Below are 1027578 nucleotides of genomic sequence, written 5' to 3' on the forward strand. Positions count from 1 at the left end.
CGACCAAATATACCTCTGTGCTCCTGGTAACCACCATTCGTTCTATTGCATTTCCCTGAGAAAATGAACCATCTAGTCCATAATGAGAATGCCTATCAGTAAAATGACACTTCCGGTGGAACGACGTTGATCCTTAGGGTCCAATATAAACATAAACTTCCTTTGATTTGCAGCAATTTTTGAGATATTTTTGGTTCACATACCCACAGTTTATTCCCCCCCCCCCCAGACTCAGAGGACTTAAAAAAAAAGGAGGTATACTTCCGGTAAAAACCTCGCAATCAAAAATTTGCCATAATCGCCATATTTAAAAAAATTTGGCAAATAGTTAAATGTAAGCGCCGGCGCGGTAACTATTGTGTGAATCGCCTAGCACGTTGTGCCTGCCGGTTATACAGTATCAGTCGTGCAGCTGTGTAGTGCGGGACGTATACCAGCCGGGGCACTCAGACTTCATATCGGTCATAGTTTCATTTTTAAAATACGATCGTAAAATTTATTAGAAAACTTAAAAATAAATTTTAATAAATTAATTTATTATTTTTTTAAATTTTAATAAAATAAATTAAATGATAAATAAATAAATATTAAATATTATAAATTATGTAATGTTTCATAAAAATATAAAGGCAGAATTTTGCCATTTTATTCGTTGTCAACACCATGTGTAACAATAGAAGAGCATTTATAATTTCCGCTTTCGTCCTGTTAGGATGTTCCGCTAATAAAGGTAAGTTGAATTACATTAAGATTATCTTAGCGATATTATTGTCATGCATTTCTATTCTCAGCCTGCAGTAACCCGTTAGGAGGCTTAATTACGGACCATCCTTACGGACGCCCGGCATTGTTTGGAATATTCTCGTAGTAAGTTACGCGAGTAGTTAAAGATGAACATTTTTCTCGGACCCATCATAGGAAAAAAAAGGTTTCCACCTAACATATCCTGAATGAGCGCACACCCAGACAAGAAATACTTGGTTTTGATTCACAGTTCTCATCAGAATGCGCTCATATCTTCACAATAGCCTAAAATTGATCTCATGAGATATGATAGTCTTTACAGCCTCCAGTTTGAAGAGTGATGCCCGCATACGGTTATTGCTACCCATGTTTAGCTAACTCCAGAGACTTCTATCATCTCAAATGGGTCCTCTTTCTCTTAATTTTATTTCTGCTAAGTGCAAAAAAAGATCTATATTGCTCTAAAAAAAAATTTGGGTTTCGGATGCTTCTATTAAGTACAACCCAGTTTCCCCAATGCCATTGTACAATAAAGCTTAAGGAAGGGAAATATGAAGGCAAACTTGTCTAATCATAGTTTCTTAACAGACATATCTTATTGTCCACAAATACTGGTGGTGCAGGTATCATCAGCGAGGCGATGATTACAGACTCTTTAACGATGGATAGATGACAGTGGGTTTACATCCATAACATCGGCAAATTCTCCAGCTCATCTTGATCCAAACTTTCCGAACTTCTCACCTAAATGTTTTCTGGATGTGCTGTCGGTTTTGATGATTGTACACGGTCGAAGCATTTCACAATTTTTTTATCTTCTAGAATCGGTTCCATCAATCTATCCTTTGTGATGGCGATTGGTGGACAAGGAAGCATTATAGGCGTTCCCAGCTAATGGTATGTGGCATCTTGATATTTATTTTTGGTATGTTAAGTGCAAGTTTTTAATATCAAAAAATCTGGACATGCATTTTTTTTTGCCTTTCCAAGTTTAAGATTTCATCGTGATAAAGAAATAAAATGTAGATAAGTTTCCCTGATGTCAGCATCATGAAGAGAGGGAGAGATCGGATAAGAAATCCAATTGTAGAGATGTCAACCAGTTCATCTGGGAATACTTATCTCAAGCGACCATCTGACTTTGTTTAAGTTTGTTCAAAGTTCATTATGACTTCGTAAAAAAAACATTTTAATTAACTAGACAAATTTTAATTTTTTACATTTTTCTTTTATTTCCGTTATTACTGTTAGGGCTGGTAGTTTTGCCATCGTTGATAAAGACGTTTTACAGGAAATTCATGTTTTGAAGCCATTTAAATCCGAAAAAGTGGTTTTTGTGACCACCTTAGCGTTTAAGGTTCCTTTCTTCTTGTACTTCTTCCTTTATCTTCTGCGAAAGCTCTCCTGTCGTTCCACAGAATTCCTCTTCTCTTGCACACCTCCTTTACCGCTTCTCTTCCAGGCATTGCGGTCTACCTCTTTCTCTCTGCCCCTCCACTTGTGCTTCATATGCCACGGACCAGCGCATCCATCCTGTGATCCATCCTGCCCAAACCAGCGTAGCCTATTTTTATCTATTACTTCTTTTGCTGGACGAACTTTCCAGCTGGTTCTTATTAAGCCGTTAAGAAGCCTGTCTCTTCGGGTCTTTCCCTCTATCTTCCTCTGCTATCTCATCTCAGCTGCCTGTTTCTTACTTTTGTATTTCTTAGTCAATGTCCAAGACAGCGATGTGTACGTGAGTATGGACAGAAATATTGACCGACAGCTTCGTACTCTTTAGTCACTTCTCTGTTCCTGAGGAAGCCCTTCCTGATCGCGCTAAACATGCCACCTGCGACTTCCATTCTTTCCATCATCTTCTTATCCACACAATTCTCCTCGCTTAGAATCTGGTGTGAAGCAGATATGCTTTCTGTAAGCCCACTGAAACAACACCTACCTACTCATGTTCTAATTTACTAAACTAGACACCATCTGTCTGTTTAGCGTTACAATCTTTTCGTTCTGAGGACAGCCAATCTAGTGTAGCTAAATATTATTGGGCTGTAGGCGTTTATGCCTTCTGCATCTACATAATATTTAGGCGCCATGGTAGACGAGCGGTTATAGGCTAGACCCGCAATGCTAAGATGTATTGTTGGTTTAGTGGGTTCTACTCCCTGGTCTCTAGGACTTGGATTTTATTTAATGGTTAATAAAAGAAATTTATAGTAAAGTATGTTAGGCGGTTATAGGCTAGACCCGCAATGCTAAGATGTATTGTTGGTTTAGTGGGTTCGATTCCCCTGGTCTAGGCCTTGGATTTTATTTAATGGTTAATAAAAGAAATTTACAGTAAAGTATGTTTGCTCGTCGCCTCCGTCCACGACACCTAATTTGGTAGTTGGACGTTAAGCCTCGCCAGAAAAAATAGGCGATTACTTTACTTTACTTTTTACCCTGCGATAATATTTATAATTTTGAAGATTATTTGTTTTTTAAAAAATCTTTTTCAGACAGAAGTTTAAGGCGCTCTTATTACAATTTGTCTCGCGCCCTTTCTGTTTGCAAAAAAACGCTGGCTTAGGTCGTCAGCTTATTGATGATATTAATTTTTATCTTAATTTCCGTTTTCTTTTAAGCCCTGAAATAAGGTAAGCTCGGAAAAAACTAGCAGCTAATTTCTTTCCTTAGAAGCCTCTAAGCAACAAAGACTGGTGATGGGACAGTGTTATAGCAGCGAGTAAACACTATCCATCCGGAGGAGAGTAACATATTTATTGAGAAAATTCAAGGTAGACTGGAAAAGAGAAAGAAATCAATGTTCCCATGACGTCGCCAAGAGTCCCCTTTATTGAGGTTATTGATACACCATTCAGTGGCCAATAAATCAACCAAATTTTTAAAGCTAATTGGTAATTAAGGATAATGTCAATGATATTTTTTGTTTCATTAATTTTAAATTTGCAATAAAATTTAGTTAAAATGAATAATTAATTATTTGTTAATGGAAGTTAGTTAATTAATAATATATTTTCATTTTATTTTACCGCCTTAGTGGCCCTTTGATCTATTCCACAAATGACCAGCTGTGCGAGTGTTACTGGCTCTGATTTAATTAATATTATTTAGCGAAAACTCTGAGGTAGAAACTAATTAGAAATTGCACTTAAATAATAAATGATTTGGTCATGAAATTTAAAAATAAAATAAAAAAAATCACGAATGAACAATTAACATCGCTTTCTGTCATGCTTGATGGCGTAATAAAATTTACTTAAAACAGTAAAATTAATACTAAAAAGTAGTTGACTTCATTATTAAATAATAATAATAATAATAGTAGTAATAATAATAATAATAATAATAATAGCAATAATAGTTTTATTCAACAAAAACAATAAATATCACAAAAAAAAACTTAAAAAATTGAAAACATTTCTTGCTATGGATTAAATCTGTCGGAAGAGTTGCAAAAAAAAATATGTAAATATAGTATTTATTAATTGTCTATATTTTCGGGCGTGCTTTACGTACAACTACCAAATTAGGTGTCGTGGACGGAGGCGACTAGAAACTGTAAATTTCTTTTATTAACCATTAAATAAAAAATCCTAGGCATAGACCGGTGGAATCGAACCCACTATACCAACAATACATTTTAGCTGTGCGGGTCTAGCCTACAACCGCCTAACAGACTTCACTGTAAATTTCTCATATTAACCATTAAATAAAATCCAAAGCCTAGACCAGGGGAATCGAACCCACTATACCAACAATACATTTTAGCTGTGCGGGTCTAGCCTACAACCGCCTAACATACTTTACTGTAAATTTCTTTTATTAACCATTAAATAAAATCCAAGGCCTAAGACCAGGAATCGAACCCACTATACCAACAATACATCTTAGCTTTGCGGGTCTATTCTATAACCGCCTAACATACTTTACTGTAAATTTCTTTTATTAACCATTAAATAAAATCCAAGGCCTAGAGTCCGGGAATCGAATCCACTAAACCAGCAATACATCTTAGCTTTGCGGGTCTAGTCTTTTAACCGCCTAACATACTTTACTGTAAATTTCTCATATTAACCATTAAATAAAAAATCCTAGGCATAGACCGGTGGAATCGAACCCACTATACCAACAATACATTTTAACTGTGCGGGTCTAGCCTACAACCGCCTAACAGACTTCACTGTAAATTTCTCATATTAACCATTAAATAAAATCCAAAGCCTAGACCAGGGGAATCGAACCCACTATACCAACAATACATTTTAGCTGTGCGGGTCTAGCCTACAACCGCCTAACATACTTTACTGTAAATTTCTTTTATTAACCATTAAATAAAATCCAAGGCCTAAGACCAGGAATCGAACCCACTATACCAACAATACATCTTAGCTTTGCGGGTCTATTCTATAACCGCCTAACATACTTTACTGTAAATTTCTTTTATTAACCATTAAATAAAATCCAAGGCCTAGGCTGGGAGAATCGAACCCACTAAACCAACAATACATCTTAGCATTGCGGGTCTAGTCTCTTAACCGCTCGGCTACCGTGGCGCATTCTCTTTACTAAATGTAGACCTTTTCTCAACGGATAAAAACAATTTCAAAAATTATTAGATGAATTTTCATCTGGATAAATATTTTTCTGAAAGAAATAAAACTGGTGAATGTGTAGAAGTGAAGTAATCACTAGGTTGGTCCAAGTGTGTTTACTTTCCATCAATAGTTAAAGGGGCTGTAAGAAGTGGGCACTGTCCAGGAACGGCCAGGAAAGTAGTGGCTAGCTGTTAAATCGGTCAAGAGGTTGTTGAGAAGGAAGCCGCCCGCCAACTAACCAACCGGGTGTTAGGGTGGCTGTCATTCCTTTCACTAGCCACTTTCAAAAACTATACATGTGTGCTGCTAGAGCGGTTTAGGGAAGTGTAAGAATAGCTGTGGGTTACAAAGAATGATTGCGGGAGATTGGGTACAGACACTCGGCCTGGTTATGCGGGCGTGAGCTTTGCGTGCGGGTGTGTGTGTGTAAGTGGATGATATCTGGAGAAACATTCATTTACTCTGTGGTACAGTCCGTCTCCAAGGCCGGATCGAAGTTGGATCTAAACGAGAGAATTGCTGTCTCACCTAATTGGAAAGCATTTTGTTGGCTTGGGAGAGCGAGGAGGGGTCATGCTATGTTATGATTGTTGCCATAGTAATTTTCTCTTACCGTAAAAGAAAGGTTTATAATCAGAGCGGTTTCTCGTGAGAAAGTTTTGCACACTTTACAGCTTCCGTGATCTTTTTTTTTCTCTTTTCTACTTTCTCTTATTCTAGTAAGTAAGAGAAAGAATTGTGATCGTGCAAGTTTTCAATTTTGAGCTTCTACCGGAAGTGAACATATTGAGCTTCTACCGGAAGTGAACATATTGAGCTTCTACCGGAAATGAACATATTGAGCTTCTACCGGAAATGAACATATTGAGCTTCTACCGGAAGTGAACATATTGAGCTTCTACCGGAAGTGAACACACTGAGCTTCTACCGGAAGTGAACACATTGAGCTTCTACCGGAAGTGAACATATTGAGCTTCTACCGGAAGTGAACATATTGAGCTTCTACCGAAAGTGAACACATTGAGTTTCCTTAAGTACGAAATTGGTCTGTTTGTTTGTAATATATGTTAAAAAAAATCACTGGGTGCCACCAAAAAAGTTTTAGTCGAAATCGATCAACCGGATGTTCCGCTTTATTGAATCGTTTTTTTCGTATATCTCACGGATGTGAAATGTGGAACCAATTCACTGCGACGGAAGCGTTACTTAGCTTTTAATTAAATAATGTTCCAGCTTCTTGGCCAATAATTGATACGAATGGAAACTGGAATTCATTAATATTGATTAGTTGATGCTGCTTGCTAACTGTATTTATATTTAACTTGATTGTTTACCAATTGGTGAGTCTCACGTCCTGGTAATCACATTAAGACTCTCCATAATGGGGAGAGAAGAGTACTCTATAACCGTAAGTGACATTATAACCTTAGTTTTTTTCAATTAAATAAATATATTTAAAAAAAAAATGTTTCTATGAAAAACTATTATCAGCATAAAACTAACAAGAATTTTTATATAAGATTAAAATCATCAAATTCAAAAGAACAAATCGACTGGAGGGGGGAGAAAAAAAGTTTCCGGCGCCGTTGAAAAAAAAAGTAAAGTAATTGCCTATTTTTTCAGGCGTGCTTTACGTCCAACTACCCAATTAGGTGTCGTGGACGGAGGCGACTAGCTAACTATACTTTACTGTAAATTTCTTTTATTAACCATTAAATAAAATCCAAGGCCTAAAGACAGGGGAATTGAACCCACTAAACCATAAATACATCTTAGCATTGCGGGTCTAGCCTATAACTTCCTAACATACTTTACTATTATATAAATTTCTTTTGATTAACTATTAAATAAAATCCAAGGCCTAGAGACCGGGGAATTGAACCCACTAAACCAACAATACATTGCGGGTCTAGTCTCTTAACCGCTCGGCTACCGTGGTGCCGATGACCTCCTAATATTGGCGCGCATTAAATGAATAAATAAATAAAAAAGGGGGGTGAAATAAAATATTCAATTAAAACGATCTTAACTTCAATTTAAAGCAAACAGGTTTTTTTTGTTAATTAATGGAAATAAAAGTTTAAAGTAAACAATTAATTTGAAAGATATATTATCAAGTTTTGTGCACAGAAAGAGACAGAAAAAATACATTCAACTTTTTTTTTGGGAGGGGGCTCTACATTATCCTTGCAGGATACAGTGTGGGGGCTACAGCACTTCTTTGAAGTAGTGGTCTGAAGTGAAATCAAGGTCTCTATGGTAGCTTCTTTGTGGTGACTGCGTTTGTAAAAGCGTTTTTTTTTTAAACTGGAAATGGTTTATCGCACAAGTTTATATCACGCTTTCAAAATCAAACTTTGATAAACTTTTCTCTTTTTTTAACAGTTAAAGGGAAATAGCAAATCTTGCTTTACAATTAAAGTCCTCTGTAAAAGAAATGCTTGATAAAAAAAAAAAGAAGAAGAAAATTATTATAAAATAATTAATAATCAACAAATTGTTTAAAAGAACAATAAATAAAGGGCGAACAAAAGAAAAACAAGTTAATATTGAGCCACTATAATATATATCTGAAAGTTTAGCTCCTAATTTATAATAGAAATTCTAGTAAAGTATTAGAGAATAGTTTTCTATTCTAGTTGGCGAATTTATCATCATTATCATCACGGGAATAAATGATGAGAATACAGTTCTTGGTCTCCTCTTAAGTTGGTCTCCTTACAATTACTATTCATCCGAGTACAATATTTATATAGTTCTCTGTATTTCATTTTATTTATTTCCGTATCCTTTATATTATTTAGAAAAATATTTTTAAAACCTAAAACTAGGTTAAATTATTTATAAATAGTAAGTTATGTGTTTAACTTTAAAATTCTTTTTTTTTTTAAACGTTTTATTCGTCGTATTTTTATTGAATCCCTGATCGGTTTTAGATTTTCATCCATCATTAGAGGTAGCTTACTCACTTCTTTTTTTGGAACTCAGAGCATCTTAAAACATGTACGAGGTGTGGCTATTAAATAACGAGACTGATGCTGCTACGATCTTAGCGAGCGATAGCTGTGCAACGTAAAGCCTTCTCTTTTGATTGCAGCGTCTCACGTGTTTGTAGAGAAATCTTGTCTGACCGGAAACGTCGTTTGTGTAAGAGGTGTTGGTTTCGTTTTGCCGAAAACATCGATAGAGCAAAGAATTGTTGTGAAATTTCACATAAAAAAACTTGGTAAAACCATTACTGAATCTTAATCCTTTATTAAAAGAAGTTTATGGTGATGAATGTTAATCACGTGTGCGAGTTTTTGAGTGGTTCAGGCGTTTCCAAGATGGGCGAGAAGACGTCGAAGATGATGACCGCCCGGGTCGCCCTTCCACGTCCAAAACGGAAATGAAAATATCGATTATAATTAATCAACATTACTACCGCGTGAGGTGCTTGCTCAACTCTGGTGAAAGAGTAAGGAAAAAAACGGACCCGATTTGTGGAAGAACAAGTCATGGGTTCTCTCCAACCATGACAACACTGCAAAAGCCTGTCAAGACGACGTTTTTAGTAGCCAAGTACAACATCTCAGTTTTTTAGGCCATCCGCCTTATTCGCCTGACCTGGCCGCCCCGTGTGACTTTAGATCTGTTCCTCAAAGTCAAATAAGCAATTTAAAAGGAACACGATTTCAGTCCGTTGATGGCTGTGAAAGAAAAAACGGCACGCGTCATGCAGGAGCTCACAGAAAAAGACTTCCAGCACTGTTTCTGAACAATGGTAAATTCGCATGGAGCCTTGTTGGGATAGGGGAGTGGTGTATATTGAAGGTGATAATAACTAAATATGTATAAATTTAAAATAAAATGTTTTACAGCAATAGTCTCCGTTATTTAATAGCCTCACCTCGCATTTCCGGTGGGAACTCAATGTAGACCCATCATTCTACTTCCTGCTAAGTTGGAAAGAGGAAGCAGATATACTTGAAGGAGTGTAAATAACGTCAAAAGAAGAGAAAATAGAACAAACAGGGTTAATATTAGTGATGAATGTAAGAGCATAATAAGTAAATATGTAATGTGGAACCATATATCGTATTGATGATATACAGAACTTGCGAGGCAGACCCGGAGGTGGTTGCAGACATATGTTAAACATTGGTAGCAGAGCACGTGTAGTATTGGATGTTCCGGGGCTGAGACTACACACACACACACACTCGCACATAGAGCCCCGGCCAGCATAATGTTCTAGGTTATGTCACAGTATGTTTGGTTAGTTGCCGCGTAGTGTACCCAGGCACTTTAACAATGTCTTCGCAAATATAGGGGGGAGCACTGCAGTGAGGACACAATACATGGTGGGGGGAATACCACTTCACTAACCGGAGCTCCTCTCCCACAGACAATCCTCTTCTTCAGTGGATCCTCCACAAAGCTCATCCCCTTTCGGTGGTTAAACCATTTCAACCCAAATATAATCCATTCAGAGAGGTAAATATCCGGGAATTGTACAACTTGGATTTATCTACTCTACTAAATCTTTCTCGTTAATCCTAGAATTTAATTAAAATCCTTAATTTATTTTGTATTTTAAACGGTGCGACAGTCCAACCTGGCCCAATCTTGTCCATCTTCGGACTCTTGATGCGCCACCTTCTTACACCAGTTTGGCGTAGGGTCTTCCCCTATATCGTCCAACCACCTAAGTCGAGGGCACTCTCGTATCCTCCTCAATCCTGCTCGGCTTTCCACACACAAAAAAACGGGAGCCTACTCGTAGGTATTACCACTCCTTAAACCAGTTAACTGTTTCGACCTTGTTGAAAAATGTGCCCCCCTACGTGCGGGTCTAGCCTATAATCGCTCAGCTATCGTGGCAATTAGCTAACTATACTTTACTATAAATTTCTCATATAAACCATTGGGAATATAGACTAGTACCGCAATACATCTTAGCTGTGCGGGTCTAGCCTATAACCGCTCGGCTATCGTGGCGATTAGCTAACTATACTTTACTGTAAATTTCTGATATAAACCATTGGGAATATAGACTAGTACCGCAATACATCTTAGCTGTGCGGGTCTAACTTATAACCGCTCGGCTATCGTGGCGATTAGCTAACTATACTTTACTATAAATTTCTCATATAAACCATTGGGAATATAGACTAGTACCGCAATACATCTTAGCTGTGCGGGTCTAGTCTATAACCGCTCGGCTATCGTGGCGATTAGCTAACTATACTTTACTGTAAATTTCTCATATAAACCATTGGGAATATAGACTAGTACCGCAATACATCTTAGCTGTGCGGGTCTAACTTATAACCGCTCGGCTATCGTGGCGATTAGCTAACTATACTTTACTGTAAATTTCTCATATAAACCATTGGGAATATAGACTAGTACCGCAATACATCTTAGCAGTGCGGGTCTAGCCTATAACCGCTCGGCTATCGTGGCGATTAGCTAACTATACTTTACTGTAAATTTCTCATATAAACCATTGGGAATATAGACTAGTACCGCAATACATCTTAGCTGTGCGGGTCTAGCCTATCTGTGCGTTTTTTATGTTTTTGATATGAAATTTGGGTTGCAATGAAATGACTTTTTTATTTTTTTTTTCGTTATTTATTTCATGTTCATTTATTCATTTATTTATATTAACATAAATAGGGACCAAAATACATCAAAAATAAATTGACGAATATATTTTAGTTTTAACCAAAATTGCAAAATTAACCGCCGATGGTCACTACTAATAAACGCATGACGAATATACTCGTCATAACACATAATTTTACACTTTTTTTTCATGACGAATATCTTCGTCATAAACAGTTAACTGGTTAACATCCAACCATCACATTCTTCCTTGTCTTTTATGTGAGTAACAACTATATACGGGTCACCATTAGCTCATTTTGTCGCGTACTTACTATCACTATTATTTCTTTAAAGTTTCTTGAACGATTCTTGGAGGGGAACAAAAATGATATAAGACGTACAAATATGCAACTATGACAACAAAGAAAACATTAGGCGTAGTTTTAAAGAAAGACAAGAACCGGAAAATGGATTCAATAGAAGTGGTACATTTTGTTAATCTTTTTTTTAAAGGACCAAATCCTTATTACAGTGGTTAGCTAAACTTTCTGTACATTTATAGTTTATAAATTACGATGGACAGACCGACAGCATACACCAAATCCATTTGTGAAAACCATTATTTTGGACTCAGGGAGGGCTAAAACCGGATATTTCCGTTCGAAAACTCAAAATTGAAAATTAGCACGTGATCAGAAGTCGTACTTCCGGTGTGAGATATCCTTACGAAGCGTAGAAGAAGAGGAAAAAGAAATTGTAAAAATATTTTAGTAAACAAAATAAAATTGCCAAAAGTAACGTAGATAAAAGTAGGATGTGAAATTGCTTTGTCATGTTTAATACGTATTATTTATCTGCACAGACCTATCTCTACAGCTTCATCATGCCATTTATTTTTTTATATTTTCTTACTTCATATTTTTGTTTTGCGGAAAAATAAAATAGGATAAACAAGTGTGTATTAAGCTGGACAAAACAAAACAGAAAAAGAAAATACCCCCCCCACACACAGGAGATGGGCAGATAGCGAGATTTAAGAGCTGGTCTTGACAGGACAATATATATGCAGGATGGAATATGGGTTTGGACCATTTTCCAATACACCCCTGTCCCCGCGAAAATCTTTGTGCCAAAATTCACAAAATTCTCCCATAGCTGTTCTATATTCTAAATGACAAATTAACTTAAAACTAGTTACACACATATGTATATATATATAGAAAACCGCTTGGGAAATCTTTAAAGAAAAAAAAAGAAAAACTAATTCTCTTTAAATATTTTATTAGGCGGGGGGGGGGGGAAAACATTGAGCACCAACATAAACTGGCTACATCTACTATTCAGCAATTTTCACGAATCCGTGGATTAGTTTTAGCATCTCTGAAAACTGCAAGTGGAAAAAGGAAAACTTGTACAACATCGAAATGAAACAAAAAACCGCTTATTTGCCAGGAAGCGTTTCTCGCAGCGACATCCCGTGTAGAGCGGATGAGTAGCAAAGACGTGGGCGGATTAATTGTTAAAAAACAGGTACTACTAATAAGTATAAGCTAAGATGAATAAATTGGTTTCGTGACCGTAAATTGTTAAACTTAGGATGGATGATTTGCGAGGGAATCGGTCAAATAAAACAACTCGTCTTTTTGCCAACGTTTCGACAAATATATTGTCTTCTTCAGGGCCTGATTATTACAAAATATAAAACAATTTAGTGAATCAGTAACTGTAAACAGAAGTTGATGGGTTAAGAATGCGTGAGAATGGATAGTGTTTTTTCTAGAAGTAAAGGAAATGGTTCTACGAAGGGTTTGTAGGAGTCAAGAGTTCGGTTCTTTGGAGAAGAAAGATTTATACTCGTTTCTTCAAATAACGAGACTGATGCTGCTACAGAAGAACTATGCATACGCCAAATCCTAACGACCGACAGCTGTGCAGCGTAAAGCCTTCTCTTTCGATTGCAGCGTCTCACGTGTTTTTTGCAGAGAAATCTGGTCTGACCGGAACCGTCGTTTGTTTACTAGAGGTGTTAGTTTCGTTTTGCCGAAAACATCGATACTACACATGTAGTAGAGTAACGAATTGTCGTGAAATTTCACATCAAAACTTGGTAAAACCGCTACTGAAACTTAATCTTTTATTAGAAGTCTATGGCGATGAATATTAATCATTTGCGCGAGTTTTTTTGAGTGGTTCAAGAAGGCCGAGAAGAAGTCGGAGATGATGACCACCTGGGTCGCCCTTCCACGTCCAAAACGGATGAAAATATCGATTATAATTAATCAACATTACGTACTTTGGTGAGGAGAATTTTACCAAACAGGACAGTCTAATCAGACTAGAATAGAGGAAGTAATCTAAAAGACCTTTTAAGATCGCTGTGCACTTGACTTCCTGGTCAACTTCCATGCAATCACTTCCTGCAAATTGTATAGTTTGTCGAGGAATTCTGAGCCGATGAATTTTGTAATTCGTTTGCCATTGTTTTGTTTGAAATTCATTAAATTCTAAATGATGTACAAAACGGGAAAGGTTTGCAGCATCTATTTGTGCAAACAGTGTTCGTAGACACAATTTGGTATTTCCTTCTATTCAACACTAAAGGACGCGTCCTACACAATAAATTTCAGGATGTTCACCTTGTCCTAAACTGGAAATAGGTAGAGGTACTAACCGCAGCATTGGCTAGTCTCGTCATGTACAAATGATGTAGGGCACTCAAGTGTAATGCCCAAAATGGGGCTATGTCTATCTATGGGGATAGACTGGAGGAGAAGGGGAAAACGTTCTTTTCTATACAACCACCAGCTGAGCGAGGAGGAGGAGGCATTTCTGGCAACAATGTAAGTACACTCCCAGCTCTTCTTATTAGGATGATCGACCACTTTACCGCCAGCATCCCAGTTTTGTTGAAAAGACCACCGAGTTTAATCTGATTCCAGATGAATAGATTCTTAAGGGCTGTTTAAGATTTGTTTTTTCCCTCCAAAAATTTATCGCCATTTTTATTTTCGTTACTAAATTATTTTAATTGCAATTATTATTAACGAAAAACCGGAAGTCTCTCTTTTAATGCAGTAATTACAGAGTTATCGGAGAAAATTTTTCTTGTAACTATGAATTTATACTGTCCTAAGAAAGTGTTTCCTAATTTAGTGTTTACAAATCATACGTAAAGTTAAGAAAAGTTATCATCCATTCATTACCGAGATATTTTTACTCCGAAAATGCATTTAATTTTCTACTTAACCCTCCCCTTCCAGTTCCTTTTCCGTTTTTCCAATGAAGACACTTCCTCCCCTAAAGTGCAACTCTCAAAGTGAAGCCACCTACCTATTGGTAACTTCTGATTTAACTCAAAACGCTTTCCATCTTCCACAATAGTGGAAAACATAACATATGAGAATTCCTTCAAAAATTTGTCTAGAATGGCGAAAGATATTTTTAGTATCTGTGCAACTTCAGTGCCATCTAAAAGATTATTTTCGCAAGCTGCGTTGATAATGACCAATAGAAGATCTTCTTTAACTTCTGACTCAGTAAAAGCTCTTTTATGTATCAATGCTTGGGTAAAGAGTAACTTAAAAAACGTAAATTTGTGGCAATATATTTTAGATGCGTAGATAGTCTCCTTTTACAAATTTAAAATTCTAAAATATAATTCAAATAATACCAAAGTTGATTATTAATAGTGAAATTTATGAAATTGAATGAATGAATGATATGAATAGTGAAATTTAGTGAATTTATGTAAAAATTATGTAATTCGAAGTAATTCGATGTAGTAATATTGAACATATATAATAAAATCGTATCTTTTAATAATTAATTCAATACCCGTAATGATTATTTATTAATAAAGAACACAATTTTATAGTTTTGTAGCTAAAAATTAATATTTGAAAAACCGAGACGATACCGAGATTTCTCGAATAAACCTCGACGTGATATATACGAGTATAATGTCTTGATCTCGGTTGCTCAAGTCTCGGTACCGAGATCGAGACCGAGATTTGTCTTGATTCTCGTGCATCATTAGTAGAGTCTGTTCATCCAGTTAGTTTTATAGATTTCAACAATTGGATGAAATATTGGTGAAAGAATCATCAATCATTAAAACGTTACAATTACCTCTGCAAAGATGCTTCTGAAATCGCATCAATCCTGTGAATAACCAAAATAAAAACTACCAATACCACAAAGTTGGATTTGGCTGTCAACCTGAACGAAACGCTTAGCGTTTTTTTCTGTTTCGTCTATATTCCGGTTCGTATTTCCGGTCAGCTCTTCATTTCCAAGAAGAAGACGCATTTTTCTTTCTCTAAGCGTTAAAAAGTTGTCAACTGACGGACGACCACCTCAGAAACTCCGGACAGTTAATCCAGTTATCATTAAAACAAAGAAAGCAAAACCGTTAATTACAATTAAAAATATCTGTGACCTTTCTTTTAAAAAAAAGAAGAAGCTCGTTTATCTTCATTTTTATAAGAAAATTATTAGACCGTCTTAGTTGTCTGCTATGCGCAGGATGTTCAAACTAAGCATTAGCATAATTAAGACCCTCTCCACTGAGGAGCATTTTGCCTCCCCCACCCTAAATGTAACTGCCAGGAGTAAAGAAGCTTCTTTTATTTATTTTTTATTTATGAAAGACCTTCAATTTTACACTAAAATATTTCATTGAAATTAGAAGCTAGAAGTTTAAAGTTAAGTGTGCCATTTAACGCATTCAAATCATGCTTTCAGAGATGAAATGATAATACTTCCGCTTGGAAATAAGTTGCCTTTAATTTGGTCATAATCACGTATTCAATTAAAGAAAATCTCTACCGGAAGGAAATAACCTGAGGCGCAACCAGAATCCGTAATAAAAGAATATCTTTGTGTTTTGTTACCGCAGATTTGTTGACAGTCTTCTCAACAATATAAGATGATAACGGAATTTAAATGAATAAATAAACCAAATACCAGCAAGATTACAGGAAACAGTGGCAAAAACCAAACATCAAAAGAAGGCAAAGGAAATCTCCCCCTCCACATAATCCTTTCAAGGTATAACTTGGGCTAAAAAGGAAGTATCTAAGTACGCGCTTTCTCTTTTAAAGACACGTATTATCTTACACAGGAAGTGACTTTATACTATAAAGGAAATAAAACTGCAAAGAGGATTTAAAAAAAAACCAAGATTGTCATATTTTTAAATAATAATGCTTTTTTATCTAAGTTAACACTTTAACCTCAGTGTAGTCTCTGCAGTCCAAAATCCTTCGTACAATAGTAAACGGCTCTTTATTATGTATCCAATCATTAGCAGAACCATTGTGGTACTGGGTTCGATTCCCGGTCTAAGGCCTTGGATTTTATTTAATGGTTAATAAAAGAAATTTACAGTAAAGTATGTTTGCTAGTCGCCTACGTTCACGACACCTAATTTGGTAGTTGGACGTTAAGCCCCGCCAGAGAAAATAGGCGATTACTTTACTTTTTACTCATTAGCAGAATTGACGAAGGATGCAGAGAGATTATTGAAATTTTTCCTAAAAAAGAAAGCAAAGAAGTCTTTAGAATAGAAAGAGAGGACATACGGCATCGATTAAGAGAGTTGCAAGTAGTAAGTCAAGAATTACCGTTACCCTTAACGTAGAAAAAAGTAGGACAGAGAGAAATACAAATCCCTTAATATGAATTTAAGGAGACCACAATCCTTCATACAATAGTAAACGGTTCTTTATTATGTATCCAATCAATGGAAGAAGGAAGCAGAAAGATTATTGTAATTTATCCTAAAAAATAAAGGAGTTGATAGAAAAATCTTCAGAATAGAAAGAAGAGAGGACATTCAGCATCGATTAAGAGCAATGCTGGAAGTAGTAAGTCAAGACTTAACTTTGCCCTTAGAAGGTCGGAGAGATACAAATCCCTTAACAAGAATTTAAGGATTAAAAGGATTCTCTAAGATAGAATTACTGATAAACTGGTCTGCAAGGAAAGTGTCAAGTTATCTTCTTTACCATTCTTCACTTTTTGAAAAGAGAGAGGAAATGAGTTTTATTTCGTACATCTTAAACTCAAAGAATATATTTAATATTGTTTTTCAGTAGCATACAATAATATTGTGACAAAGTAAAGTAAAGTAAAGTAATTGCCTATTTTTTCAGGCGGGGCTTAACGTCCAACTACCAGTTAGGTGACGTGGACGGAGGCGACTAGCAAACAATACTTTACTGTAAATTTCTTTTATTAACCATTAGATAAAATCCAAGACCTAGAGACAGAAGAATTGAACCCACTAAACCAACAATACATCTTAGCTTTGCGGGTCTAGCCTATAACCGCCTAACATACTTTACTATAAATTTCTCATATTAACCATTAAATAAAATCCAAGACATATGTTAGGACACCTGGAATAGAACCCACTAAACCAACAATACATCTTAGCATTGCGGGTCTAGCCTATAACCGCTCGGCAATATATGTCATTTAATGGATAGGTTGATGAACAAGAATGGCTGAAAAGAATGGCCTGAAACATTACCTAGTTCTGAATTCTAATTTGATGCCCATTTTGGCACCAAACGTAAAGAACTTGGGGGCGTTTAGTCCTGTTCGCTAGAAAGTGCACAAGCCAAAAGAGATTAAGAGGCCGTATTCCAAAAAAAACTAACAACCCTTTCGTGACCAGGTCTTCAAAGCTGGGACTTTGCCAAGAAGCTTTTGCAGTATGCCATGGACTTGTTCAAAGAAATGATGGGCTTGTATAGTACTATATCAAGAGCTCCAAAAGCCTTGGTTGGTGTGATGTCACCTTCGGATCAGACAGAGGACGTCTTCTATCTCTCGATTCCTTTTAAATTGGGAAAGCTTTTCTGTAAACTTGACGATAATCGTCTAGGATAGCGGTTCCCAACCTGGGGAACGCGAAAGATTGTTTAGGGATACGCAAAAAAAAGTTATTATGGCGGAAGATATAAAAATTATACAGATATATTATTAATGAGAAAAAATTATATAATAAATGATTCCTACAACTTAATTACAAAATTATTATAATAAAACTGAATATCATATAAATTGACAAGAATTAAGTACTCATTCGATACTGCAGTATTTTTTCGATACCAATATAATATCGAATGATTCGATACCGATATTCAGATTGTTTTGCTGTTAATTTTAAGTTACAATACGTAAAATCAAGCGTACGATTATTTATTTATTATATTTATATATTATATATATATATATGTTAGGGGTACACACTGAGGAAACAATCAGGTAAAGGGGTACACTAATGAAAAAAGATTGGGAACCGCTGGACTAGGACATGAACAGACCAACGATAAAGTCTGACCAAATGTAACACATTGATATTTTAAGGTTTTTTTACAAAATCTGATTTCTGAGAGACGTTTATTAAAACGTTGGGAATATCGTTAAGACTGTTTGTATAAAGTGCAGATAAAGAAAAAACGAGAGAAATGTTGAACTTCTTTGTATTCCGGAAGTAGGTCATTTTGAATAATCAGTGGACTTAAAATAAAAAACTCGATTCATTAATAAGCATTTCCGGTTAGCCGATTTTCTTGAAATTCATTAAACCGGAAATATTTACTTCGCAGTGCAACTATTTGCACATTTCCGCTACAGCTAAGAGGAAGTATTTAGTATAACAGTCAAGCTAAATGCAGAAGGAAAAAGGGAGCTCTCAGGACACTTTTCTGGAAAACCCTCAAAACTTGTACTTCACTTTAAAAAAAAAAAAATCAATTTAGAAAATTAGCGTGATTGCAACACATCTTCAATTAGAAGTAAGAGAAAAGAAATCTAGCCGCTTAATGGGTTTATTAATTATGCAAGAATTAATTAAAGTAGGTAATTAGAGAGAGTATTCTGGTGTTGACTCTAGGGATAATCAATAATCCTGAGTCTTTGGAAAGCTCTGTACCATTCCAGGAGGGTAGTTATTCGAGTCTAGCTCTGAGAAGCGTTACTCAGAGAAACAGCTCTGAGCTAAATTAATAAAGATTTCTCTTAGATTCAATCTACAATAACCAAAATTGCATTAAATAAGCATCTATTATTAAGTTCAATAAGACTGCTGTTCGACTTAAAAACAAAACCCCTTCTTCTCTAAGGACAGTATGGTTGAACTTAGCAATCTGCCCTTGAAAGATAGTTGTAGGTATAATTCTTTTACGTTGACAAGGAAAATGTTCTATAAAATCTCTGCAGACACAGGGGGAAGTATCTTAGTGGAAAAAAGTTCAAAGTAAAATCGTAAGAGTGATTTTCTAGAAAAAAAGAAACTTAAAATACCCCCTCCACACAAAAAAAAAACTCGATTCATTAATAAGCATTTCTGGGCACCACGGTAGCCGAGCGGTTGTAGGCTAGACCCGCAAAGCTAAGATGTATTGCTGGTTTAGTGGATTCGATTCCCGGTCTCTAGGCCTTGGATTTTATTTAATGGTTAATATGGGAAATTTACAGTAAAGTATGTTAGGCGGTTAAAAGACTAGACCCGCAAAGCTAAGATGTATTGCTGGTTTAGTGGATTCGATTCCCGGACTCTAGGCCTTGGATTTTATTTAATGGTTAATATGAGAAATTTACAGTAAAGTATGTTAGGCGGTTATAGGCTAGACCCGCAAAGCTAAGATGTATTGCTGGTTTAGTGGATTCGATTCCCGGACTCTAGGCCTTGCATTTTATTTAATGGTTAATATGAGAAATTTACAGTAAAGTATGTTAGGCGGTTATAGGCTAGACCCGCAAAGCTAAGATGTATTGCTGGTTTAGTGGATTCGATTCCCGGACTCTAGGCCTTGGATTTTATTTAATGGTTAATATGAGAAATTTACAGTAAAGTATGTTAGGCGGTTAAAAGACTAGACCCGCAAAGCTAAGATGTATTGCTGGTTTAGTGGATTCGATTCCCGGACTCTAGGCCTTGGATTTTATTTAATGGTTAATATGAGAAATTTACAGTAAAGTATGTTAGGCGGTTAAAAGACTAGACCCGCAAAGCTAAGATGTATTGCTGGTTTAGTGGATTCGATTCCCGGTCTCTAGGCCTTGGATTTTATTTAATGGTTAATATGAGAAATTTACAGTAAAGTATGTTTGGCGGTAAGAGACTAGACCTGCAATGCTAAGATGTATTGTTGGTCTAGTCTCTAGTGGGTTCGATTCCCGGTCTTTAGACCTTGGATTTTATTTAAAGGTTAATAAAAGAAATTTACAGTAAAGTACAGTTTGCTAGTCGCCTCCGTACACGACACCTAAATGGTAGTTGGACATTAAGCCCCGTCTGAGAAAATAGGCGATTACTTTACTTTTACAGACTTTAATAATAAGCATTTCCTGTTAGCCATTTTTCTTGAAATTCTTTAAACCGGAAATATTTACTTCGTAGAGCAACTATTTGCACATTTCTGCTACAGCTAAGAAGAATTATTTGTGAGCACGTCAACTTTATGGAAGTGTTTTTACAGGAAATTGAGTAACTCTAAACCTGAAGGAGTGGTTTTTTTTTTTTTAATAGAACGGAAGTAACAATCTCTAAATTTCTGAAACAAAATTCTACGTACTTAAAAGCGTGTATATCCGGGTAAAAACTCAAAGCGGGGCTTAATTTCCAACTTAGGTGTCAAGGGCTAGAACATTGGTAATTCCGCCAGTAACTAGCAGTAAAGGAAGAAGTCTCTGCCTAGTACTTGCTCATAATCATTAATAAGAAAATAGTTTTTGGTCTCACCATATTTGGTGCTCATGGAACAGCACTAAACCGCAAACTTTAGTTACCCAAAAGGTTAACGATAAAATAAGCAAGCTGGTACAGACTTTTGCATTAAAAGTTCGCTAAGTTGTTGAAGTTTGATAAAGTCCGTTTATAAATTTATTAATATTGCCCAACTTGTTTCGAAGGCTATTTCACTTTAAAGTTGGCCACAGCTTTAAAACGTTACAGTGTGTTTTTAAATTTTCACCATCGTTTTTATCCTTTATACTTTAAAATCAGATTTTTAGAGATAAAGGATTTATTTATTTTATTTATTTTGTAAGCATATTACTGTTCCTTGCTCTGGTCTTAATAAAACATCCCTAAAATAGGAAGGATTTTTATAATTGGTTTTGATGCGCTTTAAATAAATAAATAAATAATAATAAAAATATTTTACAAAAATTGTATCTACGATACATATTGAGGAAAATTTTACAAACGTTCCTCCTTCTGACAGTGAATTTTCCAACTAGCACAGGTTTATTAGTGCCTTGTTTTCTTTACCAACATCAGGTTTTCACAGTTTACTTTCGTTTTCCACATCAAAGATCCAAAATTTCCATCTCATGTATCAAGGGCTTGCATACATAAAAAGATTGAATAGGCGGCTCAAAAGCTGTACATTTTAGTTAGGTAACAATTTACATTTAATTGATTTTAAAAAATTCAAATAATTTCAATCTAATATTTCTTTAAGATTTATTTTTTTATTCTTTTTAATTGGCTGGCATTGCAAGGTGAAAAATGTGGAAGGTAAATTACAAGTAAGGCGCCACGATAGCCGAGCGGTTAAGAGACTATACCCGCAATGCTAAGATGTATTGTTGGTTTAGTAGGTTCGATTCCCCGGTCTTAGGCCTTGGATTTTATTTAATGGTTAATAAGAGAAATTTATAGTAAAGTATGTTAGGCGTTAAGAGACTAGACCCGCAATGCTAAGTTGTATTGTTGGTTTAGTGGGTTCGATTCCCCTGGTCTTAGGCCTTGGATTTTATTTAATGGTTAATCAAATAAATTTACAGTGAAGTATGTTTGCAAGTCGCCTCCGTCTGCGACACCTAATTTGGATGTAAAGCCCGCCTGAAAATATAGGCAATTACTTTACTTGCTTTACTTTACTTAACAGTAAATAGAGGTAAAATTATATTTCAATATAATAATGACAAGAGGTCTTTGACCCTGTAGCCAGTCTTTATAGTTTATCTTTCTTTGTAAAAAGTTGTAGTTTCAGTTTGTACATATATAAAATAAAGACAATAATAATAATAATGACAAGTGCATTTTAAACGTTTTAATTTATTTAAATTAAGAACGGATATAATTATTTTGAATGCAGAACGGTTTTCAATTTTAAGATAACCTCTAGATCTAACGCCTCCCTCCCAAAAATAAGTGAAATTATTTTTTTTTTTCTGAAAAAAGTGCTTTAAAAGAAGCCGTTTTTTTGATTTTGAAAATTATTTAGAGTTTCGTGAAAATTTTAAAGAAAACTGAAAATGATGGTGGAACTGTAACATTGATGCTGAAAAAGTACACTTTTTGAGTGGAGAAATATTTCTTAATACATGCCCTGTTGGTTTGAGGAAATTGTACAAGAAATTTAAGTAAAATCGTTGGGAACCTGTTTTTCACCTTGGAACAAGGAAAAAATCGCCTCAGTAATGTGACAATTTTCCAGCAAAACTCAAAAGTGAAAGCGATAATGCGGGGAATTCAAGGGTTACAAACAAATATAAAACTATGCGCTACAAAAAATGTATTTTCTTAATCAAGTAAAATGGAAAAATGAATTTCCCAATAGAAAAATTTAACTTTAAAAAACTTTCATCAAAAAAACGCTTCTACTGTTCTGTGGGGGGAAAACTTCAATTTTCCGGAAGATTACTACCTACATATCTGCCCCCCCTCCCAAAAAGAAATGTTTTGATAACAGAATTTAGGGCAAGAGCTATCTCCCATTCCTGATAGTTGTGGAAATCTTGAAGCTTTTGCCCCTTATTTTGGCTTTATCTATCCTCTTTCCTTTATTAATTATTGAATTCTCTGCGACGTTCATTTCTACTTTGCAGAGCGAGAGACGCCTATAAATGTGTGTGAGACAGAGAGGGTTAATTGAATTGGGAACGCACATTTGTAATTCTCAGTAATTCTCCATTCTCTGCTCTTCGCGAAATAAGCTCAAGAGAAGCGAGTACGTATTGTAATGGGTATCAGGGTATTAATAATTAATTTAAGTAATATTTCATTACTTAAATCTGATTGTTTTTTCTTTTTTTTTTAAATGCTTTTAAAATGAATGTGATTTTTAAAAGATGGAAATTTCTGTAGACTGGACAGAATAATGGAACCGTTTTAGTCATGGTAGAATTCTCTGACCCTTTCCCTTGATTGGTGAAACAATAGTTCCATTGTTCTTTAGGATATTCAAGTATATACAGGAGCAAGGTTTACGTAAAGAAGGCAGTCCAGTCCCAGGTTATGGTAAACGGGAACAATGCTGCACGAAATGAGACCAAGTTTAAGGATGGTAGGAAAAAAAAAAAAAAAAATGGTTGCTCGAAGACCTACAAAACTTGCGAAAGTTATGCTGTTCGAAACGGACTTCCTTAGAGTAGTAATCCAGCTTAGATAGTTAAATGCTGTAGTGAAATGTTAGTCATCATACTGTGACCAAGTACTCAAACTTCTTAAGCTTCAAATTTATGTACCTGTATTTATTAAAAATAATAACAATAAATAAGACGCGTTCTACATGATCTTTTAGGACAGCGTTTCCCAACCTGTGGTAATCAATAATGGCGGACATAAAAAATTAAATCATAAAAATATCATAGAAACGTTTTTTCCTATAATTCACAAAAATTATTTTAATTAATAATATTATACAGTAAAGTTGTTAATATGTACAGTAAATAAGGTTAGTCTGTCTCAAGATATACGAGAAAACATAATAACACATTTATCAAGGATTAAAATTGTCTTTCATGGAGTATTTTCCAAAACCCCCGAAAACACAAATGATAATTACGATTCTAAACCCTTTCTATAAAGAAAATTTAGGAAAAGCTACATCATTATCAAATAAAATATAAAGAAAATTTAATAGAATTATCATGTGACAGAACTTAAATGATAACTATGTAAAGATCTCCTTTAAAAGAGACTGGATTGTAATGAGTAAGCTCTATCCAAACAACATTAAATTTAATTGGTACTTACAGGTAGTTGAATGCTTAAAAGAAATTAATTTAGATGATTTGGGCACAAATATAATAATCCTAAAGGAAGAACTTTGTAAATAAATTTATAATTTTGGAGAGAAAAATATGTACGCAATTTTTAATTGTTTAAAAAAAGTTTTAAAACTAAGATCTTACACTTTACAAAGTTTATAAAGTGAACATGAACTTGAACTCCTTTGTAACAGATAAATTGTATCTCTGTACAAATAAAGATAATAATAATAAAATAACACACTCGGAATAACAAATTTCACGAAATACAATCATTTTTACGAAGTGGTACAATTTAGCATGATGTACTACCAAGTGGTAGGGTGAGCTAAAAAAGCTGCGTAGTACTACAGCAGACTACGCGTTGAAAAGAAAAAACTATAAAATTATTCTATTCTATTCTACTACCAAGTGGTAGGGTGAGCTAAAAAAGCTGCGTAGTACTACAGCAGACTACGCGTTGAAAAGAAAAAACTATAAAATTATTCTATTCTATTCTACTACCAAGTGGTAGGGTGAGCTAAAAAAGCTGCGTAGTACTACAGCAGACTACGCGTTGAAAAGAAAAAACTATAAAATTATTCTATTCTATTCTACTACCAAGTGGTAGGGTGAGCTAAAAAAGCTGCGTAGTACTACAGCAGACTACGCGTTGAAAAGAAAAAACTATAAAATTATTCTATTCTATTCTACTACCAAGTGGTAGGGTGAGCTAAAAAAGCTGCGTAGTACTACAGCAGACTACGCGTTGAAAAGAAAAAACTATAAAATTTTTCTTTCATAAAACCGATTATAATTTATGCTGGATATTATGGTTTATATTCTGTATTATATAATTTTTTTTATTTATTTAGTATTATAATTATTTCACATCTCTTCAATGAACGGGAACTCGGAGATCTCGCGTGATTTCTTTGGAGAAGTCCTCTAGTGATCAACAAAATAATGATTGGGAAATCAATCATTTTAATATTGTAAGGGGAGAAAATTTCGCCCTAATATTTTCCTACATGGGGAGATGGAGGAGAAGAGTTCACCATGATTATACATTCTTGTTATAAACAAAGCACTTTATTAATTGGACGTGGTAATACGTGTACACATACGATGGTATATATGGCGCACAATTGTTGACGCCATATTTGCTTGTTCGTTACAATATGTTCTTAATCATTGTCTGAATTCATGCCAAAATATCATTAATTTTCTTGATTATAATCAATTGTAAAATTAATGCCAATATTAATTTGTTCTCTATTAGTTAAATTAGCTTTACACGTAAAAATCAATGTCCTGTTGGTAATTATAAATAATGAAAATGGAATTTTGTATAATTAGTTAAGAGTTATATAGCGCATACTAACAAAGCAAATAGAAATATATTTCATTAAAGCTCTATTTCATGTTCATACGCTGGATAAATATTTTAGAATTTAATCGATTCTGATACGATCTTCTCTTTAACGTAAATTATCGAGTATAATCATAACTTCCTGTTCCTAAATTTTAGTCGAGAATGACATATTAATTCCTTATTTATTATTTATTATTCGTCTGATCAGGTTCGGAACTTTCAGTACGCGAATCGACCTAGTTTCTTTGATTATCGAAAAAAATCTTCTACACAGATTTATTAATAGCTGTTCAAAGACATTGGACCCGGAGGATATAGTTGTTCATTTTAAAGGAGGGGAAGATTGAGATTGGTTGGGTGATGAGAAGTGGATAGGCTCCTGAGAAAAACTTTCGATTTGGAAAGCCTGTAGAGTCGGGGATACGAGGACGTTCCTCGGCTTTGTGTGGTCGATGTTAGCGGGAGATCAAGGCCATCAAGGCGTAGATTGTGACAAACTTATTGAGGTGGTCCAAGTCATAATCTAAGTTATTCATAGTATAAAATAAAACAACGTGACAATGTGAGGTTAACATAGATTTTCATTATAAGTTGATTACTTAAGAAAAAAAAAAATCCACCAAAAAAAGTAATTATTGACTAGAGTTTTCCATCATTTCCACGGTAGAAAATAATAGCAGAGAAAATTCCCTTTTCCTTTCCTGCTAAACCGCGCCATCAATAATAATTACATCAGCTGCATGACCTGGATGCCTAAATTCTGCTCTCCCCCATTGCTGGCGTTAATTACGAAGGCCTTCAAGGCGGGGTTTTACGTCCAACAACCAAATTAGGTGTCGTGGACGAAGGTGACTATCAAACACAATTTTTCTATAAATTTTTTATATTAACCATTAAATAAAATGCAAGGCCTAGAGACCGGGAATTGAACTCACTAACCAGCAATACAACTAAGCATTGCGGGTCTAGTCCCTTAACCGCTCGGCTACCGTGGCGTCTACTGTCAGAAACTTTTTACGACTTATCACATTTTCAATTTTGGAATCATTCATGCTGATTAGATTATTAAAGAATAATTTTGCAGATTTTCTTCTAGAGAAACTGCCTACCTTCAGAATAGTCTTAGTCTAATCAACTAAGCATTGTATGCTACGAACTGAGAGACACTCGGAAATGGGTTATCTGACAAAAGGGACCCCTTTCGAAAGTTTTCTTCGATTACGTCACAAACAATAAACGTGAGAGCTTCGATGAACTTTAGAACTTTCGACATTTTCTTTTTTCCTTTTTGTATTGATGAAAACTTTTCATTGGGTAATAAATAATTTTTAAAAATCTCTAAACTTAGAAGGAATTCATTTATTTCTCTTGCCAGGCGTATAGATTTTGGAATTGTTTTCAACTTAAATTTGATTTAGTCGTTTTGACATTGTTAGGAAACGGAAATCAATCAACTTAGAACTCCTGTTCTCCCTCTCTCTCTATCCTCAACCCGAGAAACAAACCTGAGTCACAAATCTACTTTTTATTACTTTCCTGTAACTAGATATAAAGAAAAAAAGTTAGTTATTTAGTACGAGTGTGGGAAGTGGAAGTTTAATCCACCGAGTCCCAGGAAGTGCCCAACTTCTGAGATGCCGATGGCTACTACCACCAAGATCTTCACCAACGATAGCCGGAGGACCTAGCCCAGATCCTTTTCCGCTGCGCTCCTCTCAATCAACAAGCCATAAAGGGGTGATTTACAAAACAAACCATATAATTAACAACACAGCAGACAAAACTACGGCGTCAATTTAAGCAAAGCTTATTAAAGACCTTTGTCATTGACGGCAGGTTAAAGGCATAACAGCGTAATCCATTTTCAGGGCTAGGCCGATTGAATCTCATTTCCTGCCAACTGTGGTACACTAAGTAAAGGCATAAATTGCCGGAAATGTAATCTTACAGAGTAGCCTACCGCAACCCCTCACAGCTCTAAAATATTTTTTTTTTTGGAGCAAAAATAATAAAAGGCAAAGCTATAAATCTCTGTGTGTATACCAGGATTACAGAAAAGCCTAGGAGTCATTTTTTCTAGAAATTAAACAATCTGTAAAGTGGGTTTTTCCAGGCTAGGAGCTTTCTTTCAGCTCACTGTACTGTGTTGAGAGTCTGTGACAAGAGAACACTGTCCAGAGAGACCGCCGGTAGTGCACCAAACAAAGCTCTCGGGTGCCAATGATGCTCAGATGCTCTTTAAATGAAAAATAACAGTAAAGCGGTTAAGTAAACCTGCTTTTCGTAACAAATTTAAGCCCCGTCATCAGAAAACACAAGAGAGAGAATCGTACAGAACAGGAGAATAGCACTTTATATGGAATCTACTCGTATCCTTTTTCAAGAAGGATTCTTAATCGAATTGTTCGGGAAAAAAATATTACAATATACAATCGATTTTAGGCTTCTACTCAAATAAAGAGGAAATCAGATATATTTTCGAGAATAACTTATAAATGTGAAAAATGTTCCAGTAAAATGGCGTCTCGGGTGGAACAAAATTACACAATGGGCTCCTTTTAAGCTGAATATTTCTGGGATTACTTAAAATTCTGTGATATTTAATTTTTTGATTACGGCGGATCGATTGCACTCACTCTGCGGCGAGTTTATTATTTTTCATTACTTCCGGTGAAATCTCGAAAAACTTCACGATAAAATACTTCCTCTTATATTAATGAAGAATAAACAAAAACTCATTAAAATATATGACCAAAATTAGCCCTCACTGATTGAATATAAAAAGTAGATAATTGATTGCTGAATCAATTAAGGAAGTAAAGATTACGATTGTGGGTATCAGGTACAGCATTAAATGAACGTCCTGGTATAAAACAAAAAGAAGATGAAGAATCCCTTGGGCACCTAACCCTCTAGAAGATTGAATGTGACCGTCTACCAACAGAATTAAGTACAGAAGTGGTTCGCGGAGGAGATCAACTGAGAGCAATGCTTGATGAAGACGCAAAGCGGATTTCCTGACCCATCAGCGAGACAAATTAAATAAATTTTGAAAATCAATCAATAATTCATATTACAAAAAAAAAAGAAAAAGGGTAATATTCTTGATTCAATAAAATAGACAACTTGCTGATAGTAGTGAGAGATGGTTAAGTCGAAATCTCCACATCAAACTGATTAGTTTGTCGCTGAGGATGGATGTAAGTCCGATACCCCAGTCAGGAATGCCATGAACAAATAAAATCAAAGGATGTTAACCAGCGCTGCGCACCTAATCATAAAATTTTAACATCAATAAGAAGACAGCAATAAGCCTTCTGCTTCCAGGGACATTCTGAGGAAAAATTGTAAACTGGAAAAACCCGCAAGACCAGTAAAAACATGACCAAATTTTACTGTTAAGTCATTAAAATGGTTTATGAAAATAGAGATATTAAAAAATTATTTTCCTTGAACTCAGAAGATTTTAAAATTTTCCATTTTCATCAGTAAAGTTGCAAAATATCTGTGAATGGAAAAACCCTTATAACATAAAAATACTGAAAGAAAATGGTATTTCTGGGAAATTTAGTAACGTTAAATTCAATAAGCAAATATAAAAGTGGAAATCCTACGTGATTCGAATGCTTAACGTATTCATAAGCATGCTTAACGATAAAAAATATGGTTATCGAATTTTAATGTAACTCTCGCATGTTATATTTTTTTAAGAGGTATTAGATTACGATAGCATTGAGTATTTGTATAGTACCATAAAATCGGAGTTATTATTTTTTATTTGAAACAAAATTACAGCCGCCATGTTCAGCGTAAGTAATAAAGAGAAATTATTCCTGCCCTCTTAATTCGAAAAAAAAATCCCATGTGGGAAAACCTTCATACAGGTTTCCGGTTACCAAATTCTCAAAGTTAACAATAAGTGACAAATTTTTCTGCCAAATTTTCATTTTACAACTAACCTAATTCGTAATAAACCTTAAGTTAGACGTAAAAAAAAGAAAAGAAGTAAACTTGTTTACTTAGATGACACTTTTGTGGGTATGTTCCTTCTGAAACTTAAATAAATTGTTCCAGGATCAAAATTTTAAAAGCTTCTAGTTAAGCACTTAACATATCAAATTTAAAGAGATTACTGAGGCGCCACGATAGCCGAGCGGTTATTGGCTAGACCCGCACAGCTAAGATGTATTGCGGTACTAGTCTATATTCCCAATGGTTTATATGAGAAGTTTTATAGTAAAGTATAGTTAGCTAATCGCCACGATAGCGGAGCGGTTGTAGGCTAGACCCGCACAGCTAAGATGTATTGCGGTACTAGTCTATATTCCCAATGGTTTATATGAGAAATTTACAGTAAAGTATAGTTAGCTAATCGCCACGATAGCCGAGCAGTTATAGGCTAGACCCGCACAGCTAAGATGTATTGCGGTACTAGTCTATATTCCCAATGGTTTAAATGAGAAATTTACAGTAAAGTATAGTTAGCTAATCGCCACGATAGCGGAGCGGTTGTAGGCTAGACCCGCACAGCTAAGATGTATTGCGGTACTAGTCTATATTCCCAATGGTTTATATAAGAAATTCACAGTAAAGTATAGTTAGCTAATCGTCTCCGTCCACGACACCTAATTGGTGGTTGGACGTAAAGCCCGCTAGAAAAAATAGGCAATTAATTTACTTTGCTTTACTAAAGAGATTACTCGATTTGGTTTTGGAAAAAGTTGTTGATAAATGAGGAGAAAAAAACTATGGGTCCGTCTGGTGTGATGCCAGATGATTACTTTAGGCTTTAGACGGATGGTTCCACAATGAGTGGAAGTTCTATACTGAGACAGAGAAAGTTTTGTCCGTGCCTTTTGGTCCAGAGGCGACTGCCTACCAAGTTGAGGACTATGGATGTTCTTTGTTTTACTTCAAATTTGCGTTTAAAGAACTTAGCAACTAAACTAATTTTTATCTGCTCTTAAATTCTTTTGTCTTCACTTTCAAATATTCTCTGGAATGTTCCAGAAGGCGCTGGAGGTAGTTACTTTTAGTGAAAGAGAATTCTTCTAAACTGGGGGGGTCCAAGGTCATGGGAATGTTTCGAGAAATAAGAAAGTGAAAGTAAAGTAATGTAATTGCCTATTTTTTAAGGCGGGATCTACGTCCAACTACCCAAATTAAGTGTTGTGGACGGGGGCGACTAGCAAACACTTTACTATAAATTTCTTTTATTAACCATTAAATAAAATCCAAGACCTAAGACCGGGGAATCGAACCCACTAAACCAACAATACATATTAGCATTGCGGGTCTAGTCTCTTAACCGCTCGGCTACCGTGGCGCCTAAGAAGAAAGTGAATATTTTTGCTCTTTATTGGCTCCCGAACCTGATGATGGCGTATCTTTGGCCACACATATCTATCCAGCTTCCGCAAATGGACAGCTTTACAACGAGAATTCTTAAGAATGAAAACTCGGTGGATTTTTTTAGCACACTAAAATACTATTTTTTGAAAGTTCAGACAGAGGGTTGTCTTAAGAAATTTTTTTTTTTTTGCCATGGAAATCTCTGAAAAGCTATTTTAGTGAAAAAAGGTTTTACTTTTCTTATGTTAAATAAAATTGTGAAAATTTTGGAATTTGCAAAGAATACGATGAAAATTTGTTTCAGACTAATGGGAATCTTTGTAAATTACAAAGTATCAGATGGAAAGTCACACGTGTGAGTGTGTGTGTGTGTAAGTTTTCTCGCTGTATTTCCTTTTTATCTCACTAGGATAAAGTAAAAACTCCAACATTACTACCGTTCTATATTCTTGTAACAAATTACCAGTTTAGTTTAAACGAGTGTCTTTCTCATGGATAATGTAGTACGAGACTTGTGCTAAACGTGTACAGACTGCTTTGTCAGACGCCCTTGCTTTACACGCCTCCCATCCATCTCTTTAGGACCCTAGTTTAGGCCTTGAGGATGTCAGAGTGTGGGTGCAGAGAGGGGAAAACCCACCTTTTCCTTGCTTTTTCCAAGAATGTCGGATTTTCCACGAATTTCTTTTCTTGTTTTCCTTTTAACTTTTCCTTCATGTAGCTTCATGTACTTTTTCCTCTTTCAGAAATACATTGGATGTTATTTTTAGTCAGTGGAGTTTTTTTTCCTTGCTATGATCAATCTAAAAAGAGATAATATCGTGCTAATCTTTATGTTCTCAAATTAATCTCTTTGTCAGTTTCATTTGGGTAAAGAACAATCACCTTAGGACTACCGCTCCTAAGATTCATAGGCTAGCTTGAGAGCCTTAAGGGGGCAGCCCCCCCATCAGGCTAGGTTACTGTGGGCCAATCCCCTGCATAACTGAAATACCCTCGATTCTGAAAACTAATAATGAAAAGCTGGATGGATATAAAAGGATACGACCACGGAACTTGGACTGGACGCTAGCCACATGGAATGTGAGGACAATGCTGCAACCAGGAAAGATGGTAGAGGTAGCAGATGAAATTTTAAAATATAAAATTGACGTTGTAGCTCTACAGGAGATTAGATGGAGTGGGCATGGTAGAGTTGACAAGAAAGCCTACTCTTTATTTTATAGTGGAGCCAAAAAAGCTGGACAAAGCGGGACCGGATTCATGATAACTAAAGAGATGCGCCGTAACTTATTACTATTTGAGCCAATAAGTGACCGATTATGTAAGATGCGTTTGAAAGGCAGATTTAGAAATTTGACAATAATATCAGCCTACGCCCCCACGGAGAATAGTGACGAAGATGAAAAAAGTAGCTTTTATCTGCAATTAGAAAGAAGTCTACAAGCTGCTTCTAGGTATGATACAAAAATTATTTTGGGTGATTTAAATGCACAGGTCGGTAAAGAGACCTTTACGCGTACAGTCGCCGGGACTCACTCTCTTCATGACCTGACTAATGAGAACGGCATGCATTTGTGCCAGTTCGCCGAAGCAAATGATGTGATAATTAAGAGCACCTTCTTTCCCCACAAGAAGATCCATACTGCAACGTGGAAAGCACCGAACGGATCACTGACCCAAATTGATCATGTGCTTATATCTCGGCGCCATTCCTCCTCAATTATTGATGTTCGCTCAGCCAGAGGACCTAACTGTGACTCTGATCACATTTTGGTTAAAATCAAGCTCAGACAGCGTTTGGCAAAGGTAGCACAAGGCCAATCCCACTTGAGGAAGCGATGGAACTTACAAAAATTTAAGGACACAGAAAAGTTGGAGGAATTTAGGGTTATTTGTGACAATAAAGTGAGAAATGAATTGAGACAGGGAGAGGATGAGAACAGATTTGAAAACGAAGATGGGGATCAGCGTATTCAAAGGAACTGGAATATAATTAAGAAAGCAATACATAAAGCTGCAGATGAAGTGATAGGAGAGGAAGTAAGAAGAAAGAATGCTGATTGGTTTGATGATGAGTGCAGAGAAGCTCTAAAGAAGCGAAATGAATATAGGTTATCCATGATGCAGCGCAATACCAGACAATCCACCTCCGACTACAACAGATATCGTGCGAGAGCGAAGAAGATTATCCGCTCCAAGAAAAGGGCCTTATTGAGAAAGGAAGTAGAACAAATTGAGGAAATGAGAGCTAACAATGAAACTAGGAAATTTTATGGAGCCATTAAGTTCATCAATCGAGGTTTTCAACCGAGAGTGGATACATGCAAGGATAAGCTTGGTAGGATCATAGAGGAGAAGTCCAAGGTAGTTGATAGATGGGCTGAATACTTTGGCGAGATGCTTGGATGTAAGAGGGGTGTTGTGGAGGGCGTAAACGAAAACGAAAATGAAAATGAAAACGATAATGTGGCAGAGGTGAATACTGTTTTGAGTGATGAGAATGATCTGGAGCCCCCAGACATGGAAGATTTTCTGGATGCTGTTGAAAGGTTGAAAAGTAACAAAGCACCGGGTGAGGACTGTCTAGTTGCTGAGTTCTTCAAGAACGGTGGTGAAATATTGTTAAACCAACTGTACTTGCTAGTGCTGGATATCTGGAAAGATGAGATAATGCCGAGGGAGTGGGCAACAAGTCTTATATGCCCAATGTATAAAAAAGGAGACAAGCTTGAGTGCGGGAATTACCGAGGTATCTCACTACTGGGTATTGCGTACAAAATCTTCTCCAACATCCTTCTAAAGATAACTAATATTTTTGCTGAACGTGTCTTAAAAGACTAGCAATGCGGATTCCGGGGAGGTAGGGGAACGTCGGATCAAATATTCGTTGTAAGACAATTGCTCGAGAAGTGTTGGGAGTACAAAATCGGGTTACACATTCTCTTTGTGGACTATCGCCAGGCATTCGATAGTGTCAATAGAAATAAGATGATTGAAGCTCTACGCGAATTTGACTTTCCCTGCAAACTAGTTAGGTTCATTAAAATGACGTTAGACAATAGTAGTGCTAAAGTGCTTATCGGCGGTGGCCTGAGTCGGGAGTTCCCAGTAACGACAGGAGTGAGACAGGGCGACGCGCTCTCAGCCACGCTATTTAACCTCGTCCTCCATAAAGTCATGCTGAAGTTAAACCCTACTGGCAACATACTACGCTCATCCAGACAAATCTGTGCTTATGCGGACGATGTATGTTTGATCGCGCGAAATAGTGGGACGCTCAAGGAAATGCTGTTGGAGCTTGACACGGAAAGCAAAAGGATGGGCCTGCGAATAAACGAACAAAAAACAAAGTATTTGTGCACTTTAGGTGATAACACCGCTAGTTTCGCGGCACATGGGTACATTTTTGAGCGCGTTAAAAGCTTCACTTACCTAGGGTCTGAAATAAATGAGGAAAATAAAATTTCAATGGAAGTAAGCAAAAGAATCATGACGGCCAACCGCGCATTTTTTGCCAACCGAAAATTTTTTAAAACGCCCGACTTATCCCGGACTACTAAGGCTAGGATATATAAGACTTTAATAAGGCCGGTGCTAACCTATAGGGCAGAGACGTGGACCCTTACTGCTGCAATGGAAAACAGCCTCAGGATATTTGAACGGAAAATGCTAAGAAGAATATACGGACCTGTGTTAGACAGTGAGTCAGGCAACTGGAGAATCCGTAAAAATAGTGAGCTGTGCGAGCTATACCAGGATGTCAGTGTCGTTCAATTTATCAAAATCCGACGTATTGAGTGGCTGGGCCATGTGGAGAGGATGCAGGACGATAGAATGCCCAAGCAAATGTTGTACGGGGACGTATATGGCACGAGAAGAAAAGGGCGCCCACGAAGAAGATGGCTTCAAGATGTTGAGGATGACCTAAGAACACTTTCCGTCCGCAGGTGGAAAGAAAAGGCCAAGGATAGAGATGTATGGAAAGGCATTATTAAGGAAGCCAAGGCCCACCCTGGGCTGTAGCGCTACATACAAAAAGAACAATCTAGATGCTCACTAGCCGCGGGTTGCCGACGCCTGACCGAGATAATCAATTCATCTGTAACATACAACAAAGTTTTAACAGATTTTCACCCAATCAAACGCAGCTACATTAACTCAAATTTTATTTTCATCCGAATAAAACAAAATTAAATTCATTAGACACTCTTTGTTAATTATAAAGTTTGTATATTTTTTCATATAAATTAGATGAAAAAGCAAAAAGGTATTCCAGAAATGGCTTAATGTAATTTTCAAGTAACAAGAGACCGAGCCGGTACATATTTGGTAATACGTGCCTGGCAACTCTAACAAAGTTAGTCGCTAGCTAGAGATGGTGTACTAGGAGGGGAAATGCTGTGTATCTGATCCCTCTCTACCAGATAGTTCCGGTACACGATCTAACCTCCTTCACCTGGGTACCCTGGTCCGCCTATACCATTCGTATCTCCAGGAATTGGTCTTCTTCGTAAGAATTCCTCTTTGCTGCAATATTATTGCCCTACATCTAGGTGGGAGGTCCTTCAAAATTTGCTATTGTCAAAAAAGGGCAAAAGTCCTCGTTTCCGTTTCAGGGTACTACAGTACCACATTCATGCTAATAACATCCAGTAATATTAAATTTTTTTTCACACTTTTCGTGTCTTCAAGTTATTCTGCATTACCTAGATTTTTCAATATGACATCATATCTTTTATTATCGAATCAAAATACAACAATCTGTCAGCTGGTAAAACTTATCATTTTTTGGCAATCTTTCGAGTCCATTCGAGAAAAATCTACCAGCTCAATGTAATTTATGGTGAAGACCAAATTGAAAAATCAATTTTTTAAAAATGTTTTATTGGAATTTACAATTGCAACGATTGTTGCAACAAGCAAATGTGGTACCTGATAAAAAAGACTACGTGAAAATCATAAGGGGAGAAGGCACCCAGTGGTGTCACTCCAGTAACGTGCTTTGCTCTCACGATAAGAGAAGTTCACGAGGCCATCTTCTCTTCAATCTTCTTAGAGGATTACCTGGTAATGTGGAGGAAGATAGGTGTTCTATGAGAGGGTTTAGGATGAGCTGCTGTAGAGGAGTGATGAATTTGAGAAAACGAGTTTTAGCAAGATCTGTAATGAAAAAGGGATTTTGAAGGATCATTATGGATAGTGAGGTTAGATACAATAGAACGGAGCGTTAAGAAGTCTTTTTTGGACTGTAAAGTCTGGAGGCGTAGAAAGAGTTGGAACGTTTTTAGTCGATCTCCCATACTTCGGATGCTGTATGACCAAATAGGTCGCAGTAACAGCTAGATATAAGAGGTCTTTTGTTATGTAGGTTAAGTTTCGTTTGTCAAGAGTAGTCTGGCGAGAAGTTTTGTAGCTTTGGGCTAGTTTCTTGTCTTTTCCAGTCTAGTATGGGGGGATTCCATGTAAACCGTTTGCTTCTAGGTACAGTCCAAGATAGCGCGTACTTGAATCCGTAGGGACGCCAAAACTATCCAGGATAAAGGGCTAGTTTGATTGCCCTTCAGCGAATCATTGAGAAACTCAACTGTAAGGAATTAAAGCAAAGAAAGAATAGTTAGGCCCTAACAAGGAAATTGAAAAGAAGCCAAAATTCCATCAGGCCAATCTGCGTCATGATTATTTCTTTGAAAGAGAGAGAGAGAGAGACAGAGACAGCAAGAAATAGGAGAGAGAAACCTAGAGAAGGGCACAAAAGGGCCTCCGGCGTAAAGGGAAAAAAGAAACCTCTGGTTACCCATTAATTAGAAGCATCAGCTGTTCCTGTGTCGTGTCCCTTCAGAAGGGCCTAAATCCTCTGTGCATTGTGTATGCCTCTCTTGCTCACTTGGTGATTTAATTTCTCTTTTAATCTGTCTTCTATTCTGTTTTAAATACCCTGTACTACTTCTGGTCCTGTTGGGCTATCATTCCCTACTGCAACAAAACCCTTTTTCTTAGTCTACTTACTTAAACTTGTTGTCACAATTCTATTAGATACCTCCTCTACCTTTGGAAAAAAAGAAGAGTCCACAATAGAAGTGGTAACTTCACACAGTGGAGGACGACGACGATGAGGAAGGTAAAAAAGAGACGGCAAAGTAGATCTTTTGTTGGACGCTGTTTCCATTAGGGTGCTTCCGTCGTATTTCTATTGTTTCTTGCCTCTTCATACTCCAAATGAATAACGATATTTAGTGAATGGGGACTTTTTATTTACCAATTTATTTCTGTCAAATTATTTAATTGTAAGTGACATTTTCTTCTTCTTTTTTTACTGCCCTTTTGCTCCGGGTTAAGAAAAATGAATCATCTGTAGAGGTTTTCCTTTTTGAGAGTACTTCTTCTACTTTAAAAAAATCCTTAACCTTTTTAGCGTGGCCATCAATACGTCTTTCTCTATGGATGTACCGTGCTTTGACTGTTACATGATTCACGATGGCTGGCTTGTATCAAGAACGGTGGCATTTTCTGGGAGATCATTATGACATATCTCGGTTATCAGGACGTGAAAGAGGTTTATATCCTTGAGAGGGAAAGGGTGTTCAAGTCAACAAGGAATGGTTATCCCAAACTGCCCCTAGCCCTTTTTCTCCTGGGGGGTTTCCCTAGTTGGCTAAGGGGTGTTCACCCTTCCTAGAATCTTTCCAACATCCTATTATTGGAATATCTGCAGAGAGAGTTGTGCGTCAGAAAACAGGAAATAATTAATCCCCGACTAATGGCTCCAATAATCGCTTTCTTAAACTTCTCTGGGAAAGCTTGGTACCAATAATTTGGTGAGAGCCGTCTTTAGAAAAACTGATAGCAGTTCAGGGTGGCATATGTCTACCTTGTAATTCTTTTACTTCCATTTTGGGGGAATATGCTTCATAATGGTTAGGAAGAGGGTGCCACGGTAGCCGAGCGGTTATAGGCTAGACCCGCAATGCTAAGATGTATTATTGGTTTAGTGGGTTCGATTCCCGGTCTAGGTCTTGGATTTTATTTAATGGTTAATATGAGAAATTTACAGTAAAGTATGTAAGGCGGTAAGATACTAGACCCGCAATGCTAAGATATATTGTTTGTTTAGTGGGTTCGATTCCCGTTCTAGGTCTTGGATTTTATTTAATGGTTAATATGAGGAATTTACAGTAAAGTATGTTAGGCGGTAAGATACTAGACCCGCAATGCTAAGATATACTCGTATTGTTGGTTTAGTGGGTTCGATTCCCGGTCTAGATCTTGGATTTTATTTAATGCTTAATATGCGAAATTTACAGTAAAGTATGTTAGGCGGCAAGATACTAGACCCGCGATGCTAAGATATATTGTTGGTTTAGTGGGTTCGATTTCCGTTCTAGGTCTTGGATTTTATTTAATGGTTAATATGAGGAATTTACAGTAAAGTATGTTAGGCGGTAAGATACTAGACCCGCAATGCTAAGATGTAGTGTTGGTTTAGTGGGTTCGATTCCCGGTCTTTAGGCCTTGGATTTTATTTAATGATTAATAAAAGACATTTACAGTAAAGTATGTTTGCTAGTCGCCTCCTTCCACGACATATAATTGGTAGATGGACGTAAAGCCCGCCTGAAATAAAAATAGGCAATTAATTTACTTTCTGTTTAGGAAGAGCAGTTAATGGTGATGGGCGAGTAAGGACTGGTTAACCCTCTCTCTTATTTGAACTTCACCAGAAACCTGGTGATGCTGTAGGGTGGGGTATAGATCACACAAAAAAAAAAGGTTTCAGTACTTCGTTTTAGTATTAATGACGCTTCAAATGCTATAAAGAATTTGTTTTCAATAAACACAAGGGGAAAAAAATGTAAGGAAAACTTCCCAAAATAAATGAGGATCTCCAGAATTTTTTTAAAAAAAACTGGGACCTGTTTAATAATAAGCAGGTTTATGAATGGTTATTGTTCAAGGGCGAGCGACAAGCATAAAGGAGTCGCTCATGCATAAAAGAAACGTTCCAAGATGACTTCCAGCTCATTTCTCAATTTCCATTTAAATAATTTCATATTCAGTATTGTTACAGAATGTCTGTTATCTTTTAGAATTATCTTAGCAAGGTTGAACAGAAGTTAAATTGAATAGAGTTTGAATTGAAATGTCACTTTTAGCGAGAGGTTTCCCCCCTACAATATTATGCGATACTGGCCTTGTCAGGACGTTCGAGTCGATTCAACGGGAAAAGTTATGGGTGATAAGAATATTTTCCGAAAAAAAAGAAAACTGGCTTTCATTCACCGCAACAGAGGAAATAAAATTTTCTTGACTTTCTCCTCAGAAATTCAATATTAAAGCAATTGTTAACTTTATGTTCACTGCAATGATCTCACAGTTCACCCTGAATCTAATCCAAATCAATATTCCCTGAGAAAGATTTATTTTAAACTCCAGAGATACGCCCATTTTATATACTCACTTTATAACATTACAGGAAACTCGAAGAAAAAAAAAACGGACGTTCTAATCACAGCCGTCGCACTTCCGGTTTTCATATTCATGAAATATTATGCAGATATTAAGAAGAAGAACAAGAAGAAAGTAAATTTATTATCCTGGGGGACTATTGTGCCCCTTAGAATAAGTACATGTACACTTGGAGACCCTATTGGTTTGGCCTGTATTTTAGATATATATAAATAGAAATATGTATTTACAAAAATACAAATTAATGAAATAAATTAAAACAATTAAAATTTCGGAGGAATTAGGAAGGATTTGTCAAAGGATGAAGTGCGGTGTGAGGGAATATAGAGAACGGAGGAACGAGATCTAGTATTACGAGGAATGGATCGAGGATTTGGAACTTAAGGAGTTGGAAAATATAAGATGGTCTCTTTGAGATTGGATAACTTGGAAAAAGGAATGAAGCTAAAAAATACGCCAGTATTAGGAAGGATTTCACGATAGCCGAGCGGTTAAGATACTAGACCCGCAAAGCTTAGATGTATTGTTGGTTAGTGGTTTCGATTCCCGGTCTTGGCCTTGGATTTTATTTAATGTTTAATATGAGAAATTTACAGTAAAGTATGTTAGACGGTAAGAGACTAGACCCGCAATGCTAAGATGTATTGTTGGTTAGTGGTTTCGATTCCCTGTCTAGAGGCCTTGGATTTTATTTAATGGTTAATATGAGAAATTAACAGTAAAGTATGTTATACGGTAAGAGACTAGACCCGCAATGCTAAGATGTATTGTTGGTTAGTGGATTTGATTCCCCGGTCTTAGGCCTTGGATTTTATTTAATGGTTAATAAAAGGAATTTTACAGTAAAGTATGTTTGCTAGTCGCCTCCGTCCGCTACACCTAATTGGTAGTTGGACGTTAAGCCCGCCTAAAAAAATAGGCAATTACTTTACTTTTTTTAAAAAATAAAATCAATTATTTTAGAATAACGCAATTATTAGAGAGAAAATGATAAACTATTTAGTACACGTTTAGCGATATTTTACAATTACGTTAATAGAATAATGCCATTGCATTTGAGATATATAGAGATGTGCTGTTGAATTAAGCACAATTGTGATCTACATCTCGTACGTCACTGGAGTCTGTTATCTTTGTTTCATTATTCCCTTCAATATTGAATTAAACAGTTTAATAAGCATAAAGTTAATTTGTTTCTCTATTCATATTTATATATGACTGCGTGATATGTAATGGTAATGCGAAATGACAGTAAATCAGTGGTATACGTATTTATGTAATCTCGATGCAAAAGGTATAACAGACCTAAACCATTATAATAACAAAACAAAGTAGCCCTATTTTTGGAATAACTTAATAGGAGGCTTTGACAATAACCACTAATCACTTCGTTCAAAGATTAGTTCTGGAACAAGCAACAGGCTGTATGTTGTTGAAATGTTGAATACAAAGATAATTAATGTTTATTACAGATGTCGGCCTTGAAAAAAAAGAAGTTTAATTGGTAACAAAACGTTAAGACATTTCTTTGTCTTCATCAGTGGCTCTAAGACGATACAGAGTTCCGACACTGCACTCACTCCACGAGACTGCATCCATTATCCCTGGTACACTCTTACATCCAAAAATCGTCTGCTCAAACTCCTTTCCATCCCTAGACTGTCATTCTAATCCTATCTGCCGCGACATAGCCACCTACAGACACCTTCTATTTCCTACAGACACAAAAGAATCTCAAACTCCTTTCCATCCCTAGACTGTCATCCTAATCCACTCTGCCGCGACATAGCCTCCTGCTATCTCCCTACAGGCACAAAAGAATTAAACATATACTCCTCTAACTTTCTACACTAGATGCAGGTTTTTCCAGCCTTTTTCCCTGCATTCTGTATCCTACACCTTAACCTATCTTGTTATTCTCACTTGTTATGAAGGTTTTGTACATTGATACTTCGTATATTTATTTTTGTGTACATATTTAGAGTAATAAAGGTTTATTCTATTCTATTCCGACACTACTCTCTTTACACAAACTAGATGATTGTACGTTGTTGCCGTTGCCTTCTTGATCGGGTTTTGGGAATGTGGTATGTATGATATTGAGTCTCTTTTATAATTAATTCAGGCACGAATACCTTTCTAAGTGACTAAATTTACTCTTCACAAACACCTCAACATCCCATTCTTACGACCAACTTGCCTAGACAAAATATCATTAGTTCCATACAGTTCTCTCTAATTGCTCTAATCCTCTCGTACTGTCTCTCGTCTCTACTGACAATCCAAAGGCCTCGGGACTTCCTGGAGGTCTGAAGCTCATCAACATCATCGATATCCTGCAAAAGAGTGCTACCATAGTTTCTCCCTTCCTTATAATATAAGGTAAATATATATAAGTATATTATACTTATTGTATATATTTTCGATGTACTTATTGTATATTATTTATGTAAAGATTGTAAATTACTAAATAAATTCTTAAAAAAAGTTGAATATTTTTGATTTGTTATTTCTTCTGACCATAATTCCTAAAATTGCCGATGTTAATTGTATAGTTACGCGTTACTGGATAAAGCGCTAAGACCGTTTGTTTTAGGTTACCAGATATCATCTATTCATGTCCCACAAATTTCACAGGATTCTTTTTTTACTTAACTCAGATTTCCAGCTACAAGTTTACTCCAGTAATGTCCAATTTGAGGCCCTGAAAAGAGGTTTGGTATAACCTGGAGCGGTAGCGTTTTTAGCTAGTTTAATTGAACCACATAAACTGTTAAGACTTTGATAGCGAATCTCTAAAACTAGTCAATAAATTACAATTATGTATGAAGACAATTATTGGCAGCCCATTAAAATATTTGCTAAGGAAAATGAATTCAAAGGAAATATAATTTATTTTTATTATTATAGGTTAATTAATTATCTCCAGTACAATGAAATTGCCTTCATTATATTATGGAGCAAAATTCAACAGTAAATATTATGCCTGGAATAACTGCAATAATAGTTTCCATATCATTTCAAAGACAGATTCAATAATGGTCTCATGGTGTGTAACACATTGATTTTTCCGGCTTCATGATTTTTCCGGCTATATAGGCTTGAATGCTTTCCTTGATCTCTTAGATAAATATTATTTTCCTGTTATTCACAGGTCAAACTAATGGAAATAGAATCTGTTTTTTCGAAAAGCAACCCCTCCTATATAATTTTAATTGCTGTTACAATAAACCTAATTGCTTTTTCTTTTTTTTTTTACTTTTTTAAACTTGGCATTCTTACTGTGAGTTGTATAAATAACGTTTAAGAAGAAATAGAAATCGTGGTGTTTTTTTTACAAAACTTAAGATTCTTCAAAATATGTCGAAGTATTCAGGCGCCACGGTAGCCGAGCGGTTAAGATACTAGATCCGCAAAGCTTTAGATGTATTGTTGGTTAGTGGGTTCGATTCCCGGTCTTGGCCTTGGATTTTATTTAATGGTTAAATGAGAAATAGTAATAGTTTGCTAGTCGCCACCGTCCACGACTCCTAGTAAATGGTAGCTGGACGTTAAGCCCTGCCTGAAAAAATAGGCAATTACTTTACTTTTACTTTATTTAGTACAAATTTTTTATTGCAATTTAAATTTTAGCCATGTTTTTTCCAAGCTCAGATTTGACAAGAAAAACGTTTTAATGAAAGTAAATTGTACTCAAGAGTGAATTTATTATAAAAGCACTTCTTGAGCTTTTTTTGATGGGAGAGGGTCCACGAGGAGCGATCATCTATCCAGCCCACAGATCAAAATTATTAATTCCTGAGATACTACTTTAATACTCTAGCTGTGCCCAAGACCGCTGATTTTCTGAGTTTCCTCCAGATTTCATATCCTTGGAGTGCTCATTCTTAATGATCTTCTCTCTCACAGAAAGTGGACCGTTTGCCGACTTCTAACAGCATCCACTTGAGATTTTCATTCCAACATCTACTAGAGACGTATCTTTCAATTTTATTCCCAGATTTTGGTACATCCCACATCTTCTTGGCTAGCTACTCTTTCATGGTTATTCCAAATAAGAATGTTGGGATGTTCTCCTGTAGGACAGCTGTTTATCAACACATTGATTCGTCCTGATTCTGTGCTTTACCAGCATGATCTGTAGAGATTACTTATAAGTACCTACATTAAAATATGTATGTCACGTTAAATGTTCCAAATTTTTGCGCACAAATTTATTTTTCGTTTATAATTAAACTAAATGTAGATGTGCTTTTTGGGGGTCTCGACGTTTGTACATCGAATGGGAGAGGAATTAGCCCCCATTTATGTAAGGCCCCCTCCAAAATTATTATTACTAATAACTGTGTAAATCTTGCCCCGATTTTGATAAAATTGGGCAGGATGAAAGGGTTAGGGCTCCCCTACATAACATTAAAGCAACGTTTACCCCTTGATAAGGAAATGTATGGTAATCGTTTCCAATTATCGACGCGTAAACCGATTTTTCATGAATGAAGTGTCATTTGAATCGAAATTTGGTATACGTTCATAAGGCCATCTTATATTTTCCCAACTCTTCAAATTAAAATCCTCGATCCATTCACGTAATGCTAGATCTCGTTCCTCTGATCTCTAAATTCCCGTCTCTCCGTACTTCATCCTTTGTCAAATCCTTCCTAATACGCGCTACCACTCTCTGGAACTCCTTACCATCATCTGTCCGCCATGCTCCTACCCTTTCCATCTTCTGTTCAATTATCTCCTTTCTACTCAGCTTCCCCCGAAATAATAATTGAATGTATTTATTTCTTTTAATTTTTGTAAATACTTGCCTATTTTTTGGGTGCATAAATATCTAAAAAATACAGGCCAAACCAATAGGGCCCCCAAAGTGTACATGTATTTTTATTCTAAGGGGAACAATAGCCCCAGGACAATAAATTTATTTTCTTTATTTCTTTCTTTCTTTACTACTTCGATTGATCGCATCGATAAGATCGAGTAAAGCTATCGATTACTATAATTGATAGTAAATAATACCGTTTAATTTAATTCTAATATTTAATCTTTATTTTACAGCTTCATAGAAAGAACAGTCTAGCTGTACAAGTAACAATTGACGAACCTTCGTACACCTCTTTAAAGTTCGACTTTAATTTGAATCTTGTTTTGAAGAGAGACCAGAGTCATTTTTTAATTTTTTTTTCATTCCAATAAAGGTATTAGGTTGCATTGGTATTGTAATTTCCATAAAATCTCTTTTAACCTAAAACATGGGAAATGGAAAACTCTCTCTGCTGGAGAGAGAGAGAGAGAGAGAGAGAGAGAGAGAGAACACATTTTTGTGATTAAATCACCATTAAAAACAGTACGGAAAAAGCGCTAGTTTAGATTTTCCTGTTATTTCAAAACTTTTTCTAATTTTACACGAAAAATAGCAATTCCCAGTAAACTTGAATTACTAATTAGACATGTTAAAACCTGTTTCAAATTCTTTCAAATTTTTTTAAAACATTTCCCCCTAGCCCCGAGAACCTCATAATGGTTTTCTGGGAAAAGTACAATTTTATAGGTTAATTCCTGGCATAAAGAAAAATTTGTCGATTCTAATAACTGTTAACATAACGGCTTGTCATGTCTCTTTCTTTTTCTCTTTCTCTCGGAAGCGCTCTCTTTTCTCAGGGAAAAAGGTTTTTCTTTTTCCTGAATTTAATTATTTATTTTTTCTCCTGTTATTTTTGTGGAGTTCCTGTTCGTAAAATGGTTTTGCAATATTGATCAATTTAATAACTTGAAAAAGGATAAACCAAAACCAGATAATATTCGGGGAGGCCCCTGTTAGTTTATTTTGATTAAATACTTCCCCCTCACAAAAAAACGGGTTCCCCCACAAAGGTGAGAGAAAGTTAAATCATTGGAAAAACACGGGAAAACATTTAAGCTTAAAGTTTAATTGCTATTTTGTACATCTGTTTGTGATGGGTTTTTTCGTTGGGGGGTGGGACCAGGTCACAATTTCCAGGAAGGGAAAGAGAATCAAGTGCCTTCTAAATTAGAATCCCAAAGTCACTTTACAATTTGTAAGCTTACCCTCATTCATGTCTATAGTCTATAATTTGGGACAGATTTTTTTGGGCGATTACTAAATGGTTCTTTATATCTGTATAGACCCCTTTAAAGGGGGGGATTTTTCTCCATTTTCCCAAGACTGACTTCAGCAGCTGATTGTGGAGCTTTTATAACCCTAAGTTTCCAGTGAAAAGCGGCTTTCCTGTTGATCCTTTAATAAAAGGGGGGGAATCCTGTAGGATGAGTTCTAGAGTGTTTTTTTTTATTTTGTTTTATGATTATGGCGACACTCTTAGTTACCCAAAACCCGATACCATATTTTCCGCTCAAAACCGGAACATAATTACGAGAGTTTGTTCAAAACAGGAAAAAATAACGCCATCTACACCTACATTTTATAATTGAAAAAGAACATGTAGCGCGGACTATGGCTGCCAAAAAAAAAGTGAACTTTTTTTTTAGTAACTCTTTATCCGTCCAGAGAGCAGCTGGCGGGTTTAGTTTATTTATCCACCATCAGAGGTAGAATAACCAGTTTGGAGTAGAAATTTCGATTTACCGTTTCCGTCCCGCACGGGCACATGTTGATTAATAATAATTAGCTAATATTAAAACTTAATTAATAAATTTAACTTAACTAGAACCAAAACTAATCTGGGAAAGGCTACCCCCATTACGATGAAATTAAGACACAGCACTAGCTAACTTACAAACAAGTTTCGTTCTCTAATTAACCTTGACGTACGCCTCTCAGACCTGGTGTTACGTACTGTAGACTCTGTGACCATTATTGTCTTACTGTCCCCCTTAACTTAACATTAGATTATAGATTGTATTAGAAGGGCGGTTCCACCAGAAAGGGGGAAGGAAGGAACGCAGGCAATCCCCAGAATGCTCATTGTTCCACGCCCACCGCTCGTCCCATGAGAGATACCGGGGCTTTAAAACAACAAATCCGGCTAAAGTTTGCCAGATGCCAATACAATAAACTAATAAAGTAGCGACAGGACATTAGAGACTCAATCTCCCAGTGCACTGAAATAAACCTAGAAAATTGTGATAAAGATTACCAGATGCCACAGTCACCGTGAAGGGAAACATTTAACCTCCCGAAGACGAAAAAAATCTAGTTTTAGAATAAACGGGGGCACACCTCCTACAAAGTGCCGCACAGTCTCATCGGACTCACCACAGCCAGCACAATCTGGCGACTGGGTAAGGCCGCATTTGGCAAGATGGTACGCTAAATTCGCATGTTCAACACAACACCTGAACCATCTGGCGGATTCGGGACCAGCTAAAGCCAACCACAGCCGTTTTTGACAGGCCAAGAATTTCCTTAGCTCGGGATCTCCACCGTTTCCTTCAAAATCCATTGCTCCACCTCTGTTCTACCACAGTCGATAGGATACAGGAATGATAACAGGGCTGAGAAGTCATTTTTTATCAAAGCAGCTCCTTCCTTTGCTGTTATTATCAGCAAGTTCCGTTACCCGGAACTTAACATTAACTTTGAATTTATTTCCCGAAAACTTCATTGTTAAGCACAATTTAGAGGGGGGCGAGTGAATCCCCGATTCACTCAATAAATAGTGAGATTGGTAATTTCCCAGCTTCCAGTTTCTATTCTAGGTGAAAAAGGTAACAAGAAATAAAACGAAAAATGGTGATTGTTCGTTCAGTTCCGTTTTCAAATCTAAAATGAAACCCCTTCACAGTTCCTTCCGTTCTCACCTCACTTTGTTTTCAGTCCGGATGTTACCATTTGTTCCCAAAGAGATAGAGAGAGAGAGAGGAGAGACGGCGATGTTGCAAGTGAGACATTAATCTTTCCAAGTTGGAATTCCGGAGAGGAAGGGTTGCCTGGTAACTTGTAAAGGCAGGGAAGCTGTAAAAACCTGTCTAGCTGTCTAGCATCGCTTGACCAACTTAAATTATTTAAAACTTGGCACTATTTTGGAAATTTTGGTTGTTTTTCTTTTTTTTCTTCCGCTTTTTAAACTTTCACGTGGATTGTATTATATATATTTATCTATTTTATTTATTTGATTATTTATGGTTTATCCTGACAACTGTAAGAGGATAACTGTAATCGTGACTACTTATATATGCTTACACAGGAACTTTAATAACATCGCCAAAGCTCTCATGAAATTTATTTTTATTTTGACCAAGATAAACTATTACGAGAGAAATTAACAAAAAGGAAATAAAACCAAAGATGGCTTTCTTTTTATTTACAGTTTGACTGCATGCGGCAAAATCAGCTGGTTGATAAGCTAGCTAGTAGTGGAGTGGGTAGGATAGATTATTGGTGGAAATTTCGTTTTTCCAAAATATATATCTTAAAAAAGGTGGTGAATAACAATGTTTAACAGTTAGGAATAGATATTCTGCTGGCGGATGTGTGTAACACGTACGGAAATGAAGCGCACAGAGAGAGGTAGGAGGAGTTCTGGGTATTCCAGCGCGCCAAGCCGAGTGGAGAACATAAGCCAGGGAATACTATACTGTAAAAGGAACTAAGTTGAGCACGATTCTCATCTCTGGCGGTAACAGTGTCTGCATGTCTGTCTGTCTGTCTGTATGTGGTGGTGGGCGATAGGAGAGGCGGAATAGAGACGTGCTCTGGATGGAGCGCATGTTCAGCGGAAGAACAACAACTAGATCATGCTGGTGGAGATGAACTCCAGATGAGATGAAGAATAGAACCTCTGCTTTCTCTATACCCCCTGCACGGACATCGACAGCAACTCCGAACTGGTCCTAATTCTTAAGATTTCTTACCACTATTCCCACTATTTCTTCCTCCTTCTCACAATCTATTTGCTAGTTTTCCCAAGAGAGATGTTTTCTTTAACAGCTTTTCCCTTTTTATTATTATTTGTCTGCAAAGAGGATTAAGCGCTACTCTTTCCTTTCGTCTTTATTTTCTCTTTCTCTAGCTGGCCCATTTCTATTTCCTGTATCAATTAGTTCCGGATTGAAGTTCTCTAGTTGTTAATTATTTTCCTTGGATTATCCCATAAAAGGGACTCTTGGGAGTGGAGATGATTGTGTGCGTGCTGCCAGTTTTGTAAAACAGGTAATTCATTGAGCACAGAAAAGATTTCCATTTTCAGAGATACGGCAATAAGCAGAGATCGCCAGGACTTACATTCCTTTTCTTTTTCTTCCCAGATTTTATAACTCTTGATGGAGGAGGAAGAGAGATCCTGAGCCTGAGGACAATTAGAAGAAATTGAGGGTTTGTTGGTCTTAGAAAGTAGTTATTTTCAACTGGCTTCCTAGAGAGAAAACTGGATTTGAATTGGCATCTAGTAAAGTAAAGTAATTGCCTAATTTTTCAGGAGGACTTTACGTCCAACTACCTGTAATTAGGTGTCGTGGTTGGAGGCGACTAACAAACATACTTTGCTGTAAATTTCTTTTTATTAACCAATAAATAAAATACAAGGCATAAAGACCGGGAATCGAACCCACTAAACCAACAATACATCTTTGCATTGCGGGTCTAGTCTATAACTGCCAAACACACTTTACTGTAAATTCCTCATATTAACCATTAAATAAAATCCAAGGCCTAAGACCGGGAATCGAACCCACAAAACCAACAATACATCTTAGCTTTGCGGGTCTAGCCTCTTACCGCCTAACCTACTTTACTATAAATTTCTCATATTAACCATTAAATAAAATCCAAGGCCTAAGATCGGGGGAATCGAACCTACTAAACCAACAATACATCTTAGCATTGCGGGTCTAGTCTATAACTGCCAAACACACTTTACTGTAAATTCCTCATATTAACCATTAAATAAAATCCAAGGCCTAAGACCGGGAATCGAACCCACAAAACCAACAATACATCTTAGCTTTGCGGGTCTAGCCTCTTACCGCCTAACCTACTTTACTATAAATTTCTCATATTAACCATTAAATAAAATCCAAGGCCTATGATCGGGGGAATCGAACCTACTAAACCAACAATACATCTTAGCATTGCGGGTCTATTCTCTTAAACGCTCGGCTACCGAGGTACCTGAATTAGCATGTATCTGTTTTTTTTTAATTTGAGAGAGCTTTCTTCAGGTTTTGCTTGAGACGGCGTTGGTGTAGAACGGTTTCTTTGGCAGATCCCTGACTGCCAGCATAGGACGCTTTCCCAGAAGCTGGATGAATGGTTTAACCACCAGGGGAGGAAGGCTTTATAAAGCTGTCATCTCGAACATTGGAATAGTTACTTTAAAACAACTGCAACGATTTTTCTAAAACTTGATTCTTCTACGGACACTTACATGCTTTGTTTCCTAAGCATTTTAACATCTTCCTCTCAAACTCATCTAGAGAGAAACAGTGTTCAAACTAGCAAGAGAAAATGAAAACATAAATATATAAAAAACATAGGTAAAAGAAATTGCAAAGAAGATAGGCATAAAAAGCAGGAAATGGGAACATTTAGGACATAGCATGGAGTAAAAGTGTTCCCATATCATATATTTATTCTAAAAAGAACAGATAAAACATGAAACAATTTCTTTAAGAATAAAAAGATTATATTCACCAGAATATGGTTGCTAAGGCAGCATGCTCATTCTAGCGTAAAAAAAAATCGTAAACATGTCACCATTTTTCCACCAAATGGTGTAAAAAAAAAATCCATTTCAGGAAAATGTTTCAAGCAGTTTTTTTTCGCGAAAATGTATCCCTAAGTATCTTTCTAGAATGTGTTTTAAGTTACTGGGGGAAATTTTCTTTTTTTTTCTTTAGTAGGTAAAAGAAGAGGTTTTTGAGGTTCCCTGAGGTTTTGGAGGACCCCTAAGGTTTTGTTCTGAGGTACCCCCTAATTCCAAAAATATAAAGAAATCTATCTATCAATTCGTATAATATATTAAGAAGGCATTAGCGCGTTGCTAAAAATTACAAGTGTTAAGAACCAGATAGATGCCAATTGAGGCGCCACGATAGCCGAGCGGTTAAGAGACTAGACCCGCAATGCTAAGATGTATTGTTGGTTTAGTGGGTTCGATTCCCGATGTCTAAGCCTTGGATTTTATTTAATGGTTAATATGAGAAATTTAAAGTAAAGTATGTTAGGCGGTTGTAGGCTAGACCCGCAAAGCTAAGATGTATTGTTGGTTTAGTGGTTCGATGCCCCCGAACCGGAAACTGCACTCAATAGATTTTCATTTCTTTTTGAAAAAAAAAAGATTTTCACGATATTAACCGCAACAATTTTTCCATAACGTCTTATACTGATTACCCACACATTCTTTAGGAAAATTCTTGTTTTAAAAAATTATCATGAAGTTCATAATGGCTGAGACCATATTTCAATGGTACCATACATAAGTGTTTTTTGTAGTTACCAGGTTCTTGGTAGCACGTGGCGCCCTCAGGGTCTACCTTCCTGGGAAGTATTGGAACTAGAGCAGTCCAGTGTCCATCTACGGCGGTCTGAAAATTGATTTTCAAAAAATCCAATAGACTACAAAGAGTATGTCTGAAAATTTATTAAAAATAATTCCACTTTTTTGTTTTTATAAAATAATTCCTTAATTATATAAATTAAAGTACGGCTTCCCTCTCTTTAAGGTTGGGCTTACTAAGAGGGCCGTCGTCCCAATACAGACCCCATTGCTACTTCTCTGCCAGCCCAAACTGTAATTTCGCTTCATTCATGCTAGAATATACTCCATAAAGTTCAAAGTTCAATTTTGCATTATAATTGGTTCAATATTATTAGGTCACGTTTCAGCTATTGTCCACGCAACAATATATCGCAATGTAAATTCAGCTATTATATCTTTAATTTGAAAGATAAGAATGTGCGGGTCCTTGTGGGGGAAAAAAATCAATAGCTAGATATTGTAAGTTACATTTCCCAAGAGGGGAATTCATAAAAGGACTCTTTTGAGTGAGAGAGAGAGAGAGAGAGGAAGACTTCTCACTAAGTGCCATTCCTGTGAAATGTACGGCCATAACATCTATAAAATATTAAAACGAGTTAAAAGTTAAACTGATGTTCAAAAATTTTTGAAAAGAATCAGCCGATCACATTATGGAATAAGTTTACAGTAAGCTATCGATTATTTCGAGAATCGATTTACTTTTTTTTTAAACTTTGTTTACACACTACTTTCATGTAGGAATATTACATTTAAAGCAATCGTTTTTTCTAAGCAACGTTATTTATTTAGAATGGGTTAAATAAGGTTTTTTAAACTTTTATTTTAGATATTTTAAGGTTTTACTACCTCTTAAGTATTTGATTATTAAATTTCTAAACCAAACTTCCGAGAAGATAAAAAAAATCAATACACCGGAAAATCAATTTTAAAGAAAGAAATGGACGGGGCGTGACTACACTAGAGGTGGGCGTGATCATACTAAAGGTGGGCGTGACCCGCCCACAGTCTGCATCCCTACTGCACTGTGATTGGCTACTACTTTAAACTCAATAATTTCAATGAAATAATTAATTTAAAATTTTTTCCTAACATTTCTCCCATAGGTATTCGATAAACTTTCGATTTAAGCAATAAAAAACATCACCCTTTAAAAATATGATAAATAATATTTCTTTTGGAATAATTCATCATATTTTACACAATTATCGTTTATAGAGACAAAAAAGTTGAGAATTTGTATTGTTTAATCGGGAAATAGATAAAAGAGAAATGAGCACATTGTAGACTTGTAAGCCGCCATTAAGTAGGCTGTAAGCTTACTTTATACTCCATCTGGTGGAGAACTCTAGCCGTGATTTCTGTAAACAAAAATGCAGTTTCTACATTCGCATTTAACCATGTTGACGACTCACCTATACTTATATAGGACTAATAAAGTAAAGTAATTGCCTATTTTTTTCAGGCAGGCTTTACGTCTATCTACCTAATTAGGTGTCGTGGACGGATGCGACTAGCAAACATACTTTACTGTAAAAATTTCTTTTATTAACCTTTAAATAAAATTCAAGGCCTAAGACCTGGGGGAATCGAACCTACTAAACCAACAATACATCTTAGCTTTGCGGGTCTAGTCTCTTAACTGCTCGGCTACCGTGGCGCCAAATTATATAGGACTATCTTACACTCATATTTAACCATATTGACTAGTACCATCCTATACTCAAATTTAACTTAATTTTTACCGCATTACATGAAACCTTTTTATGTATTAGTCCATTATTTTGTCAATCTACGTATCTACTACACATCTCCATGTTAGTGAAGTAAGTAATGTGAGCTACTTCTTCTTCTCCTTTGCTATTCCACTCTGGAGGAACCTCGTTTTGTAGGACGTTCCTGGATTAGAAAGGTCTCATGTAAGACTATATTACTCAGTTAATTTGTGAGTAGTCGTTCTAGTGTTATGTTATACATTACAGTAATTCTCACTGTATGTTATATTCATCTAACCTTGGCTTGACTTGCCACTTATAAAAATTAGGCGGTTTTTATTTCATCGTGCCTACCAGTTTTGGTTCTGACCTCGGAAATAGTATAATGCCTATCTCGTGGCCCCTCCCAAAACTATTCTTTGATTTCCGGCCTAATATCCAAACCCAATTAATCTAAACAGCAATTCAATGGTATTCAACGAATATCCGTTGTAACGTGGGCGAAACCCAAAAGTAATTGGTAATCAGTCTAGAGTTCAGTAAGTGCAGTATAGGAGAAGGGAGAGGGGCTGTAACGTCACAAAATCCTTTGTGACTTAAAAGATCAATGATTACTCCCTGTGTGTGTCAGTGTGACAGTCAATAATGACTCTCACAGTGTCAGTCATTTGTAAATTTACGGTTGGTAAATTTGAATGCTTGTTTGGGTTTTGTATGTGAGTGTGGTTATGTAAAGCCGTGTAATATCTGGGGTATGTATAGCCTAAAACAGTACTCTCTCATCCATTAATGTGTATACCTTGGATGAAAGGCAGAGGGGCCAATTATGTCTACCATTATCTTTTTTTTTCTCTCTCTGGCGCTTCGACTGCCTGGATCATTAGCGCCTTAACGATTTACACCTGACAAAACAGGTCGAAAAGCTTTCCACTAAATTACACTCATCCATAAAAAACATTCACATAGATGTATCCATTTCTAGTAAGTTCATTGACACTAATCAAAACTTGTATCCTCCTAGTTACAAATAATTTTTTTGTATCTACATACATTATATAAATACACACATTATGTACTACTCTATATTGGATGGAATACTCTATATTCTTCACTAACCGTTACTCTTAAATTTAAAAAAGAAATCCTTCAAATTGCAGGGCAACCCATATTCTATCTTGATACTCCTGCAAATTTGCATACACCGTATTCACAGATCCTCAGCCATAATTCGTATACCCTGATACGATTGTAGATTGTATTAGAAGGGCGGTTCCACCAGAAAGGGGAAGGAACGCAGGCAATACAAAATGCCCATTGTTCCCCGCCCACCCCTCATCTCATGAGAGATACCGAGGCTTTAAAACAAATCCGGCTAAAAGTTGCCAGATGCTAATATAATAAACTAATAAAGTAGCCACAGGACACTAGGGAGGATGATGACTCAATCGCCCAGTGCACTGAATAAACCTAGAAAGTTCTGGTAAAGATTACCAGATGCTACAATTTCCGGTAGGGAGACATTTGACCTTCCCGAAGACGAGAAGAATAAACGGGGGCACACCTTTAGAAAGTGCCGCACAGTCTTATTGGACTCACCACAGCCAGCGCCTATTGGCGAGACTGGATAAGGCCGCATTTGAAAAGATGATACCTTAAATTCGCATGTCCAACACAACACCTGAACCGACTGGCGGATCGGGGACCTGCTAGAACCAACTATAGCCGTTTTTGACAGGCCAAGAATTTCTTTAGCCTGACGGCAGTTTCAGCTCGGGATCTCCACCGTTTCCGATGTTCCTTCAAAATCCACTGCTCCATCTCTGTTTTACAACGTCGATAGGATACACAGGGATAATGGACTGTGGAGTCATTGTTAACATCGCAGCTCTCCTTCCTTTGCTGTTTCATCAGCAAGTTCGTTACCCGGAATCCCAGAGTGACCAGGGGACCAAGGAAGCCTGCTTCGGTTGTAGTGAAGTTGCTTTTCTTGCAGCATTGTCAGCCATTTCGTTTCCCGAATGATCCTAATGTGACTTAGCACCTAGAGAAACACACTTGTTTTTTTACGCACAATAACCTGATAAACCTGTCTATCTAGACAGAAAAAAGAAAATGACGCTGCCTACATATTACGTTCAGGAGAGGGGGCAAGTTTGATGTGGTTATGGAGGCAGACTTGTAAATGGGGGAAGTCCAGTTCGAGTCTAGCGTATAACTACTTTTTATTTAATTGGTAAAATGTTAATTGTAAAGTATGAACTTTTGTCCCCCACTCCCGGACCAATTGCCACGTGAATAAAATAGATGATTACGTGATTTTGATCAATTAGGCACTGCATACCTTGCCTATGTAGGAGTCAAAAATTTACTAGATACCATAAACTACTGGAATAGTTTTATTTTGAAGTTAGAGTAGGAAAAACCACTAAATGATCATGCCAACGGAAGTCCTTTTATAATTATTTGAACAAGAGCTCTGATTGCTCAACGACACGGCCGACCACATACTGTAAACTTTCTTTTCTATATAAACATTTGTAAAACAAACTAATGTATAAACTCAGAAACTAAGTTGAAAGTAAATTAGAGTGGCTGGCAGTGAGTTGGACGAAGTGGGGGAGTGGAGGAAATGGTTTGGGGTGGGTAGACGCGGGAGAGGACAGATGTAAACAAAGTGGTTTTGGCGCGCCCTTTATCCTAGAAATATTACAATACATTATGAAAATAGAACTTCTCGTACATGATCTAGGAGGCAAGGAACAATAACTTGCTCCTTCCGTCTGCCAGCGGAAATTCACTTCTTACCCGCCAACACGCTCACCCAGACAACCAAGACCAACTCCCACCCCTTACCAAGTAGTTTTCCGGTATTTTTCACCGACCAAAGTTCAAACCACTCTCACCTAAACATAAACAGCCTTCTAGATATATATATATATTATATAAACTTTATAGTTTATTTCTGACAAAGAAGTATGAGAGATTTACGAAGATTATACTGTCAGTAAATCGTAAACTCTTCCTTCGTATACTTATCTAGAAATGTTAACCAAGAAGTAGACTGAGCCAAATATCATCTTTTTATGCAGCACATGATGATAACTAAGGCCTCAAATTTTTTCATTAACATCATCACATAAACAACACTCTTCTACAACCCTAACTAGGCCGTGGTGTGTGGAGGAGGAAGTTGTCACAGTTGAGACTTCCTTTTATTTTCGAAGGCATCCAACCAGGTTCTTCCTGGGGCTAAGTCATCCTACATGTCTCGAAATGGGCTCTAAACTGATGAAAACCATGGCATGCCATATTTTGTGCATGGACATGCTGTCTGGCATGACATCCTGATCACATTATAGAACCAACACAAAAGAACATGAAGAGTAGATAAATATTTATGAATATACATTTAAAATGTACATAATTTGAAGATGTTGTCCATTATGTACTCGTATAATGGATTAAGAACTGACGGAACATTGTTTTAAGCAAGACAAACAATCTTAGTGGCCTCTTTTTTTTAAAAAAAAAAAAATTAATGAATAATAATGTGTCCGTAACCGCATAGCAGCCCCTCATAATAACTACTCATTTTTACGAACAAGAGGTTAAGAAGAGTGTACCAGACTGATGACGTTAACTTGAAACCAATGTACCTTCCGGGTCTTTTCTTGGGACCAAAAACTGGGTTTGAACTATTATCTGCTACATTTCCTGTCAAGGAAGTTCTTACGTATTTCTCCTCAACTTAAAACGAAGAAATTACAGGAATTTAGAATCATCATAATCCAGACTTGCCAGAGGCGATGCCGTAACTTCAGAATTACTCCCAGAATTCCTTCTCTCTAATCAAAAAACCAATACACCCACAAGAAATAAACTCTTCCTCATGTAAACGGAAGTGTTCCTGTGCGGGGGGGGGGGGAGTTAGAATGAACCTGTAGGTAACTAGATCAGTGAACAAGTCATTCTACTTAAATAACATTCCAAACAATAACAATAACAGTTCCAAGACATTCAAGAGTTTTTCTCTTGTACTTGGAAAGAAATGGACCAGTCAATTACTTCATTTAAACTTCCTTGAAATGCAAAACTAGTTTTGGGGTTGAGAGGGGAGGGTGAGAAACGGAAAGGTGGCGTCCAAAACGGTATTACAATTATGATTTTATTGTTACAATATACTGTCGGTTTGTTACACTTCCTGTTCCGGCCAATTTCTTTCCTGCAGTTCAATATTAATTCGAATTATTGTGATAATTTAAAATAATAATAAAAATAGTAATAATAATAAATAATAATAATTATTAATTTTTTTTTTTTCAAAGAGGGGAGAAATACAACTTACGCACATTGTGCGGCCTATCGGCTAAAACACCCCCCATACTTCCAGGCCTAGGCTGGACTCACTGTGATTTCAGCATTACTACAGGCTAGGCCTCAGTCCTAACCCAATTCAGGGGACCCTGCTCAAATGGTGTTCCATGTCCCTTTTTTTTTTAGAGACGAGTATTTCTCTTGCAAAACTAGCCACTAGCAACCAAAATAATAATAATAATAATAGTAATAATCACTCAATCACTTTATTTGCACAAAAGAGTACATCTTTATGGCAAGGAAATGAGGTCACTATACTTACAAGAAATGGAACAGAAATAAATATGAAAAAATTAAACTTAAATAAACTTTCTACTGCGAAAAATTCAAACTCTGAAATAGAAATAAACATTTATCTTTTAATTAGGCCGAATAGTTTAAATGTAATTTTCTTTCTTTTAAACATTATCAATTTTTAACAGAATTTCGAAACATTCATTTGGGGCATTAAATTTTTAGCTACACATTTTTCCCTCCTTAATAACTTGTACGACACAAGAAGTAACATTGAAATGGTAGTTTAAAAGGAATCCTAACCTAACCTAATCTAACCTAACCTAACCTAACCAAACCTTACCTAACCTTACCTAACCTAACCTAACCTAACCTAACCTAACCTAACCAAACCTAACCTAAACTAACCTAACCTTACCTTACCTTACCTAACCTAACCTAACCTAACCTAACCTAACCTTAACTAAACTAACCTAACCTTACCTAACCTAACCAAACCTTACCTAACCTTACCTAACCTAACCTCACCTAACCTAACCTCACCTAACCTAACCTAACCTAACCTTACCTAACCTAAACTAACCTTACCTTACCTTACCTAACCTAAACTAAACTAAACTAACCTAACCTTACCTAACCTTACCTAACCTTACCTAACCTTACCTAACCTAAACTAACCTAACCTTACCTTACCTAACCTAAACTAACCTAACCTTACCTTACCTAACCTTACCTAACCTAACCTTACCTTGCCTAACCTTACCTAACCTTACCTAAAGAAGTATTGAAAAAATAAATAATAATCTACTAGACTCTTAAGAGATTTAGCATAATAACCCTTCTTTTGGCAGCACAGACTGAAGACTCCCTACCCAGTTAGTTCAATCAGAATCTCTTTCTCTTTTACCATGATGATCGTCTTATTCGAAAAACAATACTTGTATTAATATATCTAATAGCCCATTCAGCTAGAAACCATTATTATTTCAATCACAAAGCAATTCTAGAAAACCACAAAACAATTCCGCCCCTTCCCTCATCCAATAAAACGATTGAAAATTTGCAAAAGCAAGATTTATTAGACGACCTATCAAAATATTGAATATCCAAAATATAAACTAGTTGAAATGTCATAAAATTACTGTTTCAATTGTGGTTTGATAGAAATTGGGTATACAATATCTCATTTCAGACAACAAACCATTCAACAAGTTGTTGCCCCAATATTGAGCTCACTCTATTACCAAGCAAGATTTTGATTATATTTGTTATTTGTCCTAAATAAATTGCACTTTCGATTGCAGGTTCACTTAGTTCCATTTTGGTGTCACTCAATCACACAGCATCTGGTGTTGACATTATTACAAAAATACTTGATTTTGTTGTTCACCTCATGCAATTGTTAATATTATGAAAATCTTTTGTAAACACACACAAAACAGATTCCTCTTTTACTAATAAGCTCAAGGTTTTGGTAAATAATTTTTCTTGAAAATTTTCTTCTAATTATCTCCATTAGTTTTTCCTTGTTTTTCACGAGTAGAGAGAGAGAGAGAGAGATTACTTTTTCGTGATGTAATAATAATTTTTGCCATATTTCAATGCCAATTCAGAAATAATTTCACAAAATCAGCCGCATGTTAAATTCTTACAAGACCATTCTAATATTCCGCAGTCAATAGTAAATAAAGTATTTCTAGATGATATTTCTGAACTATTTCCCTCCACATACACACTGTTTACCGACGGCTCCAAATTAAATAATGAAGTGGGATGTGCCTATTTTGATCCCAATAGCAATAAAAGAAAAATGTTTAAACTGCCTGCCTATTCTACCGTTTATACAGCCGAACTGATCGCCATTCATCAGGCTATGGCAGGGGTCGGCAACCCGCGGCTCGCGAGTCGCATGCGGCTCTTTTATCCAAATTTTGTGGCTCTTCAGCCTGCCCAAAATATATTGTATATTTCAATTTTATTGAAACAAATGAAAATTTCATTTATTGAAGTAAAGATATTTTTCCAAAAAGAATTTTAAATTGAGATTTGGTTTGAAATTGAATAGAATTATATTAAAATACAGTACGTAATATATAGGACTGCCGCCATTTTCATTCAAATACAAGTTTAGTTATTATTTATTTGTTTATTTACTTTGCAATATGTGAAAATAAATATATAAAATTGTCAAAGTTGGGTGTTTTTGAACGTTACAGCTTTTTCATGCAGTTTTTGACGATCAACGCTTTTACCACTGTCCTAACGGACAGTTTTAAAACATCTAAATGTTATTGAATATCATAAAATAATATTTTGTGAATACAAATGATCTACAGACTTTTTTACTCTATCATCCTTACGGCTCTTGGTAAAATTTATTAAAATTATTTAAGAAGAAATGGCTCTCTACTTGAAATAGGTTGCCGACCCCTGGCGGCTATGGTATACTCTTATACTTTGGATGCCACAGATATCACCATATTTAGTGATAGTAGAAGCGCCTTAGATGCCCTGTATCATTGGAAGTTGGCATCAGCCAATGATTTAATAATTAACATTGCCGAAGCTCTTTTAAATCTGAAAAATCAAGGAAAGAATATTAAGTTTGGTTGGTGCAAAGCTCACTGTGGTATTAGTAATAATGAAACAGTAGATTTACTTGCTAAGGAGGCCAGTAGTTCTGGTGAATACTTAGCGATCCCTCTTCCGCCATCAGATTTAAATGGGCTGGGTTAAAAGAAAAATCATGGAAAAATGGCAGTGTAAATTTGAAAATTCGGATAAGGGCTTATTTTATAAAACAATGGTACCACAGGTTAACCATAAAGTATGGTTTAAAGATGGTTATTTTGGTAAAAGAATTGTTACCATAATAAATAGAATGCGAGCAAACCATAGTATTTGTAGGTCATATTTGTTTAGAATAGGTAAATTGGCCTCTCCTCTGTGTAGGAGATGTAATGAAACGGAGGATTTTGAACACGTTGTTATGGTTTGCCCTAATTATAATAAAGAAAGGGAAAACTTTCTTAATGAGATCACAAGATATTGCACTGTTCCCCTCTATTTTAAGGAGATAATATTCTCAAATAATGTCTATGTGTATTCTTCTTTGGTAGAATTTATTAAACAATACAATGTTTAAAAACCTACCTGCCAGTTATTGCTAAACACACATACAGTTAGTGGTTGATTGGTTAATAGTGTAAGCACTGATACCATTAAAAAAAAAAATAATAAAATAATAATAATTACGTACATGTGTATTTATTGGAATTAAAAATTTATGTAAATATTTCATTTTAAAACTTAAGAAAGAAATTATGACTTTATGCTATTTTAAAGAAGTAGTTGTAAGTCTTTTTTTTAGTAAGAAGACGCAGACCAATGCAATAAGTAGTCAGCAGTGCTCGTGGTAAAAAATACTTTTCTTTTTCTTATCCCAAGGTGACGTCAGAGGGAAAAATGATAAAAAACTTCCAAAAAAAACTCCTATTTAACGAACAGGAATTTCAAAACAGTGTTTTCCGGAAATCAGAGATTTAAGACTGATTCTCGTTGAATTTTCTTTTAAATTTTTCCTTAAAAAAGACAAATTTTCCTTCAACAATACAAAAAAAAAAAAAAAAAGAACTGGCATTTTAAAGGGTTTAACAAGAAATTTTCTTTCAACAATCTAAGACAAAGAATATATTTATAATAAAGTAAATAAAGCTTTGCTTGTTCATCAAAACAATAAATAAATAAATACAAAGTGTAAGAAGAAAGTGGTGAATCTGCAGAACATGTCCAATCCAGACAGATACACAATACAGGAAGCCCAAGTCGGAGAGAGAGCCAATGATGAAATAGAATGAGAGAGTAGAACTACAGAAAATACTGAAGATGAATGGAAATCTCACTTGCTGATCTGTCACTTTCCGGTCTGTTGAGTGTTCACTTTTTTTTTGGGGGGGGGGCAAATAAAATAAACAATTCAATTTCTTAGTGAAAATCTTTATATTCCCTTACAAGAGTGAGGAAAATGTTTGCAATCGTGGTAAATTTTCACCGTGTAAAATTTAATCATTTTAAGGTTTACTTGAGCCTGGAAAATTAATTTTTAGAAAATGATTGTTTTTTTGTGAGGAAAATATCTCCAAAAATTATAAATGTCAACAATGTACATCACCGGGAAATTAGAGATATAAGATATTTTCTTTCCCTGGACTAGACTCGACTACACTGTTGAGGAATGAAATATTTTAGAGACTCAAAAACACGAGACTTCCAAATGGAAGTTCATTTTTAGCATCTCTTTCTCTAAATTGATTATTTCTTTTTAATTTAAAAAAAACTACACTGTTGAAGTACCTTAACTTACATAATAGGGGCTTAGAAATAGATTCTGAATCTCCTTTTTTTTACACACACTTAGACTTCATTTTAAATATATTAGGAAAATAGCAACAACGGAAAATCGTAGATATCCCAAAATACTGTCGTATGTATTGATTAAAAGAAACTTGTCTTCAGTTAAAAATTTGAAAATACTTTACCAGAAATATGATCCCAATTTTAATTTAGCTAATTTTGATTTAGAATGCATAATTAATCTGTATTGTAGATTTCGTAAAATTTGTGTGTTAAATTTCAATATAACCTTAAGCAGAATTTAGTTATTAATACTAGAAACTCCTCTTCTGGAAGACTCTACAAGGAGCTGAGCTATGATCTAGGAGAAAATAGGTTTATGAACAATGAGTACTCTCCTAGATCAGATCTCCTGGACTATAAAAGCGAGAGGCGAACTTATTGTACCTTAATTATAGATTTCTTTAGAGATGATGAAGGTTCCCTCTATTCTTTGTGCGATATGTCCTTCTTGCCAGAGAATACTTATCATTTTCTTGCTGAGTGTCCGGCATTTAAAGAGTTGCGCATTCGCTTTTTTGAAAAGGAGAGTCTCATAAAAGAGCAGCTAATAACATATCTAAATGGTTATCTTAAATTAAAACCAATTATAATTTTTTGTAAATATGCTTGGAATTTCCGTCATAATTATCTGAATCAATTACATTGTAATAAATAATGGTATAATACAATACGAGGAATGAAATTCGTTAGAGACTCAAAAACTCGAGACTTCCACATGGAAGTTCATTTTTAGCATCTCTTTCCCTAAATTGATTATTTCTTTTTAAATTTAAAACTACACTGTTGAGGAATGAAATACGTTAGAGACTCAAAAACTCGAGACTTCCACATGGAAGTTCATTTTTAGCATCTCTTTCCCTAAATTGATTATTTCTTTTTAAATTTAAAACTACACTGTTGAGGAATGAAATACTTTAGAGACTCAAAACTCGAGACTTCCACATGGAAGTTCATTTTTAGCATCTTTTTCCCTAAATTGATTATTTCTTTTTAAATTTAAAACTACACTGTTGAGGAATGAAATACTTTAGAGACTCAAAACTCGAGACTTCCACATGGAAGTTCATTTTTAGCATCTCTTTCCCTAAATTGATTATTATTATTTTTTAAAAATTTAAAACCACACTGTTGAGAAATGAAATATTAGTATTCGTGTCTGTTCGTAAGTTTGATAGTGTAAACAAGTTTAAAAACAATTTTTAATGCGATTGTACAAAAAAACAAAAAAACATCTAATATATGTACAATCTCGTTCAAAAAAATCGCGAATCAAGTTCACTAAATCACTTGTCGAATAAATAATACGTATGCTATGGAACACGAGTGAGGCTCGTTATTCTAGACAGGTATGTAATATCTTTTTAGTACGAGCACATATCCGGTATGTGGAAGGCGCCTAGGCTCATATTTTTTACAACAAACTTTTTCTTATCAATATCCAATTACAGAGGTAAAAAAATATATTGGTATTGGCAGATAGAAAAAATTAGGCTGTAAAGCTTGGATGAAATTGTATATCCTTAACTGCGATTAGGGTGCAGGATGGCGTTCCTCACATATTTGCGATATTGAATTTTCACCTGTAAAGGAATTTCCTGGATAGAAAAAAAGGGGAAAAAAACAAATCTGATGTGACATCCAGGATGAATCTCTGTGATTCTCAATGTACTCAGCATCCGTAGAGAGGGAGATATATGGTAAGATGTGATCTAGGATTATATCTCTGATAGGGGCTACCTGGAGGTAGCGGGTATCCCGAGCAATGAACCCAATGATACAAATCTTTATCGCTACAGACAAGCAAAGCACTTCCTGGGGCCTTTCTTTCGCATCTTTTCAGCTCTCTTTCCATTTCTTCTTATCGACCAAGAGATCAGCTCTAGTTCCTGCTCTTTACGCTTGACTCAAGATGGCCTGACTTTGCCCATGGAAAGCATAATTCTTTCGAGTCTTTGCTTTAAAAAAAAATTATGGTGGGCATCATCTGGCCAATCATTCAGGCGTATGAAATAGAAATACCTTTAGATTGGATTAGATTAGACTAGGGCGACCTCAAGGCCTTCGCCACTGCGACCCCTTTGGATCTATTGTAGCTCCCCTCACTCTAAAGCTCTCCTTTTAATCAGACTCTTAATGCTGGAGAGCGACTCTTGGGTAATTCTGCAGTCAGCCTCGGCGAATAGCCTTTAATAAACTCCTTCGCCTGTCTCTGCCCAGTGGTGGCAAGCCACCACTCCTGAGACCTACTCTGCACCCATTAGTTAATGGTCGCAGTGTTAACACACTTCGAAACCCCAAAACAGGGCTCCAGGCCAACTAAGTGTCCCGCAGAGCCTTCCCGGGCCAATAAATCTGCCGCTTCGTTTCCCTTATGTCCTGAATGCCAGAACAAATCAGAAAGACCTTATTTTGGTCACTAATTTCCTTCAGGGCACCCAGAGAGTCCCAAACCAGCCTTGAGTTGACCTGGTAGGAACTAATAGCTCGTAGAGCAGCCTGGCTATCCGAGAAAATTACGACCTTAGAATTAATAATTCCTCGCCCATTAATCTCGGTAGCACAGAACCTAATTGCAGCTAGCTCAGCCTGAAAAACTTTAGCTAGTTTTCCTAGGCTAACTGAAAAGCTACATTTCGGCATCACCCCGAAAATACCTTTGCCATATTAGCAACTAGGTGAGCTAGTAAATGACCTGGCCACCCACTAAATGGGGCAACCCACCTTTTTTGGGGGGTGCTTTCTACAGGCTCAACCCATCACCCTTAATCACCCTTTTTTTGGGCTTCTGTGCTGCCGGAATTCTCTCATCAGTTCATAAGCATTCCAGGCGCTAATTAGATCAATCCGAGGCTTTTCTAAAGGCACTGGTACCACGACCAGATGGCGCTCAGAGAACACTTCTTCATTAAAGTGAGGCTATCTTCTTCCAGTACTTGTCTTTCTTAAGCGCGTCACCCCAGATTTCGAACCCACACACCAGTATTGCTCCACATAAGCAAGTGCTATTAGACTCCTAACCTACTTCATCATTATAGCGATTTGCCCCAGAATGTGCTCCCAGATCGAAAATTTAGTATCAATGTATAAGGGCCTAAGGTTATCTAACCAAGTTTCGAATCCATGGATTAGTATTACTACTACTAATAATCTGATTATTGTAATCATTAATAATTACAAGAACAAATCAGTTATAATGGAACATTATTATATACATTATAGAAGCAGATTAAAGTTAAGAACAATACGCAGAGGGTGAATTAGAATTAGTTTGAGGGTATGGGGGCAGTGTATCCCCAAACCTGGAATCTCTATTATCAGTAGCTCATTCCCCTTAACTGGAGTCTTCTCCTATTCCACCCCCTACCGACCCACTTTTTAGTGTAGAAATCCAGCAGTAATATTGCAGAGCGTGGTCCGTAACCAGGTGTTACAATTTGTGGCCCCCCACCATGGCAATCATGTACACGCTTCAACAATTAGTTCAGATCCAATTTAAAAGTAATTTACTATTCTCAAAATTAGAATTTAAATGTGAACTTCATCAATGAAAGTGTTGACCGCGTTCAAAACCATATTACAATTATGATCTTATTGTTACAATATACTGTCAGTTTGTTACACTTCCAGTTCCGGGCCAATTTCTTTCCGGCAGTTCAATATAAATTTGAATTATTATGGTCATTTAAAATAATAATAATAATAAATAATAATAATAATAATAATAATAATAATAAAATAAAGTAAAGTAATCGCCTATTTTTTCAAAAACAACGTCTAACTACCAATTAGGTGTCGTGGACGGAGGTGACTAGCAAACATACTTTACTGTAAATTTCATTTATTACCAATTAAATAAAATCCAAGGCCTAGAGCCCGGGAATCGAACCCAGTACCACAATGCATATTAGCTTTGCAGGTCTCGATAATAATAATAATAATAATAATGTTAATAATAATAGGAGATTCTTACAGCTCACTGTCCGGTGATGGACAGTGTTGTCTGTAACGAGAGAACACTGTCCGGAGGCCGGCAGTGCACTGGAAAAAGCTCCGGGCGCTAATAACCTCAGCTGTTAATGCGCCAAAAAAAAAAAATAAGGGAAGGGATTAGCTATGCGGTTAGCGTATTGAATTCCCAATCTAATTACAGCGTATTGGATTACAGCTTCTTCTTCTTCTTACAGCTCACTGTCCTATAATTCCGGCTCAGCTGAGCGGAAATAACAACTTAGTGAATTAATTTAGTGGCTTTTAACAATTTTTTCGTACAAATTGTTTACAAAAAAAAGAAGAAATCCTTATGTAAATTACTATATTATTAAGATGAATGCGAAGATCTTAAGAAGCTGACATTGGACCACTGCCAGTACTCAGCTTTCCATGAATCAATGTGGAAAACAAGTGCAAATAAATTCCTTTTTTTAACATAGTACGTCGTATAAGATTTAATATCAAACACAAGATGGCCACAGCCACTGCAATAATCTTGCACTTTGGAGGGAAGCCTAACCATTTTCTTTAAAAAACTTTAAATCAAATTTTCCTGAGGAAAAATGTTTCATATAAAAGTGTGAAATTTTTATACACCCAGAAAAATATTGGAAAATGAAAAATTGACTAAGTAAAACGGCATTTCCGGTTGGTCGATTTTGACAACAGTCAAAAGGAAGGAGAGAGACAGATATTTCTGGTTGGTCGATTTTGACAACAGACAAAAGGAAGGAGAGAAATGGATATTTCCGGTTGGTCGATTTTGACAACAGACAAAATAGAGAGACGGATATTTCTGGTTGGTCGATTTTGATAATAGACAAACGGAAGGAGAGAGACAGATATTTCTGGTTGGTCGATTTTGATAATAGACAAACGGAAGGAGAGAGACGGATATTTCCGGTTGGTCGATTTTGACAACAGACAGAAGGAAGTAGAGAAATGGATATTTCCGGTTGGTCGATTTTGACAGCAGACAAAAGGAAGGAGAGGAACGGATATTTCTGGTTGGGCGATTTTGACAACAGACAAACGGAAGAAGAGGAACGGATATTTCTGGTTGGTCGATTTTGACAACAGTCAAAAGGAAGGAGAGAGACAGATATTTCTGGTTGGTCGATTTTGATAATAGACAAACGGAAGGAGAGAAACGGATATTTCTGGTCGGTCGATTTTGACAACAGAAAAAAAGGAAGAAGAGAAATGGATGTTTCCGGTTGGTCGATTTTGACATCAGACAAACGGAAGGAGAGAAATGGATATATCTGGTTGTTCGATTTTGACAACGGAAAAAAAGGAAGGAGAGAAATGGATATTTCCGGTTGGTCGATTTTGACAACAGACAAAATAGAGAGACGGATATTTCTGGTTGGTCGATTTTGATAATAGACAAACGGAAGGAGAGAGACGGATATTTCCGGTTGGTCGATTTTGACAACAGACAGAAGGAAGTAGAGAAATGGATATTTCCGGTTGGTCGATTTTGACAGCAGACAAAAGGAAGGAGAGGAACGGATATTTCTGGTTGGGCGATTTTGACAACAGACAAACGGAAGAAGAGGAACGGATATTTCTGGTTGGTCGATTTTGACAACAGTCAAAAGGAAGGAGAGAGACAGATATTTCTGGTTGGTCGATTTTGACAACAGAAAAAATAGAGAGACGGATATTTCTGGTTGGTCGATTTTGATAATAGACAAACGGAAGGAGAGAGACAGATATTTCTGGTTGGTCGATTTTGATAATAGACAAACGGAAGGAGAGAGACGGATATTTCCGGTTGGTCGATTTTGACAACAGACAGAAGGAAGTAGAGAAATGGATATTTCCGGTTGGTCGATTTTGACAGCAGACAAAAGGAAGGAGAGGAACGGATATTTCTGGTTGGGCGATTTTGACAACAGACAAACGGAAGAAGAGGAACGGATATTTCTGGTTGGTCGATTTTGACAACAGTCAAAAGGAAGGAGAGAGACAGATATTTCTAGTTGGTCGATTTTGATAATAGACAAACGGAAGGAGAGAAACGGATATATCTGGTTGGTCGATTTTGACAACAGACAAAATAGAGAGAAGGATATTTCTGATTGGTCGATTTTGATAATAGACAAACGGAAGGAGAGAAATGGATGTTTCCGGTTGGTCGATTTTGACAACAGACAAAATAGAGAGACGGATATTTCTGGTTGGTCGATTTTGATAATAGACAAACGGAAGGAGAGAGACAGATATTTCTGGTTGGTCGATTTTGACAACAGAAAAAAAGGAAGGAGAGAAATGGATGTTTCCGGTTGGTCGATTTTGATAATAGACAAACGGAAGGAGAGAAATGGATATATCTGGTTGGTCGATTTTGACAACAGACATAAGGAAGGAGAGAAATGGATATTTCCGGTTGGTCGATTTTGACAACAGACAAAATAGAGAGACGGATATTTCTGGTTGGTCGATTTTGATAATAGACAAACGGAAGGAGAGAGACAGATATTTCTGGTTGGTCGATTTTGACAACAGACAGAAGGAAGTAGAGAAATGGATATTTCCGGTTGGTCGATTTTGACAGCAGACAAAAGGAAGGAGAGGGACGGATATTTCTGGTTGGGCGATTTTGACAACAGACAAACGGAAGAAGAGGAACCAATATTTCTGGTTGGTCGATTTTGACAACAGTCAAAAGGAAGGAGAGAGACAGATATTTCTGGTTGGTCGATTTTGATAATAGACAAACGGAAGGAGAGAAACGGATATTTCTGGTTGGTCGATTTTGACAACAGAAAAAAAGGAAGGAGAGAAATGGATGTTTCCGGTTGGTCGATTTTGATAATAGACAAACGGAAGGAGAGAAATGGATATATCTGGTTGGTCGATTTTGACAACAGACAAAAGGAAGGAGAGAAATGGATATTTCCGGTTGGTCGATTTTGACAACAGACAAAATAGAGAGACGGATATTTCTGGTTGGTCGATTTTGATAATAGACAAACGGAAGGAGAGAGGCAGATATTTCTGGTTGGTCGATTTTGATAATAGACAAACGGAAGGAGAGTGGCAGATATTTCTGGTTGGTCGATTTTGACATCAGACAATCGGAAGGAGAGAAATGGATATTTCCGGTTGGTCGATTTTGACAACAGACAAACGGAAGGAGAGGAACGGATATTTCCGGTTGGTCGATTTTGACAACAGACACAAGGAAGGATAGGAACGGATATTTCCGGTTGGTCGATTTTGATATTAGACAAACGGAAGTAGAGTGACGGATATTTCCGGTGAAATGACGACATTTTAGAAAAAACTGCACGATTACAATACCCCTTTTCTTTTATTGTGGTAGAGTAAAAGAAAATTAATGAAAAAATACTTTTGTAAAATCTCTCAACTTTTCAGAATTAAGTAAGAAGAAAAGCGTAGTATGTCAAAGAGAAATGGAAAAACCTATGGTAAACTACTGGCTAGCCAATGGGGTAACTGTATGTAATTGCATTCGGCAGAGTAATTCCGAATCAAATACTGAGGAGGTCACACTACAATGCAATCAAAAAGTTAACAAAGAAAAACATACATTGGACCCATGTGTGCTTTCCCTGTGACAGGGCCAAAACCATTTATTCTGTTAGAGTTCTGTACAGAGAATAACAATTCCATTATTTTCCATATAAAAGGAAAATATTGTAGTAATGGTAAAAAAAAATCTGTTAAGAATATTGTTGGTACAGTTCACACTAATCTGGATCACATAAACATGATATGACGTATTCGTGGATGACGTCATGTTGTCAGCGAGGTCTTTAACTATGTTATATATTGTATATTATATATAAAGTATACCACGAGTTTTGTAGCTTTGGGATAAAAACAGTTAAATTTACAAACTAATCTAGAAAAGGCAGCGATTTAAATGTAATTTTTTTTTTCAATTTTAACATCGCATATTTTGAGGTCTCAAACAATCGAATCGATGCCGCCATTGAACTCAATAATAAACTTTTAAACAAAAATCAATCAACCGAAAATCGAGTTTACTGAATCGATTTTCTGCTTTCGATAGAGAGAGAGAGAGAATGAGAAAGTTCTCTGAGGCTGATGTACGATTTCTCTGCTAAAATGTAGCTGAGAGAATCATAAATTGTTCTGACATGGTACTTCCGTTTCCTTTATATGTGTAGAAGTTGCCAATTTGACTAAATAACGAGAGGAATATGAAAAGAAAAAGTTCGCAAATATTAAATGACTAAATAATTAAATTATTTTCTTAACAGTCCGCAAAGTAAATTTTTTTTAAAAAAAAAAAAAGCTTGTGCCACCTAGAGGTTAACTTTTTATTTCCGCTGATAAGTTACTTTCCGGTTTACTGACGCTCATGTATTTTTTCTTTTTTCACTGTTGGCACATCATTAGCGCGATCTTACTACGCTGATGTAGCTCAGTTTAATGCTGGCATTATATACTGTATCACATGGGCTCCTCTCTTTGTGAAATATTCCCACCGTCTTTATTATTTATAACAGTTTCCTTTATTCCCTTCTATTCCAGAGTGGAACAGGTTTTCTTGTTTAAACCAACCCTTTTATTTTTTAGAATTGACTAGAATGTAACTTTGCTTGGTTTTAAGTAACCAATTATTCCCCATTATAAAAAAACTGTTATCAGGCGCCACGGTAGCCGAGCGGTTAAGAGACTAGACCCGCAAAGCTTAGATGTATTGTTGGTTTAGTGGGTTCGATTCTCCCTGTCTAGGTCTTGGATTTTATTTAATGGTTAATATGAGAAATTTACAGTAAAGTATGTTAGGCGGTTATAGGCTAGACCCGCAAAGCTAAGATGTATTGTTGGTTAGTGGGTTCGATTCCTGGTATTAGTCTTGGATTTTATTTAATGGTTAATATGAGAAATTTATAGAAAAAGTATATTTGCTAGTCGCCTCCGTCCACACCTAATTGGTAGATGGACGTAAAGCCCGCCTGTCAAAACAGGCATTACTTTACTTACTTTACTTTTTTACTTTAATAAATGTTATCCTGAGTTAATCATTTTCAATTTTCATAATAAACTTTTATCGTAACTTAAAATTTGTACTTAAAGAAAGCGGCATAATATTATATGTTCATTTTGATTTAATGATTCTGTTGAAGGTTCCTGTGATGTCACAGCTCCCCCAGAATTCCCAAGTTAAATTAGCATTCCTTCAAAGGGGAAGTCCAAATGAAACCCTTTGAACACGTAGAATTTCCGTATTCTTAGAAATCTTCCTTGATCATTTCACACATCAAACACCTCTGCCTGGATCCAGTAAACATGTTTTGAGTGTAATAGATGTTAGTACAAGTATTGTTAGGCTGGGATACCAGCAGTGACGCCCAGATCTTTGTAGAAGTAACCACATCCCGCTTTGGGGTTAGCTTAAAGACAATTTAGGCTGCATATGAGAATCAATAGTTAGTCATGAACGATGGAATTCATTTTATTGAACTGAAAAGAGCAATAACTTATGTAATTGATTGTACGTCAAAAGACAAGGATTCTCAAAAAGTAAAATGTTTTTTAGACAACAATTCTGAAGGCTGCGGTAGTGAATTGAAGGATGTTCTAGGTTAGTTTCTAATTCCAGGAAGAAAGATGAGCCGGCAGTCTTGGGTAACTACTCCCGTGAACAATGCATCACATCTCCCTCCAACCACGGTCATCATCCCTAGTTTCCAAAAAAAAAAAACAAAAAAACGGCAATCCGAATTCAGGATCTCCAGATGGAACAGATTGATTGATCCTACATGCTCATACATAGGTTACAAGCACAAACTGAAGACTCAAGACAAGACCACATAACTCTTTCATATCCAGCAACTGCAAGTACCACTACCGTTAGAGATCAGATATCACGCCTCCCGCGATCTAACTCTAATTCCAATAATGTCGGTCGGTGTTACTCGAAAAGTTGAACGATAGATTCAGCATCCCATTAGGTGGAGTCAAAGCAACCCCTTCCTTTTCAAATTGCCAGGAAATCCTTCATCTCCCTTCAAATCGGTTCACCTTTTATCTTTTTTTTTAGGGACCCAAGCATTAAAAGAGCCCTTACATTCTAGAAAAGCAAATAAAATGCAATTAGTTTGTGAAAATTGCCGAACTATGGGGAAGGGGCAAAGGACAAAGTTTTTTGATTTAAACTTTGTTGAATTTGTAAATTTCTCAATTTATATTACACATCCATCATTATGTTTTCAACATGTATAATTTAGTATGTAAATAAATTTAAATATCGGTTATAATTTTAACCATTAAAATACCGTTTTGTTAATATTACATTTTGAAGTCAGAAGTGATGAGCGTTTCAAAAAGTTTGTTAAAATAATTCTGTACATTTCTGTCTGTACTTTTCTATTTATTTCAAATAAATAAATTTATATATTTGGTTATTTTTAATAAAGTTCATAATCTATTGAGGAAAATAATATTATACAGTTCAGAAATAAGAAATAATTTTATTAAAATTTAACCAATAAAGCGAGGAATTTAGTTTTTAACATGTGGCTGTGTTATGGACACGGCCATATGTTGTACGTGAATACGTTTACGTAACGGGTTATATGATGAATTCTTGGAAACAAATCGACGATCGAACACAATCTATGCCTATACAGTCCGTTGTTGATGTAGAAGCGATTTCATCATCCACTTCCATAATTTCAACCGCCCCAGCTGCAGATGTACTGGACACCGTCGTTGATCCGCTCGGCCGCATTCATTCTTTTACGTTCCCGGCACAGCTTGACTCGGTCATATGGTGTTTTATAAATTACCATTCGATTGTTCCTGAGAAGCCCTTTCCAACAGTATACGATCTCTGTATTTGGTTTTGGCTTTTCGAAGCGTAAAGGCCGACATTATATATTTTTGATAATATTTTTTCATTCCAGCACCTTTATTTTATTTACTGTCACTATTTTATACAAATGTTTTATATACAATCGATAGATTGTGACGACAGCTGACGATTAAAACTTAAACGAACATCGTAACTTCTCCAAGTCAAAAGTTATACTCATTACAAATCTCGATATGCAGCAAAATGATCTCAAAATGGCGGCGCTTCCCCCTCTACCGCGCGCAATGTGTCACAGTCCTCGCTTATTGTAATGAATTCTTTGATCCTTTAGCTATCCAATGGTCTAATTTAATTTTGGATGTAGACGGTAGATTCGAAACTATAATGCCAAACTGTATCCTCCGATTTTTGTTATCATTAGATTTTTTTGGATTGCCACCATATGATAGCAAATTTAAAGACGTATTCACGGCAAAAACCCAGCACAGTGTGCGGAATTAAAATCAGACAATAACGTGTATACACGTCGAACGCAGTGGGCAAAACCAACCAAAAGTTTACAATGGTCGTAATAGTCACTGTGCAAGCGACTTTTTCTGCAATCTCTGGGGGGGGCTTGATCAATTCTGTGCTCATTCCAAAATCTTGTACCGCTTCACGTATGAATTGCCCCTAGTTAACTAGGGACGCGCAAGAGCTTTGCACAAGGAAGAAAAGAGCTTTTTGAATTCTGTGCAAAATGAAATCATGCTCTGAGACTGTAAGGGTAGTGAAACCCCACCACTCATCCACTCTAGCGTAGGGGTAGTGAAACCCCACCACTCACCCACTCTAGCCAGAGAGAAAGAGACAGCCCCCTCGGCACACAGAGAAGGGAGGCTCGGCGAATGTATATAAAAACGAGAGGAAAGTCAAAAAGGAGATTCTGATATTCTGTTCAAAGTCTTACACTTGAGCTGTACACATCGTTTAGCCACGTCAGTCAGTCTGTTCTGTTCTTGTAGTGTAAAGTATACAGTCCTTGGCAGTCAGTCATATAAATATACAAAGTCTTATACCGATACTAAAAGTGTTATTTATCCATCAACATCTACAACCAACATCTCTCTCTCTCCTCAACCATTACATTTGTTTATTAATTATCTAGTTCTATAATTGTCATATTTATCACAAATCTTTTTAAAAATGTCTGTGTGCCGAGGGGGCTGTCTCTTTCTCTCTGGCTAGAGTGGGTGAGTGGTGGGGTTGCACTACCCCTACGCTAGAGTGGATGAGTGGTGGGGTTTCACTACCCTTACAGAGACTGAGGTCTGAATCTCTATCTAAGGTAAAAAAAACGGGCATTGCACAAGGGTTGAGAGCTTCTATTTGTGTGCCTAATTCCCCAATCTCTAATTCGGGAGACCAAACATGTACCAACCACTTATCATTTGGCTGGCTCCCTCCACACCCCTCCGTATAAAATACTTAGCAGTTCTATTGGTAAGATAAAGGAAACATCCTACCAAATAATATTCTTATTGTATTTTTATTAAAATTTCGAGTTTTTATAGTTAAAGGCAATTTTATATTTTTTCACCACGAGTATACGAGGTGTGTTCAAAAAGTAACGGGAATTTTCGTTTTTTGAAAAAAATATTTATTTATTCATCTACATTAATATTGTCGCCTTCAAAGTAGTCCCCTTCGCATACAATACACTTGTGCCAGCGCTTTTTCCAATCCTCGAAACACTTCTGAAACTCGATCTTTGTGATAGCTTTCAGCTCTTTCAGCGATTCGCTTTTAATGTCATCTATGCTTGTAAAACGACGGCCTTTTAATGTTCTCTTTATGTTTGGAAATAGAAAAAGTCACATGGAGCCATGTCTGGCGAATATGGAGGCTGGGGCATCGTTAAAGTTTTGTTTTTGGCCAAAAATTCACGAACAAGCAATGAAGTGTGAGCAGGTGCATTATCGTGGTGCAAAATCCATGAATTGTTTTGCCACAAATCCGGGCGTTTTTTTCGGATTGCTTCACGCAAACGGCGTTGAACTTGTAGGTAGTACTCCTTATTGATTGTTTGACCTTGTGGCAAGAATTCATGATGCACTATGCCATTAAAATCGAAGAACACAGTGAGCATAACCTTCACATTCGACCGCACTTGTCGAGCCTTTTTCGGTCTTGGCGATCCAGAATGCCTCCACTGGGACGATTGAGCCTTAGTTTCGACATCATATCCGTAAACCCATGTTTCGTCACCTGTTATAACACGTTTCAGTAGATCCGCATCGTTGTCGACTTCATTGAGTGACTCTTGAGCAACTTCCATTCTCCGCTGTTTTTGTTCGAAATTCAACAATTTTGGAACAAATTTTGTTGCCACACGTTTCATACCCAAAACATCCGAAAAAATTTCATGGCATGAGCCAATTGATATGGCAACATCATCAGCGACTTCTCTGATTGTGATTCGGCGATCGTTCATAACCATTTCTTTCACTTTTTTCACGTTTTCATCGGTTGTTGATGTGCTTGGACGTCCAGGTCGTTCGTCATCTTCAACGTTTTCGCGGCCAACTTGGAAACGCTTATACCACTCGTAAATCCTTGTTTTACTCATAGCAGACTCACCATATGCCTTTATTAACATTTCACACACTTTATTACACTTTATTTCATTTTTTACGCAAAATTTAATACAAATTCTTTGATCCATTTTTTTTAACAAACAAAAATCGCCAAGCTCGAAAAACACGTCTAACCTTAACGGCTGCCACTTAAGAAGTAAACAATGAATATTACTGAAAATTTTATCGTACTTCAGGGGCATGTGTACCAACATAATAAAAAAAAAATTTTACAATCAGACTCTCCAAACCCGCGAAATTTAAAAATTCCCGTTACTTTTTGAACACACCTCGTACACGTAGAACGCACCGTAATAGAGATTTGGTTTGACGTTTGTAACTGGTTAAATGTAGACGTTACAAATGTGTTGCAATCAATGTCCCGAGGGATTAATTAGTTAATCAATAGATACATTTTGTATTTATCCCCAATAAGAGGAAGTTATGGGATCCATACTAATAAGGGAATATATCCTTATTACTTAATCTGGTCTTACGCCTTCTCATATGGGACGTTAGGTCAGAAAACATCTTCACAGGATATTCCACTGTAGATGGTTCTTCTACATCCCCTTGAGATGATTAATAAATGCCCCACATATACTCCTTGTAAGAATGAACTGTTATAGCAATGTGGCAATACTTCCGGTAACACTGGAGAAAACACTGTCCACCGCACGGCAGTGTACTGGAAAAATCTCCGGGATCTAATAAAGTCAGATGTTGAAGCGCTTTAAATTATGGGGAAAAAAAATAAAGCTTCATACTATTACGAGCAACTTACAACTCATGTTTAAAAACAAAATGTTCGTAAAACCGTGGAAAAAGTTAATTGGTGGGGAAATTCCCCTCATTTCTAACTAACCCCCACCACCACAAAAATTCGAAATTGATACAGAAATGCTAATTAAAGTGAGTTTTCTTAATTACTTTAGATAAACCATAAATCAATGTACATTTTGCGTTGTCGCTGATAATGAACTTGTAAGTGGAAAAAAAGATGCAATTTATAGAATGTAGAGGAGTGGGGACGAATGACATGAACAGTCCATTACATGGTGGGAAACTGTGCATGAGTGCCACAGATCATGGTCTACCCTAAATCATTTTAAAAACAATGTTGTATAGATCATGACTATAACATAGCTTCATTTCTCATAGTGGCCATCAAATAATGTAATACTAATACCAATATATAATCTTACAACAAAAACATAACGCCTAAAAACTTAAGTATAAGGGTTGATTAAACGCCAAATGGTACATAATTCATTAATAATAAATTAATTGTAAAAATCCAAATAATTAATACTTCTTAGATAACATTCGAGTAATTTTACTGTATTAATATTACATTAATATGCTAAGTATTCTCTACAATTCGGTGTAAAATTCATTAAAATCTGTACAGTAGAAAGGGACAAAAAGGTTTGAAATTTCAACTAGTTGCAAAACCACCAAATTTTAACCTTCTATATCTCGTTAACTATTGCTACTAAAACAATGCGATTTATGTCGGTTATAGAGCTCTGTATTCTCTACAATTTGGTATAAAACTCACTAAAATCTGTACCGTAGGAAGGGACAAAAAAAGGTTTGAAATTTCAACTAGTTGTAAAACCACCAAAATTTACCCTTCTATATCTCGTTAACTATTGCTACTAAAACAATGCTATTTATGTCAGTTATAGAGCTATGGATTCTCTACAATTTGGTATAAAACTCATTAAAATCTAAACAGTAATTTTTAAACATGTATTTCCGGTGGAAACTCAATAGAACCATTTTGTCCGGATGCTGGTATTTCCGTTCACAAAGAGAAAGAGAAAAGAATTAATTACATCATACCTCAATGTCAAATACAATAGCAGAGTTTTATTTTTTAGACTAAAATGGAATTTTTTCTCATGTTTTCCTGAGAAATGTCCGACTATAATCCGTACAGATCCCACCGTAATCCGGTAATTAAAATTTCTGGTCTCTAATTTTGTGATCAACTGGGATAAAAAACTAATAATTTATTCGTACGTTGGTTGAGAATTAAAAATGATTTATTAATACAAAATCTCTGTTTCATTCTCTTGTTTAATTGTGTAGGACAATCATAAATTGAAATTTGAGATAGCTACAGTCAGTATACGATATTTTTAGGGTATTAATTAAATGCACCAACAGTGGTTGCAATGTTTTTATCAATTAAAAGACTTAATTTAACAATAAGTGGTTTTACGGGATAACAGCTTGAAGGAATAGTATCCAGGCATTTCCACTAATAGAAGTTTGTGTCGAGCCCTTTGTGGAAGATCGCGGAAGCTATCTTATTCTTTTGCTAGGTCTTCTCGGGTTTTCTGCGTATTACATCCGGTGGTCTCCGACTGCCAGAGATTTTTATATCGTTAACCTTTAGACAGGGCTATAAGAGGAAGTTTCTGCTGCACAGGGACTAAAGTCCAACCCATTATAGGACACCCTGTGGAGGTATTTTCTGCATTATATTGATGGTATACCTCCATCTGGAAAATGGAAAACCACATGGTCCCTAAGCTTTGGCCCTGCGGAAAAGGACTGCTAGGAGTTATGATTCGTGTTGATCAGCAGAGTCTAGTCAAAGTTGTATGAAGCATGCTCGCCCTAGGTAACTATCCCTCATGCTCAAGAACTCCATGGGTCATCAGACGATTAGCCCTTTAGACGATAACCGGTTTTTACCGGAACTGAACGTCCTGAGATCCTCTGGTGTCAGGATGTAAGTGAAAAAAATCAAAGCTCAAAACATTCTATTTGGATTAGATAGGACGGTAACTTAAAAAACAAAATACTTAAATCGGAAGTATTAACTGCAATTGAAGCGAGAAGCTAACAATCATAATCTCACCCTTGTGCCAATACATCACTTCCTTCTAATAACTTCTCCTCCTAGATGATCTAAGATGTCTCCCACGAATGAAAAGAACCTTGGCCGCGTTCCAGAGAGAATAATCTAGTTAACTAAATTGCCCCTGGCGATTTTCTAGTACACACATACATCCAGACAAATTTTTTTTTAAATAAAAACGTAACACTTCTTCTTCAGAACATACAGGAAGTTCAAAAAAACTTGGTATTTCCGGTGAAAATCTTAACGAGGAAGAAGGCAACAGTTGTAAGAAATGAAACAAAATTATTGTAGATTTGCATTGTGATATACGAATATCCGGTTCAGTGGTACATTTCCTTTAAGACAGATAGACCATACCAGCATTGTTTATATAAAACAAAATATATTCTAAATAAGCATTGACTTTGTGTATTCAATTTTAACGTTTCCGTATTCTCTCTCTATATATATATATATTAAATTTACATAAGAGTTCTACCAAACCTTCCTTAAACATCCTAAACAATCCTATATTTAGCCTGACGAGATCCAATATTGTTCCAAAAATGATACCTCACAATATTGAATGAATGATTCAATATCTTGAAGTCTCATATAAACGTGGTGATTTGTTCACGGTACTCAAACGAAATTTTTCAGAGTAAATAAGCAGGGGGAAAAAATATATAAAATACATTTTTCTTTGGAGAACAAAAAATTGAAAAAAAATCAAATAAATACATGAATATACGAGTATATTTGGAAATTGAACAGAATTTGATGAACCAAAAGTTTTCTGCTCTTCGCTGAATAAAATATATAACAGGGACTTTCTTTAACAGGCAAACATACTTTACTGTAAATTTCTTTTATTAACCATTAAATAAAATCCAAGGCCTAAGACTGGGAATTGAACCCACAAACCAACAACACATCTTAGCATTGCGGGTCTAGTCTCTTAACCGCCTAACATACTTTACTGTAAATTTCTCATATTAACCATTAAATAAAATCCAAGGCCTAAGACAGGGGAATTGAACCCACTAAACCAACAATACATCTTAGCATTGCGGGTCTAGTCTCTTTACCGCCTAACATACTTTACTGCAAATTTCTTTTATTAACCATTAAATAAAATCTAAGGCCTAAGACCGGGAATTGACCCCACTAAACCAACAATACATCTTAGCATTGCGGGTCTAGTCTCTTAACCGACTAGCATACTTTACTATAAATATCTCATATAAAACATTGGGAATATTGACTAGTACCGCAATACACCTTAGCTTTGCGGGTCTAGTATCTTAACCGCTCGGCTGTCGTGACGCCCTTCTCATTGTGTATAGATTTCTATTGTGCTAGGCGAAGTTTTTTACTTCGTTCTGAGCTTTCGAAAGTCTGATGCTTCACGCACAAGCTAAAGGACTAGACGGGTTTGCCGTGTAATGTCCATAAACCACTGGGATGGCATCAAACTTTTGGCCTGCTTAAGATCTACAGCTGGTGGTTCGAAGCAGGAGACATTCCTCTTTCTCAACCACAGGAGCTAAGCTAATGCACTTTTGTGTTTTTATTCCTGGGTGATGAGTTAAGTCCCTACTTTAGGGAGTGTTCAAAAATATTATAATAATATGATGCAAAATTGTCAGATAGGTCAATTGTAACCCGGGTTGATCATCGAAAAAAAAAACTGCACCAAAAAAAGCGCACTGTTGGAAAATGCTCAACTTTGACAAGATTAGATTATCGGGGTGGGACCTACGCCCCACGGCTGCGCAGCCAAAAGAGGCTTATTGTGCCATCCCCTTTGGATCTAGTAGACGAAACCTTCCCTACTAGGGAGGTTGAGGACTTTCTCTACTAGTTCTACTTTTTGCGCTACCATTTCCTTTGGTCACAAAGATCCAAAGGTTTCATAGCACAATCACTCGCTTGCAACGCAGCAATCAAGAACAGCCAGTGAAAGAAGAGGCCATTTACTCCACATAAGCCCTTACCTTGTACAGATGACTATGCCCTATGAGTACTGTGTAAATGTATTGGGGATGAAACAGTATACGTATATGTTGCTCATGTTCATGTTGTTAGACTGGGGATATCCGCAGGGACGCCAAGTACCCTGAAGAAGTGGCTAATACACTTTTCCCTACAGGGGAAACTTTGACTTAATTACAATATAAAGGTAGTCCTCGGGTTACGACGGTCTCGAGTTACAACGTTTCGTGGTTACGATTCCCATTTACAGTACAGTACTGTACAGTATGTACTATGAAAAGGCCGCGAACTATTGTACGTGTTTTGGTGTGCAGTACTGTACAGTTGTATGAAATTTTTATTACAGTACACTACTGATTTTTATTACTGTTTCATTTCATTATTAAACGTCCTGTACAGTATTTTTTATGTGTTTTTTGATAATTATGTAGGGTACTGTGTTGGGATAGGCTAAGTGCTTACAGTACTGTACATTGTATATGGTACAGTTTACGTACGATATGTTCTGACTTACGTCGACGCCGCGTAGGAACGGATCGACGTCGTAAGTCGAGGACTATCTGTATTGTAATAAATAATTTGTTTTTCAAAAAAAGAATATAAAAAGCTAGGCTTCCGAAGAAAGTTAGTACTATAAAAGTAAGTTACAGCAGAATAAAGCTGTGCTTTCACAAATGTGATCATATTTTAGTATTATGGAGGAATTATGCTGCTAGATGAGTGAGAGATGCTGGGTACATGTGAACTCTTTACTCTTTGTGCTGACAAAAGCTCCAGCATTTATCATCAAGAAATTACATTAGATTTTTATATGAATAAAATACTCCTATTAACCAATGGTATTTTAAATTAAACTTGTTTTTAAATATGCTTTTTTTAATTATTATATCATTTTCCAGCGAAGTACAACATAGAGCTTACGGGATCCCTTTGGAGAAGTCTCCAATAATTATGTTACTTGTAATATTGTAAAGGATAACTCCCCATTATACGACTTATAGTTAATATTATACCATGCCATAATATTAACTAAATCAATACCATTACAGATATTTCAGATAGTGAGCCACACCTGAAATTTTGAGAATTTCAGCAAGAGGAAATGAGTGTTGTCTGATTCTCATCCTGTATATATATAGTATATATAAACTAGGACAGGTTCTTGAACCTGATCAAATTTCTACATCATCCCAAGATACTGCAGAGCTGATGAAAATGGGTTGGAAAATCCATCATGGAGGTGGTCGTTGTTGACTTAACGGAAGGGAAACTGAGGCACACACGACATACATGCATCAATCTTCTTTTTTAGGAGCAAAGGAAGAGTGAGAGAGAGAGAGAGAAGCCATAACCGCGTCCTCTGCCGATTGACATTGGCTGTAAGGGTTTCCATGCATATTAAATGTGCGGGCTGCTATTGGCCCGCACATTTCTTTGTTCATACCCCTATCCTGCTGTCCTACAGTGCTAGTAGAGAATAACATTGTCACTTCATTTATAGCCAAACATTTGGCCGGATGTGAAGTCAATATACCACGACCGGAAATAGGTAATAAACTTCATTTTCGCCAAACATGGAGAAATAAGAGGATTGGGTTAAAATTAGGTTTTCAACGGATATATGTGTACTTGGTTCACTTAATTCAAGAAAAAAGAGAATCTACCTTGACAACTCACATGACTTCCAGCCGATATGGTTCCAATTTTTAAATTTTTATTAAATATTAGTTACTTCCTTTATTTTCCCGAACCCATCAACTGCAGCCTTTAAAGTTGCTATAAGCACCAAGCTGGGTTTTTCCCTTATTTAGAACTCAGATAATCTTTCAGATAATTATAGAAAACAAAGTAATTTTATGGGAAAAATCAGGGATTCCAGAACCCTCCCTTAAATCAATTTTTCAAGAAAATAATTCCAATTAAAAACAAAGTAAAGTAATTGCCTATTTTTTCAGGCGGTCTTTACATCCAACTACCAAATTAGGTGCCGTGGACGGAGGCGACTAGCTAACATACTTTACTGTGAATTTCTCATATAAACCATTGGGAATATAGACTAGTACCGCAATACATCTTAGCTTTGCGGGTCTAGTCTATAACCGCCTAACATACTTTATTGTATATTTCTTTTATTAACCATTAAATAAAATCCAAGGCCTGAGACCGGGAATCGAACCTACTAACCAACAATACATATTAGCTGTGCGGGACTAGTCTCTTAACCGCTCGGCTACCGTGGCGCTTCAATTAAAAACAATATAGGTCTCTTATCTGTTTAAACGGTGATCATTTAAGATAAGAATAAATCAACTACTGGACTAGTTGATTTGAAGTTTTCACTTCGGCTTTTCGGAAAATTGTTAATGTAATTTTCCTTTATACTTGAACACACATACAGGATAATTATAAATTAATAGATTAAATAGTTTTTCTAAGAAAATTCGTTTTAGTCAGGAAGAAAAGTTAGAAGGTCAGTAAGAAAATGTGTTCGAGTTTTTCCGCCTCTGTGTTGTCGCCCAGCCTCCAAAATATTATGATTCAGTTTCCATTCACATTTTCCTTTGATCTAGAAACAGAGTTAATCAAGAGCATGATGTTTCAATGGATTCAAAAGAACTAAGTTAACAGATATAAAGAGCTGAATTACTCCCCATTGTTTATCTTGGAATCATTTTTCTTACAGTTGTGCTAAATAAAGCTTTCATTGGTTAATTTCATTTTGGTGCCCAATAAGTTTCTCTTTCAACAGTAAGAGAAATACCAAAATTTTGATTTAAAAATTGAAAATTTTTAGTAAACAGAAATAAACAATTAATAGCAGCAGAAATAAAGCCAAATTTAATATTCGCTGAATTTTTAAATATTATGAAGAAAAATTGAGCGTACAAACATTTGGCAACTGACTATCATAAGATCTGTGCACCAGGGTGGGATGGAACTGCTTAGAATTGGTGACCAATACAGTGTCTTGTTTGCTAGCTGTCTGCCCTAGAGGGATTAAGGGCAATAAGGGAGTTGTCTCTTTGGTGCCATTCACAAGACGTGGCCGTTTTGTGAATGGCAAAGGGCGGAATATTTTCAAAAGAGCAGCAATACAATTAGTCGCAAAATATCAACATAATCTAATTTGCTCGTATTCATTAGAATTGGTTCCGATACAGAAGGCTACTCCTTTTGAAGGGCCAATTAACACATCTACTCTTTTAATTTGCGCAGATGACATTCTCTTTCTGTCATGACATCCGAAGTAATAGGAAATATAGGAACATCATCTGGCAAGAGGAAGACTCTGGTTCCCCCCCCCCAAAAAAGGGAAACTGGAATAAAAGAGGCCCTCCAAACGTTTTACCCCACCCCACTATAAGAATTAAAAAATTCTGGAATACAACCAAGAAGAGAAACCACAAACTATAAACCCTTAAAATATCTTGGATTAAAAACTTGACCTAAGACAAAACCTGGACTCCCCAAACACATAACATTGGAATTAAGGAAGGCCAACCAAAATCTTAAGAAGAGCTCTATCTTCTCATTAGTTGACGGAACTCTTAGAAATGTTTATTCCAGTCCCTTTATTCTGTAACTTCTGTAAATTTATTATACAGTCGAATCTCTCAATAACGAACACTGGCGGGGGAAAGCAAAGTGGCCGCTGTCTAATAAATATGTATTATTGCAGCCATACATTTTTTTTTTTTTAATATAAATCCCAAGTTTCAAGAGATATTAATTGCGGAAGTTGATGTAAGAGGAAGTCGTGCGGGTGTTCAAGGCAAAGTTTTTAGCATTACATTTAAATTATTTATGAAATTTACTGGTTCATAATCAATGGTAGAGATGATTTATTTGGATAAAATTAAGTTTTTTTTTAAGAGAATTATAAATATCTCAAGTGATAGTGGGGGATAGTCAGATGCTGTGGTCCTCTATCTCTCTCTCTCTGAGCTCCCCCTCCTCCTTTCTCCAGCCAAAGCGGTATCCGGCTCACCACAGTGGTATAATGAAGACGATAAAAAGGCCACAGCGAATGTACTAGCACCACTAGTGAGTGGTTAACTACTAGCAAGATGTTTTGCATAATTTAAGATTTGTAACCACTGGATTGCCTGGAACTGGAGATTGGATTCGTTGTTTAAGGGGGGGGGCTTTTTTTCTCTTTTTCTTTTTTTTTTGACGTGAATACGTCTTTAAATTTGAATCATATGGTGGCAATCCAAAAAACCTAATGATAACAAAATCGGGGGATACAGTTTGGCATTATAGTTTCGAATCTATCGTCTACATCCAAAATTAAATTAGACCACTGTATAGCCAAAGGATCAAAGAATTCATTACTGTGACGCATCGCGCGCGGTGGAGGGGGAAGCGCCGCCATTTTGAGATAATTTTGCTGCGTATCGAGATTTGCAATTAGTATAACTTTTTGACTTGGAGAAACTACGATGTTCGTTTTAAGTTTTAATCGTCAGCTGTCGTCTCAATCTATCGATTGTACATAAAACATTAGTGTAAAATAGTGGCAGTGAATATAATAAGGTGTTAGAATAAAAAAATATTATCAAAAAATATATAATGTCGGCCTATACGCGTCGAAAAGCCAAAACCAAATACAGAGATCATATACGGTTGGAAAGGGCTTCTTAAGAACAATCGAATGGTAAAAGTCGCAAAGCCGGTGGAGTCGCCATATATCGCAACATCAATAGCTTCACTGATTGTAATAGAGTTAACATTGACATTTCGGAAATTTATTTGGAAATGAAAGACGCAAAAGCTGGTGATGTCTGTCTAGTAAACGAAAAAGGCCAATGGCATCTTCAAATTCGTACTCGGGTGTGTTTGTATATCCATCCGGGCACAGCGTTAGCAGAAATTAAACTCTTTATGTTACAATCGTTGTTAAAATATTCCAAAATCATCTCTAAAATTATACCCGATTACGAGCCTGATCTTACTACGAGGTACTTGGAGACTTTAATGTTGATGTCTCACAAAACCGCTCATTGCCCAACTTCATGCTCAGCGAGTTCAATTTGTCGTATTGAATCTTCTCCAACAACGTTAGGTAATTGATTTAACGTTTACCAGAAATCTCGATGTATCTTGTATGCCATTTGTGTCGTACTTTTCGTATCGCAGACCTATAATTAATAAAGTAATTATAAACACAGTAATTATTTCATCCTAAATACATAAATAAAAATATTTTATATAAAAAATATAACCCGTTACGTAAACTTATTCACGTACAACACACGGCCGTGTCCATGACACAGCCACAGTAGAGCTTTTTTTTTGCATTTTGTTTAAAGGAAAATGACTTAACGAGATGAATTGCCTCTAAACAGATGTGTGAAATAATGCTGGCTTTTTTGCGCTTACTTTTTCTTTAAAAAAAAGGGGGATATTCATACAGACCCATATATTTCTGTACTATTGATGTCTCTGGACGCTGCAACCAGTTTTCAAAAGGAAATACTTGTTCCGAGCCATAAAGTTAAGAATATACCAGACTACCTTGCGTCCAATCGTTACCTACGGTTCGGGAAGCATGGGTATTACCCAAAGCGAACAAACAAAGGTTGTGCAGGTGGGAACGAAAAGTATTAAGAAGGATTTTCGGACCTGTAAGGATGCAGGAAGGCTATAGAATCAGGACGAATGGAGAAGTCGTTGAACTGAGTTCGGTGAGCCTGATATAGTAGCCACTATAAAGTCTGGTAGACTAACGATGGCTGAGACATTTGCACCGAATGGAGGAGACGAGAGAAGTCCTCCAGGAAAGCACTGTATGGACACCCTGGTGGAAAAAGGCCGAGGGGTAGACCTCGACTAGGATGGTTGACCGACGTGCAGGAAGATTTGGAAGCCCTTGATCAGCAGAGATGGGAGAACGTCGGCAAAAGATAGAGAGAGGTGGAGAGCTGCAGTGGCTGAGGCTCGGGACCGTTGTAGCTCTTGAGTAAGTAAGTAACCACTGGATTGTCTGGAACTGGAGATTGGATTCGTTGTTTAGGGAGGTTTTCTTTTTCTTTTCTTTTTGTATTTTGTTTAAAAGGAAAATGACTTAACGAGATGAATTGCCTCTAAACAGATGTGTGAAAATAATGCTGGCTTTTTTGCGCTTGCTTTTTCTGTAAAAAAAAAAAAGAAGGGGGATATTCATATAGACCCATATATTTCTGTACTCCCTTCCAGTTTTTTTTACATTCACCTCCTACCAGTTCTATCATCCTGATGGATACCAGGAAGAAATGAGAACGAGTACAAAAAAAAAGCTCTAAAGAAATTAATGACGCAAGATTAATTGAGTAGAAGCTTAACTCTTCTACTGGATGTTGCATCTGCAATTGGAAAAGGATAAAGGGCTGAAAGCTTTACATAAATTAAGAAAGCTTGTGACCCGCTGCTGCACTGATCAACTAATTTAGCCAGCCCCCACATTTCCAGATCCGCTTCCTTCTAGGCCTGCCACATCCAGTTCTACATGGACTTAGCGACAACTATTCACAGCATTTAAAACCCACACTATAATTTACAAAGAAAAAAAACAAAATAGATACCCGCAGAACATAATTTACAAAAACACCCACTACGTAGAGCATTTCTTGTCCCCGGCATTTCACCACAGGCACAACGATTCTAAACTAAATTTACAACCAACCCTTTTCAATGAACCCCCCCTAACCATGGTGGGGGAGATTTTCATTAAAGCTTTCCCGAGTTATTTGAAAATTCCCTCTTTGTAACACTAGTCCCCATTTTTTAATTATCCCTTAACTTAAATAATAAATTAGTGTGATTTATTATTTGTCAACAATTCTTTAGCTCTGGCGTGAACAATTCACACGACAACTGTTAAAGCTCTAGTTCACAAATCACCTATTATACGCTAAACATTTGAATCACAATTAATTCTTAACAATATTAAGTAAGTTTGTAAAACTGCACTTTTATACTGAATATATTTAACCTTACACGGAACCTAGACCAGAAAATTATCCTACAAAGTAAAAAGGCAGGAAGAATGCACATGCGCTTGGAGGAATAGAAGCCACATCGTTCCAGGAAAATCAGGAGTTTTACCAAAGAAAACACCAAACTTCTGAAATATAAAATATAATAAGAATAATAATAATACGCTAATAACCGCGAAGTCGATGGGCCAAAAAAAAAATAATAATAATAATAATAAGAATAATACCACAGTAATAAGAATAATGATAATAAGATTAAGAATAATAAGAAGGAGAATAATAAAAATAATAATAAGAAGAATATGAATAATAATAAGAAGAAGAAGGGAAGGGATTAGCTGTGCGGTTAGCGTACTGGACTCCTACGCGGAGGTCCCCGGTTCGAATCCAGCTGCTGACCCTTAGATTTTCTCTTCCTAGGAGCTTCTTACAGCTCACTGTCCGGTGACACTGTCCGGAGGTCAGCAGTGCACGGAAAAAAGCTCCGGGCGCCAATAAACCTAAGATGTTGACGCGCCTTAAATCATTAAAAAAATAAATAAATAAAAAAAATAATAATATATATATTTTTTTTAATGGAGGGGAAAAAATGCATAATGCATCGTCGTGGGGAAATGCCCACGGTATGTGGGACCCTCACCCACTAAAAAACCCACCTCCCCTAGAGGCATTGAAATCCACCCTGGAACCACTTACGCATTACTTCAGGGTGGTGCCTCACAATAGCTCATACGAGCTCCCACCTCTCTGGAACGACCGGAGCAGAAGGAAATCCAGCTCCTGCTTCTTTCTTATCAAGACTGCCTTCACAAAGGTCGCCACCCGGTCCCAGCAGTCTGTGTGAGAGAGCATAATCCCCACTACGGTCTCGGGCGTAATTCTTCCGATCTCCTATTCCAATCTCTCCCTCTCCGGCACCCATCTATCACACATAAAGAATGTGTGATGGGCGTCATCGAGGTCAGAGTCTCCGAAGATGCATGACGGGTCTCCAACTTTCCCCATCACGACTCCCGCCAAGGCAGCCTACCGGCTAAAACACCTACCCCGGCACCAAGCCTACATCAGCACTACATCAGGCTAGGCCCCTATTCTATCCCCAATCAAGGGGTCCTTCCGCCAAACTCGACCAGCTCCCTTTGTTTGGCAATCAGCACCTCCCTAATGAAGTGTGCCACACATGCCTACCGCCGCGTACTAGTGAGCATAGTCGGTATTATCCCCGCAGGGGTAATATGCCCGACATTTTGCTCCATGTCTCTCCTGAGACAGCCCCACCTCTCACACACAAAAAAGGTGTGGTGGGCATCGTCCAGCGCTCCTGGACAATAGCCGCAGTCACCACTGGTCCTCTTACCCATCTTCCTCAAAAACTCACAGAAATACCCGTGCCCACTGAGGAATTGGGTAACGAAATAATCTACTTCGCCAAAGGATCTCCCTATCCATGCACCAACATCTGAGATAAGGCTGGCCGTCCATCTACCTCTTGATTCCTCTTCCCAAGAAGATTGCCACTCCAGCACCGTGTATGCACGCTCCTCCCTGGAGACCGCTACTTTATCAACTTCATGCCTTCTTGCGTACACTCTCCTTCTTTCATCGGCCAGAAGTGCAATTGGGATGACTCCCGCTAAAGCAAAAGCTCTAGCTGCTCTAGGTGGATGCAGCGGGAAGAGAGCCTACACTATGTTGTCCATAGTCCTTGCATTCATAACGACTTGTTTGTTAAAACCTGTTATCTTCTGCATGACAATTTTGTATCCCAGGCCCCATGGATCCCGGTCTACGTCATCATTAAGAGCTTCCCAACAGCGCGTCTTGCTCTGAAAAATTGCCTTATGTAGTTTCCGCTTAGGTAAGGCTCTAGATAAGGGCTTCACAGCCTTAAATTTGCGTGAGCCAGGAAATAACGTTGTGCGGTTAGAAAGGGATATGAAGAATGAATGGGGCCAAAAGCAGCTACATGTGCAGGTATTATGCCCTTCGTACTGCAGAAGGAACTGATAGCTTAGCCTCGTGCCAATGGCTCACAAAAGGCCATCTATTCCCTGAGACGGAAGGGTTCGTAATGGCGATGCAGGACCAGGTGATAGCTACGAAGGCGTACCGAAGATGGGTTCTAGGGGAAAGTCTAGTCCACGATAAATGCAGAATGTGCAACTCCACTTCGGAAAGCATACAGTACATAGTTTCAGGATGTTCAGTACTTGCGCCGAAGGAGTACCTTTTCAGGCACAATAATATGGCTAAAATTATCCTTAAAGCACTTTGCTCAAAGCTTGGGCTGCTGAAGACAGAAGTGCCATATTATAAATATAACCCGCCGACGCTGCTGCAGATTGCACACATAAAAGTATATTGGGACACTCAGATAGTAACGGATAGGAGTGTTGCTAACAAGCCGGACATACTAGTTGTGGATAGGAAGGATAGAGTGGCACATATCGTCGATATCGCCATACCCAATGATGATAACATGCAGAAAAGCAGGGGCGAAAAGATCCGGAAGTACCAGGACCTTAGTTTCCAACTAAGAGAAATGTACAACCTGGACAAAACGACGATTGCGCCTATAATACTTTCCACGAGTGGCCTCGTATCCAGAACAACGGTGACTGCTGTCAATGAGTTGGGCCTATCCACTGGTCTGGTTGTAGAGGCGCAGAAGGCAGTCCTCCTAGATACAGTCCGTATCGTCCGAAAGTTCCTGAGTGCTGCCCATTAAGCAGATCAATACAGCCAATCGCCGCGTGCAGCCCGTTATTATTTGGATTTAGTTTTTAACTCCGAGAGATAGATTATGTAATTTAGATAAGGGGTTGTGGCAAAGTCCACCCCCCCCCTAAGTGATTTCCCTAATAAGGAGTCAGAAATGAAATAATAATAATAATAATAATAATAATTTATTTACAAATTTAAAGAAAAATAATAAAAAAAATATCTGAAAACGAATATTTCCGTTGATATCTCAAGATATCTAGCTACGGATAGGAAGGATAGAGTGGCACATATCGTCGATATCGCCATACCCCATGATGATAACATGCAGAAAAGCAGGGGCGAAAAGATCCGGAAGTACCAGGACCTTAGTTTCCAACTAAGAGAAATGTACAACCTGGACAAAACGACGATTGCGCCTATAATACTTTCCACGAGTGGCCTCGTGCCCAGAACAACGGTGACTGCTGTTATATTATACCGATCAAGGTTTCAATGGCATTTTATTCCTATACAGAAAGCCGAGCGTTTAGAGGCGAAGCCTGCAAAGTAATGGTGTGGTACTGGGTTCTATTTCCGGTCTTGGCCTTGTATTTTATTCAATTGGATTTTAATTTAAAACAAAACAAAAAAGATTAAATGTATGTTTGTCAGTCGCCTCCGCCCACAACATCTAATCTGGAAGTTGTACGTATTATTTATTACTAACTCCACGAAGGTCACCTACTGCCAACGTAATAGTCATCATGATTGTAAAACTGGTAAGAAGTTTATTCCCTAAACCAGCCATCGTGTCGTTGTTTTTGTATTATTCCTTCGCTCTCGTGAGTGTTGATTGACAGGAAGTGATTGCCTCCCTCTAGCGCGCTCTCTCTCTTTCCGCCTAATACCACCTAACTTTCTCTTCACTCTCTTTCCGCCTAATACCACCTAACATTCTCTTGACTCTCTTTCGGCCGTTAAATTTTACCGAGAAACGGAAATGAGAATTATAATTACCAAAAATCCATCAAGTACAGATATTACTTTTTATAAAAAAAAAAATAGACTTAAAAATAGCCCAGTTCAATGAAAGCAATTTCCAAATTTAACCACTTCCAGAAAAGCAGTCACTTCAAAAAAAAGTATCAAATTTTCCGCCCAGCCGAGCGGATGATCAATTAGGCAAATTGTTTTTAATAATAATAAAACAACAGAAAGATGAGCTTTAAGCACAAAGCCCCGGCCCACTTTGCTTGCTATTGAATGGCTTTAGATTCAGCGTCTATATCAGTTACTTTCCGGCAGCAGGCTGAATCATGGAGATAATTTGGAAAATATAAGCTTTTCCCATAAAAGCTTGCTAATCTCAAGAGCATTGTTGTACTTATTATTCTCCATTCTAAAAAGAGCAAAAACAACAAATTTTGTTCGCCGAAAAGTTAAAGCTATATTTACACACTCGAAAGTTGTGGCTGAGGTACCTGGAAAGCTGGAATAAGCTCTCTGCGAACCTTGAATTTTAATTAATGGTTAATCAAAAGAAATTTACAGTAAATTATGTTAGGCATTAAGAGGCTAGACCCGCAATGCTAAGATGTATTGTTGGTTTAGTGGGTTCAATTCCCGGTCTTGGCGTTGGATTTTATTTAATAGTTAACCAAAAGAAATTTATAGTAAAGTATGTTTGCTAGTCGCCTCCGTCCACGATACCTAATTTGGTAGTTGGACGTTAAGCCCCGCCTGAAAAAAATAGGCGATTACTTTACTTTGCTTTTTTTTTTACATGGATTCAAGGATTATTGGATTAAATTAGGGTGGGTTCCTGGGCTCCAGACTCTTTAACAGTGGGGCTCATTGTGCCAACCTCTTATTGGAGAGGCCGCTGTAATATCTGTATTGGATCCAGATCAAAAACCAGGATAATGTGCAACGGAGTTTATTCTGTCAGAATTCGTTTCTACAAATAATAAATATTGGTACTTATGTGAATAATAAATGCTAATAAAAATTAACAATTAATATGGTATTTACCACATTTTATCCCCTCCGAATCCAAAACCCAAAACCAGATACCAAATTAAACACAATTCTGAATACAGATAATGTTCTTAAAACACAAATCACATGATAGTCCCCCGTTACAGCCGGTTAAAGATATGTTGTGCACTAACAATATCTTCTGGGCACTAAATAGCTAATGTCTCATATTGTTTGCTACACAATCGTACAGGTTGTAAAAGAAAAAAAGGGCCGTTTCCTCATGTTTGGTGACCGGCTGTCTGTACATTGGAATAAGGAATAAATCATCCCATTTACTATACGTCACCCTAAAGCGATGTTTCCGGAAGTACTGTAAACGGTATAGTGTAGTGTTGAATGTGAATGATAAACAAATAAACAAGAGTGTCATAAACAAATAAACAAATAAACGAATGTGGTGTAAATGCACATATAATTAAGAGAGGACCAAAGGTCATCTAGGAGAGTACCTGGCGAGTGGGAGTGGGAGTCAGTTGGAGGGCAGCCAGAGCCGTGCGAAGACGACAAGCGACAGAGGTGAGCGACTCTTGATTGTTTCAGTCCTGTGTCACTAACCCACTCGCCAGGGATAATATTTCCGGTAATAGTAAATTTTTGAGTTAATAGTTGAATTAATATAATTTTGCGTTAATAGTTGAGTTCATATAATTTTGAGTTAACAGAATTTTGAGTTGGTATTGTATTTAAGTTTTGAGTATTTCAATACAGTTATTGTCAAGGTATTTGTTTCTATACATTATAGGTTATCTAATTATTCTAACTGTTAATGAACCTAAAAGGGGAGGAGTGCATGGTCTATTTAGACGATGTGATCGTCTACAGCAGTGACCTTGACGGACACGGAGAAAGACTGGCCCACATCCTACAAAGAGTTGAGGAGGCGGGTCTAAAGGTGAATCTGTCCAAATGTAGGTTTGCGCAGGGCGAAGTCCGATATTTGGGGCACATTGTGTCAGCCGAAGGAGTGAAACCCGACCCAGGCAAGATTTCGGCGGTACAGTCCTTCCCTACACCATCCTCGGCGAAAGAGGTTAAAAGTTTCCTCGGACTTGCTGGCTATTACCGGCGCTTTATCCCGAAATTCTCCGAAATGTCAAAACCCCTAACGTCTTTGTTAGGGAAAGATAAAACGTTCCATTGGAGTGACCGGGAGCAGAAGGCTTTTGACGACCTGCGCGGGGCTTTGTGCTCCTCCGATGTATTGATCTACCCGGATTTCCGTGACCCGTTCTTGCTGTCTACCGATGCTTCGGGAGTAGCGTTAGGGGCCGTACTCTCTCAGATTCGCGAGGGTCACGAGAGGCCGGTAGCCTATGCAAGCAGGCAGCTGAGCCGGGCGGAACAGAACTACTCGACCACAGAAAGGGAGCTGCTGGCTGTGGTCTGGGCTACAGCCCAATTTAGATGTTTCCTCATAGGCCGTAGATTTACCCTGGTGACGGACCATGCTGCCTTGAAATGGATGTTGCATCTCAAAGACCCTTCGGCTAAATTAACGCGGTGGGCCTTGCGTCTCTCCGAATTTGATTATGCGGTGGTGCACCGCCCGGGGGTCAAGCACCAGAATGCCGATGGGTTGAGTCGCGCCGTGGCGCAGGTCCAAGACCAGGCGAATGAGGCCCATAAGACAACACGTGGGCCGACCGAGAAAGACCGGTGGAGACGCGAACAAGAAAGAGACCTGTGGTGCAGTCACCATCGGAACCGTTTCCCAGATAAGGTGGCTCTAGAAGCGGGGTTGTGGTATTGGACCAATGGAGAAGGAGACCGTAAGGCGTGGAAAGTTATGGTACCTACTAAGATGCGGTCGTACGTCATTCGTACCCATCATGACACTCCCTGGTCGGGGCATCCGGGAGTAGAGCGTACCACGACGAGAATACGTGAACAGTTTTACTGGCCAGAATTGAGCCGCGACGTGGAGAGATTTGTGAAAAGTTGTCACGCGTGCAATACCAGAAAGACCCCAAAGAGTCTGGCAAGTCCCCTTGGGAAAGTGGAAGTAGCTAAATTTCCACTAGACATGGTTTCTTTGGATCTCGTCGAGTTTCCAACGAGCCATAGAGGTAACCGTTACCTGCTGACAATGATCGACAATTTTACTCGTTACGCAGAAGCAGTACCCATGCGAAGCCAGACGGCGGAAGAAACCGCACGGGCAGTGGTAAGAGAAATTATTTTAAGGCATGGGGCCCCCAGATACCTCCTCACCGACAGAGGCACGAACTTTGTGTCCCAGCTGTTCAAGACAATGTGTCGGGTGCTACGAATCAAGAAATTGCAAACGACGGCCTACCACCCACAAAGTAATGGCCTCGTAGAGCGGATGCATCGCACCTTAGTGGACTCTTTAGCTCACTATGTGAGCCGGGATGGGCGCAATTGGGATGAGTGGATTCCCTTCGCCCTTATGGCTTATCGTACTACAGTACACTCCTCTACCGGGTTCTCACCACATTACTTGTTCTATGGCAGAGAACTTGAACTACCGTTTGATTGTCCCTACATTCTGGAGGAGGAGAGTCCTGGGGCGGAGGAATATGCTAGGACGTTAAGGGAAAAACTTTCGAAAGCACACGCGTACGCGAAGGAAACCGAACTACGAGCACGGGAGCGTTGGACTCGAGAGCACGACCGCGGGAAGCAACGGCGGGAATACGAAGTAGGACAGAAAGTATACTTGCTAGAGCCAGCGGTCCCACTACACCATGCAAAAAAATTTCATCGACCGTGGACTGGTCCACATGTTATTCACGAGAAAATTTCTCCTACTACCTATGAACTAACCCTCGCCTCGGGAGGCCGGTATGTAGTACATATTGATCGGCTCAAACCAGCACTAGAACGGGAAGACGAACCTGTCTTAACACCTGTACCACAACGTACGACATGGAATCCACCTGCCGGAGTAGGGGGAGGGTGGTACTCTGAAGCGGAATCGGATCAAAGCAATGCGGAGGATAGTCATGGGCAGCCGGGAACACAGGAGGAGAGCGCCAGAAACGTAACCATCGCGGAGTTTACAGAGGGGGGGTCTCCTGGTGTAAGAGGAGAGACGAGTAAAGAAACCGGGAGCCCCGACGGTACGACTGCACCCACGGATCCGACTTGGTATCCGGAAACGGATGACTCCAGAGAAGGGGACCAGCGACAGTCTCCGTATGAGTTGAGAACGCGTCACGAGGAAGCTGAGAGCAGAGCTCCACCAGTTCTAGATGCGCCACCGGGAGTAAACGTGCGGCCTCGACGCCGACGTAGGCCAAATAGTAGGGATGTGAATATGACCGAACGTGGATGTGATATTGATGACTGAGAATCATGTAACAGTATCCGGACCTATAGATCATACTATCTTCCCCAAACCGCACAACCTGTCCTTTTGGAAAGGGAAATTAAGACATCGGAATAAGAATACCTTGAACAAAAAGCGGAATAGCCCGCGTGAAAACTGTGGGCCATAGTAAAGAGTACGGGTGGGGGGGGGGACCCTGTTCGGTGGGAAAGGTGAATGCGGGACTGGACACCTTACAACGGCGTCGCTCAAGGCTAGACACATAAGCGTCCAATTGTGGCAGCAGGCATGCCAGGGCACCCCTCCAGTATCATAGATGGACAATCAAGTCAAGTCCACCATCACCATAAAAGGCCGGAAGAACCATCCATGGCCAACAAAAGAGAGGAACACGAAGGAAGCACACAGCTGGCTACCACCGAGATCCTGGATAACGAAGGAGCGAGTCTTCACCCTCGAAGGACTATCTAGTCGAAAGTGGAGTGAGAAGAAGAGATATACTCCACTTTTCAAAAGGGGGGAATGGTTGTAAACGGTATAGTGTAGTGTTGAATGTGAATGATAAACAAATAAACAAGAGTGTCATAAACAAATAAACAAATAAACGAATGTGGTGTAAATGCACATATAATTAAGAGAGGACCAAAGGTCATCTAGGAGAGTACCTGGCGAGTGGGAGTGGGAGTCAGTTGGAGGGCAGCCAGAGCCGTGCGAAGACGACAAGCGACAGAGGTGAGCGACTCTTGATTGTTTCAGTCCTGTGTCACTAACCCACTCGCCAGGGATAATATTTCCGGTAATAGTAAATTTTTGAGTTAATAGTTGAATTAATATAATTTTGCGTTAATAGTTGAGTTCATATAATTTTGAGTTAACAGAATTTTGAGTTGGTATTGTATTTAAGTTTTGAGTATTTCAATACAGTTATTGTCAAGGTATTTGTTTCTATACATTATAGGTTATCTAATTATTCTAATTTAATGAATGTAATTATTCTAAGTTATTTTTCTAACTATTCTAACCTAATAAATATTAAATTGTACTACTACTAACTGCCCAAGTATATGGGTTCCCTTCCCCGTATGTATGAAGACGTGTGCGTATGATTGGGGTGTGTAGGTGTATGGGTGTGGAAGCTTTAGAGCCCAGCAGGTAAGTGGTGGGGCTTTACAGTACTTTCCATGAAAATCGTACCCTATAAAAATTCATGAGGCCTAGGGACTTTGTCAGCATGAATACTTAGCCTCCCTTGAGAGGACCTGCATCCAGGTTGTTTTTGAGAAGATGAGGCTATTGGGGTTGGACTTGAATGTTGAATTAAGGGCATTTCTGGTAGAAAAGAGAGAGTTTCTCTTTAGATGATTTTTTTTCTTTGTACATTGCACTTTCTTGCAACCTGCTTATTAATAATAATATTCAAAACGGAAACTAAATTTCCAAATTTGAAATTTGCCCGGAAGTGCCACTTAATTAATCGATTTTCTTTAAAACCACTCACACGATTTTCATTATTTTTCCGGGTAAATTTGATTAACAGTATTTTCCTAGTAAGGTTACATTTCCTGTATAACGTACGGTTTTACAAACCGTAGTTTTGGTAAAAATTAAATCTGAAGTTTAGAGAAAAACTTTGTGAGTTAGAGTCTTGATTATAGCGGAAAGGAAACGACGTGATTTTATTTATTAATGTTTTCTTTTTTGGGTAATGTAGTTTATGTATGGCCAGCCCAGGAGTCAAATCGGACCATGTACATACAAATGTTTAGGACGTTTAGCTGTCGGATGAGGAAGGAGGGACAAAGGTCTATAACAGGGAGCCCCAGCACAGGATCATCCCCCCCTCCAATGTTCAGCCACAGAACCATGTTTACATTAGGACGTACGCTTTGTCAACTGTTTATTTACCCGCTTTGTGGGGAAACCCTCTCTTTTAGGGGTGAAAACGTGCCGAGGAAATCCAAGCCTTTTCCTGACCCATTCCTTTCTTCCTGTTTGCTCCATCCTCCGCTCATCACTATGTTCATCACTGTTACCTACCGCTCCTGAAGGGTTCAGACTTACCACACACATAACTCATACACCACCTGCACTCTCCTGTTTTTCTCCCTGAAATCTTTACTCTTTCCGCCCTACTTTACTCTCATTCCTCTTCTCTTCAGGAGACTCCCTGTTTTCTCTTAGTCAGCATCACCACACACACACACTCTTAGGGTTTTATCTTTAAAAAGAACTTCTTATGTAAACTCACTTAAAGTTACGTGTGAAATTCTGCCTACACTTTTACTCCAAGTAAACTACAGATTTATTATTTTTTTCTCTGTAAAAAATATAAGATTTTCACTTTAAAAACCAAATTCTAAAGATTTTCCCCAAACTTTCCTATTTTACTAAATATTGGCTTTAACTGTATAGAATCATTATTTAAAAAGAAAAATCCAAAAATGAACTTTTCTGCAAAATCGTGCGAGTGTTAATTAATTAACATTTCAATCGGAAGTATACCTTTAAAGAAGAATTTTAACTTTTCTTTTTTGCCATTTTCACGACAAAAACTTTTATTTTGAGTCCAAGCATAGCTAAAAATTCGATTGGAAAAATATTCTTCGTGAATAATAAAGGGGCACTCACTCTGCAATAGCTGAGGTTTTGGCATACCTGCAAAGTGCCAATTCACTGGAATGTATGGAAGTCTCACTTATAGAATATTAACGAGAAATAGAATTTCTAGTCACAAGTTCAATAGCTACGAATTTCCCGAAGTTTTTTTTTTACATTTTACCACAATTTCAAAGGTTTTTTTTGTAAGTAAGTGGGAAAATTCCTTTTAGCACAGTTCTCGGAGATTTAGAGGGTTAAACTTCCCCTTTTTTAAATGTAAATTCATTAGATGGTACAGTTTTACATCCACGCAATATTAGAAAGAATTAAAATCTGGTTAGAATTCAAAGAGAGAAGAAATTCTCTAACCTAAAAAGGGTATCGCTAAAACGGTCTGTTCAGATAATTAGCTAAACAAGTTTAATTTGAATTCTATTTAAAAGTTCTATCTTTATTATAAAGAATCTGTATTAAAGCAAACTAACGGGTAGTAAAAATTAGGCGCCGCGATAGCCGAGCGATTATAGGCTAGACCCGCACAGCTAAGATGTATTGCGGTACTAGTCTATATTCCCAATGGTTTATATGAGAAATTCACAGTAAAGTATAATTAGCTAATCGCCTCGACAGCCGAGCGATTGTAGGCTAGACCCGCACAGCTAAGATGTATTGCGGTACTAGTCTATATTCCCAATGGTTTATATGAGAAGTTTACAGTAAAGTATAGTTAGCTAATCGCCACGATAGCCGAGCGGTTATAGGCTAGACCCGCACAGTTAAGATGTATTGCGGTACTAGTCTATATTCCCAATGGTTTATATGACAAGTTTACAGTAAAGGATAGTTAGCTAATCGTCTCGACAGCCGAGCGATTATAGGCTATACCCGCACAGCTAAGATATATTGCGGTACTAGTCTATATTCCCAATGGTTTATATGAGAAATTCGCAGTAAAGTAAAGTTAGCTAATCGCCGCGATAGCCGAGCGGTCATAGGCTAGACCCGCACAGCTAAGATGTATTGCGGTACTAGTCTATATTCCCAATGGTTTATATGAGAAATTCACAGTAAAGTATAATTAGCTAATCGCCTCGACAGCCGAGCGATTATAGGCTAGACCCGCACAGCTAAGATGTATTGCGGTACTAGTCTATATTCCCAATGGTTTATATGAGAAGTTTACAGTAAAGTATAGTTAGCTAATCGTCTCGACAGCCGAGCGATTATAGGCTAGACCCGCACAGCTAAGATGTATTGCGTTACTAGTCTATATTCCCAATGGTTTATAAGAGAAATTTACAGTAAAGTATAGTTAGCTAATCGCCACGATAGCCGAGCGGTTATAGGCTAGACCCGCACAGCTAAGATGTATTGCGTTACTAGTCTATATTCCCAATGGTTTATATGAGAAGTTTACAGTAAAGTATAGTTAGCTAATCGCCTCGACAGCCGAGCGATTATAGGCTAGACCCGCACAGCTAAGATGTATTGCGTTACTAGTCTATATTCCCAATGGTTAATAAGAGAAATTTACAGTAAAGAATGGTTAGCTAATCGCCTCCGTCCACGACATCTAATTTGGTAGTTTTTATATTAAAAAATTTTAAGTTCCCGTAAGTTTTAGTTTATTTATTATTATTATTATTTTTCTTTTTGGCTGCGGAAAAAATTGTGAAAAATAGTAAATGCTACTAGATTAACGACATAAACATTGGGCTCGTGAAGTTTAAAGAAGCGATGGAGCCATTTTGTTTAAAAAAATACTGGAGAATCGGCTCAGTAGAGATGCCTCAATCTTGCCTTTCCTGTTTTTCTTTTTTCCAGAGATTAAAAATTTAAAAAACATCTCCTCTGGAACACTCAGTCCAGTCTTTAATTTTTAAAGATAATTTTAAATTAAATTACATCATTAAGGTGCTGAAGTAAATAGCTTAACTTAATCAAGTTACCGTCGGCTTTTAGGATAGAAAGAGTTAAAATCTCGACAAGCATTAATGGCGGGAGGGGTCGCTAATTTCTTGCGCTCTAAACATTATTACTTCAACTAAAATATCTTATAAATATTAGAATTTATCTCTAAAAAATATTTTAAAGAAATAAGACGACACAGACTTAAATTTCCAATTAATCCCAAAACGAATAACTTGTACATTTAATTTTCTGTTCTATTTCCAGGTAAGACGATTTTAAAATAAAACTGAAAATGATGTTTCTAAGGAAGGTATCAAGTTGATCTCTAGGCAGCTGGTGGACCACCCACGCGAGAACAAGAAGTAGCGGGTAAGGAACCGGATTGTAATATTGGTAAGTATAATTAGTCTCAAAACCTTTTTTAGCTTTTCTATTCTGGGAAAAAGAAAATGATTATCTTAAGTGATTTCTCAGTTTTCTTTAAGGAAAATAACAGAGTTCAGCGTAAGTGCTTGGATCCATTCTTTAATGTAGATAACTGTAAAGGCAGGCAGCTGCGTTCTGCTCGTTCTGCAGACTAGGAATTTACTGCGTGGAACTGTCTAAATCGGAAGGCGTAGGATGCGAGAAGGGCAGCAGAAGAGCTGAAGATAATCCAAGGAAGATTATTTTGGCCATATATCCATGATGAAGTGGGTGGATCGGGACAGATTGGCAGAATGGTTGGAGATCATGTTGAGCTCTTTGCCTTTTTGGATGGCTATTCAAGACCAGGTAACTGGGACAAAGATCCTGCAGTATACTTTGAGAACGCCCGATAAGTATCGTGAAGTCTCTCGATATCCAGACAGCCCACTCACAAATTGGTATGAAGTGTTGACTAGAACAATAATTACAGTAGAATAACCATTAAGGCTGTTGCCGTTGTAAGTTCTCCCTGCTGTTTATACTTACCGCGCAGATTGGTGGAAGACGAAAGAATGAACAGCCCATTATCACACGTCCTTACTTCTCAAGAGCTGAGAAAGTTAGGACGAACCGGAAGCTGGCGTAGAGGCTGAAATCGTCCTCGAGCAGATGAAATTAGTACCGATTATTATTATTATTATTATTTTAAATTGAATCTATTGTACAAAATACATTATTATTATTTTAAATTGAATCTATTGTACAAAATACATTATTATTATTTTAAATTGAATCTATTGTACAAAATACATTATTATTATTTTAAATTGAATCTATTGTACAAAATACATTATTATTATTTTAAATTGAATCTATTGTACAAAATACATTATTATTATTTTAAATTGAATCTATTGTACAAAATACATTATTATTATTTTAAATTGAATCTATTGTACAAAATACATTATTATTATTTTAAATTGAATCTATTGTACAAAATACATTATTATTATTTTAAATTGAATCTATTGTACAAAATACATTATTATTATTTTAAATTGAATCTATTGTACAAAATACATTATTATTATTTTAAATTGAATCTATTGTACAAAATACATTATTATTATTTTAAATTGAATCTATTGTACAAAATACATTATTATTATTTTAAATTGAATCTATTGTACAAAATACATTATTATTATTTTAAATTGAATCTATTGTACAAAATACATTATTATTATTTTAAATCGAATCTATTGTACAAAATACATTATTATTATTTTAAATTGAATCTATTGTACAAAATACATTATTATTATTTTAAATTGAATCTATTGTACAAAATACATTATTATTATTTTAAATTGAATCTATTGTACAAAATACATTATTATTATTTTAAATTGAATCTATTGTACAAAATACATTATTATTATTTTAAATTGAATCTATTGTACAAAATACATTATTATTATTTTAAATTGAATCTATTGTACAAAATACATTATTATTATTTTTTTCTTTTGTTTTTTGGGGGGGCATTGGCTTTCGCCATACAGCATCGTCTATGTATACGGCCAGCATCGTCTATGTATACGGCCAGCATCGTCTATGTATACGGCCAGCATCGTCTATGTATACAGCCAGCATCGTCTATGTATACAGCGTGCATCGTCTATGTATACAGCCAGCATCGACTAGGTGCTTATCATCACTAGAATACCACTCACTCTCCATTCTTACTTATAAATAATATACATTCGCTTCACACATTCATCCCTCTACTATATACAACTATTTACATACAAACTTACAACTAATGGATGGATCAGTACTCTATATTCCTGCCATCATTATAGCTTAACCGAAATTAAAATCACTGTAATCCTTCTCTAATCATTTTCTTCCATTCATTCTAATCGGCTATAACTTTTAAATACATTCATATTTCTTTGCTAGCTCTGCTACAGACTTAAGCCCATAGATGTTGGAGAATATTATCTCTCCGTAGCGAAATGGTGCATCTAAATACTTGTATAAGTCGTCAAACATTTGTTTCCATTCTACATTATTATTACTTATATATATAATTCGCAAGTACTGAGATTAATATTTTTATTTCATTCAATAAACAATAATCTTGTATTAGTGACTAACTTTAGAATAAGGTTTTTTGTTTATTACTTTAATTAATTCTAAGACGAACAATATATTATAATTTGGGCAATCCGTTGCCAATAGTGTAACTATTTGTACAATAGTTTTCAAAAGACTATAGAAACACAAAAGGAGGTATTATGTGCTTGGATACACAAAGATGGTAAATAGGCGCCTTACTCTTACAGGAGATAACAGCTGATAAATAATGGAGACAACATCGAAAGTGTAATTATCTAACGCCTTATCAATTCGATATATCCTTAATTTAGATCAAACATACAATCGATGTAATTCCCAGCAGCAGGGGGTGAAAGCGCTTTTTAAAGCTAACATGAGGAAGAACATTACTGTATACACTCCAACTTAATGTATCAACAAATTATATTCTTATACCTTCTATTAAAGAGTTATTTAAATGAAAGAACAGAATATGTCGAGGGTTAATTTTTACCAAGGTGATGTGGATATTGCTCTCTCTCTCTCGCACATAGAGAGAGAGGGCAGCCAATCAGAGAGAAAGGGAGAGAAAATTTGTTTGAAGCTTGGAAAATTTCCAGTGAAAAATCCAAAATGGAAAACTACGTGATCGTAAAGCAAAGAAAAGGAAAAAAGAAAATCTTATAATAATTATTGTGTATTAGAATTTGCTTTTTCAAACGACCAATCTCATTGTTGCCAATATGAAATTTAAATATCAAATAACTTCCAATTTAAATAAAATAAATTGTATTTTATTTATTTATAACTTTTTAAAAAAAGAAAAGTTGAATATCATAAACAGATTCCTTCAAAAATATGCTGGGAAATTCAAAAATAAATAAAGGAAAAATAACAATACGAGTAAAAGTTCGCTCTGTCTCTTCCTCATCATCGCCGCTATTTCATTTTATTTATAACAATAATAAAATAACCTGGATATTGTTGGGCTTACTTTAATTTATTTATTTTATATAAAGTAAAGCAACAAAAGAAAATATTTCTGTACACAATAAATTAATCAATAATCTTTGCAAAGTATAGAATTTATTTTGATCACGCAAACTGTCTAATGAAAACAAGTAAAATAGGATCATCTGAGATGATACACATCCGGTCTGGGGATGACCAATGAGAGCAACCATTTACTGCGCAATCCCTCCCCCTCTCATTTACTGCAATATATACATAGTTAAATGTATATATACACAAATTGTTTCCTATAAATCTTATATCGTACTTAACAAACAAGATTTCTTTCTTAATCAATAAGATAGTTTCCTTCAAACTAGTAATGTTTACTGAACAATTAATTGCCTTCAATTTTGCAAAGGTATTATTATAATAAAATAGTGTTTAAGGAAGACTTTTTCTGGAACCCATCTAGAGGATTTAATTAGAAGTCCTGGATGTGTCTGTTTCACTATACCCCGTTTTTTTTGTGTTATCCCGTTCAGGCTGGGGAACAGTTTCATCAGTCACATCAGTGACAGGAAAAAGAAAATATCAAGAAAATGAAGGAAAATGTAGATTCTATTAAAATAACTGTCCTAGAACTACTGGCTCGGCACAACAGAGTTCGGCTGGAATGGGTGCCGAGTCATGTGAGGATTGAAGCTGATCATCTGGCCAGGAATGCGTCTAACACTCCTTTCATCGGCCCGGAGCCTGTCCTGAGGATCACCAGGGGTGCAGTTCGTACGGCGCTCAGAGATTGGATCTGGAGGGAGCACGAAAAGTGCTGGGTGATGTGTCCTGGGGTTAAACACAGCAAGACTATTGCTGGCCTTGGCTGTGTAAACAAAGAGCCAAAGAGAGCCTATGCTTGGATTGAAATCAGCTTATTCTGATTGCAAGGCCTATTCACAGGGGCACGGTAGGTTCAGGAAGCATCTCGGAACCGTTGTGTAGATTATGTCAGGAAGAAGAGGGAACGGCCTCTCACCTGTTGTTCGATTGCGTTACAATCGATCGTTTGCGTTATGAAACCTTTGGAACTTTGAGGCTGAAGGAGATAGTAGCGCAAAAAGAACTAGTAGGGAAAGTCCTCAACCTCTTTTTTAGTAGGAGAGTGATTACGTCAAGAAACATTTTGACTCTTTGAGACCAAAGGAGATAGTAGCGCAAAAAGAACTAGTAGGGAAAGTCCTCAACCTCTTTCTTAGTAGGAGAGTGATTACGTCATGAAACCTTTTGGCTCTTTGAGACCAAAGGAGATAGTAGCGCAAAAAGAACTAGTAGGGAAAGTCCTCAACCTCTTTAGGAGGGGAGGGTTCGCCTACTAGAACTAAGAAGGGGGCTGGCCCAGTAAGTCTCTTGTGGCTGTGGTGCCGTGGGGCGTAGGTACCGTCCCTAATTCTAATTCTAAATAACTATGGAGGAGCGGATGTTGGGGCGGCCCCCGAGGTAAATTTCTTGTGGCCCACGATCTACTGAAATAAAATGAAAATTGAAAATAGAAGTTTTTATGAAGGAAATAACGCTTAGGGAAGAGATCGAGGCAATATCGGTACACACAATTCCCAGTTTCCGTTTAACTACTGAAGACGAAGTATACACGTGGCCTAGAGCCTTTCCTTAGGGCCTGTAGGCTTGTATAAACTTAGTGGACTTAGTTCCAGCGACGTTTGGAAGCCATATGTCCTGCCATTCTCAGTGGAATTCCAGAATGATGGGGTTTTAAAAGATGAAGTAGGAATTCCCAAAATAGTAAAAATCGCCTATTTTTTCAGGCGGTGCTTCACGTCCAACTATCAAATTAGGTGCCGTGGACGGAGGCGATTAGCAAAACATACTTTACTGTAGATTTCTTTTATTAACCATTAAACTAAAATCCAAGGCCTAGACCAGGGGAATCGAACTCACTAACCAACAATACATCTTAGCGTAGCATTTTATCTCGGGCTTTACGTCCAACTACCAACTTAGGTGTCGTGGTCGGAGGCGACTAGCAAACATACTTCACTGTAAATTTCTTTTTTAATCATTAAATAAAATGCAAGGCCTAAAGAGGAAAGACGCGTCTAATTTGGACAACCTCATTACTTCCTTTAAATAAACCTTGAAGAGACCCAGTACCCAGAGACTAGAAGAAAGTAGTGGTGATGACCACAACAACTGGGTGCCTTTAGCGCCGCCAATCAAATCCAGCAAGATAAATAACATGAAGCTGATTTGCGAAAACGCTGAAAAGCATTCAGACTAGCTGCTCATTCAGCGAGAAAAAAATAAAAATAGAAAAAAAAAGAAAAAGTAAAACAGTTCTACAGTGAACAAATTAAACATATAATTTGGGATACCAACTATTCAAGCTTGAGATAAGCAAACAATCAGGAAAATTGATCCCTGGTTAAATACCAATAATTTTCCCATAACTATGAGTGCAATGTTGGAAGTTTGAATACATTACTGATTTCAATAGAAATTATTACCAAGTTTAGAGTACTGAAATTAGTTTCTACAAACACACGAACTTGTAGTAAATACAATGAATTGTGAAATTCACATTTACAAACATACTTTACACAATTTCGTAAACTAAAACGCATTCCTATATTTCCTTATTGTGCTTAAGATTTTATCACGTTTACACTAATTACTATTTCCGATTATATGGCGGAAGTGATAGGTTTTGTAAAGGAAGTGGCACAATCTATCTAGAGATGATGTAAAATGGAATATTATTGTTCCTTTAAAGTGTATAGATTCCTCCCAAGGTGCATTAACCAGTTAAGAGAGGAATTTAGTTTAAAAAACAAAAGACCCCACAGTGTACGGAATTAAAATCAAGACAATGACGTGTATACACGTGTCGAACGCAGGGCAAAAACAACCAAAAGTTTACAATGGTCGTAATAGTCACTGTGCAAGCGACTTTTCCTGCAATCTCTCTGGGAGGGCTTGAGATTACCACGAGCATTCTGTGCTCATTCCAAAAATCTTACACCGCTTCACCGCTATGCATTGCTCTAGTTAACTAGGGAGGAGCAAGAGCTTTGCACAAGGAAGAAAAGTGCTTTATGAATTCTGTGAAAAATGAAATCATGCTCTGAGACTGAGGTCTGAATCTCTATCTAGGGCAGTGGTTCCCAACCAGTGGTCCGCCATACACAACATTTTTAAAATAATAATAAATTATATTTATTTGACATGCGTCCGCGTGAGTGGGACGCCGAGCGAACGTAAAGCGCTTAAAGACAAGTGCAGAAATCGACTAAAAGCAAATGATGATGTGCGTGTCGCTTTGAGCAATCGCATCAATCCCAGGATTACCTATCTTGTTAAGAAAATGCAATCTCAAAAAGCACATTAATATAATTAATTAATAGGTAAGTAATAGGATTAATAACTTAACTGAAAACATAATCTCAAAATCTCAATATTAAATGTTTAATATTTAAAATCTAAAAGTACTTTATTGTGATATTGAACTTGTGGTCCCTGCTAACAACAAAAATATTAAAATGGTTCCTGGTTATAAAAAGGTTGGGAACCACTGATCTAAGGTAAAAAAAAAACGGGCATTGCATAAGGGGTTGAGAGCTTCTACGAGGGGGTACCCAAAAATAACCGGAATTGCGTTGCCGCGCAAGGAGCTTATGTAGTACGCATTTCTGCCGCTAGACGTGTATAGCGCAATTCCTTGCCAGTTCAGACCTGCCTGTGTTGTCTGCCTGGCTTGTTCTGTTCATCTGCAGTGATTGTTTTTACCAGCGCTGTTTTGTTCTTTTTTCGTTTTTTATGATGGCAAGTTTAAGTGAACAACGTGCAGCTCTGAAATTTTGTTTTCTACTCGGCAAAAATGCTGCTGAAAGTGCTTTAATGTTGAAAACAGCTTACAAAGATGACGCTATGGGAAAAACTCAAGTATACGAGTGGTTTACTCGGTTTAAAAATGGCGACATGTCGATTGATGACAAACCTCGTTCTGGACGTCCATCAACTGCCCGAATCGACGAAAATGTTGAAAAAATTCGAGAGCTGGTGTTCACAGACCGTCGACAGACAATTGATCAACTGTCAGAGAGTAGTGGGTTATCTTGGAGCTCGGTTCAGCGAATTTTAACGGAAGATTTGGGGATGAAAAGGGTTGCTGCCAAGTTTGTTCCTCGAGTTCCGACTGACAATCAAAAAGAACATCGAGTTGAAACATGTCGTGCTTTGAAACAACAGCTTGAAACTGATCCAGACTTTCTGTCAAAGGTCATTACTGGTGATGAGTCATGGTGCTATGGTTATGACCCAGAAACAAAGCAACAGTCGAGCCAATGGAAGACGTCATCTTCACCCCGACCAAAAAAATGTCGTCAAGTCAAGTCAAACATCAAAACAATGCTGATTTGCTTTTTTGATGCCAAAGGCGTAGTCCATTCAGAGTTTGTCCCCCCAGGTCAGACCGTCAATCAAACCTTGTATTTGGAAGTTTTGAAAAGATTGCGCAATAGTGTTCGCCAAAAAAGACCCGATTTGTGGCAAACAGGAGACTGGTTCTTCCACCACGACAATGCACCTGCACTCACAGCCATCTCTGTTACACAGTTTTTGGCTAAAAATGGCATGGTTCCGCTGCCCCACGCACCTTACTCGCCTGACCTGGCTCCGTGCGACTTTTTCTTATTTCCACGCATGAAAAAGGGCATGAAAGGTCACCGATTTGACAACATTGAAGAGGTCAAGAAAAAAACGAAGAAGGAGCTGTCAGCCATTTCTAAAGATGACTACAAAAAATGTTTCGAACAGTGGAAGCACCGGTGGGGCAAATGTATTAGTTGTAATGGAGAGTATTTTGAAGGGGATAAGGTTGTTCTGTAAAAAATTTGTAAATAAATAGCTTTTAAAAAATAATTCCGGTTTTTTTTGGGTAGCCCCTCGTATTTGTGTGAGGTAATTCCCAATCTCTAATGTGGAGACCAAACATGTACCAACCACTTATCATTTGGCTGACTCCCACTGCAGTTCTATTGGTAAGATAAAGGAAACATCCCCCCCAAATAATATTCTTATTGTATTTTTATTAAAATTTTCTAGTTTTCATAGTTAATGGCAATTTTATATTTTTTCACATCGAGTATACACGTCGAACGCACCGTAATAGAGATTTGGTTTGACGTGTATACACGGTCAATCGCGCTTAACTGGTTTAACGGAGTATTAGAGATGTTACTGCAAATGTTGTTTGTGTTGTAAAGAAGGGATACCATGATCCCTCTGAAGAAGTAGATGGCCAAGATTGTGAAAAAATCTTCCTTTTGACTTTGTTGACCGTTCATCGGCAGAATCTTCGTAGATTAAAAAAGAAAAAACAAAGAAAAAAAGTATTTAGATGCTTAACACCTAATTTGAATTATTTAATTAATGAAAAACCTGTGGTAAATAAGCGAGCCGAGCTGAGGTGCAAAAATCCCAACAAAGTAGCATTAATTTTATAACAACTTTTAATGAATGCAGAACAAAGAAAAAACCAAAGGGCCGGAAGGGGAGTAGTCGTTAGCCCTAAGGGCGCAGCAGGAATCATTTGAAGGAACTTTAATATTTGATGAGTAAAACTTCATCATTATTTTTAAATATAAACATTCATTCACACACAAAAATAAATATAAATAAATACTGATCTAGTTAAATGGACTAGAAATGAAGAAAATTTCAATTCTATTGAAATTTGCGCGAAGGAAAACTTTGCGAAAGTCATTTCCTGCCCTTCACCGTGACTGTCGAGGGGGGTTTTTCCAGACTGACCCTTTTTCCTTCCACCCCTCCTAGCGCTTTACCTTCCACCTTACTGCTCTTTTCTACTTTACTGTTTTGGAAAATACATTTTTCATCCTGCCAAACCAATATATTTATTATGTGAAATAATTTATCGTTTAAATTATATGTTAATTTAAAAAGCCGGAAATTGAAATGAAATTGGAAAGAATAAGAAAATAAATGATAGAAATAAATATTTAAATCATTTGGAAATATTTATTTTGTATCATTTCCCCTTTACTCTTACTTATAGTGGAGAGAAGGTATTGCAATCGTTTATATTTCCGATTTAATGTTTACACCGGAAGTACTCGTATTGGAGGTTCTCCTGAGACAGATGTGTATTTATGGTCTGTCTGTTCTTATCCACCTGAGAAAATTTGAAAAAACGAAAAATCGCGGAAATTTGAAATTTTGTTTAGGAACCACCAGAGAAAATGGCCACAGTCTGGTTTGGTCCATAAAATTGGTACCAGAAATACTGAAGCGTTTTTTAAGGTTTTTATTTTAAGATTTTCGATAAAAAAAAAAACGGCTCCAACGATTTCCTTTAAAGTTGTTTACAAGTTTTATCGATTTATAAGTTTTGTTTTTTTCTATGAATAGATTAAAGTAAAGTAATTGCCTATTTTTTCAGGCGGGCTTAACGTCCAACTACCAAAATAGGTATCGTGGACGGAGACGACTAGCAGTCATACTTTACTGTAAATTTCTAGTATTAACCATTAAATAAAATCCAAGGCCTAAGACCGGGAATCGAACCCACTAACCAACAATACATCTTAGCTTTGCGGGTCTAGTATCTAAACCGCTCGGCTACCGTGGTGCCTGAATAATCTATAATAAAAATACCTTTTTTTTGAGTTGCCTTGCCAATTATATAATTTTATCAAGAATCTCATGTGAACTACATTTCCTAATTCAAAGGAAAGCGGATGTTCGAAAGTGCCACTTTAATGAAAAGATTTTCCCGTAATTTATTATTTCCTTGAAAAAAAAACTGCTTTTACTATTACATTTAAACTTCGCACAGTGATTACAAACATCTAAAAGTCAAATTTGAAATATTTTCCAGGATAAAATCGACTAAGGATACTTCTGGAAGAGAGGGAAGGTCCTATCTCTTGTGTGCTGGTAAGGGGATTCGATGTATCTGTGTACCATTAACATGGTTTCCAAAATAAAAATAGGAATAAGAGGATGTAGATGAAAGTAATAAAGTAGGAGAGGCTTTAAACTTAGCTGAACTGAAATTACGAGCTTCCGCTTTTCTAGCGTTCAAATGTTCAGGAAGTGCGCATTGTATAAAGAAGGGAAAAGCTTGATTTGCATGTACACTTCCTGAGGAAGTACAGGCTTAACTCCGTTGCTACAATAATAGCGGGCCAACAATGTCCAGTCGGCCTAAGCGAGAGGGGGAAGACCCGCTAACGGTCACCAGTTTGTAGCGTTCAGTGACATTTCTTTGATGGCTTTAAAAGGTTTTAACTTGAAGAAGGGAACTGTTCTATCTCCCCCTCCAAATCTGGGAAAATCTATTTAATCCAATATCTGTTTGGGTGATTGAGGCCTACAAGTGGCACCCCCCACTAAATATCAAATTTAAACCACACGAAATTTCCTTCCGTCTTTTACTCACGCTGAACACGCCCACCATCCACCACCACCTCTCCATATTCAGTTAATCTCAAAAGGAGCATTTCCAAGTAAAATCCCTGAAAAGAAAATCTTCACAATTGGAAAACTTCCTGTTTCGAAGAAAAAAGAAGAAAATTATTCCAAATTCTAGGTGATCCAATTTTCTTTTGCCAGCTGAATTTTTTTAAAGAAAATTTGAGTCTTCCTCTTAAGAGTAATAACCAGAAGAGAAAAACCCAAAAAATAGATGCTGACGTCATGAGTCTGGACCTTTGTCCGGAAAGGAAATCTTTCCATGTGAATGGAACAGAATAAATGGTACCCATTTCCTTTGGGTCAGCAATATCAACTTGATTATTTCCGTTAAGTCCACTGAACCCATCCACAAACAAACTTGATCAACAACCAACCAGCCAGCACTAACGTAGACCCATACATATAAATAAAAATCATTTTAACATATATCTCTTTTCATTCATTTATTACTGATCCTATTTATCGTAAATATTACCAAATCTCTGTTTTGCCACAACATATATAATTCCTTTTCAAATCTCGTACGCAGTGATGCATGCAACAGTACATAAAAAATAGCAGTACATATGAATAAATAAAAAAAAGAAGAATCTCTTCCTCATTAAGAGATTAAAGCCGGAACATGTTACATCTAAAGCTATATAAACTGCATAATAAGCACACTTTCAACTCAATGCATCAAATCATACGTGCACATATACCTACGCAAAAAATACCAACACATAAGTTCAAGCGCTTCTCCTTCCTAAAAGTAATAAATATAATATACATCCCCTTCACTTACTAAGTTGGGACGCATTCCCTTTAGAAAAATATTCTGTCAGTATACAGTGAAGATTAGGGTGTTTCAAAAATGTTGACATTTAAATTTTATTTAAAAAACCAAACTTCCAAAATAAACATGTTTACAGCATTATATTTACGGTTCCGTACTTCTAATGTAATGCAGAATCAAAATAGTTAACGAAATATCTTCCAGAAGTAAAAGAAAGTAAAATCCAGATCATTGAATGAAAGTGATGGAGCACCATTTTATGTACTGGATAACTGTGCTTTTATTGGTGAGGGAGTGGCTTACGGTGTCCCTACGTCATCAGCTACAGCCCGCCTATTTAACACAGCCCGTTCGCCAATGAGATTAGCCAACTGTTTTTACCAATTATTTCTAGGAAAAACACTATTTAAATTTTTTTTACTAATTTTTCCCCCATAGGTATTTGATAAATTATCGAATAATGCAATAAAAATTGATATCGTCAAAAGTTCCAAAACAAACATGTTTTCAACATTATATTTACGGTTTCATACTTCTAATGTAATGCAGGAACAAAATAGTTAACGAAATATCTTCCAGAAGTAAAAGAAAGTAAAATCCAGATCATTGAATGAAAGTGATGGAGCACCATTTTATGTACTGGATAACTGTGCTTTTATTGGTGAGGGAGTGGCTTACGGTGTCCCTACGTCATCAGCTACAGCCCGCCTATTTAACACAGCCCGTTCGCCAATGAGATTAGCCAACTGTTTTTACCAATTATTTCTAGGAAAAACACTATTTAGATTTTTTTTACTAATTTTTCCCTCATAGGTATTTGATAAATTATCGAATAAAGCAATAAAAATTGATATCGTCAAAATTTCCAAAATAAACATGTTTTCAACATTATATTTACGGTTTCATACTTCTATTGTAATGTAGAAACAAAAAAGTTAACGAAATATCTTCCAGAAGTAAAAGAAAGTAAAATCTAGATCATTGAATGAAAGTGATGGAGCACCATTTTATGTACTGGATAACTGTGCTTTTATTGGTGAGGGAGTGGCTTACGGTGACCCTACGTCATCAGCTACAGCCCGCCTATTTAACACAGCCCGTTCGCCAATGAGATTAGCCAACTGTTTTTGTCAATTATTTCTAGGAAAAACACTATTTAGATTAATTTTACTAATTTTTCTCCCATAGGTATTTGATAAATTATCGAATAATGCAATAAAAATTGATATCGTCAAAAGTTCCAAAATAAACATGTTTCCAACATTATATTTACGGTTTCATACTTCTAATGTAATGAAGAAACAAAATAGTTAACGAAATATCTTCCAGAAGTAAAAGAAAGTAAAATCCAGATCATTGAATGAAAGTGATGGAGCACCATTTTATGTACTGGATAACTGTGCTTTTATTGGTGAGGGAGTGGCTTACGGTGTCCCTACGTCATCAGCTACAGCCCGCCTATTTAACACAGCCCGTTCGTCAATGAGATTAGCTAACTGTTTTTACCAATTATTTCTAGGAAAAACACTATTTAGATTTTTTTTACTTATTTTTCCCCCATAGGTATTTGATAAATTATCTAATAAAGCAATAAAAATTGATATCGTCAAAATTTCCAAAATAAACATGTTTTCAACATTATATTTACGGTTTCATACTTCTAATGCACTGCAGAATCAAAATAGTTAACGAAATATCTTCCAGAAGTAAAAGAAAGTAAAATCTAGATCATTGAATGAAAGTGATGGAGCACCATTTTATGTACTGGATAACTGTGCTTTTATTGGTGAGGGAGTGGCTTACGGTGTCCCTACGTCTTCAGCTACAGCACGCCTATTTAACACAGCCCGTTCGCCAATGAGATTAGCCAACTGTTTTTACCAATTATTTCTAGGAAAAACACTATTTAGATTTTTTTTACTAATTTTTCCCCATAGGTATTTGATAAATTATCTAATAAAGCAATAAAAATTGATATCGTCAAAATTTCCAAAATAAACATGTTTTCAACATTATATTTACGGTTTCATACTTCTAATGTAATGTAGAAACAAAATAGTTAACGAAATATCTTCCAGAAGTAAAAGAAAGTAAAATCTAGATCATTGAATGAAAGTGATGGAGCACCATTTTATGTACTGGATAACTGTGCTTTTATTGGTGAGGGAGTGGCTTACGGTGTCCCTACGTCATCAGCTACAGCCCGCCTATTTAACACAGCCCGTTCGCCAATGAGATTAGCCAACTGTTTTTACCAATTATTTCTAGGAAAAACACTATTTAGATTTTTTTTACTAATTTTTCCCCCATAGGTATTTGATAAATTATCTAATAAAGCAATAAAAATTGATATCGTCAAAATTTCCAAAATAAACATGTTTTCAACATTATATTTACGGTTTCATACTTCTAATGCACTGCAGAATCAAAATAGTTAACAAAATATCTTCCAGAAGTAAAAGAAAGTAAAATCTAGATCATTGAATGAAAGTGATGGAGCACCATTTTATGTACTGGATAACTGTGCTTTTATTGGTGAGGGAGTGGCTTACGGTGACCCTACGTCATCAGCTACAGCCCGCCTATTTAACACAGCCCGTTCGCCAATGAGATTAGCCAACTGTTTTTACCAATTATTTCTAGGAAAAACACTATTTAGATTTTTTTTACCAATTTTCCCCCATAGGTATTTGATAAATTATCGAATAAAGCAATAAAAATTGATATCGTCAAAATTTCCAAAATAAACATGTTTTCAACATTATATTTACGGTTTCATACTTCTAATGTAATGTAGAAACAAAATAGTTAACGAAATATCTTCCAGAAGTAAAAGAAAGTAAAATCTAGATCATTGAATGAAAGTGATGGAGCACCATTTTATGTACTGGATAACTGTGCTTTTATTGGTGAGGGAGTGGCTTACAGTGTCCCTACGTCATCAGCTACAGCCCGCCTATTTAACACAGCCCGTTCGCCAATGAGATTAGCCAACTGTTTTTACCAATTATTTCTAGGAAAAACACTATTTAGATTTTTTTTACTAATTTTTCCCCCATAGGTATTTGATAAATTATCGAATAAAGCAATAAAAATTGATATCGTCAAAATTTCCAAAATAAACATGTTTTCAACATTATATTTACGGTTTCATACTTCTAATGTAATGTAGAAACAAAATAGTTAACGAAATATCTTCCAGAAGTAAAAGAAAGTAAAATCTAGATCATTGAATGAAAGTGATGGAGCACCATTTTATGTACTGGATAACTGTGCTTTTATTGGTGAGGGAGTGGCTTACGGTGTCCCTACGTCATCAGCTACAGCCCGCCTATTTAACACAGCCCGTTCGCCAATGAGATTAGCCAACTGTTTTTGTGAATTATTTCTAGGAAAAACACTATTTAGATTTTTTTTACTAATTTTTCCCTCATAGGTATTTGATAAGTTATCGAATAAAGCAATAAAAATTGATATCGTCAAAATTTCCAAAATAAACATGTTTTCAACATTATATTTACGGTTTCATACTTCTATTGTAATGTAGAAACAAAAAAGTTAACGAAATATCTTCCAGAAGTAAAAGAAAGTAAAATCTAGATCATTGAATGAAAGTGATGGAGCACCATTTTATGTACTGGATAACTGTGCTTTTATTGGTGAGGGAGTGGCTTACGGTGACCCTACGTCATCAGCTACAGCCCGCCTATTTAACACAGCCCGTTCGCCAATGAGATTAGCCAACTGTTTTTACCAATTATTTCTAGGAAAAACACTATTTAGATTTTTTTTACCAATTTTCCCCCATAGGTATTTGATAAATTATCTAATAAAGCAATAAAAATTGATATCGTCAAAATTTCCAAAATAAACATGTTTTCAACATTATATTTACGGTTTCATACTTCTAATGTAATGTAGAAACAAAATAGTTAACGAAATATCTTCCAGAAGTAAAAGAAAGTAAAATCTAGATCATTGAATGAAAGTGATGGAGCACCATTTTATGTACTGGATAACTGTGCTTTTATTGGTGAGGGAGTGGCTTACGGTGTCCCTACGTCATCAGCTACAGCACGCCTATTTAGCACAGCCCGTTCGCCAATGAGATTAGCCAACTGTTTTTACCAATTATTTCTAGGAAAAACACTATTTAGATTTTTTTTACTAATTTTTCCCAAATAGGTATTTGATAAATTATCGAATAAAGCAATAAAAATTGATATCGTCAAAATTTCCAAAATAAACATGTTTTCAACATTATATTTACGGTTTCATACTTCTAATGTAATGTAGAAACAAAATAGTTAACGAAATATCTTCCAGAAGTAAAAGAAAGTAAAATCTAGATTATTGAATGAAAGTGATGTAGCACCATTTTATGTACTGGATAGCTGTGCTTTTATTGGTGAGGGCGTGGCTTACGGAGAAAGAGCGTTAATTAGCTTGTTGGTGAAACCGTCCATGAAATCTGATCCTTCTCAAATCTCCTGAAAAGCATAGAAAAAATTACTTGAAACCATAAAATATACGCATTAAAATGTAACTTCCGTTCATTCAATTTCCTTCGAATTTGGAATTTAACTTAAATATTTATTTCCTATTTTTGTACTTGATTCCAGGGAACATGTCACGAACAACCTTCATCCGCCAATCATCTTGTTTAAACATAAGTTCCTCTTTTGTGGAAGGACTTCATTTGTATACTGAACGGAAAGAAAAGTTTAAAATGATTTTCTAAAATTTCCATTTTAAGGGAATTCACTCAATGAAGTCTGAATTCCATATAAACCATTCACTCCTTTAGATAATGAATTTACGATAAACATAAAGGGAAAACTTCCTGTCTGGACTGTTATATATATTTAAGAGAACTGTTGGAACATAATTCAGAATTTCCGTTAGCAAGTTATTATGAATTCCTTTTTAGTAGATATTTGCGAACAGACAATTGACGGAAGGAAGTATGGGTAAATGAATAAATAAATACGAAGAAATAAAGTAAGGAACAAAAGAGCGAATTAATTTCCTGTTTTATTCCCACTACTTGATTAAGTAAATTGCGCGCCCCCCCAAAAAAAACTTGTATGAATACTCTCATGACTTCCACTTTCTATTCAATGGTTACCAACATTATACATTCTTTAAAAATCGATTTTAGAAAATAGGTACTTCCGTTAGACAGATATTGACCAAAAATGTTTATTGTAGCGATCTTTTCTGGGTCTTAAATATGTGGATTGAACTTTTTCTGTTTCATCTTTCGATGTAACCTTTTTCTTTTTCTTCTTCCTGACTTCCAGAGATTGGGCTGCATGACAGGAAATGGGATTGAACCGTACTTAAAGGATTGGCGTAGAAAATTTGACTTAATTCTTGGTCCTACTGGAAGAATGAGAAATTAAAAGGGTAAAAGAATAAATATTTTGACTGAAGAGCATTCTTTCCCAATCTTCTCTAACGTCCATTTTATTTTACGACTGTACTTCGTTGTTCTAAACAAATATTTAATTAATTCATATTTTCTGTTTAAAAAAAATACAGTAATTACTTTAGCCAGATCGAGGTATTAAAAAGTTTTTTTCCATTTTTCGTTTAAACAATAAATTTTATATATTTTAAAATGTTAGTTCCATAAAGCTGGGTTATCTTGGTTCTCTTCACTAGAGCTTTATCTGGCCGTGGGAATTGATTGCGGCAGTTTTATCGCTTGAACTTTCTATGCTTTGAGCTTTTATGTATTTGTATTTTTAGAGGAGAGCCCAGTGCCCTCCACTAATACAACTATACATTACTTTTAGTTGAGAATCTTAGGCGCTTCTTTTAATTTTCCGTTTTGTGCATAACTGAAAAGCGAACATTAATATTTATCCACTTCCGCTCATAAGAAATAAAGAACAGAGTATTTAGAGATCGTGTCCAATAATTTGTATGTTGAGTTTACGTCTGGAAATAGTGGTTTTCAGGCACGATGAGAAAAATCTGTCAGTACGCGTTGGGAACAAAATATCTCAATGGCTGAAATTCACAAAAAGGCGGAAAAATTTAAATATACTCGTAGATTGAACGCTAATCAAGGGATCCTGCTGGACAATTAAAATTAAGTGAAACTAAACACTACTTTATAGAATAATTGTCCTAACAGATTATTCTGAAGAATGCTCCCCAAAAGGGGTGCTCCCCAATGAGGATGCTCATCAAAGAGATTGCTCCCCAAAGAGGATGCTCCCAAAAGAGGGTGCTCCTCAAAAAGGATGCTCCTCAAAGAGGATGCTTCTCAAAGAGGATGCTCCACAAAGAAGATGCTCATCAAAGAGGATGCTTCCAAAAGAGGATGCTCCACAAAGAGCATGCTCCTCAAAAAGGATGCCTCTCAAAAAGGATGCTCCTCAAAGAGGATGCTCATCAAAGAGGATTCTTGGTAGGTTAAAAAATAATGCCTACTTTTTTCAGACAGGCTTTACGTCACCAAATTAGATGTAGTGGACAGAGATGACTAGCAAACTATAATGAAAATTTCTCATATAAACTATTAAAGGCTCTACACAATGGTATCGAACCAAATACTACTTAGTTCATCTTAGCTTTACTGGACTCGCCTTTAACCGTTCGGCTATCGAATCGTGGCCGCGAACTCTTCATAGGCTTTACTACTCCCATCAAAATATTTTGTAATCTTCCGGGCTGTACAGGAAGCCGTAGGTGCAACGTTTCCCAGATGTTCTAGCTAATGGCTTTCCCGGATTAAAACAAAAAAGTAAATGCTTTCCTGGGAAGTTCCAGATAGTGAGGGAAGCCTACAGCCATGCCGTTATCTTTGAAATTCAACTGAAAGCCTTTTCTTGGTATTCCGAAAATTGGTTCAAAAAAATTCGAAGTTCAAAAGAAAATCGTAGGAGAAAGTCCTGTAATTTTCACACCAGATATTTACTCAAGTTTAGTTTATTTACTGTAATTTTCTCACTGTAATTTTGCTAGGGTAATTACATCAAGCAGACGTTGTGAGCTAAAGCATTATTTTTTGTTTTTCTTTTGTTTTGTTTGCGCATTCAAGGGACTGGAAAATGTAATTTCCTTTCAAAACTAATTTAGGAAAATTGAATCATGATCACGAAGAGAAAATAGTAGAAGAAAAACTGGAATGAAGTTCACTAAGATCGATAGATAGATAGATAGATAGGATAAGGTTCACTTAACAAAAAAAAAAAAAAAAAAAAGAAGAAGTACTTTTTTTGGTGTGTAAGGGAGTCTGTGTGTGTACCCAGGTAGATTAGGAATCTTTGAAGAGCCAGAGAGTTAGTTTATTCAAAAGCTGGGACAGATAGAGTTATCTGGGTCAAGTCTACTACCTCTACCCACTAGAGTAACATGCATAACCCAACTACTGTCGAGTTCACTTTTTATGTTTAGTTCGGCGGATTAAACACAGACCCATTGGAACCCATGTTTATATATGAACATAACCTTTGGGGTGTTCATTTAATTTTTAGAACAATAATTTTGTACCAGTTTTGTTCATAGAACATGAAATATTGTTCTATTTATTAATTCGCTGAATAGTTTAGCTTTATTGCTGTGTGTTTCCGCAACAGAGGACCAAAGAAACTATAATTTTCAACACTATGAACTATTGGATTAACTAGTATTAAAATATGGATTTATTTTAGCTGTCTGATGTGGCTTGTACAGGTGATCAATTTCTATGTAAATATTCCATTTGAGAAATTAATGCTACAATAATACTACAAGTACCTATTACCATATTGATTACAAGCATTACATAAATAACGAATATCATAACGAGTAAATAACAAATGTGGTGTAGGTTAGTTTATTAATGTTAAATAAATTTAAAGGGTTTACCTGAACTGACCCAACTTAAAGTAAAAAAGATAGTCGAATAATGTGGTTAACTTTGACAAAACTGTTCTTTTACATCGGTTTAGTGAAATTAAATTTATGTGAAAATTTTGAGAAAGCGTGATGATACTCAGAAGTTCCACTTCCTACTTCCCAATTCCTGCTCCCCACTTCCTAGTTCCTGCTTCCCACTTCCTGCTTCTTACTTCCGATTTCCTGCTCCCCACTTCCTACTTCCCACTTTTCACTTCCCATTTCCTACTTTCCGCTTCCAACTTCCTGCTCCCCACTTCCTACTTCCCACTTTTCACTTCCCATTTCCTACTTTCCGCTTCCAACTTCCTGCTTCCCATTTCCTACTTCCCACTTCCAGCTCCCGACTTCCCACTTCCTACTTTCTGCTTTCTGCCTTCCACTTCCTGCTTTCCACTTCCTGCTCCCCACTTCCTGCTTCCCACTTCCTACTCCCCACTTCCTACTTCCCACTTCCTACTTTCTGCTTTCCACTTCCTACTTTCTGCTCCCCACTTCCTACTTACTACTTCCCACTTCCTACTTCCCACTCCCCACTTCCTGCTTTTCACTTCCTGCTCCCCATTTCCTACTTCCCACTTTTTACTTCCCATTTCCCACTTTCTGCTTCCCACTTACTTCCTGCTTCTCACTTCCTACTTCCCACTTTCTGCTCCCGACTTCCCACTTCCTACTTTCTGCTTTCCACTTTCTACTTTCTGCTTCCTGCCTTCCACTTCCTACTTCCTACTTCCTACTTCCCAATTTTCATTTTCCACTTCCTACTTTCTGCTCCCCACTTCCTGCTTCCCACTTCCTACTTTCTGCTTCCCACTTCCTCAGAAACCAACTGAAATCATAATTCCCTTACCATAATGAAACCAAAATTGATACCTTAACATACGAAATGTTCATGATCAAATAAAACCCTACGACGGCTCCCCATAAAATAACAGGAAACATGAAAAAAAAAGTTGTACAAACACACTTCCGCTTTCATTAACATTCCAGGTAAAACTCTAGCCTCTGCTTACACATTTTAATCCCTTCAAGTATCATACTAGGTGATGAAGTTTAGCAATAAGTATAATGAAACGGTACTTCCGATAAAAGTTCAACTTTCCACGAGCTTACCATCTACTTTGTACGAAAAAAGAAAAAAAGTCTACAAATCACAAAAGTTTATTCAGTGCTGCGGTACTTCCGCTCAATTAATTTCCTACAAATTTGTGTTAATACTCGTATTAACAAGCCTCGTAAGAGCGTTCATTTAAACTTAAATAGCACTATATAGAGAAGCTTAATCCACTTCCTCTTCCTGCCTTAATAGGTGAAAAATGTTCTAATAACAGTTCTATAGCTCTACAATAGAGATCTATTTACAAAGTTCACAAAAACTAAACAAAAAATTGGGGTAGAATTTCAGAAAAAAAAAAAATGAAAAAATCAATGATGTAAACGGCACATCCGGTTGACGCATTTTCACGAAAAAATATCAAAGAAAACTACTCCTTTTTTCCAAGGAGCACTACTTGGGATTGATGGACACCATCCTGAGTTACTAAAATCTAGCGCCTCTTGCATTAACTCACAGAAAGTGCTATAGTGGATAACTTCTCAAGTGAAAACAAATCCATCATCCACAGAGTACAGCTGCTTGGTACCATCCATCCTTATTCAGAAGATGTAATAACCCATTCACTACCTAAAGTAAGGGAACAAGCTCACCACTACCTGAGAAAAAATATTTTTCTACCGAAAGCTAAAATTTAGTAAACACTTCTAGTTATCAAAAGTCAGGAGGCCGGCAGTGCACTGAAAAAAGCTCCAGGGAGCCAATAACCTAAGATGTTGACGCGCCTTAAATCATTAAATAATAATAATACGAAATAATAAACCAAAAATTATAATTATGAAGGAAAAAATACAAATGACCTTCAAAAAATGAAATGAAAAATCTATTTAAAAAAAAAACGAAACACATTCTTTTCAACGTCAATATTAAATATAAAATATTCTAAATAGTTTTTTTAAAAAACTTCGTACCCAAAAAAATATTTCCGTTCAAAAGTACAAACAAACAAAAAAAATCACAAACCAACACAATGACGACACTTCCTCTAACTTACTAGAGTAAGGGTGGGGAAGAGAGAGAGACAGAGAGAGAATAAATAATAAATTAAAACGAAATGATCCACACTTGTAGTTATTTATGCCTTGTAAATTTATTCTGTAATTTGTAATCATAATTTTGTAAGAGGAGAGAATTTATAGCTTGACTAATATATCACCCAATAGGATAGATTTAGGTATACCAGTGGCTAGCTAGTAGTATGGTTGTAATAGATACCTAATGAAGCATATCTGTGCATATATATCAGTCTACACTGCAATATGTGCTATCTCGGGGGCCATGATTTATGCAGCACTCATCTGTCTCGCATATGGTTTTTAAAAATTCGTTAAACATTATTTTTTATTTTTCAATTACTAAGGAGAAGTGGATCGCCACCGGAATTACTTGATTTGAGGACTACTAGAGTCTAAAACAAGTTGTTTTAAAAAAAAAAATTAGTTCGTGGTAATACCGGTAGTGACGCATCACTCAATTGATCCTTTTATAAGATTTTCCTTTTAAACTTTGTACGCCCCATTACACGTCTAGAGGTACAAAGTTTATTAGGGAAATTATTTGCCGGAAAATGGAATCATCTTTCCTGTAAAATGGCATTTAATGTGTAGTGGTAGTGTCATTTAAATGTAATCATTTTAAATGAGCTCAATAAAAGGGAATTTAATATTTATGAGAAATGGGCGCCACGGTAGCCGAGCGGTTATAGGCTAGACCCGCAAAGCTAAGATGTATTGCGGTACTAGTCTATATTCCTAATGGTTAATATGAGAAATTTACAGTAAAGTGTAGTTAGCTAATCGCCACGATAGCCGAGCGGTTATAGTCTAGACCCGCAAAGCTAAGATGTATTGCGGTACTAGTCTATATTCCTAATGGTTAATATGAGAAATTTACAGTAAAGTATAGTTAGCTAATCGCCACGGTAGCCGAGCGGTGATAGGCTAGACCCGCACAGCTAAGATATGTTGCGGTACTAGTCTATATTCCCAATGGTTTATATGAGAAATTCACAGTAAAGTACGAGTATAGTTAGCTAATCGCCACGATAGCCGAGCGGTTGTAGGCTAGACCTGCACAGCTAAGATGTATTGCTGTACTAGTCTATATTCCCAATGATTCATATGAGAAATTAACAGTAAAGTATGTTTGCTAATCGCCTCCGTCCACGGCACCTAATGTGGTAGTTGGACGTAAAGCCCCGCCTGAAATAATAGGCAATTACTACTATTTTTTGAGAAATTACATATTGTGCCGACTACTTTTTAGCGAGAAATAGATTAAAGAAGATTTTACTACGTAAGCACAAGGAAATAGGACATCCTGTAAACGGCAGTGTGCATATTTACTTTATTATGATCGTTACATAAACTGTGAACTGGGAATGGACTAGTGTTCCTGGAATGAACCACTATCCTATATTTCATCTTTATTACGCGAACTACTACTTTGAGTTGAAACAGTTAGGCTATACTCCCTGGATGTAGGCTTAGAACATTATAGCCTACAGTTACATCATAACTGTCAGTATCGTGTCTCCCATTTTAACTGCTATTATTACCCTAGAATATTTTCTTTGCACTGAGATCCATATCTAGTTTTCCCATCTGAGAATATTGTTGTATTTATAACTTTTGTGTTCTACTTCCTCTTAAACTCTCCATCAGGAAATATTGCGATCGTATTATACGTATTCCGGTTTCTGGAGTTCTTCTACAGATTTTTTAGCAAATTGTTCAAATGAAAATATCAGTATTCACAATTGCTTGCATTTCTACTTCAACATTTTCAGTTTCGCATATTTTCGTAAGAATTACGAGTTAACGTGTTAGAATCCCCGAGAATGGTCTAGTCAAATGAGCGCGGCTTAAAGCACGTTCAGTGCCAAGTCAGACTTGTCGTTCAGGCCATTTGATGTTTTGACTTAAGGTTGATGATATATTATCACACAATCTTTCATTTATATCATCAATCGATAAGTAGTTCTCTCTTGTTTAGGAGTAGCTATCACATCGTGTACCACATTGTGGTACGTTGTAAATAACAACTGCGACAAACTCTAGAAGACGAAGCCACGAAATTAATAAAAGAAAGAGGGCAAAGCGAGGACAGCAAGACAATGTTGCATTTCTTGCTGCAAACAAAATGTTAAGAAAAAGTTTGGTACTGAAGTAGCAAGAGGGAAAAACTATCAGGAGTAATGACGTTGCAGCAGCGATTGCCCCGAAATAGCCGTCTTTATTACCTTCCTTGCTTTAACAAAATCCATTATTAAATGTAATGATTAATTATTGAAGGATAAGAAGAGTCCTGAAACAAACACTCCCGTGATTCTAACACCCTTCGTTGACAATCATTGAATTTTAAAATGGTTACTGGTTTAACCAAAGCAAGGTTTTTGAAATTGAATTTTTAAACCAAAAATATCTGTTTTAAGCTATACTTATTCTAAATAAAAGAATTTGTATCAGTTTTTAGTGAACGTAAAATATTTGTATTCAAGGATTCAATGAACGGAGGAATGAGGAATCGGTACAGAACAATTCAATAAACTTTTGTATTGTGTTCTGTACTCCATTTTGTATAATGCCTCATTTATTTGGTAGAAATATATTTTACAGAATTACATAAATATATGTTTTCAACGCATTAAATAAAATATGACTGCCATGTACACGTGGCACGGAGCGTGTTAAGAGTTAACAACAGATGTCTGGTGATAGAAAATACCGCTTAGCAGAACTTAATTTATCTTGAACTTGATATGAATATCTCTTCTGAAAATATCAGCAATAGATAAAGTACAGGCACAAAGTACACGCCCATATATTTGGTGATGGTTGCACTCAGGAGTCTGGGTATCCAGTCCCACCGACACTCTTTGTTAGGGCCAAGGGCAAATGCAGGTAACAAACCTTCTAGTGATCAATTTTCTTATCGCTTTAGCAGGGAGTTCTTTATGATTTATTTTCTAGGTGATGTCAGTTAATATGTTGCTAAAAATTACGCCGATATATGGATCAAGTAGTTTTATCTCGTCTGCAACATTTATTGTGCGTTCCACTAAGCGACCACAACGATCAAAACATACCTTCAGGCGTTCCACTTGGCGACCGCAGGCGTCGTGGTCGTGGCGAAAACGTCACTAATGACGTCAATATTTTCGCTCACGCGAAGCCCACAACGCCCCATCTATAAAGCTGGGTCGAAGTGGGCGTTCAGAAATATGGCGCAATTTTTAAAACAAAATATGGCGGTCGTGAGCGTGGTCGCTTAGTGGAACGCACCCTTAGTGGCATTTAAATATAAGAATTATAAGAAAACGCCGCGTGGTCGTATTTCGCTATTTCCCATTTAATTTGTGCCCTTCAAAGAAAAACAAAAAAAATCTTGAAGAGAATCTGGCATTGTGTGTCCACTAAGAAGTGATAAATAAAAAAAAAAGAACATTTCATCTAGAGTTTAATAATATCTTTCAGGGCAAAGGGTCCTTCCCACCCGTTAGAACAATGGCTGTGAGAAATTATATAAGAGGATAGGAAAAGGGACTGCTGCAGGATATAACTGAAGACAGAGAAAGGGCTGGCCGCCATTTTGGCAGCATAGTCAGCGTAGCAATATTTCATTTCGCTGCCAAGCTGGGGATGCGCTTGCCTTCGCTTTACGGTATTACTGGCTGTGGCTGCGGGTGGTTGAGATGAGGAAGGGGTTTACTAGTCACTGGTATTAACCACTCCTGTATACTCGTATACATTATACCAGACTACACACATACATGCACTAATCAAACAGTGTGTTTGTAATCTGATCCCTGGTGTCTCTATATGTATGTACTTCGTCGAGGGCTGCTGCCACTGAAATAAACTCTCTCAACACAGGAGCAAAAAGGGTGAACGTATGTTTTTGGAGAGGTTCGCCAGTTCGCAGCTGGCAATTCCCTTCGGGGAGCGACATAAACACCACCAGGGTTTTCCTATCCTGTGTGGGGGGGAAAAAAAGAAAAGGGAAAATACAAACATCTCTCTTTTCGTCAGTTGTTTATTAAAACAAACAAGACAGGAAGTGATGTAAACATCACAGGACAAACTATCATTTCCAAAGCTACTAACTTGAAATGTTCTTTCCCGAACTACCGATTTTTCACGAAAATCACGAATTTTGAGAGTATTATTTTCCCAGTACGAATACCTTAATAGAATTTTCCTGTTTCAAATAAACGTCATACACCAAGCGTCCTTCCTTTTGCAGATAAGAGGTCTGTAAATTAAGTAATGAGACTGATTTTTTTAAAAATTTTTTATTCAAAAAGAATTACAATTCTATATTGTCACCTTCAAAATAACTTCCTTCTGAAGCCACACAGCGCTGGAGACGTTTCTTCCACTCCTCATAGCTCGAACTCCGATACTGGAATAGCCTTCAGCTGATCTCGGTTACAGCCGTTTGAATGTTTTCGACTGTCCCAAATGAGTTTCCTTGTGGTGATTTTTGCAACTTCGGGAAGAGAAAAAAGTCACAAGGACTAAAGTCAGGCGAATAAGGAGGCTGTGAGGAGCCACAGGAATGTTTTTACTGGCCAAAAACATACGTCAAAATCTCCAAAACCATGAGTTAGGTCACATAACGCCACAGTAAAATCCATGTTTTTTCTTTTGGACTGGAATTTGGTGTTTTCCCAGTGAAAACCACGAAATCAAAAACGTGCAGAATTACACGACAGTTTTTCCACACTTAGTAGCGTGAAAGATAGAGTGAAAAATAAATTAAATAAAGAAAAGACCATTAAAAGAAAAATAAATAATACATTTGTGTTAACTTCAGCACATTCACACTGGATGATAAGGTCGTTCTATAGCTGAAATTGACAGGTCACATTGTGTATAGAAAAGCCTTCATAAGATTTTCCGTGAAAATATTGGAGGTTGGTTTTTCCATTCTTCTCCGATTTTGAGGTAAGGAAACATATTGAATTTTAAAATGGTTACTGGTTTAACCAAAGCAAGTTTTTTGAAATTGAATTTTTAAACCAAAAATATCTGTTTTAAGCTATACTTAGTCTAAATAAAAGAATTTGTATCTGCATTTAGTGAACGTAAAATATTTGTATTCAAGGATTCAATGAGCGGAGGAATGAGGAATCGGTACAGAACAATCATAAAAACAACTAACTGTTTTCTGTAACTCAACCAAAGGACGGAGTTGTTTTTTCTTCCCCCCCCCCTTAACCGATAATTGAATCCTAAAGTCTAAATAAAAGGTTTTAAGCGAAAGTATAAATTGAATGAATAAGTAGTAAAGTAATTGCCTATTTTTTCAGGCGGGCTTTACGCTCAACTACCAATTAGGTGTCGTGCACGGAGGCGACTAGCAAACATACTTTACTGTAAAATTGTTTAATTAACCATTAAATAAAATCCAAGGCCTAAGACCGGGAATCGAACCCACTAAACCAACAATACATCTTAGAGTTGCGGGTCTAGTCTCTTACCGCCTAACATACTTCACTATAAATTCCTCATATTAAACCATTAAATAAAATCCAAGACGTAGTAGAGAGAAAATGGCGGTTCTGGAGCACCTAAATTATGCCGGATCCAAACACCTCCAAATCTGACCGGGTAATCATCGAGTTCAACGAAGCAAACAACAGATTATTCATATGACATTTTGTGCTCTTACACCCTCTGTTTTACTGAGTAGTATGCTATAGTTCTCTTGAGTACAGATTCATTAGTTGAGAAGATATTGAGAGTTGAAATTTTTTTGGGTCATGGTTTTGCTGTAAAATAGAGCCCTTATAACTCCCACAGTAAACAACAGATTATTCGTATGAAATTTTGTGCTCTTACACACTCTGTTTTACTGAGTAGTATGCTATAGTTTTCTTGAGTGCAGATCCATTAGTTGAGAAGATATTGAGACTTGAATTTTTTTTGGGTCATGGTTTTGCTGTGAAATAGGGCCCTTACAACTCACACAGTAAACAACCGATTATTCGTATGAAATTTTGTGCTCCTACACACTCTGTTTTACTGAGTAGTATGCTATAGTTTTCTTGAGTACAGATCCATTAGTTGAGAAGATATTGAGAGTAGAAATTTTTTTGGGTCATGGTTTTGCTGTGAAATGAGGCCCTTATAACTCCCACAGTAAACAACCGATTATTCGTATGAAATTTTGTGCTCTTACACACTCTGTTTTACTGAGTAGTATGCTATAGTTTTCTTCAGTACAGATCCATTAGTTGAGAAGATATTGAGAGTTGAAATTTTTTTGGGTCATGGTTTTGCTGTAAAATAGAGCCCTTATAACTCCCACAGTAAACAACCGATTATTCGTATGAAATTTTGTGCACTTACACATTCTGTTTTACTGAGTAGTATGCTATAGTTTTCATCAGTACAGATCCATTAGTTGAGAAGATATTGAGAGTTGAAATTTTTTTGGGTCATGGTTTTGCTGTGAAATGGGGCCCTTATAACTCCCACAGTAAACAACCGATTAGTCGTATGAAATTTTGTGCACATACACATTCTGTTTTACTGAGTAGTATGCTATAGTTTTCATCAGTACAGATCCATTAGTTGAGATGATATTGACAGTTGAAATTTTTTTGGGTCATGGTTTTGCTGTGAAATGAGGCCCTTATAACTCCCACAGTAAACAACCGATTATTCGTATGAAATTTTGTGCTCTTACACACTCTGTTTTACTGAGTAGTATGCTATAGTTTTCTTCAGTACAGATCCATTAGTTGAGAAGATATTGAGAGTTGAAATTTTTTTGGGTCATGGTTTTGCTGTGAAATGAGGCCCTTATAATTTCCATTGTAAACAGCCGATTATTCGTATGAAATTTTGTGCTCTTACAAACTCTGTTTTACTGAGTAGTATGCTATAGTTTTCTTCAGTACAGATCCATTAGTTGAGAAGATATTGAGAGTTGAAATTTTTTTGGGTCATGGTTTTGCTGTGAAATGAGGCCCTTATAACTCCCACAGTAAACAACCGATTATTCGTATGAAATTTTGTGCTCTTACACAATCTGTTTTACTGAGTAGTATGCTATAGTTTTCTTCAGTACAGATCCAGTAGTTGAGAAGATATTGAGAGTTGAAATTTTTTTGGGTCATGGTTTTGCTGTGAAATGAGGCCCATATAACCCCAACAGTAAACAACCGATTATTCGTATGAAATTTTGTGCTCTTACACCCTCTGTTTTACTGAGTAGTATGCTATAGTTTTCTTCAGTAGAGATCCATTAGTTGAGAAGATATTGAGAGTTGAAATTTTTTTGGGTCATGGTTTTGCTGTGAAAATGGGCCCTTATAATTCCCACTGTAAACAACAGATTATTCGTAAGGAATTTTGTGCTCTTAAACCCTCTGTTTTACTGAGTAGTATGTAATAGTTTTCTTCAGTACAGATCCATTAGTTGAGAAGATATTGAGAGTTGAAATTTTTTTGGGTCATGGTTTTGCTGTGAAATGAGGCCCTTATAACTCCCACAGTAAACAACCGATTATTCGTATGAAATTTTGTGCTCTTACACACTCTGTTTTAGTGAGTAGTATGCTATAGTTTCCTTGGGTACAGATCGATTAGTTGAGAAGATATTGAGAGTTGAAATTTTTTTGGGTCATGGTTTTGCTGTGAAATGAGGCCCTTATAATTTCCACTGTAAACAGCCGATTATTCGCATGAAATTTTGTGCTCTTACACACTCTGTTTTACTGAGTAGTATGCTATAGTTTTCTTCAGTACAGATCCATTAGTTGAGAAGATATTAAGAGTTGAAATTTTTTTGGGTCATGGTTTTGCTGTGAAATGAGGCCCTTATAACTCCCACAGTAAACAACCGATTATTCGTATGAAATTTTGTGCTCTCACACAATCTGTTTTACTGAGTAGTATGCTATAGTTTTCTTCAGTACAGATCCATTAGTTGAGAAGATATTGAGAGTTGAAATTTTTTTGGGTCATGGTTTTGCTGTGAAATGACGCCCATATAACTCCCACAGTAAACAACCGATTATTCGTATGAAATTTTGTGCTCTTACACCCCCTGTTTTACTGAGTAGTATGTAATAGTTTTCTTCAGTACAGATCCATTAGTTGAGAAGATATTGAGAGTTGAAATTTTTTTGGGTCATGGTTTTGCTGTGAAATGAGGCCCTTATAACTCCCACAGTAAACAACCGATTATTCGTATGAAATTTTGTGCTCTTACACATTCTGTTTTACTCAGCAGTATACTATAGTTTTCTTCAGTACAGATCCATTAGTTGAGAAGATATTGAGAGTTGAAATTTTTTTGGGTCATGGTTTTGATGTGAAATAGGGCCCTTATAACTCCCACAGTAAACAACAGATTATTCGTATGAAATTTTGTGCTCTTACACACTCTGTTTTATTGAGTAGTATGCTATAGTTTTCTTCAGTACAGATCCATTAGTTGAGATGATATTGACAGTTGTAATTTTTTTGGGTCATGGTTTTGCTGTGAAATGAGGCCCTTATAACTCCCACTGTAAACAACCGATTATTCGTATGAAATTTTGTGCTCATACACACTCTGTTTTACTGAGTAGTATGCTATAGTTTTCTTCAGTACAGATCCATTAGTTGAGAAGATATTGAGAGTTGAAATTTTTTTGGGTCATGGTTTTGCTGTGAAATGAGGCCCTTATAACTCACACAGTAAACAACCGATTATTCGTATGAAATTTTATGCTCTTACACACTCTGTTTTACTGAGTAGTATGCTATAGTTTTCTTCAGTACAGATCCATTAGTTGAGAAGATATTGAGAGTTGAAATTTTTTTGGGTCATGGTTTTGCTGTAAAATAGAGCCCTTATAACTCCCACAGTAAACAACAGATTATTCGTATGAAATTTTGTGCTCTTACACACTCTGTTTTACTGAGTAGTATACTATAGTTTTCTTCAGTTCAGATCCATTAGTTGAGAAGATATTGAGAGTTGAAATTTTTTTGGGTCATGGTTTTGCTGTAAAATAGAGCCCTTATAACTCCCACAGTAAACAACAGATTATTCGTATGAAATTTTGTGCTCTTACACACTGTGTTTTACTGAGTAGTATACTATAGTTTTCTTGCGTACAGATCGATATGTTTAGAAGATATTGAGAGTTGAAATTTTTTTGGGTCATGGTTTTGCTGTGAAATGAGGCCCTTATAACTCCCACAGTAAACAACCGATTATTCGTATGAAATTTTGTGCTCCTACACACTCTGTTTTACTGAGAATTATGCTATAGTTTTCTTCCGTACAGATCCATTAGTTGAGAAGATATTGAGAGTTGAAATTTTTTTGGGTCATGGTTTTGCTGTAAAATAGAGCCCTTATAACTCCCACAGTAAACAACAGATTATTCTTATGAAGTTTTGTGCACTTACACACTTTGTTTTACTGAGTAGTATGCTATAGTTTTCTTCAGTACAGATCCATTAGTTGAGAAGATATTGAGAGTTGAAATTTTTTTGGGTCATGGTTTTGCTGTGAAATGAGGCCCTTATATCTCCCACAGTAAACAACCGATTATTCGTATGAAATTTTGTGCTCTTACACACTCTGTTTTACTGAGTAGTATGCTATAGTTTTCTTCAGTACAGATCCATTAGTTGAGAAGATATTGAGAGTTGAAATTTTTTTGGGTCATGGTTTTGCTGTGAAATGAGGCCCTTATAACTCCCACAGTAAACAACCGATTATTCGTATGAAATTTTGTGCTCTTACACACTCTGTTTTACTGAGTAGTATGCTATAGTTTCCTTGGGTACAGATCGATATGTTTAGAAGATATTGAGAGTTGAAATTTTTTTGGGTCATGGTTTTGCTGTGAAATGAGGCCCTTATATCTCCCACAGTAAACAACCGATTATTCGTATGAAATTTTGTGCTCTTACACACTCTGTTTTACTGAGTAGTATGCTATAGTTTTCTTCAGTACAGATCCATTAGTTGAGAAGATATTGAGAGTTGAAATTTTTTTGGGTCATGGTTTTGCTGTGAAATGAGGCCCTTATAACTCCCACAGTAAACAACCGATTATTCGTATGAAATTTTGTGCTCTTACACACTCTGTTTTACTGAGTAGTATGCTATAGTTTCCTTGGGCACAGATCGATATGTTTAGAAGATATTGAGAGTTGAAATTTTTTCGGGTCATGGTTTTGCTGTGAAATGGGGCCCTTATAACTCCCACAGTAAACAACCGATTATTCGTATGAAATTTTGTGCTCTTACACACTCTGTTTTACTGAGTAGTATACTATAGTTTTCTTCAGTACAGATCCATTAGTTGAGAAGATATTGACAGTTGAAATTTTTTTGGGTCATGGTTTTGCTGTGAAATGAGGCCCTTATAACTCCCACAGTAAACAACCGATTATTCGTATGAAATTTTGTGCTCTTACACACTCTGTTTTACTGAGTAGTATGCTATAGTTTTCTTCAGTACAGATCCATTAGTTGAGAAGATATTGAGAGTTGAAATTTTTTTGGGTCATGGTTTTGCTGTAAAATAGAGCCCTTATAACAACTACAGTAAACAACCGATTATTCGTATGAAATTTTGTGCTCTTACACACTCTGTTTTACTGAGTAGTATGCTATAGTTTTCTTCAGTACAGATCCATTAGTTGAGAAGATATTGAGAGTTGAAATTTTTTTGGGTCATGGTTTTGCTGTGAAATTGGGCCCTTATAATTCCCACTGTAAACAACAGATTATTCGTATGAAATTTTGTGCTCATACACACTCTGTTTTACTCAGCAGTTTATCTTCAGTACAAATCCATTAGTTGAGAAGATATTGAGAGTTGAAATTTTTTTGGGTCATTGTTTTGCTGTGAAATGGGGCCTTTATAACTCCCACAGTAAACAACAGATTATTCGTATGAAATTTTGTCCTCTTACACATTCTGTTTTACTGAGTAGTATACTATAGTTTCCTTGGGTACAGATCGATATGTTTAGAAGATATTGAGAGTTGAAATTTTTTTGGGTCATGGTTTTGCTGTGAAATTGGGCCCTTATAATTCCCACTGTAAACAACAGATTATTCGTATGAAATTTTGTGCTCATACACACTCGTTTTTACTGAGTAGTATGCTATACTTTTTTTCAGTACAGAACTATTAGTTGAGAAGATATTGAGAGTTGAATTTTTTTTGGGTCATGGTTTTGCTGTAAAATAGAGCTCTTATAACTCCCACAGTAAACAAAGATTATTCGTAAGAAATTTTGTGCTCTTACACACTCTGTTTTACTGAGTAGTATGCTATAGTTTTCTTCAGTACAGATCCATTAGTTGAGATGATATTGACAGTTGAAATTTTTTTGGGTCATGGTTTTGCTGTGAAATGAGGCCCTTATAACTCCCACAGTAAACAACCGATTATTCGTATGAAATTTTGTGCTCTTACACACTCTGTTTTACTGAGTAGTATGCTATAGTTTTCTTCAGTACAGATCCATTAGTTGAGAAGATATTGAGAGTTGAAATTTTTTTGGGTCATGGTTTTGCTGTAAAATCGAGCCCTTATAACAACTACAGTAAACAACCGATTATTCGTATGATATTTTGTGCTCTTACACACTCTGTTTTACTGAGTAGTATGCTATAGTTTTCTTCAGTACAGATCCATTAGTTGAGTAGATATTGAGAGTTGAATTTTTTTTGGGTCATGGTTTTGCTGTGAAATTGGGCCCTTATAATTCCCACTGTAAACAACAGATTATTCGTATGAAATTTTGTGCTCTTACACACTCTGTTTTACTCAGCAGTTTATCTTCAGTACAAATCCATTAGTTGAAAAGATATTGAGAGTTGAAATTTTTTTGGGTCATTGTTTTGCTGTGAAATGGGGCCTTTATAACTCCCACAGTAAACAACAGATTATTCGTATGAAATTTTGTCCTCTTACACACTCTGTTTTACTGAGTAGTATACTATAGTTTCCTTGGGTACAGATCGATATGTTTAGAAGATATTGAGAGTTGAACTTTTTTCGGGTCATGGTTTTGCTGTGAAATTGGGCCCTTATAATTCCCACTGTAAAGAACAGATTATTCGTATGAAATTTTGTGCTCTTACACACTCTGTTTTACTGAGTAGTATGCTATAGTTTCCTTGGGTACAGATCGATATGTTTTGAAGATATTGAGAGTTGAAATTTTTTTGGGTCATGGTTTTGCTGTGAAATGAGGCCCTTATAACTCCCACAGTAAACAACCGATTATTCGTATGAAATTTTGTGCTCTTACACAATTTGTTTTACTGAGTAGTATGCTATAGTTTTCTTCAGTACAGATCCATTAGTTGAGAAGATATTGAGAGTTGAAATTTTTTTGGGTCATGGATTTGCTGTGAAATGAGGCCCTTATAACTCACACAGTAAACAACCGATTATTCGTATGAAATTTTGTGCTCTTACACACTCTGTTTTACTGAGTAGTATGCTATAGTTTTCTTCAGTACAGATCCATTAGTTGAGATGATATTGAGAGTTGAAATTTTTTTGGGTCATGGTTTTGCTGTAAAATAGAGCCCTTATAACTCCCACAGTAAACAACCGATTATTCGTATGAAATTTTGTGCTTTTACACACTCTGTTTTACTGAGTAGTATACTATAGTTTTCTTCAGTTCAGATCCATTAGTTGAGAAGATATTGAGAGTTGAAATTTTTTTGGGTCATGGTTTTGCTGTAAAATCGAGCCCTTATAACAACTACAGTAAACAACCGATTATTCGTATGATATTTTGTGCTCTTACACACTCTGTTTTACTGAGTAGTATGCTATAGTTTTCTTCAGTACAGATCCATTAGTTGAGTAGATATTGAGAGTTGAATTTTTTTTGGGTCATGGTTTTGCTGTGAAATTGGGCCCTTATAATTCCCACTGTAAACAACAGATTATTCGTATGAAATTTTGTGCTCATACACACTCTGTTTTACTCAGCAGTTTATCTTCAGTACAAATCCATTAGTTGAGAAGATATTGAGAGTTGAAATTTTTTTGGGTCATTGTTTTGCTGTGAAATGGGGCCTTTATAACTCCCACAGTAAACAACAGATTATTCGTATGAAATTTTGTCCTCTTACACACTCTGTTTTACTGAGTAGTATACTATAGTTTCCTTGGGTACAGATCGATATGTTTAGAAGATATTGAGAGTTGAAATTTTTTTGGGTCATGGTTTTGCTGTGAAATTGGGCCCTTATAATCCCCACTGTAAACAACAGATTATTCGTATGAAATTTTGTGCTCATACACACTCGTTTTTACTGAGTAGTATGCTATAGTTTTCTTCAGTACCGAACTATTAGTTGAGAAGATATTGAGAGTTGAATTTTTTTTGGGTCATGGTTTTGCTGTAAAATAGAGCTCTTATAACTCCCACAGTAAACAAAGATTATTCGTAAGAAATTTTGTGCTCTTACACACTCTGTTTTACTGAGTAGTATGCTATAGTTTTCTTCAGTACAGATCCATTAGTTGAGATGATATTGACAGTTGAAATTTTTTTGGGTCATGGTTTTGCTGTGAAATGAGGCCCTTATAACTCCCACAGTAAACAACCGATTATTCGTATGAAATTTTGTGCTCTTACACACTCTGTTTTACTGAGTAGTATGCTATAGTTTTCTTCAGTACAGATCCATTAGTTGAGAAGATATTGAGAGTTGAAATTTTTTTGGGTCATGGTTTTGCTGTAAAATCGAGCCCTTATAACAACTACAGTAAACAACCGATTATTCGTATGATATTTTGTGCTCTTACACACTCTGTTTTACTGAGTAGTATGCTATAGTTTTCTTCAGTACAGATCCATTAGTTGAGTAGATATTGAGAGTTGAATTTTTTTTGGGTCATGGTTTTGCTGTGAAATTGGGCCCTTATAATTCCCACTGTAAACAACAGATTATTCGTATGAAATTTTGTGCTCTTACACACTCTGTTTTACTCAGCAGTTTATCTTCAGTACAAATCCATTAGTTGAGAAGATATTGAGAGTTGAAATTTTTTTGGGTCATTGTTTTGCTGTGAAATGGGGCCTTTATAACTCCCACTGTAAACAACAGATTATTCGTATGAAATTTTGTCCTCTTACACACTCTGTTTTACTGAGTAGTATACTATAGTTTCCTTGGGTACAGATCGATATGTTTAGAAGATATTGAGAGTTGAACTTTTTTCGGGTCATGGTTTTGCTGTGAAATTGGGCCCTTATAATTCCCACTGTAAAGAACAGATTATTCGTATGAAATTTTGTGCTCTTACACACTCTGTTTTACTGAGTAGTATGCTATAGTTTCCTTGGGTACAGATCGATATGTTTTGAAGATATTGAGAGTTGAAATTTTTTTGGGTCATGGTTTTGCTGTGAAATGAGGCCCTTATAACTCCCACAGTAAACAACCGATTATTCGTATGAAATTTTGTGCTCTTACACAATTTGTTTTACTGAGTAGTATGCTATAGTTTTCTTCAGTACAGATCCATTAGTTGAGAAGATATTGAGAGTTGAAATTTTTTTGGGTCATGGATTTGCTGTGAAATGAGGCCCTTATAACTCACACAGTAAACAACCGATTATTCGTATGAAATTTTGTGCTCTTACACACTCTGTTTTACTGAGTAGTATGCTATAGTTTTCTTCAGTACAGATCCATTAGTTGAGATGATATTGAGAGTTGAAATTTTTTTGGGTCATGGTTTTGCTGTAAAATAGAGCCCTTATAACTCCCACAGTAAACAACAGATTATTCGTATGAAATTTTGTGCTTTTACACACTCTGTTTTACTGAGTAGTATACTATAGTTTTCTTCAGTTCAGAACCATTAGTTGAGAAGATATTGAGAGTTGAAATTTTTTTGGGTCATGGTTTTGCTGTAAAATAGAGCCCTTATTACTCCCACAGTAAACAACAGATTATTCGTATGAAATTTTGTGCTCTTACACACTGTGTTTTACTGAGTAGTATACTATAGTTTTCTTGCGTACAGATCGATATGTTTAGAAGATATTGAGAGTTGAAATTTTTTTGGGTCATGGTTTTGCTGTGAAATTGGGCCCTTATAATTCCCACGGTAAACAACAGATTATTTGTATGAAATTTTGTGCTCTTACACACTCTGTTTTACTGAGTAGTATACTATAGTTTCCTTCGGTACAGATCGATATGTTTAGAAGATATTGAAAGTTGAAATTTTTTTGGGTCATGGTTTTGCTGTGAAATGAGGCCCTTATAACTCCCACAGTAAACAACCGATTATTCGTATGAAATTTTGTGCTCTTACACAATCTGTTTTACTGAGTAGTATGCTATAGTTTTCTTCAGTACAGATCCATTAGTTGAGAAGATATTGAGAGTTGAAATTTTTTTGGGTCATGGTTTTGCTTTGAAATTAGGCCCTTATAACTCCCACAGTAAACAACCGATTATTCGTATGAAATTTTGTGCTCTTACACAATCTGTATTACTGAGTAGTATGCCATAGTTTTCTTCAGTACAGATCCATTAGTTGAGAAGATATTGAGAGTTGAAATTTTTTTGGGTCATGGTTTTGCTGTGAAATGAGGCCCTTATAACTCCCACAGTAAACAACCGATTATTCGAATGAAAATTTGTGCTCTTACACACTCTGTTTTACTGAGTAGTATGCTATAGTTTTCTTCCGTACAGATCCATTAGTTGAGAAGATATTGAGAGTTGAAATTTTTTTGGGTCATGGTTTTGCTGTAAAATAGAGCCCTTATAACTCCCACAGTAAACAACAGATTATTCGTATGAAGTTTTGTGCACTTACACACTCTGTTTTACTGAGTAGTATGCTATAGTTTTCTTCAGTACAGATCCATTAGTTGAGAAGATATTGAGAGTTGAAATTTTTTTGGGTCATGGTTTTGCTGTGAAATGGGGCCCTTATAATTCCCACTGTAAACAACCGATTATTCGTATGAAATTTTGTGCTCTTACACACTCTGTTTTACTGAGTAGTATGCTATAGTTTTCTTCAGTACAGATCCATTAGTTGAGAAGATATTGAGAGTTGAAATTTTTTTGGGTCATGGTTTTGCTGTAAAATAGAGCCCTTATAACTCCCACAGTAAACAACAGATTATTCGTATGAAGTTTTGTGCACTTACACACTCTGTTTTACTGAGTAGTATGCTATAGTTTTCTTCAGTACAGATCCATTAGTTGAGAAGATATTGAGAGTTGAAATTTTTTTGGGTCATGGTTTTGCTGTGAAATGAGGCCCTTATAACTCCCACAGTAAACAACCGATTATTCGTATGAAATTTTGTGCTCTTATACACTCTGTTTTACTGAGTAGTATGCTATAGTTTTCTTCAGTACAGATCCATTAGTTGAGAAGATATTGAGAGTTGAAATTTTTTTGGGTCATGGTTTTGCTGTAAAATAGAGCCCTTATAACTCCCACAGTAAACAACAGATTATTCGTATGAAGTTTTGTGCACTTACACACTCTGTTTTACTGAGTAGTATGCTATAGTTTTCTTCAGTACAGATCCATTAGTTGAGAAGATATTGAGAGTTGAAATTTTTTTGGGTCATGGTTTTGCTGTGAAATGAGGCCCTTATAACTCCCACAGTAAACAACCGATTATTCGTATGAAATTTTGTGCTCTTACACACTCTGTTTTACTGAGTAGTATGCTATAGTTTTCTTCAGTACAGATCCATTAGTTGAGAAGATATTGAGAGTTGAAATTTTTTTGGGTCATGGTTTTGCTGTAAAATAGAGCCCTTATAACTCCCACAGTAAACAACAGATTATTCGTATGAAATTTTGTGCTCTTACACACTCTGTTTTACTGAGTAGTATACTATAGTTTTTTTGAGTACAGATCGATATGTTTAGAAGATATTGAGAGTTGAAATTTTTTTGGGTCATGGTTTTGCTGTGAAATTGGGCCCTTATAATTCCCACTGTAAATAGCCGATTATTCGTATGAAATTTCGTGCTCTTACACACTCTGTTTTACTGAGTAGTATGCTATAGTTTTCTTCAGTACAGATCCATTAGTTGAGAAGATATTGAGAGTTGAAATTTTTTTGGGTCATGGTTTTGCTGTAAAATAGAGCCCTTATAACTCCCACAGTAAACAGCCGATTATTGGTATGAAGTTTTGTGCTCTTACACACTCTGTTTTACTGAGTAGTATGCTATAGTTTTCTTCAGTACAGATCCATTAGTTGAGAAGATATTGAGAGTTGAAATTTTTTTGGGTCATGGTTTTGCTGTGAAATGAGGCCCTTATAACTCCCACAGTAAACAACCGATTATTCGTATGATATTTTGTGCTCTTACACAATCTGTTTTACTGAGTAGTATGCTATAGTTTTCTTCAGTACAGATCCATTAGTTGAGAAGATATTGAGAGTTGAAATTTTTTTGGGTCATGGTTTTGCTGTGAAATGAGGCCCTTATAACTCCCGCAGTAAACAACCGATTATTCGTATGAAATTTTGTGCTCTTACATACTCTGTTTTACTGAGTAGTATGCTATAGTTTTCTTCAGTACAGATCCATTAGTTGAGAAGATATTGAGAGTTGAAATTTTTTTGGGTCATGGTTTTGCTGTAAAATAGAACCCTTATAACTCCCACAGTAAACAACAGATTATTCGTATGAAATTTTGTGCTCTTACACACTCTGTTTTACTGAGTAGTATATTATAGTTTTCTTGCGTACAGATCGATATGTTTAGAAGATATTGAGAGTTGAAATTTTTTTGGGTCATGGTTTTGCTGTGAAATTGGGCCCTTATAATTCCCACTGTAAACAGCCGCTTATTCGTATGAAATTTCGTGCTCTTACACACTCTGTTTTACTGAGTAGTATGCTATAGTTTTCTTCAGTACAGATCCATTAGTTGAGAAGATATTGAGAGTTGAAATTTTTTTGGGTCATGGTTTTGCTGTAAAATAGAGCCCTTATAACTCCCACAGTAAACAACAGATTATTCGTATGAAGTTTTGTGCTCTTACACACTCTGTTTTACTGAGTAGTATGCTATAGTTTTCTTCAGTACAGATCCATTAGTTGAGAAGATATTGAGAGTTGAAATTTTTTTGGGTCATGGTTTTGCTGTGAAATGAGGCCCTTATAACTCCCACAGTAAACAACCGATTATTCGTATGATATTTTGTGCTCTTACACAATCTGTTTTACTGAGTAGTATGCTATAGTTTTCTTCAGTACAGATCCATTAGTTGAGAAGATATTGAGAGTTGAAATTTTTTTGGGTCATGGTTTTGCTGTGAAATGAGGCCCTTATAACTCCCGCAGTAAACAACCGATTATTCGTATGAAATTTTGTGCTCTTACATACTCTGTTTTACTGAGTAGTATGCTATAGTTTTCTTCAGTACAGATCCATTAGTTGAGAAGATATTGAGAGTTGAAATTTTTTTGGGTCATGGTTTTGCTGTAAAATAGAACCCTTATAACTCCCACAGTAAACAACAGATTATTCGTATGAAATTTTGTGCTCTTACACACTCTGTTTTACTGAGTAGTATACTATAGTTTTCTTGCGTACAGATCGATATGTTTAGAAGATATTGAGAGTTGAAATTTTTTTGGGTCATGGTTTTGCTGTGAAATTGGGCCCTTATAATTCCCACTGTAAACAGCCGCTTATTCGTATGAAATTTCGTGCTCTTACACACTCTGTTTTACTGAGTAGTATGCTATAGTTTTCTTCAGTACAGATCCATTAGTTGAGAAGATATTGAGAGTTGAAATTTTTTTGGGTCATGGTTTTGCTGTAAAATAGAGCCCTTATAACTCCCACAGTAAACAACAGATTATTCGTATGAAATTTTGTGCTCTTACACACTCTGTTTTACTGAGTAGTATACTATAGTTTTCTTCAGTACAGATCCATTAGTTGAGAAGATATTGAGAGTTGAAATTTTTTTGGGTCTTGGTTTTGCTGTGAAATGAGGCCCTTATAACTCCCACAGTAAACAACCGATTATTCGTATGAAATTTTGTGCTCTTACACAATCTGTTTTACTGAGTAGTATGCTATAGTTTTCTTCAGTACAGATCCATTAGTTGAGAAGATATTGAGAGTTGAAATTTTTTTGGGTCATGGTTTTGCTGTGAAATGGGGCCCTTATAACTCCCAGAGTAAACAAGCGATTATTCGTATGAAATTTTGTGCTCTTACACACTCTGTTTTATTGAGTAGTATACTATAGTTTTCTTGAGTACAGATCCATTAGTTGAGAAGTTATTGAGAGTTGAAATTTTTTTGGGTCATCGTTTTGCTGTAAAATGGAGCCCTTATAACTCCCACAGTAATTAACAGATTATTCGTATGAAATTTTGTGCTCTTACACACTCTGTTTTACTGAGCAGTATGCTATAGTTTTCTTGAGTACAGATCCATTAGTTGAGAAGACATTGAGAGTTGAAATTTTTTTGTTCATGGTTTTGCTGTGAAATGGGGCCCGTATGCTACTCAGAGTGTGTAAGAGCACAAAATTTCATACGAATTATCTTTTGTTTACTGTGGGAATTATTTTAAATCTTTTAAATCTTTAGATCTTTTAAAACGATTTTTTTTTTTTTTTTGTGATTTTGCGGATTTCAGCCTCTTCAAATTCGATGATAGAAAGGGTAGAATGGTGCTGATTGGTATGGCTTACAGCTTCGTTGCACTCGATGATTACCTGGTCAGATTTGGAGGTTTTTGGATCTGGCACAATTTAGGTGCGCCAGAACCGCCATTTTCCCTCTACTCAAGACCTGGACCGGGGGAATCGAACCCACCAAACCGACAATACATCTTATCATTGCGGGTCTAGTCTTTTGAACCGCTCGGCTACCGTGGCGCCTAATTGAATGAATATATTTTTCACTTTTTTTGTTGAACAGCTTTTCCATTTTCCTTATTACTGAACCTTGCCTACTACAGCTTTCATTTTGTAACATTTCCCAAGGAAAATTATTTTTGTTAAGAGCCTTTTTTTTTTTTATCTTTTTTTTTGAAGAAGTGGGAAGGTTGGCAGGCTTTTCCTCTGCATGAACAGGAAGGGAAAATGTGGAAGAAAGATGATTCCCAATTTCAGCCCTGTTTTATTTATTTTTTACCAAACTTTTGACCTGGAGGGGAGCCTAAGGCCATGTGCAAGTCTTATGGAACAATATTTTTCTCAGAAGCGAATTACAATCTACATTTAGTTGATTTTTTTTAATATCAAACCTGACGTTGAAAACTTGGCTAAAAAATAAAAAATAAATTATGATATTGAAAATGGGCTTAATCTTTTTTACTTATAATTCCATTGTATTAAGGGAAATCTTGTGAATATTCCGTAACAGATTTTTTTGTTTGAAAAATAATATCTCCATCCTTTTTGGGACTTAGCAGTTTAAGTTTCCGCTTTAACAGAGAAAGTACTAATTGACTTTCTGATCCTCTTAACTTCCTCCCCCTTCCTACTTCCGTTCAATACTTCCTTGAGGACACCCCTTTTCTACCAGTTCCGGCACTGATGACGCTGTAAAGGTATTTATTAAAAACACAAACAAACCCTTTAAAGAGATCGCTCTCTCTCTCGCACTACTTGCATCTCCATCTCACTCAGGGATTAGTACGATAACTAATTTCTAGTCTCTTTCAACAAATTACTAATCTCTTTGTATTTCCATTGTGTTGATTCTATTAGTGAAAGGAACCTCTTTGGTGTAATTTGATCATAACATCTAAATGGTTCGGTCTTAACCATTCAATTGATTTAGTTATAATTGACTTTTAAAGTTATATAACAGACTTTTAGAAGTTTATGGTTATTTAGGCTGTATAGGCTTTCAATCTTTACACTTAAAGGTATTTTTTTCTTACAAATAGATTATTTTTAAGATATTATGCGGATTGATTCAGTGTAAAAAAAAAAGTAAAAAGCAATGTAAAGTAATCGCCTATTTTTTCAGGCGGGGCTTAACGTTCAACTACCCAATTAGGTGTCGTGGACGGTGGCGATTAGCAAACATACTTTACTGTAAATTTCTTTTATTAACAATTAAATAAAATCCAAGGCCTAGACCAGGGGATCGAACCTGCTAAACCAACAATACATCTTAGCATTGCGGGTCTAGTCTATAAACGCCCAATAAACATACTTTACTATAAATTCCTCATATTAACCATTAAATAAAATCCAAGGCCTATAGACCGGGGGAATCGAACCCACTAAACCAACAATACATCTTAGCATTGCGGGTCTAGCCTATAAACGCCTAACATACTTTACTATAAATTTCTCATATTAACCATTAAATAAAATCCAAGGCCTAAGACCGGGGGAATCGAACCCACTAAACCAACAATACATCTTAGCATTGCGGGTCTAGCCTATAAACGCCTAACATACTTTACTATAAATTTCTCATATTAACCATTAAATAAAATCCAAGGCCTAAGACCAGGGGAATCGAACCCACTAAACCAACAATACATCTTAGCATTGCGGGTCTAGCCTATAAACGCCTAACATACTTTACTATAAATTTCTCATATTAACCATTAAATAAAATCCAAGGCCTAAGACCGGGGGAATCGAACCCACTAAACCAACAATACATCTTAGCATTGCGGGTCTAGCCTCCTAACCGCTCGGCTACGGTGGTGCTATCCGTATTAAATTACTTTATAAAGAATTTATTTACTAAAAAAAAACAAAAAATACACTGAGTATATTAGATAAATTCTTGGTAAAAGGAAATAACGTATTACACAGGAAGGTAAAAAATAAATACAAATAATGAATAATTCCACGACCATCTGTATTTATTTATACTCAGGCCATGTTTCATAAGAATCTTTAGGAAAAAGTAGACTAAGCCAGACCAAAGAAGTATTTGCCAGGAAAAATATGTTTTATGGCCCGTAAAACAATATTAATAAATTACCTAAATAAAATACGAACGATTTATTTGTTTTATGTTTTGTTTGTTTTTTCGTAGAAATGGCAAAACAAAATAGAGGTTTCGAGCTGAGACTCATCGATTAGGAGACCCCCTAAATCGATCCCAGGGTGTAGTTCTTTTTTCTATATTTGTCGAAAAACTGTTATTAGTCAAGTCTATGCTTCCCCTATGCCTTGTCCATGAGATCTGATTTGGTAGCTGAAGATTAAGCTCTGCCTGAATGATAGGCGATCACTTTACTTTTTATGCGATGGTTACCGCGATGGAAACCGGGCGAGTCGGCAGAGAAAGAAAGAAAGAGAGAGAGAGAGAGAAGGAGAGAGGGAAAACTGAAACAGAGGATACTGAGCTAGAGTGTGCCTGTATGGGTTCGTTGAACACAAATATTTACACGCCCAAACCAGCTAAGAAGGGCTCACGGAGCTGTTTTGTGTTGCTAGGATGAGGTATCCGCAGAGACACCGTCAAGCTCTCTGAAGAATTGGCACTAATATGGTTAATTAAAAACACCTTTCTGTGTTGAAAATTTGAAACAAGGTTAGCCTACACAGCAGCGAGATCTAGTAAACATCCCTAGTTTGAAATAATTATTTCTTATTTTTGGTTTACAAGAAACCAAGAGAATTGCAAGCGAAGAAGCAGTCAGCTGAAGGTTACGCCCCAGATGTTCACCCTCTTTTGTTCCCTCAACACCCTTCCTATTGTGCACCATTTAGGCCCCAGCACCCTTGCACTTAGCTATAAATTGGGCGAATACTGCTTCTTCTAAGGAGCATGAAATAGAGTTTTACACGGAATGTTCTTGGCAAACGGAAAGGGAGAATCTATCTGCAAGCCCTTCCTGTCTCCTGTCAGCCGCAAAACATCCACAACATATCATCCTTTCATTCCCACATCCACTTCCCAAACTACCAGCATTACCATTCCCTAAACCCTCTTATACACTTCACACCTTTAGGTCTGCAGTAATCCCCAGCTCTACAATTCTAACACTAATTCCAGACCATGAAATGACCATGTAATTTGTTTTCCACTTCAGCCCTTTTACGCCAGAACCTTCAGCAGTAGTGGGATTTTTATTATTATTAATTTACAATTTAATTTCGAATCATTATTATTATTTTTAAATCTGGGGGTTGAACAAACACGATTTTCCTTTACCACTGCTTATGTAATTACATTTTCTTAAAATATATTTAAAAAAGTAATTTATTTCTAAAAGTAATTGCCTATTTTTTCAGGTGGGCTTTACGTCCAACTACCAAATTAGGAGTCGTGGACGGAGGCGATTAGCTAACTATACTTTACTGTAAATTTCTCATATAAACCATTGGGAATATAGACTAGTACCGCAATACATCTTAGCTTTGAGGGTCTAGTCTATATCCTCTCGGCTATCGCGGCGATTAGCTAACTATACTTTACTGTAAATTTCTCATATAAACCATTGGGAATATAGACTAGTACCGCAATACATCTTAGCAGTGCGGGTCTAGCCTAAAACCGCCCGGCTATCGTGGCGATTAGCTAACTATACTTTACTGTAAATTTCTTATATAAACCATTGGGAATATAGACTAGTACCGCAATACATCTTAGCCGTGCGGGTCTAGCCTATAACCGCTCGGCTATCGTGGCGATTAGCTAACTATACTTTACTGTAAATTTCATTGGGAATATTTGTTAGACTAGTACCGCAATACATCTTAGCTGTGCAGGTCTAGCCTATAACCGCTCGGCTATCGTGGCGACTAGCTAACTATACTTTACTGTAAATTTCTCATATAAACCATTGGGAATATAGACTAATACCGCAATACATCTTAGCCGTACAGGTCTAGCCTATAACCGCTAGGCTATCGTGGCGATTAGCTAACTATACTTTACTGTAAATTTCATTGGGAATATATGTTAGACTAGTACCGCAATACATCTTAGCTTTACAGGTCTAGCTTATAACCGCTCGGCTATCGTGGCGATTAGCTAACTATACTTTACTGTAAATTTCATTGGGAATATTTGTTAGACTAGTACCGCAATACATCTTAGCTGTGCAGGTCTAGCCTATAACCGCTCGGCTATCGTGGCGACTAGCTAACTATACTTTACTGTAAATTTCTCATATAAACCATTGGGAATATAGACTAATACCGCAATACATCTTAGCCGTGCAGGTCTAGCCTATAACCGCTAGGCTATCGTGGCGATTAGCTAACTATACTTTACTGTAAATTTCATTGGGAATATATGTTAGACTAGTACCGCAATACATCTTAGCTTTACAGGTCTAGCCTATAACCGCTTGGCTATCGTGGCGATTAGCTAACTATACTTTACTGTAAATTTCATTGGGAATATTTGTTAGACTAGTACCGCAATACATCTTAGCTGTGCAGGTCTAGCCTATAACCGCTCGGCTATCGTGGCGACTAGCTAACTATACTTTACTGTAAATTTCTCATATAAACCATTGGGAATATAGACTAATACCGCAATACATCTTAGCCGTGCAGGTCTAGCCTATAACCGCTAGGCTATCGTGGCGATTAGCTAACTATACTTTACTGTAAATTTCATTGGGAATATATGTTAGACTAGTACCGCAATACATCTTAGCTTTACAGGTCTAGCCTATAACCGCTCAGCTACCGTGGCGCCTGTAATTTATTTCTATATTAGCTTGTTTCCTTTAAAGATTCTATTTCCGAAAAAATCGCTAAAACCTGAAAATCTCTTTCGGGCCATCCGATTTTCCACATGTATTTGGAATTTTGGTTACATATCTGGTAACATTATCGTACATTATGTTAAAAATAACACTTGATGAAAGCCCCTCAAACACTCCGGAAGTGGAATTTTCCTAGAGATAACTGCGTAAAAAGAAACCATTTTCAAGGCTAAATAAACGGACTCTTATGGATATCAAGGAAATTTCAAGAAAATGGAAAATTCTTTAAAGTACAGAGACATTTCCAGTTGGCTGATTGAATTTTTTGCGTGCATACCACTTTTCTGTAGGTGAGCAATGTAAGAATATGGTAAATGGGTAGCCCTTGGCGATGATTGGAGGCTAACTGCTTGAAGAGGAAAGTTCCTTAAAACTTGTATTTCCGGTGGAAATCCAATAACCAGAAAAAAAAAAATCATTGCTTCCCTTGAGGGTAGGAAAATTCTATAAAAATGAATACACGACTGGTACAGTTAATATTTTCCAACTCTTATTGATAAAGCATTCTCGAAAAGTTCCAATAAATCTGCGGTTAATTTTCTATTGAATTCCGCCAGAGTAAAGAAAAGCTCTCAGCTGTGTTAATAATTGAAATACCATTGGGTTCTGGTTTTATTAAAATTTAAATAGATGGCAGTACTACAGTAATCTATAGCCACTAGAATATGTCTATTTACGTCCAATTTTCTCATTTTTACTTCGTTTTACGAATAATTTATTTTTGAATCTGTGCTAAAATATATGAAAATATTTTTTTTGTATTCAGAGTGAGGAAAGATGAAACCTGAACCCCAGGGACTCTAAGCAAAGAAGCTTTCTGTAACATTCCCATTAATGTCTTTCAAGATCTTTACACCATTCATTTGATCATTCATCATTTGATCTACTCCGGGCGCAAGGTGCTCAGGATCTAATACGGAAACTACCGATCGTGACGCAATCAAACAGGATATACGTAGCCGTTTTCTATCCTCTCCCTGAAATAGTCTGCACTGAGGCTAATCGGGGGACAAAATACTCGCCTATTTTATGAAGTCCATTGTTGGGGTCATTATCACTTCTGTGCACTCAATGCTGGAGTCACCTATCACAAACTAGCGACTTCATAAGTGACCGTTTCTTTGCCACCAATCACAGTCTGTTGTCCCACTCTGTGATGTTATTTGCTGCGCTTATAACGCCCACTAGAGCGTTAATTGGCAAATTCTGATTGCTACAGTTACCAGTAAGATCGCTAGGAGTTATCTTCACAGGATCAACAAAAAGGTCCTCTCTCCTCTTTGCGTAGATTGCAATGAGGAGGAGGAGGATTTCAAGACAATATAATAATGGATATGCCCACGTCATGTAGTAGAAAGGAAACGAATGTTTGACGACATATACAGGTATTTAGATGCTCCATTTCGCTACGAAGACATAATATTCTCCACCAACATCTATGTGCTTAAATCTATAGCAGAGTTAGCAATGAAATATGAATGTATTTAAAAGTTATAGCCAATTAGAATGAATGGAAGAAAATGATTAGAGAAGGATTACGTGATTTTAATTTCGGTTAAGCTATAAGGATGGCAGGAATATAGAGTACTGATCCATCCATTAGTTGTAAGTTTGTATGTAAATAGTTGTATATTGTAAGGGGGCGGCCGCTCTTGACGCGCTCATGTTGAGGAAACGGGAAGTGGTCACTCAATTACAACTCCAGAGAATTACAGAATTTATTTAAATAAAAAAAAACACTACAAATTATCTACAATTAACCTAACTGAATTGTACCCCATGCTTCATCCCTTTCTTATTACATAAACTAGCCCAATTATAAAACATCAATACAATTATATATCTAACATCGCCTCTAACCTATTCCAATAAGTACCTCGATACGTCAATAAGATAAAATTTCCTTCATACACATACCGTAATCAATTCAGTCCTCGCAACCACTGAGTCCACCACTCTGGGGCTCAACAATTACCGCAAATACAGTTCTACTGGGCTACAACTTACCAGCCATCAGCCAGCCGACGAACCCCTTCAACAGCATGGGTCTTCCTTCCGCCGAAACCACTGAGCTCCCCTACAAGACCACTGGCTCCTCCGCAAAGCGGCTGGCTCCTCCGCTGGACAACTGGCCACTCCGCAAAAAGTGAGCCTGGCCAGCCAGTAACCCAGTTTTATATAAGATACGGTGTCGACTCAGCGGTTACCACACCTTTAGTCCGCTGACCCACGCCTTTAATCCGCTGATTCACACCTTTAATTCGCTGACCCACTTAGTAATTTAATTATTAATTTTCCTCCTTGAGAAAAGTTTATTCAACTTTTCCCCAATTCACACATCTCAAGATAACTTAATTCTACTTACAGATTTACATAATGCTATTACTAAAATAAGGTAATGAAGCCGACATACAAAACTAACCCTGAAAATAAAATGACTAAATGAATGCTCTTTCTGATGAAAGCTGGACCCTTACATATATAGTAGAATGATGAATGTGTGAAGCGAATGTATTTGTAGGTAAGAATGGAGAGTGAGTGATATTCTAGTGATAAGCACCTAGACGATGCTGGCTGTATGCACAGAAGATGCCAAAAAAAAAAGGTAAAAAAAAACTACTTTTCTACCGAAAGCTCCGCCTTAAGGACATTGGGAACAGCTGCCAGATCTTCACTACTGGAACCGAACTCTAATAAATAAATCTGATGTGGCTACTCACACGACTTCTTGTTTCTATACTATCCACATGATAACTCCTTTTCCTCAACAAACTCGGAATGTTTTAGCCATATTTCAGTCTTACCAACATTATACAGTTTGTAAACTTATATTGCCCTAAAATGTCATCGTACAGAAAAGCCAGCCTTAACCCCTCCCTGAGTTCTGCCCTAAAACAATGGTAGAAGAAAAAGTTATAAATCGTATTAGTACCATTGAGTGGACCCAATCCATTGAGTAAAATATACTTCCGGCCCAGGATTTTCCTTCAAACTCGATTCTGAGATAGGCACCGCATTTTCCGGAAAAAGTGGCCCTTTAAAAGGAATCTATACACCCTTTTCCTTTCTTCAAGAGCACCCTTAATCGATTTTTTTTTTTATGGGCTCAATTGTTGGTAGTTAAAAGAAAAATTTGAGTAAATTTAGAAATCTTTCGAAAATTTCGGCCATATTTTTATAATTCTGTTCTAAAACTATTTTAACTTAGTAATTTGAAGCTAAATTTAGAGAATTTAATATTTAGAAACGTAACAACTGTAATGTTGTTGAATTAGAGTGGTTTGAGCAGCACTAAAGACTTCCCAGTTGGTATCGGCAAGTTCCCGAGGGCCACCTGTGTTCCAGGATATATTACCTCCATTATTATATATCACGCTGGTCACTCGCCCGGTCTTTCTCTTATTGTAACTAGTGCAATTAAAGTTGATCAATTTCCAAGCCAACTTGGAAAATCTTTTACTCTTGCAGGAACCATTTTTGTTTTTTTTTGTTGTTGCAAACAGTGCAAAATTTTTCCAAATATGTTTTTCACAGGAAGTAATGTTTTTATCGCATGGGGTTTTTCTTTCTGTGTGAGTGCGTGTGCGAAAGAAAACTCCCAAAAGAAAGCTCGCAGTAAAGCTTAAAGTTGATATTACTTACGGACGCTTTCACCTCACATGTTAAGCTCTCGACCAAGTTAGACCTGTTAGACAGGAAGTAGCAGATGAAAAATTTAGTAAAAAGTAAACAATGTTGAGAAGAGTGGGCACCCTGCAAAGAAGGGCAAAAGCTAGGTATACTTTGGAAGAACTGCTGACCAGAACTGTCACACTTGTTAATATGCAAGGAACATCCGCTCTGCAAGATCCTATCCAAAGAACAAAATGCTGGACATTGTACAGTTCTCACACGTACATATTTACGCAGAAATAACACCAAGAAACAACACAAGAGATACAGCTATTCGAAAAATGAAGGAAATACAAAACAACCAAACTTTGTCACCTTCTATCTCCTTCAAAAATACTGCAAGAAAGCTGGAGTTGTGCTGGAATTGTAGAGGTAAACGAGTACTGTAATTGATTATATTTTCGCCGAGATAACACCAATAACATAGGAGATACAGCAATTCGAAATATGAAGGAAATACCAAGAAAGAAAGATTGGAAAACGGGACGGGACCTATGCCCCATGTCATCGCAGCCACCAGAGGCTTATTGTGCCTTCTCTTTTTGGATCTAGTGGACAAAACCTCCCCTACTAAGAAGGTTTTGAGGACTTTCCCTACTAGTTCTTTTTGCGCTACAATCTCCTTTGGTTTTCAACGTTCCAAAGGTTTCATAGCGCAACCGCTCGATTGCAACGCAATCCAACAACAGGTGAGAGGCCGTCTCCTCCTCTTCCTGACAACAACGGTTCCGAGCTAATAAACCCCACCTTGTGCAGATGTTTGCTGAACCTAGCATGCCCTGTGAATAGGCGTGTGATCAGAGTAATCTGATTCCTACCCAAACACAGGGTCTCTTTGGCTCTTTGCTTACATAGCCAAGGCATTATAAGGAAATATCAAACTTTGTCACCTTATAATTCCTTCAAAAGTACTGTTAGAAAGTTGTAGTTGTGCAGAGATAAACAAGTACTGTAATTGGTTATATTTTCACCGAGATAACACCAATAACAAAGGAGAAATACAGCAATTCGAAATATAAAGGAAATGCAAAACCACCTAACTTTGTCACCTTATAATTCCTTCAAAAGGACTGTTAGAAAGTTGGAGTTGTGCGCAATTGTAGAGGAAAATGATTATATAAATATACACGGGAAACGAGATGCTTTATGCATAGTAAGGACGTTGTTTACTTAATAGAACATCTTGACTTAGATCTCAAAATGCCCTAAACGCAGCCTCCGGCCAGAAAAAAAAATAATCCATGCCAAGCTATCGAACAAATAGATCGAACAATTCGCAACAGAGCCATACTGAGCCGATTATTGAACTTAAATTTTGTAATTTTGGAATGAAATGATTACCTCTGGTGATGGTGGAACACCGCCGGTTTTACACGCTACACTTTTTGGGCAGGAAGTTCAGTTGCCTGTAGGATCGTATGAGTTGGAAGTCTGGAGAAGAGAGAATCTCTTTCTTCCTGTGAAAATGCTAACGGAAGAAAGCAAACTCAGTGGTCGCCTATCACCTGCCAGACGTCTACAGATGATTATTGACAACAAGTGCTTTAAGTGTGAATTCTAATTAGAGCAGAGAATGTGCAAGAAATGAAATCACCTAAATAATTGTCAGAGAAAGTTGTGAAATGATTTGAAACCAGAAAAAAAAAAAATTATTTGGGTTTCCAACAGGAAGTAGGCGGCGCTGTACCAGAGATTCTTGAAAAAAGAGGAAATCAAGTAAATGGAAAAGATGTAAACCTGACAGGTTCAAAGTGCTGACGTTATTACCTCCCACCCCTTACCCTACACAAAATGGGAAGGTAACAGTAACTTTTCATAGGTTATCTCGTTTAGGTTACATATGGCGTGAAAATATGTCACAGTATAAATCACATTTGAATTTCTATCCACAGAGAAAATTCACACCCACAGACGGTGAAATGACATTGATCGTGTTAAGAGCAGAACATATGTTCTCTCTTCTTACGTAATCCCCTGCTCTTTTCGCCAAGGAAAACTGAATGGAATAGAGCCTCAATTTTCCAACCTAGCCAGGATACGTTGTAACATGTTTCGGCTAACAATTCCCTCATTAATCTGGGTCAAATATCTGATAAAACTATGTAAAATGTGTTGAATTTTAATTCTTTGCATTATTTGAATGCATTGTATTGCAATAATATGCGATATATAGATAGAGAGATATTATATAGCTCCAAATTTTTCAAGGATAAAAACAAAATTGTAAAAATGAAAAAGAGATAAGTAATCGATCTGAAAACAAACTGACAAACAAAAATACAATTATATCTAGACAAAATTTATATTTGATTTATTTGTTTTGCTTTTGGAATGTGCTTTTATCAATATTCTTTTTTTGTTGGTCGTTTAACTCATGTTTTCATGTATTCATAGTATTGAGTTTGCCAAGTTGTGATTGGCTGTTTTATTTTTAATTTGTCATTTTTATTGGTCGTATATTTTGTAAGCCAAGTAAGTAAAGAGAAATGAAATTGCCTATTTTTTCAGGCCGGCTTTAAGCCCAACTACCAATTAGGTGTCGTGGACGGAGGCGACTAACAAGCATACTTCACTGTAAATTTCTTTTAATAACCATTAAATAAAAAATTCAAGGCCTAGAGACCGGGAATCGAACCTACTAAACCAGCAATACAACTAAGCTTTGCGGGTCTAGTATCTTAACCGTTCGGCTACCGTGGCGCCTGTGTAAGCCAAATCTCCGTGCGTATTTATTATGAACTCTTATCAAAATCCCCACGGCATCCTAAACTGTTATCTCCAAAGAAATTTGAAGCTTTTATTCTCTTAAAATAAATTTAAAAAAAAAATAAAAAAAAAAAACTGCATATATTTAGACAAAATATATTGAGATAAATTTCTTAAATAACACAAGTACTTACATAAATATTTAGTAAATTATTTTGCGGGTTAGAAGCAAAGTAATGCGGGCCGCCTGGAAGGTATGACAGTTATTGTGTTGAATGCTGTGGTCGGTAAACTATAGTTACTTATAGTTTGTTTTTGTGTTGGTAGAGGAAGAACTAGTGTATATATGTGGTATATAAAGTATAAGTTGTCTGGGTGTGAAGTTGCCAGAATACTTGGGTTAAGTAAAATACAGTCAGCGGTGGTGTATAGGATGGTCGTGTGCGGGAGAGATATAGGCGGGCAGATACTGGCGGGAACTGGAAGTAAAGTTGGTAGTTTAGATCGGTCACATGGGCCCACTTACCAACACGACTTAAACTATCCCATTTACACATAAATATATTCTACACATACATACATATGCATATATATCACATAGACTCCTCCACAGACACATTAATATACCCGCAGAACTGTAAAGACAAAGCTAAAAGGGCATACAGTGTGTATAATTGTCTTTGTGCTAAAACTTTCCAAGTTACAATAATTTCTTCGCAAACTGGTTATATATGTTCATACGTACATCCTCTTCCTGTCCAGAAAAGGAAGTATTAGGTTCGGGCTGATTTTCCAATTTTGGAATTTTCACCGGAAGTGATCGTTTTGTGGGCCTCCCAAAGAGAGAAAAATCTGTTACAGACATTCATGCAAATAAAATTCTTAAGGATCTAACTCTGGTTGGGGGAGAACCCTAGGCTAGAAGTAGGCAAAAAGTATGGACTTCTAGCCCATACTAGACATAGGCCGGGCGTCCATTAGCGAAATGTTGATCTTTTTATTGGCCATTGTGGATTGAAGTAAAGTAAAGTAATCGCCTATTTTTTCAGGCGGGGTTTTACGTCCAACTACCAAATTAGGTGTCGTGAACGGAGGCGTCCAGCAAACATTCTTTACTGTAAATTTCTTTTATTAACCATTAAATAGAATCCAAGGCCTAAGACCGGGGAATCGAACCCACTAACCAACAATACATCTTAGCTTTGCGGGTCTAATCTATAACCGCCTAACTATACTTTACAGTAAATTTCTTTTATTAACCATTAAATAAAATCCAAGGCCTAGACACCGGGAATTGAACCCACTAACCAACAATACATCTTAGCATTGCGGGTCTAGTCTCTTAACCGCTCGGCTACCGTGGCGCCTCCATTGTGGATTGTATTAACGCCTTATTACAATCCGAAATAGGCTATTCAGCATTCCTATTAGGGGTACTTTTCTCTCCCTAGTAGCTTCTTACATCTCATGTTCCGGGAGGCAACAGTGCACTGGAACAAGGTACAGAAGCCAATGACCTCTAGTTGTTGGCTCGTCTAAAAATTAAAAATGAAAGTAATTTATATTTTACGCATTTTTTTATTTTTAAATAAATAAATTTAACCGAACAAGTTTTTTTGGTTAATAAAACAAAGAAAACAAATGATTACAGGAAATATGGAAGAACATTAATACCGGAAATCATTTTTGAGAAATCTGATCATTAATCAGCAGCACCAGAGGACGCAAGCGGTGAACCCATTTTTCCTTTTCTAAATGACGAGGATTGGATTTATGACCACGATTTGGGTCTCATGACAATTCCACGGCCATTCCCTGTACTCCGGGTGTTCCTCCAGGGAGGGCTCTTGCTCTCTCTCCTCCCTATCCTTGCTCCTATTTATTTTTTAATCACCAAAAGATATATCACTTTTTTTTTCTTTTTCTTTATTTGTTGCAACCTTTTTTATAATCAACAATTTTAACCGAGATCCATCTAATGCTTTCCCTTATCGTGTTAACAGCATTTCTAAATTGAGATCTACTAGGAAATACATGTTTTGAAGTGTGATCATTCGGCATTTATTTCTTGCAATAATTATTACAGCCTCTGGTGATTGATGAATCTCTGGAACCCCCGGTTAAAGATACAATAAACATGCGCACTACTAACAGATAAAGTCAACGATATTGCCCAGCACTGCTGACCTAACCAGATTTTCAGCACAAACTGTTGCTTGGTTTCTCAATTTAGGACAATTTCAGGAGGGATTCTCTTTAGCGCACTTCTTGAGGGGTAGAAGGAAAGGGTGTAGGCTTACTTCCTGAATTGGTACACTGATATTAGCGCATTTTCAGTATCATGGAGAATTAAATACAATGCTGAAATTCTGCGTCTAAAGAATACCGGAAGTGAACGATTTCTTTTTAACGTTCGTAAACCCTCAATACGAAGATCATGCAAATTACTTTCTCTGAAGGGACTTTTCGAAACTTCAGCTTTATCGAAACCAAACAACATTTAGCCGGACTTCAATATTTAAAAGAAACCCTTTTGCAAAGATCAAATCAGATTTTTAATTAAATAACACACACTTGACCGACCTTCAAAATCGCTTCCCTCCGCATAATTTTTTTTTTTTTGCCCCGTGATTAATAAAAATTAACCCATTAATATCACTTAAAATTATTTCATTATAATCTAAAGTTTATTAATACCACATTAAACTTTAGAACTTAAAGCTAGACTGTTTCCACCGCTTCTTGTTAATCCAAGAATGGACTTCCTGCTGTAGTTAAATACTTCCCCCACTTGTTGATTTCCTGTCTGCGCTATCATTAGTTCTATCTCTCTCTCTGGCTTGGCAATTAAAGCTAAATCTGATTTTTGCCACTTGTTATTAGCTAATTTATATTTATCCTGTACTGCATAACTTATGTTAGTGTAAATTGATTCTTAAATATTGGATTCGTTGAGACCTGTAAAGCTAAGAAGTATTGTTGGTTTAGTGGGTTCGATTCCCCGGTGTCTAGGCCTTGGATTTTATTTAATGGTTAATATGAGATATTTACAGTAAAGTATGTTTGGCGGTAAGAGACTAGACCCGCAATGCTAAGATGTATTGTTGGTTTAGTAGGTTCGATTCCCCGGTGTCTAGGCCTTGGATTTTATTTAATGGTTAATATGAGATATTTACAGTAAAGTATGTTAGGCGGTTATAGGCTAGACCCGCAAAGCTAAGATGTATTGTTGGTTTAGTAGGTTCGATTCCCCGGTGTCTAGGCCTTGGATTTTATTTAATGGTTAATATGAGATATTTACAGTAAAGTATGTTAGGCGGTTATAGGCTAGACCCGCAAAGCTAAGATGTATTGTTGGTTTAGTGGATTCGTTCCCCTGGTCTAGGCCTTGGATTTTATTTAATGGTTAATATGAGAAATTTACAGTAAAGTAGGTTTGCTAGTCACCTCCGTCCACGTCACCTAATTTGGTAGTTGGACGTAAAGCCCGCCTGAAAAAATAGGCAATTACTTTACTTACTTTACATTTAGTCGATTTGTTTTGCTTTGTATGCTCTGTATTGAAGAGTTCAGAAATATTATAGAGCAGAGGTCGCCAAAGTGGTATATACGTATAGACCTCAAGGGTTCTATTTAACAAAAGTAGGGGGTCGATCTGAGCCAGGAGGTCAAAGGAAAAACAATTTCGAACCCAATATAGAGAACCTTGCAAAGAAACACCAGGCACACACCCATCTCATTAATTAAGAAGCAATACTGTAGTTACTTTACTTATTATTTAATAAATATTAAGGTATTTAAATTTCAACATTCAAGATATTTTTCATAAAACTATTTGTTACACAATGTAAAATTACTTTAATAAATGTTTAAAATCATAAAATAAATGTACAAACACAGCACCTAATAGATAGTTTTATTTTTAATTAACTGAAAATTACTTTTATGGGGGGCTCGATGGAGATTTCGAAAAATTATATAGGGGGGTCCTTGATCAAAAAACGTTTGGCGACCCCAGTTCTAGAGTATGAAATGCAGTTCTGGTCAGTTAGTTTCTTTAATACCTCTGGAATTTTGATTTCCTCAATACTTAATGGAGGATAAGTCTACAAATTACATTCAAATCGGGGCTATTACCAAAGTGCAACCTCCTTCCTCTGGCCAAGAAGTGCCCTAAATCGAATTTTCTTTAAAGTTAAAAGAAAATTAAAAGCATTGTTTGAATCGCCCAACAATATGTATCTAAATAACTAGCAACTTCATTATCTTGTAATTATCTTCTTTAGAATTGCGAACTTTGCCGGAAGTCATGAGAGGCTTCATAGCAGAGACGATACAGCGTAGAGAATAAATAAATTCCTAATTGTAGCCACTCTCGAGCGAGCAAACTGGAAAATGAGAGATAGAGATAGAGAGAGGGTGCATCAATAAATTCCAGAAATTCCCAAGCCTGGAGTTATTTGCTTAAGTAGAAAGTTGGTGGAAAGCATCACTTATCGTTTCTCGGCAACTTTTCCTCTCTAGGCGGAAGTGCCTTCAGGATAGGAAATACAACATTGATAGCTGTCCCAACTTGTAAACTAGTTCACTGTGATCATTCACATTAAAATTCATTCTCTCGCCAATCTTTAATAGTATAAGACTTTAATGAAAAAGAAAATCACAATGAAAATTCCTCGGGAAAATTTGGAGAAAAATTAATGCGATTGGAATACTTTTCCTAAAAGTGGTTAAAAAAAAGAAGATAATATTTTAATCACGAAAATGAACTAAAATAAATCTAAAAATGAAGAAAAAAAGCTATGAAACAAATTTGATGAAGTTCGGAAAAGCGGTTAATGAAAGAACATCCAAAATATTGAAATTAACAAATAGAACGCTTTGTAAACTCTCGGCCAGGCGAACAAGAATTAACGTTTTAAGAACAGACGTTTGTTTATCAATAATTTTACGAGTACTTGCAGTACCTCATCCCACTCTCACTCTACTGGAAAGCCTTTGAAGAATTTTCCAGTAAAAGTTCTAACAAAGGAAAGCTTCAGACCTACATGTAAGAAGAATATTTTTAGTAACCCAAAAGAAAATCTTTGTTGATGTTTTAAAGAAAATATAAAAACTTTAAAAAAAAATGTTTCAAGGAAGTGTCACTTCCGGTTGACTGATTTTATACGTAACAGCCGACTTTACTTCCTACCTAAGCCCCAAAATCGATCATTACGATCTTTCGATATTTATTTACTTGTTTAGTCGATAGCGTCATCTACCATTCCCATTTTCCTTTGGTTATCATTAAAATTTTCGGGGATGTGAGGGATTGGCCTTAGTGTAGGGCTTCCACCTCTAAAGCATTCTAGGAGAGAGAGGATTGCTTCCTAGGGAAGGTAGCCCTTTGTACCCTTTTTGTGTATTGTGTAAAGTAAAGTAAAGGAGGACATTCCTTGGGGGGCGTTATTTATTTACCAACTAACAAAAAAAAAAAAAAAAAAAAAAAATAGCAACCCAATTGGGTAAAAATATTGCATTTTTATACACACAAAATCTCTTAAAAACGTAAAGCGAAAGATTGCAGATTGAAAAATCTTACGAATCGATATTTCTACAAAAGTTTAGAATTGTAAAAAGCAAAAGTAAAGTAAAGTAATCGCCTATTTTTTTCAGGCGGGGCTTAACGTCCAACTACCCAAATTAGGTGTCGAGGGCGGAGGCGACTAGCAAATAATACTTTACTGTAAATTTCTTTTATTAAACATTAAATAAAATCCAAAGCCTAGACACTGGGAATCGAATCCACTAAACCAACAATACATCTTAGTTTTGCGGGTCTAGTCTATAACCGCCTAACACACTTTACTGTAAAATTTCTTTTATTAACCATTAAATAAAATCCAAGGCCTAGGCACCGGGGAATCGAACCTACTAAACCAACAATACATCTTAGCTTTGCGGGTCTAGCCTATAACCGCCTAACACACTTTACTGTAAAATTTTTTTTATTAACCATTAAATAAAATCCAAGGCCTAGACCAGGGGAATCGAACCCACTAAACCAACAATACATCTTAGCATTGCGGGTCTAGTCTATAACCGCCTAACACACTTTACTGTAAAATTTCTTTTATTAACCATTAAATAAAATCCAAGGCCTAAACCAGGGGAATCGAACCACTAACCAACAATACATCTTAGCATTGCGGGTCTAGTCTATAACCGCCTAACACACTTTACTGTAAAATTTCTTTTATTAACCATTAAATAAAATCCAAGGCCTAAACCAGGGGAATCGAACCACTAACCAACAATACATCTTAGCTTTGCGGGTCGTCTCTTAACCGTTCAGCTACCGTGGCGCCTGTTTAGAATTTATATTTACCTCATAAAGTCATTTACGTAATAACAGTAAGTGGTTACCAATAATAGAAGCTAGAAACGATTAATCGATGATCAGTTCAATGACTTAAAAAAGAGTAAATAATAAAATAGGGTTCTGCCTGAGTTGAAAAACCATATATTTTTGTCCTTTTTTTTTATTTTATCTGGAACCCGCCGCCATTTTGCACAATTTATGGGTCCTCGCTTCCTGTAAATAACTGGAATTTACGTAAATCGATCTAGCAAAGTTTTATTTTTTATAGCAAATCGATCTAGCAAGACTTTTTCCCCTTGCAGCACCATTTCAACAAATTAAACCATTTTCTCACTGTGAATTTCTATGTTAAAAAAAAGTTAATTTGAGTGAAAGACATTCGATTTTCCTGGAAAAAAAATTTTTTTGTTTTTCATTTAGTAAAAATAAGATGTAATTTGATTATTTTGTTAAAAAAAAAGAAAAAGAAAACTGTGAATGATTGGAAAAAAGTTTTAATTTGATTGGAAAAGCTTTAATTTGGTTGAGGAAAGTTTCCATCTGGCAGGAAATGGCTCCTACACATGGTTGTGGTTTCCACAGCTTCCAAAGAAAGAAATCATATTAGAGGGAAAGTCGGTCTACTCTCTCACTCTCTCTCTCTCTCTCTCTCTTTCTCTCTCTCTCTCTCTCTCTCTCTCTCTCTCTCTGTGTGTGTGTGTGTGTGTGTGTGTGTGACTGTGTAAAGAGAGCGGAAATGTGCTGCAAGCAGCAGGTTCAGGCTTCTAATAAAGAGAATCCAACAAGATTACTTGACCGGACGTGTTCGTCTCTCACAGCTCTCTCTTTTTTTGGGGGGGGGGAGCTCTTTCTGGGAACAGGAACAGTCCAGGGAAAGAAGGAGAGGGACAATCTTAGTTCTCTTTTCTTCATAATATTAAGGATGAATTAGTTAAATTATAAAATACAAAGAAAAATCAGTTGAACAGAAGCGCCATTTTATTTTTTCGTAAAAAATTAAAGCAACAGGAAGACGTACGAGGAATCGATTTGATTTGATTTTTATCGAACTATACATTGATTTGTGACGTTATTATGGATGGATCATCAAAGAAATTGCAATGGGACTTCCCCCATGGAATGAATGTATTCAAAATACTCGTCTTTTTGAGGTAATTCAAAGAATTCACCAAAAAAAAAAAGGTGAATTAGCCATGATTATTCCCAGTGCCCTTGTAAGTTTACAATCGTCCACCCAGACGAAAAACGTGCACACGTAAAATTTCCCCCCCTATTTTTCCCTCTCAAAAGCGGTTACTTTTTTTTTTAGCAATGGATGGCAAACTGCCCAATTCCTGGAATAGAACATTGTAAAGTGGTGGAGAGGAATAACCAGGAGCCAAGGTAAAGGTGTAAAGAAACATGCAAGGACTTTGCCAATGCTGACTGTAGCAAAGTATCTGATAAGATTGTCGCAAATCTACGTGGTTTGTTTGTTTTTTAAACTTATTTTCGTCATTTACACGATTAAATTGATTACCTTTTTCGCGATTATAACAATAATTTATTGTTTTAATAAAACAATAATATTTTTAATTTGAAAACAATATTAATACGTTTATAATAAAACCGCGGTAAAATTTGCCATTGTGTGCACTATTACTAAAGTGAACCGCTAGAGTGTGTAAATAAAAAATACTTTTTGACGTGAATACGTCTTTAAATTTGTTATCATATGGAGGCAATCCAAAAAATCTAATGATAACAAAATCGGGGGATACAGTTTGGCATTATAGTTTCCAATCTATCGTCTACATCCAAAATTAAATTAGACCACTGGATAGCTAAAGGATCAAAGAATTCATTACGATAAGCGAGGACTGTGACGCATCGCGTGCGGTGGAGTGGGAAGCGCCGCCATTTTGAGATCATTTTGCTGCGTATCGAGATTGGCAAATGGTATAACTTTTGACTCGGAGAAGCTACGATGTTCGTTTAAGTTTTAATCGTCAGCTGTCGTCACAATCTATCGATTGTATATAAAACATTATTGTAAAATAGTGACAGTGAATATAATAAGATGTTAGAGTAAAAAAATATTATCAAAAATATATAATGTCGGCCTATTAGCGTCGAAAAGCCAAAACCAATTACAGAGATCGTATACGGTTGGAAAGGGCTTCTCAAGAACAATCGAATGGTAATAATAAAACACCATATGACCGAGTCATTCGTATCACAGACCTATAATTAATAAAGTTATATTGTAACACAGTAATTATTAGGTTCCTTGATTTCATCCTAAATACATGAATAAAAATATTTTATCTAAAAAATATAACCCGTCACGTAAACGTATTCACGTACAACACACGGCCGTGTCCATGACACAGCCACGGCAGACCTTTTTTCTTCTTTTTTTTTACCGCAATCGATACTTTGGCTTGATTATCAAAAGAAGGTCATGAATGTATCGAAGATAATATTGCAGTTCCGGTTAAATAAAAAAGGAATGGACGAAATTGGCCATCATGAAGCTGATTAGAAACGATAAGAAAGTAGAGCACATTTTGGGACGTAAACGCCAGCATCGTAGCTGCATTGGTAACACAGGTCTACAAAATGAAACTTTTTGAGAGCTGTTTTACTTCTGAAAAGTGATTATATACAATTGAGTACAGCCATTTTCAAAAATAACCCCCCTTTTCCCTTACCACATCAGGTTTTTTTACAAATCGAGAATGAAAAATTCAGTGTTAATTGCAAAAAATGCACATTTCTTTTCAAATGTTGATACAGTTTTGATTAAAATGCTGGTTGTATTACTTGGAAATGCACAATGTTGATTCACTAGAATGTTATTTAATCAATAATAAAGTTTTCGTTTGCCTTCCAGTGATCTTCTCTTATGACCTGCTGCAGAGTCTTCTCTTTGAAGCGTCCAGCAGTAATCCGCTATCATTGATATACTCCATCGTCCTTGGTACCGTCGTACCATCTCCCGGATGTCCTGATGGAAGCGTTCGCCTTGTTCCTCGCTCACCGTCCCCCAGATTTTCAGGAAATACATCCAAATGCGTAAAATAGAAAGTGCACCTTAAGACTAATGTTGCATCCGAGAATTCTGAATTTCTCTAGCATTGTGGCTACTAATTTTGCGTAGTTAGGATCTTTGGTGTTTCCTAAAAACTTCTTGGTTACATCTACAAAGGCTTGCCAGGCTCCTCAGGTCAACTTCGTTACAATATTAAAAATAAAAGATAGTGTGAATTGTACAATAACGCTACTAAGACTAAAAAATTAAGACTATGACTAAAAAAAAAATGGCATGTGATACAAGTAAACGGGTATCATACTTGGTATCAGGACATGCATATTACTTCAAAATGACTCAAAAACTCAAAACAGCAAAATCACTGTAGACCTGTGTAATAAATGAACAATCAGATCACACAATCAGACTTCCTCAGACTTATAAAAAAAAGTAAATAAATAATAACAATATTAATAATAATAACAATAATAATGCATTCAACATCACAAGATATCAACAAAAAAAACCTTATACTCGTCGTGACGAAACACGTATTTCCTTTCAAAAAAAAATAAATATCAACAATTAAACACGATCTCAGCACATCCGGTAAGAGAGGGGACAAAAACTAAATTTATAATTTGATTTTACTTGGTGCAATGCAGATTTCCGGTTTTGTTTTTTGATTATTTTACTTCCGCCGGGAACATTATAATTAAAATTTTGCTCCCCTATGGCGCGCCCTACTGAAGAAATAATCTTCATACTTCAAGGATGTTTTTGTTGTCCTTACAATTCTACTAAACTGATTAATTAATTATTTCCTTCCGCTTGGAATTCCACCATTTTAATTAAAATTACAGCCGGATGGAATTCTCAAAACTTATTTTTATATTATTTTAGTACTAAGATAATCCAATTTTTTTGTCTTAGCCAATTAAATAATCTTTTAATTATAAATGAGAATACGAACTAAGAATAGAATTACAATTTTATATTTTATTTATTTATTTATTTTACGACCCGTGAAGTTGCGGAAGTGAAATTAGAAATTAGAGCTTCTTACATTTTCGAGCTGTTAAATACATTCTTAAGAGATAAGATATACTTTATATTTATATTACATTTTAAATTAAATATTTCTTATCGAACCAGTTAAGCGGTGGAATTTAGTTTTAACCCCTCCCCACCACAGTGTGCGGAATTAAAATCAGACAATGACGTGTATACAAGTGTCGAACGCAGGGCAAAAACAACCAAAAGTTTACTATAGTCGTAATAGTCACTGCAGGGGACTTTTGCTGCAATCTCTGGAGGGGCTTACAGATAACACAGGTCTACAGTGATTTTGCTGTTTTGAGTATTTGAGTCATTTTGAAGTAATATGCACGTCCTGATACCAAGTATGATACCCGTTTACTTGTATCACGTACCTTTTTTTTTTTTTAGTCATAGTCTTAATTTTTTAGTCTTAGTAGCGTTATTGCATACTTCACACTATCTTTTATTTTTAATATTGTAACGAAGTTGACCTGAGAAGCCTGGCAAGCCTTTATAGATGTAACCAAGAAGTTTTTAGGAAACACCAAAGATCCTTACTACGCAAAATTAGTAGCCACAATGCTAGAGAAATTCAGAATTCTCGGATGCAACATTAGTCTTAAGGTGCACTTTCTATTTTACGCATTTGGATGTATTTCCTGAAAATCTGGGGGGCGGTGAGCGAGGAACAAGGCGAACGCTTCCATCAGGACATCCGGGAGATGGTACGACGGTACCAAGGACGATGGAGTATATCAATGATAGCGGATTACTGCTGGACGCTTCAAAGAGAAGACTCTGCAGCAGGTCATAAGAGAAGATCACTGGAAGGCAAACGAAAACGTTATTATTGATTAAATAACATTCTAGTGAATCAACATTGTGCATTTCCAAGTAATACAACCAGCATTTTAATCAAAACTGTATCAACATTTGAAAAGAAATGTGCATTTAATTACCAGAGCATTCTGTGCTCATTCAAAAATCTTGCACCGCTTCACTGCTATGCATTGCCTCTAGTTAACTAGGGACACACAAGAGCTTTGCACAAGGAAGAAAAGAGCTTTTTGAATTCTGTGCAAAATGAAATCATGCTCTGAGACTGAGGTCTGAACCTCTATCTAAGGTAAAAACGGGCATTGCACAAGGGGTTGAGAGCTTCTATTTGTGTGCGTAATTCCTCAATCTCTAATGCGGAAACCAAACATGTACCAACCACTTATCATTTGGCTGACTCCCTCCAGCCCCCTCCGTATAAAGTACTTGGCAGTTCTATTGGGTAAGATAAAGGAAACATCCCATCAAATAATATTCTTATTGTATTTTATTAAAATTTCGAGTTTTTTTTTATAGTTAATGGCAATTTCATTGCCGCGCTTAACTGGTTAATAAAATTTGTTTGTGCCGTTTTCCAAAATATTCTAAAAACTAAAAAAGAAAACTGCAAGAACGTCTTTTAGAGCAAGCAGGAAGTGCAACACCAAAGTCCATAAAGCGGAAAATCACAAATGTGCTTAAAAACCTGTTTTACCTCTTTTAGTTACAAAATAAATAACCATTATTTACAATATATTTGTACACATAAATTTTTAGTCCCCCATTAAAATAAATATTAAAAATTTATTACTAAGATTTTTAGTAGAGAATATAAATCTTTGAATACACTCACATGACCAACGAACCGTTAGAACAATAATAAAGGAAGTAAACAGTTAAAAATAAAGTACTGCCAATAGCGTAGACAAGTAATTGATTCCGTTAGCCTTTCGCAAAGCAATAATAATGAATTATAAAGGGGCTAAAGTTCCGCCCTCTTCCCTTTTCACAAACTACTTCCTTTAGAAAAAAAAAAAGAAGAAAGAATATCCGCTTTTTACGATCTTATAGATTTAACGAACTATCTAGAATTTCCAAGACCTTTAAATCTCTCTAGATAAGTGCTTAGATCTGGGAAGTATTTTCTAGTCAATTTACAAAATCTTCTTTCACTGTAACCTTCGTTGTAACTGGGTTCTTGTATAAATATTCATCGCACCATGAAATCTATGTGACATTGCTTTGCTCTAGAAATGGTTGGGGGTGGAGAGGGAAATCAAAATCTTTCCCCTTTCAAGGGAAACCTAGTTTGTCGCAAATTGAGTAGAGCGCATTGTCCCATAATTTTAACTGTCCCTTAGCCCTTAGTTAGGACAGGAAATATTACGAGTCAAAATGGCGAAATTGGGTTAATAAATGGAAAAATATGTTCTGCACACTTCAGAATAATGACCCCCCCCCCAAAAAAAAACTGTATTTTGGGTCAAATTTATTTAACTATTTATTTTATTTTTTGAAAAATGTGACCCTAATTACAGCCCCGTTGGTCCAGAATTTTTTGTATGTAAACAAAATCAGAAAAATTTCAATTTAGGGCGACTCCTTCTAAGGGGAAAGGGTTTACCGTAGGTGGGTTTAGATTAGCTAGTTGGGCTTCCTGCGAGTATTCCAGTCTATATCCAGTGCCATTGGACGCTTGTCGAAGGATAGATAGCTCTGTGTAGTATTATCGTTGTACTGGGTTCTTTGTTTATGCGTCGGGAACAGTTGTTTAGCGTTATACCAGGGAGCACCAACGAGGAGGCAACTGTCATCACCCCCCCTTCGCATTTGTGTACTGGGAAGCCCGACGTCGGATGGCAGAACTGCCGTGACTTACGGGTGGTGTAGATAAAAAAAAAAAAAAAAAAATATATAGCTCTGTGTCGAGTCCGGAGACTTGTGTCACCAGGAGAGTCCCTCAGATTTTAATCTTCCCTGATTAACGCGGGCACTATGAACTTTCCCGACCTTGAAGTTATAAAAAATTTTGGAGGATATCCCCTTCCTTTATAGTGGGAGATAGATAGATACAACTACGAGGGTCGTTTGAAAAGTCCGTGCAAAAATAAAAACTACTTAATTTTTTGGGGTAAACCTTTTTTATTTTTCAACATAGTTTCCTTTTAGGCTTATACACTTCGTCCAACGCTGCTCTAGTTTGTTGATCCCTTCCGAATAATAGGATTTGTCCAAGTCTGAAAAATAGCCATTCGTTTCTGCAATCACCTCCTCGTTTGAATAAAATCTTTTTCCCGCCAGCCATTTCTTCATATTGGGGAACAAATAGTAGTCCGAGGGAGCCAAGTCTGGAGAATAGGGGGGGATGTGAAACGAGTTGGAACCCTATTTCCATTAATTTTGCGACCACAACTGCTGAGGTGTGAGCTGGTGCGTTGTCGTGATGGAAAAGGACTTTTTTGTGGGCCAATCGTGGGCGTTTTTCTTGCAGCTCGGTTTTCAAACGGTCCAATAACGATGAATAATATGCACCTGTAATAGTTTTACCCTTTTCCAGATAGTCGATGAGGATTATTCCTTGCGAATCCCAAAAGACAGTCGCCATAATCTTTCCGGCCGAAGGAACGGTCTAAGCCTTTTTTGGCGCAGATTCCCCCTTGGTAACCCATTGCATCTTTGGTCTCAGGAGTGTAGTGATGTATCCATGTTTCATCCACAGTGACGAAACGACGCTTAAAGTCCTGCGGATTCTTCTGGAACAGCTGCAAACCGTCCTTGCAACACTTCACACGATTTCGTTTTTGGTCAAGCGTGAGCAATCGCGGCACCCATCTTGCAGATAGCTTTGTCATGTCCAAATGTTGATGCAAAATATTATGTACCCGTTCATTCGAGATGCCCACAGACACTAGCAATCTCACGCACCTTCACTCTTCTGTCATCCATCACCATATCATGGATTTTATCAATGATTTCTGGAGTAGTAACCTCAACAGGGCGTCCAGAACGTTCAGCGTCACTTGTGCCCATATGGCCACTCCGAAAATTTTGAAACCACTTATAAACTGTTCTAATCGAAGGTGCAGAGTCACCATAATGTTTATCAAGCTTCTCTTTAGTCTCCTGAGGCGTTTTGCCTTTCATAAAGTAGTGTTTAATCAACACACGAAATTCTTTTTCGTCCATTTTTTGAAAATCACACAACTTCCTCGATTCAAACGAATGCCAAACACAAAGAAATAGACCGAGCTGGCTGAAACTTGGTGTGTGTTCTTCCAAGAGATGCTACTAACTAAACATAACCTCGATACGCGCCAGTAGTGCTATCTCTCTGACTTTGCACGGACTTTTCAAACGACCCTCGTATATCGGCCTTCAAGGCCTACGCCACTGCGACCCCTTTGTATCCTATTGGGGCTTCCCCCATTCTAAAGTTCGCCCTCCATACCCCGTCCTTTTAATCAGACTCTTAATGCTGGAGAGCGACTCTTGGGTAAAGCTCTCCAGGCCTTGGTTGTTCCTCCCCGAGAAGTAACATCCTTAGCCGCACGTTTCCTCCTCCTCCTCCTGACAGAGGCTATCATCACAGAGCGATGCATGTGTTCTCTGAGCCTGCAGTGGCCGGTTAATAGGACTACAATGATCCTTATAGCCCCATGCGGCCTTGACGGATTCCTCCAGCAGTCAGCCTCGGCGAATAGCCCCTAATGAACACCTTCGCCTGTCTCTGCCCAGTGGTAACCAGTGGGAGTTAATAATAATTGCGTTTATTTAAAAAATAATAAATATTTACAAATTCATATTACAAACTCATCTACATGAACATGTGTCCGTCTGCTGAGTTGTTTTAGCAAAAAAAATACTCTGATTAAACTTTTTTTTTTTTTTTTTTTTATTATCCTTTTAATGAAATTTACACCTGTACCTACAGGTACAATAGGTAAATGCGATGAAAGTGTGTCAATAGCGTGGCATACGTGAATGACGGTCATCCATTGATGGCCGCCGTTAGTCACCCAGTTGGTCACGGGGCCAACGGCGCCTCAGCCGTCTTCGAGGATTGGAGGGTAGCGTAGTTGTAGACAGGTTTGCAGCTAAAGGGTTGGGATGCAGTGAGAGTTTTTGGTGAAAATTTTTGTATCGAATTTTGGCAAGTTCGGAGATAAGTGGAATTTGGAGATCTGTATGTATAGTGTGGTTGCTTACATAGAATGGAGCGTCTAGTATGCGGCGGAGAATTTTGGATTGCAGTGTTTGTAGTCTATTGAGGTTGGATTTTTTAGCTGTACCGTAAAGTTCGAGTCCGTAAGTCCATATTGGTGTGAGAAGGGCTGTATAGAGTCGTCGTTTGTTCTGTAGTGAGAGTTTTGAGCGTTTGTCGAGTAGCCTGGCTAGAAGTTTGTATCGTTTGTTTAGTTCGGTACGTTTAAGTCTCGTATGGGGGTTCCAGGTAAGTCTCTTGTCTAGGTACATTCCAAGGTACCGCACATGGTCGGCTGGTGGGATAGGTGTGTGATTAAACTTAAAAACAAAAACAAAAAATTTAACCTTTTACATAAATATTTTTAAAAAATTTATACACAAAATAAATGATAGCCTATGTACGTACATATATACAATAGAGAACAACAAAACAAACAAAAGTATATAACTTCTATCAATTATCAAAACATAACCCTCATTAGTATTATGTAAAATAATAAAATGCCTTCTAGTTATTTAAAACATAACAAATTAACTAAAAATTAAATTCGTCAAAATTAATGTTTTTCTATAATTTAAAGCATTTACGACAAAAATAAACAAATTCTGCCAATTCTGGCCATTCAAATATGACAAGAAACAATTAAAATCTATCCTCTCTGTATTTAATGCTGCCTTTCTAAACCCTCGCAAAATAGGACATTCGGCAATGAGAAATGATAGACGTCTTCCATAACATCAAGATTGCATAATGAGCAATTGTATACACACGTTCGGATCTAGTTACAGAGCGGTTCAATCCCAATAGTTCCCCCCCTCTAACTTTCATCAAAATGGACATCAGTGGGAGTTTTTATAGTGGAAGATGCCTTAGGCTCCAGAGAGTGGTTATCCAAATCTGAGAGCCTGACCTCTACAGGCTTTCCTGAAGACTGAGTAACTAATCAGATATTAGAACACTTTTAATTGGGAGAAGCCATCTTTAGTATATCTGATTAAAGAACGTAGTTGCACCAGATGTTATCCTTGGCTGCCGGTCTCTTCTTTTTTCTAGGGTATCCCTAGAACGCCTGTGTAGTTTCCAGCAGTTTTTAAGAGGATCACTTCCTTCAAATAGAAACCGTCCTACTTCTTTTTAAATTTGGCAGAGTCTTCTTTAGGATGTATTTAGGGAAGACAAAGGAGTGGTGGAGTGTAGTGGAGGTATTGGAACAGTATTATCCTAAATAAGTTCGCTTCCATTGCTCTTTGTACAACTTTCCTAAAGAATCAGGCAAAGAGGATGCTATAAATAAAGTTGTCTAACCTGACATTATGTGGTGGAGGGGATAAAGATCTGATTGGTCAGAACGCAATAAAAATAAATAAATAAAAGTAGTGGGGGGGAGAGTTCACGCTTCCCTCTGCAGCTCAACTTTAGTGTAAGTAATCAAAGCTTTAAAAGTTTGTTTTAAGTAAAGCTTTAAAAATGTAACAGTCAGTTAATTATCGGCTACAGTTAATTATCGGCTACAGTTAATTATTATTAAATTAAAAATACAAAGAAACTTAATTAAAATTAAAACCCTGAAGATGCCAGGAATAATTAATTATAAAAATGTAATGTGACAAGAAAAAAATATTAAGCTGCTTTTTCCCTAAAGCTATTTAATTAATTTCCACAAAAATAACAGCGTTGATTATTCTCTAAAAAGTACTAATTAATTAAATACAACTCCCTGGATGTTGGTGTTAAAAGCTCCCGACAGATCTAACGACAAAGTCGCGATCTACTCAACTCGATAATGTCTTATTAATAATGTCGCGAGATATCGATATGCCCTCGGGTAACTTTTATACACGATAGTGTACGTCAGGCTGCTGGAGAATGATTGGCTGGAGCTGGAATAGTTTTTGCTGTGTACAATCCAAGAGTCAATCACCAAGGATCAGCCTACGCTACGCTGGCGGTTTCAGTCACCAAGGATCAGCCTACGCTACGCTTCCGGTTTCAATCACCAAGAATCAGCCTACGCTAAGCTTGCGGTTTCAATCACCAAGAATCAGCCGACGCTACGCTTCCGGTTTAAATCACCAAGGACCAGCCTACGCTACGCTTCCGGTTTCAATCATTTAGGATCAGCCTACGCTACGCTTCCGGTTTCAATCACCAAGGATCAGCCTACGCTACGCTTCCGGTTTCAATCACCACGGATCAGCCTATACGCTACGCTTCCGGTTTCAATCACCATGGATCAGCCTATACGCTACGCTTCCGGTTTCAATCACCAAGGATCAGCCTATACGCTACGCTTCCGGTTTCAATCACCAAGAATCAGCCTACGCTACGCTTCCGGTTTCAATCACCAAGGTTCAGCCTACGCTACGCTTCTGGTTTGTTTTTTGCACTCCTAGATTAGATTTTAGATTTTGAAATGGCGGGACGGGACTCACGTGCCCCACGGCACCGCAGCCACAAGAAGCTTATTGTGCCAACACCCTTTTGGATCTAGAAGCTGAAACCTCCCCCCTTCTAAAGAGGTTGAGGACTTTTCCAACTAGTTCTTTTTGCGCTACGATCTCCTTAGGTCTCAACATTCCGAATGTTTCATAGAGCAACCGCTCGATTGCAACGCAGTCGAGGCTGTCTCCTCCTCCTGCTGGCACAGTCTGCACAACGGTTCCGAGCTAATAAGCCCCACCTTGTGCAGGTACATTCTGAACCTGCCGTGACCTGTGAATAGGTCTGTAATCAGACTAATCTGATTTAAACTCCTATGTTTAAAAATTTCTTTAAAAACTGGTAGAGCACATCCTCTCAAAATGAGCTTTAAGTTTTCTGAGTAGATTTGAGAACAAGAAGACTAACTGAAAATAACTGTCTACGTCACTTCCGTTTTTTTTTTTTAACCATAATTTCGCTACATAAATAACAGTAAATTGTGCAAAACGTGAAAAAAAAAGATGCTATAAAAAATTTGTTGTGAACAGGAGATACGAGTAAGTCTCGAAACATTATGACGGTTTTATTACTTAAGCAGCTTCATCTTGAATTATTGTCTATTTTCACACGAACTTTTTAAAAAGTGCCAGTGCCAAAAATCAATTAAATTAAGATCGATTGATCCAAATGTATGGATCAATTGAACCAAAAAAAAGATCTGTGCAATATCGATTGCATAGGTAGCCCTTGGACTCCAATATCTTGGTAGATTGCCCCTTACCAAACAGACGTTAGTGACCTAGCCAAATGGAGACAGCACAATATGCTTTAGTTTACTGCAGCGCCTGTCGGACAGGATGCTGTGGGCCAATTTTTTTATTCTAATCTAATCTACGTCAAAAAGTTTTCCACCCACCATCGTAAAGGTCCGAGAACTAAAAGAAAATTTTGGGACAGTTTTCTTACATTCAAACTGTAGTCTGTTCGAACGCTTAATGTTCCATTTCAAAGTTTTAAAAATTAACACAGCTTTCTTTACAGCTTGAAAGTAAAGTACCACGCAGTGTGAGAGCGAAGATCGTTAAGTCCGTCTTTCTTTTTTTGGTATAAATGATTACAGCGTTGACACTGAATAAATAATAAAGGATATTACCCCACTAGAAAATTATAACCAGTAATGAAAAGTTTCTACGAGTTAGGTTAGGCAGCATCATCAAGTATTTCTTACAGCTGCAGTGTTTTCTACTTTAATTAACCCCAAAAAAGCAGAGAGAGGCAGAGAGTTTTGTATCGTTAAAGGCGTGCGAACCAACAAACAGTGTCGCCCGTTCTAGAAGGAAATGGTGGGGAAAAGTTAAAAACTAAACATTGTCGACTTCCTCTTCTTGTTGTAGCTCTAAAACTTCTTCAGCAACGACACACTTCCCTACCCCAGTCATCAACTATTTCACAACTTTCTTTATTCTAATTATGGTACTACTGTTCTTCTTTTATCTTTTCCTTCCTTTTGTAATATGAACTTCTTTTACTGAAACAGTTTCTTAAAAATGCTTCCTTGTTAAAAAAAGAAAGTTAAAAAAAAAAGACATCAAAAGAACTCCTAATGTTATGGTTGATTTCATTCGTGATAGCGCGCATATTTTTTTTTGTTGTTGCTGAAAACGTTTTGGATTTCTATCCATCATCAGAGCGTTCATTCATCAGATTGATCACTGATCCGACAGGAGGAGACCATAAATAAGGCTGGAAACAGTGGAGCGGCAAGCAAAACGGCAATGATAGCTGCTTCAAATCAAAGAGACCGACGAGCAGCGAGCAAAGAGTCGCATGCACATAGTGACGAGTTTAGTCGCGTTTCTCCTTTCGACGAGACTAGATGGAGGAACTATTTCTATATGAAAATTCTTCCTTGAAATTTTGGTATTTACAGCAGCTTAGAAGCAGGATCTGCAGTGTATAAACATATTTTGACATGAACTTGGTGAATTCCATCACTTATACCAACAACTTCGAGAGCATCCTGGCAAGTTTCATTCGTATTTTAGAATATCTAAATCAACATTTGATTACATACTAGCCCAGTGTAACCCCATTAATCATAGCAGTTACTTTAAGGTAACAAAATAGATGCAGATAAAAAGAAATTAGTCAATTAAAAAAAACAAAACAATGATTTTATTAAATCAGTACTCCATGATTTGTCTTAATGTTGTTCATCTGAAAAACTGGAGTAGTAGGACGCTACAGAAGAAGGATTGGAGAATTCGTTCTGATCAGAAGTAGTAGGACGTGAAAATGTAATTTAATTTTGCCTAGTTTTTAGATGAAAGTTAGCATTAAGGGATTGAGAACCAAATTAAATGTAGCAAAAATTACCTGAATTCTCCATTAACTACTAATTGTTCAATAATTTTAACTATTAATTATTAATTGTTAAAAACTATTGTAGCTTCGCAAATATTATGGTCCCACAGAGGTTTCTTTAAACAAACTAACCCAAAAGGCTACTGAAGATTCCTTTGTCTGGATACGACCCCAAATTATTATTCCTTTGGTTAGAAACAAGCAGACACAGGCTTCTCTCGTTAAGGGCAGTCACCCACCCTAGCCGAGGTTCCCGGAGGAGCCATACCCTGCCCTTCCGACTGTTGAGCACAACGCTGGAGAACATCTGCGCACTCCTCTTTTCCCTCCAGACGTTTTTAGGAAGCCACTCCTTACCAGCTGTCAACGGCCTTAAGCCTAGCAAGCTTCTTCTGCTGAGCACCACATAGGGCAGTAAAATAAAATATAAATCTCAATTAAATATCATGATTTCAATACGTAGATCGCGACAAATTTTTCAGAGAAAAAGTCGATCCTATATTTAAAGAAGAAAAACACTCTGGTATAGAGAATTTTGAGAACTTCCGCTTAGGTTTTTTTTTTTTTGTTTTTTTATACGTGTGACACACACACTGAGGTATACTTCACTATGTGTGTGTGTTTTACTAGGAAAAGTGAAAAATTTCTGTGAAAAAATAGGGAAAACGTGACTATAACTAAAAGGTTTTGTATGTTTTAGAATCCTTAAAGTTGATGTTGTTACCTTTCTTTATACGAGATGGCAGTGGTCGCGATTGGTACTGAAAACAGTAAACCACGTTCATTTTGTTGTGGCGAGAAAAAAACAAATATTTTAAATTAATATTTAGAAAAAGGTGTGGTTTTCTAATCATTTAATAATCTTGGTATAACACTAAAAAAGCTTTGGAAAAGGACAATTTGGGCGAGCAAGATAATAAAACAATTGAAATAAAATAAAGGAAAGGGTTTGGGACGCCACCAACACTCAGAATACATTAAATGAACAATACAGAGTAATTATATTCTAGATTGAGTATATTTTGACTAATAAACATACAAAAATTACATACATGTACATAAACAAAAACAATGGTCATGTTTAATACAGCACGGCACGCGCAAAACCAAACTATCACTCCATTGGCACTGTAATGGCTGAAAAAGACAGAACCAGAGTCTGACGTGTTCATAGTTACTTGAGAGGAGCCCCCGGGGCAACTAGCTCAAAACTCCCAGGCACAAGCCTGGATCCCCCACTCCTTCCTCTTCTCCAGTTCTGCCAACTGTAGGGCGCTACCAGAGCCAACCGTAAAATTATATGCGAGGGGCCGCACATTTTTTTCGTGGATCGAACAAACACTTTTTAAATAGTTGACAGCTTGGCAGGAGGATGTTTTTTTTTTGTCAGTGTGTTTGTTCTAGTATACTATTGGTCGTTCATAATGTTTTGATGTACGTTGCTATTCTTTCTAAGTTGTCTGTACGTCTTCTTTTTTTCTTCAATGTACGTAACAGTGCCAATATCTTGTTGATAATGTCCGGGATTATGGACTTTGTATCTGGCTTTGAATTTTCGTACGCTTTTCAATGGAAGGAAGCCAGTGAAAATGAGAATGCACAAATTTTACTATGATCTCAGTATCTTAACCACCAAATAAGATAGTAAAACGTTTTTCCCCACTTTTCCAATATACAACTAACAAAGTTTATTTCATTTTAGAATGCCAATAGTGGTGCTATTTAGTGAACAATATTAAAACAGACCCATAGTGTATTCTAGTAAAACAACGTGAATTTGAAAACTAACAATAACTGTCAATTCTAGATATCTCTTTTCAAAAAGTTCTTTGGCAAAAATTATCTGACCATATCTAACTAACTTCTCCAGGCGGAAAAATACTTCAAACCGAGAAAGGTCTCTTATTTCTGTTAATAAAACAGAAAACAAGTCAACATCTGTGAAATGGAGTGTAAACAGGGCCCCTTCAAACACTCTAAATATATTTTCTTCAAGAATTTAAGTTATTTAATCAACTTACCATCTGGGAAGAGATTAAGAACATTTGTACAACAGACTTAGTCCAGAATGGTGGACTATCGCCCATCTATGGTGATTGTAAATCGCGAGAACAAGCTGGGATGTCAATTATTAACTTAAGCTCTGTTCCAGTGCAATCACTGAGAGCGCCTAGATTCAGCGTTGAATATCGTTAGCTTTTGGTAGTCTATCGCTAACACACTTCCTTTCAGCTTTCAGATTGAGCTTCCTCTTTGGAGGTGCCCTTAGAAGCTTAGAAATCAAAAAGCTTCCCTAATATTTTCTCGACGACTCACCTGCACAAGGTAGGACTTATCAGCTCGGTACTGTTATGCAGATTATTTCAGGAAGAAGAGGAAACGGCCTCTCACTTGCGTTGCAATCTAGCGGCTGCACTACAGATATCTTTGGAACTTTGGAGGCCAAAGAAGATTGTAGCGCAGCAGGAACTGTAGGGAAAGTCTTCAACCTTCTTAGAAGGGGAGGTTTCATCTATTAGACTCAAAAAGGGGAAGGCACAATAAGCCACTTGTGGCTACGGTGCCATGGGGGCGCGTGGGTCCCGTCACGCTTCTAATCTTAATCTTAATCTTCTCGACGTTTCCTAGTTGAAAATCCTAGGATTTTGGGAGGACATTTGATTTTATTTTCCAGCAAGCGCACGTAATTCTGTGCAGTACAGAAGGATTATACCCTACCTTTTGTGTTAGGGAGAGGTCATCACAACTTGCCGGTTTGTTCTTTCCCACTGGAACTTGGAGAAAGAACGAACAGGGATAGCTAGATCCCAATAAAGCGGCTTCCCTAATTGATCTCTGTTCTTTTTTTGCTAGAGAATCGAAGCCAGAGTTAGAATGGAGTGTCCACTCCTCAGAACACTCCCGATCTTTTATTTTGGGATTCTCTCGTTAACTGAGACAACTCTGCCCTTCAACTGAACTGTATAATGGTCCTAGAAAGAAAAAATCTAAAGGGCCAGCAGCTGGGTTCTACTAGGTTGGATTGTACCCAACTATTCATGCTATTTTTCTCATACTTCACCCCATTATTCGGTCTCAAAACCGAATATTTCTGGTGAATGCAAGATTTCGATGATTTTATACGATCTTGCCTCCAGCAAGAAAGATGAACTTGAATGCTGCTTCTCCTTTCTTTGCCACACTCTTTCAATTTGAATTAAAACTTACCAAACAACCCTACTTAATCAAGATAGAAAGTTTTTGACACGCCCACTTAGAGTTGGAGGCATAAAGTTTTATGGACGGGTTTTTGGGAGCGTCTAGTCGTTTTGGCCACCAGTGGTGTGAGTTATCGTCAAGAGACGTCAGTCTCCTGGTTGTCCTGAAGAGTGAGTGAGTAAGAGAGAGAGAGAGAGAGAGAGAGATTCTAGGAAGCGAATATCCAGGATACGGTTGAAATTAGTTAGAGAGATGCTCTGGGTTGAGCCAAGCTGCACGGGAAGACAGCACGCTTACCAACTGACACCGATAGCTTTCCAATTACTACCGCTAACTGTAACAAATTGCCAACGCCTAAACCCTCTACGCCCCCTTCCCAGGCCTCCACCACCCACCTCATCATCCCTACATTTAATGATAAATTGCTTACTACATTGTTTTATCACATTATCCATTTCCATTGCTTAGCAACGTTATCAACTTTTTTTTTCTATTTCCTGTGTTTATTTACTTCCTCTTTGGGATACTTAAAAAAAAAAGAATCAAGCACCGTTCCAATTTTACGTCTTCACCGGAAATAAATAAGTACCTAGATGGCTGACTGCAGAATTAATCCGTCAAGGCCGCGTGGGGCTATAAGGATAATTGTAGGCCTATTAACTGGCCATTGTAGGCTCAGGAAACACATGCATCGCATGGGCCTGGCAGATGATAGCCTCTGTAGGTTCTGTCAGGAAGAGGAGGAAACGGCACAGTTCGTGTTGTGTCTGGACTAAGGATGTTTACTTCTCGGGGAGGAAAAACCAAGGCCTTTGTGAACTTTACCCAGGAGAGCGCTCTCCAGAATTAAGAGTCTGATTAAACGGGCGGCTCTGCAGGGCGAGCCAAAATAGATCCAACGGGGTCGCAGTGGCGTACGCCTTGAGGCCGCCCTAGTCTAAACTAAATCTAAGTGCCTAGATAGGAATTTCCGTTTTGACTTACAATTATTTTGGACCAGAATAAGCTTGTTATTTCCATGATCCGGCTAACCACCATGATTCTACCAGGATTCATGTTCATTTCATTTTAATAAACAAGTGAAATATTTGAATCCAATCTAAACTAAAATTTAATTACATTAAACTAAAGCCCGTTCACAATTATGTTAACAATAAATTGTTCACAAAAAGAAAAATTATAAAAAGTGTGGAAACACATTATTGAAATAAGCAAGACGGTTAACGGAAGGAACGGAAGTGTTAACTGTCAGTTATACCAACTTAAGCCCTTGCTCGTTAAATGAAAAGCTAATTTAATTCTTATAATGGAAAACTTAAATTAATGTACACATTTTTTCTTATTTTTTTTTTGAGAGGTATTTTCTTTTATAAGATGAGTTTTTCTTTTAAATTAAAATTTCCCTTCTCTAATGTAACGCACTGTTTTTAGATGGAAAATTGGTTTTTCCCCAGTTGTAAGTAAACCACATTTTCCATTAGGCTGGTAGAGGCGGTAAGTTGGAACAAATCGAGACCAGTAAAACAATCGCTACTTCATTTTTTACAAAGTTTTCTATACCGCTTAACTTCATTAAAAACTTCATCTTTAGATTATTTTATTTTTATTTTTTGGATGATACCACACAGATAAGAAAATCTGGTGACCCTCACAACGTGCCCTTAACGTAGTTTACGTAAAAGGAAACGTTAAAACTATTCGTGCCAAAAATATCGCTACAAACCCACTTTCCCAAAACATTTGACATACTCACAAACTTTGTGACAATTCGTACTTTTTTTTTGTGTACTTTCCTAAAAATCTGCGAATGAATCTTAGGGATAGGGAGGTTCGCATCTTTTCGAACAGCCAGGCCGCGCTGAAGGCCATTGTCTCCTTCAGAACTACCTCTTCACTGGTCTGGGAATGCAGAAAGCCCCTAGAACTACTAGAGTTCGGTTAGAATGGGTGCCGGGTCATTTGGGGATTAAGGGGAATGAAGTAGCTGATCTACTGGCCAGGAATGGAGCTAGCACTCCTTTCATTGTCCTGGAATCTGTCCTGGGGATCACTAAGGGTGCGGCTTTCAGAGATTGGAACTGGAAAGAGAGCATGAAAAGAACTGGGTGACGCTTCCTGGGGTTAAACACAGTAAGAGTATGATGCTTTGGCTGTGTAAGCAAAGAATCAAAGTGACTCTGGGCTTGTGTAGAAATCAGATCACTCTGATTACGGGCCTATACACAGGGCACGGTAGGTTCAGAAAGCACCTGCACAAATTGGGGCTTATTAGCTCGGAACCGTTGTGTGCAGATTGTGCCAGGAAGAGGAAGAAACGGCCTCTCACCTGTTGTTCGATTGCGTTGCAATCGAGAGACTGCGCTACGACATCTTTGGGACTTTGAGACCAAAGGAGATTATAGCGCAGTAGGAACTGGTAGGGAAAGCCCTCAACCTTCTTAGAAGGGGAGATTTCACCTACTAGATTTAGTGGGAAGGCACAATAAGCCTCTTGTGGCTGCGGTGCCGTGGGGTATAGGTCCCGTCCCGCCCGTTTAAATCTTTAATCTCTTCCTAAAAATACAAACTCCAAAATTTTCATGATTTCAAAAAACATCGATCTTACAAAAAAAAGGCAGAAGATCGAGTAAAAACCTGAATAGAGGCAAATTCTTTGGGGGGGGGGGGTCCATAGTTATGAATGAGTTTGCACCGAGAATGCAGTCATAAACTAGAATTTTCAGTGTTGACCAAATAGTTTTGTCTCGTGTGTTCTTTTTGTCTTTGGTATGAAAACGTCACGAGCTATCAGTGTTGTTACCACTGTGCGACATTAACGCGCTACCACAAATATCCCTGAAGAAGTTGGCCAGCCTATTTTCCCCCTGAGGGGGGGGGTTACAACCACAGAGAAACTGAAAAAACTTTTTATCATAACACAAACACAAAGAGGACAAAATGTAGGGGATAACAGTGGTGGAAAACAAGTTTTTCTCCAACCTACCACCCCCCACTTTTCTCTACCTCACTAGTTTTTTACAGTTCTCTGCATGTCGGCGGGGGGGGGGAACTAACAAAACGTCACCGACCGATCTACGTCACCATATCATCAAACCCCATTGTGCTTTACTTATGTTACTGATGCCATCGTGGGAATCTATGAATGTTGTAGACTTCTTTTCTCTTTTATTTTGCCACTCTTCAGAGTTTTTTTATATTTCTGCAAATCAAAATGTGATTAGGCTTTTCAGTTCAGCGAAGGGAGACTTTCTTTAAAGGAGGTGCCACTTCACTACGGATCAAAATAAATCTATGGTAGTCAGTCCCCAATGCAGCAGCACTCGCAGAAGATGAAACTATTCTCCTTGGTTCAACTAGGAGGAACGAGAAACTGGTACTCAGTGATCATTCCTCCACCATAAGGTAACAAAACCAGGTTCTCAAGGGTAGTCGCCAGTGAAGGGGATAACCGCTACTTGATGCCTTATGCTCCTTCTTTAAACCTCCTCCTCCCGCCAGAGTACTGAGGACATCTCTGCCAAAATTTAAGGGTCCAATGGGAATTTCTTGGAAGAGAGGAAACGATAGTAATTGATTCGCACAACTTCAAGGTAAAGTTTTCCTCCAACAGCTGCTCTAGATTCTGATCGTGACACTCTAAATTAGAGGTTGCCAAAGTGGTCTATATAGGACCCCCTTGGGGGTCTATTTAACAAAAGTAGGGGTCGATCTGAGCCAGGGGGTCGAAGGAAAAACAATTTCGAACTCAATATAGCGGAACCTTGCAAAGAAACACCAGGCACACCCATCTTATTAATTAAGAAGCAATACTGTAGTTACTTTATTATATTGTAATAAATATTAAGGTACTTAAATTTCAACATTAAGATATTTTTCATAAAACTATTTGTTATCTGTTTGCCGATGACACTTCCTTTTTCATATCCTCCTTCAGAATTGACACTATAGCCAATCATTTGTCAATAGCTCTTGCTAAAAGTTTCAAGTACTTTAAAAAGTGGAGAATCAAACCTAACCACACTAAAACAGAGCTGATTCTATTCTCTCGAAGAAGACCCTCAATCAACCGTACTGTAACAGTAAATGGAGTCTCTCTACCATGGCAAAAAGAAGTTAAATACTTAGGATTAACTTTAGACTCAAAACTAACGTACACAAAGCATGTGAATAATGTATGTAATAAGGCGCTAGGCGTTATGTGCAGTCTGTTCTCCTTGCTTAATAGACACTCCATCATTGGACTTCCAAAATAAAAAATTACTATACTATCTCTATATTCGACCTATACTCCTCTATGCAGCCCCTGTCTGGTCTCAAACTTGCATAACCAATCATAATAAAATACAGAGAGTGCAAAATAAATGCCTGAGATTGATTGGTTCATTTCCCAGATGGACGCCCATAGACTATATGCACGCAGTAATTGACGTTCCTAGCATCTCCACTACTGTTTACTGTCTCTTAGAAAAATTCGTCTCCACTTGTTACAATAGTCCGTACCCACACATAGTAGCCATTGTTAATTACAATATAAACTCTCTCAGTTATAAAAAATATAAATATAAACGCTTAAAGCATATTTTGTAACAACTACCTGTACATCAAGCTAAGATTTTTTTTTTTAATTTTTCCTTAATATGTAAGTATGTTTCCTTTAATCTCAACTAAATATAATTTGATGGGTGTTTATAGGCGATGGAGATTTCGGAAAATTATATTGGGGTGGGTCCATGATCAAAAAAAGTTTGGCGACCCCTGCACTAAATTAAAACAGGAGAAAGAAATCCCTCCAACAGCTACAACTACCCACAGGCTCTTTTCCTGTAAGGAATCCCCAGGATCAGCAACGTGACCTACAATTAGAGATAACTATACCGTAATGTTAACAACGTTCCAGAGAGAGAGAGGATACATTACTCTCCTACACGTGATAACGATAAGGATGTTCCGCCATAGAACTGTTATTGTTTCTGTCTAACAAGTTCGCAGGAATTTGATATTAAATATTTCGCTTACAGGATGCGTCAATAAGATTCTCCGGAAGTGTGATTTTACTGAAACGATGTTTTAATATATTTCAAGGTTTCCCCCCCCCCCTCGTAGAAGGTTTTAAAAATTTTCTTTAAACAGTGCTCTACACCTTTTATTTTGAAAAATGTTTCCTTGATGGACACTGAAGAAAAACGGGATAAATGGACTCTTCTCGCTAACGAGCCATCTCAGTGTAATGTACGGTCACCTATCACTACGGTGACCATTCGTACTGTTTTTGGCAGGACAGTACTGTTTTTTAAGACGCTGTCCTTCTTTTTTTTTTTTAAGCATAAATGTCCTGTTTTTTATTCATTTGTACTGTTTTTCAATGAAATTAATGAAAATATGAATATTTTTTCGAAGATTTATGTATGATTTTGTTAAGATCTGACCTTGATATTGTGAAAATTAGATATATTTGTATATTATTGCCGTTGGTATAGTTTTAAAGAATGTGACATTAAAACAAATTTTGTAGTAAATTTAAAAGACTGAATATTTTTTCTATTTACAAGAGTTACTATTTACATTTTGTTACTAATTAATAAGTGTATAGTTCAAGTAGTCGCTCAGTTTCAGCTGAATATGGGCCATATTACTATATATAGCCATTGTTTTGTAATAACCGATCTCGAGTTAATAAACGTATTAATATTTTTTATAGGTTTTTTTTTGCTCCTTGTCCTGTTTTTTGATACAAAAATAATGGTCACCGTACCTATCACTAGCTAAACTAGTAACAAGAAGCTTTAAATATGTAGCCCGAATTCTGTACTTAAAGTTAATTCCTCATCCGGAAAAAAAACATTTTCCTGAATTATACATGAATTATCTGGAAAATGTCACTTAAAATTTTCTAGAATAGAATAAATAATTTATTTTAATAAATATGTACATAAAATAAATATAGAAGTATAAATGTATTTTATAATACATTTCAACCTTCTTAACTAAGTGAAGTAAGAGAAAAGTTAGGTGAAGAGGATTGGAATGCAGGGAAAAATGGAGAGGAAAAACCTGCAGCTAGTACTTAAAATTTTTTTGAAAACTTGTTACAAAAAGAGCTGAAACTGGAATAAATTTTTTATGATGTTTTTTTTGATTAAGAATGAATTAGCGAAGACTTCCAAGTAATTTGTCTCTACTGTTTTATGAAGTGTTAAAAGTTCTGTCAAAATTAAATGTGTTAAAAAAATATTCTGAGCTTAAAGAAAATTCTTTTGAATCCTGAATGTTTGAAAAAAAAGTATTATAAATAAATATTTATATTATAAAACTTTTATTTTTCGTATTGACGTGACCGGAAAATATGGAATTTTCAGTCGTACATATGTGGACAATAGCGTGTTGAAAATTGGGAAATTTGTTTTTCCATCCCAATTCAGAATTTCCTGTAACTAAATATAAATTTGATTAAAGTTTTATTTATAAAATTTAATTGATATTTAATGGCTGTAGCGGGAGAATGGAAAATCCCGTACGGCCAATTAGTTTTTCCAAGAATTCACAATATGGATGAAAACTCCACACAAATACGTACACTGTGGCCAATCTGAACCAAAAAGGTAATCAAACTAGACACAGGATATTAAATCCTAATATGGAAATCGGAAATAGAATGAGAGGGAAGCTGTTTTTTTGAAGGTCCGATTGAGCGGAAGTTAATGTGCTTTTGATTAAGTTCTATACTTCCACTTACTTCTGTAAGAGAATTTTTTTTCGAACACCCACACGACCTTAACTCTGTTTACGTAATTAATTTTTTAATACTAGAAAATAAGTTAATTTACAATATTAAAAAGGCAACATTTTCGAAAGAATGCAGTAAAAAAGTCATAGTTATGGAAAACCGAACTAGGCCTACGTCATACTTTACAATTAATAGGAAACTATCAATTAGGAATCATGGACGGAAGTGGAATCACAACTTTATTAACTATTAACATAGAATAGAATAGTAGATGGGACGAGAACTACGCCCCACGTCACCGCAGCCACAAGAGACTTAGGGTGCTTTCCACTAAGCGCTCCCAACTTTTCAAAATATACCTTCAGCCGTTCCACATGACGACCGCGGTCTTAGTGGTCGTGGCGTCACTAATGACGTCATTATTTTCGCTCACGCGAAGCTCCCTTTAGGTAGGTGCTGGGTCGAAGTGGGCGTTCAGAAATTTGGCGCCGTATTTTTAAAAGGAAAGATGGCGACCGAAAAAAATTATATCATGGTAAATGAAAGTATTATCTCATGTAAATAATTGAAAGTGTTTCACGAAAGTCTAAAAAAAAAAATAATAAAATGAAAAATTACTTCTCCCTTTACAGACTAAATCACTGAATAACGACCAATTATACTTTGATAGTTGAATAATACGTGGCCTAAGTTTTCGCTTTTCACTATTGCGATTTTGTAAAATTGCATTCCACTCTTCATCGTAACTAGATGAAGAACTTTCTAAAGCATTATTACGTTGCATTAATAAATATCCTACTGTTGCCATAAAAGACATATTAATTTTTGTTTAAACGTAAATTTTATAAATACTCCACTAAAATGTAGTATAATATAAAAAAATTGACGGTGTTATATTCGGCAGAAGTTTGGGCACCTTTATATTGTCATAAATTGGAAGTAGTGCCATTGAGATTTTATAAGTCTTTATATCACTGGCCAAGAAACACACCTAACCATTTTGTAAGATTGGAAAGTGGTCACAATAATATTGAAATAAAAATTGTTAAGCGTATGGTTACATGGCTGTGCAGAGTAATGGAAATGGACTCGTCCAGATTACCTAAAATTTGTATTCAAAGGTTGAAAGCTCTAGATAAATGGTCGGGCAATAAAATACACTATAATTGGTACACACAATTAAAAGAGAAATTGTCCAAGGTTGGAATGATACATATCATAAATTATGAAAATCCAGATATAATACGCAAAGAATTACCTAACTTAGTGGAAAAATATGTAAACCACCATGTTAGTAAAGATGTAGAATCTGTTCTTAATTCTAACTATAACAAAATGTATAGATGCTTAAGTGCCCTAGGCTTTAAAGAAAGTTATTTGCAAATTCATTGTAGTTTAAGTAAACGCAGAATATTAAGCCAATTAAGGATATCAAATGAGAACCGATTTAAATTTTTTTTTAAAGGAAATTTGTATACACTTGAAACAGGGGAAAATTGTACAATTTGTAATCTTCAGAAACCTGAAAATTTAATTCATTTCTTGTTAAATTGTCCAATATATAGTAGCTGCCGTAAAAAATACTTAACTAAATATATTGATAGATCGTTAGATGAGCTGGGTAATTTGGAAAAAATTTTATGTATTTCTGATTTGGAGCACTTGAATAATGTGTATTATTATACAGTCTCAGCACTGAAAGTAAGAGCTTTTATTTTGAATGAATAGTGTTTGTAGTTTGGCCTTCGACCACACTATATTGTCTTGTGCATTGATCTGTTAAATAGTTCCACCAGAAGTTGGTGATTTTGTTTATTAAATTTATTTCTGTTCCTTTTAATTCAATACAAGTTTGTAATGTTACTATTTTCTTATTTATATAAATATTATTGTATTCACTATCAACTCCTTGTTAGGAGATATTGTAATCTCAAAAAACAATAAAATCTATGTCTATATGTCTATATAAAAAAATTGAATTATATATATATTTTTAATATAGTAAGTCAACTTTACCATAACTTTATTATAAACTTTATTATAACTGCATATAAACGGGGTTAAAATTAAAAAATAACCTCTTCAAGCTTCTGACTTATTTTCGAGGTCGCCATTTGTAATGTTTACATGAACGGTTAAAAAAACCCCATGGTCCATTCCACTTGAGTTTTTGATTGTAACACTCGCAAGCAAGTGGAACGGGCAAAACCGCGGTCGTTGTGACCGTTTAGTGGAACGCACCCTTATTGTGCCTTCCCCCTTCTTAGTTCTAGTAAGCGAACCCTCCCCACCTAAAGAGGTTGAGGACTTTCCCTACTAGTTCTTTTTGCGCTACTATCTCCTTCGGCCTCAACGTTCCAAAGGTTTCATTAGCGCAACCGCTCGATTACAGCCCAATCGAACAACAGGTGAAAGGCCATTTCCTCCTCTTCCTGACCATGATCTGCCGACACCGGTTCCGCGAGCTAATAAGCCTCCACCTTGCACAGGATGCTTCCTGAACCTACCTATGCCCCATGAATAGGCCTGTAATCAGAGTAATCTAATTTCTACCCAAGTACAGGGTCTCTTTGGTTCTTTACTACTAACATAGTTTTCTAATAAATAAAAAATTAGGTACACGCAGGATTCATCGAAATTGGGGATCACCCACTTACAAATCCAAGCTTCATAACCATTACACCAACACCCGTCCAGGGGGGGGGAATGAATAATTTAAGTTAAATATAACAAAATAGGCTGAAAATCGACTGAACGGAAGTGTCACCTTTATCTTATAAATATGGTATCAGTAAATATAGTTCGGTACTTCCGGTTAAACAGATTTTGTGCTAAAACTTATTGTCCGGTCCAATGAGAAGACAGATCTATAACTTCCAGCGATTTTTTTTTAAATTTTTAATACTTGGTTTCCGTACACACACACACACACAAACGTACATACCCATTTATAAAGGTCATTTCCGGTAAAAACTAACGAAAATTTGCCACTAAAGCGAAGCCTAAATAATAAACCGATTACTCAATAATAAAATAAATGAAGATATTTTTACATTATTATTGTGTATACAAAGTTTTTGACATTTTTCAGACTTTACTCTTAATAATAATAATCTAACATAATTAACGTAATTTAATTATCTGATTGTAAAGGAAATAACTGAGAGTTAATACAACTAATAGTTGGAACAGACAAACAAACGGTTTCATAGAATTAATAGAAAGCCTCTTATTTACTTCTGCTAAACGTTCTAGAATATCCTATACTAAGAATTTCTCAAAGGATTATTATTGGTTCAATTTAATAATGAAGAAGTTAAAGCCCTCAGATAATGGGAATTAATTATAAGGAATAATTTCATTTCTTAAGAATATAGAATAATTTTAATATATAGAATTTCTAGATTAAGCATTACTTTTAAGTAAACAAAAGTTCAATATAAGAGCGTATTATCTTTATAATTATAGCGTTCGTTTATTTGAATTATTTTATAAATAAAATCTAGGTAAAAAAGTTCCTGTAAAAATAAACAGGGTGACCAAAGTTATATGCTCCACCCACTTTTTTTTTAAACGGCGGGAAATTTCGAAAAAATAAAAAACACGTATTTAATCATTTCTAGTCTAGTTTATTTTCAGTTATTGACCCATTTTTTTAAACCCCTGTATCTCGAGATACAGCATCCAACTTTTGTTTTTCAAATGGAACGTTATATTTTTTGTTGCATATTTTTGTAGTATTTGAGCTCCTAAATACAACAAAAAAAATTTTTTTTGAAATCGGTTAGGTTTTTCAAAAGTTATGGTAATTTAAAATATGAAAAACAAATTTCAGTTTACTGTCAAAATTACGTTATTTTTTTTAAAAGCATCTGTTCAAACTGGGCACAACCAACGGATAGGCAAGCCAAAACTCTGGACTCCCACGCTTTGCTTGTAGCAGCACTTATGGTGGCGAAGTCAAGATCTAGGCAGGCTAGAGTTATTCGACTGAAGCCCAGGGATTAAGGTTACTGTACACTTTATTTTTTAGATATCCCCACAAAAAAAATAGTCCATTGGGGTTAAGTTCAGAGATTGAGGTGGCCATTGGATGGAACAATGAGTCCCTAAGCTCTTTTCATGGAAATTTCTGTCCAGGTAACTTCTAACAACTCTCGCATTATGTGCCGGGCAACCATCTTGTTGAAAATACATATCTAGCCGACGTTTTAGATAAACATCTTCAAGCAGAACTGGCAAAATGTCTCTTAAAAAAAAGTTGGATACCTTGCACCAGTTAAGTTCTCTCTGTAGAAGTATGGGCCGATTAGTTGATTTCATAAAACTCCACACCAAACGTTTGTAGAAAAAACAACCTGAACGTCGAATAACTCTAGCCTGCCTAGATCTTGACTTCGCCACCATAAGTGCTGTTACAAGCAAAGCGTGGAAGTCCAGAGTTTTGGCTTGCCTGTCCGTTGGTTGTGCCCAGTTTGAAAAGATTCTTTAAAAAAAAAAATAACGTAATTTTGACAATAAACTGAAATTTGTTTTTCATATTTTAAATTACCATAACTTTTGAAAAATCTAACCGGTTTCAAAAAAATTTTTTTTTGTTTTTTTAGGAGCTCAAATACTATAAAAATATGCAGAAAAAAATATAACATTTCATTTGAAAAAACAAAGTTGGATGCTGTATCTCGAGATACAGAGGTTCAAAAAAATGGCTCAATCACGGAAAATAAACTAGACTAAAAATGATTAAATACGTGTTTTTTATTTTTTCGAAATTTCCCGCCGTTAAAAAAAAAAGTGGGTGGAGCATATAACTCTGGTCACCCTGTATATACGAGGGTCGTTTGAAAAGTCCGTGCAATAATAAAAACTACTTAATTTTGGGGGGTAAACCTTTTTTATTTTTCAACATAGTCTCCTTTTAGGCTTATACACTTCGTCCAACGCTGCTCTAGTTTGTTGATCCCTTCCGAATAATAGGATTTGTCCAAGTCTGAAAAATAGCCATTCGTTTCTGCAATCACCTCCTCGTTTGAATAAAATCTTTTTCCCGCCAGCCATTTCTTCATATTGGGGAAGAAATAGTAGTCCGAGGGAGCCAAGTCTGGAGAATAGGGGGGATGTGAAACGAGTTGGAACCCTATTTCCATTAATTTTGCGACCACAACTGCTGAGGTGTGAGCTGGTGCGTTGTCGTGATGGAAAAGAACTTTTATGTGGGCCAATCGTGGGCGTTTTTCTTGCAGCTCGGTTTTCAAACGGTCCAATAACGATGAATAATATGCACCTGTAATAGTTTTACCCTTTTCCAGATAGTCGATGAGGATTATTCCTTGCCAATCCCAAAAGACAATCGCCATAATCTTTCCGGCCGAAGGAACGGTCTTCGCCTTTTTTGGCGCAGATTCCCCCTTGGTAACCCATTGTTTAGATTGTTCTTTGGTCTCAGGAGTGTAGTGACGTATCCATGTTTCATCCACAGTGACGAAACGACGCTTAAAGTCCTGCGGATTCTTCTGGAACAGCTGCAAACCGTCCTTGCAACACTTCACACGATTTCGTTTTTGGTCAAGCGTGAGCAATCGCGGCACCCATCTTGCGGATAGCTTTGTCATGTCCAAATGTTGATGCAAAATATTATGTACCCATTCATTCGAGATGCCCGCAGCACTAGCAATCTCACGCACCTTCACTCTTCTGTCATCCATCACCATATCATGGATTTTATCAATGATTTCTGGAGTAGTAACCTCAACAGGGCGTCCAGAACGTTTAGCGTCACTTGTGCCCATATGGCCACTCCGAAAATTTTGAAACCACTTATAAACTGTTCTAATCGAAGGTGCAGAGTCACCATAATGTTTATCAAGCTTCTTTTTAGTCTCCTGAGGCGTTTTGCCTTTCATAAAGTAGTGTTTAATCAACACACGAAATTCTTTTTCGTCCATTTTTTGAAAATCACTCGACTTCCTCGATTCAAACGAATGCCAAACACAAAGAAATAGACCGATCTGGCTGAAACTTGGTGTGTGTTCTTCCAAGAGATGCTACTAACTAAACATAACCTCGATACGCGCCAGTGGTGCTATCTCTCTGACTTTGCACGGACTTTTCAAACGACCCTCGTACCTCAAATTACCGGAAAATCGAACAATTAAGTATCATAAGTCAGCTGATTTTTTATCGTATTTAGAAATTCATTTCCTGACCAAATATGCGGCAAGGCCAGTACAATATACTAAAATGGACTTTAGTGGTAAAAAGCCTAACCACATCCCGTAGTGCCCTTAATTGAATTTTAACACTGAAAGTGTTTTATGGAGGGGCGGTGATTTGGTAGAAAAAAAGGTGACGTAACGACATCGCACGTCACTATTATTGTGGTGGGGAAACCATAATGTATTTGTTAATTGGAAAAATTTTTATATTGGACCCCTCCATTGACCAAAAAAAACTGCATAAAAAACCGTCTCACGGGGGGGGGTCTTATTGGGAGTGAATGAAATCTATAAAAGTCGTATTATTACTTTATTGTTTCATAATTCATTAAAAACATAAAGAAAAATCATAAAACATTTTCATTGATGGACATTTCCATGCAAATTGGTTTTTTTGGGGGGGGGGATCTTTCAAATAAAAGTTACAGATCTAAATATAAGTTACCGGAAATGACACTTGTAAAAACCGGAAAAATTGTGCAGGAAAAATGGAACTTCCTGTAGATCAATCAAAAACCATCTTCTGTTAGCACATAAAGGAAACATAAAATTTGAATTGGTTTCAGAAAAACCTCAAAACGGCAATAGCTCATAACAGGAAAATCTACACGATTACAATAACTTCCCTTGGTGAGAAGGTTGTGGAAAATACGCAAACAATGGTATAAAGCAAAAGGAAAGTCCTTTTTCTTTTCCCTTTTTGCAAATATATATTCCCGATGGATGTAACAGAATTCCTTTACCTCGTTAGATGCCGGGGCTTTGTGTGTGCAAGGTTCTAACTCAATACAGGCGAACTGTATTGAAAGTTGGTAGTAACGAGTAACTTCCTTTGAACAGGGTTCACGTATCAGATATGGCCCTATCAACTTTACGATTTTGTACTTTATTTTAAATATATATGTTTCAACTACAATTTCCTATAAAAAGAACAAAGGAAAGATCACATTTCTAGAGAATATATTCTTTACTAAAAATTGTTTACATGATTTTGTTATAATCGATACATCGATAGTAGTGCTGCACGAGAAACGAGACAAATCTCGGTCTCGGTTTTTCAAATATTAATTTTTAGCTACAAAATTATGAAATTGTGTTCTTATTTAATAAATAATCATTACAGGTATTGAATTAATTATTAAAAGTTACGATTTTATTATATATGTTCAATATTACTACATCTATTTGACTTCGAATTACATAAGTAAAGTAAGCAAAGTAAAGTAATCGACTATTTTTTCAGGCGGGGCTTTACGTCCAACTACCAATTAGGTGTCGCGGACGGAGGCGACTAGCAAACATACTTTACTGTAAATTTCTCATATTAACCATTAAATAAAATCCAAGGCCTAAGACCGGGAATCGAACCCAGTACCACAATACACATTAGCTTCGCAGGTTTCGCACCGCTCGGCTACCGTGGCGGCCCCCTTCGAATTACCTAATTTTTACATAAATTCACTAAATTTCACTATTCATATCATTCATTCATTCAATTTCATAAATTTCACTATTAATAATCTAATACTTTGAACTTAGATATTATTTGAATTATATTTTAGAATTTTAGAATTAATGAATTTGAAAAAAAAAGACTATCTACGCACCTAAAAAATATTGCCACAAATTTTCGTTTTTAAGATACACTTTGCCCAAGCATTAATACATAAAAGAGCTTTTACTGAGTCAGAAGTTAGAGAAGATCTTCTATTGGTCATTATCATCGCAAGCACTGAAGTTGCACAGATACTAAAAATATCTTTCGCCATTCTAGACAAATTTTTTGAAGGAATTCTCAAGTGTTTTCCTCCATTCTAAAATGTCAACGTCTACTGGTGCTTGGTCTAATTTGGTATAATTAATTATTTCTGTCTTCCATGCTTCGGTGATATTTGCCGATTTTTGAGCAAATGGTGCAAAAATATTGATGCAGTCGTCGTCGTCGTCAAAAGGTGAATCACCAGATTCTTTATCTTCACCAACAGCCATAACTAATGGAGCGGGAAGTTTGTTGGGAGGTGTATTTTTTATTTCACGAATCGACTTGTTATAGGAGGCAGATATGTTATTTGGGTCTTGCATTTGGCGCGTTTTTAACATCTTTTTGAAATTATATAAAGATATATAACAGTGATAGTAATATATGATGCATTGAAGTGTAAGTAGTTGTCTTCTTTTACACACATTTTCATTAGCAATATATAAATTAAAATAATTATTAGAAAATAATAACATTTTTTGAAAAGATTATTAATAGCAAACCGCTTTTAATACTTAAACAAAAATTCAAAAAAACCAAGACCGAGATATCTCGACGAGACCGAGACCGAGATCGAGACTGCATAAAGTCTCGCCTCGTCTCGGTCTCGTGCAGCACTAATCGATAGGAAGGTATTTTAATCGTGAATTAATTCATTAAACCAAAAGGAAGTAAGATTATTGCCAATTTCAATAATAATTTTTGATTTATTTCAAGTGAAGTGAAGTGAAAACAAAAAAATGAATATGGGAGCCCCCCAAATGAAATAAAATTATAAATATTGAAGTGATTTTGTGTAGCTGTAGTCATGTAACCCGCCATATTGGAATTTTAAACAAAAAAAAAATGTGGCGGTTGTCATGGTAACAGATACACAACATTACTTTAACAATAGGCGACGCTACTGGTGCCAGGCACCTATTGTGTGCGTTTTTACCAAAACAATAATATATAAAAATTATTTACCTTCTACTTAAGTCATAAATTTATAATTTGTTTTACATTGTTAATATTAAAGTTACTGGTGACAGGTTACAAACAAGTGAACCATTTTTTTATTTTGTTTTTTTATAATTGACTTGTCACAAACAAGAACATCTTAAAACTTAACTCTGTTCAAAAAAGCAAATCTCGATACGCAGCAAAATTATCTCAAAATGGCGGCGCTTCCCCCTCCACCGCGTGCGATGCGTCACAGTCCTCGCTTATCGTAATGAATTCTTTGATCCTTTAGCTATCCAGTGGTCTAATTTAATTTTGGATGTAGACGATAGATTCGAAACTATAATGCCAAACTGTATCCCCCGATTTTGTTGTCATTAGGTTTTTTGGATTGCCTCCACATGATAGCAAATTTGAAGACGTATTCACGTCAAAAACAACAGGAAATCGTCTTAATAAAGTGGACACAACTTTGGATTGGCAATTTGGCCTAAAAAACGTATTTAATGGATCCAAAAAGTGGCACCTAAATCTGTTCAAAAAAACTTATTGTGATTTTTTTGCTTTTTCATTTATGATGAACTCACAATTCACAGTTAGACAGACATGCTGACCAAACTGTAAAAACTACTTTTTTTTTAAGTAAAACTTTTTTTAAGTAAAAACTACTTTTTAAAAACGACAGAAGCGGAAATACTTGTTCTTTTCGTTGTATAGTAAAAGAAATTAATCTACTTCATTTGTATGTAGGAGTATGGATAGCAAGTATTTATTGATGACATTACCAACATAGCGTACGCTTTGATGACGTCTGTTTGTTAGAATTAAACAGCGGTCAATGTATTGTAACAAACGTTGTTGGAATATTCTAATAAATTTGTGGTATACAAGACTGTAAGCTAGCCCCCGTACATACATAAACAAAATTAATATATATTTGCCCACTAAAACTAGCAACGAGATTGGTTTAGGACTTTGAATAGTTTGCAAAACGTACAAAACCCCCATTTTCGCCATGACCTACTCACTCTCTCGTAAAGTACACGTAAATGTGGGGGGCCACACAGTTCCCAGATGTATGAGAACTGACTGACTGACTCATAAATGCATAGATATTAGGGCCGCTGCACAACTACCAACCAACAACTTTGTAACCAGCCAAATAGCTCATTGCATTCATGTGATCAATTTATATAGCCATAAATGTACCTAGCCACATATAGTCTCATGGATACACAAACACACACTTACACACAAATAATCTGCCAAACACTACTCACCCTGTCCTGTTCTTGCATGTTCAAACATGCATACAAATTTCCCAACATTGTATTCCGTCTGCTACAAAATTCGGCCAGCTATCTTTTGATCGTAATTATAAACATTTCTAGTACCAAAGGCAGCGTTAAAAGTTCTCTGTTTTGCACATAGATAGCATTGCTTTCAAAAGATTTTTTCTTTTGTAACGTTAGCTTTATCTCGCAAATAGTCTTGTTTAAAGCGCTTTTTATAATGGCCTCCGTAGATTTATCACTGAATATTGTAAAGTTTTTGTCCTTTTACTAAAAACTTCACAACTACAACTAGTGCCTGCCACTAGTTAATTTAATAATATGTGGGTTTGATAAATAATAAAACTCGCTAAAGTTGTAAGTAATAACCTGATTGGCGCTAATGGCCATAGACGTCGATGCGCCAGAAAAAAAAAAAAAAAAAAAAAAAAATAACCTGATTTATTAACACATTAACATTACTCACATTAACATTTACTGACAACTAACGCTATTCATTACAGTTACCATTTACAACAGTCCCAACAGTTTACTGTTACTTACTCACTACGTAACGCCACAAAACTGTTCCACGACTGACCACTGGTCCGCACTGCACCGAATTGCACTAGCCTCAGCTGCACTAAAACAGTTCTACTCACTAACTGAAGCACTCCGCTTTCACTGACTCTCTCAAAACTGTCACTTCCAAAGTGTCTCTCCAAACTAACTTTCCAAGACTAACTCAAAAACTGACTTCTCCAGCTGTGTCTGCCTCCTTTTAACTGCGACTGCCCCATTCCGTCTGTCTCACGCCCACCGGCCGGTCACTGGCTGAGGAAAACACATACTGCCACCACCCCAACTGGGGCCGCCCTCTTCCAACTCTCTGTCTCACTCCAACTCCGTCTGTCTCACTTCAACCTGCCGCTCATTAGCTGGAAAACACATACTGCCACCACCTCAGCTGGGGCCGTCCTCCTCCAACTCTCTGTCTCACTTCAACTCCGTCTGTCTCACTACCACCTGTCAATCACTGGCTGGGGAAAACACATACTGCCACCACCCCAACTGCGGCCTCTCTCTTAGCTGGCTTTTACACAGGGGTGGACCGTTACAGTCTACGGTCACTAAACTCCTACAACAATCTAGCCCTTTCCTTTCCAGTTCAGGTAGAGACCGGCCCTGTTACCGACTTTGGTCGCTTAACCCCTAGAACCATCTAGGCCTTTCTTCTTTGCCCAGGTCAACTTCGTTACAATATGTTAGTGTACTTCCAAAATTTGAAGGGAATTCATTAAGCGGAAGTGCCATTTATTTGGTTAAATGTTTTGGTTTTTAACGATTTTTTTATTTTTTTTTATTCGCACGAATTGTAAGTTTAAAGAATACTGCATTACTTAAATTACGATTAGAAAAAATGGTATGAGGTTTCAATTTTAAATTTATTTATTTTAGGACCCATTTTAGTCAATTCCCCTCCAATTAGATCATATTTGAACAAGGAACGATATCACATGCACTGAAAAATCCACTGAAGGAACAATGTTTTTAAAAACGAGTTCTGGCAACAAGTGGGCGTACATGGCTGAAGGAAAATTCTTGTACAAAAAAAGAAAAGAAAAGAAAAGAAAAAAGAAGCGGAAGAAGGAAACAAAGACGAGCCTTATTTGTCAAAGATTCTTCTTATAATTCCTTAAAAAAGGGAAAAGCCAAACAAGTTGAAAGTAAGTTTAGTTATTCACAAAAGACTTTAATGCTGCTGCTCTCTTGAAGAGAGTGGAGGGAGAGAAAAATCTTTTAGGAGTCTGCGAGAAAAATGTCTAAACCCGTGATTCTCTTGCTTCTCTTTTACTTCCTTTTTACAAGAGACTTCTTCTCATTACTTTTTCTCCTCAAAGTTCTGCTTAATCTCATAGCTTCGAAGAACATATTAAAATTCTTACCATCAACATACAGTTTTAATAAAAAAATTATTTTTTATTATACTGAAATGTAACTTACTAAAAGTCTCCTACCAAATAACCTCTCTCTTCAAAACTAACCCGGAAACAATATTAAGGGTGGAAAAAAACGAACTTTTCCATTGAGAAAGCGGGGTTCTTCCGGTCAAGACAGTTACTCCAAACTTGATGAATCACAAAAAAATTAAATTGTAAGAGCAGTTATGCGAGAAAATCACAAAATTATGAAAAATTAATTTAGTAAAGGCACACTTCCGGCCGCCATCCAATTTATTTTAATGATTTAAGGCGCGTCAACATCGAAGATTATTGGCGCCAGGAGCTTTTTTTTTCAGTGCACTGCCGGCCTCCGTACAGTGTACTCTCGTTACAGACAACACAGTGAGCTGTAAGAAGCTCCTAGGAAGAGAACATCTAAGTGTCAGCAGCTGGATTAGAAACCCGGGGACCTCCGCGTCAACCAATCAACTCATAAATAACCAAAATTTTCCAATTCAAAGAAAACAGGCTGACCGGAAATGCAATTTTTTTAGCGAATGAATAAATATTTATTACAATAAATAAATACAAAAGTATAAATGTATTATACATTTTAACCTTCTTAACTAGGAAAGAAGAACTTAGCATACTGGACTCCCACGCGGAGGTCCCGGGTTCGAATCCAGCAGCTGACCCTTAGATTTTCTCTTCCTAGGAGCTTCTTACAGCTCACTGTCCGGTGATGGACAGTGTTGTCTGTAACGAGAGAACACTGTCCGGAGGCCGGCAGTGCACTGGAAAAAGCTCCGGGCGCTAATAACTAGGAAAGAAAGAGAAAAGTTAGGTGAGGAGGATTGGAATGCAGGGAAAAAAAGGAGAGGAAAAACCTGCAGCTAGTGTAAGAGAGTTAGAGTAGGATATGTTTTAGTCTTCTGTGTCTGTATGTTGTAGAAGGATCTGTAGGAGGCTATGTCGTGGCATAGTGGATTGGGATGGCAGTCTAGGATGGAAAGGAGTTTCAGCACACGATTTCGGATACAGGAGGATACCGGGGTTAATGGACGCAGTCTCCGTGGAGTGAGTCAATTCTAGTGCGTCGTGGAGAGTCTGCTGCGAGTCTGAGGAATTTGTTCTGTGTAGTTTCTTGATGTTACTACTACAAGTGTCAGGCTTCAGGCGGAGCAGGCTTAGAGCAACATCGGCCTAGTGGCTACTTTGTAGAGAAGGAGTTTGTTGGTCCACAGTCATTTTGGAGTCACTTGGAGAAAAGAGGAAATAATAGTGGTGTCAGTCCAGTTTGCCTGCGTTTACTTTGTCTCCTGTACGTGGTGTAGTGAAAGTCAGGCGCCACGGTAGCCGTATGGTTAGAGGCGAGACCTACGAAGCTAATATGTATTGTGGAACTGGGTTCGATTCCCGGTCTCAGGCCTTGCATTTTATTTAATGGTTAATAAAAGAAATTTACAGTAAAGTATGTTTGCTAGTCGCTTCCGTCCACGGACGCCTGGTAGTTGGGACGTAAAACTCCGCCTGAAAAAATAAGCGATTACTTTACTTTACTAGTGAAAGTCAGTTTGATGTCCAAAGTTAGGCCTAAGTACTTAACGTGGGTAGACCACGGAATGAGAGTGTTCTTATGTCTGATTTGACGGTTAAAGGAGGGTCTGCGTTTGGTGAAGAGTATAGCGTTAGCCATATCGTGGTTAATTTTAATTTTCCATCTGCTGCAGAATTTTGTTAGACTGTCTATTGCTGCATGAGTAAATCTGTTGGTGATGGTGTCCATTCTCCAAGATGACCGTGTAAAAGGTCACGTCATCAGCGTACAAGACAAGGTTTACAAGAGGAGGTTTGGGGAGAGGATTTATGTAAGTGATGAACTGGATAGGACCTAGGATAGAACCTTGGGGAACGCCTGCTGCGGCGATTGGATATGGGTATGAGGAGGCAGAATTTAGGTGGATGACAAGACTTTCTGTTGGAGAGGTAAGAGTGAAGATAGTTTAATGAGTTATACAGGGAAAGTGGTATTCGATTAGGCGGAAGAGATGACCAGTATGCCAAACGGTGTCGAAAGGCTTTTTCTAAGTCGAGTAGTACCATGCCAGTGTGTTTTTTGTAGTGGAAGTTACGTGTGACTGTTACGTCTATTGTTCGTGTGAGTTGGAGTTCGGTGGAGAGTCCTGGTCTAAAGCCAAAAGGTCAGAGAAAGTCTCTTGTGATAGGACTTTACAAACCCTAGATACTTGACATCCAACTTGGACTCAGATTTCTCATTAATTAAAGCACAATAATAATTAGAAATCGATCAGTTTGCCCGCAATATAATTTAGCCTTGTGCTAATTATAATACATTAATTAAATTAATACTAAAATAAATGTGAATTTATAATCCCTTTCACTCCCCGCCACTTCTATATAATTCGTTTTACCTACATTTCTCTGAATTATATTTTCCAACCTGATTTGCATATAAATTGAGCTAGCCTTTGAATTTCTGGGGATAAAAAAAAATCAAACCCCAGCCTCAATCCTGATGCTTCCCTTTTTTTTTCTTTTTTTTTTTTTTAAATTTTATAAAATTACATCAAAAACAAATTAAATATTGAAAATGTGGTTACTGATGGAGGAGCTTAGGGATAACAGCTTTGATTTTTTCCTTTTTTAGTCTGAATGTAGTACGCATGTTTTTTTTGTAGCCCTGACCGGTTCCGGCATTTTCATCCATTATCAGAGAGGTAGATTAATCGATATAAGAGATTTTGACTTTATCGATGTTTCCATCTCGCGCTCAAATGTAGAGACGCACTACTGGTTACTGTTTGCACTGCATTGCGATACGTAGATTTTGTACGTATTTTAGCAAAACACATTTAACCCTTTTTTAAAAAAAAAAATACGTAATACCTAGGACAGAGAACCTTAACTGATTATCAAATGGTCCTTTAAGGAAAGCCTAACCAAATTGTCACTCCTAGAAATGCCCTTTGTCTAATGTTTCAGTTAAAAAAAGAAAAAGTTAAGTTCAGTACTGAGGCACTTCCGGTTAATCAAAAGCTCATGCCGTCCTTCCTCAGTGGGACCAAAAGCAAAATATCCAAGTTGCACTCTTTCCGACTTTATGTTTTTCTACGAAAACTCACTCGTGAAAATCCAAAATCTCCATGTTTCCAATACGTTCCGGAAGTAAAAGAATGTACTGAGTATTAAGTATTGATCTAGAAAGGATTTCCGGTCTGTAAGAGTTTATTCCTTCAAAGAATTCACTTTCATTTATCTTCTTCTAGAGAATGAGCATAATCTGACGCTACATTTGTTACTTTTGGAATATTGTTTTCCATTTTAGGCATCAAAAAATCGTGACAAAAAAAAGTTAATAAATTTCCCAGGATTAGCCTTAAGCCTTTTCTTGGACCTGAAAAAAGAAAAAAAGAAAGTCAAATCACCTTTTTTACGAGTAAAAATTTAAATCTGCCCCCCCCCCAAATTCTTTGAGCGATGCAATTATTACACTTCTTTTATTCTGTTTTACGTCTATCATCTCTCTGTAAAACCATCGGCCATTAATATTGCGGCCACCTGTCAAAGGTAAATCATGCGAAGCTAATGGCCAGTGTCATTCAGTATGGAAGCGATTTAGAGTGACCTATTTTTTACCACTGGAAAATATTGTCAATCCATTTTCAGCTGACAGAAAACAAACAAAACAAAACAAAAAAATGCGGGGGAAATTCGCGCAAATTTCTCTTATATTCCCATTCAGGTTATTAGGAAAGTTTCGATAATTTTCATATCGATACTTTTAAATCGGTTTATCGAATGAAAAATTGTCTCTAAATACCGTGCACTGATGAGTTATACAACAAATCTGGTTGCACTTCAAGAATGCGTCATTATTTTTTGCTTTTACTTAAACTTCACCACAACAACATGTCGAAATAGAAATCTGAGACGTTTTTGATGATTTGAAACCCCCATCAACTATCTCCGCGCACAAGTGGTACCTCGGTTTTCCGAACGACTTGACTTTCGAACAAATCCGGTATTCGACCAAGGAAATTCCGTGAAAATATTGTCCTGAAATCCCGAACAAACATTTGGAACTCGAACACCCGAGATGGCCTCGTTCGGCCTGGCGCGCCTCGCCCGCAGCATCAGTACGACGAGTCAATCTGCGATCGGAGGAAAATTTCACGCTTAGTGTTTACCTTTTACATTACACTTATTTTAATCCTTAGACCTTGGGGACCAAAGAAAGCCAGTAGTGATGGTAAAGATACAGGTAAGAGAAAAGCTGCGAGAAGAACTATTGAACACAAGAAAGAAATAATTACTAAATATGAAATAGGCACATGTGTCTCGGATCTATCTGTCGAGTATGGCTGTATTAAATATAAAAAATTAGGCCATTAAAACGGCATATTTCTGGGGCTTAGAAACGAAATAAACTAGTTTATAGTGCTGCACGAGACCGAGACGAGGCGAGACATTATGCAGATCTCGCCTCGGTCTCGTATGACAAGTGTCTCGTCTCGATCTCGATCTCGGTCTCGGTCGCTCAAATCTCGGTCTTGGTCTCGGTCTCGTCGAGATATCTCGGTTTTTTGAATTATTGTTTAAGTATTAAAAATGAAAAAAAAAAAAAATGAACCCAATATCTGAGGCAATCAAAATGTATAAAAAAATGGTTTGTTATTAATAATCTTTTCAAAAATTGTTATTATTTTCTAATAATTATTTTAATTTATATATTGGTAATGAAAATGTGTGTAAAAGAAGACAACTACTTACACTTCAATGCATCATGTACGAGTATTACTAATACTGTTATTAATTAAAACTGTCCGGTAGGACAGTTGTATAAGGGTTGATCATCAAAAACTGCACGAAAAAGCGTAACCCAACTTTGACAATTTTTTTCTCTTTTTCTATAAAAAATAAAATTCCCAAATTTTCTTTATAATGTAGGGCAAATCCTCCTTTATAACTGTAATTTTTTTGCAACCACCCAGATCTAATAGATTTCGAGAAAAAAGTTGCCGAAAATGAGCAAAAACGGCATTTTCAAAAATTGTTGTTCTTCTTGTTGTTGTTGTTGTTGTTACCTTTTTTGTAAACTGCGTAGCGCCTAAACGCACGAACCGATTTTCATAAATGGGATGTCATTCAATTCGGAATTTTATGTAGATGTGCCTTTTGGGGGTCTCGACGCTGTACCTCGAATGGGAGAGGAGTTAGCCCCCTTAATGTAAGGCCCCCTCCAAAATTATTATTACTAATTACTCTGTAAATCTTGGCCCGATTTTGAAAACATTTGGTAGGATGATAGAGTTAGGGCTCTCCTACGTAACATTAAAGCGACGATCAGCTCTTACTCTTGTTAAGGGAAAGTATAGCAATCGTTTCAAATTATCGACACGTGAACCGATTTTCATGAATGAAGTGTCATTCGAATCGAAATTTTGTACAGATTTGCACTTTAAAAGCCTCGAGGCTGTGCCTCATAAGGAGGGGAGTTTGCCCCACCCAAGTAAGGCCCTTTCTAAAACTATTATTACCAATATTTCTATAACGCTTATTCCGATTTTGATAAAATTCAGCCCGAATAAGTGGTTAAAGCTCCTCTACGTGGCTGTGAAGTGCTATCACGCTCTTGCACCTACTAAGAGGAAGTACTGCAATCGTTTAAATTATCAATGAGTGAACCGATTTAAATCAATGAATAGTCGTTCGATTAAAAAATCTTTGCCTCTTTGCTCTGGAAGTACTGCAATCGCAGTTTATTATTCTTACTCCTCTTAAAAGGAAGTACTGAAATCGCAGTTTAATATTGCTATTTACGTACAAATACCTTCCTATGTTATTCAAAACGCTTTTTCAAAAAAATTGTTATTGATATATCTTTATGTTTTCTTTATTTCTAATGGGATAAAGTGTTTTGGTTCTGGACCGCACTTCCGGAACGAATTGTGGTCTAGAACCGAGGTACTACTGTATTAATATTATAAGAGTGCTTAGGATAATGATGTTAATTTTCGATTCATGATGTCAGAAGGGAAGTTAGATACGCGATAATTAGCACATGAGTAAGGGTGAGCGCATTCAACAAATTATCGAAAAAGCAATCACCGGAAACTGAATCGACGAATTGAGGAACAAAAAAGGAAATAATGGTGTACCAAACTGTTACTAATGAATTGAAATTTTCAATTTCTTGTGGGGCCTTCGGTTTATCACTTAACTTTTTTTTTTACCTTTGACCTTTATTCTTTGTGAGAAAAAGCTTTATTCGCTTCTTTTTCTTGGTGGGAGGGGGAATCAAATCCGTCACTCTCGTCATTTTTGGCTCCTTCCGGTAATTAATTCCTTCTTACTTCCTGCTAATTAATTTTATTTTGTTATTTTCCAAAGAACTGAAGAATAAAAGAAACAAAAACAAAAAACAAAAACAAAAATAACACGAGTATAAATAAATAAAAGAATATCCCTGTTAGTTAGAATAATAAAGTTGCGTATAAAAAAACATTCACCGGAAGTTGTTGCATGGCGCTGAAAAAATAAAAAATAAAAAGTTCAACCACCGCACTTGATGAAAAAAAAGAAAAAACGGAAAGATTTTTAGCTTGGAAAAATAGGAAATACGAAGGAAACATTTGTGGCAGAAGGAGTTTCCTGTTTGGATATCAAAGTGGTGTATAACCGGAAGGCTTATCTCTCTCTCTCTCTCTCTCTCACTCTCTCTTTGAGCATGGTGGTATCTTAGAGTGAAATTCTACATCTTACCCGTAATTTATCTTGTCACCTGAACGGAGAAACCAACTGCTCGGGAACACAATAGGCATATCTTTCTTACATGGTTTCCATTTTTTCATTTTCTCTTCTTGGTGGCTCACATTTGTCTTATTATTTTCTCTTTAAATGCAGAAGATATTGCGAACTTATCGAACTTTTACTGGAAATATCTGGTCTTCTTCTAAGATATTATCTAAACTTCGAGTATACGAGGTGTGGCTATTAAATAACGGAGACTATTGCTGTAAAACATTTTATTTTAAATTTATACATATTTAGTTATTATCACCTTCAATATACACCACTCCCCTATCCCTACAACGCTCCTCGCGAATTTACCATTGTTCGGAAACAGTGCTGGAAGTCTTTTTCTGTGAGCTCCTGCATGGCGCGTGCCGCTTTTTCTTACACAGCCATCAACAGACTGAAATCGTGTTCCTTTTAATGCAGATTTGACTTTTGGGGAACAGATCTAAAGTCACATGGGGCCAGGTCAGGTCAGTTGTACTAAAATGGGATATTGTACTTGGCTAGAAACGTCATCTTGACAGACAATGAAGTGTGAGCCGGCGCGTTGTCTTGATGGAGAGAACCCATGACTTGTTCTTCCACAAATCGGGTCGTTTTTTTTTTTGCTTACTCTTTCACCAGAGTTGAGCAAGCACCTCACGGTAGTAATGTTGATTAATTATAATCGATATTTTCATCCGTTTTGGACGTGGGAGGGCGACCCAGGCGGTCATCATCTCCGACGTCTTCTCGGCCATCTTGGAAACGCTTGAACCACTCAAAAAATTCGCGCACGTGATTAACATTCATCGCCATAAACTTCTTTTAATAAAAGATAAGTTTCAGTAGCGGTTTTATCAAGTTTTGATGTGAAATTTCACGACAATTCGTTGCTCTACTACATGTGTAGTATCATGTTTTCGGCAAAACGAAACTAACACCTCTTACAAAAACGACAGATTTGTTCCGGTCAGACAGATTTCTCTACAAACACGTGAGACGCTGCTGCAATCGAAAGAGAAGGCTTTACGCTGCACAGCTGTCGGTCGTTAGGATTTGGCGCATGCATAGTTCTTCTGTAGCAGTATCAGCCTCGTTATTTAATAGCCACACCTCGTATATCATTAACATGTTGTACAATACATTTTATTTCAATGATTTTTTCAAACCAAATTCTTGTTAGAGCTGAGAAGGGATCCAATAGGTAGTATAACGTGCTATTTCCGGCTTCTTTAAGGTAAACGTCATGTTCCGTAACGTTCTAAGAACAACTAAAGAAACACCGTTTACACCAAAAGACCTTTTTTTTTATGATTTAAGGCGCGTCAACATCTGAGGTTATTGGTGCCCGAAGCTTTTTTCAATGTACAGCCGGCTTCCGGGCAGTATTCTCTCGTTACAGACAACACTGTCCATCACCGGACAGTGAGCTGTAAGAAACTCCTAGGAAGAGAAAAATCTAAGGGCCAGCACAGCTGAATTCGAACCCGGGACCTCCGCGTGAGAATACAACAACCGCATAGCTAGTTCCCTATTTTTGCTATTATTCTAGGCTCTGGTTCGAAGGAGATAAACATTTAGTTTAGTTTAGAGAAATAAATTTGAGGTATTCTCATTGGCTAGATTCTCACAAAGTACTGAGGCAGCACAATAATAATTCCTCATCCAGAGCTGGCAGCAAACGGAAGTTATTGCTTTGTAACTCCTCCAAAATTAGTTTATTTATATTATCTCCAATAATCAGCTGGAAGCAATTAGTTAGGATAAGTTGCGGGAAACTAGCGTCTCGCTGGCAACATCAAAAGCATTATTTTCCTTTGTCATGGAATGCGAATGATAGGTGAGGTGGGGTGGTGGTGGTGGATGCTGCTCCCTAATTGGTGTAACCATTGTATTGGAGCTGAAGTCAGGGTTTTACTTGCAGCAGTTAAAGTTAGCTGTTTGAATCAGCTAAAACGGACACTAAACTGATACACAGAGAATTTGATAAGTTCTATTTGTATTCCAGACTGTTGTTAGAGAAAGATAACTCACAAGGACTAACTCTTACAATCTACGTAATTAAACTTTCTCTTGAAACTTACAACTTTTAATGAAAAGTAGATTTTACTTCAGTATAAGACGTGTTAACTTTGAGATACTATTTTTGAAAAACATAAAAATTTACGTGCGGCTGTGTCATGGACCCGGCCGTGTGTTGTACGTGAATACGTTTACGTAACGGGTTATATTTTTTATATAAAATATTTTGCCCAATGTGTCTTCATAATCGACGATCGCACACAATCTATGCCTATACAGTACGTTGTCGATGTAGAAGTGATTTCATCATCCACTTGCATAATTTCAAACCGCCAATATAGTGATACAATATAGTGTTAATGTATACAGGAAATAGTGTTGAAGCTCTTGAATAGAGGAAAAAAACCTCCGTAAACTGAAAAATCAAATCAGTAAAGTGGACAATTTCCTGCTAGCTAATATCGACTAATAAACTTATACTGTAATCGATTTTAGAGTTGTCAAATAACTAATTACTGATTTTTGGGGTGCCATCTTTAGACTTGAAGGTATACCCAGTAGAAAAATTGGATAGACCAGGTGATGCCGGAAGAACTGGAATATCTGATTGGAGAACGAAGAGGCAGGACAGTGAAGGTGGAAGCCAGAGGGCTTGGTTCGAGCTATGGCGCCGGATATGTATGGATGTTGTGCCATCATTAGAAGTACTAGAGAGGATGCTGTGGGTAGGGAGTGCTTATCTCTAATTGAAGAGCTTGGTGCAAAAAAGGAGTTATCTACAGTTTTTTAAAATTTTTAGTAGGGACAAAAAACTAAATATGCTTTAAGATGTATTCCTTATGTTGTGTCTGCTGTAAGGATTAGTTAATATATTGTGATGGGGTCATTTGGGGCTCAATTTGAACTTTCTAGGGCATTTTTTAAGCTTGCTATAAGCAAAAGTTGTTTTGCAGCTAACTCTTTTTTTGCACCAAAATCATAATATTCAGTAAAACTTGAGTACATATTAAGTACTTTAGTCAACAGATTTCTTGTTTTTGAGCTTTTAAGTGGCATTTGTGTCTTGTCGAAGCGAATGTTATATATATTATTATGCCTGTCAAAAAGAAAAATAATAATATCTACCTAATATAAACATTAAATAAACCTAATAAAAACATTTTTGTTCGATTGATTGCGTCATCTTTTCTGTTTGGAGCAAAAAAAGGTATCTGCAGTAGAAAACTCATTTTTGCTCCAATTCTAGACCTAGGTTAGAGAATAAGTAATAATAAAGGAGTCTGCATAAAGACTCGTTTTGCACCAAAAGATGTAGAATTGAACATATAATAGGGGGCGTCACTAAACACATTTTCTGAAAAAAATTGTAGATAACTCCTTTTTGCACTAAGCTCTTCAATAGCAGAAGCCCACTGCTCCTTCCCAGTAGAACACCTGAATGAGTTGTTGTAATTACCTAAGGCTACAGTAAGATGAGAGTGATCTCAATTAGCATTATTGAGGGTGTGGCCCAATAAGAGGACTCTTTTTTTTGGAACATCATGCTGAATATGCCTGAATAAAGGAAAAGCAAGTCATGACAGCAGATGAAGAGGAACACTAATGATCCATAAATAGTATATGGCTTAGTAATCGATTAATAAACTTAGCAATCGACTCTGCTTACGTTTGACCAGCGAGGGTTAGCAGTGGATATTTTTTCCCCCAAGGGGAGGCGCAGAATAGTTGTTGTTTTCTTTCTTTGGCTACAATGTGAGAATGGTGCAGTGGTTAGTGGCGTGTTCTCCCAGCCAGTCAGTCGGCTTTTCCCAAGCAACCATTTGTCATGTCCGTCACCAGTGGGTACCGCAATCTCCTCTATCCATCCACCAGCACTACAAGAAAGAGATCCGACCGCCGCTCAGAAGTTTAGCGTTCAGTCTTGCTCACCCTCTTCATCGCTGTACTCCAGGACATTTATCATATTTATAAGCTAGTTCTGTACATGTGTTTACTACTGTACAATCTAGCTAGTACGTTCAGCTGACTCTATTATCGTAGTGTCAGCAACAGCAGAGATAAATTCGTAGTGTTTATAAATTGGAAAAGAAGGACGAGCAAGGTTTAGAAAAAGAAAAAAAAGTAATCCCTCATTAACCGCCTATAAAATTTAAAAACGCGGTACTAGTTCCGGTGTCCATGCCGACTTAATCTGATGAGGCACGAAAAACTAGAAACATCTCTACAGGATGTCCGCTCTAGGTGGGTACTGTATCCAGTTTAGACTTTGAAAGGAAGAGAAGAAATGGCTCTTATTTCAGGGATTGCGATGTGAGACCTCCGGAGGTAATGCAGAAGTAGAGGAGCAAAACAAAAACCATGCTGGGAACCTTAGACCTTGTAAGAGAGAGAGAGATAGAGAGGAAAAAAGGGTCATTTCTTCTTAAAATAAGCCTCTTCTCTTCAGAGAGTAAGGTTGATCAAGCCAGGGACACTTGACTGGTGTCAAGATGAAATGGAAATGAACTTTCAATATGCCACTAAAAAGGTACACACGAGATGAGTGACATGTTGAAATCAGAAGAGATCAAGACGACTATTGGATGAAGAAATGGAGTCTTTGTCAACAAGAACTTTCAAGGGGAAGATACCCTAAAACCCTAATGTGCAGCTACTCGTACGTCTTGAGAAGAAGAGGTTCAGACCCATTTTCCAATAATAATGAGAGAAAGTAATGAGATAGAGACAGAATTTAAGGCCGAGAGATAAAGTAAGATTCTGATAAAAAAGAAATTGAAATATTAAATAAAAAATAAATATTAAATCTTAATGTGTACTCTACGTTAACATCGTCTACATTATTTACCAAATAGAGCTTTGGTAAATAATGGATTCGACCTAATCTTATTCCCTTTAAGTTTACATAATGGATAAAGTAAATAACAGAAAGTATTTTTGCTTTCATTTCCTAAAAATAACAGGAAACAGATGAAATTAATTTTTTAAAGATACACAAAACGGATATCTCTTCGAGGACATCCTGTTAATATGATTCTTAAAAGCTTTCTTTACAGTTAGAAGTTTTTATTTTAAATATTTATTATTTGGTTGGCTTCGATCAATTTTCAGCAAAATGTCCCAAAAAAAAAAAAAGAAAGTAGAATGTGTGTTAAGCAAGATGGTACTTCAAGCGGAAGGATTTCGTTCGACCGGAAGTATCAAAACAGGCACAAGTTGAATCCCAATGGAAATGAAAAAATTTCAGCTTCTTCTGATACACTCACAATTTTCTAAATACCATATTTCCTGTGAGATCAGATTTTGCCCCCCCCCCGCACAGATCGAAAAATGTGGCACACCCACATGACTTCCTCAAAGTTTCGAACTCATCAAAGGTCGTGTATATTTGACCCTAAAATTAATTCACACCAACTTTATAGTAATTAAAACTAGATATAAAATTGAAATGTAAATTAACAGAGAAGCTTTTGCCCCAAGCAATAAGTTCATTAATAAGCCAAGCATGTAAAATTAATTACATCAACCTTATAAGGTAAATAACCATTCGCCCTCAAAATATTACATTAAATTGTATTAAAATTGACCCCGGTAGGACAGTTGTATAAATGGTTGATCGTCAAAAAAAGAGAGTGAAAAAGCGTATCGTTCCTCTGTGAAAAACCTTGGTATCACTTTCGATCAAAACCTATCCTGGAAAAACCATGTTTCCCAAATCTCTCGTTGTTCCATCCATATCCTGAAGCAGTTTAATAGTTCCCTGACACCATTTTTTCCCCAATTAAGACCCGGCAACTCCTAGTTTCCTCTCTTATTTTCCCGCCCATTTCCACTATGGTTGCTCAGTGTATTGGCCCGGTCTTTCTGGTGATCTCGAGGCTAAGCTCAAGAAGCGCCTCATGAACTGCTTTATAAGATTTATTTCCAGCATTTCCAGAGACTTCCGCATTTCGCCTCTGCTACGATGAGTTGAAGTGGCTTTTTCCTCTCTATCGCCACCAATATCTTTTAGCTTCTTTCCTTTTTCAAGTCATCCAGTCTCAAAGGCCTTCCTATATTTTTCAACTCTTGAAGTTTAAATCCTCCAACCATTCCCGTAATACTAGATCTCGCTCATCTGATCTCTATATTCCCTCACACCGTACCTCATCCTTTGACAAGTCCTTCCTAATACGCGCTACCTCTCTCTGGAACTCCTTGCCATCATCTGCCCGCCATGCTCCTACTCTATCTATCTTTAAATCCCTTCTGTCCAATTATCTCCTTTCTATCCAGCTTCCTCAGAGATTCTAATTGTTTTAATTTATTTCCTTAATTTCTATTGTTATTTTGATTTTCACTTTTTGTAAATACTTACGTATATTTTCTGTTTAATCACAGGCCAAACTATTAAAGCCTCTATTTGTACCTGTGTTTATTCTTAGGGGACAATTGTCCCAGAATAATAAATTTCTTTTCTATTCTATTCTATCGTTGAAAAACACTCAACTTTGACAATTTTTTATTTTCTCTTCATAAATAGATATTGGAAAAAAACAACACATAATTTCCCAAATTTGAGCGGAATCGCTTAAACGGAAGTAAGATTTTACTGGAAAAACACAGGTACAATTGGTACTCATGTTTTTTAAGTATTTATACTTTTTAAGTATTTAAATCAACCTTGTCTGGGAATTTCTTCTGTGATAATGCTATTATCATTGTAAAGGTCTTCTTCCATCTTCACGAGATCTATTGTTTGTTCTCCTAGTTTCTGAGACAGGAACAAAGAGAGGACTGTCCACTAACACAGTAGAATCTTCTAATGAAAACCAACCATCCACTAAGACAACAGTCAGACACAAAACAATGTTCTCAAATAATATTTCCTTTGCAAGCTCAATTTAAGAAGGAAATGCTTAGCCTAAGTTTTCCAGTTGAAACTAATCCTATTAGTGACAAAGTAAAATATAATAGACTTTCTTCCTTCCGCCTCTTCCACTTCCTCTTCTTGTTGCTTTTCTATTTCCTTGTATTTTTCACGTTCTTGCATATGTTTTGAATGAAAAGAATCTGATAGGAGATACACGCAAGACTTGACTCATATTTTCCAAAATGAAAAGTTTTTTAGTTGGTCTTTAGAGCAATATACATTTTCTCACACTCGTAGATTTTCATTTAATGAGCTTTCACCGGATGTACGCATTTTTTAAATGCCAAATTTTATTTTATGGCTAATTTGATACGAAGAAAATCTTCTCTCACGTGACGTTTCAGTAGAAATTACAAAGTTCATTTAAGTTGGATTTAAGTGAAATTGAAGCTCTACTTCAAAGGGATGATAACATTATATTGCTCAATTCTAACTTCTTCATCAAAATAATGAACATGAAGTATGATGCTGTACGGCTTTTATCTGAATTTCTAGACGATCCCCAGAATATAAATTTGATAAGATTGGTTACTCTTTTCTAACACTAGAGAACTGTGACCTCATACATCTTTCAACCAATCATTTGTAATTACAGTGACTGTGTAACATGAAAGCTAATATATTTTGTTTTCAAGTAACAGTAACTTGGGTTTAAAATATATTTGTAAATTATGTAAACAGCGGTGAGAAAGTGATGCAAATATTTACGCTAGATTTTGGTTATTTATTTGTGAATTCTGTGGGAGAAATGGAAGCTTAAATTTCTTCCTTCTTAATAGTCTTAATAATTTTACCATGTAATCACCAGAGTTTAAACTTTATCAATAAATTTCTTAGCTTAAAGTCAGCAAGTTTAGTTGTAGAAAGGAAGTGAAATTTGTAGTAGTGTTAAGCGCCACGATAGCCGAGCGGTTGAGATACTAGACCTGCAAAGCTAAGATGTATTGTTGGTTTAGTGGGTTCGATTCCCGGTCTCTAGGCGTTGGATTTTATTTAATGGTTAATATGAGAAATTTACAGTAAAGTATGTTAGGCGGTTAAGAGACTAGACCCGCAAAGCTAAGATGTATTGTTGGTTTAGTGGGTTCGGTTCCCGGTCTCTAGACCTTGGATTTTATTTAATGGTTAATAAAAAGAAATTTACAGTAAAGTATAGTTATAGCTAGTCGCCTCCGTCCACGACACCTAATTTGGTAGTTTCACGTAAAGCCCGCTTGAAAAAATAGGCCATTTCTTTACTTTGTTGTAGTATTTGGTTTTTCTTGTTAACTACTGTTTGTGAAAGTGTGATTAAAAATGGCTGTCAAAGTTTTCCTAGATTCACTTGAGTTTTCTTCTAGTCCTCAAAGATTGGTTTGGCTAAACTATAAGTGGAATTATGTCTTAAGAGAGAATCAAGGAAATATTTTACTTTCCAATAGTACAATCATCACAAGGTATTCAATCTTTTTTATGGTAGGTCGATTGTTTTGTGGTTTCACTGATCAAGTCTTGCATAATTTCATGATTTCCGTCAAAAGGTTTGGCAGAACTGTAAATCAACGATTCAATATACGCTTTTTGTTTTATTCGTTGCAAACACAGCTGTTAATAAAAATTGTAAAAACTATGCTAGAGTTCAAAAGTGGCTTTTGCAATGCTAATTGTGTTGAAGAGTTCAGAAATGGCTTTTGCCTATGCTAAAGAGTTTTAGCAGATATTCTGAAAATGTTAATTTAAATACAATATTTTAAATTCTAAAACCGCACAAAGTCATGAACAGCATTGCAGATACAAGTTACTGCATTTATTTTAATTTGTTCGCTTACTGTTTTTTCGTTGCCTCATTTTCAGGCTGATCTCCGCCATCTGGAAGAGGGATTATATCGTACTTATGGGATTTTCTAGTTTTTTTTCCCATTATCCTCGCAAAAAAGGACTTAAATGAATTTCTTTCAACAATTTGGTACTGATTAACTAAATTCAATTTAATTACAAAACATAGGGAAGGGATTAGCTATGAGGTTAGCATACTGGACTCCCACGCGGAGGTCCCGGGTTCGAATCCAGCAGCTGACCCTTAGATTTTCTCTTCCTAGGAGCTTCTTACAGCTCACTGTCCGGTGATGGACAGTGTTGTCTGTAACGAGAGAACACTGTCCGGAGGCCGGCAGTGCACTGGAAAAAGCTCCGGGCGCTAATGACCTCAGCTGTTGATGCGCCAAAAAAAAAAAAAAAAAAAAAAAAAAAAAAAAAAAAAAAAAAAATTACAAAACATTTTACAGGGAAAAAGGAGATTTTGGGATAAGATAAATGAATTTGTAATTGTATTACACAACCCTCTACACTACTCTGAACATATGCTATTACATATTAGCTTCAAGTACACATCCTACATCAGCTTCATACAAGTTACAGACACACTTACATAAAAATAGAATCTTGGGCAAAGAAGTGGCGGATTTAAAATGAACCCACAGAAATGCCAGCATGCCACTTTTACTCTACGGCGGGGCTTCTGTCCACCTGTCCTCTTCAACACAGCAATCCTCTTCCTTGTACAGATCTGGTGCGCTACCTTGGGCCACTACCTAGACAAGCGACCCACGTGGAACCCACATACTAGACCTTAAATGACAAGCAATGATGAAACGTGCAAAAACTGCTTTACACACTTCTTGGACGACGCTCCAAATTACCCATTGAACTCAAACGCTTAATATACAGGTATTATCCTCAAACCTATGTGGACTTACGGGACTAGAGCTGTGGGGTTCAGCCAAAACTACAAACCTACGGACTGTACAGATTATTTACTTTTATTTACTCAGGCATCTCCCGAAGGTTGCCTGCACAGGATCTTATCTCTCCAAACCTCTCTATCCTGGCAATCACTGTCCCGTAGTCCCCAGCCGGCCATTACCTCCTGGATGCACTGCTGCCAGTCCCGCCTCGATCGGCCTCTGGTTCTGCCACCTTAAACATCTTCCACCACCTTAAACAGGCTATCCATCGTCTCCCATTCTCTGTAAGTGACCATACCCATGTTAAACCTCTTTGGTACGTATATCCGGACTATTACGTCGTTGTCCACTTCCATGAGTCTTCTTATTGTTTCTGACTTCCACCCGTTGTGCTCTTGAGCATCGAGCACGACCTTTTCCAGAAGTCCATTCCTAGACAGCTCTAAGCTTATGTATTTGTTTTTTCGTGAGAGTCCAGGTCTTGCTCCCACAGACTGTACAGATATTTCAATCAAAACTTCTGCCGACAGATAGCTGACGCTCCTTTCTACGGTGACTAACCTCACTCTTCACAGCGACCTCAACATTCCCTTCATAGACCAACTCGCCAAGACGAAATATCTCCCAGTTCCATACTGCTCTCTCCACTTGCTCCAATCCTCTAGTACAGTCTCTCGCCTCCTATGACATTTCTAACAATACTCTTCGCCGACTGAATCGCCAGTGGCCCTGCGACTTCCTCGCAGTCTGAAGACCATATCCTGCCTATCACGCATCCATTTATCCTTATTTATTTGTGCCTAGCCCCTCTAATTTCTCTTTCTGTACTAGTGAGAGATGGTTTTGTAATAGTTCAATTTTAAAATTTCCCGGGGAATATCTTCTCTAAGATCTCCACTCTGCGGAAAAGTGCTTTCTTTTTTTTAAAAAATATTAAATCATAGATGGGCTGGGTACACCAATAATATGGTTACCATAGCAACAGGATCTAATCAGACATTGCTGTTATTATTACTGTGCAATAAATTTAGTGTTACCCCACTCGCAATCACTAGTATTACGAGCCAGGTAATTGGTCCGTTCATCAATTAAAGAGTAACAGGAGAGATGCAGGTCGTATCGATGCTGAAAATTGAGTATATTGAAAATTTGCTGCTACATTCATGGTTTCTACTCATTAATTAATGAAAAATGAATTGTATCATTACTGGAAAAACTGTCTATTTCCCAATCACTCTCCGATATTATTGCTTTTATTGCAGAAATTAATTGCAAAAATAACATAACTAACTATTTGAATTTGGTGTCTGGAGGAATCCGTGGATTTTAAATCGTATATTTAAAATAAGTGTCTTATTTTTCCGAGAAGGGAAGTGAACTTATTGTCTTAAACAACTGAAGGCCCTCTCTTCGTTCAGAACTACCTTTTCCCTGGTCTAGGCCCTAGAACAACTGGCCCGACTTGAATGGGTGCCGGGCCTTGTGGGGATTAAGGGGAATGAAATTGCTGATCAGCGGGCCATGAATGGAGCTCCTTTCATTGGCCTGGAACCAATCCTGGGGATCACCCAAGGGTGCAGTTCGAGAGGCTCTGGATCTGGCGAGAGAACATGGGTTATGCTTCCTGGGGTCAAAAACGGCAAAGACTCTGGGCTACAGAAATCAGATTACAGACCTATTCTCAGGGGCATGGCAGGTTCAGGAAGCCACCTGTATAAGATAGGGCTTATCAGTTCGGAACCGTTGTGCAGACTATGTCAAAAGGAGAAGGATGAAACGGCCACTCACTTGTTATTCGATTGTGTTGCAATCGAGCGGCTGTGCTACAGATATCTTTGGAACTTTGAGGCCAAAGAAGATTGTAGCGCAGAAGGAACTGGTAGGGGAAAGTCCTCAGCCTTTTTAGTAGGGGAGGTTTCATCTACTAGACTCAAAAATGGGAAGGCACAATAAGCCTCTTTTGGCTGCGGTGTCTTTGGGCATGGGTCCCGTCCCGCCTTTTCAAAATCCAAATCCATTGTCTTAAAAATCACTTGAATCCGGAAGAAATGGTTTTCACTAATTTTCCGGCGGTTATCATGTGCAATGCATGTAGCAGTTCATTAGCGTAGTTATTACTCAAAACAACTGAATATCCGGTTAAGTTGAAATTGGCTATTTCGTCTCGAAATTATACAGGTAAAAAATCGATTGTGTGGAAGTGCCAATTTATCAAAGCGATTTTTCTTTCCCCCACTCCACTAATTTTCTCAAAAATGCCACTAATAATTTAATTTAAACTTTGTATACTCTTTGCACATGTAATGGTTGAGGAGAGAGATGTTGGTTGTAGACGTTGATGGATAAATAACACTTTTAGTATCGGTATAAGATATTATATATTTATATGACTGACTGCCAAGGACTGTATACTTTAACTACAAGAACAGAACAGACTGACTGACGTGGCTAAAACGATGTGTACAACTAAAGTGCAAGACTTTGAACAGAATCACAGAATCCCCTTTTTTGACTTTCCTCTCGTTCTTATATACATTCGCCGAGCCTCCCTTCTCTGTGTGCCGAGGGGGCTGTCTCTTTCTCTCTGGCTAGAGTGGGTGAGTGGTGGGGTTTCACTACCCCTACGCTAGAGTGGATGAGTGGTGGGGTTTCACTAGCCTTACACACATATAGAAATCTATTACCTCTATTCATACACCTTTTCCAAGAAAATGTTTCTAAAGATAGACTTTTCCTAAACTTTTCTACTTGACGTCATAAACATGTAAACATCATCGTCATTATTATTCAAGACGGTTACGACCTAAGAAGCCATTATAGTCTTACTCCAACTTAAATAAGATCAAAATAAATTTTGTCCTGCAATCAATAAATAGTTGATTATTTTAATTAGATATAGCGAAGAAAGTGCTAATTTTTAACCACTACTTAATACCCGCTGAATTAATTATTTATCTCCTTACAGACAAAACTGACCAACACCAGACAATGTTTTCTGTAAGAAGCTACCGTGGGGTGGTGGTGGGGGGGGGGAATCTAAAGGATGTCAGCAGAATTTGAATCCAATATTTTCTGGGCGGAAGCAAATCATGAACAAATGTTTTTCCCCCCTTTTTAATTAATGTACGATAATTTGAGCATCCCTGTTTTGTAACTGGTTTAAAACCTTCTTTTATTCTGATTACTAGGATTTTTGGCGTTTATTTGTGCTACAATCAGCGCGTTGGCGCTACTTACAATGATAACAGAAACGAGTGGAGAAGTTACTCCAGCGGTAACACTCCCAAAACATTAGACTGTTAGTCCACTCTCTTCACTTGAGAGGAGATCACGAGGCCACACTGCCTTTTTAAGACGTCTTGTCCCCGGGTTATCAGGAAGAGTTCTAGAAGATAGATTTTGAGCTAGAGGGTTTATATGAGATTGCAGGTTGAAGTGGAGTTTTCTGTATCATGTTTTCAGCGACTTGAGCGATAAAAGGAATGTTTAGGTCAGTGTGTATAGTCCAGGTTAGGAGGCATAAATTGGAGCGTTTACTTATAGTTCGAAATATTTTTGACTGAAGGAGATTGAATTCTTTGGAGATTTGTGCGTTTGGTTGAATTCCACATCTCTATTCCTTAAGCCCAGATGGGGTTTAAAATAGAAGTATAAATTAGTCTTTAGTTGTCCAGAGAGAGTTCTGATCTATCGTTTAAGTAGTCGATAGCGTCTGTTTAGTTCTGTTCTTTCTAGCCTAGTGTGGGGTTAAATATCTAGGATTAAATAATTGAGTATTTGAAGTATTGAACTGGTCCAGAAACATCTGTATGTCTCCTATTGGTCATTTTGTTTTTATTAGTATTTATGAACTGGCTACAACCAACAAATAAACACACAGCAATAAGCTTCAAATTAATGGCTACCATTAATGGTGCCCAATCGTAACTTGAAAATTTGAAAGCTATTGGCCGGAAGGAAGTAGCGCACTTTTTACAGAGAAGATTTTTATTTAATTTGTTACAAACTTTTACACATTTATATGTGGATAATGTTTCCGGTATGATTCAATTAAGGGCACTTCCTGTAAAAGAGCGGTGGAAAGCTTTAAGTGTCATGTCAGTGTTGCATGACTCTGCAACAAACTCTAAGTGGCTAACTACCATCTTCACGATCGCAATGGAGTAAAAAGAAAGAAAAAGAGAAGTAGATTGTAAATTGCATCTTAAAACTGCATTGCAGTGCCAGCGAAAGTGTCTGAGAAAGACAAAAAGTGTATGGATAAAGATGGAGACATTAACCTAGCTTAGAGGTAATACATGTTAAGAATGCAGAAGCTTTATGGAGTAGAGGAGTACAGAGAGGAAAAATAAAGAAAATATAAGAAAAAAAAGAAAAACCCATCCCATTAAGTTATCTACGTCACCACGGAAAAACGTTGTACGGTGAAGGAAAGCTGTGAAGGGGTTTAAAGGTACGGTGAAGGGGGTAGCAAAGGGATGAGGACATCTATGTGAAGAGTAGGAAGGGAACGTACTAAAAACCACCGGGAAATGGTCCTAGGCATGCGCTGAATTATTCAACCCGTGCGGCTTAAAGAAGGGAATTTGAATTCCTTCAAAAGCGATCCTGAATTGGAATTATTTTTTAGAAAATAAAATCAATTTTTTTCTGGAGTGTTAAATAAATTTCAGTGTTTCCCCAAGGCTTCATCAGCTGTACGTAAAAAGTTTGAGATGTTTAATTAATGGAACAGCTTTGGGTGTAAACATTAGGGCGCAGCCAGGCGCCCAGCTAGCCGAGCGGTTATAGGCTAGACCCGCAAAGCTAAGATGTATTGCGGTACTAGTCTGTATTCCCAATGGTTTGTATGAGAAATTCGCTGTAAAGTATAGTTAGCTAATCGCCACGATAGCCGAGCGGTTATAGGCTAGACCCGCACAGCTAAGATGTATTGCGGTACTAGTCTATATTCCCAATGGTTTATATGAGAAATTCACAGTAAAGTATAGCTAGCTAATCGCCACGATAGTCGAGCGGTTATAGGCTAGACCCGCACAGCTAAGATGTATTGCGGTACTAGTCTATATTCCCAATGGTTTATATGAGAAATTCACAGTAAAGTATAGTTAGCTAATAGCCACGATAGCCGAGCGGTAATAGGCTAGACCCGCACAGCTCAGATGTATTGCGGTGCTAGTCTATATTTCCAATGGTTTATATGAGAAATTCACAGTAAAGTATAGTTAGCTAATCGCCACGATAGCCGAGCGGTTATAGGCTAGACCCGCACAGCTAAGATGTATTGCGGTACTAGTCTATATTCCCAATGGGTTATATGAGAAATTCACAGTAAAGTATAGCTAGCTAATCGCCACGATAGTCGAGCGGTAATAGGCTAGACCCGCACAGCTCAGATGTATTGCGGTACTAGTCTATATTCCCAATGGTTTATATGAAAAATTTACAGTTAAGTATAGTTAGCTAAACAGTTAAGTATAGTCGAGCGGTTATAGGCTAGACCCGCACAGCTAAGATGTATTGCGGTACTAGTCTATATTCCCAATGGTTTATATGAGAAATTTACAGTCAAGTATAGTTAGCTAATCCCACGGTAGCCGAGCGGTTATAGGCTAGACCCGCACAGCTAAGATGTATTGCGGTACTAGTCTATATTCCCTATGGTTTATATGAGAAATTTGTTGTAAAGTATAGTTGGCTAATCGCCTCCGTCCACGACACCTAATTGGCAGTTGGGACGTAAAGCCCGCCTGAAAAAATTGGCAATTACTTTACTTTACATTAGGGCAGGGGTCGGCAACCCGCGGCTCGCGAGCCGCATGCGGCTCTTTTATCCAAATTGTGTGGCTCTTCAGCCTGTCCAAAATATATTGTATATTTTAATTTTTAATGAAACAAATGAAAAGTTCATTTATTAAAGTAAAGATATTTTTTCAAAAATGAATTTAAATGTGATGAAGTTTGAAATTGAATTAAAATAAAGTACGTAATTATATAATATTTTCATCCAAACACAGGTTTAGTTATTATTTATTTGTTTATTTACTTTGCAATATGTGAAAATAAATATATAAAACAATTAAATGTTATTGATTATCATAGTTACAATAATAAATTGCGAATACAAATTATCTGCAGAGGTTTTTACACTCTATCATCTCTGCGGCTCTTGGTAAGATTTATTAAAATTATTTAAGGAGAAATGGCGCTCTACTTAAAATAGGTTGCCGACCCCTGCATTAGGGCAGCCCGTCCTGGATAATATCTCTTTCAAAGCGCGCATGTTTTCACTTATTTCTGAATGGTTTCATAATTTCATCCATCTTCAGAGGAGAAATCATGACTAAGCTACTTCTGAATGTGAAAAGAGGGCTGTGAGAAAGCACTTACTCGTCTTTATGTCTCTCTTTGTATGTGTATTTAGCAAGCATAGTTTAAATAGCTGAATTGGTTTTCTCTGGGAAATTGCAACAAAACTAGTGAAGAAAATGCAGTTAATTCAATTCCGGAAAAGCCGGTTTTTTTTTTCTCGGAACTTCAGCACTCATATAATCCATAGTTGGGTATATGAAAGTGTTAGAAGCGTAAAGTACTTCAAAATGACATACTGAAAGTCTGCATAATCTCTCCATCTAATCCCAGATAAGCCTTAATTCTACGACTACCAAACGGATATCCTCAATATTCCATGCTTTCTTCTCAAGTAGTTTCCACTTTGTTCGCAAGAGATTTGTGCGATGTTTACGCATTTATATCTCCTTGTGATCGGAGATTTATAAGCAATACTTCACATTTCTTTTCGGCGTAAGTATTTTTTTTTTTAATCAAATTTAAAGATATTATTAAGTAAATACATGAAACTCAAACCTGGGTGCAGTATCGTACAGATAATGTATTTCTGGAAATTGTTGGCCATGGCTGGATTAAATAATTTGCTCCAGAAGAACCAAACTCATAGCAACTAATTATGAATGAATAAAACGGGTTTATCCAGTCGGAGTTTTTGTTTTATGGCAATCTAATTAATGGCTAGATTGCATTAAGAATAAATGCACCAAATCTCACAAAGAATAATTTTTTTGAGCATAAATAATGACGAAACTTTTTGAATGAAGTAAATGGATTAGCTGCTTTGTACAATAATACTACAATCATGTTTTACGCTGTAATAAATAAATGTTTTGTGCATTTGCTCACCATAGTTGGCTAAACGCTTCCGTGAAACTAAGATACATTTTATCTAAATGTGGGCTACCGAGAGGATGCTGCGTCTGGTGGATGTGGGTAACTTTAATATTAATATTTTTCTTTGTAATACCTCTTAGCTTACCCATGATAACTAGACAGAAGAGGGAAATTTAAAATTAATAATTCAATTGGCCAAATATCGTAGGTAGTCGAGGAGACTGCAAAACATAAAGGGAAGTACTCTAATAGCTTGGCGGTCGAAGGGTAAGTCGAAGAATCCAGAAAGTTTAGTTGCGTTAGACCGGGCCATACACTTCAGAATTCAGCCAATCAGAAGTGCCACTTTCGCTGAATACGCTCCAATTATTTTCTATTTCCCTTTGATATACTTAACGTACTGGGTATAACTTGGGGATGCCTCCTAGGGATGCTTTGTTGTGTGTGTGGGGGGGAGGATACGCGAACTTGCAACTTCCCGCCAACTACAGGGATTTCTGGATAGTCTGGCTGTTTGGTAGGTGCTGAATTATTCTTCTTGATTTTTGGTGTTGAAATGTTCTAGGAGAGACTCGGAGAACTAGTTTGTATTGAACATGATGTTCTACTTGCCTTCTTGTTGGGCCATAGGAGGCGATTTCGGGTTTTTTTAGGGCTGGCCAACTTGGGAGAGTTATTTGCCCTTCATCGGTCTCCCCGAAACTGTTGGGCTATAGTTGGTAGCAAATGTACGTCGTGATTTACAGACAGCCTCAAAAGCCATTCATCCTTTGTAGGCTGTAGTCGAAAGAAGGATGTTGTTATTTTAGGGCCTTACCAGGACTATAAGTCTATCATTGACGCCTGGGATTGATTCACTCTCCGTGTATTGGTGGCTTAAGAAGATACCTCTACCAAATGTGGCTCCATATCCTGTAATCTCTGAAGAATTTTTGAGAAGAAGGGAGGATACACCCATCATCCATCAGGATCCGCAGGATGTTAGGTCGCTTTCTCCTTCAAAGTTATTATATGATTCGTTTCGACTTCTGTGGATCTTAAGTTGCTCACATCCAGGACTTAAAAATTTTCATTTAAACTGCAAATAATGTTTTCTACGACAGAGTCAAGCCCAACTCCATAGTACCGTTCTAGTATATTTTACGGTTCTAGTTTTATCACCTGTATTGTGTTGTAAACATTTTTAGCTAAAATTTCGACTTGAAAGAATTTTAATAAATCGGTAAAAGTGAAAGAGTACCATTACTCTCTCTCTGTTCCTCTATAAAGAGAGTCCTACAAACCATTTATATCCGGTGCAAACTTAATTAAACATACTTCCTATTTCTATGGAAATAGTTCTTTAAAAAAATACCCAGCAGCAACTATGAAAACAGAGGAAATACAGACAGTTGTACTTACAAAAATAAAGCTTGTATTGGCCGGATATTAGAACATATTGACGGAAACAATAAAATAAGTTAGTTGGACGTATTGGGCAATCAAATAAAAAATTTAGATGAAGCACCATCTGGTTTGAAATTTGATTTTCCTGAATAATGGGTGAAATTATTCACAGTTGGCATACATGTTGAATATTCAATTGAATACATATATGCACACATGAATACCCTTTAGGGGATGTTTAAAAAATAAACCTTTAAATACCTTGATCTATTATTTTAACCTTTTATTCTCGCCCTTCCTCCTTTTATTCTCGCCCTTCCTCCTTTTATTCTCGCCCTTCCTCCTTTTATTCTCGCCCTTCCTCCTTTTATTCTCGCCCTTTCCTCCTCTACTATTTTATTCCTTTTTATTACTAACCCTATTTTCATTTTCTCCTAATTCTGGAATCAAAGATTTCATCGATGTAGAAATGTTATCAACTGTAATGACAATAAGCAGGCTGAGAGCGAACCACACGGTGTGCGGATCGTATCTTCACAGGATCAACAAAAGCTCCTCTCTCCTCTTTGCGTAGATTGCAATGTGGAGGAGGAGAATTTCAAACATATAATAATGATATGTCCACGTTATGTGGTAGAAAGGAAACGAATGTTTGACGATATATACAGGGTATTTAGATGCACCATTTTGCTACGAAGACGTAATATTCTCCACCAACATCTATGTGCTTAAATCTATAGCGGAGCTAGCAAAGAAATATGAATGTATTTAAAAGTTATAGCTGAATTAGAATGAATGGAAGAAAATGATTAGAGAAGGATTACGTGATTTTAATTTCGGTTAAGTTATAAGGTGACAGGAATGTAGAGTACTGATCCATCCATTAGCTGTAAGTTTGTATGTGAATAGTTGTATACAGTAGAGGGATGCATGTGTGAAGCGAATGTATTTATAAGTAAGAATGGAGAGTGATATTCTAGTGATAAGCACCTAGACGATGCTGGCTGTATACCGGAAGCCAATGCCAAAAAGGAAATCAAAACAAAAAAAACTGTAATGACGCACTTCCTGTCTTTCTGTTTCTTTTTCAAATTTTTGATTTTCTATTGACCTTTAAAGATGGTGTGACGACATGCATATTTACATAGAAATTACAGTTTGAAATTAACCAGGAAATAAATAAATTGTTCTTATTATCACAAAATTAAATTGTCATTACTTAATTAAATTAAACAATTTATGCGACATTTTGTGGGAATTCAATTTAAAAAAAAAACTATGCAGCAAAAGCGAGCCAATCCAATCGTGTTAGGTTTAGCCAATAAAAGTGAAGCAAAAACATTATCCAATCAGCGCTGATTACTCATTAGGATGTTTTATGGGTTTAGATAAGCCAATGTAAATCCCATTTTTATCAACAACATTCTATCCAGTTGATTAACTACCGGAATTATTTATTTTTTTGGCGATTTTAATTAATCTCTATTTTTGTTTTCAAAAAAATCGTTATTAATGCTGGTTGTAAATTATTGATTACTGTGCACTGTCTTAAAATCAATTAAGTTTACAGCGATTGTGTTCCGAGTTTTAAGCGGAAGATTTCGTGTAGTCGATTCTTTGATTATTTATTCAAGGCGTTCAATAGGTGAAATCACACTTGGCTAGATAGTAATTAGTTTCTAATACTAATGTTCTATTTCCTTTTACAAAATTAGATTAAACTAGACAAGAGAAAGTATTGTAGTCTGTTATATTTTTGATTTGAAGAACACCGGAAATCCTCTCTCTCAGTCTGTCACTGAATTCCTGTGTTCTTTTTTTTTCTGAATGTAAAGAGATATTTTTCCCTGGTTGGCTGAATGTGAAGTAAGAAGGAAGTATTTCCTTGGCTATTTCCTGTTCCTGCTTTTCAGGGAATCAACACCCCGCATTATTTACTTGATTTTCTTCAATAGTAAGGCCAAATTAGATCTTAGAAACACCTGAGCAGTCAACACTCAATTCTATATTTCTCCATTCAGTACAGTTACTTGCAAAAATTCAATCCTCTTTATTCTGGTACATTTTACTATCGCCTTTAAACAGTAAAAACAACTGTAATAATATTTAAAAGTAAATTAAAGTAATACGTATTTTATTAAGTGGGCTTTACCGTACAACTAACGATCAGGTATCAATGGACGAAGACGGTTCAGCACAAACATACTTTACTACCAAGTTCTATAATTAACCATTAAATAAAATTTAAAGATCCTAGAACGGGGAATCGAACCCACTAACCAACAATACACCTAAGCTTTACGGGCGCCGTCTCTAACCACTCGGCTACCATGGCGCATAGAAAATGAATTACTTAAATTCAATCTTAACTCGAAACAGGCAAACAGCAGCATGTTTTAAATTGATATTTGGGTTTAGGTGTCCTAAAGCTTTTGGACAAAATCAACCAATAACCGGACATGATACTGTATTGAATCGATTTTACAGCTTTTTTTTTTTTTTTGTGAAGATTAACTTGGTATGCTTATTATCGATAAATAGTTCAAAAAACTTTTATTTTGAACAATTTTTCCAAAGAAATTCAATTAATGGTTCTTCTAAGCAAGTATTTAACTAAAATTCAAAATTTGGAAACAGTATTTTGATTGGGGAAGCGCTTTTTTTTACTTTTTAGTAAAAATCGTTAGTTTTAAGAAAACTTAATTGCGTAATAAAACTGCTGAAAAAGATAGTGATTTGTGTTATCAAATTTTCTTTACTTTGTCAATGAAAAGAAAATATTGAGATGCTGTAGAATTTCTGTTTTCTAATTTCACGGAAAATTCCAAGTTTTTAGGGGAGGTTCTTAACGGTCGTGGAGGTGGTGGTGGTGGGGGGGGAAACTAAAGTTTGCTGAACGGCAATTTAAAGGAATCTTTAATTTCACTCCTGCCTGCAGCTTTACTGCGCTTTTTCTAAAGTTTGAAGGAAAAACTTTTCAAATAAAGAAATAGTGAAATACCTCTCACCCCTCTTTCTCTTTCTCTCTCATTAATAGCTTTTCCATTGAAAATTTTTAAATAAAAATTTGTAATAAGAGTAACACTAAATAAAGTTTAAAGAAAAAACGTTGGAGCTAGTTTCAAGTTCAATTAAAAATAATAGTATTAATGACAATTTGGTGGAGAACGGATTAGCTGAGTGGTTAGCGAATACTGGATTCCAACGCAAAGGTCACAGGATCGAATCCAGCTGCTTTGCCCTTAGATTTTTCTTTGCCAGGAACTACATACAGCTCACTGTCCTGTGATGGACAGGGTTGTCTGTAACGAGAGAACACTGTCCGGAGACCGGTAGTGTACTGAAAAAAAATTCCAGGCGCCAAATGACCTTAGTTTAAATTAAATTATTAAATTGAATTTGGGGGAAAAAATAAATAATTGCAATAATCAACTATTGCGTAAAGTAAATTTCCGGATTGTTGATTTTGTTAAAAAGTATTGTGCGAAGGAAGTGAAAATTAAAGTTTTTTAAAATTTTGTTTGATTTTATTATTGCAACTTAACGTTTACTCGCAGTTATTTGATTTATTTATTTATTTATTTTTTTTTATGAAATCGTTCTAGAATATTCTGAAAGAATAATAAAAAAGTTATATCTTTTTATATACATGTATAAAATATCAGATGGTAAATAACGCGATATTATTCCCTCCCAAAAGGAATAGCCCAATATATATAGAGATAGTTCAAAGTCAATTTAACTGGAGGTTAACATGTGATTCCCAGTGCAGTTACCATTCTGTTAAAATTGAGAAAATGATCATAAAAATAACTTAGCTGGAAAAAGAAAAAAAGATAAAAGTTTAGTTTGCGGGTAAATAAGAGGGAGTAACAGAGACATCACGCGAGCAAGAGATAAAACAGGAAATAGTTGCGGGTGGCATCGTGAAGGTAAACTTCTTAAAAGATTATCTCCCACTTCCTTCCTCTTCCTATATCCTTCAAATTATTTAATTTTTTTGCTAAATTCCAGTTTCTCCATTTTGAGTTTTCACCGGAAGTACACGTTTTTCTCAGAGGGGGGTAGTTCCGGTCTGGAAAAGTGTTTTTTGGTTTTGTTTAAATGGAATGATTAGCTTTGTGTGTGGTCACGCTACCTGTCAATATGCTTTTAATCGAAATCGATCTACCGGAAGTCCCCTTTCTATTGATAGAATTTTATGTTCCCCCCCCCAAAGCTGCTTTATTGATTTTTTTTTTAAACTTAACATACAATAAGTACACTTCTTGATCTACAACTTTTACGCAAACTTCCTCTAAAATGCCATTTCCGTTTAATGCGAGGTATTGCCTCGAGCCGACTTCCTCTGAGCCGACTCTGTATACCTCCCTTAAAATGTTCTTCATTTATCATCTCTTCTTCATTAGATCGGCGTGTTCATGTTTTACCCGTAATATATATACATATTTAGCACAAGAATAAAGCACGTTGTATCATTGTTGCAAATTCTCTGACGCATCTGCGACAGAGGAATCCACAAATCATTTCAAATCACATTTGAAGACTCGTAATTCTTTGAAGAGTGGATTCAGTACAATTATTGATCCATTCTAAGACCAAAGATTCGTTCAAACATTATTGATTGACTTGTTTTACAAAAGCTAAGTATCGATATTTCCATAAAATCATACATTTATTTGTTTTGCAATAGCTAAGTATCGATATTTCCCTTAGAATCATACATTCCTGTCTTAGAATCACTTAACAATGACGTATTTGCGACAGAGGTGATCCAACATCAGTTGAAGACTCGTAATTCTTTTAAGAGTGGATTCAGTACAATTATTGATCCATTCTAAGACCGAAGATTCGTTCAAACATTATTGATTGACTTGTTTTACAAAAGCTAAGTATCGATATTTCCATAAAATCATACATTTATTTGTTTTGCAATAGCTAAGTATCGATATTTCCCTTAGAATCATACATTCCTGTCTTAGAATCACTTAACAATGACGTATTTGCGACAGAGGTGATCCAACATCAGTTGAAGACTCGTAATTCTTTTAAGAGTGGATTCAGTACAATTATTGATCCATTCTAAGACCGAAGATTCGTTCAAACATTATTGATTGACTTGTTTTACAAAAGCTAAGTATCGATATTTCCATAAAATCATACATTTATTTGTTTTGCAATAGCTAAGTATCGATATTTCCCTTAGAATCATACATTCCTGTCTTAGAATCACTTAACAATGACGTATTTGCGACAGAGGTGATCCAACATCAGTTGAAGACTCGTAATTCTATTAAGAGTGGATTCAGTACAATTATTGATCCATTCTAAGATGGAAGATTCGTTCAAAAATTATTGATTGATTTGTTTTGCAATAGCTAAGTAACGATATTTCCATAAGAATCATACATTCCTGTCTTAGAATCACTTAACAATGACGCATTTGGGACAGAGGTGGTCCAACATCTTTTGAAGACTCGCAATGCCTTGAAGAGAGGATTCAGTAGAATTATTGATCCATTCTAAGATGGAAGATTCTGTTCAAAAATTATTGATTGATTTGTTTTGCAAGAACTAAGTAACGATATTTCCATAAGAATCATTCCTATCTTAGAATCACTTAACAATGACGCATTTGGGTCAGAGGTGGTCCCAACATCACTTGAAGAAGACTCGTGATTCCTTGAGAGAGGATTCATACAATTATTGATCCATTCTAAAACTGAACATTCGTTCAGAAATTGATTCATTTGTTTTGCAATAAATAAATATCGATATTTCCATAAGAATCTAATACATTCTAATCTTGGAATCGCTTAATTAATAAGCTATAGAGGCTTAATGTGCATTACATTGTATTGTTGCTTCAAGCAGACTAACTTAAACAATCTTCAGCGAATTTTAAATGAATATTCGAATCGAATTTAACAATTTTAATTTCAAGCAATATTTGAACAATAAACTTTATTTCAAAATTTTGGTATGATTTACTTAAAATTTTACGAAATGTTTAGTAGAAATCCTAAATTTAAAAATAGGAAAATTAGATATGTTTACATAATTATTTCTGTTTAATTGCTGCAAGAGGCAAAATATTTTCATACTGTTTTCCTTTATTGTTGATTGCAGCATAGTGCTGCCCTATGATTTGCATATTTTTTTTTAGGTAAAGGGCACAAGCGAGTATTGATGTAATGATGAACGCCAACAATATTATCTTTCAACCTATTTTACATATCGTACTAAGGGTACTTTAAAAGGGTACTCAGGATGAAAATTAAAATCGTTTCTCTGATCTCAAAATGATTTTCCAATGGAATATATAGTACCATATGGAGTGGGGGCCCGGCCCTTTATGAATATGCATGCGCTTTGCAGAATTGTTTGCTCAGAAAATACATCAATATAGTATCCCCATACCTGGTTTAAAATAAAATTGATATAGAATAGAATAGAAAAGAAATTTATTATTCTGGGACAATTGTCCCCTAAGAATAAATACAGGTACAAATAGAGGCCTTGATAGTTTGGCCTGTGATTAAACAGAAAATATACGTAAGTATTTACAAAAAGTGAAAATAAAAGTAACAATAGAAATTAAGGAAATAAATTAAAACAATTAGAATTACGGAGGAAGCTGGATAGAAAGGAGATAACTGAATAGACGGGATTTAAAGATAGAAAGGGTAGGAGCATGGCGGACAGATGATGGCAAGGAGTTCCAGAGAGAGGTAGCACGTATTAGGAAGGATTTGTCAAAGGATGAGGTACGGTGAGAGGGAATATAGAGATCAGATGACGAGATCTAGTACTATGGGAATGGATCAAGGAATTGATCTTGAAGAATTGGTGGCCTACAAAATAAGATGGCCTACAAAAAGTGAAAACGTTGAGAATACTTGAAGGAAGTCATGCGAGTTGTAACAACAGATTTTATTTTCTTATTTAGAAGACCCAATACCAATTGAAAACTTGCAATAAGTTTTTCCAACTTTGATACTGAACATGGAAATTAAAAAAAAAGAAAAGAAAAATACTGGAAAAGTTCAAGTTTTAAAGTGAAAAGTGTAACCAAGACGGCACAGGAACTTCGATACTAACAATCAAGTCCTGGGCTTCGTTGGACGGGCTTGATGTATTCCGCTTTTCTTGCGGTTTTCCGACCAATAGCACGTTAACTTCCATCTGTTTACTTTATCAAGTTTATTCTTTTTTTTCCTTTTCTGGTTAAAGTTTCCAAAGTTATAGTTAAAAGTTTTCTTTACATTAAAATTCTTGAATTTAAATTTCCATTATTATCAGGTAATGGAAAATATCGCTTAATTTATGTAGGTCTCAATTTAAATGTAGTAATTTAACCGTTAATAAAATATATATTTCTTAGATGATTTATTGATATAATGTTTGCTTTCTTTATTCCTTGAAAGAGGAAGTAAAATTTTTGAAATTGATATTTTACCGGAAGTCTGTTCAAGTACGTTGAAAAACCACTAATAGTGCGCGAGTTATTGCATATTTTTCTACTAATTTGGCGTCAAGTATAGGGATTGGGCAAAGTATTTAAGGTCTGGGTTGGAGATATAAAATGGGGGCGTTTACTGTAATGTCTTACGAGACGGGATTGGAGGTTTTTTTTTTGTATTCGGTTGAGGTTAGTTCGTTTGGTTGGTCCCCATATAATTCGAGATCCAAGTAGGAGCGAGTAAGGCGCCACGGTAGCCGAGCGGTTAAGATACTAAACCCGCAAAGCTAAGATGTATTGTTGGTTTAGTGGGTTCGATTCCACTGTTCTAAGACTTGGATTTTATTTAATGGTTAATAAAAGAAATTTACAGTAAAGTGTGTTAGGCGTTAAGAGACTAGACCCGCAAAGCTAAGATGTATTGTTGGTTTAGTGGGTTCGATTCCACTGTTCTAAGACTTGGATTTTATTTAATGGTTAATATGAGGAATTTATAGTAAAGTATGTTAGGCGGTTATATGCTAAACCCGCAAAGCTAAGATGTATTGCTGGTTTAGTGTGTTCAATTGCTGGTGTCTAGTCCTTGGATTTTATTTAATGGTTAATATGAGAAATTTATAGTAAAGTATGTTAGCCTGATAAGATACTAGACCCGCAATGCTGAGATGTATTGTTGGTTTAGGTGGGTTCGATTCCTCGATGTCTAGGCATTGGATTTTATACGAGAATGTTTAGTGCGAGAAATTTACAGTAAAGTATGTTTGCGAGTAGCCACTGTCCACGACACCTAATTGGTAGTTGGACGTTAAGCCCCGCATGAAAAAATAAACGATTACTTTACTGAGTTTTGAATAATCATCTTTTATTCATTAAGAGTCAATTTTTAAGCAGCCTTTTCAACAATTTTCTATCTTGTTTTTGGCAGTCTATCCGCTTTAGTCGAAGTATGAAACGGTTCTATATAAAAATTGTCCAGATATTTTACTTTGATCCGCACTAAGCATGGAAATGTTGTTCTGGTTATAAAAAGTAGGGAAGAGTTTTCCAATTTAAGGTGAACATTATTTTTTTGGATTTTCGTTTCCCGAAGTACTAAGATCCTACATTGGCGAAACCAGGAAGTTCATGGATTTGGAGGGATGTCCAGGTCCGTGTTGAGAGATAGATGAAGGATATTGTAAAAAAAAGAAAATTCTAGAAGCCACCTTCGTGAGTTTTCCAACAAAACATGCAGTTTTAGCAACACATTTAAGAATCTATAAATAAAACAAGTTAAAGATAATTGGCTGATTTGAAGTGCATTTTTTAATAACGATTTGTTCGATGATGGTGCCTTTAAAAGGATGACGCCAAGAGGTACTCGTACGGTTGCCCAGCTGGTAATTCATTTTTCCGCATTATTTTTTGCTTCAATTTCCTCTTCAAAATAATAAAACAGATTCTTCAGATTTCAAGTTTTGAATTTTTTACAATATTTCTGCCAAAAGATTTTGAAACTCCCTTTAATAAAAGGGATTATCCTACAGGAAATTCGAAATTACGAGGTCACGTGTGCTGTTGTTAATTCTCATTGAACTAGCTTCCCTACTTTACTTACCACTTAGATGAGCAAAGTTGGTTCTCCAGGTGCTGGAAATCGATTTCTAGACTTAGAGAGAGAGAGTTTTGGGGCTAGTTTTAGCCAATGGAAAATCTCCTGGAAGTTAACCGAACCTACTCTATCTGCTAAGCTAACTCTTAGTTAAAACAAACTTCACAAATTGCAATGACAAAACTACTCACTATATTTGGACTTTGTGGATTTTACTCGTGACAAAAGTGTCTTGCTTTTATGTTTTAAAACAATATATTAATATTATTTGAACCATATATTGCGCGTTCCGGCTTGCAGGATAAAAAAAATAAAAAAAGCCACGAGGTGTGGCTATTAAATAATGAGACTATTGCCGTAAAACATTTTATTCTAAATTTATACATATTTAGTTATTATCACCTTCAATATACACCCCTCCCCTATCCCTACAACGGCTCCATGTGAATTTACCATTGTTCCAAACAGTGCTGCAAGTCTTTCTTTATGAGCTCCTGCATGATGTGTGCCGCTTTTCCTTTTACAGCTTCAACGGACTGAAATCATGTTCCTTTTAAGGCAGATTTGACTTTGGGGAACAGGCAAAAGTCACATGGGGCGGCCAGGTCAGGCGAATAAGGCGGATGGCCTAAAACTGGGATGTTCTACTTGGCTAGAAACGTCTTGACAGACAATACGTTGACTTGATGGAGAACACCGTGACTTGTTCTTCCACAAATCGGGTCGTTTTTATCTTCCTTACTCTTTCACCAGAGTCGAGCAAGCACCTCACCGGTAGTAATGTTGATTAATTATAATCGATATTTTCATCCGTTTTAGACGTGGGAGGGGCGAACCGGGCGGTCATCATCACCGACGACTTCTCAGCCATCTTGGAAACGCTTGAACCAGTCAAAACCTCGCGCACGTGATGAACATTCATCGCCATAAACTTCTTTTAATAAAAGATAAGTTTCAGTAGCGGTTTTATCAAGTTTTGATGTGAAATTTCACGACAATTCGTTGCTCTACTACATGTGTAGTATCATTTTTCGGCGAAACGAAACTAATACCTCTTACCAAAACGACGGTTCCGGTCAGGCAGATTTCTCTACAAAACACGTGAGACGCTGCTGCAATCGAAAGAGAAGGCTGCACAGCTGTGTCGGTCGTTAGGATTTGGCGCTTGCATAGTTCTTCTGTAGCAGCATCAGTCTCGTTATTTAATAGCCACACCTCATACATAAGAATCTCCTGCAGCATTCCCCAGGTTATCCAGCTATTTCAAAATAAATGTTGCTCAGTTTGTACTAGGTCCAGCAGGGCTCACGGAGCTGGCGTCTTAAGCCATCTCTGAGTAGGCCGCCTGCGGAGTCTCTTACCCTTCCCAACCACCTCGCCCTTATATACACCAAGCAATTTATTATGAACAACGCAGGCCCCTTCCCTGCCTGAAGAATTATGTAGATAGATGTTTGTGCTTGGCATTAATCTTAGCTTGTTTGCGGAAGTTTATTTACAATGTTTTAAGAATGTTTTTGACACGACAAATTTTCTAGGTTGATTTCTAAGCAATCACTTTGAATATTGAATAAATAGTGGTAATAATATAGTCCTTATTTATATTTTTGTTACATTTGTTTTTCAATATTGATAGTTTATTATGTATATACTTAAGACATATTCATGGTCAATGACCGTCTGATGGGTTGTTGTATTTTGTTTTAGTAACTAGAAAAAATATAATTGTTATTCAATGATTTAGTATGTAAAGGGATAAGTAATTTTTCATTTTATTATTATTTTTTTAGACTTTCGAGAAACACTTTCTATTATTTACATGAGATATTACTTTCATTTACTACATGATATAATTTTTTTCGGTCGCCATCTTTTCTTTTAAAAATTGAACCAGCTCACGTCATTAGTGACGTTTTCGCCAAGACCACTACGACCGCAGTCGTCAAGTGGAACGCCTGAAGGTATATTTTGATCGTTGTGAGCGCTTAGTGGGACGCACCCCTAATGTTCTCTTATTTAAAAATTAAAAATTCTAAATTCTGACAAAATGGGACAGGAAGCTACAAAATGGAAAACGCCTTCAACCTCATTTACTTTGCATAACGAGCAAAATGCAATCAGCTGATTAAACATATATTTATTCAAATACAGCAGCTCTCCCACCGTATTCTTACTAATATTTAAATAATATCCCTATATTATCACACTCCCTACTTATACAGATTATATAAAACTAAGTTTTTAAAATAAACTATCGGAAATAGTTTATCAACCAGACCACGTGCAACAACTTTGCCTACATAAACTCCTAGAGGAAATCCATTTCCTTCTTATAAGTAGTTATATATACAGGCTATTTGTTTGTTTTATGCTCGTGTTGAGTTGGAAATGTTAGGTTCTTTTTTTATCCCTTATCCCCACTATGAGAAGAAAACTCTGACGTCAATAAATACAACATAAATCCCTTCTACTTCTTGTTATGAAATGTTGGAGAAAAAAAATATATATAGCAGTGGAAAGGATACAAAAAAAATAGCAGTGTTATCTACTGGTGATACAATATTTATCTATTTAATAATGTATTCTTAAAGTGGAGTCTTTATATTAGCGAACATTTTATGATGTATAAATTTATAAAGACATAAAGGAATACAAAGACGTCTTGGACTGGGCAGAAGCAGTGTTTGGAATGAGGAGGAACAGCAATTATGAGGATGACTTCCTTCGCGAACCTATCAGCTGATTAAAGAATCTCCAATGAGCAGTGGAGGGAGGGAACCACTAAGGATTTGGAGAATCAGATTCTATCACTTAATGAGGAAGTGTTTGCAGTTCAGTATAATTTTTTACGAAAGAATCATGACCCGGAAATATTAGGATTTTAACTTCCCTTCAACATTTATTCTGTATGACGTACCGGACATGATCTTTACTTTACAAACTGTGACGTTGTCCAGTTCATTGATTTTTTCCTGGGATTCATCTATTTAACTTACGTTGAGGAAATCTAGTACTAAATCTTTGCCATTTTCTAGATTCCAAAATGTTTCCATGTACAAGGATTTGTCAAGATAAGATGAGCAAAAAAAAGAAGAGAGTAAAAAAAAATCCCTAAGAGACGGGAAAAAGAAGATAAGGCAAACGTAAACAAAAACCAAATTAACTTTTTAATGGCGGAAGTAAGGATGGTAAAACCAGGAATGGTAGTTTTACATAAATGTTATATTAATAAAAATAATTTCTCCAGGTTTTCTCTCGTTCCAGTAAGCTCCAGTACATTAAAAAAAAGAAGTACAATTTCAGATTAGAGGGAACAGCACGTGACTCTGCCGTCCATGCTCCATTCTACAGCGTAACGTCCCCGGGAATACTATCTACTACTTCTACCGAGAGAATTAGTCACAGCCACTTTTAATTATAATTATCTTCTTCATTCATTTTCACTCAAATATAACTTTAGGGATCTCATTTTACTTTCCTTTTCACCGCTAGTTGCAAAACCACCAAAATTTAACCTTCTATATCTCGTTAACTATTGCTACTAAAACAATGTGATATATGTCGGATATAGAGCTGTGTATTCCTTACAATTTGGTATAAAACTCATTAAAATCTGTACATTAGAAAGAGAGAAAAAAGGGTTTGAAATTTCAACTAGTTACAAAACCACCAAAATTTAACCTTCTATTTCTCGTTAACTATTGCTACTGAAACCATGCGATTTATGTCAATTATAGAGCTGTGTATTCCCTTCAATTTGGTATAAAAGTCATTATAATCTGTACATTAGAAAGAGAGAAAAAAGGGTTTGAAATTTCAACTAGTTACAAAACCACCAAAATTTAACCTTCTATTTCTCGTTAACTATTGCTACTGAAACCATGCGATTTATGTCAATTATAGAGCTGTGTATTCCCTTCAATTTGGTATAAAAGTCATTATAATCTGTACATTAGAAAGAGAGAAAAAAGGGTTTGAAATTTCAACTAGTTACAAAACCACCAAAATTTAACCTTCTATTTCTCGTTAACTATTGCTACTGAAACCATGCGATTTATGTCAATTATAGAGCTGTGTATTCCCTTCAATTTGGTATAAAAGTCATTATAATCTGTACATTAGAAAGAGAGAAAAAAGGGTTTGAAATTTCAACTAGTTACAAAACCACCAAAATTTAACCTTCTATATCTCGTTAACTATTGCTACTGAAACCATGCGATTTATGTCAATTATAGAGCTGTGTATTCCTTACTATTTGGTATAAAACTCATTAAAATCTGTACTGTAGAACGGGTGAAAAAGAGGTTAGAAATTTCAATTAGTTGTAAAACCATCAAAGATTAACCTTCTATATCTCGTTAACTATTCCTACTATAACAATGCGATTTATGTCGGTTATAGAGCTGTGTATTCTTTACAATTTGGTATAAAACTCACTAAAATCTGTACAGTAGAAAAAGACAAAAAAGGGTTTGAAATTTCAACTAGTTGTAAAACCATCAAAGATTAACCTTCTATATCTCGTTAACTATTCCTACTATAACAATGCGATTTATGTCGGTTATAGAGCTGTGTATTCCTTACAATTTAGTATAAAACTTATTAAAATGTGTACCGTAGAACGGGAGAAAAAAAGGTTTGAAATTTCAACTAGTTGTAAAACAACCAAATTTTAACCTTCTATATCTCGTTAACTATTCCTACTAAAACAATGCGATTTATGTCAGTTATAGAGCTGTGTATTACTTACCATTTGGTAAGTAAACAATGCGATTTATGTCGGTTATAGAGCTGTGTATTACTTACTATTTGGTATAAAACTCATTAAAATCTGTACTGTAGAACGGGTGAAAAAGAGGTTAGAAATTTCAATTAGTTGTAAAACCATCAAAGATTAACCTTCTATATCTCGTTAACTATTCCTACTATAACAATGCGATTTATGTCGGTTATAGAGCTGTGTATTCCTTACAATTTAGTATAAAACTTATTAAAATGTGTACCGTAGAACGGGAGAAAAAAAGGTTTGAAATTTCAACTAGTTGTAAAACAACCAAATTTTAACCTTCTATATCTCGTTAACTATTCCTACTAAAACAATGCGATTTATGTCGGTTATAGAGCTGTGTATTACTTACCATTTGGTAAGTAAACAATGCGATTTATGTCGGTTATAGAGCTGTGTATTACTTACTATTTGGTATAAAACTCATTAAAATCTGTACTGTAGAACGGGAGAAAAAAAGGTTAGAAATTTCAACTAGTTGTAAAACCATCAAAGATTAACCTTCTATATCTCGTTAACTTTTGCTACTAAAACAATGCTATTTATGTCGGTTATAGAGCTGTGTATTACTTACTATTTGGTATAAAACTCATTAAAATCTGTACTGTAGAACGGGAGAAAAAAAGGTTTGAAATTTCAACTAGTTGCAAAACAACCAAATTTTAACCTTCTATATCTCAACAATGCGATTTATGTCGGTTATAGAGCTGTGTATTCCTTACAATTTAGTATAAAACTCATTAAAATCTGTACAGTAGAAAAGGAGAAAAAGAGGTTTGGAATTTCAACTAGTTGTAAAACCACCAAAATTTAACCTTCTATATCTCGTTAAGTATTGCTATTAAAACAATGCGATTTATGTTGGTTATAGAGCTGTGTATTCCTTACTATTTGGTATAAAACTCTTTAAAATCTGTACTGTAGAACGGGTGAAAAAGAGGTTAGAAATTTCAATTAGTTGTAAAACCATCAAAGATTAACCTTCTATATCTCGTTAACTATTCCTACTATAACAATGCGATTTATGTCGGTTATAGAGCTGTGTATTCTTTACAATTTGGTATAAAACTCACTAAAATCTGTACAGTAGAAAAAGACAAAAAAGGGTTTGAAATTTCAACTAGTTGTAAAACCATCAAAGATTAACCTTCTATATCTCGTTAACTATTCCTACTATAACAATGCGATTTATGTCGGTTATAGAGCTGTGTATTCCTTACAATTTAGTATAAAACTTATTAAAATGTGTACCGTAGAACGGGAGAAAAAAAGGTTTGAAATTTCAACTAGTTGTAAAACAACCAAATTTTAACCTTCTATATCTCGTTAACTATTGCTACTAAAACAATGCGATTTATGTCAGTTATAGAGCTGTGTATTACTTACCATTTGGTAAGTAAACAATGCGATTTATGTCGGTTATAGAGCTGTGTATTACTTACTATTTGGTATAAAACTCATTAAAATCTGTACTGTAGAACGGGTGAAAAAGAGGTTAGAAATTTCAATTAGTTGTAAAACCATCAAAGATTAACCTTCTATATCTCGTTAACTATTCCTACTATAACAATGCGATTTATGTCGGTTATAGAGCTGTGTATTCCTTACAATTTAGTATAAAACTTATTAAAATGTGTACCGTAGAACGGGAGAAAAAAAGGTTTGAAATTTCAACTAGTTGTAAAACAACCAAATTTTAACCTTCTATATCTCGTTAACTATTCCTACTAAAACAATGCGATTTATGTCGGTTATAGAGCTGTGTATTACTTACCATTTGGTAAGTAAACAATGCGATTTATGTCGGTTATAGAGCTGTGTATTACTTACTATTTGGTATAAAACTCATTAAAATCTGTACTGTAGAACGGGAGAAAAAAAGGTTAGAAATTTCAACTAGTTGTAAAACCATCAAAGATTAACCTTCTATATCTCGTTAACTTTTGCTACTAAAACAATGCTATTTATGTCGGTTATAGAGCTGTGTATTACTTACTATTTGGTATAAAACTCATTAAAATCTGTACTGTAGAACGGGAGAAAAAAAGGTTTGAAATTTCAACTAGTTGCAAAACAACCAAATTTTAACCTTCTATATCTCAACAATGCGATTTATGTCGGTTATAGAGCTGTGTATTCCTTACTATTTGGTATAAAACTCATTAAAATCTGTACTATAGAACGGGTGAAAAAGAGGTTAGAAATTTCAATTAGTTGTAAAACCATCAAAGATTAACCTTCTATATCTCGTTAACTATTCCTACTATAAGAATGCGATTTATGTCGGATATAGAGCTTTGTATTCTCTACAATTTGGTATAAAACTCATTAAAATCTGTACAGTAGAAAGAGGGAAAAAAAGGTTTGAAATTTCAACTAGTTGCAAAACAACCAAATTTTAGCCTTCTATATCTCGTTAACTATTGCTACTAAAACAATGCGATATATGTCGGATATAGAGCTGTGTATTCCTTACAATTTGGTATAAAAACTTATTAAAATCTGTACAGTAGAAACGGAGAAAAAGAGGTTTGAAATTTCAACTAGTTGTAAAACCACTATAATTTAACCTTTTATATCTCGTTAACTATTGCTACTAAAACAATGCGATATACGAGTATGTCGGATATAGAGCTGTGTATTCCTTACAATTTGGTATAAAATTCATTAAAATCTGTACATTAGAAAGGGAGATAAAAAGGTTTGAAACTTCAACTAGTTTCAAAACAACCAAAATTTAACCTTCTATATCTCGTTAACTATTGCTACTAAAACAATGCGATTTATGTCGGTTTTAGAGCTGTGTATTCTCTACAATTTGGTATAATACTCATTAAAATCTGTACAGTAGAAAGGGGGAAAAAATGGTTTGAAATTTCAACTAGTTGCAAAAGCACCAAAATTTAACCTTCTATTTCTCGTTAACTATTGCAACTGAAACCATGCGATTTATGTCAATTATAGAGCTGTGTATTTCCTTCAATTTGGTATAAAAGTCATTATAATCTGTACATTAGAAAGAGAGAAAAAAGGGTTTGAAATTTCAACTAGTTACAAAACCACCAAAATTTAACCTTCTATATCTCGTTAACTATTGCTACTGAAACCATGCGATTTATGTCAATTATAGAGCTGTGTATTCCCTTCAATTTGGTATAAAAGTCATTATAATCTGTACAATAGAAAGGGAGAAAAAATGGTTTGAAAATTCAACTAGTTGTAAAACCACCAAAATTTAACCTTCTATATCTGGTTAACTATTGCTACTAAAACAATGCGATTCATGTCGGTTATAGAGCTGTGTATTCCTTACAATTTAGTATAAAACTCATTAAAATCTGTACAGTAGAAAAGGAGAAAAAGAGGTTTGGAATTTCAACTAGTTGTAAAACCACCAAAATTTAACCTTCTATATCTCGTTAAGTATTGCTATTAAAACAATGCGATTTATGTTGGTTATAGAGCTGTGTATTCCTTACTATTTGGTATAAAACTCATTAAAATCTGTACTGTAGAACGAGTGAAAAAGAGGTTAGAAATTTCAATTAGTTGTAAAACCATCAAAGATTAACCTTCTATATCTCGTTAACTATTCCTACTATAACAATGCGATTTATGTCGGTTATAGAGCTGTGTATTCTTTACAATTTGGTATAAAACTCACTAAAATCTGTACAGTAGAAAAAGACAAAAAAGGGTTTGAAATTTCAACTAGTTGTAAAACCATCAAAGATTAACCTTCTATATCTCGTTAACTATTCCTACTATAACAATGCGATTTATGTCGGTTATAGAGCTGTGTATTTCTTACAATTTAGTATAAAACTTATTAAAATGTGTACCGTAGAACGGGAGAAAAAAAGGTTTGAAATTTCAACTAGTTGTAAAACAACCAAATTTTAACCTTCTATATCTCGTTAACTATTCCTACTAAAACAATGCGATTTATGTCAGTTATAGAGCTGTGTATTACTTACCATTTGGTAAGTAAACAATGCGATTTATGTCGGTTATAGAGCTGTGTATTACTTACTATTTGGTATAAAACTCATTAAAATCTGTACTGTAGAACGGGTGAAAAAGAGGTTAGAAATTTCAATTAGTTGTAAAACCATCAAAGATTAACCTTCTATATCTCGTTAACTATTCCTACTATAACAATGCGATTTATGTCGGTTATAGAGCTGTGTATTCCTTACAATTTAGTATAAAACTTATTAAAATGTGTACCGTAGAACGGGAGAAAAAAAGGTTTGAAATTTCAACTAGTTGTAAAACAACCAAATTTTAACCTTCTATATCTCGTTAACTATTCCTACTAAAACAATGCGATTTATGTCGGTTATAGAGCTGTGTATTACTTACCATTTGGTAAGTAAACAATGCGATTTATGTCGGTTATAGAGCTGTGTATTACTTACTATTTGGTATAAAACTCATTAAAATCTGTACTGTAGAACGGGAGAAAAAAAGGTTAGAAATTTCAACTAGTTGTAAAACCATCAAAGATTAACCTTCTATATCTCGTTAACTTTTGCTACTAAAACAATGCTATTTATGTCGGTTATAGAGCTGTGTATTACTTACTATTTGGTATAAAACTCATTAAAATCTGTACTGTAGAACGGGAGAAAAAAAGGTTTGAAATTTCAACTAGTTGCAAAACAACCAAATTTTAACCTTCTATATCTCAACAATGCGATTTATGTCGGTTATAGAGCTGTGTATTCCTTACTATTTGGTATAAAACTCATTAAAATCTGTACTATAGAACGGGTGAAAAAGAGGTTAGAAATTTCAATTAGTTGTAAAACCATCAAAGATTAACCTTCTATATCTCGTTAACTATTCCTACTATAAGAATGCGATTTATGTCGGATATAGAGCTTTGTATTCTCTACAATTTGGTATAAAACTCATTAAAATCTGTACAGTAGAAAGAGGGAAAAAAAGGTTTGAAATTTCAACTAGTTGCAAAACAACCAAATTTTAGCCTTCTATATCTCGTTAACTATTGCTACTAAAACAATGCGATATATGTCGGATATAGAGCTGTGTATTCCTTACAATTTGGTATAAAAACTTATTAAAATCTGTACAGTAGAAACGAAGAAAAAGAGGTTTGAAATTTCAACTAGTTGTAAAACCACTATAATTTAACCTTTTATATCTCGTTAACTATTGCTACTAAAACAATGCGATATACGAGTATGTCGGATATAGAGCTGTGTATTCCTTACAATTTGGTATAAAATTCATTAAAATCTGTACATTAGAAAGGGAGATAAAAAGGTTTGAAACTTCAACTAGTTTCAAAACAACCAAAATTTAACCTTCTATATCTCGTTAACTATTGCTACTAAAACAATGCGATTTATGTCGGTTTTAGAGCTGTGTATTCCTTACAATTTAGTATAAAACTCATTAAAATCTGTACAGTAGAAAAGGAGAAAAAGAGGTTTGGAATTTCAACTAGTTGTAAAACCACCAAAATTTAACCTTCTATATCTCGTTAAGTATTGCTATTAAAACAATGCGATTTATGTTGGTTATAGAGCTGTGTATTCCTTACTATTTGGTATAAAACTCATTAAAATCTGTACTGTAGAACGGGTGAAAAAGAGGTTAGAAATTTCAATTAGTTGTAAAACCATCAAAGATTAACCTTCTATATCTCGTTAACTATTCCTACTATAACAATGCGATTTATGTCGGTTATAGAGCTGTGTATTCTTTACAATTTGGTATAAAACTCACTAAAATCTGTACAGTAGAAAAAGACAAAAAAGGGTTTGAAATTTCAACTAGTTGTAAAACCATCAAAGATTAACCTTCTATATCTCGTTAACTATTCCTACTATAACAATGCGATTTATGTCGGTTATAGAGCTGTGTATTCCTTACAATTTAGTATAAAACTTATTAAAATGTGTACCGTAGAACGGGAGAAAAAAAGGTTTGAAATTTCAACTAGTTGTAAAACAACCAAATTTTAACCTTCTATATCTCGTTAACTATTCCTACTAAAACAATGCGATTTATGTCAGTTATAGAGCTGTGTATTACTTACCATTTGGTAAGTAAACAATGCGATTTATGTCGGTTATAGAGCTGTGTATTACTTACTATTTGGTATAAAACTCATTAAAATCTGTACTGTAGAACGGGTGAAAAAGAGGTTAGAAATTTCAATTAGTTGTAAAACCATCAAAGATTAACCTTCTATATCTCGTTAACTATTCCTACTATAACAATGCGATTTATGTCGGTTATAGAGCTGTGTATTCCTTACAATTTAGTATAAAACTTATTAAAATGTGTACCGTAGAACGGGAGAAAAAAAGGTTTGAAATTTCAACTAGTTGTAAAACAACCAAATTTTAACCTTCTATATCTCGTTAACTATTCCTACTAAAACAATGCGATTTATGTCGGTTATAGAGCTGTGTATTACTTACCATTTGGTAAGTAAACAATGCGATTTATGTCGGTTATAGAGCTGTGTATTACTTACTATTTGGTATAAAACTCATTAAAATCTGTACTGTAGAACGGGAGAAAAAAAGGTTAGAAATTTCAACTAGTTGTAAAACCATCAAAGATTAACCTTCTATATCTCGTTAACTTTTGCTACTAAAACAATGCTATTTATGTCGGTTATAGAGCTGTGTATTACTTACTATTTGGTATAAAACTCATTAAAATCTGTACTGTAGAACGGGAGAAAAAAAGGTTTGAAATTTCAACTAGTTGCAAAACAACCAAATTTTAACCTTCTATATCTCAACAATGCGATTTATGTCGGTTATAGAGCTGTGTATTCCTTACTATTTGGTATAAAACTCATTAAAATCTGTACTATAGAACGGGTGAAAAAGAGGTTAGAAATTTCAATTAGTTGTAAAACCATCAAAGATTAACCTTCTATATCTCGTTAACTATTCCTACTATAAGAATGCGATTTATGTCGGATATAGAGCTTTGTATTCTCTACAATTTGGTATAAAACTCATTAAAATCTGTACAGTAGAAAGAGGGAAAAAAAGGTTTGAAATTTCAACTAGTTGCAAAACAACCAAATTTTAGCCTTCTATATCTCGTTAACTATTGCTATTAAAACAATGCGATATATGTCGGATATAGAGCTGTGTATTCCTTACAATTTGGTATAAAAACTTATTAAAATCTGTACAGTAGAAACGGAGAAAAAGAGGTTTGAAATTTCAACTAGTTGTAAAACCACTATAATTTAACCTTTTATATCTCGTTAACTATTGCTACTAAAACAATGCGATATACGAGTATGTCGGATATAGAGCTGTGTATTCCTTACAATTTGGTATAAAATTCATTAAAATCTGTACATTAGAAAGGGAGATAAAAAGGTTTGAAACTTCAACTAGTTTCAAAACAACCAAAATTTAACCTTCTATATCTCGTTAACTATTGCTACTAAAACAATGCGATTTATGTCGGTTTTAGAGCTGTGTATTCTCTACAATTTGGTATAATACTCATTAAAATCTGTACAGTAGAAAGGGGGAAAAAATGGTTTGAAATTTCAACTAGTTGCAAAAGCACCAAATTTTAACCTTCTATATCTCGTTAACTATTGCTACTAAAATAATGCGATTTATGTCTGTTATAGAGCTGTGTATTCCTTACAATTTGGTATAAAAATTAATAAAATCTGTACAGTAGAAAGGGAGAAAAAGAGGTTAGAAATTTCAACTAGTTGTAAAACCATCAAAGATTAACCTACTATATCTCGTTAACTATTGCTACTAAAACAATGCGATTTATGTCGGATATAGAGCTGTGTATTCTCTACAATTTGGTATAAATCTCATATTTCCGGTGAAATCTCACAGACGAAAATCTGCCCGATTACGATACTTTCTCTTATAGCCGTAAAAAAGAATATGTCTTTAAAAAATGGAAAATATTTCTGCCTTAACTTTAATTATAACTAAATTATTTCCGTTTGGTTTGTGCAGGAAAGGAGCCACACTTTACTGGTGCTATAGCCAACGTTACAGTTGCCTTGGGTCGGGAAGCTGTGCTCACCTGTTCTGTGGCTGATCTGGACACTTTCAAGGTATGTTGGAAAAAAGAATTATAAACTTGCTGTTTTTTTCAACAGAATGCGTTCTTTTATTGGCCAGTTTCCAAATTGTTATCCATTTTTCTCGTTTCAATGTTTGTTAGCGTATTTTATTTCCGTTTATTTTAAATAAAAAATCGTTGTCACTTTCTATTGGTTGACCTTGTGAACTGGAGAGAGAGGTTTGGGTTAATAAATTCATTAATGAAAGAAATTTTGATGAATTGATACGTTAAGAAAATAAGAGGTTAACCGGAAGTTAGCATGGTTTAGAATCGATTTCTCCAAATTTTGACTAAATTGAGACCATTTTGTCCCAAAATAATCTTCTTAAAACTTTTAAAAGACCCAACTAGATAGAACCTGATTCTATAATGTTCATTTTAAGCCCCTTTCTTTAAGCAACTTTTCCGATTCCCTTATAAAGTGCCTTATTATTTGAGAGCCACTAAATTATCTAAATATTTAATGAACTCTAGGATTTCCTGTAGAAAGAAGAAATTGCCGTGTAGAAAAGGAAGCAACATTTTCCTTTAAAAAAAACTCTTGTAATACTAAAATGGTATTTTCGAGAGAGGTGTAACCTTTCACTGCGGAAGTTGAGCCTTTAATAGAATTTCAAATTAATCTTTGACCTTCTACGTGCTAGCAATGAAGTGGCACTAAGCGTAACGAGTTCCAGAAGTTTGTTAAAATATCGATGTAGAAAATTAGACAAGATCGCGATATTTCCTGGAACAGTAGAAAGGGTTAGTTAATATTCAGGGAAAAATTCCATTCAGATCACGATGCTAATTCATTAGAATAAATGGAACGGATTAGCTGTGTGGTTAGCATATTGGATTTCCATGCGGAGATCCCCGGTTCGAATCCAGGCCGAAATTGCAGTGAAAAAAAATAAATAAATAAAGCTCCGGGCACTGATAACCTCAAATGTTGATGCGCCTTAAATTGAAATTTATAATAATAATAATTACTAGGTATTTAGGTAGTCGGGAAACCCCATTGGCGACCCTTCACGAAGGAAATCATGTAAATTCATGAATAACTAATAATTGTTCTTATCAGAGAGTTCATTGTTAATAGATAAGACGGTGAATTAAATGCTTCGAGCAGTCACATATTACGCGGCTATTTTGGCAAGTGATGGTCCTCGAAACCAATTTAGTTATGGGTATCATAAAATTTTGTTGCATCAGATAGTGTACCTTAATAAATATGAATTTTGAATTAGTTATGAATACTAATCCAGAGTTTAGAACACGTCTAAATGGTAAGTTTTGGGTGGAATGAAGGCAGGTTAATGGGAATGTCTGGAAGGAGGAGTATTCCAAGTGCTGTAAAGCAGCGAGAAACTCCAGGATATTGGGACTCGTCCAGTGTACAAGAGAAGGGAATATGCAGAAACGTCGTGAGGAGTTCGCTAGCTCCTGTACCCGAGTGTATCTAATTCCAAATTAGCAAGTAGAAACTAATCGTCAAGACGGAGGCATCCTAATGAAAAGCTGTAGAAGTTGCGCAAGGGCAGCATTTGGCGCTTCTTGAATCCCTTCTTCGCTCACAGCATGTGCTGGATGCTGCACGTGACGTCAACTGTGGTTTCCGTGCAGTGGTGTACCAACCGCATGACTCCTCTCCAAGAACTAACTACCGCGCCTCTCCAGTAACCCTAACTGATCACTTACCTTGCACACTCCCCTCCACTTATCAACTTCACTAATTAAACAACCCAACTAATATAGTTAACAATCTCTACACACACACTCACACCCTAGAGTCTGCCTTCTCATTCCTCTCGCTAGATTTGCTACAACTATTTAGTTCATCAACCTCATCAAAACTCAGACATGACTTTAATAAGCATAACTACAACTTTGTCAAGAACTTTATAACGTATTCCACCATGTTGTTTCGTTCGGCCAAGTTCAGCTAGATGGTTGATTGGGTTGGCTTATTATAATTACAACATCAGCATTGATGGCACGTACTCAATTCTGTTGTCAGATTTACATTTTATTTAAATAAGAGTTATACAGCCAATGAAAATTTACCATGGAGAGAACCTTTCGCTTCTAAAAAAGGAGCGACTGAGAGGGCGGAAGTGAGAGAGAGAGAAATTGGACAGTCTAGTTAGAGAAACCTTCCTCTCTTTATGAGGTGTCCAAGGTCGTTACGGTACATGATCTCCTTTGGTCTCAAACTGCGAACGGGGTGAGCGCATTTGGTCCTCTTTTTGACCCAGTCTTCGCCTGTCCTCATTCCTCACTATAACTGACTGAAGTTTGTTACTTAGAAATCGGAAGGAAGTGAAAATTCTTTTTTAATTGGCATTTCCGGTAGAAAAATTTTGATAGCCATGAATAATAAAAATGTACAGTATAAAAAAAGTATAGTTAGCTAATCGCCACGATAGCCGAGCGGTTATAGGCTAGACCCGCACAGCTAAGATGTATTGCGGTGCTAGTCTATATTCCTAATGGTTTATATGAGAAATTTACAGTAAAGTATAGTTAGCTAATCGCCACGATAGCCGAGCGGTTATAGGCTAGACCTGCACAGCTAAGATGTATTGCTGTACTAGTCTATATTCCCAATGGTTTATATGAGAAATTTACAGTAAAGTATAGTTAGCTAATCGTCACGGTAGCCGAGCGGTTATAGGCTAGACCAGCAAAGCTAAGATGTATTGCGGTACTAGTCTATATTCCCAATGAGAAATTCACAGTAAAGTATAGTTAGCTAGTCGCCACGATAGCCGAGCGGTTATAGGCTGGACCCGCAAAGCTAAGATGTATTGCGGTGCTAGTCTATATTCCCAATGGTTTATATGAGAAATTTACAGTAAAGTATAGTTAGCTAATCGTCTCCGTCCACTACACCTAATTTGATAGTTCGGCCCGCCTTAAAGTTAACGCATTCCCGCTAATAAAAATAAGAAACTCTCTCTGCAAGGCCCCAGTAATCCTTATTCACCCTTTATTAGGTATTCTTCAGATAGTCAAGTGAAGATCCCACTTGTCTAAGACAGGAGAAGTGAGAAGTAAATAAACCTTTTGCTACCCAATCAAGACCCCCTATAGAGTTTTTACCTCAAAAGCTTTGCAAAGATGGTTGAAATTAAGAAAGTTCAAATTGAATTCCTCTTCTTGAGTAAGGAGGAATATATAATGTATTCCTGGGATACTCAGCGGTGATGGGAGGGGGGGTAAGTAAAACTGACTGTAATGATAATGTATTCCTAACGGATTGAAACTGTATCCAAGGAAGGAGTTAGTTTGGACTCGTTTGAATTTCACAGGAGTTTTCTTGCTTTTTGCGACTTGGTTCCTTAGTGGTCCCTTACTTTTTGGGTGGGACGGGGGGTAGGTAAAACTGTTTACTTTCTCTTGCAGTTGGATTCCCGATACCTTGGAAGTTCCAAGTTTTCGACTCAGAAACTTCAACCCACATTTTCGAAATTTTGGTGCAATTAACAATATTAGTTGTAGAGAGTATTGTTCATTGTTTTTTGGTGACCAAATTTAGCTAATAAGTTTTGGTTTTATTAGTTTGATAAACTTTCGACCTAGTTCTTCTAGCTTGGCCAAAAAAAAATAATAAAAACTTATAACTAAAATTGGCCATAATATTTCCTCTATTTAATATTATTTATTAATCTTTAAAATGTTATAATGTGCAATTAAAGTCTATCAGCATGCAGAGAGCAGCTGATGTCAAAAATGAGGCTGTTATCAGGAGTACATCTGCTTCACTTTAAGCCTAATGAGACATCATTTATTCTTTATCCTTTATAATCGCGGACGCTATAAAGATGCAGCTGTTACCAACAGGCTGGCCAAAATTAAGTTTTTTTAATTTTTGTATAATTACAAAATTTAATTTAATTACCCCATTTTTGGGTTCCATTTTTATTACCATCTCTAATTATGGTAATCAAAAAATGTTATCTGGATATCTCTAAACTGGAAAATCACGGAAAGTGTAAATTTGCTGTTTTGAATCGATAATTATAATATATCAAATCAATATATTGTTAAAATAATCGATTATGAACTATCAACAATAAGCTTTGGAATTTTCTCGGTAAATGGTTTTTCTTTAAACTGCTTGTTCATTACTGTAAATTTGTTAGCAGTTTTGTAAGTTTAAATTTTCTAACATTTTCCCAGATAAATGTTTCTTAAAGCGATTCTGGAAAAGAAGTAGGTTAAGTTTTCCTTTTCAGTTGGGTGTAATTAACGGCCTCATCAACAGCAAAACATGCAACATGTTGTAAAATGTAATTGCATGCATTGTTGTAACATTCATTGAACTTATAGTGGAGGGGCGCGAAACTTTTTATGGCCGGTTTTATGGAGCCCCAAACAATCTAGTTTTTATTTTGATTGAATATTTTTTATTATTACAGTTTTTTTTTAAATAAAAGCTACTATTAGAAATATTAAATTAAATAATAAATTACGAGAGAATACAAAATAAATGTTTAATATCCTCTTTCAAGCATTAATAATAATAACAAAAGAATTGAATATAAATTTTTAATGGGTTTGAATATTGACGTGAATACGTCTTTAAATTTGAATCATATGGTGGCAATCCAAAAAATCTAATGATAACAAAATCGGGGGATACAGTTTGGCATTATAGTTTCGAATCTATCGTCTACATCCAAAATTAAATTAGACCACTGGATAGCTAAAGGATCAAAGAATTCATTACCATAAGCGAGGATTGTGACGCATCGCGCGCGGTGGAGGGGGAAGCGCCGCCATTTTCAGATCATTTTGCTGCGTATCGAGATTTGCAATTAGTATAACTTTTGACTCGGAGAAGCTACGATGTTCGTTTAAGTTTTGATCGTCAGCTGTCGTCACAATCTATCGATTGTATATAAAACATTAGTGTAAAATAGTGACAGTGAATAAAATAAAGGTGTTACAATAAAAAAATATTATCAAAAATATATAATGTCGGCCTTTACGCGTCGAAAAGCCAAAACCAAATACAGAGATCGTATACGGTTGGAAAGGGCTTCTCAAAAATAATCGAATGGTAAAAGTCGCAAAGCCGGTGGAGTCGCCATATATCGCAACATCAATAGCTTCACTGATTGTAATGGAGTTAACATTGACATTTCGGAAATTAATTTGGAAATGAAAGACGCAAAAGCTGGTGATGTCTGTTTAGTAAACGAAAAAAGGCCAATGGCATCTTCAAAATTCGTACTCGGGTGTGTGTGTATATCCATCCGGGTACAGCGTTAGCAGAAATTAAACTCTTTATGTTACGATTGTTGTTAAAATATTCCAAAAACATCTCTAAAATTATACCCGATTACGAGCCTGATCTTACTACGAGGTAGTTGGAGACTTTAATGTTGATGTCTCACAAAACCGCTCATTGCCCGACTTCATGCCCAGCGAGTTCAATTTGTCTTATATTGAAACTTCTCCAACAACGTTAGGTAATGCCTATATTGATTTAACGTTTACCAGAAATCTCGATGTATCTTGTATGCCATTTGTGTCGTACTTTTCGTATAACAGACCTATAATTAATAAAGTTATATTGTAACACAGTAATTATTTGTTTCCTTGATTTCATCCTAAATACATAAATAAAAATATTTTATATAAAAAATATAACCCGTTACGTAAACTTATTCACGTACAACACACGGCCGTGTCCATGGCACAGCCACAGTAGAGCTTTTTTTTTAATTGCTTTTAGTACCAATGTTCGTTCATTACTTTCAATGTAATGCATGTTTAAACTAGTGATTCCACTATAACGTTATTTCTGAATTTATTTTTTTGTATCGAATTCTGAATTCTGAAATTTTATCATTTCTGAAAACAGTTGTGATTCACATGTAAATGTGGAAGATAACAGTCAAAATAGCCGACGGTAATTTCATTATAAAGATTTTGAAGTTTTTTTTTTTAGAATCGTTTGAATCTTTTTTTCTTAGAATCTTATCTTTTTTAGAATCGTTCGAATCTTTTTTGGAATCGTTAGAATTATTTTTAGAATCGTTCGAATCTTTTAAATCTGTTTTTGAATCGTTCGAATCTTTTTTTTAGAATCGTTCGAATCTTTTTTGGAATCGTTAGAATTATTTTTAGAATCGTTAGAATCTTTTAAATCTGTTTTTGAATCGTTCGAATCTTTTTTTTAGAATCGTTCGAATCTTTTTTGGAATCGTTAGAATTATTTTTAGAATCGTTAGAATCTTTTAAATCTGTTTTTGAATCGTTCGAATCTTTTTTTTAGAATCGTTCGAATCTTTTTTGGAATCGTTAGAATCTTAGAATCTTTTTTGGAATCGTTAGAATGGTTAGAATCTGTTTTAGATTCGTTCGCCATGCATATTATCAATTTATTTCTTTCTCAAATGTTCCATTTTCATAAATAACCTCTTAATTCTTATAAATTTTTGCCTCCGATTTAAACTTAACTGAAAATCAATTATTTGCGTGCAAGTTTCGGACTTATCATTAGAGATAGATTAATCCATTTGTTGTTGTCTAGATTTCGACTTCAATTATTATTGATTTACTGGCAAGAGTTTTGTAACATCAAACTAAATAGTTAATCTACCTCCAATAAAAGGATGAAAATCGGAGACCTGTCACAGATTCAAATAAACATGAGTGCTACAGACGGATAAAATCTTAAGAGATGTACGAGTAAATATTTCAGGTGGCTTAAATTCACGTTGATGTCACCATGATTAGGTAGTTTGTTAGCAGGGCTTTTTGTGGTGATTTGCTGTGAAAGCAAATTGGTAAAGGTCTTGTTTATTTTAGTTTAGTACCTACTCTTGATTGTTAGTGCGATTGTTGTTGTTGTTGTTGTTGTGGAGTATTTGTGGTCGTTTGGGACGATGTTATTGCTGCTGATGACGTAGAATCACTTGACATCTGCCATTATTGTCATGTACCTTGTGTTGCTGCTAAACTAGGCATAGTTATCGTAACGAGAAAGACAGAGGACCGGCTGACAGAAATCCTATTGCTTGATATGAAAACTAATTGCTATTTAAGTTTAGCATTATTTGTCTTCACTTCTAGATGTTTTCGTAAGAGTGTGGTTATGTAAACAGTAAATCCAGCTTGGACAAACATTGACATTTCCTTACCCTAAATCTTAAGATTCAAGGTCCATAAAAACTATAATTGTTGCCAATTGATTTCTGTGTAAGTAGTGTATGCGTAAGAGAGCTTCCACCAACTTTGGAGAGTTTTGATCCTCCTTTCTGCTGCTTAATTTGGGATGCCATCTATGGCGTATCTGGCAAAATCGTTGCGGGGTTTTTTATGGGACACCATGAGTGATTAAATTTGACAACCAGTTCCTCTTTATTCCTAGAATCTCCCTTGAGAACCTGGATCATCTTGATCTGGGGAAGCTGTGCTCCAAAAAAAAAAAAAATCAATAGAAAGTCGTGTGAGTCACCACACCAGTTATTTAAAAAATATTTTTTTTAGGGAATATTGATTTATTGGGGTTCTGTGGGGGGGTCTCTGAATTCATGTTTTCTTCGCCTGCCCTTTTATTATAGACTCTCGTATAATATTGAATTTTACTGTCTTTTTTTGGTGAACACTTTAAAATTAAATTATTTTTTAAACTCAATTTTCAGTATAAAGTACGAGTTAGTTTTCACATCAAATGTGTTACTTTTATTCTTTTATTAAAAAAGTAAATTATTGTGGGTAAATTTTCTCTTCAGAAATTGTAAACAATCCGATCTAGACTAGGTAATTTAGAGAAGGTTACATTCCATGTTATCCTTTCATTGAAAGGGTTCTGTTTGCGTTATTTGACGCAAGGTAGTGTACATTAGGATTGGGCTTTGTATAGTGTGTTGTACGAGTATATTCATTTAATTTATTTATGTTGGTCACACTGCTTTGTATCATGAGGTACCCATTCCTATCAGCTGGTTTGTTTACTAGTAATGTGCGGTCATATTTTGTACGAAGTGCTATTACATCACAGTTGCAACAGGATTCTTACATGGAACGTTAATTTTTAAGTGTTATTTTTGTTTTAAAATAATTATCTTTCAAATTTGTTTCTAATGCCTAACATTTAGTGTTACTGCTTGGAATGTGGATTTATTTTGGAATTAGTGACTATGGATTGGGTTACACAATTAGGCTAGAATTCATCAATCACCAAGGTAGTACCTTTATTTTTTTTTTACCTTTTGGATGACTATTATTATAGATTTCTTCTACTTAAATTCATAATTATTGACATATTAGTTTTATAAAACTATTCCTTTACCATTTTTAGTTTCTCTTTCTCCACCTTTTGTAAGAAAAGTAATTTTATAATCGGGCAGTTTTTCAATTTTAAGTTTTTATCGCAAATATCTGAGACCCTCTCGAGTCCGAAAAAGTGTTTTTATAAAGAGTGATCTATTGATATGTACCCACTGTAACTAAAAAATAAAAAATTGAATTGATATTTCTGTTAAGGTTACTAACAGTGTAACTTATTGTCCCAGTATTCTTCATCGATTTTGGGTTAGACTGATTCATTAATCGAAAAAGGAAGAAAGAATATTGCTAATATCAGTCTTCTAATCAAACTTTCGACCTAATTAAGGATTGACACTTTAAGATGATGTCCATGTTACGGATAATTTTATCGTTCGTACTGTTTTTGTGTCCCCGACTGTGCTATTTTCATTTAAAGAGGTGTTTTTAAGATGAGCAATATTTGTGGGAAAACAAAAATTAAGTCAAATTTAATTTGGATTTTAACATGTTCATAGATATGTTAAGCAGGTAAATTATGTTGGTGTGAAAAGTGATGTTATTAAGAGTTAACTCCCTTTACCTTTGTGTTATCCCAAGATAACCGTACACCTCCCAACCATATATATAAGTAATATGTAAATGGTTGTGTCATACCACATATATAATACATAAGCCTCTTAGAGCGTCACTAAAAGTTTTGAACACTAAAGATATTATCATAAAGTTAAACATGATACTTAATTAGTTTTAGAACTCTTTTAGCTAACTTGTAACTCTCACATATAATCTACAAATTTATAACATTGACTGCCATCTTGATATTTAGCTTGTACAGTTGGTTTATATCTTTATTTTATTAATATAAATTTTGAATAAAAATATTATTTATATATGAAATTCCAAGTTTTATGCCTTAAAATATTAAACAGAATTGTGGAATTCTATTTCTTGAATCGATATGCATTCAATTTCGATTTATTACTTTCTTTCCTTCCTTGTAAAGGAGTGGTTTTGTGATCGTATACAATTTTTGGTTTTCTTGTTGCTAATTTATTGGTGCATTTTGCATCGTACTTTTACCATCTTTGGCTACCATTAGTGCCTTTAACATTTATCTTAATCTTAACATCCTTTACTTGCACCTAAGAATTTACTACATTTATTCTGTACCGTTGGATGTACTCTCTTTATAAACCCATTGTTTTATAACCCATTATTATCTTCTATATTCATTGCCTCCTCCCATCAAATAGCAGTGAAGGTCTTTTATTGATTAAGTACAAAATATGAACCACAAATCGTGTGATTAGATCTTGACCTACTCTCAAGCCTCGGTAACAACTTGTGATACTCATAGCCCTATTCTTTCCTGGAACCATGGTATTTTGGATAATTCAGGCATAGGGGGTCTTATATACATGTATGCACTCTTTATTGCGGTTATTGTGTAATCTCCTTGCCCATTTACTGCTTGCTTTATAATCTTGAGATCTTATATCCGGATAACAGGTCATTGTAGTACTCCTCTACCATTTCACCCCATTGCTGTGGCTTTTTTTTTTTTGGCGCTAGCATGATATTCAAGTTCTCACTGGTAATGTGTGCGGTCCAATGATTTCAATTCTCAGAAAGTCACTTTCGCTATTGTGCCTGCCTCCAAGGGATACAACTTTCCAGGAAGTGATGAAATCCCTTCATAATACTGCCTCTTTACTGGTTTTTCTCCTTCCGTTTTGTCGGAAAAATAGGTCCAATGATTTTCGTTTAACCGTTTTTTATTGATTTTTGCACTCGATTGATTAAGAGCACTTCTTTGAAGGAGATTGGAATAGAATTCCTTCCGCAGCGATAATGCATTAAATAGTACGACTTTTCGGTTTTAGATGAAAATGTTGGCAGCAATGCTTTTTGCCAACATAAAACCATAAATGCAATTCAAAGGTTGCCCTACTTGCGGTCTGTATATCAATCAGTCTGTTTTCAACTGCGTTTCGAGCCTGTTGCATTGTGTGTCGTTATTATCAAATAGAAACTGCCTTATGTTTAACTTTCTGCAGTTCGAAATTTCCTATTTTTGGAATAGTTGGCTTATTTATTTTGTTTGCGTAAAAACTAGGATATAATATCTTACTTAATTGCATTCTTTTCACTATTACTTTAGTCTTATCTTTTCGTTTTCTCTGTTTGTTGTTACAACCAAATACATCAGAAAGTTATGAGTTTAGAGCTGTAAAGGAATCCCCGGAAGAGTACATATATATGGTTTCCAAAATTAAATTCAAATTTGAACTTTATGCAAGAATAAAAAAACAATTTTTATTCTTTTAAATAATTTGGTGACATTAAACACAAATGAATAATGTTTACAGTAAAATAATACACATGTAAAGAAAGTTTGTTAAAGTAAACATAAATCTACAGTTTGTTATAAGTTTTGTTTAAACTGTACTACCTTTGTTATGTCATAACTAAAAGCAAACGTACTTCGTACTTACAAACAAAACTTTATTAACTCAAGTGTGATAACCTATTTTAAAATAGTGTTTATTTTATAAATTTATCAAATACTTTAAATTTACATTTTGTTAAAAAATTAATGGAGTTCCTAAACTTTGCTCTCAATTTAACCCATAAGCAGACCGAGATTAAAAGGGCGAAGAATTATTAATTCTAAGGTCGTAATTTTCTCGGATAGTCAGGCTGCTCTACGAGCTATTTAGTTCCTACCAGGTCAACTCAAGGCTGGTAAAGAGACTGTCTGGGTGCCCTGATGGAAATTAGTGACCAGAATAAGGTCTTTCTGGTTTGGGTACCTGGTCATTCAGGACACAAGGGAAACGAAGCGGCAGATTTATTGGCCTGGGAAGGCTCTGCGGGACACTTCGTTGGCCTGGAGCCCTGTTTTGGGGTTCCGAAGTGTGTTAAGACTGCGACCATTAACTTATGGGTGCAGAGTAGGGTCTCAGGAGTGGTGGCTCGCCACCATTGGACAGTGACAGGCGAAGGAGTTCATTACGGGGCTATTCGCCAAGGCTGACTGCAGAATTAATCCGTCAAGGCCCGCGTTGGGCTCTCAAGGCTTATTAACTGGGCCACTGCACGCTCAGAAAACACGTGCATCGCATGGGCGCCTGGCTAGATGATAGCCTTTATAAGGTTCTGCCAGGAAGAAGAGGAAACGGGTACTACACTCTGTGTTCTGTCAGTGCGAGGGGCTTGTCCTAGCTAAGGATGTTTACTTCTCGGGAAGGAAAAAAACCAAGGCCTGGTGAGCTTTAACCAGGAGTCACTCTCCTACTAAGATTGATTAAACGGACGAGTCTGGAGGGTGAGCTCTAAAGTCGGGAAGCCACAATAGATCCAAAGGGGTCACAGTGGCCCCTAATTTAATCCATTAACCCATAAGCAGAGTTTAATTCTTTCCGTTTTTTAGTTATGCCAACGTCGCAGTTTTGCTAACATAAAAAAAAAACATCGCACAAAATGGGGGCCCCTCTGCATTTCGAAATTTTAACAATATTAAATTTGCTTAATTATGATCAAATTTTTGTTTGAAATTTAAAATCGACTATATTCATGATCACGATAATTTGCTGGGGAAGATATAAATTAGTAAAATTAACATTTATAGATTCAGTAACAGCATTTATCTTCAAAGTAAAGAAAATTTGCTAAGAAGTTAAATAAATCTTTAAGCTAAATTTAATTTAACCCAAAGTTTACTTTAGCTTCGTTTTAATGGCTAATATTGGCAATCCTTCCTTCCCAATTGTAACTTCCGCCTTCTCCCCTTTTTTTTAATTAAGACTTTTTAGACCATTCTTAATCTAAAAAAAAGAAAACTCTGCCTTTCTTAAGGAAAATTTGAATGGAATTCTGATATCACTGACAATAATAAATTCTAATTAGCATTTTCTCTAAATTAATGGAATTTCCTGGAAAATGTTTTAACTTCCTGTTACTAAAAGTGTAATTCGTACTGATTTTCCATTTTCTGCTTTCACTTGGCAAATTTTCATTTTTAGGTGTCTTCTAAGTTTGAAAAAAAAATAAGTAATTTTTATATTTTAGATTTGTGTTTTCACTATAACACGAAAACGAAAAACAAAAATTGGGTGATATCACTTCCGGAAAAGGTGTGAGCTTTCTTTTAAAGTGCCGTTTTGGGGTTATTTCCGGTCCTATTCACCTAATATTTATGCTTGCAAGATTGTCAAGAAAATTGAACTTCCGGAAGTGAGCTTTTTAATAAGTACTTCCTGATTTACCCCTCCCCCTCCAAAAAAAAGAGCTCATAACGATTTTCCTTTAGCTTGTGTTACGTATAAGTACCTAAAACGTTTTGAATTTGAAACAGTTTTCCTGGGAATTTCCTTTGAAGACGTTTATTGGTGAAAATGAAGCAGAGGTCGCCAAACTTGTTTTAGATCATGGACCCCCCCTATATAATTTTTCGAAATCTCCATCAACCCCCCTCCATAAAAGTAATTTTCAGTTAATTAAAATAAAACTATCTATTAGGTACTGTTGTGTTTGTACAATTTATTTTATGATTTTAAACATTTATTAAAGTAATTTTACATTGTGTAACAAATAGTTTTATGAGCTGACCCTTAGATTTTCTCTTCCTAGGAGCTTCTTACAGCTCACTGTCCGGTGATGGGCAGTGAGCTGTAACGAGAGAACACTGTCCGGAGGCCGGCAGTGCACTGGAAAAAGCTCCGGGCGCTAATGACCTCAGCTGTTGATGCGCCCCCCCCAAAAAAAATAGTTTAATGAAAAATATCTTAATGTTGAAATTTAAATACCTTAATATTTATTAAATAATAAGTAAAGTAACTACAGTATTGCTCCTTAATTAATGAGATGGGTGTGTGCCTGGTGTTTCATTTGCAAATTTTCAAACCGGAAGTAACATTGAGTTTTTTTTTTAATTATGTGCCTTTATCTAATTAAACACAGCTCTATAATTTTTATTGCGATTTTTTTTTTTAATAGAAAAAAATTATTTTTCCTGTCTGATAGGGGGGCGATGGTAAGCAAACTTCTGAAAGAGGATTTCAGCGTGTTGTTAGGATTCAAAAACTGGTTTCGTGTTGGCAGGAATGGAATGGGTTTCAAAGAATTATGAGTTTCAATCTGAAAAAAAAAAAAATGGCATAAAAACGTCTTGAGAGTGTTCATAAATTTGTTTCATTTATTATTGAACTCTATGTTCCTTTTAGAGCTCAATTTTATGTCTCATGAAAATTTAATTTTCCTATATTGAGTTAAGAAAATGTTTTTTTTGCAAGAATTTATTTTTCTATTTTTGTCCCCTGTCTATAAATGGAGTTAATATTTCATTTTTTATTTATTAAAAATATGGCAATTTTATTTCACATATTATTTGTGAAAATTTTTTATTTTTATGTAAGAAAAGGAACTTACAGACAGACAGACAGAGAAATAAAGAAAGATAGACAGGTGGAAGAGACTGAAAGAGAGAACTAAAAGTAATAAACTTGATTTATATTACTTCAGCTATAAATCATAAAGGGAAAAACTCTAGTTAGGATGCTCCATAACTTTATTGCTCCTGCAGAACCATATTATCAAACTTTTCCAACATGTTTTCCACACTTTTTTACCCCTACTCTGTTTCTATTGGTGGAGGGAAGGTGAGGGAAATTATTATTATTATATTAACTTTTCATCGTGGTGCGAAAGACAATCCGTTCCCAATGTCGATTGGATGTCAGGCAAGTTTGAAAGTGTAAACGTGATGTTTAAATTTGATTTTCTAGTCCAGCGTTTCCCAACCTGTGGTACGCGAAAAATAATCAATAATGGCGGACATAAAAATTTTTAAAAAAATATAAAGCATAAAAATATCAGTAAAGTTTTTTCTTCTAATACATAAAAATTATTTTAATTAATAATATTATACAGTAAAGTTGTTAATATGAACAGTAATAAGGTTGGTCTGTCTCAAGATATACGAGAAAACATAATAACACATTTATCAAGGATTAAAATTGTCTTTCATGGAGTATTTTCCCAAAACCCGAGAACACAAATGGTAATCGGATTTCAAACCCCCTTCTATAAATAAAATTTAGGAAAAGCTACTTCATTATCAAATAAAATATAAAGAAAATTTAATAGAATTGTTTTCAGTACAGGCGAGACCTGCAAAGCCGAGCGGTTAAGATACTAGACCCGCAAAGCTAAGATGTATTGTTGGTTTAGTGGGTTCGATTCCCCGGTCTGTACACCTTGGATTTTATTTAATGGTTAATATGAGAAATTTATAGTAAAGTATGTTAGGCGTTTAAGAGACTAGACCCGCAAAGCTAAGATGTATTGTTGGTTAGTGGGTTCGATTCCCGGTCTTGGCCTTGGATTTTATTTAATGGTTAATGTGAGAAATTTATAGTAAAGTATGTTAGGCGTTTAAGAGACTAGACCCGCAAAGCCTTGGATTTTATTTAATGGTTAATGTGAGCAGTTTATAGTAAAGTATGTTAGGCGTTTAAGAGACTAGACCCGCAAAGCTAAGATGTATTGTTGGTTAGTGGGTTCGATTCCCGGTCTTGGCCTTGGATTTTATTTAATGGTTAATATGAGAAATTTATAGTAAAGTATGTTAGGCGTTTAAGAGACTAGACCCGCAAAGCTAAGATGTATTGTTGGTTAGTGGGTTCGATTCCCGGTCTTGGCCTTGGATTTTATTTAATGGTTAATGTGAGAAATTTATAGTAAAGTATGTTAGGCGTTTAAGAGACTAGACCCGCAAAGCCTTGGATTTTATTTAATGGTTAATGTGAGAAATTTATAGTAAAGTATGTTAGGCGTTTAAAAGACTAGACCCGCAAAGCTAAGATGTATTGTTGGTTAGTGGGTTCGATTCCCGGTCTTGACCTTGGATTTTATTTACTGGTTAAATGAGAAATAGTAAAGTATGTTTGCTAGTCGCCTCTGTCCACGACACCTAGTAAATGGTAGTTGGACGTTAAGCCCCGCCTGAAAAAATAGGCGATTACTTTACTTTACTTTTTTACTTTTTATTTTTAGAACAATAATCTTGAAGAGAAAAAAAATTTACGCAATTTTTTAATATTTAAAAAAAGTTTTAAAACTAAGATCTTACACTTCACAAAGTTTATAAAGTGAAGATGAACTTGAACTTCTTTATAACAGATACATTGTAACTCTATACAAATAAAGACAGTAATAATAAAATAAGACACTCGGAATAACAAATTTCACGAAATACAATTATTTCCTACGAAGTACACTACTGTAGCATGATGTACAACCAAGTGGTACGCGAGCCAAAAAAAAAGGTTGGGAAACGCTGTCCTAGTAGATTAGGTTTATCGGCCCCCAAAGATAATGTGGTGTATAATTGAGAATTTGGTGAGGCCTACCACAATGCTGGTGGTAATATCTTTCATTTTATCAGCACTATACTTGCTCCACTAGTTGGAGGCGGTAGCTGGAGACGGTAGCGATAAGTTTAGTCGAAATCTTTAAAGCAAATTGATCTTGATCTACTTCTAACGATGGATGAAAACCTGAAACCGGTTCTGGGGGTACGATACACACATGCGCACTATGACCGGATACCGGATACAATGGCCACTTGTAATTTCAAGTATTTTGTCAAGTCTGTACAGGTTCATTATCATCATATCCGCTACTAACTGGGGTTTTCATGGAATTTGTAAAGGATGAACACAATTCAGTACAAGCAGTGGGGGGATCTATTTCAAGCAGTGGGGGGGGATCTATTTCAAGCAGTGGGGATGGCTGTTAAATCGAGGAGTTCCTCGAGGAGCTATGTTCGAATCTTGGATGATTATTAGATTAGATTAGATTGTAATAGGGCGGCCCTTAACTGCGACCCCTTTGGATCTATAGTGGCTCCCCAACTTTAGAGCTCGTCCTCCAGACCTGGCCCGTTTAATTCCAGACTCTTAATTCTGGAGAGCGACTCTTGAAGGGTAAAGCTCACACAGGCCTTGGTTTTTCCTTCCCGGAGAAGTAACACCCTGCCCCTCACACTGACACAACACGTACAGTGCCGTTTCCTCCTCCTCTTCCTGACAGAACCTACAAAGGCTATCCATCTGCCAGGCCCAGGCAATGCATGGTCTATTTTCTTTGCCAATGATTCGAAACCTAAAAAAAAAATAAACTTGTTAGAAAACAATCAGATGTTTGATGACCAAAAAAGAAGTAGTTGAACCTAAACTTTAAAGAAATGCCTCACCAATCACCATTCGCTAGGAAGTAAAAATCCCGTATCTTTGGTCTCCTACAGCCTTAAGAGATTCTTTACAAAATAGAGTTGGAAGTAGTGAGAGATCTTTTTGGAGTGCTCATTTGGCCGGAGACTTCAATTCAATGAAGTGTGAAGAAGAAGGCAGTCACAGCTATTATAAAACTATGGAGGATTTAGAGTTCCGCCATTTTTTAGGGAAATCAAGGATTCCAAAGATGGCTGCAATCCATATACAGCTTATCTTGTCAGCTCTGGCAACTGGAATATATCCTACATTATTTGGCATCTGGATACAGCAGTTAGGAAAAGCTGCTCTGTCTCTCTCCATAAGATAATATTGGGCTCGCTTACCTTAAATTATTTAAGCTCTACTTGTTTTTTAAGATATAACTTACAACGACGAAAGAACCTAAATGTATACTATATTAGCACAGGCATATTTATGGAACCGTAATATTTAGATAAGGATGTAAAAACTTGAAACACATTCCCCTCCTTGGACTGTACGAGTAGATAATGAAATTGTCCTCCAGAGACTTTAAAATATCATCTTCTCCTGTTATTTTTATGGAAATTCCCCGAGAGGAAATATATTTAACTCTATATTATATTTATGTACAGAAACATGGCATTTCTTTCATTAAATAATAGAATGAAAATTAAACTTTTCACCTAATTATAATTTACATAATTTAGTAACAATTAAAAAGTTGAAAAACTTTTAACAAAATTGTTTTAATTGAAGTTACTAAGCTGTAATTAGGTTTCTTTGTTTTTGTTTTTTTTGGCTTTCAATTACCTTTTTTTCTTTTAATTAAGGAGTTTTCGGGTGCGCAATGCCGGAAAAAGGATAAAAAAGGAGAGATAAAATCTGGTGCTTCACTCGCTTGGATTTCCTCTTTCAATAATTCTGGATATGCTAACTTTTCATTTTTTTTTAAATCTTGGAATTCCTGTTAACTTTATCCAGATTTTAAAAAAACTGGATACTTTCAAAATCAAAGGCCGTCTCAAAATCATTGTTTTTTTTGGTCCATTAAATTTTACAGTACTGTAACATAGAGAGGCTGAAGAAGGCCTATTGCGTGGCTGAAGCGATCAGCGTTTACTGGATGGTACTTGGTTGGAGACTTGTTTATTAAACGAACTAAGTCACCTTTAGCAGCATGCCTGTTTCACCATCATTGTGAATTAAACGCTGATTTGGGTGTTAAGCCTTCCTGCTACCAATCAACTTCCAAGCAAGGCTTACCAGCTGGGGTATTCCCTTGATACATCAATACTTACTGGTTCATCCATGACTTGATAATCTTTGGGGATTCGTTCACCGATATTCGATCGAAACTGAAATGCTTGGAATCGTACTGCAAAGAAAATTGTTTAAATGTTAATACCAATAAAACCAAAATTATTAGGTTTTCAAAAAGTTTTAAGAAAAAAGTCAGAAATTTATACTTTAACAATGTTTTGATAGAACAAGTTTCTAATTACAATTACTTGGGGGTTTTATTTTCTAATTCTGGGGTTTTTCTAAAAGCGTCTGAAAATGCGGTATCTAAAACAAATGCGGCTATTGGAACTGTGTTAAATACTTGCGCTGCATCGAAATTAATCTGTTGGGATTCCAGGGTTAAACTGAATGAAGCCATTGCGATGAGCGTATTATTGTATGGTGCCCATATATGGGCGCTCAGGTACAGCAACACGTTGGATGCATGTAGTCTAAATTTTTACAAGCGTTTGCTTGGATTACCGCGTTGTACGCCCAACTTTGCCGTGCGTTTGGAATTTGGTGTGGTACACATTAGTTATCTTCTTCTCAAGTTTGCTGGTAACTGGATTTATAAATTAAAAGCTATGTCGCCCGACAGATACCCGTTGCTGTGTTTTCTAAAGCTGTTGGAATTAAGTCGTAATGCAGTAAATAACAAGTATAATTGGGTTTCACAATTAAATTTCTTGTTTCCTTCTTTAAATCTATCAGATATTTTATTCAATGACAATATTTCCAGTTTGAAGAAGCAGTTGAAACAGTTTTTAGTTAGCTATAAAAAGTCGCTTAAAGAATCTGACCTTTGCAAATTGCACAGCTCCAATTTCAGTTTAATCTATTCTGCGTTAGTTTTTAATGATCAGGAGCCACAGAATTATTTGAATTTTCCTATTTCTTTTAAATTTATACGATTGCTCTCTCAGTTGCGTTTGTCCTCTAAATATGTATTGAAGATTAGTATTGGTAAAATTACATATACATTAAATCCAAATGAAAAGTGCACTTTGTGTAACACCGCCCAATTTGAAGATTTGTCCCATATTTTGTTAAATTGCCCAATATATTTACAATTTCGTTTAAAATATTTAGGTTTTTTACAAGATGTTGATCAATTTAATTTTCCAATATTATTTCCTAATATCAGCGCTGAAAATATAAAAAATTATACTGTTATGTGGAAAATGTGTTAAAACTGAGGGCATTTATTCTAAATGAATAATACAGTGTTTAACTAATAATATGAATTATTGATTTATATGAATATTTAATAACTCATTTATCGCAAGAGATTTTGATTTCTATTAATTATTACTTAAATTATAACACTGGTATTGTTTTCTTTTGTTTGCTATGTAAGATGTACAAGTTTTTCTTTTTGTTTTTTGTAGCAACTCCTTTGTATAGGGCTATGCCCATGTAACAAATAAATAAATAATAATAATAATAATAATACTGGTTCATCCAGATTTATTAATTATTTTACAACCAAATTACAACCACTTGGAACATTGTAATTTTATAACGCAGAAGCTAACCAGGATTGAATGCTGGGTTCCCGAAAAATTACTTACTTTTACGTAAATCAACAGCCTGTCACACATGCACAACACGTGGGACAAAAACGTGTTTAAGACCCTGAGCAGCTGGCACCTATAAAGACACAGTACATACATGCTGCACAAATTGTGTAAAGTGCATTATTTTGATAAATTAAGGAATAAGATTGATCCTTTAAGTGAAAGATTATTGATCTCTTAAATATGTGACAGGGATGTCCAATTTTTTTTTTGTAATTAATCGCAACTCTCCCAAAATTACCAAATAATTATTAAACCTTCTTGTTTGCAACAGAAGTTAAACTATTTTTTAGCCCTTTTTGTGTATGCTTGAGAACATATAAAGCTCTTAAAATCTGATTATTTCTTAGAAAATCACTCAGAAAACTACTTTATACAATTTTAAATTTCAAATAAAAATTTTGATACAAAATTAAGCCAATTTAATATCGTTAAAATTCCGAATTGCAGAGGAGCCCCCCTTTGTGCGATGTTTTTTTTTTTATGTTAGCAGAACTGCGACGTTGGCATAACTTAAATACGGAAAAAATTAAATTCTGCTTATGGGTTAATTGAGAGCAAAGTTTAGGAACTCAATCGGAGGGGGGGGGGCTGTTTTATCAAAATGTAAATTTAAAGAATTTGATAAATTTATAAAATAAACACTTATTAAGAAAAATACTAGCTTTATTGTCTTGGCAATATTTTCAGTAGATAGGGGATGAAAAAATACATAAAAATGACCTATCGCGTGCTCTTCTTTCTCTTTGATAACAAGTTAAAAAATTGAAATATGATTAATAAATATCCAGATTTTGAAATAGCCTAGCACCTATAATTTTTGAAGATATCGAACTGCGGTTTCCGGTTTCTTTCATAACTTTTTATACTCTTTAAAAACTGTGTATGTGAAAATCAACTGCGAACCCTCACTTTTTTAGACGCGCATCTGTATGCGTATGCGGGCAGGAATCTAAAATCAAGTCACATATTCTGAAACTAGAGGTGACTGGCAACAAATTTTTCCTCTACCATTTTTTGCTCAGATCAACCGTTTAAGCATGAAATGCATTTGAACCGTCTTAAAATGAACACCCTGTATTATGCTCGTAAACTTGAATTTTGCCAATACCATAAACTTTCATTATAGAACTAATTTAAAGCTTTACAAGAAATAAGCGTTAAACACTCTTCAAGCTTTGTGTACCTTGTAAATCTTTAAATAAAACATAAGAGAGGCACTTAGTTTGTAATCCGTACCTTCTTAATTAATCCCTGATTGGATTAAACTGGTAAATGGCTGCCCTGGTTATTAACTATTTCTGTCAACAGGCTGCCTCTCTCCGCCGCAGATGCTGTCGCTTAATGATCATCACGTACTTATTATATATATAGTAGATCAATAGAAGTTACCATCATCAAAGCAGCCCTAATATTATTATTTAGAATATATTAATATTTATATTGCTTTTTCTTACTTTTACAAAGAGGAAATAATTGTCTTGAGTTTTGCACCAAAAATATCTCATTTTGAGAGGTGCCTTGAGCTTAATAAATTGGGGGGGCTTTGTGTTCTGTTTGTCTGTCTGAACGTGGAGCATCACTCTTTATTGTTCGATTTTTTTTCCTCAAAAAGGGTACGATGTTCTCTTGACCTACTAATTTGCATATAAGTCGCGTTTTCGCGACTTTTTTTCTCCGTGTAAGGCCACTTTTAGGCTTTTAAGTTTCCTCGGCATCACCCTACATCTTTGTCGCATTCTGCTACTTCCGTAGACTCTTTAATTTTATTTTTATTTTTTTTTAAAGTAAAGTAATCGCCTATTTTTTTTAGGCAAGGCTTTACGTCCAACTACCAAGTAGTTATTATGGATGGGGGCGGAAGCTCATACTTTACTATAAATAATTTTTTTCTAAAAAGTAAAAAGTAGCCATACGCGCGGGATTCGATCTGGGGATCTTCCACTTACAAGGCCACGCTCTTGACCACTTTAGATCAACACCCGCCCCACTCTTCAATTTCATTTTCTTCGTTTGCATCATCTTCTTCTTCTTCTTTTGTACTCTTTCTGCCATCTTCTTTGCACAGTCCTTCCGCCTAGTGATCCTCCATTATTCCACCCGTATTATCTAATTTCAGTTGTCACTTCATTATTGTTATTCTTACAATTACTGCTCATTATTTTTGGTGACTGATTCATCGTTTCAATAGGATGAAAAAATAACTGGCAGTTTCTCAGTCATGGTATATAATAACTTTATTATGCCGAGCTTTCGACCAGGTCATCTTCAAGGCTAATTTACAATGTAATATTTTATACCATTACATCAGTACTTTGCAACATTAGCCCTGAAGATGACCTAGTCCTGCAGGTCGAAAGCTCGGCATCACAAAAATATATGATGGCTGAAACTGGCAGTTATTTTTTTCATCCTATTGTTATTCTTACAGTTAGCCTTTCAGTTTCTTCGTTTTCATCCCTCTAAACTTTTGTTTCATCCCTATCGATTGTCTTTGCTTAACAGTATGATCTGATTATAAGAAAGACAATCTTTTTTATTATGTAGTAAAGAAGTGAATATGTATTAAAGGCAACTGTCTTTTTCTGTACAAATTCCATGTTTCAAGAAATATAAATTTTAAGTAAACTTCAATGAGTCAGACTCATGTGAGTGTTCGACTTTTTTTAGTTTACCCAATAGCGACTAATCAAATTAATAATTTAATTAGTAAACATCATCTGATTGGTTCAATATAGTTTTTGCTGCATTTTGAAGAGGAGTGTTACTTAGCAGAACAGTTATCTTGGAACTTTAATAGTATTTGATTACAAAGTTTTTGCTGCTAATGGTACCGCCATCTTGTGTTGTATGGTCGACATCAGTTTTAGTCAAATTATAATTATTATACAGCAAATGTTCTTTGTTGTTAAAGCCGTAAGCATTTCGGCTTAGTTAAGTAATATCCATTATCTGTTACTAATCTAATTAAGTAAAATAGGCTAATTTATACTTAGCTGTATAATTACTTGCTTTGTGCTGTTGTTGAACCAAGTTAGGGCTCTATACATTAGTTGTGTTATATAATAAAATACAGTTCATGACTGTTATTTTCTATGGGGCCGGGTATTGGTCTAGTGGTGAAAAGAATGGCTTTGTGTGTGGGAGGTCGCCGGTTCGAATCCCGTGTATGACTATTTTTTATTTGTTAGAAAAAATTGTTTATTGTAAATTATGAGCTTCCGCCCTCGTCCAAGACGCATAATTGGTAGTTGGACGTAAAACACCGCCTGAAAAAATGGGCGATTACTTTACCGCACACTAATTACTGAAACAGTTTCTTACTCCAAGCTACGTGAAACCGGATATTTGCTGAAGATCGATTATCTTCTCCGCTTCCTTACTTCTTCATACTTAGTTAAGAGGAAGCAAAAAAAAAAACCCGGGTTAGTGAGAGAAAGAAGGACTTTGAGTAAACTGCAGTGGCGAATTGTACGAGTAGAAGAAGTTAGCGGGCGATCTTACCGGAGCTGTTATAACACTTCTTAAACAACTTTAGTTTAAACTAAGTTCAGTCTTCCTTCTTCTTCTTTTTTTTTACTTTACTTCTCCTGTCTTGGTCTCATTGCTAGTTTCCGGTCTCGTTAATGTGCCGACAGAACTCGCCCTCATTTGGAAGTTGTACTTTTTCTTTTTTTGGGAGTTCCTAGATTTTCTTATACATACTAAGCAGCTGAAGTGGGAATAGTTCAGAACTTCATTAGTGAGAAAAGTTGCTATAATGAAACTTGAAATTTGGAGTTTTTATTTGAAAAAAAGAAAGAAAGAGAATATTAAATTATTAATATTCACTATAATAATAGATGAAACGTTTCGAAACCTAACAGCTCTCCCACAACGTCACTAACAATCAATTAACCAGAATCCAGGAGAGAAGTTTCGATCTCAAGGGACAGGCTTCACACAAGGTTATGTTCAAACCAAGTCCTTTGGCGCTGCCCAGGAAATTGCTAAGAAAAAATGTCATTGCACATTTCCGGTGGGCAGATCTTATATTTCAACTTGAAATTTTGGTTAAATTTTATCCATAAAAATCTTATACAGAATTATTACAAAAACCGTACAATAGACTGAAACCGGATATTAAGTGGGGGTAAGCTTAATTTCCTCCACCCCCCCTAAGAAGAGAACACACGCGGCTCGAATTTTCTTGTGAAATTCATCACCACAAAAGTGCCAGAATCTGTGTTTCGCGAAGTTTCAAGAGAGATTCATTGGAAACCATTTTACGGGAAATAAAAAAAATCGATGAAAATTTAAAAAAAAAATTGAAATTTTGTGGACATAATTTTAATTCTCTTTAATAATCGAAGTGATGAGGAGCGTACAGAAACACTGAAATAGGGCAGCATTGAGGGAAGCCTACCCCCCTCAACTTTTACCTTAAAGTTGATTTTGTCTAGGAATTTATAAAAGTATAATTGTCGTTATAGATCAATCACCGGACGGAAGTGAGCTGTAACAAGCTCGTAGGAAGGGAGAAATCTACGGACCAGCACAGGTGGGTTCGAACCCGGGATCTCCGCGTGGGAATCATACGCTATCCCCTTCCTTTTTTCCCCCTTTACAAAAAAAACAAAACAAAAATGCGTAATTATAAAATAAATAAAAAATACACTTTCCCATAATTTTCCAGCCTCATATCTCCATTTACTCGAAATACAGGTGGATAAGAAAGTGTTGCAGTTCTAGCGTTCCCCCAGGGGAGGTAGGCTATTAGAGATATTAGGAGGACAAGGTACGGCCCTGTTTCCTGCTTTTAATGACTCCAGCTCGCAGGAAGGAAGTTCTTTCTGTAATTGGAACGCGGTTTTATTATTCACATATGCAGATGTAATTGTCTGCTTCCTTTAAAAATTCCGTTTTCTTTATTCTTTTTGTTTTTTTTTTTTTTTACTTTTCCAGCATAATAAGGGATGATGTACCAAATTTTAAAAAAAATTGGGGTCTTCGTAAATTTATGAAAGAAATTTCAGAACATATCTTTAGGGAATTAATTTCTCAGAAACGTGTTTTTTGTTTTTTCTTTGGACCCCGCCTGCTTTTAGTATCCATTCTTAAGTATGTACAATGGACAGAATAATTTTTGATTTTGATTTAAAATGAAGTTAAGGATTTATCCTATCCAGTCTTCCTCTTGACTTCCTTTCTTTCGAGGACCAAGACTTCGCCCTCCTGTTGGTCATATGACATTTTCTGGTTTTAACCTTTTCTTTTTTTTAAAAAAAAACTCATTGCACCACATAAAGAAAATTTCCTGGAAAAACTGACCTTAGAAAAGATTTAATTTTTCAATGTTTTCCTCAGTAATAAAAGAAAGTTAACTAAAAATCAACATCCCAAATACTAATTCTAAAAGGCGGCCACGGTAGCCGAACGGTTAAGATACTAGACCTGCAATGCTGAGATGTATTGTTGGGTAGTAGGTTCAATTCCCGGTCTCTAGGCATTGGATTTTATTTAATGGTTTATATGAGAAATTTACAGTAAAGTATAGTTAGCTAATCGCCACGACATCCGAGAGGTTATAGGCTAGACCCGCACAGCTAAGATGTATTGCGGTGCTAGTCTATATTCCCAATGGTTTATATGAGAAATTTACAGTAAAGTATAGTTAGCTAATCGCCACGATAGCCGAGCGGTTATAGGCTAGACCCGCACAGCTAAGATGTATTGCGGTGCTAGTCTATATTCCCAATGGTTTATATGAGAAATTTACAGTAAAGTATAGTTAGCTAATCGCCACGATAGACGAGCGGTTATAGGCTAGACCTGCACAGCTAAGATGTAATATGGTACTAGTCTATATTCCCAATGGTTTATATGAGAAATTAACAATAAAATATTGTTAGCTAATCGCCTCCGTCCGCGACACCTAATTTGGTATAGTTAGACGTAAAGCCCGCCTACAAAAAGTAGGCATTTACTAACTACTAATTCTAAATTCTAACTATGTATAGCCAAATTTTAAAATATGAATCGTTGCGCCCATATTTTAGACGTCACATTTAATCTAATGCTTTATCTGCACCACAATTCTAGCAATTAATCGCGAGCGTTAAGTATGCATACAACTCCCCCCCTCCAGTTATAGCAAGCGAACTTAATGACGTCATATTTCATTGAGATAATTCTCGTTTAGCAGCTTTTAATTAACATTCCTCAAATTATTCCCCTTTTTATTAAAACTTCGGTGACGTGGGATACTTGAAATTGCTATATAAATTTGCCCCCCAGCATCCCTTTTAAGAAGAGCTGGGTAGAGAAACTTTTCTCAGAAATATTATTTTACTTTCGCCATGAACTTGTAGAATAATATGTCCTATATTTCTAAAGAAAATTTGGGGAATTTTAACTTTTACAGGGGAAAGAAGGGGGGAATGAGGTAAACTCTTGGTTGTTTCTTAAACATTTCCCTTTTTCTTGCAACTTTTGGCCATCAGCTGTTATTACATAATAACTAAATAATAAATATTAAATAATATTTATTAAAATTTCAAATTTTAATTATTTGAAAACAAATATCTGACGCGACTTTCTGCCTCAATAACTTAAGCGTGTCCTTCAGCTTTTCAAATTGTCATGAAAAGCGGGTAAGAGTGTTCATCTGAATAGACATATTCATACTCTAAAGAGTCTCCGGGAAGAGCGGAGAGCAATTAGGGATCCTCTCTCTCTCTCTCTCTCTCTCTCTAACGGCAAAGAGTTAAGAGATGAATATAACATACTCTCAGAATAAAGCACCTAGTCCAACCCTGCTACGATACGGGCACTACAGATAGATCTATTTGCAAACGGAGTGTACACTCCGTTAACAAATTAAAAAGTGCCCTTTTTAAATAAAAAAAAAGAGCTTTTTTCAGAGCACTGCCTGCCTCCGGACAGTGTTCTCTCGTTACAGACAATACTGTCCATCCCCGGACAGTGAGCTGTATAAGAAGCTGTCTAGAAAGAGAAAATCTAAGGGCCAGCATCTGCATTTGAAACCCAAAACCTTATAAATAAACTTCCCTGATCTGTGTTAGTTTAAAATATTTCCCAACATTTCCTCAAATATTTCAGTGAGATCAGAAGTACCTAAATGTTTAAAGTGCAATTTGTAACCTATGACTTCCTTATTTTAAGACAGTCTACTTTAAAAATTGACTACTAGTCCATCTAAAAGAGTTTTACAATGAATTAAACAACTTGATAACTCTAACTCTGTTGAGTGCTCGTGAACACGTTTTCTAGCAAAACGAACGTAATTTCTCATACGAAGATAAAATGGAATCCTGGGAAAATGATATACCGTTTGAAAGCCCACATTAGACAAGGAAACTTTTACTAAAAAGTGGCCAGCACCTAGGGTCTGCTAATGTTCACATAAAGGACTAATGAGTTTTCTTCAAAATTTTTCGATTACTTTTATTTTCCCATTATCCAGGAGGAAGATTGAGGCTGTTTGGAGAATAACTTATGCTTCGAAATGGTGTCAATTTTTAGGAAATTTCTGTCTTTATAACCGTGTCATCAGAATTGAACTTCGGACTTCTGCGTAATAACATTTTTATTGGAAAAAAGTAATGTTTTTTTGGGGAAAAAAATTAAGTGACGTCACTCAAGAACGGTGGAAAATATGAAGTTGGCCAATACGTCATTGAACTCCACTTTAGATGTACTACACATAGTAGGTCCTATGGACATTACTTACTGGTTCACCCTGTATCGTATTTTCTAGTTATTTTGTTTCAAATTAGACCGGAAGTGTTAGTTCAGCGTATGATTTCTATTAAGCCTTTCAGAGAGGTATGAGGGATCCTATAGCCCCGGATATGAGGTAATTCTCCCTTCCCAGATGTTCTCTCCTCCCTTTGACCAACTTTTCTTTACACCCAAAGATGAGGAGGAGGATATAAGCTCAATGCTGGCTGTAGTATGAGTGATTCCTCACACCTTGCTGAAGGTGAATAAAATTAACACAGTGCATGACGTGATATATTTTGAATATAAATGTGAAACACTTGCCGCCCCGTCACCATTATTACGTCAACTCGTGTCAACATAAAATAACAGAATGGACATCATGAAATAAACTTCACCCCGCTTTCAGCGCTTCTCCAGCTCCATAAATTTACTATTCAGCGTGCTGGGCGCTCCTACACTAAGCGTATTATTTGTTGAATACAATATTGTAAGAGAAATATATTGTGTACGTTGAATGGCGGCGGTGCTCTTGTCACAAAGAACAATATATTGTGAAGTGCTTAATATTGTTTTTTTGGGATTTTCTCTTTCTCTTTCACTACTAACTAAGAGAGGAGGCAGTAAATTCGATTCATTTGGGTTCTGTAAGGAGGGGCGAGTTAGATTCATTTAGCAAAAGGATAAGAATTAAATATGACTCAAAAGCGTTTCAGAGTCTGAAGAAAATTAGTTAGGGAAAGCGAGAGATTTCTTGGTTTTGACTCCATTTCAAATTCTGATTATTATTATTATTTTTTTTTTAATTAAGGCGCATCAACATCTCAGGTTATTGGTGCCCTGAGCTTTTTCCAGTTCTCTGCCAGCCTCCGGGCAGTGTTCTCTCGATGTCCATCACCAGATAATGAGCTGTAAGAAGCTTCTAGGAAAAGAGAAATCTAAGCGCCAGCAGCAGGATTCGAACCCGGGACCTCCCTCCTGTATTACGCCAACCACTCAGCTAATCCATTCCCCTCGCTAGTGATATTCTTACAGAAAGTGACTCTATTGGTTCTTACTTTACAGGACCTATCCCTGAAACTTGCAGGATATCTGAAACAGAAAGATGTTGAACCTTCGTTAGTGATAAAGTACTGTTCCTTTTTATCAAATTCCATTGGCGTCCACCCACGCCCCTGCTCTACTCCGCGCATGACCTCCCCTCTTAGTTCTCGCTGAGACTATTCGCTCACCCGAGTCCACAAATCTTACGCACAAAAAGATGTACAGCCTTATACCTACAATACTGTTGAGGATTAGAATGGTGTAGGCACCATTCTTAGTTGTTTATCCCTATTTATGAACCCCATTCCATGGCCAATTGCAAATCATATTTTGGAAAAAATGCAACATTGTAGCAGCCTTACAATGTGTTGAGGATTAATTCTGCATCAGGGATAAAGCAGTATCATTGTTTGGTGACCACATCTTTTGCGTTAAATGAATAACGCCTCTTGTTAAGATATCAACATTAAGGTTTAGTAGAATCATAATTTTTGAAATAACAAACCTTTTAAGATATGTTTATTTAAGTACAGATTTGCAATATTATATAAGAACCACATGCCTTTGAAAAAAAAGTATCTACTAATACTTATAATACTAGGAAAAGAGAGGCACCACGGTAGCCGAGCGGTTATGAGACTAGATCCGCAATGCTAATATGTATTGCTGGTTAGTAGGTTCAATTCCCGGTCTCTAGGCCTTGTATTTTATTTAATGGTTAATAAAAGAAGTTTATAGTAAAGTATGTTAGGCGGTTATAGGCTAGACCCGCAAAGCTCAGATGTATTGTTGGTTTAGTGGGTTATTCCCGGTCTATAGGCCTTGGATTTTATTTAATGGTTAATAAAAGGAAATTTACAGTAAAGTATGTTTGCTAGTCGCCTCCGTCCATGACACCTAATTTGGGTAGTTGGACGTTAAACCTGCCTGAAAAAATAGGCAATTACTTTACTTTTTACTAGGATAAGAGCCCTTCTACCATTATTGTTATTAATTATATTTACCTTGTGCAGGTTGGTTGGATGCGAGCAGAAGATCAGACAGTGTTGACCCTACATCGTAGAGTGGTCACGCACAATTCCCGGATCAGCGTCAGCACAGACGGTGATTCCACCTGGAGGCTGCATATCCGACAGGTTAAGGAGTCCGATAGAGGTTGCTATATGTGTCAAATCAATACTAGTACGATGAGCAAGCGAGTTGGTTGTATTGATGTTCATGGTATGTTTAAAATTTTGATTAATTCTTATTAAAATTAATTGCAGTAACATAAACTCATCGAACAATCGGGTAAGTGGTCGTTAATTTTTTCATCCTGTTGTTAGGTCAAATGTTAAATTTCTAGTTTACGTTCAACATCCGTTTTGAAATCCTTCCTGATTTTTCGGTTTCGTTTTAGAAAAAACGCCTCTTTTAATGAGTCTGAACAAAATGTAAACTAAAAATTGAAAGTTTACGAGTTAGGCCCAAGGATTTATGGATGTCATAACCATCTCTCGATACAGACAACACTGTCCATCACCGGACAGTGAGCTGTAAGAAGCTCCTAGGAAGAGAAAATCTAAGGGTCAGCAGCTAGATTCGAAACCGGGACCTCCGCTTGGGAATCCAATACACTAACCACATACCTAATCCCTTTCCTGTATCCATATATTGTTTAGGTTACAATTTATGTGCATGTTTTTGCGAATAATATGTTATATTATATTATATTTTAGTAATTTTATGTTAGTAAACCAATTAAATATATTATATAATTTCATGGTACCACATGATGTTTTGATGAACGGGCTTTAATCGTAATAAATGTACATATGTTATATAATATAGGCAGTGAATATGTAGGCAATTTACAATACAGTACGACCCCTTACTTTACATTGTATATTATATATATACGCGTATATTTGTGTATATATACTTGGATTTATACTAAAATACCCAATCTGGAAGACTCGTAGGTATATTCTATATAAATCATGTTATGCCTTTGTAGTCAAATAATAATGCATGCACACATCTAACCAATATATTGTATAATACATATTATACGTACACACACACATATATGTACACCACACGGCCAATATGTATGCAAGATTGGTGATCTGCAATAATACCTAGAATACTCCGAACACATCATTGCACAGCTGATTGCCCTCTTCCTAGTTCCAACCCCCCCACCCTCACCCGCCGTTCGGACAATAATTGCTCCTAATTATGCTGTCCGCGTATGGTCTCACCAGGGCACGCCCACTTCCTTAACCACAGCTTCACAGTCGATTGCATTCAATCTTGGACGTATTATTGTTAATTTTCTACGTGTATTGAGGACTAGTTTATGTATGAATACTTAATTGGTATTATTATTAATATTATTATGGGCATAATAGATTATTTATCTTAAACTTACTGCGTGAAATTAAGTACTTATTAAATATTAATACGTCACTTAAATTCTAACTTAAAAGAAAATCGCCCTACCGGAAGTTCCTTTTTACCGTGTAGATTTTTGCTGTAAAGTCCAACTTCCGTTTAGTTTATAGAATTAAATGCTTACTAAATATTAATACGTCACTTAAATTCTAACTTAAAAGGAAATCGCCCTACCGGAAGTTCCTTTTTACCGCGTAGATTTTTACTGTAAAGTCCAACTTCCGTTTAGTTTATAAGAATTAAATATTTATTAAATATTAATACGTCACTTAAATTCTAACTTAAAAGGAAATCGCCCTACCGGAAGTTCCTTTTTACCGTGTTGATTTTTACTGTAAAGTCCAACTTCCGTTTAGTTTATAGAGTTAAATTAAATCTTTTTCGTACAAAATTGCCATTTTTATGAAAATCCAATTATACAAACTGCGGTTAAAGGAAGTTGTGTGAGTTGTTCAGGTGTTTTTTGCCGATAATGTGAAAAATTTTCCTTTTGTATGATGTATTGATTAGAGTTGATAGTGTTGAAAATGTAGTTAGCGTACTGGGATGATAAGAACCATCGTTCCTTTTTGTGATGTACATAACTCGAGTAATCCGCTCGAATATATATATATTTGACTATAATTAGCAAACTTCGCCTCCAGCTTTCTTTATCTTTATATTTAGAAATTATTATTCATGAGGCCGTGATTTTGTTAGACCCCCTGTCGACAGAACAGACAGGCACCTGTCAGAATAAGTAATTAGAGGATAAATTAAATATTTTAATGTTACGAGAACTTTTTATTAATAATTATTATTCTGTAATCTTGTCGAAAGTTATTTTAAAGGGATAATCATTTCCGTTGTTCGTGTTGTTAGTATTTTTTTTTTTTTAAGTTTTATTTAATTTAAAAATTAAGCAAGCAGTGCGGCTTGGAAATGCTTAAAGTTCCAGGACTTAATTATTTCTTACAAAAGGAGGTTTTGCATTACGATCGTGACAAAGTTTGGAATTGGGTTCCTATCCTGAGTTTCCTTTTAAACTCTTGTTTCCTTTCTCTTATTCGTACATCTTATTTGATTTTTTTCACTCTTACCGCTGCCGAGTCCACTTGTGGGTCCCCAGTTGGGGGTCTCAATAGAGATCTCAGTACAGAATCCGCTTTACTACCTTAGTTTGTGATGCTTAATTACTAATACTTCTAATTGGTAGGATTCCAAAATCCAGTGACCAATAAAAGACGTTTATTTCTAAAAAAATAATTATACAAGTTCAATGTTGATTGACCAAGTTGATTGAGAAATCAATGAAATCTCATGGGTGATGGAAAATTTGCCCTTTTACAATTCTTCTCGTTAATTCTTTACGCAATAGTCGCTTTTCTTTCCTCAGTTTTTCCATAATACTTCGATTTTCTTTGGCCCGACGTGAAAGGTACGGTATTACATCTAGTACTGGCCCATAGGGGACATATTTATAGGACGTGTAACCAGCATTGCCAAGCGGAAACGTTATATAATCGCTCATGCCTAACAATTGTGCAAAAAAGATTACCTTATCCTCTGCGTGGACATCATTTATCTCCATCTGTTCAATAACATATCTAATCGTATCCTCGTTGTGGGAAGCCACCATTAGCAAAAGTTTATGTAGTTGTCCTGCATCTTTATTGCATCTAATTCTATCGAACATATTGTCCACGATATTATAGTACATCTCGTTTGTTGCCTCATATGATGGATTTGTAGGATCTGGATAGCCTAATTGTGCGGCCCGCTTACGTTCTTGTTCTATATAAGCGCCGCGTACTAATTTCGCACCGAAACAGAAATTCTGTCGTTCAGCTTCATCCATATGTGATTCAATTTCCTCGAAGCATTCCTTTAAATACGATTGATATGTATTGAAAATGATAGCTTTCTTTTTATTATATCTGTACATCATTTCCATGGCGATTCTGGAGATCGCCGGTTGAAAGTAGGATTGTTCAGCGTCGATCGTTACGTAGACATTGTTTTGCTCAGCTGCCTCGATTACGCGATTCGTTCTAGCGATCATATTTCTGAACATTTCTTCCTCATTTTTATTAATTTGTGTAATCAATGGCACCATTCTTCCTTCCTTTAAACTGGGTATTCTAAACGTCTCGCTCAGCTCCTTGTTCTCGTTCACAATACCATACCATGGGAATATGTTTATAATGCCATCACTGTCAGCTTCCACGTTTTCAACAAACTCATCCACATTTTTTATACCAATTTCAATGAGTTTCTTTTTTAATAAATCTTTTGTTAACTTTTGATGTATAACTGTGCCAGCTGAGCCAGTAATCTTCGAAGCAAAGACCCTAGCTCTTACAATGATCTCGGACAATTGAAAGAGTATCTGCGGTCTGCCTAAAGCCGTCAGTTTCATGGCCACTATACCTTGCGTGTCTTTGTTAGCCATTATTTCAATACTCTCAATAAACGCTTTAGCATTTTCATCGCAAATCGCTTCACTTTCATAGAAAAACGTTCTAGCACTGTGCACATTCTCTCGTCTATCGGCAAACTCTTCATCCGGTTTATATTGTACCAATTGACCACCGTATTCTTCTTTACCAAAATCTTTTTTCTCTTCAGCCGAAGACTTGTTACCATTCATCTGTTTCTTCACAGCCTCCAAACTATCCATATCCTCTTCAATAGAATAATCTAATATTGAATGTACATTGTAATTATTTAATAGACACAATTTGGTTTCTGCTTCTTCTCTATTTTCACCAGCCACAAAATGACCAAAAAAGGTCATCTTCATGAATGCAGAAAATAGTTTTTCACCTAGAAATTTCCTACCATATTTGGTCAGTGACTCAGAATGGGTTACGATAAAGCCACAAGAGCACATCATGAACACCAGATAGGCTTTAACCAGCTCTGAAGTGGTCTTATATTTAAATGCAGCTTCAAAGTCTTCAAATCTCAGATCAAGTGTGTCCTTCTTCTCCTCTTCGTCGTGACTAACCATACGATTCCTCTTAGACGTTTCACTCACCGTCAACCTGATGAGTAAACTCTTTTTTACTGTAAATTACATGTAATAATTTTTTGGTCTCTAACCATAAATTAATTTATACTATATTAAATAATGTGTTCATGTCAAATTTTCTATTTCCACTCTCACCGGAAATATCCGTATATTTCCGTCACCTGAATACCAAAAATGGATTTTAGAAAGTAGTTTCCGTTTTTGTGTGTGTTTGTGTTAACGGAAATCTCTAAAACTGATAATCAGAGAAAAGCGAAACTTTATATTTTGATTGGGTCTCACTAGAGGGTCCTAACCTGTAGCTTGATCGATCGAAATCCATCCACCGGAAGTGCCAATTTACAAAAAAAAATCAGCTTTTATTGATTCTCTCAAAAGATTTTCTTTTAATTCCGTATACTTATTAACCAGTTAAGCGGTGGAATTTTAGTTTTAAAAAAACCTCCCCCCGCACAGTGTGCGGAATTAAAATCACGACAATGACGTGTATACACGTGTCGAACGCAGGGCAAAACAACCACAAGTTTACAATAATCGTAATAGTCACTGTGCAAGCGACTTTTTCTGCAATCTCTCTGGGGGGCTTACAGATTACCAGAGCATTCTGTGCTCATTCAAAAATCTTGCACCGCCATTGCTCTAGTTAACTAGGGACGCGCAAGAGCTTTGCACAAGGAAGAAAAGAGCTTTTTGAATTCTGTGCAAAATGAAATCATGCTCTGAGACTGAGAGGTCTGAACCTCTATCTAAGGTAAAAAAAACGGGCATTGCACAAGGGGTTGAGAGCTTCTATTTGTGTGAGGTAATTCCCCAATCTCTAATGCGGAGACCAAACATGTACCAACCACTTATCATTTGGCTGACTTCCACCACCCCAATACTTGGCAGTTCTATTGGTAAGATAAAGGAAACATCACACCAAATAATATTCTTTCTTTTTTTTAAATCTTTTATTGAAATTTGCGACTGCAACGGCTTTTGCAACAAGCAAATGCGATGTAATATAGTGTCTTGAATGAAGATTGGAGAAGGCACCCAGTGGCGACACTCCATTAACGTGAACAGAACCACTATACTGTTCTTATGAGGAGAGTAGATCGCGGTGCCATCTTCTCTTCCAATCTCCTTGGAGGATTACCTTGGTAATGTGGAAGAAGATATAGTGTTCAATTAAAGGATTAGGATGAGCTGCTGTAAATAATATTGTTATTGTATTTTTATTAAAATTTCGAGTTTTTTGTAGTTAATGGCAATTTTATATTTTTTCACAACGAGTATACACGTCGAATGCATCGTAATAGAGATTTGGTTTGACGTGTAAAAAAAGTAAAGTAATCGCCTATTTTTTCAGGCGGTGCTTAACGTCCAACTACCAATTAGGTGTCGTGTACGGAGGCGACTAGCAAACATACTTTACTGTAAATTTCTTTTATTAACCTCATTAAATAAAAAATTCAAGGCTTAGAGACCGGAGAATCGAACCCACTAAACCAACAATACATCTTAGCTTTGCGGGTCTAGTATCTTATCGTGTGCTATACACGTCAAACTGGTTAATTATACATAGTTCAACGAATCATTTATTTAAATTGTTGTTTCCAGGATAATTTGATTAAGGGAACTTGGAAGTTAGTTAGGTTTTCCTCCCGAATTTTCCATTTCAGAAAAATGTGTAAACTAAAATCAACTATTAAATACTAATTAGGAAGGAAAAGTGGAAAGTAAAACATTACATTTGCGGGCAATTATTTGCTAACCGGAAATAACGATTTGGTCCAAAAATGAGAACTTTATTAATTTAAATCTTCTTTTTTTTTCTATTACAAATTGGTGCTTCGGGAAAATTTCACGAGAAAGATTGCGTTAGCATTTCCTCCAAATTTTCGTGTTTTATTTCAATGTATTGATGTTCCCGTAACTTTGTTTCATGTCCATTGTTTGAGAAAATTATTGCTAAATCCATATTAACTATTCGGGGATAAATAGTTAAGCTTGTTGGGAATTAACTAACAATTTCACATGGAATTCTATATTTGTCGCGTCTCTCCTTTAGTAACAGACAGACAAACGGGAGAGACCACTTTGTACGTTGACCAATTGTAACTATTCCAGTGGAATTTGTGGAGCAGACTGTTTAATTACCAAGTGGTAAACCTATTTAGTTGGTCTGATGCTGCAGTTCTCGCTCCCTTTTTAATGAGTAGAGAATTATAGGGATTAACCAGCGTTCACTCTAATATACGTACCGTTAGCCTACATCAAAACGGCTTTTACTGTTTTGGCTTTACTTAATTTTTTTGATTTATTTTTGTTTATAAAACTTATGAAAAATTATACAATGATGTGCTCAATTTAGTTAGGACAAGGGTAGGCAGCCTTTAGGATTCGAACAAGCCCTTGGGTATAAAAAGAAATCCACAAAAAAATAATCCCGAAGAGGGCACCTTTGAACAGTTTTAATTTCTCGCCAAATATTTAAAACATTTATGATTGGTAATTTTCTCCATATTTTCGTGGAAAACCTGTTGTATAATTGACAGAATTTCCGCTTCGTTTTCCATTGTTTTGTAAAGTCCAGAATTGAGGAATGTTTTAATTTTGTAAGGTGGAAGTACCTAAAATTTTTGTTGCAGCTTTTGGAAGTGTATTGTGAAGATTTGTAGTGGGGACAAGGTGTGAAGTATTGTTAGTCCCCATATTAACATTTTGGAATTCGTATTTTTGAAATCTAGTATTTACAAAAAGTCTAAATGCTTGCACAAAAAGTGTTGGATATTATATTTTCTTTTATGGAAGGAGAGGGGGCCCCATTTCTACATCACCAGTTAAAATGTGCCGCCCTAACGACCTGCAAGTTTGTGACTTTTTTTTTTGTTTAATCGCAGAGAAGGGGAAAGTGGGTCCGAAGCTACTACATTAAGAAGCGCATCAAACCCGAATATTTTGTTCAAACTTCCTAAACCCATCACACTTCGGGTACAACATCCCCGAACTGAGTCATTCTTGATTTTTGGAACTAGATTTCAGTGGTTTAAAAGAGAAAGTAATGTAGTAGTGAGAGAAATAACTGATAGAAGTTAGATTCAGAGTAAAGTAATATCATTTCTTTCTATTTTATATTGTGTTCAAAGCTACCCCACCTGTGGGGCAGGATATTAACATTTGACACAAAATTTTGTAAATTAACATAATATAGATATGTATGTAAAGTACCACAACTGTTTATTGATACAGATCTGTTAAGAAGACTTGAAAGTTGTAGAAAACAAAAAAAAAAGGTTCAATAATACAGATTCTGGTGCGCACTCTGTGAACAGAAAATGTAAATTCTGTTCAAAAATGTGCCCCCCTCTCCCTTACTATTTCACCCAAAGCAGAGCGTGCCACTCAACCCCAGTTACGACTCATCGATTTTGCACTCACTTCCGTGTTTAGCGCACGTTTAAAAAAAAAAAGCTGGCTGGCCTGTTAGCTAGGAGTAAAGATCTTCCAACACGATTTGTGGGAACGTCCCAGTGCTATCACACGTCACAGGGTAAGGACAGAGTTGTGATTATTGCCTTGCGGTGGGGTGGGTGGGTGTTAGTTTAGTGGTTACGAAGTTCTTGGATATTTTGTGGGTGGCAGATCGCGCCGGTTCGAATCCCACGTGTAGCGACTTTTTTATTTAAAATACGAGGGTCGTTTGAAAAGTCCGTGCAAAGTCAGAGAGATAGCACTACTGGCGCGTATCGAGGTTATGTTTAGTTAGTAGCATCTCTTGGAAGAACACACACCAAGTTTCAGCCAGATCGGTCTATTTCTTTGTGTTTGGCATTCGTTTTAATCGAGGAAGTCGAGTGATTTTCAAAAAATGGACGAAAAAGAATTTCGTGTGTTGATTAAACACTACTTTATGAAAGGCAAAACGCCTGAGAAGACTAAAGAGAAGCTTGATAAACATTATGGTGACTCTGCACCTTCGATTAGAACAGTTTATAAGTGGTTTCAAAATTTTCGGAGTGGCCATATGGGCACAAGTGACGCTGAACGTTCTGGACGCCCTGTTGAGGTTACTACTCCAGAAATCATTGATAAAATCCATGATATGGTGATGGATGACAGAAGAGTGAAGGTGCGTGAGATTGCTAGTGCTGTGGGCATCTCGAATGAACGGGTACATAATGTTTTGCATCAACATTTGGGCCATGACAAAGCTATCCGCAAGATGGGTGTGTCGCGATTGCTCACGCTTGACCAAAAACGAAATCGTGTGAAGTGTTGCAAGGACGGTTTGCAGCTGTTCCAGAAGAATCTGCAGGACTTTAAGCGTCGTTTCGACACTGTGGATGAAACATGCATACATCACTACACTCCTGAGACCAAAGAACAATCTAAACAATGGGTTACCAAAGGGGGAATCTGCGCCAAAAAAGGCGAAGACCGTTCCTTCGGCCGGAAAGATTATGGCGACTGTCTTTTGGGATTCGCAAGGAATAATCCTCATCGACTATCTGGAAAAGGGTAAAACTATTACAGGTGCATATTATTCATCGTTATTGGACCGTTTGAAAACCGAGCTGCAAGAAAAACGCCCACGATTGGCCCACAAAAAAGTCCTTTTCCATCACGACAACGCACCAGCTCACACCTCAGCAGTTGTGGTCGCAAAATTAATGGAAATAGGGTTCCAACTCGTTTCACATCCCCCCTATTCTCCAGACTTGGCTCCCTCGGACTACTATTTGTTCCCCAATATGAAGAAATGGCTGGCGGGAAAAAGATTTTATTCAAACGAGGAGGTGATTGCAGAAACGAATGGCTATTTTTCAGACTTGGACAAATCCTATTATTCGGAAGGGATCAACAAACTAGAGCAGCGTTGGACGAAGTGTATAAGCCTAAAAGGAGACTATGTTGAAAAATAAAAAAGGTTTTCCCCCAAAAATTAAGTAGTTTTTATTTTTGCACGGACTTTTCAAACGACCCTCGTATGTGCTCCTCCCTTTTTTTAATGTTATTCCCAAAGGAACAATATTGTGGTCTGAACATCTAGATTAATTAAACTGAACAGTATATTCCGGGGACAGAGAGAATCGTCTCCAAAGGGAGCCACGGGACACGCCCCCGAATAATGAGAAGGTTTCCCAGACATGCGAGAGTGCGGGGATCATGCGAAGTTCCTGATCCCGAGCCAGATTCACCGAGCAGTCCCAAGATAAAAGGAAATAATTGTACAATTTATCTACTTACGCTTTCAGTAACTTGGGTTTGATCGCATTATACTTAGTTTTATACCCGTAATTGGGATTTAAATACCATCTTAAGTTTGTACTTCTCAGCTTTGGCAACAAACTTCTAAACATTGTCGTATCCCTAAGTTTTTAAAGTGAATCCATTCTTTATCCCCCCCCTTTGTTTTATGATAAATAAAAGCATTAATGTATCAATTTTAATAAAGTTTAAACTTTGGCAAAAAAACATATGAAATTTTAGGTTAAAAAAATCGTAAATTTTTATTGTAAAAAAGTCGTATTGCTATAGTGAAATTAATTTTCATCTCTTCTCATTATAAAAGGAAAGTAAAGCGATCATGTCGAATTTCCGTTTTCACCGGAAGTGCCCGTTTTTTAGATTCCCCAGAGTCCGTCTTTTAAATTTGCTATCATATGGAGGCAATCCAAAAAAACCTAATGATAACAAAATCGGGGAGATACAGTTTGGCATTATAGTTTTGAATCTGACGTCTACATCCACTATTAGACCACAGGATAGCTAAAGGATCAAAGAATTCATTACGATAAGCGAGGACTGTGACGCATCGCGCGCGGTGGGGGGGGGGGAAGCGCCGCCATTTTCAGATCATTTTGCTGCGTATCGAGATTTGCGATTAGTATAACTTTTGACTCGGAGAAGCTACGATGTTCGTTTAAGTTTTAATCGTCAGCTGTCGTCACAATCTATCGATTGTATATAAAACATTAGTGTAAAATAGTGACAGTGAATATAATAAGGTGTTAGAATAAAAAAAAATATCAAAAATATATAATGTCGGCCTATACGCGTCGAAAAGCCAAAACCAAATACAGAGATCGTATACGGTTGGAAAGGGCTTCTCAAGAACAATCGAATGGTAATAATAAAAACACCTTATGACCGAGTCAAGCTGTGCCGTCGGGAACGTAAAAGAATGAATGCGGCCGAGCGGATCAACGGCGGTGTCCAGTACATCTGCAGCTGGGGCGGTTGAAATTATGCAAGTGGATGATGAAATCGCTTCTACATCGACAACGGACTGTGTAGGCATAGATTGTGTTCGATTGTCGATTTGTTTCCTTGATTTCATCCTAAATACATAAATAAAAATATTTTATATATAAAATATAACCCGTTACGTAAACGTATTCACGTACAACACACGGCCGGGTCCATGACACAGCCACTGTTTTTTTGTAGAGAAAATAGTGTGTATGTCCGGGGACTACAGTTTTAAATTATAAAAATTGTAGCAAAACTGAAAACTTTATATTTTTATATTGGAGTCTACCGGAATTTCCACTTTTCCAGAATAGATTTTCGTCTTTTATAAGAAAAATTTCTGTGAAAGGCTTCCCTCCAAAAAAAAAAGAATGCCATTTGAATAAAATGAACGGTTTTTCTGTCCTACATGCATTTCACAAAGGGCGGTTTAAAATGACTTGATTTCAATTTCAGAGTTTTCAGGAAATTTCGAAATCTATAGGAAGTACCTCAATTTACTCAATTGATTTCTCTCTCTCTCAAAATTTTGTATTTAAATTAACAGTTTTTGCCCAGAAAAATTTAATAAAATGTTCCTAGAAGTTTTTTTTTTTTTTTGTCTAGCTGAACTTGTGATTTTAGTAAGTGGAAAGACAGGTTGAGACATGTTTCTACATGCTTGGATTGGTTGCAGATAGGTAGATACATTACTCCTTGATTGTGTAAGAGTACGTTTACAATGGAACTGTGAGTATAGATGATAGCAGAGATGATAACTGAAAGAGTAAAATATAATCGCTGATTAGTGTGCTCAACGGAGATTTAATACATGCAACATGTCCGAGTAGTGAAGAAGAGTTTTTATGTTCAGCAACCACGAAATGGTATATTTAAAAATAAAAGATGTAGAAAATATTATCATGTACATACCATAAATAAAAAAACGAAGTACTTTGGGCGAATTTCACTATTTATATAAGGAACATTCGACTATAGAAAAAATAAGGTCAAAGTTAAGAAAACGGAAAAATTGTCATGGAAATCCTATAACCATAGAAGAAAAACTAGTGATCACTCTTAGGTAAGTAATGGTTTTAATGAGAAAAAACAAATAAATACTCATGAAAATAAATGTAAGCACGATTTAAAAAACAAAATATTGTTTAAAAGTAAATAATAAAATAATAACAAAAAATAATGAGTAAGGACAGCACTAAATAATTTTTCTACGTCCATTTTGAAGCTCCGATACTGGAGTTCAGCTAGCAGAAAAATGAAAAATTCAATTCTATCATCTATGCTCGTTTATAGCAGCGAGTATGAGTCACTAGTCGAAGCTTCGTTGTGCACGCTCACATAAGAATGTACTAGGTTATTCTAAAAGCGCTGATGCAGCTACTCCTATCATCTCTGCTATCATCTATGATGCTCACAGCTCCGTTGGGTACAGTAAGGGTACGTTCACAACGGAGCTGTGAGCATGGATGATAGCGGAGATGATAGCAGTGATGCATCAGCGCTTTTAGAATAACCTAGTACATTCTTATGTGAGCGTGCACAACGAAGCTTCGACTAGTGACTCATACGCGCTGCTATAAACGAGCATAGATGATAGAATTGAATTTTTCATTTTTCTGCTAGCTGAACTCCAGTATCGGAGCTTCAAAATGGACGTCGAAAAATTATTTAGTGCTGTCTTTACTCATTATTTTTGGTTATTATTTTATTATTTACTTTTAAACAATATTTTGTTTTTTAAATCGTGCTTACATTTATTTTCATGTGTATTTATTTGTTGTTTTTTTCCAATAAAATCATTACTTACCTAAGAGTAATCACTAGTTTTTCTTCTATGGTTATAGGATTTCCATGACAATTTTTCCAAAGTTTTCTTAATTTTGACCTTATTTTTTCTAAAATATAGTCGAATGTGGGTGGACCCATCCTCACATATTCAAAAAAACGATCCGGATAATTTCTAAGTTCCATATATAAATAGTGAAATTCGCCCAAAGTACTTCGTTTTTTATTTATGGTATGTACATGATATTTTCTAAAGCGTTTTTTCTTTAAAATATACCATTTCGTGGTTGCTGAACATAAAAACTCTTCTTCACTTCTCGGGCATGTTGCATGTATCACAGCTCTGTTGTGCACACTAATCAGCGATTATATTTTACTCTATCAGTTATCATCTCTGCTATCATCTATACTCACAGCTCCGTTGTAAACGTACCCTTACACAGCAAAACCAGGGATCTCTCTCTCTCTCTCTCTCTCTACACAAAAGTGTTTTCTACTGTTCGTGTTTCGATTTTGGAAAGTAAATGAGAAAGATATGAGAAAGAATTTATTTTATTTTTATTTTTTTGTAAAAGGGGCGCGACGAACAGATGGGACTTGCATGATGGAGCATGCAAAAGATACTTCATTCTTTCATTCAAACATTACACAATGTTTACGCAAAATTAAGCCGGAAATTGAAAAGCCGAAAAATTAGAAATAATTTTTTTTTATTTACTTTTTTGCTAATTTACTAACAAACTCATGAAAATATAATTTCCTAATTATCCTCAAATTCATAATTTTTCCATTTCTTGTTATGGTTATGATTTAGCAAAACGTTGCCCTTAATATAAATTTAAAAAAAAGTAATTTCAACTTTTTTTTCTGCCCTTTGTTTTAACAGTTATTTTAGGAAAACCTGGCTAAAGAAAAGGCCACTAATTAATTTCCTCGCTTTTCATCTTTATTGTTAATTTTTCATTTTATTTAATTTCCTCCTTTTTTTCCCCCTTATTTATTCTCGCGTAACTAATTTCCGGTACGCCTAAAAAGTTTCACTTTTGACGTAACGTTATAGTTTTAAAATTAAGGAAACAAACTTGCCTCTGTATATATATATATATATACGTATGTACTTATGTGCATGTAAAGTAATTTAATATTAAGTAGCCAAAGTTATGATGAAGTTTAGTAACTAAGCGAGCTTTTTTTTGCCCTCCACCCCACCGCACCTCTTTGCTTGAAGTTTCCATCCCACGCATTCGTAGTTTGGTAACTTTTTATTAAATAAACAGGAAGGAACATTTGTTTATTAAAAATTTATCAAAGAGAGGAAAACAAACATTAGCGTAAACCCTGGCACTTTTTTCTGCAAATACGGAAGTAGATTTTTCGAGCACAACAAATTCATTGCCTCCTCCTCCTCCAGATTAATGAAAATCAGTTACTTGGTCCATAAGCTTGGAGGAGGCTCTCCTAGAATAGATCAGATTCTGTGAAAGAAGTTTAATCATCGCGACCCTGAGTGATTTTTGTGGTGGCACCCATGAATTTGTTACACCCCACTACTGTGTGAGCACTTCCTGTCCAGTCTTGGTCTGTTCGGCTAGAACGCAGAATTGGAAAGTCTGGTGAGAGGTGGCTGGCTCCTGGACCAGGAGAGTATCACGTGGTGGAGAGAGTTTTCTTCCTCGGAAGAGCAGATACCTTGAGCCAAACTTGTTTGCTTCTGATACTGACACCATCCGAGCAGTGGATGTTTCATCTTCTTCTGGACAGAACTTTTCCAGGCTGTCCTCCTCCCTTCATTACAATGGCCACTCTGCCTCTCCAGCAACTTTTCCTCAATTATACCTCAAAATACTTTACAAAAACCAAAATTAGGTCCTGTAAAACTGCTACAAACCACGATCCTTCCCAGATCTAGCCTTATTATTCCCCACTGTATCCGCCTAGGTACCCCATTTGAGAATGACCTTGTTCTGGCTACCAATTATTATCAATAGAATTTGTGAGGTGTCACCTTTGGGCACCTAAATTTGTGTGTGGTGAGGATTTATGTGTTTGTGTTTTTAAAAAAAAAATATCCCAAAAAGCGCAAGAAGAGACTAAACATTATATTTCAATTAGGTCCCTCTAGAGCAGTGATGGCGAACCTATGACCCGCACAAGCTTTTTCACTGACCCACAAATAGCTAGGCAACCATTTGTTTGTTTACGCGGGTTGATTTAGATTTTCTAATTGTGTGGATAATTTATATTCTATCTGTATTTTTTTCAATCACTCATTTGACACAAAACCAATGCTATCTAATAACCTTTAGTTTGATCAATACAGTTCTGAAAACGCAAACGACGACAAATACTTTTGTAGTATTTGAAATAAAGCAAAAGTGTTTACAAAATATGTCAAATAAAATGTTTAATTTTACTCATATTTTGTTGGTTAAAAAAAAAATCGACAACCCAAAGCAAATAACCATATTTAGATTTTTCTTCAGATAAAACACACTTTTGTAAGGTTTTGTTCAGCTTATGTTTTGTAAAAAAGAGACTTCCATAGCCACTTGTTTCGTCCCGTTTTACCCAGTTAAGCCAACTGAATTTTAAAGATGTTTAGTTTTGAAAATATTCAGTTTAAAATTTTTTTAAACTGAACTCTTGCGCAAATGGACATTAGTGACCCAAGAGCTAGTACTAAAAAAAAAAACGAACCAAATTTGACCCACGTCTCAAAAAGGTTCGCCATCCCTGCTCTAGGTTATCACCCGGAAGTCACTTAGCAATCATAATTCCTGTACCGGAAACACCTCTTTGACTGAATCGAACCTCTTTTTTTTAAAGATTTTCTCTTAACTCTGAGCTGCACATTTTATTTATTATTATTTAAAGCTATCTTTGAAGGAAAATTCTATAAAAAGAAAGATCTAGGGGAGTGTGGGTGGATAGAGCGCTCTCTCTCTCTCTCTCTGTCTGTCTGTCTGTCTCTCTCTCCCTAAAGAGTCCAAGTCGTTGGAACTTCCTGTTTTCACCATGAGTGAGCGAGTAAAATATCCATAACATCGTAAACTGTTTTAAAGTAGTAAGAGTTAGGACGATTGGATCTGTCAGCCAACTGTCACAGGACGTGTATTCCAGCAGACACCCTGAATCCACATTCGCTCGCCTCCAGTCATGTATTTAGGGCTCATCCTGGCGTTAAGATTGATCTATTCACTAGCCCACAGCACACTGACATAGTTATGGTAGGATCTCCGGGTTAACTAGATTTTATACATACATTTAAATAGCGTTCTAGGCGGCGAAGTTTTTTTTTAAAAATAAAACGTGAATCAGCTGAAAAGTAACTCCTCTCGTCGCCTTGTGGGCGGGGCGCACTGTGTTGAAATAAAATTTTGATTTTTTTCAGCACTGATAACGTAATATTTATAACTTGTTAACGGCTGAATTTTTTTTTTTTTTTTGCAGGTTTAGACATGCACACTTTTCAAAGCGTTGTCCTAATATATCTTTGCCTAATTATGTGCTATTAGGTGGACTAGCTTACAACCAATTTTTTGCTGCTTTTTAAAAATGCGTCATTGTTTTCGTATTTATTTATTTATATCCAAAAGCATTGTGACGTATCGAGAGGAATCAATTTAAAATGATTTGCTGTTTGGGGTAGCAATAGTTGTTTTTTTACCTCGAAGGTTGGACAAGTCGATTGGTATTGGATATTGATCGATTAACCGAACAAAAGAGCTGACCCTTCTCAAACTGTTCAGGAAATCGTGGAGCTCTGCATTGTGAGTGGTTTAAAACCTTATAAATGGTATGAAGAGAAGAGGTGCCTGTAAAAGGGATTAAATACATACCTAAACTATCTTTTTAATACAAATACCAAGTTTCAATATAATTTAATTATTAATCTACAAACTGTGGTACGAATTAATCATGTAAAAGTTCACGCCAGATCTAAGCTGAACTGATTGTAAATTATTTTCATCGGTTTGATAAATTATTACGAGCAAATACGTAAGTATAATGACTGATCGTATAGTAAAATCAGGATAAAACTTTTTTTACTATGATGGGCTTTGGAAAAAATTTAATATGGGGTATCCATCAGGATAAAAGATTTTTCCCAACTCTCTATCTGCGTCATATCCTGTTTAGAATTTAGTGAGCCCGCTATCTGTGTCGTCCCTCTTTTGAATATATTCATAAATTTAACCAACCCCTCCTCTACTCAGTCTTAGTCGTGATGGATCATCTTTAAACCACTTACAATGTATTCAGTATGTTCAATGTATTGATTGATTGATTATTTATGTATTTATTTATTAATTTCTGTTTCCAAAAATATGGTTACCACAAAAGTTGGAATTTCTGAAGGTTTTTTGTTTTTCATCATTTTTCCAAGATTTCCAAACCAATCCATGAATTTTCCATCAATCTAAGTTAGGTAAGGCTTTGTTCTTTACAACAGAATAGATCGGCAGCCAAAAATTTCACTTCCGGTACGAAAATATGCAACTTTCTAAAAAAATTATAAAGATTTAATTTGATTTTTATGAGGGGTGGAAAAAATGCTAAGATTTCATTTTAATTTTGGGTAAGCGTTAATTTGCCCCTGGCTTTTAATTAGTTATGTGCTACGCACAACACTGGTGTTATTCCATTACTGTATACACAAAACGCCGTGCTCTTAGCTGTACTGTGTGCTATAGGTAGAAACAAATGTGCCTTGGTCTTCAATTTTATACGAGTATATTATATAAGGCGCCACCAGTAGCCGAGCGGGTTAGAGGCGAGACCTGTAAAGCTAATGTGTATTGTTGGTTTAGTGGGTTCGATTCCCCGGTCTTAGGCCTTGGATTTTATTTAATGGTTAATAAAAGGAAATTTACAGTAAAGCATGTTTGCTGGTCGCCTCCGTCCATCTAATTGGTAGTTGGACGTAAAGCCCGCCTGAAAAAATAGACAATTACTTTACTTGCTTTACTTTTATATATCATATTATATTGAAGCAAAACAAGCTAGGAAATAAATCGTTTGGAAATACCCAAATATTGTAAAATATTTGGGTACATTTATTTATTAATAATTAATTTCATTATTGTTTGTAATTTATTGTAATGGCCTAAGCTTTAATAATATTTTACTCAATAAAGCTCTTTTGCTATCCAGATCGAGTAATAGGATTCACAAAAAGCTCACAAAATGTAACTTCCTTTCGGTGAACGCACACAAATCAAAAAAAATCAGCAGAATTCGCCGCACTTGCGCTAACTTTGTGGCTAGGGGAAAAAGTTAAAGAAAATCCATTTTCTCAAGTAAGCAAGAAAGAAAAACAGTTGTCCAACTAATTTTCACCAGGAACATTACTTAAAATTTTACTAGCTCCCGTTAAATACTTTTTAGATGAAGTTATAAAACCAAATTACTTCTAATTCTACGCTACCAAGTAATCTTACTTGATGTATATACTTAGATTTATTCTTGTTTTACTTCAATTTTCATGATTGTTTCCATTTTATTATTTTCTCTCGATTACTCTCGGAATGAAAAGTGGTTTTTCCTTTTTCTGTTATATTTTCCTCATTCATATAAACATTCGAAACTATTTTTCTTACATTTTTACAATTAAAGTTCTAGAACCACCGGTACCTTGGTCTAATTGTGTTAGTTACAATTTCTCTAACTTAGAAAATTAACTGATTACAACTTAGAGCTTAATTTTCTCACTTTCTCTTTTAATCTTAAGGAAAAACTGATGAGGAAACTCACTCGATTCCTGCTTTCCATTTAGTAAAGATGTGTTCCAATCAGCGAATTACAGCTATACATTCAGTTCTCCTAAAGGGTGCCTAAGAATTGTACTTTATAAGTAACCCTGCCAATTCACTATTTCCCCAGAAGACTCCCTATTCTACGTAATTTCCTTGGTCGAATGTTATTAATCATTAGGCATATCGATGCGCGTACAAATTTATGGAAAATTGGAAGGTGGGCAAAAAAAAAAAAATCTGCTAAAAATAAAGAATTAAAATAGTAAACTTCCGGTTATGCACTTCCCATCGAACTGTAAATTACGCACTTACTTCCGTTCATTTTGTCCTTGAAGATATGCTCTTACCAACAACTCGATTGTGTCACTCAGAACGCCGTCTTAGTTTACAGCCTTTACAGTCTTACGAGTTATCACCAGCGCCAACAAACATGGGCGTGATTAAAAATACAGTTTTACTTATTTCTCTTGAATTATTTACAATTTTCTCTCTTTCAGTCCCGCCGGACATTGTTGATCCAGGCACTAGTTCAGATTTTGCCGTCGATGAAGGCAGTAACACAACGTTACATTGCCGTGCCAGAGGACATCCGAAGCCGAAAATACAATGGAGGCGAGAGGATAATAATTTTTTGTCTAATACTGGAGGTAATTAACTTTTATATCTAATAATATGAATTGAAAAGATTGGTTTAATCATGTATATAAACATGTCTAAACATGCAAAAGCATGAAACTATTAGCTAATTAAAAAAAAAAAGAAGCCAAATGATTCGCTCCAGTCAGTTTCCTAAATATTATTCATCGTTATTGGACCGTTTGAAAACCGAGCTGCAAGAAAAACGCCCACGATTGGCCCACAAAAAAGTCCTTTTCCATCACGACAATGCACCAGCTCACACCTCAGCAGTTGTGGTCGCAAAATTAATGGAAATAGGGCTCCAACTCGTTTTACATCCCCCCTATTCTCCAGACTTGGCTCCCTCGGACTACTATTTGTTCTCCAATATGAAGAAATGGCTGGCGGGAAAAAGATTTTATTCAAACGATGAGGTGATTGCAGAAACGAATGGCTATTTTTCAGACTTGGACAAATCCTATTATTCGGAAGGGATCAACAAACTAGAGCAGCGCTGGATGAAGTGTATAAGCCTAAAAGGAGACTATGTTGAAAAATAAAAAAGGTTTACCCCAAAAAATTAAGTAGTTTTTATTTTTGCTCGGACTTTTCAAACGACCCTCGTATATGGTTACTTTTTCTCGGTAATAAAAGTTCTGCGGTTATTCTTATCATGAGAATTTTTAGTGCAAATAATTTTATTGGCAAATTTTAAGTGGAATAAGTATTTACAGTCGACTCTCGATAATTCGAATTTTTCGATAATTCAAACTCTACAGCTGCTAACTTCGGTAAATCGAAAAAATTCAGTGTATTTCGATGCGCTCGATAACTCGAACTTCTTTTCTTAACGACAGGGTGAGAGAAGGCTCTATAATTCGAACGAGGCCGCATGCCCCTCTTTATAATTCGAATTTTCCCTAGTAATGTTTAATTTTCATTTTCCGTTTACTCATTTCCTGCGAAATGTTTCCCTCCTTTCAGCCCAGTTTAACTTTCCAATTCTCTTTCTTAGTTTGTCACGATGGGAAGTACGTCTCCCTTACTGTGTCCCACAAAGAAAACAGTATCGCGGCCGTGAAAAGTGGTTCGAAAAAAGAAGATATCGCCAAAACTTTCAATATTCCACCATCAACGCTTTCTACAATTCTAAGTCACTGACTAAGTCAAGCCACATTGTAACAAAAAACTGTTCTTCATTTTTTAAATTAGGTACATATGTATATTATTATTTATTGAAATGTTAATACATATGTATTTTTTTTGTTCTTTTTTGTCGTTTTCATTATTTTTACTTTTTTACTTGAGGCTGTATATGTCTAAAACTTAGGTAAGCTCATACGTATTTTCAATATACGTATGTATACATATATACATAATAAAAACTCTTAATAATTCGAATTTTTTTTCCCTTCTTGATAATTCGAAGTCTCGATAATTCGAATTTTTCTTGTAGTCCCTTAGATTTCGATTTATCGAGAGTCGACTGTATTTCAGTGGGAAGCAGTGGCTTAACAGAGACATTATAACAATAAAGAAATCAATATTTTCTTACAACTTCTGAAGATTGTAACTCACAAAAAATGTTCTTCAAAGTCCGATAATTGAATCAGATTTAATTCAGTCGAATTAAACTGAAATCTATAACCTTACATTGGAAGCGCCAGCCCTCTACAACTCCCCCTGAGTAGAGATGCACAAAACGTTCTATCAAAAATCAAGGAAGATTCTCGACTTCTTCTTGATGTAACAGTCTCCCCCCAAACGGGGTAGCAACCACCTTACAACCTTCCCCTTAGCTCTCTGGAGATGCTTTTCACCTATCTTGCCCACTATAGATAGGCATAAAGGTTCCATTATGGGCGCTCTTCTTGACTACATCTAACAAGGTCACAACAAAAGCAGCAAAAACCGGCTCCTAAATGATCGTGTCGTTTGCTTTGACTCAACGGAAGGAGGGGTTAGTAAAAGAGAACTTTCTTGGCAATTGGCTGGCCTAAATTAACAAACAAACCTCTTAAAAGCCATAATTCTTCAAGCACTATAAAGTGGAAAGATACTCCTCGGATCCAAATCCAGAAAACTCCGCTACTTGATCCTAATAAATTGTCTCCTCTATGAACTCTTCCTCCTCCACCAACTCACCAAACTTTGAAAGCCAATCATCTCAAGACCAGAAAAAAAAAACTTCGCCACTGTTCCTTCATCGAGAGACACCCCCATTTATGGGTCACATCCAAGTAGAACTAAAACTCAAAACGCACCAAACTTTGAAAGCCAATCATCTCAAGACTAGAATAAAAACTTCGCCACTGTTCCTTCATCGAGAGACACCCCCATTTATGGGTCACATCCAAGTAGAACTAAAACTCAAAACGCACCAAACTTTGAAAGCCAATCATCTCAAGACTAGAATAAAAACTTCGCCACTGTTCCTTCATCGAGAGACACCCCCATTTATGGGTCACATCCAAGTAGAACTAAAACTCAAAACGCACCAAACTTTGAAAGCCAATCATCTCAAGACTAGAATAAAAACTTCGCCACTGTTCCTTCATCGAGAGACACCCCCATTTATGGGTCACATCCAAGTAGAACTAAAACTCAAAACGCACCAAACTTTGAAAGCCAATCATCTCAAGACTAGAATAAAAACTTCGCCACTGTTCCTTCATCGAGAGACACCCCCATTTATGGGTCACATCCAAGTAGAACTAAAACTCAAAACGCACCAAACTTTGAAAGCCAATCATCTCAAGACTAGAATAAAAACTTCGCCACTGTTCCTTCATCGAGAGACACCCCCATTTATGGGTCACATCCAAGTAGAACTAAAACTTAAAACGTACCATTTCTTCTCCATTTTTTACGAATCATTATATCCCAAAATTACATGTTACCTAATCTCTGAGCCCTTTAAAAATAAATAAATAAAAAATGTAACAAGTATATATATTTATACTTTATTTTTATTCAAGAACTTATATAGAGGAAACACAATTGTTTACTTATCGATCAATAAAAAGAGCAGCACTTATCGTTTGTGAAAGCAATATAGTCTATTCTCTCTTTTTGGGTGTGTATGTGTGTGTGTGTAAGTGGGGCGAAGGCTAAGTTTTGTTGGGCAGGGGGTAGACTTGGCTGATTCGATTGTAACCCTAGCAAGGGCAGGAGAAGGGGTTAGGGAGCCCCTAGCGGCTTACACATTCCCTAAGGGCCTTCTTCTGCTTCAATCTGCAGCACCCATTCCGCTGCAGAGATGGGATGGTTAGAATGATATCCTTTCTCGTTCTATGTCTCCCGAACGACCGACCAACCTTTCAATTTTGAGAGCGGATCTTCCTCGCTCATACTCACCAATTTAATATAGTAAATAAAGCGGACAGTTCCTTTCATTTTTATATATTTTGAAACACACTCAATTCAATAGAAAGCATAACTTTCATCCTCCTATTTCCGATAGTACTCTTTCCTTTAACTTGTCTTTCATCTAGGTAATGTTTACCATGCATGGCTAGTTTATTTCTTCTTGTCTAACTTTGTCAACTGGAATGTTTTATCTCCGGATCTTCCACAAGATACCCATTGGAGAAATCATCTTCTATAAACATCTCATTTTGGCTAAACCATTTTTGTGCCCATTAATTGCTAGCCCGTCAGTTTCAGCATCATCCATCCGTCTAAGACTAAGGGCTTAGGGAAGGACAAGCTCCAATTACCATCAGGCATGGAGGAGCTTATCAAGAGTTATACGAGGAACTGGAGGCCGACCCTAATCTAGGCCTGCCTTCGGATTTCATGACTCCCAAATATAACTTTGACAAGCCTTTTTAAAGTCTGTATTGGAGACCGGGAGGCTTGGAGACGTGGACCCCCCCTAGTGATGGGAGATTCAATGTGGTATACTGATGGCTCCAAAAAACGGAGGAGGGTGTGGGAGCGGGAGTGTACGGGGTGAAGCCGAAATGTAGGTTTTCGGTTAGCCTAGGGCAGGGGTCAGCAACCTATTTTAAGTAGAGAGCCATTTCTCCTTAAATAATTTTAATAGATCTTACCAAGAACCGCAAGGATGATAGTGTCAACAACTCTGTAGATCATTTGTATTCACAAATTATTATTTTATGATATTCAATAACATTTAAATGTTTTATATATTTATTTTCACATATTGCAAAGTAAATAAACAAATAAATAATAACTTAACGAAGGAAAAGGCAGCAATCTTACAATATAAATCGAGTACTTTATTTTGATATTGTTAATTCTATTCAATTTCGAACCTATCACATTTGAAATTATTTTTGAAAAATACCTTTAATAAATGGAATTTACCTTCGTTACAATAAATTTAAAATATACAATATATTTTGGGCAGGCTGAAGAGCCACACAATCTGGATAAAAGAGCCGCATGCGGCTCGCGAGCCGCGGGTTGCCCACCCCTGGCCTAAGAAAACTAGCTACAGTTTTTCAGGCTGAGCTAGCTGCAATTAGGTTCTGCGCTACCGAGATTAAGGGGCGAGAAATTATTAATTCTAAGGTCGTAATTTTCTCGGATAGTCAGGCTGCTATACGAGCTATTTAGTTCCTACCAGGTCAAACTCAAGACTGGTTTGGGACTGTCTGGGTGCCCTGAAGGAAATTAGTGACCAGAATAACGTCTTTCTGGTGTGGGTACCTGGTCAACTCAGGACATAAGGGGGAACGAAGTGGCAGATTTATTGGCCCGGGAAGGCTCTGCGGGACACTTCTTTGGCCCGGGCCCTGATTTGGGGTTTCGAAATGTGTTAAGTCTGCGACCATTAACTTATGGGTGCAGAGTAGGGTCTCAGGAGTGGTGGCTAAGCCTCCACTGGGCCGAGACAGGCGAAGGAGTTCATTGGAGGCTAATCGCCGAGGCTGACTGCAGAATTAATCCGTCAAGGCCGTGTGGGGCTATAAGGATGATTGTAGCCCTATTAATAACTGGCCACTGCAGGCTCAGAAAACACATGCATCGCACGGGCCTGGCAGATGATAGCCTTTGTAGGTTCTGTCAGGAAGAAGAGGAAACGGCACTGCACGTGTTGTGTCAGTATGAGGGACTTGTCTGGGCTGAGGATGTTACTTCTCGGGGAGGAAAAACCAAGCCCTGTGAGCTGTACCCAGCATTAAGAGTCTGATTAAAATGGACAGGTCTGGAGGGTGAGCTTTAGAGTGAGGGGAGCCACAATAGATCCAAGGGAGGTCGCAGTGGCGTAGGTCTTGAGGCCGCCCTAGTTCAATCTATCTATCTACGAGTATCTATCCGTCAAAGATAGACGGGTATGTGTAGTCTTCTTCTTTTCCATCTTAGCTTTTAGCGTACACAGTCTTCTAGAAAGATCAACCTAGGTCTTCTACGATTCAACATCATAAAAGAGCTTTTTCTTTTTATTAGTTTCTCCTACTCTTACTATAGAGAAAGATAGTATTGAAAAGGGTTGGAAAAAAAAAATACCTACCGTATTACCCGGCGCGAAAAATCAATTTCCCAAATTTAAGCACGATCGTTTTTTTGAAAGGAAATAAATAATAACTATAAATTCCCCTGACAATTACAAAACAAAAAGAAAAATTGTCCCAGCGGGAAAGTTTGGCAAGCTGTCCAAGTTTTTCCACAGCAAAACTAAAACACACTCTCACTCAATCGTAAAGAAAATTTAAGTGGAAACTTTTCAATAGAATATAAGTTGGCCGATCAAGTTTTAGTAAAGTACCATCGACAAACATGTTTGTTTTCTGAATATGATAAAATAATAAAGTGGATTAAATAAAGAATACAAAAAAATTTACTCGGATTTTATCAAATAAAATATGTAATAAAAAAATATTATTTTAACAGTTTTTCAAAGTTTAAACTTATTTTTTTTCTTTTGTTAAAGCATTTACGGGCATTAAACCCATATGGGCAGTAAACAAGCTTATAAAAGTCTAAAAATAAAACAGCGCTCGGGAAAATTTATAATTAATTATTTTTTTAAAGAATAATTATATCAAACATGAATTTTTTCAGCTTTAATTTGGCCAACAACGTTTTCCCAAATAACAATATAATAAAAAGCTAAAAAAAAATAAGGTAATTTTGACAATAAACTGAAATTTGTTTTTCATATTTTAAATTACCATAACTTTTGAAAAACCTAACCGATTTCAAAAAAATTTCTTTTGTTTTATTTAGGAGCTCAAATACTATAAAAATATGCAAAAAAAAATATAACGTTCAATTTGAAAAAACAAAGTTGGATGCTGTATCTCGAGATACAAGGGTTTAAAAAAATGGGTCAATCACTGAAAATAAACTAGACTAAAAATGATTAAATACGTGTTTTTTATTTTTTCGAAATTTCCCGCCGTTAAAAAAAAAAGTGGGTGGAGCATATAACTCTGGTCACCCTGTATATACAAAAAATCTTTAAAACAAAGGATGGATAGCTCGTATCCTGAAAATGGATATTTTTTGGGGGGGAGACTTGGGTTTGAAATGATGGATTTATTATTATTATTTTTTAAATGATTTAAGGCACGTCAACATCTCAAGTTATTGGCGCCCGGAGCACTTTTTTCAGTGCACTGTCGGCCTCCGGACAACATTCTCTCTTTACAGACAACACTGTCCATCACCGGGACAGTGAGCTGTAAGAAGCACCTAGGAAGAGAAAATCTAAGGATCAGAAGCTGGATTCGAACCCAAGACCTCCGCATGGGAATCAAATACGCTAACCGCATAGCTTAAGCCCTTCCCTTGGATTTATTATTATTATTATATTTTTGTGAAAAAGTTCTTCGACAACATTTTGACAATAGGTTACATTATTTTATACTCAAGTAAAAGTAAACTTAAAACAAGTCAAAAGATAATTATGTTTTTAAAATGGCAGGCAACTTGCTAAAAACTATAAAAATGTGGACTAGTTCTTTTTATAGTTTGGAAAAAATACAAACTGTAACTTAATACAAAAGATATTTAAGGCTTTTCCATTGATTCTCGATTATAATTTCAAAAATTATTTTTCAAAGGGGAAAAAACAGGACTTAAATTTGTTTGGAAAGATATTTTTAGAAAAATATCATGAATTTTTCTCATGGCCTTCTAAGTTACAAAGTTAAAATTATTTAATACAGTAAGTTTTACAGTATTCTTGGTATGCGGCTCAAGTTTTGGAACGGGGGGTTTATATTGACGTAATTTTTCCTTATTTTTTAATTTATTTATTTTTAAACTGTATTAAGATAGCTTCTTTTTTTTTCATCTCTCATCTGCTTATAATTTTACAGAGACTGATATTGGACCATTTTTATGAGAGGCATCACAAATTATCTGATTATTATTATTATTTTATTAGGTAATGCGCAAGACGATAAACTGCCTAAAATAATTGGAACTTATGGTTATTAACGTTTAGGCTCCTCTTGGTTTGAGGCCAATACAGGAATCAAGTCCACATTTATGGAGACCCGAATGGACAATACTATACCATCCAAAGTGTTAAGGCTAAATTTCAGTTATGGTTTGAGGCCAATACTGGAATCAAGTCCATTTTTATGGAGACCCGAATGGACGACAATACTACCATCCAAAATGTTTAGACTACATTTTAGTTAACAACTTCCTCCAGAGGATTGTTGAATACGACGACTCCAGACCCAATCTATAGGCACCTAGATCTAGATGCAACACGTCATTCCCTGCCCGGAGAAAAAACCTTTCCTCCAGAAGATCATGTGGCCACGGGTGACTTTTCAAGTGATTACAACATCTTGTGAACTTATCGCCATTTCTTTTTTAAGAAAAAAAGAAATTTCTTCCGCAATCACATAATTGTGGCACGCAATCTAGATGTTCGAAATTAAGGCCCTTGGTCTGGTGAAGAAGATACCAATAACTTTAGGGCAGAAAAATAGGTTGTCCTAGCTAATCGTATTCTGTAAAGTAGCTCACCCATCTATATTGTTATGAAAATTTTATTTTATATTTCTATATGTATCATAAATTATTTATCGAGAAATTTTGAAGCCATTATAATGTTTCTTATTTAGATCATATTAACGATTTACCTGTAGTAGTTTTACCCTTTTCCAGATAGTCGATGAGGATTATTCCTTGCGAATCCCAAAAGACAGTCGCCATAATCTTTCCGACCGAAGGAACGGTCTTCGCCTTTTTTGGCGCAGATTCCCCCTTGGTAACCCATTGTTTAGATTGTTCTTTGGTCTCAGGAGTGTAGTGATGTATCCATGTTTCATCCACAGTGACGAAACGACGTTTAAAGTCCTGCGGATTCTTCTGGAACAGCTGCAAACCGTCCTTGCAACACTTCACAGGATTTCGTTTTTGGTCAAGCGTGAGCAATCGCGGCACCTATCTTGCGGATAGCTTTGTCATGTCCAAATGTTGATGCAAAATATTATGTACCCGTTCATTCGAGATGCCCACAGCACTAGCAATCTCACGCACCTTCACTCTTCTATCATCCATCACCATAACATGGATTTTATCAATGATTTCTGGAGTAGTAACCTCAACAGGGCGTCCAGAACGTTCAGCGTCACTTGTGCCCATATGGCCACTCCGAAAATTTTGAAACCACTTATAAACTGTTCTAATCGAAGGTGCAGAGTCACCATAATGTTTATCAAGCTTCTCTTTAGTCTCTTGAGGCGTTTTGCCTTTCATAAAGTAGTGTTTAATCAACACACGAAATTCTTTTTCGTCCATTTTTTGAAAATCACTTGGTGTGTGTTCTTCCAAGAGATGCTACTAACTAAACATAACCTCGATACGCGCCAGTGGTGCTATCTCTTTGACTTTGCACGGACTTTTCAAACGACCCTCGTATGTATACAAATAAGAAAAGATTAATATTTACAAAGAAAAAAAGAAATATTTTTCAACAAACCTATAAAAACTAAAGTAATTCCAGAAAAATGTAAAGAACAAAAATAAATATTCAGTATGGAAGGTTGTGTTATTTTTAAAAGGAAAATGAAAAATAGTATACAAGATGGCATAAGGTTATTTCTTTGAATGTATTCCTTGATATATTTTGTTCAAAAAGTTAGTTCTGCTACTTTTGTTTGTACATTGTTTCAACAAAAGATGTGTAGTAAGACACACGAATAGTTTTACCTTAAATTAGACCATTGAAAGAAACTTAGCTGAACTTAATTTTTTTAAAAAAACTAAACAAGTTGTTCCAAAAAAATGACGTTTTTGTTAATTAAAACTGTATAACGGTATATCAAAAATTAGTAAATGAGTAGTTTTGGTGCATGAAGCTAGGTAGTAGCACTGTACACTTGAAACAGAATCAAATAACCTTTTCACTGGTTCACTAAATAAATTGTGCGTTATGATAAACAAACGTCGTGCAGTTTCTATAACAATTGTATTTTTTGTTATGTACGAGGTGTGTTCAAAAAGTAACGGGAATTTTCGTTTTTTGAAAAAAATATTTATTTATTCATCTACATTAATATTGTCGCCTTCAAAGTAGTCCCCTTCGCATACAATACACTTGTGCCAGCGCTTTTTCCAATCCTCGAAACACTTCTGAAACTCGATCTTTGTGATAGCTTTCAGCTCTTTCAGCGATTCGCTTTTAATGTCATCTATGTTTGTAAAACGACGGCCTTTTAATGTTCTCTTTATGTTTGGAAATAGAAAAAAGTCACATGGAGCCATGTCTGGCGAATATGGAGGCTGGGGCATCGTTAAAGTTTTGTTTTTGGCCAAAAATTCACGAACAAGCAATGAAGTGTGAGCAGGTGCATTATCGTGGTGCAAAATCCATGAATTGTTTTGCCACAAATCCGGGCGTTTTTTTCGGATTGCTTCACGCAAACGGCGTTGAACTTGTAGGTAGTACTCCTTATTGATTGTTTGACCTTGTGGCAAGAATTCATGATGCACTATGCCATTAAAATCGAAGAACACAGTGAGCATAACCTTCACATTCGACCGCACTTGTCGAGCCTTTTTCGGTCTTGGCGATCCAGAATGCCTCCACTGGGACGATTGAGCCTTATTTTCGACATCATATCCGTAAACCCATGTTTCGTCACCTGTTATAACACGTTTCAGTAGATCCGCATCGTTGTCGACTTCATTGAGTGACTCTTGAGCAACTTCCATTCTCCGCTGTTTTTGTTCGAAATTCAACAATTTTGGAACAAATTTTGCTGCCACACGTTTCATACCCAAAACATCCGAAAAAATTTCATGGCATGAGCCAATTGATATGGCAACATCATCAGCGACTTCTCTGATGGTGATTCGGCGATCGTTCATAACCATTTCTTTCACTTTTTTCACGTTTTCATCGGTTGTTGATGTGCTTGGACGTCCAGGTCGTTCGTCATCTTCAACGTTTTCGCGGCCATCTTGGAAACGCTTATACCACTCGTAAATCCTTGTTTTACTCATAGCAGACTCACCATATGCCTTTATTAACATTTCACATACTTTATTTCATTTTTTACGCAAAATTTAATACAAATTCTTTGATCCATTTTTTTTAACAAACAAAAATCGCCAAGCTCGAAAAACACGACTAACCTTAACGGCTGCCACTTAAGAAGTAAACAATGAATATTACTGAAAATTTTATCGTACTTCAGGGGCATGTGTACCAACATAATAAAAAAAAAAAATTTACAATCAGACTCTCCAAACCCGCGAAATTTAAAAATTCCCGTTACTTTTTGAACACACCTCGTATATAAAGTAAACTAAAATGTTATTTTATTTTGTGTACATATTTCTGTGTAAACAATCGTTTGATTGTAAGTTATTATTATTTTAAAGCAAATGTTTGAAACACTGTTTTTAGAGTAAATATTGTAATTTTCCGATATTTTATAATGATATGGGGTAAGTCTAACCTCAAAATTATTGGTTTAAATTTACATTTTTTTTTTTAAGGTTTACAGATTTTTTAACTTTCTCTCTTACTGTATTAAATTTGAGAAAATTTTTCAAAAGATTCAGATTTTTGTAATCTACTTTTTAGTGCAACGGATAATCCGTTTTTACAAATCCCTGAATCTAGTTTCTTAAAAAGAATGTTTTGTATAAAAGAGCAAAGTTTTACATAGGATTATAATAAAATTAGTGTTACCACGGAAATAGAATCAAATATAAGTGATTTTCTAAATTATTTGAAAGGAAAATTTCAAAACCTTTTTTCAGGAAACTAACTAAAGCTTTTATGCTAGAATACCCAGAGATGTAGGAAGGAACTTATTACTTTCAAAATATGTAACAAAAATGCCAAAAAAATTAGAATTACATACGTAACCAAAATTGAAGTAAAATTTGCTGATCGGAAGTCGCTAAATAGTTTTTTTTTTTTTGTAGCTTTTAACGATATTTTCCGAAAGTGTTATCTTTGATGTGAGTAGTATTATATTTTAGTAGTCAAATTATTTTTTAGTCAAAATTGTAACTTTTAAAAAAAAATTATTTAAAAATCATGTGTGTGTTCACACTACAAATTTTTGGTCTATTGAACACCTACATCTAGAATTAGAAATAGCAACATTTAGACCAATTGCTAAAAATTACTTTTTCTGACTTTAGGCTTACCTCAAAAGAAGTATTTCCAGTGTTATTTTAAAGAAAATGAATTAACAGCAGAATATGAAAGGCTTTTTCACTGTTATAAAGCACCTAATTTAATTTACTCAGTATGCAATAATTCCTGGCTTTATATGAGGGGGTGGAAAAAATTAAACAAGAAGCAAAACAAATGATCACAAAGAGACTAACTGTTAGAGAATAATCAGATTTCCTGTTATGTAATTACGTGGAAGGGAAGTTCAAGCAGTGGCGTTCTCTCAGATATTTATAATAAAATTTGTTGCTGAGTTAACAAAATCTAATTATAAGCAGTGTAAGTAAAGTTACATCCAGTGAATATTTCTACCAATTTTAGAATAATTCATTTTACTTGGAAATTGAAAATGTTATAAAAACGTAAGTAAAGAGAAGAAAGTATTTGTGGTTTTAATGAAAATTTCCACGAAAGCAAATACTTTAGGGAAAAGCTAGGTAAGTGCATTCCAAGCAAATGAATGAATAATTTATGATATTTTGTGATAGCTGGATTGACAATTCTCTCGCTCCAGCGCCATTTTAATAATTTCAGCCTTTAATTCTATTACCGTTGTTCCTGTGGGAAGCAACGTTAATATTGTATTTTATTCTTACTCCCTCTTGATCTACTGGGAGTCCCCTCATGTAGGGGTTATTCTATGCTTCTCATACTTTCCCTGTTTTATAGTACTTGTCCTCAGGATCAAACAAATTTTGTTATTGTGCTAATAGTGAGGCTGGTAATCGTTAGTATTATCACTGGAAAAAAAGAAGTCAATTCAATTGTAGTGGCCGTTAATAAAAAAGTAAAATTTAAAAAAATCCAGCACTGGGAATAAGAACTAATAGCATTATATTTAGGTGTGAAAATATCCCGTGCAAACAGTCACACGATTTTCTTTTACTGTTTGTAAGGAAAAGTCAGGTGAAGCACGAGAATTTATTTTAGTGAAATGACCCTTCAGAGTAACCGATTTTCAGCAATTTTGGCATTTCAATTATATTTTTAATTCTATTTAATTTACTACACTTAAGTGAACCTTCAAAGAAAGCTAATCTCTACCTTCCCTTCCAGAACTGCCTGAGGGAGGATCTTTCCATGGAAGTATGTAAATGAAATTCTCCAAAGACTCAAAAAAAAAAAAAACAGTTCCAATTAGAGATATGTAATTTCATTGTAATCGTCAGATTTTATGAACTGTATAATATGAATAAGAATGATATACATTAGTTTTTAATTTATCTTTTAAAGGAAATTTAAATGCTAGAATTTTTGGAATTGTACAACAGAAAATCGATCTTTTTATTTTATGATTTATAATTATTTATTTCTGTATTTTAAATATTTGTTTATACAATTGTTGCCATTAGCAACGACAAAGGGGAAGCTTATAACAGTTGTGGTAGGTTTTTTTTTGCCTTAGCAGTCAGCTGCATCTACCATAAACTTTTTAACCTAACCTGATTGCTTGCATAACCAGTCAACTTTTTCTGCTCAAAATGATGATCTACAGACCCCCAAAACGTTCTCTCTGATTGTGTGTTAGCAAAGGAATTTAACCTCATAAAAAAAATATATATATCGTAAAAAGGCTGTAATAATATATAACCCAGGTAATAAAATTTATCTCTTTTTTCCAGATGAAGTACACTATGGAGACATACTACCTCTATACAATATTGACCGAGGGCAAGCTGGGGCGTATCTTTGTATAGCGACCAACGATGTCCCACCGGCTGTTAGTAAACGAATTTCGCTCAGCGTTAACTGTGAGTACATAAATCAGTTTTTTATTTTACCTAGTAGGTTTTGACCTTCTTTTTTAGGCTGATATACGCGAACGATCTTGCTAAGATCTTTCAGATTGTCTTAGATTGCCGAATGTTTTTTGCTAATTATTATATTGTACAGATATTCCTTAGTCAATTATGAAACCTAGCGATAGCAAGAATATGAAATGGCGATTTCTTGCTATTTTTTTGTTTAGCATCAAATAAATTTTGGGTATATTTTTAAGGGCGAATAAGTTAAGATTTATTTTTCAACCGTATTGTTCACCAATCGTGCAGAAATCCTTGCAAGACTTATATAAAAACTTTTATACTGCCTTACTATTCGTCTGTTTGTTTACGAGTCCACTTTAGAGAGAAGATAACTCGCCAGGAATCTGCGCTTCTTTGGCAGCTAACCGTGAACCTGAATGTTTTTTAAGAAAACAGATTGTCATTATTTACTTTTGCTGTTTATTGTTTAGGTCCTCGGCCATACAATTCTTGGAGCCCAATATTCTACAATTGTTATTTCTAAAAGATATGGGAGAGCTTGTACCAAGGAGGAAATGAAAATAGGAGGTGTATTGTTATTTGTAAATTAATTACTTATGAAATGTGTTATTTTATGTAACGTGATTGCAAGACGAATCGCTCTTGTCACATTTCTGAACCGCTCTGAATTAGAACAAAGCTGCAATAGAGTAGTGCAGCGAGAGATTTGAGGTTAGGTGGTTGGGCCTGAATGTTGCATGTAAATAAACGCGCTGAAACCTAAGTCTCACACGGTATCTTGAAACTGTTGGACAATAATTGGCGTCTAAACTTGAACGGGTCTTTTTTTCTTTTATGTGACAACAGAATAGTGGATAAAGTTTGAAGGATTCGGAGATGCAGAAAAAGTTGAAGAAAGATGCTGGTCATAACAGGTCTGTGAACGGATTCTTTAGAATACAGCATGAACGTTTGGTGTGGAGTCACCTTTTAAGATCAGTGTATGGCAGGGGTTGGCAACTCGCGAGCCGCATGCGGCTCTTTTATCCAAATTGTGTGGCTCTTCAGCCTGCCCAAAATATATTGTATATTTCAATTTTATTGAAACGAATGAAAATTCCGTTTATTAAAGGTATTTTTTCAAAAATAATTTTAAATGCGATAGGTTCGAAATTGAATAGAATTACACAATATCAAAATAAAGTACTTGATTTATATTGTAAGACTGCCGCCTCTTCATTCGTTATTATTTATTTGTTTATTTACTTTGCAATATGTGAAAATAAATATATAAAACGTTTAAATGTTATTGAATATCATAAAATAATAATTTGTGAATACAAATGATCTACAGAGTTGTTGACACTATCATCCTTGCGGTTCTTGGTAAGATCTATTAAAACTATTTAAGGAGAAATGGCTCTCTACTTAAAATAGCTTGCCGACCGCTGGTGTATGGGCAAGTGGTACCAAGAGTGGCTAAGATTATCTTGTTCTTTTATTCTGCCAATATTTTTCCTAAATTTGACAAGAGTTTTCCGCAGAAAAAAAGAACATACTACTTTTTTTTAAATGTTTTTCCTCCAAAAAATGCGGTACTATTTTTAGAAGTAACTTATAAATAATTGACGAGAATGTCATCTCTAAAAACAAATAATACAAAGAGACAAAGGAAATAACAATCGTGTACAAATGACATACACTCCCGTATAATAACATTTAAAACGTTAATCCGATTATATGAAGACCGAGCTCTACAATGGAATTAAACTTGGACCGAGCTAAATAATGGGAATTAAAATGCGAGCCTTTATGTGTATTAAATATTCTAATCCCCTTTTTTTTTTACTTTAAACTAAATTAAATATTTTAACAAACTGTACGAAGTATATTTTTTTTATATATATAACAAATGGTTAAACCAACTTAACAAAAATAAGTTTCCTTTCTTTTCATTGGCAGTGTTTGAAAATGTTTTTAGGTATTTTTATCCATCCAGTGAGGGATGCTGTTAGGATGTGCAGATTTCTGATTTCGAGTTGTCACCTGGAATAAGCTCAGATTTTGGAAAACTTAACTTGAATTTAAATTTTTGTTTTATTTACTTTGTTGTTTCTTCAAAACCTGAAAGAGGTTATAAGTTCATATTTCTTATTTATTTATTTTTTACTTCTTTTTATTTACTTTCTTTGTTTGTTTTTTTTTATAGATCCGCCAGAGTTACGTTTATCCCACGAGGTGATTAGTGCACCAGTTGGAAGTGATATTAGAATCTTCTGCTATATTAGAGGTTACCCAATAGAGCACACATATTGGACTTATCGAAATTATACCCTTCCTCGCAGGTATGTGCAACTTTTAGATCCATTTATTTCATTTAATAGCTTTTCTACTGTATCCTAGTGTGTTCCTAGCGGAATGAAATGAATTGATTTCTGTATATTTCAAGCGATAACTAATTATTCTGAATTTTTCACGTGTTTTGTTTTGTAACTCAGCCATATTTTAGGTTAATTTTTGAAGTAATCTGCAACATTTAAACCAAATTCTTTTGTATAAGTACGAGGGTCGTTTGAAAAGTCCATGCAAAGTCAGAGAGATAGCACTACTGGCGCGTATCGAGGTTATGTTTAGTTAGTAGCATCTCTTGGAAGAACACACACCAAGTTTCAGCCAGATCGGTCTATTTCTTTGTGTTTGGCATTCGTTTGAATCGAGGAAGTCGAGTGATTTTCAAAAAAATGGACGAAAAAGAATTTCGTGTGTTGATTAAACACTACTTTATGAAAGGCAAAACGCCTGAGGAGACTAAAGAGAAGCTTGATAAACATTATGGTGACTCTGCACCTTCGATTAGAACAGTTTATAAGTGGTTTCAAAATTTTCGGAGTGGCCATATGGGCACAAGTGACGCTGAACGTTCTGGACGCCCTGTTGAGGTTACTACTCCAGAAATCATTGATAAAATCCATGATATGGTGATGGATGACAAGAAGAGTGAAGGTGCGTGAGATTGCTAGTGCTGTGGGCATCTCGAATGAACGGGTACATAATATTTTGCATCAACATTTGTACATGACAAAGCTATCCACAAGATGGGTGCCGCGATTGCTCACACTTTGACCAAAAACGAAATCGTGTGAAGTGTTGCAAGGACGGTTTGCAGCTGTTCCAGAAGAATCTGCAGGACTTTAAGCGTCTTTTCGACACTGTGCATGAAACATGGATACATCACTACACTCCTGAGACCAAAGAACAATCTAAACAATGGGTTACCAAGGGGGAATCTGCGCCAAAAAAGGCGAAGACCGTTCCTTCGGCCGGAAAGATTATGGCGACTGTCTTTTGGGATTCGCAAGGAATAATCCTCATCGACTATCTGGAAAAGGGTAAAACTATTACAGGTGCATATTATTCATCGTTATTGGACCGTTTGAAAACCGAGCTGCAAGAAAAACGCCCACGATTGGCCCACAAAAAAAGTCCTTTTCCATCACGACAACGCACCAGCTCACACCTCAGCAGTTGTGGTCGCAAAATTAATGGAAATAGGGTTCCCAACTCGTTTCACATCCCCCCTATTCTCCAGACTTGGCTCCCTCGGACTACTATTTGTTCCCCAATATGAAGAAATGGCTAGCGGGAAAAAGATTTTATTCAAACGAGGAGGTGATTGCAGAAACGAATGGCTATTTTTCAGACTTGGACAAATCCTATTATTCGGAAGGTATCAACAAACTAGAGCAGCGTTGGACGAAGTGTATAAGCCTAAAAGGAGACTATGTTGAAAAATAAAAAAGGTTTACCCCCAAAAAATTAAGTAGTTTTTATTTTTGCACGGACTTTTCAAACGACCCTCGTGATATCCTTACCCCTTTTCTTTTCTTTTTTCTTGCGTTATACAAAAAACTGCGATTGTTTTTCAAACATTACCCTGGAAGGTTGATCTACCAGATGTGGGAAGACGAGTGAGTGGGAGATGTTCGATATATAAAGGGGAGCGACGATCGTTTCCCCCTTCTCCGCATGAGATTTTTTCATAAAAAGCATTTTTAAAAAAAATGCCCTGCCGAGCCAGAAGCAAACTTCATACTTCATACGATAATTAATTATTCAATTTTTCGCCAATGAAAGCATAATGGAAGTTTGACTAGCTTTGACTGCGACTGCGCAGTGATCAGTTAAAATCAATAATAAACAATTTTTAAATAGATGTTTGAAAAAAAAACCCATATTTTTTCATTATGAAACTTGGCTTGACCTCCTTCTAACGACCATCTCCAAACAGCGGAGGTTAGTGTGTATTATTTTCGGACTCGGGGGACTTGGAAATTAAAAAAAGGGGGTTTTTCCGGGGAACATTCGATATCAAAAATTTGATGGGAAATACTTTTCCCACTCAGTGGAAAAAGCAAAAAAAAATTAGTAATTATTTCCCATCAAGATTACAGTGTTCCCTTTTCTTTTAATAATTGTTCCCGTTTTAATACTTTCCTGGGGTTCCCATAAAATTTTCTTTTTATGAAAAACACTTTAATCTAAGTTTATTACGGTACTTGCATTATTGAATGGCTAGGGATGAGAGGGAGAGAAAGGGAGAAAAGTTTATCTTAGCGATTCTATCCCAGGGAGAACTTTGCAAGAAGAACAAGAACACTGCGAACTGCTGTACAATTTCTGATATTGTTACAGGCTCTGGCAACTTTTACTTCTTTCTTTCTTGCGTAAAACTTTATTACAAGTCCAATATTGAACGGGAAAAAGGCTTTTATGCAGTTTCTAGGTGACGTTACCTGGCCCCAAGAGTGGGAGGAGATGTTCCAATAATATCTGAATTTATTGCCTTCATTACTTTTTACTGGTTGTCATTTTTTTAAATTTTTATTTTTCTGTCTTAGTGGCCATCAATTAGAGAGGAGTGGGGTTGAACGATGTTTTTGAATCGTCTTTTTGTTTACCGGAAATCCGAGTTAGCCGAATCTCTGTAGAAGGAAGTAGAGGGAGCAATTAAAGATCTTGGCGTCTACTGCGGGTATCCCAGTCTAAACAGCGTTGAGCGACACTTACGCCATAGAGCCTGCAGAGTGGTAGTTATTGTGCGTCAACCTATACAGTTTTAGCGAACCTATGGACAAACTATCTATAGCTTATATATACTTACATAAGCACCGTACACATTCTTATATATACTTACATAACCACACAGTTTACAGATGTGTGGTTGGTCCATTCAGATAACCATAGTAGATCTTTTAGGCCGGCAGTGGATTTGGCTTTTAGCCTCTCTCTCTCTCTCTCTCTCTCTCTCTCACTCACTCACTCACTCACTCACTCACTCACTCACTCACTCACTCACTCACTCACTCACTCACACACACACACACATATATATATATATATATATATATATATAATTTAACGGAAATGATGTTTGTATGTATGGATGTTTGGTACAATAGATGTGGGTAAAAGAAGTAAATCAAACCAAAAGAAAGAAATCACAGACTTCTTGATACTTCGTTTTGATATTCTGCTCTGCAATCTTTATTTAGAACGTGTTACAGTCCCAGATGAAACCACCCGTACAGCAGCAGTCCTCCAGTGATGAAACTTACACCTTCCTCTAAGAAAGTTGAAGGTGAAAAAGTGGGAATTCGTCAGTTTAGGGTTTCTTTGGACCTCCCTCAATATATTCTCCACTAAAGATCCAAGTAAAATGTATACCCCCTCCCACAGCAGCCATCCCAGGCTCTCTCTAAGAAGCCCCAAATAGAGCGTTAAGTCGGTTGTTAACCATCCACGAACTAGTGATACCCAAAAATTACCACCAGATGTTCTCAGGAAGGCTTCCCTCCAGTTCAACGGCTCAATACGCACTTCGGGCTTGTCCAAACCCTTCGAAGTGTACATTCAGCATGTTTTCATCTTTCCTTATGTCGTCGGTTCTGAAACCACACCGATGATGTACGCTTACCTTCAGTCGTTTTTAAGCACAACTATGTCGTGCGTAACATGCAGAAACATCGTCATAAATGCACCTGCTGTTAAAGTATCTTTGTGATGGACGTTCTTGTATCATTATTATTTCTTCTATACGAGGTCTGTAAATTAAGTAATGAGACAGATTTTTTAAATTTTTTTTTATTAAAAAAGAATTACAATTCTATATTGTCACCTTCAAAATAACTTCCTTCTGAAGCCACACAGCGCTGGAGACGTTTCTTCCACTCCTCATAGCAGTGCTCCAACTCCGATACTGGAATAGCCTTCAGCTGGTCGGTTACAACCGTTTGAATGTTTTCGACACTGTCCCAAAATGAGTTCCCTTGAGGTGATTTTTTGCAACTTTGGGAAGAGAAAAAAGTCACAAGGACTGAAAGTCAGGCGAATAAGGAGGCTGAGGAGCCACAGGAATGTTTTTACTCGGCCAAAAACTCTGGTTTATTGAAATTGCTGTGTGACAAGGAGCATTATCGTGATGCAACACCCACTTGTTCTTGATGTTTAGTCACATATGTATGACCCTTTTTCGATGTTTTTCAAGAACCTCTCGGTTAAAGTGTTGATTGACCGTTTGACCTTGAGGTAGAAACTCTTTGGACGATTCCGTGGATTTCGTAAAAAAATACAAATCAGCATGCATTTGATTTTCGACTTTGCCATCCTTGCTTTTGCCTTGGGCCTTGGAGAGGTTGAAGTGTGCCACTCCATGCTCTGGTAGCGCTGCTGTAATCGACCAGCTGAAGGCTATTCCAGTATCGGAGTTCGAGCACTGCTATGAGGAGTGGAAGAAACGTCTCCAGCGCTCTGGTATGGAGCTGCCAAAACATTTGGCGAATTAAGTCTCTTCCCACTTCGAGTAGAAAAAGGAAGAAAATTAATTTTAACCGTAATAATTTGGTTTTATAAATAATGTTTTGTTAAATCACTTTAATTATTCTAAAATAATATGCCGATGGTTCTGTTCGTAAATTATTATTATTTTCTATTTATCTGAATCAAATTCCAAATGATAAATTTGAATTAATATTTAGATTTGAGTATATATGGGGAGAATATATTAATGCTAATGGTCCATAAAATATGGAAGAGAGAGGCCATTATTGGTGTGGTCTGGATTTAGATGTAATGAATCTACGAATCGGACGGAGAGATGATCGGCCAAAAACTCTCACGCATTAATTTAAATCTACCGGAAGTGGAATAGGGTGTTTTGTGATCCAAGTGCGTATAGATAGATATATTATCGATATATTTTCAGTACGATATTATTTACATACGTACTTGCAGGTTAGCTTAGTGTGAAAGCGTGGATTTTTTCGGGGTTGGGGTGGGGTGAGGCTTGGTGATTGGTGGATTTGGTGTAGCTCTATTGGAGGGAGAGAGAAGAGGGACTGTGTGAAGACGAGAAAGAGTTGGTGTAGGGGGTGGTATAGTAGGGTTGGCCTAGTGGAGTGATCTGGTGGTATATCCGAGGATAACGACCATTTAGACAGTACGGTGGCTGCGAGCCAGTCCCTTCATTACGGCCAAATCGCTCCCTCTCTCTCTTGGACACACTCTCCAGCTTGGTCTCTCTCTCTCTCTCTCTCTCTCTCTCTCAAACAGTACCTGCTAGACCTCCCCCCAAAACCTCATTCAATCTTCAATCTACTGTGTGCGTCTGTGTAGCATTGTTGTTGCTTTTTTCCAATTGCCGACATTTCCCGTTTTGTACATCGCAAGAGTAACATTATTTTCTGGTTTCTTAAAAAAATTCTTTCCACTATTAAATCATTGTGAATGTTCTCTGATGAAAGGGAAAAACACTTTTCATTTATCGTTGAGTTTTACGTAATTGAATTTCTTTGAAACTTTAAATTTATATATTTAAAAAAAAAAAAAAAAAAAAAAAGAACTCAATTTTATACTGTGTTCAGTAAATTGGTTCAATAAACTACAGGAAGTCAGTGAATTTTCTACGAATTCAGATTTTTCATTATCTATTCTGCCCTTGTTGTTATAGGTCGCTCTATAAGTGAGGCGGAAATATAACTTCAGAGGAAAACCTAATCACTTGAAGTGGCTTTAATCAAATTTTTCCGAGAAAAATGTTCAAAATAAAAGTTTAAAATGTAATTGATTTCACAATAAGTATACCATTTGTTTTTAAATCGATTCTAATAAAGTAGCAGCCTTTCCGGTCGGTTGGTTTTCTCCAAAATAGGGTGGCATTTAATGAGTGCATCTAATTTTGAACTTTTCTAGGCTTTTCCTTTTGTTTAGGATTTATGCAGACCATAGATTCCCTTAGGCTGGAAACATAGTGGAGCGGCGATGATAGCGAAGAGCAAAGCGGCGAAATCAAACACAAGTTAACCGTATGAGACCGCGCATAATGGGGGAGCAAAGCGAAGATAGAGCAACGCTATCTACAGGGTGTATGCGGAGGAGTGGTCGAAACTTGGGGAGGTGATTCAGCATCTCAAATGCAACAAAAAATATTCTCTTCACTTTGGCCTGATTCTCAATAGTGTCCAAGATATTTGCATTTTTAACTATTCCGTCGATATTCGCGTTTTTCGCCATAAAAACGGCCGTAACTTTTCTATCCTTTATCCTACAACAATTCTGCTTATTCCAAACGAAAGAGCATTAAATTTCTTATAAATTTGCTTGGTACAGAGCCTTAAAAACGATTCTTATAACTATGAAATTTTTACTTGAATATCTAAAAATTTCGTTCTCGATGATTTTTGTTAAAATTTTCAACTGCATTTTCTCAATGGTTAATGAATCAAGGAATCACATAATTTCAGAAAAAGTTGCGCATTTATTGAGCTTCAAGATCATATGGATTTTTTGGGTTTTTAATAAAACCCTACCCCGAACAGAGGGGTGTAAATACAGAAAACTGGGATTTTGCGAACTGACTTTTCATTACTAATTTTCGCCGCTTTGCTCTTCACTATCATCGCCGCTTTGCTCACCACTTCATTGTGTTTCCAGCCATAGTCAGAAACCCTGTCGCATGCATTCACTCTCGATGAATTCGTAAAAAGAAAAACATTACTTATTTTCTCTTACTTTTCTAGTCCAGAATTAAGGAACTTCACAAGGCATTTTCCGGTCTATAAGGAGAAAACTATATCGAAAATATGGACCGAAATTTGATGTTTGAAGCTGTACATTTATAGTTGAGTAAGATAAAGTAACTCTACGTGGTAAACATTTTTTTTTTTAATGATTTAAAGCGAGTCAACATCTAAGGTTATTGGCGCCCGGAGCTTTTTTTCAGAGCACTGCCGACCTCCGGACAGTGCTCTCTCGTTACACTGTCCATCACCAGACAGTGAGCTGTAAGAAGCTCCTAGGAAAAGAAAAATCTATGGGTCAGCAGCTGGATTCGAACCCGTGACCCTCGCGTGGGAATCCAGTAAGCTAAACGCATAGCTAATCCCGGTAAACATTTATTGTTGTTAATTTCAATTTAACTCAATATACCGGAAACGATTATGCGCTAAACAACTGCGTTATGGGAACATATTTAATTAACGTAACTTAATTAACCTTTAATCTAAGATTTTATTTTTATAGTAATTTAATTTTATTAGTATATTTTATAGGAATAAAATATCCATAAATAATTAATATAGTCATTGCTGTTATTTATTATTCATTAATGAGAGTGAATTACAATATTAATGAGGTGTTTGAATGTTGAATTATCTTATGTGGTTAATGTATTTATGTAATCAGTAATATGTTTGCAATTACTGTCTGGGTGAGTGTGTGTGTGTGTGTGTGTATGCATTGTTAATTATTAACAATAATTAACAATAAACAATAATTGTGGAAATTTCAATCAAGCGTGGTGGTGATATTTTGATGAAATAATTCAGGTGGTTTGATTTCTGTGATTAATTTTATGAATTTTTTAGGGATGGAATTCAGCTTTGTGATTAGGGAATATTGTTGGATCGCAAGGCGGATATCCCTGGTTTGATTGAAGTTGGCCTCTTCCCAGAAGTTTCGTACAGCCCACTAACTATTGACGCGGAGGTTGAAGTCTCTTACGAGAAAACACTTTCGGGAGGCCGGCAGAGCACTTAAAAAAAAAAAATATTGCAGGTGCCAACAACCTTAAGTGTTAAAAGAAATATCCTTGTATATTCCCACTTCTATTACAGCTATATTGTTGATATTCCACTCAATTGTAGAGTTGAATGTTATCTCTAATTGATCAAAATTTCATAGACTTCCGATTATTAAGGTCCGGGACAAAAAGATAGCCCATCCACATATTTTCCATTTAAACATTTAAACCATTGATATTATTATTATTTTTTTTAATCAAAGCTTATTTTGCTGTGGTTTGAACATATTTTCTTCATTAGACGTTGTAAATAATAATAATTTGAATGAATCAATAAATAATACTTGATTTTGGGTGGGACTAAATGATAGCACATTTATTGTTTATTTACAAATAAAAACAAATCCCTTCAATTAAACAAGACTTATCCAGTTGTGTTTCTACTTTCTTGTCGATAACTATTTACCTTTGTAATAGGACGTGCAAAAACTTTGACATCGGAAGAAAAAAATACCATTCTCCGAATGAAAAATCGAGGCTTTTGCATTTCGGAGATTTCAAAAAATATTGGTAGGAGTAGAAAAGTGATTTTAAACTTTTTGAAATCTCCAGAAAGCTATGGGACGGAGAAATGTCTTGGAAGACCGCCTGCCTTAACATCACGGCAAAAACGGGCAATTCTAAGGGTAGCTTCCAACTCTATTTTAACGGCCCGTCAAATTGCCGCAAGAGCTGGTGTAGAAACAAGTTTGAAAAACGTTCAAAAAGTCATTCGCGCAGCTCCTCACATTCAAAGGAAAAAAATGAAAGGGATACCGCCCCTAAGTACGGCGCATAAAGAAGAAAGGAAGAAGTTTGCCCGTGAGCATGTCCAATGGAAAGCAGTGCTGCTCGCCGATGGAAAAACCCTTTGAAAACACTTTTTCTTCTTTTCGCAGGTCGTGATAGTAGTGAGCCCAACCAGCAGGACCGTCGAGAATGAATTTTTTTCCATCGGCGAGCAGCACTGCTTTCCATTGCTCTTTCCATTGGACATGCTCACGGGCAAACGTCTTCCTTCCAGAAGAGAAATAAAGAATTATGCGCCGTACTTAGGGGCGGTATCCCTTTAATTTTTTTCTTTTGAATGTGAGGAGCTGCGCGAATGACTTTTTGAACATTTTTCAAACTTGTTTCTACACCATCTCTTGCGGCAATTTGACGGGCCGTTAAAATAGAGTTGGAAGCTACCCTTAGAATTGCCCGTTTTTGCCGTGATGTTAAGGCAGGCGGTCTTCCAAGACATTTCTCCGTCCCATAGCTTTCTGGAGATTTCAAAAAGTTTAAAATCACTTTTCTACTCCTATCAATATTTTTTGAAATCTCCGAAATGCAAAATCCTCGATTTTTCATTCGGAGAATGGTATTTTTTTTCTTCCGATGTCAAAGTTTTTGCACGTCCTATTACAAAGGTAAATAGTTATCGACAAGAAAGTAGAAACACAACTGGATGTCTTGTTTAATTGAAGGGATTTGTTTTTATTTGTAAATAAACAATAAATGTACTATTATTTAGTCCCACCCAAAATCAAGTATTATTTATTGATTCATTCAAATTATTATTATTTACAACGTCTAATGAAGAAAATATGTTCAAACCACAGCAAAATAAGCTTTGATTAAAAAAAATAATAATAATATCAATGAGGGAAGGGATTAGCTATGAGGTTAGCATACTGGACTCCCACGCGGAGGTCCCGGGTTCGAATCCAGCAGCTGACCCTTAGATTTTCTCTTCCTAGGAGCTTCTTACAGCTCACTGTCCGGTGATGGACAGTGTTGTCTGTAACGAGAGAACACTGTCCGGAGGCCGGCAGTGCACTGGAAAAAGCTCCGGGCGCTAATGACCTCAGCTGTTGATGCCCCCCCCCCAAAAAAATAATAATATCAATGGTTTAAATGTTTAAATGGAAAATATGTGGATGGGCTATCTTTTTGTCCCGGACCTTAGGTAACGAGATACAGGCGATCAAAATTTGAAGGTTTTGTAGTATCTCAAATGTCGGAATTAATTAAATATGAAAAAAACCAGCATGTCGTATGTTTGGCTTCAAAAAAAATTATTGCTACTTAAAATTGTTACTGTTTTATAATAACTTTGATAAGGGCCTACCCTTAAAAACTTTTTATTCCTGGTGCCTGCTAATATTTTGTTGCATTTTCTAAGGAAATACAAATTAATTGGCAATATTGATAAAAGTTTTTTTTTTTTTTTTATATAAGAAGCAATTTTTGTAAGTTGTTCATTAGTTGTGGTAAGGAATTTTGTGTTTGTATTTGTAATTGGCAAAAGTTGGTGTTTGTCTGGTGGCACTGCTGTGGGCTAGTTGGCTAGCTAGATATAATTTGGCCCAGGGGAATTTATACAAGCCATTCCCCCCAATCAGTGCACTTCCAGGAATCTTACTTCTAAATATCGATGACTGCCCTTCTTGAAGTCACCATCTAGATGTACTGACAGACTGTTCTATAGTTTATTCAACTTCCCAGAACTATACTTGGCAAAACACTCTAAAATCTCAATTCACTGCTGTTTACTTATTTAAATCATTTTAATTTATGTAATATATAAATCAACATTTACTTTAAATTATGTGCACTATATTTAACTGCAATCTCAAGTCTATTGTTAAAACTAGTTTATCTTTGTATTGATAAGAATTATTTTGAATCAGTCGTAGCTTCCTTGTGAACCCAGTTGATCGTGTCAACCAACCTGGTAACGTTTATCTTTGGGCGCCACGGTAGCCGAGCGGTTAGAGACGTGACCTGCGGAGCTAATATGTATTGTTGGTTTAGTGGATTCGATCCCCTTGTCTAGGCCTTGGATTTTATTTAATGGTTTAATATGAGAAATTTATAGTAAAGTATGTTTGCTAGTCGCCTTCGTCCACGACACCTAATTGGGTAGTTGGCGTAAAGCCCGCCTGAAAAAGTAGGCATTACTTTACTTTACTTTTACCGTGTGATTGTTGAGACCCACACTGAGAAATCCAATTTTCCTGTATCTCGTTTGTCTAAACTCTCATTAACAACTATGAGAATACAGTGGAGTCTCGGTTATCCGTCATGACCGGGACCGGACACGTGACGGATAGTCGAATAGACGGATAATGGAAAAAAGACAGGAAAATTTCCAGATTCTTTTGTTTAACGTGTATAAAACTTTGTATTAACTGGTATACTTATTTTATACGTTTATACGCTTAAGCCTTAAAGGTCAGCTATCTTTCATTATTCAATTCATTCTATTGGGTATTAAAATTAATGAATACAATGTCTGCGACATCTAATCGGTTTTGTGGGCGGTTTTGTTTGTGGTTGATCTTTTTAAGAAAAAAAACCCACAAACTGTCGAATGATGGACACCAGTATGTACCTAAAAGACAAAGGAAAAAATGTGGACAGTGACGGTTAATTGGAATAGACGGATAAAAGGGTGAGGGATAACCGAGACTCCACTGTAATTTCGTTTAATGGTTAATTTACTAAATATAATAATTTTTGGTTAGTTAACTACGTCCAACGGTTAACGCCGTAGATGTCTCAACTAGAACCGTCCATTCTGATCAATAAGTACCTTTTTTTTCAAGACTTAATCACCGCCTCAAGAAGTTTCACTTTCGCCTTTCCGCTCATGCCAGCCGTCTCATCTTGGACTCTTCTTGACAATCCCAACCGTCGATTGAAACGTCGCTGGCCTCGCGATTAGAGTCACGATCTACTCGGCGGTGCAGCCCCAGTAGTTGACTCACTGGAGAGCCACCGATAGGTGGTAACACTTCTCATGTCTCATCTAGTCATCTGCTTCACTTGCAACAGCTGTTGTAAATTTCAAACGTATACCCCTAAATGTTTTTTAAGTAAATAAAATTTGGGTAACAGAATACGAGGTATGGCTATTAAAAAAACGAGACTACCCCTCCCCTATCCCTACAACGCTCCATGCGAATTTACCATTGTTAGAAACAGTACTGGAAGTCTTTCTCTGAGAGCTCCTGCATGACGCGTGCCGCTTTTTCTTTCACAGCTTCAACGGACTGAAATCGTGTTCCTTTTAATGCAGACTTTGATTTTTGGGGAACAGATCTAAAGTCAAATGGGGCGGCCAGGTCAGCCGAATAAGGCGGATGGCCTAAAACTGGGATGTTGTACTTGGCTAGAAACGTCTTGCGACAGACAATGCAGTGTGAGCCGGCTCGTTGTCTTGATGGAGAGAACCCATGACTTGTTCTTCCACAAATCGGGTCGTTTTTTCCTAACTCTTTCACCAGAGTTGAGCAAGCACCTCACCGGAAGTAATGTTGATTAATTATAATCTATATTTTCATCCGTTTTGGACGTGGAAGGGCGACCCGGGCGGTCATCATCTCCGGACGTCTTCTCGGCCATCTTGGAAACGCTTGAACCACTCAAAAACTTGCGCACGTGATACAACATTCATCGCCATAAACTTCTTTTAATAAAAGATAAGTTTCAGTAGCGGTTTTACCAAGTTTTTTTATGTGAAATTTCACGACAGTTCGTTGCTCTACTACATGTGTAGTATCATGTTTTCGGCAAAACGAAACTAACACCTCTTACACAATCACGTCAGGTTCCGATCAGACAGATTTCTCTACAAACACACGAGACGCTGCTGCAATCGAAAGAGAAGGCTTTTCGCTGCACAGCTGACAGGTCGTTAGGATTTGGAGCAATGCATAGTTCTTCTGTAGCAGCATCAGTCTCGTTATTTAATAGCCACACCTCGTATAAGTACTGATCATATTTTAGGTTTTTTTCATTTGTACACTACCGAAACCGCCTCCGAACTCATGTCTGTGAACCGCTCACCATCATCCCTGGCTATCTGACAGGGGCCATACAAAACGGTCTCGGACTAGCAAGACCCACCCCTTGCCACTACCTACACTAATACGTAACAGTGCATCCAGAAATCATTAAATATTGAAGTGTAATACAATAACATAAAAGATAAATATGTTCATTACATAGTACACGTGTACTACAAGTGATTAAATGTTTTTTTCGAGACGATAAAGAAAAGCTAGCCCAAGGTATTGGTGAAGAACTGGTGCGGCGTAGAAGATGGAGAGAGAGTTAGCTTATTCACGACGTATCACTCGATATTACAAGCCGGCTATGGTAGACACCCCTGGGAGTCTCGATTTAGAATCCAGCTCACGTACCCGGGTTCACACTGGCTTCAGTAGCCGAGCCGGGCCGGGCGTCTTGTTCCCCCAAACTGCGCTATCTTAACATCTTCGTGAAATACTTTCCAACTAGAGAACAACTTGTACGCTCTCCTATACAAGTTGTTCTTTTCTTTTTTTCATTTTTAACTTCCACTTCCTCCTCTATTCTTGTGTGTGTGTGTGTGTGTATTTAAAAAAAAATCAATTAGGAAGATCGCTAGACAGGAAATTATCAACTGAAAATATTCAGTTCAGTTTGCAGATTGAAGAAAATTCTAGATTAAACCGGAAATATGAGTTTTTCTATAAGTTCTAGGTTCCAGGTGACTTGTTCGAGACTGGTTTCTTATTGAGTTTGGGACGCCACCCCTCTGAACAATGTCTGGTCATGATGATGAACCTTACGATGATGTCTAGCGAGATTGCAAAAAAATTGTATAAGAAGGGATCTTTGTGTTCTACAAGTTTTTTTTTGGCATTGGCTTCCGCCACACAGCCAGCATCGTCTAGGTGCTTATCACTAGAATATCACTCACTCTCCATTCTTACTTATAAATACATTCCCTTCACACATTCATCCCTCTACTATACAGGGTGACCAGAGTGGCGAAGTCAAGATCTAGGCAGGCTAGAGTTATTCGACGTTCAGGTTGTTTTTTTCTACAAACGTTTGGTGTGGAGTTTTAGGAAATCAACTAATCGACCCATACTTCTACAGAGAGAACTTAACTGGTGCAAGGTATCTAACTTGTTTTTAAGAGACATTTTGCCAGTTCTGCTTGAAGATGTTTATCTACAACGTCGGCTAGATATGTATTTTCAACAAGATGGTTGTCCGGCACATAATGCGAGAGTGGTTCGAGGTTACCTGGTCAGAAATTTCCATGAAAAGTGCTTAGGGACTCATTGTCCCATCCAATGGCCACCTCTATCTCCGGACTTAACCCCAATGGACTATTTTTTTTGTGGGGGATATCTAAAAAATAAAGTGTACAGTAACCTTAATCACGTGGCTTCAGTCGATGATCTGAAACGTCGAATAACTCTAGCCTGGCTAGATCTTGACTTCGCCACCATAAGTGCTGCTACAAGCAAAGCGTGGAAGTCCAGAGTTTTGGCTTGCCTATCCGTTGGTTGTGCCCAGTTGGAACTGATTCTTTAAAAAAAAATAACGTAATTTTGATAATAAACTGAAATTTGTTTTTCATATTTTAAATTACCATAACTTTTGAAAAACCTAACCGATTTCAAAAAAAAAATTGTTTTTTTTTAGGAGCTCAAATACTATACAAATATGCAAAAAAAAGAAGTTGGATGCTGTATCTCGGGATATTGGGGTTTAAATAAAAAGGGACAATCACTGAAAATAAACTAGACTCATAAATGATTAAATACGTGTTTTTTATTTTTTCGAAATTTCCTGCCGTTAAAAAAAAAAGTGGGTGGAGCATATAACTCTGGTCACCCTGTATACAACTATTTACATACAAACTTACAACTAATGGATGGATCAGTACTCTGTGCTTCTGCCACCCTTATAGCTTAACCTGAATTAAAATCACCGTAATCCTTCTCTAATCATTTTCTTGCATTCATTCTAATTCGGCTACAACTTTTAAATACACTCATATTTCTTTGCTAGCTCTGCTACAGATTTAAGCACATAGATGTTGGTGGAGAATATTATGTCTTCGTAGCGAAATGGTGCAACTAAATACCTGTATGTGTCGTCAGACATTCGTTTCCTTTCTACCACATAATGTGGACATATCATTTTACAAGTTGAGGAAAGAATAAGCTCTCCTGTCAAAGTTTTCCTTTAAAATTTTCACAAAAAATGACAAAAAGAGAAAGGTTTTTTTTTTTATAAAATGGCCTCTGTTTGTGTGTGAAAACTCTAGCCTCAAAAGACGAGAAAAACTCGAAAACCTAAAGTTTTGAAAATGTCTTTTTTGGTTTTGCAGTTTTTCACTGCAGGACCATAGGGTCTGAGCCTGCCCGTGAAGCCTAAGCTAATCTCTGGTACAATAACAAATGACTAACAAAAATCAGGCCGCGAAGTTTGTTTAAAATCAGGAAGTAACAAAAAAATCAAACAAAAAACTCATGTTTAACACAAGCGCACCGGAACAAAGAAAACATTGCTGAAGTATTTCCGTTGGCGAGATGAATTATTTATATGGCCTTGATTGTGCGCTCGCAGATATCCTTTTCCCTTTTTTCCCGCCATCCCTTCTCCGCTCTGGTTGGAATATCATCACGAGGCAAAACTGGAGAGTCAATCTAAACTTTCTGTTCCATAATTTCTTGCTACCATCTCATCTTGTATTCTACTTTGTAATGGATTGTTTATAATTGGCGGAGATATGGAGCACACCTGTTTAGCACCTTTAACACAGAGAATTAGCTTATAGTTAGTTACACTAATTGCATATGTGTTGATCAATTACTTTTATTCAAATTTTTCTCGCGAGAAAATCCTTCTTAAGGCATTTATATCGGGATTTGGGATTTGCGTGTTCCTCCATAATGAACGGGAAGGATGATTATTGCTAATTCTAGTCTTAAATTTTTGATTTGTTTAATGGCCAAGCTTTTGGGCCAAAGAACGACGAGGTCTTTTTTTATGGGCTGTGGAAAATATTTTATTATTTTTATTTATATTATTTGTTATTAATTACCTAATTTTATTTTACAGAAACAGATAACAATGTACACATTGATTTGTTGAAAAGACGACAAGGTAGCTGAGCGTTTAGTGAGCGAGGTCCGCAAAGCTAAGTGTAATGGGTTCGATTCCCGGTCTAGAGACCTTGGATTTTATTTAATGGTTAATATTAGAAATTTACAGAAAAGTATCTTTGCTAATCGCCTCATTCTTAATTTGGTAGTTGGACGTAAAGCCCCGCCTGAAAAAATAGGCAATTACTTTACTTTTTTACATTTAAATACGTCAGGATCGACGAATGACCCTTTTTCGAAGGTTTCTACCTCAAGATCAAACGGTCAATCAACACTTTAACCGAGAGGTTCTTGAAAAACTTCGAAAAAGGGTCATTCGTGTGAGACCAAATATCAAGAACAAATGGGTGTTGCATCACGATAATGCTCCTTGTCACACAACAATTTCAATAAACCAGAGTTTTTGGCCGAGTAAAAACATTCCTGTGGCTCCTCCAGCCTCCTTATTCGCCTGACTTTCAGTCCTTGTGACTTTTTTCTCTTCCCGAAGTTGCGAAAAATCACCTCAAGGGAACTCATTTTGGGACAGTGTCGAAAACATTCAAAGTAATTCTTAAGTAAACTTCCGGTTTGTGTTTTGGCTGCCCGGAAGTGCCACCATTGGTGAATAAAGAATAAATTTCTTTCGGGTCTTAGTTTCAAGGAAATTTGTTCGTTTGTTTTGTGATTGTATGAAAATAATGAGTGTGTGGCAACAATGTTTTCGGCCCCCGCCCAGCAAAGAAATGGTAGCATTTTTTTTTTTTGCTCACGATTACCCCTTATTATTGACCATTTCCATCATCCTTTTACCGCATTTGCCTGTTCCATTAGAGCCCAGAATAATACCATCAAGAATTGCGATAGGGTTGTTGGTTGGTTGGGTGCTGGCAGCACCTAAAGATCTCACATTTCCAGACCAATTTATTTCGCTACTCATTTAATGAATTCTGACATAACACAGCATTTCTCTTACTTTACTCTTAGGCCAAGATAAAAACGGAAGGGAAAATGTAAACAGCGCAGGAAAACAGTTATACGCTTTTCTTTTCTTTTCTCTCTGCATTTCTTATTACTTGCGTGTTTATTTAATTTTTCTTTTACTTTCATTAAAATTCCATCCAGAGAGATTTTTTCTCTTTTAAATTAAATTCCTAAGCAACAATTTGGTAAAGATATACAGAGTAGACATTTTGCTCCAAATAGTTGGCCTTTAATCAAACTGTAAGATTTGATTGAACATACAAGAAAGGAAAATAGCCACACACCGATATCAAGGGCATAATTGCAAAAGCAGCACTACAAAAATGGGCCAGACAGATTACAGTAATCGGTAATAAAGGGAGATTCTATAAAACTATGTGTAGATCAGTTTTACCTAGACAACCATGGTTTAAGGGGAACTGTCACTAATAAATGGGCAATAAGCAGGCTGAGAGCGAACCACGCGGTGTGCGGATCGTACGAGTATCTTCACAGGACCAACAAAAGGTCCCTCTCTCCTCTTTGCGTAGATTGCAATGAGGAGGAGAATTTCAAACATATAATAATGGATATGTCCACATTATGTGGTAGAAAGGAAACGAATGTTTGACGACATATTCAGGTATTTAGGTGCACCATTTCGCTACGAAGACATAATATTCTCCACCAACATCTATGTGCTTAAGTCTGTAGCAGAGCTAGCAATGAAATATGAATGTATTTAAAAGTTATAGAATGAATGCAAGAAGATGATTAGAGAAGGATTACGGTGATTTTAATTTCGGTTAAGCTATAAGGATGGCAGGAGCACAGAGTACTGATCCATCCATTAGCTGTAGTTTATGTAAATAGTTGTATATAGTAGAGGGATGAATGTGTGAAGCGAATGTATTTATAAGTAAGAATGGAGAGTGAGTGATATTCTAGTGATAAGCACCTAGACGATGCTGGCTGTATGGCGAAAGCCAATGCCAAAAAAGACTGTGGCTATGTCATGGTCACGGCCGTGTGTTGTACGTGAATACGTTTACGTAACGGGTTATATTTTTTATATAAAATATTTTTATTTATGTATTTAGGATAAAATCAAGGAAACAAATTATTAATGTGTTACAATATAACTTTATTAATTATAGGTCTGTTATACGAAAAGTACGACACAAATGGCATACAAGATCCATCGAGATTTCTGATAAACGTTAAATCAATATAGGTATTACCTAACGTTGTTGGAGAAGTTTCAATATAAGACAAATTGAACTCGCTGAGCATGAAGTCGGGCAATGAGCGGTTTTGTGAGACATCAACATTAAAGTCTCCAACTATCATAATTGGTGTAGTAAGATGTAATCGGGTATAATTTTAGAGATGTTTTTGGAATATTTTAACAATGATCGTAACATAAAGAGTTTAATTTCTGTTAACGCAGTGCCCGGATGGATATGCACACATTCGAGTAGGAATTTGAAGATGCCATTGGCCTTTTTCGTTTACTAGACAGACATCACCAGCTTTTGCGTCTTTCATTTCCAAATAAATTTCCGAAATGTCAATGTTAAATCTATTACAATCAGTGAATCTATTACAATCAGTACTATTGATGTTGCGATATATGGCGACTCCACCGGCTTTGCGACGTTTACCATTCGATTGTTCTTGAGAAGCCCTTTCCAACCGTATACGATCTCTGTATTTGGTTTTTGCTTTTCGACGCGTATAGGCCGACATTATATATTTTTGATAATATTTTTTTATTGTAACACCTTTATTTTATTCACTGTCACTATTTTACACTAATGTTTTATACACAATCGATAGATTGAGACGACAGCTGACGATTAAAACTTTAACGAACATCGTACCTTCTCCGAGTCAAAAGTTATACTAATTGCAAATCTCGATACGCAGCAAAATGATCTCCAAATGGCGGCGCTTGCCCCTCCACCGCGCGCGATGCGTCACAGTAATGAATTCTTTGATCCTTTAGCTATCCAGTGGTCTAATTTAATTTTGGATGTAGACGATAGATTCGAAACTATAATGCCAAACTGTATCCCCCGATTTTGTTATCATTAGATTTTTTGGATTGCCACCATATGATTCAAATTTAAAGACGTATTCACGTCAAAAAAGGAAAATGGTGGGGTATGATCGTGAATTTAGTTTATTAAAAAATCAAATATTAAATATATTGAGTTCGGTAATGATAGGTAGATATATTAGACGAGTTCCATGCCGCCATTTGAGTCTTATTCATATATTTTTTTTTAATCTATGGCCCCTCCCACAAATGATTGATGATTATTTTGGTGCCTCCCCTCCTGTTGAGTCTTAAAACAAAAAGGTTAACATTATTATTTGAACAATTTATACAGACTCTGAAGGGAAATAAAACTTTAAACTTTTTTTCCCCCCTTTATCAAACTAAACAAATATGTATTCTGCTATGAAAACACACGACTTTCCACGATTTCCAGACTCTGAGGGAGTGGGAGGGGGAGAGGAAGGCCAGGTTTTTCTCACGAGAGTGGCGGTAAAAAAATCGGGCGGGAATTTTTCTTCTTTTTTTTTCAACTTATCTGTTATTCGCAGAAGTTGATTTACTGTGAAGAGCATTTTATTTATGTATGTACATAAAAAAGAAAAAAGTAAAAATAAATTTTATGGAATTAAAATGAAATACTCATTAATAATGTTGCGTTAAATAAGGAAAATAATATCTCTACATATAAATGGAGTTGGGAAGCGATAAGAGCCTGTTTAAGCCAGGCACAGTGAGAGGTCTATCAGCTGATGTGGTAGTAGGAGGTTACACAGTGAGTGCAGGTTATGTTGGTGCTTACACCTCTAGCTGGCTGGCATTGTCTCCAAACAGCTGCAAGAGCTCCCTCCTCTTCTTACCTCCTTACACTCTAGCCTGGATGGGAAACCTTAAGAGAACATTCTCCCTGGAGTATCGCTTGCCAAGTAGTGGTATTCCACTTGATCATTTAACTGATTACATTGCCAACATTTTAGCCTTACCTTGCTTATTTCTTTTCTTATACTCTTTATTCTTATTTTCTCTTTATTTTGAATGTTTATAAGATATATATATATATATATATATATTTGTTATGCCTATTACAAATCCAAGTTTCTTCTTACTTGTGATTGAATTGTTTTCAGATTATGTTGGTTATCTTTTTTACATGCTGTGTTTTATTTGAAAATATCAATCGATAATTTGGAGTTGAAAAGAAAAATCGAATTAACGTATTTTTTTTGTTCCATAAAATGAAAACTTTTCTTGAATAACTTCAAAGTTACATTGAGTATAACTTGCACAAGCTTTGAACAGACATCTTCGTAGCCATTACATTCAAGTCGCCAACTGAGCAAAAACTAGTTTGTAAAAACAACATTTTGTAGATTTTATCCGCTACATTTCGCATATTTTCCTGTAAACTGTTATTCCTGTTCAGTGAATCAGATCAGCTTTTCTTTCTCTAGAATACCCAAACTCTTTCATTTCCCTTCAGTCTGCCGCGCAACTATTTTGGAAGATTTATTAATTTTTTATTTTTAATGAAAATTTCATTTTCCAGTGCTCGAGATCGAGTAACTCGTGAGGATACTGGCGTGGACACTGCCAGCATGAGCGTAACTTTATTTAAATTAGCTGAAGAAGATTTTGGTGAATATAGCTGCCATTGTAACAACAGTCTTGGTGCGACGAGAACCTTTTTCATGTTATACGGTGAGTGCTTTATAGATATGTGACATTTGTGGCATTGATTTGGGTTGGTGGGTGAATTCAGCTGTAGTAATAATGAACATGGACTTGTATGGGAAGAAGTGGGAAGCTTCAGGAATAACGGGTAGCCGCCAATTTGGGATAATCACACATTTCTCCCCCCCCCCTCAAAAGTGTTTATCCTCCTCTGCTATCCTTGAATTTTCGCAATTTTTTGTGGAATGATATCATCAAATGCCCTCAAAAAGCCTAATTTTGCTAGAAAGGCTATTTAATCCGACGAATGGCGCCGGGTGCCTTGAAAAATGAGTTTACGACACAGTCAACACTGGGCTATCCATTTTTCAGTAAAAGACGCATAAAGTCATGGATTAGTCGAGAGCATTGCTGTGAAAAGGGGGGGGCAGCAGTCCTTGTTAGCGCCATATACTCCCTTCTCTCTGTCCAAAATATTCTTTAGATATTTTGGAGGATGACTTCCTTTATCCGTCTCCTAATAAGATGAAGACGTGTAATTGAAGACTTGCTCAATTCCGGCTATGGGATAAGTCCTCATACTACTTTTTTTTTGTCCTACACTTAGTAGTTGTGCGGGGAACACCAGAGAGGAAATCGGCTATGGTTCCTTATGGTCCATAGTTTACACAACTTAAAGAAAGGTTACACGTTTCGCTAAAACTTAAAGAAACTTATTTTATCAGAAGTGCCACTTTAAATTTAGTTTACGTAGTGTTATAACTTTTGTTTTCTATTCATTCTTACGAGTGAAGGTCACGTAAGGGTCACACAAGAGTAAGATGATATGGATGGTGGGCAACTAATTAACAAAATGAGGACGTCTCCTCAATAATAATATGGCTGACTTGAAGGTTATATAATGAAGAAGCTAGATTGGATCTGGTGATGTTTCATATAATAGGTTGTTAGCTCTCTCGTCCTCTCTCAGAGGCAGTCCATAAAAGGTTAATTAATCAATACTAATGAGGTTGTTGAAGTCTCTCTCCCTATTAGTAGAATAAAGGTCAATCAGCGCATAGAATACCCATTCGATTCAACGTTCGACGTTGACACATTATACTGTGGCTACAAAAAGTATTTGCACACCTACGATTTTTGTTATTTCCAAAAGGCAAATGAAATAAATTATATCGTACTGTCTTATATCTTTTTATTAGTCATTTTTGATACATATTTTATAGAAAAAATTATTTAATTATATTTATGTTTGCCAAAAAAAATTAAAAACTACATTTTAAAACACAAAAAGTATTTGCACACATCTTGATTCTATATAAAATTTAATAAAAAAATTAATTTTAATATTTAGTATTTAATCCCTGGGCTTCTATTATAGCCTTGAGTCTGTTAGGCATCGAACAAATTAATGGTTTAATATCATCAAGGCTTATTTTATCCCATTCCTCTAGTAAAGCCTTTTTCAGTGAATCTTTATTAGAAATTGTATGTTTTCGTATTCTAACGTGTAGCATTTGCCAAATATGTTCAATGATGTTCACATCTGGAGATTGAGGAGGTGTGTGAAGTCTCCTTGGCACATTATAGAGCATCCACTCCTCTGTAACTCTCGCTGTGTGTTTCGGATCATTGTCGTGTTGGAATAAAAATGAATTTTCCATACCCAACTTACGAACACTTTGGCCCAAATTTTGGCGCAGAATATCTACATACATTCGAGCATTCATATTTTTTGCAATAAACACAAGTTTACCCACACCTTTTGCAGAAACACAGCCCCAAACCATCACGTTGCCTCCCCCATGTTTCACTGTCGGAATTATATTTTGATTTTTAAATTCCTCATTTACCTTTCGCCAAACATATTGCCGGCCATCACTTCCAAAAATGTTATATTTACTTTCGTCAGTGAAGAGCACATTCTCCCAAAATTCTATTGACTTGCCTGAATATTTCTTTGCGAACTCTAGTCTTTTTTTTCTATTCTTCTCACTAATGAATGGCTTTTTCCTAGCAGTTCTACCGTAATAATTTGTCAAGTGCAAAACATTCCTTATAGTGCTTTCACTCACTCGCTGAGATGTTGTCGCGACCATATTCGCCAACTCGCCCGCACTTGTGAATGGATTGGCCCTTACCTGACGAACAATGCCTCTTCTTTGTCTTTCATTTAACACTTTAGGTCTACCGGTTCTTCGTTTATTTTCAATAGTTCCCCTATCTTCGTACCTTTTAATGATGTATCGCACCGTGGACATGTTCATATTTAAGATACTAGCGATTTGCCGATAACTTTTTTTGTTATTCCGCAATTTAATTACCTTAAAGCGAATTGTGTTTGAAATTTCTGCTGTTTTTGCCATGTTAATCTTGCTAACAACTGAATTGGAACCAAAACATAATTATTTCTAATTTAAAATTTTAAATCAACCTTTGAACGGATTTATTAATTAAACAAACAAGAATATTGTTTGGTGTGCAAATACTTTTTGTGTTTTAAAATGTAGTTTTTAATTTTTTTTGGCAAACATAAATATAATTAAATAATTTTTTCTATAAAATATGTATCTAAAATGACTAACAAAAAAATATAAGACAGTACGATATAATTTATTTCATTTGCCTTTTGGAAATAACAAAAATCGTAGGTGTGCAAATACTTTTTGTAGCCACTGTAGTTAAAGTCAATTCTATTTCACAATCTGGTGACAGACAACTTAATTTTTTTTTTTTTATCTTATAACCATCTTTATGTTTATTTTTTCATCCAAAATTATATTTTTTACTGTGTTTTAATTAGTGGCATTTAATTACCGTTAAATAATCAGATGGCCGGAAGGCGTGCTAATATTTGAAAAATAACGGTGTGAAGGTAGACTCTAAACGTTAATTATTCCAATCTTGTGCACGCTCTAATTGTTGAATTGTCTGAAGTAAACATTTTTGAGTCCCATGAGCATCGAGAAAGTGTTCTGTTTTTTACAACCTGGTCCAAGGATTACTGGGGGAGCAAGGACCTAAAAAAGGTTTTAGGAGGTTTCTGGAGTATGTCAATTTCATGTATTTTCAACAGTCACATTTTATAACCTCCCTATTTATGGGAGACTAAAGTTTGAAGTAAATTTGTTATTTACAATTGTTATAATTGGATCATGTGAGTGTTCGCGCCAGATTTAGTCTTGATTTCACCTCCTGAAGATGGCAATAACTAAAGTTGCTCGAAACATCTGGATATGATGTGATGTTCTCTCTTTGAAGGAACCTGTATTATTAACATAAACAGTCAGGTTAATTAATTAATAATTATTTTAGTAATTTAATTAAATTTAACTTCAATGTAACCCACATTCGTGATTTCCAAATTATTTTACTTGTATATTGGGTTTGAATATTTCTAACGACTATCTAAAATTGGTGTGAAGATCGTGCGAGAATGAAGCTATGAGTTTGGTGGTTTGGACGGGGAGCGGGTGCGGTACAGGCGGTTTTATAGAAATGACAAGAAGTGGTGGAGTTACGACGCAACTAAATCACCAGACATATCCTACAAAGATATGGTGGCCCTCTCTTAACTCTAGGATATTGGCGAAGTTTACTGCCTTTGTTCTGTTCTGGCTCCAACTTACCTTTGTCTACAGATCGACTTACGTAACTCAGGTTTCCTTCTTGTAGCAATAATAATAATAATATAATACCTGTCATCGAGAGGATGGGCGCCTCCACATCTCATATTTCACATCTCAAGGGCACACTACCCACGGATCACCTGCCTGGGAATACAATTTGAACTTTACTAACAATATAGAACTCTATTTTGACGTCATCGTATTCCGTCATTGGTTGTCAGTACTTTAAGATTTAGTACAATTATTTTCCATAGAATATTTTATACAAAAAACTAAAAATCTAGTTTAGAAATAATGGCTAGACTTATACTTTAATTCTCAAAAGTTCTATCTTAAATTTTGTTCTAACTCAAAATGTTTTAAACATTTAATTATTTAGCTAATATTATTTAAAGTGTAAAACTGTATATTTCTCTGAAGTGAACTACCTCCATGAAACCTACCTCCATGAAACCTACCTCCATGAAACCTACCTCCATGTAACCTACCTCCATGTAACCTACCTCCATGAAACCTACCTCCATGAAACCTACCTCCATGAAACCTACCTCCATGAAACCTACCTCCATGAAACCTACCTCCATGTAACCTACCTCCATGTAACCTACCTCCATGTAACCTACTTCCATGAAACCTACCTCCATGAAACCTACCTCCATGTAACCTACCTCCATGTAACCTACCTCCATGAAACCTACCTCCATGAAACCTACTTCCACGTAACCTACCTCCATGTAACCTACCTCCATGTAACCTACCTCCATGCGTTCTTTGAATGTCCTAAACATAAAATCTGTAAGAAAAATTGTACAAATAATAATTATTGATCTACTATATTGTACATTCAAGTTTTTGAGACACTCGTAGGAGGCATTTTCTGAATAAATTTCAGAAAAAGGAAAAATCCCTTAATAAAAATGTTACTCCCTATTGTGGAATTTGGTAGAAAACTTGGAAATTTAGAATCTCATTGAAAATGCATAGGAGCTATACATTGTAAGATTGTTTCTGGCAGTACTGCTTAGTGCTTTGATTAAACTTTGATCTGAAGAAGCTACGGGGATTGAGATGTACTTGTATTTAGCAGCTTGCCAAAAGCTCGAAAGGGCCCTTTGGGAAATCCGAAGGTGTTTCACGGAACAGCCAGCCACCATAGTCGAAGAGCACACCCCCCTAGAAGAGTAAATCTAACTCTAAGAATTAGTTACAGCTGCTTTCTAGTTATCCTATCCGGTCACGAAGATAAAAAAAAAAAAAAAGAATAATTTGAAAATTGGGGGGGCTTCCAAGTTAGTAGTCTTGGAGTCGCCAAGATTTTACATAAACAGTGACAAGAAAACCACAACCAATGTTTCAAACTATTGTCTTCAATAATTTATGAGCTCACCGTGGATTTGGCCTTTTGCAGTTGTAATACAAAACCCACCCACTCATTCTAACATGTATATATACTCGTATATTATACAGTTCATCTTCTCAATGAAGCTCTAGGAACCTTCAATAAATTAATTAAGAATCTTTAAGCTGTAAGATATAGTACGTTGCTATAGCAACTTTAGAAAACGTAACTTGAAGTTACTAAAGTACTTGATGTCTACAGTAAACATGGTGCTAGTAAGTATAAAGAGAACTTAAAAGCAATTAAAAGTTTACATTTCGCTCCATCATCTCTCGTAAGCCTTTAAGCATCATGTTCAGAAACACTTCTGATGTATGATTACGAAGGTGTATAATATAATCAAGATTTTATCAGTTACTATTTTTTCAGCGGAAATACCAAATGAGAGCTAATACTTTTTTTCCGGCAATTTTGAGTGCAATATACAACAAATAGGGCAAATAGGGAGAAGGGATTTTGCGATTAGCGTACTGGATTCCCACGTGGAGGTCCCGGGATCGAATCCAGTTGCTGGACCTTAGATTTCCTCTCTTTCTAGAAGCTTCTTTCAGCCTCACTGTCCCGGTGATGGAGAGTGTTGTTTATAACGAGAGAACATTGTGTGGAGGCCTGCTCCGGGCGCCAATAACCTCAGATGTTGACGCGCCTTAAATCCTAAAGATGTTAACGACAAATCTTTCTCGTTGAATGATCAGAACGCTATCGATCAAAATTCCAGAAATGAGGCACCATTTTACTGTATGAATTTTTCATTTTTTTTTTGAGATTTCCTTAAAATTTCATATTTCCAATTTCTCCAGGTTAATCTATAACTATTATTTGGATAATTGTTTTAGGGGGAAACCTATTTTGAGCAGTTTTGAGGAGGGTGGAGGTTATCATCTCTCTTTCAAAGTATCATTTCCCAGGGTTGTAACAGCACAATAGCCTATTTCGGGAAACAGCTATTTTTTAGTCATTTTTCGACCAAAAAATAATTTGCTTGGGTCCCTTGAGGTTCATTCAGGCGATCTAATTTTCAATCTAGATTAACTTGTAAAAATTTTGAAAGTAAATTTGAGAGAGAGACTTGATTTTGTGATTAATTTAAACTAGTTTGTAACACAATTCTAGGCCCAAAGTTGAATAGACCTATGACGTAGACTGTTATCTATCTCAGGATTCGCATAACATTTATTTCCTGTGTAAATACATAATTTTGGAAAAAATTTATTAACAAGAAGTAAGAGAAAATGAAACAAATGAAGCCTATTGGGTGTTGAAAGTTACAAAATGGAATGCTTTTAAATACTAAAAACATCGCTGTGAAGGAGATAGTCATACTGACGCTCTCCTGTACTGACGGGTATCCAACGTTCAACGCACTTCATTAAACCCAGCCACCAAGCCTCGATCTGTAATTAAACACATCACCCTTAACACAATCAAATAATACCCCCTCATCTACCCATGTCACGCTACTGGCACTGATACTGATACTTGTACGGCGCGGCTATAGTAATATCACTATATGTATACTTCTGATGCAATAATACTTCACTCAACATTAATACTAACACAGATATATAGAGGTACACCATCCACTCGTACGAGGGTCGTTTGAAAAGTCCGTGCAAAAATAAAAACTACTTAATTTTTTGGGGTAAACCTTTTTTATTTTTCAACATAGTCTCCTTTTAGGCTTATTACACTTCGTCCAACGCTGCTCTAGTTTGTTGATCCCTTCCGAATAATAGGATTTGTCCAAGTCTGAAAAATAGCCATTCGTTTCTGCAATCACCTCCTCGTTTGAATAAAATCTTTTTCCCGCCAGCCATTTCTTCATATTGGGGAACAAATAGTAGTCCGAGGGAGCCAATTCTGGAGAATAGGGGAGGGGATGTGAAACGAGTTGGAACCCTATTTCCATTAATTTTGCGACCACAACTGCTGAGGTGTGAGCTGGTGCGTTGTCGTGATGGAAAAGGACCAATAACGATGAATAATATGCACCTGTAATAGTTATACCCTTTTCCAGATAGTCGATGAGGATTATTCCTAGCGAATCCCAAAAGACAGTCGCCATTAACTTTCCGGCCGAAGGAACGGTCTTCGCCCTTTTTTGGCGCAGATTCCCCCCTTTGGTAACCCATTGTTTAGATTGTTCTTTGGTCTCAGGAGTGTAGTGATGTATCCATGTTTCATCCACAGTGACGAAACGACGCTTAAAGTCCTGCGGATTCTTCTGGAACAGCTGCAAACCGTCCTTGCAACACTTCACACGATTTCGTTTTTGGTCAAGCTTGTGCAATCGCGGCACCCATCTTTGTCATGTCCAAATGTTGATGCAAAATATTATGTACCCGTTCATTCGAGATGCCCACAGCACTAGCAGTCTCACGCACCTTCACTCTTCATTCATCCATCAACATATCATGGATTTTATCAATGATTTCTGGAGTAGTAACCTCAACAGGGCGTCCAGAACGTTCAGCGTCACTTGTGCCCATATGGCCACTCCGAAAATTTTGAAACCACTTATAAACTGTTCTAATCGAAGGTGCAGAGTCACCATAATGTTTATCAAGCTTCTCTTTAGTCTCCTCAGGCGTTTTGGCTTTCATAAAGTAGTGTTTAATCAACACACGAAATTCTTTTTCGTCCATTTTTTGAAAATCACTCGACTTCCTCGATTCAAACGAATGCCAAACACAAAGAAATAGACCGATCTGGCTGAAACTTGGTGTGTGTTCTTCCAAGAGATGCTACTAACTAAACATAACCTCGATACGCGCCAGTGGTGCTCTCTCTCTGACTTTGCACGGACTTTTCAAACGACCCTCGTATATCGGACCTTATTTGAATTGGCACACCTCAAAGTCATCAATTAAAATTATCATCTCCAATCGTAATCTCTGTTTTTATTTCGAATTTCTCGATTCATTTTTATTAAATTAATTATCATCAATTTGTAATAACTGTGACGTCACTACTCATACTATTTTCTGCTACTAAAAAATTTTTTTTTTTTGGCGCATCAACAGCTGAGGTTATTAGCGCCCGGAGCTTTTTCCAGTGTACTGCCGGCCTCCGGACAGTGTTCTCTCGTTACAGACAACACTGTCCATCACCGGACAGTGAGCTGTAAGAAGCTCCTAGAAAGAGAAAATCTAAGGGTCAGCTGCTGGATTCGAACCCGGGACTTCCGCGTGGGAGTCCATTGATATTATTATTATTTTTTTTAATCAAAGCTTATTTTGCTGTGGTTTGAACATATTTTCTTCATTAGACGTTGTAAATAATAATAATTTGAATGAATCAATAAATAATACTTGATTTTGGGGGGACTAAATGATCCCTTACTACTAAAAATTTGCCACATTTTCTAAATGGGAATATTAGTTTTGCTATTGTGGTAGCCCTTAAATGTGTTTTTCTTTAAGAATATGGCCAGGTGGTGTGTGGGTTATTCGAAATCTCGTATCAATTATAATTTAATTATAAATTATGAATTAAACAGCTGTTCTCTCTCCATGCTATTTACTATTATCAAAAATCATCATCACACAGTTCACTGTCATGTTGGGCTTTTCCCAGTATTCTGTTATTGTTGTTTACAGAATTGAAGAGCTTAGTGCAAAAAGGAGTTATCTACATTTTTTTTTTTTTTTGCATAAAATGTGTTTAGTGGCGCCCCCTCCCTATTGTATGTTCAATTCTACATCTTTTGGTGCTTAAACGAGTCTTGCATGCAGACTCGTTTATTATTACTTATTCTCTGACCTAGGTCTAGATTTGGAGCAAAAATGAGTTTTCTACTGAACAGATAACTTTCTTTTGCTTCAAACAGAAAAGATGACGCCATCAATCAAACAAATATTTTTTTTATTTTAGGTTTATTACGTAGATATTATTATTTTTTTTTTTTGACAGGCATAACAATATATCTAACATTCGCTTCGACAAGACACAAAATGCCACTTAAAAGCTCAGAAACAAGAAATCTGTTGACTAAAGTACTTAAATGTACTCAAGTTTTACTGAAAATTATGATTTTGGTGCAAAAAAGAGTTTTAGCTGCAAAATAACTTTTGCTTATAGCAAGCTTAAAAAAATGCCCTAGAAAGTTCAAATTGAGCCCCAAAAATGTCCCCATCACACAATATATTAACCTAATCCTTACAGCACACACAACATATCTTAAAGCATATTTAGTTTTTTTGTTCCTACTAAAATTTTTTTAAAAACTGTAGATAACTCCTTTTTGCACCAAGCTCTTCAATTGTCAAATTTTTTAATTAGAATTTTGATTTATTTATAAAAAAAAATCTCTTCTGTAATTTGGTATTTTAGGTTTTTTTTGACCGCTAAGTTACTGTTGGGTCTTTTGAAGGGTCACAGTTTAAAAATATGAAGGTAACAACTTTTTTGCAACGATGTTTTACAGAAAAATTTTTTGAACACGAGACAAAACATAAAAAAAATACATTTCGATAATTTGGAGTGATCTCAATATTTTTTTTTTAAAGTTTGAAGAATTACGTAAACTGTAATGATTAAATTACCTGATAGCTTTTTTTATGTTGGTTTTCTGAATTGAATAAGCTTTTTCTGAAACCTACAAAACATAAGTGTAACCTTCCTCCCATACTTTAGTGTTGTTTTATTACAGAATGGAAGTCAAATGGCGAAAAAAATATTTCCTTTGAAAGTTAAATGAAGTTTACTTTCTTTCTTTTTTTCAGAAACAAAAACTGCAACAACTACTACTACTGCTACTACTACGACAACGACATCGAAACCAATTACTAGTACAACTAGAAGACCTTCAACTACGAGACGACCTCCAGGTAAAAATGAAATCAAAACTATTGAAATGAAAAATATTTCATTATTATTAGCAGTATTTACATTTCCTTTCAAATGTCCATAAAAGAAGCAAAGACTTAAAACAAAAAGACTCAGTAAAAATACGAAGGCAAGGTTAAGATTTCTCGGCCTTCCAGTTAAGATGTATATTTTCTACAAGTAAGGTAAGTGGGGGGAAGATGTCACACTTATCACTTATTTCCGTTTTGTAGGAAACTGGGTTATCGAAAAACAACACCAAATGTATCAACGTCCAGGTTGTTTTTTATTCTTTAATTACATAAGGTAAGTGGGGGGGAAGATGCAAGTATCGTCATATTTTGCATATCTACAACTGGATGTCAGCAATTCCTACGTTAAAGTGTGTAGTAAACAATTGTGAATACCGTGCTTGTGAGTTTTTCTATTTATATCTAGTTTAATCCTCGTTAAACTGAAAATTCAACTCTTTGTACTTGGTGAGTACCCATGTTATAATATTTCGTTGTCGATACTTAAGGTTTGGTGATGGATTGATTAGATTAAACGTAATCATTCCGTGATATTTGTGTTGTGCATATCTTGGTGAGTACCCATGTTATAATATTTCGTTGTCGATACTTAAGGTTTGGTGATGGATTGATTAGATTAAACGTAATCATTCCGTGATATTTGTGTTGTGCATATCTTGGTGAGTACCCATGTTATAATATTTCGTTGTCGATACTTAAGGTTTGGTGATGGATTGATTAGATTAAACGTAATCATTCCGTGATATTTGTGTTGTGCATATCTTGGTGAGTACGTGTTAGCTTGAAACAACATGATTGAAGCCTTAGTACAAAAATAAACCTATGTGGCGTCTTCCTCCAGTGCTTGGGGTAAGATGCCACCTATTTGAAGTGTTTCAATTTCATATTGATTCTCATTCATAATTACATTATAATGATATATTTTATAATATAAAACAATTACTGTCACACGAAATATAGTTTTTGTATAATACATTAATATTATTAACCCTTGAGCCGTCACCTTATGTGAAGTGCCATAAGCCGTCACCTCGGGTCATATTGACCCAGCATTAAAAACTATTAAATAAAAAGGAAAAACTAACTAATATCATGTTAAAGGGAATAGAAATCAAAGATAAAACTTTTTGGCAGCAGGCCCTTAACAACTGGATTCTAACTCGGGACGCAGAATCACCAAACTTCAATTTGGGTCTTTGCTGAACGCCGCGTGGAATAGGGCAGCAACTGTTGGAAATGGCAGCGTGGGATTTTCTGCATGCGGAATTTATACATACGATCCGCAAAAAATTATAGAATTTACAGAATACAAAAAATTTGAATGCCACACAAGAAGTTAACGCACCTCTGGCAATAGCTTCAACAAGCAGGAGCGGTGCCATCACTTCTTTTGAAGAAATTAGTCCTACCCCCAGATTTCAGAAACCCAAGCAAACTCGAAGAAAGAAAGAAACTGCTGAAGTCCTTACGACGGTGGAGAAACGGGAGGCATTGAGAAGAAAGGCTACTCTGCCGACAGAAAAAGGGGGAAAAGTACAGCAGAAAAAGAAAAGGAAGGACAGTTCATCTTCAGCATCCTCCGCTCCCGATAATTTGGTAATGACCAGTGGCGAGAGTGACATTGAAGAGGAGTACGATGATTTTTGTATTGAGTGTAAAGGATATTTTTATGATAAGGAAGGGCCCAAAATGCGATTGGATTCAATGCAAAACATGCAAGAGATGGCTACATGAAATTTGCAGCAAAGACAATTTGCATTGCAAAAAATGTTAAAAATTAAGCTTCCATCCATTGCTTTGATTTTTTTTGATCAAATTTTTCTAATATTTAATTTTTAATGTACAATGTGTCATACACTTTTTCCTAATATGTCTTATTCTTCACGTAAATACGCAATCTTCTTGTAAACATTTTATCTCTGTGCGCCCAGCACTTCACTATGCAATCTGCAGTTGCAGTTTCGAGACGTGCTTTACGTCATCTTCTTGGGAAGTTCAAGTTTAAACTCAGCTGCCTCTTTAATATTACATTTTATAAGTATTCCTCAGTACTTAACTAAGCTATAATTAATCTCTTTTAATTATATCTTGAAATAATCGTATTGTAGTAAAGTAAATGTGATCTGTTTTCCTTGTTACAGTAAGAACTACACCGAAGGTGATCCTCACCACTCGACCTTCCGTAGAGGAAGGTAAGTTGAATATTTTCTTTCCAAACTTTTCTATTCGTGTAAAAAGATGTAGTATTTGCGAAGTAGGTCAACATTTGTGATTGTGTCCATTTACTTTTGGTATTAACGTTCACTTCGGATTTTATTCCATCATCAGAGTTAAGTTTAACTAGACTTACATTGGGAGTCAATTTTCTGACATATTTTTGGTCATTTCAATCTTTCCATTCATAAAGTCTGCCCTCCACCCCCAAACTTAAAGTAGATACTTTTCTTGTCTATAATGGTGTTCGTGACTTATTTATTACTTGCACATTGTAGAAACTAGCGCATTCTATCATATACTTTTTCACAGATTATTCCGTTGATAAAGTATTGATGAAAGAGGCGCGTGAATAATATTATTTAAAAGACTCGAATCACTATTTCTGTTAGATATTGCCGAACTCAGTTTTATTGTACATATTCATACAAAATAATGGTTATATGTGAATGTTGTGTACAAAATATTATCGAACTGTGGGAGAAAGTGAAACAGACTGTAGGAGACTCTGTAAATTGAGACTAATTTAATTTAGAACTGCTTAAGACTGCTGAAAAGTGCTGCTACGTGAATTTTGGTTGCTTGCGTTTGCTTTTTTCTTAACCCCCATCCCCCTTGAGAGTAATTCCTATCGCCTAAACTGTATTATTTATTTAAGTACAAATTGGATGTATGACACGTTCGATTCCAAATGATAAATCATTTTCTAGTCGTCTAAAACTGTTTGTTATCATATGATTTGTGGCTTACTGCGAAACAGAATTCCCGTTAAAGCACTAGATCAGTGATGGCGAACCTGTGACCCGCGGTTCAGACACTGACCCACACAATTGCTGGGCAACCATTTGTTTGTTTACGCGGGTTGATTTAAATTTTCTAATTGTTGTGGATAATTTATATTCTATCTGTATTTTTTTTCCAATCTCGCATTGACACGAAAGCAATTTAAATGCTATCTATAACCTTTAGTTTGATCATTACAGTTCTAAAACGCAAATGACGACAAAAATGCTTTTTGTAATATTTGAAATAAAGCAAAAGTGTTTACAAAATATCAAATAAAATGTATAATTTTACTCATATTTTATCAACAACCCAAAGCTGATAACTTTATTATTAAAATCATCGATGTTTACTATTGATCCATTAAACATTTTCTTCTTATAAACTGTTTCAGATTACGATCTGAATCTTGACATTGATGATTATGAAAACCAATTGGAGGCCAAAGGAGTTGGTGCCAGAAGTAGCCACATATCTGGTGATTCGCATCCAGAAATTAATTTAAAACTATTATTAAGTTTAACAACTTGTTGTCTTTATTGTTTAATTAGGTGACAATAGAGAATAAAAAGAATTGCTACATAAGTAACATGTGCAATTAAATTCATTTATTTCGTACATTGTTGTTATACATATACATAACAAAACCAAGGACTAAATGGACTCAAAAGTTACAAGAATTTATTAAAGAAGAGAAAAAATAATCAAAATTGTCATGTTGGTGGGTGCATTACATTTTGTGTAAAGAACTAAAAACATAGAAAGAAAATAATTATTTCTAGAATTTATATGTTTAGAGGTAAAAATATAAAAAAATAAACATTCTTTCCTATTGTATGTAAATTATGAAACAAGTAAAATTGTAAAAAATAAGATAAAGGCAAATCAAATTGCCTATAAATTGTATTATTGACCTATTTTGTATATAATGTTGATATTTGTAAATATATTTAATAAAAAAAAATGTTTCTTAGTGGCAACCCCCTTTATTATCTCTTCAAGATCATAAGAGTATCCGAAGCACGTAAGAATACTTGATTCTTGTGACACCTCTATATAATCTGCATCTTAGTCTGAAGTAATGAAAAATCTGGCAAGATTTTAAAACTAAACATTATTGCAAGAAGCCCAATGGAAAATGGATTAATTCTAGTAGATGATACTTTCATGTTAATGATGCAGATTTTTGACAGACATCATATGACATGGATACATTTATTTATATTTGATGATGTGTGACTAGAGTAGATATGTTTAAGGTGACGAGCGTCAGAGTGATCTCCCCCGCAACGCTTAAGTCATATTGAAATCTTGTTTGACAGCTGTATATACAGAGTGTTAGTGCTACCTGGTGGAGAAAATATAAACTAATTTTGATTTTTCTTAGTTAAAATAGTGATTGGCCTGCTACCTAGGAGTGACAGTATGAACTAAACTTAATTATTTTATTAACTTCAATGGTTTTATTAATTATTATGTAGCTCGAGCTTTTTTTAATTAGGAAATATTATAGTTAGATGGTATTAGGTATGTGTTAATTAATGATACCGGAAAAAAAGTTAAAACCTTTGTCGGGAACACATCGCTCTACCCCTCTACTTCTCTACCTATGAGGAAGGCTACAGCCAAATATTTCAACTACTTCTTAACTTACCTGCTTTTTTTATGTTTTTGAACTACTTTCAAGCTTTTTATATTGTTAACTCTATATTTATATTAAATATATTATTTTTCTAATAATTTTTATAATATATTTCTTTGTAATTTCATTACTTTTTTTGCATTTTTTACCATCCTTTAATATCTTTTTTGCATGCTAGAATTTAGTATTATATTCTTAAATATTTAAGGAAATAAATCAAGACTGTTATTAAAAGTAAAGGTTTTTCTTTATTCTAACAACATCCTCTTTTTCGTATTGATGTTTTGAAGTATCAAGAACTAGTTTTTTATTTACAAGAGCGCTCTATTGGTGAGATCGATAACTAATCAGTAATTGGTAGTTCCCCGGTCTTTCACTAGATCGCATGGGTATGTAGAATGCTTATGTTTACGTATCATCTTTTTATATTACTTGCATTAATGAATTTCTGTACCTGGGCTAACTTATTAGGGATAAATGGATTGGGTGAATATAATACTAATATGGAAGAGTAATTTTTTTTTTTAAATGATTAACTCTTTTTGTAGAAAATTGTGCTATGGCTATGAATGAATTTATAATTAAAGAAAAATTCGGACTAATTGATCCGTACAATTGTTGGTTCGTAGCCCTTTTTTTGACTAAAATAACTGCAGAACATTTGATTGATGTTACACATGCAACTAAATTCTATATTCAAAAAACAGAACGTTTTATTTATATCAAATTTTACATATGCATGAGGGGTTCACATGTCTATAATTATTTTGACTAAAAGAAACGTTAATATTTATTCATGAAGTCGGCATTTTGATAATAATTATGTGTTGTGTGCAATTTTTAATGCTACACATACCTATTTGCTTAAAGCAAATTTCAAGATGTTTTCCTCAAGCCTTGCCTTGCTTTTTTTTGGAAGATCCAGATACTTAATTTTGTCACAGTTTGTTTTACATGGTTTGCTTTTTGTGTCCTCTTAATGGACATCTCGCTCCCTTTTTTTTTCTAGGGACGCTAGTTTATGAGCAAAACAATAAAACATAAGTAAATAAAAGTGACTGAATTTTCTTTATTATAAAGAAAAAAAAAATTTACTGTTACAATACTTATGTTAAAAATAACATTTTTTTTTTGTGAACAAATACTAATTTTACTATAACTGAAACTTAAAAAGAGGTAGTTATTTTTTTGGGAGGGGAGAAAGAGATTTAAAAATAAGTATAATCGTATAAGTAAGTAACCAAAATAAGTATAAGCTTCAAATTAAAAGAGAATAAACTTTTAAAGACGGCTGCTTTACTTAAAATGTTACTAGAAAATCTAAACCCAAAACTAATTAATTACACTATAATAGGGCACCAATAGAAATTAAGAACAAGAACAAAAACTAGAAATCTATCACAGTTTGATAAAATTGTTGACTCCACTAAGTAAATTTAGATCAGCTGAAGAAATATACAGATTCTAAAACTTCGCTAAGATTGAAATCACCTAGTTGGGGTACTTGTTTTAAAAATGTATTTAAATTATTTTTTGCTGCTTTTATGTTAGGTGTGTCGAAAAAATCATTTTCCCTAAATAAAGAAAAAAAAAAAGAAAAAGAATTAGTAACAATTAATTATTTTATATATCAGTTAAAGAAAGTATAATTTATAGTAAACCTTTCTGTATAACTGTATTTCTTCACTAAGAATTCGGAAAGATTTCTTAAAACAGGCTGTGAATGCAGGGAAACAAATTGTTCTCGGCATATCTGAAACAGTAAATAAGAAATAAATGATTGGTTAATCTTATGTGATGATTGATGGTTAAAAGTAAATAAGATGGTATGGTACGCCTGCGGTCAAATATAACTGAATCTGGCTGCCACATGGTATCAAAGACAGCTAAGCTACGAGGCCTGGTTTGGCAAGGAAAAAAGTCATCTTTCATCAGGACAACGCCCGCCCGCACACAAGTGTTATTGCCATGGCAAAACTTCATGAACTGAGGTACGAATTGACTGCCACATCCACCTATTCACCTGATTTGGCACCATCAGTCTTTCATCTCTTCCCCAAGCTGAAAATTTTCCTCGGCGGACGGAGATTTCCTACAACGGAAGAACTGACAGCCGAATTGGAGAGGTATTTGGCAGGCCTGGAGGAATCTCATTTTCGAGATGGGATCAAGGCATTGGAACATCGCTGGACCAAATGCTTTAGTCTACAGAGAGACTATGTTGAAAAATAAAAGCAGTTCCACCGAGTTAAGACACTTCTTTCTAGTACATTCCGAGAACTTTTCAAACCACCCTCGTATTATATTGCCCAAATTAATGAAACAGAAGATTCAAGGGAGAGACTCAACAAGGTTGACCAGAGAAGCCCCAGATAGAGCTAGATAGGGATAACCTCCTCCTGGTGAAACTCACACCTTGCCTCTCCTCAGAACATCCCAAATAAGTTCCCCCAAATTAAAGGTAAACAGGCTCTCCAGAGTTAGAAAGGAAAAGATGAGAGCCAGCAACCATCAGAGAGCTACTTTTTGGTGTACAATGCACACCCTCTCTCTACGCTGCCCACCATTCCACAGGTGACCCAAAGACGGCTTTCCTATATTATGGCATTGTTCTAACCCCTGCCAATCACTCAGGTTCACTAGAAAAATCACAGGAATCCAGCCTGTGAACCAGTTCGAAATTAGGATAAATTCTCTGTGGTGCCAAATCACTCCCCCTTACTTCACTAGTGAGAGTACACTCTCCAGTTGGTTGTGCAGGCTTTTTTGTGCAAGATCACAAAATCTTCTTCAAGTCAGCAAAAGCTGCTTACTCTTAAAGGGCGGCGACTGGTGCCCTATGGTTCTCGTCATGTTTACCTCAACGCCATCCACCCTGCAAAGGTAGCATAACACCTACGGGATATAATAACCCACTCACTAATCTCTAAATAGTCACACGCCGAGGTGGACGTATTCGAGAAAGTATTGTAATATCTCCCCCCCAAAAAAACTGGAGAGAGCATACCATGAGTTAACTTACCTTGTTCATGATGTGTACAGTTTTTGGATGTGTCCAGAAACAGTCATGTACAGAGACAAACGTAATACCAGCCTTTTCGCAATGTAATGATGTCAGCATCATATGAGTTGAATCTAATGAATGGATAAAATTTGGTGGGAAAGCATTTCTTTGTTTCATAACGTTTGGCCTCCTAAAATTAAATTTACAAATTTTAATATTTAATTTCATTTAATTTTTAATTTATTTCAAGATTTTTTATTAAACTTACTCAAACATATCCATTCCATAATGGCAATTTAAGTTTGTTGTATAATTATTTTTGTTAACAATAGCTTTTGAAGGTTTACTATATGGCTGTACCACAGGTAATCCCAGAGGTGTCACATATTCTACATTTTGTCCACAGATTTGTGAAATTAGGCGAGCAGATTCGGTAAGCCAGTCCTATAAAATAAAAAATAAAAAGAGTTATCGGAATTTTTGCGTAATTAAAATTTTTTCTTAAAAAATGTCTTCAATATCATGTCGCTACTAATTAATTTGTTTTTGGAAAAAAGCAAGATATCGTAGATGTCCCAGAATCCTACTAAAATCATTATTTCATGAGAAAAACGTTCCGACGAAAGTAAAATTTGATCTGAAAATTTAAGTAATGAATCCTTTTAGCGTATTAAATTACGGCAAACTTGAAAAAGCCCTTCTTTCTGTTAGCTGCACTTCCCGTATACGAACTATTCGAACTCGTAGATTTAGTTCTATAACTAACTAGTGTAATTCCAGTAATTCGATTTCTTAAATGCAAGTTTTTCGGTTGTGAAGACTGGTGAAGTCACATAGCAGAGAACATCAATGGAGGCAAGAGAGGTTCAACCAACTTGGTTTAAAAAGAATCGTCCCATGAATGTGCCTCAAGTGAAGAAGGTGTATAGGTGATTCTTTAAAAAATTCAGGAAGTTGCAATAAGCAATATTACAGAGTAATGTTACTGATTTATTTGTTAACTTGCAGGTATTTTCTGAAAACTACAAAAAAGGAATTTACTTTAAGCCTACCTAAGTAACTACCTCAACATATATTATGATTAAGGCGCCACAGTAGCCGAGCGGTTAAGATACTAGACCTGCAATGCTAAGGTGTATTGTTGGTTTAGTGGGTTCGATTCCCCGGTGTCTAGGCCTTCGATTTTATTTAATGGTTAATAAAAGAAATTTACAGTAAAGTATGTATAGCTATGCGCCTCCGTCCACGACACCTGGACGAAAAGCCTGCCTGAAAAAAATAGGCGATTACTTTATATTATGATTACTTGTTACCTGAATTTCTCGTGTCGATGAGAACATTTCCCTTAAACATGCAAACGTTTTATTTACAAGATAAAGTGATGCTGGCCATATATGTTCTTTAGGGAAATCATCAATATCTGAAATAATAAATTTAACAAAAGTAATTAAAATACTATCTACATAAATAAATAACCAATAAGATTATTCATTGAGTCCTTCTCTGTCTCCAAATAATGGAAGAAGTAATTTAATAGCGTCAAATTTTCAAGTGATAACAACCCCTTACTACCACCCACTATCAAATCTAAAGAAATTTGTACTTGGAAAAGATTTAGATTAAATGAAGAGATGATAAAACAACATTGAAGGTGTTTGGCATATCTTCCCGAACTACACTTCACGGGTGGTTCATCTATTAATTAGAAAATCTTTAGGCAAAGTAAATTATAAGCGGATGATGTTCGCACTGCTTTTAAGAGAACTTTCATCGATTGCTGCACTCCCTTCTGGAGTTTAAAAGGAGAGACACTTCTGCATATACAATGATTTTCACTGAATATTATGAACGGAACGATCATTTTCCCATTACGAAACTTGTATTAAGTAAGAAGTCGCCTTAGCTGCTAATGTTTGAAGTAATTATTTATTTATCAATTACTTTTAATGGCTACTTTGTTTGGTTGGTTACGAGTTAAACCAGATTACTTTTTTTGCCGTTATAGAAATAATTAAAATCAATAAATTAAATAATAATTTAAAAACAAGAATTACAAAATATTAGGTCCTTTGTAAAAACTTTTCATGATAATTTAATAATGTAAAATTTAACCTTTTAACTGTTTGGCAATTTGCAGTCTACCTCCAAATCTTGTAACTCCATACACAGTGGTCATGACAGTTTGTTTAATTACTTTACGTTTGACAAATCCATCCAGGATCTGCGCTATGTTTATTCCTTCAGCGGCATCTTTCAGCCTCTCCTTCTCCACCTGCATGAAAGAATATATAAAACAAATAATGTTCAATATAAGTTCCCAATGCAAGTTACGAAATGCTCGTAAAATCAACGAAATTCTTTTTCTTTTTAAGAATCTATTTCACTTTTCTTAAGTCTTGCATTAATGAAACGTACTCTATAAAAATTATTCATATAAAATTAAAGATCTACCTGTATGAAATGTATCTACGAAGTTAATAAAAAAAAAATGTAGAAAACGTATTTTCAAGAAAATCGCGTAATTCTATACGAAAACTTCTGGTTAAGAGATTGGAATTTTGGCAATTCATTTAATGATCTTTTAAAAGTAAGCCAGTACATTCTTCTAAGTAGAATTTTAAGGAAAGAGTAGTCATTTCTACTCCAGGAGTGTCCTTATTTATATTTTCGTGGAAAAAACCATCCAGTGTAAAGTTTTTGAACTTTCCTTGAATTATAGATTATTTTTTTTCAAACAAAGATATTAAGTCGGTAGCGTAAAAGTGCACTAAATTCGCGTAAAATACAAATATTTTTAATTTACTAATTTATTTCATCGAATCCTTCCCCGTCAACTGTATATGTTAATGTTGTGAAGTTGGAAAATTCGGTCTTATTAGTTTTTAATAAGAGAAATTTTAATTTGTTTCTGGGAATTCTCACAAATGGAAATGTCATAACATTCCTCGTTTCCAATGTCGCAGTTATAAATAATAGTAAAGCAAAATTTTCTTCTTAGAATTTGGGTCGACCATGTTAGATCAAAATCGTGTAAAAACCGAATTGTACTACGTTTTACTTTCTTTTTCTTCTAGTAAGGTTTTATAATGCAACCAGTTAAGGTTTCACAGTAAGAAGGAAGGAATTATGAAGACTGATGTCTACAAAAGCGTATTTCTAATTCTTTAAACTTTTGAAATTGACCGCAAAGCTATTAGACAGAAAAAAAAAAGTGAGAAAAACAAGAACAGAAAAAGTACTGTAACTAACCAAAGCGGCCACGCAGCTATAGACATCTTGTGGTTTTTCACAAGGTGACAGATTTACGCTGTATGCTCCAGCAGCATCTCTACCTAATGCAGCGTAATGCTGCAGACCATTGCATGATCCATCCTGATGTACAGGAAAATGGCTGATATAATTCTCGGCTCCTTCTGGACATTGTAAAGCATTACGAATTTCCATACAGCCAGCCAGTGTTTGCCAAGGTTCTTCTGATTCCATCCACCATTTTTTGCCCTAGAAAATAAATATGATAACCATCTATTGATTTTATATAGATCGAACTCTCAACGTGAATCAATGAATGATTACTTACAGTTAATGGATTGTCAGCTGAGTCAATTATAAGAGGTAACACAGCGTTTCCATAAGCTAGCCTTTCATCAATTGAATCTCTTTTTTTTAATCCAGTCAAATTCACAACATGAAGCTAAAAATGAAATATATAAATATGTTGTGGAATTAACTATGTTTAGATGGGGAAAAAAGTGATGTATTTTTTTGTTTTGTTTTATAACTGGTACGAAACTCACAGCACCGATTTAGTAGGGCTTTCACTTCATAAAATCATTAATTTCTACTGTCTGAACAATGAGAACTTCTATGTAGCGATATTGTGAAATGTTCAGAATGACGCGGTCGAATCGTTTTGTCTATAACACTCTTTTGTAAGTAGAAAAGTGAGGTAACACTCTTACCAAGTATGTCAGTAGTTAGTAAATTAATACATAACTTAGTACTTACCTTTATCCAATCTAGCCCTTTGTCACCAAGAGGTTCTCCTTTTGCAAAACAGAGAAGAGATCTCGACATATCAGAGCTCAGATGATTTAAATGTGGCGGACAAGGATAAACTCTGCCTCTAAAGTCCATGTTATGTGGCAACCAAAATATTTTATCTCTAAACTGAAGTATAAATTAAAAATTAAAAGCTACTTCATAATACAGTCAGCAGGGGAAGTTTGTGAAGAGGAAGTCGATCACTTTAAATACTTTTTATGGGCGCTCTCACATTTCAATAATTATTTTCAATTTGCTCATCAAATGAATATGACTCTTTTCATCTTTAATTTCTAGAATCTCCTGATGCAGGACACAATGTATTCGAAAGGTAGAGCCCAATAAAAGTTTTTTGAATAAACTTTCGCCACAGCTGATCATCCTTCCTCTTTTAAATTAGAAGTTTAATCTTAAAAATAATAAATAATCAATAACTAGAATAACAATTTACATCTTACATGATTTGCCAAAGATAGTTTATAAAGTGCATCGCACCATAATGAAAACATTTCCGCTTTCTTCCGTCTGATCAGCATTCTCCTTTTATACGCTTGATATTTTTCTTCTTGCGTTGCTGGTGTTTGTTCAGGTTCTTGATATGGACACGCAGAAGGTGACTCTGGTATTGCTAGCTTAGAATTTCCACCGTCATTGAAAATTTTTATGACTAAGTCTAGAATCTGTATTTTAGGAAACAATATATATATTTTCTAAAATATTTTCGAACATAATGTTAACAGTTTTCAAACTTATTGTAAAAACTTACTGGCACATTAACTTTCCATGGTATGGAACCTAACTGATTCAGTGAATCAAAACATGGAAACAGATGTGAAGTTGGAGCTTCATTGAGCCTTTTCCATTGTAAAACTGCTTGATGAGGAAGTCTGTAAACATTAAAATCTACCGTAAAACACTCTTCAAGAGTTCGATCCTAATAAGTTACTTGTACGACGTCTGAATGAACTTTGAAAAAATCCCTTTCGAATGAACCGTCAGTTAAACGGAACAAGAGCTCACCCAAAACAACAAGAGATTTAGATAGATAAGAGCGAACTAAATATAGTTAATAGTATGAAGACACACTTGGAATACTAAAAGACAAATTGAGCCAACTATGTGTGTTTGAGAAGAGAAGGTTACAGTAATACTCAGATTACCCATAATTCTCCAAAAATTATTTTCCCTCAAAAAAGTTTCAAATAATAAGAGACAGGTGGTAAATGGGCTAATTCACCATGATGTTTAATAATTCTTCACAAGGGCTGTCCTTAGAATCGTCATATTATTCAGGTTAGAAAAATTAATATTTTTCAATAGATTCAAACAATAATGTTATAAACTCGACTTCGGAATAACCAACTGACTTTAGAACGTAGAAATAAGCGTTAATGTTGCACATGAGCATTAACTGGTGAATATTTATGGTTATTCACAATTGGCAAACTTTTGTAGCACCCCGGTAGCAAAATGTTACGTTGGAGAATAAGTTCTTTTTTAGACTTCATCTAAACAATTCTCTTAAATCCAAAGATCTCAGTAAACCAAAAACAGTTAGCACAACTACTAATTCTACTTGTAATCTAAAGTAACATCTTATAAACTCATAGCCATAGATAAGATCTACCTGATGAAATTAGTTTTAGCTATAACATATCCACCGCTCTGCAATGAATTCCATGGTACAGGTGGAATTACCATTGGTACTTCGGTTACATTAAAACTAAGATATGGTAAACAAGCTCCTCGTAAGAGACGTGCCAAAAGTGGATGAGGTTTTACTTCTTCTTTCACTGCGTGATTGCTATATTTATAAACTGTATAGAATGCTGGCAATAGTCGTCTGAAACAAAAACAAAAAAGACAAGTTTTTTTAATTATATCTATAAGAAAGGCGCTAAGAAATAATAACAAAACAAAAAACAATAAAAAAAAATGTGCTAAAACAAACGAAATATCGACAATAATATATAACTTAAATTTTGTGCAACTAATAACACTAAGAGAAAGTAAAAACGTTAACATCCATCATTGATAACACTTAGAAATCAAAAAGCTCTCCAGCAAAAGTGTCTAGTAATAAAATAAAATTATCGGCAAAATTTTAATTTTGTTTTATTCTTTTAATTGCAATATCTCGAAGGAATTTATTTTATCCACCTTAAAAATAAAGAGGTATTCTAGCTTATATAAAGATGAGGCATAATTATGAGATTCAGTCGCACATCTAAATGACCCCTTAATCAAAAGTTTACAAATACATCAATACGTACTCTTGATTTGAATTTTTTCTTAACATATTGACATCTACTTTGATCTCCCTCATAATGATATTATATAAAAATTTTCCAATGCCAAGTAAAACATTTGGAGGCCAAGAAGGAATATCAGGCTCCTAAAACCAAATTTAAATTTCTAGATTAAAAACGCTTAAATTTCGTAGATTAAAAATAATGAAATTACTTACCAATGACGGTCCTTGTTGATATTTATGAGCAACTGTTTTCCATTTGTGCCTTCCAAGGATGCAATTATCAGCCCTTGGTCCCAGATACCACCTACTATATTCTAGATATATTCCTTTTAATTTGTTCAATAACCCTTCATCACATTTAACTTTGTTTTCATATCTAGAAAAAATAAATAAATAAATTAAATTGTTTTAAGAGGGAACACGCTTCTTTTAAAACAATAAAATAATAAATAATCTAACCTAAGTCTCACTTGACTGCCAAGTTCTCTATATAAAACTGAAATGGTAGGACTATAAGAATCTGATCCTTCAGCCAACTTCCTAATTTCCTGAAAATAATAAACTTTTCCATAATTTACAAATATTTATATAAAGTTAATGAGAATATGATTCAAGAACATTTTGAAACCTTTTGAACTACTAGAACGATCAATCACAAAAATATAGAAAGAAGAGACGTCAGAGATTGAAGGCAATATCTCACGTTAATTAGTGTGAAATAGAATATTAGACATAAGTTGGCAAACAGGATGAACTTAGCAACGAATACTGTTAATTCTTTAGTGACAAATATTTTCTGCCTTTTTGTAATGAGTGGGATATCGTGGTCCTGACGAACGACTACCATCGTCGCATTGTTTTATTAAAAATTGAGGGAAACCTATGAATAGTAAAGGTATTAGTGGAATGCAGAAGCATTCCTTCAAATTTACAGAACTCATTGGACAAAAAAGAAAGGCCCCATTTACACAGAAAGTTTTATTAGAATCTCTACCTTTAGAGATAAGGTATATTCGAATAATAAGTTAGATGTGTACAACTTAAAGTGAGAGTTAAAGAAAGTAAATGTAATAATTCGGATTCTTCAAAGAAAAGATAAACGGATAAGCAAACAGAAAATCTACAGACAAGCTAAAAGAAGACCAGAATATCAAAGAATTTTGCTGTTACAAAATCTGAGGCAATAGTTAGGAAAGAAAATTGCATCGATTAAAGAAGATACAAACGTAAAAAAAAAAGAATATTTTGGAACTTACATTCATTATAATATCCTTGTATTCACTTGCATTTAATACAGTTAAATATGGGTATATATTTAGTTCATAACCACAACGACGTATGTTTTGTTGCAACGAATGTAATCCAGCTAAGTCTCTCTGGAATGCATTTATAATAACCTTTTCCCAATTACTTTGCAAAGTCGCTAGTTTGTCTCTCTTTAAACCAAAAATAAAAAGCATGCATCCATTTAAAAAAAAAATAGAATAAATATACAATAAAGTAATTTTTGTTTTTAAAAACAAACTCACATAAATTGTGACCAGTTCTGTGGACTGAGATCGTTCGATGGATTTTACTTGAACATATAAATCTCTTTCTTTTTTCAATTGTTCGTGAAATAATAACTTCAATTCGTTCGTACAAAGTAATCCTTCAGCCGGTGACGTTACATTTAATTTCTAAAACATTAAGACTATTGTTAAGAAGGTGGTATCTAAGCGTTTAGAAGAAGAGTTTATGTCTGGGTTTAGAATACCTCTTTTGCATAAACAAGAGTCAAAAAAGCAAAACTTACAAGCTTTGGAGCCCCTTTCGCTCTCTGTTCTGATAAGAGAGCATGAAATTAAATTTTAGAAGAGTTGTATAAGAGAATGGTCTGATGGGCTCAGAAAAGCTCATGCTAATATTTGAATGTTGAGGTAAGCGAGACAATTTTTGCTCTCAAGAACTGAGGTTTCATAAAGCTAGCTAAAGGCACCTGGGAGCTAAGGGAGGAGAATAATAGCGCAGTATTCTGATGATTTCTTGACAAACGTAAACCGAGGTCGGTGTAGCTCTTCTTTAAAGGAGCGGGTCTTCCAAGGTGAGCTCACTGGAATAATTGAATGCCTGATACCCAACTCCAATTCTTCTTCATTAAAATAGTTGTAAAACCTACGTAAGTTTTCTGCCAACCATTGGGACCAACAATATCTTACCGGAAGGCTAAAGTTCCCAGTATGCAAGTATCGCTTGAGTGAACGATTATCTGTGGCCGCACCACAGTACAGAGATCCATATACTAGAGATCCATCTCGACGGCCAGCAACAAATCTTATGTAGTTTATCTTACGCCCAATTTTCGCATGAAAAGAGAATTACTCTTTTAACCACAGACAAAGCTTCTTCTACTTATTACGTACAATAAAAATATTAGATTCAATTTAAAGAGAAAAAAAATAGAACAAAATAAATGAAAAAAGGAGGCTGCAATTAATAATTCCTGCTCAATTATTCGTATATAACAGTTAATTATAAACCAAAACCTACCTCAGTTTTATTTAAGTGATTGACTAGACAATTATTATAATTTAAGGCCAGTTTCGAAACAGAGGGATTAAAATTAGGCCGAACTGCTCGGATAGCCTCCAAAACTGTTTCTCTTGAATCACCTCTCCATTTTGTATCAACAAATAATTTATTTATTGATATTCCCTGTATAGACATATAAATAAAACAATAAATTGTGAACATTTTTCCACCAAAAAATAAATAAATGATTAAGACAAATACCTCATCAAACATAACTCTTAGAGTTGTATTCAACAATTCGTCTTTATTATGTTTTGATGATTTCGCAATACATTCTATTCTATGAGTAAATGATAATGTAGATGGTTTAATATTATTATTTCGCATAATTTTCCAGAGTTCTAATAACTTTTCAACGTTTCCCTGTAAACAAATAATAGTTGTATTCGTGTTAAAAAACAAAAAAACAACAAAAATTATAGATAGGGGGCGAATAATAACTCCATACTTCCCACGGTTTCTTATGTTTGAAACTGAAGGCTTCATACACGTGTCCAAATTTCAAATCTGCTATAAATTTATAGGAAATTTAATGCTCTTTCGTTTGGAATAAGCAGATTTGATGTAGGATAAAGGATAGAAAAGTTACGGCCTTTTTTATGGTGAAAAACGCGAACATCGACGGAAAAGTTAAAAATGCAAATATCTTGGACACTATTGAGAATCAGGCCAAAGTGAAGAGAATATTTTTTGTTGCATTTGAGCTGTTGAATCACCTCCCGAAGTTTCGACCACTCCTCCGTATACACCCTGGATAATAATTTTATTCACTCAACAGAGGCTTATATCCTACTTCTTCTCTATTCTCTTCCAAAACTCAATTTATCATTCTTATGCGTTTTTTTTACTTTTTCTAACTACCGGTTTTATTATGTATAGGACCTATAATGTTCTGCTAGAGAAATACTTTCACCTACGCTAGGCCCTATAGTATAACTCTTCTGCTTCACAATAACGAATTAAGTTATTTTAATCATCTTTTTTAAAAAAAAAATTATATAATTAATAAATACAAACTTACCGATTTAGCATATCCATAGTATAATAAATCGAACACTTTCACATCACTAATTTTTATATTGCTGTAATTTAAATAGTTATTTAAAGTAACCCACGCTCTATTCAGAAAGCCACAATTAACCTGAAACGGATAAAAAAGTAAATAAAATAAATTAATAACATTGTATTTATGAGAATGAATTAAAAAATCCAAACTTCAAAAATGCGTGGCAACTGAGAAGGTGATTATTCCGAATATTCCAAGCAATGTGAATAACTAGAATCTTCCACGGCAAACAAACACATGTTGCTTCGAAGAAATAACCAGCATGAAGACAATATTAACGTCTAAATGCAGTAGTAATTTGTTTTGTATGGGATTGCTGTTGCAAAAACCACGATAGTAAGATTATTAAACAGACGTTATTGGCCTAGAAAAAAAATCTGCAGGTTCATCATTTTTGGAAGTAGTTTCTTTAGGTGACTGTTTTTAGTCTAATAAAGAAGTTTTTTTTGGGGGGGGGGGAATACATAAATACTTTTTCAGATTCCAAGTTTTCCCTGGAAATATCAATTTCGATTTTCACTGAGTGCGAAGAAAATTGTTTTAGAAAATGATTTCTTACTCTCTTGCGCGCGTACTATGAGAAGGACTACGGGTCAAGCTGCAATTTCGAGGGTACAGGAGAAATTATACAATGAAAGTATCATTTTGCTGAATGAATTTTTCAATTTTTCGAAAACTTTTTGCGAAGATTAAGAGAATGTTATAAGTTTGAAAAAAATACAAATAAATTTCGACAATTTATCATAAAAATGTATTATTAATTATCCTCCTATATCCTTATAACCAATTAGTTATTTTAGTAACTGGCATACTAAATCGGATGTATTAAAAATTTAAAATATCAGCTGACAGATAAAACAGTAAACCTATATTTTTAGAAAGAGCTAATGCCACAAAATAATGTAAATAAAAAGTTTTTCTGCAATATGTCTTTCTTATTTTTTTTTTTCTTTTGAAACTGTAAAAGAACAAGACTATGGAAATGGCAACTTAATTCCACAAATTGTGACTTTAAAGTTAAATAAAATACTAAATCCTTATTTAGTGCACTTGTACATTAATTTTATTAAAATAAACTGAAAATGCAATCTTTTGTCTGATATCTTTACATTATAATAAAAAGGAGCCGAATAAAATGCGATATGAAACAGAATACATGAACATAAAAAAGGCAAGCAAAAATAGATAAAACAAAATTAAATTCAAATTAAGATACAGATGGCAGACCAACTGTGCACAGTGATTCTGTTAGATGTATAGTATTTGTTTAATTGTAGTGACTGTTTATTAAAATGTTCAAACGACAGTCAGGGTAAGTAATGATGATATTTTTATCTTTTTATATAATTCTGAATTTATACAATTAATTTAGAAGAGACCATTATCATTTAAAACATTCTAAGCGAAAGACGCATGGGTCAACATGGGCGCTACAATATCAATCGACCATCACTTCCCAGGAAAAGTGGGCAACCGGTAGTGGAAGGAGTTTGAATTTCTTATTAACATATAGATAGTCTTGGTTTTGACTTGTAGCCTGGAATTTTATTCTCTTTTTTTTTTTAGAAATACTGATTCTGCAAAGGGGAGTTTGGTAAAGAGGTTATAAGTTCGGAGATGCCTAGTTCGAGAACAGCTCGTAGCTAGTTTTCATTTGATTGGTCAAAATGTTAATAGTAAAGTATGATAATCCATTTCCTATCCATGAACCTAATTTGATAGTAGAACTTAATGCCCTGCCTTAAAAAAATAGGCCACCACTATTTTTCCTTTCTCCTGATACCTGTAAATAAATTATGCAAGTCCTCATTTTAAGCCACTCTAATTGGTGTCAAATATTTGGGCAGCCTGGAGTTTTCTTTATGATAAACATGTTTTATACAAAAAAATAAGCACAAACTGTACTAGAACTACTCAACGAATGGACGAACAACCTCATGTAAAATGTTGACAATATGGCAACTCCGTGGATGAACGCTTGTTGCACACATTGTCTATTTACACGTATTACAACACTATCACCTTGCAGTTGCGTTACCCCGAGTGCAGAAGTCTTAAAGTATACTTTCAATAATTAAAAAGAAACTTACGCAAACATCAATATAGGCAGCCAACAAAATGGCCAAACTTCTCTCTTTTCCAGCCAACTCAAGTTCCGAAATTTTTTCTTTGGACAAGGCTTCTCGAACATTAGCATTCAATGAGTATTTCTTAGTTTTCCTTGATTATAACATCAAGAAAATTATAAACACATTCTTTAAGAAAATTAATCACAAAATTTATCAAATACATACTTATGTTCCGTACGGTTAGAAAAATCTGTTAATGGTTCTTGAGTTAACATTTTGTTCCGATCAAGTCTAATTTCTCCTGTCAATTCTTCAAGAGGTTCGTTCCCTACTTCTTCTATTTCTTCAACTTCTTCTAAATCAAACGCTGCTTTTTCCTTTGATAACTCTTCTAATTGTTTCACTTCTGGAGTTTCAAAATCAGTTAATATTGGAAAACCCTCCTGAAGCTGTTGTGTGTCATTTGTTGATGCAATAAAATTATCCCTTTGAAGTTGTGATAGATTGCTAGCATTTATTTTTTTAACCTTGGTTCGCCTTTCACTCGCATTGTCCTCTGATACTGTACAAAAAAAATAAATACAATAAATAAAATAAAAAATGCAGAAGTGAGGTCCAGCGTTTGTCTCAGTCTCTCTGATCCCTTGCTATGGGAGAAATACAATTTACATTAGTATTTTTATTTTTTAATATATAGGCGCATCGACTGCTTTGGTCATCAGCGCCAAACATTAGTATTATTTAAAAAAGACATCCTGTTTAGTAAACAGCTGGATCCAGGATAGGTTATGAAGCAAGGGCTGGGTTCTATAGGAAGAAACTATATAGATATTCAGGCCACAAGAATACTGGAGGTGACTCCACGATTATCCAGATTGAAATTTTTTCCATTAAGATTATACAGAGAAGAACCTGAGAATAAGCCTCACAGACAAATTTTTATCTTTTCGATTGCTAGTTTTTTTTTTTTTAGCGCATCAACAGCTGAGGTTATTAGCGCTCGGAGCTTTTATCAGTGCACTGCCGGCCTCCGGACAGTGTTCTCTCGTTACAGACAACAATGTCCATCACCAGTGAGCTGTAAGAAGCTCCTAGGAAGAGAAAATCTAAAGGGTTAGCAGCTGGATTCGAACCCGGGACCTCCGCGTGGGAATCGAGTACGCTAACCACATAGCTAATCCCTCCCCTGATTGCTAGTTTGCTTCAAAAGCTATCCCATTGCTTGTTTTCAAAACAGAGAAGCCAATAAGGCTCTATCTGGTTAATGGGTTAAGAGAGCAATTCATCAAGCAGAAAAACTTTTAAAACGCCACATTTTGGAAATTTTAATCAACATAATTTTACCTACCTTCTAATAATTCTGCGTATAGTTTCTTTTTTATTTTCTTTTTCTTCAATTTATCAAGATATAATGTGGACACATTTGTTGATCGCTTTCTCGTATGATGTTTCGTAACAGAGGCATAAGTTCCTGAAACATAGTAACCAATTGTTGACATTAACAGTTTTTTTCAGGTCTTAAATGATATCAAAAACTAATAAGGAAACAATTTATTATAATATGTATTAGCAGGTTAATATAATAAGCTCCTCCTTAGAGAGTTTTGGGCTGATCTCATGAGATTTTGCCATCCTAATAACACCAACGACTTTGCACTGACCACCCCTACACTCAGCTACATCAAACTGAGTCATTGAGATAATCAGAACAATTTGAGTTAGGAACTCAAAGACAAAATCTATCTTATGATTACAATCCTGTCTTACCAAGGAAACTATGGGGCCTTCAGAAGTTGTGGATGACGAAAAGGTGAATTCTTTCTTAAACCCGAAAACAATATTTTTATTAATTTCACCAAAGGCATTTCAATATGTGAGGCTAATTGACACCCGGAGCCTTTTTCTTTTTGCTGCCGGCCTCTGAACTTTTAAAATTGACCATTACCGGTCGGTGAGGTATAAGAAACTACTTGAAAAAGAAAATGGTAAAAGTGCAGAATGGGGATAAAAATCAATGGAAAGGCATATTATTACTATTAATCCATCATTATTACTTATAATTATAAATAATTTTGCATAACCAAGCAAGTTATTTAGTTAACTACTGTTTATTTTAAATTTTTACATTTTGAATTGTAAAAGTAATAAATGATATTGACGACAGAGCAATATCTAGGGCATCTTTCTTATTTATTCTAAAATGAATAAATCTTTTTTTTATCCTAAATTTAATTATCAAACAATATAACCTTTCTTTCAATAACACGTTTTCTTAGACAAGGTTATAATTAGATGAATTAAATGAATAACATTACAACTAAAAGAAAAAAACGAACTATTCAACTATTCAAAAGGAAAAGCAAACAATGATTATTAATTAGTACAAAACCTGCAATATTTCTTCCTGTAATAGTTTTACATAGAGTACAAGTTCGTCTTGATTGATGCAAATTCATTAAATTTGGGTGGATAAAATGCACACTACCTAAAGAGATATTACCGAATTGGAGAGCCCTTAGCATATTTACTAAATAAGGGCAATGGCATTTTTATGAATTACAACGAAAACTATCCATTTCTATTTCCATCAAATGTACAGAACGATCACTAACTGAACTAATTCATAACCAACACTTAACCTCCACCAACTAAACTATAAATGATAAACCGTCTATAAACATAATGCTTTCAACACTTTCAAGTCAAGGTTAAAATATATGAATAGGTTTCGTTAGTTAATTTTTAAACGACTATTATTATAAACATTGTGTGAAACACATAACATTACTCAAATTTTTCCTTTAAAGTAGGAAATAGGTTTTCGATACAATCGCTGAAAACAATCAATCAGTTAATTCACACTAGTAGAAAGCAATTTCTTCAATATTGAGTTTTTTAAAACCAATTTAATTCACCTAAACATTAAGTAATAGGACTGCACAATAAAATAGTACTTTAAAAAATAAATGAAAGTCTCTCTGATTTTAAACAGAATTTTTCTGGAAATCACAAAAAAGTGAAAAATCCAATTAATCTTAAAATAAATGTTAAATTGCAGGTTTTTCATCGTCACTGACAGATCGCATTGAGTTCCTAAAAAGTTTAGTTAGGATGAAAATCCTTCGGCCGGAAGTACCATTATTAGTTTTATTTTTGTATAACGGATCAAAGTTTTTCTTTTACTTCAGCACTCTTATTGCTCACAATTTCCTCTACACAGTCATTGAAATATTTTTATTGCAGTTCTGTGAGAATGGTAGAGATACTCTTTTAAGTTTTTATCGCCAATCTGATATTTTGCAATCTGAATGATTGCTAGAAAGAATGTGTTAAAAAAAATACTTCGTTTGAAGAAAATATCAAAGTCATATCATGAAAATTTAGTAAGAGAAAAAACTTGTGTGTGACTATACCTGATTTTTTAAATAAGCTTATTTCGAAAAGCCAAATTTAGAAAGAAGTGTCCTTCTCTAAGTTAGTTTTTAAAATTGCCGAACAGCTGCGCTGCCTATGCTACTGTAGTAATCTTCATATGGGGCCGTTTGCATTTGCTATGCCATCTCATTTGGAACTGATCCGTGTGAGAGAGTAGTAGCATAGGTTGAGTTCGTGTTGGAAGGTTACAAAACACTTGGTTAAGATTTAAATAATATACAATTAAAAAAAAATCACAAACTCATGATAACTTCAAGTAGTAGGACTATTTCATTTTACATATTCTATTACTTTCTTAGTACTACATCAAGTTGTCAGCCTTTTTTATAAATCTGATTTGTTGAAATCTTTAAAGATAAATATTTTGTTAGTGTATATCCTGTATATATACTTTAGGCAAATCATGAATGAAAAGGATCTACATTTAGCTAAAGCAATAGCAGGAATGGATCTAAATTCATTAACAAATTCAACCAAGAAAACAGCAGTGACTAAACTGCAAGAAAAAGTGCTTAGGTATGTTATTTTTAATTTTAAGTAACATAATTTTTTTTTTAAAATCAATGTTTATTTTACTTAGTAAAGCATGTTTTATTTCCGAATTTTAATATGTTCCGTAATTGAAAAATACAATTTAATGTGGAGAACATCAAATTTGGAAATATTACAGTGAAATCAATTTATAAAAAATACAAATAATATTCGTAAAAAATATATTTACCGCGCGGAAAGATGTGATTCGTTATCTTTTTAAATGTCAATATCACAAATTTTACGGAAAAGTATTCTAACATTTTCATTGAGAATGTATAAATATATATATATTTTTTTATAAGCAGGCGCATTTTTAGTTCTATTTGTTGCTTTTTTATTTATTTTTGGAGTTTTGAGGGTACATCAAAAAGTAAGGCATTAAGAATTTTGATAGTTTGTCTGTACAATGTTTTCAAAAGAGATGATTGGATTGGATTTTTGTTTATTTGTGTTAATCACGCTAAGAACCGTAATTAGGTAATATAGCCATTAGTTTATCCCACCGCGATTCTATTGCAGATATTGCGAAAAGAGTTTTATTGAGCCAACTCATTGCAGATTTAGTGAGAAATACTGAACTATTCTCTCCCACTTGTCGTTTTTGTTTTTATTTGCTGTGGTTTAAAAAAAAAAAAAAAACGAAAAGTCTCATCGCAAACTAGCGATGGCAGTAAATCAGACAATGTATCGGACATTAATAACTTCTTATGTGTGCATAGTCTGTTCTTAGTAAAAAACTAGTCTTACTTATGAGGAAACTCTTTTAAGATGTTTCTGAGCCTTCAGTATCCCTTAAAAAAAAACAGAAGGCTAGTTTAAGTCCGATTAGAAAGTCAGCTTTGTTCTCCTGGCCATTGGAATAGACTTGTATGTCGCATGTAGCCTCTGAGAATTCAGCATATAAACTGTAAGGAAGGTATTCCTTGTAACAGCTAGAGGGTCTTCATTTCTGTAACGGAGTTCGCGAACAGCGACCGCACAAGAGTTCCCCACATCGCTCCATACTTATATACGAGAAGGCAATTCTTACTAGAAATCTAGTCCATGGTATTTCTTCGAAACCTAAGTTACGAAATCTAAGAAAGAATATTGGCATAGAAGCAGTTGCTACTTTTCGCCTACTTACGATTAACTTCCGTTTCATTTAATTGATAATTTAGAGAGAACGTAAAAACGTAAAAATTGTTAATCGATGACGAAAAACAAACAAATCAACAATTTTATTTGCACAGATATTGTTTTGACCTATTTTTATTCAATCGTTTTGTAAAAAATAGGTGTAAATATTGTTTTGTTCCCAAATCAATATTTTATGAATAATCGCTTAGAAATGATCGGTACGAATAAATTATTTCTGAATTATTGGAAAAATTGAATTAAGATTTTTCTGTATATCTTAAAAATCAGGTTTGTTGTGGGTGAAGGTCTACAAAATTATTATTGCTTTAATTGCCAAGCTTGGCCCTGATATTAGTACGGAGGTGTTCTACGAAAGAAGTGATCAAGTGGCTAGGTGCACGATCTGTGGAGGTTACACTCTGTTAAGGATTCAATTTCAATCAAGTTGACAGGCAGTGACAGATATCGCCGCTTTTGTTGATTAAGTTTTGAATTTTAAATGTTTTTGTACATTTGGTTTTTGAGCTATTCGCCTGTTATTCTAAAAATAATTGAGCGTCGTTTTACTGTTTTGATAATATCTGTAAGGTATTTAGTTTTTAATTTTTTCCCTCTAAACCTTGCATTACTAGTGTTGAACGTATGGTTGGCGTGAATCTATCCATGATAGGTTTATTATATTTGTTATCTCATTCACTCACGTAGCCATAACTCAGTATCATATCAAAGCCTTGATGAGGGCCCACATCAGTGAGCCATCATTGTATGGCAATAGAACGCGTTTTCAAGATCTATAACTTGTGTTTGAAAATATTAAGGAAGAAAAAGAAAAGTTTGAACAAGTAAGCAAAATGCTTCCAAAGGTTTTTCTATATTTATGGATTTTACCAATAATTGGCTAGGATATTATTGGATTTTTTTCATTGAAAGTTCTTTTAAAACAATTTTTTTTTTAAAAAAAAAATGAAAATCTACACTACATTTATACCAATTTAAACCAGACTTTTTATGTTGTAAAGTTGAAAACGCCCTGGTTCTTCTTTAGAAGGATCATTGAGTTATAGACGCCACGTTAGACTAGCGGTTAGAGGCGAAGACCTGGGTTCGATTTCCGATCTTGGCATTGTATTTTTTAAATAGTTCAATGAGAAGTTTTATAGAAAGTATGTATGCTAGTCGCCTACGTTCACACTTTGTTAATTGGCACGCTTGAAAAATAGGCATTAAATTACTTTACTTTTATTTTTTGATTAAGTATTAGTTTTAAAAAGAAAAAAAAAAGTTAATATTTTGTTAAAAATCCAATAGTGTCTAAAGAATAAAATAGTAAATTTGTTTTAGAGTAGTTTATTAGTAGAATATTTCTATATTTTTCATTAGAGTAAATATTAATCATATTTTAGATTAAGTGTCCATTTTTTTTTATTTTATCAGGGGATTTTGAATTAGCCTCATTCTTGTCAGTAAATTAATGCAGAATTTTTATTTAAAATTAATGTGAAATTTGAAGTTTTGCCGTGCTTAATTAGTTTTTTTTGGATTAATTATTCGATATTTCATTTTTAATTTAAAAAAACCATTCCCAGGACAATTGATTCATATTTAAAAGTAATTATTATTATTATTATTTAAAAAAAATCAGTAGATTACAGGTTGTTCGTGACTAACATTCAAAATAAGTCATTGATATAGTTTCTAATATCAAATTATATATTGGTAAAGTTGTTGACCATGATTGGATATAGGGGTATTTAAAAACAAACATAATTCCTGCGTTCACTCTTATCAAATTACAACAATATAAGATATGATTTCTTTAATATGGTCTTTAGTACTTCTCAACGTTGTGGGTAAGGATTTAATAAGAGTCTGCGGTTTTTCGTTTTGGGGGAAATTAGAATGGTACTTTACAATTCACTTTTCGCTAAGCAAAGGCATTTCGTTGAGTTTTGATCATTTCAGTTTAATTTACCCTTTTAGAGGAAAGCCTTTTGCTTTCCCAGTGGCCCTAATGTCCCTAATCAAATTTTCTTGGGAAAATACTTCAATTCATTGTGTGAAGTCGAACTTTTTTCCAGGGCTTTTGATCGCCAGACTGTTTACTTTGTATATACAGAAGGCAGTACACATAACAGTTGCTGCACTTCCTTCCCTATCACTCCCCCTTCTTCCAGGAGTGCCTTTAATGGAACTTACCTAGAAAAAAAAATGTTCCAAATAAAACTGATAGATCCTAAGTATCCTGGTACAATGAGTTAAAAGAAAATCATATGAACCGTTTTTTTAAAAAAAATCTTGGAAGTAGTACTTTTGGCTGACTTATCCCTTTGACACCTTTGACCTTTGGCACCTACAAATTCGAACTTGTGATTTGTTTTTTCGTTTTTGACGTACGATTACGATGGATATGGAAACCCAACTGACAGAGTTACACCCACAAAGATAGAGAATGGAAAAAAATCGAGAGACTTACAAAAACCCCAATTTTTACTCACTTCCGAGAACCTTTTCTCTGAAAACATATACTTCCGGTGAAAACACAAAATTCTAAACTCTGCACGATTACAATACTTCCTCTCTTACTACTGTAGAGTACTTTTTGGATGGACATGTTACAACATGATTAAAAAATTTAAAAAAAAATGAAAGGATCAATGTCATTCTCATTTTATGAAGACTTGGTTAACTTCTTTGAAGGTTATTTTTAAGTTTCTATTAAAATTATTTCTTTGAAACTGTGGTTACCAGATTATTCTTTACGTGTGCTCTTTGGAATTCTTTTTTTAGTCACTTACTGACCTTGCATGGAAAATTATCTAGTCAACGTTTTTTGCATTATCTAATTTCTGATAAGTTTCATTTAGCTGTTTTTCCTCATTTTCATTTTTCAAGAAAAGATGCTAAATCCTATTCTGCATTTATTCCTGTTTTTCTTAACGTCTATTGTTCAGTTGATTATTCTATTTACACATAGAATAAAAATTAATCTATACATATTCGAATCTTTTTAATTACTGTTAAAATTCTCATGGTTGATGTTTTACTGAATGTTACATTGACCTATATTTATGAAGTAGCTTCATGGTAATAAAATGACTTCAGTGATTCGGTGGGTCAATCTACCGGAAGTATTACTTCAATGAGTAAATTTTTTCAGTATTTTTTTTTGTTTTTTAGAGTTTTTCTCGAAAAAGGTTTTAACAGATTTTCTTCGAATTTGGCGAACTAATTGTGGCAAACAGCTGAAGCTTTTTTCAGTACACTGCCGGCTTCCAGACAGTGGCGCACAAGACTGTCCGTGACCGGATAGTGAGTTGTAAGAAGCTTCTAGCTTGGGAAAAAGGGCTAGCAACTGGATTCGAACCCGGGGATCTCCGTGTTGTTGAATTATTTCAAGTACAAGGGGTGGAAAAGTAATTAATTTATCTCCCAATTTCCACCCTTCTAAAGCTCTCAAGTTAAGTCAATTTTCTAAATTCAGTAACCTACCTAACCTTCAACGCAAAGCCTTTTCATCTAAGTTTAAGAATTAATCTACTGAAAAGTTATTGTAACGATTGCACAAATAATGCAATACTGAACACTTGAGGGCAATGTTTTCATTTTCTTTATGGAGATGCGTACACTCTTAAGACTCGGTGTGTGAAATGTACATCTTCTTCACTTCTACACTAATTATTCCTTTATCATTCTTGTCAATTCTGACCTTCCCTCTTCAACAAGCGGAAGTTTACTATGCTGATGAAGAAAACGCAATGGTTGGCATGATCATTTAAGTTTGGGAGAAAAACAAAAAAAATACTGAAGTAAAGGTTGAAGTAAGATTAAAACAGCCAAAGAATGTCAAATTTTTCGAGACCGTGTAATATCTTGAGACAAGAATTGAGACCGTGGTAAGGTGGTCTATTAACGTAACTATTTTATATTAAAAAGTTGTGGGATGGATACAGAGAGAGAGCGTGTTTACAGCTTGCAAGGGCAGTAAAGTAGGACATAGGTAATGAGATGAAGACCTTGTACAGCCTTATGGCGCACTGCGGGGTTCAAGAACATGTCTTCAGGCAGTCTGCTTGGTTCAGTATAGTATTATAAGAGGTAATTAAATAGAAAGGGCCTCCGGTCACCCCCCCCCCCCTTCTCCAACATATCAACAAAAAGCTCCCTTCTTATTATTGCGACCTTATATTTATATTCTCTCACCTAAAACCAACAAATTCAACAGACCGACGCGCGCATGCGCACTAACACACACACAACACTTCAGGAGAATTATTGGGTGTATATCTGTGTGTCTGACTACTACTTTGTAGTCACGATTTAAACAGTTTGAGGTATTTTTATTTCTTCATACAAAATCAAATAAGGATATTTTTAAAAAATACCACAAGCAGTGTTGGTTGTAATAGTCATTAATTTAATTCACTTATTTCTTTTTGTTGTTTCCTTTTAGAGGTTATATTTCTTTTTATTTGATTGTTATCTTAAGTTAGGATTATAAGTATGGTTATGTTTAGCAGAGGAGGTCTTATTTATGTGACAAGAATTAAAATAATTTTCTTCAAGGTTTATTAATATAAAGTAAAGTATCCCTTTTTCATTTATTGTTTCTTTACGCGCGCTTTGTTGTCAATTGTTTACATCTTAGAGGGAAGGTAAATTGAGGTTATACGTCTAACACGCATTTACGATTGAAAGTTTTTCATTGTATTGTAATAACATTATATTATAAAAAATGACTATAAAAATCGATTTTCTGTTTTAGGAAAAATCGATTTTTAGTTTACTTTGCCAAATTAATCCTATTTACCAAATTATACGTAATATATACACCTGCTAAACATTATCTAGTAGGCAATTATTAAAATTCCTAATTACAAATTAACCAAAAAAATTGTGGTGTGAACCACTCACATGACTTCCTCTTACTACAATTCTGGAGTTGTCGATTTTTACGAACTTTTTAAACTTACACCTCAAAATGCCCAAAAAGAATTCCCCCTCCCACAAAAAAAAATTATTAAAAAACTTTTTTGTCTAAATACGAGTTTAGAGAAAATTAAGATGGCATTTTCGAAATAATATTAGCATAGTGTGAGGGGGGGGGGGTAATTCAGTAAAATAATTTCTGTAATTTTAATTGAATTCGTAAATTTTAGCGTCTTGTTTTACTTCTTTTTTTGTAATGTTCACAAAGGTGTAAGGAAAGTCTAATAAACACAAAATTAATAACCAGCTAGCTTCCAAAGGAACTCCTGCTTAAATTATTTTTCCTGATAAACAAAAAAGTATTAGGAATAATTTGAGAGGAGCTCAACGATAGCTGACATAATTCTCTCTTTCTTCTCTTCATAGTCCATCTTCATTATTTGTGAATTCATAGAATAATGAAAGGTTGCGAAATAGTGATTCCTATTATAGGTGACGAAATTCAGAAGGCCTAATCGTTTAACTTGTACAATAGTCAGTGAGAAAGAGGCATCGTAAAAGGTTAGTAAAGCAGGGCAACTTAACTGTCGGCCTTTATCAAATCAATCTTATCTGTCGGGTCTACTGCCATTTATAGTTTTTTTTTTGGTTTTTTTTTCACTAACTACCACTGAGTACGTTGTAGTTCATTTCTTTCAAAAGTTTTTATCTACAGTAAAAGCTCCTTATTCGCGCTTCCTTCATTCGCGTTTTCACTATTCGCGGATTAAAAAAATGCGACCCAATTCCTATATTCGCGGATATTCGCGGAAGTACACTATGATAATAAAAGGATTCCAATAGGTATCCAACCCAATATCCTTTGTAAATGCCGTCAAATGGACTAATAAAAAAAGTAAAATAGATCTTATTACAACTTTGCCTAAAGTATGTTGTTAAATGATATCGCCGAGGACTTTGGCATAAGCCGCCTTCGCCGCGATCGGTGTTTTTGAGAATGTAAACGCACAGAATGAAAGCAATTGTTCGTGATCCAGCAATAGAAGAAATGGAAGTGGCGTTGTCATTATGGATCGAAGACCGCATCCAAAAAAGGGTGTGCCCCTGAGTGGTCCAATGGTCCGGGTGAAGGCAAAGTATCTTTACGCTCATTTTAAAGAACCTGTTGGTAGTTGTAGTGGTAAGTTCAAACTTTGACTGCAAACAAAAGCTTTTAAAAACTGCCAAGCAAGAGGAAATTACAAAATTCTTCAAACCATTGCCTAAGCCTTAAGATAATTAATCAAAATGTTCAAAAACTTCAATTAAATTGATTTTTTTATATAATTTTTTTTTTTTTATTTTGTCAGCTAGGAACGTATCCCCTATAATCCCATATAAATTACCATTCCGTATTCACGGTTTTTGTATTCGCGGCATATTTATGGAACATATACCCCGCGAATAAAGAGCTTTTACTGTACTTTGAAGTGACTTCCTTCTTCGATAATTCCTGGTAGTTAAAATAGGAAGTACAGCAGCACGTCATAGTTTTGCCGGAAATACAGTTTTTTTCTCTTCAAATTTCGAGATTGAACTGAATACTAGTTTGCGGCATTATAATTACTTAGTTTAATTATAAACATTACGCTAAAATAGAGAGAAGAGGGAAGACAAACATATCAATTGCTGAAATAGTTTTTAAATGATTGGAAAAATGTTAAGTATATAATAATTTGTTGAAATAAAAGTAAAAATAGGAAATCTGAACATCTTTTCACCCATTTTCTTTAAAGTGGAAATTTTAGTAACTTAGTAAGTAACATTGTTAACCTTTAGAATTGCCTTAATGATAGGACCATACAGTACAATGCAATGGACTTTAGAGGGATGCCTAACCACTTTTCGCCCCCCAAAACTGCCCGTAAAAAATATTTTCTTAGTAAAACCTTACTGATAATAGCAGGAGTTTGCAGAAATAGATACAGAAATTTAAAGGAAATCTGATTTGGGATGTTTAAATTCTGGGCCAATAATGCAAGATCTAGTTCTTTCTATAAATGGAAGTAAAAGTGTATCTAATAAATGAACGAATCTCTGATCATGAACGAATCTAGGAATCAAAACTTTAAAAGCCAAACTTCGTTCTCTTCTCTTGGAGCATCCTTAAAAATTCGATTCTTTTTCTTGAAAGGTTTGCAACAGGTGATTTGGAACTTCAATTGAAACGATCTACATGCTTGGTTTCCTTCGGTCAATAGTAGATTTCGTTACAGATTTTTTTGTTCATTTTTTAATTTAAGGCGCTTCAACATCTTAGGTGATTAGCGCCCACAGATTTCTTTCTGTGCACTTCCAGGAAGAGAAAATCTGTGGGCCATCAGCTGGAAGATTCAAACCCGGGATCTCCGTGTATCCAATTCGCTAACCACTTAGCTTAATCCTGACCCTAATACAATTAATAATAATAGTTAAATAATAATAATTGTTAATGGACAATTACTGACGACTAATTTAAAAATTAGAGACTGCCCTCAACCGGCCGATTTACACACTATACTGACGCACCATACAGACAATATATACCAAGAACTGTACATCTATATCCGAACCAATAACATCAAAATATAACAGAAATAAATTATAGTTCCTCTATAACATCTCGTAACTCTACTCACACACAGTAAATCCGATTGTTCGACTTTAAATTAAGCGCAAGTACACAGTACCAATGGCTAATTTGCGTAGTACAATTAGGCAAAAAAAAATTAAAAATGTACTCGTATTATAATATTTATTTATTTAATTTTTTTTTTGCTTTATATTTATAATGTATTGTAAATAGAAACAGAATAGAAATAGATTCACCTCAATGTTAATATGTATTGCGGTACTAGTTTGTATCACCAGTCTTGGCATTGGATTATTACTTCCGCTCGGCGGTTAGGTTATTATTGGGATCGTGTTCGAAAATTTTCTATTTAGATTTTTTGACAACGTAAATAACCGTTTGGAGGTTCCATATATATACACACAGAAGAGCGCTCTAGCGCAAAAACTAAAAATCACGAGAAGCCTAAACTCGTAAATTTTATTTCCTCCATGTTAGGGCCTTGCAGAACGCTGTTGGGCTCAAATCCATCAAGCGGAAATGGTACTTATTAATAGTACTCATTAGATTTTTGGTCTTGTATGTTGAGGAGCTCAAAACAAGAATCCCCAATGGAAATTCTATTTCAAGACTTTTTTTCCCCCACAAGCAGGAAGAAAATTCCCCCCCTAAAAAAAAATCATTCCCGGAAATTGCTTATCTCTTTTCGCTTGGGAAAAAATGGTTACGTCTGTCTCTCTCTACAATAATGGAATTAGCCAATCAATATTTCTTGCGGTACATTTAAAACACCAGAGTGTCGAGTGTTTTCTCCCATGACGTCACTTCGGGACAGACCCAATTTTTTTTTTTTTATCGATTCTCCTATCCAGAAAGAATTGATACAGGAATTTTTTAAATCAGAATGACGAAGTCAGACCAGTTCTCACTCTATCTCTCTCCCACCATTACTTCCGCTCTCTTTCCAAGCGTTTTACATATAGTTTTCACTGAAATATTGATTAATCAATTTTCATCAATTATTTCATTTGATCATTTTCGACTATTCCCCTCACTTGCGTGCTCCATTTTGTTCCACATTTAATGATTTGACTAAAGTGTTAAGAGCTCGTAAAGTATATTGTTGACAAAAAATTATTCGTACAAAACAAAAACGTTCATTTATATAATTATAGTTTTCTGTATAATTTTTGATCAGTTTTATAAATACACCTAACCCCTGATTTACACGGAAGATAGATTCCAGAGAAAACCGTGTAAATCGAAATCGATGATTTTTATACGTAAAACCGTGTAAATCGAAAATAAACTAAATGTGCATAATTCAGTTATTTATTTCAAAGTAAAATAAAACTAAATACATCTTAAAAAAACATAAAAATAATAATAGTGTATATAATTCATTTTACGTGTAGAAACAAGAAATGTAAATTAAAAAATTGAACTAAAAATTTCATTATGTACTGCTATCACTTTCATAGACTTTTCGTTTTTTCTTTCTGTTTACTATGACGTCACTTTCATCACTCGATAGTATTTAGTGCAATTCACTTTCGTTGTTAGATGAACCAGAAGCAATTTCAGATCGCTGTACCTTCGTAATGAAATCCGTAATTAACAATTGTGTTTGGTTTTTGGTCAAATCCTTATACGAGGGTCGTTTGAAAAGTCCGTGCAAAGTCAGAGAGATAGCACTACTGGCGCGTATCGAGGTTATGTTTAGTTAGTAGCATCTCTTGGGAGAACACACACCAAGTTTCAGCCAGATCGGTCTATTTCTTTGTGTTTGGCATTCGTTTGAATCGAGGAAGTCGAGTGATTTTCAAAAAATGGACGAAAAAGAATTTCGTGTGTTGATTAAACACTACTTTATGAAAGCCAAAACGCCTGAGGAGACTAAAGAGAAGCTTGATAAACATTATGGTGACTCTGCACCTTCGATTAGAACAGTTTTTAAGTGGTTTCAAAATTTTCGGAGTGGCCATATGGGCACAAGTGACGCTGAACGTTCTGGACGCCCTGTTGAGGTTACTACTCCAGAAATCATTGATAAAATCCATGATATGGTGATGGATGACAGAAGAGTGAAGGTGCGTGAGATTGCTAGTGCTGTGGGCATCTCGAATGAACGGGTACATAATATTTTGCATCAACATTTGGACATGACAAAGCTATCCGCAAGATGGGTGCCGCGATTGCTCACACTTTGACCAAAAACGAAATCGTGTGAAGTGTTGCATGGACGGTTTGCAGCTGTTCCAGAAGAATCCGCAGGACTTTAAGCGTCGTTTCGTCACTGTGGATGAAACATGGATACATCACTACACTCCTGAGACCAAAGAACAATCTAAACAATGGGTTACCAAGGGGGAATCTGCGCCAAAAAAGGCGAAGACCGTTCCTTCGGCCGGAAAGATTATGGCGACTGTCTTTTGGGATTCGCAAGGAATAATCCTCATCGACTATCTGGAAAAGGGTAAAACTATTACTATTATTCATCGTTATTGGACCGTTTGAAAACAGCTGCAAGAAAAACGCCCACGATTGGCCCACAAAAAAGTCTTTTTCCATCACGACAACGCACCAGCTCACACCTCAGCAGTTGTGGTCGCAAAATTAATGGAAATAGGGTTCCAACTCGTTTCACATCCCCCTATTCTCCAGACTTGGCTCCCTCGGACTACTAGTTGTTCCCAAATATGAAGAAATGGCTAGCGGGAAAAAGATTTTATTCAAACGAGGAGGTGATTGCAGAAACGAATGGCTATTTTTCAGACTTGGACAAATCCTATTATTCGGAAGGTATCAACAAACTAGAGCAGCGTTGGACGAAGTGTATAAGCCTAAAAGGAGACTATGTTGAAAAATAAAAAAGGTTTACCCCAAAAAATTAAGTAGTTTTTATTTTTGCACGGACTTTTCAAACGACCCTCGTAGACCTCCTCACATTGAGTCAACTAAATCACATGAATATGTATAAAGTTTGATCATAAGAGCCCTGATATAATGAGAACGACGCGTTTTTTTTTTTGTTTTTTTTTACAGTTCCTGCTTCTACAAAATCGCGTTGCTAATCATTCCACTAGTGCACACTTTGTCGACTTGATGAGCGACGGACTTTGGGACTGGCTCTCATTGTACCGGGGACCTTAGTACATACAAAATAGGAATACACTTTTTGTACCACTTTTTAGGTTGGAATAAATGGAATTCCTAGAATTATTTTTTTAAAAAATTCATATTTTAAAAACCCGCGTAAAAGTGAAATCGTGTAAATCGAGTACCGTGTAAATCGGGGGATAGGTGTACTAGAAAAATTCAACTAATTTACAATTTCTGGTAAATACACGCATTACAACGCAGAGATCATGGGTTCGAATCCAGCTACTGGCCCTTAATATTTTTTCACTGCCTGATAATGGACAGTGTTGTAATGAGAGTACACTTATGGGTGCGTTCCACTAAGCGACCACAACGACCACGCTCACGACCGCGATTTTGCCCGTTCCACTTGCTTGCGAGCGTTGCGATCGAAAACCCAAGTGGAATGGTCTGTGGGCGTTTTAACCGTTCATGTAAACACTACATATGGCGGCCTCGAAAATGTCAGAAGCTTGAAGAGGTTATTTTTTAATTATAACCCCGTTTTTAAGCAGTTATAATAAACTTTATTAATTATTGGTAAAGTTGACTTATATTATTAAAAACATATATAAAATTCAATTTTTATATTACATTTTCGTGTAGTATTTATAAAATTTACGTTTAAATAAAATTAAAATGTCTTTTGTGGCAACAGTTGGATATTTATTAATGCAACATAATAATGCTTTAGAAAGTTCTTTATCTAGTCCCGATAAAGAGTGGAATGCAATTTTACGAAATCGCAATGATAAAAAGCGAAAACTTAGGCCACGTATTATTAGCTATCAGTGTAATTGATCTTTATTCAGATGAAGAATTTAAAAGTTATTTCAGGTAAATGATTTTGTGTTATTCAGTGATTTAGTGTGTAAAGGGATAAGTAATTATTTATTTATTTATTTTTTGTAGACTTTCGAGAAACACATTCTATTATTTACATGAAATAATACTTTCATTTACATGAGATAATTTTTGCGGTCGCCATATTTTGTTTTAAAAATTGCGCCATATTTCTGAACGCCCACTTCGACCCAGCTCTATAGATGGGGCGTTGTTGTGGGCTTCGCGTGAGCGAAAATAGTGACGTCTTCGCCACGACCACAACGACCGCGGTCGCCAAGTGGAACGCCTGAAGGTATGTTTTGGTCGTTGTGGTCGCTTAGTGGAACGTACCCTATATGAAGGCCGGCAATGCTCTTCGGGCGCCAATAAACTTAGTTGATGCAGCGCCTTAGTATACTAAATTGAAAACGTAAAGAAAAATAGAGAAGAGATATGTGGAGATAATAATTATCGTATAAAGCCACATGACGAACTTGCCCGCGCAAAATAGTGGCGCAATAGGTGGAGACTGCAGCGCAGTCTAGCGGTGCTCCATAGTAACTCTTAGTGTTCATTGCCTATATCAAACGCTAGATGTCATAAGTGTGGCCAATTTGTTTTGTATTACTCCATATGACTTTTAAAACTTATGTGTGTTTACAGTTTCCCAATGAATGCTGCAGTCGTTCCTTCCGATGAGCTAGTCGATAGCTCAGGATCTTCTGGGTGTTCACCGGAAACGGCCAGGTGACCACAACTAATAGAAATATTTTCTATCCTTTTTTCCTTCTTCTTTTCGTTTCCTTTTCTCGATATCTTTGTCTTTTTTTATTTTTTGTTTTGATTTTTGATTTTTGTTTTTTGTCTGTCTGTCTGTCTGCGTGTATGAGAAGAAGCCAAAATGCATGAGATTTTTTTTGTTTATTGTTTTTCGTAGTGCGTTCTTTTTGGTCTTGCTTCGAGAAAAAGTTAAATAAATGTATATTATATATATTCTTTTTTAAAACAATTTTTTGGTTAAATGATATTTGTACTTGCTTTTTGTGTACAATATTTGTTTTTTTGGTACAAGTTTTGACATTTTCATGGCTTTTAATTTTATTTTATATCATTGTTTAGCTAATGAAACTTTAAAAAGTTATTGTTAACTGCAAGAGTGCACTTTTAAAATCGTAGACTTGTTTTTAGCTAGCACTGTTTTGTTTTTTGTAATAAACAATTTTTGTCTTATCTGATTTTTATTGATCAAAACAGCTGTGGATCCACTCACATCTCTATCTCTTACTATTATTTCTCACTTTTTTTCTCCCATCTTGGAGAATATTAATATTAGTGAGTGTTAGAGAAAAACTAAAGTCTACGCTACATCAATGGGATGTACCAATGGGCTCTTCTTAAACCTATCCTTAAGGTGATGGTGCGTGTGTGTGCATGTCTTTGTGATGCAGAATGCATACGTTTGAATTTGAGAGGAAGTGGTATATGCAACAGGAAGTTAAGAGTTCGCGTGTAGCTTCGCTAAATTTAAATCGTCGTTGTACAACGTCAGATCATCTCTGCAGACCCTACCACTCTTGTATACTTGCCACAAGAACGGTTTAGTTGTATGACCAGTATAAAGTTTGAAGAAAATGCCTCTTCCGGAAGTAGCTCTTACTATTTCATTGGATCGTTAGCTTGACCGGAAATGGCTCCCTAGGCTGCCAACTTCGTGCACGAGGTATGGCTATTAAATAACGATAGGATGAAAAAATAAATGCCATTTCAGTCAGTAAAATTTATTTTGCCGAGCTTTCTGTTCATGGACTGAGTGTACAGACAAGACAAAAGACACGCCAACCCTGTAATGTAAAAATATTACTTAGTAAACTAGCCCTGTAGATGACCTAGTCCCTAGGTAGAAAGCTCGCCAGAATAAATGTATCACGACTGAAACGGCAATTATTTTTTCATCCTATTGAAACTATGAATCATTCACCAAAAATAATGAACAACATATACATATTTAGTTATTATCACCTTCAATATACACTCCTCCACTATCCCTACAACGCTCCTTGCGAATTTACCATTGTTCAGAAACAGTGCTGGAAGTCTTTCTCTATGAGCTCCTGCATGACGCGTGCCGCTTTTTCTTTCTCAGCTTCAACGGACCGAAAAATCGTGTTCCTTTTAATGCAGACTTTGATTTTTGGGGAACAGATCTAAAGTCACATGGGGCCAGGTCAGGCGAATAAGGCGGTTGTGTCCTAAAACTGGGATGTTGTACTTGGCTAGAAACGTCTTGACAGACAATGCAGTGTGCAAGACGGCGCGTTGTCTTGATGGAGAGAACCCATGACTTGTTCTTCCACAAATAGGGCCGTTTTTTTTTCCTTACTCTTTCACCATAGTTGAGCAAGCACCTCACCGGTAGTAATGTTGATTAATTATAATCGATATTTTCATCCGTTTTGGACGTGGAAGGGCGGTCATCATCTCTGACGTCTTCTCGGCGGCCACCTTGGAAACGCTTGAAACCACATCAAAAACTCGCGCACGTGATACAACATTCATCGCCATAAACTTCTTTTAATAAAAGATAAGTTTCAGTAGCGATTTTACCAAGTTTCATACGAAATTTCACGACATTTCGTTGCTCTACTACGTTGTGTAGTATCGATGTTTTCGGCAAAACGAAACTAACACTTCTTACACAAACACGTCAGGTTCCGGTCAGACAGATTTCTCTACAAAAACACGTGAGACGCTGCTGCAATCGAAAGAGAAGGCTTTACGCTGCACAGCTGACAGGTCGTTAGGATTTGGCGCATGCATAGTTCTTCTGTAGCAGCATCTATTTAATAGCCACACCTCGTATGTAAATTACATTACTTACATATTAATTAATGTAGAAACTGTATGTTAAGAATTAAATATGACTTAAACGTTGAGTTTTGAAGAAAATTTGTTGAGTTAGACTACTCTTGAGAGTAGTTGTAGTTGCGGAAGTCATGAGAGTGTTTACCACAGATTTCTTTCTCTTGGCGCTACAATTACTTGGCTAGTAGCGTCCAGGAAGTATTCAGTATGAATTTTAGCGGATGTACTCTTCTTTGAGGCTCCTCGTTTTAAGAAAAAAGTTTTTAGCTTATAAAGGAGAGTGGTTATAAGCCACCTAAAAGGTCTATTATGGCTTCCTTATGTGTATCAGGGTTATTGCATAAATTTAAGCACCTGTAAAATGTTAAATGTGTGGTGATGAGCTGGAGTTAGCCTGTGGGTACGCTAAGCCCAAATAGTTGCAGACATCAACTACCTCTCTGCAGGTTCAATTTGAGTATTTCAGGCGTCCATTAAAAAAAAAAAACTCTTGTCCATGTTAAACGATTGGGATGACCGTTGGGACTCGGAAGATCCCCGCAGAAGTGGCTAATCCCTAAGGGGATGTTGGTAGAGTACTGGTCTACCGGAAGTCTGTACTCTAAAAAAAAAACAGCTTTTTCAAGATTTCTATTAATTTTTTTGTAAGTTATTCCGGCTTATCAGTTTGACTTTTGCTGTCAAAGTTTAAGTCGTAATAAGTTTTAAAGTCGTGTGGATGTTTGAACCAGATTTTTGATTAGATCTCAATAGTTCTATTACCGGAAATTGCAAAAAATTAAAAAAATTTGTAATACTTCCTCTTTTTAAGAGGAGGAGAGATATTATCAATTATGACGCAACAATTGATTTGGAAATTAAAGAAAATGGGTTAACGTATTCTTCTTTCATTGATTTTCTTCCGGCAGGTCTTATAAATTATTTTAAAGTTACCTTGTTCCACTATATTGAAAGGTGAATAAGTCCAAACTGTTCGATCGAGTTAAGTAAGTTGCAAGGAATTTTTAACTATATGTAATTGAGGTAAAACAAAATAAGCTATAACTAGTAACTATGACGTCGATAGTTCAACATTTGTTAGTGCGTTATATTGACACACTAAATTTCGATACAAATTTAGAGTCGGCCCCCCCAAAATTATTATAACCACAAAGAATAATTAGTAAGCCCAAAGTTTTATGAATATTTCTTAAAAGGTTTTTTTTAAGTATCTACATAAATACGATGAAATCTAAATCTACATATAAAAAACAAAATTCAGTAAGTATATTTAGAATTTAGGACGCACCTTCTATGGTGTTGAATAATTCATATAACCTATTGCTGGAGGCAAGATTCCAGAAGTATGAAATCAAAACAATTTGCTGATCATATAACTTGAAAGAAAAAAATAAAGTTTGACGCCGTAAAATGACGTCATATAAACATAATATTTCAAGGTCAAGGTGTAATGTTACCTGCAATTTAAATGAGAAAAAAAGTGATATGCAGAAGGCATATTTTAATTGTAGTGATGAGTCATTAGTGTTAAGTAAGTTTTAATTTTGAAGCCTTAATTGTAGACTTTTATTAAAAATGTTTGCTTATTTTATTAAAAAAACATAATTCAACCTTCAACCAGAAAGATGCGCACTTAATTTCCATTTTACAAAATTTAGAAATTTAAAATATCCAATAATATCTTCAGCCACTCTAGTTAAATGGATGATGGTTTGTTGGTAGGATTGAATTTTCTTTTTTTTAAATTTATTTTGTAATTTACAATCTGTATACATTGTATACAATCAGTAAATGATAAGATTATGATGAACTCGTGCAGAAGGAGAGAAGCTGCCCAGCGGTAGCACTCTCTACAGGAGAGAGGAGAATACGAGGAGGAGAGAGGAGAGTAATAATTTAGGCCTTCAAACTGTAAGGAAGTCGCGAGGCCACTGGCGATTCAGTCGGCTAGGAGTATTAGGGATGTCAGAGGAAGCGAGAGACAATACAAGAGGATTGGAGCTAGTCGAGAGAGTAGTGTGGAATTTTTGGTATTTAGTCTTGGCGAGTTGGTCTATGAAGGGAATGTTGAGGTCGTTGTGAAGAGTGGAGGTTAGCCACCGTAGAAAGGAGCGTCAGCTAACTGTCGGAGGAGTTTTGACTGAAATGTCTTGTACTGTCCGTATGTTTGTAGGTTTGGCTGAACCCCAACAGCTCTAGTCCGTAAGTCCACCGTAGGTTTGAGGATAGTGTTGTATATTAAACGTTTGAGTTCTATGGGCAATTCGGAGCGTTGTTCAAGTAGTCTGTAAAGAAGTTTCGCACGTTTTGTCATTGCTTGTCTTTTAAGGCCTAGTGTGTGGGTTCCAAGGATTGAAATTGAATCCAATGCAAAACCGTGATAATAACCCCAATACTAGAAAAAGATTTGCTCCTCATTTACATCTAGCATCCGGCTTGATGGAGATGAATAGAAACTGAGGACGTAGGTTTGAGGATAGTGTTGTATGTTAAACGTTTGAGTTCTAAGGGCAATTCGGAGCGTTGTTCAAGTAGTCTGTAAAGAAGTTTCGCACGTTTTGTCATTGCTTGTCTTTTAAGGCCTAGTGTGTGGGTTCCAAGGATTGAAATTGAATCCAATGCAAAACCGTGATAATAACCCCAATAAGCGCTAATAACCTGAGCTGTTGATGCGCTAAAAAAAAAAAAAAAAAAAAAAAAAAAAAATAACCCCAATACTAGAAAAAGATTTGCTCCTCATTTACATCAAGCATCCGGCTTGATGGAGATGAATAGAAACTGAGGAAGCATTGTAAAGTAACTAGGGGGGGGGGTACCTTTTACAGTGAGTTCCCATAGGGACAGGCATGCTGAAATGACTTCAGGAAAACCACTTATACGATGGATTTGGAGCAAGGAATTACGCCAATTCTCTTGTCCAGTTTAATCACGACAGAAAACGTGGCAGTCGAAGAGTTATCCGATATCCAGGCCGGAATGGGCAAACTCAATGACATGTACACGATGGTGGATCGGGAAATGAGGATGCCGTTACTCTAACTTTTGAAAGATAACGACTGGTTGTTCCCCCCCCCAGTTGAAGCTAAAGAAAAAGAAGGAATCCTGCAGAGCCCAACTTTTAGGAACAAAATAATGGGAAAAGGAGCCATTTTTAATCAGTATGGACCTGATTCTAACTGTAAGCAAAAATAGGTTGATGGGTTTCTTCAAAGGGGCTTTTTTTTATAATAATAATAGGCGCTTTTGACCGTAGAAGTCGATGCGCCGAAAAAAATAATAATAATGAAAGTACTATGGTACTTCCGATAGCAAGATTTTTGATTGCTAAGTCACTGCCTGTTCTTCCGGTGAGATTCAATCGAAATATAAAGTTTAAAGAGGCGCCACGGTAGCCGAGCGGTAAAGAGACTAGACCCGCAATGCTAAGGTGTATTGTTGGTTAGTGGGTTCGATTCCCGGGTCTCTAAGCCTTGGATTTTATTTAATGGTTAATAAAAGAAATTTATAGTAAAGTATGTTAGGCGGCAAGAGACTAGACCCGCAAAGCTAAGGTGTATTGTTGGTTTAGTGGGTTCGATTCCCGGTCTTAGGCCTTGGATTTTATTTAATGGTTAATAAAAGAAATTTACAGTAAAGTATGTTTGCTAGTCGCCTCCGTCCGCGACACCTAATTGGTAGTTGGACGTTAAGCCCCGCCTGAAAAAGTAGGCGATTACTTTACTTTTTACTTTTATAAAGTTTAAGTATCCTGTAATTTGTTTTTATCGTATTCGTGCTACTTTTTTTCCTTCCCATACAACAAACTGAACATTTTCTAAAAAAATCTAATTTCCGGTGGTTTATAACACGAAATCGAGAATTCGACCTGAGAAAAAAAAAGCAGGGAACAGCTGATCAAAATGAGTGTACTTTATATGAATCCATAGAGATCTGGAACGACGAACTTTTTAACAGCACCATTAACCAAAAAAAGTTGGTAAGAACCATGGTTCTATTTTTTAAACCGTTTCCCCCCTCCAAAAAAAAAAGAAGTCCCATTTTATAAATTTTGTATTTCTCATTAAAATGATCTTAACTCCTTAGCAGATAAAGTTGAGTAGTAAATTTAATTAAAAAAACCATTGGAAAGAATGTTTAAATTTTCCATTAGTTGATGACGCTGTCCAGATAATTTTGTCCATTAATAAAAGAAAGGGTATATGACGTCATGATTTTAAATATTTGTTTGGTACTATATCACACCCTTATCTCCGCTTCCTGTAGACCAATCAGCTGACAAGTCTCATAGAATATTCATCAATAAAAAGTAGTAAAGTAAAGTAATCGCCTATTTTCTCAGGCGGGGCTTTACGTCCAACTACCAATTAGGTGTCGTGGACGGAGGCGACTATCAAAACACACTTTACTGCAAACTTTTATTAACCATTAAATAAAATCCAAGGCCCTAGACACTGGGAATCGAACCCACTAAACCAACAATACATCTTAGTATTGCGGGTCTAGCCTATAACCGCTTAACATACTTTACTATAAATTTCTCATATTAACCATTAAATAAAATCCACTAACCAACAATACATCTAAGCTTTGCGGGTCTAACATACTTTACTGTAAACTTTTATTAACGATTAAATAAAATCCACTAACCAACAATACATCTAAGCTTTGCGGGTCTAACATACTTTACTGTAAACTTTTATTAACGATTAAATAAAATCCAAGGCCTAGACACCGGGGGAATCGAACCCACTAAACCAACAATACATCTTAGCTTTGCGGGTCTAGCCTATAACCGCCTAACATACTTTACTGTAAATTTCTTTTATTAACCATTAAATAAAATCTAAGGCCTAGAGACCGGGAATCGAACCCACTACCTCAATAATACATATTAGCTTTACTATTCATCAATAATTCTCATTAAAAATACTTGCGCTGTACCATGCTCTATAATTTTTTTACTGCTATCTCTAATCGGAAGTAGAAGACAATGAGAATGGGAAGTCGTGCGAGTCTCTGCTATGCCATATTTTTTTTTTTTTTTTTGTAGGTTTAATGAATGCAGGCTGATTTATTTGCAAGTTTGTAATTCAGGTTTTTCATTCTTCTTTCTTTTTTTGCCACCTAAATGTTGCGATGATGATGGGGTTACAGTGATTTCTAGGTGTAAGCTTAAAAAAAGATGAGATTAACTTTAAATTGTAAGTTGTAAAGCTCACAGCTTCACTTGAGAAGCGCTCAACACCATTAGAGATGGTGGATCTTAACCGGTATTATTAAAAGATTCTAAAAAAAGCATATATATTGATTTATTGATAAGCATAACAATTATAGACTTTTCTCCAACTATTTGGATAAGATTTTGATTAGAATGCTATAAAATTGAAAGAAGGGGGTCACACGTCTTGAGATATACAGTAGATGTTTTTCGTTTATCAGTCAACATATTTTATTATCAGTTTTAATATTGAAGTGTTACCAATAATAGACGTGGTTTTGCTTTTAATTTATGTTCTCAAATTAATTTTAATATTTTTCTAAGTGCAAGTGTGTTGCATTTATTTTAAGAATACCAATTAAATTAGGTATGAGAAAATGCTTAAAGGTTGCTTTCTATTTGCATTGTGGCATCGCACCAGATTGGCCACCGTCAGAATGTGCCCAATTATACCCAGGTATTGTTTTCACATAGTTATTAGGGTTTATCATCTGGAAAGTCGTGTGAGTCTCTGCTATGCCACAATTTTTTTTTTGTAGTAAGTTTAATGAATGCAGACTGATTATACAATTTTTGTTTGTTCCGTAATTGTTGGAAGGGATGCTGAACTTGATCGTATGATTTTGAGCGATATGCAACGCTGCAATCATTTCCTGTTTTGTTATTCACGTGTTTCATTCTCCCCCCCCTTCTGCTAAATGTTGCGAAGTATGTCCTGTTTATTTAATCAATACCCGGAAGTATTCAAATCAGTTGAAAGTTTTGAGATGTATTCTTCGTAATTCTCACTGAAAAGATGTTGATTTAAGATTTGTTGTAAAACAAAAAAATGACACTTTAAGGAATATTTTTTTTATGATTATTATTATTTAAAGCGCGTCAACATCTAAGGTTATTGCCGCCCTGAGCTTTTTTCAGTGCACTGCCGGCCTCCGGACACTGTCTCGTTACAGACAACACTGTCCATCACCGGACAGTGATGCTGTAAGAAGCTCCTAGGAAGAGAAAGAATCTCAGGGTTAGCAACTGGATTCGAACCCGGGACCTCCGCGTGGGAATCCATTACGCTAACCGCATAGCTAACCCCTTCCCTAAAAGAAATATTTGATAGTTATTATATTATTATTTTAGGCATAATATATCTTCTCTTCCGCATAATATTTATTAGAGAAGTAAGTCCCAAGGTAAATAGTGGAGATAAGTATTTCTAATTTAATATCACCTATTAGTAACATTTCTATCATATTTATGCCCAAAAAGTAGAGTGGATTTTTTAGGTGGCAGCCATGTATGCTCACTTTTAATGATAACATATTCATAGCAGTATCTATTTCAGTGCATTTAAGTTTGTTTAGGATGAAAAAATAATTGCCATTTTAGTCGTGATACATTTATTCTGCCGAGCTTTCGACCTAGGGACTAGGTCATTATCAGGGCTAATTTACAATATACTGTTTTACATCATTAGAGGGTTAGTGTGTCTTCTGTCTTGTCTGCTCATGGACTGAGTGTGATTAGTCTAAATAGTGCGATAGAAATGATATATTTAGTCAAAAGACAGAAAACAGTCTAAATTCCAAAAACTGACACCAACAATTTGAACAACATATACGGCCAACTTACTACAAAAAAAAACTTGACAATTGGCAACACTGAGACTTCCTTACAGCCAAACACATATCACACACACACAGACCGCGATCACACTCAGTCCAATGAGCAAGACAAGACAAGAGTACACACCAACCCTTTAATGATTTAAAAACAGTACATTGTAAATTAGTCCTGAAGATGGACCTAGTCCGTAAGGTCGAAAGCTCGCCGCATAATAAAGTTTATCATGACTGAAACTGGCAGTTATTTTTTCCCACCCTATTAATGGTTGTAATTCAAAAAACTCTTGAAGGAAATGCCCATAACAGGATGTTAACACTTTGCTGGGACTTGTTTCTAAAGTTAGGGCCTACGATTTCCTGTAAATGTCGTATGTTCGCCGATTTAGACCTTTTATTCCCAAGGGTTTTTTTTTTTTTTTTTTAGGGCATCCTTAGGTGTAATGGAGGGGATAAGGGTAATGGAGTCCCTTGGATATATAATAGGATAGTTTAAAACCTCGCGAGATGTACAGTAATGGAAAAATCATTAATGTGTTCACATCAGATATTTCGAGACTTTTCACCAGTGATTTTCTTATAGAGTAAGAGAAAATAGAAATATAACAATAAGATAATAATTGGCCCATAAAGATTGTGCTGTTATTACAAAAAATTATTGAATTGAAGAATTTCTGTATAGTTAAAATAAAATAAATAAAACAAAAAGTGAGGTTATAATATAACCCACTCTTGCGGCGCGGCCGCACACTAATCACGAATAGCTCTTTCCATAACAGAGTGTAGTGGGGGTAACACTTACTCCTTAAAACACATGTTTTTAAAGGTTTCGGGTTAATAGTGTGATGTGTTTTAGTGGTCAACTTGAATTCTATGAGGTTAGTGTTTTGTCGGGTTGTGAGGAGAGCGCGCTCGTATGTGTGTGTTTTGTGTTTTTTTTAAGTGTTTAGTGTTTTTGATCTTATTTATTGGATTAATTTGAATTGCTAGGAATTCCTAGGAAATAATTATAAGTTTTTTTTTTTTTTGTGGATATCCATTTTTTTTTTTAAGGTCAGTGTTTTACATGTATCGTGTGCATGCCTACTAGTGACATTTCGAAATGTGGTGGCATGGAAAATGACCACGCTCGTCAACATGGTTCTCGTGTGTAAGTTATTATTATTATTAATATATATATTTTTTTAATGATATATTTTGAAATCTGTTCAGTTTAGATAGAAGTAGGTGAATTGTTTTCGGTGGTCAGTTCAATCCCATGTATCCACGAAATCGGAAGAATGTCAAGAATAATTCCCAGTTTTTGTTGTTGTAAGTTTCCCAAAGAGAGAACCCAGACAATCAAGGATTTGGTTAAAAATCTGCTAATCGGAAGCGATAATTAATTGAATGGTTTTCATTGTGCTCCATGTCTCTTATCGCACGTTAGAAACACTAGTCTTTGAAACTTGCGGAGTTCAGAAAAAAAAAAAAAAAATGGTTAACCGTTGTGTGTGTTTGTCTGGGTAGTGGTCAAACTCAAAAAAGTGAAAAAAATTCCAGGAAGTCCAACATTCAGTATTTGATTTAGGGGCTAAGTTTGGACTTGGTCGACAAGCCTAGTGGAATCATCTGTCAAGATGTCAAGCTATAAAGATCATAATGACGCAAAGTCCTTACAAAAAAAATGGGGTTTAAATCCATGCAATTCATACTCATCGTGATTTACAGACTCATTCAAAGTGTTTAATAAGGGACTAATCAATTTTTGGGTGGTCCATCTTTCCCGGAGGAAAGATCAAGAACAGCGATAAAAAAAAAGAAGTTTTTTTTCGATTACTGAGTGAGTTACCTTTGACCATAACTTGTAGTTCGTTCTAGCCGTCCATTTTTATTCAATAAGTTCTCACTTTTTTTCGACTTGCCGAAGAGATTGGTGATATCACTACCAGCCAGAAACGGTAGTAGGACGTGTTCTAACTGTTCAATTAGATTACAGGTTGGCAGAAATTGCACGTCCCTCAGGAACTATCACAAAAAAAAAAACTAATGGCGCCCCCACACTTGCAGCGTGCATACTTTTTGCACAAATCAATGCGGTTTATTTGGAAGTGAATACACTTATTCATAATGCAATGTGAATGATTCTTTTTTATAAAAGTTTTTGAAAAAAAAAGCAGGGTATTTTCTTAGGCTAGTATCAGTTGTTGAATGGTGCAGGATTATGTCAGTGCTTTGCAAGGATTTGGGTTCGTAAAGCCGAAAGAAGTAGTCGAGCATGAGCGAGCGTAGAGGACGCCCCTTAGCGAAGCTTACGTAACAGCCCTTTTCATTTTTTTTAGAAGCCCTTCTAAGCTGCAGTCTATACCCTTTTCACTTCATTAATCTCCGTAGTTTGCGTAGTTTGTAGTGTTATTTGTCTTTTCTTTTTTTTTAAATAACTCGACTCGGCCATTTTTATCATTTTTCCTAAAAGAACAGCTCTTTAAGTACAGTATAATTAAGTATAATAAAATAATTAAATTTGGTAGATTTCAATTGGTTATACCCCCCCCAAAAAAAAATATATAAATATATTTCGACATTTCAAATGATAGAAAATACTACAAAAATTTATGTACGTAGACGTGTCAGTCCATTGGTAAATCCGTTATCTTAGAGAGAGAAAGTTAAACTCCCCTCTCCTGCTTCGTAATTTACCATATTTTTATCTTATTATGTTATTGTTTATATTTTAATTTTTTACTCACCTTAATTGGCACTTAACATTGGTTGTTAACAATAAAGGCAAATTAGTTTTTTGAAGTAAGCTTAAGCTGTTCACAGATTGTTTTTTTGGAAATTACTCGTAGGACCTCAAATTAGATATTTCCGGGGAAAAAATCTCGATCGCAATACTTCCTTTAAAGCAACAAAAACCGGAAGTAAACTTGTTAATGCCCAAAAAGCATAATTGATTTATTAAAATTAATACTGACAGACCTACATCCGGAAGTGCGGTGGAATGTAACTTGAAAAAAAAGAAAAAAAAAGTCAGATTAGATGATGACGATGCAGCGTTTCCTCTGGCGGAGTTAATGACCACACAGACTGAGAAGCCCTCAATTATGAATGACGTCATTCAATTATTATTTCTGATATAGTGTACTAACTGCAGAAGCGCTAGCAGTGTCGTCGTCTACCATTTAGCTGCTGCATTCCCCAGATAATGCTTGTAGTTTCAAATGATTCATGGTTCGCTGAACTTACACATTATTAACTGGCTGGCATTAAAAACAATAAGATTTATAAAGTAAAGCTCTTTTCACCATCATATTCGCCAGATTCTCGGTATTTCTCGGGGAAAATGTTGCTATATAAAAGTTCTAGATCCATTTCTGTACAATAAGCATGTCATAGTCGATTAGAATGAATAGAAGAAAATGATTAGAGAAGGATTACGTGATTTTAATTTTGGTTAAGCTATTAGGATATCAGGAATATAGGAGTACTGATCCATCCATTGGTTGTATGTGAATAGTTGTATATAGCAGAGGGATGACTGTGTGAGGCGAATGTATTTATAAGTAAGAATGGAGAGTTAGTGATAATCACCTAGACCAGTGGTTCCCAAACTTTTTTGACCCATGGACCCCTTTTTATAGTCAAAACTTGCCCGCGGACCCCCAAGTGATAAAGCTACATAAATGCATAGTTACTAAAAATTACAAATTTAAAAAAGCATTTTGTTGAAGAAGTATTTATTGAAATTATAACTTTTGTTTAAAATAAAATTTAAAAAAATTAATAATTTGGATGAACGTGATGAGATGTTATGAGTGTATTTATATCCGGAATGTTTGTGAGTAGCAACCGCTAAATCCCCACGAGTAATCTTTGGATCAGGTCTGCATGAAGTTAAGTGTTCGACAGTGAGCAAGCAAATCTTCATTTCTATTTTGCAATTTCGAAAGATTTGGAAACTGAGAACATTCTCCTCTTCCCAAGTTTTGTATTTACAGAAACGTTTTGCAACAAACGCAGCTTTTAGTTTTGATTAAATTTAATTGGCCACCTTGTTAGTCTCTAATTTCCATAATAATAAAAATGGATCATAGTTTTATTATTTTATATTGATCCTTGCGCGGACCCCCTGACGTTGTTCAGGGACCCCCAAAATCAATTTTAATTTTAAGGGGGGGGACCCTAAAACAGATCAAAAAATGTGAACATCCAAAAACAGGAAACAAAACGCAATTTGTGAAGTATCACTTATTCGTATTCATGGGAGGACTTCGAAACCAGATATTTCCTGTGTGAAAATTCAAAATAGAAAAGCCTGCAATTAAATGGAAAGAGATTTCCCTTTTTTCCTAGAAATGGGGATGAAAATTAAAAGTCCAGGGTTTGTCGGATAGTTATTTTATTCAGATACTTTCTGATCTTAATTTCCAAATAACCTCATAAACTATTTCATTGTTTCGAATGTACATGTAGACACACACAGTTCATTGTTGTGGTCTGATGAACTTTAACTAAGTCTAATAGTCTAATGAACCATTATTTAACCTGCATTCTGGCAGCAGAACTTTTAGCTCTAAATAGGCAGACAATAGATGAGAATAAGATGGTTGAGAGTTCCTTTCTAGGCCATTCAAGAAGATAATGGTGAATGTCATGACAGCTTTTCAGAAGGACCTTTTGTTTCCTTCGTCTTTTGTTTAACGTCACTCATCCTTAACTTCTAAAAATCTGGCGCCTTAAAAGAAACAAGAAGAAGAATAAGAAGTAAATGGCCCACTTCATTGAGTGTGAATTCCTATATTTTTGACCTATAAAAAAACTGAAACTTAACGAATTCTAAAATGAAAACTCTCTTTGCTTAATTTTCTTTAATTAAGAAAAGTATCGTACGATCGTGAAAATTTTTAGAAAACCCTGTTTTCAACTGGAATATCTTGTTTCAAAACAGATCTGACAATACAGTCACACATTAAACGAAAGTAGGTACTTTTTAGAGAGTTATTCGTGTGTGTGTGTGTAGTTACAGTGTATTTTGAAAACTGAAAATCGCAGCAAGAGGAAATTCGATATTTCAATTTGATCGATTGTAACTTAGACGATTGTAGAAACTTGCTCCACTGGAAGTGACTTCATTGAGTTCACTGTTATTTTCCTGTGATTTTTTGTTCTTTCTTCCTCTTTCAAAATATTCTGGCATCAGCCCAGAGCTGGAGACGTATACCCAACGGCCCAAACTAAGAGTACCTCCACTACTTTGGCCCCCCAAACTTTGTAGTTTGTACTCATCCCAAAAACTAGAAATCAAACTCTAAAAGCTAATTCTCATTGGCTCTTTAAGAGTTAAGAGAATTTAAAAATGAAAATTTTTTGCTCTCCCCGCATGACCAAAGGCTGGTTAGTGATGCATGGGGCCCGTTACTTGCAGAAATACTGTAATCTCAATTTAGGCGCCACGGTAGCCGAGCGGTTAAGATACTAGACCCGCACAGCTAAGATGTATTGATGGTTTAGTTGGTTCGATTCCCCGGTGTCTAGGCCTTGGATTTTATTTAATGGTTAATAAAAGAAATTTATAGTAAAGTATGTTAGTCCCGCAAAGCTAACATGTATTGTTGGTTAGTAGTGTTCGATTCCAGGTCTAGGTCTTGTATTTTATTTAATGTTTAATATGAGTTTATAGTAAAGTATGTTAGGCGTAAGATACTAGACCCGCAAAGCTAAGATGTATTGTTGGTTTAGTGGGTTCGATTCCCTGTCTAGAGGCCTTGGATTTTATTTAATGGTTAATATGAGAAATTTATAGTAAAGTATGTTAGGCGGTAAGAGACTAGACCCGCAAAGCTAAGGTGTATTGTTGGTTTAGTGGGTTCGATTCCCTGTCTAGAGGCCTTGGATTTTATTTAATGGTTAATATGAGAAATTTATAGTAAAGTATGTTAGGCGGTAAGAGACTAGACCCGCAAAGCTAAGATGTATTGTTGGTTTAGTGGGTTCGATTCCCTGTCTAGAGGCCTTGGATTTTATTTAATGGTTAATATGAGAAATTTATAGTAAAGTATGTTAGGCGGTAAGAGACTAGACCCGCAAAGCTAAGGTGTATTGTTGGTTTAGTGGGTTCGATTCCCTGTCTAGAGGCCTTGGATTTTATTTAATGGTTAATATGAGAAATTTATAGTAAAGTATGTTAGGCGGTAAGAGACTAGACCCGCAAAGCTAAGGTGTATTGTTGGTTTAGTGGGTTCGATTCCCGGTCTTAGGTCTTGGATTTTATTTAATGGTTAATATGAGAAATTTATAGTAAAGAACATATGTTTGCTAGTCGCCTCCGTCCACGACACCTAATTGGTAGTTGGTCGTTAAGCCCCGCTTGAAAAAATAGTCAATTACTTTACTTTTTACTTTTACTGTAATCTCAAAAGAAGTGGCTAAGTACACTCCCCCTCTTCTTCGAAATAGGGATCTTCTAAAATCATTGGTAGCTCCGTTCGGCTCAACAATAAACCCTACTAGATCTGTAGCCAATTCTCATTGATGCAGAGAAAATGGATCTAATTCTAATTGCAATAAGGCAATGTCTTGTGAGTCTACTACTTGTTCTCTTTCATTCGTAACTTAGAAATACGCTGCATTATCCCATATTGCACAATTTGGGAAAATGGAATCATTAATTTAAGCACATTTATATTGTTACACTTTCATGAGTGCCTGAGTTTACAAGTCGCGGTTATAAACTCAGCCGGCGAAAGGTCAGTGATTCTTGCTACGACTAGTTTGAGATAAAGCCCCGCGCGCTGCAGAATGTATGTCATTGGGAGTAACTCCGAATTGAGTTGAACTTTCTGTATGAAGCGCTTGCTTGTATTGTATATATACACAGTTTTTTGGCCATCTTTTAGTATAACTTTGTTCTAACCGTGGTTAAAGTAATTAAATTTCTCAATGAACGGAGGTGGTTACAGCCCGGAAGTCCCAATTCAACAATTGCAGGAAACGAAAAAAAAAATCAACAAAAACTAATTTGTTCCCATGAGGCAGTAATAAAATACAACCTTTTTTGAAATGCTATTTGTTGGTTGCTGGTAAATGCCTCGGAATCGCGGGAATGTTTTGGCACAAAATGTTTGCCTTTATCAGTGGCTGATACGATACGGAGGTGTGCCTTGTGTTAGCGAGTATGATCTCTGGGGAGTTTTGGAATTTTTTTTAAAGTTCCAAATTTATGCATTACTAAATAATGTATTAAATAAAATAATTAAAATATCTAACAAAAAAATTTTAGGCATTTCCTCAAAATGTTTTAAAAATAAAATGTTTTACATGAGTGATAACGTATTTAACCAGTTAAGCGTGTTTGACTTGTGTACACGTCAAACCAATTTTCTATTACGGTGCGTTCGACGTGTAATACTCGCGTTCGACGTGTATACTCGTTGTGAAAAACTATAAAATTGCCATTAACTATAAAAACGCGAAATTTTAATAAAAATACAATAAGAATATTATTTGGTGGGATGTCTCCTTGTATCTTACCAATAGAACTGCCAAGTATTTTATACGGAGGGGGATGGTGGGAGTCAGCCAAATGATAAGTGGTTGGTGGTACATGTTTAGTATCTGCATTAGAGATTGGGGAATTACCTCACACAAATAGAAGCTCTCAACCACTTGTGCAATGCCCGTTTTATTACCTTAGATAGAGATTCTCAGACCTCCGAGTTCGAGCATGATTTCATTTTGCCCAGAATTCAAAAAGCTCTTCTCTCCCTTGTGCAAAGCTCTTGCTCTTCCCTAGTTAACTAGGAGCAATGCATACGTGAAGCGGTGCAAGATTTTTTGAATGAGCACAGAATGTTCTGGTAATCTCAAGCCCCAGAAAAAGTCGCTTGCAGTGACTATTATGACTATTGTAAACTTTTGGTTGTTTTTGCCGCTGCGTTCGACGTCGTGTGTACACGTCATTGTCTTGATTTGAATTCCGCACACTGTTTTTGTTTTTTTTTTTAACTAAATTCCGCGCTTAACTGGCTAAAGCGATTTTCTGGGAAATCACAAAAAAAAATGAAGTTAAGTTTTCCAGTATATTGATAGTATCAGTGTAGGATATTTTTATCGCTAACTTCCTGTGTCACATGTGTGTACTTCCTGTGTCAAGTCACATGTGGGTACATAAAAGAAAGAGTTGTACTCATTTACCACATGTGTAGCTCTAATTCAGATCTTTCTCCAGTATTACACTTCTATCGTTAAGAGAAGTACGAAATATGTACGTAACATTAAAAATTCGAATACTATAAATAAAAGAAGATTTTATCTTAGTTACAGTAATTGAAAAAATCATTACTGTTTACGTGCATAAATTATTTATTTTAAAAACTTTTTTTGCAACTCATCTTGGATCTTATATAAGTATTATTGACAATTTCTTAATAAACGTAAGAGAAAGAATTCTTATCAGTTTATTTGAAGTGTTTATCTGGAAGATTCTATGAACTGATAAAAGAACCCACCTTTTTACATCCATCTAGAAATTGCTACAAGTCATACTATGTACTTGATCCCAAACTGCAGAACTAGGTTGTTTGTGCAAAAACATAATCGTTGATCAAAAAAAATTTCAACACATAGTTCTCATTGTAATAATTATTCGTTTTCTCTAAACTTGGTATTTTTATTGCCATTAGTGTCTGTTTTATTTTAAATTAGAAAATTTAAATAAATTAAATAGATTGGGGGACCAATACTCTGACATGATACAGTGGTAAACGAAAATAAAATCTAACCCCTAGATAGGGGATGGAAACTAGCACCGCAATACAGCCTTGCACTGCGGTCCTTGCCGCTCCTGTTCGCCGATTTTTTTTTTAGTTTTTAGTCTTTACTGAACTAGTTTTACTCACATGAGCGTAACGAGTGTGCAAATAATAATTTTTCAATGTGCAGTATTAATTTTTTTTTTTTCTGCAATCGTTTCAATATTTTAGAACATAAATTCTAAAACTGTGACGAAAACGTGTGTGGTATGTTAGTAAATTTAGAATAAGTTGAATTAACTTAAGCTTTAAATATGTAAAAATTAAGGAAATACAAAATTTTTTTAAGCTTATAGGTTTTTTACTACATTTCATTTAATTTTTTATTTTATATTTATTGTACTTACAAAATGTTCCCTTAAGGGGTTATAGGCAGTCAGAGGCGCCAAAAAAGTCATTTTTTCAAATTTTTTTTGGGGGAAAACCGTGTTTACTTTTTTATTCGGGAACTTTTGCATCATATCAGTCTATGTTTAAAGAACTTATTGTAATTTTTTCGTTACAAATTCATAATAATTGTACTAATGGCGAATATTTTAATGCAACACGTCAAAAAAATGCTACCCTCTCGTGGACATGATATCTTGAGACTGGGTCATCTGAAATCAAAATTTCGAAAAGATTTCGTTAGTAGATGACTTTATCTCGTACTTGACCGAAGGATTTAGAAAAAAATTGGATTTTTAATTTTTGGGAAAACTTTAAAGTTTGATTCACGATTTTCACTAAAAAAATTGATTTATGTTTGTAAAACAAGTTCTATTCATTGAAAAAAAAAAATCCTTCGTCCAAGTACGATTTTAATATGTGTAAAAGTAAATACGTAAAATTTCAAAAAGATCGGTGCAGTAGATTTTGAGATATCGTGTCCACCGACTTTGAAAACGTAGTTTTGAGAAAAACGCGTTTAAAGTTTTCAGCGGTTAAAGGTTTGCGAATAAAACCTGGATAATCTTTTTTTCAACTTACACAGTGTCATCGATTCCAGGCCCATAAAATAGGTCCTCCATGTCTTCCAAAATGTCCAAGTTTTCCGATTTCTGCTGTCTGCGTAGGATTCTTACCTCCCGCGTAGCAAGTTGAGCTCTGTGCTCAGCGATGGTAATTCGAACGGTCGGGGCTTGTAAACACTTTCACTCTTACAATTTTGCTCGGATCGACTTGAAATTTTAGGACAACATTCCTGAGATACTATACTTTAATATACATTTTTTTTTTTTTTTTTTTTAAATCGATTTTTTTCAGATTTCTGACTGCCTATAACCCCTTAACTGATAGTAGTAGGTAAATCTTACTGTTCGATTAGTTTTACCATTATATTTGTAAGTTTTAAGTACTTATCTAGTAATTTTCTGCAATTGATTAAATTGAAGATTATTAAAAAAGTGTGTATACGAGGTGTGTTCAAAAAATAAGGTGAATTTTCATTTTTCTCAAAAAATATTTATTTATTCATCGATTTTTATTTGGTCTCCTTCAAAGTAGTCCCCCTCAGATATAATACATTTGTGCCAGCGTTTTTTCCAATCCTCGAAACAGTTCTGATATGCACTTTTTGGTATGTCCTTGAGCTCTCTCAGCGATTCGGTTTTTATCTCCTCAATCGTCGCAAAACGCCGTCCTTTCATGGGTCTCTTCAATTTTGGGAACAGGAAAAAGTCACAGGGCGCCAAATCTGGTGAATACGGTGGCTGAGGCATGATAATGTCATTCAACAATTCCTGAGCGATGCTCATGCGACGGTTTTTTTTTTATCAAAATTCAGCAATTTTGGAACGAACTTCATGCCCAAAATTTCAGAAAAAATTGCATGACATGTGCCAACCGATATGCCGACATCCTCAGCAACTTCTCTAATTGTGAATCGACGAGTCTTCATAACAATTTTCTTTACATTTTCATCGGTTGTTGATGTACTGGGGCGTCCAGGGCGAGCGTCGTCATTCGCATCTTCTCGACCTTCTGTGAAAAGCTTGTAACACTTGTAAACCTTTTTTTGACCCAGAGTACACTCACCGTACGCCACTGTCAACATTTCAAGTGTTTTTGAGCACTTAATTCCATTTTTTACTTAAAATTTGATGCAACTTCGTTGATCCATTTTTTTCGACAGAAGAAAATCGCCGAACTCGCAAAACACTTGCCTTATTTATGCCTCTCACAAACAAACTAAACATGCTATATAGCTACAACTTTGAAAATATGTTCGAGACAAGTGTACCAACATAAAAAAAAAAAAACATTCGTATTTCGAATGTACGTAGCCCGCGAAATTTGAAAATTCACCTTATTTATTGAACACACCTCGTATATATATTCGTTACTACCTCGTAAAACAACACCACATCGTGATGATGTTACAAGTTATACTAGTGTGTGAGAAGGTTACTATCAGGTTACAAAACAGGGGTGCCTAAAGTTACGTGTTATATTTATATTATGTACTTACAATTTTAAATTAAAAAATTTGTTTTTATTAAAACGAATTATATATTTTCAATGTTTATTTTAATATTTGTTTGATTAATAATTTATTAAAGAATTTTCGCTTATTAAAAAAAAAAAACCTTAATTTTTAACATCCGGTTAACTACGATTGTTTCTCTCTCACACCCTCTCTCATTCTCTCACTCTCTCTTCCCTTCTCTCCCACCCCTCCACCTCTCATTCTCTCTCCCTCTTACAAACCCTCTCTCTCACTCTCTCTTCCCTTCGCTCACTCTCTTCCCTTCTCCCCTCCACCTCTCATTCTCACCCCTCTTTCACACCCTCACTCTCTCTCTCACTCCCACCCTTCCAGCCACTTTCACCCCCCTTTCTAGCAGAACAGATTATCCGAGTGGATTGGACAAATAATCAATCAGAGCTGAAAAGTCAACAACAATTGGGCGACATTTTTAAATGTTATAATTCTTAATGAATTCTTGACCACCTTCTTCTAACAGATCTGCAACACACATGTGTCTGTCTGCACTGAAAAAAAAAAACAAATAACGTGTTCTACGTTTATTTAAGGCAGGCGTTAGGCTACCTTAAAAAGTACTTTTAAGGTCTAAGAAGACCTTAGGTAAACGATTGGCGGAACTAGAGGTCCCATGGAGGCTTTATCTCTGAAAAAACTATTTACCATCCACCAATGGCCCCAAAAAAACAGACCTATTCAATAAATAAAAGGGTCTTAATGTGCATAATTATGTTTTCTTTATCATTAATGCTACATAATGTTCGTTCTTAGTTAATCTATAAAAACGTTATTGGCAACACTGATTGCAAGGCTATACACTAGTTCCGTAATAATTGAACTAATCATAAATAATGAATGAAATATTGGTACAGAAAGTTAAATGATTATTGAGACTAGTAAGAGAAGTATTTTTATTTGATGATATCACTGCAAATATATGTATACGTACATTTAAAGGATAAAAAAAATTAATTTTTACGCAGGAAGTAATATATGACTTTCAAGGTTGAATCTCCTAAATTTTCCGCGAAGATTATTGGATAATTCTGTTGTAAAATTTATTTTAGTTTAAGTTGATTCTTTTAATTTTTTTTTTTATTGTTCAGCTAAAATCGATGTTTAATCGATTACTGGTTTTTTGCTTGGGGGGGGCATTGGCTTTCGCCATACAGCCAGCATCGTCTAGGTGCTTATCACTAGAATATCACTCACTCTCCATTCTTACTTATAAATACATTCGCTTCACTCACATTCATCCCTCTACTACATATGTATATAACTACGTATATACAACTATTTACATAAACTACAGCTAATCGATCGATCAGTACTCTGTATTCCTGCCATCCTTATAGCTTAACCGAAATTAAAATCACCGTAATCCTTCTCTAATCATTTTCTTCCATTCATTCTAATCGGCTATAACTTTTAGATACACTCACATTTCCTTAGCTAGCTTTGCTACAGATTTAAGCACATAGATGTTGGTGGTCTTCGTAGCGAAATGGTGCATCTAAATACCTGTATAAGTCGTCAAACATTCGTTTCCTTTCTACCACATAACGTGGACATATGTCATTATTATATGTTTGAAATCCTCCTCCTCTGGTTTACCAATAAAGAAGAGCCTTATTTGAAACGAATGAAGTGGGAAGGTTGGTGGAGCCTCTAGCATCATTATATCGCCAAGAGATATGTGTAAGTTTATAAAGTTGACTCTAATTTGCTGGTTAACTCAAAAAAGTAAGTTATTGGTATCGTGTCAGATTTTTTTTTTTTTTTTTTTACAAATCTTTGACGGAAGTACGCGTTATTTTTTATTTTTATTTTATTTTTTTTGGGGTTGTGGCGGATATTGGTGTGGTGGTTATTGTGGAACGTGGATTTGAAAATGGGAGATCTACTGTTCAAAAATACTACGAGTGGTTACTATTTTATCTGTTAGGAAGAAATCGCAATAGTATGTGCTTTCGGTTCTACAGATTTCCGGCGATTACGATACCGGAAATCCAATCGAATGTGTTTTTTTTTTGGTGGTAGCGGAAGGGAGAAGAAGAGGTGGATTTTTTATTTGCAGGATATAGTCTTATATGAAAAATTAAAAACCAAAAATAATCAGCCTAAGTTCTCTTGAAAGCGGCCATTAAATTTAAATAAATAAATCGATTTCCAAGAGAATGTTTATGATTAATCAAATAACCGAACGACCATCTAAATTAACTATTCAATTCCTCATACGTATGAGTATGACTTCATACGTCACACAAGTAATGGCGCCACCGTTGGTTCATTTCAAAACTTAATTACCACTCGGTCTGTCAGTCTGTCTATTTGAAGGCGATATTACAGAGAACCGGTTTGTTCGTTCGTTTGTTTTTTGTTTATTTAGCAATTTTTCTAAATAAATATTAAATTATTGTGTCCTGCAAAATTGCTATCAATGTCATAATCATTGCTTTACAATTGCTTTAATGAAATTCCTCCAAAATTATACTGATTTATTTTGTTAGCATCATCTTACTTTGTAAACTAAAATATTATAATTATTGTTACAAGCATTTTGTAAAACTGATATTTTCGATCTATTGAAAAAAAAAGTAATAGAGATGATATAGAGGTTTGAAATTTGAAGCATTTGCAAAACATCCAAAATAAAACCTTCTATATCTCGTTAACTATTGCTACTAAAACCATGCTATTTATATCAGTTATAGAGCTACGTATTCTCTATAATTTGGTATAAAACGCATTAAAATCTGTACAGTAGAAAGAGAGAAATAAAGGTTTGAAATTTCAACTAGTTGCAAAACCTCCAAAATTTACCCTTCTATATCTCGTTAACTATTGCTACTAAAACCATGCTATTTATGTCAGTTATAGAGTTACGTATTCTCTATAATTTGGTATAAAACGCATTAAAATCTGTACAGTAGAAAGAGAGAAATAAAGGTTTGAAATTTCAACTAGTTGCAAAACCTCCAAAATTTACCCTTCTATATCTCGTTAACTATTGCTACTAAAACCATGCTATTTATATCAGTTATAGAGCTACGTATTCTCTATAATTTGGTATAAAACGCATTAAAATCTGTACAGCAGAAAGAGAGAAATAAAGGTTTGAAATTTCAACTAGTAGCAAAACCTCCAAAATATAACCTTCTATATCTCGTTAACTATTGCTACTAAAACCATGCTATTTATATCAGTTATAGAGCTACGTATTCTCTATAATTTGGTACAAAACGCATTAAAATCTGTACAGCAGAAAGAGAGAAATAAAGGTTTGAAATTTCAACTAGTTGCAAAACCTCCAAAATATAACCTTCTATATCTCGTTAACTATTGCTACTAAAACCATGCTATTTATATCAGTTATAGAGCTACGTATTCTCTATAATTTGGTATAAAACGCATTAAAATCTGTACAGTAGAAAGAGAGAAATAAAGGTAAGAAAATTCAACTAGTTGCAAAACCTCCAAAATTTACCCTTCTATATCTCGTTAACAATTGCTACTAAAACCATGCTATTTATGTCAGTTATAGAGCTGTGTATTCTCTACAATTCGGTATAAAACGCATTAAAATCTGTACAGTACAAAGAGAGAACAAAAGGTTTAAAATTTCAACTAGTTGCAAAACCTCCAAAATTTACCTTTCTATATCTCGTTAACTATTGCTACTAAAACCATGCTATTTATGTCAGTTATAGAGCTACGTGTTCTCTATAATTTGGTATAAAACGCATTAAAATCTGTACAGTAGAAAGAGAGAAATAAAGGTTTGAAATTTCAACTAGTTGCAAAACCTCCAAAATTTAACCTTCTATATCTCGTTAACTATTGCTACTAAAACCATGCTATTTATGTCAGTTATAGAGCTACGTATTCTCTATAATTTGGTATAAAACGCATTAAAATCTGTACAGCAGAAAGAGAGAAATAAGGGTTTGAAATTTCAACTAGTTGCAAAACCACCAAAATTTACCCTTCTATATCTTGTTAACTATTGCTACTAAAACCATGCTATTTATATCAGTTATAGAGCTACGTATTCTCTATAATTTGGTATAAAACGCATTAAAATCTGTACAGCAGAAAGAGAGAAATAAAGGTTTGAAATTTCAACTAGTTGCAAAACCTCCAAAATATAACCTTCTATATCTCGTTAACTATTGCTACTAAAACCATGCTATTTATATCAGTTATAGAGCTACGTATTCTCTATAATCTGGTATAAAACGCATTAAAATCTGTACAGCAGAAAGAGAGAAATAAAGGTTTGAAATTTCAACTAGTTGCAAAACCTCCAAAATTTAACCTTCTATATCTCGTTAACTATTGCTACTAAAACCATGCTATTTATGTCAGTTATAGAGCTACGTATTCTCTATAATTTGGTATAAAACGCATTAAAATCTGTACAGCAGAAAGAGAGAAATAAGGGTTTGAAATTTCAACTAGTTGCAAAACCACCAAAATTTACCCTTCTATATCTTGTTAACTATTGCTACTAAAACCATGCTATTTATATCAGTTATAGAGCTACGTATTCTCTATAATTTGGTATAAAACGCATTAAAATCTGTACAGCAGAAAGAGAGAAATAAAGGTTTGAAATTTCAACTAGTTGCAAAACCTCCAAAATATAACCTTCTATATCTCGTTAACTATTGCTACTAAAACCATGCTATTTATATCAGTTATAGAGCTACGTATTCTCTATAATCTGGTATAAAACGCATTAAAATCTGTACAGCAGAAAGAGAGAAATAAAGGTTTGAAATTTCAACTAGTTGCAAAACCTCCAAAATTTAACCTTCTATATCTCGTTAACTATTGCTACTAAAACCATGCTATTTATGTCAGTTATAGAGCTGTGTATTCTCTACAATTTGGTATAAAACGCATTAAAATCTGTGCAGTAGAAAGAGAGAAATAAAGGTTTGAAATTTCAACTAGTTGCAAAACCACCAAAATTTACCCTTCTATATCTCGTTAACTATTGCTACTAAAACCATGCTATTTATGTCAGTTATAGAGCTACGTATTCTCTATAATTTGGTATAAAACGCATTAAAATCTGTACAGCAGAAAGAGAGAAATAAGGGTTTGAAATTTCAACTAGTTGCAAAACCACCAAAATTTACCCTTCTATATCTTGTTAACTATTGCTACTAAAACCATGCTATTTATATCAGTTATAGAGCTACGTATTCTCTATAATTTGGTATAAAACGCATTAAAATCTGTACAGCAGAAAGAGAGAAATAAAGGTTTGAAATTTCAACTAGTTGCAAAACCTCCAAAATATAACCTTCTATATCTCGTTAACTATTGCTACTAAAACCATGCTATTTATATCAGTTATAGAGCTACGTATTCTCTATAATCTGGTATAAAACGCATTAAAATCTGTACAGCAGAAAGAGAGAAATAAAGGTTTGAAATTTCAACTAGTTGCAAAACCTCCAAAATTTAACCTTCTATATCTCGTTAACTATTGCTACTAAAACCATGCTATTTATGTCAGTTATAGAGCTGTGTATTCTCTACAATTTGGTATAAAACGCATTAAAATCTGTGCAGTAGAAAGAGAGAAATAAAGGTTTGAAATTTCAACTAGTTGCAAAACCACCAAAATTTACCCTTCTATATCTCGTTAACTATTGCTACTAAAACCATGCTATTTATGTCAGTTATAGAGCTACGTGTTCTCTATAATTTGGTATAAAAGGCATTAAAATCTGTACAGTAGAAAGAGAGAAATAAAGGTTTGAAATTTCAACTAGTTGCAAAACCACCAAAATTTACCCTTCTATATCTCGTTAACTATTGCTACTAAAGCAATGCTATTTATATCACTTATAGAGCTACGTATTCTCAATAATTTGGTATAAAACGCATTAAAATCTGTACAGTACAAAGAGAGAAAAAAAGGTTTGAAATTTCAACTAGTTGCAAAACCTCCAAAATTTACCCTTCTATATCTCGTTAACTATTGCTACTAAAACCATGCTATTTATGTCAGTTATAGAGCTACGTATTCTCTATAATTTGGTATAAAAGGCATTAAAATCTGTACAGTAGAAAGAGAGAAATAAAGGTTTAAAATTTCAACTAGTTGCAAAACCTCCAAAATTTACCTTTCTATATCTCGTTAACTATTGCTACTAAAACCATGCTATTTATGTCAGTTATAGAGCTACGTGTTCTCTATAATTTGGTATAAAACGCATTAAAATCTGTACAGTAGAAAGAGAGAAATAAAGGTTTGAAATTTCAACTAGTTGCAAAACCTCCAAAATATAACCTTCTATATCTCGTTAACTATTTCTACTAAAACCATGCGATTTATGTCAATTATAGAGCTGTGTATTCTCTACTATTTGGTATAAAACGCATTAAAATCTGTACAGCAGAAAGAGAGAAAGAAAGGTTTGAATTTTGAACTAGTTACAAAACCACCAAAATTTAACCTTCTATATCTCATTAACTATTGCTACTAAAACCATGCTATTTATATCAGTTATAGAGCTACGTATTCTCTATAATTTGGTATAAAACGCATTAAAATCTGTACAGTAGAAAGAGAGAAATAAAGGTTTGAAATTTCAACTAGTTGCAAAACCTCCAAAATTTACCCTTCTATATCTCGTTAACTATTGCTACTAAAACCATGCTATTTATATCAGTTATAGAGCTACGTATTCTCTATAATTTGGTATAAAACGCATTAAAATCTGTACAGCAGAAAGAGAGAAATAAAGGTTTGAAATTTCAACTAGTAGCAAAACCTCCAAAATATAACCTTCTATATCTCGTTAACTATTGCTACTAAAACAATGCCATTTATGTCAGTTATAGAGCTGTGTATTCTCTATAATATGGTATAAAACCAACTAAAATCTGTACACTAGAATGGGAGAAAATAAGGTTTGAAGTTTGAAGTACTTGCAAAACCTCCAAAATTTACCCTTCTATATCTCGTTAACTATTGCTACTAAAACCATGCTATTTATATCAGTTATAGAGCTACGTATTCTCTATAATTTGGTATAAAACGCATTAAAATCTGTACAGTAGAAAGAGAGAAATAAAGGTAAGAAAATTCAACTAGTTGCAAAACCTCCAAAATTTACCCTTCTATATCTCGTTAACAATTGCTACTAAAACCATGCTATTTATGTCAGTTATAGAGCTGTGTATTCTCTACAATTCGGTATAAAACGCATTAAAATCTGTACAGTACAAAGAGAGAACAAAAGGTTTAAAATTTCAACTAGTTGCAAAACCTCCAAAATTTACCTTTCTATATCTCGTTAACTATTGCTACTAAAACCATGCTATTTATGTCAGTTATAGAGCTACGTGTTCTCTATAATTTGGTATAAAACGCATTAAAATCTGTACAGCAGAAAGAGAGAAATAAGGGTTTGAAATTTCAACTAGTTGCAAAACCACCAAAATTTACCCTTCTATATCTTGTTAACTATTGCTACTAAAACCATGCTATTTATATCAGTTATAGAGCTACGTATTCTCTATAATTTGGTATAAAACGCATTAAAATCTGTACAGCAGAAAGAGAGAAATAAAGGTTTGAAATTTCAACTAGTTGCAAAACCTCCAAAATATAACCTTCTATATCTCGTTAACTATTGCTACTAAAACCATGCTATTTATATCAGTTATAGAGCTACGTATTCTCTATAATCTGGTATAAAACGCATTAAAATCTGTACAGCAGAAAGAGAGAAATAAAGGTTTGAAATTTCAACTAGTTGCAAAACCTCCAAAATTTAACCTTCTATATCTCGTTAACTATTGCTACTAAAACCATGCTATTTATGTCAGTTATAGAGCTGTGTATTCTCTACAATTTGGTATAAAACGCATTAAAATCTGTGCAGTAGAAAGAGAGAAATAAAGGTTTGAAATTTCAACTAGTTGCAAAACCACCAAAATTTACCCTTCTATATCTCGTTAACTATTGCTACTAAAACCATGCTATTTATGTCAGTTATAGAGCTACGTATTCTCTATAATTTGGTATAAAACGCATTAAAATCTGTACAGCAGAAAGAGAGAAATAAGGGTTTGAAATTTCAACTAGTTGCAAAACCACCAAAATTTACCCTTCTATATCTTGTTAACTATTGCTACTAAAACCATGCTATTTATATCAGTTATAGAGCTACGTATTCTCTATAATTTGGTATAAAACGCATTAAAATCTGTACAGCAGAAAGAGAGAAATAAAGGTTTGAAATTTCAACTAGTTGCAAAACCTCCAAAATATAACCTTCTATATCTCGTTAACTATTGCTACTAAAACCATGCTATTTATATCAGTTATAGAGCTACGTATTCTCTATAATCTGGTATAAAACGCATTAAAATCTGTACAGCAGAAAGAGAGAAATAAAGGTTTGAAATTTCAACTAGTTGCAAAACCTCCAAAATTTAACCTTCTATATCTCGTTAACTATTGCTACTAAAACCATGCTATTTATGTCAGTTATAGAGCTGTGTATTCTCTACAATTCGGTATAAAACGCATTAAAATCTGTACAGTACAAAGAGAGAACAAAAGGTTTAAAATTTCAACTAGTTGCAAAACCTCCAAAATTTACCTTTCTATATCTCGTTAACTATTGCTACTAAAACCATGCTATTTATGTCAGTTATAGAGCTACGTGTTCTCTATAATTTGGTATAAAACGCATTAAAATCTGTACAGTAGAAAGAGAGAAATAAAGGTTTGAAATTTCAACTAGTTGCAAAACCTCCAAAATTTAACCTTCTATATCTCGTTAACTATTGCTACTAAAACCATGCTATTTATGTCAGTTATAGAGCTACGTATTCTCTATAATTTGGTATAAAACGCATTAAAATCTGTACAGCAGAAAGAGAGAAATAAGGGTTTGAAATTTCAACTAGTTGCAAAACCACCAAAATTTACCCTTCTATATCTTGTTAACTATTGCTACTAAAACCATGCTATTTATATCAGTTATAGAGCTACGTATTCTCTATAATTTGGTATAAAACGCATTAAAATCTGTACAGCAGAAAGAGAGAAATAAAGGTTTGAAATTTCAACTAGTTGCAAAACCTCCAAAATATAACCTTCTATATCTCGTTAACTATTGCTACTAAAACCATGCTATTTATATCAGTTATAGAGCTACGTATTCTCTATAATCTGGTATAAAACGCATTAAAATCTGTACAGCAGAAAGAGAGAAATAAAGGTTTGAAATTTCAACTAGTTGCAAAACCTCCAAAATTTAACCTTCTATATCTCGTTAACTATTGCTACTAAAACCATGCTATTTATGTCAGTTATAGAGCTACGTATTCTCTATAATTTGGTATAAAACGCATTAAAATCTGTACAGCAGAAAGAGAGAAATAAGGGTTTGAAATTTCAACTAGTTGCAAAACCACCAAAATTTACCCTTCTATATCTTGTTAACTATTGCTACTAAAACCATGCTATTTATATCAGTTATAGAGCTACGTATTCTCTATAATTTGGTATAAAACGCATTAAAATCTGTACAGCAGAAAGAGAGAAATAAAGGTTTGAAATTTCAACTAGTTGCAAAACCTCCAAAATATAACCTTCTATATCTCGTTAACTATTGCTACTAAAACCATGCTATTTATATCAGTTATAGAGCTACGTATTCTCTATAATCTGGTATAAAACGCATTAAAATCTGTACAGCAGAAAGAGAGAAATAAAGGTTTGAAATTTCAACTAGTTGCAAAACCTCCAAAATTTAACCTTCTATATCTCGTTAACTATTGCTACTAAAACCATGCTATTTATGTCAGTTATAGAGCTGTGTATTCTCTACAATTTGGTATAAAACGCATTAAAATCTGTGCAGTAGAAAGAGAGAAATAAAGGTTTGAAATTTCAACTAGTTGCAAAACCACCAAAATTTACCCTTCTATATCTCGTTAACTATTGCTACTAAAACCATGCTATTTATGTCAGTTATAGAGCTACGTATTCTCTATAATTTGGTATAAAACGCATTAAAATCTGTACAGCAGAAAGAGAGAAATAAGGGTTTGAAATTTCAACTAGTTGCAAAACCACCAAAATTTACCCTTCTATATCTTGTTAACTATTGCTACTAAAACCATGCTATTTATATCAGTTATAGAGCTACGTATTCTCTATAATTTGGTATAAAACGCATTAAAATCTGTACAGCAGAAAGAGAGAAATAAAGGTTTGAAATTTCAACTAGTTGCAAAACCTCCAAAATATAACCTTCTATATCTCGTTAACTATTGCTACTAAAACCATGCTATTTATATCAGTTATAGAGCTACGTATTCTCTATAATCTGGTATAAAACGCATTAAAATCTGTACAGCAGAAAGAGAGAAATAAAGGTTTGAAATTTCAACTAGTTGCAAAACCTCCAAAATTTAACCTTCTATATCTCGTTAACTATTGCTACTAAAACCATGCTATTTATGTCAGTTATAGAGCTGTGTATTCTCTACAATTTGGTATAAAACGCATTAAAATCTGTGCAGTAGAAAGAGAGAAATAAAGGTTTGAAATTTCAACTAGTTGCAAAACCACCAAAATTTACCCTTCTATATCTCGTTAACTATTGCTACTAAAACCATGCTATTTATGTCAGTTATAGAGCTACGTGTTCTCTATAATTTGGTATAAAAGGCATTAAAATCTGTACAGTAGAAAGAGAGAAATAAAGGTTTGAAATTTCAACTAGTTGCAAAACCACCAAAATTTACCCTTCTATATCTCGTTAACTATTGCTACTAAAGCAATGCTATTTATATCACTTATAGAGCTACGTATTCTCAATAATTTGGTATAAAACGCATTAAAATCTGTACAGTACAAAGAGAGAAAAAAAGGTTTGAAATTTCAACTAGTTGCAAAACCTCCAAAATTTACCCTTCTATATCTCGTTAACTATTGCTACTAAAACCATGCTATTTATGTCAGTTATAGAGCTACGTATTCTCTATAATTTGGTATAAAAGGCATTAAAATCTGTACAGTAGAAAGAGAGAAATAAAGGTTTAAAATTTCAACTAGTTGCAAAACCTCCAAAATTTACCTTTCTATATCTCGTTAACTATTGCTACTAAAACCATGCTATTTATGTCAGTTATAGAGCTACGTGTTCTCTATAATTTGGTATAAAACGCATTAAAATCTGTACAGTAGAAAGAGAGAAATAAAGGTTTGAAATTTCAACTAGTTGCAAAACCTCCAAAATATAACCTTCTATATCTCGTTAACTATTTCTACTAAAACCATGCGATTTATGTCAATTATAGAGCTGTGTATTCTCTACTATTTGGTATAAAACGCATTAAAATCTGTACAGCAGAAAGAGAGAAAGAAAGGTTTGAATTTTGAACTAGTTACAAAACCACCAAAATTTAACCTTCTATATCTCATTAACTATTGCTACTAAAACCATGCTATTTATATCAGTTATAGAGCTACGTATTCTCTATAATTTGGTATAAAACGCATTAAAATCTGTACAGTAGAAAGAGAGAAATAAAGGTTTGAAATTTCAACTAGTTGCAAAACCTCCAAAATTTACCCTTCTATATCTCGTTAACTATTGCTACTAAAACCATGCTATTTATATCAGTTATAGAGCTACGTATTCTCTATAATTTGGTATAAAACGCATTAAAATCTGTACAGCAGAAAGAGAGAAATAAAGGTTTGAAATTTCAACTAGTAGCAAAACCTCCAAAATATAACCTTCTATATCTCGTTAACTATTGCTACTAAAACAATGCCATTTATGTCAGTTATAGAGCTGTGTATTCTCTATAATATGGTATAAAACCAACTAAAATCTGTACACTAGAATGGGAGAAAATAAGGTTTGAAGTTTGAAGTACTTGCAAAACCTCCAAAATTTACCCTTCTATATCTCGTTAACTATTGCTACTAAAACCATGCTATTTATATCAGTTATAGAGCTACGTATTCTCTATAATTTGGTATAAAACGCATTAAAATCTGTACAGTAGAAAGAGAGAAATAAAGGTAAGAAAATTCAACTAGTTGCAAAACCTCCAAAATTTACCCTTCTATATCTCGTTAACAATTGCTACTAAAACCATGCTATTTATGTCAGTTATAGAGCTGTGTATTCTCTACAATTCGGTATAAAACGCATTAAAATCTGTACAGTACAAAGAGAGAACAAAAGGTTTAAAATTTCAACTAGTTGCAAAACCTCCAAAATTTACCTTTCTATATCTCGTTAACTATTGCTACTAAAACCATGCTATTTATGTCAGTTATAGAGCTACGTGTTCTCTATAATTTGGTATAAAACGCATTAAAATCTGTACAGCAGAAAGAGAGAAATAAGGGTTTGAAATTTCAACTAGTTGCAAAACCACCAAAATTTACCCTTCTATATCTCGTTAACTATTGCTACTAAAACCATGCTATTTATATCAGTTATAGAGCTACGTATTCTCTATAATTTGGTATAAAACGCATTAAAATCTGTACAGTAGAAAGAGAGAAATAAAGGTAAGAAAATTCAACTAGTTGCAAAACCTCCAAAATTTACCCTTCTATATCTCGTTAACAATTGCTACTAAAACCATGCTATTTATGTCAGTTATAGAGCTGTGTATTCTCTACAATTCGGTATAAAACGCATTAAAATCTGTACAGTACAAAGAGAGAACAAAAGGTTTAAAATTTCAACTAGTTGCAAAACCTCCAAAATTTACCTTTCTATATCTCGTTAACTATTGCTACTAAAACCATGCTATTTATGTCAGTTATAGAGCTACGTGTTCTCTATAATTTGGTATAAAACGCATTAAAATCTGTACAGCAGAAAGAGAGAAATAAGGGTTTGAAATTTCAACTAGTTGCAAAACCACCAAAATTTACCCTTCTATATCTTGTTAACTATTGCTACTAAAACCATGCTATTTATGTCAGTTATAGAGCTGTGTATTCTCTACAATTTGGTATAAAACGCATTAAAATCTGTGCAGTAGAAAGAGAGAAATAAAGGTTTGAAATTTCAACTAGTTGCAAAACCACCAAAATTTACCCTTCTATATCTCGTTAACTATTGCTACTAAAACCATGCTATTTATGTCAGTTATAGAGCTACGTATTCTCTATAATTTGGTATAAAACGCATTAAAATCTGTACAGCAGAAAGAGAGAAATAAGGGTTTGAAATTTCAACTAGTTGCAAAACCACCAAAATTTACCCTTCTATATCTTGTTAACTATTGCTACTAAAACCATGCTATTTATATCAGTTATAGAGCTACGTATTCTCTATAATTTGGTATAAAACGCATTAAAATCTGTACAGCAGAAAGAGAGAAATAAAGGTTTGAAATTTCAACTAGTTGCAAAACCTCCAAAATATAACCTTCTATATCTCGTTAACTATTGCTACTAAAACCATGCTATTTATATCAGTTATAGAGCTACGTATTCTCTATAATCTGGTATAAAACGCATTAAAATCTGTACAGCAGAAAGAGAGAAATAAAGGTTTGAAATTTCAACTAGTTGCAAAACCTCCAAAATTTAACCTTCTATATCTCGTTAACTATTGCTACTAAAACCATGCTATTTATGTCAGTTATAGAGCTGTGTATTCTCTACAATTTGGTATAAAACGCATTAAAATCTGTGCAGTAGAAAGAGAGAAATAAAGGTTTGAAATTTCAACTAGTTGCAAAACCACCAAAATTTACCCTTCTATATCTCGTTAACTATTGCTACTAAAACCATGCTATTTATGTCAGTTATAGAGCTACGTGTTCTCTATAATTTGGTATAAAAGGCATTAAAATCTGTACAGTAGAAAGAGAGAAATAAAGGTTTGAAATTTCAACTAGTTGCAAAACCACCAAAATTTACCCTTCTATATCTCGTTAACTATTGCTACTAAAGCAATGCTATTTATATCACTTATAGAGCTACGTATTCTCAATAATTTGGTATAAAACGCATTAAAATCTGTACAGTACAAAGAGAGAAAAAAAGGTTTGAAATTTCAACTAGTTGCAAAACCTCCAAAATTTACCCTTCTATATCTCGTTAACTATTGCTACTAAAACCATGCTATTTATGTCAGTTATAGAGCTACGTATTCTCTATAATTTGGTATAAAAGGCATTAAAATCTGTACAGTAGAAAGAGAGAAATAAAGGTTTAAAATTTCAACTAGTTGCAAAACCTCCAAAATTTACCTTTCTATATCTCGTTAACTATTGCTACTAAAACCATGCTATTTATGTCAGTTATAGAGCTACGTGTTCTCTATAATTTGGTATAAAACGCATTAAAATCTGTACAGTAGAAAGAGAGAAATAAAGGTTTGAAATTTCAACTAGTTGCAAAACCTCCAAAATATAACCTTCTATATCTCGTTAACTATTTCTACTAAAACCATGCGATTTATGTCAATTATAGAGCTGTGTATTCTCTACTATTTGGTATAAAACGCATTAAAATCTGTACAGCAGAAAGAGAGAAAGAAAGGTTTGAATTTTGAACTAGTTACAAAACCACCAAAATTTAACCTTCTATATCTCATTAACTATTGCTACTAAAACCATGCTATTTATATCAGTTATAGAGCTACGTATTCTCTATAATTTGGTATAAAACGCATTAAAATCTGTACAGTAGAAAGAGAGAAATAAAGGTTTGAAATTTCAACTAGTTGCAAAACCTCCAAAATTTACCCTTCTATATCTCGTTAACTATTGCTACTAAAACCATGCTATTTATATCAGTTATAGAGCTACGTATTCTCTATAATTTGGTATAAAACGCATTAAAATCTGTACAGCAGAAAGAGAGAAATAAAGGTTTGAAATTTCAACTAGTAGCAAAACCTCCAAAATATAACCTTCTATATCTCGTTAACTATTGCTACTAAAACAATGCCATTTATGTCAGTTATAGAGCTGTGTATTCTCTATAATATGGTATAAAACCAACTAAAATCTGTACACTAGAATGGGAGAAAATAAGGTTTGAAGTTTGAAGTACTTGCAAAACCTCCAAAATTTACCCTTCTATATCTCGTTAACTATTGCTACTAAAACCATGCTATTTATATCAGTTATAGAGCTACGTATTCTCTATAATTTGGTATAAAACGCATTAAAATCTGTACAGTAGAAAGAGAGAAATAAAGGTAAGAAAATTCAACTAGTTGCAAAACCTCCAAAATTTACCCTTCTATATCTCGTTAACAATTGCTACTAAAACCATGCTATTTATGTCAGTTATAGAGCTGTGTATTCTCTACAATTCGGTATAAAACGCATTAAAATCTGTACAGTACAAAGAGAGAACAAAAGGTTTAAAATTTCAACTAGTTGCAAAACCTCCAAAATTTACCTTTCTATATCTCGTTAACTATTGCTACTAAAACCATGCTATTTATGTCAGTTATAGAGCTACGTGTTCTCTATAATTTGGTATAAAACGCATTAAAATCTGTACAGTAGAAAGAGAGAAATAAAGGTTTGAAATTTCAACTAGTTGCAAAACCTCCAAAATTTAACCTTCTATATCTCGTTAACTATTGCTACTAAAACCATGCTATTTATGTCAGTTATAGAGCTACGTATTCTCTATAATTTGGTATAAAACGCATTAAAATCTGTACAGCAGAAAGAGAGAAATAAGGGTTTGAAATTTCAACTAGTTGCAAAACCACCAAAATTTACCCTTCTATATCTTGTTAACTATTGCTACTAAAACCATGCTATTTATATCAGTTATAGAGCTACGTATTCTCTATAATTTGGTATAAAACGCATTAAAATCTGTACAGCAGAAAGAGAGAAATAAAGGTTTGAAATTTCAACTAGTTGCAAAACCTCCAAAATATAACCTTCTATATCTCGTTAACTATTGCTACTAAAACCATGCTATTTATATCAGTTATAGAGCTACGTATTCTCTATAATCTGGTATAAAACGCATTAAAATCTGTACAGCAGAAAGAGAGAAATAAAGGTTTGAAATTTCAACTAGTTGCAAAACCTCCAAAATTTAACCTTCTATATCTCGTTAACTATTGCTACTAAAACCATGCTATTTATGTCAGTTATAGAGCTGTGTATTCTCTACAATTTGGTATAAAACGCATTAAAATCTGTGCAGTAGAAAGAGAGAAATAAAGGTTTGAAATTTCAACTAGTTGCAAAACCACCAAAATTTACCCTTCTATATCTCGTTAACTATTGCTACTAAAACCATGCTATTTATGTCAGTTATAGAGCTACGTGTTCTCTATAATTTGGTATAAAAGGCATTAAAATCTGTACAGTAGAAAGAGAGAAATAAAGGTTTGAAATTTCAACTAGTTGCAAAACCACCAAAATTTACCCTTCTATATCTCGTTAACTATTGCTACTAAAGCAATGCTATTTATATCACTTATAGAGCTACGTATTCTCAATAATTTGGTATAAAACGCATTAAAATCTGTACAGTACAAAGAGAGAAAAAAAGGTTTGAAATTTCAACTAGTTGCAAAACCTCCAAAATTTACCCTTCTATATCTCGTTAACTATTGCTACTAAAACCATGCTATTTATGTCAGTTATAGAGCTACGTATTCTCTATAATTTGGTATAAAAGGCATTAAAATCTGTACAGTAGAAAGAGAGAAATAAAGGTTTAAAATTTCAACTAGTTGCAAAACCTCCAAAATTTACCTTTCTATATCTCGTTAACTATTGCTACTAAAACCATGCTATTTATGTCAGTTATAGAGCTACGTGTTCTCTATAATTTGGTATAAAACGCATTAAAATCTGTACAGTAGAAAGAGAGAAATAAAGGTTTGAAATTTCAACTAGTTGCAAAACCTCCAAAATATAACCTTCTATATCTCGTTAACTATTTCTACTAAAACCATGCGATTTATGTCAATTATAGAGCTGTGTATTCTCTACTATTTGGTATAAAACGCATTAAAATCTGTACAGCAGAAAGAGAGAAAGAAAGGTTTGAATTTTGAACTAGTTACAAAACCACCAAAATTTAACCTTCTATATCTCATTAACTATTGCTACTAAAACCATGCGATTTATGTCAGTTATAGAGCTGTGTATTCTCTACAATTCGGTATAAAACGCATTAAAATCTGTACAGCAGAATGAGAGAAAGAAAGGTTTGAATTTTGAACTAGTTACAAAATCACCAAAATTTAACCTTTTATATCTCATTAACTATTGCTACTAAAACCATGCGATTTATGTCAGTTATAGAGCTGTGTATTCTCTACAATTTGGTATAAAACGCATTAAAATCTGTACAGCAGAAAGAGAGAAAAAAAGGTTTCTAATTTCAACTAGTTGCAAAACCACCAAAATTTAAGCTTCTATATCTCTTTAACTATTGCTGCTCAAACCATGCTATTTATGTCAGTTATAGAGCTGTGTATTCTCTACAATTTCGTATAAAACGCATTAAAATCTGTACAGTAGAAAGCGAGAAAAAAAGGTTAAAAATTTCAACTAGTTGTAAAACCACCAAAATTTAACCTTTTGTATCTCCTTATCTGTTGCTACAGAAACCATCCGATTTATGTCAGTTATAGAGGTATGTATTCTCTACAATTTGGTATAATACGCATTAAAATCTGTGCAGTAGAAAGAGAGAAATAACGGGTAGAAATTTCAACTAGTTGCAAAACCTCCTAAATTTAACCTTCTATATCTCGTTAACAATTGCTACTAAAACAATGCGATTCATGTCGGTTATAGAGCTGTGTATTCTCTAAAATTTGTTATAAAACGCATTAAAATCTGTACAGCAGAAAGAGAGGAATAAAGGTTAGAAATTTCAACTAGTTGTAAAACCACCAAAATTTACCCTTCTATATCTCGTTAACAATTGCTACTAAAACCATGCTATTTATGTCAGTTATAGAGCTGTGTATTCTCTACAATTCGGTATAAAACGCATTAAAATCTGTACAGTAGAAAGAGAGAAAAAAAGATTTGAAATTTCAACTAGTTGCAAAACTTCCAAAATTTACCCTTCTATATCTCGTTAACTATTGCTACTAAAACAATGCGATTCATGTCGTTTATAGAGCTGTGTATTCTCTAAAATTTGTTATAAAACGCATTAAAATCTGTACAGCAGAAAGAGAGAAATAAAGGTTTGAAATTTTAACTAGTTGTAAAACCACGAAAATTTACCCTTTTATATCTCGTTAACAATTGCTATTAAAACCATGTTATTTATGTCAGTTATAGAGCTGTATATTCTCTACAATTCGGTATAAAACTAATTAAATTCTGTACAGTAGAAAGAGAGAAAAAAAGGTTAGAAATTTCAACTAGTTGTAAAACCACCAAAATTTAAGCTTCTATATCTCATTAACTATTGCTACTAAAACCATGCGATTTATGTCTGTTATAGAGCGGTGTATTGTCTATAATTCGGTATAAAACTAATTAAAATCTGTACAGTAGAAAGAGAGAAATAAAGGTTTGAATTTTGAACTAGTTACAAAACCTCCAAAATTTACCCTTCTATATCTCGTTAACAATTGCTACTAAAACCATGCTATTTATGTCAGTTATAGAGCTGTGTATTCTCTACAATTTGGTATAAAACGCATTAAAATCTGTACAGTAGAAAGAGAGAAAAAAAAGGTTTCAAATTTCAACTACTTGCAAAACTTCCAAAATTTACCCTTCTATATCTCGTTAACTATTGCTACTAAAACCATGCGATTTATGTCAATTATAGAGCTGTGTATTCTCTACTATTTGGTATAAAACGCATTAAAATCTGTACAGCAGAAAGAGAGAAAGAAAGGTTTGAATTTTGAACTAGTTACAAAATCACCAAAATTTAACCTTTTATATCTCATTAACTATTGCTACTAAAACCATGCGATTTATGTCAGTTATAGAGCTGTGTATTCTCTACAATTTGGTATAAAACGCATTAAAATCTGTACAGCAGAAAGAGAGAAAAAAAGGTTTCTAATTTCAACTAGTTGCAAAACCACCAAAATTTAACCTTCTATATCTCTTTAACTATTGCTGCTCAAACCATGCTATTTATGTCAGTTATAGAGCTGTGTATTCTCTACAATTTGGTATAAAACGCATTAAAATCTGTACAGTAGAAAGAGAGAAAAAAAGGTTAAAAATTTCAACTAGTTGTAAAACCACCAAAATTTAACCTTTTGTATCTCCTTATCTGTTGCTACAGAAACCATGCGATTTATGTCAGTTATAGAGGTATGTGTTCTCTACAATTTGGTATAATACGCATTATAATCTGTGCAGTAGAAAGAGAGAAATAACGGGTAGAAATTTCAACTAGTTGCAAAACCTCCTAAATTTAACCTTCTATATCTCATTAACAATTGCTACTAAAACAATGCGATTCATGTCAGTTATAGAGCTGTGTATTCTCTACAATTCGGTATAAAACGCATTAAAATCTGTACAGTAGAAAGAGAGAAAAAAAGATTTGAAATTTCAACTAGTTGCAAAACTTCCAAAATTTACCCTTCTATATCTCGTTAACTATTGCTACTAAAACCATGCGATTTATGTCAATTATAGAGCTGTGTATTCTCTACTATTTGGTATAAAACGCATTAAAATCTGTACAGCAGAAAGAGAGAAAGAAAGGTTTGAACTTTGAACTAGTTACAAAACCACCAAAATTTACCCTTCTATATCTCGTTAACAATTGCTACTAAAACCATACTATTTATGTCAGTTATAGAGCTGTGTATTCTCTACAATTCGGTATAAAACGCATTAAAATCTGTACAGCAGAAAGAGAGAAAGAAAGGTTTGAATTTTGAACTAGTTACAAAACCACCAAAATTTAACCTTCTATATCTCATTAACTATTGCTACTAAAACCATGCGATTTATGTCAGTTATAGAGCTGTGTATTCTCTACAATTCGGTATAAAACGCATTAAAATCTGTACAGCAGAATGAGAGAAAGAAAGGTTTGAATTTTGAACTAGTTACAAAATCACCAAAATTTAACCTTTTATATCTCATTAACTATTGCTACTAAAACCATGCGATTTATGTCAGTTATAGAGCTGTGTATTCTCTACAATTTGGTATAAAACGCATTAAAATCTGTACAGCAGAAAGAGAGAAAAAAAGGTTTCTAATTTCAACTAGTTGCAAAACCACCAAAATTTAACCTTCTATATCTCTTTAACTATTGCTGCTCAAACCATGCTATTTTTGTCAGTTATAGAGCTGTGTATTCTCTACAATTTCGTATAAAACGCATTAAAATCTGTACAGTAGAAAGAGAGAAAAAAGGGTTAAAAATTTCAACTAGTTGTAAAACCACCAAAATTTAACCTTTTGTATCTCCTTATCTGTTGCTACAGAAACCATGCGATTTATGTCAGTTATAGAGGTATGTATTCTCTACAATTTGGTATAATACGCATTAAAATCTGTGCAGTAGAAAGAGAGAAATAACGGGTAGAAATTTCAACTAGTTGCAAAACCTCCTAAATTTAACCTTCTATATCTCATTAACAATTGCTACTAAAACAATGCGATTCATGTCGGTTATAGAGCTGTGTATTCTCTAAAATTTGTTATAAAACGCATTAAAATCTGTACAGCAGAAAGAGAGGAATAAAGGTTAGAAATTTCAACTAGTTGTAAAACCACCAAAATTTACCCTTCTATATCTCGTTAACAATTGCTACTAAAACCATGCTATTTATGTCAGTTATAGAGCTGTGTATTCTCTACAATTCGGTATAAAACGCATTAAAATCTGTACAGTAGAAAGAGAGAAAAAAAGATTTGAAATTTCAACTAGTTGCAAAACTTCCAAAATTTACCCTTCTATATCTCGTTAACTATTGCTACTAAAACAATGCGATTCATGTCGTTTCTAGAGCTGTGTATTCTCTAAAATTTGTTATAAAACGCATTAAAATCTGTACAGCAGAAAGAGAGAAATAAAGGTTTGAAATTTTAACTAGTTGTAAAACCACGAAAATTTACCCTTTTATATCTCGTTAACAATTGCTATTAAAACCATGTTATTTATGTCAGTTATAGAGCTGTATATTCTCTACAATTCGGTATAAAACTAATTAAATTCTGTACAGTAGAAAGAGAGAAAAAAAGGTTAGAAATTTCAACTAGTTGTAAAACCACCAAAATTTAAGCTTCTATATCTCATTAACTATTGCTACTAAAACCATGCGATTTATGTCTGTTATAGAGCGGTGTATTGTCTACAATTCGGTATAAAACTAATTAAAATCTGTACAGTAGAAAGAGAGAAATAAAGGTTTGAATTTTGAACTAGTTACAAAACCTCCAAAATTTACCCTTCTATATCTCGTTAACAATTGCTACTAAAACCATGCTATTTATGTCAGTTATAGAGCTGTGTATTCTCTACAATTTGGTATAAAACGCATTAAAATCTGTACAGTAGAAAGAGAGAAAAAAAAGGTTTGAAATTTCAACTAGTTGCAAAACTTCCAAAATTTACCCTTCTATATCTCGTTAACTATTGCTACTAAAACCATGCGATTTATGTCAATTATAGAGCTGTGTATTCTCTACTATTTGGTATAAAACGCATTAAAATCTGTACAGCAGAAAGAGAGAAAGAAAGGTTTGAATTTTGAACTAGTTACAAAATCACCAAAATTTAACCTTTTATATCTCATTAACTATTGCTACTAAAACCATGCGATTTATGTCAGTTATAGAGCTGTGTATTCTCTACAATTTGGTATAAAACGCATTAAAATCTGTACAGCAGAAAGAGAGAAAAAAAGGTTTCTAATTTCAACTAGTTGCAAAACCACCAAAATTTAACCTTCTATATCTCTTTAACTATTGCTGCTCAAACCATGCTATTTATGTCAGTTATAGAGCTGTGTATTCTCTACAATTTGGTATAAAACGCATTAAAATCTGTACAGTAGAAAGAGAGAAAAAAAGGTTAAAAATTTCAACTAGTTGTAAAACCACCAAAATTTAACCTTTTGTATCTCCTTATCTGTTGCTACAGAAACCATGCGATTTATGTCAGTTATAGAGGTATGTATTCTCTACAATTTGGTATAATACGCATTAAAATCTGTGCAGTAGAAAGAGAGAAATAACGGGTAGAAATTTCAACTAGTTGCAAAACCTCCTAAATTTAACCTTCTATATCTCATTAACAATTGCTACTAAAACAATGCGATTCATGTCAGTTATAGAGCTGTGTATTCTCTACAATTCGGTATAAAACGCATTAAAATCTGTACAGTAGAAAGAGAGAAAAAAAGATTTGAAATTTCAACTAGTTGCAAAACTTCCAAAATTTACCCTTCTATATCTCGTTAACTATTGCTACTAAAACCATGCGATTTATGTCAATTATAGAGCTGTGTATTCTCTACTATTTGGTATAAAACGCATTAAAATCTGTACAGCAGAAAGAGAGAAAGAAAGGTTTGAACTTTGAACTAGTTACAAAACCACCAAAATTTACCCTTCTATATCTCGTTAACAATTGCTACTAAAACCATGCTATTTATGTCAGTTATAGAGCTGTGTATTCTCTACAATTCGGTATAAAACGCATTAAAATCTGTACAGCAGAAAGAGAGAAAGAAAGGTTTGAATTTTGAACTAGTTACAAAACCACCAAAATTTAACCTTCTATATCTCATTAACTATTGCTACTAAAACCATGCGATTTTTGTCAGTTATAGAGCTGTGTATTCTCTTCAATTTGGTGTAAAACGCATTAAAATGTGTACAGCAGAAAGAGAGAAAAAAAGGTTTGAAATTTCAACTAGTTGTAAAACCACCCAAATTTAAGCTTCTATATCTCATTAACTATTGCTACTAAAACCATGCGATTTATGTCTGTTATAGAGCGGTGTATTCTCTTCAATTTGGTGTAAAACGCATTAAAATGTGTACAGCAGAAAGAGAGAAAAAAAGGTTTCTAATTTCAACTAGTTGCAAAACCACCAAAATTTAACCTTCTATATCTCGTTAACTATTGCTGCTTAAACCATGCTATTTATGTCAGTTATAGAGCTGTGTATTCTCTACAATTTGGTATAAAACGCATTAAAATCTGTACAGTAGAAAGAGAGAAAAAAAGGTTAAAAATTTCAACTAGTTGTAAAACCACCAAAATTTAACCTTTTGTATCTCCTTATCTGTTGCTACAGAAACCATGCGATTTATGTCAGTTATAGAGGTATGTATTCTCTACAATTTGGTATAATACGCATTAAAATCTGTGCGGTAGAAAGAGAGAAATAAAGGGTAGAAATTTCAACTAGTTGCAAAACCTCCTAAATTTAACCTTCTATATCTCATTAACAATTGCTACTAAAACAATGCGATTCATGTCGGTTATAGAGCTGTGTATTCTCTAAAATTTGTTATAAAACGCATTAAAATCTGTACAGCAGAAAGAGAGAAATAAAGGTTAGAAATTTCAACTAGTTGTAAAACCACCAAAATTTACCCTTCTATATCTCGTTAACAATTGCTACTAAAACCATGCTATTTATGTCAGTTATAGAGCTGTGTATTCTCTACAATTCGGTATAAAACGCATTAAAATCTGTACAGTAGAAAGAGAGAAAAAAAGGTTAGAAATTTCAACTAGTTGCAAAACTTCCAAAATTTACCCTTCTTTATCTCGTTAACTATTGCTACTAAAACCATGCGATTTATGTCAATTATAGAGCTGTGTATTCTCTACTATTTGGTATAAAACGCATTAAAATCTGTACAGCAGAAAGAGAGAAAGAATGGTTTGAATTTTGAACTAGTTACAAAACCACCAAAATTTACCCTTCTATATCTCGTTAACAATTGCTACTAAAACCATGCTATTTATGTCAGTTATAGAGGTGTGTATTCTCTACAATTCGGTATAAAACGCATTAAAATCTGTACAGTAGAAAGAGAGAAAAGAAGGTTTGAAATTTCAACTAGTTGCAAAACCTCCTAAATTTAACCTTCTATATCTCATTAACAATTGCTACTAAAACAATGCGATTCATGTCGGTTATAGAGCTGTGTATTCTCTAAAATTTGTTATAAAACGCATTAAAATCTGTACAGCAGAAAGAGAGAAATAAAGGTTAGAAATTTCAACTAGTTGTAAAACCACCAAAATTTACCCTTCTATATCTCGTTAACAACTGCTACTAAAACCATGCTATTTATGTCAGTTATAGAGCTGTGTATTCTCTACAATTCGGTATAAAACGCATTAAAATCTGTACAGTAGAAAGAGAGAAAAAAAGGTTAGAAATTTCAACTAGTTGCAAAACTTCCAAAATTTACCCTTCTTTATCTCGTTAACTATTGCTACTAAAACCATGCGATTTATGTCAATTATAGAGCTGTGTATTCTCTACTATTTGGTATAAAACGCATTAAAATCTGTACAGCAGAAAGAGAGAAAGAAAGGTTTGAATTTTGAACTAGTTACAAAACCACCAAAATTTACCCTTCTATATCTCGTTAACAATTGCTACTAAAACCATGCTATTTATGTCAGTTATAGAGCTGTGTATTCTCTACAATTCGGTATAAAACGCATTAAAATCTGTACAGCAGAAAGAGAGAAATAAAGGTTAGAAATTTCAACTAGTTGTAAAACCACCAAAATTTACCCTTCTATATCTCGTTAACAATTGCTACTAAAACCATGCTATTTATGTCAGTTATAGAGCTGTGTATTCTCTACAATTCGGTATAAAACGCATTAAAATCTGTACAGTAGAAAGAGAGAAAAAAAGGTTTGAAATTTCAACTAGTTGCAAAACTTCCAAAATTTACACTTCTATATCTCGTTAACTATTGCTACTAAAACCATGCAATTTATGTCAATTATAGAGCTGTGTATTCTCTACTATTTGGTATAAAACGCATTAAAATCTGTACAGCAGAAAGAGAGAAAGAATGGTTTGAATTTTGAACTAGTTACAAAACCACCAAAATTTACCCTTCTATATCTCGTTAACAATTGCTACTAAAACCATGCTATTTATGTCAGTTATAGAGGTGTGTATTCTCTACAATTCGGTATAAAACGCATTAAAATCTGTACAGTAGAAAGAGAGAAAAGAAGGTTTGAAATTTCAACTAGTTGCAAAACTTCCAAAATTTACCCTTCTATATCTCGTTAACTATTGCTACTAAAACCATGCGATTTATGTCAATTATAGAGCTGTGTATTCTCTACTATTTGGTATAAAACGCATTAAAATCTGTACAGCAGAAAGAGAGAAAGAAAGGTTTGAATTTTGAACTAGTTACAAAACCACCAAAATTTAACCTTCTATATCTCATTAACTATTGCTACTAAAACCATGCGATTTATGTCAGTTATAGAGCTGTGTATTCTCTACAATTCGGTATAAAACGCATTAAATTGTGTACAGCAGAAAGAGAGAAAAAAAGGTTTCTAATTTCAACCAGTTGCAAAACCTCCAAAATTTAACCTTCTTTATCTCATTAACTATTGCTTCTAAAACTATGCGATTTATGTCAGTTATAGAGCTATGTATTCTCTACAATTCGGTATGAAAGTAATTAAATTCTGTACAGTAGAAAGAGAGAAAAAATGGTTTGAAATTTCAACTAGTTGTAAAACACCCAAATTTAACCTTCTATATCTCGTTAACAATTGCTACTAAAACTATGCGATTTATGTCAGTTATAGAGCTATGTATTCTCTACAATTCGGTATAAAACTAATTAAATTCTGTACAGTAGAAAAAGGGAAATAAAGGTTTGAATTTTGAACTAGTTGCAAAACCTCCAATATTTAACCTTCTTTATCTCGTTAACTGTTGCTACTAAAACTATGCGATTTATGTCAGTTATAGAGCTATGTATTCTCTACAATTCGGTATGAAACTAATTAAATTCTGTACAGTATAAAAAGGGAAATAAAGTTTTGAATTTTGAACTAGTTGCAAAACCTCCAATATTTAACCTTCTTTATCTCGTTAACTATTGCTATTAAAACTATGCGATTTATGTCAGTTATAGAGCTATGTATTCTCTACAATTCGGTATGAAACTAATTAAATTCTGTACAGTAGAAAGAGAAAAAAAATGGTTTGAAATTTCAACTAGTTGTAAAACCACCCAAATTTAACCTTCTATATCTCGTTAACTATTGCTACTAAAACAATGCGATTTATGTCAATTATAGAGCTGTGTATTCTCTACAATTTGGTATAAAACGCATTAAATTCTGTACAGTAGAAAAAGAATAAAAATGGTTTGAAATTTCAACTAGTTGTAAAACCACCCAAATTTAACCTTCTATATCTCGTTAACTATTGCTACTAAAACAATGCGATTTATGTCAATTATAGAGCTGTGTATTCTCTACAATTTGGTATAAAACGCATTAAATTCTGTACAGTGAAAAGAGAGAAAAAAAGGTTAAAAATTTCAACTAGTTGTAAAACCACCAAAATTTAACCTTTTGTATCTCCTTATCTGTTGCTACAGAAACCATGCGATTTATGTCAGTTATAGAGGTATGTATTCTCTACAATTTGGTATAATACGCATTAAAATCTGTGCGGTAGAAAGAGAGAAATAAAGGGTAGAAATTTCAACTAGTTGGAAAACCTCCTAAATTTAACCTTCTATATCTCATTAACAATTGCTACTAAAACAATGCGATTCATGTCGGTTATAGAGCTGTGTATTCTCTAAAATTTGTTATAAAACGCATTAAAATCTGTACAGCAGAAAGAGAGAAATAATGGTTAGAAATTTCAACTAGTTGTAAAACCACCAAAATTTTCCCTTCTATATCTCGTTAACAATTGCTACTACAACCATGCTATTTATGTCAGTTATAGAGCTGTGTATTCTCTACAATTCGGTATAAAACTAATTAAATTCTGTACAGTAGAAAGAGAAAAAAAATGGTTTGAAATTTCAACTAGTTGTAAAACCACCCAAATTTAACCTTCTATATCTCGTTAACTATTGCTACTAAAACAATGCGATTTATGTCAATTTTAGAGCTGTGTATTCTCTACAATTTGGTATAAAACGCATTAAAATCTGTACTGTAGAAAGAGAGAAAAAAAGGTTAGAAGTTTCAACTAGTTGTAAAACCTCTAAAATTGAACCTTCTATATCTCTTTATCTGTTGCTACAGAAGCCATGCGATTTAAGTCAATTATAGAGCTGTGAATTCTTTACAATTTTGTATAAAACGCATTAAATTCTGTACAGTAGAAAAAGAATAAAAATGGTTTGAAATTTCAACTAGGTGTAAAACCACCCAAATTTAACCTTCTATATCTCGTTAACTATTGCTACTAAAACAATGCGATTTATGTCAATTATAGAGCTGTGTATTCTCTACAATTTGGTATAAAACGTTTTAAATTCTGTACAGTAGAAAGAGAAAAAAAAGTAGTTTGAAATTTCAATTAGTTGTAAAACCACCCAAATTTAACCTTCTATATCTCGTTAACTATTGCTACTAAAACAATGCGATTTATGTCAATTATAGAGCTGTGTATTCTCTACAATTTGGTATAAAACGCATTAAATTCTGTACAGTAGAAAGAGAAAAAAAATGGTTTGAAATTTCAACTAGTTGTAAAACCACCCAAATTTAACCTTCTATATCTCGTTAACTATTGCTACTAAAACAATGCGATTTATGTCAATTATAGAGCTGTGTATTCTCTACAATTTGGTATAAAACGCATTAAATTCTGTACTGTAGAAAGAGAGAAAAAAAGGTTTCTAATTTCAACTAGTTGCAAAACCACCAAAATTTAACCTTCTATATCTCGTTAACTATTGCTACAAATACCATGCGATTTATGTCAATTATAGAGCTGTGTATTCTCTACTATTTGGTATAAAACGCATTAAAATCTGTACAGTGGAAAGAGAGAAAAAAAGGTTAAAAATTTCAACTAGTTGTAAAACCACCAAAATTTAACCTTTTGTATCTCCTTATCTGTTGCTACAGAAACCATGCGATTTATGTCAGTTATAGAGGTATGTATTCTCTACAATTTGGTATAATACGCATTAAAATCTGTGCAGTAGAAAGAGAGAAATAAAGGGTAGAAATTTCAACTAGTTGGAAAACCTCCTAAATTTAACCTTCTATATCTCATTAACAATTGCTACTAAAACCATGCGATTTATGTCTTTTATAGAGCGGTGTATTCTCTTCAATTTGGTGTAAAACGCATTAAAATGTGTACAGCAGAAAGAGAGAAATAAAGGTTTGAAATTTCAACTAAGTGCAAAACCACCAAAATTTACCCTTCTATATCTCGTTCACAATTGCTACTAAAACAATGCTATTTATGTCATTTATAGAACTGTGTATTCTCTACAATTCGGTATAAAACTAATTAAATTCTGTATAGTAGAAAAAGGGTAATAAAGGTTTGAATTTTGAACTAGTTGCAAAACCTCCAATATTTAACCTTCTTTATCTCGTTAACTATTGCTACTAAAACTATGCGATTTATGTCAGTTATAGAGCTATGTATTCTCTACAATTCGGTATGAAACTAATTAAATTCTGTACAGTAGAAAGAGAGAAAAAATGGTTTGAAATTTCAACTAGTTGTAAAACACCCAAATTTAACCTTCTATATATCGTTAACAATTGCTACTAAAACTATGCGATTTAAGTCAGTTATAGAGCTATGTATTCTCTACAATTCGGTATAAAACTAATTAAATTCTGTACAGTAGAAAGAGAGAAATAAAGGTTAGAAATTTCAACTAGTTGTAAAACCTCCAAAATTGAACCTTCTATATCTCTTTATCTGTTGCTACAGAAGCCATGCGATTTAAGTCAATTATAGAGCTGTGTATTCTTTACAATTTGGTATAAAACGCCTTAAATTCTGTACAGTAGAAAAAGAATAAAAATGGTTTGAAATTTCAACTAGGTGTAAAACCACCCAAATTTAACCTTCTATATCTCGTTAACTATTGCTACTAAAACAATGCGATTTATGTCAATTTTAGAGCTGTGTATTCTCTACAATTTGGTATAAAACGCATTAAAATCTGTACTGTAGAAAGAGAGAAAAAAAGGTTAGAAATTTCAACTAGTTGTAAAACCTCCAAAATTGAACCTTCTATATCTCTTTATCTGTTGCTACAGAAGCCATGCGATTTAACTCAATTATAGAGCTGTGTATTCTTTACAATTTGGTATAAAACGCATTAAATTCTGTACAGTAGAAAAAGAATAAAAATGGTTTGAAATTTCAACTAGGTGTAAAACCACCCAAATTTAACTTTCTATATCTCGTTAACTGTTGCTACTAAAACAATGCGATTTATGTCAATTATAGAGCTGTGTATTCTCTACAATTTGGTATAAAACGTTTTAAATTCTGTACAGTAGAAAGACAAAAAAAAGTAGTTTGAAATTTCAATTAGTTGTAAAACCACCCAAATTTAACCTTCTATATCTCGTTAACTATAGCTACTAAAACATTGCGATTTATGTCAATTATAGAGCTGTGTATTCTCTACAATTTGGTATAAAACGCATTAAATTCTGTACAGTAGAAAGAGAAAAAAAATGGTTTGAAATTTCAACTAGTTGTAAAACCACCCAAATTTAACCTTCTATATCTCGTTAACTGTTGCTACTAATACAATGCGATGTATGTCAATTATAGAGCTGTGTATTCTCTACAATTTGGTATAAAACGCATTAAATTCTGTACAGTAGAAAGAGAAAAAAAATAGTTTGAAATTTCAACTAGTTGTAAAACCACCCAAATTTAACCTTCTATATCTCGTTAACTATTGCTACTAAAACAATGCGATTTATGTCAATTATAGAGCTGTGTATTCTCTACAATTTGGTATAAAACGCATTAAATTCTGTACAGTAGAAAAAGAATAAAAATGGTTTGAAATTTCAACTAGTTGTAAAACCACCCAAATTTAACCTTATATATCTCGTTAACTATTGCTACTAAAACAATGCGATTTATGTCAATTATAGAGCTGTGTATTCTCTACAATTTGGTATAAAACGCATTAAATTCTGTACAGTAGAAAGAGAAAAAAAATGGTTTGAAATTTCAACTAGTTGTAAAACCACCCAAATTTAACCTTCTATATCTCGTTAACTATTGCTACTAAAACAATGCGATTTATGTCAATTATAGAGCTGTGTATTCTCTACAATTTGGTATAAAACGCATTAAATTCTGTACAGTAGAAAGAGAAAAAAAATAGTTTGAAATTTCAACTAGTTGTAAAACCACCCAAATTTAACCTTCTATATCTCGTTAACTATTGTTACTAAAACAATGCGATTTATGTCAATTATAGAGCTGTGTATTCTCTACAATTTGGTATAAAACGCATTAAATTCTGTACAGTAGAAAGAGAAAAAAAATGGTTTGAAATTTCATCTAGTTGTAAAACCACCCAAATTTAACCTTCTATATCTCGTTAACTATTGCTACTAAAACAATGCGATTTATGTCAATTATAAAGCTGTGTATTCTCTACAATTTGGTATAAATCGCATTAAATTCTGTACAGTAGAAAGAGAAAAAAAATGGTTTGAAATTTCAGCTAGTTGTAAAACCACCAAAATTTAACCTTCTATATCTCATTAACAATTGCTACTAAATTCATGCGATTTATGTCTCTTATAGAGCGGTGTATTCTCTTCAATTTGGTGTAAAACGCATTAAAATGTGTACAGCAGAAAGAGAGAAATAAAGGTTTGAAATTTCAACTAAGTGCAAAACCACCAAAATTTACCCTTCTATATCTCGTTCACAATTGCTACTAAAACAATGCTATTTATGTCATTTATAGAACTGTGTATTCTCTACAATTCGGTATAAAACTAATTAAATTCTGTACAGTAGAAAAAGGGTAATAAAGGTTTGAATTTTGAACTAGTTGCAAAACCTCCAATATTTAACCTTCTTTATCTCGTTAACTATTGCTACTAAAACTATGCGATTTATGTCAGTTATAGAGCTATGTATTCTCTACAATTCGGTATGAAACTAATTAAATTCTGTATAGTAGAAAGAGAGAAAAAATGGTTTGAAATTTCAACTAGTTGTAAAACACCCAAATTTAACCTTCTATATATCGTTAACAATTGCTACTAAAACTATGCGATTTAAGTCAGTTATAGAGCTATGTATTCTCTACAATTCGGTATAAAACTAATTAAATTCTGTACGGTAGAAAAAGGGAAATAAAGGTTTGAATTTTGAACTAGTTGCAAAACCTCCAATATTTAACCTTCTTTATCTCGTTAACTGTTGCTACTAAAACTATGCGATTTATGTCAGTTATAGAGCTATGTATTCTCTACAATTCGGTATGAAACTAATTAAATTCTGTACAGTATAAAAAGGGAAATAAAGTTTTGAATTTTGAACTAGTTGCAAAACCTCCAATATTTAACCTTCATTATCTCGTTAACTATTGCTATTAAAACTATGCGATTTATGTCAGTTATAGAGCTATGTATTCTCTACAATTCGGTATGAAACTAATTAAATTCTGTACAGTAGAAAAAGAGAAATAAAGGTTAGAAATTTCAACTAGTTGTAAAACCTCCAAAATTGAACCTTCTATATCTCTTTATCTGTTGCTACAGAAGCCATGCGATTTAAGTCAATTATAGAGCTGTGTATTCTTTACAATTTGGTATAAAACGCATTAAATTCTGTACAGTAGAAAAAGAATAAAAATGGTTTGAAATTTCAACTAGGTGTAAAACCACCCAAATTTAACCTTCTATATCTCGTTAACTATTGCTACTAAAACAATGCGATTTATGTCAATTTTAGAGCTGTGTATTCTCTACAATTTGGTATAAAACGCATTAAAATCTGTACTGTAGAAAGAGAGAAAAAAAGGTTAGAAATTTCAACTAGTTGTAAAACCTCCAAAATTGAACCTTCTATATCTCTTTATCTGTTGCTACAGAAGCCATGCGATTTAAGTCAATCATAGAGCTGTGTATTCTTTACAATTTGGTATAAAACGCATTAAATTCTGTACAGTAGAAAAAGAATAAAAATGGTTTGAAATTTCAACTAGGTGTAAAACCACCCAAATTTAACTTTCTATATCTCGTTAACTGTTGCTACTAAAACCATCTATTTATGTCAGTTATAGAACTGTGTATTCTCTACAATTCGGTATAAAACTAATTAAATTCTGTACAGTAGAAAAAGAGAAATAAAGGTTTGAATTTTGAACTAGTTGCAAAACCTCCAATATTTAACCTTCTTTATCTCGTTAACTATTGCTACTAAAACTATGCGATTTATGTCAGTTATAGAGCTATGTATTCTCTACAATTCGGTATGAAACTAATTAAATTCTGTACAGTAGAAAGAGAGAAAAAAGGGTTTGAAATTTCAACTAGTTGTAAAACCACCCATATTTAATCTTCTATATCTCGTTAACTATTGCTGCTCATACAATGCTATTTATGTCAGTTATAGAGCTGTGTATTCTCTACAATTTGGTATAAAGCGCATTAAAATCTGTACAGTAGAAAGAGAGAAAAAAAGGTTAAAAATTTCAACTAGTTGTAAAACCACCAAAATTTAACCTTTTGTATCTCCTTATCTGTTGCTACAGAAACGATGCGATTGATGTCAGTTATAGAGGTATGTATTCTCTACAATTTGGTATAATACGCATTAAAATCTGTGCAGTAGAAAGAGAGAAATAAAGGGTAGAAATTTCAACTAGTTGCAAAACCTCCTAAATTTAACCTTCTATATCTCATTAACAATTGCTACTAAAACAATGCGATTCATGTCGGTTATAGAGCTGTGTATTCTCTAAAATTTGTTATAAAACGCATTAAAATCTGTACAGCAGAAAGAGAGAAATAAAGGTTAGAAATTTCAACTAGTTGTAAAACCACCAAAATTTAGCCTTTTATATCTCGTTAACAATTGCTACTAAAACAATGCTATTTATGTCAGTTATAGAGCTGTGTATTCTCTACAATTCGGTATAAAACTAATTAAATTCTGTACAGTAGAAAGAGAGAAATAAAGGTTTGAAATTTCAACTAGTTGTAAAACCACCCAAATTTAAGCTTCTATATCTCATTAACTATTGCTACTAAAACCATGCGATTTATGTCTGTTATAGAGCGGTGTATTCTCTTCAATTTGGTGTAAAACGCATTAAAATGTGTACAGCAGAAAGAGAGAAAAAAAGGTTTCTAATTTCAACTAGTTGCAAAACCACCAAAATTTAACCTTCTATATCTCGTTAACTATTGCTGCTTAAACCATGCTATTTATGTCAGTTATAGAGCTGTTTATTCTCTACAATTTGGTATAAAACGCATTAAAATCTGTACAGTAGAAAGAGAGAAAAAAAGGTTAAAAATTTCAACTAGTTGTAAAACCACCAAAATTTAACCTTTTGTATCTCCTTATCTGTTGCTACAGAAACCATGCGATTTATGTCAGTTATAGAGGTATGTATTCTCTACAATTTGGTATAATACGCATTAAAATCTGTGCGGTAGAAAGAGAGAAATAAAGGGTAGAAATTTCAACTAGTTGCAAAACCTCCTAAATTTAACCTTCTATATCTCATTAACAATTGCTACTAAAACAATGCGATTCATGTCGGTTATAGAGCTGTGTATTCTCTAAAATTTGTTATAAAACGCATTAAAATCTGTACAGCAGAAAGAGAGAAATAAAGGTTAGAAATTTCAACTAGTTGTAAAACCACCAAAATTTACCCTTCTATATCTCGTTAACAATTGCTACTAAAACCATGCTATTTATGTCAGTTATAGAGCTGTGTATTCTCTACAATTCGGTATAAAACGCATTAAAATCTGTACAGTAGAAAGAGAGAAAAAAAGGTTAGAAATTTCAACTAGTTGCAAAACTTCCAAAATTTACCCTTCTTTATCTCGTTAACTATTGCTACTAAAACCATGCGATTTATGTCAACTATAGAGCTGTGTATTCTCTACTATTTGGTATAAAACGCATTAAAATCTGTACAGCAGAAAGAGAGATAGAAAGGTTTGAATTTTGAACTAGTTACAAAACCACCAAAATTTACCCTTCTATATCTCGTTAACAATTGCTACTAAAACCATGCTATTTATGTCAGTTATAGAGCTGTGTATTCTCTACAATTCGGTATAAAACGCATTAAAATCTGTTCAGCAGAAAGAGAGAAATAAAGGTTAGAAATTTCAACTAGTTGTAAAACCACCAAAATTTACCCTTCTATATCTCGTTAACAATTGCTACTAAAACCATGCTATTTATGTCAGTTATAGAGCTGTGTATTCTCTACAATTCGGTATAAAACGCATTAAAATCTGTACAGTAGAAAGAGGGAAAAAAAGGTTTGAAATTTCAACTAGTTGCAAAACTTCCAAAATTTACACTTCTATATCTCGTTAACTATTGCTACTAAAACCATGCGATTTATGTCAATTATAGAGCTGTGTATTCTCTACTATTTGGTATAAAACGCATTAAAATCTGTACAGCAGAAAGAGAGAAAGAATGGTTTAAATTTTGAACTAGTTACAAAACCACCAAAATTTACCCTTCTATATCTCGTTAACAATTGCTACTAAAACCATGCTATTTATGTCAGTTATAGAGGTGTGTATTCTCTACAATTCGGTATAAAACGCATTAAAATCTGTACAGTAGAAAGAGAGAAAAGAAGGTTTGAAATTTCAACTAGTTGCAAAACTTCCAAAATTTACCCTTCTATATCTCGTTAACTATTGCTACTAAAACCATGCGATTTATGTCAATTATAGAGCTGTGTATTCTCTACTATTTGGTATAAAACGCATTAAAATCTGTACAGCAGAAAGAGAGAAAGAAAGGTTTGAATTTTGAACTAGTTACAAAACCACCAAAATTTAACCTTCTATATCTCATTAACTATTGCTACTAAAACCATGCGATTTATGTCAGTTATAGAGCTGTGTATTCTCTACAATTCGGTATAAAACGCATTAAATTGTGTACAGCAGAAAGAGAGAAAAAAAGGTTTCTAATTTCAACTAGTTGCAAAACCTCCAAAATTTAACCTTCTATATCTCATTAACTATTGCTACTAAAACTATGCGATTTATGTCAGTTATAGAGCTATGTATTCTTTACAATTCGGTATGAAAGTAATTAAATTCTGTACAGTAGAAAGAGAGAAAAAATGGTTTGAAATTTCAACTAGTTGCAAAACCTCCTAAATTTAACCTTCTATATCTCATTAACAATTGCTACTAAAACAATGCGATTCATGTCGGTTATAGAGCTGTGTATTCTCTAAAATTTGTTATAAAACGCATTAAAATCTGTACAGCAGAAAGAGAGAAATAAAGGTTAGAAATTTCAACTAGTTGTAAAACCACCAAAATTTAGCCTTTTATATCTCGTTAACAATTGCTACTAAAACCATGCTATTTATGTCAGTTATAGAGCTGTGTATTCTCTACAATTCGGTATAAAACTAATTAAATTCTGTACAGTAGAAAGAGAGAAATAAAGGTTTGAAATTTCAACTAGTTGTAAAACCACCCAAATTTAAGCTTCTATATCTCATTAACTATTGCTACTAAAACCATGCGATTTATGTCTGTTATAGAGCGGTGTATTCTCTTCAATTTGGTGTAAAACGCATTAAAATGTGTACAGCAGAAAGAGAGAAAAAAAGGTTTCTAATTTCAACTAGTTGCAAAACCACCAAAATTTAACCTTCTATATCTCGTTAACTATTGCTGCTTAAACCATGCTATTTATGTCAGTTATAGAGCTGTGTATTCTCTACAATTTGTATAAAACGCATTAAAATCTGTACAGTAGAAAGAGAGAAAAAAAGGTTAAAAATTTCAACTAGTTGTAAAACCACCAAAATTTAACCTTTTGTATCTCCTTATCTGTTGCTACAGAAACCATGCGATTTATGTCAGTTATAGAGGTATGTATTCTCTACAATTTGGTATAATACGCATTAAAATCTGTGCGGTAGAAAGAGAGAAATAAAGGGTAGAAATTTCAACTAGTTGCAAAACCTCCTAAATTTAACCTTCTATATCTCATTAACAATTGCTACTAAAACAATGCGATTCATGTCGTTTATAGAGCTGTGTATTCTCTAAAATTTGTTATAAAACGCATTAAAATCTGTACAGCAGAAAGAGAGAAAAAAAGGTTTCTAATTTCAACTAGTTGCAAAACCTCCAAAATTTAACCTTCTATATCTCATTAACTATTGCTACTAAAACTATGCGATTTATGTCAGTTATAGAGCTATGTATTCTTTACAATTCGGTATGAAAGTAATTAAATTCTGTACAGTAGAAAGAGAGAAAAAATGGTTTGAAATTTCAACTAGTTGTAAAACACCCAAATTTACCCTTCTTTATCTCGTTAACTATTGCTACTCAAACCATGCGATTTATGTCAACTATAGAGCTGTGTATTCTCTACTATTTGGTATAAAACGCATTAAAATCTGTACAGCAGAAAGAGAGAAAGAATGGTTTAAATTTTGAACTAGTTACAAAACCACCAAAATTTACCCTTCTATATCTCGTTAACAATTGCTACTAACACCATGCTATTTATGTCAGTTATAGAGGTGTGTATTCTCTACAATTCGGTATAAAACGCATTAAAATCTGTACAGTAGAAAGAGAGAAAAGAAGGTTTGAAATTTCAACTAGTTGCAAAACTTCCAAAATTTACCCTTCTATATCTCGTTAACTATTGCTACTAAAACCATGCGATTTATGTCAATTATAGAGCTGTGTATTCTCTACTATTTGGTATAAAACGCATTAAAATCTGTACAGCAGAAAGAGAGAAAGAAAGGTTTGAATTTTGAACTAGTTACAAAACCACCAAAATTTAACCTTCTATATCTCATTAACTATTGCTACTAAAACCATGCGATTTATGTCAGTTATAGAGCTGTGTATTCTCTACAATTCGGTATAAAACGCATTAAATTGTGTACAGCAGAAAGAGAGAAAAAAAGGTTTCTAATTTCAACTAGTTGCAAAACCTCCAAAATTTAACCTTCTATATCTCATTAACTATTGCTACTAAAACTATGCGATTTATGTCAGTTATAGAGCTATGTATTCTTTACAATTCGGTATGAAAGTAATTAAATTCTGTACAGTAGAAAGAGAGAAAAAATGGTTTGAAATTTCAACTAGTTGTAAAACACCCAAATTTAACCTTCTATATCTCGTTAACAATTGCTACTAAAACTATGCGATTTATGTCAGTTATAGAGCTATGTATTCTCTACAATTCGGTATAAAACTAATTAAATTCTGTACAGTAGAAAAAGGGAAATAAAGGTTTGAATTTTGAACTAGTTGCAAAACCTCCAATATTTAACCTTCTTTATCTCGTTAACTGTTGCTACTAAAACTATGCGATTTATGTCAGTTATAGAGCTATGTATTCTCTACAATTCGGTATGAAACTAATTAAATTCTGTACAGTATAAAAAGGGAAATAAAGTTTTGAATTTTGAACTAGTTGCAAAACCTCCAATATTTAACCTTCTTTATCTCGTTAACTATTGCTATTAAAACTATGCGATTTATGTCAGTTATAGAGCTATGTATTCTCTACAATTCGGTATGAAACTAATTAAATTCTGTACAGTAGAAAGAGAAAAAAAATGGTTTGAAATTTCAACTAGTTGTAAAACCACCCAAATTTAACCTTCTATATCTCGTTAACTATTGCTACTAAAACAATGCGATTTATGTCAATTATAGAGCTGTGTATTCTCTACAATTTGGTATAAAACGCATTAAATTCTGTACAGTAGAAAAAGAATAAAAATGGTTTGAAATTTCAACTAGTTGTAAAACCACCCAAATTTAACCTTCTATATCTCGTTAACTATTGCTACTAAAACAATGCGATTTATGTCAATTATAGAGCTGTGTATTCTCTACAATTTGGTATAAAACGCATTAAAATCTGTACAGCAGAAAGAGAGAAAGAAAGGTTTGAATTTTGAACTAGTTACAAAACCACCAAAATTTAACCTTCTATATCTCATTAACTATTGCTACTAAAACCATGCGATTTATGTCAGTTATAGAGCTGTGTATTCTCTACAATTCTGTATAAAAGGCATTAAATTCTGTACAGCAGAAAGAGAGAAAAAAAGGTTTCTATTTTCAACTAGTTGCAAAACCACCAAAATTTAACCTTCTATATCTCGTTAACTATTGCTACAAATACCATGCGATTTATGTCAATTATAGAGCTGTGTATTCTCTACTATTTGGTATAAAACGCATTAAAATCTGTACAGTGGAAAGAGAGAAAAAAAGGTTAAAAATTACAACTAGTTGTAAAACCACCAAAATTTAACCTTTTGTATCTCCTTATCTGTTGCTACAGAAACCATGCGATTTATGTCAGTTATAGAGGTATGTATTCTCTACAATTTGGTATAATACGCATTAAAATCTGTGCAGTAGAAAGAGAGAAATAAAGGGTAGAAATTTCAACTAGTTGGAAAACCTCCTAAATTTAACCTTCTATATCTCATTAACAATTGCTACTAAAACAATGCGATTCATGTCGGTTATAGAGCTGTGTATTCTCTAAAATTTGTTATAAAACGCATTAAAATCTGTACAGCAGAAAGATAGAAATAAAGGTTAGAAATTTCAACTAGTTGTAAAACCACCAAAATTTACCCTTCTATATCTCGTTAACAATTGCTACTACAACCATGCTATTTATGTCAGTTATAGAGCTGTGTATTCTCTACAATTCGGTATAAAACTAATTAAATTCTGTACAGTAGAAAAAGAATAAAAATGGTTTGAAATTTCAACTAGGTGTAAAACCACCCAAATTTAACCTTCTATATCTCGTTAACTATTGCTACTAAAACAATGCGATTTATGTCAATTATAGAGCTGTGTATTCTCTACAATTTGGTATAAAACGTTATAAATTCTGTACAGTAGAAAGAGAAAAAAAAGTAGTTTGAAATTTCAATTAGTTGTAAAACCACCCAAATTTAACCTTCTATATCTCGTTAACTATTGCTACTAAAACAATGCGATTTATGTCAATTATAGAGCTATGTATTCTCTACAATTCGGTATGAAACTAATTAAATTCTGTACAGTATAAAAAGGGAAATAAAGTTTTGAATTTTGAACTAGTTGCAAAACCTCCAATATTTAACCTTCATTATCTCGTTAACTATTGCTATTAAAACTATGCGATTTATGTCAGTTATAGAGCTATGTATTCTCTACAATTCGGTATGAAACTAATTAAATTCTGTACAGTAGAAAGAGAGAAATAAAGGTTAGAAATTTCAACTAGTTGTAAAACCTCCAAAATTGAACCTTCTATATCTCTTTATCTGTTGCTACAGAAGCCATGCGATTTAAGTCAATTATAGAGCTGTGTATTCTTTACAATTTGGTATAAAACGCATTAAATTCTGTACAGTAGAAAAAGAATAAAAATGGTTTGAAATTTCAACTAGGTGTAAAACCACCCAAATTTAACCTTCTATATCTCGTTAACTATTGCTACTAAAACAATGCGATTTATGTCAATTTTAGAGCTGTGTATTCTCTACAATTTGGTATAAAACGCATTAAAATCTGTACTGTAGAAAGAGAGAGAAAAAGGTTAGAAATTTCAACTAGTTGTAAAACCACCCAAATTTAACCTTCTATATCTCGTTAACTATAGCTACTAAAACAATGCGATTTATGTCAATTATAGAGCTGTGTATTCTCTACAATTTGGTATAAAACGCATTAAATTCTGTACAGTAGAAAGAGAAAAAAAATGGTTAGAAATTTCAACTAGTTGTAAAACCACCCAAATTTAACCTTCTATATCTCGTTAACTGTTGCTACTAAAACAATGCGATGTATGTCAATTATAGAGCTGTGTATTCTCTACAATTTGGTATAAAACGCATTAAATTCTGTACAGTAGAAAGAGAAAAAAAATAGTTTGAAATTTCAACTAGTTGTAAAACCACCCAAATTTAACCTTCTATATCTCGTTAACTATTGCTACTAAAACAATGCGATTTATGTCAATTATAGAGCTGTGTATTCTCTACAATTTGGTATAAAACGCATTAAATTCTGTACAGTAGAAAAAGAATAAAAATGGTTTGAAATTTTAACTAGTTGTTAAACCACCCAAATTTAACCTTATATATCTCGTTAACTATTGCTACTTAAACAATGCGATTTATGTCAATTATAGAGCTGTGTATTCTCTACAATTTGGTATAAAACGCATTAAATTCTGTACAGTAGAAAGAGAAAAAAAATGGTTTGAAATTTCAACTAGTTGTAAAACCACCCAAATTTAACCTTCTATATCTCATTAACTATTGCTACTAAAACCATGCGATTTATGTCAGTTATAGAGCTGTGTATTCTCTACAATTCGGTATAAAACGCATTAAATTGTGTACAGCAGAAAGAGAGAAAAAAAGGTTTCTAATTTCAACTAGTTGCAAAACCTCCAAAATTTAACCTTCTATATCTCATTAACTATTGCTACTAAAACTATGCGATTTATGTCAGTTATAGAGCTATGTATTCTTTACAATTCGGTATGAAAGTAATTAAATTCTGTACAGTAGAAAGAGAGAAAAAATGGTTTGAAATTTCAACTAGTTGTAAAACACCCAAATTTAACCTTCTATATCTCGTTAACAATTGCTACTAAAACTATGCGATTTATGTCAGTTATAGAGCTATGTATTCTCTACAATTCGGTATGAAACTAATTAAATTCTGTACAGTATAAAAAGGGAAATAAAGTTTTGAATTTTGAACTAGTTGCAAAACCTCCAATATTTAACCTTCTTTATCTCGTTAACTATTGCTATTAAAACTATGCGATTTATGTCAGTTATAGAGCTATGTATTCTCTACAATTCGGTATGAAACTAATTAAATTCTGTACAGTAGAAAGAGAAAAAAAATGGTTTGAAATTTCAACTAGTTGTAAAACCACCCAAATTTAACCTTCTATATCTCGTTAACTATTGCTACTAAAACAATGCGATTTATGTCAATTATAGAGCTGTGTATTCTCTACAATTTGGTATAAAACGCATTAAATTCTGTACAGTAGAAAAAGATAAATAAAGGTTTGAAATTTCAACTAGTTGTAAAACCACCAAAATTTAACCTTTTGTATCTCCTTATCTGTTGCTACAGAAACGATGCGATTGATGTCAGTTATAGAGGTATGTATTCTCTACAATTTGGTATAATACGCATTAAAATCTGTGCGGTAGAAAGAGAGAAATAAAGGGTAGAAATTTCAACTAGTTGCAAAACCTCCTAAATTTAACCTTCTATATCTCATTAACAATTGCTACTAAAACAATGCGATTCATGTCGGTTATAGAGCTGTGTATTCTCTAAAATTTGTTATAAAACGCATTAAAATCTGTACAGCAGAAAGAGAGAAATAAAGGTTAGAAATTTCAACTAGTTGTAAAACCACCAAAATTTAGCCTTTTATATCTCGTTAACAATTGCTACTAAAACCATGCTATTTATGTCAGTTATAGAGCTGTGTATTCTCTACAATTCGGTATAAAACTAATTAAATTCTGTACAGTAGAAAGAGAGAAATAAAGGTTTGAAATTTCAACTAGTTGTAAAACCACCCAAATTTAAGCTTCTATATCTCATTAACTATTGCTACTAAAACCATGCGATTTATGTCTGTTATAGAGCGGTGTATTCTCTTCAATTTGGTGTAAAACGCATTAAAATGTGTACAGCAGAAAGAGAGAAAAAAAGGTTTCTAATTTCAACTAGTTGCAAAACCACCAAAATTTAACCTTCTATATCTCGTTAACTATTGCTGCTTAAACCATGCTATTTATGTCAGTTATAGAGCTGTGTATTCTCTACAATTTGGTATAAAACGCATTAAAATCTGTACAGTAGAAAGAGAGAAAAAAAGGTTAAAAATTTCAACTAGTTGTAAAACCACCAAAATTTAACCTTTTGTATCTCCTTATCTGTTGCTACAGAAACCATGCGATTTATGTCAGTTATAGAGGTATGTATTCTCTACTATTTGGTATAAAACGCATTAAAATCTGTACAGCAGAAAGAGAGATAGAAAGGTTTGAATTTCGAACTAGTTACAAAACCACCAAAATTTACCCTTCTATATCTCGTTAACAATTGCTACTAAAACCATGCTATTTATGTCAGTTATAGAGCTGTGTATTCTCTACAATTCGGTATAAAACGCATTAAAATCTGTTCAGCAGAAAGAGAGAAATAAAGGTTAGAAATTTCAACTAGTTGCAAAACTTCCAAAATTTACCCTTCTATATCTCGTTAACTATTGCTACTAAAACCATGCGATTTATGTCAATTATAGAGCTGTGTATTCTCTACTATTTGGTATAAAACGCATTAAAATCTGTACAGCAGAAAGAGAGAAAGAAAGGTTTGAATTTTGAACTAGTTACAAAACCACCAAAATTTAACCTTCTATATCTCATTAACTATTGCTACTAAAACCATACGATTTATGTCAATTATAGAGCTGTGTATTCTCTACAATTTGGTATAAAACGCATTAAATTCTGTACAGTAGAAAAAGATAAATAAAGGTTTGAAATTTCAACTAGTTGTAAAACCACCAAAATTTAACCTTTTCTATCTCCTTATCTGTTGCTACAGAAACGATGCGATTGATGTCAGTTATAGAGGTATGTATTCTCTACAATTTGGTATAATACGCATTAAAATCTGTGCGGTAGAAAGAGAGAAATAAAGGGTAGAAATTTCAACTAGTTGCAAAACCTCCTAAATTTAACCTTCTATATCTCATTAACAATTGCTACTAAAACAATGCGATTCATGTCGGTTATAGAGCTGTGTATTCTCTAAAATTTGTTATAAAACGCATTAAAATCTGTACAGCAGAAAGAGAGAAATAAAGGTTAGAAATTTCAACTAGTTGTAAAACCACCAAAATTTAGCCTTTTATATCTCGTTAACAATTGCTACTAAAACCATGCTATTTATGTCAGTTATAGAGCTGTGTATTCTCTACAATTCGGTATAAAAATAATTAAATTCTGTACAGTAGAAAGAGAGAAATAAAGGTTTGAAATTTCAACTAGTTGTAAAACCACCCAAATTTAAGCTTCTATATCTCATTAACTATTGCTACTAAAACCATGCGATTTATGTCTGTTATAGAGCGGTGTATTCTCTTCAATTTGGTGTAAAACGCATTAAAATGTGTACAGCAGAAAGAGAGAAAAAAAGGTTTCTAATTTCAACTAGTTGCAAAACCACCAAAATTTAACCTTCTATATCTCGTTAACTATTGCTGCTTAAACCATGCTATTTATGTCAGTTATAGAGCTGTGTATTCTCTACAATTTGGTATAAAACGCATTAAAATCTGTACAGCAGAAAGAGAGAAAGAATGGTTTAAATTTTGAACTAGTTACAAAACCACCAAAATTTACCCTTCTATATCTCGTTAACAATTGCTACTAAAACCATGCTATTTATGTCAGTTATAGAGGTGTGTATTCTCTACAATTCGGTATAAAACGCATTAAAATCTGTACAGTAGAAAGAGAGAAAAGAAGGTTTGAAATTTCAACTAGTTGCAAAACTTCCAAAATTTACCCTTCTATATCTCGTTAACTATTGCTACTAAAACCATGCGATTTATGTCAATTATAGAGCTGTGTATTCTCTACTATTTGGTATAAAACGCATTAAAATCTGTACAGCAGAAAGAGAGAAAGAAAGGTTTGAATTTTGAACTAGTTACAAAACCACCAAAATTTAACCTTCTATATCTCATTAACTATTGCTACTAAAACCATGCGATTTATGTCAGTTATAGAGCTGTGTATTCTCTACAATTCGGTATAAAACGCATTAAATTGTGTACAGCAGAAAGAGAGAAAAAAAGGTTTCTAATTTCAACTAGTTGCAAAACCTCCAAAATTTAACCTTCTATATCTCATTAACTATTGCTACTAAAACTATGCGATTTATGTCAGTTATAGAGCTATGTATTCTTTACAATTCGGTATGAAAGTAATTAAATTCTGTACAGTAGAAAGAGAGAAAAAATGGTTTGAAATTTCAACTAGTTGTAAAACACCCAAATTTAACCTTCTATATCTCGTTAACAATTGCTACTAAAACTATGCGATTTATGTCAGTTATAGAGCTATGTATTCTCTACAATTCGGTATGAAACTAATTAAATTCTGTACAGTATAAAAAGGGAAATAAAGTTTTGAATTTTGAACTAGTTGCAAAACCTCCAATATTTAACCTTCTTTATCTCGTTAACTATTGCTATTAAAACTATGCGATTTATGTCAGTTATAGAGCTATGTATTCTCTACAATTCGGTATGAAACTAATTAAATTCTGTACAGTAGAAAGAGAAAAAAAATGGTTTGAAATTTCAACTAGTTGTAAAACCACCCAAATTTAACCTTCTATATCTCGTTAACTATTGCTACTAAAACAATGCGATTTATGTCAATTATAGAGCTGTGTATTCTCTACAATTTGGTATAAAACGCATTAAATTCTGTACAGTAGAAAAAGATAAATAAAGGTTTGAAATTTCAACTAGTTGTAAAACCACCAAAATTTAACCTTTTGTATCTCCTTATCTGTTGCTACAGAAACGATGCGATTGATGTCAGTTATAGAGGTATGTATTCTCTACAATTTGGTATAATACGCATTAAAATCTGTGCGGTAGAAAGAGAGAAATAAAGGGTAGAAATTTCAACTAGTTGCAAAACCTCCTAAATTTAACCTTCTATATCTCATTAACAATTGCTACTAAAACAATGCGATTCATGTCGGTTATAGAGCTGTGTATTCTCTAAAATTTGTTATAAAACGCATTAAAATCTGTACAGCAGAAAGAGAGAAATAAAGGTTAGAAATTTCAACTAGTTGTAAAACCACCAAAATTTAGCCTTTTATATCTCGTTAACAATTGCTACTAAAACCATGCTATTTATGTCAGTTATAGAGCTGTGTATTCTCTACAATTCGGTATAAAACTAATTAAATTCTGTACAGTAGAAAGAGAGAAATAAAGGTTTGAAATTTCAACTAGTTGTAAAACCACCCAAATTTAAGCTTCTATATCTCATTAACTATTGCTACTAAAACCATGCGATTTATGTCTGTTATAGAGCGGTGTATTCTCTTCAATTTGGTGTAAAACGCATTAAAATGTGTACAGCAGAAAGAGAGAAAAAAAGGTTTCTAATTTCAACTAGTTGCAAAACCACCAAAATTTAACCTTCTATATCTCGTTAACTATTGCTGCTTAAACCATGCTATTTATGTCAGTTATAGAGCTGTGTATTCTCTACAATTTGGTATAAAACGCATTAAAATCTGTACAGTAGAAAGAGAGAAAAAAAGGTTAAAAATTTCAACTAGTTGTAAAACCACCAAAATTTAACCTTTTGTATCTCCTTATCTGTTGCTACAGAAACCATGCGATTTATGTCAGTTATAGAGGTATGTATTCTCTACTATTTGGTATAAAACGCATTAAAATCTGTACAGCAGAAAGAGAGATAGAAAGGTTTGAATTTTGAACTAGTTACAAAACCACCAAAATTTACCCTTCTATATCTCGTTAACAATTGCTACTAAAACCATGCTATTTATGTCAGTTATAGAGCTGTGTATTCTCTACAATTCGGTATAAAACGCATTAAAATCTGTTCAGCAGAAAGAGAGAAATAAAGGTTAGAAATTTCAACTAGTTGCAAAACTTCCAAAATTTACCCTTCTATATCTCGTTAACTATTGCTACTAAAACCATGCGATTTATGTCAATTATAGAGCTGTGTATTCTCTACTATTTGGTATAAAACGCATTAAAATCTGTACAGCAGAAAGAGAGAAAGAAAGGTTTGAATTTTGAACTAGTTACAAAACCACCAAAATTTAACCTTCTATATCTCATTAACTATTGCTACTAAAACCATACGATTTATGTCAATTATAGAGCTGTGTATTCTCTACAATTTGGTATAAAACGCATTAAATTCTGTACAGTAGAAAAAGATAAATAAAGGTTTGAAATTTCAACTAGTTGTAAAACCACCAAAATTTAACCTTTTGTATCTCCTTATCTGTTGCTACAGAAACGATGCGATTGATGTCAGTTATAGAGGTATGTATTCTCTACAATTTGGTATAATACGCATTAAAATCTGTGCGGTAGAAAGAGAGAAATAAAGGGTAGAAATTTCAACTAGTTGCAAAACCTCCTAAATTTAACCTTCTATATCTCATTAACAATTGCTACTAAAACAATGCGATTCATGTCGGTTATAGAGCTGTGTATTCTCTAAAATTTGTTATAAAACGCATTAAAATCTGTACAGCAGAAAGAGAGAAATAAAGGTTAGAAATTTCAACTAGTTGTAAAACCACCAAAATTTAGCCTTTTATATCTCGTTAACAATTGCTACTAAAACCATGCTATTTATGTCAGTTATAGAGCTGTGTATTCTCTACAATTCGGTATAAAACTAATTAAATTCTGTACAGTAGAAAGAGAGAAATAAAGGTTTGAAATTTCAACTAGTTGTAAAACCACCCAAATTTAAGCTTCTATATCTCATTAACTATTGCTACTAAAACAATGCGATTTATGTCAATTATAAAGCTGTGTATTCTCTACAATTTGGTATAAATCGCATTAAATTCTGTACAGTAGAAAGAGAAAAAAAATGGTTTGAAATTTCAGCTAGTTGTAAAACCACCAAAATTTAACCTTCTATATCTTGTTAACAATTGCTACTAAAACCATCTATTTATGTCAGTTATAGAACTGTGTATTCTCTACAATTCGGTATAAAACTAATTAAATTCTGTACAGTAGAAAAAGGGAAATAAAGGTTTGAATTTTGAACTAGTTGCAAAACCTCCAATATTTAACGTTCTTTATCTCGTTAACTATTGCTACTAAAACTATGCGATTTATGTCAGTTATAGAGCTATGTATTCTCTACAATTCGGTATGAAACTAATTAAATTCTGTACAGTAGAAAGAGAGAAAAAAGGGTTTGAAATTTCAACTAGTTGTAAAACCACCCATATTTAATCTTCTATATCTCGTTAACTATTGCTGCTCAAACCATGCTATTTATGTCAGTTATAGAGCTGTGTATTCTCTACAATTTGGTATAAAGCGCATTAAAATCTGTACAGTAGAAAGAGAGAAAAAAAGGTTAAAAATTTCAACTAGTTGTAAAACCACCAAAATTTAACCTTTTGTATCTCCTTATCTGTTGCTACAGAAACGATGCGATTGATGTCAGTTATAGAGGTATGTATTCTCTACAATTTGGTATAATACGCATTAAAATCTGTGCAGTAGAAAGAGAGAAATAAAGGGTAGAAATTTCAACTAGTTGCAAAACCTCCTAAATTTAACCTTCTATATCTCATTAACAATTGCTACTAAAACAATGCGATTCATGTCGGTTATAGAGCTGTGTATTCTCTAAAATTTGTTATAAAACGCATTAAAATCTGTACAGCAGAAAGAGAGAAATAAAGGTTAGAAATTTCAACTAGTTGTAAAACCACCAAAATTTAGCCTTTTATATCTCGTTAACAATTGCTACTAAAACCATGCTATTTATGTCAGTTATAGAGCTGTGTATTCTCTACAATTCGGTATAAAACTAATTAAATTCTGTACAGTAGAAAGAGAGAAATAATGGTTTGAAATTTCAACTAGTTGTTAAACCACCCAAATTTAAGCTTCTATATCTCATTAACTATTGCTACTAAAACCATGCGATTTATGTCTGTTATAGAGCGGTGTATTCTCTTCAATTTGGTGTAAAACGCATTAAAATGTGTACAGCAGAAAGAGAGAAAAAAAGGTTTCTAATTTCAACTAGTTGCAAAACCACCAAAATTTAACCTTCTATATCTCGTTAACTATTGCTGCTTAAACCATGCTATTTATGTCAGTTATAGAGCTGTGTATTCTCTACAATTTGGTATAAAACGCATTAAAATCTGTACAGTAGAAAGAGAGAAAAAAAGGTTAAAAATTTCAACTAGTTGTAAAACCACCAAAATTTAACCTTTTGTATCTCCTTATCTGTTGCTACAGAAACCATGCGATTTATGTCAGTTATAGAGGTATGTATTCTCTACAATTTGGTATAATACGCATTAAAATCTGTGCGGTAGAAAGAGAGAAATAAAGGGTAGAAATTTCAACTAGTTGCAAAACCTCCTAAATTTAACCTTCTATATCTCATTAACAATTGCTACTAAAACAATGCGATTCATGTCGGTTATAGAGCTGTGTATTCTCTAAAATTTGTTATAAAACGCATTAAAATCTGTACAGCAGAAAGAGAGAAATAAAGGTTAGAAATTTCAACTAGTTGTAAAACCACCAAAATTTACCCTTCTATATCTCGTTAACAATTGCTACTAAAACCATGCTATTTATGTCACTTATAGAGCTGTGTATTCTCTACAATTCGGTATAAAACGCATTAAAATCTGTACAGTAGAAAGAGAGAAAAAAAGGTTAGAAATTTCAACTAGTTGCAAAACTTCCAAAATTTACCCTTCTTTATCTCGTTAACTATTGCTACTAAAACCATGCGATTTATGTCTGTTATAGAGCGGTGTATTCTCTTCAATTTGGTGTAAAACGCATTAAAATGTGTACAGCAGAAAGAGAGAAAAAAAGGTTTCTAATTTCAACTAGTTGCAAAACCACCAAAATTTAACCTTCTATATCTCGTTAACTATTGCTGCTTAAACCATGCTATTTATGTCAGTTATAGAGCTGTGTATTCTCTACAATTTGGTATAAAACGCATTAAAATCTGTACAGTAGAAAGAGAGAAAAAAAGGTTAAAAATTTCAACTAGTTGTAAAACCACCAAAATTTAACCTTTTGTATCTCCTTATCTGTTGCTACAGAAACCATGCGATTTATGTCAGTTATAGAGGTATGTATTCTCTACTATTTGGTATAAAACGCATTAAAATCTGTACAGCAGAAAGAGAGATAGAAAGGTTTGAATTTTGAACTAGTTACAAAACCACCAAAATTTACCCTTCTATATCTCGTTAACAATTGCTACTAAAACCATGCTATTTATGTCAGTTATAGAGCTGTGTATTCTCTACAATTCGGTATAAAACGCATTAAAATCTGTTCAGCAGAAAGAGAGAAATAAAGGTTAGAAATTTCAACTAGTTGCAAAACTTCCAAAATTTACCCTTCTATATCTCGTTAACTATTGCTACTAAAACCATGCGATTTATGTCAATTATAGAGCTGTGTATTCTCTACTATTTGGTATAAAACGCATTAAAATCTGTACAGCAGAAAGAGAGAAAGAAAGGTTTGAATTTTGAACTAGTTACAAAACCACCAAAATTTAACCTTCTATATCTCATTAACTATTGCTACTAAAACCATACGATTTATGTCAATTATAGAGCTGTGTATTCTCTACAATTTGGTATAAAACGCATTAAATTCTGTACAGTAGAAAAAGATAAATAAAGGTTTGAAATTTCAACTAGTTGTAAAACCACCAAAATTTAACCTTTTGTATCTCCTTATCTGTTGCTACAGAAACGATGCGATTGATGTCAGTTATAGAGGTATGTATTCTCTACAATTTGGTATAATACGCATTAAAATCTGTGCGGTAGAAAGAGAGAAATAAAGGGTAGAAATTTCAACTAGTTGCAAAACCTCCTAAATTTAACCTTCTATATCTCATTAACAATTGCTACTAAAACAATGCGATTCATGTCGGTTATAGAGCTGTGTATTCTCTAAAATTTGTTATAAAACGCATTAAAATCTGTACAGCAGAAAGAGAGAAATAAAGGTTAGAAATTTCAACTAGTTGTAAAACCACCAAAATTTAGCCTTTTATATCTCGTTAACAATTGCTACTAAAACCATGCTATTTATGTCAGTTATAGAGCTGTGTATTCTCTACAATTCGGTATAAAACGCATTAAAATCTGTTCAGCAGAAAGAGAGAAATAAAGGTTAGAAATTTCAACTAGTTGTAAAACCACCAAAATTTACCCTTCTATATCTCGTTAACAATTGCTACTAAAACCATGCTATTTATGTCATTTATAGAGCTGTGTATTCTCTACAATTCGGTATAAAACGCATTAAAATCTGTACAGTAGAAAGAGAGAAAAAAAGGTATGAAATTTCAACTAGTTGCAAAACTTCCAAAATTTACACTTCTATATCTCGTTAACTATTGCTACTAAAACCATGCGATTTATGTCAATTATAGAGCTGTGTATTCTCTACTATTTGGTATAAAACGCATTAAAATCTGTACAGCAGAAAGAGAGAATGAAAGGTTTGAATTTTGAACTAGTTACAAAACCACCAAAATTTAACCTTCTATATCTCATTAACTATTGCTACTAAAACCATGCGATTTATGTCAGTTATAGAGCTGTGTATTCTCTACAATTCGGTATAAAACGCATTAAATTGTGTACAGCAGAAAGAGAGAAAAAAAGGTTTCTAATTTCAACTAGTTGCAAAACCTCCAAAATTTAACCTTCTATATCTCATTAACTATTGCTACTAAAACTATGCGATTTATGTCAGTTATAGAGCTATGTATTCTTTACAATTCGGTATGAAAGTAATTAAATTCTGTACAGTAGAAAGAGAGAAAAAATGGTTTGAAATTTCAACTAGTTGTAAAACACCCAAATTTAACCTTTTGTATCTCCTTATCTGTTGCTACAGAAACGATGCGATTGATGTCAGTTATAGAGGTATGTATTCTCTACAATTTGGTATAATACGCATTAAAATCTGTGCGGTAGAAAGAGAGAAATAAAGGGTAGAAATTTCAACTAGTTGCAAAACCTCCTAAATTTAACCTTCTATATCTCATTAACAATTGCTACTAAAACAATGCGATTCATGTCGGTTATAGAGCTGTGTATTCTATAAAATTTGTTATAAAACGCATTAAAATCTGTACAGCAGAAAGAGAGAAATAAAGGTTAGAAATTTCAACTAGTTGTAAAACCACCAAAATTTAGCCTTTTATATCTCGTTAACAATTGCTACTAAAACCATGCTATTTATGTCAGTTATAGAGCTGTGTATTCTCTACAATTCGGTATAAAACTAATTAAATTCTGTACAGTAGAAAGAGAGAAATAAAGGTTTGAAATTTCAACTAGTTGTAAAACCACCCAAATTTAAGCTTCTATATCTCATTAACTATTGCTACTAAAACCATGCGATTTATGTCTGTTATAGAGCGGTGTATTCTCTTCAATTTGGTGTAAAACGCATTAAAATGTGTACAGCAGAAAGAGAGAAAAAAAGGTTTCTAATTTCAACTAGTTGCAAAACCACCAAAATTTAACCTTCTATATCTCGTTAACTATTGCTGCTTAAACCATGCTATTTATGTCAGTTATAGAGCTGTGTATTCTCTACAATTTGGTATAAAACGCATTAAAATCTGTACAGTAGAAAGAGAGAAAAAAAGGTTAAAAATTTCAACTAGTTGTAAAACCACCAAAATTTAACCTTTTGTATCTCCTTATCTGTTGCTACAGAAACCATGCGATTTATGTCAGTTATAGAGGTATGTATTCTCTACTATTTGGTATAAAACGCATTAAAATCTGTACAGCAGAAAGAGAGATAGAAAGGTTTGAATTTTGAACTAGTTACAAAACCACCAAAATTTACCCTTCTATATCTCGTTAACAATTGCTACTAAAACCATGCTATTTATGTCAGTTATAGAGCTGTGTATTCTCTACAATTCGGTATAAAACGCATTAAATTGTGTACAGCAGAAAGAGAGAAAAAAAGGTTTCTAATTTCAACTAGTTGCAAAACCTCCAAAATTTAACCTTCTATATCTCATTAACTATTGCTACTAAAACTATGCGATTTATGTCAGTTATAGAGCTATGTATTCTTTACAATTCGGTATGAAAGTAATTAAATTCTGTACAGTAGAAAGAGAGAAAAAATGGTTTGAAATTTCAACTAGTTGTAAAACACCCAAATTTAACCTTCTATATCTCGTTAACAATTGCTACTAAAACTATGCGATTTATGTCAGTTATAGAGCTATGTATTCTCTACAATTCGGTATAAAACTAATTAAATTCTGTACAGTAGAAAAAGGGAAATAAAGGTTTGAATTTTGAACTAGTTGCAAAACCTCCAATATTTAACCTTCTTTATCTCGTTAACTGTTGCTACTAAAACTATGCGATTTATGTCAGTTATAGAGCTATGTATTCTCTACAATTCGGTATGAAACTAATTAAATTCTGTACAGTATAAAAAGGGAAATAAAGTTTTGAATTTTGAACTAGTTGCAAAACCTCCAATATTTAACCTTCTTTATCTCGTTAACTATTGCTATTAAAACTATGCGATTTATGTCAGTTATAGAGCTATGTATTCTCTACAATTCGGTATGAAACTAATTAAATTCTGTACAGTAGAAAGAGAAAAAAAATGGTTTGAAATTTCAACTAGTTGTAAAACCACCCAAATTTAACCTTCTATATCTCGTTAACTATTGCTACTAAAACAATGCGATTTATGTCAATTATAGAGCTGTGTATTCTCTACAATTTGGTATAAAACGCATTAAATTCTGTACAGTAGAAAAAGAATAAAAATGGTTTGAAATTTCAACTAGTTGTAAAACCACCCAAATTTAACCTTCTATATCTCGTTAACTATTGCTACTAAAACAATGCGATTTATGTCAATTATAGAGCTGTGTATTCTCTACAATTTGGTATAAAACGCATTAAAATCTGTACAGCAGAAAGAGAGAAAGAAAGGTTTGAATTTTGAACTAGTTACAAAACCACCAAAATTTAACCTTCTATATCTCATTAACTATTGCTACTAAAACCATGCGATTTATGTCAGTTATAGAGCTGTGTATTCTCTACAATTCTGTATAAAACGCATTAAATTCTGTACAGCAGAAAGAGAGAAAAAAAGGTTTCTATTTTCAACTAGTTGCAAAACCACCAAAATTAAACCTTCTATATCTCGTTAACTATTGCTACAAATACCATGCGATTTATGTCAATTATAGAGCTGTGTATTCTCTACTATTTGGTATAAAACGCATTAAAATCTGTACAGTGGAAAGAGAGAAAAAAAGGTTAAAAATTACAACTAGTTGTAAAACCACCAAAATTTAACCTTTTGTATCTCCTTATCTGTTGCTACAGAAACCATGCGATTTATGTCAGTTATAGAGGTATGTATTCTCTACAATTTGGTATAATACGCATTAAAATCTGTGCAGTAGAAAGAGAGAAATAAAGGGTAGAATTTTCAACTAGTTGGAAAACCTCCTAAATTTAACCTTCTATATCTCATTAACAATTGCTACTAAAACAATGCGATTCATGTCGGTTATAGAGCTGTGTATTCTCTAAAATTTGTTATAAAACGCATTAAAATCTGTACAGCAGAAAGATAGAAATAAAGGTTAGAAATTTCAACTAGTTGTAAAACCACCAAAATTTACCCTTCTATATCTCGTTAACAATTGCTACTACAACCATGCTATTTATGTCAGTTATAGAGCTGTGTATTCTCTACAATTCGGTATAAAACTAATTAAATTCTGTACAGTAGAAAAAGAATAAAAATGGTTTGAAATTTCAACTAGGTGTAAAACCACCCAAATTTAACCTTCTATATCTCGTTAACTATTGCTACTAAAACAATGCGATTTATGTCAATTATAGAGCTGTGTATTCTCTACAATTTGGTATAAAACGTTTTAAATTCTGTACAGTAGAAAGAGAAAAAAAAGTAGTTTGAAATTTCAATTAGTTGTAAAACCACCCAAATTTAACCTTCTATATCTCGTTAACTATTGCTACTAAAACAATGCGATTTATGTCAATTATAGAGCTGTGTATTCTCTACAATTTGGTATAAAACGCATTAAATTCTGTACAGTAGAAAGAGAAAAAAAATGGTTTGAAATTTCAACTAGTTGTAAAACCACCCAAATTTAACCTTCTATATCTCGTTAACTATTGCTACTAAAACAATGCGATTTATGTCAATTATAGAGCTGTGTATTCTCTACAATTTGGTATAAAACGCATTAAGTTCTGTACAGTAGAAAAAGAATAAAAATGGTTTGAAATTTCAACTAGTTGTAAAACCACCCAAATTTAACCTTCTATATCTCGTTAACTATTGCTACTAAAACAATGCGATTTATGTCAATTATAGAGCTGTGTATTCTCTACAATTTGGTATAAAACGCATTAAATTCTGTACAGTAGAAAGAGAAAAAAAATGGTTTGAAATTTCAACTAGTTGTAAAACCACCCAAATTTAACCTTTTATATCTCGTTAACTATTGTTACTAAAACAATGCGATTTATGTTAATTATAGAGCTGTGTATTCTCTACTATTTGGTATAAAACGCATTAAAATCTGTACAGCAGAAAGAGAGAATAAAAGGTTTGAATTTTGAACTAGTTACAAAACCACTAAAATTTAACCTTCTATATCTCATTAACTATTGCTACTAAAAACATGCGATTTATGTCAGTTATAGAGCTGTGTATTCTCTACAATTCGGTATAAAACGCATTAAATTGTGTACAGCAGAAAGAGAGAAAAAAAGGTTTCTAATTTCAACTAGTTGCAAAACCTCCAAAATTTATCCTTTTATATCTCATTAACTATTGCTACTAAAACCATGCGATTTATGTCAGTTATAGAGCTGTGTATTCTCTACTATTTGGTATAAAACGCATTAAAATCTGTACAGCAGAAAGAGAGAAAGAAAGGTTTGAATTTTGAACTAGTTACAAAACCACCATAATTTAACCTTCTATATCTCATTAACTATTGCTACTAAAACCATGCGATTTATGTCAGTTATAGAGCTGTGTATTCTCTACAATTCGGTATAAAACGCATTAAATTCTGTACAGTAGAAAGAGAGAAAAAAAGGTTTCTAATTTCAACTAGTTGCAAAACCACCAAAATTTAACCTTCTATATCTCTTTAACTATTGCTACAAATACCATGCGATTTATGTCAATTATAGAGCTGTGTATTCTCTACTATTTGGTATAAAACGCATTAAAATCTGTACAGTGGAAAGAGAGAAAAAAAGGTTAAAAATTTCAACTAGTTGTAAAACCACCAAAATTTAACCTTTTGTATCTCCTTATCTGTTGCTACAGAAACCATGCGATTTATGTCAGTTATAGAGGTATGTATTCTCTACAATTTGGTATAATACGCATTAAAATCTGTGCAGTAGAAAGAGAGAAATAAAGGGTAGAAATTTCAACTAGTTGGAAAACCTCCTAAATTTAACCTTCTATATCTCATTAACAATTGCTACTAAAACAATGCGATTCATGTCGGTTATAGAGCTGTGTATTCTCTAAAATTTGTTATAAAACGCATTAAAATCTGTACAGCAGAAAGAGAGAAATAAAGGTTAGAAATTTCAACTAGTTGTAAAACCACCAAAATTTACCCTTCTATATCTCGTTAACAATTGCTACTACAACCATGCTATTTATGTCAGTTATAGAGCTGTGTATTCTCTACAATTCGGTATAAAACTAATTAAATTCTGTACAGTAGAAAGAGAGAAATAAAGGTTTGAAATTTCAACTAGTTGTAAAACCACCCAAGTTTAAGCTTCTATATCTCATTAACTATTGCTACTAAAACCATGCGATTTATGTCTTTTATAGAGCGGTGTATTCTCTTCAATTTGGTGTAATACGCATTAAAATGTGTACAGCAGAAAGAGAGAAATAAAGGTTTGAAATTTCAACTAAGTGCAAAACCACCAAAATTTACCCTTCTATATCTCGTTCACAATTGCTACTAAAACAATGCTATTTATGTCATTTATAGAACTGTGTATTCTCTACAATTCGGTATAAAACTAATTAAATTCTGTACAGTAGAAAAAGGGTAATAAAGGTTTGAATTTTGAACTAGTTGCAAAACCTCCAATATTTAACCTTCTTTATCTCGTTAACTATTGCTACTAAAACTATGCGATTTATGTCAGTTATAGAGCTATGTATTCTCTACAATTCGGTATGAAACTAATTAAATTCTGTACAGTAGAAAGAGAGAAAAAATGGTTTGAAATTTCAACTAGTTGTAAAACACCCAAATTTAACCTTCTATATATCGTTAACAATTGCTACTAAAACTATGCGATTTATGTCAGTTATAGAGCTATGTATTCTCTACAATTCGGTATAAAACTAATTAAATTCTGTACAGCAGAAAGAGAGAAATAAAGGTTAGAAATTTCAACTAGTTGTAAAACCACCAAAATTTACCCTTCTATATCTCGTTAACAATTGCTACTACAACCATGCTATTTATGTCAGTTATAGAGCTGTGTATTCTCTACAATTCGGTATAAAACTAATTAAATTCTGTACAGTAGAAAGAGAGAAATAAAGGTTTGAAATTTCAACTAGTTGTAAAACCACCCAAGTTTAAGCTTCTATATCTCATTAACTATTGCTACTAAAACCATGCGATTTATGTCTTTTATAGAGCGGTGTATTCTCTTCAATTTGGTGTAATACGCATTAAAATGTGTACAGCAGAAAGAGAGAAATAAAGGTTTGAAATTTCAACTAAGTGCAAAACCACCAAAATTTACCCTTCTATATCTCGTTCACAATTGCTACTAAAACAATGCTATTTATGTCATTTATAGAACTGTGTAATCTCTACAATTCGGTATAAAACTAATTAAATTCTGTACAGTAGAAAAAGGGTAATAAAGGTTTGAATTTTGAACTAGTTGCAAAACCTCCAATATTTAACCTTCTTTATCTCGTTAACTATTGCTACTAAAACTATGCGATTTATGTCAGTTATAGAGCTATGTATTCTCTACAATTCGGTATGAAACTAATTAAATTCTGTACAGTAGAAAGAGAGAAAAAATGGTTTGAAATTTCAACTAGTTGTAAAACACCCAAATTTAACCTTCTATATATCGTTAACAATTGCTACTAAAACTATGCGATTTATGTCAGTTATAGAGCTATGTATTCTCTACAATTCGGTATAAAACTAATTAAATTCTGTACAGTAGAAAAAGGGAAATAAAGGTTTGAATTTTGAACTAGTTGCAAAACCTCTAATATTTAACCTTCTTTATCTCGTTAACTGTTGCTACTAAAACTATGCGATTTATGTCAGTTATAGAGCTATGTATTCTCTACAATTCGGTATGAAACTAATTAAATTCTGTACAGTATAAAAAGGTATATAAAGTTTTGAATTTTGAACTAGTTGCAAAACCTCCAATATTTAACCTTCATTATCTCGTTAACTATTGCTATTAAAACTATGCGATTTATGTCAGTTATAGAGCTATGTATTCTCTACAATTCGGTATGAAACTAATTAAATTCTGTACAGTAGAAAGAGAGAAATAAAGGTTAGAAATTTCAACTAGTTGTAAAACCTCCAAAATTGAACCTTCTATATCTCTTTATCTGTTGCTACAGAAGCCATGCGATTTAAGTCAATTATAGAGCTGTGTATTCTTTACAATTTGGTATAAAACGCATTAAATTCTGTACAGTAGAAAAAAAATAAAAATGGTTTGAAATTTCAACTAGGTGTAAAACCACCCAAATTTAACCTTCTATATCTCGTTAACTATTGCTACTAAAACAATGCGATTTATGTCAATTTTAGAGCTGTGTATTCTCTACAATTTGGTATAAAACGCATTAAAATCTGTACTGTAGAAAGAGAGAAAAAAAGGTTAGAAATTTCAACTAGTTGTAAAACCTCCAAAATTGAACCTTCTATATCTCTTTATCTGTTGCTACAGAAGCCATGCGATTTAAGTCAATTATAGAGCTGTGTATTCTTTACAATTTTGTATAAAACGCATTAAATTCTGTACAGTAGAAAAAGAATAAAAATGGTTTGAAATTTCAACTAGGTGTAAAACCACCCAAATTTAACCTTCTATATCTCGTTAACTATTGCTACTAAAACAATGCGATTTATGTCAATTATAGAGCTGTGTATTCTCTACAATTTGGTATAAAACGTTTTAAATTCTGTACAGTAGAAAGAGAAAAAAAAGTAGTTTGAAATTTCAATTAGTTGTAAAACCACCCAAATTTAACCTTCTATATCTCGTTAACTATTGCTACTAAAACAATGCGATTTATGTCAATTATAGAGCTGTGTATTCTCTACAATTTGGTATAAAACGCATTAAATTCTGTACAGTAGAAAGAGAAAAAAAATGGTTTGAAATTTCAACTAGTTGTAAAACCACCCAAATTTAACCTTCTATATCTCGTTAACTATTGCTACTAAAACAATGCGATTTATGTCAATTATAGAGCTGTGTAATCTCTACAATTCGGTATAAAACTAATTAAATTCTGTACAGTAGAAAAAGGGTAATAAAGGTTTGAATTTTGAACTAGTTGCAAAACCTCCAATATTTAACCTTCTTTATCTCGTTAACTATTGCTACTAAAACTATGCGATTTATGTCAGTTATAGAGCTATGTATTCTCTACAATTCGGTATGAAACTAATTAAATTCTGTACAGTAGAAAGAGAGAAAAAATGGTTTGAAATTTCAACTAGTTGTAAAACACCCAAATTTAACCTTCTATATATCGTTAACAATTGCTACTAAAACTATGCGATTTATGTCAGTTATAGAGCTATGTATTCTCTACAATTCGGTATAAAACTAATTAAATTCTGTACAGTAGAAAAAGGGAAATAAAGGTTTGAATTTTGAACTAGTTGCAAAACCTCTAATATTTAACCTTCTTTATCTCGTTAACTGTTGCTACTAAAACTATGCGATTTATGTCAGTTATAGAGCTATGTATTCTCTACAATTCGGTATGAAACTAATTAAATTCTGTACAGTATAAAAAGGTATATAAAGTTTTGAATTTTGAACTAGTTGCAAAACCTCCAATATTTAACCTTCATTATCTCGTTAACTATTGCTATTAAAACTATGCGATTTATGTCAGTTATAGAGCTATGTATTCTCTACAATTCGGTATGAAACTAATTAAATTCTGTACAGTAGAAAGAGAGAAATAAAGGTTAGAAATTTCAACTAGTTGTAAAACCTCCAAAATTGAACCTTCTATATCTCTTTATCTGTTGCTACAGAAGCCATGCGATTTAAGTCAATTATAGAGCTGTGTATTCTTTACAATTTGGTATAAAACGCATTAAATTCTGTACAGTAGAAAAAAAATAAAAATGGTTTGAAATTTCAACTAGGTGTAAAACCACCCAAATTTAACCTTCTATATCTCGTTAACTATTGCTACTAAAACAATGCGATTTATGTCAATTTTAGAGCTGTGTATTCTCTACAATTTGGTATAAAACGCATTAAAATCTGTACTGTAGAAAGAGAGAAAAAAAGGTTAGAAATTTCAACTAGTTGTAAAACCTCCAAAATTGAACCTTCTATATCTCTTTATCTGTTGCTACAGAAGCCATGCGATTTAAGTCAATTATAGAGCTGTGTATTCTTTACAATTTTGTATAAAACGCATTAAATTCTGTACAGTAGAAAAAGAATAAAAATGGTTTGAAATTTCAACTAGGTGTAAAACCACCCAAATTTAACCTTCTATATCTCGTTAACTATTGCTACTAAAACAATGCGATTTATGTCAATTATAGAGCTGTGTATTCTCTACAATTTGGTATAAAACGTTTTAAATTCTGTACAGTAGAAAGAGAAAAAAAAGTAGTTTGAAATTTCAATTAGTTGTAAAACCACCCAAATTTAACCTTCTATATCTCCTTAACTATTGCTACTAAAACAATGCGATTTATGTCAATTATAGAGCTGTGTATTCTCTACAATTTGGTATAAAACGCATTAAATTCTGTACAGTAGAAAGAGAAAAAAAATGGTTTGAAATTTCAACTAGTTGTAAAACCACCCAAATTTAACCTTCTATATCTCGTTAACTATTGCTACTAAAACAATGCGATTTATGTCAATTATAGAGCTGTGTATTCTCTACAATTTGGTATAAAACGCATTAAATTCTGTACTGTAGAAAGAGAGAAAAAAAGGTTTCTAATTTCAACTAGTTGCAAAACCACCAAAATTTAACCTTCTATATCTCGTTAACTATTGCTACAAATACCATGCGATATATGTCAATTATAGAGCTGTGTATTCTCTACTATTTGGTATAAAACGCATTAAAATCTGTACAGTGGAAAGAGAGAAAAAAAGGTTAAAAATTTCAACTAGTTGTAAAACCACCAAAATTTAACCTTTTGTATCTCCTTATCTGTTGCTACAGAAACCATGCGATTTATGTCAGTTATAGAGGTATGTATTCTCTACAATTTGGTATAATACGCATTAAAATCTGTGCAGTAGAAAGAGAGAAATAAAGGGTAGAAATTTCAACTAGTTGGAAAACCTCCTAAATTTAACCTTCTATATCTCATTAACAATTGCTACTAAAACCATGCGATTTATGTCTTTTATAGAGCGGTGTATTCTCTTCAATTTGGTGTAAAACGCATTAAAATGTGTACAGCAGAAAGAGAGAAATAAAGGTTTGAAATTTCAACTAAGTGCAAAACCACCAAAATTTACCCTTCTATATCTCGTTCACAATTGCTACTAAAACAATGCTATTTATGTCATTTATAGAACTGTGTATTCTCTACAATTCGGTATAAAACTAATTAAATTCTGTATAGTAGAAAAAGGGTAATAAAGGTTTGAATTTTGAACTAGTTGCAAAACCTCCAATATTTAACCTTCTTTATCTCGTTAACTATTGCTACTAAAACTATGCGATTTATGTCAGTTATAGAGCTATGTATTCTCTACAATTCGGTATGAAACTAATTAAATTCTGTACAGTAGAAAGAGAGAAAAAATGGTTTGAAATTTCAACTAGTTGTAAAACACCCAAATTTAACCTTCTATATATCGTTAACAATTGCTACTAAAACTATGCGATTTAAGTCAGTTATAGAGCTATGTATTCTCTACAATTCGGTATAAAACTAATTAAATTCTGTACAGTAGAAAGAGAGAAATAAAGGTTAGAAATTTCAACTAGTTGTAAAACCTCCAAAATTGAACCTTCTATATCTCTTTATCTGTTGCTACAGAAGCCATGCGATTTAAGTCAATTATAGAGCTGTGTATTCTTTACAATTTGGTATAAAACGCCTTAAATTCTGTACAGTAGAAAAAGAATAAAAATGGTTTGAAATTTCAACTAGGTGTAAAACCACCCAAATTTAACCTTCTATATCTCGTTAACTATTGCTACTAAAACAATGCGATTTATGTCAATTTTAGAGCTGTGTATTCTCTACAATTTGGTATAAAACGCATTAAAATCTGTACTGTAGAAAGAGAGAAAAAAAGGTTAGAAATTTCAACTAGTTGTAAAACCTCCAAAATTGAACCTTCTATATCTCTTTATCTGTTGCTACAGAAGCCATGCGATTTAACTCAATTATAGAGCTGTGTATTCTTTACAATTTGGTATAAAACGCATTAAATTCTGTACAGTAGAAAAAGAATAAAAATGGTTTGAAATTTCAACTAGGTGTAAAACCACCCAAATTTAACTTTCTATATCTCGTTAACTGTTGCTACTAAAACAATGCGATTTATGTCAATTATAGAGCTGTGTATTCTCTACAATTTGGTATAAAACGTTTTAAATTCTGTACAGTAGAAAGACAAAAAAAAGTAGTTTGAAATTTCAATTAGTTGTAAAACCTCCCAAATTTAACCTTCTATATCTCGTTAACTATAGCTACTAAAACATTGCGATTTATGTCAATTATAGAGCTGTGTATTCTCTACAATTTGGTATAAAACGCATTAAATTCTGTACAGTAGAAAGAGAAAAAAAATGGTTTGAAATTTCAACTAGTTGTAAAACCACCCAAATTTAACCTTCTATATCTCGTTAACTGTTGCTACTAATACAATGCGATGTATGTCAATTATAGAGCTGTGTATTCTCTACAATTTGGTATAAAACGCATTAAATTCTGTACAGTAGAAAGAGAAAAAAAATAGTTTGAAATTTCAACTAGTTGTAAAACCACCCAAATTTAACCTTCTATATCTCGTTAACTATTGCTACTAAAACAATGCGATTTATGTCAATTATAGAGCTGTGTATTCTCTACAATTTGGTATAAAACGCATTAAATTCTGTACAGTAGAAAAAGAATAAAAATGGTTTGAAATTTCAACTAGTTGTAAAACCACCCAAATTTAACCTTATATATCTCGTTAACTATTGCTACTAAAACAATGCGATTTATGTCAATTATAGAGCTGTGTATTCTCTACAATTTGGTATAAAACGCATTAAATTCTGTACAGTAGAAAGAGAAAAAAAATGGTTTGAAATTTCAACTAGTTGTAAAACCACCCAAATTTAACCTTCTATATCTCGTTAACTATTGCTACTAAAACAATGCGATTTATGTCAATTATAGAGCTGTGTATTCTCTACAATTTGGTATAAAACGCATTAAATTCTGTACAGTAGAAAGAGAAAAAAAATAGTTTGAAATTTCAACTAGTTGTAAAACCACCCAAATTTAACCTTCTATATCTCGTTAACTATTGTTACTAAAACAATGCGATTTATGTCAATTATAGAGCTGTGTATTCTCTACAATTTGGTATAAAACGCATTAAATTCTGTACAGTAGAAAGAGAAAAAAAATGGTTTGAAATTTCATCTAGTTGTAAAACCACCCAAATTTAACCTTCTATATCTCGTTAACTATTGCTACTAAAACAATGCGATTTATGTCAATTATAAAGCTGTGTATTCTCTACAATTTGGTATAAATCGCATTAAATTCTGTACAGTAGAAAGAGAAAAAAAATGGTTTGAAATTTCAGCTAGTTGTAAAACCACCAAAATTTAACCTTCTATATCTCATTAACAATTGCTACTAAATTCATGCGATTTATGTCTTTTATAGAGCGGTGTATTCTCTTCAATTTGGTGTAAAACGCATTAAAATGTGTACAGCAGAAAGAGAGAAATAAAGGTTTGAAATTTCAACTAAGTGCAAAACCACCAAAATTTACCCTTCTATATCTCGTTCACAATTGCTACTAAAACAATGCTATTTATGTCATTTATAGAACTGTGTATTCTCTACAATTCGGTATAAAACAAATTAAATTCTGTACAGTAGAAAAAGGGTAATAAAGGTTTGAATTTTGAACTAGTTGCAAAACCTCCAATATTTAACCTTCTTTATCTCGTTAACTATTGCTACTAAAACTATGCGATTTATGTCAGTTATAGAGCTATGTATTCTCTACAATTCGGTATGAAACTAATTAAATTCTGTATAGTAGAAAGAGAGAAAAAATGGTTTGAAATTTCAACTAGTTGTAAAACACCCAAATTTAACCTTCTATATATCGTTAACAATTGCTACTAAAACTATGCGATTTAAGTCAGTTATAGAGCTATGTATTCTCTACAATTCGGTATAAAACTAATTAAATTCTGTACGGTAGAAAAAGGGAAATAAAGGTTTGAATTTTGAACTAGTTGCAAAACCTCCAATATTTAACCTTCTTTATCTCGTTAACTGTTGCTACTAAAACTATGCGATTTATGTCAGTTATAGAGCTATGTATTCTCTACAATTCGGTATGAAACTAATTAAATTCTGTACAGTATAAAAAGGGAAATAAAGTTTTGAATTTTGAACTAGTTGCAAAACCTCCAATATTTAACCTTCATTATCTCGTTAACTATTGCTATTAAAACTATGCGATTTATGTCAGTTATAGAGCTATGTATTCTCTACAATTCGGTATGAAACTAATTAAATTCTGTACAGTAGAAAAAGAGAAATAAAGGTTAGAAATTTCAACTAGTTGTAAAACCTCCAAAATTGAACCTTCTATATCTCTTTATCTGTTGCTACAGAAGCCATGCGATTTAAGTCAATTATAGAGCTGTGTATTCTTTACAATTTGGTATAAAACGCATTAAATTCTGTACAGTAGAAAAAGAATAAAAATGGTTTGAAATTTCAACTAGGTGTAAAACCACCCAAATTTAACCTTCTATATCTCGTTAACTATTGCTACTAAAACAATGCGATTTATGTCAATTTTAGAGCTGTGTATTCTCTACAATTTGGTATAAAACGCATTAAAATCTGTACTGTAGAAAGAGAGAAAAAAAGGTTAGAAATTTCAACTAGTTGTAAAACCTCCAAAATTGAACCTTCTATATCTCTTTATCTGTTGCTACAGAAGCCATGCGATTTAAGTCAATCATAGAGCTGTGTATTCTTTACAATTTGGTATAAAACGCATTAAATTCTGTACAGTAGAAAAAGAATAAAAATGGTTTGAAATTTCAACTAGGTGTAAAACCACCCAAATTTAACTTTCTATATCTCGTTAACTGTTGCTACTAAAACCATCTATTTATGTCAGTTATAGAACTGTGTATTCTCTACAATTCGGTATAAAACTAATTAAATTCTGTACAGTAGAAAAAGAGAAATAAAGGTTTGAATTTTGAACTAGTTGCAAAACCTCCAATATTTAACCTTCTTTATCTCGTTAACTATTGCTACTAAAACTATGCGATTTATGTCAGTTATAGAGCTATGTATTCTCTACAATTCGGTATGAAACTAATTAAATTCTGTACAGTAGAAAGAGAGAAAAAAGGGTTTGAAATTTCAACTAGTTGTAAAACCACCCATATTTAATCTTCTATATCTCGTTAACTATTGCTGCTCATACAATGCTATTTATGTCAGTTATAGAGCTGTGTATTCTCTACAATTTGGTATAAAACGCATTAAATTCTGTACTGTAGAAAGAGAGAAAAAAAGGTTTCTAATTTCAACTAGTTGCAAAACCACCAAAATTTAACCTTCTATATCTCGTTAACTATTGCTACAAATACCATGCGATTTATGTCAATTATAGAGCTGTGTATTCTCTACTATTTGGTATAAAACGCATTAAAATCTGTACAGTGGAAAGAGAGAAAAAAAGGTTAAAAATTTCAACTAGTTGTAAAACCACCAAAATTTAACCTTTTGTATCTCCTTATCTGTTGCTACAGAAACCATGCGATTTATGTCAGTTATAGAGGTATGTATTCTCTACAATTTGGTATAATACGCATTAAAATCTGTGCAGTAGAAAGAGAGAAATAAAGGGTAGAAATTTCAACTAGTTGGAAAACCTCCTAAATTTAACCTTCTATATCTCATTAACAATTGCTACTAAAACCATGCGATTTATGTCTTTTATAGAGCGGTGTATTCTCTTCAATTTGGTGTAAAACGCATTAAAATGTGTACAGCAGAAAGAGAGAAATAAAGGTTTGAAATTTCAACTAAGTGCAAAACCACCAAAATTTACCCTTCTATATCTCGTTCACAATTGCTACTAAAACAATGCTATTTATGTCATTTATAGAACTGTGTATTCTCTACAATTCGGTATAAAACTAATTAAATTCTGTATAGTAGAAAAAGGGTAATAAAGGTTTGAATTTTGAACTAGTTGCAAAACCTCCAATATTTAACCTTCTTTATCTCGTTAACTATTGCTACTAAAACTATGCGATTTATGTCAGTTATAGAGCTATGTATTCTCTACAATTCGGTATGAAACTAATTAAATTCTGTACAGTAGAAAGAGAGAAAAAATGGTTTGAAATTTCAACTAGTTGTAAAACACCCAAATTTAACCTTCTATATATCGTTAACAATTGCTACTAAAACTATGCGATTTAAGTCAGTTATAGAGCTATGTATTCTCTACAATTCGGTATAAAACTAATTAAATTCTGTACAGTAGAAAGAGAGAAATAAAGGTTAGAAATTTCAACTAGTTGTAAAACCTCCAAAATTGAACCTTCTATATCTCTTTATCTGTTGCTACAGAAGCCATGCGATTTAAGTCAATTATAGAGCTGTGTATTCTTTACAATTTGGTATAAAACGCCTTAAATTCTGTACAGTAGAAAAAGAATAAAAATGGTTTGAAATTTCAACTAGGTGTAAAACCACCCAAATTTAACCTTCTATATCTCGTTAACTATTGCTACTAAAACAATGCGATTTATGTCAATTTTAGAGCTGTGTATTCTCTACAATTTGGTATAAAACGCATTAAAATCTGTACTGTAGAAAGAGAGAAAAAAAGGTTAGAAATTTCAACTAGTTGTAAAACCTCCAAAATTGAACCTTCTATATCTCTTTATCTGTTGCTACAGAAGCCATGCGATTTAACTCAATTATAGAGCTGTGTATTCTTTACAATTTGGTATAAAACGCATTAAATTCTGTACAGTAGAAAAAGAATAAAAATGGTTTGAAATTTCAACTAGGTGTAAAACCACCCAAATTTAACTTTCTATATCTCGTTAACTGTTGCTACTAAAACAATGCGATTTATGTCAATTATAGAGCTGTGTATTCTCTACAATTTGGTATAAAACGTTTTAAATTCTGTACAGTAGAAAGACAAAAAAAAGTAGTTTGAAATTTCAATTAGTTGTAAAACCTCCCAAATTTAACCTTCTATATCTCGTTAACTATAGCTACTAAAACATTGCGATTTATGTCAATTATAGAGCTGTGTATTCTCTACAATTTGGTATAAAACGCATTAAATTCTGTACAGTAGAAAGAGAAAAAAAATGGTTTGAAATTTCAACTAGTTGTAAAACCACCCAAATTTAACCTTCTATATCTCGTTAACTGTTGCTACTAATACAATGCGATGTATGTCAATTATAGAGCTGTGTATTCTCTACAATTTGGTATAAAACGCATTAAATTCTGTACAGTAGAAAGAGAAAAAAAATAGTTTGAAATTTCAACTAGTTGTAAAACCACCCAAATTTAACCTTCTATATCTCGTTAACTATTGCTACTAAAACAATGCGATTTATGTCAATTATAGAGCTGTGTATTCTCTACAATTTGGTATAAAACGCATTAAATTCTGTACAGTAGAAAAAGAATAAAAATGGTTTGAAATTTCAACTAGTTGTAAAACCACCCAAATTTAACCTTATATATCTCGTTAACTATTGCTACTAAAACAATGCGATTTATGTCAATTATAGAGCTGTGTATTCTCTACAATTTGGTATAAAACGCATTAAATTCTGTACAGTAGAAAGAGAAAAAAAATGGTTTGAAATTTCAACTAGTTGTAAAACCACCCAAATTTAACCTTCTATATCTCGTTAACTATTGCTACTAAAACAATGCGATTTATGTCAATTATAGAGCTGTGTATTCTCTACAATTTGGTATAAAACGCATTAAATTCTGTACAGTAGAAAGAGAAAAAAAATAGTTTGAAATTTCAACTAGTTGTAAAACCACCCAAATTTAACCTTCTATATCTCGTTAACTATTGTTACTAAAACAATGCGATTTATGTCAATTATAGAGCTGTGTATTCTCTACAATTTGGTATAAAACGCATTAAATTCTGTACAGTAGAAAGAGAAAAAAAATGGTTTGAAATTTCATCTAGTTGTAAAACCACCCAAATTTAACCTTCTATATCTCGTTAACTATTGCTACTAAAACAATGCGATTTATGTCAATTATAAAGCTGTGTATTCTCTACAATTTGGTATAAATCGCATTAAATTCTGTACAGTAGAAAGAGAAAAAAAATGGTTTGAAATTTCAGCTAGTTGTAAAACCACCAAAATTTAACCTTCTATATCTCATTAACAATTGCTACTAAATTCATGCGATTTATGTCTTTTATAGAGCGGTGTATTCTCTTCAATTTGGTGTAAAACGCATTAAAATGTGTACAGCAGAAAGAGAGAAATAAAGGTTTGAAATTTCAACTAAGTGCAAAACCACCAAAATTTACCCTTCTATATCTCGTTCACAATTGCTACTAAAACAATGCTATTTATGTCATTTATAGAACTGTGTATTCTCTACAATTCGGTATAAAACTAATTAAATTCTGTACAGTAGAAAAAGGGTAATAAAGGTTTGAATTTTGAACTAGTTGCAAAACCTCCAATATTTAACCTTCTTTATCTCGTTAACTATTGCTACTAAAACTATGCGATTTATGTCAGTTATAGAGCTATGTATTCTCTACAATTCGGTATGAAACTAATTAAATTCTGTATAGTAGAAAGAGAGAAAAAATGGTTTGAAATTTCAACTAGTTGTAAAACACCCAAATTTAACCTTCTATATATCGTTAACAATTGCTACTAAAACTATGCGATTTAAGTCAGTTATAGAGCTATGTATTCTCTACAATTCGGTATAAAACTAATTAAATTCTGTACGGTAGAAAAAGGGAAATAAAGGTTTGAATTTTGAACTAGTTGCAAAACCTCCAATATTTAACCTTCTTTATCTCGTTAACTGTTGCTACTAAAACTATGCGATTTATGTCAGTTATAGAGCTATGTATTCTCTACAATTCGGTATGAAACTAATTAAATTCTGTACAGTATAAAAAGGGAAATAAAGTTTTGAATTTTGAACTAGTTGCAAAACCTCCAATATTTAACCTTCATTATCTCGTTAACTATTGCTATTAAAACTATGCGATTTATGTCAGTTATAGAGCTATGTATTCTCTACAATTCGGTATGAAACTAATTAAATTCTGTACAGTAGAAAAAGAGAAATAAAGGTTAGAAATTTCAACTAGTTGTAAAACCTCCAAAATTGAACCTTCTATATCTCTTTATCTGTTGCTACAGAAGCCATGCGATTTAAGTCAATTATAGAGCTGTGTATTCTTTACAATTTGGTATAAAACGCATTAAATTCTGTACAGTAGAAAAAGAATAAAAATGGTTTGAAATTTCAACTAGGTGTAAAACCACCCAAATTTAACCTTCTATATCTCGTTAACTATTGCTACTAAAACAATGCGATTTATGTCAATTTTAGAGCTGTGTATTCTCTACAATTTGGTATAAAACGCATTAAAATCTGTACTGTAGAAAGAGAGAAAAAAAGGTTAGAAATTTCAACTAGTTGTAAAACCTCCAAAATTGAACCTTCTATATCTCTTTATCTGTTGCTACAGAAGCCATGCGATTTAAGTCAATCATAGAGCTGTGTATTCTTTACAATTTGGTATAAAACGCATTAAATTCTGTACAGTAGAAAAAGAATAAAAATGGTTTGAAATTTCAACTAGGTGTAAAACCACCCAAATTTAACTTTCTATATCTCGTTAACTGTTGCTACTAAAACCATCTATTTATGTCAGTTATAGAACTGTGTATTCTCTACAATTCGGTATAAAACTAATTAAATTCTGTACAGTAGAAAAAGAGAAATAAAGGTTTGAATTTTGAACTAGTTGCAAAACCTCCAATATTTAACCTTCTTTATCTCGTTAACTATTGCTACTAAAACTATGCGATTTATGTCAGTTATAGAGCTATGTATTCTCTACAATTCGGTATGAAACTAATTAAATTCTGTACAGTAGAAAGAGAGAAAAAAGGGTTTGAAATTTCAACTAGTTGTAAAACCACCCATATTTAATCTTCTATATCTCGTTAACTATTGCTGCTCATACAATGCTATTTATGTCAGTTATAGAGCTGTGTATTCTCTACAATTTGGTATAAAACGCATTAAATTCTGTACTGTAGAAAGAGAGAAAAAAAGGTTTCTAATTTCAACTAGTTGCAAAACCACCAAAATTTAACCTTCTATATCTCGTTAACTATTGCTACAAATACCATGCGATTTATGTCAATTATAGAGCTGTGTATTCTCTACTATTTGGTATAAAACGCATTAAAATCTGTACAGTGGAAAGAGAGAAAAAAAGGTTAAAAATTTCAACTAGTTGTAAAACCACCAAAATTTAACCTTTTGTATCTCCTTATCTGTTGCTACAGAAACCATGCGATTTATGTCAGTTATAGAGGTATGTATTCTCTACAATTTGGTATAATACGCATTAAAATCTGTGCAGTAGAAAGAGAGAAATAAAGGGTAGAAATTTCAACTAGTTGGAAAACCTCCTAAATTTAACCTTCTATATCTCATTAACAATTGCTACTAAAACCATGCGATTTATGTCTTTTATAGAGCGGTGTATTCTCTTCAATTTGGTGTAAAACGCATTAAAATGTGTACAGCAGAAAGAGAGAAATAAAGGTTTGAAATTTCAACTAAGTGCAAAACCACCAAAATTTACCCTTCTATATCTCGTTCACAATTGCTACTAAAACAATGCTATTTATGTCATTTATAGAACTGTGTATTCTCTACAATTCGGTATAAAACTAATTAAATTCTGTATAGTAGAAAAAGGGTAATAAAGGTTTGAATTTTGAACTAGTTGCAAAACCTCCAATATTTAACCTTCTTTATCTCGTTAACTATTGCTACTAAAACTATGCGATTTATGTCAGTTATAGAGCTATGTATTCTCTACAATTCGGTATGAAACTAATTAAATTCTGTACAGTAGAAGGAGAGAAAAAATGGTTTGAAATTTCAACTAGTTGTAAAACACCCAAATTTAACCTTCTATATATCGTTAACAATTGCTACTAAAACTATGCGATTTAAGTCAGTTATAGAGCTATGTATTCTCTACAATTCGGTATAAAACTAATTAAATTCTGTACAGTAGAAAGAGAGAAATAAAGGTTAGAAATTTCAACTAGTTGTAAAACCTCCAAAATTGAACCTTCTATATCTCTTTATCTGTTGCTACAGAAGCCATGCGATTTAAGTCAATTATAGAGCTGTGTATTCTTTACAATTTGGTATAAAACGCCTTAAATTCTGTACAGTAGAAAAAGAATAAAAATGGTTTGAAATTTCAACTAGGTGTAAAACCACCCAAATTTAACCTTCTATATCTCGTTAACTATTGCTACTAAAACAATGCGATTTATGTCAATTTTAGAGCTGTGTATTCTCTACAATTTGGTATAAAACGCATTAAAATCTGTACTGTAGAAAGAGAGAAAAAAAGGTTAGAAATTTCAACTAGTTGTAAAACCTCCAAAATTGAACCTTCTATATCTCTTTATCTGTTGCTACAGAAGCCATGCGATTTAACTCAATTATAGAGCTGTGTATTCTTTACAATTTGGTATAAAACGCATTAAATTCTGTACAGTAGAAAAATAATAAAAATGGTTTGAAATTTCAACTAGGTGTAAAACCACCCAAATTTAACTTTCTATATCTCGTTAACTGTTGCTACTAAAACAATGCGATTTATGTCAATTATAGAGCTGTGTATTCTCTACAATTTGGTATAAAACGTTTTAAATTCTGTACAGTAGAAAGACAAAAAAAAGTAGTTTGAAATTTCAATTAGTTGTAAAACCACCCAAATTTAACCTTCTATATCTCGTTAACTATAGCTACTAAAACATTGCGATTTATGTCAATTATAGAGCTGTGTATTCTCTACAATTTGGTATAAAACGCATTAAATTCTGTACAGTAGAAAGAGAAAAAAAATGGTTTGAAATTTCAACTAGTTGTAAAACCACCCAAATTTAACCTTCTATATCTCGTTAACTGTTGCTACTAATACAATGCGATGTATGTCAATTATAGAGCTGTGTATTCTCTACAATTTGGTATAAAACGCATTAAATTCTGTACAGTAGAAAGAGAAAAAAAATAGTTTGAAATTTCAACTAGTTGTAAAACCACCCAAATTTAACCTTCTATATCTCGTTAACTATTGCTACTAAAACAATGCGATTTATGTCAATTATAGAGCTGTGTATTCTCTACAATTTGGTATAAAACGCATTAAATTCTGTACAGTAGAAAAAGAATAAAAATGGTTTGAAATTTCAACTAGTTGTAAAACCACCCAAATTTAACCTTATATATCTCGTTAACTATTGCTACTAAAACAATGCGATTTATGTCAATTATAGAGCTGTGTATTCTCTACAATTTGGTATAAAACGCATTAAATTCTGTACAGTAGAAAGAGAAAAAAAATGGTTTGAAATTTCAACTAGTTGTAAAACCACCCAAATTTAACCTTCTATATCTCGTTAACTATTGCTACTAAAACAATGCGATTTATGTCAATTATAGAGCTGTGTATTCTCTACAATTTGGTATAAAACGCATTAAATTCTGTACAGTAGAAAGAGAAAAAAAATAGTTTGAAATTTCAACTAGTTGTAAAACCACCCAAATTTAACCTTCTATATCTCGTTAACTATTGTTACTAAAACAATGCGATTTATGTCAATTATAGAGCTGTGTATTCTCTACAATTTGGTATAAAACGCATTAAATTCTGTACAGTAGAAAGAGAAAAAAAATGGTTTGAAATTTCATCTAGTTGTAAAACCACCCAAATTTAACCTTCTATATCTCGTTAACTATTGCTACTAAAACAATGCGATTTATGTCAATTATAAAGCTGTGTATTCTCTACAATTTGGTATAAATCGCATTAAATTCTGTACAGTAGAAAGAGAAAAAAAATGGTTTGAAATTTCAGCTAGTTGTAAAACCACCAAAATTTAACCTTCTATATCTCATTAACAATTGCTACTAAATTCATGCGATTTATGTCTTTTATAGAGCGGTGTATTCTCTTCAATTTGGTGTAAAACGCATTAAAATGTGTACAGCAGAAAGAGAGAAATAAAGGTTTGAAATTTCAACTAAGTGCAAAACCACCAAAATTTACCCTTCTATATCTCGTTCACAATTGCTACTAAAACAATGCTATTTATGTCATTTATAGAACTGTGTATTCTCTACAATTCGGTATAAAACTAATTAAATTCTGTACAGTAGAAAAAGGGTAATAAAGGTTTGAATTTTGAACTAGTTGCAAAACCTCCAATATTTAACCTTCTTTATCTCGTTAACTATTGCTACTAAAACTATGCGATTTATGTCAGTTATAGAGCTATGTATTCTCTACAATTCGGTATGAAACTAATTAAATTCTGTATAGTAGAAAGAGAGAAAAAATGGTTTGAAATTTCAACTAGTTGTAAAACACCCAAATTTAACCTTCTATATATCGTTAACAATTGCTACTAAAACTATGCGATTTAAGTCAGTTATAGAGCTTTGTATTCTCTACAATTCGGTATAAAACTAATTAAATTCTGTACGGTAGAAAAAGGGAAATAAAGGTTTGAATTTTGAACTAGTTGCAAAACCTCCAATATTTAACCTTCTTTATCTCGTTAACTGTTGCTACTAAAACTATGCGATTTATGTCAGTTATAGAGCTATGTATTCTCTACAATTCGGTATGAAACTAATTAAATTCTGTACAGTATAAAAAGGGAAATAAAGTTTTGAATTTTGAACTAGTTGCAAAACCTCCAATATTTAACCTTCATTATCTCGTTAACTATTGCTATTAAAACTATGCGATTTATGTCAGTTATAGAGCTATGTATTCTCTACAATTCGGTATGAAACTAATTAAATTCTGTACAGTAGAAAAAGAGAAATAAAGGTTAGAAATTTCAACTAGTTGTAAAACCTCCAAAATTGAACCTTCTATATCTCTTTATCTGTTGCTACAGAAGCCATGCGATTTAAGTCAATTATAGAGCTGTGTATTCTTTACAATTTGGTATAAAACGCATTAAATTCTGTACAGTAGAAAAAGAATAAAAATGGTTTGAAATTTCAACTAGGTGTAAAACCACCCAAATTTAACCTTCTATATCTCGTTAACTATTGCTACTAAAACAATGCGATTTATGTCAATTTTAGAGCTGTGTATTCTCTACAATTTGGTATAAAACGCATTAAAATCTGTACTGTAGAAAGAGAGAAAAAAAGGTTAGAAATTTCAACTAGTTGTAAAACCTCCAAAATTGAACCTTCTATATCTCTTTATCTGTTGCTACAGAAGCCATGCGATTTAAGTCAATCATAGAGCTGTGTATTCTTTACAATTTGGTATAAAACGCATTAAATTCTGTACAGTAGAAAAAGAATAAAAATGGTTTGAAATTTCAACTAGGTGTAAAACCACCCAAATTTAACTTTCTATATCTCGTTAACTGTTGCTACTAAAACCATCTATTTATGTCAGTTATAGAACTGTGTATTCTCTACAATTCGGTATAAAACTAATTAAATTCTGTACAGTAGAAAAAGAGAAATAAAGGTTTGAATTTTGAACTAGTTGCAAAACCTCCAATATTTAACCTTCTTTATCTCGTTAACTATTGCTACTAAAACTATGCGATTTATGTCAGTTATAGAGCTATGTATTCTCTACAATTCGGTATGAAACTAATTAAATTCTGTACAGTAGAAAGAGAGAAAAAAGGGTTTGAAATTTCAACTAGTTGTAAAACCACCCATATTTAATCTTCTATATCTCGTTAACTATTGCTGCTCATACAATGCTATTTATGTCAGTTATAGAGCTGTGTATTCTCTACAATTTGGTATAAAGCGCATTAAAATCTGTACAGTAGAAAGAGAGAAAAAAAGGTTAAAAATTTCAACTAGTTGTAAAACCACCAAAATTTAACCTTTTGTATCTCCTTATCTGTTGCTACAGAAACGATGCGATTGATGTCAGTTATAGAGGTATGTATTCTCTACAATTTGGTATAATACGCATTAAAATCTGTGCAGTAGAAAGAGAGAAATAAAGGGTAGAAATTTCAACTAGTTGCAAAACCTCCTAAATTTAACCTTCTATATCTCATTAACAATTGCTACTAAAACAATGCGATTCATGTCGGTTATAGAGCTGTGTATTCTCTAAAATTTGTTATAAAACGCATTAAAATCTGTACAGCAGAAAGAGAGAAATAAAGGTTAGAAATTTCAACTAGTTGTAAAACCACCAAAATTTAGCCTTTTATATCTCGTTAACAATTGCTACTAAAACAATGCTATTTATGTCAGTTATAGAGCTGTGTATTCTCTACAATTCGGTATAAAACTAATTAAATTCTGTACAGTAGAAAGAGAGAAATAAAGGTTTGAAATTTCAACTAGTTGTAAAACCACCCAAATTTAAGCTTCTATATCTCATTAACTATTGCTACTAAAACCATGCGATTTATGTCTGTTATAGAGCGGTGTATTCTCTTCAATTTGGTGTAAAACGCATTAAAATGTGTACAGCAGAAAGAGAGAAAAAAAGGTTTCTAATTTCAACTAGTTGCAAAACCACCAAAATTTAACCTTCTATATCTCGTTAACTATTGCTGCTTAAACCATGCTATTTATGTCAGTTATAGAGCTGTGTATTCTCTACAATTTGGTATAAAACGCATTAAAATCTGTACAGTAGAAAGAGAGAAAAAAAGGTTAAAAATTTCAACTAGTTGTAAAACCACCAAAATTTAACCTTTTGTATCTCCTTATCTGTTGCTACAGAAACCATGCGATTTATGTCAGTTATAGAGGTATGTATTCTCTACAATTTGGTATAATACGCATTAAAATCTGTGCGGTAGAAAGAGAGAAATAAAGGGTAGAAATTTCAACTAGTTGCAAAACCTCCTAAATTTAACCTTCTATATCTCATTAACAATTGCTACTAAAACAATGCGATTCATGTCGGTTATAGAGCTGTGTATTCTCTAAAATTTGTTATAAAACGCATTAAAATCTGTACAGCAGAAAGAGAGAAATAAAGGTTAGAAATTTCAACTAGTTGTAAAACCACCAAAATTTACCCTTCTATATCTCGTTAACAATTGCTACTAAAACCATGCTATTTATGTCAGTTATAGAGCTGTGTATTCTCTACAATTCGGTATAAAACGCATTAAAATCTGTACAGTAGAAAGAGAGAAAAAAAGGTTAGAAATTTCAACTAGTTGCAAAACTTCCAAAATTTACCCTTCTTTATCTCGTTAACTATTGCTACTAAAACCATGCGATTTATGTCAACTATAGAGCTGTGTATTCTCTACTATTTGGTATAAAACGCATTAAAATCTGTACAGCAGAAAGAGAGATAGAAAGGTTTGAATTTTGAACTAGTTACAAAACCACCAAAATTTACCCTTCTATATCTCGTTAACAATTGCTACTAAAACCATGCTATTTATGTCAGTTATAGAGCTGTGTATTCTCTACAATTCGGTATAAAACGCATTAAAATCTGTTCAGCAGAAAGAGAGAAATAAAGGTTAGAAATTTCAACTAGTTGTAAAACCACCAAAATTTACCCTTCTATATCTCGTTAACAATTGCTACTAAAACCATGCTATTTATGTCAGTTATAGAGCTGTGTATTCTCTACAATTCGGTATAAAACGCATTAAAATCTGTACAGTAGAAAGAGGGAAAAAAAGGTTTGAAATTTCAACTAGTTGCAAAACTTCCAAAATTTACCCTTCTATATCTCGTTAACTATTGCTACTAAAACCATGCGATTTATGTCAATTATAGAGCTGTGTATTCTCTACTATTTGGTATAAAACGCATTAAAATCTGTACAGCAGAAAGAGAGAAAGAAAGGTTTGAATTTTGAACTAGTTACAAAACCACCAAAATTTAACCTTCTATATCTCATTAACTATTGCTACTAAAACCATGCGATTTATGTCAGTTATAGAGCTGTGTATTCTCTACAATTCGGTATAAAACGCATTAAATTGTGTACAGCAGAAAGAGAGAAAAAAAGGTTTCTAATTTCAACTAGTTGCAAAACCTCCAAAATTTAACCTTCTATATCTCATTAACTATTGCTACTAAAACTATGCGATTTATGTCAGTTATAGAGCTATGTATTCTTTACAATTCGGTATGAAAGTAATTAAATTCTGTACAGTAGAAAGAGAGAAAAAATGGTTTGAAATTTCAACTAGTTGCAAAACCTCCAATATTTAACCTTCTTTATCTCGTTAACTGTTGCTACTAAAACTATGCGATTTATGTCAGTTATAGAGCTATGTATTCTCTACAATTCGGTATGAAACTAATTAAATTCTGTACAGTATAAAAAGGGAAATAAAGTTTTGAATTTTGAACTAGTTGCAAAACCTCCAATATTTAACCTTCTTTATCTCGTTAACTATTGCTATTAAAACTATGCGATTTATGTCAGTTATAGAGCTATGTATTCTCTACAATTCGGTATGAAACTAATTAAATTCTGTACAGTAGAAAGAGAAAAAAAATGGTTTGAAATTTCAACTAGTTGTAAAACCACCCAAATTTAACCTTCTATATCTCGTTAACTATTGCTACTAAAACAATGCGATTTATGTCAATTATAGAGCTGTGTATTCTCTACAATTTGGTATAAAACGCATTAAATTCTGTACAGTAGAAAAAGAATAAAAATGGTTTGAAATTTCAACTAGTTGTAAAACCACCCAAATTTAACCTTCTATATCTCGTTAACTATTGCTACTAAAACAATGCGATTTATGTCAATTATAGAGCTGTGTATTCTCTACAATTTGGTATAAAACGCATTAAAATCTGTACAGCAGAAAGAGAGAAAGAAAGGTTTGAATTTTGAACTAGTTACAAAACCACCAAAATTTAACCTTCTATATCTCATTAACTATTGCTACTAAAACCATGCGATTTATGTCAGTTATAGAGCTGTGTATTCTCTACAATTCTGTATAAAACGCATTAAATTCTGTACAGCAGAAAGAGAGAAAAAAAGGTTTCTATTTTCAACTAGTTGCAAAACCACCAAAATTTAACCTTCTATATCTCGTTAACTATTGCTACAAATACCATGCGATTTATGTCAATTATAGAGCTGTGTATTCTCTACTATTTGGTATAAAACGCATTAAAATCTGTACAGTGGAAAGAGAGAAAAAAAGGTTAAAAATTACAACTAGTTGTAAAACCACCAAAATTTAACCTTTTGTATCTCCTTATCTGTTGCTACAGAATCCATGCGATTTATGTCAGTTATAGAGGTATGTATTCTCTACAATTTGGTATAATACGCATTAAAATCTGTGCAGTAGAAAGAGAGAAATAAAGGGTAGAAATTTCAACTAGTTGGAAAACCTCCTAAATTTAACCTTCTATATCTCATTAACAATTGCTACTAAAACAATGCGATTCATGTCGGTTATAGAGCTGTGTATTCTCTAAAATTTGTTATAAAACGCATTAAAATCTGTACAGCAGAAAGATAGAAATAAAGGTTAGAAATTTCAACTAGTTGTAAAACCACCAAAATTTACCCTTCTATATCTCGTTAACAATTGCTACTACAACCATGCTATTTATGTCAGTTATAGAGCTGTGTATTCTCTACAATTCGGTATAAAACTAATTAAATTCTGTACAGTAGAAAAAGAATAAAAATGGTTTGAAATTTCAACTAGGTGTAAAACCACCCAAATTTAACCTTCTATATCTCGTTAACTATTGCTACTAAAACAATGCGATTTATGTCAATTATAGAGCTGTGTATTCTCTACAATTTGGTATAAAACGTTATAAATTCTGTACAGTAGAAAGAGAAAAAAAAGTAGTTTGAAATTTCAATTATTTGTAAAACCACCCAAATTTAACCTTCTATATCTCGTTAACTATTGCTACTAAAACAATGCGATTTATGTCAATTATAGAGCTATGTATTCTCTACAATTCGGTATGAAACTAATTAAATTCTGTACAGTATAAAAAGGGAAATAAAGTTTTGAATTTTGAACTAGTTGCAAAACCTCCAATATTTAACCTTCATTATCTCGTTAACTATTGCTATTAAAACTATGCGATTTATGTCAGTTATAGAGCTATGTATTCTCTACAATTCGGTATGAAACTAATTAAATTCTGTACAGTAGAAAGAGAGAAATAAAGGTTAGAAATTTCAACTAGTTGTAAAACCTCCAAAATTGAACCTTCTATATCTCTTTATCTGTTGCTACAGAAGCCATGCGATTTAAGTCAATTATAGAGCTGTGTGTTCTTTACAATTTGGTATAAAACGCATTAAATTCTGTACAGTAGAAAAAGAATAAAAATGGTTTGAAATTTCAACTAGGTGTAAAACCACCCAAATTTAACCTTCTATATCTCGTTAACTATTGCTACTAAAACAATGCGATTTATGTCAATTTTAGAGCTGTGTATTCTCTACAATTTGGTATAAAACGCATTAAAATCTGTACTGTAGAAAGAGAGAGAAAAAGGTTAGAAATTTCAACTAGTTGTAAAACCACCCAAATTTAACCTTCTATATCTCGTTAACTATAGCTACTAAAACAATGCGATTTATGTCAATTATAGAGCTGTGTATTCTCTACAATTTGGTATAAAACGCATTAAATTCTGTACAGTAGAAAGAGAAAAAAAATGGTTAGAAATTTCAACTAGTTGTAAAACCACCCAAATTTAACCTTCTATATCTCGTTAACTGTTGCTACTAAAACAATGCGATGTATGTCAATTATAGAGCTGTGTATTCTCTACAATTTGGTATAAAACGCATTAAATTCTGTACAGTAGAAAGAGAAAAAAAATAGTTTGAAATTTCAACTAGTTGTAAAACCACCCAAATTTAACCTTCTATATCTCGTTAACTATTGCTACTAAAACAATGCGATTTATGTCAATTATAGAGCTGTGTATTCTCTACAATTTGGTATAAAACGCATTAAATTCTGTACAGTAGAAAAAGAATAAAAATGGTTTGAAATTTTAACTAGTTGTTAAACCACCCAAATTTAACCTTATATATCTCGTTAACTATTGCTACTTAAACAATGCGATTTATGTCAATTATAGAGCTGTGTATTCTCTACAATTTGGTATAAAACGCATTAAATTCTGTACAGTAGAAAGAGAAAAAAAATGGTTTGAAATTTCAACTAGTTGTAAAACCACCCAAATTTAACCTTCTATATCTCATTAACTATTGCTACTAAAACCATGCGATTTATGTCAGTTATAGAGCTGTGTATTCTCTACAATTCGGTATAAAACGCATTAAATTGTGTACAGCAGAAAGAGAGAAAAAAAGGTTTCTAATTTCAACTAGTTGCAAAACCTCCAAAATTTAACCTTCTATATCTCATTAACTATTGCTACTAAAACTATGCGATTTATGTCAGTTATAGAGCTATGTATTCTTTACAATTCGGTATGAAAGTAATTAAATTCTGTACAGTAGAAAGAGAGAAAAAATGGTTTGAAATTTCAACTAGTTGTAAAACACCCAAATTTAACCTTCTATATCTCGTTAACAATTGCTACTAAAACTATGCGATTTATGTCAGTTATAGAGCTATGTATTCTCTACAATTCGGTATGAAACTAATTAAATTCTGTACAGTATAAAAAGGGAAATAAAGTTTTGAATTTTGAACTAGTTGCAAAACCTCCAATATTTAACCTTCTTTATCTCGTTAACTATTGCTATTAAAACTATGCGATTTATGTCAGTTATAGAGCTATGTATTCTCTACAATTCGGTATGAAACTAATTAAATTCTGTACAGTAGAAAGAGAAAAAAAATGGTTTGAAATTTCAACTAGTTGTAAAACCACCCAAATTTAACCTTCTATATCTCGTTAACTATTGCTACTAAAACAATGCGATTTATGTCAATTATAGAGCTGTGTATTCTCTACAATTTGGTATAAAACGCATTAAATTCTGTACAGTAGAAAAAGATAAATAAAGGTTTGAAATTTCAACTAGTTGTAAAACCACCAAAATTTAACCTTTTGTATCTCCTTATCTGTTGCTACAGAAACGATGCGATTGATGTCAGTTATAGAGGTATGTATTCTCTACAATTTGGTATAATACGCATTAAAATCTGTGCGGTAGAAAGAGAGAAATAAAGGGTAGAAATTTCAACTAGTTGCAAAACCTCCTAAATTTAACCTTCTATATCTCATTAACAATTGCTACTAAAACAATGCGATTCATGTCGGTTATAGAGCTGTGTATTCTCTAAAATTTGTTATAAAACGCATTAAAATCTGTACAGCAGAAAGAGAGAAATAAAGGTTAGAAATTTCAACTAGTTGTAAAACCACCAAAATTTAGCCTTTTATATCTCGTTAACAATTGCTACTAAAACCATGCTATTTATGTCAGTTATAGAGCTGTGTATTCTCTACAATTCGGTATAAAACTAATTAAATTCTGTACAGTAGAAAGAGAGAAATAAAGGTTTGAAATTTCAACTAGTTGTAAAACCACCCAAATTTAAGCTTCTATATCTCATTAACTACTGCTACTAAAACCATGCGATTTATGTCTGTTATAGAGCGGTGTATTCTCTTCAATTTGGTGTAAAACGCATTAAAATGTGTACAGCAGAAAGAGAGAAAAAAAGGTTTCTAATTTCAACTAGTTGCAAAACCACCAAAATTTAACCTTCTATATCTCGTTAACTATTGCTGCTTAAACCATGCTATTTATGTCAGTTATAGAGCTGTGTATTCTCTACAATTTGGTATAAAACGCATTAAAATCTGTACAGTAGAAAGAGAGAAAAAAAGGTTAAAAATTTCAACTAGTTGTAAAACCACCAAAATTTAACCTTTTGTATCTCCTTATCTGTTGCTACAGAAACCATGCGATTTATGTCAGTTATAGAGGTATGTATTCTCTACTATTTGGTATAAAACGCATTAAAATCTGTACAGCAGAAAGAGAGATAGAAAGGTTTGAATTTCGAACTAGTTACAAAACCACCAAAATTTACCCTTCTATATCTCGTTAACAATTGCTACTAAAACCATGCTATTTATGTCAGTTATAGAGCTGTGTATTCTCTACAATTCGGTATAAAACGCATTAAAATCTGTTCAGCAGAAAGAGAGAAATAAAGGTTAGAAATTTCAACTAGTTGCAAAACTTCCAAAATTTACCCTTCTATATCTCGTTAACTATTGCTACTAAAACCATGCGATTTATGTCAATTATAGAGCTGTGTATTCTCTACTATTTGGTATAAAACGCATTAAAATCTGTACAGCAGAAAGAGAGAAAGAAAGGTTTGAATTTTGAACTAGTTACAAAACCACCAAAATTTAACCTTCTATATCTCATTAACTATTGCTACTAAAACCATACGATTTATGTCAATTATAGAGCTGTGTATTCTCTACAATTTGGTATAAAACGCATTAAATTCTGTACAGTAGAAAAAGATAAATAAAGGTTTGAAATTTCAACTAGTTGTAAAACCACCAAAATTTAACCTTTTCTATCTCCTTATCTGTTGCTACAGAAACGATGCGATTGATGTCAGTTATAGAGGTATGTATTCTCTACAATTTGGTATAATACGCATTAAAATCTGTGCGGTAGAAAGAGAGAAATAAAGGGTAGAAATTTCAACTAGTTGCAAAACCTCCTAAATTTAACCTTCTATATCTCATTAACAATTGCTACTAAAACAATGCGATTCATGTCGGTTATAGAGCTGTGTATTCTCTAAAATTTGTTATAAAACGCATTAAAATCTGTACAGCAGAAAGAGAGAAATAAAGGTTAGAAATTTCAACTAGTTGTAAAACCACCAAAATTTAGCCTTTTATATCTCGTTAACAATTGCTACTAAAACCATGCTATTTATGTCAGTTATAGAGCTGTGTATTCTCTACAATTCGGTATAAAAATAATTAAATTCTGTACAGTAGAAAGAGAGAAATAAAGGTTTGAAATTTCAACTAGTTGTAAAACCACCCAAATTTAAGCTTCTATATCTCATTAACTATTGCTACTAAAACCATGCGATTTATGTCTGTTATAGAGCGGTGTATTCTCTTCAATTTGGTGTAAAACGCATTAAAATGTGTACAGCAGAAAGAGAGAAAAAAAGGTTTCTAATTTCAACTAGTTGCAAAACCACCAAAATTTAACCTTCTATATCTCGTTAACTATTGCTGCTTAAACCATGCTATTTATGTCAGTTATAGAGCTGTGTATTCTCTACAACTTGGTATAAAACGCATTAAAATCTGTACAGCAGAAAGAGAGAAAGAATGGTTTAAATTTTGAACTAGTTACAAAACCACCAAAATTTACCCTTCTATATCTCGTTAACAATTGCTACTAAAACCATGCTATTTATGTCAGTTATAGAGGTGTGTATTCTCTACAATTCGGTATAAAACGCATTAAAATCTGTACAGTAGAAAGAGAGAAAAGAAGGTTTGAAATTTCAACTAGTTGCAAAACTTCCAAAATTTACCCTTCTATATCTCGTTAACTATTGCTACTAAAACCATGCGATTTATGTCAATTATAGAGCTGTGTATTCTCTACAATTTGGTATAAAACGCATTAAAATCTGTACAGCAGAAAGAGAGAAAGAAAGGTTTGAATTTTGAACTAGTTACAAAACCACCAAAATTTAACCTTCTATATCTCATTAACTATTGCTACTAAAACCATGCGATTTATGTCAGTTATAGAGCTGTGTATTCTCTACAATTCGGTATAAAACGCATTAAATTGTGTACAGCAGAAAGAGAGAAAAAAAGGTTTCTAATTTCAACTAGTTGCAAAACCTCCAAAATTTAACCTTCTATATCTCATTAACTATTGCTACTAAAACTATGCGATTTATGTCAGTTATAGAGCTATGTATTCTTTACAATTCGGTATGAAAGTAATTAAATTCTGTACAGTAGAAAGAGAGAAAAAATGGTTTGAAATTTCAACTAGTTGTAAAACACCCAAATTTAACCTTCTATATCTCGTTAACAATTGCTACTAAAACTATGCGATTTATGTCAGTTATAGAGCTATGTATTCTCTACAATTCGGTATGAAACTAATTAAATTCTGTACAGTATAAAAAGGGAAATAAAGTTTTGAATTTTGAACTAGTTGCAAAACCTCCAATATTTAACCTTCTTTATCTCGTTAACTATTGCTATTAAAACTATGCGATTTATGTCAGTTATAGAGCTATGTATTCTCTACAATTCGGTATGAAACTAATTAAATTCTGTACAGTAGAAAGAGAAAAAAAATGGTTTGAAATTTCAACTAGTTGTAAAACCACCCAAATTTAACCTTCTATATCTCGTTAACTATTGCTACTAAAACAATGCGATTTATGTCAATTATAGAGCTGTGTATTCTCTACAATTTGGTATAAAACGCATTAAATTCTGTACAGTAGAAAAAGATAAATAAAGGTTTGAAATTTCAACTAGTTGTAAAACCACCAAAATTTAACCTTTTGTATCTCCTTATCTGTTGCTACAGAAACGATGCGATTGATGTCAGTTATAGAGGTATGTATTCTCTACAATTTGGTATAATACGCATTAAAATCTGTGCGGTAGAAAGAGAGAAATAAAGGGTAGAAATTTCAACTAGTTGCAAAACCTCCTAAATTTAACCTTCTATATCTCATTAACAATTGCTACTAAAACAATGCGATTCATGTCGGTTATAGAGCTGTGTATTCTCTAAAATTTGTTATAAAACGCATTAAAATCTGTACAGCAGAAAGAGAGAAATAAAGGTTAGAAATTTCAACTAGTTGTAAAACCACCAAAATTTAGCCTTTTATATCTCGTTAACAATTGCTACTAAAACCATGCTATTTATGTCAGTTATAGAGCTGTGTATTCTCTACAATTCGGTATAAAACTAATTAAATTCTGTACAGTAGAAAGAGAGAAATAAAGGTTTGAAATTTCAACTAGTTGTAAAACCACCCAAATTTAAGCTTCTATATCTCATTAACTATTGCTACTAAAACCATGCGATTTATGTCTGTTATAGAGCGGTGTATTCTCTTCAATTTGGTGTAAAACGCATAAAAATGTGTACAGCAGAAAGAGAGAAAAAAAGGTTTCTAATTTCAACTAGTTGCAAAACCACCAAAATTTAACCTTCTATATCTCGTTAACTATTGCTGCTTAAACCATGCTATTTATGTCAGTTATAGAGCTGTGTATTCTCTACAATTTGGTATAAAACGCATTAAAATCTGTACAGTAGAAAGAGAGAAAAAAAGGTTAAAAATTTCAACTAGTTGTAAAACCACCAAAATTTAACCTTTTGTATCTCCTTATCTGTTGCTACAGAAACCATGCGATTTATGTCAGTTATAGAGGTATGTATTCTCTACTATTTCGTATAAAACGCATTAAAATCTGTACAGCAGAAAGAGAGATAGAAAGGTTTGAATTTTGAACTAGTTACAAAACCACCAAAATTTACCCTTCTATATCTCGTTAACAATTGCTACTAAAACCATGCTATTTATGTCAGTTATAGAGCTGTGTATTCTCTACAATTCGGTATAAAACGCATTAAAATCTGTTCAGCAGAAAGAGAGAAATAAAGGTTAGAAATTTCAACTAGTTGCAAAACTTCCAAAATTTACCCTTCTATATCTCGTTAACTATTGCTACTAAAACCATGCGATTTATGTCAATTATAGAGCTGTGTATTCTCTACTATTTGGTATAAAACGCATTAAAATCTGTACAGCAGAAAGAGAGAAAGAAAGGTTTGAATTTTGAACTAGTTACAAAACCACCAAAATTTAACCTTCTATATCTCATTAACTATTGCTACTAAAACCATACGATTTATGTCAATTATAGAGCTGTGTATTCTCTACAATTTGGTATAAAACGCATTAAATTCTGTACAGTAGAAAAAGATAAATAAAGGTTTGAAATTTCAACTAGTTGTAAAACCACCAAAATTTAACCTTTTGTATCTCCTTATCTGTTGCTACAGAAACGATGCGATTGATGTCAGTTATAGAGGTATGTATTCTCTACAATTTGGTATAATACGCATTAAAATCTGTACGGTAGAAAGAGAGAAATAAAGGGTAGAAATTTCAACTAGTTGCAAAACCTCCTAAATTTAACCTTCTATATCTCATTAACAATTGCTACTAAAACAATGCGATTCATGTCGGTTATAGAGCTGTGTATTCTCTAAAATTTGTTATAAAACGCATTAAAATCTGTACAGCAGAAAGAGAGAAATAAAGGTTAGAAATTTCAACTAGTTGTAAAACCACCAAAATTTAGCCTTTTATATCTCGTTAACAATTGCTACTAAAACCATGCTATTTATGTCAGTTATAGAGCTGTGTATTCTCTACAATTCGGTATAAAACTAATTAAATTCTGTACAGTAGAAAGAGAGAAATAAAGGTTTGAAATTTCAACTAGTTGTAAAACCACCCAAATTTAAGCTTCTATATCTCATTAACTATTGCTACTAAAACAATGCGATTTATGTCAATTATAAAGCTGTGTATTCTCTACAATTTGGTATAAATCGCATTAAATTCTGTACAGTAGAAAGAGAAAAAAAATGGTTTGAAATTTCAGCTAGTTGTAAAACCACCAAAATTTAACCTTCTATATCTTGTTAACAATTGCTACTAAAACCATCTATTTATGTCAGTTATAGAACTGTGTATTCTCTACAATTCGGTATAAAACTAATTAAATTCTGTACAGTAGAAAAAGGGAAATAAAGGTTTGAATTTTGAACTAGTTGCAAAACCTCCAATATTTAACGTTCTTTATCTCGTTAACTATTGCTACTAAAACTATGCGATTTATGTCAGTTATAGAGCTATGTATTCTCTACAATTCGGTATGAAACTAATTAAATTCTGTACAGTAGAAAGAGAGAAAAAAGGGTTTGAAATTTCAACTAGTTGTAAAACCACCCATATTTAATCTTCTATATCTCGTTAACTATTGCTGCTCAAACCATGCTATTTATGTCAGTTATAGAGCTGTGTATTCTCTACAATTTGGTATAAAGCGCATTAAAATCTGTACAGTAGAAAGAGAGAAAAAAAGGTTAAAAATTTCAACTAGTTGTAAAACCACCAAAATTTAACCTTTTGTATCTCCTTATCTGTTGCTACAGAAACGATGCGATTGATGTCAGTTATAGAGGTATGTATTCTCTACAATTTGGTATAATACGCATTAAAATCTGTGCAGTAGAAAGAGAGAAATAAAGGGTAGAAATTTCAACTAGTTGCAAAACCTCCTAAATTTAACCTTCTATATCTCATTAACAATTGCTACTAAAACAATGCGATTCATGTCGGTTATAGAGCTGTGTATTCTCTAAAATTTGTTATAAAACGCATTAAAATCTGTACAGCAGAAAGAGAGAAATAAAGGTTAGAAATTTCAACTAGTTGTAAAACCACCAAAATTTAGCCTTTTATATCTCGTTAACAATTGCTACTAAAACCATGCTATTTATGTCAGTTATAGAGCTGTGTATTCTCTACAATTCGGTATAAAACTAATTAAATTCTGTACAGTAGAAAGAGAGAAATAATGGTTTGAAATTTCAACTAGTTGTTAAACCACCCAAATTTAAGCTTCTATATCTCATTAACTATTGCTACTAAAACCATGCGATTTATGTCTGTTATAGAGCGGTGTATTCTCTTCAATTTGGTGTAAAACGCATTAAAATGTGTACAGCAGAAAGAGAGAAAAAAAGGTTTCTAATTTCAACTAGTTGCAAAACCACCAAAATTTAACCTTCTATATCTCGTTAACTATTGCTGCTTAAACCATGCTATTTATGTCAGTTATAGAGCTGTGTATTCTCTACAATTTGGTATAAAACGCATTAAAATCTGTACAGTAGAAAGAGAGAAAAAAAGGTTAAAAATTTCAACTAGTTGTAAAACCACCAAAATTTAACCTTTTGTATCTCCTTATCTGTTGCTACAGAAACCATGCGATTTATGTCAGTTATAGAGGTATGTATTCTCTACAATTTGGTATAATACGCATTAAAATCTGTGCGGTAGAAAGAGAGAAATAAAGGGTAGAAATTTCAACTAGTTGCAAAACCTCCTAAATTTAACCTTCTATATCTCATTAACAATTGCTACTAAAACAATGCGATTCATGTCGGTTATAGAGCTGTGTATTCTCTAAAATTTGTTATAAAACGCATTAAAATCTGTACAGCAGAAAGAGAGAAATAAAGGTTAGAAATTTCAACTAGTTGTAAAACCACCAAAATTTACCCTTCTATATCTCGTTAACAATTGCTACTAAAACCATGCTATTTATGTCACTTATAGAGCTGTGTATTCTCTACAATTCGGTATAAAACGCATTAAAATCTGTACAGTAGAAAGAGAGAAAAAAAGGTTAGAAATTTCAACTAGTTGCAAAACTTCCAAAATTTACCCTTCTTTATCTCGTTAACTATTGCTACTAAAACCATGCGATTTATGTCTGTTATAGAGCGGTGTATTCTCTTCAATTTGGTGTAAAACGCATTAAAATGTGTACAGCAGAAAGAGAGAAAAAAAGGTTTCTAATTTCAACTAGTTGCAAAACCACCAAAATTTAACCTTCTATATCTCGTTAACTATTGCTGCTTAAACCATGCTATTTATGTCAGTTATAGAGCTGTGTATTCTCTACAATTTGGTATAAAACGCATTAAAATCTGTACAGTAGAAAGAGAGAAAAAAAGGTTAAAAATTTCAACTAGTTGTAAAACCACCAAAATTTAACCTTTTGTATCTCCTTATCTGTTGCTACAGAAACCATGCGATTTATGTCAGTTATAGAGGTATGTATTCTCTACTATTTGGTATAAAACGCATTAAAATCTGTACAGCAGAAAGAGAGATAGAAAGGTTTGAATTTTGAACTAGTTACAAAACCACCAAAATTTACCCTTCTATATCTCGTTAACAATTGCTACTAAAACCATGCTATTTATGTCAGTTATAGAGCTGTGTATTCTCTACAATTCGGTATAAAACGCATTAAAATCTGTTCAGCAGAAAGAGAGAAATAAAGGTTAGAAATTTCAACTAGTTGCAAAACTTCCAAAATTTACCCTTCTATATCTCGTTAACTATTGCTACTAAAACCATGCGATTTATGTCAATTATAGAGCTGTGTATTCTCTACTATTTGGTATAAAACGCATTAAAATCTGTACAGCAGAAAGAGAGAAAGAAAGGTTTGAATTTTGAACTAGTTACAAAACCACCAAAATTTAACCTTCTATATCTCATTAACTATTGCTACTAAAACCATACGATTTATGTCAATTATAGAGCTGTGTATTCTCTACAATTTGGTATAAAACGCATTAAATTCTGTACAGTAGAAAAAGATAAATAAAGGTTTGAAATTTCAACTAGTTGTAAAACCACCAAAATTTAACCTTTTGTATCTCCTTATCTGTTGCTACAGAAACGATGCGATTGATGTCAGTTATAGAGGTATGTATTCTCTACAATTTGGTATAATACGCATTAAAATCTGTGCGGTAGAAAGAGAGAAATAAAGGGTAGAAATTTCAACTAGTTGCAAAACCTCCTAAATTTAACCTTCTATATCTCATTAACAATTGCTACTAAAACAATGCGATTCATGTCGGTTATAGAGCTGTGTATTCTCTAAAATTTGTTATAAAACGCATTAAAATCTGTACAGCAGAAAGAGAGAAATAAAGGTTAGAAATTTCAACTAGTTGTAAAACCACCAAAATTTAGCCTTTTATATCTCGTTAACAATTGCTACTAAAACCATGCTATTTATGTCAGTTATAGAGCTGTGTATTCTCTACAATTCGGTATAAAACGCATTAAAATCTGTTCAGCAGAAAGAGAGAAATAAAGGTTAGAAATTTCAACTAGTTGTAAAACCACCAAAATTTACCCTTCTATATCTCGTTAACAATTGCTACTAAAACCATGCTATTTATGTCATTTATAGAGCTGTGTATTCTCTACAATTCGGTATAAAACGCATTAAAATCTGTACAGTAGAAAGAGAGAAAAAAAGGTATGAAATTTCAACTAGTTGCAAAACTTCCAAAATTTACACTTCTATATCTCGTTAACTATTGCTACTAAAACCATGCGATTTATGTCAATTATAGAGCTGTGTATTCTCTACTATTTGGTATAAAACGCATTAAAATCTGTACAGCAGAAAGAGAGAAAGAAAGGTTTGAATTTTGAACTAGTTACAAAACCACCAAAATTTAACCTTCTATATCTCATTAACTATTGCTACTAAAACCATGCGATTTATGTCAGTTATAGAGCTGTGTATTCTCTACAATTCGGTATAAAACGCATTAAATTGTGTACAGCAGAAAGAGAGAAAAAAAGGTTTCTAATTTCAACTAGTTGCAAAACCTCCAAAATTTAACCTTCTATATCTCATTAACTATTGCTACTAAAACTATGCGATTTATGTCAGTTATAGAGCTATGTATTCTTTACAATTCGGTATGAAAGTAATTAAATTCTGTACAGTAGAAAGAGAGAAAAAATGGTTTGAAATTTCAACTAGTTGTAAAACACCCAAATTTAACCTTCTATATCTCGTTAACAATTGCTACTAAAACTATGCGATTTATGTCAGTTATAGAGCTATGTATTCTCTACAATTCTGTATGAAACTAATTAAATTCTGTACAGTATAAAAAGGGAAATAAAGTTTTGAATTTTGAACTAGTTGCAAAACCTCCAATATTTAACCTTCTTTATCTCGTTAACTATTGCTATTAAAACTATGCGATTTATGTCAGTTATAGAGCTATGTATTCTCTACAATTCGGTATGAAACTAATTAAATTCTGTACAGTAGAAAGAGAAAAAAAATGGTTTGAAATTTCAACTAGTTGTAAAACCACCCAAATTTAACCTTCTATATCTCGTTAACTATTGCTACTAAAACAATGCGATTTATGTCAATTATAGAGCTGTGTATTCTCTACAATTTGGTATAAAACGCATTAAATTCTGTACAGTAGAAAAAGATAAATAAAGGTTTGAAATTTCAACTAGTTGTAAAACCACCAAATTTAACCTTTTGTATCTCCTTATCTGTTGCTACAGAAACGATGCGATTGATGTCAGTTATAGAGGTATGTATTCTCTACAATTTGGTATAATACGCATTAAAATCTGTGCGGTAGAAAGAGAGAAATAAAGGGTAGAAATTTCAACTAGTTGCAAAACCTCCTAAATTTAACCTTCTATATCTCATTAACAATTGCTACTAAAACAATGCGATTCATGTCGGTTATAGAGCTGTGTATTCTCTAAAATTTGTTATAAAACGCATTAAAATCTGTACAGCAGAAAGAGAGAAATAAAGGTTAGAAATTTCAACTAGTTGTAAAACCACCAAAATTTAGCCTTTTATATCTCGTTAACAATTGCTACTAAAACCATGCTATTTATGTCAGTTATAGAGCTGTGTATTCTCTACAATTCGGTATAAAACTAATTAAATTCTGTACAGTAGAAAGAGAGAAATAAAGGTTTGAAATTTCAACTAGTTGTAAAACCACCCAAATTTAAGCTTCTATATCTCATTAACTATTGCTACTAAAACCATGCGATTTATGTCTGTTATAGAGCGGTGTATTCTCTTCAATTTGGTGTAAAACGCATTAAAATGTGTACAGCAGAAAGAGAGAAAAAAAGGTTTCTAATTTCAACTAGTTGCAAAACCACCAAAATTTAACCTTCTATATCTCGTTAACTATTGCTGCTTAAACCATGCTATTTATGTCAGTTATAGAGCTGTGTATTCTCTACAATTTGGTATAAAACGCATTAAAATCTGTACAGTAGAAAGAGAGAAAAAAAGGTTAAAAATTTCAACTAGTTGTAAAACCACCAAAATTTAACCTTTTGTATCTCCTTATCTGTTGCTACAGAAACCATGCGATTTATGTCAGTTATAGAGGTATGTATTCTCTACTATTTGGTATAAAACGCATTAAAATCTGTACAGCAGAAAGAGAGATAGAAAGGTTTGAATTTTGAACTAGTTACAAAACCACCAAAATTTACCCTTCTATATCTCGTTAACAATTGCTACTAAAACCATGCTATTTATGTCAGTTATAGAGCTGTGTATTCTCTACAATTCGGTATAAAACGCATTAAATTGTGTACAGCAGAAAGAGAGAAAAAAAGGTTTCTAATTTCAACTAGTTGCAAAACCTCCAAAATTTAACCTTCTATATCTCATTAACTATTGCTACTAAAACTATGCGATTTATGTCAGTTATAGAGCTATGTATTCTTTACAATTCGGTATGAAAGTAATTAAATTCTGTACAGTAGAAAGAGAGAAAAAATGGTTTGAAATTTCAACTAGTTGTAAAACACCCAAATTTAACCTTCTATATCTCGTTAACAATTGCTACTAAAACTATGCGATTTATGTCAGTTATAGAGCTATGTATTCTCTACAATTCGGTATAAAACTAATTAAATTCTGTACAGTAGAAAAAGGGAAATAAAGGTTTGAATTTTGAACTAGTTGCAAAACCTCCAATATTTAACCTTCTTTATCTCGTTAACTGTTGCTACTAAAACTATGCGATTTATGTCAGTTATAGAGCTATGTATTCTCTACAATTCGGTATGAAACTAATTAAATTCTGTACAGTATAAAAAGGGAAATAAAGTTTTGAATTTTGAACTAGTTGCAAAACCTCCAATATTTAACCTTCTTTATCTCGTTAACTATTGCTATTAAAACTATGCGATTTATGTCAGTTATAGAGCTATGTATTCTCTACAATTCGGTATGAAACTAATTAAATTCTGTACAGTAGAAAGAGAAAAAAAATGGTTTGAAATTTCAACTAGTTGTAAAACCACCCAAATTTAACCTTCTATATCTCGTTAACTATTGCTACTAAAACAATGCGATTTATGTCAATTATAGAGCTGTGTATTCTCTACAATTTGGTATAAAACGCATTAAATTCTGTACAGTAGAAAAAGAATAAAAATGGTTTGAAATTTCAACTAGTTGTAAAACCACCCAAATTTAACCTTCTATATCTCGTTAACTATTGCTACTAAAACAATGCGATTTATGTCAATTATAGAGCTGTGTATTCTCTACAATTTGGTATAAAACGCATTAAAATCTGTACAGCAGAAAGAGAGAAAGAAAGGTTTGAATTTTGAACTAGTTACAAAACCACCAAAATTTAACCTTCTATATCTCATTAACTATTGCTACTAAAACCATGCGATTTATGTCAGTTATAGAGCTGTGTATTCTCTACAATTCTGTATAAAACGCATTAAATTCTGTACAGCAGAAAGAGAGAAAAAAAGGTTTCTATTTTCAACTAGTTGCAAAACCACCAAAATTAAACCTTCTATATCTCGTTAACTATTGCTACAAATACCATGCGATTTATGTCAATTATAGAGCTGTGTATTCTCTACTATTTGGTATAAAACGCATTAAAATCTGTACAGTGGAAAGAGAGAAAAAAAGGTTAAAAATTACAACTAGTTGTAAAACCACCAAAATTTAACCTTTTGTATCTCCTTATCTGTTGCTACAGAAACCATGCGATTTATGTCAGTTATAGAGGTATGTATTCTCTACAATTTGGTATAATACGCATTAAAATCTGTGCAGTAGAAAGAGAGAAATAAAGGGTAGAATTTTCAACTAGTTGGAAAACCTCCTAAATTTAACCTTCTATATCTCATTAACAATTGCTACTAAAACAATGCGATTCATGTCGGTTATAGAGCTGTGTATTCTCTAAAATTTGTTATAAAACGCATTAAAATCTGTACAGCAGAAAGATAGAAATAAAGGTTAGAAATTTCAACTAGTTGTAAAACCACCAAAATTTACCCTTCTATATCTCGTTAACAATTGCTACTACAACCATGCTATTTATGTCAGTTATAGAGCTGTGTATTCTCTACAATTCGGTATAAAACTAATTAAATTCTGTACAGTAGAAAAAGAATAAAAATGGTTTGAAATTTCAACTAGGTGTAAAACCACCCAAATTTAACCTTCTATATCTCGTTAACTATTGCTACTAAAACAATGCGATTTATGTCAATTATAGAGCTGTGTATTCTCTACAATTTGGTATAAAACGTTTTAAATTCTGTACAGTAGAAAGAGAAAAAAAAGTAGTTTGAAATTTCAATTAGTTGTAAAACCACCCAAATTTAACCTTCTATATCTCGTTAACTATTGCTACTAAAACAATGCGATTTATGTCAATTATAGAGCTGTGTATTCTCTACAATTTGGTATAAAACGCATTAAATTCTGTACAGTAGAAAGAGAAAAAAAATGGTTTGAAATTTCAACTAGTTGTAAAACCACCCAAATTTAACCTTCTATATCTCGTTAACTATTGTTACTAAAACAATGCGATTTATGTTAATTATAGAGCTGTGTATTCTCTACTATTTGGTATAAAACGCATTAAAATCTGTACAGCAGAAAGAGAGAATAAAAGGTTTGAATTTTGAACTAGTTACAAAACCACTAAAATTTAACCTTCTATATCTCATTAACTATTGCTACTAAAAACATGCGATTTATGTCAGTTATAGAGCTGTGTATTCTCTACAATTCGGTATAAAACGCATTAAATTGTGTACAGCAGAAAGAGAGAAAAAAAGGTTTCTAATTTCAACTAGTTGCAAAACCTCCAAAATTTATCCTTTTATATCTCATTAACTATTGCTACTAAAACCATGCGATTTATGTCAGTTATAGAGCTGTGTATTCTCTACTATTTGGTATAAAACGCATTAAAATCTGTACAGCAGAAAGAGAGAAAGAAAGGTTTGAATTTTGAACTAGTTACAAAACCACCATAATTTAACCTTCTATATCTCATTAACTATTGCTACTAAAACCATGCGATTTATGTCAGTTATAGAGCTGTGTATTCTCTACAATTCGGTATAAAACGCATTAAATTCTGTACAGCAGAAAGAGAGAAAAAAAGGTTTCTAATTTCAACTAGTTGCAAAACCACCAAAATTTAACCTTCTATATCTCTTTAACTATTGCTACAAATACCATGCGATTTATGTCAATTATAGAGCTGTGTATTCTCTACTATTTGGTATAAAACGCATTAAAATCTGTACAGTGGAAAGAGAGAAAAAAAGGTTAAAAATTTCAACTAGTTGTAAAACCACCAAAATTTAACCTTTTGTATCTCCTTATCTGTTGCTACAGAAACCATGCGATTTATGTCAGTTATAGAGGTATGTATTCTCTACAATTTGGTATAATACGCATTAAAATCTGTGCAGTAGAAAGAGAGAAATAAAGGGTAGAAATTTCAACTAGTTGGAAAACCTCCTAAATTTAACCTTCTATATCTCATTAACAATTGCTACTAAAACAATGCGATTCATGTCGGTTATAGAGCTGTGTATTCTCTAAAATTTGTTATAAAACGCATTAAAATCTGTACAGCAGAAAGAGAGAAATAAAGGTTAGAAATTTCAACTAGTTGTAAAACCACCAAAATTTACCCTTCTATATCTCGTTAACAATTGCTACTACAACCATGCTATTTATGTCAGTTATAGAGCTGTGTATTCTCTACAATTCGGTATAAAACTAATTAAATTCTGTACAGCAGAAAGAGAGAAATAAAGGTTTGAAATTTCAACTAAGTGCAAAACCACCAAAATTTACCCTTCTATATCTCGTTCACAATTGCTACTAAAACAATGCTATTTATGTCATTTATAGAACTGTGTATTCTCTACAATTCGGTATAAAACTAATTAAATTCTGTACAGTAGAAAAAGGGTAATAAAGGTTTGAATTTTGAACTAGTTGCAAAACCTCCAATATTTAACCTTCTTTATCTCGTTAACTATTGCTACTAAAACTATGCGATTTATGTCAGTTATAGAGCTATGTATTCTCTACAATTCGGTATGAAACTAATTAAATTCTGTACAGTAGAAAGAGAGAAAAAATGGTTTGAAATTTCAACTAGTTGTAAAACACCCAAATTTAACCTTCTATATATCGTTAACAATTGCTACTAAAACTATGCGATTTATGTCAGTTATAGAGCTATGTATTCTCTACAATTCGGTATAAAACTAATTAAATTCTGTACAGCAGAAAGAGAGAAATAAAGGTTAGAAATTTCAACTAGTTGTAAAACCACCAAAATTTACCCTTCTATATCTCGTTAACAATTGCTACTACAACCATGCTATTTATGTCAGTTATAGAGCTGTGTATTCTCTACAATTCGGTATAAAACTAATTAAATTCTGTACAGTAGAAAGAGAGAAATAAAGGTTTGAAATTTCAACTAGTTGTAAAACCACCCAAGTTTAAGCTTCTATATCTCATTAACTATTGCTACTAAAACCATGCGATTTATGTCTTTTATAGAGCGGTGTATTCTCTTCAATTTGGTGTAATACGCATTAAAATGTGTACAGCAGAAAGAGAGAAATAAAGGTTTGAAATTTCAACTAAGTGCAAAACCACCAAAATTTACCCTTCTATATCTCGTTCACAATTGCTACTAAAACAATGCTATTTATGTCATTTATAGAACTGTGTAATCTCTACAATTCGGTATAAAACTAATTAAATTCTGTACAGTAGAAAAAGGGTAATAAAGGTTTGAATTTTGAACTAGTTGCAAAACCTCCAATATTTAACCTTCTTTATCTCGTTAACTATTGCTACTAAAACTATGCGATTTATGTCAGTTATAGAGCTATGTATTCTCTACAATTCGGTATGAAACTAATTAAATTCTGTACAGTAGAAAGAGAGAAAAAATGGTTTGAAATTTCAACTAGTTGTAAAACACCCAAATTTAACCTTCTATATATCGTTAACAATTGCTACTAAAACTATGCGATTTATGTCAGTTATAGAGCTATGTATTCTCTACAATTCGGTATAAAACTAATTAAATTCTGTACAGTAGAAAAAGGGAAATAAAGGTTTGAATTTTGAACTAGTTGCAAAACCTCTAATATTTAACCTTCTTTATCTCGTTAACTGTTGCTACTAAAACTATGCGATTTATGTCAGTTATAGAGCTATGTATTCTCTACAATTCGGTATGAAACTAATTAAATTCTGTACAGTATAAAAAGGTATATAAAGTTTTGAATTTTGAACTAGTTGCAAAACCTCCAATATTTAACCTTCATTATCTCGTTAACTATTGCTATTAAAACTATGCGATTTATGTCAGTTATAGAGCTATGTATTCTCTACAATTCGGTATGAAACTAATTAAATTCTGTACAGTAGAAAGAGAGAAATAAAGGTTAGAAATTTCAACTAGTTGTAAAACCTCCAAAATTGAACCTTCTATATCTCTTTATCTGTTGCTACAGAAGCCATGCGATTTAAGTCAATTATAGAGCTGTGTATTCTTTACAATTTGGTATAAAACGCATTAAATTCTGTACAGTAGAAAAAAAATAAAAATGGTTTGAAATTTCAACTAGGTGTAAAACCACCCAAATTTAACCTTCTATATCTCGTTAACTATTGCTACTAAAACAATGCGATTTATGTCAATTTTAGAGCTGTGTATTCTCTACAATTTGGTATAAAACGCATTAAAATCTGTACTGTAGAAAGAGAGAAAAAAAGGTTAGAAATTTCAACTAGTTGTAAAACCTCCAAAATTGAACCTTCTATATCTCTTTATCTGTTGCTACAGAAGCCATGCGATTTAAGTCAATTATAGAGCTGTGTATTCTTTACAATTTTGTATAAAACGCATTAAATTCTGTACAGTAGAAAAAGAATAAAAATGGTTTGAAATTTCAACTAGGTGTAAAACCACCCAAATTTAACCTTCTATATCTCGTTAACTATTGCTACTAAAACAATGCGATTTATGTCAATTATAGAGCTGTGTATTCTCTACAATTTGGTATAAAACGTTTTAAATTCTGTACAGTAGAAAGAGAAAAAAAAGTAGTTTGAAATTTCAATTAGTTGTAAAACCACCCAAATTTAACCTTCTATATCTCGTTAACTATTGCTACTAAAACAATGCGATTTATGTCAATTATAGAGCTGTGTATTCTCTACAATTTGGTATAAAACGCATTAAATTCTGTACAGTAGAAAGAGAAAAAAAATGGTTTGAAATTTCAACTAGTTGTAAAACCACCCAAATTTAACCTTCTATATCTCGTTAACTATTGCTACTAAAACAATGCGATTTATGTCAATTATAGAGCTGTGTATTCTCTACAATTTGGTATAAAACGCATTAAATTCTGTACTGTAGAAAGAGAGAAAAAAAGGTTTCTAATTTCAACTAGTTGCAAAACCACCAAAATTTAACCTTCTATATCTCGTTAACTATTGCTACAAATACCATGCGATTTATGTCAATTATAGAGCTGTGTATTCTCTACTATTTGGTATAAAACGCATTAAAATCTGTACAGTGGAAAGAGAGAAAAAAAGGTTAAAAATTTCAACTAGTTGTAAAACCACCAAAATTTAACCTTTTGTATCTCCTTATCTGTTGCTACAGAAACCATGCGATTTATGTCAGTTATAGAGGTATGTATTCTCTACAATTTGGTATAATACGCATTAAAATCTGTGCAGTAGAAAGAGAGAAATAAAGGGTAGAAATTTCAACTAGTTGGAAAACCTCCTAAATTTAACCTTCTATATCTCATTAACAATTGCTACTAAAACCATGCGATTTATGTCTTTTATAGAGCGGTGTATTCTCTTCAATTTGGTGTAAAACGCATTAAAATGTGTACAGCAGAAAGAGAGAAATAAAGGTTTGAAATTTCAACTAAGTGCAAAACCACCAAAATTTACCCTTCTATATCTCGTTCACAATTGCTACTAAAACAATGCTATTTATGTCATTTATAGAACTGTGTATTCTCTACAATTCGGTATAAAACTAATTAAATTCTGTATAGTAGAAAAAGGGTAATAAAGGTTTGAATTTTGAACTAGTTGCAAAACCTCCAATATTTAACCTTCTTTATCTCGTTAACTATTGCTACTAAAACTATGCGATTTATGTCAGTTATAGAGCTATGTATTCTCTACAATTCGGTATGAAACTAATTAAATTCTGTACAGTAGAAAGAGAGAAAAAATGGTTTGAAATTTCAACTAGTTGTAAAACACCCAAATTTAACCTTCTATATATCGTTAACAATTGCTACTAAAACTATGCGATTTAAGTCAGTTATAGAGCTATGTATTCTCTACAATTCGGTATAAAACTAATTAAATTCTGTACAGTAGAAAGAGAGAAATAAAGGTTAGAAATTTCAACTAGTTGTAAAACCTCCAAAATTGAACCTTCTATATCTCTTTATCTGTTGCTACAGAAGCCATGCGATTTAAGTCAATTATAGAGCTGTGTATTCTTTACAATTTGGTATAAAACGCCTTAAATTCTGTACAGTAGAAAAAGAATAAAAATGGTTTGAAATTTCAACTAGGTGTAAAACCACCCAAATTTAACCTTCTATATCTCGTTAACTATTGCTACTAAAACAATGCGATTTATGTCAATTTTAGAGCTGTGTATTCTCTACAATTTGGTATAAAACGCATTAAAATCTGTACTGTAGAAAGAGAGAAAAAAAGGTTAGAAATTTCAACTAGTTGTAAAACCTCCAAAATTGAACCTTCTATATCTCTTTATCTGTTGCTACAGAAGCCATGCGATTTAACTCAATTATAGAGCTGTGTATTCTTTACAATTTGGTATAAAACGCATTAAATTCTGTACAGTAGAAAAAGAATAAAAATGGTTTGAAATTTCAACTAGGTGTAAAACCACCCAAATTTAACTTTCTATATCTCGTTAACTGTTGCTACTAAAACAATGCGATTTATGTCAATTATAGAGCTGTGTATTCTCTACAATTTGGTATAAAACGTTTTAAATTCTGTACAGTAGAAAGACAAAAAAAAGTAGTTTGAAATTTCAATTAGTTGTAAAACCACCCAAATTTAACCTTCTATATCTCGTTAACTATAGCTACTAAAACATTGCGATTTATGTCAATTATAGAGCTGTGTATTCTCTACAATTTGGTATAAAACGCATTAAATTCTGTACAGTAGAAAGAGAAAAAAAATGGTTTGAAATTTCAACTAGTTGTAAAACCACCCAAATTTAACCTTCTATATCTCGTTAACTGTTGCTACTAATACAATGCGATGTATGTCAATTATAGAGCTGTGTATTCTCTACAATTTGGTATAAAACGCATTAAATTCTGTACAGTAGAAAGAGAAAAAAAATAGTTTGAAATTTCAACTAGTTGTAAAACCACCCAAATTTAACCTTCTATATCTCGTTAACTATTGCTACTAAAACAATGCGATTTATGTCAATTATAGAGCTGTGTATTCTCTACAATTTGGTATAAAACGCATTAAATTCTGTACAGTAGAAAAAGAATAAAAATGGTTTGAAATTTCAACTAGTTGTAAAACCACCCAAATTTAACCTTATATATCTCGTTAACTATTGCTACTAAAACAATGCGATTTATGTCAATTATAGAGCTGTGTATTCTCTACAATTTGGTATAAAACGCATTAAATTCTGTACAGTAGAAAGAGAAAAAAAATGGTTTGAAATTTCAACTAGTTGTAAAACCACCCAAATTTAACCTTCTATATCTCGTTAACTATTGCTACTAAAACAATGCGATTTATGTCAATTATAGAGCTGTGTATTCTCTACAATTTGGTATAAAACGCATTAAATTCTGTACAGTAGAAAGAGAAAAAAAATAGTTTGAAATTTCAACTAGTTGTAAAACCACCCAAATTTAACCTTCTATATCTCGTTAACTATTGTTACTAAAACAATGCGATTTATGTCAATTATAGAGCTGTGTATTCTCTACAATTTGGTATAAAACGCATTAAATTCTGTACAGTAGAAAGAGAAAAAAAATGGTTTGAAATTTCATCTAGTTGTAAAACCACCCAAATTTAACCTTCTATATCTCGTTAACTATTGCTACTAAAACAATGCGATTTATGTCAATTATAAAGCTGTGTATTCTCTACAATTTGGTATAAATCGCATTAAATTCTGTACAGTAGAAAGAGAAAAAAAATGGTTTGAAATTTCAGCTAGTTGTAAAACCACCAAAATTTAACCTTCTATATCTCATTAACAATTGCTACTAAATTCATGCGATTTATGTCTTTTATAGAGCGGTGTATTCTCTTCAATTTGGTGTAAAACGCATTAAAATGTGTACAGCAGAAAGAGAGAAATAAAGGTTTGAAATTTCAACTAAGTGCAAAACCACCAAAATTTACCCTTCTATATCTCGTTCACAATTGCTACTAAAACAATGCTATTTATGTCATTTATAGAACTGTGTATTCTCTACAATTCGGTATAAAACTAATTAAATTCTGTACAGTAGAAAAAGGGTAATAAAGGTTTGAATTTTGAACTAGTTGCAAAACCTCCAATATTTAACCTTCTTTATCTCGTTAACTATTGCTACTAAAACTATGCGATTTATGTCAGTTATAGAGCTATGTATTCTCTACAATTCGGTATGAAACTAATTAAATTCTGTATAGTAGAAAGAGAGAAAAAATGGTTTGAAATTTCAACTAGTTGTAAAACACCCAAATTTAACCTTCTATATATCGTTAACAATTGCTACTAAAACTATGCGATTTAAGTCAGTTATAGAGCTATGTATTCTCTACAATTCGGTATAAAACTAATTAAATTCTGTACGGTAGAAAAAGGGAAATAAAGGTTTGAATTTTGAACTAGTTGCAAAACCTCCAATATTTAACCTTCTTTATCTCGTTAACTGTTGCTACTAAAACTATGCGATTTATGTCAGTTATAGAGCTATGTATTCTCTACAATTCGGTATGAAACTAATTAAATTCTGTACAGTATAAAAAGGGAAATAAAGTTTTGAATTTTGAACTAGTTGCAAAACCTCCAATATTTAACCTTCATTATCTCGTTAACTATTGCTATTAAAACTATGCGATTTATGTCAGTTATAGAGCTATGTATTCTCTACAATTCGGTATGAAACTAATTAAATTCTGTACAGTAGAAAAAGAGAAATAAAGGTTAGAAATTTCAACTAGTTGTAAAACCTCCAAAATTGAACCTTCTATATCTCTTTATCTGTTGCTACAGAAGCCATGCGATTTAAGTCAATTATAGAGCTGTGTATTCTTTACAATTTGGTATAAAACGCATTAAATTCTGTACAGTAGAAAAAGAATAAAAATGGTTTGAAATTTCAACTAGGTGTAAAACCACCCAAATTTAACCTTCTATATCTCGTTAACTATTGCTACTAAAACAATGCGATTTATGTCAATTTTAGAGCTGTGTATTCTCTACAATTTGGTATAAAACGCATTAAAATCTGTACTGTAGAAAGAGAGAAAAAAAGGTTAGAAATTTCAACTAGTTGTAAAACCTCCAAAATTGAACCTTCTATATCTCTTTATCTGTTGCTACAGAAGCCATGCGATTTAAGTCAATCATAGAGCTGTGTATTCTTTACAATTTGGTATAAAACGCATTAAATTCTGTACAGTAGAAAAAGAATAAAAATGGTTTGAAATTTCAACTAGGTGTAAAACCACCCAAATTTAACTTTCTATATCTCGTTAACTGTTGCTACTAAAACCATCTATTTATGTCAGTTATAGAACTGTGTATTCTCTACAATTCGGTATAAAACTAATTAAATTCTGTACAGTAGAAAAAGAGAAATAAAGGTTTGAATTTTGAACTAGTTGCAAAACCTCCAATATTTAACCTTCTTTATCTCGTTAACTATTGCTACTAAAACTATGCGATTTATGTCAGTTATAGAGCTATGTATTCTCTACAATTCGGTATGAAACTAATTAAATTCTGTACAGTAGAAAGAGAGAAAAAAGGGTTTGAAATTTCAACTAGTTGTAAAACCACCCATATTTAATCTTCTATATCTCGTTAACTATTGCTGCTCATACAATGCTATTTATGTCAGTTATAGAGCTGTGTATTCTCTACAATTTGGTATAAAGCGCATTAAAATCTGTACAGTAGAAAGAGAGAAAAAAAGGTTAAAAATTTCAACTAGTTGTAAAACCACCAAAATTTAACCTTTTGTATCTCCTTATCTGTTGCTACAGAAACGATGCGATTGATGTCAGTTATAGAGGTATGTATTCTCTACAATTTGGTATAATACGCATTAAAATCTGTGCAGTAGAAAGAGAGAAATAAAGGGTAGAAATTTCAACTAGTTGCAAAACCTCCTAAATTTAACCTTCTATATCTCATTAACAATTGCTACTAAAACAATGCGATTCATGTCGGTTATAGAGCTGTGTATTCTCTAAAATTTGTTATAAAACGCATTAAAATCTGTACAGCAGAAAGAGAGAAATAAAGGTTAGAAATTTCAACTAGTTGTAAAACCACCAAAATTTAGCCTTTTATATCTCGTTAACAATTGCTACTAAAACCATGCTATTTATGTCAGTTATAGAGCTGTGTATTCTCTACAATTCGGTATAAAACTAATTAAATTCTGTACAGTAGAAAGAGAGAAATAAAGGTTTGAAATTTCAACTAGTTGTAAAACCACCCAAATTTAAGCTTCTATATCTCATTAACTATTGCTACTAAAACCATGCGATTTATGTCTGTTATAGAGCGGTGTATTCTCTTCAATTTGGTGTAAAACGCATTAAAATGTGTACAGCAGAAAGAGAGAAAAAAAGGTTTCTAATTTCAACTAGTTGCAAAACCACCAAAATTTAACCTTCTATATCTCGTTAACTATTGCTGCTTAAACCATGCTATTTATGTCAGTTATAGAGCTGTGTATTCTCTACAATTTGGTATAAAACGCATTAAAATCTGTACAGTAGAAAGAGAGAAAAAAAGGTTAAAAATTTCAACTAGTTGTAAAACCACCAAAATTTAACCTTTTGTATCTCCTTATCTGTTGCTACAGAAACCATGCGATTTATGTCAGTTATAGAGGTATGTATTCTCTACAATTTGGTATAATACGCATTAAAATCTGTGCGGTAGAAAGAGAGAAATAAAGGGTAGAAATTTCAACTAGTTGCAAAACCTCCTAAATTTAACCTTCTATATCTCATTAACAATTGCTACTAAAACAATGCGATTCATGTCGGTTATAGAGCTGTGTATTCTCTAAAATTTGTTATAAAACGCATTAAAATCTGTACAGCAGAAAGAGAGAAATAAAGGTTAGAAATTTCAACTAGTTGTAAAACCACCAAAATTTACCCTTCTATATCTCGTTAACAATTGCTACTAAAACCATGCTATTTATGTCAGTTATAGAGCTGTGTATTCTCTACAATTCGGTATAAAACGCATTAAAATCTGTACAGTAGAAAGAGAGAAAAAAAGGTTAGAAATTTCAACTAGTTGCAAAACTTCCAAAATTTACCCTTCTTTATCTCGTTAACTATTGCTACTAAAACCATGCGATTTATGTCAACTATAGAGCTGTGTATTCTCTACTATTTGGTATAAAACGCATTAAAATCTGTACAGCAGAAAGAGAGATAGAAAGGTTTGAATTTTGAACTAGTTACAAAACCACCAAAATTTACCCTTCTATATCTCGTTAACAATTGCTACTAAAACCATGCTATTTATGTCAGTTATAGAGCTGTGTATTCTCTACAATTCGGTATAAAACGCATTAAAATCTGTTCAGCAGAAAGAGAGAAATAAAGGTTAGAAATTTCAACTAGTTGTAAAACCACCAAAATTTACCCTTCTATATCTCGTTAACAATTGCTACTAAAACCATGCTATTTATGTCAGTTATAGAGCTGTGTATTCTCTACAATTCGGTATAAAACGCATTAAAATCTGTACAGTAGAAAGAGGGAAAAAAAGGTTTGAAATTTCAACTAGTTGCAAAACTTCCAAAATTTACACTTCTATATCTCGTTAACTATTGCTACTAAAACCATGCGATTTATGTCAATTATAGAGCTGTGTATTCTCTACTATTTGGTATAAAACGCATTAAAATCTGTACAGCAGAAAGAGAGAAAGAATGGTTTAAATTTTGAACTAGTTACAAAACCACCAAAATTTACCCTTCTATATCTCGTTAACAATTGCTACTAAAACCATGCTATTTATGTCAGTTATAGAGGTGTGTATTCTCTACAATTCGGTATAAAACGCATTAAAATCTGTACAGTAGAAAGAGAGAAAAGAAGGTTTGAAATTTCAACTAGTTGCAAAACTTCCAAAATTTACCCTTCTATATCTCGTTAACTATTGCTACTAAAACCATGCGATTTATGTCAATTATAGAGCTGTGTATTCTCTACTATTTGGTATAAAACGCATTAAAATCTGTACAGCAGAAAGAGAGAAAGAAAGGTTTGAATTTTGAACTAGTTACAAAACCACCAAAATTTAACCTTCTATATCTCATTAACTATTGCTACTAAAACCATGCGATTTATGTCAGTTATAGAGCTGTGTATTCTCTACAATTCGGTATAAAACGCATTAAATTGTGTACAGCAGAAAGAGAGAAAAAAAGGTTTCTAATTTCAACTAGTTGCAAAACCTCCAAAATTTAACCTTCTATATCTCATTAACTATTGCTACTAAAACTATGCGATTTATGTCAGTTATAGAGCTATGTATTCTTTACAATTCGGTATGAAAGTAATTAAATTCTGTACAGTAGAAAGAGAGAAAAAATGGTTTGAAATTTCAACTAGTTGCAAAACCTCCTAAATTTAACCTTCTATATCTCATTAACAATTGCTACTAAAACAATGCGATTCATGTCGGTTATAGAGCTGTGTATTCTCTAAAATTTGTTATAAAACGCATTAAAATCTGTACAGCAGAAAGAGAGAAATAAAGGTTAGAAATTTCAACTAGTTGTAAAACCACCAAAATTTAGCCTTTTATATCTCGTTAACAATTGCTACTAAAACCATGCTATTTATGTCAGTTATAGAGCTGTGTATTCTCTACAATTCGGTATAAAACTAATTAAATTCTGTACAGTAGAAAGAGAGAAATAAAGGTTTGAAATTTCAACTAGTTGTAAAACCACCCAAATTTAAGCTTCTATATCTCATTAACTATTGCTACTAAAACCATGCGATTTATGTCTGTTATAGAGCGGTGTATTCTCTTCAATTTGGTGTAAAACGCATTAAAATGTGTACAGCAGAAAGAGAGAAAAAAAGGTTTCTAATTTCAACTAGTTGCAAAACCACCAAAATTTAACCTTCTATATCTCGTTAACTATTGCTGCTTAAACCATGCTATTTATGTCAGTTATAGAGCTGTGTATTCTCTACAATTTGGTATAAAACGCATTAAAATCTGTACAGTAGAAAGAGAGAAAAAAAGGTTAAAAATTTCAACTAGTTGTAAAACCACCAAAATTTAACCTTTTGTATCTCCTTATCTGTTGCTACAGAAACCATGCGATTTATGTCAGTTATAGAGGTATGTATTCTCTACAATTTGGTATAATACGCATTAAAATCTGTGCGGTAGAAAGAGAGAAATAAAGGGTAGAAATTTCAACTAGTTGCAAAACCTCCTAAATTTAACCTTCTATATCTCATTAACAATTGCTACTAAAACAATGCGATTCATGTCGGTTATAGAGCTGTGTATTCTCTAAAATTTGTTATAAAACGCATTAAAATCTGTACAGCAGAAAGAGAGAAATAAAGGTTAGAAATTTCAACTAGTTGTAAAACCTCCAAAATTTACCCTTCTATATCTCGTTAACAATTGCTACTAAAACCATGCTATTTATGTCAGTTATAGAGCTGTGTATTCTCTACAATTCGGTATAAAACGCATTAAAATCTGTACAGTAGAAAGAGAGAAAAAAAGGTTAGAAATTTCAACTAGTTGCAAAACTTCCAAAATTTACCCTTCTTTATCTCGTTAACTATTGCTACTCAAACCATGCGATTTATGTCAACTATAGAGCTGTGTATTCTCTACTATTTGGTATAAAACGCATTAAAATCTGTACAGCAGAAAGAGAGATAGAAAGGTTTGAATTTTGAACTAGTTACAAAACCACCAAAATTTACCCTTCTATATCTCGTTAACAATTGCTACTAAAACCATGCTATTTATGTCAGTTATAGAGCTGTGTATTCTCTACAATTCGGTATAAAACGCATTAAAATCTGTTCAGCAGAAAGAGAGAAATAAAGGTTAGAAATTTCAACTAGTTGTAAAACCACCAAAATTTACCCTTCTATATCTCGTTAACAATTGCTACTAAAACCATGCTATTTATGTCAGTTATAGAGCTGTGTATTCTCTACAATTCGGTATAAAACGCATTAAAATCTGTACAGTAGAAAGAGAGAAAAAAAGGTTTGAAATTTCAACTAGTTGCAAAACTTCCAAAATTTACACTTCTATATCTCGTTAACTATTGCTACTAAAACCATGCGATTTATGTCAATTATAGAGCTGTGTATTCTCTACTATTTGGTATAAAACGCATTAAAATCTGTAAAGCAGAAAGAGAGAAAGAATGGTTTAAATTTTGAACTAGTTACAAAACCACCAAAATTTACCCTTCTATATCTCGTTAACAATTGCTACTAACACCATGCTATTTATGTCAGTTATAGAGGTGTGTATTCTCTACAATTCGGTATAAAACGCATTAAAATCTGTACAGTAGAAAGAGAGAAAAGAAGGTTTGAAATTTCAACTAGTTGCAAAACTTCCAAAATTTACCCTTCTATATCTCGTTAACTATTGCTACTAAAACCATGCGATTTATGTCAATTATAGAGCTGTGTATTCTCTACTATTTGGTATAAAACGCATTAAAATCTGTACAGCAGAAAGAGAGAAAGAAAGGTTTGAATTTTGAACTAGTTACAAAACCACCAAAATTTAACCTTCTATATCTCATTAACTATTGCTACTAAAACCATGCGATTTATGTCAGTTATAGAGCTGTGTATTCTCTACAATTCGGTATAAAACGCATTAAATTGTGTACAGCAGAAAGAGAGAAAAAAAGGTTTCTAATTTCAACTAGTTGCAAAACCTCCAAAATTTAACCTTCTATATCTCATTAACTATTGCTACTAAAACTATGCGATTTATGTCAGTTATAGAGCTATGTATTCTTTACAATTCGGTATGAAAGTAATTAAATTCTGTACAGTAGAAAGAGAGAAAAAATGGTTTGAAATTTCAACTAGTTGTAAAACACCCAAATTTAACCTTCTATATCTCGTTAACAATTGCTACTAAAACTATGCGATTTATGTCAGTTATAGAGCTATGTATTCTCTAGAATTCGGTATAAAACTAATTAAATTCTGTACAGTAGAAAAAGGGAAATAAAGGTTTGAATTTTGAACTAGTTGCAAAACCTCCAATATTTAACCTTCTTTATCTCGTTAACTGTTGCTACTAAAACTATGCGATTTATGTCAGTTATAGAGCTATGTATTCTCTACAATTCGGTATGAAACTAATTAAATTCTGTACAGTATAAAAAGGGAAATAAAGTTTTGAATTTTGAACTAGTTGCAAAACCTCCAATATTTAACCTTCTTTATCTCGTTAACTATTGCTATTAAAACTATGCGATTTATGTCAGTTATAGAGCTATGTATTCTCTACAATTCGGTATGAAACTAATTAAATTCTGTACAGTAGAAAGAGAAAAAAAATGGTTTGAAATTTCAACTAGTTGTAAAACCACCCAAATTTAACCTTCTATATCTCGTTAACTATTGCTACTAAAACAATGCGATTTATGTCAATTATAGAGCTGTGTATTCTCTACAATTTGGTATAAAACGCATTAAATTCTGTACAGTAGAAAAAGAATAAAAATGGTTTGAAATTTCAACTAGTTGTAAAACCACCCAAATTTAACCTTCTATATCTCGTTAACTATTGCTACTAAAACAATGCGATTTATGTCAATTATAGAGCTGTGTATTCTCTACAATTTGGTATAAAACGCATTAAAATCTGTACAGCAGAAAGAGAGAAAGAAAGGTTTGAATTTTGAACTAGTTACAAAACCACCAAAATTTAACCTTCTATATCTCATTAACTATTGCTACTAAAACCATGCGATTTATGTCAGTTATAGAGCTGTGTATTCTCTACAATTCTGTATAAAACGCATTAAATTCTGTACAGCAGAAAGAGAGAAAAAAAGGTTTCTATTTTCAACTAGTTGCAAAACCACCAAAATTTAACCTTCTATATCTCGTTAACTATTGCTACAAATACCATGCGATTTATGTCAATTATAGAGCTGTGTATTCTCTACTATTTGGTATAAAACGCATTAAAATCTGTACAGTGGAAAGAGAGAAAAAAAGGTTAAAAATTACAACTAGTTGTAAAACCACCAAAATTTAACCTTTTGTATCTCCTTATCTGTTGCTACAGAAACCATGCGATTTATGTCAGTTATAGAGGTATGTATTCTCTACAATTTGGTATAATTCGCATTAAAATCTGTGCAGTAGAAAGAGAGAAATAAAGGGTAGAAATTTCAACTAGTTGGAAAACCTCCTAAATTTAACCTTCTATATCTCATTAACAATTGCTACTAAAACAATGCGATTCATGTCGGTTATAGAGCTGTGTATTCTCTAAAATTTGTTATAAAACGCATTAAAATCTGTACAGCAGAAAGATAGAAATAAAGGTTAGAAATTTCAACTAGTTGTAAAACCACCAAAATTTACCCTTCTATATCTCGTTAACAATTGCTACTACAACCATGCTATTTATGTCAGTTATAGAGCTGTGTATTCTCTACAATTCGGTATAAAACTAATTAAATTCTGTACAGTAGAAAAAGAATAAAAATGGTTTGAAATTTCAACTAGGTGTAAAACCACCCAAATTTAACCTTCTATATCTCGTTAACTATTGCTACTAAAACAATGCGATTTATGTCAATTATAGAGCTGTGTATTCTCTACAATTTGGTATAAAACGTTATAAATTCTGTACAGTAGAAAGAGAAAAAAAAGTAGTTTGAAATTTCAATTAGTTGTAAAACCACCCAAATTTAACCTTCTATATCTCGTTAACTATTGCTACTAAAACAATGCGATTTATGTCAATTATAGAGCTATGTATTCTCTACAATTCGGTATGAAACTAATTAAATTCTGTACAGTATAAAAAGGGAAATAAAGTTTTGAATTTTGAACTAGTTGCAAAACCTCCAATATTTAACCTTCATTATCTCGTTAACTATTGCTATTAAAACTATGCGATTTATGTCAGTTATAGAGCTATGTATTCTCTACAATTCGGTATGAAACTAATTAAATTCTGTACAGTAGAAAGAGAGAAATAAAGGTTAGAAATTTCAACTAGTTGTAAAACCTCCAAAATTGAACCTTCTATATCTCTTTATCTGTTGCTACAGAAGCCATGCGATTTAAGTCAATTATAGAGCTGTGTATTCTTTACAATTTGGTATAAAACGCATTAAATTCTGTACAGTAGAAAAAGAATAAAAATGGTTTGAAATTTCAACTAGGTGTAAAACCACCCAAATTTAACCTTCTATATCTCGTTAACTATTGCTACTAAAACAATGCGATTTATGTCAATTTTAGAGCTGTGTATTCTCTACAATTTGGTATAAAACGCATTAAAATCTGTACTGTAGAAAGAGAGAGAAAAAGGTTAGAAATTTCAACTAGTTGTAAAACCACCCAAATTTAACCTTCTATATCTCGTTAACTATAGCTACTAAAACAATGCGATTTATGTCAATTATAGAGCTGTGTATTCTCTACAATTTGGTATAAAACGCATTAAATTCTGTACAGTAGAAAGAGAAAAAAAATGGTTAGAAATTTCAACTAGTTGTAAAACCACCCAAATTTAACCTTCTATATCTCGTTAACTGTTGCTACTAAAACAATGCGATGTATGTCAATTATAGAGCTGTGTATTCTCTACAATTTGGTATAAAACGCATTAAATTCTGTACAGTAGAAAGAGAAAAAAAATAGTTTGAAATTTCAACTAGTTGTAAAACCACCCAAATTTAACCTTCTATATCTCGTTAACTATTGCTACTAAAACAATGCGATTTATGTCAATTATAGAGCTGTGTATTCTCTACAATTTGGTATAAAACGCATTAAATTCTGTACAGTAGAAAAAGAATAAAAATGGTTTGAAATTTTAACTAGTTGTTAAACCACCCAAATTTAACCTTATATATCTCGTTAACTATTGCTACTTAAACAATGCGATTTATGTCAATTATAGAGCTGTGTATTCTCTACAATTTGGTATAAAACGCATTAAATTCTGTACAGTAGAAAGAGAAAAAAAATGGTTTGAAATTTCAACTAGTTGTAAAACCACCCAAATTTAACCTTCTATATCTCATTAACTATTGCTACTAAAACCATGCGATTTATGTCAGTTATAGAGCTGTGTATTCTCTACAATTCGGTATAAAACGCATTAAATTGTGTACAGCAGAAAGAGAGAAAAAAAGGTTTCTAATTTCAACTAGTTGCAAAACCTCCAAAATTTAACCTTCTATATCTCATTAACTATTGCTACTAAAACTATGCGATTTATGTCAGTTATAGAGCTATGTATTCTTTACAATTCGGTATGAAAGTAATTAAATTCTGTACAGTAGAAAGAGAGAAAAAATGGTTTGAAATTTCAACTAGTTGTAAAACACCCAAATTTAACCTTCTATATCTCGTTAACAATTGCTACTAAAACTATGCGATTTATGTCAGTTATAGAGCTATGTATTCTCTACAATTCGGTATGAAACTAATTAAATTCTGTACAGTATAAAAAGGGAAATAAAGTTTTGAATTTTGAACTAGTTGCAAAACCTCCAATATTTAACCTTCTTTATCTCGTTAACTATTGCTATTAAAACTATGCGATTTATGTCAGTTATAGAGCTATGTATTCTCTACAATTCGGTATGAAACTAATTAAATTCTGTACAGTAGAAAGAGAAAAAAAATGGTTTGAAATTTCAACTAGTTGTAAAACCACCCAAATTTAACCTTCTATATCTCGTTAACTATTGCTACTAAAACAATGCGATTTATGTCAATTATAGAGCTGTGTATTCTCTACAATTTGGTATAAAACGCATTAAATTCTGTACAGTAGAAAAAGATAAATAAAGGTTTGAAATTTCAACTAGTTGTAAAACCACCAAAATTTAACCTTTTGTATCTCCTTATCTGTTGCTACAGAAACGATGCGATTGATGTCAGTTATAGAGGTATGTATTCTCTACAATTTGGTATAATACGCATTAAAATCTGTGCGGTAGAAAGAGAGAAATAAAGGGTAGAAATTTCAACTAGTTGCAAAACCTCCTAAATTTAACCTTCTATATCTCATTAACAATTGCTACTAAAACAATGCGATTCATGTCGGTTATAGAGCTGTGTATTCTCTAAAATTTGTTATAAAACGCATTAAAATCTGTACAGCAGAAAGAGAGAAATAAAGGTTAGAAATTTCAACTAGTTGTAAAACCACCAAAATTTAGCCTTTTATATCTCGTTAACAATTGCTACTAAAACCATGCTATTTATGTCAGTTATAGAGCTGTGTATTCTCTACAATTCGGTATAAAACTAATTAAATTCTGTACAGTAGAAAGAGAGAAATAAAGGTTTGAAATTTCAACTAGTTGTAAAACCACCCAAATTTAAGCTTCTATATCTCATTAACTATTGCTACTAAAACCATGCGATTTATGTCTGTTATAGAGCGGTGTATTCTCTTCAATTTGGTGTAAAACGCATTAAAATGTGTACAGCAGAGAGAGAGAAAAAAAGGTTTCTAATTTCAACTAGTTGCAAAACCACCAAAATTTAACCTTCTATATCTCGTTAACTATTGCTGCTTAAACCATGCTATTTATGTCAGTTATAGAGCTGTGTATTCTCTACAATTTGGTATAAAACGCATTAAAATCTGTACAGTAGAAAGAGAGAAAAAAAGGTTAAAAATTTCAACTAGTTGTAAAACCACCAAAATTTAACCTTTTGTATCTCCTTATCTGTTGCTACAGAAACCATGCGATTTATGTCAGTTATAGAGGTATGTATTCTCTACTATTTGGTATAAAACGCATTAAAATCTGTACAGCAGAAAGAGAGATAGAAAGGTTTGAATTTCGAACTAGTTACAAAACCACCAAAATTTACCCTTCTATATCTCGTTAACAATTGCTACTAAAACCATGCTATTTATGTCAGTTATAGAGCTGTGTATTCTCTACAATTCGGTATAAAACGCATTAAAATCTGTTCAGCAGAAAGAGAGAAATAAAGGTTAGAAATTTCAACTAGTTGCAAAACTTCCAAAATTTACCCTTCTATATCTCGTTAACTATTGCTACTAAAACCATGCGATTTATGTCAATTATAGAGCTGTGTATTCTCTACTATTTGGTATAAAACGCATTAAAATCTGTACAGCAGAAAGAGAGAAAGAAAGGTTTGAATTTTGAACTAGTTACAAAACCACCAAAATTTAACCTTCTATATCTCATTAACTATTGCTACTAAAACCATACGATTTATGTCAATTATAGAGCTGTGTATTCTCTACAATTTGGTATAAAACGCATTAAATTCTGTACAGTAGAAAAAGATAAATAAAGGTTTGAAATTTCAACTAGTTGTAAAACCACCAAAATTTAACCTTTTGTATCTCCTTATCTGTTGCTACAGAAACGATGCGATTGATGTCAGTTATAGAGGTATGTATTCTCTACAATTTGGTATAATACGCATTAAAATCTGTGCGGTAGAAAGAGAGAAATAAAGGGTAGAAATTTCAACTAGTTGCAAAACCTCCTAAATTTAACCTTCTATATCTCATTAACAATTGCTACTAAAACAATGCGATTCATGTCGGTTATAGAGCTGTGTATTCTCTAAAATTTGTTATAAAACGCATTAAAATCTGTACAGCAGAAAGAGAGAAATAAAGGTTAGAAATTTCAACTAGTTGTAAAACCACCAAAATTTAGCCTTTTATATCTCGTTAACAATTGCTACTAAAACCATGCTATTTATGTCAGTTATAGAGCTGTGTATTCTCTACAATTCGGTATAAAACTAATTAAATTCTGTACAGTAGAAAGAGAGAAATAAAGGTTTGAAATTTCAACTAGTTGTAAAACCACCCAAATTTAAGCTTCTATATCTCATTAACTATTGCTACTAAAACCATGCGATTTATGTCTGTTATAGAGCGGTGTATTCTCTTCAATTTGGTGTAAAACGCATTAAAATGTGTACAGCAGAAAGAGAGAAAAAAAGGTTTCTAATTTCAACTAGTTGCAAAACCACCAAAATTTAACCTTCTATATCTCGTTAACTATTGCTGCTTAAACCATGCTATTTATGTCAGTTATAGAGCTGTGTATTCTCTACAATTTGGTATAAAACGCATTAAAATCTGTACAGCAGAAAGAGAGAAAGAATGGTTTAAATTTTGAACTAGTTACAAAACCACCAAAATTTACCCTTCTATATCTCGTTAACAATTGCTACTAAAACCATGCTATTTATGTCAGTTATAGAGGTGTGTATTCTCTACAATTCGGTATAAAACGCATTAAAATCTGTACAGTAGAAAGAGAGAAAAGAAGGTTTGAAATTTCAACTAGTTGCAAAACTTCCAAAATTTACCCTTCTATATCTCGTTAACTATTGCTACTAAAACCATGCGATTTATGTCAATTATAGAGCTGTGTATTCTCTACTATTTGGTATAAAACGCATTAAAATCTGTACAGCAGAAAGAGAGAAAGAAAGGTTTGAATTTTGAACTAGTTACAAAACCACCAAAATTTAACCTTCTATATCTCATTAACTATTGCTACTAAAACCATGCGATTTATGTCAGTTATAGAGCTGTGTATTCTCTACAATTCGGTATAAAACGCATTAAATTGTGTACAGCAGAAAGAGAGAAAAAAAGGTTTCTAATTTCAACTAGTTGCAAAACCTCCAAAATTTAACCTTCTATATCTCATTAACTATTGCTACTAAAACTATGCGATTTATGTCAGTTATAGAGCTATGTATTCTCTACAATTCGGTATGAAACTAATTAAATTCTGTACAGTATAAAAAGGGAAATAAAGTTTTGAATTTTGAACTAGTTGCAAAACCTCCAATATTTAACCTTCTTTATCTCGTTAACTATTGCTATTAAAACTATGCGATTTATGTCAGTTATAGAGCTATGTATTCTCTACAATTCGGTATGAAACTAATTAAATTCTGTACAGTAGAAAGAGAAAAAAAATGGTTTGAAATTTCAACTAGTTGTAAAACCACCCAAATTTAACCTTCTATATCTCGTTAACTATTGCTACTAAAACAATGCGATTTATGTCAATTATAGAGCTGTGTATTCTCTACAATTTGGTATAAAACGCATTAAATTCTGTACAGTAGAAAAAGATAAATAAAGGTTTGAAATTTCAACTAGTTGTAAAACCACCAAAATTTAACCTTTTGTATCTCCTTATCTGTTGCTACAGAAACGATGCGATTGATGTCAGTTATAGAGGTATGTATTCTCTACAATTTGGTATAATACGCATTAAAATCTGTGCGGTAGAAAGAGAGAAATAAAGGGTAGAAATTTCAACTAGTTGCAAAACCTCCTAAATTTAACCTTCTATATCTCATTAACAATTGCTACTAAAACAATGCGATTCATGTCGGTTATAGAGCTGTGTATTCTCTAAAATTTGTTATAAAACGCATTAAAATCTGTACAGCAGAAAGAGAGAAATAAAGGTTAGAAATTTCAACTAGTTGTAAAACCACCAAAATTTAGCCTTTTATATCTCGTTAACAATTGCTACTAAAACCATGCTATTTATGTCAGTTATAGAGCTGTGTATTCTCTACAATTCGGTATAAAACTAATTAAATTCTGTACAGTAGAAAGAGAGAAATAAAGGTTTGAAATTTCAACTAGTTGTAAAACCACCCAAATTTAAGCTTCTATATCTCATTAACTATTGCTACTAAAACCATGCGATTTATGTCTGTTATAGAGCGGTGTATTCTCTTCAATTTGGTGTAAAACGCATTAAAATGTGTACAGCAGAAAGAGAGAAAAAAAGGTTTCTAATTTCAACTAGTTGCAAAACCACCAAAATTTAACCTTCTATATCTCGTTAACTATTGCTGCTTAAACCATGCTATTTATGTCAGTTATAGAGCTGTGTATTCTCTACAATTTGGTATAAAACGCATTAAAATCTGTACAGTAGAAAGAGAGAAAAAAAGGTTAAAAATTTCAACTAGTTGTAAAACCACCAAAATTTAACCTTTTGTATCTCCTTATCTGTTGCTACAGAAACCATGCGATTAATGTCAGTTATAGAGGTATGTATTCTCTACTATTTGGTATAAAACGCATTAAAATCTGTACAGCAGAAAGAGAGATAGAAAGGTTTGAATTTTGAACTAGTTACAAAACCACCAAAATTTACCCTTCTATATCTCGTTAACAATTGCTACTAAAACCATGCTATTTATGTCAGTTATAGAGCTGTGTATTCTCTACAATTCGGTATAAAACGCATTAAAATCTGTTCAGCAGAAAGAGAGAAATAAAGGTTAGAAATTTCAACTAGTTGCAAAACTTCCAAAATTTACCCTTCTATATCTCGTTAACTATTGCTACTAAAACCATGCGATTTATGTCAATTATAGAGCTGTGTATTCTCTACTATTTGGTATAAAACGCATTAAAATCTGTACAGCAGAAAGAGAGAAAGAAAGGTTTGAATTTTGAACTAGTTACAAAACCACCAAAATTTAACCTTCTATATCTCATTAACTATTGCTACTAAAACCATACGATTTATGTCAATTATAGAGCTGTGTATTCTCTACAATTTGGTATAAAACGCATTAAATTCTGTACAGTAGAAAAAGATAAATAAAGGTTTGAAATTTCAACTAGTTGTAAAACCACCAAAATTTAACCTTTTGTATCTCCTTATCTGTTGCTACAGAAACGATGCGATTGATGTCAGTTATAGAGGTATGTATTCTCTACAATTTGGTATAATACGCATTAAAATCTGTGCGGTAGAAAGAGAGAAATAAAGGGTAGAAATTTCAACTAGTTGCAAAACCTCCTAAATTTAACCTTCTATATCTCATTAACAATTGCTACTAAAACAATGCGATTCATGTCGGTTATAGAGCTGTGTATTCTCTAAAATTTGTTATAAAACGCATTAAAATCTGTACAGCAGAAAGAGAGAAATAAAGGTTAGAAATTTCAACTAGTTGTAAAACCACCAAAATTTAGCCTTTTATATCTCGTTAACAATTGCTACTAAAACCATGCTATTTATGTCAGTTATAGAGCTGTGTATTCTCTACAATTCGGTATAAAACTAATTAAATTCTGTACAGTAGAAAGAGAGAAATAAAGGTTTGAAATTTCAACTAGTTGTAAAACCACCCAAATTTAAGCTTCTATATCTCATTAACTATTGCTACTAAAACAATGCGATTTATGTCAATTATAAAGCTGTGTATTCTCTACAATTTGGTATAAATCGCATTAAATTCTGTACAGTAGAAAGAGAAAAAAAATGGTTTGAAATTTCAGCTAGTTGTAAAACCACCAAAATTTAACCTTCTATATCTTGTTAACAATTGCTACTAAAACCATCTATTTATGTCAGTTATAGAACTGTGTATTCTCTACAATTCGGTATAAAACTAATTAAATTCTGTACAGTAGAAAAAGGGAAATAAAGGTTTGAATTTTGAACTAGTTGCAAAACCTCCAATATTTAACGTTCTTTATCTCGTTAACTATTGCTACTAAAACTATGCGATTTATGTCAGTTATAGAGCTATGTATTCTCTACAATTCGGTATGAAACTAATTAAATTCTGTACAGTAGAAAGAGAGAAAAAAGGGTTTGAAATTTCAACTAGTTGTAAAACCACCCATATTTAATCTTCTATATCTCGTTAACTATTGCTGCTCAAACCATGCTATTTATGTCAGTTATAGAGCTGTGTATTCTCTACAATTTGGTATAAAGCGCATTAAAATCTGTACAGTAGAAAGAGAGAAAAAAAGGTTAAAAATTTCAACTAGTTGTAAAACCACCAAAATTTAACCTTTTGTATCTCCTTATCTGTTGCTACAGAAACGATGCGATTGATGTCAGTTATAGAGGTATGTATTCTCTACAATTTGGTATAATACGCATTAAAATCTGTGCAGTAGAAAGAGAGAAATAAAGGGTAGAAATTTCAACTAGTTGCAAAACCTCCTAAATTTAACCTTCTATATCTCATTAACAATTGCTACTAAAACAATGCGATTCATGTCGGTTATAGAGCTGTGTATTCTCTAAAATTTGTTATAAAACGCATTAAAATCTGTACAGCAGAAAGAGAGAAATAAAGGTTAGAAATTTCAACTAGTTGTAAAACCACCAAAATTTAGCCTTTTATATCTCGTTAACAATTGCTACTAAAACCATGCTATTTATGTCAGTTATAGAGCTGTGTATTCTCTACAATTCGGTATAAAACTAATTAAATTCTGTACAGTAGAAAGAGAGAAATAATGGTTTGAAATTTCAACTAGTTGTAAAACCACCCAAATTTAAGCTTCTATATCTCATTAACTATTGCTACTAAAACCATGCGATTTATGTCTGTTATAGAGCGGTGTATTCTCTTCAATTTGGTGTAAAACGCATTAAAATGTGTACAGCAGAAAGAGAGAAAAAAAGGTTTCTAATTTCAACTAGTTGCAAAACCACCAAAATTTAACCTTCTATATCTCGTTAACTATTGCTGCTTAAACCATGCTATTTATGTCAGTTATAGAGCTGTGTATTCTCTACAATTTGGTATAAAACGCATTAAAATCTGTACAGTAGAAAGAGAGAAAAAAAGGTTAAAAATTTCAACTAGTTGTAAAACCACCAAAATTTAACCTTTTGTATCTCCTTATCTGTTGCTACAGAAACCATGCGATTTATGTCAGTTATAGAGGTATGTATTCTCTACAATTTGGTATAATACGCATTAAAATCTGTGCGGTAGAAAGAGAGAAATAAAGGGTAGAAATTTCAACTAGTTGCAAAACCTCCTAAATTTAACCTTCTATATCTCATTAACAATTGCTACTAAAACAATGCGATTCATGTCGGTTATAGAGCTGTGTATTCTCTAAAATTTGTTATAAAACGCATTAAAATCTGTACAGCAGAAAGAGAGAAATAAAGGTTAGAAATTTCAACTAGTTGTAAAACCACCAAAATTTACCCTTCTATATCTCGTTAACAATTGCTACTAAAACCATGCTATTTATGTCACTTATAGAGCTGTGTATTCTCTACAATTCGGTATAAAACGCATTAAAATCTGTACAGTAGAAAGAGAGAAAAAAAGGTTAGAAATTTCAACTAGTTGCAAAACTTCCAAAATTTACCCTTCTTTATCTCGTTAACTATTGCTACTAAAACCATGCGATTTATGTCTGTTATAGAGCGGTGTATTCTCTTCAATTTGGTGTAAAACGCATTAAAATGTGTACAGCAGAAAGAGAGAAAAAAAGGTTTCTAATTTCAACTAGTTGCAAAACCACCAAAATTTAACCTTCTATATCTCGTTAACTATTGCTGCTTAAACCATGCTATTTATGTCAGTTATAGAGCTGTGTATTCTCTACAATTTGGTATAAAACGCATTAAAATCTGTACAGTAGAAAGAGAGAAAAAAAGGTTAAAAATTTCAACTAGTTGTAAAACCACCAAAATTTAACCTTTTGTATCTCCTTATCTGTTGCTACAGAAACCATGCGATTTATGTCAGTTATAGAGGTATGTATTCTCTACTATTTGGTATAAAACGCATTAAAATCTGTACAGCAGAAAGAGAGATAGAAAGGTTTGAATTTTGAACTAGTTACAAAACCACCAAAATTTACCCTTCTATATCTCGTTAACAATTGCTACTAAAACCATGCTATTTATGTCAGTTATAGAGCTGTGTATTCTCTACAATTCGGTATAAAACGCATTAAAATCTGTTCAGCAGAAAGAGAGAAATAAAGGTTAGAAATTTCAACTAGTTGCAAAACTTCCAAAATTTACCCTTCTATATCTCGTTAACTATTGCTACTAAAACCATGCGATTTATGTCAATTATAGAGCTGTGTATTCTCTACTATTTGGTATAAAACGCATTAAAATCTGTACAGCAGAAAGAGAGAAAGAAAGGTTTGAATTTTGAACTAGTTACAAAACCACCAAAATTTAACCTTCTATATCTCATTAACTATTGCTACTAAAACCATACGATTTATGTCAATTATAGAGCTGTGTATTCTCTACAATTTGGTATAAAACGCATTAAATTCTGTACAGTAGAAAAAGATAAATAAAGGTTTGAAATTTCAACTAGTTGTAAAACCACCAAAATTTAACCTTTTGTATCTCCTTATCTGTTGCTACAGAAACGATGCGATTGATGTCAGTTATAGAGGTATGTATTCTCTACAATTTGGTATAATACGCATTAAAATCTGTGCGGTAGAAAGAGAGAAATAAAGGGTAGAAATTTCAACTAGTTGCAAAACCTCCTAAATTTAACCTTCTATATCTCATTAACAATTGCTACTAAAACAATGCGATTCATGTCGGTTATAGAGCTGTGTATTCTCTAAAATTTGTTATAAAACGCATTAAAATCTGTACAGCAGAAAGAGAGAAATAAAGGTTAGAAATTTCAACTAGTTGTAAAACCACCAAAATTTAGGCTTTTATATCTCGTTAACAATTGCTACTAAAACCATGCTATTTATGTCAGTTATAGAGCTGTGTATTCTCTACAATTCGGTATAAAACGCATTAAAATCTGTTCAGCAGAAAGAGAGAAATAAAGGTTAGAAATTTCAACTAGTTGTAAAACCACCAAAATTTACCCTTCTATATCTCGTTAACAATTGCTACTAAAACCATGCTATTTATGTCAGTTATAGAGCTGTGTATTCTCTACAATTCGGTATAAAACGCATTAAAATCTGTACAGTAGAAAGAGAGAAAAAAAGGTATGAAATTTCAACTAGTTGCAAAACTTCCAAAATTTACACTTCTATATCTCGTTAACTATTGCTACTAAAACCATGCGATTTATGTCAATTATAGAGCTGTGTATTCTCTACTATTTGGTATAAAACGCATTAAAATCTGTACAGCAGAAAGAGAGAAAGAAAGGTTTGAATTTTGAACTAGTTACAAAACCACCAAAATTTAACCTTCTATATCTCATTAACTATTGCTACTAAAACCATGCGATTTATGTCAGTTATAGAGCTGTGTATTCTCTACAATTCGGTATAAAACGCATTAAATTGTGTACAGCAGAAAGAGAGAAAAAAAGGTTTCTAATTTCAACTAGTTGCAAAACCTCCAAAATTTAACCTTCTATATCTCATTAACTATTGCTACTAAAACTATGCGATTTATGTCAGTTATAGAGCTATGTATTCTTTACAATTCGGTATGAAAGTAATTAAATTCTGTACAGTAGAAAGAGAGAAAAAATGGTTTGAAATTTCAACTAGTTGTAAAACACCCAAATTTAACCTTCTATATCTCGTTAACAATTGCTACTAAAACTATGCGATTTATGTCAGTTATAGAGCTATGTATTCTCTACAATTCGGTATGAAACTAATTAAATTCTGTACAGTATAAAAAGGGAAATAAAGTTTTGAATTTTGAACTAGTTGCAAAACCTCCAATATTTAACCTTCTTTATCTCGTTAACTATTGCTATTAAAACTATGCGATTTATGTCAGTTATAGAGCTATGTATTCTCTACAATTCGGTATGAAACTAATTAAATTCTGTACAGTAGAAAGAGAAAAAAAATGGTTTGAAATTTCAACTAGTTGTAAAACCACCCAAATTTAACCTTCTATATCTCGTTAACTATTGCTACTAAAACAATGCGATTTATGTCAATTATAGAGCTGTGTATTCTCTACAATTTGGTATAAAACGCATTAAATTCTGTACAGTAGAAAAAGATAAATAAAGGTTTGAAATTTCAACTAGTTGTAAAACCACCAAATTTAACCTTTTGTATCTCCTTATCTGTTGCTACAGAAACGATGCGATTGATGTCAGTTATAGAGGTATGTATTCTCTACAATTTGGTATAATACGCATTAAAATCTGTGGGGTAGAAAGAGAGAAATAAAGGGTAGAAATTTCAACTAGTTGCAAAACCTCCTAAATTTAACCTTCTATATCTCATTAACAATTGCTACTAAAACAATGCGATTCATGTCGGTTATAGAGCTGTGTATTCTCTAAAATTTGTTATAAAACGCATTAAAATCTGTACAGCAGAAAGAGAGAAATAAAGGTTAGAAATTTCAACTAGTTGTAAAACCACCAAAATTTAGCCTTTTATATCTCGTTAACAATTGCTACTAAAACCATGCTATTTATGTCAGTTATAGAGCTGTGTATTCTCTACAATTCGGTATAAAACTAATTAAATTCTGTACAGTAGAAAGAGAGAAATAAAGGTTTGAAATTTCAACTAGTTGTAAAACCACCCAAATTTAAGCTTCTATATCTCATTAACTATTGCTACTAAAACCATGCGATTTATGTCTGTTATAGAGCGGTGTATTCTCTTCAATTTGGTGTAAAACGCATTAAAATGTGTACAGCAGAAAGAGAGAAAAAAAGGTTTCTAATTTCAACTAGTTGCAAAACCACCAAAATTTAACCTTCTATATCTCGTTAACTATTGCTGCTTAAACCATGCTATTTATGTCAGTTATAGAGCTGTGTATTCTCTACAATTTGGTATAAAACGCATTAAAATCTGTACAGTAGAAAGAGAGAAAAAAAGGTTAAAAATTTCAACTAGTTGTAAAACCACCAAAATTTAACCTTTTGTATCTCCTTATCTGTTGCTACAGAAACCATGCGATTTATGTCAGTTATAGAGGTATGTATTCTCTACTATTTGGTATAAAACGCATTAAAATCTGTACAGCAGAAAGAGAGATAGAAAGGTTTGAATTTTGAACTAGTTACAAAACCACCAAAATTTACCCTTCTATATCTCGTTAACTATTGCTACAAATACCATGCGATTTATGTCAATTATAGAGCTGTGTATTCTCTACTATTTGGTATAAAACGCATTAAAATCTGTACAGTGGAAAGAGAGAAAAAAAGGTTAAAAATTACAACTAGTTGTAAAACCACCAAAATTTAACCTTTTGTATCTCCTTATCTGTTGCTACAGAAACCATGCGATTTATGTCAGTTATAGAGGTATGTATTCTCTACAATTTGGTATAATACGCATTAAAATCTGTGCAGTAGAAAGAGAGAAATAAAGGGTAGAAATTTCAACTAGTTGGAAAACCTCCTAAATTTAACCTTCTATATCTCATTAACAATTGCTACTAAAACAATGCGATTCATGTCGGTTATAGAGCTGTGTATTCTCTAAAATTTGTTATAAAACGCATTAAAATCTGTACAGCAGAAAGATAGAAATAAAGGTTAGAAATTTCAACTAGTTGTAAAACCACCAAAATTTACCCTTCTATATCTCGTTAACAATTGCTACTACAACCATGCTATTTATGTCAGTTATAGAGCTGTGTATTCTCTACAATTCGGTATAAAACTAATTAAATTCTGTACAGTAGAAAAAGAATAAAAATGGTTTGAAATTTCAACTAGGTGTAAAACCACCCAAATTTAACCTTCTATATCTCGTTAAGTATTGCTACTAAAACAATGCGATTTATGTCAATTATAGAGCTGTGTATTCTCTACAATTTGGTATAAAACGTTTTAAATTCTGTACAGTAGAAAGAGAAAAAAAAGTAGTTTGAAATTTCAATTAGTTGTAAAACCACCCAAATTTAACCTTCTATATCTCGTTAACTATTGCTACTAAAACAATGCGATTTATGTCAATTATAGAGCTGTGTATTCTCTACAATTTGGTATAAAACGCATTAAATTCTGTACAGTAGAAAGAGAAAAAAAATGGTTTGAAATTTCAACTAGTTGTAAAACCACCCAAATTTAACCTTCTATATCTCGTTAACTATTGCTACTAAAACAATGCGATTTATGTCAATTATAGAGCTGTGTATTCTCTACAATTTGGTATAAAACGCATTAAGTTCTGTACAGTAGAAAAAGAATAAAAATGGTTTGAAATTTCAACTAGTTGTAAAACCACCCAAATTTAACCTTCTATATCTCGTTAACTATTGCTACTAAAACAATGCGATTTATGTCAATTATAGAGCTGTGTATTCTCTACAATTTGGTATAAAACGCATTAAATTCTGTACAGTAGAAAGAGAAAAAAAATGGTTTGAAATTTCAACTAGTTGTAAAACCACCCAAATTTAACCTTTTATATCTCGTTAACTATTGTTACTAAAACAATGCGATTTATGTTAATTATAGAGCTGTGTATTCTCTACTATTTGGTATAAAACGCATTAAAATCTGTACAGCAGAAAGAGAGAATAAAAGGTTTGAATTTTGAACTATTTACAAAACCACTAAAATTTAACCTTCTATATCTCATTAACTATTGCTACTAAAAACATGCGATTTATGTCAGTTATAGAGCTGTGTATTCTCTACAATTCGGTATAAAACGCATTAAATTGTGTACAGCAGAAAGAGAGAAAAAAAGGTTTCTAATTTCAACTAGTTGCAAAACCTCCAAAATTTATCCTTTTATATCTCATTAACTATTGCTACTAAAACCATGCGATTTATGTCAGTTATAGAGCTGTGTATTCTCTACTATTTGGTATAAAACGCATTAAAATCTGTACAGCAGAAAGAGAGAAAGAAAGGTTTGAATTTTGAACTAGTTACAAAACCACCATAATTTAACCTTCTATATCTCATTAACTATTGCTACTAAAACCATGCGATTTATGTCAGTTATAGAGCTGTGTATTCTCTACAATTCGGTATAAAACGCATTAAATTCTGTACAGCAGAAAGAGAGAAAAAAAGGTTTCTAATTTCAACTAGTTGCAAAACCACCAAAATTTAACCTTCTATATCTCTTTAACTATTGCTACAAATACCATGCGATTTATGTCAATTATAGAGCTGTGTATTCTCTACTATTTGGTATAAAACGCATTAAAATCTGTACAGTGGAAAGAGAGAAAAAAAGGTTAAAAATTTCAACTAGTTGTAAAACCACCAAAATTTAACCTTTTGTATCTCCTTATCTGTTGCTACAGAAACCATGCGATTTATGTCAGTTATAGAGGTATGTATTCTCTACAATTTGGTATAATACGCATTAAAATCTGTGCAGTAGAAAGAGAGAAATAAAGGGTAGAAATTTCAACTAGTTGGAAAACCTCCTAAATTTAACCTTCTATATCTCATTAACAATTGCTACTAAAACAATGCGATTCATGTCGGTTATAGAGCTGTGTATTCTCTAAAATTTGTTATAAAACGCATTAAAATCTGTACAGCAGAAAGAGAGAAATAAAGGTTAGAAATTTCAACTAGTTGTAAAACCACCAAAATTTACCCTTCTATATCTCGTTAACAATTGCTACTACAACCATGCTATTTATGTCAGTTATAGAGCTGTGTATTCTCTACAATTCGGTATAAAACTAATTAAATTCTGTACAGTAGAAAGAGAGAAATAAAGGTTTGAAATTTCAACTAGTTGTAAAACCACCCAAGTTTAAGCTTCTATATCTCATTAACTATTGCTACTAAAACCATGCGATTTATGTCTTTTATAGAGCGGTGTATTCTCTTCAATTTGGTGTAATACGCATTAAAATGTGTACAGCAGAAAGAGAGAAATAAAGGTTTGAAATTTCAACTAAGTGCAAAACCACCAAAATTTACCCTTCTATATCTCGTTCACAATTGCTACTAAAACAATGCTATTTATGTCATTTATAGAACTGTGTATTCTCTACAATTCGGTATAAAACTAATTAAATTCTGTACAGTAGAAAAAGGGTAATAAAGGTTTGAATTTTGAACTAGTTGCAAAACCTCCAATATTTAACCTTCTTTATCTCGTTAACTATTGCTACTAAAACTATGCGATTTATGTCAGTTATAGAGCTATGTATTCTCTACAATTCGGTATGAAACTAATTAAATTCTGTACAGTAGAAAGAGAGAAAAAATGGTTTGAAATTTCAACTAGTTGTAAAACACCCAAATTTAACCTTCTATATATCGTTAACAATTGCTACTAAAACTATGCGATTTATGTCAGTTATAGAGCTATGTATTCTCTACAATTCGGTATAAAACTAATTAAATTCTGTACAGCAGAAAGAGAGAAATAAAGGTTAGAAATTTCAACTAGTTGTAAAACCACCAAAATTTACCCTTCTATATCTCGTTAACAATTGCTACTACAACCATGCTATTTATGTCAGTTATAGAGCTGTGTATTCTCTACAATTCGGTATAAAACTAATTAAATTCTGTACAGTAGAAAGAGAGAAATAAAGGTTTGAAATTTCAACTAGTTGTAAAACCACCCAAGTTTAAGCTTCTATATCTCATTAACTATTGCTACTAAAACCATGCGATTTATGTCTTTTATAGAGCGGTGTATTCTCTTCAATTTGGTGTAATACGCATTAAAATGTGTACAGCAGAAAGAGAGAAATAAAGGTTTGAAATTTCAACTAAGTGCAAAACCACCAAAATTTACCCTTCTATATCTCGTTCACAATTGCTACTAAAACAATGCTATTTATGTCATTTATAGAACTGTGTATTCTCTACAATTCGGTATAAAACTAATTAAATTCTGTACAGTAGAAAAAGGGTAATAAAGGTTTGAATTTTGAACTAGTTGCAAAACCTCCAATATTTAACCTTCTTTATCTCGTTAACTATTGCTACTAAAACTATGCGATTTATGTCAGTTATAGAGCTATGTATTCTCTACAATTCGGTATGAAACTAATTAAATTCTGTACAGTAGAAAGAGAGAAAAAATGGTTTGAAATTTCAACTAGTTGTAAAACACAAAAATTTAACCTTCTATATATCGTTAACAATTGCTACTAAAACTATGCGATTTATGTCAGTTATAGAGCTATGTATTCTCTACAATTCGGTATAAAACTAATTAAATTCTGTACAGTAGAAAAAGGGAAATAAAGGTTTGAATTTTGAACTAGTTGCAAAACCTCTAATATTTAACCTTCTTTATCTCGTTAACTGTTGCTACTAAAACTATGCGATTTATGTCAGTTATAGAGCTATGTATTCTCTACAATTCGGTATGAAACTAATTAAATTCTGTACAGTATAAAAAGGTATATAAAGTTTTGAATTTTGAACTAGTTGCAAAACCTCCAATATTTAACCTTCATTATCTCGTTAACTATTGTTATTAAAACTATGCGATTTATGTCAGTTATAGAGCTATGTATTCTCTACAATTCGGTATGAAACTAATTAAATTCTGTACAGTAGAAAGAGAGAAATAAAGGTTAGAAATTTCAACTAGTTGTAAAACCTCCAAAATTGAACCTTCTATATCTCTTTATCTGTTGCTACAGAAGCCATGCGATTTAAGTCAATTATAGAGCTGTGTATTCTTTACAATTTGGTATAAAACGCATTAAATTCTGTACAGTAGAAAAAAAATAAAAATGTTTTGAAATTTCAACTAGGTGTAAAACCACCCAAATTTAACCTTCTATATCTCGTTAACTATTGCTACTAAAACAATGCGATTTATGTCAATTTTAGAGCTGTGTATTCTCTACAATTTGGTATAAAACGCATTAAAATCTGTTCTGTAGAAAGAGAGAAAAAAAGGTTAGAAATTTCAACTAGTTGTAAAACCTCCAAAATTGAACCTTCTATATCTCTTTATCTGTTGCTACAGAAGCCATGCGATTTAAGTCAATTATAGAGCTGTGTATTCTTTACAATTTGGTATAAAACGCATTAAATTCTGTACAGTAGAAAAAGAATAAAAATGGTTTGAAATTTCAACTAGGTGTAAAACCACCCAAATTTAACCTTCTATATCTCGTTAACTGTTGCTACTAAAACAATGCGATTTATGTCAATTATAGAGCTGTGTATTCTCTACAATTTGGTATAAAACGTTTTAAATTCTGTACAGTAGAAAGAGAAAAAAAAGTAGTTTGAAATTTCAATTAGTTGTAAAACCACCCAAATTTAACCTTCTATATCTCGTTAACTATTGCTACTAAAACAATGCGATTTATGTCAATTATAGAGCTGTGTATTCTCTACAATTTGGTATAAAACGCATTAAATTCTGTACAGTAGAAAGAGAAAAAAAATGGTTTGAAATTTCAACTAGTTGTAAAACCACCCAAATTTAACCTTCTATATCTCGTTAACTATTGCTACTAAAACAATGCGATTTATGTCAATTATAGAGCTGTGTATTCTCTACAATTTGGTATAAAACGCATTAAATTCTGTACAGTAGAAAAAGAATAAAAATGGTTTGAAATTTCAACTAGTTGCAAAACCACCCAAATTTAACCTTCTATATCTCGTTAACTATTGCTACTAAAACAATGCGATATATGTCAATTATAGAGCTGTGTATTCTCTACAATTTGGTATAAAACGCATTAAATTCTGTACAGTAGAAAGAGAAAAAAAATGGTTTGAAATTTCAACTAGTTGTAAAACCACCCAAATTTAACCTTCTATATCTCGTTAACTATTGCTACTAAAACAATGCGATTTATGTCAATTATAGAGCTGTGTATTCTCTACAATTTGGTATAAAACGCATTAAATTCTGTACAGTAGAAAAAGAATAAAAATGGTTTGAAATTACAACTAGTTGTAAAACCACCCAAATTTAACCTTATATATCTCGTTAACTATTGCTACTAAAACAATGCGATATATGTCAATTATAGAGCTGTGTATTCTCTACAATTTGGTATAAAACGCATTAAATTCTGTACAGTAGAAAGAGAAAAAAAATGGTTTGAAATTTCAACTAGTTGTAAAACCACACAAATTTAACCTTCTATATCTCGTTAACTATTGCTACTAAAACAATGCGATTTATGTCAATTATAGAGCTGTGTATTCTCTACAATTTGGTATAAAACGCATTAAATTCTGTACAGTAGAAAGAGAAAAAAAATGGTTTGAAATTTCAACTAGTTGTAAAACCACCCAAATTTAACCTTCTATATCTCGTTAACTATTGCTACTAAAACAATGCGATTTATGTCAATTATAGAGCTGTGTATTCTCTACAATTTGGTATAAAACGCATTAAATTCTGTACAGTAGAAAGAGAAAAAAAATAGTTGGAAATTTCAACTAGTTGTAAAACCACCCAAATTTAACCTTCTATATCTCGTTAACTATTGCTACTAAAACAATGCGATTTATGTCAATTATAGAGCTGTGTATTCTCTACAATTTGGTATAAAACGCATTAAATTCTGTCAGTAGAAAAAGAATAAAAATGGTTTGAAATTTCAACTAGTTGTAAAACCACCCAAATTTAACCTTCTATATCTCGTTAACTATTGCTACTAAAACAATGCGATTTATGTCAATTATAGAGCTGTGTATTCTCTACAATTTGGTATAAAACGCATTAAATTCTGTACAGTAGAAAGAGAAAAAAAATGGTTTGAAATTTCAACTAGTTGTAAAACCACCCAAATTTAACCTTCTATATCTCGTTAACTATTGCTACTAAAACAATGCGATTTATGTCAATTATAGAGCTGTGTATTCTCTACCATTTGGTATAAATCGCATTAAATTCTGTACAGTAGAAAGAGAAAAAAAATAGTTTGAAATTTCAACTAGTTGTAAAACCACCCAAATTTAACCTTCTATATCTCGTTAACTATTGCTACTAAAACAATGCGATTTATGTCAATTATAGAGCTGTGTATTCTCTACAATTTGGTATAAAACGCATTAAATTCTGTACAGTAGAAAGAGAAAAAAAATGGTTTGAAATTTCAACTAGTTGTAAAACCACCCAAATTTAACCTTCTATATCTCGTTAACTATTGCTACTAAAACAATGCGATTTATGTCAATTATAGAGCTGTGTATTCTCTACAATTTGGTATAAAACGCATTAAATTCTGTACAGTAGAAAGAGAAAAAAAATGGTTTGAAATTTCAACTAGTTGTAAAACCACCCAAATTTAACCTTCTATATCTCGTTAACTATTGCTACTAAAACAATGCGATTTATGTCAATTATAGAGCTGTGTATTCTCTACAATTTGGTATAAAACGCATTAAATTCTGTACAGTAGAAAGAGAAAAAAAATGGTTTGAAATTTCAGCTAGTTGTAAAACCACCAAAATTTAACCTTCTATATCTTGTTAACAATTGCTACTAAAACCATCTATTTATGTCAGTTATAGAACTGTGTATTCTCTACAATTCGGTATAAAACTAATTAAATTCTGTACAGTAGAAAAAGGGAAATAAAGGTTTGAATTTGGAACTAGTTGCAAAACCTCCAATATTTAACCTTCTATATCTTGTTAACAATTGCTACTAAAACCATCTATTTATGTCAGTTATAGAACTGTGTATTCTCTACAATTCGGTATAAAACTAATTAAATTCTGTACAGTAGAAAAAGGGAAATAAAGGTTTGAATTTTGAACTAGTTGCAAAACCTCCAATATTTAACCTTCTTTATCTCGTTAACTATTGCTACTAAAACTATGCGATTTGTGTCAGTTATAGAGCTATGTATTCTCTACAATTCGGTATGAAACTAATTAAATTCTGTACAGTAGAAAGAGAGAAAAAAGGGTTTGAAATTTCAACTAGTTGTAAAACCACCAAAATTTAACCTCAATAAATTTAACTTCATTATCTCTTTAACTATTATCACTAAAAGATTGCCATTTATATCTGTTATAGAGCAACCTTTTCTCTAGATTTTGGTACAGAATTCAATGAATTCACGTCAGTGTCAAAAGAGATACAGAGGTTTGAAGTTTGAACGTATTTGAAAACCTTTTAAATTTAACTTCATTATCTCCTTAACTATTATCACTAGAAGATTGCCATTTATATCAGTTATTAAGCAAATTATCTCTACAGTTTGGTAAAGATATGATTGAAATCTAATCAATTGGAAGAGAGATATCGAGGTGTTATTATTATTATTTTTACATTTAAATAATACGTGACACCATAGTTCAAATAAAGTCAAATACTAGTAATTGTAATTATTGTTACAAGTGTGGAAATGTGAAGCGATTAAAAATAGTGCGTAAGATATGAAACTATATGAAATGTTATAAAAAATGCCAACAAAGTGATGAATTAACTATTTACTCATGCGCATAATCTTAGTATGACTGGCTAAGCACGCTGATTATGGCATTATTCTGCAGTGCATGTACTTCCTGTAAGCACCACGTTTTCTGTTTCCAGTCTCACTGTACATTGGCTAACCTGAATCTGGTTTTTCTTCTTTCCCTGGGTGAATCCCTGAAACAGAACGCACAAAGTGCTCTCCGACTACAATCATCAGATCTTCAGCGAACCGTTGGCAATAGAAACTATTCCGCTCTTCCAGTCAAGCTTAAGAATCGTCACCCAGTAATGGTAATAAAGACGTTAGTAGGAGAGAATATATGTAGAGCGACCTATATTTGTGAATGTGGTTATATCAAATCTGTGCTCTCTTATCTTTATTGATACTAACCCTATAACAGATAAATTCTAGTTGTAAATATGAGGTGACGCTAATATTTATTTTTTTTAATAAATTGAAATAAAAACAAATTAAATGGAAGTTATTTATTTTAATTTATGGCGCATCATTTCCTCTAAACTTCGCCATCTGGACTTGAAAGGTGGTTTCAAGAACTAGAGGGGCACTTCCTTTTAGTCGTTTTATGGCCATCAGCTGTAGTAAAGCCGCCGGTCAAACACTTAGTAAAAATGCGATATTTTAAGGAAAACCTTGGCAATTGTAAGAGAAATATATGATCTATGATTGGGCCTTGAAGGGAACTACAGGGCATCCATCTATTCTACAGGCTGATATGTTAAGATGTGCAGTTCACGAATCTAGAGAGAAAGAGATTACGTGTCATCTCCATGGTTACTCCATCTTAATCTTGATAGATGACCACTAGCTAGAAGATTTGGCTTTTCTTTTTATTTTATTTCTGAGCTTGTTCTCTTTTTTTTTGGAAAATATATATATTTTCTTATATAATTCTTTTATATATATATACTTATATATATATAATTCTTTCTCACTTGGTCGATTGCCTCATCTACCCGGTTGCCTCTAGAGGCTTTCCAAATGACCGCCAGATGTTCTGTGACTAGTTTCGCCCCATAGTCCCTTGTTTCGACGCTGCCATCTTTAGGTATATGTCTGCCTTTTAGGCAAGAGAGAGATCGCTTCCTAGGAAATGTAGTCGTAGATTGTGTACTATTTTGTGCCCCCTTTTTTTTGTATAAGGAAAACCGTTGCAGGGTACCTTGGGCTTTACTTAGACCTAAGACTTTCTTGGAACCTCCACACTAGACTTTAAAAAGAACAGAACTAAACAGACGGCTATCGACTACTTAAAAGACTCTTAGACGATAGATCAAAACTCTCTCTCTCTGGACAACCAAAGACTGATTTATGCTTCTATTTTTAAAACCCATCTGGACTTGTAGAATAGAGCTGCGGGGTTCAACCAAACGCTCCAATCTCCAAAGGATTCAATCGCTACAATCTAAAATACTTCGAACTATAAGTAAACGCTCCATTTTCAGGTCTCCTAACCTGGACTATACTCACTGACCTTAACATTCCTTTTGCTAAAACGCGATACAGAAAAGTCCACTTCAACCTGCAATCTCATATAAATCCTATAACTCAAAATCTTTCTTCTAGAACTCTTCCTGATAACCCGGAGAAGACGTCTTAAAAGACAGTGGTGGCCTCGTGATCTCCTCACCAGTGAAGAGAGTGGACTAACAGTCTAATGTTACCACTGCGGTAACTTCTCCACTCGTTACTTATCATTTGTTACTCTATTATCACTGTTACTTATAGCGCTAAAGCGCTGTTTGTAGCATAAATAAACGCTGATAAATTAATTCTTATTTTTAACATACTCGTACTTTGGAAAAGAAAGATATTACACATTAAAATTTTTACTCACGAATGAATTTCCCTTCTTAAGTAATAAAGGCTAATTTTAAAAATTTCACTTTGAAATATGGCGTAATTTAACCATTCTTAACGGGAAAATTATATTTTCCCAGAAATAATGAGGCCATTGTCAGAATGTAACACAATTAGTTTTCAGAGAAATAATATTTAGACTTTCCAATAATTAAGAAGAAGGTAATTTTCGTTTAGAAAAGAACATGGCGTGTTCATAATGCATGAAGTTTGTTTTAGTGTATGTATGTGCATGTTGGAAAATAGAAATTCACGTTAAAACTGCAAGGCCATCTGTTATTTAATCATTCACAGACGTACAATTAGCCTCGTAAAATTTCGTTTCCTCTTTATTTCTTAAAGGAAACATTAAAAACCAATTATTGGAAGGTTATAATTATAAAAGAATGATTGAATTTATTTCTTGCATTCTCATGTTTGAATGTCACTTGAAAACTTTAAAACTGATGTGATCATTTCTTACAAGAATTTCTCTTACTAAGATTGACAAAGTTCTTACGTAAACTTTTTAAAAAGAAATTCAACTATTACTAACAACAATACCCCGAAATAACACTTTAAGAACAAACTCTAGGGCTCTTTCTTACTAATGGTGTCTTCAAGTGAGTGAGCAACTCTGTTGCTTACGAGTTAGTGAGTAATTTGATGCTACCAATGGAGAAAGTCCCAATGCCCTACTCTTCATCTTATTATCTACATTTTACTTTCATCTCCTTGCTGAACTGAAAATCTCACTAGCTCAGATATAGATAAATAGGGCACAGCCTCTCTAAATTCATCACCAGCGTTAGTAACGTTAAACTACAACTAGTTATTTACCTAGATAAATGATTTATTCTTTATCAAATCTTAGTTATAATCTGCTTAACAAAATCTTACTGTTTTAAAAGTTAAGTATAAGGGTTGATTAAACGCCAAAATGGTACACAAATCAGCAAGTACCCAACATTTCATTAATACTAGTATCATATTTTTTAGAATATACGAGATCGTATTAGTTGTTACAGACCCTTAAGCTGTCCTTTTATCACCCATAAATATGTTTCTGTTAGAATAATAAAAGATGTATCTCATCATAGTTAGTATTAGAAAGGCTTTTTCATTTTAGCTCTATTCCAAATTATTCTTGTGATTTATCTTTATTCTGAATAAAATCACATCCACTCGCACATTAAGGAGGAAAAAGTGAACGTTAGAGTTGGGTCTTTTACTGTTATAATTTGAATTCGTCTTAAGTGAGCACAAATCACATAGTTAATAACAAATAAGTAATATTTGTAATTATAGTTCATTAATTTTCAAACTTTAATTAATTGTAGCCCCCTTTAATTGAGTACTTGTTGTAAAGAAGTTGTATAAATCAACTAAAAATATGTATATTTATTTTGTATTTTAAATATATAACTATCCCACCAGCCGACCATGTGCGGTACCTTGGAATGTACCTAGACAAGAGACTTACCTGGAACCCCCGTATGAGACTTAAACGTACCGAACTAAAAAAAACGATACAAACTTCTAGCCAGACTACTCGACAAACGCTCAAAACTCTCACTACAGAACAAACGACGACTCTATACAGCTCTTCTCACTGCCAATATGGGACACTTACGGACTCGAACTTTACCGGAACAGCTAAAAAAATCAAACATCAATAGACTGCAAAAACACTCCAATCCAAAATACTCCGCCGCATAGTAGACGCTCCCAATCTATGTTAGCAACCATACACAATACATACAGATCTCCAAATTCCCTCTCATCTCCGAGAACTTGCCAAAATGCGATATAAAAAATTTTCATCAAAAACTCTCATTTCATCATCCCAATCCTTTAGCTGCAAACTTGTCTTCAACTAAGCTACCCTCCAAGACTCCTCGAAGACCGCTGAGGCGCCGTTGGCCCCATGACCAACTGGGTGACTAATGGCGGCCATCACTGGATGACCGTCATTCACATCTGCCACGCTATTTATATACATTCATCACATTTACTTGTACCCTGTAGGTACAGGTGTAGATTTCAATAAGAGGATAAACAAATAAAATATATAACATTGTAGGGAGAACTCCTAGATTAACAATGTAATTGAAGAAAACTATATTAATATTTAATATTAACAAACTAGATTAATTATTAATAATAATAAAAAAATAATAACCTTCTTTGTTTGTTTGTTTACAGGCGGACAAGATCGCTGAATGCGCCCAGCCCAGTTCCGCAATTCGGCCCGTGTGGTCGTATTCTGAAAAATCCGGCAATGGTCATGTAAGTAAACTGCTCTAAAAAAGGGAATTAAAATAATTCATGAAAAATATGGTTTGGATCTTTTACAGTGTTGGATAACATTAAAAAAATAATTGTCCAACTTCACTCACCGCTATGGGCTAACCAGGCTCCTCCTGTTTCAGTTACTGGTAACTTTTTTTTTGTAAGACTTGCCAATAAAGCCCCCTCTTATTGACTTAGAAGTTCTCTGTAACGAGAAAAGTCGTACATTAACTAATCAAAACAAACATCCCTTCCCGAACTAAATAAAAATCATATACACCACAGTATCACATTCTAAATACAGGGTGGGGCAAAAGGTATGAACCGGTTTTAAAGGGATGTAAAACAAAAATAATACAACTCACGGAAATTGTGTTTATATTGTTTAATTCAGTACAGAATCTAGATTTTTACATTAAGTTTGAAAGATGATATCACGTAGGTGGCGGCCGTTAGCCGCGTGATGCACTCTTGAAGGCGAATTCTGAAGTTTTCAACCGCTCTTCTGCACATTTCGATGGGTATTGCCGTAACTTCCTCACTGATTCTGTCCTTAAGTTCTTCCTGGGTATGTGGACGATGTTTAAAAACTTTTTCCTTTATGTACCCCCAAAAACAAAAAAAGTCACAAATGCGAACCGTCACTGTCACCGCTGAGCGCTATGTGACAATGTTGGAAGAGTTTTTTTTGAACCTGAGCTGGAAGAATTGAGTGAAGCAACTAATCTTGGGAGACATCTGGTTCCAACAGGACGGGGCTACATCCCACACTGCTAGGATTTCAATGGCCGAGATTGAGGCAAGTGTTTCCCCCCAGCGCCTCGTCTCTTTGAGGGGTGACGTGGAGTGGCCTGCGCGCTCACCAGATTTGAGCATTTGTGATTTTTTTTCTTTGGGGGGTTACATAAAGAAAAAAGTTTTTAAACATCGTCCACATACATACCCAGGAAGAACTTAAGGACAGAATCAGAGAGAGGAAGTTACGGCAATACCCATCGAAATGTGCAGAAGAGCGGTTGAAAACTTCAGAATTCACCTTCAAAAGTGCATCACGCGGCTGACGGCCGCCACCTACGTGATATCATCTTTCAAACTTGATGTAAAAAAACTAGATTCTGTACTGAATTAAACAATATAAACATAATTTCTGTAAGTTGAATTGTTTTTGTTTTACATCCCTTTAAAACCCGGTTCATACCTTTTGCCCCACCCTGTAGATTTAGAGTGTTCTAGAAGCGGAAGACAAAATCTCTACATCATACGGATGAATCAAGTTCTGACGATAAATGGTAATCCAAAACCGGATGGTGCTATGAAAGTTAAAAATCAACTTAATTGACTACCAAAAATAATAATGTATAATCAGTGTATACCATTTACATTTCTATAGTGAGCTCTCCATTATTTAATGCGACTTTTATTATTATTATTATTTTTTTTCTATCCAAATTATTCATCACGGTAACAATAACTATGGGAAACTGTTTTCAATTCATTTTATTGTTTGTAAATAAGTACATAGAGCTGAGGTTACTGAATATCTTCCATGTCTTTGTACATTATGTAGTTTAATTTTGTGTTGTTTAACTTGGAGGAGCATTTTTTTTGCTTTCCTCTCCGGAAATGGTTATCGATGAAAAGAAGTGAGTGAGGAAAAAAAAAAAAACGCGGAAATGCTTTAAATTTCAATTTAATGAAAATTTTGTTTTTCTTTGAAAATTATATTTAATTTAATAAATTTTTATTGTTTTAGAACTATTCAGGATCCAGCCAGTCAGAGGCTCACATGGTACAAACCGCCGTTAACTGTTCTTGTAATCAAGAAAGTGCGAGATGTTTCAGTTTTGCAGCCATTTGTTCAGCTGGTCCATTGGCTGATTCAGGTAACTATAAAAAATCATTACACAAGTAACCAAAAAAACAAGAAGGGAAACTGAATGAAATTCAGACAATAAAATTGCTTTTCTCAAAAAAAGCTAAAAAAATACCAAATTTAAAGAAAAATAGCACTGCATGATTATTGCCAATAAACTGTAGTGAAATCTAAGAAGGCTTTTTGAAAAATGCTAGATTTCACCCAGCATTATACTGTTCCATAATCCTGTACTATATAATAATGATATGTCCACGTTATGTGGTAGAAAGGAAACGAATGTTTGACGACTTATACTGGTATTTAGATGCACCATTTCGCTGCGAAGACATAATATTCTCCACCAACATCTATGTATGTGTTTAAATCTGTGGCAGAGCTAGCAATGAAATATGAAAGTATTTAAAAGTTATAGAATGATAAAGTTATAAAATGATTAAAGAAGGATTACGTGATTTTAATTTCGGTTAAGCTGTAAGGATGGCAGGAATATAGAGTACTGATCCATCCATTAGTTGTAAGTTTGTAGGTAAATAGTTGTATATAGTAGAGGGATGAATGTGTGAAGCGAATGTATTTATAAGTAAGAATGGAGAGTGAGTGATATTCTAGTGATAAGCACCTAGACGATGCTGGCTGTACGGCGAAAGCCAATGCCAAAAAAAAGGCAAACAAAAAAATCCTGTACTATGAGTTGGGCTTAGGTTAACTAAAAATTATAAGTTAACTGCAATAATAAATTAAAGTAAAGTAAAGTAATCGCCTATTTTTTCAGGCAGGGCTTAACGTCCAACTACTAAATTAGGTGTCGTGGACGGAGGCGACTAGCAAACATACTTTACTATAAATTTCTTTTATTAACCATTAAATAAAATCCATGGCCTAAGACCAGGGGAATCGAACCCAGTAGCACACAATGCATCTTAGCTTTGCAGGTCTGCATATTAGCTTTGCAGGTCTGCAAATTAGCTTTGCAGGTCTGCATATTAGCTTTGCAGGTCTGCATATTAGCTTTGCAGTTGGTCTGCAAATTAGCTTTGCAGGTCTGCATATTAGCTTTGCAGTTGGTCTGCAAATTAGCTTTGCAGGCCAACTGCAATAATAATTTATTAACTAATATCACCAGTTAAGTAGTAGCAACTACCAACAACTACAAAATTCAGTTGGTACCTACCTGGTTGTGCTTGCATAATGATTTACAAAAAAAAAGGTGATCATAATTGCAACGTAATTAGGAAGCCAGTTAGTAAAGAGAAAATGCAATGTTCAAGAAATGGCTACCAGAAGCAACTTTTCCGAACCTTATTATCAGTTTTTGTTTGTTTTTTTCAATAAATTTTATTTTAAAACATTTTCGGAGGAAAATTATTGTCGAAGTACTCCTGAAGGAATGGTGGGTTTAGAAATAAAGCTTCGCATTAAAATATCATTTAAGGGTACTGCACTAACTTGTAACAAATGTTTATTATGTTATAAAAAAAAATTTTGAAGTTTTTTGGAATTTCCCAGGTAAAATGCTTTAAAGTAAAAGTAAAAGTGTGTGTGAAAATACAAAGTTAAATTTCATTCTCAAGGAAGTGTCTTGCGAAGTATAAAATCCCCTCTCTGTAGAGACTGCTCTACGTCAGGCTAAGTGTAGTAATGACCGCTAAATTATGGTAAAACTACATTTTAGAGGAGGGCCTTAACTTTAACCCCCACCTTAATTGAAGTTTCCTAGGAAAAATGTGTCAATTCATGGAGTTGCGTTTAAAGAGTTTAAAGAAAAACCTGGAAAACTATTTCCCTGAGGAGCTTCAAAAAAAAAAACAGTTGTGAAAAATATTTTCAGAAAAGCACAGATCTCATTTTGGTCTAAAACTATTTATATGTCTAAACTAATAAAGTTAATTTTACTTTTAGGAAAAACAGATGGTGGTTTTCGTTGAACAGTCTGTAATGGAAGATCCTCTGCTATTGGGCAACGGTGATTTCGGCAATATAAAGGAGAAACTGATGACCTTCAGAGATGGAAAAGATGATTTGACGGATAAAATTGATTTTATCATCTGTCTGGGAGGTGATGGTACTTTACTTTATGCCAGTCTACTGTTTCAGGTAATTTTTTTTTTTTTTCAGAATTTTGGTATTGTGACAAAATAATAATTAAATAATGATTTAATTACAAATTTTCCAGCAATCTGTGCCACCTGTTATGGCTTTTCATTTGGGCTCTCTTGGTTTTCTAACACCATTTCAATTTGATAATTTTCAAGAACAAGTTACTAATGTATTGGAAGGTAAGAGCAATTATGGTTATTATGACGAATTAGAGCTTAGAATTAGATTAGATTTGGCCGTAACGCTAAATCTACTAGTTATCAGAAAAAATGTGTAATTGTATGTATGAATGAATACGAGGGAGATGAGTGCGAGTGAGATGAGTGCAAGTGAGATGAGTGCGAGTGAGATGAGTGCGAGTGAGATAAGTACGAGTGAGATGAGTGCAAGTGAGGTGTACACTTTTGCCTGTGGGTTCGCTAAACCCAAGCGCTGATGTATAGTACATCAACCGTCTCTGCGGACCAGTGCATACATCACTGTGTGTATAATTAAAAATTTTAGCGATGATAGTGTAAGTGTTATTAGGCTGGGATGCCCACAGGGACGCCTCGTTCTCTGAAGAAGTGGCTTGTCCTTTTCTCTCTACGGGAAGAATTGGAGCTTATAGATATCGTTTGAAAATTTAGGCTGTTCATTTTAGAATTTTATGTTTTAAATTTTGCTAAGACTCACAAAGCTGCTGGATTCAATCCCGGTCTTAGGCTTTGAATTTTATTTAATGGTTAATCTAAGAAATTATATATTACAGTACGTTTGCTAGCTGCTTCTGACCACACCTAATTTGGTTGGTGATTCAGCCTGTCTTTAAAAAAAATAAATAGGCATTATTCTACTTTTTACTTTGGTTTCGTCTTTAAGATTTCATATATATTTTTTTTTATCCATATTAAAGGACATGCAGCATTAACGCTAAGAAGTCGACTGAGATGTATTATAGTACGAAAGAATGAAGAATCTGCCAAGAAACCGCCGACAAATCTCTTAGTACTTAATGAAGTTGTTGTAGATCGAGGGCCGTCACCGTATCTTTCAAACATTGACCTCTTTCTGGATGGTAAACATATAACATCTGTACAAGGAGATGGTAAGGTTTAATTTCATATATTATTTGTATGAAATTTTAATACAGCATAATTGTTTCATGTAGCATTTTTGTTTACATTTTGTTAGTAGAGATTTTTGTTTTAGTGATAAACAACATCTGTTAGAGGTCAAAAGTTGTATTACAGAATTAGAACCGAACAGAATTAGCCAAAAATGTGTACACCGTTCCTTGTGTAACAAAAATAAATATAGTAACAGCCAAGAAATGGGTAGCATCGAATAATATGATTTTTTAACGAGCACAAAAGAATGAACAGCAACTTATCTGAAAGAAGTACTGCCAACATGCCAGCTTTCACATTATTGGAAATTACTTGAAGGCTATAAATTGACATGGAAACATCATATAGATGTTCTCAGATACAAATTATCTAAAACAAAATATGTTTTTACGAGAAATTGGACCTAAATTTTTGTTAAAATAGCTTATTACGGATTGTTCCAGTTTCAGATGGCTTGATTAGCATTCCTATTATGGGGATGCTGCTCTGAAAATAATGTTCAAACTGCAGAAGAAGGCTATTGAAGAACAGAAAGAGGAAACACTGCAATCAGATACTGATAGAGATCAGGATAATGAGTCTGTGCTACTCTAGGCTCTGTATAAGAGCTATTTGTACGTAAAAAAGATTATGATGAAATCCTAAACAGAGACAAGGTCCTGTATCAGAAATAAATCCGTTATAGATTACCTTGGCTAGCATAATGTTTCAATATTTTATAAACAATATAAAAGAATTAATTTCAAAAACCTTCAGCTAGATTATAGAAGTTTATCTATTAAAAAAAAATATATTAACTAAAGTTTTCACTTGAAGAGTTCAATAATAATGTATGACCTCTCTAATGATCTTTGTACGTTATTACTTTCATTTCGTTTTTGTTACTGCCATATATACAGGGTGTTCAGCATAAGACTACGGTAACATCGGGAGGCGATTCTGGGCATCATTTGCAACAAAAAATTCCATACAAACTATGGCTCGATTCGGCTCCGTTTTATAGATATTTTTAATTTTATGTTTTTTTCAAGGTATTACTACTTTTTAGCAAACAGTTGCCTATATTTCTGAAACTATTAAAGCTACAGCAATTTCAATAAGCTCATTAGAAAGAAGGTTAAATTTCCTTTTAAATAAGCTAATTTATATTCCAAAATAATAATATTAAGTATTTCAAATTGTGACCCAAACATAAGAAATAGCAAGTTTCTCATTTTTTCCAAAAACTTTTTCATTTTTCTCAAAAATATTATATATGTTTAAAATGAAATATTATATGTGTAAATGTAACATATAATATGTATAAGTTTCTCTTGAAAAACATCTACAAACAACCACCTATCGAAAGGAATTGATATTGATAAGGAATTGAACAGTGGTTATTTTAAAAATTGATGCAGAAATCGCTTATGTTAGGTACCAATTTTGAAAGAAAGGATTTTCGTTTAACGAGTTTAGAACTGTGAACTATTCTTTAGTTAATTAAAAAAATATGCTAAATAATGTGAATAAAACACAGATTTTCTTGAACTACAAAATAAACTTTTGGAATTATCAGTTTGTGAAGAGCTAATAAATAAGCCGTGAACAGGAGGTTGTAGAGAGCTAATGAATAAGCCGAAAACTTATTATTCGCTCTAATCCCCAAATTAAATAATGGTGGATGGAATAATTCACCGGACCGCCTGTACAACTCCACGATAGTCTTAGCGTTCGGTACACCCCTGTCAGGAAAACATCTAGCATACTCCCGCCTAGCTTTTCCATTATTCCCATCTACGAAACCGTAAACGTCACAAGACTTTATTGGAGACACTATATATCTACGCATAATTTCAACAAGAATTCATTATCATTTAAGCGCCACTCAAACGCTCTTGCATCGTACTACTCTTCAAGACACTCCTCAGATCTTTGCTGATGTATGCGCCTGCACGTCTGGATAAATTCTAGCAGAAACGAAACCACTACCAAATGTGCCACCATATAGGCGAGCATAACCTTCTATATGACTAAAACCTCGCCTATATCTTTGAAGGAAAATAATTTTATCTATTTTTATGTAATTTTTTATAAATTCTTGGATCATAAAACTTTCAAGTTAGCCTGGACCATTTGTGCGTATTTTAAAAAATAAATCAATCAAATTTACCTTATAATTCTCGTATACTATTTTAAGTTTCATCTAGATTTCCTTTTTTTATTTTCCAGGGCTTATAGTATCAACTCCCACCGGAAGCACAGCTTATGCTGTAGCTGCTGGAGCCTCAATGATACATCCTTCAGTACCCGCCATCATGGTCACACCTATATGCCCTCATTCGTTGTCATTTCGACCAATAGTAGTACCAGCTGGCGTCGAACTAAAGGTATTTCTATTATATTTTTTCTAAAAAAATAATACAAAGTTATTAGTTATTGTAGTATTTTATAATTTCCTCTCGCAAGCCAGAAAATTGTTAAATGATTTGATTTCTTTAAATGCGCTTTAAATAAAAGGTTTTGAACCTTTTAATGCTGTTAATTGTAAATTTGTTTTTTTATTTTTTATTTATTTATGTAATTGACATGTAAAGATGCTGAATTGATTTTATAATCTGGAACATCTTTTATGACAGATGTTTTTGTTTATTTATAATGAGAATTCAATACTCTAAAAATGAATAATTCATTTAATACTTGATTTCAATTATTCGGAGCACCACCTCATTTGAATTTCAGTACACACAATTCGTTTTTTTTTTTTTTTTGTAGTTTTATTAACACATTCATGGTCCAGCTGGTCACTTACTCGTACGCACGGATATTATTCATTTTAAAGCATGTAATATTAGCTCGCTCACATGTAAATCTGAATGTTGCATTAGAATGCGATCCAAAGCGGTGTTATCATGAAAGCAAACAATTACCGTAGACATTCTAAATATAATTTTAATTTTATATCTTGCTTTTCTAAAAACAAATGTTCAAAGTTTGCCTGCACACGCAAATATTAATGAAGATTTCATTTTTAACAATCAATTTAAGGAGTATCAGTAAAATTTCTCATAATGATACAATAAATAAAATCCAAGACCCAGGTTTTGTGAGACTCGATCCCAGTACTGACGTAACACTTGTAATACCTATTATATGGTAATACTGTAACTGCTTTGCTCGCCACTCCTTGAACCGTTCGGCTGTCATAATTCTTAATTTATCAACTATTCTTGCGACTATAATAAAAAGTAGTAAAACAAAGTAGAAATAAAGTAGGGTTCAAAATAAGTGAGGAAAATAATGTTTTTGAAGAAATAGAACAAGAAGGTACTCAGATTACTGTGTAGTAAAAACATTTCTTGTTTAAATGTAAAGTAAATCGGTCTCTGATGAATGGAATGCTGGATTTTTGAATGCTCTAAGCTAGATATTTGATACTATACCCATTAAGGCTAAAGCACCCCTTAGAATGTGATGTATAAATTTTACTACCACTTGAATCGGCTAAGTTCTCTTTCTAATGATACATTTTACAGTAGTAAGGAGAACTTTAATCTTTCCATCTTCCCCCCCCCCTCCCAGTAAGAGATTATCACTCATACGCCACTGCACCAAGAAGCTGCAAAACAGGCTAATCTTCCACTCCAAGGTTACCTCTATCACGAATCTGATCAAAACTCTTTCTGTAGTTTCCATTCTTCTTTCGCAAGATCTTTAACAACTGCGAGCTCTCTTGATTAGCAAATTTCAGAGCCTATAATGTCACATATTTAATTATTTATTATTATCATTCATATTTTTATTCAGAATTTTAATAAGAATTAATTTAAAAGATTAAAATAAATAAATAAATAATAAAAGAAAATAAAAAATAAATTATACAAATGTAGTTGGAAGGTACCCTGGTGGTTGTTTCAGATCCGGGTGTCTCCTGATAGTCGAAATACATCTTGGGTTTCATTTGATGGTCGTAACAGACAGGAACTTTACCACGGCGATAGGTATGATTTACAAGTGTCTTTTTTTTTTTTTCTTTTTTTTTAAATATTTTTGATTACTAAAAATTACGTTTTTTCCCCTTGTTGTTCTTGTTAGTTTTACGCTACTCTACCCACCAGGGTACTGGTTACTTATTGCTTACTTTTAAAACAAATCTATTGTCCAATTCTTGCTGCAGATATATTATTATTTTAAATTCTCCTAGTTTTAAATCTCTTTTTTTTTTAATTTCCATCATATCTAGTTTATTTTCATTTTTTTAGATTAGTACGACAACTGTAAAAATGAGAATAATCTTGATAAATAATCTATCATTGATTACAAATTTTAAATTCTGATTATAATTTTTTATTTTGTTACTTATTTCCACGAGTTTATTTCTATGTGTTGAAATTTTTAGGACTCTACTAACTTTTGCATCTATCTTAAGCCATCATTTTTTTTAATAGACCTGAAATTTGTTTTCTGTTTTACTGCATGCTATGGAATTTGAATTGCATTCAAGAAAAAAAATCAAAGAAACTTTATTGATTGCAGTTTACTTAATAGTTTCGCTCGTGCCCTTACGTATAGGATAGGGTAAAGTACGAGGGTCGTTTGAAAAGTCCGTGCAAAGTCAGAGAGATAGCACCACTGGCGCGTATCGAGGTTATGTTTAGTTAGTAGCATCTCTTGGAAGAACACACACCAAATTTCAGCCAGATCGGTCTATTTCTTTGTGTTTGGAATTCGTTTGAATCGAGGAAGTCGAGTGATTTTCAAAAAAAATGGACGAAAAAGAATTTCGTGTGTTGATTAACCACTACTTTATTAAAGGCAAAACGCCTCAGGAGACTAAAGAGAAGCTTGATAAACATTATGGTGACTCTGCACCTTCGATTTAGAACAGTTTATAAGTGGTTTCAAAATTTTCGGAGTGGCCATTATGGGCACAAGTGACGCTGAACGTTCTGGACGCCCTGTTGAGGTTACTACTCCAGAAATCATTGATAAAATCCATGATATGTTGATGGATGACAGAAGAGTGAAGGTGCGTGAGATTGCTAATGCTTTGGACATCTCGAATGAACGGGTACATAATATTTTGCATCAACATTTGGACATGACAAAGCTATCCGCAAGATGGGTGCCGCGATTGCTCACACTTTGACCAAAAACGAAATCGAAGTGAAGTGTTGCAAGGACGGTTTGCAGCTGTTCCAGAAGAATCCGCAGGACTTTAAGCGTCGTTTCGTCACTGTGCATGAAACATGGATACATCACTACACTCCTGAGACCAAAGAACAATCTAAACAATGGGTTACCAAGGGGGAATCTGCGCCAAAAAAGGCGAAGACCATTCCTTCGGCCGGAAAGATTATGGCGACTGTCTTTTGGGATTCGCAAGGAATAATCCTCATCGACTATCTGGAAAAGGGTAAAACTATTACAGGTGCATATTATTCATCGTTATTGGACCGTTTGAAAACCGAGCTGCAAGAAAAACGCCCACGATTGGCCCACAAAAAAGTCCTTTTCCATCACGACAACGCACCAGCTCACACCTCAGCAGTTGTGGTCGCAAAATTAATGGAAATAGGGTTCCAACTCGTTTCACATCCCCCCTATTCTCCAGACTTGGCTCCCTCGGACTACTATTTGTTCCCCAATATGAAGAAATGGCTGGCGGGAAAAAGATTTTATTCAAACGAGGAGGTGATTGCAGAAACGAATGGCTATTTTTCAGACTTGGACAAATCCTATTATTCGGAAGGGATCAACAAACTAGAGCAGCGTTGGACGAAGTGTATAAGCCTAAAAGGAGACTATGTTGAAAAATAAAAAAAGTTTACCCCAAAAAATTAAGTAGTTTTTATTTTTGCACGGACTTTTCAAACGACCCTCGTAAGGCATATTCTTGTTTGGTAAAGTATTATAAATTGTCCTTCACATAACTCCCGTTTTGAAGGTCTTGGACCAGTTATCATTTTGTCTCGGTCATAAGATAAAAATCGAAAGGTTAAAACATAAACGCTGAACGCTAAAAGCAGAAGTTAATAAAACATAAATAAAATAAATTTTCAGCCTGCCAGGCATATTTGCACCCTTAAAAGAATTCTTAATAATAAATAATGGTCTGAAAAACGATTCGGTAAATGTACAGTAAGAGCGTAGATCAGCAACGAAATTTACTAATTTTTTTTTTTTTTTAAGTAATAATTATCATTTGTTTATTTGCTCCCGAATATTTCAATTAAAAATAATATAAAAGGAAAAATAAATAAATATAAAATAAGACAGTGGTAGTTTAGGTTTCAGCCGTCATTTTCTGTGATTTCTCCAATTCTGTGATGTTTTGCTGTCCTTTAAAGTCTTTTTTTGTTGATATACTTCCAGTTCTCGAAAGAATTTGTCCCATCCGAATGGCCCTTTATTTGGGAAATTTCGTTACTTATTCATTGCAGTCGTATAGCCTCCATAAATGTGTGGGGACAAGTGTTACGTCAGCTATGTCTTGAGTATAGAAGTCAAGTGTTATGAGGATTAGATTAGAAGATAGAGCTGTCTGAGAGTTTGATTAGCTTTTCTTAATTCCAGTATAATATATCTTCCAGATTAGTCTCCTCTTGAATTTAAGAGTAACTAAAAATTAATACTATAAAGTTGTTTTCCACTACTACTCCTTTTCAATTGTAGGCATATAGTATAGGAGTTTTGAACATACTCTCGAAATTGTCCCGGTTTGAGAAACAAAAAAAAATTCAGTTTAAGAACTCCTTTGGAAATAGAAATGTACAAAATCAAATCGGGCTATTTTGAAAAAGAAATTCAGGATCCCATTCCCGTTTATCCTTACCCCCCAACACAAGAATTTCCTTTCAAACTTTTTTCCTGCGATCTAAGCATGAAAAACTTGAGACAAGCTTATTTTCTGAGGGGGTTGGAGTTGCCACATTGCAACCTTTCTAGAACTTTGGCAAACTTTCGTCTCCGGATTCTATCGTTTCAGAGTCCATCATCGGAGAGAGTGAACTTCAAGACGCTCTTAAGGAAGAGAAAAATCTAAGAGCAGTCTTGGTGCGAAATCGTTTGCTCTGTGAATCCTATGCCCTAAACACTCATCTGATCTTTTCTCTCCATTTGTAGTTGTACGTACTTTAAGTTTACTTTATAGGTGACCAAGAGAACGAGGCTATGAAAATATATGTATATTTTTGTTAAAGTTTTGAATATTCTTTAGCAATTTTGAGGTGACTATACCAGGATATGACTGTTGTTGGACACACTCTAGTTTCTTAGTACCTCCAAGTTAACTGTTGATCTCTTATTATTAGATAGACAGAAACATTATCTGTAAATAATAATTCTTAAATTACATAAATCAATTTAATCTACCTAATTTTTATAAATGCATGCATGCAAACCTTTTTTTATTATTATTATTATTATTCTATTGAATGCGTTTTATTTTATTTTAAATTTTTTTTTACTGAGTGTGTAAGTTTTCTCCCCCTGTGTGTATGTATGTGTGTTTTTGGTGCATGTTGCATGCTGGCGTCTCTGTCCATTCATGCTGGCTGACTGGCAATGTTCACAGGTGATGTTGAATGCTGATGCCAGGAGCACAGGATGGGTTAGTTTTGACGGAAGGAATCAACAGGAGTTCAAAGTTGGAGATAGGTCTGAATCATTTCCATTTCCTCTTTTTTTTTTTATTACAAAAAAATAAATAAATAAAATAAAAACAGGATATATAATTTTTTTTTTTTTTTAAATACAGTTTGTATATTAGTTTCTTAGATGTTACATAACATAATGTTTATAATCCTTGAAGTTTTTGTAGCTTCAAGTACCTTCGAGGAAATTGAAGCAGTAAATTAAGTAAAACAATACTTATTTTTATGCAAACATTTAAAAATATATGTGCAAATCTTCTAAACATCATTTTTCTCAGCCGTATCTCCAGCTTTTCCGTCCTATTTATGTAAATAAACTTTAAATTGTGTACGTCAGCTTTACTCATTTTTAACATACACATATATATTTCTTTTTTTCTTCTGTATTTTGCCTTTTTCATAGATAGCATGACTGTTATTATTATTTTTGGCTGGACTACTTACTCTTATTGCAATTCTGAAGCTTATTTTCCTAAGGTCAAAGTTCAAAGAAACTGTTTAGAATTTTTTTGTTTTCCCAAAACTGGAAAATTTACTTATACACGTTTGATCGACCAATTTTCTTTAAATTCAGTATTTTATACATTATTATTGATATTATACACATGTTAGAATCGTATTGTGTACTGATACTACTGTTTATTGTTAAAATCCGTAATCTTTTTTTTTCCCCTACCCACGGCACAACAAAGTTCTTTCTCGAATTTCGCGGCTCACCAAGAGTATATGTATTTACATTCTTATCAATCTGTACGTAAAATCGTATGTATTCCGTGTTAAAACTTATCCATATAGAGGGTGTTTAAATAAATTACTTCATTAGTGATTTAGTAGAAACGAACCTTTACTTTTTCACTCCTTAGCTACATAAGCGATAGTGGCAACTAGTCTCCACCAATAGCCATATTACTTTCGCCATCTGCCATGCGTTTTACTTGAAAAATTAGATTTTCCACTAATTGCACTAACGGATTTCTTCGGGTGACGCTGGCGGAAAAAGTTTAAGGCATTCTGCGGGTGAGCTGTACGTGGTAAACAGTTCCAAGCGACTTTTGGTCCTGTTCATAGCATTAGGCTTGCTTATCTTAAGATCAGCATGCTTTAATTTTGTCTCAAACCCCTTCCATATGTATTTTCTCCGGTTTTCTAGCATACTAAGGGTGGAGAGACCTTGCTGCTCCATTATCCATTATAATCAACCCCTTTACCCACATCTACAATTACTAAAAACTACTTATATCACATTTTTTTGAATGCACAGAGTATGCTTAAGTTACAAACAAAAAAATTGCTCTTGAATCATAAAATATCTTTGCTTTTAAGAAGTCTAATCTAACTGTTAGCTACCAAATTGAATGCCACCAATTGAGCGATTGTGAACGATAAATGTTTTTTTCTCTCAACCTTGTTTGTTTGCTTGAAGCTTAATCGGAACTATGTTCTTAGCAATAGCATGATTCTGCTTCTTCTTCTTCTTATTGTCATTATTACTTGAAACATTTCCATCGTTTTTTTTTTTTTTTCAATAAATTAAGAACGTATTTCTTCACTTCCCAAATTAAAAGGACTCTTCATTTTTCCATTCTGCTAGAAACTAATCTTTGCTATTTTTATTTTTCCTAACCATATGTACTCGTATGTTCGATAAGTTATTTTTTTTTATACTCTCGTTCAATTCTATTTTTTTTTTAATTTAAATATTTTTTTTCCAGCCTTACCGTGACAACTTCAGTGTACCCTGTGCCTTCAATTTGTGCTCAAGATCAGATCTCCGATTGGTTTGATTCTTTAGCTGAATGTTTACATTGGAATGTTAGAAAAAGGCAGAAACATTTGGACGAATTAAGTGATCTAACTCATTCCAGCTCCAACGATACACTGGATTCTTTTGACCAGCAAGATCAAGTGGATAGCTAGCCGTTAGAGCAAGTTTTGCCAAGTAAGTGTAATAAAATATTATACATATAGTAATTTGGTGGACGAAATAGCGTGAAGGACGTGCCTGAGCTGGTGATAGTTCATGGATTTAATTTGTATGTGACATTGTTTCAGATGCCAAGAAGAATAGATGCATTTTGGCATAAAGGGCAGCCCCTACAAAATACTTGAAGATGGTGGTGGGATGAATTTTAGCCTTAAAATAAAATATTAATCAATAATAATCAACGTATTCTGTAAATATGAATTTATTGCGGTAGCTGCAAGCAAAAACAAAAAAAAAATGAATATGTACAAAATATATTATTTTTATATAAATCTGTAATAATTTGTGCATAAAAAATTTATTTATTACTAAATGTATGCGTTATATTGATGAAAAGTAAAAAAAAAAACGGAAGTTGAGTTTTATAGAAACATTTTTATGTTATAAAATGGTTTTTTTTTTTTTTTTATTGTAAGTTTTATTAAAGTGTTATTATTATATGTTAATACTGTTATATTTTCATTATTCCCTAACAATTTTTAAAATATATATTCAAAGGCAAATTTGTTGTAAGTATTATACATTCAATTTTTAACGAATCTTTTTATTTAAAAAAATGAAGTCGACTGCAGAGAACCACAGCCGTAAACGTTGAAGACCTAGAATAAATATGTAGGTCGACGCTAATCAACTTTAAATCAACATCTAAGAAAAATCGACAGTTTAGCATGCACAAATAAAATCTAAACTTTAGTTGCAGTTAAATTATTTTATTGGAAACTTACATAGATTTGTTTAGGAAATAAAAGGGAATTGACACCGCTTTTAGTGTGCGAATTTGAAAGAACTTCTTATCTAAACTACACTGATGGACCAAATTAACGCACCACCCTTAATTTTTTTTTTTTATTTCCAATTTGTGAAAATTTTGGACTTTCAAAATATTGTTGGCTGAAAAAAGAAGCCATTTGTAACTACGGCCATCTGAAGAATTCTGGCCTATTCTCACCTCATCTGTAAAGAGAACTCTCTTCCAGTTGTCTTAAATCCAATTCACATGTTCACGTGCAAACTGAAGCCTGCTCATTTTGTGAACTGTGGTAAGGAGAGGGCCACGAGCAGGATGTCTGGCTCTAAGGGTTACTTTCATTAAGTCTTCTTCTAACAGTCCTACTGAAGATGGGAAACAATTCGGACTTGCCTTATGAGACTTTATATCTCATTTCTCGTTATGCTCCTGTTTCGTAAAGCCAGGTGCCGGATGTACCTATCGTCTCTCTCTCTGCTGTACATCTCTTCTTGAATGACCTCTTGTCTCCCTAAATTGCTTTAGACAAGTGATGTACGTCCAAAACAAAAGCGGAAAATAATTTATTTAATTTTAACTAAACAAAAACTGAGTGGTGCGCTAATTTTGTCCATCAGTATATTTGCAGTTAAATTATTTTATTGGAAACTTACATAGATTTTTTTAGGAAATAGAAGGGAATTGACACCGCTTTTAGTGTGCGAATTTGAAAGAACTTCTTATCTAAACAAGTTGCAGTTAAATTATCTTATTGGAAACTTACATAGATTTTTCAGGAAATGGAAGTTAATTGACACTGCTTTTAGTGTACAAATTTGAAAGAACTTCTCTGCTAAGGGTTTTTATAAATTCATCCACCTAAAACAAGATGCGTGTCTCAAAGAAAGGTTGATGCTGCTGAACTGTGCAGTACAGCTTGTCTTGATTTGTAGACTGTTTTCACTAGAATTATTAACTTGTATCTTATGATACAGGTAATTTATCATGATCCTATTGTATAGCATGTATCATCCACTCGTCGCAAGAAGCACATGTAGTTGGAGTTAAGGATATCCTCGAAGTAAGGATTTAAAAACAAAAAAATCGATCACAAAATTGCTCATGAGTAGTTGATTTTTTTTATTCATTTTTTTTTTGTTTTTTTTCATTTCACTACTGAACATTTTATTTTCTTTTACAACATTAAAAAAAGTTGTTTTTACTTTCCATTATGTTTACAACATTATGCATTTTCAATTTTTGTTTTAAATTTAACAAAGTAATAGAGTAAAAACTGGATTATTAGCCAGTTTTCTTTTTTCATTTATAAATTTTCATTTCCATGAATATGTTTTGAAGTCTTTTTCAATACATTATAAATCGTACTCTCTGTGTTAACAATTCAAGTTTGAAGACGTAACAACAGAAGTGTTTTATCACAAAATGCGCCAGATTATTATTTTTTTCTTTCCTTATTTTTTTTTAAAAAAGAAAGAAAAAGAAAAGATCATTATTAAATACAAATTTGTGATTAAAAATTACATTTTAATCAAAATACAGTTTAAATTAAATTTTAGTGACTTGTCTTTCTTTGACTAGTTACTTTTTTTTTCTTTTTATGTTTACAAATAAACAATAAGCTGATATAATTTTTTTCTTTTTCGAGACAATTCTTATTTTTTAAAAAGGACGAAGTATCAGCCTAATTTTTCTTTTTAATTTCAAGTAAAATTAAAAAGTCTCTTACATTCTTAGTAGGAACTTTTTATGTGTATTTATAAATCTTTACTCTAATATATATTTTCTTTCTTATTTTTTTTTTGAATTAATATTTTTGATAATCGAAAGAAAGAAAACAAAATAGTCTTTATTTTAATCTTTTTTTTTTAATTAAAAAAAAATCTTAGGTAAGAGAGATCATTCATTAGGCAACAAAGAAAAATAAGACTTAAAAAAAATGAAAGTACACCTCATCAACACGCGTAATTGATGAATTTTTTTAAAAATTAAATTCAATCACACATTCATGAATACGTATTCATTTTCTAAACTTTTTTTTTAATGAATAAACACATTGTTAATGAATAAGGATGAAGAAATATCTCCTTTTTTTTTTTTTTTTTTCTTCAGAAGTTAATTAGGAAAATTAACATTATTTCTTTATCTCACTCTTACTCATTCTTCATTCATACTCTCACAATCGCATTATTATATATATATTTTTTGTTTTGTATGGGGGAGTTGTCCACAAAGTTACTGTGGATTACTTATATCGCGATTATTTTATCACTCTTATAGTAAATGTAGTTGTTTTATTAGGTATACATCATTTTAAACTTCTTCTTTTTTTTTTAATTTAATTCAAAAAAGGATCACGTCATTAGGATCATGTAGCGAGGTTGAAATTTGAAGTTGTAGGCAAACAAATTTAGCAAAGGAAGTGGATGGACTTACAAGCTGAAAGAGAAGCTTAAGGGCCGGAATATGTGAACAATATAAAGACGATTAACATCGTTTTTTAAACTATCCTTTCCTTTTCTTTTACTTCTTGCGCAATGTAAACTTTTCAATTTATCAAACCTGGATAATAATGTGTGCGATTCTATTAACAATAGACAGCCAATGAAAATATCTATCTATATTTAGATCTAGTGGAAACCTCCAAGAGCAGAAAAAAGAAAAAGCGCTCCAAAAGCAAGAATACACATCCGGTTTAATACAATTTTCTAGGAAACTTTAGGAAGTTGGGGCATGAAGAAGAATTTGAAAAACTAATCAAAAAAGAAGAACATCAAAGATCTGCAAAGCTTCTTCTTCATTGGCAATTGTACACAATCAACAAAAAACGCTTTCAAAAAAAGTTTAGCACTAAATTTTAATGCCTTTTCTTTTGTGAAAAACAAAAAACAAAAAAAACGTCCTTCCTACAGTGTGTACGCGGTGTCCCCCCCCAAAAAAACATGAATTTTTACAAACTACAAAAAAATAAAAGAACTTGAACTAACATCAAAATACTTTGAAAAATTCAAATTTCTGGAAACAATAACTTTATGGACAACCTTTTTTTTACATATAAATATATCGTATATCGTTTTTTTTTTTTTAATCTACGTATACTTAAAAGAGAACACGATCTACTTATCTTAGTAGATTTTTGAAGTTTATTATCAAGTTGTTTCTAGTATTCATTATTTACAATTTACATTTGCAATTTTCTCACTATCAGGCAGAAACAACATTAAATGACTTTTCTTTTTTTTTAAAAAAAAAGAAAAACAAACAAACTATGTACATATACATTTTCATATATGTGTGTATGTATGCATTTATTATGCATAAGTACTAATTCACAAGACTATGTCTTTTTATTATTATTATCTTATAATTCTATAAATATTACTAGAAAACAAACTTTTTTATTAACATTATTAAAAATAATAAGAGCAAGTTCACAGGTACGACAAGATATATAACAAAAAACAAACAAAAACGTTTTCAATTCGCGAGTAAAAATTCTGTACAATACATTGATATAAACATTAGTATTTATAAATGTATATTTTATTTATTTATTTATTTTGAAAAAAAACAAAATACTTTTTTTCTTCTTTAAATCAGAATCAAGATCACAAGATATATATATTTTTTTTCACACAACAGAATTTTTAAAAATAAAAACTAAATTGGAAGAATATAGAGCTTTCCCTGTTATCCGCGGAACGATTTCTTTAGATTATTGCAAATTTAGAGAAGGAAAACCCAGGAGGTTTTCTCGTTGGTTTAAATTAAACAGAATAAATGTTTCCGCCAAAGACCACATTACTAATATGCACACATACCACAGTTTCTTATTTCAAAAGATGTAAAAAAAATACACAACTTTAGTTTACTGGTGTTTCATTCAAAATTGTGAGAACTTGTCTTTAAAAAAAAAAAAAAAAAAAAAAATTAGTCCAAAGCTCAGAGGAAATTTTACTTCTTGTGGAAATGCATTTTCTTTAACAGTTCGCAATAGTGCCTTTAAACTTCAACGACTCCCACAACAACTTGGAATTCTAGCTCATCTATATCCCGGTACTTGTACAATGTGTATTACATTACCGAGGAGGCACCATTTATTGAGCTTGAAATTAAAAAAAAAAGACATTAAGCCCAAAACAATTTTTTCATAAAACAAAATGGATGAACAGATACTACTTGTTGAATGACCAGTTTTTTTTTAAGCTTAGTTAATTTGAACGAACTTAAATCACCAAGATAACAAGCCTATTCTTTTCTGTTTTAAAGGTAATTATGAATTTCACTCATTTTACGGATTTTTGCCTAGAAGAGATTTAATTAGTGTCATTCCCTGTTGAATGTCGCTTTTGAATTGCACGTTACGATCCTGAACATTTTACCTTCACGTAGGAATCTTTTTTTTAAAATTTTATTTATAAATGTATGATTGAAAGCTCGTCTAAATAAAGGAAAAGGACTTGAAAGTTTTCAAAAAGAAAAGTAAGCCACCAAAATATCAAAACAGGATACACACATTAATTTCTTTCCAGTTTTTTAGACCAATCTGTCGGCTAAGTGGAATTCGGTCATCAAAAATGAAATACATGCAAGAGAAATTATTAAGTTTTCTTAATTTAAAAGGGAGAAATGCAACTGTAATGTTTTTTTTTAAAGTGTAAAAATGGTGCCCTAAGTAGTGGAGCTTAAGTATTGCACTTCTAAGAATTCCCCCTAAACCTCCGGCCACAGTTCTTGTAATCAAATACCGCGGACAAAAGAAGAAAGCATTATATTTTTTTTGAGCAAAAAGATTTCTTATCAAAAACAACTGGAACAAAATATAAAAAGGGGAACATTTTAGGCCTGTTTTATCTTAATTCCCTAAAATGTCACATTACAATGGCACAATTTTTTTTTTTTTTTTCTACTAAATTCTGGAGTTGCCAGTATATTTTTATTTATTTATTTTATTAGAGACAACATGAAAAATCTCCCAATTTTTTTAACAATTTATTTGGCACGTATTTCTATGTTTCTAGACGTTAACAAAAAAAAAATACTTAATTAGATATCGTGTTAACTTAAATTTAATGCACATTATTCATAAAACCCTACCCTCCAATTTAGTCACCTTTTTTAAGTACACAGATCTGCTTATTCTTTATTTTTACTGCTAATCATAACTATCTTTTTTTTTTCTTTTTAAATTAAATAACTTTTTAATTTCTATTTTTATCTTAAATTAAATTATTACAAACTATTTATAGTTTTTCAAATATATATATTTTTTTCATTCATTTATAACAAGCACTTAAGTTTAAAGGAGAGTGGAAAAAAAAATAAGTGAATAAATGAGGTGCAACATTAGGTTTCATTTTTCCAAAAGAATCATCAAAGATTCACTTCTTTTTCAATGTTTTCTCTTTAAGTTTTCCTAGAATTATTATTATGGCCACATTAACTTTATTACTTTACTTTTATATCTTCCCTGATATAATATTTTCTTTTTTCTGTTATCTGCTATAATTTTGTTTTATCTAAATTTTATTAATTTGACTAGATAGCAAGTGTTTCCATTGAATTAAGTACATCTTCATCAGTTTGTGTAGCTTCATTACCCTGAGGTGATCTAGGTGTAATCGGTGGTGTCAAAGTATTCGGCAAAACACAATTACCTTCTTCTACGCCGCCTTCAATACTATCTCTGTTATACCATTTAGCCCTGCTGCGACCACCCTATGGTTTGACAGAAAAATATTCAACATTTTACTAGAGAAATGTAAAAGTGAAAAGCAAACAAACAAAGGAAAATAAAAAGAAGGTTAAATTTAGATCATGAAACACCAAGAAGCAATGAGTTTCGGGGAAGTAGATCAAGTAGTGTTGTACAGATTGGTTTTAGATGTACGAAACAAAGAAGTGCAAGAATCATACAGTAAAATATCTTTCTGCCTGACTAGGGCCAACAAAATACCAAATTCATACCACGTAGATACAGCAAGGTGGCTAAATGGCTGAAAACGTACATCCATTTTGGTATAAAAAATAAAGTAATCGCCTATTTTTTCAGGCGAAGCTTAACGTCCAACTACCATTTACTAGGTGTCGTGGACGGAGGCGACTAGCCAGCTTACTTTACTATCTCTCATTTAACCATTAAATAAAATCCAAGGCCAAGACCGGGAATCGAACCCAGTACCACAATGCATATTAGCTTTGCAGGTCTCTCCATTTTGGTATAAGTAGGTATGTATTAGAGAAATATCGAATATAAAGGAAAGATTCTTGTTTGTGAATTCAAAATAAGCCTAATATTAGATAAAAGGAAAGAAAATAAGAGAATTCTGAGGTGGGCGTGGTGTAGGGAGATCCCAAGTTTGATTGCCGATTGTAGCTACTTTTTATTTTTCATTTAATTATAAGTATAAGCTTCCGCCCTGCTCTGCAGATACCTAATTTTGGTAGCTGGATGTTAAGCCCTGCTTGAAAACATAAGACGATTTCTTATTAAGTTTCTTTTTACTAAAAATTCTAAGTTAAGAAACCTTAAAAAATTCGAAAAAAGGTGATCAACATGAAAATGATGCAGCTAAATCAGAGCTTTTCCATTAGTTCTGGTCGAAGACACATTTTCATATCTGAATCTTCATACTGACTCCTCCTCTACTTCAACTTACTTGACGTTAAAAGAACCAATAAACTAATTGCAACTCGAAATCATATATAAAATATGAATTTATTTGTAATTTTATCTCAACAATAATAAGCACAATAAAAATTTTATGCTTTACAAATAAATAAAGATTATTTTAGTGGTGGATGTTGATGGATCAATCACGTGCAATAATTTCATCAATTTCTGACGTAACTCCGAAAATCGTAGGTAGAGGAGTGTCTGGTATTTATAAAGTAATATCCTCCGGTAATCAAGACTTGAGATACTTTGCTAATGTATAAATTTTAAAATGTGGTTGTTTTGTGCGGTTAATATCATTCGATTATTTTATTAATCATTGCATGCTCGCAGTTCTTATTTCTGAACGGTTTTGGTCAAAATGGCTGGAGAGTAGTGTGTAAGTGCAGTGTGAGTTAGAAACATCATAAGTGAAAATAGAATTCTCTACACCGATCTAATGAATCAATTTCAATCTAAAATGATTGATGCAAATCTAAAACCAGGCAAAAATAAGAAATCACTCTGAAGTTAAAAAAAAAAAGAAATGTGGTAATGCAATAAAACACTGGAAATTGGAATGAAGAAAACTATCCACTTAAACAAAATGTGTGAATAAAAAATAAACTACGCTAATCGGAAAAATGCACACGAAATTCCATTACAAGGAAGTTTAGAAAAAAATTAAACAAAAAATTAAAAAGGAATTACTTACGTATTTATTACGAGGGCAAAATCCTCGCCTTGTAGTAGGGTGAGCCGAATATGCAGTCAAGAATTGTCTTGGAGCCGAGGAATAGAAAGGAAACTGCGGCACCTGGATAGGACATAGAGGAGGAGGATTACGGATAGGATCATGATTACAAGGATACATGGATCTAAAAGGAAGGTTAGGTGGGATATTATTATTATTGTTATTGGGATTGTTGTTATTGTTGTTGTTGTTGTTATAAGGATGATGACTGGCTGTAGAAGATCTCCGAGCTTTCACTACGGTTGTAGTCACTGCACAGCTAGTCTTATGCATTTCTGCATTTTGGTTGTTATTGGTGTTGTTATTATTGTCGTTTGGCGGCAACGAGGTTGGTGGTTTTCTTCCTTTAAATGGTCCGTTACCTCTACCGCCCCGCCCTCTTGACATAGCGCTATATTCCCTATCTTTGTTATTGCCAGGTTTATGCATTGATACTACTGGAGTGTCGCAGATGGCCCTTCTTTTTGAATCCATCTCTTCTTTGCGATTTGGTAAATTTGATAACGACGATGGATTTTCTACTCCATTTTGCTAAACAAAAATTTCTCCTGATTACAATTTATTGGTAAAAGAGATGTGAAAAAAAACAAAGATTAATATGCACGTTCAGCAAATGGTTCTAACAAAAATTGTTTAATACTTCTTTTATTCAATTGCTGAAAATAATTTTTTAAAAAATCCCTTTAACACGAAGTTCGGAAGAATAGGGAGTTGGTAATTAGTACTGCTCCCTTGTGCAGCTCACATTTCCCCAATGCTCCTTAAACCATTTAATAGCGGCCAAATATAACTCCCCAAATTTCGAAGTTAATAGGGAGTACAACCGTTCTAACCATGGTAACCGTGCATGCTCTCCTAGAAAATCCCGAGGGTCAACAAGCCGACTGATAGGGAAAATTCATTCTCTGGTGCTAATTTCCATCACCCCCGATATCCCCCACCAGAGGGATACATAACCTGCTTCAACACCAGATATCTTCCCCAGCTCTATACTCAAGAAGAGAGGAGAGCCAAAAGATTTTCATTAACACAATCTGATCCATAAAAAACACATCTTCCCTCCCAACAATGGTACATTGTAGTCACTGCACAGTTATTTCCTCCATCACGTAATTCACAAGTCAAAATGCCCCGCCATCTCACGTTAAACATGATAGGCTACTTACTTTTCGATACCATGGATTGGGCTGATCTAGCTGATATGCTGATCCAGCGAGGAATTTTTTTTAATTAATGGCTTTTTCTAAACTTCTTTTTTACATATATTTGTCTAGTTTACATATACGAGGGGGTACCCAAAAATAACCGGAATTGCGTGGCCGCGCATGGAGCTTATGTAGTACGCATTTCTGCCGCTAGACGTGTATAGCGCAATTCCTTGCCAGTTCAGTCCTGCCTGTGTTGTCTGCCTGGCTTGTTCTGTTCATCTGCAGTGATTGTTTTTACCAGCGCTGTTTTGTTCTTTTTTCGTTTTTTATGATGGCAAGTTTAAGTGAACAACGTGCAGCTCTGAAATTTTGTTTTCTACTCGGCAAAAATGCTGCTGAAAGTGTTTTAATGTTGAAAACAGCTTACAAAGATGACGCTATGGGAAAAACTCAAGTATACGAGTGGTTTACTCGGTTTAAAAATGGCGACATGTCGATTGATGACAAACCTCGTTCTGGACGTCCATCAACTGCCCGAATCGACGAAAATGTTGAAAAAATTCGAGAGCTGGTGTTCACAGACCGTCGACAGACAATTGATCAACTGTCAGAGAGTAGTGGGTTATCTTGGAGCTCGGTTCAGCGAATTTTAACGGAAGATTTGGGGATGAAAAGGGTTGCTGCCAAGTTTGTTCCTCGAATTCTGACTGATAATCAAAAAGAACATCGAGTTGAAACATGTCGTGCTTTGAAACAACAGCTTGAAACTGATCCAGACTTTCTGTCAAAGGTCATTACTGGTGATGAGTCATGGTGCTATGGTTATGACCCAGAAACAAAGCAACAGTCGAGCCAATGGAAGACGTCATCTTCACCCTGACCAAAAAAATGTCGTCAAGTCAAGTCAAACATCAAATCAATGCTGATTTGCTTTTTTGATGCCAAAGGCGTAGTCCATTCAGAGTTTGTCCCTCCAGGTCAGACCGTCAATCAAACCTTGTATTTGGAAGTTTTGAAAAGATTGCGCAATAGTGTTCGCCAAAAAAGACCCGATTTGTGGCAAACAGGAGACTGGTTCTTCCACCACGACAATGCACCTGCACACACAGCCATCTCTGTTACACAGTTTTTGGCTAAAAATGGCATGGTTCCGCTGCCCCACGCACCTTACTCGCCTGACCTGGCTCCGTGCGACTTTTTCTTATTTCCACGCATGAAAAAGGGCATGAAAGGTCACCGATTTTACAACATTGAAGAGGTCAAGAAAAAAACGAAGAAGGAACTGTCAGCCATTTCTAAAGATGACTACAAAAATGTTTCGAACAGTGGAAGCACCGGTGGGACAAATGTATTAGTTGTAATGGAGAGTATTTTGAAGGGGATAAGGTTGTTCTGTAAAAAATTTGTAAATAAATAGCTTTTAAAAAATAATTCCGGTTTTTTTTGGGTACCCCTCGTATTTACCATTAAGTGCGATTCTTGACCGTTCTTTATTGCCAAATTGTATTTAGAACAGTTGTTAATGATCCTCAACAACATTCCCGTAACGATATGAAATAGAATTTTTCAATGATAACACTAAGGACTGATGAATTGTAAAATTTGAATACCTTTAGACCTTTACACTATGAAATTCTTCGATAAAGATCTGTTATGTTTAACTTCGCTTAGAGTAGCCAGCCAACTTTTTGGTTTTTGTGCATAGGAAAATAATCGACAAACATCACGTTATATTGTCAAACAATTAATTTTGTTAATATTTGCACGCATCATGCGTTTAGTATAAGAAAAGAAAAGAAAAAAACTTTTCGCAGAACAAAAAACAAAAAATTATCAATCTACCTCTGAATAAACAATAGGTGATGATGAAGTTGGGTCATAATTTCTTGGCGCAGCATAAATAATTGGTGTTACTCCTTCTTGTGGCGGAACGGTTATCTGCGACATTTGTGTTTGTGGTCCATAATAAGTTAGCTCTGTTTGAGGTGATGGTTGGGTTATATAGTATTGTGTAGGGATCAGAACGCCTCCAGTTTCACCAGCGCTATGTGCAGGCATCATTACTCCGTTAGGCCCTTCTGCCATTGGATAACAGCCGTCAATCTGTTGTTTTTTTAAAAAAAAAAAAAAAAAAAATTCATACAAATTGGAAAAATAAAAATATCTTAAATTATCAGTGCAAGTTTCTACTGATAATTTCTGATAAGAAAGAGAAAGAGAGAGATTAGCTGAAAAAAATTTCTAAGAAATGCAATCAAATTTTCTAGGTAGGCTGTTGGCAGAAGCCAATAGTTTTAGGATTGTCAGTTTTCTCTGTAGAAGGAAACTACAGAACTCCCCTTCCTCGGAAACCCTAATAAAGGAAAACCTGAAGCATCCGTCTCTACCAGAAAAGCTTTACACAAAAAAATAAAAATAAAAAATACGTGGCATTGGTTTATTTGGAAAACGTTTGACGCATTCTCAATAAAATTTCAAAATAGTAAAATATGGGAATCAATATATTCCGGTTCAGGGGTTACCATGGCTAAGTTAATGTAAGGTTCCGTTGTGGAAGTACCAAAACTAAATATACAGTTTGAGCTGCCTATGGTTATTCTTTTTAGTGCTACAATTTCATTACTTTGATCACTTTTAAAACACTTTTTGGACTCAAGAGGACTTCAAAATAAGGGGAAAATTCAATATCGAATTACACGATCAGATCATGTGACAATAAAGCAACCTATTCACGGGGAAAATCTCAATATTTTCTCTGTACATGGTCTTGGTTGATCTTAAACATAATTTTTGATGGAATATATCAAATATGAGCAAAAAAAATTATTTTTTTTTTTACAAAGTACTTTACTTGCAAACTTTATGCCTGTAATTCATTATAAGAATCACACTTTATTGCTTCAATTTTTTTCTCCCATTGCTGGAGTACATTATGCATAGTCTTATCAAACTGTGACTTCAGAGTATTGGAGTATTTCGTGCAAGGATAATTAATTAATGATCATGCGTCTAAAAAGCTGCAACTAGGTTATCTTTCTTATTTTATAAATAAATAAATAAATAGTTCAATTAAGAGAGCTAGATTACTACGTCACTTTCAATAAATACCAAAATTGTCCAAATTCAGAAATAAACAAGAAAATAAAGAACCAAGATGTTAGTGATAAAGTTAATAAAATTCAGGCAGATTGGACTGTATAGGTGAAATGTTAAAAGGATAAATAATAAAATTCAAATTATAAAGCACATTTAAATTAGTTTTTAATTTATGTAATTCTATTAAAAATGAATTTAATTTATCAACTAAGGCAAGTGAATTTAGCCAGATTGTTTTTGTCTTTCATGCCAACATAGTTGAAATAAAAAATTGAACATAGCTTCTTCTTTTTTTGTCCCGAGCAAAAACGACCACAATTTAAAAAACAAAAATTCTGCACAAACAAAGAAAACTAAAACAACAACAAATCAACACAAGAATTAATTTTAAACTATTTTGGAATCGAACCTGACTGGAAGGGATGCTGTTGAAGCGCCATTGACAGGATGATGGGGTAAAATTTAGTAGGGAATAGGAAAGGTATCTAAGACGAGGTATGTAGGTTGATACTGCCCAGTCACTGCTTCTGTAGAACCAATGTACCCCATTCCATTGCACTGAAGTTAAAATATAATTAAATATTCTTTAAACTAAGTATTATTTATTTATTTAAATTTAAATTTGATTACATAAAATTGAAACATTAATTTTTCCAGTATTCATAAAATTAAGTTGGGAATACAAAAAATACGCTTAAAAGTTTTTCCTGTTTTTATTTTCTTTTACTCCTAACAGACGGAAGTAAGTTCGAGTCAAACTTTCGGTATTAAGTTATCACCAGATATATAAATATATTTATTTTGAGTCCACTCAGCCTTAAATTAATGTGCTTAAGAATACTCTAGCTCAAACTTTATATTTCTTTTGCGTACCCCCTACAAGACTCATCTAATTTTTGCATTGAACATTGAAATTGACGGTGAGTTATAAGATGGATATTATAAAAGTTAATGTGAATTCTGATAATTGAGATAGTAACAATAGAAAACAACAGGGAATCATTCACAATCAACGAAAAGCCCTTTTCCTCTTGCAACGATAAAATTTATTTAATACACCACACCTTACACTTAAAATTTGGCAAAAGAAAAAGAAGAAAAAAAGCTATATTAAATCCAGAAATTCGGATGAATTTGCGACCTCTTACCTATGGGCTATAGCTCATCCTAACAAAATTTGATACTAAAGTAAAGTAAAAATCTACACTCACAATACTGTTAATAAATAAATGAAATTTTATTGAAAATTGATCTAATAACATGCTACTGAAATTCAGTTGTTCTAGAGTTTAAACCTTAGCGTATGAGGGAAAAGCTGCTTTAATTCTTGGGAGATTCATTGAAACTCCTATTTCTTGCGATAACTCAATTTCGAAACGCAATATTCCTCTTACTTATAAGGAAAAATAAATAAATAAATACGCAAGGTGACTAAAATAACTGGTTTACAAATGAAGAACTTTTTTTGTTCAAGTCTAGGTTTTCTAAAAAAATGCGAAACATGATTAGGAATCTTTGAAAATATTTCAGTAAAGTTTACTTACAGGTATCTGATATGGATAATGAGCTGCATGATAGAAGAACTGTCCTTGAGGTACATAAGAAAAAGGAAAAGCAGAAGGTGTACTTCCTTGAGCCATACCGCCATAAGGATTGCCTGTTAGGAAAAAAAATAATAATAATTTGCATTACAATAAATTCAAAAACATTACACATTTTTCGGTTTTAACTGATTAATAATACTACTACTCAAATGTTAACTTTTTTTCCCACGTTAATTCGGGTCACTTAAGAACAGAATCGATGCCAAATTTAATTAAGTTCCGAACTAGTAAGGTTGTTGCATGAAATGCAACAGATTGGGAGTTCCATTAAAAACATGACAATACTTGGACGGCGAATTACATGCGAGGAAGCTTTTAAAAGAGTAAGGGGCAAACTTAAACTGTGTGAAACGCAATTCATAATTACTTATACGTAATTATATTATATTATTTAAAAAAAACTGAAAGAACCAGTCGTGAAAACAGTAGACGACACATGTGGTTCGTTCTATTTTGCAATTGGATAAAATAGACTAACATAGAACTCAGACTAAAATAGAATAAACTAAATAACAAAATATAGGATAGATTTATTATGTATCCCCATAATTGTAGGGCGCAAATCATGAAAACAATAAAAGAATGGAAAACAAAGATCTCTAAAAAAATAACAACTCTAAAGAATTCGTGGATCTCTCAAATTATTTTGGGCTACCAGGGATGCTACTTTATTCAATGCAGTTTTATATAAATTGCATTGAATTTATAATATTTCAAAAATAATTATTTGCTATCACTCTAACCTTGCCAACGACTTGGATCTTACTAGGTCTCTAGAAAAGGATTTCCATTCAATTCTCTTGCCTATATTTTCTCTTTTAATAAAAATTAAAATAAATACCCAATCCAGTACTGAATGTACTATAAATACTATGAATTAGTATTTTTAATCAAGTTTGTTGCGTGTAGTTCTTGAAGCCTCTTAATATGCTTAACAATAAGGCACGATGTGTGTCCGCTCATGTCACGAAGAGCTTAACATGAAACAAATAGGCCCTCCAGATGGAGATTATATACCACATGGTTGTCCCATTCTTTTCTCGAAACATAGCTACGACTGATCAGCCACAATTCCGTTCCCAAAATTTAGCATGTAGAAGTAAACATTTTTCAAGACTTCCGTCTAACAAACTACTTTCAAAGTGGAAAAGAAGAAAAACTTAAAGAACAAAGTCCAAGTATGTTTTCCAACTGTGGTCGAGGTTTAAAAGAAAATCATTAATATGGGAGCATTCTTTTAAATTTCGAAGTTCTACCTTAAGTTTATTTGTTAATAAATCGATACAGTACCCAATGAGTGCAAGGGAATTTCAATTTAAATTTCATATACCCTTTTATCCGATATTAGAAAGTAGGCACCGAGGAACTGCTATCCATAACTATTAAAGGAAGAAGATAACAATAAACAATCACCTGTAGCGTAAACTGGCGCAGGTTCCACGTGATTTTGAATAGCTGTTACAGGTGAAGCTGGTTGAGGTTGCATCGATTGTTGTGGAAAGAATGCCATTCCATTATGAAATGTAAAAGTTACTCCATTTTGCCTAATTACTTGATTTGCTGTCATTGGAATTGGACTCGCCGTACCTGATTGTGCAGCCTCGTAAGAATTCCTTGCAAATCCCTTAAATCAAATTTTAAAAAAAGTTAGCTAAACAGTGGTTATTTGAAATATTTATTTTTTGGGAAGGATCACAGTGAATTACTTTAATCGGAATTTCAGAAACGACTCCGCCACTTTTCTAACTTCAGAATGGTTATGTTTATTACGAATTCAAGAATGCCACATTGTAATTGTTGCCTGATTGTAATTAAAAGACCTAATTGCGTAAGGCAACATTTTTTCTTTCTGGTACATTGTCAAATTTTAAATTACAAGAGAAAGAATGTTCGGTAATATCCAGATATATTTCTTTCTTACAACGGCTAGCTTAGGGACACCAGGGATGCTACTTTCACCCTCATTAAGCTCACATCAGTATTAAATATCACAGGTCAATATGACTAGCAGTCATTGATCTGGTTGTCCAATAGACCGTGCAAGGTTCCTTTTAGCATTCCACTAACCAACGAATTCATTATTTAAAAAAATGTATTTTAATCAATAAATTTAATAACCCATTTTTATTTGTAAATTAGGTAACCACTTGAAATTATTTACCTGCTTTCTGATTGCTGGTGCAATGTTCAGACGCCTTTCCTTCAAAACTAAATTCTCAGCCTGCAAATTGTACATAGGTATCAGACAAATTAGTTTTTGATAATCTGAATTACCACAATAGTAATATTTATTATTTTTAAATTAACTACGATTGCTAGTAAAATTATTTACAATATTTACTTATTTAGTTTTGTTCTTCCTTATTTAATCTTATATATAATAATCTGGCACACATGTCAATTACTTGAAATAGTTTTCATGAAAAATATAAGAGGTTCTGGAGGTTTCCTCAACCGCAAAAAATCTTTCTAGCACCAGATCGGTATGTATGTACTGATGCCAACACACTAAAAAGTAGCAGAAATCTCGAACTTGTTATATTTTTTATGTTTTGGCGTTTTTATCACTAAGGATGACAAGTGTGTCTTCAATGACTTCAAATTCAAAAATAACTTTTCATGAAACGTGCTGTTTACTTCCGTTTATTTGAAAGAAATCCATCAAAAAGAAGTAATACGACTTTAATGAAACAATTTGTTTTTGTAATTTTCAATGCATCTCAAATATTAACTTATTGAGAATATAATAAGAAAAAGGGAAAATTGGAGTTTTTTAGTCACAAAAATCTATAAATTTTTAAAAACGAAAATTTAAGAAAAGTAAAATAAAATGCAGTCTTACATCTTTTTGTAATCGTTTTGCTTCGTCTTCAGTTTCGAAAGTGACAAAACCATATCCTTTTGAAACGCCTGCTCTGTCTGCTATAATTTTTGTCCCAGTTACACGGCCATAGTTAGAAAATAGTTGAACCAAATCAGATTCAGTTGTTGCTGCTGAGATTCCACCAACAAAGACTCGATTTGGTATTACGGTTCCATATTTTGGCGCATTAATATTATTATTACTATTTGTGTTTGTTACTGATGACTCTACAGATTCCCTAATCATATCGTTTGTTTCATTTGCCATCACCTACAACAAATAAATATTTGTTAACAAAAAAAAATAAAATAAAAATGTAACACTTAAAATGTTAAAATAATAAAGATGATATATTTATATGATTATTATTTAGTGACTTATTTTTCTAAGCGTTTTCATTTTCTGATCGGTTTCTGAGTTTTATTCGTCCTCAGAGATAACTTTAATAAAATAAATTGCTTTTTAAACCACCTTTCTTTCTTTCTCTTATTTTAATAAGTGATAAAAAAAATTTGGTATTGAAGACCCTTCTAATAATTTTAAGCAGTTGTTCAGTAAGGTTTTAAAATTTAGATTACCCGAAACGAGCTTTAGATCGAAACTTAAATATCAGTGGCCTAGGCAATTTTTCCCACGGCTTACTTTATCCAAGAAAAAAAACCCTGCCTATTACGCAGATTATTAGAGTTTTCACCATTAATGAAAATAACACTGTATTCATATTTATATATGAATATAAATGTTAAGAACATAATTTCAATAGATACTTTTCACCGTTAGATTGTGAATACTTTTCCTTTAAGGAGGGCAAAGTTAAAAATAAAACTAAAACAAATTAAGGAAGACAAACTGCCACATTTTGATTTAGTAAATTTCTTTTAAGACATCTCCAGTCCAAGAATTTTTACCAATGAGCATGTTTAAAAGCATTATACAATAAGGAAGAAATATTTTGAGGCGATTAAAAAAAAACATTTGTCAAGTCCACCAAAATCATCTGGTGGATACAGAAAACCATTTGCATGCACACCGTTGAAACTTTGCGAATTATGTACAGAACTTCCACTTCACGTAATGATAAAGAAATTTTCTGTATTACTCATAACAGGTGATGGAAATACTTTGAATACAAATAAAAGAAAATCTTAAGTTAACAATGAAATGAAATATGTTAAAAAAAATTAAATGGTAACCAGGTGGAAAATGGACAGGCGTCATCTTAAGATCACCAAATATTTCATTTCAAAAAATATTCCCGGTCCATTTAGTTCGCAGAAATAAGCTAACCATTATGCAAAACATAACATGTAACAACAATTAGTTTGTACTGAAATAACACTGATTAATCTATCTTTTCTACCTTTTTGCAAGAGCTTTCGTTTAAAAAAAAAATTATTTAGTAAATATTTTTAAAAACTTCTTCCAGTCACTGAAAAGTCACCCCTCATTATAATGATATATTTACAATTCTCTTGACTTGACACTGGCAAGATATATACATCTTGCATACATAGGGTCAAAAAATTTGAAAATTAAGACAAAAAACTATTGGGAAGACGTAATTTACTTATAGCTGCTACTTCTAGTGTTCAGGACGGATTAGGGACGGTCAGGGCATATCTTTTACTTCCTAAGAGAATGAATTGAATCTATCATTTATATCAAATGAAATATCCAGTAACCTGTTAAAAACTACTTCATTACCTAACTCAGTAATATCAAATACTCTCTATGCAAATGCAGATTACTTATTATACCTCAGAATTAGGAAAGGATCACAACACATAACTAGTAATCTTAACAAGATTTTTTTTCAAATTACAAGAGATAAGAAGCAGGATTAATAAGATATATACATTATATTTTCCGAGTTATTATGAACATATCGTTAAAAATAAGTCAGCAGGTTGGCACCTAGTTTCAAATAAGCGTGTAGCCAAAACATAAATCTTAAATTGCAAAAAACACATGGAGGTAACAATATACAAAACTTCTCTAACAAAAAGTTACTTATTTCCAAATCTATTCTCTTACCTTCTTATCCACAAAAGAAGTCAAAATGGGTGAATAATGGATTATCATCTAGCTTTGCAATGCCTTAGATGTAAAATTACAATATAATACAAAATAGTTTATATTTAGTTTTATAAGAAAAATTAAGCGTATTACATAATATACCTTTGATGCTTTTATTTGCAAAGCCATCCAAATTTTGTTTTTCACTTATGATTTAATTAACCAGATGTAGGGCCAGAATATTTCTAGAGAGAATTTAAATAAAAGCTATATTAGTTAATATTAAAAACAGGTACATTTAATCAAACATTATTACCAAGAAGTTAGCAGATTATGTCCAAATTCTACATTACATGATTGTATTATAATATTAATGTAAGCAGCAAACACAAAATTTTACTCGTATACTATCATGTAATGTTGGGTCTGCGTAAATTAGCTGGTTTAAACAGAACGTACTGTAATTTAAAAAAAACGCTTCTTGATGCTAAGCTTTAATAAATATATACGAATATAATTATAGGCACACATTATTCACTATCTGTTACAATAAAGAACGTATATTTAATACAGGTTAAATTAAATAGGCTAAATTCTTTCCTTAGCTCTGTACCAAAATTAGAAAAGCCCCGGGTAAAGGACCAGCAATAAATTCTAACATCTTAAATTCGTCACTAAAAACTGAATTAACAACCTTTTAATAAATAAAAAACCTCAAATTATTCAACTTACATAAAATATATGTATTACTTCATCTTGAAACTGAAGATTTCTTGAAGGCACATTTTAAACTTCGTTGCTTGAAATTCAACAGATAATAGTATGGAGATTAAAAATATGGCGGCAGACTAGTTACTATTTTTAAGAAGGAACTAAATGCATTTAAAACATTTAAAAAAAATAAACTATATCCTACAAACCATGCCTATCAGAAAGTAATTATTAACAAAGAATCAACGTAAACGAAAAATCAAATAACAGAACAACCAACAAACAAAAACGAAGAAAAGAAAACCAGAAAACAGGACACATAAACGTCACTACCACAAACTCAACAGTTTGGCCAAAGCAAAACAATAACCTATTGTAAAAACTATGAAATTTGTTATATACAAAGACAAGTGACTGCTCTAGAATGTGTTAATTGCAATTTTCATTATTTAGACAAGATAATTTAAAATGATTTACAAATAAATAAAAATAGTTTGGTATTATTTGCTCTAAAAAAGAACACTTTTTTTAGAAACATTAAAAAATGAGACAGGCACTTTGTTAACTTAAATTTTAAATTCAATAAAGTAATTTTTAGCTAATCTGATGTTGAACTTAATGAATGTATCCTATTCACTTAACAATAATCACTCAATAATTAAATGCAGATATAGTAAAAATTAGAAGAAGAAAAGGATTTAACTTTTAAATTTAAACATTAATTTGAACCTTAAATCATTTTCCCGCGTTAAAGCTTAACTGTAACTCTAACCGCCAAGCCGACGATTCAAATGAAGAAGAGATGCAGGCTTAAATATTTAAATTAGTTTGTATTTAGAATTAATTTGCATTAGTCATAGTTACAAGTAAAAAAAAACAAACAAAACATAGAAATGTCAGAAGATCAAGGTAAATTATTTGATAGTAAGTTTAATGACGGTATGTGTTAGTAATGAAATAAATTGAATGATGAGTAATTTTTCTTAATCTAGGACAATATTTGATTAACATTGTTGGGTTTTGTTTTTTAGATGAATCCTTTGATGACGGAATTATTGATAACGAAGTTTTTGTTGGACCTGTAACGGCAAAAGAACTTGAGATTACCTGGAGAAAAAGAATAACTTTTACAAGACCTTCAACTGAGTGGTAATTAATTTTTTTCGCCCATTTCAAATCAATTACTGAGATACAATGCTTTGATCATAACCAAAAGGCAGATATCCCCAATGGCTTATAAAACCATAAGTAGATACATCTATTACGCCTCCTTTAACGAAAATGTTCGTGTTAGTCGCAGTACTAGAATGGGCTCTTCCCGTTTCTTTATTATATTCCATTTCAAGGGTCAGTGTTTGTACAAAAGTAGGCATCTTAAAGAGTACAACAAAAGTACGTGTGACTAGGAGCTTATGAACTAAGCATTGCTAAACCCAAACCATCTCTTTATGGCTGATCTGCACGTATAGAAGGCAAAAGAATAAAATAAAATACCACCCCTTTAGGCCTGTGTACATTGTGGAATGAATGTTAGGGATATAAGTGTTATGATTTTAGGCTGAAATACTAACATCCTAGGAGAAGTTGCTCATTCATTTCCATATAGAGCGTTACAAAACCATAAATAATTAAAGAATTCAAAAAAAAATTAACTAAATGAAATACGTATATCAATTTAATTTTTGATAATGCAAACAGGTCCCAGTGTTTTGGATCAATTACAAAGTTTAAAATGGCATGTAATGAAACTAAAACTGCTCCTAAAAAAACACACCTCCCGATTGTTTTAACAATCAAATAATCATGTGGAATTGAGTTTCACGTACACAGGAGCAATTATCGCAGATTTTGGATTTCTATTTCAATAGATTTTCGCAATCATATAATAAGACAATTATTTTTTCAAATAAACAGTGGTAACTTTGTTTACCTACTTACCTAAATAGTATATTAATATTTGTTTATTACGTTTTTAGTTTTGGTGGAATGAAGTTCACAGGTACATATCTGCTAAAAAAAAATATATGTTTACCCTTTTAAGTAACATTTAAAACTTCTTCCTTTTTTTGCAGCGATGAAAAGGATATTTCAGAGCCGACTGGAGATAAAGAAGACGTGAAAAATGTTTTACCAGCAGCAGATGAATCGGTAAAAGAGAATGCAGCACCAGCTCCTTTACTTAAACCAGCCAAGCTAATCGTGCAGTTGGAACCAACTGATTTGAAATGGGCGAAAAAAATTAATATGAAGAAAGTTGACAAGCCTAAACGACCTGCTTATATTTTAAGTCCTTCTAAATTTAACTAAATATGAATAATATAATTTTATTTTTTATTTTTCTAGAAAATCTAATAACTGAAAGTTGTAATTGTGATTTAGTTGTGAATAACATTGTGAGTTGAATAACATTTATCAGCTTGACAATTTGAGTTTTGTGTAGCACATTCTGCTCCACTTACAAATCTTTAGAATTAAAGAGCATGAATATGTTTAATAATGTGATTACGTTTTCAGATCCCTTTTTTACTCATCAATTTTAAACATTTTTTAAAAAGTTATCTCAAAATTCGAAAATAATAGTAGTAATGCAATTAACTGTTGCTAATGGAAGAAATGGATTAATAATAACAAAAATATCTTTGGTACTCCTAATTGATAGTGTTTGTCTTAAAATTACAGACGTCTTTAAAATGTACAATGGATAAATATGAAAAAGTGTGCCATGATCAGCTCAAGTTTGTGTACAGGCTCCTAAATTCAATCAGTTGTTTTTTCATATCAATTATCATTTCAGATCTTTTGAGAGTGTAAGGAATAAAGATGTAAGGATGGGATTCTCGCAGAAACTACTAAGCCCCTGAAGAAGTGACTAATCCAATTCCTCCACCGGAATATTCCACTTTCGCAGATATTTTAAACTTGTTCCATCTTTTTAATCTTTTAAGGTTCCTAGCTTAAAGCCTTTTAAGGTATGAGTTATGAAGTGGACTTCCTTTCATGAAGTAGCTTTGGTTGCGAAGTGTTTGTGCTTGATCTCTTTGAACAAGCGAATAGTTGTACTAAGTAAAAATATTTTATGAACAGAAATCGTTAATTTGATGCGTAAGTAAAACACCATAACTTTTTACTGAACAATCTATTTCCAATAGATGAATATCTACAAAAAAGAACCTAAATTTTATGCAGTATTTAACCCTTAAAACACATTCATGCTAGCAGTAACATAATTATAAGTTTATCAATAACTTTAATTAATTAGTAATAATCTTTGTAAGGATTTTATTTGCGACAGAGATAAAAAAAAGTTCTAAATGAATATGACACATTTTATTTCTTTTAAACTGCCAACATTTTTTTTCTTCAAATCCAGAGTATTTCCAAAATTAAAAAAAACAAACAAAAAACCTTTTCCAATAAAATGATTAAGAGTTTATACCAATTAATCCTCGTCCCTTCAGTCTAACATTAGTGAAGGTAAGTATATGTAAATCTAATGTATTACTTTAATTTGAAGGTACGTCAATTTTTGTTTTTTAAATAAACAGTTTTCACTTGCTAAATGCTCATTTAGCTACAAAAAAAAAAATCATCAGCCATATTTAATAACAATTTTCCTTTTCTTTGTTCAACACCTTTCAAAAACTTTATACAAATCGGGGAGATTTGCTAACTGCAATATAGTTTCATCGTCTGCAAAAGTCTTTTTTGGAAACATATATTTCTTGATAGCTGGAAAGATGACATATTCCGCGACCCATTTCCATTCTCTCTCAGAATTCTAAAAATAGTAGGTAGATAAGTAAAGTCTTTTATTTAAATTTAAAAAATATATATATATACAAATCACAAAAAGAATGAAGTACTTCTATTAAATAAACTACAGATACATCTTTTACAAATTTGGTGTAAAAAATAAAAATAAATAAAAGATTTTGCAAGGTCGGAGACTATCAGCGGAGGTTGTTGCTTAGACTTATACATGCATATACGCAACCTTTATTTGTATTATACTAAAACATGAAGAGTTTCAAGAAAATAATAATGAAAATTGCCTTTAGAGAAAGTCGAATGAGAGAGAGTGTAAGCAGTAAGGAGATTGTGAGAGGGAGAGAGTTTACACCAGATTGTTTATTTGTGACGCTCTAACATGATTCTAAACTGTTCTACAAAACTAAAATTATCTTCTTAGTTTAGGATCACTTTTAATAAATTAAAAGTAAAAATTAAATACAAAAATTTAATACCTACATCGTCAAATAAGTTTCCAAAACTATAAAATGACGCAGTTTCCCTACATATTCCTTCAAAACATGGTTGCTCTTCTTTCCAATTTACATCGCAAGCCAAACGAAGTAGATAATGAGGCAGTCTACTCATGTCAGGCATATAATCGTCTACAAAACGAATCGTTTCATAAAACACAATTATTTACGTTTGGTATTACTTTTTAAAAATAAAATTCAGACAACAATATAAAAATAAATGACCACGATAATCCTTTTTAAAACAACAAATGAAAATACTGATTTACAACTAACAAGTACCTAATAATCTTATTACCTAACAAGTACGGTATAGAGCATAACTGTTTTTGGTCATTTATTTCAATTGAAAAATAATCTAACAGCATTTCCTTCTTGGTGAATAAAAGCTCACAAATGGATTCAGCGAGCACAGATTTTTCTCCATCTTCTTTTTTCCAATCAGATGCTGGATCTTCTAATCCAAGGAGGGATAGTTCATATAAATACAAAGGTTCCTAAACAATTATTATTAAACAAACATTAAAAAAATTATAATATTTCGTCAAAATATATTCAAAACGATCGCTTTCTCAACAATATAACTGCATTTCCAGACTTATTATATGATTTTTCTAAATATAAGTAGCCCCGAAAGTATTGTATCTTTTTACGAAGATAACTACAAGTCAATTTGCAATAACTCAATCAATTATGAATAATTAATTACCTCAAATTTTATAGCTCCAAAATTACCAAAATCACAAACCATTATCTGGTAAAATAATTCCTCTCTGAAAATTGACCAATTGAAATTATTAAGTTTTATACAAAAAATATATATGTATAAAAAGTAAGCGAATCGCTAAACTTTATGTTTCTCATTTCAAACTAATATTTACTATCTAATGTACAGAGGGTAAAATTATTTTTCATTATTATCAGCAGTTACAAAAAACTGGATTATTTCTGGGAGTCTGTTTTATAACAAATAGTTAAAAGTTATGAAAAATAAAGCTCACTAATTTTACAGCTTATAATTTTTATTTACTTAGAAATAACAATTATTTATTTATTTATGTAAACAACTAGAAGAATATAATCATTTTCTATCAACCATTCAACTACTATTTAAACTATCTGACAATTCACTTTGATTTCTCAGCATGATAATCAAACAATATCAAAATCACAAATAAGTACCTTAGTGTTTTTGAATTTAACAAATACAACTTTGTACCATGTTGTACTAATGCTCTGTCTATATCTACATTTCCAACAAACGTCATATTACTAACAAGCTCTCTTAGTTGCGCACTGCAAGATGTTTCTATATCAGATCTCATGGCATGTACACTAAGTAATTTTATTTCTCTCCTGAAAATGTAATAGAAAATAAATAAAAATAAGTAAGATAAAGTAATCACATATTTCATATAATCGGATAGAATTGTGTATTTAACACAATTATTTATTTTAACAAGCTGAGATGTCGATTTGTTCAGGAAGTGATTCTGCAGTCTTCCCAGTTAAAAGAACTACAGTTTAGAAAGGAATAACGAATTGGTCAGAAAAACTGCCAATTTAAACACTGCTGCAAGAAGCGCAAAAAAGAATTATAAATCGCCAAAAATAAAATAAAATAAATAATAATAACTAGTTGTACAGTGCATGTTCTAATTGGGAATTTAATCAAAGATTTTTCAATTCGAAGATTTCCAAGGCGCCAATTTTCCGGGTTCGAACCTGCTCTGAGATTTTCTTTTCATAGAAGCCTCTTATTGCTTATTGACCGGCAATGGACATCTGTAATGCAAGAACACTATCCGAAGGCTAACACCGGTACTAAAAGAGTCTCAGAAGTTATCACGTTTTAATCCAAAATAGTAATGGCAATAACAATGTGAAACTATAAAACTACTGCCTCACAGAAGAAAAAATGTATACCTATCTTGTTTCGACTCTTCCTTCGTAAAATTTGAATTTTCTACATGCGTAACATTGAAAAATCTATCGATCTTCTGCGACATTGAATCTGTTCGTATCATTTTAGATTGTGGAGTTTTTTCAATACCTTCAATCTTGGATACTGATTCCACATTCGACGTTGGTAATTTTGCCTTTAGAGAAAAAATTAAAAATAATTATAATTACCGCTAAACTTAACTCAATACTTAAAAAAAAAAAAAAATATTATACCTGTGTATAAAACACCCTAGAAGTATTAGAACCTAACAGTTTTTCTTCGAAAGCTTGGCGAATTACATCAACAATAGCATCTTCATGAAGGAAATGAACCTCATGTTTTGTAGGGTGTACATTTACATCAACGTTCTTTGGATCCAATTTTAGACTCAGATAAATGAAAGGGTGTGCACCTTTTGGTAAATACATGGAATATACGCCTTGTAACATCTTTTTGATTGCTAAATAGGAATTAATTGCATTTATTACAAAATAAGGATTCTAATATAGACATTTTTAAGTTGATGTCAACATAGACATAAATATTTACTTGAAGAATCAACCAAACGATTGTTAATAAACAATATAAAAATTTGTTTTTTGGAAGAAAAGTTAACATTGGAAATAAACCCATGTAACTTAAAATTCAGTTTATCATCAAATGTATCTATTTCCAGTAAGTCCCTAAAAAAAATTAATACACATAAGAAAACCATATAAAAAACGGTCAGGAAGTGAAGCTTGAGGTAAATCTTTGTACATTTTTAAAACACCAACTTTGCCGTAGTTTCTCCATAAATATTTCTAATATTTTCTAAATAAGTTGAATTGGAATTGCTGCGAACATCAAATAACTGTTCACCATATTTTTTCAGAGTAAAACCAACTTTAGGATTGTGTATAGCGTAACGGCTCACCTAACACAAAAAGGAAGAAATCAAAATGTAATTTATAATTCATAATTTCTAAATTAAGAATTTTTGGTGACTTACAACTTCAGCAGCCTTGGAATATTCTTCATTAGGGTTTTTTAAAGCATTTTTCCTTGTAGACACATTGTAAAATAAATCCTCAACAGTTATAGTAGTCCCTTGATTACCTGCAGTGGCTTTCGGTGGTCCTTTTAATTTTCCATCAACATAAGACGCTCTGTAAATAGGAAAAAAAAAACTTTTTTCAATTTCAATTTTTTACTGGAAATGTCTGCCAAAGATGGAAACGTGTCTAAGTAGCCAGATATCATGGCCTCACTCCTAAAAAAGAACAGTGTAGTTCGGTACGTAAATAATCATGCTCAGTGAGGAGAAGGAGCAGGCAATCCCAGCTTTCATGAAAGAAATGAATTAATTCAAAAAGATTTCTGAACTGATAATGGCTGGAGGAAAGATCTATTTTGGGTTAAGAACTTTAACTGTAAGTTCACGAAAATGGCAATAAATAATAATACTTAATGATACTTGAGGCGAAGCACCTAAAACCATTCTCCTGCGGCGTTTAACGACAGCTAGCCTTTTTGAAAGGACTAGAAGTTTTCATCTCCAACCAGACCAAAATAGTTCAAATGCGTAACTAAAACATTAAAGACGATTGCTGGTAATGTCACCAGCCCCAGGATACTTTATTCGACAATAGTAGATGTCTACCTATCATTAGCACAGAGAGAGACTAGCTTGGTCGCTAGAATGATGTGGCAAAATTGCTGAAGTCTATTCCAGGACTTCAGGGATGGTGGAAGTGCATCAGGCCGTAGGCCAAGTTAGACGGTTAAGGAAAATTGCAGCACCTCGAACTGGGCAAACTCTTAATGCATACTCTAACACACACATACTCTTCAGAATTTAGTAAATTCTAAAACTAATCATAGGCGTATACGGTACTCATAAGTAGATCTATCCATTATTCCATTACACATTTACATGTCCGAAATACCAATTTTTTCTGCTACATTTTTTTCCCCCCACAAATACCCCACAGAACTCACTCCTTTGGGCGGGTCCTTCTCTTGGAGAAATAAATATTACTAAGGATGAAACGCCCGCATAAATAGGAACAGAATGTAAAATTTGAACTAGAAATAACTTTAGTACCATTCAACTAGTAAATAATAAAGTCAATGTTAATATTTTTTTCTTTTTTTAAGTTACCTACCTGTAAGCGCATTGTTGGTTGGATGTTTTTGTTGTTATAGTCAAATGAGCTACATGACTAATACTTGCCAATGCTTCTCCTCTGAAACCAAATGTGGCAATATTTCCAAGATCTTCAAACTGTCTTAATTTACTAGTAGTAAATCGTTCACAAACAATTTCCAAATCTTCGGTCCGTATTCCGGTTCCATTATCTTGAATCTATCAATTAATTAATTTATTGTCTATTTTCAATTAAAGTAGTATACTAAAGTTTTTTTAGTATAGGTATAGATTTAGCATAGGGCAGGAGTGGTGTTACGAGGATCACACGCCTTAGTTGAATAAAACGGATAAAGTGCAGAAAAAAACACAAGCAACCTGTGACCAGATATCTCTACACAGCAAAACGAATTTCCAATAAACAAGAAAAAGTCCAGAATGTATCAACTACTGTGTTTCGATAACTAATTGTGAAGAACTGTTTTGCACTTAGAACAGAACGACAATAGCTCAGGGTAGTGCGCCTCAGAAAAGATACTCATTACTAGAACATAGATCTAAGGTTGATATATTTGGTTCCTGCACTTTTCACTTTGAAGGAATATGACAGATTTACTTCAGGATGTGAGAAGCAAACTATAAGGTGTGACTCAAGCCTAAGAATCGTCTTTAATGGCCAATGACTTAGGCATAGGATTAGGATGAAGTAGAAGAGAAAGTCTGTATTAGCAGATAATTCAAAAAACCCCGGCGAGAGCTAATGATATTGAAATCTAATATAAAACCATATAACATGCAAAGTTTATATCTTAAAAAGTAGATAAATGTAAAGGATTTACACCTGCAATAGCTTTAAACCTCCATTTTTCAGTAAGATTTGGATAGAAGAACATTTGGCATCTAAACTGTAAACAAAGAAGGAGCTAAGTGAAAGAAAGAAATTAAAAAACAAAACGAAATAATAGAAAATATGATTATTATTCCCTTACCTATTTTCTAGAAGTTCCTTCAAGGCATTAGCTGGTCTCTGAATGATTTCGCCAGCAGCTATCCTGTTTACAACCGTCTCATCAAGTTTTTTTATTATACCTGGTTCTTCCATATTTAACTTTTGGTTATACTTGTATCTATTGCTTACAAAAATCAATTAAATAAAACCAAAACACATCTTGATGTCTTGACATCAATTAATTTTTTTATGGATGTCTCAATCTCTTGACAATTATTTCTGACGTGAACAACTTCTCACATGAACCGATCTCACACATAAAAGGGAAAAAACGAGGATGACATATTTCAGTGGAACCTACAAAATTACACTAACTTAACTTCAATACATTTTTAATGCAGGAAATTTCGAATTTTATGCGGGAACATCTTCTTTTCTTGTGGTTATCCTATTATTGAGTCAACAATAGCAATATTTATTTAAATTTAATTTTGGTTAAAACTGGAGATTATTTATTTATCTTTTTTATGTACTCGAAATTATTCATGAATAAATATTTCAAATTAACGTGTAATAAGTATTGTAACACACAAGAGTATTTAAAATTTCCTAATAGGTTGTTTAATAAAAGGTTATTCATACTCTCCATGTAAGGTTCCCTATTCGTCAGTTGAAAGAGTGTTCTCTTGTTAAAGTTATCGCGGATTTAAGATAAAATGAATATTTACTCGCAAGTGGAATATATGTCGTCGCACGAAGGATATTCTTGCGGATATTGTAAATCTCCTAATACTAATTTTAGTCATGGTAACAGTATTGATTTGTAATTTTGAATTACTATTGATTAGTTTATTGTATGAAGAAAGCAAGATTTTTGTTTATTGGTACTTTTCAAGAATTGTTGTTGCAGGAATGTGGGCTCATGTATTATCGGTTAATGACTATCAAAATTTGATTGATAGGGGATGGAGAAGAAGTGGAATGTACTGTTACAAACCCACAATGTCAATTACATGTTGTCCTTTGTACACTATAAGGTAATTTGAATAAAATCATATTCTTTCGTATTAACAAAATGCGAATTGATCTAAAAATTATATAGTCAGATGGAGGTGCCATTGTTTCGTTAACAGTTTTGTAGGACTACTTCAGTATTTTATATTGTTGTGATATGTAAGTGAATGTATAAAAAACACGAATATACTGAAATAGTTATGTGAATGATTCCGAGATTGATAGAGAAAACCTTATGATAGCATGGGGGCGGATTCACTCCACCAAAATGATAGAGGATTGCCAAAGGCGACCTGGGTGCGTAGGGGGCGAGATATCATCAGACTATATGATTCCCTGATCATGTGGCATATGATTAATACAACAGTACCCAAAATTATTTTGTCATCTACAATTCAGTGAAACAATCATTTGGTTTCATTTATTTTTTCTAAAGGTGCGAAGCTACCCATCTTAAATTGACAAAATCTCAAAAGAAGATTTTAAAGAAAATGACCAAATTTCTAAAAGATGGTTTAAGGGACAATAAAAATGATGAACCCACGGATGACAGTGAGGCACTCGGAGAAGTAGAAGGTATTAAGTATAAGCGAAATTCTTTTATTATTATTATTATTTCTTAAAACCTTAATGCATTTCAGTTTCGAAGTAGATGTATGTCTCTCATTTGCTTGCGGACTTCTATCTCATGTATATCTCTTTGCTCTCTCCTTCCCTCGGCGACGAAGTGACTTAATGGCTAAAGAAAGCATGTCCTAACAAGACTTTTTTTTACCTAGATTTCAAAAGTTGTTCCTTTAATTTAAAAAAAAAATCCTTAATTATTTTATTTATTATTTATTCTTTAATCCTCTAAATTAATCCTTTATTATTTATTATTATATTCTTATTTTTAAAATAAAACTCCTTTGATTTTTTTTAGAGCTTTTATGTCCAGAAGAACTAACGATCCGCAGGCATGCGGAAATCACATCCAGCCTTATGACGCTGTAGATAATGATTTCCTGGGTTATTACTCTCATCATCTATTTTATTATGAAGTTCAGTCTAGAAAATTTCTTAGTCTATTTTGGCCACTGGGTTCTAGATTGAAATTGTGATCCAAGAATCAACTTATTTTATAAGTATTTTTAGCTACCTAATCATTTATTACAAATCCGCTTTTCGCTTCAATTACGTACTTTTTATAGAGGGTACCGAAAGTGTTGTTTGGTTCAGATCATAACAAGAAACGCAACTGGATCATTTGGTAGTTCCACTTTGTTCCAATTTTCCGTTGTTTTAACTTTGTCAATTTGTAATCTTTGTAAATTGGGGTAATCGTTGGCACAGACTATTTCTTGCTGAAGTAGTTGTGAATTAAGGTTAGTTGATAACGCAACTTAATATTCTGAGACTTTCTAGGATCTTAGGATCGCAGATTGCAATTCCTCCTCCTTCTAAAACAGGGAATAATTATTAACTGTATATTTTTTTGTTTTCAGGAGAAAATGTTTGTGAAGCTGCTTTGTTAGAAAGGGTTGTAGATAAGTTTAAAATGAGTGAAACAAAAATCGCAAATTTTGATGAGTCCGTTTCAAGTTAGTGATATATTTTTTCTAACAAAAGTTTTCCATTAAATAAAGAAATAGCCAAATATTTAGCAGTAATTATGCTTAGGTAAGAAACCCGAGGGAGATCTTTTGCCTAAAGATATAACAATATCGCAAGTTTCAAATTCGTCCGTTGGATGCTGTGATACTAGTGAGTTAAAAATTTTTCTATTTTATTCCTTTTTTCTTTATATTAATTCTTAATAAATTGAGAATAACAATAATGAATTAATTACAGACATTTCATCGTCTTCAGCTGAATCAAATAAAGATTCCCCTCGTTTAAAAACACCACGCCCTGGTGAGTTGCAGCAATCTCTTTTACTGTTCAGTTATTTTAGTGGTAAAATGTTAGCACTCTAAAGTGATTTAAAATTCTTTATTTACGATGATTTTAAATCGCTAAGGAGGTGAGGCTCTTGAACACATAACTGAAAGAATGACAATTTCTTAGGTGATGGTATGGATCCTTCTAAGCCACAATGTAAAAAGGCGAAAATATTAAGACTTGAGAGAAAGCAAAAGAAAAATCAACAGAAAGAGAATTCAATGGAAATTTGTAAAAATGTTAAGCAATCTAAAGAAAAATCCATAGAAGATTGGATTAAAGAATCTGTAGACAATAGTTCTGCCAACAAATTAGAGGTAAGCTCTAAAAAAAGCTTTTTGTAAGTTTGTTTTAAGCGTTCATTTGATGATTCTAAAATAAAGTTCTTTTCCATTAAAATGAAATTTTCTAAGTTTTTGTTGCTCAATACACAAAAATCATATGAAAAGTGGATATTAAGCAAACTTTTTCTAGGGATAAATGAATCAGGAAGCTTGATTCCTCCAAAAGATTTTTCAGTCCAAATCTATTTTTACATTTTTAAAATTTTTTTGTATGAACAAATTATAAGTTCAAGATTCCTCCAAGGAAATCTTTTGCAAACAGATATTCACTCCCTTACATACACAAAAACCCCAGAGAAGAAAGGGGTTCAGCTATTTCCTCAGGGATCTTGAAGTCCCTACGGGTTATCCAGATTATCAACACCTATATATTCATACATATTCAGCACACTCAATACGAAATTGAGTGCAGAGGAAATTGATGTGTGTAACCGTTTGTGTTTAGGAAAACTCTAGCTTGAATTGTATCAATACAAAAAAAATAACATTTTAGGGGTGTGAACTGAAAAATTAGGAACTATCATCACACTCACTTATACATAATTTGTTCAAACTGCAGCCCTCACAGTCAAGACTGGAGTATGAGTTTAGTTCTGGCTAAAGTCTTGACTTGCCGACTTCTTCCGTAAATCCCCTTCTACCATAACATCCTTTTTATGATAGTGAACGTGTATAGAAGCGAACTGTCTTTTAATTAAATAAACTTCAGTAAGAAATCTTATGATTGTTCACACTAGAATATTTGATATTGTAAAGTACTTAGTTGAGTGAGCTTAAACTAAATTTAAGTACAAGAGATATACGATTTACCTTGTAGGTCACAATAGGTTTAACTTCGAAGTTATTCCCATTCATGTTGGACGTTTAATGTTGAGCATATATTTCATTAATAGTTAATATTTTATAATTATTATTAGTAATATCATTATAATAACTACTTGCCGTATATTTAGCTGAGACTTGTAAATTCCAATCCTGTCAGTCCTGAATTCGAAGCGACCTTTGAAGAAAGCCATTCATTGTATGTTAAATATCAAATGGCCATACATAAGGATCCACCATCTAAGTGTACAAAAAAAGGTTACATCCGCTTCTTAATAAGGAGTCCACTAGAGGTATGCAATGTTGCACTAGGTACAGGTCTTGTAGGCTCATTTGGAAAATTGCACTATTGACAAAAAGTAGGATGAGATGAAATACTGATTGAAAAGAAGTAATTACAAAGAATTTATTGTATATATGTAGCTGTGAAAATCATGCGTATATTCAGATTTCTTTAAAAAATTTACTGTAAGAATCGTAATACTTATAAAATATTTTGTTTTATAGAAAAAGAGGAAAAAAAAATTGTCAAAGTTGTGGTTTTTTTGTTACACTTTTTCGTGAAGTTTTAGACGATCGACGCTTACAGAGCACTCCTACCGGACAGTTTAAATTAAAGAGCTTAATAAGAATTTATCTCTGAGTCTTTGACCTCTCATCTTCAGAGTTTTTTACAAAAAAAAATATGTCGATTGAAAATTACCCCTCAATCCAGGTATTTAAATTGGAAATTCTTGAATTAAGACTAATTTCCGTAATTGTAATCACTTTAAAAATTCGCTTTCTTAAATTAAAGTATTGTAAAAGGATTTGTTATAAATTCTAAAATCTTAATATCATCTTTACTGACAATTTATTGTTGATCTAATCTCTTTCTCTTTATACGTTTTAAACTCTTGTTAGTAAACCGTAAATTAGTTTTTCAAATCATGATAATCTCAGACACGGATTGAACTTTAGTCAATGACTTAGCTTAAACTCAGTAAAGTGGTATTTTTTTTTTTTTTTAATGATTTTAGTTCGTTGCAAATATTTTGATTGTTTTATAAACAATTGAGTTAAAATATTTATAAGTATAGCACTTTCTTTGGGTTACTTCTAAAATTTTACGGTTCCTTTGTTTAACGCATAGTTTATTTTTGTTTTGAATGTACTCTCTTGTGTTATTTCCAAAAGAAAATGTGCATATTAATAATAAATTCTTACGTTAAGATTTTTTTTTACATAGAAAAATTCGTTTTTGGCCAGACTCGGGAGAGAGGTTGAGTTTACCTTTTCCGTGCAGTTACATTTCAACGTTACGTATAGTTTATAAACCGTGTAATGTTGATAAAATTAAATGTAACTCAAACGTAAGGAGTTCAAAGAAAAATTGTGATTTAAAACTTGAGTTTAGCAGCAAAAGAAATCCATGTGATTGTTTAGTGCCTCCCACAGTACCAGATGAGAGCATGTACAAAGTTCTACAACAAACGTTTTTGATAAAAGATGAAGTGCATAATTATTGGGATCCTTGGGTTGTTCTATGCAAATAGGTTTGCGATAGTATAGACACTCTTCTGGTGCCAACGCAACCCCATCGATGTCTAACTTATTGAAGAGACTCCCGAAACAGTTCTCTAGTTTTTCTGTTGTGACCTAGTCATTCGCTCCAATGCTGTTAACTCTAAAAACGTCTTCAATATTTTCTTCAAATAAAGTTAAAAAAAACAACCTGTTTTTTATTATTTATGACATTCTCGTGTTTTGCTCTGTTTTGAGTGAAGTCTCAATCCAATTTTGTGTAATAAATCATCAACAGATTGGTGTTAACTGCCAGTTAGCAGAAATAACCGCCCATTAACTTTTATTAGATTTTCATGAATTTTGTTTAGTTTGCCCAAAGAAAATGTGCATATTAATAATAAATTCTTACGTTAAGAAGAAAATTTAAAAATAAATAAATAATAATTTTATTCTGTTAGATACGTTTATTACCCGCCAATAGTAATCCGGAAATGATGAAAGCCAGTTGGCGGATTTTTGTTAAATATCAGATGGCCGTACATAAAGAAACTGAATATGAATGTTCCTTTAAAACTTATAGAGATTTTTTAGTCTCCACCCCTTTGCAGGTATTTTTTTCTTTTAATTTTCTTTTTTGGTTTGTTTGTATGTTGTAAGTTGAATTGTAATTTTACAGAGCCTTGGTCTTGTGCTTAGTGCTGTTTTGTTTTTTTCTATTATTTTGCTTTTTTTTATCTTAAAATTTAAAAAAAATAAAAACTATTCTTTTTTATTCTTGATTTCAGCCTTATAAAGATGAAAATGGGCCACCATCAGGCTATGGATCGTTCCACCAACAATACTGGCTGAATGGTAAATTAATAGCTGTAGGAGTAATTGATATCCTACCAAAATGCGTATCTTCTGTCTATTTCTTTTACGATCCAGACTATTCATTCTTATCGCTTGGCACTTATGGCTCGTTGAGGTGATTGAAATATTCTTAAATATTTAATAATGAGATATTCCTCGCAGGAGATATACCATATTTTCGGTTTAAAATTTTTTTGAGTATACACATACATATTTTGAGGACCTCAGATTACCAAAAAAGTGGTATTTGCCAATTTTGTGTCCGTGAGTATATCCACCATAACTAAAAGCGGAAAATCGCGGGGTGGAAATTTGATATTTTCTTTACTAACAAAAAAAAAAGACCCGCCAATCAGAATTTTTTGTATTTGGGTTTCCTTTTTCTTTACGTTTTTTTCTCACAATTCGAAACATTGTTGGAATTTATTTCGCACCTTATTCCAGGCAACCGGAAGATGACGCACCAGTTCTCGGTTGTTTGCTGATTAAGAGGAACGTCTTAGTGCTGGCCCATTATATCTCTCATATGGTATATTTGTATTTAAATCGGAATGAGTGCCCACAGCAAAATTTCGACATGTTGTTTTGGAAAGGTGCGACGAATTCTTTTTACATGAGATCAAGCATTGTATTGTTGGAAGATGGCACCAGTATGATCGTTCATCGCTATTATCAAAACTAAACTTAAGCTATCGTGAATGTACCTTTAAAACTAGAATTTACCTTGGATAAAGGCTAGAGTTGACCTAAACCCAATTGGCTAACTTTGTTGTATTTCTTCTACGACGAGCAGCAAACTTCGGTGCCTTCTTAGACAAAATTAAGACTCGATATTGACAAAAGCAGGTTCGTTGTTAGATCCAATCGAGCCTGGTTTCCTTTGAAGTGCTAATGATAGCGTTAAGTGACTGATCTTGCCTGTTAGAAGATTCTAGACGAACAGATCCTGGACGAACAGATGTTTAGGTCCACTAGGATGCGAGTAAAAATTTTTTATAAAACGGTTTATATGTGCGTGTTCATGTGTTCGTTCTTTTTTTTAGAGAACTTGAATTAGTAAGATCCTATGCTGAAAAATGTCCAGACTTAAAGTATTACTACATGGGATTCTATATACATTCCTGTCCAAAAATGAGATACAAAGCAAAATTGACTCCATCATATCTTCTTTGCCCAGAAGTATATACTTGGTGCAGTATTGAAAAATGTATTCCAAAATTAGATGCCTCGAAATACAGTAGACTTAATGATGATAATAGTGCCGTATGCAGAAATTCTAACATTTCCTTAAATCAGGTAAGTGAATGCATGATCTCATTTATTTAAGTTCTATGAAAAAGCGTGAAAGCCGGTAGTTTGAAATAACCGATCCCTGATGCCAGTCTTTTAAAACCTTTGCTAGATATTTTGTAAAAATCTTGATAGGGTAGATTTCCTTCTAATATCGAAGTGCAGGAGCAGGAGTTGGGTATAATTACTACAGAGGCTCCCACCAGATGTTTCTGAAGATGGGTCCCATAAATTGAGGAACTTAGGTTATCTGGGAAGTTTTAGAAAGTAATGATTGTTATAATTACATCAGAGATCACTGCATCTCTTCCTAACAAGACCATAGCAATATTCCAAAGGTAGCAGTTAAATATCGCTGATTTAGTTAGTTTAGATAGATTTTATGTATACATACATTTTCCTGACTTTTATATCAGATGTTGATTAATCATTTTTTTGATTTGACCATGTTTCTGTCTTACATTACTCTCGCTGAAATAAGCCTTCGGACCTCTCCAAATTTTCAATAACAGCCAAAATTAAGAAGTTGAAAGTCGTTCTGCGTAGTGATGTGCACCTTTACAACACTAGTTACCAACCAGACTTTTAAAGAAAATCCCAGGTTTTCACAGTTAGAAAAATAATTTCTTGGTGCAGACACCCAGATCATAGCTGCTGGATCCGTGTGCATGTGCTCGCCCAAAGTTTAGTTTTTAAAGATAGCCCAAGGAGCCTCCAAAGTGGCCTAAAGTTAGGTAGAATATGTTTTGAGATGAAATTTTCTTTAAAGATTCCCCCCCATTTTTCCGTTAAAATTAGGAAATTCACATTCATACAGATTAACAAATTTGCGTTTTTATAGGCAATTAATTTTTCAATTTTATTTATGTAGGTCCTTATATTATATAATCGTATTGCTATGACATACAACGTATATAAAAGTAAAACACGAAGTAATGACGAAGAAGAAATAAAAGAATATGCAGAACTTGTTGGAAGCTATTCATCACAAAATATGCTTTTATTGAGGCATTGACGTCTAATAATTGTTATCTACCATAAAGTCATTAATTATTTGTTCAGTTAAACCTACGATCAAAACTGAATGTTTTAGTTGAAAAAGTATCCTATTCTGAAATTGTAAAACGGTATGAATACAACTTTATACAACCTAACCTTGAATTTAAAAATGTATTTGTTATTAATAAATTATGTAAATATTAAATGAATTTAGTTAATAATTAAATAATGATTGTAAATTTGTTAATATTAATAAAATATATTTAACACGTGAATAATATTAATTAATTGATGAAATAAATCTTAATTAATCTTGTCTAGCCGTAACATCTTTCTTATGCACGTTTAGCAATGATAAAAAGATTTTATTTAATATATAATTGAATAAATCTTGTTTTTTGACAGCAGTTTATTTATTTTTACCTTTAAACTTTTTAATATACTAAGAGAAAGTATTGAGGTATTGTTAAATTTTCGAATAACATCGTTTTAATATACTACAACCCAAATTACACCTTAAAAAATTGTACTTCGTCGAGAGCCCATCTATGCAACAGTTATTTTAGACATTGGAAAGCGAAAAATTAAGTGTTTTTTTTAACTTAATTTAAGTACAGATCGCTTTTAATAAGAGGCAGAAAGCATCATTTGAAGCAATTGATTGATATATGTAGGTTACGAGAATTACAAGAAGATTCAAGGTTTTGGACAAGGCATTAATTACTACAATAAGTCTGCTTCCTTTCAATTTCACTATTCCAGAAATAAAAAACTTTTTTTAAAAAAATAAAATTACTGATATAAAAAAAATTAAGAGCCCCCTCAAGTCAATGATTTTGATTTTTTTTTTTAAATCATCGTAGGAATAGCTAGAAGAAAGATCATTCTTTATATTAATTTCTCAATTTATTTGTATTGCTAGCATCAAAAACGGAATATACTGTAAGCTTTCTGATGTGTAAAAATCGGGAAATATTTAACTTGCAATGAAACACTGTAGCTGACTGGCATTTTTGAGATTTAAATGATTCCTTAAAAATGTAATTTTAATCCCTTAGATAACTTCTGAATAATCTTATTCTTTAAAAATAGTTTATCACGTTTTATGTTTAGTCATTTTTAGAACACTTTGATAAAATGGATGAAAGCGAAGTATTAACTGGATTTCAAATTTTAGCGGAATGTTTAAAGCAACAGGTATTTTTAATAAATTCAAAATACAAACTTTAACCTCAATTATAAACCATAGAGTAATTAGAATAGCTTTGATGATTGTAATTTAAGGGAATATACACTTAATAATTATGAACTACAAAATTATTTCTAATGACACCTTGTCTGATAAACATAAAAACTGAAACGTAAATCATGATTGAATACTTCTCAAAAAACTATTGCTTATTTGATAGCTAATTTTTAATTGAGAAAGCCCCGCTACAATCTTTATAAGCGAGCAAAACATGATTTGATTGCTGTTTGTAGAGTTACAAGATTTAATGTTATACCCACAATTTCACTACAAAAATTAAACTTCCCTTAATGAGCCTTACTTTTGCAGGGGATAGAATACGTATTCGGCATCGTCGGCATACCAGTGATTGAACTTAGTTTAGCAATGCAACAAGCAGGTTTGCATTTTATTGGCATGCGAAATGAACAGTCGGCTGCTTATGCTGCACAAGCAATTGGATATTTAACTCAAAAGCCTGGAGTATGTCTTGTTGTCTCTGGACCTGGGTTGCTCCATGTTACCGCTGGAATGGCAAATGCTCAAGTTAATTGCTGGTAACGTTAAGTAATGTTTTAAATAAATTATTTTAAAAAAAGTACATGCTTACGGGCATGTTAGATTTACTGAATTTTAAGATCAGTTCATCTATAAGATCTGTCCTTTTATGAGGTTAATAAATAAAAAAGAAAGGGAGCCCTGAAAATTAGGAGAGTTAGTAATACTGAGTTAGTCTATTACCCGATGAGGGTTTGTTGAACTAGTTACTTGAGTAACAACAAAACGAGAGTTGGTTCTGAAAAGTCTTGTTAAAAAGTTGATATGTTAGTACCGGGCACTAGAGTGTTCACAAGAAAATAAAGAGTAGGCTCTGAAACAGGCATTGTTAAAATTTCTGATGTACAAGGCTTTAGAAGGAGATGAAGTAGGAATTAGCCAATGGCGGTGGCATCAGATATCATAAGTTGATAAGTTTTATGAGTGCTCTATCGTCAAAGTGTAAAGTACTCCGGTTGGTAGATGGTTTGCGAATTTCAAAACGTCTTTACATTAGTCTTCTAAGACTTAAAAAGATGTAATATGTTTTCTTTTAATACTTTACAAGAAATTTAAATTAAAATGCGAGATATTCGTACTAGTTCTCTAGCTACAAGTCATGCTCATAAACAATTCACTAACCCGGCTTTGAACTTAATTTAAAAAATGTATTAAGTTCTCCTTCTTCCAAATTCTATCCTAACACTATAATTTCCGTCACTTGCAGAGAATTCTTTTTTTTATATTTATAGTTTCAAATTTTTAGGCCACTTTTGGTTATTGGAGGTTCATGCAGCGTTGATCACGAAGGTATTGGAGGATTTCAAGAATGCCCCCAAGTAGAGCTAAGCAGACCTTACTGCAAATACGCAGCTAGACCAGCTTCGCCTATTTTAATACCACTACATGTTGAAAAAGCCGTTAGGGTCTCTACTTATGGACGACCAGGTGATTATTTTTGCGTATTGAACAAAACTAAAATTTTTGTTTTTGAATAAAATGTGTTTTGATTAATATTAGGAGTCAGTTATTTGGACTTCACTAGCAACCTATTAAATGCACAATGCAAAAGAGGAGAGTTAGATTTTCTAGGAGCTTGTCCATCGCCACCATTATGCTATCCGGAACCTAGGTCTGTTGAAAAAGCTGCAAGACAGTTGATGTTTTCGAAGAGGCCTCTTGTTATCATTGGCAAAGGTAATAAGTGTATTATTTATTTCTAATTTATCACAAAACAACATATTCTTGGTATAAAACTATCAACAAAATTAAGAGTAGAATTTTGAAGAGACTAAATCAGAATTTAGGGATGGAAAACAAAAACAGCCAATAGAGATGTCTGGAGTCGAATCTTTAAGGAAGTCACCCCGGGCTGTAGAGCTACGTAGTAAGTAAGTAAATCAGAATTTAAACTATCGAGATTTATGTTAAGGAATCTGAAGTGAATCTACTAAACGGTGCTTCGTGCTTAACAAATTATATGTCGTATGTGTTCCTAGAGAATCCTTGTTGGTAGTTTGGAGACAAAAAGATATGTTTTACTTCAATAAGAGTAGTAGTTCATTGCAATTGTAAATTTACACCATAATTCTCTAGTAAAACATAGATCCCTATTCTTACTCTATATCCAGAATATTAATCGGAAAATGGTAAATTTAGGAGCAGCTTATGCACGTGCAGAGAAAGAAATCTGGACATTGGTAACCCAAACAGGTTTACCTTTTCTTGCTACACCGATGGGTAAAGGAGTGATGCCAGATTCACATCCTCAGAGTGTGGCTTCTTCTAGAACGGACGCTCTGCGTGGTGCCGATACTATTCTACTACTAGGTGCCAGATTGAATTGGATGCTACATTTTGGTCGACCTCCACGTTTCAACAAAAATGTCAATATTATTCAGGTGAATCCTAATAAGTGAAACATCAGACTTTTTTCTTTCCTTATCTTATGGCGCGTAAAAAGGAGTATTTCGTTCATTCAAATTTACTATTTGAATTTACCTAGCAAAATTACATGTGGTTTTTCAACTTCGGTAAATTATAAAGAGTTGGTTTAAATTCCTTAAATAATAAAAATGCTGTTATACTATTATTAAGAAATCTTGTCAAAGCTGACCATTCGAACATTCATTCCGATGCTTTGCAGAGAGTCCAATATGTCACGAGAAAATAAACTACTCCTCTATATTGAAGTGGTTAGACCGATGTTGTTGAATGCCTGTCCATCCTGAACCTTGGCTTGTCGAACCAGCGTTGTCTTGCTGAAGGTGGTACTGATGAATTTCATCAAACTGGTGACTTCTTTTCCAAGATACACGCACAAAACGGGCTGCAAATTGCTTTTAGGACAGAGTTGTTACCCAACGTTTTCAAGCTACCACACAGATGTTTTTCGACATGTACCAATGACCATTGCAGCAGAATTGGGAATTATGACTTGGACATTGTCTGCAAATATATGAGTATAGACGTGCTCTGGTATAGACTTGCCGTATTGCTAAGGTTTTTTTGCCTAAGTTACAAGTTTTTTAGCTGTAACAGACATTTTCTATGAAAACTCAATATATTAAATTTGACGTGCTCATACTTTGCTTGAGAATCTATGAATAATAATTTTATTCTCTGTTCCTAGGTGGATATAAGTGCTGAAGAACTAAACAATAGTGTTCCAGCCCGGGTAGCTCTTCAATCAGATATAAAAACGGCAGCAGATTCTTTGGCCAAATATTTAAGTTCTTGGAAATATGATTATAATTCCGATTGGTGGATTGAATTAAGAGCGAAATGTGCTCGTAACCAAGCTACGGTTAAGGTAGGTCTAGAAATTTGATAGTAAACAATTTATGAAATTTATTTTGCTATTTTAAATTTAAAATTACAGGAAATGATAAATGATACGTCGGTACCCTTGAATTACTACACAGTATTTCATCATTTACAAGAAGTTATTCCTAACAGTTAGTATCAGTTAATTTTTATCAACTAAATAATAATTAGATAATTATAATAATAACTAGCCCAAATAATTTTTTTTTTTTAAGTTCTGTTTACGTTGAAAGATTCGAAAATATTTGTTGTTGCAATACTTAGATGATTGAAGGTTGTTAGTTGATGAATATGTAGGATACGTCTGAAATGTAATAATAGTTTTTTGGTAACTTGGATAATGTCCTATTTTTTCTGCAAACAACGAAGTTTATCCCTATCTAGAGTTACGGAACTCAGTCTCTTCAACCTATTTTCAAATTTTGAACTTTCTCAACTATTTCAAAATTGGATAAAAATTGAATTGATGTTTCAAAATAATTCTCTTTAATAATAATAAAGTTTCTTAGATATTTGATTTATCATGAAACGTATAATTTCTTTGCAGATTGCATCATTGTCAGCGAAGGAGCTAATACCATGGATATTGGAAGAGGAATACTTTTAAATAATTGTCCTCGACATCGTCTAGATGCTGGTAGGCCCGATTTCTTTTCATCTTCTTTTTTTTTTCAATTTTTCTTGAAAGCCATGTGTGAAGTTTAAGTCTCGTGGCTAATCCGGATGGGATGCTGCTTGTGCTGAAATTTCTTTTTACATTGTTCAGTACATCGTAAGTGTGGATTTAAACCGTAGTCCAGATGTCAAAGCTTTCTGACAAACAATTTTTAGAAGTTTGCACGTACTAATTCTAAGACGTTTTTGTGGCCTTGATTTTTCGTGTGTTACAATGTAATGCTGAAGCAAAATAAGTTTTTGAAAAAAGAGCTTTGATTTAGAGCTTTAAAATTTTTCTAAAATAAATTAGCCTTTATCGTAGACATTTATATAAGTTATCTAACAACAGAATTGCACCTAGATTGTAAAACTCTTAAAAGAACTCCTTTTTCCTTTTTCTTTTCTCGCCAATGTGTAACGGCGAAGTATTTCTCTGAAAATAACGTGCTCAAAACTTGAACATTTCTTTGTTATCATGTCTAATTTAATTTAATATTTTTTAGAAAAAAAAAAAAGCATAAGACTACTTGTGATGCTCAGTAAAACACCTGCCCTCGGGTTGGCTCTAATCCTGCAGGGATTATAAATGAACTAAAATCTTTGTCAGGACATATAACTTTCTGAGATGACCCTCTAGCGAGTGATTTGAATTTTAAAAATAGAGGGTTACATCTGTTTTTAACTCTTCGAGAGTGATTGAATCCATCGGGGATAGAATCTAAATGATGATCTGTTTAAAAATCAGAATAAATTTATCCAAACCTAGTTAAGCGCTATTTAAACAGAACGGTTTTCTTCACATTAATAAATTGAGTAAAATTATAAATCTTTATCTCTTGGTACAAATAATTTATCTTATGATATGCTTTACAATTAGGTTTCATTGTTTTTCGTAATTGTAGGTACATTTGGCACAATGGGAGTTGGTCTAGGATTTGCGATAGCAGCCGCCCTATGGTGTAAATACAATGAACCGAACAAAAGAGTATTATGTGTTGAAGGGGATTCAGCATTTGGATTTTCTGGAATGGAAATTGAAACAATGTTTAGGTAAATAATTTGAACGGCTGCCGATATCCTGTCTGATTACGTTGCAACCTTTATTTGTGGTATGAAACCATTAGCACTTGAAGATCAGAGTAGATAACCCATAAAACCACTATTATGAAATCCCTAAACTTTATTAAGGAGAAATTTCTGTTAGTAGAGCTGCAAGAGTTCGTGTCTAATTAATCTCTTTTGGCTCCAGAGTCTGCGTAATCATCTGCCACATTCTACAATCCAGTTCATGTACATTTAAAAGTAAAATAATAAAATTAAGCAAAACTAACTTCGTTGTTTAAAGCAAAACATTAGTCTATTTGTTTCCTTTGGAGTTCCAAGTAATTGATTGATTACTCGATTTCCAGTGAAAACCTTTCGTTAAAAAATGCAAATATTAATACTAGAAATTTGCATTACTTATTTATTTCAGTTTGATTCAATTCTTATCAGCTTTATAAAGTTAGTCCATTGCAAAAAAAAAAAAAAAAAGTGGAAAAAGTTACTGAAAGTTCCTGGGTAACATTATAACCTTTCGTAGAATACATTACTTATAAATTGTTCATCAAGTGAGCAATAAACTAATGGGAGCTAGTGTTTGCCTATGGGTTTGCTAAACCCAATTAGTAGCTCTCAAAAACTAGTTTTGAGGTAGTCAGTTGAAACATTATTTGGTTTTAGAAGGCTAGGACACTCCCAGTTTTCGCCTAAAGCTTGAAGAAGAGTCTACAGGCAAGATGATAGTTACAAATTAAATATTTTAAAAATAACCAATTTCTTTTTAATTTGCAGGTACAAACTGGGTATTGTAATAGTGATTGTTAATAATAATGGGATATATGGAGGTTTTGAAGGAAATGTATGGGATGATATTAGAAAAGATGGAGCAACTACTCTGGTGTAAGTTTTGTTTTAAATACTAAAGTAATTTTTTATATGAATTATTTAATTTTCTATTAAATAATTATCTATTTCTGTGATCAGCTCGCCACCAACTAGTTTAACGCCTAATACACGTTATGAAGAGTTGAGTAAATTATGCAACGGTAAGGGTTATTTTTGTAATGATATTCCTCAACTTCAGCAAGCCGTCGTTGACGCTTTTAAGGTAATTTTAGTATTTTTTCATTTAATTAACGGCTTATATATTTATAAAAAGATACCTTATTAACACAATCAGGCATTAATAATAAAAATTAATAATCCAAGTGGATTCTATAGCCGTTATTATGTCATTAATCGTCAAGCATTGAACCAAATTTGACTTAAATAAAACATGATGAAAGTAGAAACAAAAAAATAACAGCTATTACTAAAATCCAGACTCGGACTTGAGCTCTTCGACCTAAAATCTTGAGGGATGTTTTTGTATAACTCATTACTCAAATTTGGTGTCTATCATGAGCCTCTCCATTATATACAGATGTCTCCTTAAATCTCAACGTACTAAGGGATTTTAACACGAATCTGAGAGATGTCAAAGACAAATCATCTTATCATCAGCCCTGACTGGAACTCTGATCAGCATTTTAGACACTAACAACCTATCGAGTTTATCCAAAACGATTGAAAACTGCGTGATGTACATTTTGGAAGCTACAGATACATTTAGCGTAGGACCACACACTGTAGTTTTTTGTTTTTTGTAGAGTGACGTCTAGAAGGCTTCTAAGAAAGACTTCCATCTACGGGAATCTTATAAGCCCATTTCAATTCATACTATTTTGTTTTAACATTACTTTCTTTATCTTAAAAATTGAGCGAAGTTCCATTAATTTAAATAATTTTTAACACCATTTTTATTTTTGTTACAGACTAAAGATGCTCCTTCAATTATTAACGTTATGATTAATCCTTCAGCGGACAGGAAACCACAAACATTTGCCTGGCTTACTGAATCAAAGTTGTAATAAGAGTTACCTTACGAAGTATGACGTTATGTCAGAGGGGAAAAATGTAATATTTCATAAACAAGAGAAATTTATTTAGAACATTTAAGCTAATATATATGTATATTTAGAATTGGCGTACCTTATGTTGATTAGTGCACAATATGTATTTTTATTTTCAACATAAAGTATAATTTTAAACCAAGTAGATTTTCGCTTCTAAGTACGGTTTTTTAATATAAAGGAAATGTATAGAAATAAAGGATTAGCACTCTTTTCGTTATATCTGTCCGCTTTCAAAATTTCCTATAATAGTACCACCCTTTTTACCGAGAGGTATTTTTTTTTCGTTAGCAATTAGTTTTACAGATACATTCCTGAATTCTAAGATTTCGATTTTCAACAATTCCTGTCTTTTATATCTATACATTCAACTATTTCTTTAGCGGACATCCTTAAACCCAGAAGACAAATATTTGCCATGATTATTTACTTGCATTGAAGTGAGGTCATGATAACTTTGAGATATTAATCTCTAGCACTAATCACGGCGAAAATAATAAGGAATTTTTTAATTAGGAAATTACGCTGTCACTAATCCTATATCTAACTCCAATAATAAAATGTTTATTATTAAACACTGCAGATGAATAAATGTTTTTTTATCAAACATATGCAACGATAACAGCATTATTATATATTTTATTTTATAAATGTTCTTTAGAGTGACAGTAGGATGAGATCAACTTGTTCAATATGCAGAATTTTTAATATTACTTCTTTTTATTTGTGTTCACAATCGCACACTCTGTGTAATAATTGTTGCAAAATTAGTAAGAATCAAAGGATAAGTAAGTTTAGTACATTTATTTTTAATTTGTTTGCTTCTATTGTTTTTAATAGTTTAATTGAACACTGAAACGCCAGTAATAAGTATATTCTACGCTGAAATAATTATTAACCGTACCTATTTTTTTTTTTTTTTTTACAACTCTTCAAAGGAATAGTTTAGAATTGCAAGCTAAATAACTAGATGAGAGGGTTGAATCATTATCGTTTGGTAAGGGAATATATTTCGAGAACCACTGTTCTAGTGAATAATCAAGCAGCACACTATTTCTTACTAAGGAACTTACCAAATTGAGTGGTCATACAAATTATTCGGCAATTTTCTATATCATTAATAAAAATACACAATACGTTGGCGCACATAAAATACAAAATTTGTGAATAGAATTGCAAGAAACATAGAAAATACTCGTACTATTTAGTACTTTTCATGCTTCTGCCAAACTTAATTATCTTACAATTTGAAACTTTTATCTGAAACTGATAATAGACCACCATGAATAAGATAAAATAAAACGTTCATATTAAGATAATATTAACTATTTTCTGTTTGCATTCAAGATTTGTGTACAATGTGTGATTCCCATCTAGTAAGATGTATAATTCTTACCGATCAACAGAATTGTCCATATGACGAGTTAATACTAGAAAACGCCTACGAATTGGGACCAATAATTTTATTAACCACTGATCTTTTAACTCAAACAAATATCATTCAAAATAATACTTTTTGGGAAACAGCAAAGTACGTTAAATTTTTATTAAAACAAAGGTATAAAGGGTGATAATCTGGAAAGTAAGGTTACAAAACGCGCGTAGCCCTTGCAGGGAAATGTATTATCATGCAAAAGCAAAGGAGAAGTGTCTAAAGTCAATGGCTTCCCAATGTGCTGTTGAGCAAAGAATCATTCTGTTACCTGACAAGTACGGAGTGCGCGTCGAGAATAAAAAAAAACTCGTCTCACTGTTGACAAAATGGACTAAGCAAAAATAGTGATTATGCGGAAAAAATATTCTATACTCCTTTTTTTTTTTTTTGTTTGTTTGTTGGCTTCCTGTCTGTGCAGATTAGCCAGGGATGTACAATGTATTATTTAATGGGATGTGTTATGAGTACTATTGTTATTTTTGTTTTAGTTGCTGTTATGTTTTATGTTTTTATCTATACTCCTTGTAATTTTCAATTAAATTTTTTGTAATTCTATATTTTAAAAAAACCTTACTTCCCGGGCAACCCGAATATATTTATAAATTACAACTAGGTAATAGTTTAGGTAGGAATTCACTTCATTAACTTTAAAGTTTAAGTTTTATATTTTAAAATGCAAAGTCGATTCAGAAGAGATGCTTTTATGAAGTGAGATTTGTTTCTTTAAAGATTCCATCTGTTTAATGTAGAAAAGCTAATGCTTCTGAAGTTGAGTAACTGGAATCTACGTAATTCTCAAGCTGAGACTTAAATTTTTAAAGCTGTCACACTGTTAAGTACATAGTTGAGACATTCTACAGCAAAAATATCAGACATTCTAATGAAACTACTCAAGTATTTATGAGTTACTTTTAAAACATTTGAAATTTCCTCCAGCTGCGAATATTTTCGAGTTATATTGTCATATTCTTCGAGTGTAGTACGCGCAAACCAGATTTGGCTACTTTGAAAAAACTGGCAGCAAGTTTGGAATTTCATAATCCAATTTAAGCTTTTTCAGAAATAAGTTTGCATAAAGATGAAAGGGTGTATGTAGTTGACAACACTGCAGATAACAGATAACAATCTGCTAATAACAGATTTTGATTTTAATAATAAAATATATGTCTGAGATTTCTTTATAACGTTTGAACGGTCAATAAATGAAGCAGATTTATACCATAAAATGTTGATTTTTTTTTCTGTTTGACAAAATTTACATAGCATTTATTTTTACAGTTGCTCTGGCCATTATAGGCTATCACGTTGCGTAGACTGTTATAAATGTCTTTCATCGACGAGGATAAAAGAACATTACTGCCATGAACATCATAATTTATTTATTTATCCTTTACTTCCTGGTGGAACATTGTCCTTCCTTATTGAATATGATGATATCAAATTGTTACAATTTAAAAATTTGCATTTATTTAGTATACAGTACACTATTGAAGGAGAAAAAGGGTATTCTAATTTTTTTACTAGGTTTGTGTGTACTTCATTATAAATCACCATTTAATTAACAAATTATTGTAGAGAGAAAATGTTTTCAATTATGGCCACCAAGGTACCGTACATGTTGCCTTCATATTTTGAATCATACAATGTTTTATTAATATGGCTTTACTCTTTGTCTCATGCTTGTTATGTAACTTACACAATTCAGGCGATTAGTGGCGAAAATCAACAACCATTGGCCACGTTCACAGGTAAGTCTAACGAATGGCTACGATAATGTTTGTCGTCATTGAAATAACCATTCTATACACCCTAAAGACTTAAGGAAAAGCACGTTACCCCCTAAGTTACTTCCTCAACAACCCCAAAGCTACCAGGGCCGATGTGAAGGGATGTTCCTTGGAAAAGCAGTTGGTAGAACCCACTGGGTCGCGGAATAACCAGGTGCAGGAGGCTCATCGATGCACAAGGGAACTGCATCTCCCAAATTGAAGAGAAGGCTCCAAGGCTAGAATGCAAAATTTAAAAGTAGTCTCTACTATCTGGTGACTGCACCATTGTCATATTGTAAATCGAGAAGCTTGGGCATGATGAGAAATGAAAGCATTATATTGTACATATTAGAGGGAAGATGTAACAAAGAAATGAACATTTGAGCCTTGAGAGAGGCGACCGCAACGTCCGTGATTATTGGAAATCCCACTCCACGCGACGATTTTGAAGAAGCAAAAACCCCTGGAACAAAGAGAGCAAGAATAAATTATAAATAATTTTATGTATCAAAAGATTTTATCATTACTAAATAATATAATTATGTTTTGTACAGTTTTATTTTAAAGTGAAAAAGCTCTAGATGGATCTAGTTAACCTGAATCTTATTAACACAATATTTCAAAAAAAAATTAAAATCTCTGCAAGCTTATATTGGAAGTTGTAATAAATAAATTGATTACTTCGGATTTTACTTGAAATTTCGAATGTACCTCAGATAACTTACAGTTCATGTTTGATTTATATTTTAAGAATTTGAATTTGATATTGTGCTTTTTTAAAGAGGCTTATAAAATTAATCTAAAAATAGTTTATGAAGAACAAAAATAAAAACAAATTTATTGAATTTAACAAAAGAATACCACTAAATCTTTTGGATGCGTCACGTGCAATTAAATTTATGCTATGAACAACACATGGAAAATGAACTGTCAAAGAATTCATATTTAATACTCTATTCTGAAGGATATTATTTTATTCCTGCTCGCGCATATATGAATATTTATTGTTTCTTTTTTATAAAGGTCTATACAAACGTTGATAACAAGAATGATCAACTAGAGAAAGCAGAAAAAAAGTAATGCATTTTTTAAGATAATTAAATTATAGTTATGCATTATAATCTGGTTTGAGCACTCAAATCACTTTTTCTTACCACAATTTTTCGTGAATAAAATTGTTTTTAACTTAAAATTTGTTCTAAGACTTCAATATTATATAAGTTTCATTAAAACAGTAAAATGACACGTTGATATAAGGATGACTTCACAATATCATTAGAATCACACTAAAACCAACCTCCTCTGAAAAAGTTCCAAACCAAAGTGATAGAAAGTCTAAGCTGGGCCCAAAAATAAAGAAGTTTTTGATACTGGAGATTGCTTAGGCATTTACAGAAATCACGAAAAGTTGATCTGAAAAGTTAAACTTTCAGTGAAATGCTATTCATTCAACTCGAAAAAACCTGAAAAAACTCGATACAATAAAGTAAAGAAAAGTTACGATAAGATCAACAACAGTTCTTTGCTACAAATTTTTTTTTAAAACAGATTCATATTTTTTAGGGCAACCAATGGATTCAAATTTCATGGATAAAATTACAAAAAGGAGTGCAACAATAGAAGAATTTGGCCATTACTTAATTTTAAAAGAATCTGTATACAATGAGTGTAAACAACTTTGGCCTGGAACAATTATTAATGTGTTTATCCACAACTATTAAATATCAATCATAAATGAAAAGAAATATGTATTCTCTGCAAAAAATAACGAAATAAAGATTATTTCATGCTAATGCTATAAAAGTTTGTTGTTTTTTAAATAGTTATTCTATAGCTAAATTCATTCATAGCTATTCATATTCATAACTAAATTATGTGACAAAATGCCAAAACACATTCGACTCACTCGAATGTCAGACCATTGGAATCACTATTCTTCGAAAACTTTCTAAGAAAAAATATTACCTGTATCAATGGATTCTTTTAAATTAATCTTAAAATTGTTCTTGCAAATTTATCAACATATTATTCAAACAAGATGTACTTCAGCCGGATTTATTTTTGTTTTGTTTTATCTTTGTGTTTGGGAAATTTTCTTTCTTTCCTTCTGGAATCAATGAATTAGTCACCAAAAACAATGAACAATAAAACAGGAATATAACTACTTATCTACTATTGTATTAAATTCGCTACTTGCAGCAATGAATGAATATAGCTTCTTACTTAATATCCCTGCTGCTTATTTAAGCGCTTTCTTAGATAACTCAGTCACTGGACAAATTTGTAGTTTTTTACGATTTTCTCGAAAGCGGGTTCAAGCATTATTTAAAAATTATCCAGGTGAAGTTATTTTAGATCAGTTCTGGGAAAGTTGGAAGTTATAATAGACTTCTTCTAGACTTCATTTGTTATAGGCAATCTATCATATTTTCAAATGTAAAGGTTAAAAGAACGGTAACTTATTATCTCTAATCTCAAAATCTATTAGGTCTGGGGGGTTGCAAAAAAATTACAGTTATAAAGGAGGGTTTGCCCTATATTTTAAAGAAAATTTGGGAATTTTATCTTTTATAGAAAAAGAGAAAAAAATTGTCAAAGTTGGGTGTTTTTCAACGTTACGCTTTTTCGTGCAGTTTTTGACGATCAACCCTTATACAACTGTCCTACCGGACAGTTTTAATATTAGAGAAAACAAAAACCTTGTGAATGTTCCATCAGATTTGTTTAAGAACTAAATTTCAAATATTGTTCTATAAATTATTGTTAACTAAACTTACTTGTTACTGTGTTTTCTGTTTTCTGTCAGAAAAGAGAAAAGAGCACCTTTGGTCGTGACTTGAAAGTTACATCTATCGATTCATACTTAATCGAGTATACTAAACATATGTATAACCTGCAATATAACAAAGAAACCCGTTAGTTGCATCTAGAAGGTAATGTTGATAAATTTGCGTAGTTAGATTGTCTCTCCCGTTTCTTTATAGTTTAACAAAATGATAGAGTTAAATTTAAAGCTTATATCTAATATTCCTACAAAATCAGTATATCTACCTTCAGCTTCATTAAGAGATGTTCATTCCTTCATTTTAAATAATTTTAAATGGAATCCAGATAATTATTATTTACGTTCCAATGGAAAAGAAGTTTTACGTTCTGAAGATATTTATTGTACAGTCCAAGTTATTCCAAAATTGCGAGGTGGCAAAGGTGGATTTGGTTCTATGTTGCGAGCAATAGGTGCTCAAATTGAAAAAACAACAAATAGAGAAGCTTGTAGAGATCTCAGTGGTAGAAGATTGCGAGATATTAATGAAGAACAAAGGTTGAAAAAATGGATATCTCAGCAAGCTGAGCGGGAAAGAGAGATTCTAGAAAGGAAGAAGAAGAAATTAGAAAAACTATCAACAGAACCAAAGCATGAATTTCAAGATGACGAATATTTTGCTGAAAGAAGTGAACTACCGGAGAAATTAAATGATGCTTTAGAACAAGGTATACAAGCGGCAAGTAGTAATTCTTCTGTTAAGAGAAAAGCTGAAGAAGTAAAACCAATCATTAAAAAGAAGAAGCTGTTGATTGATTTTGATGAATTTAGTTCAAGTGAAGGAAGTGATAAGGAAGAAAGTGACGGTGGTAGTGATGGTGGAGGCGAATGTTCTTTAAATATTCAAGGAACCTCTTCTATTAGTAAGTGTAAAAATGTGGACCAAAAACAGGCATAGCAAAAGAATCTTGAAGAAGGAATATGAGTACCCTTGTGTCATTATCGTTATCTTCAGTAACTAAGTGATAATAGTTAATTTAAAAACTTTCGAAAGCATTCAGTAAATGTAAATTATGTATAAAGCTTGAGTTATCTACATTTGTTTTAAATAGATTAAGTGTATAATGTAGACAGTGGTGATCAGAGTGGGGGTTACTTGAGGGATATTCCAATTAGTATCAATTATTTTTATTGTATTAAGAGATGAATTACCAGCTTATTGAGTTTAGCATCTTAATATTCTTTTGTGAGTATTATGTACCTCCATTACCTTATTAAAAATTACAACAAAAAGTTTTTTTTCTTGTAACTAATTTTCAATTTATTAATCAATGATGTGGTAATTTCTTTAAAAATTATTTAGTAGAAAATCATGAATCCTTTATTTATTTATGGGAAACCTCAGAAATCTTTTAAAGATTTCATTGATTATATAAAATTTTGCTTTAATAAACGGAATTGAGTAATAATTTTTATTATTATTATTAATTAAGCAAAATGTTCATTCGATTGATTTAACAAATGTCACTTATGTTCTCCTTCCATTTTTCTCAAGAAAAAAGATATGTGAATCTAAGTTATATATGTATAAGAGGTCAATGACCATGAACTTGATTAGTCCTGCCGATGGCTAGGTTATCAGTAGTTTTGACTATTATAATTTATAAATATAAGTGTAGAGTGACATGATCTTTTACTTCATTTTACAAAATGGTACCTCTTTATCTTGTTCTTTTTGCTTTAGCTAGCATAGTAGGAAGCGTTCCCTACAAGTTAGGAAATGAATATCAATTTGAACTGACAACTTTACTTAATGATGGAAGCAAAAGTTTTATTGGATATCAGATCAAAAGTGAGCTTATACTCGAACAACTCGTCAAAGAACTATTTCTGATAAAAGTAAGTAATCAGTACTTTTTAATTTCATAATACAATTTTGCAATATGGATTAAATGTATCTAAATAGATTTACGCCATATAATGCCCAAGGCTTGAACCGCTGTAGACTTTTTTTTAAGGGAATCCTTTGGGTTGAAATCGATGTAGTTACAAACAGAAACTTTATTGATGAAAGTCTGATTCAAAAATCTTTAAAGTTAATTGAAAATCCGAAACTGATACAAAAACTCGTTTAAGACCGGAAAAAATGCCCTTACATAATTTTCGTCGTTTTTAAACCAAACATTGGTAGGTTTAACTGCAAGTAAGTGTTGTGAACAACAATTTCAATGGTCCAAGCTGCTTTTTCGTAGTAATCATAATCTTTCTATACTGAAACCACTATCGCATTAACAAACTACTCGTGGTGTCAAAGGCATACGTGACATACCAGACAAGTACAAGATAGCTCCCTGGATTGATGGTTTGTATGAGGTTTTAAAGTTAGCTTGACAGTGAGCCCCTAGGAAGAAAAAATCTAAGGGCCAGCACAGCTTGATTCGAACCCGGGACCACCGCGTGGAAATCCAATACGTTAATCGCACTGCAAATCCCTTCCCTGTCTTGACAAATTAACGTAATTTAATTCCTTACCTTTTCAGCTGTAGCTTAGTTTTAAGGATGTGCTGTAATAAATTTATCTAGACAAAAAAAACTATTCTAAAATTGGTGGCAAATAGGGAACCATGGTGTAGTATTTTTTTTCTCTACGTTTCGGGCACCTTCGCTTTTCATCAAGAGCTTCTTTGAGGTTGGAAAGATATGTACGTTTTAAAACTGAAGATAGCTATAAAAACATTGAGATACAAAAAAAACTGTGTAAGAACTTCAAGATGTGGGATCAGATAGTTTGCTGACCAAATTTCGATGCTGGTACAAAGGTTCATCTTTTACGATGTTTTCTGAAACGTGTTGATAATTTTTCATGTGGTCATTAAAAATATTTTAGAAATAAGAAAATGGATTTTTTCCCCCATCGAGGAATTAATTATTTAACTTATGAACTGACTTATTTTCATACACTGAATTACTTTTATATTAATGACTAAATTTTAATTTTTAGTTGAAAAATCCAAAACTGTTTTTTTATTCTAAAAAAAATCATCAGAATTATGGATTTATTCCTCATAAATCAAATATTGATAATTATAACAATGATCCTTTCCTTGTTGAACTTTCTGAAGGAAAAGTTTCTAAGATGTTTGTATCAGAAAAAGATGATAAAGGAATTATTAACATTAAAAAAGCAATCAGCAATCTTTTTCAGGTATTTCATTTCATTTTTAATAGTTTCAGTGATTACTTTATTTGTTTTCATTGCTGCCTCTTCAAGCGGATATCCAATTTCACGATGCATATTTTAGTTTCAGACTTCGAACTACCAGGGAGTGGAAAGTGATTTGAGTGGAACATGTACAGTTAATTATGAATTAAAAACTTCTGATCACATAATTAAAATTAAAGATAATTGCTATTTGCCATATTCAACCGCTTTCAAAACAACAGTAGGTAGTTCTCTTAAAAAAGGCACTTAATACATGAATCATTTTCTCTGGTTTCTATCTTTCTTGTGGTAACAAGAAAGATAATTTTCGAAATTGGGTTTCTCAAGAAGTAAATTCATATTTTGAAGTACCTTTCTACGACAAATCGAGCGTGAAAACTCAACAACTTTTTCTTATATAATTTTTGGCAATTTTTAAATAAAAACAATTTGAAAATTTCTACCTTTCCAGAACCCAATATCAATAAAACCCAATAATATGAAGTTTATAAAGAACCCTTAACCAAAACAGTGGTGGAAACGAAGAAATTCTATTAATTTTTGATCAAGTGACCTAATACAACTTGTGCAGATACTAGAAACTCAACTCCTTTTTTTATAATTGATGACTTTTTTAAAATACAGGTTTGGGGTGGAAAAGTACTATCAAAAAGAAAAGATGATATATTCCTAGAGAATGAGAAGATTATTTCTATTACATCTTGGGAAGAGCATGTCAGCTCACCAAATTTAAGTGAACTTCTTAAAATAAATGTTTCTACAAAAGTTGAAATAAAGTTGACTGGTTAGTCCTTAAAATTATTGATGCATGTATACTGTTGTAATTAAGTTTAATGGAAGAGATTAGTGGAGGAGCACTGTTCAAGTTTGTCCAATTATGGTTTGTTTACCCTCATAAGGCAGCTTTTAAACTTTTGAATATTAATACTGAAAAGTATTTGAATTTGTGTGAACGTTATTTTTGGGCACTGTCTATGGCTCCTACTATTCAACCACACATTTTGGAAGGTATAATACATTTATAATTTTAAATTATCGTAAGTTTTCTTTTATCTCACCGTCCCGTTGATGTTGATGGTAAAGAGAGATCACTGTTCAATAGCCGTTGGTGCTTTAAATGTACCGGGCGTCTGTGACTTCAAATTGTGTACAAAATAGTTAAGTCAAATTGATTTTCAAGTTTTAATTGGTGTATATATATTTTTTTCCCCCGCAAATTGACAAAAGGGATGGAAACGCTTAAGGAAAAGTACCCTTCGGAAGATATTAAAAGCGTTATGACCAAAGTAGAAGCTGAGCAAGGAAAAATCTTTGAAATTTATAGTTTAGAGCCACAAAAAATTGATGATGAAAGTGTGAATTATCCTCGGGTTTGTATGGAAAATATTTTTCTCAAAAATGAATTGATTATCTATATGTAGTAACTAATTTTATTATTTTTATTACAGTTTGCTAAAGTAATTTCAGCAAACGCGGAATTTTTGGAAAATAGATATTTGGGAAGTAGTAAATCTGCGGCGGTATTTATTGAAGCTGTTAAAGCTGCTAGAAGATCTTCTTTACAAGATATTTTTAATGTTATTAATTCTAAAAGAAATACAAAAATTCTGTAAGTGAATGCTTAAATATTTAATTAATTTTGAAAAGTTTGTTACCAATTTTTTTGATCTCTTATTTCTATGATCAAAGTTGAATAATAGACTTGAAGACTAATTAGAAATAATAGATACTCCTAGTTCACACAGGCGTCGATGGCCCGGTGATCATTTAACCACATAACGTCGATCTTCAGAAGAATTAAGTATAAAATCTTTTGAGTGTTTCGTAACAGATTTTTATATTATTTTGTTTGACAGTCCACAGTTGATGGATATTTTGGGAGCAGCACAAACTGTAAATACGCACAAGGCAGCTTTTAAACTTTTGAAAATTAATACTGAAAAGTATGATTTGAATTTGTGTGAACGTTATTTTTGGGCGCTGTCTATGGCTCCTACTATTCAACCACACATTTTGGAAGGTATAATATATTATATAATTTTAAATTCACTAGATTTTAGTGTTTTGTAATAAATGAATAGTCCTCTTTAGGCTTATAAAGTAAAGAAACGCCTACTTTTTTAGGAGGGCTTTACGTCCAACTAACAAATTAGTATTTTATAATGTAGTATTTATAAGTACTCTGAGCTAGTTTTCAGTTCTTAATTTCAGGTCTCTCATGTCGTTTGTTTAATGGTTGTTAAATAAAAAAAAATTAGAGAAATAACGTTAAACGTAGTTAATTCACGTTTATTTTCTCAAATTTCATGTTAGGAGCAAAAAGTTTGAGTTTATACTCTAAATAAATAACTACAAGCAATCTTTTCATTAGGAGGTCTTTTGCAAACTAAATTGTGAAATGGTAAATTAATATAAGAATAAGAGGGTTTAAAATTTATGAATTATTTCAATTGTACCAATCTAATCTTCCATAATTGTTTTAATTTGTAGAAAGAGTACAAAAGTCGAAGTAATATGGACATTTCATAAGTTACAAACCTATTAAACTATTTATAAATTTGACTTCAAGTACTAATTATGTATGATGAACATTAAAAAATTGTTTTAGAGCTCCAGCTATTAATCAAAAACCAACATAAAAGTAATAAATTATGGTATACTATAGTTTTAACCATGGCGTCTGCAGTTAATAAATTTGCAAGGGACCAAGAACATTCTGACGAGGTATCTTCTTAAATTTTATTATATTCAACCATCTCACAAAATGGTTAATTTCTTATGGTTTGAAAAGAAATTGGAAAGATTATGCCCGTAAATAGTTTTTATTTCTTCTCTTTGTCCTTCTAGAACTTATACTTTCAACTGGTAGGTTTGCGGACGTCTGTAGTCTCCGAAGTCCATGTTCTGAATCCATAATTTAGGCATCTTTGCTAGAGGACTATCCTCAAGTTAGTCTTCTTAAAAGACCGAACTTCCCAACCTTCCCATCTAATTTTGTAGATCCAAATCCTAGTCCAAGTATTCAACTTTGGATTTCTCCTCATTCGATAATAGACTTCTTTCATTATTGAGCTTCCATTATTATGAATCGTACATCTCCCTCAAGGCCTTCCTTTTGGAATGCCTGTCAGGTACTTTCCACCAAATTCATTTCAAATTTTTTACCGTCCTGGCCCCCATCAGCTGCACAAACGCCTCCCTTTTTTTAAAAAAAGAAAATAAAACACCTGTAAAATGTAAAGATATACTTAAATATATACCTCCCTAAAACAATCACCATAAAAGTCTATTTTAGTTACCTACTTAATTATTGATGGTACTCAATAATATTTTCCTTTCAAAATGTGAAAAATTAAATTAAAAAAAAATGTTAAGAGGTTCAGTTATATATGTGAGCTTGATTGAAACATTTATATAAACTACTCACTGTGGATGTAGGTCGATATCCACTTATGTACCACTTATATTTAACCTATTTAGAAAAATCAATTAATTTTAAAATCTACTGTCTGCGTTGCTTGATTTCATTTTTTTTTTATTGAGCTAGTATATATAATGATTATATTTTTCCATTCATTTATAAAAAGTAAGCACGCGTTCAACAAGGACTTATTCAGACATAAATAGGTATATGTAGCAGTTCAAATTTTAGTTCTTGAGATATTAAATTTTTAGATTTCGCATTTTAAAACACAGTATGTGCGTAAAGTGTGAAGTAAGATACACGTACCATTTATTTATAAAAAATGTTTTAGATTGTTGCACAAACAGTTGATCTATTAAGGAATTTTGTAAAGAGATGTAATGGGAATGAACAATGTGAAGAAATATATATCAAAGCCTTATCCAACATTCATAGTGAAAAATCCATATCCGTACTCTTGGAAATAGTAGACACTGCGTCAAAAAAGTAAGAAAAGAAGAAGTAATGTCTATAGAATTATTCTCTTAGATTGTTTACTTATACTTTGTAAAACAAATATTTATAATTTTAACTTAGGTCAGTAGCGAGAGCGCTGAAGGGAATCAGTAAAATAACTCCAAAATTTTGGAATAATGATGTTATTAAAGTAGCCGAGGAAGTGCTACTATCAAATAGAACTTACGACAGTAGCGCTCGAATATTTGCATTGGACTTACTACTTCTTTCTAATCCTTCATTGGCCCTTTCCAGTCGAATAGTTTCCATTTTGAAACAAACAGATAAATCCAGAGAACTAAAGGAATATTTGCTGCAGCGATTGGATGAGTTCCCAGAAAAGTAAGTTAAATTTGTGAATAGAGTTTAGTCAAATTAAAACTTAGTATTTTTAACATTTTTTACTTATTAGAAATATTTTTTTAAAATTAAGGAAGCAAATATACAGTAAAAATCTTTGCAACAATTACGATGCTCTTGCCCAAGGTGGCCTTTCTACCACATTTAGCAGAACCTTCATGCCCAATGGAACTCTTTCAACTTCACAAGAAATCGTTGGAGGCATACTGAAGCAAGGGCATGTGGACGTTAATTTATTATATAATGGAAAACTTGAAAACCCTTTTGTAGTTAGTATTTAAACTGTAAATTCCACTTGCAGAACATTTACTTCTCTGATGATACAGAAGTAAGATGTAAAATATTTTTTCAGTTAGGCATATTTGCTGGAGGACTATCCTCATTTGTATCATCTGATGAAGAAAATTCGGGAGATGATGAAACATCAACGGCTGGTCTTGAGTTATCGGTGTTGGGTGTTGATTTGAGACCTTTTGTATTCTTCAATGGTACCGGAGAACTGATGGGCCATGTTTGGTCAGGAACAGCGTCATCACTTACACCAGCTTACCAGGTAATAATTGTTGTTTCTGGCGTGTTGATTGACTTCATCTGAGGAAGAAAGAATTGAGATGTCTTTCTGACTTCCAGTTCCAACACTCATAAAGTTTCTCTTTGTCACTACAAAATATGCGCACCTTAAGATTCTTGAGAGAGATTCCTGAGGCTACAATTCGCGCTCTTCATAATGATTGAAATACGTGTAGTGCTGTTTCTTCTTCTTTCTGTTAAATCTACAAAGGCTATACGATGATAGGCCGTAGCGGAGATGTATGCCGTAGCCCTTCTAAAGCCCTAGATCATCAGAATGGTCTCCCTTGTTCAACCGCAATCCTGCTCAAACTTCAGATTTCTTATTTTTCATCCGCCCGATTTTTTATCTTCTACTCAGTATGTTAGAAGATGAAAGACTGTGATTTAATCAAGTCTAAAAATTCTAGGCGTTATTACTTTTGGAAGACAATACAGTTCTCATTCCTTTAAATATTGGAGAAGTTCTAACATTACGTTTGGAATCTGCAGTATCTGCAGATCTTTCAGGAGAAATAGAAATCAGTTTATGGAATAGAAATGCCCAGTCTCTGGTGAAAAATAGGTAATAAATTGTTCATTATTATGTGTTTCATTCATTCTTAGTGAGTAGTTATGAATTATAATTTGTTCTTTAGAGCTGGTATTTTACTTCGAAATGTTGTGTCCATAAATGCACCGTACTTTGAAGCAAACTTAAGTGCTGATTTAAACATAGAGCCTGAACTGAACTTGTCATCTGATTTGGATTTTTCTAATGGGGCCTCCCTCTGTTTACAGCTGTATCAACCAAAGATTTTTGTCAAGTATGCAACTTATTTTATTAATTTATTTTTGAGTGTTAGCACGATTCATAAAGATATCTTACTATTTTTATTATTTTGTTATAGTGGTAAAATTCAAAATTGGGGAAGAATTACAGACACGAAAAAAATAGCAAAAAGAATTCTTAATCTAGATTTACCAATAGAAGGGAAATCTTATTCTCTTAATTCAAAAAACGATGAAATGTGCAAAAAGGTATTTAGTTAATGAATAAGAGTAAATTAACATTTCGTTTGCGTTTACCAAATGTTTTAGTACAACTACAAGAATCTTGAGCTAAAAATTTAATAATACTCATAAATTTAACAGCAACCAATCAAACATTTTTAATTAGCACAGCTTTAAATCTGTAGTCAGTTACATACGTATATAAATAAAACTTAAAGTAGTTTATTTTAATAATTAAAAAAAGTACCTGTATGAAGTTGCTATTAAGTCGGAACAACTAGAAATAACGTTTTGTGATTCCTGAAATTACAAGAAAAAAAAAAAATTGCTAGGAAGTGATTTTTCTAGCTGGGAATTAGTAAAAGTAAAAAAAAATCATCCCATATTGGGATTGCCTAAGTTTCTAATGTTTAACAAAGTGCCTACATTCCATGAAGGCAGATTTTGTTAGGTTCCTATTTTATCTGACCATTCCTAATCTTTTTTTTATATTGAAATATGTGTGACACTGCATTGCATTAATCTAAATATATGTATATTCTGTCAAAAATCTAATTTTCAGGCAAAAGTGTTTTTTTTTTAATGTGGAAGACGTATCTTTAAGAATGATAATTATTAATAGTATGAAATTAATAAGATCAGAAAATGTTCATGTTTAAATTATAATGTATGTTGTTAAAATATAAAATAAAATATATAATTTTTTTATGAGGGAGAAAATATTGTTTATATGGCATAAGATCATGATAAGAAAATAAAGATCCATGATATATTAGAACATATCTGAACAGAAAAGTTATTTTTAGGTGGTAAGATGCATTTAATAGATTAGTAAACTATGGCCTCTGTGTTAAATGTCTGATACGACTTATAATGCTCGGATGCCAAGATCGCTGAAGGAATAGCAACCAAGAGTAATTAAATGATGTAAAGTTGGTGAACTGGGAACCGCAGGGAGGCGAAATGCAATTGATTCTAATATTATCTGTAGGGAACCCTACATGGTTATCGTTATAGCTAGTAATTAAAGTATAGAAAGTGGGACTTATAAGGAAAGTGTATACTATTACGAAAGGACTCTTAAAGAAATTTAAAAAAAAATGTTTCTTTAAGAAATAAGCTTACCCCGACGTTACACCTCGCAGTTATCGACGTTGATATTTTATTATTAAGATTAGGAAATTTTCCTGGCAAATGTATATATGTTTCCATAAAAGACGATTTAAAAAAGTAGAAAACCATATGTTTGAAAATTCCTGAATTACCTTTCATTTAACATCTAGATTCCTGACCTTTATCAATATTCTTCCTGCTGCAATGATTTTTTCAGATGCATTGCAACGAACTTGGATTGCGAGAGTTCGAACATGAAAAGTCAAAAATATTAATTTTGTAGGTTCTGCGGAACTAAGATTGCCGATTAACTTCTTTTGGGAAGAAGCATGAGTGCGCTGCAGTTATTGGTACATTTTTCAATTTTAAGTCAAAAAAATCGCCAACGTCTACAGGTGTACATATAGTCGATTAAAACTGTAGAATAATTGGTTCTCGGTGATTGGTTTTTTCGCAACTGAATAATACTCATTAAGATTTTTATCTTTATGAACCCATCAGCTTCCCAACATCATGAGTCTTCTTTCAAGTTACCTATATTTTTAAAGGTTTTTTTAGTTTCTGAACCCACTTTCTTAAAAATTCTTCAACATTTTTCATAGAGCATTTATTTTTGTTTTAAGTTCTGAAACTATAAATCGATCAATTCTATTGTGGTCCCAATAATGTCAGTTTACACATTCTAATTAAACCATTTGGGAAACCATCTGGGGATGTAACGACTCTCGGTTCATTAGGGAAGTTCTAAGAAGAGCAGGAAGCCGGATGTTAAGAATAAAAAAAAATTCCTAATGCCTAAATCTTTCCTTTAGCTCTGAGCAAGTTCATTTTTTTCTCCCAGATAGGGAGTAATCGTCTTCTCCCTCCTTGCTAATCCTGATATGCTTTTCTTTCTGTTTCTTTTGGATTGCAATTTCTAACCATTCTCTTATCACTTCTCTCTCAAATGAGGACGTAATTCATTTTCTACTATTACTCTTGAAGGCTGTACTTGAGTAATGGCTTGTTGATCATACTTTAGATTTCTGCAACATATATAAGGTTACTCCAATGATAAGAGGAAAAGATTTTTCTCTCATAACAGGTTAGTTAATGAAATAATTTACACAATACTTTCTGTACTCAGTTATTCAATAATCAATGAAACTTCTAAAAAATATAGATTACTTTATTTACATAATTACAAAATATTCACAATATAAACAAAAAACTTTATTTAGAAATCGTCTGAGTCTTTCAACTTATCTAGAAAACTAATTTTATTCCGAATATCCGTTGCAAATCTTAACTTCTTTACAGGAGCTGTGACCAACATGTCTGATTTTCTTTTAAGGGTCTAAAAAAAACAAAAACAAAAATTATGAAATTGTACAAGTGCACAGATAGAAGCCATAAAATACTTACCTCTTCTTTAAGTTCTTCTTCCATTTTTGGTGGTGAAATAACTGCAAAAACCATTGATTTTTTCCCTTTTGACGAACCTATAGGATTTTCATTCAAACCAGTATTTGAAGAAATCTGTGCAAGTTTATTTAGGACCTTCTCACTTCGGTTCAAAAAAGAACCTCTTTTACTCTGCAAATTTGAAAACATTTTCATCCATAAATCCAATAAATTAAAGGTTTTTAGTTAATAATAATTCTAATTGAAAGAAACCTACAATAAGTCTGAATTGATGCTTTGGATCAGGTGACTTAATGGTAATCTGAGGTATTTTAGGTTGACTTTGAACGGATTTGCCAATTTGCTGCACTGCCTTCACTGATGTAGGTTGGTTTTTTGGGATGTCATCCAGATTATCAATCTAGAAATAAAACCGATCAAGATAAAGTAATTTTTTTCCACCATTTTGTGTATGAAAAGGCCCTAAGGCAGCCGAACCGATAGAGGCGAGTCCTGCAAAGCTAAGATGTACAAGGTTCGATTCCATAATATGGGAACTTTGTTGAAAAGTATGTTTGTTAGTTGCCTCCGTTCATGATACCTAATTTGAAAGTTGGACGTAAAGCACGCCTGAATAAATTGGCCTTACTTTAAAAAATAAAAAAAAAAATACAAACTTTTAAATAGAAATTTATATTTTAGAAATCTGGCAGTTGCAAAAAATGAAAGCCAGCTTAATACCAATAAAATTTTAATATACTTACGTTCTTTTCCCTCAGGAATTTTTCACGTTCCAGTCTTGTTTTTCTCCAGGTTTCATCGTCTTCATCTCCAATTAGATTATTATCACAGTCATCACCATCCGTATATTTATCGGGATCCCTATTTTCATTGTCTACAAAGAAGAGATTCACTTAACAATCCTGAAGATTTGCTAATGAAATTGGAGTATAAAAATAATTAAAAAATGAAAAATATTTACCATCATTATACCATCGGAAAATTCGCTGCCTTTTTGGTCCATCTGAATGTAGTTCCCCATCTTCCAAGAGAAGCTCCTGAAGCAAACGTACTTCTCTGTTATCTTCGGCCATAATTTCTTTGCTGCAAAAAAATAATAAGTTAGCAAGGAATAGTCAAATTTAGCATTAATAATCAATCTGGGCTGGCTCCAGGGGTTCTCAGGCTAGTGTTAAGGGCAAAGACGCCTCATTTTTCAATTCCTAGAGCACACTTCAGTGAGGTATATAATGAAGAAGCATTGCCGTCAATAACTAAATTCGAGAGGGAGATTATATGCTTGAGTTAAAATACTGATTATATTTCTTCTCTGGTCTCCAAGTGATAGCGGTTTATGTAGCAAACTAGTAAAATAGAATCACATTCGGGCTGGATTTTTTCCAATGTTTTCTCTCTTCCTGACAAATTAGCATTCTTTAGGACTGTGGGATACTTCCTGAGTCTTTTGTAATCCCTAAAAGACCTAATCTGGTGGGAATCTCCGGCCAGTTACCATTAGGAAGTGTGCCACTTTCCTTGGCTAGCAAAGCTTATTGGGGACTGTGTATATGGCATGCTGGCCTTAAGTAACAACCCCTCCAGCCCAAAAGACCGAACGCTGTAAATTAGGGATTTCTTCGTAACAGCCGCCAGGTCTTCGCCACCAAGTCCGTGTGAATGAATCGCCCAGCGTTGTTTTAATAAAGTCTCGAGCTACAATCATAAACACCTTCCTTTTTTATTTAAAACACTGTACAATAAAATTAATTTTTAAAGGGTTATTAGGAAATCCGCAAATTAAGCTTTTTGCTAAAGAGTTACTAAAGGATACGATTGCAAACCTTCCACAAAAACCTTAAAGCAGAGTCTCAAGATCACATCAGATTTTTTTGTAAATAATTAAATTTATAAAAATAGATTTTTTTTTTAAATGGTTCTCATCGTATGTACGTTTGAAACTTACAAATGAATTTTCCCTAGTTCTCTTTGAAGTTTTCTTTGGCTTATCTTGTCCTCATCTCCAACTTCATCTTCAAGCTCATCAAGATATCGCTCATCTTCGTCAGCACTTTCCCAATCTGACCCAGACAGTTCAGCTTCGCCATCTAAAAATTCTTTGCTAATCTTTCGAGCAAGCTATATAAACATTGAGGAAAAAAAAAAAAAAAAAAAAAAAAAAAAAAAAAAAAATTAGTCTGCCATAAATTCAATGAATGAGTTTCCATGAATAATGAACATCTACTTCTCACCTCATCTTCTTCGTCTTCGACTTCCACCATATTATCTTTTTCTTCAAGATTTTCTTCTTCTTCTTCTTCGCTTAGTAAATCTTCTTTTTCACCTTCAATGCTGTCTTCCTCTTTTTCATCATATCCCTCTTGTTCATTTTCATCATAAACAATGACATTATCAGAGTTTATATCCTCCTCAGCTTCCTTGTCATCCTCCTCAGCTTCCTTGTCATCCTCTTCATCTTCATCATCTGCATAAAATCCATGAATGAAAAAAAAAATCCCAGAAAGAAAACAGATACCTACGCATTTTTATTTATGTATAAGGTAACCTGAAATATATAATTTCTTGGTTCTAATTTTATTTTTTTGAACAACAAATTCGTCTTCAGAGTCGCTATCTTTTGTAGCAGCATCGTATCTAGAAAAATTCAAAGGGCAACATAATTAGATTGGTTTTTGATAAACATTTCACTTGTAGAATTCACAACTTACAATTCTTCAGCATCTCTTATATCTCCGTACTGAAAAAAAGTTATTTGTTTTAATAAGGGAAAAATGTTACAATTCCTTTATAATAATTGAACTAATTGAACCGATACCTGTAAAACTTACCTGACTTTCACTTCCTTCCTCTGTTTCTAAATCTTTTAAATTGAAGGCCTGGCTAGTGAAGTGTCCTGAACATAACTCCAATAAATTATCCACAGTCTCGTTCTGACTTTCTAAAAACAAAAAAGTTAAATTAATATAAGACTATCAAAAATCTATATTTGAAATTATTTATTTTTTTAGATAGTCAACATCTTTCTGGTAATAAAACTTGAAGTTATACAAATTTTAAAGATCTATATCTTACAGGGAGAGCATTAATTTTAAATAATGCAGCCTAATTTGTGATTACGCAGTAACATCAGTTTTCACTGAAACCCAAGAAAAGTAGTTTCGAAGATATGTTAATTTGGGGAGGATTCATTTTAAGAGATTTAACTTCACGAAAATATTCATACAGATAAAATTAAATAAGTGAAAGTAATTACCAGTAAATTGTTTGGTCTTCTGATTAACTTTCGGCATATAATCGACTCTAATTTGTTTCTGAAAATGTTGAAATACATTTTATTTATAAAAAAAAACAAAAAAAAAAACTTAATTATTGCGAAAAACAATGTTTCAATTAATAAAAAAAATACTTTACATTTTTTCGTTTCTGTTCTTGAAGGCTGTCTTCATCAGAGCGATCGCTCTCAACCGTGTTTTCATCATCTTCTAAATCCTCATCTAAATTTATTATTATTAATATTATTGGTCTTTAGTTTTTATATTACAAACTGAAATTACAACTTTTTACAAAGAAAGATGTAACTTTAAATATTGTCTACATGGTCAAAAACCGTCAGAGAATCATCTAAATTAATATTCCAAGTTTATTTCAGAACTTGTGAACAAATGTGTATTTTTACCATAATGGCCTTCCTATTACCATACATACCTTCGGATACTTCGGCTTCGTCATCAACAAATGGATTTTTAACCTTTTTTTCTTTTTTATCTTCAATTAACTCTTCTTCAGATTCACTTTCAGTTTCATTCTCAGTTAAGTCCATTATTTCTTCGTCTTCGATTTCATCAACATCTGCTTTGTCTTCTACATTAAAAAAAATAAATAAATAAAGCTTAAGAAAAGACTGAGAAAGGATTCAAACAGGAAACTAGTTACCTGGCTCGATTTCATCTTCATATAATTTATAATCTTGTACCCTTTTAGCAAGTTGCTGTTCTCTTAGTTGCGCCATTTGCTGTTGAAGAGTAGCCTTTAGCACATTCAATTTCTTGCCTAGTTTTGGCAACTTTTCCTCATCAGTAATACTAATTATTTCTTCCTTTAACTTAGTTATTTCTCCTTTTGCATTTACCTCACTAGATAAAATACTGTTAAAAAAAAGTTATGTTTGATATTATCTTTTTATTATGCAAAAAAGGATTAAAATTTACAGATTTTAACGAGATATCAAACCTTGGATGGACATACACAAAGACAGTTCATAAAACTGTCTCTGACAAGAGGACAGAAATTTAACTGAATGAGACCTTCCAGTGTTAGATAAATAAATAATAGTAATAATTAGAAAAATAATAATAAAAAAGGTTGAAGCAGAAATCATAATTTACGTTGTTTTTTTTATTTTAGTTTGAAATAACCAAATCTCATTCTATATTACAACCCTAGAAATGATTAAAAATAAGTCAAAACGAAGAGTAGTGTTTTTTTTTTGTTTTTACTTATTGACTAATCCTAAAAAAAGATCCGGTTGCTGTTCCAATTGTTTGCGCCCGATATCTTTATTTCTATAATTCAAAATAAAACTTACCTCATTTCTTCAGTCTTTTTTTCATTTTTCCTTTTAAGTACAAGATGTTTCATGAATCTTTTCTTAAGATCTAAAGTTCCAACTTTAGGCAAATTTTCATCCAAAATTATGATACCATCAGATGAACCAGATATTTTCGGAGTTAAAGTGAGTTCAGGAATTTGATTTAATTTTTCTTTCAAAAAAGAAACCTTCTCATTGGTATCCGTTCGTTCATTACTAACTGAAACATTTCGGACATCGCTATTTTCAACATCCGAATCAGCAAATATGTCAGTACTCGAAGTCATTTTTGAAAATCTGATTTCTTGAGAAGTGTTAGTTAATAAGCTTGGTATTTCGCTTATAATCTCATTATCACTGCCAGATCCTTTCGATACATTTTCTGTAGAAGTGCAAACGATTTCTAGGGAATAGTTTTCCTTTTGGGATGATTTCATGAGGGTAGGACTTGCTTCTGATCGACCAGAAACTGCCCCAGGCAGATCGACTCTTTTAATTGCCTTCTTTAAAAACTCACTAGAAAATTCATTTACTTCTAATGAAAAAGGAACTTTTTGGCTGGGTTTCATTAAAGATTTTTTTTCCATATTTTCTTCATTATTTTCAGCGGTAGTATTCATCGTAAATTTATTTTCAATTATTGAATTAGCTGTTTCATCTTCACTTTCATCACTTTCTGAATTGAAAAATTTTTCAGCCAGTTTTTCTCTTTGTTCAATTAGTTGCCTTTAAATGGAATAAAATAAAATTAATATCTTAACTAATGACATAAACCCAATAATCTTATAATACTTAGAACTCACCAAACTTCATTTAACTTTTCTGGAGCAGCTTTCAAAGGAACAACAGAAATAGATTTTCGCCGGTTAAGAAAATCAGCTAAACTTCTTTGTTTTGGTCGATGGTAAGGTAAACTTACTCGAGATTGTCGGACCATTCTTTGAGATTCACTACGAATTTCATCCAAAGCATTCTGTTTCGATTTTCTTGAAGATCCCTGAAAGTATATTTTGTCAGCAAAACTTTTTTTTTTTTTTTTTTAATAATAATAACTATAAAAAGATAAATAGTTCAGAACAAAGATAATGTACAAGAAGAACAGAGATTTCAGGTTGGGGGTAAGGTAAGGCTTGATATACTCTGCCCCGACTTTCTACCCGGAAATATTCTACATTGTTGTGTCAGTATACCGTGCAGAGTCACCTGAAATGGTGGTCCATGCATCCAAGCCTCTTCGCCCGCGTAAGAACTAAGAGAGATTTGTTAAAGCTGAATTTAAGACCTACTATTAACGGAGGAAAGGGAAAGATCAGCTCTTCACATAGCTCTTACAATATTCTCCGCTATATCTGGAACGGATAGGAATTTTTCCTATGCAGCCACGATACCAAGGCTTTGGATGACTGAACCACAAATATTGATCTAGACTAATGATATTCCAGTAAAGCATTATATACATCATAAAATACGATATACTAAACTGTGATTATTATTTGTAATAAAATATTGTAATTATTTTCATAAAGCTACAAGCATTGAAACTACATAACTCAAAAAAACAACCTTCTTCTTTTTTGCAGAGACGCCTTCCGTATTTTCTGTGCCGTCTTCATTCGGCCGTTTTACATCTTCTAAATCATCCTTAACATAATTTAATAATACAAATTAAAATTCCGAATAGTATTCTCTAAAATACAACAATTTAATCCTTTTTTAACATAAAAATCTTTTGGCAGACGTTTCAGATTATATTTTTAAAAAAATTAGTTTCCTTACATCAAAAATATGAACTTCACTGCTCCCGTCAGAATGATGAAATCCTTCTAATTCTGTTACTTTTACTTTATTCCCATCATCTGGTGATGATTCCGAAGCCTGAAATTACAAAAGATCATAAACATATGATTCTTCATAAGCAAAGTAAAAACGTTTAAAGAGTACGTTTGCTCTACGGCAGAGAAATTAGGCAGGGATACATGAGAGCCAATATTCTCTTCAAACTATGTTTTTTAAATGTCTAACTCTTAGACGAAAGCCAGGCCTTCGATCGTGTTTAGCATTCTGGATTATTGCTCAAACTAAAAAAGGAGTCTTCCTTTAACATACTACCTCACTCTGCAATCCTATCTTAAACATAGATTCTTTCAAGTAATCTTAGCAATCTCTCCTTTCTCAACAATGGTGGCGGGAGTGCCGCAGGGGAGTATTCTTGGCCCAGTCAACAGTATACTCATCAAACATACCTGTACAACCCTCTACACTGTCTGTGTGTACAAGTACACACCCTTCTCCAACTTCATACAAGTTACAAAAACACTTACATAAAGCTGCATCCTGGGCAAAGAGGCGGATTAAAATGAACCTACAGATATACGAGCATGCCACGTTTACTCTCCGGCGGGGCTCCTGTCTAATAAATATCATATCCTTATATATATATAAAAGGATAAATATCCTTTTAAAACGAAAGGCGGTTACGAAAGTTAACTATTTGATTACAAAAACATTAAAGTCATTATGAGAAGGCCGAAAATCTTGTATATATAGCGAACCGAGAACGATTAAAAAGTTAACCTCCTTTATGTCGAACTCGGAAACCTAATAAGTCCGTACATAGAATAAAAACGGATGTTTAAATCTATCTAAGCATCTGATATTCAGTTTTTTGTCTCAAGTAAGATATAACGTATAGTAGTATTCCATTTATATTAAAAAAGAGGCAAACATGCTGAAGCACTATTAATTTTTTTACCTTCTTTACTCGTGCAGGGACTTCTGCATTATCTGCTCCAGGTTCCAAAAAGTCTTCTATTTCATTCTGAAAATAATTTCAATGTCAGTACATATCATATAAATAGAATTGATAAAATTGCCATCAGATTTCAATAAAACTTAAAACTCAAACTAAATAAATTTGCGAGAAAATAATAGGAACATTAATAACAATCTTAAGGGTTAAGGACTTCACGTATCTCAAAATAAATAAAAATTAGTTATTTAAAATTAGATAGTTCAATAAGAGTTTAGAAGTAAAGAAAATAAGGTTATTAAATAAAAACAATTATTAGATTAAATTACGTAAGCTCACTATAACTAACATTTGATTTTAAATCGAAGGGAATATCAATTTCTTTAGCACAATTTTTTTCACCATTAACTTCATAACAATAAATATCTTCCTTGGAATCATCACTAACACTTTTCTTTCCAATTGTAGATTTTAAATATAATTCTTCATCGTTACTATTATCTTCACAAACAGAGAACTCTTCAGTCTCAGAAGGCATTTTGTAAAAATTCAAACAATAAATACACTTATCAGTAAAATCCTATTAATATGTAATCACTTAAAAAAAAACAAAAAAAAACTACAGGTTTTTAGAGTTAAAACTATAAACCTAAGACTATATTTTACGAGAAAATGTGTATGTAAAAACGGAATTATAGTCTAAAGTCTAGGTACAAAAATCTAAAAAGTATGGATTGTATAGTACGAAATGCAAGACAAGGCACAGGATAAATTTCATTCATGCCTCGAGAGTCTCGAATGTTAAGTTGAAAGTTGATAGAATTAAGATTCCCGCTTTCACGCGGGAATAATTTAGAGATAATGGGGAAAGTAAGATATCGACAATCCAGTCTCTCTAAAACTCTCGGAGTCATTGTATAAATAAAACAATTCTAAATAGCTCAGGAAACATAATGGAAGATAAGAAATTAATTTTGTAGAATTTAAGGCCATTTATGGAAGGTCCAATTTTATATTTTAAATTATTTTTATGAAAAATAAATAAAAAAAATCGATTAACGGTTTACTTATTCATTTTTTTTTTTAGCTGTCAGTCACAAAAATCATTGCAACTCTCCTCGCCTCTCCTCGCCTTCCTCCTTCTCACATTCGTCAAGTGTTAAGTTCAGTATTACATAAAATGTCTTCCTTGTTTTGGTAGCGTGAGTGAATTCGGTTTTCGTGAAGTTCAATGTAGTAATTTATCTTTGTGTATTTTTTTTTTTACATTTGGTTGCATTATTTAGAATTTTTGCCATTTTGATACTTTTTACATGAAAGCGATTTCACAGTTCGATTTATCTAAACAATGCTACGGTTTTTAAGTAGAAAGAAAGGCAGGAACGGTCAAAAAACTTCTCAACTTAAGTCAGAAAGCTCCAGAATTTTAGGAAATAAAAATTGTATACAGTGTAAAGTTCTTTTATTGGATGGAGGATTTTTGTCGATAGATTTGAGTGTAAGTACGAATAAGAGAAACATTTTCAAAAATAGAGTTGCATTAATAATACTACTCTTATTTTTCAGAAAAAGGCTGTAGGGAGTGATTTATATGAACAAGTATTTTATTCGTTAGATTTAATTGAAAAAGATTATTTTGGACTTCAATTTACTGATGCTAACAATGTCCAGGTAAGATTTAGGTGCATTTTTTTAATTTTAATTCAATACCAATTACAAAAAGTAGCCTCTTTAATAATATATATGTATTTTTTGTTTCCTTCTAGCATTGGTTAGATCCCACGAAAGCAGTTAAAAAACAAGTTAAAAGTAAATACATTTTAGAATATTTTTTTATTTAATTTAATTTTTAGAAATGGACATTGTATTTGTTTTATTAATAGTTGGGCCACCATACACTCTACGATTGAGAGTGAAGTTTTATTCATCGGAACCAAACAGCTTACGTGAAGAACTGACTCGTTATCAATTTTTTCTACAGTTGAAGCAGGATCTTTTAGATGGAAAACTTGAAAGTCCAGAGAATGTTGCAATAGAATTAGCTGCACTTGCCTTACAGTGTAAGAATGAATTTTATCGGTACTAAAATTAATTAAATGTTAAATTAATTAATTGTTAAAATGTTTTTTGGCCCTCACCTTTCATTATAACTGTCTTAATTTATTTACTTTTCAGCCCGACTTTCAATTCTTTAATTTTTATTTTAGCTGAACTTGGCGATTATGAAGACCACCATACACCAGCTTTTATTTCTGAATTTCGCTTTGTGCCCAATCAGACTGAAGAAATGGAAATACAAATTTTAGAGGAATATAAGAAATGCAGGTAATGTTATTTCATTAAATTTATTGTTACAGTGGAATGTTTTGTATTAAACTTAAGCCTAAAACTTGGGTAAACTAATGTACTTAATTGATCCAAAGGAAAAATTAGAAATTAAAGGCCGTGCAAAGTGAGAATTAAGAAATTCTAATTTACAAAAATTCAGTGCGTTTCTAATTAAGGTCTTTTTGCTCTATGGAGTCAAAGCCTTTGCTGACGAAAAACAGAAAAAACAAACATCAAACTCGTATACCTAATTTGGAAGTAAACATTGAATGATAAATTTCGTGTGAAAATATCTTGTTCAACTAAACATAAGAAATTCCTCAGTATTGTGTGACTTATGCAATACCTCATGGGAAAATTGTGTTGCCCATTAGATGTTCTGTTTGATCTTCCCATAATTTGCACAAATGACCTATTACTTTGTTTAAGATGGTAATTTGCTTGAAGTTTTGGGTACTAAAAGATTCTTTATTATTGAAAGCAGGATTTAATTGGATTTTTTTCTGTCAGCTCTGACACATAGTTGCTATCTAATTGTTGTTTTGGTACAGACCTTCCTTAGGGAGCACATTTGACCACATTTTGATAACATTATCTATTTCGCTATGTAAACGAACAAATTGATATTTTTCTGATTTTAAAGGCCCATTACTCCTTCTTTATTCACACTGATTCATGTTGATCGTTTAGAAGTACTTAATATCGAAGTATTTTTCTTACTGTCATAAATGTACCCTTACTAAATATTAGATTATGAAGGAAGAAAATTTTTAGCCTTAGAGTAGGCCTTAGAAATTATTGGTATTACGAACGTGCATGGGTAACCTGAGAATATAGTTGTAGAGTGTTGAACTTTTGCTAAATGCGCTATTCCCAAAGAAATAAAGATAAGCTACTTATGAGCACATAAGTTTGATCAAAAGACTTTTGTTAAGTTGGTATGATTGTTCAGGGAGCTACTTTAAGGCAAATACTGATTCACGATCTGATAGTTCAATTGTACCTCCTTTAAGGATCAGGGTTTGTTCATAAAATTTGGCTTCCTTGAATCATGAATAAGTAAATGTATCTATTGTATGCTGTGTAACTTATGTGCATAAGTTATAAACCATTACAGAAGAGTCTACTGCATGCATAATTGGAAATTTAAGTATAAGTAAATGTGTGTTTCTTTATGATATTGAAGATAGAGTTGGCTTATGGGTTCGTTAGACCCACTACTAAATGGAACTAAGGAACTATGAAAGTTCTATGCATATGAATAAAAAAAGAAAAACTACTAAAGAAGAAAAATATTCATAGAATACAAACAATTAAGTGACATATTTTCCGTTTAATAAAAAAAAATCTTTCAAAATTTAAAGAACAAAAATATACCTTTTCTCCTCTGAAGAAGCCTCTCACAGCTCACTTTTCTGTTGTGGATAGTGTCGACTTTATCGAGGAAACGTTTGAAGACAATGAGACCCTGAGCGTTAATGACCTCAGATATTTGGTCATATAATGAATACCTTGTATTTCTTTTTTACTTCATATTCCGTTCAAAACTTTTGTGGCGTTGTCGAAACTGTAGCTATTAGTTCTATTTCTTATTTCTCTTTATGTATTAACTGTTTTTATCTTTGCTTTTGTTTTACTCCTTTGCTTTATTGAAATTCATTGCTTTCCGAAGTTTTCACCGGAAATATACTTTTGAAGTCCCTTATTAGATAATGAATTTTACAAGTTCGGTACAGCTAATTAACTGTTGGCTCATTTTTTTTTTTTTCAGAGGTCTAACTCCTGCACAAGCTGAGACAAATTATTTAAATAAAGTAAAATGGTTAGAGATGTATGGTGTGGATAATCACACAGTATTGGTAAATTGTTGCAGTTTTTTAATTGCTATAATATTCTCATCAAATTAGGTTTCTGTAATTTGTTTCCATTTTTTTTTTTTTTTTTAGGGAAAAGATGGTTGTGAATATTGTTTAGGATTGACGCCCACAGGAATTTTGGTTTTTGAAGGGAGTCAGAAAATTGGCCTCTTTTTTTGGTATTTGTCTATTTTAAATTTATGTATATACTGTATAATTTCTTTTGAAAATAAATGTTATGTTGCATCAAAATTAATCATTTCAGGCCTAAGATAGGGAAGTTGGATTTTAAAAAGAAGAAATTAACCCTTGTCGTGGTTGAAGATGATGATATGGGAAGAGAACAAGAGCATACTTTCGTCTTCCGGTATACTGATACTAAACTTTATGTGTAACATTTAGTAAACAACTTTTTATATTTTTAATGTGACAATTCGTTGCCCAATAACTTGGGCTACTTTTTGTTGATAATATTACAACTCTTATCCCCAAGAGCCATGATTTATCACGACGATAATTGTGTTTGCTGTATCACAGCCGTGTAGAGATTGACAGTGTGACCAAACTTCTGCAAAAGGATTTTCGATTTATGATATAGTTGCAAATTATTTTATATTTTCATTTTTTTATAACTTTACAACTGAGGGGCAATTGGGACTAAACCTTTTTTTTTTTTTAACTAAAGAAAAACTCAATTTTACCTGTAAAAACTCTCTTAGCATTATTCTTGTTTTTAAGACAAAAGGTTAGTTTTCTAAAGTGGAATACAAATTACATTTAAAACATAGAAACAATCTATTTTATTTGGCACTTTTAAATAGTTAGGATAGAAATTATAACTGTTTCAACCTAGAGATTAGTTACCAGATTAAAATTTATAAACAATTACTAATGTTTAAGCTAATTATCTATATTTTAGGCAAAATGATAACTTACTTTTTAAAAATACTCGTCGGTATTTTTGGATGGCTGTTTTATTTGCATGATTAATTCATCGAGTGTCAACAACCATTAATTTTTGTGGGAAACTTAAATCTTTCCTTTTAGGCTGATACGATATTTTAATTTAGTATATCGTGTCCTTGGTTTTGTAATTAATAACCTATTTTGGTTCAGGTTACACAATGAGAAAGCTTGTAAACATTTATGGAAGTGTGCTGTTGAACATCATGCATTTTTCCGTCTTAGAGCACCAGTTAAAGGACCATCCGCAAGACAGAATTTTTTCCGAATGGGTTCTAGATTCAGATACAGGTAGAGTAGAATAATGAAAGAAGTTACAAGTATCTTTCGCTGTGAATTACTGGTAATTTATTTTTTACTCCTTAATTTTAGTGGGAAAACAGAATTCCAAACTACTCAGTTAAATCGAGCAAGACGTAGTGTGCAGTTTGAGAGAAAACCAAGTCAACGGTACGCTCGCAGGCAGTCACATGTATTGAGAGAAAAGCATAGGTATTTATTGTCTAGTTATGTGTAGTTACAAATTTATAGGGAGTTAGTCTGCCCTAATCACTTTTTCTCCATATGTGTAAGTGAAGCTTTCAACTATTTGAATATCTAAATCAATGTATTCTGCCCCACTAATTATTGATTCTTTATTATAAGGCCAAAGTGGAAAATGCGGATTAACTGAATGAGAGATCAATTGGGAATAAGGGGAATTTGAATAGCTGATCATTTGTCAAAAGACGCCCCGGTACAGGATCTTTACTCAAAGACTTTACAGGAGACCTGAAATCAAATGCGACGAGACGTTATTTCTCTGGCAGGAAAAATATGAATGGATATAATATATATAGAACTCTTAAATTTATACTATGTTTAATTAATTTTATTTTACCATTAAAGATAAAAAAAAAAATTATCCATTTACGTTTCTTTTATTTTTCCATTTAAGCTTCATGAATTCTTGATCTTCATTTTTCAAACGATCTTTGTTTTTTGATCTTTTGGTTTTGCTCTTCATATTGGATTCTAGGTCGGCCTCTTCCTTTTCGAAACTTACACTTTTCCAAAACATTCTTGGACCATAAGATCATACCATATTTCACAGTTTTTCTTTGAAATCGCTAGTCATTGGCTCCTTCAAGGTGTCTTACGTTCACAATGCTTACTTCTTCCCGGGTAAAGGAAAAAGAGTGCCCGTTGGTACTAATAAAGGCTCATTCCTTCAATATATTTTTTTAAATTTTTACCTTCTCTCTTCAGGCGAAAGATAGCATTGCGTTCGTGACAAATTATCGAAATTAAAATTGTAAATAATGCAAATTATCGCATACCTTATGAATTTGAAGGAATGATTTGGTTTTTCTTTTACATTGATTCCTTAATTTTTGTTCATTTTTCAAGGAATGAAAACAAAGTAGCTACAGAATGTGAAGTTTCTTCAGCAAGCCCCACAAGTAGTATTGCTTCCCATTCAGGTAATATTGTACACAAAGGTATTTTTCTATTTTCACTGTTAAAGACAATTGTTTATTGTAAGTTTCAGACAAATATTAGTTTCTTTTCTTTTTCTCTCAGTAGGACCTGTGGCTGAAGAAAGGCTTGATGTCTTACTTAAAAGTCTGGCAAAAGACACTACGACTAATACGATCGATGACAAAAATGACTCAAGCTCTGTTATTAGCAGTAAAACGGATACAGGTATAGTAAATATTTATATTTTTAAATTTTCTGTCAGTACTTTTTGCAGTCAACTGTACCATTTGTGAAATTCCTCTTGGGAGATTCTATGGTTTAATATTACATCTAACTTTATGACGTAACGTTTTACATCTAACATTAGATGTACTTACGCCTGGTGTTTCGGGAAGGCTGAGTGTCAGAAGTATAAAAGTGAGGAATCCGTACGTTTTGTGGCACATTACTACGAGAATACCCGCAGTTTGTGTACTACAAACAGAAAATTTTTATACTGTATTTGATTCGAAGGCAGATTTCACAAACTTCGTCTTTTTAGACATTAGAAAAATTACTGCAACGAGACTGGTTGGTAGGCCACCAGTATGAAGATTGAATATGAGTTTTGTCACATCAGGCTGGTCCTGGAAAAGATTTCAGCACTTAATATGCATTCAAGTTTTTAGACTTGAACTATAAATTTGAACAATAATTGCCTCGCTTTGAGCTAGTTTTCAAGCAATGATTGCGGGCGGTTTTGAAGTGTGAGCATTTTATTTGGTTGTTTATAACAACTTTGAGGAGTATCTTGTCACCAGTTTTATTTATTTGTATTTAGTATTTTGTCGGATTTATTTATTTTGTCAGTTCATAATTTTGTTCCGTCTTTACGTGTGTTTTATTTACAAGCTTTCATTTATAATACGAAGAAATGCTGTACGGGATTATATATGAACTTCTCTTGGTATGTACTAATTACATTAACGTACAGGGTTTTCAAAAAAAATAATTATTGTAGTTTCTGGATATAATTGCTTACGTCCTTTATTATTATTATTCGGTAAAAAATGCCAATTCTTTGATCTACATTAAAACACCCGCCATCAGCTTTAATTGTAGTTATCCGGAGTGATATTTACATTTAGAAATAAAACAAAAATACTTATATTGAGCATATCTATACTTTTCAGACACTGTAGTATCCGTAGAAAGCGTGCCCAACAACAAGACTGTGATTCCGACTTCAATGCCTCGACCTATTCCCCCACACCAACTAAAGTGCAATATTTTGAAAGGTATGATTTCATTAAATTTAAAATCACCTTAATATCATTTAAATTTTTTTCCTGCTTTATATCCCCAATTGTTTACCGAGCAAGAATTGGTGATAATAGCAAACTTCTGCTTCTTGTTTTAGAAAAAAAAAAAATTAACACTTTCATTGTCGGCGATGTTGCGATTTCTCAATGTTGTAGTTATCTACAGTTCGCTCATAGCGGCTGCCGCAAAAAAAGAAAAGAAAGCCCATTTTTAAATTAGTAAAGACGTTTTTTTTAAAACCAAGAGAAGATGAACAAAGCCATCATTTAAGAGATTTTTTGTTACATCTGTTAGAACAGAATTTTTGGCATCGCAATCGCTTCAGCCAGTTAAAATTTTTCTTCTTTTTTGTGAGAAATAAACAAGTTTTGTAAAACAAGAAGTTGCCACTACCAAAAATAGCTGGTAATCAGAATGAAATAGGAACGCTCACAAAGACATAGAATTAAATACGTTATAGTAACTCACCATGTAGCTTGCGCACTCAGTCAGCAACTGTTGGGTGATACGGAAACTTAGTTGAAATAAATTCTGTGCACCAAAACTAATTAATCAACTTATTGGTTATGGATGAAATCCCGGAACCGGTTAGGGATTTTAAAAAATATGCGTTCTTCAACGAATGAAATCGGCGACATCTTTAGTTCCTCTAGTGCTTGATCACTCACCTTAGCGCACTAGTATCTCGCAGATGCAAAATAAGCTATAGCTTAGTGTTCGTACCTTATTGTTTTTAAAATTTATTCACAGCTTTTTTGTTTTTGTTTTTTGTCCACCTACCTTTTTAAAAAAAGCTTTGTTGTTCAGTTGTTTCATACATTGTGGCTAAAAAATTCCATATTTTAATCTGAAACTTATATTTCAGCAAAAGTAGAAGAAGAATTAAGGAAATCACCCCTGCCAATATTAATAGAAACTCCTTCTCCTCAACAAGAACCTTTGACATCACTTCTAGACATCAGTATTGAGTGAGTAGTTTCAGTGTAATTTTTTGTAACAAATTTTGAAAGTTTTTTTTTATAATTAAAATAAAATTTTTAATGAATTTTCTAGGGATTTACCTCGAGAAACCAAAAATCAACAACTAAATAGTTTAGAGCAAGCTACGTTTGTATCTGTAGTAAGTATGATTAATTTTTTTACAAACTGAACCCCTGCTGTTTGTCCCTTAGCTTCTTGTCCGCTGTAATGAGGGATTTTTATTATTATTATTGTGGTTTGGTTATTTCATATGTTACATGTGTATAATCTGCTTTAAGTTAGTTTCTATTTACTCGTTGTAAATTTCCTCTTTTCCCTTAATTTTCTTAATTTAAAATGTTGAAATTTTAAACGTAGAAGTGACCATAAATTTATTGCTGATTTTGTTAAAGGTATACCCAAATTTCAGCAATATAATCACATAATTACCATTTACGCATAAATTTAGAGAGTTCACTTATAAAACCACGTAAAATAATCTGCGCGCAATACACTGTTTGATTTGAATGTTTAAATGTATGAATTTGATTTGAATGTCATTTGATTTCAATGTGTCCATTCAAAACGACTACGAACAAATAATTTCCCCCGAATGAGGCGACAATCCACAGTTCCCCCTTACAGTGGGATTTGCCGCTTATGTAGTCACTAGAATAATGTTTAGTACAAATCTGTACGCAGTTTCACATGTGCAAGTGTTTGCGAACTTTAGACCACATTCAAAATCAAATACAATTAGCCTTCTACAAAAATATTACGTTATGTAAAAGTACTTCTAGCCTACCCAATCAAATGTTTCAGATAAGTAAACGAAACCTTGTGTTTAAAGTACAGCGTAAGGAGTTTCCAAATAATTTGTAAAGGGTCTTATAACTTCTTGAAAAACCTTCATGTAATGAACTTTATTATACGGTTTAAAAACAGTAAAATAACGACGAATAAGAATGATGCAAGTAAAGTTCGTTTAGCATTCATTTTTAATTATTTTATTTCCAATAACCTCCTCCTATACAAATTGAGCATGGGACACCTTACCAACATTGATGTGCGAAGCATCATAACAATGGATGCCCCCAGTTTCGTGTGAATGCACGCATTAAAATCACCTGCAGCCTCCTTGATGAACTCGTAGTCATTGGCAACCACTCCCAGTGGACGAGAGGCCGTTCCCTTAAGTTCCGATTATTATTTTTATTAGTATGTCTTATTAATATTCCAATCATTGTACATTGAACACTTTCTTATGTATTTATGTATATTTTTTTTCTGTGCACTATCTGGTTATTATGATAAGGTATTTGTGATGATGGAAACTGAAGATCGGACTGGAAATGAAACTTGTATGCATGTATGTGTGTGCGTATGTGTACAGGGCGGGGACAAGCTGACACTGGCGTTGAGTCCGGTGGTGGGAGTAGGTCCCGGCGGGAATCCTACCAGCCTAAACAGCGGTCCCACGCCGGTCACTGTGACACACTTCTCTTGGGGCGACACTGGACAAATAGAGCAACGCACCTTGCCTTCTTCCATGCAACAGCCGACTACTAATCCCTTTTTAGGGCCGCAGTCTCCGACCTCACCGCATAAATCACCAGTTTCTTCGACCAATCCTTTCCTCAATCCATTTGTTAGCGCTAGTGCCTCCAGCGGTGATGAAGAGAAAACTGAGGCCAAACAGCACGAGCCTATAGAAAATCATCAAGAGTCCAATATTGAGAATGCACTACAGAAAGAGAATTGTACTACACCTCTTCACTCTCCTAAGGTACAGTCATTTCGTTTTATTTTGTTCTTTTTTTTCACTTCTTAATTTAAAATTATATCTTATTAAAAGATAATAAAGATTTAAACGAGATATCGTGACTGTAGAAGAAAATACGGTAATTGTATTATACCCAAAATAGATTACCTATAACTAAGATTCTAATTTATTCTATTTCCGTTTATTTATTTTTCGTTGTATTCTCAATTTCTGGACTCCTAAATAAAGCACTAAAAAAAAAAAGAAGTGTTCATCGTGGTGTATAGAGTGCAGTTCAAAATTGTAAGACGTTCAAAACGCATGAGATCCGACAGAAAGTCAAATTTTCTCAATCGGAAGCCATTTTTAATGTTTACTAACGTGATCAGATGTCTCGATCAGCCTAAATAAATTAGGTTATTATTCTGAAGTCCCATTTTTATTCAGTAACGATTCAGTAGTGTTATTTCCAGTTTTTAATGGCTTTCGAAAAATTCTCACCATATCTTTTAGCGTTAGCATCACAAAGAATAGATGATTGATTTTACCAAAAAGAAAATTAATGCAAAATAGTCTTATTAGTAAAAACAAAAGAAGGCCACAATTAAGAACTCGAAAACAATTTAGAAATAACGAACAATATTGTTGCCAAATATTTGGAGAAGTAAATCCATTTTAGACGCTTTAAGAAGCACTAGCTTCACAGTATAAACTGCGCCACATTTTTGCTTCACGTTTATACGTATACTCTCGACCCCCCTCCCACCAAGACTAAGTTCGCTAAAAGTTCACAAATTAGGCTTCTTTTTTTTTTTGCACAATAATTAAGTATTGCTTTTAAGACATCCAAAAGCATTTCCCACCATATGTAACCATACGTTATTCATATTACATACATGTGCTTTCTCTGGTGTTGGTTCGTATTTAATGTGTTGAAATTGTCTTTTAAACCCTGTGTAAGATATTTTCAGATAAAACAATTTCATTATTAGTACATTTTCTATTGAATAAATGTTTGTGCTTGCTATGTATGTATTTTGCCTAGTTTTTTAAAGTGTTACTTTTGAAATATAAACTTTCCTATATTTTGCTTTATTATTCAGCTTAATGGAAGGAGAGATTATTTACTTTTAAATGTACATTTTCTTCTTGTTTTTTCCGTTATCCCTTACGGACTATTTATTTATCTAAAATATTACGAAATAATTAAACAAATCAGTTTTTATTTTTAAATATGTTTTCTTCATAATTCGTACGGTCAAGTACTTGCTCTCCTAAACTCGAGCACTTCAAGTTCTTAGCCTTCAAACGAATAGTGACGCTCAAAAGCTTAAGTTCTCGGATATCCTCGCGAAGTTGTCTAATTGCGGTCTTTCACCACAATCAACAACCATTCGTAACTTCCATGCTTTTTTTTTTTTTCTTTGTAGGTATAATAAATACCTTAGTGACTTCGACGAGAAGTTAACCATCAACTTTTTCGCCTTCTGATGTCCATTAACCATTTCTTCTTTTTATGCTATTTACGCATTTTTGTGTCAAGTGATACTTTTCAGTACCAAACAATTGGAATCCCATGATGGCTCAATTAGGTTCCCGTGGCTTAATCCCCCGTAGGTTTGCCGTATTTTTTCTGTAACCCAGAATAGCCGGGCACCCAGACGAAAAGACAGTTCTCGTCAGGATTCCCAGTTTAAACGGGAAGTATCTAATAAGCGCACTGCTCCAGATGTCTCTCGCAGACCATTGAGACAAACTTGAGACGCGAAAGAGTATCTACGCCAATTTTTTTAAATAAATAGTTACATTTGAAACCATTGCAGAAAGAGAAAAATTTCATCTATAATGAGTAAAAAATTATTTCTAAATAAATATATTCTTTTAATATTGTTTTGTCAGGATCAAGTGAGCAATGTATCCATATCTTCTTTGAGCCAGCTATCACCTTGGCTAGTCAACTGTGAACCAACATCGCCAGTTAAATCAACTCCAACAATTATAACTAAAACAGTTATAACCACCCAATTATAGAATAATTTGTTTCAGAAGCGACTATTTTTGTATAAAATACACACACAAAAAAAAAACTAGTGTTAGTATAAAAGTAAATGTACGTGATTATATACCCATTTTTGAACACATTCATTTGTTGTTGAACAATAATCATTATTTAACTAGCTTCGTTTATGTTTTGAACAAGTTATTATAATTTTGTAGCTTTATTTAATATTTGTTTCAATATTAAATGCTTAGAAATCTTTAAGATTTACAGCAGATACAAATTAATTAATTTTCTCATTGTTCTAAATGAGATACAAATTAATACTTTTTTTAAAAAAAGCTAATGGATTTTAGTGTATGTCAAAAGAATTTAATTTAATCGTTCAATTTCTTATCAGAAAATTGTGATTAAAATTTATTTCCTAATTTACACAATGATGTGTCTTTTTTTTGCTTCATCAATATTTATTTTTCCCTTTAATTTTAATGTAGAAATTACATTAGACAACCCGTTATGTTTATAAGGTTATAATTTATTTGTTCTTTCCAAAGCTGCTGATTCTAATTTTGTTGGCTTGTGGTACTTCCAGGTACTTTTCTTTTAAGTGCCATAGATTTCATTTTTACACTATACGTTTTAATCATTGATTTTTTTTAATTTTTTTTTTTAATTAATGAATTAACATTCCATTTTGATGCCAATATACTTTTTTTTTAAATAAGTAAGACATTTTTTGTTATCTTTAAGAGTTTTATGTCATAAATTATCCGTCCTGATGTGTCTTAAAATACATAGTTCGTATGTAATATATAAATATATTTGTATTTGTGGAAGATAAAGAAAAATATATAATTTATTTTCTATAATTTTTTTTCCCTTCAAGTTGAGATTTCATAAGCAATAATTAGGTATTTCTCTGAAATCATAAAAATTTATAGCGTGTTTGTAAACGGATAAACCACTTATGAAATGTCGCAGAAAGCACAGATTTAGAATACCGCTTCGATACTGATGTCGGTTCTAAGGTTTCAGACACTTTACTGAAGCATTTCCATGTTGCTCGCATTTTAATTAAAAATTGTTCCCAATATTTTCTTCTATACTCCCAGAACTAAGTTTAGGGATCTTTATGATAGTACGTTTTCATTGTGTGTAGGATATTCTCAGGATAGATAGTGAAACTTTATGGACCTCTCAAAAACGCTGCTTCTAACGCACATTTATTGTGTATTCTAAAGTTATTCATTTGAGATTTACGCCTCTTCTTTCTGTAACTAATAGGAACTTTATCAACTTACTTTTCAAATATGAAAGATTTAAAATACAAATAAATGAAAAACCTATGTTGTACAAAAAACAAAGAACAGCAGATAAAAAAAAGGTTTGGCTCGTTAATAAAAGATAAACTTTAAAACCAGTTACACGTTGTGTGACATGTCTAATAAGGTATTTATTTTCTAGAGAACATCCGGTTGCAGTTGCCACAGAAGCCATCTTCGAAAAAATTGATCTCATTGCCCGTCTTAACGTTAAGTCTGTTCTGATTCTCGATTTCTTCCATTTAATAATTCAGCTAATGTTCCTAGCTTGGTAAATGCCAACTGCAGGGCCAGTCTTTCCGGATGTCATTTTTCAGATCCTGAAAAAAAATAAAATTTGACAGCTTAACTCATTGGATTTTGAAATCATCTTCTATTAAGTATGTTTAGCTTTTTGTCGAAATACACTAGATGGATTATGCATCTATTGATACCCCAACTTTTGTAAGTCTATTACAATGTCAGGCTTCCTTTAGGTGGGTTATTACATATTGCACTAATATGGTTGGTACCAATTTTTTAAAAAACAAGGTGAAAGAGTATTTAAAATTTTAAATATTATTGAAGAACTACATTAAGTGATATTAATCTCATAAGTTATGCTTTAGAGAAATAAATAATTAAACCAACCTCATTTTCCATAGTATAATAGCGGCATCTTCCATCGAGGTTCTTGTTGTACCGTGGAAGTCTGTTCTTCATGGAAAATCACTACCACCTCCTTTTGGTTCTGGCGAAGTTTTTCGCCATACTGATCGTTTAGAATCCATTCGCCCTTTAAAAAGAAAAAAAAACTTGATAGCTGCCTACGATGTTCTTGATAAGAGAAAATGAAAATTAATACAAACCTAAAATTTAAAATTAGAAATGCAATTAAGACACCAGGAGATTGTGACTTAAAATAAAAAGTTCCAGATTATTTCCATTATTTAAAATGATTATTACTGACTCATCAGTAATGAATATAAACAAAAAATGGTCAGTGTCAAAAACTCACTTGTAACTAAAACGGTCAATCATTTATAGGTTATGCAAAGTAATATAATAGGACCTTTTTTGGCTAAAATTATTTATTTAATCAAGTTTACATAGAAGGAAAAGAAATTCATACTTTTTCGTGGAGTCCCCCCTTGAAATAAAATTAACAATATTGACGTGATAATATCGAAGTGATTTTGATTAGATGTTACAATTTAACCCACCATATTCACATATTCCTAAATATAAAATATTTGTGAATATTATATAAAAATAATGAATATTTTATATTTATATTTAAATATGGCGGGTTACAGGGTAACAGCTTTTCAAAATCACTTCAATATTAGGCCACACCTTCGGGTACCTAATCTTTACTTTTACCAATGTTTTTAATGGATTATGGAAGAAAATGGTCCGATATATTTACCATTTGGACTGAAGAAATTCGATAATCAAGTTGCAGGCCATTCTTCTAAAGATGGAAAGAGCCTTTCAGGTAATTCCATACTTGCATTTTTCCCTTGCTTCTTTTTTTGCTTTTTAAATTTTTATTATTATAATTAATGATAATTGAATTAGTGAGCTTTTGAAGCTGTACACATTAGGAGAACTTTGGAAACCAATTCCTTTTGTGGCCCAAGACTCTAAGGTCTTCTTCACAACTTGAGGCCTAGCTTATTTTATGCTACATATAAATTTTAAATCAAATAATGAGCAAATCAGGTGCAGGATCTTGAGTACTTTGCCTCACCGATTTTATTGTTCTCCAGTAGGGTGCTGTTTTCTAATCCGGTATCCTTTCATATCCTTGTCACAGCCAGAGTATTGCTTTCCTGGTACTTGATTCTGTTTATATTTCTAATCTATTGATTGCAACAGTGTACAGTCATAATGACTTGGATAAATATCAGGAATGTGAAAGGCAGCGAGGTTTGCCCTTGAATGTATTAAGCATAAATAAAAAATCTAATAAAGTTAAATTATTATCATTTAAAAAAAAGAAAAAGAAACTGAAAGTATTTAAAAAACCATAAATCCCTCTCCATTTTTTTCAGGTCTATTAAAAGGTGTTGATGGTTTTGTATTGAAACCACTAACCAAGTTTCCTGCCGGGGATAATGAAGTAAAATTTTACGAAAATTTGAAGCTAATAGGCGATTTAATCTTACTCCGTGAATTTGTTCCACAATACTTTGGGACTTTAGTAATTCGGATTCAGGACGTTGGTTTGTATTTATTATTAGGTTTTATGTTAAACCACTACTTTCTCCTTGCGAATTTACATTGGGAATTTTATTTTTAATTTTAGATGTTAAATTTCTTAAATTGCAAGATGTATCAATAGGTCTAAAGGAGCCTTGCATAATGGATATCAAAGTAGGTGCTCAAACATGGGAACCATCTGCACCTTTTTATAAACGTATGGCCGAAGAAGTAATAAGTGAATAGATTAATTTAATATTTAATGCTGAAAGTTCCTACTCATTGTATTGTCATTATTAATTTTCTTTCCAGAAAAAATACTCTTCTACCAAAAGCGCTTATGGATTTTGTATTCCTGGATATCAAGTTTATGAATTGTGCTCTGGAAAATTTAAAAAAGTAGGAAAAGAAGAGGGTAAACTGCTCACTAAAGAAACACTACCTCTAGGTAAGTTTCTTTTTTTTTAATACATATTTAAATAGTTTCATCACTGGTAATAATTATAATTATTGTTATTTTCAGCACTCAAAGAATTCTTCAACTATGACCATAAATATTCTAAATTTTTGATAGACTGTTTCCTTCAGAAGTTAGTAAAACTTTTATCATGGTGGGAAAAACAAACTATTTATCATTTTTATTCCAGTTCTTTGCTATTTCTTTATGATGCTTCCATGTTTAAAGAACTTATTAATCATGATGAAATGTGTAAAAGTACATTACCATGGATTAAATTGTACTGTATTGATTTTGCTCATGTTGTACCTGCTAATGATACTTTGGATTTTAATTATATAGCTGGATTAACTAAGTTGATTGATTTATTAAAATCAATACACACTTGTTAAAAAAAAAAGAAATGTATGTTGCTAAATAAATATTTTTTTTACCTAATGACATGGTATTTTGTTTCTATAAGAATTTGATAACCTTTTTTTTTTACTTATAACTCTAAATAACATCAATTTAACTAACAGTACTTATATTCAAGAAGTAACCATTGAAGTGAAACAAAATTATTTAGAAGAATACAACAAAGAAAACAGAATGCTCGAACCACGATTCATTCAGTTGGCAAATAATTTGTTCTGAATACAATGTTCGGAATTTGTCTTCCTTTTGATGTATTAATTATTATCAAGGGAAAGAGGTGAACAGAAAACTACGAAAAGTTGAATAAACTCCGTAACTAACAGCTTACGTTAAATGTGGAAAAGTAATTTTGGAACAGAGGAAACATCACATACACTGGTAAGATTACACTGCAGGCTCTAGATTACGATATGAGCCTCTAGCAGTTGAAGTCCAAATGAGACAATCTGTAAAAAAAAATGAGAAATCGTAGGTCTAGTAAAAAGGTGAAATAAGAGGTCATGAAAAAAAAAATAAAAAATTCTTCACTGGGCTGGGTTGATTAACCCATTTGCGATATGAGTTAAGAAGAAATGATCTCTCATATCCTGTTAGACTACACTGCAATTGTAAACTTGGGTTATGAGATCTACATTTTCAGATCAGAGAAGCTCATATCGCAAATAAATGGGCGGCTTATCTGCTAGAGTAAGGGTTGATACAATAAGCATCTGTTATCTGCAGTGCTTCGGAGTACAGAGTTTTATTTATAACTATTAGGGCAATTTATACGGTCTCTCTCTAAGCGTACACTGCACTAAGAAGCGTCCTTGAACCTGGATCGTTAAGCACACCCTGCATCATATTCATGATCCGCAGTAGCTTCCTCTAGCTTTAAACATCTCTTAGTACCGAAATAGGGCTATAATGACATAAACTCACAAATCTCTAACTTCTGCTTTCTTCTAAAAACATCACCTACTGAAGAGCTCTTTTTTTTTAACGCAAATGCCTATTTATTCTCGAACGAATTTTCGTGCTACAAGAAAGTGTAAACTATATTAAACTACTTGAAAACTAAATGGTTGAATTGGATATTTAATATTAATTCATAATTTGATAATAGCTACTGACAGAAACAGTTTTTCATGAATTTATACGTACAACGTCTCGGGATATCTTATAAGCAATTAACACTAACATACTTAAAATTAATGATCGGCACAATTCGATAGAGGTTTATTAGTATTTTGAATTAGCTAAATTTCGTTTTTGTTCCCTTTTAATCGTGTAAGTCCAAAAAAGGAGAAGGTTTTTCCCATAAATCCTTGAAGATAATCGAATATTTTCATCAAATCATAGTAAAAAGCAAAGTGAGACAGAAATTATACTAAATTAAACTATTAATTTTTTTTTATATACGTTGTACTTTCAGTTTAAATTTTGTACTTGATAATGATCATTTCTAGCCTAATGTAATACCAATAACTGTCACCAGTTGTTAGGTTTACTACTCGGTACTATGGTACCGGCTGTATTTGAATCGATAATTCGTGTAAAATAGGCCTTTCCCACAACAGCATTGCCCCAAGTGGGTGTAAAATTAGATAAACCACTCAGTGGCATCTCCAGAACACTGCACCAAAAGCAAGTGGACAAGATATGGCATTACATTTTTACTGGAAATGAATTATTTATTTTGTAATTTCATCGTATAATCAGTGTGCTGATAATGTCTTCAACAGTGTTGGATAACATATCATAAGATTGGCTAAATAAGTGCACCTACTCTTTGCCCTGTGTTATGTGAAGGATGGAGGATTTACTATTACAAATTATTAACGAATGTTCAAATAATCGGCAAGCTCATCTGAAAGCATCTGCTCAAGTGGCGTATGGTAAGAAAATATCATTTAATGTATTAAATGTTTACCTGCATCAAATCAGTAATAACATTATTTTCTTTCATAGATTTACTACAATCTCAGCAAAGTCTTCTAAGAGATCCAGCTCATGAATTACGTTCAAAATGTTTTGGCGTATTCCAGACAGCTCTAGAAACAAGAAAGAGTAAATTTGTTTCATTGGCATTAACAGGTTTACACGTAAGTGAATGTAGTACGTACTGTTGAGTGGAAGTTCACATTTCTGGATAATCTTAAGAGTGTTTTTTTTTTTAATTATTAATGACAGCCAACTGACTGGTTTCTCTTCATCATCCAAGTCTGCCCATCAAGTTTGTAAACAGATGTTGCCTTAGCTCTTTGAGGTTTCCATAAAAGACAGTTTCAACTGGCTAAGGTGAAACATGTGTACACAGACTTAATGAACAGAAGATAATTTAAAACCAAAAGATAAAGATTTGATCTAAAGCCTCGATGCATCTACTAGCAAGTGGGCGTTTCTCATCCTACAGCTAACATTCGTTATAGATATAATATACTTTTCTTGGTTTTCCAATTTGTCTCGTGATAAATTTCATTAACATCAAACGAAAATGACAAGAAACTACATGAGAGAAAGTCGCAACCCGTAGAATTATTTCTTTGAAATGATAAGACTTCTACCATCGTATCATGTTTGACTGCGGAAACTGGCAAATTGCATAGCACCAATTAGCTTTGCGTCTTAATACCAATCGATGCTCATTTGCTTTACAAGCGGTTTTAGCTAGATTCAGATTTGTATAGGAGAGTGGCTATAAAAACAAGCCCACTTGTCATTGTTACATGTATTTGCTTGTAAATAAAGTTTACAATGGTAGAATTTTATCATCAACTACTTCTGTAAAACTCGTTGTTTTTGTAATATATGTCAACGTTCAGTTGTTGGACACGGATACCATAGGGGTCTCAAGATCTTTGAAGAATTGGGTATTCCACTTCCTCCCACCGGAAAAGATTTGTTTAATTTATTCTCAGTCGAATATGCTTACAGAAATGTAAAATTAATGTCAGAAAAGTATGGAAAACTTTGTTGCTACATTTTCTCGCTTTCTCCGAATCCCTAACATAACAGTGTTATCTTCCCTTTACTTTGTTTCTGGATTCCCAAGAAATCTACCTCAGTTTCTAAACTACTTGCACCCTCTAACATATCAAGTTCCATTATATAGAATTTTGTTTTCCTCGACGAGAACTATTTTTCTTAAATCCATCAAGTTCGATTATAGAGTTATGACGTCCAGATGCACGCTCTTTCGCTTAAATAAATTGGTTATTTATAAGCAATACTCTTATTAGCTCACTGATGTCATATTGTTTTCAGAGGATCTTAAGAGATGACCGATTTCAAACCAATTTTGAACCAGAAGATGATTCTTTATGGTTACCTTCACAATTTTTACAAGCTACAACGTCTATATTGTCACAGTCAGATGACACACAAGTTGACATTCTAAAAGTAGGATTTTCAATAAATTTTATTGCACTTATTCGAATTTACTTGTTTCTTTTTTTTGTATTGGAAAGAGTTATTTTCTAGGTATTATTAAATATTGCTTGTTCTTCATACTGGACAGTAAATGGACGCATTATAATCCAGATGTTAGCAATGTGTTGCGAAGTTTATGAATATGGAACAGAAGCAGTGAAAACTGCTTCTCAGGCAGCAGCCAATCAAACACTGAGAGCTTTCTGTCATCTGTTAGGTAATCAATCAGTTTATTTTGTTAATGTTTATATTAACACAGTGCTGTCTTCTTACTAACCCTTTTTGATTGATCTATTCAATAATCCTATGGGAGCCCAGTGCCAAAAAAGGAGGATCCGAATTATTAAATGTGTACTAGTATATTTCTTATCTTCAGACACCTTCCAATCGCTAACCATTAACATTCTGGACATTTCCACTTCTATACAGTTTCGTTATCTAGGAGTCAATAAGTCTGTCTTGCAACTTGGTAGTTGAGAGGCTCCGCCAAACGTTCCAGTAAACCATCTATATACAACCTTTTTCAGTGCAATGTTTTTTATGCGTAATTTAAATATACTTATTTTAATCTCTAATCGCATCCTTCTATATATTATAAATTTTTCCTAAGTGAATGAATTTACCCCAATCTGATTCTAAAATTTTCGTTTCTGTTCACTCCCTCCCATTCAGGTAAATACTCCATATTTCCCAACCTCTTCTAGAGAATGTTTGTGCTGCTTTTCTTTCATGTCCCCCTAGTAGTAGCTCTGGGCAGTTGATAACTTATATTTATCCAGTAAGTATTTCGTAAATGCATTTTTTTTTTCCAAGAAAAAGATTGAACAGTAGAAAATAAAATCTCAACTAAACTAAAAAACATGATTGTTAAAACCTTCATTTGTCGCCCCATTTTAAAATGTGGCTACTAAGCCGTTCATTTGTTTCATTTTAGATGTGGAATCTCTGGAAGCTAAGGACAATAAAATGCACGAAGTTGGTAGTGGTGGTATTGACTGTTTCAATGAATTGATACCTATTTTGCAATATATCTGTAGTAAGCTAGATGAGGCACAAACGTAAGTTCAGCACAACTTTTCATGTTACAAAAAACAAAACAAAAAATCTGGACCTGTTTGTTGTTTAATTGTAATAAATTGCTTGATTTTTGTTTTTATAGTGGGCAGAGTAACGCTTCGGTTTTGTTGTTGCTGGAAGGTCTTCACACAGTTGTTTCTAGCCTACCACAGAGAGTACACACTAATTCTCATTTTACTAAGTTCTTATGGCAGAAACTTTGCCCAGTTCTGATAGGGCTAATGACGCCACCTCGTAATACAAATATTACATTCACCAGGCTGCTACCAATGGATTCACTTCCTCAGCACAAGATTATATATAGGTATGTTTCACTTATTCTAGCATTTCATCCAGCCATTTTAAACGTTAAATTCTTTAATGTATAACAAAATCTTATTAAGTATGAATACAAAAATGTGTACTTTTTAGTATTGCCGGACAATTAGTTAGACTTGTTGGATGCGTTTGTTCACTAAGACCAGTATTGGAATCAGTTTATCACAGAATGCTACTATATCCAAGAGTACCACAGAGAATGGATTCATTGAAAGCACTAACTGAGGTCTGTGGTCAATATCATTATTTTGCATTAAAAGATTTTTATTAATTAAGAATACTTGTTTAAAAAGAGTAGAGGTTTATGGACAATTGATATCGAATTGTTCTGAAGGGGGAACAATAACCTCTAGCTTCCATGTAAAATACAGTTAAAAAATATCTTATGATTCTGCTATTATTACTTTTATTTTTATTCGATTTTTGGGAGGTCCTAACTTAATCCTGTTGAAGGCCCTTCATTAAAGCAGTTTGACATGCTACGTGCTAATTTTTGGAAATATAATAAACAGTGTGTGCTCTCGAGTTTTTTTTTCCGAGATAAAGAATCGTAGAAAATCTGTAAAAGTATAGTAAATCATGCAGTAAAGGTTTAGAAGTTAAGAGACATTGCTTGAAGAACCTTGGGAAGGATTTTATTCTGTTAAATAACAACTGGCCTCCAGGAACTGTTAAGAATAATTAAAAGAATAAAGATTACGAATCTGGGTCTCAAGGTGTGAAACAGTAAGCTTCAATTATAATCTCTTTCAGGTTTATGACGGAAAAAATAAATAAAAAGAAATGTTAGGCATTAAATACGTATAACTGATATCGTTATGAGTAAAGGAAAAGATGTTTATACCTTGCCAATTTCCCTGAAGAATTGGCTAGCCTACATTACTCTACGGGGTTATTTGCTCGTAAAAATCAGTAGACTTTGTTTTATCATATTAGTGTTTAGGGATGGAGGACACTAGATATAGAATCACTTAAACAGATTTTGGACCCAATTATTTGTAATGTATAAATGTAATAAATAATAATACAAATGTAATAAATTTGTAGTGCAATATTTTATTCAACATTTCAGTTATTAAGAAGTCCAAGCCGGTTAGTTGACTTTGCTGGACCACTGTTAGTAGAGGATGATAGAGGTTGCCAACAGAGCGATATGGCTTTGACAAGGCTGTCAGTATTCATCAGTAAATAATTATGATATTAAATTCGATGATCACCTAACAATTTAATGCTGTTTTTATTTTTAAGGGTTATGGATTCTTTACAAGAATGTAGCGAAAGCAAAGATACTAATGTTATTGCGGCCACTGTAGCCTGTATTGAAACGTTGCTATCAACCCTTCTCCAGATCTCCAGCGGACAGGCAATTAATCACATTTATGTAACGAAAATAAATTCTATCTATCCATCTTTGGTATCGTGTGATTATAAAGGTTAATTTAGATTTTATTGATAAAATCTGGAAATATAAGTTAATTAGTATTTTTTCTATGTACGAGAGATCCTGTTCTTCAAATTTATAGGGCCATTAACTTATCAAACACTTTGCCGATTACCAAAGTTGTACAGAGATAGTATGATGGAGAAATCTGATCTAGAAGATGGGGAAAGAGAAGAAGGAGACGGAACTAGTGAGGATAGCAGTGATTGTTCTGATATAACAGAGGATCATCCTAATTCTGATGTAAGCTTTTGTTTTTAGAGAAAATATATAAACTTAAAATTATTTTAAATAATTATTTTCTTTTGAAAAATTCATTTTTATGTTTGTAGTTAGATGAAAATGACGGTGTATCAACAAAAATTGGATTTCCAGAAACGCTAGGTTCTGTGCAACAAGAAAAGGTATAGTTGAAAGATATACTAGTTTAAATCTAGTATTTAGGAGATTCAGGACTGTTTGACTAACGACATAGCTGCAGCAGTGTTCATGTTGCGGCTTTCACCTGAATAGAAAACTTTTACGACTCATTATAATTTGACGTACTTGATCTTCGAAATGCCAAAACATTTCTTTTATCATGGCTTTATAGCAAGTAAATATTTTTTAAATGATTATTTTATTTTGCAGATTTATTCTAAAGAAAGTGGTGACTGTGAACGTGACAATGCAAGGCATTTTGTAAATACCCTTCTAGAGTTTCTTCCTTCTATTTTACCTTTGAAATATTCCATAGAAATTGATGATGCCATTCAAAGATTTGCTTCCAATTATTGTCAAGGTAATTTTGTACTAAGTTTTATGTTTGAAATTTTCTTCAAAAAAAATTATTTAGTAATAAATTACCTTTACAATTTGATCACTTAATTTTTATGACTATAATTGCTGTAGAGAAAGATTGTAGAAACGTTTCAGACCAGAGTATCAGCAATATTTAAACTTCTAACTTGTTATTAACGGGTGAAAAGGAATCTAAGAACCTGAGTGCGACTGAATGATCTGTATTTCAGGATTGTACTACAAAAAGAATAGAATTCAGACTGATATTGAATCGGCAATTGTAAACGCTGATGGAATTTATTTAGCTACATATTCTGCGTTATCATTAAATTTAAAGTTGATCAATGTAGGCTATTATGATCACTCTTCCGATGATATTCCAATGACAGAAGTTAGTATGATTTTTTTTTAAATATTAATTTTATGTTTTTATAAAATACATTTTGTATAAAATGATCTTTGACTTTATTATTATTATTTTTATTATTATTATTATTATTATTATTGCAGGATCAGTTCGTTAGTGAAGTAGAAGAGAGCGGAGTACTAGTATATTTATCTTCGCGATGGTTATGCGAAGTTTATCAGCAAGTTCTTTGTATCGATCTTTTAACAATGGCTGGATGTGAAGCTAATGCTTCTATTCTTAATCTCTTATCTGGTAAGATATTAAAATATAATTTTCAAGTTAGGGAATACAAAGTCAGAAAAAGTTTAACCGTCAGGGATGTTTAATTCCACAAACCTTTCATAATTGATTGATTTGCCCCAAAAAAGGAGATTTCTTAATCGTTATTTGCTGATGATTACAGCTAATGATGCTGCAACACTAAGCTTAACTTAGCCTTAACTGAATTTGCTAAACAGTGTTGGAAAATCAAATTAAATGAATCCAATTCAGTTCACAAAAGAGACCAATAATTCATCATAAAGTTCAAATTAATCAGAATATAGATTGGACTGTAATTGTAAAGTAATTGATACTGACATTGAACTCAGACTAAACATTCACCCCAGATGCGAATATTACGGTTAATAATTAATTCGTAAGGGACTAATTGTTTCTCCCTTCCCACTTCTAAATCGAAATTCAACATAAGCTACTCTAGGATTGTAAATAATTAATTATGTTTGACTGAACTTATAATAAAAAATATTTATTTATAGATGGAAAATATTATTTACCTCAGTAACAATTCTATTACCGATATGATAGGCCAAAATTAAAAAACTTCTTTTAAGAAATAACAGACACTTGATTAAGAGAATTGTAATTTTTCGTTGGTACTAAAAAACTTGAAAGTAACTAATGAATTTACTCACCTTAGAATGCTATTCTGACAGTGCTTGACAAAAGTTTCTTGTTTGCTAATTTACTAATCCAGAGTTAATTAACCAAAATTTAGAATATTTGAATTTTTAATCTCAAAAGTTGTATCTCACACAGATTTAGGTGGAATTTATTTTGAAAGTGAAGTCCTATCTGATTGTGTCAAATTGGAAAAAGCTGCATCAAGACAGTACACCTCGCCTGAAGTGCAAGCAGGTTTGATGTATTTATTTATTTATTTGTAATAACAGAGCCGAATATACTAAACAATTTCTAGTAACCTTTTGAGAGAGTTATATTTCTGTAAAGTATTGAACTACAAGAGTAGTTTTGTGCAAAAAAAAAAATGCAGATTTTCGAAGTGAAGTTTTCTATGGAAATATTCGTTAAGAGGCCTTTGATTTGATTTGATTTATTTTTTAAATTAATCAATAAATAAATTGTTTTGAACTCCGGCTTATGAATTCTTACTTCTTTGTGCTAAATTCTTTCCCCTTTTTTAATCCTTTTCTGTTATCTTAAAACGCAATTTTGAAATCGTCCTGTTTGATTGATTTTAGGCTTAAAATTAGCTAGAAGAATGTTGACCTGTTGCTGGGACTCTATGTTGGCTATTTTGACCGTGGGCGTGAAAGGAGATCAGAATACTGTGCCACAGAGTCTTCATGCTCTACATAATGCAGCACTTCTATGTAATGCTACAGGTAAAAAAACGAAAATTTACTATAGAAGTAGTTGAAGATCAAGATAATTTTAAAGTCTGAAATTATAATTATTTAATTAAAATAACTATAATAATTATATAACTTACACAGGATTACAGAGACGTAGCGGTACAGTGTTTTCCTTATTAAGCAATGCTTGCTGTAACTCCCAGGATGAGAAACCTTCATTATTAGCTAGTTATGCACTCAGCCTTGATGTACTTCTCAGTAGATCTCTTGAATTGGCCAGTCATGCGCCTCAATCGTGGCCACATGTACTGAAGTAAGTTTATATAATAATTTACTTAATATTTAATTTCTTATTTCTTTATGAATTTTTATGGTTCATATATGTAATGTAAAGTTGATTATTTTTAATAAAGAGAATTTTTATCATTTCGAAAAACTGTAATTTAAATTTATAGCATCCCTCCTCTCAATAACCCCTAGTTTTGTTAGATTATTCTTTATTTTTTTTTGTTGCCCTCTTCCTCTTATTTCAGCAAGCATAATAATTCCTCGTGGTAGATTGGAAACGTATTTAGGAATCATGAAGTCCCTGGGGATGTCCAGCCTTACAACTCAGTAATCTTTAAAATCGATGTTCAAAAGTATGAATTGCCGATTCTTTTCTTCTTTAAGGTTATAGCTAATTTTTTTGCAGCTGATTCATTAAAACTTCTCTTCTAATGATCTGTCAATTTTGTTTATAAACGGTTTTTCAGAAAAATGGTTTAGGGAAATTCTGTCTTGCCAGAAGTGGCAACGTCTACGTATAGTAGATTTAAGACAATAATTTCTTCAGTATTAATTCGAATTTAGTCTATCAGGTACTTAATAATTGAAATGTTAAAGAGTCTTATGCAAATTAATGTGCAGAGATAATTATTTATTTAAAATTTTATTAATATTTTAGTTAAATATCTAAATTCTTGCCTGACTTTTCAGATGCTGTCTACATGTTAGTCGACTTGAACATTTGATGGCCTACTCTCAGTCGGCAAAATCAGCCTCGAAGATAAATGGAAAATCTCAAGATAGTCAAGACCTTACAGTGTCGGTCATGTAAGTTTATTATTTACATAGAGTAATTGTAGTATTTAAAATATTGAGTAATTTATCACAAATAAATAATATTTCAGTGAAGGTGACGTTGCTAGCCTTATAGGTGATTTGTCAGGCGTCTCAGTTTTACCTCAAACAACTGCTGCAGCCGTTTTGTGCATTCTTTCTCATCATATAGACAGGTAATGCAATGTTAAGAGTTGAGAAGTGGGATAGTTAATGAAAACTTCATGTTGACTTATTAGAACTTATAGAATCTTCACCATAAATTATTAAGAAATAAGCTGTCTCAGATTAGTTGATCATTTCCAGTTATTTATGTCTTTAAATTAAATTTGATATTTAAAAAAAAAATCACGTTACCCAAAATAATAATTCTTACAATTTCAAATTCTAAAAAACCTTATTATTATTTTCTTAATGTGAGTTTATAGACGAAATACTTTACGAAACCTTTCTTTCTGAAGGTTATTTGATGATGCTGCTGTGAAATTAAAACTGAACTCACTACTTAGCTTCTGCAGCGCTGTATGCACCGCCTCGGAAAAACAATTAAGGGTAAGTCCCGGTGGTAATAGCGGTTCAAATACCGGAAGCAATAAAGATGGAGTAAAATTGCCTATTGGTTGGTGGTGGAATTCAAGTTCAAGGAGTGGAAATTCAACGCCTCCGCCGTTACTTCTTACAAGATTGGCACAACTGTTGATAAAAGCAGCTAGATCTGGAAGACCTCTTATTCATATTATGAAATTGTGGTCCGCAGTTGGACCTCATCTTATGCATGTAAGTGAACTCCCCAACGATTAATCTTTTTGCTATCCAATATTTCAAAATTTTGATTATCAAAACATTTGCCTAATTGTAACTGAGTAAAGTTTTTGGTTAGTTTAAATTTAGATTTGTCTAAATCCACTAGTATCTAAAGATGGTGGCTCCCTCAAACATCATCGTTGATTCATGGAATGTAACCGTCTTATAGTTTACAAAGCATGTGAATTGTTTATTGATGAACAAGATTTCCTAGCATTTTACCTGAATTTTCCAATAGTTGTATTCCTCAACCATTTCTGCTGGTCCTTATGCATGTTATGTGAGTGTGTGAGTTTTGTAAGACTGCGATATCCGCAAAGAGGTCAAGATCACTGAAGCTGGAAACAAAACCATCCGGAGTTAATAGTTGAAAAAAAGAAATCGTTATGTTTATAACATAATTACAAAACAAAAACCGCTCCTTAACAGCAAATAAAGATGAATTTGTGATAACACTATTCATTTGAACTACAAAGAAAAGTATAATCATGTTTGTCATTTATTAAACTAAAACTGGATAGAGCTCATGCTCCTTATTTACTCTTTAAACTTAACATCAATTAGTTTCCATCAACATGATTTTAACTATTTTAAAAGACTAGAAAATTTTAACTATTTTCAAAATAAAATACAAAAAAAAAATTAGAGAACTCGCCATTCAAGCCATTCACACTCACATGACCAAACTAACAGACAACTTCTTCCTCACCCTTCACTCATTGCCATCCTCATCTCATTACCACCTTTGGCGAGCCTACAGCTTCAAGAATACTGAAATCTAGACTGTATCAAGTTCTTTAAAGAACTGGACTCTGGAATATGTATCGTTTTGTGTAAAGCTTTTTGTGAGCTGATCCCTATTTAATTTGTAAATATAATTAATATTAAATTGCACACATACACGTCGTTGAATACCAGGTGAATCAAAAATGAAATCAGTCAATTCTGAAAATCAGACTGATGAAATTTTTCTTTCTTCTCGGATAAATAAATCAGTCACCATAAAAGGTGAATAGTACCTACGCTACATCCTAAGCACGTTATATTGTTGATAGGATTGTCTGGGAGCGGCTGCAATTTCAAATTAATACGACCTAATCGTCCTAATGTGGGTGCCAGTGTTGGTTTATATTTCGATCATTTTCTTTGATCAATTTACCTGCTTATTTCTGTACTGATATGCTTGCATTATACTGACTTTGTTTTAGGCTTCTTGTCATAAAGATCCAGGAATTTCAAAATTAGCAGTAACATGTATTCATGATGTAATGACTACTTTATTAAACGAGAATACTGAATTAGAACATTTTCATTTTAATGAGGCACTTTTTAAACCATTTGAAAATCTATTGTGTTTAGAATTATGTGAAACTGATATACAAGATCAGGTACGAAGAAAAATTAGTGGAAAATGCGATTATCTTATTTACAAAATCTTTAAAAGATGGATTAAATTTTGAATTTAAATTTCAGGTTGTAAATTGTATATGTGAATTCGTGGAAGGTAGTCACGCAGAAATACGATCTGGCTGGAGACCATTATTCCGTGCTCTTGGAGGCGTTAGCACCACTAATCATATTACATCCCTTTTAGAAGTGTTCCAAGTGTTTCTAAACACGGAAAATCCTCTTGTGTTTGCCAATGCTGCAATGGACTTCATTCATTGTCTAATTAAACATGTTCGTGGAAATGGTAAGCCCATATTTTATGTACACTTTAATATTAAATTTAAATGGATTTGTTTGTTTTAATATAGATTAATTATTTTTTAAGGAGTAGAAGGCGAAGTAGAAAATGATAATGACTGCCGATCAGTGTTGAACTTCGTAGAAAGATGTAGCCAGATGTTATGTCTGATGAATTCTATGCCATCTTGTCCTAGATTCAACACGGCTAGGAGGTACAGACTCCTTTGTACAGGCACAATTAAAAAAAAGAAAGAAACAGTAAAAATACTTTATTGTCCTTAAAAGTCAAAATGACTTTTAATGGTATTATAATTTTGACAACAGAAATCTTATATTACATTATTTCCCTCTAACCTTATCGAGCAAACGTAAAATATAGCATTTTACTTGTTGCATAACAAATTTCGAAGCCAACAATTCATTTCTATAACACCCGAACTACCAATACAAGTCAAATCTTATAAATGATGACTAATTGTTCAACAGAAGATTAAAAATAACAATGAATGTTATTATTAACAGAGATACCGAAGATATTAAACTTTTCAAGCGTGAAAGCGAAGTAGTCGTTAATTAAATCAGTATATTGGCAAGAGTATCGAATTTTTCGATTGTGTAGTGACTGTCTTTTCATAGAGAAAATATTTAGAAAAACCTAATGTACTATATTTAGTCAAGTATATGTATGCTTTCATTAAAAGCAAAATAAATCGATTAAAGTAATGCTTATTAAATAATACATTCCAATTACTTCCTTTATGGCTTGTATGCAGGAGTACACTTCATTTGTAAATAAAGATCAACAAATTATGAAGAATATTCGGACATTTAAGGGTGTAACTAACTAGTTATTAAATGTTTGAATTAGAAAAATCATATCATACTAGATGAAACTGGAAATTTAAAAAGCAATAACCTTTCATTTATCGTATTTTATTTTAATAGGTTAGAAGAAAGACTGGATGAAGGCGACGTCTTGGATATAATGGACATTGGTGGATCGCTGGCTGTGTGGGCAGAACTTCTGGAGGGATTAGCTTCCGTTGTACCTCTCTCGCCATTGGTTTATCAATCTGCTATTCTGGACATTCTATTTTCCATCCTCACAGATATGATGAATCAGCCAGGTATTCATTTGATTTCAGTACTTTTACAAGCAAGGGCCATAATTAAACTGAATACTATCAAAAAATTATTTACTTTCAGGCCTAGAGTTTACAGTTTACTGCGTAACCTTTTTGATAATTTCATCCATACAGAGATGGCTTGTCAACAATAGTCATAATATTGCGCTTTGGGATAATCAGTCGAGTAGTTTTAAACAGTATTGTGGGATGACTACTCATTTTGTTGTAAAAATCTTGAATCATTTACAATGTAAGTTTATCTAAATCTAATTTTATAAGAATATTTTTAATAATTTTCAATTGCAGTATCATTGTATTTTTGAATTCGTTTTCTAGGTTGTGATAACGTAAGGGCTGGCACGTCGATGTTAGAACAGCTAATAAATGCAATGGTCGAATGCGTTACAGTTCCGGTGGAAGTTGTTGCAAGGCTTGGATGTGCGTGTCTCAGGTTAGTTCTCAGTTCATCATTTTGGTTTGATTTTTTTTAAAAAAAAAAACATAGTCGCGAACATTAAGGTAGACATTTTGGGCATTAAGAGAGGTGCTTACAAAGACACAATACTATGTTTATTTTTCTTCTTAGAATCTAATAGAAATGCTCAACTTTCATTCAGTCATTTTTTCGACGATCTGTTCACCAGTATGGTCCTTTCAATGACTATTTTATTATAATAAATAGAATATATAAACTTTTTAAAAGTTGCCAATACAAGGATAATTTGAATTTAAAAACAAAAATACAGCTTATGAATGGCCAAATAAAATTTCTAGAATCCAAATGAAAGTACCATACTTGAACTGAACGAACTGCAACTTTATTGTCTTTTTTGGTGTGTGTACCCACCAGTAAGACCGCAAAGTAATAATAATAAAAGATGACCGACCACAAAACTTATCGCATACTAAAAGTAAAATTTATGGATATTCCCTTCCAGCTAAGAGCTTTCTTTCAGCTAAGGTGTTTAAAAGACATGAAGCTTTCAACATGTAATAAATATTTATTTATTTAATGTGTATCCATTATATTGCTTTTTGTTCTGAACTATTATTGTAATGAATTTTATGGAAGGTAACCCGGGTTTGAAAGGAGTTTTTATTTTATTTAGAAAAGACTCAGGGATCATTACCTTTCTACTTCCTCTTACCAGAAGTTAGAGGAAGTGATGCAATCGGATCGGGTCAAATTTACGTAATGGAATTTTTACCTAAAGGGTTTAGCGCTTCATTTGAATGTGATCGTGAATTTGAATGTATACCTATGTGTATAAAATCTCGCTTTTTGCCAAAATACGTTAAACAGAATTGCGAATTTAATGTTGCTTTTTTTTTCAGATTTTTGGCGATTTTCTTTAAACGATAGTTAAGTCCATTGCGCTTTTAAATAGCGTTCATTTTATCCATCATATTTCGAATATTTTCTATGTTTGATAAGTTTCGTTAATTCGTCCATCATCAGAAATAGTACTATCAGTAAAAAATTGATTTTCACTTTTAAAACTTCCTTCATCTGTGTTTACTGACTCAGTCATGGTAGTTACTATTTACGCTTTAAAATTTAGTTATTTACGAGAAATAAAAAAAAAAACATAATTATGTTCATGAACTGTTCACGATTTTGAAAATTAGCCCAAAGCTTAAATTTTTGATTATATATACTGGTTATCCTCCTATAATACGGCATTTTACAATACGGTTTCGCTCTAAACAGAAGTTTGAATCGCGTATTTTTTTTTTATCCGTTGTAACCTGTGGTGTAGGTTAACCACTGCGTGTTATCTCCTTTCCACATCCTGCTCCTCTTCACTCTTCGACACCTTATTAAGCACTGCATCGACATCATATCTTTGACGCTGAAAGGATTAAAAACAGCAGTTTCTTGAAAATGTTCACTTACAATTATTATGTGTATTAGAGTAAGAGAAAGTCGAATGAGTGATTCAGATTTTTATTCTGTATTTGCAAATTCTACGTTAATATTTGGTTGTTAAATTTTCTTTTTCATCTTTTAATGTTAAATAATATAGATTTTCATGATATAATTATGTACTAGTCCTTTTTTTTTATTTTATTTGGTTCATAATAAAATATGTAAAAAGCCAGGCATCGTCAGGTATCAATAAAAAGTTTGAAAAAAATATATATAAAAATAAAGAAGCGAACAGAAAGCATTGAGAGGGTTTGTCTGGATCGATTAGTAATGGCTGGATGGTCGATAGATACATGACACCTACATCTGCTATCAATTTCATTCACGATCTAACTACTACCTTGCTTTTCGTAGTTTGCTGCTAATATATTCTGTTAAATATATTTTTTTTTATTTATTGGAGTAAGAGTCAAAAAAATTGTCGTTATTCAAGCTTTATTATCTTATTGACATCTGAACTCATGTTTATTTACGATAACTTAGCTATGAATGGTTTTTACCTTAAACTTTCATAAAATGAAAATAATTACAGACATGGCTTCAAGCCCATAGGCTTAAACCATAATAACCCGAAATAGCGAGAAAATTTGAAGAAAAAAACAAAACAATTAATGTGCTTCAAAACTGATAATGAAACATAACACAATTATGAGGTTATGAGGCCTCATGAGGGACTTAGAAAAGAAGGAACACACATAAAGTTTGGCATCATGGCTTGAAGTAAAATACGAAAAAGAGCAGGATTTCCTCTAATAGTTTCATTCCACGTTCCAAGGCCCTGTTTAGCTGACAATACAGCAGCTTCCACGCAGCCCAATAGAGTATTACAAGCTCCTGAGTTCCTTCAAGAAAATTTAAAACAGCTCCTGGACTACTTTGCTAGGTGGTGAACAATCTTAAATCTCAATAGCTGTGAGTCACAAATATTCACTTTATGATGACCAAATTAATTATTTGTAATAGCCGATACCTGGGAACATAGAAACTTCTACAATTCAGCAACAAATTTATACAGAAATGTATTTGCGCAGAATAAAATTCAAGAACTCAGCCTCGATCTTACCCATCAGATTGTTTATTTTTATTTATTTTTCAAATTTTGGCTCCCTTCCTTTGGAGCATTGGTTCAACGAATTTAGAGGTTACTAGGGTTTACAAAACAATATTATTTCTGCAAAAACCGACATTATTGCAACTCGCCCCTAAAAAATTTATACTTCTGTTGACCTAATTTTTTCCTAAATGAATTAAATTGTTTTAGACATATTGTAATGAGTGGTAACGGCGTCTTGAACAGCGAACAGTGGCATATCCTGGTGTGTGGTGTTGAACGAGCTGCTAGTGCAGTTCTCCTGCCGCTTGCACTTCTAAACTCCGTGTATAGCCGTAATTGTCATAGATATTATGGCGATTTGGCACATATCAAAGTAGCAGCTAGAAAAGATTCCACTGCGCAGCGAAACGCACGACTTCGGCATTTGGCTCAGCAGGTAAAGCAGTTGTGTGATTTTTGATTTAAAGTAATTTTTGTTTTCATTTGCATTAGCCTGAATGTAACTTATTTTTGAAAAGAATAATAAAATTTACATTTAAAAGATAATATTAAAGAATCCAAAAATAAATAAACTTATGAGGTACACTCTCCCGACTTACTTTTATCCTTATTTGTCTTTGTTTTTTGACATAGAGCAGCATGAAGCATCAATCCTTCTTTACAACTTTCTTCCACAATGTGTCCCATATATTTTTTTTAATAAAGAGTTTTTTCTTCTTTTTTTGATGGGTTATTCTTCCTGCCTTCCTTTTGAGGTCTATTGGACCTCTCACTGACATCAGGTGAGACCAGGCACACTGCAGCTTTACTAAGAGATGAATCAGTTCACTTAGGATCTCTAAAGTAGTTCTTGGAAATGAAATGGGAGCCACCTCAAGAGGAGTAATAACTTCCTGCAGTTCTTATCTTCCTCTCTAACTATTCCGAAAGAAGCTCACTTAAGAAGATTCTTTGAAGGGTATATTCCTCACTTACCAGGCTCCAAATACATCGGGGAGTCGACTTTTAGGGATGATCACTCTCTGGAAATCCTTGCACCACCTCTCCTCGCAACGATCTTCTCAGATATTTTAAAAGTTGGCCTCTCCAAAATACGAAGTAAGGGGTATTTCAGGGATAGTATACCACCCTTCCATCCCTAGTAACCACCCAGGCTTTATAAAGAAATCCCAGGAATCAGGGGGCCGGCTAATTGGGATTGCCACTATAAACCTCCTTCCTTATCAAAAAATCCTCTTTCTCCACTTGGTAACTAAGCAGGCTTTCTGGGGAAATCCAAAGGGAACCCATGAGAAAGTAGAGACAGAGTTTGCCTCCCCCCTCCACCGGAGGACATTAATCTGTACTTAAGAAATTTTGGAAATACTCATTGACTTCCTTATCCTATGCACCATATTTATTTTTCACCAATATTAAGTAGGAATTTTTGGGGATTCCATAAAAATGACACGTTAGATATAAAATACCCCCAGTCACGTCACAATCCAAATGAAAAACAAAATTACACAACTTGTTTTTCATAAACAGGGGATTTCCGGTGGTCCAGAAATAGAAAGCTTATTCGATCTCAATACTTCCATTTAAGAGAAGAGGCGGAAATGTAGCATGCTCTGATTTCTTTAAATTTGTTGTAATAAATTTAGCTCTTACTGAGGGCATTTCTTCCAATTGTTGTTCATATTATTATTATTATTTTTCGACAAATTATCATGATTATGTTTTTCATATCTACTTTCCGTATTCTATTTTATTTTTGTACCAGTTCATAGTTTTTGTTTTTTTGAAGTTTATAAATAAATTTTAATAATGAACTAAACATTATAATGACTATTTTGATGTAATTATAATTTGAAAGAAATTGTCTTTTTGTTTTTTGTTTCAGTTGAATCGAACTGTTGATAATGTAATTGTCTCTTTTTTTATTTGATTAATTATTGATTTTTTTAAATTTATTAAAATAATTAAATAGTCATAATTAATTGCTTCCAATTGACTACACTCTTATCACAGTAAAAGACACTAAAATTATTTTGGTAGAATTTATCAAAACAATGTTTTTTCTTTTTTGTTGGGCACGTAATACAATGAAATATTGCAAGTTGCTTTATCAAAGATTTTCCTATTTTTTTTAAATTTTTCTTTTTAAATGCAGTTTTATAACTCTTTTTATTTGTTAAATTCATCTGCTTTATTTTCTTTATTTTCAATTTATTAGTGTTTCTTTTTTCAGTTTCGTCTACTCTGGCTTCCTCTTTAGTTTGTATGTTGCTTTTATTGCCTGCACAATATTAAAAGGTATTCGTTTGTTAGCTTTTTTGGTTTTTATTTCATTTATTTTATTTTTTATCCGTTATCTTTAATTGTTAATTTTAATGTTTTATTATTATTTTTATTTCACCTCCTGTTTCAGGTGTTGCTTTTGGAAAGTCAAAGAGCAGATGTTTCATTGTCCGCCAACGAGGAGAACGATGATGAAAGGAGTTATGTTCTGTTGATATATGAAGATGTGAATGCAACAGTCACTAAAGATTGTGTTTCGTTAAATAATCTACTTGTAGCACTATTGGCTCATCAAATGCTACTGCAGACTATTGGTACGATACTCTTGCAAGGAACACAGCATCTTATACCTAGGTAATTATTTCTTTATATATTTATCCCTCTTTATTCAAAAACTTTTGAGTTTGATCTTTCACAGAAAATGAACGTTCAACGCAAATTGAACTATAGCGTCTTTTTGTCACTTTAGCTGACTTTTGCCGGTTCTACGTATTTATCATAAATTAAAAATGGAAACTTGTTGAACCTCAATTTTGAAGTTTCTTTTAGAACTCTCCAGGCGGTTTTATTATAAAGTCGATCTGTCGAAAGTGTCCTTCGCTTAATTGATTTATAAGTTCTTTTACGTCTTTGTAGAAAACAGTCTTTCAAACTTTTATTTGTATAATTTTCTAGAAAAATTCGTTTTAGGGCATTTTAATGAATTTTACTGTTTAACTAAGCACATATAATGGTATAAGAATATGTTCAAGTATTGTTTTTTTTTAAAGGAGTACCCACCCAGATTTGTTTTGCTTGAAATTCTATTCTTTGATAGACTAGAATTTTGATAGAACTTTGATACTTTTACTTATCAAATGAACTTTGATTTAGCTTTAAAAACTATTTACTGTGACCTTTAAAATGATGTGATTTTAGAGGAAGTAAAATTCGCTGGGTGTTCTTTAAAGTAACAAATTTTTTTTACAAGATTCTTCAATCCTCCCCCCTCCCAAAGTTTCAAAGTCTATGCTATAGGTTTGCTTGGAAAAAACTTGCCCTTGAAATTTAGAGAAAAGCTGTGGACTCTCGTATTCGATTCCTAAAATCGCACTTCTGTTTTGCCTACATTCTTAAATTTTGTTACAATTATTGGCAAAGCAAATTTGGTGAGCTGGTATGTCGATACTGTATTACTGGCAAAATAGAACTTTGCGACATTTATGATTACATTGCAAAAAAAATAAATTGTCTTAGAATAAAGTTTTAATTAAAAGTGGTAGTTCTTTACACATGTACACATACGTATTATACGAAGTTTATAGAAAATTATCGTAATCACTGGTGGAAACTTAGATTAAAAAACGGTTATAGTATTAAAACGGAATATCAAGTTTGTTTTCTATTTATATTTTGCAAAATTCTGTTCATACAACTAAAAACTAAAAACAGGTTTCAATTTTTCGGGATTTCGTGAGAGAAATTAAAAATATATACGGTCTTTCATAAATTTTTAGGGCATTACTGTTACATTAATTCACTATATTTGGTTAGAACTGCCTTGAAAAATAAGTTTAATTCTAAATTAGTAATAAAGTTTAATTATTTTCAGCCTTGCTGGAGTGGTATCTAACATGAGCGATAACCGAATATTGGTTAACCTTCCAGAAGAAGCAGTTGATAAGTTACTTAATTGCCTAGAGCTTTCATACAATACGGCAGTGGAATTCGATTCTCGTCCAGGGCTGAAGTTTTTATTACAGAAGGTAGCGCAGTTGGATAGAGCGGCTAATCTTTATAGGCAAGCTGGTGCAGCCTGGACAATCAACTTGATTGCCTTATTCGATCTTTGTATAAATGATCAGCAACAGCGTCAAGGTAACGGTGACACCACCATCAGAGAATTCATGCCAAAACTGAGACAGAGTTTGGAACAACTGTGCGACACATATGTTGACGTTTTATTGGACAAAGATGGCGTTCATTCGGCTGTTGATAGATTTGATGAGAAAATTACCTTTATCATTGCACAGACTGATGATTTAACTGATTTAATTTCTAACACTAGTGGCAATTCTTCAACTAATTGTAGTGATAAATGTGAAGAGGAGGCTGGTTGTGCGGAGGATAATCGCGAGGAATTAAATGATGAAGAAGGTGATCGTGTTGAGACTGATGGATCAGAAAAATCTGAAGCCGACAAAGGAGATTTAGCTGCTGAAATTGAGAAGCAAAAATGTGAAAGTATTTGCAAGGTTAGTAAGTTTTTTTTTCTTCACTGAATTTATTGTTATAACTTCATTTTGAAAAATGTTCCATGTGGTTTTTCCACATTCCTTTCTGTTCTTTTAATTAATATTTATCTATCTCTCTTAAAAAATAAAGGTATTTCGTCTGTATGCAATTCTCAGTTTGACGTCGTACATGACCTAATATTAAAGTATAACAAAATTATAAATCGTCTAAAAACTTATGTTTAGTGCTATTTGATTCATTTCTTTTAAGAAAGAGGTAACATTCTGACATACACTCACACAATTCTAATTGACAATACTATCGAAAAAGTGATCGGGCCCACAGAACTTGACAATTTTGATGATTTTAACAATAAAGGATTTAAAAAAAAATTGCCGATGCTATCGAGCATGCTACGATCGTTAAAATCAACGAAATTATATTATATACTACTAAAAATATATGTTTATAGAAACTTTAAGACTTGTTATTACGTTAACACACGGAGAAACTTGCGCTAAAAGTTTAGTAGTCTGTGGAACTTAGGATGTGAATGTCGCACACAAAGTTGAAAGTAGAAGTTTAAATAAGTAAATTGCAATTGAGTAAAAAAAAAAAAGAAATGAGTTTTAATAAATAAGAGTTTAAATAAAATTTATAAATTTGAAATTTACTCTCTTGTGTTAAATGAGTTGTTCCTTAAATTCATTTTTTATTCCATTATTAAATATAGTGTTAGAGTCGATTATATCATGAAAATTTTCGCATCTTTCAAAGTAATTTCTAATAATATATTATAAATTATGGAAAGTTACTAAAATATGAATAAGATATTTAAAGAGAATGAAACAGAAAGGTGTTAAGAAAGTAATAAATAAAAGAACGAATAAATTACTTATAAGACAAGTCTTTTTTACCTTCAACTCATGGCTGACGTTGATAAATGTAGCCGTACGTCTTAACTTAATGTTTAGACCTATTTCTTATTCTAACACTTGTACTTCTAACTTAAAACTTATTTTTAAAAAATTAGATGTGTATATGTTGTGAGAATAACCTTTAAACAATTTGTTTGATGTAAAGTACCGTATTTCAGTGGATTTTTTTATGTTGCGTGCAAATTTCAAAAATTAACGTTTACTGGGTGCGAATTTCGAATAACTCCCGTTATTTAGTTTTTGAATCCTTGAACAATAGTTGTGACTTCCTTTAAATCGTATAATTATCGGCTTAATAAGCTATTGATCGAGACGTATGATTATTTGATTCTGGCATATCTACGCTGTGCTTTAATGTAGTATGTAATCAAAGAATAAAAAAGAAATATCAAAGGAAACACTACGTTTGTATTTCGTTTGATACCTAACAGAGACAATGAAAATGAAAATCCTTCAACCGAAAATATCACAACTGAAAGAATTTTTCACTTTTTTGTTTTTTCAAAAAGGCCCAAATGATCTTTTAGACTTGTTACTCATGCACACAAACAGATCTACAACTTTTATTAGCAATACTTTTCTTTGAAAATTAGCTTAAGGGCTGTTACAGTAGTGGGAGATCTTTAATAGAATTTTTTGTCGTTTTATTATAAAACAATTTTAATAATTCTTTTCTACTTACTTTTTTTTTAAGGACCGAGAAGCGCACATGGGCGTTTGGGCGGAAATGTTAGTATCCGCAATGGAATTATTGTGTCAGCTAGACGACACACACCTGAAGACTCTATTGCCTGCCGTCTTCCCAACACTTAGATCTTTAACAGCGTACTCAACACATTCGTCGTTAAAGCATCAGCTAGCGAGGGTTTTTGATAAATTGGCTAATATCTATGGTTTCGCTAGCTATTAATTATTCCCCCCTACCCTTGAACGAGAAGACTTAATATTTCACACTTTAGCCTTGAAAAGAAATTAGACCGAATGATGTACACTTTTCAAAAAATCTGAACAATGTTAAAAAATTATATAAAAATATGTAATAAAGAGCACTACATTCAGACAATATTTAGGTTTGTAAAAATAATTTGTAAAAAGTAAAAATATTTTCAAGAAATGAAATTGCTTGTTCAAAAAATAAGAATAAACCTAAATTGTAACCTTCCCAAATTTATAGATCAGTAGGTTTGTTAGCATTATTTTTGACAAATACATAAATAAATACAATAAGTAAAGTGTTCAGTCAAAAAGCGTCCAAATAATTTCTGGATTGAATTTAATAGAACAGTTAAGAAATACTATGTTTTATGTTACGTCAGTAAAGCTGTAATACTTTCGAAGTTTTTTTTTTTTCTAGAAAAGTGTACTTTTTTGAATCATGATAAACTTTCTAAAGTCTTATAAACATTTTTCAGTCTTCTGAAAAAAAATTTGACCTTTACAACTTTAGAGTAAATATTTTAGAGTTGCCAATAATTATAAATTGGCATAATTTAAATTATAAATTGTCTAACCAAAAAAATGTACATATATTTAACCTGAGAACTTTAAGAAAAGAGTACATGAATTAGTATGATTTTATAGATAGAACAAAGTTTGTTGACAAAACTGCAGGCGCTGTAGGGTAATCAGCAATCGTCGGCGTGAATGATTTGAAGTGGGTAAAAGATTCCTATTTTGCAAACGACTTTCCAATAGGAAGCTGTAGAACAGACTTTGATAGATTAAGGAAAAGTTGTAACGGAGTGATCAAGTAATAATGTAGAAGCCATAAAAGTTGAAATGAAAGTAGCAGAGAACGTTTGATGAGTGATCGCGTTAGCTTTAGAATGGAGAAATCATGATAATATTTCTGATTCTTTTCATGAGGCGTTTAAAAAGTAGCTGTTTAAAATACACCCTCACAGGAATGTGACTGAAAGATTTCTCAACTTGAGTTAGTAGTACCCTGAGACAAGAGAATCAACTCCAAGAATTGGCAACTCTAGCTTCACTCATCACCTACTTCTCCCAATTTGTTTACCTTTTCATATCAAAGCATTCTTCAAAATTGGCTTTTAACAAATAATCCACTAAGTAATCAATTTTGTTCTCCTTTTTCAAACTTTATAATGTATTTCATTGTTGGTAATACTTGTTCTACAGAGTATGTGGTCCAAAAAATTCTGATCTAAAACAATAAACGTTAAAAAAAAAAAAAAAAAAAAAATAGAAAAAAGTATTTTATGATTTTTTGTTGTTACTAGTTTGAGTTGATGGATTTTTTTTTTGTATGGTTAAGCAAAAAGTTGAAGGGGGATGTCATTCAAAAATATAAAAAGAATTGGCTAATTTGTATTTTGTAAGCATTATTTATAATTTAGCTTTTCATTAGCTGTAAATTTAAACTATAGGTATATTTGATTTTTTTTTTTTATTAAAAGAAAAATGGGAATTAAAAATATAACTTCCTTTCTGTAAAAAATTAAGCATAATGTTAAAATCTGATTTAATAATAAGGCTGTGATATAGATTTTGTGTAGTTTTACTTTTAATTTGCGTTTTACTTTAATGGATATATATAAAGATCAAAGAATTTTTCTCCTTTAGCTTCTCTAGAATAAACTTTTTCTTTTTATTAGGTTTGTAATTATGAGACAAATTAATCCTATATATTTTTTAAAAAAAGACGCTAATTTCAACGATATTTTCAAGAAATTTAGATCGTATATTGATCATTTTCAAATTCTGCAACATATTAAAACTTTTAGAAAATTAAACTTGTCTTTAGGTTAAAACTAAAATGCTAACATAATATTTTATATTAAAATGAAAACTTTAAATGAAAAATATTTTGAAGAAGAAATTTTAAAGAAATTACCGGCAAAATAATTATTGCAACTTAAAACTAAATTTACTTTTCGTAGACATCATAAGCAGAAAATATGGTAGCATCATGAAGATTTTTTATTGTGGGTATTCGTTTTGAAGTTTACTGAGTAAGAAAAACTTGTTTTTTACAAAATGGTTTGTAAGTGCTCTTGCAAACGTCCAAGTGAAAAAATTTTAAAAAAAGAAAGAGAAAAGTCGTAGTAAATACCATTCACTAATGCGATTTTTCATTTTAATGTTTTTTTTTCCCTTTAAATCGGCTCAAAATGCCTTTTAAATTGGTTCATTTATCGTACGAATTTCAATTCTGGGCAAGGATTTTTAAATGTACAAATTTCCAGTATTCATATATTAATCATATGTGGCAGAATATGATTTGAGAAATACGATCATCACTCGTGAATCGGAAATTCGAGAAGATAGATGAGAAGAGGAAAAATAAGCAGACTAAGTAAAGGTTCATTTAGGACAAACTTGAAATAAACATTGAGCAGAATAATCTTGTGTAAAAAGGTATACAACTTTTTGAAAATTGGAAAATAAATATTTAATATCGCGGACACATTTAATGTTTTTATGCAATTAATGGCTTCCACTAAAATCATTTGTACGAACTTGTGTAGTCGAATAAATAGAAATAATTTTTTTCGATTATACCACACTCATATAACACATTACATATATTCGTATATATTGAGGGACATAAAAGTTTACTTTTTTTTTTAAAATAAAAAGATACATGACTATTTTAACAAATTTTTATAATAATGTTACATGATTTTGTTTTTTAAGAAAACAAAAAAATTATAATAATAATCTAATGTACAATATCAAATTTTACAAGGTAAATTATATAATTACAGATTATCACATTATATTTTGATGGAAGTATTCATCAGTGAATTGTATATTTATCTACATTTATTGAAGAAATTTGTAAAAAAAATAAAATGATATTACACATAAAAAGAAAAACAAAGTATTATAAATTTTACGGTTGGATAATGAAAATAAAGAATTTTAAAAAAAATTAGGCAATTCATTATTTAAAAGAAGAAAAAAAATATCGGCCAAAATATGTTTACAATTTTTATACAAATCTTTGGTACTAATTTCATTGAGAAAATCACGATATTCATTAGTTATCTTGGGGGGGGGGGGAAGTACCCGAAAAACTTTTCTGGTTTAATGGAAAATTTAAATAAATTGAAAGTTGGCAACTAAACAGACATTACAAAGAATTTCACACATGAACTCGGAACAGCCTGAGAAGGGGTACAGGCATCTTCAGATTACAATTAGGGGTAGACATGTTGGAAGAAAATATCATTCAAGATTATTTCTATTGAGTACTGAGAGAAAATATTGACAGATGTCTTGACACTAAACTAAAAATCAATACAGATGAATCGAGGAACAGTAAGAGAAAGATTGGAGTAATGACCAAAAAAGACAATCGAAGGTTCCTAGGCGTTTGAAAGGTGTCCCAAGTTCAATTCTAACAGAGATTTCAGCAACACGAGCTAATTTGGTAGTCATGGCGTTTATGCTTGTTATAATAATAGAATTCTAAAATTGAATGGGTTCACACTGACAATATTTTGGGAAAGAATACCAATTGTTACCCTATTTTGGGATTTCTTGTGTGATACCATGTTTACTAAAGAATCTATCTATTCTTGGGCCATTTACAATCTCATGCACAACCGAAAGCCATACGCTTTACTTTCACCAATGCGCCTCCGTCTTATACCCAACTTAGAAAAGGCCTAGTTCCGGTGTCTAGCGAAGGGCCGGCCACGCGCTTTCTCTAATTCTACCCTCTTGCATTTTCTGAATTTTGAATCCTACTCAAATGCTTTCAACTTCAAGTTGTACTGATGTTCGTTCATAGAATTTAAACCAGCATGATACAGATGTGTCTTCCAGCACCCAACCTCGATCGACTTACAAAGAAAATAATACATTGACGCAATAACGCATTGTTAAAACAGTAAACTTAGCCATCTAAAAACAGACACCAACAAAGTTTCAATAAATCGATTTTATAAATTATTACCTTTAATTCCGCTTTCCTTTTTAATAAAAGGCAAAATAATAAATAATTAAACTACCCCAAACTTCCGGTAAGACTTGATGCACACTGTAATTTAAATAAAAAATACAACAAAATTGGGCAAATTTAAGTAAAAAAGAGAAGTAAAGTAATGCCTAATTTTTCCAGAGGGCTTTACGTCCAACAACCAATTAGGTATCGGAGACGAATAGCAAAACATTCTTTAACTATAACTTCTTTTTTTTATTAACCATTAGATAAAATCTCAAGGTCTAGACCGGGAATTGAACCTAGTACCACAATTCTTATGAGCTTTGCGGGAATCGCCGCTAACCAACCACGGCAATACAAATGAAAATGTTTTTCAGCGGGAGCTCCAAGAAAAAAAAAGGATAAGACCAATTACTTCATTTAACACATACACCATGAGAATGTTTATTAAAAACATTTATAGAAACTTTTTAAGAATTATTTGATAAACTCACATATATTGGAACTAAAATGCAAAGAAAATCTTGTAAGGACGACGACGTGTTAAATTTTTGAAATCATTATCGGCTGAAATGTATTTTTTCCTATATTATATATGAATGCAAGATACTTTAAAATGAAGAAATGAACAAAAAAGAGTACACAATGACGTATACTGTATACAATGAAGGAAGAATAAAGTGGGTTTGCGGAAAGACAATAAAAACAACTAATTACGGGTATTTAATTTTAGTAAGGCCTCCAAACCGATGGATCACCATGTTGTCTGTCGTACCTAGTCATCTGGTCACCAGCGTTTGGCACCTGTTCAGCCGTGTCCATTGCCCTCTGTCCATGTCCTCCCAAACTTATGGTCACATTATTTGGCGCAACAATTGTTGTCACATCGTCACCATACTGTTCCACGGGTTTATATTCGGACACGTTGTGTACATGCAAATGTATTTGATTTTGGTTAACCGTGGAATATAATGATGGATAGAGCACCATGGATGGTCCGTAGTGTTGAGCTGGAGGCGGGGGAGGCGGCGGAGGGGGTTGCGGAGGCGGTGCCGTTACTTGGCTCGGTGGGGGTGGATAATAGTTATAACCTGCTCCAGTTGTACCGGCTGTACTCCAATAACCTCCTGGATCATATCCAACTCCGTGGCATTCTTCCGGTTCTAAGCTCGACTTATAGCTCCCTCCAGCTCCTGAATAATCTAGGTTTTCAATCAGTGCTGAAACAAAAGAAATATGTTAGAATGTTTTTTTTTTTTTTTATCCTCGGGACTTCTTTCAAGGAAGTTGAAGATTAATTGGCTGGAGTATCAATTTCGATCAAGGATTCCCGTCTTAAATGACGATTTATTTAAAATTACAGGAAGATTTCAAAAATAAACAGCACTCAGAAACCACAAAAACTGAACTATAAAAGAAAACCCTTTACAGCAGCGACCCAATTGTTTATTTCATAATTTAGATTATTATATAAAAAAAAATTAATACATTAGCCCGATACTATATGTTCAAGAATAAGGAGATGGTACTTATAAAGTTTTTTCACTCAGGGTTGGATATTCATCCTAAATTTTTAACCAGAATTTAAGCAAAATTTTTTTTTGGTATTCTTTAACCTTCGTTTCCAAACTGTTAACATTAATGCTTTGTCAGACCATAATTAAATTATTTAAACAAAATTAATTAAATTATAATTATAGTGCTGTTGAAAAGATATATGATCCAAATATTTTCCAATCGAAAATCTTATATAGATGAGGGAGTAATCAACAAACTGTTCTTTTAATTTTAATAAATAATTCTAGGTGGTTAGAGTTATACCTGATTTTTTTATTTTTTATAAACAAATCGCGACCCATAGTATATGTAACGAGATCTAAAGGCTGAAAAACGCTGAATTATAGAATAGCTTGATCACAGTGCGCTTCAGGATAGGTTGTGGATAACGGGCACACCCAAACCAGACCAAATATTAAGCCGACATTGGGTGTCAAATAAACTAAAAGTAATGTTTTCTTTAGCTTCACGCAGAAGTTTTTTTTTTTTTTTAAAATTTAATCAAAAATCTTCTCATTAAGTTGGTTGGGAGGCATATCCAGAAAAAAATAGCTCTTTTGTTTTGCTCAACTGTAATTACTTGCAGGTTTACACGTCTCAGCCAATGAGTAAAATTTCTTCAAAACAATTTTGAGCAACTTTCGACAGCATGTTGGCTTTTTCCACCAATAATTTGGATTTTCATCACTTCTTTTATAATTAAAAATGTTACGAAAAAATCTCACACAGACTAATATCCCAATATACAATATGTATTTATGGAATCAGTAAATTTTAAAATTGAATTAGGTGTTCCATCATGGTAACCACAATAAGTGATATTAAAAATAAAGAAACGTACTGAAGGAAAAGTAATAGAAGGCATTTAGAAGCGGATACTAGAGTACTGGCATTTTTTGCAGCCTTCCAAAAAATTGAAAATAGTTAATGTGCACAACAACCAATAATAAATAAATAAATAACCTGATTGAGGAGGTTGATATGTTGAACACGGGTCAGAAGGAGTTTCACCATATCCAGCGGCATTGTATCCACAAGAAGGTGTATAACCTGACCAACACCCATCGTTCGTGCTTCCACTTTCTAAATGAACATACATTAAACATACATTATAAAGGGTAATGGTGAAATTAAAAGAGAAGTAACTTATTTAGAATATATACACATCCACCTCCATTATGGGTTATAAGGTTGATCAGGAAGTCAACTCAAAAAATAACAAGAAATGAAAATCAAACCGAGTTGTGTACATCCGTATTTTTGACTTGAAGATATAATTCCTGTTTAATAAATTACCAATTTTATAAAAATCGCGGCATACCTTCGACCAAAAAAAGACATACCATAAGTCGTGACACACCGATTGCGGGACTCTGCTCTAAGGGAAAAAGAGTAGCCACTTTTCTAGTATCCTTATCTAACAACACGAACAGTTTTTAGTCTAGTGGTTGTCTATGAACTTGAATAACACACACCGCCATATACGAGTTTACTTTGCGATTGCTTGCATGCAAAAGGCAAACTCTGAATGACTTTTTTTAGTTAAATTGCTAATGATTATTTCTTAAAAATAACTAATGGAATATAAACAAAATTAATTAAAACTACACTACTCAATGATTCTGTGAACCATTAACATTTGTTAAAGTTGTGCGTGATTTCACTTATATCTTTGATTTAAAAGTAGCAATAATAATATTAATATAGGTTGAGATACAAAAATCTAATACCAAAGACAGTGTTCATCTGGTCTACAGGGTAATCATATAGGTAGAAAATCGACGTTGAGATATCGTGTATCGACTTGCCAGACGTGGTGTGTTGTCATTCTACACCACACTTCCTAATCGTTCGTACCAGTGGCGAGACAATGTGACAGAGGAGATAAAAAAAAAAAAGGGAATAAAAAATAAATAAATATAAAAAATGAAGGCAAAAAGTGAGAGAAGAAGCTCTTTGACCAGTTGGCTTGCGGTACCCTGTATTTTAATATTTTGTTACTAAAAGAAAATCTTAGGTTTTTATTTATATAACAGTTCTATCAAAATTAATGGAAGCATTAAATGTTATTGAAATTGGTTTCCATTTAAAGATTTTTATTATTTCAAAATCACTTCTTTTATTATTAAAAATGTACCTAAAAAATCTCACACAGACTAATATCCAATATACAATACGTATTTATGGAATCAGTAAATTTTAAAATGGAATTAGGAGTTCCATAGTAACCACAATCCTGTACAGTCAAGAGCTAACGCTAGACGAAAGTTTGAGAAAACTAAGCTGTGCAATGTTGTTGTTCAGCCGGTGGTGCTCAGACATGGGTCTCACTCTGTCTGAGAATAAAAGTAGCGTGACTGTGTTCACTAGGCACAGAAAATACTCTATCCCATCCTCGATATCGCTAGGTGGCTATCAACTACAGGGTAATCATATAGGTAGAAAATCGACGTTGAGATATCGTGTATCGACTTGCCCATCATGAGGACGCTAGGTATGGCAATAGATAACAAATTGTTATGGAGACAGCAAACTGAACAGTTGGTTAAGGGATGTGAACAGTCGCTAAACATACTGAGATGCATCAACCGTCTGAACTACGGAGCCGATATCAAAACATCGCTAATGCTCTACAGACAATTAATTCTTTCGAGAATAGAATATGGTTCTTTCCTCTACGGGGATGCTGCAAAAAATCACTTGGTGAAAATAGAAAGAATTCAGTACAAAGCGCTGAGGTCCTGCTTGGGGGCTCTCCAATCCACTCCTATCAACGCCCTTTTAGTAGAGGCCCGTGACTTCCCTCTAAATATAAGAAGGAAGCTGTTAGCTTCCCGCTTCATTGTAGACAGACTGAGAATCATAAATCATCCAGTAACTCGCAGAATCAGTCACATAGCTACTCGAGTCTTCACAGAAAGATACTGGTTTGAAAGGAAAAGTCCAATACTAGTAGAAGTTTTCTGTGACTTGTCGCACTTCTCAGTCCCCTTAAATCACCTTGAAATCCTTCCTAGGTATCATTTTGACTACACTACACTGATTCAAAACTATAGTTCGCATATCTCCGTCAACTTCTACCAATACGACCCTGATCTTCCCAATGCAGTAAATAATTCTTACCTCCTGTCCGAACTCGAGAACAAATTTCCTCATTTTAATTATTTCTATACCGATGGCTCTAAAAGTAGTGACGGAGTTGGATGTGCAATTTATGATTCCCAGTTAGATTCCTGTTCTCAATATAAACTCAATAATTTAGCCTCAGTTTTTACTGCAGAATTAGTAGCCATCAATAAATCCTTAGCTTATTTACTGTCATCGACGGTCCAGCACGCCATTATTTTGAGTGATAGCAAAGGTGTGCTCCAAAAATTACAAAACCCAGGCAGAGACCCCTCTTTCCTGATTATAGATTCCTTAAACTTGCTGAACCAACTGATTAGGAATGGTAAGTCAGTATATCTGATATGGGTGAGAGGCCATTACGGGCTGGTCGGCAATGAGAAGGCTGACGCTGCGGCGAAAGAAGCCACTCGATTGCGGGAGCCTACCATTAACTCACTATCTCCCTCAGACATAAAAAGCTATTACAAGAGAATAAGTTATAAAAAATGGGAAGAAAGTTACTCCATATCAAAAAATCTAAAGGGTAAATTCTATTCATCCATTCAACCTTCCATTCCGGTCAAACCGTGGTTCAATCAATTCACAGAAGGTAGAGGATTTTACAGCACCATCTGCAGGCTAAGATTTAATCATAATTATTCACCACACCATTTGGCGCGTTCCGGAATTCACATAAACTCTACATGTCCTTGTGATTCCGAGTCAATAGCTGATGCCAATCATATAATCTTAGCCTGTGACAAATATACCAACGGCAGGGATCAGCTGTGGAAGGCAGTACTGAAGACAGACTGCCCTCTACCAGCCGATTTACATACTATACTGACGCACCAGACAGACAACATCTACCGAGAACTATACAACTACATCCGAACAAACAAAATAACAATATAAAAGAAATAAATTATATCCCCTCGTAACATCTTTCAAGGTGTACGTTTCAACACAAATCCGACTGTTCAACTTTAAATTAATCGCAAGTACACGTTACCAATGGCTAATTTGCGCTGTACAATAAGGCCCCCCCCAAAAAAAACCCCACAATAATTTTAAATTAATAAATTGTGTCTAAAAAAAGTTGTTTTCGTGAGTCAAGTAATATAACGAACGGAAATTAAACCAAATGAACAACAACGAAGAAAAAAGTATAACTCAAGCACATTACAATGAACAGTAAAAGGGAAAAAACATTAACACAGTGGGCCCAAGAGGATTTGGACGAATATCAGAAAAACGTAGCTGAGAAGAGTGTACACAGTCTACTGTAATTAATAAAAGCCCCGGAATTAACCCACAAACAGCACTTTGGACTTAAACCAATTTTCCACGGCTAACTAGCATTAGAACAGAAGAAATTCAGATCAACCAAACAGAATTAATAAAAAAATCATATATGTTCTCTAACAACCTTCCACCAAGACCAAAACCCATAATAAATTCGTACCTTTATCTTAAGCTGAAACAGAAGAACCGCAAATCAACATCATATCAAATAAACCAATGAAAGTTCCCCAACTTTTAGTGTGGATACGGATAACTATCAGACAATAATAGAAGAAATAAAAAAAAAATCAATCGGCACATCATTTAATACCCAGCTGTGCAGAAATAAATTAAAAATAATTGTCGAAAAATCGGAAGTTATAATACAACCAGAATATTGTCTGAACAAGCCTTAATCACGAAAATGATACCCGGGTTATACCCGCTGAACATTAGAAAAATTATTTCGATACAACTACGTTAAGCTTGGCAAGTGTAAAAAATAAGAAGCAAATTAACATTAATTTAAATTAATTTTTTAGAAAGTACTTTTTTAAATATAAATACGTTCATTGCACTTACTAAATAATTTTCATGTCTGGCAAGATAGGCAACATTGCGATTGATTAGCTGCTACTATACTATTATTGTTTTAAGAAGTTATCCATCAGTTTTAAGCAACTTATGTCTTTGAGAAGCAATATTATCAGAAGCATATTCTTCACTATCACGAAAGGAAGGCTTCAGCACTATGTTTTAGTAAGACAGAAGGTTACTTTCAGGTTACAAAGCAGGGATGTCTGACTTAATAACCTAATTAAAATTTGAACTTTCTTCTATTTTAAATTTAATATAATAATAGGCCCATTACTCAGTGATTGCAAAAAAAAAATTAATTCATTAATTTCAAACTGGTTTCAAAAATTGTAATGAAAAGGGTACAATCTTAAAAAAAAAGCCAAAAGGCTGTACAATCTTTTTTATGATGCATTTTGAAACAGGATCATCTTCAAAAATCCCTAAAATTAATATTATTAAAATTTTTGGGTTTTTACAAGTTATCCGAGTAGTTCAAATCGTAAAATAAAAATCTTATTATCCAATCCAATGCAGAATCTGAGGATTCTAGTCGAACATTTTTCTCTACTGCAAAGTAAAGTAAGATGAAGAAATAATTTTATCCTGGGATCATAAGAATTAAAAATTTTTAAATAAAAACCAAAATACCCGCCTATCTGTAAATGTAACATAAAATAAAACATTAAATACTAGTACTTGCGGATTTATAATAATTAAAATAAAGAACCCTTTTTGTACAAAAATAAGAACAAAATTATTGTACAAACACATTGCAAATTGTGTAACTAACAGCTAATATTTTTTGTTGGAGATATAATTTCGGGATCTTTGTATTATTACTGGTAGATAATGTTTCCAAAGGGATACTGCACGGATAAGTTAAGATTTGTGGAATTTAGTAGTACGATTCGACGATGGGAGAGGGAGAAAGGGAGAGAGAGAGAGAATTATTGTCCTGAAAATGGATCCCACGGGACAACCTACAGACATTATAAAAAAGACAAGGGAAGAAATTAGCTTAGTATCTAGTGCACTGGATTAAAATTTAAACAAATTCAGAATTTTTAACGATTATAACATCAAATGCATTACACATATCATTCGTTTATATTCAGCAGGGCCTTCTGCGTGTTAAAACCCTTTCTATAATCTGACTGTAAGTAAGGGGGTCATATCAAACATTGCGTTGTAAGTTTCAAGTATTGAGAAACCTGGAGAAACACTCATGAGTGTGTGAGAGAAAGAGAGGTAACACCAACTTCAGAGAAAAATCTAAGAAAATTATGATATCTTTTGAATATTATAGTTTTTTTTTTTTGGAGAAAAAGCCCAGTCAGAAATATCAATCACTACTCGCCATGAGGCTGTCTCATACTAGCATTCTATCAGTAATAAACTGTGATATCGGTTTCCGGTGAAGTAGCCACTTATCAATGGACGGGGCCACACGTATTCCACTTGGGCTAACCACAAATCAAGCAGGGGAATCTTACCATTCCATTCACAATTTCTACATCTCCCAAACTGAACTTACTATGGTTAGCATTCATTATACCACATTCAACTTCTTTTTTTTTTGGTACAGTTTTAGTTTATCTTCTACTTTTTTTTTTTATGAGATTAAAATAATTACATAGGTGAGGTCATATATAATAGTTATGTTTCAGGTAGGGACGGACAGACAATGTGATTGGGTATGCATTTAAAAGGGAGAAAATTATATAGCTATCAGTAAGATAGCGCTACCGTATGTACAGTCATTTTAAATTCTCTCAGAAAGATTAATCAGTTTTGTGTAGGGAATTCGACTTCACTTAAGTTTACTACTCGCACTACACTTGCTGAATAGCTGAAATGAAAGGATGGAATTCCGAAAACGGGCAGGGTACACAGTATACCTGCGTACTGCCACGAATAGATTCTTAAGATTTTACTTTTATATCAGCAGATTAGTTCAAAAGCTTATTACCGTGTCCCATGACGGTGTGTCTATTCCAAATATTTATAAAATTTAGACTTTCATCTAATATTATAATACCAAAATACTATTGCAAGAAAATATAAAATCCTTCGTGGCCTCTGTTCTGTGGCTCTCTGAATTTTGGTACGGCTCCTCAGGAAGCTATAGAGCCCCAGTTTGAGTAAGAACCATTGATTTAAGTAGACAACTACACTAGCTACACTTTTTATGAACAACTAATCTATCTGCACCATCAACACTAGCGAAAAATCGTAAAAAAGAACGTCTTTATGCAACAAACCCAATAAATGATTCGCATGTAACATGGCCAATAAAGAAAATCTACATAAAAATACGAGATAAATGAAGAGCAACTCCCTTGTTCATCCTCTCTTTTTCCTCTTCCATTTATATTTCCACAATTACGCCATCTGAGTTTTCTCCATAAATAAGATCATGCTTTTTATTAGTAACAATAAAAAAAGAAGAGTTTTTTCAATGCAGCCGTGCCAGGGTCATTAACCTGGCAATATGGAATCACTTTAAATGGCTCAATTAGACATTAAAGTGTATCTCCAGGGCAATTGTGTGAGTGATGACCCATTGCGTTTTCGGCAACTAATTTCCCATCTCTCTAGTGCTTCTTTAACGTTTGCTTCTTCTTCACAGTTTTATTTTTCCGGTAAATAATTTTTTTGAAGATAGAATTTAATAAATTAAATTAGTTGTACTTAGAAAGCAGAGTAAAGAAAATTTTGCGTATCGTTTGGGAAAAGCAATGTAACATAAGTTTTCCCGCAGCAGTTTTCATGATTTTACTATAAAAAAAAAAAAAACTGGCTTGAAACAATTTTTCTTCTTCCAAAATTCGAAAATTAAAGGAGTGAGTAATACAAGACAGTTTCCTTTTGTTGTTGAATCTCCACAGATGCACACAAAACATTAGTTAAAACCAATTTTTTTGAACCCAGCTGACCACAAAACAGATATTTCTGATGAAATCTAAAAAAAAAACAACTGAAAATCTGCACGATTTCTGTACCTTTCTCTTACTAGTTGCAGTAATAGAGAGTAAAACGTCTTAGAATCTTCTAAATTTTGTATTTCACAGTCATACTATACTATAAGCAGAATACAAAAACTAGACTGAACTAACAAAATTTATTTCGGTAAAAGGGAATATCAAAAACTGGAAAAAAATGTTACAACTATAAGCATGGAAAGAAAACGAGAGCTTAATAAGCAAAGACAAAGTTTTGTGTTTATAGTCCGCCTATTAATGAAGGTAGGTAAAGCATTGAGCAGCATTGATGTGTCAGCCAGGATTGAACAAAAAAATGGGTACACTGAAACCTGTAACATCACCGTCCGGCCGGAAGTGTGAGAATTCGATCTCTGTAAGGGGCTAAAGTTCCGGATTATTTTCAATCTGGGTGACTACGATAAAATAAAGTCTAGTGTGAACACTTGCTTAACTTTCTCTTTCCGCTGTTTATGTAAATCTTGAAACTTCCGATTTGTACTAAAAAGTAGTTAATTAATATTTAAACATGTTCACTTGAAAAGGTACTACTTTCGCAAAATACATTTAGTTAAGTGGCACCTCTTGTAGCACCAATTTCTTAAAATTTGGACTTTTCACTTGCACATTTAATTCGTGATAATATTTAACATCACCATGGGTGTTGATCCCATACATTACGTTGGATAACCTCTTTAGTTCCAAAACCTCAATCTCTCTTTTCCAAAAAGTTCCTTTCAATGAATTTCCTGGAAAAACGTATAAAACAGAAGTTATATAATCATTTGGAATACCAATTTTTAAGAAAATGGTTGAAAACCTTTTAAATTAAACCCCAAAAAATTAAAAAAATCTATTTAGTAAAGAATTCTATTCGCTGGTTGGCTTTTGGATGCACTCGCCTAAGAGACAATTGTCACATCCGAAGGTGGAGAAAATCTAAATCAAATATCAAATTTGATTTTGATGCTGATCTCCCACACAACACATCCCATTTGTAAAAAAAAGACTTTTTTTTGCTCTTATCTCAAATCGGAATTTTCGCTGAAACACTTTTTTTTTTTAATTTATTTTGTGATTTACAATCTGTATAAATATATACAATAAGTAAATAGGATGTAAATAAGATGAACTGGAGCGGGAAGAGCAGGAGGAGAGAAGCTACCCAGCGGTAGCACTCTCTAGATGAGATCGGGGAATGTGAAGAGGAGAATATGAGTGGGAGAGAGGAGAGATAGGAGAATAATGACGTTTAGTTCTTCAGAGAGTAAGGAAGTCGCGGGGCCACTGGCGATTCAGCCGTCGAGGAGTATTGTTAGGGATGTCAGAGGAGGCGAGAGACTGTACTAGAGGATTGGAGCAAGTGGAGAGAGCAGTATGGAATTTTTGAAATTTAGTCTTAGCGAGTTGGTCTATGAAGGGAATGTTGAGGTCGTTGTGAAGAGTGAGGTTAGTCACCGTAGAAAGGAGCGTCAACTATCTGTCGGCAGTAGTTTTGATTGAAATGTTTGTGCAGTCCGTACGTTTGTAGGTTTGGCTGAACCCCATAGCTCTAGTCCGTAAGTCCCACATAGGTTTGAGGATAGTGTTGTATAGTAATCGTTTGAGATCAATGGGTAATTTGGAGCGTCGTCCAAGTAGTCTGTAGAGCAGTTTAGCACATTATGTCATTGCTTGTCTTTTAAGTCTAGTGTGTGGGTTCCACGTGAGTCTTTTGTCTATGTAGAGCCCCAAGGTAGCGCACCAGATCTGTACAAGGAAGAGGATTGCTGTGTTGAAGTGGAGAGGTGGACAGGTGCCCCGCCGGAGAGTAAACGTGGCATGCTGGGCATTTCTGTGGGTTCATTTTAATCATCCACTTCTTTGCCCAGGATTCTATTTTATGTAAATGTGTCTGTAACTTGTATGAAACTGATGTAGGGATGTGTACTTGTGGCTAGTATGGCTGTTTCCCCTGCGATATGCACAGAGTAGTCTAGAGGGTTGTACAGGTATGTCTGATGTGTATACTGTGTAGAGGACGGGGCCAATCGTTGAAACTCATTTGCGAAAAATAAAACCAAAATAGTGAAGTGAAGCATAACACAATTTTCTCTGACCGAATTTTTCACGTTCCATGAAAGTTTGAATTTGACCTAAGAAAAAAAGATAGCTGACTCCTAAGATTTTCATGGAAAATTGGTTTACTTTTCCTCATAACCTTTACTAGAAAGTTTCTCTTAGGGCGTAGAGAGTTGTTAGGTGTTTTTTTTCTTTTCTTGTCATTGCAAAGTACGAGGGTCGTTTGAAAAGTCCGTGCAAAGTCAGAGAGATAGCACTACTGGCGCGTATCGAGGTTATGTTTAGTTAGCAGCATCTCTTGGAAGAACACACACCAAGTTTCAGCCAGATCGGTCTATTTCTTTGTGTTTGGCATTCGTTTGAATCGAGGAAGTCGAGTGATTTTCAAAAAATGGACGAAAAAGAATTTCGTGTGTTGATTAAACACTACTTTATGAAAGCCAAAACGCCTGAGGAGACTAAAGAGAAGCTTGATAAACATTATGGTGACTCTGCACCTTCGATTAGAACAGTTTATAAGTGGTTTCAAAATTTTCGGAGTGGCCATATGGGCACAAGTGACGCTGAACGTTCTGGACGCCCTGTTGAGGTTACTACTCCAGAAATCATTGATAAAATCCATGATATGGTGATGGATGACAGAAGAGTGAAGATTGCGTGAGATTGCTAGTGCTGTGGGCATCTCGAATGAACGGGTACATAATATTTTGCATGAACATTTGGACATGACAAAGCTATCCGCAAGATGGGTGCCGCGATTGCTCACGCTTGACCAAAAACGACATCGTGTGAAGTGTTGCAAGGACGGTTTGCAGCTGTTCCAGAAGAATCCGCAGGACTTTAAGCGTCGTTTCGTCACTGTGGATGAAACATGGATACATCACTACACTCCTGAGACCAAAGAACAATCTAAACAATGGGTTACCAAGGGGGAATCTGCGCCAAAAAAGGCGAAGACCGTTCCTTCGGCCGGAAAGATTATGGCGACTGTCTTTTGGGATTCGCAAGGAATAATCCTCATCGACTATCTGGAAAAGGGTAAAACTATTACAGGTGCATATTATTCATCGTTATTGGACCGTTTGAAAACCGGGCTGCAAGAAAAACGCCCACGATTGGCCCACAAAAAAGTCCTTTTCCATCACGACAACGCACCAGCTCACACCTCAGCAGTTGTGGTCGCAAAATTAATGGAAATAGGGTTCCAACTCGTTTCACATCCCCCCTATTCTCCAGACTTGGCTCCCTCGGACTTCTATTTGTTCCCCAATATGAAGAAATGGCTGGCGGGAAAAAGATTTTATTCAAACGAGGAGGTGATTGCAGAAACGAATGGCTATTTTTCAGACTTGGACAAATCCTATTATTCGGAAGGGATCAACAAACTAGAGCAGCGTTGGACGAAGTGTATAAGCCTAAAAGGAGACTATGTTGAAAAATAAAAAAGGTTTACCCCAAAAAATTAAGTAGTTTTTATTTTTGCACGGACTTTTCAAACGACCCTCGTAATACTTGAATATCTCACTTATTAAATATGAATAAGGTTTAAACACTTAACACAAATTTCAGATTTGAAGAACATTAATTGGTAAAATATGCCACTATCCTAAATAGATTTTTGGTGAATTTTTAAAAGTAGAACCTTTAATGATGTGAACATGTATATTTTTGAAGTCAACTAATTTTTCAAAACAGGTTTTCATTTTAACTTCATGAGACTTGACTGTATATATATATATATATTGATATATATGAGACTTGACTGATATATATATATTTTAAATTATTATCTATTACAAAAACCAATTGTAGTAATTAGATAGCTAATCATAGTTAATTAAGCATACTTCAGGCAATATTAAAATAATTTTAAATTATGTAGAAAGTAATAAATATTATAAGATATTTATATAAAATAAGAACATATGTGATACTAAGACGTTGTAATGAAGTATTGTTTGCTTCATAGTCCAACTGCTACACTAGACTAGAGAATTCTTCTCCTTTCTTATACAGCCATTAAAGTCACTATTGTTATGATGATTTGAAATTGTCACAGATTCTGTCTTTTCTTTACTATTACAATATAATATTATCTATTATAATAATTACAATACAGTGTACGATCTCCCTGTGAAACTGTTTATAGTTCAAATCTCATGATCTACATGATTTCTACTTATTATTTTTCTACTACGGTAGCATTTCTCAAGTAATAATCTTCATTACTACATAATGATGCTTACAATTAGTATAATCCCGTTTATCATGGTGCAGGATAACCGCGCAGTTCGGGTAGATAAGAACTTTTTATCACAAAGCAAAACTTTTTCTTACTAAGCGATTTTATTTAAGTTCATGTACTAAGACAACCTTATTTAAATATCCATAAATAAGTATATATAATATAAGTTCGAGACTTATTCTTACAAACAAAATCTGGTGCTAACACTCACACGATTTCTTATTATTCTGTAGGTTCGAACTCTCAAATATCGTTTCCTCTACTAAAGTATCATTTCAGTGTAACGTACGGTTTTAAATACACAGTATAATACTAAGTGACCAAGATGTGAGATTGAATCATAAGAATATTGTAGACAGAAAAAGTGTCCCTCACCCAGACTGTTTTCTTATTTTGAGATATCTCGGAACATCACTTTGCGGTAGAACCTGAATACACGATCGCAACACCCTTTCTATTGCTAGTAAGAATAAAAATAATCGTTCTAAATTTTACTTTCTCTGACTCCCTTCTTATAGATCTACACCTGTCATATGATTCACTTCACAACTAGAACACAATAAGGGAATAAGGGAATACAAGAAATGATTACTTTATAAGATAAAAAAATAAAATTGTACTAATAATAATATAAAAAAAGACCAGTAGTGAAATAAGAATTATAAAAAGATAATAAGGAGCTGTGTGGATGCTGACCACAATCAACATCCCCTCAATCGATGGGGAGATTACAGATAACAGTTTATTATATACATATATAGATACAAAGAGCGAACTCCATGTAGTAGTGGATATATTCACAATGGTCTGATGGAAGATGCTGAGGTAATTCAGTATAAAATACTGTAAGATAATTTAGTAAAAATAGGTATTAGAAACACGAACACAGGCTGTATCTGTCAGTACGGTAATAGTGAACTACCTGTACTACTCTAGGTTTAGCCAATAAGAGTCGTGTATATCTGCAAGCAATACATCTAGTCTTGGGTTCCCCTACCACACTGACTTCCAGATAATGATTCTGCAGCTGAATTCCAATCTGCGAGAATATTCAATACATCTTGGAGGTCCAACTATTTCATAATCTTCAAAAAAAAATAAAAAAATTTATGAAGTTATTTTTATTGATTCTATTCAGTCAAAATCTTAGTATGAGCATTTCTTGGATAGCACCACCAATAAACTTGAAGATGTATATTTTAAATTAATTAAATCCAGAAGCAAAGTGGTTATTTTTTTCTAACTCCATCAAATATCGCGGTTATATCTTCAATTACAGAACATGAGACATGTTTGGAAATGCTGTAAAGAAACTCTCTGTAAATATTTTAGTAGGGATAACTAAGTAAACATTTTTCTATTTCTTAACAATACATATGAGAAAAAATATTTGTTATTTCCAGTCAAACATTCGTAAAGAGAAGATTATGAGTAGTAATTCTTTCTACAAATACAGGGTGTTCATTTTAAGACGGCTCAAATGCATTTCATGCTTAAACGGTTAATCTGAGCAAAAAATGGTAGAGGAAAAATTTGTTGCCCGTCACCTCTAGTTTCAGAATATGCTCAGATACAGATAGCAGTTGATAACCTCTTGGCTAACCTGGCTTGCGAGCCAGAGGAGGCACCTTTCAAGGCACAGTACAAGTTGAATAAAGTGCATTATTTGATAAATTAAGGAATAAGTTTGATCCTTTACATGAAAGATATTGATCACTTTAAATATGTGGCAGTAGGTTTCCAATTTTTTTGGTAATTAAACGCAACTCTCCCAAAATTACCAAATAATTATTAAATCTTCTTGTTTGGAACAGATGTAAAATTAATTTTTAACCATTTTGTGTATGCTTGAGAACATCTAATAAAGCTCTTAACATTTGATTTTTCTTAGAAAAATCACTCGGAAAACAACTTATTTCTCGATATTAAGAAAAAATACTAGCTATACTGGCCTTGGCGATATTTTCAGTAGAAAGGGGATGAAAAAATACATAAAAATGACCTATCGCGTGCTCTTCTTTCTCTTTGATAACAAGTTAAAAAATTGAAATATGGTTAATAAATACCAGATTTTAAAATGGCCTAGCACCTTTAATTTTGAAGATATCGCATTGCGGTTTCCAGTTTCTTTAATAACTTTTTATACTCTTTAAAACTGTGTATACGAAAATGGGGGGGGTCAACTGCGAATCCTCTCTTTTGGTCGCGCGTCAGCCGCGTGTGCGGGCAGGAATCTAAAATCAAGTCACATATTCTGAAACTAGAGGTGACGGGCAACAAATTTTTCCTCTACCATTTTTTGCTCAGATTAACCGTTTAAGCATGAAATGCATTTGAGCCGTCTTAAAATGAACACCCTTTATATTCGTCGTTAAATTTTCGTTTTCAATTAAAGCAAGATTTCTGTGCTACAAAAATAATATAATAATTTAGAAAAAACCAATTTGACTGCATCTCACAGTAAAAAAAAGTAACAAAATCACACTAATACAGCAAGAGAGCAGAGTTCGCCGGAGTCGTTCAACGAATTTTTTTTTTTCTTTCGGATTCTGCTATTCTGCATCTCTACAAGAGAAATCTACCACTTATCCGAGACTTAAAAGCTTCAATTGTAGGTTGAGTTCGATCACTTTAAAATAGACCTAATTTTAAAAGCAAAGAATTTAAAATTTCATTATAAAAAATTAATCGATAAATGTGAGAAAATGATTAATTACAGTAAGGAAGAGAATTTATTAAACGAAGAGAGGAAAACAAAGAATTGTACCAACATCTAATTCCGATTGATGCGCAAGTGTGAGTGTGTAATAATAATAAAAGAAAATAACAAGATATGTGACTGTATGAATGAGCTCTGATATATAAAGATTGTATTAGCCGGAATGAATGGTAAAGTAACGGAAAGTTAGGAGTTAGTTGTATGCGGTAAGTGCGGTCTACAGCCGCCAGGGCTACTGGTATTCGCCACAACGGCCGCCTGCGGTCTTCTGCAGACTCTGCTGCACTAGTCCTCTCAACTTTCGTCTCGCACGTACTCATTCAACTACCGGCTTTTTCACGCGATCTCACCATTCTGTACTAAATGCTAATGTATTTAAATTAGGGCATTCAAAAAAATAAATAAAATAACTTCGTGTGAATACTCTTACGTAATTATAATTTCTTGAAACATGGAATTCATAATAAATAATGAGTTGGCTTTAATATAATAGAAGTCATTTCACTAAATAAATCATAAACTATGAAAACATGTGTGATTAATGAAAACATGGCACAGCGTTTTTTGTAGCGTTCTTCTACAGCTGAGCCATAAGGATATAAGGTTCAAGTCTTAAGCGCTCGAGCTCTCAGGGTTCAGTGGGTGGCTCGAGTCAGAGCTCGAGCTGAAGCCTCACAGAGAGCTCGGTGAGCCTCCAAGGCTTGGCTCAAAAGGTTCGAGCATTTTTTTTTTTCGTTTTTTATGTGAAGCATTTTATTTGTACTATTAATGAATTCATTTCTTAAAATAAAATCAAGTTTTAGCAGCCAATGAATTTTTCAAACATATTTTTGTATAAATGAATACAATAATTTTTAAAATGTTCGTTGTTCATTGAAATTGATTACTCGTCATTCCTTAAGAATTTTAAAAGGGTCTTCAACTTTATGAGCCTTCAACTACAGGTTTATGAGCCTCCAACTTGAGCTTCACGGCTCCAGCTTCGAGGGCTATAAGGCTCGAGCTCTGAAGGCTCGAGTCGAAGCTCGACTCGGCTGAGCCTTCAGCTCGGACCTCAACTGAACAACACTAGTTTGTTGGAATCATTTCCAATTTACCTAGTACTGATTACTGAAGTTCTACTTAGTACTTTAATCAAAGTAATGTCCTATTTTATCTGGCAGGGCTTAACAACGTTAAACACTTTCAACTCCACAAACACTTTTCCAAACAAATGAAAAGTACCTAAAAGCAGGATTCGAACTCGGGATCTCCCACTCACAAATCCACCTCCACACCACTACCCAACTATTTCAATTAAATTTTTTACATAGTTTTGAGTGACGCAACTTCCTACATCGCTCCAAGACTGAGGAAGAAAACCATTTTTTTTTTTTAATTAGAATTTATAAACTATCTATACTTCAGTTTACAAAAGGGGATATGTTAACACAAATCATTTTGAATAAGTGCTCTAAGAATAAACAAAGCCTGTACCGTACCCCAGAGGCAGCTAACAATCAGCGACCTCCGGGAGTTTCCGAGAAAAGTGCATACATAGTTTTTATCATTCTGTCACTGAACAACAGAAAAAAACTTATAAACTGCTCAGTGTTGTCTGACCAAGCAGAAAATTCGTCCGCCAATTCCGGCCAAGCGTACCACTACTTTCTTGCTGGATCAATGTTTTTTTTTTTTACGAGTAAGATTGAAAGTTAGTCTGATAAGTTTGATATTTAGATGGGATCGATGGAAGTTTTTTTTAACCGAAAACTGAAGAATTGAGGAATCAAGAAGAATAACTAAAATAATGAGGAAATTGGCATAAAATTTTACCAAATTTATTTGATAAATTATTGAATACCATATTCCGAAATTCTGACCATTGTGAAACGGCAAATATTATTAAAAAAGAAAATTAATTTCTTTGATACAAATATTTTTATAGAGAAATTTAAATAAGAGATAATTTGAACCTTTTTAAAAAAAAATTCTTTAATAACACTTTTTTAATTAAATCTATTAATTTATTTTAAAGACAGATCTTCTCTTAAATAGTTCAGATTATAATGCTATACAGTAAAGAAACTTGGGATCTGAACAACAGGTAACCGACACACTTCTGGTGGAGATCTGCAGGATCTCGAGGCGAGTAAGCCTTAGGAAAGAAAGAAAGAAAGATACGTTTATTATGCCCTGGGACTCATGTCCCTTAAGGGCAACAAAAATAAACAAAATTTACATGATAAACTCAAAAAACTCTCGGTTAAAATAGTAAAATACAAAATAAAATCCAAACAGCTGTTCACAAAAAATTATTTACAATAAATATAAACTAATAAGAAAAATTTATAAATAACTTTCACAACTAGAATAAATAATAAATAATAAAAATAAATAAATAAACTACTTCCTCCTAAATTCCTGTAATAAGTAGTCATAAAATAAAAATCTGAAATTAAAAATTGTTTTCCTGTTGGTAAGGTCCGTTGGTAGGTCGTTCCACAGTCTACAGGAAGTGACGAAAAGAGAATTCTGATAGGTAGCAGTCCTGTAAGTTGGTATGTACAGTCTGGTGTGGACAGTCCTTGTAGTCCGTAAGTCCAGTACATCCAGGAACTCAGGGTTCCAGGGATAACGAAGAGAATGAGTGTGGAAAGTCAGGAAGAATAAAAAAGAGCCACCCAGCATGGTTCAAACTTGTGAAAGGGATGGTGATGAAGAGCGAGAAGGATGTTTGAAGGAGGCGAAGACCGAGCAGGAAGCGGAAGGTTGAGAGGAAGTTGACAGGACTGGATCTAAAGGAAGAACAAATTTAAAAAAGCTCTATAGCTTCTAATTTTCCAATTCTATTCATGAAAATTGAAGTAAGTGAAGGGGATCTCAGACTTGAGATGTCCCGATTCCACAATAGACCTTTTACGACAGTGAATAAATATTGAGTCCTGTGAACATTTCCACACGATTTTTTTTGTATTCTGGTGTTTATATCCCAGGGCAGAAACAATTTCGTACATTTCATTCGATCGTAATGTTTCTTTTAAAAAAAAGAACAGAAAAAGAAAAAAAGTAATAATTTCTATGGCTACTAAAATAGATACAGTAAAATCAGAAACACATGAGTTGGATGTATGTTTGTACATATCCATGGATAATGTTGAAACATTCGATCTGGTCATCGTGAACATATTATTTATCTTATAGATGACTGGGGGAGTGAGAGGCAGCGGGAATAGTTAGCCGAACTACCTCCACCCACGTTAATCATTCCAGGAGGACGATGATGAAGGCCTTACACGGCGCATACTGAAGCATTTCCTCACGTAGATTGCCTTCCTCTCTGGCCGTGATTATCTCAACAGTCAGTCCACACTACCTGCCACTGCTGTCCACAGGTCTATCTGTGTTGACTTGTTGACTAGATAGTTTGGTTCTTCTTGCCTTTCTGTACTAGTGTAATCACCTAGCCAGGAACTACTACTCTCTTTACTTCAGCAGCTAGCTCTATAGTGCTACTTCTTGCTTGAACGAGCTCACTGGCTCACTCTCTCTATCTCTATCTCAGTACCCCTTCCCCTGAAGACAATCTTTAACTATTCTCTAAACTATTTCATTGCGCACTCTGTACTGTAAGATCCGCTTCGTCGAACATCATCTCTATTTCTTTCTTAAACAATTTTTAGTATTTTTTTTTCTTATTGAAGATAGACAACAGAATCTATTTATCCTCAACTCCGACCATCCGTGCAATTAGGTTGGGAGAAAATTATTGTACTAACTTTTTTCTTTTCGATTGTTTTATATACTAAATTTTTTTTTTTTGCTGTTGTTTGTTATTTTATCAAAGAAAATTTCCTTTATGGCTAAGTGGAGCGTCCATAATAAAAGGATTTGTGTTGTAGTACTTTTTTAAAGGTCCAGCCACTTCTACCAGTTGTCCAGCCTAAAAGTACGAACAACAAAAATATTAAGGCCCAATAGTAGATTCATAATAGGTCCATTCGGCGAGTTCAATCAACATTGAGGTCAATAATAGTTAATCATAATGAACAATTATTAATTTATAAATTTTTATTATTATTCATAATTTTAATACTAAAGTATAATTAATAATAAATAATAATCAATTTCTTCCTCTCCCCCTCCAAAAAAAATATATCAAGATGGAGACTTCTGTCTGCACTACCTAGAACACTGCCGCTGAATTTTCATTAAACAACTACCTACGAAATATCGAATGCTACTGTATACGCAATGCGTATGAAGTTGCAATATGAATCGAATTATTGGTTCGAACTTTTAACTGCAGGCATTTACCCAGCGCTGCGTATGACGAACTGCACTGCGAATCGAAATATTGGTCCGGATTTTAAAGGTGCTACATTTTAACCAATTGTGAGCACTCAAATGGTTTTCGGTGACGGTAATTTAGGTATTGAAATTTTTATTAAGCCTAGAAGTTGCTAAAAAAAAAAATAAATAAACAAATAAAATAAAGAAAAACCAAAGATTGATTAAGAAAAGTGGCTCTACCGGATTTGAATTCATGTTATTACAATATTGTGCAGGTATAAATGCAATACATAATTGTAAAATTATATTTTATAAGGAAGTCTATCCCGTCCATCCCCAGAGCAGCTTTAATATGGATTTTTCCTGGAAAAATACTTTTCCACAAATGAGAATAAGAAGTTAGTTAAAGAAAACCTTTACAGCAGTTTCGGAAAGTTATTCTTTCAAAAAACCTTTAAAAAGTCGCTTCCGTTAAAGGTACTGTCCAGTCAAACTGATGCGATATTTTTGGTGATGTTTCAAAATGTAGAATCTGTAAGATCGCTTACACAGTTTCCTACTAGTAAGGAAAAAAAGTAGATATATGCGTTTTCTCTTCAGACATTTGGTAAGAAGTAAATTTATTAAAATCAAAATTGTGCAATAAATTTAAAATCCCTTTGTGCGTTATTCACAAGAACGAAATAATTTTTTGGTAAGAAGTATAGAAGGTATGATGAAAGTACTCACCTAAGAAGATATGTGAACAAGAAGCGAACACAACAAAGTTTGGTATGAGATAAGGTGATGAACAACTCTGGTGAGTTATGGTCCGCGTTGGACACCTGACAGTTGAACTCCTCAAGATTAATTCCCTTCCCGTTGTAAATCTTATTTTTCATCTAACCAACTTCTTTCAACTGTACTTAATACAGCCTGGCAGCTATCTGTCTAATCTTTATTTGGATTGAGTAGGATTTTATTTTTTAAAGTTTGGATTTATTAATCAAAATAAAACTTGCATTATATGTGGTTCGGAGTATGCGATTAAATAATCCGGTGTTTGCAAATATTAATAGGAAGATTCAAAATGTGGGGAAATGCTTCTATTTTGTTCTTCCTTTATTTCTGTGACTTCCGGTAGTAAATCTATACCACTGCCAAAATTGGAAGAAATATCAATTCGGATGGAGCTGGAGATCAATGAAATTAGTAACAAAGTACGTGATAACCTCAAGACGAGAAAGGCGAGGTAAGAAATGGAGCCTCTTCAGGCATGTGTGGGATGCAAAAAGAGTCTAAAAGGCTCCTCCTGACTGAGAAAGAAAAGAGCTGAGGTTCGACATATCAAAAAAGAAAGAGCCACTTTTCTGAACTGATGGTTCAGTTATTTTGGGGAGGGGACAAAAGCGACAATTTGTTGTAAATTTGGGATACTGGTAACTTAAATTGGTTACAATTTTTCTTGGAAATTTAATTTAGAATGCCAAATTTGAATGCTGAACGGTCCTATATTTACAAAAAATTAACTGAATACTGAATGCGTTGCTTAAATTTTTATTATAAAGAAAATAGCATGAACGGAAGTGAAATTTTCCTGAAGAAATTCTTCAGTTTTCCATGATTTCCTCTACAACCATTGAAGCTGAGGTTTTTGAAATACTGTCATACTACAGTCTCTCGTGAAAGGATAGAACTGTTTTTTCCCCGTGGAAATTTATGAACTACAAATAAGAATTGTCTTGTGAGTAGTAACATTACATTTTTTTTTGTTCAATATTACATATATATGTACGTGAAGTGAACGGAGATCATAAGCTTCAACAATACAAACCAACTATTTCGTTTCATAGCTTCCAATCTTTGTGAGTACATTATCTCGGGATGGTCTATTCGACACGTACACCATATCCGGTAGCGAAGAGAGATATTACGGCGGGCCGAGGTAATTAGTAATTGAGTGGAGGAGACACAGAGCTAGATGATGGGGTTACAACACGGCCGGGGCGCATCTATCAAGGTAATAACAAGGCCCCGCAGGATAATCACCTTCGCGCACTCACTCGACGGCTCCAGGACTCCTTTACTGTTCTTCCTTCTTCCTTTTTTTTATTTTTCTCTACTAGATAACTCTACTACAACTACGTTGCTGTTATAGCCAGTGTTGCTGAATCCATTTTGTTCTGCTGCTTCTGTGTTTCTCCTTTAACCTCCTCATTTCTCCCGGCCATTTTTTTTTTTATCCCTTTGATAATTTGATGAAACTGTGTTGTTATTTAAAGACCGGCGCCTATGAGAACAATGTTCTTTACAATCACGTCACTAACAGCATCGAAAAAAGTAGTTTAAAAAAAGTAAATTTATTATTAAGACGAATGACTTTTTATTAATAAAATCATTTGAAAATATTCTTCTAAGCTCTTTTAATTAAAGTATTCTGTGCTTTCAGTTGCCAAAAAAAATGGAATTTTAATTACAAAATGCTAACAAAACTTGTCTGAAAAATTGAGAGTTATGATCTTAATCCGAAGTGGTATTTTTTGCGGCTAGATATTGGAAATTCTATTTTTCCTAGATTTCCAAAATTCGAGAAAACGAATTATAGGCAGATTTTTAGTTTTTAGTAAGCAATTTTAGAAAATATCCGGCAACGTGCATGATTTTCCAGTGATTTTTGGTTGATGATATTTTCACCGCACCAAATCGAACATAATACACTCCTATTATACAATATAATAATTATTTCTTGACGCCCTGATTGCAGAAACCAGAAATTACTTTCCCTTACTTACGAAAATAGAAATTAAGAATTAGCTCTCATAATCAAGTAGAACATAAGCATAATACACACTTCATTTAACGTCTCTACAGCGATGTTACTTAATTCAAATGGGTATTTCATTCACTACGGAAAGCACATTTACCTTCTTATTATAAAATTATATAGAATGGACGTGACGCGTGTGTATAGGATTTAGGACTGATTAGTACAAGGTCGTCTAGTTATAAATATAACTTATATTTTCAATTAAATTAAAAAAAAAAAATAACTTATTAATAATAGAAAATACCAAGAGTTATTACGTCATTGAAGCGGGAATCATGAGATGACATCATCTTTTACAATGAGCGCTATGAAAATACTAGGAGAAACTATTAATTGATAGAATCTCTTTGCAGTTATATCATTTATGTTTTCTATTTATGCAATTTTTAATTCTTTAAAAGGTGAACATTATTTCACAATTTTTTTCATATTCCTTCAAATACGGTCTCGGCTACTTGAATGTAAAGTTTGATGGCGTGTGGCGATCTAGATATGAAGGTTAGAGGCGACTTTAAAAAATACCTTGAAAATAGATTCCCGGAGAGAGAATGTAATATACCGGGTTAAACTTCATTGGTAAACTTGGTAAAGCCATAGGCTAAACGTTGCTACGATGAGACTGTAAGAAGCTCTTAGGAAGAGAGAGTCTAAGGGCCATCAGCTGGTTTCGAGCGTGGGATCATCGCAAGGAAATTCAGTACGCTAACCACTCAGCTAATCCCTTCCCTGATAGAGTTGTATTTTTTTTTTCACTATTATGAAAATAATTCCAGTCTTAATGCACAACAGACAAATAAGATTACGATAATTATCAACTATGTTACTCCATATTCTCCAAGATGCTAAATTACCTTGAGGCGTATTGGGCGCCATTATCTTGTAATGATGATCAGATGGTGACAATTCCTGTTTATACCTTGACTCTCGCGGTGATTGAAATGATGGTCCTTCTAGGAAAGGTCGTTGACCTAAACCCATTGCACGAAACTGCTGGTTTTGCCCTGAAACAAAATTAGGATTATTTGTTTTATGATTGCCTAACTTTATGATTTAAATTTTAATTGCATAGCAAATTTTAATCTAGGACAAAGGCAATATTATTTCTTTTAATTCAGTCCACTCCTGGAGCAATCTCACTTCTTTTCCTCCAACGCCCTCACATAAATATTCTGAAGAAAGCTTTCTCAAGAGGGTTCTACGTAGGGCATATACCCCATCCAACAGCTGTTGACTTCTTAGTCTTTCCAGAAAACTCCAGACAGAGCAGGGAGACGGTAGTCAAGGATAACCACTCCGTGATACTACCCACAGGTTCTGAGGAATTCTTAATTAGGATTCTTTGAAGAATGAAACAGTATAGTCTAAGTTTTTCATTATTCTTTTCTACTATAGGTTAATAATTTGAAATCATTTCGTTTCAATTTTATATATATATAATAACCAATTTCACAAATAAGAATACCGATGAGAAAAGAAAAAAGAGTAACGCTCGAAGATACCTAAATATATTGGGTATCATTAGCACGAGGTGTTGCGACTATTGTATTCGTCTTATTTAACGCCCCTTGCATAAAACGCGTGATGCAAGAAGTTCTACAGCAGAACAATTAGAGATACTCCAGGCTGCAATCTTCCCTGATAAAATAACACAGCTACGCTACTGATTTAAAATATTAATGATGAGGGGCGCTTTTTAACGTAGTACAGTGGAGTCTCGGTTATCCGTCATGACCGGGACCGGACACGTGACGGATAGTCGAGTAGACGGATAATGAAAAAAAAACAGGAAAATTTCCGGATTCTTTTGTTTAACGTGTATAAAACTTTGTATTAACTGGTATACATATTTTATACGTTTATACGCTTAAGCCTTAAAGGTCAGCTATCTTTCATTATTCAATTCATTCTATTGTGTATTAAAATTAATGAATACAATGTCTGCGACATAATTTTTTTTTTTTTTTTTTTTTTTTTTTAATTTTTAAATACTGAGGAGAGTGACGGTTAATTGGAATAGACTGATAAAAGGGTGACGGATAACCGAGACTCCACTGTATTTGATGCGTCCCCTCTCAAAAATGGCATCTGTTAAGTATCAAGAGAAATTTTAAAGAAAATCATAATCGGCTATTTTCAAGAAAATCGTAAAATTAATTTCGCACTTCCACGTGACAAAAAGTGGAAAAAGTAGTTTAACATTTTATTTTGTCTTTTAGTGCAGCGTTTCCCAACCTGTGCTACACGAAAAATAATCAATAATGGCGGACATAAAAAAAATTAAAGCATAAAAATATAGAAATGTTTTTTATAATACATACAAATTATTTTAATTAATAATATTATTACAGTAAATTTGTTAATATGTACAGTAATAAGATAGGGTTGTCTCAAGATATACGAGAAAATATAACAGCACATTTAATAGGATTAAAATTATCTTTTATGGAGTATTTTCCAAAACCCGAAAACACTATAAAGAAAATTTAGGAAAAGCTACATCATGATCGATAAAAGAAAAGAAAAATTTAATAGAATTATCGTGTGACAGAACTTAAATGTTGAACTATGTAAAGATCTGCTTAAAGTGACTGATTTTAATGAATAAGCTCTATCCAAGCAACATGCAAATTTAATTGGTACTTACAGGGTTGTTGAACGCTTAAAAGAAATTAATTGAGAAGATTTGGGCACAAATATAATAATCCTAAAGAAGAACTTTGTAAATTAACTTACAATTTTGAAGAGAAAAATATGTACGTAGTTTTTAATTATTTCAAAAATGTTTTAAAACTAAGATCTTACACTTTATAAAGTGAACATGAACTCCTTTGTAGCAGATACATTGTATCTCTATTCAATTAAAGATGATAATAACACACTTGGAATAACAAATTTCACTAAATACGATCATTTTTACGAAGTGGTACAATCTAGCATGATGTACTACCAAGTGGTGCGCGAGTCAAAGAAGGTTAGGAAACGCTGTTTTAGTGGATCTCAAAAATTCCCTATTGTGGAACTGCGACTGGGAAAGTCATTTCGAAAATCTGAAACGAGCTTAATACTTCCACTTCTGTTGCACCAAGTCAGTAAAAATGTATCACCCAGGATTTTTTCCCCCATTCTTCCATTTCTAGTAGAATACGAGTATAAGCACTAAGAAAGTGGCAACAATTGTGGTCTGTAAAGGTTTACACATTTAAAAAACATTTTTATTTGTTAAACAAAAGATGATTTTTTTTTTCTTAACTAGTTAAGAGAAGAACTTACAGCTAATTTATCTCCCCTAGATGGCGCGTACGGCTGTATTTAAATTATAAATACATAAATCGATGAATTATTTGTCATGTATATTAAATGAATCGTAAAAAGAGTTTTTAGATTTAATTTCTAGAGAGGAGTTAAGTTGTCACAATTATTGCAATGGACGACAGCCATAGAGGACGTACCAACCATGCTTGGAGGTTATTCCATTACCTTTAGCCATTATCTGTTGTGACAACTGTGGCGTATCATTTTATTGGTAAAATTTAATTAAATTATTAAATTGAAGACAATAATTTGTTTTTACAAATATGAATATGCTTAATTTCCTTATTTGTTTGTATGACATAACTTTTTTTTTTAATTTGTATAATTACGCATTTTTTTTTCATAACTTAACTATTCCTGTAAAAATCTCAATGATAAAATGAATTTTTTTTACATTTACCACTCTTTTGTAGAAGTATTAAGATCTTGTCTTATTTTCTGTATTGTCTTATTGCAAAAAATACACGTTTTGTCCTGTATCCGAAAAACAGGCAGCAAATATTCGTTCCCATCACAGTGCTGGCTTTATACCTATCAGCTGTCAGCTCAAGTAATTGTTTGGAAATGTTTCAGTACATTAGAGGGCCTGAATATGTTGGTGTGGAGGAAACGAGTCTTACAACTTAGAAAAACAAGGCAATAAGCAATAGAACCTTCGAGAGCTTAAGAATGAGATGGAAGCCACACCAGTATATGACCTCTCAAGATAAACGAAGAGCTGCCTTAACAATTACAACCGTAAAAAAGAGATCTGACTGGATGTGAGACTCGCAAGAACTTTCTAAAGGGGCCTAAAAAAATTTGCTCAATCCATCTCCTTGGCAGAACAAAAGACTAGCTAAGGAAGATTACTGCCCTAGTAATTAGCACTGTGTCTTATGGAAGCATCTATAAAGAATGCATTTTTACCTTTATGAACCTTTGTGTAGGTAACTCCGTTTCTTCTCCTTGGAAAATGTGCGCATTATGTTCGCTAACGGTTTTCTTTAGAACTTGCTATTCAGAGCTCAACTTGAAGTTCGAAATCTTAATCGCATCCTTCTTGAAAGGATACAATTGGCTCGCAATAAGTGCATATTACTTGTGCGTATTACTTCACTATGGAGTCGTGATTCCAGATTACCATCTATATAATAGTAGTTAAAATTGACTAATGCCACTAAAATTGTAACAAAAAAACAAAAAAATGATATGCAGGAAGATCCTACGGCCAATATTAGTGATTTCATCCGTCAAACCATGCTTGTTAAGAGCTCTTTTTAGCTTGACGTGAACCATGTACTCATATAAAGATTAATGAGTTCCTTTTCATGAAAATAGATTTTGAAGAAAGATTAACCCTTATTCTATCATAGAGAATCTAAGTTGAAGCTAAATGACATTTATTAAAAATTCTAAATTCCCAGATAAACTTATAGTTGTGTAAGAGAAAGACAGTATTTTGCCCGAATGAGATCATTGATTCCCTAAATTTCCTACTTCAGAATTCCTATATCTAATTACCAAGTTCCCAACAAATCTTGTTTTGTATTTTAAGACATAGTCTGAAAGAGCTAACTCTAATTAAATTCCATTAAATTGAGCAAATTAATATATATCTCAAATCAAAGTGAAATCTTTGCAAGTAGAGATTTAGGAGGGTCACAAATATTGTTCGGAAATCCTTAGGAAATAATGTGGGAGGGTTGTTAATAATTTTAGAGACCTGTTGATAGTGTAAGGAATGTGTCTGTGTGTATATTAAAAGGATCTAGGTACAATATGATGTGCCACAGTGTTAGAAAGGAAAGAGAAGCTGAAGTCCAGCTGTTCTTGACAAGTGCCGCCTGACATTATTACTTACTGTTCACAATAATCTTGTTACTAATTGAAGTAATTAAGTTCTCTTTGTCATATAATATCTACAGCCATTGTATTTGACAATCTACACTTCCCACCTAGAACTTTGCAGGTCTGTTTTGTATCCATCAGGTATACCTTCAACTACAGACTGATTCTTATTTATTTAAGAATCCTAGTTATAATTATTTCACTTGTAAGCAGAGTAGTTCAAATTCCCGAAAAAAATCGTAATATTTTCTATAGCTGTAGCTCTGTATTTTTTCTTTTTTTAATTTCCACCTGCACTGGTAGAACAAAAGAAAAGACAAGCACAAGAAAAAGTCCAAGCGAAAGCATAAAAACAAAAACACAAATATGTCCCTTGAGATCTAACAGTCTACCTGACCACAAACGCCTTACAACAAGTTGCCTCAAAACCATTTGGGCTTTATAATGTAATAAATATATCATAGGAATAGCAATGAAGGAAAGGCTTAAACAGAATTTTCTTTATAGAGTAGTAACTCTAGGAAACATCCCACGCCATCAAGGAGGGCGTTAGGGGCGGCGTAAATTGCATCTGGTAGTGGTTATCCTGTTCTTCCTGAAGTGTCCAGAGAGCCTAGTAGATCGTAGCTAGTGCTACACATGAAGATGTAACATTTCCCATTTAAACCAATAAGATGTAGGCGGAGAGTATCTCCAGTCTAACTCTCAGAGCTAGCACATCCGCCTTAAGTTTTCGCGAAAGTCCTCGAATGAGCAAAAAAAGAAAATGATACAGCAGAAAATTAGGCATTTTGTAAAACCCAAAACGTTGTAGTTAAAAATTTAAATTATAAAAAAATAAAATAATGAGCCCAGAATAAAAATTGGGGTTTAATCCAACTAATTTTCATAATACTCTAAAAGTGGAAGAACACAGAACTGAATGTGAATCTGAGGCTGGAGACTGGACACAGTCTGTAGCATGGAGAGTGTAACAGGTGTCTGTCCCTTTTGTAGGAAAGCCGGCAGAATCTCTAATATTAGCCGTGTTAAAAGTTTTCAGCCGGATTCCAACTGGGGAAAGGTGATAGATTCACACCCACATATATTTATTTCATTTTTAAAAATGCGTAGCTTTTAAATTTACTTACTTTACCTTACTCCATATAACAGAAATCAAATTTTCGAAATTAAATTCGATTTTTTTAAAATTTAAAGTGCGTCAACATTTGTGGTCATTGGCGAAGCTTTATTAAGAGCAAATTTTTAATTATTTATTTAACTATGCGTAATGCTCAGAATAAGCTGAACCACTAATTCGAAAATTCAAAATAAATAGAAAAATTAACGCTTCGAGGAGTATGAACTAGGTAATTAAACAAAGGCAGCCTTGAGATCGGAACGATTTTGTTATTTCTATTCCAATCAGGAATCTAAAATTAGTTAGTTGGTAGAATCCCCTGAAATCTACAATTCCCCAGTTAACATTAATGTGGGGATCAATTGTTCTATAGAGGTAGAAATCTTAATGCTTCCAAATAATAACAGGAACCTTCGAAACTGAGCACAAAAGATTATAACCTCATCTCATTTGGCACATATCTGTCACATCAATCAGCCGCAGATGAGAGCACAGCATGTAAAAAAAAAAACCCTCAAGATATTAGTAATGCACCAAAAAAATACAATTTCAAAACATACTTTCATTACCTAAGAAAAACGTTCCTAGATGGAAGAAAACTTTTCAATTAGAATTGTAAGCATTACATGAAAAGCGTGAATAGTTTTCATTCATTTTCGATTACAAGCCAAGAAAAGTAAAAAAGAAATTTTATTTAAGAAAGGATGACTAGGCTACTCATATTGGAAGTTATTGTTCCGCTAGAGGAAGTCTAAAAGAGTTAAACATGCCGTAATTAATTGATGACTTGTTTTCACTTGAATTTTATACCACCAAGCACTTGTGTATGCCGCCGTGTGTTTTCGTAAAAAGAAACGGATAATAATAGTTAGTGAATATTTAATTATAATAAATAATGCGTACGGATAAAATGGCTTGTATATTACACATAGACAGAGACACCATGTAGTGGTGGACAACCGGCAAAAAGGAAGTATCCCTCAATAGTGGACAGGACGCAATGGCAGGAATGAATGCGTGGCGTGTTGCCATGTTTTAGAGCGAGAACAAATTATCTAGTCTTTGTGTCACGTAACTGAGGATTATTAATAAAATAATGTCATATGTTGGTGTCCACAAACAGACCACTCACACATGGGCAGTGTTTTCTAGCGTCTGACGACCAGCTATCTGCTGTCTATAAGAGAATCTAATCAGATATATCAATATGTATAAAAAAGGGGTTCCTCACACACCTGCACAACTTCTCAACATACTTCTAGCTTTAAAGATTTTTGGCTCCCCCTAATTTGAGCGTTCAACGAAAAAAAAAAATACATTCGCAAGATTGTCTTTGTCTTAAACGCATTATTAACATTTTGCCTCAAAATGCGAAATTTTTCCTAGTTAGAGCTCTAATGATTTTCAATTAGAATTTTTCCAAAGATTTTATGATATGTAAAGCGAATAGAAAGTTCTAACCTTAAGTTTTGCCTCAAATCACATCTTAGCTTTATCCTCATTTATATCAAGACCCAATCTTCTTTCAAAGCTTTCTCCGTTCTAGAAAGAGCAGCACTAATAGAATCTTCAGCATTCCGTTTTATAGCGAGATTTGTTGATCCCTTATCCTCACAGTTCCTGATTACTAACATTAGTAGCTAGTATTTAATTTTAGAAGCATTAAATACAGTAATTAAGCAGGGTATAAAATACTCAAAAGATTATTAGAAAATAGCCAAGCCTAACTGGCCGTAAAATTGTAACAACATAACAATGGATATAATCTAAAGGAAAGGTGTTGAAGAGGGAATTAATGAAAACGGTAGTATGAACAACAATGAGACGTTACTGTGAAGACAATAATATAGAATGGCAAAGAAGAGGTATCATTATCAATGGGTAGGTTACAATGTGCTAACCTTTCATGTCCAGTAGATTTTTGTTTACATTTCAATTGATTCCCACATTTTACGTGTTATTATTAGTTGTTTTCAAGTAAACATTGTAATTTACTATTTTTCTTCTAAATATATAATATTGTGGTCGAAGTATTTGCGTGTTTGCGTGAAAAGTGTTTTGTAAGTGTACCTTTTCCTGTCTCACAATTAGCATATTGTATTAAAAAAGATTATATAAACAAGTTTGAAGGATTATAGTGTTTTTCCCCTTTTTAATTTGTAAAGTTATTTATAGACAATACGACAGAAGAGACTATTTTTTGGACAAGATTTCTCAATAAAATTCCACAAGGTTAAAAAGTAAATATGTAAGTTATTTTTAATGCGATCCTCCTTAGTTATAACGGGTAACTATATTCCTAAATAAGCTTTAATATCTAGCTGAGCTCACGATTTCGGAAAATTCCACAGGATGGCAATTAAGTGAGTTGAGTCACAAACATTTACAAAACAAAAGCACCTTGCATCAATAGTAAAAATCAAAATATCACGCATATGATTTCCAAGGGGCACCTTCAGATCGAGGAACGTTTTTCTTTTTTTTCATCAAACGCACCGAAACCAAAAGCACTGTAAAAAATTTCAAATTTGAAAAACTATTAACTGGAATTGCGACTTTAAGAATAACCTTAATTTCTCTAACTACACCAGTAAGACGAAGCAATCTTGCCAAATTCTCGATGTCGAGATTTCGCTCGAAATATCCATTTCGAGAATCTCTGATGTAGAAAAAGTTGTCTGTTTCGTGCATATTTGAAAGTAAGTGTGGTCAGCGTAACTCAAAACGAACAATCGCAGAATATTCAAATTTTATATCTGGTTTAAATGCTCTATCGGATCTGAATCTAAGCATTTGGACCAAAACATCCAGACGAAAGTGCTACTTTACTGAAAGAATTACTAAAAGAAATTTTTTTAGTTAGTTTAGATATTATTAGAAACGCACCTACGATTTTCTGTAACATTAGTTTACTTAATGCACATGGTTCTATAACTTTTGTTTGTAACTTATACACGGCAAAATTCGATTTGGAGCACTTCTGGAAAGAGGGGTTGGATGAACTTTCTTTTAAAGTGCATTTCAGTGCAATGTATGGACTGAACACCTATTAGATATTCAAAAGACGGCCGGAACTGCCACTTAGTGAGTATTTTAGGCGTTTACGTTTTGAAAATACCTGTAAAATAAACTGGTATTACATTGAATTCAAAATACTTTTTAGTAAAAACTGGATCTTTTAAGAAAATTCAATTATGTAAACTGGGGTAAGAAAATGAATGGGGTGAATGTTGAATCCCAAATTATTTTTGCTTATTTTTTTGAATGTAGTAGTTACAATATACTATTATTAAATACTAAACTTTGATTTATTTGTTTACGTTATCATAAACAATAAAATTTTCCTTGAAACATTGTTGCAGAAAAAGTGGAACAACGTGAGTTCTGGCAACTTGGATAGGCAAGTCACAGATTTCTTGGGGACAACTCTCAATCCAAAATATAGAAAATTTGTCACAATTGCAATACTTCCTTTAGTATAAGGAGAAGGAGACAAAATTATACAGAACAAATTAGAATTAGACAAGTATGGTTAATTTTTTTTTTTAATAACAACAAGAATAATTCAGAGAAATACGAGGTAAGGGTTCAGCGATGAACAGAACAGAAACGGGGAAGAGTCAGCTGTGTGTAAGTCTGGAGATGATGAAGAAGAAGACTCTGGTAGCGTGCCGCTCTTCTAATATTTCCCTAATAATGTATAATTAGGGCGAGAAACCGGCATTGTTGGCTTGGCATGCGATCTGGAAGACTGGTGTACACTTCTGGTTACTTCTGGATACCACATGCCTGTCTTTCATTCGATTCCACTCCCTGACATATTGTACTACTTAACATATGCACCTCCAGCTACACACACAAAACCATGTTTTCTTAAATATATATATATATATAATCTTTTATTCCGACTACTGTTCATCTACTTCTAGTCTTTTGATTTAGGATGTACATGAATTAGATTTTGAACAATCATAATCAAATTTAGTGAACTAGCTCCTAGAGGAGAAAGCTATGATCATCCAACGTTTAAGGGCAGTGGATGGGCCCTTAGAGATTTTCCCACTCTTACTGGGAAAATAATTCAAAAGCTTTTATTCTTCACAGTAGAGCACCGTTTCCCAACCTTTTTTGGCTCGCCTACCACTTGGTAGTGCATCATGCTACATTGTACCACTTCGTAAAAGTGATTGTATTTCGTGAAATTTGTTATTCCGAGTGTGACATGTTAGTTATATAGAGATACAATGTATCTGCTACAAAGGAGTTCATGTTCACTTTATAAAGTGTAAGATCTTAGTTTTAAAACATTTTTTAAATAATTAAAAACTACGTACATATTTTTCTCTTCAAAATTGTTAGTTAATTTACAAAGTTCTTCTTTCAGGATTATTATATTTGTACCCAAATCTAAATTAATTCCTTTTAAGCATCCAACTACCTGTAAGTACCAATTAAATTTAATGTTGCTTGGATAGAGCTTACCCATTACAATCAGTCTCTTTAAGCAGATTTTTACATAGTTAACATTTAAGTTCTGTCACATGATAATTCTATTAAATTTTTCTTTTTCTTTTATCGATCATGATGTAGCTTTTCCTAAATTTTCTTTATAGAAGGGGTTTAAAATCCAATTATCATTTGTGATTTCGGGTTTTAGAAAATACTCCATGTAAGACCTGATAAAATTTATTATATTTTCTCGCATATCTTGAGATATTACTGTACATATTAACAATTTTACTGTATATTATTAATTAAAATAATTTGTATGTATTATAAAAAACAACATTTCTATGATATTTTTATGCTTTAATTTTTAATTTTTTATGTCCGCCATTATTGATTATTTTTCGCGTACCACCAACGAGCAACTCGCGTACCACAGGTTGGGAAACGCTGTTTTAGAGGGAAGAATGTGCTGTTAGCAATTATTACAAAACTTTCTCTTACAACTAACTTGTCCATTTGTTTAAAGTTTCCATTTTTGAAACATATTTCCTTTTTTACTCGTAACAATGTACACTTCTGGAAAATGTTTCTGGAAAAATGTTTTAAATAAAATTTGTAGAATAACATAAGTACACAAACAGTACAATGTGTGCACACAGTTGGAAGAAAATCGTGGGAACCGTTTTGAGAAAATACATAAGTGGATTATTACTCCCCCGCTTGAGGGATTTAATGGTTACTGAGTTATTTTTTGGAGATTTCTAAAATGAACATTTGGTTTCAGCTTGATATTCAGTTTTCGATCTTATTCATTCTTTTATACTCATACATAGAGAGACTACTTCCTGAAAACCATTTATTTGGATACAGGTAAACTCAAATTGGATATTTTCAATGAGAACTCAATTTATAAAATTCGTCACGATTGTCCTCTACAACAAGAACAAAAATTAAATAAATATACGATGAATACGCCATATGAGGAAATGTCAAAATAATCAACTTTTAAAACAGGTTTGTACTAACTTTTTTTTTACGCTTTTCTCGTGAGAACAAAGTCAACGTTAGCAATCTGACAAATACAACACGACAAATAAACAAAAACGGAAGTACCATACACTATTAATCGTTACATATTTCTTGTTGATAAAACTATCCTATCGCTTTAGAGTTTTTGTTCTTATTATCTCAATGTGACCGGAAACTAAAATACGAATGTTGAACGGACTAAAATCTAAATATCTTGGGCCCCCCCTCTTTTTGTAATGTAGGGTTGTCGTCACGATAATGGTTGCAATAAATAATGAAGGTCACAAGATTTTGGTGACAAGGCAAAGACTTCATTTCCATAATCTAAGGTTATTTACTTTCTTAATCTTTTTGTTGGTTTTAAGTTTACACTTTTTACTGGTTACCGAAGTCTTATCTTAACACAACCCCATTACACGTATGGGATTTCTGATTCCAATCATGAAAATTTTTGTTTTATTTTTAGAGCAGAGGCAAGTATATGAGCAACTAAGTAATTATGACGAGCATGGACTTATAATTGGGAGATCCCCCAGCTAGTGTAACTATGCGTGTAGTTTCTATAAATAAGTGCAGGTTGAAAAAATTATTAATAGTTGTTTAAAATGATCACATTGTTGTATTATTACAATAATAGTTGAAATATATACTAATTATATTAAAAAAATTATTAACGAACAAAAAAAGTCTATTAATCCAAAGGTGGTAAAAATTATTGCTATTTCAGTCATAAGTTTTCATTTATTTTTCTGCCAAGCTTTCGCGGCCTAGCGACCTTTAGTGTTGTGGAACATATTTTCTTACAGAAACAGATTACAATGTAGGTACACTGAAATTAAAAATAGTTTACAAAAATTATTTACTTTTTACTTATTAACAATAATCATTTGTTTTACGTTGTTAACATTAAAGGTTTGGTCATTTTTTCCTGATACTTAATGAGGTAAGTACTTAAAATGTTCTTACATATTCTTAAAGATGGTTTTTTTTTACGTGTTTTGTAGAAAGTTAGCGTATATGTTTAGCTTGCTCGTTTATTTCAACTATTTTTCTATCTTTTAAAATGTGTTTTTGTGCTATATAAGAAAATTACATGTGATAAGAAATTTTTGGCAAAAAAATAAAAATTATGACTGAAATGGCAATAATTTATATTCTTTTTCGATGAATGGAATCAGTCATTAAAAAAGATGAACAATACTCTAAAACGTTAGTAGAAGATTTTATATTTTTAAAATATGTTACCGACACCTTCAATGCTAATAATCCGAGGAACGTTAACGAAATTGACGAACAAAACAAGGAGTTTCTGGCAAAGGAAACAATATCTTTCAAGTCTGAAATATTTTTCGCTCGCATCAAATAGTTGCAAGATGCCCAATGGAAAAGACGCCGTCTACATTAAATGGCAGCGATTTATTAAAAAAAAGAATGTGAGAAAAGACTGCACGAAGATCTAAGTGAAAACCAGGTTAAGCTAAAAGGAATTCGAAGAGAACACAAAAGATAACGATGAAATAAAAGTTAAGAAAGAAGAAATGGAAAGAATAACCATGGAATAATTTTAAAAACAAAAATGAAGTAACACCGAATACAGACAATGAATATGCAGTAAACGGAGGAGATGAAGAATCAGCAAGAAAGAAGATGAGAGCAAACGAAAAAGTAATCGACAAAAATGATGCAAAAATACTAAAACTGAAGAATTGAAAAAAAAAAAAAAATGAATTTGAAGAGCCCATAGAAGAAGGGAAATGTGACAAAAAGAAGGATGAGAAAATTGGAGAAGACGAAGTTGACGCCGAGGCCAAACCATTAGATGCAGTGAGAGATTAGGACATACGTACGTAAAATTGGGTAAATAAAGGATGTTCGAACGGAGGGTCTATTGATTACTAGCTGTATTTAAAAAAGTAGAACCAGAACTTTTAAAATTTAATAATTATGACTTGGGTAGTTTCCATGTAAAGGGGCATTTTGGGCTTCCCTCTAATGTGCCACTTCTGGAAATTTGACGATCTTATCACCCACCATAATATTATAGCTTGAAATTATAAATATTAATGTACGAGTGTAAGTCGTGCGAATTTTTCAATCATTTTTTTTTTTTTCCAGATTTACATATCCTACATTTAAAATGATACATGTAGATAACCGAGGAACACACCGCTGGAAATGGCCGCAACAATATGTAAATAAAGCTGTAATGAAGGATGGTGAAATCATTTTAATCTATAGCTGATTATGTTTTTTTTTTTTTGAGTGCATGATTCAGCGGCGTAATGTACCCCCCAAAAAAAGAAGATTTTTAAACAAGTGTGTAAAAATTGTGTACCCGTACCCCATCCTAAAAGCGTTAATATGTTCCCGTTAATGAGTACATTCATAATTTTTTTTTTTGCAAACATGCTTTTTGTTCTTTTATTAAAATATAAAAACGATCATGAGATTTCCAAACATTCGATGACGTACAGCACAATCTCGCTTCACTGTTCACGGCATTCCCCCCTCTTCATCACCATCAATTATCAACACAGAAGATCATACTTGTACTTTCTCAAGGCCAACGCCTCTCTCCTGATATATATACAGCTCCAGATTTTTCCAACAATTAACTAACCTGTAATTCCCCCTAGTTACACGTAAATGATGTACCGTTTCTTCTTCGACGCGTCATTAGGAGAAGGCTGGGCACAATTAGCAAGGTGAACTTGCATGCTCCAGTGGGAAAGGGGATACCCCGCAGGAAAGATACGAGAGAGAGGCGCAATAAAGAATTCCCCTGTACGTCTTTGTTTACACATTATAATTATTATTTTTTATTTATTTATTGGAATCTATTATAATGCATAAAAAAAAAATCGTGTATATTATTTTATTTTTATAACAAAAAAAGATGTATATTTATAGACGTCATTGAATTCTTCTTTTATTTTGTATATTTCCTGCTAACTTGGAACAGTCTAGTTAAATGATTTTATTGGAAAGGTTATTATCGGCACCCTGATGGGAGATACGATATGAGCAATGGAGATAAGAAGTATTGTGGTACTGAGTTCGATTCCCGGTCTTACTTACTTACTCCATGGTTCTACAGCCCTTGTAGGGCCTTGGCCTCCTTCAACAATTCACTCCAAGCCGTCCTATCAGGGTGCCTTCTCTTCCTATTAGCTTTCCTTCTCTATCCTCCCGCATTTAACTTGGAGAGGTCCTCCTCCACCTTGTTCAACCATCTCAGTCTTGGCCTCCCTCTAGGCCTTCTGCCTCCGGGATGCCCTTCATAGGCGATGCGAGGTGCTCTACCTTGGTCCATTCTTTGGAGGTGCCCCAACCAGCGTAGTCTTCCCAGCTTAATGCTCTTTACAATGTCCGCCTCCTTAAAAAGCTCCCTCAGCTCAGCATTTTCCCTACATCTATAAGTACCATTCTCCACCACCGGGCCATAAATCCTTCTCAATACCTTTCTCTCCCAGCAGTTCAGCGTACTTTCATCCGCTGAGGTTAGCGTCCATGTTTCTGAGCCATATAATAGGACTGGTTTGATAAGGGTCTTGTAAATGGTGAGTTTGGCATTTCTCAAGATGTACCTTTTTCGGAAGATCGGGCTTAATGTCCATAGGCACCTATGTCTGGTTAAATGATTTTATTGGAAAGGTTATTATCGGCACCCTGATGGGAGATATGATATGAGCAATGGAGATAAGAAGTATTGTGGTACTGAGTTCGATTCCCGGTTATTTACTGATTAAAATGACAATTTAATATTAAAGAATGTTTTGTTAGTCGCCTTCGTCCACCTTCGTCGCCTTCGTAGTTGGACGTAAAGCTCGCCTGTTAAAAATCGGCATTACTTTATATATGAGAGGTAAAGGAAAGAAAATAAATCGAGATTGAAACGTTACCGGCAGAATCACATGAAATCCTATCATTATATTTAATATCGCAATGGAAGTTATGTCCACCTCCATTAACGGTCGGGAGTCTTATAAACTCTAAAAGAGACAAGAAATGAATTTCGAGCCTGAAGTCTTCTAATTCCGTTCTTTAGAAACGAATATATTAAGTGTATTTAATAAATTATCTATTTTAAAAGAAATAACGGCACACCTATCATCATATCAGCATCATAAGCTTTGACCTCGTAGATGATTATGCACCTATGAAAGGTTCCGGTCACAATGACCTAGGAAGTTGTAACGTCTTAAATTAAAAAAAAAAAAAAAAAAAAAATACTGCCAAAAAAATAAATAAATAACTTCCTGAGTAAGACAAGATATGAAGGGTTATAGTAAATAAAATTATAAAAACCAGATGGTACGTCAGTCAAAATTGGTAGGATTATTATATTCTTTCTAGTAACACCTGTTTCAACTCACTTGTTTTAGATCTTGGCTCTCGGGGACCGTCCACGGTCACCTTGATCGCCTTGCAGTAGGTTGCAACTTGCGGTGGACAGGAAGCTACAGTGATCGTCAGTGTGAAGCTTTTACCTAGAAAATAGAAATATATTTAAATTTTATTAAGAATAATTATAAACCTTTCAAAAGTGTATTTAGCAGAAAATGATCTGTAATACTAATGAACAGTAAATGAAGCATCGCCAAAACAAAAAAATTAGCTTCAATTTTTAGATTTAGCCTCACAGGAGATCTGACTGTCCATCCATCAGTGTTCACATCGCATTCTTTGTTTATTGGTAATATTTAACCCTACTATTGTCAATGTTAAACTCCCACGGAACATGATCAAGTGAAGCAGAACTTCCCAAGCTTCAGGAAACGTTCGAAACACAGTTATGACTATGAAATGACGTTACCTAGTATGGAAATTACTGCAAACATCTGTTTTTTGTTTTTGTTTGTTTTTACAACATTCTGGTTATGCTTTACAAGCATAATTAAAATAATTATTTATTTTTTTACTTTTTTTTTTAAACACGCAATTTATTTTCCTTTACATTCTCTTATACGGTTGCATGAGAAATCAAACAAGATTGAAAAATCTAACAAAAATATACTATGACTTTATTTTGCTACAATCGTCAAAGTTCACTTCAAATTAGAGACCTCTCGCTAGTTGCGAGGCCTAAAATTATCCTAAAATTTACATTAAAAATTATATCAAACTAAATTAAAGTAATTAATTATCATTGTGATAAAATCCCAATTCAATTCTCATCTTTTGATTGCTTTATGTTTATTTACTCTTAAGTTATTCTTCAATTTCTTGAAAAAAAATCAGTTATTAGCTAATCTACATGTAAATCATTTTGAAGAGGTATAATTCGTCTTCGTTACTACTCGGTAAAAGAAATACCAGACTACCAGATCTGCAAAACATTGGAAGAAACAAAATAGTATATAGTATACCTTGCAAACCATTTAAGACGGGTATCGAAACCTGGGTCACATTAGATACACAGACTAGCAGAAAGTTGAAGAATTGAAGTTTCTCGCAGATAAGCTAAGCGTACTAGAACGACAACTTAAAAAAGGAACTTCAAACAAATGTCCTGCATGAACATGTCCCGGAAACAACAAATGAAATGGTTTGGATATGTTTGCAGCATGGAAGAATACCATATCTATAGAACTACTAAAAAGCAAAACCTTCTCCAGAATATCAACGTTCAGAAAACAGGAACAAACAAGAAACAAGGATTCACTGAAGAAGTTGGGTATTGATGGCTTGCTAAAAAATGTTAGCGAGAATTACACATTTTCAAGAGCTGGTGACTATATATTTATTATATTAAGATAGTCATTGACTAATTTAAGTCTATTGGTACTATTTCGAAAAGTTGTAGGTTTTTCTGTTGGTCTCTCATACTCTTCAACGATATTCCTGTTAAGAGGATACTTTAAGAGATGACCATACAATCCCATAACCTTAGTTAAGATTTTCGGCTGAATAAATGGCCTTGCTTCGCCCAGTAGCTAAGACGTACATACAACTTGCATTGTCAAGTCAAGCCCAACGGAAAAAATATAGCTAGCGATCCGACAAACTGACCCGTTATTTGACCAACCTTCGGTCTAGTGGGTTCCATGCTCCTTTTGCTCAGTTACTTGGCCCTTTTAAACTTTACTTTTGAAAAGAGCTTTACTAGCAATTTTTCTGTTCAGAGAATTTGTTGCCTCCTTCTCTTGTTTTAGATGACTTAATCAAGGCCTAACTTAAGAGGTTTCAAAATGAGCGAAAGAGTGACTAAAAGGCAAAGCTATTGATCGTGACACCCTTGATAGGTATTTTCACTAAGTTCTATAATCATACCTAAGCCCTATTTAGGTGAAGAACCATCTTCACAAGCTTTCACAGACTACTCTCAGATGAAATGACCCTTTAAAGAGTATTGAATCTATGTCTTCAGCAGAAGTTTGAATTTCTTCTGGAATGTGGAACCTTTATTGAAAATCAACCACCATTTATTAAAAATTGTAATTTTAAAGATAACCTTCATAACTGTAAAAGAATGTAAACGTGTTAAAACAAATTTTTATGCATACTATTAAATCAGTAAAAATATTCAGTCTTCTTGTTTGATTGTCAAACCGCAATTTCTTGAGAAAAAAAAATTTTGATGTAGAAGCAGTAGTAATATCTACCATCTATCTAGATGTGTATATTTAACTGCCAACCACTTCCGTTAAAGGAAGTGGCTGACTTAAATATAGAAATGAGGCGATCTAATCACTGTTTTTCTTATGCACTAAGTGAACGATAAGAACTCTGTTCGGAATGCTACCAAATATTTTTAAATGACCAAAACATAAGAGAGTCAGTTAGACTAATCTTTTTTAGCACTGAGGATTACTTCTTTAAACTGCTTCTTGATCATTCATAAGACATGCCCATCTTAACTTTTCTAGCTTAATAAACCCTAACCACAACCATTTTCTCATGCAGGCTGTACAGATTTGATTCTTCCTTCTTCACCATATCTGGTGACGTTAAGGTGACATACGAGGGTCGTTTGAAAAGTCCGTGCAAAGTCAGAGAGATAGCACTACTGGCGCGTATCGAGGTTATGTTTAGTTAGTAGCATCTCTTGGAAGAACACACACCAAGTTTCAGCCAGATCGGTCTATTTCTTTGTGTTTGGCATTCGTTTAAATCGAGGAAGTCGAGTGATTTTCAAAAATTGGACGAAAAAGAATTTCGTGTGTTGATTAAACACTACTTTATGAAAGGCAAAACGCCTCAGGAGACTAAAGAGAAGCTTGATAAACATTATGGTGACTCTGCACCTTCGATTAGAACAGTTTATAAGTGGTTTCAAAATTTTCGGAGTGGCCATATGGACACAAGTGACGCTGAACGTTCTGGACGCCCTGTTGAGGTTACTACTCCAGAAATCATTGATAAAATACATGTTATGGTGATGGATGACAGAAGAGTGAAGGTGCGTGAGATTGCTAGTGCTGTGGGCATCTCGAATGAACGGGTACATAATATTTTGCATCAACATTTGGACTTGACAAAGCTATCCGCAAGATGGGTGCCGCGATTGCTCACGCTTGACCAAAAACGAAATCGTGTGAAGTGTTGCAAGGACGGTTTGCAGCTGTTCCAGAAGAATCCGCAGGACTTTAAGCGTCGTTTCGTCACTGTGGATGAAACATGGATACATCACTACACTCCTGAGACCAAAGAACAATCTAAACAATGGGTTACAAAAAAGGCAAAGACCGTTCCTTCGGCCGGAAAGATTATGGCGACTGTCTTTTGGGATTCGCAAGGAATAATCCTCATCGACTATCTGGAAAAGGGTAAAACTATTACAGGTGCATATTATTCATCGTTATTGGACCGTTTGAAAACCGAGCTGCAAGGAAAACGCCCACGATTGGCCCACAAAAAAGTTCTTTTCCATCACGACAACACACCAGCTCACACCTCAGCAGTTGTGGTCGCAAAATTAATGGAAATAGGGTTCCAACTCGTTTCACATCCCCCCTATTCTCCAGACTTGGCTCCCTCGGACTACTATTTGTTCCCCAATATGAAGAAATGGCTGGCGGGAAAAAGATTTTATTCAAACGAGGAGGTGATTGCTGAAACGAATGGCTATTTTTCAGACTTGGACAAATCCTATTATTCGGAAGGGATCAACAAACTAGAGCAGCGTTGGACGAAGTGTATAAGCCTAAAAGGAGACTATGTTGAAAAATAAAAAAGGTTTACCCCAAAAAATTAAGTATTTTTTATTTTTGCACGGACTTTTCAAACGACCCTCGTACATTTTATTAAGTATTTTCCTTTCTACGCCAGAAGTCTCTTTTCCCCGCCATTCTGCATTTAAAAAAATAATAATGCTATACACCTTGCGAAAAGCACCTTGAGCATGGTTTTTTTCAAACAGGTTTTTTAACGAATGTGCGATTACATCCGAACTCTAATCTACTCAGCTATAACAAGAAGAACTCTACGTTCAGGCAAAACAAAAATATCCGTCTTTGTCTAAATGAAAAAGCAAGGCCAAACGCATCAAGTCATCACCAAGACGATCAAGTTTCTTCAAAAAACTGGGAATTTTGAGCTTCGCCCTAATCCTGCCTGCTGTTAGGAAGTGTGAAAAAGGATAGTTTGAAACTTACCTTTAAGAAAGCACCCTAGTACAGGGTGTCATCGAATTATTAATTATTCGCTAATTAATGGTTTCAAGTAATAGAAAACTGAGGTTCTTAATTTCGAGATTGCACTAAGTTTTGGATGAAAATTTACACTTCTTTTTTTTTTTACTTAAATAAATTCAATTTAAATTGGGAGATGTTGTAAAACAATGATTTATGTTATGAATCATACAATTAGATGAATTTGCAAAGTTGGACAAGTACTTAGATTAAGTCCGTCACTGCAATCTATTTTACTTTATATCAGTCATTTTCCGGGACTTCCCTATTTCGTCAGTGCCCCAACAAAATGCCAATATATGACAGAAATAACTTTCTTTACTCTAACTTGATTGACTTGAGACCCTGACAATAAAGGAAAGTCCAGCACCAATCAATAATAAGGGAAAACGAGGAGCCAGCTTAATTTGGAAATCTCGTTTCTTTGTCGTTTAAGCCGAGATCAGTTTAACAGAATTCAATCTGTTTTATTTATTTTTAGAGAGAAAGATTGCGGTCATGCAGGTTTTTGATTTGGTTTTCACAGAAAATACTCGTTCTGAATGAGGAAAAGTTGGTTTTTTACTAACTGGTATGATATTTAGGGAATCCTGAAAAGTCGAAGTGGAAATAGAAGGAAAAGTCAAGGAAGTTTGCAGTTTGGATGGAGTCCATGAACCCAGCGACCTCAAGGAAGCTAGGAGGCTGACTTTTCGGCATTGGAGGGAACTTAATGGATACCTACTCTTTTGAGTTAGATTAGACTAGTTTGAAAGTGGCTGTAAAGCCAAGTGCTCTGCTTCCTAAAAGATCTATTGCAGCTCCCTTAAGTACAAGTGATTGTACACAATCTGTACGCGTCTATAAAGGATATAATGTGGGTAAGAAAGTGCGATGAGCTAAGAGTTCGACACAGGGTTCATTAAAGTCCAAGAAGTTGTACTACACTCATTAAGTATACTTAATACTTCCTTCTGGTCCTGTGTATTATTTAAATATCAGTGTATGTATTGTGCTGTTAGTCTGCGATCTATTAGTCCGTTAGTCCTTACAGTCGCCAAGATCCATGAAGAAGTGGCTTCCCCTACAGGGTTTTGATTTAGCTGTAGCAAGATGTTTCTGAAAAGCTTAGCAAATTTTCCGCCCAAACTCCTTGGCATAAAGAAATTTCATTAGAGAAAATCACAGGGTCTTATTTCAGCCCCATTTTTTTTTAAGTAAGTAGAATCTTTAATCTATATTAAAGACATCTTCCGTGTAAAATCAGTTTAAAAACCATAATTCTTCCCTCCCTTCCCTTACAAACAGAAATAATAATAATCTGTTAGAATATTCTTTAAGATGGACCTTAAAAGCTTACAAAACAACACTGTTCAATTAAACGAAATCTCTAAACAGCTGACACTTCAGAGTGCTTTAAACACCTCCTTTTTATTTATTAGGCATTCTCTTTGAATTTAATGAGCTGTTTAAAGATGTACACGTGGGCCAACAATTTATTTCACCAATGCTGACAAGATAAAAAAGAAGAAGGGAAATAGTCTGTACCATAATGTGGCGTGAACCTGGGTAGATTAAAGTCTGGACCGGTTCGTAACTCAGTCGTTACCTTCTTCTTCATTCATCACTTCCCTACTTTATTATAATTTTTACTCATATATGTATACTTCAAAATTCATTCATTATTTCTTTTGACTCTGAAAATACTTGTTGCCCAATGAATTTTTTGAACAATTTTATTTTATTTCAAATAAAATGTTTGATTTTTGAGATAATCGAAAATAAAAACTTAGAGGTTCTCTTGAGATTAAACAAAAAAAATTATACAATTTTTGTATGCAAGGTATGGTGCAAACATAAAATGGAAAATTACAAGAAAATTAAATTTATATGTCCATTTAGTGCCCCTTAGGAGGACGTGAAAATCAAGATATTTAGACATTATAATAGGCTTTTTATATATAAAATCCGGTTCTTCATAGAAGAAAAAAAACTTATGCCTTCAACTTTGACTAGAAGCTCCTCTTCAGCCTCCCATTTCTAACCAAACAGCCAGTCTTGTGCAGGCTCTAATAAACCCTTTGGGACGTAGTGGCTGCTGGAGGCTGTCTGCCCAATCTCTATGGAAGAAATTAAAGCATCTTATCTCTTACATAATATTTACAAACAAGGATTAAATTAGTTGCTAACAAATTCCGTGCTTCAAGCAATTGGTACGACTATGAATGCGTATTTCCCGAAAATTTTCATTCCCTAATTTTCTTTAAACTTACTACATTACCAGGGATCACTAGGGGTGCAGTTCGTGAGGCTCTCAGAGACTGGATCTGGAGAGAACATGAAAAATTCTGGGTGATGCTTCCTGGGGTCAAACACAGCAAGAGGGTTATGCCCCTGCTGTGTAAACAAAGAACCAAAGTGACTCTAGGTTTGGGCAGGAATCAGATCACTCTGATTACAGGCCTATTCACAGGGCACGGAAGGTTCAGGAAACACCTGCACAAGGTAGGGCTTATTAGCTCGGAACCGATGTGCAGATTGTGCCAGGAAGAGGAAGAAACGGCCTCTCACCTGCTGTTCGATTGCGTTGCACTCGAGAGACTGCGCTACGAAATCTTTGGTACCTTGAGACCAGGGGAGATTGTAGCGCAGAAGGAACTGGTAGGGAAAGCCCTCCACCTTCTCAGAAGGGGAGGTTTCACCTACTAGACTCAAGGGAAGGCCGTGGGCCGAGTAAAATCTAAAAATCTACTACATTACCAAATGATGTGATGGGTTTTAAATCTTTTTGCCTCTTTCCCCAGGGAATCCTCATTCGATTACGGTATTACCAGCTTTGTAATATTAGTGAAACTATTAATAAAATTCTATGCCCACTTATCCGGAAGTTGTATCTCTTAAACGATTTCTTTTTCTTCTTTTTTTTCAAGCATTCGAATAAAAACGTCTAGACAGTTATAGTCATATCACTGAAATGTGTTTTAACGAAAAATCCAAGGACGTCACGCGATTCTCAACGTTGCTTTTGCATAAATTTCAAGTTAAGTTATTCATGTTCGTAGTGTTTCCCACTTAAGCAGAGAAGTTTTCTTTCATTTAGAAATGACGATACCAATTACATTCATAATTTAAAGCAAAATAAGAGAAAGTAGGAAAAAAAAGAAACAATAAATTATTGAATAGAATATTACAGAGTTGTTCTTATGTACAGAGTTGATTAAATATTCAACCATTATTATTAAAGATATGTTCCTACGATGTATAGGATGTGTGTACATTGCACGTATTTTTGTTTGTACAAATAATTTAAGTTCTACTGAGATCAATATCTTACTGTCTCGGTTAGTATTTCTTACCACCTGTTATTAATTTAACAGTAACTACTATGACACAGAAGATAGAAAAGTAAACAGAATATTTTGCAAAAGAGTGCATTCAACAGGACTGTAGATAACACTGATTTTGAAGTTGGATTGGATTTATTGTAGTTTTTTTTAGAATCTCATGAGAATCACACAAGCAGATAATCTGTTCAACAATTTTTTATTATTATATTTCTGATATGTAAAGTGAACTCTGCTTTTTTTTAAGAGTAGGTCTGTATAACTCGTCTTTCTCAATTTGTCTCAACGTTTCGTCAGAGATGTGTGCCTTCCTCATCAAAGTGGGATCCGTGAAAGGACTAAGACCCATGTGGGATCTTATTCAAATAAATACAACAGACATACCACATAAAGTACGTGATAGGTAAGCGATAAGTGATCTTCAGAAGATTGTTCTCTTGTTATAGACAACACTGTCAAACACCGATCAATAATGGGCTTTAAGAGGTTTTTTCTGAGAAGAAAAAATCTAAACAGCTGATTCGAAACCAACGGATCTCCACGTGATAATCCAGTGCACTAAGAACGGAACTAATCCTTCCCATTTTGTTGTACATTTTTGAGCTACCATCAGAGCCATCTTGATTTGTTTCTAATTATGCGGTTTCAGTTATTTGTGTCCATTCCTTAATTAATTGAGACATATCTAAAACATATATATGAGTAGGTATATTATTTTTCTAGTCAATAATCCAAGGACTTTCAGCTTGACTTATGTTATGGTTAGTGGAGTGTTGTGTCAAAGGAAGCTAAGATAGTATTTTCCTTTTCTGCTATTCATGCACCCTGGAAAATACGTAGTTGACTAAGGGACAATAATAGATCTTCTTAGGCAATTTGGGAGAGCAACACAAAATAAAATGACATCAAATAAAGGAACGGGGGACGCCACCAACACTCAGAATACCTTAACCGATTTAGACAAATACAACAAAAATTTTTATTTTACAATTTTGAACCTCACATACAAAACGGATCATGGCCCAAATACATAAAACTGATTTAGTTAGACTTACAGGTTTTCTGACTTAAACTTATTGTAATACACACAAATTGACATAACAAAATGCAACAAAGTAACCGGGCTGCTAAGGGGCCGTACTTAAATTACGTAACGCAATTTAAAGAGCTTTTTAATCCCTCCCCCCCCGATGTAACAGATCGTAACAAAATGTCAACCTCCCCTCCCCCCCTAGCCAAATGTACGTAATTTTTTGTTATGGAATATCGTCATTGCATAGTATTTAATTAAAATCAAACATATATTTTTTATTTATTACTTATTTAATTACATTATCACTTAGTATGAAGGTTGGCTATAGTAGAATTTGGCGCGAAAAATATCGTTAGTATTTTTCCATTAATGACCAAAAAATTATAGATTCAATTGGAAAAATTACGTACAAGCATTAAAAAACCCCCTCCCCCGAACCATAACGAATGGTAACAATCGAGCCTTACCCCCCTCCCCCTTGCGTTCGTTACGTAATTTAAGTACGGCCCCTAAGGGATTGTCCAGTCTCTGTTCAAAACAGATCCTAGATAGACCGACGCTAAGAACTTAGTAATGGCGGACGCACATACGAATTCGGACATAGAATTACGGTCTCTTAAGAAGCCCAAGGGCAACTGTCCAACAAAACTTTCCACACGATCCCCTCTCCTTCCACATTCGCAGTTTTGCCAACTGGGAAATGATGCACTGTTAACGCCAACAGACAAATTCTAAACAGGGGGGGGGGCCCGAACATCCTTTCGAGGATCGAACGTACCCTTAATTTTATTCTTATCTTCAAATGTTGCGAAATCTGTGCAGTTATTGTAGTTACGCGCTCTTACGTTCTAATCTTCAGGAATGAATGAAACTTTTTTTCGATGTTCAGAATTACACAATAATTTAACCACTCACAAAACGTAGAATCAGGAAACGTTAATTATAAATGGAAATCGTATTGAATCACGCAATTCCAAGCGCTTTCTATGAAATAATTAATAAAAATAATAATGATATATAAAAAAAAATAAACAATATGGTTAAGTAATATTGTTGGGCAGTTGAGAGCTAGGTATCCTATATATTAGCGAACTTAAAAAGCGCTAAATGTTGCGTTAACTAGTGTAATTAGAGGCATTATGTGGTTTGGTCGGAACGGAGCCTCCCTACTTCTGGTTCTGGTGCAGCCAGCCAGCTTTCTCTCCTTGTCGATTTTCTTAAGAAAACTTTTCACCACCAGGGCACGTCTCTCTTGGTGGTCAAATGTTTATATTATTATTATTAGCCTCCTTTTACTTTAACATTCATGTATCTTGGCCAAATTGTCATAACTGCAATAGTTGCAGCACAATTATTGGATGAATTTTCCGCCCACTTCCTGTATGTTGTGTCATGTAATCAGTAATCTTTTTTTTTTCACGCAAATAATCAATTGCAATCTCCGTTTTTTCTTCTTAAAGAAATAGTTTTCCTGATGGGAGAAAGAAAAAATATTCTACTAAGAACAATAACATGACTTCCCCTTACAAGGATATGTAGATCAGACGCCACTTTTGCCGAGAGGTCAGAGGTGTGAACCATAAAGCTAAGATACATGATGATACTGGGATTTGAATCTCAGTCTTCTCTTTGGTTTTTATTTAATGTTTAATTAAATTTTTATCATGTTTGCAAACATAAAAAAGATGCCAGACGATTCAACTAATAACGAAAACGGAGTGGCAAAGTTATTGAGTTATAAATTAATTAAATATTATGTACGAAGCCTGTCCGGAATTTCATACATCAGAAGTAGATTAAGTAGTTTGGTGAAGTGTTAATTTATATAAGTGAGAAGTCGAAATCTCTACACAAAACTTTCCATGAATATAGGTATTTCTCATTAAAACCACTAAAAACTACAAGAACAAGTGGGCCATCAAAATATAAAGATCAAAGAAAATCATCGGAAATTTGGGAGCAAAGAAAACTGCATCAAATAAACAACTTTGTCAAAACAATACTTCCGTGAACAACTTAAAATGAAAAGTTCTCATAATCGCAATACTTCTCCAGAACTAGATGTACGGAAAAGTCAAAATTAAAAATACTGAAACCATCATCTTCAGTTTAGGGTGATTTTTTCCCTTAATTACTTTCATATTTCATCCTAACTAGCAAAAATTTATATTTTTATTAATTTTCTAAAAGTTAACTATATACCTAAATTATAGATATTATAGTACATCTATTATAAAACATATGACTGAATACAATTTAGTGAACACAGTCACGCAAGTTTTAATTGTTGCATTTTCAACTAAGTACTCTTTTTGTGTGCTTAAGTTAACATATGTGCTTCTCTGTTTTGTAACGACTTCCTTCCTTGATTCTAATAAAAAATAGTGAGACAGACTGGAATCAGTATCTGAGAATCTCCTAACTATTTAATTTAAAAAGTTAAAACAAAATCAAGACAATATATGACTTGCAGATGTTCAAAATGTAGCCCGTGCTGAAACCAAGCTGGAAAAAAATATGTTATTTATTGTATTGTTACAAACTCTTGAATCTATTTGCGAATTCCAAGTATGAATGAGATTTCTGAATAAGGATGTGCCTCATTAACATTGGGTTTTTCATTTTTCAGGTGGGAATCTTCCTCTAACGATTTTCTGTTGACTTAGTATACATGGATGTAGATCTAAAACTTTCATTTGCTACATTTTTTATAAGAAAATTCGTTTTAGGGCAGTTCTGGAGGGGGATCTATATCCCTATAAGTGTCATCATTTCAATGAGATGTATAAACAATTATATCTACAGTACTAACGTGAACTAAATACATTGTCAAAATTACGAATCTGCTGAAAATGAAAAAGTTTTTTGGATTTTGACAATACAAATATATATTATCCTAAAGAAACGCTGTTACTGCCTAGACCAGGGGTCGGCAACCTATTTTAAGTCGAGAGCCATATTTCCGTAAATAATTTTAATAAATCTTACCAAGAGCCGCAAGGATGACAGTGTACAAAATTCTGTAGGTCATTTGTATTCACAAATTATTGTTTTATGGTATTCAATAAAATTTAAATGTTTTATATATTTATTTTCAGATATTGTAAAGTAAATAAACAAATAAATAATAACTTAACGAATGAAAAAGCGGCAGTCTTACAATATAAATCAAGTACTTTATTTTGATATTGTATAATTCTATTCAATTTCGAACCTATCACATTTAAAATTATTTTTGAAAAAATACCTTTATTAAATGGAATTTTCATTCGTTTCAATAAAATTAAACTATACAAATACGATATTTTGGGCAGGCTAAAGAGCCACACAATTTCGGTAAAACAGCCGCATGCGGCTCGCGAGCCGCGGGTTGCCGACCCCTGGTCTAGACCACCACAAGTTCTTCAAGTTAGAGGGCTCTCTTCGCGTGGTCACATCTAAATGGAAGGAGTGATAGCCTCAGCACAAAGAAGAGCTTTACCCAATATTTTTTTTTCCTTACTCTACTAGTAAGAGAAGGTTGGAAGCTGTAATAAGAACCAATGATCTTCAAGCCAAGAAGATGGCAAATCTTATAGTCTATCCAAATAATTACGATAGACATACCACATAAAGTAAGCGATAAGTGACAATCAGGAGAGTGTTCTCTTGTTATAGGCAGCACTGTCAAACACCGATCAATAATGGAGCTGTAAGAGGTTCCTGAGAAGAAAAAAACTAAACAGCTGATTAGAAACCAACGGATCTCCGCGTGATAATCCAGTGCACTAAGCACGGAACTAATCCTTCCCAGGTGTTTATTGAGCCAACTAATAGTACTAAAATTATAACCAGAAAAACGATTGTTTTGTTTTGATAGATTTGTTGTTTTTTTTTTAAATCAGCTTGCGATCGATTAAAGAACTTCACACGAAGATCACTTGTATCTTAACATTGAATATCTTTGTGGTTGCTAAGCTTAAGGGTATCTTGTTCTCTTTATTAAATATAAATAAATAGCATCTGAATATAATACTCTGTTTATTTGCATATCTCTATATTTAGAGAAATCTACTTTAATTTGAAACAAATCAAATCTTTTGATTCTTTCTGGATAAAAATCTGTACAGTTAGAATCTCTTGTATCCACTCACTACGACTCTCTCTTTCTTAATACTTTTGGTTCAAACTGTTTCATTTTCTCCAAAATTTGAATTTTTGCGAACAACCTAATTTAATTCTTGCTAACATTATAAGGTTTTTAAAACCGTATATTACAATGAGGTGACACTTTATGGGGAGAAGTTACCTCTACCTTTCCCTCAGGAACGCCCTAAAACAAATTTTTTCTAGAAAAATGATTACAATAAAAGTTTTATAGAATTTTATAAGAGTTAGAAACACACAATACATTAAAATGGCCACTTTAGGGGAGGAAAATCAGACCATCTCATGTGCCCTTCAAGGAAATTTTCCAACAATAACTTTTCATAGTGAAAATCATAGATCTATTTGTGGATAATGAGGATGCTAGGTTTAAAGAAAATTATTGGAGCCATTTTTTTTTTTGAGAAAAGCTCAAAAATTAGAGTTCCGTAAAATGATACTTCATGTTAAATTTGCATTTTCGGGAAAAATTAGATTTCACTGACAGGAGGTACGCTAAATCCAAAAATAGTTACTTAGAAGTACTGTACAACCTCGATTAACCGGCCCTTGGTTAACCAGGATTCGGATCAGGTTGAGTCATCATAAGAACACCTGGATCGGCGCCGAAACAAAAGTTAATTTTCGGTGGCGACAGGAAAATTTTTTGTCTTCCGATGTAACATAATAATTGTAGGCGTGGCAGCAACTCTTTTATACCTGATTTTCTTGAAGGGTTATTATGTGAATCGAGAAGACATTTTGGTGTGGTTCGATTGTGATAGAGATGCTCCTCCACAGTTTGCATGCCTTAGTTCTGTAGAAATCGTCCAGAACATCCGAGAAGTCGAATCCGGGAAGAAGGAATTGAAATCGATGAAGAAAAGAATGATCACCCAGGAATATCCCTGGATTGCAGCATCGAATTCAGTTGCTGAATTGATTGTATTTTTTTTTACGAAAAGGACATTCCAACCAGTGACAAAGTTTAAGCTTTTTAAATTGCGCACACTCATCAGAGAGTGGTCGTTTGTTAAAAAAAAGCAAACAACACTTGAAAAGTATTTTTCAAAAAGTTGAACGGCAAAAAAATGAAAAATTCAAAAAATAAAAAAAAGGACTGGCCGTCTAAGATAGGAGTTGATCTCTGGGACGAAACAGTAATGTATTACTATGTAATACTGTGTATTTGGTTTAACCAGGATTTCAGTTTTCCGGGGTGGGTATAGCCGGAGGTCAGCCCGGTTAATCCAGGTTGTACTGTATCCTGTGAAGTTTCTTCATGTTTTTTAGGTCCAAACAACGGCTACTTTACCAAGTTCCCCAAGGAAAAGACTTGACCATTTCTAATTCCCTATAGAAGGAAGCGTAACAATCTGAAATTTGAATTCAAACTGGTATCCTCTGAATCAAAGAGAAGTGCCAACACTGTGGCTGAATTTTATCGTATTCTTCTGCGTTACTCTGTTCCGGACTGTTAGCTTTCCACTTTGCCTTGTTATTATACCAGTAGTTATAAGTATTTAACTATTATTCGTATGTAGCAAAGTAATTTCTTTACTTTTTAATATTTGAACTACACTGTATTGATTACTGGAATGACTAAACATAATGAATAGTTAAATAATAATACGTACTACTCCAGTTTGTTTCAAGCACGGGTAGTTCCTATTGCATAGTAATTAACTTCGTCACCATGCTAGAGGGAGCTCCGCCTCCAGGATCCTACATTTCCTAAGGCACGTGCCTTTTTTTTTACGTTCTCTTACTCTTGGTAAAGAATTATTACTATCACACCAAACTTTATTTTAAAGGAAGTATTCGATTTTGGCAGCGATAGGTGTTGTTGCAACGTAAGTTTCTGCACTGCTTTTTCTAACAATGAGGCACAATATTGTTTAGGTGAGAAAGTTGTGCTGGTTAGAGAGGAATAAGGTAATTATGCTGTTACAAATTATACTGTGTCTTGTTGAACTTAATAAAATGTAAGTGATCAAACGGTAACGTAAAAACACAATAGAATGGATTAATAATCAAAAAAACACCAATAATTTGTGGCGAAAAAGAAAAAGAGTGTATGTGTCAAAACCTGAAAATATGTGATTTATTAATAACACGTTGCTTTGTGGAATTTCACTCAGGCCCAAAATAATATAATGTCGAAAGTAAGTATATTAATTTGAAATGCAATCAATTGTGCACGAAGAGGAAAATAAGAACCGCATTAACAAATCACTAATTAAAACCAGGAGAGTACAGGTGAGGTAAGCCACATCGACTAGCTATACGTCTGTCCGATTACCTCCATTCTTCTTCCATCTCCATCTACTTTATTAATTAATCAGACTTTTTCTCTCTATACTTGTGTTTGTGTTTTGTTAATTATCACATGAATTAGTATTGACAAATTGGAGGTTTGTACATAGGACACTGGCGAAAACGTAATTGTTGCCAACTATTTCTAAAAAATCTGGAGTTTTATCACTAAGATGTTTTCATCTTAAAAGAGTCCTTCGAGGTTTTACTCTAGTTTCAGCGTAAGGATCATGGTAACAAAAACACTTTTAAAGGAAGCACAACATTCGAGAACGTAGCACTCTTTCCGGTTAAACTCAGTTCAAGTTTTACCCAATTTTTTGTATGGTCACTAAAGACAGAATTCCTACGACCTCTAACAACAAGATCGCCCTTAAAGCTCTGGAAACGTACTGCGTCTGAGTATTTAACTGGCTATGAGACACCAGTCAAATCTTCCAGTCAGTAAGTAAACATTTAAAGCAAATTTTTAAAACCTTTTTATAGGAATACTTAATGAAACTTCCACAAAACACGATTAGAACTGAGATAGGTTTCAAATTAAACTGTTTGATCTATATCACGGGTGGCCAACTTTTCTGTATATAAGATCTACTTTTTATCATAAAAGTGTGTCGCGATCGACTTGTTGTCATAGGCCTAGTCTAATGGGGAAGAAAGGGTGTGAAATGCATACTATGTTTATACACTGTGTTTCAGTATAAGGTGCATTCCAGCGAGGTTTATCTACCTACGTAAAAAACAACAACAATAATTATTAAAAGGGACAAAAAAAACTCACATCCAGGGGAATTAAAAGAACATGGATAATTATTAAGAATATTTATTAATTCAAAGTAGCTATAGATAAAGACAGATTTAGAATTTACTTTGTTGCCTTAACATTAATGGGAAGACTGAGTTGCACGTTTCTAACCAAAGAATCATAATTAGGTGTATATCCTGACAAAGATAATAATAATGAGTCTTCAGTATGGGAATGTCAGGACAGAACGTTGTTCAGTCTTCGTTAGCTTCGAGTATGAAAATCCGATTCGCATAGGTATGTAGATCCGAAACAAGAATAGTTATATTCGCTACATTTGGTGATACTGGGATCGACGATCGACCAAAACTGGCCTTGCGATCGACCGGTCGATCGCGATCGACTTGTTGGCCACCCCTGATCTATATCAATGATTTCCAAACTATCCATGCCTGTGAGCACGAGCTGGCGATTGAAGATAAAATAGAATGAGAACTTAAACACACCTTCTTTATCAGATCCTGCATTCTAGGAATCTTTGTGGGGAAACGACCACAAAGGATAATAAGCCACAGATTCTGAGAAAACAGGAGGGGGAGAATTAAGACGAGATCTGCTTCTGGAGGAAGTGAAGACACTCTGTGGCTGAACTCCGTAAGAAAAAGATTGACCACTTATATCTTACCAGATCGCGTTGTAGTCGCTAGTTTACAATATTAAATCTTTCGATACTCTGAGGCCGGATAATATGATATCTCTTTAAACTAGAGTAATAAAGAGCTGGACCACTGTAAGAAGCAAGTTTCTGCTGCTACTGGGTTGTAACTTCAATGGACCGCCACGTTATGGCACTTTAAAGTGACTGGGGAACAGCAACAGCACCACCCCATATGCTCTAACCTAATCTAACCCACGGGTACGCTCGAATCTGGGACCATCGTACCAGTTCAACCATTCTAGACCATAATAACACATATAAAAATAAAGTAAACAAAAAAATAATGTATAAATTAAATGTTATTTACTCCCAGATTGGTTTTATCAGACATTTGGTCCTCAAATCCTTTTATCATATACTTTTATTAAAAAATTAATTAAATATACGAATGTTAACATATAACTTCAAACAAATGGCGTAATATAAACACATATTTTGTTTGTAAACGTTTTCTGATTTGTATATTTGTCTCCAAATGATTGAAATTTTCTAAAAATGTAAACTGGAAATTTGACATTTAATTAAATTTTATTTATTATTGGACAGAGCTTTAATGATTTGATCGCCGGAATATGTTGCTGACTTGTAACATGAGATTTGACAGCATTAAGCAACGAAGATGGGACTGATTGGTCCGTGTGCCCTCGCATGACTTTCTCTACCCAAATTTTCGAGTTTTCGACTTAGAAACGTTTTAACCTTTAGCTCGAAATCCTCATACGACAGAAAACTTTCCCAGAAAACTTATTCAAATAAAAACTTAAGAAAATTGTAAAAAGAGATAAAGTTGGTTTTTGAAAAATGAAAACTCCGTTCATTAAAGTGATACTAAGGTGTAATTTTTTTTCAAAATCAGAATTTTAGGTTCACATTTAACTTTTCTTTATTATCCTTTATTCGACAGTCTACATAGCCCCTCTCATAGAAGTTCCTTATTCAAATTTTCCCCAAGAAAATGTACAATAAAAACACCAAGTTTAAACAAAATCGAAAGAAGCCTTTAACGAAAAAACTCTCAACTAACTTAAAAAAAAAAATCAATTCCGAGAAAGCAACCTTTCTGATTGGCTGACTTTCTACAAAAACGGACTTCTCTACTGAGTATTAAGAGATATCAAATTTGACCAGATTGGAAGGAAAAGGAAAGAAAAAAAAAACACGAACGGAGATCTCAGGAATTTGAGAAGGAACTGCTAAAGGAGACTGACACAACAAAGAGTGATAAGAAACTAGATCCGGATATAGGAGATACTAAGAATGGTGTATTCAAACGCATTAAACACTGTAGCAGACTGTTTGAAGTAAAATCAACCTCACCGACCTAGTCTGATTTGCGTTCAGACAGCAGGTTTCCGATATCTGGTCCAGAGCTGAAAGCAAGAAAATATGGCTCTTTAAAGTGCCATAACGTGGCGGTCCATTGAAGTTACAACCCAGTAGCAGCAGAAACTTGCTTCTTACAGTGGTCCAGCTCTTTATTACTCTAGTTTAAAGAGATATCATATTATCCGGCCTCAGAGTATCGAAAGATTTAATATTGTAAACTAGCGACTACAACGCGATCTGGTAAGATATAAGTGGTCAACTTTTTCTTACGGAGTTCAGCCACAGAGTGTCTTCACTTCCTCCAGAAGCAGATCTCGTAGCAAGAAAATAGTAGGGGAAACCTTGGACTTTAACCAAGAAGAGGTTTTTCTAATCTATGCTTTACGCTTCATCTAACGTAATCTCATTTAGCAAGTTTTAGGGTTCCAATTTCACATACAGATCCCACAGGCTCGTGGATTACATTGAAATAGTACTTTACCAGGAACTCTATACACCTCAACTCCCAGAAGTGTCCTGAATTGACATTTTTCAAATAAAATTTGAAATCTACAATAAATAGAATTTGCATACTAAGTTAAAATTAGGTAGATATTTTTGTAAGTCCACCATGACTTGTACACAAAATTAAAAGAAAATCTTTGGTGTTATTTTTTGTGAATATCTCAAAAAATGTGAAAAAAATCATTCAAAGATTAAGTGATACTTCTGATAAATGAGTTCTTGATTTAGCTAAGTTGCAGTCGGAATTTTAAAGTTTCAACACTCAGTGGTTTTCGTTTTGTTTTGGACCATTTTCTAAAAACCATTTTTTGCGGATTCAAGTGATCACAAATCGGATATTTCTGGAGAAAACTAGGTTTCGGGAATCGGACTTACTTGATCACAATACTGCGAGTAAAGAAACCTCCTTCCCTTCTTCCTATTTTTACCTTTAGACGCGCTGAAGTCAGAAGTTGTTGACGCTCGGAGCCCTCTCAATGCACAACCCGTTCTACGGATAAATTATTTTGCTGATAGATTCCGCTTCCGCTTTTGAAATCATAGGAATCAATGTTAATCATAGTTTATTTAACATGTAAGAGACATGAAGTTGGTGAATAAAAAGAGGAAATACCAGAAAGTAATTTGAATTTTCCTGATACCGACATTTCATGCTAAAACGTTACAGGAATTGAAATAAATAAATTAATTAAAGCTAGAAAAGGTTTTTTCGTACTCGAAAAAAGTTATTGTCAATATCGATCATACTTTTTTAAAATTATTTTCGACGTAGGGACAAGGTCATATTTAGGGCTTATGCTATTAACAATTATAATATTTTCATAAAACGTAATACATAAACAGTACAAATTATACAAAATACAGTACATAAACAGAAAGGATATAAGACTGTTTAGATGTCTTAGATTTAACAATGTAAAAAATATAACTTTTAATAGCATAATAAGCCCTGAATATATCCTAGTCCCTAGATCAAAAGCTAGCAAAAAATTATGCCTGAAATTGGTAAAAATGTTTCTTCTTTTTGTACAAATCAAATTCCAACGTTGAAGAAGACAATCACTACCCCGGAAGCCTAATGGTAATTGAATAGCGATTTTTTTTTCCCGCAGAAATAGTTCCGAAACTTTTGACTATTTAGTAATTGTATAAATTAGGTCTGTTACTTTTATTTTGAAAAAAAAACAAAACGTAAAGCAGAAACTTTATTTAAGCGATATTCTTAGCTAGGAGTGTCGTTAAGCTCTCCAGTAGCTTGTCGTTACAGTATATTGTGCTGGACTCACGCTTGTTTTAAAATGTGAACTATTTAACCAAAAATTACGAATTAGAAGAAGATCAGTCTACCGAAATTTTTCAGTAAAGAAACTATCTATCAAAAATTTATTGGAGTTTCTATGAGTTACAGTGACGTTTTTTTCTAGCTACAATACAATCAGCTGATTATTGTAAATAAACATGATAATAATGTAGCCACGTATCATTAGAAATTCTATGTTTTAAGTAAAACATAAATTGTATCAAGAGAAAGTCGACGAATGACTATAAATACTATTCAGTTATTAAAAAAGAATCTCGTTAGTGTTCACATCCAGGAAAATTGCCCAAAAAACTCAATATTTTTTGCTGTTTTTTAAATATTTATTTTCTTCTTCCTGAGTGAGGACGTCCACAGTATAAGATACATATAAGACGAAGTTTGAAAACTTAATGAAAGTGACGAACAAAAAAAAAGGTGCTTAAAACTGGAAAATAAAAACATAACACTTGACTCACCACGGCCACTTCTTCCGACGAACCTGAGATCATTAAACTTGGCCACCTGATTCTTCATGATCGCCGTACAGTTCCTCAATTCCGCACAATAATTCTCATCATTACCGGCCCGAATAGTGACCACAGTACCGTCCATCACTTCGCCCAGTGCGACCACTTTAAAGCCGACCGGCAGTGTCTTATTAGAACGCCAATGCGTTGGCAAAGCTGAACATAAAAAATACGGACTACCAGTGCGCACCAGTTCACCAGGATGTTCCGCTTGGGCTTCACAGACTACACGTTCAGTCCACCATAGATCTCCCGCGGAATTCGTACTGCCGTTGTTATTATTACCAGGTGTTGAAGACGTACCACTTGAACTACCGTCACCATGGCTACCGGCACGACGTCTCTTTTTACCATCCGATGTCATAGTGTGCTGCTTATTGATAGCGCTATTTCTAGAGGCATGACACAAACAAACACCTTCTAATCCAGATAATAAGAGTACTTTCCCGATAGAACTCTTTCCAATACACACCTTACAGAGCGACTGGCCACAGTTCGAATGTTCAACCTCAAACAGATCTCTATTCTCCCCTCTCAAAAGTTTTTGACTCTAACTGCGGGACCTCCCATCTCAGTCCCTATTGGTCAGAATCCACACTTCCATTCATACTCTGCCCACATTATTGATGCCATAAACTGTATTTCTATTGGCCACTCTAGAATATATAATATATAATTATTTCCGTAATACACCATACCTTTCCTAAACTACTTTTTTTAAGTCAAAATTACTTTTTTTTTGAGGTGATTTCAATTTATTACTGTTTCCGTTCATACTTTCAATCTTGGCGAAAAATATTTATTCAGTATACAATTTTCCACAGTTTTCACCATAGAAAGTAACAAGTTTTCCTTTGAATTTTCGAAAAACTCGCTAGAAAAAGTAAGTCTGTTATATGAATTCTTAGTTCACTAAAGAAATAAGCTAAGTAAATGGTTTTAAAGAAATTCGTAGAAAATCTAACGCCCCGGAGTCCCAATTTTCTCTTACTAGATAAGGCTTGTCAAATTTTCAAGTTTTTACCAAAAATATCAGTTCCTGAGTCAAAAAAAAAAAAAAAAAATGGCTTCCACAAAATCGTCTCTTTCTCTCTATCAAAATCTAAAAATCGCAGAAAGCTTAAACTTTAGAATAGGACCCACATAGCAACATAGCGAACTCGATGCCTCAACCGAAAGTACCAAATTACTGAATGGATAGAAAACTTTTCAAAGATTTCTTCTTGTTTAGAATGCGTCTAAGATTTAAGATGCGTCAACACCCAAATTATTAAAGTATTAAAAACAGCATTATTGTTTTTATTCTCTAAGAATTTTAAATTTATGAAGCGTATATTTTTATTTTTTTAAGATGTAATGTTTATCTATTCTCGCGATAATATCGCGGGGTATAAAAGGCTTGGACCAGAACTATTTTTATATCACCAATGAAGGTGGCAAAAACTCCTTAAATCTGGTTAATAAACGGATATTCCCAGTAATCGTTCGGCAGAAATAGCGCTATTCTTATTCAATTAGACCTCAAACTTTGTACTTCCGGTGGAATCGCAATTTTGAAAGTTATTACGAAAAAGAAAAAATAAAAAAACAAATTCTTCGACTACTTAGTCCTACCACTTTGTCTTCCGCTTCCTTTTAAGAGTAGTGCTGCACGAGAAACGAGATAAATCTCGGTCTCGGTACCGAGACGAGACTTGAGCAACCGAGACCGAGACCGAGACATGATATATATCTCGTCGAGAAATTTCGGTCTCGTCTCGGTTTTTCAAATATTAATTTTTAGCTACAAAATTATAAAATTGTGTTCTTTATTAATAAATAATCATTACGTGTATTGAATTAATTATTAAAAGATACGATTTTATTATATATGTTCAATATTGCTACATCTATTTGACTTCGAATTACATAAGTAAAGTAAGCAAAGTAAAGTAATCGCCTATTTTTTCAGGCGGGGCTTTACGTCCAACTACCAATTAGGTGTCGCGGACGGAGGCGACTAGCAAACATACTTTACTGTAAATTTCTCAAATTAACCATTAAATAAAATCCAAGGCCTAAGACCGGGAATCGAACACAGTACCACATAAATTCACTAAATTTCACTATTCATATCATAAAAGAGCTTTTCCTGAGTCAGAAGTTAGAGAAGATCTTCTGTCGGTCATTATCATCGCAGCTTGCGAAAATAAACTTTCCGATGGCACTGAAGTTGCACAGATACTAAAAATATCTTTCGCCATTCTAGACAAATTTTTGAAGGAATTCTCAAGTGTTTTCCTCCATTCTAAAATGTCAACGTCTACTGGTGCTTGGTCTAATTTGGTGTAATTAATTATTTCTGTCTTCCATGCTTCGGTGATATTTGCTGATTTTTGAGCAAATGGCGCAAAAATATTGATGCAGTCGTCGACGTCGTCAAAAGGTGAATCATCAGATTCTTTATCTTCACCAACAGCCATAACTAATGGAGCGGGAAATTTGTTGGGAGGTGTATTTTTTATTTCACGAATCTACTTGTCATAGCAGGCAGATATGTTATTTTGGTCTTTCATTTGGCGCGTTTTTAACATTTTTTTGAAATTATATAAAGATATATAACAGTAATAGTAATATGTGATGCACTGAAGTGTAAGTAGTTGTCTTCTTTTACACACATTTTCATTACCAATATATAAATTAAAATAATTATTAGAAAATAATAACATTTTTTGAAAAGATTATTAATAGCAAACCGCTTTTAATACTTAAACAAAAATTCAAAAAAACTGAGACCGAGATATCTCGACGAGACCGAGATCGAGACTGCATAAAGTCTCGCCTCGTCTCGGTCTCGTGCAGCACTACTTTTATGAATCCAAAAAAATCAGTTGTTTTTATAAATTCTATTAAAATAAGGATAAAAATTAATTCGTTATTTGAATCCTACGAATAATTACTGCTTTTGAGAAAGTTTCACGATTTGACGAAATAAGAGTTAATATTATACCTAATACTCAAATTAATTTCGTCAAACAGTTCGCTTATCATGGTGTTGTTTATAGCTCGGCAAATTTTCGCAGCAATATGTTAAGCAGATGTAAATCTGATTGCTGGGAGTCAAAGACTCATAAATCATCTTTACCTGGCCTATGTCTAGGGTAGTGACTACTTCAATTTACTTTTTAAAAAAATATTAAGTGAAATTTCTAGATAGTCCAGCATACTTGTAAATATTTTAATTTTTAACTTCAATAGTAGTACCAAATTTAAGAGCACACAAAATTCAGGAGGTAAATTAAAATCCGTTTTCACCGATAATAAAAGTTTTGATGCTCCTCGAGACAAAGTATAACAGAATGTTTCATGACTACAGGAATTATCAGGTAAACCTGGCCCAGACTTGAGGACTTGCAACCAAAAAAGAAATAGACCTTGTCTTCTACATACCCGCGACACTATCGAGGAGTATATAAATAAACCACGAGAAAATACATAAAACAAAATGAATGCCTACATCGTTAAGATTTTTCTAAGAATATAAAACCAATAATATTGTTCTGAACACATAATACTTTAAGCATTTTGTTTCACATAAATACCGTAAAGTCTGTTTTTACAAGACCATATTTGTGACATATTCCTACTGAGCTGAAATGTATTTAATTGAACAGATTAATGTATTAAAAGTATCTATTCATTTTAATCATTTTATATACAAAAAATCACGAAAAACAAAAAAGAAAGATTGTAATTGGAGTCTATTCTATCAAATAGGTTCAATCAAGAGAATTATATTATAATCAGGTACGAATTAAATTGCCATTAATATTTAAAATACCATTAATAACTGTTCAAATAATGGAAATATAAATATGACATAACTATAAATATAAATACTTGTTTTGAATAAATAAGGTTCAGAATGTACTCGTCATTCTGTTACTTATAAATGAGCAAAATAGAGAATAAAAAAAAGTCCGAACTCCATTTTAAAAATTACCAAAGTTAGGTGTTTTTCAACGTTATGTTTTTTCGTGCAGTTTTTGACGATCAACCCTAATATAACTGTATAACCAAACAGTTTTATTAAACTAAATCATTGATATTATCTTTGCGAAAATGCAGATTACTTTTTGATTATCATTGCTTACTTACTCTTCTCTTCTTGGGGTCTCCATGATTGTTACTAGATGTGCCATTCTCTGTAACGAGACAATAAAGTTCCCTCTATCCCACCAGTGAACGCAACAACTCCAATGGAGTCTCCTCCAGCAACCACTCTCCAATGTAGTCTCCTCCAGCAACCACTCTCCAATGTAGTCCCGGCCAGCAACCACTCTCAAATGTAGTACCGGCCAGCAACAACTCCTTTGTAGTCTCTCCCTGCCGCAACTCCCGAAGTAGTTGTCCAGCAACTATTCCAATGTAGTTTCCTCCAGCAACCACTCTCCAATGTAGTCTACAGCAACTACTCCAAACCAGCAAAAACTCCAACGTATTCTCGTCCAACTCCTCTTAGATACCTGGAAGCACCGGTAACATTAATACATTAATAGCAAACAACTCGCCCATCTTCCTAGCTGGGAGCAATGTAATTATTAATAGGTTATAAATATCATAAGAAGTGCCATTTTCAACGACAAGACTCATTCTATTTCCTTTAACCCTGCCAGTGATTGTCCAGCAACACTCCAATGTAGCCTCGGCCAGCAACCTCTCTAAAATAGTCTCCTCCAGAAACCACTCCATTGTGGACGTCCAGCAACACTCCAATCTAAACGCGTCCAGTAACAACTCCAATATGTTCTCGTCTGCAAAAACTCCAACGTATTCTCATCCAGCCCATCTTCCTTCCTGGAAGCACCCGAAACATTAATACATCACAGTAAATACCATTAGTAAACAACTCACTTGCAAATTCCTTGCTGGGAGCACCTGTAATTATTAACTATTAATAAGTTACAAATATTATAAGATGTGCAATTTTCAACGGAGAGGCTCATTCTATTTCTTTTTACCCTGCAGGTGATCGTCCAGCAACTAATCTAATGTTGTCCTGTTCCAGCATCTCGCCAACGTAGTATTGTCCAGCAACGACTCCAATGTAGACGTCCAGCAACACTCCAATCTAGACGCGTCCAGTAACAACTCCAATATATTCTCGTCCGCAAAAACTCCAACGTATTCTCGTCCTGCCCATCTTTTTTCCTGAAAGCACCCGAAACATTAATACATCACAGTAAATACCATTAGTAAACAACTCACTTGCAAATTCCTTGCTGGGAGCACCTGTAATTATTAACTATTAATAAGTTACAAATATTATAAGATGTGCAATTTTCAAAGGAGAGGCTCATTCTATTTCTTTTTACCCTGCAGGTGATCGTCCAGCAACTAATCCAATGTTGTCCTGTTCCAGCATCTCGCCAACGTAGTATTGTCCAGCAACGACTCCAATGTAGACGTCCAGCAACACTCCAATCTAGACGCGTCCAGTAACAACTCCAATATATTCTCGTCCGCAAAAACTCCAACGTATTCTCGTCCTGCCCATCTTTTTTCCTGAAAGCACCCGAAACATTAATACATCACAGTAAATACCATTAGTAAACAACTCACTTGCAAATTCCTTGCTGGGAGCACCTGTAATTATTAACTATTAATAAGTTACAAATATTATAAGATGTGCAATTTTCAACGGAGAGGCTCATTCTATTTCTTTTTACCCTGCAGGTGATCGTCCAGCAACTAATCCAATGTTGTCCTGTTCCAGCATCTCACCAACGTAGTATTGTCCAGCAACGACTTCAATGTAGACGTCCAGCAACACTCCAATCTAGACGCGTCCAGTAACGACTCCAATATATTCTCTTCCGTAAAAACTCCAGTTTAGTCATGGCCAGCAAAAACTTCAATACAAACTCTACAACAACCACTCCAATGTAGTCTCTTCCAGCAACACTCCAATGTAGTCCCGGCCAGCAACAACTCCATTATAGTCTCTCCCTGCCGTAAGTCAGAAGTAGTTTTCCAGCAACTACTCCAATGTACGTAGTCTCGTCCAGCAACACTCCAACATAGTCTCGACGAGCAACAACTTCAGTGTAATTCATCCAGCAAAAACTCCAATCACTCTTCCGTATAAACTCCAACATATACTCGTCCAGCCCATCTTTCATCCTGGAAGCACCTGTAATATTAATACATTATAAACAACTCACACCCATCTTCCTTGCTGGGAGCACCTGTAATTATTAATAGGTTATCAATATTTCTGGTTAAATATAAGTATTCCTTAATCATACCTTACTTAAAACAGACGCTAATAAAATAGACTCAAGACTTTGTAAAAAAGTTTTAATACAAGTTGGTGTCATTAAAAGAGAAAGAATCAGAAAGGAGAAATCAAAAAATAATATTATATTTATGAACAGTTATTATTGTTTGTGCAATATACGTATTATAAAGAAGGCCATTGGAAAATGGTGGAACTGATAGGTGTATGCGGTCATGTGGTCGGCTGAGAAATCTATCAACAGTCCTGGTCATACAAATAGTTCTTGGACAAGCCTGTCACACTTCAGCTATAAAGAAGGAAAATACATGTATTTATTATTTACATTCTTCTGCATGTTGTAAATAATATTTACTTCCGTGTTAAAATAAAAAAATCTCTCTCTCCGACACAAGTGGAATGTACCTGAATGAATCCTTTGAAGGATGATGGCTCAGGTTAAGTTCTTCAGAGCATTATTCTCCTAACTTCATTGTTGTGGAAATCGAGCTGGCCAAGTCAAGTTAGATAACGTTTATCTAACCATCCATTAGAACGAAATCTTTCCCTTCAATTTTATTTTACGAAGGGAACCATCTTGCGTTTGGTACTTCCCCAAGGAAGTTTATAGTGAACATTTACGTACATTGGAGTAGTTGCTGGAAAACTACTTCTGACTTACGGCAGGGAGAGACTATAATGGAGTTGTTGCTGGCCGGGACTACATTGGAGTGTTGCTGGAAGAGACTACATTGGAGTGTTGCTGGAAGAGACTACATTGGAGTGGTTGTTGTAGAGTTTGTATTGAAGTTTTTGCTGGCCATGACTAAACTGGAGTTTTTACGGAAGAGAATATATTGAAGAGTCTAGATTGGAGTGTTGCTGGACGTCTACATTGGAGTCGTTGCTGGACAATACTACGTTGGCGAGATGCTGGAACAGGACAACATTGGATTAGTTGCTGGACGATCACCTGCAGGGAGAAATTTATAAAAAACTTATTACTCTTGCAAAATCTCACCTCCATTACCACTCCAGAACTTCTCTTGGTCGATTGAGCCGCTCTTATTCCTGTCCAATGCGATCTCCTTTGAGATTTATGGTTTGGTACCTCGTATTCAGCACCTCAACATCTTTCCTCAAGATTGCCTCACCAACATATTACCTGTATGATACAATACGGATTAGAAAACAAAAAATCATATCTAGTTTAGAAAATTGTCTGTAAAAACTAAAAAAATTCCTTCTTTTTTTTATAGAAAATAGATAAAACAAAATATTGTGACTTCATGTTCAAATATAAATTGATAATTTAGCCACAAATTCTAGTGACCACAAAAAGATAACTGCTTACCTTAGCCTTGAGAATATATTTACAAGAACAAATATATAATTTATTGCTGACCTAAAAATATGATTTAGTTTTGTCAGAAAAAAAATTAATATATCTACAATCCAATACGGAATAGACACTGGATATAGAAATCAGGTAAAGACTACTGTGATGAGAAGACGAAAGACGGAGCGGAAAACAAGACGCGAGATAATTTGGAGAACCTTCATTATTAATCTAATCACTAAACCAGCTAAGGATGAATTAAAATAGCAACGATAACAAATCCTCAAGAAGCTAGGATAGACGGCGTATGAGAGCCTATTCGAATTCGAAAATCTAGCAGCTTTTAAAACTGGAACTTCCCCTGGAGTTACAGTTTAAAGGCAAAGATCCCTAAACAGGAGCAGGGAACACACAATAAATTATTTTTCTAGTTAGAGAAACGTCAGGCCAAAGAAAGTTTGGAGAGCTTTATTATGTCACTACGATTCAAATACCATTCATGCCCGTCATCAGCAGCCTCATTTTGAGTGCAAAAGATGTGCACGTCGCAGCCGTGCGAAGTGCAGCATCAACTGACTCCTTGTCTGCTGGTACTTGACACTTGAAACTTACGAAAATCTAGAGCAAATATCTCAGAGAAACTCAGAAACCCACATTTTCGAAGAAAAAATAAATGTTTCAAAAGCAATTAATCATAAATTAATACTTTTGATATCAGCTTAAAAAAAACAACAGAATACATTTCATTTACGTATATTTTTTTCAAAAAAAATTTCGAACCAACCAACGCTGCATCATCAAACAGAAAGGTAAATTAAATAAAAGATTGTGGTTACAATACATCTAAAAGTTATATTATTCACCTTTCATATGAAAATTAAGTACAGTAATTTTTAGAGTTTATTTGGTTTAAATTATAGAAACGGTGGCAGAAGACGCACTAACATTTGATCTAAAAACGGTTTATGTTTCAAACATTACCACTCAGAAAACTTGTTCTGTCCTAATCATTAATAATAATTGAGAGTTGGAATGTAAATATATCACAAGTAACAAGAGCGTTCAATATTAGATAAAGATATTTTGATATATATGAATTAGAACCCAATAGAAAATTGGAACTTACAAGAAACTGAAGTCTGCGATAAACTAATTCAGATGTATATATATGCCAAAAAACTATACACATAACATTAAAAAAATATTTTTGCACATAATACATTAACATTTCAACCATATAAAAACTATGGGATTCACTAATACCACCAAAAAGTTGCTTTTGTAGCTTAAATTATTCTCAACCTTGATAATATTGAGGTAAGACTTGATGAGATGGAAAAATCTGTATGAAACTGATGATAAAGTTACCTGAAGATCGATCGATTTTGAAGTTAAATTTTACAGTGAACGTATTTTGAAAACATCCTTCTTCTGGGTGATAATGCTTGTACAGATCTTGACTAATAATGCATAAGGCACTCGTGTAACCTTTATTTAATTCAAATTTCTGACTGGTGATGAACCTTTAGTTTGGTTACAAATGACATAAACCATCCGAGACTGCTTTCTGGATATCCGGCTGGTATCATCTATTACAAAAGTCTGTATTATACCAAGCTTTTTTTTTTTTTTCTCTCCCTTATTTGTGAAAATGATCTAGTAATAGGATTCAAGATTTTCATAATGATCTCCTATTTAAAAAAATAATAGAACTCATCATTGCATCATGGATATTATAGTATACTGTACACAGCTGGGTATGTAAGGAGAAATCCTATTAAGTAGGGTATATTGCTGCGACCGCCGAGTAATACCATCAAAGTAAGATCGTAAAGCGACAAGAGGGATTCCTCACCAACCATTGTCCCACAGTTCTTCTGTATTCAAATGTCCATCCACTCAGTGAGAGCTAGCAACCCTATCGATATTTAAAAGAGATTTATCTTTTGATGTGGCTACAGTTAATTCTAATTATTTCTATATTCTAAATAGGGTCGCGTGGCGCTCATTTAAAACGTTGTTCATCACAAAGTATTTTTAGAGATGATTAATAAACAAAAGCTTCTTTTTTATACTATTTTCTTTCTCCTTTTTGAAATCTTTCTAATTAAGTACAAAATAAATAAAATAAAGTTCTGAATTTATTCATTGAATTGTGTAAAAATCTATTTTTACTTTATCCGACTCCTTAGTTACGAGGAAATATTGCAATCTAACTTTCTTCAAAGTTGAATTTTAACCCAAAATAAAAGTTTTAAGTTTTATGATATCCTTACTTGTAAAAAAGTGTTTACTAAGACCTGCAAGAAGGTCTGATTGAGGAGTGTATGTATGTATGTGTAGTCTACTTAACTCATGGACGGAAAATCAATAAACTAAAAATTCAAACTTGATATTTCAAAGAGCGGACAATAAGTTTTTGGCGAAAATCGATAGTCAAGAAGTACCACTCTATTGAATGAATGTTCTAATTTTGTTTATAGATTCACTAAAAAATAAAATTTCAGTTTTTTTTTTTAAACTTTTAGTCAATACACAGATGTAGTAGATCTAACGATAGCCGTGCTAAAATCGCTGCAAAAAAGACTCCACGAAAATAAAGTAATATTTAGAAACCCCAATTCAGTTTTCCTAACATTGGAGTTCGTCAAATATAAAGGATGTACAAATTGCATAGCTTACTAAGTGATAAGAAAGATATTATAAATCTGTCAATAAATATTGTTATACCATGGACGTTGGATCACAACAATGTTTATGGAAATGTAATAACAGATGCAGCAGCGAAAATAAGCATCAGGGAAGTATGAGATAAAACAAGAACTGTCCATCGATGTCTCAAATCACCTTATAGCTACAAAAACAAAATGGCAAGCTTTGTACGATATGCCGTCTACAGATAAACAGTCATACCACTTCACCAATTAGAATAATATGGCTCTAATAAAACTGATTAGGAGTTACTAAGTTTAGTAGGACACGGTTAGTTAATTTTATCAGACTTAACAGGGCGAACTACGTACTAATTCAAGACTATAAATACAAATACTGCGAGATATATCAAGAAGAGAATGTTGAATATATGATCATGCATTGCAAAAACTATAAAGACAAATTATGCGTACATAAGGAACGAGTTCTGATCAATATTTCGACAAAATGATGGGTCAACCTCTGATGCAAATCCGAAACCAGTACCTGTGTGCTGTGACGGAGAAAATCAACGATTTCAGTTTTTCGCAGAAACTGTTTCAGCTGAATTATTTAAATTTATTTATTTATAACTAGTATAATACGCTGTCAACATCATTGCCTATTATCGTACTTCTAAAAAGGATTAATTTAAAATAATTTAGGGTTAATTTTTATAATTTTAGGACAAACAAAACCCTAACCAGTAATAAAGATTACTAAAATTTAATGACATAAAAATGTGACTGTTTAAAAAAAAAGAATATACATATTTAGAATTAAATACAAATGTAACTATTAGCTCCTTATTTTGTGTCCTTGAAGAAATATTTTGATACTGTGATTTTCTTAAATTTCATTATTTAAAATGACATTAGAAACGTCGAAGCATCCCTTAATTGCTAAAGATGTAGTTGTGTCCACAGTGCTGGATATTTATCGTTGATTTTATCCGTTGTAACACGTATGTTTTATTATCAAACAGCAAAAAAAACGTAAGTGGACAGTCGAACTCTCTACACCAATTTGATGAATCAATCTTAGACGACAGAAGAAAATCCTAGATCTGTCTGAAATACAGACAATATTCGTACTACATAAAATCATCGATATGTCCGTGTATTTATTTATGGTGAAAGGTGTATAGGTTTTGTTAAACAATTCAATACTAACAAAAATGAAGAAATCTAAGCCAATTAATAATAAATATCACGAAAAGACCATAAATGTGAACTTATAATAGTATGAGTAACTCATATATCTGTAGAAAAACAAACTCCTAGAACTTTTGTTGCTTAGCAAGTCATTCCTGGAGTTCTTACAAGAAGCGCATCCAAAGTAATGAAATATAGGATACGAGCAATATCATCTAGCATTGTCGAAAAATATGTACATATCTTTATTTTGAATTGATTCATGTAATCTGTTATAGTTACATTCCAGAAAGACGTAATTGCTTTTCTTATTTAAACTTTTTCTTGCTCTACCCTGCCTAAAATAATAATAATAATAATAATAATAAAGTAATACCTATTTTTTTTTTCAGGCGGGCTATACGTCCAACAATACATCCCTAAAATCACTTAGGTGACATTAAACTGTTTCTAGTTTCTTGCATCAGTTTGTGAATTTTCATTTGCAGCAGTTCTTTGCTTGATGGAAGAACTAAAAACTCTTTGAGACAATTGTTTTTCTTCACAATTGGAAATACGGAATTACGTTCACCTTTTACTATTTCCATCTACTTTGCACCTGTTAATGAATTGATTTTTCAAGAAGATACCTAGGTCTTTCCATATTCATTAAATGTTCGGTTTGTTTTCAATTAACATATTCTGAAATGATGAAAATTAATGCACAATTTTGGAACTAACAAGTTTAATATAAGTGTAACTTATTGTTTTTGGTTAAAAACGTAACCTACTGCTCAATATAAGTAGTACGATAGATCTATACGGCTTTTTCACTAATTCCGAAAGCGAATGTGACCCTTAAACATAAAAACAAAAAAAAAGATCTTATTTTCAAAGCCGTAAGAACAAACCTGAAAAGAAGTGCCACTACTTAATGTACTAAGTCTTCTCTGCACATCAATTTTAAGTGAAGCCTGAGCAACTTGGAAAAAACTCTTTTCTCAATAATGTTAATTTTACTCACTGTGAATCTATTATAGAAATCAACTGAACATTTACTAACAATCCAAAGGTTAAAGACAATTTACCAATTAATAATTACCTATTAAACATCAATAAATGAAAGATTAAAAAAACAACAAAGAAAGAAAATACATACATAGCTAAGAGATAGAGAAAGCTGGTAACTAGACAAAGAAATAAGAAATATTGACCCTAAGGTAATTTGTGGTGAACAGATTACATTGTGAGGAGGAGGTTTATACATATGTGAGTGTATGTATGTATGTATGTATGTGGAAGTCTAGAGGTGTTAAAGAGTGTCTGATCTGTGTGAGCTATAGTTTGTAATCACTCATGTCATGTGTAGCAGACTCTCCTATATTTTGTGTAGGAGAGAGGCAGTCGGGTTTGAAAATTCGAACGAATTTCTTTTACTCTTAACTAATTATCGTAGTTAAATTGACAACTAAAAGAGTAATTTTGCAGGCAAACATCATGTATTAGCCATCCCCCACATACAAAAAAACCCACTAAATTCATCGTTTATGGTGCCGGATTCATAAAATCAAAAGGAAGAAAGATAATTACCAATTTCAGTCATGATTAAGAATTTCACCTAATTTTTTTTTATATTTTGACAAACATAACAGACTACCAGAAAGATTTCTTAAATCATTTCAATAATCAAAACACTAATCCACAAGACTTCAACTCCTGCTGGTACATTATAAAAATAGGGTAACACTTTTAGTAAGGTTAAGAACAGGGTATACACTCTAGCGCCACTAAGTAGAACTAATATTAGTTCTCCTTTTTGTCAATAGGATTCGCTAACATTCACTTTTAAGTTATAATTCCAAGGTGTGAACACTCATTTCGTCTTTCTCATTTTGGCTTATAGGAAGATTTTAGCATACTTTAAAATTCCCAAAACAAATTCTATAAACTTAAAATAATTTAAATAAAATCTTTTGATATAAATACAAAATTTAGATAAAATGAATTGAGTAATGCATTCTGGAATTTTGAAAGTTTCTTGAAGTTGGAAATTAATCAAAACATCTGAGTGCCCTTTATAATGTAAAATATGCAGACTCGTAAATTTTACTAAAATGGTAGTTTAGGAGAAAGAATAACCATACTTTTTCCTAACCGTTTAATCGAATTGTCCCGATAAAAAAGTCTGTTGTAGAAACATTACTGCAACTAAAACGAAAGCTATTTTAAGAAAATCTCAAAGAAATAAATAATCTATTGAGTAAAATGGTTGTGTAATTTTCATCCAACAAACTAGGATTTTTATCAATATTTTTAACCCTCCTTTATAATAGGTAGGTAGGAGACAAAACCTTATTTTATATTCAAATGGTCTTGAAGAGGAAAGACTAATTACAAGAAAGACAATCCACAAGCAAACGGATTACATTCACTCTTAGACTAATTCATCAAATTTCAGTTTTATTTTCGACGATTAACGATCATTCCAACCGACAGTTGGAGAGGTGTAAAGCTTCTTTAGAATACTCCCAACATTTTAATTTGAGGCCAATTTCGAAATATCTAGGAAATTATGAGGAAAGGGACGCACCAAGGAAATTATAACTGACTACCTCCGGCCTCCTCTCTTTCTAGAGCTTCCCTGAAGAGATTAATTCTCTTTTTGTTCAGGAAGAACCGTTCTTAAACATTTAAGTAATGTTGGGGGTGAGGCGTATATGGTGAACCACCGCGGTTTTTGGCAGCTAAGGGGCTACCTTGTGTTACGAGGAAAATATCCCTAACTTAAAGCCTCTTTGGAAAACATTCTCCAGATTATTTAGGGAATGGCTATTTAATGAGAGAATGAGTAGGATCCGTGGAGAATTTATCCCATCTGCTAGCTCTCACTTCTCTTCCTCTGTACTTCTGTAGAGAACTTGGTTGAGTTGTTTCATCACTTAAGAGTGCTACCAGTAGAATGGCTACCCTGGTTTCACCTGTCTCTAGTGGAAGCCCAGTAGATCTAAGAAAGATATTGCAATGCTAGGTTCCCAATAAAATATCGATGTGTTACATCAATGTTTTTAAAACAAAGAGCAAAGGAAAATGAAATGAATATTGGGAATGAAGATACAAGATTCTAGCTAAGATCTATTGATTGAGGTTTGATCTTTGTTTACGAGGGTCGTTTGAAAAGTCCGTGCAAAGTCAGAGAGATAGCACCACTGGCGCTTATCGAGGTTATGTTTAGTTAGTAGCACCTCTTGGAAGAACACACACAAAGTTTCAGCCAGATCGGTCTATTTCTTTGTGTTTGGCATTCGTTTGAATCGAGGAAGTCTCAGGAGACTAAAGAGAAGCTTGATAAACATTATGGTGACTCTGCACCTTCGATTAGAACAGTTTATAAGTGGTTTCAAAATTTTCGGAGTGGCCATATGGGCACAAGTGACGCTGAACGTTCTGGACGCCCTGTTGAGGTTACTACTCCAGAAATCGTTGATAAAATCCATGATATGGTGATGGATGACAGAAGAGTGAAGGTGCGTGAGATTGCTAGTGCTGTGGGCATCTCGAATGAACGGGTACATAATATTTTGCATCAACATTTGGACATGACAAAGCTATCCGCAAGATGGGTGCCGCGATTGCTCACGCTTGACCAAAAACGAAATCGTGTGAAGTGTTGCAAGGACGGTTTGCAGCTGTTCCAGAAGAATCCGCAGGACTTTAAGCGTCGTTTCGTCACAGTGGATGAAACATGGATACATCACTACACTCCTGAGACCAAAGAACAATCTAAACAATGGGTTACCAAGGGGGAATCTGCGCCAAAAAAGGCGAAGACCGTTCCTTCGGCCGGAAAGATTATGGCGACTGTCTTTTAGGATTCGCAAGGAATAATCCTCATCGACTATCTGGAAAAGGGTAAAACTATTACAGGTGCATATTATTGATCATTATTGGACCGTTTGAAAACCGAGCTGCAAGAAAAACGCCCACGAATGGCCCACAAAAAACCTCAGCAGTTATGGTCGCAAAATTAATGGAAATAGGGTTCCAACTCGTTTCACATCCCCCCTATTCTCCAGACTTGGCTCCCTCGGACTACTATTTGTTCCCCAATATGAAGAAATGGCTGGCGGGAAAAAGACTTTATTCAAACGAGGAGGTGATTGCAGAAACGAATGGCTATTTTTCAGACTTGGACAAATCCTATTATTCGGAAGGGATCAACAAACTAGAGCAGCGTTGGACGAAGTGTATAAGCCTAAAAGGAGACTATGTTGAAAAATAAAAAAGGTTTACCTCAAAAAATTAAGTAGTTTTTATTTTTGCACGGACTTTTCAAACGACCCTCGTAATATTTAATCAGTGCAGTTGATAAAAGTATAATCAGTTGCAGTGCCCTTGATAAAAGAGGCACCTATTTGATTTTCAATTTTCTACATTATTTAATGCAATTAATAATTTTAACCAATTGAAATTATTGGAGACTTCTAATTATTTTATTTGAGTAATAATATCCTGTGCTATTCCTGCTTTAAATTATTTAAAAACTATCAATTCTGTTCAGCCAACAGAACATTGTAGGTTCTTGTTTTTGTTTTATTGTGAATTGAAAATAATTATTGCATTAAGATGCAAAGAAAATAATTATTTTAAATTAAATAAGAAGAAAATCTAAATAATATATTGAGTAATTTCTAATCCAAACTCTTGCAATAGAAGAAACTTACAAAAATACCCACCAGAATTCGCTAGCCTCTAAGATTGATTCTGAACTTTCTGATCAGTTTTAAAAATGTAACCTTAATTGCAGTTATTTAAAGCTTTTTAAACAAAATGCAGTTATAAAACTATATTTCCTATTTGAATACATACGCTTTCAATGTTTAATAATACAGATTGAATAAGGTAAAACAATTTGCTAAGTCATTACTTTATTTAAGAATGTTCAATTTCAGTCATTCGGTAATTCATATACTAGGAACTTATTTTCAGATATAGACAATGAAATATATCTTTCTTTAGAATAGGTAATATCTATTAAATCAAGCAATTACTTTTTGTAAAAAGATTAAAATAGAATCAAGTTGAATTTGTCTGTTTTTTTTAATCAAACTTCGGTCTCAGTAATGAAGTTTTGGAATTCACTTTTTGAAAAAGTTAAAATTTTAAAACACATTTAACTTTTGTAATTTCTATTCCACGATAAGATATTTTCAAGATATTTTTTAAAGTATTATTTTCACATTGTTAATGAGCTAAATGAACTTAATCTTCTATATAATTATTTAGGTTGTAATCTTAGAATTTCGTTTTAGGTGTTTAAAACAATTTCTGAAGTTAATGTTATTAAAATAAGTTTAATACTTATTGACATATATATACTGTTATTTATTCAGATTATATTTGTTTCTCATTAACATTATAATAATATTGTTACCAATTTGCATTAAACATAAGATTTAAATAAAAGAAGAAATCAGTCCGTAGTTCGTAGAAAGTTCCAATAGAGTTCGTGCCATGTGTCTGATTAAAGCTTTTTAATCGTTTTAGCTGCAATATTTTATTATTTTAATTGAAAATTCATTCATAATTACTGCCTAATGCTTCATTCATTTTAACATTCAAAAATTAAGAAATTGTTATTGAATTCCGTTTTGTGAAAATGTAATTAATAACAATTCAAACTTTCCATTTAAACTTATTCATTAAAACTGATTCATATTGACATCTAAGGTAAGTTAATATTTTGTTTTTTTGTTTATTCTGGAGTTTTATAATAATAATTTGAATGCGGTATACTTTTGGAAAAAAATAATTGATAATCAAGGCGATTTACCTTGTTACTTTCTTTTACTTGTGGAAGATATTTCGTTAACTATGTATTTTGATTCTGCATTACATTAGAAGGATGAAACCATAAATATAATGTTGAAAACATGTTTATTTTGGAAATTTTTAAGATATCAATTTTTATTGCTTTATTCGATAATTTATCAAATACCTATGGGGGAAAAATTAGTAAAAAAAATCTAAATAGTGTTTTTCCTAGAAATAATTGGCAAAAACAGTTGGCTAATCTCATTGGCGAACGGGATGTGTGTAGTAGGCGGGCTGTAGCTGATGACGTAGGGACACCGTAAGCCACTCCCTCACCAATAAAAGCACAGTTATCCAGTACATAAAATGGTGCTCTATCACTTTCATTCAGTGATCTAGATTTTACTTTCTTTTACTTCAGTAAGATATTTCGTTAACTATTTTGATTCTGCATTACATTAGAAGGATGAAACCGTAAATATAATGTTGAAAACATGTTTATTTTGGAAATTTTTAAGATATCAATTTTTATTGCTTTATTCGATAATTTATCAAATACCTATGGGGGAAAAATTAGTAAAAAAAATCTAAATAGTGTTTTTCCTAGAAATAATTGGCAAAAACAGTTGGCTAATCTCATTGGCGAACGGGATGTGTGTAGTAGGCGGGCTGTAACTGATGACGTATGGACACCGTAAGCCACTCCCTCACCAATAAAAGCACAGTTATCCAGTACATAAAATGGTGCTCTTTCACTTTCATTCAATGATCTAGATTTTACTTTCTTTTACTTCTGGAAGATATTTCGTTAACTATTTTGATTCTGCAGTACATTAGAAGTACGGAACCGTAAATATAATGTTGAAAACATGTTTATTTTGGAAATTTTTAAGATATCAATTTTTATTGCTTTATTCGATAATTTATCAAATACCTATGGGGGAAAAATTAGTAAAAAAAATCTAAATAGTGTTTTTCCTGGAAATAATTGGTAAAAACAGTTGGCTAATCTCATTGGCGAACGGGATGTGTGAAATAGGCGGGCAGTAGCTGATGACGTAGTGACACCGTAAGCCACTCCCTCACCAATAAAAGCACAGTTATCCAGTACATAAAATGGTGCTCTTTCACTTTCATTCAATGATCTAGATTTTACTTTCTTTTACTTCTGGAAGATATTTCGTTAACTATTTTGATTCTGCAGTACATTAGAAGTACGGAACCGTAAATATAATGTTGAAAACATGTTTATTTTGGAAATTTTTAAGATATCAATTTTTATTGCTTTATTCGATAATTTATCAAATACCTATGGGGGAAAAATTAGTAAAAAAAATCTAAATAGTGTTTTTCCTAGAAATAATTGGTAAAAACAGTTGGCTAATCTCATTGGCAAACGGGATGTGTGAAATAGGCGGGCAGTAGCTGATGACGTAGTGACACCGTAAGCCACTCCCTCACCAATAAAAGCACAGTTATCCAGTACATAAAATGGTGCTCTTTCACTTTCATTCAATGATCTAGATTTTACTTTCTTTTACTTCTGGAAGATATTTCGTTAACTATTTTGATTCTGCAGTACATTAGAAGTACGGAACCGTAAATATAATGTTGAAAACATGTTTATTTTGGAAATTTTTAAGATATCAATTTTTATTGCTTTATTCGATAATTTATCAAATACCTATGGGGGAAAAATTAGTAAAAAAAATCTAAATAGTGTTTTTCCTAGAAATAATTGGTAAAAACAGTTGGCTAATCTCATTGGCGAACGGGATATGTGAAATAGGCGGGCAGTAGCTGATGACGTAGTGACACCGTAAGCCACTCCCTCACCAATAAAACCACAGTTATCCAGTACATAAAATGGTGCTCTTTCACTTTCATTCAATGATCTAGATTTTACTTTCTTTTACTTCTGGAAGATATTTTGTTAACTATTTTGATTCTGCAGTACATTAGAAGTACGGAACCGTAAATATAATGTTGAAAACATGTTTATTTTGGAAATTTTTAAGATATCAATTTTTATTGCTTTATTCGATAATTTATCAAATACCTATGGGGGAAAAATTAGTAAAAAAAATCTAAATAGTGTTTTTCCTAGAAATAATTGGTAAAAACAGTTGGCTAATCTCATTGGCGAACGGGATGTGTGAAATAGGCGGGCAGTAGCTGATGACGTAGTGACACCGTAAGCCACTCCCTCACCAATAAAACCACAGTTATCCAGTACATAAAATGGTGCTCTTTCACTTTCATTCAATGATCTAGATTTTACTTTCTTTTACTTCTGGAAGATATTTTGTTAACTATTTTGATTCTGCATTATGTTAGAAGGATGAAACCGTAAATATAATGTTGAAAACATGTTTATTTTGGAAATTTTTAAGATATCAATTTTTATTGCTTTATTCGATAATTTATCAAATACCTATGGGGGAAAAATTAGTAAAAAAAATCTAAATAGTGTTTTTCCTAGAAATAATTGGCAAAAACAGTTGGCTAATCTCATTGGCGAACGGGATGAGTGAAATAGGCGGGCTGTAGCTGATGACGTGGGGACACCGTAAGCCACTCCCTCACCAATAAAAGCACAGCTATCCAGTACATAAAATTGTGATCTATCACTTTCATTCAATGATCTAGATTTTACTTTCTTTTACTTCTGGAAGATATTTCGTTAACTATTTTGATTCTACATTACATTAGAAGGATGAAACCGTAAATATAATGTTGAAAACATGTTTATTTTGGAAATTTTGACGATATCAATTTTTATTGCTTTATTCGATAATTTATCAAATACCTAAGGGAGAAAATTAGTAAAAAGAATCTAAATAGTGTTTTTCCTAGAAATAATTGGCAAAAACAGTTGGCTAATCTCATTGGCGAACGGGATGTGTGAAGTGGGCGGACTGTAGCTGATGACGTAGTGACACCGTAAGCCACTCCCTCACCAATAAAAGCACAGTTATCCTGTACATAAAATGGTGCTCTTTCACGTTCATTCAATGATCTAGATTTTACATTTTTGATTCGGGTATTTCTCCAATTCTGTGACGGAAAATTTAGACTTTTTAGTTTTTTTTTTTGTTTTTTTTGTTGAGTTACATTCATTTTGGGTGTCTTGTGTGATGAGGTGAATAAGACATCATTTTGATGAGAATTTGGTGCACTTCTGCAAGAGGAGGTGAGTTAGTTAGTCATTTCTCTGTAAGGTATCATTACTGCTTGTTGTACTGTCTGGCCATACTGTAAAGTTTTTCTTGTCCTTTTACTAAGAAAGAACTTTACTTACACAACTAGTGCCTGCCACTAGTTATTTTAATAATATGTGGGTTTGATTAAATAATAAAACTCGCTAAATTTGTAAGTAATAACCTGATTTATTCACACATTAACATTAACTAACATGAACATTTACTAGCAACTAACGCTATTCATTACAGTCACCATTTACAACAGTCACAACAGTTTACTGTTACTTACTCACTACGTAACGCCACAAAACTGTTCCACGACTGACCCCTGGTCCGCACTGCACCGAATTGCACTAGTCTCAGCTGCACTAACACAGCTCTACTCATCAACTGACTAATTGCCCAACTAGCTACCACTGAAGCACTCCGCAACACTGACTCTCTAAAAAAAAACTATCACTTCCAAAGTGTCTCTCCAAAACTAACTCAAAAACTTGACTAAAACTACAAGACTGAAAACTCGATTAAACACTGATTAACAACTCGTTAAGAACTCCTTAAAACTGCTTAAAAACTGACTTCTCCAGCTGTGTCTGCCTCCTTTTAACTGCGTGCCTCCCTCCAACTGGGACTGCCCTCCTCCAACTCTCTGAGCATAAGTTTCCATGCCCTCCTGACGTTCATTGGCTGGAGAAAACATACTGCCACCCTCCTACTGAGGCCGCCCTCCTCCTACTCTCTGTCTCGCTCCTACCTGTCAATCACTGGCTGGGAAAACACATATGCCACCACCCCAACTGAGGCCTTTCTCTTAGCTGGCTTTTACACAGGTCACTAACTCCTTGAACAATCTAGCCCTTTCCTTTTGTCTACACAGTGGTGGCCTGATACCGGCTTTGGTCGCTTAACCCCTAGAACAATCTAGGTCTTTCTTCTCTGCCACAGGTAGATACCGCCCCTTTTGTTTATGCAGTGGCGGCCTGTTACTGACTTTGGTCGTTCAACCTCTAGAACAATCTAGGCCTTTCTTCTCCGCCCAGGTCAACTTCGTTACAATACGTATAATATTAATTTTGAACTCAATGTGAGACAGAATTCGCAGAAAATCAGCTGACATGTTAATTGAATATTAAGACCAATATTTAAAGTGCCTCTTTACTGATTAAATTTTCCTGAATTTTCTCGCAAGGACTCTGTTGTCCGATTTTGCCTAAAGTTTGTATTTTGATTACAAACACATAAATCTACAACTTTTACTCGATAAATATTCACAATAAAATTCGCTTTTGGGTATTTCTGATTGACTAGCTTTAGGAGATTCCATCTTAAGTGAAATGAATTGAAACATGAGCCATACTTTTGGAGTTTGATATTGTAAATTATAATATTAAGGTGACCAATTTTTTTACAATGAAAAGGAGGACAAAAAAATTTAAGAAAAAAGTACAACGTAAATAAGTGAAACATTTTATTAATTCAACAATTTAAAAATTATGCTTACTATAATTATTTAATTAAACGAGTATTTTTCCATTGAATGGATATTTTTTGTCAATATATCATTTTTTAACAGTAAATTGGAAATTTCGGAGCAAGAAATATCCTTCATATTGAACTTTACAGTAAGTGCTGCAGCTAGAGTATCAACATTCAATCTTGATTTCTCACTTAGCCAAAAATCATTACCCATTGAACAAACTCTTTCAACTGCTGCATTTGTTCCAGGGTAGCACAACGTAAATTCAACAGGAATTACTAAAATTTTCATAGGGAATGTGTTCATTTTTGAAATGGTTAAATATTTCCACCCATCTTTTATCAATTTCAACATGTTGATTTTCCTATTGTTCTAATTTATCAGAATTTAAATATATATTCAGTCTTCTAATTTCTTCAAACAATTGTCATCGATTTTAATATCAGGCATTTCTTTCGATAAAAACTCAACACAATTTCTGAATACAGAGATTAACATATCAAAAAGGAGGGCAAATATCGAAAAGGAGGACATTTTTCGAGGGAGGACAGAACCTACAAAAGGAGGACTGTCCTCCCTAAAGGAGGACGATTGGTCACCTTAATAATATGGAAGTCAAGTAGATTTATAGCTGCGTAAATTGTGGTTAGAGATCGTCCTTGAATGTTCATGTTTTTTATGCTTTTCCCGCGGATTTACTCGAAGAGAAAACCAGCTGATTTTTTTTTGTTTTTCCCGCGGATTTACTCGAAAAGAAAACCAGCTGATTTGTTCACAAAAAAAAAAAAAAATGGAAATCAACTAATCTAATGACTAATCACTTTTACTTGGAACTTTGTACGTAACAATTCTGTTTTTGGGGAGTGTGGGGTAGTCTGGATGCCCCTCTAACGTGCCATTAAAGTGCATAACTATTGTTTTACTACCTAGATTGTATTAGAAGGGCGGTTCCACCAAAAAAAGGGGAAGGAACTCAGGCAATCCAAAATGCTTTTTGTTCCGGTAAAATTAAAGACGTAGCTAAATTACGCATTTGCAGAAAACTTCTGAAGAAGCCGTTTAAAAATTTGAGAATGGTTGTAGTAAGAGAAAGTTGTGTGGTTTTTCTCATCATGCTTTTCTTTTTCTCACTACAAGTTTTTCATTAAAAAAAGAAAAAAAAATACTACTAATAATAAAGCCGAATGGAGAAGTATTTTATTCGGTTGGTCTGCTGTTTGCGTTCATTATTCACAAAAGGACCGCAGTTCTTTAGCAGAATAAATGGGAGGCCCAGCTCATAACAGAGATTTAACTTAATATAAAAGAAGGAGGGGAGGTAGCAGCAGTGGCTGGGGTAGGGAGAATGGTTTACTCCAAGTGTGTATAACCCAGCGTTCCTCCTGGACCTAGTACAGGGACATATCTCTGGGCTAAAGCCTGGGCCCTTCCTCTGGATTAGTTCTTTACCACATACAGATACATATGCTGCTGCGTTCTCCTCATTCACACACCCAGACTTATACACTTATTAACTAAGCAAACCGTTGGGGGGGCAGGAGATTGAAAAGCTGGCCGCCTCCATGGTACTCTATCTCTTCTTGTACAACGGTTTTGTAGTCTCGGAGGCCGCCAGTAAGATTTACAATCTGCACTCAACCTTTACACCGCTAATTCCACAGTTGAAAAACAACCTAAGGAGAGGCCATCTTTTTGCCCGTAATCATGTACAGGCTATCTCTGCCACTTTTACACATCCCTTATAGCTCACCTTCTCGCTACGGTGGTAAAGGGCCTGGGGGTCAGGGCTAAAGAAATAACCGCATAGTTAATTTCTTATTTTGTATTCTGCTCGACTGAGCCTTACATAAATTACTTTGGTCATATTTATTTAACCGCTAGCCTCCGTTAGTTTATAAACGTCCATGTGAACCTTTTAGGGTACCAGGTGTGTCACTAACATTACTTTCGTTACTTATTACTCTTCATAACAGAATTTATCAGATCGAATACACGTAAATCACATTTATGGTCGACACATTTTAACCATAAGTTACAATACCAAGTTGGAGAATTGAGTTAGTTTTGTAGAAATTGTTTTCTCACCACGACCTTGCGCGCCTCCCCAAAAATAATTTTTTGAACTATTTGATTAATTTGTAGGAGAGATTCCTCAATTAGGAGCGAATTAGGTGTCTTCAGCCCATAATTCTTGCCTTAAGAAAGAAATGAAGATGCTGAAAAAAATATTGTCACTATTTTAAATTATAGCATAAAGTTATGAGTAAATAATGCTTAACAATGATTTGAATCGTTTTCGTGCATAATTTGGATACTTTGTCTGTCCAGCCCCTCACCAACAATATTCTTCAATCTAATAACTGTAGTGAGGGGGCGAATCATTTTCCTATTTTGTTTTTGAGTCACGTTAAAAAGACATGACATTTTGATCATGTAAATCCACTTTATTGATAATCTTCCGGCAAGGTATCGTGTGTCTACTATCCAGTAGTCTTTCGTAGGGTGGAGTGGGTAGGATGGACTTCTCTTGAAATCAATTCTCTACACTTTGCAGCTCTATTTCCGGAGTAATTAAGAGTCCTTTATAGGGCTGTGTTTTGTCTTGAATAGATCGGATGTTGTGACAAACAAGTTGTACTAAATTCAGAAGTGTGACTGAACAGAAACGAGTTTCCTTTTTTTCCCCGAATGCAGTACTACCTTGATTAACCGGCCCTCTGATTAATCGGGATTCGGATTAACCGGGATCATGTTGAGTCAACACCTAGATCGGCGCCGAAACCAAAGTTAATTTTCGGTGGCAACAGGAAAATTTTTTGTCTTCCGATGTAACATAATTGTTAGACGTGGCAGCAACTCTTTTATATGATTTTCTTGAAGGGTCATTAAGTATGTATGCATGTATGTAAAAACCCAAAATATGGTGCAATTAGTACTGAATTTTACGTGTCGTAAATGGTTTGTTTTTCAACTTCACAGTTATATGTAATATTTTTATGGAAAATTACCGGCATTAATCTTCCCAGAGAGCAGCCTAATCTCAAGCTAGTCTTCAGTGTTAATCAGTTCGTCCTACAGAAAACATCTTTCGTTTGCCCCCTTTCGGTCGAACTTTCATTTTACTTACGCCATGGAATCCGTTAAGTAAACTGATGCTAAACGTACAAATGTACTGTGTAATACTGTGTATTCGGTTTAACCGGGATTTCAGTTTTCCGGGGTGGGTATAGCCGGAGGTCTGCCCGGTTAATCGAGGTCGTACTGTAGTTAATTGTTTTAAGAGCTTGGTGGAGCGAGGACAATTTCAGTCATGTGATATTTCTCTCAGTAATATTTAGTAAACATTGGCAAAAGATTTGCAGAAAATGTCCCCACTGATGGTCATTCATTTTGAACAGCTCAATAACAGTGAGAAATGACCCATCTAGTTGATCTATTAAGGTAGCATGACGTCAACAAAACTGATAAAAGGGAGCCTGTAGCGCTCAGCGGGGGTGTAGAGAGCTGAAACTTGTTAAGATGGCACAAAACACATTATTGTCTGTTAAAAGAAAAGAAAAAACATTTTTGATATTGTGGTGACGAATTCCTCTAGGTATTGTCCGCTGTCAACGGCAGGTATATTACCTGTCCGGCTAACTGCTGCCCTATCAGGACATTTAGGACATCTTCTTTTCAGCCCATAGGAGGTGAAGGTACTAACTTAACTTTTAGCTACATTTTGATAGAAAAGGGCGTATTTCAAAAGTTTTCTGTTGCCAGTCATTTCTTGTTTGAATGCTGACAGAAACTAAACCACAGTTTGTGCCACATCCTGACCTCTATACTTCAAAATAGTTTCCTTCAGTTTGACTTTCACTTCTTTGTCCAAGATGTCCACACTGGATGAGGTAGTTATTCTGAATTATACTTTTCAGGGAGTTTTCTGTTGTTCCATTGTTGTCCTATGAACTTTTATTTTCTTCCTAAGTTCCATTGTTCCCCATTATCCAACAATATTTCTTGTTGATCCCCCAAATAATGTCAAACAGTTTTGGGAAATTTCATTCTCAAATTTGGTTCATTTAGCTAAATGGAATACTGTTCAATCCTCGAAAGGATGTGCGGCCCCCCTGCCTAGAATTTGTCTGTTGGCGTTAACAGTGCATCATTTCTCAGTTGGCAAAACTGCGAATGTTGGAAGGAGAGGGGAACGCAGAGAATGTGGAAAGAATTTTGTGACCAGTTACCCTTGGGCATCTCAAGATAGTTAGGGGTTTATTGTCTGATTTTGACTGTGTGTCCGCCATTCGCAAGTTTTTAGCGTCGGTCTAGCTGGAATTGTTTTCGCCAGGGATTGGATAACCTCTTAGTCGCCCGGTTGAACGATGTACTTTCGTTTTCTATTGTTGTCTTGTGTTAAGTCAATTTGTGAGTGTTACAATAAGTCTAATTAAGTCAGAAAACCTGTAAGTCTAACTAAGCCCAGTTTTAAGTATTTGGATCATGATCCGTTTTGTATGTGAGTTTAAAATTGTAAAATAAAATTTTTTATTTCTATTTGTCTAAATCAGTTAAGATATTCTGAGTGTTGGCGTTTCCCACCCTTTCCTTTCCTTATTTGATGTCATTTTATTTCGTGTTGCTCTCCCAAATTGCCTAGAAAGGTCTATTATTGTCCCTTAGTACAACTATTTTTCAATGAGGGGAAAAAAATCTTAGTCCTCACATTGTCGGACACCACTTCATTACTGATACCGAGAAAAGTGAATAAAATATGAATAAACCATTTATTTGTTCAGGTTAAGTGTCTGTTAGACAATTAAATATTCAGTAAAAGTGTTTCAAAGTTTAGATTTATATTTTAAACAAAGTTTGGATAAAGTCTTAAAATAAAGAAGATTCTATTCAGTAGAGTGCTAATACTTCAGGTACGCCATATTTCTTAAATTTAGAAATTTCGTCTTAGATTTGATCCTTTTGTATACTATAAGTGGTAATGCAGTTACAAATAAAATAGTAATGATGCATTAGAGGAAGGGACTAATTGATGTTTAGGTTATCCATTTTTTGAATTTCCCCTGGATGGAAATCCATAGAGTGGAAATGTGGTTCTTTTCAGCAATTGTTCATAAACCTTTACAAACTGTAAACAAAAAAACTGTCCCTTTAGTTCGAAATCTGTTCCTGAAAATCGATTTAAAGGGCGGTGCTGTTTTGGAAACTGGCATGTGTCTAATCAATAAGAGGGCATTTTATTTTTAGTAAACCTTTGTTTGAAGTCTAATATTTTGTAGAAATGCCATGTTTAGGAAAAATTGTTTTATTTTTTTTTTTCCTAATTTGTAGTATTATTGGGAAATCAGTGTTATTATTCATAATTTTTGTTTTTTCAATTTTCTACCTGTAAAAGAGAAATCGCATTGTTGAAATCTGAATCAGAAATTTGGGCTTACAAAAACGCTGCATTGTAATGTAGTATGCAAGAACTCTTAATGGAACCCTGCAGGTTGTTGATCCATTTTCACTGATATAGATATTTAATGTTTTGTAAAACTAAATAGGGCTTTCAGAACTCTGGTCGTCCCTTCTTAGCTTCTTCAAAGAAAGCTCTTCATTGTGTTCTTTGTGTGACAGGAAAAAGAAGGCTACACATTGTGTCTGTATCCCACTATCTTGTGTACTACCCCTAAGAACAGTGAAATCAGTCCTAACCAATCTATCAACAGATCGACAGCCCCATTCCCGTCATAGATTCCCCCACGGTGGTTTCACACGAGTTTACCGTTTTTATGCTTCCGTCTAATATTACATCCTCTTTTCCAGTCTAAAAGACACATTAGCCACAGGAAATAGTTCCATTTAAAACTTAATGCAGCATGCAATAACATTCATGCTCCATTATTTAAATTATTTTAACGACTTACATAACATCTATTCATTATCTATGTAAAAATATTAACGTTTTAATGTTTCCCTTAACTGTTCCATGACCCGAGTGAAAGTAGAAGTGCAATCGAGTGGGTTTACGACATACATACTGCAAAAATAAATGTACTAAGTACTTTTAGGGAAAAGTTCAATTTTAGTGCTTTTAAGATTCGAGGTTTTCAAATCATCGAATTTCAAACCTTTATATCTATTTTCTCATTGGTCAGATTTTAATGAATTTTTCCACCAATTGTAGGGAATAGTTAGGTCTATAGCTGGCATAAATAGCATGGTTTTAGTAGCTATAGTTAACGAGAAATAGAAGGTTAAATTTTGGTGGTTTTGTAACTAGTTGAAATTTCAAACCCTTTTTTCTCTCTTTCTAATGTACAGATTTTAATGAGTTTTACACCAAATTGAAGAGAATACACAGCTCTATAATTGACATAAATAGCATGGTTTTAGTAGCAATAGTTAACGAGATATAGAAAGTTAAATTTTGGTGGTTTTGTAGCTAGTTGAAATTTCAAACCCTTTTTTCTCTCTTTCTACTGTACAGATTTTAATGAGTTTTACACCAAATTGAAGAGAAAACACAGCTCTATAATTGACATAAATAGCATGGTTTTAGTAGCAATAGTTAACGAGATACAGAAGGTTAAATTTTGGTGGTTTTGCAACTAGTTGAAATTTCAAACCCTTTTTTCTCTCTTTCTAATGTACAGATTTTAATGAGTTTTATACCAAATTGTAGAGAATACACAGCTCTATAATTGACATAAATCGCTCGGTTTTAGTAGCAATAGTTAACGAGATATAGAAAGTTAAATTTTGGTGGTTTTGTAACTAGTTGAAATTTCAAACCCTTTTTTCTCTCTTTCTATTGTACAGATTTTAATGAGTTTTATACCAAATTGTAGAGAATACACAGCTCTATAATTGACATAAATCGCATGGTTTTAGTAGCAATAGTTAACGAGGTATAGAAGGTTAAATTTTGGTGGTTTTGTAACTAGTTGAAATTTCAAACCCTTTTTTCTCTCTTTCTACTGTACAGATTTTAATGAGTTTTACACCAAATTGAAGAGAATACACAGCTCTATAATTGACATAAATCGCATGGTTTTAGTAGCAATAGTTAACGAGATATAGAAGGTTAAATTTTGGTGGTTTTGTAACTAGTTGAAATTTAAAACCCTTTTTTCTCTCTTTCTACTGAACAGATTTTAATGAGTTTTATACCAAATTGTAGAGAATACACAGCTCTATAATTCGACATAAATCGCATGGTTTTAGTAGCAATAGTTAACGAGATATAGAAGGTTAAATTTTGGTGGTTTTGTAACTAGTTGAAATTTCAAACCCTTTTTTCTCTCTTTCTACTGTACAGATTTTAATGAGTTTTACACCAAATTGAAGAGAATACACAGCTCTATAATTGACATAAATCGCATGGTTTCAGTAGCAATAGTTAACGAGATATAGAAGGTTAAATTTTGGTGGTTTTGTAACTAGTTGAAATTTCAAACCCTTTTTTCTCTCTTTCTACTGTACAGATTTTAATGAGTTTTACACCAAATTGAAGAGAATACACAGCTCTATAATTGACATATATCGCATGGTTTTAGTAGCAATAGTTAACGAGATATAGAAGGTTAAATTTTGGTGGTTTTGTAACTAGTTGAAATTTAAAACCCTTTTTTCTCTCTTTCTACTGTACAGATTTTAATGAGTTTTACACCAAATTGAAGAGATTACACAGCTCTATAATTGACATAAATCGCATGGTTTCAGAAACAATACTTAACGAGATATAGAAGGTTAAATTTTGGTGGTTTTGTAACTAGTTGAAATTTCAAACCCTTTTTTCTCTCTTTCTACTGTACAGATTTTAATGAGTTTTATACCAAATTGTAGAGAATACACAGCTCTATAATTGACATAAATCGCATGGTTTTAGTAGCAATAGTTAACGTGATATAGAAGGTTAAATTTTGGTGGTTTTGTAACTAGTTAAAATTTCAAACCCTTTTTTCTCTCTTTCTACTGTACAGATGATAATGAGTTTTATACCAAATTGTAGAAAATACACAGCTCTATAATTGACATAAATCGCATGGTTTTAGTAGCAATAGTTAACGAGATATAGAAGGTTAAATTTTGGTGGTTTTGTAACTAGTTAAAAATTCAAACCCTTTTTTCTCTCTTTCTACTGTACAGATTATAATGAGTTTTATACCAAATTGAAGAGAATACTCAGCTCTATAATTGACATAAGTCGCATGGTTTTAGTAGCTATAGTTAACGAGAAATAAAAGGTTAAGTTTTGGTGGTTTTTGTAACTAGTTGAAATTTCAAACCCTTTTTTCTCTCTTTCTAATGTACAGATTATAATGAGTTTTATACCAAACTGAAGAGAATACACAGCTCTATAATTGACATAAATCGCATGGTTTTAGTAGCTATAGTTAACGAGAAATAGAAGATTAAATTTTGGTGGTTTTGTTACTAGTTGAAATTTCAAACCCTTTTTTCTCTCTTTCCAATGTACAGATTACAATGAGTTTTATACCAAATTGAAGAGAATACACAGCTCTATAATTGACATAAATCGCATGGTTTTAGTAGCTATAGTTAACGAGAAATGGAAGGTTAAGTTTTGGTGGTTTTGTAACTAGTTGAAATTTAAAACCCTTTTTTCTCTCTTTCTACTGTACAGATTTTAATGAGTTTTATACCAAATTGTAAAGAATACACAGCTCTATAATTGACATAAATCGCTCGGTTTTAGTAGCAATAGTTAACGAGATATAGAAAGTTAAATTTTGGTGGTTTTGTAACTAGTTGAAATTTCAAACCCTTTTTTCTCTCTTTCTACTGTACAGATTTTAATGAGTTTTACACCAAATTGAAGAGAATACACAGCTCTATAATTGACATAAATCGCATGGTTTCAGTAGCATTAGTTAACGAGACATAGAAGGTTAAATTTTGGTGGTTTTGTAACTAGTTGAAATTTCAAACCCTTTTTTCTCTCTTTCTACTGTACAGATTTTAATGAGTTTTACACCAAATTGAAGAGAATACACAGCTCTATAATTGACATATATCGCATGGTTTTAGTAGCAATAGTTAACGAGACATAGAAGGTTAAATTTTGCTGGTTTTGTAACTAGTTGAAATTTCAAACCCTTTTTTCTCTCTTTCTACTGTACAGATTTTAATGAGTTTTACACCAAATTGAAGAGAATACACAGCTCTATAATTGACATATATCGCATGGTTTTAGTAGCAATAGTTAACGAGATATAGAAGGTTAAATTTTGGTGGTTTTGTAACTAGTTGAAATTTCAAACCCTTTTTTCTCTCTTTCTATTGTACAGATTTTAATGAGTTTTATACCAAATTGTAGAGAATACACAGCTCTATAATTGACATAAATCGCATGGTTTAAGTAGCAATAGTTAACGAGATATAGAAGGTTAAATTTTGGTGGTTTTGTAACTAGTTAAAATTTCAAACCCTTTTGTCTCTCTTTCTACTGTACAGATTATAATGAGTTTTATACCAAATTGTAGAAAATACACAGCTCTATAATTCACATAAATCGCATGGTTTTAGTAGCAATAGTTAACGAGATATAGAAGGTTAAATTTTGGTGGTTTTGTAACTAGTTAAAATTTGAAACCCTTTTTTCTTTCTTTCTACTGTACAGATTTTAATGAGTTTTATACCAAATTGTAGAGAATACACAGCTCTATAATTGACATAAATCGCATGGTTTTAGTAGCTATAGTTAACGAGAAATAGAAGGTTAAATTTTGGTGGTTTTGTAACTAGTTGAAATTTCAAACCCTTTTTTCTCTCTTTCTACTGTACAGATTTTAATGAGTTTTACACCAAATTGAAGAGAATACACAGCTCTATAATTGACATATATCGCATGGCTTTAGTAGCAATAGTTAACGAGATATAGAAGGTTAAATTTTGGTGGTTTTGTAACTAGTTGAAATTTCAAACCCTTTTTTCTCTCTTTCTATTGTACAGATTTTAATGAGTTTTATACCAAATTGTAGAGAATACACAGCTCTATAATTGACATAAATCGCATGGTTTTAGTAGCAATAGTTAACGAGATATAGAAGGTTAAATTTTGGTGGTTTTGTAACTAGTTAAAATTTCAAACCCTTTTTTCTCTCTTTCTACTGTACAGATTATAATGAGTTTTATACCAAATTGTAGAAAATACACAGCTCTATAATTGACATAAATCGCATGGTTTTAGTAGCAATAGTTAACGAGATATAGAAGGTTAAATTTTGGTGGTTTTGTAACTAGTTAAAATTTGAAACCCTTTTTTCTCTCTTTCTACTGTACAGATTTTAATGAGTTTTATACCAAATTGTAGAGAATACACAGCTCTATAATTGACATAAATCGCATGGTTTTAGTAGCTATAGTTAACGAGAAATAGAAGGTTAAATTTTGGTGGTTTTGTAACTAGTTGAAATTTAAAACCCTTTTTTATCTCTTTCTACTGTACAGATTTTAATGAGTTTTATACCAAATTGAAGTGAATACACAGCTCTATAATTGACATAAATCGCATGGTTTTAGTAGCAATAGTTAATGAGATATGGAAGGTTAAATTTTGGTGGTTTTGTAACTAGTTGAAATTTAAAACCCTTTTTTCTCTCTTTCTACTGTACAGATTTTAATGAGTTTTACACCAAATTGAAGAGATTACACAGCTCTATAATTGACATAAATCGCATGGTTTCAGAAACAATACTTAATGAGATATAGAAGGTTAAATTTTGGTGGTTTTGTAACTAGCTGAAATTTCAAACCCTTTTTTCTCTCTTTCTACTGTACAGATTTTAATGAGTTTTATACCAAATTGTAGAGAATACACAGCTCTATAATTGACATAAATCGCATGGTTTTAGTAGCAATAGTTAACGTGATATAGAAGGTTAAATTTTGGTGGTTTTGTAACTAGTTGAAATTTCAAACCCTTTTTTCTCTCTTTCTACTGTACAGATTTTAATGAGTTTTACACCAAATTGAAGAGAATACACAGCTCTATAATTGACATAAATCGCATGGTTTCAGTAGCAATAGTTAACGAGATATAGAAGGTTAAATTTTGGTGGTTTTGTAACTAGTTAAAAATTCAAACCCTTTTTTCTCTCTTTCTACTGTACAGATTATAATGAGTTTTATACCAAATTGAAGAGAATACTCAGCTCTATAATTGACATAAGTCGCTTGGTTTTAGTAGCTATAGTTAACGAGAAATAAAAGGTTAAGTTTTGGTGGTTTTTGTAACTAGTTGAAATTTCAAACCCTTTTTTCTCTCTTTCTAATGTACAGATTATAATGAGTTTTATACCAAACTGAAGAGAATACACAGCTCTATAATTGACATAAATCGCATGGTTTTAGTAGCTATAGTTAACGAGAAATAGAAGATTAAATTTTGGTGGTTTTGTTACTAGTTGAAATTTGAAACCCTTTTTTCTTTCTTTCTACTGTACAGATTTTAATGAGTTTTATACCAAATTGTAGAGAATACACAGCTCTATAATTGACATAAATCGCATGGTTTTAGTAGCTATAGTTAACGAGAAATAGAAGGTTAAATTTTGGTGGTTTTGTAACTAGTTGAAATTTCAAACCCTTTTTTCTCTCTTTCTACTGTACAGATTTTAATGAGTTTTACACCAAATTGAAGAGAATACACAGCTCTATAATTGACATATATCGCATGGCTTTAGTAGCAATAGTTAACGAGATATAGAAGGTTAAATTTTGGTGGTTTTGTAACTAGTTGAAATTTCAAACCCTTTTTTCTCTCTTTCTATTGTACAGATTTTAATGAGTTTTATACCAAATTGTAGAGAATACACAGCTCTATAATTGACATAAATCGCATGGTTTAAGTAGCAATAGTTAACGAGATATAGAAGGTTAAATTTTGGTGGTTTTGTAACTAGTTAAAATTTCAAACCCTTTTTTCTCTCTTTCTACTGTACAGATTATAATGATTTTTATACCAAATTGTAGAAAATACACAGCTCTATAATTGACATAAATCGCATGGTTTTAGTAGCAATAGTTAACGAGATATAGAAGGTTAAATTTTGGTGGTTTTGTAACTAGTTAAAATTTGAAAACCCTTTTTTCTTTCTTTCTACTGTACAGATTTTAATGAGTTTTATACCAAATTGTAGAGAATACACAGCTCTATAATTGACATAAATCGCATGGTTTTAGTAGCTATAGTTAACGAGAAATAGAAGGTTAAATTTTGGTGGTTTTGTAACTAGTTGAAATTTCAAACCCTTTTTTCTCTCTTTCTACTGTACAGATTTTAATGAGTTTTACACCAAATTGAAGAGAATACACAGCTCTATAATTGACATAAATCGCATGGTTTTAGTAGCAATAGTTAATGAGATATGGAAGGTTAAATTTTGGTGGTTTTGTAACTAGTTGAAATTTAAAACCCTTTTTTCTCTCTTTCTACTGTACAGATTTTAATGAGTTTTACACCAAATTGAAGAGATTACACAGCTCTATAATTGACATAAATCGCATGGTTTTAGTAGCAATAGTTAACGAGATATAGAAGGTTAAATTTTGGTGGTTTTGTAACTAGTTAAAATTTCAAACCCTTTTTTCTCTCTTTCTACTGTACAGATTATAATGAGTTTTATACCAAATTGTAGAAAATACACAGCTCTATAATTGACATAAATCGCATGGTTTTAGTAGCAATAGTTAACGAGATATAGAAGGTTAAATTTTGGTGGTTTTGTAACTAGTTAAAATTTGAAACCCTTTTTTCTCTCTTTCTACTGTACAGATTATAATGAGTTTTATACCAAATTGAAGAGAATACTCAGCTCTATAATTGACATAAATCGCATGGTTTTAGTAGCTATAGTTAACGAGAAATAGAAGGTTAAGTTTTGGTGGTTTTGTAACTAGTTGAAATTTAAAACCCTTTTTTCTCTCTTTCTACTGTACAGATTTTAATGAGTTTTACACCAAATTGAAGAGAATACACAGCTCTATAATTGACATAAATCGCATGGTTTTAGTAGCAATAGTTAACGAGATATAGAAGGTTAAATTTTGGTGGTTTTGCAACTAGTTGAAATTTCAAACCCTTTTTTCTCTCTTTCTAATGTACAGATTTTAATGAGTTTTATACCAAACTGAAGAGAATACACAGCTCTATAATTGACATAAATCGCATGGTTTTAGTAGCAATAGTTAACGAGATATAGAAGGTTAAATTTTGGTGGTTTTGTAACTAGTTGAAATTTCAAACCCTTTTTTCTCTCTTTCTACTGTACAGATTTTAATGAGTTTTACACCAAATTGAAGAGAATACACAGCTCTATAATTGACATAAATCGCATGGTTTTAGTAGCAATAGTTAACGAGATATAGAAGGTTAAATTTTGGTGGTTTTGTAACTAGTTGAAATTTCAAACCCTTTTTTCTCTCTTTCTACTGTACAGATTTTAATGAGTTTTACACCAAATTGAAGAGAATACACAGCTCTATAATTGACATAAATCGCATGGTTTCAGTAGCAATAGTTAACGAGATATAGAAGGTTAAATTTTGGTGGTTTTGTAACTAGTTGAAATTTCAAACCCTTTTTTCTCTCTTTCTACTGTACAGATTTTAATGAGTTTTACACCAAATTGAAGAGAATACACAGCTCTATAATTGACATATATCGCATGGTTTTAGTAGCAATAGTTAACGAGATATAGAAGGTTAAATTTTGGTGGTTTTGTAACTAGTTGAAATTTAAAACCCTTTTTTCTCTCTTTCTACTGTACAGATTTTAATGAGTTTTACACCAAATTGAAGAGAATACACAGCTCTATAATTGACATAAATCGCATGGTTTCAGAAACAATACTTAACGAGATATAGAAGGTTAAATTTTGGTGGTTTTGTAACTAGTTGAAATTTCAAACCCTTTTTTCTCTCTTTCTACTGTACAGATTTTAATGAGTTTTATACCAAATTGTAGAGAATACACAGCTCTATAATTGACATAAATCGCATGGTTTTAGTAGCAATAGTTAACGTGATATAGAAGGTTAAATTTTGGTGGTTTTGTAACTAGTTAAAATTTCAAACCCTTTTTTCTCTCTTTCTACTGTACAGATTATAATGAGTTTTATACCAAATTGTAGAAAATACACAGCTCTATAATTGACATAAATCGCATGGTTTTAGTAGCAATAGTTAACGAGATATAGAAGGTTAAATTTTGGTGGTTTTGTAACTAGTTAAAAATTCAAACCCTTTTTTCTCTCTTTCTACTGTACAGATTATAATGAGTTTTATACCAAATTGAAGAGAATACTCAGCTCTATAATTGACATAAGTCGCATGGTTTTAGTAGCTATAGTTAACGAGAAATAAAAGGTTAAGTTTTGGTGGTTTTTGTAACTAGTTGAAATTTCAAACCCTTTTTTCTCTCTTTCTACTGTACAGATTATAATGAGTTTTATACCAAATTGAAGAGAATACTCAGCTCTATAATTGACATAAGTCGCATGGTTTTAGTAGCTATAGTTAACGAGAAATAAAAGGTTAAGTTTTGGTGGTTTTTGTAACTAGTTGAAATTTCAAACCCTTTTTTCTCTCTTTCTAATGTACAGATTATAATGAGTTTTATACCAAACTGAAGAGAATACACAGCTCTATAATTGACATAAATCGCATGGTTTTAGTAGCTATAGTTAACGAGAAATAGAAGATTAAATTTTGGTGGTTTTGTTACTAGTTGAAATTTCAAACCCTTTTTTCTCTCTTTCCAATGTACAGATTACAATGAGTTTTATACCAAATTGAAGAGAATACACAGCTCTATAATTGACATAAATCGCATGGTTTTAGTAGCTATAGTTAACGAGAAATGGAAGGTTAAGTTTTGGTGGTTTTGTAACTAGTTGAAATTTAAAACCCTTTTTTCTCTCTTTCTACTGTACAGATTTTAATGAGTTTTATACCAAATTGTAAAGAATACACAGCTCTATAATTGACATAAATCGCTCGGTTTTAGTAGCAATAGTTAACGAGATATAGAAAGTTAAATTTTGGTGGTTTTGTAACTAGTTGAAATTTCAAACCCTTTTTTCTCTCTTTCTACTGTACAGATTTTAATGAGTTTTACACCAAATTGAAGAGAATACACAGCTCTATAATTGACATATATCGCATGGTTTTAGTAGCAATAGTTAACGAGATATAGAAGGTTAAATTTTGGTGGTTTTGTAACTAGTTGAAATTTCAAACCCTTTTTTCTCTCTTTCTATTGTACAGATTTTAATGAGTTTTATACCAAATTGTAGAGAATACACAGCTCTATAATTGACATAAATCGCATGGTTTAAGTAGCAATAGTTAACGAGATATAGAAGGTTAAATTTTGGTGGTTTTGTAACTAGTTAAAATTTCAAACCCTTTTTTCTCTCTTTCTACTGTACAGATTATAATGAGTTTTATACCAAATTGTAGAAAATACACAGCTCTATAATTGACATAAATCGCATGGTTTTAGTAGCAATAGTTAACGAGATATAGAAGGTTAAATTTTGGTGGTTTTGTAACTAGTTAAAATTTGAAACCCTTTTTTCTTTCTTTCTACTGTACAGATTTTAATGAGTTTTATACCAAATTGTAGAGAATACACAGCTCTATAATTGACATAAATCGCATGGTTTTAGTAGCTATAGTTAACGAGAAATAGAAGGTTAAATTTTGGTGGTTTTGTAACTAGTTGAAATTTCAAACCCTTTTATCTCTCTTTCTACTGTACAGATTTTAATGAGTTTTACACCAAATTGAAGAGAATACACAGCTCTATAATTGACATATATCGCATGGTTTTAGTAGCAATAGTTAACGAGATATAGAAGGTTAAATTTTGGTGGTTTTGTAACTAGTTGAAATTTCAAACCCTTTTTTCTCTCTTTCTATTGTACAGATTTTAATGAGTTTTATACCAAATTGTAGAGAATACACAGCTCTATAATTGACATAAATCGCATGGTTTTAGTAGCAATAGTTAACGAGATATAGAAGGTTAAATTTTGGTGGTTTTGTAACTAGTTAAAATTTCAAACCCTTTTTTCTCTCTTTCTACTGTACAGATTATAATGAGTTTTATACCAAATTGTAGAAAATACACAGCTCTATAATTGACATAAATCGCATGGTTTTAGTAGCAATAGTTAACGAGATATAGAAGGTTAAATTTTGGTGGTTTTGTAACTAGTTGAAATTTCAAACCCTTTTTTCTCTCTTTCTACTGTACAGATTTTAATGAGTTTTACACCAAATTGAAGAGAATACACAGCTCTATAATTGACATAAATCGCATGGTTTCAGTAGCAATAGTTAACGAGATATAGAAGGTTAAATTTTGGTGGTTTTGTAACTAGTTGAAATTTCAAACCCTTTTTTCTCTCTTTCTACTGTACAGATTTTAATGAGTTTTACACCAAATTGAAGAGAATACACAGCTCTATAATTGACATATATCGCATGGTTTTAGTAGCAATAGTTAACGAGATATAGAAGGTTAAATTTTGGTGGTTTTGTAACTAGTTGAAATTTAAAACCCTTTTTTCTCTCTTTCTACTGTACAGATTTTAATGAGTTTTACACCAAATTGAAGAGATTACACAGCTCTATAATTGACATAAATCGCATGGTTTCAGAAACAATACTTAACGAGATATAGAAGGTTAAATTTTGGTGGTTTTGTAACTAGTTGAAATTTCAAACCCTTTTTTCTCTCTTTCTACTGTACAGATTTTAATGAGTTTTATACCAAATTGTAGAGAATACACAGCTCTATAATTGACATAAATCGCATGGTTTTAGTAGCAATAGTTAACGAGATATAGAAGGTTAAATTTTGGTGGTTTTGTAACTAGTTAAAATTTGAAACCCTTTTTTCTCTCTTTCTACTGTACAGATTATAATGAGTTTTATACCAAATTGAAGAGAATACTCAGCTCTATAATTGACATAAGTCGCATGGTTTTAGTAGCTATAGTTAACGAGAAATAGAAGGTTAAGTTTTGGTGGTTTTTGTAACTAGTTGAAATTTCAAACCCTTTTTTCTCTCTTTCTAATGTACAGATTATAATGAGTTTTATACCAAACTAAAGAGAATACACAGCTCTATAATTGACATAAATCGCATGGTTTTAGTAGCTATAGTTAACGAGAAATGGAAGGTTAAGTTTTGGTGGTTTTGTAACTAGTTGAAATTTAAAACCCTTTTTTCTCTCTTTCTACTGTACAGATTTTAATGAGTTTTACACCAAATTGAAGAGAATACACAGCTCTATAATTGACATATATCGCATGGTTTTAGTAGCAATAGTTAACGAGATATAGAAGGTTAAATTTTGGTGGTTTTGTAACTAGTTGAAATTTCAAACCCTTTTTTCTCTCTTTCTATTGTACAGATTTTAATGAGTTTTATACCAAATTGTAGAGAATACACAGCTCTATAATTGACATAAATCGCATGGTTTAAGTAGCAATAGTTAACGAGATATAGAAGGTTAAATTTTGGTGGTTTTGTAACTAGTTAAAATTTCAAACCCTTTTTTCTCTCTTTCTACTGTACAGATTATAATGAGTTTTATACCAAATTGTAGAAAATACACAGCTCTATAATTGACATAAATCGCATGGTTTTAGTAGCAATAGTTAACGAGATATAGAAGGTTAAATTTTGGTGGTTTTGTAACTAGTTAAAATTTGAAACCCTTTTTTCTTTCTTTCTACTGTACAGATTTTAATGAGTTTTATACCAAATTGTAGAGAATACACAGCTCTATAATTGACATAAATCGCATGGTTTTAGTAGCTATAGTTAACGAGAAATAGAAGGTTAAATTTTGGTGGTTTTGTAACTAGTTGAAATTTCAAACCCTTTTTTCTCTCTTTCTACTGTACAGATTTTAATGAGTTTTACACCAAATTGAAGAGAATACACAGCTCTATAATTGACATATATCGCATGGTTTTAGTAGCAATAGTTAACGAGATATAGAAGGTTAAATTTTGGTGGTTTTGTAACTAGTTGAAATTTCAAACCCTTTTTTCTCTCTTTCTATTGTACAGATTTTAATGAGTTTTATACCAAATTGTAGAGAATACACAGCTCTATAATTGACATAATTCGCATGGTTTTAGTAGCAATAGTTAACGAGATATAGAAGGTTAAATTTTGGTGGTTTTGTAACTAGTTAAAATTTGAAACCCTTTTTTCTCTCTTTCTACTGTACAGATTATAATGAGTTTTATACCAAATTGTAGAAAATACACAGCTCTATAATTGACGTAAATCGCATGGTTTTAGTAGCAATAGTTAACGAGATATAGAAGGTTAAATTTTGGTGGTTTTGTAACTAGTTAAAATTTGAAACTCTTTTTTCTCTCTTTCTACTGTACAGATTTTAATGAGTTTTATACCAAATTGTAGAGAATACACAGCTCTATAATTGACATAAATCGCATGGTTTTAGTAGCTATAGTTAACGAGAAATAGAAGGTTAAATTTTGGTGGTTTTGTAACTAGTTGAAATTTAAAACCCTTTTTTCTCTCTTTCTACTGTACAGATTTTAATGAGTTTTATACCAAATTGAAGTGAATACACAGCTCTATAATTGGCATAAATCGCATGGTTTTAGTAGCAATAGTTAATGAGATATGGAAGGTTAAATTTTGGTGGTTTTGTAACTAGTTAAAATTTCAAACCCTTTTTTCTCTCTTTCTACTGTACAGATTATAATGAGTTTTATACCAAATTGAAGAGAATACTCAGCTCTATAATTGACATAAATCGCATGGTTTTAGTAGCTATAGTTAACGAGAAATAGAAGGTTAAGTTTTGGTGGTTTTGTAACTAGTTGAAATTTAAAACCCTTTTTTCTCTCTTTCTACTGTACAGATTTTAATGAGTTTTACACCAAATTGAAGAGAATACACAGCTCTATAATTGACATAAATCGCATGGTTTTAGTAGCAATAGTTAACGAGATATAGAAGGTTAAATTTTGGTGGTTTTGCAACTAGTTGAAATTTCAAACCCTTTTTTCTCTCTTTCTAATGTACAGATTTTAATGAGTTTTATACCAAACTGAAGAGAATACACAGCTCTATAATTGACATAAATCGCATGGTTTTAGTAGCAATTGTTAACGAGATATAGAAGGTTAAATTTTGGTGGTTTTGTAACTAGTTGAAATTTCAAACCCTTTTTTCTCTCTTTCTACTGTACAGATTTTAATGAGTTTTACACCAAATTGAAGAGAATACACAGCTCTATAATTGACATAAATCGCATGGTTTTAGTAGCAATAGTTAACGAGATATAGAAGGTTAAATTTTGATGGTTTTGTAACTAGTTGAAATTTCAAACCCTTTTTTCTCTCTTTCTACTGTACAGATTTTAATGAGTTTTACACCAAATTGAAGAGAATACACAGCTCTATAATTGACATAAATCGCATGGTTTCAGAAGCAATAGTTAACGAGATATAGAATGTTAAATTTTGGTGGTTTTGTAACTAGTTGAAATTTAAAACCCTTTTTTCTCTCTTTCTACTGTACAGATTTTAATGAGTTTTACACCAAATTGAAGAGAATACACAGCTCTATAATTGACATAAATCGCATGGTTTTAGTAGCAATAGTTAACGAGATATAGAAGGTTAAATTTTGGTGGTTTTGCAACTAGTTGAAATTTCAAACCCTTTTTTCTCTCTTTCTAATGTACAGATTTTAATGAGTTTTATACCAAATTGTAGAGAATACACAGCTCTATAATTGACATAAATCGCATGGTTTTAGTAGCAATAGTTAACGAGATATAGAAGGTTAAATTTTGGTGGTTTTGTAACTAGTTGAAATTTAAAACCCTTTTTTCTCTCTTTCTACTGTACAGATTTTAATGAGTTTTACACCAAATTGAAGAGAATACACAGCTCTATAATTGACATAAATCGCATGGTTTCAGAAGCAATAGTTAACGAGATATAGAATGTTAAATTTTGGTGGTTTTGTAACTAGTTGAAATTTCAAACCCTTTTTTCTCTCTTTCTATTGTACAGATTTTAATGAGTTTTATACCAAATTGTAGAGAATACACAGCTCTATAATTGACATAAATCGCATGGTTTTAGTAGCAATAGTTAACGAGATATAGAAGGTTAAATTTTGGTGGTTTTGTAACTAGTTAAAATTTCAAACCCTTTTTTCTCTCTTTCTACTGTACAGATTATAATGAGTTTTATACCAAATTGTAGAAAATACACAGCTCTATAATTGACATAAATCGCATGGTTTTAGTAGCAATAGTTAACGAGATATAGAAGGTTAAATTTTGGTGGTTTTGTAACTAGTTAAAATTTGAAACCCTTTTTTCTCTCTTTCTACTGTACAGATTATAATGAGTTTTATACCAAATTGAAGAGAATACTCAGCTCTATAATTGACATAAGTCGCATGGTTTTAGTAGCTATAGTTAACGAGAAATAGAAGGTTAAGTTTTGGTGGTTTTTGTAACTAGTTGAAATTTCAAACCCTTTTTTCTCTCTTTCTAATGTACAGATTATAATGAGTTTTATACCAAACTAAAGAGAATACACAGCTCTATAATTGACATAAATCGCATGGTTTTAGTAGCAATAGTTAACGAGATATAGAAGGTTAAATTTTGGTGGTTTTGTAACTAGTTGAAATTTCAAACCCTTTTTTCTCTCTTTCTACTGTACAGATTTTAATGAGTTTTACACCAAATTGAAGAGAATACACAGCTCTATAATTGACATAAATTGCATGGTTTTAGTAGCAATAGTTAACGAGATATAGAAGGTTAAATTTTGGTGGTTTTGTAACTAGTTGAAATTTCAAACCCTTTTTTCTCTCTTTCTACTGTACAGATTTTAATGAGTTTTACACCAAATTGAAGAGAATACACAGCTCTATAATTGACATAAATCGCATGGTTTCAGAAGCAATAGTTAACGAGATATAGAATGTTAAATTTTGGTGGTTTTGTAACTAGTTGAAATTTAAAACCCTTTTTTCTCTCTTTCTACTGTACAGATTTTAATGAGTTTTACACCAAATTGAAGAGAATACACAGCTCTATAATTGACATAAATCGCATGGTTTTAGTAGCAATAGTTAACGAGATATAGAAGGTTAAATTTTGGTGGTTTTGCAACTAGTTGAAATTTCAAACCCTTTTTTCTCTCTTTCTAATGTACAGATTTTAATGAGTTTTATACCAAATTGTAGAGAATACACAGCTCTATAACTGACATAAATCGCTCGGTTTTAGTAGCAATAGTTAACGAGATATAGAAAGTTAAATTTTGGTGGTTTTGTAACTAGTTGAAATTTCAAACCCTTTTTTCTCTCTTTCTATTGTACAGATTTTAATGAGTTTTATACCAAATTGTAGAGAATACACAGCTCTATAATTGACATAAATCGCATGGTTTTAGTGGCAATAGTTAACGAGATATAGAAGGTTAAATTTTGGTGGTTTTGTAACTAGTTAAAATTTCAAACCCTTTTTTCTCTCTTTCTACTGTACAGATTATAATGAGTTTTATACCAAATTGAAGAAAATACTCAGCTCTATAATTGACATAAGTCGCATGGTTTTAGTAGCTATAGTTAACGAGAAATAGAAGGTTAAGTTTTGGTGGTTTTTGTAACTAGTTGAAATTTCAAACCCTTTTTTCTCTCTTTCTAATGTACAGATTATAATGAGTTTTATACCAAACTGAAGAGAATACACAGCTCTATAATTGACTTAAATCGCATGGTTTTAGTAGCTATAGTTAACGAGAAATAGAAGGTTAAATTTTGATGGTTTTGTTACTAGTAGAAATTTCAAACCCTTTTTTCTCTCTTTCCAATGTACAGATTACAATGAGTTTTATACCAAATTGAAGAGAATACACAGCTCTATAATTGACATAAATCGCATGGTTTTAGTAGCTATAGTTAACGAGAAATAGAAGGTTAAATTTTGGTGGTTTTGTAACTAGTTGAAATTTAAAACCCTTTTTTCTCTCTTTCTACTGTACAGATTTTAATGAGTTTTATACCAAATTGAAGTGAATACACAGCTCTATAATTGACATAAATCGCATGGTTTTAGTAGCAATAGTTAATGAGATATGGAAGGTTAAATTTTGGTGGTTTTGTAACTAGTTGAAATTTAAAACCCTTTTTTCTCTCTTTCTACTGTACAGATTTTAATGAGTTTTATACCAAATTGAAGTGAATACACAGCTCTATAATTGACATAAATCGCATGGTTTTAGTAGCAATAGTTAATGAGATATGGAAGGTTAAATTTTGCTGGTTTTGTAACTAGTTAAAATTTCAAACCCTTTTTTCTCTCTTTCTACTGTACAGATTATAATGAGTTTTATACCAAATTGAAGAGAATACTCAGCTCTATAATTGTATTGGATCCAGATCAAAACAACAGGATTCTGTGCAACGGAGTTTATTCAACCAAACAATTCTCAACTCAGAACTCGCAACTCGTAACTCGTAACTCGTTTCTATGAACAATAAATATTTTGTACTTATATGAATATAAGAGAATAGAACTTATGCTAACAAATTAACAATGAATATGGCATTACCACATTTGTCTCCTTCTCCGGATCCAAAACCCAAAACTAGATACAAAATATACTTCAAAACTGAATACTAATAATGTTCTTAACAAACTAATCATATGATAGTTATTCCAGTTCTCAAATTAGAAACATATGTTATTCAAAAATATAAACCCATATGTGGTGCACTAACACCCTCCACCTTGAAACGATCGGGATGTTTCAACAACTTAACTGTGAAATTCGTCCTCATGACAAATCAACTTGAATAATGGTATTCCAAACTCGGACCTATTGTTCTTTACCACAACCCTTCTGGCGCAACCTTCTTTACTGCCGTTATCCCTGTTTTTTTCTTGACTCCTGCTTCCAGATCTATCATGCCTCTTACTACTTTTTGCGGTGACACAGACCCTCTAGTCTTCTTCGTGGCAACTTCCGCTATCTTCCTCTTCTTTCCTTTTGATGGCCGATTATTACTTCTACTCGTTCGGTTCCTATTTGCGCTTCTACTTCCTCTCTCAACAGATATTGACTTGCTTCTACTACTACGTTTGCATTTGCTGTAGCGCTTTCTCGGCGATAATCTTTTACGACGAGATCCGTTTGGTATCTTTGGAGTGCGTTTCTTAGTAAACTTTGGTGGCGGCCATTTGTATTTCTCTTTTCTCTTTCGTTTCTTCTTGTGTTTTTCTTTACCCTTGGTCTCGAATGAACTTTCTCGCGGAAGATCACTATCAGAATGATCAGAAGCCGTATTCTTATTACGGCTGCGTGACTTAACACCTTTTGATTCCCCTTTTCCATTTAATTTCTTCTTCCGTGATTTCTTTTTCCCAGCATTACTGCTGTCTTCACTTTTATTATCTGACTCTGAACTACTGTCAGCATCCGCGCTTGAACTGGACGTTGGCACATTTTTCTTCCGCTTCTTCTTGTATTTTGCTTTATCCTTGGTCTTCTTCCTGGAAGAAACACATGGCGATTGCGTTCTGTCTCTTTTGTTTCGCTTTGTCTTCTTTTTTTCTTTTTTCGGCTCTACCCTTACATTTCTGGTAGGCGATGGCGGGTATTTCTTAGTGTCGACGTTAATGTCGTTACCATTTCGTGCATCTTCCAAAGGTTCAGTAATTCTGAAAGCTTCTCTCAGCCTTACATTCTCTTCTTGCTGAGGTGCAATCTGATGCGTTTCACGGACAATAATTTGTCCACATTCGTTTCTGGGTTGTTCTACCAATTTTGAATCATTTGCCATAAGCATTGTACTGTTGGCTGAAACTTTCGTCTCTATCTCGTCTTGATTATAGACTTGATGCTCTGCAACCGCTTCTAATTCAATAAACTTCTCTTCGATTCTCCTCTTGTGTTCATGATCAAGTATCTCACTATTTGGAAGTTTACTGCCAGCTGAATCTATTTTCTCCAAATCTTCTTCAGTTTTATAATTAACCTTATCTTTAGATTTTTCTACTAATGTCCAATTCCTTTGGACCCAACCATAAGTTCCAGATCCCCGTGGGATGGTTAGACCAATTCCATTATACGTGGCCTGGTAATTAACAGATTGCCTGTTTGCTCCCCAATTACCGCTGACTATTGGCGACTTTGATACCTTTCTTCCTGCTTCATACTCTTCTAAAACTTGGTTTCTAGCTTTCACCTCGGCTAACTCCGCTTCCAGCATGAGTCTATCTTTTTTTTGTTTTAGTTTCAACTCCTCCTGTTCTAGCTTCTGCAACGCATTCAGTTTGGCCACCTTTGCCTTTATTCCAGCTGCTGCAGCTGCTTCCATGGCTCTTTTTTCTTTAAGAACTTGTTCTAAAGTTTTCTCTGTTAGCCATTCCATCATGATAGTTTTCTTCTATTGACAATCGAAGAAACAAAAACCTTGCAAATTTTCAAATACACAGTGAACAATATAAACAACCAAAACAAAAATATTAATATAAACAAAAACAACAATACCATATGATTAAACGCATAAAACTAAAAACAAACATTTACGTTACTAATAGCAACCTAACAAATACTAATTATAAATTAAATAAATATTGTCCATAAACTTAAACTTAAATAGTTCCTCTAATTAGAATCTTCTAATCTTCTAACAAGTCCACCTTGAAGAAATGTGAAACTGTATTGGATCCAGATCAAAACAACAGGATTCTGTGCAACGGAGTTTATTCAACCAAACAATTCTCAACTCAGAACTCGCAACTCGTAACTCGTAACTCGTTTCTATGAACAATAAATATTTTGTACTTATATGAATATAAGAGAATAGAACTTATGCTAACAAATTAACAATGAATATGGCATTACCACATTTGTCTCCTTCTCCGGATCCAAAACCCAAAACTAGATACAAAATATACTTCAAAACTGAATACTAATAATGTTCTTAACAAACTAATCATATGATAGTTATTCCAGTTCTCAAATTAGAAACATATGTTATTCAAAATATATAAACCCATATGTGGTGCACTAACAATAATTGACATAAATCGCATGGTTTTAGTAGCTATAGTTAACGAGAAATAGAAGGTTAAGTTTTGGTGGTTTTGTAACTAGTTGAAATTTAAAACCCTTTTTTCTCTCTTTCTACTGTACAGATTTTAATGAGTTTTACACCAAATTGAAGAGAATACACAGCTCTATAATTGACATAAATCGCATGGTTTTAGTAGCAATAGTTAACGAGATATAGAAGGTTAAATTTTGGTGGTTTTGCAACTAGTTGAAATTTCAAACCCTTTTTTCTCTCTTTCTAATGTACAGATTTTAATGAGTTTTATACCAAACTGAAGAGAATACACAGCTCTATAATTGACATAAATCGCATGGTTTTAGTAGCAATAGTTAACGAGATATAGAAGGTTAAATTTTGGTGGTTTTGTAACTAGTTGAAATTTCAAACCCTTTTTTCTCTCTTTCTACTGTACAGATTTTAATGAGTTTTATACCAAATTGAAGTGAATACACAGCTCTATAATTGACATAAATCGCATGGTTTTAGTAGCAATAGTTAATGAGATATGGAAGGTTAAATTTTGCTGGTTTTGTAACTAGTTAAAATTTCAAACCCTTTTTTCTCTCTTTCTACTGTACAGATTATAATGAGTTTTATACCAAATTGAAGAGAATACTCAGCTCTATAATTGACATAAATCGCATGGTTTTAGTAGCTATAGTTAACGAGAAATAGAAGGTTAAGTTTTGGTGGTTTTGTAACTAGTTGAAATTTAAAACCCTTTTTTCTCTCTTTCTACTGTACAGATTTTAATGAGTTTTACACCAAATTGAAGAGAATACACAGCTCTATAATTGACTTAAATCGCATGGTTTTAGTAGCAATAGTTAACGAGATATAGAAGGTTAAATTTTGGTGGTTTTGCAACTAGTTGAAATTTCAAACCCTTTTTTCTCTCTTTCTAATGTACAGATTTTAATGAGTTTTATACCAAACTGAAGAGAATACACAGCTCTATAATTGACATAAATCGCATGGTTTTAGTAGCAATAGTTACGAGATATAGAAGGTTAAATTTTGGTGGTTTTGTAACTAGTTGAAATTTCAAACCCTTTTTTCTCTCTTTCTACTGTACAGATTTTAATGAGTTTTACACCAAATTGAAGAGAATACACAGCTCTATAATTGACATAAGTCGCATGGTTTTAGTAGCTATAGTTAACGAGAAATAGAAGGTTAAGTTTTGGTGGTTTTTGTAACTAGTTGAAATTTCAAACCCTTTTTTCTCTCTTTCTAATGTACAGATTATAATGAGTTTTATACCAAACTGAAGAGAATACACAGCTCTATAATTGACATAAATCGCATGGTTTTAGTAGCTATAGTTAACGAGAAATAGAAGGTTAAATTTTGGTGGTTTTGTAACTAGTTGAAATTTAAAACCCTTTTTTCTCTCTTTCTACTGTACAGATTTTAATGAGTTTTATACCAAATTGAAGTGAATACACAGCTCTATAATTGACATCAATCGCATGGTTTTAGTAGCAATAGTTAATGAGATATGGAAGGTTAAATTTTGGTGGTTTTGTAATTAGTTAAAATTTCAAACCCTTTTTTCTCTCTTTCTACTGTACAGATTATAATGAGTTTTATACCAAATTGAAGAGAATACTCAGCTCTATAATTGACATAAATCGCATGGTTTTAGTAGCTATAGTTAACGAGAAATAGAAGGTTAAGTTTTGGTGGTTTTGTAACTAGTTGAAATTTAAAACCCTTTTTTCTCTCTTTCTACTGTACAGATTTTAATGAGTTTTACACCAAATTGAAGAGAATACACAGCTCTATAATTGACATCAATCGCATGGTTTTAGTAGCAATAGTTAACGAGATATAGAAGGTTAAATTTTGGTGGTTTTGCAACTAGTTGAAATTTCAAACCCTTTTTTCTCTCTTTCTAATGTACAGATTTTAATGAGTTTTATACCAAATTGTAGAGAATACACAGCTCTATAATTGACATAAATCGCTCGGTTTTAGTAGCAATAGTTAACGAGATATAGAAAGTTAAATTTTGGTGGTTTTGTAACTAGTTGAAATTCCAAACCCTTTTTTCTCTCTTTCTATTGTACAGATTTTAATGAGTTTTATACCAAATTGTAGAGAATACACAGCTCTATAATTGACATAAATCGCATGGTTTTAGTAGCTATAGTTAACGAGAAATAGAAGGTTAAATTTTGGTGGTTTTGTAACTAGTTGAAATTTAAAACCCTTTTTTCTCTCTTTCTACTGTACAGATTTTAATGAGTTTTATACCAAATTGAAGTGAATACACAGCTCTATAATTGACATAAATCGCATGGTTTTAGTAGCAATAGTTAATGAGATATGGAAGGTTAAATTTTGCTGGTTTTGTAACTAGTTAAAATTTCAAACCCTTTTTTCTCTCTTTCTACTGTACAGATTATAATGAGTTTTATACCAAATTGAAGAGAATACTCAGCTCTATAATTGACATAAATCGCATGGTTTTAGTAGCTATAGTTAACGAGAAATAGAAGGTTAAGTTTTGGTGGTTTTGTAACTAGTTGAAATTTAAAACCCTTTTTTCTCTCTTTCTACTGTACAGATTTTAATGAGTTTTACACCAAATTGAAGAGAATACACAGCTCTATAATTGACATAAATCGCATGGTTTTAGTAGCAATAGTTAACGAGATATAGAAGGTTAAATTTTGGTGGTTTTGCAACTAGTTGAAATATCAAACCCTTTTTTCTCTCTTTCTAATGTACAGATTTTAATGAGTTTTATGCCAAACTGAAGAGAATACACAGCTCTATAATTGACATAAATCGCATGGTTTTAGTAGCAATAGTTACGAGATATAGAAGGTTAAATTTTGGTGGTTTTGTAACTAGTTGAAATTTCAAACCCTTTTTTCTCTCTTTCTACTGTACAGATTTTAATGAGTTTTACACCAAATTGAAGAGAATACACAGCTCTATAATTGACATAAATCGCATGGTTTTAGTAGCAATAGTTAACGAGATATAGAAGGTTAAATTTTGGTGGTTTTGTAACTAGTTGAAATTTCAAACCCTTTTTTCTCTCTTTCTACTGTACAGATTTTAATGAGTTTTACACCAAATTGAAGAGAATACTCAGCTCTATAATTGACATAAATCGCATGGTTTTAGTAGCTATAGTTAACGAGAAATAGAAGGTTAAGTTTTGGTGGTTTTGTAACTAGTTGAAATTTAAAACCCTTTTTTCTCTCTTTCTACTGTACAGATTTTAATGAGTTTTACACCAAATTGAAGAGAATACACAGCTCTATAATTGACATCAATCGCATGGTTTTAGTAGCAATAGTTAACGAGATATAGAAGGTTAAATTTTGGTGGTTTTGCAACTAGTTGAAATTTCAAACCCTTTTTTCTCTCTTTCTAATGTACAGATTTTAATGAGTTTTATACCAAATTGTAGAGAATACACAGCTCTATAATTGACATAAATCGCTCGGTTTTAGTAGCAATAGTTAACGAGATATAGAAAGTTAAATTTTGGTGGTTTTGTAACTAGTTGAAATTCCAAACCCTTTTTTCTCTCTTTCTATTGTACAGATTTTAATGAGTTTTATACCAAATTGTAGAGAATACACAGCTCTATAATTGACATAAATCGCATGGTTTTAGTAGCTATAGTTAACGAGAAATAGAAGGTTAAATTTTGGTGGTTTTGTAACTAGTTGAAATTTAAAACCCTTTTTTCTCTCTTTCTACTGTACAGATTTTAATGAGTTTTATACCAAATTGAAGTGAATACACAGCTCTATAATTGACATAAATCGCATGGTTTTAGTAGCAATAGTTAATGAGATATGGAAGGTTAAATTTTGCTGTTTTTGTAACTAGTTAAAATTTCAAACCCTTTTTTCTCTCTTTCTACTGTACAGATTATAATGAGTTTTATACCAAATTGAAGAGAATACTCAGCTCTATAATTGACATAAATCGCATGGTTTTAGTAGCTATAGTTAACGAGAAATAGAAGGTTAAGTTTTGGTGGTTTTGTAACTAGTTGAAATTTAAAACCCTTTTTTCTCTCTTTCTACTGTACAGATTTTAATGAGTTTTACATCAAATTGAAGAGAATACACAGCTCTATAATTGACATAAATCGCATGGTTTTAGTAGCAATAGTTAACGAGATATAGAAGGTTAAATTTTGGTGGTTTTGCAACTAGTTGAAATTTCAAACCCTTTTTTCTCTCTTTCTAATGTACAGATTTTAATGAGTTTTATACCAAACTGAAGAGAATACACAGCTCTATAATTGACATAAATCGCATGGTTTTAGTAGCAATAGTTACGAGATATAGAAGGTTAAATTTTGGTGGTTTTGTAACTAGTTGAAATTTCAAACCCTTTTTTCTCTCTTTCTACTGTACAGATTTTAATGAGTTTTACACCAAATTGAAGAGAATACACAGCTCTATAATTGACATAAATCGCATGGTTTCAGAAGCAATAGTTACGAGATATAGAAGGTTAAATTTTGGTGGTTTTGTAACTAGTTGAAATTTCAAACCCTTTTTTCTCTCTTTCTACTGTACAGATTTTAATGAGTTTTACACCAAATTGAAGAGAATACACAGCTCTATAATTGACATAAATCGCATGGTTTCAGAAGCAATAGTTAACGAGATATAGAATGTTAAATTTTGGTGGTTTTGTAACTAGTTGAAATTTAAAACCCTTTTTTCTCTCTTTCTACTGTACAGATTTTAATGAGTTTTACACCAAATTGAAGAGAATACACAGCTCTATAATTGACATAAATCGCATGGTTTTAGTAGCAATAGTTAACGAGATATAGAAGGTTAAATTTTGGTGGTTTTGCAACTAGTTGAAATTTCAAACCCTTTTTTCTCTCTTTCTAATGTACAGATTTTAATGAGTTTTATACCAAATTGTAGAGAATACACAGCTCTATAATTGACATAAATCGCTCGGTTTTAGTAGCAATAGTTAACGAGATATAGAAAGTTAAATTTTGGTGGTTTTGTAACTAGTTGAAATTTCAAACCCTTTTTTCTCTCTTTCTATTGTATAGATTTTAATGAGTTTTATACCAAATTGTAGAGAATACACAGCTCTATAATTGACATAAATCGCATGGTTTTAGTGGCAATAGTTAACGAGATATAGAAGGTTAAATTTTGGTGGTTTTGTAACTAGTTAAAATTTCAAACCCTTTTTTCTCTCTTTCTACTGTACAGATTATAATGAGTTTTATACCAAATTGAAGAGAATACTCAGCTCTATAATTGACATAAGTCGCATGGTTTTAGTAGCTATAGTTAACGAGAAATAGAAGGTTAAGTTTTGGTGGTTTTTGTAACTAGTTGAAATTTCAAACCCTTTTTTCTCTCTTTCTAATGTACAGATTATAATGAGTTTTATACCAAACTGAAGAGAATACACAGCTCTATAATTGACATAAATCGCATGGTTTTAGTAGCAATAGTTAATGAGATATGGAAGGTTAAATTTTGCTGGTTTTGTAACTAGTTAAAATTTCAAACCCTTTTTTCTCTCTTTCCAATGTACAGATTACAATGAGTTTTATACCAAATTGAAGAGAATACACAGCTCTATAATTGACATAAATCGCATGGTTTTAGTAGCTATAGTTAACGAGAAATAGAAGGTTAAATTTTGGTGGTTTTGCAACTAGTTGAAATTTCAAACCCTTTTTTCTCTCTTTCTACTGTACAGATTTTAATGAGTTTTATACCAAATTGAAGTGAATACACAGCTCTATAATTGACATAAATCGCATGGTTTTAGTAGCAATAGTTAATGAGATATGGAAGGTTAAATTTTGGTGGTTTTGTAACTAGTTAAAATTTCAAACCCTTTTTTCTCTCTTTCTACTGTACAGATTATAATGAGTTTTATACCAAATTGAAGAGAATACTCAGCTCTATAATTGACATAAATCGCATGGTTTTAGTAGCTATAGTTAACGAGAAATAGTAGGTTAAGTTTTGGTGGTTTTGTAACTAGTTGAAATTTAAAACCCTTTTTTCTCTCTTTCTACTGTACAGATTTTAATGAGTTTTACACCAAATTGAAGAGAATACACAGCTCTATAATTGACATAAATCGCATGGTTTTAGTAGCAATAGTTAACGAGATATAGAAGGTTAAATTTTGGTGGTTTTGCAACTAGTTGAAATTTCAAACCCTTTTTTCTCTCTTTCTAATGTACAGATTTTAATGAGTTTTATACCAAATTGTAGAGAGTACACAGCTCTATAATTGACATAAATCGCTCGGTTTTAGTAGCAATAGTTAACGAGATATAGAAAGTTAAATTTTGGTGGTTTTGTAACTAGTTGAAATTCCAAACCCTTTTTTCTCTCTTTCTATTGTTCAGATTTTAATGAGTTTTATACCAAATTGTAGAGAATACACAGCTCTATAATTGACATAAATCGCATGGTTTTAGTAGCTATAGTTAACGAGAAATAGAAGGTTAAATTTTGGTGGTTTTGTAACTAGTTGAAATTTAAAACCCTTTTTTCTCTCTTTCTACTGTACAGATTTTAATGAGTTTTATACCAAATTGAAGTGAATACACAGCTCTATAATTGACATAAATCGCATGGTTTTAGTAGCAATAGTTAATGAGATATGGAAGGTTAAATTTTGCTGGTTTTGTAACTAGTTAAAATTTCAAACCCTTTTTTCTCTCTTTCTACTGTACAGATTATAATGAGTTTTATACCAAATTGAAGAGAATACTCAGCTCTATAATTGACATAAATCGCATGGTTTTAGTAGCTATAGTTAACGAGAAATAGAAGGTTAAGTTTTGGTGGTTTTGTAACTAGTTGAAATTTAAAACCCTTTTTTCTCTCTTTCTACTGTACAGATTTTAATGAGTTTTACACCAAATTGAAGAGAATACACAGCTCTATAATTGACATAAATCGCATGGTTTTAGTAGCTATAGTTAACGAGATATAGAAGGTTAAATTTTGGTGGTTATGTAATTAGTTAAAATTTCAAACCCTTTTTTCTCTCTTTCTACTGTACAGATTATAATGAATTTTATACCAAATTGAAGAGAATACACAGCTCTATAATTGACATAAATCGCATGGTTTTAGTAGCTATAGTTAACGCGATATAGAAGGTTAAATTATTCATGTTTTCAGATTCCAGGTTTTCAAAACACCGAATTTCAAACATTTGTATCACTTTTCCTAATGGTCAGATTTCAATGAATTTTACACCCAATTGTAGGGAATATATAGCTCTATAGACGGTATAAATTGTATGGTTTTAGAAAGAATAGTTAATCAGATATGGAAGGGTAAATTTTCTAAGTTTTCAGATTTCAGGTTTTCGAAACGCCGAATGTCAAACCATTGTATCTCTTTTTCCAATGGTCAGATTTTAATGAATTTTTCGCCCAATTGTAGGGAATAGTTAGCTCTATAGCTGGTATAAATGGCATGGTTTTAGTAGCAATCGTTAATGAGATTTAAAAGGTTAAATATTCCAAGTTTTCAGATTCTAGGTTTTCAAAACGCCGAATTTCAAACCTTTGTATCTTTTTTCCCAATGGTTAGATTTCAATTTATTTTTCCCCCAATTGTAGGGAATAGTTAGGTCAATAGTTGGCATAAATTGGAATGATTTTGTAGCAATAGTTAATGAGGAACAAAAGGTTGAAGGTTAAATTTTTTTGGTTCCTATTTTGGTAGAACTTTATTTTGGAATGACTCGGATTTTATCTCGACGCTTAGTTACTAATCTGGTTATTGCAGACAGTAAGTGTGACTGAAGGAACTTTTGGTTTGTAAAAACACTAATGGCGATTTCCACAAGATGTTATTTTTATTATTTTTTTATTTTATGATAGCTAATATTTCGTAAAAATTTTTTGTGGAGGAAGCCCTTGTGAATATTTTTAAGTTTGAGTGTTTAACACATTTTTTTTTTTTTTTTTTTTGATAGTTACTTGTAATATAATAATGTGAAGAGTTGGTCAAAAATATGTTAAAATGGCTTTCTTTATAAATGGGTTGGTTCTCATTGTTAGGCTGTAAGTACTTGAATATGCCGCTAGATAGCATACATTGTCGGTCATTTGGTTGTGTTTGATGGATTATTACCAACAGTGAAGCCAAATGTATACGGAATATTGTCGTTGTCTGGGGCTGTATATCCTTGTAACTCTGACTAAATATATGATCTGCTTGTTTTCTATTCGTCTTTTTTCTTTGTATCTGTTTTTGTTTATAAACCGAACAAGAGGTTATGAGTTTTCGTGAAGGTTAAGAGGCTGTTATTTAAATCGGAAAATTAAAGAATCACACCTGTTACTCTGTCTACAATTCTCCGCGTTTATAAATTTTTACTTATAAATTTTTTCAATCTCTGAATTATTTTTTATCAAATTAATAAAAAGTAGCTACATGCGGAGTTACGAACTAGGGGATCTTTCCCTTACAAAATTCATGCTTCCTAACCAACTGCTCTTTCACACGGCGTACCTCACGGTATTGTAATCGTGCCTATTTTGTGGAATATCCGGTTTGAGAAGTTTTTTTTTCTTTTCGAATTAGTGGGAAAGTGGAAAAAAGCTTAGGAAATGTGAGTGTGCATATGAGGAAATCTAGTTCAAATTCGAGAAACCCCAGGAAAATTCCTTTATTAGTCCTACGTTTGCACAACATCCCGGAAAAATCAACCTTTAACGATCAGAAGCACTTTGCAAAACTAATGTTTTTTACTTTTCTTAAGATTTCCATTACGAATGGCTTCTAATATTTTCTTTAAAACACCTAAGGCTTGAAACATATTGTAGCGGCGAGCAAAGCGGCGATGATAGTAGCTTCAAATCAGAGAGTGCGACGAGCAACGAGCAAAGAGTCGCCATGCACATAGTGACCGAGTTTAGTCGCATATCCTCCTTTCGACGAGACAAGATGGAGGAATTATTTCCGTATGAAAATTCTTCCTTGAAAATTTGGTATTTACAGCAGCTTAGAAGCAGGAGCTGCAGTGTTCATTATATAAACAGGAGTGGACATGAACTTGGTGAATTCCATCACTTGTACCATCAACTTCGGGAGCGTCCTGGCGAGTTTCATGCGTATTTTCAAATGTCTATTTCAACATTTGATTACATACTAACCAGTGTTGAAGGCATGTTAATCAAATAAAGGACGAATTTCAATGTTAACCCCATTAATCCTGTCCCATTCCTTATCCAACACAAATCGGTTGTGATGTAGAAGATCCTTTTGGTCCCACAGAAGTTTCTTCAAAAAAACTACACCCAAAAAAGTGCAGCAATATCCATTTTAACCTTGAAAATTGAGCGCGATGAGAACGAAGAAATCAAACATGTCACAACACGTTGCTCCACGCACTCTATAGATAGCGTTGCTCTATCTTCGCTTTGCTCCCCGCTATGCGTGGTTCCATATGATAACTTGCGTTTAATTTCGCCGCTTTGCTCGCCGCTCCACTATGTTTCCAGCCTAAGCTTTAGCTTTAGGCCTCGAACTTTTATTTCGAAACATTTCTTCCGAAAAATTCAGCTAAGGGCAGTTTCTGAGGAGATGATGGGGTTATGACATTCCTCTAAAGTGCCGCCTAAAGTGTGAATTACGGTTTTACGAACTGTAAAGTTTGTTTCCACAAATTGGTTTTTTTTTTTAAAAAGTTACAGTTTAAAAATGGATTGCAATACAATTAACGATTTGTAATTTCCGTTTTAATTTATTTTTATTTTTGCAAATAAAGTGTTTCACACCGGAAATACACGATTGCAATAGCCTAGACCACCAGACAATAAATCCACCTCTATAAGAGCTCCGCTCCAGTACGTCGTACATTACCGGATGTGTTTTGTAATAATTGTAAAGAGGTGAAAGAAGCTTAAATAGAAAATTGTTACAAGAAGGCATTGTACTCAGCTGGCGGTGTCCCTCTTATATTTCCTATTTATATTTAAAGTAGCCAGTATTTGCTGTACATAACGGTTAACCAAGGTAATATAAATAGACTACAGGAGAGGGTTACAAAGAAAGGAGAATACTTGTTTGAATAGAATGATTAGAGATGAAAAGAGAGTTGTTCTCCCCACCTTTGTAGCGGCAGCTTCTTGGCAAGCACCCCAGTTTCAGCACTACTTGCCCACTTGACGACAATTTTAAAGCAATTATAATGCAATTATAGCTAAAAATCATTTTATAAAGTCGATAATCAATTTTCGAACAATCGATCTTTTTTTTTTTTTAGTCTACTATTGAAAGAAGAAGAATTGTTTTCGGACAGTTTTTTTACCCAATTTTAAGTCGGAAAATCGCAGAAATTGGAAATTCAATTTTGGGTTGAAATCGGTGCACCGGTAGTACCACTTTAGTAAAGTAAAGTAATCGCCTATTTTCTCAGGCGGGGCTTAACGTCCAACTACCACGAATTAGGTGTCGTGGATAGAGGCGACTAGCAAAACATACTTTACTGTAAATTTCTTTTATTAACAATTAAATAAAATACAAGGCCTCAGACCGGGGAATCGAACCCACTAACCAACAATACATATTAGCATTGCGGGTCTAGTCTCTTAACCGCTCGGCTACCAAGTACCACTTTAGAAAAGTTTTTTTTTTTTTCATTTTCGTTTTAATTTTCTCAATAATGGCTTTAAACATTTTCTTTAAAGTTGGTGTACCAATTTTATTTGTAGCTTTATCCCAGCGATGTTAGAATTAGGGCACTTGGTGTGAAGGGTTGTTTTAGGTTTTCTACTGAAGTTTTCCACATTGGTATATTGTACATTATCTTGCTATCTATACAGTAATAATGATAATACAATTGAGGCCCCACGGTAGCCGAGCGGTTAAGAGACTAGACCCGCAATGCTAACATGTATTGTTGACAATGGGATTGAAAAAATAACTACCATTTCAGTTCTTTTGCCGAGTATTCGACCTAGGGACTAGGTCATCTTCAGGGCTGTGGAACATATTTACAGTTAGTTAACAATGATTCTATTGTAATGAATATGTATAATAAAACGAAATTTACAAAAATTATTTACCTAGTTTAGAAACTAATACGATTACATTTCAGGGTTGATGTATTATTGTTGGTTTAGTGGGTTCGATTCCCGGTCTCTAGACCTTAAATTTTATTTAATGTTTAATATGAGAAATTTATAGTAAAGTATGTTAGGCGGTTATAGGCTAAACCCGCAATGCTAATATGTATTGTTGGTTTAGTGGGTTCGATTCCCCGGTGTCTAGGCCGTGGATTTTATTTAATGGTTAATATGAGAAATTTATAGTAAAGTATGTTAGGCGGTTATAGGCTAAACCCGCAATGCTAATATGTATTGTTGGTTAGGGGGTTCAATTCCCCGGTGTCTAGGCCGTGGATTTTATTTAATGGTTAATATGAGAAATTTATAGTAAAGTATGTTAGGCGGTTATAGGCTAAACCCGCAATGCTAATATGTATTGTTGGTTAGGGGGTTCAATTCCCCGGTGTCTAGGCCGTGGATTTTATTTAATGGTTAATATGAGAAATTTATAGTAAAGTATGTTAGGCGGTTTTAGGCTAAACCCGCAATGCTAATATGTATTGTTGGTTAGGGGGTTCAATTCCCCGGTGTCTAGGCCGTGGATTTTATTTAATGGTTAATATGAGAAATTTATAGTAAAGTATAGTTAGCTAATCGCCTCCGTCCATGGCACCTAATTTGGTAGTTGAACGTTAAGCCACGCCTGAAAAAAAAGGCGATTACTTTACTTTACTTTTACTTTAATAATACAATTGTGTATAAATACAAAATAAAATAATATTTTCCAAATTTAGAGGAAATCAACTTACAGACAATGACTAAATTTTGTAATATTTCGAAATTTTCCTCTAAAATGATTTTTCACGATTTTCTTTATACTTTGCTAAGTGTAGATTTGTACATCTTATGTCTTATATTTGAAACATTCTTTTCGCAGAAATTTAAGTTTAGATATAGTGCTTTAAAATCTCACTCATAGATTCTGGGTTGAAATCCCAGTTGGCTGCCCTTAGATTTTTCCACTAGTAACAGACAAGACTTCGGATAAGACTATGGTTTCTTTCTCAGCGATAAAATATTGTGCAATATTTTATGCACCGATACTTCCGGTGCAGAGCCCAGTTTCAAACCCATGTCTCCCACTCTGTTGCTATAAGTGTTTGGCAAAAATGATAATCGCTACTTGACGTGAACATTATACTAGCTAGAAAAAACAGAACAATAACAGTTAATAGAAGAACAACAACAACATTTTGTCCTCTATCGCTTTGTATTTCTTAGCCGATTACTGACCGTTTCCGGCTAGCCAGAGTGAGAGAGAGCTACGTGTTGTTAGTTAAGCGGAACAAGTTAAATTGAGCGGTGTACCTAATGGATACACTTTAAGTACTCCGATACTCCAGGGTCCAGGCCGGGCCACTGGAGCCTTCTAGGTAGTTTTCCACTTCATATCCTTCCTGTAAAGTTATAACCGGATAGCCAGCCCATTCACTTCGCAAACTTTTGTGTAATATTATACATGGTAACTATACTCTAACGTGTGTATCTCTCTCTCTCTCTCTCTAATCATGCTGTGTAATAAGAGAAATGCATTTTTAGTGCATTTGTCATCCAATACCTTTACTCACTTTATGCACCTGTTTTTTTTTTTTTTTTTTAAATCAACTGCGTTTGAAGAAAATTCCTCCTCTCTCAACTGGAAAAACTTTTTTTTCTATTAGATTGTTTAATTTTACGGAAATGGCTCCCAGGCTTTTCCGTAAAACTTCTGTCTAAACGTCACTAGATTTAGCACTTCTTTTAAAAATGTTTTCACTAAAAAAAAAGAAAAGGAAAACTCATTTTACGTTTTTTTCCCAGGGGTGGGGTTGGGCTAGATTTTCCTACTTTCTAGTGTAATCTACGGTTAGTCACCAAATTGTAGTAAGTTGTTAAGAAAAAGGCCTTAAAAGTTTATAGTTTTTTGTGAAAATTTGTGCGGTACAAAAACTAGAAAAATAGTCGTAAAAGAAAAAAACCAAAGAAAATTACCAAAAACATTTTCCCAAAAGGTGGATAATTTAATTTAGAAAATGGGCACATGTTCACAATCTAAAACCGCCCCCCTCTAGTATAAAACCCTTATCTTAACCAGCGATGGAATTGTCTACAGTTATAGCCAGCGCTGGCTCTTTCAATGGCAAGTGGTAGAGGGTTTCATTTCCCGGAGTGTACCATTTTCTTTGCCTCGTGAGCAGCAGGAGGAGCAGGAGGTGGAAGGTGAGGAGGGTGATCCTGTTGTCCGGCTGGGACCTTGCTACTTACCACTTCTCCTTTATTAAGGACCTTTTTAAAATGTCACACGTCTACAAATGTCTTATACATTTTCAGACATTGTGTAACTGTTTCTCCTATTGTTAATGTAAGAGCAATAGGCAGAGATAGAGAGAGGTTGATCCCCTGGGTCTATAGCTACGATCTGACCTAGAGTTAGCAGCTCAAACTTCATTAACAATGGGGTTCTTTCATATCTCCATGATATTTCTATTGTTCACATGAAATGTCCTTTTATTATCTTTTCTAATAAAAAGAACCAAACTGGCAGACTTTCACTTTAAGAACTATTTCAAATTAATTTTCCTTCATTTTCTAAGTTTTGAATTCCATTCTTCATTGCCGAAATCAGAAGATCTTCTTCAGAACTCATTTCTTATTTATAAACAGTACAGGATATAAGAAACGTTCAACTTAGTAAGTTTAAGTTTAGAGCACCTATTATCTTCACCAAGACTTAAGGAACCCCACTTAAATAAATAAAGAAAATCTCGTAACTGCCAGGAAGTTTTTTTTTTTTTAAGAGAATTTTCTGAAAAACTATTCATATCTAAACATTTATTTTAAACACATTTCTATTGGAAAATTCCTGTCAAAGAGTTTCTAGTTTTAGGCGGCGATAGTTTGGGGTTTACGTGTTTTTTAGATGACGGGAACTTAGGCGGCGAAAGATTTGGGAAACAGGGTTTTTCTAGGATAGGTTTTTTTTGGTCAAAAGTGATATCGAGGTTCTCTTCTTCACAGAGGAACAATATTTTATTGGGATATCAAATATAGGAAAAGATTAGGAAGAGGAGCCAATGATTTAAGGAGAGAGTTGGATGCCGATAACAATTGCTTTGGCCTTCTCTGCAATCAGAGTAAGCTTACTTGTTTGTGGCCCATGATGTGATATTGTTAAGGTCTTCTTGAAGCTTAAATACAGAGCTTCAAACAGATCCGACGGAGAAAAGGATAGGTAAATCTGAAAATCAAAGAGATAGAGGGGGTACTGGAAATGGGGAAGCCTAATGTACGGAGTCATTCAATACCTTTATGATATTTGTGGGAATTCAATATGTAAGAAAATAGGCGACACGGTAGCCTAGGGGCGGTTAAGAGGCGAGGCCTGCAAAGCTAATATGTATTGTTGGTTAGTGGGTTCGTTTCCCGATCTAGGCCTTGGATTTTATTTAATGGTTAATATGAGAAATTTACAGTAAAGTATGTTTAGCGGTTATAGGCTAGACCCGCAAAGCTAAGATGTATTGTTGGTTTAGTGGATTCGATCCCCTTGTATTTTATTGAATGGTTAATATGAGAAATTTATAGTAAAGTATGTTAGGCGGTTAAGAGACTAGACCCGCAAAGCTAAGATGTGTTGTTGGTTTAGTGAGTTCGATTCCCGGTGTCTAGGCCTTGGATTTTATTTAATGGTTAATGAAAGAAATTTATAGTAAAGTATCTTTGCTAATCGCCTCCTTCCACGACACTTCATTTGGTAGTTGGACGTAAAGCCCCGCCTGAAAAAATAGGCGATTACTTACAATATGTAAGAAAATTTACAAATTCGAAAAGTGGAAGATCCTATTTGCTCAATAAATCTTGGTTATTTTTAGCGATTTCTTATGTACCGACAAATTGTTGCTAGTAAATTTGTCTGCGGTTATTGCAAATCGTGTGAGTTTTACACAAATTTAATTTGAGCTAGACTGAGCAGGTGTTTTTTTTTTTTTTTTTTAAATAATAGCAAATGTCTTAAGTGATTTAAGCCAGAATTTTTGTTTAAATCTATTTTTTATTCAGTTAAAAGATGCATTAGCTTGGAAACTGTGCAGCATACAAGGGGCCTAATGGAATATTAAAATGGGTAGGGCTCTAGAGATTCTTCTCATGGTACAACTTGAGATTCTGGTGTGCAACCATGAAAACTATCATGTTTAATAATTTCATAGTGTTACTGACAAGCGTAAAGCTATTTCTTTATTTGTGAGAAGAGTAGATCTCGTAGAATAGATCTCGGGAGAAAGAAGGCAGTTGTGATGGAGCGGCGAGTGAACCTACTACATTAGCAGGGAAGGGTGCTCGTCACCCTTCGTTGTACTTAGGGTAATATACACAATGAACTCTCGGCAGCGATGACTCCCAACTTAACTTGGCAGTCATCGTACACATTCCAGAAATCCCAAAGCTCTCCCCTACTTTATAACAATATTACTTCTTCTTCTTTTCACTTCTTTCTTAATTTTTTCGCACACAGATGTGTGAGATTACTGTTTTTTTCACTGTATTTTTTGGGTTCTGTTGAGAAGGGCTGTTCGGTTTCTCTTTATATTCTCATTCCCCTTTCTGCACGTATATTTATCAGACTGTGAAACCAGAGCTGACATGCGGCTAAATAGGAGTTTTGAAGTTTGGGAAAAGGATTTCTTTTATTTTTTTTGTAAATATAAATACTGGTTTGGCAGCTTGTTTCGAACCCTATTCAAACTTCCCGTAGCAAAGCTGATTCTGGTCTGTTTTTGGGTCAACGGGACCCCTATTCGTTTGATTGAAATATTTCTGAATGGATGTTATTTTTATTATTTTACACAGTTTGGTAAACCAATAGGTGTAAGGGATTTGTTTACCTAAAACTCAAAACCCCTTCATTCCATCATCTCGAAACTTGTAAAACTAATATGCATTGTGGTACTGGGTTTGATTCCCCGGTCTTTAGGTCTTGGATTTTATTTAATGGTTTAAATAGTAAAGTATGTTAGGCGGCTATAGACTAGACCCGCAAAGCTAAGATGTATTGTTGGTTTAGTGGGTTCGATTCCCCCGGTCTTTAGGTCTTGGATTTTATTTAATGGTTAATATGAGAAATTTATAGTAAAGTATGTTAGACGGTTATAGGCTAGACCCGCAAAGCTAAGATGTATTGTTGGTTTAGTGGGTTCGATTCCCCCGGTCCAAAACTTGGATTTTATTTAATGGTTAATAAAAGAAATTTACAGTAAAGTATGTTTGCTAGTCGCCTTCGTCCATGACACCTAATTTGATAGAATTGGACGTAAAGCCTGCCTGAAAAAGTAGGCAGTTACTACTTATTTTCCATCATCGGATTATCGTTTAATAGTTCGAGCTTATATTAGCTTATTATATTATGAGCTTATTATATTATTATTAATATATTAATTAATGAAACATCAGTTTTGAACCCTTACTCATAAAACTCTTTTCTTACTACAGTTCTCTCTCTCTCTCGAAGTCCCTTCAGTTTCGAAATTTTGCTATAATAATGACAGTTGGCTTTACTATGACAAAACTTACGATACTTGTCTTCTTGTGTCTTCCAGATATGGGTATTTCAATCTTACGTCTTATATTTGTCTTTTTTACTTTGGTGAGTTAAAGGTACTGTTTTCACCCTGCTTTTCAATTTCATCATTAGAGGAGCTAATCGTTAGGGTTTCTTTGATTGGGTAAAAACGTGAGTCTGTGTATGAGTTTGTGTCGATCATTATATTTATTCTCTCCTGTTATTTGTGATTTTCTTCACTTTCTAAGAGTCCCCAGCATTGGGAACCTTGTGCATCGCTGACGAAACAATCTCAGATTAGGAACAGTGTGGAGAATGTTCCTGAACCATGCATGAACTCATCCTTTTGTTCTTTGCTTCACGCAGCTTTTCCATCTGTTTTTCCGAAAATACCAATGCATTTTTTTTTTTTAATTTCTTTGCACTGTTATTGGTATTAAAAGTTTTTTAACTTTGTTTCCAGCTTCGTTGATTGCAATAGATCTGTGCTGGATGCTGGAGATTCATATATATATTATTGTCTTCTTTTTTTATTTCGAGGGTGCAATATTGATTGATCGATTCAGTTTCTGTTTTATAACCAATTGCTGCAGTCTGTGTGGGTGATGTTTTGTACGCACTAGTGGCATTGCATGTGGCCTCCCTCAGTTTTAATCTCGACCATGGACCAACTGTGCAGCTTCCCTGGAAATGAGTGCAACACAAAAGGGCTGTCCCCCCCCACACGCCAAATACACAACAGGAGAGCTCCTATTCACTCTCTCTCTCTTTTCAGCGAGCTCTCTGTTCTACTTACACATCTGTGCCACAGTTTCCTCTCAACAGCCGACCTCTCGGAGCTCTGGCTATACACCAAGCAACCGCGTACAGCCCCCCTAACCCACCTTTCCATAGACTTGCTTTGCTCTTCAATTTTCAACCCCTAATTTTTTTTATTTTTGGACCTCTCTCTCATACACACAGCTCTAATATCTAACTCTTTTTCTGTCTCTCTCTGGTAACCTCCTGCAACCTTCCCCACCACAGGGTTCGCAAATGGTGAACTTTTTGGGGGTTTTTAAAGAAAATCTGGAAGTGAAATGAGATAAAAGCAAAATAACCCCCTTTTTTTTTGCTTCCCACCTCGTCCTCTCTCACTCTCTGTAAATTTAATAACAAGTTAGGTATGGCCACGTGGTTATCCCGCTTTTTGTTCCTTTCTCCCGCTCTCCCCTTATCCCTTTCAATGATGGGATTCCTAACTACAAGCACGGTGTATTTTTTTATTTTTTGGTTGTTGTTGAACGTGTTAGTTTTAAGGTTGTATGAACTTCCTCTTTGGTAGAAACTTGATTTGCTACCAATAATTGAAGTCATTGTTTTACTTCCCCTTCCTGGAAAAGAAGTGGGAGTTTTGCGGTTGTTTCAAATTTTTGAGAGTTTTCATCTCCCCTAATTTGGCCTGTATGTGCGCACGGAATATGCTGAAAGTTTAAATTTGCTATTTATGCTAAACGTCATTAAAATACGCGTGCGAGACCTGCAAAGCTAATATGTATTGTGGTACTGGGCTCGATTCCCAGTCTGTACACCTTGGATTTTATTTAATGGTTAATAAATGAAATTTACAGTAAAGTATGTTTGGCGGTTATAGGCTAGATCCGCAAAGCGAAGATGTATTGTTGGTTTAGTGGGTTCGATTCCTGGTCTTAGGCCTTGGATTTTATTTAATGGTTAATATGAGAAATTTATAGTAAAGTATGTTAGGCGGTTAAGAGACTAGACCCGCAAAGCTAAGATGTATTGTTGGTTTAGTGGATTCGATTCCCGGTCTTAGGCCTTGGATTTTATTTAATGGTTAATAAAAGAAATTTACAGTAAAGTATGTTTGCTAAACACCTCCGTCCACGACACCTAATTTGGGTAGTTGGACGTAAAACCCGCCTGAAAAAATAGGCGATTACTTTACTTTACTTACTCATTAAAATACGCGAAAATAAGGTTTTTTTCAGAATGGTTCAAGCGGTAGTTCCATTCCCGGTGTAATGTATACTTTTATGGTGTAGATGATATTAAATGTGTTTACAAATCGGGGAGTTTGAAAATTCCGTAGAGTATTTTAGTAAGTGAGAGTCGTGTGAGTGCCCATAATTTTTCATAACTTCTTGTAAACGGAAGGACGTCAATGCTATAAATACATAGTTTGTGGTCTCCTAAAGGTTATAGATAAATAAAGAGGTTACATAATTATCAGTTTATCATTACAATTAGTTTACCTGCAACAGTCTACTGCACCATGGTCAGTCCCAATAATTTGTGTCCAGTTGTGTGAATACCAGCCAGAATGGAGGAGGAGGATGGTGATAATACCCGTGTACCCACTGGGTGGTGGCGGAGGACACGTGGAACATACAAATTTACCATTGCGGCTGGCCACAGTTTCACAGTGGAAACCTCCTCACTCTGTTCGTACAGTACTGTTTGTGTCGCCACATTTATGTGTGTTAACTCGCCTCTACGGCATGTTTTCTACATTGTCCTAGTTTTACCTATTCTCCTATTGTAAACAAACCAAACTAGACAAATTGGGAACGGCTAAATTTATGCTTTCTCTTAATAAAAGTCCAATTTTTTTTGTAGTCCTCATGTTAGACAAAGTTGTTATAAGAAAATAGTTATGGGTAAATAACACATCACAAAAATATAATAAAATTAAAAAATCTAGTGTGAAGAACATCACCATCAACACCTCAATAGCAGCAACTATTCTCAAAGTTTTTACTTCCTCAAATCATCTTCCAATTCGGAACCTTCGGGTCATATTTAATTGTTAACATTATACAGTGGGTACCCGTAAATAACACTAAAAATTGAATTTAACAGGAAAGCCTACCCCAACCATCTACCAGAAAAGCTCCAAAACCAGTAAAATTATTGTTTTGAGTAAAGAAAAGTAAAGTAATGCCTGTTTTTTCATGCAGACTTTACAACCAAATTAGGTGCCGTTGACGGAGGCGATTAGCTAACTTTACTTTACTGTAAATTTCTCATATAAACCATTGGGAATATAGACTAGTACCGCAATACATCTTAACTGTGCGGGTCTAGCCTATAACCCTCAGCTATCGTGGCGATTAGCTAACGATACTTTACTGTAAATTTCTCATATAAACCATTAGGAATATAGACTAGTACCGCAATACATCTTAGCTGTGCGGGTCTAGACTATAACCCTCAGCTATTGTGGCGAATAGCTAACTATACTTTACTGTAAATTTCTCATATAAACCATTGGGAATATAGACTAGTACCGCAATACATCTTAGCTGTGCGGGTCTAGCCTATAACCGCTCTTGCTATTTTGGCGCCTAATAATTCTTTGTACCATTAACTGTATGCACGAAGAATACAAAAATGCCTTGAAGCCATTTTGGAAAAAGCTGTAAATTCCGTTGGAAGTACTCCTGGTTCAGAGGTTTTCTCCAAATTCGATTTCAACAAAACATTTAAACCACCATCTTAATCGTAGACGGTAACAGATGGAATAATGCCGGAGAATTTTTACCCAATCCTTTTTTTCTTAAGAAATATCCGTAATAGAATTTCTGAGGGGAAATGTTTTGTAAAATGGAAACTATGGACTTCCATATTTATAAATTAGTTCACGAATTTAAAGGAAATCGCAGGGGGTCGTTTAAAAAACAAAATTCCGCCAAATTTATTTGGTAATGTGGCACTTCCGGGTTACTGATTTCATCCAAAATCTTATCGTCGGTTTCAATCCTAGCAACTGAACCGGATATAAAATTTATTTCGACTTTTGAGTTCTTGTGACCTACGGACAGACACACACGTACATTTCAGACAAATTTTGAAAAAAAGTGAGGTACTCTGGTAATCTTAGAACGTCTATTTCCGGTGCAAGTTCAATTTTCAAAAAACTTTTGTGTCACGATCGCAGCAGTCCTTCCTCTTGTCTGGAACCAGTAAGCGGAAGTGAAAACACAGGTAAACTCAAACTAAATTGAGAAGATCGTTTGACCATATAGATGAATGAGTTCCCCGTACTGGCTTTATCATCACTGGGATTGTACAGTAAGAAGATGAACGCCCTGGCCGAGTTATATTATTATTATTGATTGTGCTTGCCTATTATATGACGGATATTAACAATGGTGGACGATGTAGTTTGGAAACGTGGCGGCCTCACACACACACACACACACACACACACTTGGTGCTGATGTAGAGAGGTCGGAGGAGGCCACACTTACTCATTCTCGAATCTCCTAGTGATGATGCAAAACGGGGGGAGCTCAGGCCCGTGGAGACGGTGGCTGGCTGATCCGGATGAGGGTGGTAATAACTCGCCTTCGGTCATTAGTGCAGAACCGCTTCACCACCGTACGAACAGACCGACCCCCTCGGGCTGCTTTCCCCATTTTCCTGCGCAAAATGTCATTCCTACTCAAGAAATTGTATCCCATCTCTTTTATTAATTATCAAACACTTGTTTAATTGTACCAATCAAGACTTTTTATGATTACGAAGAAAGTCCAGTTATGGAAAAGAAATGATAGAAGTTTGGATGAAACATAGGGCTTGTCTCCTGCTGTTCAGGTCTAGCCTATTAAACCGCTCGGCTATTGTGGCGATTAGCTAACTATACTTTACTGTGAATTTCTCATATAAACCATTGGGAATATAGACTAGTACCGCAATACATCTTAGCTGTGCGGGTCTAGACTATAACCGCTCGGCTATCGTGGCGATTAGCTAACTATACTTTATTGCAAATTTCTCATATAAACCATTGGGAATATAGACTAGTACCGCAATACATCTTAGCTGTGCGGGTCTAGTCTATAACCGCTCGGCTGTCGTGGCGATTAGCTAACTATACTTTACTGTAAATTTCTCATATAAACCATTGGGAATATAGACTAGTACCGCAATACATCTTAGCTGTGCGGGTCTAGTCTATAACCGCTCGGCTGTCGTGGCGATTAGCTAACTATACTTTACTGTAAATTTCTCATATAAACCATTGGGAATATAGACTAGTACCGCAATACATCTTAGCTGTTCGGGTCTAGCCTATAACCGCTCAGCTATCGTGGCGCCAAATAATTCTATATACATTTATTGTATGCCCGAAGGATGTTACTTCACGGGGAAGAAAAACCAAGGCCTGTGAGCTTCACCCAAGAGAGCGCTCTCCAGAATTAAGAGTCTGATTAAAAGGACGGGGTCTGGAGGGCGAGCTCTAGAGTGGGGGAAGCCACAATAGATCCAAAGGGAGGTCGCAGTGGCGTAGGCTTTGGGCTACCTTGCTTAGAATCTCTTGAATGAAACGTAACTTAGAATCGTGGTACCAATAAATCTTACCATTATTCTGAAATAATTTTACATTTACTAATCCATCAAACTGAATATTTATTCGGGGTCCAGGAGGTCTAGAATGTCGTTCATCTGTACAGAGCCATGAAACTTCCTAAACCTGTTTACCTGCTGCAGAATCAACATTACTGTTACGTACTTGAATGAAATTTAACGTTTATAGTGAATTTACGACGTAAGTAGGAAAACGTCTTGTACGTCTTTACAACACCAGATTTTGTTTAACAACATTACAATATTCGTACGTGATTTTGTTCGTAACTTTGTGATCAAATTAAACAGGATAACGACTTAAAATTGCTGGACGCTGGGGGAGTACACACAATGAAACGTGTGCCGAGGAAAGGTTCAGGCTGAAATCATTAAAGATATGTGCTGCTTCTAATAAGAGCCTCACTAACTACTCTGTGCCGACGCTTTCACAATGAGAGCGTCGGCACACTTCTTCTTTTACAACGAGCACAAATCGTGAGTCCCTTAGTTCTGTTGAAGATTGCATGGCAGCAGCAGTCTCTTGCCAGATGACTGATAATCCAAACCCTTTGTCCGCTTCCAATTAAACTGAATGTCTGCCATTGATGACTCTTTCCGGCTCCTTGTCATAAGCAAGGATTTCTGTGCACGTTACCTAATTAATCGAATTATTCTTTATTTATTTAAACAAAGTAATTAGTATTCATTTTTGTACTTTACTTACTCGGACTAGAGAAAGTACAGGAAACACGCCAAAATGTTTGATGTCATTGACCGGATTTATTCGTTTTAAGGACTCAAGTTCCCCCAAAAAATGCGGTTTCCACTGATTAGTCTGTCGGTAGTGTGTCCGCAGGAAGTTCAAATTTTGTAGTTAAGGTACCATTATTGGATGAGCTTTCCGAACGGAAGTAGCCAACGGTTGTGCCACTCTTCCGAATTGATTTTTTTCAGTTGTTCTTGATATTTTTTTCGAAAGTCGTAGAAACTATTATGCTAGTTTCGATAATTTAGTTGCTGTAACTTTCATTATTTGAATCATTTTCTCTGGAGAAATTCCATTAAGAACACTTATAGTAGTGGGAGGCTTTCCTCCAAAGTGCTATTTTGTACGTTGTACGGTGTTATGTTTTTAATATACCACCATAATATTTCCTTATATCTTTCTAAAATTACGATTATAAAAAATATTATTAAACTTAAACGGTAATTTTATGTTTTTTGTTTTTGTTTTTTTTTTTAAATGATTTATGGCGCGTCAACATCTAGGGTTATTGGCGCCCGGGGAGCTTTTTTCAGTGTACTGCCGGCCTCCGATAGTGTTCTCATAGTTACAGACAACACTGGCCCATCACCGGGACTGTGAGCTGTAAGAAGCTCACCTTGAAAGAGAAAATCTAAGGGTCAGCATCTGTGGATTCAAACCTGGGATCTCCGCGTGGGAATCTAATACGCTAACCGCATAGCTAATCCCTTCCCTCCCTTTTTGTTGTTGTTGTCTTTTCCGTGATCTACTTGGCACTGGCCAGAGGGATTCATTTGAACGTAGATAACACGTGTACATTAGGCCTATCTATCAGTTCGTTTGTAACATTTTCTCAGAGAATATAGAGTGGTACTTGGAGACAAGATACGTCACATTTCTATCGACATTACGATATCAAATTACAGTGAACGTTTATAATATTATAATTCAATCTTTTTAGGAACAAATACTATTTTCTATTAAAAATTAATTTACGTAAATTGTTGCAGCGGAAGAAAGGAAAATGTCTTGTGAGTGTTTACTGTGAATTTCCGGTTGAAAACATGAGCTTGAGAGGGTAAACACAAAAAGAGAGGAAAGATAATTGCAGGATATTATGATGCAGGTAAATTTATATGCACTACACACAGGTAGAAGGAGTAGAGATTGGCTAGCTGGTGCATTTAGGTGGGTGGCGAGGATTGCATGTATGATACTGCACCAGTCTGCTGCCCCCAAGCTTTCCCCTCTCTCCTACACCACTGAGTTGCAGGCATCATCAATAGCTTTGTTTGCATCCAATTCAATCTCTCGCTCTGTGTTTTTTTGATATTTATAAAATCTACACCCATATTATCAGTGTGTTGGTGGATGCATTGTGAATATTTGAGTTTCATTTTACAACCCTAATCCTGGGGGTCAAATTTTTTTTTTGTATCCCTGCGAATGCCGACAGGTAACTCCTTTGTTCTTTTTAAAAAATATACATACATACAAACAAAAATCTGGGCTGAGTGTTTTTACTAAAAAGAACTACTTTATTAAATTCAAAAAAACTCTATCTGGTCCAATTAAATGATACGTGAGCTGCAGATTCCGCCCTCCTCTCCCCTCTCCCCGTTAAAATGCCACACCTTTGGCATGTTTTATCCTGTAAACTTGCTTAAATTTTTCCCACACATTCACTGATGTAAGTGAAAGAAACTGTGCAAATGAATGCTCACGCGTTTTAGATCTGTGAATCATTAAAAGTTACTAATATAAATTTACCAAATCTGGTGGAACCCTCAGGACCAGGGCCGGATTTTACTATAGGCTAACTAGGCTTCAGCCTAGGGCCTCAAGATCATGAGGGAGTCTACATTCAAATTGTCAGCAAAATTAAAATTACACTATTCTAAAAACTGTGAACACTAAAACACTGAACCGAAAATAAGGAGAAATTCTACGCATATGACTAAGAAACAAACATAAAAAATAGGAGGTGAAAGGGCCTTCTCATAAGTGGAATAGCCTAGGGCCTATTTTCATCTAAATCCGGCCCTGCCCTCAGGACTTCCTCTTACGCAGTTTACATGATTAGATTTTCTTGAAACTTATAATTTATGCTAAAATATTTGTTTTTAACTTAATAAATGCTGCTGTTTCCACTTTAAAAAACAAAATTGAGGAAAAACCGTGAGTCTTGTTCCTCAAGGCATCGCTGCTGAAAGAGGTTTTATTTTACCATCCCCTAGGTAATCTAGCAGATGAATACTTCCTTTCTTACTAGGCTCAGGATGTTACTCACCAGTAAGACACTAGGGCATGTACTGTTCCCTCAAAGCACTGCAGCCAACTTTAAAATACAAAAAATTCTATTCAATACAGTGTTATTTCCTTTTATCCCTCTTGACGTCCTCTGTTAGCACGTAAGCTAAATATAGGTTGTTAGGTTTGCGATATCAACAAGAAGAATGTTCCTTGAAGAAGTGGCAAATCCACTTTGTCCCTCCTAAGAGACTCACTTTTCCACTTTTCCTTAACATTATGTTTTTTTCCCCTGCTCAATTTCCAACCTTAAATTTATGGCTCAGTTTCTGTGAGCAATAATTTCCTTCTACTTCCTTTTCCTCTACTCCTCCAGCAAATCTTCTCGGAATCTTTAGTTCTGGAATCAAATACTGCAATTGCTCCAGCATTTCTTTTGGATCTTCAATGTAGATCTACCATGAAATAGGATGTAAATAGAACAGTCGTTTCTCTGCAGATCTGTTAAAGCTTCCCACTTTCGATTTTTTTAAGTAAAGAAAAAATGAAAAATTAAATTTTCTCCGTGAAGTATGTACATTAACGCAGAATTAATAATAGATGAACCAAAAGAAAGAAGAAAAAAAAAAAGCGTTTTATATTTTCCCCTTCTTATACAGCCCTCAGAGGGTGTGGGAGTTACCCGGAGCCATGGAAAAGTTCATGTTTTAAGAATATGGTTGGTAAGTTTATTCAAATGAGAGTTGAGTGCTTCAACTTCTTGTTTGATGGACAGACGGACTGACAGAGAGGACTCCTACCTCTTCCTTTTTTTCCATTAGGAGTTACTTTGTGTAAGATACAGAAGCTGGAAAGGGAGAATGGTGGTGCCACCTTGACGACAGCTTTGTGTAAAGCTTTTCCTAGAGGATAACCTAATCTAGAATGTCCGTGTGGAAGAGGAAAACTCCTTAAGGAAAGAGAGAGCTACCACCGGCCTTCTACTGGAGGCTCCAGTAAGCACACTTGTTGCAAATACTTTCGTCTCTCTCATCTACACAGACACACTTACGCACTGTTTCTTGGCCCACTGCTAACCAATTAATTTCATTTGTCTTGAGATCTGAAGACTCCAATCTAGTAAATCACCAGTGATTATTGTTTCATGTACTACATCTTTTGTGGGGGTAATTTATGGCCGGCTTTGTACAGCAACTAACTATGAAAGATGGCGGTAAGAGGAAGTCCCCTTGCAATGACCTCAAAATGAGTATATCCGGTAAAAAATTATTCCAGAAATATGACGTAAATTACTAACTGTAAGAGATAGTATAAAAATAAAAGAAGTGGAACAAATAAATGCTGGGGCTGGAACAAGTAGTGACTGTAGAGACTCCAGTGTTAAGTAAATAATCACAAATCCAGAAGGTCCTCTATTTGGCGTTGAAGTATAAAGTTAAAAACACCAATCCCTAGCAGCGCCCTTCCCTTCTGCCAAAAAAAAAAAAGAAGAACCCTCCAAAACTTTCTGTAGGCCTAAATACGGAGCATCATCAACCGCTGCTTTTTCTCCATTCCCTTTTTAACTTCATTGCCCTAGTCGTAGAGTTGAAAGGCTAAATTTTTGGTAGTCTGCCAAACGACCAATTATTTAAACGAATTTTTAGGTTTTTTTTTTTTGCTCCCTTCCCGATTTCATCCCCTTTGCTCTCATCCAGTCTATCCCTATCTTGGACCTGAAATAGGCACCATAACCTCTTAATCTGTGTAAACGTGACATCCCCAGCTTTATTATCTGGAGTTTTTATTTTCCTTTCAGTTAAGGGCAATCATCATATAACACCTGATCAACAGGATATCATTTATTTTTTCCGTTTTATAGGTCTTTTCTCTTTTTAGTTAGTTAAAATTTCTACATGAATCTTTTAACTTTTTAATTTATAAAAATGGAAGAACAGTTTTAATTAATAAAAAAAAAAATACGGGGATATCTCGTTGTGTTAAACATTCAAATAGATTTTTATTCCTTCCCATAAATATTAACAATTAAGGCGCCATGGTAGCCGAGCGGTTAAGAGACTAGACCCCGCAAAGCTTAGATGTATTGTTGGTTTAGTAGGTTCGATTCCCCGGTCTTAGGCCTTGCATTTTATTTAATGGTTAATATGAGTTTACAGTAAAGTGTGTCAGGCGGTAAGAGACTAGACCCGCAAAGCTGATATGTATTGCTGGTTTAGTAGGTTCGATTCCCCGGTCTTAGGCCTTGGATATTTTATTTAATGGTTAATATGAGAAATATGTTAGGCGGTTATAGGCTAGACCCGCAATGCTAAGATGTATTGTTGGTTTAGTGGGTTCGATTCCCGGTCTCTAGGCCTTGGATTTTATTTAATGGTTAATAAAAGAAATTTACAGTAAAGTATGTTTGCTAGTCGCCTCCGTCCACGACACCTAATTGGTAGTTGGACGTAAAGCCCGCCTAAAAAAAATTGGCATTACTTTACTTTTTTTTTTTATTAACAATTATCATTGTTCATTTATTGCGAGAACCATAAGTACTGGGATCTAGGAAGATAGTTGTTTAGTACTAGTCCGGTTCCCTCTCTTCCAGAAAATTCTATAGAAAGCCTGGGTAGTTGCCAGGTGTTGAAGAGGGATATAAGCTCCATGAGAGGGGGGAATCAGAGAAACGTGTCCTGGCCACAGAAAGTAGTCACTCGATTCCCCCAATTCTCGTAAATCACCCCCAAGAAATTAGGTTAGTTACCAGGATTGAATAGTTGTATCCCATCTCAATTTTAGAAGATCTGATGAGAGCAATTCTGGAAAGGGTTCATTGGACACCGGGAAGTGCTTTCGCTAGATCCCTGTCCTCGCAGTTCCGCTACTATTTCTGATTAACAAATGTTTTATTGGTAAGTTTCTATCGGGCTTCATAACAATACCCAAAGGAAAATACAGTCAAGCCTCCTATAAAGGACACTCTCACTAGCGACCACCTCCATTTACGGGGCCAGTTTTTGCATTTCCCCGTTTTACCCCTATACACTTTCTATATAAAAGAACCTCCTCCGTCTAACGGACACTCTATATAGCGACCGCGGACATTGATTTTTGGGAACGGATTATAAGTTTTCACCTCCCACCAACGACCACCTTTTTATTAAAAGCACGCGGTTATCAAAATAATTATCCCCTCTCATGTTTTTCTTTTTTTTTTTCTGGTTTTTCCTAAAGTTTCCTATATAAGCTCGATACACCTTGCACCATTTTGATCATTTTTCAATATTACTTTGGACGGACAATATTATTTTTTCCGGGTATGTCTCCCAAACGAAAGTGGTTAACTCTAGAAGAGAAAATAAATGTGTTGGAAGATTTTGCAAAAACCAAATCGGATAATTAAGAAAAATTTGATGCATCTCATATAGCTGCAATAATTATGCAATTATGTACGTTTTTAAATCTATTAATAATAAACAATTTTTAAATAGATGTTTGGAAAAAAAACCCATATATTTTCATTATGAAACTTGCCTACCTCCTTCTAACGGCCACCTCCAAACAGCGGCCACTTTGCTTTCCCCCGCCAGTCTCCGTTATCGAGAGGTTCGACTGTAGATAGTTTGAACTTTAGATTGTCATTTTTGAAGACATATCGTACATTACTTCGGATTCAGGGACTTCAAAACTTATTTTCTCTTACCTGAGTAAGAAAAAGGAAGTGCAAAAAATCAATAGCATTTTGCATAATTGATGAAGATTAATAATTAAAAACCGAATGAATCATTCAATTGATATTAAATTAGATGACGTCATTTATGGTTGTTGAAGACAGTTGGTCAGTCCTAAGACTAGAAATTTCTGGATCTATCCAAGGTCTCAGCAATATATTTTTTTTTTTTAGAGCAGACTGAAAATATTCTATTAACTTTTCCTATTATTTATTTTACTCTTGTTCTAAATCTGAGCTCGTAAATCAAAACTTCCCTGACAGTTAGTGAATGAATCTGGTCAACAAATTTGGTATGGGCGGCCCCCCTTTACCACCCCCAGACAGTACTAACGTACATATATAAACATGTGTGAATAAATTTAAATTGATCAGTCAGGAGCGCAGGTTTGTTTTACCTGGTCCAGCGGTAAAAAAATGATTCATACAGTTAATCTCCTGGAAATGGGTTTGTAGTGCGTATGGAAAGAGAGAGCTCTAACTCCGTTCTAACTCTAAATAAATCCTGATCGCCCCGGTCAGCCCTCCCACCAGCCCCCCCCCAAAACATAAAACCAATCCCCGCCTCAGTAGATTACAAGTATATAATCCATGGTTGGGTATAAAATCATTTCGAGTGTTTATGTTCTCCTTTTTTTTTGGGGGGGGGGTAAGTTATATCCACATTGAATACGTAGTTGAGGGGCAGCTCGTTAAGCGGGGGTGGGCAGCTTTAACAGATTTCAGATTAAATTAGCTGTTAGTAATCATTATAATTATTCACATTTGTTCCAGCTTTATTTTTATCAATTTTGTTTTTTGTCTTTTTTTCACGTTGAGCCCTCTATTCGATGTAGTCGATTGAAGAGTTTATAACGCTCCTGTTGCCGATTGAAGAGTTTATAACGCTCCTGTTGCCGATTGAAGAGTTTATAGCGCTCCTGTTGCCGATTGAAGAGTTTATAACGCTCCTGTTGCCGATTGAAGAGTTTATAGCGCTCCTGTTGCCGATTGAAGAGTTTATAACGCTCCTGTTGCCGATTGAAGAGTTTATAACGCTCCTGTTGCCGATTGAAGAGTTTATAACGCTCCTGTTGCCAATTGAAGAGTTTATAACGCTCCTGTTGCCAATTGAAGAGTTTATAACGCTCCTGTTGCCGATTGAAGAGTTTATAACGCTCCTGTTGCCGATTGAAGAGTTTATAACGCTCCTGTTGCCGATTGAAGAGTTTATAACGCTCCTTTTGCCGATTGAAGAGTTTATAACGCTCCTGTTGCCGATTGAAGAGTTTATAACGCTCTTGTTGCCGATTGAAGTGTTTATAACGCCCCTGTTGTCGAAGAACTTGTCTGTTCAGCAAGCCCATATATGCCCGTTCTTGCTTTGGGTCCATCGTAAACAAAGGCATGAAGATTGGTAGCAGACGTCTTCCATTTCTCCTACGGTTCTCCTAACCCCCTTATCGTTCGGTTCTTTAGAGTCTTAATATTACTTTGCGACGGATTATTATATGTACATTGTGTGTACCTACGTATATCTACACTATACGTAGATTTATACATTTTATATGAATCATTTCCCAGAATAATTCGATTAATGATTCTTTTGTGCCATTTATTTAACCAGTTAAACGTGGAATTTAGTTTTAAACCCCCCTCCCCGCACAGTGTGCGAAATTAAAATCAGACAATGACGTGTATACACGACGTCGAACGCAGGAAAAAACAACCAAAAGTTTACAATGTCGTAATAGTCACTGCAGGAGACTTTTGCTGCAATCTCTGGGGGCTTGTGATTACCAGAGCATTCTGTGCTCATCTTCCAAAATCTTGCACCGCTTTTTCACGTATGCATTGCTCTAGTTAACTAGGGACGTAAGAGCTTTTACAAGGGAAGAAAAGAGCTTTTTGTGATTTTGTGCAAAATGAAATCATGCTCATACTGTGAGGTCTGAACCTCTAAGGTAAAAAAACGGGCATTGCACAAGGGGTTGAGAGCTTCTAATTTTTGTGAGGTAATTCCCCAATCTCTAATGCGGGAGACCAAACATGTACCAACCACTTATCATTTGGCTGACTCCCTCCACCTCCCTCCGTATAAAATACTTGGTAGTTCTATTGGCAAGATAAAGGAAATATCCCTACCAATATTCTTACTGTATTTTTATTAAAATTTCGAGTTTTTACAGTTAAGGGCAATTTTATATTTTTCCACAACGAGTATACACGTCATACACACTTAACTGGTTAAAAGGATTTCTTTAATTGGAAAATTTATTTTCTGAGTCGATTTTTCCGTTTCCCTGTACATGCTAAATGCGTAGGGGTAGGTCTAGCTTCCCTCTCCAGCATCGTATATTTACTAGTTTTAAAACTATGAATTATTAGTAAGTATTAAGTATTCGTAAGCACTCTCTGTGAAACAACTAAAGGAATACTATTCACACAAAACAAACACAAAATACTGTTCTTGTTCTTGCTCTACGCTCTAATTCGTTTGTTCTAAACTTTATAGGCATCCAATATCTTTGTTCTAACTAGCTTTACTGAGCTGATTAAAATTTTCACTCTACACTAGAGGTTAATGAAAACTAGTGTTTTCAATTGAAAATTTAGATTTGATAGTTTCATTTTATTTGTCTTTATAACTACTTCGAATTTTAAAAAAAAATTTACCTCGATTTAGGAAATAATTTGAATAGGCTATCAAAATAAGTTGATGACCATGCTGTTGTCGAAGGAACGAATGTTGTGGTAAATGCACATTGTTCTGGAGTACGGGTTAGCAGAGTAGGATAGTATAGAGTATAGATAGTATAAACCCTCCTCTCCCCACTTACCTGGCGAAGAGAAGAAGGGTTGGGTCCCTGGGATTTGTAGTTTTAATTAGGGGCCAGCCAGGAGTGGTGGACAATGGCGGGCTAATTGCGAACCCCGTCTACCAGATAGCGTTAGCATCGATCTAGCAAACACAACAAGGACTAATTCGGAAGGGTTGGCCGGAGTATGGGTGCGGTGGGGAGCTTTCTGCTAGCCTATAGTGTGTGGAGTGTGTGCCTGACTGGGCAGCCCCAGCTAGGTTAGGATGAAGAAGGGAAGGATCGTTAGGTTTCTGTTGAGCCGCCGTTGGTCTGACACCCGTTCTCCTGGTATAGGACCTCACTCACACACACACACACACACATATATCCTGGGGGGGGGGGGAAAAGGGAGGTTCTACATTCACAGAATACACACGATGGCCCAGTACGCGTTTGATGTATTTTTTGTCAGGTGACCAAGCCTTGGTACAGAGGGTAGCTCTGGTTTGTCAGCCAGCCAGCTCTCTATCCCCAGTGTCTCGCAATCTCCCTGTGACCGTCTCTATCGTGTAAAGAGAATATTGAATGGGTTGGATATCGGGCTATACCCACTCTTCCCACCCACCACCGGCTCTAATCATCTAATCCTGGACTTTCGTTTGCTTTTCCACTGGACCAGCTTCATTAAATACAGGAAGTCACACGGAGCTGCTCATAATTTAGCTTCGTGTATATATACTCACACTCACATAGAGGGAACCCTTTTGCTCTGGGGCTTCGCTTCCTTTTTTCCGCCTCCTCCTCCTCCGCCTCCAGAGCTATCCTCACTTTCTGATTCTCTCTTACTGTCCATCATGTTGTCTGTCTCACTTCAATTAGGCAAATGAGAGTTTCGTAGTGTTGGGGGCGTTTGGGTGAATAGAGTTCTGAAGTTGTCCCTAGCAGAAGCCCCAGCTTGGTCTCCCTAATAACGCTACTCATCCCATCATCCTATCTTCGTGTGATCGTCACTTCAGAGTCACCTCATCCCAACTCTCAATCATACCAGCTACTCTTTCCACTCAAAGTATTTTTTTTTTGGGGGGGGCCTCTTCTTTCTACGTATTCCACTCTTTATTAGTCGACCCCTTGCATCGGTTTGTTTTGTACAAACTTTTCTACTACAAATTTGAGTGTTTACATCATTGCTAACTCAATATACTTGATAATTGCTCTTCAAATTGAATAAACAAGATTAATTTTAGAAAACTCTTTTTTTTTCTTTTTTTTTTTTTAAGTTTTTACATGGGCTTTACTTAGACCGAAAACTTTCTTGGAACCTCCCACACTAGACTTAAAAGAACAGAACTAAACAGACGCTATCGACTACTTAAAAGACTCTTAGACGATAGATTTAAACTCTTTCTGGACAACAAAAGACTGATTTATACTTCTATTTTGAAACCCATCTGGGCGTATGGAATAGAGCTGTGGGTTTCAACCAAACGCTCCAATCTCCAAAGGATTCAATCGCTACAATCTAAAATACTTCGAACTACGTATAAGTAAACGCTCCATTTTCAGGTATCCAACCTAGACTATACGCACTGTCCTTAACATTCCTTTTATCACCCAAGTTGCTGAAAACACGATACAGAAAACTCCACTTCAACCTCTGCAATCTCATACAAGATTCTCTAGCCCAAAAATCTTTCTTCTAGAACTCTTCCTAATAACCTGGACAAGACGTCTTAAAAGACAGTATGGCCTCGTGATCTCTTCTCCAGTGAAGAGAGTGGACTAACCATCTAATATTTGGGAGTTTTACCACTGGTTGTAACTTCTCTACTCGTTACCTTATCATTTGTTACCCGGTTATCACTGTTACTTATAGCGCTAACGCGCTGATTTTAGCACAAATAAACGCAACAAAGAAAAGAAAAAAGTTTTCACTTTTCTCCTGCTCTTTTAAGTGAGGGCATAGAAATCGTGAAAAATTTTGATTTTGAGGTGTTTTTTTTAAAGAAAATATTATCATTTTGAGGTCCACTAAGTCCCAAAAACATGGTTTTCTACAATTTCGTGTGTTTATGAGCCCATCATGACTCAAAAAGAAAAAAAAAAACTCATATAAAAGAAATTTCAAATTTGATTCTTCCGTTATGTGCCAAAAGAAAATGCCAATCAAAATCAGTCAAACGGAAGTAATACCTGAATGAACCAATTTTTAAAGATTTTTCCATTCAATGGCTGTAACGATTTAATTTAAAATTATTTCGAAAAGATCTATTATAGTGAAAAAGGAAATCATAGTGAAGCCAACTAGTAGTAAAGTAAAAACTATAAGTTTGAAAGAGTCCTTGAAAGAAGACGGGAGAAAGTCTAACATTCGTAAGAGGATGTAAAAACTATGTTTGCTTTTTAATTTAAAAAATGTTAAAATATCAAAAAAAATTTAAATTATTGACATGGCAAATATTAGAATTAAATGAATAAATCTCTGAATGAGGAGGATGCAGTGTCCAGGTGTAAAAATATCATTAGGCAGTTACTCATTATCATCGGTTGATTAATAACTTGGCCCAAAAAAATAATTACTCATCCTGTTTGTCTGATTTAATGGCATTTCCGGTAGGAATGGTGTGATTTCTCTATTAATGATGGGCCTTTTTTTTTGCAACAATTTTTTTTGTCGGTTTCGAAAACCGTCTACTTAACTACTTCTTAAACGATCTTGTCGTCCTTGTGGGTATCGCAGCCAAACAGAACGCTCCAGGAGGATACAAAGAAGCTCTCTAAGAGGAACACGATAGCATTGGTAAAACTAAAGGATGGAAAATTAAAGAGAATGGAGTTAAAAGGAAAAAAAGGACTTCTTTGGCTGGGGCATTAGGTGTGCATAGATAGGGCTAGAATATCGTGTAAATTGTACAGAAATAAACCTGTAGCATGAACAAAGGTCGGTAGACCAAAGAGAAGATGGGTTGAAGAAGTGGAAGAGGTTATTGTGGAACTGAGGAGAGCAAGATGGTGGAACAAGGCTGATGAGAATTACGACTTTAAGAAAATTACCCAGCAAGGAAGGGTTCTTTAAGGACTGCGGAGCATAAATTTATTTCCCTGAAGAATACAATCAAAGGTTCCTATTAATATAGTAAATGCCTATTTTTTCAGGCGGACTTTACGTCCTTCTACCAAATTAGGTGCCGTGGACGGTGGCGATTAGCCAACTACACTTTACTGTAAATTTCTCATATAAACCTTAGGGAATATAGACTAGTACCGCAATACATCTTAGCTGTGCGGGTCTAGACTATAACCACTCGTCTATCGTGGCGATTAGCTAACTACACTTTACTGTAAATTTCTCATATAAACCTTAGGGAATATAGACTAGTACCGCAATACATCTTAGCTGTGCGGGTCTAGACTATAATCACTCGTCTATCGTGGCGATTAGCTAACTACACTTTACTGTAAATTTCTCATATAAACCTTAGGGAATATAGACTAGTACCGCAATACATCTTAGCTTTGCGGGTCTAGCCTATAACTGCTCGTCTATCGTGGCGATTAGCTAACTATACTTTACTGTGGATTTCTCAAATAAACCATTGGGAATATAGACTAGTACCGCAATACATCTTAACTGTGCGGGTCTAGCCTATAACCGCTCGGCTATCGTGGCGATTAGCTAACTACACTTTACTGTAAATTTCTCATATAAACCTTAGGGAATATAGACTAGTACCGCAATACATCTTAGCTTTGCGGGTCTAGCCTATAACTGCTCGTCTATCGTGGCGATTAGCTAACTACACTTTACTGTAAATTTCTCATATAAACCATTCGGAATATAGACTAGTACCGCAATACATCTTAACTGTGCGGGTCTAGCCTATAACGCTCGGCTACCGTGGCGCCTGGTTCCTATTGATTCCCGTAATAATGATAATAATAAAAAACATAAGATTTGTTTTAGATAGACATTTATCAATGAGATTTGAGCGAGACGTCCATGACAATAAACGTATCTAATCTTAAGGAAAATAGAAGAAAAGTAAATAAGTTCTTTATGTGTATATAAAGTATACATAGAGCTTTTCTGCTTAATACTGTGTGAGAAATGATAACATAGTGTTTTATATATATATATATGGGGGCGGCTCTAAGAGTGGGTATATTTACAAGTGATGTAGGGGATATGTTGATGGAAATGATGGTCCTGTGGGGAAACAGGCCGGTACCCACTGAGGTTTGCCATAAAGGTGCACGGGTATATATACGGGCATGGTAGAGATAGTATAGCCAAAGCCCATATAACTCCGGGTGGATAGGGTGGACTGCTGTAGGAGGAGAGGTAGTAGACAGATTGGTCGTGTCCTATCCCGATATATAGAGGAGTGTATCATCCGCTCCGGTGGGCTCTTTGTCCAGGATTCCCATTGTCCGGTCTCACATCTGCCAGTCAATACGTCATAACCTTTCAATTACCCGGCTGACAACAAGCGCGCCGCTAAAATAAAAAAGAGGACCTTTTTTTTTATTATTATTATTTTATACTTTTTACACCAGGATGGCCGTATCGTTGGGTAGACCGATGGAAGTGGCCAGGGGAACCAGAAAACAAAAACACTGGGATACGTGAGTGAGAGATATGTATACAGTAGTAGTGCAAACAAAAAAAAAAAATGGATGCTGCTCTGAATGGACCAGGAGTATGAGGCATGGCCTGGGCAGAGCTCTTAATCCGCGAGTGGGTTTATGCAGAAATAGGCATGTCTAAACTGGCTCCATTCTGCTCTACACTGACAGATTTATTTATATCAAGTTTGTCAGAACTTCAGCCTCTAACTCTAAAAAGCCACTACTTTATCCCTTTCCTATGCTGCCTACTTTATCCAGAATTTTTGCGGCTTCCACTAAGCACTACTTGGCAAAGGTTTTTGATATCACCGTAAGCGTATAAGCGCTCAGGTAATAGTCTTTTAGGCAGAAGTAGATACAATAATCAGCGCTGCTGAACTCTTAAGTCGCGCAATTAGTAATTTCATCGTTTCTTCTCTTTCCTTAGATAACTGCAGCAGCCATCAAAGTCCAAGAATTCTGGAAGTCTTGGTTCAGCAGAAACTTATTCACCTTATTTGTAGGCCAATCAAAAGCTCGGAGTTTATCCTCTATTTCATCATTTTGTAGGACATATTTTTGTCATGTATTCATGCATAAAGACGTCCATATAATTTTTCCAGAAGAATTTCGGATAGATTTAATTTTTTTTGCTCTGGAAGGATGTACAGTGGAGTCTCGGTTATCCGTCACCCTTTTATCCGTCTATTCCAGTTAACCGTCACTGTCCTCAGTATTTAAAAATTAAAAAAAAACAAAAAATTATGTCGCAGACATTGTATTCATTAATTTTAATACACAATAGAATGAATTGAATAATGAAAGATAGCTGACCTTTAAGGCTTAAGCGTATAAACGTATAAAATATGTATACCAGTTAATACAAAGTTTTATACACGTTAAACAAAAGAATCTGGAAATTTTCCAGTTTTTTCCATTATCCCCGTCTATTCGACTATCCCGGTCATGACGGATAACCGAGACTCCACTGTATGTATTTACTTCCATGTATCCGACAATTCTTTACTTTTCGAACTCGTTAACTCCTTGTGAATTTTTGTTAATTCGAATGCTCTACTTTATCTTAAAATTAGGCAGACATTTGATTATTAAATTAAGCCAAAAATTGCCTTTTACCTTTGTGGCAAAAACGTCGTCTTAAATTGTTTTTCTAAATTGAAATCATATGCTTACTAGTGTGAAATTGGAGTTTTTTTTATTAATTTTCCGGGTAGTGTAAATATTCTAAAATTTAGTTAAGATTCAGTGCACTATATCCTATCGAAGTCATAGAATGGACGTCTTAGGTTGTGGGATATTAAAGAGCACCGGAAAGTTGAAAGGTTCTCCAGGCTGGCTTAGCAGATTGTCCAGGACAATCTCTGCTTCATTTGCACAGACTTATGGTCCAGGTGTTGAGCCGGATATAACGACCAATTGCGGCCATGAGTGAACAATAAAAAACTTACAGCCCCATTCTGCAGAATTGTTGCGCTTATGCTAGACCAGGTTCCTCATCCTCGTGGGGTGAAAAAGTTTTCCCTAACTGTAATTAAGCATTAAGACTTAATTGGATAGTCTCTGGAGCCTTTATTTTTGGCTGGAGATATGGCCAGGGAATAATGTGAGTAATATTAGTCCGTTCCTTTATCTAAGGGTACCAAACATTTTTATGGAATCCACAAATCAATCGTGGTTGATGCCATTAGTGGGCGTGCACCTTGTCGTATGAGTAAATTCATTGGCTGCGAGCTCTTTTCACTTCCTTCATTATCAAAAAGGTTTTTCACTTTTGGCGCGTTTTATTTTTCTTTTTGCCAGCTGTTTATATTCTTTTTATTTATTTATTTTTGGTCCAGGGCTTCAGAGAAGAGCCCCCCCCCCACAGTCTGCCCCCTTGACAACTCCCCCATGCTAATCAATCAGCTGTTGCAATAGGATTTTGGAAATCATATTTCAATAAAAATAATATACAATGAAATACATTTTATATAAATAATACTTTATTATATATAAATTGGTAAATACGTTTTACATTAAATTGAGACCAACAATCATTTTTTTGGGTAATTAGGTCAGAAATCTCAGTGAGGATATTTTTCTTTTTTTTTTGGGTGGGGTAAAGCTCGGAGGGGGTCTTAATTTTTGCCGTAGGCACTTTATTTTTAATTTTTCTATTTTATAAATTTTCTTTTCATTAGAAAAAAAGTTTATTCACATATATATATATTTGTATTTATATTTTTATACTTTATATAATATATTCACACTTTATAATATTTTTATTTTAATTTTTTCTTTTATATACTATGTACAATTTTTTACTAACTATTTTAAAATCTTCTATGTACATTTAATATATATATATACTCTATAAATATCTGTGTATTTACAACAATAAATAATACTGTTAGATCACAGGAAAGAAGTGGGGGAAAGGCAATAAAGTGCGGGAAAAAAATAAGAGGGAAAAAGAAAAGTGCGGGAGATATTCAATTTTGGCGGGTGTATTTGTTTTTTGTTAAACTTATGTTTGAACAGAGTCAAGATTTTGACCATTTCTCTTCTTTTTCTAAAAAAATCCTCTTTTAATTTTTTCTTTCTTTTCCAAAAGAAAGTTTTTTAGCTGCAGCAAAGGGCTGTCCCATATTTGGTTTTGCTATTCGGGAAATAGATAAGAATTTGGCAGTGCCTTCTTATGGAAATAGTGGAAGATATAGTTTGGTTGTAAAATAGGTTAAAGTTATCGTATATTTCTTGAAATTGAACCTGGATATATCAGAGGACCATTAAAGCTAGTGTAAAGTCTAGAGGAAATTAGCTGATTTTCCTGGATATCTTCCCATCTGCAGTGGAAGGAATCAGATGAGATTCTATCTGGTAAAATCAATTCTAATCAGTCCTCAGAATGGGTTGTTACAATCTTTCGGCCCCCAATAACGTTTTGGGGTCCCAATTCCTCAGCGTGAGATTTACTGTGAGACTGATGTAGCCCTCACAGGATATTTGTAAGCATTGAACATCAATCAGATCAAATAAAAAGGATTAGAAGAACCTCCCTGGAAACGCTCTGGAAATTGGAGGAAGAAATATTCACCACAAGCTTCTTCCCAGAAACGGCAGAGTTCTTTTTTTAGGATAGCCTCATTCCCTTTTTGTGTTCACTGATACAAATCTCTAGTTGTTTTCACTAAATTCAGTGAATATGATTAAACATCGCTTATATCCGGAAGTTGGGCGAACTAATTAAGGGAGCATAAAATAGAGGAACATGATTACTGACTTACTGATCTAACCATTTAGGAAGAGGGAAGCCTTGAGTACTTGATCACTTCATCAGCCATAAATTAAATATGGACAGCCCTTTAAACTTTTATTTAAGCTCGGGGAAAATTTTAGTGGCCCGGAAAAAGTTGTGGTAAAAGGAAAATATTTCTATCGTATTTTAATAAACAATTCTTAAATTTTTTTTGAACCACAGCCTACGTAATAGTTCGTATTTCAAAATGTTCACAATTGTTGACACTTTTTTTTTAACAGTTACTGTTCATATTCTTTTCCGTGCGGTTTGTCTGTTAAATACACTGAATTTGTGCTCTCGTTTTTTTAAAATCTAAATTCGTGATATTATTTCATTAGAAAAAAAACGCTCAGAAAAACGCTACAAATTGTTCCCATTACACTTTTATATCTCCCACACTAACAACAAATCTTTCCATTCGCGCACTTAAAAAAACCGGCTAGTACGGTCTCCACACATGAGCTTTACTATTAGTAGGTTTAGTTTTTGTGGTGGTGGTGGTGGTCGTCGTCGTAGTGTCTTTCGTTGAAGATTTTGGTGAACTTAACTTTGGTGAAGAAGGCGCAGTGGAGTTTGTCGTCAACACTTGGCTATTTGGTACTAAAATTGGAGGCGGTTTGAATGCGGAACTCTGCTGTAAAGGTGGTGCCGCAGTCGGTGGTGGTAACGGTCCTAAAGTGTACGGATGCAACAGAGGATGCAGCGGAAGTGCTGCAGTCAGTGCTGGTGGTACCATTATGTCGGCTGTACTTGCAACTGGACTACTGCTACCTGTAACAGATATCATTAACCACATTACTTACACTTTTTCCCGGTAAGAGAAAAAATATTGGGAGCTTTTCTCTGGTTACTAAAAACTGAGTTTACTATAAAAATATTCCGGAAAAGTGACGTACAAGCATATTTATCTCTTAGAATTCCTATTAACATCTGATCGTTTAGTCATGTCACTTCTGGCCTCACAGGAACCAAACAGTCCTTTTTTGAGGAGCGTGTCGTCCCAGAACGTTTCATCAAATCATCTTCCATAAATAGCATCTCTAACAATACCCATCACCTGAGTGGAAGAATAGGAACAGGGGAAACCTGCAACTACTGGCCACATGATTTTCTTCCCAGTTTCCAAAATTTTTGGAACATGGTTTCAACCACCCTCTGATTTTGCTGCTATTTCTGGTAATCTTTCTACCAGATACTTTTCTTACCTGTTTTCTTCTGACTATTATAGCCACCTAAGCCTCAACCATTACAGTCTTCGTTGCCCTGTCCAACTACACAATATGTATGCAGATCGCTTCTACACCATCCTCCACGTCCTCTAAAACGACCAGCTTTTCTCTGTCTCAGGCGTGGAAACTTCTGTAGTTTTCCACCCAGCTCTTGTACCACAAAATCTGGCCTCTTTCACATATTATCTTAATTTCCCCAAACATAGTATCTGCTATACTTCTTAGTTACTTCTGATTCTGAAACTCTCTTCCGTTGTTACAGACAATACGAAAGATCACTTGATAGAGACTGCACTGTAAAAAGGTTACAGGTGCCTCAAATGTTGATGCACCTCTTTTGACAATTTGATAACCTAGAGCAGGGATGGCGAACCTTTTTGAGACGTGGGTCAAATTTTGTTCATTTTTTTTTTAGTACTAGCTCTTGGGTCACTAATGCCCCATTTGCACAAGAGTTAGGTTTAAAAATTTTTAAACTGAATATTTTCAAAACTAAACATCTTTAAAATTCAGTTGGCTTAACTGGGTAATACGGACGAAACAAGTGCTATGGAATTCTCTTTTTACAAACTTAACTGAACAAACTGAACTGAACCTTACAAAAGTGCGTTTATCTGAAGAAAAATCTAAATATGGTTATTTGCTTTGGGTTATCGATTTTTTTAACAAGCAAAATATGAGTAAAATCATACATTTTATATGATATTTTGTAAACACTTTTGCTTTATTTCAAATACTACAAAAGCGTTTGTCGTCATTTGCGTTTTAGAACTGTAATGATCAAACTAAAGGTTATAGATAGCATTTAAATTGCTTTTGTGTCAATGTGTGATTGAAAAAAAAAAATACAGATAGAATATAAATTATCCACACAATTAGAAAATCTAAATCTGAACCCGCGCAAACAAACAAATGGTTGCCTAGCAATTGTGGGTCAGTGAAAAAGCTTGCGCGGGTCAGTGTCTGACCCGCGGGTTATAGGTTCGCCATCACTGATTTAGGGTCTCCGCTCTTAACTCCGCTCGAATTAATTAATTTAATATTTTAAAAACAATAAAAACTCGGCCATGCAATTGGATCTCGTCAAGCTTTCACCCTTATAAGATCAAGAAAAGACGGTTGGGGTTCTTGGAGTATGGTTTGGAGCCAATCGGTTTGTCATAGTTGGAGAAGAGCAACAAGAGACCAGGAAGAGTTATGGAGAACTGAAGAGTTATGGGCTCAGGGACCTTTTAAAAAGCTGGGAAATAGGCAAGAAAAAGTAAGTGGAAAAGTTATAAAACCGTGTCCAGGCTGAAATAATCTCGGTAAGCGATGATCACTCAATAAACAACTTAATGTGATTAGCGAAGTTAGAAGAGAAAGAAGAACAAGTGGAAGAAGGAGAAGAGGAAAGAGTTGTAATCACTTTGTATCATGAAAACAAAAGAAAAGAGATAGGTTAGTTTAAGGATTAAGTGGCAAGTTAAGAAGATATAAAAGCGAGGGAGAGAGAGAGACGAAGAAAGAAAGAATAGAGGGTAGGCGACCTGTAGCTCTCTCGGGGTAAGGAAATGGATGGAAGCCGAAGGTAATAAAGAGGCGCTCCCAAAGTGTGAGAAGGCAGTAACAAGAGTATTATGAAAGCGTCCGGGAGAGGGTGTACTGGAGGCGAGGCGAAGAGATTGAGGCCTTCAAGAGATTGGTTGGGGGTGTACAAGATACTTATGTTAGCTAAAGAGAGAAGCGACGACCCTGCTCTCTTTTTTCCTTATATCTTAAAGAGAGTTAATACCTTGGCTCTTTCTAAACGGCTCTATTAGAGGGGGAAAGAAACACACCCGGTGTAGCAAAGCAACAAAGAAGTAAAAAGAAAGGTCCGTTTTCTCCTTGCTTTTACACTCTAACAACCCAATACATTATTTTACTTCCCTATTTTATAAACCATCCTTTAAAAAGGAAAGATTTACCTGGCCACTTTATCAGTCAGGCCAAGATTATGGAGATTACACAAAAAAAAAAAATTAGAAGGAATTCTTCCTTGAAGACAACCAAACCAGCTGCCTGCCGTTTTCCTCAGGATTAGAAGAGAACCACATTGTCCTCATCTTTAGTGTGCTTCTTCTATGTGTGTACAAAAATGCTTATACCTTGCTCAAATATCTTCTGGTTTTACGGAGCTTGTTTTGCTTTGAATGTAGAAGAGAAAAGATTGGCCCTAAGTATTGTTTGTGAAACCTCCTCTGGGTACATAAGAGGTTTACCTATAAAATCACGCCTACCGTTTTTTCAAAAAATTTTTTTTGCCATTATTTTTCATGTTAACATTGACAGCAAACATAGAAGTATCTGGCCACAATAGATAAAAAACATCCAGTACGCTTCATTGAACAAAGAGAATGTATTTTTTCCTTTATTGCAAATCCATATTATGTAGGACAAGACCCTAGGTTTGTTCAGCTCATAGTTTTCGCATAAAACTGTCCGCTCATATCTTCTTCTTCATCTTTGTTTCCTGGATTCTTTCAAAAACTATTTTTTTTTTAGTTTTGTCTTGTAATAGTTTGACCCAGCTTAGACAGTTTATATTTAAGATTTCAAAGTATTCTTTGAAATTTTTCTTGGACAGAAATTTTTTTACTGGCGTCTACAGCTTTTTTTTTTTTTGGAAGCTGCAGGTCAAAATTATAAATACAAGTAATGGACATATTTGCTTAGGAGGAAGTAGAACAGATTTTCAGGGATTATGACGACCCGGCGTATTTTCCCTGCCTAACAACACGAACAAAACCTAGGACTGATCCTTTAAGACGAAATACACAAAAAAGGGATTGCAACTATTTGGGTTTTCACAAAAAGGGATTTTGAGTATGTAGGCGGTTATAGACCCGCAATGCTAAGATGTATTGTTGGTTAGTGGTTCGATTCCCCTGGTTTAGGCCTTGGATTTTATTTAATGTTTAATAAAAGAAATTTACAGTAAAGTGTGTTAGGCGGTTATAGGCTAGACCCGCAATGCTAAGATGTATTGTTGGTTAGTGGATTCGATATCCCGGTCTTAGGCCTTGGATTTTATTTAATGGTTAATAAAAGAAATTTATAGTAAAGTATGTTAGGCGGTTATAGGCTAGACCCGCAATGCTAAGATGTATTGTTGGTTAGTGGTTCGATTCCCCTGGTTTAGGCCTTGGATTTTATTTAATGTTTAATAAAAGAAATTTACAGTAAAGTGTGTTAGGCGGTTATAGGCTAGACCCGCAATGCTAAGATGTATTGTTGGTTAGTGGATTCGATATCCCGGTCTTAGGCCTTGGATTTTATTTAATGGTTAATAAAAGAAATTTACAGTAAATTATGTTTGCTAGTCGCTTCCGTCCACGACACCCAATTTGGTAGTTGGACGTTAAGCCCAGCCTGAAAAAATAGGCGATTACTTTACTACTGTTTGCTAAAACCAAATAGTTTTATTATTATTTTTTTTTAACTCTCTTTATTTAATTTACAACTGCCTATTGGCAACAAGTAAATCGGATTACAATACAGTAGTATAGTTTGGCCGATTCTGAGACAGATTTTCAGGGATTATGACGATCCGGCGTATTTTCCTTGCCTAACAACACGAACAAAACTTAGGACGGATCCTTTAGGCGAAATACACAAAAAAGGGATTGCAACTATTTGGTTTTTCCATACTCGACTCAAGCGACAGGAACTTGTAAGTTACCGAATGAACTTTAAAGACTCCTCGACAAACGCTCTAAATTGTCTATTACCAACAAAAAGAAACTCTACTCAGCTCCACTCAGCCCCAAATCTGGACATTAGGACTTGGAACTGTACGGTACTGCAAAGCGTTCCAATCTCAACCGCATCCACAATACCTTCAATCAAAAAAATCCTACACACAATCCTTAACGCTCCTTTTTTACGTAAGCAATCCACACTATCCACACTGATCTAAAAATCCCACATTTTTCCTTCCTTGACCTAGGCCAAATTCTCGTTTGCACCAAATTTCATTCCCAAACACTTCAACCCGCTCATAAATAATCTATCCCAAACTGACTCTTCCCTCGAATCCTCGCCCGAAGACTGAAGCTTCGATTTCCTCGCGATCCCCTGATCGCATGATGTAAAAAAAGGACATCCTTTCGAATTCACTTCAACGGCATCTTGTGTTAGTCGGACTCATGATGGTTTTATCGTTGGATGGCCCTCATTCAAATCTTTCCATTTTTATTTATTGTATTGTAATCCGATTTACTTGTTGCCAATAGGCAGTTGTAAATTAAATAGAGTTAAAAAAAAACTATTTGGTTTTAGCAAACAGTAGTAAAGTAATCGCCTATTTTTTCAGGCGGGGCTTAACGTCCAACTACCAAATTAGGTGTCGTGGACGGAGGCAAATAGCAAACATACTTTACTGTAAATTTCTTTTATTAACCATTAAATAAAATACTAGGGCTAGACTAGTACCGCAGTTCATCTACGCTTTGCGGGTCTAGCCTATAACCGCCTGACATACTTTACTGTAAATTTCTTTTATTAACCATTAAATAAAATCCAAGGCCTAAGAGTAGGAATCGAACCCACTAACCAACAATACATATTAGCTTTGCGGGTCTAGTCTCTTAACGCCTAACATATTTTACTGTAAATTTCTTTTATTAACCATTAAATAAAATCCAAGGCCTAAGACCGGGAAATCGAACCCACTAAACTAACAATACATATTAGCTTTGCAGGTCTTTTAGCAAACAGTAAGCTATTTTAAAGAAATATCAAATTTAAACTGTTCAGGGAAACTTCCCACGTGCATTTCCGGTGACGTTGAAACTTAAAGAACACGATTGCGTACTTCCCCTATCAGGTGGTGTAAAATAAATCCGTGTTACTCCTAATTATTTTTTAAAACTTAAAATTTTGGGAAAAAATCTTTTCTTAAGAAAGGAGAGAACACAAACATACTCAAATGTTTAGGTGGATGAGGGACAAATCTATGGGAATATTAGCTCTCCTATATATATTGGTAAGGTGTGCTGCGTCAAACACTCCGGAGGGTGATGTTCGGTGAGCCGTGATCTCTGGGGGATGTACGTAAAAAAAGAAGGCTAGTGGGAATTACTGGTGTAGGATATGGCCGCGATATGTGTGGTGCAGTATGTTGTGTGGCCCTTACAATTTTGCCCAGAACCTTTGGGCTGAGGGTGAAATAAGGCTGAGGATGATGACGAGCTGCAAGGAGGGAGAAGAGAACCCAATGTAACAGGAGGTCCTCCTATGATTCAAATCAGTGAACGCTATGTGTAGAAGATAAGGGTTGCCGGCTAGCCCTTATCCACTGAATGGATGAACGGGGGTTCCTATTGATCTCCTCCCTTACGCCCTATTCTCCATCTCTCTCTTAGTCGATCATACTACTATAGAAGAAGGTATGAGTCACACACACATATCCTCCCTCTCACTCTTACGACAGTTTGAGTAGGAATACCCTGAGGGTGCCTATTATTCTGAAACCCACCCTCGCTGGCTTACCATAGTGTGCCCACTATCTTTCCCCCCCTATCTGTCACCCACCGTCTCATTATTATTATTTTATACCATGCCTTCCATGCAACCGTAACACTGGAGGGTGGTCCCTCGAATAACGCCCCCTCCACAGACATCTCTCTCTAAAACCCACCGCACAGCTCTTTAGATCCTCTCATCTGTAATCCGAGTAGCAGACCATTAGCTCAATCTTGCTACTCAACATTACTCTATAAAACTTATTTAATTATTTATAAAATCTTAAGCCGCACTATCTTCTTAAAACAGGATTGTAGCAAAGTCCCCTTCTTAAGGTAGGATCAAGGTATTAAAGAATATACTACTTATATTGCTGACTAGCTGCCACATACGAGGGTCGTTTGAAAAGTCCGTGCTAAAATAAAAACTACTTAATTTTTTGGGGTAAACCTTTTTTATTTTACAACATACTCTCCTTTTAGGCTTATACACTTCGTCCAACGCTGCTCTAGTTTGTTGATCCCTTCCGAATATTATGATTTGTCCCAGTCTAAAAAATAGCCGTTTCTGCAATCACCTCCTCGTTTGAATAAAATCTTTTTCCCGCCAGCCATTTCTTCATATTGGGGAACAAATAGTAGTCCGAGGGAGCCAAGTCTGGAGAATAGGGGGATGTGAAACGAGTTGGAACCCTATTTCCATTCATTTTGCGACCACAACTGCTGAGGTGAGAGCTGGTGCGTTGTCGTGATGGAAAAGGACTTTTTTGTGGGCCAATCGTGGGCGTTTTTCTTGCAGCTCGGTTCTCAAACGGTCCAATAACGATGAATAATATGCACCTGTAATAGTTTTACCCTTTTCCAGATAGTCGATGAGGATTATTCCTTGCGAATCCCAAAAGACAGTCGCCATAAGCTTTCCGGCCGAAGGAACGGTCTTCGCCTTTTTTCGCGCAGATTCCCCTTTGGTAACCCATTGTTTAGAATTGTTCTTTGGTCTCAGGAGTGTAGTGATGTATCCATGTTTCATCCACAGTGACGAAACGACGCTTAAAGTCCTGCGGATTCTTCTGGAACAGCTGCAAACCGTCCTTGCAACACTTCACACGATTTCGTTTTTGGTCAAGCGTGAGCAATCGCGGCACCCATCTTGCGGATAGCTTTGTCATGGCCCAAATGTTGATGCAAAATATTATGTACCCGTTCATTCGAGATGCCCACAGCACTAGCAATCTCACGCACCTTCACTCTTCTGTCATCCATCACCATATCATGGATATTATCAATGATTTCTGGAGTAGTAACCTCAACAGGGCGTCCAGAACGTTCAGCGTCACTTGTGCCCTATATGGCCACTCCGAAAATTTTGAAACCACTTATAAACTGTTCTAATCGAAGGTGCAGAGTCACCATAATGTTTATCAAGCTTCTCTTTAGTCTCCTGAGGCGTTTTGCCTTTCATAAAGTAGTGTTTAATCAACACACGAAATTCTTTTTCGTCCATTCTTTTGAAAATCACTCGACTTCCTCGATTCAAACGAATGCCAAACACAAAGAAATAGACCGATCTGGCTGAAACTTGGTGTGTGTTCTTCCAAGAGATGCTACTAACTAAACATAACCTCGATACGCGCCAGTGGTGCTATCTCTCTGACTTTGCACGGACTTTTCAAACGACCCTCGTATTCTGAATATTTATACTCAAGGTGTGCGATCCTAAACTTTAATAATAGCACTTCCACTGCATCACCATCACCGAATTCGAAAAATTGCCATCCGGTTCTTTTATTCTGCGTATTCTAATCGGTTGACGTCATCACGGCTCTTTATTATCAGTAACGTTGACGTTGTCCTTTTTTCCTAAACTTTGAGCGCTGATTTAATTAAAAATTCTAATTAAAAAAGCTTTTGTAAGTTGCGCAAAAGTACTCTGTCAGTAATAATTTTTTTTTTTTTTAATTTATTTTGTAATTTACAATCTGTATAAGTATATACAATAAGTAAATAGGAGGTAAATAAGATGAACTGGTGCGGGAAGAGCAGGAGGAGAGAAGCTACCCAGCGGTAGCACTCTCTATAGGAAAGAGGAGAATGTGAGGAGGAGAATTGGAGAAAGAGAATACGAGGAGGAGAGAGAAGAGATAGGAGAATAATGGCGTTTAGTTCTTCAGACTACAAGGAAGTCGCGGGGGGGGGGCCACTGGCGATTCAGTCGGCGCGGAGTATAAGGGATGTCATAGGAGGCGAGTGACTGTACAAGAGGATTAGAGCTAGTCGAAAGAGTAGTGTGGAATAATTAATAAATATAAGAATAATTCAAATTCATAGCTGTGCGAGCCTTACAATCTAGAATCATTATATGCTAATAACTTTATAAGGGTCTCACGAAGTCTTTACCTTGAAAGCCTAACTTGAGGATATCCAATTGATAAAACTATATGATAACACAGACTTGCTTCGCAGGCATTCAATTTCCATACTCCTTTTGAGTTGAGTATAATCCTCAGAAAACGAGAGGGGAATAGTATTCAGGGATAACTATAACTTGCTGCGCCACAATGCCTCTCCTGCAATACTTCCCAAGGGATTGCATATCCTCCTCCAAATACCAGATGGAGGAGTGGTGAGCCGGTAACAGGGATAGCACGCTCTCCACCTTGCTTGCTTTAAAACTAAATACTTAAACTTCTATTCATTTGTTGGGTTTATCGGAGGACTTGATATTAAGTGTTCCTCTAAAGTACCGAATCGAAACTATACAGATCTGCCATCTATATACATTAAAGGTATTCAAAGTACTGTTACGAGTTCCGGGCTTGAAGAAACGGAAATATGCACAGTTTCCGCTATTATTTCTCAAATTTGATTTGAACCCTTTTTTTAATTTTTGAAATGGAATTCTCAGGGAGTACGTAAATTAATTTTTGTTTAAAAGGACTTTAAAAAGTTTCCCTTTGGGCAAGGTTGAAGGATTTCTTGAGGAGGAACAGTGGGTCATTGAATTCGTAGCCCTTTCAGCTGGTTTACATGGTCTATTATAGTTAAAATCCATACTTAATTTTATTAAAACTAAATTTACCTTTGGATGGCGAAGGAAGTTGAGGAGGCGTCGTGCCTACAGGCGGTGGTGGTAACTTGCATAAATCTAGGGGAGGCCTCCGCAGATAGTCCGCTGTCGACCAGTAACTACTCAGATAGGCTGCGTCCAACCAGTGTGGATGTAGAAAGGAGAATCCACCTAATCCTACCGCACTTTGTGGGCCGTTCATGTAGTGGTAATCTGGAACAAAAGAGTTCGGTAAGAAATTAACTACGTTATAATAGAGGAACAGGGGGAGTGAGTTCCTAAATGTGTGGTATGTTTCTCACTCATCGCCTCCAGATCGTCTTAGGCTGGAAACATAGTGGAGCGGCGAGCAAAGCGGCGATGATAGCTGTTTCAAATCAAAGAGACCAACGAGCAGCGAGCAAAGAGTCGCATGCACATAGTGACCGAGTTTCGTCGCGTTTCTCCTTTCGACGAGACATAATGGAGGAATTATTTCTATATGAAAATTCTTCCTAGAAAATTTTGGTATTTACAGCAGCTTAGTAGCAGGAGCTGCAGTGTTCCTTGATATAAACAGGACTAGACATGAACTTGGTGAATTCCATCACATAATAACAACAACTTCGGGAGCATCCTGGCAAGTTTCATGCGTATTTTCGAATGTCTATTCCAGCAGTTGATTACATACTAACCAGTGTTGAAGGCATGTTAATCAAGAAAAGGACGAATTTCAATTAATCCTGTCCCATTTCTTATCCAACACAAATCGGTTGTGATGTAGAAGATCCTTTTGGTCCCACAGAGGTTTCCTTAAATAAAACTACACCAATAAATGCAGCAATATCCATTTTAAGCCTAGAAAATTGAGCGCGATGAGAGCGAAGAAATCAAACATGTCACAACGCGTTGCTCTACTCTCTCTCTTGGTAGCGTTGCTCTATCTTCGCTTTGCTCCCCCACTGTGCGTGGTCCCAAATGTTAACTTGTTTTGCGTTTGTTTTTCGCCGCTTTGCAATGTCGCTCCACTATATTTCCAGCCTTAAACGTCTTTTTTATAATCAAAATTTGGTGAATGATTTTAGAGTTCAGTTCCAGGAAATATGATTTTCAGGTGTCGCACTGGGTTGCCAATTTAGTAGATGGTGCGATTGTTGAATATTTTGTGAAAATGACGTTTTCTTTTAATTTCTTATTTTTTTTTAATCATTTATTTAGTTACAATCAACGCATTTTGCGTTATAAGCAACAATGTTAACAGTAAATAACATATCACACACATACCAGAGTGGAGAAGTTACCCAGCGGTAACACTCCAAAAAACATGTTAAATTCTACTGACTCTCTTCATCAGTAAGGAGATCGCGAGGCCACACTGTCTTTTAAGACTGTCCTAGAAGTGTTGTCTGGAAATGTTCTGGAAGATAGAAGTTGTACAAGTGGATTGTGATAAGATTGAATGTTAAGATGGAAATTTCTGTAACGTGTTTTCAGTAATACTTGTGTTGCACGAAAGGAATGTTCAAGTCTGTGTGAATGGTTTGGATTGGTGACGTAGAAACGAGAGTTTACTATAGTGCGAAGAATTTTAGATTGCAAGGACTGGATCCTTTCGCAGATTTGAGCGTTTGGTTGAACCTCCACAGTTCGATGCCATAAGCCCAGACTGGCTTTAATATACTTACATATATAAGTCTTTTGTTGTCCAGAGTGAGTTTTGATCTACTGTCGAGTAGTCTTTTCAATTGTCGGAAGCGTCTGTTGAGTATTGAGATCATATAGATTTCCTGCTTTGAGTTTTCTCTAGAAATACGTGTTTTTAGTTTTATCAGCGGTAACTAAAAAATTGGAAACTTGCTGAAAATTTCCTTTTGTATTTTGGTTTCCTTTCAGGTGGTTAGCTCAAATTGTTAGGGAATGGTTAGATTTTCCTCCGTGGTGGTGCGCTTTTTTGTGGAAGTAAACGTTGCGCTAAATTATTACTAAGTAAGGGGGCTATTGGATTAAGTTGCGTCTTAAAGTATAGATTTATTGATAGATGAAAATTCGAAGCTGGTGGAAATTAAAGAAAATAAGGGATAAAATAAACGGGGGAAAAAAGGGAAACTTTGATATAGTGTAATCAAAGTTGATAACAAAAAAAAAGAAATAAAGGTAAATAGATTTGTTCAAACTACGTCCTCAAATAAGCCATAAAGAGCGGTAACACAAATGGGGAAGTTAGTAAGTGAAGTAGTGGGGGGGGGGCCAGGCATTGGAGGAGAGTTTGTGTGTCGCACACAATGATAGTAAACTAAGGGTGGCTACAGTGGTCCCTTCTTTTGTGTTCAATAGGACCCTTTTTTTCTCTACCTTGTGTGAGTGTGTCTGTGTGTGAGGATTTATAGTGAATACTCTTTGGAAAGAGAGTGTGTGGAGAGGAGAGAGATAGAGAGAGACTTGTATAAGGCCCCCCCACCCCAGAGACCACGGGGGAGTCTGCGAGACCAACTCTGCTGGAGGAACTGCTTTAGATTTCACACAACGAACGGCCTTCTGGTAGTAGATCTCTCCCCTCAGACTTACACATAGTAGCTTGGGTTTGGGATTCGTGCACACTAATGCCACCGCTGAATTAGTGGAAGCCGCCAGCTGGGCCCTCTACACACTAACACTAACAAACGTATTTTTGTTGAATGAATCATTTTGTTCCATGGATTTATGTTCATAATTTAAAGAAAAAATCCCCTACTCCTTCTCTGATTTACCCCCACTCCTAAGAGCCTAATCATTCATTATATTAAGAATAAATATACGCACACCTCACGTCTTACAACTTCATTTCTCAATCTAAAAACTTGTACACTCTTTATCTATTCAACTTAACTAGATCTTCACGAAAATCTGGCAAACATCTTTCAAAGATTACAATCACCATTGAATTAGCAGCAATATTTTGCGTTTGACTCCTCCTGATCTCACACTAAGCATACTCAACAGATATATCCGGTGTTGATAACTTTAAAATGGTTCGGAAAATTTCTCCTCTTAGTTTTTTGTTTTTTAAAAATCTTTTATTTTTAAAAAGATTGTTGCAACAAGTAAAATGTGGTAGATGATTTAAAAAATAACGATGAAAATAAACGATTGGAGAAGGCACCCAGCTGTGTGCTGGTATCCTATGAGACCCGCAAAGCTGATATGTATTGTTGGTTTAGTAGGTTCGATTCCCCTGGTCTAGGCCTTGGATTTTATTTAATGGTTAATAAAAGAAATTTACCGTAAAATATGTTAGGCGTTAAGAGACTAGACCCGCAAAGCTTAGGTGTATTGTTGGTTAGTGGGTTCGATTCCCCTGTCTTAGGCGTTGGATTTTATTTAATGGTTAATGTGAGCAGTTTATAGTAAAGTATGTTAGGCGGTTAAGAGACTAGACCCGCAAAGCTTAGGTGTATTGTTGGTTAGTGGGTTCGATTCCCCTGTCTTAGGCGTTGGATTTTATTTAATGGTTAATGTGAGCAGTTTATAGTAAAGTATGTTAGGCGGTTAAGAGACTAGACCCGCAAAGCTTAGGTGTATTGTTGGTTAGTAGGTTCGATTCCCCTGTCTTAGGCGTTGGATTTTATTTAATGGTTAATGTGAGCAGTTTATAGTAAAGTATGTTAGGCGGTTAAGAGACTAGACCCGCAAAGCTTAGGTGTATTGTTGGTTAGTGGGTTCGATTCCCCTGTCTTAGGCGTTGGATTTTATTTAATGGTCAATAAAAGGAATTTACAGTAAAGTATGTTTGCTAGTCGCCTCCGTCCACGGCGCCTAATTTAGGTAGTTGGACGTAAAGCCCGCCTACATAAAATAGGCAATTACTTTACTTTACTGTTTGCACTTATGACAGTAGATCGCGAGGCCATCTTCTCTTCAATTTTCTTGGAGGATTGACCTGGTATTGCAGAAGAAGATAGTTTTTCGATTAGTGGGTTAGGATGAGCTGTTGTAGAGGAGTGAAATTTTAAGGAAACGAGTTTTAGCAAGATCTTTAACGGAAGGGATTTCGTCTTAATTAAAAAAAATAATAATAAATAATAATATTAACTAAGGAAGAAAATTTATTGAAGATTTGTATCTGTGCAGCACTTTGTTACTATTTACGGATACTTCAAAAGGGATGCGCTTCATTGCGCATTAGTCATCCTTGCCCTAACTTTTTTTTCTTTTTTACATTACAACATTTCAAATACAAGTTTTAGACCTTCATCAGTGTTTTTGAAATTTAAAGAATATCGTATTTTTTTTTCTTTTAAAGAAAATCAAAAAGCTAAATCAGTTAAGTTTACTTTTAAAGAAAAAACATTAGAATAAAGTTACGCTACTTTGTGGGATTTTGTTCGAAACTTTGGCAATAGAAGCGACAATATTACCAGATCAGGATATCACAGGTTTGAACAGGTCGCGTTATTTTATTTTTGAGATATCCTACATACGCGCAAGGTAGAGAGAGAGAGAGAGGGAGTGAGTGAATGAAAAGAGAGGGAAGACAATTGAAATTGATAATAAATTCGATGTTCCAATTTAAATGAATGTGATTTGCTCTGGTTGGGAATTGAGTTAGACAATCTGGTTTAAATGCTTTTCTATATATATGTATATATAAATAGAATAGCTAATGATTTTGGGTTGTTTAATTTACGATTGTTAACCATCGACTGACATATATACAAACTCACACACACAACTCAGCTGAATGTTTGTGTTATAATGACCCCCGCTGAATACAGCACACATAGCACTAAACAACCAACACAAACATGTGAGTGTATGTGATAGTTCTAAAACTAGTGTGTTGTAAATGATTCCAGTTCATTCCTAAATACATGATGATTTACATATGCGGATAAACACCCAGAAAAGCACGTATATATATACACACACAGGCAAACACGTATCTTTAGTTTATAAATTCTATATGTGTGAGAAATGAACTCTGTTTGTCCATCAAGAACTCATCAAGAATGATTCTTGCCGTATTTAAGGAGTGACGTAAATAGAAACCAGATGTTTTTTTTTATTTTTTTATTGGACAAAGATTAGAAAAAGATGGTAATAATGTATTTTCTAAGCCTTGTAATAAATAATTTAAACCCAGTTCCTATATAAACCATTCGGGCATTCCTGTTTACTTTAATCAAAGTTAATTTTAAACTTGAATACATTCCTGTAGAGTTAATAATAGATTGTTCCTTAAAAACAGGCAACACAACGCGAGTTTATCCTCCTCTTCATTTTCTATTCTGGTTTTCTTTTGACAACGGCACTTTTTCCTTTAAAAAAGGATATTAATTGCAGAGAGGAATAACTTGAAGCTTTAGTTCGATGAGCTTTAAATTTAATTTAAGTTGTTAAGGTGGAAGGAACTACAAAACAATTAAAATCAAAGTAAAGTAATTGCCTATTTTTTCAGGCGGGGCTTAACGTCCAACTACCAATTAGGTGTCGTGGACGGAGACGACTAGCAAACATACTTTACTATAAATTTCTCATATTAACCATTAAATAAAATCCAAGGCCTAAGATCGGGGAATCGTAACCACTAAACCAACAATACATCTTAGCTTTGCGGGTCTAGTCTATCACTGCCTAACACACTTTACTATAAATTTCTCATATTAACCATTTAAATAAAATCCAAGGCCTAGAGACCGGGGAATCGAACCCACTAAACCAACAGTACATCTTAGCTTTGCAGGTCTAGTCTCTTAACCGCTCGGCTACCGTGGCGGGTTCGATATGTTCACGTACACCTTTATATTGATGTCCTTAATGGACAGGAAACTTTGAAAATCTGGAATTCAATTAAAATTTTAATTCCAGATAGTAGATGAATTCAGTCATCTCGGCGTTAATTCCTCTTAGGAGGCAATTAAAAGAGTCACCGCTACACAAATTCGGGATGTTTAATTATATGGATAGAAGTCCAAATTTAGGTTGTAAAAGGCGTTGGTCCTAAACCTGCTTCCCAAAACTTGGCATATAATCAAGACAGGTGAAAAGTACGTCCTAGTTTACGTAAAAAGAAAAATTCTGCGAAAAATCTTCGGTGCAGTGAAAGAGGATGATTTATAAAAAAAAAGGGAACAGATTCAAAAAGGATTGAACGAAATTTAAAGGGAAGATAAGAAACTGAAGAAGTAAGAGTAAGACTCACAATAGATTGAACTGACAGGCTGCGTGGGTTGGACTGTGGACGGATGAAGTGTCAAGGAGAGGACTTTGAACAAATAACAGGAATAACAGGAACGCCCAGAGTCAGGTGGGCTGCTGAACCAATGGAAACACCTGGAAAAAAAAAACTCTTTGAAGGAGCCAAGTCCCATTTAGGGATGTAGCGCTACAAATTTGATGAAATTAAGGGACAGAGTGTAAATTAAATATAAGAGTTGCCAGAAGCAGAGAAAGCGTATGAATCCTTAAGGTGAAAAGGGATTGCAGATTAGGTCTGAGTTTCCATACAGTAAAGAAGGAGTTGTTGTCATCATTACCTTGGATCCTTATGTTACCAGTTCAAGAATAACACTGGGTGTATGCGAGAGGTGTACTTTGTTTGAAATCTTGGGGAGATTTGGGGCTTGAGGATATTTGGCAATGTAGCAGGCTGGATGACTACATCTAGAGTTTAGTGTCACATTCACTCTTCCAGTAATAATATTGATCTGAGGAAAGCGGATAAGATCAGACAATTGGGTACATCTGTTTGCAAGTCTGTTCAGTGGAGACTCTGCTTTTCTGGGATAAGTTCTTAGTGAACTTAGTTGTGTAGCTAATTTGCATTATAGATACCCCATGCTTTAGCTTGCGAAAACAGGCCGTGCTTGTTAGCTTATAATTGCGGGAACTTGTAAGGTGCGTCACTCTAAATCTTTTTTGCTCGAAGTCTTTTTATTTTACAAATATTTAGAGCTAATATCTGTGCTCTTTAAATTGTTGCAAATACTCGTACGCAGAATTAGTGCTTAACTATATTTGGCAAGATCAGCACAGCCTGTTGATTGGTGGACCATAATAGAGTAATAATAATCACTTTAATTAACCCCCCACAGAACTACAATAAAACAATGTCCATTGATTTTAATAGTTTACAATCATTAATGAACTCTTGTTTTTCCATTGTTCCTCCCTCTCCTAAAACAAAGTTGACGTCATAAAATCCTCTTTTTAAATCCTCGAATATCAACTCCTGAAAAAAAAAAACCTACCCTCTCCCCATTGTTTTGGTTAGCCTATTTTCCAATTCTTCCCCATAATCCCTTACTCTCCACACCGTAAATCTAATGGGGAGGATTCACACAGAACGTTTAAATAAAAAAGGGTGAATTCATTAGGTGCCCTTTTTATATCGTTACAAATATATCCAATTTGTTGATTGTGTATTTTGTGAATTGTAATTTAAAGGGCAAATATTTACGAATCAAAAAAATAAAAAAAATAAATAAAGACAAAGAAGATTAGTTTAAATAAAGCGGTTTATTATTTTCACTTTTTTTTTACTACTCGGAGGAAATGCGAATTTTTACCGGAAATACCGCACAAAAAAATGTTTTGTTTTTTGAAATTGAAATATTCATTAAAGCACTTCCTTTTGAAAACGGTGAAAAACTGAAAAGAACAACTCAGTATCCACGTTCACTTAGATTCTTCTTCCGTCGCAAAGCACGTGAGTTCATAGACTTAACCGGACTCAAAATCATTTGGCAATGCCTTGGGAAACTCATTGACATGGACTGGGAAAAATATCGCACCATTAAGCCGGAAGCTTTTAAGGAAAGAATAGAAGTGATCGACATGTCTCAGGATAAGTGACAGTGTTTCCTGGAAGAGCTTAGAATGTGTGATGGAGCTATAAGCTCTGAATTAAGCCCCAGGATGGAGACAGGATTGAGTTGCTAGAGTAAACGGAATGCTTGGTTGCTAGAATAAACGGAAGAGGAGCTTAGAATGTGTGCTGGAGCTATAAGCTCTGGATTAAGCCCCAGGATGGAGAAAGGTGAAGATCTATATAAACGGAAGAGGATTGAGTAATTCTGCCAAATCTTTGTTTATGGAATAGGCTTCATATTAGACAGACGGTTTTTCTCAGAGATACTGTGATACCATTCATTCGAAGATTGAAAAAGCTAGTATACACTAACTAGTGTTAGAAGAGAACAAAGTGCCTCCCTAGAATATCCTAAGTTTCTGCCACAGTTTCTACTTGGGAGGAAGGGATTCAGAAGAGGAGGTGTGCTCAGAAGATCTGAGGAGACATAATTCAGGTCCATGGTTCTCTCTTCATCGTGAAGGACCTTTGCTGTATGGTGTGTGATGGATACAAGAAGCTGTATTGATCACTTGACCCTTTTAGGAAGTAAGGAACGAATCGTAGTACCTGGTTACTAGAATTCAGGTAGTTGAACCTCCAGAATGAAATAATAAGATCATTTAGTGATAAAACTTGATAATATCCTTCAATCATTCCTTAGAAAACAAATCATTATCAATGATTTTGTGGATAATGGCAAAAATCATGAAGTACACTATCCTTTATTTTGAACTTAATAAAATGTAAGATATGCAAATTAGATCCAGTTACATCCCTCCGAGTTTCTCCCATAGATCCCCTACAAGAGGATAGTTACAATATACCGGGTCCATCTGACCGTTCTGTGTGCATACACACGAAATAGGAAGGGTTTCAGGGCAGACAAGGGAATGAACCTCATTTGCATTCTACATGAGTGACTCTTTCCTTTGTAGTTCCACCAGGTTTTTCCAATGGAAAGCAAAGTAATTTTTTGGAAAGAAGGGAACACAGTGACTGACAAACAAACATTGAACAAGGAAACTTGCTGCTATTATTATTGGTTTGTGTATTGAAGGTTGTGTTTTATTTTGGGTTAAACCCTACTGTAACCTTCTCGGAGGTGAGAGAGAGAGAGATAGAGTGGGGGAAGGAAGGTGAGCCCTTGAATTTCCTCTAGAACAGCAAATATTTGTTTCAATTTTGTCTGTCGCTAGATTTTTACTTCCTTTTTTTTTTTAATACTCTTTTGTTATTTGTCGTGAAAAATATTTGTTTACTAAATTGTATTTTGGAATTAGCGAGAGTGGTAACGTACTGGAAAACGCTGTTGTTTTTCCAGGCACGGATTAATTTCAAGCGGAGGTTTCCCCATTTGTTAGCCCTGCCATTTAAACGAGAAGTGAGAAATTTAAGTTTGAATTATGTATAACTATGTATATCAAAGCGCTGCCTGTGCATTTCAATTTGAAAACTACACGGAAAAAAAGGGGGTTTAATACCAATTTTTGACGAAGATTTGGGCATCATTATTGAAGTTCATCACACAAACTTTCAGATGGGTCAACTTAGTTGAATGTAATGGTTTTAGTCTCGTGAGTTACAGCCAGATGAATATACGAGGTGTGGCTATTAAATAACGAGACTATTGCTGTATAACATCTTATTTTCAATTTATACATATTTAGTTATTATCACCTTCAATATACACCCCTCCCCTATCCCTACAACGCTCCACGCGAATTTACCATTGTTCGAAACAGTGCTGGAAGTCTTTTTCTGTGAGCTCCTGCATGTCGCGAGCCGCTTTTTCTTTCACAGCTTCAACGGACTGAAATCGTGTTCCTTTTAATGCAGATTTGACTTTGGGCGAACAGATCTAAAGTCACATGGGGCGGCCAGGTCAGGCGAATAAGGCGGATGGCTCAGAACTGGGATGTTGTATTTGGCCAGAAACGTCTTGACAGACAATACAGTGTTTTGATGGAGAACCCATGACTTGTTCTTCCACAAATTGGATCGTTTCTTCCTTACTCTTTCACGGAGTTGAGTAACCACCTCACGGTAGTAATGTTGATTAATTATAATCTATATTTTCATCCGTTTTGGACGTGGAAGGGCGTCCGGGCGGTCATCATCTACGACGTCTTCTCGGCCATCTTGGAAACGCTTGAACCACTCAAAAACTTGCGCACGTGATTAACATTCATCGCCATAAACTTCTTTTAATAAAAGATAAGTTTCAGTAGCGGTTTTACCCAGTTTCATGTGAAATTTCACGACAATTCGTAGCTCTACTACATGTGTTGTATCATGTTTGCGGCAAAACGAAACTAACACCTCTTACGCAAACGACGGTTCCGGTCAGACAGATTTCTCTACAAACCCGTGAGACGCTGCAATCGAAAGAGAAGGCTTTACGCTGCACTGCTGTTGGTCGTTAGGATTTGGCGCATACATAGTTCTTTTGTAGCAGCATCAGTCTCATTATTTAATAGCCACACCTCAAATGGTATACTCTGAGAAAACGGCTGAAGTCCCATCCAAAACACGGATAGAAAGAGAGAAGTCCTGCAGGTGTGGATTTCTAAGCTGTATTAATATTGTTTTGTCTAGTTTTATGAAAGTTATTTATGAAAGGTATGTATTAGTCATGAACATCCTCAATTAGTCATGAACACCCTGCATGATAGACGGACTAGACTCACAGATGAATAGAATTTTGTCGTGGGAGTTGCATGGCGTTTATATAGGGAAATATGATATCTAAATTACATTACATTCTTACTTTCACTATCTGATTCGCGAGGGTTATCGTAAGAAACTGGAAATTAGACATACAGACAAATAGACACAGAGGCCCCACCAATGTTTAAAAATATTTGTTAGATACTTTTAAGGAATACTAAAGAATGGTCCATTCAATGCACTGTATAGATTACAAAAGCATATTTCAATAAACACTGAAACTGTAAACGTTTCAAACTTTAAAGTTGCTCTCCTGAAAAATCTATAAAATGGACACTTAACCCTTTTCTTCCCGTGAAGTCTTCAATTTATTGTTTTTGAAAATATATTTTAAGAATTTCAGGTTTTTTCAATACTTTTCCAAAACGGAAATGATTATTAAAAAGAAAATTATTGATTGCCCTAATTATTCGGATCTGTGCATAAAAAGTAATATACAGACAAAAATTTCCATTTTCACATACGAATATCAAGGTATAGATACGAACTATTGGAAAAATCAGGATCAGACTCATGTACTTACAAAAAAATAAATTGACATACTTACTTAGCTAATTAGGAAAAACGACAAAAAAAAACAACAAAAAAAATGGTGAATGTGTTAATTTGGAAAATGCCAGCCAGAATGCGCTGTGTTTGTGTGTGTAAAAATGTCGGTGTCAGACGAGGATGGTCAGATGGAGGTGATGTTTGTGAATGTTGAAGTTCATGTGCGGACACATTTTCACCTGTAAATAATTAAGTATGCACAGATGGGAAAGCTGTTGCACTTACTATATGTATATGTAACACAGGGAAAAACAAGTTGCACAACCAGGCAGCTTTTCACTTGTAATTTATATATATGTATTTTATACAGTTTGTATATATGTGTGTAAATATTGATGGATCCTGTCCGTTGCCATATACAGTTATGTGTTACCTGAAGCTGGCAAAATCTGTATTTGTTTGTCCAAGAGAGATATTAAATTTTCTGCTAGCACCTCCCCTGCCAACACACCTTTCAGCTGGTTATTTACAGAGTTTTTAGAATTTAGGAATTGTGAAATTTCGATTTTCAATGTTAGGAATGTGTTTTACAATATACAGGTTCGAGTCTGGATTAAGGGTGATATAGTTTTTAAAAGAAAATTTTATTTATTTTTTTTGAAAGCTCCCCCCCTCACGCCACGGAAAATACGAATGTCCTGTTGTTGTACGAGTGAAATATGTAATAGATTTTATCATGAAGAAAAGTCGATAATTATTCCGGAAAAAATCCTAAAATTTTGACGAATTTGAATTCAGCATATTTCAAATTCCATCTTTACAGTAACTTGTTTAAAAAGGAAACTTTAGAGGGAAACTTAAGAAGGCACCCGGTCTAAGATCCCGGTCCTTCCCAAAAATACGCTTAACAAAAATTTTATATACGCCAACTTATCACCAAAAATACTTGACAATTGGCAACACTGACTTCCTTATAACCTAACACAGATCACACATAGTCCATGAACAGACAAGACAGAAGACCCTTTAAGGATGTAAAATATCATATTGTCAATTAGGTAAATAATTTTTGTAAATTTCGTTTAGAGTTAGAAATTCGGAGATAAGTAGAGAAAGACCCCTCCAAAGAATTACGGAGAAAAAAGGTTGCAGTGGCTCGGACATGTTTAAAGGATGGAAGAGCAAAGGATTCCTAGTCGGATCATGGACTGGGACGAAGGAGAAGAGGCAAGCAGAAGCTGTCATGGCTGAAGATGGCTAAGGAGGATATGGCGTTTCAATAGAAGATGCGAAAAATAGAGAGATTAACTGATTGCGAAAAACGATAACTTTAAATGATTGCAAAACTTTCCCTTAGTAGGAAGTGTAAGATCAGAATGTCGCTTTAATGGTACGTAGGGGAGGCGTAACCCTTCCATCCTGCCTAATTTTATCAAAATCGGGCTAAGATTTACAGAGTTATTGCTAATAATAATTTTGGAGGGGGCCTCACATATATGAGGCTAACTCCTCTCCCATTCGAAGTACAGCGTCGAGATTCCCAAAAGGCACATCTACATAAAATTCCGAATCGAATGACACCTCATTCATGAAAATCGGTTCACGCGTTTAGGCGCTACATTGTTTACAATAAAGGTAACAACAAGAACAACAATTTTCTAAAAATGCCGTTTTCGCTCATTTTCTGCAACTTTTTTCTCAAAATCTATTAAGGTCCGGGTTGTTGCAAAAAAAATTACAATTATAAAGGAGGATTTGCCCTATATTTTAAAGAAAATTTGGGAATTTTATCTTTTATAGAAAAAGAGAAAAAAATTGTCAAAGTTGGGTGTTTTTCAACGTTACGCTTTTTCGTGCAGTTTTTGACCATCAACCCTTATACTAACTGTCCGAACGGGCAGTTTTAAAATTCTGAAAGTTGTTCCCCCCGTCTTCTTGGGATAAGCGACAAAGAGGGGATTGTTTTAATACCACTTCCTGTTGTTAGGATTAAGGAAACCTTAAATAATAACATTGTTGTCCATAAAAACCAGCACACTTTCACTTCAAACTGTGGCCGATTTGGAAATTCTACGTAAGTGTAAATTTACTACCTCTGCAACTCCCAAAATGAGACCTTAACGGGGGCCGAAGTACCCGGACATCCTCTAGTTCAAGTAAGGAAGCAAAAAAACTGCATTTTATTTTAGATTATGATCAAGCATGTTAATGTCTTGAATTAATTCCATCACCCGCAAAAATGCGATATTACTGAATGCCATTTTGTGATCATGACAAATCTTCGATCTTAAGTTTTCTAGCAAGTTTCCGGTGTCTTTTTTTGAAAAGAATCTGTGTTTTGTATCCGCATGTATGTAATACACTCAGCTCGAAATCGAAAAACATCACCGAAGCACAAATATTATATTTCATTTGAACATCCTCAAGACCAGTAACAAGTCAAGATATCGTTACCGAAAGTCCCACTTAAGTTTTTTTTTCCGATTTTATGGTAAAGTGCTTGTCAAATTTCCTGTTACTTAAGAAATGACGGTGCTTAGAAAAGCTTTCAAATGTTTTTAAGTATTTCTTCCATCATCAGGGTGATGAAATAGTTTTGTAATATAATACTTTAAAGTAGAATAGAGATTATCGTGAGTAGAGCATTTACGAGTGAATTAATCTAGAATTTCTTAAATGTGTAAAGAGAATATTAGTAAAGTTTACTTGCATATGTGCATTTAAGCCCCTTAATGTTGTGTGCACCTTTTATATGAGTAGACGCAGGTAGAATTTTTAGACAATTCCAAAAAAATGCAGCTGCAGTAAAAAGTGAAAGGGCTTAGCAGTTTCCCTCTCACTTTATACCTGTTTCTATGTTAAGATTTAAATTTAAATTTGTGCACCTTTGGAAGGGGCGAGGGGCTACATTCTGAATCGACAATTCGAGTAGGTAACTCAAAAAGTTTTTGCCATAACCCATGCTTTGGAATGTTTTTTTTTTTTCACCGAAATTACTTATTTTGGAAGTCTCAAATTTCACGATCAGAAAAATATTTTTATTGTCCTACTGAATTTTCACCGCGGAGATCCAGAGTTCTTATCTGGTCCGCTAGACAATATAGTCTGTTAAGAGAGAAGGCCGGTTGAGCCCTGAAAAGTGCTCCAGGCGCCACCAATCTCACGTGTCTCGCTTTAAATTTAAAAAAAACTATCGTTTTGGTTGTGCGTAATGTGGTGACAGAATATCGGAAACAACGACACAAGACACAGGAAACTGAATACTGAAATTCCGTTTAAGTAACAATTTAGGTTTATAGAGCTAAGATTTTAGCTGAAATCTGGCAATACATTATTTTAGAGTTTCAGGCGTTGCTTATGCTTGAAAACTTACTTTCTAATTTAGTGGCATTGTTAGTGGCAGGTAGGTAGGTGTTAACTTAGTTACCTGACGTAGAAATTTACGACAGACCTAACTAACTACAAAAGATATCTGAACACTATCGAAAAAAAAATTCAGTGTTGGTAGATAGTTGTGGTAGATAGGAAGATAAAATTTTGGTACTGATACAGAAGAAGTAGAGGATATAGGGGGTGAATATTCACAAAGTTTTCTATTTCATTTTTTTGTGATTCCGGAAAAACAAGAGCCCCAAAACGTGCTAGTTTCCCGATAACCGCCTTGGGCAAAGGTTTTTCAATTAAACTTTCTAGTCTTTCTTTGGATTTTCGATTATTCATTGGGTGAGGTAGCAACGGGTCTTCCAAGACGGAAGTGAATAAAAATTAAAACTGTGCTTAGACTTACGTGTTCCTAAAATTACGTAGAATTTGATAATTTTTGATAATAAGCAAAACCTTATTCAGTGATTTTTTCCATAAAATGTGTTAGTAGGCCTCTAGCTATCGCTTTGTTTGGAATCTTTATGTTATCTCAGGGAAATATTGATTTAAGAGGGGTTCTAAACGAGCAAATGGCGTCATTGATCCTTTAACGTATCCTGTTGTACAGAATAACTTGGGAAACGGTTACACTTAAGCTTCAATAAATTGGGAAACGGTTACACTTAAGCTTCAAATACTTCAGCATCAGCATAAGAAATTTTAGAACGTTAAACTTTAAGAACATCGTTTTAGCCGGAACCTTTATAAGGAATAGGATTCTAAATCACTAAAAACTTTACATCAATAAAAATTCACTAAAAATACCAGGTTTTTTTTTTAAAAAAAAAGAAAATTTAAAGTAAAATATTAACATTGTTTAAATTAATATTTAGATACATAAATATTTGGAAAACTAAAATAGAAAATTTGTTAAAAAAGGAAACTCACTTGATTTAGAACGAGGTTCTCTGGGACCATCTACGGTGACTTTAATGGCTTTGGTGTAGACGGCGATTTGGTGAGGGCTGCTGCCAATCACTATGGTCAATGAAAAACTTTTGCCTGAAAAATAAATTTTTTCAAATAAATAAATAATTACGTCATTTTAAGAAATATAAAAATAATTATCTAATAATAGGAGTTGTTACTAAATAATATCGTTTATTTTGATATAAGATTATTCCCGAGGTTATTTTTTATTTTTTTTTTAAACAAGTTTTCCTTTGCTAGTCTTTCTTTTTTGTTTTCTCAGTTTTTCCGATTACTTATTGGGTGCTTTTATCAAGATAGCAACGGGTCTTCAAGACGGAAGTGAATGAAAATTAGAATTGTGCTTAGAGTTGCGTGTTTCTAAAATTAGAATCTGATAATTTTTTGTAAAAAGGAAAAATCCTTATTTAGGGAATCAAGTTTTCAATTTTGGGGTGAGGTGCGGGGGAAGCTGATAGTATTAGAAGGAAATTAGAAGAGATACATTAAGATCATCAGATCATTTTTACACTTAATACAATAGACACTGCCATTTTCAGTTAACTTTTTGTTTTCGTCTTTTAATCACAGCTGACAAACCTATTTGGCACCAAAAACTGGGCAATATTACCCGAGAATGGAACAGGTGGGCGTAACGCTGGTTTTATCGTTCCGGCTTTGTTCTCTGTGGTTGTGAACTGTAAGCTGGGTCTTAATTACGATAGTGAATTATAAATAATGATTAATGACAACTAGAGAGAGAGAGACCTTATTAACTCTTGTTAATTGTTTAATAAAACGTTGTATTGCTAATAGAAATCAGTTGTGTTGTTATATTGGGGGTAGATTTAGGGGTTGTTGGATGCTTAAAAGATTTAATGGTTTAGGGCTTAATTTGTTTTTGCTAAATTGGGAGGGAATCCTTTTTTGGGCTCCACTCCCAGCTATAAAAAAGGGACAATCTTAAGACCGAGTTGTTATACAGGAAGACACAAATGGCCCCTTTTTTTTTCCAATTTTTTTTACTCACCTCGGCCACTTCTTCCGACGAACCTGAGATCATTAAACTTGGCCACCTGATTCTTCATAATCGCCGTACAGTTTCTTAGTTCTGCACAATAATTCTCATCATTTCCGGCCCTCACAGTTACCACCGTTCCATCACTAACATCATCCAAAGCGATCACCTTAAAAGCGGCCGGCAAAGATTTATTAGAACGCCAATGCGTTGGTAAAGCTGAACACAAAATACTTGGACTACCGGTCTGTATTAGTTCACCATGATGTTCACTTAAAGCGGAACAAACACCGCCAAACATATCACCCCACATGGTAGTTGTGTCCGTTGTACCACCCGGCAGATGCATTTGCCGTGCGTGTATGGGTGGCGCTTCACTAAAAAAAGGAAGAAGAAGAACTAGGAAGATTTAAAGCAGAACCGACTGCTGGTACACTACAAGAATTTGAACACTTCAAATAAAACACTTCAGAGCGGCTACAGCAGACTCCAGCGCTTCTGCCGAAGATCATATAAAATATCCTGTTATGAACCAATGACAGTGGTTGTTGATGATCTACTGGACTAGACGGGATGTTCTCTCTTCGCCAGGAAATTTTACCTTCTCCTCCCCTTAATTTAGTTTTAAATGCTTTTAGTGGTCGACGTGTTGGAGATGACTCTGTTGCTTGGAGAGTCCGTGAGAGAAGTAATTGAATGTGGTTTTATAGAGAGGGTTTGCAAAGACCCGATAAGATCCAAGGACTAGAGACTAGCATTGCTGGACGTAGAACTGGAATCCTTGGCATTGATTTTGTTGTTGTCATCCACTGCTGAAGACCACTTTTTACAATCCAAACATGGTTATACTGTAGTACAGCTGAAGATGTATAATATGAGGAGTATTGAGGTTAGGTTTGATTGCCTTGTCCTAGTGAGGCCCGTACACTGACTGGCTGGACTCTGTAAAAAGCGGGTCTCTCTAACACCGCCTTTTTTCCATCCCCACTCCTGGCCTCTGCGGGCGTTTTTCCGTCGATATTCTTTGTGGAAGGGAGGGTGGCCACTGTGTGAGTGTGTACATTTTTTTTTCTTTTTTTTTTTTTTTTCTCCTGCCCAGTTAGGGTGGTCTGGGATTGGAGGGTTTGCCGCGGCGCGGTCGTGTTCTGTGGCCAACCGTCGGCATACTCGGGCGTCCCCTCCCCGTTGGGGGCTGCCGGCCCCCCTCATAATTGACACGTCGCTCGCCCCACCACCACCAGCTGGGCTCCCCTTCTCCTTCTCCTCCTCCTCCTTACTCTTACTACTCCTTTAGTGGCAGTCAACTTGCCAACTTACCATTATAACTTAGCCAACAGCTAAAGCTCCAACTGTATTGCTTTTGGAACGCCCTACCCTTAGTTCTCCGCTTTTTATCCCTTAACTCGCCTAATATACATACATTATATCCGTTCTAAATTGTTTTTATTTGTCATAGTGACTTAAGTGCCCTGATAATAATTTCCTACCATCCTTTAAAACAATATTAACTCCTAAATATTGTCATGCTGAATTTTTAATTTTAGATTTCATGGAACGGAATTATTTCCATGAATCATTTCCCAAATATTTCTAGCCTTCTTTATTTGACAAATATTTGTTTTGTTTTTTAAATTAATTTTGTCCTCTCATCTACAATCTCATCTACACAAACTAGAACCCTGCGGGCCAAAAAGTGGAGAGTCAAATTCAATACTTAAAAGTGCCAACAGATAACTTTTACTCTGCGTCGTAATTCTTGACCCTCTATAAGTTTTAACTCAATTCCTCTTCCTCTTCTGCAAATTTAGTTCGCTATCTTGGGATGTACATCGACAAAAGATTAACGTGGAATCCGCACACTAAATTAGAAAAGGCTTGAACCAAACCGACGAAACAAATTACTACTGCGACTAATTGGCAGACAATCTAAGCTGCCACTGGAACATAAAAGACTAATATACAACTGCGTACTCAAACCGATCTGGACTTACGGACTCGAACTGTGGGGTTCAGCCAATCTTTCCAATTCACAATTCCAATCCAAAATACTCCGTCAGATTACGAATTCTCCATTTTATGTCTCTAACTCCACCCTCTATAACGACCTCAAAATCTCATACGTAACTGACGAATCTAAATCTAAATATAGAAAATTCTTTTACTCTCTTCCACACTGTACCAATCCTCTTGTTCAAAGCCTTGCCTCCAAAACGATTCCAGATCATCTTCCACGCAGATTGAAACGCTGTTGGCCTCGTGACCAGCTCCAGTGGTGTAAGAAACTCCAGCGAGAGTGTTGCCGGTGGGCACCTTCTCTCTTCAAGCTGATCCTGTCATGAAGTCTTCTTTTATCTTATTCACTGATTACATTTTATACTTTGTAGATTGTGAATAGCAAATAAATTAAAAAAAAAAAAAAATTTTGTAATTGTGTACAATCAGTAAATATGAAGGGTATGATGAACTGGTGCGGGAGGAGAGCAGGAGGAGAAAAACTACCCAGCGGTAGCACTCTCTAGAGAAGAGAGGAGAATGTGAGGAGGAGAATACGAGGAGGCGAGAGGAGATAGGAGAATAATGGGGTTTAGGCCTTCAGACTATAAGGAAGTCGCAGGGCCACTGGCGATTCAGTCGGCGAGGAGTATTACGGATGTCAGAGGAAGCGAGAGACAGTACAAGAGGATTAGAGCTAGTCGAGAGAGTAGTATGGAATTTTTGGTATTTAGTCTTGGCGAGTTGGTCAATAAAGGGAATGTTGGAGGTCGTTGTGAAGAGTGATTAGTCACCGTAGAAAGGAGCGTCAGCTATCTGTCGGCAGTAGTTTTGATTGGAATGTCCTGCGCTGTCCGTATGGACAAATATAAATTGAGTTATAACATTTAACATCTGCTTGCCGGGAGCCTTTTCTTTCGGAACAGTGTTCTTTTATATCAGATAATACTGTCCATTACCGGGACAGTGAGCTGTAAGAAGCTACTAAGAAGAGAAAATCTAAGGGTCAGCAGCTGGATTCGAACCTGGGACCTCCGCGAGGGAATCCAATACGCTAACCGCATAGCTAATCCCTTCCCTCGAGTGTAGTTCTTCAGGATATTCAGGCTGCTTCTAGTAGCAGCTTTCCACCGGTCGTTTCTGCGATACACTCTTGTAATCCTCCAAGCGGCAGTAGATCTTATAACGCGATTCTATTGCAGATACTATATAAGATGTCTGCACAGATGGTGGGTACCCCACAATGGATTATATTTTTGGAGAGACTTGCTACGGCACTGAACTTAGTCCCAGACAAGAACCACCGTACATTCTAAAAAAAAAGTAACAACAATCTTCGAGTTGGTAGAAGACGAGCAGGTGGTTACCTAGTATTTGGTATAAAAGAAAATTAATTAATTTTCATTTTCAAAGAAATTCATGAACATTCTTCAGCGGAAAAAAAAGAATTCCTGCTATATTGATACAGGATATCCTCTTTCGTAAAAGAAATCTTAAAAATCCAATAATGAAAAAAAAAAAATATTGAAAAATGAAAACAAAAAAGAACAGAAAAATATTTTCTTAGACTTCTTTGAAGATTCCAATAAAAATTGGTATTGGACTTACGTAAAACATGGTATTTTTTTTCTTCTACTTTTAGTACTACATACGCAAGAAAGAAGTATTTCTTGTTAAATATCATGGGCAAAAAAAAAATTAATAACATTTTTGCATTCCTTACTTAAGTCCGAAATTTGGGAGAAAGGAATTCGTTGGCGACGTGGACACTTTGTTTACAGACTATGGAGGAAGTGATTCCCAATATTTGCACTTGCGCAGCCGGATGTAAGAATTTAGAGACAGGGTCTCTCCTAGTCCGAATTTCTGCGTTCATTATCCAATGAAGGTGTCTCCGAAGGGTGGTTATAGAGGTCTGGCATTCTATCTAATTAATTCTACTATGAAGGAAGAAGGGAATGTGTGAGGGTTTCTGAGGGTATCCAGTATTCTGGACGTCAATGACTCGGACCCAGCGGCTGTTCCTGAAGGACCACTCCTGGAGTTTTTGGACTGAAAAGCTCAGACAACGACATTTAAATCTTTTCTTGAGTACCCTCAATGGCCAAGGGAAATAAAAGCTTCCTAGCCGCTTCATGCTCACTTAATCTGACCCTATAATCAATATCTTATATCCTGATTATTACATAAGTCACTTTAGGAGTGAAACTTTTCCTGTAGATGGAGATTTCCCTGAAAACGGCTCCTACGATTTTCTTCCACTTGTATTATATATATACATATATACACAGGGTGAACCAGTAACTAATGTCCATAAGCCTACTGTGTGTAATACATCTAAAGTGGAGTTCAATGACGTGTTGGCCAACTTCATATTTTCCACTGTTCTTGAGTGACGTCACTTTAATTTTTTTTCTAGAATCATTACTTTTTTTTTCCAATAAAAATGTTATTACTCAAAAAGTTTTAGTCCGAATTCGATTCTTGTTGACACGGTTAGAAAGATAGAGAAATTTCCTAAAAATTGACACCATTTTGAAGCATAATTTTATTCTCCCAACATCCTTAATCTTCCCCCGGAAACGAGGAAAATAAAAGTAATCGAAATTTTTGAAGAAAACTCATTAGGCCCTTACGTAATCATTATCAGACCTAGGAGCTGGCACTTTTTAGTAAAAGTTTTCTTGTTTAATGGGCTTTCAAACGGTATATCATTTTCCAGGATTCCTTTTATCTTCGTATGAGAAATAACGTTTTTTTTGGAAGTGAAACGTGTTCACGAGCACTCAACAACAGTGTTAGTTTATGAAGTTGTTTAATTCATTGAAAAACTCTTTTAGATGGACCAGTAGTCAATTTTTAAAGTAGATTCTCTTAAAATGAGGAAGTCAAAGGTTACAAATTGCACTTTAAACATTTACTTCTGATCTCACTGAAATATTTGAGGAAATGTTGGGAAATATTTTAAATACTCCACTGCAGAAGTACTACACACACTGGGCCTATGGATATTACTTACTGGTTCACCCTGTATATATACCCTTTATTTGAAACATTTTCTCGGGAAATTTGATTAAAGTAACGGCTAACTTCCTTTTGATTAAAGAAAAATGGTTGGATATATTTCTTCTGGTGTCACTTTCTGTAAGGCAGGCATCTCGTCCAAAATCTGGTATACTGTTAAAACAAAGGAAGACAAATGCATTGCAAAAAGTGATTACAAAGTAAATTGTTCAACCAGAAGTTCATCTTAACTCACTGGTTAGTTCACATCTTTCCTAGGCTTTTTCTTTAGATTCTGCGTGTGCATAGATTCAGCTTTGCTTATATCATTTTTCTTAGATCAGTTGTAGGTTAGAAAGGGGTACCTTGACAGTCTAATGTACGTTAAGAATTGATTGAGACTCAAATTTTTGTTGTTTGAAGACAATCTTTGAGTTAAGACCTTGAGAACAGGAAGTCGTAAGAGTGTGGATATTAGATTTTTGTTACAAAAGAGGAAGAAAAGCAAGAAGCAAAGTACAGAGTAGCTGTTACAATTGGTACACACAAGGACTGTTAAAACAATTGGGGGGAATTAGTTGTCCAACGTTTAATAATGGTTTAAAGCGAGCCTGGTGTTTTAGCGAGCTCTAGTGATTGTTTCACCTAAACGTGCTTGCGGGTGTGTATGTGTATGTGTGTGCATATAGAGGCTCCAATGGTTGAGTAATTGCAGTACTCTGGGTCCGCTAGTGTACGAGATGGTCGTGGCAGGCCTGTTTGGTCATGTCTGTCCCCCATTATCTTGTCTCTAACGTTGGAACACACAGGAAATGTTAGCTGCAAGCAAATCTAATCACCGAGTCTATAACAGGCAGCGCGCTGTATAACCTTCCTGTTTGTTGTGTTCTCACCAAACTGATCCATCCCTACCTACCTGTACTCTATACTCTGTAACTACCTAGTACACCTATATCTCCATAAATTAATCGATATTTCTCTCCTCTTAAATGCAATATCCCCCCCCTCTCTCTCTCTGAAGTGCATACGCATATAAGTAACCGCTTCCATAAACTACATTCTGGAGTATGTACTTCAGTTTGTGACAAATGAAATGTATATGATATATATAATATATGGGAATTTCATGTTCAGTCAAGCATCCTATACACTCTCACTAGCGACCACCTCCATTTACGGACAGTTTTTGGATTTCCCCGTTTTACCCCTATACACTATATAAAAGAACCTCCGTCTAACGGACACTCTACATAGCGTCCGCGGACATTGATTTTAGGGAACAGATTATATGTTTCACCTCCCACCACCAACGACCACCTTATTCTTAAAAGTTCGTTTGATAAAAATAATTATCCCCTCTTTCTTTCTGGTTTTTCCGAAAATTTTCTTTATATGCTCATAGATCTTGTACCATTTTAATCTCATTTTTCAATATTACTTTGGACGAACAATATTATTTTTTCCGATATGTCTCTTAAACGAAAGTGGTTAACTCTAGAAGAAAAAATAAATGTGTTGGAAGATTTTGCGAAAAACCAAATCGAGCCATCGTCAACTTGCCAAAAGTTTGTTCTATATTTCTAATAATGGATGATAGGATGATGATTTTACCATAAATTATTATTGTTATGAATAAATGTGATGATTATTATAAAGCTACCACAAATTAGGTGTCGTGGATGGAGGCGACTAACAAACATACTTTATTATAAATTTCTCATATTAACCATTAAATAACATCCAAGGCCTAAGACCAGGAATTGAACCCACTAAACCAACAATACATATTAGCATTGCGGGTCTAGCCTATAACCCATAATTTACTGCAAATTTCCTTTTATTAACCATTAAATAAAATTCAAGGCCTAGACACCAGGAATCGAACCTACTAACCAACAATACATCTTAGCTTTGCGGGTCTAGCCTATAACCGCCTAACATACTTTACTATAAATTTCTCATATTAACCATTAAATAAAATCCAAGGCCTAGAGACCGGGAAACGAACCTACTAACCAACAATACATCTTAGCTTTGCGGGTCTAGTCTCTTAACCGCTCGGCTACCGTGGCGCCTACGGTGAAGTCGACTGAGAAGCTTCATTTCCCTTGGATCTCTAGTGATACTGTAAACATCATTATTCCTTCAAAACATTAATTATAATAAAACTTATAATATGGAGTCAACTATCTTTGAAAACAATTTAAGAAACTTTTTTTATTATTTAAATTACGTAAGAGAAAAGTTGTGAGAGGGTTCAGGGGTTTTATCTTGATAAATTCGATAGATTGTCAAGAAGTCTGGAGCGGAAGTTTGTGTTTAAATTATCTGTTATCAGTGTTGTTCATCTTTTTTTATTTTTAATTCTAAGTAAATTCCAAAATCTAATCCTAATTTTCGATGTGAACTCAAAAAGGAAATTAGGACACCTTTGTCGAACTCTTCTTATGTACAAAACCGGGGAAAAAAAGTTAGAAGACAAAAAATGAGCATAACTTAAACTTATGAAATCCCTGTTAATGTATGAAAATTGTAGTGTTACTAAAACATTATAAAAACAATTCACAGCCAAGGCCTCCTAACTTTCCTGCTTCCCTGGGAGACCTTTTGTGCATTGTTTGGCTGGCTGGCAGGGTGGTCAGCCGGAACAGACATTTGCCAGGAAGCACGTGGCCACCAGCTGCCCAAATGTCTAACAAACAACACGATTTACAAATAAGAAAATGTTATTTACCCGTACACCCACATACATACAACACAGAATATTCACACATTCAACTGACCCCGGTGTTTTTTTTTTCTGGTTTTACCTTCAACCAAAGCCCATAAAGAGGAAGTGGTCCGGTCTACGGATATTTTGGTTTCTATAACTAAATTTAAACCGGAAATATAGGTTTCCAAAGTTTCTGAACAATTAAAAACCATTATTGGATGTTATTTCTTTCAATACAACCAATAAATAATCAATTTAAAATTGTGCGAAATTTATGTAATCTGAAAACTGAATCCTGAGGAATCGATTCTTTTGATCAAATTTATTCTCATTTCAATTATTCTGTTGTAAAAATAAATTTAGTATTGTTGCTTGATGACCCAATATAGGGTCTTTCAGTTAATCATGATTGTTCTTAAGGCCAGACCTGTCCTGCAGTCATTGCGAGCTTTTCGAGAGCTTAGGAAAATCGTTTTCTGTTCGAGAAATGTAACCTAATCTAACCTATAACCTCGTAATCTAACCTCTAACCTCGTAACCTAACCTCTAACCTCTCGGCCAGCTGTGGCGCCTTTCTTAATTAGTAAGAGAATATATTTAAAAAAGTAATCAAAGTAAAGTAATCGCCTATTTTTTTTTTTTTTTTTTAGCTAGGGCCTAATTTCCGACTACCCAATTTGTCGTGATGGATAGGGCGGAAGTAAAACATTGTATACGAGATGTGGCTATTAAATAACGAGACTATTGCTGTCAAACATTTTATTATTTTATACACATTCTTTTCTGTCCTTTTCTGTGAGCTCCTGCATGACGCGTGCCGCTTTTTCATTCACAGCTTCACAGCGGACTGAAATCGTGTTCCTTTTAATGCAGATTTGATTTTTGGGGAACAGATCTAAAGTCACATGGGGCCAGGTCAGGCGAATAAAGCGGATAGCCTAAAACTGGGATGTTGTACTTGGCTAGAAACGTCTTGACAGACAATGCAGTGTGAGCAGGCGCGTTGTCTTGATGGAGAACCCATGACTTGTTCTTTCACAAATCGGGCCAGTTTTTTTTCCTTACTCTTTCACCAGAGTTGAGCAAGCACCTCACCTGTAGTAATGTTGATTAATTATTATCGATATTTTCGTTCGTTTTTGACGCGGAAGGGCGACCCGGGCCGTTATCATCTCCAACGTCTTCTCGGCCATCTTGGAAACGATTGAACCACTCAAACATTTGCGCACGTGATAAACATTCATCGCCACAGAACTTCTTTTAATAAAAGATAAATTTCAGTAACGGTTTTACCAAGTTTTGATGTGAAATTTCACGACAATTCGTTGCTCTACTACAATGTGTAGTATCATGTTTTCGGCAAAACGAAACTAACACCTCTTACATAAACGGCACGGTTCCGGTCAGACAGATTTCTCTACAAACACGTGAGACGCTGCTGCAATCGAAAGAGAAGGCTTTACGCTGCACAGCTGTCGGTCGTTAGGATTTGGCGCATGCATAGTTCTTCTGTAGCAGTATCAGCCTCGTTATTTAATAGCCACATCTCGTATACACATTTTTGTAAAAAAAAAAAACAAAAAACAAAAAGCTGAGGTTCGAAACAGGAATAGGCCAATTAAAACCACTGTTATCTAGATTTTATGATTTAGGTGGGGGTTGATTTATCTCCAATAATTTGGATTATTGAGAGGAAAAAATTGTTTTTATAGATTGCGATTGTAGAAAAAAGGAAGTAATCTAAATTTTCCTCTGTTCAGATTATGAGTTGGTCCTGGACTATGTTAATTACATAAAAGAGAGTATATTACACAGGTACCTGGAATAAAATTTCATTAATGTTCAGCCCGATGTTCAGAGGTAACATATTATGTTATTTTGCAGACTGCTGGCGGAACATATTACCTTTATGCTTTCGATTTGCAAATATTGGAATATATGGGTTTGTTATTATTTGTAAATGATAATAACAAAGTGGGACGTAGCGTTACACCCCCCAAAAAAAAAAAATCTCGCAAAGCCCAATTTTAACAGTTATAGAGGAGTACAGTTTGGGGGGCTTTGGGTCCAATAAGAGTAATGGCTGATTATGGGTGAATGTTTAATATTGAGGATGGGGAAATGGTGGAAGTGCAGCACACAAACACTGTGGCGATACTAGGAGAGCATCCTGGCACTGTTGGTCCCTGCTCGTCCCTGGTCGGGGCTAGAGAGTACGGTGTGGACGGCCGGAAGTGTGGATTAGGAGGAAGCCGTGATAGAAGAGTCACACGTGCTATTGACGCTCTTTCATGCCATTTCCAGCAGTCATTCCAATTCACACAGCATCACCATTACCAAGCTCACCAAGTTGAACCCTAGGAGTTTTTGGGGTGTTGCTAAAACTGTATGGGTGGCTATCTCAAACTAAACGGCCAGTTTATATCGCAACATTACCATTACAAATATAACGGGAACCCCCTACTACATTATTAACTCTTCTTCTAAACTCCTAAGACCTGTAATAAAAATATCAGACTTTTATTTCTTAGGGCGACTAACCGGGGGGTAAGCGCTTCAATCTTACCATCATCAGCGCAGGTTTCATCATCAGACGCTAGACTTAGCCCAATCCCACTACTCAAACCCAAATCGTCCAACCTCAAGAGAAAAGAAATTTCCGAAATAAAACAAAAATATTGATGGCCACATAATAAAAATCATCAATAACAATAAACCTGTTGCAACTACGCTTGCCATGAATCCTTGATGAAGGATTAAGCTCTGATTATGGCCGGAAAGAGCATCCTTAGAATTCACTTTATTGGGATTCTGCGTACCACTTCCTGTTTACAACCTAAATACGAAATAAAGTTTAAGCTTCCGGGTTTTTTTGCTCATTTCTGACGGTTTACTCCATACATACATAGCATTTTATAAAAAGAAAACATTTTTACGAGCTAACGGGACCTGAATAGGATACATCCGGTGAATAATAAGTGGTCAGCCACAATTCAAGTATCGAGTTACAAGGCATTGAGAATCAGATCTAGAAATGGTTATTATTACCACATAGACACCAACACAGCTCTGTATTATGTGCAATTCTAAATAGAATTGAAACCCTGGAGCAACCCACGTTATGTACAAGAAAGGAAACGAATGTTTGACGACATATACAGGTATTTAGATGCACCGTTTCGATTCGAAGACATAATATTCTCCACCAACAACTACATGCTTAAATCTATAGCAAAGCTAGCAATGAAATATGAATGGATTTAAAAGTTATAGCCGATTAGAATGAATGGAAGAAAATGATTAGAGAAGGATTACGTGATTTCAATTTCGGTTAAGCTATAACGATGGCAGGAATAAAGAGTACTGATCCATCCATTTTAAATGTATTGAAATTTAGAAAATTAGGAAAAATACGAAAACAAAAAATTGTTCCTTTTTTTTAATTTGAATTTAATTTTAAGTTCTTCCTAAATACTGAATTTCAAATTAGTGTTAGTGTTCCGCGAGAAAAATATATAAATATAATTGTGTTCCGCGTCTATAAAAAGGTTAAGAACCACTGATATAAAGGGTTGAAAATTTTTTGGGTCATGAAATTCTGTAAAATTATGGCCGTTCTATATCTCCCACTGTGAACCACGTATTGATATGGAATTTGGTTCTCTTATACACTTTGTTTTTCTCAATTATAAACTATAGTTATTTTGTGCACAGATCAATAAATGTAGAAGATATAAAGGGTTGAAAATTTTTTGGGTCATGAAATTCTGTAAAATTAGGGCCGTTGTATATCTCCCACTGTGAACCACGTAATGGTATGGAATTTTGTTATCTTATACACATTGTTTTTCTCAATTATAAACTATAGTTATTTTGTCACAGATCTATAAAGGTAGAAGATATAAAGGGTTGAAAATTTTTTGGGTCATGAACTTCTGTAAAATTAGGGCCGTTCTATATCTCCTACTATGAACCACGTACTGGTATGGAATTTTGTTCTCTTATACACTTCGTTATTCTCAATTATAAACTAGAGTTATTTTGTGCACAGATCTATAAAGGTAGAAGATATAAAGGGTTGAAAATTTTTTGGGTCATGAAATTCTGTAAAATTATGGTCGTTCTATATCTCCCACTGTGAACCACGTATTGATATGGAATTTGGTTCTCTTATACACTTTGTTTTTCTTAATTATAAACTATAGTTATTTTGTGCACAGATCAATAAATGTAGAAGATATAAAGGGTTGAAAATTTTTTGGGTCATGAAATTCTGTAAAATTATAGCCGTTCTATATCTCCCACGGTGAACCACGTATTGATATGGAATTTTGTTCTCTTATACACTTTGTTTTTCTTAATTGTAAACTATAGTTATTTTGTGCACATATCAATAAATGTAGAAGATATAAAGGGTTGAAAATTTTTTGGGTCATGAAATTCTGTAAAATTAGGGCCGTTCTATATCTCCCACTGTAAACCACGTATTGGTATGGAATTTTGTTCTCTTATACACTTCGTTTTTCTCAATTATAAACTATAGTTATTTTGTGCACAGATCTATAAATGTAGAAGATATAAAGGGTTGAAAATTTTTTGGGTCATGAAATTCTGTAAAATTATGGCCGTTCTAAATCTCCCACTGTGAACCACGTAATGGTATGGAATTTTGTTTTCTTATACACTTTGTTTTTCTCAATTATAAACTATAGTTATTTTGTGCACAGATCTAAAAAGGTAGGAGATATAAAGGGTTGAAAATTTTTTGGGTCATGAAATTCTGTAAAATTATGGCCGTTCTATATCTCCCACTGTGAACCACGTATTGATATGGAATTTTGTTCTCTTATACACTTCGTTTTTCTCAATTATAAACTATAGTTATTTTGTGCACAGATCTATAAATGTAGAAGATATAAAGGGTTGAAAATTTTTTGGGTCATGAAATTCTGTAAAATTATGGACGTTCTATATCTCCCACTGTGAACCACGTAATGGTATGGAATTTTGTTATCTTATACACATTGTTTTTCTCAATTATAAACTATAGTTATTTTGTCACAGATCTATAAAGGTAGAAGATATAAAGGGTTGAAAATTTTTTGGGTCATGAAATTCTTTAAAATTATGGCCGTTCTATATCTCCCACTGTGAACCACGTATTGATATGGAATTTGGTTCTCTTATACACTTTGTTTTTCTCAATTATAAACTATAGTTATTTTGTGCACAGATCAATAAATGTAGAAGATATAAAGGGTTGAACATTTTTTGGGTCATGAAATTCTGTAAAATTAGGGCCGTTCTATATCTCCTACTGTGAACCACGTACTGGTATGGAATTTTGTTCTCTTATACACTTCGTTATTCTCAATTATAAACTAGAGTTATTTTGTGCACAGATCTATAAAGGTAGAAGATATAAAGGGTTGAAAATTTTTTGGGTCATAAAATTCTGTAAAATTATGGTCGTTCTATATCTCCCACTGTGAACCACGTATTGATATGGAATTTGGTTCTCTTATACACTTTGTTTTTCTTAATTATAAACTATAGTTATTTTGTGCACAGATCAATAAATGTAGAAGATATAAAGGGTTGAAAATTTTTTGGGTCATGAAATTCTGTAAAATTATAGCCGTTCTATTTCTCCCACGGTGAACCACGTATTGATATGGAATTTTGTTCTCTTATACACTTTGTTTTTCTTAATTGTAAACTATAGTTATTTTGTGCACAGATCAATAAATGTAGAAGATATAAAGGGTTGAAAATTTTTTGGGTCATGAAATTCTGTAAAATTAGGGCCGTTCTATATCTCCCACTGTAAACCACGTATTGGTATGGAATTTTGTTCTCTTATACACTTCGTTTTTCTCAATTATAAACTATAGTTATTTTGTGCACAGATCTATAAATGTAGAAGATATAAAGGGTTGAAAATTTTTTGGGTCATGAAATTCTGTAAAATTAGGGCCGTTCTAAATCTCCCACTGTGAACCACGTAATGGTATGGAATTTTGTTTTCTTATACACTTTGTTTTTCTCAATTATAAACTATAGTTATTTTGTGCACAGATCTAAAAAGGTAGGAGATATAAAGGGTTGAAAATTTTTTGGGTCATGAAATTCTGTAAAATTATGGCCGTTCTATATCTCCCACTGTGAACCACGTATTGATATGGAATTTGGTTCTCTTATACACTTTGTTTTTCTCAATTATAAACTACAGTTATTTGGTGCACAGATCTAAAAAGGTAGAAGATATAAAGGGTTGAAAATTTTTTGGGTCATGAAATTCTGTAAAATTATGGCCGTTCTATATCTCCCACTGTGAACCACGTATTGATATGGAATTTTGTTCTCTTATACACTTTGTTTTTCTCAATTATAAACTATAGTTATTTTGTGCACAGATCTAAAAAGGTAGGAGATATAAAGGGTTGAAAATTTTTTGGGTCATGAAATTCTGTAAAATTATGGCCGTTCTATATCTCCCACTGTGAACCACGTATTGATATGGAATTTGGTTCTCTTATACACTTTGTTTTTCTCAATTATAAACTATAGTTATTTGGTGCACAGATCTAAAAAGGTAAAAGATATAAAGGGTTGAAAATTTTTTGGGTCATGAAATTCTGTAAAATTATGGCCGTTCTATATCTCCCACTGTGAACCACGTATTGATATGGAATTTTGTTCTCTTACACACTTTGTTTTTCTTAATTATAAACTATAGTTATTTTGTGCACAGATCTAAAAAGGTAGCAGATATAAAGGGTTGAAAATTTTTTGAGTCATGAAATTCTGTAAAATTGTGGCCGTTCTATATCTCCCACTGTTAACCACGTATTGATATGGAATTTGGTTCTCTTATACACTTTGTTTTTCTCAATTATAAACTATAGTTATTTTGTGCACAGATCAATAAATGTATAAGATATAAAGGGTTGAAAATTTTTTGGGTCATGAAATTCTGTAAAATTATGGCCGTTCTATATCTCCTACTGTGAACCACGTACTGGTATGGAATTTTGTTCTCTTATACACTTCGTTATTCTCAATTATAAACTAGAGTTATTTTGTGCACAGATCTATAAAGGTAGCAGATATAAAGGGTTGAAAATTTTTTGGGTCATGAAATTCTGTAAAATTATGGTCGTTCTATATCTCCCACTGTGAACCACGTATTGATATGGAATTTGGTTCTCTTATACACTTTGTTTTTCTTAATTATAAACTATAGTTATTTTGTGCACAGATCAATAAATGTAGAAGATATAAAGTGTTGAAAATTTTTTGGGTCATGAAATTCTTTAAAATTATGGCCGTTCTATATCTCCCACAGTGAACCACATATTGATATGGAATTTGGTTCTCTTATACACTTTGTTTTTCTTAATTATAAACTATAGTTATTTTGTGCACAGATCAATAAATGTAGAAGATATAAAGGGTTGGAAATTTTTTGGGTCATGAAATTCTGTAAAATTATAGCCGTTCTATATCTCCCACTGTGAACCACGTATTGATATGGAATTTTGTTCTCTTATACACTTTGTTTTTCTTAATTGTAAACTATAGTTATTTTGTGCACAGATCTATAAATGTAGAAGATATAAAGGGTTGAAAATTTTTGGGTCATGAAATTCTGTAAAATTAGGGCCGTTCTATATCTCTCACTGTGAACCACGTGATGGTATGGAATTTTGTTCTCTTATACACTTCGTTTTTCTCAATTATAAACTATAGTTATTTTGTGCACAGATCTATAAATGTAGAAGATATAAAGGGTTGAAAATTTTTTGGGTCATGAAATTCTGTAAAATTATGGCCGTTCTATATCTCCCACTGTGAACCACGTAATGGTATGGAATTTTGTTATCTTATACACATTGTTTTTCTCAATTATAAACTATAGTTATTTTGTGCACAGATCTATAAAGGTAGAAGATATAAAGGGTTGAAAATTTTTTGGGTCATGAAATTCTGTAAAATTAGGGCCGTTGTATATCTCCCACTGTGAACCACGTACTGGTATGGAATTTTGTTCTCTTATACACTTCGTTTTTCTCAATTATAAACTATAGTTATTTTGTGCACAGATCTATAAAGGTAGAAGATATAAAGGGTTGAAAATTTTTTGGGTCATGAAATTCTGTAAAATTATAGCCGTTCTATATCTCCCACTGTGAACCACGTATTGATATGGAATTTTGTTCTCTTATACACTTTGTTTATCTTAATTGTAAACTATAGTTATTTTGTGCACAGATCAATAAATGTAGAAGATATAAAGGGTTGAAAATTTTTGGGTCATGAAATTCTGTAAAATTAGGGCCGTTCTATATTTCCCACTATAAACCACGTATTGGTATGGAATTTTGTTCTCTTATACACTTCGTTTTTCCTCAATTATAAACTATAGTTATTTTGTGCACAGATCTATAAATGTAGAAGATATAAAGGGTTGAAAATTTTTGGGTCATGAAATTCTGTAAAATTAGGGCGTTCTATATCTCCCACTGTGAACCACGTACTGGTATGGAATTTTGTTCTTTTATACACTTCGTTTTTCTCAATTATAAACTATAGTTATTTGGTGCACAGATCTAAAAAGGTAGCAGATATAAAGGGTTGAAAATTTTTTGGGTCATGAAATTCTGTAAAATTGTGGCCGTTCTATATCTCCCACTGTTAACCACGTATTGATATGGAATTTGGTTCTCCTATACACTTTGTTTTTCTCAATTATAAACTATAGTTATTTTGTGCACAGATCAATAAATGTAGAAGATATAAAGGGTTGAAAATTTTTTGAGTCATGAAATTCTGTAAAATTGTGGCCGTTCTATATCTCCCACTGTTAACCACGTATTGATATGGAATTTGGTTCTCTTATACACTTTGTTTTTCTCAATTATAAACTATAGTTATTTTGTGCCCAGATCAATAAATGTAGAAGATATAAAGGGTTGAAAATTTTTTGGGTCATGAAATTTTGTAAAATTAGGGCCGTTGTATATCTCCCACTGTGAACCACGTACTGGTATGGAATTTTGTTCTCTTATACACTTCGTTTTTCTCAATTATAAACTATAGTTATTTTGTGCACAGATCTATAAAGGTAGAAGATATAAAGGGTTGAAAATTTTTTGGGTCATGAAATTCTGTAAAATTATAGCCGTTCTATATCTCCCACTGTGAACCACGTATTGATATGGAATTTTGTTCTCTTATACACTTTGTTTTTCTTAATTGTAAACTATAGTTATTTTGTGCACAGATCAATAAATGTAGAAGATATAAAGGGTTGAAAATTTTTGGGTCATGAAATTCTGTAAAATTAGGGCCGTTCTATATCTCCCACTGTAAACCACGTATTGGTATGGAATTTTGTTCTCTTATACACTTCGTTTTTCTCAATTATAAACTATAGTTATTTTGTGCACAGATCAATAAATGTAGAAGATATAAAGGGTTGAAAATTTTTGGGTCATGAAATTCTGTAAAATTAGGGCCGTTCTATATCTCCCACTGTGAACCACGTACTGGTATGGAATTTTGTTCTTTTATACACTTCGTTTTTCTCAATTATAAACTATAGTTATTTGGTGCACAGATCTAAAAAGGTAGCAGATATAAAGGGTTGAAAATTTTTTGGGTCATGAAATTCTGTAAAATTATGGCCGTTCTATATCTCCCACTGTGAACCACGTATTGATATGGAATTTTTTTCTCTTATACACTTTGTTTTTCTTAATTATAAACTATAGTTATTTTGTGCACAGATCAATAAATGTAGAAGATATAAAGGGTTGAAAATTTTTTGGGTCATGAAATTCTGTAAAATTTTGGCCGTTCTATATCTCCCACTGTGAACCACGTATTGGTATGGAATTTTGTTATCTTATACACTTTGTTTTTCTCAATTATAAACTATAGTTATTTTGTGCACAGATCTATAAAGGTAGAAGATATAAAGGGTTGAAAATTTTTTGGGTCATGAAATTCTGTAAAATTAGGGCCGTTCTATATCTCCCACTGTAAACCACGTATTGGTATGGAATTTTGTTCTCTTATACACTTTGTTTTTCTTAATTATAAACTATAGTTATTTTGTGCACAGACCTAAAAAGGTAGAAGATATAAAGTGTTGAAATTTTTTTGGTTCATGAAATTCTTTAAAATTATGGCCGTTCTATATCTCGCACTGTGAACCACGTATTGATATGGAATTTGGTTCTTTTATACACTTTGTTTTTCTTAATTATAAACTATAGTTATTTTGTGCACAGATCAATAAATGTAGAAGATATAAGGGTTGAAAATTTTTTGGTCATGAAATTCTGTAAAATTATAGCCGTTCTATATCTCCCACTGTGAACCACGTATTGATATGGAATTTTGTTCTCTTATACACTTTGTTTTTCCTAATTGTAAACTATAGTTATTTTGTGCACAGATCAATAAATGTAGAAGATATAAAGGGTTGAAAATTTTTTGGGTCATGAAATTCTGTAAAATTAGGGCCGTTCTATATCTCCCACTGTGAACCACGTATTGATATGGAATTTTGTTCTCTTACACACTTTGTTTTTCTTAATTATAAACTATAGTTATTTTGTGCACAGATCAATAAATGTAGAAGATATAAAGGGTTGAAAATTTTTTGAGTCATGAAATTCTGTAAAATTGTGGCCGTTCTATATCTCCCACTGTTAACCACGTATTGATATGGAATTTGGTTCTCTTATACACTTTGTTTCTCTCAATTATAAACTATAGTTATTTTGTGCACAGATCAATAAATGTAGAAGATATAAAGGGTTGAAAATTTTTTGGGTCATGAAATTCTGTAAAATTAGGGCCGTTGTATATCTCCCACTGTGAACCACGTACTGGTATGGAATTTTGTTCTCTTATACACTTCGTTTTTCTCAATTATAAACTATAGTTATTTTGTGCACAGATCTATAAAGGTAGAAGATATAAAGGGTTGAAAATTTTTTGGGTCATGAAATTCTGTAAAATTATAGCCGTTCTATATCTCCCACTGTGAACCACGTATTGATATGGAATTTTGTTCTCTTATACACTTTGTTTTTCTTAATTATAAACTATAGTTATTTTGTGCACAGATCAATAAATGTAGAAGATATAAAGGGTTGAAAATTTTTTGGGTCATGAAATTCTGTAAAATTTTGGCCGTTCTATATCTCCCACTGTGAACCACGTATTGGTATGGAATTTTATTCTCTTATATACTTTGTTTTTCTCAATTATAAACTATAGTTATTTTGTGCGCAGATCAATAAATGTAGAAGATATAAAGGGTTGAAAAATTTTTGGGTCATGAAATTCTGTAAAATTTTGGCCGTTCTATATCTTCCACTGTGAACCACGTATTGGTATGGAATTTTGTTCTCTTATATACTTTGTTTTTCTCAATTATAAACTATAGTTATTTTGTGCACAGATCTATAAATGTATAAGATATAAAGGGTTGAAAATTTTTTGGGTCATGAAATTCTGTAAAATTATGGCCGTTCTATATCTCCCACTGTGAACCACGTATTGGTATGGAATTTTGTTCTCTTATACACTTTGTTTTTCTCAATTATAAACTATAGTTATTTTGTGCACAGATGTATAAATCTAGAAGATATAAAGGGTTGAAAATTTTTTGGGTCATGAAATTCTTTAAAATTATGGCCGTTCTATATCTCGCACTGTGAACCACGTATTGGTATGGAATTTTGTTCTCTTATACACTTTGTTTTTCTCAATTATAAACTATAGTTATTTTGTGCACAGATCTAAAAAGGTAGAAGATATAAAGGGTTGAAAATTTTTTGGGTCATGAAATTCTGTAAAATTATGGCCGTTCTATATCTCCCTCTGTGAACCACGTATTGGTATGGAATTTTGTTCTCTTATACACTTTTTTTTTCTCAATTATTAACTATAGTTATTTTGTGCACATATCTATAATTTTAGAAGATATATAACAGTGGTTCTTAACCTGTGTTCCGCGAATATGGTCCAAGTGTTCCGCGAAATTTCAATTTTAAATGTATTGAAATTTAGAAACTTAGGAAAGATACGAAAACAAAAAATTGTTCCTTTTTTTTAATTTGAATTTATTTTTAAGTTCTTGCTAAATACCGAATTTCAAATTAATTAATGTGAGTGTTCCGCGAGAAAAATATATACATTTAATTGTGTTCCGCGTCTATGAAAAGGTTAAGAACCACTGACCTAGACGATGCTGGCTGTATGGCGAAAGCCAATGTCGAAAGGAGCACTTTCTCTTTATATGTCCGCTGTATGATAATTTTACCATAAATTATTATTATTATTATGAATAAATGTGATGATTATTATAAAAATTATAAATTAAGTCAATAATATGTAGTTTTTTGATAATTTTTTTGGATAATTAAGAAAAACTTGATGCATATCATATAGCTGCAATAATTATGCAATTATGTACGTTTTTAAATCTATTAATAATAAACAATTTTTAAATAGATGTTTGGAAAAAAAACCCATATTTTTTCATCATGAAACTTGCCTACCTCCTTCTAACGACCACCTCCAAACAGCGGCCACTTTGCTTTCCCCCGCCAGTGTCCGTTATTGAGAGGTTCGACTGTATCTATCTACTAGTAAAACTAGTGCTATCCACGTTTTTATTTTAGCCCAATTCCTTTTGTTTTTTCGCCTTGACAGTTCTAGGGCTACCAAATATGAAGATATTTAGGAGCAGCTTATTGAAGAGTCTAGTGAATGAAGAAATGGGATGTGCAGTTTGTAAGGGATTTGTGCGGGATATATTATATGGATGCACAGTAGGAGAGCCCCAAAGGCTATTGGCGCATCCAACCTCCACTGTACAGCGGGGGGTGTTTGCATGGAGAGAGAGAGAGAGCGATAGAGTGATAGAACTGGTTGCATTCAGCAGTCGAGTCTAGTTCCAATATTTGACTAGCACTCCAGGTTGCAGTTTCCCATTCAACAGATGGGATGTACATATATATATATATATATATATACATATATACTGGAGAAGCGCACAAAAGCTTATATGCATACAGGGAGTTGGCAATCATAATTCATCTAGACAGTTTGGGACCATCCTGCAGGAGATAGAGTGTAGAGCTTGTTTTGTGTGAGTATGGTGCAATGGGGGCTCCTTGTCAACTCGAGCACACAGCGGGCTCGAAGTGCATGTTAAATGGCCCGTAGATAACATGCATTTCCTTGCAGGCACTCATAGCAGCATAGATCTTAACCAAAATATTGACAATACTATAGACTATAGTTAAGATTTTTTTTTTTTTGATCTCAAGACAAGCGTGAGTAACATCGATATTTACGTATTGAGGTCTGTTTTCGGTGAGCCCCAAAAACATTCTTCCTTGAAGACCATCCGCCTCTTTTTTGTTGTCTTCTTCTTTATTCATTTATTTTTGCTTCTTTATTACTTTTTTCTTTTTGGCTGCACCATTCAAATGTCTTGAGAAGAGCAAAAATGTTTGTACACGTCCTATCCCTCTTTGATTTGTACTCCTTTTGTTAAGGATACCATTCGGACAGCAATATAAATGGAAGAAGTAAGCAAGAGTATTTGACTAGACATCCCTTGAATTGTACAAAACATTCAGACATTCTTTTAAAGTCCTGATCTAATAATTCTTGTACGGGAACAAATCTTAGTAGGGGAGTGATGGGTTCAAAACTCACTCCCATTTCCAATTGCTTTTTTCCTTTTCCTTTAAATCGTAAAGTTAAATGTAGCGACGAAATGGGAACCAGCGTTTTCTTCCCTTATTTTCACAATACAATGTATTATAAATTCCTTAAGAGTGTAAACTTTGTGTTCAGCGACATAATTCTTAAAAGACAAGGAATGGATATTTGAGATTATTTATTTTATTTTGAGCACTTCTTCTTTTACCAGAGTTGCCCTTAATAGACATTTTCCTGAGAAAATGTTTCTAATAAAAGCTAATTTAGGCGCCACTGTAGCCGAGCGGTTATAGGCTAGACCCGCAAAGCTTAGATGTATTGTTGGATAGTGGGTTCGATTCCCGGTCTCTACACCTTGGATTTTATTTAATGGATAATAATAGAAATTAATAGTAAAGTATGTTAGATCAGCAAAGCTTAGATGTATTGTTGGTTAGTGGATTTTATTTAATGGGTAATATGAGAAATTTATAGTGAAGTATGTTAGGCGGTTATAGGCTAGACCCGCAAAGCTTAGATGTATTGTTGGTATAGTGGGTTCGATTCCCGGGGTTTAGGGCTTGGATTTTATTTAATGGTTAATAAAAGAAATTTACAGTAAAGTATGTTAGGCTAGACCCGCAATGCTAAGATGTATTGCTGGTTTAGTGGGTTCGATGCCCGGTGTCTGGGCCTTAGATTTTATTTAATGGTTAATATGAGAAATTTACAGTAAAGTATGTTAGGCGGTTATAGGCTAGACCCGCAAAGCTAAGATGTATTGCTGGTTTAGTGGGTTCGATTCCCGGTGTCTAGGCCTTGGATTTTATTTAATCGTTAATAAAAGAAATTTACAGTAAAGTATGTTAGGCGGTTATAAGCTAGACCCGCAAAGCTAAGATGTATTGCTGGTTTAGTGGGTTCGATTCCCGGTGTCTAGGCCTTGGATTTTATTTAATCGTTAATAAAAGAAATTTACAGTAAAGTATGTTAGGCGGTTAAGATACTAGACCCGCAAAGCTAAGATGTATTGCTGGTTTAGTGGGTTCGATTCCCGGTGTCTAGGCCTTGGATTTTATTTAATCGTTAATAAAAGTTTACAGTAAAGTATGTTAGACCCGCAAAGCTTAGATGTATTGTTGGTTAGTGGATTTTATTTAATGGTTAATATGAGAAATTTATAGTAAAGTATGTTTGCTAGTCGGCTCCGTCCACGACACCTAATTGGACGTTAAGCCCCGCCGGAAAAAATAGGCGATTACTTTACTTTTTACTTTTTAAAAGCTAATTTAAAGAAAATTGGGTATAATACGATTTCTGGTACCTCAGGCTACCGTTATTCAAAACATGAAAGCTGGTCATCAATGAAAGCTTGTCAGTTAGAGGCGAGTCCCGTAAAGCTGAGGTACTGGGTTCCATTTCCTGTTTTTAAGCTTTGGCATTAATAAAATTACAAATAAGCACCTTCTTATGTGTAGTAATACTGTAATAAAAGTTTATCTTTTAGTTCTTCTTCTTAACTGGCGCGAATCTTGGCCTCCTCTATCAAAGTTTGCCAGTTGTCCCGGTCCACTGCCGGCCACCACCATCCAGTTTCGGACACCAAGGAGAGTTCCTTGCATCCTTAGAAACACCATCACTCCATCACGACCTCGGTCTGCCCACTCGTCTCGTGTACCATATATATTTTCTTTTATTATCTTGTGTGGTATTTCCTCGGGATTGGGTCCTGCCCAACGAAGGCGTCCAACAGGCTTCTTAACCACAGGGAGGTTACTTTTAGTTACTATTCATAATAACCATTGGCTGTGGTAACCCAATCGGGTGTAGTTTAAAAATTGGTTTGGAAATGATCAGAACCCACGTACGAGGTAAATAACAGAATTTTTTTTAAAAAAAATTGTTTTCTCTTATTCTATCTGCTTCTTATGTTGCTTCCTTATCTCCGTATCTGCCCTATTCAGAAGATCTTCTTAGATTCTATCCTCTCTCTCTCTCTGATCTGACTCAGACCTGTTCACATCGTGTCCGTAATAAATTTAATTTTTCTTATAGTTATTTTCTATTTTTTGACTTTTTTTTGTGATAGTTATTTACATTTAAATATTGTCTATAATTTGTGCAGTTTGTTTTGAGTTGAACTAGCGTCAGTTTGCTGTGTTTATTAAAATTAATTAAGTTAATTTTATAAAGTGTTTAGTGTAACTGTAGGTGAGTCTAGCTTGTTTGAATTCTTTTTGAACTTTGGTCACTTGTGTTTGCCGTAAGTAGAGACTTATTACTTGTGCCTTTACTATTAACTTAATAGTAAATTAATAGTAATATAAATTATTCTTTTTAAATAAAATTATAATGGCCAAGTGTAGTAAATGTAATATTGCAGTTACGCGTGCTGCAAATGTTTCACACGCACAGTGTGCCAAATGCAAATTAATATTTCATTTGGAGTGTGTTGGCCTTACGTCTGAAGACTGGATCATGTTAAAAGACTTAAATAAGACATGGCTATGTGCTGTCTGCAGTAAAGATATGCGAGTTGCTCGCACTGATTCTACGCCGGCATCTCCAGTTCCCTCTACAGTACCTTCTACTAGTGACGTTCATACGTTGAAAGAATTATTAAAAGCAGTTCAAAGTAATACCTCAGCTCTTAATAACTTTATAGAGAGTCAGAAGGTACAAAACGCTGATATTCTGAAGTCGCTGGATACGTGTCATTGTTCTATAAAAGAGAATACTGACACAACAAATGCTCTCCAGATGAAGGTAGATTCTCTTATTGCTAGAGTAGAAGAGCTCAGTTCTGAAAAGAGATTGCTTGAAAGTAGGGTATCACAATTACAGATGACGGTGGAAGTATTGAAACAGGCCTCACGAGATAAAACTGTGGAAATTCATAATATACCGTTCGTTCAAGGAGAAAATACTGGTGATTTGTTAGATAAAATAGGAATAGCTCTAGATGTTGACGTGGGAGAAGTGGATTTTGTATATCGAGCAAAACCAACTCCAAGTACTATTGATCCCCCACGTCCACCTCCTATAATAGCTTCCTTTTTGAGACGGAGTACTTGTGATAACCTCGTTGCTAGGAGAAAAGTCAAAAGGGACTTTTCTACCAGACATATTGGCTGGGATGTACAGGAGAACCACATCATCTACATTAATGAATCCCTTACGCCTTATTTCAAGAAATTATATGGTGCTGCTCGTGCTGCCAAGAAGTTGAATATTATAAAATATGTGTGGGTGAAAAATGGTAGAGTGCTCATTAGGAAAACTGATGGCGCTCCAGTGATTTCGGTTTGTCATTCAGACGATATACCTTCCCAATGAAATTTAATTGCCGTTAAATACTTTGTTAAAATTTATAATAATTTAGTTTGTTCATCATTTGGCAGTTATTTTCTTTACTTTATTAAAATTTATATTAATTTAATCTATTCATTATTTGGCAGTTTCTTTTTCTTCTTTTTCTCCTTTATTAAAATTTATAATGGTTTAATTTATACCATATTTGGTAATTTCATGCATTGTAGGTATTTTTTAAAGGGGAAGTTAAATTATTTTATAATTAATGTCTTTTTTAGCAACTTATATTGTGTATGTTGCGTTATAGTAAATTCATCTAATGTTATTAATGCTAAGTCTTATGGTCTTATTATATTTTATTATTATTATTATTTACATTTACATTTGACTGTTTATTACTACAATTGCAATGACTGAGAATTTATTGGTGTGTCATGTTAATTGTCAATCATTGGTTGCACATATTGATGAGTTTCGTTGCTTTTTTTCAAAAAATTTTTATCATATTATAGCTATGTCAGAAACCTGGTTAAAACCTCATATTAATGACTCTGTGGTAAATTTAAACAATTACAATCTTATAAGATGGGACCGTTTGGGAAAGGTTGGTGGGGGTGTGGGTTTGTTTGTTCATCACTCACTACATACTAAAGTACTTGCTACTTCATCCGAACAGTACTTTTCTCGTCCTGAGTTTCTCATTGTAGAAATTACTGGTCATGCGGCGTCTAAATTGTTATTTTCTGTTTTATATCGCCCTCCTAAAGTAGGATTTATTTCTGATTTTGAAAATGTTTTTCTGCAATATAATCAGAATTATAAACATTTAATAATTGCGGGTGATTGGAACTCCGATATGAATAGTGTTACATTTGATAGTAGCTACGTCAGTAATTTTATATATGAATGTAACTTCTTCCTTGTTCCTTTTTATCCCACACATCATACGTCTTCCTCGCACACCTGGTTGGATATTTTTATTGTTGATGATCCGGATAAAGTCATAGAACATTCTCAATTCCCAGTTTCTTTCCTCTCTAGTCATGATTTAATTAAAATGAAATACTCCTTCAAGGTACCCCGTCTACCCAGCAAAAAGATTGTTTTTAGAGATTTTAAACATTTCGTTATTGAGGAATATTTGACGGACCTTCAGGACTGTGACTGGACTACACTTTATCAAACGTTAGATATAGATAAAAAAGTGCAACTTCTCAATAAATTTATTTTAGAAGCAATGAATAAGCATGCTCCCAGACGTTCTGCTAATATTAAGCGACCACCAGCACCTTGGTTGACAGATGACATTAGATGTTTAATGCGTGACCGTGATAAATTACGTAGAGCTTTTATAAGAACGCACAACGAGGTTCTCTATATGAAATACAAAATAAAAAGAAATCAAGTGCAAAATATAATTAAAAAAGCTAAACGTACTTATTACTCAAACACATTTTCCAGCATTAATGATTCCAACTTAATTTGGAAAGAATTAAGAAAACTTGGACTAATTAAATCTCGTTCAGGACAGACAAACATACCTTTCAGTTGTGATGAAATTAATAAATACTTCGCCAGCTTTGTTAATAATCCTACTAACTTTAATACCTCGAGTTTACCTTATGCACCTATAACTTTGAGTTTTGAGCAGTTCTACTTTAAATACATAACTCTTGACGTACTTCTAGCTAATCTCTTTCATAGTAAAACTAAAGCCAAAGGTATAGATGAAATTCCTATAGACTTTGTAAAAAAATCAATGCCTGTTATCATATCTCCGTTATTAGAAATTTATAACTTCTCCTTAACATATTCAGTATATCCATCAATATGGAAACAATCACTTATTCGTCCTCTTCCTAAAACTAAAGTTCCTTCCTCCTTACATGAATTACGTCCAATATCCTTACTTCCAGCAATTTCCAAGCCTTTGGAAAGGATTGTTTGTTGTCAAATAAAAGAATATTTAAGTGATAATAATTTATTAGATCCATACCAGTCTGGATATCAAAAAGGACACAGCACACAGAGTGTTTTGCTCAGAATAACAGATGACATTCGTTCTGCAATTGACAAAAGAATGGTTACTGTTCTGCTACTTTTTGACTTTTCTAAGGCTTTCGAATCAGTTAACCATTTGTTACTTCTTCATAAATTAAAATTATTAAATTTTTCGGATTCTGTTCTCTCATGGTTTAGTTCATATCTTTGTGGCCGAAAGCAGTTAGTGACTGATAGTAATGAAGAAAGATCTCCTTGGGAGTCAGTTAATTCTGGTGTCCCGCAGGGTTCTGTTTTGGGACCTCTTTTATTTTGCTTGTATTTGAATGATCTGCCAAGAGTAATAAAGCATTGCAAACATGTGCTCTATGCTGATGATCTGCAAATATATTTACACTGTTTACCGTCAGAATTAGAAGCTGGCATTGAGAAAGTTAAGCTTGATGTGAATTCCATCCTTAGCTGGACACAGTCAAATTTTATTGCATTTAACATAACAAAATCAAAAGCAATGATAATTGGCAGTAGAAAATATATAAATACAATCAATTTGGACCTAATTTCTAAAATTACTGTTAATAACATAAATATACCTTATGTTACGACTGCAAAATGTTTAGGTGTGACGATTTCTAACACGTTATCTTGGAATAGTCATGTTAGTAATATTTGTAATAGTATTCATAAATCTCTATACCAGCTAAAACTCCATAAAAATATGTTGCCTATACCTCTCCGTCAACAGTTAGTTAGTACTCTCATGTTTCCTCATTTTGATTACTGTTGCCTGGTATATGCTGATCTTACCTCGGAACTTAATACCAAACTCCAGAGATCACTTAACTCTTGTATTCGTTTTATACTAAATATTAGGAAAGACGAACATATTACACCACATTACTTTACTTTAAATTGGCTTACTGTTGACTACCGTAGAAAATACTTTATGGGTAATTTCATATACCAATTGTTTAGAACACAGACTCCAAAATACTTATATGACATGTTTACACAAAAAGCTGCACTAGACTTAAGAACTACAAGGACTGTCGATTCCAGACTTTACATACAACCACATAGGACTGTAACGTATCAAAACTCTTTTACTGTTGCTGCCAGTAGACTTTGGAACGACTTACCTACTGACTTGACCAACAAGAAATTACTGCCTAGTTTTAAGTTTTTCTATTACAATCATTTGTTTGAATTGTACAAAAGAGATTTTTAAGTTTGTATATAGAAGATATTTTTCTTTTTTTTGTTTGTTTTTGTTTTACATTATTATATTAATAATTATTATTACTATTATTATTATTATTTTATTAATTCATTATAATTAGTAATTTTTATATATGTACATATTTTATATAAAATTATGGATGTAAATAGTTGTCAAGGATTTATTTCAGTTTAATCTCTCAGATCAGAGAAAATATTTTTAACATTGTAAATTTTATTGGTTGCTCTTAAGGGACATAAGTCCCAGAGCATAATAAATTTATCTTTCTTCTTCTTTCTTTCTTTCTTTCCTTTTAGGCGGCCGATAGACACCTTCTTCTCCTTAGAATCCACCACTGGCATATACCAGGTTTGTCTCAATCTTCTTCTACTTCTGATCATTTCTCGTACAGCTTTTTTCCTGTTTTCTTTGTCCATTTTACATCCTGGGTTCATACTTTGTGTCCTGCCCATACTTGGACAACTATCTGCATCTCTTAATACAGTTCACTTCCTTATCCAGTTATATGATTTCCTTTTTCTTTCCCTAAACTTTATCCAAAACTTCTTTCGTACTTCTAATAGTTAGGAAAAATTTTCAGTCCAAGTAATTTTGCTATTCGTTTCGGTCCAGGTGATCTGATTGAAGAAAACATCCTCCTCTTTTGAACAGAGACCAAAGTGGCTGGAAGTTTCTGTTAATATCTGAAGCAAGTTGATTTCCCCCTCTGATATTTACCGACTCATATTTCTTTACAGTGTATGAACTCTTTTATTAACTTCTTTTTTTCGTACATACCTTTTATGCATTGTATGCATTACTGTTTCAGAATATTTTTTTCTCTCTTTTTTTGAAAAGATTACAGAACATCATGTTTGATGTCTGGCTAGCCATTGTAACTTGATGTAATATTAAAAAAAAAGAAGTAACATTCTGGCTACCATTTTGGTGATAGTATTTCACACATGGAGCGCTGTGTGAGCTCCATATGTATCCGCTGGTCCTTTTGATCTTTAATGCAAATATATTCCTTCTTCAATGAAATACCGGGCCGCTTTAATACCCTGCAGTTATTTATAATACCAAGGTTTATTAATTTTTCATTTTATTGAAAATATGTTCTTTATTAATAACGTATTATTGTGTGATAATAATGTATGATCACTTAAGATCTAGTTTCCTAATTTTCCATCTGGGATGAGCGAATGATTTAGTCCAAAGTTTCGCAACCAGGGTGCCATTATTTGATGCAAATTTTGCCGTGATTTTTATTGTAATGAACAGGTAATTAATTCAACGGAAGTATCAGAAGGATGTGTATCAGACTTCCCCAATGACTTTCATTCTTTGTTACCTGATGACTTTATAATGTTGGTGGAGGTGGTACACTGGCGGAAGGAGGTGGCCCAAATGGCTTCTCTGTAGAGAAAACTGCCTTTGAATTATAGATCCATTCAGTCAATTTTAATTTGACAAAGTCTTCTTCAAGATATATGGAAGGACTATTAGAAGGAAATGGTAGTTGAGCATAAGCAAGTAGTGATCCCTTACTACCCTCTCACTTCCTAGGACCTGGGGTGAATGGTTTCTATCACCTGGACGTTCTGTACGTTAACTGGCCTCTTAAGAGTCTGGCTCAATAGATCTACTTTGGTCGTAGCTCGGTACACATAGCTGAGAAAAAACAACCTAAATTTATGTGGAACACAGATCTAAATTGGAACAGCTAATCTGTACGAATCACCGTGTAGGGTAAAGTGGACTAGCCACTTCTTCAAAGATCTTCTTCTCCCTGTGGGTATCCCCAGAAAAACAACATCTACACTCTTAAAGTCTTACACAATACTCTTAGACAGGACCGGATTTATCTATAGGCTAACTAGGCTTTAGCCTAGGGCCTCAAGATCAAGAGGGGCCTACATTCAAATTGTTAGCAAAATTAAAATTACACTATTCTAAAAAAAACAGTGAACACTAAAACACTGAACCGAAAATAAGGAGAAATTCTACGCATATGACTAATAAACAAACATAAAAATGGGAGGTGAAAGGGCCTTCTCATAAGTGGACTAGCCTAGGGCCTATTTTCATCTAAATCCGGCCCTGCTCTTAGGTTTCCGGCAGGGGAAAGTTTTGGGCGTCACTATATAGGTTTACTGCAAGGGTTTGGTACTTTGGTTAGTTTTCCTAATGGCCGCTTTGATAGCTCGGTGGCCGCACTAAACTTTCAAGTTTTTGGGCAATTCAATAATTTTAAATTTTAATACTGTGTGTTGTGAATTCAAATTAAGTTTGATTTTGTAAACATTACGGGTTGTACAATATAATTCAAGGGGTGGAGAGATATTGTATGACTATAGTTATATGATTTTGACCAAAAAGTCATTATGGGAGGGATCCTCTGACTGTGGCGGTGCCTAAACGAAGTATCAAGTAGAAAGTGTAAGCAATTTTCTGATTTTAAGTTATCCTAGCCCAATTCCTTTTCTTTTTATGGAGGATACACCCTTAAAAGAATGAACAAAATTATTTACAACGTAATAAGATGTACTATATTTTGTTGGACACAAATTTCATTTAGAATATATCGATTTTTGCTCATCTTACCCCCTGGATTTGGGATCAAGTGTTGACGGGGGAGAGGGGGTTTTTGTCCCCCTTTCATCTTGTTATCTGTAACATGAATAAAACATTTGCAAGCGTTGAAGATACATTGAAGGGGAATTCAGATTTTAATTAAGATTATAGATAGCTGGGGGGGGGGGGGGTGGCAACACTAGTTTTTCTTTCTTATACATCCACAATCGTTTCCAGAATTGTCAGTCTGCATATATATATATATTGTTAAGAAGGAATAAACAGCCTCAACAGTGTTATTGAGTGTTTTGCAGCATCACTCATTACCATTATTCTTTTCTTGACAGAGTTCACTGGAATGTAGGGTGATGAAGGTATTGTTTTATAAATTTGATTTCCACAAAATCCTGGATGTGGTCGAAGGAAATGTATTTTACATTCTCTTATCACTGGGCAAAGCATGTATTTGTTATCAATTTTGAGAGGAAAACCTTGAGGTTTTGAGGTTTCTTGAGTCTGGAAAAGTGGTCTCTAGAAAATGGTCTGTAGAACGTGGGCTGTAGAAAGTGGTCTTTAGAAAGTGGTCTCTAGAAAGTGGTCTTTAGAAAGTGGTCTTTGGAAAGTGTTCTCTAGAATGTGGTCTCTAGAATGTGGTCTCTAGAAAGTGGTCTTTGGAAAGTGTTCTCTAGAAAGTAGCCTTTAGAAAGTGGTCTCTAGAAAGTGATCTGTAGAAAGTGGTCTCTAGAGAGTGTTCTCTAGAAAGTGGTCTCTAGAAAGTGGTCTTTAGAAAGTGGTCTCTAGAAAGTGGTCTCTAGAAAGTGGTCTCTAGAATGTGGTCTCTAGAAAGTGGTCTTTGGAAAGTGTTCTCTAGAAAGTAGCCTTTAGAAAGTGGTCTCTAGAAAGTGATCTGTAGAAAGTGGTCTCTAGAGAGTGTTCTCTAGAAAGTGGTCTCTAGAAAAGGGACTTTTGAAAGAGGTCTCTAGAAAGAGGTCTCTAGAAAATGGTTTTTAGAAAGTGTTCTCTAGAAAGTGGTCTTTAGAAAGTGGACTCTAGAAAGAGGTCTCTAGAAAGTGGTTTCTAGAAATTAGCCTTTAGAAAGTGGTCTCTAGAAAGTGATCTGTAGAAAGTGGTCTCTAGAGAGTGTTCTCTAGAAAGTGGTCTGTGTATGAATGTGTGTAAAAAGAAAATATCTCAACAACTGAAAATTTCGCTGGAAGCGGCAAGTTTATTTATCTATAAATTGAAGCCTACCAAACAACCGCGACTGCATTCTAGAGATCAGAAAATCTCTCAACCCGAAAAGTCAACAGTTTTTTTTATTTGAACAAATTTTTCTCGGAAAATTCGTTTTGGTCATTTTGAGGAGGTTCAAAATCTCGCCTTCCTGTAGTAAGTCGACAACATTGTTATAATCATGGTGTTTAACTATGAATATAAAAGTTTTCGAAGTCTAATACATCCCCCAGCATATCAAACTAAATCTGAATTTCTGAGACAATTCGTTTTTGAAGCGGTTTAAACGGAAGTCTTAAGGTCATTAAATAACAATTAGAGGTTCATGCGCAGAAGCGTTTTTCTTATTGGTTAATGAATATTAGAAAAATTAAGCCTATTTTGTTTTTTTTTTTAATGTCTCAGAATTATAAGTAATTTTTTGGGTGAAATTTTAGAAAATATGAATTTTTACCTGAGGGCGGTCCAAATTCAAAGTAAAGATACAATTTTTTTTTTATTACTGTAGTATTTACCTACCTTTGGACTGAAGGTTTTTATATTCTATTATATCTTTCTTCACATACTTCTTTTTAGGAGGTTGTAATTCATGTAAAGCATGCATTGCGGATCGCTGGTCACAACATAGCCTCCAGAGACCCCTAGAGGCTAGTTCTTCGACAACAATACAAACTAAAACCGACACCCTATACTGTTGTCCATTACTTTTAAGGGTAAATAAACATAATGAGCAGTTACCCTAGACAAGTTTTACGGTTTTATTTTCAATTTTACAACATATTTTTAGCGTGTAAATTAGGACAGGCCAAGCGCACTTTTCATAGCTTTCAACAACTTTTTTTTTACTTTAAAATCTTAATATATAAATATGTAAGATCTTTTTCTTGCTCGTACAGTGGAACCTCGCATAACGAGCACCTCGCTTAACGAGTAATTCGCATAACGAGTAAAACAAATTGATTCTTATAGCGAGCGATGTTTCGCATAACGATAGTTTTCTAATGACATTTCGCTGACTGCGCAGTTTTCGCTGACTCATCGAAAACTGCGCATTCTTCGATTAGTCATTCCTGTTTACGCATATGCGTTTCATATTCTCCACGTATCTAATGCACTGATACAGTTGAAACCGAACTTCACCGAATGAGTGGTGTATAGGGAAAGTCCATATAGTGACATTTGTGTTTAAATATTGTAACGAAGTTGACCTGGGCAGAGAAGAAAGGCTTAGATTGTTCTAGGGGTTGAACGATCATAGTCAAGAGCTATCCACAGAGGAACTTGTTGAGTTGCAACACATTTCACAACAAGAATTGGTGGAAGAGAATTTATTAGACAAAGAGGAGAAAATATCAGAGGAACAACAATCTTCCAGCGCAATAAGAGAAATGTTGAAAGCATGGGAAACTGTTGCAACACACGTAGAAAACTATCACCCGAATAAGGCTGTGGCTATGCGATCTGTAAATTTATTTAATGATAATGCTGTGTCACATTTTGAAGACATTTTGAAGCGACGGCAGAAACAAGGAACATTGGACAAATTTATAATTAAAAAGGATTAATTATGAATGTACATATTTATCTCAATTAATATATGTAATTTATATTATATTACATCATATGTACATATGTATATAATTTTTTCGAAATAAATGTTATAAAAAAAATTTTATCAATATTTTTTTTGCATGGAACCAATTATCCCCTTTTATTTTAATTTAAATGAAAAAAATTGTTTCGCTTAACGAGTATTTCGCTTAACGAGTAAGGTTCTGGAACGAATTATGCTCGTTAAGCGAGGTTCGACTGTATAGTCTTTCTATTTTGCTGTAATTTACTGGGAATGAGTTGATGACGAGAACAGAATGTTGAGAAAAGATATTAGTCATGTTTATCGTGGGTCTTTTGTACTAATTATGTGTACAGAAGATAGAAATATTTTTATTTTTTTAATGATAAAATTATAGCAATTGGCTAAATTCAACGTGTCTGTCCTAAAGTTTACTATGTTGTTCTGTTTCACTATGTGGCACATTTCTAGAAAATTTCGTTTATGTTTTACATTTTTTTTACGAAACTTTCGTACTTTACTGTTTATGTTCGTATTACTGATTTTTACTGATTTTCTATGTTACTAACTCTGTAAATTGTTTTGTATTTCTCCAGGCCCTGAAGAAGACAATATATTTATCGAAACGTTGGCAAAAAGACGATTCCTCGCCAATCTTGAATCCTTAGTTTAACAGTTTACGGTCACGAAACCTATATATTCCAATATGTTACTTTATCGAGGAGTTAAGCGTTTAGGCATTCAACAAATTACGCAATATTTCGAACATACGCTACCCTAGAATAACTAAACATTCTAGACACGAAAAATTGCTTTGGCTATTATAAAAAACTATAGTTTTAAGGTTATGCAGGCGTGATTATCACCCCCCTCCTCACATGAACAGACTTCACTCAAACATTTCCCGAATAATTAACACGGATATGACCGCTAAATCACGCAATCACGTTGGCACAATCAATAATTTTATATTTAAAACAAAAAAAAAAACAAAAAACGTAGCAACGTGAGTGAATCAATAAAAATGATTTATTGATCACTAAAACTAATTTTACTTAATTTATACGCTCCTCAGATGGCGAAGGTAATGGCAGTGCCGCTAGCTTAGTGAAGAAGGGCGGTTTATGTTTACCTTGAACACCACGCTAAATGTTTAAAATGAAATAAACACCAGATAGCGAAAAGTGAAAATGAAATAAAAGGGGAAGGAAGAGTGGATGTTTATGGGTTAATAAGTGATGGTCTTTGGGGAAACAACAGCGAAAACCCCCAATTCCTGAAATAGTAAATTTGCTGGAGTAAAAGGAAGAGAAAAGAAAAATGAAGCCCTAATTATAGGGCTAATAATTATTAACAAGGAAAGGAACGCGAGAGAGAGAGCAATAACTAAGGGGAAAGCAGGAAAAGGAGAAACAATTTAATTTGAATTTACGGGGCAATCAGTCAGAGTATAATGCATCCGGCTACAAACAGGAAATACTCACACAAATATTAGAACAGATTATTAACAGAAAAGAAAATATCTGGATAATGAAATTCTGAATGAATATATTAACAGCACAAAAAAAAAACTTTAAGTTAGATTAAGGGGACCAATCTTTCAAAAAAAAGAATATATTTCACATATATACGATATAAGGGCGCCACGGTAGCCGAGCGGTTAAGATACTAGACCCGCAAAGCTAAGATGTATTGCGGTACTAGTCTATATTCCCAATGGTTTATATGAGAAATTCACAGTAAAGTATAGTTAGCTAATCGCCACGATAGCCGAGCGGTTATAGGGTAGACCAGCATAGCTAAGATGTATTGCGGTACTAGTCTATATTCTCAATGGTTTATATGAGAAATTTATAGAAAAGTGTTAGGCGGTTATAGGCTAGACCCGCAAAGCTAAGATGTATTGCAGGTTTAGTGGGTTCGATTCCCCCGGTATATGCCTTGGATATTTTATTTAATGGTTAATATGAGAAATTTATAGTTAAGTATGTTTGCTAATCGCCTCCGTCCACGACACCTAATTGGTACGTAGTTGGACGTTAAGCCCCACCTGAGAAAATAGGCAATTACTTTACTTTACTTTTATATACGACATAAGAAAAAACAAAGCAGCTTCTAATTGAAAATAATAACCTACTAATTGGCTCAAACTTTTCCAAATTGTTCAATTTCCTTATCCTTTAAAGTCTCGACCTAAACTACCCATCAGCGCTGGAGGTCACTACTCCGCTAAATTCAATTTTGAAATTGGCAGACACCAAGGTTCTCAGTTCGTGTCTTTACGCTTTTAAATTTAGATTTTTCCCTTGGTCGCAATTTTACTCCACCATAGGATCCTCTTGCGAGCGAGCGTATTTCCGTTTCTTTATTGCACAAGCTGTCCAAAGGTTCAAAATTTTCCTTAAAATTTTTTGTCGCCCATAGCGCCAGAACCAACTCTGCCGTGTTAACCTTTTTTCCTCTTTGCAAGCTCCCACTGCCTACTGTGGTGCTGTTCCTTCTCTCTTCCCCTCCGTTGGTCTCGTAATCCCTTTTTTTCCCCAACTACTACTAAGCCTAATTTTTTAATTAAAGCAAAATTAAATTCACTTCATTAAGAGGAGCCTTAAAAATGGCTGACGCCCCCTCCAAAAAGTAGTTTTATTAATTTTTTCCCTCTGATTTTTCCGGTTTGCTTTAATTATTACTCCCTCTCTCTCTTCCACCAGACGGACCGACCAACCTATTATTGTCTTTTACTCATAACAAATTTTAAATTTATGATGTATTATATTCCATTTGTATTTATTCTTACTGACATTATGTTATTTGGTACTTATTTTATAGAAGTTTCTAGTTATTTCCTGTCCAATCTTTTAGTCAGAATCTATTATTTAACGCTTATCTTTTAAGACATCTTTTAAGTGAGTATTCTAAGTGAGACTTCTAAGTGAGTATTCTAAGTGAGACTTCTAAGTGAGTATTCTAAGTGAGGCTTCTAAGTGAGTATTCTAAGTTAGACTTCTAACAGCTGGGCTATACTTCTTCAAAATGGATTGCAGTGCTCTCCAGAAAAAGTGATACCTGTTCTCTGTTGCCAAACGTAAAATGTACATATACACAGTATTAAATATATTTTAACTGAAGTTATTGTTTGTTATTGTTTTGTCAAGGTCTTCTGAAGAAATAGTGACGGTCGCTGCACCGAAGTCGATGGGCCAAATAAGCGTAAGAACTACTGTCTATATGTACATTTTATGTTAACAGAGAACAGGTATCCCTCTTTATACTGAAGATGAACTGTAATCCATTTTAAAGGAGGCTTCTTCGTGCCTTTGAGGTCAAGATGGTAGCTAATCTGTTCCTTTCTTTCAACAAGAAGACTCTGTCGATAAAGATGTAAAATAGTTTTTCGTTAACTAGATTCTGAAAAACATTTGTCTGAAAAAAATATTCTGATAACGTTTAAACTGAAAATAAGCTTTCCTCTGTCTAAAGTTAAGCTTTAGGATCCCTCTCTCTAATTTAACCATACTCTTTCCCGGAAACAAGGTTTCAATAAGAGTTATAGCTCTGCAAGATTTCATTTGAAGCTGTTTTTAAGGAAACCCTAATTAACTATACAATTGAGTAAAGAAGTCGTATTTCAACTCCTTATCGTGGCGGCACCTACAAAGTAGTGTGCGGAAGTATCAAAATTTTGAGCTTTCTGCAATTTTTCGGTTTTTTGAGTAGTGGTAAGTAAATACGTGCATACAAAGGGACCAATAATAACTACTTTTCGGACTCAAATGGATTCGGAAACGGATATTTCCGGGTACTAGAAAATAATGTTAGCCCCCGCCCACAGTCTGTGAGTGAGTGAATTTGAAAAGAACATCTTAGAACGCTAAGTCACTGGGTTTTGAATCTGGTTTTATTCGCTGGTTTAGTGATAAAGTTTAGTGATTGATTTAAATCTGATTCGTCCTAGACGGGTTTTATATATTTTCTCAATAAATAAAGTATTGCCTTCAATTTCAGGCTAACTCACGATCAGGTGGCGGACAGCTGGCATACTTTACTAAAAATTTCTCATTTTACCCAATCAAATGATATCCAAAGGTTTGAACTTCTAAGTGGTGAGAGTCATGCCTCTAACTGCTCGGCTGCATGAAATGTGCTGTTAAAAAAATTCATTATTTGTTTAATTTTCCAGTTTCTGTAGATTTATCAAACTACTTAAGTCTTTAGCTCAACAAATAGCTTCAGTTAAAATTAAAACTGTCCGGTAGGACAGTTGTATAAGGGTTGATCGTCAAAAAATGCACGAAAAAGCGTAACGTTGAAAAACACCCAACTTTGATATATATTTAATACTATGTATATGTACATTTTATGTTTGGCAACAGAGAACAGGTATCCCTCTTTATTCTGAAGATGGACTGTAATCCATTTTGAAGAAGAAGTATAGCTTCCCAGCTGTATGTCAAAATAATGCTTAGGTCATTAGTTGAATGAGCTGCTGCAGGCAAGAAAGCTAGCCGGGGCTTGACAATCGCAGACAATGGCCGGATTTCTTGCGCTTCTATGATCGCCGACAATCATTCTTTGTATTTCCACCGGCTTTTCTCCATTATCCAAATGACAGTCATCTTTCTTTTCTACCTTCATCACTTCCATACTTATTGTTGTCTTATTCATTTCTTGTTTTTTTTTTTTGTAATCTTCTTTAGATTGCAGTTTCATAGAATCCTGATTATTTCGCAATATCTCGTAAGGATTAAAGGATTAAGCGGAAATGAAATATCAATACTAAAACAGGAAGATGACTGCTTGACTTGATTTGCAATGCAGGACTTTCGACAGAAATGTAGAGAGCACTGATTAGCATGATCTAACTTTTTTGCATGTTGCTCAGATTTAAAAATCCATAATCTAACTTCAGCTCAGTGGGAGAATTGCCTACAAAGAAGTTACAATTTCAATTGACCAAAAACCTTCCCCAATTCAACTGGAAACATTAAAAAATATATATATATAATTTTAATTGAAGAAATAGATAAACAAAAATTAAAGTTATTTCACTTTGAAGCCTACAAAGTTGCAGTTAACATATATCTTGATTTGACTTTACTACAGTAAAAATGCCACATTGCTTTCTCTGATATTAATAAAGATTCCAGAAAAGAGCAGGTCAACTCCATAATCTGCAGAGGTACTGGAAAGTTCGTTCAGACAGAATATAGTAGCCCGAATAAGGGCACCTAACAAGATTTTCAAAAAAGGGAAGCTTCCGAAATGTGTATTTCCGGTGGAAAATTCCAAAATTTTAAATCCGCACGATTGCGGAAAACTACTCCTTTCCTGTGAGAAGGAAAAGCCGTGTGATTATTTCACTTTTCTTTCTTTTTTCTTCTTCTTCACCTAGACGGTGTTTTCTTGCTTAAAAGTGGTTGTTACTTCTTATTCTTTGGCAAAGTTTTCCTCTTCTTTAACTTACATGGGTATATTCCTAGGCTATACGGTTAACCGAGATTAGATATGGTGAATGTGTGTGAGTGTGTGTGTATTTTTATAAAGAACCCACCCATCTACCCTGAACCCACCCAATAGATGGGTGAAGTATAAGGAGGACATACTAGTTGAACCAGTTTATCTCCAGGAGTTGATCCCAGGCGGGTGTGATAGCAGCAGCCGTCCTGGAGGAGATGAGAAAACCTAGGGAATAAACGACTTGGCTTTCTCCTCCTTAGGCTACTATCGGGGCTTGCCGCGTTCTTTCAATAAACATTACACGGTGAATCTTCCGCCCGCCATCCCGATCTGTGACGCCTAACCATTACCCACACCTTGCCTTCAATGTTTCTATCTGGGAAAAAAAAGAAGCTGCATTTTTTATACATCTCTCGCAGCCTCCACAACTACACAAACCTTATTTCCGTACCTTCCTTCTTACATCACACTAGTTTGCTACGCCGCAATCTATACACACCACGTACACACAGCTCTACAATGTAGACAATCTCTCCCTCTACCACCACCATTTGATTGTTCAATTCAGTGTATGTATATTGTGTTCAATAGCCGGAAATATACAATTTTGTTGTGTTAGAAAATATACTACGTACGGGAAATAGGGAGAAATACTATCAAAACTATTTCATGGTTCTTTTTTCCCCCTTTCTAAATGATATCATCGATACAAATGCAATGTATCGAATGTGAAAAAAATGCCCTTTACATTTTCGATCTGTGCTGGATGCTGTAGGAATGATGAGTGGTGGTAGTAATCTCTTAGAACTTGAATACAGTTTGTAAAATCACCAAGTCGAAGATACAGACATTGTCTGTCGGTCCACCAGTTAAGTTATGATTGAAATTTCCGTTCAACTCCATTGCGAAAATATTGCAAATTTTGTATGTCGAATTCGAACATATTGGCTACCATCTTTTCCTTAAAAGCATGAAGAAGCCCCCCCCTTTAAAGATGTTCTTCTGCTTCGAAGACAGTTGCCAACAGATGATTGATAGAAGCCACCTGCCAAGCAGCTAAGTTATAAAAGGAAGTGCTACCTACTAATTAGCTACCCTCATTGACGGGCTTTGTACACGACGTCTTGGAAAATCGACACTAATCAGAAATGAGACCAACCGACTAAATACGGCACAACCTTCAATGTTGAGTGGAGAGTAGTTTCTCAGCAAACGGTTTTGGATAAAGCCACTGCTTTGGGATAATGGAAGATTCCACAACAATTGAAGAGCTTGGTACAAAAAGGAGTTATCTACAGTTTTTTAAAATTTTTAGTAGGGACAAAAAACTAAATATGCTTTAAGATGTATTCCTTATGTTGTGTCTGCTGTAAGGATTAGTTAATATATTGTGATGGGGTCATTTGGGGCTCAATTTGAACTTTCTAGGGCAATTTTTAAGCTTGCTATAAGTAAAAGTTATTTTGCAGCTAACTCTTTTTTGCACCAAAATCATAATTTTCAGTAAAACTTGAGTACATATTAAGTACTTTAGTCAACAGATTTCTTGTTTTTGAGCTTTTATGTGGCATTTTGTGTCTTGTCGAAGCGAATCTTAGATATATTACGAGTATTATGCCTGTCAAAAAGAAAAATATTATCTACCTAATATAAACATTAAATAAACCTAATAACAAACATTTTTGTTTGATTGATGGCGTCATCTTTTCTGTTTGTAGCAAAAGAAGGTTGTCTGCAGCAGAAAACTCATTTTTGCTCCAAATCTAACCTAGGTTAGAGAATAAGTAATAATAAACGAGTCTGCATGCAAGACTCGTTTAAGCACCAAAAGATGTAGAATTGAACATACAATAGGGGGGCGCCACTAAACACATTTTCTGCAAAAAAAAAAAATGTAGATAACTCCTTTTTGCACTAAGCTATTCAATTGGCGTTCTTCACGAGAAGACCAACGCCAAAATCTTTACAAAAATTTAGATCCTCATCAGAGATAAATTCGTTTACTTACTAGAAGACCAATTTTTCTTTTACTCTCACGAGACTCGAAGATGACAGAACTAATTCTTCCTCTACCAAAGTTGGGTCATCAGGCCGATATTACTGTACGCCTGCTCCACCTGGAGCCTGTGACTTAAAGTAGTACCATCAAACAACTCAGAACAAACTCCTCAGACTTGCTGCCCGATTCTCCTCTACACACACTAGAATCGACTTCCTCCATGAGATAACCTCTATAATCCCAGTACTCCTCTTCATCCAAAAACCGTCTGCTGGAGACTTCCTCTCCACTCTAGATTATCATCCCTAACCCACTCTGCCAACTACGATCTTTCCATTGTCTTATTTCTAATATTTCCCAACATCTGCAGGTTTTTCCCCTACCTTTTCCTCTGCATATTTCATCGTTATTCCATCGTAAGCGTTCCCGAAAACTATGGAATGCAGGTTATGATGTAAATACATCAGAACAACTCCTCAGACTTGCTGACTGATTCTTCTCGACACACTCTAGAATCGACTTCCTCCATGAGATAACTTCTATAACCCCTGTACTCCTCTTCATCCAAAAACCGTCTGCTGGAGACTTCCTCTCCACTCTAGATTATCATCCCTAACCCACTCTGCCAACTACGATCTTACCATTGTCTTATTTCTAATATTTCCCAACATCTGCAGGTTTTTCCCCTACCTTTTCCTCTGCATATTTTATCGTTATTCCATCGTAAGCGTTCCCGAAAACTATGGAATGCAGGTTATGATGTAAATACATCAGAACAACTCCTCAGACATGCTGACTGATTCTTCTCGAAACACACTAGAATCGACTTCCTCCATGAGATAACCTCTATAATCCCAGTACTCCTCTTCATCCAAAAACCGTCTGCTGGAGACTCCTCTCCACTCTAGATTATCATCCCTAACCCACTCTGCCAACTACGATCTTTCCATTGTCTTATTTCTAATATTTCCCAACATCTGCAGGTTTTTCCCCTACCTTTTCCTCTGCATATTTCATCGTTATTCCATCGTAAGCGTTCCCGAAAACTATGGAATGCAGGTTATGATGTAAATACATCAGAACAACTCCTCAGACTTGCTGACTGATTCTTCTCGACACACTCTAGAATCGACTTCCTCCATGAGATAACTTCTATAACCCCTGTACTCCTCTTCATCCAAAAACCGTCTGCTGGAGACTTCCTCTCCACTCTAGATTATCATCCCTAACCCACTCTGCCAACTACGATCTTACCATTGTCTTATTTCTAATATTTCCCAACATCTGCAGGTTTTTCCCCTACCTTTTCCTCTGCATATTTTATCGTTATTCCATCGTAAGCGTTCCCGAAAACTATGGAATGCAGGTTATGATGTAAATACATCAGAACAACTCCTCAGACATGCTGACTGATTCTTCTCGAAACACACTAGAATCGACTTCCTCCATGAGATAACTTCTATAACCCCTGTACTCCTCTTCATCCAAAAACCGTCTGCTGGAGACTTCCTCTCCACTCTAGATTATCATCCCTAACCCACTCTGCCAACTACGATCTTTCCATTGTCTTATTTCTAATATTTCCCAACATCTGCAGGTTTTTCCCCTACCTTTTCCTCTGCATATTTCATCGTTATTCCATCGTAAGCGTTCCCGAAAACTATGGAATGCAGGTTATGATGTAAATACATCAGAACAACTCCTCAGACTTGCTGACTGATTCTTCTCGACACACTCTAGAATCGACTTCCTCCATGAGATAACCTCTATAATCCCAGTACTCCTCTTCATCCAAAAACCGTCTGCTGGAGACTCCTCTCCACTCTAGATTATCATCCCTAACCCACTCTGCCAACTACGATCTTTCCATTGTCTTATTTCTAATATTTCCCAACATCTGCAGGTTTTCCCCTACCTTTTCCTCTGCATATTTCATCGTTATTCCATCGTAAGCGTTCCCGAAAACTATGGAATGCAGGTTATGATGTAAATACATCAGAACAACTCCTCAGACTTGCTGACTGATTCTTCTCGAAACACACTAGAATCGACTTCCTCCATGAGATAACCTCTATAATCCCAGTACTCCTCTTCATCCAAAAACCGTCTGCTGGAGACTCCTCTCCACTCTAGATTATCATCCCTAACCCACTCTGCCAACTACGATCTTACCATTGTCTTATTTCTAATATTTCCCAACATCTGCAGGTTTTTCCCCTACCTTTTCCTCTGCATATTTTATCGTTATTCCATCGTAAGCGTTCCCGAAAACTATGGAATGCAGGTTATGATGTAAATACATCAGAACAACTCCTCAGACATGCTGACTGATTCTTCTCGAAACACACTAGAATCGACTTCCTCCATGAGATAACCTCTATAATCCCAGTACTCCTCTTCATCCAAAAACCGTCTGCTGGAGACTCCTCTCCACTCTAGATTATCATCCCTAACCCACTCTGCCAACTACGATCTTTCCATTGTCTTATTTCTAATATTTCCCAACATCTGCAGGTTTTTCCCCTACCTTTTCCTCTGCATATTTCATCGTTATTCCATCGTAAGCGTTCCCGAAAACTATGGAATGCAGGTTATGATGTAAATACATCAGAACAACTCCTCAGACATGCTGACTGATTCTTCTCGACACACTCTAGAATCGATTTCCTCCATGAGATAACTTCTATAACCCAGTACTCCATTATTTTTATGGTACTTCATTATTTTTTATAAGTACAGTTCACATTCTTTAGTAAAGTTAATATCTATTTTCATTGATAACATTTTATTTTAAATTTTAATTTATTTTTATTAAATTATCCATGCAGAACTAAAACTTTGGATGCAATTTCGATTTAATTAACCCTACGATGAAATCACTAGAAAAAAAAAAAATACAAAAAAAATGTCTGCAATTCTTTTAATTTGATATTTTGATTGCTTGTCCGGCAATGAACTCTTATATTAATTAATATTGATTCAGCTATTTAATTACTCATTTGATTGAATTAAAAATAATATAGATTCAGGGAATCACTATGGTTACTCAATTTTGAGCGTCTTTGATAATTATTGTTTTTAATTTAAAAAAAAAAACTAATCAAACAGTTAGGGTGATTGGAAAAATATAAATATGCTGTTCATCATTTATAGGAAACTCAGTGCTCTGCAGGGAATCTAATTAAATTTTATGTAAAATTAAATCAATTATAGATTGTCTTTATTACATATTGGAATAGATTTGATTGCTAGCTAAAAAAGGGTATCTATTTGTTCTATGATTGCTTTCTAAAATAGACTTCAACATGGTACCACATTTCTGGATGTGGAAGTAGATTAGAATCTATTCTTCACTTTCTATTCTGTAGACATCCGAGCGGAGTATTGAGTCCTGCAGCATCGCAGAAAGGCTTTGCTATGAACTTATCTTGGCGGCTCTAGTAAAGTAAAGTAATCGCCTATTTCTTTAAGCGGGATTTTACGTCCAACTACCCAATTAGGTGTCGTGGACGGAGGCGACTAGCAAACATACTTTACTGTAAATTTCTTTAATCAACCATTAAATAAAATCCAAGGCCTAAAGACCGGGAATCGAACCGAGTACCACAATACACACTAGCTTTACAGGTCTTGCCTCTAACCGCTCGGCTACTGTGGCGCCTCTTGGCGGCTCTCAGATGATGATAAAAAATGACGACTAGCAGAAATGGGCATGCTCTGTGTGGAACATGGTGGTCACCCGGGGAGCCTACCGGATTCTTGGAGACTATCCCATATTTGTACCTTCGATGTCCATGGATTATCCTAAAAGCCAGATAGGAGAACCGCCAGCCATTTTAGAATGAGAAGACATCTGGTTTCTTACAAGTATTTGGAAAGAACCGGTCGAAATTCCAGAAAATTGTCCCCCCTTGTTCGCGAACAATTTCAAAGAAACATCTTTCTTGTCCGAATTCTCCAGGCCCGAACTTTTACCATTTCTACATTTAAAAACATTTACCTTTTAGTAATAATCTCATGTTTGTAAGTCGTACATTATAAGGAAATGGCATTTAAGAAAAGGAAACCTGCCTCGACCCTTCCAAATCTGCCCCTCAGAGTTTTGCTCAAGAAATTATTCTTAGATCTAGTGTATAGAAAAATTATAGTTTGGAAAAAAAGCTAAGAAAATTAGAAATCCGCCCGGTTAAGTGATATTTCTGGTGACGGAATTTTCTCGAATCTCGTTATTCTATCAGAACATTTCAGCGTTGTAGTGTATAGAATATTACTTAATACTAAAATAGCACTTTAGAAAGAAGTCTACCTGCTTCCCAGTCTCATAATTGCCCTTAATCAAATTTACCTGGGAAAGAGTGCCAAAATCTACATGTGTGAATTTGAACCTGTACAAAAAATCGTTAGAGTCGTTTTTGAGCGAAATTCAAAACAAAAAAGGGGGAAAACAGGATAAAGTGAGATTTCCGTGGGTTTTCATTGCTATCGCCCCGCAACGGAATACAAACGGAAAATTGCGAACAATTTAAGACGAACTTTACTGTTGTTTATTGAATTTAATTGAAGAACAAATATTACTCCACTCTATTGGCGATCGGGTTGAATCGAGTTGTATCTACTTCCGGTTTGGCAGTAGACTCCACCAATCTGAGAAAGCAATTTCCCCAGCAGGACATTGTCCAGGACGGTGGTAATATTCCATCCAATAAACCCAAACTACAATTATCTAGCAATTAGATCATCTATTGCGCAAACTCCCTGTGCTCATTTCCGCCCCCCCCCTTTAGACTCCTTGCCCTCCCACATTTCCACATCATTTCCTGCCACTTTTGTTTTCTACAAGATATAGAGCTCAGAATTTGTCGTACCCCTTTTTTTTTGGTCCAGATATATCTATTTCATAGCGGGATTCTGCATATTTTCTATTTCTAAAAATGGCATCTCAGTACATTGGATACCCTATAAAAGATATGTAATGTTTGTGATTACGATATGTCTAACCAAAATTCTGTATTTGGAGAAAAATAATACCCTGGTCGTATACAACGCACTAAATGGGTTGTCCGAGATTTAGATACTAGACATCTTCAATTTTTGGGCTCTCTTTTTTAGTAAGGGAATATCGGATTTGGAGTAGCGCTGACTTCATACTTCATACTTACTTATTATACTTCATACTTATGTAAATCCTTTCAATCTAAAGTCCTTCGGCACATCGTCAACGCTCCTTATTATGTATCCAATTTAACCCTCCACACAGACCTCAATATCCCGTTTATCAATGACCTAATCCATTCTCGGCTTCCTTAATTTCCATAAGAGCCTAACCATACATCCTAAATCCACAGCACAAGCCTTATTCTCAACAATCCATCCTGACAGTCCTCCATGACGCCTGAAAAGACGTTGGCCCCGCGATCTTTTACCAATTTCCTAAACTTCCTTCCAACCTCTAGAGAGTTCCAGCATTGGCTGGCCCTCTCACCATGCCTTCCCGATTGTGGCGCTGGATCCTCCAGGATTCAGCGCCACAATCTGTGCATAACTCAATTTAGCACACATTTATTTGATGTATATGTATATGTACAAGCTGTAAATAAATAAATAAATAAATAATAATAATTTTGAAGTCAATTGATTTATGATCGTACTCTATCAAAGATACAACATAATACCATAAAGATAAAGATATAGAAAGTTATAGTTGGGTTCACGTCATATAGTCACGAATTTTTGTTTCACCATCCAAGTTTTTTTGATAGATTAACATCACCTGCAGCATCTTCCTTTAATACAGATGTAGAACCTATAAGACTCAGGAGCACAGGTGTTTTAACACAGTTATATTTCTGTTAATATTGGTTTGATAGCAGAGACTGATGTAATATAAGGAGTTAAGTTTCCTGCCCTGCAACCTTGTTAATGTACGTTTCCGGTCCGGTGAACTCTTAATTGTCCAAAACAACATCTCCGGTTTTACTTTTTCATTTTTTTTTGTTGTTCTTTTTCTACTCCAACTTGTCATTTATACACTCCAACTGTTGTTACAAGGGCAGGCAGACAAGAGCAGACCAATTTGACGGATAGTTTACTAGTGTTCGTACGTTACACAGGCGTATCAATTACATTGGGTAATATTGTTATGGGGCTGTAGAGTACTTTGGCCCTGTTATGGGCTCTTAATTGCCTGCTATAATACCTGATACCTTCATTATCTCGTCAGCCAATGTCTAAACATATCTTGCTAATTTTGTTAACGGAGTATTTTTAACTTTAATATCAGGTTACTTGTTTATGCATCAACATAGATCCTTAATTCGACTTCTGGCCAATGAGAATGGTGAGAACTACTCTCTCGACTGTCTCTTACCTTAATTATTACAATTATAATTAAATAGGAGGTAGTACTAAAGCTGGTGTATCAGGATACTAGAATTTTGACGGAATACTCCAGTATCTGTAAGTCAAAATCCTGCAACTGCTTATTATTTTGGAAAATAAAAGTTTTTCCAAACTTTAATAGTGTAAATAAAAAAACTATTCAGTTCTTTCTCGGGAAATTTCTAAAATCACAAAGATAATGTAAGTTACTGAAAAATTGTGACCTGTTGATTAATATATTATTATTACATTAATTATATATTGGCCAGGGCGAAGCATACCCTAGAGCTGTTAATGCCCAGACTATTCTTCGCCTTCCAGAAAGGCTGCTCCAGATCTTAGGTTTGCTGGATTTCTTTCCTCAACTCTCTTTCTGAAGAACATCTCTTTGCCTTCGCGAAAGTTCAGGCCCCATAAAAAGGGGCTTTTGGCGCCTTGACTCGCCGTGCAGAGTCGGTCTCTTCATACTTCTTCGCGCATACATGCTCCAGAACCCACTTTAAGATAACTTTATTATTTCTGCCTAAACTTTGGGTGATCCCATGGCATTCCCAAAAGTATTCTCTAGCCGATAAAGGAGTTCAGCTGCTTTGATGGCAGCTGGGCTATCAATGAGGATAATAATGTTCTGCTTCCAGTAGTCCTGTCGAGATTAAATTGAACCCATCTTCCTATGCATCATTTACCGAGTGGAAACTATCCCTACAGGTTTCGAGTATCTGGTTCTTTGCTCCAATTCTACAACCACAGTTCCTTCAGAAGTTCTCGACTATCAAGCTATTATGGATTTCCTGCTTCATTTATGCTTGGTACTCATCATTGTCGTGAAATTTCAGGCAAAATTGAATCTCTAAAAACATATTTTATTTATTTATTTACATAAATCCTGGAGGATCCAGCGCCACAATCGGGAAGGCATGCTGAGAGGGGCCAGCCAATGCTGGAACTCTCTAGAGGTTGGAAGGAAGTTTAGGAAATAGGTAAAAGGTCGCGGGGCCAAAGTCGTTTCAGTCGAGAGTTGTGGATAAGGCTTGTGCTGTGGGATTAGGATGTATGGTTAGGCTATTATGGAAATTAAGGAAGCCGAGAATGGATTAGGTCATTGACAAAAGGGATATTGAGATCTGTGAGGAGGGTTAAATTGGATACATAATAAGGAGTGTTGACGATATGCCGAAGGACTCTAAAAACATATAAAAAACATTTTTGTTCTGTTTTAATTTATAATTTTTGGTTAAATTATGATTTTGATTGAAAAATAATGTTTTATTTTATTACCATCCTCCATCCTCTATCATTAGTTCAGATTGCGAAATGTCAGGGATTGTTAGACACTGTCGCCTCTTCTGAGGATCAGTGTACCATAAGAAAACAGATTTTCTTCATTACACAACGTTGTGCAGTACAGTGGAGTTCGGTATAAAACTTGTTGGTAATTACAAGTAGTAATAGTGTACGATAAGTCGGATCTGGTTTAGTATAAGAGTAACAAAAACATCCGTCAGATATGTTTATATAGTTGTTGTTAACGTTTAGTTTCCGATAGACTGGGAGGTGAAGGTGTACGCTAGGCAACAGACCAGGCGCAACATCACTAAACGAACAGTTTTAGATAGGAGATGTGGGGGCCAGGTTGGGTTAATGTTTGTGTATAGACCGCCAGATGGTTAGAGCGAGATATTCGAATGGGTCTCGGTAACTCCGCTGTCATGTCTTCTTCACAACTCATTGACACTATTTATGGCCGCCGTTCCATAGTGTGGCGTCACTCAATTCGACCCCATAATTGTCCTCGCTCATATTTCCCGCTCATGTGGTACCACCTTCATCAAACGTTTTATTGCCTTCCCTCTTTGTTCGCTAATTTCTAAAACTATATATACTATTTCTTTTTTTTGTGTCACTTTTATTGGTTTATTAGTGTAGCTAGTTTCGTCTGTCTCTAAACAGGAAGTAAAACTATTATTAATTGGAGGGGGTCTTCCGACATAAGGTGTACGGAAGGAAACCCATCGAAATGGCCAACCTGTTAAAATATTTCAAATTTTCAATATCAAGTTTTCACTGGATGAATTCATTTTGAGATTTCCTGTTTCCGATTATGTGCTACGTGTGTGTGAATTTGAGAACACACTAACTCATACTGAAACTTTACTTTCATTTGCCTATTAGACAGTAACTTAGCGACTTCAGATTTAGTAACTTAAGTCTTCTACCGGGACATCCGGTACATGATATATATATATTTCTTTTTTTAAATTTTCCTAATTCAGTTCCATTAATTTTCAGGAAGTGCCTAAGATAGGGATGGCGAACCTGTTTTTGAGACGTGAGTCAAATTTTGTTCATTTTTTTTTTTGTACTAGCTCTTGAGTCACTAATGCCCATTTGCGCAAGAGTTAAGTTTTTAAAATTTTAAACTGAATATTTTCAAAACTAGAACATCTTTAAAATTCAGTTCGCTTAACTGGGTAAAAACATGGACGAAACAAGTGGCTATGGAAGTCTCTTTTTTACAAACATAAGCTGAACAAAACCTTACAAAAGTGGGTGTTTTATCTGAAGAAAAATCTAAATATGGGTTATTTGCTTTGGGTTGTCGATTTTTTTTTTAACAAACAAAATATGAGTAAAATTATACATTTTATTTGATATTTTGTAAACACTTTTGCTTTATTCCAATTGCTACAAAAGCATTTGTCGTCATTTTACAGTTTAAGAACTGTAATGATCAAACTAAAGGTTATTAGATAGCATTTAAATAGCTTTTGTGTCAATGCGTGATTGAAAAAAAAAATACAGATAGAATATAAATTATCCACCACAATTAGAAAATCTAAATCAAACCCGCGTAAACGAACAAATGGTTGCCTAGCAATTGTGTGGGTCAGTGAAAAAGCTTGCGCAGGTCAGTGTCTGAACCGCGGGTCATTGGTTCGCCATCACCGGCCCTAAGAGATAGGCTTTCCTCTAACTCTTCAATGGCATTTCCTTTTGAAGTGGCTTTTAGCTCGTATCGAATTTTTCAAAATTTAGTTTTCCCAAAAGATACTTGTGTTTAAGTCTCCCCAGATTTAGGAAAAACAGGGGTTTTCTATTGCACGGCCTATTTGTTGTGTAATTGTGGGCGTACAGACAAGGACACAGAATACTCAAATTGCCATTCTGTTTTCGTACTATTGTGGTTACCGATTGTTTAGTCGTACACAGCCTTTTCTTGGCGGCCTTTTTAACTTTACCGCCATCGCTTTTTCCCGCGCTTCTGGTTCCCGCCAAACTTCTGTAGCCTCGCATTCTATAACCTTTGCTGTGTCTTCATTTCTGTCCTTTCCAGGCTTACCATACAGTGCATCGGTAAGAAGAAGGAGCAACAACCGCCGTCCTGTATCCTTTGCAATACTCTTCTATTCATCTTCAATAGTATTTTTCTTCTACATATCTGCTTTGGGGTTAGCCCGGTGTTCTTCTTTTTTTGCGCCCTCTTTACGGCCCTGGGGCCCTTCCAACCTTGACCCCACCTTGTGTCCAACCTTGACGAGGTGGTGGGGCTTACGCACTAAGGACACTAGAGACTAACCATCTCTAAAAATCTCGCGCGTCTTCTGCACGTGGGTGTAGGTGCCTTTAGGACGATCAGTCAAACCTTTTCCCCCGGCTGTCAGAGATTGGTCAAGATCAATCCTAGATAATCCTAGACAGACATCATAATCGTGAAACTGTCTGATACATTGTTTTCTTGTACCACAGAAATACCGCACAGTATACAGCTCACCTCTGTACATCTGTCAGTCTGCAATAATTACCTACAGGCTGCACTTTCCTCTTGCTAAATTATTATTGTGCATAATTTAATATTATTTATTAACATGCACACAATGGAGTAGCTACAACAATAAGATGATCTATCTACGTATATGTATATATACACATATGGTTGCCATTATACATTATATATGAGGCTACTTGGCGATATCTAAGTGATGTAATTCATACGTTGCCCTAGGATCCCTTTGTGAAGGCCCTTTAATGTAGTATTATGTAAACGTTTCAGTGACAATAACTACTCCTCAGTGATTTCAGTAATGTAAATGATTAAACTTAATCTTAGAATTGTTAAATTAGAAAGAGACGTTAATTAAGGACTTATATATCTTTCTAAAGGATGCAGGACAAAATCTTTTCAGCCCAATCTAGGGGGTTTACCTCGAATCTTCAAATTTTGTCATTCCCTTTACTGTTTGGGGAGGAGGGAATTTCTTCAAAAGTGAATTTTACCGGAAATAAACGCCTCTGCTTTTCACAGAGTTTCATCATCGTTTCCCTGTTTACCGTCTGGTGGTTGTGAGCCTCTCTTTTTCACTATTTCACTTATTCTTAACTATATTCAGTCTTGGACCATTATTTTCGGGCTCAAGAAGAAGATATTGAAGTAACATCCTGCTTTGAACTTTATGTATGCCTTCAGCAAATGAAGAAAGAATACGGTGATCTGCATGCCCATTTTGCGTAGAAGCTTGGGCGTTGCAAGAAAGGGAGGCTCAATTGGAAGAAGACAGAAGTTGACAGAAAATTATTAGCTGTTTAATAGATAAATTAGCTTAATATAAACAATAAGGGCTCTACAATTGTTCAGAGAAAAGTCTTATTTACATCTACTCAATTAGATATATCAGGGCACTTTGATTCATCCCGCATCCTGTGCTTACAATCGAAATGGACCAACAAGTAATTGGAGCTTGAGAAATACGCTTTATTTAAATCTATTTTAAATATTCTTACTGAACTTAATAGGCTGTAGGGTTCCTGAAGCCTAACTATCAATTTCTATCTTAGGAGCTATGTATTTAATTAATATGTATTGGAAAATAAATAAATAATCATGATTTGATGCACAATTAATCCGGTGAATTCAGGGAGGGCGCCATATTTGCCGGACTTGCACTAATGGTTGCACATTGCACTAATGGTTCTGAGTTTGAGGGAGCTCTTCTACATTTTTGGTTTCCCAATACTTAATTATTTATTACAAAGAAAGTAGTTAGTATTAGTAGTCAATGGCCCAGTTAGGGCGATCAGTCAAACCTTTTCCCCTGCTGTCAGAGATTGGTCAAGATGAATCCTAGTTAATCCTAGACGGAAATCGTAATCGTGAAACTGTCTGATGCATTGTTTTCTTGTACCACAGAAATACCGCATTGTACGAGTTCACATCTGTACATCTGTCAGTCTGCAATAATAACTATTAAGTACTATACAGCTCTTATGAAGGAGAGTAGATCGCGAGGCCATCTTCTCTTCAATCTCCTTGGAGGATTACCTGGTAATGAGGAAGAAAATAGTAATAATATTACAAAGATACATAAAGATTGTAATATTATTACAATGGCATGAATATGGATCGGAGAAGGCACCCAGTAGTGTCACTCCATTATCGAGAATATTATACTACACTGCTCTTATGAGGAAGGGTAGATCGCGAGGCCATCTTCTCTTCAATTTCCTTGGAGGATTACCTGATGTTGACTTAATTACTGGTGAATGACTTAATTTAGAAATGTAATTGTTGAATTAAACCTGGTTTTCAGGTCTATTTTTTTTTGTATGTATTTTCCGGTAAGGAAAACTTCAGGAGGGCGGGATTTTCACGACACATTTTTCTTTTTACTTTTTTTAAGCTTTCCTGTTGGAATTTCTCTAAAAGGGAAATCTTTATTGATGTTCCCATTAAGCTGTGTTCGATTTATTTGAAAATGAAAAACATTGGGGGAAATTGTCCTCAATTTGACGAAGTGGTCATTTCATTTTTTCTTTTCCTTTATAAAGGAAGAAAGAAAACTGTCGAGTTGTTTATACCTGCCAATCATAACAGTCGGCTTGACATCAATAGAAGAAAGTTGGTCTGAGTCATAAAAGATTTGGGTCTACCCTAATAACTTACAATGTCCCAGGATGGAGGAGGAGGAGGCAAAAAGAACCCTTTCTCCCTTAAGTGGGTATGTGTGTGTGTGTGTGTGGGTTTGTGTAAAGGAAGTGTCCATAAAAATATAGAGGCCAGAGATTTTTCTAGTATTCTTAGTGTTATTGTGTGTGTCCCGTCTGGTCTAAATATCTATATGAGAGTCACATTGTGCCCTTGGCACAATTCTTCAGTATAATGCATGGGGAAAAAGGGACATATACCCACCACTAATATAACCAACAGGCGATACTCTAAAAATTGAAACCTTTAAAAGGTTTTATGGTTTTACACAGGTTACACACACATATATTGTCAAAACTAGTAAATGAAGGGAAACTAAAAAAAAAAAGAAAAAGAAAAACCAAGTACTATACAGCTCTTATGAGGAAGATAGGTCCATCTAAAAAAGTTTTCAATGAATTAAACAACTTGATAAACTAACACTGTTGAGTGCTCGTGAACACGTTTTCTTGCAAAACAAACGTAATTTCTCATACGAAGATAAAAAGGAATCCTGGGCAAATGATATACCGTTTGAAAGCCCACATTAGACAAGGAAACTTTTATTAAAAAGTGGGCCAGCACATAGGGTCTGATAATGATCCCCATAAGGGCCTAATGAGTTTTCTATAAAATTTTTCGATTACTTTTATTTTTCCAGTATCCAGGAGGAAGATTGAGGCTGATTGGAGAATAACTTATGCTTCGAAATGGTGTCAATTTTTTAGAAAATTTATCTGTCTTTCTAACCGTGTCAACAGAATCGAATTCGGACTAAAACTTTCTGAGTAATAACTTTTTTATTGGAAAAAAAGTAATGATTTTAGAAAAAAAAATTGAAAGTGACGTCACTCAAGAACAGTGGAAAATATGAAGTTGGCTAATACGTCATTAAACTCCACTTTAGATGTACTACACACAGTAGGTCTATGGGCAATACTTACTGGCTCAACCTGTATACTATACTGCTCTTATGAGGGAGAGTAGATCGCGAGGCCATTATCTGGTAATGTGGAGGAAGATAGGTGTTCTATGAGAGAGGTTAGGATGAGCTGCTGTAGAGGTATAAAATTTTAAGAAACGAGTTTTAGCAAGGTCTTTAATGAAGGGGGTTTTGAGGTTATTTTTTTTTTTAAGTCAATAAAACAATATTTTTGAAGCTTACCACCATTATTAAGTTAGTAGAAAAATAATAACTGAAACGTTATAGAAAGATCATACTTCACAGTGCAACAGTTACGAGGGTCGTTTGAAAAGTCCGTGCAAAGTCAGAGAGATAGCACCACTGGCGCGTATCGAGGATATGTTTAGTTAGTAGCATCTCTTGGAAGAACACACACCAAGTTTCAGCCAGATCGGTCTATTTCTTTGTGTTTGGCATTCGTTTGAATCGAGGAAGTCGAGTGATTTTCAAAAAATGGACGAAAAAGAATTTCGTGTGTTGTTGATTAAACACTACTTTATGAAAGGCAAAACGCCTCAGGAGACTAAAGAGAAGCTTGATAAACATTATGGTGACTCTGCACCTTCGATTAGAACAGTTTATAAGTGGTTTCAAAATTTTCGGAGTGGCCATATGGGCACAAGTGACGCTGAACGTTCTGGACGCCCTGTTGAGGTTACTACTCCAGAAATCATTGATAAAATCCATGATATGGTGATGGATGACAGAAGAGTGAAGGTGCGTGAGATTGCTAGTACTCGAATGAACGGGTACATAATATTTTGCATTAACATTTGGATATGACAAAGCTATCCGCAAGATGGGTGCCGCGATTGCTCACGCTTGACCAAAAACGAAATCGTGTGAAGTGTTGCAAGGACGGTTTGCAGCTGTTCCAGAAGAATCCGCAGGACTTTAAGCGTCGTTTCGTCAATGTGGATGAAACATGGATACAACACTACACTCCTGAGACCAAAGAACAATCTAAACAATGGGTTACCAAGGGGGAATCAGCGCCAAAAAAGGCGAAGACCGTTCCTTCGGCCGGAAAGATTATGGCGACTGTCTTTTGGGATTCGCAAGGAATAATCCTCATCGACTATCTGGAAAAGGGTAAAACTATTACAGGTGCATATTATTCATCGTTATTGGACCGTTTGAAAACCGAGCTGCAAGAGAAACGCCCACGATTGGCCCACCAAAAAAAGTCCTTTTCCATCACGACAACGCACCAGCTCACACCTCAGCAGTTGTGGTCGCAAAATTAATGGAAATAGGGTTCCAACTCGTTTCACATCCCCCCAGTTCTCCAGACTTGGCTCCCTCGGACTACTATTTGTTCCCCAATATGAAGAAATGGCTGGCGGGAAAAAGATTTTATTCAAACGAGGAGGTGATTGCAGAAACGAATGGCTATTTTTCAGACTTGGACAAATCCTATTATTCGGTAGGGATCAACAAACTAGAGCAGTGTTGGACGAAGTGTATAAGCCTAAAAGGAGACTATGTTGAAAAATAAAAAAGGTTTACCCCAAAAAATTAAGTAGTTTTTATTTTTGCACGGACTTTTCAAACGACCCTCGTATATGCATATAATTTATAAACGAGGTTTGCTGAAAATCTTAGTTGCCATTTTCGGCAAAAATCTCTAGAAAAAAAAGGGAATAATCCACAGAGTGAAGCCATCCTTCAGGATGTGGATTTTTTTTTTTTTGAACTAGGGACTTTAATGTCTGCATCTTCAGATAGCACTGAACGTTACACAATTATGTGTTTTTATACGATCCTTTATATTATTATTAGTAAGATGCTCCAAAATTTGGGATTATTGGGCAACCGGGGTCTTTTTCATTCTTACAGACGACCTCGGAATTGCGTTCTCTCGTTATAAGGACACACTCGCCGTAAAGGCAAAATCCAGGAGCCCAGATCTCCGCAAAGAAATTCAGTTAAGCTGATACTTCTCTTTGTGGACCCGTAATTATATTAAGTTTAATAAAGTTCAACTTTCAATCCGTTGAATGGAAAGTTTTAGGTACCATGAAGACTTGAGTTATAATGCCTAAACCTAAGCCTGACCCTCCCCAAAAAATAGAGACCCAGCCAGAACTTTTGGGTTTTTTTTTGAACTTACAAAATAATTGGTGAGTTAACTTAATTATATTTGGGGTAAGCGAAAGTCTAAAAACTACTATACAACCTTTATTTTCTTTCTTTTGCAGAGAAACGGCCAAAGAACTTCACTCGCAACATTACCGCCCCCGCAATGGCCGCTTGAGTTGACCCGCAAGGTTTAACCATATCTCTAAATCAGTGGCTAGCTCTAAATCCTCGTGTGGTCGGTCGCAGCTACTATGAAATTGTAGCAGAGGTACAGTCAATTGTAAGATTCATTTCCGTCATATTTGTTTTAATTTCATTGAAATTAACTATTTTATATTCACTCTAAATGCGGAAGTCATTTTTTGGTATAAAATGTGATTTTTTTTTTTTTTTAACTAGTAGAAGATTCTCCCGCAATCTTTTGAGCGGCAGTGGAAATAAAGCTTCCATTCTGTTTGAACACCAATACCTCCTGGTGGCCAACACTTCAACCAACTATACTTATTTTTCACCCCCCCCCCCCGTTTCGTACTTATTTCACTTGCTTCAAACTGAGAGAGAGCAGAATTCTCCTCGTACTTTTTGTCGTTATTCTGGTACTCTCGAAATAAAACGAAGCATTACGATTGTTTATAAGTTTCTAAAATCGAGTTTTATTTCGAGTCCGGAATAAGATCGATTGAATTATGAGAAAAACCATTGTTTTTTCTTTAGCGAACTGGGTACCGGTTGCTAGTTCCGCCGAAATTTATCAACCGCTTCCCATCGGCTTTATAGTTCGGATGGCGAAAGATAGAGCAACCTCTCTTAATGTCCAAAATGCGCATCGTCCGTAACTGTGACGGTGTCACTAGGAGTCAACTCGTAGTTAGTCAAGAGTTCAGCTTCTACTCCGAGGATGATTGCTGCTGAAGTTTCATGTGTAGCCACGGGGGATGTTCAGCCATTGGGCACTTCCGTTTTCATCAAACCAGCATCTAACGCCATTACGCACAGGAAGTTATGTTTCACCAGTTAATTGCTGATTTGATCGTAAATTTGGATGATTGTCCAATTTAGTCGCTGAACTATTTGTTATATTTACTAGGTGTTTTGAAGCAATAATCACAGCCTGACTAAAACCTGAAACAATTATGTTATTTATGCTTTGAATATTTGAGCGTTTTCACCTGAAATCCGTTTAAATGGATTTTACAATCATAGGACCGGAAAGCATGAACGAGAGAGGATGATTTCCTTCCTTTAAATCGTTATTTTACTGCAATGGACAGATTTATAAACAATATAATTCTGTAAGAAAATATATATGTTTGTGAAGTTTGGTACTTGATGGAATTGTTGGAGTTATAAAAGTGTGGATAATGGAGTACGAGATTTATTCCTGGAGGAAGGAAAACGAACAGGGAACCGGGCGATTATCTTATTTTTAAGAAGGATGTTATTAAATGGATTAACAAGTGTTGGTATTATTTGATCTCTAATTGGTGCATTTGGTTTGTTATTTGGACAAGCATTGGCTTCTCAAAAGACTTGTATGTATTGGTTAAGGATAGTGTTGTTTATATCAATGTATGAGATCACTGTAGTCAACAGTAGCTGATCTTTAAACATCGATGCGGTCACTAAGTCCTAGACAAACACAGCCTCCAACAGCTTCACTTTGTGGTACATCTTCAGGGTATATAAAATTCGTTAAAGCTCTTAGCTTAGAATAATTTCTGAATTGTAACTTCACCAGAAGATGGCGCTTAACAGAAAAATAAAAAATAAGGTCCACATTTTTGGCACTTTAGTTGTATTGCCCTCTCGATACGACGCAGCTTTCTCCAAAACGATGAAGATCAACCCAATAAGTTTTAGACAGAATTTGTCGTCGATGTTTGATCGAACTGTAAATCAAATCAGCTAGTTTCTCTTTACGTTATGGGTTTCGATTAAACTCCCTCAAACATCTTTATACCCATTGTTAATCACATATAAGCTTCTAAAGTTTCAGTACTTTCACAGTATACTCTGCTTGTCGTAAAAGGGACGACTAAAAGGGTATTTATAGGATCGAAGTTGTTCTTGAGGTTGGATTTTCTTTTAGTTCTCGAATTTTCTTATCATCCGGTGTCAATCTTTCAATCTACGTATGAAGACGTACATGAAGGCACCTAGTCCAGGGGAATAGATTCCCAAAAATGTGGTCTCCTGAGGCATCCATTGAGTTGCCGGACATTCTCCGACATCTTAGTAAAGGAAGCGATATCTAAAAGGTGTACAAAATTTTCCGGCTGTCTTGAATTTCATTTTTCCTTAAACCTTGTTCTCACCAGCACACTCGTTTTGTGGTTAATAAAAAGTTAAGAGACCTGCCAATTACAAATCAACGCTTCGGTTACCATTACTCCAACACCTGCCCGAGTTGGTAAAATCTTTCGGCACCACCAGGGTAATCCAGTAATGAGAAATTTCCACCGTCAGGTCCAATGAGAGTACTCAAACGAAATGAAAATTCTTCGCTTCCTGCGTTTTCCCTTCTTGATCTACAGTTCGCGCGCGTACACAGGCACAGGCACGCATACATTTTTTAAACGTTTTACAAAATCATTATCCCAAAATTGACAATGATCACCAGACTTCCACAAATTAGCCTGGAAACAGAAAAGCATTGTTGTTTTTTTTTTTTTTTTTTTTTAGATCTACCTAACGTATATCCAGAGGTTTTGGGGACACACTTGTATGGCTGCAATGGGTACTGTGTAAAACAGGTGTGATAACCCCATACTCCCCAGGGATGTTCACTGTGTGCGGGGATGGCATTATATTTGAAATAATTCATTGGTCCCGTGTGTTGTTCATTCGGCCCTTACTGTGCTACCCTCCCCGTTCGCGCTTTATACAGACTAGGGAGGAGAAGGAGGATTGGTGGGATAATGGTCCCCGAAGAGAGGGAGAGTGTACCCGACCAAAAAGGGTACTGTGTTTTTACAATTCCAACTCCTAAAACATAGGGGGATACATTGGTCCGAACGCTGGGATACCAGTCTAGTGGCCGCTTTTTGAATTATTTGTGGTTTTTAACGGGCGGCCACTACGTGTACTGGGGTAACACGTTTTTAGCTCAGATACATTTGTCGGTCGCACATATAGTTTGAAGTGTAAATGTTCTGTTTGTTCGTCTATGTGTATGTGTGTTGTGCATGAGCAAATGCAGTGCATTTGGTCAATTACTGCTTTAACCCCCATCTCCCGCTCTATACACTCACTTTTGGCGCCTTCTGTTTTGTAAAACCATTAAATTTGGCGGCAATTAACAGTTTTTCGCATTTATTTTCCAATGAGCACTTTATTTATTCTGCTCTTTCTCATTTTTATTTATTTTATTTTTATTTTGTGAGACATTTCCGTTAACAAAACGTGTCATTAGATAATCCTATTTGCGGGTAACCGCCAAAAAAAAAAAAAAAAAAAAAAAAAAAAAAAACGAACTGTCATTAGCTAAATTTGTTGACTAAATGGGCTCGTTAAATGGACTAATGGGACAAACGAAAAGATTTCCGATTTTGATTTTTCAACCATTCGGGTTTGAATCTTTTTCTCAGGGGATATTAAGTTTATTGGGGTTATGGGGGCAATTATTTTATCCAACTGTCTTCAATAGTACTTTTTTGCAATATTGAACTCGATTAATTTTTATGTACTTTTTTGTTTTTAGTACAAATCCCTAATTTGAAGAAAAATTTAATAACCGAAATCGCAGCTAGAAAAGTCCTTTTTAGTTTTTCACCTTTTTTTTTTTTGCAATGAGGACGATAAAGTAAAGTAATTGCCTATTTTTTCAAGCTGGCTTAATGTCCAACTTGGTGTCGTGGACGGAGGCGATTAGGTAACTATACTTGACTTTGAATTTCTCATATTAAAACATCGGGAATATAGACAAGTACTGTAATACTTCTTGGCTGTGCGGGTCTAGCCTATAACCGCTCGGCTATCGTGACGATTAGCTAACTATACTCTACTGTAAATTTCTCATATAAACCATTGGGAATATAGACTAGTACCGCAATACATCTTAGCTTTGCGGGTCTAGCCTATAACCGCTCGGCTATCGTGGCGATTAGCTAACTATACTCTACTGTAAATCTCTCATATAAACCATTGGGAATATAGACTAGTACCGCAATACATCTTAGCAGTGCGGGTCTAGCCTATAACCGCTCGGCTATCGTGGCGATTAGCTAACTATACTCTACTGTAAATCTCTCATATAAACCATTGGGAATATAGACTAGTACCTCAATACATCTTAGCAGTGCGGGTCTAGCCTATAACCGCTCGGCTACCGTGGCGATTAGCTAACTATACTTTACTGTAAATTTCTCATATAAACCATTAGGAATATAGACTAGTACCTCAATACATCTTAGCAGTGCGGGTCTAGCCTATAACCGCTCGGCTACCGTGGCGATTAGCTAACTATACTCTACTGTAAATCTCTCATATAAACCATTGGGAATATAGACTAGTACCTCAATACATCTTAGCAGTGCGGGTCTAGCCTATAACCGCTCGGCTATCGTGGCGATTAGCTAACTATACTTAACTGTAAATTTCTCATATAAACCATTAGGAATATAGACTAGTACCTCAATACATCTTAGCAGTGCGGGTCTAGCCTATAACCGCTCGGCTATCGTGGCGATTAGCTAACTATACTTAACTGTAAATTTCTCAAATAAACCATTGGGAATATAGACTAGTACCTCAATACATCTTAGTTGTGCAGGTCTAGTCTATAACCGCTCGGCTATCGTGGCGATTAGCTAACTATACTTAACTGTAAATTTCTCATATAAACCATTAGGAATATAGACTAGTACCTCAATACATCTTAGCAGTGCGGGTCTAGCCTATAACCGCTCGGCTATCGTGGCGCCTTACAATGAGGTCGATAAGATACAATAAACTCTAGTTACTCACAATAAATTTTTTGTTCTGTTTTGAAAAATTTGTTTGGCTAGTAGTTTTCAATCATGATCACATAAAAGCGTGGAAGCTGTTTGTTATTTCTGAAAGAAAAATAAATTATCTTCCGAGTAATTAAAAGACCAACCTGAAAACTTGTGTAACCTCTCCCGCTGTGGTATACCCTACTGCCCTCTCTGAAAATGTGCTCCCTAACTACTGAAGTTATTTTTAATTTAGCTGAGCTGGCAGCGCAGGTCAGTTTGTGCTTAACATTTGAGAGAATATTGTGCAAGTATGTGCTGGATTTCTGTGGTATGTGATTAGTCCAGAACTAGAGATCTATGGGTGGTTTGGTTCATTATTCAAAGAGGTTAAATTTTTAATAGCACTCTGTGTATTTATGTGGCATTGAATGGAAAAACTATAATTTTCCTTCATTCTTTTTTTGTTCAAGAGAAAATTTAGTGGAAATACTCGCACCTGTTCGGCAACTCTCTCGTTTTGGGAAATCTAGGTACCTCGGGAGACTAAGAAAATTCTAGGTAGTTACTAAAAGGTTTTGTCCAATGCAGGAGGTGTGCTTGTAGGAATCAAGGTCCGCTGAAAGCGACAAACTCACTTTTTGGAAGGCCAAAGCTCAAAGCTCAAAAATCTCTTGTGCTATTTTGCAGTAAAGCAAATTAAAAGTAATCGCCTATATTTTTCAGGGCGGGGCTTAACGTCCAACTACCAATTAGGTGTCCTGGACGGGAGCGGAAGCACCGATTTTACTATTTATATTTTTCTCTAGGCTTTATCGACTACTTAAAAGACTACTAGACCAACGTTCAAAACTTTCACTTAATAACAAACGACTGATTTACAATTCCATACTAAAACCCGCCTGGACGTACGGTATTGAACTGTGGGGTTCAACGAAACGCTCCAATATTCAACGAATTCAATCTCTTTAGTCTAAAATTCTCCACACTATCGTTAACGCTCCATTTTATGTTTCAAATCTAACCATCCACACAGACCTGGAAATTCCGTTTGTAGGTCAGGTTGCTCGAACTCGCTATAAAAGCTTTCATCAGAACTTGCACTCTCATTCCAATCCTCTTGTCCGCCATTTATCATCTCATTACCATCCAGATCATCCTCCCAGACGACTAAAACGCCAGTGGCCTCGCGATTTTCTCTCTTCTGAGGAGAGTAGCTAATCCTAGAGGTGACTTAGGGAGTGTTATCACTGGGGGTAACTTCTCCCCTCAATTAGTTAGTTCTATGTCAGTTATTGTCATTGTTACTTATAACGTGTCTAGCGCTGGTGTAACTTTACAAATAAATTTTAAAAAAAAATATATATATATATATTTTTCTCTAACAAATATAGAGGAGCTATACGCGGGATTCGAACTAAGTGTACTCTCACTTTCAAAGCCGCGCATCATAACCACTACACCTAGAGACATTATGTATAATGCTTAGAAGTATGTGGGCGATAGTGAAGGAAGTAAGCTTTTTGCGGGAACAAAGTTAGATTGTTAAAACAGAGAATAATAAAACACCTGACGTTAGCAGGTAGCAGAGAGGAGATTGCCAGTTACAAGCGGCCTTGGTTAAGACACGATGAACTTGACAAAGTCCTACACACCCTCCAAGAGGCGTCTTCTAATTGATCCGATTTATCTCTGAGCGTCCACCTTTTTGGAGCCGTCCACTTTGGACTTCTCCCCTACGTCATTCTTCCAAGTCGGTGTTCCCCCTTTCGCTGTTAATTCATTTCCTCTTGGACAGGGATTCATTCTACACTGTTCACCCTTCCACCAGCTCTTTCTGTTAATCTCTATCCCATGCACAGCTATAGCTAAGGGAGAGCTCCCCTAGCTACTGGACTCTGGGCACCCTCTGTGCCTCTTTTTCCCTTTTAAACCCTTTATACCCCTGGACTGTCCAGTTCTGCCTGCTGTTCTTCCTTGATTATTTCTCTTACTTTCTCTCGCTCACGCATATCACCATCCTATTCTTCCTTCTTTCACTCCAGGATAAGTGCCCCTTCTTTTGCTTTTTTTGGTAATCCACCATTCTTTACAGTTGATGAACTATTCTCTGAAAAGCATCCAAAGCTTTTTGTTAATCTGTTATAATTCCAAAGCTTCTATCTTAGCATTCAATAATGCCGGATGTAGGAACAGTGTGCATAACTGCCATGAAACTGTACAGCATCTCTGGTCTGAGATGATATTTTTATGGAAGTACCTCCCCACTCTAGTGGCAAGTTAGTGGGCTCTCATTTCACTTCTGTAATCTTAGACAGTAGAAAAGTCCTTCTCTTACCCTACTAGTAAGAGGTAGTGATGTAATCGGAAGATTTTAAGCATTAAGCGGAAATGCCCTTTTAAGGGCTCCTGAATACTATGTTACAGCCTATCTCAGTCTATAAATGTATCGTTTCCTTTATAATTTGGTACTTATTTGTTATATTAATTCTTTCTCTTACTTATTATAGTAATAATAAGTACTATAATATAATATAATAAGTAAGAGAAAGTATTATAAATAAAGTCGTTTTCCGAGAAATAATGAAAATTGTGCATCATAACTTAAAAAATCGGAAAATCGATTTTTCATTATTTCTCGGAAAATGACTTCTGCGATTTTCTTTAAATCATTTTCCCTTGTAAAAATTTGAATTAGAATTCTTTAAGAAGAGTAGAGTAGTTAGAGGTTTTCCTCTGAAGTACGTACCATTTCAGCAACTTCCGTCCTAAATATCTCCTACAATCTTTTATTTTGCTCCAATTGAATTAAAACAGTCCGGTAGGACCAGTTAACATAAGGGTTGAATAACGAAAAAGCATAACGTTGGAAAACATAAGTACATTTCTTTGAATAGATTTTTATAGTTTGTTGCGATTTTACAAATTTTAACTATCGATGTGGTAGAAAGGAAACGACACATACAGGTATTTAGATGCACCATTTTGCTACGAAGACATAATATTCTCCACCAACATCTATGTGCTTAAATCTGTAGCAGAGCTAGCAAAGAAATATGAATGTATTTAAAAGTTATAGCCGATTAGAATGAATGCAAGAAAATGATTAGAGAAGGATTACGGTGATTTTAATTTCGGTTAAGCTATAAGGATGGCAGTAATATAGAGTACTGATCTATCCATTAGTTGTAAGTTTGTATGTAAATAGTTGTATATAGTAGAGGGATGAATGTGTGAAGCGAATGTATTTATAAGTAAGAATGGAGAGTGAGTGATATTCTAGTGATGATAAGCACCCAAACGATGCTGGCTGGATAGCGAAAGCCAATGCCAAAAAAAGGCAAAAAAGACTATCGATTGCAGTAAGAGAAAAATCGATTCAGTGTGCTCATTAGATTATTTTTCTTTATTTACGAACATCTGGTCTAAGTTGGCCGCAACTTACTAACAAATTATTGTAGTTATAGTTTGTTAATAGGCATTTAAAATTACATTAAATCTCAATTAAATGGAAGAATTATTTAGAAGGTAACTTATAGTAACATTAATCTGTTTAGAACGATGTCAGACTACGAGTGAGTCTGTCAGTCCTATGTATGCACCAGTTAATTCTGTCAGATATCACAGTTTGAGAATATGATGTAATTATTATTGTTTTCTACCTATGGTCATACTGAAATAACAATCAACTACAATATTGCATATTGCAATAACACATGTGTACATACACACATATATAGGTGGTAAATGTAATTAACCATTCCTGGCGTTTAGGGCTCCGACCGTCCCGTTTACCTGTGTAACTGTAGGGTTTACCTTGTCCGCTAAATAAATCAAAACATAGATAAATATTTAAATGATTAAATGCGAACAAAATTAACACCATTTTCACACTACATTGTACAATTGTTTTCAACACTTTTAGTTGTTTTCCCCCGAGTTATATTGTTAGAGAGGCCGAGGCAAAATTGTTAAATTAAATCTGTGTCAATACAAAGTAACATTATAACGTGCAAATTGTTTACCTAATAACGTTCTTCATATCAACTTCGTGCGAGTGTTAATAAATTTGTGAAACAAAATAATCAATGAATTTTTGAAAATTTAAAACCATTTATTATGCTCCTATTTACTTCTTGAATTTAAAATTGGCACCTCTGTGATAAATTTTCACTTTTAAAGTTTTCTCCAGAATATGCAGTTAGTATTCCAAGTAAAAATAATCTGGCAGGAAACGTTCACACGATTTCCTGTTTTTCGAGTTCCCAATACAAATTTGTTTTTGTGTATTTCGAGTTCTTTGCAAGATAGGAGTTTTCGCAAAAAATATTAATTCAAAGATTACAAACATTGTGGGAAAGCGCATATAAGTAAAACCTCTCCCCACCCAAAAGGTACTTTAGAGGGAAGCGCAATTTAGCCCTCAACTTGTTACCTGGACATACCCTATTAATCTTTGGATTAGTAGTCCAGCAATTCCCCTGATAAAAGAGGTTTTACAACTGTTCAGATTGAAGGCGCTGAGACGCTGATATGTTCACTTCTTAGACAGGTGTTGGAATGTTCTATGAGACTAGAAAAGAGCTACCTACAAAATGCTTCTTCTAGTCTAGGAATTTCGGGTAACCAGGAAGGTGACAGGCTGAACTAATCGGGAGTTTTACTCCTGCTCATCGGCCCTGAACTAGTACTGGCGTGCATGTAAGTAAAAGTAAGCAAAGTAATTGCCTATTTTTTTCAGGCGAGGCTTAACGTCCAACTATCAATTAGGTGTCGTTGACGGAGGCGACTAACAGCTTTGGGTAGCGTAAGGTTTTCCTTCCCATTACGAATAATAATAATATTCTTTTTAACATTTTGCCGAAGTTACTTCCTTCCGTTTTTTATTAAAGTAACAGAAAGCAACTAAGGACCGTCCTAAATTAGAATTTTTAAATTTAAAATCATTAAGGGAGGGGCCGAACACAAAGCTTCTGTTCAAATAAATTGAATTTACTAACATATGGTTTAACATTATGACAGAACTGGTTGCATGTACGTAACCAACATGTTTCCTGGGGTGACTGACAGACACAAGAGGGTTCAAAACCAACGTAAGAACACGAAACTATTGTTCTATTTACTTCTTGCAATGATTTCTATGTAACAGTAATGTTTAAGTGGTACACAGTATTTATTTATCAATTGATTGCATGATGAATGCTTGATATCAGTGTAATAAATGTACGTATATTCGTGGGATGTGTGATGATTTCTAGCTGATTATTTTATATTAATGATACATCAGATAGTCTCTAATAATAAATCAAGTTTTACCCTTCAAGGCAGTGCATAGAATCTTAAAGAATAAGAACGCATACAAATGATACTTGTACGACTAGTCCTGTGTCTCTGAGAGAAGAATTTGGAGTACATGGATGCGTAAAAAAAGAATCTCATGTTTATTTAGTAGCCTAATTTTTCTGCAAAAAACCGTGGTTAGAGTAACAAGCTAATGGATAAGAGGGAAGTTTCCAAAAAGACGAAGAAGATATGGAAATTATTCCTACTTAAGAAACTTCGTACAAATCGAGTGAAGAAAGAAATTGAAGAAAACTTGCTAAAATAGAGAGACAATGTAAATACAGGATGTTCATTTTAAGACGGCTCAAATGCATTTCATGCTTAAACGGTTAATCTGAGCAAAAAATGGTAGAGGAAAAATTTGTTGCCCGACACCTCTTAAAAACTGTGTATATGAAAATGGGGGTCAACTGCGAACGCTCACTTTTGGTCGCGCGTCAGTCGCGTATGCGGGCAGTAATCTAAAATCAAGTCACATATTCTGAAACTAGAGGTGACGGGCAACAAATTTTTCCTCTACCATTTTTTTGCTCAGATTAACCTTTTAAGCAGGAAATGCATTTGAGCCGTCTTAAAATGAACACCCTGTATAATAAAGTGGAATTCTTCTGACATGAAGCCAAGACGCGTAGATGTTGATGAGGGAGAAATGGGAGGAAGATAGAGAGGTCTCTTTACTTCCCACGGGATAGACTGGCCAAGGTAATGGGTAAGAACTTTGTAAAGACACTCTAAGTATACCTGTGAAACAGCTGCTAGTTAGAAATCGTACGAGAAAGAGGACCATCGATTTATCTGATCGATATTCTTTCAGCTCAACTTTTTCTTACTCAAATTATATAGATGAACGATTCCATTCAACATATTTGGTTTCATTCAAATAAATATGGCCTTGATAGGAACATGGATTTGTTCTTCCAGAAATGAAGAATGGTACAAAGTTATCGCGCTCTTCCAAAATACCTTTGAAACAGCTGCTAGTTAGAAATCGCAATAACTGCGGTAAGAGAAAGAGGACCATCGATTTATCTAACCTTTACATATATCTTTACATATATCCACTAATATTCATCTATCTTCGTCCGTAAGTATTAGCAATTTTGATTTAGCCATCATTGCACTTCACTCTTCCCTAGACTTTTCTTGCATCTACTTTATAATCTCAGTTTGACCCACCATGACAGTTTGCTACGTTTCCTGCCTAATAGAGATCATTGTGGATAATAGTGGACGCACAATATTAGAAAAGATGGGGTGACTAAAACTTACGGTAAGGTCAAAGTTTGAAGCATGAAAGGTGCCTACGAAATGAAGACTGGTTCAATGTTATCGCGCTCTTCTGTTCCTTTATCACTACTCAACGGTGATAGATCCTCATGGCCATCGATTGTTCAATTTGGGGACATGGATTGTCGTGTCTGTCTATATTTGTGGGTTAAGATTTTTTTTTAAGATGCCTTATGTTTAAAGAAAATTTTGAGATTACTGAGAGTTGATTACTCTCTCACAAATAAAACTCAAAATTTTTTGAAATTTGTGGTTAGACGGTGAATGTTTAAAATGATAAAAATGTTTCTATCTATAAAAATAATGGGATATTAATTGAGTAAAGTATGGAATGTTGGCAATAAATGTAAATAAAAAGTTTCTTTAAAAAAAAAGAATAAAAGAAAAGTAGTAAAAGAGTGTTAGTGTGTGCGTGTGTGTAAGTATGGGAAGGTTTAAAGAGTTTAGAGAGGCGGTGGAGGTGGTTTAGAGGCGGTTAGAGCCGGTGGTGGGGTGGTACATGTGTCCGTGGTAGAGTTTGCGTGGTTGGAGACTGCCCCTCTCTGTGAGCGCTCTAATACTCCCCTCTCTTGGAAGCCACCGCACCACTCAAAGCCTCAGAAACCCGCTAACTATATAGCGCCGCTGGCGACCCCGACCAAATATCCCCAAACCGTGTTTTGCGGTCGGTCCAGCAGGGCGCGGTCGGGCGCGGACCGAAAAAAGGGGGCCGGCACGCTACTATATTTCTTCATTTTTTTTTTTAATCCTCCCAAAGTTACAAGATACACAGCCGGCTTGTAGTCAGTCAGTTAGAAAGTAGTAGATGCACCTGACCGGTACCACCGCTGGCGTGTCACCCCAAGAGGGGGGTGCGCCTGGAGGCGGTGGAGGAGGCGGCGGCGGCGGCACCAACAATGGAAATCCACTCACTGATACTTACACAAAGATGACCTCAGATATACTAGCCGAAAGGACTTTAGGAGATTTTCTAGCTGAACATCCTGGAGAACTGGTGCGTACAGGAAGTCCACATTTTGTATGTACAGGTCTGCCATCGCATTGGCGTTCTAATAAGACACTGCCGGTCGGTTTTAAAGTGGTCGCACTGGGCGAAGTGATGGACGGTACTGTGGTCACTGTTCGGGCTGGTAATGATGAGAATTATTGTGCGGAATTGAGGAACTGTACGGCGATCATGAAGAATCAGGTGGCCAAGTTTAATGATCTCAGGTTCGTCGGAAGAAGTGGCCGTGGTGAGTAAAGAAAATCATAAATTTCTTCCAAATTTTTTTTCATCTTCACTTTCCTCCCCCACTGTTTGTGCCACCAATTTAAGAAAAACCTCTTTCACAACTCTCAAAATCACAAAAGAAAAATCCACAAACTCGCTGTTATCCCGCCACTTGTTCGCCCTGGAAAAGAAAGACAAGAAGGTCGCGATAAGAAAGTATGTGGCAGAGACAAAGTATTCTGTCCGGGGACCCTCTTCGTCCAGGTGCACCCTTTCAGAGTTTTTCGCGCGCATGACACCCACGTCATTGGCTCTCGTATCAACAAGTCGTGTTTTCTACCCCCCTACCCCTCTTCTTACTCCCTTGTCCTTCCTCCTCCATCGCTTAGATTCATACCCTTCTTCTCCCTATATCTAGTAACCACTTTTTTTTTCTTTATTACCTATACAAGTCCCTTAAACTCTTGTCACAAGCAACCACCTTACTCTGGGTCGTCTGTTGTAAGTGTGTGGGTGAATGAATGACATTCAAAAACTTCCGCCCTCTAATCTTCTTTGATAGCTTTCATTCATAAATGGTTCCCTACCTTTTATGCTACGTAATAAAGCTCCACTATAAAGGACCTTTCCAATCGCTTGTTGAAGTTCGTCAAACGTATAAACGGAAACGCTTGAATTTCTGTCCAATCACTATTGGAGGAATAAATCCCGAATCACCATTTTCTTTGCCAAAATTTAAAGAAAGAGAAAAAGATTTATAGATTCTTTATTTTACGTGAATTGTCATACGTGTTTAATCACGCATTCTTTCGGCAATTAAACTGTAGTCTTAAAAACAAAAGAGAACAATTAAGATTTTGAAATTTTGGCGTGTTACTGTTATAAAAAAATAGTGGGTCTAAATTCTTTTTAAACCAATCAAAAAAAAGAAGTATCTTTCTTTCAACAGTTGCCTTTCAAAACTTAAAAGATTCCAAAGAGTGTTAAAGCTAGCTTTCATTTTATTCAAAATTTATAGTTTTTTTTAGAAAGTTAAGTCTAAAGGATATTTGGGAAATCTTTACATTCCCACAGAGGATACTTAGGGCATTTTGAGATACATACGACAACTTCCGTAATTACAAGATCAATTAGTCATTAATCATTTGCTCCTACTAACAGAAACATAGCTACAAAATTTACGTAACTATGAGAACAGACATTCCTTTTTTCTTTTTGCCAATATTACCTGTAATTAGAAGAAAATCGAGAAAAAAGAAAGCCCAAAAATATGGAAATTATACTTATCTCACGATTTCAAAGAAAAGTCAAATCCTGTGAAAAACTGTGAAATAAACCAAACTGTTTTTTTTTTATTTAGTGGAAAACATGGCAAACTTACAGGGAAATGCTTACATTTTATTTTTTTTTCATGAACAGTTAATTTTTCATAGTATTTACGTATTAAGGGTCTAGAATTTTCATCTATTGAAACTAGAAAAACAGAATTATTGAAAAGAAACAACTGTTTCGACTGACACGACATTCTCTTATAATATTTTCCAAGTTTAAAAGCTTCCGCTTGAACATATTTCATTCTCACTAAACACTATACAGTTTTGTAAAACATTAAATCACTTTTTAAAGATGTCTAACACTACTATTCTCTTTAGAGTTACCTTAGAATAGATTTCTTTAAGGAGTAATGTAATTTATGTAAGCAGCTAAGAGACCTGCGAAGCTAGTATGTATTATTGGTTTACTGGATTCGATTCCCCTGGTCTTAAGTTTTGGATTTTATTTAATGGTTAATATGAGGAATTTACAGTAAAGTATGTTAGGCGGTGATAGGCTAGACCCGCAAAGCTAAGATGTATTGCGGTACTAGTCTATATTCCCAATAGTTAATGTGAGAGAAATTTATAGTAAAGTATGTTAGGCGGTTATAGGCTAGACCCGCAAAGCTAAGATGTATTGCGGTACTAGTCTATATTCCCAATGGTTAGTGAAAGAAATTTACAGTAAAGTATGTTTGCTAGTCGCCTCCGTCCACGACACCTAATTGGTAGTTGGACGTTAAGCCCCGCCTGAAAAAATAGGCGATTACTTTACTTTTATAAGCAGCTAAGAGAAATTAGGAGAAATTCGTTTTAAAAAACATGAAAAATTCACTATTTTTAACAACGTTTACCGTTTTTTTTAGAAATCAGTATTTTAGCACATTAATCTCATCTACACAGGACTGTAGTTACACTTTAATTTCCCTTGTTAGGGAAGAACCCCTCACCAATGTGACCACCAAGTGCCTTTTGTCGAATTTCCCGGGAAAAATATTTCTAATAAAAGTTTTAATATGCATATGTGCAATGAGAAAATAAAAGAAAATTAAAAGAAAATCGTTGGAAATGGAGTTATTTCCGGTTGAACCATTTTTCCATATTTTTATCGCTAAGTTTTCGTCAGGAAAAAAAAAACACGTGGATCGAAAAATTAAAGTTCCCGCTTTTCTTTGAGCTGCATCTTTCGAGAAGATGGTTTAGGCAATTTCCTTCAAAACTGCCAGTTTAGTGCAAAGTAAATCGTCTTACAACTACTAACTTAAATGTCTTGAACGGAACTGGAAGCCACATAATCTACCATTAACCGCGAATAAAAATTAGCTAAGTTTTCTTAGATTTTTTTTTTTGGAGAAAATCCCATCAATTGATTTCCTTAAACTTTAACCAATCATTGAATCCTATAAATTTTGTTTGAAGACTTTTTTGTTTTTGTTTTTCTATAAAAATAATTTTTTTTAATTTTAGAATTAGTTTGCGAGAACTTCCGGTTTTGGGGGAGAAAACAAAAAAATATCGCTTTACCGAAAATATGAGTCTCAAAAATGACTTCTTTTTAGCGTTCGATTATCCAAATGAAGACTGTGGCTTTTTTTTAAGCAAGGGTTCCAGGACCTTAAAAGACCTTTTGACGTAGACTACGAGGGTCGTTTGAAAAGTCCGCGCAAAAATAAAAACTACTTAATTTTTTGGGGTAAACCTTTTTTATTTTTCAACATAGTCTCCTTTTAGGCTTATACACTTCGTCCAACGCTGCTCTAGTTGGTTGATCCCTTCCGAATAATAGGATTTGTCCAAGTCTGAAAAATAGCCATTCGTTTCTGCAATCACCTCCTCGTTTGAATAAAATCTTTTTCCCGCCAGCCATTTCTTCATATTGGGGAACAAATAGTAGTCCGAGGGAGCCAAGCCTGGAGAATAGGGGGGGATGTGAAACGAGTTGGAACCCTATTTCCATTAATTTTGCGACCACAACTGCTGAGGTGTGAGCTGGTGCGTTGTCGTGATGGAAAAGGACTTTTTTGGTGGGCAAATCGTGGGCGTTTTTCTTGCAGCTCGGTTTTCAAACGGTCCAATAACGATGAATAATATGCACCTGTAATAGTTTTACCCTTTTCCAGATAGTCGTTGAGGATTATTCCTTGCGAATCCCAAAAAGACAGTCGCCATAATCTTTCCGGCCGAAGGACCGGTCTTCGCCTTTTTTTTTGGCGCAGATTCCCCCTTGGTAACCCATTGTTTAGATTGTTCTTTGGTCTCAGGAGTGTAGTGATGTATCCATGTTTCATCCACAGTGACGAAACGACGCTTAAAGTCCTGCGGATTCTTCTGGAACAGCTGCAAACCGTCCTTGCAACACTTCACACGGCAATCGCGGCACCCATCTTGCGGATAGCTTTGTCATGGCCCAAATGTTGATGCAAAATATTATGTACCCGTTCATTCGAGATGCCCACAGCACTAGCAATCTCACGCACCTTCACTCTTCTATCATCCACCACCATATCATGGATTTTATCAATGATTTCTGGAGTAGTAACCTCAACAGAGCGTCCAGAACGTTCAGCGTCACTTGTGCCCATATGGCCACTCCGAAAATTTTGAAACCACTTATAAACTGTTCTAATCGGAGGTGCAGAGTCACCATAATGTTTATCAAGCTTCTCTTTAGTCTCCTGAGGCGTTTCGCCTTTCATAAAGTAGTGTTTAATCAACACACGAAATTCTTTTTCGTCCATTTTTTGAAAATCACTCGACTTCCTCGATTCAAACGAATGCCAAACACAAAGAAATAGACCGATCTGGCTGAAACTTGGCCACGTGTGTGTTCTTCCAAGAGATGCTACTAACTAAACATAACCTCGATACCCGCCAGTGGTGCTATCTCTCTGACTTTGCACGGACTTTTCAAACGACCCTTGTAATTTTGAATTCAATTAACTTTTTAGTAAAATGTCCAATCATTAACAAATATCTAGAGAATTGTAACAAGAGAGAGTCATATGAGGATTCACAGTTTTTTTAAGTTAATTTCTTAATTAATTTAATAGATTATTATTTAAGTAATTATAACATCATTTTATTAATTATGTTCTGGTTATATTTCCAACCACAAGCACTGTGGCTAAAACCTGGGTCTGGTTTTAATTTTAAGGGTTTAATCTATGTCCCTTTGAGATTCGAAACTTTATCACGATTTCAATACTTCTTCTTACGTGGAATAAGAGAAAATATTAAGGTTAAACTCACATAGCCTTATCAGGCCATTAAAACAGGTTGCTCCATCTACACAGTAGGCCATTTTTGTCGATCAAAACTAGTTTTGACCAATTTGTGACTTTATGCCGGGCATTATCGTGACTTTGGTGGCGTATCACAAAGAAACTAGCTGCAGGGAGAAGCGATTACAGCTTGCTTTTTTTTTCTTTTTTTTTCTTTGGGACACCAAAAAGTTGGTGAAGATGTAAGAGGATTATTTTGATTAGGCGGTTATCTTTCTGTAGCTTCGTTCATAATGGAGTGCTTAACGTGACATCAGAACTTTGTTACATTTTTACTGTTTGAGGCGGTTATCTTTCTATAGCTTCCTCCACAATGGAGTGCTTAACGTGAGATCAGAATTTTTTTTACATTTTTACTGTTAGAACGTTATTCGGCCGGCGTTTATCTTTCTGTAGCTTCCTTCACAATGGAGTGCTTAACGTGACATCAGAACTTTTTGACAATTTTACTGGTTGATCATTATTCGGCCGGCGCTTATCTTTCTGTAGCTTCCTTCACAATGGAGTGCTTAACGTGACATCAGAACTTTTTGACAATTTTACTGGTTGATCATTATTCGGCCGGCGCTTATCTTTCTGTAGCTTCCTTCACAATGGAGTGCTTAACGTGACATCAGAACTTTTTGACAATTTTACTGGTTGATCATTATTCGGCCGGCGCTTATCTTTCTGTAGCTTCCTTCACAATGGAGTGCTTAACGTGACATCAGAATTTGTTTACATTTTTACTGGTTGTGAACGTTAAATGTCCGAACGTTCAGCCGAACTAGAATGTACATACATAAAGCCTATCTGAGTGGGAAAGACATGTTGGCTATTCCGATAACCCTTCACCTACGACCCTGGAAGTTTTTGACGTTTTAGGGCAGCCTATGACAACTCATTCGGAACTTGAACCTTTTTTCCCCCAAGGTACGATAGGCTCATTATACAACTCCCATTTTTTTCTGTTTTTTTTTCCTATCCCACACCTCTTACTGTTTGACAAAAAAACGTAGAAAACGCCCCTGTTGTCGATTTTTGCATTTGTTGATGAATGCTTGTTAGTAATTAGAGTTATGCGAAAATAATACGCGAACGGAAAACCAATGACTACGCTAAGAAAAAAGAGCTTCTACACAGGTTGACCGCAAAAGGTTCTTTGGCTGTTGTGCCAGAGGAATCTGGGGCCTTCCCTACGGTCTAATATAACCTAATCCAGATTAAACCATAAACAACCTGTTAACCAACTTCCGCAAGGTCAACATTACTAACAAAAAAAACCTCAGGACAATCTATATATATATATATATATATATATATATATTTAAAACAGGAGTTATGGAGATACGATATAACTGTCACTCCAGTATGCCGATTATACAGCTTCCAGGTTTTATTTTATTTCCCCCCCCCCTGTAAAGGGATTGTCCCCGCTCGATAGGCCAGAGTCTGAGTGGGTTGGTAGTTGTCGCAGGGATTGGGAGGAAGGGTGATGTTTTTTTTGATTCAGGATTGTTTTTCATATCTGTAACACATACTGTCGCACATTGTTAGTGGAAGCGGGAAAATGCGAGAAATATTTTCCCGGGTAATAGTGAAATAAACATATGTGTGTTGTGGATCACCCCATCTCAAAAAGTGGCCGATTTCCGGTCTATATAGTACATATCCTGTTAATATTTTGGGAACTGTTCTGGATTTAAAACATATTGCATTTTGTTTTTCATATTTTATATTTTTATCTGTTGTCGTCATGTCTGTGTTGTAATAAAATACAAATACATATATACTATAGTATTTTTTTTAAATAAATCATTCAAATAATGTAAAATATTAAATCAGATTGAGACGATTTTTCAAGAACAATATTTTAGTTTACTTTTACGGGGCTCACTGTGAATAACATGGGCACCTGCCGGAGCGAGATGAGCCCGCTAACCCTGTTTTGCACCCTGTGAGAGATTTCAGAATCTGGGACAGTTTTTGGGAGCCAATCCATCAGGATCCTCCAACTCCTAGAAATCATGCAGTACACAGTAGGGCATGGCGAACCGCTCTTTGGAGATTTCTTTCTTAGATATTTTTAGTTTGGTTACCTTTGCACATGTCTCAGCTTCATGGTTGAGAGCTTTAGGATTGAGTTTTTTTCTCTCAATACGCAGTTTTTACTATTTCTTGGCATTGCCGGCCATTTCCTTCTTTTAAGTTCATGTTTAAAATAACTTTCCTTCAGATCTAACTGAGTTTCTTTATGAGGTGTAGTGCTAGACTTGAATCCAAGCGCTCCGCTGTGATAATCACTCAAAGGTGAAGGCTTTCGGCGGCATTCGTTGTAGGCGGATGGCAAGGAAGTTGTGGCCAATTCAAAACTTGCCTACAAATTGGTTTTGCGTCAAAATTGAGGGCAGTAACCTTTAAAGATTTCTTTAGGCAACCCCAATGCTTCACTAAATTCTTTCATGTATATATCCCCCCAGTCGGATGTGAAGTATACTTAAAATTTCACATAATGGGCAACGGATATTGTCTCTGACGAGTCATTTTCTTGGCCAGCGTTCCGTTTTTTCACCGTACGGCCGTACCCTCATGTTCTGAAATCTACTCTGTAAAACAATTTTAGAACCCTAAAAGATGGCCTATAAACCCTTCTGCATTTCACTGCTCGTTCCGGATGTCCTGATTATTGACTCATTTTTTGGCCCGATTTGCCAGTCATTTAAGAATACTCTTATTTAATCTGTTCTTCTGTTAAGAATCTCTTACCAGAAGGAGAATGGTCTTTCCATCAACTTTTAAGTTACTTACCAATATACCTTCATTGCCTAGATCAATCCTATTGATCTACTAAAAATTGGGTCTTCTCAAAACTAATTTCAATCTTATTGTAGCCAGGAATGTTTTGCGTTGCCCTACAATTACTTATCGCCCAAAATAATACATTTGTTTGTGATGGTTATTTCAAATTCTTTAAATTTTATAAATTTTCAAAATTTAATTTTGATCTTTTCTATGCAGAATTTCAATTTTTCTTTTTTTTTAAGAAATAAAATAAAATAATCGAGACGTTCGCTGTCTATCTGCTTAATCTAAAAATGATCACAAATCTAACAATAATACACTCGTACATAAATTTTAATTATAGTAAATTGTAATAAATGTTAATTATAACGATATTTATCTACATAAATTATGTTTTTCACGTAATATAATATTAAGTTTGCTTTTATAGTAAAGTACATTTGGGAAGGACTTGAAGGAAATCCGCTTTAATCTTCCAATTAAATGCATTCTCTCTGGGGCTTATCTCAGGTGAGAGACAAGATATTCAATGATCTAATGATATTTAGATTCTAGAAAGCATCTGTTGTTTATGTATTAGTGAATATCCCGGGTGTTCGTAATAATTTATTTTTACCTGAATATTTTGGAGTATGTTTAAAAATACTGACTTTGGAGTAAGGAAAATTTTCTGGCCGAAGGAGTTGACTCCTTTGGAAGAATTGGTATAATTTTGGGAAGAATTAATGCCTTGCAGAAGGTTTTGTTCGTTGTTAGCCGAGACTTTATGCGCCAAGGAAGCGTGGTCGATGTATGCCATGTTTTTTGGAGGTAGTTTCTTGTTGCTTGAATTTGTCGTCAATTTCAATTTATATATTTATTGGCTTCAAATCAAATTATAAAATGTACATATTTACAGGAGTAAAGAGGTTTCAGGCGATAGTGCCTATATGCACTCAACAGAGCTTAAAATAACACAAAGTAAGAAAAATTAATATTAAATACTAAGGAAAAAAGAAGAAAAAAAACCTTAACTACAAATAAACAGTACTAAAACAAAATATGTTTTAGTCTCTTATGTTTGTATTTTTTGTATGCAAGAGATGTTAGATCGTAATTAACTATATTGGATACATACAAGTGTGTGCTGGCTTCACACAAGCTGACAAATTTTTCTGAAAGAAGGTACACTTGCGTAGAGACACTGGCCACATCAAGTGTGGCATGCATGTAGTCGATTGGTGTCCAGCGAGGGTAGGACCCAATCAATCTCAAACATTTATTCTGCACGCGTTGTAATTTTTTATAGTTTGTGGGGCAAGTATTAGACCAGACTGGGGCCGCATATAGCAATACAGACCGAATATACAGGTAGTAAATTAACTTTTTATTTACAAAATTCAAGTTTGAAGTTTTATTGAACAGAGGAAATAAGCTACACAAAATACCGAGCGATTTGTTGCAAATTGAATTGATGTGTTTTGTAAACGTCAGCTTTGAGTCCAACACAACACCAAGGTACCTGACCTCTCTTTTCCAAGGGAGATCAACACCATTAACTTTTACAAAATTTATGACTTGGGGCCTCCTACGTGTAAACAAAATTATTTCAGTTTTCGCTTCATTGGGTTTTATTCTCCACTTATTAAAATATTTAAAACTTTTTCCAAGTGCAATAGAAAGATGCCTGGCTATTGTATCCACTCTAAAAGACGACAGAAAAAGTGCAGTGTCGTCAGCGTATAACGAGCATTTTGGTCTGAATTTAAGTTTTGTTATGTCATTTATGAAAATGTTAAAAAGTGTGGGACCAAGGACTGAGCCTTGGGGTACACCAGCCGCAATTTTTCTAAAGCCAGAAGTAGCGTTACCAACTGTAACACAAAATTGACGGTGTGTTAAGTAACTGTTAACAAAGTGGACTAAGTACTTCGGAAAGTTGTACTGTATTAACTTATAAATTAGACCATTATGCCATACGCAGTCAAAAGCCTTTTCCACATCGATCAGAGCCATCCCGGTGTGCTTATTTAGATTAAAATTGTGCTCAATTTCGTCAATAACTCTGGCAAGTTGTGCAGTTGTAGAGTGTCCCGCCCTAAAACCGAACTGATCAGGGGACAGAATATTATTATTCTCAATAAATGAACTAAGTCTTTTCAAAACAACACGCTCAGCAACTTTACTGAGACAAGGGAGCAGAGAGATAGGACGATAGCTACTGGGAAGAGTAGCATCTTTACCCACTTTGGGAACTACAATAATTTTGGCGGTTTGGCGGCAATAAATTTGTCGTAAAAATTTTTTTATGAGGCTGAATGCTACGGTTTTTGTGGGTAGTTTAGGTAAATCAATTTTTGATGTGCTGATCAGATCTTTTGAATGCTATTGGTTTATAATAGTTATGAATGTGCAATAAGAGATGTAAATAACGCAGCAAGAAGATGTAAGGGAAACTATATCTATATAATGAGGCTTTATTACACTTAGGCAGGAAACATAGTGGAGCGGCGAGCAAAGCGGCGATGATAGTTGCTTCAAATCAAAGAGACCGACGAGCAGCGAGCAAAGAGTCGCATACACATAGTGACCGAGTTTAGTCGCGTTTCTCCTTTTGACGAAACAAGATGGAGGAATTATTTCTATATGAAAATTCTTCCTTGAATATTTGGTATTTACAGCAGCTTAGAAGCAGGAGCTGCAGTGTTCCTTAATATAAACAGGACTGGACATGAACATGGTGAATTTCATCACTTGTACCAATAACTTCGGGGAGCATCCTGGCGAGTTTCATGCGTATTTTCGAATGTCTATTTCAACATTTGTAATTACATTGAAAGCATGTTAATCAAGAAATGGACGAATTTCAATGTTAACCCCCATTAATCCAGTCCTATTTCTTATCCAAACAAATCGGTTGTGATGTAGAAGACCCTTTTGGTCCCACAGAGGTTTCTTTAAAAAAAACTACACCAATAAATGCAGCAATAGCCATTTGAACCTTGAAAATTGAGCGCTATGAGAGCTAAGAAATCAAACATGTCATAACGCTTTGCTCTACTCTCTATAGACAGCGTTGCTCTATCTTCGCTTTGCTCCCCTACTATGCGCGGTCCCATATGTTAACTTGTCTTTGTTTTCGCCGTTTTGCTCTTCGCTAGCATCGCCGCTTTGCTCGCCGCTCCACTATGTTTCCAGCCTTAACCGAACTAATACCTACGTAAGATATGTGATAGGTGAGATAAGAATCTGCATGATAGATGAATAGAGTGGAGCTGCGGATGATGGTAGATAATTAACAATTGATGATTGAGATTGATTTCAGCAAAGAAGATTCTGGGAGAAGATTTTTATTTCTCTCTATTGGGGTCGCATCTTTAAGCAGAATCTCTTTCGGCACTTGGTTTTTCCTGTTCAATCTTTTAACGGCCAGCTTTTCCTGCAACTATAAATGGCATTTTAGGAAAAACCTTTCATTTGAGGCCCTAGCTCAGGATTTAAACAATCCGAAACTTTTCGGTGACGTAAAAAAAAACCTTCATTGAATTTCCCATTTACCATAACTAAAACCTATTCAGACGTCCAAGTTTCCGTGTAGCTCCTGATTTTCTGATTTGTAAAATATTTCCCTCTTCCCCCAACTAATCCTAAAAGTGCAATGTTGCTGCAATAGACTAGAAATTAGATTAGAGGGGGCGTGATGCTGGTTGGTAGGGATTGTGTGATTATTGAAGCATTGTTATGTGAAGGCTGGCACATACATACAAACAGAAATTCACCGCTCGTCCTGGCCAGTAATTGTAATTGAGAAGTATGGGTGGGTGGGGGATCTATACGCCCCCAACTTGCAGCATCCCCTTCATCTCTGTGCATAATTCTACACCAATCCTCTTCTACATCTTTTATTTCTTTGACTCTCTATATATTTATTCCACTAAAATTTTTACCCAGAGAAAACAAAACGTGTGCCACAAATTCAGCGATGATTTTGCTGAAAAAAAACTCAACTCAAATCAGGTGCAGTTACAGTGACAATTCAGCATTTACGCTAAACAGATGTTTGGTTACATTACGTCATTTTAATCAAAAGAAAACTTTTCTATTTCTGAAAATATCGATTTCTTTAACATAACCTTTAAATTTATTAAACAATCTGATGTGAAAATTCACACGAATTTTTCTTCAGAAAATTCTCAACGTTCTAATTCATCCAATTTTTCCAAATATCTGTCTATTTGAAACATAACTATTTCTTATAATTATAATTAACATTAACAACTTTAACATTACACAGTTTTTTAAAGTCGTACAGTCCACTGAAATGGTACCTTAAAGTGAAAGGTTTCCCTCGCATTTCTCCACACTTCTTAGAACTGCCCAGATCGGGCAGTCGGACTGTAGGATGGGTCTCTCTTAGATTTCCAAAAAAGACGTTATCTTCTTCAATTTATACCTTTGATCTCCTGCTAGAATAAAAACTAGTTTATGAGACTAGTCAAATGTTAATGTCACTGTAAAATGTATTTAAGAAAAAAAAAAAAAATAAATCTATCTAATTGTTGGCAGTAAAAAGTTTGGAAAATTCATGAAAAGTCCCATCGGGAAAGTACGTAAGAAAACCCAAAATACATCGACTTTTTACAAAAAATTTCCTCAGGATTTTTGTCAGTAAATAGCACATTCTATCACTCTTTCTTTTTGTGGTCCAGATGAGGTGTCTATAAAGGACAAGTTTTGGTCCTTATCCTGGAGAATGTAAGAGCAAGAATTAACTTGAAATTACAGTTTAGAGGGAAGAAGACTAAGCGCTTTCTTTTGCAGCGTGAAAGAGCCTTGCAGAGCTTCTTCAATTCAGTTTCTTCCCTGTCGAGGCTTCCACTTCTCGCCCAGGAATCCCTCCTGGGATCTTTATTTTTTTCAACACCACTATTTTTAATACTTTTTCCAGAAAATATGTATTCCAAATATGGGGGGAGGAAAAAAAAAGTTTAATTGATTTTAATAAGAGACAGTCCTGGTTTCAGTTTGGGTGTGTTCCCCTTTGTATATTTTACTGCAATGAAAGCGATGACACCCTGGAATGCAAACTGTCCCCAGTTAATTTAATTTCTATATAACAATATATTGGAGAAAAAAGCCGGGAATGTTTCAATAAATACTTTAAATTCTAACAGCCACCTACAATTTCAGTTTAATTAAACCCAATCCTAAATTACACAACAATATTGTTAAAAAAAATAAAAATAAATAAATACAGATAAAAATTTACGTTAGTAATAATGTAATTGTTTTATTTTGGCGGCATATCGTGGACTTTATATCTTGGCTAGCCTGATTTTGGGTATCCGAAGTTTTCAGGATGTCTTTGTTAAACAGAATACAGCTAGTGAAATCATATAGATGTAAAGAAGAAAATGATTTCATCTGATAATAACTATAATCGATAATAAATGATAATATCAAATACCAATTCAGGGAAGATTTCTCGTTGGACTGAGTATTGCTTGAGGACTCAGTACAAATGTGGAGATTCAGTACTCTTTGCACCTGTACATTAGCTGCCCAATGTGCGTCCGGCTTTGATTCCGTTTAGAATGACTAAGTCTTCACAGGAAGGACTAGGACCCACTTCTTTTTTAGAGTCCATTCCTGCGGATATTACAGCCTAAAAAACTTTCACACTGACGTCCCAAACATTCACACAATATTCATTGGGTATGCAGCGTTAGTTGATGTGTGAAACTATTCGCGCAAACTCTATCTAGCTCATTTATATATGCGTATATAAATACACATTATGCACATTGTAGACGTGTTTATTCAGCGAACAAGCCCTTAAACATAAGAAGGTTACAACTTAAATCGCAAGAACTTGATCATTGATCTAGTAGCCTTTCTCTGCACAATATCAAAAATCTATAATATCTAATATAGGTACCTAGTTTAATTAAAAAAGTAATAAAAAAAAGTTGGACAAGATTTTTAGTAACTCAGAAGGCAAGACTTCATTCCGTAGGGGTAGCCGAGCGTTAGAGACTAGACCCGCAATGCTAAGATGTATTGTTGGTTTAGTGGGTTCGATTCCCCGGCCATGGATTTTATTTAATGGTTAATATGAGAAATTTACAGTAAAGTAAGTTAGGTGGTTACAGGCTAGACCTGCAATGCTAAGATGTATTGTTGGTTTAGTGGGCTCGATTCCCTGGTCTTAGGCCTTGGATTTTATTTAATGTTTAATAAAAGAAATTTACAGTAAAGTATGTTTGCTAGTCACCTCCGTGTAGGGCGACTAATTGGTAGATGGACGTTAAGCCCCGCCTGGAAAAATAGGTAATTACTTTACTTACTTACATCCCGTAGAAAGAAGTTGACCCAGCGTGCTTTTCTAATGATCTTGGCAGCATCCAAGTCTTTACACCTAACTTGAAGTTTTGGTATTTAAACTTAACTCCAGTTGATTTCACAGAATCTGCAAGCAAAATTTTTATATCATAGTAAGAATAAAATCAATATTAACTGCCTACCGTTAGGCCCTTTTTTTTAGCAATCCAACTAACTATAATCCTTCAATCCTAAATAATCCTTAGACTGTTGAGGCTCCCGCTTCTCCTTCAACATGGAAACAAATTTCCAACAAAAAGAAAATCACAAAAAAAAGAAAAAGTAAAAAAATAAAAATATGGCTGTAAAACTCTGTCTAGGCAATCAGTCTGACAAGAACTACTTCAGAATCATTAGCGCTACTGGTTATAGAGAAACTAGATGATACGGTCATCTCTATTGCACACTTAGTCGCGATAGCTATTAATTAAAATGCTAGTTGATACATAACATGCATTTTGTACAAAGCTACCAACTAGTTAGCGAGCGGTATCCATGCTTGCAATAATAGTTACACTTTACACTATTTGGCCACACTACACCCTGGCTCTATAATAGTAAAGTATATGATGTGGTAGAACGGAGATAGTGTGACGGAGAGTGGAGAATATAGCCCCAGTAGTGGTCAGTGTAATGTGCATACCATGCCCGGCTGCTGGGTTTGATATCTGTTCAGTTCTGATTGCAAACAGACTCTCTCTCTCTGGTATTGATTTTTAATCAGTACAATGGCGAAACACAATGTCCTGAAATTGGAGAAGTGAGAGAGTGAATTGAGGAGGAGTTATGCATTTATATGAGGATGGAATGAGAGAGCTAGATGGGTTAATAGTAGGGTTATATGCACCCTCCCTGCGGACCTGGTGCAGTATATTAGAATGGACAAGGGTTAGATACAAAGCCAAACATGCATACGGAGTTTGACAATCACAGCTAAATCATTCAAAGTTTTTCCTGTTAAGTTAAGTAATTAATATCCAAAATTATTAATTAATATCTGTTACTTGTAAATTGATACATTTTCTTCCAAACTACGAAGATTAATGCAGCAGCTGAATCGCCTTAAAGTAAGCTTTCGTAAAAGAATCTTATGAATTAAAGTTGTTCTCATTTGACTACGTAGCTAGATTAGAGTATAAACCAGTGGTTCCCAACCTTTTTATGACCAGGGACCATTTTAATATATTTTTTCTTTTATTAGCTGGAACCACAAGGTTCAATATCACAATAAACTATTGTACTTTTAGATTTTTAAAATAATTTAAAATAACATTGTGACTATGTTTTCAGTTATATTAATGTGCTTTTTGAGCTTGCATTTTCTTAACAAGATGGGATAGTAATCCGATTGATGAGATTGCTCAGAGTGACACGCATCATCATCATTTGCTTTTAGTCGGCTCCTGGACGGAGTTTTTAGGCGCTCGACGTCCCACTCACCGCGCCGTCGCCGTACACGCGGCCGTATTTCAAAAAAATATATTATTATTTTAAAAGCGTTAAGTGTTTCGCGGACCATATTTTAGTTCTTGCGGACCACAGGTTGGGGAACCACTGGTTTAGACGAACATCAAACATTCGATATCTACTGAACTCCTTTCATTTGCGTGACTATGATGGATCACGAAGAGGTAACAGAGACTATTTTTTTTTTTGGAACAGGGTATAAGTCTGGGATGTTTGTAGTGTCAATTTAAGCCATCAACCTAGGAGGTCCATTTGATTCGCACGCAGGGAGGGAAGAGCTAGCAGCTATTTTAATGTAAACCACCCAACTAAAGTTCTTTTAGCTTTCGGCTCACATTATACAAGTCCACCCTTTACTATTCGCCTCCGTCCACGACACCTAGTAAATGGTAGTTGGACGTTAAGCCCCGCCTGAAAAAATAGGCGATTACTATACAAGTCCACCCCATTAGCTCTGTTGGTCAAAGCAGCATTGTCTGGGAAGTTACGTTTTCTGGGATTTACAGCGATCTACAGTCCGCTCCAGGCTAGAACAACATAACTGCACAAGATCTAGCAGGTAACTGAGATCACAGCTTTCAATCCACAACTCTTGCCGAATTAATCTCTCCTTGTACTTTATACTGTAGATTATTTCAGTAAGAATAAGTAGCCTTGTCTCACGTCAGACTTTTACACGCTCTCTGATAAATATCCGGTTCTCTTAAGGGAAATGACAAAAAAAGGAAACAATAGATTTGCTTAAATAAAAAAAATAAAACATGATTAATGATAGAGAATTACAAATGTTAAAATGATTTTCGTTTTAATCGGCCGACGAGCGAATTGAGGGGCGGTGTGAGGCAGCAACAATCATTGCAGTTAACGCCCCCGTTATGCGTGATCTGAAACTACCCGTTAAATGGCCACTATGATGGCGATAAAAAATAAAAAGTGAGAGAGAGAGAGAAAAAAAAATTAAAAAAACTCCCACCACCTGTACGCGCGTGGCTGTATTCATTAATCAGTGGCAGACCACTTCCGTCCGGTCCTCTGTGAAGTGTCGGTCTGTCCTTGTATGTCACAGCTCACTTCCAAACTCGCTCTCTCTCTGGCTGGGATGCTGGGATACTGCTCCTACTTCCCAGTACTACTATTAACCCTTTTTTTTCTCTACTTTCATACACATTTGTCAACTTATAAAAATCTCCACTTTACCCTCTTATTAAGTGGCTACATACTTCGTATGTTCCCTGTGTCATTCATTCATTTTGTTTTTTTTAGAACTCTTCCGGAATGTGAAATGATGGTGGTTAAATGTACGAGCTTAGCCTTTTTATTTTATTATTATTGTTAGTTTTCCCTCTCTGTCCCGTAAAGTCCACATCCTAAAGCAGTTTAATAGTTCCATGACACCATTTTCCCCAATTAAGTCCCAGCCACTCCTAGTTTCCTCTCTTATTTTCCCTCATTTCCACTATGGTTGCTCAGTGTATTGGCCGATCTTTCTGGTGATCTCGAAGCTAAGCTCAAGAAGCGCCTCCATGAACTGCTTCATAAGATTTATTTCCAGCATTGCCCAGAGGCGCTCGCATTTCGCCCACTACTACGATGAGTTGAAGTGGCTTTTCCCCCTGTCTACAGCCGCCAGTATGGCTTCATTCCTTTTTCTTCAAGTTTCAAATCCTCGATCCATTTCCGTAATACGAGATCTCGATCCTCCGATCTCTTTATTCCCTCACACCGTACTTCATCCTTTGACAAATCCTTCCTAATTCGCGCTACCTCTCTCTCGGAACTCATTACCTTCATCTGTCCGCCATGCTCCCACCATCTTTCCATCTTTAAATCCCTTTTGTTCAATTATCTCCTGTCTAACCAGCTTCCTCCGAAATTCTAATTGCTTTCTTTTATTTCATTTATTTTATTTCTTATTTTTGTAAATACTTGCCTATTTTTTTTGTATATAAATATCTAAAATGCAGGCCAAACCAATGGCGTCTCCAAGTGTACATGTAATTATTCTTAGGGGACACTAGTCCCAGAATAATAAATTTATTTTCTTCTTGTTCTACTTCTTAAAGTTAAGCAGCGTGAATATATAGGATTCGTGACCGTAAATTGTTACACTTGGAATTCTAGGTTAGCGAGGAATCGGTCAAATAAAAAACAACCCGTCTCTTTGCCCGCATAGCCACGCCCTGAAGAGGACAATATATTTGTCGAAACGTTGGCAAAGAGACGAGTTTGTTTTTTATTTGACCGATTCCTCGCTAACCTAGAATTCCAAGTGTTAAGCAGCGTCTTCGAGAAAAATTATTATTAAAATAAATGATTATTTTTATTAAGAAACGAGTGCAAAAAATTGGACATAATGTTCAATACAGATCTTATATAAAGTTTATTTGCATATGGCATCCGTTCAATAAAGACGTGCTGCCAATAAACCGGATTTTGAACGGAATTTCGCCGGAAGAGAGAATAATATCTTTTCACTTACAGAGACTGCGCATTAACAAACGTAAGCTCGTATTTCCGGTGAAAAGTAAATTATGACGCAAAATTTTGTCACAATTGCGTCTCGGAAAATCAAGATCTTATTAGTAAGAGAGAGAGACTAAAAATTTTAATTATCCATTTTTTTTTTTTTTCCTGTTAGGGAGTAAAAATTACGTAATTATTTCTTGAAGTATGATGGAATGGATGTTCAGACAGGAAATGATGAAGACGGTACAAGTCTGTACATGTCGTGCCGCAGACTAGCCGCACGCTAACCTCACAACCTAGTAGGGCACGCTACTGTTATCAAATCCACTTGTGTCAGAAACAAGGTTAGGAAAATTGAGATCTATATATGTATGTGTATGGGTGGGTGTATAGAAAGATCTGTTGTGTATAGTACTATCTATAGTGTATACCGTAGGAGCTATCCAGGCTATACTAGGCTAAACCTAGGCAAACTTAAACACTTGAAGCACGTCACTTACATACACAAGATACGAGTTTACTAGAATGGTTAGTGTTGGTAGTGTTAGTAAGGTTTTGCCAAAACCCAAAGTGGAGGTCGCCGCTTGTCTCTGCACTGTGGCTGCGGCGGTAGGTTTGGTGGGTCGCCCCAAGTCGTGGTTACTGGGTTGGTGGGTTAGTTCTCTTGGTTCGTGGTTACCCAGCTTCTACTTTACCCTTTACCCGGCCAGTTTGACTGCTCGCCTATTGTTTCTTAGTCATATTAGGCCACTATTTTCATATTGTATAACAAAACAATTATTATGGAAACCCTAGCCACCTATCTGTACGGCAGAATGTGTTTACATTAAAAAAAAAGAAAGTCTTTTGAGTATCCACTGTAGATCTTCCTTAAACTGAACATACTAAATGCTACGTAATTTTTACAAACAGGAAATAAAAAAAAACAATAACTACAAACATTAAGTAGCATTAATAGGAAACAACTAAGAGTATACTGCCAGATTCCTTTCGTAAGAGGAAGTATGGCAATCATGCAGATATCGTGTTTTTACCGGAACTCTTGAGTACAAAGAAAGGTTTTCTTACAAGTAAATGAGTGTACTTATGTCTATCTGCAGAGAAAAAGAAACAAAATCGTTGAATGTTCAAATTTGATGCTTCAGTTTAGTATTTCGACAACAATAATTCTATCGGAAGTGCCACATTATTGTCAGTTTCCGGCATTTTTCTTTATACAGTATTGAATGATAATTTTTTTTTTTGCCTTTTTTTTTGGCATTGGCTTTCGCCATACAGCCAGCATCGTCTAGTTGCTTATCACTAGAATATCACCCACTCTCCATTCTTACTTATAAATACATTCGCTTCACACATTCATCCCTCTACTATATACAACTATTTACGTACAAACTTACAACTAATGGATAGATCAGTACTCTATATTCCTGCCATCCTTATAGCTTAACCGAAATTAAAATCAAGTAATCCTTCTCTAATCATTTTCTTCCATTCATTCTAATCCGGCTATAACTTTTAAATACATTCATATTTCTTTGCTATAGCTCTGCTAAAGATTTAAGCACATAGATGTTGCTGGAGAATATTATGTCTTCGTAGCGAAATGGTGCATCTAAAATACCTGTATATGTCGTCAAACATTCGTTTCCTTTCTACCACATAACGTGGACATATCATTATTATATGTTTGAAATCCTCCTCCTCATTAGGCAAATGATAATTTATGGTACCTAAACAGCGTTGATCCCTAAGGAATCCCACCCCCATTAGAAAAAAATATTTTTGAACCTCCTAATATTTGATAGCCTAAATTCACTTATTTTTTTATTCTTCTGTTGCAGGCAAAAGTTTTACGTTGACAATCACGGTCAGTTCGACACCGCCTCAAGTTGCCACCTATACGAAAGCTATTAAAGTGACCGTTGATGGACCAAGAGAGCCTAGATCGAAAACTAGTTAGTAAAACTTCTCTACCCATTTTTGCTATTAATGTTAAGTCTCCAAAGTAGTGCGCTAGTAAAGTAATCTGAAGAAATTTTTCTTCCGTTTGTAGAAAAAGTAAAAAACCTACAAAACTATTTGTTCGTCATTAAAATCACCTTAGACGGAAATCTTGTCCATCATTGACATTCTTTACTATTCGTGAATATGATAGTGAAACTAGCAATGAATCTCTTTGATAGATAAAAAGCTTGAAGACCAGCTGATGAAGAAATCCATTTCAATGTTTTTAAAGAAGAATTAACCGGAATTGTTAGCATTAGAATCAGGCGCCACGGTAGCCGAGCGGTTAGAGGCGAGACCCGCAATGCTAAGATGTGTTATTGGTTTAGTGGGTTCGATTCCCTGGTCTGTAGGCCTTGGATTTTATTTAATGGTTAATAAAAGAAATTTACAGTAAAGTATGTTTGCTAGTCGCCTCCGTCCACGACACCTAATTTGGGTAGTTGGACGTTAAGCCCCGCCTGAGAAAAAATAGGTGATTACTTTTACTTACTTTTTACTAGTTAGCATTAGAATGGTTAATCGCTTCCTGTTTTCTGGTTAATTAAGATTCAGAGCCTGCTTGATTGATAAGACAAGAGTTTATTCTTACCTATCTGGAAGCCCATTATAAGCTGCGCTTATCTGCAACGATTATGGTAGTTCTACGTCCGGTTTTGAACTTTTAATTGTTAATATCAGGAATTTCAGTAAAGTATGTTGTTAGCAATCCACTTCCGTTCACAACACTTTTTCAGTTAAGCTCGCCTAGGAAAAAGTTGAACATTATTTCACTGTTCTATTATTTGCTTCCTGTGGCGCATGGTCGCAATACATGCTTTGTAAGTTTCCTGTAGATTTCAGGTTAGAAAAAAAAAAAAAAATCCTAAAACAGCTGCTCATTTAAAATAGGCACTGCTACGGTTTGAATTTCACTTCGCTGATTGAGTGAATTCCATTGGTTACGCCTCCTAAGAATTCTTTTGATTTACAGCGAACTTGAAAAGAAATCGATATAAACGTTGTTACAATTTAACGAAGCTTACTCAGCAGTGTAATAAGAAAAACACAATAGTGCGAGTCTTCAAACTAGATTTCGGTATTTACATTAAAGTTACAAACAACGCTAGCAATCATTGGAAAGACAAGAGAAATGTAAACAAATTTAGAAGTTAAGAGAGCGTGTTTAATTTCTGGTTATTTCTAAAATGAAAACTACCATGCGCCGAAAATATATATGTCTGGTCTCTTTCCCTGTATGCTAGAAATGTCATGGAGACATTCCTGGCATACTTCCCGTTTAAACGGTCGGCCGCTTGCTGGTAGTAGTCAAGTTGTTTGCCCACTGGAGAGGGGATTCTGGTAGTCCCCGAGGGAAGGGAGGAACCCCGGCCAAGATTATTTAAACTCTAAAAACAGTGAAGGGAAGAGTACGGCCCTCCTCAGCTATGGTCTGGGGCAGCACTAAACCATGCTCCTAATTTGGCCAGCCTGGCATATCTCACTAAGATTGGACTGGACACGGCCAAGCTTTCTAAGTAAATCCTGTGGTATTGCACTACGAAACAATCTTCTCTTCACTATTTCTTACTTCCTTCCCAAAAGTGTTCTTCCTCAAAGTATTTACTCTTCTTCTTCTTCTTCTTCTTCTCTTCGCTTTAAAATCTTGTGTAAAACTTTGTGCTTCACTTAGGAAATCTCTACCAGCCGCACTTCACTATGGTAACCGCACAACTCAGTCTAAAAACTTTAAGACCCTTCCCGCTATCTTTACAACTATAACAACTTTTTTGGCCATAGAATTTCTTCATAAAGTTTTATAATTTGTTAAAATAAATTTTATATTATTATATACACTTTATTTATTTCATTTTTATAATTTCTAAAAAAAAAAAAAAGGAAGTGATTAAAATTTCAGAATCAGAAGTTTAGTACTCACTAACATTACGCAGTTTCCGTTCCGAAATGATATTTCGTCATACTACAAGACGATAAAGAAATGACACCTAATTTGGTAGTTGGACGTTAAGCCCCACCTGAAAAAATAGGCGATTACTTTACTTTAGTTTTACTTTTACATATTTTTTTTATCACAAATACGGAAAAGATACGTTTCAGATTTTGGCTTAAAGGAAAAATTTAAGTGAAATTATTTTGGTACGTTAGATATTAGAAAATTATAGCTTTTACTGGGGAAAAAATGGCACTTTTAAGTACCAATGACTTTCATTTAAAATAACAATGTTTTTTTTGTTAGTGTTACATTGAATAGCACAAAAAAACTATGGCGTATTTCCGGTTAGTAGTGTTTACTACTACTGTTTAGTTAGTAGTTTAGCTGGTGCCATGACTGGTCTGTTATTGGTTGATCTTGGTATCCCGCCTTGTACAGTTGGTTTAGTCACATAAAAGAGGAGTTTAATGAGGCAGGCCCCAGCCAACTAGTGGCTCTTGAGCAGTGTCCGGACAACAACACATGAAGTAGTAGTAGACCTCTACTAGTAAACACTCCATGTTTACATAATATAACAAGCGCCTCATCTTTTACAGCCCATATATATACTAACAGCGCACATGGTGTCTTAATTACCCGCCCTAGAAAGCGGCCGACTGCCGCCCAATGTTTGATCTTTCTAAGAAGACTTTTGTTTTCTTTTCTTTAGTTTTTAGTAACCCCAACAAGCTCTTTCTACCAATCAAAGTTATAGCGTACCCATTCTTGTTTTGGTTATACAAGATTTATGGTGAGCATACAATGAATATGGTAGTTTTGGTTGTATGGGAATTTTATTTGATGTTATTGGGTTAGGAATGGAGAATGAGTTCCGTTTTCTTGGATAAAGAAATGCAAAGTGGCTATTTCCTCTTTGGTCTCCTTCAGGTTGGTCCCTCTTCTTGTAACTGCACCTTAAGATAATGAAAAAAAATTAAAATTCCGAGTCCAAATCAATTCTTGTATACACAGTTTGGAATAGGATAAAGTATTCTTTTAGGACTAACAATGACTCCTCAGCCGCTTTATCCCTGTATCCTATCGACGCTGTAGAACAGAGGTGGAGCAGTGGATTTTGAAGGTACACCTTGAAACGGTGGCGATCCCGAGCTAAAGAAATTCTTGGCCTGTCGAAAATGGCTATGGTTGGCTTCAGCAGATCCTGGAGCCGCCAGTTGGTTCAGGTGTTTGTGTTGGATGTGGCCTTACCCAGTCGCCAATCTGCGTTGGCTGTGGTGAGTCCAATGAGACTGTGCGGCACTTTGTAAGAGGTGTGTCCCGTTTTTATTCTAAAAACTAGGATTCCTCGTCTTCGAGAGGTTAAATGTTTCCCATCCCGGCGATTGTGGCATCTAGTAATCTTTACAAGAACTTTCTAGGTTTATTCAGTGCACTGTGGCGATCGGGTTGCTCCGTAGTGTCCTGTTGCTACTTTATTAGTTTAAAGTAATCGCCTATTTTTTCAATCAGGGCGTAACGTCCAACTACCAATTAGGTGTCGTAGACAGAGGCGATTAGCAAACATACTTTACTGTAAATTTCTTTTATTAACCATTAAATAAAATCCAAGGCTTAAAACCGGGAATCGAACCCAGTACCACAATGCATAGTAGCTTTGCAGGTCTCCTCTCTTAACCGCTCGGCTACCGTGGCGCCTTTATTAGTTTATTGTTCTGCTATCCGGAAACGCTTAGACCGTCTAAGAGATCCGATCTATTGATCTTGAAGCCATGGTGTCTCTCATAAGAAGAGTGGTGGGCGGGGGACAATGGGCATTTTGGATTGCCTGCGTTCCTTTCCTTTTTTGGTAGAACCGCACTTTTAATACAAACTAATCTAATTCTTTTAGAAGAACTTGTTTTTATATAAGGCGCCACGGTAGCCGAGAGGTTAGAGGCGAAACCTGCAAAGCTAATATATATTGTTGGTTAGTGGGTTCGATTCCCGGTCTTAGGCCTTGGATTTTATTTAATGGTTAATAAAAAGAAATTTACAGTAAAGTATGTTTGCTAGTCGCCTCCGTCCACGACACCTAATTTGGGTAGTTGGACGTTAAGCCCCGCCTGAAAAACTAGGCGATTACTTTACTTTACTTTACTTTTATAACTGAGCGAGAAAATTTAGTAATTTTAGGTAATTTAAGCGCATATTGGAAGGTAAACAAGTCGGCAGTCCGGCTTGGTTGAGAACTTGCAGAACAACTTGGGTTTTACTGGAAACGTTCAAAGGAAAAGGGAAGGCAGCGGGATTGAGTTAGTAGTAGTGTAAGTAAAAGGGTGGACCGCGAGCGAGTGAGTGTGTTATAGTCCTCCGGTCTGTCTGTGCGTACGGGACATGTGGGAAGTATGGCAGATGACCAGCCCGACTGTGGTCTAACTCCGGCCACCCCCGTCGCTCGTCCACAGCACCAAAACTTCTCTCTCTTCTCCCCCTCTACCATTCAATATATTGACCCTAAGTGGCCATTTTAGGGTCACTAGTAACTACTGGGCTGGCTGGGTTCGTGCAACTACGTTTTATTGAGCAAAAACACAACCTATCTAGGAGCTTTCGGCTCCGGATTTTAGTCACAAGTTTTCACCCCCCAACTGTTATAGAAGTAAAACATCTGATTGGCTACACTCTCATGACTTACTTTAGCTACTATTCTAAAGGTTTTCTTTAGTAACAATTACAGATCTACAATGCGCAACAAGCATATGGAATTTTTGTTATTAAAAAAATCTCCTTTTTGAGGAATGCAATCAACTGAAAAATCGTTTCACTACCAGTTGGTTGATTTAATCAAAAAGCCTATTACTTCCGCCAGAGATTGGCACTGATTTAAAATACAGTTTAATCATAAATTTAATTGAGGCGCCACGGTAGCCGAGCGGTTAAGAGACTAGACCCGCAAAGCTAAGATGTATTGTTGGTTAGTGGGTTCGATTCCCGGTCTTAGGCCTTGGATTTTATTTAATGGTTAATATGAGAAATTTATAGTAAAGTATGTTAGGCTGTTAAGAGACTAGACCCGCAAAGCTAAGATGTATTGTTGGTTAGTGGGTTCGATTACCCCGGTCTAGGCCTTGGATTTTATTTAATGGTTAATATGAGAAATTTACAGTAAAGTATGCTAGGCGGTTATAGTAGGCTAGACCCGCAAAGCTAAGATGTATTGCTGGTTAGTGGGTTCGATTACCCCGGTCTAGGCCTTGGATTTTATTTAATGTTTAATATGAGAAATTTATAGTAAAGTATGTTAGGCTGTTAAGAGACTAGACCCGCAAAGCTAAGATGTATTGTTGGTTAGTGGGTTCGATTACCCCGGTCTAGGCCTTGGATTTTATTTAATGGTTAATATGAGAAATTTACAGTAAAGTATGTTTGCTAGTCGCCTCCGCCCACGACACCTAATTGGTAGTTGGACGTAAAGCACGCATGAAAAAACAGGCAATTACTTTATTTTACTTTAATTGATTAATTTTTTGTAAAAAAAAAAATAGGATTAAATTTGAGCATTTAATTGAACTATAATGTTAACCCACGAATTAAATTAATTTTAATCGTTAATCAAATTGATTCATTCATTCACTATATGACTTTTCAAATAATGGTTCGAACCACGTTTTGGCGAGGCCACACCTTTCTCAGTATCTCCGACCAAAACTTTTTGATTAATTTTTCCAGACTTGGACTTCACAAGCATACGTACTCACTAAACCAAGATAGAAACAAAATCAAAAATTTTACTATCTCTTACTAATGATAAGGAAAGCGGAAGCGATCGAATCGAATTTTCGATATCGACTTTTCACAGGAAGTATCCGCTTTGAGATCTCCAGGGCCCAAATAAGTGGTTTTTTTTACCGATTTGTGGGTGTGCGCTTTTGGTCAAAATACCCCCAAAACGAAAAATGCATTATCTAATTTATAATTTAGCTTAGCTTAGATTTAATTTGGTTTAAATATTAACCAACAGGAAGGGCCTCTTCACTGAATGGTTTTTTTATTCCGGATTTATGGTATCTGATCCGCATCTCAATTTAATGAAAATTTCAAATTGAAAATCTCTCATTAGTAGTGTTAGAGAAATTAGTAATCTCTTTTCCGTTCTAAAGGTATCTCAAAACAAACGTTTCCGGTGTAACGAAAAATCAACAAAACCACAATGGCGAGAGAGGAAGGAGGAATCACAAAATTTAATTATTACTGTCTCATTCAATTGACAAAAAACGATGAAAATCTATGTTACCATAAGTTGTCTAATTTATCTGCAAATGATAATAATCTAAAGGAGATTAGAGGTGACATGGAAAGATAGTAAAACTGCTCAGCCCATTTACCTTAATCCTGGGAGCTTGGGGCTGTGCGGTTACGTAATCCTGAAGAGGTAACTTCAGGGCATGTTAGTTTTCCCATTGACCACAAAAAGGGCCTTCAACCTTGTAAAAGCTTTTCTTCATTGTCTGCTACCCCTAAGGTCAAGGTCCAGTAGAAGCTCCGTCCGGTTTTTCCTCCCTCCCCTCCAAAAAAACTTGTCGGTCATTTGTTGGAATTAGGGAATTTAGGAAGTTGAAAAGTGATTACTTCCTCTGCCTGAGGAAAATCTCGAAATGTTGCTTTCTCTTAATCCTTGTATGAGGGAAAGTATTCAAATTGAATTTCCTCTGGGGAAATATTCATCTTGAGGTCCGATTAAAACATTCATACAATTGGATTGCGGAAGTACACACAACTTTCTTTATGTTTCTTAATTCAATTTTCTTGAAATCCAGAAATTTTACTAAAAACGTGATGGAACTAAAAAATATATTATAATAGTACTTTAGGGAAAGGTTTTTCCTGATTTTACCTCATGATCCATGCTTAAATGAAGTTTCCTGGAAATAGGATTCATTTAAGTCATAGATGACTATGCGAGTGCAGTGTATATGCATATTTGTAAAAACAGGCTGGCATTACGTCCAACTACCAAATTAGGTGTCGTGGACGGAGGCGATTAGCTAACTACACTTTACTATAAATTTCTTTTATTAACCATTTGGAATGATTATAGACTAGTACCGCAATACATCTTAGCTGTGATGGTCTAGCCTATAACCGCTCAGCTAATGTGGCGATTAGCTAACTATACTTTACGGTAAATTTCTCATATAAACCATTGGGAATATAGACTAGTACCGCAATACATTTTAGCAGTGCGGGTCTAGCCTATAACCGCTCGGCTATCGTGGCGATTAGCTAACTATACTTTACTGTAAATTTCTCATATAAACCATTGGGAATATAGACTAGTACCGCAATACATCTTAGCTGTGCGGGTCTAGCCTATAACCGCTCGGCTATCGTGGCGATTAGCTAACTATACTTTACTGTAAATTTCTCATATAAACCATTGGGAATATAGACTAGTACCGCAATACATTTTAGCAGTGCGGGTCTAGCCTATAACCGCTCGGCTATCGTGGCGATTAGCTAACTATACTTTACTGTAAATTTCTCATATAAACCATTGGGAATATAGACTAGTACCGCAATACATTTTAGCAGTGCGGGTCTAGCCTATAACCGCTCGGCTATCGTGGCGATTAGCTAACTATACTTTACTGTAAATTTCTCATATAAACCATTGGGAATATAGACTAGTACCGCAATACATCTTAGCTGTGCAGGTCTAGCCTATAACCGCTCGGCTATCGTGGCGACTAGCTAACTATACTTTACTGTAAATTTCTCATATAAACCATTGGGAATATAGACTAGTATCGCAATACATTTTAGCAGTGCGGGTCTAGCCTATAACCGCTCGGCTATCGTGGCGATTAGCTAACTATACTTTACTGTAAATTTCTCATATAAACCATTGGGAATATAGACTAGTACCGCAATACATTTTAGCAGTGCGGGTCTAGCCTATAACCGCTCGGCTATCGTGGCGATTAGCTAACTATACTTTACTGTAAATTTCTCATATAAACCATTGGGAATATAGACTAGTACCGCAATACATCTTAGCTGTGCGGGTCTAGCCTATAACCGCTCAGCTATTATGGCGCCTTCATATTTGATGAACATACAACATACATTGGGGAGAGCAGTTTGTATTGGTTTTTTTTTCTGAATTGTGTTTTAAGACCCCCAGTTCGAATCCTACCAGATTTTCGAACTTTTCGTTTATTAGAAACAAAAAAAGTATTTGCTTCCGCCTCGTTTACAACATCTAATTTGGTAGTTGGACGTTATGGCCCACCTGAAAAAATAGGTGATGATTACTTTATTTGCGATGTATATTTACAAAATTTGAACAAGAGTTGGGACCCGGTTTTTTTTTTCGCTAAAATCGCGACCAAATCTAAACGTAGGCCCTTCTCATCAGACGATTTTCTTAAGTAGAGACTTAAAACTTTTCTTTCAACCATTTTTCGAGGATACTTTATTTAAGGTTAAGCCTTCCATTAAGCAAATTGTGTGGTTCCAATAATATTTATAAATTTGAAATGGCAGGTAGAAAGAGAACTCAATCCAGAGGAAGTGCTTTTACTGTTTTTATGTTATGTATTAGGCAAGCGCCAATCCCGGTTTCACTTGTGCTTGAACTTAACTTCTGTAGACCTATCACTTTTAAGTTAAGAGGAGTTTCGAGAGAACTGCGCCATCTTTCTTGGTTTCAACGTACCATTTTATTATAGCAAAGTCAGGTGTTATTTTTTGTGCGAATTCTGCGCTTTAGGGAAATTCAACTGCGTTAACTGAGGCTAAGAAATAGTCTAAATAAAATACTAGGATTTATGGAAAATAATGAGAAAATCTGCATTTAGTGTTATGACTATAAATTTTCAGCCAAACATTTAGACTACAAACCCTATAAGGTAATTCATCCAATGACATTAGTTTAACGAAACAATACCAGTAAATCATCAATGGCATCGTCATGTAACCGTTAAGCAGGTTGATCAATGATATAGAAATGGTTAACCTCAAGTATAGCCCTATACAGTAAGCAGAGGCGTGTGTCGATAAGCTAACTCAAGCACCACAATGTTACATTCAAACATAACTATTACGTGCAGTATCTAACCGTTCATCCTAACGCCTATCATTAATATCCGTATGTTTGTAACTCTGTTCCTGTGCTCTTTAGTTCTTCAATCAAATGATTCTTCATTTACTGCTATTTTCTCATCTCTTTGCGAAATGCCGACATACGAACGCGCCGAAAGTTAGCAGGGCACTTGTAAGTCAGTTAGTTCCTGTAAAAAAGCGTTGGTCGTGAGAACATAGACAAAGGCTTATTCTGAATTATGATCTAAAATTTTCAGTTTTCTCTCTCAATTTAATGCCAGCTTCTTCCTAAATGAACTGCAGTGTATTGCACTAAAGTGCATTTACTGCATAAAAAAAAAAAAACTAGTTTTTCAAGCGTTACACTTTCACGACATGCAAATCGTTCAAATCGTTATCGTACAGCCTGATCATTTGGACTGTAGTTCTGTAGTATAAGCAAACGTTCGTGTTTGCTGACATTGTGATTTATTTTTACACCCTTTTAAATATTATTAATTTTTACGTGGACAACATTAGGCCTTCACAAAATATTATGTTACCTGCAGCATTTGCTAGCGTGGCATTTTATCTCGGGCTTTACCAATTAGATGTCGTGGACGGGGACGACCAGCAAACCTACTTTACTGTAAATTTTATTAACCATTAAATAAAATACAAGACCTATAGACCGGGAATCGAATCCACTAAACCAACAATACATCTTAGCTTTGCGGGTCTAGTCTACAACCGCCTAACTCTACTTTACTGTAAATTTCCCATATTAACCATTAAATAAAATTCAATGCCTAGACTGAGGAATCGAACCCACTAAACCAGCAATACATCTTAGCTTTGCGGGTCTAGCCTATAACCGCCTAACATACTTTACTATAAATTTCTTTTATTAACGATTAAATAAAATTCAATGCCTAGACTGAGGAATCGAACCCACTAAACCAGCAATACATCTTAGCTTTGCGGGTCTAGTCTACAACCGCCTAACTATACTTTACTGTAAATTTCCCATATTAACCATTAAATAAAATTCAATGCCTAGACTGAGGAATCGAACCCACTAAACCAGCAATACATCTTAGCTTTGCGGGTCTAGTCTACAACCGCCTAACTATACTTTACTGTAAATTTCCCATATTAACCATTAAATAAAATTCAATGCCTAGACTGAGGAATCGAACCCACTAAACCAGCAATACATCTTAGCTTGGCGGGTCTAGCCTATAACCGCCTAACATACTTTACTATAAATTTCTTTTATTAACCATTAAATAAAATCCAAGGCCTAGACTAGTACCGCAATACATCTTAGCTTTGCGGGTCTAGCCTATAACCGCCTAACATACTTTACTGTAAATTTCTTTTATTAACCATTAAATAAAATCCAAGTCATACATTGGGAATCGAACCCACTAAACCAACATACATCTTAGCGTGGCATTTTATCTAATTCCTAGTTTTACTTTGTAAAATTACCGATTTGGCCAGTTTAAGTTTTTTTCTTGCATCCTAAAAAATTTAGCCCTGCCCAGGAAGACCACCTTCCTCCTTAGAAATACACATTTCTCCTAAATTTTTCTAACCTTTTTTTTGTTTTTGTTTTCCATTTTTACAGGACAACAGCAACAGTTTCATGCTTTTGCGTTTGGTCAACGTCCTTTCTTGTCAGGACATTTTGCCGGCGCTCTAGATCCCTTACAAAGGGCGCCGGATCCTTTAGCTTTTCGTATGCCACCTGCTATGTCATCCTGCCAGAGTGAGTTTTATTCTATTTTTTTTGGTCTTTTGGATATTAATTTTTATAAGGTTTTTAGAGGTTATTGTCCAGGAAATTGGGATTCAAATTAAAGGTTTACCTCTTTTCCCGGAATAATAAAAGGAACCCTAGGAGAGGTAGGATTAATAAATCTTCCCTCTAATGCGTCATAACATACGTAAAACTAAAACAGAAATTTAAAATTTAAAGAAAATATGTTGAACGGAAGTGACATTTCACTTTTCGTAAAAATGTTTTGAAGAAAATTGTTTTATCGAAATTGTGATAAGAAAGAGACGTAAGAGTGTTGACGTCAGATCTTTTACAAAAAAACTCTTCTATATCCAGTTTAATTGAGCTCTGAATTCGAATTGTAAAATTAATGTGACCGAGACAGAAACAAATGTTCTTCTCTTAATATAACCTCAAAGAGGTAAACCTTTAATTAAGTAAACACCTGTTATTAGTTTTCCGAGTTTCACCCAAACAGCCACCCCCCACTACCAGCGTAGTTTTTCCCACTTTTCCACATTACATCTTCACGTTTAATTTTCTTTTTATTTACGGAAATTTTGTATTTTCAAAAAAAGATTATAAAAATATTTTCTCTCACTACAGACATGGGTCAATTTGGACTGCAAAATGGCCACCATTGGGGCTATGGAGCGACCACACCGTACAGTAGTTACCTTGGAGCCGGTACCTTAAGCAGTTGTGCAGCTGCAACGCCAACAGCTTCTGGTTTCAATTCTACAACACCTGCTATAGGTTTTACACCGTCTGACACAAATCATAGTCAGGATTTCAATCAGACAACCACTGCAACGTCTGCAGGTAATCACAAAGTAGATTATACTATTGTTATCATTTTATTGATTAAATGTCTTAAACTGATTAACTGGTCTTTAGATAGAGAAGTCTAAGTCATCTGGGTGAATCTATGCTGAACTTTTTTTTCTTGTATCAATAGCAAAATTAGTAATGGTTCTACCTTTGTAGAATCATCGACTTAAAAGGATTAGGATTGATAAAATATTTCGAAAAATTGAGAGAGAGTCAACGTTTACTGTGGCTTATTCGGTATATATTGTAGTTATAGTAAAGTATTTAGCCGCCTTTACAATCGCATTAGAAGATAATGGGTTATATAGATCACAATCACTTTGCAGAAATTAAAACACGTAGATGGATCACCCTGAAGACTTGGAACACTCTATCGCCCCTAACAATCTTAAGTGGATTCTCCCAGGGATGTCCCCCTAATGTGTTTTCTATAAAATTTAGTTGGCGTAGGAGGTGACAGTGTAGAATTAGATCAACAACTTCTGGGCACAGCCGGCAGCGGCGGCGCTACCAATCAAGGACGTTATAATTCCGACTTCCCAGGCACGGCCAGATCTGAATCGGCTGAATCGCCCGGCTCGGATGAACTGTCTAGCTTTCAACCACAATACGGCAGTCCTCCGAGTGGCGGAAGTCATCACTACCATCCGCCAGTTTTACCTTCATTGTTGTACTCCCAGTTGTACCACAGTGAGCCGACGCCCACTGTACCCAGACAGGAGGACAGCCATCGAGCGGCCGATCATGCGGCTGCTGTCTGGAGGCCTTATTGACCAGCAGCTTCCTAGCCACAAATAGTTATATAAATATATATATATGAGGACAACAAAAATAAATTTGTGCCCGTTAATTTTATATGATACAGTTGGAAAATAAAATAAAACAGTGTCATGTTTCTAACGTGCAATATTCGATGTTGTGCCAAAAAGAACCATTAATTGTTTTTATCCTCTTTACTTTAATTATTTCTGTTTCTTTGTTCGTAATTAGGAAAAGAAGTTTATCCAACACACTGTTATCAAGATTATTAGATTATCAGTTTTTTCATTGATTTTTTTTTTTGGTTTTTGTTTTTTAAATCAGAGATGTTATAAGTTTTCTTATTGCAAGCATCTTGTTGTCTTGTTTTCAGTATGAATAATGAAGCAAATCTATCCGAGCCTATATACTTTACTGTCTCCAATCGTCCTTTACACTGAATAAAATGCACATAATTTATTTTCATCTACAGGGTGTATACGGAGGAGTGGTCGAAACTTCGGGAGGTGATTCAGCAGCTCAAATGCAACAAAAAATGTTCTATTCACTTTGGCTCGAATCTTAATAGTGTCCAAGATATTTGCATTTTTAACTTTTCCGTCGATATTCGCATTTTTCACCATAAAAACAGCCGTAACTTTTCTATCCTTTATCCTACAACAAATCGGCTTATTCCAAACGAAAGAGCATTAAATTTCCTATAAATGTGCTTATTACCGAGTCTCAAATCATTATTGAGAATTGAGGATATAGTGAATAGAATATTTTTTGTTGCATTTGAGCTGCTGAATCATCTCCCGAAGTTTCGACCACTCCTCTGCAAACACCCTGTATAATTATTTTCTGTGTATATATCATTGATTCTAGATCTGCAAGATATTAAAACTGTTGCAATAAGGGTTGATCGTCAAAAACTGCACGAGAAAACACAAATGAAAAGCACTCAACTTTGACGCTATTTTCCCTTCTCTTTTTCAATAAAAGTTAAAAATACCCAAATTTTCTTTAAAATATTGGGCATATCTTCGTCTGTAAGTGGTATATTTATAAGAACAACAAGGATTCAATAGATTTCTAGATATACTTGGCCAAAAAAATGCGGAGTCTAAAAGTATGGCAATGATAAATTCAACAAATCATTGGGAAAACAAAAATTATGGGGATGTTCATCCCAACTGTGGCCGTTCCTCCTTTTCTTCCTATAGTTTTCCACAGAGCCTAGGTGGTCACCACCTCTCTGTGGAGGGGGGGAGGGAATTGAAGGAGTGGTCCTAGTTCCCTAGGGGCTTCCCAATCCTTGGGATTTCACTAGAAATCCTGGGCGATTACCAGAGGTACTTACGATTCTGAGATCTTCTGGGGCACTGTAGATCTTGGAAGATTAAAGGTTATCAATTATATCCTGATAAAAAATAAAATAACTAGAGTGAAGGGATAAAACTAGGAGAAATACCTCATCAAAGCTCTTTCGGAATAATTAAGAACTAATTAATAATCAATAATAAAAAGTTTTCCCATCATTATTAGGGTGGCATCCCTGATAAGATACACTTAACAGTAACTGAATTGGGACTTTGTTTTTTTTTTAATACTGCCCACAAAATGGCCGTGCCAACCGGATTTTCTATTAGAGTTAAACATGCGCCATCTTCGAAATTCCTTGAACAACGGAAAACTCGAATCAGTGACGACATACTTTCAATTAGTACAATTCTAGCCAAATCTTTATAGGAGTATCAGTTGGAAAATTTGATATATGACGTAAGAGGGAGTTTAGCAAAGATGCTGCTGTTTTCCATGTGCTCATCAATCAATAGTGAAAAGCCTGTTCCCAGCATCTGATCTTTATGTCAGCAGTTTAAATTAGAATCATAAATATTTTCTGTAAGAAAACTATTCTCGTTTACGTTTTTTTAAAATGTTATTTAATTTATTTTTTGGAGGGGGCATTGCAATTTCGTTATTTACAAATTTCAGTTCAATAATTTTAAATAATAAATATTTAAAAAAACTTTTGGCAGATTAAAGTAATCTTGACGAATGTTCAGATAAAAAAAAAAAACTGAGCATGACTTTTTGTAAAAAATTAATAATAAATAACGTTACAAAAAAAATTTATTAATTGTAATTTAATAAATTAATTTTTATTAAAAAATTAAAAGATAATGTTACCATATTTTGTTGAAATAACACAATTTTTGGTGTGTTGTAATATAATAGTGTATTGTAAAATTAAAAAAAAAAATTATTGTAATATAATGTATTAATTAAAAATTAATAAATTAATAAAAAAAAAATTAATAAATAAATCCGTTCCATAATATTAATTATGGTGTTTCAATAATAATGTTGTTAATGCTATTTAACCAATAAAAGTGTTTTCTTTATTTTTATTTTTATTTTTTTTATTTTAGAGACACAGCTAAAAGATTGGGGAACTCCTTAAGTGGAAAATTAAAAGAAAAATTATTTTCCTAAATAAGCTGCTTGTTTTTCATCGCAGAGGGTATGTCCATTTATAGGATGTCTTCTCATGTACAATCATCTCTTCACCTGTTTTCATTTATACACAGTTCAACTCCATCATCAGGTAAGTCAAGTAAAATATCGGAATGAAAGAATTCAGATGAGATTGAGAAAGCATTATCCAACAATTGATAGATTTGATTTCTTATATGAAGGACATCCTGGTTGTAGAAGGGCTGGCTGAAATATGGAGGTTGAGGTTTAGGCATTGGAATATGAAACCTAGGAGAAGGAAGATTGGCTGAAACATTCTGCAAGAACTTAGAAACAGAGTAGAAAAAGTAAGTAGTTTAATATCAAAGCGGGTGCTGATTATTTTTCAGGGCCTACCTATTTAACAGGGGGACTCCAGTGTATCGCACAAAATGGACCAAGGCCTCTTATGGTCTTCTTGTTTGCCACATCTTTCCTGTTCAACAGAGTTCCTCTACTCTGGGGATTCTCTCCTGGAACCATCTGTTTCCAGCTTCTCAATCCTTATATAGGCCAAATTAAATAATGAAGTGGGATGTGCCTATTTTGATCCCAATAGCAATACAAGAAAAATGTTTAAACTGCCTGCCTATTCTACCGTTTATACAGCCGAACTGATCGCCATTCATCAGGCTATGGTATACTCTTATACTTTGGATGCCACAGATATCACCATATTTAGTGATAGTAGAAGCGCCTTAGATGCCCTGTATCATTGGAAGTTGGCATCAGCCAATCATTTAATAATTAACATTGCCGAAGCTCTTTTAAATCTGAAAAATCAAGGAAAGAATATTAAGTTTGGTTGGTGCAAAGCTCACTGTGGTATTAGTAATAATGAAACAGTAGATTTACTTGCTAAGGAGGCCAGTAGTTCTGGTGAGTACTTAGCGATCCCTCTTCCGCCATCAGATTTAAATGGGCTGGGTCAAAAGAAAAATCATGGAAAAATGGCAGTGTAAATTTGAAAATTCGGATAAGGGCTTATTTTATAAAACAATGGTACCACAGGTTAACCATAAAGTATGGTTTAAAGATGGTTATTTTGGTAAAAGAATTGTTACCATAATAAATAGAATGCGAGCAAACCATGGTATTTGTAGGTCATATTTGTTTAGAATAGGTAAATTGGCCTCTCCCCTGTGTAGGAGATGTAATGAAACGGAGGATTTTGAACACGTAGTTATGGTTTACCCTAATTATAGTAAAGAAAGGGAAAAGTTTTTTAACGAAATCTCAAGATATTGTACTGTTCCCCTCTATTTTAAGGAGATAATATTCTCAAATAATATCTATGTGTATTCGTCTTTGGTAGAATTTATTAAACAATACAATATTTAAAACCTACCAGCCAGTTATTGCTAAACACACATACAGTTAGTTGATTGGTTAATAGTGTAAGCACTGATACCATTAAAAAAAAAAAAAAAAAAAAAAAAAAAATCCTTATATCAAGAGGTTCTTAGCCAGAGACAACACATCTAAAGCGGTCTTCTTCAGTTTCTATTCTTCTACAACATAGTTTCAATAGGATGAAAAAATAACTAACTGCCAGTTTCTCAGACATTATAAACTTTATTATGCCGAGCTTTCGACCTAGGGACTTAGTTCATCTTCAGAGCTAATTTACAATATACTGTTTTAGATCATTAGAAGGTTAGTGTGTCTTCTGTCTTGTCTGTTCATGGACCGGAATGGACTGGACTGGACTGAAGAGACTGTCTATGAAAAGACAATACAGAAGATACACCAACCTTCTAATGATGTAAAACAGTATATTGTAAATTAGTTCTGAAGATGAACTAAGTCCCTAGATCGAAAGCTGGGCATAATAAAGTTTACCATGACTGAAACTGGCAATAATTTTTTTCATCCCATTGAAACTCAGTCACCAAAAATAATGAACAGTAACAACATATTTCCGATTAAAACTCCTTGTATGCTCCTAGTCACAGGCACACTCCTTCACCAATTGGCCAAAACAACCACCACCTTTTCTGGATACTTCAAGACGTGAATTTCCCATAAACAGAGAGTGATGTCACTCTAAAAACACTTTTAGCTAAGTGTTCTGCGTCCTGGATTCCCACTCGGAGATTCCTCGAAGCTGTTGTCCCTTAGATTTTTCTCCTCCCCTGAGCTTCTTACTTCTCACTTGTACGGTGATGGACAGTATTGTCAGTGAAGGGAGAACACTGTCCAGAGTGCAATGGGCGCCAATAACCTCAGCTATTGGCGGCACCTTAAATCAGAAATAAATAAATAATTCATAATAATTATAAAATAAAGGCAGAAACATAACTTGAGTTAGTTTGAACGTTATGAAGCTAAACTTCTTTATCCTCCAGCTAAATGTAAAATATTCCCTAAACATCCAGAGCAAAGATGAAAACTGAAACACGATGCTCTTCCATAAAATATTAGCTTTTACAAAAAGGGATGTTACAGTAAAGAGTTAGCTGGTGTATGTGTGTGGGTGTGTTGCTAGTAAAAGGATGACGTCACATGAGGAATGTGCCAGTTTAGTGTATAAGTAATGAAAATTAAAAGGGTTGGGGAGGCGGAGAGTGGACCCTATACCACAGCATCAGTAGGAAACAAGGAGTAATGAGTGGTTGTTAGAAATAAAAGGGATTTTGTCCTAGTGTTTTGAAGGGAACAAGTAAAATACCAACTTTGTCTGTTCTCAGCGTTTTACATATTAGACACAAACACTTTCCACATAGATACGATAGTATTCATCCCCAACTGGACTTCACCATGCCCCAAAATTCTAGCACACCAAAGTGTATTATTATTATCCTGCCTTTATGCCTTCTTCCTTGAAACAGGATTAAGGAATGTTTAAAATAACTCCCCCATACTATTGATTAATGTGGACATTATTGTGGTCTTACAAGGCTGCTCCCTGAATCCTATTTTATATTTTATTTTCCCGCTCGATTTTTATATAGCAGTAATATATATATATCGATAAAATCGTTTAAAATTATTGATTAAACATTAAAGTAATTTCACTTAAAACAATTTTAAAAATATATGAACATGAACCGCCCTTTAAATTGATTTGTTAATTTAAAGAAAAGTACTTCCTCCCATACATGAAAAGAGTACAATGATTTAAAGAAAAACGAATAACAAAGTTTTGAATGAAAAATCCAATCGATTTTCATGAAAGCAATGTTATACAAAAATAATAAGATTTTTTAACTAAAAAAGAGATTAAAGAAATCATACTTTAATGAGTTTTATACCAAAATGTAGAGAATACATAGCTCTATAACTGACATAAATCGCATTGTTTTAGTAGCAATAGTTACCGAGATATAGAAGGTTAAATTTTGGTGATTTTGCAACTAATTAAATTTTCAAACCATTTTTCTCCTTTTTCTACCGTACAAATTTTAATGAGTTTTATACCTAAATGTAGAGAATACATAGCTCTATAACTGACATCAATCGCATTGTTTTAGTAGCAATAGTTACCGAGATATAGAAGGGTAAATTTTGGTAGTTTTGCAACTAGTTCAAATTTCAAACCTTTTTTTTCCCCTTTCTATCGTACAGATTTTAATGAGTTTTATACCAAAATTTAGAGAATACATAGCTCTATAACTGACATTAATTGCATTGTTTTAGTAGCAATAGTTACCGAGATATAGAAGGGTAAATTTTCGTGGTTTTGCAACTAATTAAATTTTCAAACCATTTTTCTCCTTTTTCTACCGCACAACTTTTAATGAGTTTTATACCTAAATGTAGGTTAAATTTTGGTGGTTTTGCAACTAGTTGAAATTTCAAACCTTTTTTTCTCCCTTTCTGCCGTACATATTTTAATGAGATTTATGATAAAATGTAGACAATACATAGCTCTATAACTGACACAAATCGCATTGTTTTAATAGCAATAGTTACTGAGATATAGATGGTTAAATTTTCGTGCTTTTGCATCTAGTTGAAATTTCATACCGTTTTCTCTCCCTTTCTACCGTACAGATTTTAATTACCAAAATTTAGAGAATACATAGCTCTATAACTGACATTATTCACATTGTTTTAGTAGCAATAGTTAATGAGATATAGAAGGTTAAATTTTGGTGGTTTTGTAACTAGTTGCAATTTCAAACCCTTTTTTCTCTCTTTCTAATGTACAGATTTTAATGAGTTTTATACCCAAATGTAGACAATACATAGCTCTATAACTGACGAATCGCATTGTTTTAGTAGCTTTCTTTACCGAGATATAGGAGGTTCAATTTTGCTGGTTTTGCAACTAGTTCAAATTTCAAACCTTTTTTTTGAAGAGATAAAGGAAATCTTATATGTCTTTTAATTTTGATCTCTAATCAAGCATTTCTTTGCATGAAGTATATCTTAGTCGACGAACTTTTTAAATAAGTTTCTATAAATGTATGTATCGTAGAAACTCAGCGTAAAGTTCCATAAATTCCCCAGAGAAAGAGATTATTCTAAGTGAAGGATTCAGGATTCAGAAATGAATAAGTGGCGATGTAACCCACAGGACGCGAAACAACTTTGTTCCCACCATCGTAAATTAATAAAGCGTACTGTAAAGAGAGTGTTGGCAGTTAAGAAAAGATTCAATTAGTTGTGGAACGCCTGAAGTATGTATATAACGTTCCCCAAGGGAGCTCTTCCTTGCGGCCGCAAGAGTACTGGATGTCGGCCAAGACTTCCTTCCTTCTTCCAGCATCTGAATACACATACCTTATCCCTCTCATCGTAGTCATCATCTTCAGCTGCTCTCTCTCTGCCTCTCCGTCATTTCCTTCCCCTGTATAATTGTTTATTCCACTCTTCATCTCTTATTCCATCCACTGCGACGATTTGAATTGTTAATCAGTATATTTTTTTTTGTTTAATGAAATTAAGCTACATCGACAAGTTCTTGCATGTCTGTGGAAAATTAATTTTATTTAATTAAAAGAGTTCGTTGTTAAAGGAATAGAAATAGAAAAAATTAATAAAAACTTTTGTTTAAAATAGATTCTTAAAATAAAAAATGAGAACATTTATAAGCTAAAGTTTCCGTTAAGCGATGACTCCCTATGATAGGTTTTAATAGCTACGTAAACAGCCAGTCATATCGTGACTTCTTCCGGTATCTTGGGCGTCCCTCAAAGTATCCAGCCAATTACAATTCACTTAAATCACACCCTATACACCGAAGTACTAAGCACAAAATACCATAATATAGTTCATAGAAGTTTTAGTACTTACAGGTACTCCGATTCGTCAAACTTAAGTGTCTACAAACAGCCAATTGGCTGTCTAACCTAGCAATAAGAATTCACTTAGAAAAGATTAAGAAGATTAAAAATGCATAAGAAAGTCCTGGGTCCTGTGTCCGGAGCTTGCAGTTTTTAGATTTTTCTCTTGATTTAAAGCTACTAATTTATTAAGGACTACGTATGTCCGTATCAATTGGTTTTTACGTTATCTCCCAATCTCTGCAGCAGATCTTGTTATTTTTTTTGGTGGGTGGGAGCAGAATCTGGGGTACTATAAGAGAGTTTGGGTCCTTCTCAGGCTTGATACTGGGCGCAGAGAAAAAGTAAGACAACAACTACGGTGCTTCTCAATATAAACCACTAAGAAGTCGATAAATCTTTGCGACACCATCTTATAACACTTCTAAATTAATTTTTGCCCCCCCTTTTAAGGGCCAATTTGAAATTAAATTGCCCTAAATTATTGGACTTGTTCACCATCGCTATAAAATACGGAATAATTTTTAAAAAAACTGGTCTAAACAATCAGCTGATTTTTAATCAGCTGAGATTTAATAATCACATTCTCTTAAAAACTTGATATTTGTATTAAAAACAAATACTAATAGTTCAATTCAAAATTACATTTTTCAAAAAATCGCTGACGACGAAAACGTCTATTCAGTTAAATAACTCTTTTAGTCAGCCAATTTCCTGTAAATTTGGAACTTTGTTCACATTAATATTGTAAACATTTAACTGAAATGTCAGTCTAGACGGAAGTCAACCATTCCCTTGCCGTGAACATTCTCAAACATTTTTAAGACGCATAATACCCAAATTATAGAAAATCGAATTTCTACCTTAAAAAAAATCGATTCACACGAAAGTGGTACTTCCGTTTTCATCGATTTTGACCCAAAATCCATTATCATGTCTCCAACGTGTTTTGCCCAAAACCAAATGTCTTATAGGATGAAAAATTAATGCCAGTTTCAGTCATGATATATTTTTATTAAGCGGCGAGCTTTCGACCTAGGTGACTAGGTCCATCTTCAGGGCTGTGGAACTTATTTACAGGTGTGTTAACAATAATTATATTAAAATAATATGTATAATGTAACAAAAATTTACAAAAATATTTACCATGAAAAGTATACAATATTTTACATCATTGATTGGTGTGTCTTCTGTCTTGTCTGTTCATGGGCTGAGTGTGATCGGTCTGTGTGTGATATGTGTTAGGTTGTGTGGAAGACAGTGTTGCCAATTGCCAAGTATTTTTGCAGTGAGTTGGCGTATATGTTTGGTGTCAGTTTTGAAATTACCTAGTCCCTTGGTCGAAAGCTCGGCATAATAAAGTTTATAATGACTGAAACTGGCATTCATTTTTCAACCTATTGAAACTATGATACAGTCACCAAAAATAGTGAACAGTAACAAATGTCTAATTGGAACTTCCGTTTTTTTTTTCTCGAGTTCCGGTTGGTGAGAGAGAGAGAACCAATATTAGCTATCCTCCGCATTCTCACACCCCAAATTCATTACTTCACCTACACCTCAAATTGAAATTTGGCCCCCCCAAAAAAATAGTGGGTTATAATTTAAAAACACTGTACAGGAACAAAAGATATTAGCTACAACAGAAACAACCATGATCCAAGGTGAGTTACTTTACTTTACTCGGTACGCGTCTCAAGGAGATATAATAGTCACAGCCTTTACATTAATCCTTACAAATCCTGCAGAGCTTGTGATGGGTCTGGTTAATTCCTTCAAGGATTATTGTGTTTTAGTCAGGGTGCTATCTCGATTTAATACCATGTACTAAGAAGGGAACCGCCCTTATGGTTGGTAAATGTATATTTCCATAATAGATAGTCTTAAAACATTCAAAAGCGAAGTAACATTTTAGGCTAATTTGTTATTGCATTCGTGGAAAAATTTAACAATAAATTCGATATTTGGTTGTGATGTCACTAGTTTTCCAGGAAACAAGACCTTGGGATTTAATTAGCGTACCGGAAGTTCCGCTTTGGACTGAAAAACTTTGCGATACTTTGCGCTTATTGTGCTCTTCATTCATACTTTTTTTGGTAATATTGTGAGTTTAAAAAATTAATAATGACGTAAACAGCGCTTAAAAAGAGTCGATTAAATGTTAAGGCCAGTATTGCTTGTTTTAAATGCGGAGAGAATGAGAATTGGATTTGAGGTTCACTTTATAACTTAGTCATTACTTTGAAGAAATTAATAATCTTAGAAACGTAATCGTAAGGTGTCCCTAAGCTGTGAACTTTTTCCAGAATTTGAAATTATAATCCTTGTTAATTAATTTCAGGGATCATTAAAAAAAAAAAAAAAATTTCAAAATCTTAAAGATTCAAATAAAAAGAAGAAGTACGCATGCTCCATGGCGCCTAGTTCTTTCCAGACGACCCTTTTACTTCCCAGCTTCCTTCAAGGAGGGCAGCTTTAGACACGTCGTCTTCCACCCTTTTTACTATGTCTCCCAGACCAGAAATCTTTCTCAAGAACATTTTTGTGCGCGAGTGCTGCCATCTGGGCGGCCAACTTGGGTAACTTCTCCAACGCACATTCTACTCCTCTTCTTCCTCCCCTGAAGACGCCCTTCTTTTAAGAAACTCTGTGCAAACCCTGGGGACCACGCCCACATTCTTTAAGATATTTTCCCTAGTAGCGCTTTCTTCTACTTGGGGAAGTATTTTGTCACAGTAAACTGTTTCCAAGTATAGTCAAGAGAGAGCAGACGATGTTCTTGTTTCAAAGAAAATCTCTAACTTCTTTAAAAACAAGATGGCGGCCAGTTTTCTTCTTTTTTTTCTCCAGATTTCCTTGTTTACCTTCCTTGTACACCACCACCCACTTGCTACTTTACCATAGGGAAAAATTATATATTGAATAGAGTTTTCCCTTCTTGCTAACTTTAGTGCTCGCTTTTCTTCAGTGGTTTAGTCCTGATATATATTTTTTAATTTGAAGAAGTAATAATCTAATTGGTGCGTATAAAAGTGTGTCACGCCCGAAACAAAGTATACATGTGTTTGTGTGAGTATTGTATAATCAAATCGTGTAAGGCGATGTATTGAGTGTGGCAGCCATTTTGAGGCTTCTTCTCTTTCCACAGCAACCACATCTTGAAAGAGCGCTATATCTACCCCTACTCCATGTTACGTACATGTATTTGCAAACCTTAGCCTGCATGTATTTTCTTGTTATTATATTCAGAATTAATTTTACAAAATAATAACTTATTTTTTTTGATAACCTATTTCAATTTTTTATTTTTAAAGTAAATCGACTATTTTTTCAGGCGGGGCTTAACGTCCAACTACCATTTACTAGGTGTCGTGGAAGAGGCGACTAGCAAACGAACTTTGCTATTTCTCATTTAATCATTAAATAAAATCCAATACCTAGTCCAGGGGAATCGAACCCACTAAACCAACAATACATCTTAGCATTGCGGGTCTAGCCTATTAACCGCCGAACACTTAACTGTAAATTTCTCATATTAACCATTAAATAAAATCCAAGGCCTAGACACCAGGAATCGAACCCACTAAACCAACAATACATCTTAGCATTGCGGGTCTAGTATCTTAACCGCCTAACATACTTTACTATAAATTTCTCATATTAACCATTCAATAAAATACAAGGGGATCGAATCCACTAAACCAACAATACATCATAGCATTGCGGGTCTAGTATCTTAACCGCCTAACATACTTTACTATAAATTTTTCATATTAACCATTCAATAAAATAAAAGGGGATCGAATCCACTAAACCAACAATACATCATAGCATTGCGGGTCTAGTATCTTAACCGCTCGGCTACCGTGGCGCCTTTTTTTGATTTTTAAGAACAGTAAAAATTTGAAACTAGGGTGGAAAAATAAAGTTTTACCAATAATTCCCCAATATCTGGAAAGGTGGTTTGCCAAACATATTTCTCTCTCTGTGAAAAAAGTCCTGAAAAAGTTTTTCATACGATAGTATCTGCCCTCTCATAATTTCTCCACCACTCCCCATCCAAAGATTTTTTGTTTGTATGTTTGTACACATATTCACTTAATGGCTTTTATTTTATATTACTATTTATTTTAAGCATTAAATCGTAGCGATCGCATTAAAAATGATAGAAAATGTCCTTTAAAAAAATATTTTGTCAACAAACCAATCAAAATATCTTACTGTTGGTAATAATTTTTTCAAGTTTACGTCGAATCAAAATCAAAATCAAAATCAAAAAGAGAAAATTTCCATTTTGATTTGATTTTATTTGATTTTTACTATTTTTTCACCCAGTACCGTATTGGGGAACAAGCAACACATTACAATAGACTAACTTCCAAACATCCATGTTGTGCATAGTATAACACATCATGTAACTTTTTATGTTCTTACTTTACCCCGTAGAGGAGAAGTGGACTAGCCACTTCTTCAAGGATCTTGGCGTCCCCTGCGGGTATCCCAGCCTAACAATACGAACAATATTTAAAAACTATACAGCCCAAACTATATTACACAATACACATAGTTGATAAAATAGGCAAACTTGAGTTCATCTCTTAATTTTATGCAAAAAAAACCACTCAGTGAGTCATAAAACAAAAATAATTGGACGTTGGTTTTTGGTTTATAACCACTCTATAACCTTTAATCTACTCCTAGACACTAAACTAGCGGATTTTGGCAACACCGCAGGTGTCCTAGTCTAACAACAGCAACAACAACAACGTTTCCCCAAATACTCTCAACAAAGGATCTCCAGATATAGTTGATCTTTGCACTATTTGGGTTTAGCGTACCCTCATACTCATCCTCACGTACATATCCACAGGACACGACTCACATTATGCTCAACGTTAACTTTGAAAACATTGGGGGAACCACAATAGATCTTCCAAATCGCAAGCGTTCTTAGGACAATCCCTTGCTAACTAAGTTTTTCATGTCATATCATGTTTTCGAGAATCGATTTCAACCAGAAATCTACTCCTATCCAAAAATATCATTTGAAGCTTGAAATTATATATTTCACTTTTATTCTCCCACAGGACTTGATTGTAGCTTAGCAACGATTCCCTCAACCGAAAGAACCACTTTAGAGAATGGGTTGATCATATTTAAACAAAATTTATATAACAAAAATGTCTGTTTCAATCATCTTTAAACGTTTTTTTCTTTTCTTGTTTACCACCATCTACTTCTAGAACTTGTTTTTGAAACAGCATCGCAGAGAAATTCATCTTCTGGAGAAGGAATGCGGGTTACGCTTCCCTCTAAAGTGTCATTCTAGTGAAGTGGGTATGCCTACCACTATGCTCGAGGATTACTTGAGTTTCTAAAATTTAGAAGAGACTTGACCGGAAGTTAGGCACTTGCTGCTTTTAAGAAAAAGAATTTGTATCGTAACATATATGTATTTATAAAATTTATTATTTTAGATTTAACTGGAATATTTGAGGTATTTTGAGTTATTTATGAGGTACGAAAAAAACAGATAAAGAAATACCGTAAAAATGGAAAAACCCAGATGTTTCAAAATCCATCTTTGAAAAAGTGTCTTTTTTGCGTTTCACTATATTTATTAATATACCTACTTTTTTTTGAATAACACCAATAGTTTTCTTTAAACCATAAATAGTTTGAAATGCAGTGGTTTCCCTTTTTTAAATGAAAAACTTCTTTTTCCAAACAATTTATTTTTGGAAAGTTTTGAAGAAGCTATCTATATCCATGCTTTGATGTGACAGTTTTGAAGTGACACTTGATCCACATTTAAGGAAGATCGATTAATCGAAAAAAAAAAACTTTACTTGATCAGATATGTTTCGAAACGTTGTCTGGTGCCCGAAGGAATGAATGACTCTTCACTAAGCTGTTATAGAACTTTGTGGCCAAATATCTTTTATCCTGTAATCTTAAATAGGGGAAAGAAACAAAGTCATAGAGTTTTTCCAGTTTCAAGAGATTCGAGCATCTTCAGAGATTGGCCGAAGGCTGTATTTTATTCCCCATCTTTGGTCCAGCTCTTCCATTACTTTTGTATCGAATTCCATCTTTTCAGCTGCCCTTCAGGATTATCTACATCACTAGGAATGATAATCAACCTTTTTTTTTTTGTAATCTAATAATTTTCAAGTTTACTATTTCTAAAAATCATTTCCCCATTTTGTGCTACAACCAATTGTGTTCCTTACAATCCTATACAAAAAAAAAGAAGAAGATGAAGAAGAACAACGTCAACATTCTGTATGTATCTTGTGGCCAACATCAGTTAACTGCGGCAAGCGGGGGTGGCAGATAACCGCCTCCTTCTCGTACACAGTGTGCAGGTGCCCGCCCCTTGTCCTCTCAATGTCAGTGGTGGGGATGACGGCCGAGTTTGCGGTTTAGACATTTTCTTTGTGGTTCACCGCAAAGTGCCACGCTATTGGTCCAAATATCACCCGCCCAATCTCTTGGTAGTGGCCCATACCTGGGCTCCCTAGATATCCATATCGAGTGCTATGTATCTTGCAATCTATTTTTCCGCTGTATTTGAAAGTATTTATATTTTTATTTATTTATAGCTGATTATTTTTTTATATAATATAAAATATTCGTGAAAATCTATATCTGCCGAACAACAATATCCGCTTTTCACCTGATCGTAACATGTAAATTTCATTACATAGAACTTAGTTTCCTATTTCTTATTCAATCTAATTTCCGGATACCTACTTGAAATTTAATTTAATTAATCAATTACCAATATACTTCTCTCTTTCTCACTCTGACTGGGATATCTTATCGAAGTCTCTTTACTCTCTTTATGTATCCGCCACAAAAATTTCGCGTATTATCTAAAACGTATAATATCAGAGAGTTCAAGTTGATTCATAGTAGCAGATAAAAATCGATCAACTAAAAGTGGCTTTTATCGTACAATCAATCGATTTTTTTTTAAAAAAAAATTCTTTCAAGACATTCGCGGAAATAGCTTCAACGATTTTTGGTATATAATAGGTATATTGACGGCAATGGTGTACTTACATTTTTGAAAGACTTCATGTTAGGGCAAATTTTCCTCGAAGCTATTTTCCAAAAGCTTTTCCACAAACTTTGTTCAGTTTATTTGATTACAAAAGGGCCTTGCTACGTTGAAAATGGTCACTTCCTTCTTTTATGCAGTTTTGTAGCAATCAAAACGCCAATTAAATACGATTTCAGGCTGTAGAAGCAATTAAAACCTAAAGTGAAATTCTTACCTTTTCCGGGTGTGGGTCCCCGGAAATAGACAATAGGCCCATGGTATTCTCTTCTGCCTGTCATAAGAGGCGACTAAAAGAGATCCTGTTAACTGATCGCGGAATCTTTGCAGAGATTCGTCTCAGACAGTGAATGATCTAGTTTGTAGATCTTTAAAGTTACTGAGCGTGAACATTTTTGGGATACCGCTTTTCTGTTATTACGATACCTGGGAGTAGGGGTCTATAGTCGCCACTCCGTGAGCGTTTACGTTCTAGCCTCCTTATAGTCCATTTCTTGGCAAGTTCCTGTCCAAGACTGCTCTAACTATCCACTTCACCCTTCGCTTTCCAGGCCCTTTTCTTACCTTACCCAATGGATCTGGTTTTGCAGTTTTTCTACTTTTACGTACATTCTTGGATATATGTCTAGTTTTTATTTTTACCGACACGATTTCCCTTAAGATAAAGAAACGTTCTCTTTCTAAAGAGTGTATAACATGTTTCTTGGTTGCTTCTTCGTCTACTGGAAAAGCCATGGTGAAAATGACAAAAAGTTTACCATCGTGTTCGTACAATTAATCATCGTGTTCGTACATTTAACCATCGTGTTCGTACACTTAACCATCGTGTTCGTAAACTCAACCATCGTGTTCATACACGTAACCCTCGTGTTCGTTCTCATAACCATCGTGTTCGTAAACTTAACCATCGTGTTCATACACTTAACCACCGTGTTCGTTCACATAACCATCGTGTTCGTACACTTAACCATCGTGTTCATACACTTAACCACCGTGTTCGTTCACATAACCATCGTGTTCGTACACTTAACCATCGTGTTCATACACTCAACCATCGTGTTCATTCACGTAACCCTCGTGTTCGTTCTCATAACCATCGTGTTCGTAAACTTAACCCTCGTGTTCGTTCTCATAACCATCGTGTTCGTAAACTTAACCATCGTGTTCATACACTTAACCACCGTGTTCGTTCACATAACCATCGTGTTCGTACACTTAACCATCGTGTTCATACACTTAACCACCGTGTTCGTTCACATAACCATCGTGTTCATACACTTAACCATCGTGTTCAAACAGTGAACCAATTTCAAAAAAAAAAAACCACTTGTTTCTAACAGAAAAGATCTCCTAATGTTTATTTTTTGTTAAAAACACATTTAAGACAATGTTCTGTATTTACTCTTAGAAGCTAAGCTAGTAAGAGAAAGGCGATAAAACTTACCAAGAAATCTGCAAAGTTTATTAAAATTTAAGAAAATGTAATTAAAAGAGAGCGATCTTTTGTATGTAAGAACATAATGTAGGACGTTAATATTAGATTGACTTGGGTTTCCCTGGTGTCATTAAACATTCACTATGAGAGTGAGATAGATGTATAGTGGAGGAAGTCAAGCAATGCTACCAACATCCTAAAGTAGCTGTCTTCAAGGAAAAAAAAAAAAATAAAATAAATAAATAAAATATGCTATCTTGAAAGGTGAAATAAGAGAATGAGTAAAAAAAAGGAATAAGAAAAAGGAAAAGAAAAACTTTTTAAAGGTTTGATGTTGATGAAAGGTTAGAGGGATGGCGCTAGGGAGATGGCCACATCACTGTTGTATAATGAATGTGTAAAGCAGGAGCACCAGGGGCGCTAGTGGCGTCGGGCTCGTGGAAAATTAGACGTGAGTATGAGGGCAGCATCTGTTTTCTTTCTAGAGCAGCGGCTGCAGATAGTGTTGGGAGCGAGACAGAGAGAGAGATCTGAGAGCCATGTAATATTCAGCCGGGCTAAAAGCAAGCCCGGGGCCGGGGCGCTTAGACTAGAAGGTATTATTAGGGCAATGAGGAGAAAGCCTGGCCGGTCCCAGCTCCTTTGAGGGAGCAAGCTGCCCTATAAAGGGATCCCCATGGGGAAGGTGTAGGGCGGCAGCGGGGGAGGGCTATGGCCGCCTCATATTACCGTCTCTCTCTATCTGCATATTCTACTTACTTGCTCTAGCTTACAGTAACCAATCCCTTCTTTGCTAAGTAACAAAATGATTCAAAACAAAAAAAAATGTTAGCTTTATATCTGTGCTGTTGTGCCCAGCTTAGAAAAAACTCATTGGAGGTTCCTTTTCAAGATATTGAGAAAAACAGGAAATCAAAACACCTACACCGACTTCTTGTTACTGCAGCTCTCAAGGTACTACCTCAAAATATCGTACATTATACTGAAATCTAACTTTACAGAGTAGCCTACTCTGGCCTCTCTCTGATTTTAGGATAATAAAATGGATTTTCATAGAAAAATGATTGAAGGAAAAGCTATAAATCTATCCAGAATTTACGAAGAACCAATCCTGATAAAGGGGAACAAGCCATCCAATAAAGGAGATACTTCCTGGAAAATTTCTTCTTTTTTTCCTTTTTTTGGCGTTTATTTTTGCTACAATCAGCGCGTTGGCGCTATAAGTAACAGTGATAACCGAGAAACAAATGATAAGATAAACGAGTAGAGAAGTTACCCAGTGGTAACACTCCCAAATATTAGATGGTTAGTCCCATTCTCTTCACTGGAGAGGAGATCACGAGGCCACCACTGTCTTTTAAGACGTCTTGTCCCCGGGTTGTCAGGAAGAAAGATTTTTGAGCTAGTGGATTTATATGAGATTGCAGGCTGAAGTGGAGTTTTTCTGTATCGTGTTTTCAGCGACTTGTGCGACAAAAGGAATGTTAAGGTCAGTGTGTATAGTAGTCAGGTTGGGAGACATAAAAAGGAGCGTTTACGATGGTTCGAAGTATTTTAGATTGTAGCGATTGAATCCTTTGGAGATTGGAGCGTTTGGTTGAACCCCACAGCTCTATTCCATAAGTCCAAATGGGTTTCAAAATAGAAGTATAAATCAGTCTTTTGTTGTCCACAGAGAGAGTTTAGATCTATCGTCTAAGAGTCTTTTAAGTATTCGATAGCGTCTATTTAGTTCTGTTCTTTTAAGTCTAGTGTGGTGGTTCCAAAAAAGTCTTCGGTCTAAGTAAAGCCCAAGGTAAAGGGGCAACGTTCACTACTGGTAGAGGTGTTAGGTTATAGAAGACTGGAGGAAGAGTAATGCGACGAAGAGTGAAGGTGATGTTTTGAGACTTAGTTTCATTAAGCTTAATGGCCCATGGGAAATTTCTAAATAGAAAAATCTGCACATTTTTTTGTGATTTTCACGAAAACAGCTTCTTAAAATTAATTCTAAAAATACTGTAGAACATTTTTCTGTTGATAAGTCTGCCTGGCAGACTACACAATGCACTTACACATATAATATCTGAGAAACAGAGTGGGACAATTCTATTCCCAAAGATGCTTCTTACTTTGGTGGACCTTCATCAAGATATTTTCCGATGAAATATTCCATTTTGAAATCTGACGAGAATTAAATACTTCTTGCAGCATCAAAATGAAATAAGATGTCCCCCTCTTATTGTTCAATATTTCCTTCAAAGCACCTGGGCACTATTGTTAAAGATGTCACCCTCCACAATCTCATAACACAGCATCCATTCAAAAACCTTCAAATACCGTTCATAATCCATAACTACGCCCTAAGGATATATATGGAATTCCAAACCAATTGTAAAAACCCATTCAAATCCGTTGGTCTGTCAACTTTAAGTAATTTTACTATGGTTATAAATCCAAAGTAAAGTTTTCCTGATTTCCGGTTGAGTGATGATAATAATTAGAATATTAAAGAACATAATAACTTACGTACTTCCTTTTTTAGTGAATGGATTTCGTTTTCGTTTTTCTAGATTTTCTTAAAATAGGCATTAATGATGATATTTTCTCTTTAATTTCTAACACCAGCTTCGTAGTCTAGCAGGGTGCACTAAGAGGTGACTATCTCAGTCTGAGTTTGCATTTCACGAATCTCTACTGTACTGTTTAATTAGTATCAAGAGGTAGGGGTAATCCGCGAAACCATCCGGCGAAGCAAGACATCATGGGACGGAACCTCTGATATCTTCCATGCCCAATCAAAGTTTTAGCGTAAGTTTCTAACGGAAATAAAAGTTAGGAGAATTTTTTTTTTTTTATTGAATTCCATTCGAGGTGTCCTGTATAGTGTAAAGGGGATACTTAGCTATCCTGCGTGTTAAGGAACAGAGGGATAAGTAGAGTATAAGGGCGCAAGTATCTGTATCGTAGTCAGTACCTACAATGGTGCAGGGAGATTATTGCACAGAATAACTACCACACAAGCGTACAAACACACACACACTAACAGAGGAAGTTTCTAATTACATCCTAGACTTCATCAAAGAATTCAAAACTTTAGCCGTTTTAATATATGTCAAGTTGTATTGCGCGTTTACTATGTGTTTGGCTGTACACTTGTTCTTGTTCATAACGTAATAATGAAATGAGGAAGCGGAAATTAATCTCGATTATACCGCCATTTTATTTTAATTATCATTAATATTAATAAATCTTATATACCATATCAAAAGTACGTAATTAAATATTTAATTAGAATTTTGTAGTGGATATGGAGCAGTCAGCTATTATAGATTTAGTTTTTATGGAGATCCAGGTATTGTCAGAAAACCCAAATCTACATTTGGAAGCTGAAATATTTTTGTTTGCTTTTTTTTTGGCAATGGCTTCCGCCATACAGCATCCAGCATCGTCTAGGTGCTTATCACTAGAATATCACTCACTCTCCATTCTTACTTATAAATACATTCGCTTCACACATTCATCCCTCTACTATATTCAACTACAGTACAACCTCGATTAACCGGGCTGACCTCCGGCTATACCCACCACTGAAATCCCGGTTAAACCGAATACACAGTATTACACAGTAATACATTACTGTTTCGTCCCAGAGATCAACTCCTATCTTAGACGGCAATCCTTTTACTGATGTGACACTGAAGACTAGCTTGAGATTAGGCTGCTGCTCTCTGGGAAGATTAAAATAATGCCGATAATTTTCCATAAAAATATCTACATACATATAACCGTGAAGTTGAAAATCAGCCATTTGCGACGCGTAAATCCCATGGTCTTTTGTAAAACCTTGGTAAATCCCAAGAAATTCAGTACTAATTGCACGATATTTTGGGTTTTTACATACATATATAAAGACCCATCAAGAAAATCAGATATAAAAGAGTGGCTGCCACGCCTACAATTATGTTACATCGGAAGACAAAAAATTTTTCCTGTCACCACCGAAAATTAACTTTTGTTTCGGCGCCGATCCAGGTGTTCTTATGACGATTCAACATGATCCCGGTTAATCCGAATCCCGGTTAATCGAGGGCCGGTTAATCGAGGTTGTACTGTATTTACATACAAACTTACAACTAATGGATGAATCAGTATTCTCTATATTCCTACCAGCCTTATAGCTTAACCGAAATTAAAATCACGTAATCCTTCTCTAATCATTTTCTTGCATTCATTCTAATTCGGCTATAACTTTTAAATACATTCATATAGCTGAAATATAGATAGTTATCAAAGATATTAACAAAAACAACAACGCTCTGTCTTGGAGCTGGTTGAAATTAGTGTATTAGTCGTAATAGTTTTAGTTGTGCATGTTGGAACATGCATTAATGACGCCCTGGTTTTCCTGGTGCGACGAACGCTCTTCAGGAACAGATATTTTCGGCGAAAACTTGTAAGTTCGCGATACTAAGTACTAGTAAAGAAGAGGAAAAGTGTTTTGTAGAAAAGTGTTTACGATACCATGTAAGGCATTTCTTATAATATCTTATATAATATACTTGGAATGGGAACATCAAAGCCCGGGTGGTTATTATTTGCAAGTAGTAGTGAAGATATGAAAAAGTGCGGAAAGTATTAAATCACAGCTTATTTCCATATAAGTGTGTCGTAGTGGCTGCAGAGGGAAGCGTAGCGTGAGGAATACATGGAGCAAAAGAGAAATAGGGTAAATAACAAAATATAAATAAAGAGGAGAAAAATCTTTGGTTGCGGAAGTGCGGAGAGAGAAGTATGCTGGGTGACAGTTTTTCATTACGATACAACGGCGACACCGCCCTCCACAACTAGGAGGGATCGTCAATATTCTCATTTCCTTCTTGCGGGGGGTTGAAGGAATAAAAAAAGGAAAGACAAGAAAAGGAAAGGAGAAGGGGGAACAGAAAAAACAGGAGTCGGTCGGGTTGGTAGTGTTTTGCGCCTCATTCCATTTCCTGTAGTATTTTTTAAATCACTCCTTGGGTTCTCGCTTTAAACGGTCCTCTCTCGTCAACTGGGGAGCTCTCCCTGTTTACTCAGCAGGATAACTTGAGGATAGGTTCCTTAATTCTCTACCCTCCACCAACTATAAGGCTGCCTTTTTTATGCAAGAAATAAAGTCACCAAATTGCTTATGCTTATTCTTTATTAGAAACAAACTTAAGTCCTGCCAAAGCTGTTTATGAAATGCAGAATTGTTTATAAGCTATCAATCAAGTAAATTCTAAATAAAATGTTACTGATTTCAAGGTCTTTAAAATGGTGTGTCTAATAACTATTTTTAACAAATACTTCATGCACTTTTCAAAACCTAATTGTAAAGTACTAAGCTCTAAGAGGAAATAGACTAGCGATTAACGTTGCTTTGTGAAGCTTCTTGGACTTAGCACAGCTTAGTAAACCTTACATAAAAACAGCACACCCCAACATTCTCAGACACATCCTGATTCAGTTAGAGTGGCTGCTTTATAAGCTGGAGTCAAATTTCTTCTTAGAAGGAAAGTGTTGATAAACTTGCAAAGGAAGCCCACCAATAGTGGGCTGAGAGCGAACCAAGCTGTGTGCGGGTCGTATCTTCACAGGATCAACAAAAGGTCCCTCTCTCCTCTTTGCGAGGATTGTAATGAGGTAGAGGATTTCAAACATATAATAATGATATGTCCACGTTATGTGATAGAAAGGAAACGAATGTTTGACGACGTATACTGGTATTTAGAGGCACCCTTTCGCTATGAAGACATAATATTCTCCTCCAACATCTATGTAGCAGAGCTAGCTAAGAAATATGAGTGTATTTAAAAGTTATAGCCGATTAGAATGAATGGAAGAAAATGATTAGAGAAGGATTACGTTCTTTTAAATTCGGTTAAGCTATAAGGATGGCAGGAATATAGGAGTTCTGATCCATCCATTAGTTGTGTTTGTATGTAAATAGTTGTATTTAGTAGAGGGATGAATGTATTTATAAGTAAGAATGGAGAGTGAGTGATATTCTAGTGATAAGCACCTAGACGATGATGCTGGCTGTATGGCGAAAGCCAATGCCCAAAAAAAGGCAAAAAAAAAAAGCTGATGAGTCACTCCGTGATGATAGAATGAATGTCCGGAACCTGTCGGAATAAAAACGAAACACGCTTGCCATCAAGGCTGAAATTGTTCAAATATCAGTCCTCTTCTTTTCCTAGGTCTTCTATTCATCATGATGTTCTTTCACTTAAAGAATCATCACAAGAAGATGTGAATTAAATATCGTGCTAAAGTTTTGCAGTTCGATGGTAATATCTAAATTTTAGAAACTAGGAAATAGTTTAAGAGGAGAGTTCATCCCCCTCTCCCCTAGTACTCCGGAAGTGGGAGAAAATAATCCAGAATGGGCGAAAAGTAGGCGGAGAATTAAGTAGGTGCGAAGTTGTTAAAATTTTTCTCCTTCCCCTTTTTTCTGCTTGGTAGTTCTTGGTACTTCTTTATCATGGTTTGTGAATATTCATGGTATGTTTGGATATAAAAGTTAGTAGTTGAGAGGATTATATAGTGAGAGGATGGAAGTGCTAAAGAGGAAGAAGAGCAAGAAGACCTGCGCTCGTCTTCATTAGAGCTTACTCCTACGCTGGGTAATTAAGATTGTCTATCTCTTGGGACCAGTCGCGCTTCTCACTGCCTCCGGCGGGTGTTAATCAATCTTCAACCAGCTATGCATATCATCCGCTCTTCTAACACTCCTAAACTTTGTACTTTAAACAACCCTCATTCATTACCCAGTAAAGGAGAAGTATCTCTCGCAATTCTCACCATTCAAGGAGAAGACTCGTCATCATCATCATTATCATCGTCATTTCCTTCTTCTTTTTCTATTGTAACTTCATTGGTAACCTTCACCTAGTTATTATTATCTCTGTCCCTCTCTAATTTCTCTCATAAATATGGAATCTGACTGGAAATACACATTATGAGCTCTCGTGAGTCCAAATTGGTGGTGCTTATGGATGAAATCTGTTCTGGATTTCAAAAAAAAAGTGTTTGTTACAATTAAGCACCATTAAAGTACATTTTTAACCAATAATTATTTGAATAGGTTTAGATATTAGATAATTGCATTCAAATTAAAATTTGTTAGCAACATAAGTTGCAACTATTTACCCGAATAAATTTATAATAATTATAAATAAGAAGCAAATAAAAATAATAAATAAAACATGGAGGAAAAATACCCTCAAAAATAAAGTAACTACTCAAAAATAAAGTAACTACTTAAAATAAAGTAACCATTAAACAAAGCCAAACAAAACGTTCTTGAAAAAATAATTGCCATTTCAGTCGTGATACATTCATTTATTCTGCCGACAAAACAATGGAAAACGAAGGGAAACTCTGTCAATTATACAACAGTTCTACCACGAAAATATGGAGAAAATTATCAATTATAAATGTTTTAAATATTTGGCGAGAAATTAAAACTGTTCAAATGTGCCCCCCACTCCTCTACATTTCTAAACGTTTTCTTTTAGTTCAGAGTTTTAGCAAGGTATTATTCTTGCCGCTGCTACAAAAGGTAGTACTACAATTCACTGTCTAGTTGGTCGAGAGCATAAAAAAAATGCCTAAATTTCAAGACTGTTTCTAAGAAAGAGATATGGTTCAAATAGAAATTGATTCCACTTAAGTTCGTAGCAGGGTCGTGGTGATTCCCCCGCCAAAAATAAGCAGTAAGCCCAATGTATCTGATGCAGTCTGAAATAGAATTTACAAAAGTAACAAAGAACTAAATTTTCCATCATTAAATATTTCTGTTACCACTCTCCGGTAGCGGAAGTTGTAAGAAAAGGAAGTGCCCTTTTTGTTATGTTAGTAACTATAACATAACTTCAGGATAAAAATGTTGTATATGAGTGGTAAACATGAGGTAGTGTAATAAAACGGGACAATGCGTCCTCCGGGATACGAAAAAAAAAGAAAGGAATACAAACCAGATCCCTTCTTTTCCAAACTAATTTAACTCCAGTTATAAACAAGAGGTAGGATGTTCTTTGTTTTCCGCCTCTCCGCTATTGGCAGCCAAGCCAAGCAATGCCAGCCCCGGGGGCTACAACCAACAGCAATCTGTAAACACGACCCCCGATATCCGATATTACATATCTCTGCTCCCTTCTTCCTTGGATCATTGTATATAAAGTGCGTTCCACACCCCCAGGATTGTGCACAATACACACTCACTTCTCCAGTAGTACCTTCATTTCCTTGCTCATACCCTTCTACATAAATGATTTCTGTACTCCATCCCATTCTCTTCTAGTTCCGGTGGTAGTATCTTCTACACCCTTCTCTTTTCGTATACAGTTTGGTAAGTAACTGTTTCCTAAACAATTCTACATCCATCCGCTAACATACAAACAAACACGTCATATAATACAAACGGATGATAATCTCTTCATCACTCTAACTTGATCTAATGTTCTTCATTATTCTACTTAAAGTAACACTCTTGATCAGGAACGATGAATTCACGTACAGTTTCTGCCGCACTTTTAAAGTAAGCTAACGTAGAAAAGAACTGTTGTTCATTCTTTTTGCTGACTGATTCATAGTTTCAATAGGATGAAAAAATAATTGCCATTTCAGTCGTGATACATTTATTCTGCCGAGCTTTCTACCTAGAGACTAGCTCCATCTTCAGGGCTAGTTTACAAAGTAATATTTTACATTATTAGGTTGGTGTGTCTTCTGTCTTGTCTGTTCATGGACTGAGTGTACAGACAAGACAGAAGACAGGTGTATTGTTAGGGATGCCAGAGGAGGCGAGAGACTGTACAAGAGGATTAGAGCAAGTGGAGGGGGCAAATTACAAAATAAATTTAAAAAAAACATTGTGTTCAAAGGTACAGTAGGGCAGATATTAACATTTGACACAAAATTGTTAAATTAAAAAAATATTATAGATATGTATGTAAAGTAATAACTGATTATTGATATAGATCTCTTAAGAAGACTTGATAGTTGTAGAAAACAAAATAAAAAGGTTCAATAATACAGATTCTGTGCGCACTCTGTAAACAGAAAATGTAAATTCTGTTCAAATGTGCGCCCCTCTCAAACTACTAAGAGAAAAGATGAGTTATTGTTCACACCAGGTTTTGCTCTGTGTTTGTGGTTATAAAGACGCGAAAAGTAAAAAAAAAATTTGAATCAGTGGTATGTGAGTTAAATTGGACCAGGTGAGCTGGCGTTCTCACCTCACAACACACTGGTGAACAAATCTGTAATCAAATTCGGTTTGGTTTCACTTTAATCAAGTACAGACAAGAATGGTTGTGTTACAGGAAGAGCGACCAGGGCTAGCGCACTAATAGAACAAAGTAAAACAGAAATTAGTGAATAGTTTTAGTTTGGATACGGTTTTTAGTAGTTATAGTTTCGTGTGAAATAGAGTGAAAAGGAGAGTGTAGAGTGATTTAGTGGGTTCCCCCCTTGGATAGATGGACGGTTAGCAGGGGAGTTATAGAAGGGAAACTATCGACCTGCATGTGCATGCAAACTGTATATGGTCAGAGAGGGAAATCATATGGTGGTGCTTTGTGTTAGTGTATACTGTATATATAGGTGAATGGTGAAGCAAGTGTGTTGTGTGACAGAGTATGAGTTGGTGGCAATCAGCGGCCTAGTAATTGGTGCTATCTGTCCAACAGTGTTTGTATCCGCCAGGACACTATCTCCCCAGCCAGGGACACTATCAACCCAGTATTACGAGCTTCATGTATACACACACACCCATATGGTATGTGCTGCAACCATGTCAGAGCGCTTTTAATCAGGCCAACGTCTGTGTGTGTGTGTGTGTGTGTTTTTGTGTCCGTGTCAAATGTTAACAGTATGCAGAGGACGGTGCAGTTAGCGGGGTGGTGGTGAGGAACGGAGCGGGGTCAGATGGTCAATCAAAGGCCACAAACCTGGCCAGGTCGTGAAGGCCGTGGCTGGCTGGCTGTACGTAGAGTCGATGCTCTGCCACAACTATATAGCCAGCTGTGGGTAGTATAGCCTTTTTCAACACGCCAACCAACCAATGCCCCGCTAGTGATGGCACAAACATATGACTGGGATGGTGAGGCGAGTTAACTTCCCTTCCCCATCACACCCATCCACTCACTTATAACCTGTCCAGTTATCTATGCACACACAAACACATCCCGCCCGCCCGCGCGCGCGTAAATATAGCGCGCTTTATAATTGCCTGGACAAACCACTGCCATCCCAATCACTACATTTCAAATTTGTTAAACCACCCACTCCTCCTTTACTGGACTATACACTTCAGCAAGGCCAATTTTATTATTGTTGTTTAGATGACTTTTTAAATGATGCTTATTTTATATACGTAGCATGACGTGGCATTAAATAAAAGATAATGTTTAACCAAAAAATAGGAAGGGATTAGTTCAGTGGTCAGCCCCTTAGATTTTCTTTTCCTAGTAACAACTAGAGAGATCTGGTGGTGGACTATAGCTTGTAAAGATAGAACACTGTCTAGAGGACGGCTGTTCACGGCAAAAAGGAAACAGGAAGCTAGAAGAACACGTTTAAAAAAGACGTAGACCAAAAGTTTTTAACAAAGCCGAGTTTTCTCACAAGATATTTTTATTACATATTAGCGATACTCATTATTATTATAGATTGTTGGCTGAAAAAATAAGCCATTTGTAACTACGGCCATCTGAAGAATTTAGGCCTTTTTTTTTTTTTTTTTTTTTTTTTTTTTTTTTGGGCGCATCGACGTCTGTGGCCATTAGCGCCCTTTAGGCCTATTCTCACCTCATCTGTAAAGAGAACTCTCTTCCAGTTGTCTTAAGTCCAATTCACATGTTCACGTGCAAACTGAAGCCTGGTCATTTTGTGAACTGTGGTAAGGAGAGGGCCACGAGGCAGGATGTCGGGCTCTAAGGTTACTCTCATTAAGTCTTCTTCAAACAGTCCTGCTGGAGATGGAAACATTTCGGACCTGCCTTATGAGACTTTTTATCTCATTTCCCGTTATACTCCTGTTTCGCAAAGCCAGGTGCCGGATGTACCTATCGTCGTTTCTCTCTCTCTCTCTGCTGTACATCTCTTCTTGAATGACCTCTTGTCTCTCCCTAAATCGCTTTAGACAAGTGATGTACGTCAAAAACAAAAGCGGAAGATAATTTAATTTAAACTAAACAAAAACTGAGTGGTGCGCTAATTTTGTCCATCAGTATATTATTTTATTATTATTATTTATTTTAACTTGCTTATTATAATGTACAATTGTAGCAAGGGGTTGTGACCCGTGCCTTTACAGGGATAAAATACATGAATAAAGGGGGAAAAAGGTGAACAAGAACAAAAATAAATTCACTTTTACAAATCATAAAAAAAGCTATTAAATTAATGAAAACAAATTTATAATTTTTATAGAATTAATTACAATTATAGACTATAGATGTCTCCATATACAGGTAAAATATAAACAAAATCTATCGAGTAGTTTTCCAGATATTTGAAGTTAAATATTTCACGGTTTCAAACGAAACCAAAATTTAACTCCATATATCTCGTTTCCTGCTCGACAGATATTTACTAAATTTTATACAATTATAGACAAAAGTTGTCTCCACACACAGCTAAAATATAAACAAAATCTATCGAGTAGTTTTCCAGATATTTGAAGGTAAAGATTTCACTGTTTCAAACGAAACCAAAATTTAACTCTATATATCTCGTTTGCTATTCGACAGATTTTTACTAAATTTTATACATTTATAGACAAAAGTTGTCTCCACACACAGCTAAAATATAAACAAAACCTATCGAGTAGTTTTCCAGATATTTGAAGTTAAATATTTCACTGTTTCAAACGAAACCAAAATTTAACTCCATATATCTCGTTTCCTGCTCGACAGATATTTACTAAATTTTATACAATTATAGACAAAAGTTGTCTCCACACACACCTAAAATATAAACAAAATCTATCGAGTAGTTTTCCAGATATTTGAAGGTAAAGATTTCACTGTTTCAAACGAAACCAAAATTTAACTCTATATATCTCGTTTGCTACTCGACAGATTTTTACTAAATTTTATACATTTATAGACAAAAGTTGTCTCCACACACAGCTAAAATATAAACAAAACCTATCGAGTAGTTTTCCAGATATTTGAAGTTAAATATTTCACTGTTTCAAACGAAACCAAAATTTAACTCTATATATCTCGTTTGCTATTCGACAGATTTTTACTAAATTTTATACATTTATAGACAAAAGTTGTCTCCACACACAGCTAAAATATAAACAAAACCTATCGAGTAGTTTTCCAGATATTTGAAGTTAAATATTTCACTGTTTCAAACGAAACCAAAATTTAACTCCATATATCTCGTTTCCTGCTCGACAGATATTTACTAAATTTTATACAATTATAGACAAAAGTTGTCTCCACACACACCTAAAATATAAACAAAATCTATCGAGTAGTTTTCCAGATATTTGAAGGTAAAGATTTCACTGTTTCAAACGAAACCAAAATTTAACTCTATATATCTCGTTTGCTACTCGACAGATTTTTACTAAATTTTATACAATTATAGACAAAAGTTGTCTCCATATAGAGGTAAAATATAAACAAAATCTATCGGGTAGTTTTCCAGATATTTGAAGTTAAATATTTCACTGTTTCAAACGAAACCAAAATTTAACTCTATATATCTCGTTTGCTACTCGACAGATTTTTACTAAATTTTATACAATTATAGACAAAAGTTGTCTCCATATAGAGGTAAAATATAAACAAAATCTATTGGGTAGTTTTCCAGATATTTGAAGTTGAATATTTCACTCAAACGAAACCAAAATTTAACTCTATATATCTCGTTTGCTACTCGACAGATTTTTACTAAATTTTATACAATTATAGACAAAAGTTGTCTCCATATAGAGGTAAAATATAAACAAAATCTATCGGGTAGTTTTCCAGATATTTGAAGTTGAATATTTCACTCAAACGAAACCAAAATTTAACTCTATATATCTCGTTTCCCACCTAATTACAAAAAAAAATACATATATTTTACTTTATTTACTGAGTAGAAACATAAGAGGTTCTCCAATAAAATTTCTGGTTGAATACAGTAAGAAAAGTCAATACAGGTAGTCCTCGACTTACGACGTTGATCCGTTCCTACGCGGCGTCGTAAACCGTTTTTTCGACGTAAGTCGGAACATACGTAAACTGTACCATATACAGTACAGTACTGTAAGCACTTAGCCTATCCTAACACCTATCCTAACACAAAAACATAATTATCAAAAAACACGTATAAAATACTGAACAGAACGTTTAATAATGAAATGAAACAGTAATAAAAAACAGTGTACTTTACGATATTTAATTTCACTTCCATGGTGATGGCCTTCCTTTTCTTCGATGCACTGCCATCAGAAGGAGTCTGCGTTTGGTAGCCATAATGAAGGGCAAAAAGTGATCGTGGACAACGATGTTAATGGCATACTGGGATGCTGGTGACGCCCTCTTCCTTGGTCCCGGAGCCGCTGTAGTTCGCGGGCTTTTCATACTGTACAGTACTGTACTGTAAATCGGGAGTCGTAACCACGAAACGACAGTAACTTGAGACCGTCGTAACCCAAGGACTACCTGTATTGTGTATATGTAGGATACTTGTATCTTAAGACATCGGGTACATAATTAGGACATGAATTAGATCATCTTTATTGTTCCCACATAACGGGCAGGGGGAATCAGTATTAAATTTATAAATTTATAAAAAAATAAATTTGTACTCGCTTCGGCGGTACATATACTAAAATTCAGAAACATGTGTTTCCGGTAAAAGACGATAAAACGGAAGTAAAAATTATTGAATGATTCGTATTTTCATTTTATAACGTGTATAACTGAAAACATTCTAAACAAATATCAGACTTAGAGAGATCAGTGTGGAAACTTGAGGAGATAAATAGAGAATAAGGATGGAGAAAGAGGCCAAAGTCGTCTATTATAATTATTAAAGTCGGTCTAGTGGAATTACAATTGTGGCGCTAAGAGTGTAGCCGAGTTGCCAGCGACAGACAGACTGCTGCTACAAGTTTAATTATTGTCGCCCTGTTGTATCTCTAAAACTATTCTCATTCACCTTTCTCTCTCTTTGTCGCACACTCAGTCTGTCTGTCATTGAGTCTTGAATTGTTGGATGGAATATCAGCACCGTATTGGAGGGGGAAGGATATACAGTGTGCAACGCTGACTTGATATTAGATGTTTAACCTTAAGAGGAAGAAGTGGGTCGTCTTTCAGCGTTAAAGCAAGTTCCAAGTTATACTTGGTGAAGTATTTTAGCTCAGCGACTGGCTCAGTTAATTAATAATCACCGACTTTTGCGGATGAGAAATAAATGTGTGCAGTAGTTATACAAAAAATATTCATCTCACGCTTTTGGGGCAACATTACTAAAGTAAAAAAAAATCTAAGTTCTTTTCTCCATTACAAATATTAATAAAAAACACACGAATGGTGGGAGTAATATTGTGTTCAAAAAGGCGCCACGGTTACCGAGCGGTTAAGATACTAGACCCGCAATGCTAATATGTATTGTTGGTTTAGTGGGTTCGATCCCCTCGGTCTAGGCCTTGGATATTTTATTTAATGGTTAATAAAAGAAATTTACAGTAAAGTATGTTAGGCGGTTATAGGCTAGACCCGCAAAGCTTAGGTGTATTCTTGGTTTAGTGGTTTTGATTCCCGCTGTCTAGGCCTTGGATTTTATTTAATGGTTAATATGAGAAATTTACAGTAAAGTACGTTTGCTAGCCGCCTCCGTCCGCGACACCTAATTTGGTAGTTGGACGTAAAGCCTGCCTAAAAAAATAGGCAATTACTTTACTATTGAGTTCAAGACCGTTAAATTGTCTTACAGCCAACACAAATACTACAAACATGTATTTACGGTTAAAACACAATTGCAAAATTCGGAGACGACTTTAATACTTTCTTTACTTGTTTTAAGAATAAGAAAATCATGTGTAACCACTCAAAAGACTCCCAGTTCTCTGCTCCTTCTACCAACTTCATATTTGTTGCCTTCAAAACATGAAAATAAAAGAAAACTAAACCTCTTATAAGGACAACACGCAAAATCCTAGAGTTCCAGCTAAACATCTGGAATCAGTGCACTTCCGGGAAAGAAGAATGGATAGAATTCCAACTGAATGGCCAATTGCATTTAACGACACTTGCATATTTAAATGTTCAGCTGAAATTCCACAGCCAAAGTTTACTACATTGGTAAGTGATTATTCCACTTTTTCCACGTTTTCCTCTAAAACGGCTCCCGTCATTTTCTCTTTACTTCCTGTTTACAATATTAACTCATAGATTTAACATTTTTATTTGAAATATTTTTGCAGAAAAGATCGATTAAAGGGGAAGTGGATGCTGGAGAACCATTTAGGTATAATTTACCATCTGTTACATATATTTTGTATTATTTATGATAAAAAATATCTCATAAATTCTGAATCTGAAGGAGATTCTTCAAGCGGAAGTACTCCGATATTAGGTGGACGTTGAACTTTTCATTTTATGACACGTACTGAAGAAAAATTCATGTTTTTAGTTCACCAAGCTATCATTCGACTAATCGATATAAACGTGACCTTCACATAGTCAGAATGATGACGATGTTGTCGCTAAAATACCAAATTTAATGGATATCTCTTGAATGGAAGCTCAAATCCTTTTAGATTCTAGATAAGATCTAGATTCTTTTAATGAAAATTGATTTTTAAGGAAAGGTTTTTGAAAAGTTATGATGTGTTTCAATTAGTAGCTATGATTGAAAGTCTTATTTGTTTATCGTGGCCAGATTTCTTCTTCATGATTGGTATGTCCTGCATGCCAACTTGATTAAAGTTATTTATGATAATAAATTTAGAATGTGTTTATTGTTGGAAACATGTTTGGAATTAATGCTTGGGAAAGGGTCATAAATTCTTGTAGGGTTATGGGCAAGACCGAAATAGAGGGCTAGCTAGATTGGAAAGTTAGAACTTATTAGAACGGTGTGCAGCAGGGGGGTTATGCACTATATAAGGGATATATACGTACTTGTGTATGATTTAGGTACGCCACTATTTGGGGGCACTAATGGGGGGGGGAGTTGGGTTGGAAATAGGCGAGTGATACTATGCACAAAGTTAGCTCTTGCGCTAACTAAGGAGGTAACAATTAGTGGGAGAAACCGGTACTACACAGCCACTAGTAATAACATAGAGCACAATTAGTGCAGACTCCAGTAATAGTAGATCCCTTCAGGATGGCTCTGTACCATCTCTAAGAAGATACAGAAAGGACTCTCTCTCTCTCTCTCTCTCTCTATCTCATTCTGCGCGGGTATGTACGTATGTTTGGGTTTTGTCCCTACTTCTCGGCCGCCTCCAACTGTTTAGATTTGGATTTATAGTTTAATATTGCAACTGGGGGGGGGGCACAGAGAGCGGCTGACTGTAGTTAGACAGTGTTCTCTGCCAGGCAGGCTGCTCTGTACTTAAGGGTGAGGAGGTATTCATGGAACGCAAGCCCCTCGTTCTTCTTCGACCCTTTCACCGCCGCCGACTAGTAACCCGCAACTATGCTACTCTCTCTCTCTCTCTCTCACTGTTGGAGTTTCCTTGCAGTACCACTATTCCTCCGCCTTCAGGACTCTGTAAGAACCTCTTACAGTACCACTATTCTGCAGCCTTCCGGACTCTGTAGAAACCTCTTACAGTACCACTATTTTGCCGCTCCCAGGGCTCTGTAAGAACCTCTTACAGACAAACACTCCATCAGTCCCTGAACAGACAAGACAGAAGACACACCAACCCTGAAATGTAAAAGTATTACTTTCTAAACTAGCCCTGAAGATGGTCCTAGTCCCTAGGTCGAAAGCTCGGCTAAATAAATTTTACTCGACTGAAATGGCATTTATTTTTTCATCCTATTGAAACTATGAATCAGTCACCAAAAATAATGAACAGCAGATATTAAATTTAATTGGTCACCTTGTTAGTTTCTAATTTCCATAATAATAAAAATGGATCACAGTTTTATTATTTTATATTGAACCTTGCGCGGACCCCCTGACGTTGTTCAAGGACCCACAAATCAAATTTAATTTTTCACGGACCCCCTGAATGATACCGGGGACCCCTGGGGGTCCCTGAGGGACCACTTTGGGAACCACTGACATAGATGAACATTATGTAATTTCAAAGAAACAATTTCATTCTTTTTTTTTGTCCGGAAATATATAAAACGAAGTTTCCTGACTACGTAGAAGTGACTTTTTTACCAAATTTGTAAAAAGTCTGACTTTATGTGCACGTACGAACCACTTCCGCTTGCAGCAATTTCTTTGTAAAATTTTTATCTTGCCCTTAAAGGGTCTAGCCCATAAAACCTCCCTCACCCAATTTGATCTTTCCTACAAGTAGTCTTCGCATATTGTCTGCTCTGACCAGAGTCCTTAAAACGCAATCTGGCAGTACGATCCGTCTGTGTTATTAGTTAGAGGTTTCTCTTGTCACAGTCTCCACAGCTGATTGGACCCACCTTGAACGGAATACCCAATGTTTAAGGTCTCCTCAGTTATAGAATCTTAAAAAAAAAAAAAAATCTAAGAACAAATTAAGTTGTCAAGAGCATTTGTTCTTGTGTCAAGACCAGCGTCCTCCAAGGGACTTCTTAGAGGTATACCTCAAATAAAAAGTCAAGATCTGGTTCGCTCTTACTTTCGTCAATAGTCCTTTATACTGTACTGAGCGCATCATTTAGTAAAATCACTAAGTTTGAAAATGATTTCCCTAAGAGCGTTCCTATTTTTTCTTAAGAACTCAGAGTTCTTAAGAAACATTTCCAAAAAGAAAAAAATCCATTTTTTTTTGAACAATTTTCCCAACAATCCACTTTTCCATTTTCTTACCTAAAAGTAAGAAGTAAATTTAAAGAAAAAAATATATATTTGGGGAAATTGTTGAATATTTTATATGGGTAGATTATTAATTATAATAAGTATGGGAAAGTTATTTGGGAAAGGGTTGCTTGGGATGCCAGGTTGCTCGGGCGGGATGTGGTGGAGTCCCTGCTCCTCCACTCTAGAGGGCTACACCATGTTCAGATCGATAAGGAGAACAAGAATCTGAGAGCCTGCCAGCCCGCTTCCCCAGACAGCCTCTTTCTACTTCCTCTATATATATATACAGGAAGTATATATATATAAAACTTTCTCTTTAGACATAGCGTTAATTTATTATTAATTTTTGTATTACAAATTAATTTTTACTAATATTTAAAAAGTGCAAATATCATATTTAGTTTACTAAGTTTTTCCGCGATTTTCTCGGAAACCACCAAGATAATAACCTTTCTGCAGAATGTTGCAGAATTTTTGATCTGGAACCTTTTTTCCGGAAAATTTATTCTGGAAAGATTCTGAAGTAATCAAAGGATTTCCTCTCTTCAGTCTCAGTTTAGCGAATTACTTTATAATTTCAGCTTGTTCCTTCCTGTATAATGGTAATAATAGTAATGTGATGATTATATATAGTACAGAAGGTGGAGGGACACACCAGTCATAGCTGGGTCACTCTAGGATTTAAGGTCACGGCTTGTACATGCGAGAGGATCAACTGGAGTCATCGCCGTTTCAGACCAGCGTAGCGAGATGTCGTGTTAGAAAGGAGAGACGAGGGATTTAGCTAAGGATTAGTAAAAAGTAAAGTAAAGTAATCGCCTATTTTCTCAGGCGGGACTTAACGTCCAACTGCCAATTAGGTGTCGTGGACGGAGGCGATTAGCAAACATACTTTACTGTGAATTTCTTTTATTAACCATTAAATAAAATCCAAAGGCCTAAGACCGGGAATCGAACCCATTACCACAATACATCTTAGCATTGCGGGTCTAGCCTATAACAGCCTAACATACTTTACTATTCAATTCCTCATATTAACCTTTAAATAAAATCCAAGGCCTAGACTGAGGAATCGAATCCACTAACCAACAATACATCTTAGCTTTGCGGGTCTAGCCTATAACCGCCTAACATACTTACTGTAAATTTCTTTCATTAACCATTAAATAAACTGCAAGGCCTAAGACCGGGAATCGAACCGAGTACCACATTACATATTAGCTTTGCAGGTCTCGTCTCTAACCGCTCGGCTATCATGGCGCCCTACAGGATTAGTTATCATGGATAGATTAGAACGGTTCAAGAGCGGTATAATAGAAAAATAAACGCTACGTTAAGTTATTCATGCCGGGGATCCTTGAAAACGTAAAAAGCTGCATTGACAGTTCGTCTGAGTGTACAGGATTGGATAATCTCGGAAAGTTAAGAGGGTTTATCGAATATACCCAGATTGGATCGGTATTTTTTTTCCCGGCGCATCGACAGCTTGGTGATTAGCGCCGTCTCGTCACTTAAAATCCCTTCGCACTCGGATGGCACCTCCTACTCCCTCGTTACATCCTTTACAGCTTCCATCGGGACGCTGTATGGAGCCGAGGGACACTGGAGCACATCTTCCCTCTCTAACCATTTGACCGTCGACTGTAGTCGAGAGAGAGTTGCTGATATGTTGGCATCATCCACTCTTTTCGATTGGAACAGTATTCTCAGCGAAGTTCGGTTCCAAGTAGTCTCGTCTTAAAACAGACTCTTCTTTCTGTTTAGTTCTTGTCTTTTCAGTCGATTCTGCAGCTTCCATGTTAAGTCTTCTCTCCAGGTGGAACTCCAGAAAGTGGAGTTGGTTAGATGTTGATTTATTCTGCAGGTTTTAGACTAAAGTTGATTTGGAAGCACCTTTCAGTTTTAAGATCAAAATGATCCTGCAAATTTAGCAGATTTCAAGGGGGCTCCGGATGTACCGAATTGGATGGTAGTACCATCCGCCTAGGAATGATGAAAGCATGGTAGGGAGCATAGACAGGAAGTGACTTCGAAATTTGAAGAATCTCGCTTGACCAGAAGTGTGAAAAAGAAATGTTTCAAACTCCTGTTGAATAGACCAAACAGTAACAACAAGGATGGTTGATTGGAGGGTACACCCTTTGCCTTGGTAATGAAACTGGCAAGTGAAACTCACTGAAGATGAAACACCTGATGAAGGACGCCGAAGGAAGAGAGAGACGGAAGAGGCGTTATAATGGAATGTTATTAATGGCAGACTAATGACGGGGAAATATGAAGCCCTAATAAGCTTGCCTCTCCTCGTTCTGTCTCTATTTCTTGGGTAACCCCCAGCTCTCTTATTTCGTCAGAGCTTTATCTTACTATCTCTGTTTAGCATCGCTCTTTACGTCATTCTCCGTGCACCATCCTTGGTGTCTGCTTCTACCCAAACTCTTCTTCCTCCAGTTCTAATGAAAAGGCGGTGCCAAAAGTGGCTCATTCATTATGCACGTTAGCTCACGCCCTCCTCCACCGAAGGCTTCTTCGGTCTCTTACTTTGCCAGGCTCTGCACAACCACTATGCCTTGCTTCTTAATTAAATCATAGTTAACCGAATTACAGTCTTGCCACTGTGCTATACCACACTACTGTTGCCGTCAAAGTGGAAAGTAGCGGCTCACAACATACACACACAGACAGACAAACACCTCCAGGATGAGTGGCTCCAGGAGTTTGGAAAAGTGGGCGAAAGTGAGAAGAAGCAGTAAAACTGGAGGATTATATACGCAGAGAAAACTTTTTGGACTTTCCCAGTTTTAACAAGATACAGACAACAAACTCGGCCCAGACTGTTTTTCCTTCAACGAAGTACAGCACCAGGGTTGGAAAAACTGGGATAAACCTTTTCTTCTTTTAAAATGTGAGGAAAACTCAAATGTTTTACAAACTATGATGGAAAGTGCTCTCCTTTTGGCTCAGCCCGGTATTTTTAGGGAACGCTTTCAAAATTAATACATTTTCTCTTCATAACGTAACTTGTTGTATAAAACATAAAATAATAATTATGTTCATGCTTAATAAGTGTTAATGTTACATTAATTTCCATATTTTGAGTTTTCACTTAACAGTGGGTTGAGATTCTGACAAATTTTCCATTTCATATTATTTGAGTCAGAAAAAGTTACACAGGAAATTGGTCTAACTGTGAACTCTTTAACCCAAATACAGGAAAATTACAGGAAACACAAACATTAAACTAAAATTTATTAGCTCGGAACCGCTGTGCAAATTGTGCCAGGAAGAGAAAGAAACGGCCTCTCACCTGTTATTCGATTGCGTTGCAATCGAGAGACTGCCCTACGATATCTTTGGTACCTTGAGGCCAAAGGAGATTATAGCGCAGAAGGAACTGGTGGGGAATGCCCTCAACCTTCTTAGTAGGGGAGGTTTCATCTACTAGACTCAAAAGGGGAAGGCACAATAAGCCTCTTGTGGCTGCGGTGCCGTGGAGCATAGGTCCCGTCCCGCCTTTTAAAATCTAAATCTTAATCTAAGCTAAAATTTGGGCACCTCCCCCCCCCATAACCACCATGAGACCCGAATTAGAGATCAAAATTTTCTTAACCGGAAATACCTCTTTACTAAAGGGATTTCATACTATTTTCAGTTTTTAGGGCGCCACGGTAGCCGAGCCGAAATATCCTCCCCTTAGACAGAAAAAAGTTATTTGTATAGGATATGTATAATTTATATAGTTTGTCTGTGACGAAAGAACACTGTCTGGAGAGAGCCAAAATAAAAAGTATAATATAGAGCCCTAGAATTGACGTGTTCATTCCAGATTTTTGGTTTAAAACTACAATCTTTAGCCCTAGCAATGAAATTTTGACAACCCTATTTGGCAACCCTATTTTGACAACCCTTTTGGGTTTTACAGAAAGTTTTTTTGCTCTCATATTGTAAAAAGTAGTGTTGCCAACAGAACTCCAAAAACATATGATACTGCCTGGAGGATAATAATTTTCAAAGTGGTGTTAGTTATAAAACTCAGGCACAGGTTCAATATATAGCGCGAGCTACACTAGAATGAATGAAGCGCGTGCGAGAGAGATGTGTGAGAAAGAGATAGAGGCATGCTGCAGCCTCGTTGCAAGGAATGTTGCGGTACGTGTGGCCGGAACGGTGATTGGCTGGGCACAGTTTAATTAGCAGCTTACGCACAGATCCAAAAAAGAGAGAGGGGTGTGAGAAGAGAAATGTTGCAGTTTTTCCTCTATCTACCCTAAGCTCACACAGGCCTTCTGTATAACAACATTTATCGACACCGGTGTTGTTGTGGCACGACTGGTATGTGTCGTCCTTCACCCCTGTTCAACATCACTTTCCGTTTTACCCGTTTACTATATATACGTATATAAATATATAGGTCTCGACACCCCATCCTAAGGGGTACAAGTAGACAAGCTTGTCATTCACAGCCAATATTATAATATATCCGACCCTCGCCCCGGAACAGAAATATTTGCCACATTTTAATTTAAATTACTATATGAAATATTTAAATCAATGTGTTCAGTTATACACAGCTTTTCTTGGCGGCTCTTTTAACTTTCCCGCCATACTTTTTCCCATGCTTCTGGTTCCCGCCAAACGTCTGTAGCCAGGGCCGGATTTTCCTATAGGCTAACTAGGCTTCAGCCTAGGGCCTCAAGATCAAGAGGGGCCTACATTCAAATTGTTAGCAAAATTAAAATTACACTATTCTAAAAAAAGTACCAATAACAACATGTTGCATTCAAAATATTGATATATATCACAGTAGTGATGTATTTTATTATCTCTCATTCGTAATTTACAAACTTAAAAATGGGAGGTGAAAGGGCCTCATAAGTGGAATACCTTAGGGCCTCTTTTCATCTAAATCCGGCCCTGTCTGTAGCCTCGCATTCTATAACCTTCACTGTGTTCTCATTTCTGTTCCTTCCAGGCTACCAGTGTACCTCGTTCACCGGCAAGAAGAAGCAACAATAACCGCCTTCCTGTATCCTTTTTCATTCCACATATTCATCTCTTCAGCATCAGTTTTTCACCATCTTCATCTGCAGGGGTTGTCTCGGTGTCTTTTGTTTTGTCCTCTTTATGGCCCACTTGGTGTCTAACCTCGTCCGTGGTGGTGGGGCTTACGCACCTCTAAGGTCACTAGAGATTAACCCTCTCTAAAACTCTCGCGTCTTCGCGCGTCTACACAATGATTGACTTTTTTTGGCGTGTTCACCTTAACGTGTTGTTCACAGTTCTACATCTCTCATTCGTAATTTACAAACTTAAAAATGGGAGGTGAAAGGGCCTCATAAGTGGAATACCTTAGGGTTATAGTATAAAAATAAAAACGGTTTCAGTATAGAAATAAAAACGGAAACTACCTTTTTCTTAACAACTAGCCTGTGTATCCCTTTGGTCTCTATGTGGGTTTCTGCCCAGAAGGAAGTAGAGAAAAAATAAAAAAGGAATAGAAGAATTATGATCGTGAAACGCTTTCACTGAACCGAAGGAGATAACAGAAACAGAAACATCCTGTAAAGTGTCAAGAAAGCTTCCGTATTGAGGTCCATATTGGTTATGTGTGCGACAAGCAAAGTAAGTTTCAGGCGTGGCTTTACCAATTAGGAGGAGCCGTGGACGGAGGCGGAAGGCGGAAGGCGGAAGCTAAAAATTTACTATTAATTTTTTTTCTTACAAATAAAAAGTAGCCAAACGTGAGAATTCGAACTGGCCTTCTTCTACTTACATTTTGTAAACTTTAAGTCGTAATCGGTCCATCGGAAGTTCACTTAGATCGTATAGATTTAAAAGCCTCTTGCAGGTGTCCTTTTATTTTCGCTTCTTTACTCCAGCAGATTAACTCCTTAATAGGAACAGTAGTCTGCTCCTTGATTTTGTCCTGTGACATCGATGAAAACCTGTGTCCGTATTGCCCCCATGGTTTCAGATATTTTGATGAATTCTCACACCTGGAACGCGTGCTGCTATTTTTATTTTGTCTACGAGGAAGTGAACGATTATCCAGCTATTATACTAATTCCAGATTTTGGGAATCCAGTAACCATTTAAATCACGTTTACTGGAAAAATGATTTAGTTGAAGGTAGATGAGTATTGAGGCAAAAAGAACAGTCTGTTAGAGTTTCTCTTCCGGTTTATCTGAGAAGACCCCACCCCCAATCAAAATTGACGTGACGTAAATACTTTTACCGGAAATAGAAAAAGGGGAAGTTAAATGCACTTATCGTAATCACAAATATTATTCTCATGAGGATGTATAGACAGACAAACCTTGTCTCATTTAAATAAACTCTAGACCTAGGTGTGATAATAAGTGTGACCTAGGTGAGATAATAAGTGGTTAATTACACAATAGTTGGGTTGAAAGAAAAGTTGAGTGTTAGGTTTGCGGGACGACAGTGGCCAAGCGGTCGGCCAAAGTACTAGCGCTCAGCGGTTGCGGGCAACAGAGTCGAGCTGAGTGCTGAGGTTTGTGGTGAACCCCTTCCCCCCTCCACATCGCCACCAACACTATATATATATATATATATTATCTCTTTCCCATGGCCCCATAACCAGACTAACCAACCACAGTACAACGCCAAACCTTCCACAACACAACCGGACCTCAGTCCGGTAAACCCTTCGTCAATATTCCTGCTGTGCGAGTTCTACCGCAAATATGGAAAACAAAAATATTAACAATAAAAGAATTGGAGGGGAAGAAAAAAACAAACTAATTGTTCCTTTTTCTAAAGAACATCGAATGCTCCGGAAGTAGTTTTAGTCCTAAGAAAAGAATCATAGGATATTACCGCTCCAAACTTGTGGTCTTAGATGGCTTTCTTGACACCCCACTGGCTGGCTGTCCACGAAATCTATGGCTATGGTTGCCTTCAAATTGCCGGCATAGCACCCTTTCGTCTTGAATTATTTATCAAACCAACCTCCAAATCAGGGCTTGTATGATAACATCATGGCTAAGGATGTTACTTCTCGGGAAGGAAAAACCAAGGCCTGACAGCTTTACCCAAGAGTCGCTCTCCAGCTTTAAGAGTCTGATTAAACGGACGGGTCTGGAGGGTGAGCTCTAAAGTCGGGAAGCCACAATAGATCCAAAGGGGTCGCAGTGGCGTAGGCCTTGAGGCCGCCCTAATTTAATCTATTTCTATTTCTAACCTCCAAATTAGCTGAAGAGCAAAATCTCCTCCCTTAGGGGACGAGATTCGACGTTGGGGGGGTCCTTCTTCTTCTTCTTCTTCTTCTTCGATCTTCGCTTGTTACAGGACGTCAGTTTCCAAAAAAGGTTGATGCTGGATGACTTCTCCGATTTCTCTGCTTTCTTTTCCTTTCATAATTAGAACTTTTTAGCTTAATTTGTTGTAAAATTGGATTTTTGTACCTTGATCTTCTTCTTAATTCGTATCCTACAATTTTAATCGATTCAAGCATTCGCAAAAGAGGCCAACATATTTCCTGAATATAATAACATGGAGATGGACTATAAATAACTCCGTAGGGAACTGTCACTAATAAATGGGTTATTACGACAATAAGCAGGCTGAGAGCGAACAACGCGGTTTGCGGATCTTATCTTCACAGGATCAACAAAAGGTCCTCTCTCCTCTTTGCGTAGATTGCAATGAGGAGGAGGATTTCAAACATATAATAATGATATGCCCACGTTATGTAGTAGAAAGGAAACGAATGTTTGACGACTTATGCAGGTACGATATTTAGAAGCAAGCAAAGAAATATGAATGTATTTAAAAGTTATAGCCGATTAGAATGAATGGAAGAAATTGATTAGAGAAGGATTATGTTATTTTAATTCAGGTTAAGCTATAAGGATGGCAGGAATATAGAGTGCTGATCCATCCATTAGTTGTAAGTTTGTATGTAAATAGTTGTATATAGTAGAGGGATGAATGTGTGAAGCGAATATATTTATAAGTAAGAATGGAGAGTGAGTGATATTCTAGTGATAAGCACCTAGACGATGCTGGCTGTATGGCGAAAGCCAATGCCCAAAAAAAAGGCAAAAAAAAAGCTGATGAGTCATTTCCTGAAGATAGAATGAATGTCCGGAACCTGTCGGAATAAATACGAAACACGCTTGCCATCAAGGCTGAAATTGTTCAAATATCAGTCCTCTTCTTTTCCTAGGTCTTCTATTCATCACGATGTTCTTTCACTTAAAGAATCATCTCAAGAAGATGTGAATTAAATATCGTGCTAAAGTTTTGCAGTTCGATGGAAATATCTAAATTTTAGAAACTAGGAAATAGTTTAAGAGGAGAGTTCAGGAAGTGGACTAGCCACTTCTTCAGCGATCTTGGCGTCCCTGCGGATATCCCCAGCCTATCAACACGAACAACACTCTCAGTGTTAGCACATCACTCAATCACACCACACAGTATACATAGGGCTTGTAGAGATAGTTGTGGGGTGCAACTTTGAACCCAAAAGCAAACTGTAGCTCATTGGCACACAATCATTGACCACATTCTTTGCACTAACACTGACACTATAAAGAGGCTCTTCTTCATCTAGTGAGTGTAAAGTAAAAAGTAAAGTAAAGTAAAATTGCCTATATTTTCAGGCGGGCTTTACGTCCAGCTACCAATTAGGTGTCTTAGACGGAAGCGACTAGCAAACATACTTCATTGCAAATTTCTTTTATTAACCATTAAATAAAATCCAAGGCTTAAGACCGGGAATCGAAACCCAGTACCACAATGCACATTAGCTTTGCCGGTCTCGCCTATAACCGCTCGGCTACCATGGCGCTTCATCTAATGAGTGTCAGCTCTGTAAATCAGGACGTAGAAACCACTTTGAAGAATTACTACGCTGAAATGGGCTACTCGAAGCAGTGGCCAGATCACTTGATACAAACGGGGGATAAAAAAATTATAAGAAGTAAATAAGAAGATAGGACTTCTAGGGCAAATAAGGGCTGATTCAACAGAAAAACAGAATACAACCTACCTGACTTCAAGTTGTAAGACCATGAACTAAACACGCCTAAGTCAAGAAGCATATCTTTTATAGGTTCAAATGTTTTAAACTTATATAAATTATAACTATTTCAAACATAATGCACCAATGGAACTACATGGAATATATTATTATAATATTCGCTTAAGACAGGATTGGCTGCGATAGTTAACTTAACATAGTGAGAGCTCTGCTAGTGACATATATGTGTGTATGGATAACGCGTACGTAGGTGTGTTTGTACGAGAGAGAGAGAGAGAGATCTGCCGGGATGCTGTGTTGGGATGCTGTGGCCATCACACGTTCACACAGGAGATTGCTGTTTAGCACACCTCCTCGCAAATAGAGTGGCCTGCATCTGACGTCTAGTTATTTTCTCTCAAGTAATTACGTACAACGTTTGTGTGCATGTGTTAGATTGTTGTTATACATACATAATATATAGTACGTTGAGTAACTATTCAGCACGTTGTAATCTAAAAAAAAAGAACAAAATCTTATGTGAAAACCTTCACACTTTATTCTAACTATATGATTAGGTATATATTTATAATTATATATTCCGCTAATTTTTCTTGGGGAACAAAAAATACGTTTACTAAACGTATATCCAGCTAGTTATGCAGATGAAACGGGCGTTCAGCCAGGAAGCATCTTAGGATATATCCTGTTAGTAATATACTCAGCAGACGATCCAGAAACAGTCCCTCTATCTTATGCAGAAGACACAGCTATACTTTCTCCTCACTTTAATCCAGTAATTTGCACCCAGAAACCTCCAAATCCAACTCTTTTCACTTTTTTAAAGAATTACTCCAAAACTGGAAAATTTAGGTTAAATGAAACTAAATATTAAGACCATTACTTTCGCTCCGGATCTACCTATGACTCAATTCCTGTTCCTCCTGCCAATGTTATCCGTGTTTTCTTGGGCTGTATTTAGACAAATGATTGATTTTTGAGCCTGCGCACACATGACTTAAACGAACTGAAGTTAACAAGGTGTTTAGCGACTACTTAAAAGGCTACTAGACCAACTTTAGATATAATCTTTCATAATAATAATAATAAGGAGCTTCTTGCAGCTCACTGTCCGGTGATGGACAGTGTTGTCTGTAAAGAGAGAACACTGTCCGGAGGCCGGCAGTGCACTGGAAAAAGCTCCGGGCGCTAATAACCTCAGCTGTTGATGCGCCAAAAAAAAAAAAAAAAAAAAAAATATAAATAATAATAATAAGGAGCTTCTTACAGCTCACTTGTTACAGTGTTGTCTGTAAAGAGAGAACACTGTCCGGAGGCCGGCAGTGCACTGAAAAAAGCTCCGGGCACCAATAACCTTAGATGTTGACGCGCCTTAAATCATTGTAAAAAATAATAATAAATACATATTTTACAGAAAAATAATAACAAATAAATATCCATCGCTCAGTTTAAATAAGGCCAAAAATTAAAAAATAAATAAAATAAAACTATACTGATTAAATCATAGTTCGTTGATCCATTCTGCAGTAAATATGTAGGCCTTCCCATAGGGGAGTTTTGGTCCTTTGACGGTGACCAGCCGTACCTAAGGATAAGAGTTGCCTGATTTCTCCATCCGCTCACCATTCTTATTCCAGTAGGCTCTGTCTTCCGCTTTCCTCACCCAGCTGACTCCCTCTTCTTATCTTATCTCGTCTGACCTAATCTTTCACTTAATAACAAACGACTGATGCACACTTCTATACTAAAAAACTCACCTGGATTGAACTATGGAAGCTTGCGAAAAACGCTTCGAATCTTCAATGAATTCAATTTCTTAAATCGAAAATTCTCCGCACTATCGTTAACGCTCCATTTTCATGTTTCAAATCTAACCATCCACACAGACTTAGAAATTCCCTTTATAAGTCCAGGTTGCTTGAACTCGTTTTAAAAACCTTTCATCAAAACTTACAGTGTCAAATCGAATTCTGTTGTTCACCATTTATCTTCTGGTCTCATTCACTTTCAGGTGCATAAATAAAATTGAAAATTTTTTGATAATCGGCAACTTAATATAATTAATTGTAAAGAACAATAAAATCAATGTTCCCTTCTCCTCAAAAAAAAAAAAAAAAAGGAATCTCCTTCCAGATTTAGGCTAAAAAAAGAATCTAGCTGAAGATAAAAGTACTCGAGAGAAACGCGGCCGATCGTTAGGAGGTAAGGATGTCAGGAAATAGTATTTTCTTTCTATCCTTAGAAAATGTTTATCCTTTTGCAAAAGAAGAGCCAAGAAGGGAAACAGAATAAACGAATTAAAGTAAGTCACAGGATTATCTCTACTGCCCTCTCTTCTTCTCCTTGTGACCCCCCACTCTATTTCTCTGTTTTTCCTCTTTTTTTTCCCCTACTCGAGCGTTTTCTTGCTAAATCACAATAACGCCCAGCTCCAAGATAATTGCCAAGAATCCTTACTGTAGCCATTTTATTACAATTCTTAGTTCCTACCCACTTTCCTTCGTGATTGCAACTAACAAGCTATTCTAGCGTACGGTTTGTTTTCCCAATTTTCCTTTTTCTTTTTTCCCACTTCTTATATTTCTAAAAATAATCTATTGATTTACTTATTTCCTTTTTTCAAAATTTGGAGAGAAATTTTCATTGAATTTTCTCTTACTGTCTTAGTGTTATTAACCAACAAATAAGTTAGAAAACCGAATAACATTGTTGGTAAGAAAATTAATTTAAAAGGAAAGAAGATAACTGATAGCTACAAATAATAATTAGCTTTACCAATATCTATATGAAAAGCAAACATAATTATAATAATAAAACTTATTCAAAGAAAAGTCTTCAAGTCTTCTGGACTCCACAATTTTGGCTGAAGGCCTAAAGTTATATCTTATCTTATCAATGTGATTCAATTTTCATCATTTTTAGAGAAAACATCAATATTATTTAGGCGCTACGTTGTTTACAAAAAAGGTAGCAAGAAGAAGAACAAGAACATTTTCTGAAAATGCCGTTTTTGCCCATTATCAGCAACTTATTTCTTGAAATCGATTTAATCTATGTTGTTGCAACAAAATTACAGTTATAAAGGAGGATTGGGAATTTTATCTTTTATAGAAAAAGAGAAAAAAAATTGTCAAAGTTGGGTGTTTTTCAACGTTACGCTTTTTCGTGCATTTTTTGACGATCAACCCTTATATAGCTACAAATATTAATTATAATCACCAATATTTGTTTGGACATAGGCACTGCAATAAAAGCAGTTTTTTCAGGAAGAGAAAAGGTGCCATAATATAAGAAAATTCCAAGATCTGTGCTGGAGTCAGGTTAGATCAGGTTGTACCAAGAATAGCACCGTTTTTCACTGACAAAATAGCCGAACATTGGGCACCATAATAATAGCGTGAATGAACTTACAGGACAAGCATCTCGTAATCGTAAGTAATCGCCTATATTATCAGGCGGGGCTTAACTTCAACCACCAACTCGTAGACGGGGGGGGCGGAAGCTCATACTTTGCTATTAACATATTTCCTAATAAATAAAAAGTAGCTATACGCCGAGATTCGAACTGGGGATCTCCTACACTCTCCCCAAAATAAGAAGGTAAACAAACCTTTCTGAAGAAATTAAACAGCTTTGAAACCTGCTTCCTATATGTACAGCTACTTATTTCCTGTACAAGATGTCTGTTACTCCTTCTGGAATCACTAGATCCGCGTAAAAAAAGTCTTCCTCCACATTACAATGCAGAAGTCTTGTCTTATTGAACATTACCAGAATAGTTAATAAGTTCTTAAGCCAGTGAAACAGAAGATTAGAAGTTTAGTTTGAAGTGCATGACTTCAACTAAATGATCAACAGGAAATGCTTAGTTCAAAAGTGGGGAAAATAATCGTCATCATACTAGTACACATATTTTCACATTTCCCCATCTTTTCCGGGCTTTTAAGGGAGTTTTACAAACTTTTGTAGTAGAAAATTATTAAATATTCCCAGATATATTAAATTTACGATCGCTTAGCAAGTGATATTCTCTCTCTCTCTCTCTCTGTCTCTCTCTATCGGTCTTCATATAACTGGGGTATCACACACTAACAAGAGTTTACTAATTGAGGGGGTTGGTCCAGATATATATAGGAGACTGCAAGCTATACTATGATGTGCGTGTCCTGACACCGATTGTGCCAATGATGATATTCTAGCTAGTGAGGAGGATGTCGCCCAGTTTCTCTGTTAGACGGGGGGGGAAGGGCGTTCAGTGCACTTGGAGTAGTATGTTAGTGTGTTCATGTTAGCCTGGTCCACTTTATGTCCGTGAGGAGGTGCTGAACATCAGGTTGTCTAACGAGAATCCCATATACGAGCACACGTTCTTTGTATTATTTTTAGGTTTTCTGGTATTTCCTGTTCGTGTGTTAGCCTTGGTGTACACGTACGTGTGAGATAGGAGTTGATGCTGGAGAAAAAAGGGTACACAAGTTATTTAGAAAGAGACAGAATCAAACGTATGTAATTTATAGCTCCAATTTAGAATCACTAGACTGTGTACAGAGTTTGCACAGCTTCAAACCCGTACGTGGTGCTCAGAACAACACATGGTATCCCCTCTTCAACGCTGTATTTCCCCTCTCACACAATCTCATTCTCTCTCATTCTACTTACTGCCACAAAATAAAATAAATAAATAAATGATACTTTAAAAGATGTACGTCACGTTTACTCGATTTATTTTTCTCTGGCTTGAAAAAAGTTGCAGAAAAAATAAAATTATATTTTCAATAAAGAAAAGTTATTTGTAACATAGAATATTATTTAAAATAAGTCTTCCTGTTTTGAGGCTGACAGACGCTGACAGGGAAATTCTTCAGATTTAAAAGAAAACTCTTGAAACTGCATTCCCAGGGGAATTATGAAGTTAGGAATGGTTTTTTTGAGAATGGGAACACCTATTTGTGAGTAATGGCGAGGGTTGCTGTTATTCAGTGGTTCCAGGTAGGAGCAATGATGGGATTTGGCTACGAAGTCGGCACCAACAAAGCTTCTTCACTTCACAATTAGTGGGCTGACTAAGCTTTATGCAAACTGTGTCCGGTAGTAAGAGGAAACTATCTTACAGTACTGGACTGCCTGGAGAAAAAAACAAGATCAGTTATAAGGATTTCAACAAAGATATCTCTGGAGAGTATGAGCAAGCTCTTCCAGGCCATATTGAATTGAATGTTGCTACTTGTTAGGAGGACTGAAGGGGAATCTTTACGCAATCAGTCCGGGTTGTGCTCATAGCTTTGAGAAATGTGCATGCTGAAGCTCCAGACTGATGGAAGCATGTAGGAGAAGACGTAGTAGAACTGTCGGGTAGTATGGCGTACTTCTTGGTACCTGGGCTAGCCTAGTCCAGAGAGCCTATTATTATTGACCCTCAAACGGTGTTAATCAATTAAAAATCACATGGGCTGCTACTAACACTTAAAAATATCGAATAAAAATATCGGAGAATACGAACACTTCCATGACATTAAGAAATCCGTGAAAATCCATCAAACGAATCAGATAAGTCATCATTAAGTACAACTTTAACTGATAAAGTTCTTGTCGAATTCCAGCGGAGAACAAGCTTTGGGTCCATAACTCTTCATAACAGAATTTTGTCTCTCCAAAAAAAGTTTAATTAGATCATTGATGAACATATTCGGGAAGAGTTGCCCTAGGGTCTAACTATAGAGGAGGCACTGGCCGGAAGTAATCGGACAAATACAGGACTTTTTAACACGTACAATTTTCTGTTAAGTAAATTTTTTTGTTCTAAATAAAAATTCGCGCCATTTACAACGGAAATAGCTTTATGATTGAGTTTATGATTGGTCCATTCATGATTTGTTTTAATGAACTAAACGCAATTTAAGTTATTCTTTAATTTGAGTAGTCTTTAATTTAATAATGGTGAGCTACGCATAGAATTTTCTTAATTAAAATTAGACACTCTATTTGAAATCCTAATACCTAGTGTAAGATGTTCTCTCGTTTTTTTTTTTTGTTGGTTCGTTTGTCTGCCTGTTCTCCAGTTTCATGTACCTTAGTCTATCTGGTCCACTCTTTTATTCATTCTACATCTTTCTCCTAGAGTCCTCTTTGTATGTCTGTGAGTAGATGTACAAAAGGGAAAAGGGCTTTGTATATATATATATATATGTAGTTTGTGTTTGTGTGTGTACAGAAGAACACCCGCGCGCGCGCGCACGGTAGGGTTGCCGCCCGCCTTGTAGCAACCTCCCCCCCTGCCGAGCAGGAAGGAAGACTAGCCTTGTAAAGGGCCGCGGTCAAGCCGCATATTGATTTTGAGCCCCTAGAACCCTTTCTCCCAAGTATTCCGGCGACAAAAGTACAACCCCTCTCCACACTTCTACTGAGCCACACTAGCTCCTTATTTTACTTGTAGTTTGCTAGATAATGTAAAAAAAAAAAATGGCGGCTATTTTAAAGGGATTGTCGTCCCTTAATTGTATGTACGAAAATAATAGTTTTAAAACTTAAAAGAAATTTCAAAGATGGCTAAACTTCATTCAATTTTCTATGTGTTCGTAAATCTATATTATATTCAATTGGAAAACCGATTTTCCTTAAACAAGAAATATTTCCCTAAATCCGGTATGGACACTTTAACGAATTTTTTTTTTCTTTTCTCAACGTTCCATCTTTTAAATTGGCTTTAAACTCCAAATTCTTTTATTAAATGAGGCGCCACGACAGCTGAACGGTTATAGGCAAGACCCGCAAAGCTAAGATGTATTGCGGTACTAGTCTATATCCCCAATGGTTTATATGAGAAATTCACAGTAAAGTATAGTTAGCTAATCGCCATGACAGCTGAGCGGTTATAGGCTAGACCCGCACAGCTAAGATGTATTGCGGTACTAATCTATATTCCCAATGGTTTATATGAGAATTTTACAGTAAAGTATAGTTAGCTAATCGCCACGATAGCCGAGCGGTTATAGGCTAGACCAGCATAGCTTAGATGTATTGCGGTACTAGTCTATATTCCCAATGGTTTATTTGAGAATTTTATAGTAAAGTATAGTTAATCGCCTCCGTCTACGACACCTAATTTATTAGTTGGACGTAAGGCGTGGCTGTAAAAATGGGCATCATTTTACTTTACTTTTATTAATCTTAGTTGGCATTATTGTGGTCCAGATAACAAAATCATTTTGAGAGTAGCCCTTCAATTTGAGGAGCCGTTTGCTATAGTCATAAAAGATTTTAAATAAAGAAATCTATAATCAAGTAATAGTCCTAAAGGTGATAGACATTACATTGTACAGTCTTGTTAGTATAGAATATTTATTCTGAATATGGTGCTGATCAATCTACCATTGCACCGCTCAATCCTTCAGTAGTTTTTTGCTTTTGACGTCTCTGAATAACTATTTGAACTATTTACTGTTACTATTATTACTATTTTTTGCAAGGAACATAAGAGGCGCGGAACACACTTTGAAAGCCTTCCAGGAGTGCCCTACATAGAATGTTCCTTCCTGGGCAAAAGTTTCTTTCCCGTGAAATTTCTAAGATATTTTATTCATAGATGAGCAGAAATTGGCTAAGAAAGGAGTGAGTAAAAAAGAAGGAATGATAAGCTGTCACAGAATAAGGGGAGACCACCACATCACTTGGTAGAAGTTAGTGTGGGAGAAGAGTTGGTCAATGCGGGCAAGAACAGGCGACCCACTATGGGAACTGGACAGGTGGTGCGAACTTGGCCAGCTCATTTGAATCTACTTTGTTTTCCCCCCGAGCTACAAGCATTTGTAATGGTGAGCACACTAGAGGGTGGAGCCCTGCGGGCCCTATTCTCACTAGGCCCGCACAGACACATTCTACTACCTACTCCATTACTGGTAAGTCCTGGATACTCTAACATGTGCATCGCTAACATTATCCCCCCTACTTGTAAGGGACAGCACTCTACTCTGCCAGGACAATGCTCGTATCCCACTTCCGTTTTCTGCAGATTGTAAACAAATATCAGAATAGTCAAACTCTAGTTATTATCCGGATATTCCGTGGATGGCACCACAAATTAAGAAGTCTGGAGGATTCTAAAAAAGGGTGTAGTTCCCGTCCACAATGAAGGGATGTTACCAACGAGTATCACTTTATTATAATAATAATATCGAGTAGCTGTAGTGAAAGTTATAATTTCAAGAAAATTTAATTACGTCAGTTCCGGTGAGAGTACATTCAACTTCCTAATAAGAAAAAATGAACTTGGTCATCATTGCCTAAATGAGAGTGTGATTTGTGGATATATTAATGAATATTGCGGTGTGAATGGAGTGAAATAAAGAGTGGACATCGCTAGGGAGGTTTCGTTGGCTCTGGTGGGATGGGTTTCTTAATTTGAATTCTTGTTGTTTGTGTTTGGAGGCGGCGGAGGCGGCAGGCAACCCGAGAACTCGCCCTTATTAAAACAGACGCCTCCTCTCTTGCACCACACCCTCATCAACCTCTTTCTCTCTCTCCCATCGCCAGCTGCTGGATGCTGTTCTACCCTTCAGCCGGGATGGTCACACAGCTCCCACTCCCTGGCCTCTACACAAAACTCTCTTAATGAAAAACCCACCGATTACCAGCCTCTGACTGTGCTTTGATCCGAGTACACATTACAAGTTCCTCTACACCCGTACTGTCTGGGCCACCCTTTCCCTAGTAACATCAACCCTGGGGCTACTGTACGCTAATATTAATAACTTGGACTGGGATTTCATTCAACAGGGAAGTGCAACCAAAATTGAAATCCATCCCCACCTCGAAACTCAACAAACCTACCAATGTAAAGAAAGTTTATTTGACTACGTAGGAACATAGGAATAAGGGGCAATGGTCAGTCCCTAAAACGGAAGCAAAAACGTAATCTGGTTTGTACACGCCACAAGGATTTCCGGTGAGTATTCAATATTCAAAATTTGGCACGATCACAATGCTTTCTCTTGCAGCAGTAAGAGAAAGTGAAAATATATAAAATAATTAGATGACTAAGATGATATTTAACTGGGAAAAAAACTTTCTCAATGAGATGAACGAGAGAAATGCATTGTCCCCTTTTTTTGGCAGTCCGTATCCCATGTACGGGACAAACAGTTGGCAAGTGTTTTATTGGCCTGGAAGCTCTGGTCGACCCTAGACACGATTTTCCGGCCAGTTGGTGCGTCGAGTGGACCGTATTCTTCATTGTGCCCTCCTCCTCCTTCTCCACCCACATCCAGCTAGTAGTCCTAGTAGTGTCCAGTTTGCAGACTACCCTCTCGTCGTGTCCCAAATACGTACACACAAAGAGGGGAAGACTGGGGCCCAGGGCCTATAAAACACTCTGGGAGGCCCTTCCTTCCTCTCGTGTCAACCTAATCTCAGAGGAACGGTCAGCGTAGAACAATCTCCTCAATCATTCTCTCTCACCTCGCCCTCCCCGCCGTCGGTATCCTGTCTACACACACACACAATTGTACCTTATTTTTACTACTCGTCACACAAACAGACACAATATCTATCGTCCCTAAACTATCTCCTTATCTTACAATTCTTTTCAAAAAAAAAAGGTTCTCGCTATATTGAATTGCAATCGATCCAAATCGTACTAGTTTGTAAGTACATATATCGTTTAGGTCACAATATCGATATCACAAAGTTTTCTCTATTACTTTCTCTTACCTATTATTAGGGTGTGAGAAAGTATTGAGATTGTGTTCAATATCTGATATCGAGATTTCCCCGAAGTACCCATTTAGAATCCCACTGAGTCGTAAATACTTTAAAAAAGTGATTTTGTGTAACAAAATTCATTAACCGGAAATAGCAATTAGCTGTGAAAAGGAGATTTTTCACTTTTTTTTCCCAAAAAAGGTTTTCCTTCAATCTTTGCATGCTTACTGAAGTTTTCTAGGACAACAACTTTTCCAGAAAAACATCGAATGATGGTATTTCTGGAAGAGAGAGTGGGTAACCATCCCTCTGGAGTGCTAATTCAGTGTAATGTCTAAGGGCTAAATATACTTCGTAATGTTCGGGGAAAATGCTCCTTCCGGAAAGTACCGGATTTTTCACTTTTTTGTTATTTTCTTGAAATACACTTTAATAATTTTAATTTTATGATTTTTTTTTTTTTTTTTTAAAAAAAAAAGGGTAATTATGGAAGAGTAATAGGGATTCGTCTCTTTTTCATTTTTTTGAAGTGTCATTTGTTGATAATGTACGGATTTACAAACAGCATAATAAAACAAAATAATGTAGATATATTTCCAAAAGTTTAGATGCAGAAAATTTATGTATAAGATTTTATTTTTTGGAATGAGAAATATTCGAGGAATTCGTGTGAGTGTATTTTTCTCTTTTTTCCCTTATGGAGACCTTTATGGCCAAAGGAGGCCTTGTGAGAAAAACAGTGATCTTGGAAAAAGCATCGTTTTCTCTTCTACTAATATGATAACGAACATGTAGGTAGGGTCTTGCATCATTTGAACACTTATTTTTCATAACTATCTTACATTTAAAGACGTATTTGAAGCACATAAAGATGTACGGGGAACTTATAGGCGCCACGGTAGCCGAGCGGTTAAGAGACTAGACCCGCAAAGCTAAGATGTATTGCGGTACTAGTATAGGCCGTGCGTTTCATTTAATTGTTAATTTGAGAAATTTATAGTAAAGTATGTATGTTGATAGTGAAGTAGGAGTTATACGTAGGCTAGACCCGCAAAGCTAAGATGTATTGTTGGTTTAGTGGGTTCGATTCCCGGTCTTAGGCCTTGGATTTTATTTAATGGTTTAATAAAAGAAATTTACAGTAAAGTATGTTTGCTGGTCGCCTCCGTACACGACACCTAATTTGGTAGTTGGACGTAAAGCTCGCCTGAATTACTTTATTTTTTTTACTTTACTCTTCTACTACTAGATCCTCAAGGGTTCGACACAATAAACTGTGTTTTTCTTCGATTTGTTTTCAAAATGGCTCCTATGATTTTCTTTAAATTTTGGGTACTCGTTAGACATATATTTTTCTTGGAAAATTCCATTGAGGGTAACTGCGAAGAAGTGGATATGCAGCCTTTTAAAATGCCATTTCCGTAAAATGGTTGATCCCAGAACTTCACGAAGTTTTCAAAATAATTAGCTCTAAAATTCTAGTATTTGTAGTGAATGGTGAGAACGAGACCGTGGAGATCATGATATTTTTCCAATTCTTGGCATGAAAAACTACTTTAAAGCCCGTCTTGGGACGCTGAGAGTTTTCCTCAAAAGTATTGACCATGAAGTTATGGTGAAGCAGTAAAAAAAAAAAAAAAGTCAAAGATCGTAGTAAATTCTTCAGTTTAAACCTGGAGAGTTGTGTTAAGTCTAGCGAGTATTCCCCCCCCCCCATCGGACAGATTTTTTCAAACAAGAAACTTGCGGCCAATAATTTTTATTGTATGAAGCATAATAGTGATAAAGAGATAATGGCATGGACAGAGAGGAACGGCGGTGCCGGATGGGGTGGGTGGGGAATGAATGACTTTCCTTGCTAACCTAATAAGGTTGGCAGAACTGTAGAGTGGGAGGAATGGTTACGCGGCAAAAACAAGCCGCTTTCATTCCGCTAATGGACCACACTCTTCGTCTCGGGGGGGGGGGGTCTGCCGGCTGGCTAGTCCGCCAAACACAAATAATTCAATTAAATTATTTAACTTAGCCCTTAAAGCGGGGGGCATTATGTCTTAGCGGGCACCGTCTCCTAAAACCGACTCCCTCTTGTTTTCTGGCTTCCTGTTCTCGTCTTGCCATCGATCGCCTGATAGCCTCTCCTATAATTGTGTTATACTATACCATTTTCCAAACGTTTTCACCAGTATTCTCCTTTAAATAGAGTTTCTTTATTAAAACTGTCCGGTAGGACAGTTGTATAAGGGTTGATCGTCAAAAACTGCACGAAAAAGCGTAACGTTGAAAAACACCCAACTTTGACAATTTTTTTTTCTCTTTTTCTATAAAAGATAAAATTCCCAAATTTTCTTTAAATTATAGGGCAAATCCTCCTTTATAACTGTAATTTTATTGCAACTACATAGATTAATAGGATGAAAAAATAATTGCCATTTCAGTCGAGTAAAATTTATTTTGCCGAGCTTTCGACCTAGAGCAGTGTTTCCCAACCTTTTTTGTGTCATGCCCCCACCTTAACCTTTATAAAATTTTCAAGCCCCCCTATGTAACATATATAATTTTTAACATTAAAAAATTGATTCGTTCACTTAAGAAACATAAATGATAGGTTCTAGGAAGAAATCACTCTGAAATTGTTAACAAAACACAGTAAGTAAAATTTCAAAACATATAATGAAAAACTGAAATTCAAATTCCAAATAATTTTAATACAGATTTTTCTATATTAATTTATTATTTTAATTTAGTGAGATCCTTGCGCTTGATGCTTGCTGCACAGAGATTTTATATAAGGTTCCAATTTGGTTAGCTGCAGTCTCAAGTCTCCACGTTGTGTTATATCCAGCCGATTTCTTTTTTTTTTTTACCAGTAAATCATTTACAGCACTAAATCCACATTCAGCTAAAAATGAAGATGGAAACGGTAGCAATAGTTTTCTTGCACATTTGGTTGAATTTAGGTATTTGATTTCTGTTTCCTCACAAAGCCATGCCATCGCTCCTTTTATATTAAATAAAGTTTTAACTGACTCATCATTTTGAAATTCTGCAAGTTCTTCTTGATACTGCATATTTGATATGCAGCGATGGGCCAATTAAGTGCCAACAACTGCGCTGTTTAGCGAGTTTTTAAAACGTCCGGGGTTCCCCGCAGCAGACTGCACGCTCCGCGGTGAACCCCGGACGAAGTTTACTTGACGACGCCAATCACCCAGTTGATATTTTGGTCTCGTCAAACGGAATTATACCTAATAATTATTTACCGCAATTATTTAAGAATTTGCTTTTTTTGTTAAATTTGGCACCGATATCTAGCATTGCATTTAAATGGCCCGGAGCGAAAGGGTTAAAGTCGTGTCGAGTCCATTTTCGAATTGCCCCCCTTAACTATCAAATTGCCCCCCTGGGGGGCGTGGGCCCCACGTTGGGAAACACCGACCTAGAGGGACTTGGTCATCTTGAGGGCTGGGGAACATATTTACAGATTGTTAACAATGATTCTACAATGTAACGAAATTTACAAAAATTATTTACCTAGATTATAAGGTAATATTTAACTTTACAGGGTTGGTGTGTCTTCTGTCTTGTCTGTTCATGGACTGAGTGTGATCGGTCTGTGTGTGAGATATGTGTTTGGTTGTGTGGAAGTTAGTGTTGCCAATTGTGAAGTATTTTGTAGTAAGTTTGCGTATATGTTGTTTAAATTGTTCGTGTCTGTTTTGAAATTTAAACTGTTTTCTGTCTTAGATATGTATATCATTTCTAGTCCCTAGGTCGAAAGCAAGGCAAAATAAAATTTACTCGACTGAAATGGCATTTATTTTTTCATCCTATTGAAACTATAAATCAGTCACCAAAAAGAATGAACAGTAAGTACATAGATTAATATATTTTCAAATTTTACTTCTCCTACTCTTGGTAGCTGGAAATATTTCGATCGTGAAATTTTTTTGTAATCGATTTACCACCGCAAACCCCTTTTTACACACAGATAGACGTGGACACAGTCGATGGGAAAGGAAAAGAAATATTTTAAGTGCAAAATCGATTAAAATAATTTCTCTTACTATAGGGTAAGAGAAAGGAAAACGTTGTTAACTAATGATTGAATAAAGTTTTTTTCTTTGCTGATCAACCATGGAAATATGCTTGCACATCATTCTATTATAATAATGATGGTATTTAAGTCCACAGCATCTTTCCACTTCCGGAATCATTACTTTTTAGAAGAAAGCGGAAATAAAGAGCTTTTTAGAAAAAAGAAGAAAGACAGACAGACTGAATGATGTACAAAATAAAGGAAACACACAGAAAGTCCTCTGGAAAACAAGGATCAATCTTGGACGGTGACAGTTTGGCGTAGGAAAAGTCAAGGCAACTTTCCTTTTTTTTCCTTTTTTTAACTGATGTTAATTGAAAATCTCTTCTAGAAGAAATGTTAGCGCCCTCTGACAGTTACGCCGCAGACTCTCGTCTCTCTCTCTCTCATCTTAGCGGATCCCTTAACTGTTCTGTGTTGAATGGCAGAGGGAGGCTTCACACTTCCCTTTAGTTATACAATGCACCTTGGTGAACACTTGCTCTTGTTCCTTCCTGCTCTTTTTGACTGGCTAGGAGACGTCTCCCCCACCATTGGCACGATAAAGAAGGCCGAGGTTACTAGCTTCGTCTTCGTCTTCTTCCTCTTCTCCTACTTCGCTTCCCCCCAATAGATCTCGTTAACTTCTTGTCGCACTCAATACCTGGGAACACCATGTACTTGTTAAACTTAACTAACCAACCAAGTGTGTCCTTCTTTTTTCGACAGGAAGTCAGAGCACCTTGATCTTGTATATATGTATCAAATCAAATCATAACACATCCAGGCAAACATATAAATCTCGCAATAAACATCTCGTATTCTAACTGGGTTTCCTTATCCATCTTCACTTCCTTTTTCTGAGATCTCACCGGAAATATTGGTAATGAGGTCTTCTGAATAAGGAGGAATGGTTTCAATACAATTTAAATTTAAAAAGTATGGTTTCCATCTTGTTTTATTTTGGTTACTCATCCATTAAACCAGCGTTACCCAACCTTTTTTTGGCTCGCGTACCATTTGGTAGTACATCATGCTAAATTGTACCACTTCGTAAAAATGATTGTGTTTCGTGAAATTTGTTATTCCGAGTGCGTCGTTTTATTATTATTATCTTTATTTGTAAAGAGATACAATGTATCTGTTACAAAGGAGTTTATAAACTGTAAGATCTTAGTTTTAACACTTTTTTCAAACAATTAAAAATTACGTACATATTTTTCTCTTCAAAATTATTAATTAATTTACAAAGTTCTTCTTTAGGATTATTATATTTCTTCCAAATCTTCTAAATTAATTTCTTTTAAGCATTCAACTACCTGTAAGTACCAATTAAATTTAATGTTGCTTGGATAGAGCTTACTCATTACAATCAAGTCTCTTTAAGCAGATTTTTTACATAGTTATCATTCAAGTTCTGTCACATGACAATTCTATTAAATTTTCTTTATCTTTTATTGGATAATGACGTAGCTTTTCCTAAATTTTCTTTATAGAAGGGGTTTGAGAAATCAAATTATCATTTGCGTTTTCGGGGGTTTTGGTAAAATACTCCATGAAAGACAATTTTAATCCTGTTAAATTTGCTATTATATAATATTTTCTGGTATATCTTGAGACAGACCAACCTTATTATTGTACCTATTAACCAACTTTACTGTATAATATTATTAATTAAAATAATTTTTATGTATTATATAGGAAAAAACCTTTCTACGATATTTTTTATGTCCGCCATTATTGATTATTTTTCGCGTACCACCAACCAGCAACTCGCGTACTACCACAGGTTGGGAAACGCTGCATTAAACGAATGGGAAGCAAGATTTTGTTTATTGCTTTTATTGCCACGCTTTTCCTCAGATAGATGGAAGATTTTCCTTCTGATACTGCTGATAGTTTCTTATTATATTCAAGAAGTTTTATAAAGCATTGGAAAATTATTAATTAAAGTGAAAAGAAATAGGCTTTCTAAGAATATTTAATTCTACTGGTTTTTCTTCCATTAACGCTGATTAAGGAAAATGAAAAAGGCGGGTAGTTAGGGTTCTGTTTATTGCCAAAGGAAAAGAACCGCCTGTTTTTGGTTACAGATCGCTAATTAGAAGCGCAAAAAAAGAATGAGGCTGGAAGGAAGAAGAGAGAGAAAATTAAGTAGAAGAGTACGATATAAGGCGGCCTGGAGGTAACTTTTAATATGGTTTAACAAGATGGTAGGGCGAGTGAGAAAGAAAGGGAAAGAAAAAAAACCTGGTTGCAATTGGAGGGCGGGAAGCCCTGAAGACTGAAGGGAAGGTCGTAGACGGGGGTCGACACAGGGTCGTACCCTGCACTAGTGGATTGTCAATTTAAAGCGTTCGATTTAAAGAGCAGAGGAGGGTGGTGCATTGTGAAGGAATCTTTAATTGTAACAAAATGATTGGAGGGTGCTCTTAATAATGAGGCATTGCCTTGGTCGCAAAGAAATACCAGAGAAGAGGAGCGTGTATCTAATGAGGGGGTGATGCTGTGGCGCACAGTAACTATGGGGACATAAGAAGATACTGTAGAGTGTTCTGTAGCGATCGGTTGAGAGCCATGGCCAACAATCTTATTTCTGCTAGATTTACATCCGGCTTTCTGATCTTCCCTTTTGCACCAATGTTGCCCTCTTGTGTGTAATTCTCATCATAAATACTTAATATAATTTTTTATTAAACTTAAATACAGTCGAACCTCTCAATAACGGAAAGCAAAGTGGCTGCTGTTTGGAGGTGGTCGTTAGAAGGAGTGTAGGCAAGTTTTATAATGAAAAAATATTTGTTTTTTCCCCAAACATCTATTTAAAAATTGTTTACTTTTTTATTTTTATTTTTATTTTTTTAAATCTTTTATTGCAATTGCACCACTGCAACGGTTGTTGCAACAAGCAAATATGGTGAATGAGAAAAGAAATAACAGGAAATCATGATTGGAGAAGGCACCCAGTGGTGCCACTCCAGTAACCTGCTTTGCTCTCACGATAAGAGAAGATCACGAGGCCATCTTCTCTTCAATCTCCTTAAAGGATTACCTGGTAATGTGGGAGGAAGATAGGTGTTCTATTAGAGGGTTAGGATGAGCTGCTGTAGAGGAATGAAATTTGAGAAAACGAGTGTTAGCAAGATCCTGTAATAAAAGGGGTTTTGAGGTCATTATGGATAGTGAGGTTAGATACATAGAACGGAGCGTTAAGAAGTTTTCGTAGTTTTTTTGGACTGTAATGTCTGGATAAGTAGAGAGTTGGAACGCTTAGTCGATCCCCTCCATACTTCGATGCCATATATGACCAAATTGGTCGCAGTAACAGTGGATATAAAAGTAGGTTAACAGTGGATATTTGTTATGTAGGTTAAGTTTGGATCGTTTGTCAAGTAGTCTGGCGAAAATGTTTTAGCGTTGGTTAGTTTCTTGTCTTTTCGAGTCTAGTATGGGGGGATTCCATGTCAACCGTTTGTCCAGGTGCAGTCCAAGGTAGCGTACTTTGTCCACAGTTGGTATATAGGAGTTTGATAGGAGGTAGGATTTTTCCGTCTTAGAGTACTAGTCGATGAGGATTATTCCTTACGAATCCCAAAAGACAGTCGCCATAATCTTTCCGGCCGAAGGAACGGTCTTCGCCTTTTTTGGCGCAGATTCCCCCTTGGTAACCCATTGTTTAGATTGTTCTTTGGTCTCAGGAGTGTAGTGATGTATCCATGTTTCATCCACAGTGACGAAACGACGCTTAAAGTCCTGCGGATTCTTCTGGAATAGCTGCAAACCGTCCTTGCAACACTTCACACGATTTCGTTTTTGGTCAAGCGTGAGCAATCGCGGCACCCATCTTGCGGATAGCTTTGTCATGTCTAAATGTTGATGCAAAATATTATGTACCCGTTCATTCGAGATGCCCACAGCACTAGCAATCTCACGCACCTTCACTTTTCTGTCATCCATCACCATATCATGGATTTTATCAATGATTTCTGGAGTAGTAACCTCAACAGGGCGTCCAGAACGTTCAGCATCACTTGTGCCCATATGGCCACTCCGAAAATTTTGAAACCACTTATAAACTGTTCTAATCGAAGGTGCAGAGTCACCATAATGTTTATCAAGCTTCTTTTTAGTCTCCTGAGGCGTTTTGCCTTTCATAAAGTAGTGTTTAATCAACAACACACGAAATTCTTTTTCGTCCATTTTTTTTGAAAATCACTCGACTTCCTCGATTCAAACGAATGCCAAACACAAAGAAATAGACCGATCTGGCTGAAACTTGGTGTGTGTTCTTCCAAGAGATGCTACTAACTAAACATAACCTCGATACGCGCCAGTAGTGCTATCTCTCTGACTTTGCACGGACTTTTCAAACGACCCTCGTAAATACTATAAACTTTGACTTCGTAACGTTAGTTTTGATTCGCCATTTGAAAAGCCAGTCCTGTAAGTGGTCGATGTGTGTTTGTAGAGTTCGTGTAGCGATAAGAGGATCGGAATGAGGAGATAAGATTGCAGTATCGTCAGCAAAGGTGGAGAGGATAGTATTTGGATGTTGAGGTATGTCTGCTGTATATTAGGAGTAAAGAATAGGACCTGGGACACTGCCCTGAGAAATTATTTATTTAAAAACAGAATCTTCCTATTGTATTAAATAAATAATAAATGACAAACATTTATTTTTTTTCTGCAAAAAATTAAATCAAATAATTCTATGTTACAACTCATACAAGATTGAGAGGAGAGAGGTGTCAAATTCTGTTAAATTTCTATTTTATTTCAAAAGCCATTATTATACATGTACAAACGCACATATACACATTGATTGAAATTAATTGTGAATTTAACTGTGTATATATACACGTACTTGCAAATTAATTGTGCGCTAGAACGAATTTGTGCGGCCAAATGTATGTAACACATTTAATTTGTACTGTACAGTTCTCTTTACAATTGAAAGTCATTCATTCAAAAGCATTAATCAAACGTTTTAAACGGATATTAGGAATATACACGCATGAATTTGGATATTTTGTTTAAAATAAATGATTTCCGTTTAAATTCAAATATTTTGGTGCACCATTATTAAGGGTAGTTTCAATTCATGGCCATATTGATTAGCAATGACGCTAATGCAAATTTCCACTGTTACTACTTTGACACCGAGGACTTAGGCAACCTTGTATTTTTCCAGCTTATTATGGAAAAGACTTACTTCCTGTTTGAAGGAAGTTCATGATCCCTGAAGTACCAGAGGGGGGGTGGCCAACCGGCTGGTTGTTATCCATCTTCACATCTTTTCATTTTCTCCTACCCCGCTTCAGGGAAGGAAATATAGTAGACAAGATTTTCTATTCTACCGGAAATACTCGGTTTTAGGTCTTGTGAATTCGAAAAAGTAGTTTGACTGTAGAGTTTGTGGTCGGCTTAAGTCAAAAAACCAAAAAATGCGTAGATTGCAATGAGGAGGAGGATTTCCAATATATAATAATGATATGTCCACGAAGGAAACGAATGTTTGACGACATATACAGGTGCTTTAGATGCACCATTTCGCTAAGAAGACATAATATTCTCCACCAACATCTGTAGCAAAGCTAGCAAAGAAATATGAGTGTATTTAAGAGTTATAGCCGATTAGAATGAATGGAAGAAAATGATTACAGAAGGATTACGTGATTTTAATTTCGGTTAAGCTATAAGGATGGCAGGAATATAGAGTACTGATCCATCCATTAGCTGTAGTTTGTGTGTAAATAGTTGTATTTAGTAGAGGGATAAATGTATTTATAAGTAAGAATGGAGAGTGAGTGATATTCTAGTGATAAGCACCTAGACGATGCTGGCTGTATGGCGAAAGCCAATGCCAAAAAAAGGCAACAAAAATAAGGAACTTCAGATTCGATGTTTAAATTATTGTTCAAAATCTTATAAGTGCCATTTCGAATTGATTTTTTTTTTTTTTGTAATTATCATCAAAACGTCTCCATCGTTTTTACTTCTTATGCTGTTGGCATACTTAAAGATTTATGAGCTTTATTTGAAAAAAAAAATTCTCTTGAAAGTGCTTCTTAAGGCAGTCTACGCGAGAAGTGAAGTTGAGCTTCTCCGTAAAGTGCCAATTAAGTAGTAGTGTAAAGTGCCTCAGCGTGTAAGTGAGCAAAAGTGCCAATTATGTGGTAGTGTAAAGTGCCTCAGCGTGTAAGTGAGCAAAAGTGCCAATTCTCTGAATAATTTAAAAATATTTTCGCAAATTAATTGTTTAAAAAAAAATCTTGTTTCGTTGCCAGTTAATTGTAATGAATGTTCCTCTACAGAAGAAACGGAAATGGTATCACTGTACACCGTAAAGTAAAACTAGTTGCCCAAAAAGGAGGAGAACGATTTAGTCAATACCCAGGAGAGTAACCAACCGCTTGTTCTCTTCCTGGCTCTGCATCTACATCGCCCTTTTTTTTTGCCCTTAATCCTTATTGAAAGAAATAAAGTTATACACCTTCCAATATGTAAGGAAGGGAGCGCAAAAGATGGTAAGTTGGATGGTAAGACTGTCGTCATAGACTGGGGCTATAAGGTACTTCTTACCACCTTGTACATGTACGAAGGGAGGCTATAGAAGGAAAGGGGATACCTAGCCAGCCAGCCAGCTGAGGGCCATGATACGAGGGCAGCCCGCTTTAGGCACACATAGCCTGACTATACATTGATATAGGGTTATAGCCAGGGCGTTACAACTACAACCTATTACCGCCCTGATTGTACAACACTTACATGACGTCCATTTGCATAATGTAGGTTCCTTTCGCCCGTTGACTACACTTAAGGGACTACCTAACCTTTATACTGTACTAAACATGGCTGTAGGTTACATGGACCAAAACTGATTAATATTAGGGTTTTGGAGTCCTTACTTTTTTTTCCACACCCCTCTCCGTTTCCCTTTACTTAAAACATCCATTTATAAGCCTAGTTCCAACTTCTCCAAAATGAAATCCAATTTTACATCCATTTCTTGTTTAGTAATTTTGAAAAAAATATCAAATTTACATTTTTATTTCCATGGTTACCAAGCAGAGTGAAGAAGTCAAAACAATCCGAGGACGAAAATTACTGTTCGTCCTGCTTAAGTGTTCTTTTGTTTGGCTCCTCCATAAGTGGACATAACCAATTATCTAAATAGTGATCTTATCGGATATTCCGAACACGATTCTTTTAACTAAGAGGAAGAAGTTGTGGAAGCGTATGTAACCGAAAAATAGTCATAGATGGCAGGAGCTGGTGCATAATATAAATTTGACCTTTGAACTGCAAGACTGGCGTGCTATTTACTGCTAATATTTAAAAAAAAAGAATAATAGATTCATTCTCTACCGTACGTTCGGCCTGGCCAGTGCCTGAATATGTTATCGTCTGTGAGTCTTATATTTTCCTTATTATTATCTTGTATTTAGAGTAATTTTCCTTTCTGTATCAATCTTTTCTTAAGTAAAGGTATTCTGTTGTTGGTTCATTAAACACCAGAGAGAATTTTATTTTTGCTCCCTGCCGTCCCGGGTGATTGTCTCCAGGACCCTCCCTCCTCTCACCAGTGAGCTATCCCGCCAGAGGCTGGTTAGGGATCTCGTATCTGAAAGCTTCGGCTATCTGGCGCCCGCAAGGATACCGTCCCTTAAGAGACAGGAATCTCTCTCCCCTAGACGGTCACACGTGAAGGCCAAAATTTTTGAATTGTTGGTAAAAAAAAAAGCGGAGAAATAACAGCGTGTTGATACACTATGATCAGTGGTTATCAGTGGAGTTGGACAATTTAAGGTTATAAACAAGGTTAGGTTGCTCTTGTGTGACACTTGTTTTGTTTGTGTGTGAATAAGTTGCGACAGCGACAAGACGTTCTGTACCAATTGTAGCGCCCAAAAGTTTGTGATGTATGTGCATTGCAGGGGGGTGAGGGGTTCCTGAAGGATGTCAACAGGATTGTTGTTGCAAACCTCGGTTAGTGTGGAGGGGGTTGTGCGCGCGAGAGATGCTGACAATATCTGAATGTATAGTAAGTCTACAGGGACGAGTGGAGTACGCCTACAGGTCCCATATATCTCGACCTACATAATTGATAGAGGGGGGGGGCCGCCAAGAGCCCATGAAAGGCTGAATTAACTGTAGCAGAGAGAGAGAGAGTGGATACGCCACCGTATCTGAGTGGGGAGGAAGGCCTTTCCCGAGGGACTCCACTCTTGGTTAATTGATTGTTGTAGAATTAGTCCTGGGGTAGTGTTGCGCCAGTGTAGCGCTCTCTCCAAAAGGGCCAGGGATCTCTTGTACAGGGATGAAGGCAGAAAGCTCTTAAATCACCAGCCTTCACTTACTGGCACGTCCTTAAACCATATATTAGTGTCGAGAATTAAATTCGATAGCCTCTCTCTCATTCTCTCTCTTTCTACACTTCCCGCGCCTAGAAAACGCCCGGGATATAGCTTGCAGCGTGTCTGTGACTGTGTCCAAGGTTGTGGGCCCTTTACTATTGTAATAGATGCATCCACAGGCCACAGCTTTGACCACAGAAATTTTAGCCTACTTCAAACTGTTCACAGCAACACTATAGATAGCGATTCACCATGCACAAGAGGGTGTAACGTGATTGAGAAGCCGATGGAAACAAAATTAGAATTTTCCCTAAATATATTAGCCTTCGATAGACTTCAATATAACAGGAAGTAGATGGTAGTTATCCAGCATCCTGTACAGGCCGAGTAAACATACGAGAATTCAATATGATTCTCGCTCAATGTATCAACGATAATAACAAGACATCGATATTGCACAGATTTATTTGAATAGAGTGATACCGATGCAGGAAGCGAGACTTCATAGATCGCGTAGAACTACCACTGAAAAGTGATAAGCCTAGTACACGTACGAAGTGTGGCTATTAAATAACGAGACTGATGCTGCTACAGAAGAACTATGCATGCGCCAAATCCTAACGACCGACAGCTGTGCAATGTAAAGCCTTCTCTTTCGATTGCAGCGTCTCACATGTTTGTAGAGAAATCTTCTGACCGGAACCATCGTTTGTGTAAGAGATGTTAGTTTCGTTTTTGCCGATAACATGATACTACACATGTAATAGAGCAACGAATTGTCGTGAAATTTCACATCAAAACTTGGTAAAACCGCTACTGAAACTTATCTTTTATTAAAAGAAGTTCTGTGGCGATGAATGTTTATCACGTGCGCAAGTTTTTGAGTGGTTCAAGCGTTTCCAAGATGGCCGAGAAGACGTCCGGAGATGATGGCCGCCCGGGTCGCCCTTCCACGTCCAAAACGGATGAAAATATCGATTATAATTAATCAACATTACTTCCGTGAGGTGCTTGCTCAACTCCGTGAAAAAAACGACCCGTTTTGTGGAATAACAAGTCATGGGTTCTCTCCATCAAGACAACCGGCGCCGTCTCACACTGCATTGTCTGTCAAGAACAGTTTCTAGCCAAGTACAACATCCCAGTTTTAGGCCATCCGCCTTATTCGCCTAACCTGGCCGCCCCATGTGACTTTAGATCTGTTCCTCAAAGTCAAATCTGCATTAAAAGGAACACGATTTCAGTCCCAGTTGAAGCTGTGAAAGAAAAAGCGGTACGCGTCAAGCAGGAGCTCACAGAAAAAGACTTCCAGCACTGTTTCGAACAATGGTAAATTCGCATGGAGCGTTGAAGGGATAGGGGAGGGGTGTATATTGAAGGTGATAATAACTAAATATGTATAAATTTAAAATTATATGTTTTACAGCAATAGTCTCGTTATTTAATAGCTACACCTCGTCGTAAGTTCAGAAATGAAAATTTCTTTGGCGACAGCACAAAAAAATCGCAAAAGCTAATTTGTGAACCTGACGCACTTCCGGCGGTGGATTGTTATACTTTTGGTTAGTGTTTTCATTTTCATGACTATTACGCAGAAGTAGGGCGGCTTGCCAATACTGTACAAGTGACCCTTTAGAAGTGGTTTTAAATTTTGGGGATAGAAGCGTTTTGGCGTGATAATTGGTGTTTCCATCTCTTGGGCGACAGAGTCTCATCTGTACTGAACACTGAAAACTCATCACAGTAAAATTTGACCCAGGGCTCAGGAGTGATGGCTTGCCACCACTGGGCTGAGACAGGCGAAGGAGTTCATCAAAGGCTATTCACCGAGGCTGACCGCAGAATAAATCCGTCAAGGCCGCGTGGGGCTATAAGGATAATTGTAGGGCCTATTAACCAGGCCACTGCAGGCTCAGAAAACACATGCATCGCATGGGCCTGGCAGATGACAGCCTTTGTAGTTACTGCCAGGAAGAAGAGGAAACGGCACTGCACGTGTTGTGTCAGTGTGAGGGGTTTGTCCTGGATAAGGATGTTTACTTCTCGGGGAGGAAAAACCAAGGCACGAGAGCTTTACCCAAGAGTCGCTCTCCAACATTAAGAGTCTAATTAAGCGGACGGGTCTGGAGGGTGAGCTCTAAAGTCGGGGAGCCACAATAGATCCATAGGGGTCGCAGTGGCGTAGGCCTTGAGGCTGCCCTAATTTAATCTGTTCAGTTCTATTCTAAAATTTGACCCAAATCGCTGTGCAGACTCGAAATTTAGAAATAAGAAAAAAATAAAGGTCGTTTTCCACCAATCACCATTTTGGCAATGTCTGGGTTCGAGCCTGCTTGGTGGAGTTATCAGAGACATGAGATTTTTCTCTCTCATTCCGCCTGATTGCTCCCTCTCTTTCTCGCTCTCTCTCTCTTTCTTAAACACACACACACACACACAAACACTTTTACCTTTATTACTTCCTCTTTACTCCTTTTGTTTCTTGTTCTTGTTCTTTTCTTTTTTATGTGCCTTCTTCCTGCTCTGTTCTATGTGGCAAGGAGAAAACTCTAAGAGAAGTTGAGCATTTTTGCAATTTTCATTCTTTGACTCTGCTCTGGGTTAACCCCTTTAGAAACCTTCCTCACTACTTCGTCTCAACCATCCGAGGCCTTCTTGGACTCTCTAGCATTAGATTGGAGTTTAGAAAAGAGTGAACAAGTGGATACGTACTACTAGAAAGCTCCAATCGCTCCACAGTTCAACCCTCCGCCTCCCTTTATTCCGGTAGATCTTGGCCTAAATACGCAAATACCAAGGGTACCCCCGAAGGAGTAGGCTACCCTACCTCCTTTATCCGCTTCTCCTCTTGTAAGGCACATTTATTTTGTATCTCCTCCACCCACCGGCACACCCATCTTATTCCACATTCTCTCTCTCTCTCTCTCTCCAAAGAATTTCCTTATTAAATGAATTCCCGGAGATAAAACAAAAAAAAGGAAGAAAAGGAGTTGCACAATTAATATTAGCTAGGCGTCATAAAGTAGCCTCTAGTACTGTTTACATAATGAAAATGCAATTCGTAATAACAGTTTACTTGTTACAGCAGTGGTAAGACAAAAAGTTTGCGATAATGACACATTTTCAAAATCAGTTTTCAACCGGAAGCAAGGCTGGATTTTCCTTTAGGCTAACTAGGCTTCAGCCTAGGGCCTCAAGATCAAGAGGGGGCCTACATTCAGAATTAAAATTACACTATTACATTAAATTACATTTTTTATAAAGGTTAGTACCAATAACAACATGTTTCATTTAACATATTGATATAAATCACAGTAGTGATGTATTTTATTATCTCTCAAGTAATTTAAAAACTTAAAAATGAGAGGTGAAAGGGCCTCATAAGTGGAATACCGTAGAGCAGGGATGGCGAACCTCTTTGAGACGTGGGTCAAATTTTGTTCATTTTTTTTTTCTTTCGTACTAGCTCTTGGGTCACTAATGCCCATTTGCACAAGAGTTAAGTTTAAGAATTTTAAACTGAATATTTTCAAAACTAAACATCTTTAAAATGGCTTAACGGGTATAACGGGACGAAACAAGTGGCTATGGAAGTCTCTTTTTTACAAACATAACTGAACAAAAGTGTGTTTTATCTGAAGAAAAATCTAAATATGGTTATTTGCTTTGGGTTGTCGATTTTTTTTAACAAACAATATATGAGTAAAATTATACATTTTATTATTTTGATATTTTGTAAACACTTTTGCTTTATTTCAAATACTACAAAAAGCATTTGTCGTCATTTGCGTTTTAGAACTGTAATGATCAAACTAAAGCTTATAGACAGCATTAAAATTTGCTTTTGTGTCAATGCGTGATTGAAAAAAAATACAGATAGAATATAAATTATCCACCACAATTAGAAAATCTAAATCAACCCGCGTAAACAAACAAATGGTTGCCTAGCAATTGTGGGTCAGTGAAAAAGCTTGCGCGGGTCAGTGTCTGACCCGCGGGTCATAGGTTCGCCATCACTGGCCTAGGGCCTCTTTTCTTCTAAATCCGGCCCTGACCGGAAGTACGATGTTTTGCGTTTCCGTGAGTATTATAAAAATTATGGTGTGAAATACAAGTTCTAAGTCATAAGTTTTTTGTTCAATTTTTTTTTTTCTAAAAAAAAATTAGGCCATTTGTGTCCGAAGCACTCCGGAAAAGTGTTCTCTCTTTATAGGAAACACTGCCCATTATCGGACCGTGAGCTGTAAGTAATCGATATTTGGAATAATATGAGTTATAGTTTTCATGAAATTGTAAAGGGAAAGCAAGCTATCTAATTATTGAACTCGGTGTACTTTGGAGTAGATCTATCCGCATGGAGATTGACAAAAAAAAGGCTCTTCCATGTTTTCTTGGCAAATATAACCCTCTACGCGGCAGAAACTTGGAGTCTAACGAAGAAAATGGAAGATAGGCTATTGGCACTTAGAAATGGATTTCTGGAGAAGAAGCTGTGGGGTCTCCCTCAAGATATGGCACGTGCCTAATCCGGAAATCCGAAGACGTGTTGGAATACAAAAAAAACACTTTGTATTCCATTGAAACACGGAAATTAAAATGGTACGGCCACGTGATGCGTATGAGTGGTAAGAGATGGCCTAGGAAAATGATAGATTTCATTCCTAGTGAGAGGAGAAGGAAAGGAAGGCTTAGGGAAACTTGGATGGAGGGAATTACCGAGGGAATGGCCTCTAGAGGCCTTCGGGAAGGAGAGTGGGAGGACAGGAAATCTTGGACTTTGGGCATTGGGGATATGATTCCTTGGGAATTGTCTGTTTTCTGATTGAATCAATGAAATGTTTATGGGAAGTTTGATCGATCTAAATGTTTAGTAAAATTTTGTTATTTATTTAAATAAAGATATAATAATTTCTCATCTTAGTTGAAATAAAATAAATTCTTTCGTAAATCTTAGTTTTAAAAGTTGTATTTTTTTTGTTGCGAACCTGTTGACGCTAAAAGCCTGCTGTCCCCCCCTTCACAGATAATTAAGTTCGAGTAAAGATGAATTCTTCAATTAAGTGGCTGGGGAATTTTTTTTTTCAGAAAATTCTTTTAATTTTTCCAGCCAGGAAATACTCTTTAGGACGTACATTATTAGAGATGTCGTCTTTGTAATATCCTATCTTTGCTTTAATCATATCATCCAGACATTCTTCTGTGGAACACTTTGAGGGGCTTCTCTCTCCTGTTCAAAGGTTCAAAGATTCGTTCGTACTGTGCTAAGAGGAGGAGCTTAGCTGGAAGGAAATTAAGTATTTCTGAGCTAGGGAAAAGAGATTATTATTATTTATTTATTTTACTATTAAATAAGAAAAAGTAATTTTGTAGATTTTCGATGTTTCCATGAGGACGAATAATAGTGCTATAGACGATCCTTGTTTCCGGTACTATTCTGTAAAGGCCTTGGTGCCAAATCTCGCTTCAGCTCTCGCAGGGCCTAAAACGCTTTTTTTTGGCCCCTTATTCCGGATTAGGCTAGACACACTAGCGTTTTCTTGCGTTTTGGGGGGGGGGGGAATCAAATTTAAATCACTCACCCTCTAACGCAGGGGTTCCCAAGCTGGGGATGCGAGACGATATTCCAGGGGGTGCAAGTAAAGTCCAGGTAAATAATAGGTTATTATTATTGAATCAAATATTTTTCATATTTTTATTTCTCTTGCACATACTTCAAGGAAATTATTATTTTTTGTAAATTTGTTATAGTAAAGTAATTGCCTATTTTTTTCAGGCGGGGCTTAACGTCCAACTACTAAATTAGGTGTGGTGGACGAAGGCGACTAGCAAACATACTTTACTGTAAATTTCTTTTATTAACCATTAAATAAAATCCAAGGCCTAAGACGGGGAATCGAACCTACTAAACCAGCAATACATCTAAACTTTGCGGGTCTAGTCTCTTACTCCTAACATACTTTACTGTAAATTTCTCATATTAACCATTAAATAAAATCCAAGGTGTACAGACCGGGGAATCGAACCCACTAAACCAACAATACATCTTAGCTTTGCGGGTCTAGTCTCTTAACCGCTCGGCTATCGTGGCGTCTGTAAAATTGTTATGTACTCCATGTGTTTGATTTTTTTTTGGTTATATTTATCCTTGAGCAAAATATAAATTTCAGGGGGTGTGAGGTTCGAGTGAAATTTCTTTAGGGGTATGGAGCGAATAGTAAAAAGGCTGGGAACCACTGGTCTAACCTAGTACAAGTACATAATAAAACCCAAATTCTCTAGATGTAGAGTTCTCACTAACTAGTCAGTAGGCAATTACTGCTGTCAAAGAAGATTAGATCAGTGGTGTAGCAGTAAACTTTGTTTTAGACAATGTTCTGCCAGTAAGTTTTCCATGTAAATGTAAGTTTTTGATTAGGCTTTAAAAAAGAAGAAGAGGAAGAAGAAGTAGGAGAAGAAGAAGTAATATCCAAACTAGGAAGGGAGGAATTAAGTAGCTGGAAAACTGGCTCCAATATCCTGGAGTTGCTGGCCAACTTCATCACTCACAATGAGCTGGAACGTTCCCTTCTCCAGCACCCTCCACAGCCAGGGGCTTGCCCTCTTTTATTACAAACCTATAGTACACACATAACTCTACACCGTGTTAGCATCTCCTCTACGCTCGTACAGTTAATTTAGATTAATACTCCAAACGCTTGATTTAATATAAGAATTTAGTAGTGAAAAGTAGCGTATTGTTTAGGGAGGTTTGTGTTGTCTTGTTGCTGTTGTTGTTGTTGTTGTTGTTGAGTGATTAGCTTTAGCTAGTGCTCTGCCATCCATCAAAAAGTCACCAAAATAACACGTGTCCTGCCCTCCGCGCGTGTCAGAAGCGCCATTTCCCCATCACTCATTGAAGTACGCGCACTTCCTCTTCCATCACGTAACACACCAAAACATGCACACTGGCGAACAGCCTATCATCCGCTAACCAGCTGTTTTTGCTTTCATCATCCGCGCCGCTCCTATTTAAACTAGAATAGGATGATTAATTTTCATTCTCTGTGTCCCGGATTTAGAAATTCTCATTTCCAGCTTTATATTAAAGGATTATCTCATTTTACTCTCATTTTCATAAAATCTGGTGAGAAAGTTTTACTTCTTTCGATTGTAATTATACTCGTAGTAGACAAATTCGATCTAATCGTTCAGGACTCAAATCTATTGAGGAGGCTGTGGTCTTATTTTTTTTCTATTCGGAAAAATTTCCGCCTTAAAGTTATACCAGTTAAGCAGATAATTTAAATAATTTTTTTTTTATCCTTTTATTGAAATTTACACCTGTACCTACAGGGTACAATAGGTAAATGAGATAAGTGTATAAATAAATAACGTGTCAGACGTGAATGTTGGTCATTCAGTGATGGCCGCCATTAGTCACCCAGTTGGTCACGGGGCCAACGGCGCCTCAGCCGTCTTCGAGGAGTCTTGGAGGGTAGCATAGTTGAAGACAAGTTTGCAGCTAAAGGGTTGGGATGATGAAATGAGAGTTTTTGGTGAAAATTTTTATATCGGATTTTGGCAAGTTCTCGGAGATGAGTGGAACTTAGAGATCTGTAAGTATTGTGTGTGGTTGCTAACATAGAATGGAGCGTCTACTATGCGGCGGAGTATTTTGGATTGGAGTGTTTTTGCAGTATATTGATGTTGGATTTTTTAGCTGTTCCTTAAAGTTGCGAGTCCGTAAGTCCATATTGGTGTGAGAAGAACTGTATAGAGTCGTCGTTTGTTCTGTAGTGAGAGTTTTGAGCGTTTGTCGAGTAGTCTGGCTAGAAGTTTGTATCGTTTGTTTAGTTCGGTACGTTTAAGTCTCGTATGGGGGTTCCAGGTAAGTCTCTTGTCTAGGTACATTCCAAGGTACCGTACTTGGTCGGCTGGTGGGATAGGTGTATGATGTAAGAAGTCAGGTGGTGGAGTTTGACGTTTGAGTGTGAAGACTTTGTATTTGGACTTAGTTGGGTTAATTTTTATACGCCAGTTTTCTAACCAAGGTTCTATTGAGTGAAGGTGAGCGTACTGCGAGGATGCGGTCAGAGTGTGTAGTATTTGAAATAAAGCAAAAGTGTTTACAAAATATCAAATAAAATTTATAATTTTACTCATATTTTGTTTGTTAAAAGAAAATCGTCAACCCAAAGCAAATAACCAAATTTAGATTTTTCTTCAGATAAAACAAACACTTTATAAGGTTTTGTTTAGTTATGTTTTGTAAAAAGAGACTTCCATAGCCACTTGTTTCGTCCCGTTTTACCCCGTTAAGCCAACTGAATTTTAAAGATGTTTAGTTTTGAAAATATTCAGTTTAAAATTTTTTAAACTTAACTCTTGTGCAAATGGGCATTAGTGACCCAAGAGCTAGTACTAAAAAAAAAAATGAACAAAAGTTGACCCACGTCCCAAAAAGGTTCGCCATCCCTGCCCTATGTTTTCTTTAGGCTAAAATTTCCAAAGAGATTGTTCCAATTTTCTCTGGGAAATTTTGGCTACTTAACTTCGTAGGAGATTTTAAAGGGAAAACTAAGAAAATGAGAGGAAGCTTGAGGTAAATAGATGATAGCGTGGCATTAACAAGACAGAGAAGTCATGCTCTATATTCCGTCAGCCTTTTCTGTTTGCTGAGACTGGCAGATACGATGATAATGGGTGTAGAAGTTCTGGGAGGAAGTGGGCTTTCTTGTGTGTAGTATGCAGATGTACTCCACATATGCTGAGATAGCAAGACATCTTCTGCTAAGATAAGAAGCAGTTCAGGAAGTAATGCGGTCTTCGAAGTTGATGGTGTTGAAGGAGGCCGGGGGGGTTGCGGAGGGATCGTTAACTTTTCAGAGTGAGTGTGTAAAATGGAAGTGGGAAAAGAGGCTACCAGTAAGCCAAGCCACCCTGCAAGTTTGGAGGGCACAGCAGAGAAATGAGAGTAGAGAACAGCAATAAGTGTATTGCGGTCTTAGTTCACATTAGTAACGGCGGGTGTAGCGCGCGCGGCCAAGCTCTACCGGTAACTCTGACACAAGACAAAGCTCGTCCACTTATTCAGCTCTCAGTCAAGCTCAACCTCATTCTTCTAGCTACTCACTTCCTCTTCCTCCACTTCTGGCAAACCTTTGCATCAGCCCCCTCTACTGCCCTCACCATACCTCTCTCTCTCTCTCTCTCTCTCTCTCTCTCTCTCTCTCCAGTCAACCTATTTGTCTAACACTCTAAGCCCGTTCTTCTGTGATCGCGTACACCGACTCTTCAGGAATTCCAATAATATTTCATCGGCGTTTTCCTTTTAAGCACAACTACCTTCACTATTTCCGCTTCTCAATTTTAACTAACTTAACAATATGTTCTCATTTCAAAAGTTAAACTACAAGTTTCTAACACGCTCTTAATACTTAGATATCTACTTCCTCTTGCTGATGGAAAAAGGATGTAATGGGATCGTCACAAATTTTTTAAATTGGGCTCTACAGGTATACAAGTTTCCCCGTCAAGCTAATTCACTCCTTCAATGGTGTACTTCCTGTAATGTGGCACTCCCGGGGAAGAACTTTCTATTACCTCAGATTTTTTAGCAACTTAAATTCTAAGGAAGGCCGAACTATACTGTAATTTAATATTTTAAGGTTGCCCGATACAAACTTCTAGCCAGACTACTCGACAAACGACCCAAAACTCTCACTACAGGACAAACGACTACTCTATACAGCTCTTCTCACACCAATATGGACTTACGGACTCCAGCTTTATCGGAACAGCTAAAAGACAAATCTGAGATGGTTATTTAAACTAAGAGTTGCCAAACGCAGCATTTCAGTTATTTACCCTGGATTGACAAAGCAAGTCCATAAAGAGAAATGTGCATTGTGCAATTTAAATACCATTCCCTCTGTGAGTGCCCCATCCTTCAAGATGTCTCGGTGTGAGATTCTTATCTGCTCAGTACGTTATAGATGCTGAGTAATCAGGAGATTTGCAGAAATGTAATTAGCTCTGCCAGGCAGGTACATCCTAATTAAAGAATTTAATTATTAATCTTGATTTTAAAATTTACTTTTTAATTTTTGTTTACAGTATAGCTCAGAAGTAATAAAGATGTGTTTCCGCTCTGTGTATTATTTTATTTCATTTGCGCCATGTAAGGCTGCAGATTAAGTAAAAAGTAAGTAAAGTAATCGCCAATTTTTACAGGCGGGCTTTACGTCCAACTACCAAATTAGATGTCGTGGACGGAGGCGACTAGCAAACATATTTTACTGTAAATTTCTTTTATTAACCATTAAATAAAATCAACTAACCAACAATACATCTAAGCTTTGCGGGTCTAGCCAATAACTGGCTAACATACTTTACTGTAAATTTCTCATATTAACCATTAAATAAAATCCACTAACCAACAATACATCTAAGCTTTGCGGGTCTAGCCTATAACTGGCTAACATACTTTACTGTAAATTTCTCATATTAACCATTAAATAAAATCCACTAACCAACAATACATCTTAGCTTTGCGGGTCTAGCCTATAACCGTTTAACATACATTACTATAAATTTCTCATATTAACCATTAAACAAAATCCACTAACCAACAATACATCTAAGCTTTGCGGGTCTAACATACTTTACTGTAAATTTCTTTTATTAACCATTAAATAAAATCCAAGGCTTAGACTGAGAATCGAACCCACTAAACCAACAGTACATCTTAGCTTTGTGGGTCTTGCCTCTTAACCGCTCGGCTACAGAATTAACATTTAGTAAATTTTGGTGTTTGGAGCAAATGTTAGAGCTGCAGTACCGGAAATGAGTGTTCATTCTTATTCCCTTTCATCTAACATTTAAAATGGCAACATTTGTAAAAAAGGGGTTTCCATTGTCTTTATTTACATAGCAAATTCCTGGATGTTAGCTATTCTCTTATAATGCTGGCAATGTCTTAGTGATCAATATTACTGAAGGGTAAGGGATAACAGGCGGGCCCTTTTCACACGCCCCCCCGCCCCACCTCCATCGTCGTGGGGCATCGTGGCAGCCACATGTGTTACCATAGTAAAATGTGTGCCAGTTATTGAATTAGGTTCGGGGTCCCAGAGTATATAAGGATATAGGAACTGTTACACAGTAGTGGTGTAGATGATAGGTTGAGAGTGTGGGGGGGTAACTTGTGTGCAAGGGTAGCAATACCCCCATGGGGTTGCCGCAGTTAGGGCTTTTCCACACCTCTACGTACTTACAGACGGCTGGCTTGCCACTACGTACGTATATTTCTCCTCTTTTCTCTCAGCCAGGGTTAAGGTTGAGCGGTAGTAGAAGCTGATCTAGAAGTGACTGTCTGGCATTTACTGACAGAGAGAGAGAAGGAAGGGCCAATCTAATTTCGAGACTCAGCCCGTCATTTGTTCGAATTAGGGCAGGCCGGCCCATTACCCGGCCAACCCAATCCCCCTCATACGGTTAGGTTAAGGGAATTTGCAATTTTGTTTGAATTATTTCTTTGCCTTGCTCAGTCTTTAGGGAAATGGCCAGCCTGATCTACTTCCTCCATTTTAGGGAAATGGCCAGCCTGATCTACTTCTTCTATTTTACTAGCCACTCCTCCACTGTCTTCCTCATCATTTCCAAATCACCATCTTAACCGGGGAAAAAAAAATCCTTTCCATCTTCTCTTGGCAATTCACAAGTCTTTCTTTAAGCTTCCACTTTTACTCCAAGCTTCAAAATAGTTTTACTACAACAATACGGAGTCATTTTGAAGGAAGATTTAAGTAATAGTTCTTGACTTTAATTTGTGATTTAGTTTCAGTTGCTTTTTACAACTTTATTAGAACGTAAGGTTCTGGGGTATATCCAGCTCCACAAGTAGCGTATATAGGTATTATACGGCCTTTTTCTGATGGGATATTACTATTTTGGCAGATTAGTGCAGTAAATTTAGAATTTATTTATGTAAATTGCTCTACAAGTAGTAATTTTTGACTTTAGTTTTAGTTTCAGAATTATTGAGACTTCGAATTATCAAGAAGGGAAAAAAAATTCGAATTATTAAGAGTTTTTAATATGTATATATGTAAGTACATACGTATATTGAAAATACGTACATATGAGCTTACCTAAGTTTTAGACATATATAGCCTCAAGTAAAAAAGTAAAAATAATGAAAACGACAAAAAAGAACAAAAAAAATACATATGTATTAACATTCCAATAAATAATAATATACATATGTACCTAATTAAAAAAATGAAGAACAGTTTTTTGTTTCAATGTGGCTTGACTTAGTCAAGTGACTTAGAATTGTAGAAAGCGTTGATGGTGGAATATTGAAAGTTTTGGCGATATCTTTCTTTTTTCGAACCACTTTTCACGGCCGCGATAATGTTTTCTTTGTCGGACATAGTAAGAGAGACGTACTTCCCATCGTGACAAAGTAAGAAAGAGAATTGGGAAGTTAAACTGGGCTGAAAGGAGGGAAATATTAAGCCAGAAATGAACAATAAGCGGAAAATGAGAAGTAAACATTACTAGGGAAAATTCGAATTATAAAGAGAGGAAGCGACCTCGTTCGAATTATAGAGCCTTCTCTCCTGTTGTTAAGAAAAGGATTTCGAATTATCGAGCGTATCAAAATACACTGAATTTTTTCGATTTACCGAAGTTAGCAGCTGTAGAGTTTGAATTATCGAAAAATTCGAATTATCGAGGTTCGAATTATCGAGAGTCGACTGTATTTCCTCTTGCTAAGAATAATAGAATTTTTTTTTTTTTTTTTTTTGCCCTGTTTGCCCCAGTTAAAATACAGTTTTCGCGACCTTGGTACTGCCTCATTTTCTGGAAAACGGGTAAGGTTTTTATCAAAAAAACGCACGAATGGTTTTTATTGTTTTTCTAAGAAGGAAAACTTATTTCACTTTTAATGGTTTCTTTGTCCGGAAATTTGGTAGAGTCGCACTCGTCCTTATCTTCAAACGTATGAACCTCTGTCTCTGTCTCTTTTTACACTACTGGCAATTCTCTGCGGGTTCCCTCATAAACTTACTTTCTTTTTGACTGGAAAGAATTCCTAGAGATAATGCTGTGATAACAAGGCTTGGGAATTCCAGACAGGCTGGTATTATCTGGGACCCGCAGATGTAAGTAAAAGTGGGGGTAAAAAGAGGAAACGTTTAGATTAAGAGGGGCTAAGAAGTTGGAAACTGGTGTTAGTATGCAAAAAAGGAAATAGAACAGTTCGCGTTACACCATTCCCGCCAAGGTACTGTTTGGAGGCGGCACTGCTTCCGCCCCCTAAACTTGATCACTTCAACACTTAATTAAAGCAAAATCTCTCTCTCTCTCTCTCTCTCTCTCTCTCTTGTACTTGATTCCCATCCAGCTTTTGAGATTTTTCATTATCCCATTGCTGAAACTAGATATCCTGTACATTTCTTTATCACTTACCCACTGAAGAGGTCGCCCTCCACCTAAATCCGGCCAAATCGTTTATTTCTACGACAAGAAAACCTTCCCCTGCTAGTTTCTCTTTCCATCCCACATTCACCATCTCATACGATCATCAACATAATGGCCACAGCCCTCCAGTCTCCAAACTACGTCATGTTGCGTTGACAACCCCCCTGAACTATTTCTCAAGTAGTGGATATTAGGTTTCGATTCACGCCAATTTACTTAATAACAAAGCCAAAGTCCCCCCTTTTTATAACGTCTGGCAATATTTTTTAGCTCTCTCCCATCCTCACCTACCCCCCTCTCACCATACAGGAAAAACACAACCCTCGTTTCATCGTTTCCACCAATATCTGCGCGTCAATCAGTTTTTTTCATTTTCTGTGTTTTGCTTTAACTGGCTGTGATGACTTTTCATTTTTAGAAAATTCATCACAGGAAATGACGTACATTGAAGTGCCAATTTGCTGATGGAAGTTGCATTTCCTCTTCCAACGCGAATAAAATTTCCCTCTTAAATAATTCAGCAAGTAGGCCCAAAATATTTGGTGCTTTTTTGGTCAAAATTAAAAAATAATTCAGTCAAGTAAAACTTAATAAAGAGCAGTATCCGTAGTAGTTGCTATGAAAGAGTTTGTCCGTTCGTTTGTTAATTTCAATTAAAAGGATTGTCCTAAAAAGAAAATGCTCACCTTCCCCGAGTTCCGATGAAGAGGACGAAACAGGAATCGAATTGGAAGAGGAGAAAGTGATGCCATTTCAGAAATCGATTGAAACTGAATGTACAGGATATGAGGAAAGCTACAACAAGACCAGAAAAAAAAGATTGGTTGGAATGCATAATATGTGCCGGAAGTGGTTCCATGAAAATTGCTCTTCTTTTGCATACGCTTGCCAAAATTGTAGTAAAAGCGCATTTAAAAAGAAGAAGAATAAGTAAATATTAAGTAACCATTCATTTTTTTACGTTTTTCTAGCGCAATTTCATTTACAATATGTGGCCATCTCTCCCAAGTTACATTGGCCACTCACCCAACCCAGAGGGGATAGATGGCCAACTGCTACTTTGTTTTTTTTTGTAAGAATAAAAAAATGTTTCCCTTAGCATTTTTCCTGAAATTTTTTCCTTATCTTATGTTTGTGAGCGTATGAGGTTTCCAAAAATAATAATAAAGTAAGCCTAGCCCTAACCAAAATGGTGCCCATCTCACCCGACTTTACCCTAAATCATTTTTTGTCACTGGCATACTAAGTGCTCTGTCGGCTACCGTACAGTATTTCCGTGATCCAACACCTCCTCAGCGTGATACTTTAAATTCAAATAAAGTTTAAATCTTAATTCAGACAAAAATCGGATGTCCAAAACACAGTAGGTAATTGCAATATTTAGAGCTAGTGGGGGTAGAGATATCAGATTATTATTGTATAGAACATAAGTCAAGAAGTTAGCAAGGGCCTTCTTGTTCCTTAAACATACCCTCTCCATCTTTATAATTAACAGTCAGAATTCCTGGGGGCACAAAAAAAAATATTGTATAATATAAATGGTAGAGGGTACGGCGCCAGCTCCTTATGTTGGGATGGTCGCACAAGAAAAAGGGAATCAACATAACTGTTAAGTGGCTCAAAGTTGTTTGGCCTTAAGCCTATTACTTGTGAACAGAAGATAGAAGTCAGGATCGGCGGTGGAAGGTTTTAAGGAATACCACGACGACTCATGAGAGGGAGTACAGGAGTGAGGGGCTCCCTCCCGGGTGTAGCAAGAAGACTCTTTTTTCCGGGAGGGGGTGTTAGAGGGGAGGGAAACGCAATCGCTTACCAACAGTGTACAAAATGAAACTTTTAAAGGCCATCAAAATCGTTTCGTTCCGTTTTTGAATTGTCTTTTCAGAAGAAGGGCAGTGACAAAGAATAAGAAGGGTGAAGAGAGAGGAAGCGAGAAAGATGAAGGGAGCAGAAAAAGACTTTTACCCCACGATTTGGGAGGGGAAGGAAGTGCGGACCGTCGCACAATAGAAAAAGTAAATAAATCTAACTGGGCCGTGCTGAGTTCCGCCGAGGGCTAGACGGTGGAGTTGCATTGTCTTCTTTCTATCACTGGAGGCTGCACACCCCCACTTCTAATTATTGCTGAGTGCTGCAATCTAACAGCTTCCAGCTTCCTCTTAATCTTTCATAATCTGGTGTGTGAAACACTCGCATGACTTCTTCCAGCCGCGATTGCTAGAAAATCAAAGATCTGTATAAGATGCCTTTTCGTTTCTTCAAGAGGGCCAGCTTGTCGATCCCTTAATGGTCTACAGGTAAAATCTTATCGTTTTCACATGGTCCAAGATTTTTTTAGCGCTTTTTCCTCCACTGCTTTTGAAAGGATTAAAAATCTACCCCTTAGGCTGCTAGTAAGAGTAGGTATTGTAGAGGAAATACCTCTGAGAAGAGAGAAAATGGTTTCTGCAAATATGTCTGTGTATGTGTTAGCTTGTTTCCGTAACCCAAAAGCGAAAACCAGTTCAAATTTGAGATTTCGCAGAGTCATCAGAGGATGATTAATTGTTGGAGGAGGAAAAACCGTTACCTAGAAATTTTCTGTCTCTTTAATTAGGAGGAATCTATTTCCGGAATATCTAAAGATGGCGTTGGATGGCCACTAAGAAGTGGGTACGAGTTGTGGCTATTAAATAACTAGACTATAGCTGTAAAACATTATATTTTAAATTTATACATATTTAGTTATTATCACCTTCAATATACACCCTATCCCCTACCACTACAACGCTCCATTGTTCGAAACAGCGCTGGTCTTTTTCTGTGAGCTCCTGCATGACGCGTGCCGCTTTTTCTTTCACAGCTTCAACGGACTGCTGAAATCGTGTTCCTTTTAATGCAGATTTGACTTTGGGGAACAGATCTAAAGTCACATGGGGAGGCCAGGTCAGGCGAATAAGGCGGATGGCCTAAAACTGGGATGTTGTACTTGGCTAGAAACGTCGTCTTGACAGACAACTTGACCCGTGACTTGTTCTTTCACATATCAGGTCGTTTTTTACCTTACTCTTTCACCAGAGTTGAGCAAGCACCTCACGGTAAGTAATGTTAATTAATTATAATCGATATTTTCATCCGTTTTGGACGTGGAAGGACGGGGTCGTCCTGGGTAGGCGGTCATCATCTCCGACGTTTTCTCGGCCATTTTGGAAACGCTTGAACCACTCAAAAACTTGCGCAAGTGATAAACATTCATTGCCAAAAACTTCTTTTAATAAAAGATAAGTTTCAGTAGCGGTTTTACCAAGTTTCATGTGAAATTTCACGACTCATGTTTTCGGCAAAACGAAACTAACACCTCTACGACGGTTCCGGTCAGACAGATTTCTCTACAAACACGTGAGACGCTGCAATCGAAAGAGAAGGCTTTACGCTGTGCACAGCTGACGGTCGTTAGGATTTGGCGCATCAGTCTCGTTATTTAATAGCCACATCTCGTATTTCTACTTCCTGCAGAGAGAGTGTTGTCATCGGGAGGCTGTATAGATCTATCTGGTCTCGGTGTGGAATTTCCTGTTAACAGAAAATAAAATGTTAACAGAAAATGTTATGTGTACTTTATAAAAAGATGTGGCTGGCCCAGTACTACTTAAATCATAGCAGAAAATTTATCATTTAGAATTTAATAATGATTACAACTAGCGGAAGTCATGAGAGGGTTTAAAGAAGGAAACGATGTGACAAGTAGCAATAGGCGGGACTTTTTAATAGAGAAATTAATTAATTTAAGGCTATCTGAAGTTAAACTAAGATAAAGGAGGTAACGCTAACTCGTTCTCGTGTTAATCCAACAAGGGGTTAACACAGCCGTGTATATATAATGGGCTCCAGTTGGCTAAGAGAGAGTGCAATGAATATTTATACGTTATTTGCCGCTGATAAAAGCTTTCCTAGTGTTAAGCTCCTTCTTGGTAAAGATGTGGAGGCGGTATGGAGGCCGTCAGCTCTCTACGGGCGTATCTCTTAGAGTCTCAACAACAAGATTACGTATTGTCTCTTCCAAGTATTGTCTACGGCTTCTACGACGGGACCTACGCCAGAACGAGAAGTGTTTAAATGCTAATCCTTGCGTATAACGTTTTATACTCGCTCCATTACTGTTCAAAAACAACATTCTTAAACTTCTCGAGCTGGAGGACAGTCTTAAGTAGGGGAACATAACCTGGAACCAGAAAGGAAAAAAACTCCATCCTGGATTGTTAAAATGTGTACCCCTATGGCTATCCTGAAATTAATTTTTAGGAAAAATCAAATCAATATCAATGTTTCGAAACAAACGAGCAAAATTCTGTAACTGAGAAGAAGTACAATTTCTTCAAGATATATATCTTGGTAGCTAGTAAGGACCAAATCTCGGTCAATTCTTGCCATGGTGCTCTCAATTTGTTAGGAGCTCTGAATACTCTTTCGGTTGCTTGGTCCCCTGGTCATTCCGGGATTCCGGTTAACGAACTTGCTAATGAAACAGCAAAGGAAGGAGCTGCCTTGATAACAATGACTCCTCAGCCCTGTTATCCCTGTATCCTATCGACGTTGTAGAACAGTGGTGGATTTTGAAAGAACATCGGAAACGGTGGAGATCCCGAGCTGACTGCCGCCAGGCTAAGGAAATCCTTGGCCTGTCAAAAACAGATATGGTTGGTTTTAGCAGGTCCCGGAACCGCCAGTTGGTTCAGCTGTTGAGTGGACATGCGAATTTAGCGTACCATCCTTTCAAATGCGGCCTTATCTAGTCTCGCCAATCTGCGACACTTTATAGAGGTGTGTCCAGTTTATTCTAAAGACTAGGATTCCTCGTCTTTAATTCCTCATTAAATGTTTCCCTACCGGAGATTGTGGCGTCTAGTAATCTTAACGAACATTCTACGTTTATTCCAATGCACTGGACGATTGAGTCGCCATTCTCCCTAGTGTCCTGTTACTACTTTATTAGTTTATTAGTATTGGCATCTGGCAAACTTTAGCCGGATTTGTTGTTTTAAAGCCCCGGTATCTCTCATGAGATGAGAGGTGGGCGGGGAACAATGGGCATTTTGGATTGCCTGCAATCCTTCCCCTTTTTGGTGGAACCGCCCTTTTTAATACAATCTAATCTAATATCTTGGATTTTAATTGTCGTGCTACGAAGATTTTTGAAGACATATGCAAGCTGCCCTGACTTGAGATACTTCCTGGAAGGTTGTTTCATGAAATGGGCTGTTCACAAAAGATTAACAGGGAACCTTAGTGAAACAAGCAATTGTTACTAAATGGGTATTTCCGTATTCTGCAGAAAGCTGCATTGCTTAGCACCACTGGCAGCTGTTGGAAAGATTGTTTTTGGAAAAATTATCTCAGCAGACATCCCCGGAAAACTTGTGAAACTTGAAAGTTTTCTAATTACAATAATATTAACATGTCACAAAACAGAGGTTGAACTACCCGCAGTGGGGGGGGGGAAAGTGGTCTAGCCACTTCTTCAGTAGCCTTAGTGTCTCTGCAGGTACCCCAGCCTAACAACTCGACCCTCACTCTAAACACTTACACTGTCCTGTAGAGGTAGTTGATGTGTGCAAATTATTAGGATTTAGCGAACCCACAGGCTAACTCTAGCTCATCAATTAACGCAAAAATAGTTTTTGGTAAGATAACCGATGTTTTTATTCTTTCGCAAAAAGAAATGGAACACGTTATAAGACCAAATGTTGCCAAAAATGTGGAAGTAAAGGTGGAAGTTATACTATTTTACACACACATACATATATACACATATATTTGGTGAGTGTGACGTAACGAGATTGGACCTGTTAGCTCATTACCGAACCCCTTCGTACCCTCATTACAGGCGCTTCAGAGCTGCTATCTGCTGGAGCATATATACACACTTTCCAGCACCTTTATACTGGAGTATGGCTCACATTCTAATTAAAAGTACTTTCATTAATATACTCACGAAGCGCCCACTAAAACAACTTCTAACAGCAGTTTCCTTATTTAAATGTCCCACCTACAGGACAAACTAATACCATTAGCGTTTTAATTATTTACTACTATGGTGGATTATTACAGCATTGGTAGTTTTATCAATTCACAGCTGGATTCGCTATTTCTCTTTTCATAGTTTTTCATTCTTCAATCGTTACTTATACTTATTTACTAAATCGCTATCTCCCATGAAGTACCAGAGCTATATAACGGGCTTCAATCGTTAAACTTCTTGTCGCTCTCCTCGAATTAAAGAGAGACAATAGGAAAATAAAATGTAAAACGGTATAGGATTCCTAACCGATTCGGACTTTCATGCGTCGTCGAGGACGACATCAATCCTTGTAGACATATCGATTTATGTTTCCTTATTGCATTTCACTTGCTGACTAAATGAGAGAGGTTACACTCAGTAACATTTTGAATAACTCACACGCACTTCCTGCAATTTCCATACGTGTTAAGACGGATAAAGCTAAAGAGATTATAATTGGGTACCTTAGTACAGGAAGTACGTATACTGATGTTCATTCTTCCTGTTGGAAATCAATTTTTTGTAAATCATTGGTAAAAGCATCACTGTTTTTCAATTAAATTTGGAGGAAATAGTAATGGAAATTAGGCGCCACGATAGCCGAGCGGTTAAGATACTAGACCCGCAAAGCTAAGATGTATTGTTGGTTTTGTGGGTTCGATACTCCCAGTCTAGGTCTTGGATTTTATTTAATGTTTAATATGAGGAATGGAATAGTAAAGTATGTTAGGCGGCTAGAGGCTAGATCCGCAAAGCTAAGATGTATTGTTGGTTTAGTGGGTTCGATTCCCCGGTCTCTAGGCCTTGGATTTTATTTAATGGTTAATATGAGAAATTTGTAGTAAAGTATGTTAGGCGGTTGTAGGCTAGACCCGCAATGCTAATATGTATTGTTGGTTTAGTAGGTTCGATTCCCGGTCTAGAAGCCTTGGATTTTATTTAATGGTTAATAAAAGAAATTTACAGTAAAGTATGTTTGCTAGTCGCCTCCGACCACGACACCTATTTGGTAGTTGGACGTTAAGCCCCGCCTAACAAAATAGGCAATTACTTTACTTTTTTTTTAGTAATGGAAATTTTTCCACTTTCATGAAACTTTTGAAGGTCGGTTCTAGGTTTCACTGAAAGTGATAGTAACATTAAAAGAAGAGGGTTCATACCAGGGTCCAGATAATTCTGGATGCTGTATATAAAGGTGTGCATAGATCTGAAGGTAGAACATGCTGTTCTTCGTTAGGACGAATGTGAAAGGACGGGGGGGAGGCAGCGGCCCGTATGAATAGTGTCATGCTTGACTAGTCCTTTTTGGTATAAAGTGTATGTCATGTCTAGTACACTTACACACTGTGAAGAGCAGATCTCCCCACTTTGCCGCCCCCAAACAGCTGATGGAAGGAAGGCGGCACAGGCTGCTGTGTGTTATTGTGTGCGCGCAAGACTGTAGAAGAGGTGGGTTTACTTCCTTGCTCTCTGCCTCTCTGCTCTTCATCGTTTCCCTTGGCCCCAGGTAAAAGCAGCAGGTCTTTTAATTAGCTGAGCATAGTGAGCTGGCTGCCAGGGTGTCCCTTAATACCAGAAGAGGTAACATGTTCGCGCGCTAGAGAGAGAGAAAGCGAGCGAGAGGTACGAACGACGACGCTTGGTTTCTATGGCGACCATGTCTCTTGGTTACCAATCTGCTGCTGTCGTCTCTTTGCGGCCACCTTATTCTCCAAAAATTTTCCTCTTTTCCCTTCCTTCACAACATAAAAATAGATCTAAGTAATTACTTCAATGTAGATCACAATATTCTAATTTCAATACACCCGCATTGTTATTAATAATTTTTCTTCAGTAAAATAGATTTACCTGATTGGTAGTTCTTGTTTTTCTCTTTCTATTTTCAATTTTCTTACCCCCAGAACTGCTATAAAAATGAAATGATAAATGACCCTACTCATTTTCCACTTGTAAACCCAAATATTAGCCTAAAGTGGTCGTATACATTGTAAATAGTTTTGTCATTCCAAGTTAAGTTCATCAACCTACCATTGCTTTGATTGATTTATTGTCCAGAGTGTTCCAGGAGTGACACAGAGCGAGATGTTCCAGAAATATTTAAACTTTGTTTACTGCTGTTGTATTGTTTCTTCTTCAGTTGAATAGAGTAACCTTTTTTTCTACGAGAATATCTAGTGAAAAAAAAGGGTCACCTATTTCTTAGAATGTCTAGAAGGTATAGGTTAGTTCGTTCTATATTTAAAAATAAATTAGGGTAGAAAATAAAAACTAGTTTTTTCTACTACTACTAGGTGTATTTATGGGAGCGATGATTTGTACTTAGTAACAAACTAAGGGAATTCCCCTATTCCTTCCTCAGGCCCGCACTAACCAACCCCTAACCCTCTGTCTGTTTACATGGTTTATGATCTCTTTTACTACCTGTTTTCTTTGGGCCCTGGTTAATCATTACTCTGGTCTATGTAAATCTAAATGTCCATTTTACAACAGTTAGTAAACACTTTATTATGTGTAATTATAGGAAACTTTGGAAATTTTAATTTAAATTCAATTGTAAGACGTTGGAAACAGAAAAGAAGCCATAATGTATAAACCGTCTGTCACCGGAAGTCTGTTACTTCTATTTTTGAAGTTCTAACTCCCATAAGCTTCCTTCAATCGCCGGAAGTTCGAGTCATAAGTGCTACCTTAAGCCCATTTTAAAAAGGCGGAATATTTTTAGGCCAACTTAATGCGAAGTTGTAATTTTTGTAAAACTCTTTACAGTTTTCATTCCTCATCCTCATCATTTAATTTTACCATTTATAAATGCAAAATGTTGACCATACAAAATAGCTTGGATACTCTATCAATCATATCGCATAGTTGTTATTAAAATTTGCTTTAATTTCATAACCAGTTAAGCGTGGAATTTAGTTTTTTAACCCCCCCCCCCCGCAGTGTGAATTAAAATCAAGACAATGACGTAGTATACACGTCGATCGCAGGGCAAAAACAACCACAAGTTTACAATAGTCATAATAGTCACTGTGCCAGCGACTTTTTCTGCAATCTCTCTGGGGGGGGGGGGCTTACAGATTACCAGAGAATTCTGTGCTCATTCAAAAATCTTTAACCGCTTCACGTATGCATTGCTCTAGTTAACTAGGGAGGAGCAAGAGCTTTGCACAAGGAAGAAAAGAGCTTTTTTGAATTCTGTGCAAAATGAAATCATGCTCTGAGACTGAGAGGTCTGAACCTCTATCTAAGGTAAAAAAACGGGCATTGCACAAGGGTTGAGAGCTTCTATTTGTGTGCGTAATTCCCCAATCTCTAATGCGGAGACCAAACATGTACCAACCACTTATCATTTGGCTGGCTCCTACCACCTCCCTCCGTATAAAATACTTGGCAGTTCTATTGGTAAGATAAAGGAAACTTCTCGCCAAATGATATTCTTATTGTATTTTATTAAATTTTAGAGTTTTTTTTTATAGTTAATGGCAATTTTACATTTTTCACGACGAGTATACACGTCGAACGTACCGAAATGGAGATTTGGTTTGACGTGTATACACATCATCATTTTTTTTTTTAATTTAAAACGCATCTACATCTAGGTTATTGTTGGGCGGAGCTTTTTTTTCAGTGCACTGCCGGCCTCCAGTCAGCGTTCTTTTCCGGACAGTGAGCTATAAGATAAGGTTACCAGACGTGTGCCGTTACCCGGGGAACAGTCCCCGATTGAAAAGTGGAATGTTCCCTAATTTTTACATTTCTCCCTGACTGTCTATCATCACTGACTTGTCCAGAATTTGCTACAAAACTATGTTCAAGAGAAAACAAATTAAAAAATAAAAAACATTCATCATAAAAATACTTGTGACTTTAAATTGTCAGATCAAGAATATTATGTTTTATCAAGTATTAATAATTATATTTGTAGTGTATAATAGTAGTAGTATTGAATTTACTTTGAGAAACTGAGCTCTTATCAGTTGGACGACAACAGTCACGATATGATACATGGAGCTACCAGGTGTCCCCGGATTTCAGGTAAAAAATCTGGTAATCTTTCTTTTTTTTTGCCTTTTCTTTGGCATTGGCTTTCGCCATACAGCCAGCATCGTCTAGGTGCTTATCACTAGAATATCACTCACTCTCCATTCTTACTTATAAATATATTCGCTTCACACATTCATCCCTCTACTATATACAGCTATTTACAAGTACATAAACTACAGCTAATGGATGGAGCAGTACTCTGTGCTCCTGCCATCCTTATAGCTTAACCGAAATTAAAATCACCGTAATCCTTCTCTAATCATTTTCTTCCATTCATTCTAATCGGCTATAACTTTTAAATACACTCATATTTCATTGCTAGCTCTGCTATAGAATTAAGCACATAGATGTTGGTGGAGAATACTATGCCTTCGTAACGAAATGGTGCATCTAAATACCTGTATATAAGTCGTCAAACATTCGTTTCCTTTCACGTAACGTGGACATATCATTATTATATGTTTGAAATCCTCCTCCTCATTGCAATCTACGCAAAGAGGAGTGAGGACCTCTGGTTAACCTTACTTATAAGAAGCTCCTTATCTATTTAATGCATGCATCTCATCACAAGATGAGATATTTACTTAGGACGATGCATACACTCCTCCCTCTTTTTATAAATAAACTTTTTCAGGAACGTTATACAAATGTAGGAACTGATGAAGTATGTTAAGACATGGGTGAAAATGCCAATTCTAAAGTATCTAAAAAAAAAGTAAATAAAAGTGATATCCGGTTAAGAATGTAAACATTAAGTCTAAGAATCATGAATGGGTGTGCGGTAAACTTTATTATATTTAAAAGAATGACTTTCCCTTTTTTGGCAAAAATGTTTTCGTAAAAGAAAAAGAGATAAAAGAGGAAGTTGGCTGAAACGGAAGAGGGAGAAAAGCACACAGAATTGTCAGTAAATATGAGCTGACACGTGTGAAATGTGAAGAACAGAGTAGGTGACAAACTGGTACAGAGATTTCTCCAGAGTTCTCCCTTAGGAGTGTTGATAAAGAGGTAGTGGCTTGTGAATTTCTGATTCCAGCAAAAGGGAAAAAAAGGGAACAAAACAAACCTCCGAAGTGATAAATGAAGTGCGTAAATAGTGGAGGAAGAATGACGTGTGACTCAGAAGGGAGAAGTAAGATAGGAAAAGTAGTGGAAGCTGATGCGAGTATCTAAGAGGTTGGTAAGAGTAGGGTGTGTTTTTGTTTTGAGGGGATGGCAAAAAAGTGAGATGGTTTTGGAAGCTAACCTTATGGAAAATTGGTGTCAAGTTCGGGAAATTAGGGAAAAAAGAGAAATTAGGGGATTCCTTGTGAAGAGGAACGCTCTTCTTTGGATGAAGCATGGAAAAGGGCATAATGGCAAAGAGAAAATGAAGGGCACACGAAACAAGAAGAGAAAATAGATAAATGAGCCGCATCAAGAGAAAATGAGAACAAGCGGAAGTGTATGTGTGTGCGTAAGTCAGTGCGTGGATAAAGGAATACGGGCGGGCGTGGGAAATTTCATTAAGTTAAATCCGAAACGCGCGGGAAAGCAGTGAGTGTATGCCACTGCCAGTTTTATCACGTTGCCAGCCAGCATGTACCAACACGTACACGGGTACACCCTATCCGGGACCTTTTTACTCTGGGACGCCAGTGTGAGATAGTAGAACTTTTAGCCGAGCAAAGCTTTTGTGTAATACTAGTGACACACTGGTGCCTCAAGCTTTACCTCGTTATTGTCACCATCCAACCCAAGAAAGATTTAACCTCTCTACTACTACTTCAAACTAAAAACCTACCTCTTTCGCCCGTCAGAGACGCCTCCAGCTTGCACAGAGAGAGAGAGAGAGAGAGAGCTCTCTCATTTCATTTTGTGAAGGAGACAGAAAGTGACGAAATTATCTCTCTCATCTGAGGCCCCTGACAAGCTTTCCACTCTTGCTTTAACTAAATTCAGTACCAGCCCCAAAATTTTAATTACACAGGATTTTAGTACCTTTCTTTCCTTAACCATAATAATCTACTGAACCTAACTTCGAAACCTCCCTTCAACGACTTTTATGAATTCAGTGATAAATTAAATAAGATCTCTAAAATATGAAACTATTGAAGTGCCAATAATTGTAGTTATATCGCTGATTTTATCCGCTGAAGGATGGGGATGAAATTGATCAGCTTTGAACAAGAAAATTTTGAAAAATCATAATAATTTGATTTTAATTAATGCCAGTTTCAGTCATGATAAACTTTATTATGCCGCGAGCTTTCGACCTAGGGACTAGGTCATCTTCAGGGCTATTTACAATATACTGTTTTACATCATTGGTGTGTCTTCTGTCTTGTCTGTTCATGGACTGAATGTGATCGGTCTGTGTGTGATATGTGTTTGGTTGTAAGGAAGTCAGTGTTGCCAATTGTCAAGTATTTTGTAGTAAGTTTGCGTATATGTTGTTTAAATTGTTCGTGTTTGTTTTTGAAATTTAGACTGTTTTCTGTCTTAGATATGTATATCATTTCTAGCACTTTCCTTTTCTGTGTTTTGGTTTCTGATTTAAGTATATTTGTGTTTGGGGAAATCGAAAGTGTGATGATTTTCTGTGTGCTATGTAAGGAAAGTGCCATGACATCCATGACTTCATGTCCATGAACAGACAAGACAGAAGACACAGCAACCCTCTAATGATGTAAAACAGTATATTGTAAATTAGCCCTGAAGATGACCTAGTCCCTAGGTCGAAAGCTCGGCAGAATAAAGTTTATAATGACTGAAACTGGCATTAATTTTTCATCCTATTAAAACTATGATTCAGTCAACAAAAATAATGAACCATAATAATTTGCTTACTAATAAAGCAATATATTCTTGAAAATATGTAAAAAGTAGAAAAATAATTATAATTATACATTGGGTAAAACAAAAAAATGAGGTAAAGGGATAAATAAGGGAATGAATGTAGAAAGGAGCAGACAGATAGACGAACACGTGGAAGTACACGTGTAGAAGAAAGTAGACAATAGTCTAAGTGTGCAGCCTAGGAGCGTGTAACGAGCCAACAGGCTATAATGGCCGTCCAGTTTTATTGCTCGCCATAAATACTCAGACAGAGTAGAAGACTTGGTTTTGGTAGTTTGTTCTGTTGGCAGGAGAGAAGCAGAAGGAGACCTTTTTACTAACTGTGAAGGAAGTTACGGGGGAATACTGAGTGGTCCCAAGGAATGACCAAACATGCTCTCAGTGTGTGTGTGTTTGTGTTCCTGTGTGAGGTTGAGGATACACTCAGGAGCAAAAAGGAAAATAAAAAAAAGACACAAACAAAAGGGGGAACCCCCCGAGGAGTTCTTTACCGGAATTGGCCCTCCTACGTTTCCAGTTTACTACAAAAACCATTTGTACTTCGTGGAGAAAATGAACTCCCTCTCAACTATCCAGATCATGTCCAGCTTTATCATATTACTCTACTAACGTCAGCAGTTTTACTCAAAATGGCGTGTTACAATTGCATTTTCTGTCACACATTGTAACTTATCTTTCACCTCACTTAAATAAAAATCTAGTTTAATCTTCCCACTACTTTTTCATATTATCTCAAGATTCAAACTCATTCCCTTAAAATCTCTTTTTTAAGCTAACATAAACACAATCACACAACATATTCTTTAAAAAAAAAAAACCTACCTGCTACAGAACTATAGGGTACCAAAAAACATTTTCCGGTTAAAGCTAGCTACGAAAAATTTGCCTACTTCCACATACTTAATAAGAATCTGCACAAGGTGGGGGGGCTTATTACCTGGGGAACCGTTGTGCAGATTGTGGTCAGGAAGAGGAGGAGACGGCCTCTCACTGGAGTGATTGCGCTATGAAACCTTTGGATCTTTGAGACTAAAGGAGATACTTAGTAGCGCAAAAAGAACTAACAGGAAAAGTTCTCAACCTCCTTAGTAGAGGAGTAATTGCGCCATGAAACCTTTTGGCTCTTTGAGACCAAAGGAGATAGTAGCGCAAAAAGAACTAGTAGGGAAAGTTCTCAACCTCTTTCTTAGTAGAGGAGGTTTCGTCTACAAGTTCCAAAAGGGAGCTGGCACAATAAGCCTCTTTTAGCTGCGATCTCGTGAGGCGTAGGTCCCATCCTGCTTTCTAAAATCTAAATCTATCTACATAATAAGAAAAGTCCACATCATTATACTTTATTAGGGCAAGCAGAAAAGTACTCGGTGAAGCAAAGAAATGGCTTTGCTATCATAAAGGCCTTGCAGTATTTCTGCTTTTCAAGAAATAACAAGAACATTACAAGTAATGTATATTAGGTAATTAAGCCATTAAAGTTACTGCTGAACCTCATCCTGAAGTAGCTTAAGTTTTAGTCGTTGTCGAACAGTTTTCAGTCCCAGTTTGTGGTTCTGTCCAGCTTCTCTAATCATGTTTCTTAACAACAAATCAGTTGACGCTAGAAGAGCCCTTATTAGTATATGGGGAAGAATAAAAAAAACCTACGCTACCGGATGTCAAGGCGTAGTCCCATAAATGGGAAATGAGACTACGCAAATGAAACCAAAAGCAACTTAATCTCATTTCCTTTTAATAGTGGTGCAGAAGCTCCCAACTACTTCAACCAAATCTCTTTCCTGTACGAGGACAAAATAAGATGATTTTTCGCCCATCGAAGTACTGCTGAGGCTTAAAGATCCTTCTATATTTGTACAATGATTAAGATATAAAAAAAAATCATTAAAATTATAATATATTATACTTCTTATCATTTATTTATGTTAAAATTTAATATTTCACCAGCGTGTATCCTAATTTAGTTATGTACATTAAATTTTGTATCGACCCTGACTGACGGACTAATCCAAGCTGTACAGTATTGTTTTTGTATTCTGTATTTTGTACATAAATGTATTAATAAAATGCTATTAAACAAAAAATCTATAATTATATGGAATCGATTCCAAATTGTGGCTTCCTAAATTTTAATTTTGTTCCTTTTTTTGATCAAAATATGTCTCAATGTCCCAAAAAATGTTCTTGATCCCTCAAATGATCTCTTAGGTAAATGACGTTTGAAAAGAAGATATCTGTTCGTAAAGTTTCTACCTAAAATATCGAATTCTACGGTTTTCATAGATCTGTGAGTTCAGTTTCTGCAGACAGTAAGTGGTTTTATCTTCTAGAGAGGGCGTTAACAGTGCACTGGACAATTTAAGTCCAAATCCAGCATTTAATTAATTAATGTATTAAAACTGTCCGGTAGGACAGTTGTATAAGGATTGATCGTCAAAAAGGGCACGAAAAAGCGTAACGTTAAAAAACACCCAACTTTGACAATTTTTTTCTCTTTTTCTATAAAAGATAAAATTCCCAAATTTTCTTTAAAATATAGGGCAAACCCTCATTTATAACTGTAATTTTTTTGCAACCCCCCAGACCTAATAGATTTCGAGAAAAAAGTTGCCGAAAATGAGCAAAAACGGCATTTTCAGAAATTGTTGTTGTTGTTCTTCTTCTTCTTCTTCTTCTTCTTCTTCTTCTTGTTGTTGTTACCTTTTTTGTAAACTACGTAGCGCCTAAACGCGAGAACCGATTTTCATGAATGAGGTGACATTCGATTCGGAATTTTATGTAGATGTGCCTTTTGGGGGTCTCGACGCTGTACACCGAATTAGAGAGGAGTTAGCCCCCTGTATGTAAGGCCCCCTTCAAAATTATTATTACTAATTACTCTGTAAATCTTAGCCCGATTTTGATAAAATTTGGTAGGATGATAGAGTTAGGGCTCCCCTACGTAACATTAAAGCGGCGATCTGCTCTTACACTAGTTAAGGGGAAGTATAGCAATCGTTTCAAATTATCGACAAGTGAACTGATTTTCATGAATGAAGTGTCATTCGAATCGAAATTTTGTACAGATTTGCACTTTAAAAGTCTCGTCGCTACGCCTCATATGGAGGGGAGTTTGCCCCACCCAAGTATGGCCGTTTCTAAAACTATTATTACCAATATTTCTATAACGCTTTGTCCGATTTTGATAAAATTTAGCACGAAGAAGTGATTAAAGCTCCTCTACATGGCTGTGAAGTGCCATCATGCTCTTACACCTACTAAGTACTGAAATCGTTAAAATTATCAATGGGTGAACCTATTTACATTAATGAATTGTCGTTCGATTCAAAATCTTTGCCTCTTTGCCTTTTAGGGAGAAGTACTGTAATCGCCCGTTTATTTTTCTTACTCCTCTTAAAAGGAAGGTCTGAAATCGCAGTTTAAATTTGCTTTTTACGTACAAATACCTTCCTATTTTATATAAAAAGGCTTTCTCAAAAAAATTGTTATTGAGGATGGTTTGGGGACCGCAACTATAATCATTCTTTAAAAAGATCTCTCCAGTGGTAGTTACGGTTCCTACTTAACACCTTATCAGGTTATAATGATAGAATTGCTTATTCCTAATTTAAAAAAAGCAGTAAAGCAGATATGTAACTTAGCAAAATAGACAAAAATGAAAATCTATCCAAAAGGTACAAAAATCTCCTTAACAAAAACTTACAGTTTAAAAAGTTAAGTATAAGGGTTGATTAAGCGCCAAAAGGTACACAAATCAGCTAGTACCCAACATTTCATTCAAGCTTAGTTGATATAATTTAAGTAATTTTGCTGCATTAACTTTTCCTTCACATTTTTTAGAATTTATTAGATGTCACAGACCCTTATGCTGGCCATTTTCATCTACAAAATATTTGTTCAAGTAGCACTGTAGATTGACTTTAATATCTATTAATCTATAATAATCAAACTATTAATTACAGGTTAAAAAGAAAACGGTATAAAAAATAAAAAAAATTACGAGGCTACAAAATTTAAAAACTTTTTTAAAAAAATGCTTACACCAACATACATCAATGATTTCGATTATTTTATTTTTAATAAAAATCGTCGGTTTAAGTTCATTCTTCGATTAAAGTAATTGTTATTTTATGAAGTAGTCAAACGTTTATAATAATAGGTAATAATTATCTGGCTCTATCGCAAATAATATAGTTTTCTTCAATCACACTCTCAATGTAGCTGTTCTTCTCACAATGTTATATATATGTTATGTAATATAAAATAAATAAGTATTGCATACTTTTAGGACAGCTAATTATTCCAGTATTTTACTATAAGTAAAATTAAATTACAATTGAGAAATGAATAATTGTTGTTGAATAATCTACTTGTTATTAACTGTGTGTTATTTGTGCTCACGAATATTTCGGTAAGACGAATTCAAGTCTGAAATATTGTTTTAAATCCTCCGTGATTCAAATTTAAACAGTAGCCGACTCTAACTTTGTCTTTTTCTACTTTAACATGCATGTATAAGATGTGACAACTTCAGAATAAAGGGCATATTAAAGATAAATCAGAAGAATAATTTGGAATAGAGTTAAAATAAAGTACCTATTTAAAAACGAAGATATAATATACATTTTATCAT

The 1027578-nt window shown here is 34.5% G+C and overlaps 20 protein-coding genes and 4 long non-coding RNA genes across 53 annotated transcripts; 14 read left to right on the forward strand and 10 right to left on the reverse strand.

Annotated features, from left to right (window-relative positions):
* Positions 1-411: 411 nt before the first annotated feature.
* Positions 412-339211, forward strand: LOC141450729 (lachesin-like). Of its 2 annotated transcripts, XM_074121461.1 has the most exons (10): positions 412-730; positions 241127-241227; positions 270405-270612; positions 289116-289265; positions 302491-302619; positions 304823-304958; positions 325218-325369; positions 335092-335196; positions 337368-337418; positions 338618-339211. In XM_074121461.1, exons 1-10 carry the CDS (start codon positions 664-666, stop codon positions 338776-338778), a joined length of 1260 nt encoding a protein of 419 aa, XP_073977562.1. In that variant the 5' UTR covers positions 412-663; the 3' UTR covers positions 338779-339211. The 2 variants fall into 2 exon arrangements, with proteins under 2 accessions (XP_073977562.1, XP_073977563.1); XM_074121462.1 differs by lacking the exons at positions 412-730; positions 241127-241227 and adding an exon at positions 249130-249421 and having other exon boundaries at positions 338618-339207.
* Positions 273040-280295, reverse strand: LOC141450723 (proline dehydrogenase 1, mitochondrial-like). Its single transcript, XM_074121438.1, has 2 exons — positions 280073-280295; positions 273040-274853 (listed from the first exon to the last, which is right to left on the reverse strand). Exons 1-2 carry the CDS (start codon positions 280183-280185, stop codon positions 273125-273127), a joined length of 1842 nt encoding a protein of 613 aa, XP_073977539.1. The 5' UTR covers positions 280186-280295; the 3' UTR covers positions 273040-273124.
* Positions 339212-340914: 1703 nt separating the features above from the next.
* PolrMT (mitochondrial RNA polymerase) lies at positions 340915-358418 on the reverse strand. Of its 3 annotated transcripts, none has more exons than XM_074121427.1 (24): positions 358284-358418; positions 356219-356341; positions 355096-355432; positions 354892-355021; positions 352757-352876; positions 351937-352098; positions 351694-351858; positions 350694-350843; positions 350421-350600; positions 349624-349712; positions 349378-349540; positions 349184-349305; positions 348538-348753; positions 347677-347797; positions 347369-347590; positions 346875-347036; positions 346447-346560; positions 346119-346367; positions 344982-345141; positions 344183-344289; positions 343138-343313; positions 342888-343059; positions 341527-341618; positions 340915-341439 (listed from the first exon to the last, which is right to left on the reverse strand). In XM_074121427.1, exons 3-24 carry the CDS (start codon positions 355143-355145, stop codon positions 341307-341309), a joined length of 3255 nt encoding a protein of 1084 aa, XP_073977528.1. In that variant the 5' UTR covers positions 355146-355432; positions 356219-356341; positions 358284-358418; the 3' UTR covers positions 340915-341306. The 3 variants fall into 3 exon arrangements, with proteins under 3 accessions (XP_073977528.1, XP_073977527.1, XP_073977526.1); XM_074121426.1 differs by lacking the exon at positions 358284-358418 and adding an exon at positions 357356-357538; XM_074121425.1 differs by lacking the exon at positions 358284-358418 and adding an exon at positions 357260-357537.
* On the forward strand, positions 354062-543272 carry LOC141450727 (NAD kinase-like). Of its 10 annotated transcripts, none has more exons than XR_012456270.1 (11): positions 358426-358821; positions 372104-372187; positions 528040-528123; positions 529880-530009; positions 531902-532096; positions 532176-532278; positions 532995-533186; positions 535420-535577; positions 537106-537188; positions 540764-540846; positions 542555-542675. XR_012456270.1 is itself a non-coding variant. In XM_074121450.1 (11 exons), exons 1-10 carry the CDS (start codon positions 358709-358711, stop codon positions 542757-542759), a joined length of 1347 nt encoding a protein of 448 aa, XP_073977551.1. In that variant the 5' UTR covers positions 358426-358708; the 3' UTR covers positions 542760-542781; positions 542895-543272. The 10 variants fall into 10 exon arrangements, 9 of the variants coding, with proteins under 9 accessions (XP_073977558.1, XP_073977551.1, XP_073977552.1 ...); XM_074121450.1 differs by lacking the exon at positions 540764-540846 and adding an exon at positions 542895-543272 and having other exon boundaries at positions 542555-542781; XM_074121451.1 differs by lacking the exon at positions 537106-537188 and adding an exon at positions 542895-543272 and having other exon boundaries at positions 542555-542781.
* Positions 543273-546453: 3181 nt separating this feature from the next.
* bol (boule homolog, RNA binding protein) lies at positions 546454-562755 on the reverse strand. 4 transcript variants are annotated; one of them, XM_074121441.1, is made up of 9 exons: positions 562440-562755; positions 561870-561952; positions 559671-559961; positions 558990-559049; positions 558242-558452; positions 556769-556881; positions 553971-554231; positions 550942-551511; positions 546454-549289 (listed from the first exon to the last, which is right to left on the reverse strand). In XM_074121441.1, exons 2-9 carry the CDS (start codon positions 561894-561896, stop codon positions 549110-549112), a joined length of 1713 nt encoding a protein of 570 aa, XP_073977542.1. In that variant the 5' UTR covers positions 561897-561952; positions 562440-562755; the 3' UTR covers positions 546454-549109. The 4 variants fall into 4 exon arrangements, with proteins under 4 accessions (XP_073977542.1, XP_073977541.1, XP_073977544.1 ...); XM_074121440.1 differs by having other exon boundaries at positions 561726-561952; positions 562440-562751; XM_074121443.1 differs by having other exon boundaries at positions 550942-551043; positions 561726-561952; positions 562440-562744.
* Positions 562756-562932: 177 nt separating this feature from the next.
* On the forward strand, positions 562933-564915 carry LOC141450733 (uncharacterized). 3 transcript variants are annotated; one of them, XM_074121466.1, is made up of 3 exons: positions 562933-563357; positions 563450-563567; positions 564491-564915. In XM_074121466.1, exons 1-3 carry the CDS (start codon positions 563312-563314, stop codon positions 564723-564725), a joined length of 399 nt encoding a protein of 132 aa, XP_073977567.1. In that variant the 5' UTR covers positions 562933-563311; the 3' UTR covers positions 564726-564915. The 3 variants fall into 3 exon arrangements, with proteins under 3 accessions (XP_073977567.1, XP_073977568.1, XP_073977569.1); XM_074121467.1 differs by having other exon boundaries at positions 562933-563342; XM_074121468.1 differs by having other exon boundaries at positions 562933-563327.
* An 815-nt stretch (positions 564916-565730) lies between these two features.
* Mlh1 (DNA mismatch repair ATPase Mlh1) lies at positions 565731-572212 on the reverse strand. Its single transcript, XM_074121437.1, has 13 exons — positions 571743-572212; positions 571595-571658; positions 570773-570972; positions 569617-569773; positions 569402-569541; positions 569175-569308; positions 568859-569085; positions 568607-568779; positions 567863-568036; positions 567390-567453; positions 566979-567177; positions 566667-566812; positions 565731-566196 (listed from the first exon to the last, which is right to left on the reverse strand). The coding sequence occupies exons 1-13, from the start codon at positions 571853-571855 to the stop codon at positions 566044-566046; spliced, it is 1944 nt and encodes a 647-aa protein (XP_073977538.1). The 5' UTR covers positions 571856-572212; the 3' UTR covers positions 565731-566043.
* Positions 572213-572263: 51 nt separating this feature from the next.
* On the forward strand, positions 572264-580809 carry Ate1 (arginyltransferase 1). 3 transcript variants are annotated; one of them, XM_074121446.1, is made up of 12 exons: positions 572264-572509; positions 572613-572739; positions 573153-573292; positions 574201-574296; positions 574376-574459; positions 574547-574609; positions 574763-574953; positions 575934-576095; positions 577767-577916; positions 578094-578275; positions 579204-579456; positions 580322-580809. In XM_074121446.1, exons 1-12 carry the CDS (start codon positions 572419-572421, stop codon positions 580463-580465), a joined length of 1683 nt encoding a protein of 560 aa, XP_073977547.1. In that variant the 5' UTR covers positions 572264-572418; the 3' UTR covers positions 580466-580809. The 3 variants fall into 3 exon arrangements, with proteins under 3 accessions (XP_073977547.1, XP_073977550.1, XP_073977548.1); XM_074121449.1 differs by lacking the exon at positions 575934-576095; XM_074121447.1 differs by lacking the exon at positions 577767-577916 and having other exon boundaries at positions 580322-580808.
* Positions 580810-581447: 638 nt separating this feature from the next.
* On the forward strand, positions 581448-588912 carry Hacl (2-hydroxyacyl-CoA lyase). Of its 2 annotated transcripts, XM_074121445.1 has the most exons (13): positions 581448-581489; positions 581563-581646; positions 582008-582234; positions 582981-583162; positions 583235-583411; positions 583874-584115; positions 584847-585026; positions 585096-585171; positions 585588-585677; positions 586600-586747; positions 587531-587638; positions 587723-587846; positions 588553-588912. In XM_074121445.1, exons 2-13 carry the CDS (start codon positions 581587-581589, stop codon positions 588646-588648), a joined length of 1710 nt encoding a protein of 569 aa, XP_073977546.1. In that variant the 5' UTR covers positions 581448-581489; positions 581563-581586; the 3' UTR covers positions 588649-588912. The 2 variants fall into 2 exon arrangements, with proteins under 2 accessions (XP_073977546.1, XP_073977545.1); XM_074121444.1 differs by having other exon boundaries at positions 581467-581646.
* A 427-nt stretch (positions 588913-589339) lies between these two features.
* On the forward strand, positions 589340-593691 carry LOC141450731 (uncharacterized). The gene is made up of 5 exons (XM_074121464.1): positions 589340-589478; positions 590038-590221; positions 591404-591628; positions 591701-591873; positions 593458-593691. Exons 1-5 carry the CDS (start codon positions 589364-589366, stop codon positions 593613-593615), a joined length of 855 nt encoding a protein of 284 aa, XP_073977565.1. The 5' UTR covers positions 589340-589363; the 3' UTR covers positions 593616-593691.
* LOC141450735 (uncharacterized) lies at positions 591567-597444 on the reverse strand. The gene is made up of 4 exons (XR_012456271.1): positions 597191-597444; positions 594672-594787; positions 593860-594001; positions 591567-592357 (listed from the first exon to the last, which is right to left on the reverse strand). It is a non-coding gene; the product is annotated as an uncharacterized lncRNA (long non-coding RNA).
* LOC141450732 (splicing regulator SDE2) lies at positions 594793-595972 on the forward strand. Its single transcript, XM_074121465.1, has one exon. It carries the CDS (start codon positions 594888-594890, stop codon positions 595614-595616), a length of 729 nt encoding a protein of 242 aa, XP_073977566.1. The 5' UTR covers positions 594793-594887; the 3' UTR covers positions 595617-595972.
* On the forward strand, positions 595765-606411 carry Mtp (microsomal triacylglycerol transfer protein). Its single transcript, XM_074121431.1, has 16 exons — positions 595765-595904; positions 596403-596557; positions 597660-597863; positions 597961-598101; positions 598506-598665; positions 599109-599251; positions 599330-599490; positions 599738-599901; positions 600490-600605; positions 601637-601791; positions 601882-602142; positions 602234-602429; positions 602513-602713; positions 603141-603295; positions 603369-603536; positions 603621-606411. Exons 1-16 carry the CDS (start codon positions 595862-595864, stop codon positions 603760-603762), a joined length of 2565 nt encoding a protein of 854 aa, XP_073977532.1. The 5' UTR covers positions 595765-595861; the 3' UTR covers positions 603763-606411.
* LOC141450719 (uncharacterized) lies at positions 605984-614379 on the reverse strand. Of its 2 annotated transcripts, XM_074121428.1 has the most exons (20): positions 613924-614379; positions 613578-613643; positions 612602-612700; positions 612389-612466; positions 611629-611822; positions 610823-611551; positions 610171-610382; positions 609943-610098; positions 609649-609731; positions 609491-609548; positions 609066-609175; positions 608946-608974; positions 608783-608871; positions 608469-608701; positions 608183-608355; positions 607202-607323; positions 606984-607114; positions 606497-606640; positions 606241-606411; positions 605984-606172 (listed from the first exon to the last, which is right to left on the reverse strand). In XM_074121428.1, exons 1-20 carry the CDS (start codon positions 614110-614112, stop codon positions 606053-606055), a joined length of 3186 nt encoding a protein of 1061 aa, XP_073977529.1. In that variant the 5' UTR covers positions 614113-614379; the 3' UTR covers positions 605984-606052. The 2 variants fall into 2 exon arrangements, with proteins under 2 accessions (XP_073977529.1, XP_073977530.1); XM_074121429.1 differs by lacking the exons at positions 613578-613643; positions 613924-614379 and adding an exon at positions 613147-613401.
* A 297-nt stretch (positions 614380-614676) lies between these two features.
* On the forward strand, positions 614677-626803 carry yrt (erythrocyte membrane protein band 4.1-like yurt). 5 transcript variants are annotated; one of them, XM_074121432.1, is made up of 17 exons: positions 614678-615072; positions 615141-615245; positions 615341-615383; positions 615458-615634; positions 615782-615899; positions 617674-617761; positions 617849-617937; positions 618024-618125; positions 618875-619012; positions 619094-619213; positions 620111-620184; positions 620285-620407; positions 621355-621459; positions 622350-622452; positions 622538-622604; positions 623838-624230; positions 626106-626803. In XM_074121432.1, exons 1-17 carry the CDS (start codon positions 614923-614925, stop codon positions 626235-626237), a joined length of 2127 nt encoding a protein of 708 aa, XP_073977533.1. In that variant the 5' UTR covers positions 614678-614922; the 3' UTR covers positions 626238-626803. The 5 variants fall into 5 exon arrangements, with proteins under 5 accessions (XP_073977537.1, XP_073977535.1, XP_073977536.1 ...); XM_074121433.1 differs by having other exon boundaries at positions 620288-620407; XM_074121436.1 differs by lacking the exon at positions 623838-624230 and having other exon boundaries at positions 614677-615072.
* A 2022-nt stretch (positions 626804-628825) lies between these two features.
* Ipk2 (Inositol phosphate kinase 2) lies at positions 628826-630609 on the forward strand. The gene is made up of 5 exons (XM_074121463.1): positions 628826-629004; positions 629564-629734; positions 629818-629942; positions 630024-630159; positions 630235-630609. The coding sequence occupies exons 1-5, from the start codon at positions 628908-628910 to the stop codon at positions 630558-630560; spliced, it is 855 nt and encodes a 284-aa protein (XP_073977564.1). The 5' UTR covers positions 628826-628907; the 3' UTR covers positions 630561-630609.
* A 1459-nt stretch (positions 630610-632068) lies between these two features.
* On the forward strand, positions 632069-657701 carry LOC141450716 (brefeldin A-inhibited guanine nucleotide-exchange protein 3). Of its 2 annotated transcripts, XM_074121422.1 has the most exons (31): positions 632069-632462; positions 632536-632669; positions 633832-633966; positions 634048-634213; positions 634931-635054; positions 635156-635377; positions 635485-635617; positions 636464-636561; positions 636640-636824; positions 636915-637075; positions 637165-637236; positions 637463-637613; positions 637843-638003; positions 638123-638273; positions 639060-639158; positions 639503-639646; positions 639758-639929; positions 640595-640711; positions 640789-640893; positions 641179-641494; positions 642730-642909; positions 642995-643214; positions 643296-643422; positions 644156-644337; positions 644417-644587; positions 644674-644788; positions 647529-647757; positions 649204-649224; positions 649732-649955; positions 651193-651835; positions 653448-657701. In XM_074121422.1, the coding sequence occupies exons 1-31, from the start codon at positions 632378-632380 to the stop codon at positions 653661-653663; spliced, it is 5259 nt and encodes a 1752-aa protein (XP_073977523.1). In that variant the 5' UTR covers positions 632069-632377; the 3' UTR covers positions 653664-657701. The 2 variants fall into 2 exon arrangements, with proteins under 2 accessions (XP_073977523.1, XP_073977524.1); XM_074121423.1 differs by lacking the exon at positions 649204-649224.
* Positions 657163-718066, reverse strand: LOC141450728 (uncharacterized). The gene is made up of 5 exons (XM_074121460.1): positions 717520-718066; positions 697397-697510; positions 682132-682281; positions 660189-660308; positions 657163-658888 (listed from the first exon to the last, which is right to left on the reverse strand). The coding sequence occupies exons 1-5, from the start codon at positions 717932-717934 to the stop codon at positions 658398-658400; spliced, it is 1290 nt and encodes a 429-aa protein (XP_073977561.1). The 5' UTR covers positions 717935-718066; the 3' UTR covers positions 657163-658397.
* LOC141450737 (uncharacterized) lies at positions 689433-695257 on the forward strand. 3 transcript variants are annotated; one of them, XR_012456273.1, is made up of 5 exons: positions 689433-689790; positions 690905-691068; positions 692776-693005; positions 693487-693596; positions 695136-695257. It is a non-coding gene; the product is annotated as an uncharacterized lncRNA (long non-coding RNA). The 3 variants fall into 3 exon arrangements; XR_012456275.1 differs by having other exon boundaries at positions 692862-693005; XR_012456274.1 differs by lacking the exon at positions 693487-693596.
* Positions 718067-723749: 5683 nt separating the features above from the next.
* LOC141450736 (uncharacterized) lies at positions 723750-730723 on the reverse strand. Its single transcript, XR_012456272.1, has 7 exons — positions 730580-730723; positions 729781-729846; positions 729387-729691; positions 726534-726754; positions 724848-724991; positions 724253-724759; positions 723750-724136 (listed from the first exon to the last, which is right to left on the reverse strand). It is a non-coding gene; the product is annotated as an uncharacterized lncRNA (long non-coding RNA).
* A 31259-nt stretch (positions 730724-761982) lies between these two features.
* On the reverse strand, positions 761983-764558 carry LOC141450738 (uncharacterized). 2 transcript variants are annotated; one of them, XM_074121470.1, is made up of 2 exons: positions 764429-764524; positions 761983-764344 (listed from the first exon to the last, which is right to left on the reverse strand). In XM_074121470.1, the coding sequence occupies exon 2, from the start codon at positions 763953-763955 to the stop codon at positions 762408-762410; it is 1548 nt and encodes a 515-aa protein (XP_073977571.1). In that variant the 5' UTR covers positions 763956-764344; positions 764429-764524; the 3' UTR covers positions 761983-762407. The 2 variants fall into 2 exon arrangements, 1 of the variants encoding a protein (XP_073977571.1); XR_012456276.1 differs by having other exon boundaries at positions 762029-762046; positions 762131-764558.
* A 38158-nt stretch (positions 764559-802716) lies between these two features.
* On the reverse strand, positions 802717-831191 carry LOC141450740 (uncharacterized). Its single transcript, XM_074121471.1, has 4 exons — positions 830204-831191; positions 829153-829266; positions 813831-814031; positions 802717-804807 (listed from the first exon to the last, which is right to left on the reverse strand). Exons 1-4 carry the CDS (start codon positions 830538-830540, stop codon positions 804476-804478), a joined length of 984 nt encoding a protein of 327 aa, XP_073977572.1. The 5' UTR covers positions 830541-831191; the 3' UTR covers positions 802717-804475.
* A 67431-nt stretch (positions 831192-898622) lies between these two features.
* Positions 898623-931367, forward strand: LOC141450741 (runt-related transcription factor 2-like). The gene is made up of 5 exons (XM_074121472.1): positions 898623-899183; positions 918674-918787; positions 929465-929605; positions 930224-930439; positions 930890-931367. Exons 1-5 carry the CDS (start codon positions 898754-898756, stop codon positions 931219-931221), a joined length of 1233 nt encoding a protein of 410 aa, XP_073977573.1. The 5' UTR covers positions 898623-898753; the 3' UTR covers positions 931222-931367.
* A 63916-nt stretch (positions 931368-995283) lies between these two features.
* LOC141451571 (uncharacterized) lies at positions 995284-1019901 on the forward strand. The gene is made up of 3 exons (XR_012456896.1): positions 995284-995617; positions 999651-999829; positions 1019701-1019901. It is a non-coding gene; the product is annotated as an uncharacterized lncRNA (long non-coding RNA).
* The last annotated feature ends 7677 nt before the right edge of the window (positions 1019902-1027578 follow it).

The sequence above is a fragment of the Rhodnius prolixus genome, unplaced genomic scaffold (genome assembly GCF_049639745.1).
Source record: "Rhodnius prolixus isolate KJV_2025 unplaced genomic scaffold, Rpr scaffold_8, whole genome shotgun sequence".
Classification (NCBI taxonomy): Eukaryota; Metazoa; Arthropoda; class Insecta; order Hemiptera; family Reduviidae; genus Rhodnius; species Rhodnius prolixus.

Coding starts and splice junctions, on each gene's coding strand:
- LOC141450716 (XM_074121422.1), top strand. CDS start 632,378: ATGGAGGATTTACTATTACAAATTATTAACGAATGTTCAAATAATCGG. Junction 636,562..636,639: donor GATATGGCTTTGACAAGGCT/GTCAGTATTCAT, acceptor TTTATTTTTAAG/GGTTATGGATTCTTTACAAG. Junction 638,004..638,122: donor ATGATATTCCAATGACAGAA/GTTAGTATGATT, acceptor TTATTATTGCAG/GATCAGTTCGTTAGTGAAGT.
- Hacl (XM_074121445.1), top strand. CDS start 581,587: ATGGATGAAAGCGAAGTATTAACTGGATTTCAAATTTTAGCGGAATGT. Junction 585,027..585,095: donor GTAACCAAGCTACGGTTAAG/GTAGGTCTAGAA, acceptor TTAAAATTACAG/GAAATGATAAATGATACGTC. Junction 586,748..587,530: donor GAAATTGAAACAATGTTTAG/GTAAATAATTTG, acceptor TTTAATTTGCAG/GTACAAACTGGGTATTGTAA.
- PolrMT (XM_074121425.1), bottom strand. CDS start 357,392: ATGCTAAGGGCTCTCCAATTCGGTAATATCTCTTTAGGTAGTGTGCAT. Junction 348,754..349,183: donor AGAAAAAATTCAAATCAAGA/GTACGTATTGAT, acceptor TTTTTGTTTCAG/ACGACTATTGCCAGCATTCT. Junction 344,290..344,981: donor AATTGCCAAACAGTTAAAAG/GTTAAATTTTAC, acceptor TTATTATTTCAG/ATATTGATGATTTCCCTAAA.
- Ate1 (XM_074121446.1), top strand. CDS start 572,419: ATGAATATTTACTCGCAAGTGGAATATATGTCGTCGCACGAAGGATAT. Junction 574,297..574,375: donor TTTTGATGAGTCCGTTTCAA/GTTAGTGATATA, acceptor AATTATGCTTAG/GTAAGAAACCCGAGGGAGAT. Junction 574,460..574,546: donor CGTTGGATGCTGTGATACTA/GTGAGTTAAAAA, acceptor AATTAATTACAG/ACATTTCATCGTCTTCAGCT.
- LOC141450729 (XM_074121461.1), top strand. CDS start 664: ATGTGTAACAATAGAAGAGCATTTATAATTTCCGCTTTCGTCCTGTTA. Junction 241,228..270,404: donor CTGATCTGGACACTTTCAAG/GTATGTTGGAAA, acceptor TACCTTGTGCAG/GTTGGTTGGATGCGAGCAGA. Junction 335,197..337,367: donor AACTACGAGACGACCTCCAG/GTAAAAATGAAA, acceptor TCCTTGTTACAG/TAAGAACTACACCGAAGGTG.
- LOC141450741 (XM_074121472.1), top strand. CDS start 898,754: ATGCACCTGACCGGTACCACCGCTGGCGTGTCACCCCAAGAGGGGGGT. Junction 918,788..929,464: donor AGAGCCTAGATCGAAAACTA/GTTAGTAAAACT, acceptor CCATTTTTACAG/GACAACAGCAACAGTTTCAT. Junction 929,606..930,223: donor TGCTATGTCATCCTGCCAGA/GTGAGTTTTATT, acceptor CTCTCACTACAG/ACATGGGTCAATTTGGACTG.
- LOC141450727 (XM_074121450.1), top strand. CDS start 358,709: ATGAATGAAAAGGATCTACATTTAGCTAAAGCAATAGCAGGAATGGAT. Junction 533,187..535,419: donor AACATCTGTACAAGGAGATG/GTAAGGTTTAAT, acceptor TTTATTTTCCAG/GGCTTATAGTATCAACTCCC. Junction 535,578..537,105: donor CAGCTGGCGTCGAACTAAAG/GTATTTCTATTA, acceptor TGGTTGTTTCAG/ATCCGGGTGTCTCCTGATAG.
- Mtp (XM_074121431.1), top strand. CDS start 595,862: ATGAATTACCAGCTTATTGAGTTTAGCATCTTAATATTCTTTT. Junction 596,558..597,659: donor AAGAACTATTTCTGATAAAA/GTAAGTAATCAG, acceptor TTTAATTTTTAG/TTGAAAAATCCAAAACTGTT. Junction 603,537..603,620: donor CAACCAAAGATTTTTGTCAA/GTATGCAACTTA, acceptor ATTTTGTTATAG/TGGTAAAATTCAAAATTGGG.
- LOC141450723 (XM_074121438.1), bottom strand. CDS start 280,185: ATGTTTAGAAGTTTGTTGCCAAAGCTGAGAAGTACAAACTTAAGATGG. Junction 274,854..280,072: donor AAACCCAAGTTACTGAAAGC/GTAAGTAGATAA, acceptor TTTACTCATCAG/GTTGACGGTGAGTGAAACGT.
- LOC141450732 (XM_074121465.1), top strand. CDS start 594,888: ATGATAGAGTTAAATTTAAAGCTTATATCTAATATTCCTACAAAATCA.
- yrt (XM_074121432.1), top strand. CDS start 614,923: ATGCTACGGTTTTTAAGTAGAAAGAAAGGCAGGAACGGTCAAAAAACT. Junction 615,246..615,340: donor CTGATGCTAACAATGTCCAG/GTAAGATTTAGG, acceptor GTTTCCTTCTAG/CATTGGTTAGATCCCACGAA. Junction 621,460..622,349: donor AAAGTGCAATATTTTGAAAG/GTATGATTTCAT, acceptor CTTATATTTCAG/CAAAAGTAGAAGAAGAATTA.
- LOC141450740 (XM_074121471.1), bottom strand. CDS start 830,540: ATGCATCTGCCGGGTGGTACAACGGACACAACTACCATGTGGGGTGAT. Junction 814,032..829,152: donor AGAACCTCGTTCTAAATCAA/GTGAGTTTCCTT, acceptor CTTTTGTTCCAG/ATTACCACTACATGAACGGC. Junction 804,808..813,830: donor ACTTCCTTCGCCATCCAAAG/GTAAATTTAGTT, acceptor TATCTGTTACAG/GTAGCAGTAGTCCAGTTGCA.
- Ipk2 (XM_074121463.1), top strand. CDS start 628,908: ATGGAAGAAAATGGTCCGATATATTTACCATTTGGACTGAAGAAATTC. Junction 629,005..629,563: donor AGATGGAAAGAGCCTTTCAG/GTAATTCCATAC, acceptor CATTTTTTTCAG/GTCTATTAAAAGGTGTTGAT. Junction 629,943..630,023: donor ATAAACGTATGGCCGAAGAA/GTAATAAGTGAA, acceptor TTTTCTTTCCAG/AAAAAATACTCTTCTACCAA.
- LOC141450738 (XM_074121470.1), bottom strand. CDS start 763,955: ATGATGGAATGGCTAACAGAGAAAACTTTAGAACAAGTTCTTAAAGAA.
- LOC141450733 (XM_074121466.1), top strand. CDS start 563,312: ATGTCAGAAGATCAAGGTAAATTATTTGATAGTAAGTTTAATGACG. Junction 563,358..563,449: donor TGATAGTAAGTTTAATGACG/GTATGTGTTAGT, acceptor TTTGTTTTTTAG/ATGAATCCTTTGATGACGGA. Junction 563,568..564,490: donor ACAAGACCTTCAACTGAGTG/GTAATTAATTTT, acceptor CTTTTTTTGCAG/CGATGAAAAGGATATTTCAG.
- LOC141450719 (XM_074121428.1), bottom strand. CDS start 614,112: ATGCCTTCTGAGACTGAAGAGTTCTCTGTTTGTGAAGATAATAGTAAC. Junction 606,641..606,983: donor AATTCCTGAGGGAAAAGAAC/GTAAGTATATTA, acceptor TTTTATTTCTAG/ATTGATAATCTGGATGACAT. Junction 606,173..606,240: donor AAGAAGAACTTAAAGAAGAG/GTAAGTATTTTA, acceptor TGTTTTTTTTAG/ACCCTTAAAAGAAAATCAGA.
- LOC141450731 (XM_074121464.1), top strand. CDS start 589,364: ATGAGATCAACTTGTTCAATATGCAGAATTTTTAATATTACTTCTTTT. Junction 591,629..591,700: donor ACTATTGAAGGAGAAAAAGG/GTATTCTAATTT, acceptor AAATTATTGTAG/AGAGAAAATGTTTTCAATTA. Junction 591,874..593,457: donor ACCATTGGCCACGTTCACAG/GTAAGTCTAACG, acceptor CATATTTTTTAG/GGCAACCAATGGATTCAAAT.
- Mlh1 (XM_074121437.1), bottom strand. CDS start 571,855: ATGGAAGAACCAGGTATAATAAAAAAACTTGATGAGACGGTTGTAAAC. Junction 569,774..570,772: donor AACCAACAATGCGCTTACAG/GTAGGTAACTTA, acceptor TCCTATTTACAG/AGCGTCTTATGTTGATGGAA. Junction 568,037..568,606: donor GAAGAGTCGAAACAAGATAG/GTATACATTTTT, acceptor TTACATTTTCAG/GAGAGAAATAAAATTACTTA.
- bol (XM_074121440.1), bottom strand. CDS start 561,773: ATGATAATCCATTATTCACCCATTTTGACTTCTTTTGTGGATAAGAAG. Junction 556,882..558,241: donor TGCGCCAGTTTACGCTACAG/GTGATTGTTTAT, acceptor TTTTCCTAACAG/GCAATCCTTATGGCGGTATG. Junction 554,232..556,768: donor ATTATCCATATCAGATACCT/GTAAGTAAACTT, acceptor AAAAAACAACAG/ATTGACGGCTGTTATCCAAT.
- LOC141450728 (XM_074121460.1), bottom strand. CDS start 717,934: ATGACATCGGATGGTAAAAAGAGACGTCGTGCCGGTAGCCATGGTGAC. Junction 682,282..697,396: donor AGAGCCAAGATCTAAAACAA/GTGAGTTGAAAC, acceptor ATTTTGTTTCAG/GGCAAAACCAGCAGTTTCGT. Junction 660,309..682,131: donor GGCGCCCAATACGCCTCAAG/GTAATTTAGCAT, acceptor ATGTTCATTTAG/AAAGTGGAAGCACGAACGAT.